Source organism: Lichenostomus cassidix, chromosome 12, assembly GCF_008360975.1.
Source record: "Lichenostomus cassidix isolate B80296 chromosome 12, HeHo_3.0, whole genome shotgun sequence".
Lineage (NCBI taxonomy): Eukaryota > Metazoa > Chordata > Aves > Passeriformes > Meliphagidae > Lichenostomus > Lichenostomus cassidix.
Window position 1 is genome coordinate 14,118,424 of NC_139493.1, and position 1,000,931 is coordinate 15,119,354.

A 1,000,931-nucleotide genomic window follows, 5' to 3' on the forward strand; every position below is an offset into this window, starting at 1 on the left:
CTGACTGTGTGGCAGTGCTGACCTCCAGGTACATGTGCTCACCCACAGAATTACTTCCCCATGTTTAAAGCAGGCATTTATTATTCACCAAAGCATGAAACATGAGGGCAATTGGGTGTAGCAGGCCTAAGGTTTAAGAAGGGTTACAAAGGTGGTACTGATGTTCTCCTACAATGACTTCTCTCAGAGACTTGAACTATTAAATTGCTTGCTGACAGTTTTTACACCAGTCTAGCTCATGCAGACCTGCAGAGATAGAGGCAGCCAGAGCCAACCTGCACTGACCACCTGCAGTGGTGAATCTGCCTTCCTTTTCCAGCCACTACCACACCACCACCTTGGTTTTGTGTCAGGTAGTCAGAAACTACTACTTACTAGTGGAAATCCCATTAGCAAATCCATTTAGCACCTTTTTCCTTGGAGTAGTGAATGCCAGAAGGGGAATGCTTGTGCACAAAATTACAAAGGAAGAACAGGGTAGCAAAGGGAGACAGCATCTAGCAGAACCCCTTCTAACTGCCTACCTGCAAAACATGGTGAAAGCTGCTTATACAGCATTTCTGAACTTGATTTTTGTGTTTTAGTGTGCATGTAGTACTATACCTGCATGTTTTCAAAGGCTTTCAGGGTGATGCCCCAGAGGAGCTATTTTCTCTTTTCACAATAAATAAACCCAAGTGGAGGCAGCACTCAAGTTCTTTGGGCATAGTCACTGAACAGGCAGTAGGTTCAGCTAAAGGCCATTGAGCTGTAGAGCACTGTTTTATTCCATCAAATGCCCTCCTACCCACTGACACTTTAGTTCCAGTTATGGAAGGGACACAAACAGCACACAAACACAAGTGGGCATCATGGCTCTAGAAATTTATTTTCAGAGCTTAGTGCTTCCACTACAATTAAAATACTTGAGCAATTAAAAAATGCTACTGACTTGATACTAGAGCTAGACAAGAATACAACCACCACTGTTACTTTCATGCACTGACAGATACTAGTTTGCTCATGCCACTGAAGTAGGCTCGTTCTCGTTCACTCATCACTTCAAAATGTAAGGGTCTTCTACAGAAGTTGCATTCAGCTGATGAGTGTGGCTTCAGCTCCAGACCAACGTCCTTCCATGTAGCCAGCAATTTTTCTGTTAAGAAAAGTTTATCAAGATCAAAGCTTAAGACTGGATTGCTTTAGAGAAGCAGCAGAAGTGTCAGCATATTTATTCTCCTAACAAGTGAGCAGGGATAATAGGATTTCACTCTGACACAATCTTGAAACAACTGGGCTGCCACTAAGTCTCAGCTATCCTCATACCACCTCTCCTGACAGGATCAAGAAGGATCTACTTTCTCTGGACAGATCCATGTTTAAGACAAGTAACAGCTCAGCTGAGGACAGCAGAGTTCTTTGGGATCCACATAACACGTGAAGATTGGTTTGGACAATGCATGAGCAGAGCTGTGGCTGGGTATAGGTCTGCACTGGCCTTGCACCCTCTGTTCCAGATCACAGTGCACTGGCCTTCACATCACATTCAAAGCAGGGAAATGCACAGGATGTACTGCAGCAGTGGAAAGACACTGTGCAGCTCATGACATCTAAAACTAAAGTGCCTCCCAGTCTCACCTTTAGTACAAAGATTGCACAGACAGGCAGCACCTTCACTGCCCTGATGCAGGAATCCACTCACCGATAAAATAACTCATCATCTGCGGGGTGTGGTGAGGTGTAGGGGCAATTCGGAGCAGCTCCTCTCCACGGGGCACCGTCGGGTAGTTGATGGCTTGGACATAGATGCTGTGCTGGCTCATCAGCTTGTCACAGATCTCTGTATTTTTAGCAGCATCTGCGACCTGAAGGTCAAAATTTTAAGTTACAAGACCAACCAAAAGATGAGAGTTGGTAAAACTGTCAGCCCAACTTAGTAACATGTGAGAATCCAATAGGGCTGGTAAATAACATGTAAGTCAGAAAGAAAGGTTGAAGTCTGTGTTGCAGAGCACTTGGGGCATAGAAACAGCACTGCAGCCTAGGCAGGGAGCTGTTTATACCCCAAATCTTTTTACTAGCTTGTAAGCAGTTCCCTTGTTTTCTGTATACTCTTAGACTGTGGGTTTCATAGTCTTTCTCCCACTATTTTATATTTACAGCAGTTTAAACCAGACTTGTGGCATTTCACTGCTGAATGTAAGGATGAGCTTGAACTTTGTGAAGGTAGTAACTAACACCTGATGGTGTAACATGCTCATGAACAGTGAAACAGCCACCACAGTGCTGTGCTAACAGCATCCCAGCTCCTCACCCTGATAGGAATGATGTGGCTGGGGCAGTGCACCACGGGCAGCCCCGCATCCATCAGCATCTGCCTCATGAGCTTGACGTTGCGCTGGTGCTGGCGCCTCAGCAGCTGGCCCTCGGCGCTCTTCAGCGTCCGCACGGACTCCAGCGCCCCGGCCAGCAGCATGGGCGGCAGCGACGTGGTGAAAATGAACCCAGCGGCGTACGAACGAACCGTGTCTATCAGAGAGCTGGTGCTGGAGATGTACCCTCCTACACAGCCAAATGCTTTGCCTGATGAAAGGAGAGAGAAAAGGTAACTGAACTTGTTCTTTCCGCCTGTTGGAATGGCTTGAGGTATGGGAGCTTTTCACTTGGAGGAACTGGTTATTTTGACTGCACTCTTAATGCAGTCATGGCATGTTCCAGCCTCCCCTGCTAATCTTGTATTTACTCAGCACAAGATACAGCTTTGTTTTTAAGCCAATCTTGGTAACATGGATCTAGTTACTGCACAGCAATGAGAGTTCCTGCCTCTCTCAAATACTCAAGTTTTGATTTTGGGGAAGACCTTACAAGCCCAATCATCAAGCAGGGACTTCAATACTGACCCCAAGCAATCAACACTAAGTCTCTCAGCAGATTTAAAATAATCTGTTCCAGAGATGCTAGAAATAGCCCATGCTCCTAAGGAGCACAGAAGGCTGTTACTGTAATTGTGCAGTTGATACCAGCCCTCCTTTCCAAATGTTCAGAGTGCAGAACACCGCCACAGACAGAACTAGGGTGTCTGGTGAATGCTTCTGTTCCTATTAGGCTGTAACCCAAGATTTTAAGTTCCAAAGGCATGAACTTTCCCTAGTAAATTTTATTTATGTCTTGAAAGCTGTTTAAACAACCTTCCAATTTACAGCAGTAAACTTACTCCTGAGCCTGCATTCTATTCAGATAATAGCAGTTGCTTCAGTTCTTGCCAAATCTCTTTACATAACTCCCCATCTCAGGTTTCTAGATTAGGAGCACTCCATTTCACATAAAGGAACTAAGTACTACTAAATATAGAGAACTACTCTACTAGCATTCTCACCTGAATTTCTTGAGTTGTATAACATGCCACTGGAGGACTTTTTGCTAGCTTGCTTAAACAAAAACCCCAAATTAAGCTATCTTAACTATTTGTAAGGCAATATAAGTAGCTTAACAGAAGCTTTTCAAACTGTGGGGCACACTTAAATCCCTTGGGCTTTTTGAAAAATCCTAGGCCACAGCAGCCCTTAACAAATTCATTTGACTAGACTGATTCTGAGCTAACCTACTTAATTTGGCTGCTCAGCAGCTTTGCTGCCTCAGCTCCTGCAGAAGTGCCAGGCTGTGCATACCAAGCGTTCCAGAGATGATGTCCATCTTGTGCATGATGCCATCCCGGTCTCCTATCCCACCTCCTCGAGCTCCATACAGCCCCACAGCGTGCACTTCGTCCACAAAGGTGATGGCCCCGTGCTCGTGGGCCACGTCACACAGCTCTTCCAGAGGACAAACAGCACCTGGGAACCAAAGCAGTGACTGGCAGTTTAGCATCTTCTGTATGACTGGATAAACCCCAGAAACACCTGTTAACAACCCTCATAGCACTGTACACTTGGAGACCTAAAACACAGATGACTTGAGGAGTAACTGCACTAGAAGCAGAGAGGAGGCTTTGATGCCAACTTACCATCCATTGAGTGAACAGTTTCAAATGCAACAATTTTAGGGGTGGATGGATCAGACTTTTTCAATAGTTCTCGAAGATGGTTGACATCATTATGGCGAAATATATGTTTTGGCACCCTGCTGTTACGGATCCCCTGGATCATGGAGGCATGGTTTCCAGAATCAGAGTAGATCTCACAACCTGAGGAAACAGCCCAGTTGCATTTTAAGTATAGAAAGCATTAACTGATTCCTAGCAGTGTTTTACTGAGCTCAGGAGATAAGGGTAGCATGTTCTTGAAAGTAATGCTCTTTATCAAAAGAGACAGTTACAGTCATGAAGTAAGAATAATATTTAAGATTTATTTTAGGTGTTCAAACTAACACAAATGAGAGCTTGAGCAAATAGTTCTCTAACTCTAACTTCTGAAGTGAGAGAGAGGTTCACCCCTCCAGGGGGAGGACACTAAACTCCTGCTGTCTCATTTTCAGATAGACTTTACATGCAAGAGCAGAAGACTCTGCTTCTCTAATTCCTCCAGCAGTTCCTAGCTCATAGATCTCAATCTCAGTAGGTTAATACTGTGATTTATGTTGAACATAACTTGAATACAGTATTAAAAACAGCACCTAACCATACTTTGCTGATGGATTAGGATGAACCCTCACTGTGGATAGCTATTTGCAAAACATACTCCCAACATCTTGGGGCAAGGCTGTGTTTTTGTAGTAACAGAGGTGCAGTTTGAGATCTCACCTGGCAGCATTTTAGCTAGAGTGAAGAGAGTGGAGTCATTGGCTACAAAGCAAGATGAGAACAACAGTGCTGCATCTTTCCCATGAAGGTCAGCTAGTTCTTTTTCCAAATCGACATGAAATTTACTTGTTCCTGATATGTTTCTTGTGCCTCCTGCTCCAGCACCATGTTGTTTCAGTGTTTCCCTAAAGAGAGCCCAAGAGAGGCATTAGCATTGCTGGATGACACAGAGAATAAAGGATCTTTGCTGAAAATATTCTAGTACATAATCAGGATTGTTCTAAAAAAGAATTGGCAGCAAAAAGCAGCTGCTGGGTGATTGAGCAACCTGCACAACTCAGGAATCCAGTCAGGTTAGAAAGCAGTGACCAAGTATAGCTGCAACATACCATCCAGTTTATCTGGTAACATTTGGGGGTTTCCAAGGAAGATCCAAGGAACAGAACCAGTGACCAATGCACATAGTGCAGCCCTGGATCTAGTCACTAAGTGACCTCACCCAGCCCCAGACATGAGTGTAATCTTAACTGCACACCAAGAATCACATCAGAAGCATCTTATGTACCACATTACAGAAGTCAATTCTTCAGGAGCCTTCCCACACAATACAGCTCAAAAATGCCTCTTAAGAACATGGCACTACTCACATAACTGCCCCACAGACACGAGGGTGCCTGCTCATGCCCAGGTAATCATTGCTGCACCAGACAGACACCTCCTTTTTGGTGATCAGGGAATCAGTGTAGTCATCAGCCATGGGGAAGATCTGCGCCTTCCGGTTCACGGTCTTGAACACTCGGTAGGTGTGATCTTTCTTCTTCTCATCTATCTTTTTCTCAAAGAACTGATCATACTGGAAGGTGGACACAGCTGAAATGAGACAGAGACTTGAGCACACAGGAAACAATCACAGCAGACCAGGCCTGTGGGGGTTTTGCCAGACATTCTTACATTTTGGCAAGTTATCCTGAAGCAGATGAGAGACACTTTCCGGTCTTTGCTTCAGCATAATATCCTTAAACTTCTTGAGCAAACCACTCTGCTCTTCTCCCTCAGTCTCAATCTTTCTCACTGTGGAAGTAGTTGGTATTTTAGCAAATTCTGTACCTGCATTGTAATAAATTCCAGTGAGTTTGTCTGGTTTAAAGCAAAGTGAAGTAAGTTGAATTCAGCAAAGCAAACATTTTAAGTTAAGCCAACACTTCAATCTTTAGGAAGGACATGCCCAAAACCACATGTTGATCCTGCTAGGATCAACTATTTTATTTGCTTATTAATTTGTATTGGATGACACAGAAGGATTAGCCTTGCTAATCAATCACAATACAACAGGCAATTTCCTTACAACATATTTGGTTCATCAAGACTCAGAGAGCCAGGCCATACAGCTACAGCATTTATCTGAAAGGATTGGTACACACCTAGCTGAAGCTGCTTCCTTTTTGTTCTGTTAACACAGGTTTATTTTGTAAAAATCTATGCCACAGAAGGCAAACAAAAAAATTAAGCCTCCTGAGACAAGCAGTAAGGCTTTACTGATACTGCTGAAAAGTTCCTTCCTTTGAAGGACAGCCCTTCCGCACTCCCACTGCAAGCCAGCCAACGCCCTTTAGTTCCATAAACTCAAGAAAACAACCCCAAAACCATTTGCTTGCTTTCCAGCCTGGATTTGTGCTGGTACTTGCCTGATGTCTCAACACTTTCCTCCATCTTTGGATATAAAACCTTTGTTTCAACCAGCACCCTGGCAAAGCTCTCTTCAGATCTAAGCATCTGCCTTGGGTGCGAGTGTAACAGCTTGACTCACACATCTAGAGCCAGCCAGCACATCAAAATACAGCTCACGGCATTCCCACATCAAAATCACCCAGGGAAAGCCTGCACAACGTCACAGGTATGTCATTAACACCTACATTTTCCAGCAGCTTTTCCCTGCAGTCTCCCATAATCCCAGCTGCATCATTTCAGTGGTGCCTGAAATGCACCACTGACCTGACATGCTCCAGAGCCAAGCCAGGCACCACAAGCTCTCGGGAGCAATCACTGCTTCAGTGCACAGAGAACATACCTTTCCTGTCGGCCTGCATTTCCTGCACATCCTCCTGCAGCTCCAGGCTGGCTTTGCAGAAAACACTGCTGTTCTTGTGATTCATCTGAGCTGCCAGGAAAGGGCATTTGGTAGCTGTACTCTGGCTAGCACTGGCAGGTGGGTGGCCAGCAGGAGGCTGGGTTCCATCGGTATTCTGCTGGGCCACCTCTTTGACGTTTTTGACCTCTAAGGTGGGGGCAGAGAAGGGAAAACACTTTAGTTTCATTATTTTAATACACTGACTAAGGCTTTTCAACCTACTACTTTTGCAATTAATTTGGCAGGATCCATTCAGAACTATTTAACTGAGCAGTCACATTTTATTTATACAAGCACAAAATCCCAGTAACACCCAAGGGGCATCCGATTTAAGATGTCAGATCTAGCACTGTACCCTTTGAGGGGTAAAAACATCTCTTTCACTTCCAATGGGAATATATAGGGAAAAGATGTAAGGAAAGGATTTAAGGAAAGACTGGACTTGGCACTAAGTGCTATGGTCTGGTTGACACGGTGGTGTTCAGTCATAGGTTGGACACGACCTCACAGGTCTCTTCTAACCTAATTGTAATTCTGAGCTTTTCTTTCGAGGAGTTTGGAGATTTTTCAGCCATGCAGCTTCCTCTGCTCCCTCAGCTCCTTCCCTGGGAAGAATTCCCCAAGGAATGTTCCTGGGTGGCGTGCAGGGCCACAGTACCGTGAGAAACAGCCGCTCCGACCCCAGGATCCCGGATCCCCACCCGGCCGGTCCCTGATTCATGCCCCAGACACAAATTTCGCTACCGCGGACATTTCAAGGATTAAGCAACCCCTGCCCCAGTGCTGCCTATTCCAGAAGTTTCCTCCGGTGCTATCGGATGTCTGTGTTATTTCTCTCCCCTCCGGCGGGCCCGTGTGTGACCCTGGCTCGCTCCCGGCCGTACTCACCGCGGCGGCCCGCGGGGCTCTCCTCCTCCGCCTGCTGCCCGCGGGCGGCGGACGTGGCGAGGGCGCGGGCGGCCGGCGGGGCCGCCTCCATCATGCGCGGGCAGTGCTGGGCGTACAGCAGCAGCGACGGCCCAGCCTTCTGCAGGAACGCCTGGGACACGCGGGCCAGGAACGGGCAGCGCCGAACCACCGCCTCCATCCTCTCAGCCGGACGGGACACCGGAGGTGACGGCAAAGTGACACCGGCGACGGGGAGGCGACACCGGGACGCGCTCCGCACTGCCGCCTTTATAGAGCCCGGGGCGCGGCGCAGGCGCGGTGGGGCTGCGCAGGCGCGGGGAGGGCCCGGGGGCGGATGCGGCCGGCTCTGGGTGCTGTGAGGGGCTGGAGGCGTTCTCGGGACATGGAGAGACCTGCGGGGCTTGCGAGGCGCTGGAGGTGTCCCAGTGATGTGGAGGGACCCCCGGGCTGGAGTGGGTCTGGGCTCTGTGGAGAGTAGAGGCGCTGTGAGGGTGTGGCGGAGGCTGAGGCTCCCGCAGCGCTGTGAGGGCAAGGAGGAGGCTTGGGCAGCAGCCGGGGGTCTGTGAGGGGATGGGGGCAGCCGGCCCTGAGCGGGGCTGTGTGGGCATGGTCTGTACGGGAAGTGCTGCTGCCGGTGTCCCCTGAGCCCCAGGCTGTGCAGTGCTTGTTTCCCAGAAGTTCGGCGTCTCTTGCCCTCAGGACAGGAGGTAGGGGGTCCCCCAGCACGCCTGTTCCTGGGAAAAGGCAAGCTCTGAGTCAGCTGCGTGGGGGAAATCCAGCGCTGCCCAGACGCGTCTCGGTATTTTGTTCCTAAATGCGCCTCCGACTCCCTGCAGAGCCCATGCCCAGGCCCTCAGGTGGTGGTGGTGGTGGGATCCTAAACCCCTCTCACTTCTCCTACAGCTGGTGTGAATCTAGCAGCTTCTCTGTCGGTGATGCTCAGACTTCCACCACTCCTTTTCTGCCAGGTTTTGAAGGAAAGAACGACAGCAACAAGTAAAATCGAACCCTTCATCCTCTGGTTTGCAGTAGACATTAAAGTTTATTTGCTTAAGAGTATTTGGGGAGGGTGATAGTGAATGGAGTTCTCCTTATGTGTCTGGCCATTCAAACCACAGTAGTGCTACTTGCTGTAAGCACTGGCTGCTGAAGTGTGGAAAGAATGGAGAAGGAGAAATGACGATGCTTTTTTCCCCCCCTCATCTTGTGAAACAATTTCACAGAAGACGGGATTTGGGTTGAGAGCCAAGAGCCGTCTTGAGTGCTTTGGGGCAGGAGTGAGTTTTGTAACAAGTGGGGAGTTTGAAGGAGAGCTTTCTTAAAGGTCACTCTCACTTGACTCTTGCCTTGCATGAAGTCACATTATGTAGTTACTAGAAGGTGCTCATGTAGAATGATTAGAGAAATACAAAGCCTGTGTAGGACTGTGGCTGCTGGTCACAAGTTTGGCTTTTGTGCCAAAAAAAGCCTCTAAAAAAGTGTTGTTTAGTATTTAGATATTGCAAATGAATCTTTAGACAACTCCTTTGTCGGAGAGCAGGGTATTTGCCTGACCCTCCTTTGTTCACCACTGACTGGCTTTGAGGATGCTGGCTGCAGTATGTGAACTTTGGGATCTGAGTAAGTCGGTCAGGAGGAAAACCTTATAGTCAAATGTCAGACTTGCTATCAGCTCCAGCATGTTACTAAGCTCTGAGGTAGGAAATGGGACAGAGTTCCACCCTCATGTGCTACTTACAAAGCCCTGAAAAAGTTAGCTGGATCTTTAAAGGCAGGGCGTGGGATTTGGGTTTTAGTAGGGCTTTAGGAGGTGTGTTTTAAGCACAGTTTGCTTCTTGCTTATTAGAAATTTAAGACAGCATTATTTAAGAAGTCTCCATGCTCAGATCTTATTGTTTGTCAGTGTAATGCATCTTTGGCATGGTTAAACCAGATATATGCTAGTTATAATTTGTTCTGTAGATGAATGATTAAAGTAGGGCAGCGGTATTTGACCTCAGCCTCCGTAGCAGTTATGATAGTGGGATTCCTGGTTATTTGGTAATACCAGGAGAGTGTTTCAAATTATTCGTAGAGTTGCTCATGAAGAATTTGTTCTCCCTCCCCGCCAAGTGGGTTTTGGCTAGTGTTACATACCTCAAGTATTTTACAAAATAGTAGTTAATTAGTACTTGAAGTTTAGAGACACCTGATCTGTTTTTCGGATTACTGCTGTCCCCATTCCCTGGAACATCAACATCCATACCCTGAAGCTTTGTATCATATCAGTTATTCTAAAAACTGAGGGAACATCACAGCATTCTCCTGACAATTGTCCTTGGAGCAGAGTTAATGTGTCTGGACCTAAGGGATCACTCCTGTGCGCCTGGGGTTAATTGCAGTTTTAGCAACAGAAAGCAAGTCCCAAATGCTTGGTTTATAGTATGTTGAGAGTATTTTTCTTTCTTTTCCTATTTTTCCCTTATTAATTGTCCATGATACTTAGCTCAGAGGGAATGTGTTTTTTGTTGTAAGAGTCACCAGAGAAAGGTGTTGTGCAAATGAGCACAAATCTGCTGCAAGAGGCTGCAGAGCTTGTCTGCCTGGACACCTGCCACAGCAGGTTAGATCCCTCAAAAATCTGATAATCCTTCTTTATCCTGGTAATCTGAACAGCAGCATCTTGCCATTTTGTAGGGCTGAGGGATGAAGTACATTAGTCTGCTTGGTTGCTGGAACTGAGAGACTTGTGGGTTTGTATTCAGAAATGCATGTGAAGCCTGAAGAGCATCTGCTTTTTACACAAACACCATTCAAGGCTGGCAGCTGAGACATGGCGACCTTGGCTATGATATGGAGATCTCCAACTGGAGCAGAATTCTTGGCTTTCCTGTCAGATTCCCCTCCAATCTGTGCTGTTAATCAAACAGTGCAATAGCACTTCTTTTAGAGCTTGATTTTGGTGAATTTATTTAACCTTGTACGTGACAGGAATTGCGCAGAGCTACGAAATGACATTAACTTGACCCTCATCTGAGAGGGCTGCTGAAGGAACATGTCCTTGTCAGTGCACGGATCTGGCTGGGAGCTCTGGGAGCAACAGAGCAGGAAAAAGTTGGGAAAAGGGTGTCTTGTCAACTGCTCTGCCTGTGTTCTCCCTTTGGAAATACTGCCAGAGCTTACGTGTTGAAGGTGAAGTAAATACTAATAAAGCTGCTGTTAATTAAAATTTCTTAGGGCTTCAGTGGATTAATTAAACAGTGTTTAAGGATGTTAATTGTGGCAACGTATTACTGCCATCCTACAGGGCTCAGGAGAAGCTGGCATGAGGTGCCATACAAATGCTGTTTGCTACGCTGCAGAAGGAGGACAGTCTGCAACAGGGCCAGTGGCAGCCCAGGAGAGAACAGGGAGTCCATCCTGAGAGAGAAAAGGTAGCTTTTGACTGTCTGGAGTGAGGCAGCAGGTATGGTGGGCAGAGGAGAAGGAATGGCTGTTTGGGAATGTGGAAAGGGCCGAGTAATGTGTAGCAAAGAAGGAAAAGAGTTTAAGCAGAGGGGATAGCACTAGTATGAGAAAAAGCTTGCTCAGCTGGCCCTGACAAAGTTTAGGTCAGAAGGTGGGTAGTTCTTGCTGTACCTGTGTTTGGAGCAGCCTTTGGAGCTGGTCCCTGAGACAAGATGGATTCAGCAGAGGAAACTCAATCTGCCTGAAAGGCCCATGTGCTGCAGTGGCAGGGGAAGAGAAGGGAAGGAGGACTCTCAGCTATCCTGACAGTCTCTGCTGATTTTAGTTTTCTAAAGTCTATTCTGTTCTGATGATTTGTCAATTTCTTAGCTAAATAAAGGTTAAGGGGAAAAAAAGGTTAAATTCCAGCAGTTTGGGAGGTGGGTGAGAAGCCACAGAAAATGCTTCCCAAATAGAAATTGGAATGCAGAAAAAATCCCCTGCCCCAAGATCAAGTTGATGTCTGCAGATGTCTATGAAGACTTGCTGGTGAAGATGGTCTCTTTCCATATTACTGGTTTACCATGTAGGTTCAGGTGTAAGTTACCTTGAACACTTCCCTCTCATCCCCTCTTGAGCATGTTTTGCCCAATATTCCAGGAAACAGAACTTGATTCAAAGGTTTGTAGCAGTCATCTGCCCTTGCATTTGTCCACAGGTAGCTCCTTTCATAGCATTTTCATGAATTTTATGCTTTGAAGAGAGCATTTAGATACTTAGCAGAAAAGCAAGGGTCAGAGCCCCTCTGCATTCAGCCTGTTCAAGTGAAAGCCCATAACTGCACCATAATTAGCAATATCTAATCCCTTTAGCCCACTTCTGAAGTCAGGGTTGTGCATATTCCTAATTTTTTCCCATCCAGTCAGTGTCAGAGAGGGCAAGATAGAAAAACAATTCTCCCTCTCCGCACACAAACCCCTGTCTATATTGAGACCTGAATTTTCCAAGGGAGTGGGTGTGATCCTGACATCTGGATTTAATCCAGACTCAAATTCCAGGCTTAGATCTGAGAACTTCCACCTCCGGTCCTGAGACCAGCAGTTCTTAGAGAGGATTTAGTTTATTTACCTTTTAAGGCAAAATTGGAGAGTTGCGATAGCAGCTGCATGGTGACAGTTCTTCCCAAGTTGAATATCTTTAACACATTTTCCTGATTTGGAGCCAGTGTCTTCTTTCCATGACAGAACAGGAAATCTCCTTTCTTTCTAGGACCCTCTAAGCAGCAGAGAATTTGACCAAGCTGGAGGAGCTGCTGCATGCTGAGGCTTGTGTTGCAGAGTGGTTGAGCAGCATCTGTTTCACCAACATGGGCCAGGCAAGACACATACTCTGTGTCGTACAAACAAGTGTGAGTTGTTCCCTCCTGCAGTGGATATCTTTTAAAATTCATGGACTGCTGATGGGCCCTCACAAGGCTCTTGGGTCAGGACACTTTTCTTCTCTGCCAGGCCTCAGGAGCTGCCCATTGACGTGGAGGAGTTTGGCTTCCTGGCAAAGTCCTATCACTGGGGCATTAGTCAGGCTCCATCAGGACAGCAGAAGCTGTTGCCACCCTCATACAAGGTACCTTGCTGTCTCATTGGAAGGGTACCACCCCACACTGCTGCTGCAGTCTGCAGCCCAGCTCATTAACACATCTACCAGTGGCTTATCTTAAGTCCAGAACATCTCCCTGACACCTCTCCAGTTGCTTGAGATGTGGAAACTCACACAATAGTCTTTTTTTTTTTCTTGCATCCTTGAGTTTGTCTTGCTTTGTGCATCACATGGCAGGAAATGATACACTAATCCTTCCAGCTACTGTGAGCTTTGCTGCACTTGCCATGACTTGCCTCCACACTCTCATTTCCTCCTCTCTCACACAGTTTTCCTCCTTCTCTTAGAAAGAACCAGTAGACCCCAAACAGTATGTTTTTAGTTATGGTTATTGAAGATATTCAGCCTGTCATTTTTCTTGCATATCTCAGCCCTCCTTTCTCCTCATTAGGTACTCAGGCAGAGACAGCACCTTCTACGCCCAGTATAAGAGCTTGAAGTCTACACAACAGAGAAGAAAAATAGCTTCAAAAGTGTGCATCTGAGTACTTCCTGTATGGAAGGTGTGAGAGTGACTTGGCTCTGTAGTCAGGGCTCTCTACAGCAGTCTGGAACTGGGGTTTCCATAAAGGATTTAAGTAGGTCGTCTGCTTCTCTCTATATGGGAAGGACAGCTGTCAGAGGAGAGAAATGTGTGTCTCCTCTTTGTCTGAATTTATATGCTTTACGCTTGGAAGACACTGAGGTCATGCTTACGTAGTAAAGCAGCTTTGCTACGCCAGATATCTCTAGTGAGAGCCTCTAGTGCTGTTCATATCTATGCTGCTGTGGGCTTTGGCATGAAGGTCAAAGTCAAAGCAGAGGGGGGATTGTGCAAGTCCTTGAAAACAAGAAATCAACCCAGAGCAGTGAAAAATGCTGTGCTGGAGCCTATAGGCTATCTCCCTTAAATCAGTGTCAATGTTAGCTTTCTGTCGAGCAGAAGATTGCTAGAAATCAAGGAGCATACTTTGTTCTCTCTCTCTTGTCCTCTAAAAATGTGCTGGTTTTGGCTGGGGTAGAGTTAGTTTTCTTCATAGCAGCTTGTATAGACTGTGCTTTGGATTTTTGATAAAACCAATCATGACAACAGAGGGATGTTTTAGTCATTGCTGAACAATGCTTGTACAGTGTTAAGGGCTTACCTGTTTCTTACACTGCCCTGCCAGCAGGTAGGCTGGAGGTGCACAAGAAGTTGGGTGGGGACAACCCCAACTGAGCAAAGGGATGTTCCACACCATCAACATCAAACTCAGCAGTTGAACTGGGAGGGTGGAGGTTGGCTGGGGCTGTCGTAGCTCAGGGACTGGCAGGACATCAGTCAGTTGGTGGTAAGCAATTGTTTTCTTTTGCATCACTTGTTTTCTTTCTGTTGTTTTTGTCCTCTTTTTAGTTATTGAACTGGCTTTATCCCAACGCACAAGTTTTTACACTTTCACCCTTCTGATTATCTCCCCCATCCGTCAGGGAGGGAGGACTGAGTAACGGCTGTGTGGGGATTTGGTGACTGCTGTGGTTAAATCATGACCAAAAATCATCTCTCTAACTTGTCTTCCTGACCCATGGGCCTGCCATGGACACCTGTGAAGGCAGTAGCATATTAAAAGTTCCCTCACTTCTTCCCAGTCACTGCAGACTCAGTTTGACACAGTAAGTTAAATCCTTTGTATAAATTGATGTAGTTTTATTTGTCAAAATAAAGATTCCTTGACTAGGCAGTTTTTAATCACTTTTTCTGCAGCCTGTACATGCTGCCTTTCTGTTCTCAGGTGTAGCAATACAAGTAAGATTGCCTTTTCAGCCTGGGAACAGGGATAAAGGTACCCAGTGAAGTCCTAATTGTCGCAGTACACCTACTAGTAAGGCTCGTTGTTGTGGTTTGTTCTTCTTTTGTGCATCTGGTAATGTAATTTCTTCTGCAAAGATCAGTAATTCAGTGAAGCTAGGAGTAGCATTTCAGAATGAAATACCTGTAGCTGACATGAGAAGGTGGGGGAAAATCCTGCTCCTGACTAGAGCCAAGCTGGGCGTTTCCATGTAGGTGTCATCCCATGAATGAGTACCCAGTGAGGCAACAGACTTCTGTTACCTGGCTGTCTTTTCTCCTTATCCAGCTATTCCATAGCATTAGATATTGCTGGTTGTGAAATAGTTTTAAGATTTATCTTGGAGAAAGCAAGCAATAAACAGAGGAAAGTGCAAAGCAGTTTTGATCTTTCGTTGTTTCCATCAATGATCAGGGACATTTTCTAATTTTGAAATTATTTGTTATAGTTAATATTAGGTGCTATAGTTGTAGAGTCAGAATTAGCTCATTGAAGGAAATAATCCAAAGGGTTGAGAGGAAGGGACCAAGAGGTAGAGCAGAAAGATGCCTCACATTTAAGTAGAAATGTTCAAGACATGAAAATAGTATGAAAGTGTGTGGTAACAGGGTATAAAACCTCACAGAGCCAAACCCTATCCTGTGTGTGGAAGAGTCTGTGTAACACCATAGCCTGTGTGCACACCAGGAAGCTGGAAGGATGAGCTTACAGCCTTCTTGGGGACCAACTCCCAATGCTTCCACCTCCTGGTGTGCATTCTGCCCATGGGGTTTGCTGTGCTGTTTTGCAATAGCTCTTGTTGCTTAACCTGTGAGGTGCAAGACATACTCCTTGTGCCCTGAAGATTACAGATAAAGTTTGAGGGTGGTGATAAGGTATTAAAATGAGAAGAGTGTCAGCTATAGGGAAGAAGGGGCTTTGTGCTGAAATATTAAGGGAGGAAATTAGCACATCATATCTCCAAATCTGAACTTGAAAGCTGCAGATCAGAGAAACTCTGATGTATTGAGATCACTGGAGTACACAAGGCTTCCATTCCTTGTTTGCTTTTGCAGTGAACTCTCCTGAAAGCTGGCAAGTGCTCTGTGTGCACTGTCTTACAAACAGCCTCAGTCATGCAAAGCTCTGGGCTCTACTTCCAAGGCTCCCAGGCCGCTCTGCCTGCCAAGCAGCACAGGCGGTACCAGGAGGAGGGTGAGTGAGGATGCCAGGACAGCTGGACTGGGACGTTTCTTGGGGTACTGTGACCCTGCTGGCAGCCTTGTCTGCATTGGTTTATTTGACCTGATGGTTCTGCAGCTGCTTTGAACATCATTCCAGCTGAGATCTATGGGACTAGAGGACTCAAAGGAGTGAGCTGTTTCTGGCTTTGTGTGCTGAGCAAACCTACTTGTATTGTGTTGGCTTGGGGTGGTGGTAATGATGGGAAAATACGTTGCTCTTGTGCTTCCAGGAGATGTGGTAAAGAACTCAGAGCCTCTAACGTCTTTTCTGGAATCTCTCAGCTTAACTGGGGGAGTTGCATGTGTTCTCTCTTGGAAATGTATCTTGTCTCAGCCCTGGGCAAAGAAGATCAAAACTGATTCTAGGGAATGTCCTAGAAGGAGATAGAAGTGCAAACATTACATAACAAAAAGGTAGAGCGGGATTAGCTGTGACATTTAGATGAGACATTTAGATGAAATGGCAAAAATGCAGAACCATAAGGTCATTGTTTTTACTTCTGTGCCTGGTTTCTCATGTCACACTGACTGTAAGCGCAAGCCAAGGGAGAGTGGAGAGTTATTGCTGGCTTAGTACTAGTGATGGATTATGTGATTGACCTGCGTGCTGTGGTTTTATAGGGAGCTTGGCCAGTCTTCTGGAGCTTTTATATACCTTACATAATCTAGTCTCTTCAGACTTTTAGCCCAAAAATTCCTGCGGCCATCTCACAAGATTTTACAAAAACTGGGGTGTAGCTGTGATGATTTAGTTTTTTACTTCCTTTATTTTTAAGACCTCTAGTCTTGAAAAGTATCTGCTTCAAAGTTTATCTTGAAAAGCAATTCAGAATTCATGCTCTCAAAAAGATGCATCATGTTTTCACTGTGAAATTTGACAATGCATTAATTAACACAAAATAAAAATAATTCCATGTTACTCCAGGTGACCTGTCATGAGACATCCCCTCTAGGCACTGGTAAGAATCATTGACCACATAGGGAGGAAGTACTCAGCCCTGTGAGAGTGAGGTGTGGTGGCTTTGTGTGGAGAAGGAACTTGGGGCAAAGGGTAACTGGTTATCCAAGCCATCAGTAGCACCAGCAAACTTTCAAATTAGCTCCAGTGCACAAGGCTCTTGCTGGCAGTGGATGAACTGTTTCCCCAAAAGCCCTTATGGCAGTTTTGTATTTCTATTCTTTGGCACTCTGAAGTCTGCAAATACAGCACAGATGATTTATTATTGTGGTGTTTAACAAGGAGAGGGGTGGCTGGGTTGCTTTGCAATGTTTTTCCACATTTCATTCACTACTTAAAGGTTAATCCCTCTGCTTCTGGTGGAGTGTGCTGAGCAATCTCTGTGTCCACGTGGGTGTGAGGTAGGTTTTTTTGCCAAACTGAATTTTGTGGGGCAACAATGTCTTGGAAGAAATAATTTTGGGGAGAGATGCCAGGCTGGGCAATGCACACTTAGTAGGCCAGGCTCTGATATGGGGTAGATGTTCATCCTCTCCAACCTGCAGCAGGAATGAGCCGCTGTAGTGGAGGGTGGGGTGCCTGAGAAGTGGACAGTCCTCCTTTCAGCCACAAAACAGGACCTAACAATGCTAATGTGGGAAGACAGGCAAACCCTCCAGATCCTTGTGCTCTCTAGTGCTTAAATCCAGAAAGATCTTCAGGGCTTGCATAACACCTGGCCTTGCACTTTGGTTGGAGGAGGGAGGGAGGAGGGAGAGAGGAGGCTGCTGCTTGGCACAGCAAACAGCTGTGGCATTCTTTGGGGGATGAGTGATGGGGGCAACCTCTGAGCTCATTTGTGAGCCTTTGAGGCCATAGACTGCTCTGTGAGGCCTGTGCTCTCTGTCTTGGAAAGGTGCTAATCTTTCCTGTGTTTATTTCATCTTCATTCCCAAAACTGCCTGCCTCTTCCACAGTAAAATATAAAGTAAATATAAAGTAAAAACCCTGTCAGGATTATTTACTGTGAAGAACAATGAGATTTTGAGCAAGTAATTGAAATTTAAAGCTCTAATTACAAGAACAAATAAACTAGAAATGCTTGCTAAGCTCATGTTTTAATTGAATGAAGGGATTTCAGTGCATGCTTTCCAAAGTCCTTGCACTGTCTCTTGGGTTTGGTAGCCACTGACCCAGTTTTCATGGAGTGACCTCACAGTAGTGCAGTTCCTCACCCAGCCCCGCTTGGATGAGGAAGAACAGTGCATGTCTATGGTGATGGTGCATATACTGTGAATTTGATTGCTCTCTTTTTCTAATTTTCCTTGGGTAAAAATACTGTTTTATGTTTACTTGGCAGCTTTTCTCCTTTCTACTTGTCCTGGTTTAATTGTGTCTGTTCCCTGGTGTGCTGTCAGTTGTGCATGTTGGGGAATACAGTGCCTTTGGGGGTGGTAGTGAGCACAAGTGACACCTTAATAAGGGTCCCCGGAGACGTGGCTTTAGTACTAAGCTGCCCCCATCTCCCAACAGTTGCCAGTTTAGGGCTTATTAGTCACCCATCTCTCCTTTGAAACAACTATATTTAATGGTCCTTCTCTGTGCTGAGTTCTCAGAAGCCCTGTTAGGTTTTGCTGTCTTTGCTGACAGTGGCTGCTTTTTAATTGCTCAGGTAGCAAAAGCAGGGCTTGAAAACTCAATCAGCATTATCTTGGCTTATCTCCCTGTCACCAGTGGATTTAAGCAGATCAAGACATTCATATGGATCATGTATAGAAGCAAAACACAGCCACCTGTAGGGGCCAAGGCAGATGACATTTACCTAGACTGCTCTCCCAAGTGCCAGCTGTCCATGCCCTGGCCCTCAGTCTCTGCCTCCCTGCTGGCAGATGGGCTCTCCACTATCCTGGTCAGGGCCAGGTCTTCCTGCCAAATGAACAATCTATCTTTGCCAGCATGTGACTTCTCCTAGTGTCAGCTGCAGTGTCAGGCCCTTTTCTCCACTGGCCTTGATGCCCCTTTGCAGCACCGAGGGCTGAGCCTGCCTCTGTGCAAGCTGAGGTAGCACCAGTGGAGAAGCTGGTATCTCTTAGCTTCTTCCAGGGGAGCTGTGGGAAGAAGTGACTTGGGGTACCACATCCCACCCAGCACCAGGACATGTTGGGGAGAAGAGCAGGGCTGCAGGTAAAGCACAGCCCAGGGAGCCAGAGTTCAGCTGTCCATCAGGATTTGGTACAGCTCCTCTGCTGGAGCCTCATGTCTGCCTGCCCTGGTCTGTTTTCAATCTCATCTCTTTCCTGTGTCATGGATTTTGTCAGTGTGGTTTGGGCAGGGACTTGTGAACAGGCTCTGGGCTGCTGTTGCTTCCTCAGGGGAGATGGGGAGAGCTTGGTGTGTCTGCTGGCTGAAAGCTTGGCAGAGAGCAGGCTGGGCAAAGCAGCTGCTGCTTGGCTGGGGTCTGGCATTGCCCCTGTACTGCTTTTGTGCTTAATGAGCCACCTTATCTGTCATGTTCCCCATGGCAGATGGGGTCTCTTCAGGATTAATTAAGGATCATAACTGTGACCTAGTTACCACACTTGCACTATTGTCACTGGAGTTCTCTGAGCAATCAGGCTGCTTGAGAGAGCTTCTTACCCTTGCCTGCTCTGGTTACTCGCTCTGCATGTCCTTCTGAGATTGACTCTTGAGCCCCAGGCAGGATCCCATTACATTAATTTCTCTAATAGATCCCTGCTTTACCTGTGGGTAGGTAACTCACTTCTTCCTGCTTGCAGTGCTGCAGTCAGCTTGGGGATTGGATACGCTGGCATACACCTTTCACAGGGTTGTCTCCTGTTTGGGAGCAGTGGGGGGACAGATCAGCTGTGAGATTAGGGAGGATGGTGCTGGAGACAACAGTCCAGTTCCATGCTGCCATACCTTAAATCATATGGATACTGAAAGGTTGTCCTAGAGCCTCTCTTCTCTTGGCTACTCAAATCTTTCTCATTTCTAGTTTGTGCTTTATTGTAGCAAATCTTTAGGGATGGTCCCCATGCAGAAGCAGCAATGATGATTAGAGTTTGAGGAGTAAATTGAGTTCAAGCTCTTCTAATGCTGATTTTCACCTGTCACATTTTCAGGAAGAGCACTGTTCCAGCTGGCGACGTCTCAGTCCTGTATTCCTGTGGTCTGCAGACCTGCTACAACCTAATCCTTCCTTCATCTGGGGAGGGGTTTGCACCACAGGGATCTTCTTGCCCTCTTTTTCCCACCCCTTGCCACTCATTTGGTGGGGGCTTTCCTTGCCCACAGGATTGAGTCCCACACAGCCAGACTGTTGCATGAGCTCCCAGCCTCGTGCACAGCGACTGCACATGGCCAGTGTACTGTACACGTGAGGAAGGTTTGTGTTCCTGAAGCTCCTCTCAGACCCCCCATGGAGCTTTAACCAGCCTGATGTTCTGTTTGGGGTCTGAGCATATCCCCAGTGGGATCCCAGCAGCTCCTGCTGATTTTGGAGAGGAGCGTGAAGGAGGCTGTTGAGTGGGACCCCTGGGAAGCAGCACTTCACTTTGTCCTCAGAAGCCCCCATGAAGCGGGAGCTGCCTGCCTTTTCTCCTCTGCCTCAAAAAACATCTCTCGTGTTCCAGTGACCTGCTTATTATGTAGGTCAGCATCAACTGGAAAAGAAAAACAATTTCAAAAGTAGGAGAAATCTAGCAGGGATCCTGCATGGAGCAGTTCTTTCTGCAAAAGCAAGGAAAATTTTCCTGGGGGAGGTGGCAGGCAGCATGGCCTGTTCTTCTACCCACCTCGGGCAGAGTTGGAGAGAGGAAGCTCTGCAGCTGTAGGGATATGTACTACCCTGAAAGCAAGCACAGTGTGCCCTGTGATGGGGGAACAGTACATTAGGGTAAGCAATAGGAACTTGACTTGAGTGGTCCAGGGTTCTTTGCCCTTTATCAACGTCTTTTGGGCTTGGTTTTGGTAAAGAGGAGGTGGTTTGTGCTGGTCTTTGCCTTGGTCATGTGTCTGCACAGCAGACTAGTGCCGTGTTCCTGGAGGAGCAGTCCCTGCTGGGAGACAGCTGTCCTGCCAGGGTGAAAAGGGGACACAGAACAAGCAAATGCCTTTGCATGCCAAAAGTAAAACTGGGACCTGAACCAAAATTCATCTCAGTGTTGTGCCAGTGCCATTACCCTGGGGCTGCTCCACTATGCTTGTAGCAGAGCTGACACCTTGTGATACCCAGTGAGAAAAGAGAAAGCCCTTAGCATAAACTCATGACTGTAACATAAGCAAGGGACAAGTTGCTCTGTGCACAAGAGGTTTGGTGAAGTCCATCTTCACTGGTACTTTCCTCTGATGCAGTAAATTTTGATATCTTTCACTGTCCTCACTTCTCTCCCAAATCGCCTAAGAAATACTAGCTTGGTGAGAGACACCCTGTGCCCTGGCTAATTCTCACTTGAGAAAGTATGTGTGTGTGCTTGCTGGCCAGCCAGCAGGCAGGTAGAGAGCTGCAGCTCTGTCTTGGCAGGAGCAGGAATGTAACTTTCCTCTCTGCCTGTTCACTAAGGAATTTCTCTTTCCTTTCAAAATGTCTAGAAACACCATGTTTTTGAGAGAGCCAGCCTTGACAGGAGAAGCTAAAATCACTCAAAGGCTTCACTGGTAATCAAGGTGAGGCAGAAAAATCTCATAATTTTAAAAAGAGATTTCAGTATGCTGCATTTTTGGTGATGAAAAGGTGTATGGGGAAGTGGGTTGTGCAGTGAGAAGACTGCTCTGCCTGCATTTGCCTTGCTGTTTGCTGGGTCCCCTCCTATTCACCCAGTCTAAAGCTGAGTGTTTGAAGCCTCTCCAGTTGCAGGAGGCTCCTGGTACTGACTCTTATGCTTGAAGGTGCACTGACCTTTTCCCAGATCTTGCAGAGCTGCTCACTCCGTTTCAGATGTAGCCTCCTGCAGCCTTTGCTCCGTTTTTTAAACCAGCATCTGCTTTGCTGTCTTGATAAAACATATCTGTCTGTGACTGGACTGTCCTTCCTCTTCAGTGTCTTGATCTTGGTGGTTTCTATTTAATATTTGACGACCTCTCTGCAGATCCCAGATCTCCCAATGTCTAACCCGTGGGCAGGCAGTCCTTGTCTCATCACGCCACAGTAGTCTGGAGAGGTCACTGCAGGGAGCAATGCAGTAATGAAATTGTGCACAGAGAGACATTTTTTCACCTGCAGTGAAAGGACATCTCCCATGCTTTGTGCACTCACATGGAGCAGAGCGTTAAGGAAGCAGGCAGCAGGCATGTGTCTTAGCTGGAGGCACTGCCATGTGATCTGCCAGTGTACTGCACACAGCTTGGAAGTCTTAGTCAAGATGTAGGATTAGGGTACATTTGTAGCACAAGATTTTCTGAGTTAGCAGGGGATGGGTGCCCTGAGGCTGGGATTGTCACACTGGCTTGGTGGGTCCTTGCACAATGAGGCTGCTGTGTGCTGGAGACAGCAGAGTGCTGGAGCTGTCATGTACTTGTGGTGAGAGTGTTGAGGATGGCTTGTTATCTGTGCTTGGAGGAAGGGTTTGATTAGAAACTGTCTCATAAATGTGTGGTTATTGAATGAGTTGCTCCTTTAGTATGCATGAGCCATCTCCACATACATGACAAGTGCATCTGTCCTGGGCAGGCAGCTGCTCTAAAGGAAAGCAGATGAGCTTTCGTCATTACAAGCTTTTCCTCATCAAGTTTTTCTAAATTGCTCCCTGCATGGAGCAATTCTACAACAATATTAAACACAGCAGCAGGGGTGAGTCAAGCAGATCTTGTCAAGTCTGCCCTATTTTTTCTCTTTTTGGTTTTATTATAAATTGAATTCACTGTGCCACAGGGAACAGTGCTGTTCTCAGCATGATTGGTGGCAACAAATAGCCACCCAGGAGTAATATGTATTGTGTGGTATCTGGGGAGAACCTCCTGTTCCCAACATCTCCAGCCTATCTGGGGCTTGTTGCCATGAAATTGTAGAACTTAACTAAAGGATGATTGGGCTGTGAGAAAATGCTTTTAGCTGCTGGTTAACTGAGTGTACTTGTGTGTGTCTCATTGTTTTCAGAAGTTGGTGGGGCCATAAATTTAGCAAGATGGAGTGTCCAAGTCACTAAATGTGAAGCAAGGCTACATTGGGAAGAAATGGAAATTATGGAAAATGGAAAAAAAAAATGGCAAGCAAGGCAACCTGGTGTTGTAATGAAGAGTGATGCTTTCCTTAGAGAATTTTGGGTGTTACTGTCCAGACATAAACCAGTTCTGAGGTGCTGGAGGCCAGGTCAGGACATGTGCAGACAGTCTGGGGCTCTTGCACCTCTTTGGGAAGTGTCTGGTGTTGGTCTGGGTGAGGTGGCCCTTGGACTTGACCCCTTGACATGGAAGCCTTGTCAGCACTCTGCCTGGCCTGGGGCTCCGCACAGCTTTCTGTTGCAAGAGCACATCTCCCATTTGCTCAACTTTGCTTTGCTAATATCAAGATAAGTCTTGATATTGTTCAATGTAGGTTTTTGCCCAAATCATGAAGAACAGTTCAACGGTTACCGTAGCGTCAGATGTTGTCAAATTTATGGGCAGTGGGTGAGCTATTCTGGAACATAGAGGGTCTTTGAACTAAACACCAGCCTGAGCCTTGAATAATGATTTGGGCTGCTAGCAAGTAGTTATCCCAACAGTTATTTTTTCTTGCAAGCTTCAGTTGTACTATGAATGAAACAACTTTTAATTTGAATTAATCTCAAAGTAAAGGATGCTTGAAGAAATAAACCACCTTGACTGTTTGTGTTGCAGTGAGCTCTCTGCAACCTGGGGTTGCTCTTTCCTGCACACCCCCAACCTGCCAGTGCTCAAGTCTTGTCTTCCACCTCTGGGGTGGTGCAGTGGCCCCAGCACAGACCTGGCCTGCCTGGGGCAGGAGTGAGTGAGTAGCAAAGCTGGGCCCTGCTGAGCAAGAGAGGAAGGACTTGGAGATGATTGTGCACCTCTGGATGCAGGTTGAGAGAGGTAAGGAGGCAGGATGAGGTTGCTGGAACCTCAATGCAGTGGTCTTAGCATGTCTCTGCTCTTTCTGCAGCCTGCAAAGCAGGCCCTTGCAGCCTCTGTCTGTCCCTGCACAGCCTTGCCCAGACACTGCTGGTACAGCAGGCAGGACACCCACCCTAGGAGGTGACAATTACAACCAGACAAAGCCTTAAGGATCACAGCCTCCAAGTAAGCCTCTGACATCTGTGGTTGCTTAGCCCAGTGGAGTGGGACCATGCAGGGAACTGGTTTCACAGCTCTCTTGTGCTGGGTGAGATCGTGCTGGGGGGCCAAGAAAATAGCCCAGTGTCCCAGCATGAATCAGCCATCCATTTATGTACAGCCACAGCTTCTCCAGCAGTACCAGGCAGTCCTGCACGGTGATGAGCTGCAAGGATAAAGGACTGACTCTCCTCTTGTGAGAGGGGAGTTTATGCCAGGCAGTTGTGGCTGGCTACTGTTGGTGATAGGAAAAGGAGACTTGGACTGAAGAAGCTCTTCATACCCTGTGCTCTGGGTATTCAGGGCTGAAGATCTAGTCACTAGGTCATGACTATTCAAGTGCTTTGGTTTAGAGGTTCAGGCTACATCTCTAAGAATTGAGGAGACAACCCTACAAACAAGGATTTTCTGATTTGGTGCCTTTTTAGATTTGGTTTTGCAATTCTCTTGTGTTTTAAAGGATTTTTGCTAGGCTGTGATATGATTTGCTATTGGCTTCCTTTTCCATTTGTTTCAAGCTGAACTCCATGAGGGCACACAGTTGTGCTGTGGTTGTGCTGACTGCCTGCCAGAAGCTTTGAACATGGTGGCCATGCTTCAGTTCACTGAAAAGCTCGAAGAACAGTAAACCTTTTAAAGCTTCCTAAGGGATCTCTGAAACCACAAAACCTAAAGGATAAGGTCTCTAAAGCAGCCCAATTGCAAGGTCTCTGAAGGATAGAGACCTTGCAATTCTCTGACCAAGAAACAGGCTGTAACAGACTTGAACCATAGTAGCCATGAGGAAAAAAGCCAAACCAGAAACTAATTATCCAAGTACTAAATCCATGAGGGGCCTGGTTTCCTTAGGTCTGCTGTTGATGGAGCTCTTTGCATGGCAGAGGAAACAAAGTAGAAACTAAATGAGCGGGGAAAAAAATTCTGGATTGCCTGCAGCTATTTGCCAGTAGTGTAAGGCAGAAAAAAGGTTAAACATTAATTTCTGTCTATCTCTTCTGGACTTTTTTCCACTTGCCCAGTGCTAATTCAGTGTAGCAATCTGGAGGGTGGATGGCACATGCAGTGCTGGGGGAAGAGGTGTTTTTAGATAAGGATACAGCATTAATGTCCACCTTTGGGGGATATTCTGCCAGACCAGGGCTGCTGTTGCCAGTTAGGCCAAATGTCACTGAGCTGCTGGAGCAGGGGTTTGGCCTTGGCAGACAGGGCTGCTGCCTCTTCAGAGTTACCCTGCTGCAGCCAGTCCCATTCTGTACTGTGTGTCTGGACAGATGAGAAGGTGATGACTTAGGCTGTGCTATCACCCCTGCCCTGGGTTTCTCCAAGCCTGGCACTTGTGAGTCACTATTTGTTTATTTACAAAGTGCACGCAAATGATACCAACACAGAGTCAGGCTGTTGCAGACATTGCTGTTTGGACATCAGGCTGTGTTTGCAGAGCAGAGGCAGAGCAGTTGCACAATCTGTGTGTGTAGTCACCCATTCCTAAGAAAATCAATCAGATATCTCAGGTTGTCTACCTGGCCACATGCTTGAGCCCAATGACCTGACTCTCTGCTTGCTTTTACTATGTAGAGGGCTTGATTTTCCTGCTGCAAAGGTGTTTTATGCTCAGCAGTGTTTTGTACCACACTAAACAAGTGTAAGAGCTTATGGTGGCGCTGGCACCAGGAACCTTTACCATATAATTATGACATCTCAAGGTGTGATGAGGGTTTGTCTTTCTAATAGCAAGGAATTTTTTCTGTAAATTTGCAAGGAAGATCTATTCAGCAGTAAAATGATGCTTTTGCTGTTTGGTTGAAGCTGTAAGATCAAGGCAGCCCACTCCAGACATGTGGCAGAAAATCTGCTCTAGCATAGTCCTCAGCTAAGATAACAGGCCACAGGTAGGTTCTAGTTGTTTGGCCTAGCTTAAGAGAGCTGGGAATCTCTGTTTATAATTAGTGTAAATAAGCCATGATGGAAAATTGTCATCCTCCTCTTCTTTGGGTTATTTTTATCCATGACACAAATGATTACAACATCAGTGTGATTAATCCCATGCATGAGATTTGTCTAAGATTTCTTTTCATGTGAGTTAGACTATTTGGTTGCACAGTGTTGTAATACTTTACAAACAAGAGGCAGAGCAGCCCTGTGTCTGCCCTCTTTGGGGATGGTGGCCTGTCTTTTCAGGCTCACAAGAGACAGAAGGAGGAACTGAATGCTTTGAGAAGACACTTTGAGAAATGAGCCTGTGAAATCCCACACTGCCAAGCGAGGCTTTGTTTTGCACAAACAACACTGAGCCTTGAATACTTCAGTCTTGGCTGACTGTATGTGACAAATGAGTCAGAGCAAATGTCCATCCAGCTAGCAGCAGACTCTAAATGAAGATGCTGATGTGCACTGTGCTCCTGGCAACCCCCTGAGCCAGAGGATATAGCTCAGTAATTAAAAAAGAAAAAAAAAGTGTTCAGCATTAAAAGAATAAAAGTTCTGATGAACCTATTCTGGCTTGATGAACTTTTATGAACTTGCTTAGTTTAGATCCGGAACTTGGCGATGAGTTAAACAGTTCTGTGTCATTTAGAAACTAACTTCCTTAAAAGAAAACAGTATATTTATGTTCAATGTCAGCTGCACCTTCCTGACCTCTAAACTCCAGGATAGCATATCACACTGCCATAAAACATTCTGGTCTTTAAACTCACAGTTTGAAAGCCATACGGTTTTGCTTTGGCTGAGTATCCTGTAATGTCAACAGCTTGCATTTCTGACATCTTTTGTCATGGTGTAAGTATTTATGGCAACCATGTTGTGCTGGAGAGATTTTTCCCTGAAGGTCAGGACAGTTGCAGATGAAATAGCTGATCCTTTCCTCTGCTGGTCCTTTACTGTACCTCTGCAATTTCTAATAAATGCTTGCTGATTAGAATAATTACCTTTGGAGTAATTTGACAGAACTAAATGCTGCCAATGTTAGTTGTTCAATAAGTTGATTTAGCGAGTAAAATCCTTCCCATTTGCCTTACAGCTGGGAGCCTTTTTAGTGCACCTGGGTCCACGACGAGGACGTTATGCTTAACTAGGAAAACAAAATTGGAGGTTCTTAGCATGAAGCTCTCCTTCCCCCTGAGATCAGACAACATCTCTCTTAAGGTTAACATAAAATACTGAAAGATACGTAATAAAAATAACAGAATTTAGAAACAACTGGCCTGGCACCTCAGCTCTAATTATAACAGTGTTCAGTCACTGCCTGCACTTGGCAGAGGTCCTGGCTTCTGTGATCAAATCAGCCAGCTTGAACCAGTCCTTGGCCGTTCCCCAGGTTCAGTGCGGCACTTTCCTGGGCAGGCAGTGGCTTTCTCGTGCTGGTTCTCTGGGGAAGTCCCTCACACAGAACAAGTTTCAGTAAATCACTTCCTCATTCTGCTCCTCAGCTTCTACTTGGCACAGGCTAAAAGTTGCCAGGAGCTTGACAACTGGGCAGTAGCCATACAGCCCTTGAACTGCAGTCAGCATGAATGCAGCTGTGGCAGAGGCTTTGGGGTCTGCTCACATCAGCTGAGGGTCTGGTCCTTCTGTGCAGTGGTGGTTATTCAAGAGACCAAGCAGCCCCTGAGGAGCAGCTGAGTGTGATATTCTCCCTGTTCTCCTCCTGGCTTCTTGGACCACCCTGAACCCCAACAAGTATTTTCCATTCATCTGTAGCAGGCTGTAATAGATAAATATCTACTTATTCAGCAGCTGAGCAGGAGGGTTTGTGCGTGCCTCTGTTTAGGCTGGTCTGGACTTTGTCATGTTTTGCTGCCCTTCCCAGATGCTTCCTTCTGCACTTAATAAAGTGGGATATGGCGTCACTTTTGGTTTTGTCTTTGGGAGAGTAAACAAAACAGAAGGCCAAAAGCTAGCTACTTGAAAAATAATCCTCTGCTGTGACTGGGGAAAATCTCTCCTTCACATACAGTCATCCACTGTTTGCATTGCTCATCCTCCTGGCGGGGGTTATGGGTTTTGTCTGCCCCACTTGGTTCAAGCCTAACCTTTCTGATCTTTTTATTTTTGAAATGCCTGAAATGCTGTCCCTTCCTCCCACGGATCCTGGGTTCCAGCTGCTTCCAACATCTCCAGAAGATGATAAAAAAAGAGCTCATCAATGGGTCAAGGTACTGTGCTAGACAAGAATGTGCTTGGTCTTGCCAGGGCTTGGTTTATCCATCAGGCACATTGCAGGCCTGGCATTGAGCTGAAAGGTAGAGGCAGAGGAATGTGTCTGCTCTCCAAGAGGGAGTTAACTTGAACAAAAAATACCCCTAGCAAGGGGTGGGGGACTTGCAGTGCAAAATTAATTCTGAGAAGGCCTGAGGTGTTGCAGGAGACTCCTACACCTACAGGCTTCTCCCATACATCATGATAACTCAAAGCAGCACATCTCAACCTCACTGCAGCTATAGCATCTCCCTGTTTTTTTCACTTGTCCAACTTCCTGTGACAACCAACACCTTTCTTCTCCTTTCTGTTTTCACAGGAAAAAATGCAACAAATCACTTCCTGAAGGTCGAGGTGGGAGAGGTGGCTGTGATCACAGGGTCCTGGCTCTTCATCCCAGAGAGTTTACCCTGCTGCCAGCAACTGCAAATTGCTGTTCCTTGTCTTCTGTGAATGCTTGGTGAGCTTCTCCCTTGGAGTAAACCTAAATTGCTGAGGATTTTCTGGAGATAAAGCTGAAGCGAAAAGCTGAATATGGATACTTTTTAGGGGTCAGAACATGTTAGGAACTGGCTTGTGGAATCTGGAGAGTGAAATATCCTCTCCTTCTCCCATTTCGCAGCACTAAATACAGTATTAAAGCTATGTTGCAGCAGTTTGAAGGACTCACACTTAGATATAAACCATTCTATAGAGGAAATATATTTATTTCACTTCTCCCTTGTGCTGCTGGTGATTCTCCCTCTGTTGACAAGCTTTTCATTCATTGGCATGACCATGACAAGCCTACTTTTAGCACTGTTTCCAAACATATCCAGTCCCTAGAACAGATTGTTAGAGAAGAGCAACCTGGCAGTGCTAACAAGGTGAGCTCAGAGGTTTTCTGGGCTCTCAGCCGTCTGCTGGGTTTCTGTCACCTCAGAAATAGCCTCCCCTCTTACAGGGACCACAGAATGCTGCAGCCAAACTGCCTCACACTGGGCTGCAAGAGAGAGACAAGCAGCAGCTCAGAACTGGGTAGCAAGACAGGTTGTTTGCATTAATCCTGCTGGCACGAAGAGTGTTTACTCCACACAAAGACTTGCTGCAATGTGCTTCAACAAGGAAAACACTTTCTTCTTGCTTGGCAGAACTATTCATAGCCAATTGAAAAGCTAGTTTGTTACCAGGGAGCTTCTAAGGTGTTTCTCCAGTGAATTATAAAACGTGCAAAGACGTTTCTGCAGGTGTCAGAGGGGCCTAACTGGAAAGCTTCCCAAACGAGGGACTGGGATGCCCAAGGCATCCTGCTGCTTTCTGGGGAACCCTCGTGTGTGCAGCTGAACATGGCCCAGGCCTCTCTCTTTGCCCACAGTGTTTCAGGACAGCTCAGGACTTTCTCAGGTGAAAACAGAACCATACTGCTTAACAGAACCTTATTGTAACAACTGAACCAGCCCAAGGCTGAGGTTTCAAACACCCCTAACAGTCCTCTTCAATACCCAGGTTTGGCTTTTGGCTAAGACTAAAGTCTTAGATCTCATGTATTTTTGTATTTCAGGCTTGAACTGATTGCAACTAACTCTCCTCCTCTGCACTTCCTAGCTTCTATGATTCTATTATAGCCCCAACCTTAGGATGGACCTTCCACAGGTCCCACAAGGGTCCAAACCAAGAGTGGGCCACAAAAGCAGACTCCCAGCTGCATTGTGCCTGGTTGAGAAGCTGGAGGAAAGCTGCCCCTCAGAAAGCTGCTCCCTTCAGCAGTTTCTCCTCAGGCTGCTTCATGTGCCAGGGCACCACTGCCAGCCATCACTGAGATGGCTCCTGCAGTATCCCCACACTGCAGAATGGGCACCACAGTGACATGCCAGAACAGTTATTGGAACCCACAGTCAGCCATGGCCAGGTGGCTTTTGCCCACTTACTGGGAGAACGAGGTATGGCTGTGCCGGGTGATGGCCAATGAGGGAAGCTTCAGTCCACCTGTGGGAATAGAAACACAAGCTGATTCCCACAGAAACACCACCCCTTTCTGCTCCAGTTGCACTGGGGCAGTGGGCTGACATGGCTGCTCCTGGCCTTCCAGGACAGGGGGAAATGGTGCCCTGTGACACTGCCATACAAGCAATGGAGGAGGAGCGGGATGTCCAGCCTGGCTGGGACAGACATAAAATCAAACTAGCTCCTCCTGTTTCCAACGAGAGCATGGGCAAAGACAATAGATTCTTGCCCCTCTCCTTCCCACAGAAGCTTTGGAAAATGCTGGAAAGTGACCAGTTTCAGTCCATTTGGTGGAGTGAGGGTGGAAAATGTGTGGCCATCAACAAAGATCTCTTCAAAGTGGAGGTGCTAGGCAGGGGATTTCGTCAGCGAGTTTTTAACACAAGGCACATCAAGAGTGTTATTCGCCAGCTGAACCTCTATGGATTCACCAAAATGCAGCAAGATTTCCAAAGATCTGCCTCCCTGCCTGAATTCCTATCAGAGGAAGCAGCAGCTTCTGCTCACAGCCAGGTACAGCAACTGTTCTGCACAGCAACAAATGCTTGTGATAGTCTGGGGTGGGAGAGGGACCTTCACAGCAAATAAGACCTCACTGTAGAGGAGATGGAGGTGGGGATGGGAGCAAGTGTTCTAGTTTTCATTTTTCATTTCCTTTTCAGTCTGTGCTCATGCAGGTTTGAGTGAGTCTTTCTGACTAGTAGAAATGCAGATAAGATATATTTCAGTGAGATATGCTGAGTTTGAACCAATTAAAGGGACAGACAGACGGTGTAATCTAATTTCTCTGAATGTCTTTGCTCTGTGTCTTGTTCTACTAAATCTGAAACCTTCCTACAGCACCTGCCCAATGCCAAGTAGATGCATCAAACTGGGATTACTTGCCTGCTCAGATCTGCACTGAAGGTGCAGAGAAATAGTGATATTTAGCTTTTGAAAGCAGTTGTTCTGCTTTGCCCCCAGAGGGCAAAACGTAAGGGTTGGTGATAGCTGAATACAATAGTCACAATAATGCTTTAGCCTGACCTTCAGGTTCCATAGAGCCCTGAGAATCCTTTTCCTTAACCATGCTCCTCTGTTGCAATTCAGAGTTCTGGTTCTTGTAGCTTGGGTTTTTCCAGTCTTGGAATACTAGCCACTAACTATTATCCTTTTTTTTAGATCCTCTACTACTATAACCCCAGCTTCAACAGAGCACATCCCTGGCTGCTGGGAATGTGCAAAAGGAGACTAAAACAAAGAGCGCTGGGTGCAGCCAGGTTGGATGAAAGGCCCCTCCAGAAGCCCAGATGGTCAGTCTGGAGGGACATGCAGGTGTCTACTGAAGCCCATCCATCTCCACCAGCAGCTGCTTCCATGCTTCCAGAGACTGTTGGAACACAGTATGGATATGTAGTCTAATAGACACAGCCTAATAGAACTGATAATAAAATATTTGAAGAGTAAATTTTCTGGTTGTCCTGTCCTATTTGAACAGTGGAAAACTCTCTTCTTATATAGTTCTGTGGCTTTAATGTTCTCACTTGTCTTTTAGTAGCCTCAGCAAGACAGATGTCCCAGCACAGAAGTGGCACCAAGAGGTGCAGCTAAGGCTGAGCTCCTGTTGGCATTGGACAGAAAGAAAGCCAGGAGCTTCTTTCTACCTAAGAGGGTAAGATGTTGGAAGGGCAAATGATCTGTGCAAGGAAGTGACTGGTTTGGGTGGTGGACAGTGGGCCCATCACTAGTGGTTTTGCCTGCTTCAAGCTGGCTTGGAAATACAAAGAAGCACTATCCCCTCACAAAGCTCAATTCATTGTGGGAACGTCTGGCTTTAGTAATTACAGTCTGTTCAGAGAGGGTAAAGTGCTGCAGGGGAGAGGCTCAGGTGGATCCCATAGAGTTAATGCTGGTTGGAACCAGGGCTGCTCTGACATGCTGCAAACAGGTGCATCCTTCCCTTCAGCATGTAAAAGTGGCAATGTAATGAGTATTTGGGGTTGTTCTGTGGTCTGCTCTGGTCATGCTGACCTGTTATTTCTCCCTGCAACACGCAGGAATGGTGTGTGGGAAGGAGAGAAGCTAGCTCTGGGTCTTCAGGCAGTGCAAGGCTTCTGAGAGTGTAAAGCTTTAGAAGAAGGATTGGGCAGTTCTGTGCTTGCTTGTGCTGACCAAACTCTGCTCTCAGCAGGAGTTTCTCTGGGAAGGTTGATGTTCCCCTGTCCACTCTGCTCTCAGCATGGCTGAGCATTCATCCTTCTAGTTTTTCTCATGTAACATTTTGCATGGATACTTGATACTCTTCAACAGGGGCTGACTGATACCCTCCTCTAATCTGCAGAGTGTGGACCCAGACTTGGGATATTCTGGGACAAAGAACTCTTCCATTCTATTAGAGGCTTAAAAGTCAAGGCCAAATGTGATCCAACCCAGTGATCAGTGTTGTTTGGAAAGCAGCCCCATGGGCAGAGATGAATACTGGAACGTGCTTCCATGGCACTGTTAATACAGACCTGCTTTGTAGGTGGGTGGTGCTGGACTGTACAGTGTTACCTGCCCTGACCAAGCCTGCCCCAGCACCAGGGTCTGTGTGGTAATACCCCTGCTGGCTGTGGGTGCTGGACACGTGCCCCACAAGTGAGGAATTCTGTGTCCCAAACATGTCAGCTGCACTCCTGTGAACTCAGCTAGCATTTTCCCAGCACCAGTTTATGCGCACTTTGGGCTCTGTGTTGATGCAACTGTGAGTACAGCAAAGTCTGAACTCTGCTCACCCCTGCAGGCACCAACAGAGAAAGTTCAGGGACTGAAAGCAGCCACCTGCCCTTGGTCAGCAAGATCAGCACAGCTGGGCCACCTGTGCTGGAGACATTTTAAAGGCAGGTTTGATTTACATTCCTGTAACATTTTAAGATCTTATAGTGGCTTAAGGCACTAGAACTGATGTAAGTGGTCACAGACAACTTTGTAGATGCTGAAAAAGCTGCTAATGGTATTCTGGATGGGTTTAGCTTGCTGGGTTTGCTCACTCCTGAATCCTTTTCCTTTAGGCTAGCTCTGGAAACTGTAGGTGTGTATGAGCTCCCTTCACTCCCTGCCTCTTGAGTGGCTGAAGAGCTGTATAGCTTCACAGAGGGAGTAACTGTGTATTCCTCTGGTGCTCCAGCATGTGTCCCCTTGTCACCCTTCCCCTCAGCACTTTGGCTATATGGATGAGCAGTGAAAGCAGTACAAATCCACTGAAAAGACTTGGCAGCAAATAAAATAGGGTATTGCAATTAACAGGGCCCTTTCTGGCTCCCTGCCTAGTAGATGCTTCAGATTTGATGCAGAAATATTTTCCCTTGGTGTCCCAAGCAGCTGCAGAGCGCAGACTTTGCAGCCCCTTTGCTTTACAACAGCAAAGACCCAGTGCATACCGAGTACTAAGGGGGGTGAGTGCTCCCCCAGTGCTGTCAGCTGTTTCCTGCTGCTGCTATAATCAGCTCGTGTCACTTTCCTCCCTCTTCTCAAGGCTCTGATAACAAGCACCTGGGGCAGCCAGGTGACCTTTGGCTGAGCTTCCTCTTTAAACTCCCGTGGCTTTTGCTTCATTGCCTGGTTGTTACGCAGCAGTAAAGATCTGTTCTGATAGGAGGAGAAGCTGCTCCTCTTCCCTTTCTCTTCTTATGCAGGATCAAAGCTCTCTGAATTTGCTTGAACAAATTTGCATTTGGGTCAGCACTTACTTGAGAAAAAGCCGGTTTTTTTTCCTCCTGTCTTTTTCTTAACTCTGTAAGGAAGGGTAATAAGCACAAAGGCAGGTGGGAGAAAAAAAAATAGTGGGCTATAAATAAACAGGTTTGGCACACAGGGGAGGACAAAGTCATTAGTAAGAGAAAAAAAATAACTGATTGGGAGCAAGCTACATCTTCAGTTGATATAAAGCAGCCTCTCCCCATGGAAACAATGGGACCATGTCACTGTCACCAGCTGAGCTGCCTGGTGGATCTGGTCCCTTCTGCAGTGTCTAACCTGTCTGCAGCTGCCTCTTTCCACAGCAGCAGTAAGGGAGGTTGGACAAGAACTCTCTGGGCCATGAATCTTCATCTACATATTTTGGCTCCTTGTAGCTGTGTGCTTAGGTTGCCTAAGTCCCTGCTGTGCTCTCTGGATGCAAAGTGCCAACAACAGTGTGGCTATCACATCCCAGATGGTAATTTTGACCTATGCCAAAGCACTGAAGGGTTGGTCACCCAAGGCCACTACTTCCACCCCTGGGATGTATTGGGATGGGACACAGAACAGCTGTGAAAGACCCATGCTGGAATCATGGTGATCATGGAGATCATGGAGACAGGTTCTGGGAGTGCTGCTAGCAATTGGGAGACCTGGGTGTAGGTGCTGGTTCCATCTTAGCTCGTGTGCATTGCTTATATCAACTCCACATCTCTTGGAGCTTCCTTTGTAGATGGCAATATACTTCTTCTTGCCACTGGTCTTGTTGAAAACCTCAGCTTTTTCAGGAAAAGTCTCATGGGGGCTTTTGGAAGCTTTTCATGCTGTCCCTTGGAATATTCTTAGAACTGCAAAGTATGTGTAGAGAATGGTATGCTCAGCAGTTTAAGTATTAACAGGACACGTGAGAGCTGGCGTTTGCAGTATAGAATTGGTAAACATTAAGTTTAGTTGCTAAACTTAGATTGACTCACTCTAGCGAGAAATTCAGGGCTTTATGAATTGGGCTTGAAGTCAAAGGTTAACTGTAATTTCATGCAAGAATAACTCACCTGAATTCTGGGTGTGTCTGATGCTCTGCAACAGCTTTTGCTGCTTTGCAGCGTGCAGGGATCACAGCCTTGGCAGGGCTGGCAATGCAAGGCTCTGTTGATGTGACAGAGGGGGCAAATCCTGGGGCTTCTGGTCCCTGCCTGATTCACAGAGATACAAATAAGGAAAGGACTTGCTGAGAATTACTAGATTATGTCTAGGCTGCAAGCTGGGAAGTGGCATATGAAAGAGGCAAGCTCGGCGCTTTTATTACCCAGAATTACGGTATTCTTCACAAAGAAGCTGCCTAGGTTCGCCCGATTCATCTCTAATGAAGCCGTGTTGCATTTTATCCCGTTTTCCTGCTCTTTTTTCCCTCTCGAGCCAGGAGAGGCCGTTTGAGGCCCCAGCCTGCCCCCCGGTGGCCATCTGAAGGATGGCAGGAGTCCCGCCAGCCGCGGTGGCACCGGGGTGACGGCACATGGCCTGAGGTCCTCCTCCCTGGCCGGGCGTCAGGAGGGGGCTGGCTCCCGCGGCCACCGTTTCTGAGGGATTGGAAAAATCCCACCCTGCCCAAACCCATGGCAGATAATGCCACAAAGATGTTTAAATGGCTGAACTGGGCTATTCAGAACTCTGTCACTTCCACCACTGAACCCAATGTGCACTTGTTTCTCCCCGAGAGCCCCTTTTCCCGCCTTGACATGAATTTTCTTTAATTCTCTTTCTTTTGACATTTGCTCTGATCTCCTACAGGTGAGAGTGTCTAACCAATGATCTGCTGTCACCTCTGTCTGTTGGAGTTACACAGTGGCACCCCAGGGCTGAGGACTTGGTAAGCAAAGTAACCATCCATGGTCACCATAGATGCTGCTCGTGTATTATCCAGAAGGCAAGCTGAGGTGGTTTTTTGGGTGTTGGAACCCTTCAGTCAAAGCAAAAGTTTCCATTTCCTGCTTTTGTAAGTGGGAGTGCAATCACAACATGTTTCTGGTATTTTATTTCTCTAAAATGGATTGTACAAGATTCTTTCAGGCCTCAGGCATATTTAGCATCATGTATATCTTCTTTTTTTATTTCAGTGCAGAGAAAGAAAAGCTAATACTCAAATGCCAAAGAATTTAATGAGGAACAGATCAGGCCATGCTGGAAACCGCTTCAGATTTCCAGATTCAAAATCCATAGCTGTGTGGGCAGAAAGGCCATGTCTGAGGGAGGAATGTATCTCTGCAGATGCAGTACCTCAAAGGGCAGGGAGGAATGTGGAGCTTTTCAGGCACACAAACACCCCTGAACCAGCAGACTGTCTACTGCAGGATGGCAGTGCAGCAGGGAAAAGGATGGATGGCTTCCCTGAGAAGACCAATTTGTGTTCATGGCTCTGCATTTATGAACAGAACAGGAATGATTCATATAAAGTGAACCAGAACATCTCCTGACCAGATGGCTTGGGCTTTGCTCCCCCAGCCCCTGATTGCTGGGTCATTCATGGGTGGAGAGGAAACTACTGCTTTTTTGTCTCCTGCCAGAAATGAAACAATTGTTTCCACCTCTCCCAGCTGGTTTTAAACCCACTAGATAAAAATTCAAAAGTGCAATGCTGTTTAAAAAGTTTGCAAGGACAATAGATTGACATCAAGGAATCTCTGCTGCTTTGGGGCAGGAGATGTCAGGAAAAGGATTCTCCATGCTAGAGCTGCTGCTTCTGCATTGCAGCGGTCCAGGGAGCCACATTTCTGCCGGTGCCAGAGGGGCCCAGCTGGAAAGCTTTCCAAACAGGACCCTGGGATGCCCAAAGCTGCAGCCATCCCTGCTGCTGCCTGGGGAACCACTCCTGGCTGCAGCCAGACATGGCCCAAGGCCCCTCCTTGCCCACAGCTATTCAGGACACTGAATGTGTGGACACTGCTGGGCTCTGGAGTCCCACCACTGGTGGCTCTGGGAGGAAGAAGCAACAAGTTCCCTTCAGGAGTTTCTCCTCAGGCTGCTCCTCCTGCCAGGGCACCACTGCCAACCATCACTGAGATGTCACCTGCAGTGTCCCCACTCTGCAGCACGGGCACCACAGTGATATGCCAGAACATTCCATCGGAACCTGCAGTCTGTTGGTGCCAGTTGGCCTTTGCCTGCTGGCTGGCAGGACACAGCCAAGCTGTCCAGAGCGATGGCCATGGAGGGAGAGTTCTCATCCCTGCGCTTTCCACAAAAGCTTTGGAAACTGCTGGAAAGCAGCAAGTTTCAGTCCATTTGGTGGAGTGAGGGTGGAAAATGTGTGGCCATCAACAAAGACCTCTTTGAAGTGGAGGTGCTGGGCAGGGAAGGACAGCAGGTCTTTCACACACAGAAAATGAAAAGTTTCATGCGACAGCTGAATGCATATGGATTCACCAAAATGTATAGGAATTTCCAAAGATCTGCCTCCCTGCCTGAATTCCTATCAGAGGAAGCAGCAGCTTCTGCTCACAGCCAGGTACAGCAGCTGTTCTGCACAGCAACAAATGCTTGTGATAAAGAGGGACCTTCACTGCAAATAAGACCTTGCCATAGAGAGCCATTTGCATGTTGAAAAGAAGCCACTTTTTACAAAGGAGCTTATAAAAATGAGGGAGAGGGACTTTTTATATGGGCAGAGAGGACAATGTCCTGTGAGGGGCAATGACTGTATAGTGAAAAAGGCCAGCTTTAGATTAGAAGTCAGGAAGAAATCATTCCCTGTGAGCGTGCTGAGGCACTAGCACAGGTTACCCAGAGGCTGTAGATGCCCCATCCCTTGAAGTATTCACGGCCAGGCTGGATGGAGCTCTGAGCAACCTGGTCCAGTGAGTGGTATCCCCGCCCAAGGCAATGGGGCTGGAACTAGATGATCTTTAAGATCCCTTCCAACCCAAACCATTCTGTGATTCTCTGATGGAGGAGATGGGGATGGGAGTGAGCACTCTGGTTTCCATTTCCTTCTCAGGCTGTGCTTGGGCAGGTTTGAGTGAGTCTTTCTGCCTAGTAGAAATGCAGGTCAGATACATTTCGGTGAGATCAGCTAAGTTTGAGCCCTTTGACAGACTCAGCATAATCTGATTTTTCTTACACTGGTCTGCTCTCAGAAGGCAAACACCCAGGAGTGGTGATGACTGAGCACAACAGTCACATTACACCTCAGTCTGAGCTTTAGGTTCTATATGGCCCTCAGAGTTCATGAGCCTCTGCTGCAATTTGGAGTAACTTGGGGGTTTCCAGTCTTGGGGTGTTGGCAACTAACTCTTTCCTTTTGCCTGTTCTAGATTCTCTACTACTACAACCCCGGCTTCAACAGAGAACATCCCTGGCTGTCAGAGGCATGCAAGAGGAGAGGTGTCCTTAAAAGAAGAGGCCAAGATGCAGAAGAGATGGATGAAAGGCCTCTTTAGAAGCCCAGATGGTTAACCTGAGCTTCGTCAGGAAGCAGATGTGGGCTTCAAAGGCACATGCTTAAAAGCAGCTGCTGGCCAGTCCATAGTGTCTAATTAATAGCGCTGCTCCTAGCTTGAGCTGAATAGGTGGAAGAAATAGATTTTAGCTGAGTTAGTATTAAACCGTTGGAAGAATAAGCCTTTCTCAGTTGTCCTGTGCTCTTTGCACGACTCCAGGGTGAGTTCCTGTTTTGAACACCCGCAGAGCATGCAGAAGCACCTGATCTGCCACCAGCTGAACCACTTCTTGGAAGTGACCAGCCCGGGTTCTTAGCCCTGGATAAAAACTGGCAGCCACCCGGGGATCGCCTCCCTCAGGCTCGGGAGCCACCCAGCGCCACCAGCAGGAGTCAGGAGGAGTCGGGTGGTTGGGCACTGAACGGGCTCCTCAGGGAGCGGCACCAAGCCTGCCGAGTTACTGATGTAACAGCGCGGGAAGGGCTGTCCCCAACGCCTGAGCCCCCTGACGAAGCCGGCTGTGCTCAGAGAACTCGGCTTCCACAGCACAGGCTGCGCTCCCAGCCCGAGGAGCGGCGGGACTCCCGCCCTGCCCGCCATGGCTCCCTCAGGCCGGGCCCGCCCCGCGCTGGGCGGCGCCGTTGCTACGGAGCGCGCGCGGCGCGGGAAGCGAACGGCGGCCGCGGGGCGTCATGGCTGCCCTGTGGCAGGTGAGGGGCGCCGGGCCGGGCCGGAACAGCCCGTGTGAGGCCGCTGCTGCGGGGCCGGGGCCTCGCCGAGTGTCGGGGGACTGGCGCTGAGCGGGGGTGGCGGCGGTGGCAGCCCTTGGGCCGCTGAGTCCGAGCCGGAGGGATGTGACGGTGCAGGGAAGAGTGAAGGGGGAAGGCAGGGCTGCTGCCGGCCCCGGGGTGCTTGGTGCTGAGGGAGCTCTGGGGTCGCGGTGGCGGTGGGAGGCGGTGCTGGGGTTAGGGGGTTCAGTGCTGCTGTGGGGTGGCTGGGGACAGAGGGGCTTGGGGAGCTTCATGCTGCTGGTGGCCATGGGTGTGGGGTGCTCTTGCGGCTGGGGTTGGTCTGTGTTTGTGGGGAGCGGCACCTCCAGGCTGTTGGAGGGGTTCTCGTCTGGGGAGGGCTGGAGCTGGGCCGTGAGGGGGAGGCCTGCCCTGTTGTGGGGCTGGGTGGTTGAGCAGGGGGCTCTCTTCAAGTCCTGAGTGGGAGAAGGCTGTGTGGGTATTGCCGGGCGTGGTCTGTGTGAGAGCAGGCGGTGATGGTTAATCAGCCTGTCCTGAAGTCTGGACCATTTTCAGATGTTAAAACCTCTCCTAACGATTCTCTCGGGTCTTTGTTTCTTTGCCTGACCTCAGGCTTTGTTTGGCCTTTTGCAGCAAGGTGCTGTGGGAAAGGTAGTTTGTCAGTCTGTTTTGCTGCAGTTCTCATTCCTCCTGCCTGTTTCAACAGGTGTGTTAAATCTTGTCAGTTTGCCTCTTCCGTGCAAATAGTAGCCTCTTGGCTACACCTGAGCTGAGATGAGCAGCTGTCAGAGCAAAGCTGAGCTCAGGTGACCGTGGACATGGCTTATCTGTTCTATAGTCAGCTTTAGAGTCTCTGTGCCAGCAGCGTGTTGTAAAAATGCATGAGGGATTTGTGCAGTTACCCAAGACCCAAGCTAATAGCAGCTTGGATAATTTGGCTCTTTTAAAATTTATGGTATATGTGAAATTTGTGTTTTGTGTTGTGCGGTTGCCTGCACAACAGTTCTTGCCTTTACCTGTTTTTTGTGGGGTCAATATGTGGCTTGGTTTCTATTGTTGTAGAAATGAAATAATTTTATTGTGCAAGGATGGTTCTTAAATCTGATAAATCTTACATATGAACATTCTTATCTTCTAGGAAGATCCATCCCTGGAGAGGCACTTCAAAGGCCACAGAGATGCTATCACTAGCGTGGACTTCGGTCTCAATAAGAAACAATTGGGTAAATTGCCTGTGTTTTGATGGCCAGAGGATAAAGAAAGAGCTGCTTTGCTTTAGTTAGATGGAGGGAGCAGGGGAGGCAGTGAGCTCTGCAACAGCAAAAGGTCCTGCTGACCTTTCCAGCTAACAGCAAATTGAGCACTTCTCCACTCACCTGGCAAGCTTGTGTTTTTAATACATTGTGAAGAACTGCTGAGGTGACTTACTGATCAATGTTTTGCCACAAGGGAGAGGTGTTGGAGGGAAGTGTAGTTGGAGGGAAGTTTGAGTCACCAACTCACTGTTTTTTTCTGCTAATCTGTAATGACATTTAACCTGCTGGAGCTGATACCTGCCTCTGCTTCCCAATAAGAAAATGATGAGATAACCTTCATTTGCTGAGTGTGTGAAAGATTTGCAACCTGTGTGGCTTCTGCCTGTGCAGCTGTTGCATGGCTGGACTCTTGGAAGTAAATTGCCAGTTCAAAGCAATGCATGGCTGGCCTAGTTTTGTTTGAATTACTAATTAAATGAAATATGTGAAAAGAAAGAAATACACAGCTTGCAATACACTGGTGAAGCTTCCAAGACAATGTACTAAGACTGCTGGAAGATGTGATGGTGAACTGAGTGTGAAATGTAGTTTTAGTGTAATTGGAGAGCTAATGCAAGTTTGGTTTTGTATGGTTTTGTTTTTCCATTTCAGTAAGTGGCTCAATGGATTCGTGCCTGATGATCTGGAGCATGAAGCCTCAGATGAGAGCCTATCGCTTGGTGGGCCACAAAGATGCAGTTTTATGTGCCCAGTTTTCACCTTCTGGTCACCTGGTGGCTTCAGGCTCTAGAGACAAAACAGTCCGTTTGTGGATGTCTAATCTGTGAGTACCTGTTCCATTCTGGCTCCCTTTGTGTTCAACTATGGCTTGGGATTTCTGCTTATTTCTTCATAGCAGTTCTCCAGCTATGGGACAGGGATCTGTTTGAAGGAAAGAAGAACCACCGTGTCTTTCTCTTCTCTTCAGTCTGTGAAGAGACTGTACTGGTGCAGTACATGCTGGAGACAGATTTTGGACCAAGAGTTCCATAAACCTGTTGGATCTCTAAATATGCTGTGCTTTTGGATCTCTAAACATGCCTTGTTTTTATTTGCCAGAAAAATGCATCTTGCATTTATTTGGAAATTATGTGTAAAGAAGAATTAACATGTTTGAGTTGTGTTGTCTGGCTGAGTTAATGACCGCTTGCTCACAATTGTACAGCACCAGGTGTGCTGAATTCAGTTGTATTATTTCTCATGTGACATGGCATTGGAATTGTCCAGCTGGAGTATGGGCCAATACAGCAACAGTTGGGAGGTTATTGCCTGCTTGGCTCTGTCCAGATGAACTATGAAAACACCTCTCTCCTTGCCTGCCTTGCAGCAAAGGACCTGGTAACAGTACAGAACCTCAATGTCTTCTTTTATATTGGTATTTTCATACGTGTTTTAAATGGTTGCACAAATTAGCAGTAGCGTTTTTTGCCCCTTTATAGGAAACATGGGTTGTTTCCTGTTGGACTGGCCTTCAGTTATGGAATGGAACAACTGATTTTAGCTGTATTCTGTACAGGTCCTGAAGCATGAGCAAGTTTGGGGCTGGTCAATGTTTTTTGCCTAATGTGGTCACACGCAGTTCCCATAGAAGTGGTGGTTACTAGCACTGCTCAGCATGCAGCAGCTCTGTGTTTTCAGGTACAGAATGCGTTTGCTGCCCTGTTGTGTGATTTTAAAGAGCTCTTCCCTTTTGTGCAGCAAAGGAGAACCGACTGTGTTCAAGGCTCACACGGCAACCGTGAGAAGTGTTCATTTCTCTAGCGATGGCCAGTCCTTTGTTACAGCTTCTGATGACAAATCAGTCAAAGTGTGGACAGTTCACAGGCAGAAGTTTCTGTTCTCACTGAGCCAGCACATCAACTGGGTTCGCTGTGCCAGGTGAGTATGGCTCTGACAAATAGAGATGGGGATTTGTGCCTCAGAGCAGAGGCTTAGTGCCATAGTCTGGTGTAACCCGTTTCTATTCAGGGTGATTCAAGAGTGTCTAGTGAATGAAATGTATTGCTGACCTGCAGAGAGGTTCCTTTGAGTAATAGTTTGCACCCACTTTGTGCTTCTCTGATCTTTGTCAAGCAGAGGCTTTCCCGCTCTGTGTTTTGCTTTTACCTGGTAAGGAGAATTCTGTGCCTTTTTACTAACAGGAAAAATGAGAGGTTTCTACTGTTTTTTCAGCTTAGTTGCTTTAGACTTATGTTTCCCCTAGTTAAAATGATCACCTGTGCTCCCTCCAATATGTTGTAAGGGCTGCCATGATAATAATGTTATTTTCTGATAACTCTTTGAAATTTAGTTTTGAGGAGTTATTTATGTATATGTGTATCTATGATAAAGCCATGGTTCCTCTGTAGGTGAAAAGTTCATTACAGTTCTGGAATGTGGTGTTGGCAGTGGCTGACAGCACTATAGATGCCCACAGAAGAGCAGAAAGGATGTCTGATGAACTCTAGTTAGGAACTCAAGTCCTGATTCTGTAACATGTGTACCTCCCAAGAGAGATCTGGATCAGTCATGTATATGAGATTTTGAGATAGGGGCTTTATATATTCTGCTAAGGCACTAGAATGGTGAGGGCTCTGCTGCAGCTGTTTTCTTGTAACTGTGTTACTCTGAACTCTTGTGGCAAAGGCAGGAATTGTTTTGGATCAGGGCAGAGAAACAACTTGAGGTACATTTAAATTGAAACAAGTAGGACACAAGATCTTGTCAGACTCAAGACTTTCCTGAGGGTTATTTTATATGCCCTTGGAGTTAGGGATAGTTTGAGTACTTATGGCTTACTTTCTTTTCCCTCAGCTTAATGATTGGATTTTCAGTCTCACTGATGTCACTGTGACTTCTTGAAAAGCAAGGTGTGCATACCAACATACTGTGACAGCTGGCCAAATCCAGTCAACTCTGTATTCCTTTCATGTAGGGGCATTTCATAATTGCTGCAACTCTTACCTTAGATTCTCTCCTGATGGACGATTGATAGTGTCAGCCAGTGATGATAAAACTGTCAAGGTGTGGGACAAAACCAGCAGAGAATGCATCCACTCCTTCTGTGAGCATGGGGGGTAAGTACCTGGTGGTGATGTCTGAAATGGGGTTGCCTGGGGAATGTACACCTGATTTGTGAGGTTCAGTGGTCCCTGTCCTGGCAATTCTAAAACTGCTTAAAAAACCATAAGCACCTCTTACAAAAGCAGTGAGTGTGAGGGCCCAAGAACTGCCCAGTACATCAAGCCTCAGTTTCTTTGTGCTTATTTATTTTTGGAGATGCTTAAATTCCTTATTTCTTCTTCTAGTTGTGTTAAACTCTTTTATTTTGCTCTGAGCTGACCTAAATTAAAAATGCAGAAGTGTACCAACAGAATGGCACTTGGATGCTTTGATTCATCTTCAAATTTTTAAATAACGAGGTTATTCAAAAACCCTACTTTGCATTCAGAAAAATAGCTGTTGAATTTCAAATGTTGAGCCACAGGAAACGATAATTTATCCAGAAACATAAAACAAGTCCTCAGAGAATTGAGACTGGAATCTCGCTAATTCCTTGCTGCACTGAATTTCCCATACAATGTTATGTTCTTTCTAGGTAGTATACAGTGATATTAAGACAAATTCAGACAACATTATTTTTTTCAGTGCTCTTGTTCAAACAACCTGTTGAAATATCTCAACTTTTTCAGTACTTGTTACAACAATACTCAAAAGATAATTAATTTTATCCAGTTTGTTTGGTGACGAGTTACAAGATGTCCTCCCCTGAAGGTTCTGAAGGTTTTATTGTACTTATGTGTTCAAACTAAAAATTCTTTGGATTCAGGTCCAGAAAGAAATTTAGCCCCAGTCTTGCTACTTTCCAAGTGGCAAGATTTGATTTCAGGCACAAATTCACTAAGTTCCATCTTAAAATTAATTAACAGAAGAAAAATACCTGTTCAGTCTTGTACACATTGCTCTGGAAATAATGTTAATTTAGTAGAAGACATATATTATGCAAACATTAAATGAACACTTGAAAATGTTGTTGTGACAGTTGGATCCATCAGATTTCAGGAGGTTTGTGTCTACAGCTCCTACACCTATAATGTGAACTACTGAAGGTAGTGTGCCTAGATAGGATTCTGCAGTCTGCCGTGGATTAGAAGCAAGGTCTTAAGAGAAATTCAGCAAAATAAATTTTCAGGCTGTCTCCTGTTTTCCTTAATGTTTAATGAGTCATGGCATTGCTTCCCATATTGAAAAGGCTTTTTTGATCTTTAGCAAGAGTGGAATGCAAACAGTTGGATTTGATGCTATTGACAGGTTTGTGAACCACGTGGATTTCCATCCCAGTGGTAACTGCATTGCCGCAGGGGGTACAGACAGCACGGTGAAGGTGTGGGATGTCAGGATGAACAGACTGCTTCAGCATTACCAAGGCAAGTTAAGAGATTACAAAAGTTGAACCTTTCCATGTTTTGACATTAATTGCTCTGAAGTTCAAGGACTATTTCAGCTGCTGCTTTGTCAAAAAGGCACTGGGTTAGGCCTGCCAAAGGAAGCCTTTCTTCACCAAGTGTAGTGCTTTGCTTTGTGTTAGCTCCAGAACTAGCACTGAAGCTGTCCCATGTCATAGGGACAACTTCAGCAAATCAAACTGTTAGATTTTTTAAAGAGAAAATTAGGAAAAGGTAACAAAAAAGGGAAATCAAAATCAATCAATTGCAATTCTATACCATGATCTGTGTTTATGGTTCCTTTTCCAGACTCTGTTTGTTTTTTAGCTTCCATAAGTAGGTTTGATGATGCCAAATGGCATCTCCTCTCATTGCCTATTCTTGTCCCACTAATTAGTGCTGCTGTTTGGTAGAACTGGATAGGAAAAAGGTGCTTTCCCATCCCTGCCAGCTTCTTTGATATTGATTGACTTGTTCTGTGCATTAGTTTCTTCAACGTAAATGTGGCTTTTCTTTGCTAATAACAATTTTTAAGGCTGCTGTGATATTTTAAAATCAATACATTCTCAAGCACTGTTTCCAGTGTTGATAACTTATGAAACTTAATTTTGCTAACTTTCCCTGAGGAACTGCTTCTGGTATGCTTGTAAAACAGATCAGAGGCATGGGGCTGGAGCTCAGTGTGTTCTTTCTGCCCTCAACATCAGCTATTGTGGGTTCCTGCTGTGACAACCTCACAGCTTCAGTTATTCTTCTGGACCACAGTCACTCCTAGTTTTCTGATAGTTAACAAAGTCTAATAGAAGTCAAACTTTTTGATGCCTGTTGTTCCAATTCATCAGTATTGAGTGTGCAATTTATGTAACAACTATTGTTAACTTGTGGCCCATATCAGAGCTTGGAAACGCCTTCTGAAGTCTTGTTGCTAAAATCAGTAGAATTTTTAAATACTTGGGCAGTGTCAGATTATCCTTTAACCTGCTTTATCAGCTTTTCAATGGTGGCAAGATCTGCAGGCATGTTTCCAGCCACAGTATAAGTTGGCTCAAAAGTCATCTCTTCCTGCTTTCCACTTACTGCTATTAAATTGTCCAAATCTAGTGTGGTTTAGGTTTGGCTGCCAGGTTTATTTTTTGTCTTGGAATGACATATTTCCCTGGTATCCCACCCTCACTGAATGGCATTTTAGTGTGACACCCTTGCTATTGAAGTGATCATTTCCTGGGGTGAGTGTTATTTTTAACAGCTACTGTGTAAATTTTTACTGTGTATTAAACTTTGAACTAAAAATAGTAATAATAGCTGAAGAAATGTACAATTGCAGTGGTGGCTTTTTACAGTCCCTTCATGCACCTGTGGCCACAAACTGATATGTTTGTAACACATTCTGGAGATGTGTTTATAAGTCCTGCTCTTCTGAGGGTTTATACACCTCCTTTTGGCTAAATCTGATTTAGTTTTGTGGCTCCCCTGTGAGACTGCCAGTCCTGTCCCACTAGATGGCATCTGTGCCTTCAGAACATGCTGATGCTGTGTGGTTTCCAGGGAATCCATTTTAAACATGGAGTTGCACGGAGGAGTTAATAGATGAGGAGCCCTGCCTCGGGCTCTTGCGTCTTAAACTTGGGCTGCTTTCCAGCACCGATTAGTCTTTTAGCAGTGTTGCTCTTGTTGCCAGGACTTGTTCCAACTGTGACATTTGTAAATGGAAGTTGGAAGCAGAGAGCAAGCTGCAAAACCTTTTGTATGGTGTGTTTTTCTTTGAGCCAAGCAAAGTATGCTCTGGTCACGTTTACTGTACAGGAGAGCACACAGATGCTTTATTTGGTCCTCTGCTTGGCACTGACTCTTTTGTACAGCAGATTTTGTACAGCCCCTACAAAAATGGCTAGTGTTTATTGCCTGACATTTTTCCCTGTCCAAAGCTGTGTGTGGGACACCTCTGTGGCAGGGCTATGGAAACAGCTCTAAACTGTTTTTTTAATTCCTGTTTTAAAAGAATAATTGGTACTTTTATCCAGTTTGGATGGGGATGATGGTGGCTATCTGTTCAGTAGGGACTGTGGCTATGTCAAGTCCATCCTAATTTATCTTCTCACTGGTGGTTACTAAGGGCTGTGTTACATAAAAAAAAAGTGTTGTGAGGCTTGGGACAATTTTGTGCAGACACTGCAGGCTGGGAGGACTCAATTTTTTATGTCAACCCTCACTACGAGTCCCTTAGCAGGCTCTTACTTTGCTAGGGCTGGGCTGGCAGAAGGATTGGCTTGTAGCTAGGAGTCACTGGGAGATGTCACCTTGTGCTGCACTTGATTTATTCTTTACAACATGAAATGAAGTGAGGTGGCAGGATGTGTTGGCAGATTTTTTGGACAGGTGTCATGAATGGTCTTGTGGGAGGTATGAGCTGCTTTGGCACTAGAGAAGAACTTTTCTCTGAGTTTACAAGAGCCAAGAAGTCCTTGGGCACAGAAGCTGCGACTGCTTACGCTGCCACAGTCTCTGTGACTTTTTTCCATTATGGAAAGGTTTTTTTATGAAGCTGGAAATACTTTATTTACCGTCCGGAACTTAGAAGATGTGATATATCACTAACCTTGTCTATTTCTCATGTGATTCCTTTCAGGACTTTCCTTAGTTGACAAGATACATTTGCATTTACCTGAGTATAGACCCTAAGAGGGTGAGGAATATTACAAATCACTCAGAATAAGATTTGCAAGGGAGAAAGACATTTATCACTCTTTCATGACAAAAACCTCCACATAGACCTTTTTCTCATTTAATACGTAGCTTAATAAAGGGCTGGGGGTAGAGGAAGATCTAGCTGTATGATGGAGGCAGTATTCACCAACAAGAACTATTTAGAAGTTGCCTGTGTTAAGGTTTTCTTCTGTGTTTTTTAAAAGTCTGGGTCAAGAGGAGTTGTTTTCAGAATTTAGCTGAGATATTTAGTGTTCCCAAGGGTTTCAAAAATAAAGACATTCTGTTTTACAATTGAGCAGGATTATTTCAGCTATCTGCTTCAAATTCACATATGCAAAAAATTATATTTGGTTCTAATGTATTTAAAATGGTGTTTTAAGGGTTTTTTTCAACATGCAGTGTGGATTTAAAATGCTCGGTAGATTCTCAACAGAACATAAATTTAGTTGGGTGTGATGTATCGGAAGTAGTAGATTCGAGATACCAGAACATTTGGAGGGCATATAGTATAATTAAGAATAATTGGATGGTTAAATCCCTCCTCAAGCATAATATTAATATTCTGTAATGTCACATACGCTCAGGAAGCTGGGCATATGTGAAGTACTGCTTGTTCTCATAAATAAATATGTTCAATAGCCTGTTTTGTAAAAGTTCGGGGAGGGAAAAAAATCATATATTAAATGTTTAATGTTACAGTGAACTTCAGTGAAGTTTGACTTTTTCCTGGAACATCTTTCTTTAGCTTTTTACAAAATAAATCTTTGGCTTCATCTTCATGCAGGGAAAGTTGCTTTATTGTAAGTTCACACTCTTGATAGTTTTGTCCATTTATATTTGTTTTAAATTTTTAGTGAGACAAATAGGATGTCTGAGGAAATAATGCTTATACTGGACCATTTTAAAGTTTTTCTTATTTCCTACTTTCTCTGAAACCCAGCCTTGGCTAAAGTCAGATAGTAAACCAAAAGAAGCTGTGCAGTGTCAACTATGAGTGTTTTCCATTGTAATTTCAGTCTTCTCAGTGTCTTAACATACAGATGTTAATCTAGGATGACTTGGGAGTGAGACCAGCAGCTCCACAATAGAAAAGTATGTTTGTATCCAGTGCTCTCACAGAATCTTGTAGCTCGCTTGCACATATAGTACATTTCAGGGCTATACTGGAAGCTTTTGGAGCATTAAATCTCCCAGAAAAATTGGCAAAGCTTCCTTTTTTCTTTCAGTAAAGTAGTGCCTATTTTTACAAGAATTGAGTTACTGTTATTGTTCTCCAGTGCTTTGAAGAGCTCTTGTGGAATGTTTCCCCCATGATAATTTTCCTGTTAAATTTTATAACAGAAAATTGGAATGTGCTTGTGCTTTATTTTATTCTTTTGCCTTGAGCTTATGTAAACTGATCTTGGTGATTATTATACTTTTTTTTCCATCCTTAGTGCACAGCTCTGCGGTCAACAGTCTTTCCTTTCACCCCTCTGGAAACTATCTAGTTACTGCTTCCAATGATTCAACTCTTAAAATTCTGGACTTGCTAGAAGGAAGACTTCTGTATACTCTGCATGGTCACCAGGTGAGGCAAAGCCTTTTTTACAGCAATATACGATCTCATAATAAACTGAGCAAATCACTGCTTGCTGCTTTCATTATTCATGGCCAGAAATTGTTTGAAAACTTCCCTGTGTAAAATCATTATTATAATGCTAATAAACTTTGAGATCGTCACTGTTTTGAAAGGAAGAAAGTAAGGCAGGAATGGAGAAAATGAGAAAGCAAGACTAAAAGTGAGCTACAATATTAATGATTCAAGTCTAAGACAGAAGGAACTCAGTCAGAACAGCACTCTAGACTCTGACTGACCCTGTCAGCCACTCTCTAGTGTCAGCCACTCTGTCTCACTCCCTCTCTAGAGAGCTGCAAATAACACTTGGCCCCCTGACACAGGTGTTTTGAAGATAAATGCTCTTCACCTGGCAGGAGACTCAAGAACAGTAGCAGTAAAATAGAGGAAATCTATTTTGGGATTTGATTTGGGAACATCTTGTTAATGGACTGAATCATACAATTGAAGGTGATATATTGTGCTGGTTGGTTAAGTTTAACTGATTGGCCTATTAGTATTATGCTGCTGGATGTGTTTCTTGTAAGGTTAATTTTATGAATGCTTGGACCTCTCTTTCTAAATCTTAAATGAAAATAAATAGGCTAATTTCATTGTCGATGCAGAGTGGGGTGTGAAAAAGCAGGCCTGCCTTAAGGGCTCCATTTCCAAAGGGACAAAGAGAACAGAAATTCTTAACCCAGTTGTGTCTCTTTCAAAGTGGGAGCTGAGTTTTAAAGCATAAAAACTGTCAGGGGAAAACCACATCCTGGAGCTTTTGGAGATGATGGGGATGGTTGTGGGCTGTAATGGTATCTGTGTAAGCTGTAAAACTGATAATTCTGGCTTCTTGTGGCTTTGTTTAGTGACTGCCTTGTTTGATGTCTAAAAAGGTCAGGTTTCTTCTGTAACTTCTCTTCTGCTGTATATTAATAGATTTTTATTTCTTTTTGTAATATTAATGGAAAAACAGGAAAACCTCATGTTTAAATCTTGCATGAAGTAGAGCTTTGATTAAAACTGACCAAAGGGTTCAAATGCTAAAAGGATGGGGAGGACATAACAAATGCTGGTCACCCTGAGTCAGCCTTGACTGTATAAAACTTTTCTTAGAAAACTGAACTAAGTGGATACCCCTGTCAGATAAGGGCTGCAAAGCTTCTGTTATTAATCTTGTTTTCAAATCAGTTTATTGTGTTAATCTGCACAGTGAGTTCTTGGGAAGTAGCTTCCTGGAAAAGGGTAAGTGTTGGAAGGACAGTAAATCTTTACACCTTTTCCCCTTTTCTGTTTTCACTGTGATTTGTGCCTTTATCCCCAAGTGGCTAAAAGCAAAGTGGTGTGGCGTTCTTTGGTTATTAAGTAGATTTGCCTTTTTAAGGGGGGGCTACAGGTTAGTCACCAGATGGACAGCCTGTTCTGAAGATGTTCTTGAGTTGTGACTTAGTGTGGTTAAATGTTCTGGTTGACACTTTGTTCCTACTCTGACAGCTGGCTGCTGTTACATTGTTCTGGGAAGGCTGCATGCAAGTGGACCCTTGAAGGCAAAAAACCTTAAGGTCCTTTAGACATACTTTGACGCAACTGCGGGAGTGCCAGGAATTTGTTAGCAGCTGATTAGCTGTAGTTTATGTGGGGAGGTTGGCCAAGTTTACATTGCTGTCTTTGACTGAAATGTAACTGGCCTCTTGTAGTAGAAGGATCATTAAAGACACAAGTTTGGAGCTTGGAGCTGACATCTTGCAGCTGCAAAGTATCATTCTGTATTGTGCTGCATATTTTGGTTCTGGAGTGCTTCAAGCTGTGAAGTGCTCTTATCTAATTCCATACAAATGAGACACTGACTTGGTATGTAAATCCACCTCTAGTACTGAATCACTGTTGAGGAACAGAATGTTTTGGGGCCCCTAAGCCACCCTCAGAGAGTTGTTAGAGGGGAGCAGGTATGTACATGGTGCTTGTCTGCCCTTTGGAGTGGTTTAATTAGAGCATTTCCAGACAGACTTCCTCAGTGGAATGGAAGTTCTCAGTAAATATTTAGAAGACATCTCACAGTTATGTTCATAAATAGAAGACAGAAATTGCAAAGTTACAATTCTTTAAGCAACCTTGACTTGAACTATTAAGTAGCTACATTCTACCTACCTGGGCAACATAAATACTCCCTGTTCTGCTCACTGACTAATGAGTGAGGTCTCCTGAGCAGGTGCACAGGAAACAGATGTGCTTCTTTACTGTCAGCTGCCATCTCTGCCTAGGTGGCATTAAACATCTGTGCTGGCCTGGTCCTCTTTGAAGGGGGTGAGGACATCTCAGGCCTACGCAGAAGCCAAACAAAAAAAGAAAGAAAGGTGTGTTGCACACAGCAAGCAATTGGCTTTAGGCTAGCGTTTCTGAGTTTTAAAAGGAAATATGAGTGCTCTGTTCTTGCCTTGTGTTTCTACAGACTGAAGCTATCAAGAGTTAAAGCTGCTGAAGTTTCAGCTGTAAGAAGCCAGTCTAAATTTTCCCTATGTTAGGTTGTAGCCCTTACTTCCAGGTGAAGGAAGGTGCAAGCATGACAGTCTTGCTCAGGAGTTTTTCAAAGGCTAGTGGACTGAGAATCCTTGTGGCTTCTTGTCAGAGGTGTTCAACATGAAAACATCACTGTTGTCATTGCCACCTCTGCTCCCTGTGCTTTTCTCCTTGGTTCCCTTCCCTTCTCCCCTTCCTATATGGCTTGCCCTCTTCTCCCATGCGTGAAGCAGCTGAAAGCACTGTCAGCAGTGGCAATTACTGCTCTGTTATTAGTTCTTTTATGCCTAGAAGTGATGATGCCAAGGCTGGGATCCCAGTGTGCTGGTTGCTGCTGGATATGCTTCTCAGGCCTTGTCTCCTCTCGTATCTGCTGTTTCTCTTTGCATTAGTTAGTCCGTTCCTGGAGAATTTGACTGAATGTACTGGGTCTCACTTCTACATCTTTTGTGGCAATGGAAGAGGAAGCTCTCCTTTAATTCAACTGTTTGCATCCTCTAGATATGCCTTATTCCAGCTCTTAGCACTTCCCTTGTTCTCTTACCTGGTGTTTCTTTACTATGCATTTGTTTCTCCCAGGACCAAAACAACAACAACAAAAAAAATGTACTGGCATCCTTGACCCCACTTGTCTCTCCAGCTTCCTTCCACACTGCCTCTCCTTTCATAGTGCAGACAGTGCATCGTTAAAGTACTCTTCTCTGGTTTATTCCTGGACCCTCTCCAACCTGGCTCTTGTTTCTTCTGTTATGCTGAAGCCAAAATGTTAGCTCTGTTCCTAGCTGAAGCCTGAAAGTCTGGCCTCTCTTGACTTGCCTGTTGGTGTTGGCCCTTTTGCTGTTGAAGTGACGTGCCTTCTGTCCCCTGCAGCTCTGGGAGGAGGAAAAGGTGTTCAAGAGGGATTTCTCTGTGATTGTCCACTCATTATTTATGGATGGTACACATTCATCTGCTGCCTGCACGCAGGTGTGACTCTGGGCTTCAGTCATATCTCTCCAAACGAAGCTCTTGGCCTTTCTCTTAAGTATTTCTTTCAGAGACATCTATTTTTAGCTCTCCCCTTGAAAGCTTTGTGTTCAGGGATGCTATTCCTGTTGTCTTATGTCATCCCTGTGTCAGTTGTTGCTGACGCTGTTAGCATCTTGCCAGTCACTTGGTGGTGTAATCTGTGTCCTGACTTCAGATCTCATCTCTCTTGGTGATTAGTTCATTCAGGTAATTCAGAATAGTCCTGAACATCTGTTTTGAAGGCCAAACTTAATGTTTTATGGAAGCTGATCAACCTATGAAATACTAGGGCAACAAAGGCCTTGTGGTCACTAACCTTATTTGTAGGAAGAGGGAAAATAAGGAGAAGGTGTAATCTCTATCTCTATCTCTGCATATAAATTATATAACATGCTGGGCTTCACCTTTCCTACCTATGTATGCAGCTAGAAATGGGCTGTCACCTGGTGTTTCAGCTGCCATGCCATGCATATCTGACCTTGCCTGAATCTTTGCTGGGAATGCTGCTGCAGACAATGAGGTTTGATGCTGTTATCATTCCCTCTGTTTGCCTTCCTTTTTCTTTATGGTTGCTTTGCCTCACACAGTGTTTGAGCTATTTGTCCTTTTCAAGGCTCGGTGGGGCTTGCCTCCACCTTTCCTGGTACTCTTTCAGTAGGGTAGATGAGTTGAATATTGATTAGTGGCCATGTTCTTGTCATCCAACAATTTCAGTGGATGACTTGTTGCTTTCTTCTGTACTTTCCTTCAAAATTTCTGCAGCTCTCCCAGTATCACCGAAGCTGCTATTATAATTTCAAGCTCTATTGCACATGCACAAAAGCTTGACAGTCCTAATGTTGACCTGCTGAGGATTAAATACAAATGTTTCTTACATTTGTAAGACTTAGCGTATGTCTTAGTGTATGTCATTGTCCAGCCCCTTCTTCCTGCAGCTTACTGTGGGAGGCAAGAGGCTGCAGGAGTTTGGGATTGGTGCTAGCAGCTTATGTGGAGCATCTTGGACAATGAGGACGCAAACTGGAAATTCTGAACCTCCAGGAATTACTAATAGAAGGCCATTTGATCCTGCTACAGAAAGAGGAGCTAAATGGTCCTGTAGAAGGTTGCTGCATCCCACAAGTTTTGGTTATGTGGGAAATAAGCTTAAATTTCTCTCTACAACTTCTATAGGAGAATATGCAACTGCTACTGTTTGATACTTTTAATGCAAGCAGTAAGTTAAAAAAGGGGAAAAAAGGAAGATTTGAATTCTTCAGTCTCCATCCTCATGCACTGTTGTCCAGGACTTCATAAAAAAATGTGTTGGATTTCTGCTGTGCTTACATGGGACAAGTGGAAGTTAGGCTGTGTCTAATAAGTGACAAGCATAGCTTTTCAGTTTTGTTTGGTGTGTTTATATTAAATTGCAAGGGTATTTGGCAAAGTCTTATTTGTTGCTATAAGAAACCTGTTGTATCTTGGAAGGGTTCTGTAAGTGTATGTAGCAAGAATACTTTTCACTTAATTTATGTCAACAAATCTGTAGAGGATGTTGCGTCTATAGACTTGTTTGTTCCCTTTCTTTCAATTCATAAAGGCACATTCAGTTTCTGATATAATTTTCTATTTTGGGAAGAATATATTCTGTTGAACTTTTTTTCCCTTCAGAATGCCATGACTCTGGAGTCAGTTCATTGCCTGTTTTGATGTGATTTGTGTTGTACTACATTTTGTCTAAATACACTGAAATATTTAGACTGATTAAAAATACTTTTAGGAAACACTGCTCCTTTCCAGTGTTCCTTGCTTGTGCTCATTCCTGAATGCTTTGTCTTAAATTGTTTTCTTCCTTCCTAACTCTAATTGGTTTATTATAGTCCAAGAGCAGCTTCTGTATGTTCACCTCTGTTAACTTGGAGCAATATTCACCACTGCAGTTTTCTGGCTGTGGAGTTGTTTCTGCCTTTTCTTACTCCTTATTTGTCTTTTGCTTTTGCATTTTTTTAGAGCCTCCATTCCTGGCATGTGATTAGAGAGCTGAACACTGGGGTGGGTGGGTGGGAATAAAGGCAGAGGCACACTTTGTCTCAGCTGATTGATGGCAGTGTCTTTGGTCTGAAATACCTACCCTAGTTATTGCTGTGTCAGGTGAACAAGCTTAGTCACACCGACAGCTGCGCGTGCGGTTTGGAATTGCTGCTACTGGATCACTTCTGGGAAGTTCTCTGGAGTGAGGTGTTGCTACTAGAAGGCCTCAAAGCATTTTGAAATCACTGCACGTGAAAGGAAATATGGAAATACCTTAATGTGTTTTAAGGAGCTCTTCATGCTGGCAGTGACCACAGCAAGGCTCTGGTTTTGTTGGCATAACCTTGTGTTATGTTTGGAGGCCCCCAGGACAGTGGTGCACAGGTTGCAGTGACAGCTGGGTGCTCATCCCAGATGCAATCTTTGGGTATGCATTCTTTGTCTACCTTCAGAGTTTATTATGATGAGTTCACTTTTACAAAGGAGGCAAAGAAAGGATATGAGGTTTCCATGCAATGTCCATTGGGAAGATGTGGACTCAGAATTGCCTCTCCTTCCAACTTGATGCAGGGTGAGGAGAAGCTTCTTAATTGCCTTCTGAGATACATGATCTTACTTGAAAGACGGTAACTGCTTCAATCAGGTGGTGTATGATCATGTGGTGGAGTTTTTTCTGGTGGTTGTTGTGGCTTTTCTGGTTGCATTTTTGGTGTTTGTTTTTGGTGTTTCCTCCCAACCCTCCCCAGCCAGTCAGCTCCATGGGCAGCCTCTGGAAGTTCTCATTTTGACCTCTGCCCATTTTGGTGAACGGTCTGCAAAGGAATGTGTTCAGCAGCTGACATAAAACTCCACCATCTGGGTTCTCAACTGTTTACTCTGGGCAGAACAGTTTGTCTGTTGTGCCTGGGCTTGAACACATGTAACAGTTCCTCAGCTCTGTTTAACTGCAGCTCGGAGTGCCTGCCTCAGCCTCCCCATGTGCATCCTCCTGTGTGCTTGCTGGAAGGTGGAAACACATTGAAATGGATGTGTGGTGTGAAATGTGTGCTGCTGCTCCAGCAGTGCTGTAGCACTCAGCAGCGTTTAGAGTCACTCAGAACTGACTGTTTTAAGCATGAGGCTTCTTCAAAATGCAGGTGCTTGTGCTGTGCAGGGGTGATCCTGGGTGCATTAACTCTGGCATCTCTTCTGTAAAACCACAAGAGAAAAGCAGTTTAAGCCAGCCTACTATTCTTCAGTAAAAAAACCTCATTGTTTCACCACTTTTAGTAAGTGAACAGGAGTTTTAGAAATTTCTAATTCTAAAGCGAAGAGGGAATGTTTGAGGGGAACAGGGAAAAGCCTGGTGGTGTAAAACTTGGTTTGTTCCTGTCTCTGCCATGGATATTGAAAAGTGGGTGTCTTAAACTGGGGTCAAAGTGTGGAAATGCTAAGTGCTAGCAAGCTTAGGATTTTAATTGTGGCGCATTTACCTACAGGTAAGAGCTTTTCAAATTTTGCCTTTAGATTGCTGATGTCAAATGATGAATACCTTGTAAAGCCGTTATGAATGGAACTTTGTAACACTTTGTTTTCTTTTACCTTTTTTTAAACCTATCTTTTAAATGTGTTTGCAGGGGCCAGCTACCTGTGTAGCATTTTCAAGAGATGGAGATTTATTTGCTTCTGGAGGTTCTGATGAGCAGGTATCGGATTCATTTCCAAGCTATAATCCGGGTTCACATTTCTTTAAAAGATGCTACATTTTGTTTTCCATTGTTAGTGGTAGAAAGCAAAAGTGTATCCTTTATGTCTGGACCATGCTGAAGTGACTTGGTGTACTATCACCATCATCTCTGGCGGTCAAACTATTTATTTTTTTTTTTTGTGTGGCAATTTAAGACATGTAGCCTCTCAAAAAACACGTACACAAGTACCTAACTGCCAACAGTTGGCCTGTTGGATGAGCCTTCAATGAGCTATGTTGCATTGTTTTTAATCCCCAGGTTAGACCCATCTTTAATAGCCCCTTTGCTAGCTGTGAAGAGAGAGACTTCTAAGAACATCACTTTTTTTTCCCCTGTTGCACAATGGATTGGCCTGGTTGGTTAACCATATAACTATGAAAGAAAAATGCTTTTATTTAATGCAAAGCAGTGATGAAGATTTGTGAATGAAGAATAAATGCTGTTTCTGATAACCAGACAAGCTGCCTGGATTCCTGGGTGTCTTTCCGACCTCTGAAATCATTGACTGATTGCTCTTAAATTTTTTTAGATTTGTAGAGTCACTGCTGAGTGGTTTACTCCATAGATTTCCTCTTGATGTGATTTATGTGTTAGAGGCCTCTTTTCTGAAATCAGTACTGTGTTATGGAGAGCAGAGGCTTATAAGTGGAATTAAAGTTTGATGTCCAGCTGACAAACCAGCTTCAGATCTCTAATGCTGGTCTCAGTACTAACTCTCCTTTTCCTTTCAGTGAGTTTCATGATAAAGTGACTGCTTGGTTGGGGTGTGGCTGATAAATGTCATAATGCTGAGTATGGTATTATAAAATACTTGTGGTTTTAATGGTGTATTCTTCATATTGCTTTGAAGTTCTCTTGGTCATTCTAGTTTAATGATGTTCTTGACCCAAAGAATGTTGAAAGAGGTCACTTACCCATTGAGAACTCAGTTGAGCTGTGTCTGTATTCAGTAGCATATTTACAAACAAAATCCTTATTTTAATCAATGGCAAAGCTCTTCTAGGTAAACTTTGTGTGGATTTGCTGACTTTTCTCTGAAGGGTTGAAAAAATTGACCTATAAGCAAACTCAGAAGGAAAATTTAAATGGAGGTAACTTTCTTCTGCAGGTAATGGTGTGGAAGACTAACTTTGATACAGCTGATTATGGTGATGTAGTGAAACCCCAGAAATGTGGCAGCAGTGTGGATGGGACCCATGGCACTGGGGTAGGTCTGCATGCAGTAATCGTGGGCAGTTCCTTTTCAGTATACTTTGTGCAGCTTGACAATGTGTGACTCAGGTGCTTGAACTCTAGAATCATCTAGAATATCATCTTTCCCTGATATTTAAGATGCAAGATACCTGTTTTTTAACTAATCTGGTATTGTTTGTTTTTGTTTAACTGTTCTTACTTTATAAGAAAATTATATATAATGATTTTAAAAGGAAGATAAACTTAGTGCATGTAGAGATGTGTTTTTTTAGTAACAGCCCCTGTTTAAGAATGTGGTTCATAATGACATGAATGATAGTTCACAAAAAAACGCAGATGTGAGCAACAGTTGAAGTTGGCTTTGCTTGCTGATATGAATCCTTCAGGCTGGTGTCAGTCCTGAAAATAGAAAATGTTCATGATATCTTTTCACTGACAGTCAGCAAAGACAAAAAAAATTGCTGTGTGTAGGTGTCACACATGACAAATAGGTGACATACTGTACTGGGGCCTCTTTCCTAAATACCTGGAGACATTAGTTCATATCTGTTCCCTGAATCATGTGTTAAGAGAGCTCTGAGTTCTGACTGTACCTAGGGCTAAATCCAGCAACTGAGTCATTCAGTGATGCACTGATCTAAGTGGAACTGATGCTGGCTGTTACAGAAGTGACCCTTTAAAGCTACTGCCCATCCAAGTTGTAATTTTTGCACATAGTGATGATTCACTTAAATGTCTTTATTTTGTCTTGTCAATCTTTGGATATTTTTGATGCATTTGGGTATACTTACAGGATTCTGCCATATGCTATTACCATGGCTGGTTTTTGGTTAATCTTGTTCAGCATGAGCTATAAGCTGAAAGTTTGTGAACCAGGGGTCTGTGCAGAAGTGGCATTGCCCCAGCTGAAGGGTAAACTTCTGGCCAACATCTGTTGCTCTGTGGCAGTGTCTTTGACCTTATCAATTTAGATCTTTACTGGAATACTAAACTTACATTGTCTCTAAAACGCAGTGGAGCTTTTATTTGTTATGACTCAGTCCATTGCTGGAGATATTGGAATAGCCAATAGTATTTTGGGATGGACAAAATTTGAGTCTGCGGCTCTAAGCCTGATGCCTTACTGTGTGGAGTGCTGTGTAAAGAAAGCAAATAGAACCAGAGGCTGGTTATTGTTAGGTTAGTGGGAGAGCCTGGGAGGAAGCAGTCACATAAGGAAGGAGGAGGTGAAAGTGTTTATTGATCCTTGGCTGGTTTTGGCTAAATTTGGCTTCTTCCTTTTCCTCCCGTGGTGTGTTCTAACTCTAAAGTTATGCAGGCTATGAAATTATCAGTCCAATGACCTCTTTGTTTATTATTCTATTGAACTGGTCTAGCTTTGAACTCTTATCTGTTTTAATTTAAAATACGGCACAGTGCAATACTAGGGTGAACTATAGCAGAGACAAAGAAATAATTTCTGGGAGAAAAATACCACTTTTGGTTTGTAACATGCCAATGAATGGCTTAAATGATGTAGACAAGATGTCAGCTAATGGAAGACGATGGTAAATTTATCCTCCCCTGGGCTGCTGTTGTTGCCAGAGAATATTATCCAGTAGTAATTTAAAGAGAGGAAGAAAATGCCTGAACTCTTCTAAAAACTTCATTATAGAACCTCTTAAGATACCCATTGAAGGGAGCTGCTGAACAAATCCCTTGAACAATGACCAACCATTCTGAACATCTGTCCCTCCAACAAAACTATTCCCCTGTGGAAGAGGGTTTACCTGGCAAAACATCCAACAGATGCTGCTGTGGCCAGCTCTTTGTGTGCTCCTGACAGGCAAATCTGTGTCGTTTCGTTGGCTGACAGGTGTTTGGTCTACTGGTGCTCTGAGCCTGTAGGAAACAGGGCACTTGGTATTCTGTGGTGTAATGTGTGGGTTTGGACCAGGTGCTGTGTATTTGCAGAGGGAGAAGTGAATCCATGCTCAATTATGCAGCAGAAACATACTTTGGATTGGGGGTCTTAAGTTACTTCCAAGGAGTTTTTTGAGCTGCCACTCAAATGCAAGCTTTGGCTTGGGCACGCAGCATGGGAGCTGCAAAATATAGCTACTACTATATCCCTGGATTAAGGCAGTTAAAATTGCTAAAGTTAGGAGGGGAAGGATAAATAATGTCCTCTGAGAGCTTGTTTTGAATACCCTAGGTTAAGATTAAATTTAGAATTGATCTGAAATGTTCTTTGCTGTTAAAAAGAATCTGATATCTCTGAAAATGGCTTCATTTGCTATTTTAAGTATAACCTGAACATGAAAATCTTGGCTCCATAGTAACTTTTACACTCTCGTCAGTCTACTCTTTTCTTTCAAGTGAATGTCATGTCTTATATCTTTTAGAAATACATCATGCTGGGCTCTTTAAGAGTATCATCACTCCTACAACTCACTGCATGACTTAAATTTCACTGTATATTAACTTCTTTCTTGTTTGGAGCCAAATGTTTGCTTTTTCAATAGTGAATTGCTTATTTTGGTGGGTTTTGTGTGGTTGAGATTGAATTTGACGGGAAAAGTAACTGACTTGAAGCTGCCACCTGCAGATTTTGATTTCATGCCAAGGTCACCTTTTCCTTCAATGAAAAGTGAACCTAACTCCTTCTTTCTCTACTGCTGTGTTATTGTGCCAGGATTCTGCCTATTGAGTAATCCTGAGATTTTGCAGACATTTCAGGATGTCATTACATTTAAAATAGTCATATAGGTTATTGTTTGGTTTTGGTACCCCTAAAATACATGAACACTATGCTCAACACATCTTGAATCTGCTTTCACTCTGAAGTCCATGAGAATATTTTTCCTAGGGGAGCTTATATTGAAGTGTAGCTGTATAATTTTTTTTGTTAAGCATTGTGAAAGCACAGATATTAATGAAAACAGTGGCTGTGTAAAACCACTCAGTACAGTATCTGGTTTCTCATTGGGAGAGTCTGACTAACATGCAGGAAAGAATAACTGAACACAGACATCAAAACTAGTTTGTCATCAAGATGAATAGGAAGAAAAAAACAAATCTAAATAACTTGTGGGATAAGAGTCATGAAATACTGTCAAGTTGGTGAGCTTGAAAACAAACTTGCTCCAAACCAATTTTCACTTTCATAGGCAGAGGGAGACTGGAGCCTTTAGAAACTGCGGGCTTTTCAGGCAGCTGGTTCAAGTTCAGTATGAATCAGGGTATTGGACATGTTTGTAACAATAGATATAAACTTCAAAGTTGCTCTGCCCACCTGCTTGTGTTTTCTGTAAATATAGGAGGCTTGGGAGATGCAGCTTGCTTTGAACGTAGAACTGATCTGTGCAAGGGCTGATGCAAATGGAAGAGGAATTGCAGTCATGACTATGGTGTAAAAGCATAGATGTGAAAGCGTGATAAACTATTAAAGCTGTCAGAAGTGAATTCTAAGTATGTTAGCATAGATGTGAGACTGTAAATGTTAGAGCAGAAGTAACACCTCTGCAATAAATGCTTGGTCTTAAATTATAGGCTAACCATTGTTGCTTGAAAGTGTTGCATAATCACCTTGAAACCCAAAGTTCAGGGCAAGCACTCCTGGTGTGTGCAGTGGGAAGCTGGTGGGAAGAAATGAAGTCTTGCAGTCGTGTGCCTTGATCCTGTGAGTGTGCTTGCTTTGATCTAGAATCTAAAGGGTAAATTTGCACTTTATGCTGTAATGTTGAGTAGTGAGGACCTAAACAAAAGTCAGATTGAGAGGTATGGGTTTTGCATGTGAGTTCAAAAATACAGGCTCTTATGCTTGTATGGGGTCAGTAACCATAAGCATTTGGATCTGTTTGGGTGAAGAGCTGTGTAGGATCAGATCAAAGGATGCGTTCACTGTTCTGATAAGTTGTGAAAACATTCATCGTATGATTTATTTTTTCCAGAGAGGGCAGATAATGTGTTTTATTTTGGGGATTTGGTGGTGGATTTTTTTCTTTTTTTTGCAAGTACAGGGAAAGCTTTGCATGTGTGGTTGTAGCTGGTGTGAGTGTTCAAGAGCACTTGTTTCATTATAGGACAGCTTTGCTGCTATTGTTGACTAATTCCAGGAAGGCTGTGTATGGTCAAGTGTCACAGCAAATGTTGAATGGTTGATGTCACATGAACAGTTAGGAGCTGCTTGGGTGTTCATCTAAACTTGTACACTGAAAATTCTGAATAAAAGCATTGTAGCATAATCTAAATGGGTAAACAGTTTTTCTATGAAATATTATGGAAAGTAGGAATTAAGCATTGATACAGAGATCTTTTTACTCAGGTTTAAACATAAACCTTCTGGAGGCATGTTGTAACTCTGTGTAAAATCTTACTTTGCAAAGGACAAGGCTGATGAGGAGACTTAATCCTTAGGTCCTTTGAAGTTAAATAGCACTCAATTGTGGAGATGCCAAACTTGTAGGCGTAGCTGACCTTCACAAAGGGAAGCTTGGTAAGAGCAGCACTTCAGCAGAAAGGACTTTGAAACAAGTGGCCTGTGACTCTTCAAATGTGTCTTTCAGCCAAGACAGACATTTAGGCTCTTTTGATATTGCTGTGTTTAGAACTTTCTCCAGGCCTTGGGCTCTACTTATTTCTTGAATGGTAAATTTTTCAAAATAGTCCTGTTGGATAGGATTGGAGGCTAATTCCAGAAAACGTGATCTGATCATAAAGTTGTCTGATATCCATAACTGAATGTCTAGAGCTGACTCCACCTTTCTCCTTTGCTGGTTGGGTTTGTTTGGTGACCTCGGGTGCCTCCATGCTCAGCCCACGGTCTTCCTGCTGACTGCAGCAGTTCATCCTCTCATCCTGTCCTTGTGTAAACAAATTCCTTCTGAATTACTCATAGCCAGATGTGCCTCTTTTTTTGACCTTTTGGCTTCCATATTGGTAACTATATCTAATTTTGGCATCCGTTAAGACTTATGAATCCTGTTGTACTTTTTTTTTTTCTTCACTTGCTTGTGAAATTCCCTCCTGGGAATCAGTTTCGTTGCATAGAGCTGCAGCTCTTAGCAATAGGATGTGAATGTGGGTTGTTGTTTGCACCTTCTCCACCTCCTTCTATTTATTTAATTTTAAGCTTTATAAGGGAGGGATCCTGTATTCAAAAGCAGAGATCCAACCTTCAGCCTACAGTGAAGATGTGGTCTGCAAAATTATTCTTTTTCTTGATCTGCTGTCACCTTACTTTTCTGAGGATTCCCACTCCAGAAGCTTTAGTCTGGTGCACAACTGCCTCCCTCCTGGAATAGGTAGGTGGTAGATTATGTACTTTAAAGAACAGCAGTGTGATGAGTACTCAAGATGTTTCCACTGCTCTCTATCCTACTTGGCTGTCCAAGCGCAAACTTTGTAGGAATGAGCAGAAATCTTGCTATGATTGATCACATTCCCTGTATCCTTCCCAAGCAGGGTGATTGTAGATGGGTACTCATAGCTGCCTAAACTTTGTTCCTCTTTCATTGAAGGAAGCCCACTTATGTCAGCCTGTTTCGATATGTGGCCTTGTAATTATTTTGTGATGGGACAGATGTTGGACAGGAACAAAGAAAAAGAGATGGAGAGCAGCACTGAAGAGAAAGACTTGAGGATGTTGGTTGACAAGAAGCTTAACATGACCCAGCAATGGGTCACTTGTGGCCCAGAAACCCAAACGTGTCTTGGGCTGCATCCAAAGCCCTGTGGGCAGCAGGTTGAGGGAGCTAATCCTGCCCCTCTGCTCTAGTAAGATCCTACCTGCAGTGCTGCTGTGGGAATGAGTCCATGGGAGGCCCTGAGGATGATCAGAGGGTTGGAGCACCTCTGCTATGGAGACAGGCTGAGAGAGTTGGGATTGTTCAGCCTGGAGAAGAGAAGGCTCTGGGGAGGTCTTGGAGCAGCCTTCTGGTACCTAAAGGGGCTGCAAAGAGCTGGAGAGAGACTTTGGACAAGGGCCTCTAGTGACAGGACATGAAGAATGTGAGAGAGAGGAAAAGGGAGCTTGACTTTCCAAGGGGCTCTGAATGACTGCAGCAACCTGCAACAGCCTTGCCTGGTAGTGGCTGGGAGCAGCTGTGCTGCTACAACTGTTTTCCCTTGTGTTCTGGTTTGACAAGATTTCTTGCAGAAATAAGAGGATCAGCTTTTAATTTCTGTCATCTTACAGTGAATAGATTTGTTCTTAGAATCTGGAACAATAAGGCAAGTCCTGACAAGTCATTATTGGTCAGAATAAAAATTGCCTTTTAAGTTCAGCATCTCAGGCTAATTAATGTAAATTCTCCCACTTAGGTTGCTGCTGTATGTGGCTTGTTTTAATGCTTGAGTCATAATTCAAAGAGATGAGATGGAGGCAAGATTTTTAAAGTTTTTTTCGAGCTGCTGTTCTATGCCAGCTTTGAGATAGATGAAGTTAGCTTAAGCTTTAAAAGTTCCTAAGATCACAAACTTCTCTGCTAAAATTCAAACTTCAAGCAAGTGTACTACCAAGTGTGTGTGTTGTAGTGTGTCTGTGTCTGCATGTACATATACATGTATATAAGTAACAAAGTAGGTGTGCAGATAAGATATGTATCTTACACAGTGTATATGTACCTATTTCAATGGAAAAAGGTAAATTGTTCTGAAGAAGGGAATGTGCTGGAAGCTGTTGTTCATAGTTCAGGAGATCATTCTGTGGGTCTTGCCTTGGAGTGTGATTCTTTTGGTGTAAAAGAACCTGTAGCTGGATGACCCAAGGCTGAGAATAAACACTTTTTTTCCAATGATTGGTTGCTTTTTCATGGGAGCTTTTCCCCAAAAATACAGGACCAGAGAGAAGTAGTTCAATTATTGGTGAAATTTCTTACCAATGGTTTTCATACTTTTTGTTCCTATCATGGCTTGTTTTCTACACAAAACTGTTCCTTTGAGATATTTGTTGTTGTTATTCTCCAGGAGCAGTGTTAAACAGTTGAGACCTGTGCGATAAAACTTAATTATTCCATAATGAATTCTGGAAGACCTCTTCCTATTTCCTAAGGAACACTAGGACTGATGGCAGGGGGAAATTGTTTAAAGGAAAAAAAAAACCTAAGCAAGGTAGGAGAGCACAAATCTAAAATGTTCAAGGCTACACTTAATTTTCCTTCTCAATAGATACAGACCTGCTTTTTTATTTTTTTGTTTTTTGTTTTACAGTTGGTAGTCATTAAGTTTTATCTGCCACTGGACTTTCAATGTCTGGCATTACTGTTTTCTCATGAATACCATTTATGCTTCTGAAAACGCAGTATGTGCCAAACTCCTGTTTGTCTTCAGTGTTACCTTGAAACTGATGGTTCTAATGTCTGTCCTGATTTAAAAGTGGCACTTACAGACTATAGAGGTGAGTAAACTGGACCAACAGTGACCCACAGAGCAAGGTCACTGAAATGTGGGAGGGGAACAGCTCTTCCCTTCTGGTGAGAACCTGCTCTTGGCTGGAGATCACCAGACAGGGTCACTTGCAGAGATAGGATGCTGGTATTTCTGCAGGCAAATCCAAATTTTGGTCTAAGTGCAGCCTTCTCTGTATGGACAGGCTGTTTTGTACAGTTCTGAGTACCTCAGCTGGCCACTAGCTCTTCCCCTGTTTCTATCCTTCCGGGCATTTTGGTCAGCAGACCTGGATGCTCTGACGCTGTTTCACTTAAAATACACAAGCCTGCTTCATCCGCCTCCTTCTGCCAGTGGTTCACTTAGGCTTTGGCACAAGAGTGCCTTGGGATTTAAATGGGTCTGAGATGTCCCTATTAACTCTTATTTCTTCCTGAGTTTATCAGAAGCTTAATATTTGTTAGCCTATGGTGAAACATGGCTGTTACAGTAGAGGTGCCAAAGTTTAGTCGTTTAACTTGGGTTCTTTAGTAGCACCAATAGGGAGGAATAAATAATTGCATCATTTAGGATGCTTAAATAATTGCATCAAACCCAACATGCCTTTTGTCTGAAGTAAAAATAAAAGATAAGTAATGTTCTTTTCACCTCTCTTTTCTTTTCTCTCTCTCCCTCCTAGATTCTCTTCATTATTACAACTTGAATTCTGACATAAGAGTTGAGCATGGATGAATGATGGTATAAATTGTTTCACAAAGCTAATTTAACTTGTGTCCTAAATCAAGTTGTTACCCTCTGCTGGTCTGAACAGTAGGTGTGGAGCAGTGCAAGTCTTGAAGAATGTGATTGCTCCAGAAATTTCAGTGCTGCCTTGACAAGGGGATACTTTTCCAGGCCAGAGAAATGTGCTTGTGCTCAGTCAGTGATATTTTGTGTGTAGCAGAGAGAGCTGAGGCTACTTCTCAGCTTTCTGTGAACCCTCCCATCTAGCATGGTGTTCTCCATCTGACTTCCTGTGCAGCTTACCTTGAAGCTGACTTGCTTCCACTGGATGTCACTGTTGCTCTTTGTGAACACATTTGAAGTATCACTTTACTTGTGAAAATGACTCCTCAGACTTTTAAAGGTATTTCTCTCTTCTTTGGATTAGTAGAACTGGGGTGCAGATGAGCTGCGTACACCAAATTTGGGGCTTTTCTGCTGCTCTGTTTTTAGGGGATTTTTTTCAGCTAAGGTAATGAATTTGATTGCACTGAGGGAATTTTAATACACTGGAGGTCTGTGTTGAATTGAACACAGTGGATGTATGTGTTGCTTAAAGGGTGTGCTGTCTTTCTAGATACTTGAAAATTAATTCTTGGCAACATCCTATTCTCTTAAAAAAAACTCCACCAAAACACAAAACTCTCAAAAGAGTAAATACACTGTGTTAATTAATTGAAAGGGATTTAAAGGCAGAGTTGAGCCTACCCCATTCACACCATTCAGTTCTTCCCATGCAGTGGAGAGAGGTGAGGAGAAAGGAAAAGAAATATGTCCTCTGCATTGAATTATAAGAATCCTACATTTTATTAATAGATGCAGACTTCAGGGAGGTGGTTACTGTATCAAGGTATCTTCTAAGGATCACCATTTAAGAAGCAAAATGACATTTTTTTGTTGTCTCTTGCAGTTTGTTACGGATTCACATGTATTGTGTAGTTCATACTTGCCCCCCACCCCCTGATCAGCACTGTAATTGCTGGCCAGGATGCTGTTTAGCCAGAACAATTTTCGCAAGAGGCTCAGTAAGAGACCTCTGGAATGAAGGCTGATTAATTTTCCCCTTCCCCCAAGTAGTTGCACTGTGCTGTCTTTAACTGGTTGCTATAAATAAATCACTTCTGTTTTCCCTTTGTCACTGAGAGCTGTATTGTATTCTGAAGCTGCTCATCTCCTCTTCCTTTAACGTTCAGCTGCTCCTTTCTCTACTCCCAGTGCTTAATACACAGATGTTGTAATAAGATATTTAATGGCAAATACATTTGTTTGGTTGTGCTGAATAAATTGCACACTTGAACTCTGACTGAAATGAATTAAACCTCTACAGCAGTGCCATTGTTTCTGGTGTCTGTCCCCAGGATTCAGCTGACCCACAGGTGAGTCAGAGGAGAGCACAGGTGTCTCTGCTTGTAATCATGATGCTCATTGGTACTGAGACTGCCACAATTACATATTTTTGCAATGTTTTTCTTAATCTGTTAGAACTTAAGTCCCTGGTGGCTGGCTCACCATATGATATAGATTGTCATTAGGAGAAGGGTGCCTCTCTAAGGCTGTAGGTCTCTTAAGGGTTTTCTTGTTTGTTCTTAGGAACAGCAGCTCATTCAGTCTGGTTTTACAAAATTTGAAAATTTTGGTCTGGAGGCAATTTGGTTTTTCCTCAGCTGGCTGCACATTTCCTAGAACCAAATAGCCAAAGACCTTGGTCAGTTGGAAGCCTCCTTTTTAGAAGTCACTGCCATGACCCACTGTCACAGTGTTTATTTGCTGGTTGGCTGTGTCCCTAGTTTAGACTGAGGCACTAGCTCACAACCTCATTGCTGAAGGCTGTAGCTATGGGTTACTTTGATGATGATGAGCAGGAAGGAGCCTTTCAAGCAGCTGTGGTGTTCGAAATGGGACAGTATGGCATGTTGTCATGCTTCTGTTTTTAAATGTAGATATACTCCTAGTTTTGGGGGTGTTGCCTTCAGGAGCCCCCAAGGCCTTGCTGGATGGAGGTGGCTTGCCTGGCTTTTCGTCGGGGTGGCCTGTGGGGTGAGCAGCAGAATGTGGCATCTGACAGCTCTGGCTTCAACTTGACATGGTGAGGGATCACCTGACCCCTAAAGCATCAGTGTGGGAACATCTCTGCCCTTGCCAGGCTCTTAAACTTCGTGAACTGTTGCAAAGAGAATATAGACTCTGAGTTCAACCCCGAAGCTTTTTATGAAAAGCTGTCTGACATATGCTATAAAGATAGATGGAGAAAATCTGTTGGTACAGTAATTTTTCTGCTCTGTGAGTCAGCTTGTTCTAATGGGTTTTGAAGTGGATAGCTCATCATCATTTGGGGTTTTTAAGTGCAGGTTGTATGCAGTGTTAGCTCACTCAAATTTCTGCTGTGCCATGATTGACTGGCCTGAAGTTACATCATCAAAATAAGCTAGTCAGCCTTAAAATAGAAAGAAAATACATTTTTGATGCTAGTTACCCATTGAAAAGCAGCGGTTTGTGGGTTTTGTTTGTTTTCACTTTTAAATTTAAGCAGCAAATAGCAGGTTTTTAAGACTGGATTTATCTCATCTCTGCAAGATCATATTTTAGTTGATTAAATCAATGCATCAGTGAGCAGAGTGTGGCTCTTGGGCTCCCTGCAGCACAGAAGTAGTTGGAGTGTGGCTTCCATGCTGAGGCAGTTCTGTGTGACCCAGAGTGTGGGCTGTGTTGGCTGAGGGCCTGTAGATAATCCAAATTATTCAAGCAGGTGGGAGGAAGGAAATTAGCAGAGGCTGGTGTGGCTGGTACCACCTGATACCCAGCTGCATCCCAGGCCCGTGGTGGAGCACAGTGATTCCTGTGGAGCAGCTGCTCTATGTGTCATTTAAACCTTTCCCTTCTTTCCTGCTCCTTATGCAAAACCGGCCTTGTGAGGCTTGGCCGTAGGAGGATGGTTGGTTTGGCAGGGTCTGGGAGAATGGTCAGCACTCACTAGCAGTTAGTGGCCAGCAGCAAGGCATTCTCCTGTCAAAGCTGCTACTGCTGCAGCTTTTTCTTTCTTTTTCTCTTCCTCACCCCCTCCAGTCTCCACCTTCCCTAGGTACTCACATTTCTGCTCCTTGTACTACTTATTGCATATTTTGCCTGTCTGTTGAGCTGGACCTCAGCCTTAGGTGCCTTTCTGTGGCCTCCATCAATGACTCCCAGCAGCACAAGGATTTTTTTATGTATATTTTTAATATATATAATTGTTTATATTAATGTATGTATCTTCATGATGTACTAACCAGTTTGGTGGTTAGTCATGTGAGCTGGTCTTGTTGCAGTTTAGTTGCACATCTGCGCACATCTGGCATCAAATACAGAGAGGAGCAGGTAAATCAATACTGTGGTGGTGAGAAATGCATTCCTGCTGTTGCATAGGAGAGAAGAGACAGAGGCAAATCTTTATTTCTACTTCAAAAAAGTACATGTGGAAGAACTTCCAGACACTGTTTTTCAATCTGTCAAAATTCCTTGCTGCTTTGTTGATTTGTAAACTTAGTGTGAGTAATAAGTTCATGGGATGGAGCTGCACCAGGCATTGGGCCATGGAGAAGTACGTTTTGAGAGCTATGATCTTGGCTTTAGATTCAAATCTTGTCCATTAGTGTAAATTGAGAAACTGAAGTCTGCAGTTGCTCAACCAGTTGGCTACCTCCTTTAGTTAAACTTCTCTGAACTTCTTCTACTGGCAATAATGGAGATAAACAATGCAAATAGTGTTTGTTCTACAAGAAAGATACCATTTTGAAAGAAAAGGAAAGAAGAATAAGTTCTTGAGTAGAGATCTATTTGTGTTTTTCAAATGTAATTTATTCTGAATGAAATATTCAAGCTTGCATAACTAAAACAGTTGAAACTTCAAAGTAAACTTGTTCTTAATCTTGTTGAGGAGGAAAACCAGTTAAAGATATAAACAAAATTACTAAATCAAAACTGTTCTAATGCATATTGGAACATAACTGTGGTACAATGTCTTTGCCTTCTTGCAACAGTCAAACATGGAGAGAGGCTTTAACTTTTCTGTTGGAGTGTAATAATCAGACTCATCTGGGGTAGCTTACTTAATTCTTGTCACTGGGATGTAATGCTTCCCTGTGGCTCCAGTAAGTCTTCATTTACTTGCAGTCTGTACCTGTGTGCCACAAGAACACACCGAAATTGTTCTTTGCACATAGAAACCTAGAACCTTGCAGGATTACTTGCAGGGTTGTTATCTAAGGTTTGCTGTTCCTGGTGGGGATTTAAAAACAAACAAAAGCACACAAATTCCCCCCCTGCCCCCCAAAAACAACAAAATGACCCTCTACCTGCAGCAGGCAGACAAGTCAGCAGAAGCTTTTCTTTTTCCAGCTGTGGCAAGAACAATTCCTTTTCTCCTTTGCCTGTTTTTAATAGCATAGACCGTCCCAGCATAAACTGTCCTTTACTGTTTACCCTCCATGGAACAGAAATCCTTGTGCAGTTGTTTGCATCTCAATAGCAGATTATGTGTTATTTATTTTTCTAGCAGTCAGAAATGGATTGTGATATTCATCATAAGAAAACAAAAACTCAGGATTCTGGTAGGACCCATCAGCAGCAAGAGGAGGAGAGCAGTCTTGCAAATACCCTGGAGCATATTATGGGACAGCTGGATGTTCTGACTCAGGTATGTCTTACTTTTTAATTTGGTGATGACAAAGGTACCTGTGACTGGAATAATTGGGAATGTTTTGCAATAGTTTCATAGACTAGTAATATGGCTAGTTCAAAACCTCTGCTTTTTAGTAGTATTTTGATAAGTATTTCATCATCTGCTTCTCAGTTTATTGTCTCTATCAGTTCCCTCACACTAACTTCCAGCTTAGGCCCTGCTCTTCCCCAGTTCCTGTATGCTGCAGGGTAGTAGATGCTCCTGGAGCCAGCTCTGATAGACTGTGCTGTTATCCAGGGTTTATCTAGGGTGATGCCTAAAGGAGTAGTTGGCAGAACAAATCTGTTTTGGTGAATAATAGTCTCTCTTCCCTCCCCCATTGTACCACAGCCTATAGGTAAACTCTGTGCAGATCCTGCTCCTTTCCCCCACCCAGCATTCACCTACACAGTCCAATTTCTGCAGTATCCTCCTCCCATCAACAAGTCTGGGCCCTTCTGTACTGTGTTGCTGGAACATGCTTTTCACCCACAGCTACAAACAACTAATCCCTTGCTAGAACATTAACAGACAGTTATTTCTTGGAGTCACTAAGCAATGCTTGAATAGAACCAGCCATGAATGGTGATCATCACAGAATGTGTTTACTTAATAAGAATTTTGGGATAGAAGGGTTTCTTGATTAACTAAATAACTGTTACTTGCTCATTGTGGAGAAATACTGTTTCTGATTGTCTGGACCTGAATTTCATGGGGTTTTTTTTGAGGTATGTGAGAAGCAGGGAGAAAACATGGGATAGTAAACATTGGAGGTCTCCTGTAGCCAAGACCATGGCAGGATGGAAAAATCTGTTGGGAGGGTTTTTCTGTGAGTTTAAATACTGTTTCTGAGGAAGAACAAGCCGGTCTTAAACACTTGGTATTGAACATACTGATTAGTAATCTGAGTTAGCACTCTGCTCTTGAGAGAGTTAACTTGTCAAAGTACTTGTCAAAGAGTGTAAGATGATGGGTTGGAGGGCCTATCAGGAGATTGAAGGCTGATTTAGGGATTAAAAAACATGCCACAACTACAGGCAGTCTAAAATAGTGTAGGATGAAACCCAAAAGGTATTTAAGTTCACTTGGCAGAAATACAAAAAAGCACTTTTGCTGTGATCTTTAGAAGGCTGAACACTGGAGGAGGGGAGGGAAATCTTGGGTGACACTGGGCCCTCATGCTTGGGAGTAAAAAGCAATCCAGTGTATACACAAAATATTTTAATACTGTTTTTACGTCTCCCTAGTAAGCTTGGAATGTGATTGTTATCTTTCATTACATAAATCACATCCACATTTCTGATGATGGATGTGTAATGGCTCGTTTTCAACTTCATAGGTGTTTAGAGGAGGCAAATATTGCAGTAAACAGTACGTGTGGGACTTAACCTAAATATAAGCAATGCAAATATCTGTGTCAAAGATATTGTGTAACCGTAGAAAATTCTTAATGTTGTTTTAAATCTAGCAGAAAGAGAAATTGAGATCAGTGGGGGAGGAATAAATTAGTAAGTTATAGGATAAAATTGGAAATAGCCCTGAAATAGTAAGAAACAAAAAGCTGCCTTGAGTAACTCTGTGTTCTTCAACCTTTTTTGTAGCATTTTTACCATCTTTGAAGTACTTAATTTTCCATTGGTTCTACTCTGTGTATGTTGTATTTTGTATTAACACCATTTCCAGGCATTTGTACAGGTAGATGTTCCTGACACGCTGTTTTCATGCCAAGGTTTTGATATTTAGCAGCGACACAAACCAACACCAAAAAAACTTTAGCAAATGAACCTGGAAGAAGTCCTCATTCCTGGACTAAGGGAGAAAGCTCCTTAAAGAGAAGGGATGTGGGCAGGTAGCAAGGCAGATCTGGAAGGCATCAACTTGCATGTCTGAACTTTGGCTTTTCCAGTGCTGGTGGCTGGTAGGAGAAAGGAATTTAGCTCTGGCAGAGCCACTGTTACCCCTCTTTCATGCAATTAGATGTGCTCTGGTAGGAGCTGTGGTGTGCAGAGGTCCAAGTGAACTGGAAACAGTGCCTGCTGGTGTGGGGTTGGTTGTCTTTTCAAGGCATTACTACCAAAGCACAAATGGGTGTTGTTCTCTGCATGTAGCAGATTCAAACCAACATGTGTGTATCAGCTTTGGGCCTGCTGATTTCTCTCTTCAAAAACAACAAAAAGCTTTCATAAATAACACATAACAGGTGTCACTATTTCCTCTTCTTGGAGAAGGGCTGAAGATGCTCCTAGTGCTCTGTTAAAATTGTAATTCCTGAGTGCTGCTTGTTTAAAGAAAACTCTTAAGGGCATAAGCAGGGCCATCCAGTTGAAGGGAAAGGACGTGATATTTCCAGAAACCCTCTACTGAGATAGCCGTCCATGAACTTTTCAGGTATTTAATTCATTAGCTCCATGGGAGCTTGGATTTATTTCTGATGTGATGTCTTGAGTTCCTGTGTTCATCATTTTTGTTGTAGATGCAGCACTGTGTTACCATCATGTACAGTAACAGTGGGGGAAGGTTTAAGTTGTGATAAACTACTTTGGGAAATTATGCAGATAAAAGCCTAGTTTATTTTCCTAATATTTTTCTGTAGCTGTCATTTCAAGGTTTAAACCTGGTATCATGTAGAAGTGGGAAGGAGAGAAAATACTTCCAATTTCTGCTGAAAGAGGTGATAGTAAGGCATCAGCTGTGGGCTGTCATCTCTTGCCAGCACACAGCTTTGTTCTGAGCTTCACACTTGAAGCTGCATCACCAATTATTAGTACCTTCCCTCTCCTGGCAGTAGATTTCCAGATGAAATGAGATGTCATGAGCTTGGATTCAGTGAGATCATTTTTATTCAAGTCAAAGATCTCTGCCAGCGAGTCGCCAATTGCTGAGGCTGTAGAGGTGTTGTATCCCACACAGGAGGATACACTGGAGCAGACTTGTTCCTTCAGCTGGGCACTTCAGTTCTTATCAGAGAGACAGATCAAAAGAATCCAGTGGCTGTTGTATATCGCAAATAGCAATAACCACCAGAGTGAATAGAAGCTTTGCTAAGATTCATTCTTATGTTGTTGATATGATTTAATTTTTTAAGGTTTTGGCAACTTCATTTCAACTGGTCTTCAATTCAATGAAACCGTTTTTCTTCCTAGTCCCCAGAGCTCTGTCAGGATATCTTTTGTTTTACTTGTAAGAAAGTGGTCTAGTGCAACCTGACAGGGTCTTCATATTTTTTCCTAAAAGTAGTTTGTGTCTGGCCTTACATGCAAATAAAGTCAATGATTGGCTGTCTTTGTCAGAAGAGTAACATATACTTAATTGTGCTGCCTTGAAGAGTAAAGTGAGACCTCAACATAAGCCAGTTGTTCCCAGTAGTTTTTGATTACTTAGATACCCTGGTTCCCCTTTGTAGGAAAGCAGTTCACATCTGGCAAAGAAATGAGGAAGATGAGAGTAGTAAATATATGATACAGATGCTTTGCTTCTTCCTTTCCTGCAGCTTATTATCTTGTCAGTGCCTCAGTGTTTAAAAATCCTCTACTGGCATTTCAGAGGTGTGAAAAGGAGGAAAATGCAACCTGTTTATAAATTAATTTTTTTAATTGAAGACTGGATTTCAGTGTCTCAGTGCCTATATGAAGAGTTGGGGTGAGTATTAAAGTTGTAAGGGGAAAACAAGGTGATTTTCTCTCTTGTGTAACCTGGCACAGAAAGGTGTGTTTTGGCTGAAACAAAAACGTAGCAGATATTAAAGGTTTCCTTGGTTCAGGTGCGTTTTCTGCACTTACAGCTGAACTGCCCTTCTGTAAAGATCATCTGTGAGTAATTGTCTTGGCTGCAGTGCAGAACTTGTATTTGCAATTATCATCTTCAGAAGTTTAATGTACTCTTGTCCTCACTCCAAACACCTCCAGCTGCTGTGTCCACTCTGTTTGTCTGTGGGCAGCAGGCAGTGAGGCAAAGCTGCTGGTTTTATGTGGGAAGGAAAATGTCTTCTCCAAACGAAGAGTTCAGAATCAGGTTAGCATAAAAATTCATAAATAGCTGCGATAATCCACCCACAGAAAATGGCTTTATATGCTTCCCCAAACTAATCTTGCGTTGAAGCTGAGAGAAAACAACACACTGAAATGGAGAAGACTTGATAAATCTGTAAAATAATCCAAAGCCTGAATTGAAGGACAATCTAGCTCATGTGAGATTAAAGGATTATTTCACTCCAGAAAAGATTGCAGGCGGAGTGAGGGAGAAGAATTTTTCTAAATTATTTTTTTTAGCATAAAAAAAGACTTGGACACAAGTGAATTGCTTTTTAATTAAAGCTGAAAATGTTTTTGTGTGTCCAGTGCTTAATAATGAAAGCGAGCAAAACCAAATTTTTATTCCTTTGTTGAGATGTGGTCTCAAGCCTGTGCTGGTGAGGGATGAATGTGGCCTCTCTTTTGAGAGGCACTGAGTGTAAATTATGCAACTGGTTTGGTAAAATATATGCTTTTATGACTTCAAGTAGTTACAAGTCAAGAAGAAATATGTGGCAGTGGGGGGGATCATGTCCTAAGTGCTTCTACCTTTGCTTTGCACAAATGTCTTCATTTCTGTGTTGCTCTCAAGACCTGAACACCCACAGACTACCAATGGACCCAATATACAGGAAAAAAACTGCAAGTAATTTTCATTCCAAGAGAAATGGTTTGAAATCTGAAGCACTAATAAAAAAGTTCTCATCTGAAAAATCTACTGTGTGTCAGATGAGGTTGGTTTTTAAATCTGAATTTAAAGGATGTAGAGGCTATTTCTTATGAGTCAGACCCATCTCTTAGAGATTCAGTAGCTTTGATCTCTCACTCAAAACAAATTAAGTATCCTGGCTGTTGCCAGTCCTCTGTGTCATTCAGCAGAGCTATTTTTTTTTCTGAAATTTACTTCCAAAATATCCTTGTTATAAAATCTTGATGCAAATACATTTTTCTTCTTTCTAAGATTGCTTAAATTAAATGCACTCCTAGAGATATTGCTGTGTTAGCAGGACACTGTCTGAAGGCTGGCTTTTCAGAAGTGCTCATCCTCTTGCTGGATGTTCACAGGACCTTCACCTTCCATTTTCTGTCAGTGGGAAGGAATACTAAACACCTCCCACAATTTGTTTTCACAAGCATGCTTTGAAGATTAATATAAATTGTTATTCAGCTATTGGATACCGGCAGCTGAGTTCATTTAGGTGAGTGATTTGCATCCTCTCAGAGGCAGGGGACGGATATGGGAAGGCTTTGAAGTCTTTGTGGTTGGGGAAGACCTCCAGTCATATGGGGTTCTAACCTCTGTATTGTTTAGTTGCTGTCATGGTGCATGCCTGGATATTTTGTTGTAGGTCATCCTGACTGGCTGTGTTTTGTACTGTGGTGAAACTGGGAGTCTCCTGACTCCTTTTGCTGTGCTGGTCCAGCCCCAGAGATCTGGGAGCTCTGCACCAAGGAAGCTGCACAGAAGCTGTCAGCCATTGCCTTCTAGAAACTTGCAGCATCTGATGTAAGTGCCATCCGTTTAGCTTTGGCTGATCAGCTGTCAAGACTAAAGCAGCAGCAATGTGTGATGAAACATTTTTAGTCAGAGGGCTGTAAATGGAGAAGTTTGGTTGCAAAGGGCTTGTGTGCCTCACGTCTCCACCCCACATGGATGAAACTGGCAGAGCCTGTGGCTCATCTTTGTAGCTAGGGTTGATTTAATACAAAGAACAACCTTTTCTGTGCCCCAGGATCCCTTTGATCACTGTGATACTCTGTGAGCTGACCATGCTGCTTGCTCTGGCAAATCCTGGATGGCACGGGAATTTTCAGATGCACTTGCGTGGTTTTCCTACTGTAAAAATCACAGTGAGCACTGCAAGTGATCACTTGCTGTGCTGAGTACCACAGGAGGATATTTGTGCATCACACCAAAATTGCTCCTATAATTTAGTGAAGGGGTTGGTAAACTGTAATTGGAGTATCTGCAGAAAGTGAGGTGTACTGGGAGGTGGAAGGAGAGGTGGCAGCTGAGAATGATAGCATGGTTTGGTTGGAAGGGACCTTAAAATTCATCTAGTTCCACCCCTGCTGCCGGGTCAGATTGCTCACAGACTGATCCAGCCTGGCCTTGAGCACTGCCAGGGATGGGGCATCCACAGCTTCTCTGGACAACCTGTGCCAGGGCCTTACCATCCTCATTTTAATAATAAGGGGAGGGTAGCTGAGCAACACTGGTTTTGAATTTTATAAGTAACCACTTCCTTCTTTTAGTGCTTTGGGCTGCTAAATATAAAAAATTCTTTACTTTTCAAGTATCCTCAGTAGCAGATGTTTGAATGCTGGCTGAAGAGAGCTGGTGGGACTGTGAGCTCTCATGCCCTGCACTAGAGAACAGACAAGAAGGTTGTTTAGTCACACAACTTCTTGAGCAGATCTCTGTGTAGGGATCCTGCTGAAGCCAGGCTAGCACTGTCATTTGTCCTTCTGCAGGCATTGTCATGTATTCCTAATCCATGTGACCCCACAGTGACTTTGGATGAATGTGGAAAACCTGTGTTGAGGGGTTTGTGGGACTTCCTGACTCAGGGCTGTACAGCAGCACTGACCAAGATGTTCCTGTTCAGCCACGTTGGAACTAAGTGCAGGAACAATAATAAAAGTTTGTGGAATTTGAAGCATGGTACAGAGTAAACCCAGGAAAATTCATGATGTTAAATTAGAGTGAGGGAAGACTCAGCACTATCCCTAACTCAGCCTGGTGTGAAGTATTCTATGTAAATAGGCTTTGTGAGAATTCACTTCAGAGTTTGCCTTCAAAGCTGTTGAGATGGTGAGGAGCTACAGACCTGATTTAAAATGTTTGAGGTAGCAGATCTTGTTTTAGTCTGAGCACATGAAGAGCTATCATTTCTGTTAGAAATCATCCCATGTTTTATTTTAAACCAAACCCCACATTAAGTTTATATTTGATCTCTGAGGTTAAGGCTTTCACCACTGGAGTAAGGCTGGTCCTTGCAGGCATTCGTTTACTACATAAAGTGTTAATTGCGGTGAAAGCTTCATGCCTTGTTCCACTGTGAGATGAGACTTCATCTGTTAGTCTGAGCTGCCAGCTCTTGCTGAGAATGCTTCAGAGCATGCAGAACATTGGTAGCTGGCTTGGGTGCCATCTCAAAGCTGTTAAGTTACAAGTTGCAGGTGAGGAGGGCAGCCCAGCTCTCTTTAGTGTGCTTGGTAAAGCAGGGGTTTGCTCTGGTGGTCCCAAGTGCAGCTGCTGCGGTGGAGGGGCATTGGCAGCGTGTTGGGGCAAAACCCAGCATGGGAGGAGAAGCTGTTCTTGCCAGACAGGTTCATGCTTGAACTTTTGCTGCAGAAGTTCTCCCATGAGCCTTTCAATCTCGCAGCTGCAGTTTGGAGTTGTAAACTGTGGTTAGTGCAGGAGTTAAGGCTTTTTTCTCCTGTAAAAGGTAGGTAGGGCTACCCCAGTGCAGACCCTTCCTGTGGTAGTTTGTTTCACTCATTGCATTAGTTTAGAGAAAGGGCTCCCAAGCTTAATTTACCTGGGTGCCCCTTGGATGCTATGGCAGCATTTTTTGATGCAGTTTGCTTGTACTTCTTGGCCATGTTTGGGAATAAAGTGGGCTCTGAAATTGCTACTTTTAGGGAGAACCATAAGAAGTTACAGCAGGGCATCTTTGGAAACACACCAGCACTGGCCATGCTTGTTACAGGGGGCAGAGCTCTTAAGCCTGCAACTCCAGGTCAAACTTGACAAGTCTCATTCTGTAAATCCATGGACTGTCTGTACTCTTCAGTGTACCTCTTGAAAGACATCAGTCCCAAAGTTTTTCCTTGTACCCACACAGTGGAGTGGAGAAAATGTGAGTGCAGAAACTTGCAAACTTCTGCATTTGTTGTGTGTTCTTTTGCAGGTGCTTTTTTTTTATTAATAAATTGAAAGGAAAATGCTGTCTTCATAAATTAACATGTCAGATAGGAAAGCAAAACCTGAAGATGCAGAAGTAATGTTTTTCTTTGGCTGTTTGATATGTTAGTGCTCTGCAAAATCATTTAGCATATGCTTAGAAAAACTGGTTGAGCAAACTTTTGAGGACCTTTTTATTTAAGTGAAGCTAGGAAACGACTTCTGCCTCCTTTGAGATCAGTGGAGAGAGGGATTTTTTGCTATGGATAAACAGGAATAGAAGTGCAAGTGTCCTATTTTTCTTGCACAGAGCCAAGAGCACATGTATGGTGGGGTTACTGCAGGATCATATCTCTTGTAGATTCAGCCAAGCTGGTGTTACTTGATCTGAGTAACTGCTGTGTCCATAGTTTTGGGGGTGGGGGAGGCTTCCCTGATTACTGGTGATCACTCAGACAGTTCTCTGCTGTGCTATTACATGGCTAACTCAGAGCCTCTGTGACTGCATACTGGAAAGGCTCTGTGCTGCACCTTTAGCTTGCAGAGGGTCAGCTGAGCATTATTCCACCCTTCCATGCCTTTGCCCGCCTTGCCCCCAACTCCAGGTTAAGTCCTGCTTTAGCTAATAGCAGCCATCTGGCTGGCTGGAGCTCTCCTGGCAGGGACTTCCATCACTGCTCCAGAGGGTTGCTGTCCACCTCTGCTCCCTGGCTCTGAACTCTCCTGTTCAGGTTTCCTTTTGTGCTGGTAGAACTGGTTTCTTTCAGCATTCAATTAGCACCTGGTTCCCCTTATCTATCCTCCTCAAAAGCCCCTCCAGGGCTGCTGCAAAAGCTTCAGCCCTGAGGCCAGTGGGTTTTAAACTGTCTTTGCTACTTAATCAAACGTTTAAGAGGGACTAAGGAAAGGATATCGATGAAAGCATCTTGGAACAGCATCCCAAATCGCTGTTATTTGGGTTGAGGGAGTAAAAGTAACACAGAGGAATAGCATAAGGGGCTTGTCATCAGGTAAGCAAGCGTAACTACTGGGTGTCTCAGTTTAGGTGTCCTGGGGGAGGACGGAAGTGAATATTCCCCAGAACTTAAAAAAGTAAATAGGAGGCAACTTTTTATTTTTCCAGTTTCTCATTAATGTTTCTAAAGAGAAGAGCAGGTTTTTCTCATCACTGAGTCTGTGAAGATAAATGAAAATAAATGTTGCAGGAAGTGTTGGTAGAAGTGATTTAAGTTTTCTGTGAAAAATGCCTGTATTTTATTCTGGTGTCCATAGTAATGCTCACTATATTACTGTAATGTCAGAAATACTCCTTAAAAATAAATAGCTTGATCTTTTTTTTTCTTGTTTAAGCCTAAGCAGTTAGTCTTCTGCAAATTTGAGCCAAGACTTTAATAAATTATCCAGCATTGACTCCCTGGTGCGTAATGGAGACATGTACTGTATTCCTGACACACCAGGAAGCCCAGATCCTGCAACAGAGAGCAAACTTGGCTCTAGTTAATCCTCACTGAATCTGGCTAACAGTTCTCCTCCTTGGCTTAATTGCTAGTTTGTTATCTTTGAGAAGCTATAGCAAAGCATGCAGGAGTTGAATGGGTGCAGTTTTATTTGCCTCCAGAGGAGGACTTGCTGTATAAATAGCAACATGGAAATATTGTAAAACTCTCAGCTGCTAATAAAGGAGCTTTTCTGTGCAAGTTACAATATAGCACTTATAGCAGCTGGGCAGTATTTGTGCTTTCCCTTACCTTCCTAGGATGTCAGATACCATGTCTGTTTATATTCATCATATATTCAAGTCTAAATGGACTGTAGTCATTGATTCCTACTTTGGACTTCCTGAATTTCATTCTGACTGCTACTTTTCCACTTTTAGTCTCCAAAAGACACTTACTGCAAGTTTTCTGCTTATACTTACATGCAATTTCCATTCCAATACACATTTTCCTTACAGCTTTCTCACAAATTCAACACTTTGTGAAATCTGCTTTACTTGTGTCGCATGGTGCCTCACGTAACAGCTTTTAACTCCTATTGACGGGATCATGGTGGCAGTAAATCATGGCACAGAGGAACCACGAGTGATCTGGGCATTTCTTCTGGCAGGGCAGTGTGACTGGGACTTTAATTCAGCTGATTATCTTTCTAAAGGAAATTTGATGCAATGTTTCATTCTCTTTCGTTTTAATGGACTGTTGAGTTACTAGTTCATTTTTTAAATGGAAAAACCAGGATCCCTACTGGTTTTCTTTCTCTGTCTGGTTGCTTGAAGGATAAGATCTCAGCTGTAAACCCCTGGTAGACATTCAGCCTGCTGTGTTCTGCCCTTGGTAGCTTTGTTGCTGGTCTCCAAGACAGTCACTAGGCAATGGCATGGCTGGATATGAAAAAGATTAAGTCCTCTATCCATTGAATAGATGGGAGGGCTCCTGCTGGCTCTGGGACACCTGGGATGTTACCTGCTGGCTCCACAATGTTTCTTCTGGTTCTCTGTGCACTGCAGTTCCTGTGCCTCAAAGGGATGGAAGTAGAGGAGGAAAAAACTTACATGCAGCTGGTGCTGTAGCCCATGGAATATTTGGGTGATGCAGGGTTTATTCTTTCAGGTGGAGCTTTCTACAGCTTCAGCAGTGCTCTTCTGCCTTGTCACAGGTCAGAAATAAGAAATGTATTACAAATAAGCTTTAAACTATATTTAGGGAGGAAAAAAGTGTGCATTATGATGCACTGGGCAACCTCAAGCCCTTCCTGACTTTGTTGATGCTCAGTCTTGCAAGATGGCTCTGCCTTAGTGCCTGTTGTTTTTACTATGTCTGTTTTCTCTTCTCCCCCACTACTTGTCTCATTCCCCAAATCATTTTACAGCAGACTTTTCTTAGTCTCAAGTGGCCTTAGCCAAGCTATTTCCTCTCTTTGTGCTTTCGTTTCCCCAGCTGTAAAATGGGGATAATGAGACCTGCTTGCTTTTGTCAGGCACTTAGAGATGTGCTTACGAAATGCGCTATTAAAAGGCTTTCTATGTATAACTGCTATACAAACAGCGGTTGTCCAAGTTTATTTGAATTACTTTATTAAAGTCCAAGGTTCTGAACATCCTTTGTTTTTAGCAGAGGATGTTATTTATGCAGTGAAAATGCCCAAAATGTGAAGCTATTGATCGTTGCTGATAAGTTTATGGATATTAAAGCATTAAATCATCACCACCCCCATTATCAGCCATTCTGGTGTCTCTGGAAGCTGAAAGTGGTTGTGCATAGCTGGGGCCCTTGATTATCTTGGAGTGATCAATAAAAGGTTTTCAGCAGAAGCTTTTATTGCCACGTGGTTAAAATGTTCTTCCTGTGCATCCTGTACATGATGACTTCAGCTCGAGGAGAAAGAGAACAATCCTTTGTGGTGTAACTGGATTACACAAAGAAATGTAGGCATTATGTTGAGGTAGATATTGCCACTTGGAGTTTTTTCTCCTCCATTTCCTGCTGCATTGTCTTAGGCTGGGAAGGTTTTCTTGCCTGTCATGGTGTTTGTCCAGCAAGTTTTGAGTGTTTTAATTACAGCAGACCCATGGTATTCAGGGAAGGGAGGAAACAGTTGGAAGCAAAGAGGTAAAATCGGAGCTTTAGCTGAACAAAATTGTTTAAAGTCAGTGTGTCTTGTTAGCAGAAGAGTGTCTGTCTGGTGGCTCTCCAGTGTCTGGTGTCTCATGAATGTGAAAGGACAGAACCTGTCCAGGAAAGGAAATGCAGAGCCCAGTCTGAAAGCTCCAGTGCTGAAACAGGTGCTTGGTGGTGTCTGCAGGAGAGCTTTGTGCCCAGTGTCTTCTATTGCTCCTCTCTGAAGTCATATGCAGCTCTGCCCTGCTAAAATGCTGACACTGGACTTCCAGCCTTGAAATACCTCGAAATACTCCTGTGAATTTAGCATTTTATTGGGCACTGAGAGTACAGTGTGCAGTGTGTCCTTGTGAGCAGCTCAACAGCAGCTTTCACTTTGTTTTGCAGACAGTTTCCATCCTGGAGCAGAGGCTGACACTCACGGAAGACAAGCTGAAGGAATGTCTTGAGAATCAGCAGAAAATCATTCAGAACAAAACGAACTGATTTCCTGAGATCAGACAGGAGCTGAAGGCAATGGGAGGTTTGAGGTTGTTTGTGTTCCTAACAGACTGTGTGTGACTTGCTTTAACAATTTTGAGCACAATCTATTTTTCAATTGGAATGTATAGTTATTGTATCTGTAAATAGCTTTGTTACTTCACTAAAATAAAAGCAATATTTTATTCTTAAGTGTGGATAACAATTGTGATCTCTTGTGCCTTCCAGAGGTACAGCAGCCAGCATGTGGACTGAGTACTAACCAGGAAGGTCATACCTCTCCTGCCTCTGGTCTTGCTAAGTTAGTTTTAAAGTGTGTAAGCATCTTGGAGTTGCCAAATGCCTGGCCCAGGCTGTATTAGGCTTGTTGCTGAGGTGTGTGCTGGCTGTAGATGAGAAACAAAGTGCTCTTGGGATATCTGGGGCAATGGTATTTCACCTCTGGTCTAGGACCATACCGAGCAGGTGAGGTCCTGTGCAACTGGAGCTGGAAGGGCTTGTCTCAGCTGAGTCTGACGTGGTAACTCTGACAGAGCAGTTGAGACCCTGGATGATATTTGTGCAGAGGTGATTAAATCCAACAGTTTTAGACTACATTCCTGTGCAATATAGGAAAAACAATGGATTGAGGCTGGAAGAGAGGCCCCAGTGTGTCAGGGTGATTTCCAAGATGATTTTACTTCATCTTTGCTTCTTAAGTTAAAGGCAGGGTAAAGGGAGAGAAAGGCAACCAAATAGTGGAACATTTTCTCCATCGTGGAACTCCCCTCTTCTCATACCGGACTGCCTTTAATTTTCGGTCATTTTGCAGATGTTTTCACAGTTGAGTAGCTCATCACTGGCACCCTCCTCCCCTCATCACTCCTCCTCAGAATTTTGGGGCTTTAGCAGGTGTTCAGTATGTAGCTGCACAAGAATTTGAGCTTCTGGGAGATCCTGTCTCAAACACCTCTTCTGCTAACACATACTGGAGGTCTCCTTACTTGCAATAAATTCTAACCCACATTCCTGGAGAAATGAGCTGCAGGAACTCAAGCACCTCAGGGTTAATGTAACTCTCCTCACCACTGTCTGACCTCTGCAGACAGGGAGGCTGCCTCAGTCCCTGCTCTTGGTGGTACCTCATGCCACCAGCAACTGCCAGCCTTGCACAGCTTCCAGTGCCTTCATCTGCGGATGTTGTGGCATGGGCTGGCATCCTTACTTCACATGGAGTTTAGCTGGTTTTAAGGCCAGGCTGTGTGGGTTTGGCTTTGGGATGGTTTTGGGTGTTGCACCTGTTTCTATTGCAGGCTCTGTTGGCTGGGACAGCACCTTGGTGGTGTTAATGCTCCTCACCCCACCTGGGGGGAGCTGCTTGCATTTCCCTGCCAGCACGAGGAAGCTTCTGGTCTCCTTCCCTTCTGGTCTTGTACATCTCTAAGAACCACTTGCTGGCATGATGACAATATTTCATTCCTTCATTTGTGGGAGGCTGAGTGCTTTCTCATTTCCATGCTTGGTTGATGATGAGTTTCTCTCTGCTCTGCCACAGACTTTGTTTTCTGTTTCCAGGCTCTGAGTCTGATAAATCATTACTTTCCCTTAATGGAATCAATTCAGTGGTGATACTCTGTGCTCTTGCTCTAAGCTTTCAGTGGCTTTTTGCTGAGAGACTGACATAATTTTCATTGAAATGAGTTTGTGTGGTGATGCAGATGGGTGGGGAGGAGGGGACTCAAAGGTACTGTGGCCAATTTGCTGCTAGAAAAAGGCTGTTCCTGCCCTGATCTGCTGCCACTGAAACGATCACAAAAATCAGGTGCAAGAGCCTAAACTTTCAGCTTGATCCTCATTGTTGTGGACTGGCCTTTGGGATGGGGGTGTGGAGGGGAGAGGAAAGTTTGTGTTCCAACAGCAGCTTTTAAGCTCAGTTGGTCAGAGCATGGTGCTAATAATGCCAGGGTCGTGGATTTGATCCCTGGATGGGCCATTCACTTAAGATTTGGATTCAGTGATCCCTGTGAGTCCATTCCAACTCAGAATATTCTGTGATTCAAAATGCACATACACAGGCAAAGCAAAATGATGAATTCATTCACCACTTCCTATGGGCCAGGCAGGTGTTCAGCCCTTCCCAGAACAGCAGGGTTCTATCACCTGTAGTGGTGACTTAGGTAGACAAATGCCATCACTCTGAATGTCCCCCCTTTCTCCTTCTTTCCCCAGCTTTATATTCTGAGCATGGTGCCATATGGTCTGGAATATCCCTTGGGTCAGTTGGGCTCAGCTGTCCTGGTTGTCCCCTCCCAACTCCTTGTTCCCCAGCCTCCTCTCTTGGGGTGGGGTGAGAAGCAGAAAGGCCTTGACTCTGTGTAAGCACTGCTCAACAACAGCTAAAGCATCCCTGAATTATCAACTCTGTTACCAGCACAAATCTGAAACAACCCCATAGGAGCTACTGGGAAAAAAATTAACTCTATCCCAACCAAAAGCCGCACATCGGGAAAGTTGCTTTTCTGTATTTGACTTCTTGTTCCATGTTGTTGTTGTAGAGGTAGCCCAGGGTGGGTGTGAGGAGTCAGGGAGAGAGGGAATCTCACAATCTCTGTGTGATTTAGGTGGCAAGAAAGGTAATCTGAAAGGTAATCTGACACTATTACCTACCTTTTTGGTCCTAAATTTCAGCAACTTGCTCCATCTTTATTTTCCCCCTTATGACCCTCTTATCTGGAGTAGGACTTAAAATGTACCAGCACTTCTGAAGGCTGGCTGTTGCATGAGAGGCAGGCAAGGCTTGGAAAATACAAGATTTACATTTTAATTGTTGTGCTTATACATTGAGCAACAACCTCAAAAAAACCCAAACTTGAGGACCCCAAATCCTATTGCCTCTTTTGTCCTGAGGCTCCATGCTTTATCCACTAAGCACCACAGTTTTTGAGTGCTGAGGAGAGAGTAGCCTCTGGAGTGAGTTAAATCCACTTTTATTTTTACACTCATGATTTTTTTTGATGTGGGCACATCTGCAGTGTCCAATTTGTGCAGCTCTTAACTTGTGGAGCGGTGGAACCGCCAAGTGAGGAGCAGCCTGTGGTTTGTCCTTGGGCTGACATGGCCTCTGCACTGCTTGAGGACAACTCCTGTCTTGAAAACCTCTCGTGGTGAGCTCTGTGCAGGGGGAGGCTACAAAGAGTTAAGGATTTTGTTTTGGATCTCCAAGGCAAAGTGGAAGCCAAGTTCTTAAAAAAGTAGTTTAATTTGTTGCCATTACATTTGCCAGACATATGACCTCACTAAACTTTCAGCAAGGGTTCTTTGTGCTGAGATTGGCCCCTGGGGAGCCCGGTGCTGCTGCAAATGGCTTTTTGGCTGCTGTGAGTATGGAGCATGTTAAACATAACTGTGATCTGTGAAAAAGTAAGAATCTTCAAGCACTGCCCACTTTCCTTCCTGTCTGGGAGCTGGAATTGGACAGATATGACAGGAGATCTCATTAGTGAATAGGCAGAAAGAGCAGAGCACTGTAGTACTGACTCTCCTAGCTGGGAAGTGCAATGGCCAGGAGCATCCCCTGCCCACAGGCTCGTCTCTGGACATGAGTCTGCCAGCTAACTAGGAAATAAAATCCAACTATGATCTAAGTAGCTGGGCTAAAACTAGCCAGCCTCGTGGTACAAATCACTTATTATATAACCTCTTTGAAGAGCTGGTTTTGAACGAATGTTTTTTGAAACACGAGTGAGTAGGAGGGGAGGGAAGCGAATCGTTTTACAAAGGTTTGTCTCTCTGACGTGAGAGCAGGGCTGTGTTTCTTCTCTTGCTTTTAGAAATGGTTGGTCTGTGAGTGCTTCTCAAGTAGTATGACCTGATCACCTGTTGTTTTGGAAAGGAAATAAACTGGGAAAGAAGATTCTCTTATTGATACTCCTCTGCGTATTTGACCTGGATTTAGCATGCTGTAGGAAGTTTTATGTGTGTCTCAGGGAAAGCTGGGATTTATTTGTAGCTCTGAAACAGAGCTGTCACTGCAGGCAGACATCACTCTTCAGTCCCCTGTTCTCCTTGTCAGGGGAGATGCCTATAAATTACTTCCTCTGTCGAAGTACAGGTTCTGTGAAAGAAGATCTTGTCAGAGATTTGAATGTGGGGTGTCAGTGAAGAGAGAGATGGGCTTCAAGAGCACAGGTCTCTGGCATCCCTTCCCTTCTCCCTGTCCTCTGTAGCCCAGCAGCCAGTGCTGCTGGTGAAGGTGTGCTGAGAGCCATTTTGCTGTACTGTACAAGTGGTGGCTGTCACCTCGGGTGGAGTTTGAAGTTACTTGGTGTCACTTCTGAGCAAAGGTGGAGGTACATGGTTAAATCAGCAAGCTGGGAGAGGGTGCTGTGGGGTGGCTTCTGGTGGGGGATAAGAATTGTGTACACCTGGGGATGTTCTGGCAGGGGGTGATTGTCTGCTTAGCTGCAGCTGAGACAGGCCAGGTGACCACTGCTTGAGGCCAGGAATTTGCCATCTGCAAGGAAGTCTTCCCCCAGTGACCACCTTTATACTTTCTTTATACTCACTCCAGCCCTTCCTCCCTGATAATGCAATACAGCTGGAAATGCACCATTTTGTTGTCACAAAAATGCTAGGCTTGAATCATTGCCGTGACCCAGTGCCAAAAACCTGTCATCTCTGTTCTCCCTTGCTGTTTCTGCTCCCTGCAGGCACCTTCCATGCAGCTAATAACTCACTGCTGCCTTCCAGAGACCAGGCAAGCTGAGGATACAGTGGTGCTCTGCATGGCAAAAGGATTTTTCTGCAAATATCCAGAGGGGAATGCTACTGAGGCTGATCCTGCTTACTCCAAGAGTTTGTGGCTATGTGGAGCATGTGCCACTGGTGTTCTTGCAGCTGGTGACTGAAAGGGTTAAGCTAAGTAGCTGCCTGGAAGGAGCTCCTGCATGGCCTCACTTCCCTCTGGGGTGGCTGCTCTTGGCAATGATTCCATCCTCACGTTTTCACAACCAGAGCTGAGCTTTGGTGTGCAGATCTTCCAAATGGAGGAAGGACTTCTGCCTGTTACAGCTGAAATGGGCAGCTTGAGAGTGTGCTGGGCACCGTGAGATCCTCCTGGCAGCATGGTATGGGCAGGGGATGAGGGGGTCATTGTTTTTCCTCTTGTGTGAATCTACTCTGCCACATGCAGATGCCCTAACAGCCATGAAGGCTCTGCCTGTCTCCTGTTACACTTGGTCCATGTGATGAAGCAGGTGCCTTGTGCTGACCAGGGTTAACTGAGATGGTTTTCATCCTGTGAAAACCTAGGAATATCCTTTTCTTCTTCTAGGTTGTGGTTACTTCAGAGGACATTGTTATTTTCATCCAGTGGGTGGTAGGTGTTGATTTCTGTCAGTCTTCTGATGCAGGCCTTGTAGCCAGAAAAGTTTTATTCCCTGTTGGGTTCCCTAGACCAGGAGCTTTGTCCGGGAGTTAGGGATGAAGATTTTGGCTTTTGGCACTTGTCCCTCATGGACATCAGTCAGTAGAACCAAGACAGGTAGCTGTGGTGTTGCAGAAACTGCTGAGTGGTCCTGGACTGAGAAAGGCAGGCTTCAAGCCTCCTGTTTGTGGAGCAAGACCCTCCAAGGTGACCTGTTTGAATATGGCCCTATCTATGTGCTGTTAAGTTAATTAACAAATAACTCTAATGACACTTGATCTCCTGCTTAAAGATCAATGCTCGGCTGCTGGGCTATTTTTTTCTTTGTAGCTCCTGTTTGTTTCCTAAGGGAGAGATTATTTGACCTGTGTATTTGTGTGATGTGTTTCTTTCTTTTACTCTATTATTTATGAAATCAATAGACCTTAAAAAGGAACACTTGCCTCAAAGTGTCTGGAGCAAGGTGTGCTGGAGGAGAAAGTGAAAACCTGCCCGCTGGCACGGCCTTTGCCATCAGCCCAGTGTCTCTGCTGGAGAGAGGAGGAGCTCACTGAGCAAAAAGGAGTGGATTGTCCATGAAAATGCCTTGACAGCAGCCCAGGTGATGGGGGCAGAAGCAGAAATTGTTGCCTGAGTACCTGCAGGTCATGCAATGAAGCAGGGCCAGAAATAAGGGTGGGCCCTGGGCTCAGTATTCTAAATTTGGCAGCCCAGGTGGGAGATGGGAGGTGTGGTTCAGGCTCTGTGCTGCTGAGGATCCTGAAACTTCTTCGGATACCTTTAAGAGGGGCTGTTGGTGGTGTTGAGCAGTCTCAGGGTGCTCTGGAGACTTTGCAGCTGTGGTGAGGGCAAGAAACAAAGTGGAGCAAGTTTTTGTGTCTGCTCGCTTCTCCTTTTCCCACCCTCTGATAGCAGTGGCCCTGTTGGTTTCCCTGTGCTCCCTGCCTGTGGCTCAGCAGAGCATTTTGGAGATTGCGTTCTTTGCTGCAATTCCCCCACTCTGCCTCTCCTCACTGTGTGCTGCCTTCATTGCCAGCTCTCACAGGAAAAGTAAAGATGAAAGAGAGCAGAGATTATTATATTTAATAGCAATGAAAATTGGTGTGGTGATTGAAGGAGCTGTTTTCCTTCCTGCTCTCCCACTTACTGAAGTTGGGAGACAGCTTTGAAATCACACGTGGTCATCTTGCCAGCCCTGTGCCAGGCTCCTCTATGGCACCAGAGGGGAGGGGAAAGCCAGGTTGCATCTGTGTTATCTGGGCTTTCCAGCCTGGCCCCAGTAGACAGGAAAGTAGATGCTTTCTTTCCCCTCACTTAAATGAAAAGCCCCTTTGCCCCCTTCTGCAAGTGCCTCTGCCCTGGCCCTAGCAGGTTGCTAATCTGCTAGATGCAAATACTTTGCTAATTTACAAGTTGGGAAAAGAGCAGCAGAAAGCTAATGAAGGTCAGCTGAAGTCCTCTTTCCTTAATCCACCCCAGCAGTTCACAGTGTGGATCAAAGAGCTGTGGGATCAGCTGCCACTCACCCTGCAACAAGCTGCTCTGGCCCTGTCCTGGGAGCCCAGGCTTTGGGAGAAGTTGCTGGAGGTGGAGAGGTGCTGAAATGGCAAATGGTAGATATCCAGCAGACACTGGAAAAGGTTTTTGAAGATTGACATGAAATGGACCCTGTGGTATCCAAGGTGTTCAGAGAGCTCAAGGCTGAGTGAGCGATAAAGGGACTGTAACTGTGGCACCATGGCTGGAACCAGTGTGTCTGTCTGTCTGTCTGCAGTGAGTGGCAAGGCAGTGCAGCCACCAAGCCCAGGAGGAAGTGCATGCTGTGGCCTTGGCAGAACCCTCTTTAAAAGCATGACTGTGATGCTTAGCCCAGAATTTATTTAATATTCTGGGTCTCATTCTTATCCTTCATCAGCTTCCCATCACCCTGGACCAAATGCTGCTCACTACAAGCATCTTCCCCCAGCCTCTGCAGACAGAGTTCAGGATTTGGCAGTGGACCAGCTTTATTCCTGATGTGTGGAATACTTACCTCTCCTGTGGCAACCTGTAACCTGCCTCCATCCTCCTGAAACCCTCCTGCCTGCACAGACGGGTGAGACTTTCCTTTCCTGCCGACCAGGGAGATGCTGGATCTGGCTGCAACTCCTCCCCAGGTATTTCTGCTTTCCCCAAGGCATGAATCACCCTAGGGCTTTTGATGAGCTGTGGCTTTTGGAATGTGGAGAGCCAACCTGTCTTGGCCACTCCTTCTCTTGGGATCCCTTTGCCTTTTTCCTGCTAAGCAATCTTTCTTTTCATCCAGTGAGAAGTTTTATGTGATTTAACTCTTTATGCTTTTTTTTTTCTTTCTTGCTGTTGCTCACTCTAAAGCTGCATGGAAATTGTTCTTAAGAATATTTGCATCAGTTCATCTGAAGTCAGTTCCTTGGCAAACTAAGCAGTGCTGCTGTAATCCATCCACATCTATCTGCACCACTTTTACTAATAACTCCATTGAAATCCCTGAGGTTAATTAAAACAATCCTCTGTGACTAAACAAAGGGGGTTTGGGAGGGATTTAACCCTTTGCCTTCCCAGTTGCAGGGATTGAGTAGTGGAGTCCCAGCTGGCTGCCTGGGAGCTTTGCCTCACTGGAGGGGAGATCAGGTACCTATTTGAAGATTGTTCAGAGCTGGGGTTGGGGCCAGATGGCTCTGGAGGCCCATTCAAAGGTTATCAGCTCTGATGAGGTGCCCAAATACAAAACGTGAATGCAGAGACACGGCAGTGAAATTGTTCTTGACTCAACACAGCATCTTTGCAATCATTTACAGGACTGTTCTGCTGGAGAGGCTCTAATGCCTCCTTTCCTCTCAGTCACAACACTGTTTTTCCTTTGTCCTGAGCTTTTTCTTTGCTTGAATTTTCATCCTGGCTGGATATAAAGCTGCCTTGTGTCCTTGCAGGATATGTTGCGTGTTCTCTCTGTAGCTGGTGGTGTTCAAATGGGTCCTGTCACTTCTGAAAAATAGATGGGCTGGTAGCGGACCTGTGCAAAGTGTGGAAGATGGTTTATCCAGGAGGCTTTGAGTGGGGTTATGTTTAATTTTGTGGTCTTTGTTCTCACGCAGGGATGAAGTCCATCAGCTGGTATAGTCTGGCTCAGAGTGATGACATGCCCTTGGAAACCTCTCATCACCCTCTAGCATGACAGACAGGTAAAGCCAGGAAAACATGGCAGGAATGCTAAGGAAAGCAATAGGTGAGAAAATTTAAGAGGAAAGACATGGCCAGAGCCCCCTGAAAAGCTCAGTGGGAGCTGATTTCTGTTTGCTTCTACTTTCCTGTAGCCTCTCAAGAAGCCTAACCTGACTGAAAACTGTGTGCACTGTTTCTCATTACACCCTAGCAGTCATGGGCTTCTGCAGGCCCCACAGCTGAGGTCCTGGTTGGTGGGTTTTGCAAAACCCCTTTCAAAAGGATTTCAGAGCCAGTCCTGTGAGCTGGACCTGACAACACAGAGCTGGAGGGAAAAACATGCACCACTTGTGTGTGCTGGTATGTGCATGAGTCAACCCACATCCAAAAGTCTGGGATAGTGCTGGGAACAGTCCTTTTCTCCAGCAGGTAATCCCTCCTGGAGCCCAACCACATCCCTGCTGGAAGGTTTCTCAGCACTCCTGTCTGATGGAATCTGTCACACAAATGGGATGTCTTGTAATCCCAGCATTGCACAGGCACCCTTGGGATCTTTGCTGGAGACCTGTGAGATAGGAGAGGTCATACTCTGGCCAACTTTCATGGATAGGGATTTTGCCTCACTGGAAGGTGGAGTGACTTAACTTCAGACTGTGTCACTTGCCTGCAGGTGGTCATGCTGGGACTTGGCAAGGCAGATTTGGTTGAAGCTGTCTGTGTGCTGCTGGCAGTGGGAGTATGGCATGGCTGGAGCATCAAGCTGTTCTGCCCCTGTCTCAGGCTGTGTGGAGCTCAGCTTTGCAGCTGCAGTGGCTGAGCCCAGAGCAGCACCTGTGTTTCTGTTTCTTTTGGCTGTCCTATGGGACACTTGTGGCTTTGCCTACTGGAAAGCACCCCAGAGTTTGGGTGCTGGATAGGGATGTGGTGTTTCAGGGAAAGTTTGGTTTGGCTCTAAGCTCCCTGTCCTGAGCTGGAGCTGGTAAGTTGACCCTGGAGACCTAGACTTTTTCTCCCATAGATAGGGATAATATTTCTGTGAAAGGGGTGGTGTGGAAGTCAAAGCTAAGTGGTACCAGAGTTACTGCTGAAAGACCTGCAGGTGTGGAAAGCTACAAAAAATCCATACGGTGGTGATATTCTCTCCTCTGCTGTTGCAGTCCAGGAGGCATAAATGTCTGTCAAAACAAGAGTTTGCTGAGGGTGAACCACTCTCTTTGGAGGCTGCAGAACAGCATCCTAAAGACAGGTCCTCACATTGCCTGCATCACTCACCAGTGTCTGAGCTTGGCTGAGGAAAGAGCTCATGGCCGTGTTGAAATGTGTTTGGTTGGGTGACAGCCCAGGTGCACAGTTCTGGGTGCTGTTTCATTTCCTGTGCATCTTAAGGCTCATCTCTCGAGCTCTTTCTCAAGAGGCTTTCTTGTCTCCCACACCAAACCTCCTCCCTTGTTGACTCTTCACAGGCGGGTTTCTACACTTGGATTTTGTGTCTTACTTCTTCCTCTTTGTCTCTAGGGTTTCATGGTGCCTGTTAGGTTCTCTCACTGGAGACCTCTGAGAAGGGAGTGATCCCTTCCTCCTTCTTTCTTCCCTGCAGACTACATCTCTTGACACAAGGCCTTTCTCCCTGTTGTGTTGTGCTGAGTGACCAGGAGTGTGTCTCTGCTTCAAGTCCATTTTCTTGGCTCACCCTGAATATGCTCAGAATTTCCTAATGGGATTTGCAGTTCCTGATGACTGTATCTTTCCCCAGGCATCAGGTGTGGAACAGGCTGTTGCCACCACTTTGAGACTCCTTTCCTTCGGGGTGGGCTTCAGGTGCAAATCCCAAAAGTAAATTTGCCTTCCCAGCCTCTCACCACTCTCCCATTGCTGTGATCAGCCAAGGCTGGTGGGAATCTGCAGTTCCAAGGAGGATGCTGGGACAGGGCAGGGAGGAAAGTCCTCTGCTTTGTGGCTCAGTTACTTGGCTTGTACAGTGCAAGAGAAAGCATCTCCTGTTGTCAAGCAAGTGCCATACATGGTCTGTTCCTGATAATGTGCAGTGTGAAATCACCTCTCAAACCTGACCCATGGAGCTTGTGCTGATGAGATAAGCCTGTGCTGGATGGGATCTGCCCTGGTTGGTTGTGTTACACCTGCATTGCACAAAGTGGGTTGCTCAGGCAGTGTTACACCTTTCTCTGATGTGTTTGGGGCGACACCCGCACTTTCACCATTGCCCAGGGTGACTCGGGGCACGAGGAGAGGCTCTGCAATAGTCAGGGGAAGGAGCCAGGAGATAAGGCTCCTGCTGCCTAGGCTGGCCGCTGTGGAGTAGAAGGATTTCAGACAGAATCCGCACAATTTGGACATAATACTTTCCCTGAGCTTGTGAGCTTGACCTGTCCCCAGGCAGCTCAGTTCCCCCCAGCCCCATCGCTGTGTGGGGCTGTGCAGCTGAAGGAAGCTGGGGAGGTTGGTGTCCTCCCCCAGCCACAGGGGAGGATTAGCTCCCTAAACCATGCCAAGACAATAAGCTGCAGATCAAAGGCAGATGAGGTTGGCCAAGCTGTGTGCACTTCATCTGCCCTCCATCACCCAGTGCTCCTTGAATCCTGCCTGGGAGTCTGTGGGTCATCCAGCGGTGTGGGAACAGTGCTTTGGTGGTCTCTGTGTGCAGATTGTGGGGACAGATTAGGCTGCATGGGAGGCATAATCAGGAGATTATCATACCTCCTCTTATCTTAAATGCCATCTCTTATCTAAATGCCCTCAGTTGTGCCTTCTGCAACAAAGGCTTACAGGTTTGAGTAGAAATGAGTTTACCAGGTGGTTGCTGTGGTGTGGCTGGGTGAGCAGCAGATGCTTGGCTGTGAAGGGAAGCTTGCAATAACTTGTCTTCAGTGCATGGTGTGGAAAGCCTCTGGGTTAGCTGACTTCCACTATTTGCTTCCCCTGGACCCCATGCTTTGGGTGTCACTGCCCTGGAGAGTAAGGTTTCATATTGTGGAGCTGAAAGTTACACTGAGAATATGGTGAATGAAGGGAAGGGAGTGTGGCCCTCCAGCTTCACCCCAGTTTTCTGGAACAGAACCTCTGCACTGTTAGGAAATACTAAACTGGTGTAAGCTCTTGTTGAAGGAGCTGGGTTTCACTGCAGCAAGCATGTCCTCAGTCCAGGGCAGATGTCTGCTCTTCTCAAAGCCCATCCAACATTTCTGCACAAGCTCATTTTGTGTGGGATGTTTCAGAGGTCTCACAGTTATTAAATCTTACAGCCGAGGTCAATAAAACACTTGGCTTCTAAGCTGAAGGAGCTGATGTCACTGGAAGCAGTGCTGAGTGTGCCATGGTTATGTACCCTCCATTAGGGACTGAGGTGGGTTTAGAAGAAATGCTGACTGCCTTTCTTGAGGTGCTTGAGAGGTGTGGTAGAGTTGACAGCTCTTGGAAATGTGTCGTACCTGTTGCAGATGTTAAGGAAGTGTCTGAAGTGCATGTTACACGCAAAACTTTCTCCTCTTGCCCAGGACCCAGGTGGGTTGTGAGCAGTGCCAGGATACACAGTTGCTGGGCAAGGATGGACAAGTACCTTGGTGGAAATAGTTACACTATTTCATTCTCTGATTAGTTGTCTTTCCTAATTTCCGCCCCAATTTTGACCTGTGTGGATAGAAAAACAGCTGTGAATCTTTTCCCATAAAAAGTGCCTTTGTTTTCCAGCAGACTCCAGATCTGGTCAAAATGGTTTGGGGTGAGGGGTATTAGTTGCCCTTAGCACAAACTCATTTTGCAAAGTAGGTGTAATGGCCACAAAGAGTTATTAGGCATTTGGAGCTTCATTGCTCTTTTAGAGGTAATTCTGATCTCCTTTCTCTGTGTTACATAGCTGCTATAGATGTTTCCATATACTCACAGAGTTGTGTTCTGGAAGAGGCATCAAGCAGCAATTTCTGGTTTTCATTCACTGTTTAGAGACCTCTGGGGTCTTTGAGGGGAAAAAAAGGACAGATTTTTTTTATGACAAAGAGAAAATTTATTGTCTCTTTTCAAATTGCTTGTTTCTTATTGCTTAGTTGTTCTTAGCCTTCCAAAGGACAAGTGGTTATTATTTTCCTGCTATTGTTGAAATATAATAGACTTCTCATTGGATAGCATTGGGGAAAATTTTCTTTTCCAAAGGTGGAAATTTTGGGAGTCGATTTAGTGTTTCAGTGGGAATGATTCTGCAACATCAGCAAGATGGCATTTGCTGCCAGCCAGCATCTACTGACTTGCTTTGAGTGAAGTTGGGTGAAAGATTTGGGTGAACAGCAAATTTGCAGATAAATGTCACTGCCTTTACTCTGAGCCCGTCACAGATTTAGCCTGGCTTCGGTCAGGGCAATGCTGGGATTTTTGCTGCTTCTGTGTGCTCAAAGCACTCCCTTGGAGTCCCATCCAGGTGCAACTTCCTCTTACTTCTGGCAAGATCTGAATCCATTTTGCCCAGTCCCTAAATCCCACTCATCTTGTTTTATTCAGCACTTTTTTAGTCAAAGTTGCGTATTTTGTCCTGTGCTGAAGCTCGTGAAGGTGGCAGAAGAGAAACTCCTGAATGATGGTATTAAGACATCAGATCTAATTTCTAAAATGTCAGGAAGGAAAAGGCTCTCTAAATCACGCAGCCTGGCTTGGCAAAGCTGTTGCTGGGATGTTACCTGCTTGACTAGTGACAGCTACATGCTTCCCCTCTGGCCTTGGATGACAAATGACTTCTTGATGTTCATGGTGTCCCCTTCCAGGTGATGTGGCCCTTCACCACAAGCCTTGGATGGCTGCTGTCACCCTTGCGCTGGTGAGGAAGTCAAAGGGAATTCAGGGACTTTTGTTCCCCTGGAAAATCCTTGCAAATTTTTGACCTGGACTGAACAGCAAGGGAAAAGTGACCAAATAAATTGGAGACCTCCAGAGCAGAGATGTCTTGGGCACAGCAGCTCTTCAGAGCAACAAGTCACTTAAACTGGACTCCCTTCCCTCACACACAGACTCTGTAAGGAATAGACCTGAAGTCTAATTCCAGAGATCTGGGCTGGAGGACCTGGCACTGGGCACAAGTGCAGCAAGGATGTTGTCTCCCCTTCTGGGTGTTGAGATGTGATGATGCAGCCTTGTGTAGGTGTGAAATGTCAGCAGTGAATGTTTACCCATGGTGCCTGACGTGACGTGTAAGGACCTGCCTGTCATTTCGGACCATCTGTTTCTTGCTGTGGAGGTGTCTCTTGCCTTTCCTGGTGTCTTCCTCAGCCCGGTTCTTCTCTTTGCAGTCATGGTCCCTGCTGCAGGTGCTGCTCTCTCCCTCTTCCTGGTCTTTCATCCTAAGCCTGCTCTCTAGCTTTCTTCCTACCAACATCCTGGTATTGGGTTTAGGTTTGGATTTTTGTGGTGGCTTTGGTTCCATGAAGCAGTACCCCTCCTGTGAACTTGTTTTTCCTCATTTAAGTGGTTCTTGCTGTCCCTCCCCTTGGCGTGGAAGAGACACACTCAGGCTCTGCCTGTCTGACTTGCACTTGCTCAAGCCCTGGGGACTGCAGAGCTTGTCCTGACGTGATCTTGCAGCAGCGGAGAGCACCTGTAACACAGGGGAGAGAGCATTCGTTGCTGAAGTAACCAGGGAAATGGGAAATGCCAGCCTGACTGTGTTAGAGCCCTTGTAGTGGCTCTCTGAAAAGACTCTGCTCAGGGAAGAAGCTCCCCATGTCATTTCCCCTTCCTATTCAGAGCTTGGCAGCAATGTAGGAGCATGTCTGTGTGCATCTGTGAGTAATTCCTACTCTGACCCCACAGCATTGGGTCCCCAGTGCAGGGAAAAGGGACCACGTGCCCACTGCGGCCTCACTGTCAAGCGGGATGTAACTGTAGTCAGCTCTGCCTTGCTTTTGGTTCTGGGGAAGGGATCATCCCTTTTTCTCCCACCTGTGAGACAGGAGTTTTGTTCTTCTGTGGGGATGCCTTTCTCTATAGGAAAGGGTAAAAACCCAGGAGGAGCAATCCCAGAAAGATCTGATCCTGTCATTTCACTCCAGCCCCTTGTAGTGCTGGGCGCTGTCTGCCCCAGCCACCACCACAGCGTTTGGGTGGGCACAGGGTGTCCTGTGCCTTGGCATCTCTCCTCTGGCCATGTCTGGTTCTTGCTTTGTGGTTTCTCCTCCCTAGGCAGATGATGAATGGAGAGCATTTCCCAGGATGTCTTTCCTGGGTAAGCCTCTACAGTGCTGTATTTATTCTGCAGGATTGATGTGTTGTGCAGTTTTCTCTCTGGCTGATTCAAGCAAACACACACAAATAACACTGCTTTTATCTGCCCAGGTTCAGACCTTGCTCAAAGCCTCCTCTTGGCATGACTCACTCCTGGGCAAGCCCTGGAGAAAATAGATGTGGTAATTCAGTTGCAGATCCCATCCTTTTCTCACAGCCCCGTGGTCAGCTGGCTTTGTTAGATGTGCTCCAGGTGGCTGACAGGAGAGCAAGGTGCTCTGAGCAGGAGCCTTGCATCAGCCAAGTACCATTTCCTGCCCCTCCTGCCTGTTTCAGCCCTCCCAGAGGGATCCTCTTGGTTGGTAGGGTACTTGGTCCCACAGCCAATTTGGGTCATTTTCTGTCAGCTGTGACAGTTCAGCTCTGGTAGAGGTGTTGGTGTAAACTGGGTTCTTGATCCATTGAGTAACTCATGTGAAATAATTAATAAAAAATGTGCACTGTCACTTTTGTTGATGTTCTGGCCTTTGCTGGTTTCTGCGAGGGTAAATTTGGTTCACTGAAAATTTTGTTGTTTTTACAGAATGCCTTTTTTTATCATCCTGTTTTCCTTTCTCCTGTTTTGTCTTCCTGTGTCCTCCTTCTTAATCCTTAAGTAAAACCTCTTAATAAACTAAAATCCATATTTTAGGAAAAACAACAGATAAAATTGAAGGGGGAAGCTGGAATCCAATTTGATGAATAATAAATAATCCTGGACTCAAAAAGCCTCAGCTATTTTTCTTAAAGCAGACAGTGCACTACTAGCTTGATTTGCTGCTATAAATATTGGTCAGGTTCTTTCAACTCTTGGAAAGGTAAATGAGAGTCCATTGCCAGGTTTAGTTGGTATTGTGTGTTTGGGATGATGAAAGGGCCAGAGGAAGGAGCAGATGTGTAATTGTGAGCAGGGAGCTCAGCCGTGCGGGTTGGGAGCTCTGGGTGCAGCACAGAGCCATGTGCTTGATGTGGGATCTCCCTTCACCATGGCTCCTACCTGCCAACACCAGCCTGGGAGATAACTCACGCTGGCTTCAGGATGGCAAGATGCTGAAAGCCTGCCCACATGAAGAGCTAAACCTCAGTGATGTGGCACTGGGTGCACCCCTGACATTTCCATGGCTGCTCAAGGCTCAGGGTTTGGAGCACTGACACTCCCCACACAGCCTGCTGGGATGCAACAGTTGGACATCAGTGGGCAGGTTGGTGCTGTGATGCCCTTCCTTCCTTTCTTGGGCCTTAGAGGAGCATTTTTGCTTCCACAAGTCCCACATGTGAAAGCTGAAGCTTTGTCTTCTCTCTGTCTTCAGTGAATCAAGTTTTTGTTCTGCTTTCCTTTACAGTCTGCATCATCATAGAACCATAGAATGGTTTATGTTGGAATGGACCTTAAAGATCACTGAGTTCCAACTTCCTCTCATGGGCAGGGACACCTTTCATTAGACAAGCTTGCTCAAAGTCCCTGTCCAATCTGGCCTTGAACACAGTGCCCTTTCTGCTTGACATGCTAGTAACTCCTGAACTCACAGGACTTGTCTGCCTCTCATCCTCTCGTCCCCAGCCCTGCCCAGCACTGGGCTTGAGCACAGACCTGAAGGAGAAGATAAGTACAGTCTTTGTGTGTCCAACTAGAAGCATCTCCTGTTTCCAGGAGCGATTGTTAGAAGAATCAGGGGCATGTGTAGACCCATCCTTCTCTGGCAGGCAGCCCTTGGCAAGCCATGGTTTAAACTCTGCTTCCCCTGGCAAAGATGGTTTCCATCATGCTTAAGAGAGGATGGCTTCTCCAGGAATTTATAGCCTCTGATATTATCACTGTGGAAATACCCCCATCACCAAGGCTGCAGTTACTTTCCTGAGGGGCTGCACCTTGCAGGTTCAGGTCTGAGGAGGGTGCATCAGGCTGGGCTACGTCCTGCTTTTTACTGCAAGGACTTTTTGTCTTCTTGTCATGGCCCATGTCACACCTACACAGGGCTGACTTGACTGACCAAATGATTGAAAAGACCAAGTCCTTGAGCATAGTTACCTGAAGAACAAGAAACATTTAGAGATGTTTGTCCCTTGACTTAATAACTTTCCAGTGGAGCTAATGGAGCAGATGTGTTGATAATGACAAAGAGCTACCACTGTAAGTGTCAAGTGGTCTCCAGTGGTCTCTGGTGTACTTGCCGTTGATGCTACCTTGAGGTATCTGGTCTGAAGGTGTTTTACTGCTGTTTGTTGAGCGATTTTTTTAGCAGGTTGGCCAAGGGGGATCCTGGCTGTGGTCCCTGCCTGTGCCTGGCCATGCTGCAGTCTGACCCAGTAGCATCGTGTCCATTTCCTTGGCAACAGCATGTGCGTGACCATAATAAAGTCAGGTTACAGCTCTTTTGCTGTGTGTGCAGGCAGAAAAGGAGTTTTCTGAGGTAAAAGCTCAAATGACTTGCAAAGGAGCATTTTGGCTGGGTAAAGGCAGACTTTCCAGTGGCTAGGGAGGCTGTTTATGCAATGCTGGAAATGCTAATAAGATTCAGTGATTTTTCTGGGATTTTTTTTGCTCTGCTAAGCAGATTTCATGCACACATGTAGTAGGAGCTAAATTCAAAGGGTGATTGTCCAGAAGCGGCTACAGAACAGGTCTCTGAAGTCTGCTTGTCCCACAGGATGATAACATGGGCTGTGTATTTTCTCAGAAGTGGCTTTAATGCTGTGGGATCCTTTGACCCCAGCATGGCAGTTCCAGCACCTTGGTTAAAAAAGCAGGAACCCTTTTAATGTGGTCAGACCTGGCTTTCCTTTTCCAGTTCAACTACAACTAGTAAAGTGAGATTCCTGGAGAGGGGCTTAGGAGTGCAATTTGTACTTCAGTATCCAACCATACACAAGATCAGTAGGATTTAGGCACTACATGGATTTTGGAGGACCAGGCATCTGAGCAGTGCTGGGGTGGGAGCAGGGATGCAGGTGTGGGAAGGACACCAAGGAAACTTGCTGCATTCTGAGAATGCCAGATGTATCTCAGTGAGGTTTCTGTGGTGTCTCCTTGCTCAGTCTCATGGGGTAACATCAAAGGAGGCTGCCAGGGGAAACAAATAAGGTAATAAGGTAATACCTCATCATGGGAGAGCCTTGAGAGACCTGGCTGAGGGAAACCTGCCTGCTTGGCTCCAATTGGGCTGGCAGAGCTGGCTCTTCCCAACACAGTGTGGGGCTATGCTGGCCATTCCCTGGGCTGTGTGACAACTGTGCGTGGATGGGACTGTTGGACAATGCCCAGGTGGCTGCTTATGACAGAAATTAGGGCAGTGCCAGGGCAGATATTGCAGCCCAAGGAAGCTCCCAGAAGGTTCTAGGGAAGGGTTTGGTTGTGGGCTAAAAAGGTCAGGCCCCAGGTATTGTCAAATGTCACAGAGGTTCAGGACCACAAACATCCTGTGGTTTTGTGTTTCCCCTTCCCGTCCCTGCCACCACCTCTCCTGTGTCCCCCAAGATGTGGCTGTGAACTGAGTGTGTGTTTTGGAGGTGGCACCCGGGTAGCACCCACTGACTCACCCAGTGGGTGTGAAAACCAGGGGCTGGCTTTAGCACCAGCCCTGCCAGAGGGATCTCAGCAGTTTCAAAGCATCCTCGCTGCTCAGCCCAGCTTGGCTCGCTTTCAGCAGCCTTTTGCTTGAGCACCAAATTCCTCCTCGGGAAGTGCAATATTCATGAAGGAGACACGTTAATTAGCAAGCCGTCTGCTCCCTGCTTTGGCATGTGAGTAGGTGGTGTTACCTCTGGAATTAGGTTGAAATTCATTTGGTATTTAGGTGCATTTGATTTGCAAGAGCTTGTAGGCCCCTTAAAGAGCACCTCTAAAGCACGTTGAGCTACACACAACCTTCATGTGATATGTTTTCTTTCAGTCACTCTGGGACATGCAAGGACACCTCATTCCTAAGCTGGTATCCCCTGGCCATCTGAACAAGCTGTGGGCAGCTGACCACCAGCAGTTGGAACAGATCCAGCCATTCTTGAGTGCATCCTCTCTTGCTGGCAGAGCCACCATCAAGAGATCCATGACTTCCATTATTATCTTGGACTTGGTCTTGGAAGTTGCTCAGGGGAAGCTTATTCTCAAATTGCACTGTGCTTGGGAGTCAAATAAGCAAACCTCAGTTACACAGCTTCACAGCAGCTGGTGTGTGGCTTTGCTGCTGTCCCCAGCCTGGAGAAATGTGACTGTCTCTGGTCGAGAGTTTTGAGCCCAAGGGTTGCATTGCAGCCTCTTATTAAACCCCAATGGCATGAAAATGAACACGAAATGGTACAAACACCATCAAACCCAATTAATTTCAAATCAATTCCTGGCTATTTCCACCACCATCACTGTTCTAGTATATTGTCTTCAACTTCAGTAAGTTTTGGCAACTTCTCTTGGCCATGAGAAGCCAGAATCTCTGGAACCGAGCTTTTCTTTCCTGAATCCTTTAAAGATGTCTCCCTGTTCTGCTAAATTCTAGGACTAAGAAGGTAGAAAGTAAAGATGCTAAAAAAACCTACAAATCTTGCCTGTGTTGTAGTTGAGAAATGAAAGTTTCTTCCCTTTTTAAAATCATTTCCAGTGGTTTCAATATTCTCTTCTTTTGCTTTTTGTCGTAGCAAAAAAATGAGAGGAAAAAACGTGAGAAGTAATGAAAAGACCAAATGTTTTTAATTTTCCAGTTAATCTGTTATGAACTTTAAAGAGTAAAGAAATGGCTCATGCTAGTTTTTGGAAAAAGGCAGAGAAATTCCAGTTTCTGCCTGTCATTTTTTCCCCCACTTGAAATAATTCATCCTGCCTTAAATTAAAACATTTGATTTGGAAACTGGGGCAGAAGGTGAGTGTTTGTGGGTGTGTTGGCAGGGGCATCCTGAGCAGAGAAAAGCTTTTGGAAGGGCAGGATGCAGCCCCAGCACTGCAGGGTGAGCTATACTGGGACTCTCTTTGGGTAAAACTATGGCGGGTGCTGCTGGGGTGGACGAGGAGGTGAAGACGCCAGCCCAGAAAATCTTTAAATACTTCTAACACAGGAGCTCAGCCCCCACTCCAGTTAATTTGGGAGCTACTCCCAGCTGCTCTCTCTGGCTCCGAGGGATGCCCCACTCCCAGGGTCAGCAGCCTGAGTACCCAGTACCCTGCAGGACAGCTCCTTGCCCTCTCTGCCTTGGTGGTGTGCTGGACACCAAAGGGACTGGAGGAGTAAACCTCGCTGCAGTGAGGGGTGTGTGCCCTCCTTTCCTATTGGAACCCCTCTGGAAGATGTTCATCACTAATGCCTTGTTTCTCTCATTTAAATGAAGGTTTCTGCATCCACACGAATCCCTGCTGTGGACCACAAGTCTCTGCTCCAGGATCTTGTCCTTGGAGTAGGTAGAGGCTTTGCTGAGCCTGTGGACTCCTGGTTATCTGCAGCATAAGGGTGCTCACAAGCCAGGTTCATCAAGCCAGACTGAGCTGGGTGAGTTGTTTCCTTTCTGCTTTTCCTGAGCCTTTTCCCACCAGTGTCATCCAGCTGACCAGAGTCCTGGGGGGGGCTGCTGCCCCATGGCAGTTTGCTCGTTCAGGTGCACCCAGCCACACTCTGTGAGCAGCCAGGCTTCCTTTCTGATGCCTTTGGAAGCAAATCCCACAGCAGGGGACCGCTGTTGTGCCTGCTTTGCCCAGCTGATGATGTCAGGGAGGAGAAGGCATGTCGGGAGAGAATGACTTCACAGAGCTGCTCCGGGAATTGGTCACCCCTCCTCACAGCGAGGGCTGCTGGAAGGGAGCCCAGGAGAAGCACTGCCAATGATGTCTTCATCCTCATACCCCAATGCAGGCAGTGTTTGCAAACGCTGAGGCGATGCCATTCGGTGAGGGGCCGGCCAGGGATGATAATGTAGCTTTTGGTGGCTCTGCTCAAAGCCCCAAGAGCTTCAAGGTATGTTTTGGCTTATGGGTCACAATAGTGCATTTGGCTGGCTCTGGAGCAGGTGAAAGGAGGGAAGTGGCTATTTGGCTGTGGACCCAGTATGGCTGTTACTGAACCCCATAGTCCTGTGAGGCGAGGATTTCCCTATTTACAGTTGTAGGGATGTTCTCCAGCTGCACCTGAAGCACAAGGGGGGGATCTTCTAATGCAGCACAACTTTCATGGGCTGAATTGATTGCTGGTGAAAAAACCCAAGCCTTAGCATGCTGTGTGGTATCCCTGCATCCCACCATTGCCTCAGAAAAGCATTCTAGAAACACTCCAGCCCTGGTGCAAGAGCTGCATGTGGCCAGAGCCCATCCACCGTGTATTGTCCAGGGGGACCCTTTTTGCTTTTGTAAGAGTGAGAAGCAGGTTCATTGAAAAGATCTCCACTGGAGTACCAAAAATGCTTTAAGGTGGTCAGTATTTTGTTATGAAGATGTAGAAATGCAGAATGGATGGTTCTTTTAAGCTGCCTCACATGAAACACCAAAGGAGGGAAGCAATTAATGAATTGATTTCACTATCCCCATTGGAAGGCTGTTGGCCACAGCTCTGGGAAGCAGTTGATGGGTATGTGAAAGGCAGCTGCCTCCCTTGCTTTGATCCAAACCAGTGTAAGCACCTGTCCAGAAATGTGGGGTCATGCTGGCATCCTGCAGAGCCCGAGATGATAGATGGCTTCTCTTTGAAGTCAGGATCAATAATCTCTGAAAATAATATTAATTAAACAAAGGCAAAACAAAAAGCAGGACCTACTGCTCTCTACTCCCCCATTGGGAAGATAGGGCAAAGTCTTTCCTGTGTTTGGGTTAGTGCTCAAAGAAGAGCAGGGAAGATTTCTAGCAGCCTATCTCCTTGGTAATGGGCCCATTTCAATCCTGTGGTTATTTATATTAAATAATTATGGGATTTAGCTTGCCCTGTGCCTTTTCACTCCCTAGGTGACCATGTGATGGCAAGTCCCAGGCAAAGCAGGGAGGAGAGGTGGACTCCATGCCCAGCCTCAGCACTCGAATCTGTGCCAGCCCCTCTCCTGGTGCCAGTGAGCTCAGAGGTGTCCAGGCTCACGTTGGCTGCACGTGGAGCACCTCGAGCAGGGGGTGACGCAGAGGGAGCATCTAGAGCACTCTGGAAGCTCCAGTGCACCGGGCCAGGAGCTGTTCCGTCTTGCTGTGTGATGAAACACTGCCACACCTGTGCAAATTTCCCCATAGCCTGGGGCTTGGGTGGAAACGGGGGATCATTAAATCAAGCTACTTAGGAGCTACTTGAAGATGGAAGGTATGAAATTGGCACATGAAATGGCGATCGTGTCTAGACCGTCCCCTGAGCACCTGACCAGAGACTGGCTCTTGGCTGGTGCCCCTGAGGGACAGGCAGAGCTGGCTCGTGCAGAAAGCCCAGCTGAGCTTCTGCTCCATCTTGCAGTGTTTGGGTCTTGCCTGACAAGGCCAGGATGTTGCCTTGCATGAGGAGCCAGCCAGCAAGCTCAGGTGTGGTGCCTGTAAGGACAGTACCTAAGGGAGATGGAGGAGGGGGTGTGTGCATCTGAGATGCAGAGCTGGTCCTGCTTTAGGGAAACATTCACGCCACTTTAAGAAAGGTTCTGCTTAACTCCTCTGCATTTGTGCTTCCTCCTTGCTCTGGACTGAGATTCCAAGGAATTGGAAAGGAAGCTGGGTGGGAGAAAAAGGCTTTTCATTTGAAAGGCCTTGTGTGTTTGGGAGCTTCCTTAGTGCATTGCTTCATGCACCCCAGAATACTGCTCCAAGCAGCTCCCTCTTTATGTGCATCCCTGGGGGATTCTGTGTTGCTCCCCCAGCTTCCCTTCCCAGGGCATTAATTCCTGAGAGCCTGAATTCCTGAGACCCTGTGCACTGGGGTCTAGTCATGCAACATCTTTTCCTTAGGTAGTCAAGACTGCAGGGTAGCAAGCTGATTGCAGGGGAGATCCCACACCATGTCTTCATTCTACAGCTGCTCAGTGACATATCTTACCTCTGGGCAAGGAGGTGGATCTGAACATGGAAGCCACATCTTTCTCTTGGAGACCTGTGCAGAGCTGGAGCAGCTCCAAGCACAGCTCCCAGGCTTGCTGCCTTCTCCGTGCCAAGCTGCAGTGGTACAGGGATCCAGGTTTTGGCTGAAGGAGCAGCAGTTTTTGCATGAGGAAAGGAGATGCAGGCAAGTTGTTTTCTTTGTGTTTCACTGCATGTTGCCTTCCACACCTGTGCAGTGTGAGGGATGTTTCCCCTGCCTTTGCACTGGCTTGGTCTGTAAATCCCTGTCCCCTGCATGGCTGTGGGATGTGCCCAAATATTGAGTAACTTCCCAGGCTGCAACTTACAGGATCTAGGACTGTTTCTTTCCACTTGGGTCATGGTGAGCATTTGGATATATAACTAAAAGAGGTGCTGCCCTCCCCAAACTCTTGGTGGGAGAGTCAACAGCAAGGAGAGAACTGGGTTGAATGTTTGCTTGAAGAAAGATAATGTGGAATTCTAGTGGTGATGTCACACTGGGTCTGGAGATACCTTAAGTATTTTGGAGAGGACCAAGACTGATGCTAGATGGTTATAAATTGCTATTAGAGGGAACATTTGGGAACCAAAAGCCCAACTCTAGAGCTTGATTTTGGGTTTCTCTTTCTTACAAATGGTGCTCAGCACATGGGACCTGCCTCTCCCAACAGGATGAATAGAACGCTGGCTGTATCCCCCTTCCCAAGGCAGCCTTGGGCAGCTCCCATTAGATCACTCTAAATCCAGCCCTGCTTGACCTTTGTGTCCAGTTTAAACAGCATGACCGAATCCTTGCCCATGGGGAAGCCTTGTTTGATTGTGGAGGTAATAAGATGATTCGAACACAAGAGCTGATAGTTTCAAGTAACTGAAACTTAACCTCACTGCATAAAGCATCATTGTCCTGCCACAGAAATCCTCTGTCCGGGAGAGCACAGCTGCAGGGGAAATAAATGCTCTTCTTTTTTTCTTTTTCTTTCTCTTTTTGCTGTTTGTTTGTTTAAAACCCAGGGCCCTTGGGTTGGTTTGCTCTCGTTGGCCGCGGTGGTGGTGGGATGTGGGTGCTGAGCTCTGCCCAGGGAGCTGGGGCTCCCTGTGTGACTGCAGGGCAAATTCCCTTTAATCCAGGGAATTAAACCCCTAGCAAAGCCATTCATGGTCATGGGTTTAGTTGAGATCCAGGCCAAATCCTGTCTCCATTGAAGTTAAATGGGAGCTTTAGCTGCTGGTTTCAGAGGGATCAGGGCTGGGACCTGCTGCCAGGTGTTGAGCATATCTGCCCTATTGACCTCAGCAGGATGGGCTGCCCTGCCCAGGGGTGGGGTCTGGCTTCCTGGGTGCTGCAATGATCTCAGAGTACTTAGGGTGGCAGTGGGTGCTCCAGCTGTGCTTTGCCTCCCCTATACAGATCCTGACTCCAAGGCAAGCTCACCTTGCTCCGTTTGAGCTGTGAAACCTCACAGAGCAGCAGCTGCTGATTTGTCATTTGCCTTCTCAAAACCATCTCCTGATAGAGAAACAGCTTGTCACTGCCTGTGACCAGCAGGAACACCAGATCCTGCCAGCATCTGTTTTGGACATCAAGGCAAGTGGGTCTGGGACAGCTTTATCTGGGGTAGAAAACCACTAATGGTGTTGTACTGCTGCTGCCATGTGGCCAGGAAAAGCCCTCCCAGACAGGCTGACCTTCCAAGGTGTGTTATAAATGGGGTAAAAACCCAGGTATTTTTGAATATGTGTATATGAGTGGTTGTTTTGGACAGAAGCTGCTGGTTCTGGGTGCTGGGAGCTGCACGAGCAACCACCTCCATCAGTGCTGCATATCCAGCTCAGGGCTGGAGAACCTGGCTTAGGGCTGTGTTGCCCAATACATATGGCCATGTTGCTCTTCCATCAGTTCAGACTGTGTGAAGGTAAGGGGCAGAGGGGTTGTTTGGTTTATTTAGTTTTATTTTTTAAAAACTTCCTACTTCTTTTTAATTCCTCGCCCACACAAATCCATGGGGTGAACAAGCAAGGTCTTAGTCCAGCTGGTTTTGGACGCACTTAGAAGTCCCCACGGGGATTTTTTATCTGGCAGGGCTGGGATACTCTCTTCCCGGTCACAGCTAACATAAGAACATTTCTACTGATTAGTTGCACTTATTTATTTGTCCAAACACACAGCAGCCCAAGCCTGTATTTGTATGTGTACTCAAATGTCTTCCAAAAGCCACTCCTACCACCCCTGCAAAATAGTTGGAGGGTGACACAAGAGTGATAAACATCTGGCCATGGGAATGCTCTGGACTGAATGAACAGGAGTTGTGAATGGGACCAGTGGCTGCTGAAGTGATGGTGACTTCACTCCACACGAGACTGAAATAACCCAGGCTTCTATGCCCTTGTGTCCCAAAGGAGAGGCAGTGACCCTGAGCACCCAGCTCAGGACAGTCCCTCGCTCAAGGAAGAGGCTTCAGTAGATGCTTCATCCAAGCTTTTCTGTTGGCATGGATTGAGGCTGGATTTGTGCTTAATGGTTCACACTGATATCCGTGCTTAGTGTTGACTCACAGGAGGAAGCAGTGGTTTGTGATCTGTGGCAGGAATCAGCTGTTCTGTTCGTCAAAGCTTCCAGCTTGATGATGGGATATTTGTTGGAAGATGTAAGAAATTCTACTGCTTGGGACTTAAATAATGTCACTTAATTGCTGAGACACTGGGAAAGCCTCAGAGACTGAGTCCATACCAACTGCTTGTTCACATGCTACTAAAATCCTGCTGGTGTAAGTATATTCCTAGACAAACATGATTTTGTTCTTTGCTCAGGGGAGTTAGCAAAGTTTTATTATTTTTTATTATTTTTCAAGCATTGCCTCCACAAGCTACTCAAACTTCTCCAGGTAAATATTTTTTGCCATTACTACTAAGTAGGTACTTTTTAAAAACATTAGAAAAATGAAGGCCTAAATGAAATCCTGAAACAATCAAAACATCCAGTTCTGAAACCTTTTTAACCCTCAGTTATTTTCTCTGGTTTATGGGTGTCTTCCCCAGTCTCTTTTGTAATGCTTTGGGTTTTGCTTAAAAACATTGCAGTAGTGGGAAATGGTTTTGACAGAAGATCCAGCCCTTTTTTTTCATGTCCTCAGCACAGAGGCAGCAACTATTAGAAGAAAACCCCAAATATTTTCCAGCTGACGTGTTTCTCATCTGCCACTCTTGTGGGCACAGGGAAATGCAGGAACGCTCTGCCCAACTGCTGGCAGTGCCCTGAACATGCCACTTGCTCTTCTTTCCCAGGGCAGCACAAACTGACTCTCCAAGCTCAACACAAATTTCATGGTCCAGCTTTTTAGGTCCACGCATGCCACAACCCACAATACAAAGAGCCCAGCTTGGCTCTGAGCCCTTGCAGGTGCTGATGGTGGAGGATTCCATGGACCACCTGGTCCTGCACCTTATATCCCTCCTAGCCCTCATCTGCAGGACATTTGCAGCTGTCTCAGGAATTGCTAGTGTCCTAGAATCCCTCCACTTTTTGACCTGAATCTTTAGCCCTTCTGTGCTTCCCTTCTTCCCTCTGCTGCCCATAATTAGGGGCAGATCTCAGACAACAGGAACAGGTTGGAGTGGGAATAGGAGTTGATGTGGCTCAGGCTGGCTTAGAAGTCAGTGATGAACTCAGACAAGGACCAGGGTGGCTGTGCTCTGGGAAGGCTGTGATCACCCCAAAGACCTCCCCTTCTCGACTTGGGGTCCTTCAGCATGTGCCAGACTCAGATCCCAAGAAACTCCAAGCCCTGTGTCGTTTCTGCACAGACTTGCCCTGCTCATCTCAAGCCAGAGGTGCCTGATGAAGCTCCTGCTACTTTCCACAGTGGCCCAGAGCAGGGACCTGGCTCTGCTTGCATCTCCTTGGGTAGAGGTATTTCCAACTGCCACCGTAACATCACTTTTCTCCTCCATCACAGATGCACAAGAAGGGAAACTGCCAAATCATAGGGGTTTATCTACTTTGGCTCTTGAGAAATCTCTTTTTCTTCCTTTGGTAACCTGTGCCTTATCTCTATAGGTGAAGAGCTGGTTTATCTCTATAGGTGAAGAGCTCTATAAGTGAAGATGCATGGCTGGAAAGAGAGGCTGAATCAGAGAGTTTTGGCAGTGGCCAGGCTAAAGGTGGGGTTTAAGCATGGTACCAGCTGCAGGAGCCACGAAGGTTCAAGCAGCCCCTACCAGAAGCATCCCCAGCTGCTCCCAAGCCACCTGCACCTCTCCTAGAGGCAACCCCTTGCTGGCATTGGGATTTCTCTGAATGTGAATCTTGATCTTTGGAGGGCTTTTTTTCTCATAGGCAGAGTTGCATGGAAATAACCTGATGTGGCAATCTGCTCTTTGCACCGAAGGGGTTAAAGTCTGCTCCCTCCTAGGCTGACCGTGGAAAATACTGCTCATGCCAGGGACTATGCAGGACAGAAACTAGGGCTCCTAGGATACAATTTATACAAATAATACAACTTGTTCCACGAGCGGCGGAAACCAGCAAAGCCTGGTTTCCGATGGGTTTATGTTGTGGAGTAAAGGACGTGCAGGAGCTTTCACTGCCCAGTAGAAGCTTCTCATCAGCCACCAAACTTTACAAAACTTACATTCCCATAATAACTGGGAGTCCCCGTACCATGTGGCTGAAAGTGTCCAAAAAGCAGGAGAGTTGGAGAAGAGGGCTGCAGGAGTAGTGTGGCTGTGTAAACCTTGTTTCTGTAGAATATCATTATATATATTTTCTGTTGTAAAAATGAGGATGCAGGCTGACAAACTCTGGGCAAGTTTAATGATGTTTCCATCATTTTCTACCTCAAACAATATATCCATTTTGTGATAGTGATCATTTTGCCAGAGCCAAAGGCACTCAAAGGCAGAGGTGTTACATGACAAAGTGTTGGGTTGAGGTACTTTAGGTCCACAGGGAGAGGAGGTGTTATTCTGTTTGGCAGTCTGGCTTTTGGCCTTCAAACCGGAGAAACTTGTGTCCCAAACTTCCCATTTCAGCCCAGACTTGGCATTTTTGCTTTACCTGGATACCTGGGGGTCAATATGTGCTAAAAGCAGAGCCCTGCCCCTGTCCTCTGCACCAGGTGTGAGCAACCTCTGAGCTGTATCTGACAGTGGGAAGATCCAGTTTTCACATATCCAGCTTCTGGCAACCACATAAAGAAACCAGCAGCTTGGTTTCCTACTTTTTTCTCTGCTGGGATCATGTTATATTTGATTTCTAGGAGAGAATACACGTGTGATGGAGATGTTCAGCAGATGTGTGCTGGAGCTTCACAGGAACCAGACCTAAATCTGTTTGTTACAAGCCCCTTCTTGGGAGCAGCACCAGCTCATATCACCCTTTGAGGGACAGAGGAGCAGTGGAGATAAGGCAGGGGTTTCTAACTAAAGCCAACAAAGATGTGCTTGATGCTTTTCATCAGGATATGGTGAAGGCTCCTTGGTGATGCACTAGTGGGGAGAAGGAAGAGGGGGAGCTGCTGTGTCATTTTCATAGGGTGGCAGTAGGACCACTGGTGTGCCCTCACTTTGAGCCACCCACCCCTGGGGAAGGCCCCAGCAGAACTTGGTGTCCTTTGAGTGAGTGGGGACTGGGGGAGCCCCATTCTTGTCCCCACTTACCTGGGTAGGAAGCACTGTGGTCTACATTCTCCCCCAGTCTCCTGAGCCAGTCATGGAAGCTGTGACTCTGGTGTGCTCCTTGACAATTTGTCTCTGTGTTTGAGGGATGAGCATAAAAGCTGTGCCCAGCCAGGTAGGGTGGCAGGAGGCTGCTTTGCCTCTCTGAGAGCACATCCTGGAGCTGTGGTGTTGGCAGAGCTGACACAGTTGAGGTGACTTGTTACTGCCAGTGCAGGAGACACCACTGGAGTGTTCACTGTCAGGGGAGGAGAGGGTCTCGAGGTAAACAGAGCAAGGCTGGCAGATGACTGCACCATCCCTGTGCAACCTCGTCTAAGCCTATTTATATAAATCATGTGAAACCCAAATTAGAATTTTATCCATCTGCTGTGCTGTAAGTCGCTCTTCCACCAGCACAGCAAGCCAAGAAAATGCTCTTAACTCCGTAAGATCTGCCTCGAGTGTGAGAAAGTTTTGTGTACAAGGCCTGTGGCTGGTGTGGGGGGTGCAATGCTGCACATCCTGCAAGGCTGCAGGACAGGCTGTCACCAGGTCCTCCAGTGGACAGCAGTGTCTTGACATCAAAGGCAAGCCAGGTAGAGGTGTGGATGTTCAGTGAGAAGTCTCCAAGGCTCCTCACTGTGTGTGGGAGGACAAGGGCTCACCTCTGTCTCATGTGTGACACAACCATGACTGAAAATGTGGAGCAAGACCAGTTCTGCCTGGCTCCTGTCCCAGTGCTGGTGCCCAAACACTGGGGTTAACTTGCCATGGTTTGGCACACTGAGGAAGGTAGGGAAATGCCCTCTTTTCTTTCCCATGTTTCTTGCTTGTAACAAAGCTGTACTTTCAGCCTTTCCCTCAGGGAGGCTGTTACCCCTTTGGTTTGCAGATGCCCAGTGCTCTCCACGGGGCAGCTCCTTGGAGGAGTTACACCCAGGCAACCCCAGCGTGGCCACAGCTCTGTGCCTGCCTCAGTCTGGTCACTGAACCTGCCACTCCTGTGGGAGCACACAGTTGTGGGAGCATCCCAGGGCCACTCCTGTGGGAGCACACAGTTGTGGGAGCATCCCAGAGCCGATGACTTGGCCAGCCAGAGGCTGCCCTGGCAGCCAGCATGGGGCTGGCCACACCACAGCACAGCAATTTCTAGGAAACATGTCTGCCTCCTCACACGGGAGGTCCCTGATGGAGATGATGACTCACCAAGGGATCTTTTGACCTCTTTACCCGCCACTGTTGCTATCTGCCTTTCTTGGCATTTAGTGCTTTTCCTGTCATTAAAAATAAAACCTTCTTTTTAAGCATTATTATTATTATTTTCCCTTCACCAAATTGAGGATTTCAGCAAACAGTTTGGGGGTAAACAAGAAAAGATGACACTGTGGAGGAACAGTTGGTCAAGTTTGTGAGAGATGGAGCCAGATCTAAATATGGCACAGCCTTGCTGGTATGGAGCAGAAGGAAGGAGGCATATGTGTCTGAGCAGTTGGATTGCTGCATGCTCTGTTAGATTTCCTTAACATCAAGTGTGTATCTTCCTCTTTTCTTTCCTTTTTAGCATAAAAAAAGGAGTAGAAGCTCACCAAAAATGTCTTTGGGTGGAAATAGGGAAGGACAACAACGAGGTGATGGACCCTCTCCATTCCCACTGGCTCAGCTGACAGGTTATGTCTGGATATCCAGACATATGTCAGATATCTGGATGAGATGCTCCTCTGCAAAGACCAAAACCAGGAGTCCACCCCCAAAATCTGATCTGGTAAAGGCCTTTTCCTAGGTGACCTCCATGCCACTTGGTACTGATGGGGTGACCACTTTGGGCCATGTATCCCACAGAGTCCAAGATCTGCAAGAGGGAGGAGGTCAGTGGTGCTCATCTGGAGATGCTGCACACTGTCAGCCTCCCAGCTGGGCCTCTGCACACCAGCAGCAAGATGGACCAGGTGCTCTGGGCAGTGCCCTCAACCTGGGTGTCTCCTCCAAAGTCCCAGGCCACTTTCTGACAGCAGAAAACCTGATTCCCTCTGGCAGTTAGTTCCTCCTGGGAAGTACATCCTCACACCCCACTGGTTGCATCAGCCTTTTGAGGCCCTTTGCTGACAAAAAGCCTGCAGAGAAATCAATGTCCTTGGAGGGTGTTCACTGCTGGGAAGAGCTGCACAAGGGTTTCACTCTCCCTCTGTGGCTGACTGTGGAGACAACCAAAGGCCAGGCTGTGCCAGGGAGACAATGTGCTGCATGCACTCTGCCAGTCCTCATTTGGCTCCTGTCTATCCTGGTGGGCAACTCACAACCCCTGGGCTGAGGAACTGAAGCGTTCTTGTCTATGGGATGCTCTTGGTGGGTTTTTCCCTACCCAGGGAAAGGCAGGGAGCTGGAGAGGAGAAGCCAAAAGTGAGACTGTTGAAAGCAGCTTCAGTCAGGGCTGTGCACAACATAACCTCCATTAAAAAATCAGCATTTGCCAGCAAATACCATGGTTTTCTTGTGATTTAATTGCTTCAGAGTCAGTCTCCTAAACTGCATTTTAGATTAGAGACCCAAAATCCTCAGCACAGAAGAGCTACAGAGAGAGAATGAAGCAAGGCAGGTGCCAGAGCACTGGTTGTGCTGCCTGGTGTGTCACAGCAGTCTTGGCTGCCTCAGAGCAGCACCTCAGCTACATCTCCTGCCCTCTGAAGACTTGTGTGGAAATGACCAAGAAACAAAGGGCTCAGCCTGCTCCTGGAAGAGGAAAAAGCTGTTGGTGTTGAATGAAGGGGCTGAGAACAGTGCCTGACTGTCTGCATTCACACCCTGGGAAAGCAGTTGAAGATTGATCCTGGTTTGGTCATCCACTGATGAGCTAATTTTTAACACCAACCATGTGAGTATAAAAAGGATTAACCCTAAGTTTAAGAGCTTTAATCACATAAAAAGGACATAGTCAAAAGCATTTGTGTAAGGAGATGTTTCAAATGCCCTTTTGCAAATGCAGAAGTTCATCCTATTTGGAGAGGTAGAAACAGGACTATAGAAACAATCTCCTGCAATGCAACACTGCTGCTGTTTTCACAATTTAGCTTAATTCATTTTTATGATCAAGCTCTTAATTCAGTTTAACTCAGTCTCTTTTCTCCCCCTGCTCCCCCTGCGCAGTGCAATCCCATTTGTGTCTAGGTTACTGGCAACCAGTATATCAAGCTCTAGCCAAGCATGTATTAAAATAAAGCTGCAATCTGCTGAAAAACAGGTTTTAAGATGGAAACAAATAATTAGAAACACACAAATTAGTGTCTGTCTGACAACAGGTTGAGCTCTGCATGGATTTAAACAAAGCTGTAATGGCAGGATGTGAGCGATTCAAACTGGCGGCAGTGGCTGAGTATTGATTTTAATGGGTCAGCTGGAAAAGATGTGGGCAAGGAGCAAACCTGGTTGGTTTTGGCTCGGGCTGAGCACCCAGAACTGTGAGATAAAAGAGAAACACGTGGGGGCTGTGTGAAACTCACGGCCTTTTAAGGACTGAGGCCTCGGATGAAGCAGAAGCTTTGGCTGATGTCAGTGCAGCTGCTGCTGCCTGGCCCTGGTCCTGCCCTTCTGCAGGTGCCTGCACGGGTGGGCATTTGCTGGGCAGTGGTGACACAGCAGAGGAAAGGTGTGGAAGCACTTTCTGTGGTTTTGTACCTTTGCTGTGGATTTTTTAGTGCCTGCAGACTCCAGCGGTCTGGCAGTGCCCCTGGGCAAGGCAGAGAGCCCTGCCTGTGCCGCTCAGCTGGGCAATGGACAGCAGGGCCTCTGGAGAGCTTTCCAGCAGCTGTTGGGAGCAATTCAGTCAAATAGACTTTTTCTCTCATTCACGTGAAGGTCTCACCGCTGGAATCGCAGCGTGCCCAGTCCTCAGCAAGTGTGTGAGTGAGCAAATCACTCCAGCAGCATGGATCGTTCTTGTGCACCCATTGTTATGGAAATCGCCTTAGAGACTGTTGCTCCAGCAAACATTTTTAGAAGCACGAGTGTGTTGCGCAACAGGAAAACTACTCGGAGGTGAGGAAAACCCCCCTGCAGGCTCTCAGCGCTGCCCCTTCCTGCAGTGCTGCCGAGGAGCCCTGCTGGCACTCCTGGTAGGGATGGGATTTAGGGTGTTTCTTTGCCTGGTGAGTGCCTTTGGAGGAGAAGCCCCTTCTGCGTCAGTCTCCAAGGAAACCCTTGGTGTTGCGTTGCTCAGCCTTTGTTGCACGCCTGGAGTTTGGGCAGTGGCTCACACATCCCAGACTTGTGCTGGAATCATACATCCACACTTTGATCTGACAGTGGCATTTTTTGAGTGAAAAATTTAGGCAAATTGTGGGGTTTTCCTACCCCTAGATGCCATTTTATCTCAAAGAGACTCATGGTTGGGTTTGGTGTGCAGGAGAAGTGAAACCAGCCCTATCTCTGTTTCGAATGCACATTCCTCACTGTTGAGTCTGGAAGGAGAAGCCTTCTAATGCTCCCACACCTCCCAGCTTCTCAAGAGCAAGCCTGGGAGCTGTGGTGGTTACAGAGAAGCTTGGGCAGCAGGTGCTTCCAGGTGTGCTGCCACCAGCCTGGGAGCAGTGCCTGAGCCAGAGCAGGTCACCCCAAGCTGGCTGCCTCTGTTCACTGCCTGGGGACAAGCAGGAGGAGGGAGGAGAACAGGTCACTGGCCCAAATTTTCCAAACACCCACAGACTGGGGCTGGCCACCCTCATGGGCAGTTTCACTGCTCACCCCCCATTTGTGCTGAAATGCCCAGCCCTGAGTTTTAATCAAAAAAACCCATCTCTTCTTGTCTCGATTAACTACAAACAATTGCTTCTCTTGTGTTTGCTCATGGTCCTCATCACTGCCTGCTGTGGAGCAGGACCAGCTCTCCAGCCTGTGCCCAGGAGCTTCAAGCAGCCTCAGCTGATGGAAGGGAAAAGCACGGATCCAGTGACCTTTGTTTGCGTAACTGCTGCCCACAGTCCCTGCCTGACATTTGAGGAGTGCTGTAAGTGCTGGAGGGGGCATGGAGATGGGGTATTGGGCAAAGCACACGAACCTCATCCTTGCTGGTAGAATGCCAGGCTGAGCTGTGACCCTTCCTTTCTCTCTCTGGAAGTCCCAGTTGACTTTCATGGTGGTGTCTCACCGGGAACCAAGAACAAGTCACTTCCTTCAGCTCCTTGCTGGCCAGGCAGAGAGACTGACCACAGGTTGTCTATTCCCAGGACTGTTTTACTGCCACCAGCAATGGAGCTGGAGCAGGGTGGAATGTTTGGCTCTGTGGGATGTTGTGTTGCTCACTGCCAGTGCCATGGGATGGGGCAAAGAGGGAGCTGATAGGCTGGATATGGGAGGGGACCTTGTCATCCCGACAGAGATGCTGGGTGGTGGCAAGATGCCACTGAGCAGTCTGGCTGTTAAACACTGACCTGTTGGGTCCCCAGCTTCAGTCTGACTGCTCCTTGGCATCCCCCCAGCACTGCCTGGGGTGGGGAAGGACAACTCCATCCCATCCCAAGCCTGCCTCCTTTGGCTTTTCCAAGCTGCCTGGTCTTAATTTCTCTAAGTACTTCCTGCATGACCACAGTGCTGGGTTCTGCAGATGTGGTTGAAGCCACAGAGAACCCTGACCCTAGCACTGGTGAATTGTCCAGCTTTGCAGCCAGTACAGCTGAAAGGGTGTTTTTCTCCCTGAACGTGGCCAACTTGTTATCCTAAGGATCCTTGGTGTTGCTAACCCCCAAAGCTCAACACTCAACAGCCAGAAGCACGAGATCAGCATAAGCTCACAACTTTCTTTGGATAAAAAAAATTTGGGGGGAGGATGAGGAAGGATAATTCTTTGGATTTTACATTCTAAGCCACTTGTGCTTATTTTACCTCTCTTGGTACTTTATCTGCTGCACTTGTGCTGGCTGGAAGCTCCCTTTTGTTTGCTTTTAATGAGAAAACTGATCTTTTTAGGGCAGGTAGCTGAAGCTTGGCCACAGGAACTGAGCCCTGGGCCATGCCTGACTATGAAAGTCAGATGCCTTTGCTGGACATCTGGCTGCTTTAGTGCCAGATAGCAGGGAAGAGCACTTTAATATTTATCCTGAGCTAAAAAAACAAGTAGAATGGAGAAAAATATACAAAGTAGGCCATGAAAACAGGGTTTGTGAACATCTGAGATCCGCTCCTAATTAATAGCAGTTCCCATCCCAGAAATCATACCATTCAGCAAAAGTTAATCATCTTTGCTCATACATACAATACACTTCAAGAGAGAATGAGTCACCCTCATTGAAATGTCTAATGTTATGAAATCCAGTGTGACTGATGTAACAGACCCAGCTAAGCTCTCCAAATTGGCCGGCAGCACCACGGCGAAGCCGCCTGTGTGAGTTGATTTCATTGAGTTTTGCTTGTTTGCACCTAGGATGGATTTTCCCTTTAGTTACTGGAACAGACTCACAGCAAAGGGCCCAGGAAGGATGTGGGAGGGCAGGTGAGTGTGGCAGGAGGGGTTGGTATCACCAAGCCCCCATGGTCCTCACCTTCCAGCACACAGCTGCCTATCCCCACCTCTGGGAGCCCACAATGCTACTCTGCACAGCAGCCCTGATCCTGCAAATACTTGGGCACCCACATAATTCACAGCTCTTTGGGGTGTCTGGGACTAGCACTTCAATCACACCACTCTGCATGTTTAACCATTTGTAGGCCTGGGGATTTATTCTTCCCTGCTTGGTTGAGAGAGAAATGTAGGTTGAATTTAGCATTAAGATTCTGCCTTGATATCAGCTGTCCTCTCTTAAATTAAATATTATTACCTGCAAACATTTCCTTTTAGCACTGGGAGCCGTTTGCTTGGTGTACTTTGTTTAAATGTCACCATATGAATTACTGAAAGTAATTTAAATATTTAAAGACATATACTGCAAGTCTAATTTTATTTTGAAATCTCGAGCCAGGCTCGCAGCTGATGCAGCAGATAAGAGCTCAGCCTGGCACCCCTGGTTCCTGGCCCAGTTCTTTAAATTAATGATTTGCATTTCTAACACCTTTCACCCAGCAAGTCTGGACTCTGAGATTTTTTCTCCAGCCAGATTTTCTTCTCTCTGAGGCTTTTCAGCCCCTCTAGGATGGGTGTGAGTCCCTTGGCAGGTTCACTCCCATCCACTTGTCCACCTTGGCTGCACTTCTGGGGCATCTGCTCCATAGGGCAAACCCTGGGAGCAATAACATCAGAAATGCCAGAGCCCCAGCAGAAGAGACAGCAGTGCTCTTGTATTTCATGTTTTCCAACTAGAGAAGATCTCCCTCCCGACAGAACCTTTTCATCTCTTGTTATCTTTATGAACAGCTTGAAAAAACCTAACATTTCTGGCACACCGGCCATGCTGCTGAAGAGCTGTTCCTCTTCCACCTGCTTGGATTAAAAGCTACAGGTAATGCTGTGGAGTAAATGAAAGGCTTTCCATGAGGAAATAAGCTAAAACAGTAAACAAAAGGCTGATTCTTAGAAGTGAAACAACTGAAGCTGTCACCAGGAAAACATGGTGATGAAGCACTGTGGTCCTCGGAAGTTGCCTTACATGTGTTGGAAATTACCTTCTGACTCAACCAGCTCAGTGTGTCTGGTGCCACTGTGCTAAAGCTTTTAGTTGACCTGAATAGCCGAGGTTCTCAAGGAAATAAAACATTTCCCATGAGAAATGTCACCACCAGAGCCAAGCCTTTCCCAAGAAAAGCTTGGGATAGGTGGGTGATTTCTCCTGCTCTGGGATTAGCCACCCTGAGGAGTTGAGCTCATCCCCGTGGGCAGCAGCTGCTCTGCAGGCACACCCAGGGCTCTGCTCTCACACCTCTGCTGCCACCGCAGGGAGGTCTTCAGTGCAAGGTCCAAGTGAATGCCTTTTAATCATTCTGCAGCTGTCTCCTGGAGTGTTCCTCTTTCCTGCTGCCCTTCTCCCTCCAGAGCCGAGTCTGGCTTCTTACGCAAAGCCGGTGACTCATTCCCTGGGATGTCTTTGCTTAAATTTGCCTGGTCACCTCTTTCCCTGAGCGCTGCTTCCTTACTTGTCAGACGGTGAGTGAAGGAATGGTGACACAGAGGCACAGTGTTGAGATGGCACCAGCTGCTCTCAGGATCCCCCTTTCCTTGTGCCCTGGGTGTCCCCAGGCCAGTGTCCCGTCTCTGTTGTGGGCAGTGGTCAGAAGGGAAGCAATATCTCCAATCCCATCCTTTTCTCCAAGCTGCACCACTTGAGCTATTAAATGCTGTGAGCTCTCCCTGCTCCCCTGGCTTTGCACGTTCCAGGGTGTCATTCACAAGGATCTCAATGTGAAAAGAGGAGCTTTATGGAGTCCAACAAAGGGAATATGAATCCCTGCCCCCAAGGAGGAATAACTCCACTCACCAGTACAAAGAGAGAACCAGCCAGCTGGAAAACAACTCTGCAGGTAAAGGCCTGGGAGGTGGACGACAAGTTGACCATGAGCCAATGCTGCTTTCTCACAGTCAGCAACATCATGGGCTGGATTAAGAAGAGCATTGCCAGCAGGCCAGGGGAGAAGGAGGAAGGAGATTTTGATTCATCCTTTTTGACCAAGCACTGCTGCCACTGGTGGAAACTGGATTGGCACTTTGTGAGTGTTTCAGATACTTCTTGCCAACTCTGAGGTCCAGCAAAGTGCTGCATGAAGGAACTTTAACCCCATTTCAAGGCTTGGGAAGCAGGACACAGAGGGAAGGGACCTGCCCAGCATCACACAATTAAGCCAGTGGTGGGTTGGGAAGTGACCAGACTCTTCCCTGAGGCCCAGTTCAGTTCCCTCTGTACTGGGTCATGTTCTTGCATTCAAAACTTGTGAGTGTACCCAAGAGTGTCAAGCTGGCTGGAACAGTGATCAACAGGAATTGCTAAATGAATTCACAGAAAATTGGAATTTTGTAAAATACATTAAATAAAAAACCCCCAAATCTGAGGCAAGTGAAAAAGAGATTGACCCAAGAGATTCTTTGTGTTCAAAATAAAGTCCTGTTTCCTGGAAACAAAATTTTTCTGGGGGAAAAAGAGCAGGACTCAGCTGAACATTGCTAACACTGGTAGGAAAAGAGAAGTTTTTTGATGCTCTGAAAGAGGAACCAGCCCCTTGCTCCTGAAATGCTTCACGGAAATGGCTTCTTGGGAGTTGTTCAGTTTTAGTTGCAGTAAGGGGTTGCAAAACCAGAGAATTTGGAGCAAGGAAAAATCCTCTGGAAGTAGAGCATCTTCACAGATATCCAGCAGATCTTCTCCATGAGAAAGCAGTGCTGCCACAGCAGAGGTGCTGAGAGCTCAGGGCAGGAGCCTGGGCTGCCTGTCCATCCGTAGCCACCAAATACACTCAAGTCAGAACAACTACATGAATGAAAAGCAGTGTTGTGGGGAACATGCACTGGCTGGGAGACCTGCCCAGCTTACTGGAATAAAAGGATATGAGCAATAAGTGACTTTTAAGCCACCCATGGTGAGAAGCAGCAGTACTGTGCAAACTGCTGCCCCAATGTCTGTGTTAGCTGAGGGTTTAACTGGTGCATTTTGGGGTTTCTGATAGCCAGGGCTGGGGGGCACTGCCACAGTGCTCAGGCTGCCTCTGATGTGTCACAGTGTAAATCCCAGGCAGTGCTGCCAAAGCCACTGGGACTGCCCTGGCTCCACCCTTTCAGCAGTGGGGAGAAGTCCTGGCTGGGTTTGCATTTCCGAGGAGCACCCAGGTGTTTTCCAGGACCAGGCTGAGGAGCAGCGACCACCCAGCTCCGTGTGGGGAGAGGCCTGTTCTGGTCGTTGGTGGCCCTGCTTGAAATCAAACTCAGCAGCATAGTGAAGAGGGAGAATGAAAGGCTGGTAAGCCAAAGCTTGGTGAAGTTTTATGTCTCCTCTGAGCTTCTCTTTCCTTCTCCCACTGGAAAGGCCATGCAGCACCTTCCCTGAGAGGCTTTGCACTGCCTGCAGCCATTTCAGATCTTAACCACTCGGCTTCTTCTCCTGCCCCAAGCCAGTGCTCCAGCAGCAGCTTGGGGGACATGAGTGAGGGTCACAAAACTCACCCCTGGACATGTACAGGGAGGTTAGGCTGGGGACACAGAGCTGGGTGCAGCCTGCTCAGGGACAGCCCTTCCTGGTGGGTGGCGAAGCTGCTTTCACAATGGTTTCCTGTGAAAAGCTTGCACCAGGAAGCTCCCCACTTAGGCTCCTTGGAAGAAAATCTTTCTCTGCAGGAAATTGCTTCTTGAAAACAGCCTGTGCGCCTGGGAGAAGCTGCTGAGGAGCTGACGTGTGCGGGGCGGCAAGGTGCCGGATCTGCAGAGCCAGGGAGGAGATGGAGCCAAGCAGAGGCAAGGGCAGCTACTCAGATAGCACCAGCAGGTGCTGCACTCCATGTCTTTGGCCATCCCTCATTGCCTGACTCTTTTCTAAGGAGGAAGGACTTTTCTGGCATAGAAAAGGAGGAATGTTTATAAGTGGGGTATGGAGGTGTGTGTTCAACTCCACGCTGTGCAGTCTGTGTCCAACATATGCCTCAGCCAGTTGAGAGTTATTGGCATCTTAAGTTCCATAAATATCCTGACCTACTCCATCATTGCAGTGACAGACTCTGGAGGGTCTAATGCCATAAGGAGCATTGGAGCTTGCCCCTCCTCTGGTCCTCTGCAGGGGAGGATTTTCCAAGGGTGGTGACACACAGCTTCCAGACCTGCTCATTTAAAACACACTGCTAAAAGGATAAATAATTTTAAATATTCTCCAGTTCTTCCTCTGGGAAGAGCCTGGAGCCCAGGAAGTGGTGCAGGGAAGAAGGGAAATGGTGTTGCTCAAGGATGTTTTCCCAGTTTAATTAGATTGGAGCTGCCCTTCCTTGCTGGTGGAGGCCCTGGGCTCATGGCTCCTGCGTAAACATGAGCCCCCTTTCTCTCCTGGCTTTCACAGAAAGCATATCGCTTTCCATAAAAATGCAGGGGTTTCCTCAAACCCTGAAGATGGAGCCAGACTTTTCTTGCATGGCCAGTGAGGGTAATGGGAACAAATTGAAATATAGGACATGTCAGTTCACTCTTTCACCATGAGGGTAGTCAACTACTGAAACAGGTTACCTGGAGGTGTCGAGTCTCCATCCTTGGAGATACTGGGATACCAAATAATAAGTGTAGTACTTGCCCTAAGAGATGTTGCTGTGAGACGTGAGCTGGACTGGACATTCCTCAGAGGAACCTCCAGCTTCAGCCCCTCTGGGCTGCTGTGACCACTGTGAGATGGTAACTGCCCCAGGCTGCCCAGACACTGCACCTGCCTTCTGGCTTTTGCACAGGAGGGGATGGTTTGCTTCTTCTGCAGGAACATGTCAGAGAACAATTTTGTTGTCTTGGGAGCAGAGTTCATTGACATATTGACATGAAATTCTCTAGCTATGCAGGAAAAGGGCAGCTCACGGAGTCAATGTTATGCCCATGTAATAGAAGAAAAATGGTACCATCCCAGGACCTGGTGATGCCAGTTTCACGTGCTTGTGGCTGCCTTGTGCTTCACAAGATGCTCCACAAAGGTTTCTCCTTGTGGTGCTTCTTTCCAAGCCTCCATCCATCTGCCTTGCCTTGAAGAAGATGCTTCCAGGGCTCAGCATCCCCCTCGGGATGGAGCTGATGGAGACTTTGCCCTGAGGCAGAGCTGTGGTAGGAAGGCTGAATCTGTTTCCATGGCTGAGCTGGGTGCCTGCACTGCCAGAGCTGATGCTCCACAGGGATGGTTTGCTGCAAGCAGGAGACTTGGACCCTCCTGCTGAGTGTTTGTGGGTGAAGGGCTTCGCCAGGCCAAAGTCATCTGACATTTTTCTCGGGGGCGGGTGAAGTTAATGAGTCCAGATTAGGCAGTGCGGAGGCTGGGGAGCTGGATTTCTGCTGAATATATATGAAGACAAATGTAAATTCTAAACTTTCTAGGGAGTATTTTTACCCTGGCTCAGTGTTAACATTGATAAAAATAGTCACAAATTAGTGCAGGAGTAGAAAGTAAAATTGGGGCTTTTTCTTTCCCTGTTAAAACCTTGCATCTGTTTCTCTACCAGGAGTTAACCTCTTGCATGCATTAATGAAACATGGGATAAACCATCAACAAGTGCCCTCTCCTGACAAAATAACTCCTACTCCTCAATAAGAAAGGGAAGCTGAAGTTAAATAAAAAGTCTTTAAAAAAAAATTTAAAGATAGAAAAAAGTGATTCAGTCCTAGAAATTCAGTGCTGCAAGAGGATGTTAACATCACACCAGCCCACCTGCCTGGTTCCTTAGCACCCAAACGCTTGCAAAGGTGATGGGAGGTATCAGCCCCATTCTACAGATGGAAAGAGTGCAGTACAGAAAACTGTGATTTCACTCAACATCACAGAGCAAAACAGAAGCTGGCCTGGGGGCCCAGGTTACCTGAGCTAATTCCCAGCTGAAATCCTGCTCACAGAATACTGCTTTGAGCTGCCAGCCCAGCATTAAGCTGCCAGGAAGGTGCTTCCTGGATGGATATTTGACCACAGGTACCTGGGACAGGTGAAGACTCCTTCTAGAAGGAGCTTAATAGTTTTATGGGTTGGTATCTGGGCCACAAATCATGCCTGATACCTCTTATTAGATGTAGCAAACAGCTGATGAACAGTGAGAATGTAAGTTCTAGGAAGGTTTAGCTGCTACAGCCCAGATTTGCCTGGGGAGAGACTGGAAGGAAAATCCTTTGGGGGTGAAATGTTGTGGAGAAAGTGCATGTTTCCAGAGGTTCATTTTAAAGAAGAAAATACATATTAACTTCTGACCAGCTTCTAATTTGCTTTACTCTTCAAATCCTTAGGAACCCCGGCCCTCGCCTAAGCTGTAGGTAGTACTATGCATCCCCTTGTGGTGTGACCCCTTCTGCCCTTTACTCACATCTTGCCTCTTCCCTTGGCTCAAAGCAGGGTCTGTCACATCCTTGGGAGTGATGCCACCACAGGAGCTGCCAGGGCCTTGAGTGGGTTTTGGGCAGACGTCTGCTAAGGATGCACTTACCTTGTGTTTTGCCATGACTCATGGTCTTTGTTTCTAAAACATCAAAACAGCCTGTGGGCTCTGCTGTCAGAGAATCAGGGAAAAGAGAGGTGATGGTGATGGAAATGAGGAATCTGAGATGGCATCTGCACCATGGGAGATGGGACAGATGAAGACAAAAGCAGTCTGAAGCCAAGCCAGCAAGATAGGGGTGTGGGCAAGGGGAAGTTAACTGGTCACTGCACTGGACTGTGCAGTAGAAAGACTGTTGGAGGAGAGAGTCTTTCCGCAGCAGAAGAACAACCAGAAAGATGCACACAGCCCATGTTAGAAACCCGGAGTCGAGTCTGGTCATATGGCATGGGGACAATGGCAATCCCCAGGCTCCCCACAGCAGAGGTCACAGCACCAAACCTGCCAGAGTTCAAGAAGTGTTTGAACAATGCTTTCAGGCATAGGGTGGGATTCTTGGGATGGTCCTGTGCAGAACTAGAAGCTGCATTCAGTAATACTTGTTGGTCCCTTCCAACTCAGGATATTCTGTGATTTTATGAATCCACATGTAAAGTGGTTATCACTTTGTGCTGTCCTTTTCACAAGCACTTGGGACTTTTGGGAACTGAGCTGGAAGCTGCCCATTTCTGGACATGTGTTGATCATCTGCCTGTCAGCAAAACATCACACAGGGGGAAACAAACACCACCAAGATCCCTGAGCCCCTGCCTGCCCCTCTGGGCTGAAGGAGGTGCTGGCACACCATGTCCTGACGCCAGCCTGCAAGCCATGTCTCAGGAAATCTTGTGGGGTCGAGATGCCTTCTCCATGGGAGGGGATTTGGGGGAATGCCCACAGCTCTCTGCACAGCAGGCATTTGTTCTCCGACGGGAGAAACCCCTCTGGCTGTGAGTCCGCGGAGCCTGGCAGGATGGTGCCTTTGGCTGAGGCGCACTTTGGGGCCGCTGACTCCAGAGGGCAGCACGGCGACGGGCTGGCACCGAGCGCTGCCCCTCGCCTGTGCCCGCCCTGCCTGCGGGCTGGCAGGGGCATTCACCAGGATGGCCCGAACCCCTGAGAACCCGGAGCAGGGAGAAGCGAGGGGAAGCTCTTCCAATATCCCTCAGGTCCTGGCTGGGCAGGCAGAGGATGTCACGCTGCTGTTAAGTGACAATATTTTGCTTTCACCCTTCTCAGGGTGAAATCTGGTCTTGCCTCCGCAGGTGATGCGTCTGGAGCCTGTGCCGAAACTTATGTGGTTGCTGATGCGACCGCAGAATGGAGGTGAAACATTTCTCTTCTGGTTTCACAGGACCACATGCCAGCGGTTCCATCTGCCTCTCTTGCACCACCAGGAAGGATCCCCGTAAGATTTCTGAGCTGTTTTCAGCACAACAGGGACTTTAGACCCAGATTTTCGTTCTTTGCACAAGCCGCTGCTGTTCCCCTTTTGAATTGAAGGTGCTTCGATAAACATTCTGAAAGGTCAGCTATTTTCACTGCCTGTGGCTTGCATAAGAACCTCAACATCCTCTGCTGCAAAGAGCAGTGTTAGGAACTTCCTACTGCCACACTGAATCACAATAGCTTCCCACAGCAACCAGTGGTAAAAATAAACTGGGCAAGGGGAAGTGGACAGCTTCTGCTGTTCCGCTTTCTTGGGCACACTTGAGTCACAAAAAAAAGCGATGTAGAACAAGACATTTATTTTGCTGATGCCAATGAAATCCATGAATGGTTCAGAGCTTGGTCCTGCTGAAATCACGGAGTGTTTTGCAATGAGATGGTTGTTGTGCTCAAAGTTAAGCATGTGCTCAAATGATGTTTTAAGTTGGTATTTTCATTAAGATCTAGACTTAGGAATTAGACTAAAAGGAGGCAGGGACCCCTGTGTATCTGAGTGCTGCTTTTAAGGCACAGGAATACAGCCCCCTTGGGATATTTTATGTGTTGAGGGTATATAAAAGACCACTGGGGAGACAGTGGCTCTGTAATGGTTTCATTAGTAGATCTTGGCTTTGAGAAAAGCAGATTTTGACCGGAAGAAAAGTGTCTTCAAATACAAATCAATCTGATGTTTTGCCTCGAGACAATGTCGTTTGAACAGCACAGTTTCCAACAACATTACAACTAAGATTCAGCGTGTGCACGTGTTTGTTGGTGTGTGGGGGAGTGTTTTAAGAGCAAAATCTTTCCTGTTACACAAGGTACAGCCCAGTTCTTGAAATTCAGCCAGCTGGGAAAAAAACGTGAGGAGACCTAGTCCAGTTGCTGAGCATGGGAATCTGCTGGTGAAACAGACCCTGCCTCTTCTCTTCAAACAGTGGTTGCTGACAAAGTTTACAGTAAGAGGCTAAAGAGATGAGAAGTTAAGAGAGAAAAAAAAAGGAATGGCTTATCTGTTCCAAACTGGGGAGGAATGGTTCCCCCCCACTCAGGGTCACAAGAATTTGGAGAGTAAGGGCTTGTAGGATAACCCAGCTGAGAAGAGACGACAGGAGAGCTCCAGTCAAACCTCTGGCTGAAAGCTGGGTCAGCCCTGCAGTCAGGCCAGGTTACCTGGGGATGCATTTAGTGGGATCTTGAAAACCAGCGAGGATGGAGATTGCACAACCTCTCTGAGCAATCCACCAATGTTTGACTGCCTGTATGGTGAAAATAGACTGCAGTAGAAGTGGCTCATACAGAATCACATTTTTAATGTCATCCTGCTCATTAAAAAGAGAAAGATCAGATCTATTTTGTAACAGGAACAGTTTGTGTGAGGCACGGAAAACTTCTGCTACCAGAGGACTGATTCACATGAAAAGGAATGTAAAAAAATAGAAGGAAACCGAAGGGTGCCTCCAGTTACATTCCTGTCTTGAAATGTTAGTGTTGCAGAACAAAAAGTTTGTATTTATAGTAGTGGATACCAACAGGGAAGATACTCTAAAAATAAACAAGGATGTACGGATAAAAACATCTATGTTGCAGCTTGTTCAGACAACGAAAGGGAATGCGGAGGTTTAATGAGTCTCAGTCGATTTTATTTTGGAACTGTGAGTTCCTGTCAAAGACCAAACGGGGCTGGGCACGACCCACTCAAAACTCACGCGGGCCTCCACACCCGGCCCGTGGACTGGGTCACTTCACCGCCTGACCTTTCTGTTAAACTTTAGCCTGCAGCCCGGCGGAGGGGTGCGGAGAGGTGCAGAGGGGTGCAGAGGGTCCGGGGGAGCTCGGCCGGGGCGGGACGCGCCCGGAGGCTCCGCGCACCCCGCAGCCCTTCCCGCGCTCTGCCCCCGCGCGGCCCCGCCCCTGCCCATATCGGGCTGCCCCGCTCCCCCCGCCGCTCCCGATTGGCTGCGGGGGCGCGGCCGCGCGGCGGGGCGGGGCCGGCGCTCGGTGCGTGTGCGCGGTGCCGCCCGCAGCGCTCCGGCCGCTCCGCGCCGCGCCGGGCGGGGCTGAGCCGCTCGGCCCCGCCGCCGCCCCGCCTCCCGGCATGACACGCCGAGCCGCCGGCGAAGCCCCGCTTTAATTGAGGCCGCCGGGATGGGGCGCAGCGCGTAGGGCAGAGCGGGGGCCGCCGCTCTCCGGGCCGCAGACACCGCGCACCCACGGCCGTGCCGAGCGGAGCCGCGTCCGGCGCAGCGAGAGACCGACCCAGCGGAGCGGGGCCGCGTCCGGACGCCGCGTGGGTGGCCGGCGGGCCGGGCGCTGGCGGCCGCCGCTGCCTAGCCCCATGAAAACGCAGGTCTGGGGGAGCTCCCCGCGGGCGCCCATGGCTGCGGCGATGCCGTGCAAGAGCGCGGAGTGGCTGCAGGAGGAGCTGGAGTCGGGCGGCGGCCGCTCGCTGCTGCTGCTCGACTGCCGCCCCCACGAGCTCTTCGAGAGCTCGCACATCGAGACGGCCATCAACCTGGCCATCCCTGGGCTCATGCTGCGCCGCCTCAAGAAGGGCAACCTGCCCATCCGCTCCATCATCCCCAACCACGAGGACAAGGAGCGCTTCGTCAAGCGCTGCAAGGCCGACACCGTGCTGCTCTACGACGAGGCCACCGCCGACTGGCAGGACAGCGGCGCCGCCACCTCCGTGCTGGGGCTTCTGCTCCAGAAGCTGCGCGATGACGGCTGCAAAGCCTATTACCTGAAAGGTGAGGTGCCGCTCGCCCTCCCTCCAGCCCCGTCCCGCTCCCGCAGCCCTTGTCCGTGTCCCCCTGCGCAGCCCCTGGCCGGCCGCTGCATCCCCGGAGTGCCCATCCCCTGGCCGGACGGAGGTGGCTGGCTTGTTTTGCTTCCTTCCCTTATCCCCTCTGCCTGATTTTTTTTCTCTGTATTTTTTTTCCTCCTCCTCTGCATCCCGCTTTAATCCCCCGCACAAAATGGTCGCAGGCTGGAAGCGGCCGGGAGCGCCCCGCTTCTTCCTGCGTCGCGTCCCCGGTAGCGGCGGGAGGAGCCCCCCAGCCCCAGCGCTTCCAGCGCTGCCCCGTCCTAAGCCGACCCTGGCTGGGCAGCGCCGGGTGCCCATCGCCTCCGCTCCCCGGAGGGAGCTTTTCGAGGGTTCCCCACGCCGGCGCCAAGCTCCTTTCCAGCCCCTCCGGAAGCGATGGCCGGATTTTGAGGGGCAGGAGAGCCCTCCCATACTTTTATTTTACCTCAGTCCATAACCGAAAAGCGAGCGCTTGGGGTTTCCTCCCCCTTTGCTAGGCAGTGCGGCGGGTCTGAGAGGGGGCAGCCCGGCTGCTCCCCCGGGGCAGGGCGATGGGGAGCGGGGAGCTGCGCTGCGGGGGAGCCGAGCCCCGCACACACCACTTCTTGAGGGCTGGCGGTGCTCTGAGGGGTTTGGTTTTGGGGGGATTTTTTGGCCATTTTGAAAGATCGCTGCTCAGTCCACAGCTGGGCTGCTGGGACCCTTCCCATCCTTCTAGTGCTCCCAGTGCGGTCGCTGGGTGGCGGGTTTGAGGCAGGAATAACAGGAGAGCGGGGGAGCGTGTGTGGGGGAGAGTGGTCAAGAAAGTTGCCGCTTGCGGCTCTTTAAACAACACGGCTGTTCCTTGACTGACCCTTTTTGGGGAGCCGGAGAAGCCTCTGGTAGCGGGGTGGGGTGGCAGGGGGACAGACAGGTATCTAGGGACCAGCCCTTAGGGCCGCGCAGCCCGTACAAGCTTCCTTCGCAAACATGGTGGGGGGCCAGCACAGGGGTTGATCTCATTCCCCCTCGACTCTCCAGTCCCTGCCTGTGGGCGAATCTCCCATCCATCATCCCATCCCGGTTTTGGGTTTCCCCCCTGGGCTCCGTTGCTCCCTCGCTTTGCATTCCTGCTTCTCTCCCCGTCGTCCTCATCCCTAAGCAGGAAGGAGCGGCTTTGAAGTTACTCCTAAGCTCTCCCCGATGGGCAGGGGAGGAGCTGAGCCCCTTTCTCTGCCTTTTTCCGGGAGCCTCAGTGGGAAATGTTTCCAATTAAAATTCCAAAATGGCTCCTCGGCGCTGTCTGGCGGCGCGGGGGGAGGAGGAGGGCGAGGACGAGCCTTTTTCATGAATGGATGTGGCAGGAGCTGTCTGTCCTGCTCAGTGACCCCGCCACAACCACCGAACCCACTAACGAAGTTTCCAGGAGCCCTTTCTAATTAAACTATTTGTCAGTGTCGGATCCCGATGGCTGAGCTCCGCTTTAATAGTGCTTGGAAAGGAGGTAGATCGGTGGGGATTTTGCTTCCCCGCCTCTGCCTTCCTTCCCAATCTGCTGAGCTGAAGAGCTAGAAGAAAATACTTAGGGGCAGATGTGAAGGATCCCATTCCTCTGTGTTTCTGCTGTGGTTTGAGTGAAGAACAACCCTGTGACACTGCTCTGTTGCAAAACCTATTTATAGTGATAAAATAGTTGTGAGGATCACTCTGTGCAAAACTTAGGGTCTTTTTTCCTGCTTGGAGATCAATTATTTCATTGAGTTTTAGTGCCTGGGGTGAGTATGTGGTGGTTGTCCTTGATCTGTCTTTTCAGACATGGATTGTTTTGTACTTTTCTGTCTAAGTGGCATAAAAGCTCTTGCCTAAACTGCCCCAGACCCATGTTTTTGAGAAGCTAAACAAGGCAAGATTGTGTCTTGACACTGATTTTCTTTTTGGATGTTTCTTTCTTTTATGGCTGAGAATTGGCCCCTGTTTTTCTCAAGCAATATTGAACTTTGTAAGGACCATTTTTTGGTCTCCTAGGACCTGTTTACTTAGTATCAGTCTGCCCAGGGAAGATGAGGGAACAGGAAGATGCCTTTCTTGGTGTGAAGGTGAAGGGATACCAACTTCTTGCTGGTAAAGAGTTTCTGAGTAACATACGTGTATTCACAGGTAGAAGGATTTCCCATTCTGAGGAATAAACCTTTTTCTCTTTTCTCTCTGCCTCTCCCCTTCCCTCTCTCCTTCCCCCTTCCCAGGTGGCTTTAACAAGTTTCAGACTGAATATTCTGAGCACTGCGAGACAAACCTTGACAGCTCCTCACCCAGCAACTCTCCCCCATCATCGGTCCTTGGCCTGGGAGGGCTGCGGATAAGTTCCGACTGCTCGGATGGCGAATCCGACAGGGAGCCCAGCAGTGCCACGGAGTCGGACGGGAGCCCCATCCCTAACAATCAGCCTGCCTTTCCGGTCCAGATCCTACCTTACCTGTACCTGGGCTGTGCCAAAGATTCGACCAACTTGGATGTCCTGGGCAAATATGGCATTAAATACATCCTGAATGTGACTCCTAATCTGCCAAACATGTTTGAGCATGATGGAGAGTTCAAGTACAAGCAGATCCCCATCTCAGATCACTGGAGCCAGAACCTCTCGCAGTTCTTTCCCGAGGCCATTGCTTTCATTGGTAGGTAGTTGGCAGAACATCTCTTTTCATACTCACTGCTTGGGAATGTGGTGTGCCACTTCCCAGGGCTCCTGCTGTCTCCAGCCTCACCTCTCTGGGGCACAGCATCAGCTTAGCAGCCAAGTGTCACACTGTGAGGTGGCACTTCTGGTGCTTGTCACCTGGCTAGGTTCAGGGAGGCCTCCCCTTCCAAAATTCAGCTGTCTTGCAGCACCTCATCTGAACTACCTGCAAGTGGTCGGACTGGCCTCGCTGTGTCTCTCTTTTGTGTGGGGATTTGCAGGGGTGTGAAATGGCTGAACCCAGGCAGCGGGAAGCTCCTTTGTGTGCTCTGCTCGGGGGATGAGTGTTGATGGGAGCTGCATTAGTGTGAGTGGTACTAGCAATTCCTTAGCCCCAAATGTGGTTAAAATTGGGGAGTGTGTGTGTGTGTGCACATGTTTTCTTTTCCCAAGGGGATTTGCTAGTCTAGTTGGGATCCTGCTGTAAGTCACCCTAGCATAACTAACTCCTTGTATGGATACTTCTCCTAAGGTAAGTGTCAACACAATGAGTTAGTGATTGTAATTATACTGCAGAGTTCGGATGGAAAAACTGCTCTGCAGACAGCCCCTGTGATAGTTTTGGCTGGTGGTGGTGGGGTTCAGGAAGGAAAGTCTGTCAGGCCAGCCTTGACTTTGAGAATTGCTTCTTATTCTGTGGGAAGTGTGCGTTGGGCTGAACAGGAATGTACACTTCCAGCCTGACCTGTGCTGTTTGCTCATGATGGTCATTAGCCTAATCAGCTCTGTTTTATGGGGGTGAATGGCACAGACAGTAATATCACCATTAACTATTAAAAGCCCCATAGTTTCATGTCTGATTAAAAACACTTGTATAGGTAAAGGAGAGGGTGACCTTTACCTGCAGATTGAAGGCAGCCCCTTTCAGTACTGCCCATATCAGACGCTATGGCTTGTGCTGTGCTATAAGGCCTGAAACAGGGCAGAGCAGTGGTGGATCCTTGGCTGCTCTTCAGCTGTCAGAAGCCCTGGTTCCCACACTACAGCTTCTGGCCTCCAGTAACACGACTGTGGTCAGAAGCCGCTGCTTCAGTGTGGCAACAGGGACCTGTCTGATGTCCCATCTGCACTTCCTGCACAAGCACGGTGTCAAACGTCAGGGGTGAGGTACAGTGTCCCTGCTGACATGTGGCATTTCGGATCTGTCTGCTCCAGTCAGCCGATGGCTCTGTGAACACCAAGCTTGTGCTTTCCAGTTAATGACAGGAAATGGAGGATTACCTCACTCTAAAACCAAACACCCAAGAAATGCCGTGCAGGTCAGATGAGAGGCAAAAATGTCTGGAAAAATGTTGAAGGGGAGAGCCTGAGGGGAGGGCTGGGTACACTGGGTGGTGATTGCCCACCCTACTGGAAATTCTTGCCTGGTTTTGGAGGCTGGGCAGAAAACCTGTTGTGGCTTGGGTCTGGATTTTTGTTTTGCCTGCATCTTCTTTGCCCTTCCCAGCACTTACGGTGCCAGAGTGTCTCTTACCTCCAGCTTTGCCTGAGGATCCTCTTTCTCCTGCCACCTTTTTGCACCCCACCAAGCTCTCAGTCAAATGACTGACTTCAAATAGGGCTGCCCAGAAGTAAAAGCAGTGCTGGGTACTTGCGTGCATTCAGTGCTCTCAGTGGCGTGTCCCTCTTTCAGCACTGAGATGTCAATTCATAAAGGGATCACGCTGTTCCGGCTGTGCAAGAAACAATGAGTGTGTGTGTGCTTTTCAATCGGTGGCAAGGGAGGGGAAATTTTGCTGCTGTTCTCTCGCCATTTTTTGGTCCAGCCTGCATTCCTGCTTCCCGCTACCATTCATCCTGAGAGTCTCCTCCAACACAAGCGTGCATTTGTAGTGAAGTGCATTTCTGCCGATCCTAGAGAACAATTTCACAATAAGGGAAGTTCCTGCACTTCAGACTCTGCTTAAATTGGCATTGGCTGCATTCATGTAACTTTCTAATGGAAGGAGGACAAGAACAGCAGAAGAGAATAGCTCGTGTGCTGCTGTGCTGCAGCCTTGTCCTGAGTGCACAGCCTTGCCTGGTTGAGTTGGTGTTGAGATGGGTGTGCTGTGCCCAGCGACCAGCATCTCCCTGGAGCTGTTGTGTTCAGCTCCATCTACCTTCTGTGGGTTACTCCAGTCTCTGAATAGAGGGTACCGATGCTCCCTAGGCAAGGGATGTGTTGCTAAACTCGATTCATACTTCTCAAGCATGTGAGGTGCTTGGCCTTACTGGGGATGTGCAGCTTTGCCATGCAGCAGGAATATCTCAGGAGCCCTGTGGGGAGAGATGTGGGTGTCAAAGGGACATGGAATGGTGTCACAAGGGGCAGGGGATCCAGTTCTGGCAGTCATCCTGGTCCTAGGAGCTTGCAGCTGCCACCTGGCCCTGCTCCAAAGCCACGTGTTTTTGGTGCAGAATAATAGACTCCCCCTTCCCCTTGTCTTGTTTCAGATGAGGCCCGTTCCAAGAAGTGTGGGATCCTTGTTCACTGCCTCGCTGGCATCAGCCGGTCCGTAACAGTCACTGTCGCCTACTTGATGCAAAAACTCAACTTGTCCCTGAACGATGCCTATGACTTTGTGAAAAGGAAAAAATCCAACATTTCCCCAAACTTTAACTTCATGGGCCAGCTCCTGGACTTTGAGAGGACTCTGGGACTCAACAGCCCCTGTGACAACCGCTCACCCAGTGAACAGCTCTATTTCACCACCCCCACTAACCACAACCTGTTCCAGCTGAACACTCTGGAGTCCACATGAAGAGGATGCTGCCTGGTCGGGAACTTGAGCATCGAATCGCTTCTCTTGAGTATTTCAACTCTAACGAAAATATCTGTCTTGCCAGGCAGCTCTGAGATGAGTAGCTTCTCTGGGCAGAGGTGCCTGATCGCTGCTTTATGAAGGCTAATGCCGCTCAGTAGTATCCTGATCCAAGTGGTTTGAAGAGGTAGTGTTTTTACAGGGGGTTATTTAACAGGGGCGATGTTACAGCGTTTCGAACGCAGCTGTCACCGGCAATAACCGCTTTCCTGGGTGCATTGGGACTGTCAGAACACGCACACATGTGAAGAGCTACCAGGGGTTAGCTTGCTGTGGAAAATGAGGAGATTTATGCACTTGGAAACCTTGAACAAAAGGTGTTGGGCCAAGACTGTTTTAAAACCCAAGTTTACTTTTTTTGATTTAAAAAAAAAAATAAGAAAAGGTAGATCTTACTCGAGCTTTGGGTTCAAACTCTTTTTAAATATGTAAGTTCTTGACTGTTTGTACAGACGAGGTTGCAAAACCAGTATTTTATTCTGTTTCTTGTTTGATCATTTATTATTTTTTTTAATCAAATGTTTATATTGACCAAATGCATTTTGCACACTTTGTGAAGCCTTGGTATGTCCTGGCATATTACTGGGTACTCCAGAGAGAGATACATGCTGCTGCTGTTGTTGTTAGCATCTGGTAGGAAGCTTTGTTATGTGTGAAGGCCAGTTGGGCTTAAACGCAACCCCTTCACCACTCCTGCACTCACAATCACAAACTCTGCACTGATTCAGCCAAGGTGACTAAGCCGCAAGCTTTTTTTTAATGCCACCCCTGCCAAAAACACTGTTTGCTATTGCCAGAGGTAAAACTCTTGTAGCCTCCAGAGTTGGTAGAAGCATGTCTGAGCCTGGCTTCATTCTCTGCTGCCTGTTGACTGACTTAACGTCATCCAGCTGGCCCGAAACCATTCCAGCTTCCGGAGTCCAGAAGGTAGTTGCGATGTTGGTGTTTCTTGTGCACACTGGATTGTTTCTCACGTGTGCGGGGTGGAGGGGGAATGCAGCGAGCGCCTGGAGCAGAGCGAGGATTGCGTGGCGGGATGGAACTCAATCATCACGCACGGAGCGTGTGAGGGGAGTGAAGAGGTGTGGAAATGATGAGGAGAGCATTGTAACAGAGAATTTTTATATATATATATATAAATATATATATGAATATATATATTAACTGGCAAATTCTGAGATGATTGGAGCTTTCAACAGAGGTTCTGATTTTTTTTCTTCCTCTTTCGAATAACTTTATGCCGTGCCTTCTATTCTGAGAAGACTTGTATGTATTTCTGGCTAGTGTTTGGCAAACTCCTTTTACCAAGCTGGGAGGGGAGGAAGTGGTAATAATTTCTGGGAGGAGGGCAGAACGGATTTGGAGATTTCTTTATTGGCTGCAATGTAGTCCCTCCTTTCTCCCCCCTCCCTGTCCACTTTAACTCTCATGTAACTGAAAAAAAAAGCCACGGATTTTTTTCTAAATATCCAGTTTTTTGTACTTTTTTCAAGAAAAAGAAAAAATAATAAAAAAAAAACTCCATCTGGAGGAATGTTTGACGCTGTCACATCCTGAAATTGTTCTTTTTGTTAAAGATGTTATCAGAATGTTGGAATGAGCTTCTGTTTCTTGTTTTCTGGTTGTTTTTTGTTTGTTTGTTTGGTTTTGTTTGCCACAATGTTGGGATCGTGGTCATTGGAAGGGAGAATGGGTGTATGGTTACGAGTGAGAAAATTGAGATCCTAATTGCATCTTACCTCATGGAGGAATTTATTTTTTCAGGGATTTTTTGACAGTGCATCTGTATTGCATTACAGCTAAGCTGGTTTGTAAAGGCTTCCTGTGCTGTTAGTGGTCTTTATTCTTTAAACATAAAAAATAAGATGCATCTTCTGATCAGTACAAATGAGAACTTGTTAGTGAGGAATGGTTCTGCTTTCTGAGTTATGAAGGAAAATCAGTGACCCTATATATACTGATCCAATATTGGGACTTTGTTTATATTGCAAATAAATATTATTTTTTCTTTAAAAATTATGTTTGTGTCAGATGCTTGTCTAGCCTCTGCCCGTATAAGGGCATGCTGCTCTTATCCATTTTTTTATGGTCGATTAGGATCCTTCTGTGACCATGGAGAGCATTTGTTGGGCACTGTTCAAGTGTGGTGTTTGGTTTCATGCACAGCTTAATTTTTAAGACCTGTGGTAAAATGGAGAGGGGGAGGTGGGAGGGCGAGGAGAGGGATAGGGAGTATTGGATAAACTGGAGAACAAAGAGCAGCTTGAGAATGGGACTGGCTTTGACCCCAGCCATTCCTCTGTGCCAAAAATAAATAGATAAACTAAAGACACTTTTGTTTGCTGTTTAAGCGTGGCCTACAAAGGCATGGCATGGCCTTGCCCACAACTGTTGTGTTAGCAGACTTTATTTTGGTAGGAAAGCAAAAAGTCAGGGGCTTGTGGGCAACCTGATGATTTATCCTGGGGCTCGTGGAGTGCCAGAGCCCCCTTCTGCATCGCTGGGGGAAGGGAGTGTGGTGTGTGTTGCGCATGGGCTGTGCTGTGTCCCCCTATGCTCCTTGGATGGTTTGCAGGAAATCTGGAGGGGCTGATGAGGATGCTTTAGGGTGAAATGTAGCTCTGAACATCTGAGTGCCACCCAGCTAAGGGAGCTGTGGCTCCCCGTGACTCTGCTTACAGCTGGGCAAGACTGAGCAGGAGTGGGCTTTCCCCAGCATTCCTTTTTTTAACCTGAATGGCAAGGAGTTAAATGATAATTCAGTTGTTCAGTTCCTCAGAGTATATGTCAGCTTCTAGTCCTAGGGCCTGAGCACCAAAACCAAGTAGGTTTATTCCAGAAGCAACTCAGTCTGGTGGGTGCAGAGGGGAGGTAGAGGCTGAAGCAGGAGCCAAGGGAGGGTGTACATGAGTTTGTTTACTCCTGGACTCCATGATGGAGATCTATATATTGATTTAGAGGCCTGTTTGTGGCTAAACAAACAAAACTCTACCTGGTATGCAGGAAAAAGAAGACCTTTAGGTTTTCCTCTGTAATTACATGGTAGAGTAGGGCTCTTGAGGAAGATGGGAAACTGTGCTGGAGGCTGGGTGTGCACTGAAGGAGTGTAGAACAGCTTGTCAGGTGTATGGCTATATTTGCTTCCATCTAATTTCCTCTTAGGATTTTCTGCTAAGGTGTGGAGCAGGATATTAGCAGTTAGCATTGTAAGCACATTTGTGTGGTAGCTGAGCTGTGGCTGTCTGGAGCAGCGCAGCTGCTGTTTGTCATGGCTTTGGAGGAAGAGCTGGTGCGCAGGGAGCCACCAGGCTGCTCCTCAGGAACCTGATCCTGGGATGTGCTGTGAATGTCCTGGCACTGTGGCACTCAAAAGCCCACTTCCCAAAGGAGGGAGATGGCCTGTCTGAAAATTGTCCTGCCACCTACAAGCAGGACCCAGAGGAGCTATTTCCAGGCTTCCTGGCCTCAACAGCAAGGAGCAGCCAGCCTGGCTGGTCTTCAGCCATCATTGTTATACAAATCTCAGAGGGGTTTCCTTGGAGACTTGATGTCCTGTAATTCAGTGAGGAGAAGAGAGCTGACATCAGGCAAGGGGCAGTGCTGGAGAAATAGTTACAGAGGGAAAAGAGAGCGTGGGGTCTGTCTGCACTCCCTTGCAGAGGCAGGCACGAGCACTAGCTGAGCGTAGGAGCACAGGCTGAGTGAGAAAGCTGGTTATGTTCAGAGCAGTGGAATTTGGCAAGGAGATACAGCTTCCCACACGCAACAGGGAGAAGCTCCTCGGTTAACCCATTGATTCCAGATGAACTGTTTGTAAGATGCTCTGTGATGTTCTACTCTACAAAATCAGGTAATCTCCTGCCTGGGCACAGAGATCTCCTCTCCCTGGGTTTTCACGTGTGATGCCACAAGCCCTCAGGCGATATGAGTGGGAATTTTTCTTTTTTTTCTCCAATGGATGACAATGGATGGACAACTCATTTGAACAGTTAGAAGGACCACAGTCCCAGGTGCTTTCAGAAAGTTTTTCCCTCTGTTTCAAGTAATGGCTAAAGCACAAACTTCTGATTACAGAGCTACACTTCTGCAATTCTCCACTGGGAAGCCCAGCATCAGGAGCCCAGTGAGCAGGACACAAGCTCAGGAAGGGGACTTGGTGGTTGCTTGTAACTTCTTTACCCTTGCTTTTGTCTACCCTTCCCTTGGTGTGGCATCAAACACATCGTGAGCATGATGGAAGTCAACCTTTACAGCTCTGCACTTGCCTGCTGTTGCGACACTCAGAGACACGTGAAAAAGCAGACTCTTCTTGCTACCATCTGAGTTTGGGTGCTCACATTTCCAAGGTAACCAGGTTATTTGTGGGCTGTTACATTCTTGTTTTATCCTTTATGTGAGGAAATCAGGCTATTTGCAGTGTTGTAGAGGCACACAAATAGTTCAGCTAATAAACACATCCCTGTATTTACTGGCACAAGCTGTGATAGTCGTTCTCTGGGCTGCTTGGAATGTGTATGAAAATGGGCTTTCTTCTGGATTTTGTGCCCTTTGCTCCTCTGCTTCCTCAAATCTGTGTCTTCATTATGGATTGCTAGGCTGCCTAAATGTAATTTGGGGTGAGAGGGTGGGTGAGGTAATGTTCACTGGGGACAGCAGGTCCTGGGAGTCCCATTCAGCCTCCACACCCTGTTCTTGCAAGTTCCTTTATTCAAACTGCACAGTTCCCCTTTCTACCTACTGGCTTTGTCCTCTGGCCTTTTCCTGTGTCACAAACAGGTCCAGGCTCCAGGACATGTGATGCCACACATGTCTCAGCACAAACATGGCTGTTTGCTGGGGGCCATGCTTAAGGCCTTATGGCTACTTGTGGGGGAAACTGCTGAAAATTGGGGGGAAACTGTGAGGGGGGAAACCGTGAGGGGGAAATTGTGGGGGGGAAACCGTGAGGGGGAAATTGTGGGGGGGAAACCGTGAGGGGGGAAACCGTGAGGGGGGGAAACCGTGAGGGGGGGAAACCGTGAGGGGGGAAATTGTGAGGGGGGAAACTGTGAGGGGGGGAAAACTGTGAGGGGGGGGAAACTGTGAGGGGGAAAACTGTGAGGGAGGCAAACCGTGAGGCGGGAAACTGTGAGGTGGGAAAACGTGAAGGGGGAAGTGAGCAGTGTCCTGCCTCAGGACAGCTGTCCCCAGCGTGGGCATAGGTACACACTTGGCCTCCCCACAAGCTGCTGTGACACCTCAGGTGCCACCTGAGGGGACCCCAGCTGGTGGCCTGGGAAAGTCTGAAAGGCTAGTAGCCATCACAGTGGCTGGGTCCTGTGGAGGAAAAAGAGCCTGGGGAGGAAGGCCCTGAGCCAGCCGAAGCCCTCAGCCTGCGATGGAGGCAGTGCCTGCTGTCAGAGACTCGGAGCTGCCCATGAAGGAACTGTGAGTTTCTGGAGCCTCCGGGCTCCTCCCTGACACCTCTCTGGTGCACTACTCCACTGTGCCAATGTCCTGGGTTTGGGGTGGGAGCTGGGTCAGGGCAGAAGCTGTGGTTCAGCTTTGGTGGCTCTGTCGAGGGTTGGGGTTTAATTATGGGCTGGGGATGAATTCTGTGGCAGGTACAGCTGCTCAGGCTGGCTGGCTGGCTCTGGACTGCTGGGACCCAGCCTCCATGGGCTGTGTGGACCCCTTGGTGCTGGGGCAGTGCAGACCCCCTCCTCTGCCTGGTGCAACGCGAGACCACCAGTGCTTTGCTGGCCTTTTTTCCTCCCTTCCAATTGTGCTCTTAGCTAAAATTGCTCTTGTTCTGCATTATCCTTTTCCTTTCCCTGGTTTCTCCACTGCCTTCTGTTTCTTCAGATGGCTGGGAGTTGAGGTGATGTCTCCTGGCAGCAGCTCCTGCAAAGCTGTGGTCCTTCTGTAGGACAAAGGAGTCCTGAATTCCACTCAGAGACATTGGGACATGTTGGAAATGGAGACCAGCTGTGGTATGGGGAGCTTTGGAGGGATTATGTGTGTCACTTCTGTGCTGCTCAGTGTTACAAGTGATCCAAGAGCATGTAGGGCCCTAAGAAGTATCTGGTGAGGGACCCAAGTCTGGGGAGAAAGGGGAATCCAGACAGATTTATTTTCCTACTTTCTTTCACTAGAAAAACATCTGGTTTATGTAAGCCATTTGCTGGATTTTTCACTGCTTTATTTTGAAAGTCTCTTCAATCGGGCACTCTGCTCTTCTCTTCTCCCACCTCTGCCTCAGGGGCAGATTCTTCATGATTTGGACTTTTGCTTTTATGAAGTTTACTCTTTGTTTCTGGTCTGTGTTGTCTTTTTCTTCTCTCTTCTTTCCTTTTCTTGTAAAGGATTGCTCCAGTTTGACTTGTGGTTTTGCCTTGCTTTCTTATGGGAGGTGAATTGTTGTGATAAGCCCTTCAAAAAATGAGAGGGAACAAACTGGTTCATTGGCAAGACCCTGGTCACTGATATGGCTTTAGTGAAAGCCCTGTGCCAGGAGAAGCTGAGCTCTGAGGTTTGATTGCATTCTAAAAGCAAAGCATTTTTCTGTATGGGAGATTTTGAATTGAATTATGCATGAGGGAGTGCAGTTAAAGGGATTAGCACTCTCCTTCCCTTTGCCAATGTGGTTCTGAATCGAACCCATCATTTCCCCAAGCTTTTATCCTGGCAGTGAAGTGCTCAGTACCTGGTGAAAGATTTACAGCCCTGCTCCAGTGATGCAGTTTGTTTGGGTCTTACTCTAAATTTGTCATTTCCTCTCCCTGGGTGGCTGATTCCCTGCTGCTTGGAGCAGGCAGAGGTCCAGGCCAGATCACAGCCTCAAGAGCCAAGCAGGATCCTCTCAGAGCTGTGCAAAGTGGGATTTTGGATGAGAGTTTGAGGAGATTCAGGGTGCTGAGCCTGCAGAAAGCTGCCCTCTCCTCTGACAGAGCAAGGATCAGCTCTGCTGTCAGCTTCATCTCTGTGTCCCCTCTGCCATTTTTCACCTTTCCTCTGCCCCCATTCCAGCTGTTGTCTTTGAATGATCCTATGCTAGAGGTTCAGGCAGGCTCCTGCATGTCTTGGCCTTGCATCCTCTTGGCAGAAAGCTGAGAGTGAGAAATGTTTGGGAAAGTCTTGTGGGTTTTTTTTTTGTTTGGGTTTTTGGTTTTTTTTTTTTCTTCTCGTATATTTTTTTTTTTTTTGAACAAGAAGCTTCACTATTCATTCATTCCCCAAATAGCTTTCCCTCTCATTGGACAACATCTTCCTGCTAGGGCAGCCCAAGCCTGTTCTGACAGGCAGCTTATCTGCCTGGCAGCTCTGACTGCTTCCTCTGTCTCTCCTTTGTGTGGGAGGTGTTTTGTCTTTCCAAACTTCTGCTGACTTCAGTGGGCATTAGCTTGTGCCCAAACATGCACTGATAGTGCAGTTCAGTGCTGAAGTTCACCACTGGTTTTTATTTATGTCCCTGCAGTGTGTTTTTCTTTGCAAAGGGAAGGGTTTAAGTGGTTTAAGGAGGGGAGGAGAGTTGTTATTGAAAGTTAGTGAAGCTGAGGCTCTCAGTTCGCCGTGGCTGCCTCCATCCTGCGAGTCCTGCAGCAGGACATGGTGACAGTACTGGTGTTGAGGGGTGCGATGCTGATGGGGGTTCAAATAAAGGCCTGATCTGCAAAAACCCTGTATCTGAAAAAGCTCAGAGCAGCCAGCTTTCCTGTGTTGCCAGGTGCTCAGGCAACTTAGAGAAATTTCCAGCCTAGTTTTAAATCTGGTAAAAGTGGAGGGAAGTGCATGAAGTGTGTGTGCATGAAGCAAGGCTTAAAAGGGTTGGCATTTTTAATGAAACAAAGTCAGTCATGTTTGAAGCTGCAGTTTGCCAGTGTGCACTCCTGATGCAGAGTCCTGATGATACAGAATCAATGCTTTCCTTGAGATACAGTTTCCAGTCAACAAAACTCGGGATGATGGTTAGTTTTCTTGAATCTCCAAAACTCCTGTGAGCCTGTTCCTTGTGGAAATGCATTTGAGTTTGTTTATGAACTTCTGAACTTTTCTCCCTGAGTTTTGGGGTCCTTCCTGCTGTCTGTGTAATGCCACCACATGTCCAGTGCTATTGCTTGTGCAGTGGTAGCCCAGGGATGTTTGTAGGTCAGGGATGACAGATACTCAGCAGGACTCATCGGTGCTACTAATTAATTGCATTCCAACAGCAGCGAAAGCAGCAGCAAGAGTAATAAACAAATTATAATCTACATTATGAAGCTGACAGGTGCCACCCACTCATTACCTGTCTTTAACCACTCTCATTACTACCCAGTCTTTGTGGGAACTAATCTTGCTGCTCAGTGTCCAACTTGTTCACTTAATACCATTATCTGAAGCAATCGGCCTCTCCCTGTGAAAGAAGAGGAAGGTGTTTTTCCTGACGCTTGTTCTCTGGATGCTGGAACACAGGGAGCTCTGGGGTGGAGAAGGCTGAAGGGGCCCTTTGCAAAAGCATGGTGTGGCTGGGAATTGAAGACTGAAATCCACAGGGACAATCTGGGGAGGAGCTGGGGATGGGTAGCAGGATGGGAGATTGTCACTAGGAGGAAAAGTCTGCACTCTGTTCATCTCCATGGGATTAAGGAATAGTATCCAATGAAAGGGATAATAGGAAGAGCCATATTTTTTTTCTCTCTGGGTGATTTCCAGGCTTTGGGAGAAAGTTGGGTTGCTGATTAATGACAGTTCTCTTTGTGGCTGCCCCAGGGCATTGCAGCAGGAAGTCTTGGTAGTGTTTCTGTGGGGACCAGTTCAAACTCCCCCGGGAAAAAGAAATTGAACCCCAGAAATTTCTTGGAGTGGTCTGGCTTAGGCTGAGCTCAGCCGAGTCAAGAATGCCCAGCCAGAGGAGCTCAGCCTCTGTGCCTGGCTGCTCCATTGCCTTGTGTGGGTCCCGGTGTTAAGGACTGTGCTGTGCCTGGGCTGCAGCTGTTCTCCTTTCCTCACTGACACAACTAGGAGCCTTCCTGGAGGGCATTATTGAAGCCTAGAAGATGAGGAGTTGGGCTGAGAGACCAGATGGAAAATAGGTCTTTTTCAAAGCTACTCCATGGATGGCTGGACCATGGCCAGACAGAGGTCCTGTTGTGCTCTCAGGGTTTGGGGATATCTCATCAGGGGATCTCTAATGAGTAAATAATAAGCTAAAGGATGAGAAACAAAGGCAGAGAGGTGAGGAGCCAGCTTTCCCAGTGGAGGACTGGCATCAGTCAGATGCAACAAGGGCCTGTGAAAAGCCAAAGCTGTTAAATGTGTCTGTTAATGAAAAAGAGGAGTAAGTGGCAGACAACATTTTCTGTTAACTACTCAGAGTAGCAAAACCCAAAAGCTGCACTGAATAGCTGTAGGAAGTCCTTGCAATATGGAGTGGTGGGGTTGTGACATATGATGCTGAGAAAAGCAAAGCAATCCATCTCAAAATGGGATAATGTCACAACAGAGAGAGCTCTCAGAAGTGCAATGAACTGTGCTATGGGAGCAAGGCTTGATTCTGAGTATGGTCAAAAAAGCCCCAAGCAGTCAGTCTCTAGAAAAAGCTAAGAACAAACTGGATAAATGCATTCTATGAATCTATGGTGAACAAAAGCATCTCTGGGTTTGGGGGGCAATCGAGTAACTAATACAAGGAAAATCCATTGAGTGCTTTTAAATATCAATACACAGTATCTTGTTGAGAATATCCCACATCTGTAAAGAGCTGGAGCCTGGGAAAGCATTAGTAATGTAACATAGGTACATGCTACATAGCTACATGACCTGTTCTTACACTCTTCCCTTGGTTCTGCTGTTAAGTACCATAGAAAACAGCATAACAGGGCAGGATGAAGCTTGATCCACCAACAGTTAGTGGCTGTGATTCTTCTGCCTTTCCAAACAAATGGTGTTGTGGAATAAGCTGTGTGGAACACTGTGACTGTGTGTATGTGAAGAACATTTGTGGATGTTGGAGATACTGTGCTGCTGAAGTACATGGTTGGAGGAGAAGACTCCTGAGGCTGTTGTACATCTGATATCACATGGGCATTGCAAACAGACAGCTCAAGCAATGAGAAGGTCTTTGTACCAACAGAAGCATCTTTTTCTTCACTAGCACCTGTCACTCTGAAATAGACAGAATCCTTACGTGATGGGAAGCCATTGCCTGAATCAACAGACCTGCCTCTTGTCTCCTCTGAGGAACATTTGGGCAGGAAACCAACTCCAAAAGGATCTGCTTTCTTCAATCTGTCATCTCCCATCACTCCTTAAGTACTGTGCTTATGGTAAGCTGTATGGGTCAGGCCGACTCATCCTACCCTCAAAGCCCTCGTGTGCTACTTTAACCCACACCACACTGGGGCGAGACACTGTGTGGGAGTGTGAGACAGTTCCTAATGTTCCTGTTGATCAAATGGCCCACTGAGTCTCCTGATCTGCTGGGGTGATAAGTCGTAACAAGGACTCTCTCTTAATCCTCATTATCTTCTGTTGGCGCTTCCTGCCCACATACACTAGATATTTCCTATCAACAGGGAGTAACCTCTGTGGAAGATAGGATCAGATTCCCAGGAGCCAGGCTGTAGTAAGAGTGAAGAAAGAATGAGGAAACTGTCCTAATTTGAGGCTAATCTTATAAATACAGGGCTGAATACAGACAATAGGAAGAGAAACACCAGGAGAGCTTTAGCATTTAATTAGGAAAGGATCATCTTTTTCCAGGAGTAGCCTGAATTGTAACTTGTGATGTGGTGAAGTTGCTGTTTGATGTCAGCTTCAGCAGAGAGAAAGGGACAGATTCTACTTTGTATCACCAGAGGAAGAGTAACCTGAGGAAAAAAAAACCAGGGAAAGGTGTTTTGAAAGCAATTTTTTGTCATTTGTGTACTGATTCAAGCTGCAGTGCATGGATGGAATGTTTAATTTCACAGTTTTTTATTTGAATAAGACACTAAATAAGGAGAAGAAAAGGGCTGTGTTTTTTTTTTTTCCCAAAGCAGACATGCTAATATACCCATTCGGTATTTAAATTTGCATGGCATTGCTGAAAATGCAGAAACACACATATCTTTTCTTCTAGTGTAAGTGGGTTATGAGGTTGGGGTGTTTCTTTCCCCTACACAGACCTGGAGCTAGAGCTGGATCAGCCAGAAGCTTGGCCTGTCCCTCATGCTCCCTTCTCATGTGGGCTGGGTGGTGTGTGCTGAAGCTGTTTGTGGTGGGGAGCTCTCTACAGACAGTTGCTTTTATGAACCTTTTTAGAAAACCTGTTAAACTGAAGAGCTGCCTCCTGCCTGTCCTGTCCACATCATGGCACGATGCAGAGAGCCTGTGATGCCTCTGTGTGTTTCATTCGCAAGCAGGGTGAGAGCAGGTGCCTGTTTGTGAGAAATTAATTGCCTTTATGGGAGGTGTGAGGGTCCCTAACTGCATATTCATGTACAGCAGGTGTTCTGGCATGATCCCACAGCCATATGAATGACTACAATGCAACAAGGTGTGGACACTGGTTGCTCATCCCCACCCTGAAGGTGGTGTTGCAAGTTCCTGAAAAATGCCGTCATGGCCCTGCGGGTTTGGACTCGTTTGGCTTTTCACTCTCTGTCCTGCTCACAGGTGTGTGGTGATCTTGGTGTTGTGTTTGCCCAGCTCTGGGCTGATCACTTCTTCCCTCAGAAGCTTTGCAGCCCTAGCCTTGGACCGGGTTTGTGAAGCTACAGTGAAGTACAAACCCCTGCTGCTTCCTAGACACTTCCAGTCCCTTTTGGGTAGCTCAGCTTGGACAGGAGATCTTGCAAAGCTTGGCCTAAGACAAGTGATACAGTAGTTCCCTGTCCCATGCTTCCTCTATTAGTAAGGACAAGGCTTTTAAAATATTTATATGCCACCTTTATCTTAATTTCCCTCTTCCTATTGTTTCTGGCCCTCCCAGGATAATTGATTTTTGCCTGAAAGTTAGTTGAACAATCATATTCTGTTATGTGAACTCCCATTCTTTCCCCAGGAGCCTGGCTCTGTTGTTTTCTATTCACCATGGCAGGTTATGTCATCTAAGGGTTCTACTTCATTACAGACAGTGCACAGTTTGATGGCTGGTTTGGTTTTCTTTTTTGGGCTCTATTTAAGATAAACTCTGTCAGGGAGTAGGGCCAACTCAGAGAACATATACAGTGGTGTGGGCACAGCAGATCCTCTTTGTGCTAAGTTTCCTTTCATAAAGGGTTGCTAAGTTGTGCCCACTGGTGATTGATGCAGTTGGATAGTGAGCAGAGTATAATTGCTTCTGCTATCTTCTGGGATGTGCTTCCAGCAAGTCATGACACCTGGTAACGTGCTTGTAACATCTATTAACCTTGTAATTATATAAGTGGTGCTTTAATCCTGCCTTGTTGCCAGTCAGGTCTGGAAACACCGACCGTGGCTCTCCGTGGCCACTGCTGAAATGCTGTGCCTGGTCACTGAGTTCACTGCATCTTGCTGTCACTCCTTGTCAGGTGCTCCACTCCTTCTCACAGCTCAAAGCCTGCCCTTTTCTGTTGGTTTTCTCCCTGAGTTCTTCTGAAGTGTGGATGTTGGAATATAATGGTTTGCTGGCCAGGTGTTGCTGTGTGGTATTTCACCCCTTATATGTGACAGATACCCTGCAGTAAAGAGCTGTGAGGCTAAAGGGATCAGCATTTCTGCAGAGCCCTTAGTCACCTGGCATGGCACTGGAGTTTGGGAAGGTGGAAGAACTGGAGTGAGAGTTGAGGCTTGCTGCAGAAAGAAGGTTCAAGAACTCATATTTTGTGTGAGCTGCTGGGATCTGGTCTGCTGCAGGAAGGAGAGTCACTGTGCTGCTGGCTGTGGAAGCAATGTACCAGCCATGGGGTGCTCAGCCAGGCTGGGGATGGATGGAAAGGGATGTCCTGCACTGGCTGTGAACAGACCCTGGACAAAGCCCCTGCAGAAAGAATGAGCTCTGAGTTTTTAACAATCCAGCTTTCACTGGTCTGTGACCTCATGGTCCACCCCTCTTCTCCAAGGCCTGCTCTGAGCATAGGAGTCAGGTGTCAGGCCAGAGTACCCAACTGCTGGAATCCTGATTTGTAGCCATGCTCACCTGGGAAGGTGCTCCCTGGAGAAATGCAGACAGCAGCATCATGCTATGTGGAAAGCCCTGGAGAAGGCTTGGCCAGGAGAAGGTGGGGAGCACACAGGAGGATCTTGAGGTGGTGTTTGAGGACAGGCTGACTTCCACGTCCAGCTCTGGGGCAGCCCTGGTAAATGCTCTTCACAGCACTGGGAGGGACTGGTGTTCAGTGAGGAGGGTGGGGTGGATGCTCTGTGCCAAACTCTCACTTGTCTCCTTTCTCCTTTAGTGAACGATCCTTCATTCACTAAACTTGCTACTAAGGCAGCTTTGGTGGAAGTAATCAGTTTCCTGAAAGTGAAGGCTTTTCCTGGGTGAGCACTCAGTGTTGGAGCTTGGGTGAACTGCTGTTTTTGGAAGATCAGAGTGGGAAAAGTGGGGAGTTTTGCTGTGTGCTCCATTACCAGTGACCATGGACAAGAATACAAAGCAACAAATAACACCAAAAAGCAGAGACCCACTTTCCATTGCCTGCACTCAGATGCTCCTGGTGAGCAGAGAAAAGCTTTGAACAGAGAGCACAGCCTCTCTCCAGCCTGTCTGTCTTCCTCCTTCCTGGCTCTAAAAAAGAATTCAGGTGCGTGGCTCCAGAATAAGCAGCGAGAGCCAGTTTAGGGTGGGCACCATCTTTGCCCTCCACTATTTCTAATGCCCCAGTCAGCAGAGATGTAAGCCTGGGCAGCACCACTGTGGCATGGCTGTCAGAAAAAATAACAAGCTGGAAGTCCTGACTCCTTATTTATATTTTGGTGAAGGTTTTTATCATGTTTCCTGCAGCCACGGATGGAGAGGAACGGGTGGTTCTGCTGTTGGCGCGCCTTTCTGATAAAGGTAAATGGCTTTTCACAAGCTCTTGAGTTGATGTTGGGTCTCACTATATCCCCTTTTGCTGTTTCATGTCACTGCTTCTCCTGTGCCTGCTGGAAGACAGGTGTCTTCTATGCAAAGGATTTTTAAGAAGCTGCTTAGCCTGTTTTACTTTACATCTTTATAGCCTTTATTCTGGTTTGTTTTTTTTTTTTTTTTTTGTTATTCCTCCTCTGCCCCATAAACCTCTTGTTGACCTTCCCCAAGCAGACAAAATTTACAGGAATCTTTAATTTGTTAATTGAAATTGCTTCTTGCTGTGCATGGAAGCAAAAAAAGCAAACTACAACTGCAACACAATGAAAGCATAAACAGGAAAACATACCAAAAAAAGCTTCATTTTGGAGACATAGTCCCTTAAGAATGCAAAACCTTCTAGGCCTGGAAGGTCTGTGAGTCAAGTATCAATTGATGTGATGTACCAGAAAAGGAAATGTTTAACTTTTTTATTTATGTCCAGTAAATCTCAATGAAGCCTTCAGGGGAAAAAACAACTCAGGAGGATTCAAAGGAAAACAGCTCAGAGGGCTTCCGGCTGTGTATGCACCACTTTAAATTTAAGAGCTTCATGGGAATGTTAATAGTTCATTCTCAGCAGTGTCACTGGAATGAGTCTGTAATTTGGAAAACTTTGCATGACTTTCAGTTTTAAAGTAAAAGAGAATTCTGGCCTAGATTTTAAAAAGTGACTACGGAAGGTTCCCCGAAACCAGCAGTTAGGTGGCCCATAAACACTGTCTGGAAGAGCAAGTCCCTTAAAGCTGTCTCCGATTGGAATCCAAATTTAATATGTGATTTATGTGATCTTATGTTGGGAAGTCACCATGTGATTTGGGCAACCAAAAACTGGTGAATTATCTATTAGCTGAAATATATTTAAACTGAGTAATTGAACACAATGAGTAAAGTCATCAAAACTGAAGTGTTTGTAGCTTATTTGTTAACTGACAAAGGAGCTCAATCATTTGATGAGTATTTGGCTCCAAGATGCACAGCTAGGTCTAGTGTCCAGCTGCAAAGGGGCAAAATGTTCAGTTGAGCTCAGTATTGATGGTTTATGGTGATCAGATCTTCTTTTATTACTTTACTTGGGAAAGACTTGAGAAGTCCTTGGAGTGTCTTTTTTATTTTTATTTTGTTTAACCCCTTCTGGCAGGATGTCAGCAGGTCAGAGCAAGGCAGTTATCCCCTCTGCAGTTGGTCAGACAGTCAAAATGGAATTTCTTTGGTCTGCAAGTCTGAAGGGGTCTTTGTCCTTGCTGCATTGGGACCCAGCCAGGTGGGACAGCACTTTTCATCTCTGCAACTTGAATTAGGGGAAAGGAAGCACAAACTGTCACTATAAGCTATTCAAACCAACTCCCTTCTTCTATCAATTGCCAACCATGATTTTATGTTTAATTATTTGCATTACATCACTAGTCTTGTGCTAGGTATTGTACATGCTAATGATGTAAAGCCTACCCCAGGTTTGGACACTGTACAGGCTTCCCTGTAGGGCAGATACGCAAAAGTGCTCAAGGAGGAGAAGCTGGCAAAACCTCCCCTATCTTCTCCCCTTGGAATAGTAAGATATTTAACATGTTAATTTAGCTTACTTGTCAAAATGGGATACTCTTCTTCAGAAGTGAAGCCTGAACAGGTTAGAAACTCCATTATGCTTTCTGTGCTGTGTGTCTGAGCAGGACATTTCTGAGGGAGACCCTGTCTGAGCTCCACTGGGCTATTCCCACTGGCACAAGCCCAGGCTGGGCACTGCAGCAGTTATTCAGAAACGTTGGATAAAGCAGAATGAATCAAACTCTTGGCTCTGCAGAGCATAAAATGTCAAAGTATCTCTTCTGAAGTGTCTGGTGTACAAGCAGATCTCCCCTCTCCCAGAGCCTGTGGTGAGGGTTACTTGTTACTGCCCCAGTGTAACTGTGTCCTCACAGCCTGCGTGTGCACACATATTTCCACTTGCTTTTTTACCATGTTCTCCTTTCTGAGCTTCCCTTTAGACTGTTGATAAACTGTATTGCTTAGCATGGGCGAGGGTGTTGGTTTTGGAGGGTCTGGCACGGTTCCCTACAGAGGAGCTATCACAGTGGTCTCATGGTCTATCAGCAGGGCAGTGGAGCCCAGGCAGGTCCTTCCCAGCAGGAGTGTGCCTGGAGCTGCTATGGTGGGGATGAAACTGGGAAAGGATGATCTGTGTCCTGACAGTAAACCTCTGAGCAAAGGGGGATAGGAAAGGGGATAGGAAGTGCTGGTGGCAGAGGAGGATCAGCCTGGCATGCAGAGTCCCTGCGCTATGCTCGCCAAGTCTGGTCTGAGAGAGTGGAGAGGGAAATAATTTCTTCTCTGGCCCATGTTGGTGCCTCTGCCCTCCTGCTCTTGTGCAGGGCTGTGTATGTAGTGTCTGTGATGCAGAGCAGGGCAAGGCAGCAGGTGCCCAAATGCTTTGCTCTTTCTCAAGTCCTGTAGCCAGAGTTGAGCCCAGTTCTCTGTCATCTGAATCAAACCTGCCTTAACCTGGTGGAAGTGAGGTCAGGGACTGGAGCTGGAATGTATCCTGATATTCCATGGCTAACTATATGCTGGGAAACCCCAGAGCTGATGGTGCTTCACTGCTCAGGTAGCAGATGCCCTTTACCCCTCTGTGGAGTGGTTGAGTCTGTCTGCACTGAAAAATGCTCTGCCTCTGGAAGAGGAAATGCAGGCCCTGCTTCTCTGAGATGCTGCAGGGTGGCCAAACATCCTCAGCAGATAGAGATCATGTAATTCAGGTGGACCACTAAACTTTTAGGCAGCAATTACGACTTATACATTAACTGTGAGTCAGCTAATGCAGCTGGGTGTTGCCTTGGCATACTTCCGATGGCAAATCCTTCCTGCGTAGGCTTGATGTTCTTACATTCTCTGATGGTCTCTTAAATGCTCCACTTGGAAACTTGATCAAAAACCTGTGGTGATGCCAAAGGGAGATGTCCCATTAAATTCCTCATTTTTCCTTTGGTCCTCTAAACCTGCAGATGATCCCAGGCAATTTCTTTGATGCCTTCTTCCCCAGTGGATGAAGTAATTATGACTTCTGTGCAGCAAGCTAATAGCTCTGAAGGCTTTAGTCAGGCTGATTAACAACCACTGTGTTTTAATAAAAAATGTTCTGGTAAATCTTTCTGAATTGCAGCCGTAATTACTCTGCAGCCTGATGTGCAGCAATTGCAAAGCTAATAGGATCACCTGAATCCAGTTTATGAATCCTCTGTTATGGCTTGCTGTGACTCACAAGATGTGCAGTGTTTCTTCTGGTCTCCCCTGCCCTGCTCCATTCCCTGGTGAATATTTATGCTCTGTATGGCTGAAGGTAAGGGGGTGTGCACCTAGACTCTGGATGAATTAACTTAAATATATGTGCATCCTTCCTCTCATTATTTCAACAGACTTGTAAGGATCAAGAGCCTGGGCTTTTTGCTTTGGTCTCAGGGTGAGTTCATCCCAGAAGTCACCAGTAACTGCTGTTGCCTGATAGTACTTTTCAGGCTTACACGTTTTGATGAGAAATCTGTTCAACCCTGTTTTCTGCTTCCCCAGGAGTAGTCTGCATCTATGTTAGAGAACAGAGTTAGGAGACTTCCTCCTTGCTGCTAGCATTTAAAAGTAGTTTGTCCTGAACTGGGGGAAAAAAAGCCCCAACATTAAACTGAAAGTAATTTGTTTTATTGGAACACTTTTTCTCTAGGTTTCAACCTTTTGCATGTAAACATATTTATGCTCCCTGGCTAAGTCCACTCCCCCTTCGAAAGGAGAAATACATATTAACCTCAAATCCAAGATTTTGCATCTTTTACAAGGTTGTAAGCTGGTGATTTAGTTTTGGAAATCTTTGGAGAGGGATGCTGGGCAAGCAATGTGGAACTACTAGTGCTTTTGGTTTTCAGGTGCTTTTTGATTTTATAGGTGATTTAGGGCTTCTGGCAGACTTGTGTCAAAGCTTCAGCCTCAGCCAGGGATAAACAAGGATTGTTTGATAGTTGCCTTTCAAGATTTCCCTCCTTTCTCACTTCTTGTTCTAAATGTAATGTGCTTCTCATATAGATTTATAGGTTTAACTCCTTGTTTAGGCACACTATAAAATGTGCCTCTAACCATGTACCTTGTAACTACCATAATAGCAAGGAAGCCTGTCTGACGAATTTAGTGGCAGGAAGCAAAGTCAACATCTAAAGGATGTAATAAAGAGATTCAGGTGGGTAGGACACAGCAACATACCAGAGGAAAGACTTGACACCAGTTACATTTCTGGTCCAGTAGCTCCAGTGCTGTCCTTTACTGGGCAGAATCCAATTAACCATTTGTTTGACCTCTCATGGTGTTGGGGCTTGTGTAGAAGTCCAGGTGTGAGGCCTGAGACTGGCTGTCCCCCAGCTGTGGGCATATTCCTGTAGAGGGGATGATGCACAAAGCAAATCTTTCTCTTTTCTGCTGCACACACCACAGGTGATTTCATACATGGGCCAAGCTGAAAAATTCCAGCTCAATATGGGGGTGTTAACAGAGGATATTGGACTAGGGATTTTCAGAGGCTTCATTTAATTTCTGTCTAGGAACTTGAAGCCCTTGGATAAGAATGGAAAAATGCTAAATTATTCAAGTTTTGCAGTAGATAGAGATGAATGAAGTTACAAAGGAACGGTACAAATATTTATTGCATGCTGGCAACAGCTTTCAGGTCAGGCCTTTACAGCTGGGGGCAGAGAATGACAATATTTTTTTCTTTTAAGCAGAGTTTAGAGCAAAGAAAAATAAAAGGCTTGGATGATGTTTAGAAGGAGGAACAAACCCAGGCCCAGCAAATCTGCTTGTAAATGATAAGACAAGGAAGGCAAGAGAGCAGAGGTGGTGCTGGTGGGTTTGTGTTGTTTTCCTGAGCATGACAAGTGCAATATCAGCCCTGTGGCTGCTCCTGCCTGGCTGGGACAAGCAAAAAAACTGTTGTGAATGATGGGTTGAATGTGGGAGGAAAGGAGTGCAGTTTATCTTAGATTTTAAAATATTTTAGTGTCAGACTTCTGCATGTCTGAAAGTTCAGAGCCTTTGAAGGCTCCTTTCATTTCTGGTGTTCACAGGCATTTATCTTCTGTGCTCTGTGCTGGGCTTGGTAACTGGGAAGGGATTAGGAGTGTAGGAGCTGTAGTTAGATACCAGTTTTGATTGCCTGTGATGAGGTTTATTTTTGTTGCTGTTTTTGTTTGGTTTTCCTCTTTATGGAAGAAATGGGTAACGTGTGGTTGGAGCTAGCTTGACTCTGAGCTGCTGGATGCTTTGGCAGTGACATTAGCTTGGTGGCTCGGGCAGGAGAGGAATGCTTGCAGTCCTTGCCTCCCAGAGGTCAGAGAGGTTTTCTCATGGTGGGTGGGAGGAAGTCACTTCTCACTTCCTCCTCAGACAGAGCAGAGGTCTGCTGTCTGGCTTACATTTCCCTTAGTCCTGCTGATAAATATTTGTAATTTGGTGTTTTGGAAGCTGAGTGCTGGAAGATCAAAACTCACACTTGTTGGCTTTTGTAGAGAGTGAGAACTGGCTGCTTCCAACATGTCATCTGTGGGATTGCTTCACATGGCTGCTCTGTGCTTGGGCAGTGCCTCACCCTCCCTTGGGAGCTCTCCAGACAGGAGCTGGGCAGGAAGCAGCATGGCTGTGTGCTGGGCAGAAGCAGGACCTGGGGACCAGAAGGGATGGAGTTCATTCCTGGCTTCCGGGTGATGACCAGACACGACAGAACATGGAGAGCAGCATGTGCTGGGTCTGGTCAGCAGCAGCCTCTGTCCTCCCATCACATTCCTATGGCAGACCAGATCGTGCCTAACCCACACTGCCAGAGCTGAGCCTCTCCCACTTGACTCCAGCTCGAAGGAAGGCTGGAGGGGAAGCTGTCACAGAGGAGCTCCAAGCTCACTCTCTCTCATCCGAATGTGGGAGTTTTTGGCATGTCCTTGAGTGGGACAAAGATTTAAAATCCTTACTCTAACCTATGGGGAAAGCATTCAGGAGGCTTTCATCTTTGGAAAATGGACTGGGTTCTCTGGATGAAAGAGCTATTATTTACCTATCAACAGCATAATCCCCCTCCCTCCTACAGATTGCAGGCAAGCTCCCGGGCAAACGGCAGTGTAATTAAGAACAAATATTTACTATGAAGGACTAGTTGAGGCCCGGCTGGGCAAGAAGCCATGAGCCTTGTCTGAACTTGCCTTCTGTTTGTTCCCCTTTGAAAGCAAGGAGTCAAAGTCTTGTCAGAGGAGTGTTTGGGAGGCACAAGATGGTGGGTTGGGCCTCTGAAGCAGCCAGGAGCTATCAGGCTATTTGTTCCAAGCCTAGGAAATCCCCCACAAGAGGAGTTCCTTGCATCCAGAGGCGCTTGACTTTGCTGTAATGGATGGCTCTTAGGCAGATCTGCAAAAGAGGGTTGGTGTGGGGACTGCACCAGGTGCCATGTTACAAGCAAGTCTGTGGAAATACTTGTCTGCTCTAAAATCCCAAATTAATTCCGTCTTTGTTTGCATCTACTTTCCCTTCTGATTTCTGTTGCAATTCAAGGGTTTGCTTCCCAGGACTCAAGTCCTGGTGTGTAAATGCAAGGGAGCTTGGCTGCTGGAGAAAGCATGAACTTACAAAATTGCTGGGACTGTTTCACAGCTCAGACTCGCAGCCTACTCACCTGCCTTCTGCCACTCTGATCAACAGCAAGGAGGGGTGACAGGGTTCTTGCTCATCTCCTGGCAAAGCTTGGCAAGCTGAAATTTAATAAATAAGTCAACTGTGAGTAACAGAAACAATTGCAAGGATGTGGTGTGTGGTTCAACCAGCTATCACCGCTGTGGTAATGCAACAAGGCATGTGATTAGACTGGGAAGTTGCTGTAGCAATACCAAGATTTACAGCATGAGTCCCACAGAAGGAGTAGTCGTGGGAGACATACACAGACACTCAAAGCTTGCAAAAAGACTGAGAAAAGTGTCTGAACAAGGCCAGAACCACCTTCCAGAGTGCTAAGGAAGACATGGAAGTAACTGGAGAGGTGCCCTGCACCATGCTGGTATATGTGTTTGCTTTAAAACAGTTACAACTTGTCAGAGTTTTTGAGGAATATGACACCAGTTGGGCTGATTTAAAAGGTCTTTTTTGGTTTGTTCCTCTTTGTTGTAAGGATGGTCATGTATTGTCAGCAGTGTAACGGCTGAAGCCAGGGTTCACAGATGCCTGTGCTGGTGGGCTGAGCCTAACATGCCTGGAGCTTTGATCCATGAGAACTGCTTTATATATTAAATATCTGGTTTGGTGTTTTTAGATAAAATCCTTTGCTCCCAGAGAGAAAAGTTTATTTGAGGCTTTACTCTGAATGACACATCTCCTTTTGTTTGGGAGCTTGGACACAACGCCAGGGAGAAGAGAGAGGTTATTTAGTACACAGGGCCTGGGAGGCCTAGGAAAGCTCTCAGCCATGGGCTAGGAAGCCACAGAAGATCAAAGAATTGACCTAGAGAGGCTCTTGCTCCTTAAGAGGGCAAGAACAGCTTCAGCAGTGCCATTTGCTGTGGCTTTATCAGTGCCCACCTCCTGCTTTGGTCCTTGGTATATGCAGGGAGGATGTGGCTGCGCAGCCACTGCAGCTCCAGTGCAGTGACCAGTGTGTTGTTGCTGGCAAACCCCAACTGAACTCAGAGCTTGAGTGGAACAAAACTTGCTTGCTGTTTTTCCCATTAAACCCACGCCATCCTGGCTCCTGAGTGTGTGCATTTTTTGGCTTCACTATCCAAAAGAAATTCCAGAAAAGCTGTCGGGTTTCTGGTTTGGCTTCAACAAAGGTGTTGTCCATTCCAGTGTGTCTCGTGCATATGGGCTGTAGGAGGAGAGCCCTGCTTTTGTCATCGTTGTCAGTGAGCCAGACATCTAGTGTCCCTCTGCCAAGCCTGTTCTGCTGTTCAAGAGCTCTGCTTTAAAGAGAGGTTGATTTTTAAAGCTGCCTGGAGTATGTGCTGTGCTTTCTGAAAGAGACGTAGGCATTGAAGTTCTGGTCAGAGATAATATAGGTTGGTTTTTTGGGGGAATGATTCCTGCCTTGTTTTGTTGACTCCCACTACTGCTGTTCTTTCATGGTCACATTTACTCATTGGCAGGTTGAGGGATGCATGTCTTTGGATTACTGTGTCCTGAAAAGGTGAGTGCTTGCAAGAATTCTTTAGATGAGACCTCATTCACCTTGGATCATAGAGGATCCTGAAGCAAGATAGGCCACTAGACAGAGATTGTACAGAGATCTGCATCATCCTAGTGCAGCAAGCAGTAATCAGGACTAGGGAGACTATCGTTTAAAATTGTGTTTGGAGTTTTGTATCAAGGACAAGTCTGTGCCTGGTTCTATGCATTCACTTAAAATTCTTTAAATTTACCATGTTAAAGAGGGGATTGCTGGAATACTTCCTACTTCTTCTCTTTCCCAATAGTTTAGAGACAAGTTTAATAATTATCATTTGAAAAGGACCTAAGGAAAGAACTCAAGATATTATTTTCTGTCTGACATTACAAAGAGACTTTCACACCTCATCTCCAGGCACTGCCAATTGTGTTATGTCTATTGTGATGGTTATCAAACAAATAGAGGAGGATTTCCTAGCACTGCAAATACCCATAGGACCTTGAGGTGAAACACCAGAAAGGAACCTGAGAAGACTGAGGATCCCGAAAGAGGCAAATGTGAGGGACAGGTTACTGAGGTCTACACATTTCTACACTGAGCTGGTGAGGCAGAGTTAACTCACTTCTGTGTGAGCTGAGGCTGGAAGCAGAGGCTGATTGACTTAACACTGGAAATCCTCTCTTCATGCCAGGTGTAACATGGATCATCTGGTAAAAATGTGTGTCTGCCTGATTCTGCCTTAGACATGCATTAGCACGAATGGAGTTTGCTGTCTGCTGGAGGAGCCAGGTCCCCAGTTGAGCAAAGCCTAACGGAAATTGGATCCAGTCCAGAATGTCTGGATGGCATATGATATTTACTGAAATATGGCATTGCTTGTGTAAGCAGCACACCCTTCTCCCTCACTCTGGAAACCATCTGGGCTTCATGTGTGAGTGGTTGAAAACCAGAGCAGGAGAGCATCTGATGCTGTATGGCTCTTGTGATGTGTTTCCCACTCTGGCCCCCCTGCCTGGGTGTCCCAGCATTTGCAAGCATGGGAGTCTAAGCCATGCCCTAATGTCCTCTTAACACCCCACTGAGGGTTTTCTTCCCTTGATCTGCAGTGGTTGTAAATGGAGTAGCGTTGTCTGAGGAGTTTGCACAGGGCTTTACTGACAGGGTAGTAGGCAAAATCTCTTGCCTAGGCCAGGGTACAATCATTTTGCTGGCCAAACCATTCATTTCTAGCTGGGTCCACAGCCAGTAGCTTTATTGACTCTACCAATTTTTATACAAGCTGGAGTCAAAGCTCCTGGGAACAAGGAAGGATTATTTGGCATATCTGTGCACTTGCATAGCAAGTGTTTTTTCCAAATGCAGCTGAGCACCCTTAGCAGAGACTTGGGATTGGGCAGAGCCCCCTGTCCTTGACATAGCCAGGCTAAAGAATTATTTGTCCTATTGCTGTGTTGAAAGGGCAGGAGGGGATCAGGGAGTACAAAAAATTGTCCCCTGCCTGCCTGAAATAATGCAAGTTTGGCTGTGCTTTTCTTTAGTTTTTGGGAGGGGGTTTAGTTAAAGGTAGGACTTCTGGGGTGGGGTTAGGGTTTCCTCTGCTGTTTTAAAGGCTTTCCTTGTAGCTTCCTCTCCGTCTGTGTATGCACACTCTGTGGGTTTTGTTTCTTAGAGGGAGCATCATATGACAGCCCCAGCATCTCTGATCTTTCTGGCAGACTGATCCCTCTTCCTTCCTGAGCTTGATAAACAGTCCAAGAAACTGTGCCTCTGTGTGAGTGCATGTACGTCTTTCAGAGACCACAGCTTGCTTCTCCATTCTTGGTGTGGTTTTTTTATCCTTCCGTCAGAGTTTCTGGTGCTTCTCTGCTTTGCTTTCCCATCTCCCCTCCTGCTGTGGTTTATCTGCCGCTGCCTGACTTGAAGATGGGGGTGATACTGTGAACAATCCATTTCTGAGAGCTCTGACTTGTGCTCCCCAGCCTTGCACCCTGATGGCACAGAGTTTCTGAGGTGCTGGTCAGGGTTTCAGGCTCTCTTGAGAAGTCGTTGCAGTGCTTTCTGAATTCAGCCTGCTCATGTCATGCTGACAGTTTCTTCCTGCAAAGTGGTTGCTGTGGCTTGCAGGTTACCCAGATGCCCAGTGCATGCAGATGCTGTTGGAAGAGGAAAGCCTTCTCTATGTGTCTGTGCAAAGCATTGCGGCACAGTAGAGCTCTGGTTCAGAGCAGGACTCTGACATGGTAGCGCAATGTGAGTTGTTCGCAGACTCCAGCTGTCTTTTGCCTAATGTGGCTAAAATACAGAGAGCCACTGAAGCAACTTCCCTTCCTTCTAACCTCAGCAGCTTGTGCTTTTGTGGCCAAAGGAGCTGGCTCCAGCTATGTTAGAGCTGCTGGAAATGCCCTGTGTGGGCATTCCATCAAGGGCCAGGAGGGTCTGGAGGCCTGACCTTTGTACCTCTACTCTGAGAGGGTCTCCTGGGGTGGGACTAACCAGAGCCCCTTAGAGCTGTGTCATTCCTTGGGCTGAGGGGTGCATTTTCCTTAGGTCCTGAAATAGTGAGTGTTTGAATCTCATTCTCTTCTCTTGGTCATTGCCAGATCTGAGTTGCCAGAGCCAGGCTGGACTAGCCTTGTACTGTGTCTTCAGCTACTCCATCTTAGTCTGCCCCTTTCCTTGAGTGTAGCTGATGCTTGAGAAATGTTGTGTGCTCGTTCCCACTTCTGTGTTCTCTTCCTGACTCTTGGAGGCCTTGGAGAGATCCAGCAGCTCGATGTTCAGCAGCAACATTTAAACAGGTCACTTCAGCATGGAGGTACCTTCTCTGCTCCCTCCCTTCCTTTTTCCTGTTTTGGCAGATTGCCTGGCCTGATTGACTGCATTTTGATTCATCTCTGCTATTTAATCTCCTCCCTGGAGAAAGATGGGCAGGACAGATGCTTTGCTGCCCTGAGGTAGGAATCAAGAGCTGTGGAGTGTTATTTCATTCAGTCCTAAAAAGCCCTCTAACAGCACAGAGGACATGTTGTGCTGCAGTGAAAGGCGGCTTTGAGGGATCATGTAATCTGCCCTCGCCTGGCCTTGTGCTGTCTCTTGCTGTAGGGCTGGAATCAAAATACCATCTCAGATACTGCAGCCCAGTTGACTGGAGCTATTTCAACCAATTCTGTCTCTGTGTTCTGGAGGAAGACCTTTCTTTCCTCCTTCCCCATCCTGGTCAGATAACATCCAGGAAACTCAGTGTCCAGATGAGAGGTTCATCTTTTACAGGGAGGTGACTCTTTGAAGGAGACAAACAGCTTTCCAGTGAGTGGGGGTGTTTGGGCTAAGGATGTTGGAAAAGGACAGTGATAGGAGGGAGCACATGGAATGATGTCCCCCATGTCTTTCAGCCAGAAGGGTTGTCAGGGTCATGCTCTTCCCCAGGAATTAACATCTTGGAATACAGATGAGCAGCTGTGAGGCAGAGGCTGGAGTTTGGTTTTTTTTTTGTTTGTTTGTTCTGAATACTGTTTGGTGCATTGGCTGCTTGTGTCCAGCTGTGTGCTGTCCTACAGGGATGAGAGCTGTTCCCTGTTGTCCTTCCTCATCCTCTTTCCCTGGAACTTTCTACTGGGATGATACTTCCTAAGACTGAGCTGCTTCAGGCTGCTCTTGAGGGACGCTGACTGATGCTGTGCTGAGCTTTAAGGCAGTAGGGTTTGGCCTCTTGCCTCACCTATAGAAAGGTGGTTTTCCTTCTGGTTTGCCATGGCAAAGACGGATGAGGCTACCAAAACTTGCTCAGGCCAGCCTTGAGTGAAAGAATAGAGATCAGAACTCTGATGTTGGTTGAGTTCTGCCAAGTGAGACTTTCTGTACTCTTCCATGTTGCCTGTGTCCCTTGACAGAAAGGGAATGGGATGAGAGCTTACAAGTGAATGTGTTAATTTTTCCTAGGATGGATCTCTGCAAGGTCACTCTCTTGCAATTGCATCCATATGGGTGGTCCCTCTGCCTAGCTGAGCTCTTGGAAGCCCACTAGGAGAAAGACCTCATGTGACTATGAAATGCAGAGCCTTTATACAGCCATCTCAAATGCTATTCTTTACCAGGACACAGCCTCCTGGGGCAGGTCTGTGAAGGGAGCCAAGTCCTATGTCCAAATTAATTTCTTCTGACCACTGCTGTCCTAGGCCAGCTCACATATCAAAGGCCTGTTGAGAGCAGGGTCCTGTGACTTTTTCTTTTCTTTTTTTTTTCTTTCTCCAAGTGCTTTTTTCTGTTGTTGGGAGTGCCCAGTCTCTTCAGAGAATGGTGAAAGGAGGTAGTGCCCTCAGCCTTGGCTGTGGTTGTGCTCCCTCCTGATGCTCTGCATGACTTTTAGTGCCCCAGTCTTTGGAGGAAGCTGACTGCAGCTTTATTTACATGCCATGGGTGGGGATATAATAAAAGGAAGTGAAGAAGACCACACTAATAGTAATGGCTTTTGTTTGTCACCAGCAATACTGTGAGTCTAGCCTCACTAAAAAGCAAAAACTGAATGGCCAGCTGCCATCCCATCTTGGGCTCAGGCTGTATGCTCTTGTCTGGAGAGAGGAGCAGAATCAGGCCCATTTGCTCACTGCAGGTCCTGCTGCATAAGGTGGTGGGAATGATGTGATGCTCTTCCTCAGGAATTAACAGTGGATGAGGCACGTATTTAACCATAGTAGGCTGGGCTCTCCAAGAGTTCTCAGAGTAAGACCCCCTCCTCTTTCCAGATGGTGGAATGTCTCTGAAGAGTTCTCACTCTGGATAGACTTTTTTATTTAACTGCTTGGCCTCTGCCCAAGGGAGTCTGTGTGGCTTTATGGGAACGGATTTTTAGTTGAGCAGTGAGTGCTGTGCACGTTTGAACATGTGTACCCAGTGGATCATTCAGCTGGGGATGGAATTGCACTGTTGACCGCAAATGTTTGTGCACATGCATTGATTGCACTTATCTGTAAAGTTATAACCCTACTTGGTTAAAGCTTCTGGTATTATACATCTGCTTGTTATTCTCTGTGCTCTGTGAGACTCTGCTAAGCCACCTCCTTCCCTGCTGCATCCTTGTCTTTATCCTCTTGTGTCTCCCACACAGCTAGAAAGTGGCTGTGCCACTGGGCCTTGCTGCCCAGCTGTGCTTGTGGGGAAAAAAGTGGTTTCTTGGGTGTCTGAGGCTGGTGAAACAGCAGGGCTGCGGACCCAGACTCCTTGGGCTCCAGAAAGGATCATGATTGTTCCATGGCTCCCTGAAAGAATGTGTCTGCAGGGAGATAGACTAGATCTGACTTCCAGGAGAACAATTTTGTTATTGCTGTTTCTTCTAAATGGATGGGAGGAAGATAGGATGAGGAGAGAGGAAGAACTCTGAGAATTAAAAATTGGTATAAGACTGGTAAAGACCTGTTATAAATGCAGGGCAACACTTCAGGGTGTTTCAGACACACAGGGAAGGAAGCATGTAAAAATAGTCTGGATCCAGTTGATGGGTTGTGCATGGCCCCTGCTCTGAGAAAGGTGGTGTAAGTTCAATGTTTGATATTCTAGAAAAGCATCCTTGTGGTGTAGGATTTATCAAGGTTTCAGTTAATTTTCCAGTCCTACCCTGAACTGCTGTGTGACCTCCTGGAAACTCAGTTACCTGTGTGTGCCTCAGATCATCCCCTGTCTCTCCTTGGCTGGGTCTGTTCTCTCCATGGTAGCACCCTCTTTTGCTCTTATGGCCTTCTGCCTGAGCACAGCTCTGGTTTTGAATTGGTAAAAACTCACAGCCTTTGTGGCTAAAAGCTAAAGCTTCCAAAAGGTCTAAGCTTTATTTCACGTGCTCCAGGGAGGTACCTCTAGAAGCAAAGGGGAAGATGTAAGGGAAAGTTTTGGCTGCAAAATGGAGCAGTGTGGTTTTTTTAATTCAGTGATTTTGCAGGCCAAGCAAAACCTCGAGTGCTGCTGATGCTTTTCTCTGTCAGCTCCTTCCACTGGAAACTCCAGTTCCCTTCTCTCATGTACCTTGGACAAATAACTGCCATCTCAAGACCGGCAGGAATGCCAGATGGAAAATGTTCTCTTCTTTTCAGACTGGCTGGGCACACAGGGCTCATTTACAGTTTGCTGGCATGTGGTAGTTGTTCAGAGAGCTGACTGGGCACTGCCTCATTGCATGAGCAGAGGAAAGCCAGGCTCCAGAACACAAAAGAAGTAAAGGAGAAGGGATTCGCGTGCCAGATGAAGGCATCTGACATGCCAGTTCTGGAAGGGCAAAGGTGTTCAGTGGATCCTAAGCTGCATAAAGACAGTTTGCTCAGTCTCTTAACTATGCTGGTTTTATCCAGGCCTCTCCAAACACTCAAGGGACATCCATATTTCAGAGCAGCCCTCAGAAGCAAATACATTAGGGAGGGAAATTTAACCTGCCACGAGTTTGAGGCTACGAAGTAAATTAGTGGCATGGTTTGTGATATGACCAGAAGATGTAATTTCTCCATCTGTGCTTGAGTACTGCTAGGTACCACTGATTTTCCAGGGACAGACATTAAAGTGAAAACCAACTCTGTTCTTGCATCCCATCCAGCTTCAGCCTTCCCTTCTTCATACAACCACTTACAATGCTTTTAGAAGGAATGGGAAACTGGTAGTGGTGGGAATGTCTACAGGAGAAAAGGCAGGGTGTGGAAACTTGTTGGTAAACAGAAGGAGTAATGTGAATGGCAGCAAGGTTCCCAGGAGACCACCTGTGTGCTCAAGCCTGTCACTGAGGCACCAGCAGCCTGTGATAGAACTTTGGTAGGACTGGAGAGACAAAGTGCAGAGTGATCCTAACCTACAACCCCTGTGAAAGTGGCAGAAAGAACTTGTCCATAACCAAGCTTATTTCAAGTGCCACAGCTTTTAGGTGAGTGTTTCTGGAAACATGGTGGGTTTTCCTCTTGCTCTATGGGATCCCCTCACTTGATGATGTAATTCAGGTAAGTGCTGAATGTCATCGTGGTCAGTGCTACAGTCAGCTGGGCTTCCTGCAGGGCTTTCAAAGGGATAGAGAGGTGCCTTGGAACATGTTGAGCTGACTTTGCAACAACACCTGAACTTTGGCTCAACAGGCCCCTCTTGTCTGAGTTTGACAGGTGTATGCTGGTGCTGTGGTGGTGATCGAGGCCAGATGGGTGCTCAGACCTGGTTGTCCCTCACCTGCCCTACCATCAGGTGTTGGGGTGTGGGCTTGGTCTCTGTGGATTGGTGAGTTTAACACAGACTCAGACATGAGGGAAAATGAGTTCCTCATTTCTGCCTCTTCCCAGGGCCCTGCTCTTACAGACGGTGCCGTGCTGTCCAAGCTCCGGAATCCTGGGGCTGCTCCTAGGCCGCCAGCCTTGCAGAGGAGAAGATGGTTTTGTTTAGCCTGCTTATATGAAGAAAATAAGTCTGTCAAAATAGGGATTTGGAAAGGAGACAGGGGGAGCAGGAAGTCTTCCTGTTGGCATTTATTAGAAGGGAAATGAATGGTTTATGTTCAGGGGGCCCTGCTGGATGTGCAGTGCTCAGGGACAGTGGTCTGGTGAAAGCCTCCTGACTTCTTGAGTCTGTGGTGAGAATGTGATCTGGAATGAGCAAGAAAGTGCTAAATTTAGAAGCTGCTGGCTCCCATCCTGCAATGGTGGCTCTGCCCTCACTGCAGTCCTGGAGGCTTCAAGTTCTGCCTATTGTTCCGGTCACATTCTTGTGTCCCACGATGGGGCCTCTGTGATGGAATAAAATGAAGAGAAACAGATGGGAAAACAATAACCCAAGGAACAGGCCCTGAGCTTTGCTGGAAGCTTCCAAAACCCCATAAATCCCCAAATGCATTTGTGCTGGATTAGGGAACTGAAGCAAAGCAAGGGCCAAAACCTTGCCTTCCTGTATCCATGTGCTCTTATTGCCCAGAGACAACTAAGGGGGCTCTACCTTGCAATAAATTATTGCAGTGGCAACACTGTTTTCTCAGAATTTTGACTATGGCAACTTCCCTGTCTGCCCTTTCTCTGCACTTCTGACCATTTTGTCTTGCAGGCTGAGATATAAAGTGACCCCACCTTTTCATCCTTCTCCTATACAACTGAGCTGGCTGCAAACAAAACATGGTGGGAGCCTTGCCGGGCAGTAGTGTGGTCCCCCCACGGTGCTGGTAAGTGCTCTACAGAAAGGAATTTGTGACTAGGCGCCTCTTGGAAGGAGAGAGGAACAGATGAGCATTGGGCAGGGAAAATGACCTGCCTGAAATGTCATGTTGGGTGATCATGAAGGTGTCAAAGTGATTGGAAGTCCTGACACAGCTACAATTTCTTTTTGTTTGTGTTTGAAGTGCAGATTGTTATCTACAGTATCCCTTCCTTAAGTGTGTATGCATGCAAAGCCCTCTGTGAGCAGCAGGGAGGATGGATGATTCTGGAGGCAAATGAAAGAAGCTTGGTGCTTTCTGCAGAACTCTGTTTTACCTCGCAAAAAGCAAACAACTTGTTTACTCACCTACCTATCTGTGAAATTGCTTTGCTCACATTCAGCCAAAAACTACAACTTCTTTCCCTCACAGCCTATTTGCTGCTGTCTTTTTGAGATGGATCAGCTCCCCAGGGGATTAGACCAATGTTGCAGCTGGCCCAGGGGAAAAGGGAGGCTCCGGTTTGGAGACTAGGGGACAGGATCCAGGGTGACGTGAAATGAGGCCTTAGTTTGAGCCAACCATCTTGTGAAACCTCATCTTTAGGATCTGAGGCAGGAAGATGTGCACAAGCTGAATCTGTGCTGTTAGAGATGGGAGCTAAGTTATTTAAAGCCAGGAGGGATCTATATACTAGCAATCTTCATCCTTGTTAAAATTCCACTTCTTTCCTCCTAATCCTTTCCCCAAGCATATATTCTTTCAGACACCTTCATCCCTGAAATGTTTGCTCTTTCCAGCCACTGCTCCATGTTGCTGCTCTGAATGGACAGATGCAAGGAAAGGAATGGTGAAACTTTTCATGTGCTGGAGTGGATTGGTCCAAAGTTACTGAAACCAACATCAGGCTTCACATTCTGTTTAATGGTCTTTGAATTAGGCTTGGTGTTACTGAGACAGTTTCATTTGCAGGACACAGGTTTTCTGTGTGGCTGGTCACTAGACTGGGGGATATTTTTTACAGACAGATGTGTACTCTGGGATTGTAATTATATACTTAGTTAACTTTATTGTTCCTTTCATTTGAGTGGGAGATTTTCTCATTGAAATTATAGAGTGTTTATGCCCTTCTGTTCTTTGTGTACATACACCACACAGGAACCTCCAAGTTCCTGGTAAAAAGTGAGCTTGACATTGATACAAACCACTGTGGTGTGCACAGGAAAGTACATTTCTTCCTTTGACCGGGTGTTGTGCTGCCAAATTTGTTTCACGTCCTACATCTCCTGCTGTGCTGCAGCACTGTGGTGCAGCTGATGTGCTCTTGTGTCACTGCTTCTACAGCTGGGGATAAGGAGCACACCCGACTAAATGTATTTCAAAGGCAAGAAGAGTCCAATGTAACTGGTTCCTGCTCTAGTTGATGTGTTTACTTGGAGGACTGTCCTCAGAAAGAATGCTGAGGACAGGGAACTGCTCCTGCCAGCCCCATGGTACTACAGGAAATGAATCTTTCTGTTTTGTTATCCACCTTGGTTTTAATTAGGGCAAGCCCTGCTTCCTGCTGAACAAGGGACCGGTGGAGGTAGATTTCATGAGAGACATGAAATATGTCTTCCTTTCTTTGGGCTTAGAGCCTCTGACAGCCTTTTCATGCCATATGAATGGGATGTGGGAGGAAGCAAGGGAGGAGGAAAAAGACTCCAGGCTGATTTTCTCTTTTGGAGTCTGACTCCTATTCCTGTTGTCTCGGGGGAGAGTGGTTTAAACCACCAGTCAATGACCTTTTCTCAAATGCAAAGTAAATATTTTCTCAGCAGACAAGCCATTGTGAAAGCAACAGTAGAGGGCCGGGAGGTGGCAGGTATCTGTAGATAGGCTGGGTTCAAGGGTGGATAACACCAGGGAAGTCAGCACAAAGTGGCCTCCCTACCTTTTAGAGAGGGAACTGTCCAGTCTGCACAGAGTGGGGAGAGCAGAGTGTGGTTCACACAGCGAGAAACAAGGAAAGAAAAGGTAGGGTCTTCAGGAGATATGAGCTCATCCAGCTCAGAGGTGAAGGAAGGAGAGACTTCTCCAGTTTGCCTTGTCTCACTTCCAAGGCACCAGCTAAAGCCTTTTCTCTGTGTGTAGGTAAGAGTCCCTTTGGTCAAATGCAGTTACTGTTAAGAGATCAGACCAGCACATAGTAGGGCATAAATGGTTGAATCCTCAATTAATCATCTGCACATGTGGAAGCAAAATGTTTGGGCTTGAATGAAGTATCAAATTCCATTTGGGTAGCATGGTGTTCAGTTATGCCACACTGCAGTGTTTTGGAAACAAGCCGGAGTAATTTAATTCTTTCTTAGCATTGAAGCTATTCTGTAATTTGCAGTTTGAAAGTGCAGCTTGGGGGAGCTGATTGCATTTCTCAGTGTCTGATCCTAAAAGTGAACTGATTGATTTCATAAGCCAAACTTAGTGTGAGCAGAATTACCTTCATGTTCAGAGCCCTACAAATCCCTTGCCCCTCAGGAATCCAGTAGCTGGAGGGAGCTGTGAAGTCTTACTGCTGTTATGGACAGGGGCTCTTGGCTAAGAGCTACTGGGAGTGATTGTATTGTATTGTGTATATGGACTGTATTGCAGGAAGAAGGAAAATTTTCTTACGTGATTTTGTGAAAGCATTAGAACTTGCTATAGCTCAGCCTCTGAATGTCCACCCCATTTTTGATATCACAGTGGTACCAAGTTCTTCCATGCAGTTTTGAAGTAGATTTTCTAAGAATGCTTTTGCCCTTGGTATGAATTGTTTGGTTTGCTTTGCAGCTCCACACAGTCTCAGAACGAGTTTATCTTGAAGCAGGAAGGATTCTTGCTGCAGTCTCTCGAGGCCTCATTGTGCTTGTCCCTGAACAATCACAGCTCTTAGCTGGAGGCGTTCACTTTTTGGAAAGAGTAGTCAAAGGAGTGACTTGCCCCAGGGTGCAGAGGTTCTTGGGGAGGCAGCCTGAGAGTAGACTAGCTCTCCAGCAACTGGAACCAAAGGCTCAGCCTTTAGCAGCCTTCTCCCTGCTTCCTCAGGGAGCCTAAGTCTGACCTAGGACTCGTGTTGTTGATGCCACCATGATTTCTAGTTACAGCCTGCAAATTATCAGGTTTGTCGTTCCTTTTGCAGCCATTTAGCTTCTGCAATGGAGAACAGATGGAAAAAAAATGAGGTTTGGCTTTTTTTATTTATAACTATAAGCACCTAAGCAGGTTCAGCATCTCTTCAACTTTGAGAGACAGGTTCTCCACCTTCCTGTTATTGAACCACACTTGTAAATCAGGTGAATCCTTTGCCTTTATTATTTTTGTTGGCAAATGAGTGACTCCTAATGTTTCCTTCAATATGATATTGATGCATATGTAGTTTTTAAAAAAATAATAGCTCCAGTCCAGTCCATTCTGTCCCTTCCCATGTAGCAAACTAATCTCTTGTATGTTTTGCTGGAAAAACAGCTGTGCATAAGACAGACACAGGGCAATGGCAAATCCAGCTCATGATGTATGTTAGCAATATGAATAGCCTACCCCTTTCTCCTGCTCCCTGTCTTTTCTGACAAGAGTAATGGAAAGTTAAAAGAATTCGTTAACATATGATAGATATTTAAAGAAACACTTCTTCCTGTAAAATGTGTGCACGGTTATCGACATCGTAAGGAGAGCATTTTGTCTGGCTCCTGAATGATGGGAACTCATAACGCAGTAAATTACACCAATATAGAAGTTAATGTACTTGGCTTTAACACGGATATTTTACTGTTATTATCACTATCAAAAGTGACATACATCACTGTGACATGCACCCAGAATGGAAAAAAAACCCCCTCGTGTAGCTGTGTCTAATAACCCCAATTACAGAGCTTTTTCTAATGCTTTTTTTATAACAGTTTTGCAGCTATGTATTATCTCCTATTAATGTGAATTCTCTCCTATCTATAAATTTCTCAGGATTGCCTCTTCCCCTTCACTTTCCGTAATCACCATTTATTATCCACATGCTTCCAATAAAGCAAGACTACAGGTGACAGAGAGAGATTGATGCTGACCTAGATACAGGCCCACCCCCAGCTTTTTTCTTTCCTTCCCCTCAGCAATAATGTGCTCGTTTCAGTGTTGAGGAGGCTTTGTTAAAAGGTTTAGCTTCTCCCAGCAGTGGGTGCTAAAAATAGCATCATTAACTGAAACTTTGCGTGATCAGCTAAGGAGCTCCTGGGGAAGAGGTACCGAGGTGGACTCAAGACGTAAATAAACAAGAGGAAACTCCATCCCACTGCCCTGACAGCTTCAGGACTAATTCGGACTTGCAAGGCAACACACCAGCAAAGCTTTCTGTCTCCATCTCTGAGCAAAACAAGGTTTCTCCATCTTCACTGACTGGAGTAACTGTGTACCCAATTATGATTCTGCTTACATAGTTTTGGAGGTTTATTTTAATGTTCTCACATTGAGCCTTTTCCCTGGGCAGCTAAATACTTTGGAGACCTTACAAGGCTGCATCACTAGGAAGTGCTCCTGGGGGCTTTAGTACTGAAAATCATCCCTCTCTTGGAGGGGACAGGTATAGAATGGTCCCTGGCTCACTGAAACCAAGGGATTTAGGATAATCTGTGCCTGGCTGCAGGCTGCTGTGCTGTGGCTCTTTTCAAACAGCTTTGTGCTATTCTGTGCATTTCCCTGGAGCCTTCTGGGGCTTCCCAGCCTGAGTAGCTCATTTCTGCCTGCCCAGGCTTCAAGAAGTGTGTAGAGTGCACTCATGCCTTTTGCACCACTCCCTGAGCCAAAGCCCCTGCCAAGCAGGACACATATGTGAAATCTGTGGAAACCTGGGGCAGCTGCACAGGTTGGGGATCCTGAGGAGCACCCAAGGAGAAGGGAAAACTACTTTGGTTCTCCAGAGGTGGTTAATTTTTTTCCTATTACCTCTTTGCTAGGAATGCTTGGCCTTCTTGGCCAGCACTGGTTACGAGACAGTGGGTTTCCAAAGCTGCACCTTGCTTGCCCTTTGGTTTCCTCTGCTAGGAGACTCCTCTGCATAGCAAAGGATATCTCATTATCTCCTGTCCAAAAGGGAAATGCAGCTCATAGAGTAATTATCTCTGCCATCCTCATTGCCTTATTTCTCACCATGTTAGCATACTCATAATTAACCACAACCTCCCCCCCCCCCCGCCGCCTTTTCTAATTCTTGCAGTTGTACTGCAATGAGCAAGTGGGACACGCTCTGCCTGTTTCTACCTACCTTGCACTGAGTTTAACTCTGTCCTTTGATAAAACTGAAACCTCCTGTTTTGGGGAAGACCTGTGCAAACCATACACAATGTGGCTGTCCAGACAGCTGGCATGGGGGAAGTGTGCTGCAGCTCTAGTTATTCTACCAGATTTTTATGGAGTATGATTTGTGGCTCCTTCAGGGAGTGTTTTTGTAGTTTACATGTGTTGGTTTCTTAGTGTCCTCACTTTGGTTTTGTCATCATTTGTAATGAAAAAAAGTAAATAAAAAGAAACTCTGCTCCAGCTTGGGTAATGGGCTGCACTTTGTTTAGCAAGGGAAAAACCTTCACCAAATGCTATGTTAGTAGTGAGCTATGGGTTTGATTGTCTCGTTACTGCCCTGAATGTTGTTTATGTAACCAATATTTGAAAGCTTTGTGTGGTGGATATATGCAGCAATGTAAGGGAAGCAGTGGTATTTCTGAAGATCCCTTAGTGTCCACCAGTCTGGACATCCTTCAAAACTTGTTGCTGATTCAATTTAGCTGGGGCATTGCCAGGAAAGGCTTGTTTCCTCCACTGGTTTTCCTGTTCACAGCAGTGGTGAGAGGTGGGGAGCAGCTCAAGTGATTATTGGTAATTATCCATCATTGTGAGCCTGATCCTGGCACCTTGCCCAGGGGGTTGGATATGACTTTGGCTGTGCATAGGCAAAGCCAAGGACTCATGATGGCCAGGGCTGGGAAGGCTGCAGGTACTTCTGCCAAACTGTGGCTCCACAGAGCAGGAAACTCCCTCTTCCTTCTCTCCAAGAGGCCAGGAAACCAGCAGAGGAAGAGAAGTCAGTGCTCACAGACAAGGATCAACAGGAGAAGGTGGGCTGGAGGCAGCTGAGCTGTCCCTGGTCATCTCAGTGCTCTCAGCCCTGCTCTTTGCAACCAGAGCTGCATAATCTTGCTGGCCCTCAGGCAGCAGCTCCTCTTGCTCTGCTGGAGAGGGCCTACTTTGGCCTCCTCGCCCAGACCCCCATGGCATGAGAGCACCTGGCTGCCAGCTCTGTGTCTGGGCGAGGGAGACTTTTCCCATGCAGCAGGACAGTGGGCAGAAGAGTGAAATGTCTGCAGGCTGGGTGGCTGCCTGGCCTTCCCAGGCAGTTACTTGGGCTGTGTGACAGTAGCAAAGAATATGTCATTGCCATGCTTCCTTGTTTGACATGGTCTCTCCATGATCTGCCATGTGGGCTTTGGAGCCCAGGCAGGAAGAGTGGTTGCTGTGCAGCCAGATGGTTTCATTTTTTTCAGGGAGATTAATTAGCTCACATTGACTGGCCCTGGCATCTGAGGAACAAGTACTTATGGCAACAAATGAGCTGTCACTTGTCCCCTCCTTAGCCTGCTGAAGGAGTTCAATAGACTTTTCCTCAGACATTTGGTACCTAGGTGTTTTGTGCTGACATACATTACCTGTCTTAGTTCTTAAGGTGTCTGTTGAAGCTTGTGTGAGGGTATGTAGGTGTGTTAAGGGAGGATTGACCAGAATTTGGGTATATTTTCAGGATCCCCTGCATCTGTGAGGAACAGTACTGCTGCCAACTTCATACCATCACCTCTTCCTCCACGGAGGAAAGACTTCTGAGCCTGCTGAGAGTTGCCTTGTTGTGTGGGATGGTGGCAGGGATGTGACTACAGAGGAGCACATATGCTCATCTTATGGGAGCCCCCACAGCTCTGCAGAAGTGTTCTCAATAGCTACCAGTGAGTAAGTCTTCAGAGTATAAATTTCTTGGATCAGACGCTGTACAGCTCATGCCTTGTTGGGCCCTTATGAATGGGAAATAGCATCTGCAAGGCTGTAAACTTGGCTGTACTAAGTAGATGGCCCTGAAAGTGAAAAATGGATTTAAAGACTATTCAAGCCACAAGTTGTTTGGGATATGTTGAAGCCTGTGTAATGAGCATGTAGATGTGTTAAGGGAGGGCTGGTGAGAGCTGGGTACAATTTAAGTATCCTTTACCTTTGTAAGGAGCATATCTGCTCCCAGCTTCATGATGCCCCAATTCCTGCATGGAGGAAAGACTCTTGTCAGGAGCACTAAATTAGGTGCTTTTGCCAAACTAGAGATTTTATGGCAGTTGCTTTATTAGGAAGAAAGATTAAATAATAATCTCATAGCTTCAGAAATAAAAGGTTCAGTGACACCACAGCTTCCCACATGTTTGTTCTGAAATCTGTGCCCAGTGCTGGAACACATGGACCTGTCTGTTCAGTTCCTTACTCATGGGCAGTGAGGTTTAGCTCATTCCCTTTGTGCAAGTCCCCGCTTGTTTCCTGTACCCATTTGTGACCTTCCTGGGAGGGCTGGAAGCTCCAGGGTTTTCCCTTGAGGGATGATTGCTCATCCTTGAATAAGGTGTTTACTCTTGCCTGTAATTGCATGGGGCTTGAGCAGCACCAAACCCTAACTGTGCTTCCTTCCCATCTTATTGCTTTCATGTAGAGACATGGGTGTGTGCTTTGCTTGGGGTGTTTCAAGTTGGGGCATGATAAGCCCCATCTCCAGGCACTTTCCCAATCTAGTTTGTCAAGAGCAGGTTTTGCTTTTGCTTTTTATTGTCCATTCATTGCAATCCCCAGGATACATCAGGCTCTCCTGACCTTCCTCTGCTGCCCTAACTCCCCTCTGGCACACAGTACATTTGGAAACAATTAACTGGTTTTAAAATCGGAGGAGAGACATCCTTTATTCACTTTGAAAAATGGGAATGTTTGGAGCAAGAGAAGAGAAAGGACTATGGGCCCATTCCAGTATTTGTTTTGCTTATTGGAAAACAAAACCATTTACCAAACTGCTTTCAGAAACCAGCAATCTGTAGGCTTGGTTTTCATTAAAAAGGCACTCACTGTTTTTCCCCTGTGTATTAAGTGACATTTTTCAAGATTTTCTGTGCACAATGATTGTATTTTTTTATCAAATTTTGTTCTGACTTTGTGACCGCAATAAAGTTTAGGAAACTGTAATTTATTATGGGTTAAAAAAATATTCTATGAATCTGACTCCTTTCCTTGATTACTGGATCATACTGTGATTCTTCTCCCACTTGCAAAACAGCATTGTAAATGCTGCTTTCAGACTCTGTGGGATGTTCCCCAAATGGCTTAGAGAACTGCTCTGTCATCGATTGCTCAGTTCTATTGCTGGGACCCTGACAGAGAAAGTCTTTTGTCTCTTCCCCAGATTCCAGAAATGGAAGTGTTTGGTTTTGGTGTTTTACTTTTACTTTGGGAGTAAACTTTTTTTTTTTTTTTTGAGGTATCTCTTCTTGTAACACTCCAGAACCGAGAAATAAGGTGTCCTGGTGATGATGTTAAAAGTCCTCCTGCAAACCCAACCCTGCTACATCAACATCAGCAGACTGCAGAGGCTGTTTAGTATTACTTCACGGATGGGGCTAGTGGGGAGAGAAGGTGTTTTCCTCTTGAAAGAGGATTCTCGTAAGATCTGTGCTTGTTTTGCAGCCAGGGAGTTGGCATTTGCCACACCAGAGAAGATCTGGAGATGGGGAAGTGTCCTGCAGAGGCACTCGATGTCTGGTGTTTGCTGTAGCCCAATCTCCATGCTTCCTAAAAGCATGGGAGCAGAAGGCCAGGGCAACCTAGAAGTCGAAACGGTCCTGTGTCCCCCAAATACAGACTCAGGGAAGCTTCCACACATCTGTGTAGATTGTGTGTGTTCATACTGAGGTTAAGGAGCTCTTGGATCGAGGTGCTGCTTAGCTTCCAGGCTCGATTTGCTGCTGAGCTGGGGGAGGGATGGCTGTCTTCTAGGAGCTGAGCCACAGTCACTGGTCAGTTTTCAGGTAATGGTGCCTGTAGGTCAGTATTTAATTTACCTCAATGAAATCTGAGCTCTGGGCTGTGAGTGCACCCCACCCACCTTGTTACCTGAGTCCTCCATGTCTTTTGCCTGAGAAGTCCTCAGCTATCCTCTAAGGCACCTGGGAGATGGTCAGGTTATGTTAACAGAATAAATGGCATGGATTCTTTTTGCTTCATCCTTTCCCAGAGGCACTGTTGTCTTTCCATTCTCCTAGGACACTTGGTGGCATTTCATTCCTCTGAGGTCGACTGTGGCCTTAACCTACCAGAGAACATGGATTCCTCACTGACTTACAGTGAGACTGGAGGGTTTTTAAAGAACATGCCATAAATCATCCGTGGTTATGGATTATAAGGTAAAAGTGATGAAGTAAAATCTATGATTATCATAGAGGAGGAAACTGAGTTGCTGTTAATCCTAGAGAGGTACAAATGAAGTCCATAGAGAAAAGAGCCTCGATGTATTTATTTGTTTCCATTTGTCCCTGAAATGGACATCTTAAAGCACAAAATTGTTTTTAAAATTTAGTTTTCTTTTCAGCTGATGACCTGAACTTTCATAACTAGATGTGTAAATAACACACAAAGTATCTTGATATTCTCCTGAGTGCTAAACTGCTGCAGCCAGTGTAATTGCTTGCAAATATTGTGTGCAACAGCAAGGGAAAAATCAAGTTTGCTCTGTATTTATTGTATTTCACTCAGCTTAGCCACTTGAAGCAGCTTGAGTCAGCTTTGATTCATCTTTCTCACACTCTTAACCCAAAGCTGTATTGTTTAGGTTCCTAGGAGAATTGGTTGGGAATCTTTTGAGATGATTGTTAGTAAATGCTACATTATGTAGATGACGACTTTAATAGAGAAATATAAATTTGGGTAAAAATTTTTGTGGCTACTTCTTGTAGAGAGACACCTGCTCACTCCAGCAGTGAGTCAGACACTTGAACTAAGATGTGAAAATGCCTTCCTCCAGAGGCAGCCCCACAGATCTCAGCCTCTTTCCCTCTCAGCTTTGGACTGTTGGCTCTTCTTGGATAGATATGTGGGATGTGGGTATGCTCTAAACTGAGGGAACACCTTTACTTTTTCCTTGGTTCTTGTCTTGTGAGGGTTTTTTAAGGGTTTGCATTTATGCCCCATCAAATGTTAAATAATCAGTCCCTGAAATATATTACACAAGGCAAAATACTTTTCTCTGGATGACTTTTAATTCATGACTGAGAGAGAGGGAATTAGTCCAAGAAATTAAGCAGGGAAAATTGTATCTGCCCTTGGATTGTGTTAATTTTTTCCTCTGAGTGGGCTCTTTGAGACCCCTCTCAAGACCTGCCCACTGTTGAGTCTTGCAGAGAGCCTAAACGCTTCTTGCCATGGTTGTTTGCCTGATTGAGGCAGCCAGGCTTGGACAACTGCATGAGGATTTAGACCTGATTTAGCAACTGCTAGCCCAAAATGATGGCACAAATTGAAGCACATAAGAAATTTGGGATTCGGACTGGTAAAATGTGATTCTACTTGAAAATGTATGAAAGTATGAGCAACTGGAATTAGCAGTTTGCCTCAGTTTCTGTATCTACTTTGGGGGAAGGCTTCTGACTGGCAGGAGTGGGCCCAGCTGGTCTCAAGAGTGAGATGTATAGTTGTATGTGCCATTTTTACTTTTTTTGTTGTGATCTAAGTCTTCCACCTGTAAAATAGAAAAGCTCTCTTGTGTTTGTGTGTGAACATGCACAAACTGGAAAGGCCAAATCTCTTGCTTTTCCTGTCCCCAGTGCAACTTGTAGGGAGCTGCCTTTGCTTGCTCACAGCCCCAGCTTCACTGTTTGCAAAGCTCTTCATGCCTTATTAGACAAGCTCTGAGTTGGATTTATGGGAAGATTGTTTGAGGTTCAGACATAAAATCTAGGAGGGTTGATTTTATTTTTGTTAAGGGGGGCTGGGATTCCAGGCTGCCAGAATTGATGCAACTGGCTTGTATATCTTCTCTACTGAAGCCAGCTGACAGTTTTAAACCATCATTAAATCAAACTTTTGTGGTTAAGATTTACTGGGAGCTTTCTACAAATGAAATGCAAAATCTGGTGCTCTCCACGTGGAAGACAAATTCTTGAATCTATCTTCCTGTACATTGACAGAAGTGTGGGGCTTTCAGGTATATATTTACACGTACATGCTGCTGAGCCCTGCAGTGGTGACAGACACTTCCAAATGGCCCTGCCTGGAAAGGAGAGGTATCTCAGTGTTTGAAGGCAGATCCTGGCAGCCTCATGGATTTATGGGAATGAGGGCCTAGAAGTAGGTGAATGGGACAGGTACCTATAAATATAATGAGCTAGTCTTGCATGCAGGCAGAATAACTACATCTAGCTTTATAAATAACAGCAGCCTTTTAGGTTTCCTAGGAGGTCTGGCAGGCTTACAAATGAATGTGCTGCTAGTTGTCTGAGACCAGACATCGGAAAGCTGTCCGTGAGTGCTGTTGGCCCACTGTCTCATTTTCCCCTGCTCCCATTCCCTGTCTCTTGGTGGGGGTGGTTTTCTTGCTGTTTTTGGTTACTGCAACACAGACCCTGCCTGGCCTGCAATCTCTCACTGTTGCCTGCTGGAGATGAATGATTCATCAGGCCCAACCTGATAAAATTGTGCAAGCCAGTCGCCAAAGTTAATCAGACCAAAAGGAAAGAGAGGGGGAAAGGGAAAAACAAAAACAAAAGGGGCCCCAGAGCTAGTTCTAATTTTTGAACCTCCCCATGGAATTTAAAAATGCATCTTTAATGTACTCAGCCCGGGTTCCCCATCCTCCTCCAGCCTTCATTGGGAAATCCAAGAGCAGCCCAGACAATGGGTTTTAAAGTGCAACTTCCGATGTTGCAATGCAGGGGAGCAGTGATTCAACAGGGCTCCGGCTGCGGCTGTTGGGGCGCCGTGTTTGGTAATGGTGCTGTGGAGCAGGCAGCCCTGGTTGCAATCTGCTAATCACTTCCACTCGGGTTTGTTGTGTCACACCAGCCAGGACGGAGGTGAGGGGGCCGCGGAGCTGCTGACATGAATCATGTGGTGCTCTGCTGTGTAATTAGGAAGGAGCCCTGTGGTTCTCAGTGCACTGATGAGATTTCTCGGGTCTGAAACATAATAAAGACTGCCACCCACTTCAGCAGGGAATCAGCATCTTCCCAGCTGATCCTGAAAGAAGCTGAGATGCCTGGTTGCCTAGGATCGGGGAGCTGGGGTTTGGCTAGACAGGGCTGGGTGGGTCACTGTCATGTGACTGCCATGGCTACAAGACGGATCTAGGAGAGAGAGCATCAGCTGGAAGGAGAGTGCCTGGGATGCTCTGTGAGAAATCCATCACTCCCTACTTGGTGTGGCTGCAATAGTCCTGCTCACATCCACCTTGTGACTAAACAAGACAGAATTGCACAAGTGATTGCAATGTCTGTCTTGTCTGGCTGCTGTGATGCTCAAGGGGTTCCCAGGGTGCTGCTTCCATGTCTACAGCTGAAGAATATGCTTTAGTTTCTCTCAGCTGGTTGCAGCAGTTCAGTTTGCAGTGGGATGCTGTGCAGGACTCATCCGCTTCAAGCCCAGCAGACCCTTCTGAGCCACCTGTGCTGTTGGGGGCCAGTGAGGGGATCACCATTACAGTCACTTCTCTGCCAGTTGGTCCAGCTGTGCTTTGCATCCTTGGTGCTTTTGGCTGCTGAAATTACAGTGAGATCTTAGTGAGTGTGAGGAAATGTGTTAAATGCTTGAACCTACCAGAATGGAGAGACTAATTACTCAGTGAGAAAGCTTCAAGGGATTTCATTAAATTGTCCTGTAATTCTTTTTACCCTCTGAGTCCACATTACAATGGAGAGGCATTCCCTTTGCTCTTTCTCATTTTAGGTTCATTTTAGTTCAGTTCACATTTGGTATATTTAGTATTTAACAACATTTTATCAAAACAACATCTCCACATGATTTTAATTTAGAATTACATTACTGTGATACTGTCAGGAGAAAACCGTGTGCCAGACCCTGAGCTGCTGTGAATGAGCAACAATCCATTGATTTCAGCAGGGCAGCACTGATTTATTCCAGCCAAGGATCTGGCCCACCCTTGCTTAAAAGGAAAACCCGTTTCCTCACCCTGGTTACTGAAACATTGCATATCAAGATGGGATGTTTTACTCTTACTTTTTTTTTCTTTTTTTTTTTCTTTTACTTTTCAGCACTTGTGTAATTTTGAGGGTAAGTTTAATGTTGCACTGAATATGAAAAATGAGATTACCTTCTGCAAATTAAGGCTTTTGGTTTTGTTGTTTTAGTTCTTGTACATAACCCTCATGCTACACAAGGCAGGAAAGGGGCACGGGAGATGTTTCCTACTGTTTTCTTTTTTTTATATGATGCTCAATGAAGCCAAGGGTTCATGTGTGATTGCATTCTTCAAGTCAGAGAGCACCTTAAGAGTTGGGTACCTCTTGAAACAAATTATTTTTTGACTGACTCTTGTACAATTTCTCTGCAAGAAATAAGTTTTATGGATTCAATGAAAGGTACTTAATTTTTGTGAAAATGCATCTGCTTTCCACAGCACAGTTGTATTTTCTGTTAGCACTGTTGTACTTTCCTGTTAGCACTGTCAAACTGCTTTGTTTGAACACCACAGATGGCAGCTGCATTATCCACTGCATCCCTTCCTTATGAGGGGAGGCACGATGGCATGTGAGAGAGGGACCCTAGCTCTGATTTCTGATCCAAACAGCCTCAGGAGTTTTTAGGCCTGGCTCAGAGCAGGGTGACCCTGTCTGTGCATCAAAATTGTCCACATATTTAAGAGAAAGCCCATTAAAGTTAGTGGCTTCTGCCTAGGTGACATTGCAACCTCAGGCACTTTCCCATGGCGAAAGAAAGAACCCCTCTTTTTGGTAGGTAAGAGGAAAAGCAATGATGTATAATGTTATAGGCTGGGTGTAGCTGCCACTCTTCATTTACTGCAGTTGTAAGAAATTATTAGCACTCCTTTGTGGAATCAGGGAGCTGAAACAATGGTGACCTCCACCCCAAGCACACGTCACTGCCCAAAACAAAGGCAGGGCCCCAGCCTACATAGGTGTGGACAGGTTTCCTTGGCAAGAGCCTGGCAGGAAAGGCAGGGAGGCAGCTGAGGAAAGCCTCAGGCAGAGTAGCAGTCAGTGCTTTGTGGGCTGACTGATGGTGAAAAGGGAGCGGAAACAGCAGCAAATAAACTGGGTCCGGCATGGGGAGGAGAGATTTTGTACCTGCTTCCTACATGAGCACGATTTCTGCAAAGAATTAACTGGCACTGCTGAGAGGCAGAATCCACACATGGAGTCCACCCAAGACTCTGGTTATCCACTTGTCTGAAATAAAGTCACTAAAGAAAATGAAATGAGTTGGAAAACAGAAGGCATTGGCAGGAGAACAGCCTGTTACCGGAATATATTTGTTGTATAGCAGTAAATGGAGGAGCCTGATTTGCCTGGCCCTGTGCAAATCCCACTAAGCTTTTACAAACCCAGAAGTGATGACTGACACAGAGCAGAGGGGCAGCAGGGGGAGAGTAAAGTGCTTTGAATGTCTACTTTTCATTTGACTCAGTTCCAGGACGACAAAGTCCACCCTAGATTAAAAATAACTACAGAAAGGAGTAGAGCCCTGTTTTTTTCCTTTCAATTAAGCTTCAAGATATCTTTTGGGAGTATTGCAGGTTTGATTCAGCCTCCAATTTAACTTTCATTCTAGCCCATCTTTGGAATTGTAGCATGTGGCTGATGTAATACTGTGGTGACTGGCAGCTGTGACAATGCCCTTGGTCCGCCTTCCTCATTGTAACTTGGACATGTAAGGAAGACCTAGCCAGTATCCTTATTTTTACTCAGAAATGCTTTTCATCCAGATGCCAGGGACCGTAGGGCCCAATGGATCAATGCTGCTTAGGGAGCCAAGAGGTATGACTTCTCTCATTGTGAGTTTATGGGAGGACTGGTGAGAGCAGGGACTGATGTTTGCTGTGGCTTTCTGTCTGTTCTATCAGTTGCCTTTGCAGGTGCTCCCCACTATCCTTTTGAGTCCTTTTGAGTGATTTCACCTCAAATTTTGCCTTTGTTGAAGTGGCAGTACATCATTTCCAAGTAAACTCATCAACTGAAATCATCAAGTGTGTTTTAAAATGGCTGCTTCAAAAGAGTTGAGGGTTTGCACCCCTCAGACTTTCTATTGCCATAATTATTTGGAAAATTTCAGAGTTTCATATGTTTCCCTGTGAATTTACAGTTTTCTGTAAAACTAAATTAATTACCCATCTCATGGTCAGATGGGACAGGCAGTGTGGCAGCCGAGGAGCCAGAGGTGCGTGGCTGGAAGAACCCAGGACTTGCTCTGCCAACTCTCTCCAAGTGCTGCAGGGCTGGAAATGCTGCTGTCATCTGAAGGATGTTTCACGCTGCTGAAGCTAGAAGAAATCATTTCTAGGAACTCAAGCCCAAATAATACAATGAATCCATATATTTCTTGGTTTTCTCCGTTATCTCCTGGTGCTGCCTCACAGTCCTATCTCTCCCCCCACCCTCCAGGGTGGCTATGGTTGTTCCCGGTGTGTAAGCAAGGGAATGTTCCACTTCCTTGTAAGGAGTGTCCACTGGCCTTACCTGCTGCTGCTTTGCCTTGCAGGGAGCGTGACTTGCACAGATCCTGTTTCTTATCTCTTGTGGGAGGAAGAAAACATCTTCACCCAGCAGTGTGGTAGGAGTGACCGCTCGTATGTAGAGATGGGACTTTTCAGTGGAGGGCAGGGCTTTGCTGCTGCTGTTTGTCATGATGTGCAAAGCCCTCCCATCCATGTGCTTCAGCAGTGCTACACAAAAGTGGGGCCTGCTTTAAGATGGGATGTGAACAGCTTGTCCTTGCACCATTTCTACACCTCTGCTTTGCAAGCAGTGCTTGCTAAGATAATCAGCAATGACAAATGCCTATGGAATATTGCAAGTGTGTGAATAACCACCTAAGAAGTATTTGGAAATAGCTGCTCTTAGTTTTCTGAGCCTGGGTTTCCAAACAAGAGCTCCAAATAAGTAAGCAAGAGGAAGACACATGTTCTCTTAGCTGTAGGTACCCTTTGCTGAATGGGTGTGGGCAGCAAACCCATGCAGAGGCTGTTAGTAATCCTCACAGGCTCTGATGTGGTTACACTGAACCAGAGGCTTTGTGTTATATGTGAATGCAATGATTTTACTTTCTAATATTTGGCTGGCTTTATAAACCATCTTCCTTTTCCGCCACTCTTGTTTTCTCTCATGAAGTCACCATTTGTCGTTGTTTTGGGGTGTTTTAGTGACTATAGAAGAATGCATGCTTCTCAGAAGCACATGAGCTGTTTTGTTCTTCAGTAGTGTCCCTGCTCTGCTCAGGGACAGAGGAGAACCTGGGTGGAGAGTACCAGTCAGGAAGCTTAGAAGAGGCATGGAAGAAAGCCTCAGCAGCAGGAAAGGCTGAAAGCAGCACAAAGGCTGCATTTCCTCAAAGGATCTGTGAAGGGAGATGATCCTGCTGTCTTTTCTGCAGCAGGTAATTGCATGGTTTTTGTGCACTTTGCATGTTCTTTGTGACCCACGTGTTTCTCATCCCTTGTACTTTGCTCTGAATCTTCTGAGCTGTTCTTTCTTATTCTCTTCCATTTTTGTGCATGAAGCACAGACCAGAAGTGCCTGCTACCCTTTTGATATCTCAGCACAACTGACACTAACCAGGCTTTGGACCAGAAGCAGCTGCAACATGGGCCCTTCCCAGAAGATCTCCTGTCCTGCTTCCATCCCGTCTCCATGCATCCAGAGGAGCCAGTCTGCTGCAGTGCCATGGCTGCAGCTCCAGCCAGCCAGAAGTCTCTGCAATTTGCCTCCTGTGACACTGACTCACAGGAGGAGGAAGGTCTTGATTCGCTGTCTCATGGGAAGCGCTCTGGCTCCAGGCTTCCCTTAGCATTTCCTTGCTTAGACCCCAGATCAGCAAAGTCCTTGAATGGAGTTCATTGAGCCGCTGTCTGCAGCTCACTGCCCCCCTGCCAGCATGACAGAAAATGTCCTTGTGGCACTGATGGTTGCTTCCTGTAAGAGAGTCAACAGTATCTGGTGGAGTTGGTTGCTTTGATATTCTCTATTCATTGTACTAAAACCACTTCTTAAAAATCGTTACTCTGGTGGCAGAATTTTCTTTTCTTTTTCAGTTTTTGTAAACTCTTTTACTTCATACTTCAGCCTATATGATGGGGAGAGGATTCTTTTTACGCACTGCCAAAACAAATGCAACATTTTAGGGAGAGAGGAAAGCTTCACATTGCTTTCATGAGTAATTGAAACTTCAGATAAAGTGTATACCCTCTATTTTTTCTACCACTGTGGAGATTTTCCACTTAGCCACCATCTTGGAGGTGCTGGCCAGCTCTGCCTTGGCTTTGATCCCAAAACATCTCTGATCTGGAAAACCATCCTGGAAACATCACTAGAATAGCCTTTCCCATGAGATTTATGCTTCCTGCTGTGCTTACAATTCTGCCAGCTTCAGTGGGACTTCCCCTGTGGGGAGTGTAGTGTGTGTCTGCTCAGCACCTCAAGTCTCAGGCTCCTCCTGAGCAGAGGAGGAGCCTGTGAAGAACCACATTCAGCTTAAATACTTGGAGTTTTCACACCTGAGGGTTTTCCTAGTAGGTATCATGTTAAATCCTTCATGGGTGAGAGGCAGCCTTTAGATTTGTTAATCTTATGAAGGAAATTTAGTGTTTGGAGTATTGTGCTGGGACCCCAGAGAGCTATTTTGGGAAAACTAAGAATGTAAGATTGGCTGTGGCTGGGCAGTGTTGCTTCACTCGTTTACTCCTTCTTTAATCTGCTGTTGACTCATCTGAAGTACAGCTGGAGGTACATTGATAATGTCACTCATACATCAGGTGTACTTATGGTGTTAGAGGCCACTGGGTGCCTGTCTCAGACAAGGACAGGACAGTTCAGACAAGGTTTTTGTTTCTAATTTCTTCCCTTCTCGACCAAAAACCTGGTGCCCTGTAACTCCAGTTGCGCAGAACTGGGTTGGGACTCAGAGAACCCATTCATTTTACATCAGTGCATGAACCATCATTTGAGTGTAGTGGTTCTATTTCCTTCAAGTTTATGGTGAATCCTCAAAACCTCTTTCTAAGTCCCTAATTCCTTGTGTCTCTCTTTGTGAGTTCTGATGTGTTGCAGACCTTGCATTTATGGAATCTGCCAGGCTGGAAGGTACAGCCTGCTGCTAGATCACATTTACAGAGGGCTCATGCAAGACTTAAGCCCATATTATGTTTGTTCCTCTGTGATGCTTATATTTGTCTTTCACTTTGTCTGGGAATTCAGATTGTGTGTCTTGGCTGGGCTCTGTCATATATGTTTAATCCCAGTTTCTTTGCTTTCCTGCAGGGACTTGCTAGGGAACAGGAAGTAAATGGAGTGTCTTGTAGAGATGCCTTGTAGGGAGAGCTGACTGCCAGCCAAAAACCCATCCAGCTACAAAAGCAGCTGCTTCAACCCAAAGAATTTGTAAGCACAATTATTTTCTTAGCACCTCATCATGCTTCTTGCAGGAACTTCAGCTGTCAGACAGGTTTTCCGTCCTGCTAGGCTGGGAATTATGGGGTGCTTATTTAGATTAGTTGGTGAATACAGCTTGGTGATCCTGTGACTGAGGGGCTGCATCTGGGTGAGAGGGGAGAAAATGTCTCAAGGCATGGAAAGGGGAACACTTGGGCCAAATCAATAGTGGAGGTTTGGAGTCAGGTTTCAGCCTTTTCCCTGTGCCTGCTAACTCCAAGCCCAAACTAGAGCAGGTTTGCTTTGCAGCTGGATCGGGGACGTGTGTGTGTGCACATGCCTCAGGCACAAGGGAAAACAGGAATTTTCCTAGGCTGTGACGCACAGTCTACCTGGAGGACTGACTTTGTCCTGGCTCTGGGCTGTGGGGGTGAGTCCCAGCTGTCCAAGCATCCGTCTTGTCTGGAACCTCTCATACACTAAGAACTACCTGGAATTAAAAATAAAAAATGTCATTTGGGAGAGACTAATTGGCACAGTGAAAGAGAGTGACCTGCTCCTTATATCTCACATGCATATCCCACTGTCAGTTCTCTTATGGAAAAAATTCTCCACATCTTGACAACAGACATAAGGAAAATAGATTTGTTTGGTCTAACCACGCAGTTAAATGCAGTGGGCTGGTTCCCCTTTGCTCTTTGTTTCTCCATTGGCCCAGAGTGGGGAAATTCCTAATCTCAACACTGAGACGTGCCCTCTTTGCCAAGACTCATCTTGCCCACGTGGCTTGTGTCAAGGCTGTGACTGGGAGAGCAAAGCCTGGCAGCTATTTTTCTAAGACTTTAGCAATCCATTGCTGGTGTCCAAGGATCTGCTGCAGAGCTCTTGCTTCAGGGATCTGGTATGGAGCTGCAGGGGCCTTCTGGGCAGGTCCTGGCCAGGGTTATCTGTGCTCCCCTGCCCCAGGCACTCATACCCTCATAAAGGGGACTGAACTACACAGAAACCATCTCTGACTCTGATTTACAGCCCAGAGTGTTAAGATAATGCCAATTGGTGCTGCTTGGCTGCACCAGCTGCTTCCTCCATTGTGTCATTACTGGGTGGGGGGGACAGACTGTTCAGAGGGTTGCTGTTACAAAAATGTTTTCCCCACTGTGATTGTGGACAGCATCACTGTCCTGGAGATGGATGGTGGTACCATAGCTCATAGAGACACCTGGATTCTTCTTTTCTGCCTCTCTAGGCCCTTGCAAGACCCATGGGACTCTAACTTACATTCTCAAAATTCTCCATTTACAGTTTGGTCCAGCTGGCTGTGTTGTGCCCTGCATCAGCCTCCATAGACCCTGTGTCATGAGACAGGAGACCTTTCAGCTGGAGAAGTCAGCCACTGTTCAAGCTTGGCCCAGATTCTGAGGGGTAAGGGGTAAATCTGCTGTTGTTTCTCAAGCGCAGCAGTAAAAGCAGCAGGGTTAGGGTCGTGGATGGCAGCACAGCCACGTCTTGCAGAGCTGCTGGGGAGTGTATGTCTTCACCCCTGCCCATGTGTGTCCCCTTGGGGAATGGTTACAAAACTTTCTCTGCAACTTTGATGGCACTTGCTGTCTTTTATTGGACTCCCGTATACTCATAACTTTAGCTGATGATGGCAGTAATCCAACAACAATGCTAAAAGTAGTCTACTGCTGCCAGCCTTGCTGCCTGGCTGCTTCAAGCCACCCCGTCAGAAAGCTCCAGAAACATCTGGGGGGATGACACTTGTCCTCATTGCTCTAAGCAAGCCTTAATTACAAAGCAGATGTCACCATTCAACTTGGCTGTCTGAATTCAGTGGCACCCTTTCACATGCAGGATTCTTTCCTTCCTGACCAAAGCTGTTGAGTGTCATTTGCTTTGTCAGCCAAAAATGCAGGGGTGAATTTCATTGGGTAAAGTGATGCCTGTGTGTGGATGAAAAACAGATGAAAGCATAATGTGATCCAGTAGCTAGAAATTCAACTAAGATAAATGTAAGCTAGAAAAATAAGGTACATGGTTTAACAGTGATTAAATAGCAACAGTTAAATAATTTTTGGCACCAATTACCAAGGGATACAGTGATGGTTCTGTCTCTTGAAGCCTCTGAAGAAGAATCCATGTCTTGTTATCTCAGCCAGAAGAAATTTGGGACATCAGATGAAATGTAAGAACATTTTTATGCAGGAGACCAATATGATTATTCCTGCTGCCTTCTTAACATCTAGAAATGTAAAAAATGTAATTTCCAAGGCACTCAGTACTCTTTAGTGTAAATATTTCTATTCTGCAACAATCCCTATTTCCTTCTCCTTAATGCTGCTTTCCTAACACATTGCTATGAGCTGATGGCAATCAAGATTGTAACAGGTTAAATGCCTTGCTACATCTGTATAATGTGGAGTGGTGGTTCATGCCCAATGTGAAACAGGGATTGGTGTTTGAAAAGGCTTCATGCTGAGGTCAAGGCTTGTTGGGCATTTCTTCTGGTGGCAGTATGGCCAGAAGCTTCTCCTTCCACTGCTGCTCCTTTTGTTTGCTTATTTTGTTTTTAATGAAGTTCCCAACGCCATCATAATTCATAAAGCAATTTCCTTTTGGCTTCAAAGGCTTTCGTTTGGAGAGCTTCCTCACTGTTTTCAGCCTTGGCTGCATGACTTTGTGTCTCCAGACCAGTCTGGGAATGTAGGAGCTGGGGAATCATCTGGCTCTTGCTGGAAGAGGCACCCAGTGGCAGCTGTTCTCCCAGGTGGGAGAGAATGATCATGGTCAGAAATTAACTCTGAGCTCAGCTGAGGCCCTGGGCAGCGGAGCCTCGCTGCATTCATTGCCTGGGCCTGGGATAACTGCAAGGGGCACTGATGTTTCTGAAGGAGGTAGAACAGAGTGATCTAGTAACTGGAAGGTGCAAAGCTCATTCTTGATTTGATTTGAGATTTGGGAATTAGTGGTTTTTAGTCTTTGTGATCCTGGAATGGCCACAGGCTGTGAAAGGACATCAGGGCCTCCTGAAATGCCCTGTGCCACAAAAACAACCTTACTATGAAGGACTGTTTTCTAATCGAGATTTTGTTCACTGAATACTTACAAAATGTGAGACACCTTCAAATTACTCTAAACGTTCATTTGTATTTTTAAAAAATTGGATTTTACATGTTTGTAATCCTATTATCTATCTGGTGCTCAGTAAATAAAACAACCTGCAACTATTTTCTTTGGCTTGCTGAACTTAAGGGCAATGCCAAAGCTGTAATCTGATACCAAAGCATCCCAGCACTATGGACGTGTTGATCCTCTCGACAGTCAGTGAATTCCTCTGGGCTAACCAGGGGATTATAAAATACACCATAACGTTCACCAGAAATCTTTCCTTACCTGACATTAGCCAGGAAACCCCTCTTGCCTGCCCTGGAGGAGAGGGGTCCCTGAAGTCTGTGTACAGCTGGGGAGGTATTGATGGCTGTATTCTGTAAACACAGCACCTTCTCCACCCAGTCATTACCCTGCCCTCCCTACTCTCCCAAGTATCGTATATGTAAAAGAAAGTCACAATTGCAAGGTCAAACTTTCTAATTCCAAGGTGCTGCTTTTTAGTGCTGTTGAGTTGACCAAATGGTATTTAAGAAGTGGTGTGGATCTCCAAGATCCATCCAACAGATTTGAGATCAGGCAGACCTATGACACTCTCAGAGAAACAGAGAATGTTGGAGGTCAAAGGTTTGGGTCACAGGATGAGGAAGTTAAAGCCCCATGTCTGAGTCATGGTCTTTTGTTAGGCTCTTCTGGGAAGGGGACCTTTGTGCTTTTAGAAGAAAAGTTGTTCTGCTTTCAAAGTATTCCCTTTGATTTCAAATGAAGGAAAAGTGAGTGTAAAAAAGAAATGTTTGTCTGTGTTTTCTTTCTTTTCTGTAAAAGCCTTGTGAAAGCATAAGTCAAATTCACTTCTGAAGAACAGGGCACTCCAAAAGTGGGAAAGCACCATACCCTGTCTCATTCTGAGTCCAGATGAGGAAACTCCCATAAAAGAAACAGTGGAGCACTCTGGGATACTTCAGCCTGCAAAAGGAATAATTTGAGGGAGAATGTAACAGGGACCTAAAAAATCTGGAGTTGCATGAAGCAAATGGATAGGGACTGCCCGTTTCTACCTTTTCCCATGTAAGAATTGGAGGCCAACAAATGTGGGCAGATTTCAAAGGGTGGGAGCTGGTTCTGGATGTACCAGGTAGGAGACCCAGAGAACTACTCATCAAAGGGTGCTGTGGGTGCAAGGTGTATTCTTGTGTTCAAAAGAAGACAATAGTGTTTGAAACCAAGATTTGTTAGGGATCACTGAATAGGTAAACCCCCTAAGGCAAAAAAAATCTCTTCAGCTGAAAATTATTGAAGGTTAAGTAAGTAATTTGTGTTTAAGGAGGGAAGTACCATGTATTTTTGACCTGTTCTTCCTCTTTCCTAGGTGTCAACTCATAGTTTATGTTGGACACAGTGGTGGGCTGGGTGGATCCTTGCTGTGGACTCTTGCTGCTGTATGAGTTCTGAGACACTTAAGCTTGGAGACAGTATTGTTAATTCTTTTAGCCTTGCAAAAGAAGCATCCACACAACTAGAGCTTTATAGAGCATCCCAAGGATGACTGATCTCCTTAGCAATTGTTTCCAGGCTATTCCTAAATTATCTGCAGTCTCAGTGACTATTTCCTTAATGCCCTCCCTGACCATGGAAGCAGTAAATGGGAAGGTCTCAGCTTGCTCAGGGAAGTATCCCCTGAGGAATGAGGACTTTTGGGGAAGAGTAAGGCACAAGAGGCGCCAGAAGACAAAGGGGAGGTCTAGGAAGAGGCACTACAGTGGGACTTTGGAAGCATAATCTTTGGCAAGCTGTCTTTTCTTGAAAATTTCAGTTGCCTATAAATGGATAGGTAGATTGAGAAAGCTGGGCAAGAGCTGGACTGGGCTGGGGTCAGAACTGGTGATGAAAACCAAACTCTGTTGGAAGCTGTGGGTATGTTTCTTTGTCCCATTTGCTCTTGAGCACAACCAACCCAAAGGAACAGTGCTGGCTGTTGGTTTTCTCAGAATGGGAAGCTAGACTCTCTACTTTCCACATGTTGGTATCAGCAAGTCTGACAACTTCTCAGAGGGATTTTTGAGGACTGTTAAATGTCATGTCTACACAGAACTTGTGTCAGGGAAATGCATATTCCCAGAGCTGTTTTTCTGAAAGCAGAAGTGCAGGACTTTTTCCCTTATTTTTCACTTCAAAAGGACTAAGTGCATAAATCTTGTCCCTGGCAGAACCTGCCTTTCCCTGTGCGACGGCTCGAGTGCATACACAGGGAATCAGAGAGCAGGTGACTTCAGCTTAACCTTCCCTCTGAGCTTGAAGAACAAGCCAAGACAATACAAAAGGGACCTTCTAAGAGACTTGTGCAGCTGCACAGCCTCATATTGGCCCTATGATCTGATTATTTTTTGCCTTCAAGGAAGTCTCAGAGTTAGGGGAAGCTTCCCCAAGTAGGATGGCTTAAAAGACTGTATCCTCTGCTGGGAAGTGCACATGTATCTTTCTTTATAAGCTATTTGATGTATTTTTCCTCTCTTTCTCTCTCTTCCCCTCCTCCCCTGGCAGCAGGATCCCTGGCTGTTGCATGCTTTTCATTAAATCTTTCTGATTGTAAGCTTGTATGTTCTGACCCAGGGTCAGAGAGTACCATGGCAGGGATACAGCTCAGCAACAGAATGGAAAGCTTTTTCTGGTTTGGATTATTGGACATCTCCAATTATTGCAGAATGCATTCTTGTCTGGTGTTTGAAGACTGAGTTAAATGTCACCCAGAAAGGAGCATTCCATGATGCTTCTGGAACACTGAACTTCTCCTCCTGAATGTTGAGGGTGTCTGTGTGTGTGCGCCAGTTGTGTCTTGGCCAATTTCCAGCCTCTCTAATGCTACTTTCACTCTTATCCCACATGTTCCACTCTTCCAGTATTCACTGGGGGAGGTTATTTAACTTCCCTCACTGATATGAACAACTGCCACCGTTGTGTTGTTTGGTTTAGGTTGTTTGTCTCTAATGAAAGCCCCACGCTTAGCGACAGCTCAAATCACCAATCGCTTACTCAGCTTCGAAGCTCTGTTATCGGAAGGCATCATCACTTCCTGCATCTTTGTCTTTGCCTCCGTGCTGCTGTACTGATGGGCTGGGAGGCGCCCTGCTGCTCCTGCAGCTGCTTTTCCCTGCCCCAAGGCACATCAGCATGTGGGGAGGAAAAGCAGTTCCTAGTTATTGCTTCACCTTCTTGTGATGCCTCAGACACAGGCTGCTCTGTAATACGGAATATCATCCCTCTTATTTCTGAGGGAGGAGGTCAAGGGGCATTTATGCCAGTTGTGCAGGCTGTGGAATTTGTACCTAAAGGGGACAGTTGCAAAGTCTATCTGTAAGCTTTGCGCTACCTGGTATGACCAGTGGTGCTTAGATGTCATGGGATGTGCAGGCATCTCTCTTGTGTCTGGCCATGATACTGGCCAGGGCTGTGGAAAGAAGTGTCAGGGCCCTGAGAGTAATTAGCCCGATGATCTTGTCATGGGCCTTCACCACTCCCCTGCCCATAGACTCAGGGGCTCCATTTAAACCCAGTCCATGACTTTCCATTGCTACCTGAGCTGTGGTGTAGATGTACCACTCCATACAGCCATGACTGTGCCTGGCCATGGACCTTGGATTGGAACCCTAATCTATGGACTGACCTCCCATTTTGATGTTGGGCCTGCCTGTGATCACCAGACTGTGTCTGACCAGACTTACTGTCACTGGAGCTGACTGACCTGCCTTGATCTGCTGTATCTGGCCTCTGGGTTAGCCCTGGCTGCCATCCCCAGACTTGGCTGCTGGTCTCATTTATGTCCTTTGTGATGGTGGAGCCCTGCCCTGCTGATTGAGTTAGACTCCTCGACTCTTCATTCTGCAGGGAACTGCCAGTACTTCCTGATCCCTGACCCTTGAGAGGTCTCTACAGAGAGGTGATTCTTTGGAAAGGCTCATCTTCGTGTGAAACACTTCCTCAACTACCAGCACAGCAAAACAAGAGCATGTGGCCTTGGGGATATCCTGTCTGCCCACTGAGGAAGGTGACACTGTGCATCAAAGCTGTGCCTTCCTTCAAATCTCCAGTGTGGTAAATGTGTTATCACCAGCTCATTAGTTGCAAAATTAATTAGCATTCCAGTCATGGGATGTGATGTGTTTCTCAACTCATCAGGCTGGCCAGGCAGGACCTTCTGTCCAGCCTCAGGAAAGGATGTTTGGGGATTTGGGGGTTTGTTTCTTGTGTGCTTTTTGAGCTGCTAATAGTTCTAGTATTTTCTGCTGCAATCAGCAAGCTGCCCTGTACTGTGACACTTGCAACCTTCCAGGACAAGAAGAGAAACCATTCTTTTGCAGAATCCTTGCTAAACAGGTTCCCTGAAAAATCCAAGGAACTTGTGACTGCTCATGCCTTGGAAGAAAAGACCATGATAGATGCATTTACAGAGCAGAAATAATAATGATCAACAACAGACAGGAGGAAATGGCTCCTCCGAGAATAAGAATCAGACTAAGGGAAGAAAAATGCTCAAGTTAGATAAGTAAGTTTTATGAGAAGGGAGGGGAAAAAATGCTGAGAAAGCAGGGGTGGTAAAGGAGGGACAGAATGGGAAGCAGTCCCTGGGGAGGGGATGTGCCACGGCAGGAGCCCACCTGTGAAAGTGAAGCCTCCTCACTGATAAGGCTGTAAAATGTGCAAACTGAATTGCTACAGCTTTGTCCCATGGGAGGCCAGGCCCAGCTAAGCAAAGCTGCACCTCCTGCCCTAGGGCAGCCATCTCAAGGGAGGGAGCAGAGGTTTCCTTGGAGAGGCACTGCCACATCACCCCACTCACTTGGTGTTCCAGACAGCCGTTTGTTTCCTCCCAAAGGGCCGGGAAATGCGGAGGCATTTAGCTGAGAGTGGCAGCTCCTGCCAGCTGTTGCTGTCTCAGGGGGATGGAGAGAGCTGTGCAGAGAGGACTGGCCCTCCCAGAGAGCTCTGCATGGGGCTTGTAGTGCAAGAAACGTCTTCTCACCGGTGGTGTGTATTCATAATTTATGATTAGGTTGTGCTAATCCCTCCTGCTCCCCTCTCTTCTCTTGCTGAGCTTGTCTCAAGCTGATGGCAAATAAAACCAATTTTTCCTCTTTTCTCACAGGCTCATAAATTCACCTATGACTGCAGATATTGAAAGTTGCAAGCTCTTGCCATCCTTCAGAGATTTACAGCAAAATCCTCTCACATGTGCTGTGTAATTCAGAGGGTGGAGTATAAGGGGTGCTCTGTGAATGGCTGGGAGATGTTCATGATGTTTTGGAGATTCCTGTTTGTCACTGAAGGGTAAAGTGGGACAACTGTTGACACTGGGAGACTGTGCTCTTGTTTCTTCCCAAATCAATGTTTTTTGTGACCCAGCAGCCCAGCTACAGCCCAGAGGAGCTTTATTGGGTGTTCTACATAGGTCCTACAAGTATTCTACCCATGGAACCTACAACCCACATAGGTCCTTGTCAAAGTAATAATTCACGCAAGGTTTCTTTGAAGCTTTTCTAGCTATTGTGGAGACAAATCAGGGCTGAAGGATCTTATTGTTACAGAAATTTTTTTCCACACACTCACAGATGACTGCTGTTATGATGCTTGAAATTCAGGGCTGGATTAAACTGGACATCTGAAACTGGGGAGATGCGAATAATTGGAATCAAAGCTGAAGAAAATGTTCTTGTGATCCCTTGTGAAACATAATTCACTTACCCAGATAATGGGTGTTTTGTGACTTAATTACTGTAAAACCAGAATGTGTTCCTGCTCTAAACTTGGTTTGCTTTTTCTTTCACTTTGTCTAGCAATTTCTTCCTTCAGAGATCTTAAATGTTGCCTATTATTACTGTTACAACCTGCCTAAATCAACTTTAAAGTAACATATCCCTGCCTTGATTATAAATAAGATCCTAAAATTATCCCTAGCTTACCTAAGTTTGGATTTCTAATGCGGGGAAGGCGTTGGAGCTGTCCTGGTGGTGGTTAAGTATTTCCAGCTTTCAGGCACTGCAGAACTCCTCTGTCATGCTTTGTTCCTACAGCCTGGACTGTCCACAGTGTCATCATAGGAGAAAACAATTATAAAATACAAACTGTTTCATAGTAATTGATTTCTCTGGTCCCTCCTGGGTGGGGAGGAACTACAGTATCCTGTGATGCTGAACAAGATGTGCTAATAGACCTTTTAATCCTTCATTTAACTCTGTCCCACAAGAAAGATGTACTTGTTGAAGGGCTGAGTAGGTGACTGAAATTCTCCCTTTTGGCATTGTGTGAGTTCAGGGGAACGATTGAAATGGAAATCAGATTCCCAAACCATCACCCACAGGAAGAAGAAAGGGAGCTTTGATTGATTGTGTTTCATTAAACAAGAAGAGATAATCGGACTGAAGTTTTGGTGTGAGGAAAATGGGCAAAATGTCTTGAGGATTATGGCTGGTGCTTTGGTCATGGGGAGACACTGTTCTTTAGCAGCCCATAGTGTATTTTCCCAGTGAAACATCTTTGTGGGGGCACAGAAAACAGGGTCAAAAAGGTACAAATAGGGATGAGACTTATCACTGGCAAGAAACTGTGTTTCTGAGGGTTTATGGGGAAAGATTGTCATTTGGTTATTGTGAAAGACCAAAGCAGTCTTATCTATGTACCACACTTTGATAGGAATGATGCCGTGTCAAAATTCCCCCTGCATTATTTTTACTGTATTTGCTTTCTTTTCATCAAGAGTTTTGGGAAGTGAGATGTGGTTTTCATCTCTTAAAGCTCTACTGTTTGGAATGCAAACTGTTCAGGTCGGGGCTTTTTTCCGCCTGTAGCTTTTATCAGAATGGCTTTGCTTATGCATATCACCTTTTATCTCTATTTTTCCTCTGTTCTGAGATGTTTCATTGCCATCCGTGCCCTCAGAAGCACCTGAGGGCCCTCTTTCTCTACCCAGACCCAAGATAAACCAGCCTAGGTCTATGTGTCCAGTGGAATTGGCAGTACCTGATCCTGGCCTCAGCACAGTGTCTTTGCCAGAGTTCCTTGCTCTGAGAGCCAAACAGATTTTCGCCTTTGAAGCCCAGGCAGCTCTGTCAGAGTCAATTAGAAACACACAAGTACACAAGTTCTGGAGTGACATTTTGTTGATTCTTACTCAGTGTATGTGCTAGGAAGTAATTTTTATTGTAACACTGACTGTTCAAATTGAAAATGACAATTGCATTTCTGCCAGAGCTGGGCTTCTAGATGATAGGAGGTGTTAAATGCATAAGGTGTTGTTTCATGGCACGTCACCCTGCCTCTAGCTCCAAAACCAGAGAAGCTAATTGCTAGAATTTTCTTTGTCACAAGAAGACTGTCTAGCACTAAAACTATACAAGAGCTCAAAATTTATAACTATACTCCAAATAATCAAAAAGCTTCACTGAGTGCATTATTCATGATAACACACTCATTGAATTATGTTAAGAGAGTTTCAGTGAAAACTTAGGTTAAACTACAACTCCTGTGAGCTTGGGACATTGGCCCTGGAAAACATCGATGATGCAGAGCTGCTTTCCTGTCCCTGGATCATCAGTAGGTGAATGATTTTTTTTTTCTTCCCCTGTGGTTCAAGTGGTGAAAAGCATCAGAACTTGTGAATTTTGTTTTCCAAACTGTTTTGCCAGCTCTGCTGAGCAGGACCTTGCAGACTAAAGTCACTTTGATGGACTTGTGCTTGTAGTGAAACTGGTAGAAATGGTGGAAAGGTGAGAAAAATGCTTCATTTTGAGCTGCTCTTTCCCCAGGGCACTTCAGTTACCTTAAAATCTTTAGATTAAAAAAAAAGTCTGAGAGAGCTATCTGCAACACAAAGAAGAGCAGGAGAAATGCAGAGCACTGATGGCTGGGAGTGTTGGAGGAAAAATCCATCCCTCTGTCTTGGAAAACTCAACATTTGAACACTTGGAAAGGAAAGGGTGAAATGCAGCTCTTCTGGGCAATGTCTTCCAGAGAAAATATCTTCTTGGCCTAAAGTCTGGCACCAGGAGACAGGTGAGACATTCCTCAATCAGGAGGAAATTGAAAGGATAGGAACAAGCTGTGGGCAATTTGAATTGCTTTCATTATTCAATTAACTTTGCATCAGTGTGGGTGATGAGAAGATGGAGAGTTCTGATAATGCAGTGAACTATTACTCGGGAATCCTCTGGACTTTCAGGACTTTTTGATGACTTGCCTGATAAGAAGATTGTACTGAAATGAAGACCAGAATCACTGGAGGAGAGCTTCAGGTGCTGTGTTCAAGGTAGATGGCAACTAATGTTTGGAAAATAAGTTTCCCATAGCTCCTGGTCTAAACTCACCTGGACTTTTCTTCTTGCCAGCAACTGTTATTATAGTAAAAATTTTACCCCTTAGTTGAGTGGGGTCAGCCTGGGGTTGCTTTCAGGTTGCACCTGCACTCTAGTTTTAAAAACCACTGCACAGAAATTTACCTTTCTTTCAGAACAGAGACCAGGGAGAAGCAGTGACAGCAGATTCCTTACAAGGTGTGAGCCCAAGCAATGACTATGCCTGGCTCTGCCAGCCCAGCAGTCAGGAAGAAGGGGACAAGCCATGGGTGACTGAGCTGAGCTGCTTTGCAAAATCCTAGGCAGACACCTCCACAGCTTTCATTACCAGGGATTGCTTACCAGCATCTCACTTTTGGCTGTAAATGCAGGAGAAAGAAACATGCCATGCATGCTTTCAGGAATGGTAGGGAGGGTCAGGTTTCCCCTGTTCGGTGACCCTAGACTCAGGTGCATCTAAATAGGGTTGTCTGAAATGCGTACAAATAGGGTATTTGGAGCCCTTAGGCTTATAAATAACCATTTATAAAGTCTTTTGAAATGCAGCGATTCTGTAGAGCACTGCTGTATTCAGACTTTCCACCCTCTTCTTTGTTTCCTGTGTTGCTCCACTGCAGAACAATACAGAATTAGTGATAAAGCTGAGCTTGAAATAAAGCCTGGCAGACTGATGATTTTGTGGCCTTGGCCACCTGGTGCAAGGAGGGGCTGCCATGGGTTGACTGGTCTATGCCAGGCAGGGATCCACTAATTGCTGTGGCAGGTGAGAATTGTTACCTCTGATTTGGAGCTTGGGAAAAACTGTGGAGACACAGGTGTCATCTAGATAAGATGTATAAGAGCTGAAATTTTCAAAATGCAGGAAGTAAGAAGTGAGAAAACTTGCCCTATGAGAAAGTTTTGAGGAAGGGAAATGAATAATTTCTGAAGGTGGCCTCTAGTCCTCTCCCAGTAAGCATTGCCTATAAAGAAACTGGGATGGTAGAGTATGGTAAGGGGTGACTGCCCAGGTCAGCAGGGGAATTGAATACTTGTGAGTCCCAGACTTGTGCTAAAATCCAGGAGCACTAGAACAGGGCCAAGCAGGAGAGAAGCACAGGCTGTTACTGGAATCTGCTTATAACACTGAGATCTCTTAAACCTGTGTGAAAACCCTGCAGCCAAAGGTGTTGAGCAGGAAGCTCAGCAGCACGAGGGAAGTTCAGAGAATTCACAGAATGTTCTGAGATGGAAGGAACCCACAAGGATCATTGAGTCCAGCTCTTAAGTGAACATACAGGGTTTAAACCAAGTTCGTAGCTTCCAAAAAAGCAAATAAAGGGACTATCTCCAAAACAAGTTGATTTAGCTGACAAATGAGGACTCTTGATGCCTGTGGGCCAGAGGTGGGATCAGAGTGCTTTTAATTGAAGTTCCTGGGTCTGCTTGCTCAACTGCCTTTTGTCAACAATAAATTACAGTTTATTCTGAGAATATTGTATAGGCTTGAGTGTTGGTGGGTCAGTTGCCATAAAACTTCCCCAAAGTACTGGTGAGATGATGATTAAGCAATAACTTGTAATAAACTAAGATGCGTGTGCTGTACGTCATGATCAGCAACAAAGAGAAGCAGCAGGAGAAGGACAGGAAGAGAAATGTTTCTGGTGAAGAATATAAAATGGTATTTTGTTTTTCTGCAGAGCATGTGGAGCACGTGGGTGGTTTGACTGGAACGTATTTAGAGTTCTGTCCCTGTCGTGGCTCTGAGGGAGTGAGCGATGGGTGTTCTGTGCTGCCAGGCAGCTTGTTCCTCACAGGCATCACTGTGTAACAGATTCGTGTACGAGCCACCCTTAGTATGTCTGTTAAAATGATAAATCTTGTGTATTGCACAGAATTCAGTGCATTGCAGTTCATGCAACACAAGCAGGAGAGAGAAGGAAGATGCAGAGCAGGGCTACAATGTGCCCTAGGGACGTACAGGGTCTCCCTGCTTCCCAGTCCCTTCTGCATGGGTGCAAGGAGCACCCTCCTTGGCCCACCCCACCCCTTGGGCTTTGCTGGTGTTTTATGAGTTCCTCAAGAGCAGCCTTTTAGACTTGAGCAGCCCAGCATGAGCTGTTTCCATCCTCCTCTGGGATGTCACAGATATCTGTGGTGTGACTCTGAGTCAAACTGTCACTCAGCCATTTCAGAGCATGCACAAAGTTCATCTAGGCCTTTACAGAAAAGATGCACAATTCCCTTAGCGCCTGTATAGATTTTTCCACAGTGTGGTATTCGGCTGCTTAGTCACAGAGTTATCTTTGTGTTTTAAGAATAGACTTGTCTACAATCTCCTTGGCTGTACTGCAAAAGAAAGACTTTATTTGTCTTAGCACAAACACCTTGTATAAGTGTCAGATGTTCCAGCAAGTATGTGCTTAATTAAACAGGCTCCTTAATAGGTTTTGTTATCATTTTAGTGCTCTGCACTTGAGCCACTTCTCTTAAAGGACTGTTTAATGAATTTCTGAGGCTATCTGACAAGTAATGTTCTTTGCTTGCTTGTTATGTAAAATTCATTAATGTTTCCCTTTGCATAGTGTATATTGAATCACAAATATTATGACTTAATTAGCTCATTATAATTTATGGGATGGTGGATGTAGGTTTTTTTATTTACTGATCTTATGCAGAACTAACCTGTTTTAAACAAGCAAACAAATAGAAACTCAAGTTGTTTTGGTGTCCCTGCTGACAAAATACCTCCCCTTGACCCTCACCATCTGGGGTACTTTTCCAGAGCTTGCTAACCCTTTTTTTTTTTTTCCATAAGAAGGGAGAGAACCTGCTAGCAGTAAGCAGAGCTTTAGTTTTAGGGGATTGGCAGGACTCAACCAACCTCGTTGCTTTGAGCACAGAACTTTCCATGCGTATTTTCTTCTTACAAGCAGGTCTCTCTAGTATGCATTTCCTTTGAGTCTCACAGAAATGTTTTGGGGTAATTCCTTAGCTGGTATACTTGGAAGTACTTCCCTCAGCAGTTCTGAGAAAAGGACAGAAAACTACCCAAGTTGTTTTTCCTATGCTTCCTTGAGGGTTCAAATTATTCACACTAGCAGTTGGAATTGCCTCTTGTGGGCAGGCACAAATCCACAAGGCTGTGGGTCTCTGAAATGCCTGTGCTAGCAGGGTGAAGGAGGCTCAGTGTGTGACAGCTGTGGGCCAGAAAGGGCACAGTGTCCCTGGAAAGACCAACCTAGTGCAGGTAGCCGTAGATAACCATCAAACGGATGTATCATGTTTCAGTTGTACCTTCTGTTGATGTGTTTATTTTCCTCTGTCTTTACAACAGCCTGGTGTGAAGTTACCATCCACCTAGGCTATCCACATTTACTTTCCTAATGAGCAGTTTTGTTGGATGGGAAAAGTGTGCAGTGGGTCAGAATTCACAGTTGAACTGTTTCTGCAGGGTGATATTGGATGCGTGGGGTGTCATAGTACCTGCTCCCTTGCAATGCCAGAGCCTCTCTGGTTTGCACTGGGATGGAGATTGTCTCCTCTACAAATAATGTAGTTATGCTCCTGTCTCACTGGGCTGAGACTGCACAGAGGCAAAATAATAATAATAATAGTTTGCCTGGAGCATATAAGAAATCTGTGGCAGAGAAACAGGGCTCTGCCAGAGATCATAATGGCAGAAGCATCCTTTTTTCCATCTGTTGATTTTCAGATTGCTTCATGGTCCCTTTCTGAGTTTTACCCTCATTATAACTTGGGAAAAGTTGAGCTGCTTCAGTGGTCTCTTTCTTTACCTTCCACACTCCTCTTCCTTCAGCTGCCTCATTGTTATTTCCTGCTATGCAGGGCACTGAACTCCTTAGGAAATCAGATGCTGCTGGTGAAGGCTGGACCTGTTTGGAAATTGTAGCCACAAAAGCCAGACTTTCCAGTGTAATCAGGCCATTAAACTTCCTGTGGGAATTTTTAAGGCTGGCTTTATCTGCCCTGCAGAGAGAAGTGTGGGGAGAGGCTGTTGCACCATTGTTCCTCTTGCTGATGACGCAGACTGGAATTGCTTCTCCTTGAACGCTGCCTCCATTGGGGTGAAGCCTGGCTTTGTGTTGTCCTAATCCCTCAGTCCAGACCACAGTGACCACATGAAGTTAGAGCAGCCCTGAGGCTGTTCTCTTGTTCTAACATGTGCCACCAGCAAACTGCTCAAAGAGATCAAATCTTTGACTAGACTCTGACCCAGTGTCTCAGCTTCAACCCAAAATGTTGGTCTGGGAGCAGTCCAACTGAATTTGGACTTTACCAACATAAACAACTGCTCAGAAAATTCAAAGCCTTATTTCCTTGCTCCCATACCCTTTGTCCTGTCTTCTGTCATTTCACGTTTCAGCCCATGACTGTAGACTGTGCTGTAAAGAGTCAGTCTCTCTGGGAGTTACAAATGTTCATGCAGTCTCATCTTCATTTTTGAATCAGAGGGATGGATTTAAAGGGAAGAGGAAGTTTTCTCATGATGTAAGATCGTTTCAAGATTTTGATTTTCAGTATCTTCCTCCCAAACTGCAATGAGTTTTATTGTAATTTTGTGTTTCCTGGTAATTGACAAAAAAATCCAAACTGGTTGGCAGCAGGAGAAAAGGCACATAAGGTACCCAAACCTTCTAAAACAAGAACAGTTCTGGCCTGTTCCAAGATGCCTTCCTCTCCCAAAATGTTCAGCTGGGAGATTGCTGAAGCTGTTCTGTTCCCATAGCTGGATTAGACCTTGGTGAATCAGCACTCTGAGAAATCTCCTTGGGGAATTCCTGACAGGCTCTACCCCAGCATCACTTGCTGACTAAGCTGGGAGCTTCCTCAAGTAGTGCTGCTGTGTAAGACAATGGGTCAAAGCCTTGGTGGCACAATCCTGGAGCCCAGCTGTGGATCACAACTCTGAGGATGGGGAAAAGCCCTGTCCTAAATCCCTTCTGTCCTCCAGATTCCCCAGAATGTGAGGGAGCTCGCTGTAGGTGGTGGATCTGGGATGAAAGCACACTCATTTGAGCTCCTGACTGCACTGAGCCCTAGACTGCTGCTCTCCCAGGAATGCCAGTGAATGCTGGGCTGCCTGAGAGTGTAGGGCATGAGGCAGGAGTATGGGATCCAAAACATGTACCTGCAGCCTCCCAGACACTGGAAAGCCTCTAGACTAGCCACAAAGCTGCGGAGAGGACAGATGGAAAGACTGTCAGGAAGAAGGGTTTGTGTTGCTCAGGAGCTCACAAAAAGTTGTTGGAATAAACTGGAGAGCAGAATTCATGTCGGGAGGCATTAGACACAGGAATAGAGATTTGCTTTTGAGCTTTTAACTTGATTTGCCTCATGTGATGTGCCTGCCTTTTCTCTCTTTGGAGTTATCTCGTCCTGTTTGTGTCTATTTAGTGCTCTAATAAAACCCAGCCATGGGGCCAGAAGCCTTTGACTTCTGGCTTGGCTGCATCCAAGACCAGATGTGGCAATTTTACCTCCCAGTCTGATTCAGCCCAGCTCCAAACAGCTTGTAACTCGTAAAGAAATGGAGACAAATGCTTGTCAAAGTTGCTCTGCTTGGAGGAAGCAGAGCTGGACCAGTGTTTTGGCCATCAGGGCTCCAGCTCCCTGCCCAGCAGGAGGGTTTGCTGCCTGCAATGCTCAATAACGTGTGTTTGTGTGGATTGTGTTCTGCACATACTAATTTTGAGCTGTACATTTTCTTCCAGGAAGTATGTATTTGGCTTTATAACTTCCTAGGAATAGTTTGTGCATTGGAAAACCTCCTCCTGCCATATGGGAAAGAGCATTCTGTCTTGTACCCTGTAAAATATGTATGAAGGGGATTTTTTAAATTAAATTAATTTCTGATAACTGCAGAAGTTTGGAATTTTCAGGGGCTTTGATGCAGTGGGTGTAAATTTGTGACAATTTCTGAGATGTACCTGGCAAAAGAGTGGAGCTGAGTGGGTCTGTCCCTTGTTTGGCCCATGGTCCAAGTCACAGAAACCACCAGCATGGTTTGGTACCAGAGCAGCCAGTGCTGCTTTGGCGGTACAGGGTCCATAAATTCAACAACCAGTAGATACAACTTTTGAGTAGATGGCCCAGGTCATCCTCCCATGTCCAGTGGCTGCAGCTGTCCCTGTGCCCTTGCCTTTATCCTTTCACTTCTTCCTGGTTTCCCAGGCCAGTTGTGCTTGGTTGGGCAATGCATGACAAGGGAACGGCAAGATGATGAACCTGTTCTTAATGTTCAGCTCCCAGTAGCCCTCCCCACAAGGCTGACTTTGCCCTGCAGCCCGGGCACTCCTCACTCTGATTTTTGGATGTCTTTTTAGTGCAGCAGAGCTAAACTATCTGCATGGAACAAGTGCTAGAGGAGAAGCAGGACTAAAACAGAAATCACTTTTTTCCCAGCTTCCTAGCAGTAACGGCTCCTTGAATGGTGACTCTTACCTCCTCAGCAAACAGTTTACACTGGCATGCTCTGGTGTTTGCAAGGAATGAGACTTGATAGAGGTCCCACAGGTAAAGCAGGCTTAAGTAAAATACTGTCAGTGTCACAAAATCCCTGCCCTTTCTGAGCCTCTGTTGTTCCTGCAAAACTGTTTGGATTTTGGTTGTGCAGTATTCTGGTGTCCCTTGTGTGTATGAGGGTCAAAGCAAAGCAATGAAATGACATTTTGCATCTCAGAACTGGAATTACTTTTGCCTGCAGGATGCTTCTGGTGTAGATTTGCTAAAAGAATCCCAACCAACTCAATGACTTGCCCAAAATTCTTCCCAGGAAGGAGAGTTTAATCAGGAAGAGAGAAGACTGGGTAATACTTTTGTATAATTCATAAAAATTTATTTTGTCACAAACAAAATAAATTTGCTTTTACCTTCCTTACCTGAGCAAGTGGGAGGAAAGCATGGCCCAGCAGTAACAAAAGGGGCTAAGTCTGAGGAGAAATAAATCATCTCCCTGCAGCTGCCCTGTGCCAGCAGCTGGCCAGTACCACCTCCACAAATCACTGGCGTCCATCTGGTGCAGGAGCAGCTCAGTGTCAGCCCAGCCCAACATTTCTCCAGGTGCCAGGTACTTTTGGGTGGCATCACATATTGAATATTTCCCAGAAAGAGAGAGAGTCTCTGTGTAAACATGCTGAATAAACACAGTCATTCTCTCCATCCAGCCCTATCCTGTCAAGCATAAGGTGCAGATGCAGGAGCCAAGAGCTCTTCCAAATTAATTCTTTCCCCTCTTGCTGCCTCTCTGTTCTCCCTGTGGATTGCGAGCAAACCAAGGCCAATAGCCTTGGCCAGGGCCAAGCAGGATCAGACTGGCCCAGTGCTGCCTGCTCTGCTTCCAGCATCCCCATGCTGTGGAGCTCTGCCTCTTCATGGACTTGCTGGAATTGGGAAAAGGGTTGCTGTTACCTTTGCTGAGGCAGAAACATGATCCAGAACAACTTGTTGGGTCATAGGGGAAGAAGGATGTGAAGTAACCAGCTCTTGCTCATATTGCTGATCTGTAAATCTTGTGAAAAAAAGTACATAGGGAAGAACTGGGACCGAATAACTCTTGTGCCCCTCTTTAAGGTGGCTACCAAAGGCTCAGGTAGTAGTAGAAGTGTGGAGTGGTAGAAGAGCACCAGCATGTGATAAATCAGGTGTACAAGAGGGTCAGTCACTTGCTGGTAGAAACACAGCTTTTGAAAATGGAGTTCTGACCATCCTTTGTTTTAGAAAAGCTTGGTGCTTTTTTATGTAAATCCAACCTGCAGTTTGGATTTGGGACATTGTTCTGTGCTGCTTAAAAACTTACACTGCTAGAAGCATTCAAGAAACTGAAACTAAAGCTATAGGTAAATGTTTGCCACATATTTTTTAGTTGAAAATTGCTTAAGCAGCTCTTGCTTCAGTAGAAAACCCACAAAGTTGTTTGATAGTTTCTGCTGTATATAAATTATAGGAAGGCCTTGATTCTTTCTGTCTTGATTGCTCTGGAGTTTCCTGAGGACTTGTGTAGAACATGGGCAAAATTATTTCTGCAGGGATTATGTGAGCAGGAAAAATCTCAAGCTCTAAAGTGGGATGAAGGATTGATATCCTTTTTGGGCCCTTTCACAGTTTGGACCCAGATTTTGAGAATTGGACCGCTCTTCAAGGAGGCCCTGGAAACTTGAAAAAGCCCTAAGATTAATTTTTCAAGTCAAGAAGAATTGTGATTGTTCTGCAAGAGCACAGTATACCCATGCCTTCCTAGATGAAGCAGTTGTTTGCTCAGTAACATGAACCATCCACTTGAAGCACAGAGTGGTGATGATGTAACCTGTGCACTCAGTTCTGCACCTGGTTTTCGGGGTGCTTGAGCCACATCTTTGGGATTTTGCTGAAGGAAACAGAAGCGACTTTGGTTTTGTCCAGATTCTCCAGCTCCCATCTGCTGCCCTGGCTCCCACCACACTGGGTTCCTGCAGTGCTGGCTTCTGTTCTCTTTCCAGGTTGAAAGAAAACTGTGTGCTTGTACCCCTGTTGGAGCTGAGGCCACCGTGGTGGTACTGTAAGGAAGGGCTCTGTGCCATGGCCCTTTTCAACTCTCTGGCTGGAGTGCTGTGAGGAGTCCAGCATTTTGTGTGTGAGTGAAATCCCTCTGGCATTCTGTGTTAGAGCTGGATTTACTGGAAACAGGTCCTTGATGAAAACCTTCCTTGCACAACATTTTTCCCACCTGCAGGCAGTGGTGACTGGCACAGTCCAAAAGCCGTCGACAGCTAGCTCTTTTGTAGATGTCTGTCAAAGAGGCTCCAGATCTGGAGAACAAGGCTTACAAGGCCGCTTTAACTGGGGACAGTGCTGTGGGTCTGTGTATCAATGAGAAGGTGATGACCCTGTGAGATCCCAGTCCTGCTCACTTGTAATATCTCCTCAGGGCTGAGTTTGTAAGAGGATTTTTGGAAGCAGCTTGTATTACAGAGTGACAGGTGTAGGGAGCTGAATTTGCAGCCCCAGATCCTGATAGCTTCTGGGAGGGAATGTTTAGTTTCTATTGAAATGTGAAGGTGTTCCTTCAGTACTGCTCTGGTTTTTAAAATGGTTTGGGCTGGGGAGAGACAGTGTGTGTAGAGAAGAGAATATGGCATTTCTGCCTTTTGATTTTAATAGTCCTGCATAATTTTGGGGAAGTCTGTGGCTGTTGTTTGGTGTTATTCCTGCTTCCCATGACAGCCAACACTGGCAGCGCAGGTGTATGTCTGCATTCCTGTTGACTCAGCCCCCGGTTAGTTCCTGGTGAAGGCTTCAGTCTCTTCTCCTTTAATTGATGTGGTTTGCTGCGCTCTGATGGAGATTGTTTATGGACTAGACTGTGACTTTGGCCCCAGCATGTTACTCATGTCTACACAGATGAGCACAGGCAAACCTGAGCTTGTCTGCCTATGCAAAGATGAAGTTGACTGTGAGCCAGACACCTCTTAGCATGGAGTCAGCACAGAAGCAACTGCATGCCAGGCTCTGTATAACTGCTCACAGCCCGTGGAAGTACCTTCTGTAGCTGCAATGAAGCCCTTGCTGGGCAGCTTCCCTGTTTTACAGTCATTTGTCAGTAAATCCCATCCAAGTGTAAGCAGGTGTTTGGGATTTGCAGGTTTCTGGGAGAGACTTCTCCTTACTCCTCTGCCTGGTGACTGTTTTTTGGGTGATGAAAGAGAGATACAAAATTCAGATAAAACATTGAGATAGGGAGGTATGTAATGACCCCTGTGGATGTGCATATCCAGGCCTGGTGTCAGAATTTGATTGACTTGATCTTCTGAGCTGGGGTGACTTAGCAAGGTCTGACAGGACAGCAGGGGCTGCCTGCTGAAGGGGGCAGCTGATGGCAAAAGGGAAGGAGCAGCCCTTGGGCTGGCAAGGAGATCCCCTGAGGAGCATCATACCTCAGAAAATGCCAGTTGTCTGAGACAGAACAATTTTGTGGGAAAATGTTGGTTTTGATGAATTTCAGTTGCTGAAAAATATTGGACAAATATGTTTTGAAAACTGTTTGACCTTTTCTAAATGGCAAAGTTTCAATGTTTTTAGGTCCAAATGCTGCTTCATTTTGATAGCTAGCATTAATTGAAGGTTAAAAAAATGTTGGAACTGAAATGGAATTCCTGAAAATGAATAGAAACAAAATGTTCTCTTCCTCTTTTCCTCCCCCAGCGTTCTTATTTCTGGAGAAATTGTGAGATTTTTTTGACTTTTTAGTTTCTCTGAGCGGAGATATTTAAAACCTCACAAATTGTTGTGGGAGGGCATCCCATCCGGCTCACTATCCACCTGCTCCAATGCAGTTGCTGGTTTTTAAGTGGATTTTGTTTTATTTTGTGATGGAGCTGCAAGCATTTTTCAGACATTCCAAAGGGAGAGTCTCCAGATCTGCAGAGGGACTGAGGTGCAGCCTGTCCCTGCAGCTCTCATCTGCCCAGCACCCTCTGTTGGCTTCCTGGCAAGTCTTGCATCTCCCCATCTGAAAGAAAAGAGTGTGAGCAGTGTGCTGTGATTTCTGCTGTGGCTAAGTGACAAACACACTGTGTTTGCTAAACTAACACCCTGGGAAAGCATGGAATGATCACTGTAAATGCACCAAGGCTAAAAGGAGCCAGTTGTGTGCACAAATGGGGCTCATGTCAAAATGTAAGGAATATAAGGTAAATAGGGCTGTGTAACAGGAGATGCCTTACAAGCCTCACCAAGAAAACGCTGCTCACAGGTCCAGAGCCACAGACAGCACCAACGTCATCTGACTGAAGTGGCTGGAGCAAAAGCCTGTGCACTGTGACATTTGCATTTACCAGACATCTTCCAGTCAGGTGAAGGAACTGGGGTGGAGAGAGCAGGAGGGGCTGTGAGTTTCCTCCTTTCTAACTCTGCATTGGAGTGAAAACGCACCTTTCCACCTCCTTTCTTAAATGGAAAGGATTAATATAAGATCTGTTATGTGGGGTGTGATGGGAAACAGGCTGTGCTGTCTCCCCCAGCATCCCAAGTCTGTTGCCATGTCTCTGGCTGATGTGAAGAGCATTCATTACTCCTCTTTTAGCTCTGCTGTTTTTGCCTTGTCCACCAGGTGATGAGTCACATCATCGTGGTGAGTGGTGATTTCTGACTTCCATATGATGCTGTACTGGCTCCTTGTTTGGAGGGCATTGTTTCTTCTTTTGAGGGGATGTCTGACAGTTTTATTGCATCTCTTCGAGTCTCCTCAGTAGGAACAAGAGTCTGCAGTTCAGCCATCTTCATACTATGTAGTTGCCAGTTTGGTTTTTGACCTTGCACAAAGTTGGCAGAGTTCAGTTTTGCCTTTGAGTGATGGTTGTGAAGTGTAAAGCCAGAAGCTTCAGGGAAATTGCTAAAAATTAGTGTGTAGTAATGGTAAAATTATCCCCTTGATACCAAGGGTGCTCCTAAAGCCCCCCCAAGAAGGTAAGGTGGGTAAGATGCAGTCTGCAAGCAGACTGGGGGCTGATGTATGGTGAGGTGTAATGTTCCTATAAATAACAATTACTGATTTAAGGTTGCTGGCAATATTGGTTTCATATTGGTCACTGATCTTTTTCTGGAACATGGAGCATTTTGAAAATCCCTGTCAGGCTTATTATTTGCCTCAAAAAAGGGCTCCTCTAGGACAGCTAGTAATTGGACCTGAATCCTTTCTCTCTTCTCTAATAGCAAAGCCCTTTCTTCCTCATTTCCCTGTTGGTGTTGGCAGAAATGCCAAATATGAATAACTTGCAATGAAGCAAACAATTTTTAGCAGAACATTTTAAAACAAAGCAATGGCAAACAGCAACAACAAACCCGAGGCAAATCTGAAGGATTTATAAGATGCTTTTCCTCATTCAGTGGATGCTGTTATGCTGGGAGAATGAATGGATACAAGTAAAGAGGACCTGACGTGAAAAAATCAAAATATATAATTTCTAGGAGAGGTGCAGACCTGAATTCTCCCTATTACATGTATTGACTGTATTCAGTGCAATAATTCTGAAGTACTTTCTTTGAATTCACTTTATGCTTCTGACAGATCACTCTGGTAAACTACTATTGTAAAAATACTACTTGTATCTTAATGTGTCTCTCAGAAACAGGTCTGCTTTCAAAAATACACCTTGCAGGTATTTTTATTTTGGGTACCCATGTAACTTGTGCCTTGGCAGCCACTCTGTTTGAATACTCCTCTGGCTGAACATTTGCTCCTTTGAGCAGAATATAGGCAATGCTGTGTTCCACTGGTGCATTTTTTGTGCTTCAAAATCACCTTGAGCTGAGTGGGTGAAACTGTCTCTTATACAAGTAGCTTGTGTTCCTCTGAGCAGTTCCCTTGCTGAATAGGATGTAAGGCTTGTACCAAGAATGTATAACCCTTTTCCCTCCCTGCTGGTTTTCCCTAATAGTTAATGTTGCTTTCATTTCTGCTTTTTCTCCAAAATACATAAAATGGACTTTTAAAAATTAGTGTTGTAAGCACTTACCACAAGAACTTGGGGCTGGGCTGCATCTCAACAGAATAATGGAATTCCCTTTTTCTTCACTGTGCTATTCTCCCTTTCAGCCTTTCAGCCCTGTGTTCAGGCCCTACATATTTGAAAAAAAAAAAAAAAAAAAAAAAAGAAGAAAAATTAGCCTGATTTTTCAAAAAACCTGGACACCTGGATTGCACTGTCTTTTTCTGCTGTGGATACTGGCTTGAAGAACTAGAATCTATTCTTTCTTGATTATTATGAAGCTTACTGTTACCATGAGAAAGGGATAGAAACTTAGATTCTGAGAAATTCAAAGTCTTTGGCTTAGAAGGAGCCCTTCAAATAATTTCAAAACATCTTATGGGATTTTACAAAAGTGGCATTTTTGCTTTCATTTTGGATTCAAAGAAATCCTCGTACTTAAAGTTTAAAAACTCACTCGCCAATCTATTCTTGTACCAGCTTGTCAGGTTCCATCAAAACTACTTTGTCACTTCCATGTTAGTTTTAAGCTGCTGTATTAACTGGTCAGCAAATCTGGTCAAGGGTCTCAACTGAGTACAAGACCAAAAGCCAGGATTTTTTCCAGACTTGGATATTTCTCAGTTTTTTTGAGACCACTGCAGAATTTGAGCTGTAATTTGAAAGGCTGAGGCTTGCATGGGTGTAAAATAAGTTGGGCAATCATAGATCCATAACGTAACCTGATTCTTTGCATTTTCATGTTCCCTAAATGTGTTTAGAGACAAGAAAAATAGTATTTTTTCCATGAACACATGGCTCTTGGAGCTATTTCTTGGCTTTTCTATCATCAATGCTCTCTTTATTATTTTCTGCAGATGTAACTCTGCATATGAGATTTCCATAGACAAATAATATCCTCTCTTTTCTGGGACTTTGGAAAGCAACAAGGAAAGCCAAACCAATTCTGTCCCCCCGTTGAGGTTTGCTTTGAAGAATGATTGCTTTGTGGTTTCTTCAGGGCATAGCTTCAAGTTTGGAAGCAAATGCAAAGTGAGCAGATTCTGGCCAGCAATTCCACCTGCCAGCAGGGTGCATTTTTAGGTTTTACTGCCCGTGTGCCCAGAACTCTCTCTGCAAGATACTAACAAAGCAGTTAATGGAAAAGGCTTGTAGATAACCCCACAGAGAATTGTGAGTCTCCTTTTCATGTAAAACTCAGCGTTCAGAGTAACCTGATGCAGCTGGCTTTCTAGGGTGACTCCGTATAAATCCCACAGCACCTGGATTTTGGGCAGTTATCCTTCTCTGCCTGTTGTAAAATGCATCAGAAGTGTGACCTGTCTAATAATGTTAATTACCACGAGCTTAGTCCTGGCACTGCTGCAGGCAGTGCTTGCCAGGGGTATGGCAGCTGTATCTGGTAGAGCAACAGTTCCCTTTTAATGAGGGGAGCTTGCTGGTTTGGTTGCTTTAAGCAGCTTTCTTGAAATTCCTCTTTCTTCAAAATGCAGGAAGAGGAGAAAGGCACCTCCTGTAGCTGTGCTTGGAGATCACAGAATCAGAGAATGGTTTGGGTTGAAAGGGAGCTTAAAGACCATCTTGTTCCAACCCCCTGCCATGGGCAGGGACACTTTCCATTAGACCAGGTTGTTCAGTGCCTCATCCAACCAGGCCTTGAACACTTCCAGGGATGGGGCAGCCACAGCTTCTCTGTTTAAATCCTCTGAATGGGGAGCCACCCTGAGTCTGTTGGCAGCTCTGGCTCAGGTAGGAAAGTAGAGGTCACAGGCCACATGGTCCCATGAGGCATCAGAAGTCACTTCTTTTAATTCACCTAATGCTTCTAAGAGATTGCTGCCTACAAAGGAAAGAAAGTCTGCAGATACTGATGAGAACAGAGCCTGAAGTTGCTGAAGTGTGATGCAACTGGATGTCAGGGCTGGGGACTGAGTTGGGAATGCACCACACCTGCATAATGCTTTGCCAGAGCCCAAAAGTTGTGCCTCTGTTGGGTCTGCCAGCAGTGCTGGGCCTTCTGTGACACCTCTCTGTGTGCCTGAGGAAGAAGTGCTCCCTGGTGAGAGGGTGATTAGGAAGGGTGACCTGGGCATATGTCATAGCTGCCTCCTTTGTAATCTGCCTGTGCTGATGCAAATTTAAGGTCAAAACTTGTCACCTAGGATTTTGCTTGTGTGTGTCTTTTCTATCCTGGGCTGCAAAGGATTCAGCAACAGAAAATGGTGTGTTTCCCGTGGAAAAACTGCAAGATAAAGGTGGTTGTTTATTTTCCCATCTCTTACTGTATTGACTCTTTGCTATCCTGTCCCCATTCCAGGCCAAATTACAATTTCAAAAACTCCTTAGTCGTGGTGTCAATAAAGACAAATAGATAAATTATTTTAAAATCTTAGTGCTTTTAAAAGGGAGCATGTTATCATTGTAGAAGGTTATCCAAGGCATGGGTTAAGATGCTGAAGATGTGGCAGCAATAATTGTGCAATGGGAAGCAAAGGAAGTTCTCTCCCAGATGAATTAAAGGGTGACTAAGAGCAGTCTACCTGTCCAAGTCCTCCCCAGGGCTCTGGTGGGATCTGATACATCTCCCTCCTTCCTGCCTGAATTTGCAGCATGACTCTTGTGTTATTGTCTCACAGGCCTCTGCCTGAAGCTGGCCCTGCCCTTGGGCCACCTCTGCCTTCTCTCTGAGCTGTGCTTGTTGGGTTTCCATGTCCTGGATGAAACCATGGCTGAGACTGGCACAGTGGTGCTTTCTGAATGGTGTCCAAAGCCTGTAATGAAGCTGCTGTGCTTCAGTGCAGCCTCTGTATCTGGGGATTGTGGTGATGGTGGAAAACAGATATGGGAGGAAAAAACCAAGGGTGGGACTCACAAAAGGGTAATGTGCTGGTGCAACAGGTAGCCCGGGGAGGGGGAGTGGCAGGAAGGGGTTTGCAGATGCAGCTCTTCTGTGCTCTTATCTACCCCTCTGGCAGCAGCCTCAGCCGAGACTCAGCTCGGCTATTTGGGAACGGGCCCAAAGCTTTAATGAAGGCAGGCGGGGAGGCGCAGCGCGTTCCTGGCTCTCAGGGGGCCCTTTGTCTCTCAAGGCTATCGGCTTTCTCTGAGGAGACACATCATCACCCAGCTCTGAGCTGGATAAGAGCTTTTGAAGTTTTCTGTTTGATATGCGTCACTGCCTCCGTCACACAGCACAAGACCTTCTCTGGGTTTATCCTATCCCTGCTGCAGTTTCACCCACCTGGTATCGCAACCAGAGATAACACAAGAGCTGAACCTCACGTGTCTTGAAATAACTGGAGTTTGGGGAATGTGGTTTCCTAGAGAGAGCAATTAGCACCTTCAAAAGGTCTTAGCAGGAGTGAGGATGATGAGCCTCTCCTTCCATGCCCAGTCTGGGCTTTATTTCATGTAACCGGCTCGCTGATGGTCGCAGCCCCTCTGCCCAGGTCTGTTGGGCTGTGCTTTCTGGGGCTGTCCTGGCTTCAGCTTTTCGCCTGTGTGTTTGGCTGTCCCAGGCATGCATGGGCAGGACTCTGCACCTCTGAATTCAAGCACTGCTCCGAGGTCAGGGCATCATCCTGCGGGTATCTGGAGGCCATGCAGCCCCCACGATGACAATAGTTCCGACTGTAGTAAGGTACCTGTTGTTTAAGCTCAGGCTTTGGTCACTAATGCCTAGTAAAGACAGACAAACAAACCAATCTCGGCTTTCAGCGTCATTGTTAAATATTTAGGGAAAGGGATTCCTGGTTTCTTTACCAATGGCAGGAGGCTGCTCAGAACGTGTTCACTGATGAGCAGGTAGCTGATAGTTTCTCCTTTCTTTCTCCCAAAGGCACAAGGCTCCTGCTAATGGAGCAGTAAGAGCAGGGCAGTACCTGAATGTGCTGGGTGGGATGACCTAACTTGGTGACTCGTGAGCCAGGATGTATGAGCAGCTGGTGTCCTGGTGACACCAGGGTGCTTGCAGAGTTAATGTTTGACTGACCTGTGTGTCAGGTGACCTCTTCCAGTTTAGAAGTCAAGTCATGCATGGAGTCAACCAAAGGAAGAAGTCATATGGAGGGGTGGGGTGAGGTACTTAGCCAACAGGCAAAGCAAACAAATGATGAATGAGAGTTAAAACACTTCAGGTTATAACCAGAAGGGAGGCTCTGCTGAGAAGCTGTCTCCAGTCTCTGATTTTCTTGCCATTTCTAAGTGAGGGAACTGTGAGCAGAATGAACTGTGCAAGATCGATAATAAAACACACTCACCTTGGAGCTTGTTATATCTGCTGTGCAAGCAAACAGTATTTCACATGATTGCTGAGAAGAAAAAGCTAATCAAAGAGCTGCTATTTAATTGGCCTAGGTTCATCTTTATCTAATAGTCAACAGCAGACAAGTGAGTCTGAAAAGAAAAGCTCTGGAGGGATGAAGTGACTTGACCAAGATTGAAATAAACCCAGTTTGAAATCAGCTCTTGTAATTCCCAGCAGAAGGAGCCTGCCCAGCTGACCGAAAAAAATCTCTTGCTTGTGTTGCTGGCAGAGATCCTGAGCTCAGAGCAGAATACAAATGCCTCATTTTAAAGAAATTACTTCTGTAAAGCTTGTCCTGATGCTTATACCCAAATGGGCAGTGGTGGCTTGGAGGGGAGTGCAGCGAACCAAACTGAGGGGATATGCAGGTGTGCAAAGAACCTGGACAGTCAAATTCCAGTGAGAGGACAGCACTGAGCCGCTGGGATGCACTCAGCAGTGTTTTTGTTCATTGTGAGAGTGGGAGTGAACCTGTCCTGGGAGAGAATTTGCAGCACATTCAAGGGGGTTGAGAGCAGCCTTCTGTGTGTGTTGGTGCCTCTGCTCAACACCACATTTCTGTGGATTTCTCCCCAGACTTTCCTCTCTTGGGAAATTCAGCCTCTGAAAGATGCATTCTGTGCATACCATGGTTCTAGGATCAAGCCTTGTAGATGCTTAAAGGGCAACAGTGTTGTCATTCCCGAGCAACACCTGAGCTTGGTAGGATAGAGGCAAGGTGAAATCCTATGGATGGTGCTTTAATGGCAACTGTGTGTGTGTGTGAATGAAGTAGGGAATGTAACTCATCCCTGTCACCTCTTTTTATGGGATGGTACTGGCCAGATAAGCTGGTGTCAGGAATGCTACTGGCATTTTCCCCTGTTCCTTAGAAGCTGTTCCTGTTCAAAACTAGAGAAGCTCACAAGACAAAGCTTGGGAAGAAATCAGGCTTCAGCAGCTGAACAGAAACACAATTCAGTGCCATGTCTTGGGGTCTTCTGGCTTGCTTAGAAAGAAAAGAGATGTTTCTGGGGACATCAAAATATTGAACAGCCTACACCTGAGTCTTTACTTTTGTTCTCTCTTGTGGCTTTGCAGTTGATATCCACGTCTCCTGAAGTCTGGCATGGGGTAAATCGCACTGATCTCTACTGTCTATTGCTCAGATGAACATGCCCATGCAGCTGACAGGGCAGCCAGAGCAGCCTGTGTTAGCAATGGTGTTCTTTGGGCTGAGGGGAGATTGGCTCCTTGTCCATGTCCTTCAAGGACATCTGTGGTTGACTGACACAGGACGTAGCTCCAGGGATACCCACTTGTCACCTGAAATCCTCCTGCACATGATAGTGGTACCTTCAGAGCAGACATTGCTTTCCTGAGGAGGAAGGAATCAGGTCAGGCTCTTTCTGGGGTAGCATTTACTGTACGCTCCTCGGGCTGACAGCTTAGCTCCTCTGACAAACTTCTGCCTGAGATTTAAGAGACAAAAATACTGTGTTTGTTACAAGTGATTGCCCCTGTCCTCTTCAGTCCATATAATTTTCCAGTCTGACATGGCCAAGTTATCGAATCAGTGCTTCTTAGAGGCTGGATTCATTTTATTTGTGACCAGGCAGTCCCAGGGACACAAGCTGCCAAGAATCTGTCAATAATCAACCAGAGGATATCTTATCTTTTTTTTCCTTGGCTAAACACATTGTAAGGGCTAACACACCATGAATAATAGATAGTCATAAAAAAAACACATCCCCTGTAAATCTGTCCCAGCTGTTACTAGGCCGAATTTATGACAGCAATATTTAATCAACTGTTTCAAGAAGAGGGTTACAAAAACACTGGGCTAAAAGCTGTGGATCTAGCAAGAGTTCTCTTCTCTCTGGCCTGTATGAGCCCTGGAAATGGAGAAATGTGGGACGTGATGTGGATAGATTTAGGGGCTTTGTTTTTGTTTTAATCCACAGCCGTGCTGCTGTGCTGTCTAACCTGAGACAACCCACAGGAAATAGATTTTCAGTCTCTGTGTTTTGTGCAGTGTCTATCAGGTAAAAGCAATGCTTGAGAAGTCTGGTTCTGCTCTCACTAACCTCTGTCTCTTGCTTTTCAGGTGTTTGTTTTTCTCTGTATTATGAGATGTAGATAACTCATTTGCTGTGGTGGTTGAGATGTTAACTGCTGTACCTCTTTCTGGGTATCCATCCCTGCATTAAGGAAACCTGAATTCCCATTAATTTCCATTTGAATTTGGACTTGGGGTCAGCTTTCTTGTCATCTTTGTGGTGTCAGACCTCATCCTGTTGGCTGCTGGAGCTCTAGATTTTTAACCTTTTCACTGTTCTTCAGGCTTTTCATATGCTGCCTGATTGAGCAGTCTGGCAAATCATCGGTCAGTACTTTTCTACCCTAAGAATACCCTTTGAAAAAAACAATAGTTTGAATAAATGGATAGAAATTTTCATTTCCATTCTGGTGTTTGAGACTTCAGGATTCATTTTTTAAGTGACCCTCTGTGCAGCAGTGATGGCTTTTACTTTTACATAGCAACATGGCTCCATTAGCTACAGCTCCAAGAAAAAGTTAGTACTCCTGGTGGAAGACTGAGAATCAGAAAGTGTCTCATTCAAAAAAGGTTTGCATGGAAAAGGGATTGTGTCGTGTCAGTGTGTTGAGATTTAGGCTGATGAATGTTTCTTCACATTGCTAAGGAGCTCAGAGCAAGTGTCTGAAATGCCTCTTCAGAGCCTCAAGCTTAGTGGAATCCAGCATTATGGGAAGTCATGAAGGTGATTTCTGCATCCAGGCAACTCTGGATACAAATAGCATGCAGGTTCAGATAAGGGTAATCAAATTGGATGCCTCAGGCTGTAAGATGATATCTGCAGGGGCTGGGAAAGCTCTGCTTCCCAGTGCTCCCCACTGGTGCTGGCCAGTGGCCACACTTCTCCGTCAACTGGCCTGTCAAACTACTAGGGAAGCAAAGTTCCATTCACTGTTAATAACAGTAATGAAATCCATTGCTCAGCTGTTTGCTTTTGCTTTCTTAAAAGCATTGTGCTTGGAAGTGGTCTAGAGCACAGGTTATAGAATGCAATATCTTCTTCTGAACTTTCTACTCTTAGCCCTTTGGTGTTTTTAAAGTCTTTTGGGGTGGGTTAGACATCCCAAAAGTGCGGTTTCTATGGGCACAAAAGCCTTTTCGATCTTTGACTCAGGCTTGTGATTTTATGGGAGAGGATCTTTCCTGGCCTGTGTGGTATTTGACTAACAATGAAGATAAATTAATACCATGCCCTGGAGAAATGGCTGCTGAAATGAACTGTCAGGCCAGTGTAAGACTTCCTGTCATCTGAGGGGATCTGGGCAGAGTCTGCAGCCACCAACAAGCAGATTTATACTCAGGGCTGGTGCAGCTGCAGTAAATCTACTGTCAGCTGTATCATGCCAAAGGCAAAGCTTTTCAGGCACGTCATAAGGCTGGCTTTCAGAGTGGTACAGCAGCCACCTCTGGTCCCAGGCAAACATTAGGAGCTGGAGAAACACTCAGAAATTAAAAAGAAATTGGTGGTGGCAAGTGGCAACAAAATATTTTATTGGTCTGGGGTGCGAGAGGGAGGGGGGTTTGTTACCAGATTTACTGCTGCTTTGCTTGATGCTCTTGCTTGTTTCTTGTTTTGTTAGTGGTTCAGGTTTTTTCCTCTCCAAAGGTGTTATGTAGTGTATATCTTTTCTGAATATTGCACTTAGTCTTTTGAACAGAAGTGAAGGATTGGATATTGATTCTGTTTCGAAATGTAGGTAAAAATTGGTCATTCCTCCTGTTTCCATCTCTAACAGTTTGCTTACGACATCGTTAGCTAGGATAGGTTGCAGTGCTGTAGACCTCTGCACCTTGGACTTCCAGGTGTATTTTGCTCATCCCACTAACAGCATGGGCTGTTAACAGCAATTTTATTTCAAGGGAAGGGAAAAGAGCACGTCTCCCTTCACACAGGAAAGCTACAAGTGGCATGAGATTTGAGCCTCTTGGCTTCATGACTTTTTTTTTTTATTGCTGGATTCATGATTCACTGGTTCTGATCAAACCAATTCCCAGCAATAAACAGCAGGAAGGAGAAAAAAAGTGTGTCATGTTGATAATACGATGAGTGAAGGGACCAATGACCCTTAGAGAAGGGTGAGCCAGTCTTGTTGCAAAAGATATGGCTCATCCTGTTCATGCCTGGCGTGGCACTGCCAGGAACTTGGGGCAGAGAGAGATAAGCTAAAATTTAGAAGGAGGAGAGAAGGGCAAGTGATCACAGGCTTCAGTTCAGGAAAGCACAAACACCCTTCCTGCCACTGCACCACAGGCCACCTGAATTGTGGGCAGTGGGGCTGAGCCTGTGCGCTCATCATGGCCTGGGCTCTTGGGCTTTCATCAGTGGCCTGGGCTACCAAAAAATCCACAACATGGTCTCTGGCTCCCTGGTATAAAAGGAGATTAATGAGGGTGGGTGTGATGACAAGGCTATTTCTGTGCATCCTCAGCATATTTCTGTGAATCTTCAGCTGTCCTTTACAAGAGAAAATGTCAGTGCACTCAAGTACAAGATATTTTGGTTTGTAGCCTGTGAGGTCCTGTCGGTTCCTCAGTGCCTCTACCTTGCAATTTTGGGGCCTGGCCTGTGCAGCAGCAGCACAGCTGCCACACACTCCTTTGCCTAATGAGCCTCAGCCATCAGAAAGCAGCCAGTGAAGGAAAATGTGAAGCTGAACTTTGACTTCATGGACTCAGCAGAACTGGACTGAGCTGTAGATGTGAAAGATCAGCTAAACAAGCTTGCTAGTGTAGTAGAGCTATATGGTTTTGCGTTGTTGGGTGGGTGCTCTTGTTGTGATTAGAGGCTTTATCTCCAATTGCATTGGTTTTGCCCTCTGTTCTTCCTTCGGGTGCCTATTTCATCTCCCTGCTGCAAGATGTCCTCAGCTGGAAAGATGAAATTGCCAGTCTGGATGGTGCTTTCATGTCACCATGGCTCATGTGAGCTATCTTGGTTTCTGCAGGTAGAGCCTTTTCCAGCAGTTCACAGGTCCAGGGCAGCTCTTGGAGCTGGGCTCCGCTCCCTCTTGCACTCAGGGTTCCACGTAGTCACTTGCTTTTCTTGTCCCTCTGCATGACACGCTATCATGAGACATCTTATCAACATTAGCACTGCCTTGAAGAGAGCTAATTTATGTGATAAGGCCTTATTGCTTGTTTCTCAATCTGTACCAGCACTGTCTGCTCAAAAATAAGATTATGGTGATCAAACATCTGCAGGACAGTCACCTTGAATAGTGTTGTGCTCCTGAAAATGGTGTACGTGACATAAATCTTTATCAGGGTGTCATTTAACAGGGAAAGAAGCTATTGTACTTCTACCAGCTTATAGTGAGTGCTTAACATTTTTATTATGTGGAGTTTATTATTTTAATGGATCACCATGATTATGCAGCTGCACTGTTCAGCAATAAAGAGAGGGATGTTGCCTGGCTGAGTCCGCTGGCCCTGGGTGAGGTCTCAGTGGTGGCTGCAACCACCAGCAGTGATAAAGCAGCCACTGCTGTGGCCTCCTGCTGTACAAGGGGCTGAGCTTGATGGGAGAAGCTGGCAGGTTGTCCTGGCAATAGTGAGTCTCAGAACCTTAATCGTGGCTGGTTTGTTTTTATGAACAAGCCAAATCTCTCTAGCTCCTCTTTGAAAACAATTGGTTTAATTAGGCAGTCTATTTATGGTAGATGTGTATCTAAAGTGAAGGGCATTTCTTCATCACCTTTCACTTTGCTAATGATAAGCACAGCTACAATAAATTGCCTGCCTTGGAAGAAGTATCTCCATAGATTTTTTGGTTAGATATGGACGATGCCCTAAAACTTGGCTTAACTTGACCTTATGTTGTTAATTTTTCCCACCTGCAAAACAGACACCAAAAAAAAAGGGGGGGAAAGGTATCAAGTTAATTTCTCAGTTGCTATGAACGGGTATATACCTTAAACAGACAATACATTTAATGCCTGGTTGATAGTAGCAAGAGATTTATTTGTGGGCATATTAACCTGGCACAGACACGTTGTTTGGGTCCTGGCTTGGGACAGAGGCCACAGAACATAAACCAAGAGTATTGGTGATACTTCCTTCTGGGATGTGCTCTCCAGTGGAGATATGTCCTGTGCTTAATAGCTCCCGATAGGCTCTCCCGTGAATTTGTCAAATTGTTTTTGAAATCCTTGGTAAGCCCTTCATATCCTTGTCATCTGCTGGCAATTAGCAGTTTTAGAGACTGTGGTTGAAGCAGTCTGCAATACTTCATTGTCCTGGTGCTGGGTCCTACTCTGAGAGCTTTAATCAGCCTTGGTTTCTAGCAAAGCCTGTGTTCTCAAATATCCTCATTAGTAGATCTCTCTTCTCCTTTTGTGTTAGAAAAAGGTGAAGTGTGCAATGTCAGCCAGGAGTGTTGTGTTTGGGAGCAAGGATATGAGTTAGCAACACAGGAATGGTCAGATAAGGTTTTTCCATGTGCAAGTATTGCAGGGGTTTTGTAAGTCACCACTGTAGTTGACCAGGTCTGTTGACTTAAATATACAACTTCTCTTACACAAAATAAATTTCAAATGCCTCCTTATCTCATCAGTGACTGAAAGAGAGATCTCTGAAAGAGAAGGCACTGAACAAGATGTGGGGTGTAAGTAATGCCATTCCCACAACCACATAATGAAGGATGTAACAACGTGGCTTCTTTTCTCTGGCTTCCCAGAAAAACTGTTAAGACCCCATTTTGTGCTGGCTTTGGATTTTTCTTTCCTTGTCCTTCTTAAGGCATTACCCTGGGAACTTGCTTCTTGTGAAAGCTCAGCAGAGATCGTGACCAGAGCTGAGCCACCCTGGGCCATGCAGTCAGGCCATAGGGCACCTTCAGCCTGAAACAGCAGGGAAATGTGTTGGGTTTTTACTGCCTGGGAGCTTTTGCCTTTGGCTCCATGACTGCAGTCACACAGTTCAGTTTGATGCCTGGGGTGGGGTCTGCAAGCAGGTTGTTTCCCCTTCCAAGAAAAAGAGATGAAATTATCTGTACCAGGCAGGATGCTGAGGGAACCATTGTATCTGTGTACAGCTGGTCTAGATTGTAATATGGTGGTCTGTTGTTACCAGTAATTTCTAAATGACAAAAACTACAGATTGTTGTAAAGTCCCAGTTCAGAAATACACATAAAAATTACCAAAGTGTTTAAATTGTTTAGACTCCCAAGTTTGTTTTCAAAATCCGCTCAGGGTTTCTGTGTGTCTGATCACAATTTGCCATTAGAGATCTAAATGCCTCGGGAAAACATTTACTTGCTACACCCTGCTACTTCTGGGAAATCACACCCCAAACCTCCAGCTGGGTCGCATTGGAGTCAGTCCCATGAAGGGAGCCAGAAGGAAAAAGGGATCCTTGAGCTTGGTCAGTCTGCTCAAGGCACCTCTTATTTCCTGAGCAGTGAATAGGTACCTAAGCAGTGGCCCTTTAAAGTAACCCAGAAAGTCATGACACTTGCCTACGCAGTACTCACAGGGACAAAAGAACATTTCATAATTGTTTGTCCAGATAAACAAGTGTCAAGCCTGCACTCTGAATTAGTTGTGGTGGCTTAAGTTAGCCTTTATTATCAGCAGAAGAACACTTGTTATTTGATCTCTCAGAAGAATGCTTGTGCTTCTCCTCTGCTCACTCAGTTAAGTAACACATTATAAGGATTTTCTTATGTCAAGTATTATTTTATTCCACCTAGAGAAACAGATAATTCGATTTTAAAAAAATCAGCATTACTTCCTAAATGCCAGTGGAGATTAGTCAGTTTAAACCGGCTATGGTCCTGAAGCTGTAAAATGAGTGTCACTTCAGATAGGGTTATGTTTTCTGTAGTCAAAGGAGGTGAGTAATAAGACTTGAAGTTGAAATTTGGGTAAAGCAAGATCACAGGTCGTCAGAGACTTTCCAGGTATAAGGAACAGGAAAGAAAGCAGGTTAGCTATATTTTAAGATTCTGATTAAGTGTGGAAGAATCACAGATTTGTCTCAAAAAAACTACAAACTTAAAATTGATTTTAGTAATACCACTTTAGAGTGTATCAAGATACTGAAGCCAAATGGGTGGTTCCAAAATAAAAAAACAAACAAGACCCAAACCAAAGCCCCAGGTGCTGGCAGCCTGGCAGCCTTTCTCTTATCTTCAGTGAAGAAAGAACTGGTTGTTCACAGCCTGTGACATGGGGTCATTTGAAGGTGGGTTGCAAAACGGAATGAGGAAAACAAGGACATTTGAGTAGGTTTCGTGCCATGAGGATACCTGTGTGATCACTTCATCTAATAAATCCTTACAGTATTGAAATTGAAACAACTGCCTTCCCAGTGTCCTAGCTCAGACATGGAGGCTGGTAGAGATAGTGGGGTTTTTTTGGCAGAAATTGAAAATAAAATTGCAGCCTTCCTGTGCTCCCAGTCTTATAGTGGCAGACAGTCTTCTTTATTGGGCCAGTGGGGCTGCTTAATTGAACAGTTCTTGCTGGATAGTTTATTATGTTGATGCAAACAGGTGTATTACTTTCAGGAGGCTTGGGATCAAGCTTCAGACTAGGCCCATAATCCTTACAGATATGTTTTATACTTCTGCAAAAGGTCACTGTTAACTTCACTATTGAAAAAACCCTCAAAGTTCAGAAGCATTGTCAGTCTAAATGCATTCTGCCTGGCAGCTGGAGATAATTCCTAGTTGGAATTATCAATATGTCACTACTGGCTTCTCTGATACAGCAGGTGCATGGTCAGTTATGTAGACCACTGTGGGTCTTGCTCTGCATAATAACCCCAAATCGTTATGCAGCATTTTCTATTCATAGGTCCTCAAGCACTTTGCAGAAGTAAATATGTGTTTCACAGAGGGCAGAAAAGGCATACAAAGGACAGTTACCCAGCTGAAGTTTGCCAGTGGCAAACTGTGGACTAGAAAATGGGCTCCAGTCTATCAGACTGAATCTTTGAGTCTGTCTAGTCTATTAGACTAAAACTTGCTGGTTCTAGACTAATACTACCCAATAGTTACTCCTAATACGGTAACTGGTCAACTCTTATTTAGAGTGCATAGGATAAGGAAAATTCCTATGTCAGTCTGATGAGGATCTGTGCTGAAAGCTGAATGAGTTCAGGCAAGGAGATAATCTTAATGTATGGCACTGGAAATGAACATAATGGATATCTGAGTGGATGCCTGGGCTCTGATTCAGTCCTGCAGCTGGCAAATGCACCCTGTTTGTTGTGGGAATGAGGCCCCTTTTGCCTGGGTAAGAAAACTACATCATGGGGAGCAAGTGACTGCTAGACCTGTCCTGCAGTTAGGGACTTTTGGGGTAAAGTAAACTTCACTTTGTTCTTTTACTTTTCATGGAAGGTATAGGAACAGAGGCCCTCCTGAATCTTCCCCCTGCCTAGAGTGTGTTTGTTGTGGCACTGCCAGGAGCGCAGAGCTGAGCAACAGACTGAGCCCACTGAGGGTTGTGTCCCACTGTGCAGTGCCCAAGGCATCACCTTGGTGGGAAGCAGTGCAGGGGGAAAGTGTGAGACACTGGTGATCTCTGCTGAGAGAAATGGCAGGTCTGGCACTTCTGTGCTCTTTGGGGGACATCCTAAATTTGATAGCAAAGGAGAAAAAGCCAAACAGCAAAAGGTGTGAGGAGCAAAAGGTTTCCTGTTCAGCTTTGTGGGTTGTCTCCTAGGTTTTGGTACAGACAGGTGAAAGAGGGCAGGATGCCAGTGCAGGAAACATGGATTTAATTTGTTTTGGTTTTCCTTCTCTAAGGCAAAGGACAGATATTGAAAGGTCAGGAAAAGTTAGTCACCTATTAGCAAAAATAATACTGCAAGTGTCTGAGTGGCAATAGCACTTTCAGCCAGAAGCCCTGATAAGCCCTGATCTGCCTGTAAGGAACAGCCTTCATTGTAAGAGTTTACCTGTGAAAGATGGGGCACAAAGGGGGAATCATCCATTTCAATTTACAGATGCGGAGCTGAGCACAGCGGGGTAACTGGCCTGCTCCAAACCACACAGGTGACATGTTAGAGGAGACCTGGCCCTGCCCTAGTGCCACTGGTCGCAGGCTGGAGCCAGCTTTGTCTCGCCCTCCTCCTGCCCACTGCAGGCTGTAGTAACAGGCTCTTGGAGCCAGTCCATGAGCTGGGGAGAGGCTCACAGCTTGCTGTGCCAGGGACTCTGCCAAGTGGCTCCATTAAGAATTGCTTTCATGATTACAGTGCTTATGCAAGCAGGGAGCAGGCTTTTGGGAGGATGTTTATATTGCACAGATCCTTTATCTGGCTTGACTATCTCCTCATTACCTGCATCGAAGAATTGCCTGCCTTAGTGGCCAATAAAACTAAATTGTTAAATCCAGCTTTGTGTAACCCTATTTACCTTTTGTACCAGATTAACCTTTATCATATTTGCAAGTGTGTTGAGAAAGTAACATAAACAGAGGTAGGTGGTGGAGGCAAAGGCCAGCCTGGGAGAGCCAGCAGTGCCCTGTTTGCCAGGGCACCACAGATAAGAGGAGGCTTGTGCCAGGCAGGGAGTTGAAGAGAAGCTGTTGCCAAGCCCATGCTGATGAACATGATATTTGTAGGAGTCTTCCACACCTTCTCTGGATTAGCAGAAATGGCTGGGGCTTAAGGTAAACAGACAGGAGCCCAAGCATTATAGAAATAGTTGGTGGGGAAATGAGTCCTCAGGGCTGGCATTGGCAGGCAGCTGTCCTGGTGACTTGGCAGCTGGGTTGGTGCCAGCCTGATGTTACCACGCTCTTCCCAAAGCACACCCAAAGCACAGTCACCACCCTGCCATGCTCAGCCTACACCTGGGGCAGAACCAAGGTGGTTGGAGGATCTGTGTCTTGTGAGCTATGGAAGGACTTCAGGTGTCAGGGATAGGGTCTGTCTGCTGGGATAAATATGGTGGGGACCCAGGGGACCAGCTCTGGAGGAATGATATCATGGCCTGTGTTTTTGCTGGTGTGTCTCTACTGCTAAAGACAGGAGGGTTTCCAAAAGCTCAAATGTGGGAACTTCCTATTTTTCTGAGAGCCTGCTCTGTGGGGCTGACTTGGTGCAGATCTGGTTTCTTGGTCAGCTCAGTTACACTCTGCTGGAACAGCTCCTCCTGCCTTTCCAGGAGACAAAAACATATAATTATTTTTGCCTTGAGAATATTAATCAGTGAACAAAGCAAGTACTACTTGGGCAAATGATCCCCTTCCTTCCCCACTGCAGAATGTGTTCTTATGCCTTTTGCCTGCTAATGTATTTAAAACAAATGTGTCAACACAACTCCATGACAATTACAGCCCTGGCAGAAATTTCTAGGATAGATTAGTTTTACAGATGGATCTTGCATGCAGTTTGCACTTTGAATTGTGTTAAGATCTTGCTGCTTTAAGTTCAGATATGTTTCCTAGAAAGTGTGGCTGTGCAAGTTTTAGACTGAGCAGCTGAGAAATCCATGGATTAGTAGCTATCTGGATACATTTCAATTTTTTCCCCTGTGTTTTATCTCCTCTAAGATTCAGAAAAAGAACTGAAGGAGAATATGAATGGATTTTTTTTCACCATATTTTAATTTTTATTTTGTACCAGGATTTCTGGACTTGTGGAATATTCAGTGAATTCAAGAACAATTTTTGCAGTATTTGAACAAGCCATTGTGAGCTGTACTGTACCATCACTTAGTTTGCAAGGCTGTGTCCTATTAAAGGGAAATTGGAACTCCCCTTGGTTGTCACTCCAGTTTAGTTGAATGGGAACACCAGTCCCTTTGAACTCTGATCTCCTCAAGAGGCCTTTTAAGCTAAACTCCGCCATTTCAGTTGAGTGCTTTGCTTTATCCTAAGATAAGGAGGTCCCAAACCCTTTTTTCCAGTGAGATCTAACAGGGCATGAGGAAAGGAAGAACAAGGATGGCACAAAGTGCTGCTTGCCTTTAGGGCAAGGTTTCAGGGTCCTGCTGTCCTGAAGCAGCAAGCAAAGGGAGGAAATACCAAAAGAAATCCTGGAGGTGACAGTGTTTCCAGTGAGAGGTGGGTCAGAAAGCTTATTCTCCATCCCTGACCTGGAAAACTCAGCAATGACCAAGCTCCCTGCATCCAGCAGAGATGCATCCAGGCTGCGCATCCTGAGTAGAACTGAGCTTCACCAAGTTCTGAGCCTGGGATGTGGTTTGGAAATGGAAAATTGAAGCAATGGGAATCTGGTACCCAGGAATAACTTGCACTTGAGTGCAGATGGATTATTCTGAACTCTTTCCATCCCACTGAGCTGTTAACAGCAGCAGTGCAACTTGTCTACAGCTCCTGCTTGGACACAGACCTGTGCCAGTTGTAGCAGATGCAGCCAGGAAGGAAGAGGTGGAGCAGCAGAGTCCGTGTTTCCCCTGAGCCTCTTAGGATGCATCTTGGCTCCTTAGCTGGGGGCTTGCCTTGCCCTGTTTCTTGCTGGTGGCTCTTTAGAGAGGAGCATTTTCTTTGTTCTGTTTCTGAGCCCCTTGAATGTAGAGAAGGTGAAGTTCATGGGCAGGTGACCATGCAAAGGAAGAGTTGGGTCTCAGAGCTTCCCAGAGGGGCATTACCCCTGTTGAAACAGATGTGTGTTTAATCTATTTGCTGAACAAAAGCCTCCAGTCCTCAGTGTGTTGGTGGACTGTGACAGGCCTAGTCACAAGAGACACAGTTTACATGGGATTTTGTCAGCAGGAGGTTTGCAGTTTTGAATTTTTTCCCCTAAATAATTTAAGAGAGTTACATCACAGAAAATGCAAGTACAGTGGAAATTTTACTGTCCTGGACTTTGCAACTTCTGCAGAGCAAGCAGCAGCCAAGCAGATAATCCCATCTTCTCATAGCTGTGATTTTGTCCTCCTTGCCTTAAATGAATTCGATCATGATGAGTGCGTATGTGCTGGCTCCGGTTAGATGCTGGTGAGGACAAAGGAGTTGGGAGGGTGTTGAGGAGGAAAAGAATGGTCATAGAGACCTGCAGCTGCTGGTTAACCACTCTCACTTGCAAAGAAGGCCCACAGCAACAGGGAATGGTTAATAACTCCAGACTGGATATTGACAGGACTGGGATTTGCTTGAGTGGTGAAATGGTGAAATCATACCTAAGCTCTGTTCTGAAGCTGGGGAGGCAGAGTTATAGTCAAGCTTTTTTCCCCATGAAGTTTTGAAAATCTTTGCCAGCAGAAATCAAATGTGAATTAGAGCATTTCCAATTGTTGGGTGAAAAGTCCTTAAGCAAAACTGTTGCTCACTAAAGTGAAAAATTTGCCTATTCCCTCTACGATTACCATCTTGTTTCCAGACCCATAAGGTACATGTCCTAGGAATAGAAAAAAATGCAAGTTGGCCACAAATGTTTCCATGAAAGTGTTTTCATTAGAAAATTTTGTTGAAATTGAGACCTTTGTGAGAAAGGATCAGATTTAATGAATTTCCTGCTCTGTAAGTAGTTGTGAAAACAAGTTTTAAGTCTTGAACATATGTTTCCTTTTTTAATGAAAAGGGTCTTTAATATTTTTTACCCCCATCTCCCATTTTAGCACAAAAATCTGTTTGAATGAAACTTTTATTTTATTTATAGTTTTAACAATTTCCTGGAAAAAATGGAAATCAAGTAAGAGGAAGAGGTCAAACTTTTGTGTGTCTGGCTACTTCTAGTTCCTTTCAGTGCTGCACTGCAGGGCACTGAGCCATCGCTGAGGTCTGTCCCCTGCCATTGGTGACATGTTGGCCAGAGCAGGGACAGCAATACAGGCAGGTTCCTTTGAATGCAGTCCTGTGTCACTTCCTTGAGCCCTGGGGATGTAAAGAACATGTGGATGCCTTAATTTATGTAGGGGACAAACAGGAGCTGGAAGGACACACAGCCCTGGGGATGAGTACAGCCGTGTTACATGGATGTGCTTTCCCACCTGTCTCAGGTGCTGGAGACAGCTTCCAAGACTGTGCAGAGCACCAGCAAACTCCAGGAGGGGTTTGTTTTGTTATATGATTCTTCTAGCACACTGCTTAAGTGGCCTTTTTAACACCCCACAGTTGTGATTGTGTGACATGCTGTGGTGTCCTGAAAACATAAATATGTTTTATGGCTGCTGTCCTGTCCACTTCAGCATCAGGGAGCATGGCTAGATCAAAGCACCTCTAAGCTCTATGAATTCAAGAAGTTAGTGATCTTCTCTCCCTTTTCCTGAATTTGGCCTGATAATCAACCTTCTGAAGCCAGAGAAAATCATCCTGCTGAATATAATGGATCCATTGGGTAGGCCAGATTTGCACTAGCATGTTTCAACCTTGTCTCTTTTACATTTGGAATAAGCCTTTTCACCAGTTTCCCAGGATATGAGGGCTTGAGAAAATTCAGAGCAGTACAGGCGGTGTGTGCATGAGTCACTTGGTGTGTGAAGCCTTTGCCCAGTCATCCCCAGATTTTCCACATGATTTGGAGCAGACAGGTTGTGTTATGGAACAGGAGCAGATGAGTAAGTTGGTTACAGGCTGTGACTGTCAGTTGTAGACATGAGACTCCCTTTGCTCCATGGTGACTGACCCGTTCATATGGGGTCTGCAAACCTGGCCAGATCTGGCCTGGGACTCAGTCTGAGTGGACAGAGGAACTTAAAGGGTGAGAAAGGACTTTACTTCTTTCTTGATTGCAAAGACACTGACAAGCAAAAAAGACCGACATTCAGGGAGTTATGGCAGAGTTTGAGTAGACTCTTGTTGCTGTTGAGCAGCTAGCAGAGTAATGAAGGTACTAGTTCTCAGTGGCAAGAAGGAATGACCTTTATTGTTTTGATTTCATCACATATATAGAGTTCTCAAAAGTCACCCAGATTGGTCGGTCAGAAGCCTTCCCCCAGGCCTGATTGGCCAGGCCTGCACTGTCCAAGTTCTGGGACACTGTTCCAATAACATCCAAACTTTATCTTTATTTATAAAACACAAGAAAAATTCTCATGGGAAAAACCTGTGCTAGCCACAGCCTCTCACCTCATTCTTGCTTGTCCCTTGTCTGCTTCCTCCACCCCTGGATTCAATAGTTTCAGGTGCATCCTGAGAAAGATGATGTTCCCAGCCTGAGACTGCCACAAGTCTAAAGGTCCCTCATCTGTCCAGGCCTGACTTCCCACTGGCACTGTTCTCTTACTGCCAGCCTGCAGTAATATATGGCTTAAATGACATTGCCACTGCCAGAACTGCTGCTGCCATTGTGCAGGAGCTTGCCTGGAGCTCATTGCAAAAACTGAAAGGAATGAATAACTTGAAAATGTATCCCTGCTTATGCTTAGCTGGTATTCAACCCACATGCCTATGAAGCCAAAAGACAAAACTCTTGCTGTTTCCTGGGGCACCAAGATTTGCAAGGGAAAGGGTTGCAAATGTATCTTGTCCATTTCTGCTTTTGCTTCTGAAAGTCTTCCCAGGTGGCCCATCCTGAGAGAGGGCACAGGCAGACTAGGAGGGATTGGTGGTACTGTGGCTTGTTGTTAAAGCAAATAAGAGGAGCTCTGTAAACAGTGTAACACAGCAGGATGGAGAAAACAGTTTGATTCTTCTCTTTTGAAGTAGCTGAGAACAGGATGGGATGCTCTGACCTACCTCTGTTATGGCCATCACTTTTCTCCACTTTTCTTTGCATACTCTCCAAGCTCTTGGTATCTTGACCGTAACTGGTCTACAGCAGGGAAATGGAATTTGTCCTGTACCTTTGTTTCCCTTTTATTGCAGTCCACCAATCTTTCCTCTTCTGTCACACAGAGATAAATACTCATTTCAGAATTAAAGACCATGTCAGCAGTGGACTCTAGTTTGTCTTAATGATTTCATACAGTTTGTTTTGTATGATGGTATTAATAAACATCTCTCATCTCAACGCATACTTCGAGCATGGGTAGGAAACAAAGCCATCCTGACAGCCACAGCTGTGCTGTGCTCCCTGCAGCTTGAGGAGGGTGTTGCTGAGCCCCACAGCCTGGCCAGAAACCTCTGCCTTCTCCCAGCAAAGTTCTCTGCTCTAGACCACACAGCGGCCTGGCTGGGTTGGGAGAGTCTCTGTAATTTCATTTCCTAAACCAGTGCTCTATGATTACAATTTCTCACAATTTATCCATTTAAAGAACCAGAACACAAAAAATTTTGGCAGATTGAACTTGATTTATTAAGATAAAATGCTGCTTCTCACTAGAGACTTATCAGAATCTTTAAGTACTTTGTGAGGTTTCTGCTTTCTTCCCCCAGTTTTGCTACCATCTACTTCTACCCAATATTTTATAAAGAAAATAGTTTGTGGCAGCTGTAGAACAGCTATTTTAAGCAGGAACTTCCTGCAGTCAAATCAGGCCATCACTGCTCTGCCCAGTATCACTGTTCCTCTCTGAGGGAGAAAGGAGCAGAAGCCTCTTCCTGTCAGGTTCCTATCACCTGGTCTTCAGCATTTAACATGTTCTCCCTTGGCCCACAGTGCTTGCCCTCAGCTTTAACTTTGGGGGGCTGAATCCACCTCCTCAAGTTCTGCCTCTAGTCTGCTGACTAGAGAGAGAACAGGAAGTGAGAGGTCCTGCATGAGGAGGAAGATGAGGCCATTGACAAGCTGGTATGGACAGAACTTGTCCCCTAATTCTTGGGGGACAGTAGCACCCCCTGTTTGAACTTGAAAGAAGACAGTTCCTTGCTCAGACCAAGCAGTTTGGGAGATGCTTGGATTGTTTCTCTTGCTTCTCCCTGGCAATTCACAGGCAGTGCTTCCCCTTGTGCTGTGCACAGAGAGAGAGAGAGGAGGAAGGGCCTGAAATGGAGGTGAGGTTATATTGTGCAGATAACTGCACTGGATCCGTGCTTGGAAGCTGTAAAACAGGCTGTCCTGGGAACACCACCCTCACCCTGCTCATGGATGCTTCTTTTCCTGACCTCTGACTGATCTCCCCACTCAGTCCTGGCCTGCATGAAGTCCTTGTCTGCTTTCCCATTCCACAGTCAGGATGAGACCTCTTCCAATCTCACCTGGCCTGGCTAGGCCAGCTTTCCTTGTGCCTTGCTTCCTCACGAAGAGAAGTCTGCCTTGCTTCCAGTGGATTATATTTGACATCAGCGCTTCCTGCTGCATTGCTGTAACAGCTTGTTCCATCAATGTATTTAAAAAAAAAAAAAAAAAAGGCGTTGAGAGACAGAATTTAAAGTGGTCCATGATAAATGAGCCATCTCCAAGAGACATCCCATGAGGCCTGTGACTCCTCTCTTCTCTCAGAACTCCTGTTCCACCGACATTCTTTCACTCTCCCAAAATCCCTCTCAGAAGGGACTTGTGGTTAGAGGCAGCCTGAAACAGAATTAGCAGGGCTGGAGAGGGAAGCAGTTTGACTGTCTTGTCCTGTTTAATCTGTTGCCATAAAGTTATTTATTCTTCATGCTGTTTATCTTAGGACCAGCTGAGATAATTAAATGTATACATAGGTAGAACTCCATTCATCTGAGGTTCTCTGTAGCTTGGAAATGGTGTTGGCTTGTCTTAAAGCACCTCCCCCTTACTTTCCTTTAAATGTTTTGCTTCTGGCACAGGTTATATGAGGGGTTCTACCTGACCTTAGCCAGGGACAGGAGCCAAGTGTGTTGTTCAAGGCCCCAGTGTGAATCCATGGCATGAGCAGAGCCCTTAAACTAAGGCTATGAATCCCTGCTCCTCAGCCCTTCCACCACCCCCCTTCTTGCCCCTGATGTTTTGTACCCTTTCACACATGGTCATTATCTTCTGTTTCTGCTGCCTGTTTTTCAGAGTGAGTGACAGGAGATGTGCTGCATAAGGTAGTTAATTCCTCTTTGAGAGAATCTCAGCAAATGGTCTGTCTGCAAGAGTGTGGGAGAACTGAAAAAGTGTCATTATTTCTCTTCTCCTATACAAGTCCTTCATTTTCCAGAGCAGAGCCTGGGATGTGCTGCACAGAATCCATGAGTGGGTTGTCACACGCTGCAGTGTAGGATCTTAAGATGAGGAAATCCCTGCAGGGTAGTGCTGGTATACTCTGGGAATGCTAGACCTGAGTGCATGAGGCACTATGGTAACCCCAAGGCTGTACCCTTTCTTCCAAGCAGACCAAACCTGCTTTATTCAGGCCTTATTTCTACCACTCCATCCCTCTACCTTGAACAATCAATTTATTTATTGAATTTTGGTTAATTTAGGCTCTTCTGCTGTGACAGAAACCTCATGGAAATGAAACATTTCTGGTGGGTTTCCAGCCCTTGCAGAAGTCAAGTTCTAGTTCATTGAGGTCCTCTCAGCCCTTAAGGTATTCAGTCACAGGGTATTGCCATTTAATGGCAAAATTGATGCAAGTTTTGCTCTCCAATACCCTGCAACAATTGCAAGCACCCAGGCCCAGACAGCCAGTCACCTGTCAAAGCAAGGTTATCTCCTGAGCTGTGCACCTTGAGGAGATCAGGGTAAAGCGACCTAATGTTCCTGGCTAGATGTGTGTTTTGGGGTAGTGAGTGACCCGTGAGACAGGGTTATCCTTTGAAGGTTTATGTCCAAGTTTTACATTTTTAGTACTTTTCTTTTTGTGGTATCCAATGAAGAAATTTCTAGTTGCAGAAAAACTGTCCTGGCAAAGCAACTCCTTTTTCCAGTTGGAAGAAGCTGTAAAGGTGCCACAGTCTAACTTTTTCTCTAGTGCAAATCAATTTTTTTCTGAGCCATAGGTGTAGGAACTTGCTATGCTGGCTGATGCTGCTGCTTGAAATCAAGCACAGGCACCAGGAATCTGCATCTGGGGAATATATATATGTATATACATATACATGTAGTTTAAGCACTAATTCAGTCTTTTTGGCACTGCTAGGAAAGGAAGCTCCTGCTCTACAGCAGGGATGGTTATTCTTTCGACAGCCCGATTACTTGGTCCACAGATGCAAAACCCCAAGTCCTTGACTTCCGAAATTCTTTGTAAAAACACTTCTGTCAAAACCAGACCTGGATTTGAGCTGTATTCTGAAATATTTGACTAGAACATCAAAGTGGGTTTGGAGAGGAAGGGTTGCTTGATAGAGTTGATGTTGCAATATACTTGATTATTTTCCAACTCTAGATATTTGACATTGATGTTGTAATCTCATTTCTAAATACCCCTATTTCCTAAATATTTGGCATTTGGCCTTGTTTTTCATTGGATTCTTCTGAAAAGTCACATACCTAATCACTTTGATATAAACACACAGTGAATCATGGCAGGGGTCTTCTATACACATTTCTATATGCTTACAGGAAATAAGGCCATGATCTAAAGGCTGTTCTGATCAGTATCAATGTGCAGGAAGTAAATATATTTTTGGTGGTTTTCATAGTATAGCTAAACTGTTTACACTAGTGCTCTTCCAAATCATGACATCTGCTTTCAACTCAGCAATAATAATGACATCTTAATTTAATAATTAAATTAATAAGGTGCCCACTGCCTTGATCTGCTCAGTTTAAGGGCCCAATCCAGCCTGAATGTGAAAGATATTTTGGTTGGACTTGACTGGTCATTATAGAAGCAAAGTTCTTTGGACACACTGGCTGTAGTATTTCTGACTTGAACAGAATTTTTTAAAGGTTGAAGATAAGGCTGAAAGCTTCACATACAGGAAGACGTCAAGGTTTTCTCTCTTCCTGTCTTCCCCCGAACCCCAGCTGTAAAAGAGAAGAGCAACTTTCCTGCCCAGCTTGCAGGTGGTTCTTTAAAAATCAGATACAGACTTATCACCAAGCCACTGACACTGAGAGTTACGGGCCTGTTTGAATATTTCATGAAGAGAAGCTGCTCAGTACAGCAGTGAAAATACCTTGGGTTAGGAGGCATGAGGGTATGTGGTTGGTGGCAGTGGGGACTCACAGGTCAGGGAAGGGGCAAATGAGCTTGTGTGCAGGAGATACCCTTTTCTATCCCACAACCACTTTGTGGAGACCCACTTGTGCAGTCCCACCTCATGAGACAAAAACTGACCTTTATTTTCTTTTTTTCTTTTTTTGGTAAGCTTGCTTTACATGATATTATCAGATATATATGAATGCAGATTGCAGATGAAGCACTCAGCTATTTACATGGCTTGGAGTTGGTAAGCAAAGTAGTATCTGCTCTGTCCCTCTGGAACAGTGTACAACAGAGGAAGCAAGGCTGGCAGGGTTGGCATGATGTTGGACAAAGCCTGCTATAAAACCAACATGTTTGTGACAATGCACAGATAAGATCTTGCATTTCAATAGCACTTCAGATTCAAAGGGGTCACTGAAGAAATGATATGCACACAAGTTTTATCTCTCTACTGGAAAGGTTCTCTCAATAAACCAGGTGATGTTGTTTTGAATGGTTTATCAGGACAGGAAGTGAAGAATGCTTACTTCTTGCTTAAATTTCCAAAGTGACAGAGCTCTTGAAGTACAAAAGTAGCTATTTGACTATCACCACAATACTGGGAATAGGCCTTTTTCCAAGAGCAGCCACCAAGTCTTTGGTGATGACTCTGATTTGGCCTGTGTGTGTTAAATTATTTTCAAGACCTAATCCCTAAAACGATGCAATGCCCTAATGCTGTGTCTGCATTCTGCCTCGTTGAGTCAGACACCACCTCCTGAAGAGCTCATGTTCTCCTGCGGTTTCTCTGCTCAGCGCTGCCCACACCCAGTCCTGCTGTGCTCCAAGAAGGGCAAGGCATAGCCTGGGGCCTGGTGGTTACAAGCTGTGCTTATGGTCTTTGTTTCTAAGGCTACCAGGATGATGCTTTCCCTTCCAAAAAGCATCCAGATTTCCCTCCATCCCCTTTGCCTGCTTGTACACATCTCTACTGGTCAGGACCTGCCTCTGAGTAATTCACTTGCCTTCTCTGAAGGGTGTTATCTTAAAAAGAACAATGACACATGGTTTGATGCAAATGAAGAAAATATATCCTTAAATAACCAGGGTAGGTGTTGAAATCTTATTCCTTAGAGCTGTAGTCTTCAACATTTTTGACTGCATGCTCCTCTTGCTTGAATGTTGCCTTTGGGAGGAACATCTTGAGTACATCCATCATGTAAACATTATCCATTATTCCAGAGTCCCATTCAGGATTTTTGTTCGGCTGGGTGCTTCTGATATATGCAGAAATGTCCTTGTACTCTTTGTACTCTTTGCTGTCTTTTCACTGAGATGGTGTCCATTTGAAACACCATCCAAGATATTTTGGGTACTTAATCTATGCAGTGATGTTAACACAGAGCAGCTGCAAGTACGTAGTACTTGATGCCATTTCCTCCTGTCCCATCTCTTGTTACCTGGGAGCAGAGATTCAGGGAGTCATAGAGGGTGATAAGGTCCCTCCCAACCTCCTTTCCTCCAGGCCAAGCCCCTCCATAAGTTCCCTCAGTTGCTTCTTGCCAGACTTGTTCTTTAGCTTCTTCACCAGCTTTGTTGCTCTTCTCTGGACAAGCTCCAGGACTAAAATGTCTTGCTTGTAGTGAGGAGCCCAACACGGAATCAGAATGAAAGAAGGGAGGAATCCTATGAGGCAAAGATGTGACAGGATCAGCATCATCTTATACTTTATACTGTGTAATGCAGTGAAGAAGCAGCAACTCCAATATAAAGAATCCTTTTCCTGACATCTCCTGTTCTAGAGGCACCACTTCCTAGCACAAGACAAGTTTGGGCCAACCTGTTGCCTGTAACTCATTTCTGCCATTTCTTTCATTGAACCAGCTCAGTTTCCAGCTCCACAATGAAGAAGTGGCCAAGGCCATCTGTTTATCAAAGCGATGATGAAGGGAGCAACTCTATTCTTGGTAATCTCAGCTGACAGAAACTGCCTGTTCTTTGTTGTAATCAAGAAACAGTCCAGTTGGTCAGTCCAAGTTTCAAATACTAATTTCTCCAAAGCATCTGTAGTCCAAGGAAATCTATTAAATTTATCATCAAAGTCTCTTTAAATTCTCAAAAAGAGAGAAATTTGAAATTTCTCTTCAAATGAGAAAGTGTTGTGCCACTGTCAGCCTGTTCATATTTTAAATAGTGTAATCATTGACACTAAAGGTATGTTGCAAAAATTTGGTAGTTAAGACTGAGTTGTGATATTTATACCTGATTTTATACAGCTATAAAATCTGCAGTTAATATTTCTGGCATAGATTACACTCACAATACAAGTGCAAATGGTTTCTTTGAAAGCTGAATAAATGGGAGATTGGGGGAGGGAGGATGTTGCTCCAGAGGGTTTGGAACAGTAGAGTGGAAAAGCAACAAAAGCAGCACTGAACTCCCAAGACAGACTAAAAGTTGAAATATTAACATCATAATTGACATAGCTGACTTAAAAGTATCATGTCAGCTGTTAACCCTTCTAGTGCCAAAAAAAGCATTCATTTCTTGCCTGAGAAGCTGAACACTCCACTGATGGTGATTGTCACTGAGTAGAAGCAGCAAGGAGGTCCTTGTACTAGGACATACTCAAAAATCAATACTTTGGGAAATTAGGTGTTTAATGAGGACCTGAAAGGCACAATGTTTCGTATAGAGTTTTTATAAAAATACTTTTAGATAATGTTCATAGTGTACAGAATCAGAGTTCCACACAATATCTGATATTGCTAAAATATTTATCTAAATACTAGAAAGGCAAGTGTGTAACCAACCCCTTAGGAATGTTCACCAATTTTACAGCTCATATCTTTCTGGACAAAAAGTGCCAGCACAGTTAGAGCATCAAGCATGGAAAATGAGGAAAGAGCTGAGGTTTAGGGAATGTTTTCTAGAATGTTTGGGTCACCACAAGTCAGATATTCTCAAACAAATCTTGGTCAGAAATGTGGTGTAGTGGGTCTGGGTTTTGCAGTTTTGTAATACTGATGAAAAGTACACAATAGAGACTGTGGAAAGGGGTATGACCTGTTGGAAGGTACTTAGATGTAAAAGCAATTTTAATAGATCAATGCAAAGTTTTACGTCAGCAGAATTGAGAAAGCCTTGGAAAAAACCTGCACTTTTAAAGTGCATTTGCTGTTTACAAAATATTGCTAATCTGAGTGAGTGGGAGCAGTCAATATTGTACATAATGATGAGGAGTAAAAAGAGGAGCTATTTGTATTTCACAACTCTCCTACCACTGTGTTAGAAGAAAACATGGACCTTACATAAGGAAGTGAGTTAAACAAAGAATATGAGTACTTTTTGATGTTGTTGCTTCCAGGAGAGTGTGGAGTTTAGTGGAAAATGATTAAAAATATTTTTATGTAGTATACATACTGAGTATCTGATGCATACAATTTTTATCTGTAAAACATTATCCTAACATTTTCATTACAATCTTGCATTTGACTGAAATCTCTGAAGGTTGATCCAAAAACTATGGGAAATGGAACTCCTCACCCAGTATACTTTCTTCCCTTTTCTCTGAGGAGTCTCCTCTTTTTCTCTTCCAACTCTTGTTTTTGATGGTGCATTTTTTGTCCAAACACCCATTACCACTGTATCTGAACCCCTGTGAGGAGTTGCTACTCCAGGATGTGGTCAGGTTCAGAGTCACACAAGCTGATGAATATCACATTCTAGTTCTTTAATTGCCACCCCACACAAATCTTTTTTTGGCAAATAAATCAAGGAAGAAGGTTGGTGCATGATTCATTAACAGAATGCTCAGCGCAGGGAAGGCAGGAGCAGGCAGGTGGAGACAGGACATCCAAATGGTGAGGGAGAAGATGTTTGAAACAGCCTGCAGATGACCAAAGCTTTCTTTGAGGCTGACAGTAGGTTTCCTGTTCCATGTTTTACTGAAGGATCTGAAGCAGCAAAGCCCAATATTTTCCCTGTAGTTAGCTAGTGAAAGCATTGCTTAGGGAGAATCAAGACCCAGTTTCTGTTTAGATTCAGAATCTTGATTTAAATGTCTCTGATGACACAGAAAGGCCTTGCCAGGTGACTGTGGGCTGTTTCATGATGGGTTTCTCTGCCTTTCTAGCCAAGTCCTTGTGGAGGTGGGTGCAGTCACCTAGTACAATTTGTTACCAGTCTGAAAAATGACTAGGCCATCTCAGGTGTGCTGGAACAGCTGTCACTGGGCAGTCATGCCATTGCAAAACACTCTATTCAGCTGTGCATGCCTTACTCATAAGAATATGTTCCTTTTCCTCTAATTACCTTGGTGCTATTGTTACTCCCAAGCACCCTGGAACACTATTAAGCAGTAATAACTACTGATACTTGTGGGAGAAATAAATGTTAATACGTAGCTCTTTAGGAGAGCTCAGGAGGAGCACAGAAAGGGGATTTTGTCTTGTTCAGAGCATAAAGCTCCTATGGCTGAGTCTGAATGAAGGCTCGCTGTCAGGAGGGTTATACTCAGAAGACAAGCAGTTTGTTCCTGGGAATTGAACTCTGTCAGGTCAGAGAATGGGAGAGCAATACTGACAAGTTGAGCCTCTATAGTTTGTTTATTTTCCTGTTTATTTTGGTTTGCCTGATGTCTGTATCACATAGTGTGTGGCCAGCAGGAGTAGGGAAGTGATTCTTCCTCTGTACTTGGCACTGGTGAGGCCATACGTGAAGTCCAGTTCTGGGCTCCTCAGTTCAGGAGGGACAGTGAGGGGCTGGAGTGGGTTCAGAGAAAGGCAACAGAGCAGTCACTGTCCCAGGAGCTGTTCAAGGAAAGTCTGGCTGTGGCACTCAGTGCCACAGTCTGGTTGGCACTGGGGAGTTTGGTCATAGGTTGGATTTGATGATCTCAGAGGCCTTTTCCAACCTGATTGATTTTGTGATATCCAGAAATTTTTCAAGCCAAATGGAAGATCCAAACTGATGTTGAGTCAAGCCCTTGGTCTGGCTATGGTTATATGGAAATGAGCTGGAGTGGACAGGATGGATTGTATCCCTTCAACTTACTTTGAGTGCCACACCTCAGACCTTTTTTCTGGACCCGTAGGAGCCTTGTGTCTTCCCATTATGCTGAGACAGTGAAAGGAAAAGCTGAGTAAGCTGCACCTTTCACAACACAGTTACACGGGGTGATGTTCCTGGGTAAGAACACAGTGGGATGCTTGTGTTGCCAGCTGGAGCTCCTGTTTTTTTTCTTTCTTTTTCCCTTGCTGATGGTGAGGGCTCTAGTCATGTGACTTTCCACCACTGTGAGAGGGGCCTTGGGTGCTGCTTGGAGTCTGAGTCCTCAGCAGCACTTCTCCAGTCTGTCATGAGCGACCTTCCAGGGCTCCCTCCTGGAAAATATGTGTGTTGACCTGTGAGGGTAACGCAGGTGGTGCACACTCAACCATAACTTCTTAAGGTGTAACTTTAGGGCTTTCTAATGCCACACCCGATCCTCTTCCTCCTTTTGCCCTACTTCAAGAGAAGAGCAGGCTCTTGTACTGCTGCCCATCCAGGTGATTCTTGCTGAGGCTTGCTGTCGTCCGTGGCATTAAAAAACTAGAAAGGAAGTCTCCTGTTATCACTGTGCTGTGGCAAGAACACAGTTGTATTCATGTACAACCATTGCAGTCTGTTTGTAAGACATGGTATAATTGAAAAGTCTGGCACATTTCCCACAGCAAACATTGTTAATCCCCACTAGCTAGGATTAGTCACCACTCCTTACAAACCTTGACACAAATCTAGCAAGTTATTCAGTTAATCTGCACTTACAGGATAAATATTGCATCCTATGGGAAATTAAGCAGCGTCTTCTTCCTCTCCTGTTGTGCAGTGATGCATTGTGTCCTTTACACCTGAAGGTGGAAGGAAAAAATGCAATAACAGATGATAGATATTAGCAGATGCCTGCTAACACCATGCAGCTGGATCAGCAGGGAAATATAGTAACAAAATAGCTCATTGAAACCAGGCAGTGGATATAAACAGCATCTTTGTGGCACTGCAGAATTTTCCCGTTATACAACAATAAGCACTCAATGCCTCACAGCTGCAGGACTCTTCGAAGAGTCCCATCTTCCTTTTTACTGGGCATTTTCTCCTTGTGTGATCTCAAGCTGTATCTGCAAGTTGTTGGATTGGGGTGGTGTATTTCCCATCAAACTAAGGTCGCTGAGAGGAGGGTGTTTCAGGCTCTGAACTTTTGCAGTATCCAAAATGCAGCTCTAAGTTTCTTCATAGGCGATCTCTAAAACAGCAAGATCTTACTGAGTGGGTTACCTGAGATCCTATTTTTGTGGGCAAAATAGCTGAGTGGATCTGCAGAGATCAAGTTTCCAGCTCTTGAGCAATTTGGTCAGGGAACCTGGCTTGAAGCAGAGCACCAAAGAAGCTGGGAGACTTCAGCTCAGCAGCTCTGCCAGGGAGTTTCTTCCAAGCCTGAACATTGCAACTGTCCAGTGAAACAAAGACCACAAGCACAGAAAGAAGGGGACTTTTGGCTGGGGAGGTCTTTATTTGCAAAGAGTTCTGGAAATTTCTGATTCCAGTGTTATTTGATCCAAAATGTTTTAAAAATAAATTATCATTACTGAAGTATTCCCTTAGACATTAAACTCTCCCAGTGCTTTAGAACAACATAAATTCCACTTTATCTTGTGTAAATAAATAATTACATGAATGAATGGATGTTTCTTTACCTCATTGATTTATTATCTTATTGGACTGAGTAATGTTTTCAAGGACTTTAAGCTTTAATTTCACTCCCAGTCAGTGACATAGGTTTGTAAATGTTAAGCAAGGTGCTTTTGAAAAGAGACAGCTCATGGTAAGAGCTTTTTCTGCTTTGACAATCTGTCTGGTCAGTTACCCTCCTTACTGTGTGACTAAGTTTCCTTAAATCTGGTAATGAATTATGTTCCATCTTGCCCCATTCCAAAAATTGTTGTAGTAATCACATATGTGACCAGCCCTACTCCCCAGCATCTTTTCTGAGTGAGTGCTGCCTGCTGGAAGAAGTCTGGTGTGGGTTTTGTAACATATCATCACATCTGGTGATGTTTGTCTTGTCCTTGCCCTTTGCTTTTTAGTGTTGGTTGTCTGCCTAGGAAAATTTAGGATTCATTTCCATCTTATCATGGACTTAAAGGGCTAAAATAGTTCTAGATGTGATACTGGAGCTTAAAACAGTTTTACTACTGTAACTCCTGAGTACAGTGAAACTGGACTGGTTTTAACAGCTTGTGTCTACTGATGATGGATGTGGTGAGGACTGTTTTCACATTTGGTATTGGTTCAGAAACCCTCTTGCCTGTAGTCTGTATTTTTACATACTTATTATGCTTCCATCCAGTTTCCTCAAGACAGGTCAGTAGTGCAGGAAGGACGCACTCAGCTCACCAGTCAGGTCCACAGGTTGTAATATTCTTGTGCTTTCCAAGTGCATCTTTGCTGTCTGATAAACCCTGTTGGTGGGGCTCTCTTTGACTCTGCCCTACAGCTCCTGGAGGCAGGAGCTGGTATTTCTTTCTTGCCTGGAGATGACTGGGGGGAGGTAACAGACTGGTTGAGATAAATCACTAAGTCAATTGGAAACTGCCAGCAGAATTTTTCTCCCTTCTGTCCACGTCTAGAATTTACACAAGAAGGTCATGTTACTGTTGTTTCCTTTTCCACATTCCCTGTCAGACAAGGTCATTTTTGAAGCCAATGACCAGTTAAGCTTTAATTCTGCAACCATGGAAAATTATTATCAAAAAGGACAAGCTTCAAAGTAGATGATTAACTGGCACATCCGATGACTAGTTACAGTTTAACAGGATCCTTTTGCACAACTCCCTTCAGCTGTAGCAAACTTGAACTCGTATGAAAATGAGTGAGATGTAAGGGGTGACTCTCCCTTACAATGTGGCTGAATAAATCCTGGCTGAGTAAACAGAATGTAAGAGATGGTAAGAGTCCCCTCAGAACAAGCTCCCAGGAGCTTTCCCTGGAAGCCCAGATGTTGTTCCTGCTCCTAGTCCCTTGTTGCTGCTGATATAATTAACTTTGTTTTCTGTTGTCTGGGTTGTGAGAAACAGCACAGTCTAAGTTGTGCTGAGATAGGTACAGCCTCTCCTATTCCTGGACTAGTGAAGGCACCAAGGTGGATTAAAGCCAACCCCACTCCTCTGTTGGCTCAGGTTTTAGAGTACCTGAGAGCCAGGCCAGGTTTGTGTGAGATGTAGATCATCAAGGAGGGAAGGGCACAGAAGTACACCTGTGCCTGGAGGAGCAAAATGAAGGATGTGTTATCCCAACATGGCCTAAATTGATCCTTCTACTACTGTGTTTTGGCAATGTTGTTTTCCTAAAATGTAATGTTGCAAGGCTGCACTGTGTTTTGGTGCAGAGCATGTATCCAATGTTTATAGTCCTCTCATCTGAATCAACTGCAGGACTTGAACATTTCAATGTTAATAAAGGGGCGAAAAGAAGGCTGATAGAACAAAAGGGAGCACAGCTATGCAATGAAACCTTATGGAGAGAAAGACAATATCACAAGAGGGGCTTTTTAGTAAATTCATTAATTGCTTCATGTGTATACTGCATCAGGCTTTCCCTTCTGGCTTCCCTTCACTGTGTCTGAGAAGCGCATTGGGGAACCTCAAGCCATCTTGCCTCAACCTGAAATGCAGCATGTGCAGATGTGGTTAAAGCCATTCAGACCCAAACCATTATCTGCCAGCCACTGGTTATCAAAGGCACTGACATATGGGGACCTCTGCCTATATATGTCAGCAGAACATCTGGCACAGACTATACCCTCTTGTTGAAAAATTCATCCAAAATTACTTTTTCCACACTGTCCTGAGCCACTGCAGCCACCCTGCTTATGGGTATCCAGCCAAGGTTCTGTGCGACTGGCACAGATGTGTCTAGACTGGCTGAGGCTGTCCCTGTTTGACTGCAGTCTAGTCCAGAGTCCATTTGCTTACATAAGAAATAAGCAGAATTTGCCTTGCTGGTGGTTCTGGGGGAGGCAGAGAGGTATGCATCCCCATCCTGGCATCGTTCCCCAGACTCAATTATCTTGTCTTCCCCAAATGACCCCTTCCAGCTAGCCTACAGCTGAGGGCAGAAGTTAGCCTTTACTTTGGTTTATTTATGGCAGCTTCATTTTTGTTCTGTTTCCCCTATTAGTAATAAGGAATGAATTCTGTTCTTGGCTTAATCAGGGGAACTGTGAGCAGGCTCACGCCTGTGCACTTGGAGGCTGTTTTTAAAAGCTGGCTGATATCAGTATTATGGTGTAAAGCTGACAAATCTTTAAAGAGAAGGTCACAGGGCTGGCTGCAGAGGCTTGACATTACCTTCTACTGACAGTGATAGAAACTGGTGGTGTATGTCCCTGTGGTATCAAAGAATGAGATCTAAAATTCACCCCTGCCTAAAGGACTAATCTTTGAAAGTCCTTCTGAATGGCTTCTGAGCTGGGCTGGAGCAGGGCAGGCATTTACAGCTGTCCCACTGGCTGTGTCTGCCCTCCCCTTTTCCACAAGCAGCTTTGAGGCAGAGCTTTGACAGCTCTGTATGCACAGCTCAGTCAGAGACCAGAGCAAACTGGTGTCTCTGCTGGACAGCTGTTAATTGAGACCTGCAGAAATAAAAGCCTCTGGCAGTCAAAAATCTGGTTATAAGGGGTTTTCCCCTCTTTTCTTTCTAACCACATAAATGGAAACTGGGATTCTCACTTAGTGTTGTGATCCCCATTCCCAGGTCTTAGAATGAAATCTTGGATGTTTGGATGCAAGACCAAAGGAGGCAGCACAGGCAAACCCCTTGTTCCTGTTGGAGGTGCTGTCCTTGCCCTGGTGGAGCCAGGCTCAAGTGTGGGACCTGTGTGGTTACACTCCAGTTGGAAGTTCCTTGCACTTGTTCTCTGCTGTTTCAATTGTGTAACTGTTTGTGAGGAGTTGTCCAGGATGATAAACTGGGGTTTATGTCTGGTAAAACTTGTCCATAAAATGCAAGATGTTGAAAATAGGGAAACAGAGGCCTATCTCTAATGGTGCCAACAAGACAAGATTTCTGGGAAGAATACCTGAGAACAAATCAGCTGCTGCATCTGGGGATAAAGGTGACAAGAAGTGGCCCTGGAGATCTTCTTCAGGTCTGAAATAGAAGCTGATAAAGTTTAGGGAGGTGTTAACTGGTTAACCATCCTGGGCACTGTGGCTACAACAACACTGCTGTAACAACAGCAGCAGAGGCATTTGCTAACATCTTTCTCTGTAACTCCACTGGGATCCATTAAGTCCCTTGTTTCCCTGCCCTCATCAGCCTTCTACCTTTTAAAATGCAGAGTGTTCATATAAAGACATTAAAAAAAAAATCCAGAATTGATTTTACATGACAGATGTTGCTGTCAAATTTAGGAAGATGGCCAAAAGGCTAACAGAGCTGAAGAACAATTGAATACAAACATTTTTCAGTGCCAACTGATCTACTGTGTTCTAGAATGTTATTTTCACAGCAGCTTTTTCAATGCCTGAACAAGAGAGAGGCGTTATCAAGGTGAACAGGGGAATGCCAGTGGGAGCAGTGGCCTCATACTCTGGCAGTCAGTACTTTTTGAATTATGATTTTTCACAATAATTAGCTACGTCCCCTCTTTTGTTCCTGCTTTGGTGAAGTACTGCACTGTAACTGCTCCCTGTTGGGAGCAAGGAACTATTTGCATTATAGCAAATGATTCCTTAATAGAGGACTAGACTTGGTGTATTCATGCAATATGCAATTTCTTTCAGACCTCCTCACCCAGCTTAGTTAAGGCATTGCACCAGCTGACAGTGCCCATAACTGCGTAGAAAGCTGGCAGGTGGTAGTCCCAGCTGGGAGGTTGTTTCACACAGAATTAGGGAGGGTCGAAATTTGGTGAGCCTCAGGGATTGGATAATTGCTCCACTTTTGCACAAACTAAGGCTGGTTGATGCATGTTGAGGAGCTGGGTCAGAGCTGGACTTTGTAGACAGGTGCGAAGCCACTGCCTGAATGGTTTTGCACTTGATTATACCAGGAGAGGTTTGGCTCCTCCCATTTCTTCCTCCTTTTCTGCAAGGTTAAAAGTAGTGTTTATTTTGTGCCACTGGCCTGATTTCACCGGTTTATACTGCAGACTATTAGTGGGAAGTACCTAGGCACTGAAATGTTAATAGTAAATATTTCAATCAGCATGTTTTCATGTTTTATTGTCTTGTTTTTTTAGGCTTGTGCAGTTTGTAAAGGGCCGGGGGGATTCCGTAAGAAGGAACATAATGTAAATCTGTATTGTTACATACCTTCTAGTGTCAGCCTCAAGGAAATCCCAACTGCACTTCTGTTCTTTAAGGACAAGGGCAAAGAATCAGCCCCTTTTAAAAGCTCAGGAAAGCATTAAATAAGCTTTTTCTACTTTAAATAATGAAACTGCAAGAAAGTAATTTGTAAGTGTGACAGACATGGCCTATAGCCTGTGCCAGCAATCCCCAGATACCAGTGGTACTGAGAGGGGCATGCTGGGCTTGGGTGTTTGTGGTCTATGCCAGAGGCCTGTCCTTTCCATGAGGAGATGGTGGAGGAGGTTAAGGAGACTGCAAGAGCGATTAGAGGGTTACACATAAGCTGATAAAATTTAGAGGAGAAAAGCTAGTCTCAAGAAATAGGAAATGAAGGCAAAAGCAGTGAGACCTACCTGAGAAGCCTCATGGAGTAATTTCTGGCACTATTTCTTGGGGGAGATTTTGCAGAGACTTTTACAGGACAACACAGCTTAATGCTGCAACAAAACTGAGCTTCGAAATGCTCTGTGCAGCCCCTCTGTTGGCAACCACATCATACCAATCAATAACATCAGTCAATCAGCCTTCTAAAAGCACTTAGTAGTTTGGTCACAATCAGCTCCGTTCAAATGCAGTCCCAGAGTGTTGCAAGTTTAATGGAAACTGGTCCATCCCCAGTTAGTGGGGATGAACCTCTGCTGGTGTGAATGGGTTGTGTTGATTTGAATGAATTCAGGATCTAGTAGTAAAGTTTTTCTTAAAAACCTGTTCTAGGAGATGCTGCTGCTAATGTGGGACTGTATTTTCATCTTGCCTATAAATTCAGAGCTGACTGCTATAAGTACACAAATTGCTAAATCCTATAGGAACAGCAACATGCTGAGCTAATTACAGCATCACTTGAACCCACCACCCTCACAGCCTGTGCTCATGCACTGTCTCAGGACAAGGGAAAAGTCTTAACTTTGCTTCAGCGTACCTAGCCCACCTTGGATCAGAGACCTCAGGGGACTGAAACCTGAGAATTTGTCTGGAAAAAACCAAAATCAATAAGGCCTTTGGTGATGGTTTAAAGAGGTAGCTTTGAAGGTAAGTTTTTATCTTTGAAAGGGTATGTGGGGAGGAGGAAGCCAATGGCTGTGAAGGATGGATATAAGGAGAAGCCTGTAGCATGTGTATCTCCAGTCCTTCCCTTTTATTGCCTTATTATATGTTTGGTAGATGAAGAAGAAATACAAAACCAAAATAGTTGCTTGTTTTAAAAGTATTTTAGTCTTTAGCTTGAAGCTTGGGAGGGCCCTATATTGGCCTTAAGCCACATGTTTTTGTTTGTTTTTTCTCTAGGTGTCAGGAAGGATAATTTTCTCTTTTTTTTTTTCTTACTGAGCTGAGACTTGTTGGAAAAGTTCCTCTGAAATGAAACTCCCTTGGGCTTGGCAGAGTTACACTGGAATAAACTCTGTTTGTGATATATGGGCCATTGGGCAAAATATATGGCAGACCCTCTGCAGTGGTCTCTCCTTTGTGTCTTGCCAACCACACAGGGACAGTGTGGAAGTGATCCAACAAAATTTTTATATAAATCTTCACAAAGACAAGGGACAAAAAGAAGGTTAATACAGTCAGGAGGCTGAATGCTGGGCATAGAAGGCACCTGGTTTATCTCCATTGAACCAAATTGTACCACAAAACCTGTGTGCATCAGCACAAATGACAACAGGGGTTCAAAAGCTCTCTGGGTCTGGCCAGAAATCTCCATCCAGGCAGCATTTTCTTTTACCCTTCTTGCAAGAGCATATCCTGCCCTGCTGTTACTGCTGTAGGAATAGTTGGGTTTAAAACTCTAATTTGCTAATGAGCCATGGCATTGGTTTGGGTCAGTTTGAGTGTTCACTCTCTGAATCTGTTCTGTGAAAGGAACAAAAAAAAAAAAAAAAAGTTTTGATTGGAGTAGAACAAAATAATTTTGTGTTATTAAACAGCCATTACTGGGCTAGCAGCTCCTTGCTCCATTCTCTTCTAGAAGCCAGGCTTGGTGCATGGTGAAGAGAAGCCCCCTTTTCCATTTGGAAGAAGTGTGGTATAGCAATAATGGATTTGAGACCATTTCTTTCTTTCCATTACCTTGTTGGGCAAGTGAAAACACTGGCAGGGTTGTGTACCTTGCTTTCTGAGGGACATGTGTTCTGCCCTGCCTTCATTTCTTGATGCCAGAAAAATTCTTCTTATAGACAACACCAAGCTGAAATTCTCTGGGTATCAAGACTCCTGTTAATATCCTGTTAATATGCAGAGAGTACTCTGTATGTTCAAATATTTGAAGAATGTATTTCAAGGTTTTTATAATGAGGGTGGGAAGGCCCTGGCACAGGTTGCCTGGGGATGCTATGGCTGCCCCATCCGTGGGAATGTCCAAGACTGGGCTGGATGGGGCTTAGATCAGCATGGTCTAGTGAAAGGTCCCCCTGCCCATGGCAGAGGGGTTGGACTAGATAACCTTTAAAAGGTTGCTTCCAACTCAAGCTATTTTATGATTCTATGATATCAACTAATCGCCTAGTTAGAGATAAGACACAAAAGAGCAACTCTGCCAAGGGAAATGAGATTCCTGTGCCACTGAATGAAATATTATCTTGTGTGAACCAGACAAAATGTGGGCTCAGAACCTCCATGGTCAACCCAACTACAGTGGTTTCAAAGCAGATCTAACCGCTCTACAAAGAGCTTTTCTTTTTTTTCCATTTCTCCTAGACAAAGGACTTATCATGGAAGTGAGGATGAGAAAGAACAGGACATCCCATCAGTCTGCTGTCAAATTAAACCTGGTAGGAAACCCAACTTCCAGCTGGCATGTTGCAGTGGCCAAAAGAGCTGAGACCAAAACCTATCTCCAAAATTCCAGCTCTGCAATCAGATCCAGGACGAGACTGGTTTAGAGCAATTCCACCCTGAACACACTTTCCTTTTTCCATCAGACAGCCATTTCATGGTTTTAAGAACCAGAGGCTATGTCCAATGGACTTTTTCTCTGTGAATTTGTCTAAGTTGGTGCAAAATCCAGTTCTGGCCTCTGTAACAGCTCTTGGCATGTGGTTGTCCAATTCCACCATACATGAAGATATACAGTCAGTTAAGCTGCAGATATTGCTCCTTGTTAAGCAAACCACATCCCAAGGCCTTGTTTATAACATGATGGGAGGGACAACATTTGCAGACTGTTTCATGGCAACTGAAATCATAATTAGCACAGCTATCTTCATATGTTACAAGATAATTTTTCTTCCGGAGGGGGTGGGTGTTAAAGATTATGTAAATAATTAATTAAAATGAAGGACTCACTACTAGTTTGCTCTCTAGCTGTAATTTGGTAGACAAAATTGGGTAACATATATTCTTGAGCCATCATTGTAGATTAAAATAGCAATGGGGTTTTAGAAAAGGTTCTTTTGCTGCTTTCTGGTTCATGTCATCCTTTTCAGAGGGAAAAGAGTCATGACAGTGTGACTTTTTGAGCTGGATGTGAGCTGTGCAGGTAGTTTAGTGCCATGAAGGGAACTGTATGGTCCTTCAATTCTCAGGCATGCCTGAGAGCAAAAGTGAGTGACAGCACAGCAGTCTGTATGGTATTAGCTATAATTACAGGCTGCCATTGTTTGTCAGACCAGGAGCAGAAGTCAAATATTTACTGTTTCTGAGTTTTCTGAGAGTGGGCCCAGTCCTGCACTGTTAAACAGACTGATCTGAAAGGTGTCAGCACCTGCTCCTGCTCTTTGTCAGTAAATGCAAGCAATGCAGCAATCAGGTTCAGAGCTGACAGCACATGGTTGACTTCGGAGCTTTTTGTATTTTTAGCATTGCTGGTGTCAGAGATACCAACAGCAGAATGATCCCAGTGATTCTCACTGAGTGAGAAATTATTCATGCTCTGTAAAAATAAAGCTTGATGCAAGCAATCCTGTATCCACTGAAATGAGGGCTGCAGCCCCCAGACTTTTGAAAGACCCTTTCCCTCCCAGTTCTTTAGAGAAGACATGCAGGTTTTCCTGTTAATGTGCATCCCTGTCTCTGGGCAGCTCTCCTGAGCAGCGTTTTCTGCCATCACTCCCTTTTGCCTTGGCCCGGCACTGAAGCTGAGCATTTAGGAGATTTGAATTCAGATTCCATTTGACATCCCCAATACTGGCATTAATTGTTCTGTTCTCCACTTCAGCCAGATGTTGGTCTCTTCTGTAAAGCAGCCTGTGACAGTTAATGTTTCCCTCTGACCATTCCTCTGATGTGTAATGGGAGAGACAGTGTGAGATTGTGATACCGGAGTGTCTTGTCTCTGGCCATCTGCTCCGGGTGCTTTTTGAGGCACCGAGAAGGTTCTATTTCCAGACAAGTAGCACTTGGTTTCAGTAGGAGAATCTGAATCTCTAGTAAAAGGTTTTACATAGACTTCATATAAAGTAGGGGGAGGGAGTGTGAGTGGGAAAAAATATTTTAGTAATGCTTGTGGTTTACAAGGTCTTATATTTCAACAAATGGTATGTGGATACCATACAAAGGCAGTTGTAGAAGCAATTCAGAGAGCTGATATCTCTTTTAATGAATTAATTACTTGGCCTCTATGAAAGGAAGTTCACAGATGTGCCAGAAGCAGACAATATTGATACAGAAGGCTGGTACTGAGTCTCCATACCTTTGACAGTTGTTGGTCATATCTAAACCCTTCTCCTTGTAGCAGCATATCATATGCAAGGTCGCTCTCTGAGGCTCCATCTGCGCAGTGGGACCGAGGAGAGGGCATGAGGTTTTGCCCTGGGATCTGCTGGCTGAGCTTTGATGAGGAATGTAATTCTCTCACCCAGAGAGTTCTGCATCCTCACAAAAACATCTTGAGACAAGTGGAGCAGCTCATTGTATTTCCACAGGCAGGGAAATACTCTTGTAAGATTGAGGTTTTTCACTCATCCTGTGCCTGCTCCGCAGTGCAGAGCTGCTCTGTGCGTGGTCCTGTGCCAGGCAGATGAAATGACTCAGCTGCAGGAACTGAAATAATGATTCAACTAGAAGTTTAAACAAAAGTTGCAGGATGGCAAAAAAGCCTTCTGTGGACTTTCCACTGTTCCAACAACTACTTATGACCTTTCATACTGTCAGATAAGTGGCTTTATCAGACAAAAACCTGAAGCAGGAACCCAGCTTGTTAACAGAATCACTTGGGTTGCAAGTGACATTTCTTTCCTTCCCTTTACAAGCTCGATTGCCACATTTTAAATGGCAATATTTATTCTGAGAAGAGTTAACTGAGACTTTAGCCATATCATTGATTTATGCACCAGATACCGTCAAATTGTATTTGCATTAAAGAATGAGTTGTAAGCAGGGAACTGGAAACTGTAGCTTAAAAGGTGAATATCTTCTGGATATCTAAGTTCAGATCTTAGGTCACATCTTAAAGTGAGTAGTAACAACCCCTGGAGTCTTCAGGGGGGTGTCTTTCTTGTCTCCTTTTTTTAAAAAAGGGAAAAATTCAGTTGAGTAAGGCAATGCAGAGTTGGCACTGTTAAGAACAAGATGGAGACTGGCTGAGAAGTCAGGCCAGACTTGAGGTGCACCTGCAGAACAGTGTATAACCATATATAAGAGGTCCAGTTTATTAATTGATTTATTAGATTTATGTGTTCATTTAGGGCTTTGAGTAACCTCATCTATTGAAAGATGTCCTTGCCCATAGCAGGAGGGTTGGCGTGGATGATTTTTAAAGGTTTCTTCCAGTCCAAATCATTCTATGATTCCTCTACGTTACAGGTACAGCTACATAAGGAGGCCAATGTATGGAGCACTTTAAGGCTTTTCAGAACTCATTCAGTCCTTTCCAAAAATCCCAAACTTCGCCCAGTGTTCATTGGAATGGATTTTATTTACTCTCTTCTGTCTCATGTAGAGAAGCAAAAACTTCAAATATGCAACAAGGAAGAAGGAAAGCAAGGAAAACGGCAACCTGTTGCAGATGTGTGCCTTGAGCAAACTTCAGAGTGCTCCCAAAATCACAAATCTTGTTCCCAAACATACGGACAAGAGTTTCACACTGAAATGGTTGTCTGGTTTAGGTGGAATGGGAGAGGGATTTAGACCATAAAAAAATATCCATTTTCTTGGATTTGAGTTTAGAAATAGCTTAAAAATCTAGCTTGAGGTAGTTGCCTGTTATGGAAAATTGCAACACAAGGAGCTAAAACTTAGCCAAGTTATGTGCAAAAGGGAACAGAGCTGGATGCTGAAAAGTCCTGGGCAGGCTGTACCAGGAGCATGGTAATGCAATCTGTAACCTAAAGTATATGTTATGTAAACATAGCATTTTCTGTAATGTGAAGTATAGCTGAAAGTGTGTGATAGGGAGAGAGGGAACATTTAGCAGCTTCTGGTGTGTTTACTTTTGAGAAATTGCAAACGGATGTTAGAGAACCTGCTTCATGAATGCCATTTAGATTAGGAGACAAGGCAGATAAGCAATGCTGTTGAAAATGCTGAAATTACCCAAGAGAATGGTATGAAGCTGTGTCAAGGGAGGTTTAAGTTGGATATTAGGAAAAAGGTTCTTCCCCCAGAGGTTGGTTGGGCACTGAACAGGCTCCCAGAGCAGTGGTCAGCAGAAAGCTGCCAGAGTTCAAGGAGTATTTAGACAATGCTCTCAGTCACAGGGTTGGATTGTTGGAGTATCCTGTGCAGGGCCAGGAGTTGGACTTTAATGTTCCTTGTGGGTCCCTTACAATTTAGAATATTCTATGATTCTACATTTCTAAATGCCAAGACCCTCAGACGTTAAGGCAATGTTCTTCTGGGAACCTACAGGACAAAAAAAACCAAGCAGATCCATAGACTCCCTCTCCCTAAGAATATAACTCATCAGAGTCCTAGGAAAATCAAGTCAAGCTGAGCATATTGTTATCTGGGCTGTTTCAGCTCCACAAAGGTTCCTTTAAAACGCAGTTACTTGGTTAAAATAATTTCTTTAGTATTTTCAGCATGAACAGAAATCTTTTTTGTTCCCCAAATAACTTCTGAGCTAATTATTTCTTTGAGATCAGATATTTTAGCACCATTGTGGTTCCTTCTGTCACTTCTGCCTGTAGACTCAGTAATCCTCCAGAGGATGTTAACTGAGAGGAGCATCTGCAAGGAGTTTCAGGACTATGATTATCTAAACAAGGCTCTCCCTGGAGCATCCACATGGGCAGGAAAGTTGGGAGTGGGAAAGGAAAGCTGGGTAGTGAGGTAATGAAGTTTCTGCAGGACTACTTGGAGCCAGAGCCAGGAATCAGCAGTGGCTGCCTGGCTCAAGTCAGTCCCATCAGCCCTAAAATAGTAATTAGGATTGGTGTTACTACAAGGAAAGTGAAATACGTTGTTTTCCTCTGACTGCACTATCCAGTGAAAGCTACTGCGTGAAGCTGGGAAAGCTTCCATGTCAAGTGTGGTAATAAAGCATGAACAGCACTTTGGGCAGAGCACTGTAATCAGCTGGGAGCAAAGAATTAATAAAACATCTTAAATATGTCCTATGAATACTGTAGTCCTTAGAACCAAAGAGGTCTCTTCTTAAAAAGCTCTGTATTCAAATATTGTGATCAAAAATTGTATGAGCAGCAGAGTAGACACTGAAGTATTACCACATCTTAGCAGTGTCTTAGCTCCCAACCAGCCTTAGCAATGCCTGTCCTCCCCTTCTATTGGCTGGAAGCAGTTTGCATTTTAGGAAAGACAATCCAGGCCCTGTGGGATCCTGCTGAGTGGCTGATGTTCCTGGAGTCTAAATATCACAGTAAATGAAACAAAAACTGGGATGTTGAGTTTCACTTGTTGCACTTTCGGCCCCAGAGTCACTGCGCAGCTCAGGCAGTCTGTTGGGTGGGTCCTTCCCATTCCCAGATGGGCAGAGCAGGGACTGCATCCCACACTTTGGGGACTTTATAGAAAGTATCTAGATAATTTGCTTTTGATAGTGCACTGATGTTGTGGTGACCTGGGCTCTTTTTTGTTCTTGCTTTCCTGGGCTGGAGCTCTTGCTTTTCATTTCTTTTAGATTGTGTTACTGATATTGAGGAGACACTGATATTTCAGGTTCTTTCTTTGTTTTGCTTTTCACCACCTAAAGAAACTGGTCTGTTCTAACACTGTCCTGGCTAGAGCTCATTTTGAGCTGATGTTCAAACATACTCTTCTGCCATATGAGGACAGCCAGTGAGGATTTGCTGAGCAGAAGCTGGGCAAGCTACAACAGGCTGGATTTGAATGAGTGAAGTAAAAATGGAAATTACAGGAACTTAATTTTGAATGTCTCAGTGAGTCACAATCTGTTTGTTAGCAACAGAATGCCTTCTGGAGATTGTCTGGAGAAAATGGGAGGAAGAGTATGGGATACACCACACCACCTTTGCTCACATTGGACAGACTGTTGTCCTGCTGTGGGACTCTAGACGATATGTAGCCCAAACAAGAGTTCCACTGGCAGAGCTGACAGAAACAGGGAAGGAACTGAGTATGCAGGCTGGGACTTCAAACATGAAAATAAGTTATGCTCCATTCTCTATTCTGGATATATCAGTGATATTTAGAGAGAGAGAGAGAACAGGACACAGTGCTCTCTGATATAAAAAAAGTTGTAGCTCAATATTAACCTGAAAGTAGATGGGAAGAAAGAACCCTATCCAAATGAAGGTAGCTTTGTGGTTTATCCTTTAATAATCATCTTGTCTTAATGGGATCTGTGTGATGATTAATCTCTGATTCTATTCAGTTATTGAATGTTATTAATTTAAAAAAATGTCTAGAAGTAAATGTGTTGTACTGCTTTGGACAGATTTTGTCTGGGAACTATTTCATTTGAAGACCCCATTCCCTGTCACTTTACAGTGATGACTGTATGGGGAATAGCATTTTAAAGAATTACCTGGCAAATGTGATTTGTTATCTCTCCATATCATCCTTCTGTGCAGATGCTCTGAGAAAATACAGTTAGGACACAGCCTGCTCTGTGCCAGTCGTTGCTGTCCTAGCACTGAGCATGGTCTTCAGAGGAACTTCTCCATAGCCATGAGGGTCTTTGTTTTTTTAACATGTGCATTGTGCTCCCACCCATCCAAAGCATTTGCTTGGAGCAATGTTGTAAATAGTGAGACTTCTGGGAATGCAGAGAGTTTTCAATGACCTAATGAGGAAGGAAGACACTAATGCCCTAGGTCTGATCCTGTCATTTCTGCTGATGCTCAAAGAAATCTGTTGGCTTGGAGTACTCAGGAGTGCAGGCATGACCCTGCCATGCTGCTAATGATACTGCTCTTGGATGTCACATTCCTTTTTGAAATGCAAGACCGAGACTTTCAGAGAATTCTTTACAAGCTGGTTCATAGTCTCAGTTAAGTAACACATCCATAATTCATTGAGTTAATTATGACAGTTCCTAGGGAGCAAATAAGAGCAGGGCTTAATTACAGTGGACATCAGAGCCCCTACCCCCATCAGGTTGTGTGGAAGAGAAGGGCAGGCAGGATGGGGATGGCTGCAGGGCACTCAGTGTCAGACTTCATGCCAGTGCTTGTGCCCAGGCACCTAATTTCTGTGCTGTCTGCATCGATGTGGGGGCTGCAGAGAGGAAAGCTATGAAGTGTGCCAGAACATGACATGAATGAAGAGTAAAAGATTGCTCTGTTCCATATTTCCCTTTCTTCTCTTTGTTCATCTTTTTTCCCCTTCCTTTCATGCCTGCCAGCTTTTTCTGATCCATCTTCTTTTTGTGTCATCCTTTGGAAGTCAGATGGGTTGCCTTGGTGAAGAGATTACTTTCAAGGTGTGATGACTTATAACCCAAGGTCAGTCCTGGTGAGCAGAGAGGCCAGATGTAAATGTGACTCAGGCTGATGGCTCCTGGGCTCACAGCCTTGCTGAAGGCCGGGGAAGCTGGGAGGTCACTGTAAAAAGCTTGCTTTATAGAGTGCTGCTGGCTGCAGCTCTTGCTGCCCAGGGGTTAGGCTTGTCTGTGTAGTATTCACCCAGCCAAGCCTTCTTCTGCCTTCCACTTCAGAGGTATCTGAGTTCAGCCCCCTGGGACAGAGCCCATGGACTCAGAGGTGGAAGGGTTCAGTTGCTGTGAACTCTGTGCCTGGTCTTGGCATTCCTCCTTAAGCATATGAGGGCTTTTGATGTATAATCTAGGTATGTGCTAGCTAGTGTTACTTGTAGCCAGGTCTGCTCTTTACAGCTCTTCAGGGATCTGTCCTCTACCATTGTGTTTACAGAGCCATCCCAGCTTCACACCTTTTCCACCCTGCAAGCTGTGATTTATTGCTTCTGCCTTACAACAGCCTTCTAGATCATGGATGCGCTGTGTGCTACAGCTAGTAGCTCTGGAGGTGCAGCTGGGGGGATTAATGTCTGCTTCCCTCCTGTTCCTGCTGAGGAAATGCCAAAATAGCTTCCCTGGGGTGCTCTGACCTCTGAAGGGTGTGCATACCTTCTGGGACATGGCTGTTGAGATCGTTTTGGAAGCACAGGTTGTGCCAACCTTGTATAGAGCACCCAGTGCTTTTGTGCAGGTGTTGGAGTCAAGATTAACTACAAATTTGCTGCCCTTTCTCTGCTGGAGTTTGGGAAGTTTGGCATCTCTATATCCACAAGTAATGGCCTTTTCTTCTTTCAGTCTGCTGCTAATTAACTTGTAAACTAAAGAGAAAGGAATAAATTGGGAATGACTCTTATGGAGCTGATGGACATGGGCAGATTCAAAGCTAGAAGCAACAAAGTTCACTCTTCAGTCCAATATTGGACTATCCTGCCTTAGAATTCAGCTCACCTAAAAACTGGGACAGGAGGGTCTCTGTGTCATTGGGCCCAGTACTGCTATAAGTGTGAGGAACTGTACTGGCTACTTTTATTAATAGAAAAGAAAACTTTATGAATGTGTTTCCTATTGATGTTATGACTATCCCATGCTGAATGTTTGTGTGTGGGGAATTCTGGTTACAAAATATCTCCTTGCTTGCAATTTCCTTATCAAAAGTGGAGGCTATCAGAATTCTCTCATGTGCAATTTTATGGAACCAGGCCAGAGCTATTTTCTTGCCAAAGCAAGTAAGAGATCTAGCAGACATTCATGTAGATGGTGGTTTTTTGGGTGGTTTGGGTTTATTTTTTTGTTTGTTTGTTTATATTGGTTTGGTTTGGATTTGGGGTTTTTTTGTTTGTTTTTAGGGGGTTTTTTTGTTTGGTTTTTGGTGTTTTTTGGCTGGTGGGTAGTTGAATACTGGTCATAGATATGTTTTTTTGATATCTTACTTTCTCTTTCCATGAATATTAAACCAGCATTAGTGTCACCAATATAAAATCCTGTAAGTGTCTTAGAGTGAAAAATGCTGGATATGCTATCAATGATGATGTCACCAAGTTTTGGGGTTTTTTAGAGATGTCAGTGGTACAGCCTGGGATGGTAAGGATGCTCACCATTTGTTCCTTTTGCATGTGCTACAAACATGAGCAGTGGGGCTTTTCTACAAAGATAAAGTTCCCCTTTCAGGTCTCTAGAAAATACAGAGCATCCTCTTTCACTTTTGGAAGGAAATTATCCTAAACAAAGCCCTGCCTGTGCTGTGGCCTCTAGGCAGATGGCCAGTGTCATTATCCTTTAAGGGTGCATTAACAGCAACCTTCAGTCAGAGGCACTGAGTTGTATCTCTCCAGTGAGATGCCAGAATGGGACAAGGCATGGATCCCTCTTGCTTTGTCAAGGTTGCTGGACCAGGTAGTGTCAATGGGAAAAACATTTGTTTTGCTCTTGGCCTGTCTTCTGGACAGGGATTTGGAGAGCACAGTAAAGGTGATGTTGCAGATAAATGCAAGCTACCAGTCGAAGCACAGACTGTAGGCTTTTCTGCAGTCAGATGCAATCAATAGATGCTACTCTCTACTGCATGCTTCAGAGGAAGGCCCAATCTTCATAATAGGCCAAAATCACGGACTTCTATTTGCACCATAATGGTCTCTGGAAAGAAGTTTCTCCCTGATTAACATATGCCCAGAAGGGTTTGCAATGAATAGGCCTTACAGTTTCATCTTCTGAGCACTGCAGACATTTGGTCGTATTGTCAGCTGGTGGAAACTGGCATTGCTTTGTTGCCTTTCCAAGTCAATTTGCAATGAGTGAAGATTGGTCTTTCTGTTCTCCTTCACATGAAGGTCATGTAGCTTTTGTGGCTTTGTGCAATATGTTCTTCCTAAAGAGAAATGAATGCGCAGTTGTGTTTTATTTTGCAATGATCTTCTAAAGTACCCAGTTCAAAGATTGGGCGTGCTTGACACACTTTCCACCCATTTATTTCAAATTAATAATCCTCTGATGCCTCTCACGTGATCTGTTGGTCCTGCAACAGTTTGAGCTTTGATGGAGTATGAGTCTTTGAACAGCAAGAGAGTACTGGAAAATCTGGGGAACTTCTGTTTTAGAGGCTTTGATATTGTGCTGGTACACAATCCTACTGTTATGCTGCTTCAGTGTTTCCAGTCTCTCAGGGTCATTTCATAATAGATATGGGAAGGATTCTCACTTGGATTGTCTGCAGTTTTCTTAGTTGCCGGGGGAAGACTATAACTTACTAAAACTACCTGTATCTTGTTTTCAAAGGGATCTAAGAGCAGGGTGCTTCAAAGAAACAATGTAGAAAGTTGGAGACAAACCAGCCCCCCCTGAAGAAAGTTCTCATTCTAAAGCCTCAGTAAGAGCTGGGAGGCAGACGTTTTTTTCATCTGCCTCCTTTCTTCTCTGTGATGCTTAACAGTGTCAGCTGCCACTCACTGTGAGCAAAGGTTTAAGAATTTCTCTCACACGTAGTGCAGAGATGAGTTGTTCTGCAGGCCTGCTGAAATCAAGACTCAACTTCCTGCCCAGTCAGGCTTTGAATCCAATCCCCCACAGTGGCAGGGAAGTGACTGGTTAGCTGGGTATCCTTCAGACCTGTCCAAAGAGATCCTGCAGATGAGAGCTCAGAGCACTCTAGGAAGCTGGAGGAGTCCCTAAACATTTACAGGAACAAACTGACTTGAGAGGGTTTCAGGCACTGCAAGTGATGAGGAGGAAAAGTCCCCTTTGAAAGCCCATAGAGGTTTTCAGGAACTGGTGCTCCTTCTGAGAGGAAAACCACAGACTCTGAACTACAAATCCGGAGCTGCTCCCAAGCTCTGAGTAACGGCAGAGTATCTTTAAAGACCAAGCCCCGTGAGGCTGCCACAAGTGGTCAGGAGCAGGAAGTGTCCTAAGACAGGATCTCAGCTGCTTGAAGGACATCAGGGAGCATCACAGAGTAATGGAAGGAGAAGCCAGCAGTGTCACAAGCAGCATCAGGAGCCAGATCTGCTTTCTAACATGTCACCCTGACACAGGGTGTTCTTTGGGGTCAATGGAATGCTCAGTTTATCAGTCCTTCCCTTAGCAGGCACCAGCAGAGACTTGCTCTGTTTGTCCCACAGTTTTCTCAAAATTCATAGGAACTCAGTATGTTGGTGGTTTCTCTCCTGGTTGAATTAGGATAATTCCCAGAGGTAATGGAGTGACCACATAGAGGAGTTACCTTCCTTATATGTTGTGAGAAAATGGCTACAGATCACTTCTGTGGAGTTGACACTTTCATAGGTCTGATGTCCATGAAAAATCACCTCTAAAGAGAGAAAGGTGACTGCCCTGTGACACTGAGTGCATCTGTCAGTTCTGTTTCACTTTAAGCAGCCAGTAATTGATCTCAAAGGTCTTGTTTGCACTTGATGATGCCTCAGAAATCCTGAGTCACTCTTTACCCGAATTCACCCTGGTACATCTGTTTACTCTATGGCTGTGTGAGTTGGGAAAGTCCTCAAGTACAAAGAATGTTGAAACTGTCATCTTCCTAAAAACGTAATCCTGCTGCTTTTTATAATGAGAAAGTAGGTTGGATGTCACATTTCCTTGATAAAACACAGCTGTGTATCAGTCCCAACATTTCTCAGGTGTTGAGACCATTCAGTTTTGCTGTCTGCTTGTTCTCAGAATCTCCTGGTTGTTAAACTCCAGGAGAGCCAACACAGGTTTATACCTCCAAGATGTTAAATACGTATTAGATTTATGTCAGACAGAAACATCTTGGACTATCTTCCCTGCCCTGGAGACAGTTAAAAGTCTGTGTCAGTGTGGAATAAGCAAATCAACAATTTTTTTCCTATTTTTGACTTTGAAGGGTGTTTGGGGCTGTGTTCAGCTTGGCTCTGCCCTACATTTGCTGCTATGTCCACATGTCTGTGTCACTTGAATCCCTCTGGCTTTGCTAAGGGTTAAGATTGTATGCACAGCAAGTTGCTGAGGTCATCTGAAGTGCATTTGCACTCATTTTATGGAAACTTGGTCACAAATCTAAGCTCTGAAGAGCACCAAGCAATTGTGCTTATCAGTAGGAGGCTTGGTGCTCACCCGTTTGCTATTGGGCTCTTTTCTAGGTTATCTTCAACCTCAGTCATCACTGGCATCCAGGGAGCTTAACATCAGACAATTGTCTGAGTATTCATTAAGCTCTAAGTGCTTAAACAGTAAAACCTCTACAAAAGCAGTTCTGAAAGCTGAAGAAGAAAAATATAACTGCCTGTAAGGAAACTTTCCTGCTGGTAGCCATAAATCAGTAGGTTTTTAGTAGCTTGTGATGAGCATCTTAATGGGGCCTATCAATCTGACTGCATTTAAAGTTTCAGCCATTGTTACATTACCCAAATGATCGCAGATCTTCTGATGGCAGAAATAACTTGGGAAAGATTTAGCAGAATATGAGTTTATCTGAAGTTGTGACCTGACAACTGTGATGTCTCTAACTGCCTAAAATTACTCACGTTCATCCTTCTAGGATGCACAGAGACTCCACTGATGCCACTCTGTCTTTAGTGGCAGCTGAGCTATTTGTCTTCTCACGTCTCCCACCTTCATTTTCTGCCTGCAGACAACAGCATTCACTCCTGTCACATCTGGCCCAGAAGACCTGGAGTTAAAATTCAGATAAAGGAGAGAAACTAGGAAGTAGTGTATGAACCAATGTCGTCAGGAATTTGGGCAGCCACCGCGGCTTCCCAGTCATATAATTCACTTTCCTCTAGCAATGGATGCAACGCAGCTACTTGAGAGTCTCACCATTTTTATTTTGCTCCTGTTTCAAAACCACCAGTAAAGAAAAAAGATCTCCATGAACTTCCTGTGGCATTGGAACATGAGAAAGCATAAATTGCTGGTTTTAGGCACTTCTCTTCAACCAGCTATCCCGAAGGCTGTTTGAGCTGTAAAGCCCATCAATCACTTTGGCTACTGATGCCAGTGCCACCGCTGGGGAAAGATCAGTCAAGCTGGATTATCAAAGTCAAAGCCAGAGACAGCTCTTGTGGGAAGTGCTTGAGAAACTCTCATGTCTTAATTCCTCACTGTGTATGAAATGAAAAGGCGATTGTGCATGAGGAGTGGGAAGACCCTGTTCCTCATTATCTGAATGCATGGTCTTGAAAGAGAGGGTGGAGCTCCTGTGCAAAAGATAAATCGTATTAATAGTTTGTTTCCCTGGTTTTGCCTTCCAGTGCACTTCTCTGGGAGCTGCAGTCCCAGGGCTTTGCACATGAGCTCATCTATAGTTAATCATAAAGATGGGTTGATTTTTATGTGAAAAGAAAAAGCCAGACATGTGGAAATGGAAAAAACAGGACTGGAAGATGGAGCGAAAGCTCTTCACTCATAAGAAAGTGACCACTGTGACTGCAGAGGTGCAAAGGCAGGCCCAGCCTTCTGTCCACACTCAGCAGCACTGGCTGTGCTCAGGGCACTGCCTGTGAGAGCCATCACAGTGGAGCTGTCACCAGGACTGACAGTCTGGCTGTGCCATGGGGAATGGATGTGACTGATGGCATCTGTCTGTGCCGGTAGTGGGGATCCCCTCCGGGGAGCGAGTGGCCCTGGCAGCTCAGCACAGGGTGCAGCTTGGGAGCCACAGCTCCACCAGACGGGAGGAGGGAACGCCTGGAAGTGTCTTTGGGGCATCCATGTGAGCAGAAAGCAGTGATTGGCACTCGTCTGTGAGCCGCACTCTGCTGTGATTCAGTCACCAGCCCTGTCTCTTGGCTCAGTTCAGAGCATAAAGCAACTCAGAAGCCTTTCTTTTTTTTTCATTTTGGGTCATTGGAAGCTGGAGCTTTCTGATAGGTGTGTGTGTTCCAAACCCAGATATTTTCATCAGGACATTTCAGGACTTTTGGTGGTAGGAGTGTGTGCAAGAATAGGTTTTCCTAACCAAAACCCAGTTTTTCCTACACCCATACTGAGGGGTTTCTTGCGGGGGATGTATATGTGACTTACTTAGATTTTAGAAAACAAAATTTACCTGAGAACCAAAACCTCCTTCAGAAAAATACAGTGATAAACCTTCTCCAGTTCCATGAAATATTTCTCAGAAGGCAGGAAACAACTCACTGCGGTTAAACAAGGCTGAGCAGTGGATGGGCAAGATGAAGCTTGATGGGGGTGAAGGGCCCTGCATGCCCTGGGGCTCCAGGCTGGGAAAAGCCAGCAAGCTCCCACCTACGCCTGCAGTGAACCAGGGAATGCACTGGGAATGTGTCCGAAATGGCTCAGTAAGCGCTGAACAAGAAGATACAGGTATTTGCTAAAGGTCAGGGTCCTAACTCTGGAACTTTGCACAGAAATCCACTAAAAACCAAGGAAGTAGCATCCTTTTCAGACCTTTTCCAGAAGAAAGTCCAAAAACATCTATGCAAATTAAGCAGGGAGATGAGCTGCAGTAAAAGAACAGCTCAGAATACACAGCTATAGCTTGCTCTACATGATCTGGTAGTGCCAAGATACCCTTAAAAGTTGTCTAAGCTTTTCTGGTAGCAGACTTGTAGGAGCATTGCCACAAGGCATAACTGCAGCGCAGGTAACGTGCTTCCTGCATAAATTCATTGCTGCCTACATTGTCCCTCATCAGATTTGATTAAAGTCTCTCCAACTGCATTGAAATTTGAAAGAATAGTGCAATTAATTTCCATGGTTGCTGATTACAGAGGACTTGTTGCATTAGACTGTTCAGTGGTCAGGTCAAGCTGCGGTGTCTTTATATGAAAGAGCCAGCAAAAAGTGAACCCCGTGCTGCTCCCTGGTGACTCCCCCACTCTGGTGGGTCTCGCAGGAGTAGTTTGACTTGTGTGCTCCACAGATGGGACATCATGTCACAGTGAGTGATTTCTGTAATAGCTACTGGTGTTGGATGTCTTGGCAGAGAGACTGAATGCACCATGGGGGAATGAGCTCTGGGCTCAGTCTGGAAGAGACCTCATTAGTTAAGGGTCAGGGCGCATGGACAGGCAGCAGTAAAGGGGAGCTTTGGGATTATTCATGGAGAGACAACTGACATCAACTTGCAGGGCTGTTTATTGCAGTGTATTTCACAGTAAGTTAAAATTGGGTGTATTTTTAATGCTAAAAAAAAAGAAGCTTAAAGGAAGTAACAGAAAGAGGTTCTGAAATAAAAGGTTGCAAGAAATCAAGTGAACATTTTCCAGGAGTTGCATGTCTGGGTATTGCTCTGGGTGGGATGTGGCTTGTTTTCCAGCATCAGCTCTCAGCTTGTGACCCAGTAGTGAAGCTATGATCACTGGAACACCTGTACTGGCTCTGGCTAAAGGCTCACCTTAACCCAGTACCTTGTTCCTGACTGGATCCAGGAACATACTCAGGGAGAGTGTAAGAGAGAAACTGTATTATGATCTATCTTCTGGCATAACCTTTCTCCCATGGTCCCACCTGTTGGCATCAACATCCTGATTTTTTTGACGCATCCTGTAATGGCAGTAGTTCTAGATTGTGTTCATTCTGGGGTTTTTTTTGTTTGTTTGTTTGTTGTGGGGGTTTTTTGTTTGATTTGGTTTGATTTTGGTTTTTTTTTTGTTTTTTGTGAGAAATACTGAACACTTGTGCTTTAATCAACTTTCTACCCTTTGTATCTCTACAGACCCTGGCCTCCTCCCTGTGCATCTCTTGTCTGAGCTGAGGCATCCTCCCACATGGAGAAAGGAGCTGTGCAGGATGCAACATCACTGGTCAGTCTGTTCTTCTCCATGCCTTGTCTATCCTTGCTAAGAGAGAAAGTCATGACTAGGTGCATCATAGGGTCATTTTTCATGGTGGTTTTAAGAAAGGAAGGCTTTACTTGCCTTTCCTTTAGCCTTTCAGTGATCCTTTGAGATCCTACATGTGTTTGTGACCATTCCTGAACCCCAAGCTGGAATTTTTAAAGCACTGTCTGCATCAACTCCAAGCAAAATGATAGATGACTGAGAGCAGAAGGAAGCACCATGTGTTCCAAGAGTGGAGGACTGCACACCCAGGTAAGCTCTGAACCATTTCTGATTTTATACTTTGCCAGCGTATTTTCTATGTTCCTTGAGCACAGGGCATATCTGCTTGGTCGACCTTGGCAGTGCCCTGACTCCAGCAGTCAAGATGAGCAGACCATAGCATTTTCAAATTCTTGGTCACATTTGAGGACTCCCAGAGTTCCTGTCTGGGTTATGTGGATGGTGTGCTAGGAAGAAAGACGAAGCATTGGTTTGAGCTGTAGATTGCAAATGTTTCAGAGTGGCCTTGTAACCCCCTGGATGGGAGTCAGCCGTGTGTCAGGCACTGGTGCTGGTAACACCAGTGTAATCTGGCCCTGGGATTATTCTGTGTACATCCCTGACTCATTTTGTGGTTTTGAATTTCACTAAAATGTTTTTCCTAAACTTAGGCAGTGAAGATGAAATCCCCCTTTGTTACATTTTTATTCCTTTTTGTAGATGCTATTGTCTTGTTGAGAAAATGAATTTGATAATGAATTACCATGTTTCCATTGTGTCACTCTTCTCCTCTGCACCTGTAGACCACTGTTCCCTTTTGTATGTGTTTTGATATAAAACTCTTGGACAGCATATGTGTTACATGGGCATGTGCTACTTATAGACTACACAGCTGCATCTTCACTAAGAATAGGTTTGTTCATCAGAGCTGCAATAAGGGCTGCATTTCCCATTTTTGCTTTTATTTAAGTTTCTTTTTTTTTAACCTAAGTTCAAGCCATCTTCCCACTCTTGGCAATTTCCACTAGTTCCACTCATGTAGGGCTTCATTTGCTCAGAGCAACCTTGCTGGTCACTATCTGGTACTCTTATCTATTTTTATTCAGTAACAGAGTTAAGCTGGTGACTCTGAGCTCTCCTCCTGAGGCAGATGACATGCCATGTGGGTGACACGTTTATGTTTATGCCTTGGATTTATGTCCCTCTCCTCTATGGAGGTGAGCTACTTTGTTAGAAAAAAAAAAAAAGGCAGAAGTGTAAATTAATTTAGATATTGAGGCAATACCGATGGAATTAAAATGGTTGAAAACTTAAAGTGGACTTAGGAAGATAGCAGCAGTAACCCCCTGGGCTGTATACAAGAGGTGCTTTGGGGGAAGAAGAGAAAGGAGAGCTGAGGTATTTAGATGACTGTTCTGTTTTGCTTTGTCACTGAAAGAGGGATGGTGTAAAGGGCAAGGTGGGGGGCAGAACAGCTTTTGTATTTGGGCATGGGCAGGGGGAAATAACTGTAGTGTTGTAAATATTGCAGCTGACATAGCAGAGATCCATTTGGCTTGGAATATAGGGCAATAAATGCAGTCAGGTGATTCAGGGGTGTTGTGCATAAGTCTGCCAGGTAGTCAGGCGAGAGCAGATCAGGAAATAATTATGGCTGATAAGGGGAGCTTGTAAGGAGGCCAGTGCCTTCTGTGACCATGAAAGGTGTTAATCATTAACTGTTATGGAAAAGCTGGAAGCACATTCTCCCCTTCCTTCGAAGTCACACCAGGCTGCTCTCCTGCATCATTAACTTGAGCGCTGCCCTGTGAATGCAGCTGGGCGTGAACCAGCTTTAATTCAGGGCAGCAGGATGTGAATGGGGAAGCTGGTTGCTTCCGACAAGGGCACGGTTGGCACCCTGCTGTGTCTATCCAGGTCCCTGCACCTGCAGTGTTAGTTCCTGGAGAAATCCATACTGCCCCTGGGGAAAGTGGGCGAGATTGCTGTCCCCTGGATGTTGCAAATGAAACCCTGCCAATGGGCTTGTGTGGGTGGGTGCGTGACAGAAAGATGCATGGCTTTAAAATTTGGGGTAAAGATACAAGAGGGAGGGGAGGGGAAATATTCTGTACGTTGAGTAGCTGCAGCAGTGTATGACTTGGGTGTTTCAGGACAGGTATACCAACCCACTGAGTGCAGCTTCCCAGGACCAGGTCAGGATAAGATGCTGTAATCATGGGCTTGCACCCTGGAGCTCTGCTGCAGGAACTTGAAGAGGCCACAAACCCTGTTAGCAGTGCAAGGTGGTGCTCAGGATAAACAAGATGAGATTTGTATATTGTGGCTCTATGTATTCCTGGGGTTGGCCAAAGAGATGAAAGGATGGGGACCACAGAGCAAGCTGGCAGTGCCTCTAGTTTGGATCAGCCCTTTGCAGCTGAGAACTGCAGAGAAAAACATCATCTTCTGCATGATGGCTGCTCCTTCTGTCCACAGCTCCCCTGGAACAGTGAGGGCAGAGCCATGCCCAGTGCTTGGCAGGCACCAGAACAGTCTGGAGATTCACTCCATGTAGGGAACTGGCCTGGAATGTTAAGGCATTGGTGGTATCAAATACACACGGTGGAGATGGTGCCGGAGCTGTCGTTTGGCTCTTGAATAGACTTTCCTTTGCAACCTTTCTGTACAGCTCTTAGAGTGACTGCTAATGGATTTTATTTTATTAATGCTAGCTAATTAATTTTTATTAATTAAGTCACATTTAGTGACTTGTGTCCAGGTTTCAGCTGGGATAGAGTTAATTTTCTTCCTAGTAGCTTGTAAGGTGTTGTGCTTTGGAATTAGGAGGAGAATAATGTTGATAATAGGAAAGATGGAGAGGTACTTTTTACAAGAGCATGTAGTGACAGAACAAGGGGGAATGGCTTTTTTCCCCTAATTCTCTTCCCCATACCACTGTGGGGGGAGTGAACAAGCAGCTGTGTGGTGCTTGGCTGCCTACTGGGTTAAACCACAACAGGCCCAGCTATAAACCTCTGAACAGTCCACCTGCAATCAGCAAATATTCCCTGCTCAGCTCTGCCCCTGGCAAGACAATGTGCTGCCAGCCCTACAGACCCACCGTGCTGGACCCAGAGGGCATGTAAAGGTGTGTTGTCAGGCCAGGGGCCGTGGTGGGGCAGATCCACAGGCTGCTGTTGCTGTATGTGCTGGGTAACGTTGGCCACGATCCAGACTCCATCATCATTTCTGAGAAAATTACGTCATTAATGTAGTGTCATAATCGATAGGCCATGGCCCTGATTCAGCAGGACATTTAAGTGCATGGCTAATATCCATCACACAGTCTGCTACCTTGAGGGGTTGCTTGCTTTTTCTTTTTTTTTTTTTTTTTTAAGAACCTGCTTTTGCATTTGAAATTGGATTTGTGCCTGCAAGGAGCACTAGCCATGTCCTGACCATGAGGTGCCATGTGCTCACAGCTGGGAGATTCCACTGTGAGGAGAACAAAAATCTGAAGGAAGCCCAGAAAAGGGAGAGTGTTACCAAATGGTGCATTTGACCTCTTATGGCCCTCCTTCCCCACACAGAAGGCTGACACAGAGATTGCAGATTATAGAGTGAAAGGTGTGAATTTGGCTAAATTGCATTTGGCTGTCCTTAATGCTGGAAGAGCACTCAGTGTCCAGGAGGCACAGGGAGAGAGAGAACCTGCTTAAATGGGTAAAAAAGTGATTGGGGAATTCTTGCAATCCATACCAGAGGGAAGTAGGAGCTTTCTGGAGTTATTTTCCATGTATTGTTTAAATGAATCCTTACAAGGCCCTATTTGATTTCCTTTTTCTTAACATTTTTAATAAAAAAACAAATCTGTAATTTTAAAAATTTGGGGTTTTTTTTGAAAGATGATTTAGGAACAGTTGTGAAGCAATTGTTCATTAGGCTTGTTTCTGGGTTTCATTTATTTTTAATTCTCTTCAGCTTGGATAGCTTTTAATCAGTTTAATACTTATCCTCACGTTTCACTAACTGTTATTTATTCCATTCAATTACATATCTTACAAGCATTCGTTTCCCCTCACAGATCTCCTGTAATGACCCCTAGAAAGCAGTCTCCCTGATTATCTGACCTCAGAGCTGCAACAGGCATGGCATGATTTTGCCTTATGTTCTTTGAGCCTGTGCACTGAGTCTCAGGGCCTCCCTTCAGCCTTCACAAAACCAAATTAAAACCCAAAAAGCCATCCTGTCTCAGGGCTGGCTGTTCTTTGGCCCACTGGTTTGCACACAGTGCCCACAGAGCTGGCCCAGCTGGAGCAATCTCGGTTCCTCTCTTGTGGGAAGGCAGCCACCGAGTATTTCCCTGGGGGAACTACACATGGTCATTTTGCTCTTAGCTGGACTTGGTGGCTGAGCTAAAACCAAGTGATTCAGAGTTCGAAGAGTGATTCAGAGTCAGGTTCTGGGAGAAGTTTCCCTAACTCTGCATTCAGCTCAATCCAAGGACACTGCTCTTTGTTGAGACTCAAATTAGCAGTTTTATCTCCACTGGTTCATCTCAGGAAGTGGTCAGAAGTGGTGTGATGTATCCTGAGATAAATGGTTCAGTTTAAATGTAGCCAAATTTGCTACTGTCCCAGTACCTTGGCTGCTATACACCATTATCCTGCAATTTCAGGGGCCTTGGGGTCAAGCACCTAATGATGACAGCAAGGGGTCGCTCCACTGCCTAGCACAAGCCTAGAAATACACCTAACTTGACAGTTGGATTTAGAAGCTGAAATCAATCCTCTGCTGGTTTTTACTTGGCTAGGCATCCCTGCCGAAGCACCCAAATGTTAGAGGAATGTGCTGCCTCCTGGGCCCTGGGGGGTTAGGTCACCAGGCTGAAGTTTGGACACCACTGGACAGAACTGCAGGGCTCAGAGCCTCAACATCACAGCTGGACATGGCTCGTGTGGGAGCTGTTTGGTGCTCTGTGCTGGGGCACAGCTGTGTCATGGCTGGCACCAGCTGCTCGGCAGTTGTAAACCCGAAACTAGAAGAACACCATAGAGCCAGGAGGGCTTTTTCAGCCCTCTAAGCATTCCCTCTATCACAGTGTAGAGGCACAAGCCAAGACCAGCCAGGAGGGACTAGTTCTGTAGTAAAGAGGAAATGCTTTGTCTTTGAGTCTGAGAGCCTTCACATTGCTGGAATTTGCCTTAAAAAGGGGAAAAAGGTTTTTTTCTGGAATAATATTTCCTTCGACTTGGTTCAGCATGCCTACAGTTCAGATCTGTTTGATTTTATTTGGCTGAGAAGTTAGGAGAGCCTGGCATGGCTAGACATGAAGTTGTGCATTTGTGGTGTTTATGAGTTCTCTTGTGAATGTATGGAAAACATATATCATTCTTTTAATTCCTAGTGCTGGAAATAGTGCAGATAAATGACTATGAGTCAGAAGAAGGTGAATCAGTGTAAGGTAGCTCTACTGCCAATCATTTGACAGCACACACATGGTATCAGCAATGATCTGGCAATTTAGAGCAGACCTTTGAGCATTGAAAGGCAGGGTTTTCAAAGACCATCAGAATTAGGTACCTAAGTCCTTCTGCTACCAGTGGGAGGTGGGTATGTACTTCCTTTAAATACACAGCTTAACAGGACACCTAGGTAGCTTTAATTAAATGTTTAAATGAAAGCAGCATTTTCCCATAGTGCCTGGGCAGCACATTTCTAGCAAGAGGCACAGATTGCCTCTAGACACAGACTTTTGGCCTGAACCAGCCCCTCATAAAGCCCACTTCAGACCTCTGCTCATGCTGGAGCAGAAGTACTTAAGATGCTCACCATGTGAGAAGTCAGACAGGCTCAGGATGGCTTCTATGCACTCTGCTGGTGTGTTAAGTGATTCTTGTTTATCCAGCAGTAAAGCTGAATGTTTTTTAAAGGTGAAATGTTCCAGCTGAGGTGCTGTGGTATCCCTGACTGCAGAACCACTGGGAATCTTTGCAGTCTATTGATTTCCTCCCACCGTCATTTCTATGCTCCCATGGGCAGTGTCCATGGACTGGTGCTGTGAATGTCAGCCAGGCAAGAGTTAAATGCAGCTGTCTTACCTTTGAAAGCATAGTGGGAGATATGTAGCTCTGATCCTGTTTTCTTGTTGGCAGCACAGCCTGCTCCAATTAGAACACAAGGGCTGAAACAAGGCCTGGACTCTGCCTGTCCCCTGCTGTGGTGGTGGCACTGTCACCGCTTTTTGTGGTAAGTAGGGCAGTTTCAGTGCCAGTCACCTCTCTGAATGCAGCCTTGCAAAGACATGTGCAAAGTCATTGATTTTTCTTTAGCCCCAGTGTGTTTTCCCTCCGTGAGATCATGGAGCTGGCAGGACAGCCCTGCCTGCAGAGGATTTGCTTCCACTTGGGCTCCAGCCAGGCAAGACAGGAATCCTAAGTGTTTGCTGCTTTATGGCTCATGTAGAGCAGCCAAGCTTGGTGCTTTCTTCTCCAGTTCAACCTCTCAGCACAGGATGGCCCAGGGGAATTGTTGGCTTTTTTTCCTCTTCTGTGGGTTTGTCCAGGGCAGGCAAAGGAGGAATGGAAGCATCTTCACCATGTGCATATGATGGTCATGCCTTGAAGGCCTGGCAAAGGCTGTTGCACGGAGCAGTGCAGACACACAAGTAGCAGAGGCAGGAGCATTACCTGGGATGCTACACTGCCTGCCACCAAAGTCTTCATACAGTCCTGGTGGGCCAGGAATCAAGGTGAGGGTGTTGAAGTGAGGGAAGGTCACAACAGGAGTGAGAAACAGGCTTGGGAACTCAGTCAAATTCCCAAATGGCAAGGCTCCCCAGAGTTGCAGGGTCTTCCTGTGCTGCTTCTGTGTTCGGGAACTTTTCAGTCCAATAATAATGTCTCTGTAGATGACAGCCCTTGATGAAACCCTCTGACAGACTTGTTAAGGCCATGCCATGAAGCCATGTACAAATCTCAGTTCCCTTGGTGATAGACTGTGCATCAGGGAATTGTACTGTAGGATTGCTGACTCCAAAGACTGCTGAAGGGTGGCAGGACCTTATTGTTGAGGAGAAACCACAGCCTGACCTGAAATTCCTCCCCAGGAATCACTTGCTGCTGTAGTGAGTAGGCAGGACCCTACTGAGGTTCTGTGCTGTGTTCTGTGTTACACAAAGTTATCCAATGCATCTTCCAAAACCAAGACTTCTGGTTGCTATTAGGGCATGAAGCCCACCCTGCCCAGTCTTCTGGCTCTGCTTGTTTCTCAGTTGAGGGACCTGTGCCCAGATATGCCATCAAATTCCTGCATGGCTTATGGTTCCCAGCTTGGGAATTCAGTGTCTAGAATGGAGCAAGCAGCTTATTTGAAATCCCTACACACCATGCTGTAATTAAGAGAGAGATTTGCTATTAATTAGCTTTCATTGACCCACTTTTGACCCTCCAAATGCCGTTGTGGTGCACTAGGTCTCTGTCAGCCTCTACTCTGGGGAGACATTAATCTTCATTACTGTTTTGCATTAGCTTGTCTCTGTTAGTTTCTCATTAATGTTCTGGTGGGTTGGTGCTGCCAGTGGAGAAGGAACATTCACACAGAACATTGTTCGGAGATGAAACCATTTTCTAAGGCACAGTAGTGGCCCAGGGCACTGCTGCCAGACATCGTGGCCAGGCCCTGGCCATTGCAGGTGGACTGGTAGCAGCAAATAATGGTCATGGATAGCACAACAGGTCATGTTAAACCATGTGGGATTTGTTCTTCTCCTCACCCGGACTGGTGCCTCCCTTGACAGTCTCATCCACATCTTGCTTCAAGTCACCAGAGCTTCTGGGTCCTGCTATGGAGAGTGTGAGAGTTCACACTCTTCCCTAACAGAACAGCCCCTGCTTAGCTCTGTGGAAGGATGCAGCTGTAACACTGGGGAATAACTGAGGTACAAGCCCAGCTTTCCTATTATCTGGGATACAACCCTGTGGCTCTCCACCTGGGATGGGAGGGGAGGGATCCAGTGAAAGCTGCCTCACAGATATTTTACCTAAGTAAGGAGCAAGTGGAGACCCTCCAGGCTTAAACATCAATTCCAGCTAATGGTTGCCAAATCACCACCAAGAAGTCACATTGTTTTGCTGCTCTGTGACCTCCCTGTGGCATAGAAATGGGGAGAAGGGCTTTAGTTTCGCTTTACCGCATTCGTGTGGAATTGCAGAAGTTTGCTTGGCTGCTGTCTGTGTGGTGGTCCTGCCATGAGAACAACACAACTAACAAGGGATAACAGGATGGTGTTTGTTGTGAGTCCCAACCACAGGTCACAGAGAACTGCTGCTCCCCTCAAGGAGCGACCCTCATAGTCCATTCTGTGAGGGATAAAATGAATAATTTCCTGTGACTTCCTGGGAATTGGTGAATGAATCAATCCGCAAGTCAAAAGGCCAGCTCTCCTGGCTCCTGGGACTGTCTGGTGTACTCAGCTCTGCACTTTGGGGACCAGAGCACATTGCTGGTGTCACCTGGAATTGGCATGACACACGTAGAAGTGCAGCCTGCTGTTGTCTCACAGCTACTTCAGAATCCCACGAATCATTATCTAGGAATGATTCATTTTTGTACAAGTGCTGCAAATGAGATATGTATCAGGGTTACAGCAGTCTGTTGCAACATTACACTGAGTTTCATTGAAAACCAAGGTCCTGAATCAAGGAAATGTCTCTTTTCAGCAGCACATCACAGTTCCTGAAACAACCTGGTAAACACAGTGCTTGAAGGGGAAATAGAGAAACAAAAAACAACCTGGTAAACACAGTGCTTGAAATTCAAAGGGGAAATAGAGAAACAAAAACATATGTTTGAAAAAGAAAACAACCATCACTTTTAGATTTCTTGCATATACATTTGGAATGTCTGGGGCTGTTAGTAATATTGCTGGTACAGGCTGCCATGCATATTTGGAAATGGGTTGCAATTGTCAGTGGCTAGTTAAATTAGGAAACACGTGGTAGAATAGAATAGACTATTTCATTTGGAGGAGACCTACAATGATTGTGTAGTTGAATGCCCAGACTGATTCAAGGCTGACCAAAAGTTAGTGTGTTTCTATGTGCATTGTCCAAATGCCTCTTAAACACCGACAGCATTGGGGAACTAATTGTCCACTAGGAATCCTGTTTCAGTGTTTGACTATCCTCTCAGTAAAGAAATGCTGCCTGATGTCCACTCTAAACCTCCCCTGATGTAGCTTTGAGCTATTCCCACATGTCATAGCACTGATTACCAGGGAGATCAGCACTTTCCACTTCCTTTTGTCTGGAAGCTGCAGGGAGCAATGAGGTCACCCCTCATCTTCCTTTTCTCCAAACTGGACAAACCCAGAGTCCTGAACTGCTCCTGACAGGACATTGCTTTAGCCCTTTCAGCAGCTCTGTTGCCTTCCTCTGGATGCATTCAAGCACCTTCACAATTGTGAAGTTGTGGGGCCCAGAACTTCACACAGTAGAAGATCTGTCTCACCCAATGGCTTTGGGAGGTGGTAGCCCTGTTCCTTAGATTGGACCAGAAAAGAGACCTCTCCTGCTTTTCATGGGGTCAAGAAGAGCTGTGAAGTGGGGCTGAGGATCTGTGTGGGTGGGAAGTGTGGGTGGGCTCACCTTTGTTACACAGGGCTGTGGCACCGGGCACAGGGAAGTGCTTGGGATTGGGACTTTTATTTTTGGCAGCAAGAGCAGCCTGGTCAGCACCCCAGGCTAAGTATTCAAATACAGGCCCATTTCTATTCAGGGACCAGAATGAAGTTAAGCTGTAGGTTGCCCATGGATCTTGTTTGTGTGCTTGGTCCTCAAAATATAGGCAATCCCTTCCTAATTCTTGTAGAATGTAATATCAACACCAGTCAGACTGAGGTAATGTGAGAAAGTTGGGAAGGATCTGCTTTAAATGTGTCTCAGTGTCACTGGTGATAATTTGCTTCTGGTGGAACAGGAGCCTGGAAAGCCAGGAAAAAGTAGGTTGTGAGGGAAATGTAGGAACTCTTAGGTCAACTGGCCTGAGCAAGTTCAAAAATACGAGTGCCTGTGTAAACATGGGACATGTTACCTGAGAGGGAACCTGCATGGAACCATATCAATTTCAAGCTATTTCCTCCTTTCTTCACCTACATGGAGTGCCCCAGGGCTTTGCAGTTGCTTTGTAAGGAGGTTGTTGGTGCAGCTACTTGGGACCTTTAAGGCTGTGCAAACACAATCTTCAAATCTGTTGCTTGGATTCAAAGTTTCGATGTTTGGACACATCATGTATGTGGTATGTTCCTAATCTCCAAGTGGATGAGGGTAGTTCTGATGATCAGGTTGGAGAGGTAAATACTCACCACTACATATTTCAACGTTACATAGAACAAAGGGCTGAAAAATGTGATCCATTGTCTCAGCAAACATTCCTGCCAGGGAACATATTTGCTAGATTGTTGGCGAAAGCAAGATCTGAAGGGATGTGAACTCACTCCAAGGTAATTTTGTTTACACATTTCAAACACACGATTGCAAATAATTTTGCTCTCTGCTCTCTGTGCCCCCATGGAAGCTGTGCACTGGGAAGGAGTTTTCTGCCAAACTCAGAGAAAACCTAATTTCTGTCTTAGCATGAGTTGAAGGCCTGGGCTTATTCAAATTGGGTTTGGGAAGACAGGGCCTTTTGCCTATGGAAAATTGAGCTTTTCCAGTAGTAGCATGCTGCCCAGGACTCTTAATGGTAGTTTGAAGGCATGAAGCAGTGCAGCACCATGGGAACTGCAGCTGACCAGAGGTTCCCCCAGAATTCCCACTGAGAGCTGCAGCAGTATTTCAAACTACCAGCGAGAGTATCCTTTATCAAATGTGGCCAATTTCGTTCACTGCAAGTATTTTCCCATTGAGAGGGAACCTTCACCCTAATAGAGTAACAGCTGCAAAATTGAAAAAAAAAATCCCTCCCTGAGATGAACTACACAGCTGGAAATACACATCTTTCTGCAACAGGTAGAAATAGCACTGGCAGAGGAGCAGCTGGAATAAGGACTTGTCGGGGGGGGGGGTGTTGAGATCCAGGATGTAGCTGTGGAAGGAGCAGAACTGCTGCATCTCCTGGCTGCAGCAGCTGAAGATGAGGTAAATGCAGCATATGTCAGAAATGTCTAGACAAGGTGGAAGGCTTATTACAAGTATTTGGGAGGGGAAAAAAAAAAAAAAAGGAAGAAGAAAGAAGAGAAACAAAGAGCCAGTAGATTGTATGATTATATGCTGCCTAAAGGAGACAGGTTGAGATTATATAATTCTCTGGGGAAACTCTACTTGAAACAATTATGTGTTCAATTGGGTGCACTACATTAGGGTTTTTAAATTAAAAAAAAGGAGGCTGAATGCTCAAGAAAGTGTGGAGGAGGTAGTGAAGTGCTGAGCCAAAAATCTTTTTTTAAATCTTTATATGTACTGCATAGTGGGGGAGAAAGAGACAGCAGAGAAAAGGATGCATTTGACACACGTCAGAGATATCAACAGCTCCAGTGACAATTTTAAGGAAATTAAATGGAAATTAAAGGGAAGCGTTTTAGAGCAGAAGTCCCAAAAGCACTTAAAAATATGGAACATCAGAGAAGCTCAGCATCTGCCAGCAGTGGGGGATCCACTCCTTTCATGGCCAGCACACAAAGCTCAGTGGGCCAAGCCTGAGTCAGCTTTGAGACACCAGGACTCAGCCTGATGTACATCAAAAGCTGTGCCAGAGTGCAGGAGAACCTTCAGGGCAGACAGCTCCCTCCAGCAGAGAAAAGCTCTGAAATCCCAGCATTCTGTAGAAAAAAGGGGAAAGAATTGGGACACCTTGACTTCCTTATTTCAGTTTCTCATGGTCTTGCAAAGCCATGTAATATAGCGTTGGGTGTGCCCAGTGGTCTACCACTAAAACTCAGCTGTCACTTGGCTGTCATCCCTTGGCCAGAGCACCATATGGCCTCTTTTTGTCTAGGGAGTGCTTTCTTTTGTTTCTCTGCCTCACTTGTTTCAGTCACTCCTGTCTCATGGGTATTTTCATCCTTCTCATTTCTGCCACACCAGTGGCAGGTGTGATATGATGCCCCTTTACTTCCTTTGGACTCCCACTGTGCACATGATCCCAAAAATCAGACAGCTCCCATAGCCTGACACAGAGAGGATCCACAGAGATGCACATCAGCATCTATGCAGGAGAATAATGTGTTCTGTAAGGAAGCAGAGGGAAAGACACTAGTGCGTTTTCATTTCCTCAGAAACATATTCCAAAAAAAACCCCACAAGAGAGGGTGAGTCATCCATAGAGGATATTGGCCTGAGTTGCAGCTGCTGGTTTTTAATGATATAATTTTAATTTACCAATAAAATAAAAGAAGGAAGGAATGACAGGATAGGATGTGTATCATTGTCTCTCTGTAGGACTTTCCCTTTTCCAGCATTGGCTGGAGATTGGCTGTTGGATCTGAGGTCTTTAAGCTATGAGCTGGTCATGCACACGTGAAGTTTCTTCAAACACATCCGCAGGCTTCAGGTACAGCTTTGTGGAATTGTATAAGATCATATATTTGGTGTAAAATGTGAAAAAATATTATTATTCTCTTTTTTTATGTAAGTACTTTATTCAGTATCCTTCTGCTGAAGGCAATGCAAAACTGGGAGGAGAGGCTGATACACAAGGGGGTTGTGCTGTCATCGAGAGGGACCTGGACAGGCTGGAGAAATGGGCCAACAGGAGCCTGATGCAGTTCAACAAGGGGAAGTACAAAGTGACTGAGGTTCCTCCAGCAGAACACCTCCTATCCTGCTCTGCTGCCTCATTTGCCACCTTGGTGGGGCATCAGGCAGGGTCTGGACATTAGCAAAGACAAGGAGGCTTCAATGTGGCAACTGTTAATTGCAGACAACTGTGGGAGTGATGATGCCAAGATTGTCACTTTAATGCCAAAAAGATCCAACTGGAGTGCTTAAAATTCAGTCATGTAGGATTGTATTTAGAACCTGTTCTCACCTCTCACGGTGGCTCTACGCAAATCCTGCTGGATTATCATCACTCTTCAAAGCCAAGCACACATCTGAAGTTGCTAAATTTGGGTAGAATTTTAGACTTTTTTCCTGACCAAGCACTGGTTGTCTCAGCCTGATCCTTTTGTGCACTGGGGTCCCATCTTACACATGAGGGTGTTGGAAATCCTCTGCAGCATGCTCAGACTCTTCTTCCCTGTGCTGAATGGCCTTGCAGATCAAACCATCCTTGGGGTTAGAGTGAAGCTCAAGGGATGAGTCCAGCTCTTTCCTGAATCAACTTATGGCTTCCTTAGTCTGCCCTCTGGTAAACATGCACGTGAGTCCAAGTACTTTAAACATAGCTTAAGAAGAGGCAATACTGCAGAGGTGTGTCCAGTACACACGGCCTATCCGTGGGGTGGGTACAAAGGTGCTCAGGGAATGCCAGGCTCCTCCCAGAGTAACCACAGGCCTTAGAAGAGCTCTTGTCCTCACTCGAGGAGTGAGTTGTTACAGGAGGAGGAGATCAAGGAGTGAGTTGTTACGGGAGGTGGATATCAAGGAGTGAGTTGTTACCGGAGGAGGAGACCATGAAGTGTTTGTGAGGGTTAAAAGTGGAATGGAAGTCAGGGCTGGACCCTCTAACTGAAGTGTTGGGTTTGAGATAAGCAGCTGTCAAACCTCTTTCTCAAATGCTACATCAGGAAAAAAATGTTGGGGGGTTTTTCCCACTATTACAGCCAGAGTGACCCCCAGATTTTCCACGAGGGTCACGTTACAGCAGCAGCCAAAGGGCACTGCAAGTATCTGGAGCTGCAGCCTGCAAACCTGCTCCTGCCAGAATGCCTTCATCCTGCTCTGAGGCAGCCCCTGGCATAGCTTTCAAACCTTTGGGTGCAAAAAGTACATCTTAAAAAAGGTTTAAGAGCTACATTTTCTCTTTTGTGGAGAATTTGGAGAGTTCTGTTTTTTTGGTTTGTTGGTTTTGAGGGTTTTTTTTGTTTTTTTTTTTTTAAGCAAAACAAACCCCCAAGGCTGGATTTCAGGTGAAGAGCATTGCAAAAATAACAGAGGCCATCAGAACACAGCTCTCATTTCAATTGTGTTTTTTCCTAGAAAACTGTCAAAAGTCAACAATTTAAATGTACCTTTAAAGTACAAAAATGCAGGTTTTGTACAAGGGTACTCAATCTGTCTCCAGTTTTCCAACTGAAAATGTAAAAACTGTATTTATCCAAGATGCGGGGTTCTGTTGATTGACCATGTCCTGCCCAGACAGTTGGGTTTGGTCAGGCTTTGAGGAAATTACCCTTGCCAAGGGCAATATCTACCTCACCACCACTTGGGCCATTATCTTTATCTTGCAAAGCCTTGCTCTAACTTCAGCTCCCTGGGCTTATTCCACAGCTTTTTGCTGGTGCAGAGGGGCTGATGTTGGGTGTTGCTTATTAATGCAAAGGGGTCCAGGGATGTGTGCTTTGAGTTAACTCTGAGTAATCAGCAAGACAAGGGGAAATTTGGCAACGTGCCTTCAGGGAGATTGGGGAGAGCCAGGGGCACCCCTGGCAGAGCGAAATACTGGCCAGGTTTGTTCCCAAGTGGAAATGGTTGTTCACAGAGTCCTTGCTGTGGCCTGGGACAGGAGGGAAATCATGTTTGTGACTAGCTTATGGCATCAATATTCTGGAATATTCAGTATGAAAGAGGAGGTGGAAGCTGATAGAGTTGCTCTGTGCTCATCACTGCAAGCTTGTGGTCTCACAAAGAAACATTCAGAACTGCATGGGGCTGAGTTGTCCATCAGCCAGAGGAATGATGCCTTTGCTGTAATTTTGGCTATGGGTACAGAGCTGTGGCTAGAGGAGAGCTTCTTCCTTGACTGTACTCAGCTCCTGAAAATGGTGTGCAAGTGACTTTGGTCTGGCAAAACTCCCTGAGATTCACTGATTCCTCTACCTCATGCTCAGGGCAAGAGCAGCGGATCTGCACTGAGCGAGTTCCTGTGTCTGTGTGTGTTTCAGATGCTCTGTCTCAGTGTTGGCTCTGAAGGCACAAGGTGGCTCTCAGCACCTCAGACAGGGGCAGGAGCTCTGTGTTAATGAGGGCTCTTCAGTTCAGGTGCTCTGCACTGCAGCTGACTCCTCTTAGGAGAGCTTGGGAGCTGCAGAGGATGATGCTGAGTGTGAGGAACAAGCCTTTAACTCACTGGCATGCATTTTGGCTCAAGCAGTGTCTCGGTGTGACATGTTTTATTGCTTTAGTGGCCTGTGGCTGCTCACTAGAGCAGAAGGCTGCTGGAGTGTTTTACTCTGAGTCCCTGAAGGACCTCACCCAGGCTGGGCATCCCCCAGCAGCAGAGCTTGCCTGGGGCTGGAAGCTGCTGGAGAGCAGGACAGGGAGCTGTGTGCTGGCAGGAGTGGCCATCAGTAGCAGGCTTCCTGTGGCCATCTTCTGGAGGCTCAGGAAAAGGGGCAGGGGGAATAGTCTAGGATCTGGTGTGAGCAAACATGAAATTTTACCTAACTGTTTCTTTGTTTTCCTGCCTGTGAGGGGTCAGAGGGATGTTGAAACTTTAAAAAAGTGAAGAACTGGGCAAGTGGGCAAATTGGAGGATTCATGTACACACGTGCAATCCCTGTGTAGGTGGCTACAGGACCTGAATCTGAGAATTCGTCGTGTAATTTGTATTTCTGCACATAAGTAGATTTTTCTGTATTTGCTGTGGGGAAAAGAACTCCAGTGTGAACACAAGAGAATCCCATATGGCTGATCTGAAAGGAAAATGTGGACTATTAAGTTGCCTTTAATGTCTCTAGCGCTGTATTTGTACCCTCTGTCTTCTGAGGAACAGAGGAGACAATGCAGTAGCTCTAGTGCAAATGCCCACCCCAAACCCAAAATGAACAACAAAACAAAAAACCCCAACTAAACTAACTAAAGACACTTAAAGAATGAAACTTTTAGGTGTATGGACCAACCTGGAAGTATTGAGACAGTGACAAAGCACTGAGTTACCAGCTGAAGAGGCAGATGACTTTGACCCTCCTCTCTTCTCCCAGGTAAATCTTTCTGAAACACTGAAGACCTTTATAGCTGTAAATATATCCCTCACAGTTGGCCTTGCATGTCACTGGAAGGAAAATACTACAGCTTCTTAGTGGGTTGATCTATTTTGTGCTGGTTTCTCATGCAGAATTCTTTCTAAACCTCAAAATGTCAGTCTTCATGGCCAGCCAACAATCTAGAGCTAAGTGATAAATATTTTTGTCTTGCAGTGTTTTTTTCTAATGCTGCAAATAGTTTTGTGGGGTTTGATTTTAGTTTTTTGGGGGGGTTTTGATTCTTTTTAAGGACCAAACTGCTCAAATCCAAATTTGGGAACAGGTTTAGTCAAGAAATGGTGTTGGTGGAAATATCAACCAGAAGAAACGGGTTTCCTGATTCTTGTTTTCAAAGAGATCATTTTGATTCTGCCATCAGTTTCCTTAAATTTGTGGCTTAATGGAACCCACTTTGCCTTTTGGACAGCAGAAGGTGCCTTGGGTATCTGAGCTGCAGAACTAGCCAATGGCATTGGGTTATAGAAGGGACTGGAAGCTTTGGACAAGAAATACAGCCTCCTGCATCTGTAGGTTTAGTTGTTTAGATTTTTTCTGCACCCCAAATACACTCCCTATTCCTACAGCAAGTCAGCAAAGCAGGAAGTGGGCTGGTGTTCTCTGCAGATGGGTTTCACTACATCTCTTTATAGCTCTGCTGAGATGTTTGAGCTTTGTGGCGCAAACCTCTGGGAAGTGAAGGGCAGTAGGAAATGCTTGTGTGCATGGATACAGATGGAATCTGCTTCACAGGGTAGGCATGCTCAGCAGTGTCACCTGCACTGTGCTAATAACGCAGGGTGACATCCCCGTGCTGGCAGAAGGCTGCTGGAAAGGTGAGGCTGGATGTTGGTATCCTGACTGCAGAAGAATCCTGCTTGTCTGCCCACTGTTCACAAGAGGGGAAGGATCAATTCCTGAGATGCTCTGTAGGGACAGATGGAAGTCAGATCTGGCATGGTTTAAGCTATCTTTTTTTTCCTTGTAAGCCTGTTGAATGTCACACTGTGCAAGCAAAGACTTATTGAGGAGGAGGGGCTGTTAAAACACGTTTCAAAAATAGTTGAAAATCGAGCATATTTAGATTTTAATGACCAAATTCATAGTACCTGATGCCTCTTCAAGCTAGGATGGAAGAACACAGCAATCCCATTCACCCACCAGTGGGGCAGGTACAGCTGCCTCTATGGCTCTTGCCATAGAGGTGTCCCCTCCTGGGTCCCACAGAGCTGCACCAGAGCCAAGCTGTGGTGAGAGTATGGGTGCTGCTTCTTTATAGAGCCAAAGCTGAAAGACAAAGTGGCCACCAGAGAAAAATCAGAATAGATTTCTCCAGAAAATCACTTGACTTAACATAATCCTGGTTGCCTTATGTTTTGGGGGTGGAACAGCATGATTTTGTGGCTGTGTGTGCTGGGGAGCAGGGACAGTGCAGCAGCAGGCTGAAGTGCAGCCTTATTGTCCTTGTCTGTCTGGAGTTCACCTCTTATTTCTCCTGAAATTCACTGAGAAGGGCCCTTGTTCCTTGTGATCCTTACATCTCCCACTCAAGGGTTTGAAGAGCACTCCTCCTTCCCTCCAGCAGGATGGGTGCTGCTAAATTGACCTCACTTGAAACCACTTCATCCTTCACCAAAGCCGTGGCTGCCCATGGGGTCACCTCACCTTCTCTTGAACTTTGTACTCCTGGATGACTTTTCTTGGAAAGATTTGAGCTGGTTGTCTGAGACAAGTGCTGAGCTGAATGAGTTCAACAGGCTGCTCTAACTCACATCAGACATGTCCTTCTGCTTTGTCTGTGAGGACACTGAGGGCCAGCTTGATACCTCAGCTCCTTTCTTCTTGTGTTTTTCTTCAGTCTTGGTCTTCTGTAGTAGCTTAGGTTTAAACACCTGGTGCTGAAAGTCATGTGAAAATGTGTTTCCTATCCAGGCAGTCAGCTTTATGGTGTTTGTTTTAAATGTCCTTATAACATCTTCCATTAAGACTTCAGCCCGAGGTGGTGTCTGTAACTCAAATTTATTCCCAAAGAATTACTTGATGCTGATATTTTGGTCATCAACAGCCTTTTTAATTGAAAGCCTTAGCAGTGTGATAGCTCAGCCCCCTGGTATCTCTCTGACCAAGCTCTGTGCTCCCTGAGTGGGCTCAGCTCTCCAAGAACTGGAGCAGAGCACTTCACTGCCATGCTGATCCAAGAGCTTGGCAGAGGCACAGCCTGTTTCTAAAATTGTCTCCAAGATAGTTTTCTATGGGTTTGCATCTCCCAGACGGCCGAGCTGGGTGGTATTTTATATGGTGTCATTGTTTGTTTAGCTAATGAGGTAGGGAAAAACAAAGGGCCAGGGATCCTTGGCTCTATGAAACAGCTGTCAACAAGCAGCCCCGAGAGAGTGGATGAGCAGGAACCGAGCAGCCAGGGCACTGAACCAGGGCTTTGGGGGATGGTTTCAATTCCTGACTCAACACAGTTATGGATGAAATGCAAAAAAAGATGCCTCAGCCCAAAAAGAAGAGGGAGATGCTGGGAACTGTGTGCTTTTTCTGGTTATCTCCCAGTGAGCAGTGGCTGCTGGAGACCAGCTTTGGTTTGCCTCTGCCCACCTGGAGTGAAGGTGACCCCTTCTGCAAACTTTCCCAGAGTTTTCCTTCTGAAGGAACTTGCCCACAGAAGGGTGGATTCCCTCCCTCATGCCTTGTGCCCTACCATGTAATGTGGGCAGTTCCTTTAGTTGTTTTTATCTGGTGCTGAGAAGCCTGGAGGAAAGCCCCTGCCCTGAGGAGCTCTGCAGGAGAGCAGAAAGCACAACAAAAACAATAAAATGTCTTCCTGCATCCCCCCTTTATTTTGCCATTTTGACTTCAGACGCAAGCTGCCATCATTTCCACATGGAGCAGCCACATGAAAAGCACCACTAAACAGTTCTCTGAGTTTCTCAACAAGAAACACAGCAGCTAAATATATTTAATCTGTGTGTATTGTTCATCTTGGCTTTAATTTCCTGTTCTCAAAAGGTTTAGGAATTTAAACCCATGAATCATTACTGAAGCTGTTAATGCTTGGAGCCTTTTTCAGAAATGGAGATAAAGGAACTGATATTAATACCAGCTTAGCACAAATTCAGCCAGAACAATTCTGTGAGAAGTTCCTGCCATCCCAGAGATATCTCTTGATTTCTAACCATGACAAAAGTTGCTAAGAAGTGGGTAGGTGGATGAGATAATTCTCCCCCAGGTAAACAGGATGCTTCCATTTAAAAATGTCTCTCTGGCAGGTTGTGGGCTGCATCATCCCCGTCTGGAGACCTCCAGAGCACTGTACTGTTCCTCTGTTTCTAAAATTGCAGCATCTATTGAAGCAGGGACTTTTTCAGAGTGCAGTCATGAGATTTCTCTGGGACTGGAGGTCATGTACTTACTCATGTTGAATAAAAGATTGGAAGAAAACTTTGCTCAGTTCCATTTCATTGGGCTGTCAGGTGGCTGCTTTTATACCTGCAGGATCCTCCCAAAGTCCTGACCTGAACAGGCTTCCAGATATATCAGAAACAAGGTCTGTCCATGAGATGCTTCAGTGAAGGATGGTGGCTTCCATTTCTCTGCAGATGGAACAGGATTGGTGGCAAATCAAATTATTCATCCTCTTTCAAGAGCCTGGTTTGTCTGGAAGACCATGCCAGACATCCTTTGAATCCTCTGGGATTGAACACTGAAGGTCAAAACAGGAAGTCCAGGAGAACTCATAGAAAAGTCCTAACTAGTCATTGAAGTCAGAAGTGAACCAAAAACTATGTGGGGACTGTTTTTATATTTTTGTCTTGGCTTTAGTTCTGGAATGTCAGAGAAAAAGAAAATTATTCAGGTGGGAAGTGACTTCTGGAGGTCTTTTAGTCCAATCCTCTGCTCACAGCAGAGCTGACTGCATGGTTGATAGTATTGATAGATGTGAGTATTCAGAAGAAGCTGCCTCGTTCTTTGTTTGATTTGTACCTTTGGGTAGCATAAAAACAATAGGAACTACAAAGCAGCTGCCAGAATATGTTTGGAAGGAGCACACTTGGTCCTCCTTAGCAGGCTTGCTCTAATGATTGCTCTTTTCAGGATGTAAGAGAAATGGCCTGGTTTCTAGCATCTTCCTCCACTTCCCTCAGGAAAGAGCCCTGGTGTAGAGGAGGTGTTCCTGCTTCATCTTGCTCCCTGTGCTGGGAGTGTGCTGGAGAGCTGCTGCTAACTGGGCTGGGGAATTGGTTTCTGTGCATTTATTCTGTGACTGGAGCTCTTGCTGTCCCACCAATGTATGGCGGGAAGAGGAACTGGTGATAAGGGGCAGGAAGCACAGCAGTGTGTTGTGGCAGCTCAGGAATGTGCTGGCTTGTGAAGGGCTGGGTGTCCAGCCATGCTGCACCAAGTCATTCGTTGTTCTAATGGTGATGGAGCTGCAGCAGGTTTGTGCCAAGTGAAAGCAGTACCCTGTTTGGGAAGAACGGCACTATTTGATTATATGTTTATGACAATAGAGATGAATTCTAATGAGAAATAAGGACATGCCTTCAAATACATCTGTCATTTGCATTTTTCTCTTCTAAAACTCTGTTAGAGACCTACAAAGCAAAATGCTGAGAAATGCATCCCCTGAGAGCTGCAGCTGCCAGTACCAGAAATGGTGGCTGAGTCTGAGTACCTGGAGGTGCTCCTTGAAGTCCTTTCAGCAAAGCACCCCACAAGCTCATTCTGGGCAGTTTAGATTCTTTCTGAAATCCCAGCAGAGTCCTGTGAAATGCTCGCTTCTGGTGAAGGAAAAGGCCTCTGTCCCCTTCTTGCCTCTGTTCTCCATCATCAGTGAGCTTCAGTCTCTGAGGCTGCAGCCTGTGGCCATATCTCTTCCTTTCACAGAGTGCTCTGGAGCCACTCCTGCCCCTGGAACAAGCACACTCAGAGCCAGAAAGCATCAGGCTCCGTCAGAGCCTCTGGGGCTGTCTCTCCATCTGTTTGTTTAATGACGCGCAGCAGCCTCATCTCTGACTTTGCCCCTCAGGACAATAATCCACTCTGATGTTTAGGCCAGCCAGCTTTTCTTCCGAGGCCAGACTGCGGCTGGGGCACTGTAGGCCAGAGAAAGCTTAAAAGTCTTTTTATGAATTGCTTTATAGCTCAAAATGTTGCTCTGAGATCTGCAGGACACACAAAAAGCTCTCCAAGTTTGCCTGCTTGTTTTCTGCTGAAGAAAGGGATGCGCCTCAAAATCCAGATATGATGATTCCTGAAATCGCTGAGTGAGAGAGGCAATGCTTTAGGAAAAGAGAGATTTCTCTTTCTTAAAAGAAGTGCTGGTGTGAAAAAAATCCTCCTTTGCTTTAATTGATTGGCTCCCATGGCCTTTGGTGTGAGAAAGTGGCATCTACACAGATGCTCAGGTGTCAGGAGGGAAGAGTGGCAGGGGCCTTAATCCTAACCATATTCCCTTGGAAATGCCCAGGTGGTACTAGTCTGAGTGAAATACCCCCAAGAAATGCATCTGGTTTAGTGCCCTATTAAATAAGGGGAAACATACTCTTGGGGTTGAATAAAGAAAATATTTGTCTTTCCCATAATCCATTATTAGGTCTTCTGTTTTGTTTTGGAGCTGGAGATCGTGTACAGTGATATTCCTGCATGTTGTATCTCACATCATGTCTCTCAGGCAGAACAAAGGAGTTACGGAGCTACTCTGGTTCTGTGCATGAGCCTTGTACAAAAAGGGATTCTGTTCTTCCACGTGCAACCTGGGCCCAGGGCACAGTGTGCAAGACTTTCTGAAGCAGGTGATAGACCTTAAGGTCTTTTGTAAGCTCCATGTGCTCTTGGCTCACCATGGGACCAGGAGGAGATGCTGCTGGGGCCCTAGAGAATGAGGTCTGGGAATGGCAGGGGCAGCTACTCCACCTGCTCTGCCATTGAGAAACTCACACCCACACCAGCCAAATATCCACATCTGAACATCTGCAGTGGCTGGCAAAGGCAATGCCAGGCTGGATGAAATGCAATCCCTGAATTACAGAGACAGATGGAGCGGGGTAAGAGGGAGGCATGGGTCAGAGAAAAGCAGCAGCTGATGCGTGCAGGCAGCTTTCTCCAGGGTGAAGGAGCAGCAGCAATTTCCTTCTCGGAGCCAGCCATTACCCAGTGTGGTGCTGAGCACAGTGGGCACTGTCCATGCAAAGTCGCCAGCAGTGCATTAACAAAAGCCCTAATGAAGAACAGAGCAGGGTTATCATTCACCCAGAAGCTGCAGCTCTGCCAGAAGAGCCACAGATGAAGAACACAGATGGGAGCACATGTCTGCATCCACCCACCCGTGTAACTGCGGGATGTGTGCCCAGGGCAGGCTGCCCTGCTTGGGTCTGGTGTCCTGAGTGCTTCCCTACAAAAGGATTTGCTTGAGCCTGTGTCAAGGAGCTTGATTTCAGTGAAACAAGGTCAAACCCTCCTAAATTCAGGAGTTGAGGGCAATTTTGAATGCTTGATTTGATTCTGTTGAGTGGAATCTGGGAGCTTGAACATTTTAAGATGCTACCATTTAGGGCATCATTAATTGATGGTGAAAGTCAGGGTGGCGGAAGTCTATCTCAATCATACATTTGTGAAAGAGCCTTACAGCTCAGGAGAAAGCAGGACGATGCTTGCTTACAGAGCCTTTGGAGTGGGAAGGGCCATGGATGGGTGGGAGCCTTTCCATTTCTGTGGCACAGCATCTCATGGAATTTATCCACTGCAATCAGCTTTTCAAATTCTTCCATCTGCATTAATAGCAGAGCAAGGTAGTTCTCTCCATTATAAAATTCTCCCTCTGCTCTGCCTTATTCAGAGGTGTTCAGGAAATCTGGCTCTTTCCCCTCCTCTCCCCTGCTCCCCCAAAGCGCTTTTCTTTCTCCAAAAGCAGCGTGTTGCATCTTTGCCTCGCCCCGGCAGATGGATTTGTATGATTGTGTGTGCTCAGGGTTATTGCTGCTACCTGCTATTTTAGCAGGAAGAGCCCCTGCGTGCAGGAGAGAACAAAGCCCGAGGATTCCGGAGGTCTCCATTGATGCAGAAGGCACCGAGCCGAGCGTGAAAGAGATAACAGAGACACAGCAAGATCCTCCTCCATCCCACCCCCTCCCTCGCCCTCCGATTCAAGGAGCAGAGGCTGGTTTGTGAATGAGGAGCCGGAGCTCGTTCAGACGGAACAAATACCAATAAAAGAGCACAATAGCAGCTGCTCCCGAGCCGGAGCCGGCAAGGAAAAGGTAGCAGTTCTCAAGAGGGGGCTTATTTCCCGAGGAGTCATCGGTGCGTGACAGATGGAAGGAACTAATAAAATATTATGGGCTTGCAGAGCTTTGATCTCCCTGCTTTTTTTCATTTTCCCCCTTCTTCCCAAGGGTACAGGCTGTGTTATCTAAATGAATAGGGTGGAAATCTCATTTGGAAAAGGCTACCCTGGCAGCATGGCTTGTGGAGAGAATGTCAGCAGCTCATTCCAGCACCATGCTTTGGTGTGGGCTGGATTTTTGCTGCAGCCGGCTTTCATTGCCTTTGAAGCACCTGTACCCCTTCCCATCCTGTTCCCAGTGTATCTTTTCACCTGCTTGCAGGTCTGCTGGAGCAGGAGTGGGATAAGAACAGCCATTTTGCAGCTTTGTGCTTATTTTGCAGGTTCTGGTCTATGTGCAAGAAAGAGTAAATGCATTTTTGAGGCCAGCATTATTTCCTATTTCTGTTCCAACTGCTACAGCTCACAGGGACCCAGCAGCCCTGAGCTGGGGGCCTCCAACAGCCAACAGCTTTTAATCTAATTTTCTTACTGTGACTAATCTTTAGGGTGAATAGGTTTGAGTTTTGTCTCTTTGGCTGTGAAGCAGAGAAATTTTTTTTCTTTCTAGAGGAGTCACTGTGGTAAGAACCCAAGCCCTGGGGTGTGAATGGAGAGCACGAGTATTGGCTGTGTGCAGAGTTGGTTCCCTGGACAGTGAGAACCCTCCTTGATTCCAGGCTGTCTCTCTGCTATTGTGTCAGTCTGGCTGTCTGCACAAACGGGTTAGCAAGTCACTGAGGGCTTTATTGCTGCATAGGATTAAACTGTAATCATTTTTTTCTCTCCCCTTAACAAAGGGTGTTTGTGAGTGCCTCTCTTGAAAATGCTTTCCTTAAGTTATCTGGTCTGACTGTTCAGAATGGCTTCTTTCCTAAGCCCCTGCCTTGGTCTTGCCACCCCCATTTGCCTCCTCTAAGCACTGTCCCAGCTCCACCTTGCCATGGCAGTTCTGTCACAGTCATCACCTCACACTGCACAGGCAGCCAGTCTTGGGCCTGATGGATTGCTCAGGCTTGGCAGCCCCAGCTGCTGCCTTGGCCCCTCCTGCCAGCCAAGGTAAAAACCCACCTCCACAGCGAATCCATGACTCCCCACTGGTCACTCCTTGTTGTTTTGCTGGTTCCAGCCTATGGAGATACGTGCTCTGTCCCTGAAATGATGTTAACAATACTGTGAGGGTCTTGGTTCACCAGACCCTGGAGTTTATGCCTGAAAAAAGTTTGAAGTGGTGTTGAGGTGAGGTGTTGTCCCTTGTGTGTGAAGGTGTTGGCATAGCTCCATGTTTTAATTCTCTGCTATACATAAAAGGAAAAACTCTACACCCTTGTTTCAGCTTTTATTATGAGGTCTTTCTGTTCCAGATACTGTATTTTGGGGGTTTTTTGTCCATTTATTACATTCCTTGGCTGGTCCCATGGGCACTTAATCACAATAGCTGGGGGGCTTTGGATTAGGGTAGAACAGTAAATCTGCAGATGTACAACCATGGACTAATTTCCAGCTGTGTTACAGATCTTGCTTACCTGGCTTAGTTTTAGCAGAAAACCCATGGTTCCAGCCTTTTTTTTTTCATGTGAGGAGTTTTCTAGCTGGTTATTCCCTTAGCTGAGCAGGGTGGAGGGAAGGGAAGGAAAGGAGGGACTCTGCCCCTAGGTGGGTACAGAAGTGTGTCCATCGCCAAGAAGAGCCAGATACTAAAGGATGCAGGTGATGCACTGGGCAGGGAGATGCCTGTGGGAGTCAGGACTGGTTTGTCTTTTTGGTTTGTATTGTTTAACACTGAGAAAATGGATAAATTATGAGTTAAAATGTTTCTTCTGTCTTTTAAATTTAAGAGCAATCTAGGGAGGGAGGCCTGTACAGACTGAATGCTTAACATAATATCTTGAGGAGTTTTGGTTTTGTTTTTTTTTTAAACTTAGTTTGCCAAAAACTCTTACTAAGACTTTTTGCACTGATCTTGGACAAGAAAACATTGCAAAATACCACATTCTCCTTGGATGATAACATTGTTTCCTGCCTTGCTCTAATACCAGCCATGCCGTCCTATTGCCTCAATTCCTGGGATTGCTTTACTCAAATGTTTGTGTTCTCCACTGGGCTGGACTTTGACACTTCCTACTGCTTTGGGGGGACTGGCTGAAACTGCTCCAAGGCTGGAGGCAACACAGCCCAAATGCTTGCTTGCTCCTCTGGACCTAAATCTGTGTTCCCAGTTGATAATCCTGACAAGATCCCACCCTTTCACTTCCAGAGAGCCAGCTGGCATATTTAAATTCAACCAACTGGATTTATAATTGCCACATGAACATGACAGCACATGTGCCAAAGCTGCACCCCTCAGCTATCCCGCAGGAGCATCAGTGAGCTCGGGAGTTCAGCTCCTCACAGATAACACAGTACAGTACCTTCTGCAGACAATGGGCTTTGATTTCAGAGCAGCCTGGTCTGAGGCTGGTGGCTCTGGTTGTATTTGGAGCAGATGTACCTGCCTGGAGCCCTGCGTTAGCTGTTGCCTCAACCCCCAAACAGATACCTTGCCTTGGTTTCCACTACAATGTTCCTTTCAGACTGACATGATCCAAAATTGACCAGGCAAGTTGCAGTAGGCTCTGTGGGAAGGGTATTTCACAGGGAAACAAAGCTGGTGGCAGACAGAAGGTTAGTGAGCCTCCCTGGGTGTGCTGTGGTGACCCTATCATCCCTGGTGGCCTGTGGCCATCGTCCCCATGTGGTGCCATGGACCTCAGCCTGGCTTTCCTAGCCCTGTGTGAGGCACTAAACCAGCATCTCCTCTCAGCAGAGTGGGCAATGACAGGACTGGAAACTGGCCTGGCCACAGCCAGTGGCAGGACCAAAAACTGCTCCCCTTCCCAGCTCCTGTCACTTTTCAGGGGTTGGGAGGGTTTTCTCCTCGCAGGTTTCTGTCATATGGAGCACATCAGCTCCAAGTGCTGTTTACTGCCTCAGCTGCTCCAGAAACATTGCACAGGGGGAAAGCTCTTGGCCAGGATGAGGTTGAATTTTCCAGACTCTGTTCCCACTGGGGTTTAATTGCTTGCAACCTTTAGTGTGGTTATTTTCTTTCTCTCGTGAAGCCCAGGCTTCTGTAACCTTAATTAGCTGTCTGTGGATGTAACCTTGCTTGATACATGATGGTTTTGATGGGGAAATGTACGTAATGGAGGTGGTGAGTAGAGGTGCTCAGGTATAGTAGTTTTGGTCTGTGGAAAAAATTTAAGAGTTAGTGTCTTTTCTTCCTTTCTTTCTTTTTTCTGAACCTGGATACAAAGTCAAAATTTCCCACCTCCACACCCTACACAGCAAAACAAGCTCCAGGCCCCTATCCTCACTTCAAATAAAAACCTTAACTCTATTTATAATCTATATTTAAACAGAGATTCTTATAAATGCTCCAGAGTATTCCAGGTGACTTGTCACTTTAAAACTGTCAAAATAGGAATTTCAAAGCTTTTTTTTTTTCCGTTCAGTGTTTAACAGAAATGTTCCAGTGCATTTGTTGCATTATGGGTTTGTTTAAAATGGGAGATTTCTTTGCATATCTGTCCTTGCTGGCACATCCCCAGCAGGCTGTGGGGACAGTTCAGTGTGGGGGGTCCCAGTGTGACCCCCAACCTGGACAAAGGCAGGCCAGGTTTCTGTGTCCACTCAGAGATTATCTCTCCACTGCACCGTACTCACTGGAACAACTGAGTGAACTGAGAGAAGATCCAGAGCTGCACTGGCCTCCTCCTGTCTCTGTCCAGTGCAGCTGAGCATGTCCCAGGGATGTCACTCACTCCTGCTGGAGTGTGACAGATGGCTCTCTCCAGGACTTTGCTGCCACTCAGCTGGGATTAGCAACAAAATCCCATCTCAGAGAGAGAAGAGCAAAAAGCACCAGTGTCCTCCTAGCTGGACTGGCAAGGTGCTTCCCATCCAGCCTTGCTCTCTGCATAACTCACTCAGCCTTTGCCTTCTGATGTGACCAGTGCAGAAAGGATTAAAGACATTTCTGTAACTGCTCCAAAATAGCAGATGTTCCCAGCAGTGGGAATCTCCTCTACTCTGTGTGGAAGCAACATTCAGTATAACCTCAGCTCTGTGCTGCTTGTACCTCCAGTCTGCAATTTTCACAAGGAGATGGAGATAGTGACAGCTTAGGAGAAACACAAGTACATTTGGGTCTAAAATGAGAAATATTAGAGGGGTGACATGTGTGGGCAGACGTTCATCCTGGGCTGTGCAGCATAGCCATGTTTGCCACTTTTAAGTCTAGGATGCCCAATCCAAGCTTAGTGTGGTTTATCCAAATCCCTGCTGGGGAGAGAAGCTGGCTCCTTGCTGCACTGTAAATCCAACTCCCATATGAAAGGCCCAAGGGCTTAAACCCACCTAGGTGAGTTATTAGCACCATGCTCTGACCAATTGAGCTCATTCAGGATCATTCAGGATAGCCAGCTGGAAAGGGAGAAACTGATCCCGTTTGAATTACAGCAGTGAGATGCTTTGCCTTTTGAGCTTTGTGTAACTTTATGTATTTTTTGTGATATATACAATATTTGGTTGGGTGGAACAGTTATGTAATTTTTTTCTGTCTTTTCAAATACAGAGTAGGCTGTTTCTATCAGTAGTTGTTTTCTAAAATCTAAGGATACGTGAGCAAAGATGCTTTACACTGGTATTTATACCTACCCCTTTCACCAGCGTGGTTTCAGGGTGGCTGAACCACTATACACCAAAATAATTGTGAGAGTCTGAAATATCTGTGGAAAACAATTTTTTACCATCAATTCCTCTATCCTGTATTTTGGCTGAGTTCAGGGGCCTGTTTTCTGTTGTTCCCTCTCATCTTTTAATCAGAGACATCCAGTGAAAAAGAGCAAAATTATGCTTATTTCAGAATAATTGACTGTGATTAAGTAGCTGTGTCCTCTCAGTGGAAGGTAACTATACACATCTGTGTGAGAAGGTCCCCATCCTCCTCTTAAAGAGTATCCAGTTGAGGTTTGTGTTTCTATCAGCCCTCACACCAAAACCTGGTCCATCTCTGAAGGGGTTCACTAATAGCTCTGGCAGTTTCACAGCCACTGCCAGGAGATGCTGCTGCACACGTAAAGAAATCTCTGCTCTAATCCCCTTCCACACAGAAAGAATGGTCTTTATTTGCCACAAGGAGCTGCTGGGAGAGTGGATTAGTTAATGTTTCAACAATGTTTGAAAGTATTTATAGCATTAAACTAATCTTTGTATCTCTCAGTAAATAGCTGTTATTTCTTTATGGCAGGCTGCATATATGGGCTGTTATGGTGATGCAGCCAAAGGGGCTTTTGATACTTTTTCCCCATTGGAAAGTAGGTAAATGCACTTCTTTGGTGCTTTTGAAATTTCTGCAATCAAATCATTAGCAGCAGGAGGGGAGATAGGATGGAAAATATGAAAGGCAATTTTTTTGCCCTGTTTCTCTGAAAAATTTGGTGAGGTGGAGAAAAGTGATGCTTTAAGGGGAAGTGGAATTGCTGTAGTCAGGAAGTGCATGGGTTCCAGCTCTGTTCACTGTCTTCTGCTCTATTTCAGTCACACCTTGGCAGCCAGAGTCACGAGGGTGAAGTCTAGGTGCCACAGCTAATTTCTTCTTCCTGGCAGCAGTGAACTGTTATATCCTCTCTCTGCTCCCAGTTGTGTCTTCCAATCTCCTCCCTGGCACAGGTCCTGGTACTTGGCACACATTGTGCTGGGAAGGTGCACCTTCATAACCTGCCAGAAGCAGGTTTGGTGTATTTGGGGAGCTGGTTCAGTGCAGCCTCTGCTGATCTCCAGAGCTGTGGCAAAGAGGATAAATGGGGGAATGTGAAAGAGGGGACCAGCTCATTTGGGCACCAGTGACCCTTTGGAATGGTTCACTCTGTACATCTGTCATTTACATTAAGACCAAAGATTTTTGATGTTTATGCACCTTTTCACTTGAGGGAAAAAGTAGTTTTAGGGCAGTCAAAGTTGAAAAACTGCAAAATGAAAAGTCAATTCATTTACTGCCAGCACCTTTGAGACCACTCAAGCAGAGAAAAGGCTTCAGGATAAGGCAAAAAGTTTTGCCTTTGGATTTTGACCCTCACTTCAGGTGAGGTGGAAGAAATTCAGTTCCTTGCATATTCTCACAGAGTTAATGATGAAAGTGAGCAGCAAAGGCGTAGTTTTGCCGAGATCAAAATCAACCAAAGTGGGGAGCTGGGATGCGGGAAAGAGGAGAGGTGGGGTGAGTTTGTGTGGCCCTACCTGGGCAGTGCTGGCAGGGAGCTGCCTGAGGCTCTGGAGGAGCACAGCCCCATGGATAAGTGCTCCTTGGCTTTAACTCTGAGCTCTGTCAATCTCACCTTCCTTTGGTTTCAGCAGTCCTGCTAATGCAGAGGGTGCTGGATGCTGGCAGGGCCATCAAACTGCATGAGGACCTGGGAGCAGAGGGTATTCCCTAGTGTTGCTGGGAGCTTGGGAGAGCAGAAAAAGCAAAAGGAAGCTTGATGATGGGGTCACAGCTGTTTACTTAGCTTGAACCATTGGCATGATACTCCAAGTCCACAGTTCAATAAAAGGTTCCCAAGACAATGAAAACCACAAGCTCCAAGAATAACTATCAGACCAAAAAAGGTGCTTTTTGACCAATTGTTATCATAGTTAATAACTGTTTAAATTGTTACAATTGTTTAAATTTGCACACACATATCCACAACTCACAGCTGGGAGATCTCTAACCCTCCCGGACTGTGGCCCAGAGAGGTTCTGCTCCTTCACCTGCAGGACAGACCCTGTGGCTCCCTTGGAACAACCAGACCTAGTCCTGCCTGAGAGCTATTGCCTGTTCTGTGTGGAGCAACCCTCTCACCTTGCATGGGGGCTGTCACAGGTCACTCCAATGAGCCAGGGTTGTTGTCTGCATGGGGACATCTGCCACAAATCCAGTGCAGGTAGGAACCTGAATGAAAGCAGATGAGCCTTGACAGAGAAATGAGAGATCACAGGATGTCCCAGAGCTGGCAAAGATCAGTTTCTCTCTGCTGTGTCCTGTTGTTGTTTGATCCTAAAAGCCTGGCTGATGAAGAGGAGGGACATCATGTAACTTCGCTGTCCAGGACATGACAGTTCCTGGCTGGCCTGAAATAGGGAGAAACTCTTCTGACACTTGTATGAACTCAAGGAATTTGTCAATAAGCCCCCATCTGCCTTGGAGAGCAGATTAGGTGCATCTGCTGAGAGTCCTAATTACCCCTTTTTCCCTGCCAAATTTTCTGTGGTTGTCAGCTCAACACAGGTTTGTCATGTAAGACTTGGATGCACTGATGCTGCTCCAAATGAGTAGATGAGGACACATTTATATTCTTGTTCTCCACAGTGGACAACCCTGTGAATCCAAATCTGCTTAAATTACCAAAATGAAAGGCAGTGGATTAAGGGGACTTTGAGGAAGACCTGTGTTTCTCTCTGATGCTGAACAGGCTGGAGATGAGTAGGCTGTGATTTGGATTGGGGCTGTTTTGCTTGGGTGTCTACATCAGAGGAAACCATCACTGTGTTCAGGTATAGCTGGCTCTCCATGAGTTTTGGTGGAAAGAAGGCAGGCAAGCTACTTTCTGGAGGTTCCTGATCCAAGGTCTGTTTAGGGAACTGTGACTCTGCGACTGCTGTTTTTTTCTGCCCCAGGAGAAAGAGGCTTTCTCTTTCAATAGCAAGATGCTTTTTTCCTACACATGATCAAATAGTAACAGTAGGTACTGTCCTTCTCATTTCTCAGGTATAAGCACTTTTTTCAGTATTTGTTTTTAATTTCCCTACCTTCTTTCCCCTAAATCCTTCTGAAATATATCAAATATCTCCTTGAAACGCACATTTCTGAGCATGATTCTTACATTTCTTGTGTACAGGATTTTCTTCCAGGCTTTGTGAAGTCCTCTTTGTTAGAATGAAATGCAGAAGAGCCAGATGGTTTGGCCAGAGTCCAGTTACCTAAGAAACACAGCACCAGTACCCTATCAGAAGCTATTTCCTCTAAAGATCACGCTTGGCCTGCTTTGTTCTAATAACCAGCTTAAAAGTCAACATTGATCTGTCAGTACCTATTTTTTCCTCCATAATTAATCTACAAAGTTCAACCTGGAATCAATATAAATGACCTCATGCCTTTTTTTAATTTTTTTTTTAATCATTCCTCAATGTTTCCCCACATGACTCCTCCTTCAGAGGTGTGCTAAATGGTGGCTCAGTGATCTTGGAGGTCTTTTCCAACCTTAGTGATTCTATGAATGCTGGATTTTCAACCTTGATTCAGACTTGAATCAAAATCAGAGTTTTTCTTCAGTAGAAAATCTAAGGGAGCATTTGGCTTGATTCAGTGGACAAGTTCTTGCTTCAGCTCAAATGCTTTTCATGTTCTTTGTCTTTCAGAATAAATTATTCTACATTTAGAACAAGATTTTATTACCATTATTTATAATATGTTTTCTTAAAATATAAAGTGGGGGAAAAAAAAAACAACAAAGTGTTGGGACATGCATCTTCTTGTCAGAGGGACAAAGACACACTTCTGTCCCATGTGACTGGCAGAAATTTATCTCAGAGTCAGTACTCTGCATTTATCCAGAGTCAAGTTTCTTCTGACATGGAGGATATGATTTAGCAACTGCTCAGAATCTTGCTCCAAGCTGAGTGCTCTGCTATATTGACTTTTTTGGTAGTGAGATAAGAGCTGATTTTTCTTTCTGAACAAGGCTCTGATTGTGAGCTGCAAAGCTGGGTAAAAATCTGGCCCCATCGACTTCTGCAGTGTGACCTGGTGGTTGGCAGACTCTTAACTCTCAGGCATCTTTCTCTCTTCAGAGTTTAAATGTGGCCAAATAGGTTTTTTTTGGTCCCCCTGTGATTGCTCTTGCACAATCTCCTTGTTAAAGCAGTGTATCAAAATCAGCGGGTGAAATTGGACGCTTCCTTTGCAGATGGAAAATTTATTGTCCGCTCGTGCCTTTGTGCTGAAGTTCAGATCTGGGGTTTTAAAGCCCCTCCTTCTCCTGCCTATGTGGGAGTTTCCCCTAAAGATGTGGAATGTTTACTGCATACCAAGGGCAAGACATTATGCAGACACGAGGCTCACAACACCTACAATTTCTAAACCACATGTGGCCTGTGTGGATTTCCTTGTGCTGAATTCACATGGAAACACAAACACATGTGGCATTTTTGTTGCTTTTCTAGGAAATCACGGAGCACAGCCCTGCAAAATAATACTTCCTACTGTTGGATCTGCTGTGTGAGGGGGAATGTACTGCCTTTGTGTCCTGGGCTGCTGAAGCCACATGCCAAGGTCATGAGTCATTCACCCCCAGTGTCTGGCTTTCCAGGAAGGCAAATCCCAGTTTTAGAACCTATTGGGGACTGAAGAGCGCCATGGGAAATAATAAAGGAAAGGTCATCGAATGTTATCAGAACTTGAGTTTTCCAATGGGGATCATGCCAGGAAAAGTGTGATTAGGAATAGGAGAAACTGTCTTGTGTCAAGACAGCTGGAATAAAACCAGCAGGATATGAAGTGGCTTCAGCCTGCTGTGAGGAAGGATGAAGTGAGCTGGCAAAGCATGAGGAAAGGGAAGGATGGGGGAAAAGTGTGAGCAATTAATAGGTGGCATCTTGCTCTGTGTGATAGCCTTACATAGCTCTTGGCTGCTCACTCATCACCTGGGGGATGTGAAGGGACAAGGCATCACTCTTGACTCACTGCCAGGTGAATATCAGCACATGCTGATATGCTCAGGGTCTCTCAGGTTGGCACCCAACAAGGTGGTGCTGTGTGGTCCTTGGGCAGGAGGTGTAGGCATGAAGGCCAGGAGTGTGAGGACAGGTTACTGCTGCAGAGAGATGTCCCTCTGTGCTGGCACCAACAGCCTTCTGCCTTTCTGATGAGGGAGATGTCTTCCCTTTCCCCCTTGCAATCAATACAGCTAAAAAATACAGCAGTTCTCAGGGAAAGCAAAAGTCCTTTACTTTTCTTGGCACACATAGCAAGAACAAGAATGCTCAAGTCAGCATCCTACCCCAACAGTGATGTATCCTCAGTTGTTCTTTGGATGTATTGAGCAAAATCCATGTGCACCACCAGCAGCTGCAGGACTCCACCCCAGGGATAGCTGCATTTCAGTGGTGAAATCACGCTGGAATGTGCTTCTCATCCAAACATTAACCCCACTTAACCTAAAAAACCCCAAACAAACCACAACAAGTTTGTCCGGTTTGAGAACAATTCACTAGCCTGCTTTTCTGTATCAGAGGGACTTAAATGTTCTGCTTATGTCCCTTCTGACCCACCGTGGTTTCTTGTCAGAGAGCTAGAAAGTTTGGCCATGCAATGTTCATATTTGTTTGGAAGAAAAGATGTCTGAAGGGAAGAGAGAGAGACAATTTGCTTCCTTTTTGAAAAAGTCCACTTCTAAAAAGCTTACTGAAGTCGTATACTTAGTGTGATTGACCTTCTGGTCATGCAAACATTTTAGTGTCTTTCATGGCCTGTTCCATGGTCTTTCCAACTTCAGCAGAGTTCCTCTAGTGGGGTTTCCTATCCCTTGGTGTACCCTCAACCTCCTTTGCTCAATGTTCACTTCTAACCTTGCATAACTGGCCTGTATTTTCACAAGCACAGGGAGGCTTCTTCACAAGAGCCCTGGAAAGCCTGGTTCCTACTCAAATGTCTTCCTGCTTACCCTGGGAGCAATGCTCTGCAGAGTTGGTACCTAGGGCAGAAGTGCAAGTGTCACCATTAGTGACTTCAATGTGTTAATGACTTGCACTGCAAGACTTTGGTAATGTTTTCATATTGTGACACTGACTATGAGTAAGAAGTGGGCACATGGTTTGTGATACTCTGAAAAGCTCCTGGCAAGGAACTGCATCCCTGTAAATTTCTCTGGGGAACAAATGCAATGTGACCAGGTGCAACTCAGGGCTTGGTCACAGGCTATTGGGGCATAAGTATTTCACTGGTGTAAGGGATATGAGTTACCAGATGGAGTTGCTTCCTAGTTATATCACCAGGGAAGAATATTGGATATTGTTCCCAAGAAGCTCACCATCCCAAAAGGCTCAGTTTGTTTCAGTCCCCATTGTCACCTCTCCCAGGGTTATCTTCTGTACTTTGGTCCCATTTCTACTACAATCACTGAAAACTGTGAATTGCTGGATCAGCCCATTGCTGGTTTTCAAAAGTAAATGCACAATCTTTCATTAAGTGCATCAGTTCTTCTACCTGATTTCACTTGAGCTGCATTTCCATCACCTGCAGTAGTGACAAAGTGCTGACACTGCTGATAGCTGTGGGACACATCAAGAAAACTTAAGTCCTTCCCAGTGAAAGACTTCAGAAATCATTGTTGTGTCTTTGCTCGCTGTATTTGGACTTCTTTTTCTGGCACTGTTATTCTGCAAACATGAGCTGTTAGGCATGTTGATGAAACTTTTATTCCAAATTTACATCTAATTTTGGACAGGACTTGAGCCAGAGCTGAGGGACACTGAGCTTCTTGGTATGGCCACAAGGAGTTGATAGAATCCAAAAGACACAAGGAATGTTGGTGATGTGCTAGGTTCTCAGTGCTAATTACAAAAAAAAAAAAAAAAAAAAAAGAAAAACAGGGACACCCTAGCAAGGATATGAGGGAAGAACCAAAGAAACATGAAATGGGGGCTTGAATTGGTGGCATAAATTTTTCCAGTGAGCTGTTAACTTCTTTGTTAACAAACTAGACTTGAGTTGTAAGCAGGGTACACAGCCTAACCAAAGCAATGTGGAATTCAAATACTTCAGCACTAGAAAGTCAACATCATATTAAAATGCACCATCTGATTAGGTGACAACTGCAATTTATTCCCAGGGAAATCCATTTAATTAGTTGGAAGGACTCAGGGTGTTTGATCTTCCAAGAAAAAGACACTTCCAAGGGCTGGTAAATATGAATTCAGGGGAGAGATTTTGTGAGGAGCTCACAATGCATCTGTTCACTGAAACTTGTAAAAAATCATTACAGCATTCAATTCTCTTGTGAGTCTTTGAATGTAATGAGCGCTCATTCCAGCAAGCGCTGCAGGTTCACATTTCATCTGCAGTCAGCCCATTTTTCCTATCCAGCTCCTTCAGTTGCCAGAGATTTTGGAATGATGATCCAGAATCAGTTCAGAAATGCCACAGCTCCGTGGAAACCTGTGCACCAGCTGTTGTCCACAGTGAGCTGGTGACACCATGGTGACAGGCTCTGTGCAGTGTGATTTCAGATAAGGAGGTTCCCTCTTCCTCTGGTGATGCTGGTGGGTTTGGGGATCCATTTTCACAGCTGCAGCTGGTGTTTGGCGCCTGTGGAAATAGATGATTTGGCACTTTTTCCAAATTCCCCTCCTTTCTGCACCCAGCCCAGCTTTCCTTTATGCACGAGGATATGATATCTATGCCAGAGCATCCAGGGCTAGTTCTTCATTGCCAGCTGTGTTGTGCATTGCATGGAAACAGGGAATTCAATCTGCAGCCCAGAGAGTGTATGGAATATCCACATACACATTCATGTACAGATACAGCACAAATCCTGGTTTTGAGAAGCTTGGGACAACACTTGTACTTAGGAATGCTTTGTTATTTTTAAGCCACCTTCCTTACCCCTCCCTTACAGAGCTTTAATGAGCATGATATAGGAATATATCTACTCCTTTAACTTGTTTTATCAGAACTTTGATTCGGTATCAGCATTTTATTTATTTCTTCAGCCTTTGGTATTTGAAGAGGGTGAACTCTCCCACTCCGTATTTTGTGGTCGCAGAATAATAGACTTTAGTGTCACTGCATCATAACCAAGCCAACCCAACTTCCCCCCCAGTACAGTGTATCCACAACACTGTTACAGCAGCAGTCTCTCATGGGCAGAGGGAAACATCATTTTGGGGTAAATAGTGCCCACCCAGACTGCCTGCCACCAAGTGACTTGAGCTGTCCTTGCTTTCCTCCTTTGTATAAAACTCCAGCCCTTCACCCACATCTTCCCTATGTTAAATATTCCTCCTTTGATTAGGAAGTAGCTCTGTGAGGATTTCTAGGAGGAAGGAAAGGACAGCTAATAACAGCATTAAACCTGACCTTCTGTATGTGCCTGAGTCTGCTTTCCCCAAAGCCGTGCATAAATTAACATTCTGGCAATAAAACTGAGCCTGTTTAATTTTCTGTTTGACTAGAAACATTGAGAAAATGTCATGATATTTGATTTCATCTTTGTCTATTTTTTGCCCCTGCTGAATGAAGCTCATTGGTCTCTGGAGACCCAGGCGCACACAGCGTGTCTGGGAGCACATAAAGGGGCACTGTCCCTCAGGCATGTGCTCCTCAGCCATGCAGGAAGTATTGGGTTTTATGTTTGAAGCCTGGCTGAGGTTCCCTAATGGCTGTTAATCCCCTGGTTTCTTTGACTGCATCCTGTGCCAGACCAGCTCCCACCTCAGCAAGTTTGGGGTTTGTGCTTGCTTCACATAAGTGTCCAAAAATGTGTAGGAGGAGGCTCCATACCAGACTGAGTGTGTGAGAGTGGGATGGATTGAAAGAGCAGCTACAGCAGCTAAATTTTCCTTGCTGAAACACTGAAAAGTTGAGTGTACTTTTAAAGGATGAGCCACTTTGAAGGAAGAGAAGTTCTAGCCCAAAGGGGCTTTAGGTAAGAGGCAGCAAAGGAAGTTAAATGAAGTTTTAGGATGGGCTTAGCGGATCTGCTTCTGGCAGTGGTTGTAGCTCCACTGAAAGTTGTGGGAATTCTTATCAGATGGAGACATGGCCTTGAGCATTGTTGATACAAGGAATGGTTTCCCAGGAGAAAGGATAAAAAACCATAACCTGGACAGACTGCCTGACACATTGCTATGGTAATGAATCCTAAAAATAAAAAGATTTGGAAGGAAATGGACCCTTTGCTCACAGTCATCCTTCCTTTTCATCAAGGTTTGTGAAGAGTACTCTTCCCCTGAGTCCAGTGCTGCTCCCATGGCTGCAATTCCATGGAAAACCTGTCCCAACAAGGCATTTTTCCTCCTAGGTAACTTTGGGACTTCTTCCTGTGAGACTGCATTTCAGCTTTAAAAGATTATTTGAAATCATGTATATTTTGTTACACATTAACTGTAAATCTATTTTTACAATTAGATAGTGGATGGCTCTGAGGGGTTATTAAGAATTACTAGCTACTGTAAATAACAGCCAGAAACAGGAGTGAAATTCTGACATTTTCCATAGCTCTGTGTGCAAAGCCAGTGACAGAACCAACCTGTTAGTTAAACCTTGTTGACCTCAGGAAAAGAATGTGAATTCAAATCAATAATTTTATTTTTTTGATGGATTTTAATTTTGTCTGAATCAGGCCTTGAGAAAGTTTCCCCACAGCTGTCCCCGGTGCTGTAACATTGGTAACTGAGGAGAAGATTTCACTCTACCTGTGCTTCCAAAGTCACCATTTTCACAGGAATGATGCCTGTGGCACCCTGGCAGTGCCTCTCTCCTGCATTCTGCATTTTGTGTTGGTTTGGTAGAAGATTTTTTCCCACTTCTGGCTCAGAGAATCTTTGCTTGCACTGATTTTTCATATTGTTTGAGTGGTTGTTCACCCAAGGTTTAAGTTGAGTTTGAAGCCTCCAGGAAGAGGAGGAAAAAGTAACACAAAGCCAACCACAACCAACCCTGACCTGTACGTGCTATTGGTGCTATTAAACAATCTTTAATATGGCACAATAGTGGAAAATCATAAACAGCTTTTGTTTCATAGGGATGTCTCTGTCCCATATTAAACCCCCCCTTTGCCACAGAAAACGAATGTTTATACTGAAAAACAGATGGGGACTCAGGTTTGGGCATTTTTGACCACCATGTTAAATCCCACAAGCACAGAGTTAAATATTCCCCTCCACTCTCCACTGCCAGCAGGTCCTAGGGTGGAGTTTCTGAAGGGTCAGCTCTACTCAGAGTGCTGAGAAGCAGATGGCTCATCTTCATGGGCTGCACACTTTGGGAGTGATGGTGGCTCTGTTGCTTATGACACTGGGTCCCTTGAGGTTGTTTTGCAACAGTGTTATTAAGAATATATTTCTGGAAGCTGTGTGTGAAACTGCTAAAAGATGGTAGGTGTTGGACGAACTGAGGGATCTGAAGCAGTAAAACCCGCAGGCTCTGGTTTAACATCAAGCCTGAGGTGTGCTGCTACCAGCCCTTGCTGAGGGTGTATTTGGGACATGAAACAGTGATGAATTGTGAGGGTCTGACGAGCTGTTTAGGGGTAAGAAATCTACTCCACGTTTGGCAGTGCAATATTACAATGTTTATGTGGTTGAATGGAATTCAGTAATCATGGAAACACAGAAAACAAAGGTAGGAAGGAGCCTCTGCAGAGCTGTGTTGGTGCCGATGGTAGGGACCTCTCACTGCTCAGGACTGATGCTACAGAGGAGACTGAGATCTGGGAGCAAGGCCAGAGCAGGGAAGAGCAGGTTTCTAAATCTGAATGTTGTGTTTTCTACTGGATATCAACAAGTCTGGATTGGAAGGGTCCACAGCAGCCAGTGGGAGGGAGCAGTGGCAGGGAAAGTCTTGCCTGGCAGTACATTCCTGGGGCTCCATGGTGGCTTTGGTGTTCCTTGGTGACCAGCATGCCAAGGACTCAACCTTGTGACAAGGAACTAAGCATCTCTCAGCAGCCCCTTCTCCAGGTCCAGCTGCCTGCCTGGCTCACAAATGCAGCTAATGCAGCAGAGGGCAGGGGAAAGGGAGGAGGAGATGCTGGTGGGAGTTCCTACACAGGGCTGTGTCAACCAGCACTATCAGGATAATGTGACTGTGATGGCCTGCTGTAGTGCTCAGGTTGTTCTTAGCCCCATGGAGATGTGATCCACATCCAGAGCTGCTCGAGTGATGCACACAAATAGCAGAGATTTGATGGAGAGTGACCAGACTGGGCGATGCAAGAGCCCCTTGTCACTGCCAGTGAATGGAGTCTTACAGATGACAATTCATAAATCCTGAGTTATTTACTGCATGCAACCTGCCCCAAGCAGTAAATCTTATTTTCATTTACCTGAAGTTAATTTCTTCTTAGAGACAATAGCACTGCCCATGAGCCTTTTGGAAGATGTATCAGTTTGCAAACTTGTGGCTAATGGATGGTTTGGATGGGTGCCAAGGCACCAGGAAATCAGTTGTACCGTTCTGGCTAAGCTTGGAAAAAAGGTCAGTGTTTAGTAATGCTATCCAAAGGCAAGTAGAAAGATGAAGCTACAGGCAAGCAGGAGGAAAATACCCTTTCCTGCTCTGGTGTGGGCTATAGGATTGATCCAGACAGGTGCTGTGCAGGAGTATGAAGGGGTTATTGAGTGAAGCAGGACACCCTCCGGCAGGGTGCAGTGAGTTGGGAAAACAAATTGGACAAATCACTGTGGTACTTCAATGCCACAGGTGAGGAAGGGGTTAGAGACTTCAGGCTCAAGGACTCAGAAGTGTATTGTGTATGTCTAAGTTGGATCTGTAGAAAAACATCTTCCTTGACTACCAGATTGCTCCTGGTAAAGTTAAGGGTTGTATTCCTATGGACTGCAGTAGGAAAGGACAATAATTTCTATATGCAAATAATTTTCATAATCTTGAAACTGGATATATTAGGAGCTAAAAAAAAATTGAAGGCCTGGTTCTTCTGTCTTTTGCACCAGTAAATTGCTGTGAAATAAAAACAAGGCTGTTGTCTGTACCTGTGAGGCCCACAGATCGTAGGCAAATACTTTCTTTAAACTCTGATCTCTGAAGTAATACACTTTGCAAGATGTGTTTCATTTTGTATTGAAATGCAATTTGTTGCAAGCACAGCTGCTTTGCTTTATAGAGCTAAATGGGCTGAGTGTTGCTGTCTCCTGATGCACTCCTCAGGCATAACTGACTCTTCTGACAATGTCAGAAGGAGGTAAGAGAAGAAAGGCAAACCACTTGCATTCTGTACCCCTGTGGATAAAGCAGGACATGGTGAACCCATTTTGTTCTCAACAGGAATGCAGACTTAAAGCAGGTTACCTGGTGTGTGTTTTTCTTTTATTTTCTTTTTTTTTCTTTTCTTTTTCTTTGTTGTTGTTGTGTTGGAGTTTTTTGTGTTTGGGGTTTTTTTTGGTTTTGGTTTTTGGTAAGAGAAAATTGTCTTCAGTAGTTTGCTGCTTGGGTTTTTATAGTCTTACATACCATCATCTTTTGAGTAGTTGCACTGAAACCTCTCTGTTTCAAGTAACCAAGTGTGAGTTACAACCCAGAAGCACATGATTAGACCCTGTATCTAGAAAGACACAATTTTTGTTGCACCACAAACAGCAAAGTAGACTTTCATCGGCAGACTTCCTTGTAATCCAGCTATTCATGGTCCAGGTACAGATCTAAGTGGATCAGAAACCAAATTAGGTAGAAGTTAAGGGTTTAAACAGAGATACCAAGGGCACAGTGAGCATGAAGTGTGAATGATCTTCTCCAACCCTACCTAGAAATCCTGCTAGTTTGGGCTGTTGTGCAGTGTGTCATGTCCCATACAGTGGAATTTCTTATTTAGCTGTTTGAAAGGACAAACCTGACCAAGCGTTACTGTTCAAATTTATACAACCTCTCCTCTGTCCTGGAAGAAATAAATCAGCCCCTAAGGAATGACTGAGCCTATGCACCCTGTTGGATCCTACCACCTTGGAGGCACACCCTGGAGGTCTGCTCAGCCTCTGTGCTTTGCTGGAGGAGGGAATTGCTGCCTTGTCCGAGGGATTTCCGTCTGTCAAACACCACAAATTAATTTCCCCTCACCAACCATTTCTGAGAATTCATCAGCGAGGTTGTTAGAGGGGATTTCACCCCTTTTTGTGTGGTTTTGCAGTCATTGTTTGAAACAAGTTCAGCTCTGACTCATGTAGGATTTCTTCAGAGTGTTTGTGTCCCAGTGACCTGGCAGGCATGCGGGTGCTGTTCCTGGGGATGGTGCAACGAAACTCTTTCCATGCTTCTGCTGTTGTCTGTACTAAAGTTGTTTCCTGAGGCCACAAACTCGCTGGAGACCCACCTCATTGCAGGCACTGTCCCAGTAAGTGGTAAATTAGTGGTTTTTTTCCCAGAAGTGATTATAATAAGGAAGGGTAAGACAAAGAGGAATGTGTCATTTTCCCATTATAGATGGCAAAAGGAGGAGGATACCTCTCTTGTTACAGATGTGCCCAACTGTCTTAGTGGAAATAATTTTTATACTGATGGCATGGGTTGCATCAGTGTTTGTACCACTTCAGCTTGGTCTCCTTCCAGGGCAAGAGAGGTGCAGCAGCAGAAACAGCCTGAACACAGTACAGGCAGGGGAGGCTGTGCTGAATGAGATGAACCTCTATTGGACAAGTGCACTTTTTCGTCTGAAAGCAAGACACAAGATGTCTTTCCCGACCCACAGGAAGGTGCCCTAAACCCCTTCTCTCTTGCCCTGCTGGCTGATGAATTTCACTGGGCTTGGTTGTTACGCCAAAGCAAATTAAAGCTAGAAAAAACACAACAGCAGGGAAAAGTCCCATCATCTCACAGCACGTCTTCCCCGCAGAGAGATATTTTTGACAATTCTGTTTCTTTTTTTCCTAATTAGAAGTAATGATGTGTTTTTCGGGTCAAGAAGACCTCCTTTGCTGTGAAATATTAGGCTGATTTTGACAGTGTGCCTAAAAATAGGCATATACACACACATGTGCCTGCATGCACATGCACCAGCAGGGATAAACATGGTGTGCTCTTTGCTTAATTACAAACATACTTTCCTCTGGGGGTGGGGGAGAGCCTTTGCCTCCAGTTAGTTGTTTTCCAAGTAAATAGAGAGAAGGAGTTTTCTGAAGAACAGATGGGCTGGAATGAGGAATAGAAATATTTTCAGTCAAAGAGGGGCCGGATGATGTAATAAGCCACAGGAACAAAGTTCAGTTATTTTATGCTCTCATCCAGACCTCAGAGTGAAAATGCCTCTGTTGTTAATTTCAGATTCATCTGCTTTTGAAGGCTGGCTCTGCTTTAAATGCTATTATAATATACACAGAGCTAAACTGGGCAAACAGCAATTGAGCAATGATGGAAGAATATATTTGTCAGCACTGGAAGCGTTTGGGTAGTGTTTGCACTGCAGATGATAGGCCAGAGATGCATTTGGTTACTTTGGAGGGAAAAGGGTGTACCTTGAATAACCTTAATAGAAACCCTCAAAATTTGCCTGTGCCTGACTGAAGTGAGGTTGGCTTTTGAGGCTGCCATTTGAGGGCTCAGCAGCTGCTCATAAATACTTTGGCAAGGCTGGCTGGTTCTTGTGCTGGGACTAAATCTCTCCTGCTCCACTTCCATGCATGGGTCCTTCTGTGAGGGTTTGTAGGTGCACCTTGGCCCCTTGGGGCCCAGGGAGAAACAAGGACAGACATGATGCCTGTTCAGCAACTGCTTTGGTCATGTTGGTTATCATTGTACCCTTTGAGAAACTCCTAATGGAGCGTTGTTATCCCGAGCTGTGTAGTCCTCAGACAAGGTTAAGTGGCAACAGTCTTGAAAGGAGTCTTGCAAGACCAAGATAGGAGAAAGAGGAGAGCCCAAGGGGGACCTTGCTCAGTTTGGTACTTCCAGTAATGGAGAATGACTGTGAAAGTTAAAATTACAGTCATTGGAGCTGTTGGTGATGATCTCTTTGCACCAAGCTGGCCAGGCAGCAGCTCCTGGGGGGACCTAAGTAGGTTTCGCCTTTTAGCTCAGAGCAACAGAGCTGGGATGTAGCTCTGTGAAGTGCTGCTGTCCCAGAGCTGGCTCAGAGGAGAGCAGCAGCAGGATTGCAGTGGAAAGATGCTGTAGGAAGTGCAGAAACTCTTGCAGTTGGTCCAGGCAGTGAGATTTTGCCAGCCACTGATGTGCACAGATAAAGGTGGGGAAAGCATGTGCAACAACAACCCAGTGGCTCTGACAAGCTGATGGAGAAAACAAGGATAAGAAATGGCACAGAGAATGATAGGGAAGACTGTGTATTAAATGGGGAATTTGGGGATGGTCACATACCTGTGGAAAAGTTCTCCCTGCCTCTACAAAGCTTCTTTTCAGGACTCAATTAGCTTCTATGTCAGATGGGATAAAATTCTTGCTGTTTGTTTCAGTATTGATCAAATTGGTCCCAGTTGTTTGCGCAGCACTGTGCTCTAGTCCTGGTTACACTCTGGTTAACTCCCTTCAGAGACAACAGTGATGCCCATGAATCAAGCAGAACAATTTATTCGCTAAGAGAAGCCTAATGGATGGTTTGGACAGCCTCCAAAAGTGCAGCTCTCTCTGTCTGAGAAGCCTGAAATGTTTCAGCACTTGAGAACAAAATCCAGAGATGGGCACGGCTGAGAGCCGCACACAAAACTGACAAACCAAGATTGCTTTTTCCTCTCTCTCTGCTTCCTCAGTCTATCAGGGAGACTTGACTTCTACAAGGGAAGGATCAAATCCAGCCCAAATGCCACTGCCCCAGATTCATGGCTTTACCTTCTAAAGCTCAAGGGTTGAGGTCCAGAAAGCTTCTGAGAAGTATTATGATGCCTACAGCATGTCCCAAGTCCCTACATGGCTTTAATTAGTGTTTATTTGAATTAACATGACCTACAGTCTGAAGTGAATGTGATATCTTGACATCTGAAAAAAATCAGAATGCAGGAAATTTCGCGACAGCTAAAGGGAGGTTTTGATTTACACAGAATGGTTTTAGCTATGATTGCAAAGAAAAAAAGTTAATTCCAGTAAAGATTAGCCTGAAAATGTACTTTTGAGGGGTTTAGGGTATGTTGGGTTGACCCCATCCAGCAGCTGACCTGGCCACTTGCTCAGTCCTTCCCTCAGGGAGAGCTGGGGGAGGATTAGAAGACCAAAAGTCAGAAAACCTCCTGGGTCAAGATAAAGACACTTTAATAAATGAAGGAGCACAAAGGCAGAAGGGGAATAAGTGCTGCAAAGATGGTCATCCACCACCATCCATACTGATGCCCAGCCAGTCTCTGAGCTACCTCAGAAAGATTAACCCTCCTTTTTGGTCCCACCTGCATCCCCTCACATCTCCCCTCCACTCTCTGGGTGGTGGAGTGAGAAGCAAGGAAGGTCTTTATGCTCTGCAGGAGCCAGAGCTCTGATGTGTTATCAACACTGACAAAGTCACAAATCTAAAACACAGCACCATACGGGCTGCTAGGATGAAAATTAACTCCATACCAGCCGTATCCTGTGCATAGGGGTTTGGAAGGGAGAGGCCTTTGTCAGGCTCTTGTCCTTTGTCATATCAGGAGCTGGGAGCAGAATCAAGAGGCTACACAGTGCTTCCCAAAATGGCAGTAAGAAGTCACTATTAGCTGAAGTCCTGGAAAAAATGCCAGCTTTGGCAATTCCAGCATTGATTTAGTTTGGTGGTAGTCACCTATGATACATGGCACAAAACAGGAGGCAGAAAAGCAGTACATTATTTCCTGAGTTAAGAGGATGGAGTCTGTTTGGGCATGGCTGTAGCATTCAATTCTCTTTGCACTGCTCCTGTGCCCAGTGATCTGGTGTTGTTTAGGGAACTGCCAGTGGGTTATTTCCCAAGGAGCCCGGTTTTCATCTGGGAGGGTTGACTGAGGGAATGTCAAGAGGCTGTTTGTGACCATGGGCTGTCCCTTTCTAGCTTGGGTTTGTCTGGGTGATGGTTTCAGGGGCATAGTATGTGGGAACACTGGACAGCAAGGCAATTTGGGGCTGTGGTTCCTTCATGTGGTGCTGTTAGGAGAGGTTGTGCTCTGAGTGATGAGAAAGCTTGAAAATTTACTTGACCAAGGGGCAGAAGGTTTCTTCTGTGTCTGCTCTGTGTCACAGCCATCAGTCTGTGAGTTAGTGCTAACTCCTGGGGGTGTCTCTCATCTCAGAGATTGTCAGAATTGGGTGCCAATGGTCATTTGTCCTTGCACAGTTTTGTTAGAAAAATGCCAGATGGGTACAAAGTGCTTCCAAACCAGTACATAGCAGTGGTGGTTGTGTGACACTCCAGTAGAACAATGTGTTCAAGTGGAAAAATCTTCATCCAGACGTTTTAAGGGTTCTTTAGAAGCCAAGGTGTGTCTGCTGATCCATCCTTTGGCTACTGACAGAAAAGACCTCATGTGTGTGCTAAGTGCAAATTCCATGAAGGAGACAGCACCAGCAGAAGTGCACACAAACAGAAAATACAGGAGAAAAGGCAGGTATGTTGTGTGGAGCCTTGAATAGCTGCCAGAAAGCTGATCTGTGTATTTAATCACCTGGAGGAGTCCCAGAGCCTCTGTGGTACAGTGAGGGACCCCCGAGATGGAAGCATTATTGTGCCTATAAGTAATATTCCTGTTTACTCCCACTGATGTTTTATGTAACAATCCTCCTCTGCCCGTGACTGCCTGTCAGAGCTTAAGTAACTTTCCTTATGATGGATGTCTTCATGCTGGAGGGGAATTGTGGGAATTTCAGTATGAAATGGCCAGCAGCAGGAACAGTGACCCTGTCTATGCTGTCTTCTATAAGAGTATGGAGGCTTGAAGGTAGATGATGAAGATCCAGCCACTGAGCATTGCATTTATTTTTCCTGGATATTTCTGTACCTGAAGTAGAATTATGAGAGCAAAATTCTTTGCCTTTGAGGGACTCTGTGATGAGTCAGATGCTTCCAGGGTTTTTGCATTAAAATACAAAGTCAAAATCCTATAATAATAATAATAATAATAGTAATCTTGGCTGCTTTTGTTACATGGTGTTTTCTGACTTCTTTGCAGTGTTGTATTTCCATTAAGTTGTAGAAGGTAACGCTGTCTGTGGTGGGGAGATGATGCAGAGTCAAATGTCCAAGTGTGTCCTTTGTCCTTCGAACTGATGATTAAACTGCAGCCACCCAACCCTATACCTCAAATCAGCCACTTGTGTAGCAGCAGCAAATGGAAGGATATTTAAATTGCCTCGAATCATTAAGAAATAAACCCTCCCTTCAGTCCCTACCTGCAGATAATGCTGTATATTTTCCCCTTTTTGTGAGAAGTGGAAGGGACAGCACAGTTAGAGAAATGCTGCGGTTCAGTGATCTGGGGGAATTGTCCTGTTGTGGGACAGAGCATGAAAATTGCAGCAGCATCTTGAAACAATTCAAGGTGTCAGGAACCAGGTTCCCATCAGGAAAGCTGCTTTGAGGATGCAGCAAACTCATCTTCCAGGACTTGCTGAGTTCATGGCTCAGCTCACATTTAATGAACAGCAAAGTTTGTAGTAAACACTGTAGGCTCTGAATCTTTTCAAATCTTCTACCTTGCTCTGAGATTTACCAGGACAAAACTCACCCTGAATAATTTTGAGCCATCTCCCTTGACTGTTCAGTAGAGAAAAAGAGCCAGCAACTAAAACCTGACCTTGTTTAGAAGAACTCTAATTATTTATGTCCTTTTTATGCACTGCTGCTGCCAACAGCTTTTGCTCACTTTGCGGTTGTGGGTCTCAGTGCCTGCTGCTGCTGTGTGTTCAGCTGGGTTAATACCATGTGCCATATTCCATGAATATATTCCCTTGATCAGAAATCAGAATTTATTTCAGCTGTGTTTATTTCTCTCTTCATCTGCACTGTCTCCATCCATCTACCAACCCCCCTCTAAGACCTATTACTCGCTTTTTCTTCAGACTAACACAGTCTGAAAATGCAGTTGCTTTTCATTTCATGCATGTGAGCAGACCTCTGAAAGTCTTCACTGTTTTCACACCCCTTCCTCATGTCTTCCCACTAAACTGTTTTGAGATGTGTCAAGGGATAATCCTGAGTTGCATTCATCTGTTCCAGAAAATGTGAGGTCTTGGCTATACTACGAACACCTGCCCAAAATAGGACACCAAAGGCTGTTACACCCACCAAATGCTTCCTCATCTGGACATAGATGTGCTTTGTACTGCCAGCATATAAAGAAAAAATATACCTTTGTGCAGATACAGACATGCAGCACAACACAAGCCATCTTTGTTAAGGAAAAGAAAAGGGGGTGGTATTGTATGGGTGTGGCTGTATCTACACATGGGATTGTTTCCAGCACAGCTCCATCAGAGGAGGATCACACCTCTCCATATCCCTGCCTCTCAGAGCTCTGCTGGCAGAAGTGCTCTTACGAACGTCAGCAGTTGTTGCCTGATTTTTCTTTTTAAAAGGACTCTGCTGATGGGAAATGGAGAGCGAGAGACCTGGTGTGAATTCCTCTGCTTCACCCACAGAATAGCTCCTGTGGGAGAGCAGACTAATAAATGGGGTGTGAGTTTGAGATAATGGTCCCCTGACAAAAATCCACATCAGCTGAAATGGTGTGAATCCAGGCTGCTCTTGTCTCTCTGGTATTGTCTCAGTTACATGATTCTCCTTAAAGCTGGAGCACAGCCATGCATGTTTGGTCCTCCTTGGGAAAAAAGAGACATTGTGTGGTCCCAGCTCTCTAGATTAATCCTGAAACTCTTCTTTGCTTCAGGGCTGCATTGGCTGTTTCAGGCTTGTTGGTGGCTACCTGGCTTTCTTGAACTTAGAAGAATGAAAGAAATCACCTACAAAATCATCCAGTGACAGTTTCCTGTTAAAAAGGCACCTGGGCTCAAGCTTGCTTTGGGTACACATGAATGTCACAGACATCCTTCTAATGTATTTATGGTCCTGCTGAGATAATCCTACACCAAGTGTAGGATAAGGCTCACTCCTGCCTCAGGCAGCTCAGAGTTGGGAGTGATGTTCAATGGATCAGTGATGTAGAATTGAAACTATCAGCCAAAATAGTTCTGTTTTCCAACTCCCTTCACCACAGTGAAGTTTCTCTTGCCCTCTTTTACCTCCTGCCTCTGAGTGGGCTGTTTACCTTACAATGCATGTGCTGGGAGGTGCTGTCCATACTGTCTTCACAGGAGACATTTTCCTGCTGCCATCTGCCAGGTTCAGCCCCTGAGCATCAGGATTTTGAAGCCATTTATTCCCAAGTGCATCTTCTCATTATCCACACCAATATATAAATCTTTTCTTTGATTCTGATGGGATCCTGATGCCAGAGAAGTTTTTCTGCAGCTGTTTCTGTGCTCAGATAATGCACCCTATGCAAAATCATTTTACTGGGTTTCTTTGACATGCCAAAATGTTCACCAAAACCTCCTATTCTTGCACTTCTGGTCTGGCCAAATGCTGTGTAAGGTCAGTTTATTCAAGTTGTAGGTCAGGTTTCATTGCACAAGTTTTGTATTCAATTAACTACAGTTTGGATGCCTGCAAAATTCCCAATATGCAAATGTCCTAAATTTGGCAAAATTGGACTGGAAATCTCATTAGAGCAGGCTTTTATGTTCTGTCCCTGACTTCCCTTCCAAATAAGCTGTCTTCAAAACACTTTATAGTAATTCTCTTGGGGTTTTTTTGATTTTCTATTCTTGCCTTTCCTCAGAACAGAAAAAAAGAGAAAAAATATGCTGAAAAATTACAAATGCTAAAACAATTTGCATATGTGATTTTTTTTCCAACCTTCTGCAGAGGTTTGCTTTAGATCAAAGTTCGGGTCATTCCCCAGTGCCTGAGGTTTTTTATTTTCCATGGTTACAGCGCAGAGAATGATGGAACTAATATGAAGTGATGCCAGTGCCTGTTTGGACAATACTTGGATCAGTAAAAATGCACTCAGTGTTTTCCAAGTATAAAAAGCCAAAAGAAACCACCTTGAGGTACCATGTGATGTTGTTTGCTTTGACCCAGGATAGCTAAAATGAAAGGTCTCTCTGAACACAGGGTGTTCAAAACCATCCCACCTTTTTGCATGTGTGTGAGGAAGGAAATGTGGTGTTTACAGGGGCACGCTGGGCTTCAGCTCCTCTGTTTGCCTCTGTGTGTCTTTGTGTCCAGACAGAATTTCCCAAGTGCAATGGGTTTGATTGCTCTAGTCCCGCTTTTAAAGGTGGGCAAATAGAGAGCTCTTCTCCCAGATTACACAAATTGAACCTTTTGTTGGAAATGTCAGTAAGCAGGACAGGGGCTGGGAGGCTCCTTCCAGACAGGCTCACTCCTGAAGTCTCCTATGTTAGATTTGAAGGGGGCTGTCAGAGCCCTGTGAGGTGCTGCTGCAGCCAATTTTTCAACCACAGTGTGCGAATTTTGAATATAAAAATGAAATGGGGCTGCTGTTATTTCTAATTTTCATGGGAATGTTCTTGTGTGCAAGGCTCCTCTGCAATTTGGGGCAGTTTGAGGCTGGATCACAGGTACCAGTAGAGATGAGCAGTGCTCAGCTGGAATCTCAGAGCTGCTACACACTTTACCTTACCTAAAATAGGGATAAATCTACCTTTTTTTTCTTTTCTACCTGCTTTCCTTGGGACAGTGCTGTGAGATCTGGGAATGAAGAGCACTGCTGGGAATCAGCACTTTGTGCAAATACCAGGCTGATGTGCTGGGAAGCTATGAGCTGCTGGACAGTCTCTGAAGCTGAGAGCCTCTTCCTCACCCTCTGTGTAGCCTGGAGCTCAGTCCCAAGTGTGAGCACAGCTTTCACCATCGGTGTGTAAGGACAAGCTCTGCTCTTGTTGCACAGGCTGGCTGCTCTCACCAGCTGCCACCAGAGCCTCTCTTGGCTCTGAATTAATACATCTGTACATTTCAGTATTTTGCAGGCACCTACAAATTGCAGGTGGATGCCTGAGTACAGAGGAATATCTCTGTCTGTCCAGATTGTCCATGTCCCAGTCTCAAGTGACAGATAATTCTTCCAGTTTAGAAATTTCATCAGCTGTCTCTTGCCAAGCCAGAGGAGGAACATCTGTCCTCCTCATTGCAATCCTTTACAGGATTGCTGACCCTCTCCCAGCCGTGAGGCTGGGTTTAGCCTGGCCTTGGCTGAACAGCCTCTTTTTCTCATGCAGGTGGACAGTAGGCACTGAGGTCAAGGCCTGAATTCTTTGGTCATTTCTGAATGTGAACAACTCATTCTGTGTTCAGGGGTTCTCTCTGGTACCTGTTACTGAAATTTGAAATGATCCCAGCTCTGGCCTGATGCAAAGGAAAGTGTCAAATTTAATTGCAGCTTCTGGTGCTGGGATTACTTGTCCTTGGCATGCTGGGACTCACATCTGGTGCCACTCACCCCGTTTAATCCAGGGGATGTTATCCCTACCATGGGAGGGCCTTTCCAGGCAGCCATCTGTGCTCTGCCTACCTTGATATTGTCTCTCCCCTTGCATCTCACTCACTCATTCGTGAGTGAATGAAATAGGGAACATTTACATGCAGGAGGAATATGGCTGTGGAATGGCAGGTCACTCTTACAGCAGCAGGGAGGTCTAGTTGGATTCAGTTGTCATCTTTTAAGAGAAAGAGGCACTAGGTTCTTTGTACAGGAGCTACTAAATAGCAATTAGTGGCTCAGTGGCCCAAACTCAAGGCTTTGCTGTCTGATTTAGTTCACCCCAAACTGCTCAAATGTCTTGGTATGCACTGGAAGGATAAACCACTGGCATTTTATATTATTTTCGTTTATATATATATTATCCCAAAGTTTTGAGAGGTTCTTGTCTTAGACCTGGAGGGTCCTTTTTTTTGTGATTGCTGCTTGCCATGCAGAGAATAGTCCTCAGGGTTAATGGCTAAATCCAAACAGTGTCCTCTGCTGTTGGTGCACCAGGGTGTACTCAAGTGCTCAACTCATTATTTTACAACCACAATTTTTTCTAAACTTAGCAGAGCATACACTTTGTCAGGAACTGTTCCCATGCCAAGTTTCAGGTTTCAAAGTATTGCCATTTTTGAGCTATTCCTTGCTTCTTTCCTTCTGTGTGTCTCCCTCGCATTGCACACAAAACTTTCTTTTTAATGTAGAAAATGATATTTTTTCCACCCATTTGTAACTTGAAACATCTGAAGAGGTTTTGCTCCAAGTTTATATTTAAAAGAAATAATGAAAGCCAATGCTGGCAGAAAAAGCAGTGTGAAAAGTTGCAGCTCAGAAAATTTAGGAACATTATGGGCATTTGCAGAGGAGGAGGAAAATGGAAGTCCTTGCAGCCTGTCTTAACAGGAGTCATGTGTGATATTCAATAGGATTAATGCTGCTGTAGCACAGAGCAGGACTCCTGTTTGGGCAGCCTAGTGTGCTTTATAAAGTGATGGGAATTACTTGCTGGCAGTCCAGTCAGTTGTTGTGATCCAGCATCTTCAAAAGTACTGTGGAGGCTGAGCATTTATATATTTGAAGATCTATCTGGGAGGGCTGTGCTGTGAGTTTCTGGCCCATGAACAGTTACAAACATCTGGGCTTTCTTTGTGCTAACATTGTCAAGTCAGAAGCCTTTTGGACAACTCCATCTGGCCTGGCAGAATCTTCCACCATTCCCTGACATCATGTGGTTTGTTTACTGGCTGTCCCTCTGAAGAAAACTGGGGTCATTTAGGCTGGGTCTAGGTTGTCTAGAGACTGGTAGGTTCAATTTAAATCTATTTCAAGAGCACTACTCTTGAAATACATCTAGATATAGTGTTTTTGTTCCCATACCTTTGCTCTAGTTGAGACATGGCCTTAGGTTTCAGTACCTGGTGCAGCTGCTGGTCAAGGCATCAAGCTAGACTTTGATTTTCATCAGAAAGTGAAGTTTCTGCACTTTTCAATATCCCATGAGCCAGATGCTGCCATCTCCTGCAGATTCTCCTCTCCTTCTGCCCTGTCCTCTGAAGCCCCTCAGCAGTTGTTTTACAAATAATGACATACCTGGGTTTCCAACCATGCACATCTTTTGTGGGTTTTGCTGGTCTCCAGCAAAAAGTTGGTCTGTCAGCCACCACACCGTTGGTTCATGGCTGAAAGCGTGACTTCTGTAAGACAGGACTAGGAAGCAGGTTTTGGACTAGGACATACAACATCTGCTTGCTCTTTATTTAACAGAAGGAGTTTTGACTGTAATCTGTAATGCTGGGACCAGGGTGACAAGTTGGCTCCACGGCAGAACACAGCATCTCACTGATACAATTTGTTTGTTTGACTCTGGAGACCTCAAGCTTCTCAAATTACATTCTTTAGTGCTCTTAGGGTTTGTGATTTCAGAGTTATGGATTCATTTTCATGTACAAGGATTTGAGGTGCTGAGCAGTTAATCCTGGCTCTAATGCCAACTACAATGAGATGTGGCTCTGAATCAAAGCCACAAGTTGGCCAGCCTCCTCTTTAGGGACATCCTTGCCTGTTACTAGATCCAAATATTTTGTCTGGATTGAAATTTTGTGATTAGGCAATTTCCTAGGTCTTAACAGTGCAGGGATTTGTAAAACTGTAGAACTAGAGTAGACTCTAATCTGGTCTGGTTGCAACTTACCTTTGTGTTTAAACAAAACTTCAGCTGGGAAAGAGGTAGACCTTCCGGGACCAACTTGTAGGTTCAAGGCCTACAAAAAGCAATGATTCAACATTTCATCTTTAGGTCTGGCAGGATTCGTTTGGGTGCAACCCATCTATTATGCATGAGCATGAAAGATCCTGTGTACTTTCCATAAAAATCTTCTTCCACCTGGGACTGTTTCAGGCTTTTGGCCATTGAAGCATTTGTAAATTTAAAAACAATCTGCTGATTTTCTTTAAACCAGCCTTGTTTGGTGTGTTCCTCAGTTTTGTACTGCTTTGAGTTGTGTGTGGGCACTGTGTTTGGAAAAAAAAAAGAAAAATCCGAGGAAATTATTGTTATCACTGAAGACAAATTCCTAGAAGCGGTGCCATGGTGTAGTAAATGCCATGTAAACCCAGAGCAACAAAATGTTCTTTCATCCACCACCTACCACAACACAAACCTGCACTTTCAGGTGTGAAGGCAGTCGTGTACCATACCCAGTATGCAGTTTCTGTGGCAGGCTGATGGAAATTTGCACCTTGTTATTCCCAGCCTCCATCTTTGGGACATGCTGGGTTAGGCACAGGAGGTGTCTTTGTGGCTTGGTGTCCGTAAATGGCCTCGTTTGCTTTGGCCTGGCTGCCGGTTGACATCTGCCTCTTGCTAATTACGCGCAGATTAAAAGGTGATCACCCAGCTACTTATCTTTGCAGCTCAGGGGGTGGTGCCAGGCGGGTGTGTTTAACATGCCGGCGAGCCAGGAGCCTCTCATCCCACACCGGTCACCCTCGGTCACTGTGCCCACCACACAGCTCTATTTCTACTCGTTAAATAGACTTAATAAATAAATAGCACCTTCTAAACGTGTAGGCGGCTTGTCTAGCACAGCACTGGCCCTTCCAAATGCACTCTAAAGCCAAAGCTGAGTGTTCAGCATGGCCAGGATTTATCATTAGACTGTACGGGCTAGAAAGCGTGTTTGTGGCTGGTGTGCCAGCTTGCCTGAATAGTCCACAGTGTAATCTCCCTCTTTCCTTGGTGGGAGGAGCTGCCAAAAATAGCAAGCCAAGAATTTGTCCATGTTATTTCTGGGATTGCACCAGGAATTGACATCAGGAGGAGAGGAGAGAAAAAGCAAATAGTGTGACAAGTTTAGGGTCCACGTTATTTGGGTTTGCAGGCTGCCATGGGGCCCCTGGAAGGGTCTGGTAGCCACATCCTGTGTGTACCCACTCCCACATGTGAGACTCTCCCCAGGCCCTGGTGGCTTGAACAAGGTGACTTGAGTCTCTGCTCTCTCTTAGGGCAGCCCTGCTTGGCCCAAGGCATTGGACTGAGCCAGGGAATCTGTTTTGTGCTCCCAAGGAGCTGTCATGGCCCCCACAACCATGGGACTGTGGAAGGAGTGAAGTGTTAGTTCCTGTGGCTGAGAAGAGGCATGAATGAGCCCCAGCTGAATGAGCTTTCACAAAAGACTGTGAATCAAGCTGACTTCTCTGTGGAAAGGGCTGTTTGTGCTATAGGAGACATCAGTTCCATGGACAGCTGGGTGGGATCCTGGGGCAGGAATGGAGACACTCCACACACCTCTGCCACTGCTCCTGCATCCAGACCTGGGTGGCCCTTGTGCCATGAGGCTATTTCTGAGACCAGCTTGAATGATCCTCCCAGGAGAAAACTTTAACTTATTGCTAGTCAGCAAAAAGGAGATTGAAGGTAATGCTATCTGTCCCTTCCTTTGGCGTCCTCCTTGCTTTCAGCATGTACCCATTGGAAGTAACATCAATTAACACCATATTCTGTGGCCACAGCAGCTCCCCTGGCAGCAGGGCAGTGGCTCTGCACCAACCCTGGCACATGCCACCACGTGCTCAGGGAAAGTGCTGGGGATGTATAAAACACTGAGGTTACCCAGGGATGGATGACAGGACATGGGGAAAAGCTGTGTGTTCTTGTTGGAGAGAGAAGTGAAAAATTATCATGGCAAGAAGGGAGGAACTCAAGCAGTGGTGTTGACAGTGTAGAAACACGGTCTGCAAATGAGAGTGGTAAATCAGGCTTCATTAGTGTTGCTGCTGAAATCACCACTTTTGTCAGCCCAAATGGATCTGTATGAGTGTGTCAGAGGCATCGAGATCAGAGCTGCCTCTGTGCACTAAGAAAATATCTGTGGCACTCCTACACAGGCTCTGGGCCAACTCCCTGGCCCGTGATGGAGCTAATTGGGCATCTGAGTCCTGGGTTCAGTGGCACTGGCCTCACAAGGGCCTATTTAGCTGCCTGACTTATCTCCAAATGGCTGTTTGTTCACTGCCTGCACTTGCATTCACCATTATCTCCACATAATAGTGCACCATACTACGATGAAGAGGCTATTGGGTGTAAATTCTAGGGAATTAATAAATTTCTGTGTTGTCTGTTGAGGGACAGGAGGAGACAGAGGTCAGTTGCAGCTTTTGTCTACCCTTGCTTCTCCAAAATTTGTCACGCTCTCAAAGTTGGTTCATGTGCTATATCAGTGGCTGTTTGAACATCCCTGGGGGAGACACCAAGATTTACCAATGCAGAGAAATGTTTGTTCACGTTTTACTGTGGTGATTAATGCCACTATGGTGACATCCATTTTAGAAAAGGCCATGACTGGAGCTCAGCAGTGCTGCTGCTGTGATGTGAGATCCATCCTGCTTTGCAGAGCTTAGAGTCTCTAACACCTAAGCCAGGCAAAAGATGGTGGTGATGAAGAAAGTGCAAAAGGTGAAGGTAAAGGTTCCAAGAGGCAACAGCACCTTCTCCACATCCTGCATAAGGCAGCAAGCAGGGCTGGGAGAATAAAGTAGTTGGCCTTGTTCAGAGTCCTAGGTGAAAAAATTCTAGGCAAAGCCTATCCTATTTGTTACCCAGAGAGGCTGGGGATTTCCCATCTCTGGAAGTGTTCAAGGCCAGGCTGGATGGGGCCCTGAGCAATCTCATCTGGTGGGTGGCATCCCTGCCTAATGCAACGGGGTTGGAACAAGATGGACTTTAAGGTCCCTTACAACCCAAACCATGATCCTGTAGGTTGAAGTTCTGGATAATGCCCGTTCCCCCTGAATCCTGTGTTTTGTCATAGTCCTGCTAGAATCAGACAAAGCAGCTACAGAGGGGAACAGCCCTCACTGTAATTAAGGAGATCAGCATCTGACACTAATCCAGGGAAAATCAGTCCAGGCTGCAGCAGGTAACAGGAGGTGGGGATGATGGGCTTGCCTTCACCTTCTCCCTGAAAAGGTCACTTTCACCTGTCATCCCCTTTTCTTTCCTCTGTGAATCAGGGCTTGCAAAAGAAAGCATTGAGTACTTTTAATTTGAGGCAGAATTGCAGATCAAAATGTACTTGATCTTTGTTTCACACTGTTCAGAGTGGCTTGGGTAAAGTATTTCAGCTAAAAGGAAATTTTTGTTAAAGAAGAGTCCTGGTACAACTCTAGTAATTGTTTGATCATTTGAGTATTTTTATGACCTGGAAATGACAGCCTGCCTTTTCCACATTATAAAAGGGATGTCTTTAAGGTACCAAGCAACACATTCAAGGACAATATCATTGTTTGGTTTTAACTCCTCTGGTCTGATATTTAAAGGATCAAGTAGAGAAGTGGGACATTTCATCATCTTGAAAACAATGGAGTAGGGTTTAAAAGTTCACAGAATTAATTACTGCAGTGAAAAAAATCATCATCATCATCATCATCATCATCACCCTATAAGTGGGCCATTCACCAGTTACAGGAATAACAGAATTGCAAGGCAGAACTTGCCCCACATATTAAACTCATCAGGATTGTTTGATTAACGTGTTGCTGCCATTCCCGTTACTGGCACACAACAGAAGTTGCTGTAGGTGGCCTAGCAAAATGTTTTCATATTTTTCAAATTCATGGGAACTTCTGGCTAAACTACACAATGGAACAGCTGCACTGTACAAAATCCAGCATCTCATCCAGGCATAGCCTTGGAAAGCCACAGTTTTTCTTTGGTGCTGTAAGGCCAGCCAGTCATTCCCTGACTTGAGAGCTGCCAATGATCCACCAGTGTGCAGGATCCCAAACTGTAAGGCCAGGTGGAGACAAGAGAATTTGGGAAGCTAAGGACAGGGAGGGAATTTGCCTGCACAACTTTCTGGTGTGAGTGAACAGGGCTCCTCAGCCAACAGAGATGTGCTTCCAAACCACTCTTATTGACAAAGGCATTTAAAGCCTGGATTCAATAGGATGGCAGAGAGCTGAAAATATTAATCTGGAATATTTAGTTGACCACAAAAAGTGACTGAAAAGCAGCTAAAGTAAGGGAATACACTATGGAGCAGGGTATGAGGTGACCAGGTTAAACTGCTGTGTTCATTATGGTGACTCTGTATCCCTTTGGTTCAGTTTCATTGTTGTATCTCCATGTAAAATCCCCTACAAATAAAATAAATAACAACTTCTTGTGAAACTGCTGGTCTGCCTGCCATAAAGGCCATAAAGGATTTCAGCCATGGCCTGGAAAGGTAAATATTAGTTTAGGGTGGTTTGGGTTTTTTTTTTCCCCCAGTTCCAAATCCTTTTCCTAAAGGACGTCATGGTGTTAGCCAGCTGTGGCACTTTTAGCATAGCAGCGGTAGGGAGATCTCTCCATACAGTGTCATCAGAACTGGAATTCAAATCTGCTTTTCCACTTGCTGTAATTGAGATGTGAGCTTGTAACATCCTTCAGTTAAAATCCTGTTGAACCCCTCCGACACTCACAAGTGTGATTTGCTGTTCACTGTTGGCCACCAGTGACACAAGCACTGAGCACAGCAATTCTTTGCACCTTCAGAAAAGCATCCTGCAATGGAAATTCTGTACAGAGTGAACAAGAACAGTCGGCAGTAAAGAAATAAATACCTTCAGTACCTGCTAAAAGTGCTACTTGGGATGGTTTTCCTCATCAGAGCTCTGTTTTTCTAGCACAAGTCAAAATCTGCTTTTCTGTCCAGGCATCTTGGCTAGTAGGGAAATGGGAACATCCTTATTTTCCTGTGCTTTCATGTCTAGGTATTTTACAGGTTATTCTTGTATTGGAAACCCAAGGTGCATGGTTCAATCTATAAGGAGAGAAGGGAAAACCCAGTGTGTATTCAGTTCCTCCAGGGCTAGTAAAGGCCCTTGTTTCAGGAGATGGCATGGTTAGCTGGCTGGGAGAGCTTTTATCTAAAAAGGCCAGAGCTGATTTTGTTCTGCAAAGCTGAAATGGGGCCTCTGGAGAGGAAGATAAAACTCTGTATGCTTAGGCAGGGAGCTGCCAGAAGATTTTCTGGCTGGGGGCTCTCATCTTTCAACACATCCTCACCCAGGAGAGGTAACCAGGAGACCAAGGACCACACAAGCTGACATTATTTCCCTGCTGATCCATTTCAGTTCTGTAAAAGGCTGGCCAGCTTTCTCTGTTGTGACTGCTTTAATTGGTTCTCTGTAATGTCCCTAGATTTTGTCCCTTCCCTGTAAGGCCAAGCTCATTCAAAAATCCACACAAACCAAAACAAGCCTTTCATCTCTTCCCTGGACTTTCCCCCTCTTGCATACCTCCAAGTGGTTTTGGTGGTGAAACCTTTCCTCCTAGCTTGAATCCCTCACTCCAGACAAACTCTCTGTGATTTGGTATGACTTTCCCAGAGTAAGAACTGACTGAGGACAGGATGATGCAGTGACGATAGAAGCCACAACCTGTTTATTTTAGCCACTATTTAGATTGTGACTGAAGTGGGAGCTGGACAAGCCAAGGCTCCCATTTCTCACAGAGCCCTGGCGATGGCATCAGTTCAGGGTGTGGCTGATGCTGGTGGAAGCCTTCAAAGTTGATGTTAGAGGAGAAGGACATGTAGAGCATCACGTAAACCCCTCGCTGTATGTGCAGACATAGCGAGAGATGTTGTAGATTAACCACAGTGACGTATCCTCATAGGAAGCAATGGGCCTGGCACTCTTTCCTCTGTACAGATAAAGGAGCAGATAAAGACATTGTGCCAGACACAGCCTCTGCTGGAGGAAGAGCTTTCAGGCTGGTAAAGTCATTGAAATATATCAGATTGAAACACTTGTCCTCTTTCCTATTCCACAGCAATTCAGGACAGCCTTACTTTGTTTGAGTCCCATTACTGGAATTACTGGGGAGAGTTCATGCACATGTTGCTCACACCATTTTCCTGTTTGTGCCTAGAGAGAGAGGATTGAATGTTAAGAACCTTCTGCAGTCCCATAACTGTGCCTGAGAGTTACTTAGTGTAAGGCAATATTTGTTTCCATGCAATGATAAGTAAAGAAGCTAAGTTTCTCCTAATTCTCTGGTTTTTTTAGTCTACGTTTAACCTCTTTTTTTTTTTAATTCCATTTTGTTCGTTTTGCCTTAAAAAAAAAAAAAAGAAAACAAATTGGAACTCAGAAGGAAAGCACAGATTTCAAACACACACACACCCCCCTATTTTTGCATTCTAATTTTTGACATTTTGACTCTTGCCTAGCACCTCTAAACATGGACCAGTGTTGCTCTGCCTAAAGAGGCTGAGGACTGCTGCTCTTGTTCATCATTAACAGCAGTTGTGATATGGCACACCACTCAGCTCTCGTTAAGACCAGACTCACCACATGTCCCAGCAGAAGCAGCAAGTTGCTAAAGGAAAGCAATAGCAAAGGGACAAAAAAAAAGGTGTATTCAGCAGCAGTAAAGAATGTGCAGGAACATGGCAGTCATGCAAATCTTGCAGAGTAAATGCTGCCTGCTCTCGGGGTAGCTGCAATGAGAAAAGCAGCTCTGGAATACAGTGTGTAGCTCCAGAAGTAAAGCCAGTGAATGGCAGCACTGAAGGCCTTGTGGTGTTGCCCCTCTCCTTCAGGTGGGGGGCTCCCTGTGAACAGTCACTTTGGAACACCCCTCTGTGACCTTCCTCACAGTCCTGTTTATCTCCTCTCTAAACATTCCCTCTGTCACCAAGAGTATCTTTGATGATGATCCAAAGTTCATATCCGCTCTTGTGTTTAACCTTCACGTCCAGCGGCTGAGCTTGCTGAGCTCATTACGTGTGCACCAGGCTCCAAGCACGTAGGCCAGCTCCTTTTCTCTTTACTGGGTGACTGATTAACAGCAGCAGGACAGCCCAGCAAGGAAGGGGCAGCTTTCAGTGCCAAGGAGTCAACAGTGTTTGTGTTTTCTCCTTGCACCATGAACTGGAGGGTTGGTGGCCAGAGTGAGTGTTGAGCCTGCCCGCTGAGCTTTCCATAGGCTGATGGACAGAATAAAATGCTCTGCAGCTAATAGCAAACATTTCCAAGGTGTTGTTATGAGGCATGGTCTCATATTCTAGATCTATGTGACTTTAGTGCCCACTGAAACTTTGGGAAATGGAGCTTTACACATAGATTTCAAACTCTCTCTCTCTCTCTCTCTCTCTCTCTCTCTCTCCATGTTTTACATGGATATTTTACTTTGTGTTAATAGTTCTCAGACACCATATTTTGTACTAATGAGCTCCAATCCTTATTATAAGGAGCAGAATGGAACTGAATAAAGTGCCAAAGGAATAATTATTCTCACACTTGAACAGCAGACTGACAGGGACAAGTCCTGCTCAACCTAACAAGCTCCTGGAGCAGGAAGTGTTCTAGTGTGTTACTGAGAGAAGTCAAGCTCCAAGAGATAAAGAGTATTTCTGAGTTTCCCAGAGACTGACACCTACTTGAAATGAAAACCAGAGGGAAACAGGAAAACATTAGCAAATCAAAGTGTGTTGTTCACTGGGGATAGCTTCTGCCTTCAGGGATAGATGGATTTTGGGCACCAGTTTTGTGTGGTATAATTTTTGTTTTCTCCACAATTGGTAAAGAAAATAAAGTTAAGATGGCAGTTAAGCAGAGGAAACCTCACCTGGCCCAAACAGAAAAATACAATTTTTGCTGTTAGCACCTCAACTGTGAATATTTGGTTTGGCTAATAAACACAGAGGAGTTGTTAAATGATTTACCTGCTCTGTGTACTGAGCATTTGTTGCTAAGCTCTTCAGTATTTAAACACCCACCCCTTCAGCACATAGCTCTGCTAATCCAAGTATGGAGGCTCCATATACAGTGTCTCCCACTGACTTTTTTGGTGAAAGGTGGCACTGGGTGTGTAAAAGATTCCAGCAGCAAGGATGGCTTCATGGATGGCCAGTTGTAGTATGGAAATGGCTGTACACTGTGAGCCCTAAGTGCACCTGGGCCATCTCTGGGTTTGGCTAAACAGCATTGCCCAGGGACTGCCAGTGCCACTGGGATTGTGCTGGCTGCAGGATGAACAAGGTGCTTGTGCGGAGGCAATTTATTATGTTTATAATTGAATTTTGGCTTTTTTATTATGTTTTTGCAAATAGCTTAGTCTACAAATAAATTGCTGGGCTTTGCCGATGGATCTTAATAGCAACATGTGGGCAAGAGAAAACTGTAAATGTCCTAAGAAGAACCAAGCAAGTGAACAAAAATCCAGCCAGTCATCAGCTGTGATTTTAAGAGGACTCAAGGTGTGAGTTTATTGAGCAAAGCTTTTGGGTTTTGGTGAACCTGGGGTTTTTGCATTGACTTAATTCCAGTTTCTGGAGCAATGTCCTGACAGGGTGGCCCAAGAGCTGGATGTGGGATCCTGGCTGCTCTGAATCACTGCCTCCAGTACAGGTCATTGTACTGGTAGGGAGTGTTGCAGGGTTTTCACCCTCTGAGGGCTCATACATAACCAGAACTATCTCTTGAGGTTCCACAGAGGTGGGATTTTCCAAAAGAATCACAGAATGGATTCATATACAGCCAAGAACAAACTGCCCCCTACCCCAGGGTATGCTCAGGCATCACTTTGCTGTGCAGCTTCTCAGGCACAGTGGCAGGGCCATCATCACATTGAAATCTCTTCTGCTTTAAGGGCTGAAATTAAAAGCCACACACAGATTGTGGTTGGCAGCAGGGTTTTCCTGGTCCTGATCCCTGGGGCTTGCACTGCTTGTGCTCCAGAGCTGTTTACTGACACTTGTCTTGGTTGATGTGGTCACAGCCCCAGGGTGTTCTCACAGCACTGCTGGAAAAACAGCAGCAGGACAGAGGTGACACCTTCACCAGGGGCTGAATTCCTCCCTGCAGTGCCAAGGGCCATGTGGTGTCCAGTGTGTCCACAGGGATGGAGGGATGCACTTCTGCTCCAAGCTCCTGCTGACACTCCAGCGCCAACCCGGAATGAGACTGGCCCTGTTGGTGGAGGCTCCACTTCCAGGGCAAAATTCTCACAGTTGAACAGACTATCTATGTCAGCAGTAGGAATCTGTTCATGGAAATCTGCAGTCTGCAATTCTTAACTTTAAGAAGACGGTTCCTTAGATGGTTTGTTTGCTGGACGGAGCTTAAAGCATTATTTTCTCTTTTCCCACCCTTTTTAGCCATGCAGTGGCCCAGTAACAGCTATTCCAGCCAACCTGGCAGTAGGACACCTGGGCATGTGCAATGACCAGTTGTGCATACAGGAATCCACGGCATGGTGTACCTCAAGGGATGGGTTAATTAACAAAAGGTCGAAGATTTAAATAACCTTTACTTTTCATATTTAAGAGTGGGAAGGCTTTGGGTTGCTTTTTAAGTTCTGTGTCCCTGCAGGATGATATTTTTTCCCCCCAGTAAGGACTTGCTAGTGAGTTAAATTATGTACTCAGATTCCAAATCAAACTATTTGTTGATGTCATGAAAATTATTCTTTAAGCTGTGTGAAACCCTCAAATATGTAACTAATTTCCTCAGTTCTCTCAACACCCATCACTCAGTAAATTGGGGCTGGAAACCAAGTGGCAAACCAGCTTGTGACTATTTTTATTTTTTGTATGAATGTTCTGTTTAAATGTTTTTAGGGTTGGGTTCTTGGGGGTTTTTTTCACCTTTTCTCTAGTCTTTTTTATCTTTCTGTGATCATTTCAGCAGTGATGTTTCTGCTACATGATTTTCTCACAGCAAATGAGATGTGTTTGTGCAAATTTTCTCTGAACATCGGCTCCGTGTCGCATGTTCCCTGCGATGCCTTGCAAGCTGCAAGTGCAGAACCACCAAAACAGGGAACATGAGCAATATTGGGGCTTCTTAAATTGTTCAATGTGGAACAAATTTCTAAATTTGACCGTTAGCTATCTGAAAACCACTATTTGCAAGGCATTCCTTGAAACAGGCTTGTACAAGGCAGTGACATTTCAAGGAACAAATACATTCAAAGATTTGGTGAGATATATTTAAGCTCTCAGCGGGAGGAATACGACTCATCTGGTTGTTTTCTGGTAGAAAGTCATTCATGTTTTAGTTATTGTGGTGTCTCACTCCTTTGTACAGGAATATTTCATGCCAATTTTATTCTCCCAGTAGTGTAGTGGAGCAAAATTTTAGAGCACTTTGAGATAAATAGGTCTGTGTGTGTTTTTAACAAGGACCTCTAGGAACCTTAAAAATACTGATTATGGATTATATTTTCCTGTCCACCTGGGAGGTGCATGTGAGTGGCTAGGTTCAGATTTACAATGAAAATTTGTGATCATAGAAGACGTGATCTGCCTGGCATCACCAGTAGTATCTCAAGGTCAAGGTATCCTCATCTGATGATTTCTCTCCCAACTTTATCCATGACCTCAAGGTTTCTTCACGTGCATTCTCAGAAGGAAATGTGTTTGTGTACCCCATGTTTGCCAGTCAAAGACAATAACTGTCTTTGCACCACGTTAATATTTCATAAGCAAAAATAATTGGCAGAGATGGTTCTTCAAGCTCTGACAGCTCCTTGGTGGACAATTTTTCAGGTTCTTTGCTTACCATAAGCTTTTCCTAATGCAGTAATTCTCAAAAGAGCCCAGGAGGAATTTTCATGTGCAAAAGCTGGAACAGAAGTGACCATCTCATGGTAGGATTTGCTTTTCCTCTTTGGCCTTTAGATCACTGTATGCTCCCTTTGGGTTTTGAATGTGTTCCCAGAGAAACACAATTTGCCCCCCATGGGAGCATCACACTTCACTGTTTCTTTCTATGCATTATTAAGCTGCAAAAAGAGCTTTGCTGCTTTTGCTTTTGAAATATGTGCTCATTAGCTGTAATTAAATCTTTAAATTCTCCTTCAGGCTTGGATAAGGCAAAAGCTCCACTTATACCAAAGTTTTTCCTTTCTTCTGACTTTTTAAAAAATATATGTTATTAGTCTTACTCTTTGCTAATTACTGAATGTAATGATGTTTCCAAAGCAGCCACAAATAAAAGTATTTACTATTCAGCGAGGTATGTGTTAATCTGGCAAACTATTATATTGGCTGTGAAGTCTCTTATTTAATATGAATCACTCTGTAAAGCGCCTCAACAGCACAGCTTCTTATTCATTATTGCTTAATTTCATGATATCTGAGATGTGGGATTTCAGTTAACGGGTAATTGAGATCATAAATCAAAATATTTTCAATGAGATTACATGAAACACAAGATGTTCAGGTTTGAAGCATGAAATTCCCGGCAGCTCTCAGCAAGGATGGGTGAGGTCTGCAGGCACATCCCTATTCCTGCCTTAGCTCCAACACAGGGTCATCTGAGAAGGGGCAAGTTTTTGGGGTGTTGTCCAACTTCTGTCTGATGCACTTGCATTGCTTCTACCCATATAGGATTCCCAAGTGATGTTTCTCTACTCCTGTCATACCTGTTGAATGGGAAGCTCTCCTATCCCCACTTCACCAGTAGGAATATGAGGCCACTCACAGCACAGTCTCTGGCAGGAACCAGTGGTACAGAGTACAGGACTTGGCTGTGTTACCAGCTTCCGTGCTAATTTGCCAAAAACATCCTCCAAAGGTCCTCAGGGTTGCACAGGAAATCTGGGAAGGAGCAGAGATGTCAGACAGCTGGTCTCAACCACTGACCCATCTTTCTTACTCCTTCCCCTGGCAGACAATGAAAATCAACTTACCCAGGATGACTAATTCCTTCTGACAATTCTAATTACTGCTTTTGTTGAGAACTCATAGATACAACAGCAGTGACTGGTGGAGCAAGTATTTTGGAAGAGACAAGTTGTGAGATATACTGACAGAGTTCTTCATTCTCTCTTCCCCATTTGGCCCTACTGACCTCCTTGAGCCTTGGATCCATCACGTTACCAATTTTCTAACAAAAAATTACCTGTTTGATTCCTTCTCTTGAGAAAGTGTGTGAGCAAGCTTCTCTTAAAGATCACAAGAATGGCAGTCCACATCCACTTCTAAATTTTTCAATTGGAGATGAAAACCTGCAGGATAACTTATATATTTTTGAAGGAAAGGTATTTTGGGGGCAGATTCCTTTTGTTTCTTTTCTTGGCTCACTTGTAGCAGTCTTGAAAATAGTAGCTTCATATGGAAATGCTGATGCAGCACTTGGCGGCATAGCAGCAACCCGTATCTCCTCCCTTGTGTTTGAGGCTGCCAGCAAGGCCTGGATTACTGCTGGCCTCATCTTACCAGGCAAAATTATTGCTCTTTATAAGGTCAAATGTGTAGCTTCTTCCTACTGGAAAGCCTGAGGAAGGACAATGAATGATTCATTGCAGGCACTCCGGCAGCACACAGACCCCTCGTGTGCGTGGTGTGGGAATACATCAGTACACAGATTTCCTGTTCATATGGGCCAAGTTATGTAGAAAATGCCTTTGCTCCATCACCAGAGCACAGAATGGGCTGTTTGTGACCAGCTTTCTTGGGGTTTTTTGTCCTATTCTTTTTCCCTCCACCCATTCCAGGCTGTTGTTTGTCTTTGCTCCTCACCTGAGGGGTTGAGCTGGGAGGTTCCACCAAATCATGGACCATGTGGATTTAGAGCAACTGAAGTATGTAACCCACACTGGTTGTTGCAGAACCTCCTGTGGCTTTGTCCAAGAGCCTCCAAGTTGCTCCATATATTGAGATACCCAAATTAGGCAAATACACTCTCATTACTGATCCCATTTACTGACCCATACTCTGTACTCCCAGGCATCTGGACAAAAAATAGGAGAAGGACATAAAGGCTGCAGGATGAGGGAAGGAAAGCCCTGGTGGATTGGGGTGGAGGGTATTGAGAGACAAGAGTGTCTTGGGCAAACGTTTCCTCATGCTGTTAGATCCTTTGGATCCACAGGTCCTCACACCTTTCCTATGGGATGGGGCCACCATTTTATTTTAGGGAACACAGTCATTTTTCTGAGAGCTGAAAAAGTTGCTTGAAGCCTTCAAAGCAGTAGTGCTCTGGTGCCAAAGTAATTTTGCTGGATCTAGGTATTAGTGGTTTTCCCTAAGCTGTGACCAACTGGAGGCATAGCTTGCAATTTAGTGCAGGGCTCCTCAGTCTGTCGGTGCCTGTGGATCTGCCCCAGCACCCAAACCATCTTCATCTTCTTCCTGTAGTCAAAAATTAGAAAGTGATATTTTCATTCCCAAAAGCTTCCAGGCTGCCTCATAGCTGCTTTATTTTTGGTCAATGGTAGCTAAAGGCCTTGCTAAGAAGTTAGTTCCCCCACAAGTAATGGTGGGCAAAGGGTTTAGGCAGCTTAGTTTAGGTGCTTCATCAGCTGCCTGGATCACAAGACCCAAGAAGTTTCACTCCTTGAACTCTCACTTCATCCCTGTTTTGCCCTTTTAGATGAGTTTTTCTCTCTTTCTATGGTTAAAATAGTTCTTAGTATCATGGTTTGTTCAAGGTGTAGAAATAGACTGAAAATGCATTCCCCAACTGCACCGAAAAACGTTCAGGTCTCATGTCATTATTTTTTAACCAGGTCTGCATTAAAAGTTTTATGAGCTGCTCCAGTTTCGGAAGGTTTCCCGTAAATGAACTTTCCACCACTCTGTGACAGCAGTGTGTTGCCAACACATGGATAATATGGAAAATGAAAGAGGAAAAAAAGCCCTTTCCCCCCCCTTTCCTCCATCTGTTACAATACGGGACTGTGGCAGGAAACGAGGTTTTGCAGTTTTATATGAGCAGAAGTGTGTTGTGTGGTTTTTTGGTATTTTCTTTTTTTTTTAAGCAGTGGAGTATGTCATTTCAGAGCTCTCTCCAGCAATCTGGAAGCAACCAACTTAAGGCATGGAAAAGACATTATGTAATTGCAAAAGACAAAAAAGCCTCGCAGTGCTGAGGCCTTGTGGCAGAAGCCAGTCTCTGACCTCACCCTTCTCAGGATCTCTGGAGAACACTGTGTTCCTCTGGCCCCTTGCGAAAAATAGCCTCTGCCAGATTTCAGCAAACAATTCCGGCATTTCCTTCCCCTGCCTCTGGTCTGTGGGTGTTTTGGAGTCTCTCGCATGTGTGGGCAGGGATTCATTAGCTAAAATAAAAACTGTACTACAGAGCTGCAGTGGAGAAAAAGAAAAAGAAAGTTAAGGGGAAAAAATGCAAGCAAGTGTAATAAGCCTGTGGCTTCAGCTAGTCTGGATTCGATTCCAATTTTGGAATTAATAAAGAGTAAACCAGAAATAAAGGGGGTCTCATGGGCCCTGTTGTCTCCCCTCCCGTGGTCGGTCGTGGTCCCTAGTGCCCTGTCTCTGCCTTCGCAGCTCCCGCCGGCAAAGCTGAGCACAGGCTCTGTGTTTGAAAGATCAAGTCCTTTGTTCTTTTTTAGCTTTTCCCAGTATAATCCCTACAGAAATGTAATCATTTGGTGTTGTTTTTCCTCTGAATTCTCTTTAATTTCCTGCCTGCGGTTTTGGGGGTTTTGTGATGTTTTATGGTTGTGGAGAAATTTTGCTGTTTGCAGTGGCTGTCCTACATGCTCTAAAAACTTTTATTCTAAGAAAATCCTTTGTATGTCCTAGTTTAAATTGCTGGGTCATCATTATTGCTACTGCAATACTCCTAAGGGAGCCCAGATAAATATCCCTCCCCATGGGAATCCTGCCTTCACACTGGTGCTGGGTCTCTGGGGGCAGGAGAACCCCATTCATTTTCAGGCCTTGGGTTTGAGGTCTTAAATTCCACTGCTGGTGTATCCAAGAGGAAGGGAAAGCTACTCTGTTTCCCAAGCAGAGAAGCCAGCCATGTTGCCCTAAAGTTCTCCTACAAATGTACTTGAGTTTGGCTGGTGTCTGCCAGCTGGAGCTCACTACCTTCTTTACAAGTTTCTGCTTCCTGCAGACGGGCTGCCAGGGAAGCCGGTGATAGGCTTTCAATTGCTGCCTTGTTTATTTAAGATCTTTGAACCTCAGAAGGCTCTCAGAAGCAAACAGAAGCTTTGGTTGGCCTTGTAGGGAACCCTACATCTGCCTGTTTGGGCTCTGCAGCCATTGTTGTAGCATTAAGCAACATTTGTGTTCATGCTCTTCAGCTGAGCAATTTGGCTGTTGTGGTGCAGGAAGGAGTTTTGTCCTGTCCCTGTTGGCAGCGATGCTTTCCTTGCTCGTAAAGCTCTGCATTAAGGAATAGGCTGTGGCTGTTCCTTACACAGGGGTCTGAAACTTGGCTGTGGTCAGGATGCCACATTTTGTGTTCTGGTTCTGCACTGATCAGATCTCCCTGGCCCCTGTCTGCTGCAGCAAAGTGCTCTGAGTGCTGGCCCTGCCACTTGCCTCCCTACATGGAGAACCTGCTGCTTGCCAGCAGCTTTTCCTTTTCCCCGGTAAGACAAACCATAAATCATTGATGAGTCCTTCACCTAAATGACTCTGCAGTTCCTCCACCAAGAGAGCCAGGCTGTAACAACCGAGAGTCATTGATGGGAGTAATTCCTGTTCCCTTGTCTGTTGGCTGCAGCAGCAGAGTGTGCAGAAGCCCTGTGGTCTGGTGGATTGAACATGAAACACTGGGAGCCTGTTTTCTAAGCCCCTGTCTCACTGCCTTGGTTCTGGGAAAGTATCTGACATCTTGGTGCTGTGGGTTAGTCCCTCCATTGCACCAGAATAAACCTAAATCAATAAATATTTAAGGTATTAATACATTTATAATATTAAATAATATAGTGTCTTGAATAAATATAAATAACTAAAGATAAATGACAAATAAGCTGTTTGCCTCCCTTGCAAACAGCCCTGAAATGTGACAGGGCCCTGTAGCCCTGTGGAAAATGAAGTGATAAGGGCAGCGAACTAATGGTGGCAAAGGTTTTGATGGTCACCAGAATGCTTCAGAGCACTTTGAGAAACCTCTGCTGAAATTTGGTAGAAGCTGAGGGATGGATGGATAGAGAGCATGAGCTGATTCAGGGAGTCAACGCTGGCTGCCCAGTCCCAGGTGGCTTCTTGCAGTGCTTGTTTTGTTGTGGTTGGAGGAGCCAAACTCACTTGGTTGGGTGATTGCTAAGAGCTTTTGAGTAACAGCTATCATGTTTGCCAGGGTGAAGCGCTGGGGAAGATGTCAAGCATCTCCAAAGTATATGGAAAGAGGGAGCTGGGGAGGCAGAAGAAACCCAGCTGGAAGAGGGGACCGCAAGAGCTGGACTTGGTCTTTAGGTACAGGGTGGGAAGGATGTGAATAATTCCTGCTGACAGCAAAGCTGCTGATTTCCTGGGGCCCTGCTTCCATGATGCTGAGGCTGGAAAGTCTAGAAGGATCACACAGACATCAGAGAGCATTTATGAACCTGATCCCAACCTGGCCATGCTTTGCTGGGGTTTCCACTGGGGGGATGTTGGTTCTGTACACCTAACTCCTCCTCTGAGGATCCAAATCCCTCCTTAAACACCTGCCTGATTTCTCAGGTAATTTTCCTTTTGCACAAAGTAATTTGGTTTTGGAGAGAGGGCACAGAAAGCACTGACAAAAGGCTATTAGCTGTTCCCTTCTGACAAATAACACAGTGTGAAGGGAGCCTTGAAATTCCAGTCCTGAGCTCTTGCTCTCAATGCAGCCAGCCGTGGGGTTTAAGCCATATCCCCAAGGAGACACCAGCACAAGCAGCACATCTTCCCCACTGGAAAGGGATTTGCCTTGTTGCTTGATAATGTTTCTCATGATAATTTGCCAGCAATTACTTCAGAGCTTTTCTCCTTCTGTAAACAGTCTGACAGCTTCAGATTTGTCATTCAGTTCTGGGCTGAAGTGTGTGTCTATGTAATCCCGAAGGCACCTGGTTTAGGGAAAATAAAGCCTGGGTCTGGGATGTGTTTTCTGATGGATTGAGTTACCTGTGTGGCTCAAGCCTATAATCATCCTCAAATGCTGCAAATTAGCTCTAAGTGCCGCAGAAGTGGCATTGGCACCTGGTGATTAATGAAGGCTTTGCTCCATCCCTGGAGTGGGATGTTTTTGGGAGGCAACCAGTGCCATTCCTTCCCAATGCAGGTGATTCAGTAGCTCTTCATCTTGCTCTGTCTCCGTTTCCCTGCATGCTGTCAGTAATTTACCTTTTACTCTAGAAAGTGAGATTTCATCTAGCTGGTAGATATCTTGGTGTTACCGGGGAAGGATAGGTAGGGAGGTTGTACAATTGAGTTTTTCCTGCTGTGCAATATTTTTTCCCAGTGCTTTTCTTGTCTCGCTCTCCCTGCAGGAAATGAGCTGTTGCTCTGACCATGCTCTCCACTATTTTCTAAATCCACCCAGTCACTGCACAAAGTCATTTTGCTTTGGTGTTTGAGCACTTGTCCTTCATTTGTGCCTTTTTGAAATTTGGGGCTGCAACATTATTGAAAGTGTCCAATTAGCATTTCCTAGGGTGGTTTCAAACTAAGGGCAAGACTGTAGCCTGCTCCTGGTTCAGGCTCAGAGTGGTAGAATTATGACGCCCTAGATGTTTGGGGTTTTTACCTGTGTTTCACCAGTTGTAATCTGGTTCATGTGTTCTGGTTCATTTGCTGAAAACAGATTTTTGTTTTGAAAGAAAAACACAAAAAACCCCATCTCACACAGAGAACAGGAGTGTGAAATATTCAGTGGAAAGTAAAATCCTATTGAATTTCTTTCCTTCCTTTTCATCTGTATCCAGCCAAGTCCTTCAATATCTCCCATACTAGCACAGCCAATCTGGAGTGGTTAAGGGAATTTCTTGCTTCTGGATCACCAGTAAGAGTGAACAGAAGATAGTCTGGTTTGGAAGGAACAAGCCTATTGCATTTTAGCTCAGATGAAAAAAATGGACTATTGTTTTAAGTTAGATTAATTGAATGGGTCGAAACTATTAAAAAAAATTTGCTTCTCTCAATAAGCAGCACTTTATGGTGGAAAGATCATAACTTATGTGTCTTATCTTTTTATCACCAGTAAGTTTTTAATATATTACCATTTATCTCTGGACTGGAAAAGTTCATCACTATGCCTTTTCTCTCCAAATTAACATAAATTAATTACTCTTCCCAGAAATGACTGTGGAAAGAATAAAAATGCCTTTTGGTAACTGGTCAGACTTGGACAAAAACCCAAAAGTGAGTGTAGCTTTAAACCCGGAGAGAAGAGACAAAGCAGGCCCCAGTATTAGATGCCAAACAATAAAGCCTTTAACATGTCGTTGGGATTTTGAGGGGACTGTACTGTTGACCTCTCATTCCTGCATATTTTCTACTGGCAGCATGGTAGCTTTTTCCCTCTTTCTGCTCTTAGAAACAGAAACATCCATCCCATGAAACAGCAACAGGAGGACCAAAGTAAAAGCACGCACTGAACTGATGGCTCTGCATGGGAGGGTGGATGACGCTCTGAGCTGGTGCCCCTGGGGGTGAAAATGGTCCAAAGCCCCTTAAAGCTCCTGATCTGGCTGGGCCAGCTGGAAACATTGCTGCCACTCACCAGGAGTGACTTCTATAGCTCTCCTGGAAGAGGGGTTGTCATGACCCTGGCATGGCTGTTTCCTTCCCTGTGTGGGCTGCTTTGGCTGGTAGCTGCTGGGGCAGCTCTGGTATGGCAATGGTACTAAGCACATAGGAAGTTAGAATGGCTTTGCCTGGGCACTGTTTGTAAAAGAAACACTTATGCACTGCTTTAATCCAGCTGGAGGTCACCAGTTTGCTGCTGCACGTAGCCCCTGAAGGTGTTCAGGCTTCTGCAGAGGTTTTAGTGATGTGTTTTTGGTGGGATCTCATGATGAGGATGGGTTTACAGAGTCTCCTTTTCACTCCATCATGGACAGTGGTTGTCACACCCACACAGAGCTGCCACTGTGCTGTGTCTGTGTCATATTGAAGGCATCACCCATAGTCTGAAGTGCTGAGTGCAGTGTGAATCGCTGGCAAATGTCCCTGCTCTGGAGCCAGAAGGCTTGGGCAGAGCCTCCATCTCCTGACAGTCACATTGGTTCTGTCTGAGTTTGACCATGACTTGGATACAGAAGCCTTACCCCGGCAGGAGGAGGAGAAGTTTAGAGTTGATGATTGGGGGATGAGCACCCTCCTTGCAGGGTGGTGTGAGTGCAGAGGCTCTGCTGCTGCTGCAGGCATGAGACACGACCAAGAGTAATGGTGGCATGGCTGACTTTGTGTATTAACAAAAGGGACACCTGATTAGCAAAATGGTAATTACTTTTGGATCTAATAAGTGTAATTATTGAGTAATCCACTGGAGTATATAATGAGGTGGGAATATTTTTAGCTTGTGAGTGAGTTCTCTGCAGTCCCCCAGTGCTGTACTCCCAGTAAAGAGCACTTAGGCACCACTGATGGCCTGTAGCTTTTAAGAAATTATTGTGATGCATCTTTAAAACTGGCAGCTTTATTGAAAAGGGAGGTGGGGGGATGCTATTATCTTAACATAGCTGGGTTAGGAGAGAGTGTGCATTTCAGAAGGGCCCCAGTGCACTGTGAGGCTTGTGGGCTTGAGAGCTGGAGGTATAGCCAAGTGCCAGAGATGCTGAGATTTGTCTGGGCTACTTTGAGCTGAAGGTGCTGCTGTTCTCTGATCTGGGTGGTGGGGCTAGGCTCATCCAGTGCTGACATGGGCACTGCATGGCCATACTCTGTGTAGCAACAGCAGGACAAGGAGCTTTTGTCCAAGTCCTGGAGGATCCTATAGCACAGAAACCGGTTGAGCTGGACCAGTGCTTTAGCCCCACTTTTGCTGCTTGGCTGACAAGTGAGAAAAGGGACAGGAAATGGCAAATTTCTTGGTGGAATAGATTGTAAAAAGACAAGCACAGAGGTCCAGGAAATGCCACTTATGTTTGCCACTTGGCCAGGGTATGTTTTCAAAGAGCCATCACAGAGGAAGCAACTCCACATTATGTTCAAGCACAATTTCAGAGCACCTGCCCCTGCTCCTCCTGGTGCAGCACCCCAGAGTACACCAAGCCCTGGGAAAGCAGAGTCTTTGGGCCTGTGTCAGTACAAGCACCTCCTCATCATCCTTTCTTTTAATACTTCTGCATAACAAATATCAATCAATATTATTTATGAGGGCAAAAGAGAGATGACAGTGGCACCCTGACCTGTGCTTCAATGATTTCAAGCTGCAGTTTGTTACTTATGTGACAAACATTATCCTTTGTTCCTACTAAAATCTTCCTTTTGCAGGGTTAACCCCCCCCCCCCCCCAGCTAAGTTTGCACTTTGAAGAATGCTTTTCTAAATTCAGGTGAAGATTTTCAGAGCCAAGTGTTGAGGGCTCTGTGCCAACTAAGCACTCCCAGTCTTATCAGTGCCTTTGTGACAGAGTGAGATGCTGATGGGATGGCTGCTTAGGTGCTTGGATTGTCATTGCAGGGTGATGGAGCCAGCTGGTTCACAGAATCAGAGTCACAGAATCAAGGAGGCTGAAAAAGACCACTGAAATCATAGAGTCCAACCTTTGACCAAACACCACCTTGTCAACCAGACCATGGCACTGAGTTCCACTTTCAGCACCTCCAGGGATGGTGATTCCACCACCTCCTAGGCATTTCATTCCAATGTTAACAACCCTTTCTGTGAAGAAATTCCTCCTGATATCCTACCTGTTTCCATTGCAAATGACTGTTTATCAGCAAAGGAGGTATGTAGATGTTCAAAGTGAAAAATGCACACTCCCCAAGCACTTAGAAAAGACCATTAAAAAAAAAGTGTAAAAACCACTTAGCTGGATTCATTTCCATATTTGCAGAAATTTCCGTGGGAATGCTTTTTGCTGCATTCAGCCAGCTCATGCTATGAATTAGCTAAGCCCTTCGCCTGCTCCCAGCCTGCAAAGTAAGGCTGTGCTGCCTCTTTCTTTCTATTTGAGCGGACATTTCAAAAGGGGTGTCTTATTCCAGCCTCTTCAGACTGGAGTGGGAATGCAGACCTCAAAACACCTGCTTCCCGCACCGGCAGCGCTGAATGGCTGAGGAGCACACGGCTGCTGAGCCTTTGTTTTGGGGCTTTCTTTTAACTACAAGGAGTAATCGGAGTTGGCTGTTAAATAAATGAGTTTGGTTGGAAGATAAGCCCGGACACCTGAGGTCTTGCATTCCTGGCAGAGCTGGCGAGCTCCAAAGGGCTTTTTCAACAGGCATCACTGGAAAGTCGCTATTATGTGTGAGCTTTACACTCAAACACCTTTGGACAATGAAGGCACCAGAGGACACTGCTGCTCCCGATTGTCAGCAGCAGAATAAATCCCTGCTTCCTGCAGCGTTTCCCTCCGCTGGCCGCAAGGCCAATGCAGAGTGGAGAGCTTTGCAGAGACACAAAAGGTCTCTCAATAGAGCAGGGGTCAAACTGCGGGTTCCTCCTTTCAAAACGGCCCCTGATCTCTGATGCAGAGCCCTGCAAGACCCCTTTCGGAAGTGGAGAAAGGGCGACATTGTGTTGCTGAAGTGAAGGAGAGAGGGAGGAGGAGGGAATCCCAAGCCCCTTCCTTAAATGAACCTGGACTGATGTTTTCAGATCTCCTCATGGCAGAATTTTAGGCCCCCAGCTCCCAACGGGACTGATGGGAGCTCTTACTTGAAATCTCTCTGCCAGTCCTGGCTGTGCAGCATTCTCAGAGGGGGACCCAAATATCTGTGGGTCCCACTGGCTGGGCACCCCAGTTGATCCCCTGTGTGTGTCAGGGGGGTTTACTGGCCCTGGGGCTGTAGTGAGACAGTGAGATGGGCACTGGTACTGAAGGACACCTGCCACTGCAGTAATTCAGATGGACTGAGCCAGTGTGTGCCCTTGAAATGTGAAACAGAGTGCCCTTAAAAACAGGCCTGCAGTCTCACAGCTTCCTCACTCAGTAGCCTGTGCTGTGGCACTCACTGATGGCTACAGGTTGTTTTGTACAGTGGGCTCAGGTGGATGTGGCACCACAGGATGTGGCACAGGTGCACACAGCAACCTCCTTGTAGCTTAGGTACTATCTGCATGAAATAGATCTGAAGAATGAAGTATTTATGCTAAGGACTTGATGTCCACACTGTACATGTTTTGCGGTTTGCTTTGACTATTTCTGGTCAGATCCTGGACCCGTTAGCTGATAGGACACACTTACTATTTGTATCTGTAAGCAATCCTGTTCTCGCAGCCTGAGCCTTCTGTGTGGTGGGAGGCAAAGTGCAGGAAGGGCAGATGGATTCTCCATCCAATGCACACTTCTGATTCAAAGCATATACTTCTGAGGACACTACCATGGACTCTTCACCAGCAGTAGTGCTGAGGGTGGTGGGGATGCTCTGACACCTTGCTCGTGCCAGTGGGTGCTGGGTGGAAAGTCCAGAAGAACTAATGGAATGTACCAACCTCCTTCCTGTACAAAAGAACAAGCTGGGCTGGGTCTGCCAGCAGCAGCCAGAGGGGCCCAAGCATGCAGCCCTTCCCAAATTTGAGTGTCCAGCAGGCACTTTGTTCCCCTGCATGCTGTCGCCTGGTAAATCAAGAGCCTCTGTTGTCCAGTGTGTAAATTGATACAGCATTTTTATTCTCTTACTACCTTTTTTAAGGTGAATGTTTTCCCCAGAGGTTTCTGAACTCTTTGAATAGTGTAGAAATATGGCCATGCACAAAGTGCCCTTCCTGTCCGAGTCTGGCAAAATGCCTGGCTGCATCACCCTGGCACAGGTGGGGTCTTCAGTGCCCTGGATCCCAGCTACTGTACTTCTCCATGCAGTTGAGGAAGCTTTCACACATCATCCCCCTCCTGTTTTTCTACCCACAGAAAGGATGGGGCAGCTTGGTTCTGAGAAATGAACCCAGGGGAGCCTGAATTTGGCCATTGCATTCCCCATCTGTTAAGTACATCCACACAATGATATTTCAGTACGTGTCTTAAAACAATGATTTCCTTTTCTCTCATTGTTTCAAGTCCTTTGGATTCCTCGTGCAGATTAAGGAGTGTCCCTGTAGAGCTGGAACACAGCAGCAGAGCTTCTGGGGTAAATCGGATCCTGTCTCCCTGCAGAGCACCAGCAATGGAAGAATAGCACTGCGCTGGCATTGCATGTTTGCTTTGCAGCCAGGAGCCTGAGGAAAGAAAGGATGCAGCTTGTCCATATTGCATGGGCACAGCCACCACATTTTAAGGGGCGGAAGGAGGGAAGGGAAGACCCACCAGAAGCTCATTGAAAACCGCCACCCATCTATAGCCTTTCATTCCAAGAGATAACCTCCTCTGATTTCTGCTGTGCAGAAAGCAGCATGTGGGGAATTCTGGTGCCAGCAGCACTTTTTGCTGGAAACCAGGATGTTTCTGTAATGAGGAAAGACACGTTCTTGAGTATGAAGTTATCAAACAACTTGACAAATTCAGATGCGCTAAATCACCCAGTGTAAACATCTGTCTTGCCTGCTTTTGTGTGCCTACAGCGAGGGCGGCTTATCCGCCTCTTGGTGAGATGCAATATCTGTCCTCTGCTGCTATTTTTAGCTTGTATTTATTTGGAGGAGACTGTTACAATAATCTCATCAGGCCTGACTTGCCTTTAATTCCCTTAAGACTGTTTTGGGAAGATGGGCAGTTAAAACACTGCTGTGGTTGAAGCCCTTGTGCATGCTGTGATGTGAAAGTCCCATGTGAGACTCCCTCAGAATACTGGAGCTGCTGTATCCAATCCTGGATCATTGGTACTTGTCTTGGCTGTATTAGTGACTAGCTTTCTGATGTTGGGACAAATGGCTTCACTTCTCTATTTCCTGTTTACCTTTTTTTTTACCTCCTGGGCAAAGTTCTTCTAGGGCAAAATTGGCTGTTACTGAGTTTTCCTGGCCCTTGTCTTGGAGTATAATAGGGAGAGGCATGACTGGGGTCTGTTAGAAAGCAGTTATATTGAAGCATAATCCCAGTTACCTCACTGTGACTGCTCACATGTTTTAAATTAAGTGCATCCTTAAATATTTTCAGGAATTGGAGCTAGGTTAGTTTAGGCTTGAATACATGAAGAAATGCATATGCATTTGGGACCAGAAGGGAACCTGAATGTTTTAAACTCGTTAAATGTAAAAGTACAAGGTTGTGTGTTGGCTTAGGAGCACGGAAACCAATTTTGAAGTCAGTGTTCCCTATTGCCAAGAGGAATGGCTGCATGGTAGCATGGGAGGGGAGGAGAGCTCCTTGGGAAAGGGCAACTACTTCCCTTCATCCAAGCAAATCTGGGCACAAAAAAGGGCTTGGCGCAAACTCTCTGGTGACCAGTGATAGGACCTGAGGGAATGGCCTGAAGCTGAGTCAGGTGAGGTTTAGGCTGGATATTACAAATAAGGTTCTTCACCCAGAGGGTGGTTGGGCACTGGGAAGAGGCTCCTCAGGGAATGGTCACAGCACCAAGCCTGAGAGCATTCAATAAGTGTTTGGAGAATGTTTTCAGGGGCATGGTGGGATTGTTTGGTTGCCCTTTGCAGGGCCAGGAGTTGGACTTGAGGATCCTTGTGGGTCCTTTCCAGCTCAGGATGTTCTATGATCTAAACATGTTGCTTTGCATTTTCCCTCTCTTTGCCATCATGCACAACTTAGGTAGGGAGTCCCAGCTGTGGGAACTGCACCTTTATGGCTTCTGTGCTGCTTCCCCCATGGGACAGTATCATGGAGATAGATTTGTACTTTATACTAAAGGAAAATGTAAAGACAGCTTTCCAGAAAGCTGCCCACACCAAGATTTTTACCTTCATATTTTCCCATTGAGGACCCTGTTTCATGAAAGGATGCTTTATTTGGGGGAAAACCTTTAGCTGTTTCTTTTGTTTGGCATCAAAGCCAGCTTAGAGGAGACTTTTTTTTCTTTAATAGCAGCCAGCTGCATTAGCAGTCTTGAACCATGTTCTTCCTTCTGCTTTAAATATAAAGCCTATAGGAAGGGAACATTAGTTTTTCATCTTGGCAATAAACAGCATCTTCAGCTGCCAGTAGTGGAACTTGCCCATTTACTTGCAGGAGAAAGTTAAAATAAGCATTAATGAAGAAGAAAAGCAAATCCAGCATTTCAGGTCTGTGTTCCTTATTCCCTGTAAATAGGCATATGCTGCTTGCAGCAATTATGGTGATGGACTGGAAATCCACTGGGTGTTGCTTGTGCAGGTATAAATCCTGCTGGCTGTGAGCCACTTTTATCAGTTTATCTGCTGCAGTGAAATGGCTTAAAATTCACTTCTGGATCCTGAGGCAATGCTCATGTCCTTGCTTTGGCTTTTGCATGTAACAGCAGAACATGCTTTGGCTTTGTTTTTCTTAAAAAAAAAAAAAAAGTTAAGGGAAGAAAAAGAAGAAAAGAAAGTATTTAATTTGCTCCAGCAAGGCTCTCCTACAAACCTGAATGGAGTATACTAAATCCCACTTGGGTCTCCAGCCGTAAGAGACAGTTGTCCAGTTGAGAGAGCTAATGCCCTGTTCAGAGGCTAATTCTGCACGAGCCCTTCAGTGCTTACAGCCAACCTCCCAGGGGCGAGGGAGCCTCTCTCTGAGCCAGCCACCGCTGGGAAATGGGTGGCTCCCCCGGGATTTCTCTCTTGCATGAGCTCTTCATGGCCTCCAGTCACACATCACAGCACTTTTGGGTTTTGGCTGGTTCTTAAAGGATGTCCCAGTCCGGCTGAGCAGACACGGAGTCTGTGGTTTTCTCTCTTCCTGAGTTCAAGTCCTGTTAAGTGGGTGTCCGGGAAAGAAATCAGTCTTTGTAAACTTTTCATTCACAACTGTTGCTGGATCTTGTATCTGTCCACTCATCCCAGTGCCTGTCATCACACAGCTGCCACAACCCTGTATTTATCTTTTTCCTTTTCTTTCTTCCTCCCAACCCCATAGTCGGCCTTGCTGCTGATTTCTGCTCCTTTTCTTCTCTCCTCTTTGGTCTCTCCTTGCCTCTGTACTCCGTTTTTCTCGCCTGTACATTTGTTTACCACCTGTGTTCGCCCAGGCTTGCGGCAAGAGCAGCCTTCCCTTGGTTCCCTTGCAACCTCCCAGGGGCATTCCTGGCATCTGCAGGAGGGAAGTGAGCCGTGGGACAAAAATGAGCTGTGATTAGAGCACAGCAAGAAAACTCAAAGGCCTATTTAGAAAACAAAATTCAGGCTCATCTTTCCTTTGAGTTTTAATTTCCCAAGCAGTGCTGGATGCCCTGGGTTTTCCCACAGGGCCAGCCTGGTTGTATCACAGCCCATTTGGGGAGTGGGGATGGATGCTGGGCACTGTGATACCAGATAGAAAAGCTACTGAACCCAGGGGCTGCTGTAGCTTCAGGGAGAGTTTTGGCACCCAGTCCTGCCTTCTTGGGGTGCACAGTGTTGGAGATGATGATCTGCTGAGCTGCCCTTTATTTCAGAGAGCTACTCTGTTGGACTATGATCCACCTGCAAAGTGTCCTGCCCAGCAAACTCAGGAGGGATTGGGAGCATCCATTTCTGCCTGAGGTCTGTGTCTGCCTAGTTAGAACTTGCTCAGAGGAATCCCATGTGTATGTATGAAGGAATGAACATAAAACCACCTTCTCTGCCATTTTCCTGTATCCTAACCTCCCTACTTGGTGTTTCCAAAGATATCTTTGCATCTGCTCGCAGACCATCTCAGGAGTGATTTTTGGAGATGAACAGGCTTTGCTGCTTCTACATCAGCTTTAGTTTTCCCTGTGGCATCCTAGATTTGTTTAAACTTGAAGTTCCAGAAGGGCTAAACTGTGGCAGAAGGCTGTTGAAACATGTTCAAACCAGCAAGGAAAACATACTGCATCTTACTGAGAAGGCCAGAGGTTTCCTATGTCTTAGAATTATCCCTCACTTTTGTAAGGGCTTGAGTGCAAACTCAGAACTCTAACTTCAGAAATTCATGTCTCTTAGTTATTTTATTTATAAAGAGCAGAAGTTCTTCTGTGTCCTGCTAAATAACTTTTGATCTGGAAAGGTAGAAGCTGAAGTGTGGTGTAACTCTGTAGTTACAGTACTGAATTTGGGATTAAACTTGGATTTTTCATAGATACTCAAATATCAAAGCTTTTGCTCTGAACATGTGCAGTTTGTAGGAGATTTGCAAAACAATACAATCTAATGGGGTATTCGGTCAGAAAGCAACCCTGCCATTCTCCTTCAAGTATAGATGAGTCATGGCTTCTGTCAACTTATGAAAATTTAGTTCTGATTGTAAACTTAAATATTTATCTAATAAACGGGAATCTTTTAGAATGTGGAATCTCAGGTCGTGATTTGTCACACTTTGAAAAGGCAAATACTGTAACAGCAAGTCATTCCTCTCTGTGTCTCACATCAGTTTTGGCCAGTGGCTGCTCAAGGATGAGAAAACGCAGAGCAGAGCAGCATGTGAGCCTGCAGAGCTGCTACTGTCTCTGGCAGGCAAGGAAGATTTCTCTTTCAGGAGAAAAGTTTTGATAGCCAACAGCTTCTAAGGTTCTCATAGTACCCATGCCAAACCCTAATTGGTTGTTTTAATCAAATGCCTCTTGGTTTTTGGCTTCGTGAAGTTGCTTGTTAAATATAAGAATCTACCAGTGATCTGTCTTGATCTCTGGAGATAAAAATATATATTTTTATGCATACATATATTTAAACACACGAATACATATGCTGCTTAGTGTTGTCTTTTTCTGTTTCAGAAGTCTTGCGTTGAGATGCGTGGTGTAAAGAGGCATTAAAAACACCCATGGACATCTCTTGTTGGGTTTGGGGTTTTTTTTAGCAACATATCTAATTCACATTACATTGAGCCTCCTCCAAAAGGACTAATGCAAAATGTCAGTGGAAGAAACCACTAATGCTCTTCAGCTCTTGTGGGGACTTGATGAGGTAAAGGACCTTCTTTTTCACATATAATTTTTGCTTAAGCTCTATGTTTCCTGTTAAACATATGTAGTGTATTCCCAACATATGGGTGTTAAAAACCAAGAAATTACCCCCAGTGCTGCCTTATAGACATCATTATGACTTTTCACAAGGGCATGTAGTGACAGGACAAGGGGAATGGCTTTGAACAACATGGTCCAGTGGAAGGTTCCTGCCCATACGAGAGGTTGGAACAAGATGATCTTGAAGGTCCCTCCAAACCCAAACCATTCTGTACATCTGTGATTAAAATCCCTGTGATTAAAATCTCTGTGATTTTTTTCAGTGGTTGGTCTCTGGAGAGGGAGAAGGTGTGGGTCTGGCCCTCCTCTTTTGCTCAAACTCCTCTCTCTGAAAGCCAGCCTGTTTCTAACCAGTGAAATGAGGGAAGCCAAAATTGGGATAAGACTGTGCGATGGTAACAAGGCAAAAACTGTAATTGTGTTTGCACATTAGAAACCATGGCCAAAAATCTCATAATGTTGCCCACAGCAATACCCTGACTGCTTTGCTGGGCACACAATGTGTCAGCTGAATTCAAGAGCAGGCAAAGATGTATTGTGAGGAGATGTCAGAGTTGTAGATGGGGGAAAACCTTGAGAAAAGCATGTGTGTGGTCTCCTTGATGTGTCTTTCTCATGTGTATGGGTGTACAAAAATCAATTTGAACTTCAGGGTCAGCTTAAAGATCTTGTGATGACCCAGGCTGTGTTGAGCTGCAGGAGGAATTGATTCAGAATACGTCAGTGCAGGCAAAAGTAATCCTAAAGGATTTTTAATGATGGTGAATTTGGAGTTTTAATGGAATTTTAATGATGGATGATGCTTGGAGTTTTATACCTAGTTTACCTTTTGGAGGAAAAATATGGGGGTTTCCACAAAAACCCCAATATCACACCAAATATTTAATTTTAACTGAAAATTGGACCATGGACTTCTGAGGCTGGGACAAACACTAATCTCTGCATCTTCCAGAGTAGTCATGAATGCCTCTCTGAACTTACCTCACAAACTGTGCATTTTTGTCCATAATCTGGATATTTTCCTTCATCCTTTCTGGAAGTCACCCGCCTATGATGCACTGCACTTTCTGCCACAGGGCTTAGGTCCATACAACCCTCCACTTCATTGATAATTGCCATGATTTTCAAGCTAGATGAGTTCTTGATTAAATTAAAAGGGATGCCTGTACTCAACTGGATGCTAGCTATTTTGCTTCCAAGGGTAATTAGTCATGGGTTTAAATAGAAGGAAATAATTGATGTACACATAGAGTGGAAGCACTTTTCTGCCATTATGGTCTGAAAACATATTTATTTGTTCATTCTGTCTGAACGTGAAGTAGCTCTTCTGTTAGCATGGTAAAATGAGTAGGCATTTTTACATAAGATTGTTCTGGGTTTTATTAGAAGCTATTTTCTAATTTCTGGAAGAGTGGGTAAGAGCAAATTACTTGAGTTTTTCATACTCAGAAAAGGAAAACAAAGGCAGTTTCCTGAAGAGTGAAAATGTATTGCCAACATGGTGGTTTTGGCATTGGTATCATGTGGCAGGTGTACATTGAGGTACATGTGTACATATTTGCTTTTACAGAAACCTGTAGTTTGGAAAGGTTGTGGCTCAGGATTTCCATCTGGGAGGTGGGAGACATGCTGGTATCATCAACCAGTGGCACAAGAAAGATCTTTCCTTTGTCTTCCTAAGTCCTTTTGCTCCACTGACCCTTTAGTTCAGGTGCCCTGTCTTCCTTCTCTTCTTCCACATCACCTGGCTTGCTCAGTTGTGTGATGACATCCTCAGTCTCATCTCTTTTATGCTTCCCTTGGGTCAGCCCCCATTCCCTTGCAGCATCCATGAGGTGCAGCCTCTCCTGACTCGGGTTATTGCCATCTGTCCTCCAAGGAAGTCATCTTGATTCTCTCTTCAGTTCTGTGTCCACCTTTTCACTTAGCTTTCTTTGGTGAGTTTTTACAGGAAAGAAACACCTCACACACAGGATACAGACCACTAATTATTGGAGGATGTGGTGTCTTAGCCAGGGAAAAAAAGTAGCTGAAAAACTGGACTAAGGTCTGAACTAAAGGTCCTTCAAGGAAAGATGGGACCCAGTCCAGGGCTCCCACATTCTGTGGGCCTAAGCCACCAGCCACTAAAGAATAGAAAACCCTTTTGTTTGCTGCTTTGGCTCATCTGATTTTGACTGAAATCCACAAATTTCTGGCTGACTTGCACTGTATTTCTGTATTAGTTTCATGAGGAGGCTGTTGGGTGAAAAATATCATCTATGTGTCGTTAAAGTCATAGCATTGCTTCCTACTGTGCTCTAAATCTGACAGGAGTTCCATCTTGCTACTGCATGTAGGAATTGCCCCTGCTGCCTGTGCAAATGCCAGGGTGCCACTTCTTTCATGTCTCTTCCCAGGCTAGGGAAATGCCTTTTGGAAACCTGCACTGTCAGCTAAGCTGACAAAGGTTTTATTTAACATGAGGCAGAACTAATACCCTTTAAAGAAAGCTGCCATGCCGTTAATTGTCACTCTGGTTTGTGTCAGATGCTTGCAAGAAGCGTGCTTGGTTCCTCCACAAACACAACAGCATCTTTCACTCTTAGTGAATGTGTTCCAGATGTTCCACCCTGTGAGAATTTCTTGCGCCCACTGCAATGCCAAGAGAAAAATAAAGCAGTTCAACTTATTTAACCCAGATCTCAGACTGTCTGTCTGCATCATCTAACTCCATCAAGCTGATGGAGTACATGGAATGGATGGAAAACATGTGGTTTCTATAGACTCCTGCATTTCATGTTGGCTAACAAATGTAGCATTCGTTTACCCAAGGCCATAACAGGCCTGAGCCTAGACCCGGTGTATTCCTGGCAGGTTCCCTGTATCTTTCCCAAACCATCAGTCCTCAGGCCTGGAGCCCTCAGAAAACTTTGCCAGTCCTCCTGTTTCTCCTCATGTTATCAGCTTGTGGACTCCTTTATTTGCCTTCCTTATAGGCCAGACAGAAATGGTGCCTAAGCTGCCCTTAAAAATTTAAACGGACTGCAATCCTTTCCTGCCCAAATATTTTGTGAATGGCATTGGGGCCTCTTGTGTTAGTGGCTGTAGCTCAAATACTCATTGTAGTATTTCCAGGCGAACAAAAACCTGGGGCTTGTGGAAGGATTTCAGAGAGGTCCACTCAGGATGGGATCTGAGCTGCCCTACACAGACTGCCTTGTTAAATGAAATGTCAGGTGTGAACCTTCTGAACTACCTAAGGGAACTACTGAAGTGGATAATCGCAGGGAAGGCCAGGAAAACCAGCTGTGACTCTTGATGCACTACAAAGCCCTGGATCTTCCAGCTGAGCATGTTGGAAAAGGTGAGATCTCTATATTTAGCCCAAGAGTTTTCCATAAGAGGCGTAGTTTTGTGGTTTAGGCATTGGGACATGACTCACAGACATAGTGACACACTGCCCAAGTAATCCCACTCGTGTGGTATGGGAATTACAGGTACTTGGTTTTTCCCTTATGGAAAATGGATGTGAGAGTTCCTGACCATTGAGAGGACCTTACTACAAGGAAGAAGGTATTGGGTTGCTATGAGAATGAAGGAATTGGTGTGAGGATGTATGCCTATGTGAACACCATAGTCTGGCAAGGGAGTGGAGAGTCCTAAAGTTTGGCAAATCACTTAAAAAATCCCTGGGCGGTTTTTAGAAGTCCCTTGTCTGAACAGAGCTCTAAGAGGTTGATACCTCTTAAAATACTTTGGGTATTTTAGGGGAAGCCTGTGGTGCCTGTCTCAGGTGCAAGGCTCCAGCCCTGTCTGGGTCAGAGATATTGATGTCACAATCACTGCTGTGCTCCCTCAGGGCACTGAGGCTGTAGCTTGACCTGCAGTGAGAAGTGGTGTGAGCTGGCAGGAGCTCTGGCGTGCAGCTAGTTCTACAGGGGGTTTGCACTGACCAGCCAGGTCTTCATCAGGAGCCCCAAAGACAGGGCTTCGGTGCTAGGGAGTTGCACTTTCTTTACAGATATACATGGGACTTTTTTTTCAGTGGCCACGCAGTTGGGACAAATTCTAGTTCTTACTGAAAGCTCATTGTCATTTGAAAATAGCACAAGTATAACTGACCTGCTTTCTACTGACTCCCCAGCAGATCCTGGTATTTCCTGGTCCCTCTTGGACTTCACTGCGGCATCCAGGACCTGATTTCATGGAAGTGCTGAGACTCTGCTTTTACAGTGCTAGGCACCTCGGAGGTGATGGGGATGTGTTGCTGGCACTCTGACTCTGTACTTCCTTCCAAACCTCCCAAACAGAAATGTCAGAGCAGCAGCTCTGCTCTGTCCTCTTATAGGGCAAAGGAGAGGCCACCAAAGTGCTTTCATCCTCCAGCCTAAGAAAGAAACTCTGAAGAAGATGGTATGTGGTGACCTATGTCCCCACATGTGCCTCTTCCAGGGCCATTCTGTACAGGATTACATGCAAATCCTTTGGCACATCCACCTCTACACCATGGCTGTCTGAGGTTTTTGAGGCTGGAGGACATAGATGTTCTCTAAGCCCTTTCAGAAATGATTTCCGTCCTTTGAGCTGTGTGAAAAAAGCAGAACCAAAGCAGCATGCAAGAACAATTATTAAACGTTGTTAATTAGGATGTGTGAAGATGGTCCCTCTCCCCTTTTCCTTTGAAGCATGAAAGCCCAGAGGGAGCCTTTATTAAAGTCAACAAAGAAATCTCAAAGGGAAAAATTCCCTTCTTTAATGTGGTCACACACATCATCTCCCGCCTGGTGTGACCTGACATGTGAATGTGATTAGGGACTGTGTCACATCGGGGCGCAGGCACACTGTGCCCCAAGCCATGGAGAGGAGAAGAGGGAAAGAGTCCACACAGCTGGTCTTACATCCAGTTGCTTGGATCCTCTTGCTGCTGATGCCATAAATGCAGCATCTGGAGCTCGCTTGTGATGGATCACATATCTTTTGTTAACTACTTTTGATTTAGCGTGTTCTCTTTCCAAATCAACCTCTGATAAAAGCGAGCTGCAGCGTCCAGGGTAGCAGCTGGATATTCCATCCTGGATTCTTCTGGAGGGGTGGATGCTGAATTACAACCCAGATAAGTTTTGTTTGTGTGTTTTAAAACAAAGGGTTTTTTTGGAGCCTCACAGCAACCTGATTATGGGGGTGCTGATGGGCTCAGGGAAGCCCATCAGAAATAGCAAATATCCTGCTGTACTTTGGGAGTTGGGGTAGAAAACCTCCAGGTTCAGCTTGGTTACGTAACAAGCAGTCACAGCATTACTTCCCACTCAAATTCCCAAATAGCATCATTTGTAGGCATAAATACTTTGTCCTCTTTAATCCCAAATGTCAAAGGCAGAATTTGAGAAGTGCTGCTTCAAAATTTTAGCTTCCCTAAAACCTTCCTTATAGGGAAAGGTGGGGTATGGTGAGCTTTGATCCATAGGATCAAAGACATTGGGGTCTTGCACTGGAGCTGTATTTGCTGCTGCATGCAGGTCATGAAGACAGGGAAGAGTATGTTGCATTCTACTTTTATTGTAGGAAAATATGAGAAAAACATGAGGAAAAATGCCCTTTCCTGTTCCCTGAGCTGCGGGCTGGTGAGAGCAAGGCTTGGTTGCTTCTCAAGGATGCTATATATTAATAAATATGCATTATTAAATAAAGCATATTTAATCATGGAGATAAAATAGGGCAGGGCTGGTATAAAATTCACAGAGTGGAGAATCTGTAGCTTCATGGACTTTTCAGGAACATCACTGGTTGTTCTGCAAGAAATGTTTTGCCCAAAGAAAACCATGCAAGATGTTCCGTTCTTGTTCTGCTCTGTGGCATTTTTTTTGTTTGGTATGACCGTGTTGTATCTAGATAATTTTCAAAAATACCAGGATTTCCTCCTCCCCGCATTGTTAATTTAGAAATGGGGCAGCACCCTCACTGAGCTCTTCTATAGCTGATATTACCAACCACATCCCTCTCCATGTCCCAGAGCTAGGCTGCAAGCTTAGATTTTTCCAACCAAAATTCTCCCTCCCTTTCTTTTCTAAAGAAGACAACAAATAATAATAATTTTTAAAATAAAGGCCAAATGAAAACAAAGCCATTTCCAAAGAGAAGCATCCAGACACTTCCTTCTGATACCCAGATAGCTTGGCACAATCATCTAATCTTCTGCCTTGACTGCTATGCTGGCTGGCCACATCTGAAAGGAGGGAGATCAGCCAGCAGTCAGAGCCAGGATCCATGAGCAACGTTGGTGGCAAGGAGGCCTTGGCAGTGGCTTCCTCTCTCACAGCCGCCTTTTTCCCCTGCTGGAGGCTCCAATTGTTGGGCAATGGCACATGAGGCTCCCCCGAGCCTGGCAGAGCCCTACAGGAGCCGGCTCCGTGCTGTGAGCAGACAATGCAATTAGCTGGGTTTCACAATGTGCCACTTTGGGTGACCTTTCCAGGGAAAATAATTAGAGGGAGACCATGTCTGCTGTTGATAATTGGCTTCATTAGCTCTGAGGTTAATTTCAGAGATGTGCCCAGGAAGCAACAGAAGAGGCTCAGGGGAGGCTGCCCAGTTAATTACTTGTGAAATAAAAAAGTCCGTAGGCTTTGTCCTAGTATGTGTTTTCAAGGGAGTCCACAGGGCAGCCAGAAGGTTGGATCCTTCTCCTGCCATCACAGCGATGGTGGGATCAAACAGCCTCTCTGAATGGGAAGCTTCCAACCCCTTGGTTCTGGCTTGCTTGATTAGGGGATTTGAAACCCAGGGTCAGGATCTGCGAGGACCCACATGATCACCCAGGCTGGAGCTGGAGGACAGGAGTGGCTGCAGCACAAGCTCTCTTTTCTCAGAGTTTGAGGAGCAAGACGACATCCCCTATGTAGACCTGTTCTTTCTGGTGGCACTGAGGGTCCAGATGATGGGAGAAAGACAGGCAGGAAGGGAAGCACCCCAGGCAGCAGAGCCACAAGCCGTCTCCATACTGCATTTGGTCTGGCACCACAGACACAAGTGCCACTTTCTGTTTGTCACCAGGGCTGTCCTTGCATTGCCCAGAAGGTTTATCTATAGGTCCATGTCCCTCTCTACACAGGCAATTAGAGCCCAAACTTGAAACTGTGCAGGCTTTGACTTCCCCTCACCAAAGCTAAACTGACTCTCAGTAGCTTTGGTGGAGTTTGCCCAAACCAGGAGACTGGGAAGAGGCAGAGCCTCAGTGTGTTCCCTCACAGCAGCCTCAGAGGAGAGACAAGTTTTTCAGGCAGGAGAGTCAAGCATAAAAAGGGCTGGGAGATGAGCACTTGGGAATACATTCCCACAGCAAGCAGTTGTTCAGGAAAGAAGTGACCAGGTCAGAGGAAAAGCATATAAACAACCCAGAGAGAGAATCTTTTTGGCTGCCAGTTTGTTTACATCTTGCAGAAGAGAGCGTCGCAAGCCGCGTGATTCTCTGGCTAAATATGACACAAAGTTCCCATCCTTTCCAATGATAACAAAGGGAGAGGACTCCTAGAAGTCACGTCTGTATTTCCTGTCTGAGTTTTGGCATAAAGAAGTACTGTAGGTTGTACCCTAATAAAACTATCAAAGGGGTTTTTGTTTGCTTGGGTTTCCTTTCCTTGGGCACACAATTCCCTGGGAAAGCTTTCTGCAGTGTGGTGCGGACGGCGGAAAGGTGGGAAGTGTCTGGGATGTGTATGAGAGACAGACCCTTCCTCTTGGCCTGAATAAACCCATTCTCGGGCATGGCTGGACTCAGGGAGACTGTGGATTAAGGTTCAAAACTGCATCATCAGATAAAGACTGGGGCTTTTAAGGGAGCCAGCAGAACTTGGAGGTAGAGGTGCCAGACTATCCTACTGGAAACTGAGCGTTTTCATGCTCTCGAGATTTTAGGAAAATCCAACCCAGAATTTCCTGGTTTAGGACTTGCTGTTTTGTCCCTTAATATCCCAAGTATTCAGATCAGCTCTTGGCACTCAATTCCTCCCTCCTCTTCCAGCAGAAAGGGCATTCACCTAGTGACAGAGATGAAATTACACCTTAATGGTGGTAACATACTTCAAGAGTACATTGGATCATCCCCAGTCTTCAAGTTTCTCATTTGTGTTTGGAGTCCAATTTTACCTCTATCAGTGATTGCAGCTAAGTTGATGTACGTGATGTACTTCTGTGGACCCTTTGATGTGCACGTTATGTGAGAGCATTAGTTCAGTTTAATACTCACTAGAATGTTCTCCCTGTTGTGAAAAGCACCACTGAAATTCAGCATGTTTAGGACCAAGGAGGTCCAGCAAGATTTATTTGAAAAGCCTGTGCTCAATATCTAGTTGGTGTAAATCCATCTAGATCCATGGAAGTTGAAGCAGCCACACTGATTTCCATGCTCTGGGTGTATCCTAATAATCTGCAGCTCATACCTCATAAAATGTTTCAAAGCCATAAGAAAAATGTTGCTTTCTATTCCATGCTATAAGATCTCTTTTTTCCCCCTAAAGCTTTTACAGTGAGACATGTTCATTCGTTCCCAAACTGGTTCTGGTTTTTGCAAGTGTGTTCCTGGTTAACATTTTCTCAGCAGTTGAGAGGATTTGCACCAAAGGTTTGGTCTCTGCAGTTGTGAGGGTGGGTGGCTGATGAGATCACATGCCGTTGTTTCTGCTCCATGAATCAAAGCCTTAAAGCTTAGAGTTGAAGGTCCAAGAGAAAAAATTAATAAGTAACAGGCTTCTAGGGAAGATCTTTGCAGAGCTAAGTGTTTGGTCAAAATTAAGGAGGTCTTGTGACACATTTTCACAAGTACCTGAACATTTATTAATGATCATCTCAGATTCTGAAGAGGCAGAAACTACCCCAGCAGTTTAATGATGCTCTTTGTGTATCTTTTAAGTTTTTCTACTGGCATTAGTGTGAGAATTGGTTCATTTGTATTTAGTACTTTGAACGCAGTCTTTTATTCTAAATCAGCCATTCCTTTTCTCCTTCACAATCACGTCTTTAGCTTTATAACCTCTCCACACAGATACAGCCTTAAATCAATGCTTGGCTTCAGGCTAGTGATATTTCTTTATCAGAAAAATATCTGGCAGCAACTCCCCAGTGGATCTGAGAATTAGGCTGTATTAAAAATAAGGTTATACTTGGTCATTTCTGCTATACTGTCTTCAAGCAAGCATAAAGCTCGCTGCTCCTTTATCCATGTCACTTATGGATTTCCATATTGCCAAAGGAGTCACATAGCATATTGCAAAGGCAGATTACCTGGAATAAATCATATGGTGAGTGTTGCAGTTTTACAGGCGTCTGGCTTTGGGAAGATTTGATCCTGAAATGAGGTTTGATGATGAAGGTTAAATGATCACTCAGAAATTATGGGAATGCCCTCCATTTATTTGGAGAACTGCGAGAGCCCTCTGGCATACAGGAGATCTTTACTTGTCTTCTTCTGATGCAACACTTCCCTCACTTGCTCTCTTCCCTCACTTTCCCTCTTCCCTTCTGTCATGGTTTAATCCCAACCAGCAACTAAGCTCCTCACAAGCTGTTTGCTTGGTCCCCCCTGGTGGGATGGGGGACGGAATCAGAAGGGTGAAAGGGAGGAAACTGGTGCTTTGAGATAAAGACAGCGGTGATTGTGAAATCAGTGACACCATCCGAGGATTTGTTTTGAGGCAGAATTGCTGGTTTCTTGGGTCATGGACATGATGGGTGCAGGGAGTTTGGAGTGAGCAGGTGTCCTCTTGCCAGCCCCCTGGTGTGTTTTCCCCAGCTGTGTTCAGACCTGTCCATTTCACCACAAACCCCATCCCATTAAACTGCCCTTCGTGTGTGCTGATTTTTGTTTCTGAGCAGAAGCAGGAAACCAGCCAATGTGTGAAAAGAGGGAATAATGGCATGACCTGTCTAAGTTTGGAACCAAGGCCTGATTTGCAGTTTTGGGTCTGCTCTGTTTTTTCTCTAATCAACTCAGCAAATGGGTTTTGGGTGAAGCACAACCCGTGTCTGCTGAGTAAGACCAGTGAACAGAGAGCTCTGAAGCAGAACAGAGCTGGCAGCTGCTGAGGGTGAGCTCACCTTCGCTGTGGGATTTTATTGTGCTTGGATGTGGCCTCAGAGAACCACCACAGTGCAAACACTTGCCAGGAGTAAACATCTGGAGGCCAGAGCTGTTGCTTAGTCTGTGTGTGCAGTATCTTGCACAGAGAGGTCCCAATCCAGGCGAAAAGTGTGTAGCAAATAATAACAAAAAGAAGCAAAGGAATTTTTGGCTAACACAGTTAATTAGCCTGTCATTCTTCTGTTCCCTGGAGATGACCTAACAGAGTTGTCTTCAAAATACAGTGATTTTGTAAGAATGTAAATATTATTTTAGTCATCTTTAAAATTACTTGTTCAAATGTCAAGAATGGCATTAGTGTGAAAGAGGCTATTCTTTCCATTTCATTTCCTCTTTCTTTTTTCTGTCTCATAATATTTAGAGCCACCTGTGTAGACTATTTCTCAGTACCTTTCTTTTTGTCAGCAGGTAATCTTGTCACTAATGCTGGGAGGGGTTCTTTTTCTTTTTTCTTTTAAATCATCTTTAATGTCACTTTCTTTCTCCAAGTGCTGAGCTGGAAGGTTGGGAAATCTTGTCAGAACTCCAGAGCTTTGCACTTTCCTCACCCAATCTGACAGGCATGGTTGAGTAGTTAGCACCTGGCCCTGAGGGTCAGGGCACCTCAACCTATTTCTAGGTCTTTCCTGTATTTACCATGTGACCCTGAATGAGTCACACTCTGAAAAATGTGACTGCAAATTGAAATAATGAGAATTTCTTAATCCTTGGCTTGACGCTGCAGTGAGCTGGGTTACCCGCCCTGCTGTTCTTGGGGAGAACTCTCAGATTTCATACCTTGGACCTACACTGGTGCCTGGTATCCTGGGATTGGCACGGGGGGTATGCAAAGCACAGCTGCTTGCCAGGGACCCTGTGTCACCAGGGCTGTCCCACTTCCACTGCCTGCCAGTGAGCTTTGAGTGGAATGAAGAAAGCCTAAATATTTAAAAAAAAAAGTAGTGAAATTTGCACAGGAAGCCTCAGGTGCTCCACCAGGGTTGTTTGAGACCCTCAGATGGTGGCATCGGCTTTCCACATCAGTTTTCCTCATCAGCTCCTAAATGTTGTGAGCAGATGGATGTCCAGGGACTTCCCCATAGACAATTTTCTGCCACAGTCACCTGGTAAAGTGCCTGCCAGGCCAGGATGCACTCAGTGACCACGGCAGTAAAAGGCAGTTGTTTGAAGAAGTACCTGAAACTTTTAAGTGTATTACAGGAGGTACAGATGACACAGAGGATGTTGATGGCCCCCAGGGTCAGTCATCTCATAAAACACATGGAAGAGTTGTCTTCATTTCATGAAACGTCTGCTTTCACAATATGGCCTGTTATTTAGCAAGTCAGCAGAAGCAGAATTTCACACTCTTGTCTTGTTTGTGGGCACTAAACATAGGAACAATCTATATGAGTGGTTTGTTTCCCTTGTCCCTCCACTGCTCATTCCCAGGTACTGGTGCACAGAGGCACTCAGACAAAACAACTGAAGTTCATCTAATATCTAGTTAAATCAAAACCTCTGTAAAACACTCTCAGCTTTTCAGAGGTGTTGGAAGCTGAGTTGTTTTCACACCCCCCCTCCAAAGCAGCAGTGCTTCCTGCAGCCCCACTTCATCTCAGGGTTCTCCTGCAGCTCAGCCTGTGACGAGGTGAGGGAGAGCCATTTAATATAAGGATGGAAGAAACTGCTGTGTTTCAGCTGTAGACTTGAGCACATTGGGGTCCCTGGGTGCTAATCAAGAAGACTGCCTTGCCTCTGTGATGTGTCTGATTGAGGCAAGGAAGAAGCCCATGGAGAGGGAGGAGAGGTGAAGCTGGAGGAGCACTGCCTGCTCTTGCTTGTTGTGTTTCCCATTAGCAGGAGCGAGGGGTCTGAGAGTCTCAGTCCTGTCCGAGTTTGCAAGACACACCTGGCGAGAGATTGTTTGTGTTTAATATAATTCAGGAACAACAGCAACAACAAAAACAACAAAATCAAACAGTCCCCAGGCGGTGGGCAGATGAAAATAAACCACTAAAGCATAGGCTGGACATCAGCAGCATGGTGGGTCTTGCATGACAGTGTGGAGCATGTGTCCTGGAGCCAAAGGAAGGGGCATGTGGAGGGGATGTGTGTGACCCAGGATGGTGAGAGAGCTATGTGGAGAGGCAGAGGAGATTTCACAAGGCTTCTGGGGAGAACTGCCCACATTGGGGGCTTCAAAAGTGCTGGAGACTTTTCCCCTGCATCACAAGAACTGTGAGAAGCAGCGGAAGAAGAGGAGGAGATAACTGTGTTTATTCTGGCAAGACTGTCTGAAATTGGGAGATAAAGCACAAGGATTGTTTTGTCTGTGCCTTCACACTTTTTCATTATTGTGTCTCCCAGTGTCTCTTGCCTTGGGTCCTTTCTCTTCATTGCTTGTTTTGGAGGGGGAGGAGCAGGGATTGCTCCCTGGCTCTGGTGCAAGTAGGGCAAGGCAGGTGCTAGCCCAGAAGTTCCTGTCCTGAACATCTTTCTCCCTTTTCCTTTGGGCAGATAGTCCCAATGCCTAAGGTGAGGTCTCAGGACAAAGCAGGTACGGGAGATGTTCTTCGGTGGGTTGATGTTTGAACCTTTGCCTGTCCTCTCCCATCCCTCCCTTCCATCTTGCCCTTCCTTCCCCACTATGGGAGATCTCAGCACCATCCTTTTCAGCCCCATTCACCCACACACCACTTTCACAGTGGGATTCATTCACTTCCCTGCTTGGCTTGATTTCCCAATGTGCTTGGCTTCTGCTATGGTGCTCCACCACTTCATGCCCTGAAGTTTGACTTCTCCCTGGATCCATCAGCAGAGCCTGCAGTTGCAGGGCAGTTGTTACGGTAGAAGTCACCAGTTCCAGGTGAAAACCCGGGTGAAGCATAATTGTCACATACCCTCTCTCCCTCTGTCACTTCCCCTAGTCAAGGCAGCAGGAAAGTAAATCCCCAACCTGCAATGGAAGCCAATGGGTGTTTGTCCCATTGGATGCAGGATGTGCAGCCCTGGAAGGGATGTTGCCATTGATGATGCACAGAAGACACGGGACACAGAACTGTCCCCTCTGTCAACCCCTGAGAGCCCTGAAGAGGGATGGGGCTTTCATGGACATCTAGAAGGATCCTTCCTTCCTGCCTGAGTTCAGCCTTTGCAGCAGAGATGGGGCAGTGCATGGGTTGTGCTCCCACTGCCCTTCATAAAGTCACCAAACATCTTGACAACATGAAATAACCAGGAATTCCAAAACTTTCCCCATCTCCCCACTGCTCTGATGTGTGATGCTTGTTGCTGGTGCCATTTTGGGGACAGATTGGATCTTTGAAAACAGTGTGACCTGGTGCAATCCCAAGCATCCACACAGGATGTTTGCTGGCCTATTTTCTGCTTTAACATTGTGTTTTCGGGGGTGGGGGGGGCAGCCATGAGATCAGGCTGTGATGGCAAAGAATTGTTCTTGCCAAAGAATTCTGCTTTCCTTGGGAAAATGAGACACAACCACTCCCCATGTACAAGCCATCTTTTAAGGCACATTAGGAGTAATGGCTGTCAGATGGAGTGAGCTGGGGATACACAGCCAGTGCAATTAGTGGGTGTATGACTGGAGGGAATTAGTTAATTCAGGCTTTGATTCTGTCCTCTTAGAAGACAACAAATGAGAAGACATGCCATTAGAGGAGATGAGTTGTCTTAATCATTCATTTGACATTCTTGTTCTTTCTGTTGGACACCTTTTATCAGCAGAGATTTGGGTCTGGCTGAGGGTGCCAGACAGGCACTGCGTTAGTCCTGGAGGAAAAGTCATGGCATGTTAAGTCATGGCTCAGAAACTTCCCAGCAAAACTACACTGGTGCAACAAAACCCTGGTATTTGGGGCAGCCCCGGTGTGTGGATGCATTGCTTACTGTGGGGTAGGAGAGATGCTACACCATTTTACTGCTCTAACCTGGTGGTATCATTGTGAGGGGACACTTGTGACGGAACATTTACGGAGGTGGACGTGCCAGTGGGCGTATTGTGACTTAGATCACAGTATCTGCTGAAGGCAGTGCATATTTTCCTCCCCTGTGTATATATATATTTAAGTAGGCAGCAGTTCTGTGGCGTTGCTCACATCAGCCCACCAGCCCTACCTACCTCATGCATAAAAGAGTGTGACAAGTTCAGCTTTTGGAGGAAACACTGTCGGGGCCTCTGTCCATTGTTCAGCTGTGGGGTTGGAGGTGGTCATGGGGAGCCCGTCTCCAAGATGGGTGTCAGACATGAGCATTTCAGCCATCTCTGTGGATCTGTGGCTCAGCAGGGAAGGGCTGCTCTTCTCTGACCTGTAAACCAAGTCCTAGCTCTGGCAAATCCTATGGATCTCAGTATGCTTCTGGCTAAACTCATGGTGGCACAGATTTTCACCTGAGGAGAAATCCAGCATATAAAAGTCATAGGTAGAGAAGCCACATTCAGCTGGAGGGGGGGCAACCTCAGAGCAGTTTTAATACACTCATACCAGGGACAGCCCCAGCGCAAGGATTTTCTTGGTCCCTTTCTGTGGTCTGATACCTCAAAATAGATGTGAGTAGCCCCACTCCCACTTTTATTAGAAAAGAGGGTATTTGGAGGGGCTGGGCAGCAAGGTGTGAGAGCAATTACACACCCCAAGCTTGGAGGCTGGTCGTGACTTTTATGATCTCATTTCCTCATCCACACACAAACACTTGGCCAGAGCCCAATCTCTGCAAATGAGCTTTGGTCACCACTGGTTTTAATTAGCAGGAACAGTCCTGTGCAGTGTTCCCAATAAGTTAATGACAAAGTATCAGTCTCAGTCTCTGGCAGTTTTCTCTTCTTCATCCTGCCAGAGGGCTTTTTCTGAGCCCCAAACCAGCCCCTTGATCTCCACTTCCAGGAAACCTTTATAAAATTCAGACCAGATTCTTGAGCGAGAACCAAATGTTTCAGCCAGGAAGATTTCTTTTTTTCTTTTTTTTTTTTCTCTTTTATTTTTGGGAAGGGTGAATGGAGGATGATTAAATCTGAACCGAATCTGAACAGATGACATTTTTAATGGCACGTTTAGCATTTCTCTGAGAAGGTTCCAATGGGCACAGCGTTGCCGTTGTTTTCTTAAAAATGTCAGTCAGGCCAATGTGTTTAAACAGGTTCGGCTGTTACCTTCTTTCCTCATGTTTCACAAGTACAACCAGTGAGTCATGTGCAATATTATTTATTTGTATTCCAGCACAGCAGTGACGGGCTCCTGTGGGAGGCACTGCAGAAAGCCCAGTGAGGGGATGGCTTTGCTTTTAAAGTGGAACGCAGCAAAACACCCAAAGTGTTGGCTAAAATTGCCAACCTCCCTTCCATGGTGCAGGGATGGAGGTGGCCTCCCGTCCATGGCATGAGCCACTGCATGGCACTGATGTGACTGCCTGTGGGGCACGATGGCCTTGTTGGCCATGCTGAAGAGGGGGCTGAGGTTCTCTGGGGTGAAGGACAACCTGGTGCTGCTCAGTGACTGCCTGCAGTGGAGCCACAGCCCAGCCACTGGTCTGAGCTCTGCCAGGGTGCTCCACAGGGGTCACACACACAGGGGCTCCTTTCCTGAGCATGGAGCTGGGTGAGTGAAGGAAGCCTGATGTACCTGGAGGTCTCTACCTTCATTTAAAAAGTCCCCCAGTATACAGCACTGAGCAAAGGCAGCGTTGCAGTGTCTGTCCATCTATGTTCTCTGGCAGATGCAGTGTGCGTAGATCATCGTGTGTCTCCCTGTCCCAGCACCCAGTGTGACTGCCAAAGATGCTTTTGTGCATTAAAGACTGTCTCTCTCCAGGCCTTAGTTAACTTCCCGATTAATGCAGAAGCATGAATTATTCATCAAACCGCCAATGAGGCCATTAAGTTTCCCATCCTTTGAAGATACCCGTACCTATTCCTATTACAAGAGCAAAGGAGGAGGTTGCAGATCTAATTGCAAGCAGCAAAGTGAGGAAGACTCCTCGTCTGCTGCTTTCCTAGTGAGCCTGAAAAGCCTCTCTTTTATAGAGGTGTCAATAGTAATTTCATTCTCTTTTCAGAGGAACAAGTGCCTTTAACTATTTAAACCCACTTAAACGAAGGGCTTTTGTGCTTCGATTACAGACACAATGCAGAGAAAACCAGCCCCAGTTGGATGCAGGCTCCCCTGCTGGGGAAGGTCCAGCCTGTGGCTGGAGGGGTCGTGGGTGCTGCTCTGCCCTCCTGACCCACCGACCTCTCCCAGCTGGGACAAACCTCTCCCTGTAGATCACAGCCTGCATGGGGGCTGCCTAGGCAAGGTTTGCGTCTTAAGGCTGCACTTTGTGACACAGCTATGGAGCAGTGCCTCCCATCTGTGAGTGACACCCTGCCCTGTCCACCAGCCGCTTCCAAAAGTCCCCACAGTGCTCCAGGAGGCCTGGGCAGCCAGTGCCTAACTTGGCATCTCAGGTGCATTTTCCCTCTGCTTTGCTTTTGTGTGCTGGCTTTGTCCTGTTCAAAACTGCTCATGAAAATGGCCTTCTGCAGCCCATGGGGGTCCCTTTGCTGCAAAACTTGAGCCCCTGACCAGGCATGGTGCTTTCCTTTGTTATTCAAAATACTCCAAGAGGTCCACGCTAACTGCATGACAGCAGCGTTAATAAATAATAAAATACATCAATAGTTCTGGGGGGTTTTATATCCACTCCTATCTCGAGATCTCAAGACATTTCACAAATGTTAATTTTTGGAGTCTTACAGATGCTCTTGCATCTGAGTGGAAAAGATTAGGGACATGCAGGAGAGCAGGAACCAGATCACAACCTCTCTGCCCCAGGTCATGAACCTTTTGGGCCACAGCTCTGAGCAGCCTGCATTTGTACAAGCATCCAGGGATGCTGCTTTTGCTCCCTGATTGTTATATGCATAGCACCATTTTGTTTGGATAGAAAAGAACTCAGGGAGGCTGCTTTCTCTTGTTGAACTTTTTTCCAGCAGCTCTTGGTATAAATAACCCAGAAGAGTGGTGGTGATACCCATGAGTAAGCACTGGCCTGTTTATGTGCTGTGAACCATATCCTGAAGGGAGCATAGTAACACTGTCAAATTATTACGACATTAAAATGCAATAGCATTAAGTGATAAGGGAAGGAGATTGTCAGGTCCAGGCAACCTCATCCTTCAGGTCGTGTTAAGGAAACTTAATGGTTAAATAAGGACTTTAATGAGGTTTGAGGCTAGTTTGCTTTCACAGTCCTTCTATTAGGGATTGTATTAAACCTGGTCCAAATTAGCTCATGGCTGGAGTGAACTTGAGGAGGCTTTGCTGGGCAGGCTGAAGTACCATAACTGTAGGAGAGCCTGGAGGAAGACACCCTGTCTTTCTTTCTATGTGCTTTCAATGTGTTTGCAAGCTCACCACATTGAAATGTGTTTCTTTTGCCATTGCAGTGGCCTTGACTGACTTGGTTGCTCAGCTTGGTCTGAAGAGGGAAGCAGACTAAAAACTAGAGTAAGAAAAAAGTTGCCTTGTCTCAGTCTTTCAGGGAATAAAGTCTTGATGAACAGCAATATTAACAGAAAAGGGCCGAGATCTGAGCAAAGAAACCTTAGAGGGCTTGGTACATGTGGGAAGACACAAGATGTCTGTTTAGGAGTACACACAAAGGCCCGAAACCTAGAGCAGCTTTTGGGGTGTGTCTGTCCTCATATAGTCATTTGCGTTTCCTAAATATGTTCATTTCAAACACACTGACCTGCAGGGGATCTGTCCAACTATACCATGACCCGTGTGACTGCTTGGCACTGGGGTGAGCTCAGGGGAAGGGGAGGATTGTGGCACAAAATGGGGCTGGTGATGTTTTCCTCTTCATCCCACCTAAACAGACGTTTTAGTCTTGGCACAAGGGCAGCAGGGAAGAGAAGGGACAAAGCAAGGCTCAAAAGGCATCTTTCTCACTGACCTGTGCTTGGTTAGCTCCTCTCTGATAGCTCCCCAGGACAAATTGTCTGCAGCGCAGTCTCTAGTCAGGAAAATAACATCTCCTAGGTGAAGCCTTTTTCACTCACTGAAGATTTAGTTGTTTTTGGACTGGAGGCCAAAAAAAACCCCATGGAGACTTAGATCCTCTTCTTTTTCCAGAAGCAAGGAGGGGAGGGACTGATTTTCACTGCAGCAGCTGAGTATGTGACAATGTGACAGTCCACAGTCCATCACAGGGCTGCCTGGCTGCCACACTAGAAGTTGTACTAAATTGTACCCGTTAGTGATCACAAAAAAAGTAAGCAGATTAAAATAATTTAACAAATTCTTTCCCTAAAAAACACAGGAATTCAGTATCTGCACTTATCTGCTGGGCTGCAAAGTAGTGAATCTATTTCAGGAGTGATGTTGGAAGCAGTTTCTGAACTGTGTTAAGATCTTTCCTGGCTAATATAAGCCCAAAGTGGCTACAGCTAATGCAAAATGCTTATGTTGCTTTATAGAAAGGCTTCTCAGGTTCTTGAGTAACAAGAGCAAAGGAGAATCCAGTTGGTTTTGGTTTGGTTTTTTTTTTCTTTTTTATCAGCCTCAATTTTATTTTAACCCACCTGGCAAATATGCTACTCTTTGTGCAGAAAGCACCATGCCAAAATTTGGCAAACATGCTAGTGTTGGCGCAGAAAGCCCCCTGTGCTGATGCTAAAGGCTGCAGCATCCGAAGTTTCAGTGAGCCACAGATGCAGCCCTGCCCCTGGGCTTTTAACACTTTGTCTGAAATCACAGGGAAAGCGCAGCACAGAGCCACAAAAAGAGAAAGAGAGCTAGAGAAAATAGACGTCGAGGGTGAGAGACCTGTTTAGCGAGGCAGAGAGAAGTGAAAAGCAATTTGACTTCTGTGCCCAACTACTTTCACAGAAAGCAAGCACCCGATAGGGAAGGGCTCCTTAATCTTGGGAGGTAAATCAGGGCGAGCATCCCTGGCTGGTGAAAAGAAGCAAAGTTCAACAGGGCTTGTGTTTTTGGCAGCGGGGACAGCGAGCCTTGGGGACAATTCACCCACAGCAGAGGCTGTTTTGTCTCAAACACTCTAATAGTCCCTCTTTTGAGATAGGCGTAATCAACAGAAGCCATTAATCTTAATGTTGGGGTAATTAAGCTTAATACAGGGCAACTGAGTGAAAATGAATAGGCTGGGATGTACGGGAAGTCAGATGGGGTAATTCTTTGTGGCCTTCCAGTATACAAACAAGCTTTGTAATCCCAACGTGAGCCCCAGAGGCTCGCTGTGTTTTACTGTGAAAAGATGTGGGTTTATTAACACCAGATCCCTTTCCAGGCCACTTTCACAGAAGCTGGAGGATGTTGCTGGTGTAGAAATGGCACTGGAGTTCTTTAAAATGTTGGCAGATCTGCTCCTGGTTTCCTTTCTGCACTCAGAGCCTGCAGGATGTGAAGGGATCAGGTCCAAAGCTGCGGCCAAGGGCAGCTCTCGCCGAAAGCGCGCGGTGTCGCGGGGCTCTGCGGGGCGGGACGGGCCGGGCAGTGCCACACGTGTGCTCAGCTGTTGCCACCCGACGAAAGGTCAGCCACAACGCTGCCATTTGCAGCGGGAGCGAACCGGAAAGATGTCCGTGGTGGAGCTGCCCCGTGAGCGGGGAGGGAGGCAGCGCCGGGGGCAGAGGACGGGAGCGATCTCCGCAGTGTAAATGTCACTGCCCATCGCCTCCTGCTTTGCCCAGCCCTCCACGGCCCCGTGGCTGAAACCTCTCAGCACGATCGAGGGAAATGCGTTTCTTTCTCTCTGCTTTCCCTTTTGCAACTGTGCTGTTTCTGATTTTACAGCCACATGTATATTTTATTAATTTTTTAATCACCCTTCGTTTCAGGCACGTTAAGTCATGTTGGGCGACAGAAGGGAGAATATGCTGTTCTCCCCAAACCTGGAGCACGTACAGCCGGGTAGCAGTTCAGGCTTGGCTTCTCATCTGGAAGCTGGAGCTGTGTTTCTAACAATACAGCACCCACCCAGCATGAAATTGTAATGGATCACGCCTTGCCCTAGGTCCTTGGCTTATCCTTGGTTGACACTGAATTAAAGGACATGATGTGTGGGACTCAGTAAATCCCTAACCTGCTGTCCTGAGACAAGTATTACCAACCACACTACGCTGACACACGAGATTAGTGGAAGAGGTGCCCTCAATGCCACAGGCAGAAATGGGTCAGCTCCTATTTGGAAAGCTCTCTACTTGAAGTGAGTAGCGATGCAGCCTGTAGGAATAAAAGGCCAAAAATCCTGTGTTTTCTGCCTCGGAGCCCTGCTGAGATTCACAGGCAGTGAGTCCTAAGCAGCTGAACAGTACTGTTTGTGTGGTGGATATTAGCTTTGTGAATGGCATTTTATTAGAAATTAGGTAACAGCATTAGGAAACAGTCCAGCTTAGGAGCTGCACTTAGCAAGTATGAAACACCTTGCTACCACCAAAGTCCCTAAATTTGTATAAAGTATATCAGCCAAGAATTTGTTTATTAAAGGCTTTATTGTAAACTTTTGAAATGCAATACCGGTGTCCCCACTACTTCCAATAACTGAGTGCAGCAACAACACAAATCTCACATCTATTCCCCTTTCCCTCTTCCCTTTGCCCTAATCAAATCCTTTATTCATGCTTTTTCTGACATACCAGGTTTTCTGGCTTGGTTCAGCAGTGACTAAGTAGCTGTACAGTAACAAAACAGTGCTGTCTTTGTTCTGGAAAAGTGGGGAAATGAGATGTATAATGTTGAACTAAGGAAGCTCCCAAGTGAGAAGGAAGCCACTTGTGTATTGTGGCACAAGCTGGGTTGAATTTACCAATGGTGCCTAGAAAGAGAGAGCAAAGAAAGAAAACAAACTTACTTGTTGTTTTGTTTTACCAGCTCTTAAATGGCCCAAAGCCCATTACAGCTGACGGTGTTTCGGTAGTTAAACTGATGATACTCATCTGCCTCTCATACATTTGCCTTATTTTCTCCATTTCACTCTCCCACTGTCTGTTTGCTCTCCCACGCTGCACATGATCCTGCCAGTTGGGATCACGAGGAGTCCTGATCATGTTCTTTCTCCTGTGTAGCATCATGTCTTCAGCTGGTATTTTGGACAGCAAATCATCCCCAAAGCTGCACTTCACTTAGGACAGCCTGCTATGCTTCTTCCACCATGTGGGCCCCTCCAAAGACAGCTCAGTTGAGCAATACCTGCATCCTGTAAGAAGATCTTAACTGTATCCCTTCCTGAATTATATTAGTAAGTCCTGTTAATTCACCATGCTTATAGAAAGCAAAACTGAAATACAAAGCATTATCCCTGCTGTGTGAATCCTCAGGACAAGGTGGCATAGCCTGTGCGCTTTCCCTGGTGGTTTGGATGCCCTCAGTCTGCCTGTGCTCCTGAGCTGGCTACAATCCCTCTGGGAGCACTCAAAAAGGGAGAGGTTGTCTGCCCCAAAGGTGTTACTGCTGCAAGGTGTAGGTGGGACAGAGTAGGCAGAAACACTCGAGCTGAGGACAAACCTCAGCTCCTCCCTGGAGCTGGTGCAGCCAAGTGTTGAGCTGGAGAGCAAAGCCCTGTTTTACTTGCTGGTAACCTTGCAAAATCTGCACAGACATTCAAGGCATGCAGCAGGCAGAAAAGGGGAGTGCAGGACGGGTGGAAGCCAGATGTGAGCTGGCTCATTTGAAGGTTTGTGCACAGACCTGGGCAGTATTGCTTTGTCTGCTCTTTTGAGTCTGCCCCTTGAACCACTCCACAGGATGAGCACCACTGATACAATTAATCCCCCTGGGAAATGAGGCTTCTCCAACCATCGGATGTTGTGTGTAGTCTGCTCTGTGTCCAACTGTGCTTCTTCCCTGGCAGGATTTGGTCCTGCCCTAGGCCTGGCCCTGAAAAGCAGAAAGATCTGCCCTCCCAGAGCCTGCTCTCCCAGAGAAACATCTGAGTTGGCTATGGGGTGCTGAGCCTAGTGGGGAAGGGAGGCAGGGACAGCCAGATGAGGAATCCAACTGCTTGAGAAACCAGCTGGAGGCTCCTCAGAAGAGCAGAACATGGGTGCAGAGCCAGGGCACAGAGCTGATGGGATGAAAGGCACCTGGAGAAGATTGTGTTGTGCTCACTGAGCTTCAGTGTAGAAGGCTCAGTGAAACCAAGTCTAAAAGAAAGGACTTGTCTACTAGTCAAGAGTAGGAGGAGAGTTTGTTTTAATCCTTTGGTGGGGGGGCTAGTTTTAACCCTCTTACTGTAGTTCTTTATTTCAGGAGTTCACTGCTCAGGAGAAGGAGGCAGTCACAGGGGCTTCGGGTGCTGTGCTTGCAGCAAAGGAGGGCTTGGGTAGATCCACATCAAGGTCTTGAGCTTCTGAAAACCCATGGCCAGACTTATCCGCTCAGCAAGTTTCTGTGGCCTTCTTTGGCCAGCCAGGACTGGTTAGATCAGCACCAAGCCAGAGCAACTTCTTGGCCTAACCAGTGACCCCAGTGGGAAGGTAGCTCTGGTGGAGTGGAAGTGTGCAGTGTCCCAGCAGCACTTTGCAGAGCAGGTCCCCAGGTTTCCAGCCTGCTGGGATGTGTTGCTGTAGCAAATTGTGTTTCCCAGATTTTTCATCATTGGTGGGAGTCTCATGAAACACAGGGATACCTTCTGCTCTTCCCCATGTCTTCGGGGTCCTTTGGATACTGCGGGCTTGTTTTCTCCATCAGGGAGGTTTCCCTGTGTGTTCCCCATGGGAAGAGCCATCAGTGTGGTCGTGACACTGGAATTCATTACGAGATGACTGTGACAACTTCAGGAAATAAACAGTGGGAGCAGATGGGCTTCCAGAGACCAGAAATCCCATTTCTCTGTGAACATCCTCAATAATTGGATGCATGCAAAAACAAAGGAAGGAAGGAAAAAATGTTGAAGGCTTGGAACAGCCTGAGGGCAGAATTGCCTTAATACATGAGTGAGCCTTTTCTGGTGGCTGCAGCGCAGTGGGCACCTGCAGAGCTTTACATGAATCACCTGATATGCTCTTTGTTCCATTGTGCTGTTACTCATTGAGCTGTTGCAGGGAGATTTCCACCCTGCCACCCCAAAGCATGGTTATCCTTCAGGACTTTAAGTTCCATCAGCTCAGTGGTGTGGCCCAGTTACCTGATTTAACAGGGCTATTTTGTTCTCCTTTAAGGGTGCTGTTGTGAAAATATTCTCTTTGCTTCTTTGGTCTTGAGGCAGTAACTGAACCCCATTCTCCTTCCCCCTGCCCCATCCCACCCTGCCCATCTGTAAATTCTGTTGTTCTGCATTGAAAGGCCTTGGCTGCACCAAAAATTACATCCTCAAGGGTGGTACTTGACAATACATAGAAGACAGGAGAACTGGAGAAGGCTGAGGAAGCAATGGCCATCAAAGACATGAGGTACTGCCCACAGGAAACCTTCTTGGTCCCAAACCCTTTCCAGACAGTTTTGATTTTTTTCTTAGAAAGAATTTTAGAATTTGATGCATAAATAATTGCCATGATAAGTTTTGTGTTTTCCACAGCACTTTTGAGTTGTGCTGAAAAATGAAAAACTTAAAATCTATGTTTTGTGAAAGGCCTCAATGTTCTCCGGATAGGGAGTCAATCTTCCAACCACTTCTACTGAAACTGGTGGTAACTTCCTGATTTCCTGGAGGTGATATTTGGTGTTTCCTAGAGGGCTAAGACACACAGTGACACCCTCCCTTGTGTTGAGTGTCTGCTGACCTGTGTTTGCTCCCTGAGAAGCAGCAGATTGCCCTGAAAGCCCCTTGAATTGTGCACCAGCCACCACTCAGCCACAAACTGACACAGACTGCTTATAATTGCCAGTGCAAATGAAAGTTGTTCAAACATCTCCTTCTCTGTAGCAACAAGCTAAAATGAAGAGCTCCAAAATATGCAAAGATGCAAAATAATCCTGGCAGGGGGGAGTTAATCAGGCATTAAAACCCAGGGCAGAGTCCGGGCAGAGATTAGACAGTTGCTCTTTAATCAAAGCAGCTGAGCTTATGTGTGCCTGCTAGTAACACTGCTTTTCAACCTGGAATTGGAGTTAGAAAAGCAAGGATTTCCTGTAATTCCATTAACACTATTATTATTTGTGCAATGATCTGGAAGCATTCTCTTCAACTGTGGCCTGGGATCAGGTGATGTAAAGCCAGCCTCCTATTCCTGCAAGAGCACCAGTAGATCCTGCCTGGTTTGGTCTGTCACATTGCAGGAACCACAGCAAAGAACTGCTTGTGAAGGGGAACAGCTTGCCAGGGCTTTGCTGCCAAAACCCCCTGTGCTGGTCACAGTGAGGGTGATGATCTTTCTTACCTGCCCAGCTCTGGCAACAGGCAAGTGCCAAGGACTGAAAACCACAGCACAGCAGAGATCTGGTTGTGTGCAATGCCCAGACCCTGCCATGTTTGCAGCCAGTTGGTGCTTTGGTGGTTTGCTGTGTAAGCTGGGAGCTCAGTCCCAGAAGGCTTTCCCTTATCATCTGGGCTAGGGGTGATGCTTTATCTGGCCTCTGAGGCTCCATCACCAAACAGCAGTGTTGCTGCTGAGCGGCTTTAGCCCTCGGGCACAGTAAAGCACTGGGCAGACCAGAAAAGGACCAAAAGCCACTTGAAGGTGTCAGCACTGAACACATAGCAGTCCCAGCATCTGCCTCCTGCCTAATGGAGCTGTGCAGATGTGAGAGCATGGGATTAGCAGGGCCCTGAGCTCCTCGCTGTCAGGATTTAAGGATGGATTTGAGCAGTACAGCTCAAGCACAAGCAGCTGCCCTTGTGACTGGTCCTTGATTTCTCCTGGCCTGCCTGCCCTGAATGCCAGACTTTCACTTCTCACCAGGCTGCCTCTGCATGAGTGCCTCTTCTCAACTCTGCCAAGGTCTCCACTCACCAAGCAGAGCTGGTGCTCACTGGAGCCTGGTGGACCCTCCTGGGTGCTTACTCAAGCAAAACTCTTTATAGCACTGGAAAGGCTGCCAGGTCTGCGAGAAATGGCACCAGGTTTGCACCTCCACATCTGCATGGTCACTGAGAAACTTCAGCCCAGACTATTTGGCCCTGCCTAGTGCCTGGACAGGATGGGTTGTTACCAACCCAGCAGAGAGAGTGGTAGATAAAGAGCTCATTTTTGGCAGTTTTCAGAATTTTCATGGCTCAGGTTTGGGTCTGGTGGCAGGTCAAGCAGACACAGGTTGACTTTGCTTATCTCTAGTCTTGGAAAGTTTCTTGTCCAAACCTGGCTGCAATCTGTGCCTTTTGCCTGCATTTCCATGCTGATCCATTTGAGCAATGGTGTTTGAATGAGCTTTGCCCATCAATTGCTCCATGATACTTCAAGGAATAGAGAAATAGTGGAAGTCCCTTTGTTTCCTCCAAGGGTTTTCAGGTGGCAGTGACAGCTGGCTTGAGAGAACAAATAATAAGTCTACTTGCTTCCTAATTTTTTAACTTAATCCAAATATTTCACTGTTCATTGATCATGACCTGTCTTCTCCCTATCAGATGGATGCATATTGAGGACATTTCTCATTTCTGAGGATGAGAGAGAGGCTTTTCTCCATCCTAAGCATTATGCAGCCATGAGAAGTGCTTGCCAGAGGCACTGTCTGCAGATGGGTAGTGAGTGGCTCTCTGGCTGACCTGGCACTCTGCTCTTAAGTTTGGCTCTCCCTGATGTTAGTAATCCTCACCAGTTTCCAGCTAGGATATTGCTGTATATTGTGGGCCATACGGAATGCTGAAAGGAAATAAAGCATTTGGGAATTGGCCTATGCACACAAAACTCAATTGATCTTCATCTTGAAATTCAACAATAAGTAAAAGGAGGCAAAGATATTTACAAGAAGACCACCTTGTTGCTTTTCTGTGCTACAAGGCTATGACTTAAGGAGTGGAGATGTGTGTGAAGACACATGAGGATGCTGCTGGGCAGAGTGATCTCCAGCTCCTGTGCTGACACCCTGCCCCTCTCCATGGTGATGGGCTGCAGTACCCACTCCTTGTTGATTGATGCTTATTGCCATCAGGATTGCAGGGCAGAAAATGTGCTAAAAACAGGCCAGCCACAAAACTGGCTCTTCTGAGTTGATTTGTGCTGTGTTAGGGGGAAAATAAGTCTATAAAGCCAAATACAAGAGAGAGCTGGGACAATCAAAGGCAGCATGGGGGAGAGACTGCTAAATAAAAGCAGTGGCAGTGATGTGCTCTCAGTGAGGAATCGCTGCCTTCTCCTTTAACAGTTAACACTGGATCAGCACAATCCCTATTTTTAACTGTCTCCAGCAGTTTCCTAGCAGCCTGCTTTGACTGGGTTATGCTGAGGGCCTGCCTTAATGTTTCTGCCATTGGGGAAAAGAGGAATTCCTGTGCTGGCCCGGGAGCTGCAGGACATTCCCAGAGTATCCTGCTTCACTCATTGCCTTTTCCAAAGCTTCTGTCTGGTTGAAATAAGAGCCCTTCCAAAATTTCCGAGCAATTAAATTAAAACTCCTTGGAAGGCAGGCCTGGATTGCCTTTCAAGAAGGGAGGCTCATTGCAAGCGAAGTTAGCAGTGCTGGTGTTGAACTGTACAGCAACACTTGGAGCAGTTTGCCCTCCCATGGCCAGTTGGAGCTTGCAGCTTCTGCTCTCCAGTGCTGCAACAGAGGTTTCCTTTGGCTCAGATGGATTCAGACTCTGGATTAGCATTGTGCTCCTTGCCTATGTCTCTTATTCCAACCCCTGAAAGGGAGAGCAGGGGGTTTGCTGGAACAAAGCACTCTCATGGAGACTGCCCAGCACTGCCTTCTCCAGCAGCACCTGCTTCCTTGCAGGCAGTTTTGATTACTAGGGGATACCATGGGCCTGTTCTGCATTTCGTGGTTTGGTCACTTGTTTGTGGTTTGTTGAGGCTCTTGTGTAAGCTACAAACTACCCAGAGCTGCTGCACTTCAGGGGGAGCACCTGACAAGTGTTTGCAGGCTGGAGCATTGCTGGGTATGAGCTCTCTGGACACATCTTCTGCATGCATAAGATAAGGGGAAATGGCCTCAAGTTGTGTCAGGAGAGGTTCAGGTTGGACATCAGGTAGAATTTTTTCACTAAAAGGGTGGTTAAGCATTGGAACGGGCAATGGTGGAGTCAGCATCTCTGGAGGTGTTTAAGGAAAGACTGGACATGGCACTCAGTGCTCTGGTCTGGTTGAGTAGGGAGCATGTGCATGACAGCAGTTCTCTCCCTGGTGTCCTATGGTGTCCCCAGCCCCACTCTCCAGGAGACAAATCTAAGGAATCTAATCCCTGTTAACGGGCCACTAGCACCAGCAACATTCCAGAGCTGAATATCTTGGTCTTTGAGCAGCCAGCAGTTACTGTGCAGTGTCCAGTGCAGCAAGTGTGGAGAGCCAGATTATTTTAATGACAGGGTGTCCATTGGAGTCTCTGGTTTGCAGGAGATTGTGATAATTTCCTCTTTCTTCCAGATAAAAGAAATGCAGAGTAAGAGAAGTTCCTTGGCCACTGCTGGGTGGACGCTTTGAATATCTCATTTAATTTACTAGATAATGATCACATTTATGGAACAGCTTGTTTCAATTTTCTCATTATCACTAACCGAGATGATAGCTTATTTAATCCACTTCTGCACCACTTCACAGACAATGAGAAATGTGGGAAAGAAAGTCATTCAGGAGAGTATGTGGAGCCCTGGCATAAGCAGGTTGGTTCATACAGATGACCCTTCAGTGAGGAAGCCTCAGGTTCTTGACGGTCACTGATAGGAAGCCATGTGGAACTGAGTAATTTTGCAGGACCTCTGCTGTTGTCCATTCAGGACTCGGGTCATGCTGGAGTTCAGTGGCTGAACCAGATGCCAAAGCTTTTTCTCTGAGACAGTAAGAAGTCTGTGCTGACTGTTAAAAGACTGATATATTGTCTGCCAAGAGGACTGAAGCAAATGATGAATGAGATCAGAGATGAATTTGCTCTAATACTAATACGTTATATGTAAGAGCACAGAGTGTTTCCGCTGATTCTGAAAGAAATTTAATCCTCTGCCACTAAGAAGGAAATGGGTTTGTAAGTCTGAGGAAGGAATGCATCATAATCCCAGAAGAAGTAGGCAGTGATTTCTTGGCACTGAAGATTTGGCAGGATTTTGAAGTGGAACAGGAGCAGGTTTAGCCAGTAGATTTCAGCAATGGCAAATGGGGTGAAGGACACCTGTGGTCTCTTGGCTGTCCATGGGATGTTGTGTCTGTTTTCATATCCTTACCCATGTAATGGCAGCAAGATTAATTATCCAGTGTTTTCACATAAAAGAGAGCAAGTTCTCCTGCTACTGAACCACCTTCTTTCCTGATCACAGGGCATGTGATCTGCCTACCATGGGAGAGGATGGGATCCCAGCTTCACTGTCAGCCATGGAGGAGAATCACCTGACAGCCCAAACGGAACTGCCAGAGAGCTCTGACATCTTCTCTTTATTTGTCCAATGAAACAAACAAACAAACCCACCAGCTGTCCAAAGCAGGGCAGGGAGAATGTGACTGAAGGATTATATCCACATGCACACCTTCAAGACCTACCAGCTTTTCTGAAGGCTTATACAGAGCCCCTGAAGTGCAAAGTAAAATTATCCCTCTTATTTCAGTTGGCTTCTAAAGAAGGAGGTACACAGAAGGGGCCTGAAGTATTCAGACACTCACCTGTCTTTGATGGTCTCTACCTAGAATCTTCTGGAGAAGTCAAGTGAAAAGCCAGGTGTGCATTGCAGGGGGATTTGTTTTTCCAAATAGAAATTATAAGACAAGGAGAAAAGCTGTGTTTTCAAAAGCAAGGAACTCTTTGTACTCCAGCTGTAAATCAGACTGTCAGATTTTCCTGCACCCATTACATAAAATATCTGCTTGGACTGTAGCTGTTTAGGAATCATTCTTTAAATACTCTTTTGAGCACCAGCGTCAGAGCTCTGTCTAAAAAGTCCTTTATAATGGGCTGTTCTGCCTTCAGCTCCTACTCATTTTATGCTAATTGCTGACAAGTCGTAATTTTCCAGTAAACCACTCAGAATAAGCTCCATGTAGATATTAATGATACAATAACTCTTTGAGCAGTCACCAAGAGTGAAACATGAAAAGCAAAAGGCATTTCCTTTTGGGATTTGACCCCCTGATGTACTGCTTGTCATCTACGCAACAGGCACAAATTCTGTGAGTGGATGGCTGGTTTTTAATCCCCGAATCACGGTGATGAGTTGAGCAGTTCCCTACAGGATTGACTGGGTTAGGATGGGAGTGCCTGGGTTGCAATTCTTGCCCAGACTTAGGGGAATGAGGTGCCCAGTTCTCACTGATTTGGCAGCAGGCACTGCAGTCTTTACTGAGGATTATTGGAATTGAAGTACCTCTGGTGTCACCTCTGGTGCTGCTCACTGCACTTCTACTCCAGCCTTACAGAGGGCTGACAGTGAGTTGTGTGACATGGAGGGATGGCCAGGGTGCACTGCTGATCAATGGTATGGGTCAGACATGCCTGGGGGTACCACTGCTGCCTTAGGAAAGTGCCCCAGTGCAGGCAGGTGTCTTGGCTTGAAAGACAGGTGTCTGCCAAGGAAGACGGGAACCTCCCTTGGAATAGAGAATATGACCCCACTCCCCTCCGAATTGTTTTAACTTTGAAACTGGGGGGCTTTTAGGCAAAGATATGGGAAACGGAACAGCAGTTCTTTACTAATATTTATAATGAGGCAAACAAGCAACACTAATGGCAGCAAAAGGAAGCAAACCAGAAACGCAGCACAGCCTGCTCTGGGCTGTCCCACCAAACGGCTGCCCTCCCGGTTGGTGCAGTTCCGCTCACAGCCGGCAGGGGCGCTGTTGGCTCCCAGCCGGGCAGGGCAGGGGCGAGATTCTGTGCGCCTGCAGGGGGCGCTGTAGCGCGGGGTGAGTCGCGCCTCTCCCTCACGCGGTAATGGCGGGCTGGGTGACCGAGTGCACTGCAGCAAGAACCTCGGACCGGCAGCTGGGGTGGTGAGGGCTGGCTTGCCCGGGATAGCGAGCAAGAGGTGGCAGAAACTCCGCAGCTGTGGCAGGAGCCCCGGTGTGTCGTGGCAGGCGGGGGGTGCGGGGTTACAGTGTAACAGAAAGCCCGAGGCAGCGGCAGAAAAGCGGCAGGCCTAGGGAGCGGCAGGCGGGCTCCTCAGCAGCAGCCGGGGAGACCCGCGCTGAGGGAGCGGGGATGGGGTCGGGGTCCCGGGTTTTCCCCTGAGGCACCCGAGTGGATGGTGAAGGTCCTTCCCAGTTAAATTGGGTGTTAATAAGGTCCCAGTACAACGGGTGCTCTTACAAGCAAAGGCTCATTTCACGGTGGGAGAAAAAAAAAAAAGGCAGGATGAGGCTGGCCTCTGGCAGAGGCAGCGAATTCTCCGCCAGGCAGCAGCTCGGCTGTCCCCCTCTGAAACCCAGAGAGCCAGCTTCCCCCCGGCCCAAGTCCCGTGGGACCTCTGCCCCTCCGAAAGAAAGCCCCCACAAGCGTGTGGGGAGAGAAGAGAAGTGCAGCCAGGTGTACTCTCCTCCGCCATGGGTACATCTTTTATCTCTCTTTAGTACTGGTCGTTATTGTCTCTTAGCAACGCATGGGACAAAATTCCCTAAGAGAAAGAAAACAAAAGGAAAAATCCTAACCTCCAACTGCAGGTCCAGGAAGGGAAGCGCCAGGAGGAACTTCTGGCCAGACCACCTAAGCTAAGGAGTAAATTCTCCAGTGCATTTAGCCCTACAGACACACATCTGTCCAGTGGTGAGTGGGGGGAATTCTACAGAGTGAGATTGTTCCAGGAAGCTTTAGTCTTATTAGTTTTTGGAGGAAACCCAGGAAAATTTCCACTGGAAAGCTGAAAGCTGTTATGGCAGGATAGCTGCTAAGTGACTTGGTATTTGCCCTCAGAGACCAGCTCATCCAACTTCATGAAAAATTATATGATCTGATTCTCTGGTTTTGTGTCACTGTAGGCCCAGTGTACTGTTTTCTACAAAACACTTTTGCCATCATATTTCCTTTTTTTTAATGGCTGGAACGAAAAGGAAAATTACAAAGAAAATGCTGAAAATGTAAAGTCTCTTATTGACTTGCTTCTCATTGGAGTCCAGTAACTTGTAGAACACTGTAGATTTTTCAGTCCTTTCAGTTACTTTAATAAGTAACTCCTAGTATCAGTTAAGGGTGTTTAAAGAGAGGAAAATGGTGTTTCTCTTGTCTGCCAGTTAATTAATCATGATTAGCACACAATCTTCAGGGCATCACCACCACCTGTGGGATTCTCCTTCTTCCTCTGCTTACCACCACAGCTTGTCTGGTATATCTGTTGATCTGTTAACTCGGGGCATTGTCCCCACCTGGAGAGGATGTTTGTTGACATCTTGTCTGGAAAAAGCTGAGAATATACCTGGGAGATGTTGAGGCACAAGGGAGCAGCCAAGCTGGGACTTCAAGGGAAAGAGGCAAGTAATCAATTGTTACAAATGAGTCAGCCCATGGCGGGGTTGAACTGGTTAGGAGCTGATGAGTATCTTCCTCTCCCTTCCTATGGTTTTGAATGGACAGGCAGTGCTACTTTGGACAACTTGTGGGCACCTCTAACCTGCAGGGAAAGCTCAGTTGTCTGGGCTCAGGGCTGGCTCTGCTTGTAGCTGGAAGACGATGAGGGGATCCAAACAAGTGGTTTCTGTTACTCAAGGTGACCGTGAAGTATTGCCGCTCCATTCACCTGCTCCACATCCTGCCTGGTGGAGGCATTAGGAGGGACCTGCCAAAGCTTTCACGCAGCTCTTACGTCTGTTCTGTACCCATGAGCTTGGACTGAGTCATTCCCCAGGCAGGTCCTGACAGAAAGTCTCTGTGACTCACGAGGTCCCAGGAACAAGGCAGCTGGGAAGAGCCACCAAACAACGGAGGCTTTCTCCTTGCCACCGCACTGCTGATCTTGATCTGCTTAGGGGAAAACAGAACATTCAGACATGCTCTTAGGCTTAAGAAGGGAAAGGAATGAATAGGAGCTGGGAGAAAATAGTAAGAATAGGGGTGGAAAGAGGAAAGCCATTTTGACCTGGCAGGCTACACAGCTGCCTATACCAAAGCCTCTTCCCATCATCCCTGTCGCAAAAGAGGCTTCAGTGCTCACCAGAAAGTGAAAGGTAAAACACTGCAGAAAGCAGAGGTTGGAAGGTTTTGTTAAACACACTGACGATCAGTGCCCAAGACAAGTATTTTCTGCTTCGGAAGATAGTGCACAATTTTGGGAGAGCAGTGCTGAGCCTCAGCCTGTGCATTGGGGGACATTCTGGGGAGCCGAGGGTCTGGATTTGTGACAGTAAGCAAGGATCTGGGAAGGGTACACACCATTTAGAGCATTTTAGAGGGCCATGGCCATCACTATGTTGCCTCTCGTCAAAGGATGAGCCAGAATGAAAGTGTGGAGGCCTGAAGTGGTCATTAAGTCCCTTATGATGTGAGTCGGTGAAGGGAAGGCCAGCCTGCACTTCCCAAAAAATGTTATATTGTGGTGTCATTATTAGGCTAGGCAGCAAGGCTAAGGATTAGTCCTTTGAAGTTCCCAGCCCTTTCCTCATTCTGCTGTGTAGTGCTTGGGGCTGTTTGAGGCCAAACGGTGTCTCTGTGCATGCAAGGAGCTGTCATGCTGTCATGAGCTAGTTAGAACTGACAGATAATGCTTGATTTTACATTATAACCCATTTTTCCCCCCACGCCGACTGTACATGTCTCTTCATGCCCAGGCTGTGTCATTTCCGTTTGTTTCCACTTATTACATCTCCCTTTGGCTGGGCTCTCTTCCTCCCTGCCTGCTGAGCACACGTGAGGTTTCGGCTGTGCCCAGAGCTGTGCAGACTTGCAGTGCTGTGATTCCGAGCTCGCTCCTCGCTGGGCTGGGCACAGGAGAAGGGATGGCACCAGCTGGGTTGGGTGGCACCAGGCCAAGCAAGAGGCAAAGGCAACAGCTTGCCACTGCTCCCATAGTAGGTGTGGTATGATTGATAGCAAACGTTTAAGAACAAATGAGTAATCCCCCTTTCAGTCCCAGCAATTTTGTCTTTTGTTATTAAAAAAAAAAATTTAAATCCCTCTGCACTCCATTGCTACATCCTGAAGGCAACTAAATGCCCCTCTGCACTTGCTGGAGCAAGATAATCTTTAAGGTCCCTTCCAACCCAAACCATTCTATCATTCTCTTCAGCCCTGTCACCAGTGTGGCTCCAGCTGAACCTAAAACTCTCCCTGTGCTCACAAGCATTGTGCATAAGACAGCGGGGATGTCCTGAGGCACCATCTGACACAGGAAGCCCAAGAGGGAGATTGATGCTTAGTTCAAATCCCCTGAGCCCCAGTCAAGAGCTTTTAAATATCTGACCACTCTTTCTCACCTGATCTGGAAAAGCAGCAAAGCACTTGTCCAGTATTAAACACATGAGTAGTTTTGCTGTTAATTGGCAAAGCCTGTGACCACCAGACACATTCATTTTAGGATGTCCCAGTTTTAAGAACATAAAAATAAAACTTAGTCCATTTAAATAATTTGGCAAGTCATTTAAATCTTCCAGGAGTAAAGGCCAGGCTGTACAGCTTGTGCTAAAAGAAAGAGCTGTAAAAGTGCAAGTTTTTTTTTTTCCTTCAGGGAAAAAAATCCCACCATTTTCAGATTGCCATGACAAGTTTTTATGTATTTATCTTTTCCTTCCCCATTGATGTGTTGGAGATAACTAATAAGCTGGTAAGGCTGATTATAATAGATCCAAAAATAAAACTCAGAGAGATTCCCCACAGCCCATATCCGACAGGTCTTGTCACTTGGATGCATTTGTGAAAAGCTGGTTTGTCTCTCAGATGACAGATGCTTTGATGAGCTAATCATCTCATTTCCGTGAACTGCACATCTGTAAAAACAAAAGGGGATGAGACTCGAACAAGTGACTAAGCCCTGTTCTTGTTTGCATTGTTTCATTGCTGCTATTATTTGAGTGGAGCTGCGTGGTGCTGCCGTGCCCCACGCCAGCTGACAGGTGACATGATACGCTCTATTTCGAGCATATGACTCCTCTCTGGGGTTCTGCTCACCCCAAAGCTCATGAGAGGATTTTTGCACACACCACTGGTAGTCTCTGATACCCCAGGAGCAGACAGCCTTGGCTCAGCCAACCTCTCATCTTGTGAGTGTGTTGCTCCAACTTAGGAGACAGATGGAAAGGGCAAAGCTGAGGAGGTGACAGCAATGCAGAGGTTCCTGGGAGTGACAGATGCTCTTCGCCATTTCCTGCACCAGTGGCCAGTGTTGATCCCCACTGCCGGATCTCCACAAAGGCCACAAGCAGCAAGAGGGTTCTCCTTGTGCTCAACACATGTGGAGCAAGCGTGGGACAGGGGTCAAGGCTGCAACTTTTCTGCCAGAGCCATCAGTTTTGTGGGGTCACCTGCTCCAGGAGGCAGTAGCTCTCTCGTGCATGTTAGCTTGGGCAGAAGCTGGATGCTAAACAGGTGGTTTCCTGCCTTTGTTATTGCCAAGCCATCATTTCCCATTATTTTTTCAGTGTTTGTGCTCAGCAGGCAGTGAGGTACAAGATGAACAACCTCTCTGAGGTTTTATAAATGTTTTCTTTACTTTTTCTTTATGTAGTGCAAGTTGAAGCACCAAGAGTTCCCAGAGGAACTAAGGGCAGTTCAGTGGCTCAGTCTCGATGCTCAAAGTCCACACATCCATCCTGTGCACCAAACCCTCCAGCCCATGTATTCATTCTAACAGAGGGTCCAACAAAGAAATTTAGTGTGTGGTAACTAACCTGCTTTGCTGTCCACCTCTAGTTAATTTAGATGAAATTTGCTGTATGTACCTTACCAGGCAGTCATGTTTTCCTAGTTTTCCTCTTTAACTTTATGGTCCTGAGTTTCATTCCCTTGTTGCAGTGTTTTCTGGATTAATTTTATAGCAAAATAAATTGTAACTGTGTCAATCCATCCATATGATTGTCTGAATCAGGAAGTTTTCTTTTTCTTTAGTTTTTTTGTGCACTAGAGCTGTGATTAAGGAGGAGCAGATAAAGATCCTTGAGTTCAGAGAGGAATATGCCCAGCTACTGAGGCTGCAAATGCTCAGAAGTTTGTTTCATTTTTTCAGTTCAAACATGAATTTAGGGGAAGGACACATTGTATGTCCCCCACCTCCGCCTGTCCAGAGCCATTTATTTCAAAGCAAGAAGTTTTTCACTCTGAAGTGGAAGTTTAAAAGGAAATTATCAGATACTTTCTAAACCAGTTTTGCATCTTTGTTACTGCTTTATCTGTAGTAATTTGAAATGCTGCGGGTGGAATGCTTTTTGATGGAATGCCCGCAGAAAAGTAAAGCCCAACTTTAACCCTTGGGCTGCTCTCGTCATGGCTTTGTACCTTAGGGTTGTATTCTGTGGACTGTAAAACTTCCTTGCACTTCTCTGGCAGATGTGAGAGGAGTTCAGGCTGTGTGTGTCTTTGCCTGACAGTGGACAGAGAGTTTTGAGGGTGTTTGTTTTTGCACGGCCAGTGTGGTGTGAAGGGAGCTGGCAGAGCTGATGGGGTGCAGCATGTGGGACTGTGGTCGTTTTCTCCCTGCTCTGTCTTTGCTAGTGCTTTGGGCTGTTTTCCTTTGGTGGGGATTGCAGCAAGCAGAGGAGCTCACACTGCCCTTACTGAGGTATTTCCAGGCTGAAAATTCAGCATTTTTGCATTACCCAAAGTTCGTGGGATGGGATGCTGGCTTAGGACTATCCCAATCCACAAAAATGAGTCGCACTGTGAGCAACCAGCCTCGGTGAATCTCCTCCCTCCATGTTCACAGATCAGCCCTGGAACATGGCTCAGTGATGGCTTTTTCTAAGCAAGTAGCTCCTGTTCCTATTTTTCTTTTTTTTCCTTTTTCTTCTGTCTTAGTTAAATGTATCAACATCAGTGCTTGGAAACTACACCATGGGCTAATGTTGCTGCCAAGCAAGAGTTAAAGCATGGCCATTCGCCTTTTCTGTTTCCCTACTAACAGCTCCAGACCTCAGTATCTATCAGAATAGATGCTGGAGCCAAAAGCTAACAAAGGTGGAAATGATCTCTGCAGGGCAGGCTGCTGTTTCCTGTGATCTGGTCTCAGGCCAAGCAGATATGGTTCCAGCTGCAGCCCCTGCTTGTGCTGGAGATGTTTGCTAAGAGGTGCCGCTGTACCCAAGGCTGGATCAGCCCAGGGAATTGTCTGTGCAACACAAAAATGAAACAAAACCAGGAAAGAGGAGATGTCCTACCTAGTAGTGTGGGTTTGGATTGAACATGCATAAAAGGCTGTTATGGGTGTGGGTTGTAAGGTTGTAAGGGTTGTACCTGTCCCTTGGGAACCAGTTTTAGCTAACCAGTATGGTGGGGAGATAAAAGTCTGGAGGAACAAGAGTTTGGTGGAGCTACATGCAGGGAAAGGCGGCTACTTCTGATCCTTGAGGTGTGTGATGGGGGAGCACTGGCCCCTGGAATCCCATTGAAGGACAGTGGAAGCTACACCAAGAGCCCAAATCGTTGGGAAATGTGAATGAAAAGGGTGTGTGATTCCATTGGGCACTTTGAGGCTTGTGGAGGAAGCTTACCTAAGTCAATTAGCAATAGTCATGTGCCCTGATATGCAGGAACCTGACCGGCAGCACTGAGGCTTTAAAAGCCAAATCTGATACAGTTTTGAGCACTCCTGGAAATAGGAAGGTGTGCAGCTCTCCTTTGAAAATGCTTCATGCTGGAATATTAACTCAGTTTTTACAGGGCTGCCAACACATGTAGCTCCACCAGTAGAAAAGGAGGAGTGGTTACACTGGTTATAAGGATGGTCTGCAGACATCCATTAAATTTTAAATTAGGCTTATCTTGATTTATTTAAAGTTGATTAAGAAAAGGTTGATGTTGAACCACAGTAAACCACTCTCAAAGAAAGGGTGCAATACAAATTAATCAATTAGGTAATTAGCTGGCTCTAGAATGCCCAGGTTTCATCTTTGCCTGTCCAGTTTTCTGTTAGGTTTCCTTTTGCATTTCTGACTTTCTCTCTATTATTTCCTCTGTGCCCGTGAAGTCATTTTAGATGCCTGTTTCTTACTGGTTTGGTTTTATTCTGTGGATGTTTGCTATAAAAAGCATTTAACCCTCTACCCCTAAAGCTTGTGCTCAGCTCCTTCTCTATGCTCACGCCTTACAGCTCTGTACCACAGAGCTCTCTCTGCTCTAGATGGCTTGGGAAGTACTGGGAAATTCAAGCTCTTAGCATACAGGTTTTTGCACTGTGAGAGGAGAAGCAGAGTGTTCTCAATGTCCAGGGCACCTGTAGGGCAGGTATGAGTCACTGGCATCATTGCATCTGCAAAGGGTTTGGTATTGACAGAAGTTTACTTATGGCTCTTGCCCTAATGCAGTTAAGATCTCCTTGAGTTTGAAAAGTGCTTTGAGATCTTAAGATGGACTGATCTTTCTAGAAAGACAAAACATTGCTATATTCACCTTCTTTTTCAAACCTTTTATTATAATTGCTTTCTGTGAGCTCCAAATTCACAGAAAAAAATGTATAAAGCATTAAAAAGTCATTGCTGTCTGTCTCCTTTCCCCCACAGATTGCTGAAGTTTCTCAATTTTGTACTCATCAGTTTCCATCACTTGGGAGACACATACATCAAGCCAATATGATCCATAAATATTCTTAATCCCACTTTGCTGGCAATTTTCTCTTGCTTTAATCTAATGCAAATAGGATCCCAATTCATATGAGAAGCCACACTTCTGCCTGGCTGCCTTGGAAGCAATGCCCCCATTCCCCCGCTCCCAAATGAACCACACTTATTTCATGTTTACATGATCTCTAGGCTTTGAAACCCTTCAAGGGCACCCGAAAATACACCCTCAGTTTCTACCAGTTTGCAGGCACTGGAGGAAATACTGGAGGCTGTTCAGAACAACAGCCTCAAGGCAGAGATCGGGGTGTACTGGAGACTCATCTGGCAGTGCCAAAAAAAGAAAACTCAGCGTTTTAGGAGGGTTTCTCAAGCGCTCCCCAGCACAGTGGGCGTGGGGTGGTGGGCTGGCAGCGTTGTGACGGTTGAAGCAAGTGGGATCAGCCAGAATTAAGCTGCAGCTCCCCGTTCTGAGCGGGGCTGTTGCCTCACCGCACTATCCAAAGGTGTGTTCTGTGCGTGGCGGAACATGTCACCCTCATTAAGCTTCCCAACGTCACACAGATCTGGAGCTGGTGATTTGCTTCTGGGACCACTGCCATGCCTCGGGGTGCCTGACAGGAGGATTATTTTTGTTCTTTGCAGAAGACACTGTTTTCCAAATGGATCATAAAAAGAAAAATGTGCTCGTAGGTGTTGAAAGAGCAAATGCTTTTGCATTTGACTGCACTGTGCTTTTTCTGGTTTCTCTGCTCCTTGGAAGCAAACAGGGGCTTTCATCAGGATTTTAAATTCTGGGTCCTTGTGGACTGGCTTTGTCCACATAACTTCAGTGAGGACTGTGATTTTGAGGGGAAGGCAATTTAAGCAGTGTATGGTGACTCACAAAACAGACTTTCTGAGGCACCGTCTGCTCCCTCAGCCAAGTTTTGCCTTTTACATTTTCCTGGGTCTTTTTGGTTTTGGTTCGGAAGCATTCATGCTCTCATACACCCCCAGGGGGTTTCTGGAGCTCCATTAGGGCAGCAGCTGCACCTGGTTTGAAGCTCATTAAATCTGTTCTCAGGGAGATGGTAGTGACCCCCTCTGCAGTATTCTGGGACAGCCTGATGTGCCATATCCTGCCCATGCTGCTCTCATTACCTGCCCTTTCTCTACTCTGTGCTACCAGAGACCCTCCTGGACTCATCCATGCCCATCCTGGAGGTTGCTTCTGGTGCATGCTTTTTTTCCATGCCTCTGACTTTTAGCTTGGGTTTCTCCCAAGTCCTTCCCATTAAGTCCCTGGCACCTCCTTATACACTGATTTTGGAGGGTTGTGGCCCTGATTTCCTGCACTGTAATGTTTGGATCCATTTGGAGATCTGTTTGTTAGCATCTCCCCATGGCTGCCCTGCTCTCCTACACCAGCACACTTCTCCTGAGCCACCAAATGTGCTGGTGTGTCATGAAATCCTTCCCCTGACTCACCCGTCTGATCCTTTTAAACTGCCCACCCCAAAAGCACACTGTAGGCTGGGATGAGGAAATCGCCCAGGCATGAACTGTGCTAGTGCCTTCATCCAAGCCTCACTGAAGCTTCTGGAAAGGAAATAGTGGAAAGTGGGACATGAGTCTGTGTCTTGTCTGAATGCTGAGGAAAAGCCCTGAATTTGCTGAACCAAAGAGGCCTGTACTTTCACAGGCTGGAAGGCAGGTTTGGCTGGGAGAGTGTCTGGGGAAAGGCTGAGTCTGATGGTCAGACACTATTCTCTGCTGCTGGTGTTTTGGATATGGTGGTATCTCCTCTTTTGTTCAGTACTTTCAGAAACCTCCTTTTTGTGAGGTCCAAAAACCAAACTTTTATGTGCATTTTTCACACAGTGGAGAAGAAGGAGCTGGTGGGGCTGAGAGTGGGGATGTCCCTCCCATCACAAGCTGGGTCCTCACTGGGTACCATGGAGGCAGAGCTGACGCTCATTGAATGGCCAAAAGGCAATCAGCAGTATCCACAGCCTCTGCCACTAGATATAGAGGGTTATCAAATCTTTCCTGCTGTTAAAATCCCATAGAAATGGAAACAGCAGCTTCAGAGTCTTTTTTCTCTCCATCATTTCATTTACTAACCATCTGAGCTCTGGTTGCAGGCTCTGTCTCTGCAGCAACTTTCCAAGGTGGGTGGATATTGTCTCTTTTCCCTGTGAATTCCTCATGGCACTGTTGATCTCCTGACTTAAATTTTTGGTGCAATTAAGGAAAGCAGTGTCATCAAACTGTCTGTGCAGGAAAGTGATGATCAGTGACAGCCTGAATGTGTCACATCAGCAACTTCCTACGAGGCACTTGCTACCTCCACAGAAGTTATCTGCAGATAGCTTTAGTTACTCTTTCACTTGCCCAAAGGGGAAAGAGTTGCTCAAAAATTAAAGAGGTCATGAGGCCCTCAGAGATTGCATCTTATTTCTGTATGGTCTTAGGAGGTTCTGCTTTCCCAGCCTGTAAAAAGGAGGATGTTCTTACCTGATGGAGGTAGGAAGTGTGTTGAGATGTAGAGTACAAGTGTGGCAGAGAGAAAGGTAAATAGGTCCAGTGCTCTGCAGTGAACCCAAACCACACGGGGCAGAGATTGAGCAGAGCTGCTGCTCTTGGAGAGGGCAGGACACAGTTGAGGTGCTCCTTGCTCCAAAATGAAGTCGGAGGGGAATGCGCCGAGTAGGCAGGCATCAGTAGGAAACAACACAGTGTCTGCACAGAGGCCTGAATGCTGCTGCTGTGCACAGAGCATCACTGACACTCTGCAAGTTCAGTTTCCAGAGCAGGCACTGACACTTGTCTCTTCATCTTGGGGCTTGTCCGGGAGCAACACTCTCCCAAGCTTGGTGTCAGGAGGGTGGCAGTGGTGTGTCAGGTAATAGACATAAGGAGCCTTGCAGAGAAATGTTATTACTGGTGTTTGTGTTTGTGTGTCTGTTTATTTTATTTAGCCTCTGAACAACGTATTTGACCTTTTTTTTTCATTTTAAATACTATTTGATCCCAGCTTCAAAGTGACCCCCTGAGGTAATGGTTCAGATAACTCCTGGCAGACAACTTTTGAGTAAAAGCTGGAGCCCCATAATGAGGCCTCGAAACATAAAGCCACCACTTCATTTTCCCCAAGTACCTGTATGCCTGGAATACATCCTCCTTATACTCCTTTGTTTGAACTCTAGAGAATGGGTGACAGAGTTATTAATTAAAACTGTGGCATGCACTCAGTTTGGAAAGGGAACAAGAAATGCAAAAGCAGTGATTTCCTCCTCCTCCTCCTCTCCCTCCCCTGCAACTTATTCTATTCTTGGATTTCCATGTGATATCTTGTCCTGCAAATAAAAAACCCAACCCACCTCCCCCATCCAGACTTATTTTGAGGAGGTGCTTGGGAACACCTTTTGCTTTGAACTGAATCGTTGCTTTATTTCATAGATATGAAGGCAGCAGCAGGGACCCACCCACCTATTCCCTGGATCAGGGCTATTGGCACCATGCAAATATAACACAAAAGACATGTAGGCAGTAAACCCTTGGTCTGGGGACATGAGGGAAGTGACAGAAACACCTTTTTCTTTGGGTTCACAGCCCTGTTTGAGTCAATGATGGTCACTGATGCTGCCTCCATCTAGGTCAGCCTCCTGGTGTGGAAAGATGTAGAGCAAGTTACAGGTGAAGACTACAGGTAAATCAAGGAATCTGTAAGGTGTCATCTCCTCTAGACAACAGCTCAGGGCCTGTTACCCAGCCTGGCATCCTCCAGTGCTCTGCATCCCACAGAAAACCTTCTTTGTATCATCTGCTTCTCTGTAACGTTCTTGCTGCAGTTCCCCATTGCTGAAGAAAATTGCTCTCCTTTACTGGCCTGGGTGCTGCAAGGAAAGCAAATTGTCTGTAGGGATGTCATTTTAAAAAATTAATGCATTAAAAATGTTTCCTTCCTCTACAATAATGATAATCTTAATTTTTGAGCTTCCTGCAGTGGAACATTTTCTTAATTGAATTCCTAATACATTGAACATCTCTAAAAAGCATGAATGGTAATTTCATCTTGCTGGCTGCATTCTCCTAAGAGACACTCTTTGGGGACTGTTCATGAAACAAAGACCTTTTTTCCTCTCAGGCCGAAGTTTTAACTTCAGCCTTTTCTCACCAGTCAGCATCAGCCCTTGTTCTCAGTGTGGTGGGTCCTTTGATGGAGGTGAGCTCCTGTGTCTGTCCCAGGGTACAGATAGATCTCTGCAAGAGCTACATCGCCACTGGCTGCCTCTCTATAAGGAGCCCTAGGTTATCAGCCCAAGCTTCTCATATTAAAAGGAAAGCCCAAAAAGAGTCTTCTTATTGTCACAAGCTGGGGTCCTGCATTTAAAAAGCAAAAAAGAAAGGAAAATGCATTTTAAAAAGTCACCAGTTGAGAATTTTCAGAGAGTGATCAAACCTCCTCCAGCCAAAAGAGACTGACATGACTCTTAAGTCCACTTCTCTGGCTCAGACCCTAAATAGCTGAGGTCAAATTATTAATAGAGAAGGTGAGTGACAGGTTCCAGATTCTCAAGTCAGGCTGCCTCCTGACATTTTCTGTCTGTAAAAATAAGTAGCCTTTCTCTACTTCTAACAAAAATCTCTTCCCTGGCTCTCCTTGACGGTTTCCTCTCCTGTCTCCACCTCCAGAGATGTCTGAACAGTATAATTTCCTTTTATTTTTAGCCATCTTTCATAATTGAAAGTATCTCTGTGTCAAATACAAACATTCCCATGAACTCCTCAGAAGGCACTTAGAGCAAGCAATTGATGAGAATGAAATATTTAACTGGGTTTTATACCTGTGAACTTGGTGACACCAGTGCATCTCAAAAGCGACTTTCATGACATCAGGATGGATGGGCATGAGGCTTTCATCTCCCCAGCTTTGATGGTGCTTCTCTTTTGGGGTCAGTCCTGGATCCAGCCTGAGGGGGGTGTGAGTCAGTGGCAGGTGAACTTTGGGAAGCAGTGGCTGATCCTGACTCCCGAGCTTCCAGCTCTTCCTACTGAGGACCCAAAGCTGCTGCCTGGGGCAAAGTGGTATTTCTCACTTGTCAGTAGCACATAGGGTGACTGTAACACTCTCCAGAGATCCAGCCACATCCACAGGCAGTTATTCATCTCATCTCATCTCAGCCAAGAACCACTTGGAATTAGATCCAGAGTCCAACCAGCCCCCTTTCTTCTCTTGCAAAGTGGCCAGAGCAGATGCCTCTGGAAAAAGATGACACAGGAACCACTTCAGGAGGTCTCCTTAATAAATGCTGCCCACACACATGAGTTGGCACTCAGGATCTTCCTGAGGCATCATTTTTGCCTTTTTATTTAATAGTCTTTGAAGGATTTTTCATCCCTGGATTAGCTCACCTCTTCTCAGACCTGTTCTGTGCTCCCATTTTGGTGCTCAGGGGGACTAACACTGTTCCTGCTCATCCTCAGCAGCTCAGCTGAATTTTGCCTTGACCTGAAGAGCTGCAGCAAGAACAATTCAAAGAAAGTGGAGGAGCAGAAACAGCCCCTCCATGTCACACAGTGAGGCAGGGGTTGATTCAGTTTAATGTAGCTACTAAAACCGGCCCTGAGGATCCAAGGTTTTGATTGCATACACTCACAAATCAAGCTCTCTCTAATCAAACTCTCTTGTTGTGACTCAGCCCTAGCCCAGAGCCAACTGCTGTGGAGACAGAGGAAACAAACCTCAGCTCTTTCTGCCTTTTCTCCTTTCTTAACCAGGCAATAACATCTCCTTCCTATGTGCCCCCTTCTAGGCTGCCTCCCCTCACCACCCACACACCACTGCCCTGTCCCCTGCCACCTCCCAGGTGGCTCAACTTATCTCATAGCATCCTGGTGGAAAAGGATGCGAGGAACCCTGTTTTGTCCTTAAAATTAAGGAGGTCCCTTAATGGGTACATGGGTACTGGCCTTGGGGGGAGGGGGGGGTCTTCTGTGCTGCCTCTGCCAGCCTCTCATGGTTTTCTGTTGCTAAAGCTGTGTTAGAGAGTTTTCAGCACACTGCATCCGTTTGGGAATCATAACACCCCTGGAATTTATGAATCATAACGAGTCTTTGCCAGGTACAGGGAGGATTATCTATGTGTGATCTAATAACTCACGGACGTTTAATCACCTGTGGCAGGCTCTGAGCACGTTGCTTGACACGTTACAGACTGACCTTTTAAGGTGAAACCACAAAAAGGTGTTTCTCTCACAGGTCTTTCCTTGCCTGGCTTGTTTAGAGCATCTCTGTGAGTAGCAGGACCTCCTGGCCTGGCAGAAGCAGGAGGGAGTGTTGTCCCTCAAGTGTTGTCACACCTCAGAGGAATTTCCCACTGGGATTTCTGCAGCAATTTCAACATCAAGGAAAGGAACTGAGTCTGAACGTTGTGTAAGACTATTGTTGTAAGGTGTCTATAGACACCCAGAAGCCAACATGATCTCCCAAGAAGCCTGGAAAGGTTCTGCCATCCCAGAGGAGATATCACTGGGTCTGACCCATGACTAACCCAGGCCTACAATGTGTGTGCAGGTGAGTTGTGTGGGGCCAGAGCAGCCAAACCCATGCCATTTGTACATCCTTCATTCACTCCTACCCACCAACCCAAGGGAAACACTTTTCCGCTATGAAGAGCTGCCTCTCTCAAGAAAATAGGAATAATGAAGATGCCCCTTGCCTAGCTGTGACGGTCCCTTCTTACTGCCCCCACAGTACCACAGCAGCTGAGGTGGGTGCCGCCAGCGCAACATTGTCAACAGCCTCTTGGGCTAAGCTTAGTTTACCCAACACAGATATATCTGCTGTGTGTGCAGAATTGCATTTAATTGCTGAGATAAATTTAAAATAATTGCCTGGGTAACATTTACCATTCCAGGAGTGTTTGTGGATCAGCAGGGCTTTTCTGGGTAACCCCACGCTCTGCCCAGGCACTGGCAGCAACTTTCCCAGCCAGCCAAAGCACAGCTCCTGCTCTCAAATGCTTTCCCCACGGCCCTTGGAGTAGTTTCAAGTGAGAAGCGAAACGGCGACATTTTAAATGTAGCCTCCCACACAGTGTCTCTCTTCAGCCTCCGTTGCCACTTGCTGCGGGTTCAGAAGTCTCTGGTGGATCAGCCTACCCCCGGAAAATTGTGGGTTTGCCAAAATAGAAGCATTTTTGCAGAAGGCAGTGATTTGGATGAATGTTTTGCCAGCACACATCTCAGGGACTTGCAATTTGTTTCAGCATTTTGTGGTTTGCTTTTTTTTTTTTTAATTTAGTTGTCTTGTAGGCAATACTACCAAAACAAAATATTTTAATGTTTGTAAATAATTTGGGGGGAGGGATCGGGGAAAAACCGTGATTTTCAAATACATTTTGAAATGCCAAGATTCCCTATCCAGCAGTAGTCTCGTTTTGCTGTCAGCTCATGGTATCAGCTCTCATTACATAGAAGTTAATGCCACTGGGAAAGGACCTGAATGTCGTTCCCACTAATATGCTTTACTTTCAGGATGGTGAATTATTTAAAATGCTTTCTATGGCTTCAGTCTGTCCCAAGTCACAATCTCATATTTCGTTAATGTCAGTCTCATAATCGATTATTTCTTTTCTGGTAGCAGCTGGCATCTCCTGTCAAGGACCAAGGTGCAGTTGATACCTTCCTGGGTGGTGATGGAGAACAGGGCAGATGGAGTCGGCTGTGATGCACCAGCTCAGCCAAAGCTGGAGATGTACGTGACCTTCACAGCTCAGGGTGAGTTGGAGGAGAGCAAAGCCAACAGCCGAGCAGAGAATTACACCAGTCAAGTGAAGCAGACACTGGGGTTGGTGAATCCCAGAGAGAAAGCATGGGACAAAAGAGGAAAAGCCCTTTCAAGAAAATGGGAAGCATTTGAATTGAAAATGCCTCTGTGAATGCTGTTTTCTGGCAGCTGGGAAAACTGCTCAGTAGTCATAGCAGGAAAAGAGTGAGGAATAGTGTGTCCAGCAGAAATTCCTGCAGCTCTTGGCTCAGCGGAGCATAGTTGGAGACTGGAGCCTGCTTGGGACACTGGAGCTAACACCTCCACTCTTGGAAGAAGTGGGATCTTGGGTGACCACAAGTGGTGAGCTTGAGATGTCACTGGAATAGCAACTCCTGCAGCAGCAGAGAGCCTGGAACTCCCTGCTTAGCAGTTTCATCATGCTGCTACCTTAGAGGGAAGGTGCCACTTACTAAATCACCCAAACCACTTCCTGCAGCACCTGTTTTTAACTCACATTTGCTATCCAGATAGTGGCTAGGCCCATGTGAAAAGTGCTGGATGTGCAGCACACATTGCTATTGGGGCAGATGCAGGAGGAGTAACACACAGGAGTGACGCCTGTGGCCTTGCCATGGGCAGAACCAGAGCATGGCCCTGTTCCATACTGGAATGCACTTCTCCAGCACTTGGCCAAACCTAATGGATTATCATTGCTCCTGGACCTGGACTGGAAGACAGGCAGACATCTCTTGGGCTGGCTGGAGCCTTCAGTGGAGAGGAGCGCTATGGCCCTCCTACCTGCCTGCTTGCTCCTCAGCTTTCTCTTTCTCAAGGGCTTCAGGAAGCTGCAGATTCTGGGATTTTTCATTCCCCTTTCTCTTGAAAGTGTGGCTAAAAATAAAGGGAGTGTTGAAACCAAGCCCAGCCCAGAAAGCAGAGTGTGTAGGTGTGATGCAAACCAACACCTGGGGCTGTGAAGCGTCCTGGGGGAGCTGGCACCCATCTGGCAGAAACGTTCTCTTTTTCTCCTCACTCTTTCTTTGGCACCCTGTCAAAGAGCACACTAGATGCTGAACCTTAAGTAATCTTGTTTGAAAATGACCTAAACATGTTGTTCTGGTTATAAGGAGAAGAGAACAAGGAGAGGGCAACAGTTTTCATTTGCAAAACTACCTGGGACCCCTGAGCTACTGCTGTGCTCTCTGATTTTATTTCCTGGCTGAAGGTTTCTAGAGGTGGATGGTAGGAAACAGTGATGGCAGATACTGCTTTGAGGTGGTGGACCAGGATATTTCAGAGATTTTGCCCCTGCAAGGTATAAATAGACCAGCACACAACATGCAGTGCACAGGGGTGAGTTCTTGGACAGGGTCTAATGGAAAGGAGCTCCTTCAAGTGTCATAAAACCATGGAACCTCAGTTTAGAACCTGTAAGGAAGGCTGCTGTGTCTCCTTAATTGCAGGTTTTCCATGGCTGCACCACGTGGACCTGTCAACCCCACAGTGCCCCCTTCCAGTACGCATGTGGGCAGGTCTTGGGGGTGTAACAGGGAGATGCAGGTCTTCCCTGAACATGGGGGATTTGCAGGGCCTTTGTAAAGTGAGAAAAATCATAAAATATGTGTGTGACACCACCATAGACCCCCCAGAAGAGCCATGTCTGTACCCTGCCATAGCAAAGGGGATTGGGGCAGGGTGGACATTAATGTGTTAATCCTTACACAGCCTAAGGACTGCAACTGCCATGGATGAAGGGCTGTGGTGGACATGGATTTGGTGTCATCTCTAATGGGATGGAGATTGGCATTTGGTACGAGGAGAATTTGCCCCTCTTGGGTTCAGTAAATTGCTTGGCGATACCGTGACCTTGGAGCAGCTCAGATCCTCCCTTTGCATGGCCAGGACGGGCTGTGTGCAGTCATAGGGATGGGAGAGTTATTATGGGACACAGAAAGGCACGGGGTTTGGTGGGTAAAGGTAGCACAGGCGGGACAGTGCATGTACAGGATGAGTGCTATGAGCTGCATTGGTCTGCAACAGCCTACATAGGGGCACCTCTTGAGTGCAGCATCCCAGCTACTGCAGCAGCCTGAGAGGCAGTAATTCTCTCTTCCCTGCCTTCTCCATCACCTTTGGCAGGACTGGAAGATGGTAGGAAAGAATCCTCCAAGCAAGCCGAGTCAGAGAGCTGTGAAGGTGGAAGGAGGGCTGTGAAATCCAGGTGGGAACCAAATGGGCTGTACTTCCAGGGGCAACTTCTCAGAGAAGGGCTTCCAGGGACAGTCCAGCTAAAGAAAAAGCCATGAGTGCTGCCAAGACCCTGCATTAACCTGCCCTCCCCTCGTCCACCGCCCTTGCTGATGTAAGTGCGTGGCTGGAAGCAGTTTATTCCCCATCAGCCCTTTCCTGCTTATCGGGAGCCAGTGGCAAGAGCAGGAGCTGTTCTCACAGAGGGACCCTGCAAATCCTCGGATGCATGCCCGGACCGAGAGCCGTTTCCCAGGGGGATCGGGGTGGATTGGATAATTAATCACAGCTTGTCTGGGGGAGGATGAGGAAGTCTGAATAAAGGTGTTAACGGCTCTTAAAGGCTTTCCTGGTTAGCAGAGGGTGCTGCCTCGAACAGATTATCTGGAAATATTATTAGCTGAAGTGGGAAAGGTTTTTTTTCTTCTTCTAGGCTCTTTGCAGCAACCCTAAATCTGCTTGAGCTGTGGAGACAGGTTTTATTGTGCAGGGGGAGGTGGGGGAGAGGTGTTGGCTGTCAATGGGTCAGCAATTAATTGGTTTATTCCTTTCTCACGGTTATTTTCTAACCAACATCAGCTAAAGCCCCAGTGCCCACTTTGTCCCAGCTCAGCAAACAAGAACCACAGGGATTTGCACTGGGGGGACCCCAGGCCACGAGATTGGCTTTGCAGGGGCTGCCGGGAGGTCCCTTGTCCTGCCAAGCCTCTTTCGCTGTTATCTCGTCTTAGGAGGAGGATGTGATTAGTGTTTGCTGCCATAGGTTGTCAGCTGAGGGATGAGAACTGAGTGCCAGGAGGAAGAAAGAGATGCCACAGATGGATGGTAAGTGAAAGCAGAGATCTGCCCCTTTTGCTCCAAAGGAAGCTTCCCGTCAAATATCTCTGTGGCCCATTAGTTCAGACAAATGCTCTTGTTCAGCCCTGTGCTACCTTCTCTTCTGGCAGTAGTGACCCTCACTGAGGGTGGGCTCTCTTCCATATGCTGCTGCCATTTGGGAAATAATTTCTGCTTAATCCAGCTTTACTGAAACAACATTCCTGTTTACCTGTGGCTTTGTTACAATTCTAAAGCCTACCTGGAGCCTCAGTCAGAAACAGAGGGTGCTATCAAAGCAGAAGCCTCGTGCCCTGCCAGCTCCAGCTCAGCCCAGTCTCTGCCACAGCTCTGCTGCTGTAAATGAGCTGCAGTGGGTGGTAGGGCAGTGCTCTGCCTGGCAGTGGGGCTTGCTGTGAGCACAGTAATTGCTCTGATGATGCACCTCGAACTGGGAAATCGCCTTTCAGTCCAGAGCAGGGACAGAGAAGGAGCATGTTGTGAAGGATTTTGATAGTTGTAGCTTGGCATCATTTTGGCTCAGACAGAAAAGCATAAATTTTGAGTCCTAGAAAGGTGATGGAGTGGGGACTGTGAAACTACTGGTGCAGGGTAGTCCCCTCTCTCAACCTTCCTGGCCTCCACAAGGCCTGCTGGGCAAGGGGGAGCCCCCTCCATGGATAAATTAATTTGAAATTACATTGTCCACAGGGAACATTCCCTCTTGCAGTGCTGCTACTTCTTTTCCAGCTCTTCCTATATATTTAATAGGAATTAGGCACTCTGAGCAGAGTCCCATGGGCTGCTTTCTTCATGGTTGCACTGATTGCCAACAGCTAAGTCAGCCCCAAAGAAAGCATCACAAAAGCAACAGATTTCCAGGTCTCTCTTTTTCTTTACAGAAGAATCTCTCTTTCACACGTGAAGTACAACGAGCCCAAACCAGATCACCATTCTCCATTGGGATCAACCTGCAGGAATGATGAGAGAAGCAGAATGAGTGCCCAGCCCTCTCCAGAGCTCAACTGCAAAACCCCAGGCTTCACCAAAGCCCTTCAAGCCAGCCCACCTCTCAGCAAAGTCTCTGTCTCTTTCTCTTGACTCAGGGCTGAAAACAATGACAGGTATGGAATATCCATTACAAAGAACTAAATAACTCTCAGTGCAGTACTGCTGGCTCCATAAGCACTTCTCCAGCTGCTGGGAGACTGCAGCAGCCTTCCCTGGAGCAAGCAGACACAGGTGGTGCCGGCATGTGGCTGGAAACAGCCCAACAGTGAGAGGAGGCTGAAATTTCTGATTGTTTGGGCCCTTCTCCTCTGCCATGGGACCTATCACCAAGCCCTGTGGTTTCTAGACAGTCCAACATCTGCCCCAGGTGGGGCAGAGGCTCTGGACTCCGTGACTTGAAGGCAGTGTTGGCAGAGCAGGGAGATAAACTGTTTCCTGAGTTAAGATTGCTTTTTCCTCCCAAATGATTCTTAAGGATTTGCAAAGCTGTTAAGAGCAGAGGCGAATCTGGCTGTCCACACCCAACAGCACAAGACTTTTCTCCAAAGGCTCCTGGAGAGCATGGAGCAGGCAGGAACCAGGAGAGGGACAGGCTTTTTGATGCTGGATTCTTGTTACTGTGTTAAGTAAACCAGAAGGCAAAGGGTCAGTGTTTCTGGTCTGCAATGCAAGCTCTGAACTAAGCCAAGCTCTTGCATGTTCAAATGTTCTTTACCTTCCTGTAGGATGTTTCTGGTATCACATTTCTCATGGAAATCAGACATGTGGTCAGGAGGGTGGCACACTGAACCTGATAGTATGTAGTAAGGCACATTGATGCTCCAGGAGGAGTAACTGGACAAGGGGCTTGTCACAGGCATCTGTAGCCATATTCCCCATGTGCCCTTCCCTTCAGCCTTTAACTCTGCAAAGCAAGTTGGATTGTAGCCACCGGGACTGAATGAGTGGAGCTGGTAGTCTTGTATTACCCCCTGCACTGACAGATATGCATAATGTACATGATGGAGAAGAGACCAGGCACTTGTTCTTGCCTTGAAAATCCTCCTGTTGCCAGGGAAGGACCAAGGCTCACACCCCAGCTTATGTGTCATCAGTAACTACTCCTGCTGTTAAAATTGCGTTGTCTCTCTTAATCATAAAAGGCTTATTTTCCCATACTGGAAAATGAATTCAGCACTGTTGGCAAAGCTGGGGGCTGGGAAGTTTTAATTACTGCTTGTAGAGTGCACTGGAGTGAATGGTGCTAGAGGCCTGGGAAGGGTTATGTCATACATTTGCAGTTACTTTTATTCTATACGTGACCTCTGTGGTCTTGTCAGCAGCTTCTTCCTGATTGCGATTCAGTGTGGCCTCCTAACACAAGCGGTACAAATCCCCCACTTGTGTCATAGTTACTGCTGCTGAGCATCACTGCAGAGTAAACGGGGGCCTAGAAAGTCCAATGTCCACTTACAGCCAAAATAAACTCAACCAGAGTGTGCCTGTAAGTACCCACCTCCTACGCAGGGAAGAAGAGCCCTAAAGCTCTTCTCTCACAAGGCTTTTCCCATTAAAACATCTCTTCCTCAGGCAATTCAGCCACATCCTGCATTAATCTTCCTGCCCCCCACCCTTGCTCAGAGCAACACCTCCTTAATTATAATCCATTAAATTCCTCTCTCCTCTACCTGGAAAAAATGGGATTTGGGGACAAGGAACAAACACGAAGTCATAAGTCTATTTTCATGGGAAAGGAAATCAATCCAGCGCCCTGCTGGGAGCCCTGCTTTGCCTAAACCCTGGCAAAATGCAGTAAGAAGTTAAGGCTCTTAACAGGCGAGCACTACAAGAGCTCTATTAAGCACAGCTCAGGTCTTTGTGGTCAAGTGTTCCTGCTGCACCTGGTGCTCCACGTTCGGCACAACGAGGCGATTATGGTCACACCACACTGGCATCGCACCCTGCCAGTACCCTCTGCTCAGGGACAGGCTGCTCAGCAGCCCCTCACAGGCCCAACCCAGTGCTTTGAAAAATGATTTTGCAGAGGGATATGAGTGTTTTGGTATTGGCAAAGTCCTGGAAAAAGGACACATTAGCTACCAATTAATGTGTGTGCCCACGTGTACAGCTGCAGGCATATGATGATGTCTAGGCTTGTGATATCATCCACATGAAAATCAGTAAGAGAATATGATCACTTTGACCTAAAATTCTTTAGGATTTTTTACCGCCACACTTGTGTTTTGGTGGCACACTTGGTTTGCTGACAGATACTTCTGAAATATTCCACTGGTTACTGCAAGGGGCAAAACTGGAGTTACTTAAAACTTGCCAAAGCTTCCCAAATGCGACATCTTCTCCAAAAGACATGCTTTCCTTCTCTAGCCATCTGTCACTTGCTGGTTCCTCCTGAATGGTGGCTCCTGGGATGGTGGGCAGCCCCTTGCTGCCTGTGCCAGGCATAGTGGGCAGGGCAGACAGCCCAGTTGAGGCCCCCAGGGTGAGGGCAAAGCCCAAGAGTGGCAGCACTGCTTCTGATGTTTTCCTCACAATTTGGGACAGACAGAAGGCAGGAAGAAGTTAGGGGAGCCTGTGTGCCCCTGAAGCTGCTGCTCAGGAGAGTTTAATTTACTGCCAGATACCTTATGGCTTCTACCAGGTGGCTGCTGTGGCTTTCCCAGGGCAGTTGGCTGTGGGTCTCATGGATTACCAGGCCCTGTCTTTGAAATCAGGCAAGGAATACATCCACCAGTCCTTCCAGCTGTACCCGAGTGTGATGGAGCCAGCCCTGCCCCACACCAGGGAAGGACAGAAAAGCATGAGGGTAACAATCACACTCACAGCATCTTCCCTCCAGTGCTTCCCCACTGCTGAGCAGATGTCAGAGGAACATATTTTGGAAAGTGTTTGTTCAGTTTGGAGTAACTCCTGTTCTCTCTCAGGATATTCTTCTCTGCAGCCTGCCTGGCATAAAGTGGGGAGGGATTCAGCGTGAAGCCACAAAAGCAGCCTTGAGGAAGAAACACAGATGGCCTCCTGTCCCCCTACCCAATGATCCAAAGGGGAGAGGCTGTCCATGGAGGTCCCGTTTGGGTCAGCATCCCTGGGTGCTCAGCAGTCTCTTGGAGTGTGGTTCTGTTTGGGTTGGCTGCCACTGATCCCAGCCTGTTTTCAGCTCACAGATGGTTTTAACCTTTTGGGGAGGGGTCAGCGTGGCCAAAAGCTGCTGAGGACACTGCCACCATTCAATCATGTCCCTGCTCAGGGCATGGACTGTAAGCACAGTAGAGAAACCCGGCCACATCCCAGCCCAGCTTGGCTGCCTGCCTTGAGGTCCCCATCATCCAGAATCTGGAGCTCACCTCTTTTTCCATTAACTCTAAGCAGCAGTGGTGAATGTTTCAGTGATGTTTCCCAAAAATAAAAATGTCAACAGAAAGAGCCATTTAATAACATGAGTCTGTGCATCTTTAGGCTCTGAGTGATCAACAAGCTGGGAGGAGAAATGCTGAAATAGCCTAGGAGTGTGAAGGTAAAGGTCCCTTACAGCCCATGGACCTGTTCTCACCAGCATCACCTGGGGCACAAGGGCTGTTTGAGGACTGTTTTCCCTTCCTCCGCAGGTGAATAGCCAGTTCTCTCCAAAAACCATCCATCTGTCTGATACTCTGCTTGATAGAAAAGCCTGAATCTGGAAATAAGAGATACAACTTGTATGACCCTGCTGAGATTCCTGTAGTGTGGCAGTGTAGGCACTGTCACTGTTCTGTCAGTCATGTGGGGTGTTAATTTTCTGTTACAGCTTTCATTGGGAAAGGATATAGCCATCCTGTGTTAGACAAGGCTTTGCTAAGCAGGAATGCATAAACTCAGTCCGGTTCATAATAGCCTTAAATATCAGGAGCGGCTTTTGATTCAAAACTCAGGAGCTGTCTTGACAGCAGCACAGGAGAGAAACCAGAGAGCAAATACTTTTTACAGCCTTTTGGGGAATGAGTGGATGAGCTGGAGTGTAAAGGTAACAAAATTAGCTCCCTCTGGCAGTTCAGGAAGTGTTAAACCCCTGCAATTCAGATCTTTAGGGAATGACTCTACTTGGCATCCTTGCCTGGCTTCCTCAGACCCTCGCCTGTGCCCATCAAAATCTTTGGCTGGATCCTTTATAGGAGCTGGGGACAGGAGCTTCTCCCCAGCAGCTGAATATAGGTGGTGAATTCTCAACTAATGAAGGCATTTATATGAGCTGCATTAACCCATCTTCTGTGCCCCATCTAAGTTAGCAGGTCTGATGGATGTGTGTGCTGCATGCTTACAGAGCCCAGCTCAGCACTGGAACAGGGCATCTGAGGACACCAGGAGGACAGTGAAAGCCTTGTCATGCAGCCTAAAGTCTCACAGCAAGTGTCTATTAATAAGCCGTGCCCACGCTTCCTCCAGGTATTTACAGTGCCCTTTCTCCCTGTTAGCTTTGAAAACCACAGCTCTGTTCCACAGAGCAAGTCCTTTTCTTTTAGTGATGCATTTGGTGCCACAAGTGCGTTTGACTGGGGCTGTGTGCTGGTAAAAACCTACCTCATTTGGGGAAGTGAGCAGGATTTCCCTTTAAAAATGATCTCTGTCTCCGGATGAACAGTTCCAGCCTGTCCTCTGGGAACCTCTGCTGTGGAGTCAGCAGCTGGCTAGCTTTAATGCTGGCTGAAGAGGGGAACCACCAAGCCCACAAAATAGAGTGGTGACAGCACCAGTCCAGCCAGCAAGGTCACCTCCCCCTGGGCAGGTTATCCCAGGGAAACAGGGACAGGTGGGGATTCCCAGGTGCTCAGAACAGGACCTTTGGGGGCTTGCTAGTGTGTGGGAACCCCCAAAAACCCTGGAGGGTGGCTGGTTTCTTATTCTTGCCCATGGCAGAGCTCCTTGTGCCACACTGATTCTTAGGCAAATAAGCCGAAACTGGAATTGCTGCAAAATGGGGCTAGCTGACAACTGGCATAAGCCTGGCCTGTGAGTCAGGTTGGGCTGGAAAGGTAAGGAAAGAAGCATTTTCAGCCCATGGAAACAATGGGGAAATGAAATTGAAATTGAAATTGGGACTTCTAAGTACCTCTATCTTTCCCCAAGGAGAGCTCTGGAGTGTAGAGGGCAGTTCCCAAAATCTAGCATCTGTTGTAACTCAGTTGTACCCTCTGAGAAATGTCTTTTTGCTGTTAAATGTGCAGTTGCTGGAGTGATTTCTCTCTCTTCAGCTGGAGCCAGAGACAAAGGACAGAATCATTGGTAATGAGCTATTTATGGAGAAATTGATCATGATTTGCATCACTAATACAAGGCAAGATGGTGCCATGGCATTCTTACCATGGTTAAGAACAGCACTCAGAGAAGGTTGAGAGCCTTGAGGTCCTGTGAGTGTTAGGAGCATGTTTCAGCATTGCCAGGTTGCAAGAGAAGAACCCAATTGGCCTCACTGGAAAAACAGCCCTGCGAAAACCACAGGAACCTGTTGTTCTGGTGAGGCACTTGGATTTTGTCAGGATTTTTTGAATACTCCTTCACAATTAAAATTCCCAGTGAGCTGCCTTGCAGTTTGCATGGCTGATTGGGATTGGGATGGTGCAGGTAAGCTGGCAAGTGGAATTGCCCCAGAGCATCGAACTGTATTCAATTAGCCCCCCTTGCCTGCAGGAACATGGTGCTGGCAGCTCATCACCCCTCCTGGTGAATTAGATATCGCATGGGGGCTTAGTCACACTGGAGAAGTACAAGGCTCACAACTTGCTGAGACAAATTTCTCCCAGCTTTAATTAGCCATGAGATGCTGAAGTGCCTGAAGCTCTCTCCCTGCCCATGTTTACACTCCGTGAATCAATACAGTTTGGACTGAGGTCTCCAAATATTTGCAGTTAGCAAATATGGCTGTGTTTTGCCTTTCCAGCTCTCTGCAATTAGCTGGAAAACACTGGTTTGTGTCCCCAGTCTTTTCAAAAACAAAAGGGTGGATGTTCAGGTCCCAGGACTTCAGTAATGGAACCAGTGCTGCTCATCTGCATCTCTGCTGTGTGCTGGCTCAGGGTCACCCCTGAAAAGAAATGAGAGGAGAGGCTTTTGGCACCCTGAGGACTGAGCAGTGCCATGTAGCAGGAGCTACTAAAACAAGTAAAGGATCCCTTAACATTTGAGACTTGATCCTGCCATTGCTGTGTGTATTTTTCCATTTGAGGACATTCTCTCCTTTCCCATCGTATTTCTCTTATTGACATGACGACAGCCAGGTAACTGAGGTGCTATTCTGATGGTGGCAATAAAGTTCCCATCCAGCCAGCGCACACTTGCAAGTGCTGGACTTTTCCCCTCTTATCTGACAGCAGATGCACAGAAAACCTTAAAAACAATTTGCATTTTCACAGTGGCCATGCTATACAGCTTTGAGGATGCAGTGGTGCAAAAGCTGCAGTGATGCAAAGAGCACTACTGGCAGTTGTTAAAATAATTGTGTTTAATTTGCAGGAACAAAGCATATGAAATCCAAGTGATGTAAACTCTGCTAAGGGTAAGTGTTTTCTATAAAAACAATTTTTTCTATAAACACAATTTTCTATAAAAATGCACAAGGTTAATTTAAAGGTTGGAGGTCTGCTGACCCTCCAGATTGTTGTACAACCACTGTTATGTGTAAAAATGGATGTGAGAGGCAGCCCAGGTGGGTTTACATGTCCGTGCTGGCAGCAGAGAGCTGCAGTTGCTCGGTGGGGACGGATGGGTTTGAACACGCCAGGCACAAAGGCACGCGCTTGAAAATCTCCAGCTCATAAGGACTCATCCCTGTTCCAGGGGCTCTGTCTGAACCTGATTGTAGTGAGCTGTGCCAGATAAGGCTGTGACACTTACTCTCATGTTGGCTGCTAGTGACTGTGGCACTGACTGCCAGCAGTGGCTGTGACAGTGGCCACAGAGCCCTGGTCAGTGGCAGCTCTGCTTTGGCCCCAGCGAAGCAGCCCCAGCATGGCGAGGGGACAGCTTGGCTCTGCAGCAGGGGAGGAGAATATCCTATTTGGCTCAGATAAATGATGCTGTTCTCCTCAAGCTAAAATGGAGCTTGAGCTGGTACTTTATTTCTCCCACCCATGCTCAGAAAATGAGAGCTGGGATGTTCTCCTTTGCCAAGCCTCTGCACAGGTCAGTTTTAGCAAAAAGTAAGCCCAGAGACATCTGTGTTGAGGCTATGGTGCTTGTTAATGGTTCAGCATGTTTATTAAAGCCAACACAAGCAAGTGACAGGGGGAGCAATCCCACTGCACAGCCTCGTGGATTTCCGCCTGGGTTATAGCAGTGTGAAGGAAAAGGGGCAGGAACAAGAGGAGGAGACAAGGAAGTGGCCCTGGTGTCAGGAAAGCAGAGGCCTGACCTTGCTAATGTGGTTCTTCATGGTGATTTGCTCATTTGGACCCTCCATCCAGCACTAGGTCCAGCATCTTTGTGGGAGGTGCTGCCCAGCCTATCTTGCCCAGCCAGGTGCTGCTGTGATTGTGGAGCTTTGCCATTCACATTGTGTTGCACCTTGGGAAAGCATTTGCTGTGTGTGTTGTTGGTTGTGATACTTGGGAATTGAGAGGGTTTTCTCTTCTGCAATTACCAGAGTGGCTGAAAGGCACAAGTTCTGTAGTACGTGGGGTTTTATCTTCCATCTGTCTCTGGCCTGGAAGAAGCCAAAAAGGGAGTAGAGGATTACATTTACCCCTTCTCCCAGCATGGGTTAGGAGAAGCAAAACGATAAATCAAGGGACATTTCAGCACTTACCTCTTGTTTTTACAGAAATCACTATACATTACAAGTGCCTTTGCATATTTTATAGCACTTTAAAAAGCCACTGTAGCTAATCTGAAAGTTGGCTTGTTCAGAGACACACAAAACATGTGCAGCCATAAAAATCCCTCATTTGATGTCAAGCTTTTGCATTTTCAAGTGTCTGAAAGGCAATCACTATTATGCATCCAAAGAGTTTGCCTTGACTCACCCCAGCTCCTCATGGTTGGTGAGAACAAAAAGATCAGCACAGCTTCTTGAAAAGTTGTGTTGAGTTGTTGCTACATAGGACAGATATTTTGGTAACAAAGGCCGCTTCCATCCAAGGGCTCACCTTTCAAAGAGGGGCAGTGTGGTTTTGTGCAGTGGGGAAGGGAAAGGTAGTCTGGCTGAAAAGGTCAGAAATAATCCAGGTGATGCCAAAAGGTCAGAGGACTAATGATCTTCAGGCAGCTGGCATCCCTCTCACATGGAAAGGTGCCTCATGGGGGTTTGGGATTGCAAAGTGCAATTCTGTCTCTGGGAGATGGTGTCAGGTTGGATATTCGTAAGTTTTCTCTCCTCTGGCTCTTACTACTACAAAATCTGTGGGAATTTGTTATTTTTGGAAAAGCTGCTTCTCTCTGCCTAGATGGATCAATATGTTTAGCAGTTATTGGAGGTACCTATAAGATGTGCATGCACAAGATACTCAGGGTAATCATATAAACCCTCATCCCACAGAAAACGAGACAGAAAACTGGCCTCTCCAAGTGCCTGGCTCAACTTTCACTTTAAGGACTGTTCCCAGGTCCCCTTTTTATTGTTACTTGGGCATTTGCTGTGTTTGATTGCTGGAGGGAAGTGGGGGGAAGACAAATGTTGGGGTTAACAGTAAGGGATGCTGGTTGTGTCCAAATGTCTTGTTCTGCCCTGATCAGGTGATGACCTTTGTCCCTCTTCTGTGGCAAAGAACAGCTTGGCTAGGCCTAATCATGTTACCTACTTCAAAAAGGCTTCTATCCATGGAAGGAAAGCCATCTTCAAATGGGGAAGGGGGTCGAGCATGCTGAGTGTGTGGGTCCAGGCAGGGGGACAGCTGAGGGCTGGCCCACGTGGCAGTGGCAGCCTGTTCAGCTGGAGCAGAGGACAGCAGTGAGCTGGCACTAGCAGTTGGTGTATTTCCTGCCTGTAACCTACTTAAACGGAAAGCTGAAATCTGTTGCAGGAACAAGCAGCCAGGAGCATTGGATGCTGCTGGAAGGAGGAGTATGATTCAGCCACCTGAAGGCATCTCCCTGTAGGAGAATTACCTTCCCTATAAAGCAGCAGGCATTGCTCTTAAGTGTTATCAAGCTTAAATCGGTTCCCTAGGTGACATCCCGGTAAGTGGATTTCCCAATTAAGCACATCCCGATTAAGTGGGATGTACGGTAATTACAGAGCGCTCAGCACTGGGAGCAAATCAGATCCGTTTGCAGCAGAAGGGCCAGATTGAAGCTCTTCCCCAGTCTGGAGTGGGCTGTACCCAGGCATTTCTGTAAGCATGGATGTGGGCAGGCAGGAGATGGGATTCTGCAGCCACCCCCGCCATGCCAGTCAGCATGTTCTCTGCAGGAGGAAGATGCTGGAGGAAGCCCTGATTCCACATCTTTAAACACTCTGACAATGGGAGCATCCTCCTTTGGAGGTTGCATTCATGTCTCCTATTAGTCCACAATCTGCTGGATGAAGCCTTTGCTCCTGCTAGAGAAAATACTTGTTAGCAGAGATGGCTGCCCCTGCCCGGCAGACAGTAAAGCCCTTCAGAGCCAAATTCCCTTTGCACAATCCAGGAGAGGTGGGTTTTCTGTCAGAGCTCCCTGCCCATCCCTCTGACTTCCTCTTTAAAGGTGTCCCACTCCCAGCATGAGGTCTCGTGGTCCTGGAGTCAGGCCACATAAGCCCACTCTTAAAGATTTGTGGGTCCTAGCTATGGTGGGGACATCATGCAGGAGAGAAAGAAGATGCCCCTATGTTTGTTGTCTGTTAGTGAAAGGAAGAACAACAGAGCATTTACTGCCTTGGACAGGTCAGAGCATTTCTATCTGGATAGGGATATGAAATCTGACTGGAGACCTCCTGGCCATTAAATGGTCAAGGCAACACTTAAACACTGGAGATGGGACATCAGGTGTAGATGGGGTGCAATGGGAGGTAAAATCTGTGTCAGGAGGGATGTGAGGAGCACAACTACTTTAGAACTGGAGCAGAACTCTAGATCTGAGTATAGACCCTCACACCAGGTCAGACTCCAATGCAGACTCTGTTTTAGCACTCACCAGGTTTACCCAGCTGCCCCAGGATCCCTAGTTCCTACCTGGCCAGGAGGTGATGCAGGTGATCAGCACACTTTCCCTAGGGGCTCCCAGTCCCCTGGGTCATGCACGTCTTTGGTGTACGTGGTGCTTGCAGGGGTCCTGTGCCTACAGGCAAGATGGTCCAAAAGCTCTCACACTGACCACCCCATGCTCTCTACTGGGGCTACAGGGTGGGGGCAGGAGCCTGTCCACTTCCCAAGGATGAGGCCTTACATTTTTGGGTGACAGACACCTTACATTTTAGGGTGACCTGTTACATGATTTTTAGCTGCAGACAGAATATTACAGTAGGATAGCAGGGGAAACGGATGAGCTGCTCCTACCTTTGAGGAGGTTATCCGTGTGGACATGAATTGGCTCTGTCCCATGTGGACGTGGATGGACTTGCACCCCTGCTCGCTGGGCTGACCCCACACCACTGCAGCACCTCAAACCCTTTGGTTATGCCTCTTCCCCTCCCACTGTGCCTGTCTCTCTCCTCCCCAGCAGCCTCCCTGCTCCCACCAGCCAGGCTGCAGCGTCCCCACGATGCCCACATCCAATCATCCGAGATGTGCAGTTCTCTGTGAGTGCAGTATCTGCGCTGCTGTTCCACCCCCAGGCCTTTGCATTGCTGCTTCTTCCATACTGCTGGTTTTGCAGTGCCACCCACTGGCAGAGGCTCTCCAGAAATCCTCCTCTGCAGCTTTTCTCTGCCACAGGTGATGCTCCAAACATGAAATATTAGAAGGAGAGCTCTAGTGGGTGTAATTCATAGGGTATGTCCCGTGGGTGCTGGTCCTGGACATCTGGAAGCCTTCTGGTATCCTTTCCTCTGTATGCTGAGCCCAAGCGGCAAGGTCACTGTGTGGGCAGAGTCCCAGGACTCAGCTCAGGCTGTGTTTATGTTTAAGGCAACTCATCCTGTCTCACCCCAAAGGGCCATCCAGCCCCAAGTCCTGCCTGGAGCATGGTGGGGCAGGTGGCAGCAAAAAGAGGTTCCCCTCCCTGCTTGTTGGGTCTGCCAGATTGGTTTATGGAGATTCTGCATTCCTGTTTTCCTGTACAGGATAAAACACAAACCCCTGGCTTATACCAATACCCTGCTGTGCAGGAGGGAGCATGCATTCCAGTTGGGAGTGTGCTCCCAGGGATGTAGGCCTGGGGACTTGTGGGAGAGGATGCTTTGGAACCACTTTATTTAACAATTGCCAGGTCTCCCCGAATTTTCCTTGTCTGTATCTGACCCCATTTACAGTCTTTTCTATACCCCCAGTCAAGAAACAGGAGGAGAGGCAGCAAAGAGACAAAGCAATGCAGTTCTTGGGGTTTGAGCATGGTGACACTCCATGCAGGGGCTGCTGCCAGCCTGGCAGTTCAAGGGCAGCCAGAGTCAGCCACTGCCCAGATGTGATTGCCATGTCTTTGCAGCAGCAGTGCGCATGGCTTGTCAGGAACTTCCTCCCCAGCCTCCTAACAGGCAGGGAGTGCTCATTTAAAATAAAGCCTGACAAATGCCATCTTGGGGGCGTCAAGTCCTGGAGCAGTGTCTTCCAAAAAGTATGAAAAGGCCCTGGAGGGGAGCCTGGCACAGCCTCCCAGATGACAGTAATTAAAGGCTTTTGCACTCAGGCACTGGGAGCTGCTCCTCTTGCAAATTGGCCTTGATTGAAGAGGAAGAGAATGATTAGGCTGAAGGGGAGTGATGGGGGAGGCAGACGAAGAAAACACAGAGGTAAGTCTCAATTTGTCTTCTGATTTTTTTTTTCCCTCTTCCTCTCTCCCAAACAGTGTCTGTGTGGGTGGAGGGAGCAGTGCTCCAGCTCCACACAGCCTGGGCTGGCTCTGCCTGAGCGTTCTGGGGATGTTAAGCTGAAAAGAAGCAGCTCTGCTCTGGTCCTGCCCACGCAGCCCCAGAACATCACCCAGTGCTTCCTGCAGCTGGCCGTGTTCTGGAAAGCTCTCCCAGCTGGATGGCACCAGGGTCAGGCACCCATCCTTTTGCAGAGCTGGCAAAGCAGGTAACCTCTGACTTGAGTTATATTATATCCCTAGCTCCCAGTAAGGGCTATACCACCATACTCTCTGTAAAGCCCAGGTGTTACAGATCTTTCCTCTATTTTAATTATAAAGATTATGTTGATAGCTTGTTTAATCCAGGTTCTGCCATGATATGTATTTTAGACCCTTGGTTTCTATTAAGTTACCTGAATATATTTAGGTTCAGTGCTAAGCCCTGCATCAGCGTGAGCAGCTCCTGAAGGGTAGATGATGGCATTACAGAAATACACTCTGTTCCCTTCCTAAAGCTGGGTCCTTTCTCGGACCCACAATCACCAAAGATGCCCCAGCTTTGGCTGGGGTCCTCCATGGAGCAGTTTCTGTTGAAACTTGGGGAAATTACTGTGCTGTGAGCATGGATGCTCCAAACCCAACCAGCTGCTTCTCAATGCAAGTCCAAGGAACTGGTCCAGAATTTAACCAAGAACCTTTGGCCTCCAAGTTCAGGCCATTAACAATCAGGTAAAGCAACTTAGCTCAGGCTATGACACAACAGAACATCTCTTGTCCAGCTGTGAAGGGGGAGGTAAACAAAGGATGGATTGAATGCAACTGTAAAAACTCTGGCAGTAAGTTTTTGAGCAGTCAGCCTTGCTCAAGGAAGCTGCTGGCCGAGTCTGCAAATGGATCCTTGTGTCTGGGTCCAGTCCTGTACCTGCCGAGGCCAGTGGCTAGACTCCTTGTGAGAAGATTGGGAAGCAGCCCACAGCTCTGCATTTGGTGCTTGGTTAATATTTGGATGAGCTGAGTCTAGTGCAGCAATTGTGTTTGTTATAGGGCAACAACTCTGCAGGGTTACCATGAAATTTAACACAGCTTATGTAAAATGCAGGCTGATGCATAGGCAGGGCAGCAAACCTTTGGCAGGAGAACACCCTGTTGTTGTTGGGGTGTAACCTGGAATCACAAATGTGATCTGATTGAAGAAGGGACAGGCAAAGGCATTTTAATTGCTGGCTCAGGAGAGGTGTGATCCCTGACTGTCCCTGCATGCTCTGCCACAGCCCATTCCCAGTGCCTGCAGCAGCATTCAGCCACCCTCAATCCTCCCTGGTCTTTTAGAGGGGAAGCTGCTTGCTGGGAGGAGCAGGGTAAGTGAAAGAGGCAAAACCAAATAACCTGCTCCAGCTCCTGTGGCAACTGAGACAATTCTTGTGTGAGCAGGGCTTGCAGCCAGTTCATTCAGCACAAAAGTGTCTGTGTACCCAGACCCCCGCACACACCAGGCTTTGTGCTCTTGAGGTCCACTCCAAAAACTACTCAAAGCCCACAGATGACCCTGAGCTTTGCATCCGGCTTCAAATACTCCACTAAACACTTGCAAAATGGCTTGTGTGGCCACACTTGGAAATGTTGCAGCTGTGAGCAGCTGTCAACTGCTGGAGGAGCAGCTACATGATGTTGGGGGATGTCAACACACCAGTTCTATGCAGCCAGGTAGGATCACACTGGCACTGAGGGGGGATCAGTGGCACCACATTCGAGTGCCAGATGCTCCTCTGAGCAGGATGTGCTGCTCGTGGTGGTCACACCAGGTTGCTGCAGAATCACATTCCAGACTGGTTTTCCTTCAGGAGGTGGAAGAGAGCACACTTTCTCCTCCAAACTAGAAGTAAAGATGGATTCTCTTTCCTCCCCAGAGCACCCAGGTTTGGTTCCTACCCTGCTTTGCATTACCAAGGGAGCAACAGTATCTTGAAGCTCCCTTCCATCATCTCCATTTAAATCATCCTAGGTCCTGGGTTCAGTCAGGCTCACGAGTGGGTTCAGCTGACTGGGCCCCAAAATAGCCCAGTAAAACCTCCAGAAAATAATTTTTTCATTTCCACGTGCTCCGCCACAGCTGCCTTCAAGTCCTGTGCTGTGCTTGGCTGCTAAGAGGTTCCCTGGGGCTCACAGGCTTGGGTTGCAGAGGGTGGAAAGAGGGGTCTTTAACCTCCCCGGTGCCAAAAGACACCTCTGTGGTCCTGCTGCTCCTCTCTGCTGGTTATGTACTGGTGTGACTCGACAGTAGATGACAGAGGTTAGGATAAGGCCTGGGAGGGCTGGGATGCTGTTGCCATGGAAATCACCCGGTGTCTGGAATAGCAAGAACAAGAGCAACTCAAAAAGTAATGATCTGTCACATTGATTAAGGAGGAGTTGGAGGGATTTTGTTTGGGGAAAACCTCGTGCTTCAAGTAATATGAATCCATATGCCACATCTCCCTGTTTGCCTTTCCCTGAAGGGCTCTGTCAATAGGAAATAATCTGATTTGTTTTGACCGGGGGTTTCTCCAGGGAGCACCGACACGGTGCCTGCCCATCAGCTGCACTGCACAGCTCTGCCATCCTGGGATGAAAGGCACCAAGTCAATGCAATATTCATTCACTTCCCCTTCCCTCCTTCATTCATTTCTTCTTCCATTCATCTGCTTCATTCACATTTCTCCAGCACATTAATGAGCAGTGCTTAGCCCCTGCAGCCTGCAGAGCCTTCCCCCGGTGCTCTGTGCTGCAGATGGCTGGCTGCAGGCTTAGTGATGCTGCAGGGCACAGCTCGGGGTGGCTGGAGCGGGGCTGTGTTGTGCCCAGCTGGCACTTGGATCTCTAAACCCCCCACAATACCTCCTGGGTTTTGCTGTTCCATCTCTCAAATCTTGGTGATTTCTCTGTTGAGATTTCCATCTCACCCAGCTTCTGTCCTCTCCATGGGAGCCATTGTGCCACCGACACCCGAGCCTATGGCAGCCCTCCTGGGGGCAGGGGGTGGCTTGGGTGGCAGGTGGCATGGCTGGGGAAGCAGGAGGGAGCTGAGCATGGAATGGGCATCGCTGGAGTGCTGGTGCCAAGCACTTGGTGCTGAGCCAGAGGCACGAGCACAAACATCCTCGGGGCTGAGTCACTGCCCACCTGCTCCCACCACGCCACTGCCTTTGTGGCACTTGAGGAGCACGGGGTGACTTCTTTTTTTTCTCTGCCTCATGTCGTGCTCTCAGAGACAATTCATCAGAGACAGGAGGGTGATAGCCCCTGTGTGAGCTCCGGGCTTGGGCCAGGGCAGTGGAACTGTGGGCCAGCAAATACAGGGCAAGCAGCCAGACCCCTGGTGTGAGCAGCTTGGGCAACAGCCATGTGCAGGAGCAGAAGCAGGAACAGGAGGTACCTGCACCTGGCACAGGCAAGCCCCTGGTTTTAGGGATTTTCCTCAGATAAGCATGGCTCAACCCTCCCATTGCCCAGTTTTGGGCACTCACAGGGGGTAGATGGGGGGAACAAGCACATCTGTACCTCAATGCCCTTTTTTAACCACCCCAGAACAGGTTTGCATTTTTCCCCCACTGATACGCAAACATTTCTCCTGAAGAAAAGAAAATGCCTGGATACCAGCTGGGTAGAAATCCAAGAAAGATTAAAAGAAGAAAACCAATTTTCCTATTCATGATCTCAGTAGTGAAGAACAACCCCTTCCTCCCCCAGCCCAAACCCTCTTGCTGTGAGTGCGGGTGAGCTGTACTCCATCGCTCTCCAAACAGCCAAATGCATTTCTGAAATGAAGGAAGCAAACAGAAAACATCCGCTCTCTGTATAATAGAGAAAGCTTTCTCTTTTGTTCCCTGCTTTTTATCAACTATCTGCTGCCATTATTGTTACTCACTGGGTTATTACCTCCGAGTGGCTACTTCCACCAGCACAAGCTGGTTTATTGTCTGCTCAGAGCAATTATGGATTGGGATAATTCGTGCCATGCTGTTTCATTGTGGAAGGATCTGCTGTGTTCCGTGGCCAAGGTAACTTGAGGTGATTTGTGCTGCTGAGTTACCCATCAAGTTAATTAGGAGTGGGTGGCTGGTGCCTCACTGTATGCTGGGACAGAAGGCGCAGCAGAGGCTGAACCCAGGCATCTTTTCAGTATTCAAAGGAAAGTTTGTTTAGTAGAGCAGACACCAGGTTAGGTTTTTTCCTTGGACTAATTAATCTTTATTTATTGGTTGACAAAACGTTGGCCAGTGCATCCTCCCTCCAAGGATGTGGGACCCTGTTGCTCTGTGTGTGTAGAGCACAAGAGCATTCCTGCAAGAGGACTTGCTGTCCTGGTTCATTGCTCATCTAGAAGCTCATTCAGTTCCTCATCCTGAACTGCAAAGACTAGAGGAGGAAGGTATTCCTTGGTCCAGGCAGGATTCCCCCTTAGGAACTGCCTCACCTGACTGGTTGAAGAAGAGAAGTAAAACGAAAATGCCTCTCTGAAGTCTGCAATCAAGGCCTTGTGCTGGGCCTTGTGCATATGTGGAGATCAGAGCCCCAGTGCTGTCATGCTGCCTCTTTTAACTGGGGGGGAGTTTTACCCTAGGCAGGAACACCTGGATTCATGGCAGAGGGCTCAGCCTGCAGGCTGCAAGACTACCTGGTTGTTTTGATTCCTTTGATACTTGATCTACTATCAAAATAACTTACTTTTTTCTCTTTTATTTCGTAGGAATCCCAAAACACTTGCCATGGGCAAGAACATTTATTGGTGAGGCACTGCCAAACCCCCCGAGCTGTCCATGCACAAAGGGGTCGAGTCAGCCCTCGTGCAGCCCCCCCCAGCTGCAGCAGGGCTTGGCACATGGCTTCTTCTGAAGATGTAAGGGTTTGGTCCTGCAGGAGCAGCTGCGTGGGTTTTGCAATGCAGATACTCAGGTTAGTAACAATGTGTTTATACATTCACTTTGTAATAAGTAAACACAAAAGTGTGACACTTTTAAGCCCTTGCTAAGGCAGTGACAAATGCATTTTCCCACAGTAACCTGTGGATTAGGAAGCCATGATTTTTATTTATTTTTAATAGCACACCATGAAGAAAGATTAGCATGAAACTATAATGCCATCACATGGTCTCGAAATCCTCTGTGCCAAGACCCCATCCAGGTTCAGCACAAGCAGCAATGAGCTTTTCTAAGGAGGCTTGATGATAAGAAGTGCTTTTTCTTGCTGGCTTAGAAACTCTAATGAGCAGGGTTGAATTTGTAGAGTTCTATGTGTGCAGAGAACATTCCAAAATGACATTGTTCAGTCTGAAAATCTGTCCCAAGATTTCAAAACAATCTTCCTTATGTTCTCTTGTTGTGAACTCTCTGAGTTTCCAGAGCGGAGGAACATAGGGGTCATTTGTAGAGTGTGTAGCCCTCAGCAGCTGAAGCCCAGGAGGACAGCCTTCTTTGCCTCAAGAGGGGGCAGAGAGCAGGCAGGACTGTGGCTCTGCTGCTGTCCCTGCTGCTTCGTTTTCCCATCAGCCATGAGAAATAAGCTCCCCTTTTCTTCTCAAAAAACTGCCTGGATCAAGGTTTCACAGCTATTCTGACCATTCTAGAGCACATTAAGGTATGACTGATTTTTTCCAAAGCTAGCTCTGTGACTCAGTGGATCATTAGATTCCAGGATGACTTGGGAGACACGTGGAAGACAATATATCCACCTGCCAGTTGTGGATGGGCTCCCTCTGCTTTGAGGAAATAATGTCTCAGGTCCAGACAGGCACCCAGCAGTGGCATCTTGGCAGGGAACTTGAGATCTCCATCAGATGGAAGATAGTGGAGGTCTCCAGAGACTTTTCCTACTCAAGGTTGTTGTCTTACATCTCTTTGCCCTCATATTTTTGGCCCTTGGCCTGCCCACTCAGCCTCTTTGCTTTGCTCCCAGCTCCTGAAGGAGCCCCAGGGCTGGGCACGCTGCCTGCAGGTACCTCCTGAGTGCCTATCTGTATTCATGGAAATAATCCTACCAAGATCTGATGGCATTTGTAAATATTTGCATTTTGTGAGGAAATACCCTGTTTAAACATAAGTTGGTATTAATTCCATCTTCTTTGTGTTCCCCCACATCCTTGAGCTCTGTTCACCAGCCCTGGCCCCTGAGACAGCTCTGCTGAAAGCAAATATGTCAGTCTGAACTGCAAAGGGAATATTGTAAGGCTCTGAAAACAAAGTTTCTTATAGCAAAGCTGCCAAAAGTGCAACCACTGCCATGTTAAAATATCCTCTGCCTCCTACATTTGTAACGTGGGAGTCTTTTATATCCTCTTTACTGTTGCTGAACCATACATTTGTATTGGCAGCAGACGTATATAGACTGGGACCTATTTCAGTGTCATGCAAAAGAGCTCTTAGGTTAAAAGATACATTACAGCTTACTGGAAAGCTTGAAATTAACTGTACGATGATGCCACACAAAGATAAAGAACCAGCAATTTTATTGAATTACGATTTTATCCATATGGGCTGAAGGTTTGAACTGTGTTAACATCTCCAAAGGTCTCCATTTGCCAAATTAACTACTGAGGTTTTGGGCAACTAGTTGGAGACAGGAAAAAAAAGACCTGACTTAACTGTTTCCAGACAGAAAAGCACTACCCCCTTCTACACTGTATAGGAGTAACCCAAAAACAAGGCTCCTGCTCCAGCGCTGGCTGGGCAGTATGAGGGAATGCAGGGAGGGCGCAAACTTCCTTGGCTCTCAGGCACAGTGACAGGAAAGACTCAGTTGGTTTCTATGAAGCTCTGCTGTGGTTATTATTAATAGCAAACCCATAAGTGTCAGTACTTCAGTGGTCAAATTCCTCTGCAGTGCTAACAGACCTTTTACAGATTTAAGCAGCAGAGCCAGAGGTGTCTTTGGACAGCCCAGGATTTCCTTGGGTATCTGGCAGTGGCAGGAAAAGGGTTAATGATGGAAAAACATATATAGGTCTAGGGGAAGGATGAAGGACTTTTTTTCTTAATATGTTTTTTGCTTCACATCTTAGCTCTTGGCACAGCAACCCCTGCCTCTAATCACACCTTATAACTGCAGTTTAAATCAAAACCCACAAGGCTGGACCAGTTGCATCCAGTTCCTATTAAGCCATTTGAGCTGTGACTGAGCAGACTTGCTGTCACCAAGCCAGTCCCCTGCCTGTGCCTCCACATAATGAGGCTCCCGCAGCAGCCGCTGCTCCCGCTCAGTGCAGGGGAATCCACAAAATCCCAGATCGGGATACATCCCCCTGCACTGGCCCTCTCCTCTCGCCCCCTCCACAAGCAGCTGGGTGATGAAGGTTGGACCTATGAAATGGCCAAAGCTTTTCAGGTCCAACAGAAAAAAAAATTAAAAAATATGTTCCCAAGCTAAAGCAACATCCCAGTTTTGTCCCTCCCTGTAATTTGTTGGATCATTGACCCCCTGAAGACGCTGGCTGGTGGTTTTGCTGGGAAGGGCACTGCCCATGGCACTGTCCAGCCATGAGCCATGAGTGGGGGTGCAGCTGCAAAGGATGAGATCCCACCCTCTCTGTCTCCACGGCAGCGCTTCTCCAACTGGCCATGGCTTGGAGCCACAGATGGTAAATTTGTGGGATGTCAGTAAGGGAGCTGGTCTCCTGACTTTATAGTGGTCTCCTGATTTTATACACTGACTTTCAAAAGAAAGTCATACCTTGTCCCCTAACCTGGCACACCCACCGATGCACACAGTAGAATATAGCAGAAATGGTCCCAGCCACAATCCCAGCCACCTCTGCCCTGCCCACTGCTGCTCCCGGAACCCCTGGAACACAGAGCAGGAGGATGGAGGGAAGCAATGCCTTGGCACCACTGGGCTCTGGTTTAACTCCTTTTTGCAGCCATTTTGAATGCTGGATAAAGGAGGAAAAATAGCATGAGCCATAAAAATCCAAGCCAGTCTCTGAAGTCAGATGTGTTTGAAAGTGGAATTGCAGCTGTGACAGGGAAGGAGTGTATTCACTAGCACTTCCTGGTTTTTAAACCAATCTTTTAAAAAGCACTGGTTTGGGTGGGAAGTTTCTTTGGGTGAAATCATTGAGGAGGGAATTGAAATTATTAATGGGATTTCTTTTCTTTCCCTTCATGTCACTGAACTGCACAAGACAGCCGCAGACTCCAAACTCTGAATCCCTATTCCCAGACTCTGAGCTCCTGAGGCTGATTTTATGACTTCAATAATAAGGAGAAATCATGTGGATTGGTGGCAGAAGCAAGTTAGATGATGAGTGGAGAGGAATACATCTCCAGAGCCACATTACTGCTTCAGACAAGGCTTCAGCAGGCAACGGCGCCCGGCACTCCCGGCACAGACGGCTACAATGAATGACCCAAGAGGCCCTGGTAAAAATTAATTGAGTTAATTAATTGAGCATCTGTGGCACGGCTATTTTCTCTGCATGCCCTGGCTCTTAGTCCTCATCTCTGAGGGAAGAAAGTGTCATTGAACCAATTTATTGGCAGTGCTGGTTCTCTGAAGCAGAGGTTGTCACCCTCAGTGTCCCATTGGCCCTGAAATACTCATTGCAAGTGCCTTAGCCTCAGCTAGGACTGGGCACTGTTTGACTTTGTGGCAAAATTTTCTATATGCAGAGAACAGGGAGAAGGAAATATTTTGGGCAGTTTCTATCCTAGCATTCACAGTTGCCTTCCCTCCAACTGCTGTGAGCCCAGGATGGGACATGGTGCTGAGGGCACCTGCATGGGGGAGAGCAGGCTGGGTGCACAGTGTGCCTCAAAACTCCTCAAAAATTATGTAAACCCAGTTCTTCAGTTTCCTTTTGTTATGTGTAGCAGGTCAGGTCCTGCTCTGGAAGGCACTGAGTTGTGGATCAGCCACATAGCAGATGGAAACATTGCTGCTGGCCCGTGGAAAGGTTTTATTTTTCAGCCAACACATACAGGAAAGAATAAGGTTTTATTTTCTTAGCCATCACTTTTTGTAGCCTGTGTCAAGCTAACAATGTCTGGGTATTCTTCTGAGGTTGTAAAATAAGCTCATTCATGCTTTTCTTTCTATTTGTTGTAAGAAAAATCTACTGAGCTTCTGTTTGCTTTTGAGGTGGAGCCTGTGGTATGGCACCAGCAGCTAAGCACTGCTCTGGTCAAACATGAGGGTGATGCCATTTGTGTTCCCTCAGCCACATGGATACAGAGAGAGGGAAATGTCAGTGGGAGCATTCTGTGGGCTCCTCCTCACCAAGGGGAGCCTCCCTCTCTCCCTCCCCGCTGCCTTTGCGGAGCTCTGTAATTTCCACCACAGACTATGCAGGCAGCAGTGGCCACCTTCCCACTGAGTCAGAGCTGAATCACCACCCCACACTGAGCACAAGGGCCCCAGGGCTGCTGGAGATGCTGCTTTGGTGGTGGTGGAAGCTCAATCTGTATCAGTGTGGGAATGGATGGGGGATGTTGTCACTTTGCATGTAGTGGTGGCTTCTTGATGTGTGGCATCAAGGTGCAGCAGAGGCTGGGCAGGGAGATGATAGTGACATCTGTGTCTTTGGAAAGAGAGGCAGCTAAAGATTCACCTGACTCCCTGAGATGGGCCTTGGTGGAGGAGTTTGGATGCTATGCCAAAACTTCCTGGCAGTGACAGGAGAGTAAGGATAGCAATATCACCGCATGGCTGTGGGACAAGGACAGCAGCACTGCAAACAGCTTTACCTGCCAGGAGCAAAATGCTTTAAGAAGTATAGCCAAGCATTTGGAAAATCTTGCAGGATTTTCAGGGAGAAGTGTGATTGAGTATGTGGCCATCCTGGAGAGCCACAGGGACAGCAGCTGTGTATCTACAGCTGCAGGAAGAGGTGGGCACACACTGACATGAGACCTGGTCCAGTTACGGTCCAAATGTCAGAGCTTATCAGCAAGCATTGAAATCCTGGTGGCCAGACATAGCTGAAAAGCAGATCTCACAAAAAATGAGGTGAACTCATGGGCAGTTGGGCTTTCCAGGTTTGAGGAGATGCTTTATCTTTACTCATCTGGGCTTAACTCATGGGCACATCCCAGTTGCTTTGCTGACAGGCAGGTCCAGCCAGAGCTGTTTGGCCTGGAGGTGCAGTCCAAAAGCAGGAATCACACCTGGGGAGGAGGAAGACACATGGGAATGGTTGAGGAAGGAACAAGACATCGCTCCTGTCCTTTCAGCACATTTGGGGCCTATTCTTTGGTGTGTTTTATTGGTCCAAAAGCAGAGCAGCCTCCTGTCCTGCTGAATTCCTACCAAATTCTCCCAGTGCAGCATGACCAGCATGAATGCCAGCAGCTGGAAAACTGAAATAGCAGCTACCATTGCTTAGGCTCCACTGATTTGTCCAGTGGTTTTTCCATATCCTTTAATCTCCAGTAAATAATCCCTCACTTCCTTGTGGTCTTTCTAATTCCATGCTCTGTGCTGGTGCTTCCTGTAAACAGCAGAGCTGGTGGCCCATGCGTGGCCACCGCTGTGTAATTGAGGCTCTCCCCTGCTGTGCAAAGGGCATGTGACAGTGCTGTTTGTCAGGCTTGATGGGGCTGTGTCCATGGGCTAAATAATGGGAATGCCAGATTCTCCTCTCCATCGAGCCAGGAGAAAAGTCAGGGCTGGTTCTGATGAGGCCATTGGATCATACAGGTATAAAACCAGCACATGTGAGAGCACCAGGTGGTGGCACCCAATGAACTGCACCATCTAGCCTCCAGCAATCATGATTAGGCAATGCTTGAAAGCAAAACTGGGCTAAATTATAGGCAGTGAGATCCCTCCAGCACATGTTTGCACTGGTGCTCAGTCTCTGGTGCAAGAGCCATGTCCCATGCAGGAGCTGTGTCCAGACCTTGCTCAACCCTTAATTGCCACGTCTCTGGTCTAAATTTTGAGTGGAGTACTAAAATAAAAAGATTAAGGGTCTGTGCTGAATGAACGCCCTTCCTGATGCTGGTTGCCCCACAGGCTGGATCCTTTGCAGTCTTGTAGGTAAGAGGCCACCAGATCCTCCTTGAACAGCAAGGGAGGTTGAGAAGGCATTTTTCTGATCAAAATGTTTTCAGCTGCTTTATGAGGGCAGGAGCTGTAAGATTTGTGTATCATCCTCAAGCCTAATAGCATTTATTTTCCCCAGTGAATTTGTCTAAAACCAATAGTGGATCACAGAGGATTGTGACAAGGGCTGGGCTGCACTTTTTGGGTGGCACAGCGTTTCTTCTGTCTGAAATTTCCCCTCTCTGCGTTTCTGCTGACCAACAGATCCCTCCACAGATACCTGAGCATCTAACAAACTATTTCTGCCGGGACATCTCTGCTCCCAACATATCTTGGGCTCTCACCTGTGCTTGTCCTGGCCATCCTTCTGCAGGGGGCATCTGCCTGGCTGCAAGATGATGGTCTGAGTGTGTTTATGGAGGTGCTGGTGCAGTCAGATGGGTGCAATTCTGCCAGCCCTGCCAACATTTGCAACTTGCAACATCAGTTCTGAGGTATTTACACAACCATAGGAGGGAGCCCATAACCCTTTACATCTGCTCCTTTCCAGCACAGCTGCTTCCAGAACTCTCCAGGTTTCAATGTGTTGGCCATTTCAACTAAGTCCCAATTTATTTATTCTCTTTTCATAAGCTCCCAGCAGCCAAGCCGTGACAGCCAAGGGAATCCTGCTCAGTCTTTCAGCATTAATGTCTCAATTATCAGAGCACTGCCTTCCTCCACATGAGGACTGAACGTGTGTGTGTGTGTTGGAGCTCCTAGAAGTATTTCCAGAGCTGAAGCGTAAGGAAAGACTCAGTTTGGAGTGCCATTGGAGCTGCTCAAAAACGTGCCACGAGGTAAAGACCAGCGTCAATTTGTGTCATTTGATGCCACTTAATGTCTGTCACCTTGTTTACAATGGGACAGTCAATAGGAAATATGTAGCAGAGCTGTATTTTTCCTTTAATGCTGATGACCCAGCTGTGTCTCACTGTGGTGCTTATATCCCAGGGAATTGCAGGCATCCTGCAGGTGGCTCATGTGCTGAGTGCCCATCCTGCTCCTTGTGCTCTGGTGTTGGCTCGAGGAAGTCAGGAGGACTGATGCGAGGCAGCAGGTGGGAAGTTTGGGTTTCTGGCTGCTCACACTGCTCCAGAATGACTGAATGTTGGCAGGAGCAATCCCAGAGCATCCCATGGAGATCAGATGGGAAATATAATTTCCTTGTCCTTTGGAGGACTCAGAATTGCTGGCCTTTTCATTACCAACCCTTCCTTGTGAAGAAGATGCCACATTGTCACCAGACTGGGCTGTTTTGGCTAGAACAGCCTTACACAAAATTAGACTAAAGCAAAACCCCTACAAGCTGTTTGATGGTTCATTGAGTCCTCACGAAAGCATCACAGGTGTGGGTGAAACTCCCCCATTCTGTGTGCACTGCTGTATGTGCTCCTGGATCTCCCTGGCCTCAGGCTGACCATGTGCCTCCACCACTCCGTTTGCTCTGACAATGGGGATGTGAGAAGCCTCAGAGGAACAGAAAGGCTTTGCCCAGGCAGCAGTAGGAGCCCTTCAAACCTGCAGCCAATAATCGTTGCCTGGAGCTGGTCCCTTTGGCTTCAGGCACTGCTGAATTTGCTGGTGGAGAAAACCACTGCTTTGGATCAAAGCACTGTTAAAGGAGACTTCACAAAAGTGAATAGCTCGTGGTCAAGAAGAGCTGCCAGACTCCTGCTTTCTCAGTAACTAATAAAAGTGCTTTTTAACACAATTAATGTGATGTCTTGCTAAAGACTGAGGGAAATTGGAATTGAGACATTTGTATTTTGACAGACTTTGTGGAAAACTTCTGTTCAGACTGGTAGAAATGAAACCAATAAATTTCTGAAGAAACTTTCTGAATTCAGCCTTCAAGATAATAGATAGGCTGTTCTGACTGTGGATAAATAAACTCTGTTTTTATAAGCGCTTAAAGACCTTCGGGATGACGAAGTGGAACATACTTCAAGTCTCCAAAGATGGGAAGTGGCTTCTGAGTCAAATGCCCTCCCGTGCCAGGGCTCGTATTTTAGACTGAGATCACTCTTTTGTGACTTGTTGACAGGTTTTTTTTGTACTTTGAAAAAAAGAAGGAAAACGTCCCAGGCTGAAAATAGCAGTGAAACATTCCCCAACTGGCCAACCTGTTCTTCAAGAAAACTTCCCATGGAACATAAAGCTCCAGCTGCAGCTCTAAAAACACTGGCTAAGAAATGGCACCTTAAGTAATGATTACAGTGAAAAAAACCTATTTTGGGTTACCACAGCCCCTGCCTGAGCATTGCTCATCTCTTATCTTGTGGTGCAGGTGATTACCTGCAGAAGGAAGATTTGGTTCCCACCAGAAAATACTTAGAGGGTGGACTCTGAAGGTGGGAAACTTAACTCACTCCCTTTTTGCTTTCACCTCTCATGAAAAACAGCCCTCCTTGCAATTCCTGCCCTTCCTGGCAGCCATCCCAAAGACGGGTGGTGAAAAGGCTGGATCAGAGCTCATGGCATTCTGGAAAATCAGGGCAGGTCTCTGCATTTGTGCAAGGCCAGGGCTTAACTCTGTGAATGAAACCAAAAGAGATGCAAGCCAGGACCATGGGTGATGAGCAGTGCTGAAGCCTTAGCACTAAGCTTTGTTTGCTTTGTCCTCCTGTGTATCTACCTGCTAATGAGGACTCTTGGATGTGTTCGCCAACAGAATATGCTTTATTTGAACTGAATATAAGGTCAGTGGTGGAGGAAAAAGAGATGTCAGACATACAGGGTGGAGCCCAAACCAGGCTGATGGGCTCTGAAGCGATTCCTCCAGTGGCCAAAGGATGGTCCTGACACAAGGATGGGACACTGGAGCAATGTGCCTGGGGATCAAACACCAGTGCAATAGCCAAGGGGCTGAGGCTCAGAGAAGAGGCACCAGCAGATTCCAAGGGCTGGCTCAAGGAGCCCTGTTTCTCTGGTTTCTTAGAGAAAAAAGTAAAGGGAGAGCAGGTCAGAGCTTATGATGTACAAAGGTGATGGAAATGGGGGAGTAACAGGATTTAAAAGGCAAAGTTTTATAAGGTGGCAGGAAATGGGCACTAAATGAATCCAGTCTATTTTTTAAAAACCATTACCTAGGGAAGTAACTTAGCAAAGCTTGTGCTGATCCCCCTATTCTGAGAATGTTTTGATCACAACTGTTCCCTCCCCACCAAAGTAGATGCTCTGTTTCATGTGGAAATTAATTCGGGTCTGAGTTGCCCAAGAGATGAGCCTAGATGGCTGCAGAAACCCACCCTGCCTTGGAGCCTGGATTAGGGAAAGGCAGGTTGTCCTTGCCAAGGAAGCGAGAGGGATCAGTGAAGGGTTTCAAGAAGTTGCTGAGGCTTTGACTCATAGGCATAAGATTTCCCGGGAGCAGCCAGACACGGCAGCATCCCTGCGGGTCGGCACTGGGCTGGTGCCCAGGTGCTGTCTTTAGCCCTCCTGGGCTCTGGCTGCTGAGGGCAGGGAGGGCAGAGGGGGGCTTTTTTCTAGCAGGGGAAAAAATCAATCTGTTTTCAGTTCAGCAGCTCACACTCGGGCTGGCTGTAGGAAACGCGTGCTCTGCCGCCAGAGACACCGCAGTTGCTACAGCAACTGCAGAGCACGGAGACACCCTCCCTCGGCCACCCTCCACTCGCCCAAAATAAGGCAGGGCAGGGAAAGTGATGGTGGAGAGGCAAAGGAACTGGTAGGGATGACCCTCGGCGGCCACGGCTACTCCACGCTGTGCTCCCACCCCACCGCAGCCGGTGCTCGGACACCACTGCATTTCCATCAGTCCTGACAAGCTCTGGGTTTCCAGGTCATTAAGATTCCATTCAGCAGATCTGCTGAACCCGGGACGGCCTGGCAGAGCACGAACTCATCCCAGCCAGCCCACCCCACGCAGCCCATGCGGTGGGATGGGGATGTGATGCCGGGGATGTGATGCTGGGCATGCTGCGGGGAGCGCCGCAGCAAGGGGGAGCAGTGGGGGGATAAAACCGAGCTGCGCTGCCATCTCATTACTATTTAAATCGGGCTCTGCGTGGTTCCCAGCACTGTGCCATCCTGCCTCCATAAAAGCTCATGGTTTCCCCTGGTGCTGCTCTCTTAAATATTTAATGACAGGAGGAAGAGCTGTTTTAAGAAACACTTCAGTGCTTCCATCTGAACAGAAGGTTGTTTCAGGTGGCCAGAGCAGGCAAGAAAAACCTTTAGCTGTTAATTTTTCAGGATTCTGCAGCTATTGAAGAGGTGGCAGCATGATGACGCAGACTAGGGGGGAAAGAGAGATCTTCTACGTATCTGGAGACAGTAAGGACTCCTGAGGCCTGTCCTGCATCCTCTTCTTGACTACATGTCAGTATGGCTTGATGTCTTATACTAAAACACTTGAATGAGGCTACAGTTTTGGAGTTTTAGAGAAAAATGCTTGAAGTTCACTGGCCTCCAGATCTTAGCTGGGCACTCTGCCCTCCCCATCCCCTCTGGACATATCAGGTTTGCTGAGGGCCAAGGATATTTGAAGGTGTCCACCTGCCAGAGACCTCCTAACCAGAGACCTCCTAAGGATTTATTTGGGTTCATGAAGTGTTTGAAAAACCTGGATAAAATAACTGTTGAAGGAAATGTGTTTTGATGCCAGCCTAATCATAAATCAGGCCATCCTTAACACAAATGAGGTGAGGCTGACTTGAGAGGGGAGGGTTGTGCTTCTCTTTCGTTAGCAGTCCCGTGTCCCAGTGCATCACTCCTATGTGGACCAGCTCAGTTATTCTGGTATTTGGCTGTCGGGGTGGGATGGCAGCAGGACTAATGGAAGTGTTGCCACAGCCCATACTATTTTCCTAAAAACGCCCAGTTTGTCACAGGGGAGCAGCTGGTGTCAGGCTGAAATCAGTGCCCCTAAGCACCATTTCCAGAACAGGCTGGGCACAAGCACTGCTTAAAGTAGTCAGATGTCCCACGCACAGCCCCTGAGGTGGCCTGCACCACACTGTTCCTTGGTGGGAACTGTGAACCCTGCACCAAATGTGTTTGTCAATCCCAGTCCCTTCCCCTGCAGCCGTGGTGCAATAAGGTTTTCATTTGAATTATGTAAAAAGGATGATGTCAGTCATTTCTCAGCACTGATTTTGTGGAAGGGCAGCTCAATAATTTATGTCTTTAATATCCAAGGACAGCATTTGTGGAACCTTCTGTTGCTGCCACCCAGGATAAGAAGCAGCCTTCCAAAAGAGAGAAGGTGGCTGCACTGAGCCCCCAAAAGGTGCAGAGCGCACAACCAACAGGTGTTTGCATTAATGGTTTTGATGGGGACAGGATTTCTTGATTAGCAAGACCTTCTGAAAAGATCCTGGTTCAGAAACATGGCTAAAATCAACCAGCAGACACAGCCAAGTGGATTTCTGCACATCTAAAGGCAGGAAAAGAAATAGCACAAGATCTGCTCAGTGCTGCAGAGGGGAGGATTTCACTGCTGCTGAGCGAAGCGTGTGTGCAGCATCTCTGCATCCCGGGAAAGCTGGGACGACCCAGTGGCTGGAGCAGGTAATGCGTCCAAAAGAAAGCAGGAGGTGGGGGGGAAAGGGCAGCCCTGTTTTTTGTGGAGGGTCATTAATTCTCTCCCAACGAAGCACTTTGAAGGTGAGATGTGCTAAATGAGTGCTGAGGATTACCGGTTTGTGTCTCTTGCCTCCAGGTCCCTGGGTTAGAGGAGCAGGAGCTGAAGGCAGGGCTGGGAGACCATGCTCTGCCTCCTGCCCTGCCTCCGCAGCATGAGAAGTTCTTTCCTAAGGTTTAGAAAGGAATTGTGTGCAAGTTCTTTCAAAAACCCCCAAATCAGGCTGCTAGCCAGGGTTTTAACCCTGCTCAGAGGGCAGGATGCACAGAACCTGGCAGGATCAGGCCCTGCTTGTCTCTTTATCGTTCCCCAGCTCTGCTTGAGCAATAACCTACTTTTTTTGCTTTGCAGAAAGAACATCTTGGATTATGTTGCTGCAAATGAGAGGTTTCAGTCATGGTATCAGATGAGCTGCAGGTAAGCAGCGGGTTTAATGTCAGCTTCTTTGGCAGCTTCTTTATTCTCTCTTAGCTTTTCACAAACAACTGGTCTTTGTGAGGAAGTTCATTTTCCTTTTTAGCCACAGCATTTGTCAACATGGGTTCCCAATAATCCTCTCCATGCAGATAAAGGCGAGCTGGCAGCCACACCAGAGCTCTCACCTCAAGCCTGCTGCCCACCCTGGTTCATTAAGGGACTTTCCCCACTCTTGCAGGGCAGAAGCTGTGCCCACATGGAGGATCCTAAATCCCAGGGTGACACTCAGTTAACCTTAACACCATCCTAATCAGCCCTGTGCAATTAAGGTGGAAGGGAACAAAACCCAAGGCGCCAGAGGGTGTGGGATGTAGGGATTTTCTGCCCTCATTAGGTAATCTGAGGCATCATCCACCAAAATCCAGTCCAGGATATAGGGAGGGAAAGAGAAACTTCAAATCTCTTGCGCTGCCTCTGTCCTTTCCATGTTCATTCTCTTTGGCCTCACAAGGCTCTAAGACCAAAATATCACTTTATATTAAACACAACAACCACAAAGCCCTTCAGATCAAAGCCTGACATGGGCTGCACACCCTGTGGGTTGCCAGCACAGGATCCTGCCCAGGATTCACACAGCCCCAGTTTAACCAGTGAAGGCAGGAGAAAGAGCTGACTGTGCCAGGGAAGCAGCTCCTACTTTCACAGCCCCACACCCGACTGTTTCCCTTCAGTGCCTGTTGGTTTGGAAGACTTTAACTTGCAGCCTCCTTAACTGCTTCATCTCTGCTAATTTGCACTATCCCACTCCCAGCAACATCACCAAACTCTCCAGCAGTGTGAAGGCGGGTGAGCTGAGATGCCCTTGCTGCTGAGCTAAACAGCATCAGGGCTCATTTTACTGCTTAGAAATCTGTAAGGAATCAAGCAGGTCGATGAATAATCCAGTTTAAAAATCATAACAGAGGGGCTGGGTAACTGTATACAACACTGGCCTAAATTCATACATCAAGTGACAAACTAATGAAAAATTAAAGGGCCCTGTTTGGCACATGTTGGGTGCTGTACGATTTGAATCCCAGGAAGCAATCGCTTCACATGGAGCAGCTCTGCCCATGTGCCTCGTGCCTGCACAGAAATGGTGCAGGGGTTCAGACAACCTGCACAGGCATCAATTTTTTTCCCCCAGCTTGTGGCTTTTCAAGCTCAGCAGTGCTAAAACGTGATGTGGGCTTGCAGAGGACACGTGCAGCCCATGGGGTGAACCGCAGCCTGAACAGCTCTCCCAGCCGCTGGGGCTCCATGTCCTTCTAGTAATGAATTCCTCCTGGACAGTGTTTCAGGGGATTGCTAGGATTTGAGGAGAGAGGAGGCTGGCTGGAAGCGAGACAGGCTCCAGGTTTATCCTTGAAAGCCCCTGTGCTGCAGAGCCTGGGGCTGCCTTTGGCAGCCTGCCTGGAGGAAGATGTCGGTGGAGGCTGAAGGCTGCCTCGTGCTGTATGAACCCACCAATCCCCTCCTCAGCCAGCTAAGTTGGAGATAAATCTCCCTATTAGCAATGCATAAAGCAGGCCAAAATTTGAACAGCTTCTTAGGCAGGAGGTAAAGCAAAAGCTCAAAATAACTTAAAGTAAGTCCTTTCTATGCTCCAGGCTAGAAAGTGGTAGTGTTGGAGCTTTCCCATAGTGTGCCTGGCCTGCCTGCTGGGAGAGAGGGGTGCTGAGCAAGGCAGCAAAATCAGGTAGAAAATAACCCCATCCCAACGTCAGCAGCAGAGCTGAGAGGAACCAGAAGTCCTGAGCTGTTTCGAAGTTATGTTAAATAATAAAGCAGAGAAATGAATAAATTAGCTGAGCATCTATTTAGGTCAGCCCTCTCCATTTCTCCCAGCCGCCTCCGTGTGCCTCCTCCCCGCAGCGATCAGCTGCTCGGTGCACGCTGTGCCTGCGGATCTGCTCCCTCCTTGGGAACAGCCGGGCTCTCGGGAAGTGCGGGTTGAGCAGGTGTCACGTCGCCTGCACACGTTCACCCCAGCCTTCGGAAGCGGCAGGCGAGCTTCCTTTTCCGTTACTGGGGCAAAAAGTGTTTTGGAAAATCCCATTAAAGCACTAAGCGTGGGCTGAGCACACATGGCTGCTCCCTTCCTGGTGCTATCCCCCGCACGCAGCCCCGCACAGAGCTGCAGGGTCCTGCTCCATGGGATGTAGCTGCATCTCCCTGCTCTGCTTGCTACGCTGCTGCCAGCCTGGTCATCACCCAGCTATTTCCCATTCCCAGGTTCCAAGCACGGCAGCACCTCCACCTTTGCAGACCATCATTCCCCACCTTGCAGGTGCCCCAGGCTCAGTTATGTGATTGCAGTTGTCGTTTGGGGACATCCAGCCAGATGGACCAGGCTGATTGACACAGATGGGGAATCAGCTTTTCAACTCCTAAGCTCTCCTCAAATAATTCAAATGCTTCCAGAAAAATGGAATGACTGTGCAGTCCTATATATATGTCTTTATTTACATGTTTCCCAAGCCTGAAAAGCCCTCTTTGATGTCCAGAACATCTTGTGGGTTTTGGCTATAAGCAAGCTGGATAAACACTCACCAAGATGGAATTTATCTGCATCAAGGGCTACTCCATCTCAGCCCAACTCTTGCTGGTCCTCCCAAACCCCACAGGTAGCTGGAGAAGGTCTTCAGTGATGAACCCAGCCAGAAGCAGCATCCAGGGTGTAGGCAATGGAAAATGAGATGTTACTAAGTTTGGCCAGGCTTAGCTGGCTCCTTGCAGGTCCCAGCCTGTGAGTCACTGGTACGTGGGCCACCAGCACGGCCTCCCCTCTGGAGGAAGGAGTGGAGGTGGAAAAATAACAAGAGGAAACCAGTTGTTAGTAGTGCCAGCTCTGGGGAAGAGTGGGAGGAGGTGGCAGGCCTGGAGAGAAAGGTCAAGGCTGCATTGCAGGCTGCTGCCTGATTTTTCCTCCTGCTTTCATGGTAGGAAGCTGCTTACAGGAACAGCCTTGTGCAGTATGTGTGGAAAGTCTGGGCTGATCTGAGGGTCTGGGCTGATCTGAGGGGGAATGAAAGCCTCCAACAGCAGCCAGGAGTGATGGAGGATTTGTTTCTGGCCCCTGCTCACCAATCCCCTCTGGTTGCTCCTCTGATTTCTACTGAGCTGAACTTGAGTGCCCTGTTAAAAGAAAATTTTGGCCCCTTGCAAGCACTGTAAAAGAAGATGCTCTTTGCAGATGTACTGGGAACAGACACATCCATCTCCTCACTGTGGCTAAACACCAGTGCAGAGCATTTGTTCCTGAGTCCCTGCCCTGGGGAACATTGTTCACTGATGCCCATCTGCACCTGAGCCAGAAAATGTTGCTTGTGCTCTTTGTGCTGATCCTTGGTGACAGTGGCAGCAGGAGATGGAGGCACAGACCATGAGCCAGTGACCCTGTTCCTCATCCAAAGCCAGTGCAATGAGAATATTGATGGGAAAAATAAAAGATTACAGGTCTCCAGCCTCTCCTAGTGCTTCTGCTCTCCTAATTGGGGCTAATTGGAGTGCACCAGGAGAGGACACAAGCCTCAGCTACTGTTCCCATGTCCCTGCCATCAGTCCAGGAGCACTTGCAGAGCTGTGCCATGACAGCTCCCCTTCCAATAGGGATACCTGCAGCTGTGGATTGGCGCTTCTGCTCCCGATTGCCTTGCAAGAATTCCTTTTCTCTTGAACCTTCCCATCTGACAATTGCCACCAGTTGCCGCTGGTTTTTCTCACCTCCTATCCCGAAGATAGCTGCACAGAGCCAGCTGTCTCCCCACACGCAGACTGGTACTTTCCATAGATGAAACTACTTCTTTATGCATTCAAGGAAATTTTAACAACTGTCAGGGAAAAAAAAAAGGCACAGCCCGGTAGGATGCCAGGTTAAGGGGGGAAATGCTGTGTGAAACTTGCTGTTATTCCCTGGTGATGCCCCTTCTCCCTGACTGGGACTAATCCTCCTACTTTGAGCCAGAGCGGGATCTGTTATGCTCAGGCTCCCTCTAGTGCCTCCATGCCCCGTTGTTCCTGGCTTCTCTGGAGGCGTATTGGCCGTTTGTCCCCCGGGACTGTCCATCACACTCACTCCCCTCCAGCATCGCTAGCTCGAGTTTACAGGGCAGCCAAGCCCTGTTTGCTCACAGGCTGGGATCAGCCCTAAAACTGCCCCAAAGCCACCGGCACCTGCCAGGGCAGGGACGCCTTGGGGACTTGCCAGACAGCCCAGTCCTGGCTCTGCCTGCTGGTGAAGGAGGGTGATGAAGGTGGCCATATCCCACAGGGTGCTCTCCCTAACAAGGCACAGCCCTGCACGCTGCAGCTCCATTTTAGTGGTGTCTGCAGAGCAAAGTGGGAATGGGTGGTGATGGGTGAAGGGCCTGAGCTGCCCTTGGGAACAGCTCAGGAAGGAGATGGGTGCCTTCCCTGTGAGGCAGCTGGGATGGCCAAAATCATCACTGCACTCTGTCCAGTGCTTGATACCTCTGCACGAGGGAGCAGTTTGGAGTGGGGCCCATAGTCTGTGCCAAGCAAAGAGCTCCTCATCAACACCTGAAAGTGCTTATCACTGATTTTGTGTTCAGGGCTTTTGTACTCAGGAGCTGTGCTGTCACACTGTGGACAGCATCCTACAGGAACATGGTCCTTCCTTGTCTTCTTCATGGGGAAATGGAGAAGAAATTTCTTCATGTTTTAGGAAATGACCAGACCCAACCTCTCTTCAAGCCCTTGTAAAACTCAGCCTGGCTCTGCTTTGGCACTGGCACCATGCAGGACAATGGACAGTCCCTGGCAGTACTAAATGGGGACAGCCACAGTAACTCTTTACCCCAAGTCAAAGTCAGCTCACAGGGAGGGAAGAGGCAAGATAGGAGAGGCTGCTGAAATGTGGAGTCAGCATGAAAACCGTGACTTACCTGACAGAGATCAATCAGCATAAATGTGTGTGATGTAAGGACAGTGACTGAGATACACTTGTCAAAGGCACTGGGAGATTTTTATGTTATGATTTTTTTCACAATTGTTTTGCAGCTGGAGTAATTACCATCCTATTTAACAAGCACAGCTCTTTTAATAGAGGACACTTGGGCTAACATGCACTAATTAAGTCTGTAATCACTAAAAGTATGATTAAAGGTTTTGAACTGGCCAATCGTTCTCAGTAACACCGTAATTAGAGGCATGGCAGCTCATCAGGGCAGGGGAGAAATTCAAGGGAGCTCCATCACTCAGTGGTGTACACAGGCCCTGATCCTGCCTTGGATCATCCTTTTTACCTGGTACTCTGCATCGGTTTGGAGTGATCTGTAAGCTACCCTGAATATGTTACATTCAACCCCATAAACTGAATGCTCTTCTACAGTTTTATTTTAATAATTTGGTTTATGGATCTTGTAATCTCCTGGGCATTAAGCACAGCTTCTTTAATCGCCCCCACCTGATTGCTCATCTCAGTGTCGCCCCCAGTGGACTCCCAGGGAGCTCCAACAGCAATAATAGCAGCTAGACCCAGAAAAAACTTGGAAAAGGTAGATGGAACCCTAAAATAAACCCTTCTGTTTCTTCCTGTGGAGGAAGGCTCACAAATTAGCTAAAAAGATCAAGAGTTTTTATAATGTAATGGCCAAGCTAACAGGGCCTGACAGCCTTTCAGCCTTCTGCAATGAATGGAGGCAAACACTTCTGGGATTCAGTTCTATCTTGCACTGAGCTTGGCTCTTTGCATTATCAGGAAAGTCAGGGTTTCTCTCTACTGTTGGTTGCAATTACCTGGCCACAGTGATGTACAAATATTTTAAGACTGCAGCTCACTACAGTGGAAGGAATTTAAAAAAACAAGCTTTAAAAATCAGGTTTGCATGTCAAGGAGGATTTTGAGCAGACCTTCATATTCCAGCTGCAAAATGCCAGTAAAGTAACATTGTTATCTGTTTTTACACTATTTGCTAACAACAGCTGCCCAGAATGGGGGTGGAAAATTAAATCAAATACACTTTGCATCTTAGGTCTTGCTCAAAATAAGAGAAATACCGAAATCAAATTGCATCCGCTTTCTTTTTCCTATTTTCATTTCACTTTCATCAGCACTGCCTAACTACCAAGGATAATCTATTTCCCCTGGTTTTGTCATATGAAGAGCTTGTTTATAGGTATCTGCAATTGCGGCAGAGTAGCAATTGCTCTACAAGCAATGGGCCACAGAGAAAAACGCCCAGTTCGCAGTGCGTACAGGTGACAGGGGTTTTGTTCCCTGGGCTGTGTTCCAGCCCGAGTGGCTTTAGCCCGGGAGCCGGGGCGGTGTGTGCGCAGCGCGGCGCTGCGGGAAGCACGGCAGAGCTGCCGGCGGAACTGCCCGCCCGCGCTTCCGGCCCAGCCCTGTTCCCGGCAGCGCCCGCGGTGCTCCGTCTCTTCCGGTCCGGCGGCGGCAGCGGTGAGCGGGGCTGCGGTGAGGGTGGCCCCGGCATCCGGCACCATCCGGCACCATCCGGCACCATCCGGGCCTATCCGCGGGCCAGGCTGGGCCGGGCCGGGGCTGTCGGAGCGGGGCGATAGCCGGGGCTCGGGGCCGGGCGGGCCCTGTGCGGGAGCTGGGCACCCCGCGCCAGCCCGGCCCGGCTGAGCTCTGTGTGTTTCTCCCGTAGGTGCGACCATGGCCAAGTCCAAGAACCACACCACGCACAACCAGTGTGAGCGGGGCGGGGATCGGCGGGGATCCTGGGGGGTTTAACTGGGCTGGGATCGGCGCGGTGATGGCAGCACGGTCTGCCATCCCAAATAAAGTGGTGCTGCACAGAGATCGAATGGTGGGGTTTAAAAGAGTGTGGTAAGAGTTGAGGCTTGTTTGTGCTCCACGTGTTATTATGTACCGAGAAAAACAAGAAGTTTTACGTTAGAAATTTGGGGATCAGCCTCTTCTCCCAGGTAACCAGCAGCAGGGCAAGGGGACACAGTCTTAAGCTGTGCCAGGGGAGGTTTTGGTTGGGCATCAGGAAGAATTTCTTTACAGAAATAGTGCTTAAACGTTGGAATGGGCTGCTTAGGGAGGTGATGGAGTCACTGTCCCCGGAAGTGTTTAAGGAAAGACTGGACGTGGCACTCAGTGCCATGGTCTGGTTGATACCGTGGGTTTGGGTGATAGGTTGGACTCAATCCCAGAGGCCTTTTCCAACCTGATTGATTCTATGATGATCATCACTGACCAAGCATGGAGAGGGAGTTTTTACAAGAGCAGGCAGTGACAAGACACAGGGCAATGGCTTCACACTGACAGAGAGTAGGCTTAGGTTGGTTATGAGTGAGAAATGCTTCCCTGTGAGGTTGCTGAGAGTGGCACAGGTTTGCCAGAAAAGCTGTGGCTGCCCCATCCCTGGAAGTGTCCAAGGCCAGATTGCTTGGAGTAATCTGGTCTGGTAGCAGATACCCTGGCCCATGGCAGGGGATTGGAACTGGATGGTCTTTAAGGTTACTTCAAACCCAAACCATTCTATGATGTTACTGAAGAACTTCATCCCTGTGATCCTGTGCCATCCAAAGATGGCCACAGTGATAAAATAGGTCTTGTTTGGGATCTTCTCATCAGTGCTTTGAGTTAGCAGAGGTCATGACTAGGTTCTGCTTGGTCCTGCACAGCGAGTGATGGTGCTCACTGACACTGACCACAAGTGCTTGAATTTATTTGTGACTGAGGCCTTTTATTGTGCTGCTGTCATTAGCTAATGAGGGGCCTCAAGTCTTTGGATTAGAAGCCTGTGCAGTGCCAAGAGAAGTGTGCAGAGGGATAAGCATAGAGGTGTGTTCTTAATTCAGATGCAGATAGATAGGAAGAGTCTGAAAATTGGCTATTCCATATCCTTTTGATAGTCAGGTACACTTGAAAAAAAGCTAATGCAGCTGCTTAATAATAGCACAAATTGTCATTTGTGTCATTGTCTTGTTTTCCACATAGCCCGTAAGTGGCACAGAAATGGCATCAAGAAGCCCAAAACCCATAGATACGAATCTCTCAAAGGGGTGAGTATTTCTATGGATATTCCCAGGCTGTTGAGTCACTGAGGCTTAATGAAAAAAAAATCCAAAATTTGTATTACTTTGACAGACACATTTTGTGCAGACAGAGGCCTGTGTTCCAGCTGGTCAGAACCACTGTGGGGTTCAGCTCTTTTGCTTATCTGACATGCAGCTGTGATATTTCTGACCCACGAAATATGCTCTTGTATGTCTGTAAAGCTGCATTTTAGTGGTGAGTTTTGTCCCTGTCCTGCTTCTGGTGGCCATCACTAAGTGACGTTTCGAGTAAAACAAGCATTCACCAGTTTGTTTCCAGTAGAACAAATACTTACCAGTTTGGGTCCTGCTGGATCTTCCTCTTCTCTTTTCTCTCCTTCAATATTGTTTTACTGTCTGTATTAATCCAGGTAATTTCACTTACAAAATGAGAGGAATTGGCATTTCTGGGCAAAACACATGAAAGTGAGAGTATATTGCTTCTGCCAAGGTTGATTTGTAGTACTTCAGACCCAGAATGCATCCTGACAGTGAAATTAGTCTTGTTTGCAGCTTTACTTGTCTTATTCTTTCTGTATGTTTATTGCTAGGGTTTTGAATTTTCAGGAAAAAAGTCACAGCCAGCATTTGGGAATAATTGGAACAATATAGAGCTCTATATATGTTTTTACGTACGTCTCTTCTACAGCGTGGCCTATTACTCCCTTGTTTTTATAGGTTGACCCCAAGTTTCTGAGGAACATGAGATTTGCCAAGAAACACAACAAAAAGGGGCTGAAGAAGATGCAGGCCAACAATGCCAAGCAGGCAGCTCAGCAGGCTGCTCAGCAGGCTGCTCAGCAGAAAAAGGACTGATGTGATTCAATAAGAAGAACCAGTGTTTTTACTGGCATATGTGTTACAGCATTTTTTAAAAATAAAATTGTATGTAACAAAGTCTGCACCTCCTGAATTTGAGGAGAGCCCTCCAGAAGCCTTGTTAGAATTGTATTTTAGTTGCCAGCTGTGCATCAAGCCTGTGAGTAGTGATCTAGGGGGAGCCTGACTGGCTGCCTGGGAATTCCCTGGATCCTCTTTGCCCTTTTTAAAACTGGGGTGATGTTTTCTTTCTCATGTGCCATGACTTTAGTGATAATTCCTGGTGTTGTTAGAGCAAGGTAAGCTTTCCAAGGGCTGTTACATGTCAGCTGCTTTGCTGTGTGGGTAAGGTTCCCCACAGCTGTGGGAATCCTGGGAAACAGGAGTGTAAGGAGTACCCTGGTGTTGGAGACCACAGGAATTTCTGTTAGAGTTGGTGTGTGTTGTGTCCTGAAATACTTGTAGTTATCGAAGCATTAATGGAGCTGTCCATGTGAACTTGTTAGGTTTTAGGAGCATACGAAATACACGTTCTTTTAATAGTGACTGATTCTAGGGAATGTCTTTCACTCCAGTAACAGAAGTACAATCTGATTAAACATGCTGGCTTGGTGAGAAGAGGGGAATAACGTGCAAAATCCCAGGAGAAGCTGAGCCTGTGTTTTGCTCCTGCTGTTGTGTCCAGCAGGAGAGGGTTTTACTCTGCAGGGCCCCCTCAAAGCTGACTCAGGCAGGCGGTGCTTACCGCTACTGGCGTGAGCCACCTGTTGAAATGCGACCAGCTGTTCCTGAAATCGCAGTTCCAGTGCTTGTCCACCTGGTGGGGTAAGTCCATGGAGCCACACAAGGGCTGGAAGTTTGCACGGACTTTCTGACTGCAGTAGTGCAGCAAAACATTTGCCAGATAAAAAACATAATTATAACTGGAACGTTCAATTCATATATTTTATTCTTTAAATAGTTTAGCCAATTACCAAAATTATGTGTTAGTTTGAATTCTTTCTGACTTAAGTTAAAAAATCTCTCAGTTCCCACTTCATAATTGTTTTTGACTTACTAAAAAAACCCACCCACCCTTAAACCAAGCAATAAAAAGAGATTTACTAACTTGAAACTCGCAAGTCAATGGGGTTGAAAAGTCTGCAGCCCTCAGCTGTCTGATTCCTACTGTGCATCTCTTGGGCTGTTGTGGAGGTTGATGTTGGTCATCCTGTTAAAAGCAAGTGTTTGAGATGGCTTAAAGAATCACCAGCAAAGGTATCAATAAAAACCAGATTTAATATTAGGCAACAGCATGACAAAGTTCGTTGGCAGGGTTCACTCCACTACTTACCAGATGGTTAAGGCACACAGAGAGTACAGTTGTTGCTGATATTGAGGGAGATGGAGTGGCTGGTCCAGCGAGGGTCAGTATGATCAGTCTGGTATTAAATGTGTGTTACAAGAGCAAAAGAAACCGCTGAACAGAGCACTTGGTGTTTGTCAGTCTACACCTTTTCCTGTGTGTCTGCAGATCTACAAGTTCTGCATTTTAAATCTCTAGCCCTAAGATTTTCCTATATAAGAAGGGAGGTTTCCTCTCAACCCCCTTGGTGTCTTCCCCCCAGTGCTTGTGTTGTGGGAATAGCTCACCCACAAGATGCAGTCTGAGGGAGAGAGGCAAGGGTCAGGCTGAGAAAAGGATGTTGGAATGTTAACAAGAAGCAGAGGGCAAGATTTGGGCTTCCTAGGGCTCCAGGCAGCTCCCCCAGGCCTGCCTTGAGAAGCAGCCTTTTCATCTCACTGCCCTTCATGATGCCCTTCAGTGGGACAGCTTCCCAAATAAGGGCTTGCTTACTTTCTGACCAAAATAGCGGCTGCGTGACAAAATGCAGCACGGAGGAACGTAACCTTAATCCAGGCATCATTGTGTAGCAAGGGACAGGAATTTTGTGAGCTTCCCCAGCAGGTCGGTGTCAGGTTTGTTGTTATGTGCTCCCTGCTCACATGGTGGTTCTGCAGGACGCTGCCCAGACATCAGTGACCACCTATTGCATTTGCTAACCCTGTGACACCTCAGTTCACAGCTTCCCTCCTTGGCGTACACTTGTCCCAGCCCAGAAGGGAAAGCTATGAAGGGAAGTTTGTGCTGACATTGCCTCTGGTAGGTCTCCATCCTCTTTCTCCTGCCTTGTAAAATCATTTAAGTTCTATTGATGAAGTGAGGTTGGAGATCCTTTCTGGGAGCATTACATATGCAGAACCCAGGAGGGGGAACTGGCAGCTGGGGCCCACTTGAAACTATTGCTATTACGCAGAGCTCTGTCATCCTTGATATTTAAAAACTGCAAAACTCTCATGATTGGTATCCTGCAGGAAGACAAAGAGCTCAAAAGCATCTCAGTGCTTAACAACTGCTGTACATCAACTTATACATGTCATGCTTGCTGCTGCTGTACGTCATATTTGCTGCAGATTATTTCTCCTCTTTGCAATTAAGAGGATTCAGTATCAAGTTCTAGTTTGGCTCCTTTCTCTGCTTTGATTTAAAAAAGAAAAAGAGCAAAGGGCGTGTAACCAAATACCAAATCACCTCGTTTGGCAAACGTGAGCCATGGCTCTGAAAGCCAATAGCACAGAGCTGGGAAGGGGAAATCAAAACCATGCAAAATGCTCTGATGGGGCAGAGTGTTCATTCACTGGAGACATTGATGTTCACAGTGATGATAAAAAGTAGAGCTGGATATGTGTTGCTCTGTCCCCCTTTACTGCCTTTCAATAGTGTCAAGAAAAAGAGGAGTTCTGTTTTGCCCAGGTTTCGAGGCTGTTGCAGGTGTTTCTAGACCGCAGGGGCTTTGTGAAGTGTTTATCTGATGTACCTTAGCTCACGTTTCACCACCACTGCCCTGGTGGCAGATTTATGCAGAGGTTTTATTAGGGCAATGTGTACAAAATTTCCTCAGAGCTTCCTGCAGTCATTTGGTTCACATGGCAAAGTTTTACTGAGGGCTGAAGAGAGAGGCCTCAAATACACTGATAAAGCTGCAAACCTTTAGGGTTTGCAGGGTTAAATCCACAGCAAAGCCCAGCAGATAAATGGCCTGAGAACTATGGCAGCATCTGGTGTCATGGGCTGCTATCGCCTGCCTGCACAGCTCCTGTCTCTGCTGAGGGGGCAAGAGCACACAGATCTAGGGACAGGTTTAGAGTGGTAAATTACTTTATGCCTGACTTAAAAACAAAAAAAATATTTCAATTGCTTTTTTTTTTTCCCCAGACAACGTGGACTTGTGTCACATTTTTTAAAGAGCTTTTGGGCACCAGAAGTTCACTACACATGCAGTGAAAACTGTGAATTGGTTTGGAGTTGCACAGATACATGGATTCCTCAGGGTGGTTTTCATTCATTGTTAGCACATCCCCTGTCTGGAGGCTCAGCCAGGCTGATCCTCCAGTGGTCACTGTTTTTTCAGCCCGCTCACCCACTCGCTGGCCTGTCATGTCGTGTTACATTCCTTGTGCAGTTGTTCCCCTGTTTTAGCCAACAGTGAAATCCACCCACAGCTCCTCACCCTGCAGCATTTGCTGTCTGATTGGGAGGGCAGACAGTACGTTAAAGCAGTCCAGGCTGGCAGCAGTTTTCCTGGCTTCCCGACCTCCTGGCACCTCTGTTCCAAGGACTGAAAAAGCCTAAATAATCCCAGTGTATCTGCTCTTCTAGGGACACGTTTTAGCTGTTACAAGACCATTGCCTTCTCTCTCCAGCCACCACCTTCCCTGCTTTATTCTTGGAAAAGAATAAAGCCTTTTTTTATTCTTTATTTGTTTAGTCTTTTGGCAAGAATAAAGAAAGCACAGTGAGGCTGTGGCTTTCTGCTGCCAGTGCCATAGAGCCAAGGGGGAAGGGCCAAGACCCAGGGCCAGGTGGCTCTTTGCAGCCAGCCTTAGTCACAGTGTAGTCCAGCCCCATAGCTGACTGAAGGGAAGAGGTTAACATTGTTTTTTCTTTTGTTCACCCCTCAGGGAGCCAAAGCCTGTCAGTAAGCAGTGGAGAACATCTTGGAGAAGTCCTTTTTGGATGCTGGGATTTAGCCAGGACAGAGGAGGATGAGGGGGCTGTCAGTGATGCCTGATATGATGTGAGTGTAGGGGTGGGTTGCCCATGGGCTGGGTGCTGTGGGTGTGGGGACAGCTGGCATCACTTCAGCTCCTGGCTGAAACCCGGCTGTTTGCAACTCTCTGGAAGTTCCCAGGCCTGGGGTAAAATATGAGGACTTGCTGTGTCCTCACAGATTTCAGTGGGAAACAACTGCTGCTGCTACACTGCAGAGGTGGAAGATGTTTCTTTTTCATCTCTAGGCTGCTGATCCGTTGGAAACAGAATCTGTTAACACCTGGGAGCATTTCCTGTCACAGGTTTCTTAGGCCCAGCATATCTACATTGGCTTCTGGTGCACCTGTAGTCCTGAATCTGTAGTAGCTATGGCATCAAGGGCTTGGAACCCTTGGGGAGACTCCTTCGAGTGAGTCAAACAGAGGTCTGCGTTAGGGGTATGCCCAAAATACCCTGAGTTTTACAGAAGGTCAGCTGATCTGGCTGACAAGTTCATTTTCTTTGTTTTTCTGTTACAAGCCCTGGTTTGAGCAAAACATTTTGTGCTGCTTATCCAGAGAAAAGACACAGCCATGGCCTTCCACACAACTGCCCACCCCTCTTATCCCTTTTTTCACCTCAGGCCTGTTTGCCCTGAATTGCAATACTTCATTATTGCTATAAATGAGATTGCAATATTTCATTATTACTATAAATAAGGTTGTGTCACAGCTGCTTCAGGGTGTTATTTCCACAGAAGTGGGGGGAAAAAAGCTGGTTCGGGGAGGAAATGCAGGACAACCCATCAGACCTGAGGCACTGGCACAGCAGCATGGCCACCCAGGGCTGAGGGCAGCATCTCCAGGGCTTGCACTGACACAGTCCTGTGCCTTGCTCTGCCAATGTTTATTTTGCTTGGGTAAATGATTGACTTTAGCAACACGACTGCAATGTGTGAGTTGTGCTGGGGCTGTAATTCGATGGGAGGAGGCAGCTATGTGCAGGGAGAGCTGCTAATGCCGCAGGAATGCTGCACTTCCTTGGGATGAGAGGAGATGGTGCTCAGGGCCTCTGGGGACAGCACAGCTCCTTGGCCCTGCTGTCACCCTGTGCCTGGGAGCTGAGATCCAGCTTGGGGTTGTGCATTTCTCAGTGGCCCAAACTGATGTGAGTTCTCAGGGAAAATTGGGTGCCTCATTTGTTGTAGTGAGGCTCCCACCCAGGGCTGCAGGAGGACTATGAGGGGCTAGCACTTGCCTCCCAGCAGGCAGGCTGAGACAGGGAGGAGCATCCAGTCCAATTTAGGAATGCCTTTTATTCATCTTCCCTAAGCAAATTCAGGTCTTTCTGCATGTGCCAGAGGGTGCCAATAAGGATGGTGGGCAGGAAGAAGGGGTGTGCCCTTGGGATAGCCAGAGTGAGTGTAGGGAGGAGAGGAACTGTCCCTTACACATGGATTTCAGCGATGGCTGAAGTGGGTTTTAATTTATTCTTCATTGCTATAAAACGCTGCCAGTCCTGCAGTTAAAACAGCAGCCACCAATGCCAGCTCTTGAGCCTGCTCACCATGGCAGCTCCCCACTGAGCACCCATGGCCCTATTGGATGGACTTTGCCACTGGGCTGGCAGCAAAATACCTCCTTGGAGGCTTAAAGCTCCAGCTGTGATGTCACCTTGCCAGAAGTGGCCCCCAGAAGTGGTCCCATTAATTATGAGTCCACAACCAGGGTGAAGCTGTCACTGAACCTCTAAGGAATGACCAGCTGAGGCACTGGGTATTAACAGGTTTTATTTCCCCCTGGCCACCCTTCTCAGCACTCAGTCTTCATGCCAGTAGCCAGGGGATTTAGTCAAGGAGATGAGATGTAGAGCTGGAGGGTTTAGGAGATTCAAGCTGTCCATCTGGCCTCAGATTTATTCAACCCCCTTCATAAACTCCAGGAACTCTGCCAAGGGGAAGACATTGAAGACAAGAGGTGTGAGGTGAGACTGAAATGCCCTCACAGCTGCCAAGTGTGCTCTTGGCAGCTTTTCCCAGCCCTGTCTCCTTTTCCACCCCCATGATATGTGAGAGGCTGAGGGGGAGGAATGGCTACTGCTCCTCTGCCAGTGGCGAGGACTCCTTGTGACTCCTGCTAGAAATGTCACTGGAGCCCAGCGTCACCCTCAGCTGCCACCAAAACACTGGAGTTGAGTGCCAGGGTGGGACACGGCCACTGACTCAGCTCAGAAATAGTCTGGGGGTCATTTTGGCAGCATCACATTGAAAGATACAGCCCCTCAGAAATGGTGTTTGTGTTTAGGGGTCAGGAGGGGACTGGTGAAAAGTGGCAGTGCTTCAGTGCCGGCTGGCTTTCACAGCAAGGGGACAGTTAAGGCAGCCCAAGTCCCTGCTAGCATTTCACAATCATAAGAATCCCCCCATCCCTGTGCACACATGCTCCTCTCAGATGTATTCTCCAGCATTGCCTGCATGAGCTTGTGCTCTTCCAAGAAAGCAACCAAGACCATGGGAGCTGCCTAGGAGGACAACCAAGGGCTTGTGACCAAACCACATACAAGAAAGAGTCCTACCGTCATAGTCAATCCTGCCATCATTGTTTTTATCCCCATCTTTCATCAGTTCTTCTATGTCATCCTCAGTGATGGTCTCTCCTGTTGCCTGCAGCATGATCTTCAGCTCCTCGAGGTCGATATAGCCATCGGCGTTTCTGTGCCAGGGCAGAACAGCTCAGAACCAGCCTCTCCCACCACCCCACCACACTGTGGTCATGGCTCTTACTTATCAAACATCCTGAAGAGGTCTGAGAGTTCCTCTTCAGTTTTTCCTTTGCTGTCATCTTTCATACACCGGACCATCATAACCAGGAACTCATCAAAGTCCACAGTGCCGCTGCCTGTGGGCAGAATGGACACCATCAGCTGGAGCTACCGGGGTGGATGGGCAATGACAATGAGGGATCACACTTCCCTTCAGCAACCAAGGGGCAAAACTCAGGAGAGCAGCCCTGCAGCAAGAGGCAGCTCTCAGGATGCTGGAGTGCCTGAGGCCCTTCCCAGACCTCATAAGTGAATTTTTACCTTTCACAGTCATTTTGCCTTGGCAAAAGTCCTTTTGGGACCACCAGTGAATGGAAATACCTGCTACAGGTCCATCTCATTTAGGTATTAATAATGAAAGCTCCAGAAGGCAGGTATTCATGCAGTGTGGGTTTGTACCCACAGTGCAGTAGTGTTTTCAGTGACTCAGCTCTTTTCCTTTTTTGTCTGATTTTTAACTGCTTTTTTCCAGTTATTTAGTATGGTATTTCTGCCCAAATGCACACGGTGGATTTTGTGATGTGTGATCACCCGTATACTGATTTCATCGATATTGACAGTCAGTTGTGGGGGTGTGTACACTTGAGCAGTGAGAGACTTTCCTGATGACAGAATCCTCTAACTGACATTTCTGAAATGGTAGTTCCTACGTTTAGCCTATACTTTGTTTTTTAAAAGAACCAGTACAATTTCAGAATACGCCCTGAAATCAGTTTAAGCAGTCTGATCGTTGTAGGAATAATAGTTTTTATAGTTTCTCTTTGCCTGGAAATTCCCTGAAGGGACCATGCTGAAGTTTGGTGTGTGTTTAGTGTCCTTTGAATTCACATCACTGCAGGTTGCTCCCCACAGCTGTGACTGTCCCCAGCACAGATCTGCCAGCACTACAGAGGTGGCCCCACACCTCTGGATATGGGGATGGAGCTTGGGAGAGCAGATGAAACCCAAACCTCTCACCGTCTTCATCCACCTCGTCTATCATCTCCTGCAGCTCCTCAGGGGTGGGGTTCTGCCCCAGCATCCTCATCACCTTCCCCAGCTCCTTGGTGCTGATGCATCCATCCTCTGCCCCCAGCACGAAGATATCAAAGGCAGCCTTGAACTCTGGAGAGAGAGAGGGGAGAGACATGAGGGGGTCTTGCCCTGCACCTCAACCCTGCAGGCAGGGAGCTCATCCCAGGCACAGCCTCCCCTGACTGTGCACCCCAGCAGTGCCCAGGCATGCCTTGGTGGGACACACAGGCACACCACAGAAACTGCCTTGCTAGAAATGCTGGTGGATCAAAATCCCTGGGTCATGCCCTGCCTTGGCCAGTCTGGCCAAAGCATTTTTCAGAGTGTAATTGCTGAAGCAGGCTGGGCTGCTGGCTGGGGAGCTCGACTTCAGGCTGTGGTGTCAGGTTGAAGATGCACCTACCATTTTTTTGCTCTTCTGTCAGCTGCTCAACCTGGAAGGAAAACACAGATACAAAGTCATTTTAATTTTGTCAGCACCACTAATTGCTAAAAGGACACATTACAACAGCCCTTGCCAGGTCAACCAAACCTCACAACAGTTACCTCATGGACTAGGGAATGTACAAGTAAGGGGATTTTGACACCTTTTGACACAGTTTTTGTAGTCTAAGAGATTGTTCCCCTTAAAGAAATTATTCTTTTATAATTTTAATTAATTATAAAATTAACTATATTGTTATATTTATATAGTAATATTATCTATAATTATATTGATTGTATAATTATATAATTGTAAATAATTATTCATTTATTCTAATTATTCAAACCATCTCCTTTGAAGCAACCATCACTTCTCTAGAGTAGCGGACTCTAATACATGGCAGAAGTAGCCTTGGTACAAGCAGGGAAAGCCCGCTGGGAGAAGAATATGCCTCTGCCAACCATTGGGTTCTTGTTGCTGGCAGGTTTCACTGCAGGGTGGCTGCACTGCTGAGGGCTGCTCACTTGGGCCATTGCCTGATCAGAGACGGGACGTGCTTGAGAGGTTCCTGGGGAGGGAGAGGTGGACAAGACTATCCCTGGTAGTTGTTTTTCAGCCCTAGGGTCAAGAAACTCCTGCCCTATGCAGAGCATTACCTGCTCTACTTCCATCTCAGCCAGTGTTAATACAAAGGTGTCAGGCTCAGAAGGGAGTTGCTACTCCCTTTCACCTGTTTTGGGAATCTCCCTGAAGAAATGGCCTGTGGAGCCAATAGGCATTAGCTGAGGTGGGCTGGCAGATTGTTCCTAAACTCTGCCCTAATTCAGTCCCCACAGCCCATCAGTGGGAGCTTATTAGTTAGCATGAATTAATGAAAATAATGAGGACAGCAAAGGAGAATCAATCAGCTCTGTACCATAGCTGTTTAAATGCATTTCTCTCTTTGGCTTCATTCCTGCCTGCAGGTACTGCTTATCTGAAATTGCTGATGTCACCACTATGTCCAACTACCCCTTTGGTAGCATCCATGAACACATGGAGTTATCCTTCCTATGCTCATCAACAGCCTCTCTAGATCCAGCCAGGTAGGACCCCTGTCTGCCCTGTCTAGCCCTACCAAAGTCTCCTTGGTGCCATCCCTGTGCAAGTGGCCTCCAACACCCATCCCTGCCATGTTTTGTTTGGGGCAGAACCCCACAACCCAGAGCAGTGGCACCATCTTTGAGTGAAAGCTGATTCTTTTGCCCCAAAGAGCAATGGTTTTGCAAAAGGCAGCTAGAAAGCCTTCCTGTTTGCAGCAAGAAGCAGGAAAAGTACTTTTCCTTAGTGGGACAGAGCCTGTGGGAAGCAGGCAGAGCACCTTATCCCACTCCCCATGCTCCAGGAGGTGAGGACTTGTCAGAAAGCACTAAGGATGGCGGCAGGATTTTCCTCCACTGCTGGAGGAACCCAAGCCCAGCGTGTCCCTGGTGCTGCTGAAAGCAGGCAGGCAGCTGCCAGCCCTCTGTGGGCATTGTTTGGGCAGAGCAAGGGCAGCCACCACCACGATGGCCACAGCCACGTCCTGCTAGGTAACATGACCCTCTTGGAGCAGTTGCTATTTATAAGCCTGGGTGAGAGAGGTGCTGGAGATAAAGATGAGCTCCCCAATTGTTCCCAGGCTTTGGTATTTATCCTTGCAGCCCTTTATCTGGACACTTGTCCCTGGCACTGTTCTGAGCACCGCTTAACAGAGCCTAAAAATATTCCTAGAATAGCTTTGTGTTTGCACACCCTTATCTAGGCATGAGTGGGTAAGATGAAAATCCATTGGGTTCTTTGGCTACACATAGGGGATTTGGCATAAATGTGATGTTAATATATGCTATCAGCATGCAGAAAATAAAAAACTATTCCCTTTTGAAGCCTCCTTGAGTACTGAAGTGGTAGATGTGCTGTATATATATTAAGTGCCTTGTTTCTGTAGAGTGACATTTTTGTCACAGAGATGTCTCTTGAGCTGTTCATAGTTCCCTCTGGACATGGGTGGTGTTTGCAGCTTCATTCCTCTTTTCCCTCCCCATCATTCCAGGAACAGATTTCTCTGACTGCAGTGTGGGAAGGCAAGCTCTCTAAGCTCACAGCTCTGCAGCAGCCGTGGTAATACCAAATCTGCTGTATTTTGCTTTCATCAGCCCTCCTCTTCATCCTATGCTTCCATTTGAAGTCAGACAGGGGAAACTGAAGTTCTGTATTTTTTTCCCCAGGGAAATGTTTTCTTACAGTCTAAATTGTGGGAAATAGATCCACAAAAGAGCTGTTTTTCTCAGCTGTTCCTGGCTTGGACTTGTTTTGTCTCCGTGAAGGTGTTGGCAGTTAATGCCCAGGACTTAAGCCCCACATTTACCTAATTGTGGCAATGTGGCCCCTAGACAATAACGAGAGGGCCTGTGCCTTGAGTCACAGAGCACAGACTTAATTAAAAACCTTAATTAGAAAGGCCTGGATTTTCTTTGATTTTACAGGTTCTATTTTTCTCCCTTTTGAAAGTGTTGGCTGGGGGACTCAGCCTTCCCTGAGCCTTTTCACACTATTAGGATCCCTGTAGGGGTTCCATTTCCCAAGGGCTGACCAAATGACAGGGGAGGTGTGAGCATTGGGTTTTTTTTCTTCAGTTACCTACCAAGCACTATATTCCTTCCTTCTAAAATTCTTGGAATTATAATATGACTCATATGATGTATTTTTTTGTGTTCTTTGTTAAAATCAAACTTGATCAGCTATATATTTAAGGGGGGGGGAAGCACCAAAAAGCTCTTACTGTAAATCCAGTTACAGATGCAATAGCAATCCACACAATCCAGAATCTATTTTCATCCTTATTCCATTGGCACATCACTGTCTGTCTACGTTACAGAATAATGCAGTGTTCTTATTACAGACCAAATAGTTTGGGTTTACACAGTGAGTGCAGCATGCAGCTGTGGAAGTTAAAATAGCCTAAGGATGCTCCACGTTCTCCAGGGCATAGCTCACATTCTGGATTCTGCACAGCACAGAGCACGAGCAGCAAAGCAGAGGAGGAGGTTTGGAAATAACTGAGAAAAAAAACAAGGGTTTTTTTCAAATCCCCCAGGAAAATAGTTAGCTAAGTAGAGGGGAAACATAACAATGGCAGAGTTGTAAAGCACCAGAAAAAAGAGGGTGAGGTTTAACCCATACACTAATGTTTATTTCCTGGGAAATCCTGCTCTGCTTTGTCTGGAGCCACGCAGGTTTTGTTGAGATTTATAACTTCACCTAGGAGCCATCTCTGTGCTTTACAGCAGGGAACCAGGGGAGTAATTGTAAATAATTTAGTAGCAGGTTGAGAGTTTCACACTAGTAAGAGGAGTGTGAAAATTGCAGAGCCATGAGAGGAAAGGGTCTGTGTCCTGGATGAGGATGTTGACTAAAAGTTGCTGCCCTGTAATTATTTCTCATTTCCATTTCTCCATTGAATTATTGCTATCACAGCTTTGGGGAATCTACAACAAAAATCCCTAGAGCCATTTCAGACACCCCTCCCCAACCCACAGCCCCAAAGGGAGACACTCACCGCTGCCTTATAAATGTCATCCATGGCTGGAGCGGGTCAGCGAGGGGCCAGGGGCTGTCACGGTCCCACTCTGCCGGCGCTGCCCCGCGGGCCCGGCTGATATAGGGGGGGTGTCAGCCCCGGGGGCTGGGATCAGCCCACAGCAGCCCCGCATGCCCAGCCCCCAGGAATGCCTCGCCTGCGTGCCTTGGGATGGGGACACCACTGAGCCCGGCACTGGCACGTCCGGGGCCAGCCCTAGCCCCGCTCCGTGGCAGCTGGAGCTTTCCTCGTGACTTTGTTGTGGGATCAAGCCACCACTTTTCAGCAAGACCTGCCGAAATTGCTGATATATTGTGGTACTTGGCTGTCCTGACTGGACCCGTGCCATCATGTCACCTCCACCTCCAGAGTGTTCCCCCTGGAAGCTGCCTTAGAAAGATTATACTGTGCCAAATAGAATTGGATATTACGGGAAAGGCACATCTCCCAAAATATCTCTGTAGAGCAGCGAATGTCCCCCGGGGCAGTGGGAACAGGGGGTGTCAGGGCCCCCTGTCCCCTCTGCAGGGTGTCCCCAAACCCATGGGAGATTTGAAGCTGGGGCAGGTGCCTCAGAGGAGCCGATGCCATGTGTGGGCAGGCACCGAGGATGGGGGGATTGTGCGGTTCCACTGCCACATAGAGAAGCGTGGAGACAGATGGAGCTTTGTCCCATCTTCTGTTTTCAGCTGAAGCTACAAAATGTGGGGATCAGCTATCAAAATGGGAGTATCAGCTTTGTTTGATTCCAGGGATAATTCCTGGTCCTCTAGGAAATCATGACTCAAGTTCACCCAGCCAGCAAGCTGACCTGTCCCCACTGCAAATGGCTAAAATCCACACTCTTGGGATTTACTGTGGGTTTACCACAGATTTACCACATTACAGTGGAGAGCAAAAGACACCAAAGGCCTCCAAGTGATGAGCAATGTTTTCTCAGTGCAGTGAAAGGTGTTTTAATCCACAGGAACCAAAGCCAAACCTCTCTTTTTAATGATTCAGGACTCCCTCTTGTGTCCAGAGAGCTACATATGGCTCTGACACCTCAGGGTGGCTAAGCCTCACCTCCTTTGCTCAAGCAAGCTCAAATCAGAATTAGTTTGCAAAACTGAAAATACAATTAATTGTAACTGTTATATTTTATCTTTTCTAGAAATCCCCCTTTAAGAAGAATCACGCTGCATGGAAAAACCTTCATTCCCTATGGATTTTTGAAGCAGTTAGGCTTCCTAATTGGAATGTATTTATTATTTTGGTTGCCTTGAACATACAAAAGGCAGAAAAACCTGCAGAGGGAAGTAGTTATTTTGTTAAAGGGCATTGGAGCCTGTCCTTAGGTAAAGGCACAAGCTGGGATGGGAGACTTGCTGTCCCCCAGAACCAAACCATCCAAAACCTCCTGGGCAACCCCACAGAGACCTTCCCAATGAAGTGCTGCCCAGATGCAAACCCCAATCCCTGGCTGCTCTTCCCCACTTGGGGTTCACTGTGGAGACAGTGGGGTGGCAGGTGCCAGCTCTGGGCACTACCAGGCAGCAGGGCAGGGGATGAGGAATCATGCCTGGCCCTGGCCCTCTGTCCTGGGAAGCGATGGCACTGAGTCACCCCCTTGAAAACAGCCCCTGGGATGTGTCACAAAGTATTTAGGGTCAATGAAGAACAGGAGTGGGAACGCTAACACTGCTTTAAAAGGTCTGCTGGAGAGAGCTGGGATGAAATTCAGGTTGGGATGTGGAGGAAGGTTGTCTGACTGCTTAAAGAGGGGAAATCTGGGCTACTGGCACCCTACACTCTGGCATGGGAAAGCTGCACTTCTGCGAACATCTGAGGCGAGCAGAGACTTGCAAAACAGAGCTGAGCCCAGAGGGAAAGGATGAAATCCCATCTGGCAGCAGGAGGTGATGTTCGTCCCAGGGAAGAAGGCACAGGCAATGGCATCATGCCAAACCCTGCCTCCCTGCCTGCTGCCTGGAGACAAAGCTTCCAGCATCCTCTGGCTCTCCTAAGTTGTTTGCTTACAAAAGAATTGGGAATTGGGGTTTTGTAGGGAAACCCAGAGCCTCTGCCATGCAAAGTGTGGGGGGTGACTATTGCAAGTAGGGGGTGTTCTGAGGGAAAACCATCCTCTCCTGCTGCTTCCTTTGCCTTCTCACAGACCCATGGCAGAGAGGGAGCATGGCTATCTATAGCCTGAGGAGGGCTGCCAGCACAAGTGCCCTTAATCCGGGCATGGCTGGCTTGGTGGCACACCAGCTGGCATTGTGGTTAGGTACAGCCTGTTAGCTCAGGCTCCAGCTGCATCCTGACATGCTGTCCCACTTGTCAGTCAATCCAAGCCACCAAGACAGTTGGAAAGCTTTACTGCACCTTTTTTCCTCCAAAACCTCATTTCAGGTTTTCATTTCCGAGCAGCTGTAACCCACTATAAAACTAGCCAAGGCATCCACCAGGTCAAATATAAGGAAATAAAAGGCAGAGGCCCAACTAAGATGCAGTTTTATTTGAGATCAGGGATGTTTGCATGGCTCCTTGGGCTGTGTCATGGCTCCAAACTGCAGCAAAGTGCTCCAGCATTCCCCTTCCCTGCCTTGGGCACCTGGCCCTGAGACAGTCCAAACCCAGCAACAGCAAAATTCTTTAATTCACTGCTTCCTAAACTCCACTTAGAACATTTTAGCCACAGGAGACCCCATTTTCCCCCTTCCCCAGCCACATCATTCCTGTTGTTGCCTCCCAGGACAGGGTTGTCACACCATGAGCTGCCTCTGGGCCTGCAGGCAGGAACTGCTGTAGGAGGAGATGGGCACTGATCAAACACGACAGCTGTGCCAGTGCTGCAAATTGTTATTTAATTAAGGAGAGGGGACATTCAGAGGAGGCTTAATTAAAGTTGCTCTCCAAACCCACTTATTATCTCATGAAGAGGCTGAGCTCAGCAGCAGCTCCTGAGGCTGGGACAGCACTAGAAAATCCCTCTTGGACTGCCTGCACTATACGTGTTTTGTCCTTGTGCACATCATCCTTCAGCTACATCCTGACCAAGGAAAAACATTTTTCAGTGAAAACCAAAATGGGCTTGTCCAGCTCCATTTGTAGAGGTGTTTTTGCTCTTCTGCCACCCTAGTCCTGGTGGCATCTGCCAGACACCAGCATTGCCCCTGCAGCTCCATACACACGGCCAGGCTATTTGCACTTCTGTTGTTATTAATGACACCATACTGAGTTAATTGCATCCTTTCTTAGGTAGCATAAGGGCAGGCAAAAGTCGCCTTCATTTTGCTAGAAGGTGCTTTTTAACAAAATCTCCTGTGACTTGAAGGTCCAAAACAAAATTCCTCTCTGTGTAATGCAGTGTAAAGTATCTTTCAAAGCTTTCACAGATGCTTGATACATCCTTCTGCCAAAATATAATCTTTCTAGATAAGCTCCCAATTTTAATACACTCAGATACTCCCTAAAGAAACTCATTATAGCCTCTCTTGCAATTTTCTATTGCTGGGGTGCACACTGAACCTGCCAGTAAGGTTGCCATAGTCTGACTGCCCCTCAGGGCAACTCAGGTTCAGCTCAGGGGAAAAGGCTGAGGAGGATTTGTTTGCCGTCCTTTAAATTCTCCACTTCTGTTACAAATTACTGGCAAGATCCCTTCAGTATGCACAGGCTTGAAACACTTCCCCATGCTCAGTGGGAGAGTGAAAGTAAAGTCCATGCTGTCTGTCAGTCACCTTAAACACCACCTCGAGTTCACTCTGGGCTCATTCCTGAGGTCTGGCCCATCAGCCCAGCTCCTGAGCTCTGGTTTTTGGGGTGGCACCAGGCAGCTCAGTCACAGAACCCCTGCGGTGGCGCCTCGGCGCGGCATGACACTATCCAAGCCTCCAGCAGCCCTTGGCGGCCACAGAGCTGCACCACGGGCTGCCGGCAGCTGGGGCAGCCTCACAGCCGTCGGCAGGGATTGCATCCTTCTGCATTGGGCTGGGTTGGATCCATTCGATTGGACAGCATTGGACTGGACTCTCTTCTATTGGATTCCGTGGGATTCCATTGCACTGCACCGCGCGACGCCCCCCGGGCAGAGCGAGCAGAGCGAGCGCGCCTGCGCGTCCACATAGCCTAAGCCCCGCCCCGCTGCGGTACAGCCCCGCCCTCGCAGCCCAAGCCCCGCCCCCAGCGCGAAGCCCCGCCCCTGTCCGGGCCTCCCTCACCTCACACCGAGCCCCGCCCCTGCCCACTCCCCCCCGCCCCCGGCCCCCCCCCGCTATAAAGCCGCGCGGGCGGAGCGCGCCGCGCCCTGAGGGGGTCGAGCCAAGATGGCGGCGGCGGCAGTGCGGGCCGGGCGGCCGGCGGGTGCGGGCGGCGGAGGCGGCCGCGGGGGAGCCGTGACGGCCTGAGCGGCCGCGCCCCGACGCTTCTCCCGGCGACATGGAGGCGGCGGCGGGAGGCGAGGACGGCGAGGAGCCCCCGCGGGAGGCCCGAGTGCTGGGCTCCGAGCTGGTGGAGACGTACACGGTGCGGAGCGGGGAGGCCGTGAGGGACGTGCGGGCGGCGGGGATGGGGGCAGCGGGCGGGGAAGGTGTGGGGCAGCGGGCGCGCCGCCTCAGCGGTGCCGGGGGAGCAGGTGAGGCCGGGCTCGGGGCCGGGCTGCCTCGGGCAGCAGTGCCTGGCCGGAGCTGTGCCCGCGCTGAGCACGGAGCGAGGCGTTTGGCACAAGTTTGTGAGGGGCTTCGGGGAAAGGAGCCGCGGGGAGCGGGGCTCAGCCGGGAAAAGCGGCCCCGAGCGCCGCGGAGCCTTGGTCCTTTGGGAGAGCTGGAGGCTCCCGGAACAAATGTCGTGTTCTCGCCCGTATGTATTTATGTGCATGTGCGTATGTTTATGGAAAATTGCTTTCGAGTAAACATAGCTTTCAGAGGTTGACTAAACAAAGCAGGAAATCTTTCCTTCACGTAGAAGTATCATAAAAATACCTCTGATCTTATTTTCAGAGGAAATCAGATGATTTAGGATAGACAGTTTTTCTCTTACCCCACCAAAAAAAAAAAAAAAAGGGTTGTCAGCAGTGTTTTCGTTTGGGAAGGAACGAAGCTTTTGATGTATAACTTGGTTTTTATCTGGTCAGATTCTACCAAGAGTTAATTGGTCTGTTTTTCAGGAAGAAGCTCATCGTAAAAACCTCAGTATAATTGCAGACAGAAAATGTCTCGAGCACACCACCCTTTAGTTATATAACTAGAAAATGTTTTCTCCTTCTGCCTTATTTTAGTGTGATTTGAAAGAAATTTTTTTGGTAGAATGCACATGTATGACATCAGGCTTCTTCCTTTTGTGGGAAAAGAGAGCTATGGTTTAGAAAGACAGTATTTGGAAAGTTGTGTGATGCATATAAGTAATACTTCATGGTCCTGCCTATGAAAACGGAGCAACAGAAGAGTGATTTTTTGAGTTGTTAATAGGATAGAGCATTACACAGCTGTGGCCCATGAGGAGCCTAACTCCTTCCCAGGTGATGGCTCTTGAAACACAATTGTGTGGGAATGACTTTCAGGTGGTCAGTTGCCATATTTATGGGCAAGGGAATGACTTTCAGGTGGTCAGTTGCCATATTTGCAGGCGAGGGAATGACTTTCAGGTGGTCAGTTGCCATATTTATGGGCAAGGGAATGACTTTCAGGTGGTCAGTTGCCATATTTACGGGCAAGGGAATGACTTTCAGGTGGTCAGTTGCCATTTTTACAGGCAAAGACGTACTGAGTATTCAGTGAAGGAGTTGGCTAGAAGCTTGAAACGAATTTTTGAGACGTGCCTGAGCTCATTCTCTTAGTTGCATATTCACAGAAATGTGTTAGGATGTGGTTCATCCCACAATCAGCCTCAGCCGAGGGGCACAGTGAGACCTGTGACTTGGGGACTGGAAACTTCCATTTCACGTGTGAACCAAGACTCATCAGTGTTGGTGCTGGTGTTGAGAATTTCCATTAGTGTTGTGCAATACCAGTAAATGAGAAAAGCAGGTGCATTCAGTTAGAAAATATCAGTATTATCTGCCCCCTTATTCTACTGGAAGTTACGGTGCAGGAGGTGAAGCAGTAGCTCCTTTGCTGCTTCAGCCTGCAAACAAGTGTTATGGTGGAGCCACACTTTGGTAATGCCATTAATGTTCTAGACTGAGCTGTAGTTCAGGTGTGTAACCCTGCAGGTACTGTTCATCTGATCAGCTGATAGTTGAGGATAACATTTTAAGCTGCTGTGGCTAAGATCAAGGAAGCTTCTTTGTTCAAGGCTAGATTTCTATAAGTACAGTGTATGAAAGACAAGACTTAAAAGTATTTGGTCCTACTTTGATTCTCTTGCTGCATTTTTGAATGCATGGTGGCACTAAGCTTGGTGTGTGTAAACCTCCTGAAGCTGCTAGCAGGACTCCACGCCTGCAGTCAGCTTCTGTGAGACAGGCCAAAGCCATTAGAAATGTGGGAATAGATCTTCAAATGAAAGCAGAAGTTCTACAAAATTAATCACAGGGTGAAAAGTTACTGAAAAAAGATAGCATGTGTTCAGTGTTTAAAATTAGCTGAGTGGTGCGTAAGGATGTGACAAAAATGTTCACGAGGACAGAAGTTGCTAAACAGTGTAAAAGTCAGTCAAATTTGGTAAAGGTAAGAAAGTAAATGCAGCTGTAGCAACCTGTATCTTCATCCTTTACCATGTGGTCAGGTGATTCTGACAGTGATCTTATTTACATTCTTGTTTTTGAAAAAGTTGTTTTTCTTGTGGCATGTGAGCTTCCTGTTGTACTCTGTATTTCAGGGCTCAGTCTCATTAGAAGGGGAGTGTAATGACATCCATTTGACAGAGGTGATATTAGATCTGTACAATATATCAGGGAGGCCCACACTTCTGCATAATTTTGAAGGTACTTTTGAAAATGTAATTTTTGGAGTTTTTAGCGTGAAAGGCAAGGTGTGGGTAAATCCAGCAGGAAAAAAATTCTTGCCCTGGTTGATGTGCTTTCTGTCGGATTGGTAAGGTTTGAGCACTTCTATAGGGTGTTTCTCCTGGGTGTGCTGGTCCAGGTGATGCTGACTGAAGACTAGCTTCAAGTAGCAGGCCTCAAGGCTGTCAGTGCTTCGTTTGTTTCCTGCTATGCATTTATTTGGCCTAAAATTGCCTTCCTGCTTTTCCTGTCTTTTGCAGCTGTTTTTAACATAAATACTGACTTCAATATTTAAGGAAAATACTGCTGCTTCCTTGAATGGGTGTAAACTGTCTGACTACTTGATGAGGCAGGGAGGAGGAGATGTGGCTGCATCACTGCTCTGGAATTTGGGACCTGCTGGCTGTAGTCATACCTGTGTCCCTGGCTTCCTCTGGAGAGCTCTGTCATTTAAGTGTTGAGTTGTTTGGTTTTTCCATAGCACTGAAGCGTGTGTAGTTGGATGAGACACACTGTAGAAATGCAAGTTTTCCATGTAAAGCAAGATAGGCAGGTTCTTGTACTGTATAAAGGAAGTTGAACAAAAAGCAGTTTGGAATCACTGCTGTTCATTTAACAGCTGGCTTAAAAATGTTTAGTAGGTCTGTCATCTTTCAGTGTTTAGGAAAATGAAGGGGTGCCATTTGGTGATGTGGGCTCTTAACTGCAAAGAACTTGTAGTGACTTGCTAGAAAACAAAGACCATATGCAGCGCTGCAAATATGCCAAACACTTTACAAAGTAGAACTTAACCAAAATAACTGATTTTAAGAAAAATGTTAGAAAGATGGACAAAGATTTCTCTGCAGGAGTTTAGTAGAGACAGGTGAAGGAGGAAATCCTGTGACTATAAAGGCTTTTGTGTTTTATCTCAATAGAAATGCAGTTTGTGGTGTAAGGATGGGTGGGGATTTCACATGGTATATTTATTTATGTCTGGAAGAAAGTGCAGTGTGAGAATGTCATTTATCCATGTATTCCTTTAGCACTTGGCATGACAAGCAGCCTTTGGAGAACCTTAACTTAAACTGTCAGTCTTGTCATATTAGTGCACTCAAAATTTGTTGATGATGAACTTAAGCTCCTAAAACATTGAGATATCTAAGGGGATTTTTTTTGCTTTAAGTGATTTATTTCTATATTAAGAGCAGTCTTAACCAGCACATCAGCATATTGCATTTATATATTTATTCTTCAGGATAATGGCAGCTTGTGGATTGCTGTGAAATTAGTTGCTGTGTCTGCATACTGATGCTGTTTGAGGGGTGAATATGTATTGCCTGCTCTGGCTGCCTTCTAGATGGGGAATGCTGTGGCTTTTCAGAGACTTAATTTAAGGAATTGTATCAGTGCATGTAAACACTTTAACAGGTAGTTTCCCAACCAGACTGTCCATTTCACTAAGTGCTGTGTTTCTAGAAGTGCTCTGTGCTTGCTATCAGCATAAGGATATGAAACCTTTATTACAGATTTACTCTGTGTTTTATGCAGAGAGGATGGGTTTCCTTGCTCACCTGGTGAGCTCTCAGCTGGGAGCTGTGAAGTTACAGAGTTTCTAGTGTCTGATCTGGGGTTTCATGCCTGGTGTACTCAATGTGCATTGCATTTAGATGTGTTGCTTGTTCTGCCATAGTTTAGCACAGTCAGCTTTTCAAAAGACCTGGTGTTTTTATTATGGTTTATAAATGTTGTACTTCTTCAAAGTTTGGTTTTTTTGAGTCTCTCCTTGCTTTCCTCGGGGTTAGGTGGTGCTTCTGAATGCTGGTGTTATTCTTGTTCTGGTTTGTCACCGGCACAGTGATTAATCCTGATCTGTTGTTTCCCAACACAATATGACAGGAAAGCAGGCACAGGCCTTAATTGAGTCCATAATTCTGTGTGGGCATTCTTCTGTTTTCAGTGCTCATCCCAGCACTGACGTGTCACTCACTGCATGCGCTAGTCAGACATCTTGGTTTGGTTCTCAGTAGGACTTGGGTTTTGTTCAGTGAGCCAGTGTCAGATGCTTACAAAAATAAAACTGGCATGAGCTATAGTTCGTCTTCTAAAATGAAGGTGGTATTCTATTTAATGTTTGACATTGTGCTGCTCTGTACTCACAGTAAGTGAGAACTGGTCTTTTATGTAACAGATCGAAACTGTTGATGCTTTTTGTTTTCTCAAGTGGGTTTAGCAACTAGATGTGTATCATCCTCATAGCAGCTATGAGTCAGCTCTGGGTGATCTGTGGTAGTAAGCAAGTTCTCAACTGTATTAAATGCTTTCAAGATTTGATTACAAGTTGGTGTTTTCCCCAAGGAGTATAGTCGGGTTGGATAATATAGTTTATTTAATTTGTTGTATTCAAGTAGCTGTGGAACTAGTTTTGCAGAGCCTGGTTTGTTTTCTACTAGTGTTTTATCTTGTACCTTTAAAATTTCTTTGGGAGGGCTTGTTTCGAGCATATCTAAAGGTAGACTGAGTTTCCTGCAAAACATGTACTGTTGTATCCAGAAAGTCACCTAGAATGAAAATCTTTGGTACATGCATGCCTAAAAATACTTAGTTTTGTGTTAGAAAATGTTGGGTTGCTCTAGGTAATTGTAGTGATTCTTTGGGCACAGTGACTCTTCAGGAGGATGTCTTGTGTGCTTTACCCTAGAAGGAATAAAATAGCATCCACCCAAACAAAGGATTTATCTAGGTTTCTCAAGGGTTAAGCTCCAGATTTCTGCTTATCTGAAGTGACAGCAGGATGCTTGCCAAGTTCCTCTGCCCATTGTGGAACTTGGTAGATGGAAGAAGGGATGCTGCTGCCTCAGGCTTGTGGGGTAGCTATGAATACCAACTTCAGTTAGAAACTTTCAGAAAAAGAAGTAGCTTGGAGCCCTTGGTTATTAACCTTTGGGTTGCAAAAATTAAAGCCATTGCTTTACACTGAGGCACCTGCATGTTCTTGTGTGTGGAGCTGCCTTGTGAGTAAGATCAGACATCAAACATCAGCAAAGTCACCTCAGAGCTGGGGTCAGCATTTTGTTAGCTCTGATTCTTTCAGCATGTAGAACCATCTTACAGTGCTCCATTAACAAGCAGGTCTCACAGTCATCTTCTCTTTAAGACAAATGTTTTGCAGCTCCCTTACTTGAATTTCCTCCTTTCAGGTGTACATTATTCAGGTCAATGTCGGCAATCATCAGTGGACAGTCAAACATCGTTACAGTGATTTCCATGAGCTGCATGAAAAGGTAAGAATGTAAAAACTGTGGCTTTGGTCTCTTACAAAACACTGTGCAGTTCTTGTAGTTCTGTTTTACAGACTGTGTTACGCAATTTCTTTCTTCAATAAAGAGTGTATTTGCTAGATGCCATCTGAGCTGCAGACTAAGTCCTTTTTGTGAGAACATTATTACTTGCCCCTGTTACATTCCTGTCTTGAACTGGGGAAGGTTGACCTGGAGAACTTCAGCGAAAGGTGGAAGCTGTGTCAGAGAGGGGATCTCAGGCTGGGGTCACTGAACTTTTTGCTAAGAAGGATGTTTATGATCAGCTGATTTGGTGACCAAAGTCTCATCAGGGTGAATGATACAAGTGTCCTTAAAATAGCATGTTATCAGCACCAACCAGTGCTGTTAAAAAACAAATTAAAATAAGGAGAAGTGTACTTTATTTAAGAGTGTTCTGCTTTCTCAGAAATGCACTGGATATTTTGTTGTTTTATCACTTCAGTTACATTTTGCCCTGGCACTGTGAGTGATTCTTTGAGCAGACACTGTTATTAAACTCAGATCATTCCATGACAAAATGTTCTTTCTGAAAATACCTAATACTTTGAAGGCAGTAGCTAAATTTATTGAAGTAATTTTTTTTTTATCTTTCCAGGATCAGTCAACGTGTGCTTAATGTGTTCCATTGCAATTTGTGTTCAAGTTCAGATGGTGTGTCAGGTATTAACTGTGTTCTTTGTTTTTCAGCTTGTTTCAGAAAAGAAAATAGATAAAAATCTATTACCTCCAAAGAAGATCATTGGAAAAAATTCCAAAAGCCTGGTGGAGAAAAGACAAAAGGAACTGGAGATCTATCTGCAAACTCTGCTGCTCAAGTTCCCTGTTACTGCGCCAAAAGTTTTGTCACACTTCCTACACTTTCATTTATATGTAAGTTATGTTTTTAGTGTCTGAACAGAGGCCTAAGTGTCTTTCCCTAGTTCTCTGACTGGGAGAGAATTCTGTGGAATCTTCATGAATGCGCTGAAACGGTCCTTTTTCATAATTTTGCACAATATAACAACAAAAGAGCATGTTTTTAAGATTTTTGACACCACATTTTATTGCAGTAGACACTATGCTGGGAAGTAGTGTAGACAGGGATGAGAGGAGAAAATACACTGGCAGGAGAGTTGGAAGCTGTGAATAAACACGAAGCTGAATTGGTTGTTTGGCTGATGTCAGTAATGCTGGCTCTCAAATAAGTATTGCATAATTGATCCACACCCCCCTACTTAGGGGCTAATGGTTGGGGCTGTGGTTCACACTAAAACAGTTTCTAGTAGCCCAAATGAAGAAACATTATGCTTCTGTGTGGAAGCGCAATGATGGAGTGGCCTTTGGAGAAATAGCTCCAGCAGACACAGTGTTACAGTAAAGGATACTCGAAGCAAGAAGTAATTACTTGAGTTCATGTTCAGATTGCAATTTGTTCATCTCTTGTGTGTAATTAGGCTTTTTTTGCAATATGGCATCATGGTGTAAGGGGAGAATGAATGTCATAAAGAGGAAAGTGCACTGAATGGAGAACTGTATGGAAAGAAGGGGCAGTAAATGCTTTGGGATGGGATGTTTTGAGAAGGCCCTCCATGGTTTCATAGAAAGGCTTCAAAAATTAGTCACAAGTGATCCATTAGGTGTTAATTAAGTTTTAGCAACAAAGGAAAAACCTGTTTAGTTATGTTACATGAATACAATTATCCTGGTGAGACTTCAGAGTTTGACTTAGGTAAAAACAGTAGAAGGTTTATTCCACAGTGTTGCTATTGCCCTGCAGATTTGAGAAAGAAGCACAGGTTTGTCACTATCAAGGTCTCTAAAATGGATTAAAGGTTTTAAATTTATTAAAAATGTGACAGTGTAGAGAGGATTTTGTTCAGATGGAGTAAAATTCCTGATCACCAGTAAGTTGCATAATTTTTCTTTCCTGTGGCTCCTCTGTCTTGTAAATGACATTTGTTTTGTTAAAGTTTCAGTGTTGTAACTTCCACATGGTTGTTATACAGGCAGAAGTTCTTCCTAGCTGCTGACTTATTTTTCAGAAAGACTGGTTTTTCCTCCTGTTGTAATGTTCATTATTTTTTGCTGTTCCAAAGAACTAGCAGTATTTGGATATGAATAGCCATCTGTTTCTGTACTGCTCTTGGATATTAAGAGCAAAAATTTTCCTTAATCGGCATTTCTTTGCTTTGGGGGGGGTCTGACTTAGTTGTAAAAGCAATTTTTTTGCTTGGATTTTTAGAATACTTTTAAATATTTACAAAAATGTGTTAATTATTCAGCAGGAAAGCTAAATATTTACCACAACAATTCTACTGGAAAAATTACCTTTCTGCAGAACTTTGATTGTTTAAAATATCTTCATTACCAGACAAGCCATGTACATACTGGAGCCGTTACAATCCCTGATACTGCCTCATTAGTTTATGTAGGAAGTCTACAATATTTTTTGTCTTTTCTTGTTTGTAGTATTTCCAGTAAGTATTACTTGATTTTATTTCTCAGGTTAATTGAACTAAATGGAGTAGAAATACCGCCCATAGTTTCATTAAACTCACTTTGAAGCCTTTAGATGTTCTCTGGTACAGCCTAGCAAAGAGAAACAGATGCATGTGACAGCAATGTAGAACTTTATTGTTACTTTGATACCGAAAAGGATTTCTGCAGTGATATGGGGATGCTTACTTTGTCATCTTAGAAGATTTGGTTTATTAACTTGCAGATCGAAGGTTTTGCAGGAAAAGCATTGAGTACCCACAAACTGCTGTTCAGACACCTGCAAACAATCGACTTCTGTGGGTGTGATACATTTAAGTAGCTACAGCTAAGACAGAAGTCTCTTGTAGATCTGACAGAGGAATAGGATTCCCTTTTTTTTGCCTGCTAGTCACTGAACAGTCTAAGTCATAATCTTGTTCCAGTTATAAATGTACAAAAAATTTTGGCTCTGTGTCCCAGATGACAAAAGGGATACAGAGTAGAGTTTTCAATTAAGTCTGTGCTTGCCAGATGAGTGTAATTGGCTTATACAAATGAGAACCAGAATTGTTTCGTTTTGTTTGGAGTACAGCTTTGAGCTTGTTCTCAAAACTATGGTGTGGAGGCTTTGTTCATCCTCAGTGAGTGGGGTTTCAGTTACACTAAGAATGTGCTGTTCTAAAATCCTTGCCTCATCAAATGAGCAGAGCTGTCTGCTGCAGATGTCCCGTGGATGTCTTCCCTTGTTGTGAATCATGAGGTATTTGTCAGCAAAGTAAACTTATGAAATATTCATGTTGGAATGATCCATAATATCTCTTTATACTTTGCAGCTACCTTAAAATGAGATGTTTGTCTAGGGGGAAGCTTCACCTTCCACAAATAGTTTTATTTTGTTCTTTCTGTGGGCCTTGGAAGGGAGCTGTTGGAAATGCTCAGAACTATTTCTGGACTTGCACAGAGCATTTGCTTTTTGTGGCGAGAGGTGTGCCCAGGTGGGAAATGCTTGTACTGATCTTTGTGCACCTGCAGATTTAGAAAGTACAAATCCCTGCATTGAGAGTTTTCAGCCTTTCATCCTGGAGCTGTCCGTGCCAGGAATGGAGGTTGAGCACCTGGGTGGGTCCAGGAGGGGGAAGAGGGATGATGAGAAAAGGGGGGGTTTGCATTACTTTGCAGCAAGCATAGTAGAGTTGAAGTCCAGAAGACTACTTGCTTTTTATATGTATCTTTTTTTTTTTCTGTAGACCTCTTAATCTAAATCTTTGTGTGGTAGTGATATTCTGAGGAAATGTTGAGTGCTTGGTGCATTAGAATCGTCTTAATGTTAAAATTTTAACAATGTGATACTTGTAATACTGTCTTCAAAACAACACTGTCTTTCAAGTTGGGCTAATAATGGCTAGTAATAGTTGCTCTAGTTGCTGCTGCCCTTTTCTAATGTGTGCAGAATGGGATTATTTAAGGGTAGTTCACGGTCTTTCATTGTGGAAATGGAAATTATATGAAATAAAATAATTTCAAGTCATTTTTATGAAGCATTTTCAAGTTACAGAGAAATCCATAAGACACAGTCACCCCTGTTTTCAATTTAAAAACAGAAACCAAAATGAAACAAAGTCCTCTACCATAGCAACAAAAGGATACTTCACTAAAGGTACAAATTAAAGCATTGGAGCCATAAGTATGTGAGTAACACTTGATTGCAATGGTTTATTGTTTGCAGGAGATCAATGGGATCACTGCTGCATTGGCTGAAGAGCTCTTTCACAAAGGTAAGGAGCTTGGATGCATTCACATACCTGTGGTATTTTACCTCCAGACAGTGAGAGTTCTGATCTTCCATATCAGACTGTGATACTTTTTCTCCCCCTTTTTCTTTTTGTCTTTTTCTTGCTGTTTGTTCTTTAATTCAAGCTGCATTTTCTGAGGAGCTGTAACAGTCTTACAGCTGCTTTTGGAAACAAGAGAAATGGGTGAATTTATATTTTGAAAAGGGCCTACTAGTCTGTGTCCTTAAGGGATAGGACTATGGCAGTAGTGATCAGGAGCTTTTGCTAAGCTTTCTGACTCAATGTGTTTTAATGTAACCTGTAAGGAAGCTTGGTTTATATCAGTGAGTCCTCATAGTCTATGTATTAAATGCAAGAGTTCACTTTACATATCTAAATATTATTCTCCAAAATTCAGGAAACAGGAGACCTTCTGGTCAGTTAAAGAGTGTGCTTTTCTGAGGCTGGCAGATGAAAATGAAATGCTCTTACTGTAACTACAACAGCTCCAGCTGCTCCATTAACAGCAAGAGGCATGTGAAAGGATTAATCCCTGCTATTTTTGTTTTGAAGGACATGCAGGATGCTACTGTATAATTCCAGTTGGCTGAGGCATGTTAGGCATGACAGGTGAAGCATGTTTCAGCATGCCATTTCAGGTTGTTCTGGCAGAAAGTTAGCTTTAGGTAAGGCCACCTCAGACTCCATTCAGCAAATTTTGGAATGTCTTAATGAAGCTTGTGAAAAAATCTTTGCTGGCTTTGTAGTGCCTACAGTCTCACTGATAGGAGAATTGTTGATGTATCACTGACTGTTCTTAGTGTAACCTTCCAGTAATGTATGTGCAGCTGGACTCTTGGACTTGCTCCCACTGAAGCTGAAGGGAATTTTATTCCTCAGAGCATTTCTGAGAACTCTGCTTATCACAAAAGCTGATGCTTTCTTGTCCATGAAGTCAAGCTGGTGTCCCTAAAAGGAAGAAAGGAAAGATATCCATTCTGTGTGTGTGTATGTGTGTGTGTTCCAACTGCTGTAGCCCACATTGAGCCTGTGGTGCCTTCAGAGAGGCTTTTGTATGCTGCTTTCTGCTGTTCCTAGAATTAAATTGGATTGTAAAATTATAATTAGATAAGGGTTTTTCTGTTCTGGGCATTTGCTTTGGTATTAGTGTCCAGAAAATCCCCATACTTTCCAAAAAACACATTTAATACAATTCTGCATTTCGGCAGCATAGCAAAAGATCCAAGATCTGTATTTTAGATGGCAGGTGCTGTGGTTTCTGAATACAAAAAATCCTAACTGCTGTAAACTTAGAGACATCTCAGAAAATGTTTCATAACTCTTATATTATGTAAACGAACTTTGATTCCAGTCCTGTTCACACTGAGGGAAATTTGCCATTAATTGCATTAGGAACTTCACGCTTGTATGATGAGTGCCCACTTGAATACCTGAATTATTCTGATGTTAAAAAAAAATTATTTTGCTACCTCAATTTTCAGCTTAGTGGATAAATGGCAAACATGTATCATTACGTTTTCCATGTACTATTTGTTTTGGTGTAATTGTGTTTGATCCCAAGCTACTCTGTTTTTCAGGAGAGCAGCTCTTAATGGCTGGAGAGGTCTTCACCATCAGGCCCTTGCAGTTGTATGCTGTCACTCAGCAGCTGCTGCAGGGCAAACCTACCTGTGCTAATGGAGATGCCAAAACAGATCTAGGGCATATTCTGGATTTCACTTGTAGGCTCAAGTATCTAAAGGTGAGGTCAATGTTAAATAGGTGTTTATGCTGCCAACCTTCAACGCATATGTTGTTCTCTAGCCAAGGTGTTTGCTATGTGATGTGGACTTTTCAGCAGTGCTCTCTGTATAGATCCAGCCACAGAATCTTACTGGGTGCCAGTAGAAATGAGTAAAGAAAACAATATTAACCTCTTCCACCTTGCTTTCTTTGCAGACACTATGGGTAGGACAGTATATATGTATATATGTGCATCTATATGAATCTTGCCCCTTTCTCCCTGACTGCATCTGAAAGTTAAAAATAAAACCCTAAAAAAAGCCTCAGTTTCATACATGGCCCTGAATTTCTGGCTAAAATACTATTTCAGATTAAATGTGAAATGGCCTCAGAACAGATAACTTTTGTCAGGAGCCCATTTCTTTTCTACCAAATAAGTGAATTAGACTTCCCCTGACTTATTTTTTTAGCACTGCTTGCTATGACTCAAAAACTCATTTAAGCCCCTTTACTGCATGAGGAGCTGCCTTTTAACTGTAACTTCATGTGTTCAAAGCTGAAATCAAATGGTGGATCAGGGGAAGCAAAACCACAGCTGTACTGATGTTCCTGTGGCTCTTCAGTTGCCTTTGTCATCCTCTGTCTGTATAGAAGCTTCTGAAGGGGGGATTTTCTGGCTGGAGAATAGCTTATTGTTTAGAAAAATCACCATCTGCAGAATTTCTAGCCCTTCTAAATGCTTGTGAGTGGGCACATTCAGAGCTTGTAAGATACATGACGAGAGAAAAACCTTAGAGTTTTTCCCAAAATTATATTCACAGCAAACATAAATGAAACCTGGGTTTTATGCTGCTGACACACTCTGAGGCCAGAATCCAATTACCATATGGAAATACCAGGTGCAATTTTACTGACAGGTATCAGTGTAATGTTTTCTACAAACCCATCTTGTCAGTGCATTGAACTTCTTCCCTTCTAGTGGAATTGAAGACAGCGCTGACTTGGAGGGTTCACAAGTTTCGAGGAAGTTGTTTTTGGTGAATGCAGCTCTAGCTTTGTCAGCTGAGAATGAAGCCTTGGTCAGCCTTGCTTATGGTGTTGGTTTTTGCATGCCCCATGTGCTACAGAATGCAAGCACAAGGTGGCACTTCAAGTTCAGTCCACGTTGCTGGAGCAACTAGTATTTTACTGAAGAGCTAATCTGCAAGTGTCACGAATCATTCCATACTTGAAAAATTGGTTGGGACTGTGGCTGTCTTTCAAGTCTACTGCCCTTTGGCCATTGCCTGTGTAAGACTGAAATGTGAACAAGTTGGATTGTGTGCAGTAACTCAATTCTTAAATGTCTTGAATGCCAGGTCACTGGAACAGGGGGACCTTTTGGAACCAGCAACATTCAGGAGCATCTCTTGCCTTTTGATCTGTCTATTTTCAAATCGCTTCATCAAATAGAGGTAGGACTGAGATACTGCTCTTCAATTCATAAGTGCTCTGCAAATGCCAGGCCTGCTGCATATATCTCAGAACTGGTGATTCTCTGCTTTGATTTGCTGCTAGAATTGAGGAATGCACAGTTTAGTGGGACTGTTTCATTTGTGAAACAATGTTTTTTCACAAGTTTGGGAAATAAGGACAGAAAATTTAAATTACTAGAAGAGTTTGCACTGTGTGCATTTTCAAAAAAAAGCGATTTCTAGTATTTACACAAAACCTAAACCTGAGTGGCTTTCCACTGCCATGAAGATTTAACAAGTGGGCTTTATAGTAGGATCCCTTATTGCAAAGTACTTTTTATTTGGAAAAAAATGTACATCTAATATTTGTGAAAATGTTCTGACATTAAATTCGCTTGTGAAAGTGCACTTTTGGGTGTAATGCTGCTTGTTTGATAATTTGCAGAATTTTTTCATCGCCCTGCTTGCAGTGTGAATACCAGGGTTTCTAGCAGTTTTCAATTAATATTTTTTTAAATACTTTCTTGACCACTTCAGGTTTTTCCAGAGAGAGAATATCCAATTTGGTCATGCAGTCTGTACTCTGTCCACTTTTGGTGGATGCTGCACCTTTTCTAGTACATGAATGCTATTGTCTCATTGTTATGAGACAGTTGTTGGTTCAGAACTGATGTGTATTTCTGAAGTCAGTGATTTATTGTCATTTTAATGTGGGAAAGAAACTACGATGGGCTGTAGAGTGGGAGTCTTAATACAGCAGAGGGGATATTGCAGAATTGCATCAATTTTCCCTTTTCCCATGGGCATGAATGTGGGGATAAAAGATTTTAGATCTTTAAGACTTTTGAAATTGTATGTTCCTGAAAAGTTTTGGATTGACTGGCACTAGATGAACACTTTCATCCCAAAATAAACACTGTCCAAAAACTGACTGGTAATCTGGGAAGAATTTTTTCAAGAATGGCAGGAGGTCTGTCAGTTTAGTGTGGTTTCCTTGATACACCAGCAAATGTGCCAGCTCTCATGGTTGCACAATGTGTGACTGACTGCAGAGAAGACAGACTTGCTGTAGTAGATTTTCAGTAATGTTGTTTCAAACTGAGCTACAGAAAAAGAGATTCTGTAATCTTAGTCTGTGTAATAAGGTAAGTGATGGATTACATTCTTAGATTAGTATCCTCACTTTCTAAGCATTTCTTTCTTCTTATGATGAAAAGGACATATTATACCCACACAAATGTGTCTGTAGGTACAGTCCTCGCTTGAGATACCTCTCTTCTTTGTAACAGTAAACTGCTGTGACCTGTTAAATCACCTGGGTAGTTTCACCTCGAAGAATGGGTGGGACAGGTTGGAAAGTCAATGGAGAAGCTTTGTTCAAATACATGTTTAAATTTCACTTTCCTGTAGTTATCCCTCTAATCTCTTGCTTTAGCTTTGCCAAGTGTCAGTATGTCTGACCTGATAATCTCAGGAGACTTTGAGGAAGTGCTGTAACTACTTTGCAAATTGCTGGAGAATCTGCTATTGAAGCTTTTAGCTGCTGCCTTCGTGTCTCATTTGTCTGTCCTAACATTTCTGACTTTGTAATGTGATTTTTTTTTTTTTTTTTAATAGATCAGTCATTGTGGGGGAAAGCTTATCAAAGGGCTGACTTCATCAAAACATGCTCTGGCCACACTGAGTGTTCGATTTTCAGCAACATCAATGAAGGTAAGAGCAAATTCCTGCTTCTGGTGAGTGTTCAAAGCATGTGCAAAACCAACATGCACAATGTGGAAGTATCCACTTGGAGTCCATGTAGTTTTCTGAATTGCCTATTGCAGGTTCTGTTTTTAAAACCATGGAACTGTAAGGGTTTACTAACCTTGCAGAATCTCAAGTTCAAGTGAAGGATGTGTTTGGTTATGTCCCTTAACAGGGACACTTTTGATGCTTGCTTACGTGAGATTGTTGGGATAGTTTCCAAAACCATTAGCTTTCCCTGAAGATGTAAGCCTGGTATTGGTGTGCTTCTGTTTAATAGGAGATCCTGGTGCCTGAGGCCTCTGAGTTTGATCAGTGGGAGCCAGAGGATGCACTGGACAATTCAAATTGTCCAGTGACAGCAATTATCCCAACCTGGAGAACTTTAACGACTTTGGATATGAGTCACAATAGCATCTCTGAAATTGATGATTCAGTGGTAAGAAGTATTTTTCATTTGTGGAAAAAAGTTTGACTTATCTGTGGCACATTATACACAGCAGTGTTTTTGCATTTGCTCTTTTGCTGTTTCTGAAGAATTTTCAGTTGCACTTTGTTGGTTAACTACCCAAGTTAATGCTGAGGAGATTTGTTCTATAAGAATATTATTTCCTTTGTTAAAGGAGAATAGTTTTGTCATTTTGTATTCTGTAGGCAACATTTCCATGAATACTGACTTTTTGAAACATGCTTTTACTGTTTGCCTTGGCCTTAGGCCACTTACCATATTTTTTAAAAAGAAAAAAGCACCTCATGGACTCAACTTTGGAGTTATCAAGGCTGAAGTTTCCTGCATATTTAAAAACCTATGGCTTGCTGGCAGCTGTTTTGACATCAAAACAGTATGAAGAGCGTGAAAACAAAATTAGGAGTATTTTGCCAGTACTTTAGAATTTAGTTTTGCACATTGGTTATTAAGAAAAGAATTACATGGACATAGTAAAATATAAACAAAGTTTTTAACTTGAGCTACTCTTGTGAAGCAGGAAACAGTTATACGTGTAGCTCAACCAGACATCATAGACTTGGAGCATAATTACCTTGTTCATGATTTTTTGTGATGTAGATTTAAGATGCTTCAGGTCTGTGCCCAGGTCTTTAACTATAAGGCAAATCAATGCTGAGAATTCAACCAAAATAAAGCAGATGCAAAACATTGATGTCAGAATTCAGCATCAAGTTCAAGGTTTGAGACCTCCAAAAGTAAAAGGCTTTCTGAGTTAAAGTGCCCTTTCAACAGGTTTGTGTGACCTTGTAGTTCTTGACTGGTGTAATTGGAACATGGAAACAAATCACTCAATTTATTCTGGGTTTGGTGCTGCTGCCTTTATCCAGGTTTCTGTGTAACGTAAATCTCCTGGTTTATCTGTTTAATAAGACCAAAGCACCATTAATTAATTTGATCTATAGTTAGGGGATAAACTAGGATAAATTATTTGTCTTCAATAAGAAGCAAGGTTTCAGGTTAAAACTTAACGGTGCCCCTCAAAGTAACCTGGTTTTCTTAAGACCAGGACTCAGCACTTGTTGCACCAGGTCACACAGAATGTTTTCTTAATGCCAAAAGCTGAAAAGAGAGACTGTGTTGGATAACATCTTTCCTCTGCTTCTGTTGATCAACAGGTATTGAAGGAAATATGGCCTGACTTAAAGCTAAAGTGCATTTAACACATTTGGTTTTTTTTCCCATCTAGAAATTAATTCCGAAGATTGAGTTTCTGGATTTGAGTCACAATGGGGTGTCTCTGGTAGAAAATTTACAGGTAAGTGATGCATTTAAAGGTGATTTTTTTTACCCAGCTACCTGAGACCTTAAAACACAGATTTTCATGCTTCAGAATTTTGTTGCTCATCATCTTCATGGAGAATAATTTAAGCCCAAATAGCTGCTTCTTTGTAACATCAAGGTCTCTTTAATGGTGCATTTCTTACCTGCTCTGGAATATTTTAATTTCTTTGCCAATATTGATACACAGCATTTAGTTCTTAACTAAATTAATTCGCTGCCAGTTGGATGTGTGGGTTGGTAAAAATGCAGTGGAGGAAATTCTGTTTCTACAAGCTTGAACCTTTGTAATGAACAATTTCGTGTGATGTTTTTCATGCTACATAGTGCCCAGCATGAAAACACTGTTGCACAAAAAAGACCCAGTAGTAAGATAGCATCTTTGCTATTGTTCAGTGTTAATTGGTGTATGACGATGAATTTTCTGTGCTGTTGTAGCATCTGTACAACCTTGTTCACCTGGACCTATCCTACAACAAACTTACATCACTAGAAGGTGTTCACACAAAACTGGGAAACATCAAAACTCTGAATTTGGCAGGAAATCAGCTGGAAAGGCTGTGTGGTCTTAACAAACTGTACTCATTAGTCAACTTGGATCTGAGCAACAACAAAATAGAACAGGTAACTGTTGAGTTTTGGTGTCAAATTGTGTGTTAGATCACAAGCCATTTTTTTTCAGTGCAAATAAGTAAAAGTGGCTGTAGTGATTTTTCCTGGTTGTTGAATGTATGCAACCTGTGCAAGAAGTCTGTGTGCTCATTTTCATTTTGCTACTCTGTATTCATGCTTTTACTCAAATACTTTCAGATTGATGAAGTAAAAAATATCGGCAACCTCCCATGCTTGGAAAAGGTGGTGTTATCCAGCAATCCACTGAGCATCATCCCTGATTACCGGACCAAAGTACTTGCTCAGTTTGGAGACAGGGCCTCAGAGGTGAGCCCCAGTGCTGCTCTTCTAATCTTCTTTCTAGCCTGGTGAGGAAAGTGGTGCAAATGTTCTAAAAACCTGATGAGTTTTTAGTGTGCCTTGGAGGTGGTGTTTAGAGAATGAAACCTTATTAATGTTACTCAGCTGTGCTCCTGAATGTAAATGCCAGTTTACCTTGCCTTCATTGGGTAACAGTGTGTTAATATTGGAATACTGTTGTGCTGGAAGGGTGTTACACTTAGCAAATATTCCTGAGCTTGCACTAAATGGATGTTAGCTCGAGGTGTAACGTGGTAATTGTTTTTGTGTAATGGTTACAAAGATGCATGTGGTTTGCATTCAGCTACAGTAATTTTTGATTATTCCATTAATAAAAATTGCAGAATGCGTTGTTTTCAAAACTTTTAGATGTTTTAACATTTTTTTTAGGTTTGTTTGGATAACATTGTTACCACAGAAAAGGAATTAGACACAGTGGAAGTGCTAAAAGCTATTCAAAAAGCAAAGGAGGTGAAATACAAACTGAGCAACTCTGATAAAAAGGTGAGTCTGGTGCTGTGTGAGAAGCAGAATGTGCTGCATACGAGAGTTTACAGCATTACTTCCACAAGTTAGATGTAAGCAGAATGCACTAAGCTTTCCTTAGCATTAAAGTGTTTTCCTTTCTTTGTGCTTTAATGTGGTATGAACTTTTAATATTGCCTCTTTTTCCTATTTAGTTTTCAATGCAGTTTTGGTAGTTATCAGACCTTCCTTTTTTGGGCTGGCTTGGGAGAGAGGAAGTGGGAAGAAAGGATAAAATGATGTAATGGTGTACACAATGAATTTGCAGACGACCTTAACAGCCATATTTTGTATCTTATTCAAGTATTGCACAGCTGTGATTTTACTGCTTGCATTGCAGAGTACTGAAATTACTTCCCCAAACTTTCTTCCTGTGGTTATTCAGTAGTGGGAGAGAATCATAAATCTGAATTCTCCTTGCCTTCTCTCATACCTGGCTGTGTGCTGTGTAGTTGGTTAGTGTTGGTTTGGAAATAAACTTAGCAACAGAACAGGTTCTGTCCTTACAATGCAGAAATCCTGTTTTCATTCTTTTGACTTATGAAACTGCCAATTCTGTCAATACAGATTAATCAGTGCTCAGAATGACTTCTCCAAATGAATTCTTAGTGGAATTCCACTTAATGTGAAAATTGAAACTTAGAGGAGGTGACCACCTGCCCCACCCCCCCCCAAAAAAAAAAGAGCTGGCACTAACTTTCCTATTATTAAAACTGAGAAAGCTTGTGTAGACTTACTTTAGTTCAGGATCTCATGTGTCCTGTGTATTCAGGTTTTTTCTTTAATTGCTGCATACTTTCTTTATTAGATCAGTGAGGACTCCAGGCTCACTGCTGCCAGCTCCAAATCAAACTGTTCTTCTCTTACTGTTCGTCCTTCCTCTCCCTCTCTGCCTCGTCCTGTCAGCTCCAGCCAAGGTAATCATGTATGTATCGTGCTGCTGGGCTGAGCCTCTTGGTTCTGCTTTTCTAAGCTGCATTGATATACATGAATATTATGTGCATGGATATAGGGCTTTAAAGATAAGCACAAAGACCTGGTAGAATTGGCTTTGAAAGTGAAAGTTGTATGTAATGTGACTCAGCAAAACTGACCTGTTGTTCCCAGTGGTGATAATTACCTGGAGTCAATTACGGGACTTTTTACTGCATCATCCTGCAGAGGACTAGATACCATTTCCAGGTTTAAAGTCATGGCTTGATGGAAAATCATGGCATACACAGATGTATTTTAAAATTGCTTCTCTACCCATTCTTGGTCTGCAAAATGTCAGCTCAAGCAGCATATGTTCTATTAGTGGTTTTTGCAAGAGCTGCATTTCTGTCACACCAGAGGGAAGACAGAGAAAGGAGATGAGAGAAAGACACTTGTGGGATCAGTGTTCGGGATGAGGTGATTTCAGCACATCTGTTGTTTTCTACAGAACCTGCTGACATCACCTCAAGTTGTTTTACTGTATGTTTCAAATGAATGTGCCTGTTGCATTAGGAACTTAGAATGGCTTAACTTTCTTCTTTAGCCCATTGGACTGAGTTATGTGAATATTCACTTGTGGCTGAGAAGAAGAGATAAAGATATTTTCTAGTTTTGGCTTTTGTCTGATTGAAAAGTGCAGTAGAATATGCATGGTGAGAGAAGACTCTGTACCCATTTAAAAGAGCAGAAATTATCTTCTCTATTACTTGTGGTGGGACTGCTTCCTCTTATCATTAAATCAGTGGATTGGTGGATGAAGGAGAGAAATGTCTCTGAAAAGCTTGATCTTTGAAAAAAGTCCATTGCTGTGACTTCTGTAAAATCAGCAGCAGTTTCTTAGTTCATACTAGAAAAATGAAAATGTTCTGACAGCATTTGATTAAGGGACAGACACCTTGATACAGATTTAGTTGTTATTTATGTACTTTGCCTTTGTAGCCCTTCTAGATCATTTCTCACCTGCAGAAAAAATGCCAGTTTTTCCAAAATTAAGTTAATGCTTGCTTTAAAAGTATTAAATACTTGACAAACTGGCTCAGTGCTGTAACTATATAATAACCTGCAGTTTTATACAGGACTGGCTGTAAAAATGCATGTCAGCAACTACTGGGACTGTTTAAGTTATTTATCAATAGTTTTTTTTTCTACTACAATAAATATTTAGTAGCAAATGAATCTTGGGAGAAAACGTAGATCTTTCTGAAGGACTTCAGAGTTCTATAGAGTGGCATAAGATTCAAGGTTTATTTACTATAGTCCTTTTCCATAAGGTTTCTTCAGTAGAATTATGGGGAAGGCTTTTTTAAATAATGGGAAAATGAGAACTGTGCAGGCTATTTCTCAGTTTCAACAGTAGAAGTTGTTCATTTGCTACATACATATTACGGGTTGTTTTCAAAATACTGATTCTGAGATATTTATTTAAAAAAAAATGGAAATGTGCTAGGCAATTAGTTTCACTGTTAGACCTTAAGTCATGAATAATGGAATTAATTTCCTGATATGCTATTTCTATGAATTGTTTTCTCTGCATTTTCTGGACACCATCTGTTTCCGTATCATGTTATTCATACTAAATGTCATTGGGAAATGGCTTATGGAAAAAGATTAAATATTTATATAGGAAACAGAAAATCAAAAATAATGCTGTCATGCTCTGGTTTTCCTGTCAGTTTGAGTTTCCTTCTTGCTAACACAGTATTTTGTTCAAGTAATAAATACCTCTTGTGTTTCCTCTGACCATGAGATGTCTTGGTGCAATCTGCTGAACTTTACCATCAATTCAGAAGGATAGATGCAGGAGGTTTTATGCTTAAGCCAGACACATATCCACACTGTAATTTTGGTTTTTATTTGTATATTTAAATACTTGAGCTGGCTGGCTCAGTAGCAATACTGAAAATTGATTTGCTCTGTTGTGTCAGTTCGATGCTGTGAATATCAAACTGGCAAAAAGTCAAATGTCTGAGTCTGCTAGCTTGTATTCACTCATGATAAGTTTTTACTTATGATTCAGCTTTGAACCCTTGAAAGAGGTTCCAAATGAGATGACATCTCAAGTGGCATTTGAGAGATCAGAGCTTCTCAGTCTGGTTGAAGGTCTACAAGCTACTACAGATACTGTTCAATTGAAGCCTGCAGTAATTTGGGAGCATGCTACAAAGTTCATGAAGAGTGCTCTGCCAGCCTAGCAGCTGACTAGTTCTGTTAAAACTGAATTGTGTGAAGATTTCTTACACCAGATATTGAGATTCAAATTGATTGTTAGTTTGAGAAAGAAGCTGTAGCAGTCTTTAATGCAACTATCAGTTACTACTTTATTAAACTAAAATTCTGCTTGCTTTTTTGTCCTGGCAATTGTGTGAAGATATCCTTTAGCTTTAATGATTTATTATTAGATCTTGATTATACAGTTTTAATTCCACTTGATTGGCAGATACTATTAGACATTTATATTTGTTTTACTTCAGTGATTTAAAGAGCCATTTATATTTGTTCTAGAAATAATTTGTGAAGAAACAGTCCTAGCCAGCAGTTGTTTGCAATCCAGTGGTTCGACTCCTACAGACCATACAGTTCCCCAGAGATGCTTTGAAATACCAGACTCCAGATGTAAAATTCAGGTAATTGCCACGCTTCTGTTTATATTATAATATTTTAAAAAGCTTTTGCACTTATTTCTGATGTTAGAGTATCATAGTAATCCACAGCAAAGGGATTTTTTTTTTTTATTCTCAGAACTATTTTAATGGAATAGGAGGCAGCCCCAAATTTGATTCAAGGGCGTTTGGTCCAGTTCACAAATTAAATGCAAAATCTGAGTTTACCAGAGTTGCAGAGAACTGTTGCCAGTATGGCTTTGAGATTTTGCCCAGTGCTAGAATCACATCATTTAATAGCCATTTAGATACTGAGTGTAAGAATACTCAGTATCATATTACAATATCAGTGTTTGAAAGGTGATTCTCTTGCTGATAGAGTGGAGGAACCTTCTCCCTGTCAATAGGCAATGGCCCAAATTTGTCTTCAGTCTTCTGCTCCTTGATAACTTCTGTTTTGTCATTTTATTTGTACCATTTGGAAGCACTCTTCATATGCATGGCTTCAAGGAGCAAGACAAGAAGACTTGGGCACATCTCTTCCTTTACTGCCAGTGTAGTTGGTCTTTGTCAGGTTCCTTTACCTTTTTGCTTCATGTTACACTAACTCAGTAAATGTTTGTAGAGTGCTGAAATGCCTGAGTCACAGGTTGGATCTGTTCTCAGCAGCAGAGCTCACTCTTCTTCTGCCTTGAATGCCCAACCTAAGGCAAGCAGTGTTTGTGGGTCCTCAAAGGAAGGCTGTTCAGCTGCCCATGAGTACAGACTTGGCCAGTTTTAAAAAGCATGAGCCAGCATTAATTTGCTTCTCATGTATGCTGAACTCTTAAGTAGTTTACAGCTTTCTGATGTTATTTTCTTCTCCTTAGGCACCTGCCTCTTTATTGGATTCATGCAAAGAGTATGGTGGTGGTCATCATGTGTGGTAAGCTACATAAATAAATTCTGATTTAAATCCTTATTAGCTTTTGGATAATAACAGTGGGTATTGTTTTCTTAAACCCAGACTTTAAGGCAGAACAGTCTTTTTCATTGTATTCTGCCTCTGTTATTTTGAACCAAAATATGATGTGTAATGTTTTTAACATTTGAACCCTGGAATGCAGTTGGTGGTTTTAAAACCAGCAATAGCTGTATTGTTTAGTCCTTTAGCTCATAAGGGTGTGCCTACTGGTGATGGGAGGGGAAAATGAGTTAACTGTTTTAGTTTTTACTTTCTATAGAATTGCACACTACTGGTCTTTAAAATCAGTGGCTGTGCAGTAAGATGTTTTACAAAATTACACTGATATAACTGTATTAATAAAAGCAAATACCAAAGTTCTGAGAAGCACCAGCATGAGTTGTAGGTAACTGCTAGGTAAATGTCACTGTTTTTAAACTCGTGTTTGTACTTATTGGGGCTTCTTCTCTCTTTTGAAGTTTGGAGAGTTCAGAGGAAGAGCATTGTGCAGTGCCTGACCCCTGTAACACCATCATCTTGCCTTTTAATTGTATGTCCTACACTGCCACCAACCAAGACTTTATCCAGCACCTTTCTGCCTCAATAGTGCAGGCTGTGCAGAAATCTGCCCCATCTCTCACAGAGAATAAAGAAAGCCCTCCAGGTAGTTCCACAACCACAGACAAAGAAAATGGATATTTTGAAATGGGACTTCACGAAGGAGATCAGACTTTTGAGTTCAGCACTACTTCGGATACTCAGTCGCCTGACAACATAGCAATGGAGAGTGTTGACATAGTCAAAGTTCTCTGGAGTTTTTCTATTCACATTCATAAAGGACTCAGACAGTTTGCTTCCTGTTTGGTTTTGACCGATGAGATGCTAGCTGTGTTTGAGATTCCTCCTCAGGAATTGAGAGGAAATTGCCAGCACATCCCTTCTGCCTTGAAATTAATGCTGTGTTTTCCATACACTGATCTAATAGAATTTGGCTTTCTCCTGCCAGAAATCTGTTTAACTCTGAAGCTGAAAAACAGTGACAACTGCTTGTTTATTGTTTCAGACTCACAGAATCTTCAAGACTTTTATTCCTGTTTACAAACGTGTTGCTCTCAACACTGCACATCAGTGTTACCAAGCTCCACGTGGCACTGTAGAAAAGCAAATCTCCAAGAATTTCTCTGTCAGCTTATAGAATTGAATTGCATTTCAGCAGAAGATGTTGAAATAAAAGGTTGTTTCCCAACATACCTTGTTTATGGGAATAAATCCAATGTTCAGAAAGTCTTGCATCAACCAGAGTCAGCTGGCAATAACAAGGAATGGTCAAAGAATGTTTTGTGTTCTGCACTTTATTCTTCAGTGTATAAATCTTCTGACCAGAGTCCCTGTGTGGTCCATCCATGTTGGATATTTCTAACACCCCAGCATTTGTACATAGTAAAGGTGGATTTCAGTTTACTGCCAGGTAAATGGATAGGCACAGAAGAGCTGGGAAGTGTATTTAGGCTGAATAGAATTCCATTAGCATCACTCGTGTTGTATCCAACTCATGGTGCCACCCAGCAGAAGGGTTCATTTCTGGATGGACACGTGCTGGAGTTGCTCATTGGATACAGATTTGTTACAGCAGTGTTTGTTCTACCTCATGAGAAATTCCACTTCCTAAGAATCTACAGTCTTTTAAGGACACTCCTGCAGGATGTTAAGACTATTATTATTTTCAAAGCTTCAAGCAAATTGGATGCTGTAAGGAATCATGTTGTAGAGGCAAACAGACAAGGTCAGGCAGCCAGGTAATGATTGCTGTAAAAGGTCTCTTGCATGGTGCTTGGTGTGGCTTAACCCCTGTGTTTGCTGCTGTCGTTGTGATTGGGTTTGGACTGTAGTATTGATGAAACACTTCTGCGTTGTGCTAGTCTGTAATGTGAATGGTTATCCTGAACTGTAGCAGTCTACCTTTTTTAATCTGTTTTCTTGCTGCAACATAAAATATAATCTCTAATGGAAGGAAAATTCCTATTTCAAATGCCTGCAGGCTGCGGTCATGGCAGGTTGACAGCTATGCTCAAGATATTAAATTATTTAACTATTCAAAATGGAAGTTACCTGGTTTTAATTTTTGAATGAAATACATGTATTCTGATAGGGGAAAAGCTGTGTAGATCCTTACATTTTGATTATGTGTGTTCTGGATCTTCTCTAGTTTTTGCAAGCCTCATCTGACGCTGTCATCCTTATACCCATCTGAGTTTCTCATGCAGAAGATAACAGAAGACAACCAGATTCCTGTTCACCTTCATGTTTCTGTGTCACTGCAGTATGTGGCTGGGCTGAAGGGAAGAGCTTTGGTTGAATTTTTCCATAGCAACATTGCAGAGGTATTATGTCTACCCCCAGTGTATAAAAACATGCCTTGTGGCCTCTCTTTACTACACAATATCTGTAAAAACTTGTTTGATCAAAGTTAGCCACAAGAGCTCTGGGAAGCCTGGAAGCATATTGATCAAAAATGTATGTGTTACTCCATTTTGGGTTCCCTGGTACAGCAGGTGGGATCCTTCAAGGCATATTTTGCCTTCAGGATCTGTGGTGCAGAACAGGAGAGTACATTAATGTATGTCTTGAAGATGTGATTGCTCCAAGGATGTTCCTCTTTTTTCTTTAAAGTGACAAAAGGAAAGAAATAACAGGAATGAATTTATTTTATGATAGTTCTTAGCTAAATCTATTCATAAGAGTTCTGACTCATTTTTGTAATATTGTGCATGATTACAGCACATGCATGGCTGTTGGTACTCCAGAAACATGAGCAGATAAACCTAATTTCTGAAAAAGATGAAAGTCTGTCTGGGGAACATCAAATTGAAAAGTACCAATATTACCTAAAATGTGTTATGTGGCTTTTTGAGTGATAAATCATTGTGATCTGAGTACAAATGTCAATTGAAAAGCTTGAGAAATAGATAATTTTTTATTCCCTTACCTCCCTTCCAAATGTTCTAAGTAAGCACAGTTACAAGCTGTGCTTCTCTTTTTATATCAGAAGCTGATAAAAAAAGCAGGTGACTCATTTAAGGGTTCACAGTAAGCCCATCAAGTTAGAAGCTGGGAAGAGGCCTAGTTGGAACAGCAGCTGTAGTGGCAAGCTGTCCTTCTGTCCACTCCTTAGGGTTTTTGCATCCAAACCTCTGGAGCATCTGAAGGCTCAGCAGACTTGTTGAGGCTTGGGAGGCCACTGTAAAATGTCTTTCTTATAAATGAGATGTTTTTCTGGGTTTTTTTTCCTAGTTTTGGTCAGAAGAAAAGGAATAATTAGCTCCTGACAGAAAAAATAAATTTCTTAAATAGACAAGATATTTTTGGTGGCTGCCATTGTGGCCTCATTTAGCAGCTTTGGGGTGAACTACTTCTCTTTGATGGAGCACGTCCAGATGCTTAGGATTTTGGAGTTGTTTCTCTTGTGGTCTAAAACTGCCTCTAAGGTGGTGAAACTGTCTGAAATATCAAAGTCTGTTTATGAAATAAAATGTATATCTTAGGTGGAAAATGAAGAGTTGAGACACCTCATGTGGTCTTCAGTTCTGTTTTACAAGACTCCCAATATGGAAGTGATGGCTTGTGTGCTTCTCTCAACAAAAGCTATTTACTTTCTGTTGGATGATTCTTTCATTCATGCAGATGAGCACCAGTCAGGTAAAATAGTTATTTTGATCCTTTAATTAGGTTACTGACTCAATCCCTCTCTGTGTGTTTGTCTTCAGTTTAAGCACTAATTTTGGTCAATATTCTTACTTAGACCTCCTCATTTAAGGGGTCAGTATGGGTATAAGGCTTTTATGTTCAAAAAATCAGGGTCTTGAGTCATGTCTGCTTCTCAGACAGACCTTGCTAGCTGTCATTGTGTCCATGCCTTTCTTTGATGTCATTTCATAGTCCCTTTCATAACTAAATTGGAAAGGGAAGGATGAACCTCATGGCGTGTATTCATTTAAAGTGTGTTATTAATGCATTTGCTGGTTTAAATCTGGTATGTGACAGATGTTTCAAGAAGGGCTGCTAATAAGATTTGCGTGTATTTTGCTTGAGAAATTATTAGCCACTGTATCCAGTTTTTTCTTAAATTCATTCTTCAGGTGTGAGAAGATTTTATAATTATAATAATATTTTAATATAAAATTATGCTTATGAACAGAACAATTTTATTCTTTTGACTTTTTTATCTTATATACTTCTTGAACAGATTTTTGGAGCAAAGAAAACTCAGATTGTGAAAATAGTTCTTTCCACCTCTCTTGCTGCTTTGTGCTAAAACTTAATGACCTACAGTCAGTAAATGTTGGCCTGTTTGACCAATACTTCCGAATTACTGGTGAGTACATCTTGTGCTTTCAGTTTTTCCAGTCCTATTTTTTTAGTCTTTTTTAGATGGATCCCTGTCTTTATTAGTGAGATGGAAGACAGTATTTTTTGTTGCTTCTTTTTCTTGAATCCCTAGAGCAATATTTGAATCATAAGTATACACTGTATTTTAAAAGGAAGAGGAATTATGTATTTTTTGAGGTATTTTTAAGGATTCTGTTGTTGTTTTGAAGAATTTGAAAGGTTCTGAATAATGATTCATGTTTTCAGGATAAATAATCCTTGTAAAAATCTTTTCTGATGACAGTTGCACATTGGTTTAAGAAATTATAATTTCAAGTGCAGATTAGAGGGTGAATTATATTCTGTATTCTCTTCAGGACATTCTGCAGATCACATCGTCACCTGCCTGACAAGAGACAGTTACAACACTCACACCTTCATACAGCAGCTTATGGCAGTCCTGTCACTGCTTGCACGCACTCCTTCACCTGAACCAGTAGATAAGGACTTCTACTCTGAATTTGGGAGTAAAAACACAGGTGTGTGGTGTTTTCTACATGTCTTGAGTTATTTAGGCATCATACTTAAGGCTTCATCTAAACTCTACTGATTAAAAACTTTTAAATCATTTATGCATGTAATTTCCCATTTGATGCTTTAACCAAACTCCCTGACTTAAGTTATTGTAGATGTGCTTTATGTGAACAGAATTGTTCAGTGTAAACAGTCTTGCACAAATGAAGGTAGTGATGACTTCTTGAGTTCACCCTGGACTTAAATGGTTAGAAATTTGCAGAAAAGTATGTTGGTAATGCAAGAAGGGAGACCCAGTAGAGGCCTGCAATGCAAATAAAATTATTCCAATATTGTTTATAAGCAAAACCATGTATGAATAGATACAAAACTTGAATTCTTCCAGCTACAGCCATCTTCCAACGGTTGTTGCTTATCCTAGTATGTTAAGAAAGTATTGTATAGCACTAAATAGAGATGTAAATAATGTATGTTTCTTGCAGGGAAAATGGAGAATTATGAACTGATTCACTCTAGCAGAGTAAAATTTATTTATCCAAATGAAGAGGAAATTGGGGACCTTGCTTTTCTAGTGGCAGAGAAGATGGATGGTTTGACCAATCTTCCATCACTCAACATCCTTCTGTATGTGTTGGCATTTCAAGTAAATCATGTTGAAGGATCTGCTCAGAACACTAGTTCACTTCAACCTAAAACACTGATACTGACCAGCTCTGATTTGTTCCTCTTTGATGAAGATTATATCAGTTACCCACTACCTGAATTTGCTAAGGAGCCACCAAAGAGAGATAAGTATCAGCTTGCAGATGGAAGACGAATCCGGGATTTAGATAGAGTACTCATGGGATATCAGACATATCCACAGGCCCTTACATTTGTGTTTGATGATGTTCAGAATCAGGATCTGATGCAGAATTTAACACTGGATCACTTTGGAGAATCTGATAGTGTCCCAAAGGGAAATTCTAGACAAGAGGGCAGCAGGAGCAGAGAGATCCAGTGGTACATTTTTATCCCAAGTGCTGAAAGCAGGGAGAAATTAATTTCATTGCTTGCAAGACAGTGGGAGATCTTATGTGGTAGGGAATTGCCTTTGGAACTTACTGGGTAGTTACTGCACAGCCAGGTGATTTCAGTGTGTATTATAATGTAAAGCACAGTGTTTAAGTAGATAGCACCTGTCAAGTTCTCTTTGTTTTAATGAGAAGCTGACCTGGACTCCCTTGTTCCCTGGTGCAGTGAATATGTAATAGTACATAGAAATACTCTGAAGTGTTAACTGGGGACTGAACTTCTTGTACAGTCTATTTTTTATGCAATAGTATATAGTGAAAAAAATCATGAAACATCCTGGGAAACTGTATGGAAAAATTAAGGAGTCAACACTAGATATTCTGTTGTCTGGGGCTGTTAAGGTTTCCACTATTTTTCTGTATATATCAGTCTTGCTATTCTATACAAATTCTAATGTGTAAATAAGGGTAAATGCCTGTGTATGTTCAAGTGCAATGTTCTTTGTACAAGAAGTATTTTGGGTATGCTGCTAATGCTTATTATTTAATGATCTTACAGTTTTACGTATGTTTTTCTTTGAGGCCAAGTGTAATTATTTGCTGCCAATGATGAACTTAACAGAAAAATTTGAGCCACAAGCAGGTAACAAATTTTCACATAAAACTATTTTCACAGGCATTCATTTTCCTTATCCAAGTATAAAAGAATTGCTTGGTAAAGATCCCCTCAGTATCATCTTGAAGTGGAAATGCCCAGTGTGGGTATATCAGCATTTTGTCAGCAAATAATGGATTTGTATCTCTGAACACAAAGTCTTTCTTTCGCCTATCTTGTCAATACAAATAAAGTGTAATTTGACAGTTTTCTTTTGGCTTTGTCTTTATTCAAGTTTATATCTTGTGTTTGCAGGATACCATATGGCAGTTCAGCAGCACATATTCTGTTCCTAGAGTGCATTGTAAAGTATGAAATGTGCAGCAAGATGAAAGAAGAAAATAGTTTATTCCACTATAACAAGATTGCTAGTCCAGAAATACAGCCGAGTCATGGAAACTGAGGATCTCCAGCCTCTAAACACAATTTGAGGATTTATTTCAAGTACTTTTGCTTCTACATTAGATCCCTTTCTAAGCTGTCATGTTTAACTTGACTATTACTGTGCCCAACAAGTTTTAGCCTCCCTCATGACAGTAAAATCCCCACTCGCTATTATGAAGACAAATATTGAGACTTTGAAAACAGTGTTTTATATCCAATGGGATTAAGAAGGGAAGAACAGTTTTGATACTTATGTGGCAGCTAATGCTGCTTAAAACTGAATGGAGAAATCTGGGTTGGAAGAGACCTCTGGAGGTTCAACAGTCAAGTTTAAAACAGGGCAATCTTCAAACAGATTGCTCGGGGTCTGGTCCAAACAAGTTAGGAGTTTTTGCCAAGATTGGCAAGTCCACAGTGGAGTTGGGAATTTGGTGGTTTCATGGAGTGTTTTTGCCATGCTGTTGCAAAGCTTGGCTGTTTTTTTTGGATTTCAGAAGCCAGGAGTGTTGCAGTCAGTGCAAGGATGACAAAGACAGAGGCAGCCTAAGTCAAATTGTATTGCAGGATGCAGTGGAGTTCCCTAAGCAAGCAGGGATAAGGAGCATAACTGGAGTGCAGCTCTGCTCCCAGTTTGGCAGAGGAAACCTAACCCCTTGAGCTTAGACTGAACTGAACAATTAAGGTAGGTACTGCAGGCTCTTGGGGAAAACTAAATTTTCCTGTACTTTGGAGCTCTTCTATTTTCTGACATCTCCAGGTTCCTTGTGTTCATTTAAGCTTAATTATGGTTGGGTAGAAAAAGCTGATTTCTAAATTAAACATCCTAGGGATAAAGTAATTAAAAGAAATCTTAGATATTTACCAGTTCTTTCTGAAGTAGCTCTGTTAATGACTTATTAGCAGTTGTCTAAGGTAACACTTGACGAGCCTGTGGCAACAATCTAATTTTCAAAAGCCTTTGAGAACTTAACCAGATGAACAGATAATTTACAGTTGGCCTATGGTTTAAGTGAATACAGAGGGAGTCTGAGTCTTCTGGAACTGCCTGGGATTTTAGCCAGCATGGATAAATATCTGTCTTTAATATGAGGGGTTACATTTGTCATTGCTTCTGGTTAAGTCAGCCCTGTTTCCATCTTAAAAATAAGGCCTGTCCTGGGGGGATGCCTTGTGCTTGAAACAGACAGACATGAGTTCTGTTTCTAAGCATCTTCTGTAAAATCCAGCTGTCTAAAGGTATTTTGATACATTGGTGAATATCAGAGAATCTTGTATTAGAATAAGCAAGGACAATCCCCCTGTTTGTTACATACTTCGAGCAGGCAAGGTCTCTTTTACATATTTTATTGCAGAAAAACACATATGTGGTTGAACTTGAAATGACAGCCCAACCAAACCCAAAACAAATCCCCCTCTCTCCTTGCTACCAGCTATCTGATCCCTTACTACATTCATCGAATCACAGAATGGTTTGTGTTGCAATGAACTTTCAAGATTATCTCATTCCAACCCCCCTTCCACGGGTAGGGATGCCACCCACTAAATCAGTTTGCTGAGGGCCTCATCCAGTCTGGGCTTGAACACTTCCAGGAATGGGGCATCCACAGCTTCTCTGGGCAACTTGTGCCAGTGCCTCTGAGTGAAGAATTTCTTCCTAACATCTAATTCTCTTATTTTTAATTACAAAACATTCTCTCTTGTTGTATCACTATCTGCCCATGTAAAAAATCCTTCATTTTAAAATCCCTTTAAATACTAATGTGGCTGCAGTGAGGTCTCCCTGGACCTGCTTTTTTTCCAGCCTGAACAGCTCAAACTCTCTCAGCCAGTCTCCAGAGGAGAGGTCCTCTGTGTTAGAACCTGCTGGAGTTAGTGCTTTGTGGGTGTGCACTTCTGTTCATTTAAGTGCAATATTAAGCTGAAAAATTTTAGAAACTGTCATTCCTCAGTGCTGACCTGTTGTCTTTGTCTAGTTTTAATGTAGTCTGTTGTTCCTAAATACAGGAATTTATGTGAGTTTTTCTTGAAAATGCACAATCAGTCATCCTGGAACTGAACTGATTGCTTCAGTTCATAAAGATTTCCCAGAACTTTCCATATTTAGTTTCTACAGAAAGCTCTGCAGAATGGAGTCACTGTAAACGACTGAGGTTGCATAGAATAGTCTTGATTTCTTCTTCTCTTTTTGCAAGAGTACCATGAAGTGTATTTCTCTTTAGTAAGCCTTTGTCCTCAAATCCTTTATAGCTTCCAACCCTTGTTCAACACTGAGACAATATCTGAGTAGCTGGAGTTATGACCAGAAACACACAGAGGCAGGTGGGGAGACCTTTGTCAGGAAAATGTCTCCTGAACTTTCAAACTTCCGTGTTCCGGCTTTGCAGCTGATACAGATTTTTGCCACCCTAGGAAGACCCAGACAATTAGTTTTGTTCAGTGTCATCTGCCAAGGATCTGGCCAAAGGTTTTGAAATTTCCCTTGTATTACAATTGAAAAATTGTAAATGAACCTCATTAGGAAGGAAAGTAAATGAGGTGCTGACCTGAGCTAAACTGTTTTCTCTGCAAGAAGAAATGGCAGTGACCTGCATTCTGTGTGTCCTGTGTCCATTCCCATGCTGATCTGCCTGGCTATAGATGTGCCACACAGTGATATATTTCCATCAGCCCCTCTGGCTTGCCTTCTTGTTCTTACCAGCTTTGATAAGGAGGTGGATTTTTTAATTGAAGTAACACAAAGTACTGCTGCATGTTACTTGCATTCTGATCAGGAAGTTTACTTCTGCAGTATTAATTTTCAGACATATCAAATCTTAGGCAGAAAAGCAGTAACATGAGGAAAAGCATAGAGTTGTGGCTTAGAGCAGAAAACAAATTGCTGTTTCTGTCCCTTTCTCTCTGTGGATGTAACCAAATGGTCAGTTCCCAGAGAAGCTGTGTGGCAAGGTGGACTGGATGGCAAATCACTTGCCTTGGCTCTGTAGTTTCTGAACAAAAGATTTCAGGAAATAGCAGGAAATTGCCCAATCTCGTCAGAGCTGCACACACTTCACAGAGCAGAGCTGGTGACCCAGCATTTTAAAACAGTGTGCGGCACAGGCAGAGAGGCTGGAAGGGTTTGTAGCTTTATCTTTTGCCTTCATCCAGGTGGGGTTTTGGTTTTCTTTTCCTGTGGAGCAGGTTGAGTAATTTTTGCCAGCAGCTTCTCCACTCTGAATGTTAATGTGTATGCAATAAAAATGCTAGGTCTTAGATGAGCTGCATTAGAGGACCCAACTTTCATAGATGCATAAAGCAAAAAGAGAGGGAATTTTTCCCTGAGAGGGAAAAATCCTGAACATTCCTGCTGTCAACAGTCTGCTGATGACTGGGGAGACTGAGCCCTCAAGGTAAGTTATTAGTGTTTTATAGAAGTCATTCTCTAGAAGCCAGAGCCACAATTTGAAGATGTTTCTGAGACCCTCGTCTGTGACTTCTCCTGCTAAACCAGCCGCCTTCTGTCATGGAGGCAGGAGACACTTGACAGATAAGTCAATCTCCACGCTTTCCAAAACAAAAGCCCACATGCAAAACCTCACAGGTAAACACACTGGCAGACAGTTGACAACTCTTACTGTTTGTTTTAAAGTTGAATTTGCACAATCCTATTTCAATCAAACAGTGACTAGGATGCAAGAAAAACCCCTCTACCCTGCCTGCACAAGGCCGTTTGTGTGTTCTGTCATCAGACCTTTACAGGCCTTGCCTAAATTGTCTCTTTTGATGAAAGGCTCTCTTGCAAATCTCAGGATCTTGCTTTATGAGATTTTGGGGGTTTGAAATACTTTGTAGAGATGCCTCTGTGCATGAGCTGGTCTAATATTAAAATAAGTGAGGGAACTGAGGTTTCTATTTGTTGACAGTTTTGAAGAGTATTGGACCAAACAGTGGAATAAAAAAATTGATCCAATGCATTTTGCCTCTAAGGCATGAAGTTTTTATAGATGTCATCCATGAGAAAATACATTTATCTGCCTAGGAAGAATCCATTTATCAGAAGAGAACAGAACCAGTGTAAGTGGAGCAGTAATTTGTGCTTGTTTGTCTCATTTTTGCTCCCTGTGCTGTTTCTATGCTGGTATTGCCGTCTTTGATGACACTCTCACTGTGAGCATCTTGGCATATGTGCACTGAGCATTCTTCATGGCTCTTGGCCACCCATAAATTTAGAGGTGGTTGGTGTTTTGTTTCACCTTCTTACTAATTTCCAGAATCATGAATATTTAAAGTTGTTGCAGAGTTTGGTGTTCCAGATCCACCAGCAGTGATTAGCAAAGTTTCTATTCTCTCAGAGTAGCCCAATAGGCAGTGGCTGAAACAAGCTGCCTATGCTGCTTGATCAGGAAAGCAACATCTAATGACAGATGACCTTTTTCAGTTTATGCTCTGCTGCTGTACAATGGCATTACTCACTGTTTGCATTTTTAGTCTCTGTATTGCTGTTGTATTGCTTGCCTTTAATTGAGGTGAGGTCAGATAAGGAAGCTGGCTGTGAACCTTTTGATGTTGCGGTGAATCTGATTTACTTAAATCAGACAGGAATTTCACCAAGCATCTCTCCCTTCCTAGTTCCCTGCAGTAGGTCAGATACAGTGATGATAAGCAGCAGTGGGAAGGCCTTGGAATCAGCCTTTGTGTGTCTTTTGTCGCCCTGTACCATTTTCAGTGCTGAGCCATTTAGAAAACTGTCTGAAGGTCCATTAAAGATGCCAGTGCATCTTCAAGTGCCCCAGGATGAGCTACTTTCACCTTAAAAGCTTATCAGCTATGTGTGGATGCTGGCAACTTAATCCCTGTATCATAGAGCCAGCTCTTGGAAAACCCATCAACAATCTTCAACATCCTTCTGGGGTAGCATGGAGCAGAGAAGCAGCCTCATTCTTGTGTTTCCATGGCCAGCCTGGTGCCATGACTGTAGGCAAAGAAAGCACTGTACAGCTTCTACAGTGTCCCCACTGTGACTTTGTGACTTTCCCATCCTGCCAGAGCTGGCTTGAGCTACAACACCCCTGCCTCATTTTGAAGATCTTCAGGGTACCAAATGGTTTCCAGAGCAGTTTGAACCCTGTGACCTTGACAAGTCACCAGTTGGGCAGCGACAGTTCCAGGGCTGCAGTTGTCCTGTGGCAAGACAAGGGGGCTGAGCTGTTGGATTGAGCTGTGGGCTGGTACTTCTCACATGGGTTACAGTGGATGGTTGTGTGCCTTATCTGCTTCCTGTTAGTGCAGGATATATAACAGGGCTGGCTGTTCATCATGCTGGCTTTCCCTCTAGGATGAAGGCAGAAGTAAAGCACAGCTAACGGCACCAGTAAGTACAGGGGTTCCTATATGTACCTCATACATTACAGTATGTGTGTCTTTGTGGGGATGCAGGGATAAAAAGATATTAATACATTGTTTATGTAAACACAAGGATAGTTCCCCGTCCTGGTTTCATTTAGGCACCTTCATGTACTCTTAATGACTCAAAAATTCTTGGTGAGATTTGTTGGTAACAGAAGCAGTGCTTAGACTGCTCAGTATAGTGGGCTCTCTTGGCAGTGTCGGGAGACAAAGGCCATGTAAAATCTGTCAATAATCAATTGTTTGTAATGTTCAAAAGGACAATATAAGTTGCAGACTCTACCTCAGGTTAGTGTTTATTTTTTTTAATGCTGTTTTGGGACTTTTCTTATACTGAGTGCTATGGAAGTGCTCCTTGGATTCATCAAGCTGTCAGCAGAGTGTTTGGAAAATTATAAATTTTGCCATTGCTGCCATTGCACCTGCAAAATGTGATGCTTTTCTTGCTGAGAAAGTCAACTACATCAAAAAAGTATCAAAGCCTGCCCAGAGTGTTTGATTAATGCAATGTGCTTCATTCCTGCTCTGAAACACAGCCTGTCACTCGTGTTGCTTCGTTCTTGCATACTTTAGTATAGGCAGTGGTCGGGTCTACCTTCACTTTGAGGTGTTATGGACATATTCACATCAGTGGCAAAAGGAAATTAACTTGCTCTCTGTGAATTTATGGTATTTAAGTTTGCCCATTGGATTTGCCTTCTGTTAAGCATACAGTTAACCTCTTTTCATTCCAATTAGTTGAAAACTAAGGATTTCCTTCCTTCTGTTTTGAACTGATATGTAAGAGGAAATCCGTAGATGTTCCTGTTTTGAGTAAACCTTTTACTAAGGAGTTCTGCTTGTGCATTTAAAAAAAGAATGGAAAGAAAAAGGTTATGTTGATTCAGAAATAACACTAGAAGTAGCAGATCCATTTCTGAAGGCTTTGCAGCCAAAAAGCACAGAGCAAAAATGCTCTCTCCCTGTTTACTTTTAACCTCTGGTTTGTCTTGGATCTGATTCTTAGTAGGCGGTGTTATCTTACAGAAATTGCAGCCTCTCTCGCCACCCCTTTTGTGGAAAGGGTCCTGCCTGTAAAAGCATGAAAATGCATCCTCCTGGATTGCTGTTTTTCTTCTTAGCAGCATGCTTCATTCCCACAGCTGACTGCCAGAGTCTGAAGGTAAGTCTGCGAGTCTTTGTTTAAATGTTCATTGAACAGTTCTTCATATTTGGACGATTGTGTGTTAGGAAACAGTTATCTTCAAAACTCAATTTTTTAATTTACATTTGGTTAGGTGCAGAGTAGCATCTGTAAAAACTGTAGGGCTGTAACGTATCTTCTCTGTAGTCCAAACTGAGGAACTAAAAATAAGGGTGAAGGGAGCTGTTTTAGTTTTTAATCAGATTAAATTTGTATCTATGTTTGGCATTGAACCTGAAAGTAGCAATATCAGAGGGAAAATATCAGCATCTTTGCATTCTGCTATGTTCAGTATGTGGGATGGGAACTTAATACCCAGCAGGACAGGTCCATAACTTTCCCAGGAGAATTTTACTTTAAAAAAACGTTTTCATCTCATCAATTTGTTCCTTTGCAACAATTTGTTTCAAGTATATTTTCCAAGAGCTTCCCAGTAAGGATTGTTGAATAGTTTCCATTTTATTTCAATTTTTTTGTTGATTTTCTTTTGATTCCTTCATTTCTTGTTCTTCTTAAAAGTAGCGTCTAAAAGAATGTGTGACGCCTTTGTAGATCTGTTCTCTAGACTCCATGGTGAGGCAGTCCAGTTCTTGTGGGCTGGAATTCACACCAATTCACATTATATTGTCTTCTGCCATCCCCCTCCTTGTGTCCTGCTGTTGGAGGAATGAGCTGGCCTGCCATGCCAGGAGTTGTGGGGGGCATTTGGAAATGCCCTGGGGAAGGGAAACTCCCTATGGAGGGCTGTCCTGTCTTGAATGACCCAGCAGGGCCCTGTGGGGAGTGGACAGACTTGTGAGTCTTAGGGGCTTAATTTAGGAAAAGCCAGAGGACTGGAAAGATGCTTCAGTGTGAGACTTCTGGGTAGAGGCTTTTGTGTAGACCTTTTCATAAAAGGGCCATAAATGACTACTAGGAAGGCTTGTAGGATCGCTAAGGTGACTTGAGCACAAACGTGATGTGTCTCTAGGGGTGGATGTCATTTGTCTGGAGATGTGGGTCCCAGACAGATGGGTTCCAGATTGTCTTCAGCTCATGTCTTCAGCTGGTGTAAGTGGAAATGTAAGTCTCTCCAGTTTGAGACACTCTGGTGATCTCTGTAATCACTGAGGAGTCTGGCTTGGCATGAAACTGTTATGTTATCAGGTAGTGAGTACCAAGTCACAGAGAAGTGAAATGTTTTGAATCACCTCCAGAGCAGTTTATTTAATCCAGGAATAACTCCCTTTTAGACTTTTTCCCCAAAAAAGTCCCTCTTTATGGAGAAAGAGAAGAAACATTTGAAAGGTTACAATGGGGATAAGGAAAAATAAGGATCTAATGAAGCCATCTCTGGTAATTTAGGGTACCCATTGGATCTGATGGGAATAGAAGTGCTGTAATTCCACAGGAGGCTTTTGTTGGCTCACAGGGGCCATCAAAAGAGAGAAGAGAGATTTTGTGCTGTTTTTCAGTGATGTTACCTCAGGGCTCAGCTTTAATGGTTCAAACATGACAGTGAATTTGTTAGTCTGATTTCCTTTTTTAATACCTCTTCCTGTGGGCTGGGGAGGATGCAGCAGATGTGAGAACCATGAAAGTTTTTTCTGCTGCGAGAAGGCCAATCCCAGGCTGTACTGGAGGAGGAATAGAGGCAGGTGGGAAATGAGGAGTGGTCTCAGCATGCCCATGTTTCCAATGCTCTGCAGCCGAGATGCTGAAAAACACCCAGGGCAACAATAGATCTTATGTTATGTGATCTCTGAGCTTGATTGTGCATACTCATTCTGAAAAGTGTCTTCCTTGAACAAGTGTGAAGGCTTTGTGTGTCCAGGAGCTGCTACTCTGTTCAGCTCAAGTGTTACTGAGAACTTCGTGGGGAGGTACATGGCTATAATGACTCAAGCATGTGTCTACAGCTCTGTTTTTAAAGGACAAATGCACTGGAAACTTGGTGATTCATTAGATAATGGCTATTTCCAGAACTGGCTCCCAAGATTGTTGGAGCCGAACACTGACGTCCAGATACGTTTTTCTTTCTTCCTTGAGATTTTTGCTGTGCAGAAGGATTTGTGTTATGGTTTGGGAGGAAAAGATAAAGGGTAAAAATAAGGGGAATGAAACTAGCCCTTATGAAATCCTTCCCAGCTTATTCTCTTGAGGTGGAATTACAAGAAACAAGCACTTGAGAAGTGAGGGACATCTGTTCAGAGAGGAGGGAAGGAAGCACTGCAGCATCCAGAAGCTTCCATGTGTCTCAGCTGAGTGCAGAGAGCAGTGGTTGCTCTTGCACAAGCATTTGAGTGCAGGGAGAGGACACAGCTCAGCCTGGAAGACAGAGGCACCCTGGCTCAGCTTCTTTTTGGATGTTTTCTGCTTTACAAGTTTCTTTTCATTTTGGAGATATTGGAAAGCATCAGTCTTCCTTTTCTCTTCCTTTGTGCATAAACTGTGACCCAGCCCAGGCTCACATCACCTGATCAGAACAGTGACTGTCACCAGGCAGCACTGCTGCATCACAGGGACAGACATTCCCTCTTACTGCTTCCTTTCCAGTGGATTCACACTTAGAAACAGCAGTCAAAGATGAGCCCAAGGGAGCAGTGCATCTTTGTTTTCCATGAGGCTGTGCCCTAGGAACCACTTCTGACTCAAACTTCTGTCTGTCTTCCATCCTCTCCAGAATCTGAGTATCCGGACTGTTGCATTTATGTCCCTTGATTCCCTCTTCTGCTTTCCTAAGAAGCAAAACTCTCCAGAAAATGACTGCTTCATCAGTTTTGTCACTCTGATAAGAAGGGAAATAATTTTTTTTAATACTTTTCCACTCAGCTGTTTTCTTCCTCTTTCTTCCTGCCTGTTGCTGCTGACACAAGCATATTTCCTTATAAAAAAGCGGAAGGTCTTATTGGAAAGCTGCCTAAAGCTTATGAAGTGTCCCAGTAGGGTAGGGGGGATTCTACAATGACTGTCTTGTCTTAGAGGCCTGCAAGTAATTAAACATGCCAATGGGGAGGAATGACAGCCATCCGCCTCTCCCACTGTCCATCTTCATTGAGAAATGGACCTACATTGATGAAGGAAAGAGAAGGAAAACAGAATAATATTATATTAATAGTGGTGTCTTCCTCCACCACCATGACAGAGAATAAATTTAATTGCCTAGCTATGTCTGATGTGTGAAAGTACAGATGAAATAGAATGTTGAAGAATTTTAATTTAGTGTTTTGTGCTCTGCTGTTTATGTGGTCTTTTTGATACAGGATAGGGTGGTTCAGATAACTGGTAAAGGTTTGTGGCATAATTCTAACTCACTGGAAGTCACCCACATCTGTATTTCTTCCTCAGGTGTCTTCCCATTCCTTTGTCCAAGGCATTGTCTCAGGGAAGGCTAAACCTGGCACTTGACGGGACTAGAAAGACAGGAGCTATGCCATTCCGTGAGATCTGTGTGCCTGGCTTCAGCTGGCTCCTTGCAAAAGCCCAGCTTTAATCTGGAGTCCTAATTTAGACTTCAGTCAGCTGGTTGGATGGGCTTCTTTCCTACCCCATCATGGCACTGCTGGTCTTTAGAGGCAGAGTACTCCAGAGGCAGCACCTTATTTATTCATCCACATTGTTTGTCTTCTGTTTTGCTCTGTGAAAAATGGGAAATCTCTGACTGCTTTGTGTGGATGGGAGTGTAAGGAGCAGCAAAGCTGCTCTGTTCTGCTGGATAACATTAGTAAAGCTGGTGCTCACAGGAGAGGTGGATTTTGTAGATCTCAGATTGGATTTGAGCACTTTATAATGCAAAGGAGTCCCTGACATAACAGGTTCCTTGGCGAGTCTGCTGCTAGGGGAACTGGAGGTTGCTATAGGATAGGAAAGCCTCAGAAGCACAACTGGAAGTTAATATCCATGGGGAGAGCAACCACAGACACAGAAATAATTTCTTTCACTGGGTAGTATTCTTGCATGGATGGCTGCAGAAGGTGGATCCATAAACATGAGGAAAAGCTCAGCAACTCCAGTCAGAGGGAACAAGTCAGGAAACATTCCAGGGACGTGTCCCTGTGGACTTGAGACTTGAAGGTTATCTCTCAGGAGGTTTTCCTGACAGGGTCTGCTGGCTATCATCTGGGAGGGCCTTCCTGAGCTCTTGATAACTGATGGGAAGCCATGGGCTTCCTCCCTTGCCTTGAGGCAAATGTATGTATTTGGGCTTAATTTCAGAGGAAGCAAAGCTGAGATTACTGATGGGAATCCACATCAAGGAATTCTGGGGACAGGAGGGCTGCTGCAGTAACAGCACTGTTCAGGATTGGCTTAAAAATTCCAGATCAAGGCCTCCTCCCAAAATTTGATCTAATGTTTTTATTTTTAGAAAATACAGTGCCTGTAGAGGCAGAGTTGAGATGAGCTCCGTGTTTTTTTTCCAGTCAATGACCTTTTGGGCATACACAGTTTATGCCTCCCAGCTTTTCTCTGTCATCAGCAGTGGCAAATACTGTCTTTTTTTTTTAAATTACCAATGAGGTTTCCATGCAATTGCTTGTTTCCAGAAGTTTAAAATTCAAGGAAACACTTTTGGAGCAAAGTCACGAGTTTTAATGACAAGTTGGCATGTGATGGTGATCATTCACTCTGAGACTGTACTTTGTCATCTGCTCTGGCTGTGTTTCATTTGGAGAAGCATGGTTGTGCAGGGGTGCAGGAAAGCCCTGTGAGGAAAACCAAACCCCCAAAGTTATTCTGGTCTGGTGGAAGGACTTGTGCCAATATAATCAGTAGCTATGTGAGATATTCAAGTCTCATACCTGATCTTCATGCCAGTGTTTATAGAGTCCTTCTTATCTGGGGTCAAAGCATCAAGGTGTTTGGAGAGGTGCAGAGCACCTTTCCCATTCATCCACCCCCCCCCCGCACCTTCTCAAAGACAATTGCCATGAGAAATATTTCTGTGAGCAGCTCCTGGCTCTGGGAAGTAGACTGAACTGACACAATCAGCTCTGCAGACCCATGGAACAGCAATGAAACAGCCAGTGAACTGCATTGTATCAGTGCCATGGAAAAGTGAAAAGCTGTGTTGCCTTTTAAATCAGTGTCTTCTGGCAAGGGTTATTAATTTAGGGCTTGTCCTCATACACCACTACCACATGTTTGTAAAAGATCAGCTCAAATCAGCAGTGCACAGGTGCGATTATTTTAGAAATTGTTAGAATTTTTGCTGTGGGGTGCAGGGGAAGGGTAAGACAGCTGTGATCTGCCCTGCTGCTTCTAGCTGAGATCCAGGTGGATCCAAGCATGCAGCACCATGGCAGGGGGGTTTAGCCATGGGAGTGTGTGGTACGTCCCAGCAGCTGCACTGACCACTGCCCTCCCCAGTGATATCTAAAGAATGGTGCATCTGGATAAAGATAATACAAGTTGCCAAGATAAGTGCCTGGGATAACAATTTAATTTGGGGCTATTTCCGTTCTGTTTTTTCTTTTGAAGTTAAAATCCATGCGATGCAATGTCAAGACGAAGTTCACCTTGAATACAGCGTGTACTTCTTGTGCTGCAGTGCCTAAAATGTTGTGTCCAAGAGGCTGGTTAAAGACCTCCCAAAGATTAGGGGTGAGGGACTGCAGGTAAGGTCTATTTCCTAACTGTGTTATGCTTTTGGTGCAGCCCTGCTATGCAGGGAGTAGTGTGTTTTCAGGAGAACACACACGTGGTTTTGAGCTCTAAAGGTTCAAGGAGTCTTGTTTTCAGATGCAGAAAAATGGGTTTATGGCCCCTATTATTGTTGCTTTTGTCTCCTTGCAAATCCCACAGACTTTTTGCTGGGCAGGTTCTATATACACAGAACAAATTAAATGACAATAACCTCTTAACTTGTCCTAAAAAAACTGAGTTTGCTAATCCTTCTGTAGCAATTTAACAGAGGTCTGTCTAGCATAGAAACCTGTTTCAGACCCAGTATTCCTTAGTGGCTTATTAGGAAAATAATATAATGATAATTCCCCTTGTATATCCTCCCAGCTTCCAGCAATAATCCTCTGAACTTTTTACCTTCCTAGTTCACTTCATGACAATTGGTTGTTCATGTGTTCCTTGCTCATACTCTGTTGAGCTTGGCTGGTAGGAAAAGAATGAAGGAAAACTGAATTTGCTAGGAGGCTTTTGTAAAATGAAACACTATAGATTATTGTTTGTATATGTATTCAGCAGTGCACGTTAACTGTTAATATATAGCTCTATTGTCTGCTCTTTCTGTGATTCCCTCAAAATACTTTAAAAATAGCAGTGGCAGTTTTGCAGTTTATAGCAGTTTTTGCACTCACACAGGAGTCAGATTGAAGCCAAAGCAGCAATGCTATTGAGACAATTTCCAAGTTCCTTCTGGGAAGGATGTGGTGCCAAAAATAAAATGAAGTGTAAGAATAATGTGAGTCTATGCAGCTTTTCTGCGTGTTATCTGCTCTTGTGATGGTTGTTGGACAGACCCAAGAATAGTTTTGTACTGCGTACGTGCAGAACAAGAGGCACTGCCACCAAGGACTCACCCTGTGTGTAGAGGGGAGAGATGGTGGGTTGAAAAGAAGATGCGTCTTTGAGGGATTAAAGGCATTTGACCAAGATTTAATAGAGAATCTGTGAATAACACAGCTATTAAATCCAAATTTACAGCATCTCGGTCTGGAAGCTTTAGTAAAAGACAGAAAGGAATAAGTCCTGAAAGGAGAATTTGTTCTTTCAAGCTTATTTTAGATGTGAAGTTGAATGCTGAGTCATGCTGGATATCCTCTTTGTTTCTATGCTGTTTAACTCTCCAGCACCCAAGGTTTCCATCCTGATGCAAGATCCTGTCTCATGCCCAGCCCCTGACACATTTCTTGTCACCAATCTTTGAGGCTCAAATCAATAGGTCTCTTTAGAGAAGACATAACTGGACTGAAACCTCTTGAGTGTGTGTATGGAACAGGGGATGTGGTCCTTTCTTCCCTTCAGAGCTCAGGGTGCTGCAGTGTGATTGCCTAGAAACCCTCCAACAGGCCTGCGCTAGGTTGGTGGTATAATCATAATCTTGGATTGTTCTTTTTAAGATACTCTGTGAAGTTAGGAGAAAATACCCTTTCCCTGTCAGGGTGCCATCATGTGTGTAAGAAGGAAATTGAGGAGAGAAAGTGCTGTCCAGGATTCTGGGGTACGGAGTGCTATGGTAAGTTTTGAGGTTTTTTACAACAATCTCTAGCTGTTGGACAGGTCAAACCAGTTTTAATTGGAGTCACTAAATGTATATTGAGGTGATTAATTTTCATTATTCCTTGAACACTTGCAAGGTCTTCATTATCTGTCTGGGAGGATATCTGTCTGTTCAGCATATAATCTCTCTGCTCCAGATGAGTTTAGTCCCCTTACATTTAACACATAACATAACCTCCTGTGGTGGCACTTCCTTTTGTCTCTTCTGTAAAAATAAACTTTTGGAAAGGGATGTTTTTGTTCCTCTTTCCGAAAGTTTCCAAAGGAAGAGGAAGATCTTTCTGATATCCCTCTAGTCTGCAGCGCGTGTGCCACGTGTGCTGCTATATAGGAATTAATCAGCCATTGAGCCACAGACAATACTTAGCAATTCCAACCCAAGGTGAACATAACCATCCCAAAACTCCCACTCAGTTTTATGTCAAGTAATGAGAATTTGTTTTGTCTTGTCTCAAAAATCCAAAAGCAAGACCTGCCAAGCCGAACATTTCTCACATGTTTGACTGATGGAATAGGGAAAGGCGCCCTCCAGTTCCGCAGAAAATGGGTGACTCTTTGAGTGCTTGAGCCTCTTCTCACACAGGCTTTGAATAGGCAACCAGTTTCATCAGAGGAATCACATGCCTAGAATTATCAGAAATAATCCCCAGAATTTGGAGGTACCCCACTCTAAAGATGTGTGGACCATGTTTTTCTGGGCACACTTCCAGCTCTTCATTAAGTTATGGAGAGCTGAAAATGTTCAGTGTCTTTGCAAAGCAGGCTCTGAGTCTGTCCTGAGTTCCAGAACTGCCCTCACCTCTCAGTGCTGCTGGCAGCAGTGGCCCATCCTCAAAAAATGGTTCAGTGTCTTTGTTGAAATTTAGTTAGTTATGGCTTGTTAGGACATTTCCTTAGACTTTTCCTAAAAGGCTTTTCTTAGCAGTCCAATTGCTCCTTGGAGGCACACTTGGCCATATTCACCAGCTCTGAGCCAGTGTTAGGTGAGCTGGATAATTTGGTGGTGAAGAGGCAATTACATATGTACAACTGGAATACTTGGAGGAGGAGGAGATGGAAAGGTGCTGGTTGTTCAATCTGATTTCATCTGGCCTGTCTTACCTGCTAGAGTGTCCAGGTGGCTCTGAAAATCCCTGCAACGGCCATGGGACATGCTTGGATGGTTTGCAGCAAAATGGGACCTGCATCTGCAAGGTCAGTGCACGATTTACTCTGAGGGTGTTGTGCTTTATGAGAGGCAGTTGTTTGTGAGGTGTCTGTGCAGGTGTGCTGAGTGAAGGCTGCCCTTCTGCCTGGAAAGCCATTTGCAGTTCCTTTCATTCCAGCATCAGTGTCTGATGAGGTTTTCCTGCAGCACTGGTGTGGTCTGCCATAGCACTAAAACACTGTTGATGATGGGGTGGAGTTGGAAAGAATCTCAAGGGAGAAATTAAGAAAGAATTGCATGAATTTAGCCCCTGATCAGTTGAAATAATTAGTGTCTGTCTGTGGCTGCAAGGAGCCTTTAGACACTTGGCTCTTAATGAGCTGCACCCAGGTAGGCAGAAGCTCCCTCTCAGGAAAAACAGGAGACACTAGAAAGACAACTTAGCACAGATATTTTTTTATTTTCTTTACAGCTCCAGACTTAGTACAACCAAAACATAAACAATTCCTGCACTTTTGAATTGGATAGAGCAGTGTTTCTAAAATTTATGGCTTAATGAATCAGTGTAAGACTTGAAACTTCCTCTGATAACTGTATGTTTTTACAGCATCCTTAATTAACAGCTGAAATCCTACCTCTTGGGCTCTTCTTTGAGGAGAGTTGATTTTGGATTTAACTCAAAGATACCTTATATCAGCTAAAATATATACTGAAGGTCCCCAAGCCCTGTAAAACCAATATAAAAAATCCCACTGGCATTAGTGAATTCCAGATTCCTTTTTCAGAGATATCAGGAGCCAGCTGATACATTCCCATCTGTCTCTAATTAGGACATTTTTTCCTTAGTGCCGACCAGAGTTTTCTGGCATTTGCATGCCCTCTGTGTATCAGCTTACACTGGGATCTCCTTTACCATGGGGGTTGGTTAGTCCTGGAGCACTAAACAAATCCGTTTCCCTCAGTGTGTTGCTTCAGTTGTCACAGAAAATCGAAAATGGGGAGAGACTTTGAATTATAACAATGTGTGAAACAATAGAGTGATACAGAAAAATAATATCTGGCACATTTTGGGGCCCTTCTAGGAGCAATACAGTGGGTATGCCTGCCAGAATTGCCGAGATGAAAATCATTTTGGTGCAGACTGTCAGTCAGGTAAGAACAAGTCCTTCAAGTGAAACCTTCACAAAAATAACTGAAAACGAGGAAGGAGGAGGAAGAGGTTGAGTGAGGAACGTGCTGGAAATGGGGAGAGTGGCAGAGAGCTGGCTGTGTTCAATAGCAGGTGTCTGGGCACTTTGTGTTTGCGCTCTTCTGCACTGTGCCAGTAGACATGATTCTCAGTCTTCCACTCAAACAGTCCATTTTTCCTATTGCGAATCTCTCTCTCTCTCTTTCCCCTTACTGGGTTATCCCAGTTTCCTCTCCCTTTTTAGCCAGACTATTAGCTACATCCCTGAATAAGCCCACACTCACTTCCCAACTGTTTTCCAGACTCCTGTAATTGCCCCACTTGTGTCCCAGTTTCTTCCTTGTCGCCCCCTATAAAAAAAATTATTACCCACTGTGCTGCCTCACATGTATAGCATTTTGGGAAGTGATTTATGACCACTGGAGCCTTACTGTTACAGGAACCCTTTTTGTCTAGCTCCTGGTTCCTTGTGTCCCCAGAGGTGACATAGGTGTGATCTTGGTGGTTGTGCTCAGGTGTTAAAACGTGTGCCTTAAAAGCTGGTCTAGATCCTGCATTGAGGGCTGCTTTTAGCTTGTCTTCTTGAGCCTGGGATATGCAATTTATCCTCTCATAGCTCTGACTGGTATGGCCAACTTTGAAAAGGAGCTAGTGGGAAAGCAGGCTGCCAAGTCCCAGGGCAGTTGGACAGTGTGTTCCCTGTGCACTGCCTGGCAGCTGAAAGAAGGTTTGTCTGGACTTCCCTTGCAGAGTGTGACTGTGTGCACGGGGAATGCAACAGCAGCGTCACTGGGAATGGGAGCTGCACGTGCTATGGAGGCTACACAGGCCCCAGGTGTGACCAAGGTAAATACACTGGCAGCTGCAGAGGGGCTAGGAGAGCTAACCTATGATATGAGAATTGGGTGCATGTGTCCCTAAAGGAGCAGGTGGCAATGAATAGGTTGGGACTCTAGATGAAAGATGATTTGAGCATTGGAGATCGAGATAGAGGAAAGAGCTGGCATCTACTCCCCACTTTGTGGCAGGGGTCAAGAGGTCTCTGTATGCATCTGTTCTTTCTCTGGAAACCAGTTAGATCCCTTTTCTCAGCCTTGAGGGACCTGACTACCCTTGAGGGCTGCCAGGGACTTAGAGCTCCCTGCACTGCTCATATCCTCTGGCTTTTGTGCCAGTTTGGGGTCCTTGGAAACCACATTTGCCTTTATTTCCAGGTATTCTGTAAGGTGAATTATATCTTCTACCAGTGCCCTACATGCTCAAAGGGAAACTCTCTTTGCTGTCTGACTGCAGAGCTCCCCCTTTGCAAAGGTGTGACGTGTGAGGCCAACAGCGAGTGTGTGGTGAGGGATGGGACAGCCATGTGTGACTGCAAGCTGGGCTACAGAAAACAGGGCAGCATTTGCCAAGGTGAGAAACTTCTCTGTGACCCTAATTAGTCCCATTTGGAAATAATCCTATTACACTGTTACCTGCAGAGGAGTTTGATTACTCCTCTGAGTAAGGAACTCCTCTGAGGAGTGAACACCATGCCTACTTCACTGCAGAGGCTTTAGAGCCCATTCTTTCAGGAATCCCTTTAAGATTAAGGGCTATGTTTGTGGCTCTCCTCTCACTTGGTCATGAAAGCAAGAAGTGCATTAGAATTGCAGGTTCCATCCAGCTTTTGCTTATAAGTATCTACTAAATAATGACAGCAGGATGTTGGTAAGTCTGAACCAACTTAATGTGTGGAGTTAGAGGAGTTCTTCACCAGTTTCAAGTTTAAGTTTGTGAATTGGTTTCCTTAAAAGAAAATGGATAAAATGCATGTGGTCAGCTAGCTATGGATAGCTGTTTTCAATGGCTCTTTACAGGTTTTGCTGACCAAACTGCAGTTTCATATATCCTCAGGTACGGTGCAAATTCAGAATCAATCCAAGCATCCTCTGTCACTCACACTTCTGTTACTGAAGTAACATGGAAAATGTATCATCCAAATTCCTCAGAATAAAAAACTCCAAATGTCTGCTGTCTGAAATGATTTTATTGTCCTGTGAAATTCTAGAACTTTAGTAGTACAAATTCCTTATGCCTCATTCCTTCCATGCCTTTTGCAGTCTGCTGTGCTGTATCAAGTGCTGTTTTGAAAACAGAAGTTTGGTTCTGCTCACCTCTAATCTCTTTAATTGCAGCTCAGGATCCTTGTGCTCCTTCTCCATGTTCCCCCTTTGCTGTATGTAAAGCGCTTGGAACACGAACGTATCAATGTACCTGCAAAGAAGGATTTCAAGGAGATGGAAAGATTTGCCAGCCCATCAACCCTTGTGTTGACAGCAATGGAGGCTGCCCAGAAAACTCTACAATTTGTGTTTACAGACGTCCAGGAGAGGTAAAGACAAAAACAGCAAAGGTCTGAAAAATGGCTGGGGAGTTCTTCAAATGAACTGATGAATGTGTTGGTCAAATGTGCTCTCCTCACCTCAGAGTTTGCAAAGGGAAACCAGACAGCTCTTTGTAGGACAACTAACAGTGTAAAAGATGATGAATGCAGCTCTATGATCACTGTGTTGCCTTCCCTTAGGCAACTTGTGTCTGCAAGCCTGGGATGAGTAGGAGAACTCCTTCATCTGAGTGTTTGGCATTTCCCAGCGATTGCCGGCAGTATCTTTGCGACGTGACTGCCACATGTGAAATCAATTCTCAGGGGACTCCAAGGTAAGCCAGTTTGAAAATTGCAAATAAAGAAGCTTATTCTGCAGCTAGAATGGAAACTGGGTTTGGATGAGCTGAATTTTGAAGAAACTGAGAGTGGTCTGTGGAGTATGGGCCTGAGTCACCCTTTGAGAAGAACCTGTTTGTAACAAACCCATTGAAAGCAGAGTTTTACCTCAGTCATTGTAAATTATTGCATGTGTGGGTCACAAAATTACTTAAATCAGGGGTGGCAGAGTCTTCTGTGGTGTGAACTGGAGATATAGATCCCCAAGCTAGTGGTGATAGAAGGTTATTATCAGTTAATAATCAATCATTGAAAGGGAGATGTGTGACTTGTTTGCTCATATTTGCACACATTTGCTTCTGAGGGATAAGACTTCTTCTCTTCTCCCAGTCAGGCCTGTAAGCAATAAATAAATTAGAGTTGCAGATTGACAGGGAAGGGGGAAGTTGAGTGAAGAAACACCAGATTTCACATAGTCCTTTGGAGCACAACACAAGTTAGTACTCCTTAGATGGGAAATATGGCCAGATATAGGATCAGTTTTGCATAATGACCTCTCAAACACCAGAAAAGGCTTCACTGAGGATTTTATGTGTTTTCAAGAAAAGGTAGAGTTTCTCTGAGACACTGAAGAGGGAAAGAGCAATCCTATCTCCTTGATCCTTCCTTCTCCAATGCTGCTAAAACTATTGACGTCCACTTGCTCATGGTGTGCTCCAGGCCAGGACTGAAACACAGTGGCTTCCCTTTTTGAAGATCTGCTAGCACAGTGCAGGACACAGTGTTCAGCACAGTCCCTGCCTTACATATCTCTTCCCCTGCAGCTGGCACTGAGCCCTCTGAGGCTGGAGTGATGTCAAATTCCTCCCCTGTGTTACATGTCTTTGCATGTCTGAAACAGAAAGAGCAGAGCCGATACTTGGACAAAACCCAAACGGGAAAAAACATCTTTGGTAGTCTCTGAGTGATGACAACAAATGCGTGTGAATCAGGACAGAGATTTTCACATGTAGATAAGCTTTCTGGAAAACTCATTAACCTGTCTTGTCCCCACAGTGAGTCCCAGATGAACTGTAGCTACCTGATGTGCTTGGGTTGGCTTCTCACTGAAGCCAAGGGGTCACATAGGAGCTGTTTGATAGGTTGGCACTTGACCTGTAGGTTTTATGCATTACCTCAGATTTTCAGATGCTATAATTACTAGAATTGAGTGAATATCTAGCTAGAAATGTCTCCTTAAATATATTGTGGCAATCTGTACCCTGAATTCTGGAGCAGACAATCCTTATGTTGTTTGTATCTGAGAAAGCATCTCCATTCTCTTTGGGTATATCCAAATTTGCTTGCCTGGCAGAAATGTCTTTTTTCCTGTCATTCAGTTTAGGCAGAAGTTACACAGCCCTTACCTGCATCCCTGGAAGTGGTCAAAAACAGGTTGGATAGTGTTCTGAGCAATCTGGTCTAGTGGAAGGTGCACCTGCCCATGGTAGGGGAAGCTTGAATTAAATGATCTTCAAAGACCCTTCCAACCCAAACCATTCTATGATTCTAAGATCTTAAAGCTGGGATTGGTTTTTCAAGTGTAGGTATTGACATGTTCTACTCACATTTCTTGAATGTGTTGCAAACTGGTTTATAATGGTTTGTTATGTTTCATTCTTGTCTCATAGCTGTGTGTGTAAAGAAGGGGAGATTGGAGATGGGAGAAGTTGCTATAAAGATCTCTTGGGTGAGATAAATCAGCACAATTTGCGAGGAAGGTTTACCAGGAAACTAAATGTCGCCAAGAAAATGTTTGGTAAATGTTTTTTTTTTTATTTTGCTTGGGGCATGGATCAAACTGGGGACAGAGTAGCAGTGTCTAACTCCTCTGCTTCCTTGTAAACAAGTACTTGTTGGTTGCATCAGGCCAGTAATGTGTAGATTGAATTGTGCTGTTTATGAGAGGAATAATTATTGCTATGGTTAAACCATAGCTGTGTAACTGCTTCACATTGCCCCTCTTTTTACAGCTTCTGGTTGCTCAACATTGCTGACTAAATATGGGCCCTTCACAGTCTTTGTACCATCTCTTCTTCCCATTCTGGATAGAATAGAATTCAACGTAAGTTTTCTTGGTTTTAGCAAATTTTTATCTTAAGGTTCTTTCCTGCCTGAGCTCTGCAGCCTGTAAAAACTGATTGATATGAGAGAGGAGTTTTGGCAGGCATTATTTATAGAAACCATCTCTTGGGAATACTCTTCATTGTCTGGGTAAGTTGCAGTCTTACAGAGGATATTACATCTCTCACATTATTTTTAAAACCTCTATCTCTTTCTGTAACACTGACAGTTTGTTTGTTTTTAATGTCAGGAAGTGTAATACTTTCTGGCCGTTCTTCTTTTAAAGCTCAAATCTCTTGTGTAGGCTGTTCTTAAAACTTTAAGTGGCTTTTACTACCTGAGGGTGTGATTTTCAAAAGGGGCCAAGTATTACACCAAAGTATTGGAATTTTGACTTATGGTCAAAAATAGTAAGTTCTGGATCCATAGAAAATATATCAGGAGAGGCCCCAAATTACCTAGTCTACCTGTTCCCCCAAGGATCAGTTCCACCTAAATCAGTATTGACAGAGGATTGTTTTAAAAAAGAACCAACAATGGTAAGCCCAGAGAAGAAAGGAAGAAACTAAATGTAATTTCAGCAGATTAGATTTCACCACCTACATGGTCTAGCATAGGTAAAGATTGTGTTTGGTGAGCTTCAGCAAATATTATAATCTGGAGCATGCAGGGATAGTATTTAAATTGTCCAAGTCAAATAGATTTCTGTCCAGGGGATTCCTCTAAAGTCACTTTCAGGTTAATCAGTCTACCTCTTGGGTGTGTACATAAACACAAGGAAGAGTTTTATCAGAGTGCTACTCCAGTGAATAAAAATGAAGAGGAAGTCTCAGTCTTGTATGCTAAGAATTTCTCGCTGTGTATTAGCTGGGAGAAAAATAGTGTTGTGGTAAATAAAGTTTTTGAAAGAATGTGTTATTTATCTGTTTTATGTGGGCTTTCCTCCCCAAAGGACACCACTGCTGAGCAGTTGTGCAAAATGCACATTGTTCCTGGTCTGCATTTGATAGAAGACATGATAAAAGCCAAGACTATGTGGACCTTGTCAGGACATCCGCTGACATTCAGTAGCCAGGTAAGGAATGTCCTGAAGGCCTGGGCCACTGTTTTCACACAGGACAGACTGGAGCTTTAGCATGGTTTCCTTGATGGGCTTTCTTCACCAGAAAACCTTTCTGTGTGATCAGAAGAAGAAGCTCCTTTGGGCAGTCCAAAGCAAGGTGATTTAAGACCAGACACCCCAAGCAACCATATCTCCTGTCTCACAGACAACCAATTAGCCAGAATTTGATTTGTGAATGGTCTTTTCTCTATATGCATTGTGTTCTGGAGAAGAGAACTCTTCTCTACATCATTAGCAGCTACAATATCCATGTGGCTGACATTGAAGAGGCAACCAAGTCTCTCTTCAGACTGAATGCTCCCTTGGAGTTTGTGTGCTTGGACACAGCCACATGCTGGATATTTTCTCTTGTAGTTTCTTTTTTTCTCTCTTTCTGTTTTATTTTTCTTAGTCTTCCTAGCAAAGAAATTTTCATTGTTGTGTTCTGATATGGAAGGCGCTTACTTCCTTTTCCAACTGACTCATATTTTCCAGTATCCACTGCTGTCTCTCCATCCTGCACCTTTCCTGCATGCATGCTCACAGGTGGCCAAGGGGGAGAGCCCTATGTTTCCTCTCTGAGGATCCAGCCTTGGCCTTGAGGTCTAGGTCATAATACATCAAAAAGGACAAAGCACTATTGGGAGCAGGGGAATGTGAACTGAGCTTGTCAATGCTCCTTTAAAAATTCTTTCCTGCTTGTTTACTTAGGAGTCTTTTGATCTGGGAAGTCTGCCCTCCCTTTGTTTCAGACAGAATCCTCAGTGATGCAAATTGAAGTTTAGGGCAGGGAGGAGCAATTCAAAATGCTCATGGTAAAATGAAAAGCACAGGAAAGCTGTGGTTGCCTGAACTTGAATCATGGCTGCAGCACCGAGACTGGGGTGCTTGCTTTGTAGGTTAACCTTGGGACGCCCTCACACACCAGGCTTCAGTGCATGGCTCTATACAAAGTAGAAGGACCAGATACATGCCCTGTAATTCAGTGAGCCTGACTGTTTTGGCTTTGTTATGAAGACTCATTGTAGGCATGAGTCAATAAAAGCTGCATTCAAAGCTGTAATTCCAGGACTGCCTCCAAATCAGCTATGTGATGGTAAGGGCATCCTTTTGTGATCCAGAGCTGTTATCAAACATTGTTCACACTCAAACTTAATTCTGGAGTAGGGTGTCCCAGGTGTTTTTTTTGTTTGTTTGTTTTTTGTAATAAGACTTAAAAGTACCACTCAGGATCAAAATATCACCCAAACTCAAGTAGAGTGAGATGATCACTCACCAGGGCCATCCCTTAAATTTACTTTTTCGAGAGCAACTCTGGCTGTGCCTTCCCCTTGCTGACCCATTGGCAGAGAGCACTGATTTTTAAATCCATCATGGTAACATAGATATACCACAATGAAATGACCTTTTATTATTATTATTGTTGTTGTTGTTACTATTATTGTTATTGTTGTTATTATCACCCAGACGTACATCAAATCTTTCCGGTATCAAGACCTGCCAGGGGAGTTGTACAATATCTTGCAATCAAACCTCCCAGCATCCAATGGAATCATACATATTGTTAACAGCCTCAGGAGAAAAACCAGCACTGATAACCTCAGAAACCCACAGGTACAGAAGCATTCATATTTCTTCTGTTTCATGGGACAGCAGAACACTTTAAAAAATAGAGCAATTTTCATCGGTAATCTTCCAAATTAGTGAGGCTTTTTTTTTAAAGGGAAAAGGCAATTTTGTTTTCAGCTCTGATATGGCCCGTCAGGGACTATTAAAATACCATTAAAAGTAGCTAATAGTACTGCATAAGCCAGATAAAAGTCTTGCAATGATGCTTTTACAGTGCTTGGATGAGTAGACAGTTCTACTTTCAGGAATCAAATCATAGCAAATGAGCTCTTCTTCAGTTGTATCTTATAGAATATGTGTCTTACAGGACAAGTATTGAAAAACATTTTTCACATAAAAATCAAATGAAGGTTTTCTTTAATTGGTCTGCATTTTGAAATTATAATCAAAAAGTTGTCTTTGTGTTGAGAGGCAAATAATCATTAGATTGTGCCCATCTATTTGAGGATGATGGTCTTTTGTAGATCTTTACGTGCAAACCTCAAGCTGGGCATTGCAATATGTGCTCAGACCTTGCTTCAGCCCCAGTGATGTTTTCCCTCATTGTATCTTCTTGCAGAAAACCATTGGTGAGATTCTTGCTTCAATGGAGATCTTCAGTAGATTTGAAACTATACTGGAGGTGAGTTTGTGTCTGCCCAGAAAGCTGTGGTATTGCTGCTGTACAAACCCTGCTGCTGCTTGGGGGGGAATTTTGAATAGTATTTAAATACATCCCAGTGGTTTGGCTTTCTTTCTGGATGTTTTATTCTGTGTCATTTTTTAATTTTCTTATTTTACCTAAGCAAACGTAATGGAAAAGATTGGACTTTTCACATATGTAGGGGATCTGGCACAAGCAGCAAGGTTACATGCCTTTTTTCTATCTTGCTTCCCACATCCCCTTCCCCTTGTCCTTGGAGATTTGTTTTTCAAAGCATGTTTAGTTCTTGACCACAGTTTAGTCTCTGTATGTGTGCTTATGTGGTTAAAGCATGCAGGGAGCATTAGCTCAGGACTCCCTTGTTCGTATTTGCTGCATTCCCACCAGTGGCTTCATTGTCCCAGCTGTGTTTTGTGGCTTACATTCACAGTTCTATCACACACCTGTCCTAGGTGTCCAGTTGCCTCTTGCACATTTTACTTTACAACAGCTCTGCCTTTAGTGCTGTGTTTAATGTTTCCTCTCACTTCCTGATGGACCCCCCTCCACTGACCCATGCTAGATCCATGATGAAACTGTCTTATTGTGTTTGCAGAACTGTGGCCTGCCTGCAATACTGGATGGACCAGGGCCCTTCACTGTATTTGTACCCAGCAATGATGGTGTGGATACGCTGAGAGATGGAAGGCTCATTTATCTTTTCACAGAGGTGAGAGCCCAAAGTACTGTGAGACATCCTGAGCTGACTGAGTTGCACCGGGCTGTGCTGGAATGACTCCATGCAATGTATCTGGTTGTTGCTGAAAGTTTTTCTTCCTGGGGGTAGCTAAACCATGTCTTTGTTTCTGTAAAGCTCTGAGACAGAAGTGCTGATGGAACCTGAAGTGAGAAATATGGTTAGCCAGATGGTTTAAATCCAGTGTTTGACTTTCGTTCCTCATCCCAGTTTTGGGCAGGGGAAAATGAAGGATCTTATTCACCACATGAATTCCCTGCTATAGGCATTGGCATTGCCAGTCATTGACTAAAAGAGAATGTAATTGCCTCCTCTTACTCCTGAGCATCGAAGGTGTATCTAATTCTGATGTTCTCTTCTTTCCTTAGGGTATAAATAAGCTTCAGGAACTCGTGAAACATCACATCTACACTTCAGCAGCGGTAAGGCAGGCATCTCTAACTCCAGACCTCCTTCAGACCAACACCTTAGCAACTCTCTTGTCTGGCATAGAGGTCACAGTGTTGATGACTTCAGCTGCTACTTCTTGGTCTTCCCCTGGAGTAGCAGAGATGTAAATCAGGATCTGATTTGGCAAAATGTTTACCATGAAAGGGGTTGCCAAAAGGAACAGCTGTGCTCTCCATCAAGAAACTCTGAGTTTTCAGAGTGGTGGTGCTCCCTAGTTGGATGGCCTTTACAATGAAAATATTGTCCAGCAGAGTTTGCTGCAGGACACAAAAATAATAATTGTTCTGGTTCTCAGAACTTCTCTCTACTCAAATCATTAAGTTGCTTAGTACAGAAGCTGCAGTTTACATTTTTGTTCTGCCTTTAAGGTTATTTTTTCAGTAAAAATATGTTCTCTATTATGCTTCTGGCTGAACTTTCATTGTTTATTGAATATGTCCTAGAAAAAACCCTTATTAGTCTGACCCTACTTGCAGCTGTATTAGTAAGAGACCCTGTTAGTGAGACTTGATTTCAGCTATGCTGGACTGTTACCTAAACAAGGAATAAAACCAAGGCAAGTTGCCACCAGCACTGCTGTGTGTGGTATTGCAAAAAGTTCACACAAGGTCCTGAATTACCCTCTGACCCATAGTTTGTCTCTAAGGTATTTCATGAGATGTAAATGCTAAGTCACCTTGAGAAGTTTTTCAAGTGGCAGGAATCATGGAAGAATTCTGTAAGCTGCACTGAAATGATCCTGCTTCTTCATGGTACCACCCCCTTGTGTTTTTATTTCAGGTGACTGTAGAGAAGCTGATAATGATGCCACACATTGTTACAATGGCTAACCAGATACTTACCATCAACATTAGTGCAGATGTAAGTGTGAATCAAAACCCTTTGGGGCAAGCCTTCTTGTGCTAGGAGAAAGTCTGGATGTGGTTCTGAACAATGTGGTTTCAGCCCACCTCTGCTTTTTCCTCTGCTTAAAAAGCTAGACTTGAATGAGATCACTGAATTAGTTTGCTTCTTATCCAATCTGTAACTCCACTTAGAGGTTTGACCATTTGTGTAATTGCCCTTGATGCTGTGAACCATCTGCTGCACTGGTTTTATGTAGTTTATTCTGTCTAATGGGCTAAAATTGTGTTTCTGCATCAGGGAAGAATTCTGATGGATGAATCCGGGATCCCCTTGAACATGCGGGACATTGTGGCATCAAATGGTATCATTCATACCTTGGATGGCATCTTCATCCCTCCTTCAATTGTTCCCATTTTGCCTCACAGATGCAATGAAGAGCAGCATAAGATTGTGATGGTAAGTCAACCTCTCCCATTCTCATGCTCAAGCACAGCTGGTCTTTGCTGTGCACCCCACACTCACCAGGAGGGACAAAAGCAGGCTGTGTAAACTGCATTTGGGAAATGTATTCTGTCTGAGAGTTCCCCTGGTGTGAGCTTTGGCACAGTCATCACTGTCAGTGTTTCTTCTGCTTGCACTTGGCACTGCTTTCCTGCTAATCTGCAAATGTTCCTTGTAGGTTGTTGTTCTTTCCGTGCACCCATCCTACCTTTGATTCCAAAGTACATTAGCCTTTTCCTTTATATGATCTTCTTCCCACTGGAGTTGCTAACTCAGCTGACAGTGCTTTGTTCCCACCTCTGTCAGCACTAATGTCCAGTAGCCTGGACAGGAAGCAGACATTCAGTAGCAAGACCTACAAATGCTCTGCAATATTCTCATTTGAACCATTTTGTATACAATATTTGAGGTACTTGCTCCCCAGTTTGATCATTGGTAGGTTACTGTAGAAAGAAGATGAGGTTCTGAATAGCAAGAGGTTTGGAGAGACACAGTGAATCCCAAGGGGGCAGAATGTCCACATAACTTGCAGATTCAGAGAGTCTTGCTGCTTGGATGCCCCTTGGATGGAGTCCTGCTGCTAATGCTTTCCAGCCTAGCAGCATGTCTAATGGCAAAGAGACTCAGAAGGTGGAGACAGACCCCATCTTGCCGGCAGGTGCAATCGTCTCATTGAGACACATGAGAAATTTTATTTACATGATAAACTTGGCACATTTCAGAGTGTGGGAACTAATAGCAGTTAAATATTTCAGACACATGTTGTGGTGTTTTGTATATATATACTGTATATATATATATACAGTATATATATACATATATATATATAGTAGCTCTGTAGCATTCTTGGCATGGGGAAGGGGTTCCTTTGAGAAGATTACATTTTTGCATCTTCTTCTCCTAACAGGGCTCTTGTGTGGATTGTGAGGCTCTCAACAGCAGCATTTGCCCACCTGACAGCAAGGAAATGGTAAATATTAGTAGTTATTTCTGTAATTTCATCCTTGCATGATGACAAACAGACACACTGATAGTGTGCCTAACTCAAGCCGCTTTCAAATAAATAGAGAGCAGGAAAGGCAGCCAGCAGGGAGGCTTGTTAGAGAATGCATATCCATGCTTTTTGATCCCAGACTATTGCCCACTAACTGCTCTGGGCACTCTCTTGTTCTCAGGTCTGCTTGCTGAATTAATGTGGAGCATGGTGAGAAGTTCTGGTGTAAATGGTGGTGTAGACATGCAGCTTTTAGCACTTCTGCTCTGCCTCAGGCAGAGCTTTCCTGCTCACATGCAGGGTTTGTCAGCTCCTCCAGAATCTCAGAAGCAAGCCTGATTCTGCTAGTAGCATCAAGTACTGCCACTGCCTAAATCACGGTCACAGAATCACAACCTTTTTGCACTGCAGAGGGTGAGAAACAGTTTGTTCCTGGCCTGTGCTCCCTGCTGATTTGGAGATGAGCAGAGCTAGCTGAAGGTGGAGCAAGGAGGAATGCTGGTGTTTGAATTATCCCATGCTGAGGTTAGCAGAACAGCGAGTTCCAGGAAATCACAACGTGAATTCCAGACCCAAGATGTTGTTTGTGAAAGCCAGAGAGGTGTTCACCACCCTGAAACTCTTGGGTGTCCTCTGAGAAATCTGACTTTCTGGAGAAGTTGGTAATTCAGTCTCAGCATGAATGTCTGAAATGGAGCTCTACAAAATCACTAGTTGCTCATTTTCCTCTCTGATTGAGGCTGACAAAGGCAGAATTATCTGGGGCCCAGTAATGCCCTTGCCTAACTTCAAGACAGGTCACTGAGCATTGTTCCAAATCTTTTGAGCCCTTTCTCCTATGTCTTCCTCTCTTCGTCTCACCTTCATCTTTCTCCTTCCCTCCCTCCCTCTCTCATTCTCTCCTTACTCCCCCTATGCCCCAGTCTCCCTCCCTTCTCCCCTCTCCTATCTCTTTCCTCTCCTCTTTCTCACTGTCTATTTGCCCCCACCATGCTTATCTCCCCCTTGTCTCCTCCCCCTGCACTTGCTCTCTCCCTTATCATAGCCACTATTGTTAGAACTAAAGGGCAGCACCTTGGCTCAGCCTTGGGGAGTCTCGGGAGCAAGAGGAGGCCACTGTGTGCCTTGGTTCATCCTAGGCCTGACATAATTGTGTTCACCTTGGCTCCTGAGTGAACTTCCTCAGCTCAGAGATAGGCACAGAGTTGCTCACTTCAGCAAAAAGAGCAAAGGGGAAGGTTACAGTGCTGATAGCTTGTTTTGTTTGTACAGGAACCAACACTCTCCCCAAAAGAATGTGTTTACATCCATGATCCACAAGGCCTGAATGTTCTGAAGAAGGGGTGCGCTAGGTACTGCAATCAAACCATCACGGTGAGTGTGATGGAAGAACACATTCCCTCGGAAAGGAGCTCAGCTCCACTCCTCCTCATTCACCAAGAGCTCTTACTCTGAGTTGAGAGGGCTGAATGGGAGCAAAAGGAAAGCTGTCCCCAGGACCATCACATAAATGAGCTACCTGCTTTTCCTTTGTCCAAGAGAACACAGGGTACCAACCTACTGCAAATGTTAGAGAGCAGCTCAGTTAAACCTGACTGCAATAAATAAATAAAAAAGAAATAAATAAATTAAATAAGACATCCCATTTATGATGAGCTGTAGGAAGCCATGATGGTGCAGTGTTAACTGGAGTGTCCCAGCTTTATCATTTCTCCCAAAGGAAGCTGAGCACAGGGAAAGTGCTGTAAACTGTGAAGTGATTGCATCCTGTTTATGAACCACTGTCAGATGGTTTGGGAAAATCTCTCTTTGTGAATTTATGGACCTCATGTTTTTCTGCAGCTCCTGAGCTCTCGCAGTGCCAACTCTATGGAATGATTTGTGGGTGTTTCATTAAATACTGCTGATTGTTTGTATTATGATTGTTCTTTCTTTGGTCAGGCCTGCAATCCAGGACTGCTACATCCCTCCACAGGAACGCAGTCCTGGGCAAGGATAAAGTAGGAGTGAGTGGGCCAGCATTACAAGGAATTAAAAACTCATAAAAACATGGGCCCTGTGTGTTGAAGTCACAGAGCAAGCAAAAAATAATGGTTTGTTCCAAGAACAGGCAGTGAGCAGGAAGAGGGGCATTGTTGAAAAATAATTTAAGTGCAGGACCTTCTAAGAAACACAGATGCCAAATGCAACAATCTGTTTCCCTCCATGGTGGAGACAAGGACCAGAATTTCAGAATTATGAGCACAGGATTACTCTGAGAAACTCGTTAAATCATGTCATACCTTACCAATTTTGCTTTTTTTTTTCTTTTCTTTTTTTCAGAAACCTGGATGTTGCAAAGGGTTCTTTGGTCCAGACTGCATGCCATGCCCAGGGGGATTTTCCAGTCCATGCTATGGCCGGGGAAATGTAAGTGTGGAGGATCCTGCTGCATTGCAACGAGTAGTTGCATCAGTGTGGTTTGAGAGTGTAGTTTTAGATAAGTACAATTCAGAGTTTGTGCTCCAAGGCTAAACCTGCAGCAGTGGTAACAGAAGATCCAGGGAGAATTGTACACACCCAGTGTGAGTAAGGTTATGCTGTTGGGGACAGCTCTGGCTCTGTGGGATCTTGTATTACTACCATCACTCTTCAAAGTCCTATTTGTTACTGCTAGTATCAAAGTGCCTTTGATGGATATCAATGCCTTGGCATTTCCCTGAGTTTCAATCACTTTGGTTTTCCTTTTTTTCTGTCCAGTGCAGCGATGGCATACAAGGGAATGGCAACTGTCAGTGCTTTGAAGGTTTCAAAGGCACAGCCTGCCACATTTGTGCAAACCCAAACAAGCATGGCGAGAACTGTGATGAAGGTTGGTAACTGTGATGGAGAGGCTAAAGGAAAATGTAGAACAAGGATAATGGTGCAAATTCATGTATATTGGATTCTCTTCTGGCAAGACCAGCATAATGAAAGAAGTGACAAAAATGTCATCATGTGTGTCCTTTCAAACAACAGTGAAGAAAACATGTTTGATATGACAGTGGTAGTGGTGGTGGTTGGAAGCATCAACCTACTTTAGATCTCTCCTGTTAGGAAACCAAAGACAGTGACCTTGAGCTTGATAGCCTGAATTTTGAGCCTGTTCTTATAGCCCATAGAAAACATGGACCCAGGCAGTCACAGGATCTGTTCCCTGGCCAGGCTTGATTTGTGATGGATTTCTCTCAGCAGACATCCCTCTGTCAAAAAAAAAAAAAAGCAATGATCATGTGGTGTAACAAGAGATTTTGAAGGAAAGTTGGTGGATTCTGTGGTGGATTCTGGACTTTTTGTACTTACTGATCTTACTGCATGTACTTGACAGATTGTGGCTGTGTCCATGGTGTCTGTGACAACCGGCCTGGCAGTGGGGGTGTGTGTCAGTCCTGGTCCTGCAAGGAAGGCTACACCGGGAAATTCTGTGACAAGTCATCCAAGAACTGTGGCCCCAGTGGGCTGTCCCAGTACTGCCATCAGCATGCTGTCTGCAGCCTCAATGACACAGCAAGGTCAGTCTTTGTGGCACGTTCAGGGGCACATTGCCATTGGGCAGTCACATGGCTGCCACCCCTGTGGCTGTGTGTCTGTGTAGTTGCTGCACAGGATTGTTTGCAGCCAACCTGCTAGAAATCAATCTTGCTTGCTTGAGGGACTGCTCTACCTGTGTTCCTTTTGTGTTTATACTTTTAAGGTGCATCTGCATGGATGGATATGAAGGGGATGGGTTTTCCTGCCAGCCCATTGACTTGTGTAGCCAGCCAGAACGGGGAGGTTGTTCACAGAATGTAAGTGGGGTCAGACTGTGAAGCATGGAGCTCCTCTCAATCAGAGCAGGGATCCAGGATTCCTGGGAGTGTTACAGATTTTGTGTGTTAATTTTTTCCTGTCAGATGGGTGGAATAACAGTTAGCTTGACACAGTTATTGTAAAGATGCCTGTCATTTGAATTGGTGCCAAAATGTGACACTCCAAGGATAGTTTGGCTGGTTTGCACCAGACATTTTATCAGCCACGGAGATTAGCTGTACAGATAATTTTTGGTCTGCAGTCATAGTCCCCATAAGCTCTTCTAACATGTGTTACTTCTCTGTTGTTATGTTCAGGCTGTAGCTTAACTGGGAGATGCAACTCATATTCCCAGTAACCATCAACACTGCATTGTTATCCATGCTAAAAGACTGCGGTGCTTTATGTTGTAAATTAAATTACTGCCAAATGGTCAGACCTCATCATAAATTAGATCCCTCAGTCAGAGGAAGACACTGGGCCATATAGAAGAGAATAGGATGGCACTGGGTACAAAGTAGGTCTTTCCTGAGAGAGATCTGCTGTCTGTCATTGATTCCATCCCAGACATCCAGGCAGGAGATTGTGGTCCTCCTCTTCAGGGAATATTTATTCTGTAATGGAAGAGCCTTACATGATGATAATGAATACTCTGGGAGTTCTGAGCCACCTTAGACACAAGTGTCTACCTCTCTTAAAACACCAAATGTCTCCAGAATTACTCTATTATGAAGTTTTCTGTGACTGTTCTGGAGAATATGCTTCCACCCCCCATCCCCAGTGCTGGAATCCGAGTTGGTGACTCAGAAATTCTCCACAGTGTGAGGAAGGAGATTTGTTGCTGTATTTTCATTGCACTTACTCCCTTCTGCTGAATGTAATTCCTTCTCTCTCCCTTCTTCTGAAGGCCCTGTGCACCAGTACAGGCCCTGGAACTGCCACCTGCCAGTGCAATGTGGGCTGGACTGGGGATGGGAAGGCCTGTGTGCCTATAGACAACTGCATGCTGGAGAGCAGAGGGAACTGCCACCTCAACGCCGACTGCATTTACATCGGGCCTGGGCAGGTATGAGCAAAGCTTAGCAGCCTGATGGTAGAGTTTACATTTCCTCAGCTGCTCTGAGATGGCCTTGGATTGCCAGAGATAAAAATCGGGCTGGCCAGCAGCCAAGCCTGCTTGTCTACTGCCAGAAACATCAGCTGCAGCATTGCAGTGCACTTGCATGTGAGATGCACTGGTGTGTTTAGGACTGCTACTCTACTCTGGGACTTGTGCAGCAAAGGGGCAAGACTGCCCTCTGTAATACAGCTTGACCTAAAGCATCAGTTGCTGCATCCCCCTGTCCCCAGAACACATTGTAGAGCATGTGCAGCTGCTCAGTCACACTGTGGGGGGAACTAGGCCAAGAGCAAGGCATGTTGAGATAGGAGGAAGACACACATGAGAGGTAACTTCTCAGAGTGCTGCTTCTCCCCACTGAGCCAGGGCAGCGTTGCACAATGTGCTGAAAAAAGGTACAAAAGCTTTTAGTGATTTTAGCAGATTTTAGTGAGATGAGATGTGCAAGTGCTCTCCTAGATATCTTGAAAGCCAGAAGCTTTGAAATCAACTCCTCTCCTCTTTCTACCAGTCACAAAGTCTGTGTCATTCCCTAAAAACCTGGAAATAAAGAAGGAAACCATCATCTTCAAGTGATCCCCACAGCCAGCCAGTGCAAGGGATCAGTGTGCTTGAGTAACCAGGCAGCTTGTGTGCTGTGATAGTGGATAATGCTAAGGAAAGTACTCCACATTTCCAGGTCTTGAGGGACCGGGAAAATAAATTAAGTTTTGCTGCTTTAGACCTTTTTTGGGCAGCAAATGAGGATGCTCTGATAAGTCTATGTAACTGAAATGTCTCTTTCTTGCAGAGCAAGTGTGTCTGCAAGAGGGGTTATGCTGGCGATGGCTACAGCTGTGATGCCATCAACCCATGCCTCATGGACAACGGTGGCTGCCATGACCTGGTGAGTAGCTAAAGAGCTGTGCCAAGGCTGGAATGGCAGGGGAGCAGGGGAGGTTCACCTGCTCACTGATAGGTTTTGCAGCCATAGCACTGAGAGAATTGCAAGGGTTTATGTCATGTCACCTTGCTGGCCTGCACTCAGGTGCTCCAAAGATGGATCCTCTGATTTTTGTGGGTTCACACAACCAAAGCTGCATGAGGGGAACACTCAGTGCCACCACAAAGGCAGCAGGTGGAAAGTGTTTGTGTGTGCTACTCTAGCCCAGCCCTTGGAAGGCCGGAATTCAATTCTGAGATAGATGCAACACTACATAACCTGTGTTTGCTCTCTAATTTCTCCTTCCTTTCCTTGCATTTGCAGGCTACATGTGTACCCCTTGGTGGAGGAGAGAGATCCTGTGTTTGTTCGGAAGGCTATGTTGGGGATGGCATGACGTGCTACGGGGACATTCTAAAAGTTAGTGAAGAGCAAATGTCTGAGGCCTTTTTGAGACTGGAGAGAACTGGCTCTGCTCTCACTTTACTTTTCTCTGTTACCTGAGTTAACTCCTTCTCCCAGCATCAGCCTGAAGCACAAGTGTATTCCAAGGCCACAGGGACAGAAACAATGCCAAGACGAATTACTGCCAGTGAAACCATAATTCACCCCTGTGCAGGGAGCACCTGTCCTGTGCAATAAGTCACCTTTCATTTGTTGTTTGGAAAGTTTTTCAGGTCAGAGCTGTCAGGCCCATTTTCTTTCATTAGAAATATCAAAGGCCACTGTGGATTCAATCTTTTGTCCCTGATACACGTGAACTCATTGCAGATGAGTTGAAAAGAGTTTTTTTAATTTGGGAATATATTTTTTTAATGGCTGAAGTTTGGTTTTAGAAGTGCCTATCTCTCCTCACAATACATGGTGCCTGTAATGGTTGTGAAGAGAGAAGAATGTCCAAGTCATTATTGCCGGATATGATATTGCAAAGAGCTTCTTTCCCCCACCCTGAGTCTCCCAGCCCTGTACCCTGTGCTCAGGAGAGGTAACTCTTCTGTTGTTTCTATTTGAAAGGAGCTGGCCAGGAATTCCCACTTTGCAGGCTTCTACAACTGGGTTAAGGTAAGAGAATCCATGGGCCACCCACACGGGTAAGTTCTGTAGAAGTGAAGTATGTGGATGAGTCTGTCAGAGGACAAGGAACTCTGTTTCTCTTTTTCTCCACAATATAAGAGAGGGAAAGAGAGAAAACAAAACAAAGCAAAGGACAAATGATTACAGAACAGGCATGTAGAAAAACTGTGGAGTTTGTGGTAGAATGTGAGTCATGAGTGTGTTTTGGGGGCTTTGTTTCTCACACAGGAGGAAGCTGAAGCTGTGTTACACTTAATTTTCATGGTTTTACCATCTATAACTCCTGACCATCACAAAACAGTACAGAAGGGAAAGAAGTAGGGGGTAGCATTATAACGCTGTTATTCAGAAGTATATGCTTTGAGACATTAGACTGCATGTTTGTTCCTTTTCTCATTGCTGCTTCCCTGTCTTTAGTGTGGGAATAAGAAAGACCCTCCACCAACTGCAGCAAATCCATGGTAACACAATATGATGGAGCACCTTGATCTTTAGCTCACCTGATCTGCTGCATACATTGCTTTTGCCAGCAATTATCTTGGTCACCTCCCCAGGACAGATGTTGGGGGTTCAAAAAGGATTTTGAATGTGTTTGAAGGAAAACTGAACTGGGGAAGTAGAGCTTAAAGCAGCAGGCTTTCCCCTGGCAATCAGATATCAGCTGTTTTGGCTAAACCACCCATGGCATTCATTGATTGCCATGGCCAGAAGGGCCCAGGAGAGCCTGCTGTGCTGCTGAGCATGTGCTGTGTTCCTTCACATCCCTTTCAAATGACTGCGAGAGCAGGATAGCTGTTGGTTGTATTTTGCGCTGTAGATGTGACAATGGCATGTCTTATTTGTTCATTTTTGTGCTTTGGACAACAGAAATCTCTCTTCAGCATCCCAGCAGGAACCAATGTCACTGTCCTGGTGCCATCAGAGGCAGCTATCAAGAACTTGAGCAATGCTGACAAAGATTTGTGGTTGACCCCCTACACGCTGCCATTTTTAGTCAGGTATGAGGAGCATCCTGCCTTTGCTTTACTGGGCCAAACAACAGTAACAAAGCCATGGAAAGGGTTTTTTCTTGTGCCTGACCAAGAAGGAGATAGCTTGTGATAAATACAGAAGCAAATTTAAATATCTAGCAGGCAAAAATTAAGTAGGCATTTAAAACAGACCACAGATCATAGGAAGTGGGTTTATTTTTCATGTATTTGCAGAGGAAGATCTTCCCAGTCAGATGGCACCAGAACAAGTAGTTCCCTGCATTGTTCTCTCCACTTGCTAAACTACATCACGCGAGAGACATGAATGTTGGATGGGTGTGGTCTTATCTCCCCATCATTACCAACAGTTTCCTAATCTTTTTTTTACCTGATTTTGTTCCCTTCAGAGCCCACTTTCTTGAAGGTGTCTTCACTGCTGAAAAGCTAAAAACATACGATGGGCCAGAATTACCCACTCTCAACCCACAGACCAGATGGCAGATAAACACCACAAGTGGCGTAAGGGTTTCTTACATAAGGCTCACGTACCAATCTCAGATTTAACTGCTGGGGAGCTGCTGTATCCAGTGGGGAGCCTGGATGGGACACTGGTGCCCTCAAATGCAGACATCTTTCAAAACTGTACCCAGATTAACCATGTGCAGCCTTGAATGAACAATGCTTTTGTTTTGAACTTGCTTGGCATTTCCTAATCTTTTTGCTTCTTCCTCTGGTTCTTGTGCAGGTGTTGACCATCCAGAACGCAAGTGTAGTTGTCAGTGACATCCCTGCCAGCAATGGCATTATCCATGTCCTCAGTAAGGTATGTCAGTACATGGGACACTGGGAAACACTGCAGTTGTAGCAGCAGGTTTGTGTAGCAGCCTCTGTGAAAGGCCCAGGGAGGAATACATGTCTGGACTGTTAGGAAGGGATATAAAGGCAAAATATATGAGGTTATCACAAGGTTCTGACAGATGTTTCCTGTGCAGCAGTGTTCAATGTTTAAAACATTTGTCTCCAGGACAAGTGAGAGGAGAGTTCCCATTATCTTGGCTGATAGGAGAAGTGTTCAGGCTATTGCAGGATTGTGTAAAATTAGGCCTTTCCTAATTGCCTTTTGTGTAAGCAGGGCTGGAGTCCAGTGTGATTCTCGTCAGAGCCCTTTGGTTGGCCTTGCTCTGAACCCACTTTTTCCACAGGTTTTGTTGCCACCTGCAGGAGAGATCCCACCCAGCCCTCCTGGTCTGCAGGAACAGCTCAACACAGTGGCCTCATTCAGCACATTCAAGGAGTTGCTAGAGGTAAGCAGTCGAGGTGAGCACTGCTGTCACTGCCAGAACTGTCTTTTGAGCAAATGCCCACCTTACCCTGAACTGGGGGACCTAAATTTGAATTGCCTGGTAAGAAAGGGAGATCATGTGTGTCCTACATGAGGAATCTTCTAGGAAAGCTCTTTTGAGCAGCCAAGGAGTTATATAATTACCGTTGGATCTCTAGACCACTAGCATGAATTGCAGTGGAAGATGATCTGTCTACTGCAGGTGCTCTCATGTCTATACAAGCAGAGAAACCCAGAAGAAAGGGAAGGCTTGTTCATAGTTGGGAAGCTGCACTTATATCAGCTCCAGGATGAGGAGCAAGCAATCAGATGTGTGTGGCTGAGTAGAAGTTGTATATCCCATCTTCAAGCATTTCCTCTTGCCTTTGTAATTGATCCCACATGTGATTCGGGTTTTAGTGAGTACAAAGGTAGTTGCTAATGTTGCTGTTTTGGACATTTTTTAGGAATACCAGCTCATTGGGAAAGTCGAATCTGCTGAACAATACACAATTTTTGTTCCTGCAAATGATTCCATTGAGGAGTACTGCCATGCTGCCAATGTGACCCAGTTGGTAAGCTCACTGCTTGCAGTTTGAATATCTATTGTGGTGAGTGCAGGGGCATGTACACTGCCAAACAGTAAATAAGCTCACAGGATTTCAGCTTGGAGAGGAGATGAATATCTGATGCTAAAAGCTGGGAGAAATGTGGCAGAGAAATGAGAGGATTTCCTGTGGTGTTGCAGTGGGATCTGATAAGAATATTTGGACCCCAAGTGCAGAGTAAATTAGTATGTGGATGGATGGCACAACATGTTCCACTTCTTGGCTGGCTGTGGCAATTTTCAGACTTCTGAAAGGTTCCAAAAAACATTAATAGCTTCATCAAGTATCAGAATCATCATGTGTGATCAGTTATCTGTAATTGTTACTAGGCTCTGTGGGCTTAATTAGCCATTGCAGGTGCTTAAGAACTTTCCTTATGCCATACCTCTGACTGAATTGTAGTTTAGGAAGTCAAAAGACTCCTCACATTTGTATTTTTGTGGATTTAGGACAATGAAACAGTGCAGTACCACATTGTACTGGGAGAGAAGCTCTTGCCCACGGACTTGAGAAGTGGAATTCATAAGAACAGCATGTTAGGGCTCTCCTACTGGCTAATGTTTTACCACAACAGCACCCAGGTAAGGGAGGTAGACTCTTCTGCCATTTGAGGATCTGGCTTGACCTATCGCTTTCCAAGTGTGGTGACTTGAAACTCCCATTTCTCTTTTGCACACCCTCACAAGTTTACTGCTGGGACTGTCTGTCAGCTGCCAAGGAATCTGTGCAAAAGGAGTTGAAGGTTATCATCTCAGCTGTTTTCTTCTGCTTTGCAGAAGTTTGTCAATAATATTCCTTTGGATGGAAAATCCTTTGAGACGAAGAATGGCATCCTGATTGGAGTGTCCCAGGTGCTCCAGATCCAGAAGAATCGCTGCACTGCCAACACCACCACCATACTAAAGGTAATGGTGATGACCAAGGAGCTGATGTCATTTCACAGGGTTCCTCCACCTGTTGAACCAAACCGATAGATAACAGACAGCCTACCTTGGCTCTTCTCAGACATGAGACAGTAGCTTGTGGTGTAACCCCAGATGAGCCTCATGTGAAATGGGGCATTGTGGAGGCTTGGCACCTGCTACCTGCAGATGCTGTACATCTAATGCAGCTCTTGTGCAGATCATGTTCAGTTCCCTTGCTGGGGATTGCTTCACAGTGCCAGCCATGGGCCTGGCTAGTGCAGGGGCTCTGAGATACTCAGCTGCGGAAGGAAAATCCAGCCCAATTCTTGCATGCCATGACCACAAGCTCCCGTAGAAAATGCTGTCTGGTCCTCCTGGGAGTTATGGCCAATGTCCAGCTAACATTTACCTAGTGGCTTTTGGCAATCAAGCCACTAAACCTGAAGATTGCAGGCTCAGACTGAGGTAAGCCTGCTAGAGATGAGAAAAAAAGTATTTGCAGCCTCATGTGAAGGAACCCCACAGCTACAAAAATCCCTGAGACTCAGAAAAGGTGTAGAATTTGATATCTTCTTTTGGTGTTTTGAGCTACTGAGATAAAAACACCTTTGTCTTTGTCCCAGCCAGCAGCCTGTAGAGCAGCATTTGTAATTCAAGATCAGTGTATTGGTGTGATGTGGGTAGAGGGCACACATGTGACTTGTTCTGTTCTCTGTGCCCCAGTCAAGGTGCGGCAAGTGTGAGAGAGGGATCAAGTGTCCTTCTGGATCGGTTCTTGTGGTGAGTCTTGGATTCATGTGACAGCTCACAGACTGGTTGCTGATAATGCTTTGATATCCTTTTATTGCTCTATAAGTGTCATCTTGATAACTGAAAAAATGTGCCCTTGAGTCCTCTGTAGCTCATCCATTGCTAAAATTTGCAAGAAAAAGCAGAAACCAAGGCAGGGTTACACAGGCAAAATATGGATATGAATCATGAAGCTCCATACATAGCTCGCACCAGACTTTGCTTGAATTTCAGGAGCCCTTAAGTTTCCCCACTTAACAGGGAAAAAAGAGATGTCTTTTTCAATTTTATCTTTGACTCTTTTGACATTATCATCAAGGAAAGCCAGTTTAGGAGTGCCTGTAGCAATTTGCCTGCCTGGACCATTGATTTGTTCACACAGATGGGCTGATTGTGCCTGCAGGTTGTTTGTGAGTGAGTGGCAAACATTTCCAGAGAGGAAAATAACTAAGCATTTCTTTTCCATGCTGGCTGTGAATTGCCTAACAGCTATATCTGGCTTCTTAGGCCTCACTGCTTTACTCTATGCCCAAAAGTTTCTCTTCTCTCAGTATTCAGACTAACGTGTACCATGGATTTGGCAGGTAACAAATAGACTTTGCGTGGTGACCTCACATCCAGAGATGCCTCATTGGTCTCAGCTCTAGATAGTTCAAATTTCTAGGGCTATTCCTGTCAGATACAAAGCAAGAACACTGCCATATGCACCAAAATGTACATACTTTGTCTGAATATTTTAATATCTCTTATCTGTGTCAATGTCAATTATATCCTCAGGAACCGGTAGGAAGTAGGAATCACGCTCACTGTGAATTGCGCTCTGGAGGTGAAAAAATACTTGGCTGCCATTTCACCTGTGCTAAAGTTTCTCTGGTGAGAAAACCATTTGCCTCAGATTCAGTTTGGCAAAAGCAAGATGGGTGTCAGAAATACAGCCATGGAAGTGGAGGCTGTGCTGAAGTCCTGCCTGTGTTTGTTAGCATAGCTGAGACTGGGCTTGTCTGGGAATCGCTCTCCATCCTGGAGGTGGAGGGCACTGGAGCAAAAAAAACCTGCAGAAATGTGTGCACAGTGATGGATTGGGATCTGCTGCTTCGGTATTGTTGCTCTGGGTTTTGTCCTGCAGAGGAAGAGAAGGAGTTGAATGTTTGCAGTCTGGTTTCCTAAGGAAATGAGGCATGAATGATGGTATTCTGCTTGTGCATGTGCCTTCCCAAATAAGTGATGACTCACTGGAGCCAAACCAAAGGGAGGAGCAGAAGGTCTCACACCTCATGTTATGTGTGTTATGGCCCTTACCAGTTTTGTGAAAATGGGTTGCTGGAAGAAAACACTGAAAGAGAAAGTGGTAAAAGAAAGATCTGTGTGAATTTGAGGTTTTATAGGTATTGCAACATCACTTGGAAAGTTTAGTGGGAACGGGAAATCGAAAAGGGAGAGAGAGGGAGTTAGACTTCCTGTACTCACATAGAGAGTTTCAATACCTCACTTGGCAGTTTTGCATCCCTTCATTAGATGGTGTTTCTCATCATCTGTACTATCCAATGTGGCCCCATCGTGGTTTCCTCCCTCCATAGATAGATACAGAAAGAAGTGAGAGCACTTAAATCAGGCTTTGGAACCAAATCACCTTCTTGCAGAGCATCTCTCTGCCCAGCAGAGACACGGTGTGGGCACAGGAAGGAGATAGGCTGGAGTGACACAGAACTTTTTAATTACTCACCAAAGGGCCAGTGTTTCTTAAGGGCACTGCAGACCTTTACGTGAAGTTCTGAACAACAGAGCACCCCATTTCAGAGTGTTCACCCTGCCTGTTCCTTCCATCTGCTGTCAGAAATTGCAGCTATCATATAGTGAGAGGAATTAAGTAGATCCCACAATAAAGCTGTACCATGTCTGTGCTGCACAGGATGGCTCACCCCAACTTGTTATCGTTGGTTTTCCAGAGGTCCGTCTGCTGCCCCGGCTACTACGGCCACATGTGCGAGATGTGCCCCGGGAAGCCAGGCCAGTGGTGCTCTGGGAACGGGGAATGCCAGGATGGCATCCAGGGCAGTGGGGAGTGCCGATGCCTGGAGGGTTTCCACGGCACTGCCTGTGAGATGTGTGAAGTGGGACGATACGGAGCCGACTGCAAATCAGGTGACACCTATGGCTGTTGCAGCTTGGCTCTACCAAACTGCTTGCAGTGGCAGAAAAGTGGCCACATCTCAGCTCTCAGGAGGGTTGGTGGGAGCGCAGAAATATCCCAAGACCTCTGAGTCAAGCAAATGGCTGCCAGGTCTCAGAGAGAGACAGCAGGAGTGAGCACCAGCCAGAGGAGTGGCCCCATTTTGCGTCCTAAAACCAAGCATGTGCTGTGCTGTGCTGTGCTGTGCTGTGCTGTGCTGTTCATCCTCCTACCACCTAGACTGCAGCAAGTAGAAGTGGGTGGTCTGTTCCTGGGCTTTTGGCCTGGCAGTAAGGAATTAAGAGCTGATACTCCTGTGACATTTTCTTGATGGCAGTTGGATGTGTTGAATTAGGAGCAGAGCAGCCAGTGAAATGGCAGCAAGGCTCTGCTGGCGAGACCTGGCTGGTTTGACAGTGATGTTTGTATTTCCCCTGCAGAATGTGCCTGTGACAATGGCATCTGTAACGATGGACTGCGAGGGGACGGGAGCTGCGAGTGCTTCCCGGGGTGGACAGGCCCTACCTGCCAAGAAAGTACGTGAGTGTGAAGGGGCCTGTAGTGTAATACTGGCAGAGAAATCTGAGTGATCCTCTTGAGTTGCCAGAGCAGTTCTGTGTTAGCAGAGCACTGTGCTCACAGAGTCACATGTATTCTGCAACGCCCCAGAACCTTTCCAGACTGTGCTCGCTCATTCCTGCACACTGTCCTATCTAGTGTAAATGTCAAGCATGAAAGCAGTTCATCTTTTGCTTTGAAAGGGCCAAAACCAAATGGCTCTGTATGTCTGCATTTGCAAGGTTCCAGTCCTTGTTTCATTCCTACCAGGGTGGAGGCCATACAGATAAAATCAAATTGAACCATTAGCTCAGACAGAGAACATCAAATTTACTTCCTTGCAAAGTGCCAAAGCATAAATTCCATGAGACTTTTCTGCTGCCTCACAGGACAAGAGAGATAGCATAAACTCCTGGTTTGCAGGCTTCTTTTCTCTACATAGCAGAAATGGCCCCAACTGAAAATTCCAAGTAATGTTTGTGTTTTCTCTTGCAGGAATCAAGGTTGACTTATGCAATAACACTTGCCATCAAATGGCCAGGTAAGTGCAGACAAGGGGCTGAGTCATCCATGTGTGTTTGTGTGTTTTACAGAGGTGATTCTGGCTTAGGGCTTGGCAGAGGGCTGGGTGAAGATGCCTACTCATTAACGATGCATAATTATCAGTTCCTTTCTGAGAATTCTCTTTGGGGCTGAGCCATGTGTAGTCTCCGTAAGGATTTTGTCTGTCTGAGTATAAATCCATTCCAAATTCCTTCTGCATGTGTGGATGGGAAAAAGCAGAGATTCCAAGGTACTCCAAGGCCTAACTTATGGAGCAAACCAACCAGCCATTTACAAGCCCTTTCTGCCCCTGCCAAGGAATGAAACAGGGCTGGAATGACTCCCTCGTGCTCCTTTCTCCATCCATTATCCAATCTCCTGTTTCAGGCACTGGGACCCTGCCATCCCCCTTGTACCTTGCAGAAGCTCATGGGTGTGGTGAGGGTGCACTGGGGGAGGCCTGGGCTGTGCACAAGGTCCAGGCCAGCGTGACTGGAGTGTTTGGAGCTGTAAAGGAATACCTGGAATGTGCCTCCTGTGGTGATTGTAGTCTCTTGCATATGCCAGACTTGTACAGTGTTTCCCACTGACCAAGCCTGTCAGGGGGTGTTGTCAGTGATTATTTATCCCTGTCTTGTTTCAGCTGCCTCAATAGTTCCACAGATTCCCTACCTGCCTGCTTCTGCTCTGCTGGATACACAGGGAATGGGACTCATTGCACAGGTATGTCCAGCAAAGACAAGGAGAAATAAATGGCAGGAAGTTGCCAGAGGAAAGATCACTCAAATCCTTGTCCTCTCAGCCATCCACCATGAACTCTGCCATGCTTTGATACAGATGTTGTCCAGTCCAGAGCTTTACACAGGATGCTCTTGAAGTTGCTAAAGCCTGAAAGAGAGGGATAAAAAGGCAGGGCAGTTCTTATTGCCTGATGCATGAGTGAGTTGTACTTGTTCTGATATCACAGTATTGGTGGCAAAGTTATAACAATTTTGGCCATGAATCCTTGGAATATGGGTGTTTCAATTCCCTAGAACTTTCTGATTCTTCTACTTGCTGGCCATGCCAAATCAGGTAACAGTGCTGCAGTAGAGCCAAAATGAGGTGGGATTTCATTTTCCACTGCTCCAGATGGACATTACAAACCTGGTCTGTCTCAAAAGAAAACAGACCAGGAAAAAAAGCAAGTGATGAAATAGTAACAGTCAAAACACTGGTAGACATTCCAATTTCTTTTCAGTATTGCCCTTGTTGGAAAGTGAGTAAGGGAGAAAAAAAGCAACTTTAAGCTGCTTAAAGGGCTTGTTCCCAAGCCCTTAAAGAACCAACAGTTTTGTTGGGAAACAAAGGGATTTTAACAAGATGTTGTGATTTTGTTAAGATGGATGATCATTCTGGCACAGTTGATCATTCCCAGGTGCTCTGAGCTGATTCTGCTCCTCTTGTTTGTGGTCACAGAAATAGATCCCTGCACTATCGACCATGGTGGCTGCTCCGTGCATGCTGTGTGCACCAAAGTGTCCCCAGGAGAGAGAACCTGTGTTTGCAAGGAAGGCTATGCTGGGGATGGGACACTCTGCATGGGTGAGTGCTCAGGATGTATTTTGGGGGTGGCAGAAAGGCAGCATTGATACTAAGGGGAGTTGCAGACTAAAACCATCAGTGTTTTGGTCTCAAAGCCAAAGATCTCTGCGAGGTTTCTTGCTCTGATGCATGTCATGGAGAGGCCCAGAGACAGAGGGTGAGGGCAGTCTCCCACAGCTCTGAGGTGAAGATGGAGCTATAGGGCAAGTCCAGTCATCTCATATTCTTTAAAACACAACTGGACAGGCTTGGCATTTTCTGTACACAGATTTATCACAGCTCAGAGACCCACGTGTGTCAAGAGTAAACTTGCAGTTGCACCCTATTCCTTCGCTATCACAAGACACTTTCCCAGGAAAGTGTTCCCCAAGCTGGAAAAGTTTTCCTTGTTGCTTTCCCAATACCTCTTTGGATCACCAGTTCCCAGCTGCCTTGAGCAGCCCTCAGCAATAACTTGGCTTTATTGTTTTGCTGCAGAAATTGATCTCTGTCTCGAAAGCAATGGGGGCTGCCACACCAATGCAGAGTGTATCAAAACAGGCCCAAAGAAGGTGAGTGTGTAGGATGGATGGAAGGGCAGTGTTATTATGGAAGTTGTCATAGCTGTGTAATTCTCTTAGACACAGTCCTGTCCTTTGCAGTGCCTTACTTTGTGCTTACTCCTTTCCATGTAGAGAAGTTGCCTGGGAAGACCATGAAAATATTGCTGTTTCCATAAGAGCAGATGCCTTTGCTGGCTAGAGGCTGGAGGCAGTCTCAGGTTATATTTGTTGTGGACACAAGCTTGGTTTTCATGGATGCAGCAATGAGTGCTACACCACATGCTTTCTGTCCAGGGCAGCTCTTGTGTGTTTCCTTTATTGGGTCCAAGTTTGAGCCCAAGGGTCTGTTCTCCCTCCAGGTCGCCTGCAACTGCCTGCCTGGTTACAGTGGGGATGGTGTGAGCCAGTGCAACCCCATCAACTTGTGTGAACAGGTATGTCTGCATTTTGCTGCTTCCAGAGGCCACAGCCTGGAAATGCCCCTTTCTCCCAAGAGTTAATGGCAGGAAAAGAATTAGCCTGATTGTTTGGAGCTGAAGTCTTGCCTTTCCACATACTGAAGGATTTCCTTCTGTGTTTGGTTTCCATTACCTCTTGCAGTGGCCTGCAAGTATGTTGGTCACATGGAATTCCCTCAATGTGGAAACAGGGTTGGAGGCATGTGGGCTTTTTCCTCTGTGTCCATTTTGTGTGGGATGTGCCCAAAAGCTTCAGAATGTCCTGTGCTCATGGCATCACTTCCACTTCAAACTATCCCTCTGAATCATGGGTTTTGTTATCGCTCTGAGTTCCAAAGTGAGGTGTGAAAGTCTTGTTTCATGGGAGGATGTGGTGCTGGGAAGGCCTTGAGAATTTGGGTGAGGTTTATTCTAAGGCACTGAACAAGGGGGAGGGATGGTTTCTTTCACTGGACTGGATGTAGTTTGCAGTTTGCATGTGCAAGGGACCATTCAAGTGGTTGGAGAAGCCCCTCCAAGCAGCCTTTTGCTTTCCCTGCCAGAACAATGGAGGCTGCAGCCCCTTTGGGCTCTGCAAGTACACAGGCCCTGGCACTCGGAACTGCTCCTGCTCCTGGCACAGCGTTGGGGATGGCTTCACCTGCCGTGGCAAAATGCATCAGGTGAGAGGCGTGTGCTGCACCTTCTGGGTTCCCTGCCCTGCAGCAAACCACTCCCTCCTCTCCAAAGGGTGAGCAGATCTTGATGTCATATGGACACATGTGTGGTGTAGGAAAGGAGACAGATGCTTTGAGGCAAACTCTTCATAAGTTATACATGTGTTTGGTGTGCCAGCTATGGGAGGGAATCATGACAAAGTGACTTTGCTACAAAGGGAGCCATGCTGGGAACACTTTACTGCTGTCAGCAACATTGGCCATATTTCCAGAGGACTGTTTGCTCCATGTCATAAACAAATGGAAGTGATCTTGTTTTTTCCCAAGACAATTCACTTCTGCCCAGTGGGATGAGGGCAGGTGTCCCTTGTGGCCATGCCAGGATTTGGGACCCAGTCTGGAGGGCAGCAGTCTATGTCCAGTTCCCTTGCCAATACAATGACTATCCTTGGGCAAGCTGATGGCTTTCGCAGGCCACACCAAATCCCCACATCCCCACAGCACAGCTACAAGAAAAAATGGACTGTGTGTGCCTCTGCTCTTACTGAAAGTTAGTGTGGTGAGGAGAGAGCATTTGCCTTGCCAAGGTATGTCTGCCCTCTGGACAGCATCCCAGAACTGTCAGTGGCAGCACAGTGAGGTTAAAGCAGAGATTTTGTGAAGTACTTGGGGTGTCCCATGAGCACAGGGCAGTCACCCATGAGACAGGTGCTGCAGGACCAGCTAGCTTTCATCTTCTGTCCACTCCGTCCTGCAGCACTTGTGAATGGTGCAGGCAGAACTCAACTGCAGCATCCATGTCATCTGTGCCTGCAGTGCTGGTGAGGAAGAGGGGGAAGATCACTATGGTGTGTCAGGAGAACTTGTGTCTCATTGGGGTGGGAGGGTGACCTGGAGTGAAAGGAGCAGGTCCGTGTGCTGGCTGGTGAGGAGCAAGCAGAAGGGATCCAACTAACACCAGCTGATTCCCTTTCTTTAAGGAACTTGGAAGGATTCCAGATGCATCCATGTTCTTTAGGATGATACAGGTTGGTGACAGCTTTGTCCTTGTCTCTGTGTAGTAAATCCCACCTAGGGCTTTCTGCAAAGAGTCTTGCTAACTGGAACAATGTTTTCTGCTTCCCTTCCCACAAATGCTCTTCTAACACAGGCAGAAAGCATCAAAGAACTCAGTGGGGCAGGGCCCTTCACTGTCTTCGTCCCACAGACAGATTTCATAGGCAACACCACAGTGGTAAGTGCCCTCCCATCCCAAGCTCTGTCAGGTATTTGACAGCTCCAGTTGTGGCAATGTTCCCTAAGGGACTGTTCTGCCCAGTGAATTGAAGCAAAGGGGGACCATGGAGAGTTAAAGGCATCCCCTGTTCTCCATCAGTGTAAGAGCAGAAGTTTGGAGGCATCTTACAGAGGAGACAGCCTGGACAGGGGTGGACATATCTCCCCTTGTAAAGAGACCCTTGTTGGAGATTATGTCTCCTGGGCCTCAGAAGCACCGTGCCAGATCACTGGTGTGTGGTGGCTTTGGTGCCTATGGGGCTGGTAAGAGCAAGGCTTCCATGCATCTGTGACAGACCTCTTACTCCTTCTCAGGAATAAGAGAATGGCAGCGTTTTGGTGTCAGTGTAATGGAATATCCTAACCCCGTCATTGACTAGTCAAGCTGGTTGAAATTTCCCAAAGCTTTCAAATGGTTTTGTGCCTTCAGTGTGTTTTGGGGGGACAAGCTTTCCTGCAGGGACGAGTCAGAGGGAACTCAGGCAATCCAGATCTCCCCCATCAGGGCTGGGGCCCTGTGTGAGAGGCAAAGTGTCCCAGTGTGACCTCACTCTTGTTTTCTGTCTGTAGTTTGAGGAGTGGAAGAGCAGAGGTCTCCTCCGGGACCTGCTTCGCTACCACATGGTGGGTTGCCAGAAGTTGCTCTCCAGTGATCTGGAAGCCCAGGAGTCCCTTACAACTTTATCTGGTCACAAAATAAAGATCACAGTGAATGAGGTAATTCCCTTCGCTGTCCCACTTGTCAGGATGTCGCTTTTTCTGTCATTTGAAGGCACTGTGGTTGTGGCAAGTGGCTTGCCTGGGGCCCACAGACACTGCCAGGGTGGTGCTGTGGCTGTGCAGGCCTCAGCAGGTCCCCTCTCTCGCAGAATAGCATCTCTCTTAACGAGGAAGCCAAAGTGGTCACGAGTGACATTGTCGGTGTCAACGGGGTCATTCACTTCATTAACAAGATCCTCATTCCCAGTGACCTGGTGGGCCATAACATCTCCTCAAACCTCTCACAGGTAAGGCCGGAGCTGTGCCCTGGTGGCAGGGCTGTGCTGAGCTCAGGGACAGGATCTCTCTCCCAGCAGAGCTGCCTCAGTCTAAGGCTGCCTGGGCTGCTCTTCCTCCCTCTCCTTGACTGCCCAGGGGTTGTGTGAGGCCATGGATTTGGCTTGCGAAGGTGACAGCATTTGCAGCATAGCCAGATTGGGAACATGGGAACACTAGGGAACAACAGTTCTGGATGTAGGCAGGATGATCATGTCCCATGCCAACCATCAGACTCCTTTTCCAGCACAGAGCAGGTTGCAGCATGAGCTTGCCAATGCCTCTCTGTGACTCCTCAAGCAAGCACTAGGGGCTTATAGATCCTGCATTTTGCAGAATATAACACATTTTCTGTGCAGCACAACAGAGTGTTGGAATTCATCCCAGCTCCTGCCACAGCAGTGTCTATCTAGGATGAACCAGAAAAGTGTTGGCTGCTGAATGCCAGCCCTTTCCAGGCCAAGTCACCAGCATGATGATGACAAAGATAAACCTGTGTTCAGCTACTGTAGTTGTTAACTGTCTGGTTTCTTCCCTGCATCGCTGATCCTGGAAGGGGAACCCTTGGTGAGAGTTGTTTGCTTTCCTCTCTCTGCAGCAGAACATCACAGAAGTGGCCGAGGCCTTTGGGTACACCATTTACAGCAAGCTGCTGCAGGTGAGCCCCCTGCCCCCTGGTGCTCCGGGGGAGGTGCTGTGTGCATGTGCAGTGTCAGTGTGGGGATTGGGGCTTTCCCTCTTTATCGCTGTGCTCCGGGCAGGACGCGGAGCTGCTGCCGCTGCTCAGTGACCCTGTGCACAGACCCTTCACGCTGCTCTGGCCCACGGACGCTGCGTTCAATGCCCTCCCGGAGAACCGGCAGAAGTTCCTGTACCGCAGAGAGCACCGGGACGTGCTGGCCTCCTACCTAAAGGCACACATGATCAGGGACACAAAGGTACCCAGGACAGCACGCAGGCTCCTACCTCCCAAACCCACACATGGTGACATTGCCTGCTATGGCTAATTGTCAGACTGACCTTGCCAAATATTTTGCTGCCATAGAACATGCAGCATATCCACTGTCTTGAGAAGACCCAAAGATGTTTGAGCATTTGAGGCAGCTGCAGCATCCTCATGAACCTCTCTGGTGGCTGAGCTGAAACCTTCTGTCAGCAGCTGCTTGGGGAGCTGTGAGGCTCACAAACAGGCTCTTGTGTACAGGGATGTACAAGGGGAGAGTCCAGCTGAGCAAAACCAGGGCCTGCTTTCACATGCTGGTCTCTCATTGTTGAGGAATCTGGGACTCACCCAGTACAGCTGTGCTGTGCCACCCACACCAGCTTCATGGACTGACACATCACACCCCTCTGAGGGTGGTCACTGACCCCTGTCCTCACCATCTGTTAATGAAATGCCACTTTTGCCAGTCTCTCCTTCACATTCTACTTTTTCCCTCTTAGATTGTTGCTGGTAATGTGCCCCAAGTCAAAACCATACGGACCATGCACGGCTCCACCATCTCGTTCAGCTGCAGTGAAGCCCACTTGGTGAGTGTTGGCAATTCCAGGCTTGGCTTCCCATGGAGCAAGTGTCCCTGGGCATGGCCATGGAGCAACTGGTGCTTCTGGCAGGGAGTGGACACAGAGTTGTGGTGATTGTGGGCTGGGATACCTCATCATTCTCTTGGCTACAGCTGGGCTGTAAAGAGGCACCAGGTGTGGCCAGTTGGCAGAGGAGTGCAGAGGTGTGTGGTACCTGCACATGCACATCATGATGGCCTGGCTGCAAAGCCAACCCCTTGGTGCCACGATGTTTACAGAGCAGATGCTGCATGGACAGAGGCCATCATTAGGAGAGGTGGCTGTGAAAAGTGCTAATTGGGAAGGGTAGTGAAGGACATGTGCACAGAGAATTTGGAGTTCTTGAGTTGATTAAGAAGCCATGGCAGCCAGGATGTAGGATATGCCAGAATCATAAGTTGCTTTCTTCCTCTGTCAGGGGGAGATTGTGGTGGGGAACGGCGATGCCACCATCATCCAGAGGCACATGGAATTCAATGGGGGCATTGCTCATGGCATTGATAGACTGTTGGAGCCACCGGATCTGGGATCTCGGTGTGATGAGTTCACCTTGGTTGAGCTGCCGGTAAGCATATGCCATGAGGTGAATGAGGATCTGGGCCACCCATGCAGCCCTGTGCTTGGGAAGAGGGATGTTGGGAGTTGCTGCTCTTCCTTGGCAAAGCTGAGCAGCCAAGAGAGGCAGCAGCATGTACTGAGTTGTTGTGAGGTTTCTTTCTCTCCTCCACAGGGATCTACCGACAGCTGTGGACTCTGTGGCTTTGAGCCACCCTGCCCTGCTGGCTCCGTTCAACGGGTAAAGCTCACAGCTTTGTCACCAAAGAGGCCTGTTAGGGGACTGATGACAATACCCATGTGCCCTTCATGTTTTAGCAGCAAAATGAAGGCCCACCTGCATATGGCAAGCACTTGGCTCAGTCACATTGTCCATACCTTGCCCCAAGTCATGCAGTAGCTGGGCTAAAAAATATGGGGTCCAGTGGTCTTTGCTTGGTCAATCCATATGTGGGTGACAGTGTCACAGGGGTCCCTCTAGCAGCAATAGGGGTGGCTCTGGGTGTGCTTTATAGCAAAAGAGCTCAGCCTGGGGGTTGATCATGGTGGATCCCATGGTGAGCAGCCTTGGGAGGCAGTGGTTGTATCCCATTCTCACTGTGGGATTCTGGCATGTCCCTGAGGTTCATCTGGGGCTCCTGTGACCAGCCCCAGCACATATTAGTAAGCCTCTGTTACTTGTCATAAAACTGAACGAGTGGCACAAGAAAACACAAGGTGAGTCGTTGGCGACCAGTGTGGCAAACTCTGTGTTTTGCCTGTTTCTTCACAGGGAGAAACCAGGCGCTGCTACTACTATGGAAATCACCTGCTGAGGAACACATTCCTGTTTCACCACAACCCCCTGCTGCGGCAGGCGTGGCCACACCCCTGGGAGACACCGTTCAGGAGACACTTCTACTCCAGGGGGCCTCTGAGACGAGGCTGCAGGAGGAGCTGCGTTTCCAGCCAGTGGGTCCCGCAGTGCTGTGCCAACCACTATGGCCGGGACTGTCAGGGTAAGAGCCACCGTGTCCCTGCCCGGCCCTGTCTCCTGTGGGATCGTGGCATTACTGGTTCAGCACATCTGACATCCATGATGTGCTTCCCTGGAGAACGGTGGGCAAAACCCCAGGCAGGGAGCCCCAGCCTGGAAAAGGTGCACGGAACAATCCCCTGGGATTATAATAGGGAGTTCCCTTTTCTTGAAGAATATCTTGTCTCTGTGAAGAGCCCTGGGCACAGGGCTGCTGGGGGTGGCTGTCAGACATGTCACTCACTCCTAGATGTAGCCAGAGCTCAGCCATTCCCTGCCCTCTGTGCTCAGTGCCATGGGCAGCTTTCACATCCTTGGCTGAGTCTGCTGTTTGTGTGGGGTGGGTCAGCCACCCCACTTCCCAGGCTGGAAGCTGTGCCAAAGTTGTCCCCTTTGCCCCCATTCCTAATTTTTCCTGTCATGGGATGTCCCCAGCACTCACTCCCCAGACCGCTGAGCTGTCTGTGGTCGAGCACCCACAAGCAGCAGCTCAGGTGGCACCTGGTGTGCAGGGTCTGGGGGCACAGCGGGTGGCTCCCCTCCAGCACAGGGTCCCTTTGTCACCACAGCCTCACTAAGGTGCCCCATTTGCAGCATGCCCAGGAGGGCTGGAGGCTCCGTGCAACAACCGTGGGACCTGCGACGACAAAATCGGCGGCTCAGGGATCTGCAACTGCAGCCAGGCGTTCATCGGGACAACCTGCGAGCTGTGCGCGCCCGGCAGATACGGTCCGGAGTGCCGAGGTAGCGCAGCTGGGCGTGGCAGCAGCACGGAGCTGTGCCGGGGCTGGGGAATGTGGCACAGGGAATGTCGCACAGGGTGCTGCATGAGAGGGGGTGGGGTAGGTGCTGGCCTGACTCCCTTGCAGCCCACGGGTGATGAGGCTACAGGGTCAAAGACCCCTCCTCGTTTGTCAAGCACAGCTGAGAGCCCCAGTTTGGGAGAAGGTATTTCACTATACTGTGATCTGGGGGACACAGAAATCGTGATGAACTGTACAGATAGAGCATCTCCTGAGGCAGGACTTGTGCCCGTGTGAGACAAAAGCAAAGGGAAGGAAAAGAGAATCCTCCATCTTCCCATGCCTAACTTACAGGGTCTCCAGAAGCACATTCCAGAAATGCCCAGGGGATGGGGGTTTGTAGGTGCAGAGGCTTCTCTTCCTGTGTGAAGGGTGTGTGTGACAGGGGTCAGGGCTGGCAGAGGCAGGAAGGGATGTGTCGGGCTGTCATGCCCACCTTCACACGTGCCACACTTCTGCCACATGGCTGTCCCAGGTCCTTTCCACCAAGGCATGAATAGTGTGTTTGTCTGTTCCTCACAGAGTGCAACTGTACTGAGCACGGTGTGTGCAATGGAGGCCTGCATGGCGACGGCTTCTGCTTCTGTGCCGAGGGCTGGACTGGAGACCGCTGTGAAACCAGACTGGGTGAGGGATGCTAAACTATTTCCTGGGACCCATCTGCTATTCCCTGGAACCTGCTGTTACATGAGTGCTTTCCTAGGAGCTGGGTAGTTCAAGCAGCTGCTTAGAAATATCTCCAAAAAGGAGCACTCAGCCTGAGGCTCATCCTGAGATGTGGCCCATGCTGCTGAATTTCACAAGGGTTGGGGTGATGAGGAAGGGGTGGAGGAGAAAAGCTCTACTGGATCATGAACAAGTTCCTGAGCTCAGAGGTGTTCCAAGAAGAGGTTGAGGCTGAGGTGAAGGTCTGAGGTATATTTAATGGAGTAACAAACCTCTGTGTTTGGGCAAGGCACCTACAGAAGAGAACAGGGGGAGGGAGAGAGGTGCGAGCGTGGGGCAGGTGGCCTGGGGCAGAGGCTGGTGGTGGCAGCCGTGCCCGTGTCACAGCCCTGAGGTCCCTGTGAGCCGGCTGTGTTGTTGTTTCAGTGGTGACACCTACCTGCTCTCCCCCGTGCCACGCCCAGGCCGTTTGCCGCGCCGGCAACCTGTGCGAGTGCGACCTGCACTACGAAGGGGACGGGAGAACGTGCTCAGGTGCGGGGCAGCCTCGGGGGCTGGGCTTGGGTGGCGAGCAGGGCTGGGGGAAGCGGACACCAGGGTAGGACAGCCGGTGACTATCTCCCGATAGCTAGGCTGACCCGCAGGACACCTCGCAAGGTGTTTTAGTTTACCCAGGACTTCCTTCCCCCGCACAGTGATCGACATGTGCAGTCAAGACAACGGGGGCTGTGCCAGGAACGCACAGTGCTCACAGACGGGCGTGAACGTGTCCTGCGCCTGCGCCCCCGGCTACAGAGGTGATGGCTACGACTGCGAGGCCATCGACCGCTGTGCCGACGGCAGGAACGGGGACTGCAGCGAGCACGCCCACTGCATCAGCACCGGCCCGGTGAGTGCGGCCCCGGGGGCCGGGGACACCCACGTGCCTGGGAGAACAGCCCAGCCGGCTGCCCTGGGACACCCAGGCTGCTGGCGGACAGCCATGTGACAGTGTCTGCCCCTACTGCAGTCCCCTCCCTGCCCCTCCTCTCCAGCGCCCTCAGCTGCTGCACTCATCCTGCAGGTCCTTACCTGCAGGAGCTGTGCTGCTGTGATGGTCCTGGGGATGTTATGCTGAGGCCATTTTTCCCCACTCCTTTGTCTAAGGGGCAAAAGCTGTGTCAGTTGTGTCATTCCTGAGCTGCTTACGGGGCTCCTGGATGGTCCTTCAATGACAATGCTGGCCGTTTTTGCAGAAGAACCAAAGCTGATCACTGCAGGCCAGAAGATGGGGCTGGGAGCATGGTGTAGTGCAAGAGTCATGAGCAATGTACCACAAAGCTGAGCTCAAACAGCATGTGCCCAGGATTTCAGTGTGACGTTGAATTGCCTGTGTGTGGGGGTAGGACAGGCCATTTGGCCTTTCATAGCTCTGTCATCATCCTGGCAGACTGTAGAGGCATTCGGAAGGTTCATTCCCATCTTTACAGGGATGCAAGGATCCCCAGCTGGCATCTTGTGTGTTTGCACTCACACAAATGCCACCCTTCCCTTGTGCTGCAGAACGAGCGGCGCTGCGAATGCAAGCAGGGCTACGTTGGGGATGGGATCCAGTGCCTGGAAGAGGTTGTGCCCCCCACGGATCGGTGCCTGCAAGACAATGGGCAGTGCCACCGGGAGGCCATCTGCACTGACCTGCACTTCCATGGTGAGTGTGCTCAACCCCACAGTGCCAGCAACGATGTTCCATGGAGAGAGCACATCCCCTCATCCTTCACCTTTGGCCTGGAGCTCCCCTTAGGAGAGCTGGAGGGTGGGATGGCCAAGGTGACAGGGGCTCTTCTCTGTAGCTTGGTGTGGTTTTCACATTCCTCTTTTCCCTGCATGTCATATGTGTAGGATGAGCCATCCTTGTCTGTTTCCATGTGATATGAGATGGCCTCTGGTGGGACCAGCTCCCTTGTGGAAGGGGAGAAGCTTAGAGGAAGCCTCTCCCTCACCTGTGCCTTGGTCCACATCCCATCCTCCTTGGCAGTGCTGCCCATGCTCACACAGGGACCCCCATGGCTGCCTGGGGAGGTGCCTCACTGTGTCCTGTACTGATGCTCCCAGGCCTTGGTATTTTACAGATAAGACCATGGGCGTGTTCCACCTGCAGTCGCCCCGAAAAAAGTACGACTTCACTTATGAGCAGGCTCAGGCAGCCTGTGCTGCAGAAGGTGCTTCCCTGGCCACATTCCAGCAGCTCGCGGCAGCGCAGCAGGTCAGGGCAGGGGTGGCTCTGTCCCCTCATGGGGCTGTCACAGGCCATGCTTCTCCTGGGGCCTGGCCCAGCCCAGGGGTGACGTGTGGGTGGATAACCTCTCATCCCCTTGGCCAGGCCCTGTTTGCTCCATCTACATCCATGAAACAGGAGGGCTGGTGGGTCTTGCCAGTCACACTGGGATGGGACTTGTGACCATGCCCAATTCTTTAGGTGTTGGGGGCATTTTGGATAAAGCACAGTGGGAATGTTTATTGGGGCAGAAAACCTGGGACAGAGATCCTTTTTAATCTAATAATTAATTTTCCTCTTCTAGATGGGATTCCATCTGTGCTTGGTGGGTTGGCTGGACAATGGCACAGCTGGATACCCCACAGCTTACCCCAACCCCAGCTGTGGATCCAACCGTGTGGGCATTGTGGACTATGGCTCCCGAAGCAACCTCAGTGAGACCTGGGATGCATTCTGCTACCGGGAGAAGGGTGAGTGATGCCAGCATGTTTCCTACTGGGCACAAGAGCTGTCAGGGCAGCAGGCAGGGAACTGCCCTGGAGCTAGAGGACAGGTGGGCACACCCCCTCTCCCCATGCTCATGGCCAGAGGGAATGTGATGAGGGTAGCCTGAAATCAAAGGGTGTTTGGTGCAGCACTGGTGAGTCCAATCCCACCCTGGTGTTCCTCTGCAGATGTGACCTGCACCTGCCGTGATGGGTTTGTGGGAGATGGGTACTGGTGCAGTGGGAAACTCCCCGATGTGCTCGCAGACCAGGACCGCTTCTCCACCTTCTATTCTGTAAGCAACGCTCTTCTGGTTCTGCAGGAGCAACATGGCAGAGGGAGGGATCAGCTAGAACAGGGAGGAGTTGGGGTTTGGTTTGTGTGCTGGGTAGAGAGTACAAACACAGAGAGGGGTTTCTTTCCAGGGCTGGGGGGTTCCTGGGTGGGGGAAGGTGGCAGCATTGTGCTGCCAGCAATGTGCTGATGGGGAAGATCTCCCGTCTCTTCCAGATGTTACTCAATTTTGCCAATGACACAGAAGAAGGACTGGATTTTTTCATGTATTTGTCTGATGTCTCTGCTCCCAAAACTCTCTTTGTCCCTCTGAATTCTGGCTTTGCAGACAATGAGGTAAGCAAGCAGGGATGAACTATCAGAGCCCCAGAGGAGAGCAGGTGTCACCAAAGCTGGCCTCATGGTGTGAAATAGTCTGGGGAAGGAGGAGGAAGGTGGGTCAGAGGGGACCAGTGGAGGTCTCCAGTCTAATCATTCCCTCAGAAGAGCCTTTTAGGTCAGGATGCTCAGAGCCTTCTCCAGCTGAGCTGTGACAATGCTAAGGGTGGCAAATCCCCCCTGCTCTGCACAGTCGTTCTGTGCCACGTTGTTCATGAATTGAGCTGTCTGTGGCCGGGGAAACTGCACAGCATCAGGGAGGGGAGAGACCAGCTCATCCATTTCTCATCCGTGTGCACTGGTGCTTATTCAGACACTGACAGGAGAAGAACTGAAGCTCCACGTGTCATCCAGCAATGTCGTCCTCTTCAGCTTCAACCTGACAACGGGGACCATCATTCCATCCCAGTCAGGATATGACCTCCACATATCAGACCTCCCAGCGAGCAACACTACAGAGCACTCAGTATGTTTAGCCTTGGCAGAGGGCAAAAAAAGCCCACAAGTTTTCACCACATCTCTTTTGAGACAGGGAGTGATGGGGAGCCTTTCTGGGCAGGTGACATCATCTGTGTCCTGTGCTGTAGGACGCCAAGAGGATCAATGACACAATTATTGTGGAGTGGGACATCGTAGCTTTCAATGGCATCATTCACGTGTTAGCAGAGCCACTGAGGATCCCACCACCCGTCGTTCACCTTGGCCAGGTGAGTGTGGGTCATGAACAGGGCTGGCATCAGGCCTAGGAACAGGGATGATGTGACAATCACCCCAAAAACTGCCCTCGGCCTCTGCTCTCTGGGAGGGCTGCTCACGGTTCCTCTGGGGAGCAGCAGCGGGGGCGGGGACAGCGCCGTGACGGTGCCGCTGTTTTCGGCACAGGTGAACGGTGCGGCGCAGGGGTCGGGCTCCGTCGCCACGGGGACATTGTCAGCGCTGTGCTTCGCGCTGGCGCTGGCTGCGGGTGCCGGCGTGGCCTACTACTGCGTGAAGAGGCGGCGGCAGCAGGGGCAGTTCGGGTACTATCAGGTGCGTGCGACCCGGGGAGAGCGGCTCGGGGAGGGGAGGGCGGTGGATGGAGCTGGAGGGGCCGGGCGGATCAGCGGATCAGCTGCAGGGTGCCGGGTGGCTGCGCGGAGGGCCCGGAGCGCCAGGGGGCGCCCGCGGGCTCCAAGGGGTAGCGGGTGGGCGGGGCGCCCCGGCAGCCGGAGCCGCGCCCAGCCGCCGCTCCCGTTGCAGGCGGATCTCCGCGCGGACGAGGAGCAGGAGGAGGAGGAGTCGCGGCCACGGCCGGAGCGCGCGGGCACGCGCACCGCCAGGCCCCGCCCGCAGCGGCCGCTCGTGGCCATCCCCAACCCGCTGTACGGCAGCCACGGCCCCGACTACGAGCCGCTGCACGTGAGCCACGCCCCGCGCCCGCTCCGCTCCCCGCCCTGCCCGCACCACCCCGCGCTCACCCCGCTCTCTCCCCCGCAGGACCCGCCCCTGGTTGATGTCGGCACCGACCCCCGCGGGTTCCCGCAGTGACCCCGCACGGCCCCGGCCGGATCGCACCGCACCGCGGGGAAATAAACAGCTCAGCGCCACCGGCTGTGCCCGCGCCTGCCCTCCGCCCCGAGCCTAGCTGCCCCGGTCCCGGGTTCCCACCGCTACCGGCCGCCCCCAGCAGGTGGAAGCTCCAGCCCCTTCTCGCCCCTGCCCAGCGCCCGTCACGGTCCTGTACGAGGTCATGCCTGCCCACACCTTGAGCACCCAGGGCTCAGTTCAGCGGCTCCCAGGGACGTACGGCCGTCAGTGTTTGCGTGCAACACACCCCGGGGCCCCCTGGCCCTCGCTCCTGTACCCTCACACTGCCTCCTGGTCAGGTACGAGTCACGGCAGTCACCACCCCAAACACGCCTTCCCACATCCCCCTGTACCTGTACATGCCTGCACTACCGCTGTAGGGGCACCGGCTGCTCACTGCTCGGTCTCTCCAAAGCCCACCCCGGCTTCAGCCCAGGCTGCTGTCGATCGTGCTGCCAGGGCAGGCAGAGTAGCCCCGCCGAGCACAGGGATCAGGTTAGTCAGTTAGTTACACATGCTGCAGCCGTTTATTGAGCTACACACTACAACAGGACAAAGACAAATGCCACATGCACCTACTACAGGTGTTTGATTAGAGCAGCCACGTTAACAGATTGTCCAAGCCACTGAGTCAAAAGCAAGGCATCTTGAAAGTCTGCAACAGGCTGGCACATGGCACAAAGACAAGACAGTGAGACACAAGTGACAGACTGACAGGCCAGCCTGCCACAGCATTGGGGAGGAACATGCGGGAGAAGATATGTGTGTCTGTGTGTGTCTTTGTGGGTATCTTTGTGTGTGTGTGTGTGTTTCTGTGCGTGTCACTCACTGAGGGTTGTTGGCACACGCAGCACCTTTCAGGAGTCAGAGGTCCTGGCAGAGGGTCCTCCACACCTCCCTGGTTCTTCTCCCTCAGCTGCCCCCACACTGACACCCCCAGCCCCTACAGCAATTGCCACAGCCCAGTGCTCACAAGCCTGTGGTACCTGATCCCATATCCCTCCAAACCCCCAGCCTTTACCCCCCTGCCCAGATATTCTGCAGTCACTCATTCACATCTAGACCCTCCTATGTTTGTTCCCTCTCTCATCCCTGTCGCTTCAACACCAATTTCCCCTGAACAAGCTGGCATTGTCACCCTTGTTGCCATCTCCAACTGTGGTGTGGCAGTGAGGGGAGGAGGGAGGAGTGAAGCCATCTCCACCCCTTCATCCTACAGCCATCACTTCCCACACATCTCCAGTATCAGAGTGGCACAAACTCTCAACACCCCCTTCTCCCCTCACCTGCCTGCTACCCCTCTGCAACATTCTGCATGACCCTGGGGCAGACTGAAGCCTGGACAGGACCAGCAAGGCCCTGAGCCAGGTGCAGAGCACAGTTTCTGAACTTCACATCCTAAAGCACCTCACCAGCCTGGGCCTCCTGACTCTCACCCTTGTCCCATCCTATATATACTCTGGCATCACTATTAGCATCTCTTTGCTCATCTTCCTGCTGAGACAGCAGAGGGCTTTGCCTGGGCACGCTCCCCTTTCTGACCCCCTACACCCAGCAGCACTTCACACTCATCCCCCCAAATAGTCTCACCTACCCTCCAGCCACCTTAGGCCACATCTCAGCGAACAGAGGTAGAAAGTCAGCACCTCTGCTGCCAGCCCTACACCTTCCCTGAAGGGCTGAACACATTCCTCTGCAGCTCACAACAGACCACACTGCATCAATTGCCAAAATATTGATGTCACCTGGCACCAAATCCAAAAATACCAACAGTGCACAGCCTTAAGCTCACTCAAAAACCACCCCTGTCCCCAAACAGTAACTTTGAGACCCTGTGACCTACTCCCACACCCAAGGCATGCACATCCTGCCCCATTACCTACCAGAGTCCCCAGCTGGACAGACCAGTCTGGTGGGGAGCTGGATGGGGCTGAGGGCTGCTGGACAGGTAATGCTGCTGCTGTTGTGTGATGCACTCACTGATGGGCTTGACTGGTTCCCCAGCTGGCAGCCCTGACCCTCCCTGTCCATCTGCAGAGTTACTCAAGCTGCAGTCCCAGGCTATGAGGGCAGCTATAGACCTGACACACCTTGTCACACCTCCCGTGGGTTGCACTCACCAAGCACTGGAGAAGTGGAGATCTGTGCCTTAAAGCACCTGTCTGGGCACAGAGCAAGGAGTGGCAGTGTCCCACCACCAGCACTGGCCCTCATTTCACCTACTTCTAGAGAGGACTCCCTGCACAAGCACCCATCCTCTGTCCAGCCTGCAAAGCACTTCAGGGAAAGGGATGGAGCCAGTGAAGGGAGAAAATAAACACACCATCTACACACATACGCAAGTGTCAAACGCCCTTTAGTGGTAGACAGAGGTGCTGCCGGCCAAGCTGACCGGCCCCGCTCCAGCCCTGGCTGTGCTGCTGCTACCTGCAGTACCTGCCCTTCACCGGATGTGCACCATCTCCTCCAGGAAGGGAGTTTTCATGCAGCCCGTGCAGAGCTGATCCATCCAGAGCGGAGCCTCGTGCTGCAGGGGTGTGCGCCGGGGGTAGAAGGTGAAATTCACGTCGTAGTTCAGCAGGCAGCTGATGGAAGCCATGTAGATATCAGAGAACCGCACCAGCCGGCGGGAGAAGTACGTGGGGTTGTGGAAGGTGCGGAAGATGCTTCCAAACTGGGGGTTGAACAGGTTCTTTGTCAGAGACCTGAGAAGAAAGAGATGGTGCGCTGTAGATAAAACTGTGGTCACAGGTTCTGCCCACTCCCTTAGCCCTGGGCCACCCCAAGTAACCTTTGCCCAGGCTGTAATGCAGGCCAGCCCCTGCATAGTGAGACTGATAAATATTCAGTGCACTCTTACTCTACCTGTTATGGGCAATGCCAGGAGCTGCAGGAGGAGACAGCCCACCAACCCCTCCCAGCACTCCCCCTCCCCACCCTGCCTTCAAACCAGTCCAGCCTTGCAGGCTGCAGGACTGCACTGCTGCATGCCCCCCACCCAGAGGCAAATAACACCAGGCAGGACCAGAGTCCAATAGCTGCAGCACCATTGCTCCCAAAGCAGGTTACAAAATAGACCCAGTGCAGGACTGGGAGCCTCTGAGAGGCCTCACAAGTGAGAGGGGACTAATGCTCACCTGATCTCCTGCCGTTCCTTCATCCACTCCAGCAATACTTGCTTTGACTCTGCATCCTGATACATCTGCAAAGACAGCAGTAGAAGACACCACATCCATCAGTCCTGCAGGCCACACCTCAGCTCTCTGCAATTTCCACTCACAAACCTAGAGCCCACTGCACCAGGAGGAGGATGAGATATCTTTGAGAACAGATGGCAAGATGGTACATCCCCTCATTCCCATGCTAAACTCAAAATTCAGACTCAGAAGGTGCCATATAACCTGTCCTGCTCAGCCAGGAGCTGTTTACCTGCATTCTCTCCAGCAGCCCTGTCAGAGCCTGCTGCCAGGTCAGGGAGTGCATGTACTGCTCTGTGTTTATGATCCGGATCTCTGTCTCCAGTTCAGGAACGATGGCTCCAGTCCTCCAGCCATGACGCAGCATGAGGTCCTGGAGGTCAGGGTGGAAAAACAACCAAGAATTCAACATAAAGACTGAAAGCCAAACACAACCCTGGTTCCTAGAAGAGTGGGTTTGTTCCCATTTTGGATTCTCAGGGGACAGCCATCCATGGCCTGTGCCAGTAACAACCAATCTCCTGGAGACCAGGAGCATGAAGCACCCAAAAAGGTGGAACCACACAAACTGCTCTCAAATTCACAGATTTTACCCACAGAAAGTACTTCAGGAGCCTTTTCTCCAGTGCTTGCCTCTGTCTGACAGCAGTGGGGAAGCCTGTGTGTCCTGTGGGGGGGGACACTCAGCCCAGTCCAGCCCTGAGCACTCAGAGCAGGCCCTGCCTTATCTCCAGCCCAGCTGCAGCCACGTGGGATTGCTCCCAACTCACTGGAGAGCAGAGACATTTCACTCACCGCAAGGTCGCTGTACAGATGGTCACCAAAGTAGAGCACTTTGGATCCACGCCAGCCCGTCAGCCGCAGGAAATCAAAGAGGTTGCCCTGCAAGTGACAGGAGCACAGAGTGAAAGGTGTGTACAGGCCACCTTACCACATGAATATGTGAGCACTCTGTGGAATGTCAACCTGCTCTCTCTGCCCCACCATCTACACCCAGAGGTTTCTGTCCTTCCCCACTTCACTTTCTTCCCATGTGACAACCCTCTGTACATCCCTCAGCTTTTCTAAGGCTACAGAAAAAGACAAAAACTCTTCCAAAGAGTTTTTGCAAAAAAGGAATTCAGGGGAAATTCTGTGGTCTAGGGCACAGCAAGTCAAGAAGACAACATGGTCTAAAACGGCAACAAAAGGAGGCAGTGTAGAGGCCAAGACACCTAAATTAGAAAAGCCTGAGGATGGGCAGAAAGAACCCCAGGTGTTCCAGGTTTAGAAGTAGTTGTTCGCAGGTGATAATGATTTCACCTCACAGGATGCACCAGAGGTAAGGTGAGCACCACCAGGCATGGGTTTTGCAGTCAGGAGATGTTCTACATCACTGACCACCATCCCAACCCCAAAGATTAACAACACCCACATGTCCACAGGAATTGTATAACTAAGCCAAAGAACCAGGCAGCCTGCACAGATTCACAGCTGAGTAAAGCAAACCAAATGCCAAAACACCAGCTAAAGCACAGCAGCAAGCAGCTTTCAAGGCTTTCCAAACATCCATACACACAGAGAAGGTATTTCAGGGACTACCCTTCCGTCTCCACACAAGTTTTCCACATGAGTCATGAAAACAAAACCCGCTAGGGAAAGCAAAAGGCCCCATCAATGCCAACAGACCATCACAAGCAGTCAGTGCAAACCCATGAGCCATTCAGCAGCAATCCCTCTAGCCAGTCTCCAGTGGCAGGAGAGAACCAGCACCCCCATGCAGCAGTACCAGCCTGGCCAGAAAACCCCCAAACACAAGGCAGTGCTCACAGCAGCCACTGGCAGCTTGCTGCATGCACAGCTAAGGCTGCCCAGAACCAGGATGCTGGGCCTTCTCTTGCTGCAGCATCCCTGGAGCTGAGCAGACTTCCCTTAACAGCACAAAAACACAGGAGTGGCCAGGCCTCTGCACTTCTTGAACACAACATTGCTGCTGCTCAGGAAGCCACTGGCAGAGCAGGGGAATGGACCACAGCCTTGGAAGGAGGACAGCCCTCTGCTGTGCTCCAGTCACCTCAAACAGCAATGGACCTGACGGCCAGGAAACTTGTGCTTGGAGATCCACAGAGCCACAGAGCTGTTCTGAGACCTTCAGATCCTATCCTCCCTTCCCCGAGATCACAGACTGGGGAGGGATGGGAGTACAAACTTGACACATACAGAAAACACCACCTCTGTCAGAACCCAGGGACTAGAGAGCCTCACTTCAACCTTCCAGTCCCCAGGACAAAACACCAATCCCTGAGGTCCCATTCATGAGATACCCACAGCAAAAAAAAACTACCATCCAGCCATGCTTCAGGGGACAGGAATAGCTCAGAGGCCTCTGGCAACACCACCAGCATAGCAACGTCCATGGCCACTGACACATGCCGGGAAGAAGCCACTCCAAGAAACCAAAAATCCTGGAGACAGGGTGGGCTACAACCAGGATACATACTCTGTCACATCCCAAGAACCACAGCTGGACAACAATCTTAATGCAGTCAGATAAACATCATGGCGAGGGAGAAGTGGAGAGGAGCCCAAAATCCTACCCACCCCTCCTTCGTCCCTCATCTTTTCCCTTCCTCAGTGCACCAGTCACGTGGGTGAGCAACCTGTGGGCACAAGATGTAGGTAGCTTAAGAGCAGGAATTAATTCAGCAATAAACTCCATGGCTGAGGTGTGCCTTTTCTCCTGAGGGAGCTGTTAACCCACTGGGAATGAGCTCTTCTTGCATGTTCCCAGCTCCTAGCTCTTGGCAGATGGGACACTAGCCCAGCATTTTGGCAGACCCACCAGCCAGAGGCTTCCCAACAGCACTACTCAAGGACATGACCTGCTTTGCTACCACAGGTCAGGTCCCAGCTACTTGACCGCAGTCTCACTAACAGTTTTTTCCCGTGGGATTGGACAGCTCAAATAACCAAGAACAGACCGTCCTAAAGCCAGAGGCAACTTGTCTCAGGGGACAGACCAGCTGCAAGGACAACACCCAGGGCAGCAAATTCACCAGAGCAGCAGCTCATCTTCAGACATGCTGGTTGTTCTGGAAGGGGAGAGTCAGGAGCCAGGCTTTGTACCCTATTTGATCACCCTTGTTTCTCTATGCCCTTCTCCACAAGTCCACCTTTTCCAACCTTATGGAGAACAATTTGGAGTGAGGTGTGGAAGGTTTTTGCATGCACAACAGGTTTCAGAGAGCTGTGCCTCCTTAGCCTTAACTACCACACTCTTGGGAGCCCCTCCAGGACAAGAGTTTCAGGACCAGGACATCAGAAGAGCCGAGGGAAAAGTGCACAATTGGCCATGCTGGACAATGTCAGAGCAGAGGTCCCAGGGTGAAGGTTTCATTGTACATGGGAGCAGGGGACATTCACTGGCCCCTCCTACACATCCAGAGGATGTTTCCCTACCACCCCATCTCACACAAACAGGGCAGCAGCAGGGAAAACCCAGCCTGGCAGAGGTAACTCAGCACAGGTTCCCTTGGGGAGAAAGGCAAGCACCCCACACCCTGAATTACCTGGCCCTGCTCTGCCTTTTCCTACTTATCCCAGTCCCCCCATGCCTAGTGCCAAGCCCATGCTGAAAGCACTCTGGGGGACAGTGTCCTCCCAGGCCAGCAAGAGCTCATGGGGACAGAGGGCATCTCCCACTGCCCACAGCCAGTCCAGAGCCCAGTGTGCCTTCTTACAAACTCCCTCTACCTACACAGGTGCTCTTTTCAAGGACTTCTGTGTTTCACTTTCCAAATACCAAACATGAACAAGTGTCCTAAAGCAGAACCCATCATTTCCCCTCACCCTGACCAAGCAGACTGTCCTGTTTTTCCAGTGATTTCCAAAACTGCAGGTGTGCTGTAAGTCCCCACCATTTCAAACTCCTGCTTCACACCCCTTCTGCACCCACTCCCTTTACCTCTTTGTAGATCTTTCCCTTCTCCAGCTGGTTTATTTTGTCCCACTGCAGTGAGCCTTTATCATCCAGTTTTCGAAAAGGTCTGGGAAAAAACAGAGGGAGATGTCAACTTCTTTTGATTTTTGGTGATTGCTACCCAGCAACAAGAACATTTGAATCACAAAACTTGTTTACCTATGTAACAACTTAAAATAAAAGCTCTACATGAGTTCTAAGTGACCTTCTGGGCCTTCTGCACTCTTTTCTCAGGGGAAGAGAAAGCGTGAAAGGGAAATATCTTTTCAAAATGCTTCCATTGATTGTAACCATTTCATGCCAAAATCCCTAACAACTCTTCTTGCTTTTCACATACAAAGAGGAGGAAAATAATCATAATGACTCCCTCTGAAATGCCAAGGCCAAGAAGGCTTTGCCATGCAACACTTTGTGTGCTGTTCCAAGCTGGCTATGCCCCAGCCCAACAGAGACCATGGAATGGGCATTTAATAGGATAAAGCAAGTCTGCAGAGACAATGGGAAGCAGTCCCCATGCTGATTTCAGCAGGTAACCAAGCTGTCTCCTGTTTCTCCTGAGGGCTTGTCATGACCTTCCCCACTCCATGAGTGGGATCTTAGGCACCAGGCAGCCAGCACAGCTTATCAGCCATTCCATAGGTTTAGTCCAGCATATGCCAATGGCCTGGGAAATGCAGGAGGAAAATACATACAAAGGAAAGAACAGACCAATCCCCCAACAAAGCAGACACAAGCTCCCAAAGCAAAGAATCCAAAGAGCAAAGTAAGGACAGCAGCCTGTCTATCAACTAGTCCCTTGGTAGCTCCTAACTGACCACAAAACCCAGCTGCCACATACAAAGGCTTCCAGAGCTGCCAGTTCCCAAACAGCATGTATCCAGTAACTAAACAAGACTCCAAAACCAAACCACACAGATACTTGCTTTGGAGAACAGGAAAAGGAAAGATTTTGTCACACTCTCAGGACCAGAAATGGCCAGCTCTCATGCCAATTTTAGAAACATTTTTCTGCTTGGCTCAACACATTCTATCCACTTATTCCCAGAATGGTCAATTCTTGCCCTCTCCGAGAGTATCTGAGAGGACAGTGGAAGGCTGAACAGCTCCTGGAGCTAGACTATGCTTAGCAAACCACTGCTTTCTGGCAGGCCAAAGGAGCAGTCCCCTGCAGGCAGGGAGCCCCAAGCCGCAGGCAGGACTGCCCCAGACACGTACTTCCGCCGGTCAGTGAAGAAGTTGGGCTTGTCTGCTTGCACAATGACCATGTCGAATAAGTCTCGCCAGTTCTTGCCAACCATGTGTTTCATTCCTTTGTCCCTAAGGGCAAAGGAACAGAAAAATTAACAGACCCAGTACTCTTTTTTCACCCAACACTGCACCTTTACAACAGTATGTCCTAAATTCACTCTCATTTCAGTCACAAAGAAGAAAACAGACTTGTGAACACCCCCAAGGCTGTCTCATTGCACAAAATATTGTTGCTGTGCTTTGTTTCAAGCTGTCACACACTTTCTTCAGCACCACTGGAAGCCCAGGGAAATCTGTGATGCAGCAAACACTGCTTGAGGCAATAGAAAGTGTCAGCTCTGTAATGTTGTGGCCAGCCACAGCCTTGTGACTTCTTAACAAAGTGATATAAACGCTGTGGGTGCAACATCCACCATAAGCAGTCCCCAGAGAGCTCTCCTGACTACTGCCACAAAACCCTGTCTCATACAACTCCCAAGTGCTCAGAGGAGGGAGAGCCCTGCACAGCTCCTGCTGTGCTATGGTGACCCACTGATGTGCAGTAACAGTACTCACACAAAGCTAAAGGGACTGTTTGTGATGAGGAACAGTTTCTTCTTGTGGTTCACCAGTCGGTTTAGCACAGCGTAGATTTCATCCCCATGCAGAATATACCGTTCTGTATCAGAATGAAGCACACAGCACCAATCAAAACACTTGGGCATAAGTCATGACCACATTTCCACAAACCAAACCAAGCCCCTGTAGCACTAAGGATGCAAAAAGTCTGAGTTAGATCCACCTTAGGCAGGCAGGTAAGGAACCACCATGGTGACCTTGGCCACTCATGGTCACATGAGTAAGTGGCCTTACTGATCCCCATCAATCCTATCCAAAGAGAAAGATTGAGGAAGTGACAAGTGAATTTGGCACAAGAGCTCTATTTAACTCACCCATATCTTTTTCAATCCATTTGTACATCACTCCTTTCACATGAACATCTCTAATTGCATCCTAAAGAAAAGAGCAGGGGATAAAAGTGTCAGTTTTACACATGACATTCCTGTTTCCCAGCATGCAAATCTACTGCCACCACTGAGGGACCAAGGCAGTAATGATATATCCCCTCCTTGCTGAACGAACAAAAGCTCCATCAATGCTAAGCAGCAGAGCTTGCCCAGCAAGGCTCACCAAGATGCTGAAAGAACACAGTAGCTGCCTCAGCTTATGCAGTATAAAGGGAAAAACCTCAAAACTTATCTGTGAAGCACAAGTTCCTTCCTGCTCTTGGAAACTAGCATGTTAACACACTGGTTCCAAGGCAATAAGGACTGTGCAGCTCCAAAATCATTTACTGTCCCAAAACTATACTGCCTCAGACATTAGGTGGCTTTTCTTCCTCCTTATGACTGTGGAAGCTCTGGCAAGTGTGACCCAAAGGATAGGAGTGTGGCCAAGGTGAACAGCAGCAGAGGAGAGCATCTGTGATTCCAAGGTGCTCCTCACAAGCCAAGGAGGGCCACAGCTCGTAGCCCTGGTGGCCAATGTGCACAGGCAGAGCAGAAACTCCCACCAGGAGGGTGGCACAAAACACAGCTGGGAGGGAAGCAAGTTAAAACAGATGTTGTTAAGGGCATCCAAATATCCTCTATTTTCCAGGCCAGAAGCCAAGATACAACACATTTTTGGACACACCCAACTGAGATTCTGCCCAATTCTTCCATCCAGCAAGATATACCAGACATACAAAATCATTTCCAGAGCAGAACACAGTTTGCTGTGCTCGCACATGCAAGTGCTTGTTTTAACAGCACTGTTTTCATCCCTGACAATTTACACAGGTAAACAAATGCTGCCTTTCCCCAAAACCCTTAAATCCCTGTCACAATGTGTGTGCCCGTTCATGAGTTGCCTTTTCAGGCTGAGTCCCACACTCACCACTGACATCACTACAGTGACACTTGCCACACAGTCACCTGGCCTCGTGGCAGTGTGCTGGGGAAACCTCCTCATGACCCCAAAAAATCATTTCCTTCAGAGCTGGAGAGAACCACAATTTACAACTTAAATAAGGATGATGAAGGCAGAGGCATTACCACTTCAAAATTAAGTTTTAGAAGCTTCTTTCCACCATGTGGATTTGAATGGCAAAAAGACAGAGGTCACACCTCACTGCTTTATTGGAAAGAATCTGAACAGAGAGCAGAAGCTCTAACAAGAAAACAACTTTCTCCTAACCAGCACTGTCACTAAAAGCAAGCAAAACTTTGGATTTGTGTCAAAACTACCTTTGCAGAGAAGATTTCAGTGTGCTCTTTCCCTATACCCCTGCCCTCCAAAAAACAAAACAAAACAAAAAACACCCAAACAAAAAAAACCCCCAAAAAACCCCAAAAAAAACCCCAGAAAAACCCACCAAAAAACCCCCACAAATAAACAAAAAAAAAAAAAGAAGAAGAAGAAGAAAGAAAAAGGAAAACTATAATGTTTCTGCAGGTAAAATCTTGGAGCCTTGGTAGGTGTCAAACAGGGCTCAGAAAAACACGCCCAAAGGGATGCAGGGTAAATTGTATATTCTTACTCAAATATGAAGTGACCAAACTGGTGTGACAGAACTACTGGGATTACATGTCAGCTTCAGCCTTTGCCATATCCCAGGGTCTGCCCTTTTGACTCGGTGCAGTGCCTGTAGCACTTAACCTGCTCCCAAACACACAGGCTGCATCAGCATTACCACCAGGAGTTACAGAAGGGTGTCAGGTTAAGCCAGTGCTGTACTAACAGCTGGGCTATGCAAGTCCTCTGGGACACCTGCCTACAAGCACACAGGGATCTCTGTGCTCACGTTCACAAAGCATTTCTTTGCACTTGAACTTGGGCACTGCATAGGGATAAATTTTGCAAAAATGTTTGTTTATTCTCATCGTACAGGAAAAAAGCAAGAACTCTTCTGGTGAGAACACAAGATGGTCCCTCGTTTCAGTACAGATTTCAGGCATTGCCACAGATTTTCTGTCATAGCTCTCTTCTTTGCCTACTTCAGCTGTTCCTCAGGGATGACCACATTCTCCACCAAAAGGACAAAGCCAGGATTAGCACTCAGGGGTCTGAGGGCTGGACCACAGCAGGTGCCCTGTGTTGAGCATGTATCAGGCTGTGGCAACCATCCCCCTGCTCACAAGATCTCAATTAGGAACATGTCCATTTTGATCTCAAAAGAAGGTTCAGAAGATACTCTCAACAAAAGGCCTCAGGAGTCAGCTGTATCCCCTCTTCCCATTCCCCACCCAGGAGCAAAACCAACATCCAACACCCTCGAAACATGTTAAGGTCTTGTGGGAAATGTGCCAGATATTCCTATCAAGCACCAACAGAAGGTCAGGACGCACAGCTGACAGGTGGATCCTTATCACAACACAGCAGCACAGACATGGAGCTCCATTTCCCTGTGGAGCCCCATTTCCCTCACAGAAGTGAACAGTGGGTGAGCCTAAGATTCCCACAAAGTACAAATAAAAAACCCTTTTCCACTGAAAAAGGAATGCAATAAGGAAAATGTATTGTCTGTCAGCATAAGTCACCCAGAGCAGCAATCTCAAGCACTTACATCTTGCCTACAGCATTAACTGAGAAGTCAAACAGCCTCCCCAACAACATTGATAATCCCATACAGACCTTTCAAGTGCCACTTAACACCTTGGAGTAAACGACACATGAAAGATAGTCACCCACTGGAAAACATCCCCAAAGGATCAGACTGCTCTGCAGCTGCAAGAATCCTTAGAGGATTCTCAGAGCAGGCAAGGATAGGTGTTTTACAACAATCACTGTAAAAAGTAAACTGTTTGGTACACAAGTCAGACCAAGCCTCTTCGAAAAATTAGATACTAAGGAAAACTAGTTTAAAAGTGTGCAGAACCAGAAAACATTTACACAGGCTTTGTACCATATTTCCCATGAAAGGACCTTCAGCCTAAGCAGCCTAGGCACTGCTGCACGAGATAATGTACAGCAACACCAGCTCTGTAGTACAAACAGAACCCAAACATGTTCTGAAAACACAGCTTTATATATTCCCTGGTAACGCTTTGATCTAAAGGGGCAACAGAGCTGTCATGTCAGGCTGCTCACTGCCAGCCCCTTGGGTTTGGGTGCTGCAGAGCTCACAGCTCTGACGTGGTGTGAGCTGAGGGGCAGCAGACAGTTCACTTACAGATATGTCCTTGTAAAGATGCACCTGGTCAAACTCAATGCCATGAGTGATGAAGTAATCAATGACTGAAGAGAGCAGTGTCATTTCAGGAAGAGAAAAAATATCCATAAACTGCTTAAGTGATGGACCCTGGAAAGCAAGAAAGGAAAGGGACACAATTAACCAAAAATACTGAGGAAAAAAAATAGCGAAGCCAACAAACTCCTGCCACACAGTATCATCTGGAATATATTCCAGGCTAACAAAAAGAAAAACACTAGTGTGGGAAGTCCCAGCCACTCAGCCAGTTAGTGTCAACCAAAACACTAACCTAGTGCATTAACACTTGATGAGAGAGAGGCTTCCTCTTCACATAGATAATTAAACAAATCCAGCATCATTAATACCACAGGGTGAAGATGAAGGAAGCAAGGAGTTAGTCCCAGACATTTTTATTTCCACCCCAGGCCCTCTGCTTCCCACCTCGACTCTTGGCATTAATACAGGTGCCAACAGACACCTACAGCAGCAGACAAGGGCCTTGCTGAAGACCCATTGCTCATCTAAACAAGGCTGTGACACTGGATACAGGGCACCAACACTGCTCAAACCACATTCCAGTGAGGTTTCACAAGGCAGTGTAAAAATCACTCCAATAAGTCATTTGTCAATGCCTGTCACTACAGAAAACCCAGAGGAAAAAGAACTCCAGCCCACCCAGCAGTCAAATGAAAATAAATGGACAATTAAATCCTGACCAAGGAGTAACTCCCCTTGCATTAGGCAAAGTTGCAGTTCTCACACATTTGCTATTGTTATTGTCTATCAATTACAAACCCATCGGCAGGCCAAGAGCCAACTCTGGCTCCAGACATGCCTTCCAATAAAATAAACTTTGTTTATTCTGTATGTGCCACCTGTGCAGAGGACTACAGTAAGTCTCACTGGCAAGATGAAACTGGGATCAATTTTTTCATCTTCTCAGTACAGTTCCAAATTAGACAGGGACAGAGTTACTAAGGTCCCACATAAGGAAAGCAATCTGGGAAGCACACAGACCTCTCCATGAACCTGGTCACCAGCAGTGCCCTGGCAGTCCAGTCACATCATGCCAGTGCATGAGCTTTGAGCAATCCAGGACTGACAGCTGCAAAGTTGCAATGCTGTAGGATAATACTGGCCCACTTCAGAAAGCATTTATTAGAGCTGTGTGAAAGACAGACAAGAAAGCAGCATCCAGAAGACCACAGAAGGTGCAGATGGTGGAAGCTGGCAGGGCACCTGCTGCCTAATGACAAATGGGTGGCTCTGTCACGCCAGGATGTAACAACAGAACATATCCCATTTAGTCTGGTCACGTAAGGGTGGCACAAGACCAGCCCTCTTTGCAGCCCATCTAAAGGCAATATTGGGGCAACACAAATTGGGGTTGAAAGGGCAAAGGACAAACAGCATTTTGCCTGAGGTGTATTACCAAAAAATGCTACAATCAAAAGCTATGTTGGTATGCTGAGGGTTATAGAATTTCCATCCATCCAGCATAGGACAATTTCACCTACAGCAGAAAAGAACACAAAGGATGCCACACCACACACAGTGGTGCTGCTTACGGATACTCACTGAATCCTTCCAACACTTCTGTCCATTTTGATGTCTGGTTGCTAAGGGAATATTTCTCCCACTAGCAAAACCAAAAGTTCCTGAAAATATCCTTCACCTTTTTCTCCTGTTCAGAGATTCTGGGAAAGAAGCAAGAGGGACAAAGACAGGCAGTTCCTACTAAAATAACTAGGTATGGGATTTAGCAGAGCACAGCAGAGCAATGACCTGTCCTACCTTTCAATACCTTAAGTATAGAAGAGACAGGTAAATGTTCAGTGTTAACAGCAAAGATTTACCTTGTCAACTCTGATATCATTTTTGTGCCTTGGGCCATTTTCCTGCAAGGCAAGTCCAACCTCTCCTAATTTGCTTTAGTGGCCTTGACATCCTTAGGCAGGCATTGTGAAAGAAGTCATGATGAAAATTGTACTGTACTTTCAGAATATGCTTTTTCTACAACAGCCATGAGTTCTCCATTAGAGGCCATCACATGTAAAGCCACATCAGCTGCAGTGTCTAACCCTGGGCAAATTCTGTGCCCACCTACTGCAGGTGCTGGGATGCTGGCAGCTGTCCAGACACTCCTCCTAACAGAGAATCAGGAAAACCCTTAAGGGAGAATATTTACACACTTCATCCGTATCAGTCCCACTTCTCTTGTTGCCTGTTAGGAACCTTCCTGTTGCCCACAAAAAACATCAGCATGGCGGACTAAGCCCTACTTAAAGGCTCACTCCACACCAGTTCACTGCACTTGCTCACAGCAGTCATCTCAACCCATTTTCATCTTTCTCACTAATCTGGGAAAATATGTCCCACTTAGTAGCACAGGTTGAGGAGAAATTGCTGGATGCAAATACCATTAGTTATAAATATTTTTGTTCTCTTTGGGATCTACCTATTAGTTCATGGAGTCTATTACATTACTAGGAGAGGAAATTCACCTCTTCACAAAGAATAAGCTGATATCCCTACCTCTGTGGCCAGATGTTATATCAAATTTTTCTATATCAACTACAGGAAAAAAAAAAGCACCTAGTATGTACAAAGCAGCACAGAAAGGCACCTCAGCATGAGCATCTTGACTTACAGAAGGCCACAATTTGAAGCAGGTTTCATGTTTACAATTATTTAAAAAGAAAGGTGAAATCATCTCAAGTTTGGCAGGAGCAAGGAGCGTTGCACAGCAGGAAGCCAGTTGAGAGCAGTTTACAGAGAGATACCAAATTTTAAGAGAAATGTCCTATTTCAAAGCTGGAAACATCGTTGAGCTATAAACAGAGTATATACTTATCCAGAAAGCAACTACTCAGATTAATTGTTCCCAAGAGAGAAAGAGAAAAATCAAGAAGTGACCTCGCTGGAGACTTCACACAGCAGACTCACAGGGGTATAACCAGAGGAAGTGTGCCCTTCTCCTTCCAGCTTCCCCTAAGGCAATGGAACTAAGGCAAGAAACAAAAGCAGCTCTGGGAGAAGGGATGTGAATGGTCCCACTTGGCCACTGCACCACATGAGACACTCAAGAAAGAAAAATCTCTCCTAACTTCCTCTAGTTCAGGCAACGAAAGGATTTCTACAGCTTCTACAGACAGAATGTCAGTACTCCACTACCCCTCCACTCATGGATGCCAACCCTATGAATAATAACCCCTGGGCACTTCCTAAGGAGCGTGGAAGGGGATCTTTTACATGAAGGGAAAAAAGCCCTACCCAAAACCAAAGAGAGAAAGGCACTGCAAGCACCCTACTGCTACACACACAGACCCCCTCCCGCACAGCTCAATGCAAACACGAGCACTGCAGGCTGCCCCGGTAGCTTGGGAGCTCGACTTGGCCAAGGAACAAGCAGGGAACATCTCCCTATCAGTCTTCAAAGCCATTCAGCTCTAGGCCAATAGCCCTGGTATTTAGAAATGCTTTGCAGATGTCTTTGAGATGCTAAACTGCTAAATAACCTCTGGGGCATATTCCCACTAGAACAAAAACATACACTGCAGCTCACTAGGGACCGAGCCCTTCCAAGGGAGGCTGCAGTCATTTACATGTACATACAATTCCCTCTGTTTGCCAAGCTGCTCAAAGAGCTGCTGTTGCATCCCAGCAGCCAAGGGCTTACAATACCTTGCCATAGAAATCACTCATCTGGTACAGAGGGATGTGCTGTGTACCACCGTAGAGCTCGATCACCTCTTCATCAGGCACCGGTTTGAGCCCTCTAGACACAAAACAACAGTTTGTCAATATTCCCCAGTCTGCACAGTGCTAAAAAAAAAAAAAAAAACAGGATAGGGAAAACAGACTCTTTTCTGAACTGCACAAATTCCTCTTGCCCAAAAGAGACAGGCAGAGAGCCTGACAGCTCTAAAGATTCACATAAAATCTTTCCCAAGACATTCTTCAGATACCTTGTTTGCTCCTACAAGTTAATTGAGGGGCTTTATCCACATTCCAGCAGAGTCCAGCCAGAGGCTTCTCTCTGTCTGCTGTCAATTTGCTGACAGGACTGCCCCACCAAATCAGCCCCACAACCTAACGTGGGCAGCACTGGGTAACTAACTTGGTTTGGAGATGTTGCTTCCAAGAGGTATATCACCTTTAATGAAAAGGTATTGGGAAAGGCCTTGCTGAAAATGGGTTTCCTTCTCACTCAATTTTCCTAACCAGAACAAATTCTTCACTAAGACTGTTCAAAAAAGCAGGCTGTTTTTTCCCCAAAACACCAAAACCAAGGGTATGACTGAGCTGTGTGGTTTATGAACACCAGGTTATCTGACTGCTGCAGGTTTTGCCTCTTGCACAATTTTGATGACAGTTTGCTCAAGCAGTCAGCAACTTTCCCTTTCTCCTTTTCTACTCAGTTATGATACAGCCTCTAAGAAGTTAACTGTTGCCTCAGTTGTGCTCAAAAGCAAAGCAGAGTTTAGAAGGACACCCCAAGAAAGACAGTTACAAAAAGACATTAGGGAAAAAAAATTTAAATGTATTTTCACTCAAAATCTCTTTATGAAGCTGAAGTAAAATATGGGGCAGTACAAACCCCTGTTCCCCTCACCCCACAAGCTGGCACTCAAAGAAGCCAATTCTCTCTGATTATGAAACTCCCTTTTTAATATTCTTAGAGTGTTTACTGTAACTGAAGCTTAACAGCAAAAGGGCAGAGATCAAGGGAAAAAAACACATGGGCTTCCATGCTCAGGAAATACCGCATAGGATTTAAGGGAGCTTTACTACTGATACCTATTAATTATTACTCATTACACACCAACCCCACTCCTCTTTGGGGCAAGGTGTTTTGTCAGTCTCCAGTCTCACAACTCTTTGAAGAAAAAAAATCACTATGCACTGTTTCAGCTTCTTATTCCAAAGCACACCCAGCTCTTCTTGGAGAGTTAAAGGAAAAATAGGACATCCTAGACCTCAAAGTGAGCCCAGATTCTGATGCACTATTACTTTATTGGCATGTCTGTGTTGCTTTAAGATTTAATTTGCACATCCAGACCCACTCCAAGGCATAGCAGAGCACTGCTGGGATACATTCTTGCCTGGAGAAGACAGGCCCACATGTGAACCACATCCAGAGGAGCCCTTTCCTAGTGGCACTGTTTGCTCCCAGGTGTTAACCCAGCCATGCTGCAGCTCAGACACCACGAAGTGTACGTGACCAGATGTGCTATTAACCACTACAAAAAGCTCCAGGTCCTCCCACCCACACTTGGCTTGAAATGCTTGAGAAAAAAATGACTCCCTGCAATTATATGCCAGGTAAGCACTTGAAGCAAGCGCAAACAGGATGAGCCAGACAAGACTGTGCTCTGCTCAGGAAAAAAAACAGAACAACATATGCCATGAACATACACAGAGATGTAGAAATCCACCTTTGCATATATAAGTATTTAGAAAAGGATTTTCAGAACTGACAGACCTATATGCCGTCCCCAGCTGGACATAATGGAAAGCATCGATCTTCATGAGAAGACTCTGTGATAAGGGATAAATACTTCCTGTTAGAATTGGGTTACTATTAAAATTTACACTGAAACCTTATAAGAGTTCCACACAAATTATATTTAGAAAATAAAGTTCTTTAGGCAGCACTTACTCTCCAGCTACTTTTAGACACATTTATTCACACTGTGACTTTTTATTGGTCTCTCTGGCAAAAGACCATCTTTTCGTGAGCCAAAGTCTGCTACATTCGGTTTGTAGACAGGGATGCAGTTGAAAAACAAGGACAACAATGTTTCTGTGACTCCAGAAAATCTATTCTTATCTCCCCTCCACGAACATACAGATTCCAAAGGAGCTTTGTGTGCACAAGAAATCTATTTCTCCCCACATTTGTCTTAAGCAGGACTAAATGGGCAAGTTTTAGTTTAGGGCACAGCTGCGCCCAGTCATTTTCTTCACACAAGAGCTTTCCTCTACCCAGCAGACATTGAAGCAAAGATAGTCAGGAGCACACCAGGCTGGTAACATTAGAACTTTCTTTGCATTTTTGGTATCAGACTCCCCTAATCATGAGTCATCTTTCTTCTCCATCCATCATTTTGAAGCTGTAACACAAGTCCTAGGGCATGGAAAGCAGCCCCACATTAAACCCACGTCACTCTGCAGCTTGCATAAGGAACCCAGCATCAAACTTCTTTCATTAGGATATCGGTGCATCTTGTTACACTGTGGGCAGACCTTCCAGTAATCTCTGAGGAGTGCAGGCAAATATGCTGAAAGTTTTACTTAAACAGGCACAACCCAGATTTCTGTGTGTTTTGCAAATCCTGATCCTGAGAAAAGAGAATTCTCTACTTTCTACTCACTCAAAGGGTGCTTTGCTTGGCCAGGCCACTTGCCTGTGTTTCTCAGATATACCAGCCAAAGATTTAAACAGAGAAAGAACCTTCAGTTTCCCACAGACCTTCTTCTTGCTTTGTAAGGCCAGAGGCATGAGTGGTCTGCTGCCATGCTCACCACAGTTAGGACAAAAGACACAGAAAATATAGTTTTTTCCTTCATTCTCTTTTTCCCCTCCTGCTGGAGAACAGCACACACATTCTAGCTTGACTGCCTGCTTCCCTTAATTTGCTCAAACTCAACATAAGAGAAAGTTACTACAGTGAAGCAACTTTCTCTGCTGTGCTCCCACCTGACTGCCTGGCTTCAGCAGCCAGCATGACATCACTGGGCATCAGGCTTTCAGGGAACCGGTCCAAAGCACTGAAAAGGGTTAAAGCTAATGCCTGCACTTGGCTTGCCTCTGTTCCTAAGAAGCATGCATCTCAAGTAGCTTGGATCTTATTCCAGGCAGTCCTATTATTCGGGGTGGGGGGTGGGGAAGGCTTCCTAAAGCATTCTCCTGACAAGTCATTTCTATTATTAGAGAAAGACATTATGCCTCTGCTCCTGGCAAATACTTGTAGATGCAGGATTGAGTTTTGTTGTTTAAACTTCCTGAAAGACAGATTTGACCACACAAACAAGCGCAGTTTTCTATTAATTAGCCAGTGGAATGAACTGACTTTTAAATTGGCAAGGCTGTTTACCAGAGGCCTTTACTAGAATGTCCCGTTCTGCTGGAGGCCAGGCTGGCACAACAGACATCTTTCCTTTGGGAAGAACCCACACAATGAAAAGCACAGCCACACAGACTCACTGGTAATTTGGTGATAGATGTTACTGCAAGCAATGACAAAGTATTTCCACTAAACACATAACAGTGGAAGGCAAAGCCCAGGAGAGTGAACTTTGTACAGCTTACCTTTTGCACATCATAGTGAAGTCCACGTATGGCAAACCCTGGAATGTAGTCATACTTCCCAAGCCCTTCTGGATACTGGGAAGACAATCAGCAACATCATTAAAGCATAAGCACTGGATAATCAACAAAATCCTTTCAACCTGTTGAGCTCATTTAGTCCTGCCTAATTCTGCCCCTTCAACAAAGTGCACGAATTGAGTAAGACAAAGGATCAGAATACCCAAAACTAGTTCTGCTCATGTAAGGGACAGCAGTGAAAAAGCATCAGATTCACTAAAGCAGTGGGGACACTTCTTGTAAGCTCCACTCAATGCATGTATTTTGCATAGACTAGCAGTGCAGAACCACTCTAAACAGAAAGACACGACGAGAAAAAACGCAAAGACCAGTCACCCATTGCAAACAGGGACATGCTCTAGGTTATCATCCCACCAATCAGCACATGCCAAGTCCTGCACAGCTTCAGTGTTGGTCCATGGTCTGTGTTTACCCACCATGTGCACCTCCAACCAGGAATTCTGTAAGCATTATTTCCACAGTTGAGTATAACTGACCAGAGCTTTTCTAGACTAAGGCTCCCACTCCACATTTATAAAACCTCAGGAATGTACATCATATTAAATTATCTCAAAGGCAATTAATTCTGCAATCAAAGATTGTGAAACATTAAATTTATCTCAATAAACCAAGTAATTGACACATGGGCACAACGCCTGCACAAGCATGTCTGGGGCGTTGCAAAGACAGAAGGAAACTTAATTGAGTGGAAATTCTCAGCACCTCATTACCTTGAATTGTTCTATTAGGATGTCTCTGGCAGTGTTGAAAATCATGGAGTGCAGTAAATTCGAATACTGTGCTAATGTGTAATCGTAGTCAAAGCCATAGATCTCCACATCTCCCAAGCTGATCTCATTGTTAGCGTAAATTGCGGCCGGGTTGAGGAGATTGCAGACTCCTGGTGGAAGGAGATCTAAGAGAAGGGAAAGGAGAGAGGTTAGAGAAACTCAGAAGATCACTGAAGTTTAGACTTTTGTTCTGGACCTGACAGCAGCTGGAAATACCACACAGGAGCAGCAAAGGAGCACAGAGCTGCTGTTGAAGGCTGCTGCTGTTAAATCATCTCCCCGTGAAAAAACACACTGTGAAACCTCTGGCTGCACCTGGAGATAATGCTCTCCCCATCCATCTGCACAGTAAGACTGACCTTTTGTGCCAGGAAGCTGCAAAACAATGTCCCCTGGTCTGGCCTACATGAAGCAAAACAGACCCGAGGTTTTGAAGTGTCAAATTTCTTTCTCAGAGCAGCTGCAGTTTCTGCAAGCTTCAATGTGAAAGGTAGCTGTGATATATCACCAGAAAAACACACACCCCTCACTTAGAACTTGCACAAGCAAATAGGCTAACTCTCCTCTTCGAAAAATCTAGATTACTCCAAATCAGAAATTTTGAGGTTTGCATTTTGGTATTTTTCATTTCTCACAGAGGCAACAAGACTTCACAGAGAAATCCTGCAAGTATCATTAAGACACTTAAATTTTTTTTATTAATGGGAAGGATACAACAAGGTTTTGTACAAACACCAACATATGAAAAAACTCCTCTCACACTAAGTTATGCTCCTGGAGCATGCAATGCTGATAGCAACAAGTTATCTGCTTTCCTCTGATAACCAGCTGTGGAAACAGCTCGGTCCTTGCATGTGGTTTGTCACTGCAAACCAGGGTTACTGTTCAAGATGCTTGGGAATAGCACTTTGCTCTCCAGCCCACCCCAGAGAAAATGGGGTTAAGTGACCAAGAAGCTAAACTACCTGCACATTTATCTCTTTCCAGAGCTAGTCCAGAGAGGAGAGCTTTCGCTCCACTCCGATGGGAGAGGCAAGAACAGATCTTCCCACAGGCTTCCCACTCCATGAGAACTGTCCATTGCAAGAAAGAGCAATAAAAATAGTTCCCTGGAGTAGATTGCCTGGTCACAACTGCGCTGGGGGATAGAGGGGAAGGAGACATTTCCTCCCTCCTCAAAAACTGGTAATTTTCTCTTTAAATGATAGAAAAACTGCATGCATTTTCCAGATCCTACTCAGCATCAGTGGGTAAGATTTTTTTCTTTTCCTTCCTTAACTTTTGGCTTTTAGCACAAACTCCTGTGCTGGTTCTTTAGTGCACCCTCGCTATAAAACCAAGTTCCATGTGAGTCAAGGACAAAAAAAATACATTATTACAAAGAGATACCAGCCCTTCCCAATAAAGAATTTCTCTGGAATTATAACAGAATTTAGGTTAAAGTCTTAAGTATATTTATGACCACTAATTCAGAGAGGTAGCCAAAGAAACATGATTCTAATATTTCAAAATGTTTATTTTTCAGGGGAGAAAAATGGCTGTGTTACAAAACGTACCCATCCCTCTCTCCTAACTAACTTCCATTTGGCCTTCAAATGCAATTCACCAGATCATCTGGAGAGGAACCACTAGAAAACAAAGCAGAATGTTAAGGCAGGAGCGCTGACTTACTGGCTACACATCTGGAACAAAAGCTCTCTGTCAGTGCTCTGCTGGTGGCAAAGTTCCTGGAAGAGGCTCAGGAGAGCAGATGCAATCCAAGTACTTTCCACTGAGATTTTAAAAGATAGGAAATGTTAATAGGATTCAGATGATCAAAACTTTCATCCTTGCATCATAAATGCTCTTTGCATCATAAACAAACAGAGCTCAACTTCCTGTCCTCACCGACAGTCAACTTGTGGAAAGACCTTTTTCTAAGCATACACTGGGATTTGCTGGGTGTTATTTTTCTTTCTCACAAGGAACATGATGACACAACCTTAATCACATCTCAGGGGAAATGTGCAGGGCTTTCCTCTTCTATTAAAGCACCTTTTTCTTTTTACAACAATTGCACCCAACTTGCTGTTACAATGTCCCTACACAGAGGTCAAGCTATTCCAACATTCCATTTTTGCTAACAGATTCAGGATAACACATTTTGATAGTCTGAGAGTACCACAAAATACTAATACCTAAACCCCACCTCTCTTTTCACAGAAGACAAGAGAATCTTCTAGATTCAACCACACATGCCAGCCACAACTTCTGCAAAAATACCATCAGGAAAAATTAAGGGAGCAGTAGGATTTTGTAACAAGGAGAGGGTAGTCTGAGCTTCATCAAGCAAGTCCTATCTGTGATCCAAAGCATAAGCAGTTACTGTGCCACAGCATGATTTATGAACTACATTTTGACCCACTGAGTGAAGTAATGCTCCTCCCTGCCAGCCTCAAATGTACAGAGCCTGTCTGCTGTTCTGTGACCACCTCTTGCCCAGGTCATTTTCTCCCCACCCACATTTTGTCACTCACACAGCATGTTCTCTCTTACCTCATAAGGGCTGAAAAAAGATGCACACACCAGCCAAAATGATTTATACTCACTGCCTCATAAGTGTTCCCTATGCTTCCTCAAGCACCACACATCTCCTTGCTGTGTTTCCTATTACACACCTGCTCTGTCCACCCCATCATCCTACATCTTTAATTTACAGTAATTTCAAAGTCACTGCTTTCCTAGGAAGGAGCAAAGCTCTGAGGCTGTCCTTTTGCAGGACCCTCCTCAACAGAGCAGCAGGTGTCCTTAAACTCATGGAGTTCCCATGCAGGTTCCAACTACAGCAGAGAAAATACACAACCTGGGAGCACATACAAAATCAGTTTCAATACAAGAGCCCAAACACACGTGAGGCTTACTGAGCCAGATTTCAAGAAGCTTGGTTTGTGTGTTTGTTTTTGGGTTTGGTTGGCTTTTTTGTGGTGGTTTGTTTGTTAGTTTGTTAAAGATAACCACCTGGGTGGTTACCAATCCTGAGTGCTTAATCAAGTTCTGGGCTGCAGGCTTGGGCGCTGCTGCTCTGATGTTCGGCACGTAATCTGCCAGGGATCTTTGTCTCAGATTTCCTGGCAATTGTCAAATGAAAACAAACAGACACCCACCAGAAGCTCATGAAGATGCTATTTTTCAGGAACGATAGCTTGTGCTTTTCCTCTGCCAAGACACCGTAAGAGATTGCTGGACAGATAAGACAAATTAAACAACCGCACAAAACAGAATGAAAACCAGTTTTGGTTATTAAAAAAGAATAATAATTCCAACTACTCTTTATCTGGGTCCTAACTGGAAAAGCAGACAATATCACAGTTAGTCACTGCCTACTCAGCACTTCACCCAGGAAGTATGATCTAAGGGAGAAGCGGCATGAGCACATCTGAGGACGGTGTGGAAAAAAAAGCCACTCTTGCACTGGATGCAGCCCCAGGAATCTGCCTACTTGCACAATTTGCTCTGGTTTGCAACTTCGACGGTTTTTAGGGAAGTGTCTGCATGTCCATGGCACATGAAATTCAGCAACAGAGGCAGACCACAAGAAAGGCGGTTTGATCTCGTGCATCTCTTACACCTGGGTAAAAATGCCAAGTAAACACATCTCCTTCATTTTACACCTGTGAGAACCTGGACAGCTGCTTTAATCAGAGTTTCTTCACGAGAGCACAGGTGTGTCTTCTCAGGCAATAACCTTCATTGTCAGAAAGCAATTACAGTTAATCCCTAACAGGAGAGCAGAAATGGAAACAAAAGCAGGTAATTAACTGTGAGCAACCACTAGAGACACCATATGGCTCCTTCTGATGTGAAAAGCGTTCTGGGCAGGAGGTGCCAAGCACGTCTCCCACTTTTCTGAGTTCCCGAGGTGCCAACAGCATCCTGCAGGAAACGCTCCTGCTCTCTCCGCCTCAGATCCAGTATGTTAGTGAAGAATAATACATAAACAAGGCAACTCACCCCCATTTCTCACACCCTTTGTACCCCCTGAGGTCAAACACAGCGGACATCTGTACTAATTGCTTTGTAAGACAAGCAGGGAAAAAAAGGATACAGAGAAGCAGATGGCCATCATTCTCCATGTTCTTCAGGAATCAAAAAGTTTCCCTTGTTCACACTGAGTTGCTTTCTAAAGACAAACTGCCAGTTTTCCTCCTTCCAAGTACCCCTTTATCCTTTCGAAGTGTTGTTTTGTGCCATTTCCTGTAAAGCACTCCCACCAGCCAAAGTAGATGCTCCTACCAATAGGGTAGGAAGGGAAAAATATCTAAAGACCATTTAATTTCAGAAGAACCATGTTAGAAGACCTTGAATTTATGCCATTATGCCTAAATATTTTGGGATTTCCTGCCAATGGAATCTACATTAATTAAAAGCAATATTAAAAACATAATTTCATTCCAAAATTACATTTTTAAAATATACAAAGGCACTAGAGAAATGCTATAAGGGTTCTTCACAAGAAAAAATGGGTTATATCCAAGAAAGCAGAATTGCAAAGTTTACATAACTGGTCACTCTTCCACTTCTGGCTATTTTCACGTTTAACCATGCCCAAGCTTGTCATGCAGAGACAATAAGTTCGCAGATATTGTAAAGGTTCCTTAAGGAAAGCTGAGTTAGTGCAGCCATATTTACACATTTTCAACACCTGAGAAAAAACAAACACTTGCTTACAGCCAAAGCCTCACTGGCTTGGCAGTTCCCCTTATGTCAGGATTGGAGGTTTCCTAGAATGCAAGGCTTCAAAGCTTACTGAGGGAGCTTATCAGCCTTCCTTAGCATTTATCAGATCAGAAAACAGCAAGTCTTGCTCAACTCCAAGTCTGCCCCAACTCAATGCTTAAGAGTACTGAGAAGCCAAGCACAAACATTCACCTTCACATCGGAGTTAGAAATCAAGCACGAAGGAACAGACTGCTGCCACATTTTGCACAACTGTTTAGTCATCAAAGCAACAATTCAAACCAATGTGGACTAATTCCGTCTCTTCCTGAGGAGACTTGAATAACAGCACAGTCTTGAACTTTTAGTCTGGGGAGCTGTTTTTTAAACGAAGGAGGGCCTTCTTATTCAATATATCTGATGGCCACCTGGAGGTTTGTGAAGAGTCTGCTCTGCAACACCTGTGCTACTTCACCTGATTTCATTTAGCATTTACTCCTGCTGATTACTTCTCCACCTCAATAACTGTATCTCTTGCATCCCAACAGTTACGTGAACACCAACTTCACAATTTATCACACAGTAAACTGAGCATTTTGCCAAGAGACCATGACACAGCCTATTAACACACATCTGCATTTTTTATTTCAATTCCATTGTGGAAAAGAAAAAAAAAATGCCTTTAAGGATATCAGTGTCCAAACAGCAATACAAGCATTGCAAGTTGGAATGTCTTTCAAGCAGTGGGGCTAAAACCACAACTCGATGTTGGAGAAGAGTATTAACAAAGTCCTCTGCCAGCACCCTGTAGTGCCTTCAACAGCACTGGGAAAGGAGCTCACATCCTGGAGTGCAGCAGGCCGAGCACCTAATGGATCAGCAGCCAATTCCTTTACATTTGTGCATAATGACAGACTGGAGACTTTATATCAACTCCAGTGCACTGGAAGGTGGAGGAGGAAGGAATGACAGACCTTGCTAATCTCAGAACAGGCAGAGGGTTCTTCCAGATGCCTATAGCTGGCTGCTGTCCTTATCGAAGCCCTTAGGTAAACAAAAGCTAAGGGAGAATTCTTTAACACCAGGCACAGACTCACACTTCCTAGCTCTCCACAGTGCCTACCTTCAGCATTCCAACAATCAAGAAACCATCAGGAAAAAGTTCCCTGTCCTCATGCCATTAAAGCTATTTTTAGGAGAGTTTAATGCAGTGGTGGTCTGCTGCTGCCAAAAAGACCACAATACCGTTTTACACAGAGACAGATTTGGCGAGCAGTCTGAGTTTTCTTCTCGCTTGGCAAGATTTCAAAGTACCAGACAGAGCCAGGTAACGTCTTGGTAGGAGTAGCAAAAACACACACGCACTCATGAGCAAAAGGTGTTTCACATGTGGAACACAAACTGAGCTCAGGACCAGGACACATCCTAGGAGCTGCAGCATCAGTCTTCTCCAGGCTTACCCTTGTGCCAGGGGCGAGTTGGACTCGTCACCCCTTCACTCAGCATTCCTATCTATTTGTCTTAGTCCAACCGTGATTTAGTATGCCAACCAACGGCAAACTGGAGAAAAAGGCAACAAACCCTTCATTCAGACCATTTACCATGACAATGGCCACGATAAAGAGACCAGCTGTGATGAGTCCCATATACCCTGCATGTCCTGAAATGCCGAAACCAACCGCGGAATCGGCACGGAAGGAAGCCCAAGACGGGGAGAGGAAGATCAAGACCAGATTTCGCGAAATAAAACCATCCCAGAGAGCCGCGAGCGATGGAAGCTGTGGATGGCATCGCCGGGGAGAAAGGCTCCTAACCCGGCAGCTGCACAGCCCGGGCACATCCCCAGGGCTGCGGGCGGGGAAAGGCACCGAAATGCAAAGAGGAGAAAGAAGAGCAAAAAAAAGAACCGAAAGGCCGGCCCCGCAGTACGTGGCAGCCCCCTTACCGTAGACCAGCTTCTTCATCTCGTGGTACCTGGCCCACAGGTAGGTCTTGGTGTCGGCGCCCTCGGCCGGGACGGGCTGGCTGCCGGCTCTGCCGGGGACCGCTGGGTGCTGCTCCCGGGGATGCCCGTGCCCGTGCCCGCCGTCCCCGGTGGCTTTGTGCCGGCAGCTCTGGCAGGACACGGCCACGGCGAGGAGCCGGGGGGCCGCGCCGCCGCCCCTCCGCAGCACCGCCGAGCCCAGCGCCGCCATGGCCCCGCCGGACGCCGCAGCCACGGGGCACCGCGCACGGCCGGGACGCTCCGCCGCGCTGCCCGACCCGCGGCGGCAGCGCCGGGCGGCCAATCCCCGGTGCGAGGGGCCGGGCCGGGCCGCGCCCCGCCCAGTGGGGCAGAGCCGGGCCGGGCGGCGCTCGGTGGGCGGGGCTGCAGCCCTCACTGCTCCCTCACGCGCGGCCCCGCCCCTTTCCCGCCTCAGCCAATCAGGCGAGGCGCTATGCGAGTGGGTCACGTGGGCGCCGGCGCGTCCTGCCGTCCGGCGGTGTGGGGAGCTCCCGCGCGGGAGGTGAGCGGCGCGGGGTCGCGCGCGGTGAGCGCGGCCGTGATTGGCTGCGCGTTCCCGCCTCAGGGAGGGGCGGCGGGGCGGCGGGGCAGCCATAGCGCTGTGGCCGCGGGGCACCGGCCGGGGCCCGAGCCGAGAGGGGCTCCTCCTCACCCGCCTGCGGCTGCGGTCACCGTGTGACTGCGGCGCGTCCCGTTCCGCCTCTCACGCGCCCCCCTCTGTTCTCTCCTCCACCCGCGATGAGCGAAGGCGTCGGTGCCGCCCGGCCATGCTGGTCAGCGAGAGGCTGAAGCGCCTCTTGAAGCTGGTGCCCGGGCAGCGGCGCTTTGGCTTTTACAGGTTCCTGCCCTTCTTCTTCGTGCTCGGCGGAGCCATGGAGTGGTTCATGATCAACGTCCGCTTCGGCAAAGAGACCTTCTGTGAGTGCGGGCTCATCAGCCCCACGCCCGGGGATCCCACACCAACAGCGCGGGTCAGCGCGGCCCGGCCCGGCCCGGCCCGGCCCTTGGGAGCTCACCCGCACGGCTCCGGCCCGGCCCGGCCCTTGGGAGCTCACCCGCACGGCTCCGGCCCGGCCCGGCCCTTGGGAGCTCACCCGCACGGCTCCGGCCGGCGCACACAGACACTGCTCCCGTTCGGGCAGCGTGGGGCACGGCAGGCTCTGCCTCCCCAACAGAAACACTGGGCAGAAACAAACAAAAAACCTGCGTTTAGAGTACTGAATAAAATTTTAGCTGGAAGAGGGTACATTTAGATTGGATGTTAGGAAAAAGTTCTTCCTTTGAGGATGGTGAGGCCCTGGCAGAGGTTGCCCAGAGAAGCTGTGGATGCCCCATCCCTGGAAGTGTTCAAGGCCAGGCTGGATGGGGCTTGGAGAAAACTTGTCTAGCAGAAGGTGTCCCTCCCCATACCAGGAGGATGGAACTGGGTGATCTTTAAGGTCCCTTTCAACCCAGACCATTCTGTGATTCTGTGATGATTTTTTACACTGGAAAATATTCATGGGGTTTGCCAGCATTTAAGCATAGGTATGGGGTCATTTGAAATGTGACTTTTACAACTAAAAAAATAAATATGAAAATGGCTCATGAAAACTTGGCTAATGGCATTTAGTTTTTTTAAGTTAAAGCATTTATTTCTAATGTGACATTCTTCCCTTTAATAAACCCTGCTTGAAATTTTTGTTTATTTCACTAAAAGGATCAGCTCAACTGTATGTTGTATCAGGGAGTGGGGAGGCCATGAAGGTGGGACTATTCCTGGGTTTTGTTTATATAAGAAAGGTTAAAATACTTAGGCCAGGCTGGAAGCCTTCGGGCATTGACTTCATGCCTATAATTTCATTTCCCTTCCACTTCAGCTAGTTGGGGCATTTGTAATTTTAATTATCCGTGTGGGAAAGTAGACAAGAAATTATTGTATTGCATTGGAAACTTAGTTTTCCTAGGGGGAAAAAACCAAACATTTCATTGAGACTAATGGGAAGAACTTTAGCCTGTATGGGAGGGAGAACATGAGCTATTTTAAGTGATAATAAGGAGTGCTGTTGGCTTGAATTTCCAGTTTCCTGTCAGTCATGATCTGCAAGAGAAGTTTGGATTGAAAAATTTAAAAAGAGATGACAGGATTCTTATATTGAACACCATCGTGCACTTGGAAAACTCTAATAATATAAAACATCTCTTTCTGCAGATGATGTTTACCGTAGGAAACAATCTGAGAGACAGTATGAGGCAAGGATGGAGAAAGGAGAAGTTTAGCTGAAACGCTTCAAGGGGGAGCTCCTGAGTGCTTCAACTGTTGAAATGCCAAAGCAGCAGCACTGCCACGTTTATAGTGGGGGAAGATATTGGCTCGGCAAGATGAACTGTTATCCACACGTTCCTGTAATACAGTCAGATGGTTTGGGCAGTTTTGTTCTCCCATATCTGTAATATTTTGTATTTAAATAAAATGAAAATTTCATTGTGTTTGGGCCTCTGCTACTAATTTAACATTTGCTTAGTACTTCTAAATAAACTAAACTGAGTAAATAGTCTGGCTACTCTTTTTGTTTGCTTGGTGAAACACCCCCCTTGTGACAAGACCAGTGGGAAAGAAACATTACACAGTTTATCCATCTCAGCATAATGGAAACAGTAATTTTGAGTTAGGTTCCTTTGTACTGACAGGAATTGCTCTGGCAGATGATTTGTTTTCTTTGCAGTGTGGCATAATTTTAACTGGATAAAGAGAGCACAGATTTACTGCTCAGTGTTTGCTTAGCCCACAGTGCTTGGTAAGTCACCCATGTGTTTGGGTTGTGCTGCCCACCTCTGAGAGGCACCAGAGCAATGTGCATTGTCAGTCCTGGCAAACCTGAGTCCCCAAGGCAGGAAAACAGGGCTGGCTGCTGTTTCCCAGCAGTGTGGCTGGTGCAAAGTAATCCTCGAGGATGATCCGACATTGGTACAATTTATCTCTGAGGGTATCCGTGCCAGCCTAGGGTGCAACAAAGAAACCAATTCTTAAGCTTAAAAGAAACACCGAGGGAGTTCATGCACTTACAGGTGTTCCTGAGCTACCTCTTGACAGCCTTTTCAACTCTTCATCAACTGCAGAGACAGGGACAGCTGTGGAGTGGTCAAGGTGCAGCTTCTCTACTTGCAAACCAAAGGAGAACCTTTCTGTTGTGTCTTACAAGGACTTGATCTGGAAGATTAGTGCTACTTCTTGTGTTTTCAAGAGATAAAAACTGACTGGATTAAAAATGTGACTGTGCCACTGCATATTTGACTGAGCAGCAAGTGAATCACTAGAGGAAAGCCTTTATTTCAGAGTAAGACCCTTTGGTTCCAAGGTAGAGCCCAAGTTCAAAAACTCATGCACAAGCTGCTTTTTGCAGTCACAGATCATCACACTGACGTCAATCCTGACTGTAGCAGTCCATTTAAGAATGAAGCAGTAAGAGATTTTGAAAATTGCTGAGCTTTAGCTCCATCTGTTTTTATTTCTTGAGCATTTTGAAACTCTTGTGCTCTGTTTTCATAGAACAAATAAGTTTTTCAATATATGTTGGGTTTTTTTTTTCCCAAGGAAGAGCCCTGTGCCCTAGTTATTTCTCAGGACTTGGGAACTTGGCGTGAAAACTTCCTGTGTCTTCCCTTAAGTGTTCCTGCAATAGCAGAGTGTTGCACAGACAGCAGCAAGCCAAGCTCAGTTTTCACTTCAGGCCTCTTGCTTGTTTTGCAGTAACTGTTTCCCATTAGCAGCTGAGAGTGCCAAGCAGAGTCTGGAAGATCTCTGGGGTGTCTCCAGGCAGGTAAACAGAAAGGGAGAAAGGCTGCAGTCACTCACAAGAAGTCTGGTGTCAGGGAGTTCCATGTCACGGATCTTGGTGACCACTGCAGGAATAAAATCCTCCAAGTTGGCATCGTACCATTTCAGGCAACACAGATCTGTTATGACAGGATATGAAGCTTGACTTTTAGAAATCTGAGCTGCAGTCTTCAATCCTCAATGTGTTTGCTAGTAGTGACCCTTTTGCATTCTCAGATTTTACCAGTCTCTTATTAATGCCAGAAATTAAAAAAGCTGCAATGCCACGTTCCACAATTTCAGCCCATTCCAGAGCTGAGCACACTTGGGCATTTAGTATCAGTTTTAATCTACACCCCATCTTCAACAACCAAAGTCTTCGTTTGGTTTTGCAGTTTTATTCCTGCTGACTCCTAGTTCTGTGCTCTTTGCCTTCCCCAGTAATCTGATTCTCATATCCCTGTCTCTGTCCCATCCTCCAGCTTTCTCCCTCCCATCTGCTGTGGCAAAGGGCAGCAGGGAGGAAGCAAGAGCTCTCATTTGGCTTGGCACTCAGGGAACACCGTGTGGCTGTTCCAGGCTGCTGGAGTGAGCCACAGGCACAGCTTTCACTTCTAGCCCAGCCAGCTCCAGGGCTGAGAACATCCCTTCCTTTTGCAGGGAATTCTGCAGGGAATTTAGCTGGTGTCTGCCTGGAGAGTGGCTCTGCACCACCCAACAGCATTTTCATGTGTTTTGCAATGGCCACAGCAACAGCTTCTGAGTGAGACTCAGCAAATCATTCCTGCTGCAAGCTTTCCAACCTGTGGAAGTCAGGGCAGGATAGATACCAAACATGGAAAATTTCAACTCAGTAAGGCAGCAGTAGTAAACAGTCACCTGCAAACAGTAATACCTATGTACTAGCAGCGCTGCTCACCACTTCAGCATTAGAGAGGGGACAACTCCACCAGCAATCCAGAATGATTCTGTGGAAAAAGTGGATCTGTTGATCATTTCCCTGCAGCTGTGCACACAAGGATGCAGCTGTCTGCTGAAAAATCTGTGGTGAGCCAAGGAAGAACTGAAAGAAGTTATGCTCAAGCAAGGGTGTTTGTGCCCAGCCTGCACTCCTCCTTGGCACAGGGCTGCAGCAGAGCTTTTCAAGTGCAGCAGGAGGAAGCAACAGCTATCTGATGTATTGGCGAAGTTCTCCTTGGAACAAAACTTTTCCTGTCGTTAGTGGAGATGTGCTTTCACTTCAGACTTAATACACAGATCCAAACTGTACCTGCACTCTGGTCATGGCCATCCCCAGCTCCTTCAGAGAAAGGGCAAAAAGTCTTCCAGGCATTCGTGGGATGAATGCTCCTGAGGAACTTCCTAAAATCCATACTGGATGCTGGTGCTTCACACCAAGGATGAGGGTTAAATTAGACTTGCTGGAAAATGCTGTTGCAAAATGAACATAAGGTTTTATTTTATTAATCAAAAGTTCACATGGATCATTGAATCAGATCCCAATCCTTACACAATGTTCAGCACACAGCCATTCTGAAACTTCAATTCAGTGCACTTGCAGCCAAGAGGGAGCTACATACATTCATAGTTGATCTTTAGCATCTCAGATTGAGCAAATAAGATGTGGAGGATGATTAGAATTAGTTTCCTCTGGGCAACTGCATCAGAAGAGAAGTAGTCCTGCGAAGCTGGCAGCCTGTATCAGAGGCTTTATCCCCTGGGTTGAAAACATGGATGTGTGTTAATTTAAAAAAATGCTCCATTCTGATTGTTTAAATAGCTCTCTAAATTTTATGCCAAAGGCACCTTGAGAGGTTCCTATCACTTATTTTTCTTGCAGTTTGTGCAGAAAATGTCTATTTTTGGTAAAAGATGCTTTTTTCATATTACTCATCTAATTTCCTCTATTAAACAGCTACATGGAAGACAGTCCTGAACCACATTAGCTTCCATATGAAATTAAGGCTTGCTGTTTATTTTCAAAGCAGTTAATATGGGGGCATTTGGGACTTACTGGATCTTATCACCTCCACTCAGCTGGTTCACAATGCATCACATTTTTCAAGGTTCACCGTTCATGCTCATTATGGCTGTTTTCAGCATCACTGTTCTTATCACCTACAGGCATGTCTCACAATACACAGCACAACAGAAAAAGGATATTTTATCCACACACAAGCACACATGCACCAAGGACTTGAGAACATCTGGATCAGCAAACGCCAGAATTACCTGAAATAAAATCCTAACAATAAGTCTTAATGGAACACTCAAACCTGGTTAATCCAAAACACTTTTCAAACTATTTTTATTCAAATTAAAAAGACTCAGGTAAACAAAGTGATGGTACATACATGTTATAAACCTGGTTAGCAGCTCAGCCTTCAGGAGTACAAGATCTAATGAAAAGCCAAGCATGGATAAACCAGGTACAAAAACATATGCTGAAAAAAAGTCACCAACATCAACATTTTGAATTTTTACACAAACAGTAAATTTTCTCATGGAAGGGAAGGACTGAGGAAGAGAACAAATAATTATTAGTTGTCTCCAACTGGTTTATGAAAATACCTGTCCTAGTTTTATCTATTTTCCACTCTCACAGAAGCCAACCATTGCCCACACATCCTTTTATTTTAATATGAAAGTTTTGTTTACGCCAGTACAATGAACGGCAGTGAAAAACAGATGAGGGGTTCCAACACCCACAAAGAGAGAAAAAGAGACAGACAGACATGTCTTTTTTTTTTTTTAACCAGAGTGAGAAAAGTTTCTTTTGCTGGTTTTGAATTCTAGACTGTAGCCATTATATCCTAAATTTCACTGCAATCGACTGAAACGCCTCCAGTATAGAGAGAAACGATTTTGAAATAAATAAGGCTTAAAATAATTGATCAGGGCCAGCCCAGTGGCTTACTGGTAGTGCTCTGCACTGCCTTGAGGGAGGAGCCAGGTTTTGTTTGCACTTCCAATCTCTAGCTCCTGGGCCAGAAAGAGCAGTGAAAGGAGGGATTCAGCTGCTCAGCAGGAGAGAGCCAGTGCTGCATGTCTGCTCATCACTGACCTTCAGATAAATTAAACATCTGAGTTATACAGGCTCCAAAGGGAGTCCCATCCAGTCCTCAAAAGAAAATAAATAAAACAATAATTTAATTAAAATTCATCCCAGGTTCTTTGGTGTAATTTTTGTTAATGCTGAGAAGTAGGAGAATCTGGTGGTCTATTAGTACAATTCATGATAGTTCCAAATGCTCAAAAACTAGGATTTTGCTGCCTGATTCACTTCAACATCCCATCTTTGTGGCTAAAAACTGCAAAATCTATGGTAACTTAAACACATTTTATAGGGGTGGTCTAAGACTATTAAATTTCTACTTTATTCAATAAAATTGGTCATTTACAAAGGCCAGTAAAGAATTTCTGTACCATGGGTGTGCTACTTGTAGAGTTCAAAACTGCCATTTCCCTCTATGTTGTTTTGCTCCATTTCCTTCACATCCATTGCACATCTGACCTAAACTGTCTTTAAGTGCCTATTTGTAACTACCTGGAGTATTTTGTGCAATGACTGGAGGATTGCAATAGGAGAGGGAGAGAAACTGGCCAGAAAAATTAAATCACAGTTTATACCTGCAAGTGTCACTTCCCTCATGAGTATTAATCACATCAGCAAAACAAACCCCAAGATACCCAGTATTTGAAGGAAAATATTTAATTTAACCTTCTGCCAAATATACTGAAATGAAAATGTTCTATACTAACGGACTTTAAAACTCATTTCCACATGATGAACATCTCTAGCATAAATGAAGTGTATCAGTAAATCAGTTAATTTGGGCTGAGTTGCAGTGCCCACATTCCTGCTGACTTTTTTCAAATTCATAGAGCTTTCCCAGTTACTTAAAGCAATCCAAAAGTATTAATTCTTTTTCCAAAATTAAGTAAATGAAAGTATTTACCTTTAAACAAGTAACTTTGTAGTCTAAAAGGTTGGTTAGTTATGAGGACAGGTAAGTCTTTAGCAGAAGGCAGCCACAACCTTGAAATTTGGCAAGAAGAGTCAATACCTACTTTACTTAGATTAAAAAAAAAGAAAGAAAAAAAACCCCAAACCCTTTGAAGGCTGCAATGCAAGTATTCTATTTCTCCAATGTACTGGGTATGCTGACCTCACACATACCATACCATACAGCAGTATTTTACTTTCAAGTTAATTTAAGCATCAAATTTCACTCAAATTTGCATTGCAAAACTTTCACTAAAGTTAATGAATACACTTAAAGAAAGCATACAAAAATGTCTTACAATGCCCAATCATAAACAGAATATGTGTGAATTTAAAAAAAACATCACGTTACTTCACTAACAAAACAAGTCCACCTTTCTCCCCTAACTTACCTTCCCAGACCTGGGCTGGTTCCGAGTTCTGCGAGCCTCTCCCAGCACAGACAGAATCTCTTAAGGAAGGAGCTTCCCTGTCCCACTGCTGGGTGGTGGGGACATTGCAGAACCCCCAGCACAGGTCATGGCAGATGAAACACTTCCCCTCTAAGGGCCTGCCAGCACAGGGATTGTGTTACTGATTTAGGATCACAATGGCCTTGGCTACACAGTTAAATAACTGGACAGGACTGAACAACATGAGCAGTCAAGACACCCTTGTCCCATCCACACCAGCACTTCCAGGGCTGCTGTGGCCCACTGAGCCGCCTCAGTGTTGACTTGGAATGCCAATTTTCCTCAGTGCCAAAGCACATCTTACCTCTAGCTTCTTTTAAGAGATCCTCCCTGTTCACATCCGAGGCAGAGTTCTGCCCGAAGTGGCCAGCACACACAAGCACAGGTACACACATTCTTATAGGATGTAAACTATGACTAATTCACATTCCACTGTATCAATCTGTAAATACTTTGTTTTCCTTTTTTTTTTTTTAATATAAAAACAATGGCATCAGATTCTCAGCAATAAAGTATAAGAAAGATGAATCCTTGACTACACTTAACCAATTATGAAATCGCCTTTCAAACAAAGGAAACATATGCAAAAAATCTGTGTATTTGATAAAGTCAACTTAATATAACAAAAAGTGAAATATGCTTATTAAAAGTGTCCTTATATAAAAATGGTCTCGCAATGTACAGTAAAATGCAATACAAATTATTGTTGGTTATCTCTTCCCACCCAGTAACTAAACCAGCTCCAGTCCCACGGCACTTCTGAGGCAGCAGGCTGCTGTGCCTACACGTTCTCCAGGTTGTAGGCCTGGCGGATGTTGAGCGTGTCCCGCAGCATCAGGTCCCGCAGGCGCCACAGCGCGTCGGCCATGGTGGTGTGAGCCCCTTTGCTCTTCAACCAGTGCGAGGGGAGGCGACTCTCCTGCTCCTTGGACAAGTGCACGTCTCGTCTTCGTGCTGCAAAAGCCCAGAAACGGTCCAATTATTTACTGGCTTTTTCTAGGAAAAGGCAAATATAACTTTACAGTATGCGGTACTCTTATTTCTGCTCTTAGTATTTAAGCCCATACCATTCATTCTTAGATTTGTACAACATTGGCAGAATTAGCCAGTGGATAACATATATATTCTCAGTCTGTTGATTTAAGAATTAATTGCATGTGTATATTTTAATAAGCAAACAGCAGATTTATTTCACGTTTTTCACCAAAAATGTTTACAAGGAACTCAAAGCCTTACCTGCAAGAGTCTGGTCCCACTTGCTGATACTGTTTGACTCAGCACTGAGGCCCTCAATGTATTTCAGGTAGGCTTCAGAATGAAGGAGCCTCTGTGTCTTTGGTGGAGGGGAGACGAACATGGGGGTGCTGGGCTGCTGCATGACGGGCTGGCTGGCGGGGCTCTGCCCGGGGTACGGAGGGGGAGCCTGCTGGCCCGGCGGGCCCAGGATTCCTATCTGCAACGGCAAAGCCACCGAGAGGTCACACCGGGGAACTGCAGGAACACCCGAGCTTCAGCTCATCCTCATACTGTGCAGCTCTCAAATGAGGTTATGTGCAAAGGCCTGACAAGATCTCCCTGGAGATGCTCACTTTGGCCAAGAGATGTACAGAGAGAGGAAGTGCAAACCAACCACATTCAGACTCAACAGTATTTTTCATATTTCTGTAAACATACTCTGGTTATCACCATCATATCTCTTCTCTCCTACTAACCTTAATTACACCTTTTATCTCCTCTTTATGTAATTTCTTCTCCAATTTGATCCAAAATACTGTGCTCTGTGAAGTGCAGAATTTAAAACATCTAATCCAAATTAACACGGATCCTTGGATAACCTGGATATTTCCACAAAATCACTCTCAGGCAAAAATCCCAGGCAGGAAAATTCCCAGTCACATGGAAGAATTCCTACCTCTGTGATTAACCAGCAGTACTGAGAACTCTTAGCACAGACATCCCATGGTCTGGAATTACTCAATGTCATGACATCAACACTTTACCACTTAACTTGTGGTTCTCATAGAATCACAGCACCATTTGGGATGGAAGAGGCCTTAAAGCTCATTTCATTCCACCCCCCTGCCATGGGCAGGGACACCTTCTGCTGCTCCAAGCCCTGTCCAACCTGGCCTTGAACACTTCCAGGGATGGAGCGGCCACACTTTCTCTGGGCAACCTGTGCCAGTGCCTCTAAACAAATAATTTCTTCCCAGCATCTGATCTAAACCTCTCCTCTTTTAGTTTAAAACCATTCCCCCTCATCCTATCACCATCTGCCTGGGCATAGCAACTCTCCCTCCCTTTCTTGACATCCTCAAGCTAAAATCACATTTCTCTTTACAATGCAAAATTTTAGTCAATAAAGTTGGAAATGTTCTAAACAGCTGATGTGTGTTAATCACTGACAAGGAACATCTGATCATCACAGTTACCCAAACTCACAAATTCTGAACTGCCAATGAACACCTGCTTCATCAGTTTGGGAAATACAAATACTTTTTACCCACTCATCAACAGCTGATAAAATGGGCAGCGTCATCTCTGTACCACCAAAGCATGCAAAACCTAAATTATCAGCAGTTTCACTGCTGTGTGTGTGTGAAACTGTGTGTGTGTGCTGAAATGACTCAGTTTAGCAGACAACTAAGACAAAACACTGCCTAGTTTATACTGACGTTACCTCACTGGATAAATCTCACGAGTGTAACAACAATTCAACCATCAAATACAGACATCTCCAAGTGTGAGGTAACAACAATTCAACCATCAAATACAGACATCTCCAAGTGTGAGGTATTAACTGTTTCTGAACACATCAGTGTACACTTAATTTCTATTCTCCCTCAGAAAGTCTATGTGCATCTCTTAATGTCTGAGCTGGGACATTGCTCAAATGCTGATTCAAAACCTTAGAGCCTCATAAATGCAAAAATTACTTACCTGCTGTCCAAAAGGACTTGCTCCTGGTGCTGGAGTGCCTACCATGGGGGACACATTTTGGCCTATAACACCTATATTCCAAAATATAAAATAATTAGTCTTATTTCAGAGCAGTGACAAATACCTCTTTGGTCTTCTATAACTAAGAATTTATGCTTTGATATCACAGTTATTTTTAGCAGATGTACAACAAATATCCCCCTTGCCCCCAGTAAAAAACTTCAGAATCTTCTGAATGAAAAAAAAAAAGCCAACATGACAACTACCAAACACTGATATGTGGCCTATTGAATTATTTTAATTAGAGAAATACAAAGTGAATAGTTTTTGCTTTTCAGGTTTTTTCATGTTACTTAGTGATTGCCTGACTACATATTTTCATTTATAATATACACCTTTGGCTTGACAGGATCTTCCTGTAGTCCTTTAAGAAAGGAAATGCTGATCTGCTTTAGCAACACTTAACATTTCCTTGTGTTCAGTTTTGTAAAATATGTCCACAGCAGGATGAAATTCAAGCCTCTGCACAAATTCTGTTAGATCTCACTAATATAAAGTGCAACTTGCAGGTTAAGTTTCAATAGTCTGATCTACAGAACAATGAATATTTGAAATCAATGTCAAAAAAATAAAAGCTGTTTTTCTCAAGCACATTGGGACTTTTCCCTACTGCACAGAGTGCAGCACAAGTGTGTCTGTCTTACACACAAAAATGTACACACCTAAATGAGAGTCATTGCAGTTCCTCATATTTTACATACAGATGCTTTGGTCTGAAAAAATTGAAAGTCCTGTGTGCTGCTGCTTTCTGTTTGTGCCACTTCTCATGTTCATTCACTGGAAAAGCTGCAGACTAACTGTGCTCTGAGGGTTTAATTTACTTTAATTAAATGCATGATTTCTGTGTCAGAGATCAAAGGACCTGCCACTGGCTTTCACACACTAAAGCGTATTTCAAATGCACTTCCCATTAGTTCACAGCTCCCATTTTAAATGCATCTGTACCAACAGCACATCAGAAGTTGGGAAAAACATTAATAACAAAAGTTGTGGAATTATTTTTAGTCCAAAGGGAAGGGGTCTGGAGGAGGGCACCCTCCCCTTCCCAGCATCAGAGCACAGCTTCAGCCTTAGCCTGCTGTGCCCAGCTCAGCACCACTTCCCAGGCATTGTTTCTTTGCTAATCCACATCCTGTCAGCTTTAAACACTAGGCATCCAGCCCACAGCAGTGGGAAAAGCCCTTCAAAGGGATGCACTGTCCTGGATTCACCTCCTACACGTTTGGCTGATGTGTGCCAAGTGTCACTGCACAGCTGTTGTCCTGCTCCCTCCAGGGGACATCACAGGGAACTGTGCACTCCAGCCAAGCTGCACGTGTAATACTGATGGATTTAACAAATACCAGGCAAGCAAACAAAAACTCCCCAACTCAAATAATTTGCATATAGATAAAATTCTTAACAGAGCTTCTGAGAAACACAGTTGCAAAGGGGCAGGGGGAGGCAAATGAGGCCATTTTGTCCACAGCTTGTTTAACTGCTGAACACAGGGATGCACATCTTTTGCACAGGCACATGAGTTAGAGGTAAAAAATGAATCAGCAGAGAACAGGATCAGAGGGCACATGAATGTTTTCCCCTTAATGGGGACACAATGGCATTAACATTGGCAAAACATTTCTTTCATTCAGCCTCACTTTTCATCAATAGTGTGGCAAAAATACAACAAATGTAGTAGAAATGCTCTTGAAAATCAATCCTAAATTTGGCCACACAGAATACTGAATTCACCTTGTCCCTACATGTTTCCAGTCACTGTTCTATCAGCAAGTTTTAATCTGAACACTGTTTTACAATAACACAACAGTGCCCCAGTGGCCAAGGAGTCTTACATGACCAGACTCATTTTAGTGCAGTCTGACATTAACACACTGAAAAAGACTTTGGTAAGGAATGAGAACAATTAAATTTCATTTATAAGCCCACTTCAAATTAAAAAAAAGATGAGTGTAGAGATGCTGCTCAAATGACATAAGGATATGAACAAGCTGATTTCAGCTTTTCACACTTCTGATAAACTCAAGTGTAATCATCAAGGGTTTTTTTGGCTGGAACAAAACTCCTGCTGGAGCAGCACCACATTTCTCCAGTACCCTTTCCCTGAGGGTTTATTGGATGTCCTGTTCTGTCAGCATTTTGCACACCCCTCATATTCAGCAGTGCTGCAGCTCAGCCATCCCGCCGTGCTCACAAACCAAAGCCACGTCCAGAACAGACCAGAACAAGCTGCAGAGAACTCCTGTAACAACGGGTTAAACCAAGTACATGACAATGAAATAAAGAGGGAATGAGGATGAGGTTCTTACCGGGTGGTGGGATGCCCGGGATGCCTGGCATACCTGGCGGGAGTTGGTGGGGTGGGGGCACCCCTGGGTGAAGTGGCTGCATGCTGCCCATGCTAACAATGCCATCAACTGGGCCCTGCAAAGGTGGCAGCACCGGTGGATAGCCACTTATCATGCCTTGAAGGACACAACAAATTTCAAACATGCATCAATAACATGCAAAATGGTCTAAACAGTATGCACAGACATGCACTATCCACACACACACACACACAAAAAGCACCTTTAGTACAGCAAGACAATACTACTATTAGTATCTTGCAAAAAAAACCCAAAAAAACAAAAAAACAAAAAACAAAGACTAAAAATAAAATAAGCTGCAAATATGAAACACCATACTTTTGATGAATTAGTATTTAGTGTATTTGTATGTTTCTCATGGGGCAATAAATGTTGAATACTCAGACATGTTAACACAAGGAATAAATTCAGCCACAATGAAATGTTACTAATGCAAGCAGTTTTAATACAGCTTAAAGCTCTGCCATCTGCATACAGATTACAAACACAACACTAACTTGCCAGCTCCACGGACAGCCCTGCTCTGTGGGCTAGCTCAGAGGCCACAAAAATAAAACCCCAGACATTTTCCTGCAGTACACATGCAAAACTGATGCACAAAAGCCCTACAACATTCACATACTTGAAACTAATGGCAGTGATGGGTGATTTTTATTAAACCATCTCCAGTATGAACTAAGGCAATAACACAAATTTTACACTCGGGTCTGCTAGACTGCAGTACTTTACATTCATGGCATTTGACTTCAGTGAAAGGACTTAAAAAGAGCACCTGCAGTCCCTCACAGAATTTCACTGTCCATGTCTTAAAGGTGTTTTTATAGGAAAATCAGTGACACTGAGAACACTGTATTGTGCTGCTGCTCAAAAATTTAGCTTTCTGTTTGTAAAGGAAGAGTTTATTCTGGCTTCGGCTCAGATTTGCTGCTATCCATGGTTTGAATCTACACAATATAACTGCACTATGCTTGTTAGGCCCTGGGATGTTTAATTTAAATGGATGCAATGCCAGGTAAGCAAGGAAAGGGGTTAGAAAGACAATGAAAAGATGACAGAGGACAGAAGCAGGTCTAGAGAGATGAGGTAAGATAGAAATGCAAATTCCCTGAGGCTTCTATAGTCTGTTCCAAGAAACCACCGAGTCTTTGCCACATGCCCTATAATCCATAACAGGAACTTTCAAAGCAGGGATTACTGGAATGAGACTGGCCAAGAACTCTCATCACTTCTGACTGAGAACAAAGCTGTTGCAAGCTCGGGATCTAAAGTGGAGAAGCAGCTCCAAAATACAAGCTAAATCTGTCACTTCCTCAGAAGTTACAAAGGTGATAAACCTCCAAATCCCAAAAGCTTTACATGGAGAAAACACCAAGAAAATAAAGAACTAATCTCTCTGGAGCCTTCATTTGCCACTGGACACCTACGACACATTAAATATGCCTTAGGTACCTATTCCAAATATCTGAAACCTTATCTGTACCTCTTTATTACAGTGAAATCCGTATTTCCAATGGAAAAATTAGAAGAAAAACAACAAAAGCCTTCTTGGCATAAAGGGCTTTCTCACTGTAGCTACTGCTTGATACTGCCAATGTATCCCGAGCTGCTGACACATCTTCCGCGCAGTTACATGCACTTCTGAAGCTTTAAAACAAATGAATAAAAAACCCTCCAAGGAGTCAAATCCATATTTATCAACCATGAAATCTTATTTCTACATTTCCAGTTAAAATACTCAACAACTGGCTGGGCTAATAAAGGTGCCATCAAATCTCCATGAGAAATCAGTCCTCCTTGCTCATTCTGTACAAGAGCAGCCACTTTCTTATCCCATGTATGAATTGCAAATTTTTATTTCACACTAGTTAACAAGGGCAAACTATTTCCAGCTCCCACAACTGTGATCCAGGATGCCTTTGAAATTACTTGTTCTCCTCTTTTTTACTATAACAATATAAGATTAAGTAAACTTTTGCAATACCTAAATGGAGAAGACACTAAAGTGCTGCACACTAAGAGAAACATCTCAGAAAGCTTCCAGATTTCCTGGATCCGTGGGCCATAAAGAAGTTCTGTGATGGAGAAGCTCTCTGAACTAGAGATAAGCAATCCAAGGATGGAGGAGGATGTGAAAGAGGCTCAAACAGAAGAAGATACTTCCAAGTAAGACTTGTGGAAACCAAAAGATGAAAGATTGTGTTTTTCAAATGGGGCACAAAACCAGAAAGAATTTAAAACTATCTGCTCGATCATCTACTTTAAGGAAGTATTTCCCCATGCCAAAGTGAAGAGCCTTGAGTGTTGAACTACTTGAATAAGACAATGGTCTGAAATAAAGTTTTGCTGTCACAGAAAATAAGGTAGTATGTGTAGTTTGCAGAATGCACATTTTTGGCAAGTTTTAAGGAAGTGTTAATAGCAAGTATTACTGCCCATCAACACCTGCCTCCAAAAATTGCAAGAAGTGACTCAGTGCCAAAAAACCCAAGAACCAAACCAAGAAAACACAACCACAAGAGGATGATACTTCTACATATTCTAGATTGAAGTGAATTACTCACAAAAGAGATCAGCCCTGGGGAACTAATTTTTTCCCCTCCTTTTTCTTAATATATGCACAGATAGGTGTACATACACACACACACAAACATACACCAACTGCAAACAGTTCAGAAGGAAATTACCACAAGCAGAGTGAAAAAAAGCCAAAAGAAAAATGCAACTCAGTGTAAACAAATGCTTTGTAACCTGGAGATCACGAACCAACTAAGGAATGTGCCTTCAGTTAAACATCCATGCAGCCTATTTACTGAAAAGGGATTTAAAGAACGTGATGAAAAATGCTTCAGGCTGTCAGCTCGAAATAAGGCCGCAGCCTGTGAGATGAGAAAGAAAAATGATAAAAGAACAAATGGAATAATTGAAATGTCTTAAGGGAAAGTTAAAAAGACCCCGAAACTCAAACCAAAAACCCTCCAAATACTCGTTTTTGTCTACTCAGCACCATTTTGACCTAGACTGAAGCCATTTCATTCTTATTTTAAATGGAAACTGGGGAAGGAAAACAACCTACCAGGTCACACCTAATTAATTTTCTCACCCACGTATGGCTGATTTCCATACAAGAATCTTCAGTGGACTACATTGTCTTCAGATCTGATCCTGAAAATACTTACTCCGAGCATACTCCCTATGAAATCAAGCCGGATTACAACTGGTAACGAGCTCAACACCCAGCAACAGGGACCTCGTGGAAGAGTTCTCCAAGCTCAGTTCTATTCTGAAAAATAACCTGATAAAACCAGCAATGTTGTCATTTTGTTTTTGTTTCTGCAATGGCTCTAGATCCTGGTCTGCTCTGCTTACCAATGCCCAAGAGGCAATTCTACAAAGCTTTTGCTTGGATTTAAAATCTGGGTTAGACTGTTGGCCTCTCAGCTCCCTGACAATAAAACCCCCAACAATCTCCCTCCTGCTCTACTGCTGCCACAGATGCTGCATGCACTAGAAGACTATTTAGCTGCTGCCCTCCTGCCCCAGCAGGGCTAAACGTGAACTCTGCAAGGCAGAGTGAATAAACACGACTGCACACCAACAGAACAGGACCACTGCACAAGGAGGACCCTGCTTCCCTGCATTCTCCACAGGCTACTCTCCACTGGAGCAAGTAACACTGGACACCAGGCCACTGCTGCACTAGGTATGTTCATCATGAAGAAAGACTGAAGAGTTTGAGCTTTTGCTTCCAACGTGACCCAAGAGAGTGTTCAGAGTTATGAAGGGGGTTGATAAAGTGGATGAGGAAAAAATGGTCATAGCTCCTACGTTTTACCTGCAACGGGTGTCAACTGCTGATTGAGCATTCCCATTGGTGTTGGTGGCGGCACCACCCCCATAAGAGCCCCGACAGGAGTGCCTGCCCGGGGGGAGGAATTCTGCTGCTGTGCTGCTCGCTCTCTCTCCTGCTGCTCAGCAACTTTAGCTGCCCGCTCTGTAAAAGTATTTTAGATTTTCAGTTCTGTTTTGTAACCCAGAGTTTCAAAATATTATCTGTTCATTAAAAAGGACTAGTCAGACACTGGCATAGTTTAGTCAAATATAAAGTAGAACAGATGAATCTTTTTTATACAGCATATGATTTGATTTCATGTGGCTGCAGCTAAGACTTTTAGAGAACCTTTCATGAAAAATATTCCACAAAGTTTTATCTCTTTCTAAAAAAAATAATTAAAATAAATAATAAAATAAAGGTTTTTAAAAAGTTAAAAAACAAATTTGATGATAATAACACCAGTGTTACCAACATGAAGCAGCAGTCCAGCACTAGGCTCGGTCCGCACTAGGACATGGCAAAACATTCCCTGTTTTGACACCACTGGCTCAGCCAAACCAGCTGCAGCCAAGGCCAGCAGCTCTTGGGCAGATCATCCACCAGCTACTGTGGGAATTGAAGCCCCACATCTGCCAGGTGTGCCCTAAAGAACAATGCAAAGAGCAGACAGCAGTGCCAGCTGGTGGCAGTTATTTGTGGGATCCCTGTATATTCTACTACTGATGCAGCTGAAAAGTGGTGGCAAAATCGGGGAGCATTTGTAAAGTTTCCCTAGTGTAGATTGGTCCTTAGCTTTTGGAACATAACAAGCAGCAGTTGGATAAACCAAAAATATTTTTCTCTGCCTCTGTCATTTCCCCGTTTGGTCCCCTATGAGTTATTTTTTTCTGAAGATGTCTAACTCACATTGTGCTGCTCACTGGAGGTCATGTGTGTCCTTTGTACGATGACTCTGGTCATTATCTCAATCAAGTCTCTCACTGTGACTGCAAGAACAAAAGATCTACTGCAGGGTAATCTGACCAGAGGACAATTTTATATTAAGGGAAGGGCAAAGGGTCATGGGAAGAAGAAAGAAAAAAAACAAAACCCAAGCAAACAAAAAAGGAGATATACTGAATGCCCACTCCAGGTGCTTTGGGGGCATGCAAGTTCCTGCTTTGTTTACTCTGAACATTGTGTCTGACTGGCACAATGAGGAAAAGGAAGAATAAATGGACACAGGATACATCTCCAGCAATTTTTAACAACAGTGAATGCACGGCTATGAGTTCTCTTGCAGTTGGTGAAAGATGGAAACTGCTGCTAAACCAGCAATCAAGGTCCTCTGTCAAATGAAGGCTAAGAAGAAGTTCATCAAGGAGACTAAGTTATGCATTCTGCCAGTGTTTCTCATTTCCTCTAGTACATGACTTTGAATATCTACCACGCTTCTGACTCCTCTAAAACCTGTTTGTGCAGCTTCTAGCACTACTTCCATACACTCAAAGACCAGTTCCATTTCCAAAGGCATTTCCTTCCTTCTTCCCACTTCTGTCATTTCAGGGAGTGATGACGACGCAGAGAAACTCCTACATTTAATACAGGCAACTTAGATGCAGTTGAGCACAAAATATACAAGATATTTAAAGGTATATCCTGAAGAAGAAAAATGAGAAAATCCTCTCCAGAGCACAGCAAGCACTCGGGGAAAAGATGAAGCAGTTGTTCTGACTCTCATCTACTTCTGGCCAGCTAAAAAAAAAAAAAGGTCAGACAAAAGCAAAAGAGACACTCTGATGAATGAGAAATTACTGTTAGGTGTTCAGCTTTATCAGACTTCAGAGTGCTGAGGTTTGAAGAAGAACCTGATGTAGGAAAGTACTTAAGTTGTACCTAGCCCCTATCCATGCCCTGACTGCCAGGGAATTAACAGATGGAATAATGCTGCCAAAGAAAACTGGAGGAGGGATCTGAAAGTTCAGCCTGGAGCATTCACCCTAATACTCAATACTAAACCCAAATCACATAGGCCAGAACTTGAGATCATTCAAACATTTCCAACACATCCCAAGAGACAGGAAAGAGACCTTCTGCTTCAAACAGTTTTTCCTTAAAACAGGCCTTTCCCTCCGTCCCATGCATTCTTTTATTTTACTTTACTTAGCCAGGCAGGCACTTCCAACACAGCCTCTTCCTTACTCAATTATTGCTAGAAAACCAACTAATACCCTGCACATAAATCAAACGAAATTTTCACTGGTTCAAAATGCTTCTAAAATGTAAACTACTTTTCACCAGAAAATGGAAGGGCCCTGTTTCACTGAGGTGTCAAACCATGCCCATTCCCTGCTCCCTGGTGCACATCCACACCAGGAAACATGTGAATTTTGATTCCTCACAGTGGAAGGAGTTTCTCTCCTTTCACACATGGTAAGCAAACACAGTATGGAGACTTCGTTACCCCATCCCAACCCCTCAAAACCAAGTAAAAGTAAGTCTAGTTTGGGGCAGACACCAAGCCAGGGAAACTGCAGCTAAAATCCCAAAAGCTTTGGAAAATTGTAATTGAGAAGGAAGATTAAAATGGAAGCACACAGACAATCATTAACACAGTGGACAAACAGAGCCTTCCTGCAGAAGTGCAGGACTTTAAGCTGCTCTAAGCGAGGAAGCAGAACATGCCAGCCATCCTCCTGCTGAAGGATTAGACTGCAAGGAGGGATCTGCCAATAAAAAGATAAAACATGCACCTAGAAGGGTGTAAAAGGAAACTACAGAAAAAAGTAAGGCCACAGTAGTCTCACAAAGAAGGAGCATTACCATTTCCCTTTGCAGCATTTGCAAAGCGAACTTGCACATAGCAAAGGGTGCTGTATTACCCTCCAGAACTGCAAAGAAGTGCTACTGAAAATTCAGAAAGGACTCAGGTGGCTGAGAGTGGACAGTGAGAGCATGCAAGCTTCCAGCCTCAAGATCAAAGCTGCCTTTAAGTTAGGAGAGTGCAGAAAACCTATCAAATCTAATTTTCAAAGTTATAAATTAATTGGGCCATAACTTTTCAGGGCATTGCAATGTTCCTATCCAAAGGAGCATTTTCTTTCAATAAAATTGCATCAATACAATAGTTAATAGTGTGGACATACTATTAATTACAGAAATAACTATGGATGTTAAGCCAATGTATTTGGCCTGGGTAAGGGCTGGCTGTTAAAGATCAGCTGTATTTTACTTTAATCAAAGAAAAGCTAAAACACAATGACTGTTTATCAGAAGGGAGGGAAGGAATGAAAGGAGAGGAGGGAGGGAAGAAAAGGAGGGAGGGAAAGAAAGCAAAGGAGTGAAGGAATTGAGGAAAAGAAGGGAGGAGAGGGACGAAAGACAGGTCTAAAGTATCTCATGATTATGAAATAATCCTGGCTTACTTCAGGATATGAAATCTTCTGACAAAATCAGTTACAAGAGTTGATTAATACTGTGACTGAACAATAGGTCATATTCACAGTAAAATACAAAGTCTCTTAGAACTCTAAGCACTGTTAATAATGCACTTTTCCCCTGCAAGCCTTTCTTACCTGCTGCTACAGCTCTCAAGAGCTTGTCCAAAATTCCCCTCAATCTTTCCTTAAGGAAACATTCACAAAACATTTTTCCAACTGACTTCTAGCCAGGGGCTTCATGGCCCTTTACTTCTAATTTGTCCCCATTTTCTTGGTCTTTGTTAATTTGGTTATTTGTGGCAAAGACATTTAAATTATCAGTTGTGCTCTACATAACTGAAACATGCCCTTTGCTCCTCTTCAGTCAGCTCTCAATATGAACTTCTCTTTAAGGTTCATCCAGAACACAAACATAAAAATTTTCTTTTATTAAACCTGTCATCTGAACAACAGAAAGTGTTGAGAAAGAAAAAAAGGCAGAAAAGAGTTTAGCATCTCAGTTCTTATTTACCTTCATATTCTGCTTTCTTTGTTGCTTCCAAGTTTCTCCATTCAGTTCCTACAAGTCTGCTGAGCTCTCCAAAGGAGTAGTCTGGGTGCTGAGCTTTAATCACAGCTCTCATCTCGCTGCTAAACAAGATGTACCCACTCATGTTGATCTTCCGTTTTGATCCCTCCTTCTTGGCGCCGCCCTTAACAGACTTGGGAGTGGACTGTGAGAAAAAGCAGTTATGACCACAAGTGTACAAAAGAGAAGGCCAGGAGAGAGCAAAAGGAATTGTGTTATGTCACAGATTTCATCCATTGAGCTGTTTGAGATGTTGCCAACACAAGTTGAGTAAAATATTTTATTTGCCACTGCACATTTTTAGAAAATGCTTCCGTACTTCCTTCTCAGACTTTGCAATCCCTACTCTCCCTGCTTCTATCTTCTAAATGCTATGTTGCCTAAGAGACCTTCCTTTCTCTCCAGCGTTCACTTCTCATTACATAAGTAGCCATTTCTCCCCGAAAAACCAAAGCCCAGTTTTGTTGATCACTGTTTACCTGCACAACAGGTTCACATCATGTTCTTCCATGGATGAGTAACAAAAATTCCACTCTTTTGCTTTTCCTACTATGGACACTCCTGGCAAGAGCTCCTTGATGTTTTCAGCCACCAAAAAATTAATCTATTCTGACACATACTGAGATTCCACAGCTGGAACCCCTTTTTTGCAGGCCCTTCCACCTCTATTTGTCACAAGAGACCATAATTCATCCATACTCTGACCAACAAGATGCATAAATGGATCATCACATCAAAACCCTCAAAAGGCCTTTCTCATACCCCAAACATTACAAATTTGTCACATCTTGGAAAGTGTCATTGTTTCCAAATACCTGGTGGAGGCAAAAAGGGAAACAAAAATATATTCAAAGACCTGATACTTCTGGACAAGTGTCACAGAAAACCTACTAATTAGAAACAACATTAACATATAAAAATGTACCCTGGGTTTTCCTCAGCTGAGTGATGTATTTTAAAATATTTTAATGAAATTAACCATTATCACCTGGATATCATATTGGATACACCAAAACTGTTTTGTGCAACTTATTCCATATACTCATAAACAGAAGTATAAATCCTTTGTGTGTATATGACAAAATGTTAATCTTTCTTTCTTCCTTTCTTCATTTGGATTGGGAAAAGAATGTGGAATATAAAGGTTTAAGTGCTCCTGAAGGAAAATCCTTACCTGTGGTGGAGTATAAGGCATTATATCCAAATCACTGGCTAAGGGGGCCTGAAGCTGAGGCATAGAAGGTGTTTCAGTCATATCACCTTCCTCTTCTCCCATCTCTTCCATGTCCTCATCGCCTCCTTCCAACTCAGCAAATTTCGCTTCTAGCTGCTGAATCTTCTTTTCCAGTAGAGGAGATGGTTCCTTCTGAGGAACTATGGGTTTTCTGGAAGGTGGAGGAGGAAGACAAAAACTAGCTGAGAACACACTCATACTTTACTTATGGGTAAGAACTTATTTTTTAAGAGAAAATCAACTTTTCTTCATTTATGATTCAACAATATGAAAACAATGGTGACTTGAGACGTGCCTGTACTTCCTTTCAGAATCCTGAATAGAAATAATTTTGTGGCTATGGCCAGTGTTTCATTTCAGTCACTTGTTAGAAGGATTTTTTATGAGTTAGAAGAGGATTTCAGCACAAGTACTTAATTTCTGCAACAGAAGATAGTTAACACCACATCTTCCTTAGATTTCACATTTTATTTAATTTAGAACTTAATATCTTTATTTCATTAATATGAATGTGCACCAACTGAAAAGATTTTCATTACTCATAAAGAGGACTCAAGTATTTTCATAATATCCCAGACAATTTACTAGTCTGATAAAGTAATGACCTTTCCTAAAGTCAGGGGCAGAAAAAAAACCCCAAACATCTACTGGTATTAAGACCATGAAAAGACTGATGTTATCTGGACTTCCTCCCAAGAGTGTGGTTTACTGAAATTACACCTCTGACTTCTGTGGATATCTTGGGTCAGGCTGGGATGGGGTTAATTCCCTGCACAGCAGCAGAGTGGTGCCATGTTTTGGATCTGTGAGACAACAGTGTGGATAACACATCATGTTGTAATTAGTGCTGAACAGTGTTGGCACATCATCAAGGCCCCTCCTTTTCCCCACTCTGTGCTCCAGCAGGCTGGGGATGGGCAGTGATTTGGGAGGGGAGACAACCAGGACAGCTAAGCCAGGCTGTCCAAGGGGATATTCCATACTGTGTGACACCATGCTCAAACCAAAAACCATGCTCAGCAACGTAAGCTGGGGGCAAGGAGGAGGACAGGGGCACATTCAGGCATCTGTCTGTCCAAGTAACCATTACATGTGCCAAGGCTTTCCAGGAAACACCTAAACGTCTGCCTGCTGATGGAAAACAGGGAATTAATTCCTTATTTTACTCTGTTTGTGCATATAGCTTTGCTTCACTTTTCCAACTGTCTTTGACTTGATCTAGGAGCTTTTGCTCCTTTGCCCTTCAGATTCTCTCCCCTATTCCAGTGTGGGGCAGTGACCAAAGAGGCTGGGTGAGGGCTTAGCTGCCAGTCCACCACAATCCAGAAGAGCACTCAGATGACCCCCTCATTCCCCTCACATTTTTACCTAAAATAGTATATTTCATCATCTACAACTTTCGCAGAGAGTGAAAACCTCTTCAGCCCTTTGAATTTCTTCATCTGTTTGTCACTTTCATTGTAGCGGCTCTCGCAAAGAAAAACATCATTTTCGGGGATTTCTGTTGGTCTGCAGGAGAGGAAGTCTTTGAATGACAGAACGACACACTTTCCTGCAGAAATGAAAGAGCTGGGTAAGAAGGCAGCCACACTTGCAGACTTTTAACAAAAAGTGTGGAAAGTACTGTCTTGTAAGTCTGGAAGATTCCTGGTACTTGGAGCAACTATGAAAAATAGATTAATTGATATTCCAATCAAATAATGCCACTCACAAGAAATCTACAGCAACTTGATGCAGCTTTTCGATTTTTTTAGAGAACTAGAGAACCCACAAAATAACAAACCCCCATGATCACTGTATTTATCACAGCATCATAACTCCAAAACAAAGTACACAGCCATCATCTTCTGCAACAAATCAAACTTCAACCTCCTACTCCTCCTTTCAACTTTCCAGGTAATACAGGAGTAATTACATTACTAAGCAAGAATAATGGAGTTTTCTGTTCTCTGGCTGCAAACAATGTTCACTTTCATATCACACATGTATGATATGAAATATGTATACAATTCCCTCAATGCAAGAAAGCTTCCTTTGAGTGAAAATTCTCACCACAGGTCCCACAGGCAGGAACACATATTAGAAAAATCACTGAATAATCTCTCCTCCCTCCCTCAAATATGAAAAAATCGGAATTTTTTGGAATCAAGCTTGGAATGTAGCTTGGAATCAAGCCTACACATAGGCATCAAACACTTCAGATTGTGTAGGAAAAGAAGGAGAATGTCCACTGGATTTAAAGTTATTGATACTTACCCAAAATGCAAGTCATGGGACAGGTCTCCTCCAAGTTACTCAAAAACACCTCCTTCTTGTAGAACATTTTAGTTGGCTCATGTTCAGTTTCTTCAGGATGTATAAAGATTGGACCAAAGAAATATGCAGCTCCATCTCGCACCCACATCTTCTCAATTCTGGAAAGAAACCAAACCAGCAACACAAATGAAAGGCTATCCCTCCCAAATGAGGCAGCATGACGTTCAGGAAGACCATCAATGGAAAATGAGTACAGAAGAACAACTGTACAACTGTAGCAGGTTTTTATTAGGCAGCTAAACTTCCACCTCAGCCTATCAAGAGCTTATAACACTTGACTCACATTTTTTCCCATCCTCTTTTATACCCTTTTGTAACCACTCCCTCCTTTGTCCAAGTTATTTTCAAAGCCACAAACTGCAAATAAAGAAGCTGCCCCTACCTTCCCACTCGAGGCCGCACCAGCCCGTGTGATTTTATGAACACACAGTCCCCAACCTTCAGCCACATGTCATTGTAGCAGAGCTGTTCAAAGTAATGGCAACCAGGTTCACCATTGGACATTTCTACTGGAACATCTTCTTTCTCCTGCAGAAGAAGCACAATTTAGAAACTCAAGGAAGGAAGAAAACGAAGCACAGAAATAAAAAGATGCCAGGTACAGGTAAAAGGCTTCACTCTGTCTTTATGCTAACAATAGTAGGGGTAAGCACTAAGCAGAGATGTGTGTGCAAATTCCTAAATTAAAATTGCAAAGCAAAAGATACCCTTCCTGTCTGTCACAAACTTTCCTATTTCACAAAGCTCTAATTTTGCCAGAATAGTCATTTACAGGTCCTGGTTTTGTTCTACTGCTTCAGAGTGAACTGGCCAAGCCAAGCCTTGTCAGCTTTGCTGGTTTAAATCACAGTAATGTGCTTAGAAAGAAAGACCTAAATAAATAGCTAAGATGACATACGCAGAAATATAATTATTCAACACTCTTACACAGTAATATGAACACTCCATGTATTGTTTATAAATTCATACCATTTACCCTATTTAATTTCTTAGTTTTTAGTAAAAATTCAAATTGTGCCCCATTCAATCTTTCAGCCTGGGATTTCCAAAAGCCAACGAAACACAGGCTGTCTCCCAAGGTGTGGAAGGAAAAGACCCCATGAGTTTTCATTCTCCCAGTAGAATTAGTTTCATTTTTTGTCATGATATGAATAAATACATTAACGTACACTAGGTATCTCATAAAAATTGATGATGGGTGTGCTGGATACTGTGTTCTCAGGTTCTGTTAGAGAACTCAATGCAAAGTGGATTTTTAATTTTCTTAAATTTATCATATTTTATGACTCACATTTTATATGGCTCTAAATTTATTTCAGATAAAACTAATTAAATTTATTTTATTTTCATACATTCACTTCAATTTCTTTTATTACTCTAAGTAAAATAAACGAACCATTTAACCCCGTATATTGGACAGAAATATTCTGAAGCATTTTGACAATCAACTACTTAGTTATCAACCACAAACAGGTCCCAAACAACAGAATATTATCTATTATTTACTGCTGCCTAGCTATTGACTGTTTTACTGAAATGCTGCACAATAAAGCATTTCAGCACTGCCATGAACTAAAATTAGACTTCTAGTTCTACTGGTTCTTTAGGCTTAAGGCAAGCTTTACAGTAAAAGTGTAATTTTCTGAAGTAAAAAAATCCAACCAACCCCTTCATATGATCACAAGAAAGAGGTTTACAACAAATATTTATTATTATCTCTTATGTCTATTTATATTTCATTTGTGTTTATTCACAAAGGCTATAATACCATTTATAACAGAAATACTATTTTTATTGTGTCTGGATGTGATGAAACGCAAACTATGAGGGCTAATATTTTGTCATTCTTTATATGACAAATACAATCCATGTTCCCCTGGCATACCTTTTCAAGATGAAGGATACTGTCTCCCATCTTACTGTCCTCCAGTGTTTCACTGTGTTTCTCCTCATCTACTTTGTCTGTGTTGGCAAACACAGAAGCGACTCTGACCACAGGCAAGGGCACATCTCGTGGGACAAATCTTACAGAGCTCACAGGCATAGTCCACAATTTAATCTTTTTAAAAGACTTTGTCTTCGCAGAATAGCGTGACTCACAGACGTAGACATCCTCATCTCTGAAGTTTTCAGGACACAATTTAAAATATTCCTGCAGATTGAAGACAAAATATGAAATATTTCAGCAACACCCACATCCCACAGACACACTGTGAACTCCCTCTTGTGGTTTCAGTTTTTTTCTATGCTTCTGTCAGAGGCCTTTTTGCTGAGTTCTTTTCTTCCAACTTTATGTCCAAGTTGCACCAAGAATAACAGCAAACAACAAGAAATCCCATCCTTGGAGGAGGAGATAAATTCAGTACAGACTGGCATGTGAGAAGAGTTAAGTTGTATTAATTTACCAAACTAGTGCATTAACAAGTAGAAGATCTGCAGCCTGAAACCCCCTTTACATGATTTCTGAGCTTTGACTTGAAAAGAGGACCCATTCACCAAGCAGGGGTGATCATAAACATAAAGCAACCAGCACAGGGAAACACCACCACCTGGGTGAACTGCATCTCAGGAAGTACAGGAAAATAATAGAAGCAAGTTGTATTTTATTAAGTTGTTATGGAATGACTCTATGTTAGACACATCGCCTACAGCTCTACAAGAAAATAGCAGAAAACATATTACTTGCTTTATAAATTAGTCTCTCACCTTGACAAACATGACCACACATTTGCCTAAAATTTTGCTAACAGGAACTTTATTGTAATAATCACTTTTAAAAACTTCTTTCTCCAGGAATTTTCGTGTTGCAAGATGAAACGTTTCATTTGGTCGATAGAACCAGCAGCCATAGAGCCATTTCTCTCCTTTAAAATAGGAAACAACAAAAAAACAGAAAGGAGATAGAAAGAAAAAAGAAGTAAAATTATATTCTATAGGCCATGAGTCAAGTAAGAACAATTATAGATTGACTGATAAATCAAATAGCCATGTAGTCATTTATAGTGATGCTTTTAAACAGGACTACATTCATTAAACATTTCAGGAAAGGAAAACAAGGTTGTTTAAAAACAACTTGCTAGTTGTTATTTCTCCAGTAAAACCTCACTCAGCAAAATGGAGAAATTCATTCTTATTTATGATCTTAACTTTCAAGCCTTGAAATGGCTTCAAAGTCCACACAATAATCACCTGATTGTTTAAAGAATCTCAGGTAACTGTTTTTTAGTTTAAGAAGTATTTCTTTCATTTTATGCTGTGACAAATTACGTGGTGACAAACTCAAATTGATAACAATGATTTATAAAGAAGTTACAAATATGCACTATTCCTCTAAATCAAAGGAAACCTGTACCCAGCTTTGATTCAGACTTTTCAGCACAGAACAGGGTTCTTCTGCACCTAAATTACAAGGAGTCCATCCCACTCAGAATCCCATCCCCGCAAGGCTTACAAGTTGAGGATAGGCAGAAATGAACACCAAAAAAACCATGTGCTGTTGCAAGAATTTTCTATTTGTAACACCCTTTAGAAAAAAACAACTCAAACAAGAAAAAATACTCACTGGTCCACATAGTTCTGCCAATAAAATAAGTAACATCTACATAGGAAAAAACTGGAAGCCTAAAATAGCAATAAGTTTCACCCTAGTGTTTTCCTGCAGCAAAGACATCCTCACCAGCTGAATCTTCCCACAGCCTCTCAATGCAGACGATGTGAGGCTGCAAGTTGGCTTCTGCAGGCTCCACATACACATAATCTCCCACATGGTACATGCTGTTCTTGAAGCTGCAGTCCTGGCTGTAGGTCCGATGCAAACTTGACAGCCCAGCTGATCCAGAGGAATCCTCACTCTTTTCAGCTTCTTGTTTCAAGAAGGGAAAACCAGATGTTAGTAAAGTCACATTTCCATATTAGTCAAGATTCCTGATGTTAGTGCCTCACCCTGAGCCTGGAGTAAGCAGATTTTACTGCTGCTGACATCTATGAGGGAAGATCAGCCATGTCAGAAAGATAATTCAAGGATAAAATTGCCAACAGCTCTGCTCCCATCTGGGCCAAGGTGAAATTGTATTCATTCCCTGGACATGGTCCACAATGGAGGAACCACTGTGGAGGAACCACAAGGACAGGAACAGCCAGGAACTGAAAGAAAGGACCTTCAGGGTAGGCTTCTTGCCCTATAAAACAGTGCAAGCCCACTCCTCTTCACACTCACAGTAGCCAAGTGAAAACACAACAGGGTTACTCAAACCCCAGCTCTTTAGCAGCATTAAAAGAATCATTACAGACACCACCAGTATGTGTCAAAAAGACAATGACTAAAAGGTCAGTTGGAATATTCATTAAGTTTATTATCAGCAGAAAGGTGAAGTAAAAAACTGTTGTTTTCTTTTATAATATCCTTGAAATAATACTGGTACTACAACGTATTCTGACTAAAGAGTTCACATAGGGTTAATATTTACCTTCAACTGTTTCTTGAAAGGCCTCTGCCCTGGCTGATAAGTATCAAAATAAAATAAATCTCCCATAATGTGAAAACAAAAGACTGAGGGACAAGCAGACTATTGAGGTCCCTCCAGCAGGCAAAGCTGCAGCAACACATCATATGCATGGGTACATTTTTCATTAAATACATTCAAAATTAATTTTAAAAAGTAGCTACCTCTCTTCTCCTCTTCCCTTTTGAGCTTATCCTCCTCTATTTCTTTGGGCAGCTTTTCCTTCTTTTCCTTTTCTACATCATTGTGAAGATGCTTGGTGGTATAGCTGAGAGCAGGTGACAGCAGAATTTCTCCATTTTTACACAGTTCATCTCGAATTTTAATAAAGAACTGCTGAAGTTCCACTGCATCCTCATAGATCTCCGAATCAGTCCTGTACAAAAACACGTACAACAGGGTAAAAACACAGTTTGTGCAGAGTCAAACAGGAGCCTAAATACACCCATCAGACACCACTCTTTGATCATTCAAAAGCTTCACTCTGCCAACAGATTTCTTTGCTTACTCATAAAGCAGCAGCAGAGACTGACTTGAAGCCATGAAGCACAAAGCCATGCTTCACCTGTTACTGCACTGTCAGTTTGCATTATAGTTCACCCAAACCAGTATTTTTGTATGCACCAGTCCTGAAATGCCAGGAAAATCAACTAGTTGTGACCAAGGCTACTTGTCACTGGACCTCTACAATCTGTTAACTTCTGAAAACTTTAGTATTATTAACAAAACTGACTTATTTTGAAGTAAAATTCCCACTGAAGACCTGATAGAGCTTTTGAGATTTAGTTTTCCAAACACCCATATCAAGGAAAGCAAACATCTTAAAAAAACTTCAGCCTTTGTCTAACATTAAATGCAAAACTCATAATAAAGCATATATGAAAAATACGGGTTTGCTCACCTGTTCATTCTCCTTGCCCTCTCCAGTACCTCAAACATATTCTCCTGGAACAAGTCCAATCTTCTATAGCGATTATTTTCAACATTTTTTCGGATGATATCAAAAGTCAGAGGAGGTTTATTTGGGAAGTTAGGATCAACAGCAGGAATCTCAGCTAAGGAGTCACTGTAGCATCTGCCCTCATCATCCTGGTGGCTCATAACAGACACAAAGAGGTTATGGATAAGTTCCTGAATTAGCAAAGTGACATTGGGCACATGAGAATCCTCATCTCCTTCTATTTCTCTCCGAGTTTCAAGCAAAACTTTATGCAGGACCAGGGCATCTTTATAAATCAAAGATTCTGGCTCGTTATACGTGCAGGCGTTATTGAACATCATGACAAAGTCCTCCACCATGGAGTCGATATCCTGGTATTTATTTGCCATCATATGGCTCCTGATCTTTTCCATGTCCACAGGCTTTTTGATGGTCACGTAGTAGTCAGGGAGCTCGGAACGGGACGGCAGCCGCAGGAAGATCGCGCTCAGCCGCCGGCCGCGCTTGTCTGTGTAGTTCTTCACGGCCTCGTACACCTCGTTCAGCTTCTGCTGCATGGGAGTCATGTACTTGGATTTTTTAGGAGAAATGCCACTTTTCCTACCTAAGTTGACAAAAAGGAAAATGAAGTTAAAATTATAATGCTGAGAACTTGCACATTTCTTTGTCTGTCTCCAATGCAAACTGGAGAATGGCTTATGGAAGAACCACTCACAACATGGAGCCCATTCCAGGCTGCAGCTTCCTTTATTTTTCATAACTGCATAAATTTTTTTTAATGCTCTTCTTGTCAAACACAGAATATGTCACTTGATGGTTCACCTGGCAAAAGCCTCCTCAGACTTCAGCATGGAAAACATCCTTTCCTGCCTAACACCATTAACAAACTCATTTTGGTCTTACAGCTCTACATGAATTTCTCTCTGCAGCTGTTAAAAATCCAGTCATCCCAGGGATTTTGTTATCACTAAAATTAAGTATTCAAAATATTATCAGATTCATTTATGACATGTTTATGACAAATTGGAAAGGCTTATTACAAGTAAAATGTAAATTAAGACCTCCCATGGGATTATCAATTTGGCTTTTTAACTCAGGATCTCTGTTACTGCACTGCACAGACTCTGCCTGAGAGTTCCCTACTCCTGTACTTCCCCTAAGAGCTGCACATTTAATTTTTAAGAGGACTGTGTGCAGTTATTTTCTTTAAGCCTTTTTGTGCAATTTTATCCTTCTCAGTTTGCTCAGTTCTGAGCACATATTAAGGGGACATAAGACTTGAGTAGTAGCAAGTTTGTAAAGGCAACATCTCTAAAAACAGACAAGGGGAAATTTTGCTTCCATGGTTTTCATAGCTTTCAATAACCTGTCAAACTAGGTTCACTTTTATCAGTCTGTGGAAATCCCAATCATTTAACTAGGGAAACAAAGAGCTTTGCTCAGTTTGAGAAGCACCCTACTTGACTGAGCACATAATGCACCATCTAACACTTGCATAACGCTACATGACTAAATCTCACTCATTCCACCCATTCCCAAGCTTCCTTCCTTCTCTCTAGGTTACTTCTCTTAGGAAACACTGTGTGTAACAACTTAATCCTACTGTATAATACAGACATGCCAGTGCTGTCAAGATTTTGAAAATACAATTTTACTTTCCTTGTCAGTGTTAACAACTGTGCAGAACATATCTATTCAAAAAGAAAGATCTGTTTATCTGTATTGTGTTGTAAGTGTAGAAATGAGACAAAGCAATGCACAAGATTGTCTTACTTAGCTTTAGTTTAGGGGACGCAACATCATCATCTTCAGCCAAGGGTCCCAGCTCTTTCCTTTTTTCTTTAAGGATCTTTTCCAGCATATGGGCATCATTGTACACCTGTTAATCAATAAAGTAATCAAAACCCAACCAAAACAAGGTTTACTGTGTTTAGACTAATTTAGAACTACTCCCTAAGAAACATTTAAATGTTGGTTTGGAAAAGCTGAAAGCAAAACTGAGTACTTTATTTAAGGTGTACATTTGAGAAATAAGCCCATCTTTTTAATTGACTTATACAGGTGAGCAGAACTGATGACACCATCTAAAGCAGGGAGGTACAAATGTTGAATAAATTATCCAATTAAGCTCCATTTCTCTTTCAAAGACTTCAAAATGGCAAGGTGCAGCTGTCCTATCAACTTCCTCATCAAACCCTTCTGCTGAGCCATGAAAGATCCCCTGAATCCCTTGTGATTCCATCAAGGTACAAAGGACTAGAACAGTCCTGGGTCTTCAAATCTAATCCTGGTGATGAAGTCCTGTGCAGCAGCTGATCAAGTTCCTTACTAGAAACAGCTGGAGGTTCCTTACCACCACTCTGTTTCACATTATCATTCTTGCTGCCTGAGAAGCATCACAATATACACACTCAACAAAATACTTGTAAATGAAAATCATATTCCTTTCAGAATCATTTTGTTAAGCTAAACAAGTCAGGTGTTCTAGTATGATCTCCCACACTCTCCACTTCCATGAAAACAAAGCTGGTTTCCTTCTAAGACATCCTTTCTCAGAAGTTCTGAGAATTTCGACTTTAGTTCAATGAACAATTATAATAAATAACGTAATAGTCAAAGTGAAACCATCCTCACAGAAGTCTGTGTCTGCAAAGCAGCAGAGAGAAGTGTGGCTGCTGAGCCCAGCGAGTACCTGGGAGCCTTCCTCGTTGTAATGCCTGGCGTTGCGGAACATGAGCTTCATGTCCTCAATCATGGCCTCTTCTGCCGCGTACTTGTCATTGCGGATGTTGTGCTCTATCATCTTCAAGTCCATTGGCTCCAGGATAATTTTGTAGTAGTCTGGATAGTCCTTTTTGGATGGCTTAACCATGAACAGATCACAGAGCCGCCTGCCTGTGCCTGGCTCTCGAGCTTCTAGAACCGCATTGTACAAGATCTTCATCCGCTGCTTCCGTATGTTCTTTTTACTGTCAGGTTAAGAAGAACACAAAGGAAAAGAATAAATGCCACTTCCAACACTAATATGAAAATTACATTATCCTCTACCATGAAGAAACAACCAGAACCATCTAAACACACACAAGGATTTCAATATTAATACAGTGCACTGGAATTTGAAAACAGGAAACTATTTTTGGAGATGACTGTTCTCTCATTGACCTTAACCGTTTTACAATATAAAACAAATAACTCATTTTCAGAAGTGCAAAGGCTGAAAGGAGCTTTGACCACTTCCAAGCTGCAGAAAAAACAGACCAGTCAGGATCAAGCATCTGAATCCAAGACCTCAAGATCCAGAGTGAACAGGATAAAAATCTCCAGACAGGACCTTCATGACTACCTCTGCAGAACACAGAATATCTTCAGTACCGGACAAAAGAAAATAAGGACATCAAGGATGTAGTAGAAAGAACTACTTAAATATCTGTCAATCCAAATGAAGTTAGAAGTCAATAAAGCTCACCAAAACTGCAAACCCAGGTAGAAAATGAGCTATCCCCACAAACTTTACAGTCATCCTGTGTGTAGCTGTTATGGTTGTCTTCAGAAATGTGACAGCATAACCAAGACATAGCTTATCACAAAACAGCACATGGCTCCCTGCACTAATATTACATGGCCTATAAGCAAATCAGATAAGTGAGTGCAAAATTTATGTCAATAATGTATAATCTCAGCTCACATACTGTTGCATTCAGACTTACATTCACTACAAAGCACTTTTAAACAGGCTTCCAATCTGCAATCTCCTTAAGATTTATTTAGGTAGTATAACTGTATTACGTGCAGTAATACAGTGTAATTTTATTATAACTGCAATCTCCAATTGCAGAATGTGCAAAACATCCCTGTACAACTTGTAAGAAACCAAACTGCAACACAGATCTTCTGTTATCTGGATCTTTTCCTCACACATTTAAAATACACCTAATTCAGAATAGTCTTATGCCTCAGATACCTCTTGCTCCTTGGCGAGATTAGCAAAATAACTAATGAAAACTAACAACAAAGAAAACTCAAACGTTTTATAGGTTAAAACTTTTTTTTTCTGCCTTATCATCACTGCTAGCAGATGTTGGTTAGTTGTTCACATTAGCAGGTGAGCAACGCCAGAACACAGATATGCTGCCAAATTCCCCATTTTAATGTTTCCAGGTTTTTATATTTTTCTGTTCATTAAAAGTAGGCAAAGCAAAACCAAAGCAGAAACAGCAAAAGGTCTGCCAATACTCAAGATTTGAGTCAGCACCTGATACATAAAAGGGGATATTCAAACAACTTCCTTCTGGGTAAGTTATTGTTATTTTCCCAATGGGATGACTTTTGCATGGGTTATTAGTTTCATTTTCCAGCAACATTTTGGAATTCCTCTCAGTGCTTCACTTGTGATCAGCAGCGTTTACGATCTTCCTTTCCTTCCTATCATTCAGCAAGTGAAATGGATAACAAGCATTGAACTGACAACATCAAAAGGATTTTCAGCTTCTCTTCAGGCATCACTCTGATGTCCCTTGCCTATGAACAATGAAAATCCCTTGTTCCTTTTCCTCTTTTGTTGCTCTTAGATGACAGGGCCTGACAGATTTTTTTCATTTTAAACATTTCAGTATTGTCTGGCACAAGATGATCAAAAGCAACATGGGGTTAAAAAAATACCAATGACAATTTGACTTGCTTGATCAGGTTAGTACTTCTTTTTGAATCTGAAGATCACAAAACTAGCAATTTTTGCAATTTGTTCCTTCTTGACTACCTGGTTCTATGGTCTGCTGTTCCTTTCCTCTACATTTCTTCTTCCCAGCATTCCTAGGCTGCACCACCTCCTAAATCCATGTTCATATTTTCTCTCTGCAGATTTTTAATGAGTGTACATTTCTTATTTGTATTTATTTGACTGTTGTTCAGTGAGTCTTTGCTGATGCCCTATTCCATTCCCCTCCTCCCCCCACAAGTGCTATTACTTTGACAAAAGAAGAAATAAATATCCAGGAAGCTGAAGATGATAAGCAACACTAAGGAAAGACGCGTAATTATTTTCACACTGGCTGTTGCTATTATTGCAATATTATTATCAGAAGCTGGCATTTATTTTAAATGATACCATGAGGCAGACTAGAGAAACTTCCCCTTGTTGGAGTGAAATGCATCACCAGTATTAATTACACGAGAGCTATCAGTGTAAAGAATACCTTCCAAAAGCCATCATTATGCTCACTAAGAGTCTATTGCAAATCACTGAAATTTGTTTTATGTTACAGGACCCAAAGTATTCAACCTCTTATAATCAGTGTGCCTATTTGTCAGGCAAAAATACAACAACCCCTCCCCAGCAATCCTGAAACCTACCGACAAAATTACCTAATTCAGTACAATTACAGTGTCCATTTCACTTACTTGAACTGATGGTGATAACTGTCAATTAATAGACCAAAACAGGGAAATAAAAGTCAGCAAATAGTTTTGAATTAATTAGAATCAACACTTAATGATGCTTCAGAATTACAAATCCTTACACAAATGCTGAAAACCATGGCTTAATATTCTCTTTAACAAAAAGAAATGCAGCAATGTAATGGTCTGCAGGAATTACAGAAGCACATACCTTTTCCTTTTTGAGCTTCCAGTATCAGATGTAGCAGAAGAAATCATACTGTCCCCATCCTCAATGTCATCTCTCCTAGCAAGCTCCTTCTTCTTTGCCTGAAAAAAGAGCAAATCCCTGAAGCCAAATTCACTGCTGGACACTTCCAGAACAGTATTAAACAGCAGTATAGCTCTTTCTATATGTCCAAAAAGCTTTTGAGGAATCAATTTGAGAACAATGCAATTTCAGACTGCAGCACTCAGCTGGAGCCCTTAATGAAATCTGAAGGATTTTAGCATTATCAAACTCTTAAAAAACCCTACATCATCAATTTTCTATAGGAGCCATAGTGAGGAATAAAGTGACCAAAAGAAATCACAGAAGGCAGCACATATGCTGAAGAAAAATCACCTTATGATGCTCTTCATTCCCAAAATTCCCTGTAAGCAAGAAAATACTTTCGCAAGTACAAGTCTAGTTAAAAATTATTTTGGAAAAACACCCATTAGGGAAATAAATTGACATGGGACATTATAACCTTTGGCTTGTTCTTCTCCACATACCTGCATAACCTGCTGCATTTTCAGCACTCTTTTATAGATGGCAGAATTGGGAACATTGTAGCGCTTGGCATTTTCAAACATCAAATTCAGATCAGCCTCCAACTGATCTAAAGTTTCGTATTCATGGTTCTTCAGCTTGGTTCTGCAAAAGAGAAACACCAGTCAGATATTTCACAAGTTACACAGCGCAAAACAGTTCTTTAGTATCTACATTTTCATTATCAATCAATACTCAAAGACCTCCAACTACAGAAATGGGATTTATTTTTTCATTCTCTAGTAACGTGTTTCAATTGTGACTATACTAGGGAAACATCTCCTCCTGAAAAATGGTTTCAGTAACCCTGAAAATTGTGAAGACTGAAGTCCTGTTTTCATACTCAGGTGAGAGCAGAAGCACAGCCTGCTGAGACTGCTGCAGTGCCCCTGAGCCCTGACCTCAGGGTGATGCCAGGCCAGCTCTGCACAGCCATAAACGTTGCCTTCCCTCCATCAGTTCCACTCACCTTCAGTGAGAACCAAAAGTGCCCAGGACCTCTCACATTTAACCCTCCAATTTGTGCCTTGTCTTAAAGAAACACCTGGTTGTTGACAAGTGCTACATGCAAAGTGCACTTCACATGAAAACAGTTACAAGAGGAGTAACAACAACAACAAAAAAAAGTCATTTTTCATATGCTAAACACAACTCAACATTCATTAATTAACTTAACGTGTTTTCTTGCATGAGTGCCGAAAGTTCTAGCCAACTTTTTTAAACTTTCCACTACTTCATTATATACAGCAGAAAGTATTAATCTGTAACAACACAAATCCCAAAGCCTATCAAGGCTGCAAACCATGGTCATCCTCCTTCAGACCTCCTTCCTAACCCTGCTGCCTGGCACATTCACCAGTAACACACCACCTTTTAACCCAGTCTGGTTTCTGCAGCATCTAGCTGAAGGTAACCCTGCTTGATGGAGCATTATCACCACCACAAAATAAATTTAGTATAAAACCTTTCAGTCCCAAGCTTGCTCCTACCACCATTTGTTCATTCACAACCCAACAATCAAGGTGCAGACCATCTGATTTTATGCAAACAATTTACATTCAGCTGTGTTCATCAAAGGCCTGACAGCAAAAGTAAAAATCCAGACTTAGACAGAATGTTGGAAAAGTGACAACTTCCAGCCAGGGATGTGAGGAATGAAAAATGTACAGGCACAGAAGTGGTCCTGCTCTAATCTGCAAAGAACCTCCTCTCCTACCATCCTCTTCTCTCTGCGTGCTGTCAGCAAACAACAGGATGATTAACTAGGTAGGTTATTCACACAACTACTCTGAACAGATTTAATTACACTCAAACTCAGCAGAACTCAAGTCATGACTCCTCTGGATTTAGAGGATGAAGAGCAGCTTCACAGCAAGTTTTTACCAAGCCAACTCACCAATCTTGGGAAGAAAGGATTTTATAAACATCAGTTTATTTCACTGAGGCAAAAACTAACCAACCCCATGGCTCTACAGAGAGTCACTGCCAACAGAACACCAATTAGATACTAGAAACAAAGATAAATTCCTGTGAAAATAACTGACAGTGTTATAACTGTACCTGAAAGCATGAGTAAAACTGGAAAGACTATCCTTTTAAATATAATGACCTTTGCAAAATGAGGGGAAAAAAGTTTTAAAGCAAGGCTACAGTTTCATGAGGCCATTAAGCCCAAACCAACACTGGCATGACATTTAATTTGGTCAAAGTCAGAATATTAATTAAAAGAATACGGTAAGTTGGCACTCAACTCCCTAAAATGTCTACTGGAAACTCATCAGTCCTTCTAGGTGGAATATCTGAGAGGACTGATAATGAGAGAGATACTCTCTCCATATAATCAAAAGATCCATTAATTAGACACATACTTAGCCTAAAAATTTCCTACTGAAAAAAACCAAACAAGGAGATCCAGCTTATTTTCTTTTATTCAGAAATTGTGAAGTGCTAGTCCTGCCTCTACAGGAAAAAAAAACCAAACAACCAACTAACAAAGAATGAGTGGGATCAAGAAAGACATTTGACAAATGTCCTATTGAGGATGACAGCCTTCTTGTAAAATACATCGGGAACCTTGTTTATTTGAACCTGTGATTTTATAAAGGTCTTACTTACAATACCCACTGAAAGTACTTGCTAAGGTAGCAAAACTGGTTATACAAACAGAAGATTTAAAAGACATACAATATTCACCAAATAATAAATTATATTAAGTGACAAGAAGAATAAAAGTACTTCTAAATTTCAGATAAAGTGAAAATTTACAATGTATTCTAAATACTAGAGACACCATTTTCTCTGTAGAGAATATCTTCCCAATTGGCTCAGTCATAAATCAAGCAAACAGAAAAACAGAAGTTTTCCATAAACCCTTCAGATTTTAGCCCAAGCACCAGTCTCCACTACTTCAACCTAAGTTCCACTCTTTTATTTGCCACATTACTAAAACTGCTTAAGTTATATGGCAAAATATGCTTGACCAGATGATGACATTTACTATAAGCTCCACTCAAATCATTAATAACTAATCCAAAACCAACAAGAGCCACCACAAAATTCAAGAGAACCTCAAGGCATCACGTAAAAGCAACATTTAGATTCCTGTGTCACAGACCATTGTCCAAAAAGGGTCACGTTCATAAGAAAAACGCATTTCAATTCCCCTAAAGGTAGATATCACACAAAGCCAAGTGTGTTTCACACCAGATCCCAGCACGTTTTTAAACCCCAGCTAGAGCCCCAGGAGCACAAGGCACCAGGGTGTGCCAGTGGAGATACCAATTGCAGTGCCTGTACTTCCACACTGCTCTCACACATGTTGGAGGAGAGAGCTGCTGCCAGGGAGCTCCCTGGCACGCCTTCCTCCTCTGGTATAAAAAGCCTAACCCACTTGCCTTGGGGATCATACTTCTTAACACTGTAAAATGTAATAAGGAACACAGCTCTTGTAAGTCTGCCACAATCTAGCACTTATGCACTCGGGAACTGAACACATTGTCCTGCATCATTTCCTGACTATTCCTGTGGTTATTTCTAATTACAGAATGACTTTTCCCCAGCAATGTTACGCTTGCACAGTAACTTCCACACCAGACACTTTTACCACATGTGAAAGTCATAGCCTTGACAGCATCATGCCTTTTTTTTTCAAATAGGATTTTCTTGCTCTCCAGCTCTGAGTTTTGTCCTATTTGAGGTAGGGAATTCTCATCAGTGTGTTGAACATCTGGTGGGAGGGAATGAAGGAGCAGCCAGGCTCATCTCAGCCGTGTTCACTGACTGGGCAAGAGATGAGAGGAACAAATGGAAACATGAAATTTCAGCTGAACACAAGAGTTTTTTACTGCAAGGGTGGTCAAACACTGGCAGTGGTAGCCCTGGGAGGATGTGGAGTCTCCATCTGTGGAGACAATAAAAACCTGACTGGACACAGACCTGAACACCAGGGCTCTGGGTGACCCTGCCACAGCCAAGGGTTGGGCTGCATGGTCTCCCTTGCAGCCTTGCCTATTCTGGGATTCTGTGAACAGCAAGCCAGGAGGAAACTGGGAGAAAACTAAAGCCACCAGCATGATTACCTCCCACATCCAGGAACAGCCCAGGATCAGCACTCAGTTCAAACCACTGAGGTTCATAACAGTCAAAGCGACTGAGAAGCTGGGAGAGGTAAAATGTACATCTCATTAAACCAAAACACTCACACACCCCTCTGGAAATCATATATTATTTTAAAGACTTTTCCTGCATTTAACACACACAAAACCCCCTGAAACACATGACTAGCTGTCAAATTTTCAACAGCCACACATTTCACAGTTCACTCTGGCAGGACAGCTGAGGCAGCCAGATGCCAGAGCCAAAGAGATATAAAACACGAAAGGCAGGCTTCACTCTGCATCCTCCAGCTTTTCACTAGTACACTTAACTTTTCTGTCCCCATCTGGGAACTGAATGGGCTCTATTTATGTACATCTCAAAAGAAACCCCAAACACCAAAAAAACACCACCACAAGAAAAGAAGGGAAAAACCCCCACAGAAAACCAAACACCCAAAACCCCACAAACAACCTTCACCTGTAATGAGTGGCAGTTTTTAACACCTAAAGACATATTAGCAGGGTCAGTAAAGCCATGATGCTCTGGTTTTCCCTAAAGCACATCAATTAAGTGTAAATATACATGACTTCAAGGCTTTTCAGGTATAGTAAGAAATGAAGATTACATGGTCATTTAAAAAACAGCTGAATTTCAGAATTTGCAGAAAGTTAAGACTACCAGAAACATTGTACTTTAACTTGCGAGCCTCAAACACTATTTCTAAAAGGCCTGGCTGTCCCTTTTTATTTTCTAAGCTAAGGCAGTAAGTCAAACTGTTTTTTTCTACAGTTCTTCATACACTTGTGTGGAATTTTTGTGCTGCTCACACAGCCAGATGCAACCTGCCTATGCTGTAAGGAAAGCAGAACTGCAGCTGCCTCTTTATGATAAATTACTTTTTCCGTAACTGATATCAAGGATATTTTTAATGGAAAGTCTCTCCCAAACAAATCTGTTTATACTTATTTGTTGAGCCAATACTTTTATGTATGTTCAGGCACAAAGCTTCCTCACAGATGTCAATGGTTCTTCTCAATTTCAGTTTGTTTTTTTTCATCAAGTACATTTTGTGCTTTGTTCAAGGCAAGACTTTCTTTGCCACTCTTAGAGCAGTACTAAGATGTAAGAAAAAATGTTTTAAAGCCACTGATGGAGAGATAACCAATGTGGCATCTTTAGTTCCCTAGCACACACAAAACACCCTCTGACAAGACAAAAAAAAAACCCAAAAGGCAGCTTTGTTAGCTTCTGATTTAACAAAGATACAGCTTATTCAACAATTACACCAAGTCTGGCAGATCATATTATGGTATAACTAAAATGTACAGACCTGTGCATCAGAGTGGATTACAGAGGGATGAGCAGTGGGAGGGCCCAGTGCTCCCTCACTGAGCCTGAAGGACTGGCACTCCTGGGGTGTGGCTAGGGCAGTGCCTGGAGCCTCAGTGGCCACAGGGCAGGAGGCCTGGGCAACCCGAGGCTGGGCAACACTATTAAAGCCTATCAATGCTCTCAGGACCCTACTCATACCCATCATACTGCCTTGTCTTGAGCCACAAAAGAAAGATATTGCTCACTTCACTCAGGTCTTTAATCTGACAACTGCACTCTGGCGGCTCACAGACCTTTCATGGCTCACAGATTTATAAACTGCTGGCTTCAGTCCAGACAAGTTACATCGTCATGAAAATAATTATTCTCCACAGACACAGTGTGACCTCGACAGGAGGGATGTAATTGCAACCATTTTCCTACAACACATATTGAAGACTACTAACTTAAAAAGCATGGCAGAAAGAGGTAATCAAGCCATCATGGTCAAGGAAAGAGAAAAAATGGGGAGTTCTGCAAAAACTTTCATCTCTTCTGCACACCTGGCCTTCAGAATTATTGATATGGCAATTTTCAGGCACATTACAAATGAAGCTCAATGGAAAATAAACCGAACAGCAGCCATGTATAAAATATGATCAAAAGACTGATGCAGACTGAGTTGAAACAAGCAACAATCAGACACAGAGGAGAGATAGTGCATACACTGCATTAGGTACCAACAGCTTGACCACAAGAGAAGATTCTGGGAGTTACAGAAACCCTTGAGTAGTTTCACACCAGACATAGTTTGTATTTTTATTTCTTACCTGATCTGCTGCAATGAAATGGGTGTTTTAATTTGCTGATAATAATCAGGATACTTTTTCTTGGAGGGCAAGTGGAAAAAGGGTTCAGAGATGAGCTGGCCCTGGTTATTCCGGCAACTTCTAACTGTGTCATAAAGCTGGTAAAGAGGATTAGAAGTGTCCATGAAGGAAGTAATGCTCTCAGCTTCAGATTCCCCCTCTTCATAACGAGCAGCAGCTGCACAGAGAGAAAGGAAAAACAGGTTCAGCTGAGCTCAGCAGGATAACTCAGAGTGGGTTTTTTGGTGGATAAAGATCTAAAGCAGAAGAAAAGAAAACCACTTTCTGGCAGTCAGATTCACACCTCAGAAAAGGACACAACACATATCTAATAAGCCTCAAGCTGACAAAAAAAAAAGGCATTTTATTTAGGTATTGCAATTCTTTAGACCATATTAATCACAGCTCAATACAAGATTGAGAAGTTAGCAGGAAAAAACTGACACTAAAGCCTGACAATACACCTCTAATATATGCAGTAAATGAAGAACAAATAAATGTCTTACAGTGATAATGTAATTAGCCTAAAAAATTCATAACAAAGTATTTACAAGTTTTATAGCAAGTTTTTCTAGTTGTTTCAGGATTAGATTGAATGAAAGAAATGCTATGAAGAGCTATCACTTACTGCAGATAGAATTAGGAGAAGCATGGCATGAACAACAGAAACACAACAGGAATGGGAAAACACTGGTAGGGGAAATCCAGGATGGGAAGCAATAAATGGCCAAATCCTTCCACCTTTCTTAGCAACACAAACAGTTCAATTTGTACCTTGCAAACAGGCATAACATAAAATCTACATGGCTTTGCACGTGCTAGACTTAAATTATTCACCCGTTTTCCCCTCTGAGAGTGAGTCTGAAGGAAAGCCTGGCAGATGACACACTGGGTAATTCAGCTGCACAAAACACAGTTCCCTAATGCCAAGTTTCCAGCTGGCACTTCCATTATTGCTCAGAGGAGGCTGGCACAATTTCAAGCTCTCTATCCATGTTCAGTAAAGACATATAGAAATGGTGACAAAGCCAGGGGACACTTGGGCTGTGACAACACAGTGCTGTCATTGCTCCTCTGCAGTCTGACACCAGATCTACGTCAGTGTGTGACATGTGGGACCTACCAGGGTCAGAGGCAAAGCTAAAACACAAACAGTCATCAGCAGATGTGCAAACATGCAATGGAACTGTTCACTACTGATGTGGGGAGACACTCAAAATTATCCTAATGATACCAATCAGCACCACTCAATGGCCTAGTATCTACCACACCATAGCCAGCAAAGCAGGAGCTGGGCAGAGTAACTCAAGTAGAAACAAACCACTGGAGCTATTACTGCAATCAGGAAAAGTTTCAAAAATAGATTATGGTTTAGTTTAGTCAAACAAAAAGTTTTTGGTTGGTTTACTCAAATTGTTCAGTTCTGAGTGCTCCACCAAAAAGTATGAAATAAATACAAAATGCAGAATCACTTGTTTTTAAAAAGGAGAAAAATTAAGGAACTAGTCAAGTGTTTGCTGTTCTATCATATGTGTTAGCCAGCAACAAAACACTTCAATACCCTAAATAAGAAATATACTCTCTTTGTATTAAAAGTAGAACACAAGGCATTCCCTAAAAAGAAATCTAAGTAAATTAAAATTTAATTAGTAATTATAAAATGTACTAAAATTAAAGCATTTATGTGGTAGTTTTACTATATTTTTATATTTACATAATATACAGCTATAAACATTTTCATTATGATGTGTATGTTCTTTAAAAGTGATGTGTAAACATCATATATTCTTACATATTCAGAAAATAATAGTGATTTCCTAATATGAAGCCTGCTATATTAAGAGCCAAAGAAGAATATATTATTCAGATTAGAAGAGAGAAAAAATATATTATTCAGATTAGAAGAGAGTTTTGCTATGAAACTAACAATCTGATGCAAGACTGTACATTCTTTAATGTGCAGTAGCACCAGGTCCACGTCCCCAGCAAGCACTGGCAGAGGAGAGGGACAGGCAGTTATTGCCCTTTCATGCTGCTGTTCCCACAAACACAGTTTGCAGATATCACCACTGTCTTCTTTGTGGTCCCAAAGGACCCAAACAACAGTGAAAGCTCAAAGTTCAACTGAAAATAGTTGCCAGTACAAAAGCAGCATTCAGTCTTAAACCGTCTCTGAACAATACAGTAAAACCCAAAATACCCTTGCTTACAGAATTAAATAGATGTTAGCAATATGTAATGACCACCTATGGCTGCCTTTACAGATTCATCATGAGGAGCAAGGGAGCTGCTGAAGCTGCTCACATCTTTGTACTCTGGAGCTGGAAATGTTCTACAAGCTCCATCACACCAAAATGCCATCTGCAGCTGTCAGGATAAACTCTCAGTTGGAAACTGATATTGTTCATTGCTTAGGCAACAGCTACAATCAAAGAAGCTCATAAAGATTCAGTTCTCTGCTTCAAGAAGAGAGAGTTCTATTAATGTTCAGTCATGCAGCCCTGTTCTCATTTATTCTAACAAGTGTTAGAGGAATGAAAAAAAATTACACAGCAGAGCAACTAATAAAAATACCACTTGGTTTAAAGCAAAATCCTTGTCACCCAGAGACTGAAATCATTGGGTTGTCCAAGTAGTGCATTGGAAAGACAGAAAATCTTAAGGGGTGACAGGTCTGCCAAAAAAATTAACATTGCCTCTTAGGTGAATGCAGTAAAGATATGAGAGCAGCAGCATGGCAAAAGTCTCACACACAGAGAGAGGTCCCATGAAAATCACAATAATGTCCATAGCAAAGGTGGCATCTGAAAGTGATTAAATCACTTCAGGAATTTAAATCACAACAATGTAAAAAAGGCTACATGTTTTTATAGCACTGCAATTTGAAAAAAAAATAACAGCTAACAAATAAAGAAAAACCCAATCAACAAATACTCCTCACACCCCCCAGAACGCAGCTGCTCTGAAGCAATAACCAAACTCTGGGCTAACTAGGAATCAAAATGCTTTTGCTTGCAGCAAGAGCTAAAATCCAAAAAATTCTACATATCCTTCCACTAGAAAACTGTGGGGACTACAGTTCAATTACCAGGTATGAAATAAATGCCCCGAAAATAAATATTGAACAGATGCATTATTACACATCAATGCAGAAATAATGTAAACAAAAAATTAAACAAGGAAACGATTCCAGCACTACCAATCTCTTTTACTGCATGAAGAACCCAATGTCTTCTCCAGTATGTCCTCTTCTGTTCCATATCAGAAGGACCAAAACCAAGCAACAGTTCCCTAAAGCTTGGGGAAGTATACTTGGAAACACACAGAAAATTCAGACATGCCAGCAAGTTTGGCCTACCCTATCTTAATAGCTGTAAGACTTAAAGGAATTACACACTGAGTGCAAAATATTTTTGAAATAAATATATTTGAATGTATCAGGAACTCTACAGATTTGCTTATTGTGAACATTTTAATGAAAGTAATTAGAGAAATTGCATTTCCTACCAGCCAAAGCTGCATCCTCATCACTTTCTGATCCATATTGCAATGCCATGGTTATTGCTGATAAACGATCCCCTTGGGCTGATCTTTTGTTACTACAAAGAAAAAAAGGAAAGAAATTTTAAAAATGGGAAAAATTAAAATTAAAAAAAAAGGGTTATCATATTAACTATTAACAGTCACCCAGAGTGTGTAAGCAAACATATGAAACTCGTGACTCCATGACCAGGAACACAGCCATGACTACAGAAGGCAGGAGCCTTTAACAAGAGAAATTCTTACCAAGCCAGGAGTCTGTCTCTATTTTATGACATGGTCCATCAAACACAGAAAGCTGAGCTCCAGCTTGCTATCTTCTGTCCTATTTTGTATACTTGATTATTTGATTAATTGCAGGAGAAAGGGAATGACAAGAAGTCTCTCCCAATTAGTAACTTTGTTATTTCATGCTGTTTTATCGGTATTTGTCTACAGGAAGGAATTCAGCACACTGAAAGCTGCATGTTCTATCTCTTCCCATTCCTCCATTCCCCCTTAGGCATTTTCAGCACACAGTGCCTGCACATGAAGGAGCCTCCTAATCTTCTTACGATGGAGTCAGCTGGCATCCACACAGGCTACGGTCTCACCAAGACTTCTTCAGCATCCCTCTCTTTTGTCCCAAACCTGGGGCACAGTATTTCACATCTAAACTATTAGCTATGCCTGACATTCTCTGCTTTTTCACAAGATCAGCTCTTCAGGCACCTCCAGAAATGAGCTCAGCCTTGTCCTGCAGGAGCCCAAGTGAAGACTGCAAAAAAGCAGATGGGTTGAGTGCATGCCACAGCCCTATACTTGCCAATACATCTTTTCCTGCCTTTTGATATAAACACATAGATATCATTCCCCTCATCTGTGGGGCATCCTTCTAAAACATCTATTGAGTTCCTCTGGTCCATGACTTTGGGTTCTGTCTGTTCCTGCAGTCCTCCAGGGCAGCACTGATGGTGTGTGGTGCTGGGCTGCTGCCTGATGAAGCCACTTCTGGTTCTTTCCTTGCTGCGCTTTGCCTCATTTCATCAAAAAACCTTCTTCACTAACCTGGGTCATTTTTATTGCAATACTACTGACAGGGTTTGCAAGTCCCCACCTGGATCATGAACACATCCAGATGTAGCACCTCTTCCCCTGATGGCCTGAGGTGCCACATGCCCTGGAACTGTAATTCACCTTTACACTGCCAGCGCAGATCCACCTGAGCCACTCCAGCCTCAGCATCCTGATCCACCCTGGCTGCTCTGATGTTGTTCAGTGACTGAACTTTTGGGTCCATGTGCACCTGCATGATGCACTCTCACAACCAGGTTCTCTACATGTGCAGCAACATCCTGCCCCACCTGAGCAGCCTAGGTGGGTTTTTCCTTGTGTGGAAAAACAGTTTCAGCTGCTGCAGCCACTCCCACAGAGCACTGCCACCATCCGTGAGTCAGTATGAAGGATTGAAAATTCTTCTCACTGAGCAGTAACTACAATATCAGTGTGCTATCAGCATCATTCTCATCCTAATCCAAAGGACAGCACCACAGCAGGTATGAGGAAGAAAATCAAACAAAATGTAGCATTTCCATACGATGATGACCCAGCTTTTCCTGCAAGTGCACAATTTACTTACCGATAATATTTGTTAGAAGAATTTCTCTCATCCCCAACACTGCCTTTACCCTGTGAGGAAGGACCTGTCAGCTTGGAAGCAGCCAAATTTGATGCAGTCCTTAAGGCAGGAGAGGCAAGCCAAGGAAAGGGGGAGGAAAAAAAACAGGCCCACCTTAGACCCATGAAAAGCACAGCAAGAAAAAAAGCTTTTTACAGAATCACTTTGACAGATCAGCCAAAAGGTTGAGACAGATATGTTTGGAAGCTAAATGATAAGCAGTACTGAGATCCTTTCAGTGCTCCAGCATTTATGTGGATTTTGTTTCTAAAGTGAGAGGAAAGTAACGTTTAGCTCAAGCATTGATAGCTGTACACACAGCTCAGCCTAAACAGCAGTGAAAGCAGCCAACAAAATGTTCCTCAGCATCCAGATAAAGCCAATCATACAGGTCCAGTCATGTTTTATCAGCACTTCAAGTCACTGTCAAGTCGGTTGACAGTGCCTATTATCAAGCAATTTAATTTTGCCACTTTAAGGGAGGACAGTTAAATGCACCCAGAGAGAGCAGTGTAGTACAGCAGAGGAGACAATGAGCTCTGCAATAAAAAACATGATTTTTGACACAGGGGCAACATATAAAGCTTAGGTTAGTAGCATTATGATTATTTGAGTTTGAGCCATCAATGACAAAGAACAACAGATGTAAATTCAGAAGAAAAATATAGAAAATTAACTTGAAGTGAACTTATGAGGGAATTTTACTCAAATCAGCAATAGGTAAAGGAGAACTCCCCTTTAAGAGAATTAAACATTTAGGAATTTAAATATAAACAATGATTCTGTAAAGCAGATTCTTGAGAAAGAAACAAAAAAAGAATAACGATTCAATAAAAAAAGCAACCAGTGAAATACAGAAAAGCAAGTGAAAGGTTTAGTTTTCATGACACTTTTTCTCTCATCCCAATTTCTTCTGCATTCAGCCTGATATTATTGTAGCCTGCTTCAGGCATTATTTTTCCCCCCCATGTTAGAGAAACAAAGAAGGGAGCTGTCAATTACTCTGACAGATTACTTCAGGATTTGAAGGTCTATTGAGAGCACAATACATAAAAGAACATCTAGAATAAGGCAGTTGAGAAGTGGAAATAGGTTGGCAGTGCAAGAGAGGAATTCAGCTAACAAATATCAGTGTGATTTATCTGTCATCCCTTCTTACACAATCAGCTTTATTTTAAAGAAAAACTGTTGAGCCTCAAAATTAAATGACACACACCCTGACATCCTGAGCTTCATCAATGGCCAACACAGTGAGAAAAATAAAATAAAATCACAATTTAAATAGAAAACCTCTATGCTTACGTGTAATTCTAGTTACCGCAAAGCAAACTCATATTTATTTTCAGTGTCTGTAGAATCAAAGTCTTCTGGCACTACACACACTTTTAAGAAGGAAAATTATTCAAGTACGTGTAAAGAATTACTTCTTAAGAGTATTTCTGCTTTTTACTTTTATATGCTCCAACGATGATGCACCCAACCATGGGAAGGATGCTGATGCTGAACAAACCAACCAGAAAAACCACATCTCAAAACACCAAGTAGTAAAAATCAATCAGGCAATTTCCATTTCTTTCACACAATAATCCTAGGCGACACTCCTAATACTCACACCATCTACACATAAAAAAATTAAACTGCCTTTCAGTTAAGTAAAGGAGTGACAGTGTTTCTAGCTGTACCATACAAATCTTTGCAGGAAGTAACAACACTGGTTTCCCAGCACCAAACACCAGTGAACAGTTCAAATATATGAAGAGATTTCACCTTGTAAGAGTTTCCCAACTCCCTGAATGACTTGCAGGACATTGCTTTATTTTTTTTTAGATAAATGACATAGCTCATATTGGCAAGTAATATCTAAACCCATGAGCATTACTTGAAAGTAAAAAGTTCATATGAGAAGAAATGTAACTGCATTTCAGTGAACATTTATAATGACTGCATCACTTCTCTGTACACTATGGATTCTCACAGGAAGAAAATGCACTTTCCTAAGTAAAATCATTCCATGAAACAAATAGAGCTATCAACTCTCATCATGTGTTTTATACCTGCATATTCAGGGACAAATCACTGATTAATAAATCCAGATCTTCAGTTTCCTCTGTCTCTTTTCATACCTAAAAATTGCTTTTCAAACAAGAGTGGACATCTCTCTAAATATCTTTTGCCCAAGGTTCTGTTCCTATGTTTCTGCCTCTACCTAACTGTGAGCCCTTTGATTTCAGCTGCTAGATTTCAAGAAAATCCAGCATTTTTCATAAAACAAAGCACCTTGTTCCTCACTATTCCCTTTCTGTTTTTAACTTATAAACACATGGTGGAAGTTGGCCATAGCTTAAGTTATTAAATATTCACTGACACGATTTTTCATAATGAAGTACATCACAGAAATATTTTACCACAGAAGTATTTCAATAAAAGAAGCTTTCTTCCAAAAACTATTTTAACCAATGTAGAACTTTTAAAACTAAACTAAATTTTCAAGCAACTGTGTCCCACTATACTCTCCACAGCACAATTAAGAAAATGTCAATAGAGGTTTTTATATGAGATTATAGAAAGAACTCTATTTGCAGTACCTGATTCGGAGACTTGACTTGGCCAACTCACTGTGTTCAATCTCAGCCTTTTTCATATTAAATATCTTTTTAATCGCATTTGCATCCTGTCAATAAAAGATTCTTTTTGTTTAATGTTGAAAGTGAATAATATTGTAATCAGATATATCCAGCTATCTAATACATAAATGCTGATGTTTTTACATTTAGATATAAAACAATTTTGCATGAAAAATGAAGCATAGAACAAAGTCTGCCTGAAATACACCCACACAGTATTTTTACAGTGGCTTGAAAATACTGAATAGAAGACCTGAGTAGCTTCAAGCTAGTTTATTGTAATTTTTGTACCCCAGTTCTACTAAAAGCAATATAAAAAAGAAAAACCCACTAATAGCTATTTTAAAAAAATGCAAACAGGGTCTTGAGAGCTTTATACTCAAGATTTATTCAGGGATCAATTAGCACAGAAGGTAGTCAAGAAAATCTGAATCACAAATCACACTATGAACAACTGAAACTAACCTTGAATACTTGGGATCCAGGCTCATTGTAGGTTTTGGCATTCTTTGCCAGAAGATCTATGTCCTTGGCCATGGCATGAATGCTTTTATAAGTTCCATTCTATACAACAAAAAGCAGAACTGGTTAAAGTGGCAGCCTTCAGACAGCATGAGAATAAGTCAATAGTGAAAAGCAAAGAAATTCATGTTCAATAAAGGGAATATTTACAGAAAAACAACATATTTATAAAGACAATAGATAAATAGCTAGAAAAAGTAATCAAAACAAGACATTAACATACATATATACTAAGTCTTTATAAAGCCTATGAATGTGAAGATTCAAAAAAATATTTAATAGATCATATTACCTTCATTTTGAAGAGTTCTGACAAAATGCTGTTTTAACTTTATTCTCTAGTTCAGTTAGTCTATGTCCTATCCCTCACTACTATACAAAATGCCAGAATTACAGAACAGTATTCCAAATTACTGGAGAAGTAAGATGAAAAATGCATCAGTACAAAACATCTATTTATAGCTCTAGAACAGAAGTAGGTGATGATAATGCACGACCAACCTTCAGTACTTCAATGTTTTACATGAGCAGCACTTGCCAAGGAAGTGCTTTAAGCCATTAAACATCAAATTACCTGAGATATTCTGGCTCAAAGCCAGCACTCCACTGTGCCTGATCTTCAACACAGCTACTTTTGCAGCACTAACCCAGCACAGAACATTGAATCAGCACAGTGTGCAGATTTTTTAATAGCAGGGGGAAAAAACACATTGCCTTTCCTACCACCATAAATTCTGACTTCTAGCAATTCTGAAATGCTTACTGTTAAACAAGTCTGTACCCTGACACATTAGTATGTTCATACCTGTATCCTTTGGGCAATAGTTTTAAGATCTATGGGCTCCTTTATTATTGCATAATAATCTGGATATTGCTGGAAAACAGAAATAATTTATGTATTAGAATAAACAGTCACAAAGCTTTTGTTCTAACAGCTCACAGAATGAGCCATTAGGTGAACTGCAGCTAAGAACAGTGTAAGCCTCAAAATAGGGCACTAGGCTTCAATTTGGACAAGCCAGGTCATAAGGCAGATACAAGGAATTACAATTCATCAATAAACTGACAGAAAGGACCAGTTCTGATGGAAATTCAAATCCATGATGGTTTTGGTTAACACTTATACCACAGAAACAGAACACTGGTTCTGAAACGGAGCAGTAAAATCAGACATATTAAAGAAGATTAAAAATACTGCATCATAAAAAATCCACAGTTACCTAAACTGGCAGAACAGGGCAAGACTCAGTCTGCAGTGAAGGGCTGGGAATGAGTGGATGGGAACAAAGAAGGGAGGGAAACTCTACCAACAGGTGGAGTTTGACACTGATGAGACAGACACAGAGAACTGCATCCTGAGAATGGCCATCACAGCATGTAAATATCCAAGCTTCCACATTAGGACACAACAAATATCATTAAAATACTCACCACTTTAGAAGGAAGTTTCTGAAACAGTTCACTTATGAGGCGTCCTGATGGGTTTGTGGCAACAGCTACAGCTTCAAGAAGCTGTTCCAGAATTTCCTTCAGGTAACCTGGAGATGACTAATGTAGGAAACAAAAATCACAGGAAGTTTTAATAGCAGCCATAGTGGAGTGCTTCAAATTGCACTGAAATATAGAAATTTACACTTCAAAGACAGAAAAAAAATCAGCTACAAAACAAAACATGGATGCAACTTTTGAAGACAACGTTGTTTATGTAGGTAAAGGTATACTAGAAAACTCTAATTTCAGGTTTACATTGCAGACTGTCAGACATACATCACAGTTACTGAAAATGTGCATCCCAATATCACAAAAACCAGGCAAGCCCAAACTTCCTCTCATAACACTCCAGGCACAGCTGCACTGACTGAATGGACACTTGCTGATAAATGATGCCATTAGACACGAATCTTGCTTGCAATAAACCTCAATGTTGGCATGAATTCAAGCACAATTCATATTATTCCAGCTAAACTAGAATCATGCTTTATCCACATCAGAAACCCTCATCGCTTTTTTGTGCAACGCAAAAGTAAAAACACACATTCAATGCTGTGAAGTGATTAACCAATACACTTGCATGAGAAATACCCTCTGGGGCATAATTTAACAATGAAAACATTACTCAAAGCTTTTTCACCCTCTCAGAGTCAGCTGACATACACTGTTACAGCCTCCCCCCTCTGCAGTTGTCATGCCCACACTTACTAATTCAGAATTTGCTTGATTGTCATGTCCTTCCTCATCATCATCGTCCTCCTCAGCATCACCTTTCTGAACAAATTCATTTTTTGTGCGCAAATACAGCTCCCATAGTTTGCAGGCAGCTTTATATTCAGGAGAATCTGGCTGCAAAAACCAATCAACCATTTCAGTCAAAATTCAGAGCCTTCTCATCTGAGGGAAATTTGTAAGTTATCAGCTGAAAGGTATTAACATTAAATTAATAATAAAACACCTGGGAAATTCCTGCTTCACTTGTTCTTCAACACAGGAGTCAAGAATCACAATAAGCATTAGAAAATATAACCTGTATGACTCCAAAGCATCTAAATCTTTCAGAAGGAAAGGCTTGGACAAGCCAATTAGATGAATCTGGAGAAATCACTAGGTTTTGTTAAAGCACAACACCAGTATTTAAAACAGACTAAATATCAGTATGCCAGAAAGGTGACCTAAGCCAATATTGTTGTCATTGCGTGGCACTTGAAAATTAACTTACGTAGAAGTAGTCACATAAATATCTTTGAAAGCACTGCAATGATTTACACTCAGCATTAACTGGGAAACTCCAAAGAACTGGAAAACGTGCTACCACCTGGCTACACCTCTAGATATATCTTTTAGGAGAGGCAGAAGTGTCAGTTAGAAAATCAACTTTAAAAAATACAGAGTTGGTAGTGGCAGACAAGCACGTGCCTATTCACATTACTACCTAAGAACATTACCCAGAACAAAGACAGCTTTTCCACCCATATATTTTACTTTCCCTTTCCTCTGTCATTTTAGCTCTATTTCAGGTATTCCTGCTGATAATGTCACCTTATTATTGCTCATTGCGCTCTCCTTACTTCACTCTCTCAACCTCTGACAGCCTGTGATACAAATGAGAAACCAACATGAGAACTGTTCTCAATCTTGCCTTATTAGGCTTAAATATTCTCAGCACATGAGACCAGGTGCTTACGAAGAGCATACTTTAAGGGTATCCTGGCTCCACAAGTCTGCTTCCTTCTGTATTTAATGGGAGATGCTCAGGAGTGTGAGACTAGACCACAAATACAAAAAACCCAAAGGCTGCTGCTCTGCTCTAGCACTGCCAATAAAACACCTGCTGGAATAAAGACCTTGACAATGAATCACTGCCCCTGGTTTGTATGCACTGTGGAGCTGTCTGGGAAAGGAGAAAGGTTAAAGGGTTAAAGAAGAAGAGGTTTTATTTGTGTGCCACACCTCCAGCCCACAGCTCCATAATTCTCTGGAAATGCAAACATTTCTCATCCTAGAATACATATTTTTAGTCTAATGGAAAATCTTTATGATACAGTTAAACGCTGAGCCCACAATTCGGTAGGCAAAGGCGGCACACATTCTGTAAAATGTAACACCCTGATCATTCTTTCCTGACATCAACTCCTTTTCCCCTCACATAAAAGCCCATTAATGTTGGATTTTTCACACTGAGTGCCTAACAAAGCTCCAGAAGTACACAGTGGATTTGGAAATCTTTGTACTTTTTCTCCTGGAAGCAGAATGTGCAAATGCATTAACCCACAAATCTGATTGTTTGTCAAGAAGCAACTACACACACACACACACACGCAAAACAAACACTGCCTTTCTCAATGTCACCTGGTTACACCAGCTGGGTTATTCAGAAAGCATCATCTGGATGATCTCCAAAGTTAAAGATATAGGAAAGGCAACATTAGCAGATTTAGATCTGCTGTATCATCTCAATCACTACATACAATTTCACTGGTTTATGGATTTAACACAGACTTTCATTAAACAAGATTAATCCAATTTTTTCCCACTTCCTTACGAAAACTGCAATAAAACCCATCAATATCCATAACAAAACACACAACCAGTTTGGGGAATGGCCATGGGGGTGGTAGCATTAATAACATTACACTCACATCTATCATCCCTGACCATGACAGTCAATGTGCCATTTTTTTCCTTTTATTAAGTGGCAAATGGAAGAGGAAAATTCAACACTCCTACCATAAGCTTGCTGTTATGCATAAACATTTCCTTCTGGGGGAGGGGGGTGAAATCTTTCTCTATTTTAAAAGGTTACACAGAGTGTGTTGTAAAATGAGAAGGCTTTGATAGAGGAGGATTTTTCTCAGTTTATATCTCCATTTTTGCTTTTGATCTCTCTTGGAAAACTACACAAGGATCCTCCCCACATTATTTTACAGTTTTCCACAGAAAAAAATTGCTACAGTAGGGCATCTTAGAAAGCTACAATCAATATTACAGAAATATATGCAAATAACTGCACTGTGTACTGTTCTCCTACCAATAACACTCCAAGTTAAACTGAGTATGTTTTGGCCAAACCAAGGAAGAATCTGAACATACCTCTTTCCCTTTTACAATGAATTTGAGCTTTTACATGTAATTTGCTCACCTTATAGTAAGCCTTTGCATTGTTAAAGAGAAGCTGGAAATCAGCAGTCAACACATTCACATCATCATATTCCTCCATCTTCAGCTTTTGTTGGATTTTCATTAAATCAATTGGCTGAGAAACCACTTCATAATAATCTGGCTGATTTCTGCCGCAATGACAAAAACAGGCATCATATTCCAAGCAGTACAACCAAAACCACAGCACTAAAGCTTGTGCATGCTTATGACTAAATAAACCAAAGAAAGTTCCAGTATATTTTCGTTACACATAAAAGATCTGGACAGTGGTCCATCAGTCAGCTCACTTTATGTATCTTCTGTTACTATCCTCAGTTTCCTGGGTTTAAGACAAAACTCAGCCTCTTACTTAGCTACTGCATTTTCAAGGGTCACTTCTATTAACCCTCCCAAGCTATGTCCTTAGGATTATATCCCACCACTTACATAGAATATTTTATAATCAAAGGCACAGATGTTTTAGGCAGGTGTTAAAAGAAACATTTTAAAGTAATGCAGTGGATCTTTTTTTTTCCCTGAGAAAGGGCACTAATGTAAGCATGTCCCATTGAATAATTCCATCAAACATTTGGATCAAACACTAGTGTGAAACTATGAAAAATGCAGCTTAGATTTTTCACAAATTAATGCTGAAGTATTTATCAATTTCCACTTCTCCCTGATTAAATCTCAGGTTCAAGGTGTAACCAGACCTGTGGTCTTACCTTCTCTTCGGTGCCCTGATGAAGAGCTCACAAAGGAGCCTGCCCTGCTCATCTTTGTAGTCTCTGATGGTGTTGTAGAGCTCATGGCAGACAGCAATCTGAAATGCAATGAAGTAACGAAAAAGGAGAGAATTTTGAGGAGGTAACAAAGCAAAGCCTGCTTACAAAGGGAAGGACAAGCTGCCAATCCACAATATGCCCTAAAGCAGAAGTCAGAGGCAATTGAAGCACCTCACACTTTAGCAGGAGACCTGACAAGTGTGCCAGGTACTGCAGAATTTCCATTTATTTTTTGAACGCAGGGACCTTTATTTCAATGCTAATTCTAAGTAAAACACCCAAAATGTAAATTAATTCAGTACAATTCTCTCCAGGTTACAGGCTTCTACAATAACAACAGGGGCTCTCCTGCCCTGCAATTAATCAACATTAGACTGCTCATGCAAAGGCACAGCAGAGGCATTGTACACTTCAGCACAGCCTGTGCCATTCCCCACTTATCCCCCTCTGCATTTGCTATGCAGACACAGCTGTCAACTTCTGCACATTATGATTTCAGCTCATTCTCCAACATCCTTCCATCTGTTAAAAGCATCAGCAAAAAGAGAAAAGCAGCAAAAGCAAAACCAGAAAGAAAAAGATGAAACTGGGGAGTCAGGACGAAACCAAAGCTGAATGGGATCCTAAACAAAGTGCAGGCAAGGCAGAAACAGCTTCAGGACCAGTGTACGTATGGTCATTAATTTTACAATCCAGCATACCCCAGACAGCACATACAGTACCCCCAAGAAAAAAGAAAAGAGCTGCAAGTAGTAAGAAGGTACTAACAGGATCTACAGTTGGGAGATTGGAAAGTCTCCTCCTCTTCCTGCTTGGGCCTGGTATATTGGTGGAGTGATGGGCATCATCGAAATCTCCGCCACTGACGCTGCTGGAAGGAGAGGTAGCTCTTCGCCTCTTGGAACCCATGGAATCCAACTTCTTCTATAATGAACACAAACATTCTTAAAGCCCTGGCATTGCACCCAAACACTCTGCTGAGAGCTACCTACAGAGGTAGCAAAGCTGCTGATGAGTTACATACATTTGGGAAATGCTACAGGTCAGTTAAGACATTCTGTAAACACCAACTTTGTGAAAATTCCCAAGAATAAAGGGAAATCAAAATGCTCCTACAGTTTCATAGTCACCAATGACAGCAAGGCCAGAAACCTTCAAGCTAGCAGCTCTTAGTAGAATATATTCTTAAACTCTCTGCATTTTGATACCCCACCCCATGCATGACAAATAAGCAAGAACCACTGTTTTCAACAATAAAAGCTGTACAAAGACACATGCTCATTTCTGGTGTAAAAGCACTTCATTCCATGTCAAACTAGAACAATAAAAATAACCAAAAACAGACCAACACAGAAAAAATCCCAAACAAAACAAATTGCAAATTAAAAGGGCCACAGAATACCTTGTGTCATATTCAAGTGAAAAAAAGGTCTGGACCACCATGGGACCTCCCACTCCCACTTTATAAGTGGGATGAATGGCTCAGCCATGGAGAAGCTGAAAAAGCCCTCTCCTCTTTTGGCCATAGTTTTGCATTTACCAAAACAAGCAGTGACAAATGAATAACCACCATCCAACAACTATGGTAATTTATGGAACAAGTTGTTGGCTCTTTCCCAACTTCTACTGACAGCATCAGAAGAATACCTTTATTTGTGGCTGTCTCAAAGGCTGAGGACAGAACAGATCCATCTATCCCACCCTATATCCATTTTCCAACCAAATCCAAGAATTTCTTTTAAAAGTCACTCAGAAGATTGACAAGGTACGGCAGCACAACATAACTGTGTTAAAGCATTTTTGTTAGAGATGGAGATAACTTCAAGCACATACATGAGATGAATAAGGTAGGAATAATTAACAGTTACAAAAAAGAAAAGCAAAAGGCCAAGGCAGGGGAATGGAGACACAATCAATAATTTACCAGATTTACCAGAGTAGAACCAGCACCTCGAAAAGCCAGTCTCCTCATAGTGTCTGTTGGCCAAGCACAGATACTGCGAGAAGGTGACACTCTAAGAGTGGCAAACCAGTAATGGTGTTAGTACAGCCAGAACTGGAAGACAAGAAAAAGGAAAGAGGGAGAGAAGAAAATTCAGAGTAGGTAGATAAAGAATAAAATCAAAGAATAAAATGGATAATTACAGTGACAGAGAAAAAAAGCAAGAAACAGAAGGTAACTTTTTTTAGCCCAGCAGAAACTCTACAAAGTAATTTTGTACACAGAATGCTAGACACTTCTGTCATTGTCACAGCAAAAATACATTTCTCTAACGTTCCTGAATATGCATTACAGATTTCACAGCCACTTGCTAGAGAATGATTCATCAAGCAGAGCAGAGAGTAAACAGAAGTGATATCTGACCTGAGAGTACAAACCAGAAAGCAGTAAAAGTTACAGAATGCAAATGTGCTTATAACAACATAATCTTAAGGTCAACAAACAATAAACTCTAAGATGATGCACCTCCATCACTCTTCAGAGTGGATTTTTATACTCAGAAGGAAGCAGAAAGTATGCAGCCATACACTAAAAATATACTGTTTCAATTTCTAAGCAGTCTCCAAGTCCGATGTTTTTCCCAGAAATTCCATGTGAAATATACAGAACCATTTTATGGCAAAATGTTTGCTTCTGCGTAGTTCAACCAACTACTGCCTTCAATCAAGCCCCAGAGAGATTCTTCTCCTGTTCAGCTCTGCAAACATTTTCATAACACGGACAAGCAGAGAAGCTCTGTGCTTTATCAGCAGGCAATTCATTTTGGGAACTGACAACAAGCCTCACACTTTGGCACTGCCTCCAACTTTCATCTGAGGGCTACAGTCTGGAGTGGCTCAACCAGGCATGTGCTGGGAAAAACAAGCCCTTGCTTGTGGAAGAAAGGCAGGAGGGACTACCAGAATCAATAATTCTGCTTCAACTAGGAACCCAAAAGTACACTCAGTCTAATCCCATCCTGAAATAAGGATTTGGGAACCTCCCAAGCGGCACCCGCCTGCAAACTGCACATCAGCTGCTCCATGTCCATTATCTCAGGCACAAACTCTGTGGCTCTCAGCCATACTCTGACACTGGTGTGATCAAGACACCCTCACCGCTTGGACAGAGCTTCCAAAATACATTTTTCTCCTCCAATAAGCATGCAAAACATATATCAGTCTGGACAACACCATGAACACTCAGTGAGAGACCTGCTGATATAAAATTCTTGCTGAATGTGAACCTCCAAAACACAAACTTCTCTCCAGATAGATCTCCACACTCCTAAGCACAGAGAACTCTGCTATGCACAGAAATATATTATTTTACTTAAGAACCTGCCTCCCAGACTTTCTCCTGCAATCTCTCAACAGTCACACCAAGGCTCTCCACAGCTACAAATGAGCCACCTCCAATGCCACAGGAGCTTGAGCGTCTCCTTAGTAATTGCTCCCACCAGCCATAAAAATGTCACAAAACCACAGCAAGAAATGCTTTGGCCATTACTATTTCACATGTATACTGATATATACACAACGGGGTAAGTTTTCTCTCCCAAAAGCTGTACAGACTGACCCCAAGTGTCACCCACTCCAACCTCACTACACGAATGTTTTACACACAGTGGACTTAACACACTTAAAATAAAACAATGCATTCTAGCACATGTTTCATTTTCTGTCTCCAGGTAGAGGAAAGCTAAAAGCCAATAGATACCACGGGTAGTATTTATTGCTATCAGGACCTCTCACGTTTCAACAGAAATACTAAACACGGTAAATTTAGCAAAAGGAACAAGCGAGGGAAAAGCAGCCAGAATTTTCCCCGCTTATCGATCCCATTGAAACCCGCTACGGGACGGGAAGAGAGGGATGGCAGCAACGAGACGCTGTAAAAGGGCAACGCTGGCGAAGAAGCGAGAGGGACAACTCATCTATCGTTTTATCAACACCGGGGCAAGAAACAAAGATGCCAAATCCGTAATTTCCCCGAAGCGCCGGAGCCCCTGCCCGGAAGGCGAGGTGTCATCCCCGGCAGGAGACAAAGCAAATCCCTTTCCCGGCGCCGGGCGGACAGCACGGTGTCCCGGGCCGCTCCGCGCTGCCACCCCGGCGGGCAGGACCGCGGCTGTCCCCAGGCCCGCTCCGGGAGCGGCCGTTGTGCCCCCGCGGGCCCGGCCCGCCGCCGGCACGGCAAACACGGCGCCAACCGGGCGGGAAGGGCTGAGGCGCACCCGGGCCACGGGCCGAGCACCGGGACAGCGACGCGGTGCTGGCCCGGCGGCAGTGCCAGGGCCAGGCGGCACTCGGCGCCCCGGGCCCGCCGCGGCGGGGCCGCTGCGCGCTCGGGCGGCGCCGCCACACAAAGGGAGGCAGCGGCCTCCGAGCTCCGGCCCGCGCCCCGCCCGCGCCGCTCACCCCGTCGGCTCCGCTCCGCCTCCCGCAGCCGCGGCCGACCCGGGGTGGGTACGCGGGGTCCGCCCGGCCCGGCCCGTCCCGTCCCGCCGGTACCGCCCGTCCCGACACCGCCGGTGCCGCCGCCGCCGCTGCCGCAAAGCGCGCCCGGCCGCCCAACGCGCCTAGACCGCGCGACATCCCGGCGGGGCAGCGCCGGCGCGCTTTACGGCAGCGCCCGGCGGCGGGAGCACGTGGCGGCGCCATGAAGCGGCCGAGTGAGCGCCGGGAGCGGCACCGGGAGCGGCACCGGGATGGGCAGCGGGATGGGCACAGCGATGGGCACCGGGATGGGCAGCGGGAGCGGCACCGGGATGGGCAGCGGGATGGGCGCCGGGATGGGCACAGCGATGGGCAGGGGGGCCGGGAGGAGGGGGCGGGGAAGGGAGGCGGCCCGGCTCCGGGGATTGGCGGTCGCCCGTGGCCGAGCGAGCAGCGGGCAGCGGGGCTCGAGGGAGCGGCGGCCCGGCTCGGGGCGGGGGAATCGGGGCCGGGATCTCGGAGGAGCACCGGGGCGGGAGCTCGGTCGCGGCCCCGTGGCGGGAGATGTGTGTATCAGCCCTCGGCGCTGACGGGCGCGGTGCGTTGCAGAGCTGAGGAAGGCGAGCAAGAGGCTGAGCTGCCACAAGCGCTACAAGATCCAGAAGAAGGTGAGTCCCGGCCGTGCCGCGCCCCCGTCGCTGCATTTTGCATTTTCGGGGCCTCTACACTGCAGGTTTTGGCCTTAGACTGAGAAAGTTTTCTTGTTCCTATCTTCAGATCAGAGAACACCACCGCAAAGTCAGGAAGGAGGCCAAGAAACGTGGACACAAAAAGCCCAAGAAAGATCCCGGAGTTCCCAGCGCTGCGCCCTTTAAGGAAGAGCTTCTGCGGGAAGCAGAGCAACGAAAGCAGAGGGTAAAATACAGTTTGTGGTAAAGAGGACAAGAACTGAGACCATCCCTGTTTTCAAGGAAGCTTTGTGTGCATAAGGGGGCACTCAGAGGTGCAGTTATGGCAGATTGTAGATGGTCCTAGTAGACACGTGCTTTGGAAAAATAGGGATTTTTTTTCAGTATTGTACAGTGTGCAGCTTGGTCTTTTATTTTTAATACATGACATGGGAGCAGCACCTTGATCAGCTGTAGTGGTTGCTGCAGAGCTGCTATTTCGGGATCAAGCTAATGGATGGTTGCCTCTGGGTAGGATGCAGCAAAAGAGTTCCCAGAGTCACTTGGACAGCCAGGACTTCTAACTGAGCTGTCTCAGGAATTTGGGTCAGAAATGGGGACAAAGAACCCTCTTCCTTACCACTTTCAAAGATGTTTCATCTGGTTTGGGTTTTTATTTGCAATCAGCTTGAAGAACTGAAGCAAAAGCAGAAGCTCAACAGACAGAAAGAACATGAAAAAAAGAGGAAGCTGGAAGCTAAAAAGAATGCAGCTAAAATCAAGGAAAAAGCAGAGGGAAAGGTAGGTGTCCTGTATGATTTTGATTCTTTGATCCTATAGGAGTCATCCTGAAACTGCAGCTTCTTAAGCAGAATGTTACATGTTATATCTTCATGATGAATATGCACACAAGTATTAGACACTAATTCTCATTTAAGTTATTTCCTTTTGTTTTTATTTGCTTCAGGAATCCTCTGACAAATCTAAAGGAAAGACTAACAAGCAGCTGAGTAAAAATTCAAAGAAATCATTCTGCAGGGAGCTTCAGAAGGTGAAATGCTTCAACTACTTTAATATAACTAGATGAGAGTCAGCAATGAGAGCACTTGTGATTTTCCTTTTTTTGTATTACTGTTTAGAACATGAAGTTTGTGTGTGATAAACTAGAATACTGAACTAAGGGATTTTACAACAGAAGAGGTTTATAGGTATCTTTGTACACCACAGCTATTCCTGAGTTGCCATCTGGTCTGTGTTGTGTTATTTGAATCTTGTCTTTTTTCTGAGCCAGGTGCTTGAGGCCTCAGATGTAGTTCTGGAGGTTTTGGATGCAAGAGATCCAATGGGCTACCGGTGTCCTCAGCTGGAGCAAGCTGTCACTTGCTCTGGGGGAAACAAAAAGCTGCTGTTGGTTCTGAACAAAATTGGTAAGAAACACAGGTTTTCTCAAAGTGTTGCTGGCCACTGGGGTTCTGTAGTAGGTGAGCTATGAAGAAGATTTTAAAGGAATCTGAGGTTCCATTGAAGACATAAGATCCAACTCTGAGCTCCCTAAAAAGGCTGGAAATTACCGAGTTACCAGCAGCTAAATAAAAGAAAATAAAATACCAAGAGCAACAACAAGAGCAAAGGGAACTTTGTAGTAGAGTAGCCTTTGTAGGATTGTGGGATAATCCTTCACAGAAAGTCACTCTGTACCATACAAAGTCTTCTAGCAAGACCCCAGCATTAAAAACCTAATAGAGGCCAGAAATGTAATTGTGATGTGTTCTGCTAAGGCAGAAAAAGAGACACTGGATGCTTCTGGGGAATGTACTCAGTACTTCATACTAGAGTTCTCAACCAAACATTATTTGTCATAATAAGATTCTTTTAAGGAGTAAAAGAACCGCTCTTCTTTCCAGATTTAGTGCCAAAGGACAACGTAGAGAAATGGTTGAATTATCTGAATAAGGAGTTGCCAACAGTTGCTTTTAAATCAGCAATGCTGATGAAGGACAAGACTATGGTAAGAGCACTGCAGGCTCTGTCCCATGAGGAAGTCATGTGTGTTTGCAATCATACAAGCTGAAACATCTTTAAAATTCCTCTTCCCCTGTTTGATTTCACTTCTGTAACTGATGGATGTGTCTTTATACTTCAGCTGAGCTTTGCAGTACAGAGGGGGAATCCTTGCCATTGAAATTACAGTAGATGAATAAATCTAAGCATCCATATTTTATCTTCGTAAATAGCACCTGACCATGGGGGTTTTTTGCCTTTGAATCCTGTAGCAGCAACAGGTCACAAAAAGACACGCACGTGTTGATTTCTCAGAAACTTCTCAGTATTTTGGAAGCAAATGCCTTTTGAAACTTCTTCAAGAGCACGGCAAGACCCAAGACAAAGCCATTCAGGTTGGGGTAGTAGGTAAGTGTTTGGAGAAACAGAAGGAGCTTCCTTCTCCCATAGAGCTTTGGGATCCTGTACTATGGACTGAGTAAAACTGATAACACCTGGTTTGCTAATGTGCTTTCTGGCCATTGTGTTACTTTGATCTAAGGCTCTTACTGTGGTAGTACTTCAGTTGACAGTGATCCATGGTGCCACTTCCATGGGTAGCTTAGGGGTCTGTGGGAGCATAAAGAAGGCAGGATATGTGCTCCACTGCACTGCCTTCCTCCTGCTTGACAAAAAAAAAACCAAACCACTGAATGTAGCACCACAAATTCTACAAGTGTGAGAAATGAGGATACATATTTTGTCTTACTTCTCTAGTGAAGACTTCAGATCCAACTCTGATCTCACACTGACACTGTACCTTAGCAAAGACACCTGGAAGAAGCAGTTTTGATCAGTGTTAAAAAGCTGAGTTTTCTTATCTAACTTACAAGGATTTATGTGATTTTCTTCAGGTTTTCCTAACGTGGGAAAGAGCAGCATAATCAACAGTCTTAAAGGAAAGCGTGCTTGCAATGTTGGCCTGACAAGAGGGGTTACCAAGTAAGCTCAGTCTGATAAAAGCTATTCTTTTCCTTGTTTGTTGTGTTCCAGTTACCTTGTCTTTCCATCCATTAAGGGCAAAAGTATGCCAGTGTGCAGTTTTAAATGCACATTTCAATTTCCAATATGAAGGGATCTGTGTAATGCAAGCTCTCTCCAGGGGACACAGATGTATAAACTTGATGTTTTTTATGTTTAAATTTCTATACCACACAAAGCACATGATGACAAAACACTGCAACTGACTGTATGAAGTACATTCAATCCAACACTGAGCTTTGTGTTTTGCATCCCTCACCATTACCAGTCCTTCACTAATTATATACTCAAAGTGCATTTCTCTTTGAATAGGTCCATGCAAATTGTGCACCTTGATAAGCAGACAAAGGTACTGGATAGTCCAGGTGTAATTGCAGATCCTTCCAACAGTGCCCTGGCTTTGGCCTTGAGAAGTATCATAGACACTGAAGGATCAGACTCAGCAGTTGTGCTTGAAGGAGTAAATGCCATCATAAATCACTGCAGTAAGCAGCAGGTGAGCTTCATCTTTTTTCTACTTCTCTCACTGCATCAGACTTCTCTATAGGTTTCTTAGGCCCCATAATGAAACTTCATTTTGCTTTAGCTAATTCTGATAGTTTTTGCACTGCTTTCCCCTAACCATGCAAAGTGGCAATGCTATGGGAGATCCTTCATCCTTATAAACAGAAGGCAGAACAGCATGCCATGATCCTGCCAGCCAGGGTACACAACACTGCTTTTAAGACATCATGCAATCAGAGAGTGAAAAATGATGATATTCTTTGTGTGTCCTATAATTACAGTGAAGACCTCAGATCCAACTCTGATTTCACTCTAGTTCCGAGCAAATTAACCTAAAGCCTAATTGCCCTTCAGTTCTGTGAGAAGTGCTTTCACAGACCAGTGTGCTGTCTCTATACACCCACAGGTTTGGGTGAATGGCAGATGAGTTTGTTGATGAAGTAGGCATTTTGTATTGTAATGTTTACTCCCACGTGCAAAAGAAAAACAGCTTTTCACATACTCTGTCCTCATTGTTACCCAACTTGATTTGTTCTTTTATTCCTAAAACTATGGGGAAGGTGGGCATGTCTTCCTGAATGTGCCATTTTCTTTTGCCCTAGGTAATGATGCACTATAATATCCCAGATTTCAGGGACCCTGAAGAGTTTTTATCTTTACTGGCTCAGAAGAGGGGCATGCTGAAAAAGGGAGGTGTTCCTGACATAGAAAATATGGCTAAATCAGTGCTTGGTGACTGGACAGGGTACGTATGCTGTGAATTTTACTCTATGCTGCTCACCTTTTTCTCACTGTTACTTCAGCACAGCAGAAGCACCGAGTCCTGCAAAGTACTTAAAAATGAGAGGCTGTTTTTTCCCTTGCTTTCTCACATTTTACATTGATAAAGAGCTGAATTGTCCAACAGATTTAGAGAATGCCATCCACAGATTATTTCTAAAGTAGTGAAGGATACATAAGAAGAGTCCAAGTTTGTTGCACATTACTCCATAGACAGTTTGCTGACTTAGGCTGTAACTCTGTTATGGAAATCTGCTCTCCTCTCAAATACCAAGTCCATGTAGTCCTCTTCTAGACAGGAAAGGATATTGCAGACTTTCTGTGGAAATTTAGGTTGGTTCCTATATTCTGAGGATAGGAATAAATATAACTCAGATTCAGTAACTGACTGTGACTATCTCCCTTGCTCACATGGCTCAACTGCTTTTACAGTTCATGATTTCACAGGCAGGTGATTTGTGATGACAAAGAGCCATTTCTTTTTCCTCTCAGGAGTGGGCTATCCACTTAATACTGTTGACAACTTCAGAGTCAAATGTAAATAGCTATTGAACTGCTGTTAAACAGGTAATAGTACACGAGTGGTTAGGTTGAGCAGTTTGAGAGCTTTGTGCTATGGGTTTTAAGTACAGTGATTTAACTGTGTTATCTTTAGTTGTTTTTTAATGCTGATTTTTATTTTGTCAGAGCCAGAATAAAATACTACTCACAACCTCCAGGATTTCAGAAGCCACCACCCTATCTTACAGAACAAAAAATAGCTGAAATGCAGGAGGGCTTTAATTTAAATAACCTAGAACAAGAAAACAGCAACACTGTTCAAGGTAGGACTTGAATACTTGAATAATGTAGACTACCATTAACCACAGAGTCACAGATTGGCAGGGTCACCTTTCACTCAGACCAGATTACTCTGAGCCCAGCCTGGCCTGGAACACTTCTGGGGATGGGGCAGCCACAGCTTCACTGGGCAACCTATGCCAAGGCCTCACCACCCTCATAGTAAAGATTTTTTTTCCTGCTATCTAATCTAAACCTACTTAAGTAAACTTACCTATACTCAAATCTAAGTTTTCCAGCTCTTAGTAGTCTTATGTAGATGCCTCAGGGAAAGCTTTTCTTAGAGAATTGTCCTTGCTTTGGTGGCAGAGCACTCTGTGTGAGAGCCCTGTCTGTGGCAGGGAGGAGGCAGAACTGCAGTGTGTCCTCCTCTGGGGGTGGGCATTACATCTGTGCTGGCTGACAGGGACTGAACAGACACTTCTGTGTTTTCTGCAGCTATAAAACACCCCAGTCCAGCAAGCAGCATTGTTTTTCAGTCACCTGGTATGACAAATGGGATAATAGAGGAAAATAAAATGATAGAGGAAGGATCAGAGTGGGGAAACATGGAAACGAGCAAGGAAGAGGAAGAAGAGGAGGAGGAAGAGGAATTCATGGAAAGTGATAATGATGAAGATGATATGGAAGAAGATGATGATAATGATGATATTGAAGAGGTAAATGAGCATTTCACTAGGGTTGGGCTTTTCCTTAATTAAGGAAACAACATTGTTCCAAGTCACCTGGCCTCAGCAGTGAGGCTTAGCTATACACAGGACTTCCACTCTTCCCCAGGCTCTGTTAGGTTTCATTTGCATAGGAGATTTCATTAGTGATGTTTGAATAATGTCTGACCTCTCTGACTTGTAGGAAAGCCAAGTTCAAGTCACCCAGAAAGCAAAGCCTGGAAAACAACAAAGAAATCCAACAAATTCCAAAGAGCAGATGGCAGGTGTGTATTTAGAACCCTGGCTTGAAGGATGGTCTCTGGTCCCCTAGCACCTGCACTGGTTTCACTAACACATGATTTTCTCTTCTCAGGAAATGAACGTTCCAGATCACTGTCCTTCAGCTTGGATAAACCAGCAAATGAAGATGATGCCTATGATTTTAATACAGACTATGTGTAACAAATCAGGTGTGAAGACACTGTTTGGAGTTACTGTTGGCTTTCAGAACGGTCAGGAAGACTTGTGTTGCAGCAGAAGCTGGAGGAGTGCTGCACAACCAGAGAGGCTGCAAAGACTCAATTCTTGCTGTGTCAAATAATGTATGTATATAATAGAGCATCTCCCTTGGTAGTTCCAGATTTTATGCAGTTCTAGGAAACTGATTGTTATTCAGCTTTAAGTCATAAAGTTATTTCCTATATTAAAGCAGATTTTAAAAATTCTAATAGATTTGCTTAGTCTGTTTATTTTGCCTTATAAAAAGACCTTTTTAGAGGATAAACCCTTTGTCTTAAACAATGATAAATGCGGACTGCAATGAGAAAAGCAGTTTGAAATCCTTGTAAATGATTAAGCAGAAGTAAGACCATATTCATGGTCAGGAATGAGCCCTTTACCTCTGCTGCCCTATATCTCAGACCAGGCAGACTCAGCTGTCACTGCATGCAACCTGAGTGCAAACCTCTATTCATTGGAATAGCTGGCACAATAGCTGCTGGGATATATCAGCTAGTATAGCTACTCCTCACTCTTAATAGAACAACTATCAAAAAAACCAAGCCAACTTACCTGTAGCACAGGTGATGGGCAGCTGGCTGCAGAGGGCACAGGCATCTCACTTGATGAGTTCCCAGACTGGGAAAGGCATAGGAGGAAACACTATAGCAGAGCCAAGCTTCCTGCAGAGAACTCTGAGGAACTCAACAATAACAAAATTAATCTGTAATTCATATAGCCTGGTCCCCAAAATAAGTATTTTGCACTGTTTTAGAGTTACATGAGATTAACTGACTTTGGCTTCAATAACTTGCTACTGTGTTTAAGTACAAAGGAAACACTGCCTGGATCAAGATTGGAATTAGGTTGCCATTTACCTGAGGCTGGAGTCAGCATGTTACAATTAGCTTTATTTTTGAACAAAGTTTCATCCACCACTTTACAAAAAATGGTTTAGTGTTCACTGGCAGTTCAAATCACTTTGCATAGTGAAAGAATACTTGAAGGAGTCATCTTTCAAAAAGGATTCAGTTTTGCAGAATTCTGCAAGAAAGACTAACAGAAATGGTTGGGAGATTTCATGCAAGAAAGGGTTGTTGAGGGAATTATTTCACAGGATAAGAAAACAAAGCAAACAAAAAACCCAGAACAAAACCCAGGCAGCTCTTAATTACAGTACATTGCTGTGCAAGGTTTGCTGGTGCAAGCACCAGCTGAATTTGTATTTTGTTCTTCGAAACTTTTGTTTCTGTAACTGACAAAGTCAACTTGACTGAAATGACAAACAAAAGTGCTCATTTGTGGAGATCTTCCCTTGTTTTCTGTAGTGCTGCTGGAATAGCATCTTGTGTCACACAGGTGACATCAGCCTTCTTTGGACCTGTGCATTTCAGGACTGCACCTGAATAAGTGCATCACCTTGTGCTCCAGAAGGCAAGGACGGCTCTGTAATACAAGTTGGCTAAAAAAAAAAAGTTCTGCTTGGCTCCAGAAGTTTCCTGAGAAAACACCATCATTTATTCAAATGGACTCTACTTTGCTTCATAGGCTTCTGAGTGTCTGCGGATCAGGTTGAACTTGCCTGTAGGGTCAGGGACATACCACTTCTCCCAGACTTCTGCATAGGAAGCTGTTCTTCCCCAGGGTTTGAAATGCCCATTCCAATGGAGCAGCTTGGCAGCTTTCACAAACTGAGGGGAGTACCTTTTCCCAGCACTAGACCCTTTAATTAAAAAAGAAGTATTAGTGCCTGAAAAAAAGGCAATAGAAACACCAACATGCAAACATTAACTTCAAAACAAAGGATTTAACAAAGGAGATCTTATCATTTATGGAGAAAGGGGGAAGCAGAAATAAGGGCAAAGTGAAAACCAGTCAGGTGCAACTGAAGGCCACTTTGATCTTTCTGTGTGTCTATTTTCATACACTGACTTAACTTCCAAGTTCTTTAAAACCCCCTTAATATACAGATGAATTCAGTAGCTTATGTATAGTTCACCAGAAACAAAACCTCAAAAAGCTCTCCCAGCACTGGGCTTTCACCAGTAGCACAGACACAAATGTGTTGTTCTCAATAGTTTTGGAAGAAACACCACGGATCACATATTTGTGGAAAATAAGAAGGATTTTGTGACTAAATCAATTCAAGAACCCCTGGCAGTTTGGAAAAAGGCTCAGGCCCACAAGCCCCAAGCTGGTATTGCAAAGCTGTTTTTCCTAAAGAACAAAGGACAGAATGGGGGAATAAAAGCTCACTTTGTTGCATCATCAATGAGGTGTCCAGCTACAGACCTGGAAAAACACCCTGGGGGAGCAGCATCACAAATGTTCCATACATACCGAGATGTCGGACGTTCCACATGGGATCGATACTGGAATGTTGCTTGTAAAATACAATTAGCAGTGGAGGTGTTGTGATGCTGCCAGCCAGAGTCTTACTGTAAAGTTCCTCTCTGGAAGAGAAGTTGAAGTTGAGAAAGGATGCTGATGAGTTGATTTTTCACTTGCAGCAGCACAACAGGAGTCCAGAGATATACACACACAGCCTTTCATTCAATAGGGAAATGTCCCCAGCAGAACTCAAGTCCTGAGCTGCTGCCACCCTCAGCTTGAGGTACTTACACCACATTAAGTGCCATCCACTTCTCCAGTTGTTTAGTGATGTTCTGTAATTTCCATTCAGTCAAATTGGCAACGAAAACTCCAGGATTGAAAGAGCAGGTGTTGGCTTTCATGGCAAGCTTTCGGATGGTTTCTTTTTTGTAATCTAAAAACCCAATATAATTATACTGGGAAAAAAAACAAAAGAGAGTAGAAGTTAGCTTAAAATATGAGGAAATTCCTAAAGAAAAACTCTGCACAACTCACAATGGACAGGCATAAGTTGAAGTTGTTAGAGCAAATATCCCTTCCTTTAAAATGACAGAAAGAAAGCTTAAGAAGTGTAACCTTTTAACAATAGGATTATATAGACTACATATTTTAAGGAATGCTGCATGGTCTTAATAATACCATATTATTAATATGGGGCCAGTCCCAGAAAAAGTACTTTTAATATATTCACAAGTGAAAAGTTCTCACTCAGATGTTCTCAGATCTGCTGTTCCACAATGGGAACTGCTCTCATTGTAAAGCACAGCAAAAATTCCAAGTAATTTACTGTGCCTCAGCAGAAACTGCAGGTCCCATTTGTAAAACTGGTTTGGGCAGGGACAGTCACATGTTCAGGCTTACAGCATTTGGAATATTCCCAAATGCCTGAGATCTACAGTATTGTTATCATTGAATAAGCTTAAAACTAACCTGATTCCCTGCTCCACGGACAGCAACTTTACTACTGGTTGAGTCACAGTCATCTGAAAATGCAGCTGCATGTCCAGGTTTCAATGGAGTGTTGTAAAGTTCAACAATATCATCTGGAAAATGGAAGTAAGCACAGGAAAATCAAAAGCAATTCTGACTAAGTGTCAAGTTAGGCTTTGTTCAGCCCATTGTTACAGCAGATAAACCCACGCAGCTTAACCCAATTCATTCCTATTTACAAAGTTTTTACATCTTTCCTTGAAGCAGAAATGTTTGGGCTCTGTGAGAGATGAGATACTGACCTCAGCACGTCAGTAGTTCATATTACTGGCCTAAGCATGAGGCCAGTGGCAGCTAACAAAGGTCCCATACCTTGCACTATCACATCATCATCCACATAGATGACCTTCTCTGCATGAGGTACCAAGTTGGGCAAGTAGAATCTTGCAAAGGTTAACTGGGAGGACAGCAAAACAAGAGAAGTGAAGAATTAAATGGAAAAATTGTCCAAATCAATGTGGAATTGACTGATTTTTCTAGCACTTATCTATGGCACTAATGTATAAGACAACTTCTATCAGGAAAGTAAAATAGGCAGCAATATCCTACAAGTAATTTAAAACAAACAGGTTCCATCAATTTCTGGTTTACTATGAATGTATGTATCGATTAACTTTAAAACTGGTCTATGTTAAAATTTCTTGTTTGTCCACATAGACCTTCAGTATCTCTGAGGTGCTGGCTTGCTTGACATGCCACCTGCTGTGTTTCATGCAGCTAGCAGCAAAAAATTATACTAGGCATGCATATATAGATATTCAGATCCATCTCTCACTATCTAAAAACTTATTTTTACTGAAATTTAGGAATTTGATTATGAGAGATTCCTTCTATGCCAACAGATGGTTTTGATCACTAGCTGTGTTCAAAAGCTAGCATCAAAATATATTGGTATTAACTAATAATTGCAAAAAGTAATCAGCATCATCCTTACTGGTTTGAAGGTGTCTGCCTTTTGGGGATCCACTTGTACTTTGCCTTCTAAGACACGAGGGTCAAAATCCAAAATTCGGTATCTCATATTTTTCAGAGGAGTGCTCCTCAGCCACATCCTGCAAGCAGGAAAAAGGCACAGATCTTGTTAGATGAGACAAAATCAAGTGAAAACCAAGAAATCCAACTGACAGTGACACAGATCTTGATGTGGCCACTCACTTCCCTAACCAACAAACACATCTAATGTGTAATCAATGGCTGGCATCAGTGCTGTCCTGTGGCCATACCTGGGACATGTCAAAGGTACAAGGTTGCTTCTTATTTTATCAGAAATACAGAGTCCTATTATCACAGGTCCTTCCAAAAAACACTAATGTGGACAGAAGGGGGTAAAAATAAAAGGATCAAAGAACAATCTATAAAAATGGAGAAACGCACTTGCCAGCATTTTAATTGCTTAGAAGAAACATGGAAATAAGTGCTACAACCCTTCCACCAACAAACTCCTACCTCACTGGTTGGATATAACCCCACTGGAAAAGACATTTCTTTTCCATCCCTGAAACCTGACCAGGAGGAATGACTCCCATAGTAGCCTTGTCCAAAAACTGCCACAAGCAGCAGCAGATGGGACTGGGAGTCAGGGGAGTGCAGCTCCACAGAAAGGCAGCATGTTCTCCTCTCAGAAATACTTCAAGTTCATAGTGTTGTGGGAATCCAGTGAAAAGATCATTACCTCAAATGATCCACAGTGTCATTCAAAGTAACAATGTGGAAAACCACCCTGGATCTGGTGTGCTGGTAAATGCTGTTCATGGCTGCAATTGCACCCCCAAGCCTCTCATCCGATGCTGCAATGACCACAGAAATCTCCTTGTCATTCCTCTCATCCGTCAGCCTCTGGGGAGCTGCAGGAATGAAATCTATAGGCTGAAGTCCTAAGGGACTTGGATCTGCAGAATATAAATGACATACTTGTTTTTAGTGTTATATATTATCAACACACTAAAATTCCCAACACTTCAATTATTTCTTCTATACACTTGGATACCTGAGTTGAGGTGTGGATTACAAGCAAATATTGAACACTTAAAACAAAACATCAGCTTTTGAGAATCTGAGATGTTAATGAATAGAATAATATCACATTTACAAAAAACTGCACACATTTAACAACACATATCCACACACAGCACAAGGTATTAACGGCTGAGCTACACTTTCCAAAGGTAATCTGCACTTACCTTTGGTCCCCTCTGCCATGCCTGTAACTTCACTAACATCCCCCTTCCATTCACCCAAACCATGTGGGTTCTGTCTGGGCAGAACATATGTTTTCCCACCAAATCTTAATATATGTTTTTTTAAATTAAAGTAAAGCCCAACATACCTGACAATTCCCGTCTCAAGAAGTCACTGAGGCTTAGGAAGTTATGATGAATAACTAGCAAAAATATGACAACAGCCACTATAAGGATGGAAATGTTCACTGAAAATTAAAAAGAAAAAACTTTATCAATATAACCAGAGAACAACTGAGAAACTCAGATACAAAAGATATTTTTTAAAAAATCAGACAAACGCATATACACATACCTTTCCTTAACGTCATTTTTCTGTTCTTATTTTATTAGCATAAGGGTCCTGCAAACCTGCAAGAAAAAAATGCTGCAGTCACTCCCTATTTCCAGTGCATTCCTACACGAGGCACAGCACATTATCACCAGGAGTGTCACAATAGTTTCAGTGTCAAATGGAGTGAATGTTTCCCTCTGTCAAAGAGATAAAACTGTCACATTTTAACAAGTGAGTATGGCATCAATAAGTACCTCATTACAACCACAGAATCACAGGATGGGCTGGGTTGGAAGGAACTTTCAAGATCTCCTGGTTCCAACCTGTGCCATGGGCACAGACACCATCCCCAGCTTCTATGGCCAACTTGTGCCAGGACCTCACCACCCTCACAGCCAAAAATTTCTCTCTAATACTTCATTTAAACCTGCCCTCTGTCAGTTTAAAGCCATTTCCCCCTGCCCTGTCACTCTATGCCCTTGCCCAAAGTCCCTTTCCAGCATTCTTGGAGCCCCTTTAGGCACTGGAAGGGGCTCTAAGCACTCCCTGGAGCCTTCTCTCCAGAATGAACAAGCCCACCTCTCTCAGCCCATCCCCACAGCAGAGTTGCTCCAGCCCCCACAGCATCTTTGGGGCTCTGCTCTGGACCTGTCCAAACAGGTCCATGTCTTTCTCATGTAAGGGACCCCATCACATACAATGACATATCTAAAGAAGGTCTCAGATATAAAAAGGAGACGTACAGATCTTTCTTCCTACTTCACTGACAGAAAGTTAAAAAAAAGCCAAACTCCTGCCAGTCAAAAGTGATCTGAAATCTGGAAAATTATGTATGGTTTCTTTACTGTTGAAACAATTTATTTAACAATCTGAACTGGAAGCACTAGATAAATTATTATACATTTCCTTCTACACTTAACCAACTGCAAGATCCTGGCAGGAGACAGTGTTTACAAGATTTTAACAAACAGCATCATATGCTTTAAACACTATTACATTCTCTACCTTAAAAATATATATATCAGAGTATCAGCTGAAGTGTCACCACATGGAACAGATCACAAAAGTGGGAAAGAAAGCAGTACCATCATGTTATAGAAGGAGGTAGAAGCACAACACAATTCAAACATGCTTGTTCATTATTTAAGGGTAAAGGTGAAATCAGAACAAAATATGTGTATCCTGGCATGTGAAGGAGCTCTCAAGTAATACAGAGAAAGCTCTCTAACAAAATTCCAGAATTACTAAATCCCTAATTAAAACACCGCAGACTGTGCTGTGACTGTCAAACGTATCAGAACCAAGCTCCCCGCTGCTGTATTTCTCCCCCAGGGCAGACACCTCAGCGGAGCCCAACAAACCCCTGCCCTGAGCCCTGTCTCCGGCACCACCGCACTGCTGGCACGGGGCGGGACACGGAGCTTCGCCTATGGAGCACAACGCCACGTCCCGCTGTGGAACGGAGCGCTTTGCAATTGCAGCGCCGGGGCTGAGGCGCACACGGACACGCGGCAGCCGGGCTGAGGGCACTAACCAAACGGCCCCTGCACAGGGATGGTCACGAACCACACTAAGACACGCACCGCGCCGCTCCGCCGGCTCCCGCAGCGCCCACCGCGCTCCCCGGGCTGCTCGGCGGGCACACCTCGCTCCGGGGCCGGCGGGCCCGCGCCCGGCTCTCCCGCACCACCGCGGCCCCTCACGGACCGTCCGCCCGCGCCGCTACCGCGGCAGCGCACGGCCCGCGGGTGCCCGCCAAGGTGCCTGACCGCCGCCAGGCGATGAACCCGCGCCGCGCCCACCCCGCCGCTCTACCGGGGCCGTGGCGGCGCCCGGCGGCTCCTCGAGGCTAGCCCGAGGCTCGGGCGGGCTGCCGAGTCGGTGCGAGTTCCCCACAGGCGGCCCCGGCGCCTCGCACCTGCCAGGGAAGTGCCTCGGCCGGGGTCCTGCGGGGCGAAGCCGCCGTTGCCGAGGAGACGCGTCCCGGCGGGTGAGGGGAAACGGGAGCGCAGCAGCCCCGGAGCGGCGGCGGCGGAGCGGAGGCGATGCCGAAGGCTGGAGGCCGCACCCCCGGCCGCCAGAGCTCTGGGCGGGGCGGACGGGGAGCGCTTCCGGCCAGCTCAGCAGCCGCCTTCCGTTCCACCGCGACGAGCACCGGTAGCAGCAGAGCCGCCGGGACGAGCGCAGCGGAGAGCAGGGCCCTGACCGGGAGCGGGGATACGGACTGCGGGGACACGGACTGTGGGGACACGGACTACGGGGACACGGCTGCGAGGAGGAACGGAAAGAGGCCGAAGAGGCGCCGCCGCCATGCTGAGCGTATTCCGCTCCATCCCCACGCAGATGGTAAGGCCGCCCGGGCCTCGGCACTGGGGCACTGCGGGCGACACGGGCGGGCGCGGGTTTCAGTGTCCCCTGCCCGCCCGGCGACACGCCTGGGGTGGGGGGCGGGTTCAGCGGCCCCTTCGCGATTTTGGCATCCCTGGACGAGGCACGACGAGGGGGACGCAGGATGATTTGTATAATTCCGAATTTTGACCTGGGAGTTGGGACTTTACAGTACGTGAAAGGGAAGGTACTAGGCAGCTGTGTAAAGCCCCTCTGTGGTTTCCTGCCTGTGCCATAGACGGGCAGAAGACAGCGTGTGCTCCCAGAGAGCCGTTTTCTAACGGCATGCAAACATAGATTAGTTGGGCTTAGAAGGAATCTATGGATATCATCCATTCCAACCCCGACACGGCGGGTCACCTGGAACAGGAATGCATCCAGGTGGATTTGGAATGTTTCCAGAGCGAGGGCCTCCTCGACCTCTCAAGGCAGCCTGTCCCAGTGCTCTGCCATCCTCAACATAAAATTATTCCTCCTGTTGAGGCAGAACTTCATGTGTTTTAGTTTCTGGCCATTGCTCCTCATCGTGTAACTGGGCACCACTGAACAGAGTCTGGCACCATCCTTTTGACACCCACCTTGGAGATACTTATATGTCAGTCTTCTCCAAAACACAGGTGCTACACACACTGTGCCCTCTCAGGCACACCCTCTTCTGTGGTGATACAGCTTCTACTTAGTGATGTTAAGCTGACTACAGTGATATTTTGTATTTACATTACTTACTCAGATCAGACAGTGCTTGCTTCTGTTTCTAGGTGATATGGTCAAGCTTGCAGCGGCGATGTTTTCAGACATTGTAAGAAAAATAATTCCAATCTGATTTGAACAAAAATGCTGAGAAACCCACGGTCAGGTAGACTGTAGGATCTAACCTGAAAGAGTTAAGTGGGCAGGTTTGTGTTTCGAATTACTGACTAAAAAGTGTCTCTTCTCACAGGACTACAAGGGCCAAAAATTAGCAGAGCAGATTTTTCAAGGAATCATTCTTGTCTCAGCAGTAAGTATACTAGACCTGTGGGTGAGAACATAAAGGACTACTTTGTTTTCTGATCTTACAAATTTTATTCTTATTGTTTGGGATCACTAAAAGCTTTAGACAAAGTCAGAGGGGTTGTCATAGATTAAAACTTTTCTTCTTCCCATCTTTTACTTTCATTGTTGGCCTGTAATTTTGAAAAGGTTAGAAAGATGTATGAACTGTGCTTTTGAAAAACCTGTATTTTCCTACTTAAATCCACCCCCTGCAACTTAATTATGTAATGGGAACTGGTTTTCTTCATTTAGTTTGATTTCTTTAAATACTTTTTTCCAGGTAATTGGTTTTATCTATGGATACATCACTGAACAGTTTGGATGGACTGTCTACATAGTTATGGCTGGATTCGCTTTATCATGCGTGGTAAGAATGTTTTTTCCCCAAACCAGAAAATACTTGCAGTATTTAATCCAGCATAATAGTTAAATTAAGGAGCTGTCAGCACACACTAATGTTTGCTATGTAATTCAGATTTATTAATACATATCTGTACTTCCTTTGATCTGCATAAAGTACTTTGCGGACCATTAAGTGATTTTTTTAAATGCTAGCAGGATTTTTGCAGTTTAATACCACTCTGGAGTTCATTTTTCATTTCAATTAAAAGTTAGTGTAAAGTGCAGCTGACAGCATTGATAATAGAAAGGACAGTGAGGCTTTCTGTGCAGTAGCAGCTTGTCATGAAAATTTTGCAGCTGTCCCCCTGCTGACTGAGGAGAGAGACAAGGAGGCAGAGTATGGAATTGCAGGAATAATTCCTTATCCATGCATGAGAGGTGTCCCATTCCTACTGGGGCACTCCCAATCTAGTTTTACATGTGGTTTTTATACTTTTCAAGTGTTTAGATATAACACAGTTTGACCAATCACTACTTAAGAAACACACACACACATACCTACCCCCCCACTGTTTTGAAAGGCCTCTGGCATCGTCATCCATCTGCTCCTTACTTCCTTACTTACTTAAACATCCCTGAGTCAGTGTGGCTACAGTTACTTACCCCTGATGCCAGGCAAGGGCAGGGTTTCAATGCAGTGTTGGAGGTGCTGGAATGCTGGTATCACCTCTGGAGTCCAGGGGTATCCTTTTTTTCTCCATGGTGAGTGCTGTTCTCCTCCTTGCAGTGACCTGAGATGCTTTAATCATATTCTTAAGCATGACTGTAAAGTATAAACTGTAAATGTATACACCTTTTTATGAACTTGTATGAGTTTTCTTAGGACTAATTAATAATTAATTAGGGATGCAGATTTTCCCAAAAAGCTGTACAAAACAGCTGTTTAGCACCTCAGTGTCCATGTTCTGACTCACTGCCTTTGCCCTCAGCTGACGCTCCCTCCGTGGCCCATGTATCGCCGCAATCCCCTCAAGTGGCTGCCTGTCCAGGAGTCAGGCACAGAAGAGAAGAAGGTGGCAGACAGGAAGCCAAAGAGACATTCTAAAAGCTAAAAATTGCGGTTCTTCAGACTGTTACTTCATTCAATGAATTTCAACTCAGAGATACTTCTTGGCTTAGTGTTTGGGTTATTTCTTAGTACTTTGTATACTACCGTGAGTACAACCAAGCTCTGCAGGAAGCATGAAGCCTTGAAATTTGGTCTGGAGTTTCAAGGAAGTCACTGGGAACACAGGGATGGGGGGGATAAACTTAAGAAGGCTACTGGAAGTCACATCTCAAGTATTTTAGTGAAAAGGAACTCAGTGAATCAAATGAAGTCTAGTTAAGCTGTTGCCATAGCCTAAAAGATAATAAACAGCTGGACTTCTACTGAAATATATCTAACCATGTGTAAAAAAAGGTGTCAGTAGAGCCAGGTTGTAACAAATACTGTGAAATAGTACATACCCCACAGTTCTGGAAATAACTGTTCTAGGATAGGAGGCTGCAGAGTGGCAGGTTTTCTTTAAAATAAATTTCCCTGGGAAGAGCAAGTAACATTTTGCCTCTGCAAAATATAATAGCTCTTGAAACATTGTAACTTGAGCTTGTAGAGTGTGAGAGGCAGCAGGATCCGTAGGTATGGCATTTTTTTTTACTACTGTCATGTCAGTAACCTCACTCACAGGTGCTGGAAGTTAGAATATTTCACCTACAGCCAGGAAAAGAGACAGGTTGTTAATTTACAATTTTATTTTACAAATTCAATTCCCTTTGACTTCTTTACTCTTTAAAAAAACATTACTCTTTCCTTTAGGGATGGTACACAACAATGCCTAGGTGGGTGTAGCAAGACACTCTGGATGCAAAGAGAAATAAGTGTTTTATCTTTTCCCTAAGAGGTTCTAGTCTTGAGCACTTTCATTCCAAAAAGGAATTAGTATTTGTAAGGCAAAGGGATTTCTCAAGCTGGGACCACGGTAACCATCACTGTATTCTCTTCAAACATTTTCAGACTTATCCAGTTACCAAATTCCCCCACCTTGGTGACTGCCTCAGCAACAAAACACAAGAGCAAAGTCTCCTTACAAGCAGTACAACTACCCTTCAGCACTTGGACTTGGCAATTTACAGAACCTGAGGACCTTGAGTTCTACAAAAATTAGTAATTCTCTCTTTGTGCTAAATTTTCACAACTTTCTGCTGTAATAGTTTATAGCCTATCACACCAGAGCCTTGGCAGAGATTTTGTTACTGTATTTAGTATGAGACTATACCAAAAACCTTTTGCTATGACAAATTCAAACCAAAACATAATCTTTTTTGACACTCCCTAGTATACAAAACTTGGAGTCCACCCCTATTTTCATCTATGAAAAGCAACTTCTTAAAGTTTCATTAAGAGAATAAAAACTAAACTAAACAGTTTCTCTTCTGAGAAAGTGATAGCCTGGTTCACATTTTAAAATGAAAAATATTACTACAAATTCTAACATTTTCTGCAAGTTCACCTCCTTATTCCAGCAAAGGAGATCAATGGATAAACGTGCTTTGTAAGCTGGTCCAGTCTATCAAAGGAGCTAGAAAACAGTTCTTTTCTCTAAGGACAGGACTCTGGTCAGAGCTTCACATTTTCTTCAAGAAATTTCAGGTGCCGAGCCTTTGCGCTGTAACTCACATACTTGTCTCCCATGTGCTCCTTCAACTGCAGCTGTTAAGAACACAAATAAAACCCGTAACATTTACCAATACTGAAAAAAAGCAAGAGCTACCAAAATATTAACCAAAAAATACCAAAGCACTCAACTGAAAGCAGCATGTGAATCTTGGCAATGCAGATGGGAGAGAAGAAAAATGAAAGTTGTTGTCTAAAGGCAAGAGACTTCCAAATCCCACCCAAAAATTTCAAATAAAAGATCCTCAGAGGTTACAAATCAAATACTGCATGGGTATGTGTAACCAAGCTTTAAATCAAAGGAGCTGGAGGTGTTCTCATTCACCTCTATTGGGAATTGATGTTAAATTATTTCTTGTTCTAGACATAAGGGGCATGGTGCAAGTAATGTGAAGGCAAAGATTTGAAGGACAAAAGAAATTACTATTGGGGAAACAGCAGAGTAAAATTATTTGCATCCCTTGCATCTTCCCCAAATCCAGGGACCATGGTACAATTCTAAAGCTCTGATGGTTTCTCAAGAAGTTGCAGTTGAATGTAGTCTACATCTAGAATCAAAGAGTGAAAATGACAACGTACTTAGGCCCTTGCCTGCCTATGACTACATAAAGACTTTCTGGAATCAAGGTTTACCCTTTATCAATAGGGTAAAGACCCTGCTCATTTATCTAGGTTTATAAATTAATTAAACAATTTTATTATGAAAGATATTCACCTCTCTTTTCACTTCATCATCTTCTTCCATGATTCTGTAAACCTTCTCAAGAAGTTTCACTCCCAATCCTTGTACCACATCAGATCTCAGGATTTCAACCATTCTCCTAATCTTGTAAGGGACTGATAACATATCTATTAAAAATAAAATACAGTTAGAAAATCAATGCAGTAGTAATTACATTCAGTACAGACAATTTTCATACTCTGCAGAAGGAAGAATATGGGATGAGTAAGAATTACCACAGAATCCCAGAGCAACAGACCTGAAGGAATCTCTTCCATTTTTAATTCCTCTGATTCATCAGGTGATATTCCATGCAAAATCAAAGTATCTCGATATTTTCTATGAAGTTTAAACTCTGGGGCTGGAGTAGAGGTTACACAGCACTCAGAGTTCTCCTTGGAGTCCATTTTCAGTGTCCACGTCATCAGCTGCACCAAGTCATTCATTTCATTCACGTTGCTTTTCCTAGGAGAGAAGGAACATGTAATGCAGTCATCATCACCATGAAACTTCTAGCCTGCATTCCAAGGACTTTCAATAAGTTTAGTGAGGTCCTAGTAAGCATTCCATGTTAAATTGTTGTGGTGCAGGTTTATCAATAACAACATCAGGACGATTTCATCTAACACCTGATCACTGCAAAGCTCCACAATCCTACTGGCTTCTGCTGACTCTGGCAATGCAACAACTGCGTCTCTTGAAAGCCTACACTGACAAAAATCAGAAATAAATTCAGCCTCATTTACGGTGGAAAGGAAGCACACTGGCACCTTTTAACTCGTGCTTTTAATGCATCCTGACAGTAGATGTTCTTTGGTGTTGGAAGATTGGTTTCCTGGGAAGCTACAGGTCACAAAAACCAGAAGTACACAATCACATGGCCCAGAAAGTTCAGCATGGAACGTGTACAGTCACAGACAATAATTAAATGGAGCTGTTTTCCTTCATACATCACATACTTCTTCAGTCACTCACTATGTAGAGATAAAGTGTGAAAGCCAATTTTTTCCTCTCCAAGTCAAGGTCCAGTATAGCAGTGAAAAATCTTGAACAGGGTTAAACAAAATACTTACCTTTCCTTGGAATCACCATCAGACTTGTCTGTAGAACTTGTGGAAGAGCTTAACTCATCATCAGACAGGCAATGGGCTTCTCTCTTGCTCTAAAGGAAGAGGGGATAAATAACAAAAATTTTAATAGCTGAAAGTAATTTAGCAATATGGCATCAATTACTGTTCTTACATGAAAGAAATACTTTCAACGAGGTTTACCTGAGAAATACTGGGATCTGATGAGGACTGAGGAACTTTAACACAATTTTCCACAAGTGATTTCTCTTCAACTACTGCACCATTTAACGATTGTCTTGCTGGAATCACTGGGACAATGACATTTTGACAATATTTACAACTTAGCTGCGTGTATTTTGAATTAGTTTCATGCCCATGCAAGAAAAAGTCAATCACCCGGCAGAAGACAGGCAGGTAGGTATTCTGCTAAGAGAAAACACTGAAGCTTCTGTCTGAAAGTGAGTATTCTACATCTCATGTACATTTCAGAGACAAGTTGTCAACACAGAACACAACTGAACATAACTGACTAGGAAGCAGAAGAATATAGACGTGTTAACAGAAAAGTTTTATTTAACACAGAACTAGACCATTAGTGCATCTTTCTGAAGATGGCAGTGAAGAACAGACAAGAGTTATCATTTCTTCACAAAGAAGTTATTAGCCTAGTTATACATAAAATGATAAAATGTAAACATAAAAATTACCAGAGGGAAGCATCTCCCGAGACTGTTTCAGCCTCCTTCGCTCTCTTGCTGACAAGGGCCGCTCCTTGAAAGACAGTTAATTTGATACTAATTTGCAATCACCATTATGACTTTTGTTTGCTAATCTGCTATTAAGCAAAAAATCCTTTTCAACATGGGAGAAAGAGCTGTTATTTAATGCATAATTATTTATTACAAAGTGTTTTCAATGAGACCAATCTGAATTCAAGACAAGGGGCTTCTGACCACCAAGGCTCAGCAAGCCTCATCCCACACTGAGCAGGTGCTTGACAGAGCTTCCCTGAGGTAGGAACCTTTACTCACTGTGCATACACTCAGAGAACAAATTGCTAAGAAGAAATGAGACAAAAACAAGCAGACACAGTATTCATCACTAACCTTTGGAATGGCTGCTTGATTGGTTTTGGCACTATCTGCAGGCTCAGGGTGCTCTGCACCCCTCTGGGCTGTCTTTGCAGTCACATCAGAAGGAACAGGTAGAGGCCGAGGAGAAGCTGCTCTGAGCTTGACAGAGAAGTAAGCAAGATTCTGAATTTTATTGAAACATTTTATTTTTTCATTAGAAGTTCAAGTACTCTGCAATCTAGAAGACATTCTTGCATGGTAAAGCTGGATGCCAGAGATTTTGAATCCTACTGTAACCTCTTCACATCTCCCTTCATCCCTCCCTCTCCACATCTCTGCTTGCATCCATTTCCCTTTTTCCATCCCTACATCTTATCCCCTTCCTCCCAGACTATTTTTCAGCCAGTGCCTTTGCAACAACTGTCACCACCCTGAAAAAGCAAAACCCAAAGAGAAAAACAGGCTATCAATCACCAATCACCCTCTTCTGTAGTCTTGTGTAGCCAATGCCTTTCCCCAAAAAACCTCCTTGCTCAGTGTAGAAGAATTGACAGGAGCTCTGTTCTTTGTGCATGCCAAGATTTTCTTCCTACAGTTTGCACTCAGAATCTCAGGGCAGCCATCACACATCTGTTCTTATAGTACTACTAAGCTACTACCCACCACAAGTCTTATCCACAAAGGTACTGACTTGTAGTCACAAGCAGTGAGAAGTCCTGATGGAATTTCTTGGGAAGGACTGCAGCCCAGCAAAGGCACAGACCATCTGGCACACCCACCTCATCCCTGCGAGGGTTATTGGGATTTCAAATATTTACTCAGGCTGCTTCTAACAGTCACCTTCAGTGATCTGCATTTGTGACCAATGAAGCTATACAGACTCACATGAAACAAGAAGAGCATTAGAACACCCACCCTTTTTTAAAAAATAGGTCCCACGTTTAAAGAGGAAAAACACAGTCTTAAAGGAAAGAGGAGAGCTATTTTTCAAGTATCTGCACCTTCTCTGAGCAGCCTTCAGCAAGCTCTCTCTTCTGCTGCTGCTGCTGTGAAAGAGAGGGTTCACTGACAGAGCTGTGAGGCTGCAAGTGGAAGGTCATTTTTCCCTGAGCATCTCCTGAAGCTCCATGACTGACATCATCCTAATAAGTAAAAGTATTGTATCAAAAATGTAGACATGTCATTTCCAGGTTTACAAATACACACTTAAAAAAATAATCAAAACAGGCTACTTTACTATTTGGACTGCAATCACCTCAGCATAGCACAGGTACAACCACAATAAATTCCTACTTGATACACAGAAAAAAATACCTGGTGTACCAGCATTTTTACACTACTAAACCTTCAAAGAAGGACACTTACCTGAATTACAACAGGAACAAAGGGTGCTAGCAGCTTTTCAGTAGAATCCAAGCTCTACAATAAATAATGATTTATCACTCAAAATCTCATGGTAGACCAAAATCCAATGAAAAGACAATCACAGCAAATTAGCCCCCCATCCAAATCAAGATTATTCAGGCCTATTTACAACACAGAACAAAGTTACAAAACTGTTCTTACCCTCTCTGTTCTCAGGTGGAAAAGCAAATTTTTCCCCTGTAAAAACAGAATTCCAATCATCTAGATAGATGTAATCCCAAAACTACTCCACCATATTGCCTTTGCAAATCTGAAAACAAGGTTCCTACTACCTAAGAATCTCAATAATTCCATCAGCAACATCCTACCTTGACAGAAAAACATGTGCAGTAGCTCTCTAAATTTTAAGAGCTGGCCACTGGTTAAATCTACTTGAAATAAGCATAAATGCTTTACCAGGTCAGTTTGCTTTTGATCTTTTGATAGAGGCTGCAGGAGTTTCAAAGTGTCATCATCTTCTACAGAATCAACAGAAGATGGCTTAGACTCAACACTTTCAGCTTTAAAAGCCTGTTTTGCTCTTTGCTGTTGTCCATCTTCCTTAATTGGTGGGCTGTTAGATGTTATTTTAGAACGAACTGGAACATGTAAATGCGTTGCTCTATTATTCTCTGGAATACACTCCCTGCCACACTTCTCACTTCCATGCTTCATCCTTTCAGACAGTGAGATATCAATGTTCACTCCACTGACTGTAGCTATGGAGTCTCCCAAGCTGTTCAAATCATTATTTCCTGGTTTTCTTTCCAACTCAACAGCTGGTTTCTCTGAGGGACAAAATTTGGTGGCTTTGCATTTGATTATGCAATCTTCTTCATCCTAGGATTAAAAGAAAAACCAAAAAAGTTATTATCTTTTAGGTTTTACACATGTATGAAGGAATTCTCTAAGCACCTAAGGAAAATTGGGAACATACCAGAGCACATAAACAGAAAGGAAGTTAAGACCCATTACAAAAGTCACAACACACATTTTTAAAAAGATACAGATTTGCAAATGACCTATTTCAGGTATTGGTTTATACACATGGATTACACCTACTTTTCACCAAGAGCATGAAAGGAAAGTTGTACTCGCTTGGCTTTTCTGTGAGGGAGGAGCCAACAAGAGGCAACAGTTCTTAAGATGTACTGCACTACATATATTCAGTATTTCAACACTGAAAGCTAAACCCAGAACAGCAGACTCATTACAGAAAACAAAAAACATGCAAAAGATTAACATTGCAAACCAGGTGGTGTTAACGTCTTATAGATGTTGCAATTAGTTTCACTGATCCACAGCTGTTTAATTACTTCCACTCTTGTCTAAAAACAATTCCTTCCTTAATATGAATTTTATACATTGTTGGGATTCAGATCTAATGTTCTCAAGAATGCTCTAGGCACTTCTAATAAAATGGAGTTTTTTATCTAGAAAAAGCAAGAGGGATTTAGGTTTTGTTGGGGTTTTTTTAAGGGAAAAAGAACCATCTCTTACAACTTTGTATTTTCTGGCTTGCTCAGAGGAGTGGTTTTGGTGTGTGACATTCCTGCTGTGAGATTCATTCTTTGATGAGATGACAGAACAAGGATCTTTAGGTTTAGAATTCACTGTTTTCTTATGATTTCTAGCAGCTTTCCTGTGAAGAAAATGAAAGTTGCTCATTCAATCTTCAACAACAGGGTCTTAGGATATTTCTTTAGATATACTAATTTAAAAAAAATCCACTCCACTAAAGAGCTTTCAAACAAAGAGTATCAGATACTGAGCTTTTTCAACAGACTGTGCACAAAACCCTCATTTTCAATTCTAGAAAAGGAGCCTAAAAACATGATTCAGACTCTGCCAGCAACATACACTTGTTCCGCAGAGCAGCAAGGTCAGTTCTATCTGGAAACAGTAAAACAACTGACTAAATCCGACAAAGAAAAATAATTATATCGTGTATATCAAAAAGGAACTTGGTTTTTCAACTCCCAGATGATAAATGGCCTCAAGAACCATATGGAAAGATGTGTGTTTTCTACCAATTCTATATTCCTAAGCACTACAAAGTTTTATTCTGCATTTGCAGAAAAATATTTTCCACTTTAATTCCCTCATATTTCTCAAAGAATTTAAAGAAACTCGTGTTCATGTGCTTTGTAGCTGCACATAAAAAAACCTTATTTTATCATGCTACAAAACCCAGGAAAAGTTGTAAAATAAAAAAGTGACAATGACATGAATATTTTGCACAGCAGTACTCAAATGAAAATGTCTTACGCCTTTGTGGCTTCCAAAAACAAAGAAATCTGTTGCTTGATATAGGGCTGTCGCAGGATGCTTTTCACACTAGGTCGTTCCTCAGGTTTTTTACTGAGCATAGTTTGTATTATTTCTACCAGCTGTGGGCTGTAATCCTTTGGCATGGGTGGCAGCTGTGAAAGGAAAGGCAAGCCTGGTATTATTTAAGATACTCATCAGGGGCTACTGCTAGAATGTTTATGTGTGACAGTTGGTGTCAGCTACATACTCTGCATAAAAAATAAACTCATTGTTCAAATGCTGAAATTTACCCAACTGCTTAATGTTAAACAAAATATTGAAATTCCAGTTGTGTGTCTAAGAACTGTTCATGATTTTATTATAATCAACAGTAAAACTTCTATTAATAGGCTTAAAAATTTATAAAAAATAAATCCCTATTAACTTCATTATATGCCAAAGCAAGAAGACACTTAAGTAAGTTAATCTTACATAACAGGAAAATGGTGTCACACAGTAATTTAATTTTTATGTGATGTTTATGCAAAAACAGAAGCAAATTAACAATGTCATCTCAGAACTTTGAACATTGATCAGTATATTCATTACATGAAAAGGTAAGAAAAAACTCTAGACATATCTACAAAGGAAGAACTCCCTTGGTCTGATATCACATCATACACCACCATGAAGCACCAGTCTTATAACATATATGATGATCTATGTTACATGCAAGTATTTTTAACTGCATGTAATATTTCTGATTAGAAAAAATAATTTCAGTTTCTAGATAGAAAATCCAAGCACATATAAAATTTTTAAGAGTTTTTACCTTTCCTTCAATAATTCGATAAGCCAAGGAGTTCATGTCTTTGGCATTGAAAGCATGTTTCAGCGTAGCCATCTCATAAACACAGCAGCCCAAGGCCCAAACATCAGACTGAAAAAAGGAGGAAAAAATGTTTGGGAATTTATTCATTGTACAGGTTTTATCTCTGGACTTAGTCACCTGCTTTCAAAGAGGCCTTTAATGATGCTTAGCTAATTAAGCCCAAATTCTATTGCAAACTTTTGGTTTCAGTCTCATTCTTATACATTTTGATCAAGTGAACTATTTTCTAACAAATATCCCCCTTTTTTTTTTCAAAAATAAGTGTAGAAATTAGCTATTGGAGGGGGTTGCTTGTTTCCTTTTTTAGTATAATATCAGTTCTAATTGTAAATGAAAAATCTTGATTTTTCATTGGAAGAAGTTTCCCCTCAGCTCTTGCTCATTGCAGACACATTTATGGTGTGTATGGCTTGCAGAAGGAGCTGAACAGGGAACATGTTTGCTTTATTCTGTTATATTTTAAATTCGTCTCCTTAAAATTTCCTTTCCTTTTCTTGTTTTTTAATGCTGCTGTTATGTCTAATACCAACTTTTGAGTATAAAGCTTCCTGTCTGGCATATAATAAATTTAGAAAACCCATCTCTCTAACACAAATTGGTATTTTTGTTTCCATTCTATATCTCTCCAACTGTGAGAGGTACAGGCAGCCTGCTGAACAACTTGGCTGTGATAACTTATCACATGCTATGAATTACCAAACACAGTTCCAGAAATGAAAGTTCCCACAAATCACTCTCCTTTTTTTTTTATTTTTTTGTCATTGTAAAGATTAAAAAGACTTGGAATCCGTAAGAAACTAAAAACCAGAGATAAGATTGTCATGTTCTCAGACAAACAAAATAAGGTGCTTAAGAAAAGAGAAATGACATTTTGGTACTGTACCTTGTAGTTGTATGGCTTGTTAGAAAAGAGTTCAGGGCTCATGTAGTACGGGGTGCCTATGAGAGTGCTGGCCATGTCATACTGGTTTTCCAATACTCTGGCTATTCCCAGGTCACCCACTTTGATTATATTTGTTCGTGTCAGGAAAATATTCTGAGTTTTAAGATCTCTGTGCAGAATATGTTTCTCATGTAAATACTGGAGGGGAAAAAACAATATATAAATAAGGTTAATTAACTCCTAATTGGTTCTTTTACACTGAAAAGTAAAATCTCATTATACAAGTCAAAGAGGTAAAACACAAAAGCAGAAGAAACACACAAATCACTCTCAAAGTCAGGAGTGTCCTGAAATATTGGTGAAATAATATTAAAAATTACTGATACAGGCAGGGGCCCAAAACTTGGCACTGCTTAGCCAAATATCCCTGCGTGGCTTCTGTAAATCAGCAGAAAAGAGGAAATAAAAATGTAAAATGAAGACTGTAACTCACTTTCTGCTTTCTACTTCCATTTCCTGACAATCTTAGCACTAAGTATCAAACTTCAATGGAAATTACAATGTGAACTTGGTGTAAACAGGAAGAAAATAACTCATGATAAACAAAAACAGGCAGTACCACAGACTTGTGTGTGTTTGACCATGACAACCAACTTTAAGACAGAATATTCTGTCCAATTTCTTATTCTATAGTGTTAACATCCGTATCTGGTCTTCATAGCTGTAACAATTGCTTTTAAAGTTTGATAACCTCCAATTACAAATTTAAAAGGGTAGGATAAAGCTTAAGAGAAATGATGAATTAGTAGTATAAACTCACCATTAAAAAACAGCAGTAAAAACATTGAACACAAAATGCTTCTGAAATAATCTCCCTTTTTTTTTCCCTAAAAACAATGTTTTCTAAATTTAATGTAAACTTTCAAACCAGAGAAGCATTTCAGACAAGAGTTGCAAATACCCTGAAGGTAACCACTGTCTACTGTGCAATAGAGGTGTGGACATAAAATATACCAGCAATTTCTTACCTAAAATAGTTGATTTGACTGCAATGACCTGTGAACATTTTTAATGCACTAATAACCATTGTATTTAGATGCTAACCCAGCCAAATAAGAATCCAAAGGCTGCAGCTTAGCTGGAATTTTTAAATGCATAAAAAGCCAAATTAAATTTATATCTGAAGGTGACAAAATTACATTTCACTGTACCTGCAGTGCCATGGCAATCTGGACAAACCACTCCACCACCTGATTCTCAGGCAAGAGTTTGCCCTTCTGCTCTTTGAGTTTGTGGTAGAGATCTCCTCCCTCGCAGAAGCCCATCACAATGTAGAGGTGGCCATCGTCCCCCTGCCAGGACTCTCTGTAGGTGACAATGTTGGGGTGTCTCAGCTGGGACAGGAGCTGTGCCTCTTGCTCTGCTGCTCTCCTCTCACGGCTGGAAGCACTTTTAAGGTTTAACTTTTTGATGACATACTGTAAAAGACATAGCAAGGTGTATGGTACAAGATGCAAGCAATTCTGCAGAAGCCCTAGGGCTTGTATTTGAAATCTACGCTCATTATTCTACATGGAGGCTGCAGTTTGGCTAAAAGTTAAGCATAATTTCTTATTTTCTACCCTTACACCATAAAAATGGGACAGGTATGTTCCATTCATCCACCTGAATACAACTCTGCTCAGGAACTTTGTGGTGTTTTGCCTTCTTCTGACTAATGTTCACATTTGTCTTTTTTCCCCACTCTGATTTTAAATGTCTGCCTGTTATTCATCTTTTAAGCCTGAAATACCTGTTTGTGCATCACACTTACTCTCAAATAGGCCACGTCAATAGCAACCTTAAATATATATAAGGAAAGTATGTAGTCATATACAAAAATATTATAAAAGTCATCTGAAAGAGACAAAAGGTCTTATGCTCATTCCTAAATATCTTTTATTCTGTATTAAGGTGGGCCAAAATTTTTTCAAAGCTACATACAAAACTTGTTATCTACCTCCTTAATATGTACTACATTAAATGTAATTCTAATTTCAAGTTTCAGCAAAAAAAATTCATGAAGCTGAAGATAAGACAATAAAATCTACAGAACACTGTCATTACCCACAACACCAATGTTTAGATCTGGCCTCACCCTATCCTGATGCAAATTTTGTATGAATCACTTTAGGGCTTCAGCTTTCCACAGAACAATAATTTCATGGTTACACTCGAACCTGCACTTATCAGAGAGGTTTTAAAACTTTGAAAATATTTTTACTTGCTGAATTTTAGCATCCTCAGAGATGGTTCAGTGTCTGCTCTCCAGGCTGGGCCTGTTAATTAGCCCAGCACATTTAAATAGTGCTGAGGAGACATCCCTATATACCAAGGGAACCAATTACCCAGAAAATCTACAGCACTTTGCAACTTTGTGTTTCAGAAGCCTGCTGGATTGAACCTGTGATGATGCAAAGCTTCCAAGAGGAATATCACAAAGCTAATTGTGTACAGCATCAAAGTTCAAATTAAAACAGAAATGCTGCAACTACTGTGTTCTGTGTGACAACTCAACTACAACTCTATCTTTAGGCATGGAAACCTAAAACTTTTAGGTTATATCAGTGTTTTTTAGACAATACACTACCAAAATGCAAAAAGCTCATGTATTAGCTTAACTTTAAACTTGACATTTAATAAATGGTTGTATTTGGTTTCATGTGCATGTTCTCCTGGCAGGACTCCCATGAAGTCTATTGCAATGCTTCTTCCACCTTACTTGATACTAAATTATGTAAAAATTCTATTTTGTTTTGTTTTAAACACTTGAAGCCACTTGACCTTCTCCACAAAAAACCTAGCACTCAGTTAACAGCAAATATGCTTAAATAAGACACAATTTCTTTCACAGAGCATGTGGCACTGTGCCAAAGACACAACAAAAAATCCTGACCATCATGCTCTATAAGAAAGCTTGTAAAAGTTGGCAAAAGACAAAACACAGGAAACTGCACCAAATATTTATGATGAAACAACAAATAGGAAGCAAGGCTCTTGCCAATGGTAATGACCAGCAGCACGACAATGAAATCCAAGGACCTGTATCCAAGTGAAAGTCACCTCAATACACTGTTTGCTTTTAGGATGAGGTTAGCAACTCTGAGGACATTGCACTATGCACTGTGGTGATGGCCTGGAGGGAACAAGTCCTGCCATCACTGCTACCCAACCCACAGACCATAGGGCTTCGCTACGGATTCCAGCCAGGGAGCTGCCTTCGTCAGGGAAGGACACACCCTCTGCTCCCTGCTGGGAACAAACCTTCTCCCATGGCCTCCAGTAAAATCCCGGGCATAAGGCTCACACACAAGGCTCCCGTGACACTGCTCTGTGGATGTTCCTCATCCCCATTCCTTTACCCTCTCACATTCCCTACCAAACACCTCTGCTTTGGCCAGAGAAGACAGATTATTTCAGTTTTCCAACAAAAATGCTTGTGCTTCTACTTAGGCACAACCAAAACCTTCCCGGGAAGAGTATTCTCCACATTTTTAAAAAAAATTCTTATAGATAAGGGAAGAGAACCGAAACAGCAGCTCAGGTGGCTGCAGCCAGGTGATGGTGACACCACCCTGACACCATGGCACGTCCCTGGCCGTGCTCAGAGCTGTGTCAGGGCCACCAGCCAAGCCCGGGCCACAGCTGGGCGCCGGTCACAGCCACCCAGAGCCCACGGCACCCCTAGCCCAGCCCCGGCCATTCCCCTCACGCCGAGCCGCGGCCCAGCCGCTCGCTACCTGCTTGCGGTCCTGGCGGTGCCGCGCCAGGCTCACCTCCCCGTAGCTGCCCTTGCCCACGGCCCGCAGGAAGCAGTAGGCAGCCAGGGGCATCCTCCCGCCGCCGGGCCCGGGCAGCACCCGCTGCCATAGAGATGCCCGGGGCAGCCGCGGCCATGGAGCGCCCGGCGCGCAGCCTTACGGCGCGGGCGTGGCGCCGCAGCGGACATTTTGGAAGCGGGCGCTGCCGCCATGTTGAGAGCGGGCAGCTGTGAGGGCGCGATGCCGAGGCGGCGCTGCCTGTCGCTGCGGCCCCGGGAACAGCGCTGTCCCCGCACGGACGGCGCGGGCCGTGTGACCCTGGTGTGCTGCTGCGTGACAACCATGTGCTGAGCTGGGGCAGGCTGGCGGCAGGGACACGGCTGTGCCACAACACCTCACCTGCCATGAGCCCGGCAGAGCAGAGCTGCTCCATGGAGCCATCCCGTCCCTTTGGGTAGGGCAGAGAATGGGTTAAAAAAATCTCCGGGCTGGTTAAAAAGGAGTTCCCCGAGCTCTCCCCTGGCTCTCCCGTGGCTCACCACCTGACTGCACGAAAACCAGAAAATAAAACGTTTTGTTATCACTCAGCATTTAGCTCCCAGTCCTCAAAGTCTGTGTTTCATCAGTGGATGAAAGGAACCAGCTAAAAAGCTGAAGTGAGAATTAACACTGTCAAGACAACAAATAAAGGAAAATGGCCCTGCAGCTACAGGGCGGGTGGACATGGAGGGTGCAAGATGCAAGACCTGGGAGCTTGAACCTGGTTTGAGCCATGAAGATGAATAGGAACCCATGTAATGGGAAGTTTCTGGACTAGACAGGACACATGTCAAATAATGATACCTAAATCGGGTACCTGAGCGATACGGAGGATTACAGGGGTACTTTTGAAATGGAGCTTAAATGGCTTTCACAGACTGCGAGCTCTGTTATGGCTGCAGTAAATTGGAGCCAGGGAAAGCCTTTGAGGAAGTATCAGAAAGATGACAGTTTTCATTTGGAAAAGAAGTGAGTCTGGGGTGGAGATTAATCTCAGTTGCCAGTACAGAAATGGCTGTGAATTTCTGTTTGGAGCTATTACATAGAAGAGACATTGCTGAAATATTCTGTGGGTTCTTTAACAGGTTTTCTAACAGTATTCTGTAGATTATACTAATTCAAAATTCAGCATATGATTTTTCCAAATGCCTAATGTTTAATCCCACTTTTCTCATTGGGTTATTTATTAACACTTGGTAAACAAAGCGTTATATATTTATGCATATCGTTCCAATTGGAACCTCATTTTTTTCCAAAATGGAAAACAATCTATTTTTTTGTATTTTATTATTGATTCCTGCCTTTGCATCATCAGACTTTTTGCTAACACATGTCAGAAGCATCAAGGTAAGTAATCAACCATGTATGGGGCTCTCACTCCTCAGAGATTAATTTCTTGCAGTTTACCAGCATTTATCAAGGAGTTCATACAATGCTGGCAGCAGGAGCTCTGTGTTCTCTGGTACCCCTGGGTACAACATGGAAGTTGGGACTCAGACTGGTTGACCTGTAATCAGTCTGAGTTTCAATCAGCTCTGAAATTCTATCTCTTTTTAAAATATCCCTCTCCTCTTTTTTCCCCTGTCATCACCACATAAAGGTGATATGTTTTTGTAAAATATTTAAATGGGTAAAGCAATCAGTGCTGCCGGGGAACTGACTTTGGCACCTGTTAAGCAATTCAAGTGAAAAGATGCCTCTGAGAAGAAGAAAACAGAGAAATAACATGGCATCAACGTAAATGCCCACTATCCAAATGACATGGTAGGATTTTTCTCAAAAGATTTGCATGTTAGCACAATATGAGCTATATCTCTGTCTCTCAAAGGGGCCATTCTGGTATTTTGACTGGATCTCTCAGTAAGGCAGTGCTGCCTCATGCTTTGCCTAATTTTCTTTGGTTAAGTCACTGGCCCCTACTTCTCACCTCCATAAATTATTTTCCTCTCTCTCAGTGTTATGTATGCTGAAAAGTTACAGAGGGCAAATCTCTTTAGGGAGCATTTTGGGTTACTGGGTAGAACAGGACAAAGCAATTTACAGTTGATTGCTGTTGATTAGGTAATGATCTTTGCTGAGATTTTCTTCTTTGAAAATCAGGATAGTATCGTATCTAACTTCCTTTAAAAGTCAACTTGAGATTTAATGCTGCAAACTGTAAATGCCAGTGATTCTTATTATTTAACCTCTGTGCAGCCCAGAAATAATGTAGCTTTTTCCTCCTGATGACCCTAGTGCCTGTTGCTCTCTATACACATTGCAATGCTAGAGCCTTTCTAAATGGAACACTGCCAAAGCTCTGTGCAGTGCTCCATTTGTATATGCAGAGCACTATGGAAAAGTCAGTTGATTCTCCCAGTTTTGTTCTATACTTCATGCAAATGTGATTCGATTGAAATGGAGGAGGTTGCTCTGTAGGGTGAAGGTCTCAGTGCCCATCCATATCTTAGCCCCTTTGAGCAAGCAGTATCCAGTGAGGAGTGGTGAAGTATGGCTGGAATTCCAGCTGGCTGGTGACCTTCAAGCTGTCAAAGCTGCTTTTAGAGCCACAGCCAGGTAGACACAGTTGGCAGACCCAATTCTGCTGAAAGTGGAACAAAAACGCGAATCAGAGATCCCTTTGTGCACTGGCACACCTTGTTCCTATGCAGGCAGCCACTGAGGGCACGAAAGTTTTTTTGTAAATTAAAAACACCCTGTAGAGAGCTCCATATTCAGAGCATGCAAAGCACGGGTAGCAATGACACAGCCTTGCCTTTATGGCCCTCTCATTTTAGCAGCACTGGAACTCCTGCATAGCCCACAGGGAGGTTTGGTTTGTACAGCTGAGCTGCATTATAGGATCTTCTCCATGGCACCCAAGTAGCATCACTTGGGATGATGAAATCTTCAATGTTGTTGAAGACTCAGAAATAATTTTTTTTTTTTTGGTTTTCCTATGTAGCATTTAGGGATATATACAAATATCTCACTCGGGGTTGTGAACTCCCAGAGGTCACTTCAAGTTAACTCTACAGTCTTTGCCAAATCTTTTAGACATACTGTGATTTAATTTCCCAAGCTGTACAACCAGGGCTTCTTTCAGCAAGTACTGTAACAGAGTCCTCTTTTCCCTCCCTGCTTTCTTGAGAGTTCAGATTTCTCTTTTCCTCTCCAATTTCCATGGATTTTTTGCACCTATGTTCTTTTCTGATGCCACAGCAAAGCAGTATTAAACAAAAGAAGAGTTTGTTGCTGTTACACCACTAAAAATAATAAAGTTCTAATAATTGGTGCACCTGGCAAATATGTGAAAATAATACAGAAACATTTTATCAAGTAACACCCAGGTTAGTTAAAATCTCATTTTGGTGTAGAAATGCATAATCATTTTGATTGGCACACTTTCTATCCACACAGCTTAAAATGACCTTGATGTTAGTGATGTCTCAAGCTCCATCCAAGTGAATCATTAAAAATGAAAAAATCCAGAACGAAATCACAGACTTACAGTCACGTAATCCCCTCCCCTCTGCAAATCAGGGTCAGCTGGAGCAGGTAGCTGGGTGATGTCCAGCTGCGTTGAATATCTCCACTGAAGATCAGGCCACGTACAAAGTGAGAAATGCCTTTAACAGAGAGATTTTTCTGTAATTTCTTTTTCAATGAATATTTCAGAGTACACATCAAAATATTTACAGAATCAAGATAGACCCCCTTCAAAACTATTGTTGGACCCATAATTCTGATAAAGAATGTGCACAACAGCAATTCTGTAAATCTTAAATGCAGGTACAGTATCTTTCAATTTGGAAGCAGTAGTCAGAATTTGAGAATTTGTAGCTATACACATTTTTGTAGAGTTTTGGGTTTTTTTATTTTGTATAAACTGCCTGGCAATTCCACTGTAAGAAAAAGTTTGTACCAAACAGACTGACACTTCAGGGACTTCCAGCTTTTCATTTCCCAGGGTCCATATCTCAGTTTGTGTTTTGTAAGAGGGAATGACAAGCTGTAATGACAGTATGGATACAGAAAAGAGAGTTCCAGTATTGGAATTGTTGGATTTGAATTGGTGCACACTCTACACAGGCATTAAAGGAATCCACATATGCTTGTGAAACAGGAGAGATGGACACACAGAAATCACCTGGATGACAATAACAGTTTGAAAGATTAACCTAAAGAAATGTACACAGACTGTTTTTGCCAGAGTCTTTCAGCGGAAGAGAAGCCTACCTCCTCAAACCACAGATTTAATATAGTAGCTTCAAAAGACCCCCCAAATAAATAAAAAATAATTCTCTGTGTCTCACTTTGCAACTCATAAAACTGCTGTGAAAGGTACTGAAAGCCTTAAATGTACTTGAGATGTGTATTTGACTTATTGTGTCCTTACCCCTCTGTTTGGTGGAGCAGGTAAACACAATTCCACAAAATGTGACCCCTGAGGCTCTTGGAGCCAAACGAGATAAGGTGTTTGCAGCTGAGCTGATGGGAATTGAGTTACACAAGATGTTATTTTACCAGCACTCAGGAAGTTTGTTTAATGCCTGTCAGAACAGAGTACGTGATATTGTTGTACAGCTTCTGGTATTTGCACCTACTCTGGGAGCAAATATGGAAAAGAACATGTTCTGACTGCTTATTTATTTTCCCCCTCCATGCAGCCTTTCCTAATGACAGCCTCTCTCCTCTCTGTAATTGTGCTGAATTAACCTTCCTACCCAGTCATGTCAGGATGAGAGGCTGATGCGGTGAAACAGGAAAAATTTAGGAGTCTGAAAAAGTGTAAGCATGCATCTGCCTGATAGTTCAGATGTGTGTGACTGGAAAAAAATGTCCAAACTGTTTTTTGTACTTTGATACAACCCCTTTTTTATTTTCTTCCAAAGGAGAATGAATTTTAAAAGAAGATATGTACAAGACCCAGATCCAGGAATTCTCAAGAAAAAGAGGACCAGATTTTCTGGTTTTATTTGATGTCACTACACATACAACCTATACTCAAGGAAGACCTATTAAGCAGATTTTACTGCATTCTTTAGTCTCAATGACATTTAATTATAAAAGGCACTGAGCATTTGAGACTCTTTTCCTCTCCTTCTCCCTCATATTTCAGGGGTCCATGTTTATTTTCAGCTGGAACAAGACACTTTTAGTGTCACTTGAGCAAAATACAAAGTAAGCAACATTGAAAATTTAACTTAGCCTTTAAAACACCAGTATTTAAGGTACACTAACATAAAAGGAAAACCAAAAGATTCAGCAAAGCTGGGAATGCTGTAAGCAAAATAAGTACAACCTACCTCAGAAACCTTGTTTGCTCTTCCCTCAAATTTACTTCGGTATATTAACGAAGACCTTTCTCAAGCCTTCCTTCTCCTGAACAACATCTTTTGGCTTCTGACAATGACACAGGTGCTAAGCAATTTATTTCTAAATGCAGCTTTCCTACCTAAATCATGATTTTTCCTCTTTTTTTCTCTTTACAGAAGCGAAATGCTGATAATGATTTGGTGAGTAAGCCTTGGTTTTGTCCATGCTACCAAGATTTTAGAGTGACAAGAATGTTCTTACTGTGTTCACAAAATGTTTCTATGAGTCCGGTCTGAGCAAGTGGATAATTCTGTGTGTGTGAGAAGGGAAACAGCCCAGAGCTGCCTGTTTTAGGCAATAGGACTAACTAGACAGTTTCCAAGCTCTTCCTCCAAGCTTCCACCACACTTTCCAAGCTCTGATGGAAACTCCTGCACAAGGAAAGAGAATGAACAAATTATTTTTAATCTCATTGTATTTGAATAAATAGCTACGTTCTTTGAAGTCTCCTCTGTATCTCTAACAGACATTCATTCTATGTTGGTTTTGTTTGCACTTTTATGTTGCAGTTATTGCTAAGGAAGGCAAGAGACCTCATCTCTGAGGCTGATTCCACTTGGCACCTGGGTTCCCCTTCAGCAATGCTTAAATGCTTTGATTGTTTGGGGACTTCCTTAATCAATCATCCAGATACCAGGCCCACCATAAACACTCCAAAGATCTTTCCAATGTTGGTTCTGCTGCAAGAAGCAGACCTTATTTTGGAATTCCTAATAGGTCACATCTGTTGTTGCCTTGCTCTCTCCTAGTCCCCAGCAACCTTATACCTGAGCATTCAAAGAAAATAAGTGTTGTCCTACCCATTTCCTTGTTTAAAAAAGAGTGAGCCCCAGTTGTAAGGAAGTTGAGAATGACATAAAATGGATTTTGGAGGCATTTGGTCTATTTTTAAACAAGACAATTACTTACATCCTTGCTTGAGGAGTCATCCACTCCTCTGATAATTACAGTCACTGATACAGTGAGGCAGCAGTAAACAGTTGTGTTCTTTGAATAACCATAAAAAGTCACTCAGTAGACAAAAAGCCCTGTTCTTATAATGGCAGTGTTTTTGCTGGGGTGGTAGTATTTTGTTAAAGAGTCTATAGTTATAACTTGTGGAATGACACCATCATGCCAGTGAAATAGATATCCAAGGAAACACAGCTGTGCTCCAGTTCTTATATTAGGTCTTTCCTTTTTTTGCTTTGGAGCATATGTCCTGCCATGTTTCTTTTTAAAAATATGATCATGACTGATTAACACACACATCAGTGTAATAGCTAGTTCTCTTTTTGTCTTTTTTTCATTTCTCAATCTACAGGTTGTCAATGGGATAGAAATCTATAGCATGAAAATTGATAGTAAAGTAACTTCCCGATTTGCCCACAATGTCATTACCAGTCGAGCCGTCAATCGTGGAAATGTGTCCAAAGAAGTCTTCTTTGATGTTGAGCTCCCTAAGACAGCCTTCATTACCAACTTCAGCATGTGTGTAATCTTTACAGTATTGTTAATGAAGTCTAATAATCTGTGCAAATTCAACTGGGACAAACTGAACCCAAATATTCATTTTATTTTGCCATTTGAATAGGTTTCTAAGCGCCTCCTGGGTAATTTTCTGGTACTATTAACTTAACATGCAAGATATGTGAAGAAAGGCAAACATTGGTACATCTATAGAAAAGATGACTAATTTTCAATTCTTTCTATTCATCATCATGAAGAGAAGGGAACCTTAGGGAATGGGGGACCTTTCCTGCAGATTCATCCACCTTTTCAGAAATAACACTTACTTACTCTGGTGTTATCACACCAGGAAATTTTCATTACCTAATTTCCCTGATGGCATTATAACTTAATTTATCTCTTTATTTTAAAATCGTATTTGAATGAAAGGCAGGAAGTAGAATTATTCCTTTACATTTGTACCTTTAATAGCAATCATATGCAGTTCTCCACCATGATGAGGTTTGATTCAGTTAAGCACATTCATCTCTGCTAATCACACCTCGTCTGCTTTATTTCCAGTGAAGAGAAGCAGTAGCTTTAGGGCACAACCACTGGTAATGCATGTTAGAACTTCTGTTATAGAATGAGGTGAGTCCCCTATGAGAAATGGCTGCTTAGTGCTCTAAGAAGTTCAAAGATGAAATTCTTGTCTCTAGAGAGCAACATTTGGACAGGTGAATCACATCCAGAGTGTTGGTTTGCCATTAAATGAAATGGTAAAGCTCCTGAAGTGTAGGAGTATGGCAGGTGTAAGTCATGTTGCTATAGCCCAGTTTTGATCTAATTCAAAGTAAAAATTGGTTTAGATTCTTTCATGATGCTGAGCACAGAGCTCTTCATTCCAGCTAAATTCTCTGAGCAGCCTGGCTTCAGTGAAAGGTCTCAAATCTTGGCAATATCAGGTCTCTGAAAGTGGTTATTGGCAAACCAATCAATAAAGGGAGAATTCCTGTAGTAACATTCAACCAAACAAGGACTTCTTCATGTGCAGGACAATTGATGGTGTCACCTATCCTGGAACTATAAAGGAAAAAGAAGCTGCAAAACAGCAATATCAGAAGGCTGTTTCAAGAGGACAGACTGCTGGTCTTGTCAAGTAAGGATGTTTTGTGTGGCTTCCACACCACCATGCCATAGCAAACTGTGAGATTGGAAATGCTGTGTTCTGGCACATTGCTGACATTAAGGGACCAAAGCACAATCAGTAAGTTATAGTTATATAGTTATATAGTTACACAAATTGTACAAGGGAAATACAACATCTGACTACACAGGCACTATCTGGAAAAGCTATTCCGGCAACTTTCACTGGCTTTGTCTGACCTACTCCTGGGATTAAGCTCACTGGGAAACTGGAATAAATTCTACAGTTTTAGTATGATTTTGAGTATTGATTGATGCTTTTTAGCAATAGATTACAATTCCTACCTTTGCTTTTTTTTTTTTTTAATCTTATCCCACCAACCCAAACAATAAATATTGGGGAAGAGGATAAAGATATTCTTTTTCCTACCCACTTAAATACAGAGCTTCAGGAAGAAAAACAGAAAAATTCACTGTCTCAGTCAACATTAAAGCAGCCAGTAAAGTCACTTTTGAACTCACCTACGAGGAACTGCTGAAGCGACAGTTTGGAAAATACGAAATGTTCATCAAAGTAAAACCAAAGCAGCTTGTCAAAGATTTTGAGGTAAATGGCAAACTGATCAAATTTGACTGTAACTTAAGAGATGATGAAATTCTGTATATCTGTTGAAAGTGGAGTACCATGGTCACTCCCATTGGTTCACAGGTGAGCTAAAGGCCATGAAAATGTTTCTCATAAGTCCCATGAGGAGTTCTCACCAGCATGCTTTAATGCAAGTTTTTACTTGTAAACCTGACAAATTTGCTCATTTACTTGGCATTCCAAAATAAATCATGCATGAAAACCTGAAAAAGCTATTGCAATGCCTTGGAGTGATTGTCTATGCCTTTATAGGATAAACTACAACTTTCTCACACCACCATAAAACAATACTATCTTTAAATCACATTCTGGAATACTGCAGCTTTTGTGTGCTAAAACTGGTCTTCGATCACTCCTATCTGCCTTGATAGAATACCAATATCTAGCTTTCCAACAAGTTATATTTCTATTAAATTTTACTTATTTCTAGCTTTGTTGTTATCTTCTGTGTATAAAAAGGCATGCTTGGCTGAAAATGTGTCCACACAAGTGTAGATTTGAACTAACATTATGAATTACAAAACTAAATTACTTTCACTTTTATGAAAATCCCTCTTACAGTTGCTGATCCTCATGTAAATGCCTGAGTTGATGTATTGTGTTTAATCAATGACAACAAATTTTCAATTAATATTTCAGATTGAAGTAGATATCTTTGAGCCCCAGGGTATCACTGAGCTGGAAGCAGAAGGAACATTCATCACCAATGAGCTGCAAGATACCATTAAAAAAACTTTTTCAGGAAAAAAGGTACACTGGTTACTGCATACCATAATTTACTTATTACAGTTGTGGTTCTGAAATAATAATGTCAGTGCTAGCAATGGAAGCAAGAGGAAACCTGAATACCAGTAAGATACCTCTCACAGATAAACTGAATCAGTAACAAGTTTTCCTTTGTATGGGGATGGTAGAATTCCTAAAACATACAACAGCTTTATCAAAGGTGTCATTCAGAGTAGAGAGCTGACCCAAGGCAGATGGGCAAATAAACAAATAGGGAAAGTCCTAGATAGCAGCCTTCATGTATCAGTTACCACCAATGGATATATAAATACATATGGATACATACAAACTAGTAGCTTATCCAGTAAAACAAGATGTTCTTATGTCTGTGAATATAAATATACCAGCTTTAAAAAAATGCAGACATGTTCTGTAGAAGATTTTCAGCTATGAAGGTTCAGATCTAAGGAATGCTTTTCTTTCCAGGGGCACATCTCTTTCAAGCCAACACTTGATCAGCAGCGAACCTGTGCAAATTGCTCACAGTCTGTCTTGGACGGGGATTTTACTGTAAAATACGATGTGAAGAGAGCAACTGCAGATAATTTGCAGGTAAGTCTAAAAGCTGAAATTCTGAACTGTTAAACAGTTTAACTTGCACAGTAAAGGTCAGGAAGCAGTGAGGGCCAGCCTTTTCCTAAGGGACTTGGAGCCCAGTGTGAGCAGGAAGTCACTCATTAGGGTGGGATCCAAAACAGTGGAGTCCATGGACAGGAACAGGTATGGCTATGATACAGCTGGAGACACATGTTCTGACAGTGTAGCTCAGGTAGGAGCTAAAGGCCCAGTCTTGCACTTTAATGACACTCCTGGGCCCATGGACAGAGGTGGGGAATAGTGAGGACCTTTAAAACCTTTTAGTCCACTCAGAGGCTAGACACTACATGAGAGTAATATCTCCTTTATCTGTTTTACCTTTAAAATATACAAGTTTTTGGTATGGTGGTGGTATAGAGTTTTTTAACATTTTCTTTTTCAGATTGTCAATGGCTACTTTGTACACTTCTTTGCACCAACAAATCTTCCAAAGTTGTCCAAGAATGTTATTTTTGTGTTGGATACTAGTGGCTCAATGTCTGGAAGAGCAATGGAACAGGTAAGTTATTATATTAGTACAGAATTCCAGTGAAAAAGCTGGAACAAAGAACTGGGAGGGAGATGGTCTGGAAGGGGCACGATGCCTTACAGTGCACATGTGCTGTTTAAGCTGTACAAAGTGGCTTGATGGTGTGATCTCTCCAATGCCCAGTACCATATGTACTAGTTTGCAGTGTTACTGGAGAACAAAATCTATATATTTAGAGTAATTGACTTATACATGTCATTAGTTCAAAATTCTAAATATCCACATTTCCAGAGAGTGCTGTCATGTGTACTTGACAGTTCCAAACTAAGCCATGCATACAGATTATGTGCATTTTCTCTGTTCATTCTCTATCTGGGAAGCAGCAGCTCTTTTCAAAGTTATGATTAAGCTAATGCTCAGAATTTTCAGGTTTTGGTGCTGTATCAAAATACCCAGGCTTGTTTATGAGCTTCTCCCCTAACCTGTATCTACTCATTTGCCATGCCAGCTTATCTCAGTGTAAGCAACCAACCATGACAGGAAACCTGATTTTCATCTCAGCTACAAAGATTTACCAGATGTTATTGCAGCTGACTGACTTCCCTAGAGTTACTCTAGAATAGACACAGGGACTGGCAAGAACAGAACGAGCTCAGAATTTTTGCAATATATACTGTGTAGGAGTAAAAAATAGCCCAGTGCTGAGAGATTAATACTGTAAATTCTGTAAGCACTTCTTCTGTTAAACATCAAACCATATATTTAAATCTTTTTGCCTTGCAGACAAAAGAAGCACTGCTAAAAATCCTAGATGACATCAAAGAAGATGACTTCTTCAATTTCATATTATTTGATACTGAAATATCTACCTGGAAAGAAACATTAATCAAAGCCACTCCTGAGAATTTGGATGAAGCAAGGAAATTTGTTAAGCACATTTCTACTCAAGGCAGTAAGTACTTGACTGGCCTTGCCAATAGGTCATTGTGTAATTTAATTCATTGATTGATTCTGTGAACATAATGCTACAGTTTGTTGGGGTTTCAGATTGCTGATGAGGCACTCCTGAAGTTGAATTTTACTCAGAACATGACATCTATTTATGTTTCCAAAGTCCAGGTACTTTTCTATCTAGACATGCCCCTGCTTGTAAATACAAATCTTTCTTTTTCATATTGTAATGAGATGTCTTCAGATCCCGGTGAAAAATGGACCTCTACTTTGAGTCTCTGCTGAATTCAGATTTCTATGTCTACCTCATAGTGACAAATTTACATGGTGGTTTGATGAGAGGAATTGATATTCTGAATGCTGCCCATGAAGAAAACCTTGTGCCTAAGAGAAGTGCTTCTATAATCATCATGTTAACAGATGGCCATCCAAATGTAGGTAAGTTTGTGTTGGATGGAATAGTAAAGAGAGTTCATTAACTAACAAAAACCCAAAAAAAACCCCAAAACCACACAAACAAACAAGCTAGTTTTTTGGCCTTCATCTCTGACTTCTGGATGTTTTTATGATTTAAATGCTACTATACCAGCATCATAGTACTATAAAAAGTTTTTGTTAATGTCTCCTAAAAGATCTGAACATGACAAGCCACATTTGATTTTGTGATAATTTTATCTATTTTTGAAAACAACTCAAACATTTCTTGGTCTGATGCAGGCATATCAAGTACTCAGGAGATTGAGAGAGTGGTAAAGAAGGCCATTGATGGCAGATACCCCTTATACAATCTTGGTTTTGGCAGTGGTGTTGACTATGGCTTCTTGGAGAAGATGGCACTGGAGAATAAAGGATTGGCCCGTCGGATTTATCCTGACTCTGATGCAGCTTTACAGCTTCAGGTGCAGTAATTACCACTTACATTAGATCAGAGATACATTATTTCAGATAACTATACAGACATTCTTATTTTCAAGTAATCAAAATCCCAGTCTGCAATCTCATGCTGAGATAGTCCAGAGTCTGTTGTAATCTGAGTATTAAAATCATAGAATAGTTTGAGTTGGAAGGGACCTTTAGTTGCATTTAATTTTCCCCTTCTCTTATATAAGCAGGAAGTGCAAGGACAGTAAAAAGGAGATACTGTTGGCTATGGCACGGAGTTCAAAATGTGGCATAGGGTGACACAAGTCATAGTTCTGAAGGACACTCTGGTGTGCAGAGTGCAGTCATTATATCTCCTGTACCTCACAGATCGTGTGGATAATGTCATGTCAAGGGACAAGAAAGATAACAGATCACGAAGCCCTAGATACTCTGTCTTTAGAAACTTACCACAAGCAGCTGTATCTTACCCCATTCCTGAAGTATTTTGTTTGTATTTTATTTTTGAGAGTTGTATAAGACATGAAAACAGGTATAGGCCATCCAGGGTTGACTTTTTATTTCTCACATTCCAATAGCAGCCATTCAAAAAATTCACCAAAGAATTAGAGATTGGATTCCATTGCAAGCTCTGCTAAAATCAAATACGCAGTCTCCTTTGATTATGCTGTCATGCCAGTCTCTGCAGAGAAGAGATCTAGAAAATTATCTCTATCAAATAGTGGGAAGCTAGGGATCCCACTTGATTTATATTGATGGAACTCATCATCCACAGCATGTTGTTCTCAGATATTTTTGTCACTCTTAGCAAGACTGAAGAGTTTTTATGTCTTTTCTCGTTTCCACTAACTGTAGATTTTTAGGCCTTGCACTCTGAGATTTAACCAGATTTTAAAATATTTCTTTCAAAATACACTTTTAGTATTCATTGCTGAAATAGCAGGGTGTTTCTGGTTACAGTTCTACCTACGAATTAAAGAAACAATGATAGTTAAATGCTTTCTTTTTTTCTTTATCATACAGGGGTTTTATGATGAGGTGTCAAATCCCATGCTCACAGATGTGGAGTTAAACTACCCAGAAAATGAAATATCAGACCTAACTACTAACAGCTTTAAGCATTTCTATGATGGGTCTGAGATTGTGGTGGCTGGGCGCTTTGTTGACAGCAACCAAAACCATTTGACTGTAGATGTGAGAGGTGAAGGTGTAAGTATGGACTTTTTTGACTTATGTAAGCTACACAAAGTCTCTCAATATTTCTTTACCTCTGTTCTGATGAACAAAAATGCCACATGAATTTGGAAACTGGGTTATGTTTTGTAGTGTACACCTCTAAACTTCCCAGAAACAATGGGACAAAATTCCCCACACAACACTGGAAATTTCCTGGGCAAGTGCTGTGTAGAACCAGACTGGTTTTCAATTTCATAAGATTTTCAGGTGTGAAGGTCGTAATTTTTGGGCAGTTCTGACAGTCCCTGGCTACTTATGACACAGAGAATATTCTTACTCCCAACAGGCTGACAATGCCCTGTCATACACTACACAGCAAGATGCTGAGCAAACAGCTCAGGCTTTCCAAGAACAACGATACATCTTCGGAGATTACATTGAAAGGCTCTGGGCTTATCTTACCATTGAGCAACTCTTGGAAAAACGGTAATTTTATCTGTAACTATATCTTAGTTCTGAACCCTTTACACCATCTGACTCCTGCAGCTTCTAGGATGTGGAGCTGACATTCACATCCCACAGAGGTGCCAATGGGAAAGCACAAAAATCAGTGAGGGAAATCCACCAACTTATTCTCCTCCCTAGCTTCAGTGTTCCTGTTGCAGGTTGCAAATGAAACAATATTAAATTATTGAAAGTATAAAGCACACTTTTGCCTTTCTGGTGGATAGCCAGTGGAATCAGAAGTGCTCTTAGACTGTAACAAATAATTCTTATTGATAAATCACCTGCAGAGAAATGACTTCACTTTAAAGTAAAATATTTAATCTGAAGTTAGGTGAATAATTCAGCAATCATTGATGCTGGGAGTCTCTACCTGTATTCAGTATTACAGCTACAGGAGAAGAAAAGGAAAACCTTACAGCTGAAGCCCTGGCTCTCTCACTAAAGTACAAGTTTGTAACACCACTGACATCTATGGTGGTAACAAAACCAGAAGAAAATGAAGAAGGGATTGCTGATAAACCCACTGAAGGTATAGACATCTTCACAATTGTACTGTGTTTGATCTTTGATGTTCCTCTAAAGAAAGGCTTTCATGTGGGCACAGTTTTAAATATGTATCTGAAAAATCTACTTTCCAAGCCTGGCATGTGTGTGGTTTATGCAAAATTGCTTTTCCTTGTAAAGCTCATTTCCATAAAACCATCCTTCATTACTAAATCATATGGGCCAAGTACTATAGATTTAAAATAAATGTATTTTAAACTAAATATATTAACTATTACAGAAAAAGACCCTGAAAACCAAGAAGCATTTCTAATTTAATCAGCCAGCTATATTCAGATGACTTCACTATCTCCTTTATTTTTCTACATACTTCAGCCTAGGGGTAGATGTAGTAACCTCTTTCCACATAAAAAGGGAAAATTTGCATGAGTCCTTCCTCAGGCACGATGTATCAGGTTGTAAAAAGATTGAGATTGGAAATGTAAAACACAGTATTCATATATAATGCAGAAAGAGAAGCAATTATATGGAAAGCACACAATTTGTTTTCAACTCCTCTGATACTTTACCTAATTATGAACTCCTTGCTCAGTGAACCATTCTGCTTTCCTACAGTTCAGCCTCACTGTTTGACTCCTTGCTCAGTGAACCATTCTGCTTTCCTACAGTTCAGCCTCACTGTTTGACCCCTGTGTACCAAATGGTCTATTCCCCTTCAGCAAAGCAAGCCAATGCTGTCTGCTTGGTGTGACCTCAAGGCACCTTAAATTCATCTGTATGTGGTGTTTGAGCCACCCTCATCCTACAGGTCTTACAGAGGTTTCCAGTCTCTTCTTTCAGCATCCATTTTTGCTCCCAATCTTTTGCTTAAAGCCCATAAAAGTTCCTTGCAGGTTCTGTGTGGGCTCTCTGCTGCCTTCTAGATGAAAAAATTCTAATCTCCTGACTTTGGCATAGGAACTTAAGGCATTTTAGCATAACAGAGATCCTGGAGATTAGTGAGCTTATTTTCAGCTGCAGTAGGTTCTGAAACCAGTGAATTGCTAAGTGCCCTTCAACTCTGAATAATTCTTCAGGCATTCTGCTGATAGATTTTTGCATTATTTTTCATAACTCTCATGATGGAATACTGACATAAAAACCCTTCATGATTAATTTAACATTCAAGTCACTATACAGCATAATGACTTTAAAGTTTGCAGCTGGCCTGCATAAGATGGAAACCTCCAAACATCTGACAGAAGTGGCATCCACTCAGTTATCTTCAGTTCTTTGCTTTCCCTTTCCAAGCAGTTGTAGTACAAAGGCTCTTTTCTGAACCTCTTTCCAAGGGAATCCTCTCTGTATATAGAAAGTATAGAGCAGTAACAGGAGAAATTACTCAAAGCACTGCTCCTGTATAAGAAAAGAAAATGATTTTACTCCCCCTGAAGTTTCAATTCACAAATCAATTTACTGAATCATCCAGTCAGGATTTATAGAATCATCCAAACACCTTGAAAAACACAAAATAGTAAAACTAGTAAGGAACATTTTGCAATACAGGTATGGTATATGTAATAAAATAATTAAAAATAGGGCTTTTGTCCCATACATAATAAATTATAGTTCTGCTGCCTCACACAACAGCTTTTTACTTTCACTATGTTTCTGCTTGTTCTACAAATATTGAGTTGTATCATTGGAAGAAATGGAATTGCAAAATACCAAAGATACCTTGTTGAATTGTCAAATAGTTTTAATTATTTTTCACAGTGTTTTAATAGGGTCAAAATCCTTCCTGTTTTTTTGTACAACTGAAACTGTAAATTTCTCTTTTTCTTCCTTTTACTTCTTACCTGCCTGTGGTAACAGCCGAAGGTATGTACATTTCTTATTAAATTTACTTAATATTTTTAATAGAGATGGATTTCCTACATTACTTATTTGATCTAGGATGCAATATTTTGATAAAATTCTTGATTATATAATCAAGATCATGTTATAAACAGATGTAAAGCTTTTCAGATGGGTCAGTTTGTAAACAGTGCTTTAAGTTCAGCTCCTCCCATCTCTGGTGATTGTAGCATCCCACCACCACAAAATTCAGACCCAGTACAAGAAAGTTGCTCTCCAGAGCTGGTACTGGGGACTTCCAAGTACCTGTATGTAGCAATCTCATACAGAGATGTCTTCATTTACACCATGATTGCCACTTCTAAAGTATAAAGCCCTGTCTTCAGATACTCTGACAGAATTTAAGATGTAAAAAGAGCAGAAGAGTAGAAAAATGTGGACCCAGGTGGGCACATCTTACTTCCTGGAAGTAGTTTAGAACAAGGTGGCACAAAGGGATCAGAGAAATGCAGGCTGTCCCTACTTGGAGAGGTAATACTATTGCTGGAAATCAGGGTGTGCTTTCAGCCCCTTCATGACTGCTGCTTTGCAGCATGATTAAATAAACTGTTTAGACTAAATTTTTACTTTGTGATATTTAGAAATTTATACATAATTACAAGATCTTCACGTTGGCTTTGGTGGAAGGAAGGAAGTGGGAGAGATTGGTTTTTGTTCTTTGTAGCCTCTAAAATAACATTTTGTTTCATTCAAGCAGGGATGTTCACAGCTCCTGTACTGGGTAAGTAATTTAATTTAAATTTCAGAATGGAGCAGGATCTGTCAACTGAAATTACCAAAGAAGTAGAGATGCCTTTTCTGGCAGTACAACTGTGCTTTAACAAAAACTACCCAATTCTGCTCAGTGCTGAAAACATACCTAAAGGTTAAACAACACAAGGTGAAAAAGTCTCAGCTATATAGGTTTTAAGGAGTAAATGCCAGATCATCAAACTACCATTTTTTTCCTGAAAGCTGTTTCCCAAGAACAGAAGATGGACTTCAGTTTGCATTTCCTTTGGAATTATATAAAGCAAGGGGCTATGCTGTTAGCATCTCTGGCTAAAGTAACATCTTCAGTCACTTGTACAAAAAGCATCTGTTTTATTCAAGAGAGACACAACTGATCCACCAAATTGCTGGCAGGGCAATCTTGGAAATGGGAGAGTTAGATTTATGGTTTTGCTCTGGAGATTAGTGCCAGTTCTCCCTCTCTCTCTCTCTCTCTCTTTGTCTTGTTTTTTCAAGTCTTCACTGTAAAGACTCAAATTCATTCTGGGAAAAACCCAAATGTCAAAAAGTCAGAAGTTTTCAATGGATGATGTTGCATTTCCTTGCTGATAGCTTAATCCTCAAGTCTGAAATATTTGTGTCCTACAGATGCATTACTTGGGCTGTATAGAAAGCACCAAAGCAATTCAGACAAGTGAAATCTGTCTCTATCCTGAAGCTTTTTTTGATTCAAAAGTCACACAAAGTGTCATTCTATAGATTACATGCTTTAAAAACTAGGATGAAATTAATTAGTGGTTTACCTAGCATGTTAATTCGCTGACATCTTACATGGACCATGCAGATAGTGTGCAAATTTTCCATTTTGGTGGGAGTTTTTCTAACGACTTTCTTTCCTTCTGCAGCTTCACCAGCATATCACACTTATGCATCACCACCCACATGGTATACTAGTGGTGAGTAGTTTGAGTAGTGTCTGGCTAGGAGAACAGAAGAGGGTGTTTAAGGCTAAATTACACAATTCTTATTAATAGTTTCAATAATTCCCTTCCATAAAGCAGCTGTTTTTAATTTCTAAGTGGTGAGTATTTTAATTTACTTTAAACATCTATCAATGTCTTTTAAAGATCAAGTAATTGCAATTATGTGTGGTCATTTTCTCAGTCCTCCTTCCCATTAGTAGGCTTTATGTTGATAACTGTTTGTTTTCTATTAAATAATTTCTGTTTAGTTATTACATTTAAATATTAAGCAATATTAAATGCTGATGTGGAGCTTTGACTCTGTGTATCACTATACAAACACCTGTACTTTGCCCTTACAGTTGATGGAGATCCACACTTCATTATATCAGTGCCACAAAAAAGAGATGCCATTTGTTTCAATATCAATGAAAACCCTGGTACTATCTTAAATTTAATAAATGACCCAGTTACGGGTGAGTTTTAAACTTTTTTTTTAAGGCAGTAAAACAGGCTACTTCTAACAAAATGTTTTTAAAGGCTGTTTTTCTCTTTATAATGCATAAGCTTTTTTTCCAAGCAAAGTTAGCAGGAGATCCTGTAACTATGTTAGGGTACCATTACCATGACTGTTTTCACTTCATGGAGCAAAATGAACTTTTAAATTTAGTTTGAAAACCACTGTGAGGGTTGAGAGTAGTAATTTGTCTCAGTGAGTTGTAGTAGAAGCAATAAAATAATCCTTAGGTTGCCAGTTCATGGAATATCTGGTAAAGAGAGACTGATGTCACAGACTCTGTGCTCATGTCACCCAAACTCCCTGTGCTCTGTGAAATATTGAACTTTTCTCAACAAAATTATTGTTGGCTTTGTGGAAATTCACAGAGCAGCCCCCAGAACTTTATTTTACTTTGGCAGAAACAAGCATAAGTAATTCTGATCTAATTTTCAACTCATATTCAGTTCCTTAAATTTTCAAGACACTCCTTGACATCAGGCCCTGTCTGTAAAACAATACTTTTGTTTCATTTCTGTATTAGGCATCACAGTCAATGGAGAACTTATTGGTGATAAGAGTGCAAATAGTGATGCAAAGATCCAAAACTCATACTTTGGGAAAATTGGCATTGCAAATAAGCAGCTGAATTTCAAGCTGACAGTAACTCCTGAGAAGATCACAATTGAGAATGGTGATGAAAAAACAGGTTTCACCTGGCTGGACTCAGTCACTTTGCAACAAGCAGGGTAAGACTTACAGAAAGGTTATCAGGCTCTTGTATTACTTTCTGCATTTCTTAAAATATTTTTAAATGTTGATCAACAATATACTTCTAAGATCTATTGAGTGAATCTACAAAAAAATTGATTCAAGCCCTGTGGGATTCTGCTCTCTACTTTGTTGCATAACTGCTGAATTATTCACTACTTCCTCTGCTTGGAATAAGTAACTGAAGATTTTCCCCTGATTCTCTATGACTAAGGTAAAACTAGATTTGGTATTGCGCTTAATGCAGCAGTGTTGTACAAATACTTAAGGAGTAACTTCAGACATAGACTGTAATCTTTCAAAGGCATAATAATGTTCCATAAAAAAATCTCCATTTTAAAAATGGAACTTGTGGCAGTTACAGAATTGGTACATTTTGTCTTGTCAGTAGGTATATTTTTCATGGAATCTATTACAGAATCATTTATGCCTGTGCAAAAGGTTTATAAAAGGAACAGGCAACATTTTGTCTTCCTTGTCCTTTGAATTTATTATGTAGAATAAAATTCCTGCCTTCTCAAGGCTCTTTCAGTGCAGCAGAAAGAGCAAACTGTCATTGATGCACATGCTTTTTTTATTATGGTAAACACATGGATGATCTCAGGAACACAATTAGAAGCAAATCTTCTTTATCCTAGCAGTAAAATAGGCAATTTGGGAGTTGACTTCTCTGAAAAACTAAGGGAAAAAGTGTCATGTAGCATCCAGGCAAGGAAGTGATAGTTTTATCAATGGATTTTGTATTGCTGAGCACGAGGTGCTGTATCTTCATATCACCAACCTATGTGTGACTAATTGCACTGTTAAAGTATGGGTTTTGCTAAAAACATCTTACTGAAAAATTTAAAGGCTAGGTAGCCTTTTCCGGTGTCATTTAATATGATTCTGTGAGTGTCTGTGAACACACATACAGAGACTCCCATGGAACGAAGTAGGAAGCAAACTCTCTCTTTTAAAAAACACTGAGCAGTTTATAAAGCCACATTTGTTTCTTGGACATGTTTCTTCTTGTCACATTTTTTCCTGTTGCTGTTAGCTTTGGTAAACACAATTCTCTAAGTCATGTTTTTATTTTATCCTCAGTTTAACTCTGATAATTAATCGAAAAAAAAATCTGGTGCTCTCAATGGGCAGTGGTACCTCATTTGTTGTGGTTTTGCACCAAGTATGGAAGAAACATCCTCTCCACCAAGATTTCCTAGGACTGTATACATTGAAAAGTGATAAACTGTCTGAACAGACCCATGGATTATTAGGTATGACTTTGTTTAGTGTTTCCCTGCTGGTATTTCCTTACGAAGCTACATGATTTATAGAAAGAATATTGTAGTTGTGAGAATAATCGCATCCAGAAGTTTCAGAGATCAACATATGCATTGTTTGATTTCAAAAAGCTGAAGACTCAGAAAACATGTAGTAGTAAATACAATGGAATAGACAGGACATGAAGTGAGGATATCTTGAAGGATATCCAGAAAAGGCTATAGTTGTTCTGTGCACTCAGAAGCTGGACCTTACATCCAGATGATGTGGATACAATTCTGGGTTATAAACAGAAAAGGATATCAATAATACCATACACATATGTTCTGCCTTACCTGAAACTTCTTGTTTGCTTATCCAATCAAAACCCTGAAGGGACATGGAAACCAGCATGGGAATGTAGAAATTCTGAGATTTCTGTTTGGTTTGTTTCTGTTTTAATGCTTGGAATGGTAATTTTGACTTCTATTTTCAGGACAGTTTTTCCAGCCCATTGATTTCACCATACTTGAAATTCATCCTGGGTCTGATCCCAAGAAACCAGATGCCACAATGATTATTAAAAACAATGAACTGATAGTAACAAGGTACAAAATAATGAAGTCCTTAGCAAAGACATAGGCAAGATTGCCTTGTCCAAGTGCAGTTCCTACCTCAGTACTCCCATGGCTGTGTTTTCCCTTTCAGGGGCTGGCAGAAGGATTACAGAAGAGATCCTAAACACGGGGTTGATATTCCTTGCTGGTTTGTCCATGACAACGGAGCTGGGCTGATAGACGGTGTTCACACAGATTATATTGTTTCCAGTCTCTTTTAAGCAACTACAACTTCCTCCAAATTCACAGGCAGACAGAATATTTTCTGAAAGAAAAGTATTTTCAACATATAAGAATTATTAAAAGCATATAAGCATATCCTATTTAGCAAGGACAAGGTATGATGGAGTCTCAAAGGAGATTTACTGTGTATTTGATCCAATTTGAGGTGCAAGATCCCTCATCCTCTGAAATGTCCTCTTTATTAGGTTTAAAACTCTGATTTAAAATGTTACTTGGTAAAACATCACAGAAATCCTCTACCCAATTTTTAATCAATAATTGAGTATCAGGAGTGATTCAAATAAAAGCATCAGTTTTCAGTGCCTGATTCTGTTCCAACAGCTATTAAAGTTCTCACCAGATGCATTTTGAAATTGAGCACAAGAGGAGAGCTGAGTACCCAGCCCAGATTTTGGGATAATCCTGTGATACTTGGAACCATCCAACCTCTTGACTGTGCAGTGCTGAGGGCTGGTGACAGCATAGGAGGTGACTGTTGACATTCAGGACCTGTATTTTAGCATTTTAATTTGAACCTAACTTTTGAATGTCCAAATCTTTATCAATTAATGAAATACTGCAGTTGCAAGCAGCACTCGCATTTAAGTAAAAATAGCTCTTTTGGACCGTATCTTTCTTGAGTAAGACCCTTCCTTATGTTCCCATAAAAGATTTTATAAATGCATTCAGGGCAAGAAGTGCCCCATTTATTTATATATTCATTTTTTACTCCAAGAAATTGCAAGTTCTTACTTATAAAGCAAAAAACCCAACCAACCAAAAACATGTTCTCCCCCCAACCCCATATTTTTGATTTACCTCAAGGTTTATTTTCATCAAATCAGCCACAAAAAGGTACTTGTGGTCTCTAGCAAAGCAGAAAATTCCCCAACAGCAGTAGGACAAGGAAAGTCATTGTGTGGAAAACTAGAATGCAGACACACAGAGAGAAGAGGAGAGTAGTGGGAGAAAGAGATGATATAAAATGTGATAGGTTAAATTGAAAGAACAAGGGTAGAGGTGAACAAAAATGCAACAGGAAAATCAAAGAGGAAAAAAATAGAGGAAAAACTTACTTATATTTGTGGGAGATACCAGCCTTTTCCAGGAACAACATCCTTTACTGAAAACAGAAGTTTTGTAGAAGAAAAAAAATTGGTGAGGGGAGAGGGTGTCACTGTGGCTACAGAGCTCTGCCTGCTGAATCCAGACAAAAATGGTGAAAGAAAACAGTAAATTCTATGGAAGGTAATAGGTTACTGAAAAATGAGGAAGGTGGGGAGAACATCAGGAAGGAAGGAGAGAAGACCAGAACAAAGGCTAAGTTTACATGGATCTAAAATTTTATTATAAGGTAATTAATTTAAATGGAATAGCATTAAATAAAGCAATGATCCATTTTGAATCCTGAGACAGGAGCTGTGGGGCTGCCCATCAGGGCTGGTCCTATCCTCACTCACTCCATTAACACAATAAACCAGAGCAGTGAACAGCAGACCTTGACCTACCTGGCTGGGAGAGTCTGTGCACAAGGCAATCCTGGGCCAGCCAGTACTTTCCTGTTTGATTTAGGGGATGATGCAAATCTCTGGAGCTGACAGGAGTCTTGTCTGTGACTGAATTGGGAGCCATGAGTTGCTCTCAGGGGCTCTGGTCTGCTTTTGCATGGCTCCTGTTCAAGAAGCACTCCGAGATTTCTACAAGGTAGGAGACAACAGCAAATGTAGATAAAGGTAACACGGAGGACAGGGAGAAGCAGCAGAGAGATGCTCACAGGTAAAACATTTACTCCTCCTGCTGATGGCTACATGCTGGTTAAGAGAGAAGTGTGAGGATATATCCTATGAGATACATACAGATCTGTTACATATACACTGGCACTACTTTGCACTGGAATTGGAAATTACAGAATGCCAAATATTCATTACTGTGTCTGCCTTCATCTTCTGAGCAAAGGAAGGGAACACAGGAAATCAGAAGCGTGTCAGAACTCACTTTGGGGCTTGGAAAGCACAGGAGGAGAGCAGCTAAACAATAAATTAAGACACAATTCAAGTGGAGTAGAGTTGCACCTGCTTACAAAATGGAAAGCCAGGCACACCAGTGGCATCAGGCTGCTGCAGGAAGCACAGAAATCCATCAGCACAACTTGTCTATTCAAAGTCAGATAAAATCTTTGAACAATGTGAAGACTTTCTATCATACCTTAGTAAATTCCCTGACCCACAGCTTCTTTGCAGCAAGGGAGAACTGCATTAGCAGGGCAGCAGCTGCCTGTGGAGCCCCAGGCACTGCAGTTTGAGTGCAGCTCTCAAGCATGGTCTGTACCTGCTTGAGCCTCACTTAAAGCAGAGGGTCCCAGGGGAAAGCTGCCCTAGCCATGAGCCACTGCTCCAAGATCTGTACTGTTTCTGTTCCTGCAGCTGGCAGCAGGGCAGGAGGTGACACATAGATACTCTACAACTGAAAGCAGGGAATATTTAATCTGCAGTAAGTCTGCTGATAAGCCCCAGTATGAGCAGCTTGTGATTCAAAACCCAAGTTCATCTATAATGGAAACAGTCAGATTGGTAAACCTGTTTTTGATGTAGTGAAGTGAGCAATCTGGTGCTTCCAGTTTCCAAATTCCACATTGTTTGTCATGTAATTTGTCCAGCAAAATCAGCACCTGCAAAGTACAAGCAACTCACTCAAACATATCTTGGCATCATGTCTGCACAGTTCTTTTGAAAAACTGGCTTCTAATTACACAGTTTGTTTTAGCTTATTGACTCTGGCAAGAAATTGTTTCTCTTTTAGTACATTGCTTTAAAATAATAATGTTTTTCCAGTTATATATTATTGGCAGGACAGAAAGTAATTTCTGTTAAACTGTCTCCAATGCTGGCATATTTATGGGTTCAAAGATACAAAGGAACTGAAATTCTAAAACAAAAAATCATTTTGCAATTAAAAGTTACATGAAAAGCTGAAGACTGAAACGGCAGGTTGGATTCCATGGGCAGAGGCTTCTGTGTGTGTGTTTACTCTGCAGTGTTACCTCTGTGCACAGCAAGTTGGGTTTGAGCTGTTCATTATTTGTAAAACATCTTCCGATGTTTTACAAAATTGCAAAATGCTGTATGAAATGGTCGCAAAAAAAGCTGCTAACTCTTGGGGTTGAAATGCTGTCTTTTGCAACCAGAGGTTTTGCAATCAGTCAATGCCTGTTCCACAGATGGTTTTTAAAGGGAGCCTCAGAGGCTTTTGCAGAAAGGAACCAAACCACTGCTGGTGTGGGTTTGCCATCCCCATGCACAGTCCTATTCACTGCTAATTTCATGAGCTTTGAATGGACTGACAGAACAACCTCCAAGAGAACCCTAATACAGCAATGAAATAGAAATTGAGAGACATGGCAAACTGATGCTGCCTTAAACTTCATACTTGCTTCACAAAACACGTGGTTGAAGAACACCATCATTTATAACTGAATAAAGTCTTAGAAATCTATTACTGTTTGTATGACACGTTTGTTGGCTTGGATGATGCCACTATTGATTTTTACTTAGAAACCTAAGTGTGTGTGTCCATATCAAACTGTGAGCTGATATTGTCAATTTCATTTATTTTGTTCATATAAATCTTCAACAACAAAACCACATTGCAGATTAGCAACCATTTTCACTTAGCAAACAAGCAAGTATGGTCATATATTGAAAGTGTAATTTTTCCAAGGTAACATACTTGTTACATTTTTATACAGAGTAACAGTAAGGCTTTAACTGTGTGGTTTTCTTGATGAGAGTATTCCAGATACTTGGAAGAGCTTCATTTACATAGTTGTCTTCACATAATTTTTTTTCTAGGGAGTTAGATCTATTGACCAGCAGGAAACAGGATCACTGGCAGATTCAAGCCTGTAATCTTTCTTGAGCACCCTGAAAGGAAATCAAAACAACAGAAGCTGTGATAACACAATCAAAGGGCTGGGCCAGAATTGCCCTGATGTGCAGATGGCACCAGGAGTCAGAGGCCCGTGGATGGGCAGAGCTGCACCTCAGCTCTCCAAGAACCTGCACATTCACAGCATTTCTTCCCCATCACAGATGCCTGCTAAAGGCAATTGAAGTATAAAAGATGTTTCTTATGGTAAATCCAAATGAGGAAACACCCTCCCTGTCCAGGAAAATGATGCAAGCTATACCCCCAGGGTATGATTAGTTCCCCCCAATGAAATAGGAGCCTTGAGCCCTGTAGCATCACTTAAGCAACAAATTCAGGCTTTTAGGGAAAAAATAAAGTGCAAGTTATTTACACCAAAGAGGTGTGTTCTTACAAACACTCCCTCAGTTTAATTTCTTTTGCTCTCCTGTATTTGCTGATAAAATACATCTCAAAGCACACATGTCCCCCAAATCTGGTACCTGGAAAATTGGTGCTCAGATCCAGACAGTCTTGGGAGTCTTTCCACAGCTCTCTGATTGTTGTTAGAGTTATTCCCAAAGTGTGCTTTTGAATAAAATTGACCTAGGCAACAGATACACAAATTATTTAAAAATACAAACCAGCTGAGTGTTGCTGTTTGTTTAACCCAAATGGCAGCTCTAACACTGGGAGAGCAGTTCTTCCTCTCAGAAAACAAACAAAAGACCACATTTGAACGCTCCATTAGTAAGTTTAGAAAATTCCTGTGTTTCAGCTATGATCTCCTGTTATCCCTAACACACTCCACAGGAAGGTTCAATCTTGCTCTGATGGGTTTTCACAATTATTTCTTTCTTGTGGTTTTTGGAACATGAAGCCTCTCTGTTTGCGAAGTTTCCAAAACAACTTCAACTTTAGTCCTGCCAGGATTCTTGGAGCCAAGATGTTCAGGACCAGCTGGCTTTCATTTTCTAACCATGATTGTTTACAATTTTATGTCCATTATTTATAGTCTATTATTTGACATAAAATGAATTTGCTGCATCAATCATGTCATTCCACAGCGCTGTTGAGGTTAAGCCCAACTATTATTTGTGTCTTATTTTAACATTTTCTAAACCCATAACGGGCTACTTAGGGTTGTGCTACTGGTGAGTGGAAAAGCATTGTGTTATGAGTGTTATGTTTCCGGGGCGAGACCTCCCCTCTTTGGGATTGCTGGGCAGTAAAAGTTAAATGTCCAAAAAGAATAAACTAAATGCAAATTTTCTCCAAAACTTACAAAACAAAACCCTGACTATACTCTCATTTCAGGAGCCGAGTTACAAGACCATCCTTCTTTGCTGCACACATCCATACTGATACATACCCAGAACTCCACTGACTTTGTCCGAAAAACGGTCGGTGTTCAAGAAATAGAGCCCAAGGGAAACATCTGGAATCCTGACCAAGGAAATTTTTACTGTGACAGTATCAGGCAGTGATGCTGTAACACTCCTCTCCTTTTCAACTGACACTCTTAGCCTAGGAAGTAAATGATGGAATTATTTCCAAGAATGTGAAGAAAGAATATGTATTTAACTGACATTAATTAATCAAACTAATTTCATTTTTGCCTTTTTTCTCTTTGCAACTGCATTTTTCCTGATGTGTTTGAAGTTATTTTTAAGCTAGAAAGTATTGAGTATAATATCTTTTCTCTTTGTGCTGCACAACAGGTCTTACAAATATACCAAGGGAGAATTTTTTGCTGATGAACATACCTTATTACCCATAATGACAAGAAATGCTAGGATGGGGAAAAAAAAACTTTTTCTCACCATTTTATTGAGAAAAAAGGTAGACTGATAAAATAATCTGCTTCATGAACAGTAAAATACTTTTTAATTGGATATTTCACAAGTTTTTGAGACCTTGCCTTTCTTTTGATTCATTATTGTAATCCCAGGTGGGCTTGCAGAATACAAATGCCACTGTCATTTTACTCCCTGCAGACAGGTCTGACAAAACCTCCCCCTGAATGCTGGTGTACACAGCACTGTGGGTGCAAGGGCTCGGGTGCTGGTTTGAAGCAGAAGGATCATTCTGCTTGGCAAATTACACTGGGACATAAATCCAGCATGTTTTTGGCTCTGTTTGGATTACAACAATAATTGAAAGCAGTTGTTGTAGGACTTATTATTGTCTAGAACTGCCTGTTATTTAGCAGCAATATGTGTCCTGTCTGCCCCAGGCCAGCAGTGGATCCTTGTGGAGACTTATTCCAGCAATATAAAAAGGCTGGGGGAACCAGCTACACTCAGCTCTTCCTTGTGGTAGTTAAGGATCCTGCTCTAATTACTCTAACAAATAAAGTCGGCTTTTAAAGTCTTCCTTCTCCTACAGTGGGCATTTAGTTACAGACAGCTATTCCAATACTTTATGCCTGCCCATAAAAAATGTCAGCAGCCCATATGGGAGTTATTGCTAAACTGAAGAGAAGGAAAACCCCAGCCTGTGTGGAGCCAAGTGCTGTATAAAAGGGACAGTAAATGTCAAAGCCATCACTTGGCAGCACTCGCTCTGCCCTGGAGGAAGACAAAGGGCCTGCTGATGGCACCAGAGCTGCTCTGCATGGTGGTGGCTCCTTTCCTTTGGAACATCAATATGTGAACAACAGGCTGGTGGTACAGTTCTTTTGGTTCTCTTTACACAGGCATAGAGAATTAAAATCAAATCTGTTTGGTTCTCCATATTTGAAATAGGGGATTATGAAGATACCCTGCTGCTACTCACACTGAAATACTCACTGGGTAAGGACATTTGGAAGCACTTACTTCAGGTAAATGGTAAAGTGGAGTCCTGAATGAACTAAGATCTGACACATTTGCAAGTTTAGGAAAGGACAGGGAGATGTTTCTTACCCCTGGATGGTGGAGGAAGCTGACTTCGTCCATGACAGCTGAGTGCTCTTGTTATTGTGGCTTACAACGATCCCATGAATGGAGACACGGATTTGCACGGGGGGATTTGCATAGTTAATATCAAACTGCACAAAGTGATTCATTCCATCTCCAAGTTTCCCCATTACAGTGAGTCCTTTAATACCATTGACAGAAATATGTCAGGTGATTGTACTTTTCTAGTTTTAATAAAGCTGCTCCAGCTTTGTAACTGAAACAACTTCAGGGTCTCAAATCTAGTTTCATGGGGCACAGAACCCTGGATTTCAGCTCCATATGCCCTAAGACCATGGTGGGGTCACTAGAGCCTGTTTAACCCCATGCTTCCACCTCCTACAGAGAGGTGTCTCTATGTGGCTCACTCACCTTGATCTGGATCTGACAGCAGGTGGATAGAGGTTTGTGCTCTTTTATCAATATTTAAGCAGATTCTTTCATTTTGTTCGGGTAATTGCAAGAGATGTTGTGGATGTTCACTGGCTGAAAAGACAGAAGAACAACATCAGCAACAACAAAAATCTAGCCTGTGCCCTTTGCAAAGGTACAGCAAAAATACTTCATGAATTTATATCTAAAACATCAATTATAGCTTTCATATAAACAAATGATTAAAAACACAGTAATAATTGTTGAAAAGCACACAGATACAGCACCTTGATATGAGTGAAACCAACAGATTTGTAAATATAGAGTTTACTAAGGACAATGAGCCCCTAAGAAAGCTGAGGGTGAAGATCTGTTGTACTGCATTTCTTATATTCTTGAGCCAGAGAGGTTTTCTCATGGAACACAGGGATATTTTCTACTTAAGTGGAAAGAGCTAGCCAAGCCTTGCAAGAAGAGGTAAAAGATCTTCACAGAGTTGATGCAGTCAGAAAAAGCATTGTTGCATGAAAAAGTGTACATTACAGTTCCATTAATAATTTAAATGGGACTAGGATGTGTATCACTTACCAATAGGTTGTGCTCTTGTGATGTCTCTAAACCTGGAAACTGAAATACTTAAAATCAGTAGGAAGAGTTTAATGAAACATTTTTCTCTAAGCCAGTGGATTAACCAGGACAAATGCTGGACAGAAGCCTTTTTAACAGAGCTCTTCACTAACTACTACAGAGAGCTTTGCTTAAGACAACATGTCCCAGTGGAGCAAAAGACCACAGCAACCAGTGCCTATTTCTCTCAGGATAGACCATGCCATGGGGCCATGCTCAGTTGGAGCTGAGTGTTTAGAGCTGTGCATTTAAGGGCCACTGTGCAGCGTTGAATGCAACACACCCATGCCCAGCTCCTCTCACATACCACTGGGAGCAGTTAGTTACCTGCTGAAGATAGCTTCCTGTTGCTGGCAGATTTGAAGCGCCTTTGACCTGAAAGAAAAGGTTTTTCCCAATGTTTTGTTGCTTTGGGTTTATGCCTTGCATCTCCCTCGTTACCCTCTGAAACAGGGAATTTGTCCTGCTTGTCACCCGCTGACTTTTCTGGATACCCCAGGGCTGGTAAATTATTGTGTTTTTACATCCATTTCTTTCAGCTTACTAATATATACTTTTCCAAATTTTTCAAATTTATTTTCAGGAGGCATAATATTTTTCATTTGTGAAAAGGGACCAAGATTGTTTTCAAAATTTTATAGTTCATTATAAAATATCCGTGGACTGAAATACATATGATAAAAACTAAATTGTATTTCAAGTGGGCACCTCCAATCAAAATGTATTTATTAAAATAAGGTTGATATGACCCTACATATAAAATGGACTTTATGGAATTATTATGAATATAACCAGTGGAGGGATACTTACCAGGAGGTGACCCACTCATCACTTTATAAGCACCTGGAGAAAGAAAAGAGAGTTTCTGTGTTTTATTCATGATTGCATCACATACCTCACAGGAGTACTTCTGGTCAGGGAGTTTTCTGCTATTAAACTCCCAGCACAACTTCAAAAGAGGTAACCTCCAAAAACAGGGCAGCATTGTGATTCCCTCAATACATTTCTGTGAAATAACTAGAACAAAACCAAGTTTCTTCACCTACAAAATGATTATTTAAATAAATCCTATTTCCAGAGAGAGAGGGAAAACATACCTAAATCATCCTCAGAAGGCATTCTTAAGCTTAATTTTCTGAAAAATGCTTCACACATGGTATGCAGAAGCAGGAAGCATCATTAACACCATTCACTCAAAGAACTACTTTTCCTCAAAAGCATAGATGAATTTGACCTTTGAGACATTCTGAATGGAAGATTTTTCCCTTTTGACCCTGTTTGCCACCCAAACTCTGCACAGACTATGGCAGGCATTGCTTATAATTTACTTCACACATTTTTCCAAATCTCATATACTTCCCTCTTTAGAAAAACCACCATGAGCTCTTTTGTTGTTTCATTGGATTTTTTTTTTCATTAGAGACTATGAAAATATGCTACTGGAAAAGTAGAAAGCATTTACCTCCTGCTGAAAGACTGCTGGGCTTCTCATTATCTGTCAAGAGGAAGAGGGACAGATCAGTGTCATACAGCCAATACTGAATTACTTTACCCATGTAAACCAGCAAATTAGGACAAGGGCTTCAGGTGAAGAAGTTTCTTGTGTTAAAGGATAGGTAGGTAGAACACTTGCAAAACTCTGACTGTGGCCATGTTCCCCCCCATTCATTTTCTCACTTAAATGCTGCGTGTGGAACCCCTTTGCATTGTCAGGAATGCAATAGCAATAGCTATTAGACAACCTTTAGTTAATATTTAAAGAAACTATATTCCATTTCAATAGTAGTACAGTTTTCATCACTTCACTTTTCCAAAAAGTCCTGCATGTTTTATTTAATCCCTGAACTGCTGCCTCCAATTTGCCTTGTTACATCTCTACCAAATGAACCTAAGTGGAAGTCAACAGCAATTAATAAAGAAGAGCAGAGTGTTTCAGGGGGCTGTTTTTACCAGCCTCAGTGGGTTTGTTTGCCAGCTCCTGCTGCTGCTGGTCAGAGGGTTTGGTGACCACCATGGAAGTGAGGGGTGTAACAAAGCTGTACCGCAGGGACAGATCCAAGGCTTGGGCCTCCAGGGCCTTCTGGTCCTCTTCTTGGGCTGAAATACTAAGGTCTATGTTAATGATGAAGAAATAACATGTAGAGATTATGGACAAGTTGTCTTCAGATTCCTTTACATATTAGCTATGTCTTCACAGATATTTTTTATTGTTGAAGTGTCAGTAGTCTTATGGGGATAACTCAGCTGTTTGTGTGTCCATGTTATGGAAATGCTTAATTCTTTGCAACACTGGAGCCTATGTATGGTTTAAATACATAAAAATAATAGAGACATGATCTCTGAAGTATCTTATGGTAATACATATTGTTATATTCCCCAGCTATTCCCATTTCTTTATCTACAAATTTCTGGGTTTGCAAGAACAGCTCAACACAATCCATACAATTGAAAACTATTTCATAGTAATGTCATGAAGAATGTTTTACATTATGTTTTCATATATACATGAAATTGAATGTTGTAGTGCTATCATAAACTGAAAGGCATTTCATGTTCATCATAGAGTAATGTAGTATTCTCTCAGTTTCTTAAGTTTTTGATACAATCTGGAGAAATATTTCTGTTTCTTTGTGCTTCCTGATCATATAATCTGTGAGTAATAAATTTGTGTTTTAAGTTAGAAAAGTTAGAAATTTGTTACATGACTCATTGAAATAGCTTACGCTTTTTCCAGAAGCTGCTGAATGGTTAAGTAAGCCCACAGTCTCTCTACGAAATTCCCAAAGATGTATCTTTGATTTTGGAATACTTGCTCCTTCTCTTTGACATTTGCTTCTTCTTTAAGAGTCAAGTCACTCATGTGCTGAAATAGCAGAAAACTGACCATCAAAAGAACAGTTCCAAACTTTGTTTGTAGTCGCATTATTAGACTTAAAGAACATCTTTCAGTACCAATTGTCCTTCAATTCTGTTCTTTCCCATTGGAAAACACAACTCCAAACTATCTAAGAAGCATGTATTTTAGAGATGTTTCTGGACTTGAAACAATGATGAAAAAAGGAGGTAATGAAATTGTTCTATTTCAACATTTTTGAGATGAATAATTGAGATTTTCTACTTCATTGTAACAATGCAAACCTGAAAGTGCTTAAAAGGCCAAAATATTATGGGTTTTGTAGAATTAAAATTGTTTGCTTATTTGTGGATATTCTTCAAGATTTTTCTTTTGTAGCAAATCCAAGAGAGGGCAATTTTAGCAAATTATTTGAGAGTTCAAACAATGGGAAAACAGCTGAATGCCCAAATGTAAAGAACATTTACTGAATACAAAACACTTCTTGAATCCTCCTATTGTGTCACAAAAGACAGAAGGGAGAGATGTTTTTCACAGTTGGTAAACTAAACACTTACTGACTGAGCTTTAATTTCTACTGGCAAAAGGTCCAGTTCATTGCTAATTTTCCCGGACACTATAATTTCAGATCCTTCAAAAAACAGCTTGTAATTGTTCTTGGTTAATCCTTCAACGGCATTTTCTGGATACTGCATTTCGATTTGCATTAATATTGGGGTAGCCACTTCTTGATAAAAACCCTAAACAGAAGCAGAAAGACAGAGAAAACATATAAATGACAGCAAAATTGTGCAAAGCAATATGCTGAATGTCTAAAACCCCCTTAAAAAGCTTTTTCTTTAGTAGTGCAAGACTACTGCAAAGTTGGAAATTGTCCACTTCACCTGGACAATTTCTCTTTGTGCAGTACAGAAATGTGTGAATTTCCCAGTTTGTCTGAATGCAGCTGATTTGAGAACTTCGAGTCAAGGATGCACAGAGAGTAAAAACCCTCAGATACCCCAATATTGCCTTCCTCCCCCCTCTAAATTACTAGGTAAACTCAAACCCAATATTTCATTTCAGCAAATCTGTGATTTTGCTGCTAGGACTAGACACAAACTGTAGCTCATAGATGGCTTTTCTGGCACATTCCTTACTCCTGACCTGGAGCTGCAAGGCTGCATCAGCATTTTCATATATACGCCGAACTATTCCCCCATTGCTGAGGGCCATTTTCTCCAGGAATTTATAACTGACATCAAACCCGAAGCCAAGGCAGAAAAGAGCGTATTTCCCATTGATTGCTTTCTGAATGTTTTCTTGAATTACTTCCACATTTTTCTCACCTGTAATTGAAACAAAAACATACAATTGTGGATGTGGGTCTTTTCAAGTGCAAAAAGACCGCAACAGGTTAGTGGAATATACTATATGAAGTATTCAAAAATAATTCAGAATAAAATACTAAAGAGCTGTGGGATAGAATGCTGGTAATTGAATTGGAGATGAAAGCAGCACTCTACATATGGAGTGCCAGAACGTGATTCTCCCTCTTAATGACTTTTACTAGGTTCTACTGATATTGTCACAGCTAAGTGCAAAACATTTTATAGGGTTACAGGGCCAGAGGAGGTTTTTAGTACAGAAGGGACACACACTACAAGTTAACAACATGAGGGATGGATACACTTCATCAAGCATTCAAAAGACAAGTACCATCCATAAAAATTATGTGTGTCAATTCAGAAAAGAATGGATTGGTTAATGGTGCAGTTCCAACAAACTGCCAATTAACTCAGCCATGCTTGTCTTCCAGGTCCTTTGTGTGACAGAGGGAAGAGATTTTCACACCATCATCTTATCCCATTTGAAGAGCTGCTGATGGCCCTGTGTGGAGAGCTTCTCCGTCAGCATTTCCAGGCAGAAACTGTTACTGCATGTAGTAATATCACAGGAGCAGCTCAGGTTTTTCCCTTTCAGCTGCTTTGCCAAGGATGGCAGTATATGCAATAATGCCTGGACTGATTTCTAACTGCTAGATGTTGTGAGCCCTGTGACTGAACTGGGGAGGTAGCACTGTGATCTGAATTTTATCTAAAAACCCAAATGAAATAAACAAACCCCAAAGCAGAATGGCTCACACAATCCAAAAGGCAGACTCATCTTATTAGAGGGCTTACAGAAGAATTAATATTGCTGGCCTTGGAGTGATGCTGGTGCACACAAAACTGAGACAAATCCCTGATCAAAACAAGGAATTTAGTGCCACTGCACTGAGAGTTATTCCCTATTTCACCCAATATTTCCATCTCAATCCTTTGGTTTGTGCTGTCACAGCTGATCATTGATTCAGACATGGACAAGAACACAAAACAAGAAGCATATAAAATGTGCTTGAAAATATCTCAAGTTTGAGGCAAGGAGGATCAATAAGTACAAGCAACACCACTCAAATGGGACTGGACATAGTATTTGCAAAATATCCATGTTTTGTCTCTGGATATTTTACTTTTATATTTCAGCTGTGCCCGGAGTATCTCCAAGTCCCTCGAGTTTATAAACTGGGAAGCCAATGGTATGCAGCAAAACAATTCCCAGCTAAAGGATGTGAAGTCACAGGCAAGCTTTGCCATCACTCCTTACAGCCCTCGGCAGAGCCCTCTCATAATCACCCTCACCAAATCCAGCAGTAGCTCAGCCTGCATATTCCAAAGCTCTTCTGAAACACAGTCTAGGTCTATCAATATGGGGATGCAAGTGTAAAAGATAGGAAAACACAGGGGCGAGAGGATTGAGGGTAGCATTCACTCACCAGAAGTGGGCTGGCCATCTGTCAGCAAAATAATCATGGAGACGCTGCGCTCTGGCAACCCCTCCTCTTTCTCCAGCGCACTCACGGCAGCCAGCAGGGCACCATTGATATCTGTGCCTGTAAAGAGAAAGCAGACATTGCTTACCCAAGGAGGATAATCATCTGGTGAGATTGCTGCCCTTCATCTGCAGAGGCCCTGCAGAGTTGTTTAAAGTTTTCTGCAGGAAGTAATCCTTCCGAGAGAGGAGGATTTAGGGACTTAGCTTACTGGACTTAATTATAGGGTGTTTTACTGCAATGGCAGTGCCAGAGTATTCTTTTGGGAGCATTTTCCACACATATGTCTTGGGAAACACAAACATGTCTAGAGTAATTAGAAAGTGCTTAAGTAAACACACTGTCATCTGTTAACCTATATTTAAGAAGTTTCCCTGCCTTATAAAAGAAGGCAGAGAAAAGAGCTGAGCATGGATGGGTTTGTTGGTCTTAGTGCCTGGGGTAAGGGAACTTATGTTAATACTGATAATGTAACAGTAATGGGAGACAGAGCCCTTGAGATGTACTTAGAACTAAAAAATAACACGGAGCACACTGATGCAGCAACTGAAATGCCACATGTCTGTTTTACCTGTTTCATTTCTGTGGCATGGCTTACAAGGTAGTATAATTTCAGGTGTGGGGTTTTTTTTACAAAAGGACTCTTGATATTAAAAAATCAAATGAGCAAATTTATATCAAATGTAGAGTGAATTGCCATTTTTTCTGTAGAAAAAACCACACTATCAGGGAATCTTCCTGTTATCTCCATGATAAAAATTGGAAAGAAAACTTTGTGGCTTGAATGGTTGATAGATGTGATGTAAGCATCTGTTTTATATCTATATCTATATCTATATCTCTACATATATATGTAGTCATCAGTCTGTCCACTCACAGGCTTTCTTTCCCACTCATCACTTGTAGGTACTAAAAACTGTTTGATTTGCTTGGTAGCTCTGGGGCACTATTGAACTAATAAAATGAATCATTTTCTAAGCAATTCATTCAATTGGGTGCACATTTGTGGTTACAAGTGTGTGTACCTCCCCTGGCAGTGAGAGTCTGCACAAATGCTGCAGCACTGGCCACGTTCTCCTCAGTGGCTGGCAGCAAAGAGCTCTTCCACTCCACTACTTTGTTGTTGAAGGTGATAAAGCTGAAATGATCTTCTGGACGGAGGTCCTGCAAAATCTTCAACAGAGCATCCCTTGTCTGTTCCAAGGAGAAAACAATCACTTTGATTATTCCTACTTCTTTGCCAGAACTGGGATTGAAATTGCATTGTAATAAAGGGGTTCTCTACAGTGCTGTTCCAGATGCAGCCCAATGCCTTTATTAAACCCTAATGGTATGTTTTAGGTTGAGACCATCAGAAATGGCCAATTCACTTAATTTACAGACTCAAAATCCCCACGGATGAGGACTGTAGGGGGCTTGTCTGCACTCAAGTAGAGCTACATAGACAGTCATCAATAAGTGTAAAACAGGTAACAGATAAACTAACTCTTTAAGCTTCATTAAAGAAAAAAAAAAAGCAAAATATTCTACAAAGATAAAGACAGAAAGCAGTCTCTGCCTCAGTGTTTGGTACCTGTGAGAACAGCTGTGTCAGTTAAGTGTTGCTCTTCACTAGCTTCAATATGTGCATATGTATTTTCAAGCATTTCAATAAGTCTGAACATTTTGCTGTGTACAAAACCAGTGTGTTTTTCAAATGAGAAATTCCTAATTTCTTCCTTGGAAGGCTGGGGTGTGTGTGCCTGCTTCTAACAGAGGTCATGCTTTGAGGGAAGTTACCTGTTCAATTTTTCTGCCTGTCATGGAGCCACTTCGGTCTATAACAAAGATGACATTTTTTGGAAACACTGGCATTTCTTGGGGTGCAAAATAATGGACAAAATACCCATTGACAATCTGAAAAAAGAATGGAAAATCACCTCTAAAAGTACATCTAAAGAAATAAAGAATAAATCTTAACATTCTGGCATAGCAAGAAGTGGGGTGCATGCTCAGCATTCTGCTCTTCTCGATAAGCCCAAATCAAAGAACTTATATTAAAGAAATTAAAATGTATTTCCTAGCTGGAAGCAAGACTGTCTGTAGAGACAAAATTACAAGAGAGCAGCATGCATACATACATATGTATGAGACACCTCAGTGTCATATGTATGATATACACATATTATCTCTGTATATCATATTACCTCTTTATCATTACCTATGAGCACATCTCTGCTGAATGACTGTGGCTGCCACCTTTTAGCACATCTGTGTATGCTTCATTAGTGAAATGATATGGAAAATACTGTATTTTATTCCCTAGAATATGCATCAGTTCATAAATATTTGTTAAGTTCCTGCTGTATTTAGTTATGCCTCAGTTATCACAAAAAACACAAGGACACCAAGCATAATTTTAAGTTATATAAATCACATTCCTATAAACTTCATTTACAAGAAGCCACAAATACAGTTTAGAGGAACCAAAATAATAACCAAAAAAGAGAGTGTAAAGAGACATCTGTGAAATACCAATATAGATTCTGTATTTGAATATTTGAAAGATTGATTATTTCTCCTGAGTAATCAGTTTGTGCAATATATCTGATGTCTCTGGGGATTTACTGAGTATCACCCTCAGCTCCTGCTGACTCTGGAAAGTGCTTTTCCTGTCATTCTTGGTGTTTCAAAGCAAATGATGCCGTTTTACTGATTGCACTTCACATTCAGACTTATCTGTGATCTGAAAGCATTTTCATTTCTGTTTCTTTTTTACCTGTATATCACCTGCAGTGGCTTCTCTCTTAACATCATAACGCACAACTAAATCACCATTGAGGAGCGTTTCGTTGAGTTCAGAATTTATCTTCTGTTGATCTATAGTTGGCTTAAATAAAATATGAGCCTGCAAAGCAACCAGAAGAAAAGATTTAAAGTAATATAACTTAGAGCTGTCACTGGCAGTAACCTCTGGCAGCTGCTGCTTTACCTTAGTTTCATTCTGCACTTTGGTGAGTGCCTCAGTTAACTCGTTTGTCATGAATGTGCTGTCTGTCTCCAAGAACTGAATGCCTTGGGGCTCAAAGATGTGAACATCAATCTGATAGCAGAGAAGAAATAAGCATCAGCATCTCAGAGGTAAGATGGCTGTGCCCAAAAACCATGGCACTGCTCCCTGCCCAGCTCACCTGGAAGTGCTTAACCAGCTGCTTGGGCCGGACCTTGATGAGCAGCTCGTACTTCCCCAGCTGCCGCTTCAGCAGCTCCTCGTAAGTCAGCTCAAAAGTGACTTTGCTGGCAGCCGCAATGCTGACAGACACATGGAACTGCTCCAGCTTTCTGTCTGTAATTCTAGTGGGGGAAGAACAGGGATTTATCTTCTGCAAGGAAGGTTTCCTGGTGGTGGCCCGAGTTTATGAAGAGTGCAAAATAATGACCAAGGGGCCACATGGGATAAATAAAAAGTAAATGTTGTACATTGCAGGTGCTATTATGTACATCACATATTTTACATTGATGTGCCATCAGTGGGCGCAAGCTCAGAAACGGAGCAGAAACCCCTGCATGCCTCAGACTGAATTCCTGTGAAGTACAGATTAAAATACCCTGAAACTGTGATATCTGCTCAAGTGCCATGGTCCTCTGTGCTTGTGAGGAAGCAGACTCAGCATTGAGCATCATCCCAGTGTGGCAAGGTGCTCTCGCATAACAGGGAGCCAGACTGGATGGAGCTCTAAGCAACCTGATTTAGGGAAAGGTGTCCCTGCACACAGCAAGGGGGTTGGAACTAGATGATCTTTAATGTTCCTTGACCTGAGATTGGCTCAACTGGTCAGAGCATGTTGCTAATAACAGCAAGGTTGTGGGTTCAATCCCTGTATGGACCATTTTCTCAAGAGGTGGACTTGATGATCCTTGTGGGTCTCTTTCAAAGACATTCTGTGATCAGTGATTCTATGACAGCAAATCTAATGCTAAACAGTGATGCTTCCCACTGGAGCTCATTGCAGGACCACATATGAATTATATATATACATTAAAAAAAATAAAAGTATATATATATATACACAGACATACACACTGTCCCTCCCACCAAGAACCCAAGACTGATTTTCATATTTGTCTACAGTGAGATGTGGTTGTCTCCAGCCAATCTCCAGGTTAATCTGCCCCCAGCCAAACAGGAAGCCAAGGAGGGGCGTTGGAGCAGCCTCACTCAGAATGGCAACGTACTTGACAAGGCCAGCGCTCTGCCCTCGGGAGACTGCTGTGTCATATTCGTTTTGAGCAGCGGCTTTCTCCTTTATTATTCCTGGGTATACTTTACCATCGATGGACCTGTTTGGTTTCCATAAAAATTAATTCATATTAGAAGGAATGCAGTGGGGAAAGAAACTCAACAAAAATTTCTTTGTGGCTCTCAGGGCAGGAACAGAAGACACTGTTTGGCTCCCAAATCCCTCCCCACCCAGGAGGATGCCAGGATCCAGCACCACAACACAGCCCTTGTCCTTGCAGAGTCTTGAGGATGGTGGAGGAGGACAAACACCACCACTGAGCATGTCTGTCACCCACCCTGTGCAGCAGGCACCCTGGCCCTGCACACCTCTTAGATTTGGCTGCCTACTACTTTGCCCTAGAGAGCATTTTTGCAGAGGACACTCTTTGTGCTCTTTGCCCAGCAGCCCCTGAGCAGAAAGATGAACACCCCCAGAGCTGCCTCCTTCACACTGCAGGTAAGGACTGATCCTACATGGAGAAGTTGGTAATGAAGGCTGTCTTGGGTAACTCCACTTCAAAGGTGGCCTCTCGGGACTCATTGGCTCTGTTGACAATTCTGCTGGTGATGACAGTGTGAGCATATCGTGATGTGACCTTGCAGTCGACATGGAGGCTGTAGATTTCAACAGCAGGCTAGAAAAAAAAAATTAACAGACTGAGACAGAAAAACCCAGGTTTTTCTTCCAAGCAGTCCTTACCTGGATGATGCTATTGGAGAAATTTGATGAAGGAATGAACTGCTAGAAAGCCTGGCTGGAACTGGGGAGGGGATTGTTCTGGACCAGTCTGCTTATTCCCATCTCTGCCGCCACAACCACTGTCCCATCCAAAACCTGCAGCTACATCTGCATTTTGCTGTTCCACAGAAGTTTCTGTTGAACATTTTTCTGTCCAACCTTTTTCTGTCCTTGGGGTACAGTGAAGCTGCTGCTGCATCACCTCAGTGCATTGCCCAAAATTTACTTCAAGAAGATCAGAAGCCTCTTTAAGCCTGACCTAGGGAAAGGCCCTGTTTTTTGTGTGACTGTTTATTTGCTCTCCCAGCTGTTGACTTTGCTGCCTGTTTTCTAACTTGATACCTTGTGTCCCACACAATGTTTAGCAGGTTTGAAACCCTGCATGGGCCTCCCAGCTCCTCACTGGTTGCACAAGCAGAGATGCCCTTTGAGCACTCATGTTTCCCCTGCTCTGGTTCTTCCAGGACCCTTGATGCCCAAAGGAGGAGGGCACCATTCTGGAGCTGCCCAGGAACATCCCCAGAGGGTGGCTGGACTGAGAACTGCCTGCAGCAGCTGCCTCCATGAACACCTCCTTTTGCATTTGGGATGTCTCTTTAAAGGTCCTACCTGTATTTTAGCATTGGCACTAAGAACGGTTGATCTGGGCATCACCAGCCTCGCAACAGTTATGATTAAAACATAAAAGCTCAGCATCAGAGCAAATCCTTGCACTTCTATTTTTACTTTTCCAACCTCCAAGTCTTTTGAATGGCTAATTGATCTTTAGCTACTTTGATAATTAATCTCCTGTACTTTGCTTGCCGATTAATAGCAGCCAGTGGCCTCTTCTCAGTTAGCACGCTGGCTGAAATTCTAAAGTTTACCCAAGCTAAACATGGCCATTCAATACTTCCCTCTTTTCCAGTCCATATGTATTATTAAACACTCATCAGAAATCTCCTGGCACTGCAATAATCCTTGCTTGGTCCTGTGTCAAGATCCAAACCTTATCCAGTGGCCAAGGCAGAGCTACTGATCTGTTAATTTTGATATCTTACATCTCTGAGGAAGAGCATGGTCAGACACATCTGTAAATGCCTCCTGCTATATTTGTACTGTAACAACCCAAACAAACAACCAAAAAGACCTTAAAATAACCCAAAGCTCTAAAATCTCAACACAATCCACCCATGGCTCACCAGGTGGTACTTACCAGAGGAGTTACCTGCATTACCTGGCCAGTTACCATGATACCAGCACATCACCAAATAAGCAAATGAGATATTGATGATAAAAATAGAGCAAATACCTTCTGAGAAAGAGTTTCTGTTAATACTAAGAGTGAAGAAGAGACCATCAATGCAAGCAATGTTGTCGGCCCCATTTTGGAAAAAACAGATTTTCAAATGAAATCTCTATTTATCTTAATCAGTTAATGAGTAACTTGTACTTGGGGATATCACACAGACTCTGAAGAGACCCAGACATTTAATATTTACCCATTAAACACAGGTAAAACTTGGACTTGGCTAATGCTTATTTTTTTCAACAGATCTTTGCTGTTAAACATTAGAATTTTAGTGTTTCATAACACAAAATTAAGAAATCCTTTTTTGTCTTTGTGTTTAATTAGATCTCACTGTGTTACATTAAATCCCTTGGGCAGATGACTTGGTCTGTGCAACAAGCTGCAGGAATCTCTACCATATTCCACAGTAATAATTTGAAAGGGCACACCCTTAACACTATTGCAAGCACTTCAGAGATTCTGAGATTTCCAGGACAGGCAATATTCACATGAGATATTACAGTCGGTGGCTTTCTCAACCTTTGTGCCTCCCTGCCCAACTGGCCTCTAAGTACAGACCAGCCCCTGTGAAATACCCCTTTTGCTTCCTCTGACAAGCCATGATCCCTGGTAAGTAATGCCATTCATTGTCATAAATTAACACACAGATCCTGTGGAAAGACAAGCATCTATGTTTGTTTCATGTTTTTTTGTTGTTTTTTTTTTTTTTTTCAGACACAGTATCCATGTGGAGAGCAAGCTTCTAGTGGCCTTGGAGTTGCAAGGAGACACTAAAGCAGAGCTCGATAATTTATTTCTTACCAGACATCTACAAGTTCACTACAAAGAATGTGTTAAGCACAGCCTGGTCTTACAAGGCTTGTGCTTTAAGTAACTCATTTAAAATAAACTTCATTCCTCCCAGGCAGAGTGTTTATACCACTTGCAAATACCATATCCTTTACAGCAGGACATGTAAATATATATATTTTAAAAGACAAAAATTTAACTGCTATACATTCAATTAATTTGTACAACTCATGTAATCCTTTAATCCCTTAAAGTACACAGGATTAGACATTTAGTGGCCTAAGAGCTGCAAGAGTCAAAGCTTTAGTTTTAATTAAGTAGATCTGTCATCAGTTTTCTAATGCCCACATGTAAAATCACATGGATGTTAAAGAGCTGCTTTCACTGCACAGATTTAGGCTGCATTGTCAGCTCTGCCCCTCACATGTTTTAGATGAGGTCCACATTAAAAGACAGGAAAACTAAAAAAAAAAATCCCCAGTCCTTATTGTATCAATCACAAGTAATTTAACTTGACGACATCCTGGAAATAGAACCGTTTGCCAAATCCCACAGTTCTGGCAGATACCTTACTCGGCTTCCCTGTAGAATCTGTGAGGGACACAGAGGTTTTTATGTTTTGCTAAATTGGCACAAACATATCCAAAGCAGGGGCTGAAATACAGCAGCCCACTGCCCTGGTACCCTGCCTGCAAACCTGCAGGTCAGTCCCTTGTATTGCACAAAAGAAAGCGACATTTTGCCCCACTTGTCCCTCTCCACCATTTTTATACTTATTGAACAACCTTCTGCCAACTTCTCATCACAGGTTAATTAAGGAGGGTTTGTTAAACCCAGTGCAAGGGCAGCTCCAATGTTATCAGGGCAGGAATTTTTTATAACAGGACTTTTTTCATGCTCTGGAAGGATCTTTCTTGGGAAAATCACTATGCCAAGGTACCTGTGAGGAGCCTCGGCCCCATGGAGAAATTGTGTCCACCAAAGCAAGGAGGCCGGGTGTGGGCTGAAAATAATAATCTTTTAAAGTGAAAAAAACCAGGGCAAGGCAATGCACCAGCAATATCTTTAAGGAAGTTTTTCCCTTAAAGCCAGAGAATTTGCTGCTGCCTTATGTGAGCTCCTCTCCACAGCCTCTCTGGGATCTGTGTGGACATAGTCACATTTTATCTGTCTGGTGTTTGGAGCACAAAGGGCAAATATGATACATTTCATGGTGCACAGAGAACTCTGGCATCACTTTTACCTCTTACCCAGGTCTAGACTGTGTAAAATACAAGTAATTCCTTAAATAAAGGGGACACCTACCTTCCCATTGCCAGACATGCTGTAGGGACTCAGGGTGTGTGGGAAGCATGGCAGGTGCTCAAAGAGGTTCCTTCATGTTTGAGCACAAATATTCAGTATCCAGCTCAGGGGAAATATGCCAGGTTTCGGAGGAAAACTGGATTGATGCTCAATACAGCAAATCAAGAAGTAAACAGCGTTGAAAAAACCCAGCTCCCCCTCAGAGCAGGCCTATGTTGTACAAAGAGACTCACTGGGCTCTCATCTCCATGGTCAGGCAGGACATGGTGGCTGAGTCTGTCACTCCACTTCTCACTCAGTCCAGGGGGACATGAGGAAAAAGCCACTGCAGAGAGGGCAGAAATACCTCCTCGGTGGTGGAGGACTCCAAGGGCCCAGCATCTGCCTTCCCAGCTGAGCTGCGTGAGGGGAAATCATGGCATTGCTGCCCTGAGCGGTGTAAGGGGAGAGCTGTGAGTGGGAAAGCGTGAGGGGGAACCGTGAGGGGAGAGCCGTGAGGGAACCGTGAGGAGAGAGCCGTGAGGGGAGAGCCGTGAACGAGAAACCGTGAGGGGACAGCCTTGAGGGGGAACTGTGAGGAGGGAGCCGTGAGAGGGAATTGTGAGGGGAGAGCCGTGAGAGGGAATTGTGAGGAGAGAGCCGTGGGGGGAGAGCCGTGAGGGGAGAGCCGTGAACGAGAAACCGTGAGGGGACAGCCTTGAGGGGACAGCCATGAGGGGGAACTGTGAGGAGAGAGCCGTGAGAGGGAATTGTGAGGAGAGAGCCGTGGGGGGAGAGCCGTGAGGGGACAGCCGTGAGGGGACAGCCGTGAGGGGACAGCCGTGAGGGGAGACTGTGAAGAGAGCCGTGAGCGGGAAACCGTGAGGGGACAGCCATGAGGGGGAACTGTGAGGAGAGAGCCGTGAGGGGAGAGCCGCCCCCCTGTGCCGTGCCCCAGCCTGAGGGGCCTTGCCAAAGTGCCACTGTAGGCAACACAAATTTGGGTGAAATCTCCAGGTTTCTGTGCTGCCCCTCTGATCAGCTCCTCCTCAGCTCCCTCCCTGCTGAGGGCATGGTGTGAAGAAATCACACAGACACTGAGACTGTGTCTTCAGGGTGTTTGTTCTTTGCATTTGACAGGCAAAATCATCACCTGTAGTGCCAAAGCACCCACAGAATTAATCTGAGCCCAAACTGAAAGGATTCACCACAGTGTGCCAAGCTGTGTCCAACAACCTTTTTTTATTAAACCATTATAGCAAACATTGTCCAGTACATAGAAAGAAAACACATAATAAAAATGAGCATGAAAGTTTTACCCTTTGACATGAGTATATTCCCTACTTAAGGACTTACAGTGGAAATTAGCTACTTGAGTCTACAGTGACTTTAGTGTAAGCAACAGAAATCTGGAAAAAATGTTACAACAATCATTTGGGTGAGACACATCCAGCTCCACTGTCAGCCAAAGACGCTCTTGGCCGGCTCATCTTTCGGTTTCTCAAAGACTGTTTCACCGCCTGTCCGAGCCCGGCTGAATATGGAAGGTGCTGCAGAGCCCATTTGTTCTTGGAAAAAAAAACCAGGAGAGACAATCAGTGAAGTACCACCCAAATCCAGGGAGTAAAACTAGTGCTGCTGGAATACATATATACACATTTGATAAATACTTCACCTGTCCATCAGGTGAACGGCAGGCTGCTGTTCCAGAGGTGACTCTTTCAAGGTGACTTGAAAAGGGCAATTAAGTCAATGTTTTACTCTGCTCACTTGTTTCTAATCAAGGAGACTTACCACACTGCCTCATCACTTGGTAGGTTTTGGATTTAATTTCCTGGTTTTTGGCAAGGTTTCCTCTGGCTCCTTTGAGGTCTTCTTCCTTCACTGGAGGACGCTTCTTTTTCACAGGGGCTGGCTAAGAAACAGACCCACACATCACTATTTTGTGTTTGAAGCACAGGGAACAAAGCTGCTTCAACTCCAAGGCTACAACATACAGAGTCACTAACACAATATTTCACCTGTTTCAATTCTGAGATTACACACTCAGCTACTTCAGATCTTTGCATAACCACAATTTCACTGCCATTTCCAAAATCTATTATTCTTACTGTTCTGAAATTGTCTTACTGTACCAGCCTTTGAAAGAGTAACAGACTACTTAATTAAAAAAAAAAATAAATTAGGTTTTCTCTCTCCAGCCCTGCCTGCTCATTCTGCAAGTACTGATTGGTAATTCAACAATCTGTCCAATATCTGGAAAGGAAAAATCCCTTTATTACTAAATTGGACTTGTGTCTCAGTTTACTTACTACTTCTCTGGGAAACTGGCGGGAGAGATTCTGATCCCAGAGTTGCTTTATTTGGAATAAACACTTGTCCCATAGTTATCAATCTTAAATTTAGGGAACAAAAGTATCTGCACACTCTACAGGGCTCTCTACTGAACACATCTGAAGCACTGGACTTGGAACCCAAAGAAGGAGAAGGAAATCTAATACAGAAACAGATGCATCATCAGGTGGTGCACTGCAGCAGCCAAGTACTAATCTGTTTACAGTTTATCCCGCTACAAGGAAATAGGGATAACATTGCTTCATATCAGCCTATCCCTATCTTTAAATTAGCACTCCACAGTCAGACACAACCTCACTCTGCAGCAGCCAACACCATAAGCATTCCCCTTTCTGTTCACTATTTCATGGACAGATTTCCAAAGTCTCACTAGGCAGCCCTTGTGGCAAGATGCAGAGGCACAGGGACATGATTAAAAAGAACAGAAGACCCACACACTCCAACTGTAATAGATTTGGACACTGAAACATCAACAAGAAACATCTCTGACCATCTCTACACACACAGGACTTTTGGTATTTGGGTTCTGGTAGTGGTAGAGCCCACTCAGGCATCTCTGGGCACTGCCTGTGAGGTTAAAAACAGTTGTGGAGGGAAACAAATTCCTCAAGGCATACAAATGGCTGGAGCAGCAAGTCCCAGGGACCTTGCAGATACAGCGCATGCACAGCTGGCTCTTGGTGGGGTGGGCTGGCTCCACTGGAGCCTTTGGCATGTTTTCTGCCTGCTGTAAATTCCTGGGAATGCTCAGAATAGCTCACTGTCAATCCCACTTGCATGTGTTGTGGGAAACAAAACATTTATGAGATCTCCGGGGAAAACACTCATGAGTAGCCAGAGCAGTGAGGGGGAAACAGGGTCGCTCAGCTGGTGAACCAAATGTCCCCACAGCCAGTGTGTCACCTGTCCTCCTGTAACGACAACCAGCACCTGATGGGAACAGTTACTCACGCCCATGACACGGTCCACAGGCAAACAATGCAGAAAGAGAAAAAGCTTTGTTAACAGAAATGTGAAATCTGCAGAGGTTCTTTATCCATTATTGGCAACAGACAGTAACTGTGATGTTTCCTCCCATCAGGACAAGGGAATTCTTAGGGACAGGGTGGTGCTTGAAATGCACAAAGATACAGCCAGGCTGAGCAGAGCTCTTGAATGTCACCCAGTTATTTTAGAATAAACCGTCTCATGCTTTGATCACAGGAGGATTTTCCAGCAGGACAGTTGCTGTGGATTAGTTGGCCCCCAGCTGAAGAGCAAAGCTAGTGCACAGAGAGGTTACGGTGAGCCCTGGCCAGCAGCTGCCACTGTTGCAGCCCCACCACTAATTGCTCCCAGAATTTGTGAGCAGGGTTTGCCAGGAGCCATCCCCAGCCGGCACAGGAGTGCAGCCTGTATTTTATCTCCTCCTGTCACAAGTCAAAAAGTGCTACTTTACAAAACATATGACTAGTTTTTAAGTCCCTTTTACTTTGGAGAAAAGAAAAACAGTTGAACTGAGCTGCTCTCTGTAGCTGAAGAACAGTGTTCTCTTACTCTGCTGGTGCTCCTACTCTCCGTCCCGCCCATCCCGTAAAACTCTCAGGCTGAGGAGAGCTCTGCCAGGCACATGCAGCTTGTGTTGCCAATGTAACATTCATCTGAATTAATTTTAAGAGCACTTTGAAACACTGATTATTGGGGAATGCAATCAAGACAAACCATTAGTAAAAAAATGAACATAAAAGTGCGTAATATAAAATTTCAGTCTCAAATATTGTATCCTAACAGTTATAATTTTGAGCACTCTTTTTTCCCTCATGTTAATACATTAAGCTTTACACAGTGACATTTCAGCACAGCCTTTTCACCTCTTTTCAAAACAAAATTTCAAAATCACTGTTTGAGAAAGTGTGTTGGAAATGCAGAAATCCCTCCTTTTGTGAAACATTCCAAAGCAGAGCAGGGGGAATGATTTTTCCCTTTCTACGCAAATAAAAATATTTACGGTAAATCAGAACATTTAAAAGCCAAATTTATTACCCATGTGGAGGGGCAACTGCTTTCCTTCTTCACCGAATAACCCCCTTTAAGAATGCACTTGTTTGAATATATAAACAGAGCATTTAAATACTACAGTGTAATCATATAAGTTACAGAGCAGAAAAGCCGAATTCATTGGTTATTGAGAGGAACTCACTAATAAGCTTTTCCAACAAAGCATCCAAACCAGCAACAGGTTTGCCAGGCGCTGCTCCAAGGGCAGGCAGAGCACAGATGTCCCCGTACCTGTGACATAACTGCGGCGCTCCCTCGCTGAAATCCCTCCCTGGTTGTCCCCGGATTTGATTAAATCCAGCCCGTGAGCTCTGCAAGCGCCTGTTGTTTTCCTGGACTTATATAGAGCATCTCAGTGAAGTCATTAGCTGGGTCATCTTCCCAAAGCAGCGCCTGGGCTGATTCAGGTTGAGGGAGGCTGTTGTTGTCGAAAGGTTTATCCCTGGCGATGACTCGGACATGCAGCATTCACTGGGCTGGGCTGATGGGAGCAGACAGCTGTGGCAGCAGGACACGGGGAAGCCTGGTCCCTACAAAAACCCTTCCTGGGGGGTCTGCTGGGGCTCTATTTATAACTTTAAAAGGCAAAATTTTGTTATGGACACAAAATTGGCTCTGAGTCCTCTTGGGGGAGGGAGGGGGGAAAAAAAGAGTGGACATTTGTTTCGCAGCATAACAAAATATGTGTTCTCTAAATATGATACAAACCTAATGTCCAAAGCATAACTGTGCTCTGAATCACTTCTGCACAGGGATCTTTAACAGAAGAGTATTTTGTGTCTTTTGGAGAGAGAGTTAATAAAGTAGGGTATGGTTTTACCCTTACAGCTCTGTCACTGATCATGCTCCAATGCCAGCTCTTACACAACTGAGAGTAAAATCACTTTCCACTTCCAGCACTATTAGCAAGTTTAACCATTTCACCTGCATCTGTGTAGGAACAGCTTACTCAGACATGGATAAACTCTGTGGTCCCCACTGCACTTGATGACAGCAGTAAAACCTTTCCCAAAACTTTTAACTTATCTTCTCTAAACAAATTTTAGTTAAGTAAAACCCTGCCACCTCTGAGCATGAATTCTATTTTTCATTACTGGGAGAGGGTTGGGTGGGAGATTGTTTTCCCTTTGTTTTTTTTTTACGTGAAATCTTTGCATCATGCAAAAAAATCTTTCTGTAACTGCACTCAACAACTAAACACCTACAATGAACCAAGACTCCAGCCAGGTGGGTTAATGTGAGAAGGGCAGCCATGGTAGACCTCCAAACACTTTCCACTAGAGAGATCAACAGCTGTAGTGGTAGAAATCTGCCCTGGCCTTTCCCCGAGCTCTGCCTGTGCTTTTAGACAACAGAGAAGCATGAGAGGTCACAAAAAATTTGTTTTTCAGTATGAAAACACAACATCAAACCACAGCTCGAGCGCTGAACGAGCAGGACTGTGGGATCTGTCGGCTGTGAACTACCCTCCAGGCCTCTCAGTGCCCAATCTGCCTTTAAGCTGAACTTTTTCCAGGCCTGAGATCTTCTCCTTTATTGGGGGAATTATTTGTAGGCTAAGAAGCAGTTCGGATGTTATGTCCTTAGCCATTCCCTAGGTTGATTTTCTATTTTAAACCCATGGCTTAGTAACCAGAGGAAGCATTACTGCAGAGCAGCAGTGCCCTTAGTAGGCCAACAAAACAGAAGAATAAAGCATTGACTTTAGAAAAAAACAGATTTTTTTCCTATTGCACAAAGTAACACTTCTCTACTAAGATGCTTCTCTACAGTCCCACAAGCGTCAATATTCCAACTATTTATTATGACATGAAAATAACATTCTGCACATTTAAAGCAAATATTTAGAATTCAAGACACTGAACTATTATTTTCCCTTCAGCTTTCAAAATTGCTTCAGTTAATTGGTACTGCATATTCCTCACTCAAAAGCAACAAGAGTTGTGCTTTCATAGCAATTTCATCTATACAAACAAAATCATTACACAAACAAAATCAAACCTTGCTTGCCATTTGGGGCAGCTGAAGTGCTTACAGAGGTAGGGAGCATATCCTGAGATTTCTAAAACATCCCCAAAGCCTGAACAGTTCTGTTCTCTTCAATTACATGTTGCCTAAACCAGCACTCAACAGCAGGCACTGCTGCTCCATTCCTTTCCTTGCACAGATTATGGGCTATTTTTCATTAAAAAGAACCCAGCATAAATCTAATTACTTACATTTTAGAGTAGAAATTCTATTCACCTGGTTGAGGTCCTGAGATCTGGTAAATGGAACATAAATTACAATGAAACAAGATAGGCTCATTTATCCAGTAGTGGTTATTAAAACCAAAAATTTTAATAATCCACTGCAATAGGAGTTGTGGAAAACTCCTTTGCTGAGGAATGGTTCCAACTAAAATATGGCAATGGCCATAGAGAATTTAGTCAATGTACACATGGCTGCCACTGTGGTCTCCAGATCTGAGGGAAGATTTGATTTCTCCTCCATGAAAGTGCTAACAATTCCTCAGGGGACTGACACTTGGTAGAGTGAAGATTATACTCTGAATTCCTAAGGATGCAGTGGGTATGGTGCTACTTGGATGTGGTAGGTGGAAAATATAAAAAGAATAGGCAAATGTTACAGAGGGGCTACAGAGGCAGGATTGGGTTGATACTGTGTAGGTCCAGCCTTGGAAAAAATCCTCTTCAGGAATGGATCTGAGAGGAGCCTGCAAGGATTCTTAAACTTGTAAACAAAATTTGTAGCTTAAAAATAGTGGCTCTTCCCGATCAAATTGGATTTGCCATTAAGGTAAATGAATACACTGAACTTGAAATCAACATCAGAGTGCACACAATTAGATCTGAAGTTAAACTCAAGTAGCAAAACCTGTTTCCCACAAGAACACACCATAAACACCAAAACACAGGCACTTTGAAACTCAAGAAGTATAAAACAAGTGTACAAATCTGTAATAAGTCAAACTTTATTGTAAACCATTATACAACATAATTACATCAGATACCCTTAAAAGTTTAAGGTAACACCACTGATTAAACAATATGGTCCAAACAGAGGGCAGCAGAATACAGCTATTGGTTTTGCTCACATTGGCTATACTCTGAATTTACTTACAAACAAACCCCACATTCAGTTTGAGACGGATACCCACGCAAGACAAAAACACCTACAAAAGAGTCCCTTTTTTAAAGATACTGCAGTTTTACTTTGTAAAACCATAGTAGTCATTTTCAGTAATTGAACTGGAAACTTCACCTAAAAAAGTTTGCACGCCTATGCTGTAGATGTACTCTGACTTGATGTGGCTGAATTTATTTGCTTTCACTACTGGTTTCTCCTGTAAAAAGCACAGCAAAGTTGCAAACATGGGTTAGTCAAGCACAGTGGCAGAGATTCCTTGTGATGCTCAGCTCTGAGCAGAGCGGGAGAGCCCAGGCCCCCCTCCCCAGGCACGGCAGGAATCGGAGCAGACACCTGCCGGAGGGGATCACTTTGCATTGCTCTAATTTGCAACTCAGTTTCTGAGTTTTCCCTGAAGAAAAGCTATAGTACATTTCAGTTAGCAACATTAACATACAGCATTCACCTACTTAAAGTAAGACAAGGGGACCTGAACATATCGAAGCCAGAACTTGGAAATCACATATTGGACAACACCAGTGTTTTAAGTTTATGCAGATGTGTCACAGGTCAGATACTAGGAACAGTTAATACATTTAGGTTGACCATTCATGGTAAATTCCATCTCCACCAATGTTTCTGTATCTCTTCTTTAAGTAACAATCCCTTTCTCTTACTTTGGCATATACTACATGGTTTGTTTTCATTAAACAGAAACCAATTTTCTAAGCACAGCCTGAATTAAACCTTGGCTATGAGTTGTCCTAAAGTATATTTGCCAGGCAGAAATCTGAATGACGATTTGAGGATAACGCAAACGTGATGTTGCAGTATCACTACTGGATCAACTCTTTATGAAAAGTCTATTTCAGACTGTACTGCCAGTACATTTCAACCAATGGTAAGACATAGTGAAGCACCAGGCACACACTTCCTTCTCACACATGCAAGCCTGTCAGACAAAAGCACTTGTCCTACTTGTAAGTACTGCAAGAATTCAAATTTTTACCTTACAGAGAGGAAACCTCCAATTTTATATTCTCCATCTCTTTCACAACGATAACAAAAAGTATAGAAAAAACAACCAGATTTTGTTATTTAGCTAAAATTCCGAATAAAATTGTCTTGGTAGAGAAAGTAATTTTTGTCCCCTCTGGAGATTGCTCTGCCTGTTACTACTCTGGTATTTAAAATACTTCTGCATCTTTGGCTCATAGTGCTTTACTACATCATCTTGCTAGGCATATCTGGACCTCACATCAATTGACATTTAAGCATTTAAGACAAGAAAAAAATATGCATTCAGAACCTTTGCTATAACCACCTTCAAGAAACTGCTCCATAGTGCTTTATACTGTTTTGTACTTGGTCAATAAGCTTGAGGTCTGCTCAAAACAAATATTTTTACATGATTAAGGCCATCATTTTATACTGACGCTTCACAGACTAAACATGAGACTAGAATCATTTTGATAATTGAAGTAACCGGAGAAGGGAAAAGGAAGATAAGATGCAAGCTCATATAGTTAAATTTGTGTGCGCTGCTCAGTTATCTCAGCTGGCAAGGACAGCCATGGCTGTGCACTGGGACGTAGCACATGGTCAGCAGCTTTAGTTCACTACATGAAACAGAACAAATTCTATGCTAAAAAAATAAATGCAAACGTTTGTGACAAGAGCCAGTCCTAGCTCTTAGATCCCTTTGGAAAAGTGAGTTGTGTGAGACTATTCTGTTGATGAATTCCTTGAAGTACTGTGCTTTTGGAGATCTGCGCCTGCTCAGTGGTAAACTGTCACGAGAAGATACGAGTCACACAATCAATAAAAAACCCCAAACCCCCCAAAACAGAGGCAACACTGATTAGGGACATTTCCCCACCCCCACCCCCCATGTCAAAAGAACTCAGGTAAGCTTCCACTGTCATTAGTTTCTAGATTTAGTCTAAAGGAAACACTAGTACTGTAGCTTATTGCAGTTCTTACGTTTCAGTGCACAGTAACAAAGGTCAGTGGCTCAACTAAAACCTCAGGTTTGTAAAATGTCCCTTTGAGCTGACAGGACACCTTGAGGTGTCAGAGCATCATGTCCCCTCAGCAGCCACCGGGAAAAGGGATGCTGGAATAGTGAAAGTAAGCACGGGAGCACACAGTTCAGTATTTACTAAGGCCCAGTTAAGTGGTCTGGATAATAAATCACATTAAGACCTAGTAAATCTATAAAAAAATGTAAAAAATCTTAAAAAGTTCTGAGCAGTTTTCCAATGAAACTGGTTTAAGGCTTAGAATTTTTTCTGGTGTCCAGATACTACAACAGATTTGCATTTAAGGTCTGTTATCACCTCTTTGACACATCGCCTTGTCCTGCACAAGGTTTAACTAAGCAAGGAAAGCTGTCAGAAACAATCATTTAGAAAATATGCAAAGCAAAAGGATGTCACTGAAAACATGTCTGCTAGGTTTCAGATCACCACGTGTTGTCAATTATCAGGAGAGACACTGAAAATCACAGAAATGCTGTGGTAGCAACTGCACTGTACCCCTTGGGGTTGTTCTTTTACTATTGAAGGATAATTAGACTTTATGGAAATGAAATAGGAGAAATGTTTTTTGTTGTTGCTGTTAAGCACATTAAGTAGAAGATGGTTTTTCCAAAAAAGAAATAAGGGACAGAATTATACTTGCAATATTGTAGCACAACTGCTTCAATCAGATCACAGTCCTGTACCGCAGGCCTTATAATAGGAAAAGTATCAGAAATGTTCCATCTCTTTTGGGTCATTTGAGAGGTATTCACAAGAGACTTGCAGAAACAGAAATAATTAGTCATCCATAGATACTAATTTCACAAATAACTTATCACAATGGATTTTTGTTATACACTAAGGTGCACATTTGTCAAATATGCAATCACCACCTCCTACTGAAAAAGGTATTTTCAAATTACATGGTCAAGAGCACACATAGGACTGCATTTTTTAGTGATATTTGGTGACTTCAGCAGTGACAGAGAGCTTTTCCCTTTGCAATCCCTTTGTCTTAAATCAGGACACATGATAAATAAGATTTTCACTACAAATCTTTTGACCTGTTCTGCACAAAAAAGGGAACTGCACCCTTTTCTCTGACAAAGAGAATCTTTAAATACAACTGTATGAAAATATAACTTAAATATAAAATAGTCAAATAGATTTGAGAAGACTTGGAAAAAAATCTTTGTTCCACCTATTAGTTCCATAGGTACCCAGTAGCAAGTAAACATTTGTACTTAAAAAAATAACGTTAAGTTACAGCTTGTAACCATAAACTATTCTGCTCTAGGAATTATGCTGCAAAAGCCAGTTTTAGTAATAAAACACACTCCTTTAACTTAGTCAACTCTGATGCCTTTTTGAGAACCTCGTACACAGTCCCATCAGTAACCGAAAGTGAAAGATTCTGTATCTGTTCTCTCTGATCTTCTCTGACACCTCCCACACGAATCTCCTTAGTGACTCGTTTTTCACACATGATGAGGAGACATTCTTGCATAATTGGTCAGTGTGTTTGTAGTGCAACTGAGCTGGAAGTCTTCCAACTGCTTTGTCTTCTGTTGGTAGACCTTGCTTCTAAGTCAGTTTGTACGAAAAGGGAGATGCAATTGCAACATTGAACCCCACTGACACAAGTTTTGCCATGAAACCTGCAAGTTCACAGGCCAAGGAATGTGTCATACAGGCAGACCAAAGCGATGTTTCTTCTTCTTGATGGGCTTCAAGTTGGTCAGTCTGCGCAGGTCCTCCTCGGTGTCTGACTCCTCCATCTCATCATCTGCTGAAATAAGGATCTAAAACCAAATGACAGCTTCTGAGCACATGGATTAGTCACACTCCTTCTTTCTACTTTTAAACTTTTACTTTTTTTAATGCTTGCAAAGCATTATTTGGTGAGGAAAGAGCTTACAGAACACATTAGGATTTATTGCCAGCACTAACAAACACCATCACACATCCTATCAGGAACCTCCAGTAAATTTTGAAGAAGGATGGATGCACATTAATCTCACTACAGCCACTGATTCTGAACCCAAAGAGTGATTCCTGCACTTCCAGAATAGTGAGGGCAGCTTGAGAGAATATTTAAGTTCCTGATCCACACTGGTAACAAGGCAGTCACATTACCTAGCAAACCCCACACAGATAGCACTGTTTATCACACAGAAAAATTAGATTAATTTACTAAAGCTAAACCAACTTACCTTCAAAGGAACCACCCATCCTTTGGCTGAACTAAAAACCATTCACTTAATGTAATTTAGAATAACATCACGCTAAGGCAAGTATGTAAATAATTCTTGAAAATCAGGCCAGCTGCCCTCACCAGCTCCCTCTCACTTTAAGCTATTAACCTCTCTTTGAATTAGAATTGTCTATTAGTTTTGTATTCCCTGAGAGGTTTTTTTCAGAAGCACTTGCAACACAGCTCACCTGTGATATTTACATATATTATTGTGTCTTCCTGCCCAACTGGAAGGAAATTAACTGCCAGAGTGGTGCAACAATGACATTTTCTTTAAGTGGTTCTCAACTGCAAATGCTGGAACTACTGCTCAGAAAACATAGATTTAGACATACATGCTCAGAAATCAAACCTAAGCTGACTGTTACAATGAGATCAATGGCAGGAGGGATGAACTGGATTGATATTGCATTAATTGCAGTAATTAACTCTACATACTTCTGACTCTGACTCCTCATGTGATGCTGCCCTCCTGTATCGGACTTTACTTCCATTTCTTGAATCTTGTCCTGCTTCCTTTTCTTCAAGTTTAGCTTTTGTCTTCCCTTTCTTCATAAGAAAATTATCTACTACCCAGAACATTAACGCCTGTTAAAGAGAAAGGGAAAATGACAGTTCAGCTCTCATCAAAGTAGAAGAAAGATCCCAATACAGCCCAAATGAACTTGGCAATAATTCTGAATTGGCCAAAAGCTGAATTTTGTATAGGCAAAGCGTTACATGGCTTGTTACACCTTGCAGGAATGTTCCAGAACCCAGCTACTTTATTCCTTTGTGGAAGAGAAGAAAATAAGAAAAGTAGTGACTACTCACAGTGATCATATATTAACTCTTCATGTAGCAATGCTTTACCAGCAGTTATTACATGCAAGGACGTCCACTATGTCTGGCTCTATTCCCTAAATCCCAGATTGCTGAAAGAGTATACTTTGGGAAAGATGACTGCACACTTGCCCTTTTCCTCTGCTCCACCATAGGCCAGCCCTGTTAGCTATGGTCAGACACAGGATACTTCACAGGATGTCTGTCCTTAGACCAACTGCTTCCTGAAGTAAATTTCACTGTAATTCCATAAACTCTATGTCAGTATCTCAGTATTACAATCAATCTAGTGAAATCATCAGGCCAAAGAGGTCTATGAGGTATTTCTGCCCCTCTCCTGAGCCTAGTTCTTTAGCTCTGTATGGATTTTAGCTTTGCAAAGTCTACATATCCAGACATTTTGCTCATTCTTTAATAGCCCTTAAATTAACTTAAGCACCAAGATATACTGTGTTTAAAGGACTAATGTTAATTAATGAACACATGGCAGAAAGATATCCAAGTAGACATCTCATGGAAGTGAGTTGTACTAACGTTAACAAAGAAGGGAACTATCAGCATGACGATTGCCAGCTCCAGCTGGGGGTTCTCTATGGGATTCAATAAAGCCACCTGTGAAAAGAAAAGGATCAAGTTCAGCTCATGGCAGCATGTGCACACAACTGGGTTAAGCAGTTCATGTATGAGCTAATGTGACAGAAATAACGCAGGTGAACCAAAAAAGGGCAGCTTTGAGAAAAGCAATGTATTTAGGACAGCTTATAAATTACCACAGATAAGTAAGTGGGGCTGACAAGAAACTTATCTCTGTCATTTCTGTTTACAGAAGTCTGAGAAGCTGCATTAGAATAATCTTGAACATTTTAGAGCTGCTTCCAAGAAACATGTTGTAGATTCCATCTTTAAGAAATTTAAACAGAGCAGAGTTGTACAAAATAGTAAGGAGAAGGGAGCTCCTAAAGCAGTCCAGAGCATACAACAGAGCTAACTGGTTTTAATGGGCTGTAACACCACCACTTTGAATATCTGGTTGCACAGAGTCCATCAAAATAAAGATTTATCCAGTCAGCATCAAAGGATTCACTAATCCACTGCAAATTTCTAGAAGTCTACAGTTAAGGTCTATCAAAAAGGTCAGGCAAAGAAAATTCTTTAAAATACTACAAGAATACAAAATAGCTATAGGCAAGAAATAAGAAAAGAAAGAACCATTTAGTAGGTTCAAGGGCACTTTAGACAAGGAGATAGAACAAAATTTTAGATATCTCAGTTTACAAAAGACGCTCACAATACAGTATGATATTCCTGACAATGGATAAAGGCCTCATTAGCAGTATCCCAATTAAACTAAAAGAACATACGACCACCACAGAGTTAATTGGCAATGACTGTAGACAATTATGATGCTTGAGCCAAACCAGTAAACACTACTGGAAGATTTTACAGCTTCCACCTAAAATTCACTTGACTGTAAAATGCTATAAAAACACAAACCTCTTTCCACTGAGGTATAAGCAGCACTATGATGATGATGGTTTTTTCAAATGTCATAATCATTATGTACAGAGCACATTGGCCCATCCAAGCACTGCACTGCAGGGGGTCACCTGCAAGAAAGAAGAAAGATTCAATATATGCATAGGTTTGATTTTATTTTATAGTAAACATCTTTAAAAAACAGGGTTAGAAGAGGCAGCAGGGCAGCTAAATCCTCTAGAAGTGTCTTCTCTGATTCCTTGACTGCTGCTTCTTCCCCTCCCTCAGCCCCACCCCAGCTTTCAAAATGAATCAGTTAAAAACTGAATCTAACAGGACTTTATCCCATTCAGCAGTACCTGTGATATGCTCACACTGTTGCATATAATCTGATGAAAGCAAGACAGGTAAAGTTGCATTGTGTTTCTCATCATATTGTTAATTTTAACCCTCTATCATGACACATGAAGTCTCTTAAAAGGGAAAATTTGAGGGAAACACGGCTGGGGAAAAACACATTTCCCTGCAGTCTACGTAGAACTATGATTTCAGCTCTTGTCCCTGAGCTATCTTAAACATATTTTTCCTCTCTACAAAGTTAGTTACCAAAGTAACCAATTGAAGCAACAGGTGCAAGAGTTGCTATGAAAAATCTAACTGAACAAAAAATTAGGATCCTATTTTAGTTCCAGTGCAAAAGGGTTTGAAATTCTGCTGCACCCCGAGGGCAGAATGAGAACCTGAGTGCATGAAGTCATCTGCCAGCACAGAAAGAAGACCACAAATATTTGAACAGGAAAACTTATGTACACTATTAGACTCTTTGAAAAAAAGCAGGAAGAAAAAAAAAGAAGAAAGCAAAAGGGAAAAAAGAGGACTGGTAAGCCTAACAAACTTTGCAGGTGAGCTTGAAGCTGCACTTCACTGGAAAACAAAAGCAAGCTCTGGAGGGGGTGACAGATCTTTAGTCTTTGCAGCAGCCTCAGCAATCTCTTCAAAGGCAGCTAAAAACTCTTAGCCTGGGGATGAATAATGGGCAATGGAAAATCAGATGCCTTTATGTGTTTGTAATGCATAATGGACAGTTGCTGCTTCCTTTTCTGGAACACTTCTGAAAGGCTTTCAGTATGAATACTTGGTAATAGTCTGAGACTTAATGTTTGCTGCTGAAATGCTACACAGAGACACTGATAAATCAGACTGGAGTCCAAAACAACAAATACTTCCTAACCAAGTTTTATAGGATGAGCTACTGATCAACACTCAATAGTTCCACAGGAAAACAATTAAAATGCACAAGTTTTACAATTATATACTGCAGTTAAAGCTTCTCTTGTAAAAAAACAAATAGAAATTTGAGAGGGAAAATATCAGTAAGCCAACGTCGAGCAACTGTGATTCTTCTTAAGATACAAAGCCTGAATTAGATTTGAGAATTAAATTTTAGCAAATAATTTCTATGCTCCACATTTTTATTAGCATTCTCTACTTTTTCTCACTAATTAGCAAATATTAAGAAATAATCTAGCTTTAGCTACAGCCTTACTATTGAAACTAACAGTTTATTCTAAGCTCTGTTCCAATCTTTATTTAATTCCTAAAAACAAAGACAGTGAAAACAATTTTGCATCTACTGCAACTCTCAGGGGATTTTGTATATCCAGAAATTGTGAAACTCTATATTAAGAGTGCTGTGCACTCTCACCAGTGAATGCTTTGTTCCATGATGTTTTTGTGAGGAGTGGTGCTGGTTTCTTTGGGTTTTTTTGGTACCTGACTGAAATTAGAAGTTGTGTATATTAAATTCTACTTGAGGATTTTTTGTGCCCTACTGCATCTACAAAATCATCTCTCAGCTATAAATACAACTGGGGACAACAGGGATGATGCCTACTTTGAATTTACCAAGTCTTTTGACAGTCTCAATAGTATCCTTGAAGAAAAGCTGGGAAGATAGAATTCTGATATGAAGGAAAAAAGCTTTGACAATGAGAGTGGTTAAAACTACTGGAGTAGGCTGTTCAGATAAAAGGGTTCTTAAATCTCAAACCATGGATAAATTAAAAACTGACTGGACCATGCCCTGAACAACCCAAGTCATATTTGAAGTTAATCCTGCTTTGAGCAACAGGTTGGATTATATGACCTGTGGAGATCCTTTCTAACCAATTTTTTCTAGGATTTTATAAGTCATGAAATTCAAGTTAGTAACGTCACCACACCCAGAAGGTGTTCCAAAGAATATTTGGGACATTTGTACATTCAGCGGTTCAGTACACAAACTCAAATTAGAACTTTAAAAGTTAATGTTGAAGTCATAAAGCTCTAATTTAATTTCTCAAGTCTCTTACAGTCATCTCTTGAATTCTGATTTCATACCAATCATACACAGAATAATCTGGCAAATTAATGGAAAACTTGCTGCTGCAAGAAAAGCATATAAAGAATGAAACTGAAAATTTTTGAATCTTCTGCAGTGACAACTGGAGCAGCACTTTTGGAAAATGCTGGGCAATGCACAACTAGGCTATTAGTGTCTGCCACTGCCATCAGCTGCTTTGTAGAAGTATGTTTAGAGACAGATCTTGAACCAAATACCTGTTAGTCCTCTATTCTGTAACTCCCTTCTCTTCTTCAGATCCTGAAAATTTTTCTTAAGAAAGTGCCAACTCACCGACTACTCCAAACCAGATTTTAAATAGTTTTGAAGTCAATGCTATCTACCCCATATGGCTATAAGTAAGTGGCTCTGCAAGTGGCAAATGAAGAGCTGGAGGGAAAAGATGTATCAAATACAGTTTGTGAGCTCTGCCATGGAGAGGCAAAGCCAAGCAAAGGGACCACAGCACGATTCCATTGCCAATGGAGTTTATAATCACCAGGAGGGATTTATCACCTGTTTTCTACTCACAGCAGCTAAAGTAGCTCAAGAGAAGAAGGGAAGGAGAACACAGGGAACATTCTTTTCAGAACAGATCATGGCTGCTTTTCTCCTCTTTACACACTCAAATATATTAACTGATTCTGCACTTCTATTAAAATCCAACTGCTGATATAATGAATCTGAAAATACAAAACCAAAGATATGAAGACAAATCCAAAAAAATTTAAATTCTGATGTAAAAAAGCCCTCAAGGGAGCATCATGGTCCTTTGTTCATAAATCAGGCTGCAGCGCTGTTTTGCTGTACAAACAGCCGCCATTTATAAATGCTGGTATTTTGGTATCCATTCCTTCCTTGAGGCATTTATGCCTAAAAACTATCCTCCATATAAAGAAGAGGCTTTTAAAACCAGCAGGACACTGCTATTTTTGTGACAGCTTCAAGTAATGAATCACCAGGGATCAAGTAATAGAGCTAAGAAGGGAAATGAGCTCACAGTGAGAACTAACTTGAGACAAATGATTATTTAGGCTCTAGAAACACAAACAACACTCAGTCACAAGAAGGGACTTGTCTGGGGGTGGAAGGAAGGCTCCTGTTTGTTTTCCCACACTTACAAACAAACTGAAATTCCACTGATCACCAAGCTGAGGACTTGACTTTACTGCTCCAAATAAAATGCCCCAAGACTCTGACACTTCTCAGTGAGCCATGGGGTGGAGAATAGAGAAGTGTGGAGAAAAGAAGGCTCCAGGGTGACTTTATTGCAGCATTTCAGCACCTGAAGGGGCTCCAAGAGAGCTGGAGAGGGACTTCAGACAAAGCCATGGAGTAAGGAAAAGGGGGAATGGCTTCCCACTGCCAGAGGACAGGGTTACATGGGATACTGGGAAGAAATTTTTCCCTGTGAAGGTGGTGAAGCCCTAGCACAGGTTGCTCAGAGAAGCAAGGAAGTGTCCAAGGCCAGGCTGGATGGGGCCTGGAGCAACCTGGTCTAGTGGAAGATGTCCCTGCCCATGGCAGGGGGTGGAACAAGATGGTCTTTGAGTTCTCTTCCAAACCATTCTGTAATTCTATACTAAACATCCACATTTAACGTCAAAATATCAAGTTCTAAACACACTTGCAACCCCACAGAACTGCATTTTAGTCCCCTCTTCTACCCTATTTATTTTAAATAATCTTATGAAAAATAAGTGTGTTCTTGGGGTCAAACTGAAAAATTTTAAATAAACTGGTGATATGAGTGTTTTCACTTCAGAAACAACAGGGACATTTAACTGATGATGACAGCAAATGATCCAATGCAACTTGTCCTTTTAGATGGGATTTCTTACAGAGGGCCTAACCTTACTGTACAGCCAAAACTAATAACTTTCCATCTGCTCACTAATTCTCTTTATACCAGAAGCTTCTCCTACCTGATTAATAGAAACACAGATTTGCAATATGCTTTAAAATAGTCCCTACAAGAGCTTGAAACACACTAAGGTCAGGACAGCACATTAATAAAGATGCAGAAAAGAAAGTTAGTGACTAATAAAATGATCTCGTATTAGAAAGAACAACTAAGTAAAGAGGATTTATGTAATTTCATACATCACTTACACACACACACACACACACACACATACACACACAGAGAGAGGAGAACGTTCAATAAACAGGTTCAGGTGTCTCAGATCTCCTAATTCAAAGTGAAAACAATGGAGCAGTCACAGACCACCTCCACAGCAGAACACAGGTTCATTTGTTGATTTTAAGAGCTTAGTCACTGCAGTCAGAAATGCCGCATAACTAAAATAAAACCAGGTTCAGTTTGAAAGTCAATAGGATAGAGAGAAACTTCAGGAGAGTGAATATACTTCCCACATCTCCCCATTCACACAGACTGCTTACTGTCAAAAGAACATTAAAATGGGAAAGGACAACAGATTACACAACTGCCGCCCCCCAAATGTTACTAGGAAGAAATAAAATCCAGTATCTGACATGACTACAAGTATCTACCCATAACTGTAATAGATAGAACAATTTTTTTTCTCTAAATGGAGACCCAGTTTTATATGGGCTGAAAGGTGCTCAACATCTTTAAATGGCTTCCAGCCAAACCAACAATCAGAAAATGGGGCTCTGGGCAAGAAGTCTCATCTCTTTCCTTGCCCCTTCCCTAGGCATTGGTGCTTACCTAATCCCTTAGAGACACAAGTCTGGGGACTTATCTGGAGGAACTATTCACTGTTTTTACATCTAGTGAATTTTTTGATGGTTTAGTTCTCTTGGCCAATTCCCTGAAGAGTCAGATATACACCAGTCCAAGGAAAAGAGTGGAAATACTGGACTGTGGCATGTGAGAAAAAAGCAGATAAACAGGTTGGTGGCAGTGCTGATTTAAACAGCTTAAGTGGCCATAAACTGTACCCTAAAAGACACACATTAAATCTATATAAATCTAGCATGCCCTAATGTATAGGCAGTTATTTCTCCTAAGTTGCTTGTCATCATCTTTAAATCTCTGACATTAAAGCAAATACCAATTAATGCTATTTGATTGCAAAATTCTCAAGCTTTTAAATTGATTCAATTTCCCAAGGCCTTTATTAATTCTTGGTTCTGTCAGCTATTCAGGATCATTAAAACCAAAGAAATCTACAAAACCGAAACCCTACCAATAATAATTACAAAACTGCTGTGAAAGCTCTTAATTTGTTAGGCAAACATTTTTAACTTTATTAAACTTCCCCTCCCCCCAAAATCATTGGGATTTTTGTTTTTCTCTCTGATGAAGAGCCACAGCTCACTTACAAGGCAACATCTCCTCCCATTCCTATCTCAAGGAGCTTCAAATGTGATTTTTAGCACATATACAAAACCTTCATTTTCAGCCATCTGAAAATAATCAACTGAACAAAATTAAATGTTGATGTTGAGTATCAGTGATACTCAACTGCAGCTGCAAATCCTCAATTTCTGCACATCAGTGGACTTCTGTGTAATGCAACGGAAGATAAAACTCTGCACTTTCACCTGAAGGTGATTTCAGTCTGTCCCTCAGCTGTACCAAAGACACACATTTCACACCAAGGATGCAGGCCCTACATGCACAGGCTAGAGTGATCATCACTTGAGGAGCAGCACAGGCCATCTTGCCATTCCCTTCACTGAAGGGATGTGGCTATTTGCTTTAAAGAGGATTGGCAGAACTCTTGGTCTGTTTCTTCAGACAATGGCACGTGGTTCAGTGAAAGCTTTAGTAGGAAATGACCTTCCAGCAATCATTTTTTTAGAAATGTTTCAGAGTAAATTTATCACGCTGGTATTTTTTCCATGAGATTAGCCAACATCATAATTTGTTGAATCACTCCTTAAAAAAATAAATATTCAAGCAGTTGTTCCAAACTCAGTAAATGCTTAGAGACTTGCTGAAGCTTCTAAGACAGAAAGTGTAAGCTCAGATAAGAACTTAAAAGAACCATCATGACACGTCCAATATCAAAATGATCGTAAAATGATTTTAGGATGAGTATACCACTTGCTGAAATACTCTGAGATTCTACCCTGAGAATCATTTCAGTGCCAGAAGAGAAACATTTACCATATTCCCCAAAGCGAAGGGACTCCCACTGCTGCCATTCCACAATGCTGCTGACTGCACGGATCCCGATGTAGATCAGCAGCATTCCTAATGTGGCATCCAGCAAGAAGTTGATAAGGTACCTGAACGGAAAAACAGAAAAGAAAACAAGGACTCAGGGTCCATTTTTTTACAGGCTCAGGATAGTTTAACACCATGATTGATAAAAGATCTGTAAATATTTTAAGGATCTAGAGTATTGAGAGCAATGATTTACCCAGTTCTGCAATTACACAGGGAACCTAAAATTTAAATAGTTTTAGCAGTTTCAATTTTTTTTTCTGTCCTTAAAGATCCAAAAACTTTCTAAAAATAGTTATTTTCTAATAATTGTCCACCGAAACTGAGTTTTAGTTAACTTTGCATTAGCCAAACACTAAAATCAAGGCTCAGTGTTCGCAGAGGAACCTCGGCAATTGCAAGGCTGCACGAGTCACGCTGAGGCCACAAGAGGCTGCTGTAAGCCCGCGGCAGGAAGGCAGCGGCAGGAGCAGGGAAAACAGAGGTGCAGCACCTATCTCCAGCCAGTGAGGGCTCAGGCAAGGCCAAGGATGCCCGAGATTCCCAAGCACATCGGGCTCACCCCTCGTGCTCACCCTGGGATGTCTGTTCTTAACCTGCCCACGGATATCTGCCACAAACACAACCTGCTGTGCTGCTGCCAGGGAAGTTCAGACCCTCTTTCAAACATAAGAAATATTTTTCCTAAGATAGGCTTTGGTTAATGCTTTTTAGGAAAAAAAATGTTATTTTTTCTGCTATCAAGAACCTGCACCCTTTGCCTGAGAAATTATACAGTTCCACACTGTAATTTCTGTTATCCTGAGAACACTGAATAACCCCACTCTCTAACTTGTTTTGTGTCATGCTACACTTACATTAAAGTGGGATTTGAAAATAAAAATATGTAGACTGCAGAAGAGAATGCACGTCAGTAAACCCTTTATTTTGAAAACACAGCATAAAATTACTTTTTATTTTAAAATACTGTAATACACTATTGTGCTTTAGCTTTAAACACTGACAATCTTGAAATGCTTTTGTTACCTTACTTGAATATACACTCTGAGTTATAAAAGTGGAATGAAGGTAATTTGCACCTGCCAGCTTTTAAACCTATCAGGAAATTCTTAAATCTGTAAGATTTAAAGGAAAATCCTACAGTGATGCCTGGTATTATTGAAACTGCCATAATGATAACTCAAACTTTACAGTTAATGTGCTAAAATAAAATACATTTTGCCTAACAAAATGCTTTGTGGTGGGAAGAGAAAAGCAGTGTTCTCCTTGCACATTTATACCATGTAGGAGCACAAAAGAAACCAAGGAGGAGTAAGGGATATAAAACAGGCTTGTGCAGCAATACAAGCATATTCCTTGAGCTGTGTGTCTCCTTTGTTTACCAAAGAACAAGAAGTGAGCAAATGCCATTGAAAGGAACTGGATTGGTTCTAAAAGGCAAATTACTGGGCTTTTAAAAGTAATTTCACAGCTCCCATTACCAGCAATGTGTAAGCTACTTTGAGCATGAGCCTTATCAAGAACAAACCCAAACAATTACCATTTGCTTCAGGAGCTCCTGTAAAGAGCCTGTCGGGGTCTTAGTCATAAAATCTTCAGGTTTAATACACTACAGAGAAATGCTTATCTATTTAGTCACACTGCTCCAAGCGTGACATTGCAGAATTAATTTCTGTACCAACTGCCTGGCTACCGAGCACGATTTCCCATTTTTAAGAAAATGAAAATAATACTGTGGCAGGCAATGTAGGTTTCAGAAACAAATACAAACACAAATGATTTTTGCTAAATAATCCTCAAAGCAACTTGACTTTATATTAGAGCCTTGCTTTACTACAGTGAACACAACTGGATATTAATTTCCTTAGGTCCCAGCACTGCCTTTGGTAAACAGACTTGAACTGCGATGTGCATCCCAAGACCTCATTCATTCACTGGAAAGGGACAAGTAGAAAGGCTTTGCCCTTGGTTCAAAGTATCTACACACAGTCCAGAATCCTGCCAGCCATGAATTTAAAGAATCCTGATCCTTGATCAAGTAAGCTTAAACCACAGGTTTTTTTAAGTGACTGATTTTTACCATGAAAACTGGTTTCTTAGCTCTGTCCACATACACCATAAAACTCAGCTACAGAACTTCCATAAAGATCAATTATTCCAAAATTAAACACTCACAGTGAACAAGGGTCTTCTTCTGTAAGGTCTGATAAATAGACATTTGCAAAGTGGATGAACAACATCCCTATGGCTTGCTTGGAAGTATCTAAAAACCTGTGTAGAGTAAAAATAGTTTTAAGACACACAAAACTGTTTACAACACAGCCAGACATTGCAGATCTATGTTAATTAAAACTCCATCTCTATTATTTTTTTCCCTAAACAAGAACACCAGAATGATCAAAATATCACGGTATTTAGCTTTTATTTGACAATGTTCCATTTTAAATTGTGCCTCTATTTCTTTTTCTAACAATAACCCAAATCATATTAACTTGAAACCTACCACTGTAAAGTCTACGGATATCCTCTTGGTATCATATGCATTATCCAAGAGCTAATCCTGACTAAATCTAGCTAAGTCTTTAATAACCTCCTGGAAACAATGAGTATCCCAGCCCTGATAGGTATTTCGGACCTTTTATGTTTATGCATTTTTAGCAAGCTTATGGCACAGACAGAAATAAAATCCTCATCATGTGCTTGTGGGCGAACAACTTAATACTGACTAATGAGTCCTTTATCTACAGTATTTCATTTAAAAGCCAGCATATTTTTCACCTGAAAGCATGAAGTGGTTTCACTGAATTTTATCTATAGTGCAGAGCTTAGAACACACTGAAAAAGAATTCCAACCTTGACAATATTATCTCCAAAGCAGATGACAAAGTCAGAGAGAAAACAGTTTGCTACTCAAGGGAAAAACACAAACCCCACTTAGAGAGTGATTCAGTACTGACTCCAGGCCTTACCACTCTTTCATCAACATCCGTTGCACGAAACCTAAACCTTCAGTGGATGTTTTATTAAATGTAAAACATAGGAATCATAACAAAAGTACTCTGCAAGCAAGAGTGTGTTCTATTATACAGAAAAACAACATTTTTGCCTGTTGTTTCCATGCCTGAAAAGACCTAAACAGCCCAACAGATCCAAATGACATTTTATGCCCAAATTCATCTACCCTCCCTGATAACTGTCTTAAACTTCAACCTCTTCATTCACTGCATGACACAGAGTGTTGGAGATGAGGCAGGAAGCCAGTGAGTTACTTATCTAATCAGTACACCATGCTATAAATAACAATACTCGAGTCCCAGAACAAGATTCTTTGCTTAAAAATTAAGGGCTATCAGTGCACTTGTCAGAATTTCAGGCTGAGGTAGACTGTAGTAGACAAAGATTTTGTACTTATTTTTTCAATAAAATAAAGGCCAGGGCTACTTTTGAAAAGCAGCACTGTATGAGAGGAATTTAAACCACTGAAGTCTAGAACAAGTGGAATGGCAGCTCAACACTTCCATCAGTCTCAAAATTGGTACAGCTTATGTTGGCATTGCTTCAATCCAATAACCTTTAAAATGTAATAAACACAAATACAGTTTTTATACCTTGTATTTTTATGGTAGATTTATTCCTATCTTTTATCATACTGTTTTCTATTTTATACATAGTAGGATAGCTACAAAACATGGAATTTTATTTAAGCCCAGCTGAAATTATCTTCTAAGCTTATGCAAGTTTGTAGATGTTCAGATGCATCTAAAGGCTAAGTCTAAAATTCTAAGTTTCCATCTTCAGGAAGAAGCAAAACTTGAAGCTTTTTGTCTAAATGCGTATCTCCTGGAATTGTTCAGTAAGAAATGGCTAGCCAGAAACACACAGAAGGTAACCTGAATCATGTATTTTGGCAACTTTTTTGGTTCCACACTGACAGTTACCAATTTATTGTCATCGCTTTTCTTTATTTTAATCATCTTATGAAAGCATCATCCCTTCAATTTCTAAAACATGCAAGAGAAAAGGAAGTTAAGAATAAAGCATGCAGAAACATACCATATCCTCCAGGGACGTCTTTCATGCTTTGGTTCTCTGAAGCGTTTTACTAGAAAGAAAAAAAAATAAAGGCAATCAGCAACTTCCAAAACTTTTCACAAGTAAGGCAATTTTCCCAAAGTCACCAGTTCTCATAAAACAATTAAATAAAACACCTCCAAGGTGGAGGGGCAGCACTTCCAGGGAGCACCAAGCTGCCAACCTGCCATCTCAGTGTCTGTCATTGCTTCTGACAGCAGAGAGAAACTGTTGCACCTCCATGAGAAATTACAAAGTGACAGGATAAAAAGACTGTACATTTACACCAAAGATAAAGTTGTAATAGCAACATTCGCCAGCAGTTTACCCTGTGAACAGCATGACATAAATACAAAACTTCTGTTAAAAATGAGCAACCCTCAGCCAAGTTAACTAGTTTGTTATTTATGACAAGTCCTCCCCAGTCACATTATGGATTACTTTAATTAGTGGCACTTTTGTGTAACAACAGGAAGCCACAAAGCATCACAAAACAAATGCAAGAAACAGAAGTTTTCAACTTATCGTGGAGTTAGTGCAAGATGCTCTTCTACAGACAAAATGGAATTGAACTGCTAAGGTGTGCATACTTTGGGCAGGGGTGAATTCCAAGCTTAGGCTTTTGTCTGTTACTGCAATGGAGTTGTATAATGCTTGTGGATTCATTAATTTCTTTAAAGAATTCACAACAATTAATTTTAGAAGAGGATATTCAAAAGCAGTACAACTAACACCATTTCAAATTTTATTGGTACTGAGAAACAGACTTGAGAAGGTCTGTGTTTCTCTGGCCAGTTCTAGAAACACAACATTTCATTTGAGTTAACACTAAACAGAAAAGCAAGCTTGGAAAACCTCTGCAGTTGTCTTTAGGGAATGTACTGAATGGCTGATCACACCAGAAACACCTATCCCCCCAGATTAAATGAGTAAAATCATTAGGAGGTGCAACCTGATGAATAGGTACACTTGAAAGCCCAGTAGATCGATAGGGAAGTGCTGTTTTCCCAGCCCAGCTCCTTGCAGCAGTGTCTGTGAGCATCAGATGTTTCTGACAGATCCAGACATTGCCAGGTACTTCCTAACATATCCCTGATTAAACTGAGCAAAAGCCCAACAGGCTGTAGCCAGCCACATTGGTAAGCTCAGGGTCCTCAGCATGCTCTCTATTAATGCATTCATTTTGGAACCAAAAGCAAGCAGCACACTTCTTACAGAATCTTTATTGGCAGTTTTTAAGCACCTATCAAACTGGGGAGGGGAAAACAATTTTCCCCCTTGTCCTCCCCTCAAACCTGTCAGGATTGCTGCTCCCAGCCCCACTCCCAGTTTCTCCTGGCAGTCTCAGCACAAACTCAGGCTCGTGCATGTGTCAGCTGACAGATGGATCTCAATCTGCTGGCTGCTGGCTGCGAGGACGTGGTGCCGCTCCATATGCTCCAACTCCGAGTGCAGCACTCACACCAGCAAGAATCCACCAGAGTTAATATTAATTAACTAATAATGTTCAGAATTTCATGCTGAATTATAAATGAAGAAAGAAGTGCTGTTTGTTTATACATTCAGTGCCAGAATTTTTCAGGAAAGGAAATAAAAGCACTTCTGCCAACAAGCATGTGAGCTGCCAGATGGACAGATAATAGATAAGCGTATAAGACACAGTATTGCTAATGCAAAATTCAAGTTCATTGAATTGTCTTCCCACTTCATTAAAATTCTAGGAATAATTAATGCCAGAGTACTGTGGAAGATTTTCTAACACTTACTTTAATATACCAGTTTTGCAGTCAGAATTTCAGAACACTCACAGGGAAGAATAGAGGACAGAACAGAAACAAGAAATAAAATAAAACCTCTCCAAATTGTTAAGATGCAAAGCAACACTTCAAATCCAGCCTTTCTTTCTCTCCCTCCTTCACCTCCTCAAGAAGTCCCACAGGAACTATTTTGCTGATGTGTAGTACCTTCAGTATGGATTAAAGAACTCCAAGTTTCTGGCTGGCTGCTCTTGTAGCAGCACAAAACTGGCTCATCTCACACCTTTGAAATATTTTGACATATCACACATTACTGCAATTCTTAGATGCAGGTTCTGCCAGTTCACAATAAGAATCTTTCTGACCCCAGTAAAGATCTAAGATTTCTCCAACTCATTAATTTGAAATTAAAAATAAGTGAAATCAACATGTTTGTTGCCCTCTGCAGCTGTACAATGAAACACTGCCCTTCTGAGGAGAGAGCTGGGAATTTCACCCATATTTCCAGTGCTTCTCAAAATGTTTTCAACAATGGGTCACAGACAAAGCACGACTGAATGTCTCATCTCATAAACCTCCTACACGTTTCTGCCAACAGACCTCAGCAAAAAGACAGCTGAGGTGGCCAAAGAGAAAAGGAGAAAAACTGGTGAGGATGGCATTTGCATATCCCATTCACACCTCCTTACGTGTGTGGGCAGTTTCAGCTGGGACAGGACTGGGCCCTTCTCACAAGTGCACGGGCCACAGGAAACAGGCACAAGTTGCAGCCAGGTCAATTTCCAGGGTGAAAGAAGTAAAAAATTTCCAGTGAGAGCAATTAAATTTTGCAACGAGTTGCCCAAAGAATGTAATGTCACTGCAGTCTGACAGACCATGAAAATTCCCCTGGACAATGCTCCAAGCAAGGGGACATAAGCTGACCCTGCTCTGAGCAGGAGGTGGGAGCAGGTGACATTTGGAGTCCCTTCCAATAAAGTTGGTCTGTAAGTCTAAAACTCATTTTTCTATGATCTGATGCTTAAAAAGTTCAAAGATTTGAACCAATTATCAAAGACCTAAAGTATTGCTACCTGAAAATCACACACACACATGGATGGACAGAATTTAACAGTAAGAAATCTGCTGCAGTCTGAGCTTCCCAAATGACGTGTTTGCAACCAGATCCTCCAACACAGCCCTCATAGTGCACGGCTGCTGGGATCTGCAGGCTACTTTGGTATTGATTCACATGATTTCCAGCATTACTGACAAGCATTACAAGTTTCCTGTACAAGGCTTTTTGCTCACTGTGCATGGAGTAACAGCTGAAGCTACACGAAGCAGTAGCAGCCGAGCTCAGAATCAGATGCAGATTTTCATACGGCCACTCTCAGAGAATGGCACTATTTTCAGAACATTTGGTTATCAGACCATATGCCTCACAAATTTGAACCTGCAATTTCTAACCTTGTAAAAAACTTGTAAAGTCAACTACATATGCAGGCCAGATTTTTATTTTTAAAAATTCTGTTTAGGAAGACTTCGAAAAACACTGTTCTACTTGTTAGTATCAACACTTTTCCCACAACAGTGGGAACCATGTCTGTTCTGAACAAACGTATGCACACCAATAATTCCTGAAAATTCACATGACTATGGAATGACAACTACCAGTGAATTTCATGTTATTCGTGATCTTTGTCATTAATGGAACTTACCTCCCTTTAGTGTTAAAGCAAAGCTTTTAAGAGGCTTGTCTTGCCATTTCACGTTGCTTCCCATTACTGTTCTGGTAGCAGCAAACTGAGAAGAAGTAATTACATAAGATTTTCCCAAAACAGAATTTTTCTTTTTAGAATTACCTGTGCTAGAAATAACATGTCCAGTGAGAACAGGATACAATGATGCCTTGCAAAAGATATATAGGTGTGTAAACCATGTATCAGTCAATTGCCAAAAGCTTTTGTGACAGAAGCTCAGCATCTCCCCATATTCAAGTTAAAAAAAAAGAAATTCTGTGTACATCTGTTTTAAGAGAGGTAATAAATGTGATTGCAAAAAAGTTCAAAAGAAGCAGTGTTTTTGGTGTACTGCCCATTTCTGCAGCCCAAAAATGCACTATACTCTTGGCAATTCAATTTCTGCACTACTGCAAATTCTTCCTTCTATTCCTCTGTCCCATTAGCCACATGCTGAAATGCAGGACACCCTGAAAGTCTGCTGCTTATTTCCCCACATAAGGGCCCCAGAATTCTACATTATATTTTTGCTTAAGGACCCAGACTTCTCAACATTTGAGACACTCATTATACTAAAGTAGAAATTTTACTGGACTAGAACTCATTTCCAGTGATACTGCTGCATTGGAGAAAGATACCAGGAACCATGGTTTCTTCATGACAAAAAAAGTTATGGAATAACTCAGCCATGGGAAAATTTTATTCTAGTCACTTTTATACTGATATACTATGAAGTGCATGAGCCCCCAGCTTTGCTGCCCAGCAAAAAGGATTTTTAAAACATCTGTAAGACAGAAAACAGTATTAGCCATGCAGGTACCCAACCCCCTTTCCTAATTCTACTGTGCCCTCGGCCTTAATGGCTCTGTAGTGTAATTAAGAACAAGTCCATTGAAGATAGTCACCCAGGGAGAACCTTCATAGAAATGCTGGACACAATAAAGTTTAATGAGCCAGCCAGCTGGTTGTTTAGGGACACGTCACACTAAAGATGCAGTGTGTGGACAACCATGAGGTACCTGCAAACACAGATCTTATCCCAGTCTCTCTGCTCCACTGGCAGCAGTGAGGATAACGTTGTTAAGGCAGCAAAACCTTTGTGGGCCTGACTGGCACTTCTGTCAGAGCAGAGAGCAAGGGGCTCTCTTTTACTGCCAAGTTAAACACACCAGTGCCGAGCTTCCACCAAGCCCAGCTGTCTCATGACCTGGGCTCTTTTGTCTTAACACGGGTGACATGAGATGACTGAAAACAAGGTGTCAACACTGGATTTCACATAATTTATCAAATGGGCAGAAGTGCTTGCTGGATAAATGCTGGTGAAATATAGTAACTGGATGTTACCTGTGTAAAAGATTCACTTCCTACCTGCTTTCACAACCAGATAAAAATCTACCTGTACATTTCGTCCCTACAAAGGTTTAGTGAGAGCTAGAACATTATAGCCATTCTGCAGGGAATGGCTATCACAAAGTGAAGCTCCCTCTCACAATGCAGGGGAGGAAAGGACAGATCATTACCAGCAAAAGAACCCCAATAACTGCTACCTTGGCTTTGGAATAAATCAGATGATTTTGCTGCTTCAGGAAAGGCAGCCAAATGCATTACATGAGGCTGGTGAGTTTTTTATTCCTAACGTGTAGGTACATTAAGCTAAAAAAATTTTTGCCAAGTCCTTAGCTTGTATAGATGGGCTGTGGGAGACACAAATAAATCATATTACCTGCATGCAACTTAGCCTAAGACAATTTCAGCAAGACTGATCTCATGCACCCTAGTAGCACATGACAGCGTGGCTCTGACAGATGCATTAACTTGGCTGTCAATAAAGGAAACAAACGTGTCTTAGCAGATCCAGCAGCACAGACACACCACATCAATAGCCATTGCCACAGAGCTTTTCTCCTTTTTTGCTCATTTTAAAGTTAAAGCTTTTATAACAGCTAAACTAATGTAGCAGAGGAAGAATTAGACACAACTTCTCAGTTTTGATTGCTAACCTATTTGTTGTCTCCCTAGAGAGAGCAGCACTTTAGAAGTCATAAAATACACGCACAACACACCACGTAAACAGAAGCTTCCCAAAAGCTATGAAAATACTAAAAATAAAGGGCGGCAAGTAACTGCTTTAAGAACTCTAAGGTAAACAGCACAAGTAGCTTAGGAAATATTTATCCAAATGATAATGTTAAAACCTATGGTTCACTCTTAAGAGACAGGCATTTGTTATTTTTGCATTTAGCATACACAGCACTGTTGGGTCAAGGTGTGCTCTGTTTGAAAGTCATAATAAATTCCAGTTTCCCAGTACTTTCAAAGATCGAAGCATTTGCTATTCTGTTTCTTCAATAGGTATGAGATAGTTAAAGCAAAGCAAATCAAAGCCTCCAGTGAAAATGCCTCTGAGATTGGATTTAGAAAGTTAATACAGAGCCCTCCTGCAAACACTTTTATATTCTGAAGCAGCTATCGTTAAACAACTACCAAATGAAAAAGGTTGCTAGAAAAAAGCTGAACCATTCCTGTCATGCAATACAAACACCCATCGAAGACTGAAAAATACAGTCTGCCGTGTTCAAGTGGATTTTTTTCTCTGTTAGAAATCAGAACCATTTGGGAAACATGAATTATTTAGCGCAAAACAAATAGAATCAATCCATATTAATGTGCACTAAGCAGCAATTTACGATTCACAACACCATTTTCACATACAGCATTCACAAGATCACTCAATAATACATGAAGCTTTCTGAACGTTATTAGTATGACAACGGATATCAATGAACTTTAAGTCATTCAAGCTGCCTGTTTTAAATCAGCTCTTGGGAACAGGCAGAACTGCCAAAGCACAGCTTCAAACTCAATCACCATTCATTAAAATATTAAGCAGGGCAGGAACTTTAGCAGTTTTAAAAGCAGAAAGCAAACCTGAAATCTAAGTTCAGATTACAAAATGGATGTAAAAGGAAAACTGTAAAAACTTTAAAAAAATGATTAACAGCAAATATGTGAAATCAAAGAGGCCAAAGGTAGATGTAAACTGTATGTTCAGAGGCCATTTAAATTCTAAAGAGCTTTGCTTACCAGATTCAGTCTTTTTAGGCTGGAACTATGAGAGCTTTGAATTGCAGGACAGACATTTCATACAACACCAACTGTTTTAAAAAGAACAAAAGATACACAACCTACTTTCATACATTCTCTTTACACATGATCAAATACCACGAAAGGAGAGTCAGAGGCCAAATATGCAGACATCTTTGATATAATGTATCTAACAACTAGGTATACACTTCATAAATTAAATTCTGAAATCAGGAGGAAATCATGTAACAATTTCCATCTGCAAAAGGCTTCTTACTTCTTAACAACACCAAAACCTAATGCCAGCACTGAAAACTTACTCCCATAAGCAACTCAAGGTTTTAAGATTACATGGAGGGGGGTGGGGTTCCCTTAGCTCCTTAGACTCTTTCATCTTCTAACATTACAATTACCTTCCAAAGAAAGCATTTAAGTCCTATATATATAAAATAACATAGGCTGTTTATCACACCACCTGCCTCAAAGCAAGAAAGGTGGACGATGTTGAATAGCAGCTTCTCCAGCACAAAGAAGATACTAAAAGCAATTATTCTATAAAGGAACTAAAATTTTAGAGCATAGCATCTCCAAAAATTATTACAGGCAGATGATATATGCTGGTAGTTGTGAACAGCTGCTTGTAATTCTAAAGTCATTTCTGCACCATGGAAAAATCCTGTATTTTTGAGAAACAGAAAAAAAATAACCAGAATGAAGAAACAAAAAGCAAGCAAAGGTTGTTTCTGTAAGCAGGCAACTTTCTCAAGGGGACTGGCTAGTCTGTCTGAGACTGCTGTGATGAACTCTGTTAGCAGGTGCTTCCATTGGTTCATCCCTCCCACAGTGTCACTGAAGAACAGCAATGGAGAGACCTCTCAAACAGCAGCAGCATCCAAATAAACTTCTTGTCCCAAATCTTAACTTCCTGAGCATTTTGCAGCTCACAGACCAGCTGCTCCTCCCCAGCTCCAGTTACTGTCCCACCACCAGATAAAACAAGAAACTGTAGTACAGTTTTCCTCTTCTCTCAGACAAGCCAATATATATTAATCACTACAAAAGGAGGAATGGTTCGTCTTAGAACCTGAGGTAGCTAAAAATGTGACAGAAGGTAAAATGACCAAAAACTTATCAAAATGTATCAAATTACAATTATTATTAAAACTAGGTGCAACAGCTAGAGGAAAAAACATCATAAAACCCAGAAAAAAACAAGTTTAGTAACTTCCTTGACATGACTTTCCCCTGCTGTAGCTCTGCATGTCTGTGAACTAACTCACACCTGGAACTAGGAATCCCAGCCTTGTATACTGAGCAATGAGGAATTTGAACTGTAAATCCATTTTAGCTCATTTTCATTCTCAACCTTCCTTACATATGACAACATATGTATGAGTTTATGACAAGAAATATATTAAAAATGTGTGATTCAGGGTAAGTGGCAGAAAAACACATCTTTGGTATCATGACCCTTACTGTGAATAGGTTTAGTTATTCCTGACTAAACACTAAAACCTCATCCCTATACCACACCACCTGCAAAGACAGACTCATGCAAGCTCTGAGCTTGTATTCAGTCTGCCAGAGATTTAACAAACTGAGTTTCACAGGGAATAAATTTTGCTGAGATCAAGAAATCTTTGAGAATGCAAAGCATTTCCTACCAGCAGGCATGAGAAGGCAGACCTGATTTTTCACTTCATCAACAAAATCCACACAGATAAGACCTTGTTAAATACCACTTTAAGAATGCAAACTTCATTAACCATGAAATTAATATCACCACAGAATGCTAAACTGCACCCTGTGTATCTGTACAAATCAGCTCCTTACAGATTTAATTATAAAACACCAGTCAAGAAGGCATTCACTATGCACTTTAGAGTTAAACACCAGCCGAGCTAACAGTCCAGAAGTTCATCTTAATTAAACACAGCTTCAGTGTTTCTGGATAATTCATCATTTTAATAGTTTACAAATGTCAACATAACTTATCCTTTTTCCTAAACATTTCATAATGTGAATGACATGTGTAATTATACTTAGAACAATCTTATTACGAGGCCTACAACTACATCCAGCAATCATCGGAGTAATAAGAAAATGTAACACTTTCTGAGCCAGCAAGACGAATTAGGGCATCAGACCTAATGAAAAGAGACTTAAAGATTGTAGATTATTTGTCTAAATTGGTGCCTTATTTTTATTGTCTCAACTTTTACCAGCATGCCATTTCAAGGATAGTTAATGACACTAAAATATTAATGACCTGACGTGATCAGGACATCAGGACCAATAAAGTGCTATTACAATCTATGGCAACTAAGAACTGGAAATCTTGCAAGCACTTTTAATGAAAAAACAGGTTCTTTCCTTCACTTGAAAAGAAGCAGCTGAGCAGTTCCCAACCCTATTATTACTTGCTTTTGTACATCATGAAATTTGTCAGCAAGATTTGGCTTTTTTCTGGAGAGTTCACAATGGATAGAATTTATTTCACAGAGATGTTTCACATTAACGAGTACTACAATATTAGCATGGTAAAAGAAAGTAATTTACTTTGCTAATTTACCCAGAGTTGGGTTTCTTTTTCTCTGCTACAGCTCACAGTGCATCTCTCCTATTTGTCTCAAACACAGCTCAGGATGTCACAGAGGCACTGGAAGGGCTGATGATTTATTTAAAACAAACAAGCAGCAGCAATGCTACATGGCTGCAAGCGATACCTCACCATCTGGGGATAAGGAAACACTGGATCATTGTAAGGCACAATTTACTTGACCGTGACCAAAGTGACCTCACAGGGCTTTTCCAAGTCCTGCAGCTACAAGCTGACACTTAACCCACACAGTAACAGCTACTGCAGTGCACCGCGATACCGATCGTCACTAATTGCCATGGAATGGGCCCGAAGGAGGAAGGGAATATAACACATATTTCTCCTACCATCAGCCCATCCTGTTTCCTTCCTGGCGCCCAGCCAGACAAGAGGGAGCTGCATCAGCCCTTCAGTGCCAGGCGGCCAAAGCCGCCGCGGGCTGTCAGTCAGGTTGACGCGTCCCTGCCTCCCTCCATGCCCGAGCGATGCCGAGCAGCAGGCTCTGGCCGCAGGGCAGTGCTCGCTGTCCGGCTGGGGGCTCGCTGCGACCCGGCCAGGGCTGCCCGGGGAGCTGTCCAGGGTGCTGCCCCGCCCGCGACTCCCAGGGGAGCCTGCCCCTCCTGCTTCTTTAAAATGCACTCTCCAAACCTCGCCTTTTGTCACAGTTCAACAGCACACCTCACCACTCTTCCTTTACCTGCAGAGGGATTGATCCCTGCTGCTTCGATACCCAAGAGCGCTCCTTAAACTCATTCCCAAGCACACACTGGATGCCAGTTCTGCATTTACCTGGCAGCTCACCAGGAGCTTGCACTTTGGAGAGTACTAGGAAAATTATTTAAGCTCATTTTACACCGTGTGTTTTGGTGTGCAAGGCCAATGCTGTTCATATTTTTGTAATTAGGAAAGCTCCCATTTGTGATTTGAAACTTCTGTACGAGATATGTTTTAGTATCAGACACAAAGAACCCTGCTGAGGGGTCCTCAAGAATTCACGCACTGCATCACTCAGAGCAAATACATTCGAGGATGCAGTATTATCAAGTCAGAATAAAATAAAATCTTAAAGAAATGTTTTTATTAATAAAGCTAGCTGGCCACTGCCCTGCATCTTAGAATATGCATGCAGAATAAACTAGTTGCTGTTACTCAGAAGTCCATATTTTAATGCTGATATTACAGGACATCAAATTTCCATATTTTCTAAGTCTGCTCAAGCACAAAGAAAATTGCTATAGAAAGCAACTAAATCATATGGTTTAGACCTTTTGTATCCAATAGATTATTTTATGCTTTTTTATTAAAGGCAACTGGAATTGCTTCTAATTCCTTCTGCCCAGAAAATTCCCATAAAATTACCCCCTTATCTACATGCAAATATGAAATAATTCCTCTGAAAAGCACATTTTTGCTAAGGCATTTCAAATTCTACTAAATTACCTACTAAGTTAGCTTTTTATATGAAAAAGCATTCCTTCTCCTTGGACAGCTTTTTAAGTGGGAAAACCTGGCTGTAAAGTTAACTGGCATTAAGGACATAGTCTTTAAGGTAATGTAAGCAAAGAGAGTACCTCAAAATACATACAGTATCTTTGAATGGAAGAGTTTCTTCTTTTTGTTTCATCTGTGACCCTCGCCAGCAACACCACCTACTCAATTATTCACTGCACCTGTACCCAATCATTTCACCTGTGTAAGTTCTTCTCAGCCTGAGTACAGACACAAACTGTAAGGAAGCCATGAAAAGGGAACAGACTCCCACACTCTGGTCTCCTTTACAGCATAATTATATTTTCCTCACAGACAGACACAATCCTTTTACCTGTGGAGAACCAACCAACTCTCCTTTTTCAATAATTCATGGATACAACTCACAGCTGATTTCTCAGCCATTCCTAAGTAGCCCAGAACAAACACTGCTGCACTCTGATAAGGTACCAATCTTCTGAAAAGCAAGCTTAGTAAATAAACTACTTAAAACAGTTTGTCAGACAGGGTAAAGGGATGGGCAGTGGGGTTTTCCCCATACCTTTCCAAGGTTTGGGTAATAAAAATTGAGCTATTTATGACTACACCTACGTCATACATGTGTGAGAATACTGTGCCAACACCACTCTCTTATCATTCACTACCAATAAAAGCCCAACCACTGAATGCTCAGAAGGTGCTTGCAATTACTGACAAAACATGTAGTATTTACACTAAAGTATTTAAAACCAGCTTTGTGGCATCAGGAAATAAACACAAACAGTGTATGAAGGAACCTCAAACACCTAAGGAGCAAAGCCATCATTTTAAATCAAGATCCCTATAAATTATGATACAAATATTATAACAGCAAACTTTGAAAAAATATTATCTTTGGCTTAGTGACCTGTACCATAAACACACATTTCTTCCATTGAGGGAAATTCATTAAGACTTCCTGTTATGAAGTGGTTTGGCTTAAATAAACCAGAGTGAAAAACAAATGCATATATAAGGTAGGAGGGACAAAAACAAAGCCAATACACTGAAAACCAGCAGGCTAACAGACTTGAGAGTCAGTGACCAGAGTCCAAGAGGGCTGCCAGTCCAGGCAAACTTGCCAAAATGGGGTGTTTTTTCATCAGATACTTCCCTTGGATAGGGAGTGAGAGCACATGGTCAGGAGAGACTCAACAGAAGTTGTCTCACCCGACTTCAGTTCGGCTTTTGGTGTGCTGGAACTTCTGTAGTATCTGGGTGAAAGTGTTTCACTCATCTTTAGCCCCACAGCTGAGCAGTAAAATTAATTCACAGTAACTAAAGACAACACACAGGTGGACTCTGGTAGTATTAAATATATTCACTACTGATTCAGACATCAGCAAAGGACCTCCCTGCACATGCTCCACATCAAGAACAGGAGGGTACAGTTTGGAATCACGGAGACTAAGGAGTGCATGTGTGAGGCCTCAACTTACCAAATGCAAACTTCTCTTTTTAAGGGGGACAGGGAAGCTCCCATATAAACTCAGGATAGATGATCACGAGCTAAAGCACCTTCTACAAGAAAAAGATTAGGGGGTTGTGACAGGTTACATCTGAATATAAAAAAAGCCAGAAGGAAGTCACTTTTTTAAAAGGTGAGGTGAGTGAGTTAAACTGGTCTTCATTCCCTGTGTGTCAGAACAGGGAGGCAAGAGCTTCAAAGAAAATGAAACTTTAGAATTAATTCCAAATGAACATTTTGTCAGCTCAAAGTGAGAAATTCACTTTGAGCTGTCATTTCTTGATTGTGCCAATTGAGTAGTGAGGAAACACACTAGGTAGGCTGATAATGTGCCTGGGCTAAAAACCTTCCTTAAAGATATCAGAAGACAATCAAAGCAGGGCAGTTCCCAAGCTCACCCTGTGAGAGAGCCACATCTTCCACGAACTAAAAACCTGTTACTTAAGACATTTTAGCCCTTAAAATATGAAGTTTGAATGATGTCACTGGCAGGTCAGCTGACAGCAACTGAACAGGAGTATGAGCAAAAAGATGGCACACTAGAGTGTCAGATCTTAAATGATTTTGCTTAAAGAACAGTCTTTCAGTTATTTGTAGAAGAACATCCAGCAGTGAGGCACAGAAAAGGTCCTTCTTCTCTTACAGCTTACATTTAAAAATATTTTCTTTTTTCCACTGAACTCAAGCATGGTAAAATTTATCTAGAAAAGGGCAAGTCTGGGTCAGCCTTTGATTTAGCCACTTACCAAAATTCCTTATTCTTTACATGTCAAATCAAATATTCCTCAAAGAAAGACAGTTTCTGTGCATAAAGAGCAACTGTGCAATGTAGCTCTGGTGCCATTAATTTCTTTTACTAGAGTGGGTTCAGTACCATTAATCACAACCAAAGTATTAGAACATCGCCTTCCAGTGTTTCCTTCAAAAAAAAAAAAAAAAAGAAAGAAAAAGTGACTTCCTCCTTATTAAATTTAAATACCAGACAGTCAGACAGTCATGGATCTTCAGTTCTTTCACGTTTTTACAGACAAGAACTGGAGAAATGATACAGCTGCACACAGAGAATTACTGCTGCTCCAAAGGGACCTGACTGCAGTCACAAATCTCAAGCAGTCCCTGCCTACAGCCACCTGTTTCTCCCTCAGTGCCAGCACCTCTCTTGTGCCAGACAGCTACAGGACCAGAGCTACTCCAGCTGAAAAGCAACCACAGCTCCTCATTCATTTTTCTTGCTGTATCAGTTCTGTGATCCAGCTCTAGCAGCTGTGTCATCCCTCCTGCCCCAGCAGCCCACAGACAGCTGTGCAGGTGCTGTAGGTGTTTGCCGAGGTCATGCTCTCCCTCCATTCTCAGACACAAGTTCCTGTTTCTCTCTCATATCTCATCTGTCACAAAAAGTACCCTTTGCTGAGGAAACTTTAGTTTGGAACAACACACCAAGTGTTTTGCATATGACATAAAAAGGATAGAAACATTCAGACAAAGCTATCAGACAAACAGAATTTTTGCACAAAACAGCCCCTAACAGAGAGAGCTGCTCTTGTAACAGTGTAACAGCCGGATGTGGTGCGACCAGCTTCTCCTCCTGCTCAGGGAGAGGCACAAAAGAGTGTGGAAGAGAATGTAACTCTCAAAGCTGGGACAAACATACCTATCCCTCTGTTTTTGAATAGATACACTCTAAAGAATGACAAGTTGCTATGTTTTTGCTATGATCTCCTTTGAATAAAGATTCCTTTTCTCACCAGTACGCTGGGAAGACTGGCTGCCTTCCTTCCACTCCCTTCTGCCACAACTGCATCGACAGTCTCCTCATAGTTTGTGGTTTAAAGTGCCTAATCCAGGTCAGAAAGCACAGCCAACAACAAGGTTTTTATTTTTCTAGTCCCTGCTTTTTGTATTCACTTTTTCTTGTCTTCACTTAGCCCAGTATTACTGTAAAATGCATAAAGATATCATTAAAAAAACAAAAAGGGACCATCCTGACAACTAGCATCTGCAGTTCTTCATGTTCTGATGCACAATCCATAAGAATTACCTACTTGTATCCCTTAAATCTAAAACCAACACAGTGTACACATCACCTTCTCACACAGAGGTACTTCAGTTTGGAAACGGCTAGAACTTCTAATTATGAGGCTGCCATCAAGGACCAAATACTACACCAGTGACTACTGTTGCCCTTCAGCCATGTGATGACAGCTACACACATAGCTTTTAGAAGAGCAGTGTAATTGTTAATAGTGAGTGAGACACTAAAGCATGCAAATATAATGTGTTAGCAAATGTCTGAGTTAACCATAATAGTGTGACAGCAGCATAAAAAGGCATCAGTGCAATTCTAATGTAAACAGAATCCTGGTCTTTAGATCAAACAGAAAAACACATCCCTGATATTCTCTTCTTCCTCTCCCACTTTCTGCTACCAGCAAGGTCACAGTCAGCTGAGTAATAGCACTGAGCTTCTTTTTCACTACTCAACCCAAAGCATACTAACCAGAGCATGGGATAGAGACAAGTCCACAACTGTTCCACGTTACTTGATTGCCTCACCACAGGGCTGGAGTCACCACAGACCTTCCCTGCCTTTACACCACCCTCAAAAGGCAGTGTGAGGAGCTAGTGGCCATCAGCTGAGCTCTGTCAGCAGCCACAGAGCTCTGGGGCAGCTCCAGCTCCCAGGTGTGGCCCTCCAAGGAAGGGAGGCACGACTGACACAAGCACGACTTTGCTGCTGATGACACGACACGGCACACCTGCAGTAAAACCGATCAGCCAAACCCGTGACTTCTGTACATCCCAAACCCGAGCGGCTCCGCACACACCACCCACTCCTGCCGGCAGTATGCCAAGCAGAACACACACCCACCCATAAATTCTATCAGCACGGGTGCGAACACTGGGAAGGCAAGTTTGAGAAAGCGAAAGCACTTGAGCCGCCGCCGCTGAGGCCTCCCCGCACGGCCCCGCTCCAGCTCCCCGGCACCCCCGAGGCCGCCGCGGCCCTTCCTGCCCACCCTCCCCGGCCGGCAGCCCGGGACAGCCCGGCCCTTCCCGGGACGCTCTCGGGGCAGCGGCACCGCTACCCAGCCCGACCCGTCCCCGCGGCCGGCCCGCCCTCTCCCGCCAGGCCGGAGGCCGCGGCCCCGCCACTCACGCATGAGGGTGCTGAAGGCCACGACGCCCAGGAGCCCCTGCAGGAAGATGCCGAATCTGTCCATGAGGGCGCCGTTCTCGCAGCCGCGGTCCCCGGGCCCCGCCGCCCCGCCGGGCCGCGGGGAGCTGGCGGTGAGGCCGAGGCTGCCGTTGGGCGGCGGCGCCCCCATGGCGAGGCCCGGCCGGCGCCCTCAGCGGCGCATGGCGGCCGTGCGGCCCCGCTGCCGCTCCGCTCCGCCCCGCTGCCTGCGCTCCCCGCCCGCCCCGCTGCCGCTCCGCTCCGCCCCGCTGCCTGCGCTCCCCGCCCGCCCCGCTGCCGCCCCGCCCCTGCCCCGCCCCGTGGCGTCACCGCCCGCCCGCCCTGCCCTCAGCGCTCCGCACGGCACGGCACAGCGAGCGGCCCCGAGAGGGTTCCGAGCAGCTCCGGGCAGCGCAGAGCCTCAGCCCCGGGGCTGCCCGCTGAACAGCGCGGCACATGAGGCTCCGGGGCTGCGGGCAGCCGCCAAACGCTGCCCGGCTCCAGCATCCACCCCCTCTGCTAAAGGCGCCACAGCCGTGAGGAATCCCCGGGACGAACCGCAGCACCTGAGGCTTCGCTGAGCCCTGACGGCACAGGGTCGGGCGAGTCTATCACCCTAGAAAAATTATCAGCTGGGTTGTTTAGCAAAAATGTTCCTTTACAAAGGGCAGCCCCCTCCCCAAGGGATTAAACAAAACACACCAGCACTTTGATTTGGAAACTGTACGTGTGAAACTGGACCTGTTGGCCAGTGAGCCTTGACTGGCCCCATTGTGCCAAACCCTCTTCATTGTCACCAGCCACAACTGCAGCAAGCCTAGGCTCTTATTTTTAGGGCAGGATCAGCCCAGGTCACGTTGCATTATATTGCTTTCTTACACAGTTTCTTTAATTTCATTAAATAATTTAAAATCCCTCTCTAAATATGAATTCACTTCTAAGTATGACCCAGAAAGTACATCAGAAGTACATCAGTACATAGAAGTCTATCAGAAAACAAAGCCAAGCACATGAAGCAGTAATTATTCAAATAACATTTGTTGTGTCTACATCACAAACCCACCTACGTGACTGTACTTCCTGGCAGGTGATGCCAAACAGTATTGGCACATGAGTAATTTTTTTGATTCTTAGGCTGTGCCATAAATGTCTGGAAGTTGCAGTTGGAAAACTTCCAGAAGAAACGCTCTCAGTTCTCTGACCTAGAGAGCACACAGCCAAAATGCTCTGTCCAGTGCTTCTGGCCCCAGGTCAACATGCATCTGCTCTCAATTGCCAAAAGCAAAAGTTAGGGAAGCAAATAGTTACCTAACAGGAAGGACAAGGACCAAAGCAGGTTGCTTTTTCTCCCCTTTGCACACAGTGGTAATAGCCATCAACCACTGCATTTCCAACCTGGACGTGACCCAAGGGCCGTTTTTCAGCTTTCACAGCTGCTGCTGAACATTTGACAACCCACACACATACCTCTGACCTGGTAACCCAATACTGGTTAAAGATTTACCTAATGCTGTTTACACATACAACTTACATTTCAGACATGAATCTGGAAACGTAACTTGAAGGGCTTATACCTCATGTTACTCCATATTCCATGCTTTAAACCAGATCATTCCCCCAAAATACCTCTTCAAGGGTTTCATCTCCTCATGACTCCTATAAGCCCTTCTGAAACCCATGGCAGACAAATCACTGCCTCCTGCTATGTAGTATTCACAAGCCTTCAGATTTCTCTCAAGCAGATACTGCTCTGTGAAGGCAAGCAGAAGATTTATGTTAAATCCTACATATTTATAGAGGTCTAAAGACAGTGTTAAGCAAATCAGTTTCATCCCACTCCTAAGCGTTTTCTGCACCCAGTGTAAAATCAGCTCAAGGTAACTGAAGTGCAGCCAAGAAGCAAGTGCCGAGTACAATCTGTTGGAATGCTAAGTAAGGAAACAAGAACTTTGCAAGGCAAAGTTGTTTCTGAAACATCCTGTGGGCTCTCATGTTATTCAGAGGAAGTAAAGTCAGCTCATCTTAAAATTTCAGCTTGCTGGGGTAGTGTTAACCTTTACACAACCATCCAGAAGGAGCAAAAGCACCTGCAAGGTTTGCTCTGGATTCTATCAAGCAGTTTCCAAGGTTCATAGAAAGCAATACAAGAAAATTACCCCAATTTGTAGGTCCTGTCCTCAGCTCCTGTATATTAACTGGCTTCAGCACTCTGTGAAACAAAACCTGTTACCTTAGAAGAAGCTTTGATAAAGAAGATTCTTGCATTTGAGGGAAGTGAATAAACCCAATCAAGCTCTTTAACATGAAGCCTCTGCAAGTGGTAATTCTGTGGCTGGCATTTACCTTTTATGCAAGTAATGGAACATGCCAGACAGCTTTCCACAGTTTTCTAAGATGGAAAATTGCTCATGGTAAGCAGCATTTACGATGATATTAATACCAAAGCCATCATTAACAGTTTAAGTATCTTTTTTAATTTTCTTACAACCACTTAAAACTGTCATATAACACAAACCTTTGTACACTATTTACAGACAAAACAAGTAAAATATCCATCCAAAATATTTTTTAAAAAATCCTCTGATTAAATTGTTACACCTGCTCAAACAATGGTGGGACTTAATAGGCATATTTTCTTGTGCATGTTTCTCTTCCATGTAGTACTTCAGTCTCACTGCATATATATATTTTCTTTTAAAAGTTAAAGAAAGATAAAACAACAAGCAGAAGGGACACAACACAATATGCATTTAAATCTTTGTTTAAGAACAAGCAGCTAATTAAAAAAGGCAAAATACAGGAAAAGTGCATCAGTTCCAATGAGTTAGTATAAGAAAGAGGCCCACAGGTGTGGAGCTGGCACCCTTTTGGGTAGAGTCTCCTAGAAGACCTCTGATTGTCTATAGAGATTATTTTAAATTTATTTTAAACAGAAATAAAAATTACCAAAAAAAAAAAAAAAAGGAATTAAAAAGGAGAGGAGAAACATGACACCTCCAGATTTTTTTTTTGCCACGAGGTTTCTTGGAAACTGGTGTTCAACAACTTTCAGAGTGGGTGAGAATTCCTTTGTGCCCAGAGCTCAGTGTTGACCCTGTGCCAGGCCAGGGGGTCCCACTGTTTGTGCTAAGTCAGTCAGACCCACTGCCTTGGAATTTTGTTAGCGCAAGACCTGCTTGCTTCCATGGCTTAAAGCTGAGCCAAATGCTGCTGGCTGTGCACCTGAACAGAGCAACTTTGTCTTCTCATCAGAAGTCCATTTGCATGTCTGGTGCATTGCAGAACAGATGCCACGCTGAGGAAGCTAGAAATGCCCATGGGGACAAAGTGTCCCTAACCTTAACTCATTTTTGTTGTGTTTCATACAGATTGGTATTTTGGTTTTACAACAATAAAAGAGGCTTGTTGTCTCTGGTGTTCCCAAGTCCCATTGTTATCCTTCACCCAAAAGGCTGCCTTTGAAAACAAGGCTACATGCATGTTTGGGGAAGGGCGGCAGCACTCTGAAACAAGGGGTCAGCACACAATCCCTTTGAAGGGAAGCCTTCATCCTACAGCTGAAGTCTCCTGACCGAGCCTATGTCTTTGTGCTTTGTTACTTATAGGTAATCTGAGCTCACAGTAGGCAGTAACCAGCCTGACACTATGTGACAGGGCTAGTTAAAGAGTAGCTTTGTACAGGATCATCGCATTTTTGGCTTTCTGGTAAGGCTACTTCATCTAGTAACAACAGATTTGGTCCAAAGGTATCCAGTCTCCAAAGCGAGCTCGATAGTTTTGAAGCCTATTCCATTACATTCAAAAATCTCACAAGCCACTGGGCTTTTCCCTAATGAAGTACCAAGGCTTTGTATTTTATATAGAAGAATGGAGTGCTCAGTCCAATCGACTGTAAATATATTTACACTTCTGTGGACCTAGCAGCTAAATACTCCTTCCCTCCTTTAAAGCATCACTGGAATAAAGAACAAACACTAGCAAATTCTAAAACAACAACAAAATACTGCTAAAAGTTGTGACAGAGAAAGAAATCCGACTGCAAACACTCCTGGAGTTCTATACAACACAGAAATTAATCTGCCTTTTATTTCGTTCCTCAAAGAGGAACTTTCAGAAATGTTTAGAGCTAGGAAAAAAGTAGTCTTCATTCACCGAGATCAGTGCTGTACCTCTCCTCTCCTGGAAGGACTGCTTTCAGTTTAGGATGGACTGCAAGCTGCTTGTGCTTTGGGGATAATTCTACCACATCGAACCTCCGTGGCATTTTTGGAGGTCAAATACTTCTCTGTAATAGAATCCTTGTGTTGGTGCACAAAGCACACAACAGTAAGCCAACAAAACCTTTCTGCCTAACAAGGCTAAGGTTAGCCCAGTCAAAGAAGAACCACCAGTTTCTAAAGCTATGATGTGCAAAACCCAGACTGCACAATGCACATGAAAATATGACAAACAAGAACACAAACCCTCAGTAGGTCAAGCCAATGGTAAACTCCTGTTACCAGCCACAAAAACAGTACATGAGAGTTCACTTGCTTGTACTGAAGACATTTTTAAGATACCATTGCCTTTCTCCTGGACTCTGGCTTTGTTGTACTGTATGGTGAAATGATGTGGTAGAGGACAGCACAAACCCCTGAACCCTAAATTCATGCAGTCCCAGAAATTTCTGATGGTGAGACATCGCTATTACCCAAAGCCAAGATTCAGCCACCAGCTATACAAAATCCAGTTCTGAAGAAACAGAACGACTAAAGCAGTGTGTGAGTTCATTGCAAGTCATACTGGAGTAAGATGAACAAGTGAGCGCAGTTGTGTCATCTGCATGGAGAAAGAGGAACTTGAAACAGAGTCAAGTAGAAACACCATCCATCAAGCTAAAGCCCCAGTTATCCCTTTTAAATCCAGCAATAAAACAGAGTGCATTTTTTTCCAGGAAACAGAGTGTACAGTACCCGTGTGCAGCATAAAAACATTTCACAAATAATGAAAACATCCCTTTTGAAATTCTCAACAAAAATAGATCCCATTGGGACCAGACTGTCAGTGCCTCCCAAAACAAGGCAGAAAAATCCAGCCTATAAAACATGCCAAAGGTGACCAGTAAGTATCCCACTAACAGCGGAAACTGCTGACTGCTTTATTTACTGAGAAAAGGAAGTATGACATTTGTATTTAAAACCCCAGGCACCGTGTTAACAGGTCCACTAAGTTACACCTTCAGCTCTGTTCTCTCCTGACAGCTACTTAAAAAGACATCTATCTGTCTATGGGGAAAGGTGGAAGCAACATCTCTTGGCTATGCAGGTCAATTCTGCCAGGCACCAGAACAACAGAACTCTGGGAATTCTACTGCACTGAACCAAAAGCATCATCTTCCAGCCCAGAAGTTCTCTCCTGGTCCAATTTTTCAAGACAAGATGCTGACAGCAAAGCAGCAGTGTTTCTTTTAAAATTTTTTCAAGCCTAATGGCTTATGACTGAGCTTGTTCTAAGGGACTGGAGTACAGGCAAATGATCTAAGCACAATATGAAGAGCCAAAACATCCATTTATTGGCCACATATCTGGTGTAAGGGACACTTTGATTTCAATTTAATTATGTCTTCAGACTCTGCTTACAACGCGGGAGAAAAATTGTCCTAGCAACACACTGCCCTCCTCCCTCAGGAATATTCAGCTAATAAATAGTCTGTCTGACATTTACATTTTGATTCTTGAATGAAAAAATAAAAATCTGATTTTAACACTAGTGTAAATAGCTCTGCCTTGACTAGGCAGTTTTTCTAAGGGGCAAAGGCAACAAAGCCCAGTTACTGAGCTCTGCTTAGCCCGAGCAGCTCTCTCTGGAGGAAGCTCCCCCTCGACACCCGTGTGGCAGGTACAGTCCCAGGCTGTGCAAACTCAGCTCTCAGCCCACATCCTTGCTGAATCCTACAGCTCACAGCTTTGGAATGGCCAATCACACTGGGCCTGAGGGAACAGAATCATTCCATTTGACCAGAGTAACCCCTGTTCATCAGAACCCAATAAATGCATCTTTCCTAAGCTGACTCCTGCAGCGAGCACCTTCCCAACTCAAATGCATTCATATGCCAGGGGCTTCCTGCAGAGATGTATTTGAACAGGACATAAAAGACCAGGGCTGCACACATTCAGCTCCTGCCTGTGCTCCTCCAAACACTCTGAGAACAGGCAGAGTAATGAATGCAAGGCAGCTGAAACTCAATGCTTATTTGATGCAGATCTTGAGCCTGATGCAAGTTTCCCCACACCTTTAATGGAAAGTAAAGCAAGCCCTGTTACTCCAAGTGTAAAGCACAGGTCTACCAGCAAGTGGCTGGTTGGGTTTTATTACCCTGGAAAATTAAAATCAGCAGTTCATCCCACTGTGAGTCTACTGATGGAACTAAGACGTCCTACCGGTCCTTTTCCTTTTCTCTAATAAAAGCACACAAATCCCTTCCCAACCCACCAAATTTTCACCAAGTCTGATCCTGAGCATCTGTAGATAGTTAAAAATACAAAGTCAAGCTCATAAGAATTTCCAGAATGCAAACACTGGCAGAGCTATGTTGCAGTCCTCTATTGATTGCAGTTTCCTTAGTGTATTCTCTAAAAAGATGTTCAGGTAGCAAAGCAAAAGTCTGCTGACAGGCTCTATGTACATGGCCAAATTGTCTGCTGAAGGAAAAGGAAATCACTTCACACAATTAAAAAAAAAAAATTTGACAACCAAAATATAGAAAATGCAGAGGCACTTTCTCTTTCCTTCCTTATTTCCTACAGCCTGCCTGTAAGAGAAGTGCAAAATAATTAAGTTTTCTGACATCTGAAAAAAAGGAAACACCCAGGTTATGCCTACAGAGGTTTCAGCTAAAGCTTTGGAACAGAAGCTCTGTGTGCTGACATTGGTTTGCACTCTGGACATGCCCACAGAAGCGAGACTGCTGTGCAGCCACAGACCACTTATCCAGAAAGAGCAGTTCCCTCCCTTTTGTAGTTCTTCACTTCTACTGTTCAGGCTACAGAGGTAGTAAAAACAAAACCAAAACCAACAACAATGAAACAAACCAAAATAAACAAAAAAAACCTTCAAAAGGAACCACACTCTTGCTATACTGTACATTCAGAACCCTGTGGCCACATTGTTGTCCTAACAATGAACAAATTCATTAAAAATCTCAACATTAACACACGAATGTGCAAAGAACACATTCCAAAGTCAGTGCTGTGGTAAAGCAAGTGTTCGTCCACAGGGAGGGAAGGGGATTCTGTGAAACATCAGGAACAGAAAGGTTATTTCTGGCAGCCTACATGCGAACGTAAACAGGATCCGTTTCTCCTTTTAAAGTTCCGTGCCAACAGAACTATTGAAATGTCATTTCCCACAAGAGGAGATTTTCTGTAATCATTAAAAAATACATTAAAAAAAGGGAACCATAGAGCAAGAGACTATTGTGTTCCCAAGCTGGCAGCTGGTAGAGTAGCCCCTGTGTTTGCATTGGCATTTTGCTCCAGATGTTGTCTTCCTTCTGTTGAAATAGAAAAATTGAGGCTGATACACACTTTTAGGTCACCAGGGCCTCAGTATAAGTTCATTTGGCTTAACTTGCAAGAGAGGAAGGAGCATGTTTTTGTAGTTGTGCTTAAAAGGTCCACTTCAACTTGGCTGCTCCTCAGTTAGCAAATTGCTGGTAGAAGGCAAGTTTGACCCTCTCAATGTGATGGCAGAGTTTAATAGCTGGTCCAAGCTTCAAGTCCATGCACTCCTGAACGGTGGGCAGGGTCAGCAGCAGCAGTGCCTGGCCATCGATTTCCTGCAAGAAGACAAAAATTCCACAGTGACTTGGTTGTTATTTTCCCTGCTCTTTCAGCTTTGACTTGCTGTAATTTCAGATTTGTGACTGTTTGTGAATTAGATGTTTCTTTCATGCTCCCCCAGGCAGCTCAAAAATCTCTCTCACACACAATAAATTAACTCCTTTCTTAAAATGCCAGCTTAAATTCATTGGCTGAGGGACAGACTCTCAGGAGATTCTATTGTAAAAAATTCAACCCAACAAAAGAAACCAAGGAAATTTCATGCACAAAGTAATTTTAATCAACCACTGCATTTTTCCATAGATAAGGTCAAGTGTATCTTGAACATCCAAGGTGAAAATAAAATGTTGACTCTTGTCATGGTACTTGGTTGTAGGCATTATTTGTAGTTTTCAGATTCAGATGCTCCACAGACCAAAACATCCTCCACCGAGTACTGAGAAACCTGAAAAAAATCTGGTCATTCCCTGAACTCTCCTCTCCCAAATTGCTCCAGTTTGCACGAGTGTTTGTTTCCTCAGAACCCTACTAAAAAATTCTTTTTCTGATTCCTTAGAGGATAAGAAGTGACAGGTTCAACATTTAGCAGACAGAAGATGATACCTGATCAAGGAAAATCCTTGCCAGTGGAGCACAGTCGGTGGATTTGAGGAATCGTACCACATCAGCCACACTCCATTCCAGAGGGTTACTGTCCAGCTGCAGCTTTTCAGCAACTTCCATCTTTATGTCCTACACAAGCCAAAAGAATTCCCAAAATATTACCTATGTTTAGTCTTTATTACAGTCCTAAGATACAATCATAATAAACATAATGGATTTTCATTATTCTGTAGTGTCTCTACAATGCCCTTCATGGGGTACCAGAGTATTGTATGGGAACACATGTATAATCCCAAGGTTTTGGTGCTTGCCTAGCAGGGAGCAAGCCAGGACAGCAATCCACATTCCAAGTTACCTTTGGCGAAGGAGGTTTATTTTCATCATCAGAAAAGGAAAAGGTCCTGAGCTTCCTCTTCCGCTTGTCTCGGTCCTGAGCCAGGGAATGAGACAGTTCACTCTGGGTGGGAGACGACGACAGGGATTTCTTCTCTGACACCTCTGATTCTTCAAGCAATTCATCTTGGTGCTCTGAGGTGCTATCCTCAGTCAGAGACTCTTCATCCACCTCATCCTGGTCATCCTCCTCTTCTGCCCCACTGCCCTGAAGAGTTAGGAAAGAAGAAAAAAAGGCAGCTGTAGCTCTGAATTTACAAGGAACAAATGTTTGTTGTTTCAAATGAAGCTGTCAAAGACCACAGCCCAGATCTATGGGCTGTGCTGGCAGTGCCCTACCTGGGGAGATCCAGCTGGAGTGTTATCCACGGACGTAGAAGAACGTTTTTTCTTATGAACAAAGAAATGTTTTCGTCTCTTCCGTCTTTTATTGGGTTTCTTCATGGCTACTTCCAGGTTGCTGTGGCCACCCGGAGGCCGACCTATCCGCTTGTTTTTCCGCTTTCCGTAATAGTGTGCTACCAGGACAGAAGAAAGCAGCACAGTGATGAGATGCACCTTTAGTGCCACTAGTTATGTTTGCCCCTCATCAGGACTGAAAAATCAGTAGGAGGACATTTCCCAACAAGAATCCCAATTCTGCAAAACTTCAAAATCAGTATGTCTGGATTTTCCTCTTCAATTTGGTTTAAGGAACAAGAGTTACTCCATGAATTTTGTTTGCCCTGCAAAGACTTACTTCCTCCATCTCTGGGAAGCCCCCAACTGATCCTATTTGACACAAAAATTACAAAATACTTGGTCCAATTTAGCGGCACTTTTTATGATATCTTTAAGTTTTTAAACATGGCCTCAATGCACTGTTTGTTCTCCCAATGTCAAATGGTTTAAGTCAGCTTATACAAACCCTAAAAACTAAGAAAAAATCTTGAAGGTGTTGCAATTTTTCCCCCACAACAAATTGGTAAAAGCAACTATAATGCCACTTAAATTATAGTATTAGTTTTTGTCCCAAAAGCTGTTTTAAAACAAGACAAAGTTTTAAGCACACAACAGAAGTTAAGCCATGGTTCTACCACTTAATACAGAATTAATTTTTTCTGCCCTACACACTGGCACATGAATATTTTGTAGGCCTCTGTATTTAGTGCTTGAGCTGCTCCTTCTGTAAGCAAAGCAATGTATTTTGGATTTCTTCTGGAGTCAAAGCCAAAAGAAACTAAAATGTAACACCCCGAGCTCCACTTTGGTATGGATCAAGGAACTACTCACTGTATTTTGTCTTTGTCAGGACAGAGCAGTTCTCTGAACACTTATCCAGCACCATCTGAGGGCCAAAGAGGTTTGGACAACATTCCAGCTTGATGCACGTTTTCCTGCAGAAATCTGCCACCCGATCTGCCGTCCTCACAACTTCCACGGTCGCACGGTAACTCTTGCCCTTGTATCTAGCATTGAAAATATGAGCATAATTAGAATTTTTCTAATTACCAGGATAAAAGGACTTTACTGGGAGGTGTTCAAGAATACTGAGATCAAACTGAGAGAAAATCTGAGCCATGATGAACTTTATGGACAGCCAAGTCCAGGAAACAGGAGCTCTTGTCTCTTATGTAAGATCCCCAAATAGAGAAAAGTCATCACAGAGGTGGCTGCAGTACCAAACACAGCAACACTGCCCTGTCAGCAACTACAAAACAGCATCTGAGAGGACTGTCCCAGAATTCAGATGCTGTGTTGTCTTTGTTCACAGATGGTTTGCTCTCTCTCTGCTTTAATGGGACTGCAGAAGTGCCCACTGTGACATGGACAGCTGGTCCCTCAAACCAAGGCTGAGAACACCCACTGAGCTCATACATGTAAGAGCACAGAGCTTTTGGTGAGCCTTCCTATGCTCATCCTATGGAGGCAAGTGGGGCACTGCCACATTTCCTATCAGCTTTTGTCTAACTGCTGAACAATGCCCCAGGACAGTCACTTGCCGTGACTCCAAATACTGCTCCAGTTTGATTTAAATGAAGAAAAGATTTCTTTTTGTTCCCCTACCTTGCCATTACCCTGAAAGAACTGCACTGTGCAATATCTGCCAGAGCAGCTCAGCATTTCTGCTTTATTCTCCCAGCACAGCTACAGGCATGTGCTGATATCTACCAGGGATGTTTCAGGCCTGCAAGAACCTAGTTCATGCCTTGAAAAAAAAGAGCTGTACCATCATAGTCCAGATACCCCTGGTGTCACTACTAGGGCAAAAAAAAGCAGACAGCAACTTTAGTGAGACTAAACAAATATTTTTTTCTTTATTCCTCAGCTACACCTTCTATTTACACTAACCTTTGTCATCTCAGTATTGCCCAAATCCAGAGAAATCCTTCAATATATGGAAATATATATTTTTTAAAAAAAACTGATCCAAAAAAAGAATTACTGACATGTTCAAAATTATGTAGGGAAGTGTGCAGTGGCGCATTGGGAAAATCTAATCTCTAGTATGCAAACACAGTGACCTAATTACAAAACCATCCCTAGACTATAAAGGAATATCTGGACTTATCAAATATATGCAAATATGTTCACTGCTTTTTTCCTAGCTGTTAAAGTAATCTTGCAAAGAAGCTCCAACCCAAAAAGCTCAGCAGGAAAACTGGGAGTGCTTTAGGGTAGAATGCTGTAGAAAGACTTCCATGCCAGGCCATTTCAAAGCTTCTAACTTTATTTCTGAAGAATCTTTTTCCACTAAGAAATTTGTGTGGAAATGCCTGAGAAGCTTCCCAAGCTGTACATGCTTCTGCTTTACAACACTGACAATTATCTTCAGGTGAAATAAATTATCTAAAACCTCACCCACAAGTCTGTCAGTAAAATGTTCTACCAGTACCACATCAGTCTCACTTGACCACCAGCTGCTCACATACCTATAGCAGAGTACATTGGCATATTATGGAGCATTAAAATCACATGCACTCCACGTAACTAATAAAGAAATTTATAAAGAATTTAATATTTAATAGCTGTTGGCATCTTGATATGGTTTAAGCAATTTTTCCTTCTATGAAATGTAAGTTAAAGCACAGACTGCAGAGAACAGCTACAGGGATTGACTAGAGAGGGGACAGGACAAGAATTTACTTGGCTTTTAGGGTCTCTCCATGGCCATGCCACGCAGCCTCTTCATCCAGCTGCAGCTCTCGCAGGACACGGCTGGGTTTGTAGGCAGCATTGATCAATAAAGTGAGAACCTACAGTGTGGGAGGGAAGAGCAGAAAACATGTGTCAGTTATTTGTACAATAAATCTGTTTTAAAGAGCCAGGGCAGAATAGGAAATTACTCCTATTCATCCAAATTATCTAGCATCAAAGCACTCATTCACAGCAGGATTACAGACACCTCCTGACAGTGCCAAAACGAACACTGAGAGCAGCAGACACTTTGGGCCTTCCCAGCCCTCAGAATTTGTCTGCAGAGTCACGAGTGTATCCAGCAATTTCCAAGTCATTGCCCTTGAATTACACATCACTAAATTAGTGCCTGGGGCTCAGTACTCCCAAACTTGCATAACCTTGGCTAAATCTGAGCGATTATCTTAAAGATTGTATGTCATGTGAAGATGTGCCAAAAAATGCTGCAGGATTTTGCTGCCTGCCAACCTACTGCTCACAACAAAATCATAGCACAGAATCCTAAGTTCTCATTTGTTTTGCTTCCATGAACCATGATAAAGCCTGTGTTTCAATAAAATGGTAATTTCTTGGGTACTTAATGTAAAAGTAACTTGGAAGTTGTGAATAGCCTGAAGTTAGTGGGGGTTAGTACAAAATGTGCACTCTAATTGTACCTTTTATGCTCACTATGTGCTTGTTCCAAATCATTCCCAACTGGGTGCATCACCACCTTGACATTACAAATTGGCAGTTCTATTGCTACTAATGCAGCAGTCCAGAAATCAAAGAAAAATATTAAATACAATGCAAGTACCAAACTCTCTCTAGGATTCACACAGTGAGCAAGAATCATAACTGAAATGAATACAACTGAGCATATTGGCTGAACTTTCAGCAACACTCAGCACCTGCATATCAGCAGAATTTGTGCACTCCTTCTGCTTTCAGGCAATGAAGCAGAGTAAACCTTCAAGGTTAAATGAAGCTGCCACAGAATTTCACATCTGCTCTTTTGCAGAAAGGATAGGGTACTTTTCTGCACACAAAAATGGGCCTTTTTCAATAACCTGCTTGATTCTTGTCAATCAGACTCTTGTTTTACAGCACGCCTGCCAGAAAGTTTTTTTTAAGGTCTCTCCCAGTTAAGATACTTGGTAGGGAAGGTAAAAATTCCAGGCATGTTGAGCCAATTCCTATATATAAAGTGATCATTTCACGAGAGCTCAAGTGTGCATATATAGTTAGTTATGTCTTGGGAAATTTCCAGCCTCTCAGGTAAGATAATAAGCACACCATGACCTTTTTTTAAATTTCAGAAAAATAATTATGGCATTAAAGTATCTGTAAATTTGCTGTGAAACACCTTCTGGAGAAGAAGCTCTTTGGCATTAAAGAATGGTCTCTTTCTCCCTTAATTACATTAAGAAGCCCAACTGTAATTCCACCTGATCTATGCAAATTGTATCCGACTTATAAAACACAGAAAATTCTTTTCATTTCCCAATTACTGAAAGTAGTTTGCCATTTCGACTAAAAAAATCCGTATTTCCTCTGTTTTACCATCAACAGTGCAAACTGTAAAGGAATTTTGGGATTATCTCCAGCTAAATTCTGTTAATTAAAAAGGAAACATTTATTACAGCTATAAAAAGACACTAACTTCTTTGATTGTGGTAATTACAGGTTACACTGTTTTAGCAGAAAATAAAATTTTGAATAGAAGGCTGACTGTTACTCAGATAAATGAGAGGCTTTTACTCTTTTCAGCCATTCATAAAACCATTCATGATTTATACTTTATTATATGCAAAAAGGCCCTCTTTACTCATTATCAGCTTTAATTTCTCAATTACCCATCTGTAATTAGAGAGATAACCTGGTGTTTATGATACACTACTTTCTGCAGGTTCCCCTGTCCATCCAGCTCACCTCCTTCAGCACCAGAACACAGTTCCCAGGTCCCACGGACTGGGGAAGCTCTGCAATCCTGCCTTTGTTCAGGTAAGGCCCCGAGAAGCACCGGTGGTTGAAGTAGATCTTTGGGCAGCAGTACTTGCCATTAATTACCACTGAGAAGTGAGAAAGGAGAAAACAAATGTTTAAATCACACGTTGGAACTGCCCCGGGATAGAATCTCGCAATACGTAACAGTTTGTCTGCTGCAAAAAACAGGAGGGGAAAAAGTCTTGAGTGACAGGAATTTGAGGTAGTTTCTGTGTCACGTTTGCAATGGCAGCATTAGTTATTCCATGTTGCCAAAACATTTTTCATACTTCACAACCATGCTTGCAAATTGTCAAACTGCAGTAAATAAAGATGGTCATGTATCAGAAAAGAAACACTCCTCTCTGGCTAGTCTGCTGCTTCATGGTGTTACACCAGTGAGAACAGAAAAGACAAAGACAATCCCAGCCTTTTGGTAACAGAAGAAGCTCCTACCCAGCAATCACAGATAAATTTTCCAGTCAAGTAATCCTCTCTCCCCCAAACTTCTGCCACCAGAGAAACTGGCAGTTATTGTCCACTGTTTATCCTAAACTGCAGCATTACACGGCTTTGCATTTTTAGATTCTTTTCCTTTGATTAGCAAACAAAAGATGCAGCAACAGATAAACTGACCTTTGCTGAAGTGACATCAAGCTCTCAAAATCTATTTAATGGTTCAGCATTGCTCAAAGTTCAAGTATTAAAATATATTGCAGTACACTTATGTACAAAACCAACATAGTTTCACCCAGCAGTGTTGTAGGTTTTTTTTGATTGAGCAACACTATCACTTAAAGACCTTTAAATTCAGCAGCTGAAAACTGGCAGAAGAATAAATGAAGTCAAATTTACATTATGGCTCTATTAAAAGCCAATTAAAATGCTAAACAAGCACACATCATTTTTATCACACTTGCTTTTGGTGAAGCTTCAGATGTGCATTTCACTGTACAGAAAACAGCAAAGGAGGCACTTTGTTGCCAAATGGATTGATCTCTGTGACTTTCACCAGCAGATGTACTTATTCATCACATTCCTTCTTGCAACAGTTTAGAAAATTATTAGATTTTGCCATCTGGCACACAAAGCAGTTTACTGTTTGAATTGCTTTTGTTTACCACCATGATGAAGTTAACATAAAAACCAGAGAGATCTGCTTCCCAAAGCCAGAATCCAACAACTCCAGAGCACAGATACAGCACACCTGCTTCTCCCAACATCAAACATAACAGGTGACAATGAAAGGTCACCTGCACAGGTCACAGTACACACTCAGCTCCATGTATCCTCTGCTGGAGGGGCAATGTTCTAGGGTAAAAATTTGATTGCCATGTTTAATGCACACATGAACTGCAGAACACAAGCAACTGCATGGTTTTGTTTGTTTCACTCATTTTTGAATGAATCAAATCAACAAATCCTCAAGAGATGAAAATCTTCTAACCCCTTCCTCCTCTTCCCTCTTCTAACAGTGTTGAGCAGGTGAACTGTTAGAGGATTTTGCCTTTGTTAGTCTGACCTCTGTGATCAATACCTGAGTCAGAAGAGTTCAGTTCCTGGTTCTTTAGTCCATCATGAACTGTCCTTGAAGACAAAATTCTGAAATGAAAAGAAGGAGGTTGGGTAAACAGACAGATGGTAAAGACAGTCACCTCTCCATTACTAAAACACCATTACATTCTCTTTCTCTCAGATCCAGCCTTATTAATCTGCTTTTAATACCTCCCCTGTTTCACAATAGTAACATGCAAAAACTACCAAATTCCCTTTGGAAAGGACTTCTGTACTGCTACAGCCAGCAGCAATCCTTCCTTGCTTGAAGTCCCTGGGCCACCATGGTGACAGACACCTCCCAAAGCTACCCACAGCAGTTTGCATTCCCTGACTCTTTTTAACGTCATGTTTCATAGCACAAGGCAGTGCAGCCTCACTTTATGCATTCTGAAAAAGGTGGATTTTAAACAGAATACAACCAAAATGACTCCAATACTCTGGTAAGGATCCCAATTACAAAAGATGGGAGAACAGTATGCCCAGCATTTCAGGAGCAATGCAAACACTGGCAGGACTACTGACAGCTCTGGTGTTTGTAAAGCTGTAAGAGTCAGTAAAGCCAACTGTGAGCATTCCATGGAGCATTTCTGAGCAGGCTCACATGAATGAGTAACACATTCAAGACACAGAGTTTCTAGACTAATTGTAGATATTAGCAGAACTTTTCTTTTTGCCTACTTTGGGCCGAATTTCATTGGAGAAGGAACAATTACAAAAAACCAAATTCCAAGCTTTCTATCTCCTTCTAGTCTAGCACAAGAGGTCTTTTTGAACATCAGCAGAAGCTACCAGCATTAACACAAATGGACTGTGGAATCTCCCTACATGCAGTACAGCATTTTTGCAAAGCTACTCTTCCCTAACACAGCATATTTTCCAACTAAAAAAAAAGAAAAAACTCAAGCCAAACCCCAACAAAAAATAAAAGCAAAAAACCTGTTACTTACTGTTTCTCTGGTTGAACTACTGCAATTTTTTTCTGCTTGTTTACTGAAAAAAAAACCCAAACCAGCAAAACATGAGATGCAAGCAAATCAAACATCTAGTACAACATATATAGTGGACTCATTTCTTCAAAGTTACACAGACAAATGTTCCCACTCACTGCAGTGTCAGACAACTGACCCAGCTGCACTAGAGGCACACTGGTCCAAGGAATTTGAAGCAACCCAAAAGGTTTACTTCAACTTCCATTAAAAATTCATTAAATCAGGCATACATATGCAAATTTTCTAGGACATCTAACCTTTTGTGCCTCCTTGTTTGCATCAGAGCCCCTAAACTACCTGTAATACCAGCCAAAACAAAAATTACATGCTTTCTTTTTCAGTACCCAAAGGTTACGTTCTTCGGCTCAACTTGCCACTTCACTGGCTCAATAACTTCAACGCTTTAACTTTGAATGGAATGAAATCAGCTGGTTAGAAACACAAATGACTTAAGAAAATTGCTATGGAGCAAAACACTGTTGCAACTAAGTCAGTCATCTAGGTGATGAGTCCACTTGCTGATCCCAGCTTTCACAATCTAATTCTGGTTTTCACAATCAGGTAGTAAAATAAAACAAGGTAATGCAACATTATGCCTCTTCAGCAATTTCAGGCTTTCGTTTCAAAAACCTTCTGGATTTTTTTTCAAATCATTTTTATCTAATCAGGATCCCCCCTTCTTCTTCCTCTGTCCTTGGCAGTGCAAGCAGATTGGTTTCTCTTGCTTTGACTTGCAGAAAATGACAGCTCATTTCAACCCAAAATTTTTTTATCTTACTTAATAAACATTCGGGAAATGCATCAGTTTATCCAACTCCCATTAAACTTTAATAAACATGCCTCACTAACCAGTCGAGAGAAGACATCTTATCCTACTCACTAGTGTAGTTAAAACTACACTAGTAGGGTTTACTTTCCAGCACTACGTCTTTATCATCGCCATCTAGCCCATTTAGAAAGTCAGTCTATTATTTATTTTGACTCCAAATTGTGCACACACTCCATGCTGTTTTGTTATGGCATTAATTTTACTTTGCAGAAGCGCAAGTGTAAAATCAGTATCAGGGTCAGACACTTGGCAAGAACAGCTCAGACAGAAGTAAATGCAGAGCATTTGGGGTTTTTATACAAAGATAGGATTTCTTTGTTAGGGCCAATGGATTGTCCCCACAGGCTCCTACAGCATGCAGGGGTCTCAAGCCAACACTGCAGGGTTTGGAGTTATTGTATGGCTTCCAACTGGACCCAACAGCCAGGGGGACAAGTTGTGCAACACACAGATTCCCTGTGCATGATGAATGTTCCCAAATTCAGTGATGCCAGCAATAATTCTGCAGTAATCTGCTCTGGCAGGTGCCACCAGCTCTATCAACCCAACACTGCAAACAGGAAAGAACTGGTACCTATTGCTTTGCGAGGAGGCCTGAGCTGATATCCATTCGTCTCACACCAACCCACTGGAAATATATTCATTGATTCCACACTCACTATACACTCAGGGACAGGTTTCTTGGAGCCTGTTCAGTTTAGAAAAGAAAAAATTGAAACAAGTCATAAAAAGCCCAATTTGGTTAACACTTGCTGTATATTTGCCAGTGAAGCTGCTTTTACTTATGGTGTATCTGGAACACAATAACAATCATTTATTCATCCCCTTTTACTGAACAGATCCTTTTCTGACCTCATTTACTTCCTCCTAAAGGCTGGAGATGGGAATTTTCCTTCCGCAGTTCAGCAGAGATGCACAGTGCATAGTAAGTGCATGCTGATGTACTTCCAATCAAGAAATGGGATTATAATGGAGGACAGCTGACACAGGCTTACTCTATCTTAATGAAGAACCTCTGTAAAACTTTCCTTCCCAGGTCTGGCCAAAGCTTGCTCAGAATGCAAGTCACTCATCTGTAAAACTGTCACAAGGCCCCTGCTTTCCACAAGGCCCCACTCAGCACTTTGCATGGTGCATGAGCCCAGCACTGACACTGCAATGCACAAATGCCTTTTTTGGCTTAAATAAGCAGTGCCAGCCAAGGGAAACTGGAAATAGACAATGCAAGTAGGTTTTGACTGTGATTTCATTGAGGAAACTGTGACTTGCTGTGAGTTTGCTCCAGACACTCCTCAGGTCTGGCACTACAGCAGAACCAGTGCAAGCACTCCTCTCCCAAAGCAGGCTTACCCTCCAGCTGAAGCCAGAGGTAAGAATCTTTCAACTTGGTGACTGTAGCAATGCAAACTTCTTCAGGATCAACTGGGTTCACAGCCTCGAGTTTCATGTTCTCTTTAAATCCATGGTCAGAAGTTAACTAGGAAAGAAACAATACTTCAGTAAGACACCAGCTGTGTATCCAGCATAGGATATGAATATCCATGAACAGGAGCAACACATAAAACCCTCACTATTTGAATAACACAGAAAAATACTCAACACAGACAGAGGAGATTTCAGATAATTAGCACATTGAATAGAAGTAAGATATATTAGGAACTACAAAGAATTTAAGTTAAAGTCTCTGCAGACAGACCTAGCAAAGAATGTATTTGTCTTCAAAAAATACGAATGCTGAGGCTCACTGAGAGGATTGAGGGCATTCTCAGCAATCAGAAATTCTCTGCTGCTTGCCACCTGAGTGATAAGTCTGACAAATAGTCTGACCAAGTGCTCTATTCTATCATGTTAACTTGGAAATCCACTTTACGTATGCAAATAACATTCCTGCCTCATCTGAGTTCTGGCAGGCAGCATAGGAAGCTTTCTTTTCATTTTACATTTTTTGGATAAGTAGGGTTTTACTTTATTCACCAATATAGTTTGCATTTATACAAAAAAAAAATCCCTAAAACATAAGAATAGGTATTTATCCAGCTCTGGAGCTCCTGAATTAAAGATAAGAAGTACCAGCCAGACAGAGAACTCTTCTTCCCAGAGCCACTCTGCAATGTAATTACAGGATCAATACATTATGAATTCTGGAACTAGCCTACAGTGATCAACTCTTCTCAGAAAAGGGATAATAAATTCAATGACCTGTTCTAAGATGCCACAGTTTACAAGACAGAACAAGGGCAACAAGAATTCACAGCCAGCAACACTCTCTTCAAAAACTGATAATTATTCATTTTAATTTCTCCCCCTAAGCACTGCAATAGCCCAAGTATGGTAAATGGAACTGGAAGGCAGGTGTTAATAGTACCTTTTTCTGCCTGACAAGGTACTGTGCTTTGGGGGACAGCAGTGCTGTCACTGAACCAACAAAAGCCCAAAGTCTTGCAAGTTCTTCAGGCACTGGTTAATGGAAAATGATTATCTGGTACTAATTTAAGATGACTTTGTATTGATTAATACAATGGAATTAATTTTTCAAGCTGAAAGGATGGAAGATTGAAAGAGTACCCTTAGTAAATGAAAATAAGGTCTATTAAAAGGCCCTGTTTCCACAGTTACTGGAGTGCCAACGATTGATGCTGTTCTATGTCTCTTCCACGGACTCTTACACATCTCAATTTCACAAAACAAACATTTATTTTCAGTATGCTTTATCACAACTGAAACATTTGGTCCATTGCCTCCTTATCTAGGAAGCTGGCATGTACCTACTCCAGTTCATGCTCATTTATACTGTCTTATCTCTTCTGCTTCCTGAGTTTTCACAGGTAAGGTGTTAAGGTACTCAAATGTGTCCAGGAGGGCAATAAAGCTGGTGAAAGGGCTGGAAGGAACACCCTGTGAGGAGCAGCTCAGCACTCTGGGTTGTCCAATTCAGAGAAAAGGAGCATCAGGGGCGACCTCATTGCTCCCTGCAGCTTCCAGAGGAGGGCAAGTGGAGAGGGAGGTGCTGATCTCCAGTGACAGGATGTGTGGGAATGGTTCAAAGCAGAGATTCAGACTTGGCACTGGGCAGCACTTCTTTACTGAGAGGGTGGTTAAACACTGGAACAGACATCCCAGAGAGGTGTGCAAAGCCCCATGCCTGTCAGTGTCTGCACAATGCCCTTAACAACATGCTTTAACTTTTGGTCAGCCCTGAAGAGGGTCAGGCACTGGACTGGATAATTGATCATTGCAGGTCCCTTCCACATGAAATTTCTATTCTACTTGGAAAGGCAACTGAGGTAAAAGACATGCAAAATGTTCTTCTCCCTGGAATGAAGAGTGCCATTCATGCAGCAGGGGAGATTTTCCTGCAGGAGAACCTTACCAAAGGGAAGCAGCTCTGGGGAGCTGCCTCAGCACCGCATTGTTTGAGGTAGTCAGCCCAGTCGAAGTCCTGCCCAGGGTAACCTAGGGGAGCAAAGAGCTAAGGGTTAGAGTTTAACAGCTGAGACTCATTGCAAACCCCCCCTGACACATAGAGCACTGAGATCTGTTTGGGGCACTCTGGTCTGTGAGCTGACTCAGGGCTTCAGGGAGCCCTGTGAGGTCAGACCACTCCAACCTGAATCATGAATCTGCCAAGCAGACAAGGGCAGCAACTGAAACACAAGAAAGCATTTTCACCCTTTTCACAGAGTACACATGAAATTCAGGAAAAATTTCTGCAACTGATGTTGTGTCAGCTCTGAAACTTTATTTTTTTTTAAACAAAGCACTCAAAACATGCACCATATCAACACGCTACTCTCTCTCTAAGACATGTTAAATACTAAGTCATTAAAGAGAGCAGTTAGACGTGCCAAGAGCCTCATCAAGTTTGATAACAGCTGTAGATCTGCACACGTCTGAAGGGAAGCGTCTGAACAAGGAGTCCATCAGGAGACAGAGCATCCTTCCAAGAAAAATTATATTCTTCTTGTGGGAAATACTTGGCTTCCCTGTGATCTAACAAAAACCACACAACTGAAGGAAAAGGGGAACAGAAGTTCCATGTCAGTTTGAGGCTGGCAGTAAATCAGCAAGAACACAAGTGCTGCATTTATTCCACTCCCCTTTAAGAGATACCTGTGACAACATTTTAAGAAATCAAGATTTTAAACTCAGTGTAAGAATATACTATTAACATGACAATCTAAAATTGTAGAGAGTCAAAGTTTCCCCCTGAGCCTCCTTTTCTCCAGGCTGAGCCCCCACAGCTCCCTCAGCTGCTCTTAACAGGACTTGTGCTCCATACCCTTCCCCAGCTCCATTCCCTTCTCTGGCCATGCTCTGCCCCTCAATGTCTGTCTTGTAGTGAGAGGCCCAAAACTGAGGCCAGGATTCAAGGTGTGACCTCACCAGTCCAACCTAAATTATTCTGAGACTTCTCAGAGAGGGGCTGAACCAGAGAAAGACTTATTTATTTTTCTCAGTTTTAACAGTGCCAGTAGGCTTCTTGAGACCTCACACAATTCAGAACGCCCATCAAGTCCAGGGGGATGAGAACACAAAATCTTTGTCAGCTCCAGTCACATATCTAATAAAGCAAGATTTCACTTTTCATATGCAAAATTCTAGGAAATGCTGGTCAGGCAGAGCCACTTTTCACACCTTATCCAAGGAATGGCAGAAGACAAACATCCTACAGTCTCCACTCCTCTGATGTAAGGAGCAGCTAAAACAAAACATTCTGAATTGTGAGGTGGCAAATAAAAGAACAGAGGTCTGGGTTTTACAATACCATTGACATTTCCAGTTTGAGAAAATGAATAAATATTTCAGTAGCAGAGGAACACTACCCTATTCCATTATGTCCTGAAGCAATGTTTCAGCAATCTGCAACAGTGCCTGATAGATCCTTGGTAAAAAAAAAAATAGTTCATTAACTTCTAAGTGATAAGATATCCTGAAAATATTATGAAATGTTGGATAACAATATTCCATTCTGACCAGAAGCAAAAATCCAATGCAAAGACGACAGGCTTCTGATATCATGTTAATTAAGGCTGAAATCAACATTTCTTTCAGCCCTGGAACACTTACTCCATTCATTCAGTGTTCAGGTTTTAATGTACAACCAGCATCCTTAGCCTCTCTCATCTTCCCAAATCCAGGATCATGCCTGGGAAACTTCACTCCCATCAACTCCAAGCTTCTGATTTTCAGAGCTGGATCTTTCCTGTGCTGCTAGGTGCAATTGCTTTGCCCAAGTGCTGTCCTGAGCAGGGCAGGGAGCAGGAGGAGGCTGCACACACGTACCTCGGGGGGGGCTGAGGTGCAGCCCGTTCTTCAGGCTCCACTGCACCGGGAAAATGCCGGCGCTGTTGACGTGACAAATGTAGCGCTGGCTGCTCGGACGCTCTGGCCTCAAGTCATCAATTTCTATCAGGAAATATTTGTCATTGTACACCTGTAGTCAGCCAAAAGAGAACCATGGGCTCTTGTGAGAGGTAGATTCTGATCCACTGCACCCTCTCCCCCATTTTGAGAACTTTATTAAATAGCAACATTGCCTGATGGAAATCCTTTACCTTGAAATACCGTGAGGGTTGCAAAAAACTAAAATTAAAAGAGAATCTCTGGGATTCATAAACCAGCAGGCTCATCTGCGTCATCCAGAAACTTAACAAATATAGATAATAAAAGTTAATGTCTGAGCACTTAAAAGATAAGGTGATCAAGTGCTTAAGGGAATTTTCTCATGAAAAATGCACAGAAATTAGCATTTGGTAGTCTTCCTACTATTCTATAACAAACTGCTTATTTCAACAAGGCTGAACTGTGTCCCAGGATGGACTGTCACAAGTAAACCCACTACACTCCTGAAGTAAATAGAAGAAGGACAAGCAAATAGCAAGAAAAGTAACACCTGATCATGTTGAAGAGTTTTCATTTCAACTTGGAAACCCCTTGTTTGGAAATCTGGCCATCTAAATGTCATGTGTACACAGTAATGATGTCACTTCGGCAAGACCAACCCCCCAAAAATCTGACTTCAGATGGATATTCAGATTATGAGGGATTATTTCCCATTTTAAAAACCCAAGTTTGACAATTTTTGTCATTTGATCTTTTGAGCTTGTATCTTTATGGAACTTTCTCCCTCCATTCAAATTCCATGGCTTCACCATCAGCAGCTGTTTTATCAGGCAGCCTCTCCTCTGAGTGAGACATAGAAAATACTTTATTTGAAAACTAGAGGAAGATTTTAAGATAAGCAGTTAATAAGAGTTCCCTGAGCATTTAAGAACAGAAGTAGCACTAGAACTGAATCTTAGCAGGACTAGTTTAAGAGCCCTGGTACCTTGAGAACTGTAGCAGGAGAGATAACAAACGGAGCCATTGGGTCCACAGCTTCCAGCTTCATGCCTTCAGAGAATGAATGCACTCCAATCACAGGTTTATCCTGAAAAATGATGTACTGCTGTGATTACCTGCCCTCCTCCATCAAAAAAGAGATGTATCTCACATAAATCAACTGAAGAGGAGTTTTCAAGGAGTTTTTATCAGTTCATTCCAAGAAAACAGCAAGTCTGAGTCTCAGCAACTTCTCTACACAAAAAGGCCAACAATGCCCCAAGACTGACATTTTTTGATGAGTTTTAGGAAATTTGAGTCCCTGTGATTTCTTCCTCTGACACTGTCCACACAGAAGCAAGATTTGAACTACACTAAATGAGAACTATACAGGCCTCCATTTCCAGTCTGACCAAATCCTGCAGAAAAGGGCTCCTGTTCCACAATTACCTCTATCCTGCTCTGTAGATGACCCAACATATTTGAGAGCTACAGCACATCTGCTTCTATTTATGGATCCAAACAAAGCTGAGAAAAATGAACTGAGAACCTGAAGGACTAAAACATGTGAACTATGACAACTCTTCGCTCAGATAACTGTGACAGATGCATTGTCTAACTTAGCAAGATTGTGTATCAGTATGATTATTTTTTATTATAATTACATTTTTAAACTAGAGGGAGAAAGGAAATAAATTTTAAAAACCAAAAAAACAGGGAAAGAATTTTGGGTGACCAATTGCCCTGAAAAATTTCTCAGGAAAATAGTATTTTCATGGTATCATTCATATCATTACTACCTTAAAAAGATCTGTAGGAACAGATGACTCCTCCTCCTCCTCTTTCACCTTCTTCAGGATCTCTTGCCAATCTGCTTCGCTCCTCAAGGACCTAATGGCTTGAGGAAAAAAGAGGGAAAGAGTGAATAGTCATTTTTCTTCCTCTTTTCCCTCAGAATACATAGCAATAAAGTTTGATTTGTGCTCCTCTAACTGCCAAATCAGAAAACATGTTACATCACCAGTAAGCCCACAAGCCATCCATTTGTGTTTCTGCCACTTTTTGCCCCACTCTTCTGATGACCTGCCCTGCCTGAAAGGTATGTCCATCTGTCCCACCCTCTGCCTCCACTTCCACACACTTGTTCCCTTTTAAGGGACATTTTCCTACCTTTAAAGAGTGTCTAAATTAGTTGCTAGGCTTGAGGGTCTCAACTGCAAAAGCTCCTGGTGAGCAGTATTCCAAAACTGTAAGACTTTATCTGCCCCAGGAATACAAATCTACCAAAAATGACCAAATAATGAAGGCAATCCCTTCTTCAGTTCCTTCCTGTGCACAAACAGGTGGAAAGTTTTAACAGGCAAAACCATTTAGCAGCTTTTGAGTGGGTGAAAAGTCTCATAGGACTATTTGTACTTCCACCCACATTTTATTACATACAAGACTTGTCAGATCCCACTGATGATGTGATCACCATAATCACCCAGAAGGCCAGTTCAGGGCACTGAAGCAGCAGCCTCTACCCTCTGATCACTGTGTGCAAGATCTGTGTTTTCAAGTACCTAAAGGTGGTTGCAGGCTGTATCCATGCTGAGCTGCCCAGCCCACTTGGTGAAGGAAAGGGTCCAGGTAGAACAGCCACTGGTCAAATTTGTCCAAATCCTCCAGGCCTTCATACCGCAGCTTAAGCCTCCCACCAACATTTTCCACCACATTGACTATCCAGGCTTCCAGGGAATCCCGCATGTTCTGCAGTTCCAGTCGGGAGCCAGGTGCAATGAGATCCAATGGATTTTTCCCTCTGTGAAGCTACAAAAAATATACAAATTATTCTGTACAACAGAACAAAACAAATGCTATACTTCCAGCTCTTTACATACATTCTGTTTGCATAAATAAAGTATGAACACAGAAGCACAGAAATCCATGTCCCTTCCTAACACAAGTCAGAAGTTTCAATGTGCAGAATCGCTGGTGTTTGTACCACAGCTTCTGCAGCACCTGTAGATACAGTCACACATTTCACTTTTCATTATCATTTTCAGAGACATTATCATTTATATATTCCAGGTTTGAAGGAAACACGAATAACCTCTTTCTAAAACTGAGTCATCCAGCATACAGAGATGACTAGACAGAAACATACAGACAGAAATGTTAGCTGTAATGACAATGTCAAAGGCATTTTCCAAAAACCATTATGTTCTGCACTTTACAACCAGACACTGTTAGAACCTGCAGATATTAAGTGCAGAGGAGGGGACAAAAATTTGGTTCTTCACAAACAAAGATGTAAGTGAAACAATAACGTGCCCATTTGGAAAAAAAGCCAAAACCAAACAATGCAAAGTGAAAGGAGTCAATTGAGAAAGGGGACAACATGAAAGCCAGATAGATAAAGCATTATTTCCTTAGAGCTGTATGGAGGAGGATCAGAATACGAAGAAGACTGAAACCTTAGGGAGTTGAAAAAGCTCCTTCTTTTGACAGGATTAATGAACAACTAAAACCTGCAGCAACAGATATGCTTCATGACAACACTATCAAAATTAAATACTGTAAATAGGAAACACTAGAGAATGGAACTCTAAGGTCAGCAGAGTATTACAATGCTCCCTAAACTTAAAAAAGAAATTGAACTGACAATTCAAACAAGAGTTCCCTTAATGATGAAGGGCAAGACAAAACACAATATGCAGCCCCTCATAGCACTTACCCCCTCCAGCAGGTTAGCAGGGGCACTGCATGCCCCCTTCAGCACACGCTGAAGGAACTCCTCCTGGTCAGGTATCCTGTCCTTGATACCTAAGCAAAGAGTGAAGAAGCAAGGCTGTGATTTTTCCTGACAGATAAAGATCATTCAGACACAAGACATTACCACACCCTTGCACTGTCTAACTCACGAGAATCTGCCACGCACCAGTAACAACTTATAACAAAGAAACAAAACACACAAAAAACAATTTAAAGGAAATGTCAAAGCAGCCGATTTTGGTGGGTGATGATTAAGATAACCACAAGCCTCTGTCATGGGATTTCAGGAAAACACAGCAGATAACCTCACCTTGTCCCCACAGCAACAGCACCTGCACACAACATCAACTCTGCCAGCTGCCTGCCCGGCTGACACAGGACAACAGCACCCTTTGATGAGAACCCCTGCTTCTGCACACAGAGCTGGTACCTTCAGGCACTTTGAGAATCTTCTTGTTCTGCTCACACCAGCCGATGGGGTGCAGGTCAGCCGTCAGGATGTCACACCAGAAGTCGGCCTTGCGGTCCTCGCCGTAGCCATCGTAGCGCAGCAGCAGCAGCTGCCCGCATGTTGTGATGATGGTGGCGACCCAGTAGGTGTTCTGGTCAGACTTGACAGCGACTTCCAGCTTCATACCAGGGGCAAAACCATTCTGCAAACTTGTATCCACCTGGAGAGGAAGATCATCACATCTGAGTGCCTCTCAGAAACTTTGCTGAATAACAGGGGGATCAATTTAGACAAGTTCATTAGCAGAAAACCTCAAGCCAAATGCTGTCCAGCCTCTTCAGAGAAACAGCTTTATCACATTATATATAGGACCCAAACTGGAATGCACACAGAATCATCATTAATGAAATCTTCTTTGCATTTCAGAGTATCTTTTCAACCTTAAATCAAAACCATGCCATTCATCTTTCTGCCCTGGACAATACCTCCCCATCACTGAAACGCTTTACCACTCACAGCTGGGCTGTCAACCTGAGCAAAACTAAAGGCCAAACTCAGCAGTGCAACTTTGACTTGTTGTGTTAAACTGTGTCATTCAAGGTCTTTGGACAAAAAGCCCATTTGAAGTAGGTACAAATGCCTGAGGTAACAGTATCTGTCTCTTCCGCCATTCTCATGGAAGAAGTCACAACCCTGCACAAACTACAGAAAAAGGATTTTTAATCTCTCTATGCAAGAACCTAAATAATTCTATACGTAGCACTGTTACATAAATTGCATGGAACATAATCAGTCTGTGGTCTTCAGTGAACTCCTGCTTTGACAATAATAAAGCACCAAACACTGGGAGTGCTCTGTGTCTGTGTGGGTGTGCTGTGTGCAGGTGAGCAATCTGACTGCACAGGACTCAGAGACTGAAATGGGAGATTTAAAAGAGAAGGCAAAACCTAAGTTTCTCATATCCCTAACTTCTCCAAGCTTAAACAATCCTGAAAAAGCAGATGGATCCTGTTCTGCTCTCACTATAGTATGTTCTGATCTATGCTTAATTCCAGGACCTCAGTCCTAATTAAAACTCTGACATGTCAATTCCCCATTCTCAGTGGACTGTAACTGGTGTTTTCTTTCTTTTTTACAAGGTCCCAAGTTCCATTTCATCTTTGAATCAACTACAAGAAAGGCTCTCAGTATGATGCAGATGGAGCAGATAGTTTCTGGGGTATTTATTCCCAGTTCTGTGCTGACAGTTCAGTAACTGCCATAGCTATTATAGTCTCATCAGCCAGCACATACTGGTTTGCTAAAAATAAAACTAAGAGAACTACACCAGAAAGAAAAGCATATGCCTCTGTTAACTGTTCCTATCCCTCAGGTTAATATCCTTCACTTAGAGAAATCTCTTCTTAAAAACATAATCAGGACCCAGTACCTGCAGGCATTTTCAAGTGGTATTATAGAGGGTGTCTCTTAAAAAAGACAGTTGTCTTGCTGAAGAGATATTCCTAAGAACTTCATGTTCTGATTCCTGAGAGAAAAGCCTCCAGCTCGACAGTTTAAAGAATTGGGAAATCTGTGCAGCTCCCTAGACCCAACCTTCCAGCAAAGTCTCACGGCAGGGAAAGCAGCTTTGAGCAAAACGGAGCGCAGCAGCAGCAGGAGCGCTCCCTGCAGCCAGGTGCCTTTCCTAAAGCTGTCCTGGCCAGCTCCTGGCAATCCCGCAGACGGAGACGCTGCCCGCGCCCTCTCCTGGCAGCACCGCCGGCTGGGGAAAGCACAGCCAACTCCTGGCTTCTCCTGGGTCACCCAGCCAGCAGGGCAGGCTGGGCATCCTCCAGAGGGTTTCCTCCGGAGCAGCGGGTCAGAGAGGGCAGCTGAGCTGGCCAGGAGCTGTGAGTGACTGCAGCCCACCCCCCGTTCCCATCAGGTGCTGTCCCCCAGTTTGTGCCATGGCACAAGCCAGACCCAGGGATGTGACTCAGCTCAGGAGGAGATAATGATAAGGAAGAGGCAAAAAGTATTAAGAGCATGCAAGAACACACAGCAAATAAAATGTGTTCAGATGATGCTAAACACCAACTTGTTTTTAAAGGTCGCACACATATACTAAGGAGCAGAAAGGAATTAAAAAAGAGCATTCAACACCTCTAGAGAAAGTGTATTTAGACTTGGAGAGGGATAACATTGGCATTCATTGCAACTCCAGGTTTTTGGCAAGTTCTTTTTCCTGCTACATTTTATGCAAAACAGTCACTTTAATCTTGATATTGTTTTATTTTTAAAATGCTAACAAACATTAGAACATACCTGATTTCAAAAGTAGCTCATATTTTCCAGTGTGTCTTATTCATATCAAGACAAAACTTTCAGAATTAATATAAGCATACAAATATAAAAAGTCACCTCTCCCATCAGGAAGTCTAGTTTTTTTGCTAACAGGGGCTGTTTAATCATGGATTACAATTTCTTAACCTGATAATTTATTTTCCTACAACATGAGTGAGGTATTTCTCACCCACAACTCATAATGGGAGGTCACAGTCTCACTACTTCAGTATTTAAAAAGAACCAAACACAAACCTTATGCTTCCATTAAAAATTTATGTATATTAATTTGTTATACATGTTCATCTGCTCTTGTGCCAATACTATTCTTCAGCTTAGATTTTTCCACTCTGTTTTTTAAAGAGTACAAAAGTAGTTCCCTGTTAGCTCTCCTGACAGTGGATTATAAAAATATGTAATTTTTAAAGTCAAGCAACTGGGGCCATGGAGTCCAGCTGGAGGAACCATGAACACCAGCAGAGCCCCATGAATGCCTGCACACTCTCTCACTGCATCCTGGAATCACACTAACCTATCCTTAGTGCTCTGTCACAAAGACAGGCTGTCACTCTCCACTGGGAGGCACTGAGGCTCTCTACTCTACCTTTTTCAACACTTTACCTTCTAATGCATAGCAGGAACCCCGGGCATGTGACCCTGCACTCCTGTTATTTCTGTAACTGCAAGACTGATATAAATACACTTCTCCCTCTGCTTGTCAATCCAGCGTCAGCAATAACTTCTCAAAATTTTATGCCAAGCTTAATACAGAGTGATCTCCGGATAAATTTTAAGGAACTCTGCTAGAAAATGCCCAGTAGTTCCATTCTGAACATGCAGACATCTATTTCCACACTCACTGATGACCCCAGGCAGAGGTCCTGGCCCCCCAAGCCCCTAGCAAGTCTCCCCAAGGGCAGCAGGACAGGGCTGGGAAAAGGGCTGGGCTTTGCCCACAGGTCCTCACTAAACCACTCTCCACCACCATGGCACCAAAACAGCACTGTGCTGCTCCTAGGTAGGGATCAATAACAATACAAATTTGAAGGTTTTTTAAACCTAATTGTATTTTTACCAACCACCAGACCTCTGACTTGACAACGCTGAGCTGGCACACGGGCAGTGAGTCTTTCAAAATGTGTCTCCGGCTAATTAGCAAAATGCAGCTACAATATTAATTCAGTTGGCCACTGCTGTAAAGCTGGCACCACAATTAGTTGTATTGTGTCCAAGCTATGATAGCAGGCTTCTTTAACAGAGATCCAGTGAGGTAAACCACACCAGAAGAGACAGACCATTCCTTGTGTTACTGCAAAACACCATTGCTGAGGTTCCATGCTGTGCCCTCAATGTGGGCTAAATGGACACCACCACTAAGTAAGCTGGCTCTTGCTACAGCCTCAGCTCACTCAGGAAAAATAAAGCAAGCACAGTCCCCTTCCCTTCAGAAATGAGAAACCTGAATTTTTACTTTGAACAAAAAGCTTACAATTACATCACAGTGTACTAAGAGCCTCTGTGAAGTCTGTATTTTCTGTGCACTTTACTACTAACACAACTGCTGTACTTGAACAGATTATTTAATATTCTGCATTTCCCCAGGTTACCCTTGGACTGAAAATGCTTTGTGATCTTTCACAAGCAGACCTCAGTCTGTTTTCCTGCTGATTTAAGTTTCCAAACTGAAAGCCATGGTATTGGACCCAAAAGCCTGAGCACCACAGGGTATCTCTCAAGCAATGTGTCACACATAGCCACCAGTCTGGCAGTCTGGAAGGTGTTTTAAGTACTGGAAGAGAACCAACAGATTTGGACACCAGCTCTGTACAGCTCACTTTTGCTGAGGACCCTGTACAAGAAAGCAGATTTCTCACTCAGATCTCCCCAATGGGATGCTGCTCTCCAGGATTTTACCAACAAACATTTAAGATGTCTAAGGGCAAAAGCAAGAGCTTATCAAGACTTCATCCTATCTGTTAAGCCTGTGATCAACAATTATCCTAATCAGTTTTCTAACTACTACAGTCAGGTGTTTGGCAGAGCTGTTATTTTCTCCTTGCCTCCTTGACATATGCCATTAAAGCCTTCTTTGAGAGCACATGTGAATGCTGCTGTTCAAGAACTATTCTGACACCAGCTTTCTAAAGCAACTCCTCCATAGCAGTTGTCCAGCCACAATCACCAAAAGAGTGAGACTGGATATTTTGAGCTTCTCGAGAAAAATCAAGCTTATCTTCTAGTTCAGAAAAAAGCTTAACTCCTTAGCTTTTAGCACTTGTGGGTGGGGTTACTCTGTGCTATGTACAGAGAGGAAGAGAAGAAACAATAATAAAAAAGTTAAATTCTGCATTTCTCTATAAAAAGCATGATTCTAGTTAGTCTTCCAAATTTGAGAGCAGCAACTCATTCAAAGAAACCCTAAACATTCAGTGTATCAAAAAAAACAACATAGGAGATGGTAAGCAAACACACACTCCTGTACTCACATGTTTAAAAGATCCATGGGGGGCTGCAGTTGCTCCTGTGTCTTCTAGATACTCATCCCAATTGAATTCCATTTCTTCCACACTGGAACCAGCATCTGGAAGAGAAGCCAAACACTTCTAATTCAGCAACCTGCTGGCTTAAGCTTCAGGCTACTACAAAGCACAGCAAAAGCCACTTCAATTCCAAATGCCTGAGTACACAAGTGTGCAACGAACACATTTCAAGAAATAGACAAGACTGTTGACCTTTCTTCGCATGTGAACAGCACTTTTAAGTTGGACTTGGTCTGGAAAAACAGTGAAATCCTGAGGATTTTGGTTTAGCACAGATTTGCTTACAATTTCTGAGTGCAGAACATAGGCAGAAGAGCTCTGTTATTTGTATCAACAAATATGAGAGACTCCGAAGTCTTGGCACCCTGGACCATTGCTGTATTAAATTAAAAACCATCCAGGAAAGAGCAATGCCACTAGTAAGAGATTTGAAAAGAAAGTCTAAAAAGACCTTTGAAATATGACTGTGCTTTTTTTAAGGTTAGATAGTATGTATTTAGCTGTTCTAAAACACCCAAAGCAAAGAGAGGGATTCAGGGTAAATCAAGACTACTCAATTCAGTCACTTTAAAAGCCCAGATCATAAGGTGTAACAAGTTCTTTAGAACAAGAAGATCTCATTTTGGGATGCATTTAAAGCAAAAATGTGCTAAACCCACTCAAATCACAGTTCAAAACTCACTCTGTTAGGGAAGCAAGCACCTGTAACAAGCCACACTACAAATTAATCAAATTTTTGAATATTATTATCAAGCCTGTCACCCAGCCCTAGTCTCCCCTTCAGTTCTTGCTTGGCCCACTTCCTTGCTCCTTTCCTATTCCCATTTTCTCCACCATGTACCCACCTTGCTGAGAAGACACCAAACCAGCACAGGCTGGATTTCAGGTCCCCTATTTAGTTCAGCAGGCAGCCACATGACCTTTTTCCTTCAGGCACACTGTGGGATGACCAGAAAGGGTCCCACCTCATGTAAGCAGCATTTTAACCTCAACACATGAGGTTCAGGTTCAGCAGCAAAATGGGGTGGCAGTGAAAGGACTCAAGACCAGAGCTTTCATTTTCATTTTGAGGCTTGATTCCACCATCTAAACCATTGTTATCTTTATGAATGAACAAGGGAGTTTTTCACCTCTCAGCACCAGGAAACCCGAGACCTTGTTTAGATTTGGAAACAGAGAAATCTCTATGTATCACACACCCAAGGAGAGCTCAGCAAAGGTTACAGGACACCAGCATTTCCTACACCTGTGCCTTTGCTAGGACAGGCAGTAACTGATCTTTCTAGGAGCAGTCACTCGAGTAAGAAAGATTACACAAAAAAAAAAAAAAAAGAGAATGAAGAACTACCACATGCCCTTGTCAGACCCCTGGACATGCTGACAAGCTGCTAAGTAAGCTCCAGGACAGTTCCCAGTCCTCAAACAGAATGGAGCAAATATTTTTCCAAAAGTCTGAGATACATTAAATAGACTAAAAAACCTACAAGTCTTGAGTTTAGTATGTTCATTTTATCTTCAGACTGATGGTTAAGCTCATCTTTGACTTTTCGTTGTAACTCTAGGAATTATCACTTCCCAAAATTTAAAAATGTATATTCAGTTAGCTGTTGTTTGCTGATGACATTATCTATTTTAGAAGAGGCTCTTATCTCTCCAGAACCCAACTTTATCTGGTTTTAACCAACCACAGCTGGTTATTTTGGCCTTTCATAAGTCTCAGAGCTCAAAAGATTCAGAGCTTGAATATCACCATCACTTTTAAAGGGATAATTTTTAACTTACTGAAGAAATTACCTGAGGAAATAAATAAGGAGCTTTATTTAAAATTTTTGAGGGAATAAAAGGTTAAGACACAGAACATAGCTGTTTGCAAATTAGGGCAGAGCTGATCAAAGTTTTGGCTGCAAGCCTTTCTGAGAAAAATATAATTTCACTGCAATATGTTGTTAAAACAAATTAAGATTGCTCAACTCACTCAAACAGAATTTTATTTTTATATGACCATAAAAACGTTTAAGTTCACAGCTCCAGAATTAAAGTAGGAACAAACATCAGCTTGGTCACAACATCTATGGTCAGCCAGAACCAGGAGTGAATTCTGTCTAATTTCCCTCCTGCCCAGAGAAAACCATCTCACCACTTCCCAACAAAATCAGGCTGCAGCAACAACCCCACTCCCCTCCAGCCCCCAAAAGCAAGTCCTGCATTGTGTAACATGTTCCAGTTGGAAGGGAAGCAAAGCAAGGGGCTGCTCCGTGCTTTCCAGGCACTCTGAAAGCCTCCGGGAAGAGCGCAGGGAGCTGAGGCTCTGCTCTCCGCAGCCCGGCAGCACCAAGTCCTCAATCCCCGTTATCATCAGATAACTGCCGGAGGGGCAGTTAAGCTCCTTAAATGAGGCACAGGTCACTTCACACACTGAAAGGGTCAATTAGTAACTTATGTTGCCACTTAATTGCTACAAGGAGCTCCCAGGAAAGCCGGTTTGCCTGCTGCTCCAGCGACCCCGTGCCTTTAAAAACTCCGGCTAAAACCATTCCCAACTGGATCAGTCACCGCAGCTCCTTTGTCATTCTGCTCATCCACGGTCTCTGCAGCGGATCTGTTCAATATCCAAGAGCTCTTTCCTTGCAGCTCTGTGCTGCGGTGAGAAGAGCTCAGACTGCTCGGTACTGCACCCAAAGCTCACCAGCACAGCCAACAGCTCACTTGAAACTCGTTTTTCACAGGCAAAACAAATAAAACCCCCCAACAACAAGAAGAACAAAAATTACAAATCCCTGTCCAACACATTGCAAATTTAATACTCTTCCCGCTTTATTTTAGGGAGTTTCCTTCAGTCAGAGGGATTTAAAAAAAACTTTTTCAAAAAGCATCCACAGCTTTTTCTGTTCATTCATTCATTCACAGAAGTCAAACTCAGCTTGTGTTTACACTTCACCAAGGTTTTACAATTAAGATGAGGTGATCAGCCTCTCACTTCAACCACTGAGCACAGAGCTGGGAAATCTTATTCCCTTTTGGAGGCTGACACAGCTGAGGGCTGTGCTTAGCTATAGTTTGAACCAACCTCTCTGCTGCTTCTCACAAACCTGCCACAGCATTCCTGGTTGTTCAGCACAGTTCCTACTGGAGCAATGTGGAACAGGAAAAGCTCACTGAATAAAGCTTTAAGCAAAAATGCTGTATGTGGATTCACAGTGAGAGCAGTAAATTAGCTTTTTAATTGTGGCATGTGATAGGACTACATAAACCATGAAAAACCTCTGAAACAAGTCTCTCTTTTTCAACATCCGAATGCAGAAACACTCCAAGAGTGCAGCAAAGGATCATCTCCCTGGTAAGGTTTTCAGAGTCAGAATCCAATCTCTTTCCTGGTTTTATTGGCAGGACAGTGGCAGCAGAGTAGGCCCTGCTTAAATCAAGCCTTTGAACTATTCTGGTGGCATTTTTTGCAAGACTCTATTGCACAGCTCCATCCTCACAGGTTAGCAGATCCCTGGAGACAGAGGAGCAGTTCAATGAAGCCACATTCCTGAGGGGCTGTAGGTCTGCATTAAACACTCTGATCAGTCTGAGTTCAGACTACTCAATAAAACCTCAGACATTTACAGCAGAGATTCTTGCTACTGTGAGGAAACTTGCAAATCAGTGTGACAGATGACAACAAGCAAAACCATATTTAATGCATTTGATTCTAAAGCACAATTTATTCATCTAATGCTGCATGGGTGTACATATTTATGCTCTCTCTTTCTCCCCATATCCTTAATTGCTGCAAGTCCTAAATGAATTCAGCTTTCAACTACATGGAGACATAGCTCTCTGTATTAGACAGGATGACTGAGCAGCACATTAGCTCAGAGGCAAAGCACAGGTTTGGCAAAGGAAGGGGAAGAAACCTGATACAATTCCCTTCCCTCTGGCCTTGCCATGCAACCAGTTTGTGTCAGTAGAACTTTCAAACCAAGCTAACATTTTCTTAAATAAAATCTGAGAAGTGTCCTACAGAAGTTCTGTAGAAAATGCTCATCCACTTTGGAGATGAGAAAATGCTCTGTAAGAATATTAGCAGTTTCCTTGCAGGTGTATCACTTCCCATTTGTCACTATTTCTACTGGCATTATTGGGAACATTCACTCTTCCTCAATTTTATCACAAATTACATTCTGCTGCTCTCTGATACATACAAGTAGAGAAGGAACGTGGAATTATACCATTTGGACTTGAGAATGTAGTGAAATATTAAGGAAGTTAGGCCTTAAAAATATCTGAAATGGAAACAGTCTACACTAGGCTGTGCTGATCTTTAGATTTGAGCTAAATTCCCACTGCAAATAACTTTCATGCATCTTTAATGTGATTTAGTTGAAGACTGTCACATTGGGCATTTAAGTACATCACAATTGAAGGTCTTGCAGACTTCAGTAAGGCTAACCCAAAGGTTTCTCACCCTGAAATGTAGATATAGTTCAATCTGATTTTAATAACAGTTAATCTTTTTCATCTACACCAGCTGCGAAGCCATGAATAAATAAAGACAGGTTGGAATTTCAAGAGTTGAAAAAGACTGTGACAAGAATGAAAGTTGTCTTTTCCCCTTGTAGTGCAGGAGAGTATCACAACCAAAAACCCTAACCACTGTCTGGGTACTTGGAGGCAGAGAGCTTGGATTAAAAACCAAAAACAAAGAAAAATAGGGGGGAATCTCCAAAAACTGCTGCAAATCATTAAGTGGAAAAAAAAGACACTAGTCAAAGAATACAAAGGGAATGTTCCAGCAGTGGTTTAGACTGGTGTAACTCAAAAGCACTTCAGAAAACAATATTAGAGGGCACAACAAAACCAATGTGCTTATGCTTACACAGGCAGCATTTGCTGGAAACCATCTCTGAATGCAAGTAAAGCTCTCATCTGTTATTGTTTGCTTTTCACAGCCTCCTGTACTCAAACCTGGCACAAAAGGATGCTCAGGGAAATAGCTGCTGAGTAATTTCAAGCCAGTATCAAACCTTTCTTTAGCTATTCAAAAGCACATAGTGAGAGAGGGCTCTGTGACCTGGTACTCTCTGAGGAAGATGGAAAAATGTCAATAAAGGGTTTAGGACTGAGGGATGTGCTATCACAGCTGTGGACACACCACTGCTGACCATGTAAACAACTCCTTGCCGCTCCTCTCCCTTCCTTACACTCCGTGATAGAAGTCAAGAGTTCCCAATAGCCAAGGAAAAAGTATTTGCATGTGCCAGGAGACATTCTAAAATCCACGTTCTTTACGCCTGTTCTTGATTATTTGACTACCATGACAGACCCACAGCCAGAATCTAACCCACCCTCATGGCAACTGGAGTTTCTCCCTGTGTACAGCACCAGGCACATGCACTATGGGACATTCACTGTGCCTGTATTTTTTAGAATAGTTTTTTTTAGAATAGTTGGCCAGAGAGCTGGGCTGGACTGTTACCTGCATCATACTGCTGTTCTCCATTCATCTCCACAGGAGCTCAGTGGTTGTTGCGAGCAGCCAGAAGCAGGGGAATCCAAGGCTGTCACTGTTTGGTGGTCATGAGTTGCCTCCTGCCTTCGACAGCAGCCAGGACATTCAAGAAGGGATCCTGGAAAACACCTGAAAGGAAAAACTGGTAAGAAAATCTTTGTGGGATCTTTAGCTACTTTTAAGATAGAATCCTAGAATGGTTTGGGTTGGATGAGAACTCAGAGACACCTTCCACTATCCCAGGTTGTTCCAAGCCCCATCCAGCCTGGCCTTGAACATTGCCAGGGATGAAGCATCCACAGCTTCTCTGGGCAACCTGTGCCAGTGCCTCACCACCCTCACAGGGAAACATTTCTCCCTAATATCCAATTTTCAAATCTATTCCTACGAGCAATTAAATTATTATTTAATTACAAAGGGCAGAAACTGAGCCAGGACAGGTCTAAAGTGAATCCACCAGTTCCCTGGCAGTGAACCATGAGTTTTCTTTCCTTACAAAATTCTCCACAAAAGCAAAGTTGTATAGTAAATAAAAGTCTAAGTAACGTTTCTTTACTAATAACGCACTTTGACTGACATATTTTTATAAATCAATGAGAGGTCACAAAACCAAGTTTATTGACTTAAGAATTCTTGCAGGAAAAAGATAATTTCAAATACCCTTTGCATTCCTGTTGAGCATCTGTGAAGCACCTTTTTTTTTGTTTTAAGTGAGATACCTGAAATAATGTAGAGGACTAAAAATCAGTTTCCAAAAAACATAGGCTGTGCTTCTCAGATAAACACATTTTGAATAACAATAGTTTATAAAAACGAAGTCCTATACATTTGAAAAGTCTCTGATTTTGAGTTTTGTACAGCTAGAGTGTCTATGCAGACTACCTGCTAATCCTTAGAGGTACACAACACTGGTAGCTGCATTCACACACAAATAAATCAACACACTTGAATAGAATAAAACATCCAGCAGCAGTGCTCAGTCATGTAGGAAGTTCAAGTACAATCAAAACTACAGCCAACTTAAAAAATCTTAATTACCTGTGAAAATAAAAATTTTTTGAGAGTAGGAAGAGTTATCATTAAGAGCTCCTACTGAATGGCAGCTTAATGCCACAAAAATCTACTGCATAGAAGATACTAATGACTTTTATTCATTATAGCTTCACAGGAATGTGTCTGGAATGGAACCCAGCTGCCAATTTCTGCTCAATGCTTCTAACCTGCTCCACTCCAGCTCAGAAAGTCTGTGCTCAGCATGGAACTACAAGGTCACACGTTAACTCCCAATTCAGCTCTGCCTCTGTGAGAAAATTACTGAGAAATTAGGCACAGGTTCCACTCTCCCTTGGTTCCTCACACACTTTCTTCCAGACTATCCTCTCCCAAAACCTTCTCCCTCCACACACTGAGCTTCCATCTATTCTATCTTTTATACAGAAATGCTGGAAGATGGTGTCACTGGCAGTGCTCAGCACGCAGGGAAGAACTAACTGACAAAACACTCTTTAATCATTAATCAAAATACGCCTTGGTAATGGCCTATCCCAAGTCTATCAGCTGTCACAGTGCTAAGCCAAATCAAAAGCAACACTGTGAAAACTGCCGAGCAAAGCATGCATTCCAACAAATCTGGGGATATGCCACTGGTTTAGAATAGTGTAGGCCTGGCAAAGTATCCTCAGAGTTAATTGCAATTAAGCTATTTTCAGTTTATGAGATACAGCTCTGAATTAGGTTCTGTAACTAAACGACGTGACGTAACTAAACTCCGCACTTTTTCTGCAACATAAGAATATTTAGGACATTAACCTTCCCACCAAAAAAACCCAAAACAAACCCACAAGACAAAACACCAAACACCAAAGAGGTTGTTGATTTAGAAGATGCCAAACACTGGCAGCTCCTGTTGAAGTTGATTGATATTCTGCCCAAGTCAAGTTGGGTAGTTATTCAGGATTTCATAAGCAGTTCTGGTGTTTTATGTACACAAAATTGAGAATACTTGTAATTAGCACCCACCACGGCTGCTGCTTACAGTCTGGCACCCCAAAGATTATCTTTTGATAAATCTCGAGGGAAGTGGAGCACAAGTGCTGCTGGAACAGAGCTGATTTGGAAATACTTTGGACTCTTCAGTCTCACTTCTGCATTTCAAATCTCCTTTCAGCACATGAAATATTCAGATGTTAGCAACTGGAGGCAGCATTAAAAACAGTTACAGTTCATTAAAGCCAGATGGCTCACTTGAATATGAAAAGAAATCAAACATAAGTTGGATGTTGAATTAAAGTAAATCAGCTGGTGTCTGGGGCTTAATATTATTTTAAAACAAAGGCACATGAGACAATGGGGACAGGAGACACCCCTGAGGACTGGGGATGGAGCTACAGCAAGGATCAGGCTTCAGCTAATTCCTTCACGCCAAGGCATCGAGTAAAATCTATTTCAAGCCCCTGTGTCCACTGCAGAGCTGCACTCTGCACAGGCAGGCAGGAAACCTGTTGCAGGTCTGCCAGAGCAGGGCAGGGATCCTTCAGCACCTGAAAACTACAGCTCTGCTCCCGAAAATCTACTGCTAATGCAGCAAGGCAGGTGAAAATCCCTTCCTTTTGTTATTCTTGGAGGTGGGAGGAGAGGAGCTGAATGTCCTCCTTGTCCCTATGTCCATTCACACATCTACCTGTGCTCTTTCACTTCGAGAAATACTAATTATGCATTCCTTAGGAGACGAGATGACACGTGCACTTCTTCTAAAGATTTTTTGTAACAATTTTTTATCGTAGGATGCACAGTGGGCCCAATCCTGATGCTGCACTGGATGGGGCTCCAAACCACAAGGCACAGACCTTCCCAATCCTTCTTCCTGATGCTGCCTTGCACAACTGCAGCCACAACCTACAGCTCATTTGCCTCTGCTTCCATTATTGCTGCAGAAATCAGTAATTTCCACAGCCTACAAAAACAGCTCCAAACTTTTTTTTAACCTCTTTCCTAATGTAACACCACTACAGTTAATCATGAATATAGGTCTCAGCTGGCCATTTTGCCACGAGAAGATGAGATAGTGGCTCCAGGGGAAAAGGGGAGCATGTTGGAATCAAGATTTGTATGCAACTGCATACTTGCAGACCACAAGCCTTATCAATGGATGAGCAGATCTAAGGTAGAGAAGCAGTTGCATGGGTCCTTTGCCCTAGGAGATAAGCCAGGCTGAAAACATCAGCCCTTAGGAAAACACATTTGCACCCTCCCAGAGCACAGAGACTCCACCCAGCCTGAGACTCTGCTGACTTGTCACTGATAGAACAAAGTCAAAAAGGACCTCTTAGGATGACAACTTAAGTTGAAGTGTTTTATTTAAAAAAAAACCAAAAAACTATAGCGCAAAAAGAACCCAATGCAATAAACTGTTCAGGTAGGAGCCAACTTAATTTTAGGTTCAGCATACAACGTGTAATACTTGATTTATAAGCATTTTTGTGAAATCCATTCCAGGTATACCGGCAAGTTTTATATCACTCTTAATGTTTTCAGCACAAAACAAGATACGTCGTGCAAATTTCTCAACCAGAACCAAAATCAACAGTGCTGGAGAAAATTAACTTTTAAACTATTCAGCGTGAGTTTCATTCACTCTTCTGTAGCAAGGCACTCACAGTACAGAAACCCCCAAACTGCCTCACTAGGGTGAGTGCATTTCCTTAACACAGCCCCATCCTTTTGGGAGAAAATGTCAGAGACTGTGGCTAAACACTGCTGCCAGCTCGGTGGAAGGATACAGCTGATTACCTGCCATAGCACATCAGCAACCACCTCCATCAGGCACAACGGCAGATTTTTGCCTCCTCTGAACAAAAATCTCACTCTTGAAATCAGGATGGGGAGAGGTAAAAGTGAACTAATATTCAGCAGAGCATCTGGTGCAAGAAATCGTTAATACCTGTGATGGAACTGTTTAAGATTCACAAATCAGCAAGTGTCTGCATGATCACTGCTGCTGCACTTGGATGAGCAACTCCCCAAAGCCCACAGAGCTGCAGGTGTGTGAAACACCAGCACAGGGCTGTGTAAAGCCAGCACGGCTTTGCCCATCTCCTCTCCCCCACCTGAGGGTTTCTGAGCTCCAGTGACACCGTGCAGGAGCAGGGTGAGCACTAACCCAGCCTCTGTCTCATCTGCCACGGGGAATACAACTCATGTTTTGAGATTGAACAACCACGTCAATGCTTCTGTCAGACAGGACATTAAAACTATTTTCTTGGGAAGCAAAGTATTGCTGTACACACTTAAATCTATGCCCTTCCCTCTTGCTCTGTCCCCCTGCCATTCTCCCTGCTGGAACCCTTGGCAGAGGTCCCACTTCGCCAAGAAAGGGTCTCCAGAGTCCCACATTTCATGCAAGCTCCTAGTTCTTGAAGGCTTCTAGAGTCAAAGGGTTTAAGACCTTCCTTACAATTTTGTCTTCTCTTATTTAGTCCCTACCAGCTGGAAGCCTGGGTAACACTTTAGCTATTTTGTAACTTCAAGCTGTATAAGAAAAGTAAGTATTTCATAAGCCTTCCTAGTACCTGACCTTCCACAAACAAAAGACAAAGTGGAAGACTTCTCAGAGTCTCCAATTTATGCTGAAATTCCAATTTTTCAAGCCATTTTAATTGCTGTTCTGTGACAAGAAAAAAAATCAGTTTCAATTGCTTACCTGCAGGAAAGAAAACTACCTGTCACAGAAGCTGTGGCTCAGCATTGTTAGCACACTCCAAATCTTTTCAAGGCCTGCAAGGCCCAGAAAGCAGACAACAGATAAGCAACATAAAGTTTGATGTCTCTATAACAAAGTAATAAAAATACTACCAATTTCATTAGTCACAGCTGCCGAAGGAATTATCCCATCCAATGTGGAGAACAGAAACCTTTGGGTGACTTGCAGTTCTTTGAAGCATTATTTTTACACACACATATGAAACAGCTGGTCTGTAAAAGGCAGCTTATTTGCCTACTTCTGTAAGGATTTATCAAAGACAAACAAATAACTGAATAACCTTCTATGCAGGTAGGAGCACCAACATTTTCTTTAGGTTGTCTTGATTGCATACTGGGTGCTCCAAAACAAAAGCAAAACCTTCCTGTATTAAAAAAAAACCCCAAATAACAGAGGCAGCTATGTTTACACATTTCTGCAGTTAATAGTCCAACTGTAACAAGGAGTTCACCACCTTCCCTTCTTGCCCCTCTAACCTGTCTTACAGTCAAATGGTCCCATTTTGTGCTTTTGTAAGAGGCCCCAGGAGCTCTGTCCCAGTGATCAATCCTTCTCCAGCACCACTGGCTATGCCTTACATCCTGTCCAAGGGCCACAGCATCAACCACCAACCAACCCTCCTCCAAAAGAAATGTTTATTTCAACAAAAGCAGTCAAAATTTCTGAAGTTTCAACCTCTCTCATCTCTCTGCCAAGTCTCTTAACTTATCTGAGCTTTTTCCTTGCAAGGGCAGACATTGTGTTGGTGTTTAACACTCAACCCCTGCTCCTTGCAAAGTGCTCCTGAAGACAACAGGGCACAGGATTCCTGCAATCCCTTTCATCTCTTTGCCTGCCAAGAATGTGCTTCAGTTTTCTTATCTGAGTGGCCTCTGAGAGCCAAACCCATCGAACATGAAAATTATATATGTATATAAATGCAAATAGGAACTCCTATCACCAGAGTTAGATGGATTCACTATTAAAACTTATTATAATTTCTCTCACACCTGCACTGAGATCTCTGCTCATAGACCAGTAGTCCTAACAGCTCCACCCTTCCAACTCCCTGCTGCTCCCACTGAACCTGTTTTAGCAGGTTCATCCCTTCCATTGCAACAGCAATGCTGAGACTCCTCAAAGAGAAGTGCATTTAAAGAACAGATCTTTTATTAGAGCTATTGTACATCACAGAAAAAACAACAAACAATAACCTATTCAGCAAAATTCTGCCGATAGCATATGTGATGTTTATCTTTTCCATGTAGGTTAGGTCAAATTATGTCTGTTCTCCAATCCCAACCCCTGTCTGAAGTCCAGTGGCTTCCAGGATTTGACTCAGAGCCTGGATCTGCCTGACCATCCAGGTAACACATCTAGAACTGGGAAGCCTGTTAATGAATCTTGAAACACTCAGGTCCAGCTCAACAAATTACACGATCTGACTTTACAACCCATGCTGTGCTACCCAGATACTAAAGCAATTTCCATGGGACTGCATGTTATGTCCAGGTGAGAATGTAAAAGTCACAGCTCTATTTCCAGCTAATTTAAATGCCAACGGACAGACACAGCATTCACTTGACAGGGGAATAACACACAATAGGGTGTCCCAAAAAGTTCCTTTGTGTTTATAAGCAGTTGCAAATAGGAGCTGTTAAATATTGATTAGTTTGCCTCTAACGTTTAAGATAGTGGGGAGTTCTGTCAAGTCCTTAAGGTCTGGTTTTCTTTTTTAAATGCAAAATCTCCAGCATTATTCTGCTCTCTTCATCTACTTTCATGGCATGCAGACTACAAGCACATTGGGGGTTATGGGCCAAATAAAGAAACCAGACAGAACAGACTGCTCTGTTTTCATTGTTGATTTTTTAAATTCATATCCTATTGCACGCATACAACTGCCTGAAGTTACAGGTTGGAAAAGAAGATGAAGGAAAAATGTGCAGTTCCTGCTGCTCCCAAGTCCCAGACAACAGCCTGGCAGCTTCTTATCCTCTGTACAAAGACAAGCAGCATGAACAAGCAAATATTCTACCAGTAAAAGGTAGCATGATTCATGGTGAGATAAAATAGCACACTCAGATGGAAAGAAACTGACTTCTACCTCTGGATCTGAATACCCAATGCATAAAATTCTGGAATACCAGGACACAACGATGTGAAAAGGGATGCTGCCCATGAGGAAGTGATAGGCAGGAGTAAAGGAAGGGACCCTTTACACTCCATTTGAGGAGCCTTTCAGTGAAATGTTCCCCACCACACACAGCACTACCCAACAGCTGCTTTCTCAGCTTCCCCAGAGTAACTACATGACAGAAATAGGTACAGGATCATGGGTTAGACTTTTAGTGAATAGCTTAACTTTTTCCTCAGTCATCACCAGTCCCGCTCTTCTGGCTTGAAATAAAAATGCCCAGAACTCACTCAGATGCTGATCAGGAGCCAACTCTGAGCCAAGGCCAAGATTTGAGACCTGCAGCACAGAGCCCTAGAGTGAGCAGCATGTGGGGAGCTATGAGTGGCAAGGCACCTGCATTAGCTCTTCACAACCATGAGCTCCAAAATAAAAGAAAATCACACCCTTTCCATGGTGTTAAGGAAGAGCACCAGCATTGCTACATGGGAGAAAACAAAGAACCAATGGATGAACATAACTGAGGACACAATACTCAGCCATCCACTGTGTGAATGGAAAGTGTTTTAAATCAAGAAAGTATATTCATTGCACATACATTTGAGGCAATTAACAAAGATACAAATCAATCTGTAAGTGCCCAAAACATGAGGATTACTGGAAAAACCTGAGAATACCAGATTTGGAAACTAATTTCAATCTATGAAGGATGTCAGTCCTACAGACAGCATATGAAGGTCAATGCAGCCTTACAAAGTTACAATACAGAGTTCCCTAATATTGCCATGAGGCTCGATTTATTCAAACATGTCCTTGCTGCCGACTCATAGTCTGTGCATATGTTATAGGAAAGTCTTGGAATAAAATCTGAGCAGGACACTCAACTCAGCACTCAAGTCACATAAAGGGAAAAAACTTATCTTCCAAATCCTTCCCTGAAATTGAACTCCTATTCCAGAGAACCAAATGTCACCAGTGCAGACAACACAACAATTAAAGGAGTGGACTGGAGGGGGAATGAAGGTATCTTGCAAATAAGACATTTAAAAAAAAATCCATAATATAAAACACTTTTCTGTGTAAAATCACACTCCTAGTTGTTTCCTTCACCATGTCACTGAAATGGTACATAATACAGAAAAAAAGTAATACAGTACACCCATTTCTCACCCACAAGCAACACACAGAAAGGGCAACTGTCCCTTGAATGCCATCACAACCACAGGACAACTCAGATCCCGTCAGCCAGTGAGGGCTCACACCACTTCCAGACATTTAAGAACCACAAAAAAGCCTAACTTAACACCAAGAACATTTGTTCCCACCAAGGGCACTCTCTACTCCACCAAAAAGAAGTCTAAAGGTTAGGAGCTAAACCTATTTATCAACACATTAATCTCTAGTTCTAGATCCCATTTTCCTAGAGCAAGCAAGAACTCTAACACATCTCCAGTTCAATTGAAGTTGAGTTCAATTCCAGTTGAAAAAAGGCTCAACTCTTTGGTGTACATCAGTTGTGAAATCATAACCAAATCTCCTAATTTGGGTTTAAAAATTGATGCAGTGGTTGAACTTTAGGTTCCTATTTTAAAAACACTGGCACTGATACTAGGGGAAAACAAAGGGAGTGGCATTTCATTTATATTTCTTTGCATACATGGATCATCAAGCTTTCTTCCCTGAACAAATAATCCGTTAGTTAAATAGTCACTGGCAGGCTAGAGTGAAAATTAAGATGGAAAATAATTTATTTCAAAGTTTGCAGTTATGGTATAATACAATCTCAATCTAAGTAATTTAATCTTAAATAATTCTAATTTTAAAAAAACCTTAATCACAAGATCTTTGTTTTTATGCCCACTAATGATATTTGAACATAAGGTCTGCTTAGACAGATGCAACCACAAATCCAACTGTCCAACAGACAGAAAACCTTCTTTAGCAAGCAGTGGAACTAAAAAAAAAACCCTGCATGATTGCAAATAAATGCTGCAGAAGCAAGTAGGACACAACTTCAGCAAAAGCAGTCATCACAACAAATCAAGTTGGATCAAAACAGACTCAGAACTCACAATCTTCCGAATGAAGAAATTAACTTATTCCTGCGTGGCCAGCACAGGTCACAGAACAGGCAAACAGGGAAAGCCTGGGACACTAGAAGTTGTCATTGTAAAGTGACACTGAGTCCATCTGCCCAAACAAGGACTCTGTGCTACCTACTAGCAAAGACGTAAGCCTCAAGCTAGTAAACAAAAATTCAAGTGCTGAAGGTAATAAACTTGGAAAGGACTTACAGGAAAGAGGACTCTGGAAAGGTGACAACCACACCCAACCCACACAGCTCATACTCCACAAAGCCACTTCTTCATCAAGGCCATCAGTGCTCAGGCCTTGCTTTCAGAAACGCTGATAAGCAGTTCTTCATTTCAGATGAAACCTGAATAAATGAGTGGAGTGGAAGAGTGAGAACTCTGGGCCTGCCATGACATTTTCTTCACAAACCCACATTTCAGCGTCCAGCATTGCTTCAGGGCTTGTGTGCCTCAGGTTTTTATTTTCATAGCTTAATCTCGCTGTTTCATTACCGTGCAAGGCAAGTGTGATTAGCAGAGCAGCCCTGGAACTCTCCCAAATAGCTCTGCAGGCAGCAGGTGCCAGCACCAGCACAGCATCTGCAGAGACACAGAGCCCAGCCCTGCCAGCCTGGGGACAAGGAGCAGTGAGGACATCCCTTCCTCCTCCTCCTCGCAGCTCCTGCAACCTGTGACTGACCCACTCTTCCCAAAGCCCTCCACCAGCGCTGCACAAAAACACCAGCAGCACAGAAAAGTAAACAGCAGCAGGTTTCACTTATTCTGTAAGGATATGTTCTCCTCCTCCCTAGGAGACCAGCTCAATTCAATGCATGCTACACATATCCCATGCAAAAGCTAGTCCTTGCCAGGACTACAGTGATTTCCTACTCATAGGCACTCCCTGGGTTAATAATGAAAACATGACTGTCAATTATCACCTTAAAACTGAGGGGAAGCCAAAACAAAATCACGATTCTACCATGCATGGGTACCAATGGGGAATGTATCTCGAAGCCTGTGTCCCTTTGCTCAAGTCTCCAAATGTGAATACAAGAACTTCTAATTCCACTTTTATTAAATAAAATCACTTCTCATCTCAACAACTGAGTAAAAATTATCACCTCCAGTCAGAAATCCTAGATGAGGCAAAATTCAACTTCCTACAATGCATATTTAAAGATCCCTTAACAAAGTAAGTGCTGAGGGCAGGTTATCCTACATCCTAACTTCCACCAGCTGCTCAAAAAAAAGCCCTCAGCAGTCTGGGTTTGACAATCAGATCTTTACTTTGATCCCCAACCTGTTTCATAGGTCTCCTGTGCACTCTTGAACACCTACTGTGCTGTTACCATGAGATGCATTCTGACCTGAGCTGCTCAGCATCTTCCCAAGATAGTGTCCCTGATGAGCAAGTCTCCAGTATAATCACCTTGAACTAATCTAATCTAAGTTACTTTAGAACTGAATTGTCAAGACTCACCAGCCCGATGTAGGATCTATCACTCCCATGTGAGACATGCTAAAACTGCAGAGGAGGTTACGTGATTTCCCTGCAGGTGCAGGAAAACCCATGGCACAAGCAGGATCAGGAGCAGCTCAGCAGCCCAAGGTGTGCCTGTGTGAGCTGCTCAAATGGAGTGTCTGTCAGACACTGCTGGGGCTTGACAGACCAACAGTAAAAATAAGTGTATTTTCCCTGATGGTGACAAATATGAGTTTACTGACACTGCTCAAACGCTAAAAGCAAAGCCAGTGATACTGAATAACTAGACAGAAATATTTGAATTATTTAGTAGACAGTGCAGAAGCACCAAACAAGCCAAAGCATGATCTGACCAAGAAAAGAACAAGGAAAAAAAAAAAAGCCCAACAGCTATTAGTTTCCTGCTGGAGAGAAGAAACAGCTGACTGTAGGATTAAGACAGCAGCCATGGCAGAGAAGAGGGCGAGACTGCATGGCCAGGGATGGTGACAAGCAGCACTGCTGCTTTTTGATTGCCAATTACTACACTGACTGAGCTGCAACATGAGATAACATCACCGACTTTTTTTTTTTTCTCTTGGACAATATTTCTGAAACACTATCCGAAATCCTGAAGTATTCCTTGGCTAGTATCAGAGAAGGGGAATGGAAAATGCACATTTCAACCACTCCTTTTAATAATCCTGTAGAGAAAATCCTGACCAACTGATCACGGCTAACATTTCTTCCTCATTTAACTTACAAAACTCTGTCTCCTGCAAATGACATTTTATTTATAGCAGTGGTATTTGCTGTATAACTGATTGGGGAAGGCTGTAAATGAGCATCATTGCATATATATGGAAAACAATGATAAAGCAGTCATCAAAAAGCTACAGAACATTTAAATATTCAAATAAGGCAATCTGCATAACCCCCCACCTGAATTTTAATTTTACAGAACTTATTTCATAGCTTTGTGCCACAGATAATCTGTGCAAGCTACTTCTTTTCCACAGAAAAATGGCATCCTTCAATTTTAGATGTGTCCACGTGATATTAATTTTAATTCTTGGAGTGAAGGGTAAAGGAAGCTTTGCCATAGGAGGGCAGGTTATTTTTAAAGTCTAAGTGCTCAAGGCAAGAAGGCAAAGGTGAAGACGCTGACGAGCCACAGTAAGGTTGCAGTGGCAGTGAACTGCATCAAGGCTCCTCACCCACCAAGCAAAACAAGGTTATAACTTGCAGCTCTCTAAAATGTGAGCTATCAAAATAGGAGGGAGAGGAAAACAGTGCTGTGGAGGTGAAGAAGACAGACATCACAGCAAATCAGCCTTTACAGTGAAGCAAGGACTTCCGAGGGAAAAAGAGGATCAACTGGTGGGGGACCTCATAAAGAAGTAGCTTGTACCAAGCAGGTCAAAAAGATGGCATCACAAACTGGAAGGCTAAATGAACACCTGTGAGCCTGTCCCTATGGCAGCTCTGGAGCTGGGATTACTCAGAAAGCACTTCAGTTAAAAACACAAACACAATGCTCTTGCAGCCTTGCAGAGCAATGCAGTGTTGAAGTCAGAGCATGCAAAACCCATACATTTGCACTTCAGATGCTGCAAATGTAACAGGTAAGGGAGATCAGGAGCTTTTCTTGTTCAAACCTTACTCTGAAATCTTGAGCGAGGCAGATTCTAAACACTTTTTTCTTTCCATGGGCTTTTAAACATTATCTCCCACATGTGTTCATCATTTAGTGGTATTAGTTACTTTTTTAACATTTTTCATTGTGGAAATTCACTACTGCTTTAGAAACAGCAGTTTCTTCCTTACTGCTGCTTGGCTTCAAAACCAGAATATTTCTCAGACAACAAAATCACTTTTAGCACCACTCAATTCCCGGACCATAGACACATTATATCATACATATTTAAAGAAGTATCATGCCTGAAAAACTTAAATTTGATTAAAAAAGTCTCAAAAAGAAACGGGTGTTAGGCTCTTCCTCCTGGTACACACACAGCTGGGGAGAGGGGGAGCCAGAGAAAGAAAAAGGAAAGCAGGGGTCAGTGAAAGCAGCTATTGTAGTTTTGCCCTAAGGATCAGAGAAACTAAGGGCAAAAGAAAGAGTAAGCACCTAGAAAACATCCAGTTGCTTCAGAAACAAAATTTCCTTTTTTAAATATTAACCAGTTAGTTCAGAGATTTCCACGAAAACGTTGAGGTCCAAGCACGCCAAATGCTTCAGCAAAAGACTCGGTAATTTATTTTACTGACCTACACCGCAGTGGTGTAGAAAATCCCTTCTACATTTAAAATTCCTGCCCTACAAGTCCAACTCACTGACTCTTCAGGGTTACAGTGATTATTTCCTAGATCTAAATAACATGGGGAAAAAATAAAATCAAATTAAGATAAAAATTGTCTGTGCAGGTCTCATTCTGTCAAATTCTTTGCAAAAAGCAAAGAGCTAACAAAAACTCTTCCTCACACAGTAGCCACCCCAGGTCCATATAAACAGTTTCTTTCATGACTAGAAGCTTTTCTTCTCTTCAGCCAAACAAACCCATTGCATCGTCCTCTGCGATGTGAGAAAAGGCTCTGAGAACAACATCCCAAAGAGCTTATTCATTTTCTGCATCCATGAACTCTACAGCATTCGTTACTACAATAAACACTGTAAATATTTCTCACAGCCTCCTAAATTGCCAGCTTTCAATGATTTTTACCTTCTACTTTCCACACTCCGTCTTCACTATATGACGGTACAAAACCCCACAAATGCTGCTACCATGATTATTGCATTATTTAAATAACAACCCAGTTAAATTTCATTGACATTAATTACAAGTTGGTTCATTAGAATGTCAGTTACTGTGATAAAACTCAGTTACTGAGAAGAAAATCTACTGCCTGTTTCTAGCCTAAATTTGTTGTATTTATCGTGGCTTTATGCTGGCTTAGGGCAACCCAGGAGGCTGGGGATGTGCTCAGTGCCATTCCTGCTTCCAGCTCTTGGGCACCAGCACTCAAAAAGGACAACTTCTGAAGGGGAGGAAGGGGGAAGGAGCGTTTGCCTCTTAAAATTCAGCATGAGAGAGAAAAATGGAACAAATGTAAATTTTTTAGAGCTGTCTTTTTCCTCTCCAAAATTTTATTTCAGTCCAGCACTCACGGACAGTTTAGATTTTTGGTGAGTGGAAGGAAGTGAAAATGCAGAGGTATGTCTCAGGCTTCTGATTCCAACCACCCTGACACAAACAGGGGCCTTGTGCAATTGCTTTGTTCATCTCCATGCCTGGATTCAGTGAAGAAACGGTGGAAATCACACTGACCCTGGGTGTGCACCACAAAAATCTTCCACAAGCACCATTCTTCCACAAACAAGTCAGCAACAATGAAGAGAGCAAAAATCAAAGCACTAACAGTAAATGTCCAAATAAGTTCTTGCCTCAACGTGTGCTACGAGAACCTTTGATGTTAAAGACAGAGGAAGAACCTGAAAGAAATGGTCAGGCTTTTTTTGAGAATAACAGCTCCTCAGGGCTCAGACTCAGCATGGAACAAGGAAATGTATCTCAAAACGTCTGTTTCCAGCCTTCACCACTAACATGTCTTTAAAAGACTTCTGAACACTCTTTGTAACTTGGCTGTAGTTCCACTCATAACTTAAGCAAAATCAGGCTGCACTACTCTGAAGAAGGTAGCTCCACACCCACTCATTCATCCCTACCTCACACTAAACTTTCCACTGGAACAAACTCACACAGCAAAGCTGAAGAGGTGAGACCCTGTCTAGAGTAAGCCTCCCTTTATTTGTAAGATTTATAAACAACTACTACCCCCTTCATCTTCCTGATCAGGTACAGTATTCAATTCTAGCAGCAGAGATGAATGAAACTTCCTATCTTCAGTTATTTATAAGCCTGTCAGTGTCTCATCATCCTGGCTGTCACACAGTGTGCTTTGACTCTACAGGATAATGGAGCAGCAGCTCTGTTCCAATGAAGCACAAGAAATATCCAAGCAGAGACCAGAAAATGTGGAGCTCGAGTAAAAAAAAATGTTAACTTTCTAGATTTACATCAACTCCCCAAAGGTCTCAAGCAGGCATTAACTGGCAACATCAGCACTTGCAGCAGTCAGCACATAGGTCAGTGACTGTGGTTTTGCTGAGAAGGGATGTGCAGCAGAGGCTCAAACACGAGCTTGTCCAGCAGCCACGAACAGCACAGCAGACTGGCACTGTTCTGTGGCACCCACATGTTGGAAACCTCCCCAGGCATCATGCCAGGAGAAGCCAAGGGAAGACAGCTCTGTCATCTAGGACTTGGCTGATCAATGCAACTTGACTTTGGAGCTACACAGCAGCTTTCAGCGAGTTTTGAAGCGTGAAACAGGAGTGTGGATCATACTTGCAGGTTAACTGCACTTACAGCAACAACTGATTTCTTCAGGCATCAGTCCCAAATAACGTTTGGGAAGCCTTGAAACCCCTTTTCCCCTTCTAGCTGTTTGCTCTCAATGCTTTCCACCCACCAGAGTGTCACTCACTCATTCCAGAAGTTCTGTTCTGTGAACAGAAGAGCAATGCTCTTACAGCTCTAGGAGATCTACACACCACAGCCCTCAAAAATATCAACTCACAACCAGCATGAGGGAATTCAGCCTTGTTATATAAGTTAAATGTTGGTATTTAACAAGCTCCACATATTTGGTCATTGGATGGCTGCACATACAAAGTTGACCTGCTTTACTTAAATTATATTTTAGTTACCCTCAGGACAAAATTCCATGGTGCACTTTTACTTTTTTAATCCAAGAACCTACAGAACTGAGACACATCCATCTGTGGGATAAGTCTCCCTAAAGCTGGTTCTGATGAGAGAATAATTATGCCTAGATTGTCTGAAATAAGCACAGCCATGCAGAGATTCTCATTCATCAGCTAAGTTGTATCATAATGCCATTTAACTACGCAGTAGACAAACTGTCCTCCATAAGCCAAAAAATAAAAATAATAAAATCCCACGTTCTATCAATTAGGAAAAGAGTCACAGGAAACACAAGCATTCGCACAGTGACCAAAAAAATCAAATCAAAATTTCTGTAAAGGTGGTGGTTACCTCTGCTTCCCTGTTGCCAGCAGTACTGCCAAGGACCTGGAGAGCAATGTCTATCAGCATTCACCAGTACTTGATTAATTGCTCCTGACCAGTTTCCTGCTCAGTGCTGAACATGAACCTTATCTATGCTGATATATGAAGTACACACAACTGTACCTGACATTCAGGCACGTTATATAAACTAACTTAGCCAGCATAAATAACATGCACATCACTGCACGGATTCTTCCCACACTACAGTCTGAGGGAGGAACTCCCTCTCTCCAGCCCTTTGGGTGACCAGGAGATGCAGGTTTTCCCAGGGAAGCTCCAGCATTACCCTTGCTGTGCATCCTTTATCAGTTAATGGAAGGCCAGGCACATGGTGAACTTGATCGTTTTAGTCTGCCAAGGAAGTCTACAGGCAGACTAACAGTTAATAAAAAAAGCATCTATTATTGCACTAACACTGAACTTGTATACTTTAGAGAAGACTGAAGCTATTTTACTCAATAGCAGCTGTGTTTACACTATAGCACAGTCTGGTACCTATGAAACTCAAGTGAACTTATATCCGACAGTAACTATGCTGGTTCCAAGGGAAAAAACCTGTTAAGAGGAGAAACATGCTTCAGCCTCTTGTGTCAAATGAAAATCGTTACTTCAGCAGCTGCTTTTAAAGGTACCACTTCATTTACCATAGATCAGGAATGTAAACTGAACCCCAAATATATTTTGGAAAAAAGTTATTTCATTTATACATTTCTATATGTTTTATTTACTTCTATGTGAAAATTCATCTCTGCTCATCAGTTCAAACTTCTAGGGTACACAAATACATTTTAATCAATATGAAAGCCAGTTTATAGTTTAGACTCTGAGCTGCATCCATCAGTCACTGTCAAGAACACAGCACCTGTACTCTAAGCTTTCTTCGGACGAAAAAAATGTCCATTGTCAAGATAATTCACTGTTACTTATTAATGATTTAGGTTCAGTAGATATCTTCCTTTCTCCTCTTAGCACTCACTGAATAGAATAGGAAATAACACTTTTATCTAGAACTACCAAAAGCTTCAGACATCCATCCTGCATGATGTAGTCAGTTGGACCAGATCCGTGAAACTCATTGCTCAGAAAAGGAAATATCTACTTGCTTTCACCAGAAAAACGTGGTTTATGTTATGGTAATGATGCCAGATCTATCACAAGAGTACCACCACAGAGCTAAGTCCCCAGGTGAGGATTGCCATCAGCCTTAGAGCCTCATCTGTGATCCTTCTGCTTTGGCCAATCACGAAAACTATTTGGTAACTGACAGCAGTGGCACAAACACCAAACACCAGTGCTCTGAACCTGGCTCGTGGCACAAACTGCACCATTTGCTCAATCTTAGAAAATTGACCCTTCAGCCCGGTAATTTTACTCCTTGCTCAGGACAATATAATGTAGTTTTGTGGGTTTTACCTTATATTTCTTCTTGGGCAATCGCTCTTTAATTGAGGCTTTTTCAATTTGCCTTTGGTTTACAATGCCAAATCTGTTTTGGATTGGTGAATAAAGACAATTTCCCCTGAGCTTAGAGTAAAACAGGTAGAATAGATCTAAAGAGCAGCAAATTCTAAGTTCAGAGGTCTCTACTGCCCAGCACATCACGTTAGCCTGCTGCCTCTAGAGTGCAGCAAGAGGACGGCTGCCTGCTGCTGCAGCCAAGCTCTGGAGAGGGGAATGGACAGTCCATCTTTCCTGCAGTGCACTGCATCCCTAGCACTCTTCTCCTGTAAAAGCAAGGCAATGAGCCCCAGTGCACCAGTCAGTTTGTCTCCTTCATCTTGGCTTCCTTCTAAGCCAGCAAAGACAAAATGACAGAAACTAGAAAGTTCTGAAAGAAAGTGCTATATCTAAATACAGAGGAATGCAATCTTCCCACCCAAACAGGGGAAAACACAGTGAGAAAAATGAGGAAATCAGGAATTTATGGCTGGCTTTTTCCTTAGGCTGGCTGTTTCCATCCTACTTCCACTGCCTGCAAATGTGTATGTAAGGCTGATTAGAAAAGCTTTCCCAAATGCCACTGCCTTCCTAGGAGGCAGCTGGGGATTAAAGACGTTAAAGCCAAATGCTGCTCAGGAGTTGAAGACGAAACTCAGAGCTGCTCTTATGTTTCCTGCCCTCCCTGTTCCAGAGCCACACTCATTATTGTCACCACAAACACAAACAAAACGGAGCAAGTGGTGGCAATGCCACCTGTCTGTAATGCCATTGACGCTGACCTGTGAGCTGTGTTCACTGAACTGACCCACAAGCAGAGACAGTGGAGAGCAGTCAGCTGGTGACATCCAGCCCTGCCACACAACTGCTCTGCCAACACACAATCTTCTCATCCTTCTAATCAGAATTACTAGAAGTGTAACAGGTTCTGGTTTTAGGTGTCACTGAACACAGGCAACGTGGATTAGCTCAGCAATGCTGTGTGACATTGGGCACACTCTGGATTTGAGTGAACCCACACTGGCTCTCTGCCTCTGCTCTCAGTGCCTTTGCATTTAATGCAAAACCCCAAGTTAATTTTTTCATAGCTGATGCATTTATAGTCAGTTCAGACAGAGGTCACATCATAAACATCTATTACCAAGAATTTGTAACTACCCAAAAGGCACATAAATGACAGGGTCTTTCGAAACATCCTAATCTTCAAGAGCTGCCTACCAAAAAAACCAACCAAACCCAAACTAATTCTATTACAGTGATTCTTAGTCATCACTGTAGCACAGCCCATAATACTTTGCTATTGTGGGCAGAGGACACTCAAAATTAGTTTACACAATTTATGGCAACACTGTCGTTAAAGACAATAAATGCAACAGGAATAAATAAAGTAAGAGTTAAGTTAAATGCCATGAGGGCTTATTAATTTATAATATAACCAAATTAATCCACTATCAGTATCTACAGAAAAACTACTGAAATCAATGGCTCTTTGGGAGTTGTTAAGAGGAAATGAGAAGTTTGGTTTTGTCTTCACTGCCACTTCACTGTTTTAGCAATATGGGATTCCATTCACACTCCAGATCTCCTGTTTTAAACAATAAAGCTGAAAATAACCTCCTACTTTACCAGCATGCACTTTTTGTTCTCTGATGCACCAAGCTAAAGACTTAATATGGGAGTGTTGCCTGCAGACAGCAAAACAACATCTGGCAGCTTTCTGAGGCTCCTGTTTGAAGTGACTCCTCACACTGCAAACTGCACAAGAAATCATCTGGTGGCAGAGCTGGATAATGCCCCAGGTACGATCCAAGACTTCACATCAAATTTCTACTTACCACAGATGCAGACTCCTATTGTAAATTGCTGAACTACTGTATCAGGTGTCCCAAGAGGGGACAGGTGCCTCCCCCTGGTTTGTATTGTACTTGTACTTCACAACAGCTTCTCCTTGTTACACAAACAGAACTGGAGACTTCAGCTCAGGTGTGCCAGAGCACGTGGACTTGTGTGGTAATACCTGAAGTGATACTGCTGTGCAAACACTACTGTGCTTTGGAGTGCCAACCTTTTAGTAAAAAAGGACATTCTTGCAGAGAGACAGCAATAAGGGTAATTTTTAAAAGGGAAAGCTAATAAAAATTAAAGTAATTTTGAAAGCATCTTCACCTACAGAGCAGACCCCCACAACCAAAGCTAAACCATACAAGTCACTTCTGCCACTGAGGCAATGAGATTGTGCAAGAGAAGCCCAGCAGTATGACATCATGATGATGTCATGTCACACAGGAAATCAAAATTTAATCAAAACTTGGAGGAATTGCAGGTCTCGGGTTGGTCAAAACAACCAAATTTCAGTACAGCTTAAAACATGTGGAACATGTCAGCACTTCCTAGAAATCCACTACAGGTATTCATATCACACCTTCCTTATTCAAAATTTCTACTTAATTTTTCTCCATGAGCTCCAGGGAGCACTTATTCCAACAGCAAGCTCAGACTGCCACCTCAGTTATTTGAAAGTATTAAGTTATAAACCTTAAAATATTTACTAAATTATTAAAACATACTTATCAACACTTTGCCTTAGATGTCAGATTAAACAAGACCTTATATATAGCTTTTCACCTGCTCAGTGAAACACCTTTCAGCTTTATATACATAATAAAATGATAACATCAGAGAACTAGGTGATATAAATTCAGGAGGATAACCAGACATCACCAAAAGAACAGGAAAATTCATGGTTAAGGAGAAACAAAAATCAAGGGGAGACAGAATTTTTGCACAGCATACAAGTTTCCCCACTCTCTTAATCAGTCATGGTCAAGCAGCTGAAAAGGCCACCTGACACATTTCTGTGGAGTGAGCTGGATGGCTCAGGAGATTTGTAAGACATTAAAGCTCACCTAGAACTGCTGCACAGTTTGATTAGTGTAAGTATCTCACACATGCACTCAGAGCAGGCTGGGAGTGCTCCCTGCTGCTGTGGCTGAGCTGCAGAGTGAGCTGGGCTGAGCACAGGTGAGGTGTAAGAGCACAGGTGAAGTGTAACTGGTACTAAACCAGTTTTGGTAGAGGCAAGGGAAGCACTGCAGTGAGGCAGCCCCAGCTGGCAGCACAAGGGCAGCTCAAGCTGGGAGGTCAAAAGCCACTGAAGAGGAAACTGTGCAATAATACAAGGTAAGGCAGGTACCGCCAGGCAGTGACACCAGCCCATGTGCTCCCTGCATCCTTCATCCTGGCCAGAAATGGATTCTACTGACAGGAATAAAACTCCTTTCTGCTCTAACTAAGAGAGACAAATGGGTTTGCTGCAGTTACATAAACAGAGCAATGACTGAGAAGCTGCAACAGCCAAACCCAGGATTTTTTCTTAATGTTTTTCTTTTTTTTTAGTCTCTCGAGGAAAAGATTGTTATGGGAGGTCTATGAGCAACAAAGAGCAGGCAGGTAACGAAAACAGGTCATTACATCTTGTGTATTATGTGCACATTAAACCAAGGCCACCTCATTCCAGGCTTTCTCCCTCTGGCAGCCTGTTATTTCTGGGACACAGTGTTAGCTCCAGTCCTTCCATGCACTGGTACCTCCCCTTTCCCGGATCAAGATTGAAACTCTTTCTTCCAGCCACAGTATTGACTGTAATACTCTTCATCCTGTGCCCAAAATCATACTGATAGCATGAATGAGCAAACATGAATTCTCTACTTTCCTCATGTCACTTTGTATACTTTATAAGGGTCCCTTGTATTTGGGTGGATACAATCTTGTTTCTACTCTAACACAATATTCCATTTCAGTTCTTAAAACCTGATAGGCAACCCACAAAAATCCAGAGGGCACATTACACCTCTTATCTGCTGCAACTGTGAACTAATGTTACTGCAAACTTTGCATTATTTTCATGACAGGACAAATGGTTTCAGCCTTTTTATTCACATAAAGTCTGCAAAGGCTTTGTAATTCTGCAGGAGAGAGTGTGGTAAAAGGAGAAAGAGGTAAATTAGCAAAGGCTTGGTTGTCCAGTGTTAATCTATCTAGCATGATTATAGTATCCATGCCAATGAGAAGAGTTTTAGTCTAAGCTCAGGCTACTTTTCAAATAACAGTTAAATATATAGCGAAAAATTATCAGCAGACATTAGTTATCACTGTAGCTTCCTACAAAACTATCTTTTTAGGCTAAAACTTAGGGAGCTTGTTATATATTTTATTTTTAGAAGTCTCTACCTTTGTCTTGATGTGGTTTTCTACCAATACTCAAACTTGCTCCCCAAGATACTTCATGAAATACATGGAAGTCACTGTTACAGTCTCCAAAACCTAAACATTTACACTGCAGCTCCACCATTAATTCAATCCATCCCAAAAGTGGGTTTAGACACCATAAAGACCTTCCCTGCAATCCCAGCTCCATTCCCCAGCAACACCATCCCACTGCCAACAGCTAATTACCAAACCCATCATAGATGAGGCTCCTCAAAGGACTAGAGCCACTTAAAGGCATTTAAAAGCTGCTGTGAAACTTTTAATGCAAGACACGTTTGGGAAAGGCCAGTTTCAGATTGAAGCCCCGAACTTCTCAGTCTGACACAGCTGCCAGGAAACACATCCTCAGGGAAGGATCCGAGTCACACACCGCGTTTCAATTCATGAAAAACACTATGAACATGTTTAGGTTCCTCCATTTCTATCTCCCAGCAGATCAGGGGAAAACAACCAAGCTCATCTCTTACAGAAACAGGTTTTCCAGTGACTTTTTCTGAAATTATTGTGCCTTTTTTTTATAGATTCAAAATGCAAATGCACTGGTTGCAACCTGAATTCAGGAACCTGTTCTCTGAGCAGTGATTACATACTTGCTCTCTCCAGCTGAAAAGAATAGCTGCTTTTAGTTTCTGATTGCATATCTTCTAATTATTAGTTTTATCAAAGGAACTAAAGCGATGGCACAAGCTATTTTTATAAAAGCAGTCAAACAGAACATAAAGTATCCCAGGTAAAAGATTAATAGAGGCAAGAATCTTTTTTGACTAAGAAACCTCATGGCAAAACCTACATTGCTTTTTTTCTTACATTAAGTTTACTCAAGCAATTTTTCTTTAACCTTGCACACAGTATTTAAGCAGAGAACAAGACATGCACATCAACTGCTGTAAGAAATGGATACTTTCTTTACAATAATTCAAAATATTTCCTTAACAGAGAAATTTTTTCCACAAAATAATTGATGAAATAATGCTGCTAGTATTTTATCAAGCTCTCAGTGTACAGTATTAAATAATCCCAGGAAATCATTATACTTAACTCTAGAGTACTGGGAACAAGATGCATTTCTGAATGGTATTAGGAGCATAAGAGAGAGTATTCAAAAGGCATTCTGAAACCTCTTGATTGTCAAGTTCATGTTCAATGCTGATCTCTACATTCATCTTCATTTTCCTTTTGCCTGCTCCCTCCCACCTTTCCTTCCTCACAGCTTCTTCCTTTCCATCAAATCAGGTATCATCCCTGTTTGTGAAATCCAACCAGCTGCAGCTCCTGAAGGAATGAGGTCTGAAGATGGACAGCCTGTCAACTTCAATTACTCAGGAACACCTACAGGTTTTCATTTCTGACCCAGCTGTGGGAGCAGGTCAGTGTGTGTCTCACCCCACTAGAGACAGAATCTGAATATTTCTATCATAAAAGCCAGTCCTGATAAAGAAATGCTTTAACTCCAGCCAGGGAATGCCTCACCACCAAGAAGATAGGTGGTCTAACCCAACTCCTGCCATTAGCATAAGACTAAGCTGCTAATTAGCAGAGAAACAGTGCAGCAGAGCAGATGTGTATTTACTACAACACTGCATTAGCACTTGGCACAAAACTCCAGAGAGGTTTTTCAAGTTCCCAGACTAATGTGGACCTCAGGCTGTACATCCTATCAAAGGTTTTAGGCACCAGGGTGGATCGTTTCAGTGGGAGTTGGACTGTAAATGCTGTGAAAATTCAGGTCCAAACTACTAAACTTTGGGAATCAAGCGCTGGATTAGATGGAACAGGAGAGAACAAGCTGTCCCTGTGCTGCCTCTGGTTCCTCCTGCTGTCTGCAGCACTCGGGCTGACAGGACAACTGCCGGTAGCGTGAGAAAAAAGGAGAAGCAGCACTTCATTTCAGCCCTTTCTTTCTTTTTTTCAAAGAAAGATTAGCAAGCAGTGAAGGAAAACTCTCCAGCAAACTGCCTTAAGTAGAATGCTCGTGTGAAATCACACTGCCAGTCACACCGACAGACGTCATCCTTTTCGCATCCTCTCAAAAGTGTTTCCCCCAGGAAACTAAATCAATAATCTTAAGCAATAGCAAATGCACACACAAAGCAGACTGCTTTAAGTATAACATGAAAAAGCACTGTTCATGTTGTTTTTGGGATTATGTGTTTTAATTACACCCCTTTGCCCTCCTTCTTGCTTTGTAATTGAATTTTCTTTTATCTTTAGAAGGCTAACTTTATTCATAAGAGGCTGTGGATGGCAGAGTTCAACCCTTCCACTGTAGAGTCCTGAGGTCTCCCACTGCTTTCCAAGATTTTATTCACATTTTGTTTTTAAAGGGTTCCAGCTCAAATTAGCAAATGTGTTTTTAATGGAAATACATGCATATCTATAGGAGGTGCATTATAGGGATAACATACAAAAATCTCCCTTTTTATCTGAAGGTAGCCCAGAAATACCCATGTCCCAGGTTCTATCACAAAGGGCTTAGAAGAAGCCTGTTCAACCAGTAGGAATTTACAGGACACACTATTCTATGTGAAAGTACAGATCTGGGTACTGTAACATATTTTCATTCTACCTGTGAGATCCAAGCAAAGACAAGCTGGCTTGAATAACTTACCATTGTCTCAGCAATACACACTCCTGACTGCCCGATGCTCTGACACAACTTCGTGCGTGTGAAAAGAAAATCCCTCTCCAGCTATCAGTACTGACCCAGCAGAACCCAGCCACTATTTCAGTTCCACTGCCAGCACATCTCTTAACATTATGTCCAAGCAGAAATATGGTTCCTTCTCACCTTACAGCCTGGATTACTTCATACACTTTAGGTGTTAAAGCAGTACCCAAGCCTTTCAAGTGAAGTAAGTGAAGTTTCATAACAGGCTGAGAAAACATCTCAGAGTAACAAGGCTTTAAATGTGACATTTTAAGTCTGGAAAACTGAGAAAAACATACACACTAGGCTGGCTATAATGCCACTATAGGTGTTCCTGGACTGATTAATTCCAAGAGACTTCAGGCATCAACATAAATAATCATCATACGACCCTGCATATGATCTTGGAACATCTTCAACCAAACATGTTCTTCAAACCCTCTGACAGGGAGCCAAACAGGCACCTATTTTCACTGCAGCTCGTGAACTGTGCCTGCATTATCTAGTGAAATGCTGTTTTAACTTGCTAAAGCTCCCTTTGAGTCATCTACTACTCTTTCCACACACAAACTGTGATGGCAAAACACAGCTTTCCCCTGGATTGTTTCCCCCTAAATGGAATTATGAGCTATGCTAAATCATGGAATTCTCTCTCTCTAGGCAATGCCACAAAAATATAGCCTTGCCTTCTGTTACTGCTCATCAACCGAGGTGCTCTCTTCTTATTCCTCCCTTTAAAAAGTACTGAAAGCTTAAAAAAAGAGGAGAGAAAAAAAGAAAGACTAAGAAAAGAAAGACAACAGCTTTCAACGACAAATTTCAAATCACAAGAACATTAACAGGCCTAAAGGCCTAAGAAGAGTTAGAACACAGGGTTTTAGTAGAGAGCTCACAGTAAGGGATGATGCTCCTATTACCCCAACATCAGGAATGGTAAAAATACAAGAAAATCTGCTCTCATTTTAAGATTTTTTTTCTTCATATCTGCTCATACTGAGAGAAAAACAAGACTTGAGCCTAAGGGCTCAAAAGACAGAGTGCAACTGAAAAAGATTTCTCTATTTTTAGGAGTACAATTTCAAAGCTTGATCCTGACAAGACTGGAACATTTACACTGTCATAAAAAGTGTTTTCAAATTCATATTCCCCCCTCCAAATTATTTTTTGCAGCCCTGTCTCTGCAAAGTTCAGCGTATATTTTTTCATACATCACTCTGCTGTCACAGGTAACCTTGTTTCTGTTGTTAATGTATATATACAAAAGAGATATAATACTCTTCTATTCAACTTTTGAATCATTACTTGTGATTATTAAATCAGAATTTTAATTCTGTAGCGGGATGTAATAAAAACAGTGCCTCAGAAAACCCAAAGATAACTTTTTCAGGCAGTGTTTTCAGGACAAAGGTATTTTGTGAAGTCTCCTGCATTTTCTTCCCCTGTGTCAATATTCTGCATCTAAGTGTAGCCCATGGAAGTTCTTTAGAGCTAAAGCCACTAGAAATACCTGTATGTATTATAATCACATGCTTCCGCTGTGACATTCAATTTTAAACATACTCTTGATTAAATGGAAAAGAAAACCATTCGCCTGGTTGTGTTTAGAAAACACATCTCTGCTGACAGCCCAAGTCTGTTTTGATTTGCTCCCTATAGAAATGGAGTTGCTAGAAAACATTAAGTGGCAAGTGCAGCACTGGATGTAAATTACACCATCTCCACTTAAGTGCTGCCCTCAGCAGCAACCGGAAATTGCACAGCCCAGCACTGCCACGATCGCTCCAGGAGCAACAGGAATGGAAAAAAATGAATTACCAGATCTCTATGCAAAGCAAGCACATAAACTGAGTGAAGAACTGGCCTAGAAAAAGACTCCCTAAAAGCTTTCCAAAGCTGAGGTCAACATCCTTGCAACATCTTAACTTTAATTCTTGTAAGGTACTTTGTTAGCCTTTATGGTTACAAAAATGGTCTTCTAAACACAAAAGATTAAAAGCTCATTCTGTGATATGAGGGCTGGGCATACCCAGAAGAAGTGAATGGCCACAAAATGAACAGAAAACTGCTGAGGTACAGAGAAACAGTGAATGGATTTTTCTAAAGGCCGTCAGAAAAACATTCATTAACAGCAAAATGAAATCACTTTTCTTGATTCAACAATCTCCAACATACTTATACCAAAATCAATCATGTGGAATATAAATCCTTTGGATTGTGGCATATTCCTGGATAACAGGGATTAAATGGAAGATCCACGTTCTCCTGTGCACATCACACAGGTGTGGCCACAAGGCACATCTCCTCCTCCACAAGGAGACTGAAAGGAGCTTGTTCCTCCAGACTAGGGATGTTCGTTTTGTCCTTTTCCAAACTGAAGCATCCAGTGATCTACTCACACCACAGCACGTAGGCTTAGTGTCTGGGAATCTAGATCTGAATTACCAGCATTTCAAAAGCTTCACAACCTGGGAGCTTCAGAATAAAATTTTTTAAATGTTGAAAACATCAGTGTTAAATTCCATACCATATGCTGGCACAGCACATCTAGTCAAAGATCACTAAATGTTAAAACTTGATTTAATGAAGCTAATTCATCTACTAATTTATCCTAAGTTGTACGAAGGGTATGGTACAATCTGGGCATTAAGGCCAAAGCCAAGTCTAATGATCACCTCAGGTGAAAGGGTGCTCTCATCCAGTGAGACTCGAAATTCTATGGAGCTTCTTGCAGAAGACCACCTCATACTTAAAAGGCTGATTATAAAGACATGAAATAATAATAATAGAAAGAAAAAGTAGTTTTTCACAATGCAACAAGGACTAATGACTGTACTGTGTCCTGCTTTCCAGGGGAAGCACACAAACATGAAATGAATGCAAAATTTTAAGACAGTACAGAACTACTCAAGAGATAAAAAATAAATGCTGTTTGCAAAGAACTGCAGAAGGATAATAGCAGATGGAATTAAAGGCAAGATAATAAGACACAGAAAAAGAAATAACCTCACCTATACAATGAAATCTAAATTAGCTACTTCAACTTGGAATTTTGAAACTGTTACAACTAATTCTCTTAGAACACCAATTTCATACTCATTAAGAGCCCCAAGGAATGGAGGAGAAAACAACAAACACTGTGCTACAATTCTAGAAATCCAGAGCCCCTGGTGACAGCCTGTAGTGCTGGTGTCAAACAGCCATGTAAATATTAGAAGAGCCACAAAAAAAGGTAAGAAAGTGCATCAGAGGCTCCAAATACTTCTATACTAACAGCGATGGATGTATAACTCAGCAAAGACAGGAAACATCCACAATCAGAAAGAACAGCCCTGCCTTGTGCAGCACTGAACACACAAATTACGGATGGGCTTCAGCACCTTCTGTACAACAAAACAGGTTTCTTTCTTTAAGCCGAACAGTGCAACTGTGGAAGAGCACTAGAGACGTGCAAAATCAAAACTAGCATGATGAACAAGTACAAGGAAAGGTTATTTACAGTTTCTCCCACCACAAGAACCAGAAGACACAAACTGAGCACCTTTTCACATGACACATAATAAACTGTAGACTCATAACCACAGGGAGTTGTGGATTCAGAAAGGATCAGACCAACTGACAGAGAACAGGTCAAATCCCTGGTTCCTGAGCAGCTGCATCACTGCTGGCAAGAAAGAGCATGCTCTACTTCACTGCCTCCTATGCTCATTTCAAGAGATTTTTGAGGTGAGACACAGGACTAGGTGTCCTACTGAGCTGACACATTATGGCAATTTTTATGCTCATCCCAATTTTAGCTAGACTTGAAGCCACTCCTCCTCTAGCAATGCAGACAAACTCCTCAGTCATCTCCAAGAGCCATCACAGTGGTATTTTTGTTTCAAATCTCATGGCTCAGGTAGAATCTCAGAAGGGTTAATTTCATACACTGACGAGGGTTTTGCCATACCATTTGTCAGATGCACTGAGGTAAGGCAGATTTCTCCTCTTGGGCAGATAATGAAGAAATCATACATCATTAGTCTTTGAAATCCAAAAAACACTGTTTCATTCAGAGACGCCTCCAGCCTGACCACTGTAACCCAGCTTTTGAAAACCATACCTCTTTAGAGGCATCAAGGCTGCTATTTTTCTATAAAAATGCCTTCAGTAATTGACAGAAGGCTGTTATTTTTTCCTGTAATATTATCTACACTCACATTTGCATGTAAGAATGATCAAGATTAACGAAGCATATTTTGATGTCATTATCTACGTCACAGCACAAAAGGAAAACATTTATATAAATTGCTTTAAATAAAAGCATATTAAGCTATGTAATACTGCAATTTCTCAATAACCTAAAAATAGTTCCCAGTAAGATGCAACCACTGTTTGGAAACAAAATAGAAATGCAAAAGATCAAACCCGAATACTGAAATAAAAACTTGAGTTTCCTATAAAAAGATAATTTCTGCACTTCTTATTGGATAATCATTAGAACTATAATTTTTGTCAAGTTGCTTTTAGATGGAAATTGAACTCCAATTAGAAATAAAGACTGCACTTTCATTTTACTTGGCTAATGAATATTCTCACCTTAAAAGCATATACAGAGAAGGCAGAAACAAAGAAAACAGTATCTTGGTATTCATTAAGTAAGAACATAGAGATAAACCAAGAAACATTAACTTCAGTTTAAAAATTTGTGGTTTTTACTGTCACACTGCCCTTCCAGCTGTTATGCTGTTGCCTTTTTTTTTTTCTTTTTATAAAGACCAGAAGAAGAGACAACCTTCCCTGATTCTTCTGTTTCCAGTCCTTATCACTTTCTTACATAAGATGAACCAGTAAAAAACCAAAACCAGAAGCTGTTGGACACACTCTCTCTACACTTGCAATGAGGCTAGAATTATCTAGAACTGGCTTATTATCAAAACAAACTGGACTCACATGCTTCATCAAACCACTTCCCTAAATACATTAGTTTTATTTAAGGGGAGTGACAAAACACAAGTTTAAATTTGCTAAGGAGTAAGTTCAAAATGTAAGATTTGGCCACAAGAGGAATTCAAATTTAAGCTCCTTCTCCCTCCCCAAAACCTATTAAAAAAGTTTAACAAATAACTTAAGACATAAAATAATCACTTGAAATAGAAGACTTTTGCTCTTGGCCACTGGACTAAAAAGCCTCTCAGCTAAATTGATTAGATTTTGTTTTGCAAATAGAGGAGAAAAAGTTCCCTGGAAGAGGGGAAAATTTCCCTCTGCCGGTGCCCATGGTCACATTCATTTAAAAGGAGTTGATTAGCTCTGTTCAAATTGGCCAATTAGTGCTATATCTGTAACACTTGTGACTGATCCTGTGCTTGCATTATTTCTTAGGGCCATTAGTTTAACCCTCATGGTAACACTTTAACGAGCAATGAGCAGAGTTAATCCTGGAAGGAATCACTGCCTCCTTCAATAATTTCTTTTTTAGGATGTGCACTTTGTGAGTTTTGCTGGCCCAGCTGCAAGGAAGCATCCTTTGTTATCCCTGTGCCTGTCTGCCTGGCATTCCCTACCTGGACATTTCTTCAGCAATCTAATGACAGGTCCTGTAATTTACTTGAAACACCACTTGAACAATTTAGTGCTTAAGACGTTAATGGGGACATGTTTGAAACTTGACATTAGGAAAAAATAAATACTAGTATTTATATACATGTGAGGAAGAGCCTGTATCTATAACACACACACCTGTCAGGCTTCACTAACATTTCTCCATACTGCTGTGAAATACCACAGCTTTCTCAGCACCATGTCCTCATTCAGAATTATTTGGGCACTGAAGCCAACCTTGGCCTCCTTTCAATAGAAGATGCTTTGACAAGAAAGACACTCTCAAAAACCCACCGTGGTTTCAGACAAGGCTTTACAGTATAATGGAGTTTCACAGTCCTTAGATTTAATTTTATTTTTCTTATGATTTCAAGACAAATAACTTTCTTTTTTTAAACCAAAGGCCATGGCTCCCCACGCAGAGAGCAAAGTGCATTCTCCAGCTGCAAATGTGCACATTACTACAGCTCCCGAGGAGGTAAGGCATCCTAAATGGATTTCTTTCAGTCAGGCAACAGAAAGAAAAAATATACCAAATAATAATAAAAAATAATTGTACTTTTGTATGTATTTTACAAGGTCAAGAAACCAAGAAAAAGATAAGAAATGCCAAAGCATCACTTACTCCAGAACAGAGAGGTGAGACACCCACAGAACTTGCAGAGCCATTTGTAATAAATGTGCACCCAGCATCAGAGGGGAAGTGCCTTCACTTCCTGACTTGATCAGTTTCTTCTGGAAACAATGACAAATCTGAAGGTGCTATTTATGGCTTTCTGTCACCCATTGCCAGAAGAAGTAATGACTACAGCCTCTAAATACATCAAGACAGAGTTCATCTTCTCCAATCCACTTGATATCTACTTCAGGATCACTGCTCCAGTCCCTTACATCCTTGAAAAGGATTAAGTGACAAACAGTAAAACCTTGCAGGGTTCCCCACCACCATCATTACTTTCAACCAATGACCCAATTCTGCAAGACAGAGCACCTCTTGAGATATGCTGAGAGCCCTCAACTCCAATCAGCCAAAATGGGAGAGGAGGTCACTCAGCCCTGCACAGTTTACTCTTAGAGAAAAAAAATAATCCAAGATGCATCTCTTCTCTCACTGATCAGTACTCTCAGAGAATCTCAAAGCTGGTTTAATAGCTGCATCATTTTTAGATAACATCACATTCCACTAATCTGCTTCCCAACTCATCTGTCTGAAGAAAGAGATCATTTTGGTAGTGAACAAGAGTGTCCTCAAGTGTAACAGCAAATAAACCAGTGTAAATGAAGTGCCACAGCAACATAAATAATGACCTTGCAATTCTGCAAGCTGCTGCTCAGGATGACTCTTGGGACAATAATCACATTTTAAATGTCCATATAATCTGAACAAATTGCTAAAATTACCTCTGTAGCTACAATTCACCTGCATTGTAGGTAAAAGCATCTGTAACCTGTCCACGTGCCAAATCCCAATGAGAAGAAAAAGCCAAAACAAAATGTATATAGCTCCCACCAACTTTAAGTGATGGGACAACTCTTGGTTGTACTTGTTACAACAAGTTATCTGTGCAGCAAAAAGCTTGTGTCACTTAAAAGTTTCTCTGACTTATATATATTAAAAAAAACCAACAAAACCAACTGCTTGAAATAGCAGAAATGCCAAAGACAGGCATTACAGAAGAGATGGTTGTTCTACTGCAAACCTCACTGAAGCCCTCTTAAACTTCAGTTTTTAACATTACTGCTTACCTGGTTATCCTAGGAAACAAGGCTCATTAGATTAATTTGGAATATCTGCTTGTCTGCAGTGTTTCGCCTCTCTTCTCATGACTCTTCTTCAAACCCAGTCAACAAAAATGACTGAGGGGCTGGGGTTTCTATGACACTGAGACCCAACAAGTGTCGTACTAGGATACTTATTTTCATAGGGAAAATAAATCTAAACATCACTATCGCCATTGAAAATGAATGAAGACATCCCAGAGAATCCAGAGGATGTAAATAAAGTGAAAAAGAGGAGAAGGAGACAGAGGAAGGAAGAGACCCTGGGACCTGGGTTTCCCTGGTTGTGTGGCTCCCAGGCCTTCTTTATTTGCACAGCTCCCAGCTAAACACTCTGCAGTGGCATCTGTGGGTGACAATCCAACACTCCCAAACCAAACAAAGCAGAGAGCAACCCCAAAGACTTATGGCTTTCCATCTTCACAGGAAAGATGGAATTAGAGTATTCCCCTACCACTCGGTAACTACCATACAGCTTTGCATTAGTTAAAATTCACTAATTTCCCAGAGACGTGGAGAGTTACCTGCAGAGTCCCAACTGATAGGCACAATATCTTGTTCCAGCCTAAGCTCACATCCTCCTTTCTCACAGGGGAACATTTAAAATATTCAAACATGTAATTCCCCTAAGAGATGCCCTATTAAGAATGCAGAGTGGAATTCATGTTGTAGTAGTTTAATTCTACAGACTAGCCTTTGCTAAGAACACTTACAAAATCATGATCTCACCCGTAAATAGAGGCAAAATAATGATGATAATTATTTCTATGATTATTATTATTATTGTTGTTACTACTATTACTTCTTTTATTATCCTATGATCACCACAAATCCACAAAGATTTTCAGCAAAGTCTGGGTAAAATGAGGAAAAATCAACATGGATACAGAGTGAACACAGAACGTGCATCTTACATGCACCAAATCTAACTATAAAAATGTATTTATATTCTGTACCCTGGGAACCAAAACTATTTTAAAATCAAATGAGCCCTAATTAGCATCTCAATGCTTTTTCATAGGTTTTATCAATATAAAGAAAACCACGCAGTGGAAGGAATTATAGATTAAAGTTACAAAAATATAATTTCACTGATGTTATGGCTTTAAAATCACTAAGACACTAATAAAAAAATCAAGATACAAATTTACTCTCATTTTTGACTTTATCTGAACTTGGAGAATGGGAACTGCTAAATCTCCCTTTCAGGATCTTGCACACTGATTCAGTGTTTGCCTTCAGGACCTTTGCAACAAGCATTTGAATCAAAACAAAAAAATCAACTACTTCCCCCTTATTCCACCCCTTGACTTTTCAAGTAAGAATGTAATCCTGAGAGGGGGAACCTCCCCCCCACCTTAAAAATTTTAAATAACACCCGCTTCAAGTTTAAACCTATGACCTAAAACCTGACAGCCACTTCCCAAAAGCAGAAGGAAAGGAGCACAAAGCCAAGTCCAATACCAGCAGCAACACTGATGCTCCAAGATACCAAAACAAAGATGACACATAAAATCTGCTAATCATCAAGCAAGATGAGTCAGATGAGCAACACAAAAGAAAGCTGTTATAGGTACCGAAAACATTTATAACTTGCACAAGCTACACTGTTTCAAGTCAATGACCAATGTACAAGACACAGAAATGCACACTTAAAAAGTCAAGAAACCAAATCCCAAGACTATTCTGTAGCATCAAGGTTACCATGTCATTATAGGAACAATGGATGTAATACAAACCCTGTGGTTTTAGGCACCTGAAGCTCTCTCCCCAAAATGCCCCTTACTGAACACCCCCAGGTTTAATTTCCCCATGCACTTAAAGGACACTGTAGTGGATTTAACATGAATCATTTCACTGTCAGCGTGTTGGTGTAATTAAGTTGCCACGTGCCTCAAGTGCAGCAGTTGTAGGACAATTGCCTAAGTCAAACCAGCACAAAATGACTGTATTGATGTCTGCATCACCTCACGATGATCCTGCCATGGCCAAACTTCACAACTGGATGCACAGAAATGATGTTAAGGTGAATTCCAAATACAGTGGATTTGAAAGGCAACTGTGACAGAAAGATTGTGGTCTACAGTTGTCACGGGTCTGCCAAGAAACAACAAAGAAACCTTGGAAAGTGTTACCAAAACATACTATGGCACATAGCTTTTTTGCAGTACTCATTAACATCTTCTTCATGAGGCAGTGAAAGGACTCCCAGAATATAAAGATTACACCATGCAAACTCTATCAGTCATTAACATGTCAGCTTACACTTAATCCACCTTTTCCACACAGCAATTGCTTAGGAGATTTGCCAGGTTTAAGAATCAGATAAGATAACTCAATACCGGCAAATTAATAGTAGAGGGCGAAAAAACCAGCAAAGGAAAGCCCATACAGATCAATAAGTACAGAGATCTGCCACTGTTTCCCTGCTCCCTTCTCTTGCACTGCTGTCTCCCATGCAGAAGGAGAATTCAACTCTAATGTGACAGGATCCTGAGGTGCCCCAGTGTAAGTGCCCAGCATGGACACATCAAACAATGGCAAAGCCATTCTCCCAACACTCCTGTGCCACCTCCTGACTATGACTCATGAAAAAAGGTACTGAGATCAGTTTTATTTGGTTGTCTATGTTGTCCATAGGCACCTTCCTAACAGAGGTTCTGGGAAGAGCTAGCTTTCATTCTCATCCCTCAATCACGGCAACAATTCAGAAACCAAATGCAAAAGAGGAAGTGGCTGAATTGAAGGCAGGAAGGCCACTAAGTCTTCTCCCTAGAGATGATCTTTTAGATAGACAGGCAAATACTTTTTTACTCTTTCTTTTTTAATTGTAAAATCCATGTCAGTAGCACACACCACACAAGAAACCTAGTCTTTCTGTTAATTGATCTATGTTTATCTTCACATTGATTTACTTTGTCCCAACAGTTGGCTATTTTGAAACAGTAATCACAGACCACAGCCAGACCAGGAATCTATCCTGCTGGATGCTGTAGATGCTACAAGTTACAGCCCCACCTCCTGAAGGAGCAAAGATTACTTGCTATCAACAACTTTTTCTCTTACAAATCAGATGTTTCTGACAAGTTCACATACATTGCAAACCTTAAGTAGACTGCAATAGGGGTATTTGTGAAGTTACAAGGTGGGTTATCATTTTCTCCAGCGTAAGTTTTGCATGGTGCACCTTATATTCTGCTTCACAGAACTGTTCGCTATGGTAACCTTCTGAGCTACTGACAGCAGCCAGCTCCCATGAAGGAAGGAAGGAACGGCAAAGAAACAATAAGTAAGGCCTTTTCTCTTGCTGCATAACCAGAGTTCTGCCATCAGAGAAGGTAAAACTGTCAGACATGAGGGTTACCAGGTACAATTATTTTATAGTGGCAACAAGTTTGTCTAAAGTAGATATAATTGTTTCGCTAAAGCACGCATGCGACTGTGAAACAGGCATCACTGGCCTATTTCTCAATAAATAAGGGCCTTGTAGAACTACAATAGCGAATGTAGTTAAAAATTCACTATTAACTGCCCGCGTTGTTTTTCTTCTCCTTTCATTATTTCCACTGTGTAGGGGGCGAGGGGGGGCCTGGTAGGAAGTTTGCAGAAGCCACAGACGGAAAACTTGCTCAGTCCTTCCGATGCGGGCATTCCGCCCTCCCGCTTCCAGCCGGCGCTGCCCGGGCGGGAGCCCTCCCGCAGCCGCTGCCCCGGCGCCGCTCCCTCCCCAGCCCGAAGTTGGCGTCCCGGGGCATCCCCGGCGGCCGCCCGGGCAGTGTCACCGGCGGCCGATTTACGACTTCAGGTGCAGGAGCGGCGGGCAGCGCAGACCTACTCCCCGAGAGACAAAGGCTGCGTGTCGCTCGCCGGAGCGCCGCCGGGCGCGGAGCCGCCGGAGGTGCGGAGCGGCGGCGGCGGGCGCGGCGCGCACACAATGCCCGGCCCCGCGGCAGCGCAGGCCCCGCAGCGCGGGCGGCGGCGCTGCGGGAGAGCCGGCGGCACGGCCGCGGAGGCGGCGCCCGCCCCTCTCCCCCCACACCCACCCACCCACCCCGACCGGGAGGCGAGAGCCGCTCGCCGACGGGCCACTTGACGGGGACCGACGCCAGCCGCTGCCCCGGGCGGGACGCGCGCCTCGCCGAGCGGAGCGCGGCCGCGCCCGGCGGGGGTGCGGAGCGGAGCGGCGCGGGGTTTAAAGGTCCCCTTCCACCGCCATTTTGAGGGGGAGGGGGGCGAACGAGAGGCGCTCGGTGGGCTCGGCCCCCCGCGGGCGCGGGCAGGGACCGGCCGCGCCGGGGCGGCGGCGCGGCGCGCACAAAGTTCCCGCGGGGGCCGTGCGCGTCCCCGGGCGGGCGCGGGGCCGGCCGGGAGGGCAACTTTGGCCGAGCGCGCCGCGGGACGCCGCGGGCCCCTGGCGGGAGCGCGCAGAGTTGCGCGCGGGCAGTTGCGCGGCGGCGCCCGGCCAGTCCCGCGCATCGCTCCTCGGCGCGGCCGAAGGCGCGTCCCCCCCGCGCTGCCGCCGCCGCCACCGCCTCCCCGCCGCGCTCCGCCTGCCTCTTCCCTCCTCCTCCTCCTCCTCCTGCCTCGCCGCCTTTTTCCCGCATCCAAACTTCGGGAGCCCGGAAAAACCCTCCGGGCCCGGCGCCCCGCCGGCAAAACGCCCCCAACAGCTGCGCCCCGGGCCGTTCCGCCCGCGCGCGGGCGCCGCCGCCGCCCGCCTCACCTGCGGGGAGTTTTTCCAGCCCTGCGCCGCTGCCGGGGCTCCGGCTCCCCGGCGCTCCGCTCACTGCCTCATTCCAATATGGCACGGCCCGCCAGAGCGCATGCGCCCGCCGCCCGCCCGCCTGCCTCCCCCCTCCCGCCCCTCCGCCCTCCCCTCCCCTCACGGCTTTTCGGGCGCTCCGGCTCCCTCCTGCCGCGGGCGCGCCGAGCCCGCCGCGTCCACCGCCGCCCGCCCGGCCCCGCGGGGCTCGGCCCCGACCCCGCCCCCGGGCTGCTGCCCCGGGCTGCTGTCCCCGGACACCTGCTCCCGCCGCGCCGGGGGCAGCGCGGGCTCGGCCGCCGGTAACGGGACACGCCGCCGCCGCCGCCGCGACTCTGCCGGGGCGGGGCGGGGCGGGCGTCCACACCCTGCCTGGGCGCCGCGGGAAAGGACACGGCCCGGCGGGCGGTCGGTGCCTGTCGCGGGATGCGCGGTCCCGTCTCCATCCCCCCCGCCCCGGCGAGGATTTAGCCCACTTCCCCTCGGAGAGAACTGGCCCCGTCGGTCGGGGCGCGGGGACCGGCGGGGACCCCCCCCGAACCCCCGCGGGGCCGCACCAGCGCCGCAGTTGGCGGGGAGCGGGCGGGCGGCACCGGCCGTGTCGTCCCCCCCACCCAGGGCGGAGACCGGCGCCCCGCGCACTCGCCGCCGCTGCCCGCGGCGCAGCGAAGCGAAAGAAAAAGGAAGCGGGTTGTGCAACACCGCGCTACTGCTCGTGCGGCGGAGACGGAGGGGCGGAAAGGAGTGCCCCTCCGCCCCGATCCGCGCAGTCGGTCCCTACCGAGGCGGTGACCGGCAGCGAGCCCGCCGGCCGGCCGTGGCGAACGGCGGCGGGGGACAGCGGGAGCCGAGAGCGAAAAGCCTTTGCGCTTCCCGGGAGCGCATCCGCCCGCCCGCGGCGGCGGCGGCCCGAGACGGCGGCGGGAGCGCTGCGGCCGCGCTCCGGTCCGCTCGCCGCCGGGAGGGACGCGCTCCCGGGCCGCGGACTCTCGGCCGCCTCGCCCAGCCCGCGGGCACCGGGGCTTATCCGCGCGTACGTGCCCTCGCGTCGTGCTGGACACCAGTTGCTACCGACCCGAAATGAGTGTTCCGAGGCGAAGAGCGGGCGGATCAAGTGAGCTGTAATGGTTTGTGTCTGGAGCAGAGAAGTGCCAACAAATAAACAGAGCGGCAGTGCCGGAACAGCGGGCAGGAAGAACGAATGGAACCATGAACTTGCTCATTACGCATCCAGCGGGCAGATCGCACACACCGCTCTGCGCGCCGCGGCACCGCGGAGACGCGCCGGGCTCCGATTACTCCGGAGCGATGCGGTGTGATGCCAGGCAGGACGGAGCCGGCCACGCAGCCCCTCTCGCAGGAGAGACACCGCTCTCCACGAGGATAAGAAACCTCTGTTTCCCACTGGCTTGCATTAAAAAAGCGGCGACGTTTCCCGTGGCACTCGGGAAGGAGCGCAGCGCGGCCGCAGCCCGGGACAGCGGGGCCCGCGCCCGGCAGGAGCCGGCCCGGGGCTCGCAGCGGCCGCGGCGCTGCCCGAGGACGGGCCCCGCGGGGCTGGAGCGCTTCTTGCCCGCCGTTCCGTTTCCCGGAGCGGCGGCCCGCCCGCTCCCGCTGCCGTTCCCGCCGAGGGGCGGGCGAGGCCCGGGCCCTCCGCTAGAGGGGGGTCTCGCCATGCCGATCCGCAGGGCCCCGCCGAGCGCTCCCGGCCCGGCATCGCGCAATTAACTATTCAAATGAAACCGCTGCCGCACCGCCTAATTGAGTCCCAGCAGACACCGCCTGCATAACCGAGCGCCGCTCCAGGCAGCCCCGGGCCAGCCCCACCGGACAGCCCGACTCCGTGAGTCCCCCGGAACATCTCCGCGGCCACCGCCAGGCACAGCAGCCACCTCCTCACCAAAGCACAGCCGCTAAGAAACTAAGGACTTGCTCTGCAAAAGCCCCAAACCAGTGTGAAACAGGAAGAAAACCTCAAAAGTCAGGTATCACAAACTTCTCGGTCTGGCAAAAGCAAGAAGCACGCCCTTTCAGACTTCTCATCTATCCTGGAAATGAGTCGTTGGTACACGCAACTGCGCAGAGAAAGAAACGTGATCCGCCAGTCTGATCCGTGAAACATCTAAACGATCTTCTATGTCTTATTAATCGTCAGTCACAGGACAGTTGTTTACAGAACCTTCGCCTGGCCAGCTCCATGATACGTTAACTTTGTGTCATCTGTGGTGATTTGGAGGTTAAAAAGACACAAAAAGGAAGCTGAATATTTCTGGACCTTCTGGCATGTTAGCAAACCACCTGAAACACGGGGCTAACACACTGCAAATACACATTTCATCACAGGGGGATTAAATCTCCTTATATCCCCTTTGCAGGAATGGCAGTTTGTGAGAAACCCAGCACCATTTTATTATCCACTTTGGAGGATGAACTGGGTAACTAAGCTGCCATCAGACCGCCAAGGTGCCTTGCTTCTATCTTCAAGGCTTTTCTACCATCCACTCTTCTGAAACTAGGAACTTTCATATTTCCAGCATAAATGTATTCACTACCAATTTATAGCCATTTGGTCTTTACCATTCTGCCCTGCAAATTAAGTAACTTTGCCTCTCTGATATTTACCTAAAATGTCCCTATAAATACCAATTAGATCATCCATTCTCAGTCTTTCTGCTTTACTTTTTATCTTCTCTCCAAATAGGTTTTCCATTCCTCCAGTGCCCTTTTATACCTCCTACCCTGTGTGCACTGTTCTAAACAAGGTCTTAACAACTGCCTTGTACCATGATATTAATACCTCACCGTCTCCTGAAAATACCTCACTCGATGCATCCCAGAATACATTAGCATTTTTAAGACCACATTACAGTGGCATCATCGTTATCCTCCAACCAATAACATACCTGGATTCCTCCTCTTGTAATCTCACATTTGATGAACCTCTGACCTTACTCACAGTTATTTTAATTAATCTTTAAGTGCATCACTTCTTGCTATTATATTCCAACCCATTTCTGGTACTCCAGGCAATAGATCAATTGTTCTACAGCAGTTTAAGATCCTATGCCTTAAAAATATGCCTCTTGTCCTGTTTTTAAGATTATGTACCATCCAGCCTGCTCTGAGGTTTCCCCTTTTCCAGCAGCTCACTCTGCAACCTGTCCACACCTTTAGCCATGTCAGGAAGGTAGCAAAGGCAGTCCCTGTAAAGCAGCATGCTCCTGAGCTTCTGTGAAACTTCCTGGCTCCAGGCTACACACGAATTTCTCAGTATGTCCCATTTCTTCAGCCAAAGCTATTCCTGGCAACACACCAATCTCCAAGAACCATGATGGTTCACCTGCTTCCCTACAACCTCTCATTATGTTTTGGCACTTGTTTTTGTTTTGGTGCAGACTGTGGTAGGCCATTTCTTCTACAAAAGTAAACTGGAATGCTTCACGGAAAATAAGCCACGTCTTTTAGGAACCTCCTAATCATTAACAACTTATTTTCATTGCTTACAGTAAGTGATTAATTAGGAATTCTAATTTTTTTCTAAATCGAACCAGTAAGTCACATATATTGTTAGCATCACACCACCGTTTCCTTCAGTTGTTCTCTCATATTAAGGAAGACCTGTTTTGAAGCTGAAGTGTTCAAGCTGTGTGAACAGCCTTAGATAATCAGTACCCAGGTTTAAGTGCCAGCCAGTTTCCCTAAGCAGGGCTTTCTGCTCCTTTCAGTGAAACATTCAGCTTGCCTTTGTTTTGCTACATTAATTAGCACCACACTCCTATAGGCTGCAAGTGCCAAGAAGCCCCTCTGAACTTTTCTGTGCACAGACAGCAGGCTCAAGCCATAGATCCCTGCACTGAAAACAAGACTGGTGTGGGTTTGCAGTTTGTGCTGGTACTCAAATGAAATGCACAGAACAGAGCATTCCCCTTCAGTGAAGTGGGCATAATTAATTTACAGGAACAGTGTCTGTGGGAGCAAAACACAGAGGAGAATGCTTTGAGTTACAGATATATTAATTCAAATTTGTTACAAGTTGGTTAAAACTTTTTGTTTCTACTTACAGAGTAGATTTAGTTGAGCAAAGGTTGGGAGACATCTAAAAAACATTTATTGGTCTTACTGGAATTACTGTTTGTATCTTACATAGGGAATCCAAAAGTTTTTCTGAAATCCTTGGACCCCTTGTGACCTTCATCTGCAACCCAACCCATTATTGGGGTAAAAGATGGTGTTTGTGGAGGAAACAGGGCCCTTAAAAGAGCTGCAGGGCAAATCAATATTGCCCAGGATGCCGAAAGGTGAGCTGAGACCAAGATGGGTTAGTCTGACTTTCCACAGAGAGCTCAACACAGTGGTTTGAACTCATGAAGTTTTCCATAACTGCAGGGACTTTCCTACCAAATGCTGTTGCTATTTAGCTGTTAAGTTAGAACTGCATGTCTGCTTCCAAAATGCACAGTATTTTACTGCAGTGTTAAAGAACATTTGCCAAGGACTTTTAACCTTCAATGCTCTCCACAGCTTGTACTTCTGGGATAATAACCAGAGACTTGCATTGAAGTATTTGCAATTGCCATTTCTGTGGCCAATGAATCAGACTAACTAACCCAGAAGATAACCTCCTGTGGATGACTGAGTGACATCCCTGGACCTCTGCTTCACTCTTCCTGTTTTCAGTGTAAGGCACATTATAAAGGTCACAACAGTGAGGGAAAAACATCTCAGGCTAAAGCCTGGGAGAGATGGGGGAAGAAACTGTCTACCACATCTGCCTATAATTTAGGAAAACTGCAAGGTTTGAGTAATCTTGCATTTTCCTAAATTATAGGCAGATGTGGTTGATGCCCTTTCCCCAGCTCACTGTGTAACAAATAGGAAATTACTGCTAACTCTGAAGATCTGTGATACCTGATAAAGACACAGGAAGGTCTATTCCTCTCTAATCTAGTTCTTTCCAGTCCTCTCTTTCTTTTTTGGATGAAAAAGATCTTTTACTAGGTGTCTGTGCATCTCCTGTTGCCTTTGGAAGCTCTGTGAGATGGCACAAGTGAAACACCCCATTACATAAGAAACAGTGAAACAGTCCCAAAGAGACTCTAACAATGACCTAACAAAAAGCCATCACCCAGCTCTGAAGGTAAAGCTGGAACTGGGAGCACTTCTGTTACTACTTAAGAACATTTCTATTTTCCATGGCATCAAAGAAGATGAGAAAGTTCCAGAGGAGAAGAAAGAATTTGCTGTCACCTTCTTCCTGTACAATTTTTGTAGTAGGCATGTGTATAACTGCCACAGAGGACTGAAATATTGTTTGTCCTTGTGGCAGGCACAACACATGAACATTCAGGCACCACTTGCTTTTTCGTGTCCCCATGGCTTTTATATCTCTGCAGTGTCCCTATGTGCACATTACTGCAACAGAACTGAGGTGGACTGCAAAACAAGTAGAGCCAGGCCCAGTAAACTTGGAATAAAAAGTAGAGGGAAAGGATGTGTGGTCACAAAACTGGGAAAAATTTAGTATAGAAACAATTCATAAAGAAGACACTATGAGAACTAGAATATTCACCTTTAGAGAAAAGCAAAGCTCCTCTCTTCAGATATTAATTTTGCTCTTCTATGGTTCTCCTCTCAACATTCCTATCCACTTCCCAGCTTCTCACACTATTCAAATTAACATCTCTACAAGACAGTTCACATCAACACCCAGTACTGAAGCACCCTCGACTTCAGTCAGGCCATACCCTTCCTAGTGTTAACTTCCAAATACTGCCCATATTGTCAGAATTTTCCTGTATTTGACTGGGATTTCACCAACTGCTTAGCAAGTATTTGCAGGAAGAGATACAGGGAATGCTTTGAGGTAATTTTCAAGAGATATAGATGGAAAAGAGAGGCAGACAATATGCTTTTTAGTGATAAAGTTTGGATATCACAATGAGATTGTGCAAAAAACCAGTATAATTTACCTGAGAACAAAAACCCAATTTACTGCTTTCAATTCACAGGCAAAGTGATTTTTTCCCCCCAGATTAGAGATGTTTAGTTTTGGAAAATCCTGATCAGCCCAAGCACAGAAAATATTAGTAAGACTTATATAAACAGCAGTAAAGCAGCCCATCTTGTTTCATTATGCAAGCTGAATGAAACACAGAAATTAAACCAAGAGCGGGAAAACAACTAAGACTTAAAACTGTGTTGGGAATACTCCAAAGACTCATTAACAGATGAAAAAGTATGATTATCTTATTAGGAGTACTACCACCCATACAGAAGCTCTGATCAAAACAATAATTAAACCACCAATAACAATCTCCCTGCATCATTAAATACTTTTGTACAAATAAATTAACTCTGCCAGCCAGAAACATCAAATGGAGATAATTTACCTCAACCAGTTAATAAGTCCAAATACTCAGAATGCCTCTCACATTCTTACCTGGGAATATGCTATCATTCTTCTTCCAAGAAAAGGTTTTAAATAAATGATTTTGACAGCATTCCTATAAATTTTTGTATTTACTCCACCACGGATAAATCAATGAACCATGTGGCTTGAGATAACAACCTGTCCCTTTGCCAGTGGTGAAAACTGATTCTCTTCCAACTTCCACATGCAGCTGGGCAGGAATATTTATTTCTGAACAAAGTAAATGGACACTCAAGTGCAATTGTTGATATGCAGAATCTGGCAACAAATCAATACTGACTTTAAATAACCAATTTATGCCATTAATTTTAATTCCCATGAATCTTGTTAAAATCCCATAGCATGATGTCCTGAAGTGACACAGTCTGCTTAATTTCTTTTGGTTTGTGGGTTTATCGAATTTGAGGCTTTAAGAATCCTGTTATTGGTGTCAGTTTCTAGCTTTTCTCTTTTATTGGTTTCCTTTGAAATATCTCCTGAGCTCTTATATCTTCACTTCAATTTCATTTTTTCCCGTGTCTGAGAAGGGTGTAGGTCTGAATTTGGCATGTGTGTATTACTGCCTTGGCCTTGCAGAGACAACCACTACCAAAATTATTTAGGATTTTAAGGGCAGATATATTGCCTTTATTTATGCTTCTTTAAGCAACCTAAAGGAGTGCAAATATATTAGACCATTTGCCAGATCATTCAAAACTGCATTCTTGTGCTACATATATAGCAGTGGTCATATCATCTTTTAGTATAATTATCAAAAACCTAAGATCAGGATAAATAAAATTGCCTACATTCCCATGGTCAGAATCAAAATTTGGACAAATATGATGCAGAAACCAGGAGCTGAAATTCCTATAAAGCAAAAACTAACCTTTCCAGATGCACTGCCAGGAATGGGTCAGGGCTAAGATTTATCAGCAAAGCAGCATTCATAAAGAACTTCAGCCACTCCTGCCCTTGCTGGACCTGTTTTGGGGAAAGCAGAGTAGTCTCAGAGGTGTGTTACTCTTTTGTGTAGCAACATTTACTAGCAGAAAGTTCAAGAGATTGTAAAATTACTGTTTTGAAATAGATTGGATCCAAGGAGCCTCGAGTTAACATGAAGGCTTAACGTGCATTTTTAGGAGTACCCCACAAGACAAGTTCAGCCTGTTCATGGAAGTGAGGAGACAGGAAAACCCATTGGAAGAACAGAAGAGAGAGAGCTTTGTTTTAGAGTCTAGCTGGTGTGCTAGACTCTACACCATCTTTGACTAACTACTGTTTTATCCTTGATTTGTGAATATATTAAGAAGCTGAACAGGTTTACATGTTTATTCATTTTCTCCCTTAATTTAAGAGGAAGTTGTACGACAAATCTAACTGTACTGCCCTAGGGAAAACAGAGGCTGTGTCCCACAGGAGATGCAGTGATCAGCACAGCCACGAGCACCTGTACTGTACCTGGGCTCTTTAGGAAATCCCACCAGATTTTTGGAGCACTAGTAATGAGCATAATACAGTGAGAGTAAACCCTCTTGCTCACTGGTGTAACACAATTATTGCTGCACTGCCAGAAAGCAGGCCAGACCCTGGAAGTGTCACTGAACACTTCACTATTTTGGGGCTTGTTTTGTGTTCTTTTGTGTCATCTGTTAGGAACTATCTCCAAGGAGAAAATAGTAAACCAGGAGGACTGGTCTGATCCATTCTAACAAACCCAATATTCCTAAATCATGCTCTTTAGTTTCCCAAATTAACTTACCTCACGGTTTCCCCTTTGTGCCTAGAAAGATTTATTGTTTTTATTCAACCTGAAAATCTGCTGGCATTAGATGTATTAGGATACCCACAGGTGGTTCTTTTGTCATCCTATCACTGCAGTGGGAAGATAGCAAAATAAATCAATAAAAACAATGTCTTGGCTGATGCTTGGGGAAACCAATCTGTGGTTGAATATATAGCTCAGCAGCAGACTGCCCTATGCACAGGCAGCACTAGGTACTGTGGCTTCCACTCACTGGAGATCTCAAATAAGGATTTTGGGTTTTATTTAGTGTTTTCTCACCACTTTCTATCTAATTCTGCATCCTCTTTAGAAAAACAATGTCTTGTCTTTTTTGTTTGTTTCAAATATACACCAGAGTGAGGGTTATTTTGTCACAAAGTCAGGTTTTCTTTCTTTGACTTGAGCATTGTTGCAGCAAGAGCCTGGTATAAAGCTGGTTTTCAGTTGCCACTATCCGAGGGTTGTTTTCAAAGACTATATGCAAATCATGCCAGTGCTGCCTCCTGCACTTCCTCCATTTTATTTTCTATTGAGACTGAATGTGAAGAGCTGCAGTCTATTTAGAACACCATGGTTCTTGCAGCAAAAAAACCAAAGCTATTTCCAAAAGTGGAATTTCTTAGAATCAGTGTATTTTCTTCTTCTTATAATAGAAATGAGCATGAGCATTTTGAGCCTTTAGTAATCTTCCCAGGTCTGAGAAGATGTGAGAAGCAGAGTGGGTATGGAAAGAAAAGCAGTTGATTAGTAAATCCATTTAAGGATTTAATCCTTTGTTAAGGAAGCAGCATCGAGACTGCTGGAGTGAAGTGAAACGTAAGAGAAACAAGTGGCAATTTACCCTATAGCTGCATTCTCCACATTATTTTCCCCTCGAGATATAGTGGACATTAGCAGGCACAGGCTGCTCCTGCAAAGAACAGCCTCTGGTTGAACTTGTATCCCAAAATGCCCTCAGCTCCAGGGCACACAGGGCAAGGGGTGAGGCATTGCCAACCCTCTGCAAAACCATGGCACGTGTCCTGCACAGCACTGGTGCTTGCTGCCTTGGACTATGGGTGTCTTCTGGGGTCCAGATTGGTGTGAGGAATGTAGCTCAGGACTCCAGCTGACCCAGGAAGGAATGCAGCAATGCCTGTCAGGATCTGTGCCCTCAGAAGAGTGGTGCTTTGTCCTACTTTTGCCACGGATTTCCTACTTGAAGCCCTGGATAACTGAAAATGCATAAGGACCTAACTGAAACCATTTAACAATCAAAGCCATTGAAGGGCCTCTACTGGGAAGCACAGCTTTGGTTTTCTGGTGTCCTGTTAAGGGAAGACTGGCACCATGTGCTTTGCAGATCTGGGTGATGAATTTCTATTTTTTAGCTTGCATTCAGTGTGCAAGTGCAGATCCAAAATGCGAAATACATAAGGAACAAACAACGGCTGTTTCCTTACAGGATCCATGCCTACTACACAGAACATTTTTTACCTTGTCAATCAAATATAGGAGATATTCAGTGGAGGTAATCACACAATAGAAACAGGCCTCCTGTTTTCCAGAGCTTTCAGGTTTGAATTCCCCTTACTGCAGAGCCAGGTGTCCCGTGTTTCTGTTGCCGGAGTGAAGCTCTGTGTCTCTCTGTCAAGGAAAGCATTTGTTAATTGCTTTCAAAAAAACCTGGAGTGAATAAACATTTAACTAAATAGCTAAAACATGCATAAGGTGTCCTATGCAATTTTCAGCGCTCTCAGCTGCAGCACAAGATGCTCATGTAGCAAGAACAGTCATGCCAGATGTTAGATATGAACCTGCTTGTTTCCACTGTGGTAGGGTTGTTTTAACTCGGTGATAATTGTGCAGAGACCTTGCTGAGGCAGAAATAGCCTCTCCCAGCATATCTGAGACCCCTCCAGCACCAGAGTCTTTGTGCTCTGTTTGCATCCAGCCTGAAAGGTCAGGAAGCCTTACAATGGATTCAAGAGCTAAGATTTGGTTGCCTTATTTATAAGAAACAGAGTCAATGCAATTATGCAATTACTATTGTGAAGCAGGAAAAAGACTTTTTTTTTTTTTTTTTTTTTTTTTACCATTCACTGGTTGCTGCAGTAAGTGTGCTGGGGGTTGATCACCAAAATTACTCAGTTAAGAGTTTGATTTGCTCTTTTATGTTTCCTGTACAGTCCAATTTCGGGGTTTTGGGGTTTTTTTGTTCAAAAACTGGACAGCAGAGGGTGCCAAACCCCAAGAGGGAGTGCACCCAGGCCCAGGAGCTCTCACGAATCCCCTGAATTCCCCGCTGGAAGCTCTGCCCTAGCAGATCCGGCTGGAACCTGGCGAGCCGCAGGTTCCCTCTCACCCAGAGCCGTGCTGGGGAGTTTGGATGTGTCAGCACTTCCAGGACCGTTTATAACCTCTTTCTTTGTGGATCAATCCAGGCTCTTGCAAGCCAAGTTATTTTCTCTCTGATGTGCAATTGGCACTCAATGTTATCTCAGGAATCTGAAGCCACGTTTTGTTATCAGGATGTTGCAGGGACGACTCACTAAATTAAAAGCAAGCACTTGATCATAGAGAGCTGAGCACAAACACTCCCCACCTTTAGCATGTGCTACAAATATGACACAGCCATTGAGGAACTAAATCTGTTTAACCTGACATCATTGCTACACAGCTTTTTACTTTGGACAAGGAAACATGAGATTGAAACATTGGCAGCTTTGAAATCCCATTCTCATCCTATAGTGAATTATGAAATGAAGTGGCATTATATTAGCAGGCACTGCTTCCTGTTCTAATAAAAAGATATGCATTCTACATTTTCTGCAAACACTACTCATGGGAATGAGATGGAAATTGGTCCTTGAGTAGTAACTAGTTACAATAGCTTCTAAACGAGCCTAAAAATTATTCTGATTGTATTTAGTCGCCAAATCCCGAAGCCTCTATTGTATTCTGATTTCTGTTCTTTGCTGGAGTCAAAAATTGCTCTACTTGGTCAAAAAAACATTTCTTTTTTTTTTTTTTTTCCTTCTTAGCAATCCCTGTCCTGAGGATGAGCACTGTCAGATGGCCAATTTTAGTGTTCACATACCTGATACACATCACTGGCCCATTATTTCTACACAGGAATGGGATCCATCATTCCTAACTCAAAACTGTGCAGATAACAATTGATAATTTGTAAACAGTTATTCGCTTTGAATGAGTTATGTGGGCTCTGTTTACTTAATCCAGCTATTTGTCAGCTTTATCAGTCACTTATCAACAGAAGCAGAAAGCAGGGCACACATAACCCATTCATCATCCCTCCTGTTGCTGCAACACTCACAATATATATTGCACATGCCATGGCACTGGTGAAATAGCTCACAATACTACACTGCCAGCACAACTCTGTATAAGTTACTTTCTCAATGCCAAAAACTTGTGGGATGCTTGGATAATGTTCTCACTCAGCCCCAACACTTGGGCCTAAGAAATGAAGTGATTGCGAATGTGTGGCAGGAGGGTGGGCAGGGGTCTCAGCTGGATTTGGAACACCCAACACCCTCATGGAACAATGTGGGAGGATATTTTATAAATGTGGAAAAGTGCAGAGGACTCAGCTCAAGAGACCTTGTGGTCCCTCAGGGTACAAGGAGGTACAGTATTTAACTGTACTACACAAAGCCCCTCACAGGACTCAGTTATCCCTGTCCCCTCTTCCCTACCTCACACTTAACCCCATGCATTTATTTTTACCTGAAATGTCCCCCTTTGTCCTCCCTGCATCCCCATTGCTGGTAGGGCTTGGCCTGGCTTTGTCCAGCCCAGGTGCTTCTGTCACAGTTTCAATGAAAACAAAATTGTTGTGAGCCTTAACCAAAAAGACTTAGTGGAAAACCAAGGTTAGAAAATCCCCAGCTTGCCCTTGTCCAGCAGTAAATAGTTCACTGCTGGAAAATAGCCACACACCACCAGCCTTATGCAAAGCAAGGGCATTGGGCTCTGCACACAAAGAGTAAAACACCAGCAAAGAGGCATCGGTGCTCAGTAACCTTTTAAATAAAGTCTGGCAGGGAGAAGGAGACTTAGAAGAGCTTTGAAAAAATAAGCCCTTTCTCCTAGGTCTTTACAGGGAAGGTGGAAAGCTGTTGTAAGGATTTCAGATGTAATACAGCATGAAAACATTTTTGCTTGAAAAAACCCCTCAATAGCACATTTTTAAAAGCTATCATTTTGTAGTTCTCACAATTTCATGATTATGTTATTTACTCCTTATTGCCCCCCAAGACGTTCCTTTGTTTCTTTGTTTCACTTAGGGAGGAGAGTTGTGTGGGTTACTACTGTGATTGGCAAGTTCATTTTCAAGAGAAAACTTTTGTTATTTTTCAATCCAAGAATCCACATGCCACTTTTAACATGAAAAAATTAAAGCTTACAAATAATTCAATTATGTCTTTAAATTTAGATAAATCAGTTTAAAATGGGCTAGTTATGGCATAAGAGCTGACAAGCTGAATTAGCTCTGCTCGTTTTTCACCAGTAACCCCACAGTGAATTAGGAAAGGGGGTCTTGCAAATCTCCCTGGGATTTGTGACTCCTAGGAACCGTACTCTGAGTAGCCAGAACCTCCTAAAAATGATGCCTTCCAGGACACTGCCAAAGGGAGTGTGGAACAATGTTAAAAATCCATTAATGTGGTTGTGAAGTCACTGATCCTTAGCTCAGTTCAGACACTTGTGAATTCTGCAGTGTAGATGAGCCCTTTGGAGAGCTTAATACATTAAGAGAATCCATTACTTTTTTGCTGATTTATTTTATAATGGCTCATTTACATGCACTAAGAAACGGTATTTTTGTACTAGTTAGAAAGGCACAGATTGCCTCTCTGCAGTCATACAGGTTTTCAATTTTAGACAAGATCTTTAAAAAATTGACAGTATTATGAACTTCCAAGAGGCTTTTCAAAGTCACATAGGTTTTTAAAATCTATTACGGTTATTTTTTGTCATATTCCAAAGGTTTATATTTTTGGACTCATGGTACTAACAAATCCTGTTATATATGTTGAGCAATATGAAAAATAGGGCACTAATGTTTTAAAGTCTCTAAAACATTTCTCAAATTGACTGTAAAATGTGGCATTTCTACAATACATGATTGTTTGGCAGGATATAAAAGCTTACTGGTTCTCATTTGGGTGATTTGCATAACTTGTTCACAGCATCATTTGTAAATATTATGCCCATCCCAAGCTGCCACTGATAAAAAGAGTAAGATTGCTTTTGCCAAAGCATGTCATAATATAGATGAGGAAAAAACCCTTCCTGTCTAAAAAGAAGGAAGTTATACAAAGTGAGTTAAAATTTTATACTGCATTAATCTCAGAAATCAATTTTCACGTCTGTTGGAGAACATAAAAGTGAAAAAAAATTTCCTCTCTCTGTGCAAAGTGGTTCTACAAGGACTGGACAAGCCAAGGAGCAGTGGCTGTTCCCTAGGAGCTCTCTGCTGTGAGCACAGTTCAAACCAGCACCGAGACCCTTTGCCTGTGCATTAGAAAGGATGGGCAGGGCTGAGAACATGGTTCTGACTCCCCAGGCTCACTGATGGTGAACACAGAGACAATAATTCTGTTTCAAGCAGACAGATAACAATTCAGTTTGCCCACTGACCTATGCTAACTCCGCAATACTAACAAAACCAAACCATTGCAACAAATCTATTTCACCCAAAGAGACTCAATACAGAGGGAAAGCTCATTTTACTTACCAAGGTGGGGCAACTTCCATATAATCATTGTAGAACTTGACTTGTTATTCATGACTGCTCTAGAAGGTGGCAACTTTGACTCATGCTACAGAGTTCCCTGTGTTTGTTTAGGATAGGTCTTTAAGAGATACTGTATTTCTTGTGGATGAAGGCTGTGGGGAAATGATGCTGTCTGTCTTTGAAAGCTCTGTCACAGTCACCAAATAGATGGATTGCTGGAAAACACACGTGTTTGTTTGCCTTCATAGTCAAAAATATGTCATTGTGGCTGTTGTGTGACCTTCCTGATTAAAGAGCTCAAATGAGGATTTTTGTCTCTAGTTATTTAGTGGGAAGGAAGTAGGGTAACTGGGATGCAGAGGGTAACCATATCTGCCGGTTTCTTAGAGTTTGAAACTCACTGTTGGCAGCTGTGCCAACATCCTTGAGCTAATTTTTATGCACACAAATTATACACTTTTCAGTAACACACCAGGCCCTGAGAGATGGTGACATCTGTAGAAGTGAAGGTACCACTGTAACAAGGTACCATTCATGCAGGATCTGCAACAGAGCTCTGAAGTTACAGTTGTGCTGCTGAGCAAGGATGGTAATACACTGCTCAGCTCCACCAAACCTGACAGCTGGCCTAACTGAAATGTTTGTCTCCTCCACAATGACCATAACACAGCAAATACCTAAAAGAGCTGCTCTGACTTCTGATATCAGTGAAATTTAATGCCTTGCTTTTGATAGTGCATTTCCCCTGCACCTTGCATTTTTCTACTTCCTAAATTTAACAAACTACCAATAAATGGCTTTTTTCAATCAGACCTTAAAGCAGGAAAAAGAGATTGTAAGCCAGCAGCCAAGGCAAAGGAATCCCCAGGGAAAGCACTTGGTGTTATTTCCTGTCGTGAATCTTTGCCTGCCAGGTTGAATTTGTGAAAAGAGGTAGAAAACAAAGTTAGAATTTGTCTTTATCGTGAAAGCCTGAAAACAAGGGTAGGTCACTAATTATATCTATAAGGTGATACATACTCTATTGCCTTAGTATAGAGATGACAGTAATAACCTCAGCTATAGAACAGTGCTGGCACTTTAGTAGATATAGCAAATGAAAAGTGTTATAGATTGTGTTCTTCCCACCTCAGCTGCAACAAGATTCAAACACAATTTCAAGCCCTTAAAACCACAGTGTTTTGCCAAAGTGAGATTGGAAATGCTTCTAGGACCATAATACTGGATATACCTTTCTTATTTGCTACAGAGAAAGATTAACTCAGGTAATGAATTTATACTGATGAGTGGAGTTCAAGGTTAGGGATTTGTGAAAGCAATCTCACTATCTGGGCAATAAAGCTTGGAAGTACGTAAAAAAATCCACTTTTTAAATAAGTGTTCTAATCAATAATGCTACACTGGAGTGTAGAAGGTGCAATTAACTTTTCAGCCTGGTTCTTGGAGCTCTGTATGGCTCATTTTTAGGTCAAGCAAAGCTTTTCTTAAAAAGCTGGTTAGTGAGAGTATGAAATAAGGTAAGATAAGGACTTGTATTTTAGAATTTGCTCTGGATTCAAGTTCCTGGTCTGCTGATCCTAAAGAGGAAATTGAACCCAAGACTTTCACCTTAAATACCAGCAGCTGGTTATTCAGGGGGCTGATCCAACTCTCTAGGTTTAATAAGAATTAGATATAAAAAATTATTCTTAAAAATCTTCCCACAAACACTTTGCTTTGATGAGCCCATATTCTTAATGAAAAAGCAAAGTATAAAAATGCTTCTGAATACTGTTTCTCTAGATTATACAAATAAATTTACTTCATGATCCCTACTTAATTACTGCTATACATGCATATCAGCACTGGGTCCAGAGGACTCACCAAACAGAATTAAAACTAGATGAGGGAATAAGCAGCAGCTAAAGATTACTTTGTTAAGGGATCTTGAATAAAACCAAGCAGCAGAAAATCATGGAACCAGCAGCACCACAGCATTGTCTGTGCTGTGCCTTTCTGACCTGGCTCAACAGGATATGAGAGGTTATTGCTCATGCACAGCAGCAGCCACACAGTGCAGCAGTGATCCCAGGCATGGTTATTTCCCAAAGGACATGTTCTGTATGCTGGAGCCAGCCCAGTTGATAGCTTCTCTATCAGACTGTGAGCCTCAGTTGGGATCAGTCCTTTCTCAAGCTCCAGAATGGAACCCAGGTGCAGAAAGGAATAACAACCTGAACCTTTTCCAGCAGCTCAGGAGGGTGCAGCTTTCAAGAGAGCACAGAAGTTTGTCACAGAGCCTCTGGAAAGAAAGACCTAAAAGAAATAGTCACTGACAGCAAAGTCTCCATATGTAGGAGCAAAGCCTGAGCTTACTGCGCTTGGACAACATCAAAATGCCAAGTTTATTCATATGGCCTGGCTGGAAACATGGCAAGATGAAAGAGAGTAAAGCCAACTGAAGTTGTTGGTGACCTTGTCTGGCTGACATCTCATAGTGTCTACCCAGTAAACAATTACCTGCCATAGAAATGAAGGGTCAACTCCTCAATGAAATCAGAAAAAAACCTAGAGCTCATAGTGGTTAGCAGGCATTGCAGTGGCATACAGACATATCCTGAAAAAAAACAGAACACCACTCTCCACTCAGCTTCTTCCCAGCAAAACTTACTTTAAACAGACAGATCTGGAAACAGATCCATCCCCAGATGCCCAGTTTGCTTGGGGCTGCCAGTCTAACTCAGTGTCCATGACAGGAAAAACAAGGCTGGCCAGGTGCTATGAATAACAAGATGATCCAGACCCACAGCCCCATGTCTGAAAGAGATTTAAAGCACCTTGAGCCATTCCCAAGGATCAGGTGTGGACCTTATGTTTGACTAAATCTCCCTCTGAAGCAAGGCTTAGGTAGAAAGGCAGTAGCTGGAAATCAATAGATGGGAACAGCAGCAGCAGGAAGAGAAACATAAATTGCACCTGCAGAAAGATTGTGATGTGCATGTGTTAATCCTCCTCCAGTATATAAATCCAGGAGCTATTGCAATTATCATGCTGAGCAAGGAAAACCAAAAAATGTAATGGCAGAAGCAGCCTGAGAATCTACTACACGCTACAACAAGATTTTTTTAAGGAGACCCTTGCTTTAATTTCATTCTTTCTGAGCACAGAATGGTATCTGGTTACTTAAACTCCACTGGCCAGAATGAAACCTTAAATTAAGGGAGGAGAAGGAAGCACAGCATCACAGCTGATGCTCTCCCATCTTAAATCAGCTGCAAGCACTGTATTTCTGTAATGCTCCTCAATGCTCACTAACCTTTGGGCTGGCTGAGGGACCACATAAATTGGTGAGCTGTGCTGTGGATGAAAGGAGAGGGATTAATCCTTTGAGCTGGACTGGAATCCCCTGCAGGTCTGTCATGACAGAGTGGTTCAAAGCCCTGGGCATAACATTCTGCTGAAGAACAACACAATCTGATTTTTCTTTTTTAAAAATTTCCTTCTTATCATCAAAATGGTTTGCAACAACAAAAGAAACTATAAACATGTGAAAACCAGGATGGAAGGTCTGATTTCAGTAAAGCAATAGTTGCTACCCTGACAGTCATAACAGTACAGGTTGTATTTGTATTATATTTGATTTTTCTATTCTTAAAGGACTGACCACAAAATAAACCTTGACATAGCCAAAATTGGATGGTACTAATGAAGTACCCAAGAGGACAGCACACTGCTCCTCTGTGTGAGCAGCAAATGATTGGTAATTAAATAGCTGTCAGTGGGGGGTGCCTGATGTATTTTTATTAACTTTTTGTGTCTGTTGCATACATGCTCCTGAGTGACCAGCCAGAGTAGGTTACATGGCATTTGAAGCTGGATTTCCTGAGGTGAAAACCTAATAACCTGCCAGAGCACAACGTTAGAAGTGCTTCGACCTGCTCGCTTTCTCGTGGTGGGGACACAATTAATTTCTGATCTGGAAGGGCTGACTGACATTTACAGGCAGCACAGACGCTGCTTTAGAGCAGGGATTTCTTTCTGTTTCTGTGAAGTGTAATACACAGTTCAGCTAATATCAGGTAAATAAGGTCTATAGAAAAGGTTGAAAGCTACTTAATGGTCTCAACCTTTTTATTTTTTTTTTTCCTTTGATAGCAGAAAACAAACATACCTGATACAAGAAGGGTTTGGTTTGAGGATTTTCTCAAGTGAGAGTGTTGTGTGGTACAAATGAGTTCTGCAGATAAATGCCATAATATTTCACACTGAAATCCAGAGATTAGCTGAGCCCAGTCCGTAGGATGCACAGTTAAGGAGTGAGTATTTAAAACAAAATCTTGTATTTTAGTTTTGTTTTATTACTGCTTAGCAGAAGGCATAGAATGATCCAAGAGAATGAAATGGTCACACACTGTTTTAAAGACTTTAATCTGTTAAGTAACCTGATTTCAAGGGAAGATTGCAGAAGACAGACAGCCTTTTAAAGGAAAATACCAAATATTAACACAGTAGCAAGTAAGAAGAGATTTTGATGATTTGCCAAATATTCTCAGCATGAATCATAGAATGGCCTGGGTTGGAAGGAACCTTTTAAGATCGTCCAGTTCTGACCCCTGCCCCAGGCAGGGACACCTTTCACTAGACTAGCTTGCTGAAACAACAGCTCTTGTTGCACTCAAAGTAGCACTTGATGAATAAGGACTTGCAATCCCTACAGGAACGTGAGCAGATACACAGGTAAGGGTGAAGTGTCAGGAATCCCTTGAACACTGTTGCAAGTCCGGTGGGCTTTGTTAGAAATGCCAAAGGGAATATTCAGCACAAGGTCCTCAACACAAATACTCTACTAATATCCTGCTCTTCCAACAAAAAGAAAATAACACAAAGCACCTTAAATTCAGGTTTTTGTCAGTACTTCTTCAAGGAATGCCAAACTAGCTTTGTTATTTTTTCATGAGATAGGACACGGCTTCCATCTATGTTTTAATGGATCAAAGGGGTGTCTTTATTCAGGTGCTGCTGCTGTGGCATCATGGTGAGTGGCTGATGCCGTGAAGGATTACCCTTGAGGAATGGGCAGCTGTTCGGGAAATCCTTTATACACAATACATTGCACTGTGCCACTTAGCAATCTAATGTTCAGCTACTAAGCTGCCACATTTTCAACAAGTCCTTGGAGAAATGCAGGAATCCTATCAAAACTGCAGCCTTATCACTCCTTGGAAATTTTCTGACGTGAGGGAGTGCAGAGGGCATGTTTTATATTGAAAATAAGATCAGACATTTCCTTTGCCTGACAGCCAACTGTGCTTAATGGGATTCTAATTTAATCAGAGTACAGAATGGGGCAGATGTAACACCAATAAATTATAACATGCAAGAGCAGTGCAGGTAGGACTTGCTGTGGAGAGTGACAACTGCAGGAGAAACTACAAGTGTCTAAAAAGGACTTTGCATACAGTAGTGGGTCAGTCCTACAGCAGAACAAATGGAAGCACACCTGGATTTTAAAACTGAGCTGAATTTTCTTACGTATTGTACTCTGTCCAGCCCTACCTGAACAGTCACATCATTTCTCAAAGGAGGCTGAGTTCTTTCAAACAGCACCACTTTTTAAAAGTAGACTAAGCTGCAAACACACAGAAAAGAGAAAACGTAGTGAAACTAGAGCTCATCCAAAACCTTATTTTTTGCTTCCCACCCACTGTTTGCTCACTGAACATGAGTTATTCCTGCTTGCAAGGCTTGCTGTGTGAACATCCCCTTTATGTGCCCCTGGAAGCAGCCCAAGACATTCTGTAAGAGTTGCTCTACACCTTCCACCATGCAAAACCCCTCCTAGAATTGCTACTTCAGGCAGTCAGGTAGGATAAACTGGAAGAAGATCTTTGTCACCCCTGGGCCTTCTAGCCAAAGGAGGTTGTAAATGCAAGTGTATAGGGATACACAACTTATGGGGCAAATAAATGGGAGAAAGGCCCTTTGAAACAGACACAATCTCTGGTTTAGGAATTATGCTGCAGATGACTGAAGACTGGGAGAGTGTTTTCAGTAGTATCACTGTATGCTTGCCCTGTCTTTATGCTGTTCACAGCATTTGCTGCAGGCCAGAGACAGATTATTGGAGTAAATGGGTCTTCTCCTGACTTGATGGCTTATTATTTTCTGCAGTGATGGTAAATGTCCCTGTCCAAAGATCTCAGTGCATTACAGTAAACATGTGGATGTGTTTTCCTTGCAGGGATGATTAGCTGACTCAGCTGCATAAATTAACCTCCCCAAGCTGCAAAGACAAGCTGAGTGCTGTGTGGGTACCTGAGAGGTTCAGTGCTGCCGGGGTGTTCAGGGAGGTCTAGTTGTTAAACTTTAGCAAGGCATCTTTAATGTATGTAAATAGGCTTTTTACAATGAGTAATGTTGCCAAATTTTCCAGATTGCTAGCACTGCCCTCCATTAAACTTGGAGGACAAATTCACAAAATACATTATTAGGGGAGGCAGCCGAAATGTTAGTGAGTGAATCTGGTGATGCTCTTAATCTTGGAAAACAAAGAAAAGATATTCTTGCTTCTTAGCAAGGTCAATGTTATATATTGCCAAACTGTCAGAAATAGTCCATGCTATTGTTTCAGCAGATTTAGTCAGAATACACAAAATTAAGTAAATCCCTAAAGAACACTATCATAAGAGCTAAAAGAAAATATTCCTGACAATAAAACTGAAATTATGTTACTTACAGGATAATGTAAGTGATCCAAGTCAAGAATTTCTCTCGAAAGAAATCTTTAAGTATGAAATATTGCAGACACTTAAACTTAGACCTACCATGAAAAGCAGAAAACATTAAAATTCCCACATGGCTAATGTAATTTATTCTAATCCAGAGACAAAAATCTTCAACCCTCTTAAATATGTGCTGTGTGACTTCACAGGGCAGAGTTAAATTTCTTTAGATGCTAGAATTATGTATCTGAGAAGCCATCCTACATGGTCACTTCCCTTCAATTTCAAGTTGGTATAAGATAAAAAGGTAGAAAAAACTTCTCAGCAGCAGTGTAGATATTTGAATGGATGAAGCAGTTTCAGTCAGTAGTGTGTGAAGAAAGCAGTTCTAGAAAATTAATGCTGTGAGCATTAGCCAAAACAGATTTTGGATCTTCCTTCAACACTCCATTCATCTTTCTTAATCTATTTCATATTTTATTCATGATTTGAGTTCAACCACAATACTTACCTAAATTGCAATGTTGCTAACAGACCTTTTAAAAATCCTCATGAACTCTTTCTCAAGGTGGTATCACGCAACACTTTATTGAAATATAGCTATTCTGTAATCCTTGGGAAAGCTATTTAATAACTGCAATAACACACTGAAATGTAGTAACACACTCTATTGATCTGATTATCACCAGATAAACACACGTCTTGGCTGGCTGAATGTGCCAGGCATAATGCACACACTGCAAGGAACTTGGTCTGAGTGCCCTTTGTGACCACGTTACATCAGAGGCTGTAACGGGACAAGTCTTCTTCTGTGATTGCCAAAATTACCACCTTCTGGAATCTTTTATGAATGGCAACAACAGGACAACTTTTTCTGAGTGCCAGAACTGCCTCCTTCAGGACACTTTTCACTTCAAATAAATGCTCGTCAACGAATTGCCTAAAATTCAAGCTGGGCTACATCATGGTAGAGATTGAATTTCTGGTTTGAGAAACTGAGCTCACCATCCCTCTCAGAAAGGATTTACTAGAAATGGAGAACACATGAAGATGGGCAACAATCATGGTTATGGAATGGCTTCTGGTTGTTAAATTACTTCAAATAAATGAACCAGGACTGCTAACGCTGGGAAGGATACGACTGCAGGAGATTTGGTCACCCAGTGCACAGCTCAGTGTGGAGCCTGCTGCTGAGCTGTTGCAGAGGCTAAATTGGATGTGAGCTCAAACACAACTAGGCAAATTAATAGAAAAAAATTCACTAGGAAGATAAAGACACAGATATCATCTCTGACTCAGGAAAGCAGAGCTGCAGCTACTTGGGCACAGAGAGAGTATTTCTGATGCTTCTGCATCCCTGTAATCCTCCCTACAGACCCTGCTGTCAGTCTCCAGCTGTGACAGGTACTGGTCTGGATGGGCTTTGTTTTAACTATTCTGACTGGTTTTATGTTCTACCTGCAGCCTTTCTACATAAAGCTCCAGGATCACATGCTAAAATATGCCTTTATTCAGTTGCTTTACACCTGGGGAGTGGCAGAAAACCCAACCACCAGGGAGGAAACTTCCCCCAGGCCCCCAGGCTGTATGTCAAAATGCTGATCCTCTTCCCTCCTCAAAAACCTGACAGCCCAGAGCCACACCAGGGGCAGGCTGCTGTATGCACCCAATTTTCCCAGAAGAGCCCAGCAGTGCCTACGGTACCTGATGGAGCCCAGCATTCCAGCTCCTGACAGAGAGCAGCACTCCTGAGCCCAGGAGTGGGGAAGGAGGTTCAGGAAGCTGCAGCATATGGATTGGTGTTCTGAATCTCTCCTACCAATTCGTATAGCAAACCTGCAATTTCTGTGGTAGCCATGGAAACTGAGGTACTGGAGCACAATGAAGCACATGTGTGAATGCTGTTGCCACCACTGAGCGAACATCACTCAGCACTTCTCGACAGCAAGGGCACACAGGATATCTGTGTAATCACAGGTTGGTTGTGGCCACTGAGCCTAGACCAGTCTAAATGGGTATCAGACCACAGCAGCTGCTCCACTGAGACCAGGAGGTAGGACACCTGCTGGAAGGCAAGGCCAGTGTAAAGGAATACAACTCTGTCCACTCCAGAAGAAAAGAAAAACAAGGAATGGCTGGGAAGAAATGCTTCCTGGTGAGCTGTACAAAAAAAGACAGAAATCTGCCTCGTTTTGTATCCCTTCACATTGCTAATCTCAACACCCATAAAAATTTGGGTTTTGAGGTTTCTCAGTCAGTATAGTACAGAAGTCAATGGAATCATCTCACCTGGAGTGACAAGTGAAAAATATGCCCCTGCCAGTCAATTTTCTTGTGAAAGAAGTGTCTAGAAGCTGGTGACGGACCTTCATTCAATGTGCAGCATAAAGCTCTAAAGAACTGCAAACAAAGGAGGCTCATCCTGTAAAATTAAAAAAAAAGCAAAAAAATTATTTCCTTCAGACAAGTTCTCTGTAGGTCACTCTGTAGACCTTTTGGTTAACCACTGCTATTGAGGCCAATGTTATAACTCTGCCCAGACTCATCAGGTGTGTTGGTCTGAGTGGGCTCTGCTGCTCAGGATTTTAAAGCTGCACAGATCAGGTCAAAGGCTGCCCTCCCTTGGGATTTGAGGCAGACATATAAATGGAGATACTGACTTCTCAGGGTGGTTTACACCAAGGAACTTGAGCTGTAAAGTCTGGATAAGAATTTCAACAGGGAACAAAAGCTGATAACCTTTCAAACAAGTTGGAGTAAAGCAAAAAATCCCCCAACCTGTATTGCTTAAATGCTGAGGCTGTGTACGGTTAAGTGACAAAGGGGCTTAAAAATAGGGCAAAGAACAAAAGTTTCCTTATAATTTCCAGCGGTTGCTTGGCTTGCACCTGAAGGCAAGCTGACACAAAAAGGTATCTGACAGAGGGTGATGCAGACTGAAATGCTGCTGGCTGAGCAGGGAGGGGAGCAGGGAGCCAGCTCGAGGGTCAGCCCAGTACAGACAGCTGTGCTCAGCTCTCCCACCCTACAGCCTGCAGCACTTGCTCTCAGACACAGCAATTAAGATTTCTAACATGAAGAGGTTCTTAACATTCATCAAATGGAAGCTGCTGAACACTGTGGTGGGGATGCCAGGTCCTTGGCAGAGAACCCCTGCATCGTAACTCCTAATTAGGGACCCCTGAGTTCACCCTTTTAATGGGTACAAGCCTTGTTACCTACTTAAATCCTAGAGATCAAAACACAAGAAAGAAACTGCTACGTGCTCAGTTTTCATTTTTACCTCTGAAAATGAAAGATCTCTGCCACCACTGCCCGCCTGTAAAATCTAAACCCTGGAGTCTGGATGTGACATTTTTGCAAACAGTGTCACTGCACTCTGTATCTGTTCTCTAGCCTGTATGCATCTATATATTAATTGAACCTATACCTGGGCATGAGGTGGAGACTGATCAGAATGGGTTCCATTTCATGCTTTTTTGTATTCTGGGCTCACTAACTACTTCACGGATGTCTTACAGGGCATCTGCCTCACCAGTTGCCTGGCAGGTGCAGCTTAAGGGTACAGACACTGGTTAATTTGGGATGCCAGATTTGCAAACATGACAGCTCTGTGGCTGGATGGTCTCTCCAACCCAGCCTGGCATGTTGGCTACTGAAGGGACCTGACTGGGGATGAATTTCACAGGCTTACAGAAGAGGCAAACTGGACACCAGCAGAGAAGGATAGATTACACACATGAAATATCAAAGTATTTCATACGGGATCTTTAAGTCACAAGATTCCTTCAAATTATTTTATTTCTGTCAATACTAATATTCCTAAACAATGTGCAATTTCAGAATTAAGCAAAGATTTACGTTTATAACAATAACTTAAATGTTACTTATGTTCCAAATTCTGTTCGCTTTACTTTTACCTTTCTTCCTCTCAACACTCATTTAGCTGAACTTTTATGTCCCTGAGTACAATATTCACAATATTTGGGAGGTTGAAGGTTGTCCCATTTCCCCAGAAGCACTTTCCCCACCAGCCCCTGGTTCCTCCTTGGCATTTCTGGAGATATGAAGTATTAAACAACAGCACAGAGGAGCAAAGCATTGCCATGGGTCACAAAAGACACACTGAAATTGGATGAGCCAAACTCCAAGCTCTGCCAAAGGGACAAGGCTCTACAGGACAAACTACAGTAAATATTCACTGGCAGTTGAGGAAGAAAAATGGGCATTTAGTTCACTAGTCACTGCAGAGAAGCAGAGGGAAGAATCACAGGTTAATTCTCCTCTGAACTTGAAAGTCACAGGAGCAAAAGATATCGTGGATCCCGTGTTAATCTTCTCCTTTACAGCTACACCACTGTGGCTGTGGCAGGAGGGATGTGCTTATTGATATCCAGGTTACTCAGAAGAGCAATGGTGGGAGGGAATGACATGAAAACAAGCTCCTAATTGCTGTTCCTTTTCTGCTGAGGATCATGCAGTGTTCATGAGCAAATTAAAGTTCAGATTTTAGCAAATGCACAGCCCCATTGCAAGTACCCCATAATTTCTAAAGTGGAATAAATAATTTCCAGTGAATAACTTGGTTGCATTCTGGCTATGAAGCTCATACAGATCACTGTCCTCAAATTATTCCTGCTCAATTAAACTTCACAAGTTCGACTTTACAAGCTGTGAATATTTGAAATTTGAGCTGCTGCTCAGGGGTGATATTGATTCTCTTCTCTCTTTGGTTGAGTGCACAAGCTTGTCTATGAACACTTATATTTAACAACTGAAAATTCATCTTTTACAAATACACAGGTGTAACTGAAATTTGTTTCCTTCATAAAATTTGGATACTAAAATTCAATTACTGAAGTTAGGGCTTCATTTGATTGTAGTTTTGTGTTATAGAAGCACCTGGAGTCAAGTCCAGCCAAGGTTAAGGTACCCTGGGTACTACTAAAGCAGTCTGTGTCTTCCAAATAAATGTCCTAGAGCCACATAAACATTTTAGAAATGGCAATATGTTTATACACAAAAGAAATCTCAGAAATTTGGGGTAGTTGCATTTCTTCATATATTGGCTGCTAAAGTCACAGAACAATTTTGCATATCTTGGGAGACTAATAAATTACAGCACATGACACAAACTCTCTACACAGAAGTCTGTTACACGATTTTCAATAGTAATTCAAGCCTCTGCTTAAGCAGTCTCAGCCTTCACAAATGAGAACAATATTTTGTTATTTTAGGTAACCAATCAGGCATTTCAAACAGAAAATATGAGCTCAAATGAACTGCAGTTGACCAGACTGTGATATTCAGTGAACTGTGACCACTGTGATTGATATTCAGTGAGTACCTTTGAAGTGAGGCTGCAAAAGTGAGAAGCAGATGAGCAAATGAAAATAGAAAAACAGCCCTCGTGGCATCAGCAGTACCTGGCTGCAGCACAAGGATGTCCTGGGCTTTTGGCCAGCGGGTTGGACCTGCAGCACCTCAGGAAAGCACGGAGCTGGTACAAGTTCAGGTGAGCAGCTCAACAGGGATTTTTCTGGCAGACACTAAGACACAGCTCTTGTTCCATCTCGTGTTGTCTCAGTTGAAGGCAGGAGGTTTGCAGTGTCCCTGCTGGGTTTTCTGGAGGAAGGGTCCCCTCTGGTACCAGGGTACAGATGCAGATGCAGCCAGGAGCGAGGAGCAGCCCATGCAGTCACTCCTGTGCTGCCAGTGGAGTGTTCCCCAGTCGGGAAGTTTCTGGTTTAGGAGACAAATTTGCAAATGGCATTATGTCCAATGTAAGGTGTGTATCCCTTGACATGTTTTCTTTGTTATGCCCTTTTGCTAAACACAAAGCTTCATTTTTTGTAAGCCCACCTCGTTTATTCAGAATTAAGAGTTTTGGAGTTACTGAATACAGCTGTTTCTGTCCTTCTCAGCTTTCTAATGCCCTCAGAAATTTGCCACTTGGGTAGGCTACTTAATACTGACAGTTTATAAGCTTAGAAATATGATTTTGAGTGGGACAAACACTGTGTTTTGAACAAAGAAGTCGAGTTGGAAGATTGTGAAATGTTTGTATTTTCTTTATTTAGATTCCTTCACTAAATGGTAAATGGAAGAGGCAAACAGGCCCGGAAGTGCATTAGGAAAGAGATCTCCTTAAAGAACAGGGTTTTTTTGCTTGTTCAAGTGGCAGTTCAGTCGTCATGTACTTGGTTTTGACAACAGTGAAATTTTAGAGCACTGAGACCTGACTTATTGGGAAAACAAAGCAAGAAGGAATCGTGGTGATGCACACAGGATACATGATCTGACTGGAGTAACTGAACTTTACAATTTGCTGGCCTAATCTCTGATAACCAAAACAGCTTCCCTGTCACATGGCTTTGACCCCATTTGAGTATGACCCCATGCCCAAGCCCCAGACAGTCCCTGCATTAGGGGCTCCTGACCCAGCTCTGCTGTGCTGCTCTCCTGCTCCCCAGTGCCCAGCTGATGTGGACCTGTCCTCACACAGCCCCACCTCCAAATCTTCTGATTAAATTCACCAGATAGCCAAAACTCTTCTGCCCTTTGAAAGTTACTGCCTCCCAATAACCTAATAAAAGAAACATCTGGCAACCTTTAGAAGTTCAGATATGTCCTGTTTGATTTACTGCATGATGGGAAGAGGATCAGGACTGGGAGACTGGAAACAAATAGATGGATCAAACTTGACAACTGCAAGGCTCCGCTATTAACACTATGTCTGAGCAGCTCTAGTGGCTCTAAATTAATGGGATTAATATAAATTTTGTATTCATTAGCATCTCCTATCTCTTTTTCTTCAAGCTACGTAAGCCAACACTGCTCAGCACTCCCTGGTTGACAGATAAAAACAAAGCTCCTTTACTGTACAAAATCATCCACGTGCACTTAATGCCACATCCAAATTTCTGGATTCTGGCCTCTGCAGTGATTGAGCACAACCAGTTTATGGGAATGTTGGCCCCATTGCAAATGAGACACCAGCTCGGAAGTGCTCACTGCACCTGATCTGGAGGGTGAGCCCCTGACAGTGCAGAGCTGCAAAGGAGGTTTCTGCAGAAAAAGGCTTTCTGCCACTGTTTGAGAAATGGATTAGGAACCATTAGGCCATACAATCCTGTGTGCACACACTTCTGCTTGAAATACAGGCTCAGTTTTAAATACAAGGTTCTATAGTTAATGAAATCCTCTGTCTTTACCTCCTGATTTATTTTAATTATTTTTAATAACTGTCAGTGAGGGAAGCTTTACCAACAATTTGATCCTTTAATATCTTATCATTTTTCCCTAAATCACTTGTTTGTCAGATTCACTCAGACCTGCAGTTACCACACTCTGAAAGTCTGTAAAATCTTGCACAGATTCCCACAAATGTGGTCTTTGTGATGTTTTTCTCTCCTCTGTCACGATATTGGAATTGTTCAGCTTTTAAATATTTTCCCTGTTTGGTCTGGGAGTTGTCAGGTTAACCTCCTGAGTGCTTCATTCTTACTTGCTTATCTTTTAGTTTCCCACTTGAATGAGATGCTTTTGCACATACCAATGCAAGGAATAAAGATAGGAAAAGTAGTTATACTTGAATTTTAAAAAATATCATAATACATTGCCTGCAGTGAAGCTGCTGTTCAAACATAGGGTTTGCAAAGCTGGGTGGCAAAATGCCAGCAGATACTCCATCTTCACACCTGAACAGGAAAAAGCTTTATTCAGAGATTCCCAGCTAAATTCCCAGTTTGAAGGACTCTTTTCCCTCGTTAATTCAAGTACAGCCTTCTAGTCTGCACTGTAGCAGGTTGTGGTATTTGTAGGCATCAGGATTAAAATATTCATGAGCTTTTTCTCTAATTCATAAGCAGATATTATTTATTCTAATAGAAGGGAAAAATGAAGCTGATAATATAAATTTTCTGAACTACAGCAACAGAACGTTGGAAATAATCTATGCAGCAATAAGGTTGACAAGAGCAATGGCTTTGCTGTGTTCACAGGTGAGCTGTTCTGATGTGTGGCAGAGATTCAGTTAAGAGAAAGCCTGCCATGGCATGAGCTAAGTAGAGCTCACACATCTCAGAAATTGAAATCACATCATATTTTTGTACAAAAAGTAATTAACTTCTGGTACCTTCATTTTCAAATCCTGAGTTTGGAACCCCCATGGGCCCAATTTTGAAGTGCTGAGCAGCTGCCCATAGAAAAATCACTGTATTATGTCATAGGTTGGGAACTTGAGAGATGCTTTGGAGAAGCTAATCAATAAAGATATACCAACCATTAGACCAAGAAGACATTATTTTAGCTGAGACATCAATTTATGTCTTTCTCCCCATGAAGAGTTAGCAATTTTATCTAAGTGCAACATGAAGGGAGAGATTCCCTGTAACTGGAAGGAAGAAGTTGGATTTTGTTACACTGGGATAAGTCTAAGAGGAACTACTCTTGAATTCATCAAATAAACGTTAGCCAGAGATTAATAATGAAACAGGAGATGGGGCAGATGGTGGTGCTCATGGAGTAACATGGTCCTATTTACATTTGCTCCCACTGAAAGGAAGCATTCAACAATTTTAAAAAAGAAGGCTCCTGGCAATGGATTTGGAAACTTCTTTGAATAATCCCTTTAATACAGGAGATACAGAAGAATTATTTCCAAACTGGGATTTGACATTTACACGAGAAAGAATAATATCTCTAATAATACTGGGGAGTTTGAAGACACAAGATCTGTTAATATTTCCATTTCAGTACACAAACTTGTCATCAGCTCAGGGTAAAGAAATCACACCACACTTAATTAAACAAATTAGGGAAAGGGTACAAGTAGAAAGAGAAAAGGAAAGGGGACAGGGATGAATCATTCTTCTTTTCCCTGAGTCCATCCATCACTGGTTGCAGTTAGCAACAAAAAAATCAAATTAGTTGCACCAGTGGTCTGTTCAGACCTGACAATTTCTGTATTTCTAGTTTAAATTAGAGTAGAATCAATGGAAGTTTTACAAAGATAAGTTAAAGGCAACGCTTACACGGCACAGTGTTCAATCTGCCTGGCAAGACAAGGTTTAGCCTTGCAGGAGTCATTAAGGTTAATGCAATCTATACTGATGTGACGGGGAGATGCTCTATTTTCATTACAGCAGAAAGCAGCTCTGATTCACTGTGCTTAGAGCTAATTGACAGTTTCCAAATCACATGACAGTAATTGTTTACAGTTGTAGAAAGAGAGTATATTGTTATCACTGCTGGTTTACTTGATACATTTATCCACTTAATCCCTCTCACTTAATTTTCTTTGATAGGTGGAAATAAAAAATAATTTAATTCTAGTATCCTTTGACATTTACTTTTCAGCTAAGAAACTGGTTTGCTTTTTAACCAGGAATTCAGGATGGGGAAGAGCTTGAACACAGCTGCCTCTTCCTTCTGAGAATGATCACCCAGCTCACACAGCTCCTTGGTTTAGTTTGGACAAATCAAAAGCACGTTCGGCAAACTGGAAGATGCATTCAGAGTGCCACAAGCTTTCTTACTAACAAAACCACAGTACACACTCAGCAATCCATGAGCAAGCCCAGCTTCCACACGGGGTGTGGGCCTGGGTTGACCAGCAGGGCCTTTGTCCAGTTACTGCTTGCATTCCCAGGGCAGCAGCTCCAGGAGAACATGAAGCAGTGCAGCTCAGTAGGTCTCTAACAACCTTCAAACCCCAGCAGTTTGAAACCATTGCCCTCAAAACTGTTCTCCAAAGCCCCCAGCTGCTGCCAAGCTCATAAGGGACATTCCATAGCATGGTCCTAGTTAGGGCAGCTTTCCATGCAGAGCCCAGAAACACTGCCAGCAGGCTGTGCCATGGGGAAAGCTCTCACCGACAGGCACATCCAGAGCTGGCTACTGAAGTGCTCCTGCTCCACAGAGGTTTGCTAATGTGATCTGGAGATCCTGCTGACAGCATTTTCTTACTGAGGGATTGCCTCATAAGGGTGGCCTGTTCCAGGGGCTTCCACAGGGACACACAGCACATGCCTAATGAAGTGCATTTTCTGCAAGGGAAGCTCAGGGGCAGGCAGTCGCCTCCAGGACAAATGATCAGGTGATTACAGAAATAAAAGAAAGGAAAAAAGAAAAGGAAAGGAAAAAAGAAAAGGAAAGGAAGAAAGAATCTATTTATACATTAATAGCCCACAACACCTGGATGACAGGGAAATAAGAGTTAGTTTGGCAAGGCTGTGGTAGGTATGTGAGCATCACTAATGCTGACAGGAACTTTTAAAAAATATATAGGAGTTATCATCTACAGAGTCAAGTATATTTATTTATCTAGTATAAAATCAAATTCCACTCTGAAATATAAGGAACTCTGCATGAACTAAATAAAGAGCAAACATGTTGTAAGCTCCCAGAGTGAACCTGACTGCTTCATGGCATGTCAAAGTGACCATACTGATGCTTGATGCTTTTTATAAACTTCAAAATGAATTCAGGAAACTTCAGCTATTGAGGACAGCACCATGTGATGTTACACCTGCTGAATCAGGTATTTAATGCCGTAATAAATCCCATCTAGAGTCAGCTGTGTCTAAATTGAAAAACAAAGGTGTAAAATCAAGTGCATACTTGTCAGGTCTGTTAGGTACTACCCTACATGTCTAGGGTGAAATATTAAGAAAACAATAAATTGTCAGATACTGGAAGTTAAAAGATGATCATGGTACTAGGGCCCAGCCACCAAATCCAGTGAGAGTTGCTGAAGGTGATTAGTTTGGGGAGAGATATTGCAGACTCAATTCTGCAAAGAAAAACATGCCAGAGGATGTTGCAGTAGCATTTGTGATGGCAGTGAAGCAGTTAAGAGAACCAGTGCTGAAGAACAAAGTTAATTCTGCTTCTAAATCTGTGAGTTAAGGTGTTGTCTGTTTGCACAAGAGGTCTCTGAAGCATCTGTACACACTTCCTCCAGCTACTGCTTTATGAATCCTGCAATTTTCTCTCCACATGAGGCTGCAAACCTCTGTAATTCACTGTCTTTCCCTACATGTGCGAGTTCAGCAACTTCTCCTCTCTTAGAGTGAGTGATGGGATTTGCCAGGGAAATTCAGCACAGAATTGCTTCTTCCAAACACAGGCATTTTCAGACTCTATTTTAAAGCTGTAATGGAGATGGTAGAAGGCCCAAATCATTTCAGGACTCCACAAAATCAGTATCTGGTGGCCACATTCCCACAGCTGCAGAGTTTGACTGTCCATCCCTCGCCAAGCCTGTCCTTTAACATTGGATTGTTTACCTGCTGTTTTAGGATCCCTGAATCAATGAATCTTTCAGAAGGCTGGAATGTATGAAACTTTTAAAAATGTAAACTCATTCAGTGCTGAGGACTGACAATAACTTCCTTCCTCTGACTTTGGTTCTCACATAGTCTTTTATCTGACTCACTTTGCAAAGAACAGGGTGATTAAACACATCCTCTGCATCTCCTACCACATCACATCTCTCATCTGAGATCACTCAGTCAGGCATTATTATGCTACCCTGATCAGGCAGTAGTGAAAGGTATTTCACACTGTTAGGTTGCTTCTTTTTTTTATATGAAGTTTTATTGTTATGTAAATGGAGCATTTGTTTTCCCTTCCCTAACACATTTTCCTTCCTGCTCCCATTTAGTTAATTGAGTGCCGCCAATTTTATTTGTAGCTGGTTTTAGAATGTTGAAATATCTGGTATCTGTCAGCAAAGCTCCCCCTGGTTTCAGAAATCACTATTAGGTCTGGCTCACACGGTGGTGTTGGGTCATAGGTTGGACTCAATGATCTCAGAAGTCTTTCCCAACCTAATTGATCCTCTGATTTCTGTGAGATTTCAGTCAGTGCTGTTCTCTGACTTCCAAAAGTTCCAGATAAAAGCTACACGTTTACAGAAGCTTTTGGGGTCTTTGAAACTATCCTACACTAAAATACAGCCATCTGGTGGCAATTAGACCTGTCAATAATTACTGGAGCTGAGTGAAATGGGAAGACATAAACAGAGGTTTGTGACCACCTCCTCTGTTTGCCAGAGCAAAGCAACATGTCGGCAGTGCTCTCCTGTCAGGAATTAGGTGTTTCAATTGGTTTCATGCCTGGCTGAGCCCCAGGGTCTGCTCCCTGAGCTGTGGAGGGCTCCCCAATATGATGGATCCCCACAAGAGAACTTACAGATGTGTTAACACAGCTGTATGCAAGTGCTGCGCACTGGAGGGAAAACAAATTCAGATTCTTCTCATGTCCTCTCACCATGAGAGCAAAGCTACCAACAGGGTCAACCTGAGTGTCCTAATTTCAGATGGAAAGGTAAAAACAGGTCCAAATCATGATTTATTGTGATCTGAAACACAGCTTTGAGCTAACTGATCAAAGTTTGATTAAAATTTAAAAACTGAAACCCTGGCCAGAGTCTTCACCTTTCCTGGAGTAATTCTGTCTGGGTTAAAACAAACCTACTGGCAAAGGAAATAGCTGCAGATTTTCATACTTTTGCCAGCTACTCAGTGGTTTACTGGAGCTGTCCAATGCCCAGGTGAAAACAAGAAGCTTTGCAGGGTTCATATTCTCCCTCAATGACTTTTCTCTCTCAGGCCTGAGATTTGTTAATCCTGTGTTGCTCAACACATATGTGGGATCTGCAGTGGCTGCTGAGCATTTCAGCAGCTCTTCCTCCTCCCAAACCATGTAACGCTTTCCAAGCTTGAGCAGTTTTCAAAATTCATCCCAGGTCTGCCTAAACACAACGTCACATTTTCATTCTGACAGCACCAGATGCCTGGCCCTGATACACCACCAGATGAAACTGCCTTTCTGAGTAGAGTTTCACTCTGAATTTCCACAGGTGGAGACCCAAGGATATTTTTACAGTGCAAATAAGTAAGTTAAGAGCCTTAACGGTGCCTCTGATGGGTTTTGCACAGCTCCAGCAGGCCTTGATGTTTAATGCTTTCACTGTCATTACCCAAAATAACTTGTGCTGCAAATTACAGCTGATCCAATGCAAAAGCAGAGTACATGCACGGATCATTTCTTATGTTTGTAAGCAAAATAAAGACTGCGGGACTTTTGTACCCTTGAGCAAAAATGTGTGCATGAGATGCTGCACCTGCTTTTGAGGAGGCCTTGTTGGCAATGCCAATGGTCTAACTCAGCAATCTGAGCTGGGCATTGTGAGCACTGTCTGCATGTGGGAGAGAGCAAAACTCCTTCTTGTGTGAAGCTCTTCCATAAATCCTCTTTGATTCCATCCTCTGGGAAGGGAGTACCTGTAAGACAATTTGCTTACACTGCTTTGTCAGCAAGACTCTATGTGGTTATGGAAATTTCAACTTTCAATCAATAAAATAGGAGTAAGAGTTGCTTATCTTTGGAAAAGAAGGAACTAAAAAGCAAATAATACTGTATTCAACTAAATAAAGGTATTTTTGTTGGATCTCATGTAAAAGCCACCAGCAACAACAAACAGGCACAGAAATACAAGAGGTGAGCATTTTTATAATTTCTTAATCTATTTCTAGTACACTGATACTTTTGTTGACAACTTCTCTAACAGGCTGAGAAAAACAGATGACTAAAACCCCACACTGACAGCTGAGACACCAGTGTTGGCACAATTTGGCTGATGAAGCTTGCAAGGACACATCATAATTCTAACAAATGTGCTGTATTCCTCCACGGGCATGTGAGGAAAGGCTTTGGGGCTTTCTCCCAGCACAGCTCAGCTGTGCAGCCACAAAACACAGGAAACAGTGACTCAAACTGGTACCACTTTTATAGAGAAAGATGTATGCACTGCAAAGACAATCAGATAATCAGTGTGAAAACTACTCCTGCAAGACTTTCAATCAATGATATCTGCTCCTTCCCTTTAATCATGTTGGCCTTTATTTAAAACTCTTTCTCCCCAGAATGTACAGCTTCACACAAGCTAAATACTTACCCTTTCTCAAATCCACCTTCCAAAATGCAGCACACTGGTTAATAAAGGGCCATTTGCCCCTCTAACCAGGCAAAGAACAATTTTATAGTAGCTTAAAACCTAGAGTGTTTGCACAAAATTCTGCAAAAAACCCTTCTATATATTTAGTGCTACCTCTTAAATAGAGCATCCAAACCTGAAAATGCAGGTATCTGGAGAATCTTCTCAGCCTGGAAAGCAGCAGCACACACTTGGAAGGCTCAGCCTCCTGGATGGTGGGACTTGCATCAGCTTTGCTTGACTTCACTGATGAGCTCCAGTCAGGCAGGTCCCACTAGTGATGGTTATTGTTTTCTTCCTGTTTCAGGGTTGGCTGAGATTTTTAAAACAAGAAAACAACAAAGAGAAAACATTTATATGCAAATACTCACATTCATATATACATTTACATGTTTGTACAAAAGCAGTTGTTTCCTGCATGAAATCAAAGCCTTGTAAACAGACATTGAATATTATCATATGGAGAAATGCTTCAAAGGAAGGCTTACAAACACAGTTGATCTCAGTTTAAATTTATATTCAACACCTCAGAGACATTATTTTTCAGGTGGTGATGAAAAACAAAATCCATGTCCTTTAAATAAAAGGTTTAAACCACTCCTCATCAGAAAACCTGCACTAAAAAACACTCAGCCTGAATATTTTTAAAACCAAGCACTTTCATTTTGACCCTCCCCGCCTAACTGATACGTAATTCCTGTGGATTAATAGCCACCATAAATGAAAGAGTACCATACAGGTCTGCAGGGAGCTAATACTCCATATGTACCTTTTTCCCTCTCCTCTGTAGCCCTCTCTGCTTTGAACATGGTTTTTGTTATTGCTCTGTGAGCCTTTGGCACCAAAGCATTGCTGTACACTTGTTCTCTGAGCTTGGCGTGGCCACGCTGATTATATTAAACCTCTTACAATTTACAAAGTGTTTGGACTCATTTGGTCTATCCATTTCTGCTGCCCAACAAAAGAACTGAAGAGAATGAATCAATTTTTAAAACAAATAGGACTTGACAGCAGAGACACAGATTTTTGTGAATGGCAAAAGGTGCCCAATTAAGAGCTCTAGGGATGATGAGCCTTTCATTTCTCTAATGAAAAGGAGCTCTGTAGCTTCCAAGTGTTATCCAGCTCCAGCAGAATGGAGCTCTTCTCCAAGGAGGAAAAGACAATTAATTTTTCATTTTCACTTAGTTACTGTTACTCATTTTGCCTTCTGTGTCAAACTTGGGTCAAAGCTTTCAGGTGATCATCATTTCCAAATGCTCAAAGATACCTGGAAGGGATGTTTTCAGTTTCCAGGTAGCATGGAGTGACATTTCTAAAATAAAACTTGCTCACCATGTCCCCTAACAACTTGCCTTAAATACCTGCTGATTCTCTAAAAAAAAAGGGAAAAAAAAGGGGGAAAAAAAAAAGAAAAAAAAAAAGATGCCAGTTCTTTACTGTGTGTGTTCCAGTCATAATGGCAACACCAGGGCCGGATATAAATAAACCTGATTAGCCAAGCACACTGGTTTCCCTACTCTCTGTCACAATAAAAATATACAGAACATAAAATAAAAAGTTAATAGGCAGGATTGCATCAACCCTTGCACTATTAGGAAACCAGCAAGGAGGTGGCTCCAGCCAACAACAAAGCTTGCTCTGAACACAGCCTCTCATTGAATGTCCCCCAAGGGGAAAGAACAGGGTGTTTGCACATTTGATTATTCCTTGTAGGATTAAACTGGGCTTGCTTAATCCTCACCCACAGTGTGCTTCATGCTTCAGCCTTCAAAGTCCATTTGAGTAGTTTAGAGGATGCTATAACTGAAGAAAGAGCCCTTAAAGCAGCAGCTTTACTTGTTTTGTTTTGTGGGTTTATGTTTTGTTCTGTTTTTGAAATGAAGAAACCGGCCCTTATGTAAACTGGGGAGGACTTGGGGCTGTTCTGCCCACAGTCCCAGCCCTGTGCAGCTGCAATTACTGTGTTTGTGGGGGGCTCAGAGCAGGCGCCAGGAAGAAGCCAAACTGCTGAGTTTCCACTGTCTTTGCAGTACTTAAACTTTCTGGAAATTGCAATAACACCAGCATCCAAATCGAGCCCGTGGTCTGCAGAAATAATTTTTTTGTACTGTTGCTTGAGCAGCAGAACCCTGGGGGCAATATTATTTACAGTCTCTGGATGAGGCTGGACTGTGTCTTAGCCCAAGAGAGCACTTTGATGTGCCTTCCTCAAGTTATTCATAGTCTTTTTACAGAGGTTGCTCTTTTAACCCTCCATCATTCCTTGTGATACTCTGTCTTCTCAATTATTTTGCTCTGAAATGAGATTAATGTATAATAGCAGGACCCCCTTTGAGTCCTGAAGGCTCCCTGGCATCAGTGAGGTGCCTCTGGCACTGTTTCCCCAGGAACAGCCTTGCAGGGACCCACAGCAACACCTCCAGCATGGCTGCAGCCAGGCTAAACCACATGTGGCTAAGGAAACCAGGAGCAGAGTTAAAAATGCTTTAATTCCTCAGAAGAGCCATGATTGAGTGACAATTTGGTACAAGTCACAGATCTTTAGTAACATCTAAGTTCGACCTGCCTACAGGGAAAGGACCTTGTTCTCATGTGGAGCAACTCCTTGCACAAGAGCATCCCAAAGAGCCTGCTGTCCACCATGGGAGTGAGCAGTCAGCCAGCCCCAGGCACAGGAAAAACAGGGCAGAGCCTGTAGAATATTCTGCAGAGATGCAGAATATTTACGTGCTGTGGACACTGGGCATTTTCTCCAGTAGGAGAGGTGCCTCCCACCAAATCCACCTCCTACACTTCTACAGGCACCAGGGAACCTGGAATGGCGAGCACAGACCATGTTTGTCCTTTGAGTCTGACCTTATTCATGACCAAAAAGAGAAACATCTCAGTTGTGCCTAACATTGAGAAGCAAAGAGTAAAAGCAAGTGGGAAAAACCCCACATTTCCCCTCTATTTAAGCAGCACAGGGGCTGAGGCTGCAAACCCAAGCACAGAGAGGGTACAGATGGAAACTCAGGGAGAGTCTGTGCACAGTGGTGGATGCTCTGCATCCAAAGAGGAGCAGAATGGCAACTTCCCAGACAAAATGCTCTCATGTCAGAGTCCAGGTCACAGAAAACAGAGCATAGCTTGGTACCCACCTACTTATAAAATATTAGAGGTAATGAACTTAGACAAAGCATCTTCCTTTTCCTGGCAAACAAAAAGGAAAGTCATTTTAACTAAAGTGGCTTAAGTGAAACATGAGGAGTTGCTGCCAGCAATCCAATTTAGGACTTTGCTTTTTTTTATTTTCCTTCATAACCTTTCAAATGTACCCACTCACTGAGGATAACTTTCTGCTGAGTGGGACTGGTTATTTCACCAGCAGTCTTTAAAGCTCAGTGGGGAGAGTTTCTCTTTCTTCCCATTTTCTCCAAGATAAAAACAGTCAGATGGGTGGAAATTTTATAAAAAGAAAGAGGACAGACAGGTTTGCTTACTCACCTATTTGTATACCGCCCCCACACACACCACTGTGACCAAAAATTAAAGACCAAGGAACCTCCCTGTAATTCCATTCTGCATGTAAGTTGGTCCTTAGCTGGATAGGAATAGTGACAAATTACCTATATGACCCCAAAAAATTCATAAAGATTTGCCATTCTGTGAGCTCAAATTAGAATCATAGAATGATTTGGGTTGGAAGGTACCTTAAAGGCCACCTAGCTTCAATCCCTCTGCCATGCACAGGGATGACACCCATAGCACCTGCTTTGACTGAGGGTAAATAGAACGCAAAACTGTATTTCTAAAGTACCACTGATGACCCAAGAAAAGGCTGTTTTTGAAGATCTCAGCAAATATGTACACTGTTAGAAATTTATTAGCAAGAAATAAACCAACCTGACTCTGCAGTCCATTTCTTTCATGTCTTGGCTCTGAAACGTGGTCTGCAAAATAAAAATTATAGACAGATTTTCATCTATACATGTAAATATTTGCACTTTTAAGTAGTGATTTGGAATTTTTGTAAAAGCCTTCAAAGTAAAAAAGTTGGCAATAATTTTAAATAGCACTATTATATGAACTCTTCATGCTGCACTCAGAATACCAAAACCAAATTCAATCTGAGGTCCATCTTGAAAAATTTCAAAGTGGATTGAATGTTAAAAATGAAAACTTGCGAAGTTTGATTGTGGTGAAAAGGATTATACTTGAGAGCAAGTAAAGCAATGGTCCACAGGGAGAATGAGGAGCAGCCTCAACTTCCTCCTATCTGGTTTCAATGTAATTATTAATCTCCACTTGTTTTATCTGGAACACTTGATAAGACCAGCAAGTTGTTCAAAGCTGATGTTGGTTAATCTGTGTTTTAACACAGAACAGACATTTTTGCATGTTTTGGCAAACAAGTGACTCACATTTCAGTACTGATGACTCAATTTATGGCTTCTCAGGTTGATTTAAATTGAAATCCTCAAGTTCTGTTTTGATTTTCAAAGGATTTTTTCAACACTAAGTCAGAGGTTGTAAGCCAACACCATTTTTCAAACCATACAAATCACCCAGACCTTTTCTCCTTTAATTCCTGTGTATGCTGCCATTAAGAAAACTCCTATAAGGAACTTTATGGAATGTTCTGTAACTTTTGAGCCTGAGGAGCTCTGGATGCATTCTGTGAACAATGCATGGCAAGGTCTGGCTTCTGTCTCTGAAGTAACCAGAAACTTTTAACTCTAGAAAGAATGAGCTTTAAAAAAGGAAGATAAATCCCATAGCTCATAGGTCATATAGGCAGGGACCAGCGGGTCCCAAATAAAAAAAAAGTCAAAAGGAAAAAGAATGAGTGCGAAAAAAACCCCAAATAACCTATTTGGTTTCCTTCAACCTAACAGTGTTTACTTTAGGCTCAGCAGGAGTCTTGAGCCAAAATTAGCAGAGAAAACTCCTAGAACTTGTTTTTATCTTAAACAGGTTACCTTTTCCTTTTTTATTCCCCCACACAACCATTCACAGATTTAAGAGCATAAAATGCTCTCCGAAGGCTGCAGAGTAATAGTTACCATTTATTTGCTTCTAACTGAAATGAAAGACTATGGCCTTGCCTCCAAGGGCAGCATTTTCTTTGGTTTTATATCCACACCCATTTGAACAATCGGCTTTCCAAACAATATTTCACCGAGTTACAGGCACTGACTAATACTGGAATAAAATGAACGATTTTTAAACACTTGGCAGTGTTTCATTTTCACCCTGGATTGTGGACATTGTTCATGTGAGGGACTGTTCCAGATCTCCAGCTCCCGTGGTTGCCCAGCCTGCCTGTCCCCTCTTATCCCTGACAGATAACACATCCCCTGTGTTTACTCTCACAGTGAAAAACTTTGTGCACTACCATAAATTTGGGAACATATCTCTGTGGCAATTATTCACAAGCTCTGCCTTATGTGTGGGGTGTTGTAATGGTAAAAAAGAGTTGTACTGTTGTATTTGCTTTGTGCAGACATTTCATTATTGGCAGCCTTATACATGGGCCACTCAGAATCTAGTTTCTTGTATGAATAAAACCCAGGCTTCCTCATCCTTCTAGACCTTTCTTTAAGATATTTGCAGACTGTGGCAGACATGTATGGCATTCAGCCTCACATGCAGATGTAGAAATTGGGCATCCAGAGGGTCCAAGCATCAAAGGCCACCAGCATATGGCTCAGGAGGTTGTGACATGGAATTGTCTTTCATTCAACTGAGAGCAGCAGTTGGAATTTCACCCAAACGCATCAAAGCAGGGATTAAGGAAGCAGTTGATCACAGCAGCCAATGGAGCAGATTGTCAGAGGAAACAGGTATTTCAGACATTTCTAAAGCAGTATCTCATTCTGCACAGTCCTTGTTTGCTTCTTGCACTTCTGTCCTGCTGGGTCAGAACACAAAACCTTCTTCAGCTCTCACCAAAACTTCTGAATCTTTATCAAAACCCAAACTTACAATCCAAGGCTTTTTCCATTTCTCAGGAACTGTCATTTCTCATGAAAAGCAGAAAGCATCCACTAAAGTCTGCAGTTCAGTAAGAACTCCCTTTCCTAGTGGAAAGAGCAGGTTTGAGCTGATTTTAAGCAACACTTTTCCCTTGGCAGGGACCTGATATGCTATAAACCCACATTATTTGGGCTGGATTTTTTCAATAGGAAGAGATGAGAAAACGTCCTTCATGACCATAGTTATCTTTTTTCTGGGTAGAATTTACAACAGTACAGTCCCCTTTTGAGTGCTCATCTGTTTAATGGATGTGCAGGGTTGCTCCATCCTAGCAGACCCTAATCTGTTCAGCACAGTCCAATCTCTCCAATCTCAGAAAGCAATCAATTTTATGGTAAAATACAGAAGTGCAAAAATCCGAGATTATGACATTTCATGCCTGTTTGTGCTCTGTTACTGACAGACTGAAACAGCAAAAGCAAAAAACTCCTAATGGATCACCAATCCTACAAATCAGGTGCAACATCTACCTACTAAATCCAGCAACACCAGTCTCCAAATGCTTCTTGGGAAGTAAGAAATGTGATATTTTTCTCCTTTCTGTGCAATCTTTTTATTCCAAGTTGCAAAAGAACTTTCCAGATCTTGCTTCTAGCACTGTAAGAAGCAATGAATAGATAAAGAGAGCAGGAAGCACCCCAAATGTAACCCCAGTTCCATAGGCTTGACAGCCCAAAGAGGATCTATAGGAATAATTTAATGTCTTGACTGAGTTATGAACCTTTGAATGCTGACAATTAGCAGCAAACCTCATCAAAAATTGGTCTATTCTTTAAGAATAGAAAGAAGGACAGTGACAGCTCCTCCTCAGAGGGTAGGGCTGTGGATGCTCCCCACCAGTAGTGCTGGTGTCCAGTGCTGTGGTCTCACTGGTGCTCTCACTCTTTACAGGGACAGGAAACCTTCCAGAAAACTGCCTTTTGTTCAGCTCCTGCTGTAGCAGAATATAGCCCCAGACACCAGCGTGGTCTGGGGATACAAACACAACCTACAGAGCCTTAGCCATGCTCACCAGGATTCATATTTCTATTGCAGGAAGAATTATGGACTACATTTTGTACAGCAGTTAATCTAAGAATGCAATTCTGAATAACCTGATTTTGTATTTAAATAAACCAGCATTCTCCCTGCCAGTGATTCCTTCTTCTCCAATATAATGTAAATAACACTTTATACATTTCATTTTTATGGTCTCTCTGATTGTATCTTACACTTCCCTTCAACAGCAAAAATAATTCATAAATAATAATACATTTTCCCAGTAAAAGGAGAACATTTAGATTATTTTTTCCTCCACTCTTTCAAACACCTTTGCATTGTGTGACAATTACCCATTTGCTGGACTCCTGCTGCTGGAACAATTTTATGATTTTATTTCCTTGCACCTCTCAGGCTCAGAGGGAAAGAAACCCAGTGTAACATACAGATAGATACCTGTGAACTCATTTCTGCCAGTGGCCAGTAAGGACAGGAACCCTGTGCAAGGGAATTGTGCCAACACAGGCTCCTTCCCAGGGAATGCTGAATGCACAGAGCAGCACAATTTCAGAAATTACTTTCCTGGCATTTCTGACAGGAACTATCTCCTGTCCATGGGCCATTATTGTGAATAATTAGGAAATCTGAGGCAACTCTGAGCAGATCACACCTGGAAGGACTCTCTATCCCTTATATTCTACATACCATTCATCAGTTCAGGGACCAGAAATGTTCAGAGACAGATGTCACACAGAGGCCTCAAGTGTGGCTACATCAGGAAACATCAGGTGGCAGCTTCAGCACATCTAATTCTGTGTGAGAATACATCTTGCAGTTGTGTACCATTTCTTGTGCTAAAAAGCATAAAATTAACACAAAACTAGAAAGCACTGTGCTATTCGTCCCAACCCCAGCAGTCATTAACTTCTTTAAAATGCTCTAACAGCAACAGGCAGCTTTCAATTCTAAGTGATCACACATTTTCATACCAATGTACATAATGTTTTAAGAAAGTGTAATATTAGAGCATGATAATAAATAAATTGTACTGAAAGCTCCTCTGATCACTGCACAGACACACTTGCATGGATGCAAAAAAAACCCTACTTGAAAGCCAAAGCTAAACTACTGCAGGCAGGACTGGAGAAGCTTGTAGGAGTTCATAATAGAGAGTTGTGGGAGACACCAGGACAGCCCAGCCTCCAAGGCAAGATGGACAAATGGAATTTACCTGGCAGTGGGACATATGGTGACCTGATAAAACACTTGCTAGGTGCTGCTGAGCCTCAAGGGGCCATTTCTCAGGGAGCTGGGCTCCATCTAAGTGGTGGGATCTCAACAGCATCTGCCAAAGCCTCAGCACAAGGAGTTTTCTTTCCTCTCCATCTCTTGCTGCAGCACCTCTCCAGGAGAACAGAACTGAAAAAAAAAGGAAAAAACAAAAGAGAACATGCTACACTATTAGTGTAGCTACAGAGACATTTATAAACCAGCACAGAAAAGAAAGCTGCTTTTGATGCCTGTTGTCTCTTGCAGTACTGCCAAGAATTGGAATCAGACAGAGCTGATCATATTTATTTCCACAAAGAAACCCCCACCCAGCCCGGGCTGGCTGTCTTTCAAGGAAACCAAAATTTTCTACTGCCAATAACACAGCTTACATCTAAAAATCAGAAGGGAACAAGAGAAAAGGCTTTCTGGTCGTGTGATGAACAACCTGCACTTCAGAGGCCAAACCAAGTGCTCTTGGTAGCTCAGAACACCCCAGTGCACTCTGGCTTTATCCTGAGGTAGCTGTTCTCCTTGGCTGAGTGGAGGGAATGTCTACACAACATGTGAGCATGTGACACGTGGCACAAACACCCAGAGCTGCTGCGCTGTGGCAGGGACAAGGAGGCAGGACACACGTGGGGCCTTGCAGGATGCTAACATGGAACCAGGACACGCCAGGGCTTGGAGGATTCCCAGCTTGTGCTGGGGTTAGGGGCTGCACACAGCTGCTGTGGGGGTGGCAGGCTCAGAACAAGCAAGTTCTGATGGACCAAAAGGACTATGACCAGAAAGGCACAATGGAAAACATGCACACCTGTAAAGACTGACCAAGGCAGAAGGACCAGGGGGTTAAAACCACTCCAGCAGCAGCTATGTTGGATAAAAGCATGGAGGATGTTCTCACTTATATCAGTGTAAATCAGAAAAGCCTCCCTAACAAAGAGTCTGTTGAGGTGAACAAGGCTGGAATCAAGCTGACAACAATTAGGACTCTCCTGCTATTTTTCTCCTCTGCTCCAGTTGTTTGTTGCCTGCCTGCTCCCTGCTTTTGACATGGCAACTAAAATGTGTTTGTTCACAGTCTCATGAACTCTTTCTTCAGAGCTTCCCTTGAAATGTTCAGATTTCAGATGGTCACGGGGTTTTGCCTTTAGATTTCAAGCTCCTCAGGGCAGAAACAATGTCAAATCAGTGTGCAGCATCGTGAATGCTAATGGGGCCCCAGAACCAGTAACTGTACATACAGTTAACACATCTCTTCTAATCCACATCCTTTAAGTATTTCGTAATCCAAACTGCCAAGAATCAAGGGCAGAAGGAGCAGGGGTGTGTTGCTCCTTCCATTAGATTTTACAGCTAACAGTACTTTTCCTGGTGTCCTGCAGCACATCCAACTCATACTCAGTCATACGCTGTGCTCTGTAATCAAGGGATCTTTCTTCCCCTGTCATGCATCTTAAATCACCGGCTTTAGTCACTTCCAATGTGCCACTCCCTAGCAAAAGTTAATAAGACTCCATAAAAAGGCTGTATTATTAGAGCTTCTGGCAGTGGCCCATCTATACCAATCACCTCAATACAGGATTTTTGGCAGGTATTTATACTTAATTTTCTACGCAAGCAGCTATTTTATTAAGAGTCCCATGTAGCTGTTTGATACTTCACTTGAGCAAGGATGAACTTGGAACAGACACCTGCTGTGGCAGTGGGTGCAGGGCTCAGAGCAGACACACAGGACAGCAGCACCCAGATATCCCAGCCTCCCAGTCCAAAGGATGGAGAGCAGGAGATTGTCAGTGGAGCCACATCTCAACCTGACATCACGACTTCAGACAGGCACGATGAGCAATACTGAACGCCCCAGGATTTCAGGATGGGCAGCTGAAGACCATGTTGTTCAGGAGCCTTCCAGCCTCCCATATGCCAGAAGCTGAATGAGCTCTTTGCTGTTGAAGTGACCTTTTCTGCTGCTCCGAGTTCATCCTCCCAGTTCCAAATGTTAGCACTTTAATATCAGAATCTAAGACAAGCCAGCAGTTCAAAGGTGAAAAGCATTTTACAACAGAATGAAAATCATAGCAGTGTTCAGGAGACTCAAAATGACTCATTTCCCAAGGGGAAACTATTGGTATTCCCTCTCCAGCAACTCTGATGGTATCAGTGTCATTAAAAAGAGGGAGTGGGAAGACAGATAAACAAACTCTTAAAAAGCAAATATGTTCTAACTAGTGGTTATCACCACACTTAATAATTAGGGTACTAATTAAGAGGATAAGTAACACACTAGCTATTAGCTTCCAGTAATTAGTGTTTTTTTCTCTAGATAATAACAAGCTAAAAAGAAAATAAAAAGACCTGAATCCATTTTGCCATTCACCCTGTCCATATCATGAAAACATATTACAATTATTAATCATGAGCACCATGAACAAACACTTTCAGATTTTGCATATAACTCAGTGATTAAATGTGTGACTTTTTACATGAACAGACTGGACTTTGCTCATGTCTAATGGGGTTACCTTTATATGCACAAGTCAACTCCTCAAACCACCCAGCCTGAACTCTGGCACTCCAGGTAGCTAAGAGATGCACACACAGATGGTCTAGAGCTGGGCAGCACAATGTTGCCCCAGCAGAGAGGAAGCAGCAAGAAATTTTCTGAGAGCAGGGCAAACACTTTCCAGGGCAGCATTGTCATAGGTGGGAGAACTGGATTTAAACAGCTGAAGCTAAGTCAGAAAGAGAGTGAGGCTGAGTTAGTTGTCCCATATACCTGTCAGGTTATGCTCAAGGAAAATTTACCCCATGATTTACAGCCCTTTCATCTGACACAGGATTTCCCTGTCTTCCTCCTCAAACCATGGCTCTGCAAATGCTGTAAGAAGCAGAGCAGTGCCCAGGTCCAGCTGTGTGAAGGCTGGAAGAGAGGATGATTTCCTGGCAGGTCACAGCAGAGGCTGCTCTGGCCCTGCCTTGTGGTTCTGTTTGTGCACTGGGAGCCTCAGTAGTGATCAGATATCAAAAACTGGTCAAGAACTGAGCTACATTTTCTGTGCTGGCTTTTAAAACAAATCTTTGTGTGGGTAGATTAATACTCTCAGATTTGCCCATGGATAAGAAAATCCATGCAGCTCTATTAGCTACAACAAATCAATAATGTAAAATGTAGTGTCTTACTAAAGCACCTTTTTTTTCTAAACAATACATCAAATTACTGTCTCTGGACACAATGTAGAGGTGTTAGATACCACTGAAATAGAGTCCTGCCTCGGGTAAAGAAAACCACTCTAGCTAGCTAAGTTACACAGCTGTGATCAAAAACAATGAAGAAAACATTCCATCGTGTTGCCTTTAGATTTACCTGTTACAGGTATCTTCTCCCAAACTGCTAGAAAGCCCAGTAATGTTCTTTCATTTCTGTTCTCTTCAGTGAACTGGACTTTCCTTGACTTTTACAAAAAAACACAACACTTGAAACAATGAAATCAAGAGTTATTATCTGCTAAGCCACATTCCTATGCTCTCATACATTTCAGTACCGTTTTATGAGCAGACACACACACCTGTACACACACTAGTCCCACTGGGGAAACAGGGTTATTTTAACAAACCCACATAACTAAGAGCAAATATGAGCTTCTTAGAGGGGTTTTTTTAAATTGGTATTAAAAATGCATCAGTTGCTAAATTTAAAATTGTTGGTAAGTAAACAGTAGGTAGCATTATAGAGAGCCACTTCATAAAATTCTAATTATCCCTTTCCTATTTGTTGTGACATGCCCTCGCACAGATTATGGGTTTGGACTGGTGCCCAGTCCTGTGCCTTGAAAATGCAAAGTAAGCACAAGAGGTTTGTGTAACCTCCAGTTGGGTTTTTGAGCGTGGTGAGGACATTCAGTGAGGCTGCTGCAAATGAAGGGAGCTCAGGCTGTCTCACCTGCTTCTCCTCAGCCTTTCCTCACCCCAGAGCAATCAGTGTTTCTCCCCACTGCATGGGTTGCAAAGTGGAGCTTCTCCAGACACTTTGTTGACAGGGCAGGAGTGATCCCTACAGAAATGCTCTCCAAAACCACTTTAAAAGGGTGTTTCTCTCCAGATGCCCTCCACAGACCCCAGCAGCAGCATCCCCTCACTCAAGCCCGATGCTGTCCATGCCAGGCTGCTGGGTCAATGCAGAGTTATTCAGTCACTGTCCCACCCTCTCATGGGAGAGCAGCACCTGTTGGTGTTCCCATCCAATCCCTGGGATGGTGGAGAGTGAAATTCAAAACACCCCTCTCAAGTCTTTCAAGTTGCAAGCAGGAAGTAAGGAAGAGGAAAGCCCTAGTGGGTTTGGGATCATCCAAATCTCTGATGTTTCTTTCAGATAAGCACTTTCTTTTTGTATCTCAGTGTTTTGTGTCCAAGTGCACAGGATAAAAGCTTTTCAAGCATGGTGCAGAGACAATCTCTCCTCAAGTGTGTGAGCTGAGGGGCTGATGGGTGCAGTGCCCTGAGCATGCCCAGGGCTCAGTGCTGGGTGCAGTGAGATGGGCAAGAGGGACACCCATGGCAATAACCCCCACACCAGCTCTAACACAGTGTTGTGTACTTAACCTCAAGGCTATTACCATTATCCAGCTTAGCCAAATAAATGGAGTAGAAAAACATTTACAGTTGCCAGAGGATTAATCTTCTGAATGATGCATGGATTTTAGAGAAATGCCTTTGATTTATATAATGCTATACGAGGAGATATAATTTCAATTAGTAATTGCTAATTTTGATTTAGTGGGTTACATACTGGATACAGCAAGTTTATTATGGTTATATTATCTAATTTATTATGATTTATATTTACTTTAATGGGAATATATATTAATCAATAGATGCTCTGATTAACTGGGGCCTATTAACTATCCTGCAACACTGGAATAACACAATCAAGCCAGTAACAGACACAGAGTACCGTCAGATGCTGTGACTAATGCACCTAATTCTGAATTTTACCATGGAATAAATAGAAAAAGTAGGCAATGATTATCAGATTCATAAATGAATATATCTGTTTTAACAGGCAGTATGTCAGATTCAGTAGCTAAGCTACTTGCCCACAGAGTCCAATTCTTCTCCACGTGAATGATTTATATATTTTAATATGAAATGTATCACTCACCAAGCAGCTTCTTTCACTGTGTGATATATAAATTCCACCTGTCAAGCATATTTTCACATTGTAATATTTCCTGCTGTCTTGCTTCTTTCAGGGCAGTCTGTTCCTAATTCCTTACATGTTTCCTGTCTCAGGTATCAGCAGCATCTTTCATTATGTTACTGTCATGATGGCTAAACAAAACCTGTGCTCAGTGCTTTGAACAGAGGTTTGTAAGCACCTGAGGTGGTCTGGGGACATGGGGACCTGGCAGCTCGAGGCCCTTTAGATGTCCCAACCCTAACCCTAGGTGTAACCCTAACCCTATCCCTAGTTAATTACCCCAACGCACTACCTGGATTCTCCAGCTCAGAAAGAGGTAGCAGCAGCAATATTGGGGCCCTGCTGCGATGGCCCCAGCAGGCCCTTTCCAGCCCCAGTGTTCCTGGAGCTCCAGGCTCTTTAGATCTCCCCAGCCTAACTGCAGCCCCTGACAGCAGCTTGGCACTGGGTTACAGGGGCTCATCACCATCGGTGGCACAGAATAAGAAGGGTGCAGCTGGCAATAGAGGCACCTGTTAAGCCCTGGACACTCAGATCCAGGGGTTTCACTCAAGGTTCTATTGCTCTCTCTTAACACCAAGGAGAAATCCCCACCAGATATAGTCAAGAGGTGAAAATCACACTAAAGCTTACTGGCAAAAATACCAAAATCAAATGCTCAAAAATCAACCATCTTTGGCAAAGGATGAAATACAACGAAATACAATGAAATACATGTAATTCAACATTCAACAACTTATCCTAGCAGTACTCAGTGTTAATTTAGCATTTACCTAGCATAAACAGCCCAACCAGGAAAAACCTTGAAACTTACGAAATGCTATGTCACCCAAAAGTGTGAGGCAAAGAAAAGCAGGAAAAGAAAGAGAGGCAGAGAGGAAGACAGAAGAAGAGAAGAGATCTAGAAAAACACACAGAGAGCTACCACCTCCTAGGATTCCAGTGGGGGCAGGACAGGAACTGCATGCAGTGTCCTAGGCTGTGACCATGTGCTGACCTCAGGCTCCACCCTGTAAGCCCCACAGCCTTCTGTTCCCCCTCCTGAGGTGGGAGTGCTGGGTGCTTGGCCAGTCAGGCTTGGCCACCCCAAGAGTCCAGAACTGACAGCTCAGCCAGGCTGGAAAGAATTCATGACATCAGCAGGGACCCCTCAGTGCAGAGGCAGGACAAGCATCACTGGATGCTCCCTCCTCTTCTAGCCTATGCATTATTTGACACATGTCAATCAAAAGTCCATTCCTAGTGTCAGATGGAAGGAAACCAAACCAGCACCCAGCTGTGACAGGCTTTGATAACTCCAGTCACACCAGTAAAGGAAGGGTCACCTCCTTTTGCCACTCTTCCTCTAGGGACTTGCTTCCAGAGCTGCATTTCTCAGCCTCTTTTCTGCTCAGGACCATCCACCTGTCCACCCACATGACCTGCAACCCTCTATGGATTTCCTGCATCTACATTTCCCTGAATGGAAATTTCCTCCATCTGTAACAACTCAATCAACACCCTACTGTCCCAAAATCCACTTGTTTAACTGCTCCTCCAAAACCCCCACAACCTGCCTATCCAGCACTTTGCTCTCTCTCAACCCCCAACAGGCTAGAAACCTTCCTAGTATTCACCCTGCATTTTCTTTGCTGCAAAATTTACACCCTTTTGTCTTTCTCTTATGGAGAACGAGGCAGGGGACAACAGGGATACAGCACCTTCACCTATGGGATGGTGACTGACAGAGCTCAGACTTTTCTTTCCTCTGCTGAAATTCTCCTTTTGCTCACAGATCATTGTTTCTGATCTCTTCTTTTTCTTCCTGCAGGTCATTTTGCCTGGGATGAGAGGGGAGACCAGACATTTGGCTGAATCACAACATGCAGAGGACCTACTGGACCTAAAGGGGAGAAGGAATTGTCACCTGTGGACATCAGTGATTACAAATCATGTCAGTGACAGAGGGTCTCTGTCAGCTGAGACCAAAAACAAGACTCCCAATTCAGCAAAACTAATTGGAAGACTTTGGAGAAATGCAGGAGAGGGCAAACCATCTTTTGATTACCAAAACCAAACTCCTTAACTCCTCCAAGGCAGATCTAGAAAAGAAAGAATGTATTAATGAACAGGACTTCCAGGGCCAAGTATGCCAAAAAAGCCACTATTCGCAGAGTAAGAAAAAGTATATGAAGAACATAAGCAGCAGAGGAAAACAGAGGCCAGTTCCAGCAATTTAAAAAAAACAAAAGCCAAACCAAAAACCAAAACAGGAAATCAAAACAAACCAAACCAGCCAAACAAAAACAACCCAAACCACAAAACAAAACAAAACCACCAAAAAAACCCCCCAACAAATCCAAAATAAAAAACCAATCCCAGAGTAAAGATCTGAAAACCATATGCAGGTTTCTAGGTAACCAGCCCATTTTTTTCTGATGCACTGAGAGCTGACTAGTTTCCACTGAAACGAGTAAGGGGGTGCTGATTGCCTGGTACTTTTGAAAATCAGGCCAATCCTCCAGGAGAATGAGCAGAGGTCTGAAATGCCTGATTATGCCTGATTTGAAGTCTGATACACAGTCTGATCCCCTCTGAGCCTTGACACACAGCACTGTGCCTGCTGTTCAGAAACTTGTCTCTCAACATGCACATTCTCTGCAAGGACGAGAGCAGAACCTTCCTGTCACAATCAGACCAGGGATGGAAACCTCTATTTCCATCACCACACATTCCACCCTCCTTATAAAATTGAATATACCAGCTGAAATTATGAAAGGAAAAACCTTTCATAGATGGTGCAAGCACATCATCAAACACTCTATGTCATGTAACACAGAGATAAAGCAATGGAAACCTGTCTTTGCAGGTAAATAAAACCTGCATGACCTGTCCTAATCTACTCACAGGCAGAAAGTGAGCAAAAGGTGAGGAAAGGGTGAGGCAAACAAAGTTAAATACCAGCCTGACAGAATACATTTCCTAATTAAAAAATCCTCCAAATACTGGCTTTGCAGTTTTATCTTTCCAGTGCTGGCTACTGCTGTGCTTCAGCAAGCACTCTGGATTTGAGGCAGGTTCTTCCCTTTATTCCCATTTGATGCCCAATGGCTTCATTGGGAATTGTGCAGAGTCCTTCTGTGAGCACCTTCCCACCTGAGGCAAGCTCTGGCAGCCACAGGCAGTGATTTACTGCTGAATCACACAACAAAACTGGCTATATCCTTTATAAATTCATAAATCCCAAGTAGGACAGTTTTCCCATTATGGCTCAGCATTGTTTCAGTGTGTAACCCCCATTGCTGAAGGAGACACAATAAATCCTGGGGCTGTGAAATCCATTGTATTTATATATGAGGCTGTTTTTGATCTCCATTTCCCAGTCACAAATAAACTGAGATCTTCTGAGTTTGCCACGGGGGTATTTATAGATTGCAAATGGTGGCACATGAAATCAGTTAGCTCCTATATTTTCTTTGGGACATTTTATTGTTTCCTGTAAGTCAATGAATATTTTTCCCATCCTACAGACTCTTTTCCATGTGGGAAAAGTCTGGATAAAGCTTAGGTTTTCTTCACACTCTTCCTTTATATGTATAAGGCTGTGATTTATGCATGCATAAACTCCCCTTCTTGCAGCAGACAGAAGCAGCACGAGAAACTGTTTTTATTGTAATAAAATGGGGTTTTTTTGTCACTTTTCTCTCTTCTACCTTTTAATGCCTCTCCTTGAAGTTACTTGGATAACATAATCACAGAAATCCCTATTATGCATTTATAAAAATGATCAGTCCAAGTATTTTTGAGAGTTTTGGGCAGCACCATTTTAACCAGAGGTGTTAGACACAGCCCCAACACAAAATGAGTATTTCCCCAAATCCAGCCACCACACAGTATAAACCTGCAGGTTTTTCAGGAGCTGCAGCCACAGAGTTATAGACACTCCTCTGGTCCCCAACGATTAAATATCAGTATTCTTAGAGAACCACACAAGGGAACAACTCCCACCACAAAATCAGTCAAAAAGTTAAGAAGAAAATGAAGCTCATTAAACTCACCTGAGCTGTGTGCGAGCTGAGCGAAGGGAACTTCTCTCTTTCTGGACTGAATCAACAAGATGTGCTGGGGAACGAAATCATTCCATAAATTTAGAAGCAGAAAAAGAATAGAAAACCAACACAGATTGTATCAGTAGTTAACTTGATAGAAACAACAGCAAAATAAACTAATATATTTTCTTTTTTTGCCTCCTGCCAATTGTGTCTTTAGACACAATTCAAAAGAGAGGATCTATTTGTTCACTGTGTGTATTTTGGCATACAGTCAGATATCAGTGTCAGGTACTGTGCATGGAACAGTCTGTGCTACTGTGGGGCATGTGCAAGTTCCTGAAGAACAAAAAACCCCCCAAAGTTTGTTTCTTTATTTCCTCCCCTCTGCTGCCCAAAGGGCATATCAGGATTTTCTCTAAGTTCAGCTCCATACTGGGGCAGTTTTACAGCAATCGTGTCAACTGCAGCTGCACCAGCAGGACTAATTCCCTGGGTGCTGATGAAAAACTAGTGTTTGAAATGTGCCTTTTTTTCCCTTCTTTTTATTCACATGCTCAAAATGGCAATGAAGGTTGAGCATTTTTGTTCTTTTTCTGTTAAACTAAATGTATTTATACTAGAAGACTTGAAACAAATTTTGCTTACTGCTGAAACAGCTTTATGTTCAAATTACTAAATTATGAGAAATGAGTTGTTGAATAGTGTAGCTTATCCTTATTCTTTATTTACTACTTTTCTGCAGTACTTCGTAAACCTTACAAGTAATTCCATAATGCTCTGCAATCATATTTCTTCATGTGAATTCTGGTGTGGATATTTTGCCTTTTCTGTATATAGGCTTGAGCAGGATGTTTAAAGAGTATCTAGAGCACCAACACAGACATATCTGTTAGAAATGAAGGCAAAAAGCTCTATAATTTCTTCTGCATCTGTCAAGCAGAGCTGCTCATTATACAGAACATCAGTGACAAGAGCAGGAGGAGAAATACAGGGTGCAGTATGTGCTCAGGTTAAGTGAGAAGTGATTAACATGTTTTCCCAGTCAGATTCTGACTGGTTTGAAGCTCTAGTAATCTTCTGGCATTTGATTAATCTTTTCATTTCTAGAGCAGCAGCTGTAAAGATCAGAATTTAGACAGGACTACAAATGAGGCAAGAGTAGCAGGCCTTGAACTCTTCATATAAAGGATATAAAGCTGCTAACAGGGTATAAACAGGTGTAGCCACACAGGAGGCTGAGAAAGGCTGCTCCTTGATCAGCATTACCCATCCAGGCTCCAAGAGATCATTCCATAGCAGAGGAGTGTAGAGGGCTCTGTTTACCTGGCCACAGATTCCCAGCTCTGCATTGACAAGTACAGCAGGAATAAAGAGTAAAAACAATAAAGGGAAGTTGAAATAATGGTTTGATTTACCAGATGGTGCTCTGTGCTGTAGACAATACAGTTGTGCTGTAGATTAGTTTAGCCCAGGACATAAACTGCTGAGAAAGTCACAGACAGTTGTTCAGGAGCTGATTTGCTCCAAATATCCAGCCAGGAATACCTGGACATGTAGCATCCCTTCCTAAAACACCACTGGCCTCTAGCAGAGCTGTTCTGACTCCCAAGACTCCCTCCCACCCCATGTCTGCTGCATCCACTTTGTGTCCCACATGGCCCAGCACTTCAGTCACCACCCAAAGCATCCAGCCCAGCCCTTCCTTTTAGAGTCCTGCTTCTCTCCCAAGTGCACACAGAAACATGCAGACAGCAGGGGCTCAGCACCTCTGCCTCCCCTTACCCTTTGCCTCTCCAGCTGCCAGGGTATCTCCAGCTGTGGCAGACTCAGACAGTAAATTCTAGGACAAAAGGAGTCAGGCAAAGGGAATACAGCTGGGATTTCAGACTCGCTTTTTAGCCACATCCTTCCCAGAGACAGTGCAGGCACCTTCAGGTCTCCTAATTGCAGACCTAAAAACCCTAACCTCACCTCCCAATAGTCAAGTGAAATTAGCTATTCTGTAAGGCTCAAAAATGCAGCAATTAGACTGAACTCACTTTTAAAGTACCCACTAGCAACTGATCTCTGCAGGACAAGTGCACTATTTCCCTCTGATTTTCAGGTATTTGTAGAGTACAACAATAGCAGGCAAAAGGCTTGGGTACTTTGTACCAAAAATACTTTGCCCATGCGCTGTTGTGTTCAGCTCACACAGAAATCCCATGTTTAGATAAAGATGTTTTGATAAAGAGGCAAAATGATCTGCTGCCGGTAGAGAAACACTGCTGGCAACCCAAAGAGATGAGAGAGCTGAACCCCCAGAGCTGCAGTGCTGTGCTTGGAGCACGACCTCCCTGCTCCAGGGATGGGGGAAAGGTTGCTTTCCTTGCCCTGCCTCGAAGCAGCTGATTGGAACACCAGCCTTTCTTTTCATAGGACAAGAAATTAGGTCAAAACTTTCTAGGAAATTTCTGCTGCCTGTTTTAGAACGCAGTTCAAAAGATCAAAGGAGAGGAATTCTATAGAAAGCTGTATGCAACCTCGTGTGGAAACGAGGCATTAACGGCAAGAAATCCTGTGCCTGAGCGCTGCTGAGCTGACAGCCAGGGGCTTACCTGGAACAAAACCTCGGCACAGCTCTGCAGCAGCAGAAGGGAAGGCAGAGAAAGCAAATAAACTCAAACCAGCCCTTCCATCAGCACCTGCCCCAAGGACAGAAACACCACTCATTCCATTAGCACATGGAATTGTTCCTCTCTGCTCCCAGCTCCACCAGCAACTTGGCTGCAAAGAGCCTCTTCAGGTTTTTACCAATAGCAACAAATCTTCCCCGAGCAGTGGAGTTTTTATCAGTAGTTAGAGCTCCCCACTGGTGTTCAGTACTGAATTGTTCTTCCTCGCAAAGCACTATTTTGATTAGGTGATCTCTTCCCTAAAAGGAAAAAAAAACCAAAACACACTTAGGGCCAGATTTTAAAAAAGCTATTAGACTCCTGCTTAATTTAAATGCATAACAGCAGGCAACTCAGCCTAATTCTCCACTTGAGCACACAGTCTCCTGATTTATACACACAAGTGGAATAGCTTTTGCAGATGCATATTTTGCTTTTTGCTTTATCCTCCCTGTTTTTTAATAACTTACATTTACTTATTATTTTCTTAATTCAGTCTTAAATTAGACAAACAGTCATTTGGGACACAGTCTGCATTGACCAATTTCCTCCAGTGGCTTTGAAAATGGAGTTCATTGGACTCCTTTTATCCCAAGTCACCTTGTCCCTACCTTAGAGAGAGAAACCTGAGCCTTGTTGTGAGCCATGGGGGCAAGGGAAGAGCCGAGGGTTTAACTTCACAGGTCCTTAACTCCTCCCAAACTCCCTGAGGGAACACTGATTGGCACACCAGGAAGACTTTTATCACTGATACATCATGTTACAATTTCCACACTGATCCTTCCACAGGTTCCTTTGTTTCATGAGGTCATTTGTCTGTTGACACTTGATTGAATGAACTACTCTAGAAGAGCTTTTCTGTCCCAGAGCAGGTAAGGGGGTTTCAACCCTTTTTTATAGCAATAGTTGAAACAAACGGTTGGACATGCAGCTCATGTCCATAGGAAGGATAAACTTCAAAACATTCCAAAGACAACTTCCTTTAGAAGATTCAAAAGACACCAAGAACTCCTTGATCAGTGAACAGTGGGTATTTTTGCACAGAGGAGAATATCAGGTTGCAGGATGTAATATTAGATAAATATCCTAAGCATTTAATTACCACTGACTGTAATTTGCGCTGCAATACAGCTTGGCTAGCATCAGTTCCCAAAACACTTCCACCTGATCATGCAGCTCTTTCTAAAAGGACACCAGAATGTGGAAACTCAACAGCTGATCCTTGAAAGTATCCTTGAAAGACATCCTCATGGGTTGGACTCTTAAGTGCCATAGTGTTCTTAATGCCCTTAAACATCAGAATTTCAACACCTACTTGTGTAAAATTATGCTATTTAAGCTTTTAGTTCATTCAATATTGTATTACCTTTTTTGAGACATCAGTTCTACTCCATCACTAATATTTTCAATGCAGCTTTTTCCTGACAAACAGTTCTTTGCAATATCTTGAGTTTTTTTACTGGCATTGATTCCCTGACTTTTTTTTTTTTGCTTGGGTTTTTTTTGGGGTTTTTTTTTTGTTTTGGTTCACAGCTCATTCTCAAGGCCAAAACTCCACAGGCAGGATTTCTATCAATTTTAGTTGGAGTCTCACCTGATTAGAAGCTGCAGCAAAAAGTTTTATGGTCGCACACTGAGGTTTCAGCTTTTCCTGACACATTTTTCCAGGTTTGATTTCTGTCCAAAGCGTGCCTTGCTGGTTGGAATTAAAAACCAGTTCATTTTCCAAATTCCCTGTAAAGAACACGACACTGAAATAAAAATGGTAAAAAAACAAAACCCCCAAGATTAATATTGAAGTAATTTGAAGCAGTTTTTTATGTAATTGTTTATGTTTCTTGTTTGACCTGACTGTATGACACAGCAGGAACAGCATTGCTTTCTAATAACAGCATTAATCACAGAATAAAAATATTTCTTGGTAATGTATAACAGTTCTTCTGAGCTGAAAATAAAAAGTAATGTTCATCTGCCTACAATGTTTAAAGTAAATAAAAATGAAATACACTATTGGGATTACACCATGTGAGATGATTGGAAATGCTGGCGTGATTTGACATGTAACAGCCCACTTTGCTGGTATTAGAATGCTGTGAAATCATGTAAAAAATGAAAAAAACAGAAGAAAAAATAATGAGTTGCATAAGAAAAATTAACTTTTTGATGTTTTCTCCAAAAGAAACTTTCTGTTCTGCATTTTGTCCCACACCACTTTTAGGGTTGTTAAGAAGGAGCCTTTTCACCAACAGCACTAATTAGTGTTGTGGTTTAACCCAGCAGCAGCGAACACCACAGAGCCCTTTGTTCCCCTCCACAGGATGGGGAGAGAATTGGGGAAAAGGTAGAACACTTTTCTAGTTTAATAGATCAGAAAAGAAAGGAAAACCAATAATAATGACAGAATGTACCAAACAAGTGGTGCCCAATGCAATTGCTCACTACCCATTGGCTGATGTCCAGCCATCCCAATGGTCCTGGTTTTTTTTACAGCACATCCCTTTTTTTCTTTTTGTTCAGAGCACACACAGAGCAATTTTACTTCACAGGCTGTTGGAGTGTTTTTGTGAAAATGATTCAAACTTTCTAAATGTGACACACAAGTCTGTTGTTTCATGGGTCTGGATACAAAACACAGAAGAAGCTCCAGGGAGCTGCTGCCCAGCACCAGAGGATGCAGGGGGGTTTCACAAGCCAGACTGCCCTGGCCATGTCTGTCAGCTGAGGGAAGGAGCAGGAGGATACCCAGGAGCTGAAGGAGCTTATTTGGACAATCATTTCCCACCTGCACTGACCAAAAGCTCCAGCTAAAGAGGAATAAAGGTTCTCTCAGCCTGAACTGCCAGTTCACAAGGAGTCAACAGTAGGGAATCAATCTACAATATTTCTGTAGGATAAAATGGAAAAAGACTCTTTTTAAAACCATTGCATTCTCTCTCATGTCAGAGACACTTCATCAATGTTTTGTAAAAGCACACCAAGTCATTTGGTTTGAAAAGCACCACATTAGTACATTCTGGCTTTCAAACACACATTTGTACAAAATGATCATTTTTATGCATGCAGATACTTCAAAGGGAAAGATTAGAAGAAACAACTCTTCTTATCCCTCCCATTTCATCTATCATCAGAATGGCGATCTTTAATACCAAATTCAACTTCCACTTCAGTCAGCAATGAAGCAAATGAGTATTATCTGCTGAGCAACTTCATTATTTCATCAGCAGCTCCTCTGTTTCATTTGGAAGCTCCTGAGCAAGGCACTACTTGTGCCTGGAGCCTGATTAGTGCATTCACCCCAGCAAGAGGCATATGAGCAAAGGTCCTCAGAAATGGAAATTACTCACGAGCTTTTAATGCAAATAAGAAGAGGTCAGTCAAAATAAACAACGCAGAAAACTAAGTGGAAGTGAAATATGGACTCAAATGATAAAATATAGATCAGTTTTATACAGCTCAATGCTCACATGCATTTACTTCTAACATCCAAGGCCAAAAGTATAAAAACAGCAGCCTAAGCAGTTGCTTTACATTTTTCTGTCTGTAGTGATACCTTTCAACTGCAAAGATCTCAAACATGATTGCTTGAATAATTTAATCATAACTTCAAAATATTTAATTTAAATCACAGTCATATAGGCATCATTGACTAAAGTAACCTGTTAGCTTACAAAACCTGAACACACACTAGAGATAAGGCTTTTAGACATAATGAGAGTTTTTAAAATTTGGAAAAAACCACACAAAAAACCGAAACAAAACAAACAAGCAAGCAAAAAAACCAAAACCAAACAACGAAACCGAAACAAAAAACCCATTCAAAAAATTCCACGAACATTGTGAGGATGAGGGCAAGGAAGCCCACACGGTGCTCTATTTACATTTTAGGACCCACATGGAGCACAAAGATATTTTAAATTAAAAGTTTTCATAGGTCCAGTCTGTTTTAAAGGTTTACAAATTTTGCAGTGAATTTTCCCATCCTGTGTTCCTTGGATGGATGGAGAAGACTGGGGCTGCCAGCTCATTCCAGGCCCAAAGGCACAGGGAGGTGCCCAAGCAGCAAAAGTTGCACCACTAAGCTGCAGGGCTTACACCTCCCTCCAAAGCCTGGAAGAATAAGAGAAATGACCAGCCATAATTATGTGAATTCTTCAGAAATTCAGGAAATTAATTCAAGCCTAAACCCAAACCTCTGCTTCACAGCAGACCCACATCTATTTTAGAGTCCAACCTATGGCACAGAATTCTTTTATACAACTGAAATGCTGTAAGAAAAGGTGCTGCTCAGGCTGCCCCTGCCCTTCCAGCAGCTCTTGCCCCAGCTCAGTCTTCCTGTAAAATTAAAAGGAATGACCAGACTGGGGCAATGTTTGGGTATAGAGAGAAACCACTCCTGTGTTCTGCTAATAAGTCATGAGCTGACTTTCCTGCAGATACACATGTAGCTGTTAAATAAAGAAAATAAGAGCACCAGGCTGGCAGAGCTCTCCTTTGGAGAGGTCACAAAGCCCTCACCTTTCCAGCAGGTGAAAAACACGGCAGGAGAATGAGGCTTAGCACCTGCAAAAACACCAACTGATAGGGGTGAATGTATAAGCATCTGTTTCCATGAGCCAGATAACTGGGTCCTTGGGAAGCAAACTAACAAGAGGAGGAAGATCTCTAGAATTCAGATTTTGTTTTAAGCCACTCATTTTTTGCCAGCAATCATTTTATACATGAGCAGTGACTGAGTACAGATGCAATTGTGGTTGTCCTGTCAAGGAACCAGCAGTATTTCCTGGGCCCTGTTCCTGACAAGGGGCATAATTTCCCAGAGATCATGGTGTCAGAGCACTAGCACTTTTTACTGTAATCTCTTTTTTCCACCACTTCTTTCTCCCTGCACCCACTGAAATCTGTGTGAACCACTAAAAATACATATGACTTGGCACATCTATGCTGGGGCTCCTCACACATCAGCAGTCTGCCTAAGGCATTGTGTCCAAAAGCTGAACATCATTATAAGTTATCCAACTAGCTGATAAAATGTTACTTCATTTTTGTTTCCATGCATTGATTTCCCCCTTGATGTGACAGCCCAATCTCCCACTCAGTCACTGTCAGCCACTGCTTTCCCTTTGATGCTGACATTCAGTCATTCAGTCTTTTCAATGCACACCTTCCTCAGCACTAAGTTTACACTTGCTGTGGGTTTGGCAGGCTGAAATTGCTCAGGAAAACTTTCTTTTGTTTAAAAATAAAGTATTTCTTCATCGTCTATGGAAATCTTTTCCCCTTGGAGAATGACAATGTGCTGTCTTTTATATGTATACTGTACACTGCAGACAAATACCTTACATATATTTATATGTACCTGTATTTTTTGCCTTTTATAAACTATTTATAAATATAAAGGCAAAATTTTCAGTGATCACATACAATCTCCATGGAACACTGAGCACCCATCAGAAATCTGCACTCAGCTGCTTGCCCAAGTTCCAGTAAGGTAATGTCCACATGCATGCCTGATGTCTCTAAAATTCTCTGGCAGAAAAGATGTGCTTTTCTTCCTCAGCCAAACTACCCATCCAGCTCAAGGCATGTATTTTTGCTGGGATTCAAGCTGGAAAACGAGGAGGCACTGAAAGCCACCTGCAGGTAATTGCAACTTAAAAGAAAATCAGCATTCATAGACTGAGCATGGTGTATTTGTTTGATTTGACATCTCAATTCTTTACAGAAAACTGGGAATGTATAAAGCACTGATGCTTTGATTGCCAGGGCTGACTGTTTGCTGCATTGTAAAGTTGGTCTGATACGTTAAAGCATCACAACCAGACTTTGGGATGATGAGTTTTCTGTTAGAGACTGATGTTCCTTCCTTGAGCCTTGTATCAAAATAAAGCTTTTGAAAGGGTTTTTCTTTCCACACTGCAGCAATCCCAGCCCAGCCATTCACTGAATGTTTAAAGCTCTGCTCACTCTTTACACAAGACAAAGGGTACAGGCATCTGAAGGCCAGACTCAGCTTGGCTACTGAGCCCAGTTATCCACCACTGTGAAAGCACCAACATCACATGCTGCCTTAAAAAAACCCCCAAAATAAAATAAAACAACATCAATAACCCCAAACATTTCAAAGAAGGAGCAAATGATTCCACTCCCATTGCCCACCTTGACACACCTTAAAAAAAGCTGCACTTTCTCACGATAAACACTGAGTCAGTTTAAGATTATTAACTCCTTTATAGTCCATTCTCTAAATTTTCTGTAACATTCAGAAAGCTTTTCCAAGGAAATAAGGAAATTTCTCTTTTTCTTATAATACCTACTTTAGGTGAGTTCTCATGACTCTCTGCTCCTTAAGGGGCACTTGCCACATCCCAGTGATAGCTCCTACACATCCCCTTCAAAACAATGAAAGGAAAACCAGTTCAGGTCTGGCTGAGCAGTGAATGGAACTGGTTTCCAATCATAGTAAGTGTGATTAGCAACAATGGTTTAAATATCTGTCAGACCTGGAGAGAACCTTAATGGGAGTTGAGTACAAAACATATCTTCATTAAACAATGACCTGGGCCCACAACAGCATTTTCCAGCATTTCTGTCTGCAACCACTGTCAAAAGTTTAGGTTGCTTCTTGGCAAATCTGGACGAATGTCTAAACACTTCCTTAATGGCTTGGGGGTTTTGGGTTATGGTTCTGGAATCACTTAGCACTTAAGAAGTACTTGGTTAGAAAAAAAAAAGAAGAGGCCAAATTCCCTGGTACAAACCTTTCTGAGTTTTAAGAAGAGGACGCTATATATAGGCTTGAATTTTGTGTGACTGTGTGAGTATTGCTTCACCCCCGTTTGCATTTTCCAACTGGGATATGCTCAGTATTACTCTTGCATGACCTGTAGCTACAGGTTGTTGAGGAAGAGGAAATGGCAACTGTCAGGCAAACAGCAGAAAATCCCAGTGCAATCACCAATAGCCCACTCCTGGTTCTTTTCCCTTACACAAAACCAAGCAGGGATGGGCACTGGGGTCAGGCTGCCAGCACAACCCTCTGAGAGGTGCTGCAGGCTGGACCTGGTATTTAATTTAATCCAATATAGCCTCAACTATGTGGGATTTGGCATGCTAGAAAAACCCCAGGTTTTATAAGATTTTTTACAAGGATATGCTTTCCTGTAGAGACAGAGGGTGAACTAGAGTTCCTGTCACTGCTGCTGGCAACAGAGGCCAGCAAAGGATGTGTTTGACAGCAACAGGGATTTCTATAGCAGCCCTTTCAGCCTAAAGAAAATGATATTAAAGTCTAAACCAAAGGACTGAAGGTCAGATTGCAAAAGAGCTGGTATTCCTAATTGTAAACAGATTTTGGGAGAGCTCCATCTATATGGGCCAAGTACTTCTCAATTTCTGACCACAAAACCAAACATTAAACGTTTTTTTAAAACCTCTGATGCCTTGAGCCATGCTACAGCCTATATTAAAAAGTCTTTTTAGTATTTCAAGGTTTTCTCAGTGCCAAGCTATTAAATGTGCAGACTGATTTCCTTAGAGCAAAGTCCTTCCCCAAAAACCTGGACAGAATGTCAGTCAAAATAGTTAATTACTAACGAAAAAAATCCCAGTAATTGACTGCATGGGTTTTAATTTTATGAGATAGTGTTACCCTTGTGAGAACTCTCCAAGCTGAGGTGGGAGAACAATGGCTCCCTGAACACAAAAGCAGTTCCCAAATCACAGCAGAGATGGTAAGGTTGACTTTGACCTCACTTGCTCCAATAAGAATTCAGGTTATGTCCATAAAAATGAGCAAGAAAGAGGTAACAAAAGGGGTGACAATGAGAAGAGAAGGGTCTTTTTGAGAGGAATTTGCAAAAAGCTACAGCTAAAACTACCTCAGGCCTTTCATCAGCAATGCTCTCTAGGAGGTAAACAGTTTAGCAGACTGCTAGCTACAAAAAGTCACTACAAAAGCACCTCAAAAGTGGTTATTAGACAGATTTCTTGCATATTCTTTCTTCCCTGCCCAGCAGTAATTGGTCTCAAACAGGGAAAAGTGACAATGCAAGACCTCCACACCGGGTGACAGGTATTCCCACAAAGAACAGCAGTGCCCATTGTCAACATTTTATCTCAAGTTTCATGCCTGGATTTTTTTCTAGAGGCCCTGCATTTATATAAGAATCACCAGGAGAGTGTTCTAAAACTATTATTAAGGCTCAGAGTTGTGGGGGAAAGCTCTGAAGTGCAACAAAGAATAAAAACTGCATTGCCAGTGCTCAAAGCCCAAAGATGACTTAAAAGGCCCCACCAGCTCCTTGCTGTGCATCACATTCAGTGTCACCTTCCCTTTCTCACAGACATTGTTTTAGAAGTGTTTAAAGGTTAGTGGGTTTGCCTAGAAGTCCACAAAGCAAGCTAAGGTGCCCCTCAAAAGGTGCCTGTGGGGACCTTACCCAGAGGCTGGACAAGCTGAAGCAGCAATTAGAAGCAGCATAATATCTTTAGATTTTTGCTAGTCCCAGCAACATGCAGCTTCAAAAATGAGAGGTTGTTTTTCCCCTCTGGGTAATGCTCTTTGGTTCAGCATGGGGTTGGATTGTTTCCTTAACAATCTGACACACATCCACGAGTTAAAAATGGCAAATAGTGCACCCATCTTTCCCTGCAAAAACTGCACATATGGAACATTTCAATCCTGTGCAGTGATAGGCCAAGTCTACACCCTGTCCTCTGCTGGACTATTACTAATTTTGCCTGATTTGGGGTTTTTTTTCCTTTTATTGCAAACAAGTTACTAAAACACACCCTTGTTTTACTACACAGGTGGCCCTTCTCTGTATTCAGTACACCATACTCATGCATAAAAGGCTCAATAGATACTTACAGTGTTGCCTGTGCTGAGTGAAAAGCTGAAGTGACACTTTATGTCTGAAAGTTAGTTTCTGGAAATTTTAATGAAGTCTTTATGTACAGGCAAGAAACAACTGATGTTTATTATCAGTGCTGATGTGACTGATACAGAGATGTTTTCTACACTGGACAGTTTCTCCATCTGGAAGCTCACAGTAAAAAAATTTATACCTATTTTACATGTCAGCAGCAACTGAAATGACATGAGGCTAACAAGTGGCAGGTTTGACTGCAGCTCAGTTACTTCATTAAAACAGCTGGTAATTTAAACTGAAAGGAGAATCCATTCTTTTGGCTGCCCACCAGAAGTGCTTCCCACAAAAGGGAAAAGGCAATAGCTCTGCTCATCAGTTCAAAAGTTCATTTGAATGATTCACAGGAGAACACTAACATTCATAAATGCAAGGGAGATCCTGTTTGTAGCTGGTTCGAAAACTGGATTCAATTTAGGATAAGACTGACATGGATATTTTAAACTCCTAAAAAAATTTAAGTAAAAGCAGAACATCTTGAACAGATCACTTGAAATTTTGTTCACAACTCTGCTGGCTCACATTGCCATCCTGGTGGCTTTGCAGGCCTGTAGCTCATGTCACTATTTTGCTTTACGACCAAGCTATATATTTCAGGTAATAAAACAGGTGATAGATCCCCTCTGTTGGCCACTGCAGAGTATTTAAAGAGCTCCATGTAACAGTTTACCCCAGGATATACAGTTTGGGCATGGACACTTGCTCAGGCAAGAGACTGAAGGCAGAGAGCCTCCCCACTGATGATGCTCCCTTCTGCTTTGCCAGCATATCCAAATAAACATTTTTTGAGTTTTTGATGGAAACAACATACTTAGAAAACAGGACAAGAAGAAACCCCAAATGAAATCCCACTGAAACATGCAGGAAAGGACACTTTTTGACCAGATTTCAAATCACCAGTATCTATCACAAATCCACTGAAAGTTACTGTGTGTTCTGCTGTAAATTAAGATAGAAAAAATCCTTCTTATTTGTCCTCATGTACACATAGAGGCTCTAAAGTGGAGGGAGATCTCACACACACAATTTGTCCCCCAATTCATCTGACAAATGCAGCAAAGGAGCAGAGATCCCATGGAGGAACAGCAGAGCCTGTAGAACAGGACTACCAGAGGATGATCTCCATGTGCCAGCTCAGTGCAGTTTAGGAAATGACACAGCTTTTCACATCACTGTTCATACACACAACTACACACAGCTAAATTTAAGCATACATGAACAGCAGTTGAGTGCTCCAACCTTTCCCAAGCTGGACAGAGACTGCAGGAGAAAGAGTGAGTGACTCAATTACCCAAAGGCAGTTCTTGGCAGGGCTGAGCTTCCCATCAGAGGGATTAGACAGGCAGGAGAAAAGCAGTGTACCAAAGAAAAACAAAATGAAAGGAAACGGAGATGAAACAAGATTCTCCTATTGATTTGCACTGAAAGATGAATTACTTACTTATCACTGCAGTTGTAAATGAATGCTGTGCCAAAAGGGTGTAGCTTCTAAAGGAAACCAAATTAAATATATTTTCTTCCTCGCTTTGTGTGGAGAATGTGCATGACTTCAGAAAGTTACTGCAGCAAGAGCTGAAAAACAAATAAAACAAAATAAACGTGTCCTGCACAGGACACATTTGAGTATATGACAACATCACTCATTCAATACACATAAGAGTGCATGACTCCAGCAGACCTACAGCCAGAGCCATGCACTGCTCACATCTCAGGGCACAGCAGGATTTCCACACACAAGCAGGATTTCCAACAAAAACCAGCCAAGTTGGCACCTCCAAGCCCAGACTGCTGGCAGGTGCTGAACCTCCTCCTTGCACAGAACACCTGCCCTGGGAAGCTGCCAGTCTGACACCCAGAAGGGATCCAAGTGTGCAAGATCCTAACCCTGACCTCTGAATCACGGAGAGGCTCCTGTGTGGGTTACAAGAGGAGAGACTCCAAGGGGAACAACTTCTGCAGTATCCCCAGGACCAGCGCCACGGGAGGATTCCCACCTCTCCCCCTCAACCTGCTGCTCACTCCAGCACTGCTGCTCTGCTCTGTCACTGCTCCTGCATGACTTTTCACAAGTGAAGCCACACACTTTAGAGATCCTGAGTCCGACTCATCAAACACATTGTACCCTCACAAATGTTCTGAAACGCAGCTGGCTTTGGTGCTGAGGAGCCTTCCTGTAGCTGAGAGAGAAAGCCCAGCTGATGTGGAATGCAGGGAGTCTTCTCTCCAACAGAAAAGAAGTTTCTAACCCAGCACTTCAAGATAATGGACTTCAAAGCTGTGGGGTTTATGCATGGAAAACCTGTCACTGGTGCAGGACTGAAACCTGCTTATCTTGGCCTTTCACATGGTGTAATTTGACAGGGCCCATAGCACATCTAAAGGGAAAGAGATGGAAATGCATCTAACTGTACTGAATTTATTTACTTATTTATTTTTAAATAGTGGCAGGACTTACTCTCTTCAGCTCATGAGCAGCTCCTGTAGAAGTGGATTAGTACATGGGGCACAGCAGGTGGTAGAAAGTAAAATCCTTTACAATGTTTGCCCATACTGGTCAGAAATGTATTTGTAAGTTGAGGAAATCATTATACTCCTGAGAGTCCTTGGGTAGGAAATGAGTTTATCATTTGCTAGCAAATGATTTTGACCTTTCTGGCAAAGGTTAGAGGACAAAGATATATTAACAGGAGTAATTTAAGTCAAGTGTAAAGTAACTAAGAGTTACATGGCCTTGGGGAAGAGTTTGGAGTTTTAGTTGCTGGAGATGTTTCAGCACCTGGTGGAGTTTACTACTTTCAAGACAAAATTATCATCATAAATTTCTGGCATTTTACCTGGATGGGACTGTGACAGCTTAAATCTCTGAATAAAGTTTACTGCCCACTTCATCTATCACTTGTCACCTGTGCCACAACACTGTGCCAGGCCAGCAGGGTTATGTTGGCAGCTCTAATGCAGGTCATCTTTGGGATCATGGAGCCAGCACTCGCACTCTACTGCTGAGGTGAGAACCCAGGTCCTCAGATGGCTGCATGAAGAGTGCCAGATAGAGATACTTGAACAGATTCCTCAGTTTCCCCTCTTAACCTAACAGTTGTTACAACAAGCAGGAGCTGCTACAGTGGCCTCCTGCCACCTGCATGTCCCACTGCACATGCAGTACATGAACAACAGCAAGGTTTTCTCAACAAAAAGTTTTTCAACAACCACCCCCCTGAAACAGCCTCCCTTCAAACCTTTCCCAAGATCTAGGCTCTTCACTTTTCAGTGTTTCCTTCTGCTCCCACATAATTGTAGGTGCATTAGGAAATATATGCAACTGGAATTCTACCCTACTTCTCCAGGAGTTAACATCTGGACAGATCAGAAGCTATTATTACCCAAATGATCAAGAATTGGCTTCCTAATTTTATTGTTTTGCTATGATGTAAGACTACTACCATTGAAACACACTTTACTATAATACCCAAGATAAGAGCTTGCTGAAGCAATACCTAAATTAATACCTAAGTTCATCACCTTAAACATTGTATCATTGCTTCTTCAAATCTCAGATGGAAAGCAAAAATCCCCGTTGTGCTCAGATGCCTTGAACTTTGCTAATTGTTCATGTGCTACTCAGATTATTGCTCCTGATGTCAGATGAACATGTGTGGTCCTCTGCTCTCCCTCTGCAACATAATGAGAACCAGCTTATCTCATATCAGCTTCCAGAAGAGCTCAGCTATCTAAGGCTACCCACAATGTGCTCTGTTTTCTGAGCTGAATTAATATTTAGGGGAAAAAAAGTAACACAAGAGATACAAATTACTGAAAAACAACCAGCTGGGAAATTAGCCCAGGATAAAACACTGATATTTGAAGGCAATGCAGAGAACAGCTCAGTGTTCAGTCCTGCTAACAGGGCTTTAGAGAGTTATTTAGAAATAGGAAAGGCAGAAACAGAAGCTTGGGAATATGATGACTCAACTCTTGCCCAAAATATCAGCTAGCCAAGCCAGGGACAGGCATTTCTTCCTAATGCTGAGAAAAGGCATCTCAGGAAGGAGGTTATGTGCTGATATTTTAAAAGGGGCCCGGGTTCTCCCATAGTTTTCAGCAGAACGATTTTACTTTCAGGCTAGACTCCCAGAATGGAAGGGGACAGAAAAAACCTTCTACCCAACATAATGAGGACATTTACACCAAATATGGAAAATCCATTTATTCTCTATTTCACAGCAGAGATTTAAAACAAATCTTCCCTTTTCCAGGAAGTGCCTTCCTATGGAACAGGAGTGTCCCCAGCCTGTGCTGTGCAAGCCACCCAGCGCATCCCCTTTGTGAGCATGAAATGCCCCTGGAGAAGCCCCAAGATGTGACTTCAGCCACCACTCTGCAGCCCAGGGAAGCAGGAAAGCAAACTTCAGGGCTGCTCTTCCAAGCCTCTCTGCCTGGAGCCCATCCAGGTTGTGACACAGACCAGCAGTGGCTGAGCTGGCAGGGGAAGGAAAGTCTCCCTGGCCTGATTAGAGCATCTACTTAACAGGCAGGACAGCGAGGTGTCAGTTCTGCTTTATGAATGTTCAAGTTCTTCAGACAAACTAAAAGGGCACTAATAAAGACTGAGAACACCCCAGCAGCCTCTGCCATGGCAGCTTGAACATTGGCTGCTGCGGCCCTTTGAGGGAGGATTTTGCCATATCTTCAGCAAAGGCATCACCCTGAAGTGCAGTCTGAGGAGTATCTTCACTGCTTCCCATCTCCCTCCCTCACATTTCTGTAGAAATCCAGCTCTTTATTTCTTTTGTTACTCTGATGTTAAAGATACATCTAAAAATGGGAATGACTTTTTTCCCAGACAATGTCAAGGATATGATCCAAATTAATTTCAGCTTTGTTTTTGTTTTTTTTTTTTTAATCTTAATGAAAAGAAGTATTTATTAAAATCCAGACAGAACTTTTTCTTTCCAGCTATAAACAAGATACACATAGCAATAACTCTGACTTCCTGAGACTACAGACAAAAAGGAGAAAAAGAAAAATGCTTTAATAATAGTAACAATATTTACAGTTTAAAACTAGTTTTTGATCTCAGTGTTATTCATGTTTTGTCTCAGAGAGTGAAACTGATGCACCATTCAGTAACTCACACTGAAGCCCACAGCAGAACACAACTGTGACTCAAATGCTGTAGATCATGCTGCCCTTAACACCATTTGTCAGTGCTCAAACAATTTTCTGTAGTCAAATATGAGATGAAGCACAAACTACATTTCATAAGATGCTATTGCCACTCTTCTGACAGCTCACAGAGTGAAACACCCTGGTTTTTTTCTATAACAAAGTAACTGTTACTCAGAACCTTGTATTATATCACAGTTCTAATCTAAAGAAAACTCCAGCTTGCATTCAATGAAATACCAAGTGGGAAAATGAAGCATTTTCAAGAACTGCATCAAGATCTTGCCATACATTTCTCTGTTCTGGGCTACTTCAGCATTCAGTCTTCTGTAGTGGCCCTTACTGTTCCTCCAATCATCTGAAAACTGAGGTCAGATGGTCTATTGATATTACCAAGGTTCCAATCTTCATTTTTTTGAAAGTATCATGAATGTGGAAAAAAAATCCCAGGTAGCATCTTTTCCCTGTGATCTCTGCAGCAGCCACAATAACCATCTCCACATCAACAGCTGCCTCCAACAGCTTCCACCTTCTCTCAGAATCATGGGCCTATGGTATATAGCTCAAATTACTGAATTGTAGAACGGTTTTGGTTGGAAAGGACCTTAAAGAACACCCAGTTGCAGCCCCCTGCCAGGGGCAGGGACACCTTCCACTATCCCAGGTTGCTCCAAGCCCTGTCCAGTCTGGCCTTGGACACTTACAGGAATGGGGCAGCCACAGCTTCTCTGGGCACCCTGTGCCAGGGCTTCCCCAACCCTCACAGTAAAATATTTCTTCCCAATATCCAATCTAAACCTACTCTCTGCCAGTTTGAAGCCATTCCCCTTGTCCTGCCTGGTTCCCTGGCTCCTGGTGGGAGGGACATCACAGAGAACCACCAAAGACAGAGACTGAGATCTCTTTTTAAAAAACAGAGGGAAGACAGGAGTCAGGTAGTTCAGCCACAGCACAGAAGATCATAAAACTAACAACCTGCCAGGAATTTAAAATCCGTGTTCCAGCTGGGAACACACCTTTCTTCCCTCCAAAGTGCAGCCCCTTTCTGACTACCTTTCACTTCCAAACAGCCATCGGGACACAAACTCGGGATTCACTTCCTGGCTTGGTCATTACGACCCTGAAACTTGCTGACAATTCCCGCAGGAATTCTCACAATCCAAAGGTTCTGAGCTGCCCTCTCCTGGGAGCAGTGGAGGCAGCAGGGCAGCCTCCCACAGCCAAACACTTCATTAGCAGGTGGGGAGAGCTGGTGGAATGGGAAATTAATGCATCGAGCAGCCTCCTCCAGATGGACTGCCTGGCTTTCCCATTTACTGTTCCACTAAAATTGGACTATGGGGTTAGGATTCAGCTTCAGCTGCATTTCTTCTGCAGGCTTCAGAAAAAAGGTCATTTTGCATCAATTTCTTCACAGGTTTTCCAGATAGGAACCCACATGGATTGTTAGATTAAATCAATAGGGCAAAGACTAAGTGAATGCTGTGTCAGAACAAGAGCTTACAGAGGAGTTTAACAGGACTGACAAAACACAGCCTGAACAGGTGCCTGGTGCTGTTCATGGCAGAAATGTGTTTGCACTTAGGATTTTCCCAAATCTCCTGTTAATTTAAGAGAAAGAAAAAGGATCCCAGATCTGTGAGTGATGAAGGAAAGGAATCAGCCTGCAGCTGTAACCCAAAACATAGTGAAAGCCTGAGCTCGTTGAAAACAGAGTTTTCATTGCCACATGTTTTTATTACATCAGACTTGAAGCAGAGAACTTGGAGCTGGAGGATAGATTAGTGAAAATATCATAATACACCTTTAGCAGCATCAGTCTGCCCTTCCATGTCCCTGCTCCCCTTTTGGGAGACACCAGTGGAGACAAAAGTGAGGAGATAGCTCAAAAAGGCTGCAGCATAAAAAATATGGGTTTGGGGTTTTTTTCCCCCCTGAATATATACATATGTGAATGTTTTTTAAGTATGATAAAAAGCTGGAATTTCCAGGAACATTTCTCCACTAAGTTGTCGACAGAAATCACAAGGTGGATGATTTCTGCAATTTGAAGAGTGGGAAATGGCAGCCAGTATGCTAATTAGGAAGAGTTCTAGGAGAAACATCTAAAGCAAAGCCCACCAGGAATAAGATGGGTCTATGCTTTTAAGATTAAAAAAGTATTTAAATCGCCTACCATAGCCTCTGATGGTTTTGTTTCTTAGGGGAATTTTTTGTTTGGTTTTAGAAGAAAGTTTCTATTCTCTAATAACTTCTGCTTCTTCTGCAGACACTTGGGATTAGGATGATCAGGTGAGTCACTTCATGAATATTCCTGCACCCATATGGCATGCACAGGAAATCCATTAGAATTTATATTTCTTTACATGATTATTTATTCGAGTAAGCCCTTGCTTCAAAGTGTTGGTGCTGGTCTCCTAACATAACAATTCAATAAATTACTCTTTTCCTCAATGCCCCATAAGCAAGGAACATGGCAGTGCTTTGTGAAGACCTATTACTCTGGCACATTGCAAAGAAAACACCACACTTTTGAGCACATTTCCTCCAACAACAGATGCCTCTCTACATTTTAGAAGCTGCAGATGTCATTTTTAAGGAGGGGAGGAACTCAGCTATCATCTGCAATTATTAAAAATTAATTTGTCTCTGACTGCTTATTACTCCCATATATGTTTGGACATAGTACCATTCATTTCCTGAGTAACCATAGCTGCTTCCAGACTGCCAGTCTGCCTGGGGTTTTGACAGGGCTCCTGATGAGATACACACATAATTAGTCAGTATTTTGCATGTAACTGGATACAAGAGCTAGATCCTCAATTAGATTCAAGCCAAAGTCACTCTGCTGGGTATAACTCAGCTAAGAAAATTGCTGAGGATCTCCAGTGTGACTTTCCCATTTTTGTTTGATTCCATTCCAATTAATTTTTATGAAGAGAAATCGGGGTTTTTTATTGTGGTTTGTTCATAATTAGGTTCACTAAAAACTTTAGATAAATGGGTTTAGAATGGGTGTGGAAAGATGTGAGTAGGCTCTACTATTCATGTTTAGTTTGTGAGTATCATTTTTCTCAAGAACTACCTGTAAGCTGTGGGAGGGAGCCCAATGAACATCACATGGAGAGCCTGATCTTGTCAGGACCAGCAGCCCTGCCAGACACAGGGCATGCAGGACTGATGGACCACAGCACTTTCTGACCTTTTCCTTTCATCTTCTCTTTCCCCCTCCTCCTCCCCAGCTGGCATCCTCCTTTAAATGGCCAGCAGAGTCCAGAGCTGGACTCTCAAGGAAGGGAAGGGATAGATAAAAAGGCACAGAGCTGGCAGCAGAAACTGGAAAGCAGAAGCAGAAATGGCAGAAGAACCTGAAGACCATGAAGCTCAAAGAAAACACGATCTTATCCTTCCTGCCACCAGCAGATGGGATGCAGTGTTTTTTACAGGAGAGAGAGAGAGAGAGAGAGGGAAGGAGAATAATAGTTACTCTCTGGACTTCAGGAAAAGTAGAGAAACCTGACTGTCTCCTCCTCATCTTGCCCAAAACAGACTCGGTGGCCAGGAAGCCTTTCAAGGAGCAAAGCACTAGCAGCAGGTGGTGCCATCTGTCTAATTCCTTCTTGCTCAAACAATTCATGTCCCACTTTGTGAGGAAGGTAAAAAAAACCCAACCCCAACTGCCAAATAGCCAGGGAGTGGGAGAATGGGAGACAGGAGACAGAAGGCTCATTTGAACTGAATAACATGAAATAAAAACAGTGCTAATAATAATAATAATAATAATAAAGAACAATGAAAAATGTGATTGCTAAATGACACCTTCTCTCTATGGTCTACTTTTTTGCACCTGTGCCTGAAGATAAATGATTAGACAGAAAATCAAACCACAGGACAGTTTTATCCCTGAGCTGAAATGCAAAGGCCAGGGCAGTCCTGGGAGAGGCTGCATCACATCCTGCCCTGCTGTGCATTGCTGTTATCACTGGCCAGCTGGAGCTTCCCATGGTGCCACCTCTCTGAAATATGGGCAGACACTGCCTGGCACATCATCCCTCTGTCACCTGGGGCTGAGGCACATCAGCCAGCTTTGCATCATTTCCATCAGTGTTGCTTTAGCTCTGGGCAATGTAAGGGATTTTCCTGTCAAATCTACCTTACATGTCACAGACTATCCTCTCCTATCTCTGTTTTAATATGCAACCATGTATTAAGCTCTCTGGAAAATGCTGAACAATAAATATCAGCTCTGCACTATAAGCAAGACTCTGCTGCAACCTCAGCAAAATTATCCAAGAGCTCTTTGGTTCCACAGTGCATGTAGGAGTAGAGAAGCAATTTCTTCCACTTGGACTAAATCAGCTTGCAAGAAATAATGGTTCATTCTCCTGAGCTCAGGACTAACTTTTTGAAGCAGATATCAAAACAAACATTTACATACAAGGTAAAATTCATGTTATAACAAAGCAGCAATCCCCCCTTCAATTTATGAACTGCAAGAGTTAGGACTAAGTTATGAGAAAAATAAAGGGATTCACTTTTAAAAGAGAAGGAAGAAATGACAGAAGGTATCTGGTGCAGTTTAAATGAGTTTTATTTTGAAGCCATTCAGAATTTAGACCCTAGATGAATGTCTTACTGAGGCAAATAAAGAATCTGCTGGCACCATGAGGAGAAATCTCCTACCTCAACAACTGAAAGAGGGTTTGATTTAAATTCCCCAAAGTTGCAATGAATAATATTCTTTCTAGCTCTGTACTTCCAGTGACAATGATTGTCCTTGACATGCTCACATTGCAGACATTCTGCATAGACTGCATTTTGCACAGGCTGAGTTCAGAGGAACCAAGGATGCCACCATGCTGCCATTGTACGTCCCAGACATGGCCATACCAGCACTGAACTCGGGAATACCATTTGATACAAGCTATGTATCAAGGGAAGGATAAGAGAGACAGCATGGTCCAAGGGTTGGAGGAGGAAGGATAGAGAAGGTAATTTTCCCTTTCTGTGCCATATTCTTCCTAAAAGTGATGCCTGAGCACATTAGAAAAGCCATGATGGGCACATGCTACTTTGCAGGCGGAAATAATGAAAAAAAAAAAAAAAATTACCAAACCAGCAGTTTCTGACTGGTGAGGAAGGAAAAGACCACCAGACTAGAAGGGATTATACACACCAAACCAGTGAAGTTCCTGAAACAGCTCCACAACAGGAGTTTATTCCAGAGATTAACTCAGTTTCTGGTTTTAATTTTCACATAGTACCACCATCTGGGTATCCCCTCTCCTGAGGCAAACAACATTTAGCAAAAGCACAGCCTTGCTGCCCTTCCAACACCACTTCCCAAAGGCACACCCAGATTTTGGACTTGCATGGCCACTGACAACTTTGCCAAAGAAAGGAAACGTTTCCCACAGCTTTACCCTTCACACTCAGCACAAGAAGGACACCTTTTTTAAACAGACCTCCACCATTTGGCCTTTGGCACAACAATTTTTCTCAGGCCAAGACTTCACATTCAGTGACAGCATAAGCAAGAGTCACTGAATTCCACAGAAATGCCCTCAACTGCCCTGAGTTCCTCCTGTGCTGCTGTAGGATATACAGAGCTCAACTGAAGGAACAAGGCAATGTTGCACACAAGTTTTCCAATTCTCTGCTGGCCCTGCCACAAAACTCCTGAGGTCTCTGACCAGGATATGATAGTGACAACTCTCAGGATCCTTCACGTTTCCTATTCCTCACTCTTCCTTCCTGACATCAATGGCAATTCTCAGCCAAAAGCAGCTCTGACACTTTCTAATGGAGCAGGAACATAATGCAGACCCTGCTTTCATCACAAGCTGGGCTTAACCCAGCAGCCTTCACTCCCTGGGGGATGTTCTGCTCCCCAAGTCATGCACAGAGGTGCAGCTCTCAGCATTTTCAGTAACATAACAAGGGATGGGCCTTGTGTGCTCTGGAGAAGTCCTGAGCACAAACACCTCCCATTCTCTCTTCTTCCCCTACAAGTACAACTGTTCACAGCTCAGCAGTAAAGGAGGGAAAAAGGAGGAGCAAGTCACCAATAACTAAGCACATCTCACTACTAGGTACTGAAAGACACAAGTAATAATAAGAATAAAGACTTTCCCTGTTCCATCTGTATTGTAAGCACTGGAGTATGAAAGCTTCAGACCTCCTTTGAAAGAGTCCTTGGGCAAAAAGAAGTGACCCAACCTAAGGCTGCTCTATTCATCAGTGATGAAGCCATGTAAAGACAGCATTTTCCTTCCTGCTGTCATTTTGAAGTCTGTTTACTTGTAACATTAAAAGGAAGTGAATTACCTCAAAAAAAAAAAAAAGAAAAAAAAGATGGCTGCCTGGTCACCTCAGAACACCTCAATACCAGATAAATGTTCCTCTTACAGAAACGAGTATTAGAGCCCTTGGATGGCATCTTTCATCCTGTGAATTGCCCAATTACTTCAGAAAGATGTCGTGGCATTGTTGAATGCTGATAGAAACTCATTGATCTGTTCCCAGCCTTACCAGTACACAAAGGATGGGAAACACTCCTAGCTCCGAGTTTCTATAATGTGCCTTATTGATTCTCTGATCGCCAAACTCTGCACTTATTTACAAACATGCTGCACTGCAAAGCCCCCATGCATAGAAAACACCCTGCCCAATTTATTTCCTTTTTACTGAAACATTTTGTATGAAATATCAAATCAGCTGTAAGTAGTAGACATGGATTTTTGCTTATGTTTACCATGCAATTTTACCCAGAGAGAACTAAATGTGGATTTGTAGAATGCAGTGATTTTTCAGCTCAGACTAGCATAGGTTTAATAAACTTGTTCAGACCTGTCTTAAAAATGTTGGACTCCATGTGGTTTATTGATCAGTTTGTCTGCCCAGGGCTCCAGAGCTCTCCCTTCACCTGCAGAATCTGTCCATACAGGACACATGGGAATCAGACCCCAGTGTTCCCAGACCTGCAGTGTACAACCACTGTGCTCACATACACACAGAATTTACTTGAACTTACATAAAAACCATTTTTCCTGCAAAAGTCCAGGGTAATAGGGGTCAGGAAAACACTCAGTTGCCACAAAAAAAAACCCTTACCATTCATTTTTAGGGCTCTTTCATGCTACTTTAATGCCTTAACAAGCTTATTGTACCTAACACAGTGGCTGATCAGGAGCATTCCAAGGTCTGGTTTTGGTCTTTTCACTGAGGCAATTTCTAGTCAGAAAGATTTTTGTTCTCTGGAACATGCCTGTTCTCTTCATACTCCAAGTTTTCACTGTAATTTCACTGATATTTCTTCAGTCTCAAAGTGCAATTTTTTTGCCAACAAATTTCTGCTCATACTTTTCACTGATTCCCTGCTACTGATTGTCTTACCAGCAAGACTACTTAGGGCTAGTAAAGAACTGACTTTTCCTAAGAACTTCACTTACTTAACCACAATTCTGAAGCAGAATAATGTCCTTTCATGTATACTAGACATAAAATAATTGTGTTCATTAGGCTTGGTAGGACACTGCTCTGAGAAACCACAGAGAGCAGACCTGACCAAGAATGTATCATTCTGCATAGCTGGCTTTGGAATAGATGAGGATTTGCCCCATACTTACTTTTATCAAATTAATAGGTATCACAGCCTTCACAGTACCCCAAGTAGAAAGTTGCCCAATGGGCCACATTTGCTTTCATTACACCTGCAACAGACTGTGAAGAAAGTAAGGCAAGAAGCAGATATGACATCCTAATGGTTTTACTCCAGTGTTTCCACGGGCTCTCATCAGAACAAAGAGTACTCTGTAACACTGAGCAGGTGCTGCTCTCTACAGGGTAAATATCATGATTTCTCCTACCTTCTTCTGAGGCAGAGATTGATCCCCAGACAGACACATCCCCTGTAGAGCTGTTTTGGGACATGTAGGTCACCCTCTCCAATCCTCTGCAGAGCTCAGGTACTTCTGGGTGCTGCCTCAGCACCTCCTTCTTCCAAGCACAAGGTGCTCAGTGTGTCCCTTGGGGCTGTTGGCACACACAGACTTCCAGAAGGCAGGAGAGGAGGTCACCAGCTTTCCCAAGCAGCTGAAGGGAGAAGGATAATCAACAGCAAGTGGGAAATCATAAAACACAAAATCATAGAATGGTTTGGGTTGGAAGGGAACTCAAAGACCAGCTCCTTCCAATCCTTCCAATCCTAAGGACGCCTTCCCCTATCCCAGGTTGCTTCAAGCTCCATCCAACCTGGCCTTGAACCCTTCCAGGGATGAGGCAGTCACACCTTTTCTGGGCAAGTGCCTCATCACCCTGCCAATAAAGAATTTTTCTCTAATATCTAATCCAAACCTACTCTCTTCTGGGTGGTCATTCCCCCTTGTCCTGTCCCTCCATGCTCTCATAATGAACTGATCTTCTGGGGTTTGCTGAAGAGAAACAGAACAGAGGGGTAAAGGCTCCCCTTTAAAGGCACCCCAAGTTCTAAAGAGCACCTTTCACATGCATACATCAAGGGGCAACGATCTGTTCCCCAATGAGCAGAGAAACAAACACTTATCCCATACATCTGTTTCTAAACTAGAAGAAACAGGTTAATGTGCAACTGATTCATAAGCCATGTGCTGGCCTGCTCCCCAGGGATGCATTTCACCCTGGAGTTTAATTAAACTCTCCTCCTTAAGCAAACAGTATATTCTTAAGAGATTCTAAGGACAATTTGTTATTCCCAGTTGATTTTCTTCCATTATTGTATGTAGTCATTTTTTATTTATATCACACCTTTTGTGTATCCCATACAGCAAAACTCAGCACCATACCATTAGCATACTGTAGCTACACAGGCGCTTTCCAAAAATTTACAGTCCCAGGCTAATCCCGCCTAAGTACAGAAAATAAAGATCAATTTTTCCACATCTGAACCAGACTGGATTTAATTCCAGCCAACACATTCAAATGACAGCTTGGGAAACACAAGATTCTTTAAGGTCCTGAGCTGAATTACAACCAGTGTTAAGGCAGTGGACTGGAGATGTCAATTGTAGAATATCCTCCTAATGTTTATTAACTTCTCTGTCAATGAGAATCACGGCTCTGACAACAGACTGGCTGGTGAAAAATCATTGTCCATCTGTTCCCAGCTCACATCCGAGGCTAAAGGACTCGCTTTCCTTGCTGAAGTGTAAAAAGTCATTTGAGTTTGAAAAGCACTAGAAATGCCTCTGCTATCACATGCAGCGAGCCACAAAGCTCAGACTGTTTTACAGGGGCACTGTCACAGCATATCAGGAGAAATTAGCCATTTAAGGACTTCAAAATGTCCCACTCTGGAGCCAGGCTGAGGCTGCCACACGCACAGCTGGAGCTGAACGAAGGTCAACTCCTTTTAGTGCCATGTCACCGTGCCAGGCCCTGCTGCAGCCACTCTGAAACACTCCCCATAGCCCAAACCACGTCCAGAACACTGGTTCAGCCCACGCCATGTGCTTTTGCTTGCCAGCAGGGTAAGAAAACCCTGTTTCAGCATCCCCACAGTGCTCTTCGAAACGCTGTGCAGAAACCACGCGGCGGCCAGAAATGAGTCATTAAGGACTCCAGCTTCTGATGTTTGTATCACCATGTACAAATGAGTAAACCAACATCCTCTTGACAAAAATCACTACTGAAAACCTGGTACACACAGTCTAAATAACTGACTGGGTGTAGTGTTTAGAAAATTAATAAATTACCTGTATGCTGCACTCCCTACAAACCTTCAGGCCCCAGAACTAGACAGGTTGCATCAGGTGCACTGACAAGATAATACTAATTAGATAAAAAAACTACAATCTAAACTAAATGATGTCTAGATAAAAAAATACAGTGGATGTTGGAGGTTTTCTCTGTGGGGAGAACACAGGCATGTGCATTATTCTGGAGAGAAGTGAGGAATGACTTATCTAATTGAAACTACAGGGGTGTAGAGGGAAGGGAGCAGGAAAGACAGACGGTAATTCTGTGAGCTGGAAAGTGGCCAGGATGCTGGGGTTAGCAGCTACAACTTTCAAAAGCATCATGAGATCTTATGTGATTACAAACCATCAAGAACCTGGTTCTAATTCTTATCCAAGTTACATTTGGCAGCAGAGCAGGGCAGCAGTCCAAGACATTGCATTCATTTGAGCTGAAGGACAGAAGTCACCCATGCCCCCACATCCCTGTCCTTCAACTTCTTTTGGCTGTTTCGCCTCTAACACTAGTGAGGCCTTGGAGAGCGAGTGCCTGGTGAGATGCCACATCCCTGGAGCTGTAAAGCTCTTGGCAACCATCCCCTCAAGCAGGACTTGCTGTAAACAGCTGTGGGAGGGTTCATGAGCATCGCCTGAGCAGCCAAAGCAGCACTGCAAGGGGTGCAGGGCAGTCACCTCCGCTGTTGGTAACCCACCAAATTCCCACATTTGTAGGAGCCCTTGTGCAGTCTTCTCTGAGCGATGTACAGACATCACCTTTTTTGGACACCAACAGCAGCATCATGGCAGCAAAGAAGCAAAAATTCTCTCCCCCAAACCTTAAAAAGCCAAATGCCATTTCATCAGATCTACCACAGCTGCAAGGATCCTTTTGATCACAGAGAGCGTAGGTTGTGCTACTCCCAAGGTATGGTGCTTGTTTCTGCTTCTCATGCTCTTACTACACATCATTCCCCCAAGCTCCATTTGGAAAGGACAAGGCTCTTTGTTACACTTACAGCACTTTATTGTAAGTAGCCAGGACACCATTACTGCTGGAATTGCAAGAGACTATCACAAGAGTTAGAATGAAATGCCAATACCACGATTTGCTGTTTACAGTACAGTGCATGGGATTTCCAGATGTGATGTAGAAGTAGCATTGCAGTTTAAGTGTATTAAATGCGCCATAAACATCTAAATTGCTGTTGATATTTTTTTAAAGGATCAAAGAGACTAAAGCAAGTATCATCCCCCTTAATTGGGAACAATTGCAGAACGTTTGCAGAATCCCCAGAGTATCTAGATCCACGGGTCCAGCTAACAAGGGCTGCAGGGATGAATCAGAGAGAACACCTTGCTCAGCACAGAGCCTTCCCATTACACCCCAGGATGTACAGGATACACATTTATCAATAACCAGAAGAGCTGCAGGCCTAGATTTCAAAATACAGTAACTATTTGAGGTCCCTGTATCATAACATTTGAGCTGATTTGTGTTTCCCCCAGAACAAACCATGAGCTTTAACAGGGTTTATTTGAATATGCATGCTGTTCTCCTGAACACTCTGCTGCAGTGGTGGGGGTTTTTAAGTGTGTGCTTCCTCAATCATTACTTATTTGCATATTTGTTTCCCTTTCTGCTTCAAAAGCAATTCCCCCTTATCTCATAAGATCAGATCCACTTTAGAACAACTAAGATTAAAACAGGAAAGTTTTTTAATCTACAGTTACACTATTCTAGCCTGAAACTTCCCAGCAGCTACTCCTTTATATTTCTTTCCAAACTTCAACTTCACGCATCATCCAGAGAAATCATTTTATAATAGTTAACATTACAGAAATTTCAAAGTTGCCATAGAAAAGGCTTTTTGAGTACCCCCCAAAGCCCAATGGTTTGAAGCATAATGCAGCACAGTTTCATACAGGCTTGGTCAGGAGATTGGTTTGGCACTCTCTGTACCTGAGGTATCAACAGGGACTAAGGTGCACCTGGACAACCAAATAGCCCCAAAAGGGCCACTGAACCCCCATCAGAGAAAAGGGTGCAAACCCCTCCCTGAGGGATGCACATTTTGCAGTGGTTTGTGTCCTGAATGTAGAATCAGTGATGTTTCATTTGGAAAATTATATTCAGTTTAGGCGATGGTGGAACACGCAAGAAATTCAGGGCACTGCACAGAATTTCCTCTGAAGAACAGATACAAGACCTGTTATTCAGCACTTCAGGAGGTATTTGCACTTGAAAGTACTGTTGAGAATGACAACAATCCAAATCCTGGGATGCTTTTGGCCCCAGATAATATTAAGGAGGGAAAAAAGTAAATTGAAAGATGAGAACATTCTCTTAATAAAAATTTTCTTATCTCTTCTCCATAAATTCTCACTCTCAGGGTTTTACACCTTGGTCATTTTTAAAATCATATCAGGCACCAACCTGCTACACAAGTAACAAACCTCCAGGCAGTTATTATTCACCGCTGGACTTAAAATTAATGTAGCAATTTTTAGGTACCTCCAAGCAAAACAAAAACACATTTCCTAAAATTTCTCACTTCAACAAACAAATATGGCTGTCTTCTTTAGGAAGCAGCAGAAAGGCAGCAGATGAGTTGCACTGTAAGAAAAAATAATCAACATACAGATAAACGACTTCTTGTAGGGCTTTTCACTGGCTGCAGCACTTTTCACTTGGCTGAATCCCACCTTCCACAGAAGCAATGACACCTCCAGCAAGGGCAGCAGCCAGGGAGGATAGGAATGCACGCAACCATCCAAAAATACAGGTAATTAAACCACAGAATATCCTGAGCTGGAAGGGCCTCACAAGGATCATCAAAATCCAACTCTTGGACCTCCACAGGGCACTCCAAAATCCCACCATGTGCCTGATAGTGTTGTCCCAACACTTCTTGAGCTTTGTTAGGTTTGGGGCCATGACCATTCCCTGGGGAGCCATTCCAGTGCCCAACCACCCTCTGAGGGAAGAGCCTTTTCTTGACTGAGGAACTGCCAAGGGACAATTGCCCAACAGGCACTGAGTAGAGGTTGGTGAGTTTTATCCAATGTGGGGCAAGAAACAAAGTGTATCAGTGCACATTTAAACAAGAAAGAGATAAAAAGAAAGAATGAGAGGACCAGTCCAGCCCTCATCAGACACTGCTCAAGAAGGGGTTGTTGACATTCTTTTGTCCTGAAAATTGATGTAATTTTCACTCCTCCCAGCAACATTACACTCTACTTTTGAGTCTCTTTTCAGGATCTGATCCAGCAATGAGTTGCACAGGCACTCTCATGGGGGCTGACTGCCATCCTGGAGGGCTGCAGATAGCCAGGGAAATGAAGAGCAGCTGCTATGACTGACACTGGCACAGCATTAAAAGCCAGAGAGACACCAGACCTCCTGACCCACCTGTGTTTTGCTGCTGTATAGGCAGCTGGATTTCCAGGGATTCATAGGTGTGCAGTAAACTTTGCACTTCTCCCAAGTCCCAAAATTCTTTTTTCTTTTTTTTTTTTCATCTACCATATCCAAGATTGCTCTGCGAACAAACCAGCATTCACTAGAAAGAATCCTTTATTGCAAGAATGAGTTGAGTGATAAGAGACACCTGAGGTTTGCTCATCATTCCACCCTAGAAGGAATTCCTCCACATACAAATCCTCTTCCCAACAGGAATGCTCTTGGAAGCAGCCTCTTTTCTAGCACGGGGGATCTGTTTGAGCTGTCCCTAAAGAAGGCACAACTCCCCCAAAAACCCCTCAGATGATAAAATGTGTCCTTTCCATCCTGTTAATTATGCAGAAGGTGGCACAAGGAGCATAAGCCTCAGCAGATGTCAGCGTGTGGCATCAATGGAAGACAATCTTGTGGAAAAAGCCCTCCCTGGGCTGCCCGTTTAAGTTGCTGCTTGACTTCCAATTTCTCTGAGAGCAGATTAACCTCAGAGGCAGCTCTGCCAGAGCGACAGATCGGCTTGTGAGGAGGCAGACAAGTGACCCAGGAACCACGAGCAGAAAACATGGGCTTGCTCCTGACTCGCTCAGTTCCCAGCCAGGAATATTGTCCTTGCTGGCTGCTCTGCAAGACGCTACATGCCTTTCGCTGTGCCAACACATAGTGACATTTTATTCAGAAATTCAGCAGCATCTGCTGCTTCAGTGGCAAAGTTTCTGCCTCAGCAAAACTTGGACTGGATTTCAGCTAAGTGGCCAGACAGGTGATAACACTGTGAAGTCTCCATCCTCCTCCCAGTGCTGGCTTTTCACAGGGATGCAAAGGGGCTAACACCTAATGCTGTAGGTGTGGAAAAGCTGTGCACTTCAGCTTTCTGTGCATTCCACAGGCACCAGAGATAATGTGCTGCTTGACTTCAGGGAATAACTGAATGTGTGTGAGGAGAGCCAAGGTCAGCAGAAAGGGGAAAGAAGGAATGTCAGAAATAGGCCTCAGGCACCCCAGAGATCCATAAAAAGTGGGAAAGCTCTGGGTGGGAGAATGTACCACAATCTGTTGTTGCATTCACTCTATGCATGCTGAGGATGAAGGGAAATCCAAATATAGCAGCTCTTCTCCACCAAGTTTTAGGGTAAAAAAAAAGGAGAGAAAACAATGCAGAGACAACCAAGAGCATTACCAGGCACAGAAGTCAAAGCAGTAGGAACCTAGTGCTACATTCCCACAAAGAGGTGTGAGTCAGTGGGCTTGAGAAGTGCACAAAAACTATCCTGGAAAAGGTTTTATACAGCTATGTAATTTTGCTGTGTTTTGAAGCAGTTTGGACCATCTCAAAATCAAGCAGATGCTATTGAGAGAAAAGGGCCTGTGGGCACTAAACTATTTGGCTTACTTTAGTACTTTAGCTTAGCAAAGTCAGCAGCCAGGCTGAGGGCAGCAGTCATGGTGTGAGCACCAAGCAGAGGCACCGAGACCTGGTTTCCAGGCAGTTGAGCCTTCAAGATGTTAACAAAAAATTGTGTCTGCCAAAAACACAAGTGTTTTCTAGGGAATTCTTCAATTACTTTCTTTACTCGCAGTGCCTGTATTCACAGTGAAAACATTTACTGGAGTGGGAAGGGTATGACAAGGGAGGAAGAATGAGGACTGGAGTTTTGGTAAAACTCCAAAAGTTTCTGTGTTTCATCCTTGGATTCTGCAAGAAGTGACGCAAACACCCCAAAGCCCCCAGAAGCAATAAGTGCTTTGCAGCAAACAAGTTCTTAGGTGGATGTCATCACTCAGATCACAGCCAAATAATTCCAGACTAATACCTGGAATCCTGGCAAGGCTGGCCAGTGCTCACGCTGTGCAGCAGATATCCTGATTTATGTCTGTGAGAGACAAGACATGCCATGGCCTTACCACTTCTACTGCCATACAGCCCCTCTTCAAGGAAAATTCAAGGAAAGAGTATTTGGGAAGACTTTGCAAACAGCTGACTGTGGAGGACACAAAGCAGGCAGATAGCAGGAGGGATTTTCAGGGTTACTGCATGCACAGATCCTGAGCTGGCAAGGTGCTGGATGGAGGGAGCTCCCTTTCCCTCAGCAGAATCTCGACAGCTTGTCCTTCCAGACAGCTCCTGCTTGCCCTCTGTGAAGTGGGGAGGTTTGACTCCATCCACAACCTCAGAAATGAAAGGCAAAACCAAAGAGGCCGTTCTGGTTTCTGGGTAGGCTGTGAGATTGCAGCTGCACCCATCCCCTAGCCCAGAGACCTCCCCTCGGCTCCTCACAGCGTGCTAATGGCCACAGCAGTGCCAGCACCGTGCTCACAGCACTTTCCAGTCCTTCCCTTCTAAGCCCTCTGGCTTCGCATCACAGAAGACCAATATTATGAAGTCAGGTCCACTGTGAGTGGACAGCAGCAGAACTTCATCCAAAAGCAGCAAAACCCTGCAGTTGCCATTGGGGTGAAGCCTGAGCATGAAGTCCTAAATCCCAGTGACTGGCAGATGCTGAATTGCACATGTGCTGGATTAAGTCATGTTCAACTCCAGGCTCCCAGGTACAAACACTGCAACAGCCACCTCCAAGCACAGAGTGAAAACATGCAGCAAGAAACGTAAAAACCAGGAGTGTCTTCAGCGTGTGCAGCTGGGGCTGAGCAGCACACAAGAGCCACAGAGTCCTGCACCACTCCAGTACAGCCTCCACCACCACTCCATCCCCCTCTCCTTGAAACACTCCTGGAAACAAAGCCTCAGCTCAGACCTGCCAAGTCTCCTTTATTTGTATGGAAACTCACTCATGCTTGGCAGCAGCTCGGTGCAATTTGAAGCTGGCTCAGACCTAAAGTGAAAAGATTAATGGGATATTTGAAATCTCACTCCCATTTTTCTTCAGATCTCACTTATGTAAAAGCTCTGATGTTGGTTGCTGAGCTCCTTAAAACATAATCTGCACAATGTGCCACAGTAAATAAACAGATTTAAACAGCAAGTCTGTTTAAAAGGAGTTTAGAAAGCACACGCATCACTAAAGAGAGCTTATTTCTTATCTAACTCCAAGCACTTTGGAGGCAATCCTTCAGGGGTGTTCTGCAGGCAGGGCCAGATTAATTTTGTTTGCAGCAATTATTTTCAGGATGCTCTCCACTCACATTAAGAGGCTGAAAGTTCAGTTAGTTTCTTGGCTTGGGGATTAGAGAAAAGCTGGAAACATTAAAAAACCTTAGGGCCAAACATCCCCAGCAGTGTGTCCTTCCCTTTCCTGCTGGGGCTCACTGGCCTTCAGCAGGGGATACAGTGAGAGTGCATCACCCTCAGTCCTGCCATCAGGCAGTCTGATGGACCACAATTTCCTCCTCCTCAGCAGTGGCCTCACCCACACAAGTTGAGATCTCCAAAGAGTGCCTGAATTAACTGAACTCCCACATGCACATTTACTTGTCACACAGGAAGAACTGGAGTTGTTCTTCCTGCCAAGAGGCAGGACCTCAGCAACCAGCCACAGACATGTTCTGAACACCAGCTATCACAGGACCAGCCACACCATCCATTTTTGAAATCCAGACCTCACCCCAGTGACTAGTTGTGCCATTTGCACATCAATCCCAAGTGTCCAAGTTCAAATAGCAGACAGCTCATGTTCAACAGCCTCTAGCAACACTTCAGGCCAGCAGAGACTCTGAATTCCCTCGGGAAATCAGGCAAAAATTTATATTCTTCCTCAATCTGGAAGCCCCTGAAGGAGCCCACTGAAGCCTGCTTATGGTCACCATGGGCTCTAAACTCTTGAGAGGATGGAGGGTTGGGTTGAAAGGAGAGATGACAACCTCGACCTGTGGGATTCCCTCCTGCCTTCCTGGTTTTCTGTGCCCTGTACAAGACACCAGGCAGCACAGTCCAACTGATTCAGGCAGCTCCTGAATGTTGTTTTATCTTTTCTGATGCCAATGCCTGTGGCTGCAGATCTGAGCACACCCTTGGTACCAGGCTGCTGCTGCCTACCTGCCTCTGGAGTAGGGAACTGCCAGCTACAGCAAATAGCAACTGTTGTGCAAAGCGGTTTAATATTTCAGTAGTGGCAAAAATGACTGAGAAAGTAGGTGCTTTCATTGTTTCAGGAAATTAATTCCATGTGGCACCATACTACCCCTATTGCCAAATGAAGCATTGTGCAAGTAAACTGCAAACACTGCGCCTCTGCTGTGAGCTTCAAAACTCACTCAGACCCTATTTCATGTGTAACCCTTAGCCCATGAAACACGAGACTGATGACTGAGGGGTGGGAAGAAAGAGGCCCCACAGCTGAGGAAAACAACTAAAGAGCTGCATCCAAACTCCGCAACCCTCTGGCAGAGCAGCAAGAGTGGGGTGCCCATCGTGACACTCCCTCTCACTGAGGAGGACAATGTGTGGCCCAGGATTCCTCCCCTGCTAATTCTTGGGGTCAGGGAATGGAATACTGATCATAAGGTATCATGCAAATGAAGTATCACTTCATTTTCTGTGTTTGCACAATAATTTTGAAAAGCCACATTGCCTTGGCATCTGTCCTCCGCAGCCTCCTCTTATCCTGTAGTACAAATGTTTCCACTCTAACATTCCCCAATGAGCATTTCTTGCCACTACAAGCACAAAAAGTTGGGTTAAATATTGAATGGGATTCTTGGTACACAAACAATGAGGCTGCTGAGCCCAGTCAGTTTTTCTTACATTATTCTACTAGTACCTTTCTTAGAAGCCCCTTTGGCTTTCATATTTAAGGCATACAGCACAGTTCCTCCTGCCTGCAGACAGAAAGGCTGAGCTGAAGTCTGTCTGCTTCTAATTTGATTTTAGCATCTTTACACATTAGATTATTTACCGTAACAAGGCACACACATTCAGACAGACCCATTGTTCAAAAAATTCAAGTCAAACATCTTAAAGCCATCCCTAGCTATGTGAAATAATTAGATTAAAACACTGTAAAAACAGAGGCCAATGACACCGAGCTATGCCATCATAGCTTTTCATAAGATGACTTGGTTGAAAATACAGAAATATCACAATTTTTCCACTGCAGCATCATCTCTCTGGGTGATGCTTTCTATGAATTTTTAGTGCCATGAGCCTTTCAACTCTCAAGGTCATAGCATTACATGCTCTGACACTTCTCACAGTCACCTTTCATGTTTCAGTTTCTGCAAGCTGGCAAACACAACAATTTGTACTTTGGATTTAATGCTGCAAGTCCAAGTTGTTCAGTTCCAGGGAGAGAGATACCCTCCAAACCTACTACTTCCAATAGTATACCCAAACACCACTTCCACTTCTGAGGGGGAAGAAAAAATGCAGAATTTCTAGTCTTTGGCCTCTCCTTTTAACCAACCCAGTTTCCTAAAATGACACAAGACAAGTAAGTACCAACATTTTGCAGGGAGCACACAGAAGGCACTGAGCAGCTATGCTGAGCCAAGGCAGCACACTGAGATGTGAAACTGCACACCAATTCGTCTCAGATGAACCCCTTCAGTGCGAGGTTCTGCACCCTGGAATCACTGGTGTGAGGAGCCAATTTAGTTTTGTCTCAACGCTGACTGTCAGAGGCATGCTGGGGGAAGGGCTGCACATGTGCCACTTGCAGGAGACTGCTAGAAGATGGATAAAGCTTTCTCTCTGGGGAGACTGCCTGGCAACCATCCCATGTCTCCTGGGACAGGCAGTCAGCAGGGGAACACCACACTGTACCCTGCAGGGACCGGATGGCCAAAGGTCTCCACCGATGGACTCCTGTCAGCAGGCAGACTGTGGGAGGGCCATGGGGGTATAAAAACTAACTGTGTCACCAGCTGGGGGGCTTTTTGAGACTGTGCTTTCTACTTTTGAGGCTTTTTGAGTGGGGGGCTCACTGGCACACTCACGGGCTCACTCTGTCCTTACCCTGGCCTGGTTTTTACTCTTTTTGGCCTGGCTCCGGCCTGCCTTTTGGCCCTTCTGCACTCGCTGGCTCTCGCGTACTCCTTCACCAATCCCGGCCGCCGCCAGTCCGAATCACCTGCGCCTAGCCCTGCCTGCCTCCCATCCTGCCCGCTGCCGCCATCCCCGCCGCTACTCTGTCCAGGGTCCCGCAGCTCCTGCCCGATCTCCACTACGCATATGTATGCCCGCCCGTGGCGGCGGAGCTGTGCCTGTGAGGTTGTGAGGGCGCGGAGCTGTGCCCGCGGGGCCGCGGAGCTGTGAGGGCGCGGAGCTGTGAGGGCGCGGAGCTGTGAGGGCGCGGAGCTGTGAGGGCGCGGAGCTGTGAGGGCGCGGAGCTGTGAGGGCGCGGAGCTGTGAGGGCGCGGAGCTGTGAGGGCGCGGAGCTGTGAGGCTGTGCGGCCTCGCCTCTCCGGGAGCTGCGCAGGCACCCCAGGCAAGCAGCGTGCGCCCCTCAGCTTCTGCCGCCGGGACATCCACGGCACTCGCCCACTCTGTGGCGGTAATGCCCGCTTTCTCTCTCTCTCTCTCTCTCTCTCTCTCTCTCTCTCTCTCATTCCTTTTCCATTTCCCTTCCTTCTTTTCTGTCTTTCTTAGCGCTCTCTTTAGCAGGGCAATTACATCTTTCTCTTCTGGTTTGGACCAATAAAAGGTTCTCAGGTACAAAGTTTGTCTCGGTTGACTTAGTTTTATTGCTGGCCATCTGACTCTAAAAGAGCTCCGTCAAGTTCCCCTCAGTGGAATGTGATAACTGGGCTTTAGGCCCTTTGAATGAACTCACATCTCTGGATTTCAGCTACCTGCTCATCCTTCCCAGACACCTGTGGTGTCCCCGCAGCAGCTGCAGCTTCTTCCAGGATTTTTTGGGAACCACCCAGCTCACTGAGCGCCAGTTTTTCTGTTAGTTATAGAAAAGAGTAATGCATCCAGATGAACACACAAAAGTGTGTACAGCCCCTTTTCCTTCCTTATCTGACACACTTCAGCTTCTGAAAGCATTTTCAATTCCTCAGGTGTGTGCAGTGATGTCCCCAAGCACAGCTGCTCATTTCTGCTTACATCACCTGTATTTCTAGCTAGGGTCTGTTTTGTAAACCAGATACCTTGAGCCCATTTCCTTAATTCTGCCAGACTGGCAATTGCATCCATTCATCTACTGACAGTTCACACACTCCCTGACATATTTTCTTCCAGACCGTTGCATCTTTTTATTTACCAGGACTAGCAGGCTGCTCTGAATTAGTCAGAATTCACCCAACACAGCAACACACCACTTTACCTAAAACGTTATCCCCAAATTCTTTAGGACGTACATAGCCTCTTTTAGCAAGTGTATTTTTTGACAAAGCCAAATAGCAACTTGGCACAGACCTCTTGAAGAGATCATCCAACTTTGAAGTTTCTTTGAATTGTTTACTCCTAGTAGGCAAAAGTCTTCCACAGAACAAAACATGAGTAGGAAGAACTTCCAATAGGAGCATAAGACTTGAGCTGACAATGAGTGATTTCCCCCTCGGGGAACACATGGGGCAATACAATACAATGAGTACAATAAGTTCATAGTTTGTATCAATAATGCAGCAGCAAGAGGTCAAGGCTTTAGGTGTCATAACTTCAGAGACACAAAAGAAGGGCTCTCTATAAACAAAATTTCTGAAATGCTTCATTTTGTGACTGTGCTGCAAATAGGCACAGAGGCACCTTTCTGGCTGTGTAATAGGATTTATACCTGCAGTGATCCAAGCAGCACTGATACACATCTGCCTCTTTCTAATGGGCTCTGCTAAGGCAGCCCTGGAGAGTTTTGTTCAGAGCAAGATGCTGTCACAGCTGCTATTATCCTGAACCATAACAGACACTGACCTCCTGGCCTAAACTGAAGTCCTGAAGCAGCTTGCTACAAGTTTGATGAAACTGTATGCAGCCAGTGAAGGGGTCATTGAACCAAAACCTATAATCCTTTATGAAACATCCAGTCCTCTGCAGCTTGCAGAATTGTCTGAAAAAAACATCTGGTACAAGAAGACAAAATGTCACACGCTAGAAGCGTGTAGCTGTAGCTTGTTAACAGAGGCTGTTCGCAGAGCTTTAAGCAGGTAACAGACAGGAATAATTTTCTGGACAAGGTAAGACATGCAAACACGTGGTGCCTTACAAGTATGTTCAAAGAGAGCCTTGTCCTATTTTTAAACAGTGTCCCAGCCATGTATGAAAAATTCCTGACTGGATCCTTCAAACACAAGTGACACTTAAAAGCTGCCATGTCTGTCCAGACCCTGCTATAAAGGGACTGCTGGAATTTACCAGTTCTCTTTTCTGTGTTACCACCACCACAAAACCATCAGAGAAGACAAATGCATGTTGTAGCAGCCAACACCAATCCCTGTCCCTGCACTCCAAAATGCATAACCTGTGTTTGGATTATAAAGCTCTGGAGCAAGAACTGAATATTTTCCTTTTAACTTTTACATAGTAATTAGTATAATGAGGTCCAGGAATGCTGATTCTACCGATCACCATAAAGCAATTAAAATCCTGCCATGACTTCCTTCAGCCTTTTTGCTACTGATTTACTACAATTAGCTTGAAAGTCCTCATGAGTCTGCCTGTGAGCATTAACAAATCTCAGGAATAGCAAAACAAATCCTGGAAAAAACAAACATCTTTTGATATCTTGAATGTCAGAGATGTTCCTCTCCACACAGCAGTGATAATGAGTTGAACAAAAACCACTTGAGTGTGAGCCCCATGAAATGAAACAATACCTTTAGGTAGGCACTTCTCAAGGTTTTTAATTTGGATTTTTTTATGCTCTTCTCCACATTCCAAGTTGATGCTAAATTGTGAGAATCTTCATCCAGATGGACCAGCCCATCACTGTCTGTCCCTGTTTCCCTTACAGCACCACAGCTGGAAGGACATGGCTCTGTTTATCACTGGCTCCTCAGATGAAAAAATTAAGATATTCACATCAGCTGGGTGGTTCAAACTCTGGAGAGGGAAGGGGCAGGTCTGTTAAATTCCAGTTCCCACATTACCAGCCCTGCAGTGTTTAGTGTCATGCGTTTGCTTTTTTTTTTTGTGCCAATTATTCAGTTTGTGGTTCATGGTCAGCCCTTTCAGCATCAGGAGCCTCTCAGGAGCATTTGGGTTACCACCCTCCATGCACAGCACTAGCTCCCATCCCAGGAATACAACAGACAATGTGGAGGGTGGTTTTGGGAGCTCTGCCCTATGTTTTCACCTACTCACTAATGTCTGCACAGGTTCTGTGTGACTTTTTACTTAAGAGTACAATAAAAGTAGTTACCATAGCAATTTTCACATCACTTGATGCTAGTGCTACCTCTGATAGTCAGCGCAACTTTTAATAGAAATTCTTACCAACACACCATGTGAATCTTCTGATTTTTTTATATTTTTGGAGGAAAAGAGAGATCTTAAACCTCCTGAGATTTCAGAAACATGTTGAGAAGCGGTGCCTTTGTTTCAAGGGGAACACTGTCTACTGCACAGTAGAAACTCAATGCATTTCAGAGGAGACAAGAAAGTGCCTCATTCCAGAAGTACTCATCATCCACAAAGAAGATGGAAAAATGTCTGCCAAAAAGAAGCCTCTTGCTCCATCAAAGATACAGCATGCTTAAAGAGAAGTTTTGTTTCCATGGTGACCGAATTTGGAGTAAGAACATCCCCTGCATCAGACACTGCTAAATCAAAAACCCAGTTGCTTTTGTTCATGCAGAGAGCTGGGTTTTTAACCCTGCTTTGCCCAAACAAACAGTTAATTAATGTTTTGCTCTCTAATTTTGCTGTGTGCAGCTTCTTTTTGTAAATGAAACAGGAAGAAGCAAGAAGGTAGGACTAAATATGAAAAACCTGATCTTGGAATCTAAATAATTAGAAATAGCTCTGGTTTTCAATAGCGTTCCAGCATTTTTAAAAAACGCTTATTAAAAATATCAGCAACAAGTTGTCCATTAAAGGCAGTTACAATCATGCCCAGGCCAATGATGTACAAGCTCTTCTTTCTTTGCCTTTTCTCTTGGATGTAACAGCTAACTCTTTCCTCATACTATCCATCTCACACTTACTAAGGAATGGGAAGAAAAGGATCTCCTCTGGGAACATTTCGCTGGTGATCTAATGTGCAGTGATCCATTTTTGCCACTGAAACTGAAGGTCCAGTTTTAGCACTTGGGTTTTGGTTCACTGAAAGAAAGCTCTGGCACAGCCACTAAAGCTGGGCCCCTTCCTGGGAGCTGTAAATCATCTATATCATGTGCAAGTTATGGCAGCTCTATGGAACTAAAAAAGGTCCAGAATGGCTCAATATACAATAACAAATAAATTGTGCTTGAGATGCAGGAATTAGAGTTAACTTAAAAGGGTACTTGACAGCTGCTCTTGCTTTTCTGCCAACATTTGCCAAGTTGCACAGCTCTCAGCATAGACAAATTTCTTTATTCTGCCCAACAAAATGCTCCAATATTTCTTTCTATATTAAAGAAACAATGCCAGCTGCAAGCAAGAAACCCAGTAAAACAATGGACATTGGATGTTTCCATTTAAATGTATCTGAAGGATCAGAGTCACCATTATTGAAGTTGCCCAGCTCTTTCCAATATAAGACCCTTTGTCAGTTATTTATGCCATTGCCAAGCTCTAGGTTGAAAGTTTACATGCTGGGTGTATGCCCCAAGCAACTTCTTTTTAATTTTTTTTTTTTAAATTTTGAGCTAAAACAATACAGCTGTTTCTGAATTAAAATGATGAAGGCAGTGTGCTGCTTTGCCCACAATAAAAAGCTTCCAACCTCTGCCTCATTTGGCTCTGCCCACCCTGCAATTTGGAACACAACTCAAAGCTTTGGCAACTACTGGCACAAAACCACCACTTTCTGCCATCTCCACGAAATCAACCTAAATTTAGCCACTTTACTAGCTTTGGAAAACAAAACCTCAGCTGCTTGTGCCTACAAAAATACATATTTGGGATCCTTTTTCTGAAGAGTTGCACTCTACATTTTAAGGCCAAAGTGCAATGTTTTGTCAACAGTCCTGTGTTACACACAAGCAAGCAGGCAGGAGCCTGACACTGAATAAAACATCTTTCTCTCACATCCCTTGGCTCTGATAATTTTTCAATAGCATGTTGCCTGTCAATAATTCTCACCAGACTGAATGCAAAAACAAAACAAAAAGAGAAAGGAACAGAAACCATCAAGCTGATTAATCTGAGAACTCAAAAGGTTCTTCACCAGTTTCTGAAGATTGGAATTTCTCACATCCAGTTTCAGCAGAACCTGCCATATGAGAAACACTCAAGACCTTATTTTCATTTGGAGCAGCAAAATGAGTATTTCAATTAACTTTGTGTACAAAAGCTACAGTTTAAGTCCTCCCAAAAAATCATTTTCATCTACTTTTATCAAGCTAAATGTAATGTTTTCATTCAAATGATACCTACAAACAAGCCTGTTTATTAAGTCAAATCTTGTGATATCAGCAGTTTAATTCTTCAGCACACATGATGATGAATGGGACTCCTTTCAGCTCACTTCACAACAGGTGTGTAACAAGGTGGAACCAAGGGGTCTCTGGAGATCCCTGCCTCTCTCAGCTGGCTACTGAACATAGCTAACAGCACACACCTCATTCCTAGGAAGGAGCAGCTAGATGAAATGAGTCCTATCCAAAGATTAATTTTATTAAAACCACTGGATATCAACCACCTCTTCTCCCAAAAGAAGGAACTGCAGGATGAAAGCTTGGCTCTCCACAGTTCTGCCTGTGCTCATGGGCCAATGTCAGGGATTCCAGCTGCCAGCATCAGCTTGACTCATGTTGCTTTCATCATACTTTAAAGAGCTTTCTTTAGAACTGCAACATGAAACACCTGAATACATGAAATTCAGTGACAGTTTATTAGCACTGAGAAGCATTTCTGGATCCTGCACTGTCAGGGCCTGGGAGAAGGAAAGGTTTTCTACCATGTCACAAAGTGCAGAAGGGGTCCAGAGTAGGGATATGGCCCTTTTACAAGTCTCACTCACGACCATCATCTTTACAAAGATAAAAGAAAGGCAGCAAATAAAACCTCTCTCTCTGTACATGCCACTAATGTGCATGCATGTGCCACAGCTCCACTGCAAGGGGGCAAAACCAATCCATCCCACTGGTATGTGTAGGCACACGGTGAATTTTGCCTCTAATTTCCACCACAGGAGTTCAAGCTACTCTGTTTCACAGCCTCTTCCTTTGATCCTGTTACTTGAGCTCCTTATAGCTGTCCACTTTAAATGAGAGCTGAATCTTTTGTTTTATATTCCCAGTCATATATCCCAGATAAGGGTAAATCCAGCATCAATATACTGTTCTATTTTGAGGGAGGCCTTATATCTCAAGTTGCTGCTCAGATAAAAATGCTTTGCTTTTATCATAATCTACTACACACAGCCAGACTAGAAGCTCAGGGCTGCCCATTTCTTCCCTAAGCTACGTTTAGTGTCGTTAACATCACAAGAAGATGACAAAACAAATATAAATATTCAGCACAGCCTCCTTTTAAGCTTCCTTTTCAACTTTTCGTAAGTTCCATGTACCTGAACAAGGAGGTGAATGCATCAAGCACTAAAGCTTAATAAAGATTTCCAATTACGATGTTTTCCTCTTCAATCTTAAAATTGACATTCATGATTTTTTTTAAAGGGTTATTAAAAGGTTCAAATAGAAGAAAATATTTGAGATCCATTGTACATAAGCCAAGAATTAAAAAAATGAGACTGGGAAGAAAGGCACATTGTAATTTCAAATCAACGAAACCCAGCGGTCAATAGGTTATAAATTGCTAAATAAGCTGCCTGTTCCTACAAGCTCTCTCCATGATTTACTCATTAGCACTTACAGAACAATAAGAGTTTACAAGCACCATCAGCAGAGCCTGTTCCTCACAGCACCCTGACAACTGGCCTTTCTGAAAGATGAGGGCAGGATGGCAGCAAGCAGGCTGGAGACAGCCTGGTGTCCCTGAGCCCTGGGAGAGCCCACAGACTGCGAGGATGAGATGGCTTTGAGCAGTGCCACATCTCCAGCAGCACTGCAGCCTGGCAGCCTCTTGGCACGGGCAGCCTCTTGCAATTCCACAAGAGCCATTACTTGTCCTGCAGATCCAAGAGACTTTCCAGGCTTGCTGATGCTCTCCTTCCAGTTATTCTGATCCCCAGAGCACTGGGATTTTCTGCCAATTTTGCATACACTGCTGTTTCCAAAAATTCCAGTTCAGTGTTTACACGTGTTTCACAATGATCACTCGTAACAACCATTGAGAGAGACAATATTATCATGTTTTAATTTCCTACGAACTGCTGGCTAAGGCTGCATAGAAAGTTGTGAGTGCCAGATGGTCCAATTTATTTTATTTATTCTTTCAGCATCTTTACGGAGTCATAGGCACTTTACACATTTTGCCATTTAAAATCATAAGCACTTTGCCATCACCCCTAAAAACCCTGCCAAGAGCCTTGGCTGATACCTTTGCTTTATCACCAGTACCAGTCAGCACCACAGGGCTGCCAGCAGCACGGCTGAGGTACAGTTAAGAGAACTGCAAATCCCAAACACCTCTTAGACAAACTGACTGCCAAGCAAAGCATGATCAGTGGGCAGCTATATTTTTTCTGGGAAATGCTCTCATTGGCCATGGACAGTGAAAGTCAAATACACAAAGCACAGCACAGTCAGCAGCATTTACTTTGTCACTGCTCAGATAATGACTTCTAACACTTTATAGAGACAAGCAAAAAGTCTGGGAGCTACTATTTCTGTTTCTCCCATTGGCTTTATCTTGGCTGACTCAAGAAGATGGGTCACTGAGATCAACCATTGATAAACAGTGGAAGGACCATCAGCTGGAAGTAATCTTGATAAGAGACATGAAATACTGATGTATTCCTATCTTACTTTGAACTCTGCCTATAAAGAAAGGCTTTTTGTCAACAGCCAAATAAAAAAGAAAAACAGAAAGTTACAAAAAGGACATTTGAATTTACAGATCCAATCAGCAAGTGTGGAGGTAAATACTGAGTGTTTTTCTGAGCTGGGCTGCAGCAGTTTGCTGAGGCAGGATCCACCTCCCCATCCAGGAATAATGGAAAATGTTTACTAGTCTTTTAATTTCAGTACCTTTTATTTTCTGTCTGAGGATTCCCATGACAGATCCCACAACAAAGAAGAAAAGCTGCTTTCCAGCCAGTTGCAGATCTAGCCAACACGAGAGTGGGATCCTTTACCATCTGCTACCTGGAAGCAGTTCAACATGCCTCATTTCTGCTAGGAAAATTATGAAGGCAATTGTTGTGTTACTCACAGTTATATTTAACAACAAAAACTCTAAAATATCATTTTCACCCAGTCCCAGGCTTCCTGGAGCCCGCTGTCATAGCTGTCTCTCTTCCCAGGCACAACTTGTTCTGGAACAGTCCCCACCCTCTTGCTGGCCAGACCTTCTGTGTGTTACCAGCTCCAAACCCAAACACTTTGTCTGCCTGCAAATTTGGGGGCAACTAGAACAGAGTCCTAGTCAGAGGAGTGGGACAAACATTCCAGTATTACAAAAAATTCCAGTTTTGTTCAGGATTTAATTTGACTTTTTCTTCTTTCTTTCATTTTGGCACTTATGGAGGTATTAGACTTTAGAAAAAAGTCTAATGGAAAAAGCTGGGGGCTATATCACTGAGGCCATCAGCCATGGAGAACATCTGGTTTTATTATTAATTGTGTCATTTTGGTTATCTTTTGCCACCTTTATTGCTCAAGTCACGTTACTGTGCTGTGCATTTACCCAAGAGTTAACCAACAGCATTCTTTCCTGCCGTAAGACAAAACAATATCACAACACAGGCCAGTCACTCAGCAAGAGGAACAGCTTCCACTTCATTTAGATGGAAAACAGTAATTTGAAACAGCCTTAACATGTGAAATATCCCAGATCAGATAGCATCAATTATCAGCCTGTGCTCCTTGGAGGCCAGTAACTTGTTCAGCATCTCACCTAGTAAGAAAGCCTGGCTCTCTAAAAAAAGTGCTAATGACTAAAACTCCAGTTTGAAAAAACAGTATCTGCACAGGAGAGTTGGAAGAGGGTTTGTTTTTTTCTGAGGCATTTAATTTATTTGAACAAAACGCGTCATTTTAGCTTTAGTTACAGTTTGACCAGCTATACTGCTGCTTCCCAGGGAACTACACATCTGCAGCACAGAGTCAGCCACACTGCCAGGATGAACTTTCTCCCCACACACTGCCCCAGCTGTTTTACTCTTTTGGAAGTGCTCTAAATCAGCTGTCTGACAGCCTTCTCCAGTTAAGCCACACTGCATACAGCTTTAAAGTCCAATTGCAAATCCACTGCCTGGGGAAGTTGCTAATCCAGAGCCCTGCAGCTGTATCATAATCTGAATTAATGCCTCTGGAACTGCTGAAGAGGTAGAAATATTATTACTCATTTGATAGATGATTGAAAGGAGTTTTCCAGGAAGGCAAATTCAAAGCACCATGTAGATGTTATTTCCTGAGACTTTTTATGTAAACATCAGTGGGAAGAGTAGAGGAGGAAGACAGAGGTCAGTAGCTTCCCAGTTCAGACCATTCCCCCATAGGAGGGTTCCTCAGTTCCAGAGAGAAATTTTTTCTTCTTAACGTAAAGACAGCACTTAAATTGCTCTCCCTGTAAGCACTGAGCAGGTGTTTAGAGATTACCACAGTTAAAAGATCATGGACAATGGAATAAGGAGAGCAATGCTGAGATTTGTCTTCATACTGCACAGGAAGGATGTTTTGGGGGTTGTTTCTAGACAAGCTGCAATTGAGCCTGGGTGTTATTTAGTCAGAAATCCTGAAAAAGCCCTTCAGTTGCTCTGCAGGGGTGGCAGAGAAGTGCAAGTATTTGGAGCCAGGGGGTGACAGCTGACACCTCTCCCTCTGCCCTGTCCCTGTCCCCTCAGAGCAGCCAAGACTGACACAAGGTGACTGCAGGAGAACACCAGAGACACAGGCATTGTTCTCTTTGATTCAGAGACAGCTCCCAGCAGCTGGCTCTGCAGGGACCCAGCAATCCCTACTGCCTCATCTGCCAAAGAACACCCAGTGAGGGATCCCTGAGGATCTCTGAGCTCCTGGATTGTATCTTCACCACGATGGAAAATGAAGTAACACTCAAAACTGCAGAACAGAAAAGCATTATCTGTATTACAGTGGGCTTCCTTATCCTCTCAAAAATCCCCATGAGCATCATCTTCATGATCCTTCCCACTGTGAGTACAGTCCAAGTAATGCAGTTTTGCACATGGGACATTTTCCATGATTCAAGGAGCTGAAGCCACTCTTGCCTCCTAGCATAGCCCAGCAAAATCCACAGCTACCAGGGCTCCGGGACAGTTGCAGCTCCTGCAAGTGTGACATTCTGCCTTGGGGAGGGAGAAAACCTATCCACCACACAGTGAATACACATCTTCCCCTGGGGTGGACTGGGCAGACGGAGATGGGTTCTGTTCCTAACAAAAGGCTGTTGCTCCCACACAAGTCTCTCTCCAAAGACAATAGGAAGGCATCATCTCCCCAGAAATGCCATGTCCTCAGGCCACACTGGGGCACTTCTTGGACTATCTGATCCATAAGCACCAAGTCTAAATGTATTGTGTGTGTCTGCCTGTCCTCACAGCTCAGGGTGATGTTACAGGAGGAATGAACAGGAGAAGGGAGTGATCCTGCCAGGTGGCTGGGCTGGGGCAGGGCCAGCACAGGGCCAGCAGTGTGGTGGAAAGGGATGTTTCTGTGTCCAGCCCAGGGGTGTAGAGCCACGGGGCATCCAGAGCTCACAAGATAATTCTCTCCAGGGGGAACCTGGCTGCTGGCTGGGCTACTCTTGGAGCTGCAGCTGTGCTGAGCCAGCCTGGAGTCAATGTCTAGACATTCACACATGGTTTTGTTGTGTTCTACTAACTACACATGAGCATCTGCACTGTTTTCAGAGAAAAAGGTATTTGCCACCAGCAGAAGACAAATCTACAGGTGACAAAACCAGGCAGAACTGGCAGATCCTGAAATGCCCTGCCCACTTCTACACCTGCTGAAAGCATTAGTGCTCTTCTTGCTAACCAGCACTTCTCAGCAGTGAACTGAAATGTTTTCAGTCATATTCTGGACTTCTGTTACACACACAAGTTATTGCTCACCTGCCATATTTTGTCCTGATTTACCAGCTTGGACAGATCATCTTGAAAAAGCCAGAGCAGAGCAGTGGTTCTGCTCAGAGCCTCTGCCCTCAAACACTCAGCCAGGCTCTTAACCCTAAATCCCCTCCTCAGCCAAGGGGCTCCAAGGTTATTTAAGCTGGATCACTGTGGGGTTTTTTTTTTGCTCTTAGTCCCTGAACATTTGCAGGACAAAAACATGGCTTTGCCTCCCTGACACCTTCCTCGTGGCACAGCTACATCAGCTGCTCCTGCAAGCCTGACTGTTAAAGTGTCTATAAAGAGAACTCATGGTATAAAACAGCTGCACAAACACCTCTGGGGGATGTTTCACAACTACTGCTTTATGTAAAATCCCACGCACAGAAGGAGCTTCAGTTTTCACTATGTCAAACCTCATATTCTGCTCTCACAAATGGTGGAATAATTTATTTTGTCACAGCCTGATGACGCTCTGGTGCCAATGTTCCCCTGACCCACATACTCCCTCTTGAGCCATTTGGAGGGATGGTTCTAAAGATCTCTATTTTTTAATTACTTTATAACCTGTGATTAAGATAACTTGGAATACACTCAAGGGAAAATGAGGGCAGAAAAATTAACTCTTGAGAAAACCACAAATTGCTAACATGAAGTGTACACATTTCTAACACAAAGTGCCTGCATTTCTTAAATTAAAAAAAAAAGATGCTATGCCTCATCACCTGGAGCTGCCTCCCCAGCCTGAAAGCCAGGCTGTACCATTTAATTATTTGACTTCCTAGAAATTCACATTGCCATTTGAATTCTGTGAGCACATTTTAGCTACTGACCCAAGTTCACAGACCAGACATCTCTGTCTTGCCCTTTGTGAAGCAACACAAACATGGTATTATTTTGCTCACCATTCCTATTTCATTTGTACTACTTATTTATTTTTTTTAAAGATAAGAGTATCAATGATCACTATGTCAGCACTGGGATTTCTGGATTCTCACAGGGAGCTATAGCCAGACATGTTGGGCTGCAGAGACTTGAAGAATATATATTTGTAGAGCCCAGAGGAGTTGTTACTGACAAAAAAAATCTACAGGTGCTTCATGAATTCATAGACATGACAGATACTCTAGCACTGTCAGAGTTCACACATGATAAAATAATTGATTTATCTCAGGGAAAAATATGTTGCTTTCTTCAGAAGCAAATGACAAAAGTTAATGATACATCTGATGTTACATTATTATTTTGATTGTTTTTAATCAGTAAAGACACTTCCTCTGAATTGGTTTTATTTATAGCTGTTCAAACCAAGCCAGACAAGAATTCAAATTGTGGAGTTTCAGATCTTTGTAGAAATCTCAAATTCATAATGCTACTTTGAACCAGGTTAGTTCAACTTCCCAATTCCTCCAGAATTATACAGCACTCATCATAAACCCTGCAATCACCAAGCTCCAAAGACAGGCAGAGCAAGCCTGAATACAAGCCTGCATTGCACTGCCTATGGAGGATGCAGCTGTGGTCAGTCTGATCAACAAAGAGATCCAGAAAACCTTCAAGCTGTTACATTAATGCTGCCAACACAACATTTCAGAAATACAGATGTGCTGTAAAGACACTGTTGAACACCAGCATGCTTTGTGCCACTAACTCTCATGGGAGCACTCATTCCAAAGCAGCTTGTCATGGCTTAAGGAGGGTGATTTCCTTTTCCAGCTGTGCAGCTGGACGCCCCTAAAACAGGTTTGCAGCAAAATCCCAAAGACATTAACCGAGTAGCCCAAAGTCCTGGTGACAAGACAGTTGCCTCCAAGTGGCAATTCCTGTCTTCCTGTGGCTGGATCATTGAATAAAAAGAAGTGACTGAGAGCTCAATGCAGACACCTTTCCACAACCACAGAGAACAGAAGAAACCTTCATAGAAGTTTGGCTTTTCTAACAATCAAAACACAAAACACAATACAGTAATCAGAAGTAGCTCTGTCCCTGTCTCCAGACCTGCCTGCTCTTTCTCTCAGCATTTCTATGACCATGTTAACTTTCAGGTTTGTAAACTGTTGTTTTCGCGGGGGTGAATTAATCCCACCAACCTGGCAGCACATCAAATATTTAATAAACACAGCACTTACACTCCCACACTAAGCACTGTGTGTTGTTGGGCTTTAGCAGGACTCAGCCTTGTGTTGCTAATATTTAAAGTCTAGGTTTTTAAAAAAGAGATAAGTTCAATTTAAGAGTTAGTTCTGTAACCCTGTCTCATTTTATTCCTTGCTTTAAACAAAGCCTGATTGAACTGGACTGTTTTTCTTTTCCTTGTACCATGCAGAAGTGTGTTGGCACTTAGAATGCAGAGATCTCCAGGAGCAGCAGGAGCATGTGAAACCAAGGGCTCATGGTTTAATTTTTACTGACACTAATAATCCTGAATCCAGGAGACCAGCCTATCACTTTACTTGGAGAGACAAGCTATAAGAGAAGGTAATGTGATGGAGCATAAAGGAATGAGGGGGTGTTCTCAATTAAATTTTGTAAGAAAATCAAGGATTGTAAAAGTAGTTAAACAGCAATTGATTTTACCACTAGGTACTGGCTGGCAGAAGGGGACATGTCACTGGCATGGAAGGATAGGAAATGATGCTGCAGAAATAAAAGTTTGTAATGCTTTGGCAAGGGAAACTGGAGAGAAGCTTGCTACTCCAAAGTTTCTATTTGCAAAGATCAGGATTTCTCAGCAGACAGTAACTGTACCAAAAACATCCCTATACACACTAAGCCTGCCACACCTGTTTCCTTTTTATCCATCAGGAAAAAAATATCAAGTCAAAGGCTCTATCAAACTTGTCAAAACAAGAGGATGTTCCTGTGTCAGCCTCATCAATCACTGCTGACACTGCAGGAAATGCAGTACTCAGTTTCTCATGGACAATAAACACTTCTTATATCTGACATTGATTTCTTGCTTGTCATTTTTGTATTAATACCTCAGCCCAAAATGGAAGAAGGGGAGTAGAGAAAGACAGAGGTGAGACTCTTAGTGGATGTATTTGTGTTTGATGTTGCTGATAATTCACACTGGCCCCATCCAATGAGGAAGGTAAACTCTACTGGCCACACAATGGTCTTTAGTGCTGTAAGGCTTTGATAAGGCCATGTATCTTAATCTTGTTGTCAGAGTTAGAAGAGGACATGAAAGAGAATAAATAGAGGTGGGAGAAACATCTGGTTTCTAAACTAGATATATATTTGTCCAGAGCTGAAAAGGCTGGCTACATCTCACTGTGTTTTGGGATTCATAACACTTTATCAATGATTGCTGTGAATTAGGAAAATGGCTATAAGCTTCATTCTGCTGGAGATTTGTATTCCTATTGTGCCTGCAAACACCTCAATCTAGCCTGGCCCTATATCCCCCTAAAAAAATAGAGGAAATCAAAACTCCCAGGCCACTGAGGCACATTGTGGCATCCCTGGGCTGAGATGCAGTGATAACCCACATCTGCCTTTGGCAGGATGCTTCACCTGGGGCAAGTAACTCATCCTTGACTGCTGGGTTTTCCCCATCTGTATAGGAAGGAAAATTGTACCTGACAGCAAGAGGGCAGATGTTTGTGAAGTGCTCAGAATTGTTCCGACAGACCTGGCTCCTGCCAAAAGTAGGAAAATCAATTAATCCATCTCAGTGCAAGTCCATCTCAGTTCCAATCAATCAAGTAATCAGCTGCCTGAATGCTATTTTCTATCAGTTACACATCTATTTCTCACCTTGTTTTAAAATAAACATAGTTTATTTGGGGGAGAGGGTGTTGTAAGCCCCACACAAGAGTGAAATTTAATTTCACACTAGTTTTTCTCCCTCACAAAGTGCTTATTCACCTCTAATCTCTTTCTGGTATCAAGCCAGGCACCAGAGAAATGCACACTCAGATTAATTTCTACACTCAGTACCTTGATATGCCTTGAATGAAATAACAGACCAAGTAATGGTTAAGATGCAAAAATGTGGCTTTTTTGGGAAGCAAATGATTGGAAGTTGCACTCAAACTACCCAAAAATATTTCTGCTATGATGCTGGGCAGCTGGTGTGCTGTGACTGCTAGTTGTTGCAGTAACCCTTGTCTTATTGCTGCCTCAGTCATCTTTTGTTTCTCCCAGCAACAGTACAGGAGTTTTCACAGGAATGTGCTTTTGTTCTGTGTCTTGCATAAAGGTCTCTAATTAAGGCTGCTACATGCTAAATATTAATGTTTAGCATTTTCATGTCTTCCATTATGGCCATTCTGTGTTGGCTCGTGCTGCAGTAAGGGAAAAACAATCAGCTGTGTGCCTCCAGGGTAATCCTGCTCTTAGCAGAAGGAAGAAACTGAAATTCAAATTCAACGCCTCCTTAGCCAGGCCATTTCTGCTGACTCAGGTGTGTGTGTGTGTGAGGAGCAGCTGCCCTGGGGGATCCAGCGCTGCTCTCACAGCCTCACACTCCCCAGGCAGAGGGGAACCCTTCTTACTCTATCCCAGCACAGAATCCAGGGACAGCTGTGCCAGAGAGGGGATTTTACAGGGGCATCAAAGATGGGTGGTGCAGATGGGCAGGCATCTGAAGGGGAGTTATTGTAAAAGCTGGACTACTCATTCTGCAGAGACCCCTACTTTAAAAAAGCCCAACTCTGCAGATCTTTGGTCCCCAACTCGCAGCCCTGGGACCTTTTTCCCAGAAGATTTTTAGTATGCTGTGGCATACAGCAAACTCACAATAACCAGGAGAGGCTCAGGATAAAGTGGCAGCACATGAAGGTAATTCAGCTATGTAAATAGTGCTCCAGGAAACACAATAACTCTTCTTTAAGTGTGTAGCAGAAAGCTTCATTAAAAGTTTGTTTTGAAGTAATTTTTTGCTCTTTGTTCTCTCTCAGTTCCTTTAAAGTTGTTTGGGCTTTTTTCCCCTTGAAAACAAATCATAGCTAGAATAAAGAGACCGCTGACCTACATTCTCACAGCTGTGTTATACTTAATTGTGAGACATGTCAAATGAAATTCAGGAGTGATCATCACCAAGACAGACTGCGAAAACACCTACTGCTCAAACTCCTAAGCCTCTCCATTTGAAACCATCAGAATAACTTCTTTGAAAGCTCCAAGCAGGATGTCTGAATTTTTGTTTGGAGACACATGAGGGCAAGGCTCTTCACCTGGTGTTCAGCCCTCTTGCACAGTCCCTCAACTACTTGGATACTCTGCTGTGGTCTCTGTGCACTGCCAGCACCAAATAAACCTGTGAGTATAACAAAGTTCAAGTCTAATTTCAACCCCTTGAGTAAAAAATCCCATAAACCATGAGTCTACCAGGTCAAAAATGTACAGAGCTGATGTGAGAAAATGAAAGTTAGTGAAGACTTAGGAGATGCATCCAATCCTAAAGCAAAGAAGTAAACTACTGATAATGAAGAGCTGGAAGTCTTTATTCCATTTGCTTATTTGGATAGTATTGTAAAAACTCCTCCAATTTCTTGCTCATACACAAAAACCCCCATGTCCTGAATGTGCTGCAGAGTTCATGTTTAAGGCAGCAGACTATTTCCTAAGACTGCAAGTTTTTCCTTTGTGCAGCACCAGACATTCCATAAGGGAACAAAGGCTCTTAGTGACTTTCCAAGCTCATTTTAAGAGGCTTTTGCTTATATTGCATTATTTCTCTCTTCATTGACTCTCTCAGTAGTCTCTTGAATGAAGGACCTGACACAGCAGTGACAAATCTAGCAAGAAAGCAGCGTACAAAAGACAACATTAAACAACAATTGCCAGCTTTTTTTGATCTCTGAGAGGATAGAGGAAAAGGGTCTGTTTGTATGATGATGCAAAGTAAACACTGGGCACAGAGAATGTTTGCTAAGCCAATAACCAGGTACCACCACACGTGGAACAGCGAGGCAGCTGAGACTGATGAGCTGCTTTTGCTTTCCTTGTAAGGGCTTCCATTTGGAGCAGGAGGAAGATATAAAAGAGAGGATGATTTAAAACAATCCTCTTGAGTGAGCAGCAGCCAGGGCTGCTCACTGGATGGGATGAGTTGTGTTGGCAGTGTGTGGACTCAGGCAGAGCTGAGCCTGGGCCTCTGGGAGGAGCTCAGGGAGAAGGGGCAGAAGGCAGACAGCCCCTCCAGGGAGTGCTCTGAGCACTGCAGGCTGAATGAAGGTGCTTGGCCTCAGCCAGCGAGGCCAGAAGCACAAAACAAACCAAGCTGGTTCCCTCCACAAATTCTGGCACTGGTGATGCTCCAGGTGAGCCTTTCAGTGAGAAAATGCAACTCCTACTACAGATCTTGTGACCATGCTGAGCTGAGAGTCTCAGCCTAGAGGAAATCATTCCTGCCCCACTGCCTCTCCCTCGCTCTGGCAGCTCATGAAATATCCTATGGATGTTTCATCCTGTGAAACGTCCTCCCTCCCCACTGCCACAAGTAGAAACTGCTGATTGCCCAGACAGAGCTCCTAATGAGTCCCCTGGTATTTACAGACACTGTTCATTTGGAGCAGCGTTACCTTGTGGATAATTTTCCAGCATAAGCAGGACGATGCACACCAGGGCATACCCGACAATCATTATTTCTGTCACCCATTTGTACAATGACTACCCTGAAAATTCAGGTGAAAAATGTCATTCTTGTTAGAGAGAGAACACAGCTCTGCCACGGGTGTACCAAGGAACATTGGTTTAGATTATTTGAAAGTGAGATTTGTCCAACCTGTCCTGACTTTCAACATATCAGAATTGACACAATCCAGCCAAAAGAAACTCATCTCTCTCATATTCATTTCTGAGAAGACTTGGTATATTCCAGCTGTTCTCCAGTTGTACAGCAGTGTAACCAAAATAATTTTTTCAGCATGTGTAATAATAGTTTTAAACAGATTTCTCATGAGATACAGCCCAGTAGCGATAAAGAAAAAGCAATTATCTTTTAGATACATTGTATCCATATTTACCATTCTTCACCAAATCTGTTTCATCATTGTCAGTTTTTAGAGTCCTTAGTAGACCACAACCAAAAACAGTTAATGGGAAATAGTTCATCCTAACAATGAGCTTCTCCATTCAGGGCAGGACATGACAATAAATACTGATTTTGATGAATTGCATTTCCAAACATCCTATCCTGTGCCTTACACCTACACCCAGTGGAGCAGCAGGGCCTGTGTGAGCCCCAGGTACGTTTTACATCCTGGTTCCCATTTCTGCCCCAGTAAAGACAAAGGCATTCCCTTCTGTTCATCTAAAATGAAGAGCAAATCCTCCCATTTATGCCAGTCTGAGCCATCTCAGATAAAAATACCAAACCTAAAGCTCTGCTCAGATCTTGCTCCTGCTGAATCTCCTGTTCAGTTTGACTAACACAGGAGATTCCACTCAAATTAACAACCAAATATTGGTATTTATGCAAATAGAACAAGTGGTGATGTAAACTTTTGAAGTTTGCTTGTGTGTGCTTCAAAACCAATAAACAGTATTTTTACTTTGAACCTTCCATCTCAAACACTAAGAAAAAAGATGCCTTTCAAGTAAACAAATGTAATTCAAATCAAGACAGTACATGCAGTGTGAAATCTTCCACCACATCATAAGGCAGCAAGTACAGTATAGCTCAGCTGTACACCACTAATGCCAAGATTTTGTAGTAAAAACATTGACAGACCCTTAATTATTATAGTGCCTCCTGGCAGCGCTATAATTAGATTGAACATAACTATTAGTCATCTTAATTAGTACACACATTCCTTGTTTAGCACAATAAAAATTACAAAGCAAGGATGCCACTTAATTAGGTGACCTGGGAATTGATGCCTACCTATATTTCACTTTTATTTTAAGTGTCCTCACTGAGATTAAATCTAATATTTATAACCAAGAATGGGTATTTATATGGTACTCCACCTGTACATAAAATCACCTGTTAAATTAATATATATTAAATACCTCAAGGACATTTCTGAAGTTATGCCAGCAGTTCATTTGGAATTGTATTCCAAGGAAAGAAATACATCACAATTTTAGGAACTCAAGGTTAATTGCATATTCTAATAAGTGTCTTACATGCCATAAATTTAAAAGAAAAGGAAGTGCATTCAGTTAAATCCCATCAACCTTCCAGTTCTCCTGATGGTGCCTCGTGTCCTAGTGAAGTGCTTGGACCTCTTTAAACCCTGGGCCACAGATGCTGTCTAAGCCTCCACTAAGTAGCCACAACTGTAGAGAAATGGTTTTTAATTTGGAATCTCATCCACCACAAGCTTTAAACAAGTGGAAATTTGGTGTAAATAATCCCTGGTACTATGAAAATCTTCTGCACTTCACAAGCACCCTAATTCCTGCAGTGCTGACAGGAAGCTCCCTGGGGACTTTGGTTGGATTTTGGGTCTCTGTTTTCACCTCAGAAGGTGGCAGAGCAAGGTGGTCTGGACACTTTCCCATTTCACAGGTCAGCCAAGGGGTTATTTACCTGAGGCTTATTGAAGCTTCTGGTTGAAAATGAGACCAGCTGTTTGTTTCACAGCATCAGACAACAGAATTGTTATCTACAGAATTGTTCATTATATTGAACAATTTTAATTGCACTAGATTCATACACAGGCTTCTTCAAAATAAAAGGTGCCCACTTTGCCATCCACAGACACAGCACATCCAGCAGGAGCCACAGAATGAAGCAGCTGAGAGGCTGTGGTGTGCACTGTCACTGTGGATGCACTGACACCACCCTGTGCTGGAGCCCTGAGTGGGCAGAGAGTCTTTCAGGCCACAATGAACAGCTTCAGTGTGTTACACTGCAGCACTTTGCAATAAAACTGCTGCTCAGAACAAGAGCCCACAAGAAACAACGAAGACAAAACAAAAAAGTCGTAACATTTGGTATAGAAACCAACGGTGTTTTCTTGCCAGGTACCTGCTGACATTGCCAGACTCCAACCTCCTCCCTCCAGCCCAGAAAGCTCACCACAGCACTTAGCAATCTGTTCACACCATCATTAAACCCATTAGCCCTTAGTGATGGAAACCTCTCTACAAATGCCACAATGCCACTGCTCTGTGACAAATCCCCCTCTCTCTAAGTGGTGAGCATTTAGTATTTACTATCATGGATTAATTTGAATTTAAAGGAAAAGAAAATAAAGAATGAAAAAAATTGATTCTGTAGGCAGACTATAGTAAATATCAATATGTTTCATCAGAGCTCCTCTTTCATTAGTTCTAGACCAATTACAGCAACTATTTCTTCTCCGGGATAATTCATCAAGCTATTAATTAAAATATGGAAAACATGAAATTCTCTCTGACTTCCTCACTGCAAAGGACTTTCCAATGATAATTGTTACAGATAAGGAGAAAATGGAAAAGTTATTGTTTGCCACAGATTAAGAGACTTGCCAAAAAATGTAGAAGAGCTGATATGCAATGCACCCAGCAATAGAAAAGTAATATGATACACGTAAACAATTTAGGGCAACAACAATATAAGTGTAGGGACGAATTTTTCTTACCATGACTGGTTTCCCAATTCCTTCTACTTCATCAGACTGGAAATTTTCAAACCACAGGCTCCCCAGGAAATATTTCTGACTACTGCAGGAAAATCTTTCAGTGATGTGGCCCCAAGGTGATTGATGTCAGGGTCCAAATCCTTCTGCAAATCTGCACTGTGATTTCTTGTGCCCCTATGAATAGTGAGAAGAGGCAATTACTGGAAGTGTTTTGTCCATTATCCCCAGATAGCCTGACACTTCTGCTGGAAAGGTCTGCAGATGTAAGTTTTTAACAGGGACAGAGAAAGCAATGTCACAGGGCTTCAGCTTCGGCACACACAGGAGGTGAAGTTGGCACCATCTCTCTGATCTGATGAAAGAGCACAGCTCAGTCTGCATTGGATCATGTATCTGCCAGATTTCCCTCACAAACTGATAGTCTGCCAAAACAAAAGGAAACAAGTGAAAAAAGTACAAGGCCAAGGTTCACGAGAAGTAATGATGCCACAGTAATGCTGTGAGGGGGACTCGACTGACCAACCCAAAACACAGCAAGGATTCACTCTTTTTCTTTCTAGGTGGACACAATTCTTGCTAATTCCCTATGCTGTCCATCCCTATGCTGGCCCCAGTGCACCTAAGGAGGCTCATCAGGGAGGCAGGAAAGCCCAGGTACCACACACTTATAATTGAGAACATTTTCTCAGTCCTCATATCCTCCTTCCTGCATCTTCTCCTCCCTGTACCAGACTGGATCTCTCCTGTCCCAGCTGTCATCCTCTCCAGTCTCCAATAACAGTGTTTTGGGTCACATTGCTCAGTTCTGATCCAGTACATCCTCTCCCATTAACACTGACAATGTAGAGCAAGGCTCTGCTTCACTCTCCTCTCATGATTATTTTCTGTTTTTGCAGGCAACCATCAGAAACACCTTCCCATGGCTTAGGTAAAAAAATCACTTTCCCCTTCACATTGTTTCTCCAAAATTATACTTAAGAAAGGAGAAGGTGGTGCCTGACAGTGAGGGTGGGGAAAAGAATGAGGAACAGCCCCACAAGCAGCGAGGATGAGAAAGGAGCAGTGCTTATCATCACCTACACTCAACTTTATAATTTATTTCTCAGCTTCAAGACTCCAGTCTTGGCAAATTCTGAAAGACTAGATAACAAGGGAGCAGGTGATTTGTTACATGAGGAGACATTCTGCTCCAAAGTGAAACTTATACAGAAAGAGTTCACTGTCATCTCCATCAAGAACAGCACTTTGCAACTGGGGAGAACAGAACGAGCAACACAGACTCTGCTTTTCCACCCAAAATACATGCTCTTATTTTTAAAATAGAGGACTGAAGAATTTTTGCTTAGGAAAGATTTATTCATAATAAATAAAAGAAAAACAGTTTTGAGCTGAACTGCCTTCCAAATTAGAGCTTGACTTTAGCATTTTCCATTTTACGAGTACAGCCTCTTGCTTTTATTAAGAGCAGTTGAAATTTCAATTTACTCGTCGTTCAATATAGTTCTTCATTCAACCCACAAAAAATACTCAATTTATTGAAATGTTTCAGTTTCAGATCAATTCCAAGCTAATATTTGTTCAGCTCAGCTAAACTGAAAACCAGAAGCATGTCTGTGTTTAAATATAGCGGAATAATTTCTTCCATCCCTGTATCTATGTCAGCCTAATCAGGTCACCAGTGGGAACTGTTGACTGGTAGAAACACGAGGCTTTCTCTTTATGAAAAATGACTGACCTTGCTTTAAAGCAATTTAGTTTGTGTCAACATTGCCTTTCTCATTAAATAATAGGCTCTAAGTGGCATATCCATTCTTCTTCAGCATAGACAAGAGCTCTTCAGGCAAGTTCTGGGATGCTATTTTTAGGCATCTCATAGTAATAACCTGCTCAGTGCACTGTTTGGAGTATGTCTACAATAATTATTCCTTGTCTGCTCTGTTGTATTGGTCAGTCCCAGAGAGAGCTCATAAAAATGTTAGATCTGCACCCTTTCTTGGATGCAGAAAGCATTTCAAATAAATGTAAGCATTTGGTAGCACTCAGAGAGCTGTAAATAATACCAGTGCAACAAGTTCATTAAACATACACATCCCTCTGTCAGAAAATGCTGAACACCTCCAGCATAATTCTTCCTCGTTTAGGTGCTGAGATGACTCTTCAACCACTTCTCACTAATTCTCCCACATTTGCTATTTCCTCTATATATTACCTGGCCAGTCATGCAAGTATTGGGAGATGATAACACAGGTAATTTCATCTGTCAGAACCAAATGAGCAATGAGAGGAAATACTTGATTCATTTGTCGTTTTTCTTTTTTAATATTTCTTTTTTCCTTTCTTCCCCCCCCCTTTTTAAAATTTATTTTCTCATTATGGCCATTTCAAATCATCTCAGGCTGCGTTGTAAGAAGGTTCTCAGTCCAGATCTCAAGGTGACATGCATTACATTAACCCTGTCAGTATTCCCAGTAATTCCTTAGTATTTGCTGTTGTGACTACCTAGTTCTCAGGAACTGTGCTCCCCTGGAACTAAACATTAGAAATATGCAAAATCAGCCTGAGAGGATCTAATAAACACATTTAAATACATATTTATACCATCCACATTATTAGAGCAGGTCATTAAATCCTTGCTCTGTGTATTGGCTACTAAAGATAGAACAGAGGCTTATTCAGAGTGCTCTGTAGTGACGAGTCATCTCTACTGGGAAATCATGGGAGATATCAGTCCTGTTGTAGCACACAAACAGCTCATCAGAGCTTTTGAATGATTTATTAATGTAGTCAATCCGGTAGAGTTTTACAGTGGTTATCAGAGGGCTGCAGTTAATAGTGTTGATTGCAGGGTTTGATATCCTCATGTGCCCTTTGCAATGTAGCACAGGCCAGACTGGACCAAAGCCTGGGTTTAACAAACCAGTGCCTGTCTGCATCACAGACCCATCTTCAGCCCTATACAGACATTATTTATAGGATCCCTTAGGGTTCTTCATCAGATCTAGTGCAGTGGCACATCACTACCCTTCCTCCAGGTGATGCTGTTATCAGCATGATGTGATTTGTCATTTCTAGGTTGATGACATCCAGCTCTGTGACTTTTCAAAGCTTATGCTGTCACACCATTTCAAACAGACTGAACTAAAGCAAAACTGCTTTCACTTGAAGTCAGATAATATAAGGTCTGCTAATGGGTCTGGGAACTTTGGAACAAGCTGCTGTCTCCCAGGCTAAATTCTCTAATTGGAAGAATAATTTAAAGCTTTGTGTTAGGAATTAGTGTGTTAAATTTATCTCAGCATGGCTCAGATAAATCTGAAAGCAATGCAATACTTTAAGAAGAGATTCTTAGCCCTGCTCCAGTGGGTCAGAGCGAATCCCACTGGGAGCAGCAGTGCAAGGGCAGGAAAGCAGGCAGTGCAGTCTCCCTGCCTCAGCCTGACCTCAGCCAGAGGTGGAAGCAGCTCCTGTTGGCCAACCTAAGTCACATCATGCACATTGTCCTGGAGCAGCCCATGTGTTGTTCCTCAGGATTCAGCCTGGATGGACTCAGAGCAGCACTCAGGGGTCAGGGAGGGCTCAGGCACTTCATCACATCAGCTTATCAGCCCCAGTAACAAACCTGAGAGCTTGAGCCAAATGAGAAAACAGCAGCAGACAGTGCCAACACCAGGGCATTTTCAATCCCATTCCTAATAAAAATACCACTGCCACGATAAACCTCAACAGCTCCATGGCTAAAACAAGGACAGGCACCAGAGTGTTCCCAAGCTCTACCAGCAGGGAAAAGCTGGACTCTTCACTGAGGTGAAACAGAAGAAACTGGCACAAAAGCAACAACAGGATGAAAGAAAACCAGGTTTGAACAGACAAGGCCAAAGCAGTAAGTCAATGAAGTGATGTGATTTGCTGATTGCTCCAGTGTCAACAAGAACTAATCCTTTTTTCTTTTTTTTTTTTTTTGCTATGTTCTTCTAAAAATTTAATTTTTACCCCTCAAATATGTCTCCAATTCTTTCAGTCAGGCTGAAGTTTAATAGAGGGAGGGATACCAAAGCAATAAATAATTAAAAGACTGTTTCTAAGATTGTCAGTACTGATTATACACCAAAGCAATCTCCAGAAAAGCATGAGTGAAAAGGAGACCATAATATTTGGCAACATGAAACAAATTTCTGATTCATTAAAGACTGACAAGACCTAAATCTGTTGTGTGATATGCACATATTTATCACATTAAGTGGAATGGAAAACTTTACCAAGACCTGATGACTAAAAACTAGTCTGTTTTAAAAAACTAGTGCATTTTTTTCAGTGTAGAGTTATGAAAATTGTTGAAGAGAATACTGCTGCTTGGATTAATCTCCTCAGCTTTTAAAACAAACTTGAAAAGAATTTAAAAGGTTGCAAAATCCTTACTAATTGGAAAAATTGAATTTTGTCCATATGTCCATGAACTGTGTCTAGTTAAATACCTGTTTAATCAAGTCAATCAAATCTTCAGAAAATTACAGCTGTAGAGTACAGATTATTTCTAATCCTGGAGACATTAAAAATCAGTGCAACAGTTAAATTCCTAAAGCTGAAGTCTGAACTATAAGGAAAAAAGTAATTATATCAGAAAAAATATATGGAGAACACTTCATTAAGACACAGAGAAAACCAGAGCTGTTCTGGATTTTTAAAATGAAATAGCACTTTTTTATCTCCATCTGAGGGAGCACCTTGTAGTTATTTGCCTCAACACTGAAGAGATGTCCAACAAAAAATGTAGCAATTGTCATCGATGTCTAGGATCTTACAAAGATGTTATTCATTATTTTTAAAACTGTGAAATGCCTGGTGACAGAGGCTTTAGTACTTACTGGATAAGAGGGGCTACTTCTGCACCCCAATTTTTCCAAGCATGGCCAGCAGAGTTGCCTTGAGAGGCTCCCTGGGCTGATTGCTGCAGGGCTACAGGGGGCAAAATAAAATAAAATGAAACAGGTTTTGGTTTTACAAGGTTAAACATGAGGTTTGCAAGGACTTGGTGTGAGCATCAAATTAGCTCAGGCTGGAAAGAGTATATGTGTGTGCCAGTTCTTTAACACAGCAGAAACCACAAGAAGCACTGCATGACCAAAATTCTACATATGCTATTCCTGAAGCTCAATTATCTCCAACAGCGCTAAATTATCCCTCATGAAAAAGCAGTGAGTACATAAAAACAAACAGACATTCTCCCATGCAAAAGCAGAAACTGTTTGCCAGTAATGCTAGAAATTGAGTACTTTGCTACCAAATGGCTTTAAAGTCCATGAATTCCTATAATTAATGGATTACGCCCTATAAATATCACTGCTGTAATCCACGTTCCCAATATTGATATAAACTTGTTTCAAGAGTATTAAGGTCAGTATACTTTAGAAGCAAATATTTACTCATGTTTTTGTAAAACCCAGTTATCCCTTTAAATATTAAAGCACCAAGTACATATTTCTTTTCTCTCTGCCCCCCCTGCTCACAATAAACTGCTGTTCAACAGTCCAGAAAATCCCAGTAATTCTGTTAGAAAATGCAGAGAACAAATAACTGATTCATACAGTTTGATTTTAAAGAATGAATAAAATCCCTGAAAAGACACAGAGGTATTTTAACTGATGTTTAAACACTCAGAATATTGGAAACAAGCTATGAAAAGAAACTGAGATGTGGTTATATTAATCTCTGCAAAATGTTTCTGCTGGTCTTATCTCTCATATAGGCAATGAATAAAGCCAGAAATAAATTCCTGAAGAAAGAAGGAAAGAGAAAATAAGATCATTTGCTGTGATTCTTTTCTGCTGGGGGAATTGTCTGTAACCTACAGCATATAGAAGCAAGCCACCAGTTGGAGCAGCTTTTGGAGAACAGAAGCAAAACCACTGCAGGTAATCAAGGCTCTGCTCCTTTTGGACTAAGAACGGAAAAACTCAGACTTATTATGAGACCTATTCACAGATCAATTTAAAATGTTACAGTTTTAGAACTGGAGGTATTGTCATCCTTTAACCAAAAGAGCAATCACTTAGTCCAGTTGAGAAGATATAATCTTCTTACAATACCATAAAATTAGTCAGTTCTAGTTGAATTTAATTGTTTCCTTGTTGCCACGTTAGTTCACATTTTTATGAGCATTAAAAGAAGACACACAATTTGCAAATCTGAAGTTCTGGTATCACGCTCAGTGTTAGATACACAGTTCAGTTTTTTATGTATTTTGATCTTGATACTAAAATCCCTTGAAAGGATCACAGAATGCTACATTCAGGCTTTCGGATCAGGCTCTGAGACTGATTTATATTGTATCAAAAGGATATGGGAATCAACGACACTTTGATGCGAGATGTTTCCATTCAAACCCAGTGGACTTTGTGCCCAGGTGGAAACACTGGAACTACAGAGTACTGAAAGGATACAGTGTGCAGGACGTCTAGAGTTAGAGCAACCTAACCTAACACTGGATTTAGCCCTGCTTTGCACAGAGAAGGTGACCAGGTACTGGCATCAGCCAGGGTCCTTCCAGTCCAGACTGTTCTGCCATTCTGTCATTTTGCTGTGCATTAGTGGTTCAGAATTGCAGTTCATAGTGGTCAGATCATGGCATACCCACACCCACTGCAAGGCTTTAGTTGCAGATCTCTGGTTGAACTCCAGCACAGGGTAGGCTGTGGATTATTTTAAACAGATTAAACCCCTTCCAGGGTTACAGTACCCAGCTGTGCACTTGGTCATTAAAATACCTCCGAGTTGCTTTCAACTGTTGCCTTCACGTGACTTTGAGAGGATGACAAACTCTGTTTCTCAGCTGACCAAGGTGCACAACAACCCAGAGGGATCATCACTCCTCCTCAGGGCACTGAGAAGCTTCAGCAAAGAGAGCTGGGCACAGACATTGCCCACATCCCATCTGCCTGAGACCCTCTAAAACCAGCACAGCAAATTCTTCTGAACTCATATACCCTTCAAAAGAGGAGCTATTTGACAATGATTTTGTAACTTCTTTACATTGAGTGTAGCAGAGCACTGGAACAGCTGCCCAGGGAGGTTGTGGAGTCTCCCCCTGGAGACATCCAAACCCACCTGGGCATGTTCCTGTGTCACCTGCTCTGTGTGACCCATTCTTGGCAGGGGTTGGAGTGGATGATTTCCAGAGATCCCTTCCAAACTGAACTATTCCGTGAATACCTCTTGCTTTATGAGTAGGGTTTTGAACAGCTGAATCAAAACACAGCTACAAGTTATGCTTGAAGCTGGATAGAAAAAGTAAGGAAAGGAAGGTCAGATTATTACAACAATATTCATAATATTTCACATTTACAAAAAAGAAAGCTTGTATAGTGCTAATGTATTATCCAAAAACTCTACTGAAATTCAACTGCGATGCTGCAAGAGTAATTCAGGTCACAGTTTAAGCTTGTCACATAATTAGTTTACATTTAATCAGACTGCTGGTATGTAAACATAATTACCATTCTCAGACCTTTAATTGAAATTGTCACAGCACTCCTGCAAGCTCCTTCCCCAGATCTGCTGGAATGGATTTCCTGCTCACAGACACTAAGTGGGCACGACAGTTTTCCTGGAGACTCTGCCACACACCAACCTAGCCCAGACTGGACTCTTCCCAGGCACTCTGGTGAAGAAACAGACACACCACCACAGTTCAGCCCTAATCACAGCTGTAATAAATTAAGTTCAGCTGGTGTTAATCAGGCTAATTACATTTAAGCTAATGCATTACCACCAAATTCATGTACAATGGTTTATGCCAGTGCCAGGAAAGCTTCTCTCTAATGGACTAAATCTATGCAAACTACAATTTATGTGCAGTAGTATCAAAGACCATTTGTGACCTTTGACAAGGTCTGTCCTTCTTGAAAGAGATTACAATTCACCTACCTGATCAGAAAACTAAGAATTTTCATTTAAATAGGAGCACAGTGTTCTTTAAAATTAAAGTTATACCTACACCTGAGTCTTAGAAAATATCAGCCCAAGTACTTAGAAATAGTATGTTAAGAAATTTTTTTCCTCTTAGATGTCCATTAACATCAAATATAGAAGTGGAGCAGCCCTGTACTTGCACACTTCTCCCAGGTGTGCCCTCCAAACACACCTGCAGGTCTTCTCGACTCCATCACCATTTTGTCTCTCACTCCAAACCATTCTCCAACTGAATATTATTAAATATTTTTAAGAACTATCCCTAATTTTTTTAATGCTCCAATTAATATTTTCTTCTTGATAAACAGGAGTAGCAGCAACAAAAACTCCAAAGCTGGTACTGAACTTTCACCCTCCTTGTGGCCTTTTGAACAGCAGGGATGAGAGCTGTGACACCTGCCAGGGAGAAGTGAGGGTTACCTTCATTAATCCCAGCTCAGGATGCAATAGGGTGGCAACAGATTTTTTTTTTTTTTTGTTTGTTTGTTTTTGTTTATTGGTGGATTGTTCTTTAGCTCCTCTTGTTTGCTTGGCCTGCCTAGACCTGATTATCTTTCATGAGGCTGTGGAGTAAATGCAATTACATTAAGAGCCACTCAATATTTGATGAGCAGCAGCCAAAGTTACCCAGAAGGGTCAGGACAGCCTGAAGCTGAGGGGAGATAATGTGCACTTGCAAATGTTACTTACATTCTCCACAAGTTTAAATTACTTTTAATGAAACATTAAGGGAAGATTTGACAAATGACCCCCTGAGACTAAAAGTTTCACAGGGATCTTGCAGTGAAATTAGATTAATAGGTAAATTTTCAGCATGTAGTTTTTGCTGTTAAACCAAAATCTTTTTACTACCTAATTTCTCCTTATTATCATATTATGTTATACTCAGATCATTTTCCCCTGTGCAAATAACCTTTATTATTTACTCCCTCTTACTTACTAATGTCAGAATGTCTCTGCCCTAATTTCTTTCAGGAAACTGAATATCCTTCAAAAGGCATCTCCAGGATCCTGCAGAGCACCAATAAAACTAAGTAAGATTTTTCACAAATGTTTAACACATTCAGAATATTTCCCTTGTGCTTCCATGGCAGATGAGCAACCCATCACTCCAGTGACAGGACCTAAAGAGTCCCTCCCTCTGATTACCACCGGGCAGTGTTTTGAAGAACAAGGCTAGAGGATGTGTTCTTGTGCAATTTAATTAACAAGCCATTTCTGCTCCATCAAACATCTGTGCTCTGGCTGACACACTTAAACATGTGAATGAAACAGGTGAGCTGCTTCCTTTTAAAGGAGAATCCTGTTTTCTGTACTGGGGCTCCTCCTATAGTACTAATACAACAAATATTTGATAGTTACTGAACAGAGGGTTTCTCTCCTCATGCCAATAACCATTCCTGAATACTGACTTCCTCATAGACCAGGTTTTGCCACTGTTTAATGTAAATTTATCAGACATCAAAGTGAGCTGAGTTCTAGGTTATTCCAAGACAAAAGGGAACACAACCTCACTGTGCATGCTGATGGCCAGGAGTAAATTGCATGTCTCACTGTTAGGCTTGGCTTTAAAACAAAAATAATAATGTCAGATTCTTCTACCACAATGGTTGAAAGTGGGTTCTTCATTACCTCAGCCCCAGAAACCTCCTGAGGTCACTAAGGGGGTTTGCTGCTATCTCAGGTTTCTTTCACCAAGGCTCTCAAAGCATGTTGCTATTTTCTATTACAACAAGAACTCTGATTGCTTCTGCAGCCAATTACTTGTGCTCAAAGGGAGCAAGAGCTGCAGGAATGCATCACTTGATGTTAGAACATGTTGTAATTAGGTTTTCAGCCCTAATCACTGGGAAGGATAAAAACTTCCCTTGCAGCTTATAAATGCCAGTATCAACAAACAACATATTGTTGCATAAGTAATTAATGTGATTGACACTGGGTTGGGGTTTTTTGTGAATCAGACTTCCATATATATGGATTTGAGTGAATTATGTCCTGGAGAGCATTTCATAAATGTTCACGTTTGTAACCAGCAGCACAATTTTGCTAATCATGGCCCATTGACAGATAGCTTATCCTGCCGAGTCCAGAAGAAAATTCCTGGTTAAGATTAGCCCATTAATCCCTTAGATTTGCTTTACACCTGCCTTTGCTGGGAGGTGAAACCAAGAGGTCAAAAAAAGAAACTCAAACCAGTATTTTAATTGTGTGAAAAAAAGAAACATCCTGGTAACATTCATCCCTGTTACTGGTAAGAGCTTTAAGAAACCCCTGCAATTTTCCAGGAGACTCCAGAAGTTTCACATCTTGTAGATTTGCTGCCATTCAAAAGAATAAAAACATTGCCTTATGACATTAAGAAACTCTTCAGGGGAATTCATTTTGATTTCCACTCTATTTGACCATGTAACAATGTAAGTGTAGGCAATAATTTTTTACTGGAATAAATTCCCCAAATCTGCTATTCTTAAAATGATCAAACAAAATGTTTCAGTTTCATCATCAGATTATTTCAGTTTTTTTTAAATTGACAGTCTACCACTGAAATGGAGAGACTCACGAAGAAAGGTTATGCTTCCACAACAGAGGTTTTCCAAATGGAAAATAACAGAAAAAGTTATACTAGCTCTCCTAGGCGCAAGATGGGATGCACTTGGGGGAAAAAAGATCTTCACCAGCGTTAAGAAAACAACTAATCAATGAGCTCAGTCCTGCTCCAGATTTTGTGTTAAATACATCACTAGTACATGCTCTAAATAGGAAACTAACCAAGAAATAAAGCTGTCAGTTATTTTTTTTCCTTCCTTCTTTCTGTTTGTCTCCCTAAAACAAATTAAGCCATAAAGCCTTGCCAGGTTTCTGTCCCCCTGGAGGGAAGGCCTGGCTGGGCAGCTCAACCAGCAGCAGGCAGAGCTGGCTGTGCCCACTGCTCCAGGAGGTGATTAAGGAGCACCAAGTAGCACCAGTTGTGGAATTTGAGAGGAACACCTCTGAGGAGCAGGGCTGATACAAAGGTCAGCGTGAAGGGAACGAGCATTTGTCCATGGGTGAGTCCATTCACTCTTCCCTCCCCAGCTCCTGGCACTGCAGCTGTCCCAGAGACCCAGGGACTGAACGCGGGATTGTCACCTCTGGTCGCCACTGCTCCCTGGAGGGCAAACAGCCCCTGGCTGTGTCCCAGCTGACACCACACTGAGTCACCCCAACACTTCTCCCTCCTCTTCCTTCAGGACACTGGATCACGGCTGGCCTGGAGCCACAGAGCAGCTGCCACCGGCAGACTCTGCAGCCTTGAAATTGGCAGCCACAGCCTGTTATTTATCTAATATTGAAATATAACACCGCAAAAGTGAGCTAACTACAGGTGCTGAAACGCCCTCCCCTGTGCATTAACCCTTCCCTCAGACCCTGATTTGGCTGCTGCACTGCTATGATCTATTTACCCCACCCAGCAGAATCACAAGGGTGCTTGATGTTACAGATGAGAGAGTGGTGAGAGCTTTTCTTTAACCAGCACATTTCCCCATGCCAACACATCCACAGGCAGTGGGAGAAGCTGCAGCTTTCAACACATTGCAGTTGCAAGACATCATAGCCTTCAAAGCATCACTAGAGAAGCAGTCGGACACTGACATTATCAGAGCACCGGGGAAGCAAATGGCCAAATAATTGCATCTTTGTCAGTGCCATTTTACTCCTTGCAGGAGTGTTGTAGGTGATAATTGACACTGTCATCATGTAAACAGCAATCGCCTCTGGGCGCTAATGTGGAACATGTGCTGTGCTGAGCCATCCCCGGGCCGGGTGAGAGAGCAGCCCTGGCAGCAGCCCGGTCATGCATTACTCGGCAGCAGCTCCGCGCTGCTGCTGCTGCGGCTCGGGACCTGCTTCCCGTACGAGCGCATGATCAATCTGTTGTAGACACAGCCGACTTGCAAGTCACTGATGCTATCTCAGCCGAGTGGAGAGCTGTACCGCAGAGGAGTGTTCAAACATTCATCAGGAATCCCCACACTCTGTGAAATGAGTGCTGAACGCTGTGGTTCCGGGGAGGGATGCAGAGCCTGCACACCCTGACTGAGATCGCAGCTCCTGAGCATCCCAAATTCCCGTAGGGAGGTGTGTACACCCCTAAAGGATGTCCAGCCCGGGATTAAGAACATGGATATAAAATCCGCTCCACTAACATTAATGTGTTTAAATAATTAACTTATCTAAGTGCAGTACCTAAAAAATGTTGATCTTGAGTCTCCAAAAGTCTGTGTGCTTCAATTCACACAACTAGAAAAGCTTCATTGGTGTAAATGGAATTTCCATAAAGCACCATACCCACAGAATAATTCCTATGGGATTGGGGCTGCAGTTAATTACAGTAACTGCTTAACATGCCATTTTCCCAAGTCATTTATAGATCTTTGGCTACAATTCATTAAAATTAGGTTTTTTATATATTTTTCCCTCTTGCACAAAGAAACAATGGTGATTTGAGCAAAATAATCTGTTCCTCCACAGACACACAGAAGTATTGCTCCACAAAAAAGTGAAGTCCAAGGACTCTAGTGTGAAGAAAATAAGGATTTATAACTGCTATGGTGACTGCAGGAAGAAAAGTAAAATAGCTTATCCTGCTGGTTATTTGGGGCAAAGTCCAAAAGCTGTCATTTACATCAGACCACTTTACACATTTAAAGGGCAAGTAAAAACAGAGGGAAAAGGTCTCCCTGGAACACACACTTGCTTTTTTAAAAGTCATTCTTAAAGCAAAAGTGTGAAATGGGAAATCACTGCCAGTTATAACTATGGTAAAGTGAAAAAAAGGAAACATTAACGATTTGAATTGCCCAGGCTCTCTTACTGAAGTTTTGTGTTCACTTTTTATTTGAAGGCTTCAGCATTCAAGCACCTGTTTGAAAACCAATTATTAAGCCTTCATGTTCAGATATTTTTGAATTTATTAAGTGCCTGTTCAAGAATTATGCATGTGCCAAAGTGAAAATTAACCCAGTTGTCTGTCTGAGGTAATAAGGTATTTTTATGGCAGAGAAATATTTTTTATTTCTACAAAGTTGAACTACGACTACATACCTACAGTACAGAACAGGCTAAGAAAGCCACCAAAAAAACTAATACATATGAAGAATAAGTAAATAATTGCAGCTTTTTAAAATGAAAATATGTTCCTGATGGCTGTGTCATTATTTAGAAAGTGAGCTAGCCTAATACCCAGCTGTTTTATAATCTAATGCAAAGACAAAAATCATTGCTCTCAGAGAAACAAAAGTTTCCCTGAGTTACGTTTCCTCAACTGCTTTGCTTCAATCATCCTCCATTTGAATATCAGATGATCTAACAAATGCAGTATCACTTGCCAGATTTGTGTTTGTGTGTAGAAATTAAAGCAGCCAGGCACTGCAGAATCAACAGTGTATGTGCTGCTGGAGATCTGCCTGTAGGGGAAGTTTGTGACATATTCTGATTTTAGTCTAGAAAATAAGACATACAGAAGAGGGGTACATAGTTAAGGAACTTTGTTCAGTCTCCCATCATTAATAACAATCTTAGATCATCAAATTATGTAAGTTAAAATGACTTAGCTTCATTCAGCCTTGCTGAGAAAACCAAACTCTGTCACATATTTTCTACACTGTCCATGTAAAGACAATGAGAGCAGAGTTAATAGTTTGTACTGCAACAGGGAAAAAGAAGTTAAATTAAAGGAAGAAGGATTGTGCCTGTGTAGGAGGGTTCACACATCTGTAGAACTAAGTCTGGTTGTTAGCTTTCAAATGCTAGTTAAGTGTGAACTACTTGTTAAAAATAAAAATCACAGATGCACGCAACATACAAACAATACACAAATTTAGATTAAAAAAAACAGAAAATGCCTTAACAGATTTCATACCAAAACTCAACATTTTGTGCACTTTTTACAGGGTGGTTGGTAGGATTTCAACATCTAGACACCAGATAAGTTACAAGAGTCACCAGATAAGTTACAAGAGTCACAAAATCATTCCTCCTCACTGAAAGAGTCTGTATTGTCTTGTTAGTACCACCCCAGCATTTCTATCCTGTTTCATTTCCTGGGAAACGTATCAGAAAGGATAGAGCATGGGGAAGATGTGAGCAAAACCTTACAGGAAAGATTAGTACAGAAAAAGCATGACAAGCTGAAGAATGTGATGTAAGAGTTGTAGTGAAATAAAACCTATTAATACAGCAGCAAGCATGTTGTTTGTCATTGTTCTTCAGTACTCAGGACTAAAATCCCACTCTACTGAGCAAGTGCCTTGTGCTATTTTCTGACTGTATTTCTGGTTGTCAGCTCTGTTGTCCCCTTTGCAGGAATTGTGGAAGATGCTCTGTATAATTGAATGGATGTTATCCACCACAATGCATTCACAGCATTTTCACAGCAGAGGATATTGCTCTCTCCAGTATGACAGCACAAACACAGACTCAAGTGCCTGTGTACAACAGGATGGAGCAGCTGCACTTATAGCCTGGCATTTTAGCAATAAGAGAATTGTTCAGAGGAGGGAACATATCTAATAAACCAATATAGCTAGGAAAAAAACCTTGTGGCACAAAGATCCTTCCACTGACAGCTTGAAAACTGAATGATGTTTCTGGGATGCAGTCTGTATTTTACTAGGAATAAAGTATGAGGTTTTAAAAAAGTAAAATACATGTCATTTTAATGTGCTCATGCTAGCACCTTCATGCAGTTGCTCATAGATCTGGGCAGAGTAACTTACAGCTGATGTAATAATCTGGTGTTGGAAGATGGGAAAATGTGATTGTTTCCAATAATTGTTTCATGGTGTGAGGCTGGAGAGCCTCAAACTCCACAAAACCTAGAAGTACACATAGGAAACAACCTGCTTATGCAAAGATTGAGCTGAACCTGTGAGAAAAGCCATACAGTGCTAACACCAGAGTTGCAGATATCCTAACCTCTGGGAAAGCAGCAATGCACATGTTCAACATCAATGCTGTGGTGGACCCAAACAAAAACCCAAGAGCTGAACTGCTCCAAAGGCAGCAAGCTCAAAGGCTCCAGTTGCAATGCTCTTGCCCATATTTACAGGCAGTGCTGAGGTGCCTGTCCATTGCCATGTGAGATCTGACAGTGCTGTATCACACTTGCCATAGGCATCATCACTCCTTCCCCAGAGCACTGAGAGTTATAATCCCATCAAACCAAACTAACTTCACTGAGTTTGATTTTGCTTCTGCTTTCATCATTCTAAATCAAATGGGAATGACAGACTGACAGGCCTTGTGAGCACACACAGCATAGCACAGCCAGAAATTTCCTTTTGAAGTTTTCAGTCTGTTCATTTACAGCAGGAAGCAACAGTCCTGATCATGTGTTGCATTTGAGCAACTCCATCCACATCCAGGGATGCTCTGCAAAGCATCTGACATGTTTGTTTTGTTTAACAACAATGAATTTACACAACAAGAAGCCTTCCTTCACTGCCTTTCATTTGTCTATTGACTTGTCTCAGAGTTTCCTTGAGTCTTCAGGCTGTAAAATCACAGACAGCAATGGAAAAGGTACTTTCTGACCTTAGCATCAGTGATTTATTATGAAATCAACATTTTAGCCAAGCAGTGATGTCACAGCTTCAGAAACATCCACCCAACTCAACAGCTTCTACCTCCCATTCTAGCAGCAGCACAGGAATTCTTAGAGTTTAACCAAGCTGGGGTAGGACAGCCTGTGCCAGGACAAGACAGACAACGTGAAAACCACCACATCAGCAGGTGACCACACCTTGCTATTGCTTCTAGATGTGATTCCTAATGAGAACAAAGCTAACAACACTTTAAAAGCACATGAGTAGATGTGCTTATTAAATGAAAAACACAAAATCACTTGGGTTTTCTTTTGCTGAATTAGACTCCCCTCCAAGATAAATACATTAAATAAAAAAGAACAACAAAGCAAAAGAAATACCTTTTTAGTCTTCTTTTTCCTTAGGGAACCTTTTTGAAACTTCTGTTAAAAATAAAAAAAAGCAACTAAGACCCAACATCAGCATTCCTTGCCCTATTCTCATCAGCCTTCCTTACACAAGCAATCCCACTCCTGAGATCTTCAGCAAAGAGAGTCAGTCAAAAATCCTACTCCTAGCTCTACCTTCCCATGGAAGATGTAGAGCTTCTCCTACTTTAAGCATCTCTGATTTTAGCCTCAACCTTCCAAACTTCTTGGTAAAACTCCATCACTGTCCACTCCTCCTGATATTATTGGTAAAAACCAAAGTCTGAATTTGGCTCTGTTAAACACTGACTTCTCTCTGCAGCCTTTTCTAGGTGAGCTCTCCATCTGCTCCAGGAGCAGCTGAAAACAATGGAACTACCAATACTGATAACAAATGTCAACTGTGGTAGAAACCCATGCAGAGTAATTAGGATTACATTAGTTCAGATGCCAAGAAGACTAATAAAGTGATTAGAACACTAAAAGGATGAAAGATATAAAGGAAGAAAAAGCTCTGTCATGTCCACAGGTCTCTGAAATCTGTATCAGGTAGTTATAATCATTAATAGCTCCAAATATGATAGAAGACCTGGAACTCATGGGAACACCTGCATCCAAATCCTTGCACTTGAGGAATGACTTAGCAGCCCTGATACTGGTAAATATTCATTATTTGTGTTTTCTGCTGCTAAAAAAATATCTACATCAGAAAATAGCTCTTCAGATTAATTGCAGAATTGATCTTTTTAATGATTCCCCTACCCAGAACTCACTGATAACCTCTGTTAACAAGCTCCACTGATGTTCTGTAAAATCACCACCAAAACAACACAACTCTGAATCCTGAGATCATCAGGAAGGGGGATTTGTTATGCCATGGAGAAGGAGAGGCAGTGGTAAGGAGCAGGCACATCCCACAAAGCACTTGCAGAGCAGGTCAGGTCCCGAGAGCTGTGGTTGTGCCATCTGTCAGCACTAATCAAGTCCTTCCTTACCTCAAACCACTATTCATGCTCCTGGGAGTTACAGCTGTGCCAGACTGGAGAGGAGAAGGAGCAAAAAAGTGTAAGGTATTTCTGCACACTATTTGGAGTGTTTTGAAAACTCACAGTGTGCACATGCTCTTCTATTTATGTGAGGTCTTGAAAAAAGTCAGCAGCTTGAGCTAATTCAAGTCGCACTATCCACATTTTAAGAGGATTCTCCAGGAACTGTTAGAGCCTTATTATTCTACTAATAAAGTTCAATAGAGCATCCTTGACTAAAGGGTTGTAGGCAAGAGGTTTTACTTATGGTCACCCTCATTGAACTCCTCCAGGAAAAATGCTGGTTATTTGGTATTTAATACCACACAGAGCAGTTTTAGGCAACACAGTAATGAACCCAAACTCTGAGCACAGCACTGCTGTTGGCATGAGCTCATCCTATCACACTGCAAAAGGTGTGTCAGTGCTCGTGCCCCATGTGCTTCCATCTCAGGAATTCACTGAGCATTACGTACCACATGTCAGATTTAGCTCCTGTGTTCATTCCTAGCAAGGAAAATCTCATGCCATATGATAGTTGCCAAGGTAACTACTCTGCCAGGGGAAAGGTGGAATCTGAGGATGGTCTGTGTGAGCTCTCATCAAACAGAACAGCTGCCCTAGGTAATTCAGCCACCACGTCAATCTGAGTGCATCTCAGTGGTTTTGCATCCTCACCTAAGGCTTACCTGTCTGAGGGCTGCTCAGGGAAAGGAGTGCTCTGTGCAGGTTTGGGGAGCTGGAATTTCAGCATGGTGTAAGCTCAGCTCTGTCAGGGCTCCCTCTGCACCTGTGAGCAGCACGTTGCTCCAGCCTGCAGGAATGAAACACGGATTACCTTGGTGGGGCAAATACAGCTGTCTGTGACATTCTAAGTAGCTATAGTGCAACATAAACTCCTCTCCACAGGGTAATATTTGAGTTAAGATGCACCTGAAACTGCTAAAAAATGCACACACTGTATTTTCTGAAATCAATACAGAAGAGGGTCTAATATTATCCAGGTATCTGAAGCACAGGGTGCTCCATGCACTCACAATAACAATGTGCCAAAGGCACCAGGCAAAGCAGCGAATACCAGGGATGTAACAAAGTTTGGTGACCTCAGAAAATCATTCAGGAATTCCTACTTCTTACCTGCAGACTTGTTGCCATGAGCTGCCCTGCATGGAAAATGCCTCAGTTCTCTAGATGGAAGCAAGGCACCTCCATCAGCTGATCTCAAAAGGCACCTCAGATAAGCAAAGAGCTGCAGCAGGAGCTCCCTAGTGCAGAGCAGATGTGTCATCAAAACAGGGGCATGAGGGAAGGCTGCCCAAGTTGAAGTGTATAATCCATAAAGCGTATTTAAATCAAAATCTTCAAGTTTTCATTGTGCATATGTACCAAGAAATCAAATACATTGTGCATATGTACCAAGAAATCAAATGCATAAATGCTTTCACAATAGCCACTGAAATTAAGCCTTATTTGTGCTCTAAAATGCACAACAATCTACTTGCAATGGAGATGAGGCAACTGTTGGTGCACATATACTGTGTTTACAAATTGTTATTATGCTTGAAAACTCTGCCTTTGATCAACGTGTTTCTTTCTTTCTCTCAACCAATGACAATTTGGTGCAAGAGAGATTAAAGACATAATTAACCCAGGCTGTTCCATCCAGAGTCAGACACATAGTGTGCAGAGCCACACTAAAAATCTTCCCAATGCTGGAGCCTTCATACAGAACATAAGTGTGCTCCTGTGCTTGCACCACAATCACTAATTGTTTAGAGTTCTGATTCTATTTTCCTTCTCTCAGATTCTCATATAGAAACAAAGCAATCACTACTAGTTTTCCACAGAATCCCTGATAGACAAATCACCTTTCATTCTAAGGGCAATGACTCTCAGGGACTAGAACAACAGCATCCTAATAGAGCAAGTGGAATAGAAGAATCACTCACAAAAGCAAAATTTAAAGCAATCAAATAACATCAAGGAAAAAAAGAAAAACCAAATCCTAGTGTCCCATCAGAAAGTTAGAAGAAATTTGAAATCAATTACATGTGTTACACTTATAAAAATTCACAAATCCTAGTGGAGGCTACTAAATGATTCCTTGATATCTGTGAAGTTAATTAATGTTTTTAGCCAAATTATCTACTCAGTGTTTTTGTAAACAATAATGTGGTAAGCATCATCACCTGGGGTTAAATTCAGCTTCACCACAACCTTCTTGATGCTGTAGAAGAGACACCCATGACTGAAATACTTCTACAATTTGGCATTGCCAACAGCTTTCCCCAGGAGCAGCAGAAAAGCTGGGGTCAGTGTTTTGCACAGACTGGAAAACCTGTCATCTGCTTTCCTCATTCACCCCTTCTCCACCTTTTCAAGGAGTCACAGCCACTGGGACAGCCTCCATCTATAAACCCTGTGGTGCAATAAACCTAAGAAATTGGTACATCTAAAAAAAGCTTTAAAACTGACTTAAAAGCATGAGCCAGATCTTCATTCTTTATGACGGGAGCTGCACAACACAGCAGCTGTAATCCTAAGGAAAATCATATTGTTTAACACCTATTGATTATTAATCCATTCAAGAATAAAAGTAATCTCAATTGACAAGGTAATGCCAAATCAAGTGTCAGCCCTGAATGCTTAAAATGCTTCTAAAGTTTTGCTCAGACAATGACACAGCACATCTACAAAGAGCAAGGAACACAATGAAATAATCATTTATCCAAACTAAAAGTGCATGTGTATAATAAACATTAAAAGGGCATGCATTGATCCATATATTAATCAGATTCATACCCAGAGACCAATTTTTCTCTCTCTGAGCTGTGAAGAACAAGGCTATGAATCATATTGTGAACATTTAAGGATCACACTTGAATAACCTAATTGTGTACAGCAATGATAGGATGAAAAGAAACTTAATCAAACTCCGAACTGTTGTTAGGTTTCATCCTCTTAAATACAGTTCTATGACATGATGCTAATAAATTATTTGGATGGAAAAAAATGTTGCCGTACCTTATTAATATTCTGAATCTCATCCGCCCATTTTCTTCATGCTTCATCTCTTCATCTGAATAGAAAAACACAATTACAGAGAAAAACATCAGGGTTTAATGCAAGTTTTGTTTCTTTTTTGTTACAAATCATGTAAACATATACTTTTTATAAATTTACTACCTAACAGAGGAACTGGAGTTTTGCTACATGTGAAAACTGTCAGCCGATCTTTAAATATTTATCTTTTAATTCCCCTGGTTACATGTACTTGGGAATGTTTTCATAAATACATCGATAACTGTCTTGTACAGCTCATTAAGGAAGCTTTTTATCCTTTAGTGTAATAGTTCAGTTTACAGTTGCCTGTGAATCACTTTTATGGCCCTCCATTAAGCACGCCCTTCAAACTGCAATTATTTGTCAGATTTTGTATATACGGAAGCAATCACCAGAGAAACAATGAAAGCTGAGAAGATGCATAAACACTTGGAGCCAGAACTTGGCCCATCTCCAGCAGTGCATTCCCTCCCCCAGCACTGACTCTGCAGGGAATGAGATGCACTTACCAGATCCACCCACGCAGGGCAGGCAGGTTGTCCACGCGGCAGGGTGGGAATGCTGCCTGGCATTAACCAGGATGGGATGCCTTGAATTTCTCCCTCAAATCCCTCATCAGCCTTTGATCTCCCAGGACATCATTCTCTCACATGTTGCAGTTTTACAATTCCCCTCATGACCTTGACTATCAAGGAGGGGATCTCCTCCACTTGAGCTTCTTGCCCAACCCAAAGCCACAAACACAAACAAGCTTCTGCTCCAGAGAAGACTTACTTACAGGAATGTAGACCTTTAATTTAATATGCCATAGTTATTTTTACTTCCTAGAACTATTTCCTAGCAAAATATAGACTTAGATAAATAAGTTCTTCAGTACCAAGTTTGAGAGCTTTTTTTTTTTCCCCCAATGCAGTTAGTGTTCCATACCTGCTCCCAGAGTGCTTCCTTCATGAATTAGTCTCCTGGAAATTTACAGTGGCATCCTATTATTTTTCCCCAAACCTAGTTCTGTAATTGACTATCTGACAGATATTGCCATTTGCCAGGTCAGTGTGAATTCAGTCAAACAGGTAACCTTGCAGGGAGCTGGAAAGGATGTGCAACAGGTTTTAAACTCCAGCCCACAGCTCTGATTGTCCACACCAGCACTCTGCAAGGGAAGCATAAACCAAACAACAGCACCCAAGGATATAATCCATTGGTCCATCTAGTGAAGAGAGATGGAAATAATGTCTAAGGCAAGGCAAATAGACTAAAATGAGGAAAGATTTCCAGCAGACTTTTTTCCAAGTGGATGGAGCCCTCTCTGCCAAGGATAGGCATCAATAGATGCTACTGGGGTACCAGCATGAGGGAGCTCAGCTGAAAGAACAGATTAGATTAACATGATTAATTCTCTGATTGTATTTTGTTTGAATATTCTGACCCACTGCTGCTGAAACCTATTAAATATTTCACTGCCAAATCTCCTCTTCTACAAGAGCTGTGGGTCTCAAGAAGTTAACTTACATCGTCTACTGCAGCTAGAACTATTTGCATTTCTGCCTGTTGGCCCCCTGAAACAGAATGCTTTTGTAGCAATACACATTACATTTTAACACATACAGATGTGGCTTCTACCACTATCGAGCATCACAGACTACATTTCTTCTAGTATCAAATCAACTCACGACTAATGTTATAAATACCAAAGAATATTCATAAGGATTTTTCACATGGTGCGAAATACTGCTGCAGTTTAATTTTACAGAATGCTTACATTATTAAATGAGATATGGGACGCTGATCAGTTAGCTACAAGGTAAAATAGTACTAAAAATTTTAGCAGCTCTGGAGAGAGATAGAACAAGTTTTGTTCAGTCACAACACTAAAGACAAACGGTGATGGATGTGGTGGTTGGTGATGGCTGCATTGTGCCTCCCTTCTGATATTCCTGATAGATTTCACTGCTCCTCACATGCTCAGGGAGGCAGCAATAATGGATAACAAAAGGTAAAACTGGAGAACAAAGGAAAAAAGCTCATTGAAAAGTGAAAGAAAACTTACCTTCTAAGGAGTTTTCTTGCTTGATTCTGCCACCTTATGTGATGTCTAAAAATAGTTAAATCCAAGTTTTTTATTATTACTAATTCCTGCTAAACATGTCACATCCAGGAGACCATTAATGTGTTTTTAAACACTTGGACATGCAGTGCTGCCACAGTATATATTATTTAAAATACATTTGCCTGTCACACTTGAGCAGGTGGACAAAGAGTTCCTATTGTGACAGACATCCAACTACTGTACCAGTAGCTTTTTTTTTCTTGAATACTGCTACAATTTTTTCTAATTACTTGCTAACATGCTTTGAGGTACTGCAGAGAAGTGATGCCCATTACTAACAGCTGCTGTTAACAGAGGATTTTTCAATAGCATGAACAGGAGCTTTGTATTTTAGGAGATACTAAAAGCTTTCATCTGGCCTCCAAAATTCCAGCAGCATTTCAAAGCACAAAAACTCTGCACTCTTCACTCTGTAGCCTTGTGCCATAGAAAACAGAGGCCTCTCTCAGACATGGAAACAGAGCAATGATCCAGCACAGACACAGCCCGTAATGAGAGGTCCTGATGAAAGCAGAAGCAGGATCCTGGAGCACTGCAGCCCCCTGAAGCCTGTTGATCATGTGGCTCTCAAGCAGTTGTTAACAGCAAATTGGCAAAGTCCACAAACCTCCAAAACTCAGGATCCCAGCAATGAATAAGGACCAAGACCGAGCAGTAATTTTTAGCAAAGCCAAAAATGCAGGCATGTGCACTTGTAAAAGAAAATGGTTTTATGTTGCTTGCTCAGTAGTTTACTGAAGTGAACTTACTCCTGTGACTCAAGACTCTTCTCCATTTTTACTTTGTCTATCTCTGGCTGGAATTTGTCTCTAGGATAAGATGTTAGCCTTTACATATGGCTAAGGCAGGGGCAGTACAGGGGGAGCAAAAAATATCAATAACCAGCAACTGAACTCAAGATGTCCAGCACCTTGGAGAACGGCAGACACAAACCCAAGGCTGCAAATTTCTTCAATTATTGCGAGAGTGAAGGAGAATGCATTTGTTCTACATGTTCAATTACTACACACAAGCTCAATGACATATACATATTATCTAAAACAATCAAGATTTAACCCAGTAGTTACTGCACATCAGCTAAAGGGATCTACTTTCTTCTAGAGTAGTTAAGAAGGAAAAAAAGCATCTGCTTTGGTTTGTGTATTATGCAGGAACTAAAGTTCCAGAAACTTTATATACCAGCGTTGCTATGAAAATCTTAGGTCACACAAGACAGCAAGGAGAATCAATGCACTTGTGAGCGTTATTATTCTACATTATTTCCCACAGCAATCCAAAAATGAAATGTCACATGTACAGACTTGTTTATTGCTTAATTCACTCCCACGGCCTCAATTCCTGATGTAGCAGGTGACACTATATAAAGTAGCCTATCAGTCCCAGCTGGGATTGATCTGCTTTGTTTCACCAAAAGTATAAACATTAACTGTTTCTTTTCACACCTTCTACAGCAGCTGCACTGGATCTGAGTAAGCTTTCATTCTTTACACTATGTAAAACACACTTGCTCTGCAATGAAAACTACAGGTTGCAGTGGTACAAACACTTACCAGCTCCTTGCAGCTTTAAATTCAGTGAGCTTTAATCATACAGCTCCACTGCACAGAAACCGGCTGACTGCTGGTATGATCTAACTGGCAATTTCAGGTAATACCAACCCAAAATATTTATTATTAAGGTCTGAAAGTTCAATGTGAAACTATTATCACAACGTTTTCATTGTTCTCTGAAGACTGGAGAGCTGACAAAAGGCTGTAAAACACTGAAAGTTCAATAGAAACTGTAAAGCAGAGATTTATAGTGCAACACAGAAACAAATTCAAGGCTTTAGATATAATCAGATAAACAACTCTGGTTTATGTTAACTTGTACAAAAAAACCAGAAGAAAATAAAGCAGCCATTAGATACAGCTTCCTATTTCTCCAAGATTAAATAGGCTTTGGGTTCTTTTGACAAAGTATTGCACTGCAAACTTATGTATTTTTTTATTTTGCATGGAAAATGAGCACTAATAATGAGATTTAGTATCAATATTCTGATCCAGAATATTTTTTTACAGGTTATGAAATCTTCCCACCTAATCACTCTGTTTTGATTTGGCTGAATTTGTTCTTCTTTATTTACAAAATCCAAAACCAGATCAGAATCAATCCACACATTCGCCTACTTCATAATGGTGTTGGACATAAACTAATTAAATGCTTTGTAAATATCTTATCCATCCTTCCTCCAATACAACATCACTCCTAGAAAACTATTTGCTACTGCTTTCTCCCATTAATTTTTCACGTGTCAAGCCTCGGGTCTATTGAGACCAGCTTTTTATCTAGATAATCACTTTGTTAAAGTTTTTCCCCTATTATTGATTTAATCTTTCCTTCCAATTTATCTGGTTCTCCTCACTGTGCTTCTTGATGTCTCCCTAGCTGCAGGACAGAATGGCAGTCACCTGTCCTGAGCTGAGCTCACAGCTGAGCTGCTCCCACCCAAGTTGTGCTGGTTTAGTGACTTCACAAGTTTCCCAATAGTTTAAAAGAGTTCTGATGGGCCCTGGTTTGCTCATCGAATTCATAAAGTGTTTCAAACCCTGCTCCAAGAGTGATTATTTCCTTCTGAAAGCAGCACTATCTTGTCTTAATAAGAAGTCTGACCAGTAATCACTGAATTTTAAATGAGCAAAGTAACAAGTACTGCCTTGCTATGCCCCCCTGCACATTTGGGCAAGGACTGCATTTTAATTTATGGTCATACATCAGTGTACACATAAATGAGCTGCATTAAAGCAAGCAAAAGGAAACCTTGGTAATGAGACTTCACTTCCTATTCTGGCATTTAAAAAGTCCTTGTAGAGGTAGAAAGAGAAGCCCACCAGGTTTTTTTTTGTGAAAAGAGTAGCAAAGCCAGTGCAATCCTGTGTTCCGTGTCGCCTTATATTTCTGGGTTCTAAAGGGTAGGAAATGAGACCACTAAACAAACCTTCCATCTGCTGTTCATACTGGGGTAAACCAAAGCCTAAATATAGCACTCACCATTAAACAGCTCGACACCAACTGTCTCAATGACTTCAGTTACCATGGCACCTCCCTGCAGAATCCCATTCCATTGCATCTGCTGCAAAGGGGTGAGTATTGGGGTTTTAAGCTTTTCTCACTCACACTCTTATGAGGTACAAAGAAAAAAATAGGTAAAAACCTGAGAATACCCCCATATTAACACACCAGACTTCCTTGAGGTTTCTAGAATAATCTTCTGAAATGCTTGCTTAGCGTTAATCCCTTTAAATTGAAATAAGGCAAATACCACCCTAAGACATTTGAACCTCCATTTATAAAGTTACTGGGATTTCTGGCCATCCAAATGAGGACACTGAAAGTGAGTCACTTCAAATTGCTGAGTACACATCATCTTCACATCACTGAAACTGCTGAGCTGCAAAGTCAAAACCAACAAACGTGCAGAGCTGTCAGTCACCTGAACCAACAGTTGTAAAGGAAACAAGTATTAAATCAATTAAAACACTCCAATACCTAAAATATGTTAATCCCTAACAAAATTATTAATGAATAATGAAGGCTTAGAAAAATTACATCGAAACAGACATAATTTAAAGGACGACTAAAGAATTAAAAGTATTTAACAGCTCTCTGAGTGGGAGACTTGTAAATCTAACCAAAAAGAGTGTGACTAATTCTAATTTCAGACATTCATATTTTCACTCCCACATACAGATGCTGTTCAAGCATCCTTATAGATTTAGTAATTCATAGCAACAAACAATCTCATGAAGTTACAGACACACCAGGATTTAAAGTCACACCCATGCAACAGGAAAACACCACAGAGCAAAGTATCTCAGCCTGAGCTTCATGTGGTTTTACTGACATTAGGATTCCATGAAGTACAGTTTTTATTCAATTAATATATTCCTGACCCTCACTTTATTCTCTTTCATTTCACAAAAGTTTCAGTGTTGCTTCCTGAATAAAACAGAAAATCCGGAACTCCCTGCAGGACATGGGGCTGGTTAAAAACCAAATCCCATTCCAAAGTTCCTGAAGCAAAGTTCTGTGCATCCCTATGACTTAGTGAGTGCTTAGGCCTGCCTAGAACTCATTCACAGAGTCTTGGATGGCTTCTTATAATTTAGAGCATGTTCCATTTACTTGATAGTAAAAGACTGATTACATTTTCCAAATTATCCCAGGTAATCTTACCACGTCTCATAGCAATAACAAGACAAATTAAATGCTGACTAGAGGCTCCACTTTAAAAAAAAAAATCAGTTTTTGACAGAACTTCCCACCTGAAATCCATGTGTTTGTATTACTTGGCAGTCATCAGAACCCCCTGTTATCTTTACAGGTGTGAGGGTTCAGGTACTCTTGGTTGGCTTTTTTGCTTAGCTGCAAATCTTTAGGAACAAGAAAACAAAACAAAACCACCTCTCCTGGCTAAGTACACAACTGTATATTCACAAACAGAATGATGGCTACACCAAGGCCAGTTATCAATTCCCAGATGATTAAGACCAAACCAGACACCGCTTGGCAGGCTGCTGTAGTTCAGGAACCCCTCAAAAGCTGGAGGTGGCTGTTGGACACCTGATCACGCTAAAGCTCCTCTGGCATGTTGCTCTGGTTAAGCAAAGCTGCTCCTCCCCTTGACACACCTTCCCCTCATCCCATCGCAGAGAAGTGTCCCCTAAAGCTCCGCAACACTGCTGACCAGGAGCTGCTGCAAATCACCTCCAGCTGGAACCAGCAAGTTATTGACAGAGAGCTCAGAAGTGTCCCCAGGGAAACAGCGACCAAGGAGAGCTATCCCTGTGCCCTTTCCTGAGCATCTACAGAGCAGAGCCCTGCTGCTGAAATTAAAAGAATCCCAGCTTCCATTACTCTGTCTGGCACAATTCAACTTCATAGCAGTTCCATTTTCTTCCATATCCATAGTGTCCTTTTCCGCCCTCCACATTATTTCACCTCTTCTCCATAAAAGGAAACTGAAACCACAAAGCAAAGCAGAGCCAGGAGAACCTCACAACACTCGCTCCACCCTCATCTCATACATTTGTATGTGAGCAACTGCTAAACAGTGGCTTAGCTGAAAGCCCCAAGAGGCAGAATTCTTTCCACTACCTTTTCCGTATGTTCTTTAACAGCACAAAAATAATATTGACATTTTTAAGCCAAGAAGAATGGGGGGTCTGGGTAAGCATTTTACTATGGGATCAAACATTAACTAGACATAATCCTATGGCTTCAGAACATCAACCTCTTTCCATCAGCTACCTGAGCAGCAAACACATGTAGCTGTAATCCCTGCCTTACACAATCTAAACCACCGAGGTTAATCTCCTGTCAGCCTCACATTGGGCATATTGTGGCTGAAATACATCCTGAATGCATAAGAAACATTCTGCAGAAATCTGAACTGCATATATTGCTGGAGCTGAGTTTGTAGTCACGTCTTTAATTTAATCTTTTACAGAATGACAAGCACTATAAAAGACTTACCAATGTTGCAATGGAATGTGCAGAACTCACTTACTGGAGGAACACAGAGCAAGTCACCAGCCTCATTCTGAAAAATTATTTAGCAAATTTTTTCCAAAATCACAACTGAACCTCTATTAAAAACCAACCAAACAAACCCCCTCAATAACAATGAAACCAAACAAAACCAACCAAAAAAACAAAACAGAAAATCAACCAGCCTAAAAAATGTACAACAGAGGAAATACATTTTTGGCATGACAAAATCCTCGACTCCTTTCAATTCCTCAATGAATAAACATAAATGTAGTGAAATATAACAACTAGGACAATCTCAGACATATCTAAGGGTATAGGAGTATCTAAAACAGAAACTTCATCAATTTCTTATTCAACCTGAGCAACAGAGCACAAAGTCCCTGTAAACCAAATACAGCTCATGTCAAGTATTGACAGCTGTACATTAATAGTTTCAGAAATCCTTTACTATATTTCAATGAATTTGGCTAGAAGTATTGTCATAATCTAAATGTTCACAAACAGACCTGTGACCATGAAGAAAAGAAAGGAGAACTCAGGTTATCCCTATTATTTGTCCATGCAGTATGTGCCTGATATTCTGGGGGGGGAGCAGACACCAGCATGGTCAGTTCTTTCAGCTGTTCTTTAATACCCTGTGCTCTCCCTCCAAACACATAGAAAAACTTGTACTAACTCATAAGCTGATTTTTTCTCTTTCCTTAACTAAGTCTTCTGTACAGGTGCCTGATCTGAATGGACAGCAACTCCAACATCTGCAGAAGCACTTTGCTAGTCCAGAAAAAAAATCTGTCCTTGTGGAGAAGAGATTTTTCATTGTTGCCTACTAAAGCACTGAAAAGTTCCAAATTGTCACCAAAATTACAAACCAGAAACTTGTGAGTACTACAGGCAGCTCTAAGGAAAGTGCTCCTTGGAATTCCACCTTGTGCCTAACAAGGATCTCATCAGAACTGAGAGCTGATATTTCACACACGTAACATCAACTAACATCAGAGCCAAGCACCTCCTCCTGTGCTGTGCCACCCTCCTCAGTGCCCTTCTGCAGGCAGCAAACACACAGGGACAGAGGCTTGGCAACAGCAACACTTGTAGGGATGGGAGAAAACCTGCTGCTAAATATTTGGGCTTGGCAGGGGAGACAAAGTCTCCATTTGGAGTCATTTCATATCATCATAGCAGCTTTGGAAGGGTCATCAGGATTTAGAGGAAATCAGGTGCAACAGAAATCAGACTGTGCACGTCCCTTTGTGTGTGTTTGCCCTGACAAAGGTCAGCTCCAAGAGGGATTAACAACCTCTTGAAATCACACGCTGGCCTGCTGGAGCCACTGAAGTCGCTGGGAGCCAACAGCTGTCACCAAAGGCTTCCATACAAGTCCTCAGTCAATTGTAAAAGTGCCCACAAAGAACAGGCAAGCAGCTGAGGCAAAGTCATTCGAAGTTTCTGTCAAAGTTAAATGTACTTTGCAGTATATTGCTACCATTAAAATGACTAGTTTTTGCTAGGAGTAATTACTGAGATGTCAAAAATCAAATGATGAATTAGTTCAATAGAAAGTCCAACACACAAGTGAAGGGCAGATTCATCTTGCAGAGCACATGTGCTTACCCGGGACACGCTGTGTTTGCACAGCTCCTGCACAGTTTGGTGCTGCACCTGCCTGAGGTGAAGGGCAGGTTTCCTCCCTAACACCACCAGTTCGCATCTTTCACAACTCTGATCAAAATGCACTCACCAAATGAAACAGAAATAAAAGCATCATCTCGATACCACATTTAGTGACTCGGTGAACCAGAAGTCAGGTCACACACTCAGCGAGTGCTGAATCAATTAATCCATTAGGAGGAATTAAGCATGCCAGCTTTGCATTTACTGTAAGAAAAAGTGGAATTCAAAAAAAGGAAAACTGACTACAGTTACTTTTTTCCTCATGACTGAATATCTTTTAAGTTAATGCAACAAGATACAGAACGTTCAAATGCAGGGACTAACAGAATATCCATTTACTTAAGGTTCAGTGAGTCAGACCTCACTGCAACTCGCAACTGAACTTCCCAACAGAAGTTGTTACTGAGTTTAAATTTTATGTAACATTTATTCCTTAAAGAGGAAGAAAATTCTTAGCGCTCTTTATTGGTAAAATCAGTTTTGAAGTTTTTAAAATTGCAATTGCTCAATTGGTAAACAATCTTGCCAGAAAAGATTACTAACTTCTTGTCTCTGATCATGCAGGATTTGTTTGCAGGCTCCATTCAGGGACAGGGTGCAATCTGGGTGAGAAGGATGAAGAAGAATTTAACAGGGCAGACACAGGTTTCCTCCTCTCTCCTACCTGCAGGAGCTCAGTGGTAGCTCCAGTTCCAGCTCTGCCACCCTCCTGCTCCCACTGTGCACCCAGGCTGGCAACGACCAAATCCTCAGGTGCAAATGATCATCACTGAGAGAAGAGCTCAGCTAGAGCTCCAGAAGCAAGTTCATCCTCCCAGCATCTTTTGTACCTCCCTTTGTTAATCTCTGGCAAATATTAGTAATACACAACATATGGCACTTTCGTGTTTTAGATCTCAATGCTCTTCACAAGATGTGGGAAAGATCCTATTTTCAAGGTACCAAAAGAAGTGATTAAAGGAGACTCAGTGGTTGTTTCAGGTAAATAATCCAGGTGTACTGAGTTGCAATCAAGATGCTTTTACTGTCATGTTTGTCAATGCATTTCAGACAATTATATCTGGATTGAAGCACAAAAAGTTTTGCAGTTATAAAGAAAAAGAAAAAAAGACAGTAAATTTTCTGTGTGTCATAAATTTTCTATGCGTCCCCTCTCAAAAATATCATCTCTTTTAAAGCATATCTTGCTCTTGAAAGATATTACATTAAAAAAAAGCCAAGGAGGGGTCACCTCATGGCACCAAACCATATTCAAATAACTTTATGAAAGTGAAAACACAGCTCAAAATGGAGTTCTCGAAGAAACAGCGTGAGGTATCTTCATTCAATACATATTTGTCCTGAATACAAAAAATTTACTTCTAGATCAACTTTGATTACAAAACCAATGTAGAGAATTGGGAAAGGACAGTTGATTTCTTACTAGTAATCAAATGTTAGCTATTGAAGCAAGAGGTTCAAGGATGCTAAACATGCCAGAGGAATAGAAAGGGCATTTATATTAACTAAGACTGGCCATTTCTGGGTGGTTTTGTAAACGTTTCATAACACAAAGGCTGAGTACTCCTTTGACAGAACAGCTCTTAGTCAAATGCTGCTGTGTTTTTTTTTAATTGCATAAAACCCCATTTTTGCACAGCAGAACAGAGTAAGTGCTCATGGATACCTGTAAAAATTATTTTTTAAAGCAATGAATAAACCACTGATTTTGGTACCAGGTTGTAAATGTGGCCCACAGATATTTAGCAGACATGATCAGACAGGACTGCAGCTGCCCCTTACAGCATTGTATCTCCTTTCCATGGTGCCAGCAAAATACCAACCATCATTCCTATGGACTCAGCCTTTACTTATGTAAGAGATTAAAAAAAACCAATCCACCCCAACACTACAGCACAACAAACCTCATTGATTTCGCAAGATGTGACTGCCAAGAAAAATGGCTTTCATCACACTTCATAATAAATTTATCTAAAAAGTCATTTGTTTAAAGTATTGCCTCAGAAAGCTCCCCTGAGACATGCCATCTTGATGGCACTCTTTTCATTATTCAAATATAATGAAGTGATTCTGCATGGTTATGCTGGACTATAAATCACTGCTGTAAAAAAAGGCACGTTCAGCATGTTAACAGACCAAAGATCAGATTCTGAAGAGTGTTTTATTATTGCATATGCACTTTATCTCTTGCACATACATAGCAGATAGCAACTCTTAGTACTTTCCCAAATTCCATCATTATTAAATTTGGGAGCTGACAGGGGAGAGAGACTTCAAGCAGGGACTTATTTTGCGGTTCCTGTCCAGTGCTATTGCAAACTGTTTAACCTCCCTGCAGCCTCACACACCCACACCACAGTGCTGGAGAAAGTCAGCACAACCAGAATACTTGGGGTAGGAGTTATTGCAACCAACTTCTGGTTAACAAAGAATTAAAAACATGTTAGAGGCTACATATAATTGATGCTGAAAAATTCAGCTAATACGAACATTCACTTTCAGAAAAGAGTGAAAGGAATCTAAAAGGACTTGTCTTTTCCCAAAACTGCTGGGAATTATTTTTTAAAATTAATTTATACTCCATCTTATATCTGAGTAAATGTCAAATACTTCTCTAAGGCTGCAAACTAAAACCCAATGGCAATGTTTCACACAGTGGATTACTCAGAGTGAAAATCACTGTAGATTTATAGGATAATTTTTTAAAATTTACTCCTGGTCATGCCTCACAGCAGTTTTGACTTTTCAATTCTTTAAGAAATACTTGACAAGCAGGATCCCCTTTGTCAGTGCCTCACAGACAGGAAGAACATTGCATTACTTCAAACAGGGGAAAAACTAATTAAAATGATAACCTTCTATTACAAGGCAAGCTAGTGGTGATTTAACTTCTAGGCAGAGAGGGAACAGTCCTTCATGTCTGCATAGAGCCCTCCCTCATTAAAATACAATCCTTCCAAATGCTTGATGTTTCCTAGAAAAACTATCAGGATGAAATAGTTTTTAGGAAAAGATCAGTGGCTTGGAAAAAAGGTATAGAAAAATACAGGGGTTTTTCTTTTTACACTCAACAAAGAACTTCTGCTTGAACACAAAGGGGCTTCTGCATCTCAGGGTTAAGCACTTCTAAATCACTGTGCTAGCAGTGTCCATCTCCAGAGCCCAGTCAGCAGGCTGGGAGCATCCAAGTCCTCAAAGTACAGCACAAGGGATCACAATCAATCCCTTCAGAGGGACAAGAAATGCCAGCACTCTGTTCTGCCACAGAAAAAAGGTTAGTTACAAATGTGGCTAATGCCATCTCTTTATTCCTATGCACCATTTCATTCTGTTCAGTTTTACACTTGCACTTAACATTCCCACCTATACTGAACTGCAGATGATAATTGACATCCTAAATGTTATTTACAAAGTCTGTCCCACTGCATAAGGCACTGTGAGAACAATTAAACAGGAGAAGTGAGCGTGAAGGGCGACGTGGCACACACATCTCTGCAGCAAAAGCTGATTGAAACATATTAATTTAGCAAGCTGCTTATTCTTGCAGTGATCAGTCAAATTCATTCACGCTCTAAAACACCAGTCATTAACCACATCGACCACATACAAAAAGAAGTGAAGTTATCTAATGGGAATCACCAAGCAGGGCTTTCAGGAGCTTTGTTTTATGGCAGTGAAAATTCCACAAGTTTCCAAAGAGCTTTTAATGGCTTATAGAAATTAGACACTAAATCACTACCTGATATAATTTTAATTACACAAAAATATCCATGGAAAAAGCAGAGTGAAGGTATTCTTTCTGGATAGTTGAACTCATATTGCTCACGAACTGAGAGAGAGAAACCTCCCTCAAAATCCAGAAATACAAACCATGCTTATGGTGTTATACACCAAGGAGCAGTAAAAAATTTCTTCAGCAATGACAGAAAATGAGATAGGACATTTTTAGGACTTTAAAATGAAGCCTATTACAAACTGTTCCAAGCCCCAGTTTACTGTCAAACTGAAGTGGGGGGAAAAATTATATTAGGCTCCAAGTTTCCAGGCAACAGTTTTTAATAGAAAAAACCCACATCAGAGACTGCAAACAACACAAGACAAAATTATAAGGCAGGGGATATGAGTGAGATGGAAAATATTGCTACATGTCAGACTCTTCTATGTGAAAATTGTTGGTAATTTCAATCAATTTTTTCCTTTAGAAAGGTTTTCATAAAAATCTGTGGAATTAGCCAAGGCAACCCAAAAGACAAGTCAAGGTTTCTGTTTCCAAGTACAAAAGATCAAACTATTTTATGTGTAACTCAAGGTAAGTAGAAGACATAAAGAGCATCACAATGAGCCAAAACTGTAAAATAAAGCTGTGGACTCTGAGTCCTTTGCTAGTTCATTGCCTTCGCTTTTTTCTTTCACATTCCCCTTCAAAAGAAAACTACAGTTAATTTGTTTCAGCCAGTAGAATGGACAGAGGTAAAAAAGTCAGATCTGGATCCTGATTCAACATTTGGATTCAAACACTTTTTGAAGACTACTTCAACCTTGCAGGAAACTATAACATTAAAAGATCAACCTTTTTCTGAAACCTTTCATTCAATTTCATGGTTTTTACTGTGTTTGCTTTCCCAGAAAAAAAAACCCCAACAAATTATCAGATTTGTAATAAACTGGGAATAACATGTGTATATGGTCAACACAAGTTTATGAATAAAAATTACATCACAGAGGTCAGAGGCTGGTTCTGACTTCAGCAAATTGAGCTAAAAAAAGATAAGAAAAATGCCCCATCACTGAGGATTTCTCCCACCACCACCTCTCTTTTCACCAAATAATGGCAATTTCCATTCCCCCAGCCTTTCTGACAGGGGTGGGAATTGCTAGCACAACCCAGCAGTTTTATCTGGCTCTATCATCCCTGGGTTGTAGCACAACAATTACTGAGTTGTTCTTTATCCCCAGATCCCAGTGGCACTGAAGCTACAGCTCCAGTGGGGTACACATGCATTGAATTTTGGGAGAGTTAATTTAGATTAACACAGCAAAAGAAACCTTGGCAAGGGGCATCAAGCAAGCTGTAAACATGCACAGGCTCCCAAAATACTTCCCCTATACCTTCTCCTATCAGCATTTTTAAATGCTGTACTCTTTAGCCATTGTGCACCAAAGGACAGACTCTCCAACCCAAAATGTGCCTCTCAGGTTCAAATAGTTTTCCAAGTTTGCAAGTTTGCAAGTTTGAGGGTGTTTGTAAGTTTGGGAGGGATCCTTTTCAGAGCTCAGTAATATAAAACAGGGTCTTCATGGAAGATGAAAGATTTAATTGCCAGAAAAAACTAAGGTTCAAACATCCCAGCTTTATACAGATCTCTGAACTGTAATCTTTTAATAAATGAAACTTTCCATATACCTTTCCAGATACTCCTTCACATAAAACTTTAAACCCTTCATTATTTCTCTTTTCTTGCTGGAATTCTGAGGTATCAGTGGAATGAACAGAGCACAGAAAGTCACTGAAGAACTGAATGGTATCTTAAGACTTACGGAAAGTGATACATATACTAATGTATAAAACCTCCTTTCACCTTCAAATCCTTTAGCTGACATGATTCTGTGTGAAAGGCAGTCACACTTTAAAACCATATATAATTTAATACAAAATCCAGGTTAAATGAGGACGATAATTGCAGAAGTTTAACAAAAATAATGTTGAACCTGAGACTGGTTTTCCCTGCAACTTCTTTCTTCTTCCTATAACTGTTAACTGCAGCATTGCTGAATAAAGAAAAATGTGAAAGTGCTGCAAAATAAATAGCTCCTGCAAGATATTTTGGGGCTTTTGTGTGTAAATATAACAAATATGAAACATGAATGACTATGGACCTAAATATGTACATGAATGAGTTTTACTGATAGATGTGGTACAAATCAGCAGAGCTCAGTCATCATTACTCCCTGTGTTTGCCTCCTTACTCAGGGATGTCTCCTTTGGTCAAGATGTACAACATACAAAAAAAGAACCCTGTTCTTAATATACCAGGTTTCATGCTGCCATAAATCAAGTGCAGTGGTGGTGTGACCAGAAATCCTAGCTATACTGAAGAGTATGTGCTTCTGCCAGTTTTCTTCTCTGCAAGCCAATAATTTTCAATTACCAAAGTTTTCTCAGAAAGCTCTTGAAATTGTGTTGACTTCAGATGAATATAATTTCTTTCTATTCAAGTAATAAATTACAGATTTATCTTAGTTCAACCTGACTAGCACTGAATAAATTGAGAATTAATCTGATTCCTCCTCTGATTCTAAAGTCATCATGAGCAGTACTTCTGGTTTCTGGAAAAATATCTTAAGAAGGGATTGAACAACTTTCAGCCTACAGATTCCGTTAGCAGTGCTTTTGGGGGATTAATTCCTGCTTGCAACATAACTAGGATACATAGCATTGCTGGTGCTTAAAATGTTCAGAAAGTGGTGCAGAATCTGAAAAACACAGTATTAGAGCAAAAAAAAAAAGGCAAAATGAGAAGCAAGAAAGAACTTGCTTCTACCAGTTTCACTTGCTCTGTAACACATGAGCACACAGATATTAAGACAGAGAATTTCCTCAGTCACCTGTTTCCACAGAGTCTTCTGTGCTTTAAAAAGAGATCTACAGTCTCCCATGGCAAGAACATCATCAGCAAGCTGTTAAATTGATTTTTCTGAAACATGAAATATGAGGAACATGCATCATTTTAAGCATTTAATTGACCAGAGGTGCAGAGAGAATGTCTACTGAGTATTTCCTCACCATCTCAGGAAAGCAAACTTCCTCATCCTGGCCTTTTGGGAGAAGAATAGGAGATATTAGCAAGCCTTTCACTTGGCCTTCAATGTACCTGTCTTACAAATCAAACACCACTGTAAGGAATACACAGACTTTTACCCTTAGGTATGAAATAAGGGCTAGGCAGGAAACTTTCTGAGCCACGTTTTAAACAATAAACTACTCCATGGCTTCCTCTTGGAGATTACTGAACACTTACTGCAAGTTTCCCCATAAGTTACCCTTCTTTTGTTTGTTTTTAACAGAAAGCCACTTCTGCCCAGTCTGCATAACTGAGCTAATGATCCCTTAACCCAGAGATACTTCTCCCTGCCCTTCTGTATTAGGGTTTATATGAAAAACCCTGCTGTTTTTCATACATATAGCAGCATGTTTTGCTGCTATATGAAAAAGTTCTGCTGTTTCTTGGATGAACACTAGAACAAACCATTCTTACACATGCTTAAAGAGAAAAGTCAAGTAAAAATACGGCTTTGCCCTTTTTAGTCCCATTCCTATCAGAGAGAAGGTAATGCAGCCACCAACCACAGAATACAACACCAAACCAGTTGCAGTCCTTGCTGCTATTGAGCTACTTTCCAAATGAGAAATAACTGACTCTGAAGCAAAGACACTCACAAGACATACACATTAAAAATGAAAAAGCGATTTCCTATCTGTATAAAATATCCCTCAGCTCTATAGCACCTGGAATGCAACCTAAGTTTATTAACAAAAGAGAAGCCCCTTGAGACATGACTCACTGAATTGATTGTTGAGTACTGTCAAAAATATTATGAGATACAATCCAGACACTAAACCTCCCCTGTTAAGATATTTTATTTATTTTCTTGAATGGGGCACTCCTTGACACAGTGGGCAAGGGAATTCACTGCTGTTAACAAGGCAAGATAATCCATTTTGCAGCAAGGAACATGTCCTCTCCACTATGTGTTCGTCACTGGGCAATAGCAATGGCTGTTTTACAGCCTCCTTGTATCTCTTTTGTGGTTTCTCAACTGCTCTTCAGGTTTCTCTCCTCTCTTCCCTTTATTTGGAGTATGAAAGTTATGGAGATCATCTCCATATAATATTGTTTCTACACTAGTCTTGGATGATTAAAAAGAATCCTAGAGCATTATAGGTCAAAGAGGTTATTTCTTATATCAGTTTTCCAGAAAATGTCCACTATCCTCTGTAGCATTAGCACAGGCAGGTTGGTGTGCAGCAAAGAACAGAGAGGCAGCCATGTAGCCATACAAATTTGACAATTGCAGCTAAGGCACAAACCTTACATCATAGCAACTTTGGTCTTGGTGGACACATCCCAAGGTCAGCCTTCACTCTCAACAGTTCCATCCATCAAAAATAACAGGTTGCAGATTGAATCAACTGATAAGAGGCCAGAGTGCAAGATGCAGAGTAATAGCTCTCCCACATCAAGGTTACAACTTCTGACTTTCACTGCACAGCAGGCCAAAGCTAATAACATGTGAGCTGTAAGAATCATTCAACAGACTCCATCATAAGAAACATGAAAGAATATGCAAAATAACTAAGGGCTCTCATTTCCTGGGGTACGGTTACTGTGGTAGCAGACACAGCTCCCAGGAAGTTTGTCTCACTCATAAATTACTCAGATAATAGAAAAGTCTGAGTGAAAAAAGCTCTTTGACAAAATTCTGAGTCTTCCAGATTTGCCAGGATTTTAAGAACAGGGCAATTAAATGTTGCCTTTTATATTGAATTTTTATGATGGGCAGACAGGGATGACAGAATAAAACTGTGCAGGGAAATGGGCACAATGACACAAGTGAAATAACTGCCCTTTGATCCCAGGCAAGAACACCATGGCTGGAATACAAGCATAAGACAAGCTCAAACTTCACATAAACTTCTGAAAACAACAGCAGCTGGAAGTGAACTTGGCCAAAGGACAAAGAGCATTCCTAAGATCTTTCCTTCATATCTCACTCACATTGACCTTTAGGGCCTTGCATTTCTTTTGGGACAGAGAGGTTTTAAAATACTGGGCAAAGGGGAAAAGTGAAGGGCTACCCTGAGACACAGCACACAATCTCCCTGAAAACCCATGTAAGGAATATGCAGTAGCAATAATCTCTGGCTTTTCTAGAGACCACATAAAATTGAAAACTATGAAAAGTGTAACTTGGTATAAATAGCTCTTGTGACTGAAGCAAGGCTTGGGATGCTGCCACATCTCTGAGGAGCTATTAAAAGGCATTTGGAAGAAAGGAAAGTTGTGTGTTCCTTCTCACTGCCTATTCCCCATATCTCTCACTCCACTGACTGAATCAGCTGGCCCATTTTTAACTGCCCTTTCATCTTTACAATTAATAAAGCTGGTAAGTCTACTAAACACTCCTTAAGTCTTCATAAATGCCTCTTTTTGGTGCCTATTCATCCTTAAAACCTGCTGCCTGATAGAGCCAAATTGGAAAGCCTTGTGTTTCTTTTACTTTGCATGCTTCAAAGAACAGTGGAGCTGTTTATATACATCAGGACAGAGCATCAATAAGTAATCAGCAAACACCTTAGGAACTGCAGCTGTTTCACAGTTGAGCATCTTTAAAAACATTACCTGAAATTTCTGTTAGACCCTGCTTCAGGTGCATTTTAGGAGAGTTGGTAATACAGAAAAATTTTGCATGAATTGCTCACAGGAGTCTCTCCAGCTCGAGGTGCAACTGCATCCCCTCCTGCCCTAGGCTGTAGCTCATAAACACATTCTGGTAAACACATCTGGAGAGATGTGCTGTGATACAAGCCTGAATTTAGTACTTAACTACAAGTATTAATTTCAAGTAGGTCATGTCCAACTGAGCAGAGCTTCTGCCACCAATGTGAGCTCAGCATTTCTGAGGATGAAGTTTAGACTGTAAGAAAAAAGATCTTTGTTTTAAAAGGAAGACAACTAATTAGCAGTACATTACTGGAAAGGCCACGTCCAAAATTTGCAATGAGGACTTGAAATTTTTGGCCCAAAGTCAGGAATAACTGAAATTGAAATAAAGGTTGTTTACATCTTTTCATGGCTACATTACACCCCATTCCAGCCCCCTTCTTCTGTAGCAACAGGACAAAATTTAACTTCAAGTTTTTAACATTCCATGAGCTGAATACTGGGGACCATGGGGGAAATAGCAAAAATCAGCATTTCCTGCTCCCTTTTAAGACTTATATTTATTCATTTAACATAAGTATCTGTGAATTGGAAGTGGGTGGAATAATGACATGAGTCGCCAAGGAAGTAGGTCAGAACCACAGATGGAAAATGCCAGACACATCATAACCTAAGCCTCCATTTGCTTTGTAATTCAAGCAGTCTGCAACTACAAACAAATAAATCTAGTTTTAAAAGGAGGCTACCATCCACGGAAAAAGTAAGTCTGGAGTGTTCAGAGAAGACAGATTTATCACACAGACTGTACTTAACTGATCAGTCCTTCACACAGCAGGAAGCCTTTCCATGCTGGCTCACAGTTCCAAGGTAAGACAGCCTTGTCTCCCTTCACAACATAAATGCCATCGAACCAGACACTTAAATTGATTGAGATTTTCCTTCTTATGGCAGAGGTAATCCAAGACTCTTGACACAAGACCCTTATTCTTGTCATGATGTTGTGCTCCCAGTGCAGAATGGCAGCAGCAGCAGCAGCCACAGGCAGCAGGAGCTGAGAGGGAAGCACCATTTCCTGAAGGAGCATCCACAACACTGCTCAGAGTAAAACTACAGACACAGAAATCCTGCAGGAACAGGAAAACTTCAAGTGACTCCTCCAAATCCTCTCATGGTCAAAGAATAAAGAACTTACACATAGTTCCTTTTTGGAGGGAAGGCAGTTGGTGTGTTTTGGAAGTCATTGCATTTGTCTCTGCTGGGGTTTGCACAGGGATCTGTGAAGATCTGCCATGGCATGTCTCACACAGCAGCCTTACTGGGACATGAGAAATCTCACACAGGGTGCCTCAAAACGTTTACCAAGCTCGTTATTTCCTGGATTTTGTTATTTAAACCATCCCTTATTAGCTGCAAGAAGCATATGGGACCCTGCTATAATGAAGCTACTCAATATTTTTAGCTGTTTAATATTGGATCAGCACATCATCTGGAGCAATCACCCCTCACATTTCACTTTAATTGGGCTGTCTGGAACAGAAGGGTTGAGAAAGGCACACATGTTCCATTTCCAAGCAGTATGTTCAACTGGCTCATGAAAGGTTAAAATCAGGAATAAGAAAGTAGCTTTATTCCCCCAGGAGTAATGCCAGTTGATCAGTTTAAACACAGATGTTTTAAACTCCACATCTAATAAAGTGTATACCAAGGCTCCAGAGATCTGCACAAATGGGGAAATTCTTTCCCTTCAAAGTAGTCTCATTATAATGTCTTCTACTATGCAAATATCTGACAAAGACATCATAAAAGCCAAAACAGTGGGTGGTCTGCTTGGATGACAACGCTGATACATCTCTAGTTGATGTCAATATGTGATTTGTTACTGGTAAAGAGCACTCAATATTCTCAAAATGCAAATGTTTACATAGCCAGGCAATCAACTGATCAGTCCCATACAGACTGAAAGATTAATGGATGTGTATTCTTAACCAGGGTTCTGAGTGGCTCAAGGGGAATAAGGACTCATTGCAGTGCCCAGCTCTCACACACCACTCAAAATAAGCAAGGTCAAATACGCTTTTTTAAAATCACAAGACTTGAAAGCAGATTTTTCCCTTTAAGAGATTATCACAGCAGTCAGAATCACTACAGAACATCAAGGAAATGTTTGCATGTGAATAATTCACACTCAAAACATTTACAAACCAGTTCCTAGTTTAGTGGTGGGCAGCTCTTCAGGGCTCTGTGTCACCCACCCAAACCACCACAGTAACTTTGTGCTGAGAGAGGTTCTGGTTAAGTAATTACAGGGCACATCCCACTCCCTGACTACCTACTCTTTCCTGTCTGTCCATCTCCTCCTTCATTTTCAGATGACTGCCTTTATTGGCAAGTAAGGAAATTTTTGGATGTGAAGAGATTAATCTTGGAAAACAGTGAACCTTGGATTCATTCTCAAGAACTGATAACTTTAATTCAGGTACCTCCCAGCTTGTTATAAAATCCCTAAATAAGGCTCATATTTGGTGACATTTTATAGCCACATCCTTGGAGAATTTGACAGGCTGCCTAACAGGTCCCACAAAAAGTTCCTCATTCTCCTGTACTGTGGGAAACTGTTAGCAGGTAAAAAGTTTATTTAATGGGGGGAGAGAGAAGAAAAGTTAATTGAAATTAGATGTTTTACCCTAACTTACCACAGTGAAGATGGAAACAGATAAATTAGTCTTGAAACAGCATTTTTGATAAATAGCTAAAGCTGATAGGAACAGTTAATATTCTTTTCCTTTAATTATGTCTGCACTCCATTCTTGTATCTTATCCACAGTTCTCAGGGGCTTGATGCTAGAAAGGCTTAAAAGAGCAAATGCCACCAGTGAGCTCTGTCAGGTTCCAAACACACAATCATGTGGTTCAACCAGGGTGATGTACCAGAAAATAGCACTTAGAGCAATCGCAGTACCAGGGAGAGGGGACAGCTGTAATTCTGAGTATCAGCATAACCAGCTCTTCCAAATCGTCCATTGTTTTTGCTGAACTAGTTTTAACGTTACTTTCCAAGAAAATAATGTTTAGTTACAGGGCCTGTATGCTCAGCATCTTTTTTCATCCCAAAATTACTTTCTTATTAGATGTATTAGTTAATATCTCTAAGGCACAGTGACAAAAGGCAGCTTCTTCAAAACGCTAAGTAGTCTACATATGTGTAATTTAGGTTTGTCTTTGACACTAAACTAAGAGCAAAACATAGTTTGACAAGGTCAGATGAAGGTGCTGAGCACAGCAGTTTGTAAGTGAAACTTGGGCATGGCAACAGAACTCTGCTGATGTTCTAGAAAGGCACCTCTCCAAGAACCTTCCAATACCCTGCTTAGTATTCAATAAAACCTATTAGGACAATCACTTTGACTTCTAATATGCTTTGTCTCGTACATCACTGGGTCATTATTCTTTGTGAACATGTTGTCAGTATTTAATTCAACTAAGTTTGTATCCATGGCAATGGTTAGGAGTAAGCTAAAGAAAAAGGAATGTAGTCATAGGCCAGCAGCTCAGTAACAAAAAAATACAGCAGCCCATTAATGAAGTGAGAAGAGGAGAACAGGAGTGAGGAGAATGCCAACAGAAGAGGGGGGAGCTGTAATTACAGTTGTGAGGGAGGACAGAGAAATGTGGGAAGCAGCCAAACTCCAGTTAGACGTAATTTGGCAAATCTTGTATTTTTAGCACTACTAACATTTGGTGGTTGCTTCCAGTATTCCAGGAAATACAAACAAGCTTGCAGGGAGATGCTAATTCCTTGCCACATTAGGTCTGTCAAAGTGAAGTGCTTATCTACATGAACGTCCTGTGCTGCTTTATCTTTCACAGAACAGCAAAGCAACACGACCCTCACCTCCCCAAGCTAATTCACTTACAAGGGGCTTAAAAGGTTTCAGACCTTCCTTAAAGGATAACACAGTTGTCAAAAAGGTAACAAGACCCACATTAAAAACTGTGCCACTTGCTGAAAATGACTGACAGCACAATAAAATTGTGACTATCTTTACCATGTAAATGACTTACTATAAGCAGCTCTAGACAAAATCCCAATTTATGAAGCTACACAACCCTGATCCTGATCTTTAGAGAAAACGATATCCCCATTAGTAAGCCATCAGAAATGAGCTTTAATGAAATTCACCCAAACTGGAAAAGTGTTTTGAGATATTTTCCAAAATTACCACAGGCTATAGAGGTTAATGAGGCTCAAAATATACAAGTATCTTCTAGTTTCAGATTTCATTACAAAAGAAGCTCTTATATCCAGGTTTTAGGGCAAAAAGAGTACCTCAAGCTGCTACTAAATCACTCAGCTCAGTACTGGAGATTATAATCACATCTCATTCTAACAGTGCCTTATGCCTTCCAGGTTTTAATTCTGAGAGACTGAGTTAAAAGAGATTAATCCCAACACAAGATACACTAACATATTCTAATGCATTTTTCTCAGGTATAGACTGCAGTTTTCAATATATAAATCTTCAGCTACTTATCTCCAGTCCTAGTTAAAATGAGTTAATTGTTTCTTTCATAAGGCAGTAAATTCCTCTAATAACAAAAAGTGTCAAATCTGCAATGTACATGAAAGCAACTGAATTCAGTCTGTTTAAAAACCTGTATACTTAAAATTCCTTCTGCATGACTGCTTTTTAAATAATATATCTGAAATCAGCTAAGTAAAACCACAGATCTTGTAAACTGAGGCATCATTGTCTGCAGTAAGATGTTGTTGCATTGAGTAACACAATTTTGAAATCACTTTATCAACTTAACACAATTCTCTCACATGCATAAGACTGCACACATCATCTCCCATCTTCCTTAAATTAAGTGGTCTAGGCTATTACTTTTAAGAAATTATCAAGAACAGAAACCATCTGTTGCCCCAAGTATTTGATGGACTGGAGAATGAGGAAACATTCATTCACAGCGGCAGCTGAACATATGTGGGTTACCATTATACACATTATTAGTTTAGCTTCATATTTTACTACTTTTGCCACAATAGACAAACTCAATTTTGGTATGTAAGCAGAAGGGCTATCTCAGAACTGCGGGAACAATTCTGTTGAAGCTGAAAAACATCAGTTTGGACAAGCTATTTCTTATAGCACACAGTAATGCAAGATTAAAGATATATGGGCTAAAAGGTGGGCTACAGCTTTTTCAATTTAGGAATTTTTCCAACGTTTCCACGTTCCTCTTCCTTATTTCCACAGTGTACTTAAAGCCATTAAATACGGTCCTGTGGCCTCTGAAGCATGTAATTACTAAGATAAAATATGAAAACCTCTATTTGTCTTTCTGTGTTGCCAGCCTTAAGGCTGCCAAAAGGAGAGAGCACTGTGTTGTGTTCTCTTGGGCTTTGTCAGAAAGATTTTAAGTGTCCAAACCAACCAGAGCAGATATACCAAAATATGGACTGCTCCACTAGCTACATGGAAGATTTTTGAGGTTACAAGAACAGGGAAAGGATAAAATTCACCCATAACTCCAAGGGCAGCAAGGAAGCACATTCCATGCTCCTGCAACTGTCTGGAATTCCTCTTACATGTCATAACAAATGAAATAAAAACCCCACAATGACTCCAACACCCACAGGACAACTTCCTAAAAAAGAATTCAGAATACCAGCTAGCAGTAGTCCCCTCTGCAGCTTTTGCTGGGTCTGAGGTTGGTTCACAGTTAGTTGGGCCTTCAGAAAATTGAGCAGAAGTCAGAAATTGTCCAGTGATTCTCTCTGGAATTTTTGGGGTCATGTAAACTATTTTGTTGAATTCAATATACAGCCTAGATTAGTAAAAAAGACTATCTTATCCTATTTTCATTCAAGAAGAAACATGCAGCTGCTTATTCCTTAATTCTTTGCAGTGCCCTGAGCTTTCCACAGCAAACAGGATTAGTTCTACTGAATGAATTCATCAGTTCTAGCAGAAGCTAAATTGTTCAAAATTGTATTCTCTGACTTCTCCAAGTTATTACTAAACTTGGGATTGCAAACTGAAAGCATGGATGCCAACTTTCCTTTTCTGCCTTTTCACAGGAACAAATACAGCCTTTTCCCTAAACAGCATTAACACTGACCAGGATACTGCCAGTATCACCCAAGCTGCAAATCAGACAAGAAGGATTTGTTTCCTAGATTTCTAGTAAATCTTTGATCACTTAGCTTTATCAGACTTCTGTTATCTCTGATGCTTGACAGAATCCTGAGCAGCTTCTCTATCCAGTAAGGCTGTTGTTCAGTGGCCAATTTTCTATGCAGGTACAACTTCAGACTTTCTTTTTACCTCATAATACCAGAAAAGAATGGTGTTGGCTTCATATATATAATGTTTACATATGTATACAAAAGAGTTCGTGTTGTGTTTTTTTCCTAGCTGAATCCCACTTTGAGCATTTCTATCTCACTGAAAATGGGTGATTTTAAATGTAATAGCCAGCACCTCTCACAGTTATCTTCAACATGAGTATATTTGCTTTGGGTTTTGGTAAGTATTTGATGTAAATAGCTTCTATGTCCCATGACAGAAGAGAAGCAGGGTCCATGAGTGTATGGTTTGCTGTGAAGTACAATGGATCATGGCATACATCCCAGGAATTTTTATAAAGTATTCCTTTCTGGCAGCAGGGCCATGTTCAAGGCTATACAGAGAATAAAACAAAAGGCTCAAGACACACATTATCCAAGCAGGCAGGTTAGAATGGTTCCAAAATGAGCTCAAAGTCAGCCATCAGCATGCCCAGTTACTGGCACTGACTCACATGAAGGGATGAGGGCTCAAGGAGCAGAGTAGAATCAGCACACTCAAACATGTGTCACAGCCCTCAGTCAGTTTATGGAGGAAAAGTTGATAAATTAATAAATTGAGAATCACTTTCCAAATAGCTGATGACCAAGTTCTCAGACCTTAGGAACACAGAGTGGGGCTGGGTATTTTATGTACATAATGCATAACTATACAAACCTCTTGACTTCTACAGCTGCTTTAAGCACACTTTAAAGTTACTGGTTGCCTCATCTCTTTCAGCTCTGAATAAGTATCTGTAACATGTAACCAGATGAATTTGAAAGGCTTATTGTAAAGAGTGAATAAGGAAAGGAACACAAACATTTGCATAAGCAACAACTATTGTTTAGAGTGGGGCTGCATACACACAAGAGCTGCTGCCACAGCTCCCTATTATTTACTGGTGCATTCATACACGTGTAACTCCTGTGTGACTTTTCCCTGGAAGCTTTCCATTCAGTTTGGTATTGTGAATGAACACTGCAGTGTTATTAGAATACTGACAAATACACTAGAGATAAAACTGCATTCCTTGCTGGCAGTGGGGCTATTGTCAAGGTTTAAATAAACACATGTGCTCCCTTATTATTCCTTCTAGCAAGGGTGCCAGTCTACAGGGAAATACAAAACAAAACAAGACCAAACCAAAACTATTTTATCATCAGAAATCTTAAGTAGTTTCCATTTGGGATACTTCCATAGTCCTCCTGCAGCATCACCACCATGGTAATGCAGGTACATACTAATGCAGCTGCCAAAATGCCTGCTTTTCTAAGGTGTTCTATAGAGGAGCTTGCAGCTGGTACTTCCCCAGAGTTCTCTGCATGCAGCTCGATTGGAATGGCAGTAACAGTCTACAGAGGTTTATCAAACCTGCTTCAACAAGAAAGGTGCAGATTAACTAATGATTGCTTGCTTCTTTTTTCTCCTTAAATCATATAAGCTTTTTATAGGGTAATTCAACTGCACAGAAATAGTGTGAAATCCTTATAATACTTGACTTTGTAATTAATGTTGCACTAACATGAGAGGTCACCTGGTTCTCAACCTGTGCCCAAACTAATAATTCTCCTCTAACTATGAATGACTATGAGAGATGACTGGAAATCTCTGATTTGACTTCCTTAGAAGACCCAGAAAACAGTTCCATTTTGTTGCTCCTACCTCCCATCACAAAGGCACAACTTTCACTATGATAAAAATAGTTGTAAAGAGCCAGAAAAAGCAAGGATATTTGCAAGGGAAATAAGGGACCTGGAGGTACTAAAGCTACTCAACTGTGCTTATAAAACTTTATCCTAAACCTTCATGAATCACAAAACACATATTTTTAAATATTTCTGACCTGGTCAGAAATAGGGCAAGCCTGAAGGTTCATTGAAGCCCAGTCCTCCAGATTTCCAGCCCAACTGCATGTATGAAAGCAGTTTAGATAAATCATACAGCACTGTATTGCATGTCTCAAACAACAAGTTTGATAATCCAGAATCACTAGCCAAAATACAGTATTTCCAATTTTGTGAGTTGTCTGCAACTGTGAAATAAATACCTGTAAAATCACCAAGGCAAGTACCTTAGATGAAGGTCACAGAATATTTATGCTAGCTGGAAATAATGGAAATTGTTTAGGCCAACTGCTGCATTTTGTTATTCTGATTTTCAAATAAATAACATCCAGCATGTATTGGAGCTTGTCAACAACTGACATTTAAACACATTTACAAAGAAAATTCTATGATTCTTGAAAAAAACCAACAAACAAAAAACCAAGGTTGTTATTTCTTCCAAAACATGTTGGCCTTGAACTTTTTTTTGCACTGCATCACAGATTTATTTACAAGCTTTAACCAGTATTGAAAAATGAATAAACTAAATATGCAAACTGTCACCAAAATAAAAGCCACTTCTGCTCTGTTAGTCTTGGTGAGAAAAACAGCTTAGTGTCACTGAAGTACTGCAGAGAGAGCTTAAAGAGATGCTTTCCCAAGGCTTTCAATGCATTTTTGAAACAATAACATAATTGTTAAAATTTCCTTTGGCCCCACAGAATTGTAAAGGACAAGAATTGTTTCTAAAACATAATCATTAAACAGTCCAACTTCTCCATTCTAAAATTAACAATTAATTCTTCACCTGTTTCAGTTTACTTAGTGATAAGTAATTGGTTTTATCTTGTCTACAGAAGGAAAATAAATCTTGAAATCAATCTTTCACCTGAAGAAACTGCAAGTAATCTATTTCAGCACAGAGAAGGGCAGTTAATGCCTGCACTGCTGCTCTGGAGCTTTGCTTTCTGCTTTTTCCTTTCCTCTCACCAACGTGCTTACAAAACAAACAAACCCCTCCTGCAGTTACAGGGGTCTCAAACATGCTTTCAACATTTTCCTGTGTGGTGCTTTCTTCTTCCCCACCTGCTCAGCTGCTGATCCAGATTTGTGTAGCTCCAGTATGCAGGTCACACACTCAACACGCCAGGCAAGCCTGGGTCAGAGCAGCAGACAGAAAAACCTGCTTCCAAAGACAAGCCAAAAAGAGAGCATTTGCTCTTCCCTGCAGTTCAGTTTGTGCCCTGAACAAAAATAAAAGCATCAAAATGATTTTCTAAATTCCAGTGACTTGGAGAAGTCTCTTACTAGGGGCCAAATGTCTCCCACTGGTTCATGCACGCTTGCATGTCAGTGTCTTAAGATTCACATTTAACAAGCACACCTGGATTTTTTTCTTAAAAGGAGGGATTTAGCTGCTCCTTCATTTTAGATACCAGTGGCTGTTGTATGTTGTATTTTCACTGATGCTTCCCAACTGTCATCCAGTTAACACAAAGAACTATTTCCTTGCAGTAGTATCTATTGCCAACACATGCTTACCTGATTCTTCTGGTTTTGAATTCAGAAAGATGTGTGTCCAGGTCTCTCCAGGGGAAAAGGTTTTCTTATCTTAGAAAATCAAATGCAAGATCAGGGGTGGGGCAAGACTACTGAAAAATGAAAGATTTGTCAGGGTCCTGGGTTATATGGCAAAAAGTAAGGGCTCTTTTCCTGAAGAATTTTGCTCCAGAAATATGAGGAGACTTCGTCATACTTTAACCTTCCTTAGGGGGACAAAGATACAACTAAAAACCATAAACTGCTTAAAAAGCCCAAGCTGTTACTTGCTAACAATCTCCACTTATGGAAATACAGGTTTTTACAAGCAGAAAATAAATGTGTGGAATGTTGTTAAAATACACAAATACGAATCCCATTTTAGAGATTTGAATCAAAGACAAAAACAATGAGTTCAGCATCACAGCCAGAGAGAGGCCGTGAAGAGAACCCCAGAATCCAGACAGGTGGAGAGGTGGAAGCGCCACTGGATGCTCCCAATCTCTCCAACAGCCTTTGGAGGAGCTCCCACCATACAGAGGAGTCTCTGATCCATTATGGGTGAGCTGCTGGTGACTTTCATATGAGGTAGCACAAGCCTGAAAACATAACAATATGACAATAGACATGCACTGTGATTTTGATAATAAAATGGAACTAACTAAAAGTTGATCATTAACAGTCTTTGTAAGTGCATGAAATAGCTATTTAAGAGAGGCAATAACCTTTTCAAGGGTCTAACATGATCTAACATCCATGATTTCACACTTTTCTTTTGTTAAGTGGTTCTTCCTGTAATTAGTGTCAGTGCTCCTAGAAGTCAAAGATTAAAATGCTTCTCCACAAGCAGGACTCTTAGTATTAAAAAGAAAATGTATTTAATGGATGTCTGAAAGGGAGAAACATGAATGAAGTAGAAGAAAATGTATCTCAAAACAAAACCTAATTTGTAAGCCACATTAGTTAGTGAGCATTTACTGGCTTCATTTGAAAACTCCTCTCATGCCAGTCTCCCCACAGAAGTAAGATGTGGAGAAGGAGCTCAAATTTCCATCTTTTCACCTTGCTGAGCAGAGCTGAATGTCTCATTTTTAAAAGAATGAAGCAGAAAGGAGGCATTGCCACTTCTACATTCCAAAATCTATTCTTTCTCAAATATCTTTGGCTATTAGGAAGCAAATTTAGCTACTGATCTAATTTGTTTCAACTTATAAGTACTAATACCCAAGCAAACATATGTCGAACAGGCTGGTTAAGAATATTTAATGAGAGTTTAGTTACTGATTTGTAAATGAAAAGTGCAAATGTGGCAGTTGCCATAGATCCTTGTAGTTCCTTGCTGGCACTGAGCCCAGCTAGGCTTAAAAATATGCAACATATTGATGGGAGAAAGGGAGAAAAAAAATTAATATTATGTGTAAAACTTGCTGTGAAAATACAATTCTGCATATGGATCTTAATGTAAATTGTACAAGCACGATAAAATAATTCTGAATGCATTTATGTATGCTTTGTGCTGATGGGATTAATGCAAATATTACAGTCACACCATAAATTCACAATGAAATGAATGCCTACAGGCAATTCAGTTTTCTGTCCTTGGTAGCTGTGAACAGAATTGTGTTCTGTTCTACATTTGTCAGCAAATGAAACAGTGAGGAATAATCTCTTCAGTTGCACCTACCTCTTCGTGACATTTCTGCCTTGGAACCAGGAAGGCCCTTTAGTGAAGAAAGAGCCACAGAGAAGACACAGCATGTTCTTATTCCTCGAAAATAGAAGGAAAGCAAAAAGAATGAAAGGGCTGTTAATAAAACCTGACACTAAAAGAAGTTAAAGCTGCTGCATTCATAAATTATGACAAACCCTAGTACTCCCCTCCTCCCCCAGTTATCATACCTATTTCTGTAAACTCTTGCCTCATTTCTTTCCTAACCCTTGTGTAGGAAGTAAAAGCAGCTCTGAGAACTGGGCACTAAAGAGCTGCTACTGAAAGAGAGTAATTGTCAGTACCCTCAGTTCCCATCACCAAGCAGGAAAGAATGACCCTTTATCAAAGATATTTGAGGTTGGAGAGTCCTTTCTGGGTAACCTGCCCACGCTGGCACTGTCCACGTGAAGATTTTTTTCCTATGGCACAATCTGAACCTCCCAAGACCAGGCTTGAGGGTGCTGTCCCTTGTACCAGTACTGAGAGGAACATTCCATCTCTGATTATTTCTTGGAGGGCAGCAGCAAAGCTGCCACTGGGTCACATGTTAATCTTCTCAACTCATACTCTGCTCCTTGGACAGGCAGGACTTTTCTCTGCCACATGTTCACAGGCTACCTCAAAGTAATCAAAAAAATAACAGATAAAAGAAAATGAAACATGGAATTAAACATTTAAACACCCAAGTGCTTCAAAACACTGCACAGACAATATTAGTGTTTGGTACTTGTCCTGCATGGTCACATACAGTGTGTACTTTCCACCATACAGTGGATAGAAAAGTCAGTTTTCCTACAGACTTTGTCACTATAGACTTCATTCATTTTTACAACACTGATATGAACAAGACTGATATTATTTCACACATATGGAAACCAAACCAGACAGCACTGACACCTGTTTTGCCAGACCCCACGTCACAACCAGGAGTGAGAAGTCTGTCAGTGGACTTGGCATTTCATTTTGTCATCTGGATTTTCACTTTCTTTCATTTTTTAAGTCCCAGCCAGCACTCAGCAGTCCTGCAAGGCACAGCCAGGCAAACCACAGCCACCTGCAAAGCACTTGCTTTGTGCCTTGTCCAGAGTCAGTCAGGAATTCTGTGGGATCAGAAAGGATAAAATCCAGCTTCTCAGAATAGCCTTTAATTTCTCTAATTCCCTGATTAGTTTGCAAGGCCCCTTTCAGTCACCATGCTCTGTCCCAGGCACTGAATGCAGAACAAGCTGGAGCAAAAATCCCTCAGTGTGGATCATATCCAGCACTTCCACAGCCTGCTCAGCAGGCAGGAGCTGCAGATGGAAGGGATCACTTCGAGAGCAGCTTCAGAGGATTTATCATCACACCCTGGCAGTTGTCTGTGAAACTGGAGGTTTCCATTTTGGTCACCTCTGGTTGGATTTTCAAATTTACACAAAAAGCCCAAATCTGCAGATAGCAAAGTTCCTATTTTACAGACTTTGTGTCCCCACTTCAGATTATAAACATACTTTAGCACCTGAAATTAAACCTCAAGAAAGTTTTAAAGGATGAGGAAGAATTATGTGTTCTTGCTTTTTATGATTCCCAGAAATTTCAACCACTTTAGATAATATTTTCTGTTTTCCTGCTCTCCAAAAAAACAAAACCAAAAACAACAAAAAACCCCACCAAACACACTAGGCAAACAGAATACTAGCATTTACCTTACTAAACTGGCAAACCATAAGCACTTGAAGTTTTCAATTGAAAACTTCAGAAAACATCAACTGGACACACTGTTGCTTATACTGTGTATTTTAAGGGTATAACCTTAAGGAATTAATACAGTACAGTAGAGAACATTAAGACATCACACTGAAATACAAAATCATTGAAGAGTGGGAAAAAAACCCCAATATTTTTTAAAAACTAAAAATTTAAAAGAAATATATTATTTCAAGAACATTTTCTGTGAGTGATCTGAGACTGACTCCTGTTCAAACCCCCTTTACACACAGCCATGTCCCCTGAGGACAGCGGGGCTGCCACAAGGGTGTCTGTGTGCTTGTATCATCCCTGGCATGCTGTGTCCAGAGCCATGAGCGAGTCATGGGCCACAGAGGCACAAATCCTCAGCCACACATGGGTCAGCAGCTCAGAGTCCTGCAGAGCTGCTTATGGGAAAAGCCTTCAGGTTAAATAGAATCTTCCACTTTCTCAGCTATGACTGAAAGGAGTTATAAAGCAATTCAGATTTTTATGTGTTTATAGGTATTTAGAAAAATGTTTATATACTCTAATTAAGTTTCTATAGTCCCTTCTAGTTCCTTCCATAGGATTTCTTGCCATCCCTGAATGGTTACACAGCCATTATTAAAGCTGATTACACACCAAACAAAGCATCTGAGCATAATTATAAACCCTTTACAAGGAGCCATGATCTAATACAGGATCTACGTGGCTCATTAAGAATCTGAGGAATTACCCTGAAGAAATGTGCCTCTTTTATAGAATATTATTTGTGTAAAAAGCACTTTTATTGAGTTCTTAAATTACACTGGCATATAAACTGCCAATCAAAACTGCCTATAAAGAACAAGCAAATGAATCTGGTGAACAGGCACAAATGATGGAGACATGGGCTGAGAAATCAAATGAGTTTCCATCATGCAATAGCATCTCAGGCAAAAGATACATTTTCTACAGGCAATAACATTTATTACATCTATCAGTTCAAGTCTATTTCTACCCCAGCATCAACGAGTTCATTCAAAGTTGAAAAAACTTTACAGGATACTTTTATGAGAATGATTTTGCCCAAGCAAAATGGGAAATGAAGTTCAATGTCATTTGTCACTAGCTCCCATGGGGTCAGGGGAGACCAGCCTGGCTTGTTTTCTTCAGGTAACAGGCCAGCACTGGGTATAGGAGGAATCACACCACGAACTTAGACATTAATTTACACAGAACCACCTTCCTTGTGGTCATGGGAGCCTGGTCACTTGGACTAGGCAGGGCAACTGATGGAGCTGCTCATTTTACCAATGAGAAATAACTTTTGACAAGACAGAATTTTATATTTGTTAGCTTCTTGCTTCTAGAAAACTAATGGACCTCAAAAGCCAAGTACCACAGCCACACACAGTATCTTAGATGCACTCTTAGTGAATTCTTGCTCCTTCTTCCTCTGAGCAGGTCAGCACCCCTCACACTCACTAACTCACTCCACTACATCCAATCTCATTCTGCCAACTCCCATATTGGCTGATGGAGCTCAGTTTTCTGGCAGCAGTGACACTTGTCACATGGGACACTATTCCTTCCTCTCACAGCAAGTGTCTCAGTGCCACCTGTGGCCTCAGGGCTCCCTCAGCTGACTTGTTCCTGGCCATGTTTAAAGCAGCAAAATGACCCAGTGCTTTCATCAGAACCACAGTCCACAACCACAGTGTGCTGCAGGGTGGTCAAGAGGAACAGCAGAGGAGACACACAAATATTCAGCTGCTACAGTAATAGCTTTTTTTTTTCCTCACAGAGGTTTAGGTTGGGTATTAGAAGTTTTTCACCCAGAGGGTGACTGGGCACTGGAGAAGGTTCCATAGAGCAGTAGTTACAGCACCAGCCTGACACAACTCAGGAAGTGCTTGGACAACACTCTCAGGGATATTGTGGGATTTCTGGGGCTGTCCTGTGCAGGGTTAGGAACTGGACTTTGATGATCCTTGTAGGTCCTTCTAACTCAGAATATTCTAGGATTCCTTCTTCATTACCATTGCCAACCAGAAAGCCTAGTGCTTCATTTAATATACAGACAGTCCTTTTATTAGCAATGAATATTGACATACCACATTTAACATTTCTACTGCTGACAAAAGAAAAAAAATTCTCTATGTGTTTAGCATATTAATTTCAAGCCATAGGATTTTCAAAATGATCCTAAACTATCTTGACATAAGCAACTAACTAAGAATAAACCCACAATCATTATAAACAATTTAACCACCTCTCAACAATATACTAGGTACCCCCAGGCTTACAGTTTATCTGAAAACATTAATCCAATATTAAAAAAAAAATCTCAAATAAATCAATGATTGCGCAGTGAAATGGCAAATGGCAGGAAATCAGAGAGCATCAGCACTTCTGACCAGCACCCTGAGGGCTGCCAGGCTCACTGGGGTGTTCAGCAGCACTGCAGCCCAGGGCTTGTCAGCCCAAATCTGACCCAGCCTGGCCACAAGCAAAGTCACTCCTTCATTTCCATTGGAAATGGAACCTATCTGTCCATCCCACGCAAAAGGAAGAAAACCCAAAGAACAATTAACAAGGAAGAGATGGGAATATTCTTTTGTCATTGGAGTCTAGGTCTAGAGTGCACCCCAGCTGTGTACAAGCTTGTAGCCATCGTTAGCAGCATTAGGAACTTTTATTTAAAACAAAAACAAGTCTCTTAGATTCGTATAGAAGTCGCCTCTAAGTTCTGTGTAACTGAATGGAAAAAAACCCCAAAACTGAAAACCACACATACAATCAAAACCTGCACCCACAAAGCATGTGGATTTTTTAATTAAGAAAAAAGTACTTTGACTGAATGCATTATAACCAGGTGCTGGCTCCTCGGAGCATGCAAACCTGTCCTAAGAACAAAAAAGTAGATAGCCATGTATTTGAACCTCTGCCCTTAACCCACACCCAATTCCTACAGTCCTAGAGTAAGAACTAGCTTCATTGTTGCAACCCAGATTTTCTCTTCAAGACCAAATTTTAAAGCTTATGTGAGATACTTATGACAGTTTGTTTATTAACACCTTGAAATCAGTAAACTCTTTCTTGCATTACAACAAAGTGACTTCATTATTACATCCATTACTTTCTGTGTAGGACCTTATGTGAAAGTTTAAAGAGCAAGGTATCCTTTTGCCTAAATAATGTATTGGACAGCAACTGTAAACTTTTGAAGACCTTCAGACTGAAAGTTTTGCAGAATTCTTGCCAATACTTTACATTGTGCAGCAAATCTTTGTCTGGAGTTCCAAAGGCTGCACAGCCCAGTATTCATCCACTCAGTATCTCTTCCAGCCTTTGCTCACCAGATTCCTGAATGAACATGGCATTAGCTATCCAAGAGATCTGCTTGGGTAGCTATATTTTTTTAGAAAAGATAGGTTAAAAATGTTGCTGTTCAGGGGCAGCTGCACTGTACAAAATGTCATCTCACTGATGGATTTAAAAATGACATTTAGCTGCAAACTTGAGAAGTCTATAAACAGCCCTCCTCAAGCAATTCTAGCAAACCTTCCCTTTTCATTGAACACTGCATACTAAAGAAGAAAATAAGGTCATGACCAGAGATGTCAAATTAATTGCCTTCCTTATCTGAAACTGTTCTTCACTGCTGCTGGCCTTCAATGGGCAATTCAAAGCTCTCTCTTGTAAGACCACCTCTCTTCAATTAGCTCGTGCAGACGCACCACACAACAGAAATGGCCACTGACAGAGTCTCTGGAGTCATATAAGCAGATTTAAGTCCTTTTTAGCAATGCCCTATAATACTACTCTACCCATGCCCAAGATTTGCCTCTTCTAGTTACTCTCTTGTCTTCATTTCAACCTTCTGTCTGGGACAGTTTCAAGGTTAGGGCTCACTCTGGCCTTGAATAAAGAGAGACTTGAAGTTAGTAAAGTGAAATATATCAACACATTCTTTCCATATCCCCAAGATTTTGTTCTTTTCCTTACACCTTTCACACTAATCTTATGGCATGAACATGTTCTCAGTGGCACTGACAGCAGTACCAAGCTCTTCCCAGCTTATGACTGAGACAGGGTGAGCAGAGTCAGCTGCACAGGGGCCAACTCCCTCTCGAGGCTTCCTATTTTCAGGTTAAGGCACAGCAGCAAGGAAAAATTTGATACATGCCCCCACAAACATCTGTTTCTTGCACTTATAAACATGCTCAGTGTTGTCTGGAGAAGCATCTTGGTTTTATTATGCTTTTTCATAATTCTGTAAATCTACACTGGGATTAAATTATTTCCTAGGATCTGTCAAATCTCTGAAGATCCAAAGGAGGATGTAGAACATGTCAATGCTCCATGTTCTTTTGAGATTGCTATTTCCTCTCTGTCAAATCCTCCTCATAAGAGGAGAGAGGAGGAAAACTGTCCATGAGCTCAGAGCACTTTCCCATAGGAGACAATAGCATTCCCTGCAGGAGCTGCCAGTGAAAGGGATAGAAACAGTCTTCTCTTGGGTTTCACAGAAACTATTGACATCAGGGGTTTATTATCAATCCTCTTATACTAAAAATAGTCCAGTGTATAATAACAGGTTTCAGTACTGTAGCTGAGTATAAATGAGTACATTTTACAGACAGTGTTTTATTAGAGTTTACTTGCTTTTTAGATTTCAAATTTAATCTTTTCCAGAGGACTTATATAGAGCAGAGAGGAAAAGACTATCCATTTTTTAATAGACAAACTAATCAAGTTTCTCTTGGAAAGAATAATTTTCATCGGCCTAGGTTAGCACAAAGGTATAGGTGCTATTGTTCATGCCTAGAAAGTCAGGTCCTGCAATGATATTCAGGTTCCTGACTGAGCCCTCACATAAAAACACAGCTCACATCTATAGAGTAACTCATGTATGTTTCCATAGATACAAGTAAATGCAGCTATGACATACATATTGTATGTGTGCATATTTAGACAGTCTGCTACAACACAGTCCATACACAGAAACTTAGGCCAACTTTGCCACTCACCCAGCTGCAATCATGATCAAAAATGTAATTAGATTTATCACTTTCCTTTTTCAGGGGTTACCATTGTTCACATTAAAGAACAGCTATTCCTCTGGGGTATTCAATATGCACCAGAAAGGGAAGAATCAAGTCTCCTGAAAAAGATCATTTTGCCTGTTTCTAGTCAGCCTTACAGGTCCGAAGTACTACCTGGAATATTAGATGTATCTTTACAGTTCATTTCTGCATTTACTGAGATTCACTCAGGTACCTTTTTAGCCACTTACTATACAATCACTGGCTAAGTAAGATGGACTCGCATGACTTTTAATAAAATCAGTGCAATATTTAACATTGCACACCATGAAGTTGAAGCCCAAAGCTGCAGAGAACAAATTGACCTCCATGATATTCTTCATTTTAACAATTCAGAACTTGTTGCCATCCAAATCTACTGCCAACTTAGTTTTCAAGCAGCATTTGAACAATAATATTTTCAAGAGAAACATTATTTCCGTTACACAAACATTTATCTCACAGTTCTGTGAAGATGCATCACCTGAGAAATCCACACACACACAAATTTCATCTGGTATACTTATAAAGAATGGATATTATAATCAGAGCTACAAGTTACTTCTATTGCCATTACTCATAACTAAACATCTTTTCAGTAGTGTCAACAACATTTAGCACTGGGGAAAAAAAGCATTTAACTACTAAAGAGAAACCATTCTGTATGTGCACAACAGGCCAACCCCATTAGTGTCTCTGCCAACCACACAGAGGCCAGATGATCTCTGGGTTTGAGGAAATCCTCCTGAGTCTGTAACCCAATCTCTGGTGAAGTCCTGAAGAAAAAGTTGATGCTACTCCAGGTTTGTGACTAGAAACTTTCTTCACAGCACATTCAAATGGTAATAACTTTGGAAGGCATTTTAAAGGTCTGGGACTCAAACTTTTACCGACACAGAGCTCAAATCCCAAGGAAAGTATCAATTTCCAGAATAAGCTACTCATTGAAAACTTTCCTAATGTACTTATCCTTCAACTGCTCTAATAAATGAGTCCCATGCCAAAGAATCTTTACCAGCACCAGAGATATTTACAGTGCTGTTGGTATTACAATTTTAAAAAGCAATTACCAAAATGAGAGAGATTTAAGGAATGGTTTTGCTAAAGCCCTAGATGTGCTGAAATAAACCAGTATTCACTCTCAGTTTTCAGAGTTTGAATTACTGAGAAACAGGAGATCCTTGGTGATACATGTCCTGGAAGTGTCACAGCCAGCACAGCCTCTGGATATGAATAAGGAGCAGACTGGTGGGCACTGTAAGTGGTGATACCCTCATATTACATATAGCAGAGTGTGAAATCAACAACCCAGTATAATCAGTATTCTTAATAAAGCGGGCAAACTTCTCAACACAGATGTTCCCACTGAGGAATTGGATTTAATGAAAAAAAACTTTTATTGTTGTTAACAAAAAGTTTTGCCATATTTTCTCAATGGCAGAAAAACATTACATGAACGTAATTGAAAGTTCAGTTCTAGTTCTGTTTTCTTCAGAAGGGTATTAAAACTTTTCCTTCCCTTGTGCACTTTAAGGGGTGAGGAAAGGCATCGAAATTTTAAATTAAGAAAATAGAAATTCAACTGGAGTAGTGTTTTTAAAAACAAGTTCCATTTTTCTCAATTATTTTGAATTCTTGGGTCAAATGTAAAACACCATTTTGTTCATCACTTCACCCTTCCACCAGAAGCTGGGGATCCCCATAAACTTAACAAAAGCTTTTTTTTTTTTTTTTGGCAAGAAAACTGAGCATTATTACCACTTACTGAACAACCTTTCCTGATTAATGGAAAGCCATTATTTACAGGAAGCCTTTGCAAGACAGGAAAGACCAGACCTTGAAGCAGGACAACTGCCTTTTGTTCGTCCCATAAACTCTGTGAGAGTTGAAATAAGAGCCAGTGTTCCAAACACTGCAGTGCTGGGCCTGGAACTGCCTGAGCACCAACATCTGCATCCACTGACCCACTGAGAGCTGCAAGTGCTCCTGGGTGAGACTCTTCCCATCTTCCATAAGCTCTTGGCACAAACAGACCTCTCCCTCCAGGCAAGTGTCACCAACTCCGTCAGTCTGACAAAGACCTCCAATGCAAGTTCAAAGCACAAAATCTGAATGTCTCTGACAGGGTAGGGCGTAGCAATACTTTACAGAAGACAGCATTTTTCACCTTTTTGTGTGTGTGTGTGAGAATAGAGAGCAATAAGTCATTGAGAGACTGAATTAATATCAAAATCAAGCTAAATCAAGCTTTCAAGTTAAAGAACACCAGGCCAGTGCCCCCCTGAATAGCCTCAGTTTTCTCTCTTTATACATTCCCAAGCTTTAATAGCCTTCACTTGCACAACTGTAGACTTATTTTCTACAGGGCTCCCTCCTTGTTCTGTATGACAAGCACCACACAGCTGTAAACCTGCTGTTCCCCAACATTTGAATGCTGCATTTTGAAACCCTCCATTTTATTAATAAAATAATAAGTACACCTTAACAAGGTACCTAAAAATAACAGATGGAAACCTGTAATGTGCTGCTGACAGATCCTTTTTTTCAGTGTAAGTGCATAAGTATTCTTAAGACTAGCAAGAACATTACCATATCTGCAGTGGGGAAGGACAAGATTGATGCTGTGTTGTCAGGCAACCAATTGCAAACTAAATATAACACTTCTAAATGCTTGTGTATCTCAAATTAATTAAACACAAAAAGTAGATAAAAGTGGTTATGTAACAAAAAACATAATGAGCAGCTTTTTAGAAATCAATGTAATGGTAAAAGCACATGTCATGTGACAGCACAATTAGCTAAGATTGAATTTTGTATATTGACTGTGAAAGTTCCTCTATGAAATATGCAATCCTAATAAGCATGAATGTCTCACTGCATACACGATTGTTTCCTACAAGACTGATTGTCCAAAATTAAGCTTTTTACACAGTAAATGGGTATCTTGAAATTTACTCAGATTGGAACATAAACAACCCTGTATTACTGGATAGCCAAAATGTTACAGGGAATTGGATGAGAAGAGTCAGCTACAGTATAGAGCAAGTAAGAGACTTGTTGCTGGGCGCTACAATAACAACACCATGTAATAAGTAACATGTACCAACATGATCCCATTTTCTAGAAACAAATATATTTTAGAGGTATTGTAGATAATTGCCATCCTAAAATGTATTCCAGCAGAAGCAGATGGACTCAGATTAGGAGAGGGCTCTGGCAACACTCAAAACAGCAGCTTCAAACCTGGAGACACACAATGACATCATGCTAATTAGCTCACATCATAATCATACTGGGCACATCTCTACTGCAGCTGAGCAATGGTGCAGTGAAAGTGCTCCTGTTAACTCCACATACATTTGTACACCTACATACCACCCGTGGAGCGTCTGTCCTTGAATATATTCAGAACTTGACTGTACAATTTTTGCCTTGAGCAAACTGTAAATTGTCATTTTAACTGCATATAATACAAATGCTTTAGGTACATGAAAGAAATAGAAACAGCTGCATGCAGGTAGGACAAGCAGACCCTAAACTATTCTCTGTCTAACGCAAGTATCAGACTAGCAAACGAAAATATAAGACTGAGAAAGAATTAATTAACAGCACGGGGTTGGGGGTTTTGTCCTGTGGTATGTTTTTTAAGTGTGTGCAATTCTTTCCCTGATGATTCTGTCCTTTTCTGTAACTGAAAATGGGTTTTTAAATGAGACCCATAGCCTATAAGGTGTTAGCATTACATTTCAGCAGCTGGGTGAACAAAGTCCTGATAAGGGCAAACAGGGCAAAAAGAAACAGGTCTAAAAAAGAATTCAAAACTTTACCAAGCTTAAAAATAAATTAATTCAACGGTGTTCAAAAATACCCAGCTTCTTTTCAAACAAACACAGGTATTTTTTTGACTCCCTGGTGTATACTATAGACAAAATATTACCAGAATACTCTGTTGCTATAAAGTGCATATATACTAGGTATTTTGAGAGAGAGCTCAAATAGCAACATACACAATCTGTCTCTAAAATAGCCATCCATACACCAAATTATATGGACCAATTGCCCGTATCTCATGTTGCACAACACTCTTTCCATCTTTGTGACTTGAATCTAGACCTCTGATAGCTTACCACAAGCTTAACTGCAGCACAAACAGAATAAATAAAAAGAGTAATGGATGCAATTTTTTAATGAAAACAAATATATAGGAAGGCCTAAGATTTGCTCATTGCCACTGCTCTGAATAGAAGAAAAAGTACAGCAGTTACCAATATAAAGGAAAATTGGGCCAAAATTATTATGAATTGACTTTAGAAAAGTATTCATTTGTTTTCTATCAAATCTAATTCTCTACTGGCATAGGTAGCTGCAGACACAGCAAACGATTAACTACACTCTGCATATCTGCTGATTGGGAAGAACTTTGCTGTTACAGTAGCATTGACACAAGTAAGACATTTCACCAGGAATATCATGTCACAAACAAACATGACACTGAAGAATTCAACATGGTACCCAATTACTCCACACAACTAAAATGTCCTGCCATGCACCCCAACAACACACCTGCAGCACAAGGGTGAAGTAATGTGTTAGGCAGCTGGATTAAGTTCTCTGCAAATCTACAATCTATCCATGTCCTAGAAACAGCTGAGAAGTTGGCCTCTCTCCATCTGATCCCATACAAGCCATTTGAAACAACTCCTCCTTTCTCCCACTTAACGCCATCTAATTATTATCCCAGAACAGAGCTCGTACCTGCCCAATAATCCACTGCCTGTGCCAAGACACAGGAGTCACTCAGCCCATTAAAATCCTTGTTAAATCACAGAGACAATCCAGATTACTCAATTTGAAGATGTCTTCTGTGGGAAGGGATAGTTTGCCAGCAACAATAAGGGCCTTCTCCCTTTTTATCCCAACAAGCTGCACACATTAGTTATTTCTATTCCAGTGCTCTCACAACAGCCCAGGACCACTTGCCTTGTGGTATTGATCCTGTTCACGTTAAAACAATATAAACCCTGAGTTAGAATCTCTTTTTGCTTGCTTCTACACACAAAAAAGAAGTTAGTGTCTGAAATCAAAACACGTGAGTATGAAGGGAAATAAATGGAATAACTTGGATGCAAGCAGCTCTTGATGCCAGAGAAACTGAAGGAAGCAAATTGCAGTATCAATTTTTAAAAGCACTCTGATTTGAAGAATTTAAAGAAACACAGACCAGAACCTCAGGCTTATGCTGCAGGAGAACTGCTAGAAGTGAAGGAAAATTTAAGGACACATGCATAAACAGAGCATATGGAAGAAGAAGCAACAAAATGCTTCTAGAAGAAAATCACATCTCATGAGCTACGAGAGTTCTTGGAAAGAGTCACAGACATATGGACAAGATATATCTGCCTGATACAGCATTGGTGGATTTCCATAAGGCTTCTGATCTCATATATCAGTGACATTTCTCATTAAAGTAATCTGTGAGGGACGGAAATATACAATTTAAATTGGTTAAATGTTCACAAATGAATGATACAAAAATAAATCCACCATCTAATACAAAAATAAAGCCACCATCTAACCCAGGAAGCCACCAGTGAGGCACCACTGCTCAAGTAGCAATCATGTAGAGATCACATACAGCACAGATTTCTACTAAAAGCTAAACTCTTCAACATACTTGTAAATCATCTGCAAAAGGGGTGAATACCTAGATGAGAAAGTCTGCCTATGCTGAGAAAGCATCCATAATAATAAAAATATAACTTGTCTGCAGAGAGTTGTGGAGGGTTCTGACAGTGCTGAGTGATAGAAAAACAGATAAAACTACAGACTTACAAATTCAAAACAGTGCATGCAAAGAAAGATGATCCTAACTTTATACACAGAGTGATTGACTTGGAAACTATTACTTAGAAATGAGATTTTGAAGTTACAATCTACAGCTCTGTAAACACCTCAACTCAGACTTCATCAGCAGTTATAAAAACTCAAATCAAATACTAGGAACTATTAACAAAGGAATAAGCATTCTCTAAACTAAATACACCAGTACTACATCTGGAAAAGAGGCAGATAAGATTATGATAAAGATTAAGATATTAGAAGATGGGAAAGCTAGATAGGAAAAAAGTGTTCAATAACTCTCATAATACAGGAGGTATAGGATGTCAAATGAAATTGCAATATGTAATTACATTGTAGAACTCATTCCCTTAGGATATAAAAATTTACAAAGGTTCAGGAATGAAGTGGATCACTGGAATAGTGAGGGAAGTGTTACTACAGGCTTATCCTGCTCTTAAGCATTTTCTTAGGCACCTGCTCAAGCATTGCTACAAACAGGATCCAGGTTTGGAAACCAGTCTGAATTGTTGGGCCAAACAAGCACTCTACAACCCACTTCACAACATGTGGGAACTGCATTCTGCAAGGCAATTAACTCGAATGAAGCACTATAGGATATTCTGAGCAGTTTATAAGAAATCAGAAAACAAGTCTAGACAAAACAGTTTTCAACATTCTTCATAACAGAATGTTGCTTTCATCCTTTGCACCACAAGAACAGTAAGAAGAAAATTACTCAGCAGACCCTGCCCAACTCTAAATCACACAGACAGAAACTCCCAGAGAACCAATGTGCACACAGAAGCTGTAATGGTTTTCTCTACAGTTTTAGGAGAGCAGATTAAGATATTAACTATAATGAAAACAGAACAATGAAGGTAAGAGCAAGAAACTTTATCTCAGTCCAGAAATATTAGAGATCTAAACCTAGGAGAAAATAGCCCATCAGCTCTAGGGTTTATGATTATCCACATCAGATTTTTCCTCTTACGAAGTACTAAGAACATTCCTTGTTTTATTTCTACTTATTGCTTTTTTAGTATATAGAAAAATGGTGCTGTTGAATTATTAGATGTCTACTTTTCCAGGAATAACACACGTTCTCAGCCTTACTTGAACTCTGGAGCCAGAAACAGTTCCAGTAGCTTTGACACTACGGGAGTCTATAGGAGATACTGTTATAAACTCACAGCATCTTGCTTATATTTTATATAAGCATATTTATATTATTTATATTTTAATGAAATCAAATCAATCCAAGGTAAAAATTTGTCTACAAAACAAAAGTGTCCAGAGCCAGTAGTCCAATGTCACTACTTGACAGTTAAGGAAACTAAGGCAACAGAACAAATATTTGCATACTGACTCCTAACAAGAGTGGCAGAATAAGTAATATAACTCAGTTACACATGTGCAATGTTCCTGACACAGATAGGGTATTCCACCTGCAGGAGAAAGACTGTCCAAAAATACCACATACAGGAAACTTGGATGGTTGTGTAACCACTGTGGTGTTACCAGGCAGGTCCCACTGGAAGCACAGACTGTTCTGCCAACACTAAACCACATGGCAAGGCGAGTGTGAAGGTCACTGAACAGTCCCTGAATTCTCTCCCCCTCCTGAAACACCTGGGCTAAATAACTGCTTCTGAAAGAAAACCAGTAATTCACTACCAATCCAGCTTCCCTTTTCTGCAGGGAAATGTGTGATGCTCTCAAGACAGATGCAAACACGGAAGAAAATAAGACTAGCAAGCCCCAAACTTGGGGCATTTGCAGAACAGGTAGGAAGAATTTGGAGCAGAGTCGGTGCATTCATGACCAGTCAACTAACTTTTTATTTTAACATAAAGAACACAGTGGAGAGTTTTAATTATTTAGGAAAGGTCAGCATTGAGTCCTACCTTAACAAACCCGAGGCACCTTGAAGAACTTGGCCTATGACTAGAATGGACACTCCTTTTAGTGTGTTTGAGATGTCATGAGTAGAAAGTCAGAGCCATATGAAGTAGGAGCCACCCCACTGAATGTATTTAAAAAAAAAAACCAAAACATTTGCTACAATTAATTTGAGCAACCAACTGTAAGATAGCTTCCAGCTAGAAATATCTTTTAAATTAGAAGCTAAAAGTGAGCAAATAGAAGGCTATTTATGAACATTTATTTTTTACAGACACTCCTGCAAATGGAGTCTTCTCCCTAAAAAAATTGACAGAAACTTAGAAGAATAGCCTAATTTTCTGTGATGACATCACAGACACTTTGGAAGTTAAAATGTATTCGAGGCTAGAATAAAAGTAGCACATGAAGGGTCATGAGTCAGCTAACTGGAAAACATGTCACATCAATGCCACTAGTCCCACCAGTAAGTGCACACTGTAGCTAGGAAATAATAAAGTTTTTTAAAAACTTCAGATTGCTCCTTATATAAAATATATATTTTTCAATAATATATTTTAAAAGTCTGTTCATTAGGGAGAGTGGGTCTTTGCATTAGGAATGTTAAAGATTTAAATAGAAAAGGCCCTGGCAGGAATAGCCCCAGTGGAGGGTTTTAAACAGAACACAGAGAAAAGGAGAAGAGGGAAAAAAAAAAAAAAAAGGAAAAAAAGCCATTAACAGCTTTAGTGTCTAAAAATGCTGAAAAATGAGCACATGGAAAGAAACATGAAAATGCTCATGAAGTCTGTGCTAGTCTTGTGTCAAGGATTAGAGAGAGATTCAGTGAAGATCTGGATTTTCCCTGAATCATTTAAGTCAGCCTTAGCAAGCAAGGTTTTGTTTCTTTTTCAGATTTAATATGTTTCTGACAGACAGCCTCAGGAAACCTTTTATAAAAAGTCAGAACTTTGATTACATTACTGTCAATATTTTAGGTTTAAAAGGCAGATAGGGGAGCTCACTCAACCTTGCCACAAACACATACCTCAATTTAAACTGCACTATCAACATTGCAATACTGCTTTTAAAAAGCAACACACCAACAGGATAATCTTTTGATCTCTAAGATACATTTATATATACACAAAGGATTTTTAGATAGAACTTTTTTTAAAGTTCAAATCCACTTTTAATTCAAAGACAGTTTTGTTGCTTCAACAGGAGCAAGATCAGATAAAACTAGCATATAATCAAGGTATGTGTGGTTACACCACTTAGTGCTTCTTTTCAGCTGCAGATTTATGCTACAGTGAGAGATGAAACAAACCCCTTTGACATGCTCTAGAACCAAAGCTACAGCATGACTGCCTGTTCTCAGCAGCTCAAAGAAAAGGACATCCAGAAATCAAACTAAAATCAAGACACTTATATTTGCAGTTTGCAATTGCCTCTGTAAAGAGGTCAGGCAATGCCTTTAATTCGAGTGTCTAACTTCTGAGTGCTCAGACTGCAGACTAATCCTGTATCTCAAGTCAATTTACTTAAGGGCATTAAATGTTTTGAAAGGAAGATACTTATACTAACAGACTTCTCACTGCCCAGTGCCTTGTGCTGGCACGTGTGGAGAAATCAATATTTTATCTGTGCGGTGTAAACAACTAATTTAGAAAGAAGACCACTCCTATTTTGTCTGTACCACCAAGACAGGCACAGATAACTTTTAAACCAAGTCCTTGTGTCCACACAAGCAGATACCACAGGTACTTGCTTCTTGCTAAGTGCCCATTTCCACAGCACCCCTGCATCCCACCACAGATAAAATAATGTACAGAGCTTTTGGCACAGCTAAAAAAAGCACAGAGCAGAAATAAAACAATGGGATTTCAGAGAGAGTTTCCCATACTATGGTCTGCCTCAGTATATTAAATCTGCTTCCCACTGTTTAAATGGAAGCATTTGGGATGTCAGGGAAAAAGCACATTTTCAACATCTACAGTAACTGGGACCTTAAAGTTGCAAATATTACATTGGTCATCTCCACATTGGAAAGCCTTTCCCATGCAGCACAACATCTCAAATGCATGAGGCATTGGCAATTAGAGTTAATACCAGGCCAACCTCACACCACCATGGGACTGGCAACCACTCTTCACAATGCTCTCCAGTTCACCAACGTTTGGCTTTGTGTCCTGCAAATTTAAATTTACTTTGCCTTGCCCACCTCAACCTTTTAGATTTACTGTCATTTTTTAAGCAACGGAGAAGCAAAGCTGTGCATTATACATACTGACTGCCTCTGAAATAGTACTTTGACCTGAAGAGAAAAATCTCCTTCTTGAAGCAATTGTTTTACACAAAGCATCTCTTTTCCTCCCTTACCTCCCTTTCCCTTCAGCTCACACCTTCCAATTCTCCTAAAATGAATACATATAGAATGGATAAAGAAGTTGAATTCATTAACATTTAAGTTTGTTCTTCCAGATAGTTATGCCTTTTACAGAATAGGTAACAAAGTCAGAGTATTTCAAATACAAAGCGCTGCAAGCCCAAGCGTCCTTTTTATTTTGAGAACAGCGCAATATGCAAATATGGCACTGCAAAGGACTCCATTTAAGTAAAAACTTATCACTATGTGTCAAATCAAAGCTTTTCTCCTCATCATCCTCTCAGCATGAGCATTCTTCTTGTGAACTTGTGAATATCTTGCATTTTTTTACAATAATGGGTGAAAGTTATATAAATTCACTTGAAAGCTGAATAAAGTCTTGTAAGACACAATTAGAGCTGACAGTGTTTGTAATGCCCAAAATGTACAAAATTCACTGAATCATCAAAATGACCTTCCAATTTGGTGACATTATTCCTTCACCTTCCCACACTGCATTTCACATTATCATCTATTAAGTGCTTACTTCTGTGGGGTTTTTTTGCAGGAGATGAGGGAATCAAGGAGTTCTATTTAAAATTTCGTATCAGGAGGTTGATAATAGAATCATCTGTAATCTGAAATAGATACAAAATCCAAACTGTACTCCAGACTACACTCTGACACAGACTTCCCAAGTACATCCAAATAAGTCATTTAACCTCTCTGCCCCATTTATGCCACCCACCAGACATTTCACTTCTGTTCTAATGCTGCAAGTTATTGACATTTAAAGGGAAAAATCTGCATTACTGGAAATGTTCAGAGTTAAAAGTAGTCCTCCATCTTTCAATTCTCTGAAGAGCTACAAAGTCAAGACTGAAAAAGGGATTTTCTAGAAGCAGTCAAACGAGACCACTTCTGCAGGTGAGATTTCTACAAATAAATGAGGTTGCTGGGGGAAAATAAAGCCTAAGCAATGGAAGACACAAGACATTAGATGCAACACATGTATTAAAGACTGCTGTAAAAACAGCAGCTCACCATGCTGCACCTTTGGAAAGTCACCACGGTGTTACCATGCAAAAAAGGCCACTCTGGGACCAGTTTTACCCACAATACACGTCTGTAGTTCATTTACCTGATGAATCTAAATTGCACAGTCTGTCTCCTGTGATTTCAGCCTCCTTCAACTTATCCTGATTAGTCTTCCCAGCACTTCTTATTTAATGGTTCAGATTGGCAGCCCCTAACTCAAGGGGTTAGTAATAGTGTCGAGTCACTCAGCGTGTACCTGAAAGAAACAATTAGACAGAGTCCTTTGGCACAAAGGCAGACACTGAGTGAAGTGAATACAGTGACAAAGATACAGGAAAAAAACAAAGTCTATTGCTTTCATGCCAGTGTAATTGATGGCAGAAGCTCAGTCACTAGAATCTAACAGGTAATTTCAGCATGGACAGTGAAAAGCTGCAGAAAAAGACAATATATACCTAGCTATGCTTACAGCACATGGGTTTATTTGCCAAAGAAATTTAGTGTTCCATAGCAACTGTCTAAAATAAGCTTGTATCACTGAAAATGCCAGCTTTTCCACTTGTAATTATGGCATGCCAATACTATTTTTAGTTTGATTTGATGAGGATCCCTATATTCGTAGAAGGGACTGCTTTCACCAATAATGCAGATACTTCTTTTCTCTGCAAGAGGTGAAAGGACTGTTTTAAAATAACCCTTTCACACATAAGTAGACAAAATAATTGAAATAAAAACTGATTATGTAAGACTACTAATTAACCCATTTGTCATCAACCCATCTGTTACCAACCAATTTGGTCAATTCATTAAGAAGAACTGCCTCATTACATTTAGCATAGATGATGAGAAGTATGAAGCTTTAACACTACAAGGCATCAGAAAACCTTCCCTCCTCGTGGAAAAGTTCCTAGTTGCCTAGAAAATCAATTAGCAGCACAGGCCTTTCAGTAGATCATTTACTCCATCTTTTGGTAGAACAAAGGAGTGCAATGCAATTGGGTTCCCTCTTCCTCTCCCACTCCACCAACTGCTGGAAACTCAGAGTGCTGTAGATACAAAAGGCCTCATGGCATTGCTCTTCCTACAAGGGGAAAGCTCATCACTGAATAGCTCTCATTCCGAAAGAAAAACTAGATGCCAAATAGTGATGCCTTGCATAAAGATCATGCTGTTTGAAAGGACCAAGTCTCAGCTAAGATATCCATGGAACAGTGAACTGGTAGAGACTGGAAGTTTCCAGACTCCAGCCTGAGATGTCACTGTTCTCCCTGAAGTTGCCAAAAGTTATTGCTGACTTAATTAATATGAATTAAAAGGTCCATACCAAAAATAAGAAAATCTGAACATCATTAAAGCACTTTGAAAAGAAAAGTAAATGAAGAAATACTTGGAGAAGCATGAAAATATTGTTACAGGTAAAGAAAGCAGCCTCATTAAATTAGTTACTGATAATATTTCCTTCCTACCAGGTTCTCCAGTAACAGCCATAAAACCCCAAAACAACAGTCAAACTCAGAGAATTATTATAATTAAACATATAGTGGTGCTTTATTTTCAGGTGTAGAAAATAAATAGAAGGCTGACAGAACAAGTAAATAAGTAAGAAAGACAGCATTTTGAATAAATGCTCATGAACAGCCTTAAAAAATGAAGACAATATCCAGCTCTATGAACACCACAAAAGCTACACCATGGAGAACCATGGAAGACAAGAAAATCATCCAAGGTAAGAATAACGAATAACTTCTCTGTTATGGGAAATACTTTCATATAACTATTAAAATGACATTGCTATTATTTCTGCTGTTATTACATGGCATTGCTTCAGGCATATTAGCATTATGTGCAGTAATGTAACCCATGATTACAGGAAGCAGATAAATGAGCTCACATGGAGCTATTTCCCAGTATTCCTCATTTGAAAAACACTTTTTTTTTTCAGTTACTGTAAGACAAAAACATTACAAGAGTCTTATTCACAAATCCATTTACAGAAATACAAAAACTGAATGCTCCAGTAAGAAACTAAATTTTTAGCGATTCTCTCAAAGTAGCCCTAAATTTGCAACACAAAAACCTGGGACAGAAATACTCAGGAAAGAAGCAGAAGCTACATCAATCAACTGAATTCCAATGCCAGCTTGATCCCTGACTGCACCTTATACTGCTGACAGGAAGTGAATTTGGGGAGCCCAAAATTTCACTGGGCTTTACCTGTAATTTTAGGATATTTAAAAAAAAAATCTGTAGAGAAATTGTTAATTGACTGAAAACTGTTTATACAAGCACAGCTTGGGGGAGAAGAAACACTTTGTACTTCACACCTATAGATCAGATCACATAAATAGAAAAAAAAAATGCAGAGCCTCATAGGTATTGCCAGTAAGGAGCAAAGTATACTTGTTCAAACGAAGGTCACAAATAATAGCTTAGTTAAATCACTCAACTATGATTAAATTTTGAGTCAAATAAAAAAATTGTCTCTGCACACTGAGAAATAAATGAGATAATTACAAGCAATCTAATAAACTCTTCATTACTATAAGAAGTCAAGTATTAATTAACAAAATTAATTTCACTTTTTTGTGCTGGAGGATACAACCAGTAACATCTTGTACAACAGCAGTAAAAGAGAACCCAGAACCTGGCAGAGAAACATCCAGAGAACAAGGAAATCCAGTGGTTGGCAATCAGGCTCAGTGCTAAGCAAACCAAATACTGAAAGGGCAACACTCAGGGAGAGAGAGGAGATATACAGAAGGGGAAAGGGAAGGTGGGGAAAAATAACAGAAAATAATACTGTGTGCATGGGAACAACAGTGTATCAGGTTAAAGCCATTAAAACACCTCAACTGTGCCGGAACACAGCAGTGGTGACAAATGACTCAGAGATGCACAAAAAGGCAAGGAGATATCCTCAAATTCCCTGTTAAAGAAGTGAAATGCCTCCAGTTAGGGAAAGACCAACACAATTTCAAAGCATGCAGATGTCTAAGGGAAAGCCAGACACACACACACCACACACACGCACACATAAGTGTTATTCAGTATTTACTATTAGGAATCATTTTTTATTAAAAAGGGTGAGCTGGCTCTTCAGGATCCGATGCCACTTGTTGATGTCATGTACTTTACCAAGCCTTTTTGAAGGTTACTTGGGTTAAAAGGAAACTTAGTAAGAGGAAATTCTGCTCAGAATCAGAAAGTTGATCTGTTGACTGTGAGAAATATTTCTGTCATGCCTTAACTTCACATTTCATTTCAAATTAGGAGCTCTGAAGGGCAGGTTTAATCAGAAGGTCTGACTGGCAATATCTGCCAAGACAATACATACTTATGATGACAGTGAATTATCCCTGTCCCTTTTAATAAGGGTTTAAGCATTAAAAAATTTGGATAGTACCTATAGCATGTTAAAATCCATAATTAGTAAATGGAAAGGGGAACAGATTTTTTCCATCATAGAGTTACAGCTACATAATCTGCAGTATGTTCTGCATCTTTATGTCAGCTAATTTTACTACCTCTCAAACATGAGGGCTTTGCTGTCACTTCCACAGAGATGTCTGTTCTAGAAAAATTTAAATGAGGAGCAAATTAGGAAGTTATAATTTAGGAAAAACTCCTGCCAACTGTTGTGTTTTTACCATATGCGAACCATTCACTGCTGACCCATCTCACCCCTTCCTCCTTTTTCACACCTTTCAGATCCTCATAAACTCACAATCCTTCCCATTCTTGCTCATATTTAGCAAATATCTGTCTGTACAATAATCTGTCACTGTGTCACCAACTGCAGGGCAAATCTAAGCACACTGCAGTCTAAGTACATACAACCGAGGTAAGTATTCCAGAGCCAGTGTGCAAAAACAAGCCAAGCAGCAGGTTGTATGCAGGTGCACAGGGCTCAGCCCAGCTCAGCCAGGTCAAGTGCCTGAAAACCAGAATGAATCAGCCCACTGAGCTGTTACCAGGACTGGGCCAGCTACACTGGGTTTAGTTTGGCTGTTTTCACAAATCAAACTCTGCTGTTTAGATGCAGGTTGAAAAACTCCAGCCCTCAAAAGGATGCAGACTTTTAAACTTTCAAAGCTTTTTTTCCTCCCCATTCCCTTTCCATATTTTACCCACATTTCTGATAATGTATTTTTGTCAGCTCTATAGTGATGAAATGCCCTGATCAGAGGTCAAGTTCTAGTTGCTTTATCTGCAAAGTCACCCACAAGCTGCAAGAGCTCAACCACTTCGAGTCACACCACCTCTCCACTCCTTGCCTTAGGTTTGCCCTCCAGGAATGAGTAGATAACAGTTTCTCTGCTGAAATTCAGGTGCTTTTAAATAGATCTGTCAGGATATAAGCAGCTCCTGAGAACGAAGTCCAAAGACCTTCCCATTTGTCTGCAGCCTTCCACCATTAACAAGTTGAATCTACTTAATCTGAAGCTCACTCAGAGTGAACAGTTTTCTTGCCTGTCTACAAGCATCACAGCTTTGCAGATTTGATTCTGCTCTTGCTTTTAAGAATGTAGCAGTAAGATGAAGGAAGGAAAGAAGACTGGGTAGATGAAGCACTAAAGAAAGCAAGATAAAACAGCATTGCTAACACAGGCAAACTCACAGAGAAAAAGTCACTTTACATGGAAACTTGAAACTTCCTCTAGTCCCCACTGCTCCCTTTGCCTGCTCTCAGACACCAACGTGTCTTCCAGACTCTTAAATCACTTCCTTGCATTACTCACAAACCCTGACAGCCCAGAATTTTGTAGATCTGGATTTCCATCTCGTGTTTGAATGTTTTTCCCACCTGAATACCCAGCTACAGCTCTACAAGTTGAGTGTGTTTAACTGTTTTCACCATCTGTTTTCAGGTCCCTGTGCCATAAAACAAGACAAAACAACAGCTACCACCCACCTCCCCCTAACCCAAGGCAACAGTGTGGTTTTCTTGTTCAGTTTTGCCCCTTACTACCCCTACTTGCCTTCTCACTCGCTATCTTTCTGTACCTGATGACTGCCAATGTGGCCCTTCAAATAAAGAGAACTTGTGTTTAGTTCACAGATTCTCTGAAAATAATAAAAAGTTTGTAGTTGAATTTGAAGCTAAGGAATTTCTTTGTGCCCTAATACCCATAGACAAAAAAGCCAAAGTATTAAGTCATTCAACAGCCCTTCAGTAGCTGGGATACAGCAATAGTCCTGGTTTATGAATTTTTTAAAAAATTAAACAGAAGAAATCTGCTAGTGAAAAGAGGAATTATTAAATATTTTGGTATCTGCACTCGACTTCTACAACAGCAATCATCCAAGAGTCGCACCTTGAGAAAGAAAAAGCCCAAGAAAAACCAAACACTTACCAGAAGAGATACTTCTCTCGTTAACTGCCCAAGTCATCAAAGTTCAGAAGAAATATTTTGGGTTGACAGCTTGAATTGAATGCTCAGCCATATATTCCATTCTTCTCTACACACATATAAATAGGAAGCACAGGGGAAGTGCAATTGTGCAAAACAAGCTTTTTTAAGCATACAGAAAGTGTCAGGATGATAAACCACATAAGCACAGAATTAAATCAAAGTTAATGGCCACTAGCTGGTATTTAACTTACTTTCATTTCTCTTTTCTTTTCATTTTTCCACCTAGCCTGCTTAGCTAATAAAATTGCCATTATAAGGCAGAAGCAAAGGCACGATTCAATGCTACATCAATTATTATGACTTTATTGTGACATACTGGCATTCAGCTGATCCCAGAAGGCTATACTGATGCCTTGGATGCAATTAATTTTTGATTGATCTAACTCACTCTAATACTGCATGTAAAATGTTCATAGACATTTGAATAATTCTATTATATGTAGGAGATTACTGCACAGAGATCATTTGAAATTAATTGCCAAGTTATTTTAGTAAATGTAAAACACCATTCCAGTCCTATTGTGGTAACAGTTATGTAATTGCTTTACAAAGTAAACTAATGAAATAAATGAACTCTGACTAATATGCAGCATAACAGGGCTGAAAAAGGGAAATGACACTGTAGATATCCTATCTACCTCTCCAGGGCTGGGGTTGGTGAATCAACCTTTCCATTACAGAACTGAATGAGAGAAAAATGACCTCATAAAAAGGGTTTTGTCTCACTGGCTGCAGGTGAACTTAGGGGGGCTACTTCCAACAGTATTGATAGAAGATGATTACTCAATACCTAAAGTGTTTGCAAAACCTGAGGATAAAGAAACCTTCATTATCACAAGGGTTTCCACAGTTTGTTTTGTGTGTGTGTGATGAGCTTTTCTCAGGGCTGTGTAACACTATCTGCTACACACAGAAAGTGAATTTCACATTTGGAGCTGGCTATCTCCCAGTTAAATCACAGACACATCCAGTTCACAGAGAAGCTTTGAAATCCACAGCTGAGACTTTCAAGTGAGTCAGATAATGGAAGGATTGAGAAGTTAGCTTTTAATAAGAAGGGTAAGAGTCTGAAGCTCTGCAAGTCAGGACCTGGAGAAAGCAACAGCAAAGCTAAAGCAAACCAGGCACAGGAGAGGTTTTACAGGCACAGGAGAAGGGTGCTCATTGCTGGAAGCTGCATGCAACTGCAGTCTCTGACTGTGCCCTGGGAACACTGCATTCATATTTCCAATCATTCCTCCAAAGCATAGAAATACAACACTGTGACACTTTCAGCAGGGTCAGTAGCTCAGAGAGCCACAGGTGCCACTACAGCCATTGTAAAACATTAACTCAACTCTGAAACTTGCTTCCAAGGACGTCACAACACTTCCTGCCCTAAGAAAACATTCATTAGAAACTACAGCTTGAAATTGCTTGTAAATAGACAGAAATGACAACATGAAGTGGATGAAAAACACTTAATCTTTATGTACCTTTATTTTTTTTTCACTGACACACAAAGGTCATCACCCCGAGGAAAGTGAAGAAGCTACCTCACAACCAGCCCAGAGAAGCATGGTATGGGAATCCAAGTCAGTTTAGATTAGCAATAGGGTGTGGAGGATTAACCACAGCTAAGTGCAGGGTAGAGATCCCCTAACATCTCATATGGATTGTGTTAGCTAAAAATGAAACCTAATAGCAAATGTAAATCATTACTGGCGTTTAACAAACCTCAGTCACATGCCTCCAGCACACTGCCTGTAAAATCACTGGCAACACTAAAAATGTGGTAAGGAGGGGGAAAAAAAGGAAGATATGGAGGTGCTGAGGTGGAAATTCTATCACAAAGAAACAGCTCCACCTTATGTTTGAGCAGCACGAGTACTTTGCTCAAACTTACCTTCCAAGCATACATGTAAAGAGAAATCCAGCTAACACAGTCCATAAAACAATGGTCAAAAAGGCATCTTTGCTCTGAAGTTATTTTTTCCAATCCAGTGTTTGCAGTATTACTGGTGGTAATAACTATGCTCTCCACAAAACAGATGTTGTGTCATGACCTCTTTACTTTTCCAGGCTGAATTCAGTGCCAGCAGTGAATTTCCTAGTGACAAAACCATGTTATGTTCAGCTGCAGAATTTTTTCATCTAATTCACAGCTGCAGAGGAAAAAAAAATCCAAATGACCAGTCAGAACGCTTCATAAACTGTTAAAAGTATTTGGGAACTAGTTTCAGGTAGTATATTTCAATTCAGGCGACAGAATCCAATTACTATTGGAAAATCATATTTGCTTAACAAATGGCTTTGATCCTTTTTTCCCCAGGCTTTACTTTAGCAAGAGATTATTTCTAAAACTTAAGAACTTAAATTCACACCCAAAACAGGGTGGTATTTTTAAAAGAACTGATATGTGTTTTTTATTTGCTGTGATCAGATGAACATGTTCTTACCTTGCACATAAACATTTAAGCCCAGAATTAGGTATTGAAGTATTTGATGGTATCTAAACCTTTTCTGAATTGCTGCATATCAACTTTGCTCAAATAATAGAAGACCAAGCTGAAGGATCAACTGGAACATGCACATAAGCATTTCACAATTAAACACACACAATGTATCTCCTTGGGGCCCCACAGCTGCTAGAGCAAAGGAAAAAGAAGGAAAGCAGAGATGGCATCAAGACAGAGAAAATAATGGCAGCAAGGACACACCACATACTGGGGGCCAGTTCTTTTCGTCGTTGTTTTTGCCGTGATGATGCTGTTGGCAGTTGGGGCATCAAAGAACCAGTGTGCACCACGCTGGAGACAGTCAAGAGGGGAGGGGGGAAGGACACCCAATTAATTATTTTCCTCATGCAAAAATTAAGAAACCTGAAGCATTTAATAAAAATCAGTCTTGATTTGACAAAACCGATACTGTTCAACAGATGAACTCCATACATTTTGCCAAGTGATCTTCTAAAAAAGAAGGGGAAAGTAAAGTAACTCCACATACATACCCAAGAAACAACACGTTTCGACATATAACCAGTGTACCTGCAGCCCATCAGGAGGAGCAGGGTACTATTCCCTTGGCCAAAGGTTATCACAATCCCCTTATCTCATCCTGACTTTGTATAAGTTGCCACAGTCACCCCACCACAACAAGACGAGCAACAAGGAAACAAATCCCAAAACATATGGTTTTACACATTATTTCAGAGGGGAATTTGCAAGCTACCTCTGGAATTACATAAGAAATGGTCCCCAAGAACTGCTACTTTAATAAATATTTGTGAATACATCAGTACAAACTGGATTCCACTGATGTTTAATGCTTGCTGTGTAGTAACAGAAAAGTTTTCTTCAGTCTGTGATCTTCTAACACAGGTAGAGATTTGTTTGACTCACACAATCATCTATTTACCTGGGTGAAATGCACTTGGCAGTCAGTGCAGGCTGTCATAACCCAAACAAACATAAGCACTTTGTGGTGGCAACAAACGGCACAGAAATCAATCAAGGTTTTGATATGTTGATACAATTATTCCTGTTAGTGGCCAAGTGATTTATTGATACGCAAGATACGTCATCCAAACAGTTATTAATTGCAGTGCCGAAGATCCGAAGATTAGGAGAACTGCAGCTAATGACTTGCTCAAGTTCTGCATGATTAGCTTTCACTTACATTTATGCTTGTTTTCTTTTTTTGACTGTAAGGCTCATTTAACTTTTTCCTTTATAAAGCCTTTCTTGTATTCAAGGGATGTCTTCAGCTAATATTCCATGGCTGTGGCACTCTTTGTAAATTCATATGCCATCACTGTTGATTATCATGTCTAATTACAGAAAAATACTTTGTTGTCATTGAAGAAAAATTAGAGTATTACTACTGGTACTTTTTTTTTTAAATTTGATACTTTACAGCACACACATTTCTTGGAAAAAAGCGATTTCCCAGAATCTTCTACTACTTTTTCAATGGCTCAAGTTTCTCTTCCTCAAGCAGAAGGGACAGTCCCTTTCTTTAAATCCTGTTTCTTCATTTACCCAAATTACTGTACATCATACACACCTCACATTATTCAAAGTGTATCTGCAAATAAGCAGTATTTACCAACTGCCTTTGCTCGTTCAAGATTGAGTCCATATTTAATACATCCCATTTTCTACTATTTCAATAGTGAATAATCAGTCATGCACATCTAGTTGCAATCCAAACGTTATCTGTGCGAAACTCTTCCCATTTTCCATTTCTGTTCCCTAATTCATTTAAACCTAGAATCCACTGTGCTCACTGTGGGGCTCCTACCTGAGTTCCTTCAGGTAGCATGTGTGGTGTCAGGGAAAGCACAGTCTGCATCACAGCTTCACTGCCCTGCACTCCCTGTGTGCCATAATCCCCACCAAGGATCAGTGTTCTCCCTCGCATGGTGTGACAGCTGCTCCTGGCAGTGTCTGTTTTTCACCTCTCTGCTTCCACCTGCAATTTCTCCCATTCTTTTGCCTCAGGGCTGCCCACATGGATTAGCAGGAGAGAACTGATCTAAGTCTTGGTGCCTGGTGAGAGAATGGAAATGCCTTTTCCATGTAGTTTGGTATATCTACACCAAAGTGATCTGGATTGTGCCAACAGCCTCCCCTTCAATCCCATGGGCTGAGTTCTTTTGGGCTAAATTCTGCACCCACAAATCCAACCACACCTCTCTCTTCCTGCAATGCCCTTTTCAAAGACCAGGAGACTCCTTGAGGAAGCTGAATGATCCAATCCACAATTCTGCCTCTAACTACAGCCCTGAAGCTGCTTAAGCTTTTTTCCACTGCCAAGTAACTGCGCAGCTGGAGGTTTTATTGTCTAGCCTTTTGTATGTCCTTCCTCACATGCACTTCATCACAGATGCTGAACACAGGCTTTTTGCAGCACACACTACTCTGCACTACTTTTCTTCTGTTCTTCCACTTCGATTCTGTTCTTGCTCCTTTAATAATTCAATCTCTGCTTTCAAGTCCACCTTTTCTTACTCTACAGAGACTAATTTTCCTTTTCCTAACTGTAATAGATTAAGTCAAATTGGTTGCAGCTCACCTCAAGGCCCATACTGCAGCAACCTTAACATTGCTGTAGATGTACTGCTCCCCTGACAGATTGCAAATGCCTTTTCAGCCTTCCTCAATGTATCTTCAGCCATGAAAGCTTCCTGCTCCCACACCAAAATATCTTTCAGACGACCTACATCACTATATTTTCCTCTGGATGGGGAGAAATCCTTCACTTTTCTCCTCACCTGGTGAGCAGTCAGCCCCAGTGGAATACAGAGAACCTTGAATGCTCAGTTACCAAAGCTGAACATTGTGTGTTTGTCTTCAGTTTCTAATTTTACTCTGCTTTTCTGCTTCAGTTGTGGCTTTCACCCTGGAGCTGCTGTCTCAAGAAAGCAATCCTAGCTTTCTTATCCTGCCAGGCTTTACTACATACTTTCTTCACAGCTGTCACAACTTTTCCTTAGGAGTCTGAGGCAAGGTGCTCACAGCTGTGCAGCCAAGACTCAGGCCATGAGTTATGACATTTATCCCTATTGAACAGGGGAGGCTCTACTCAGCCCTCCTCCAACCTGGCTGTGCTGAGCAGCACTTCCCTGATCCTCATCCTGTGCTTCTGCAGAGCTCCCAGATGAACATGTGTGAAGTTACTGGGTAATAAAGTCATCTGCGGGAGAAGAAAACATACTAAAACTCATCAATACAATTCTGAAGGAACCACAGAAAAACCCCACCATTTCCACAGTCTATATAGTCAACCTCAAATATGAGGACTATTAGTGTGAGTGAAATAGAGTATTATCACACCCTATTGCCTGTATTTTTCAATGCATAAACAAACCCTACTTGAGCAGCAAAGCAGAATGACAGGCAGTCCATAGTAAAGTGCACTCTACATCATGGGCATACTCTGATTCTTCTAAGCTTGCTCTCCTAGCTGCCTAGAGAAGCACTTGAGCAGAGACATACTTAAAAGTTTTATCTGCAGTGACAAAAATGCATTCAGAAATGGAAGTAACTCACAGACTAAAGGCCTCTCTTCAGAGGGACACTGTTCTTTGCACATGTGCTGTACTCAGCCACACTTCCCTTTCCTCATCCCATACCATCTCCTCATGCTGAGAGGCTGCTAAAAATCATTACACAAATAAGAGAAGGCATACGAGTGCACTTTATGCCACTTGTTTTATAAAATTACTCCCAAAACCCCTTTCCACTAGGAGAACATTAGTACTGCCAAGTCAAGCATCCAGAACCAAAAAGCCACAATTAAATTTTTCTGTGCAACCTTAATTTGCTCCCTCCTCACTCCTAGCTGTCAGGGCTGGTAAACAGGCCACAATACAACCTTCAGCAACCTGACCAACATCTTTCTCAATTCAGCTCTGGCGACTTACTGCATTTTTGCAGAGACTGGCTAGGCTGACTCTTTACAGCAAATAAGGGACATATCTACATATTGGAATTAGTTATCAATGGTTTACCAACATATAAATGAAACAGGAATGCCAACAAAAAAGAAGGAACTGAAGATATTCCCAAGTGATGACAAGGCACTTCCTCACAGACAGGGACTCACTGTGCCCCAGCTGCTCACCGAAAAGCAATTCCTTCAGAACAGCATCAGTGCCCTGTTTCATACTCCTCTTTCCCAAGGGGTCCACAAGGATATAAGTGTCTGGAATATTCCTGCATTCAAGAATGTTAAGGGCTAAACCTTGCAGTCTTCTCCCAAGCTCTGTTGCATTCTTCCCTTCTTGGAGCAAAGATGTATTACAAAGAAGAAAACATGGTTCTTGTTTACTAATAGATTACAACTACTCCTACACCTGATGTGTGTTTAAGGGCTGTTATCTCTCTCCATTTTTTTTTCTTCTTGGCACAGCTTTAATTATTCAGTCTTATTAAATGGGCCATGGATATAAAACATCTGTCCTCTTGTTCCTTTCCACTTTCTCAGTTCAGTGGGATGGCACAGAACTTCGGAGATAAATTATGCCAAACACGTTATCCATGAATCACAAAACCTTGCCAGCAAACCAACACACAGAGCTCTGTCAGAGGCTCACTTAACCCAACTAACCAGGAAGTCTGACAAAGGAAAACCCAGAGCTGTTTTACCTTTCCCCACAATTGCCAGAAAATGCTGCCTTGGCACACACTATCAGATTCCATGAACAGAGCTCACTACAGAGATGTGCAGTGACAGACACCCCACCAAAAAGGGTTCACTCCTAGATCCCAGCAAAGTGGTGCCTGAAGCACATCTCAGATCCAGAAGCTAGAGAGAACACACATCTTTCCATGGCAGCAATCCAAAATGAAACAGAGATAAGCACTTCCTATCAGTTTTCTTTAGATCCCCAGCTGCTCACGCTTTTGAGCAGGCCCTGCTCTGAGTTTCCAGGGCCCAGCTGTACATCACATGTGCAGAGCTTCAAACTTCATTTTCAGCTTATATTGAAAATGAGCTCCATTTCCTTGCACTCTCAGAATGCAAATGAGTTATGCATTTTGTGCTCAACAAAACCATTACAGCTCAGCAGATCTATTAGAGCACTGATATGGTTCAAAAAGCCTCAGATCATCTCTCTTCAGCATTATCTTTAAAATCAGGTAACTAAACCAGAGGACCAAAAAAAAAAAAAAAAACCCAACCAAACAAAACCAAAACAAAACAAAAAAACAAGTATGTTCAAACAGCAAAAAATATGAAGTCCACAAAAAAATTTCAAAGTTTAGACAGAAGGGCTATCCAGAAATGAGGGGATTAGGACTGACCTCAAGGGACTCACACAATCCTTTACATGAACTAAGAAGTCAATGCCCCTCACAGGTGCTAAATTGTGATCAGCATTCAAGCTTATATCTTACCTTCTGTTCCTGCTAAAGCAGATTAACCATTTAGGCAAATCTTTAGCTCCCAATTTCTCTCTTACTTCTTTACAAATAAAACATTTGCAATACTAGGGAAAAACCAAACAGTTGAACAATTGGTTAATTCCCAACAGTAGCATTGCCAGTCACAACCCAATTCAGCTAAAAAACTTCATTTTAAACATCAGAATTATTCCTGGCCACTGAATCAGTTTTTATCACAACAATGCATTGTAAAAACAAACAAAGGAACTTGGCTGTTCCAATCCATACAAATACACAATTTGACAGAAACAAAGAGAAAGAAAGTAACTATAATGATGCCACTTCTCACAAACGACAGCAAATTTTATCTCTGTGTGTGTTAGCAAATAGTGTGTACGTTTAGGTTGATAATTGAATTTATACATAAAATATCCTAGAAAATCCAACCAAATTCAAGCATCAGCTGTATCAATGATCCAAATAAAACACCCATAATCATCAAGTGTAAGACAAAAACAACATATAAAGGAAATAAACTTTATTTAGTGTTACCTTGAAAATCATTCATCCAACAAATAAGAAAAACACACCACAAAGCATGAAATCATAACTTCTTCCTCCAAAGAAAATGTTTTCATTCACCTTTGACTTAAACTAAGGATTTCAGAACACTGCAAAACAGCTTCATGAAATTTTAGACAGTTGTGCCTTTGACAGACTAATGGGACTAGAACAAAAGGGAAACATGTTCAAGTTCAATCTCAACTTTGTCCCTGAGCTTGAGAGTTTGCTGCTTTAGCAATAAAACGATTAACAGCTTTTACATTAAGGATCCCACTGATAAATAAGAAACCAGTAGACAGTTTCATAGGTCTCTACTTCCTGTCCATCCTTGCAGTTTCCTGCCACATAAAGCATATTAAAAATAAAACATCCCCATCAGAAAAACCAGTCAACCACTACCAAGCTGCTTACAGTTGATGTTTAAATGAGGAATGTGTCCTTAATTTGCAAATAAGCAATCATTAAGTCACCTTAAATGTCTTCCTGATTGATATAAAATTCCATTCGAGACACAAGAGAGATTTATCAGCCTTTCCAATATGAAATAAAACAAACTATCCAATATGAAATAAAACAAACTAGTGCAAAAACATAACTTGTCTTTAAATGCACTCACTGTATTCACGTTAAAAAATATTTATGTGACAACACAGTTCACTGTTTGATCAGGGAGATCTCACATCACCCTACTCATGACAGTATAAGCAGCAGAACAGTATCAGTGTACAGCTGAGGCTGTAAGAAGACAAGGCAGAATGGCTTCAAGCTCATTTTGTATGACAAGTTCTTTCATCTCCAAAGCACTTTAGGTGCAGGGCTGCACAAAATTTCTCATTCCAAGGAGTTATAAAAATTCACTGTATATTCACTGTACGGACTGAGATATTGCCACAGTAAGATCCCAAAGACATGCAGAAAAAGACAGACCCTGAAACACAGTCTATAGGTTAAATTGTCTTTTCTGTACTATGAACAAGTAAAGGGAAAAAAAGGTAAGCATTGGCAATTTTTGATAGTTTCAACCCTTTACAACATACGAAGGTGTACTTCACAGCAAACTCAACACCCGACAGAAAAAAAAAAGCTGCAAGACCACTCAGAAGAGAAAAACTTAAAAGGCAAAGAACTACTGAACTCAATTAAGAGAACAGAATAATGTACAGTTTGTTTTGTTTTGAGAGATTTTGAAACAGCATAAGAATCAGCAAGTCCCTATCTCCTCCCTTGCAGCCAGGCAATGGAGAGGGCTGCCCTTGGCTGAGCAAAGCCACTCCTTTCCCTTCACTGTTACATTTTAGCTTCTCTGTGATAGTTTTTCAATCACCACATTCTCATATAAAGTATCTTCGGCAAAGTTTTCCAAGTGGGAATAACCAGAGTTTAGAAAATATTTTTACCTAGCAAGCTGAAGGCCCTGACTCTAGAAAGCATTTCACCCTGGGCACTGTGGTCAGCACAATGAACTCAACAACGCCATTGCAGTGATTTTGTTTTAAGCAGTCTGAGGATCTGCAGCATTGCTACATAATTAAACTAAAAGCTTTCACCTGCACAT

General features: G+C 43.7%; 20 protein-coding genes, 7 long non-coding RNA genes and 4 other non-coding genes across 67 annotated transcripts; 17 read left to right on the top strand and 14 right to left on the bottom strand.

Annotated features, from left to right (window-relative positions):
- Positions 1-849: 849 nt before the first annotated feature.
- ALAS1 (5'-aminolevulinate synthase 1) lies at positions 850-8,020 on the bottom strand. The gene is made up of 10 exons (XM_085072823.1): positions 7,734-8,020; positions 6,786-6,992; positions 5,669-5,824; positions 5,365-5,587; positions 4,718-4,902; positions 3,983-4,162; positions 3,648-3,812; positions 2,294-2,562; positions 1,682-1,844; positions 850-1,135 (listed from the first exon to the last, which is right to left on the bottom strand). The coding sequence occupies exons 1-10, from the start codon at positions 7,930-7,932 to the stop codon at positions 975-977; spliced, it is 1,908 nt and encodes a 635-aa protein (XP_084928949.1). The 5' UTR covers positions 7,933-8,020; the 3' UTR covers positions 850-974.
- Positions 8,021-8,063: 43 nt separating this feature from the next.
- Positions 8,064-31,700, top strand: LOC146431783 (uncharacterized). Of its 3 annotated transcripts, XR_014854761.1 has the most exons (8): positions 8,064-8,553; positions 8,658-8,750; positions 9,295-11,199; positions 12,450-12,803; positions 28,174-28,227; positions 28,590-28,730; positions 29,811-30,766; positions 31,415-31,700. It is a non-coding gene; the product is annotated as an uncharacterized LOC146431783 (long non-coding RNA). The 3 variants fall into 3 exon arrangements; XR_014854759.1 differs by having other exon boundaries at positions 8,066-11,199; XR_014854760.1 differs by having other exon boundaries at positions 8,066-11,199; positions 29,855-30,766.
- Positions 31,701-38,946: 7,246 nt separating this feature from the next.
- On the top strand, positions 38,947-82,638 carry POC1A (POC1 centriolar protein A). 6 transcript variants are annotated; one of them, XM_085072824.1, is made up of 12 exons: positions 38,947-39,092; positions 40,270-40,354; positions 41,039-41,210; positions 42,125-42,304; positions 43,375-43,482; positions 44,717-44,832; positions 48,993-49,126; positions 56,302-56,370; positions 57,521-57,619; positions 70,271-70,408; positions 73,923-74,071; positions 82,354-82,638. In XM_085072824.1, exons 1-12 carry the CDS (start codon positions 39,075-39,077, stop codon positions 82,379-82,381), a joined length of 1,296 nt encoding a protein of 431 aa, XP_084928950.1. In that variant the 5' UTR covers positions 38,947-39,074; the 3' UTR covers positions 82,382-82,638. The 6 variants fall into 6 exon arrangements, with proteins under 6 accessions (XP_084928950.1, XP_084928951.1, XP_084928955.1 ...); XM_085072830.1 differs by having other exon boundaries at positions 38,954-39,092; positions 70,268-70,408; XM_085072826.1 differs by lacking the exon at positions 38,947-39,092 and adding an exon at positions 39,818-39,837 and having other exon boundaries at positions 70,268-70,408.
- Positions 82,639-112,633: 29,995 nt separating this feature from the next.
- LOC146431785 (uncharacterized) lies at positions 112,634-126,878 on the top strand. The gene is made up of 4 exons (XR_014854762.1): positions 112,634-113,799; positions 114,801-114,959; positions 115,798-115,926; positions 125,171-126,878. It is a non-coding gene; the product is annotated as an uncharacterized LOC146431785 (long non-coding RNA).
- Positions 126,879-127,427: 549 nt separating this feature from the next.
- Positions 127,428-135,675, top strand: DUSP7 (dual specificity phosphatase 7). Its single transcript, XM_085072831.1, has 3 exons — positions 127,428-128,083; positions 130,362-130,790; positions 133,289-135,675. The coding sequence occupies exons 1-3, from the start codon at positions 127,672-127,674 to the stop codon at positions 133,594-133,596; spliced, it is 1,149 nt and encodes a 382-aa protein (XP_084928957.1). The 5' UTR covers positions 127,428-127,671; the 3' UTR covers positions 133,597-135,675.
- Positions 135,676-190,102: 54,427 nt separating this feature from the next.
- Positions 190,103-191,671, top strand: LOC146431787 (uncharacterized). Its single transcript, XR_014854640.1, has 3 exons — positions 190,103-190,302; positions 190,633-190,784; positions 190,903-191,671. It is a non-coding gene; the product is annotated as an uncharacterized LOC146431787 (long non-coding RNA).
- Positions 191,672-230,393: 38,722 nt separating this feature from the next.
- LOC146431788 (uncharacterized) lies at positions 230,394-247,164 on the bottom strand. Its single transcript, XR_014854763.1, has 3 exons — positions 246,791-247,164; positions 236,582-236,664; positions 230,394-232,459 (listed from the first exon to the last, which is right to left on the bottom strand). It is a non-coding gene; the product is annotated as an uncharacterized LOC146431788 (long non-coding RNA).
- A 12,255-nt stretch (positions 247,165-259,419) lies between these two features.
- Positions 259,420-425,386, top strand: LOC146431789 (uncharacterized). 2 transcript variants are annotated; one of them, XR_014854765.1, is made up of 20 exons: positions 259,420-259,583; positions 260,145-260,232; positions 260,358-260,520; positions 385,360-385,674; positions 386,743-386,879; positions 389,011-389,233; positions 389,882-389,943; positions 390,837-391,058; positions 395,240-395,361; positions 396,168-396,429; positions 397,426-397,468; positions 399,930-400,086; positions 402,832-403,061; positions 407,561-407,766; positions 410,991-411,224; positions 414,221-414,341; positions 414,481-414,686; positions 418,102-419,418; positions 419,843-419,908; positions 422,183-425,386. It is a non-coding gene; the product is annotated as an uncharacterized LOC146431789 (long non-coding RNA). The 2 variants fall into 2 exon arrangements; XR_014854764.1 differs by lacking the exon at positions 414,221-414,341 and having other exon boundaries at positions 386,746-386,879.
- An 879-nt stretch (positions 425,387-426,265) lies between these two features.
- Positions 426,266-428,878, top strand: RPL29 (ribosomal protein L29). Of its 2 annotated transcripts, none has more exons than XM_085072833.1 (4): positions 426,266-426,368; positions 426,580-426,624; positions 427,884-427,948; positions 428,660-428,878. In XM_085072833.1, the coding sequence occupies exons 2-4, from the start codon at positions 426,588-426,590 to the stop codon at positions 428,795-428,797; spliced, it is 240 nt and encodes a 79-aa protein (XP_084928959.1). In that variant the 5' UTR covers positions 426,266-426,368; positions 426,580-426,587; the 3' UTR covers positions 428,798-428,878. The 2 variants fall into 2 exon arrangements, with proteins under 2 accessions (XP_084928959.1, XP_084928960.1); XM_085072834.1 differs by having other exon boundaries at positions 426,314-426,383.
- A 5,766-nt stretch (positions 428,879-434,644) lies between these two features.
- TNNC1 (troponin C1, slow skeletal and cardiac type) lies at positions 434,645-440,858 on the bottom strand. The gene is made up of 6 exons (XM_085072832.1): positions 440,708-440,858; positions 437,110-437,140; positions 436,650-436,796; positions 435,655-435,769; positions 435,447-435,583; positions 434,645-434,818 (listed from the first exon to the last, which is right to left on the bottom strand). Exons 1-6 carry the CDS (start codon positions 440,729-440,731, stop codon positions 434,787-434,789), a joined length of 486 nt encoding a protein of 161 aa, XP_084928958.1. The 5' UTR covers positions 440,732-440,858; the 3' UTR covers positions 434,645-434,786.
- A 4,149-nt stretch (positions 440,859-445,007) lies between these two features.
- NISCH (nischarin) lies at positions 445,008-474,707 on the top strand. Of its 3 annotated transcripts, XM_085072844.1 has the most exons (21): positions 445,009-445,237; positions 450,836-450,919; positions 451,646-451,828; positions 455,142-455,190; positions 456,786-456,949; positions 458,289-458,384; positions 460,002-460,097; positions 460,411-460,569; positions 461,825-461,893; positions 462,355-462,540; positions 462,727-462,855; positions 463,279-463,392; positions 464,222-464,330; positions 466,891-467,012; positions 467,858-467,913; positions 468,411-469,727; positions 470,138-470,312; positions 471,474-471,627; positions 472,175-472,303; positions 472,674-472,835; positions 473,313-474,707. In XM_085072844.1, the coding sequence occupies exons 1-21, from the start codon at positions 445,151-445,153 to the stop codon at positions 473,939-473,941; spliced, it is 4,269 nt and encodes a 1,422-aa protein (XP_084928970.1). In that variant the 5' UTR covers positions 445,009-445,150; the 3' UTR covers positions 473,942-474,707. The 3 variants fall into 3 exon arrangements, with proteins under 3 accessions (XP_084928972.1, XP_084928973.1, XP_084928970.1); XM_085072846.1 differs by lacking the exons at positions 467,858-467,913; positions 468,411-469,727; positions 470,138-470,312; ... (2 more) ...; positions 472,674-472,835; positions 473,313-474,707 and having other exon boundaries at positions 445,008-445,237; positions 464,222-464,338; XM_085072847.1 differs by lacking the exons at positions 464,222-464,330; positions 467,858-467,913; positions 468,411-469,727; ... (3 more) ...; positions 472,674-472,835; positions 473,313-474,707 and having other exon boundaries at positions 445,008-445,237.
- A 689-nt stretch (positions 474,708-475,396) lies between these two features.
- On the top strand, positions 475,397-532,641 carry STAB1 (stabilin 1). 8 transcript variants are annotated; one of them, XM_085072839.1, is made up of 70 exons: positions 475,397-475,564; positions 481,294-481,429; positions 486,908-487,044; positions 488,503-488,618; positions 489,771-489,856; positions 490,892-490,961; positions 491,749-491,844; positions 492,292-492,408; positions 493,173-493,369; positions 493,562-493,695; positions 495,370-495,497; positions 495,712-495,803; positions 496,755-496,877; positions 498,372-498,518; positions 499,093-499,155; positions 499,772-499,885; positions 500,281-500,334; positions 501,143-501,223; positions 501,506-501,664; positions 502,617-502,679; positions 503,976-504,077; positions 505,026-505,112; positions 505,443-505,554; positions 506,050-506,233; positions 506,416-506,509; positions 507,418-507,576; positions 508,421-508,516; positions 508,877-508,972; positions 509,567-509,614; positions 510,494-510,624; positions 511,005-511,116; positions 511,343-511,420; positions 511,800-511,901; positions 512,386-512,493; positions 512,976-513,107; positions 513,303-513,431; positions 514,155-514,211; positions 514,998-515,093; positions 516,167-516,362; positions 516,831-516,926; positions 517,444-517,489; positions 518,135-518,214; positions 518,950-519,075; positions 519,553-519,626; positions 519,977-520,051; positions 520,618-520,737; positions 521,712-521,759; positions 521,882-521,965; positions 522,577-522,723; positions 522,876-523,013; positions 523,640-523,699; positions 523,803-523,979; positions 524,485-524,571; positions 525,023-525,169; positions 525,335-525,400; positions 525,932-526,157; positions 526,769-526,918; positions 527,500-527,604; positions 528,070-528,177; positions 528,339-528,532; positions 529,186-529,330; positions 529,752-529,885; positions 530,202-530,367; positions 530,572-530,678; positions 530,894-531,013; positions 531,369-531,521; positions 531,643-531,762; positions 531,938-532,084; positions 532,295-532,453; positions 532,532-532,641. In XM_085072839.1, the coding sequence occupies exons 2-70, from the start codon at positions 481,349-481,351 to the stop codon at positions 532,580-532,582; spliced, it is 7,833 nt and encodes a 2,610-aa protein (XP_084928965.1). In that variant the 5' UTR covers positions 475,397-475,564; positions 481,294-481,348; the 3' UTR covers positions 532,583-532,641. The 8 variants fall into 8 exon arrangements, 7 of the variants coding, with proteins under 7 accessions (XP_084928965.1, XP_084928963.1, XP_084928964.1 ...); XM_085072837.1 differs by lacking the exon at positions 475,397-475,564 and adding an exon at positions 480,107-480,232; XM_085072838.1 differs by lacking the exon at positions 475,397-475,564 and adding an exon at positions 480,145-480,232 and having other exon boundaries at positions 481,277-481,429.
- A 2,319-nt stretch (positions 532,642-534,960) lies between these two features.
- On the bottom strand, positions 534,961-560,384 carry NT5DC2 (5'-nucleotidase domain containing 2). Of its 2 annotated transcripts, none has more exons than XM_085072848.1 (14): positions 560,041-560,384; positions 553,341-553,525; positions 552,553-552,627; positions 550,723-550,778; positions 548,922-549,015; positions 545,217-545,345; positions 541,957-542,017; positions 541,580-541,682; positions 540,992-541,093; positions 539,762-539,843; positions 536,614-536,700; positions 536,051-536,191; positions 535,759-535,823; positions 534,961-535,326 (listed from the first exon to the last, which is right to left on the bottom strand). In XM_085072848.1, the coding sequence occupies exons 1-14, from the start codon at positions 560,288-560,290 to the stop codon at positions 535,065-535,067; spliced, it is 1,692 nt and encodes a 563-aa protein (XP_084928974.1). In that variant the 5' UTR covers positions 560,291-560,384; the 3' UTR covers positions 534,961-535,064. The 2 variants fall into 2 exon arrangements, with proteins under 2 accessions (XP_084928974.1, XP_084928975.1); XM_085072849.1 differs by lacking the exon at positions 560,041-560,384 and adding an exon at positions 554,957-554,975.
- A 118-nt stretch (positions 560,385-560,502) lies between these two features.
- On the top strand, positions 560,503-562,632 carry UQCC5 (ubiquinol-cytochrome c reductase complex assembly factor 5). 2 transcript variants are annotated; one of them, XM_085072851.1, is made up of 3 exons: positions 560,503-560,602; positions 560,849-561,018; positions 562,292-562,632. In XM_085072851.1, exons 2-3 carry the CDS (start codon positions 560,868-560,870, stop codon positions 562,357-562,359), a joined length of 219 nt encoding a protein of 72 aa, XP_084928977.1. In that variant the 5' UTR covers positions 560,503-560,602; positions 560,849-560,867; the 3' UTR covers positions 562,360-562,632. The 2 variants fall into 2 exon arrangements, with proteins under 2 accessions (XP_084928977.1, XP_084928976.1); XM_085072850.1 differs by having other exon boundaries at positions 560,537-560,602; positions 560,844-561,018.
- Positions 562,633-566,176: 3,544 nt separating this feature from the next.
- Positions 566,177-620,794, bottom strand: PBRM1 (polybromo 1). Of its 10 annotated transcripts, none has more exons than XM_085072852.1 (31): positions 620,657-620,793; positions 617,024-617,179; positions 616,196-616,293; positions 615,472-615,619; positions 613,038-613,178; positions 612,270-612,386; positions 611,644-611,712; positions 610,782-610,880; positions 610,278-610,363; positions 607,654-607,752; positions 606,003-606,094; positions 602,457-602,673; positions 596,682-596,823; positions 596,137-596,234; positions 593,224-593,500; positions 592,305-592,410; positions 590,493-591,135; positions 589,756-589,967; positions 588,766-588,951; positions 587,796-587,953; positions 586,975-587,241; positions 585,472-585,617; positions 585,030-585,187; positions 584,142-584,325; positions 582,714-582,924; positions 581,483-581,684; positions 577,553-577,711; positions 573,661-573,816; positions 571,295-571,365; positions 569,591-569,807; positions 566,177-569,308 (listed from the first exon to the last, which is right to left on the bottom strand). In XM_085072852.1, the coding sequence occupies exons 2-31, from the start codon at positions 617,162-617,164 to the stop codon at positions 569,136-569,138; spliced, it is 5,073 nt and encodes a 1,690-aa protein (XP_084928978.1). In that variant the 5' UTR covers positions 617,165-617,179; positions 620,657-620,793; the 3' UTR covers positions 566,177-569,135. The 10 variants fall into 10 exon arrangements, 9 of the variants coding, with proteins under 9 accessions (XP_084928978.1, XP_084928979.1, XP_084928985.1 ...); XM_085072853.1 differs by having other exon boundaries at positions 617,024-617,176; positions 620,657-620,782; XM_085072859.1 differs by lacking the exon at positions 577,553-577,711 and adding an exon at positions 618,189-618,311 and having other exon boundaries at positions 620,657-620,782.
- GNL3 (G protein nucleolar 3) lies at positions 620,789-627,865 on the top strand. Its single transcript, XM_085072866.1, has 15 exons — positions 620,789-620,910; positions 621,284-621,342; positions 621,452-621,589; positions 622,030-622,143; positions 622,310-622,393; positions 622,634-622,769; positions 623,247-623,350; positions 623,616-623,751; positions 624,237-624,324; positions 624,676-624,859; positions 625,470-625,612; positions 626,335-626,471; positions 626,926-627,146; positions 627,340-627,421; positions 627,511-627,865. The coding sequence occupies exons 1-15, from the start codon at positions 620,898-620,900 to the stop codon at positions 627,597-627,599; spliced, it is 1,728 nt and encodes a 575-aa protein (XP_084928992.1). The 5' UTR covers positions 620,789-620,897; the 3' UTR covers positions 627,600-627,865.
- LOC146431798 (small nucleolar RNA SNORD19) lies at positions 622,826-622,901 on the top strand. Its single transcript, XR_014854826.1, has one exon. It is a non-coding gene; the product is annotated as a small nucleolar RNA SNORD19 (small nucleolar RNA).
- Positions 624,063-624,136, top strand: LOC146431799 (small nucleolar RNA SNORD19). Its single transcript, XR_014854820.1, has one exon. It is a non-coding gene; the product is annotated as a small nucleolar RNA SNORD19 (small nucleolar RNA).
- LOC146431800 (small nucleolar RNA SNORD69) lies at positions 624,534-624,609 on the top strand. Its single transcript, XR_014854822.1, has one exon. It is a non-coding gene; the product is annotated as a small nucleolar RNA SNORD69 (small nucleolar RNA).
- LOC146431801 (small nucleolar RNA SNORD19) lies at positions 625,110-625,185 on the top strand. The gene has a single exon (XR_014854821.1). It is a non-coding gene; the product is annotated as a small nucleolar RNA SNORD19 (small nucleolar RNA).
- Positions 627,866-628,525: 660 nt separating the features above from the next.
- GLT8D1 (glycosyltransferase 8 domain containing 1) lies at positions 628,526-638,264 on the bottom strand. Of its 3 annotated transcripts, XM_085072868.1 has the most exons (11): positions 637,938-638,264; positions 636,624-636,772; positions 633,531-633,586; positions 633,325-633,423; positions 632,671-632,887; positions 631,933-632,050; positions 631,311-631,395; positions 630,939-631,051; positions 630,258-630,424; positions 629,976-630,088; positions 628,526-629,358 (listed from the first exon to the last, which is right to left on the bottom strand). In XM_085072868.1, exons 3-11 carry the CDS (start codon positions 633,544-633,546, stop codon positions 629,168-629,170), a joined length of 1,119 nt encoding a protein of 372 aa, XP_084928994.1. In that variant the 5' UTR covers positions 633,547-633,586; positions 636,624-636,772; positions 637,938-638,264; the 3' UTR covers positions 628,526-629,167. The 3 variants fall into 3 exon arrangements, with proteins under 3 accessions (XP_084928994.1, XP_084928995.1, XP_084928993.1); XM_085072869.1 differs by lacking the exons at positions 636,624-636,772; positions 637,938-638,264 and adding an exon at positions 635,325-635,439; XM_085072867.1 differs by lacking the exons at positions 636,624-636,772; positions 637,938-638,264 and adding an exon at positions 635,093-635,237.
- SPCS1 (signal peptidase complex subunit 1) lies at positions 635,555-638,440 on the top strand. 2 transcript variants are annotated; one of them, XM_085072870.1, is made up of 5 exons: positions 635,555-635,855; positions 636,656-636,696; positions 636,838-636,897; positions 637,213-637,299; positions 638,264-638,440. In XM_085072870.1, the coding sequence occupies exons 1-5, from the start codon at positions 635,555-635,557 to the stop codon at positions 638,384-638,386; spliced, it is 612 nt and encodes a 203-aa protein (XP_084928996.1). In that variant the 3' UTR covers positions 638,387-638,440. The 2 variants fall into 2 exon arrangements, with proteins under 2 accessions (XP_084928996.1, XP_084928997.1); XM_085072871.1 differs by lacking the exon at positions 636,656-636,696 and having other exon boundaries at positions 635,684-635,855.
- A 610-nt stretch (positions 638,441-639,050) lies between these two features.
- Positions 639,051-652,294, bottom strand: NEK4 (NIMA related kinase 4). The gene is made up of 16 exons (XM_085072865.1): positions 652,063-652,294; positions 649,495-649,761; positions 648,284-648,481; positions 647,341-647,448; positions 646,527-646,681; positions 645,759-645,900; positions 644,676-645,098; positions 644,220-644,273; positions 643,856-643,996; positions 642,888-643,013; positions 642,489-642,552; positions 641,983-642,089; positions 641,785-641,873; positions 640,971-641,176; positions 640,706-640,839; positions 639,051-640,026 (listed from the first exon to the last, which is right to left on the bottom strand). The coding sequence occupies exons 1-16, from the start codon at positions 652,153-652,155 to the stop codon at positions 639,934-639,936; spliced, it is 2,400 nt and encodes a 799-aa protein (XP_084928991.1). The 5' UTR covers positions 652,156-652,294; the 3' UTR covers positions 639,051-639,933.
- Positions 652,295-653,348: 1,054 nt separating this feature from the next.
- Positions 653,349-673,817, top strand: LOC146431805 (inter-alpha-trypsin inhibitor heavy chain H3-like). Its single transcript, XM_085072862.1, has 20 exons — positions 653,349-653,469; positions 657,597-657,620; positions 658,784-658,950; positions 659,963-660,067; positions 660,499-660,661; positions 661,340-661,450; positions 661,913-662,038; positions 662,466-662,582; positions 663,336-663,504; positions 663,816-663,941; positions 664,221-664,402; positions 665,409-665,594; positions 665,908-666,047; positions 666,449-666,607; positions 670,065-670,135; positions 670,504-670,617; positions 671,182-671,386; positions 672,492-672,664; positions 673,147-673,258; positions 673,359-673,817. The coding sequence occupies exons 1-20, from the start codon at positions 653,380-653,382 to the stop codon at positions 673,486-673,488; spliced, it is 2,670 nt and encodes an 889-aa protein (XP_084928988.1). The 5' UTR covers positions 653,349-653,379; the 3' UTR covers positions 673,489-673,817.
- LOC146431806 (uncharacterized) lies at positions 653,468-658,789 on the bottom strand. Its single transcript, XR_014854768.1, has 3 exons — positions 656,501-658,789; positions 655,613-655,730; positions 653,468-654,706 (listed from the first exon to the last, which is right to left on the bottom strand). It is a non-coding gene; the product is annotated as an uncharacterized LOC146431806 (long non-coding RNA).
- Positions 673,818-677,079: 3,262 nt separating the features above from the next.
- LOC146431807 (inter-alpha-trypsin inhibitor heavy chain H4-like) lies at positions 677,080-693,441 on the bottom strand. Its single transcript, XM_085072863.1, has 22 exons — positions 693,327-693,441; positions 691,771-691,931; positions 691,251-691,355; positions 690,206-690,368; positions 690,007-690,117; positions 689,794-689,922; positions 688,815-688,931; positions 688,061-688,229; positions 686,979-687,095; positions 685,331-685,512; positions 684,742-684,924; positions 684,054-684,193; positions 683,281-683,435; positions 682,793-682,825; positions 682,141-682,173; positions 681,658-681,705; positions 681,292-681,330; positions 680,704-680,817; positions 680,299-680,473; positions 678,765-678,919; positions 677,896-677,998; positions 677,080-677,409 (listed from the first exon to the last, which is right to left on the bottom strand). Exons 1-22 carry the CDS (start codon positions 693,399-693,401, stop codon positions 677,334-677,336), a joined length of 2,583 nt encoding a protein of 860 aa, XP_084928989.1. The 5' UTR covers positions 693,402-693,441; the 3' UTR covers positions 677,080-677,333.
- Positions 693,442-696,622: 3,181 nt separating this feature from the next.
- On the bottom strand, positions 696,623-700,233 carry MUSTN1 (musculoskeletal, embryonic nuclear protein 1). Its single transcript, XM_085072874.1, has 3 exons — positions 700,023-700,233; positions 697,194-697,314; positions 696,623-696,967 (listed from the first exon to the last, which is right to left on the bottom strand). Exons 1-3 carry the CDS (start codon positions 700,029-700,031, stop codon positions 696,861-696,863), a joined length of 237 nt encoding a protein of 78 aa, XP_084929000.1. The 5' UTR covers positions 700,032-700,233; the 3' UTR covers positions 696,623-696,860.
- Positions 700,234-702,747: 2,514 nt separating this feature from the next.
- STIMATE (STIM activating enhancer) lies at positions 702,748-735,621 on the bottom strand. The gene is made up of 8 exons (XM_085072873.1): positions 735,396-735,621; positions 720,086-720,134; positions 718,208-718,303; positions 715,973-716,094; positions 709,512-709,624; positions 708,552-708,629; positions 707,634-707,783; positions 702,748-706,743 (listed from the first exon to the last, which is right to left on the bottom strand). The coding sequence occupies exons 1-8, from the start codon at positions 735,562-735,564 to the stop codon at positions 706,627-706,629; spliced, it is 894 nt and encodes a 297-aa protein (XP_084928999.1). The 5' UTR covers positions 735,565-735,621; the 3' UTR covers positions 702,748-706,626.
- A 2,243-nt stretch (positions 735,622-737,864) lies between these two features.
- Positions 737,865-809,827, bottom strand: SFMBT1 (Scm like with four mbt domains 1). 2 transcript variants are annotated; one of them, XM_085072876.1, is made up of 21 exons: positions 809,743-809,827; positions 772,596-772,757; positions 767,081-767,175; positions 762,252-762,492; positions 761,784-761,872; positions 760,630-760,876; positions 759,868-759,965; positions 759,075-759,176; positions 758,030-758,180; positions 756,117-756,199; positions 754,097-754,223; positions 753,321-753,434; positions 751,876-751,918; positions 750,909-750,973; positions 749,318-749,457; positions 747,356-747,465; positions 745,502-745,677; positions 744,569-744,747; positions 744,192-744,437; positions 743,837-743,965; positions 737,865-743,229 (listed from the first exon to the last, which is right to left on the bottom strand). In XM_085072876.1, exons 2-21 carry the CDS (start codon positions 772,621-772,623, stop codon positions 743,089-743,091), a joined length of 2,604 nt encoding a protein of 867 aa, XP_084929002.1. In that variant the 5' UTR covers positions 772,624-772,757; positions 809,743-809,827; the 3' UTR covers positions 737,865-743,088. The 2 variants fall into 2 exon arrangements, with proteins under 2 accessions (XP_084929002.1, XP_084929001.1); XM_085072875.1 differs by lacking the exon at positions 809,743-809,827 and adding an exon at positions 808,629-808,739.
- A 41,720-nt stretch (positions 809,828-851,547) lies between these two features.
- Positions 851,548-865,192, bottom strand: LOC146431811 (uncharacterized). Of its 2 annotated transcripts, XR_014854641.1 has the most exons (4): positions 865,059-865,192; positions 860,817-860,880; positions 854,947-855,034; positions 851,548-851,729 (listed from the first exon to the last, which is right to left on the bottom strand). It is a non-coding gene; the product is annotated as an uncharacterized LOC146431811 (long non-coding RNA). The 2 variants fall into 2 exon arrangements; XR_014854642.1 differs by lacking the exon at positions 865,059-865,192 and having other exon boundaries at positions 860,817-860,899.
- A 10,724-nt stretch (positions 865,193-875,916) lies between these two features.
- LOC146431812 (uncharacterized) lies at positions 875,917-968,233 on the bottom strand. Of its 3 annotated transcripts, XM_085072158.1 has the most exons (9): positions 968,005-968,233; positions 967,597-967,680; positions 937,427-937,481; positions 935,540-935,667; positions 935,092-935,216; positions 933,351-933,392; positions 917,420-917,771; positions 885,423-885,648; positions 875,917-876,062 (listed from the first exon to the last, which is right to left on the bottom strand). In XM_085072158.1, exons 2-5 carry the CDS (start codon positions 967,607-967,609, stop codon positions 935,107-935,109), a joined length of 306 nt encoding a protein of 101 aa, XP_084928284.1. In that variant the 5' UTR covers positions 967,610-967,680; positions 968,005-968,233; the 3' UTR covers positions 875,917-876,062; positions 885,423-885,648; positions 917,420-917,771; positions 933,351-933,392; positions 935,092-935,106. The 3 variants fall into 3 exon arrangements, with proteins under 3 accessions (XP_084928284.1, XP_084928285.1, XP_084928286.1); XM_085072159.1 differs by lacking the exon at positions 917,420-917,771; XM_085072160.1 differs by lacking the exons at positions 875,917-876,062; positions 885,423-885,648; positions 917,420-917,771 and adding an exon at positions 932,146-932,241.
- Between the last annotated feature and the right edge of the window lie 32,698 nt (positions 968,234-1,000,931).

Bases quoted from the DNA above. Each gene is read 5' to 3' on its own strand.
- POC1A (XM_085072830.1), top strand. The intron at 56,371-57,520 runs GTATCGGATTCA...TTTCTTCTGCAG, and splicing joins CTGGAGGTTCTGATGAGCAG to GTAATGGTGTGGAAGACTAA. The intron at 74,072-82,353 runs GTGAGTATTAAA...TTTGTTTTGCAG, and splicing joins TGCCTATATGAAGAGTTGGG to ACAGTTTCCATCCTGGAGCA.
- SFMBT1 (XM_085072876.1), bottom strand. From the start codon at position 772,623: ATGAATGGAGAACAGCAGTATGATGCAG. The intron at 751,919-753,320 runs GTACCAGTTCTT...TTTTTTTTTCAG, and splicing joins GCCTCCTCGCAAAGCAATAG to TAAACAAGCAGAAAAAAATT. The intron at 750,974-751,875 runs GTAAGTAACAGG...TTTTCATTTCAG, and splicing joins GTAGTTCAACCAGAGAAACA to AATTTTGTCTTCAAGGACAG.
- SPCS1 (XM_085072870.1), top strand. From the start codon at position 635,555: ATGCCGAAGGCTGGAGGCCGCACCCCCGGCCGCCAGAGCTCTGGGCGG. The intron at 635,856-636,655 runs GTAAGGCCGCCC...TTCTGTTTCTAG, and splicing joins GCTCCATCCCCACGCAGATG to GTGATATGGTCAAGCTTGCA. The intron at 636,697-636,837 runs GTAAGAAAAATA...CTCTTCTCACAG, and splicing joins CGGCGATGTTTTCAGACATT to GACTACAAGGGCCAAAAATT.
- MUSTN1 (XM_085072874.1), bottom strand. The intron at 696,968-697,193 runs GTAAGTCTCCTT...TTTTTTTCCAAG, and splicing joins CCAAGTGATGAGGCAGTGTG to AACAAATGGGCTCTGCAGCA.
- GNL3 (XM_085072866.1), top strand. The intron at 623,351-623,615 runs GTAAGAGCACTG...TGAATCCTGTAG, and splicing joins TGATGAAGGACAAGACTATG to CAGCAACAGGTCACAAAAAG. The intron at 625,613-626,334 runs GTACGTATGCTG...TTATTTTGTCAG, and splicing joins GTGCTTGGTGACTGGACAGG to AGCCAGAATAAAATACTACT.
- NEK4 (XM_085072865.1), bottom strand. From the start codon at position 652,155: ATGCCCCTGGCTGCCTACTGCTTCCTGCGGGCCGTGGGCAAGGGCAGC. The intron at 649,762-652,062 runs GTAGCGAGCGGC...TGTCTTTTACAG, and splicing joins ACCGCCAGGACCGCAAGCAG to TATGTCATCAAAAAGTTAAA. The intron at 647,449-648,283 runs GTACAGTACCAA...TCCTTTTTTCAG, and splicing joins ACAAGCCATACAACTACAAG to TCTGATGTTTGGGCCTTGGG.
- UQCC5 (XM_085072851.1), top strand. From the start codon at position 560,868: ATGCTGGTCAGCGAGAGGCTGAAGCGCCTCTTGAAGCTGGTGCCCGGG. The intron at 561,019-562,291 runs GTGAGTGCGGGC...CTCTTTCTGCAG, and splicing joins CTTCGGCAAAGAGACCTTCT to ATGATGTTTACCGTAGGAAA.
- STAB1 (XM_085072839.1), top strand. From the start codon at position 481,349: ATGAAAATGCATCCTCCTGGATTGCTGTTTTTCTTCTTAGCAGCATGC. The intron at 523,700-523,802 runs GTGAGCCCCCTG...TGCTCCGGGCAG, and splicing joins TTTACAGCAAGCTGCTGCAG to GACGCGGAGCTGCTGCCGCT. The intron at 530,368-530,571 runs GTGAGTGATGCC...GTTCCTCTGCAG, and splicing joins ATTCTGCTACCGGGAGAAGG to ATGTGACCTGCACCTGCCGT.
- STIMATE (XM_085072873.1), bottom strand. From the start codon at position 735,564: ATGGGGGCGCCGCCGCCCAACGGCAGCCTCGGCCTCACCGCCAGCTCC. The intron at 709,625-715,972 runs GTAAATGTTTCT...TCTTTCTTGCAG, and splicing joins CCTTCGCTTTGGGGAATATG to GTGACCCCCTGCAGTGCAGT. The intron at 708,630-709,511 runs GTTTGTGTTTTT...TTCTTTTCACAG, and splicing joins TTATACCTCAGTGGAAAGAG to GTGGCTTTATTGAATCCCAT.
- NT5DC2 (XM_085072848.1), bottom strand. From the start codon at position 560,290: ATGGCGGCGCTGGGCTCGGCGGTGCTGCGGAGGGGCGGCGGCGCGGCC. The intron at 553,526-560,040 runs GTAAGGGGGCTG...CCCTTCTCTTAG, and splicing joins GATGAAGAAGCTGGTCTACG to ATCTCCTTCCACCAGGAGTC. The intron at 545,346-548,921 runs GTATTGTAAGCC...CTTGCTTTCCAG, and splicing joins TGAGTGATTTCTATGGCAAG to GGTCCATCACTTAAGCAGTT.
- LOC146431807 (XM_085072863.1), bottom strand. From the start codon at position 693,401: ATGGGGCCGACAACATTGCTTGCATTGATGGTCTCTTCTTCACTCTTA. The intron at 690,369-691,250 runs GTACGTTGCCAT...TTCCCCCACTAG, and splicing joins CAGAGCGCTGGCCTTGTCAA to AATTACAGACAGAAAGCTGG. The intron at 680,818-681,291 runs GTAAGTGATACA...CTGTCTTTTCAG, and splicing joins CACAAGAGCACAACCTATTG to CCAGTGAACATCCACAACAT.
- RPL29 (XM_085072833.1), top strand. From the start codon at position 426,588: ATGGCCAAGTCCAAGAACCACACCACGCACAACCAGT. The intron at 426,625-427,883 runs GTGAGCGGGGCG...TTTTCCACATAG, and splicing joins CCACACCACGCACAACCAGT to CCCGTAAGTGGCACAGAAAT. The intron at 427,949-428,659 runs GTGAGTATTTCT...TTGTTTTTATAG, and splicing joins GATACGAATCTCTCAAAGGG to GTTGACCCCAAGTTTCTGAG.
- ALAS1 (XM_085072823.1), bottom strand. From the start codon at position 7,932: ATGGAGGCGGTGGTTCGGCGCTGCCCGTTCCTGGCCCGCGTGTCCCAG. The intron at 3,813-3,982 runs GTAAGTTGGCAT...TTTGGTTCCCAG, and splicing joins AACTGTTCACTCAATGGATG to GTGCTGTTTGTCCTCTGGAA. The intron at 2,563-3,647 runs GTATGCACAGCC...TCCTTTCATCAG, and splicing joins CATCATCTCTGGAACGCTTG to GCAAAGCATTTGGCTGTGTA.
- LOC146431805 (XM_085072862.1), top strand. From the start codon at position 653,380: ATGGAAAACAATCTATTTTTTTGTATTTTATTATTGATTCCTGCCTTT. The intron at 664,403-665,408 runs GTGCAGTAATTA...TTTATCATACAG, and splicing joins ATGCAGCTTTACAGCTTCAG to GGGTTTTATGATGAGGTGTC. The intron at 666,608-670,064 runs CTTCACAATTGT...AGTTTTTCTAAC, and splicing joins CCCACTGAAGGTATAGACAT to GACTTTCTTTCCTTCTGCAG.
- NISCH (XM_085072844.1), top strand. From the start codon at position 445,151: ATGGAGGCGGCGGCGGGAGGCGAGGACGGCGAGGAGCCCCCGCGGGAG. The intron at 450,920-451,645 runs GTAAGAATGTAA...TTTGTTTTTCAG, and splicing joins TCCATGAGCTGCATGAAAAG to CTTGTTTCAGAAAAGAAAAT. The intron at 460,098-460,410 runs GTAAGAGCAAAT...TCTGTTTAATAG, and splicing joins TTTCAGCAACATCAATGAAG to GAGATCCTGGTGCCTGAGGC.
- DUSP7 (XM_085072831.1), top strand. From the start codon at position 127,672: ATGAAAACGCAGGTCTGGGGGAGCTCCCCGCGGGCGCCCATGGCTGCG. The intron at 128,084-130,361 runs GTGAGGTGCCGC...CCCCCTTCCCAG, and splicing joins CAAAGCCTATTACCTGAAAG to GTGGCTTTAACAAGTTTCAG. The intron at 130,791-133,288 runs GTAGGTAGTTGG...GTCTTGTTTCAG, and splicing joins CGAGGCCATTGCTTTCATTG to ATGAGGCCCGTTCCAAGAAG.
- PBRM1 (XM_085072852.1), bottom strand. From the start codon at position 617,164: ATGGGTTCCAAGAGGCGAAGAGCTACCTCTCCTTCCAGCAGCGTCAGT. The intron at 613,179-615,471 runs GTGAGCAAATTA...TGGTTTTTGCAG, and splicing joins ATGCAAAGGCTTACTATAAG to CCAGATTCTCCTGAATATAA. The intron at 607,753-610,277 runs GTACTGCAAATA...TCCTGCCTTAAG, and splicing joins AAGTCAAGTCTCCGAATCAG to GACTGCATCAAATTTGGCTG.
- GLT8D1 (XM_085072868.1), bottom strand. The intron at 631,396-631,932 runs GTAAGGATGATG...CTGTCCTCCCAG, and splicing joins AGGCAGACACCTTCAAACCA to TTAACCTTTGCAAGATTCTA. The intron at 630,425-630,938 runs GTTAGTTTTAAG...TTTTTTTCCCAG, and splicing joins TCCGTGGAGCAGGGAATCAG to TATAATTATATTGGGTTTTT.
- LOC146431812 (XM_085072159.1), bottom strand. The intron at 935,668-937,426 runs GTACGGCAACAT...GCTCTGCACTAG, and splicing joins AGATTCAGAATATTAATAAG to GGAGCTCCTGCTGCAGCTCT. The intron at 935,217-935,539 runs GTAAGAAGTAGG...TCATTCCTGCAG, and splicing joins TCATGGCAACAAGTCTGCAG to GCTGGAGCAACGTGCTGCTC.
- TNNC1 (XM_085072832.1), bottom strand. From the start codon at position 440,731: ATGGATGACATTTATAAGGCAGCG. The intron at 436,797-437,109 runs GTAGGTGCATCT...CTCTCTCTCCAG, and splicing joins GACAGAAGAGCAAAAAAATG to AGTTCAAGGCTGCCTTTGAT. The intron at 434,819-435,446 runs GTAGGACTCTTT...TCCCCTTGGCAG, and splicing joins TGGCAGGATTGACTATGACG to AGTTCCTGGAGTTTATGAAG.